Here is a 1,041,234-nt window from a genome sequence, read left to right on the forward strand (position 1 = left end):
CTGTGACTACCAAATATGTATCCAAAACCTTGTTGCAAATGCCCCCGGGGAGAACAGTCCTCAGGACATTATGCAGGAGAAAGGATGGTTGCACACCTGCAAACTTTCCCCTAAATATTATTTCCTGGAGAACTGCACACATCATCATGGAATGCATGTCACTTTGGGGAACACAGCATCACACAAGCAACACAGTTCAGGCTCTCCAATATCTAGTACATGTTTGAGAAGTAAAAATAAGGTTGAGGGTAATTTATTTATAGGAATGGTTAAGCATCAGAGACACAACAGAGACCCAGTGGGACCAAAGAGGACTGCCTGGCAGTGTTCAAACAAGGCCGGTGGACTAATGGGGAGGTGACCTGGAATATTTCTTCACTCTCACTCTTCTTTCTGTTTGAAAGCTTGAAGGTCACAGGGAGAGGAGATCAAGACCATAACTCAATTGACAAATGTATAAAGTGCTCACCACTCTTTATATTTTTAATACGTTCCCCTGGCTAGCTGAAGTCACAGTCAGATATTCCCCTCACAGCTCACCAGGGCAATATTCCATTCATTAATTTTTATTTCAGATTAAGGAGAATGAGAAAAGGGATTCAGAGGAGAGCTGAGAGGGGATAAAAGGTCTGCAAAGAGAGTTACAGGAGAGAAAGCTGAAAGAGTCAGGTATATATTTAGCCTGAAGAGGAGATTATTAGGCCATGGGCAATTTGACAGTTTTCAAATATGCAAGAGATGGCACATGTGGGATGAAAAGAAACATCTCTAATCTCAAGTTTTGAAGTTACTTATCTCATTATTAGATGATGACCCTGGGGGCTCACTGCTCATACTTGAAAGTATCGCCATAAGGTTTGATGTCACCATCTCCCTTCTCTTGGTATTTTAGCAAGCACCACAAGAGGTCATTACAGGAATCAGAAGATCAGCGAGACGCCCTCCCTCTCTTTCTCTCTCTCACATTCACCTACCCTCCCAACAGTGGTATCACTGTCACTTACTGCAACGGGGCAGGGTTGAGACAGGGTTGTGGTGAGTTCAGGGCTTCATGGGTGCACCTGCAGAGACAATCAGGCATTCCACTCACAAAAACCCAGTCCTCACCACTGCCCTCCCCAATCCCTGCAGAATCCATTGACCACTTCTCAACATTAAGGTAAGCTCAATACCTGCACCCACTAAAATTCTAAAGAAATTCCAATATAACCTGAGAACAAGGCAGAAAAATGGAAGCCTCTTTTGCCGGGGAAGATTTCTTTATTTTTAAGGAATTGGGGGACAGTACAGCAGTCCTCCTTTAATCATTTTTTAATATCATTCATTTTAGTCCCTGAATATTGATGGCAATTGCTGGGCTTTGGTTTTGTCAGGGTGGGGGTTTGAGCCTATTTGTTCTGGTAATTGAATTGGTTGCCAGTGGCTAGCTTGTGTTTGTTTTATGCCAAATTTAATATTTGGGTTGGGTATTTTTGCGGAGTTTCCCCGCGCCGCCTGTATTGCTGCTAGGTTGAATTTACTGTTGAGATGTTGTAGCCATGCTGTGTGGAATTTTGATAATAGACTCTTCTTGTATGTTGCCAGGAGAAAAGTTGATATTAGAAAACTCATAAATGGAAATAATAAATTAAATAAGGCCTTGTTCAGCTAGGCAGGGAAAGAAAGTGCTGGACAGAAAGCCAGTAAAGAGGCATGGAATCCCTTCCTTGATTTCTTAGAAATTTGTTCCTCTCTTCAAAACAGCAGGAGACTCTTACCTAGCCCTGAATTGGCTCCTAACAGATTTTATCTTGCTCCACCACTTCCAATGACCCTGTGGGGAGAAGGGTTTGTTGGAAGTGGCGCCTGTCCTGCAATCACCTTCCCGCTAACTCCTCATCCAGCCCTGATTATGTTACTGTCTTTACAAGAATCCTCTTTTTCTCACAAACTTGTGTTTAAAACGAGCCTTCTTGTGTCCATCAGAAAATAAGCCGAACCATTGCGGGCTGAAGGGGAGGGCTCAAAAGTACACATGCTCCCCACACATAAAACTCTCCCTATTTATCATGATTCCGCTCAGGGAAAAGACTTAATTATGTGCCCTTAAAATGCTACTTTGGTGTGGACAAGGAGTAATAGTTCATGTGATGATGAGAAGAGCACTAAAACTCTAAACTCCCTACTTGTGAAGTGAAATAGCAGAGCCCAGCAACACATGACTCAGGTAAGGCCAGTGTTGCTAGATATCCAGATTTCCTTGTAACGTGTGTCAGAATTTAAGGTCATCATATGAGCAATGAGGTCCCCTCCCTGCTGTCTAAAATGGTACAGCCCACAGTAGGCGCATCAGATGATAGAAGTGTTTCCAAGATGTGGTGTAGTGGTTAAGAGCGGTAGATTCGTAATCTGGGGAACCGGGTTTGCGTCTCCGCTCCTCCACATGCAGCTGCTGGGTGACCTTGGGCTAGTCACACTTCTTTGAAGTCTCTCAGCCCCATTCACCTCCCAGAGTGTTTGTTGTGGGGGAGGAAGGGAAAGTAGAATGTTAGCCGCTTTGAGATTCCTTTGGGTAGTGATAAATCGGGATATCAAATCCAAACTCTTCTTCTCTTCTTATGTACACGCTCAAAAATAAGGTCACTTGATTTCTTGAACACTTTTGTAAGAACTTAAGAACCCCACTGGATCAGACCAAAGGCCCATCTAGGCCACCAATCTGTTCTCACTGTGGCCAGGCCTATGGGAAGCCCACAAGAAGCTCCTGGGTTCAACAGTGCTGTCTCCACAATGGCCCCTTTGTATGATACTTTCACCCTCTCTTTACTTCTCACTGCACCCCATGCCCAGGCTATATCATTTACCCTGATTTTTGTCCCCTCACTCCTTCCTTTCATAATTCTCAGTGCATATCACTGGGGGTTGATCACTGAAATAGGGTTGAGATTCTCAGTCAGGGCAGAGAGAGAGGTGGGTACAAAACAATGCCTAAAGGGGGAGTTTGTGGCTGCTCATTTGACGGAGGTCAAAAGTAGTCCAGCCCCCTAAATAAGAAAGTGAGCAGCAAGAAGAGAAGGAGTGGGTTCTTCCAGGATTCAGGATTTGCTGCCAACTCCCCAAAAGGTACAAAGAAATAGATTTGTCAGAAAGGTGCCTTTAAGTCTCTGCGTTGCTACGATCTTCCAAAGGATACCGAAGCCGCCCTGAACTCCAAACCACTTGGGGAAAAGAGACCAAAGTATTATCTTGGAATGGCATAAAAAGACTTCCTCTGCCACTTTGATTTGTGTAATGTATGCTGTAGGATTAGACATCGTAGTTAATTAAGCTCATTAAAGTGGATGAATATGAGATGAAAAGGAAAAATATAAGAATGCAAATGGAGAACAAGTTGCACACAAGAGGATTATTTTCATTCCAGATTATCAATTTTAAGGTAGTTTGGGCTTTTATTACCCTGAACAAAGGAAGCCTTTGGATTCCAAAGCCTTTCAGAAATGGCTTTGAGGTTGTGATGAACATTATAAGCTCACATCATATGAACCTTGGGGTTTCTTTCAATTCCACGAGTCTATGATTCACCAGTGACTCACAGGAAGTTTCACAGTCTCTGAGCACTTTAGGACACATAGCTAGCTTGTGCTTGGGGACTGAGTGGGCTACTTAGGACTACCTGCCCTCAGACCTGAAAACCTACTCCAGGAACTGAAGGGCATAGGTATGTGCAATGTGGATTGGCTGGGCACCTGGAATTTCCTGACTATCCTCTTTTCTGGGGTTTGGAGGAAGTAATAGCAATATACACGGGAATTCAGATCAGGATGCTGCACAGCTCCCAGTGTCATGAGTTTGTTCACCAGATCAGGGCCCCTGAGGTCAATTTCTGAAGATGAAATTGGAAATTTGGGGAGGACCAAGGTCCATCAGCTCAGCTACAGTTCATCTTGGACTCACAGCTATCCATGGATGCACAGGTCAATTCTGTGTCCAGGGCAGCTGTCTACCAGCTCCATCTGCCACGCAGGCTGAGACCCTCCCTACCTGCGGACTGTCTCACCAGGGTGGTGCATGCTCTGGTTATCTCCCACTTGGACCACAGCAATGCACTCTACATGGGGCTACCTTTGAAGGTGACTTGGAAGCTACAACTAATCCAGAATGCGGCAGCGAGACTGGTGACTAGGAGTGGCCACTGCGATTATATAACGAAGGGATCTTCCCTGGCTCCCAGTACATTTCTGAGCACAATTCAAAGTGTTGGTTCTGACCTTTAAAGCCCTCAACAGCCTCAGCCTGGTATACCCAATGGAGCATCTCCACCCTCATCTTTCAGCCCAGACACTTAGGTCCTCCTCTGAGGGTCTTCTGCTGGTTGCCTCACTGTGATAAGCCAAGTTACAGGGAACCAGGTAGAGGACCTTCTCGGTAGTGGCTCCCTCCCTGTGGAACACCCTCCCTTCAGATGTCAAGGAGATAAAGAACTACATAACTTTTAGAAGACACCTGAAGGCAGTGCTGTATCGGGAAGTTTTAAATGCTTTATATTTTACTATGTTTTATATATGTTGTAAGGTGCCCAGAGTGGCTGAGGAAACCCAGCCAGATGGGCAGGGTATAAATAAAATAATCATCACAATCATCATCTTTCCACCTCCAAATTTTTGCCTAAACCCTCAGCTCATTCAATTGGTTTCAGGGATCCTACCCCCCCCCCAAAAAAAGCATCTTTAATTCTGCCTACCTAGGTTCTGTTAGCCATGGCTCCAATCTGGGCTTGGCACAGTGTAAATAGCACCTTTATTTCTTCCCTAGTATCTGCAATCTTGCAAACAACACATAGAATTAGTCACATTCCCCAGAGAGACAGGTGTGACCCGCTAAGTTTCCCATGTGTCATATTCACATATAAATCTAAGCTGCAGAGGACACAGATACAAATCACACATCAAAACAATTCTCTTCTTTCATTACATGCAGCGGAAACACTTTTTCTTCTGGACAACAGGGATGTAATTAAAGCCACAAAGAAAAAGTCGCCAGTATTTCTGACACTTTTGAGAGGTGTGCAGTCCTTATGAAAGACAGATTTGTGGGGTGTGAAAAGCTGCAACTGCTACAAAACCTCCTTTTGCTTGAAATCAAAACTTTGTCATGGAGCAATAAGGCAGGCAGGTCTCACTCCATTAAGAGCAAGGGGGTCCATTTTATTTCCTTGATTTAATGAATGAAATGAAAGCACCCATCATTCATTTTAATTTGTTGCACCATGTTCCATCAGATCAGCCCATCCTGTGACCAAATAAGTCAAATATAGCCCAAGGAACATAAACCAAACAGAGCTTTTTGTGGGATGACTGCACAAAGAGGGAGACATAGAAAGAATACTTTTGAATCAGTTTGGTATGTGTTTATTAAATTTATTAGCAAAGCAGAGCATGGATGATCTCCATTTGATGCTTGACAAAATGAGCTGGTTTTTGCTCTCTGTTCTGGAATGAAAAGGACAAATGAACTCCAGTTTTCTCTCTCTCATAGACACTTAGCCCTCAATATGGACAAATTTTGACTTCTCATTTGATATGAAACTTACATTTTATTTCAATAATTTAAATCATGGCTGAGCAGGGATTTGAACTCTGGTTTTCCAGGCTCTGGCCCAACACTCAAACCACTACAGTGGTACCTCGGTTGTTGAACGTAATCCATCCCAGAAGACCATGCGACTTGCGAAACTTTTGACAATGCCGAGGAGCAATGGGCGGTCAGCAAATTCCATTTAGAAAATGGAGAAATGTGCCTTGGAAGCTGCTCAACTTCTGAGGCACGTTTGAAAATGGAAGCATTCACTTCCGGGTTTTCATCGTTCAGGTTTCAAATCATTTAGCTCCCGAGACGCTTGAAAACTGAGGTTCCACTGTACCATATACTGGCTGTTGAAAGGCATGCTTCTGTACTGTTACTGTTCAAACTCTCTCCTGACCTTGTGGGTCCCTCTCCTAGAAATAGTCCTATAGTGTCATAATAATATCACTCCATTAATCACACCAGTCTTCCCAAGATGGTACCTTCCAATTCTTTTGGACTGTAACTGCCATCGTCCCCAACCATTTGTATGCTGCCTGGGGTGATGTCGGACATCATCTCTAGAGGACAGTTGCTTTGAGATGGTTTTACTACTTGGTCCCTAAGTTGGCTGGAACCACAGCATAGAAGGGAGACGATGCTAGCAAGAGGAAATCTTCACAATTACAGTGAGCTCCCTTCCATGAAAGCATAATATACTGTGGTATGCCCTTTGGATCAGTGCCCTAGTCTTCTGCTGTTGGATTAAGCAAGCTATGAGTAGAAGTAAATCTCCAGTTAAGTCTAGAGCTGCACTGGTATTTCTCAAAGAATAATTTTGTTCTTTGGGCTCCTCGAAAACTGTTGGATAATTTCAACACCACCACTGCTCCAAACCCATGAATGGGGTTGATAATCTGTGGATCCAGCTCCACGTATTTGAATATTATTGAAGAAAGCAACTGACTTGTCTCCTTCTTCCAGTGTGCAACCCCTGCCATGTAGTCCTGGTTAGTTCCAGCAAGGGTCCTAATTTTGCCTGCATGGCTACTTCAAACCACACCCACCTGCCCCACAGCTGACATCATGAGACATCAGGGGTAGGACAGGTAAAGATCCAGAGGAACAATGGAGATATCAAAGTGTGCTATTGACTGTTCCTCAGCAAGCAGAGCCCACTGACTATGCCAATCAACTGACTGGCACTTACACTAAGTGCCTTTGAAGTATTCACCTGATGTCAAAATGACACTGGGTGATTGGCTAGTGCACAGTTCCTCCCACTAATCAAAAAATGACCCTCAGTTCTTCATCTGACCCTTTAGGTGAGAAGGTTCCCTCATCAATACCTTAGTCCATTCCATATTTCATCTGCCCTTATGAACTAACCATACTCTTTCATTCACCATTAAGTGAACATGAAATTTATCAGAAGAGAAGATTCTGGAATAAAAAAGTTCTGACTCTTAAATATTTTAGTCTCATATATTTAGTCTCAACTCCATCGAGCGTAGGAGGCAGTCCTACACTCAACTGCCACAGCTTAAGAGGCTCCAGAGAAGCCTCTGGAACACTGCTGCTGTTACTGCTGCTGTGAGTGTCTGGGAAGACTGCTCCCTCCTCCGGCCAACTCCATTGGGCCTAGGAGGTGGGCATACACTCACCAACACAGCTTAAGAGGCACCGAGAAGGGCAGCCTCGGCTCTTGCTCTGTAAATCACTATTGTTTGTATAATGTATTTTACATTGTAATGTAGCCAAAGCAAATTCCAAGTATATTGAAAAATGTACTTGGGCAATAAATTATTATTCTATTCTATATATCTCTGCCCCCTCTCCAAAAGATATTCAACAAAATGTCCCCCCGCCCCCTGTACCATAAGCTAACATAGCTGGAGAATCTGGGGGTGCCATCTTCGCTCATCACTAATATCTGATTAATGTAACATTTTTAGGCAATAGTCTCAGAAGCATGAGGGACACATTTGTGATTTGCTTGCTGCCAGCTGTGCCTTCTGCAACACTCCAACTCCATTTCAGATTGATGTGTCGAACACTTCAAACTTGACTGGATTTCACTTATTTTAAATAAGTCTTTTAGAACAAAAGTTCTTGGCTTTTCGTAATTGGAATGTAATTTTTTAATGGAAAATAATATTATTACAGAAGCCGCTGTTTCTTCTAATTGCATTTCAGATGCATTGCTGTCACCTCCATTTTGTCAAGGAGCGAATCGTCTGAAATTGGCAAGGTCTTTTTTAATCAGTTCAAGTTGGGAATTGATGTCATGATACACCCGGTACATCTGTCCATTATTGAGCAAATTGCATGATTATTAATTTCACCTCCATTTGGTTTTATTCACAAAGCATCTGAAATTGCAAGGCTACTTTTTTTAAAAAAGAGTGTTAAGGAGGAAGTGCCAGTTGTCCAAGACACCCCCCCCCAAGCTTATTTCCAATGGGCTTAAAGCCGAAATAAATAAATGAGTTGAGTTGAGTTGACTTATTTCCAATGAAAGTTTCTCAGGACTGTTTCAGTTCTAAAAGGGGGAAGGTAGAATGGAGACATTTCTAACACTTAGGTAAAGTTTCAAAGGTCATTAGAAGGACAAAAAAGTTACCAGACCAGCGCAGAAAGAGGATGTCTATGCCAGATGTTGTCTTTGTCCATGGAGTTTTCTTGGCAGGGATACTGGGGTGGCTTGCCAGTTCCTTCTCCATGTGGATCACATTTAGTCTAAACTCTCCGCTATGACCTGTCCATCTTGGGTGGCCCTGCATTGCATAGCTCATAGCTTCCCTGAGTTATTCAAGCCCCTTCACCATGACAAGGCAGTGATCCTGAAGTTGAGGCTCCAGTACTTTGGCCACCTCATGAGAAGAGAAGACTCCCTAGAAAAAACCCTGAAGTTGGGAAAGATGGAGGGCACAAGGAGAAGGGGACGACAGAGGATGAGATGGTTGGACAGTGTTCTCGAAGCGACTGGCATGAGTTTGGCCAAACTGTGGGAGGCAGTGAAAGATAGGGATGCCTGGCGTGCTCTGGTCCATGGGGTCATGAAGAGTTGGACACGACTGAATGACTGAACAACAACATGCCAGATGTATTGTGCTATATCCAGTGTAGTGCTACATTAAATCCCAGGTAGGAGAAGTGATCGACACTTTCCAACATTACACCATCTCCAACTCCTTAAAAGATTCCATCAACAGTGTCTGAAAATTTTTACATGTCACTTGGGAAGACAGGTGAACTAATGCAAAGATCACCAGTGTCAAAGCCATGATTCTTCAACATCAACTGGACTGGTCATGTTGTTTGGATGCCTGATTATAGTCTTCCAAAGCAAGTACTCTTTTCCGAACTTAAAAATGGAAAGCATAATGCTGGCGGTCAACAAAAGAGGTTTAAAGGCAAATCAAACAAAATTTAGTATAAACACCGACAACTTGGAAACACTGGCCTGCTAGTGCTCCAATTGGAGAACAGCTTTACCAAAGGTGCCGTGGACATTGAAGACGCTCAAACTCAGGACAAAAGGGAGAAATGTGCTAAGAGGAAGGCATGCTTGGCAAACCCTCACTGTGATCAACTCCCACCCGGAAACCTTTGTCACCACTGTGGAAGGACATGTGGATCCAGAATTGGCCTCCACGGTCACTTACAGACTCACTGTTAAGACTGTGTTCATGGAAGACAATCTTACTCAGCTACAAGTGATCGCCAAAGAAGAAGAAGAAAGACATTAAAGTCTCTTAGCAGTATATTTCTTGTGCTGGTGGAACATTGTTGCATAAGGGGAAACCCAAGTACATTACTGAATATTGTGGTGTAACCTGTTGTTGCACAAGAACCAGCTGTGACTCAACAAGAACCAGCTGTTGCAAGACAAGCTTGCACTAGCACAACTCATGCATTGGGATTGTTTGTCAAGCAACCTTTAAACTCTGCCATCTGCTAGCACAAGGGACCTGCCCGCAAGTGGGCAGAGAACACTGGAAATGCTCCATCCCCCTTATTCATGAAGCTACTGAATGAGCTGGTCATGAAGAAGAGTAGCCTCTCTCAAGAGCAGGTGCTATCCCTCCTTTCTAACACACTCACTGGCCTAGTGGTGCTGCAGATACACAATCTCCATTGGCTAGCTGTGTGGAATAAAACTGTAGTTTGTGAAGGGCTGAATTGGGATTTTTGGAGCAGTTCCCATGTGTGGCCACAAGTGGCACCACTTTCAGAAAATACTGGGATACTGTTGCCCAAATAGCATTTGGGGGTAGATGCCCTCAAGTCCTTACTTTCTCTACATATCTTAGATATTGTTGGAATACATAGATGCACTTGGCAGTACCATGTGTATGAAGGAATCTCTAGGCTGGGCAAAATCCAATGTAGAGGACACTCTTTTATATCTGTGGATGTATGAATTGTGGTGGCCCAAAGCATATTTCAGGGGGAGCACCTTCAGTTCTTGTTTTTTTATAGTGTTACGATGCCATCATGCATTTATGAGCATTTCACAAGCAGGATGATTCTGACTGAAGAACATGATTGCTGATCTCGAAGCAGGGAGTCCGCTAGGCGTAGGGATATATGATATGAGAAATCCTAAAGGTTATTTGGGGTTCTAGAATATGTGATCTTTCCTTCTTCCTTTAGTCTTCCAAACTTTTAAGCCAATAAGGAATTGGGAGCTCATAACTTTAGTTGTGATTCCTGCCTTGGAGGGAATTGGATAAGACTATGCTTTGGGTCCCTTCCATTTCTAAAATTCTATGATTCCATAACTAAGCTCAGCATTGTCAAGAAATTTTTTATTGTGCTGCCTTCACATTTCTCTGTCATTGGACACCTACCAGTATGCTATTTCTTCATTAAGCTGTGAACAGTAAAATCAGTTATATGTGTTTTCTTGTTACAGCTAACCTGAGAAAAAAGCACTAAGAGGATTGAGAGGATGTTAACTCAACTCTCAGTGGAGCTGAGTGAGATCTAGCCAGCATTCAAATTATTTCTGGTCTAAAATCATTATGTTAACTTGCACTTCAGGGAGGATGTATAAGAGGAATTATTTTCTTAATCTACTAATAATACTAGGCATAATAACCCCAAATCAATACAGCGCTTCATTTGTGTTCATTCTGCTTTCTAGAATACTGGAATCATGCCTGCATGTAGGGAAGGATGAATTTATCAGTTCTGGTATCTCTCGGTTCCTCACTTATCAAATATTAATTTCAGTTCAATATATTTACAAGGCGATTTGTGATTTATTGTATTTTTTAAAAAAAAAATCCTCATGAAAATTCATTAGCATTTTAGTGCAAATTTCTCCCAGTGAACACATTTTTTCTACACAGTTTTGACTCACATAAATATTTATTGACCTCACTTCCAAAGGTGCACACCTCCATTGTCTCCCGAGAGAGACGGATGCCAACCAACCTGGAACTTGATTGGGGAAATGAAAAACTGAAATGAACAGATTTTTCCTTCACTAGCAGATATGGGTTCAATGGAAGAGTGTATGCTCTGCATGCAAAAGGTGCATATTGAATCCCTGGCATCTCCAGGTAGGAGATCGTGTAGACTTGTTGTCTCTTTCGCTTGCTCCTCTGCTTTCCAGCCTCCCCCTGTGGGGAAAATCTCTCTTTAGTGCTCAATCAGAACTAATGGTAATTTGGGTGTTCTCAGGATTGATGTTTGGTTGGATTTAACACCAACAAGAGGTTTTTCCCTGGGAAAGGAGTGGAGCAAAGGGGAAACCACTTGGACCCATGCTTTCTAGATGTGGGAGAAGCAGAAATGTGGATGAACCAATAGGTAGTTAAAATCACCATGTTGAGGGAGCCATAGGTCTATGAGGCCTCTCTTAATAACCCTCAATACACTGAACAAACTGCAGTTCCCATGATTATTGGGGGGCATGACTGTTTAAAGTGATGTAAGTTTGGTTTGACTGTCTTGATTGTTGATTTAAAAAATGAATAAGTATTGGAAGGAAGATGAGCATCACCCATCAACAATGAACACCTGGAAAGCAGACTGAGAAGGCAAAGAGGTCACTCGGTCACAGTCTCTACAGAATTCACTGGCCAGGTTGGTCACTGAGGCAAGGTTTGAGCATGTTACACTCATCTTGGCCTAACTGCCCAATTCAAAGTGCTGGCTTTGACCTAGAAAGCCTTAAATGGCTCAGGACTGCAATACCTCAAGGACCACCTCTCCTCACAGGAATTGACCCAGACTTTGATCACCATCGGAGACCCTTCTTTGTGTGCCTCCTCCATGAGAGGTTTGAAGTGTGGTAACATGAGAATGGGCCTTTTCTGCAGTGGCTCCCCGTTTGTGGTGTCCTCTCCCCAGGCTGGTTCACCAGGCACCTTCATTATACACCTTTAAGTGTGGTGTGAAAATGTTCATTTTCAACCAGGCCTTTGCCTGATTAACATTCAATGTCCTTTTAAATGTGTCGTTGTTGGTGGTGGGGCTATTGGTTTGTTTTGTTCTTCTTCTTATTTTTTCCTATGTATTTTATGTTTTTATTTTCTATTTTTATGCTCTGAACCGCCCTGAGATCTTTGAATGAAGGGCAATCAATCAATCAATCAATCAATCAATCAAACCATCTCTTTAAATTGTATATTATTTCTAAATGAGCACCTATGCACATTGAGAGCCAGTGTGGTGTAGTGGTTAAGAGCGGTAGACTCGTAATCCGGTGAAGCAGGTTCGCGTCTCCGCTCCTCCACATGCAGCTGCTGGGTGACCTTGGGCTAGTCACACTTCTTTGAAGTCTCTCAGCCCCACTCACCTCACAGAGTGTTTGTTGTGGGGGAGGAAGGGAAAGGAGAATGTTAGCCGCTTTGAGACTCCTTCGGGTAGTGATAAAGCAGGATATCAAATCCAAACTCCTCCTCCACATGAATTAGTATATACATATTTTATGTTAACCGGTGTCCTTTTCGTCCCCTCTCTCTTTTGGCAGTGTTCTTTCCCAGAGTACACAGTGAGCTACGCAGGTCAATTGCCTGCCACATAAGGAAAAGCCATTGCCAGCATAAGGCAGCTTCTTGTGCATTAGTTGGTCTTGGCTCAGGTTTAGGGGCCAGAAACCAAGGGATCTGGAATCTGGGTCATGCAATTACTGTACAAGGGAGTGGGTGGCTGAATATAAACCTTGTTCCATGCCCAGGAAATCATGTTGGCAGCTGTGTGCCTAGGTGCTATTATTCACTCCTAAGAAGAAAGAAAGAAAGAAAGAAAGAAAGAAAGAAAGAAAGAAAGAAAGAAAGAAAGAAAGAAAGAAAGTCAGCTTATTTCTTCCCTATTTATATGCCTTGTTGTTGTTCTTTCATTTGGACACATTCACAACCGTTCCATTTCCAGCATGGTGCCAGAATCAATGGAGGTGGGGATCGATATGTTGTAGCTGGCCCAAGGAACTGAATTACAGAGGTTTTAACAGCGGCAGATTTGACACGTCTCAAACGACATTTCTCAGAACAAAAAGAAAAAGAAAAAGGCCCAAAAGATTATCAGCTATTCAGCCTACCAAAAAAAAACTTTTAAAAAACCCCCACAAAAAAACTAAAACAAAACCCTAATATGCTAACTCAAGTGTGCAGGGTATGTTGTAGCATTTAAACATTTAAGCAATTAAGTAGATGTGTAAAAGGAGATTTTAACCTCCATAGCCTTAAGAGTCTTAAGAGTAGAAAGCTGTAATTCTTCACATTATCAGAAGGGAAGCTATCGCTGGTCAGTGACCTATTCAATTAAAAAAGGAAATTTACTTTGGAAGTGTGACATCCTTGCACTTCACATTTATTTGAACAGCTTTTCCTTTCAGCCACATCTAAGTTGCACTTCCCACAAAGATAGATAGATTTATTGTTACGATTCTCAACCAGCACAAGGTTGGAGGGAAACCTTCCCACAAAGGATTGTGGAAGCTATGTGCATAGAGTTGGAAAGGTCCTGAGGGTCATCTAGGCCAACCCCCTGCAATGCAGAAATCTCAGCTAAAGCTTCCATGGCAAATGGCCACACAACCTCTACTCTAACTCCAAGGAAGGAGTGTCCACCACCTGCTGTGGGAGTCTGCTGCACTGTCGAACAGCTCTTACTGTCAGAAAGTTCTTCCTGGTGTTTAGCTGGAATCTCCTTTCTTGTACTGTAACTTGAATCCATTGGTTCAGGTGCTAGCCTCTGGAGCAGGAGAAAACAACCCTGCTCCCTCTTCCATATGACATCCCTTGAGATATTTGAAGATGGCTATCGTATCTCCTCTCAGTCTCCTCTTTAGCAGGCTAAACATACCTAATTCGACCATGTCGAAGGCTGCTGACAAATCTAAAAGAATCAGCAGTCCCGACCCGACTTGATCCTGTCTATGGAGATCTTCTGTAAGGGTATCAGAGCCATCTCAGTCCCATAACCAGGGCGAAATCTGGACTGAAATGAATCCAAGGCCAATGTTTCATCCAGAAACCTACCAAGCTGTTCCTCAACCCCTCTCTCAATTACCTTGCCCAGGTACGAGAGATTCGAAACTGGGCAGTAATTGGATAGATCTAAAGGATCTGATGATGTTTTCTTTAAGAGCGGATGCACCACTGCCTCCTTCAACTTCCCTGGGAATGTTCCTGTGTCGAGGGACAAATTGATGATCTCACCCAGGGGGGCCTGCACCTCATCTGGACATACTCTAATCAGCTAAGACGGGAATGGGTCAAGGAGGCAATTGGTGGCCCTTCAGCACGGATGAATCTAACAGATGGCTTAAATACCTGCAGCATCAGGAGACACATGCCTCCATAGCTGAAAAACCAGACAGACTTGAAGAAAGCTCTCCTAGCCACTGGGGCCCCCTGAGCCTCCAGTGACAGTGTTGAATCCAGGAGCACCCCTAAATGGTCAATCTGTTCTTTCCAGTGGCATGCAACCAATGGACCAATGGTCTTTCTCAGTACAATACAGATTCCTATATAGGTTCAGTGAGTAGCTTTCCTAATGGAGCAAGTGTGATGTGTCCTACAGCATTCTCCTTGAAGCCAAAGTAAATGCCAAGGGAGCCCAGCTTGTCACCCCCTGATCCTAATCGGCACACCTGTCTCATCAAAAAGGCAACCTTGCTTTACTTCCCTCCAGGTGGTGCAGGCCCACTTGACAGAGCTCTTTGCTGGCCTTTCATCCAGCCTTTCATGGATCTCTGTGTATGCAAATTTCAAGGGAAAGCAGACGATCATTGCAAAGAAAGCATACTGCAAATGAGATGAACAAGAATGCTATTTTTAGTGTTGACGAATACACTTGCTGCCTGACTTGGCATTTTCTTTTCTTTTCTTTTTAAACTTTTGCAGTTCATAATTAAACTCCAGAACTCCTTCTCACAGGACACACAGATGGCCACCAACTTGGAGAGCTTTAAAAGAAGATTGGGCAAATTCATAGAGCATAAGGCTACCAACAGCTCCTACTCATGATGGCTGTGATCTTTATCCACACTCAGAGATAGTATGCTTCTGGATAGGAGTTGCTGGAAGCTGCAGGAGGGGAGAATGCACATGTGCTCAGGTCCTGATTGAAGACTTCCTATAAAACAGGATGCTGGGTTAAATGGGCCCCTGCACTGACCCAGCAGGCTCTTCGTATGTTCCCAATCTAAGGGGAGAGATAGTAGAGGAATTTGCATTACTCACACTTTCTGAATGTACCCTTGGAACAGTGCTGCCAAGAGGAAATGACCATCCTTTTGGACTACTTGCAATGCGCTTACGTGGGGCTACCTTTGAAGGTGACTCGAAAACTGCAATTAATCCAGAATGCGGCAGCTAGACTGGTGACTGGGAGTGGCTACCATGACAATATAACACCGGTCCTGAGAGACCTACATTGGCTCCCAGTACGTTTCCAAGCACAATTCAAAGTGTTGGTGCTGACCTTTAAAGCCCTAAATGGCCTCGGCCCAGTATACCTAAAGGAGCATCTCCACCCCCATCGTTCTGCCTGGACACTGAGGTCCAGCTCTGAAGGCCTTCTGGCAGTTCCCTCCCTGTGAGAAGTAAGGTTACAAGGAACCAGGCAGAAGGCCTTCTCGGTAGTGGCACCCACCCTGTGGAACGCCCTCCCATCAGATGTCAAGGAAATAAGCAACTATCTGACTTTTAGAAGACATCTGAAGGCAGCCCTGTTTAGGGAAGTTTTTGCTGTTTAATGCTGTATTGTGTTTTTAATATTTGGTTGGGAGCCACCCAGATTGGTGGGGTATAAATAATAATAATAAGTTGTTGTTGTTGTTGTTGTTGTTGTTATCCTCAACAGCTGCCCCACCCTACAGAGAAACTGAAAGGAAAGTATTGCATTTCCCCAAGCCTGCTTAGTTGAAACTGTCAGGCACCAACATTTGGGGCTGGTGTATGGTACAATGATAGCAGGAACCAATGTGTTCTCTCAGTGTATGAATGAAAGGAAGTTCTGTGTAGCAACTACAGAGAACTGAAACCCATGAGAGGCTGGCAAGGAGGTGTGGCAACATGGAGCTAGGCTTCCCAATAGCAAAGTTCCTGCCGTGTACTGGGATGGTGAGCAGTCAGAGCAGAGCAGCAATGAGGCTGGGGTGGTTCAGCAGGAGTGCCAGATTTCCTCAACCATGGTGCCAGAGCTGCCCCCAACTTCCCTTCCCGCTTACAGGTATGCAGCACCACCTCCTGCTGGCTGCTCCTGCGGAAACCTAGTACAACAGTTATATTGAGCTCGGCTGTCATAAGAGTGGCACAGTATTAAGTAAAGTTTATTTGTTCCATGTTTGCGTCTCCAGCGACAACATTCTACAAGTTTGAAGCAGGGAATATTACCTGTGGCATCCTGGAAGCCAAACAAAGAACGAGAAACCACTCTGCTCCAGTCACCTTCAAGTAATTGCTTTTCAGCCAGGAGAATGATGGAAACAAGCCTCTCCAGCCAAAGAGCCCTGAGAATAAACTGCCTTATTAGGGCTGGGCTAATATCTCCTCCTTTCCAACAAAGGTGGGAAGGGGAAATACTTAAAGTAGGTGGTGGTGGTCATGGTGGTGAGACAATTAACATTCAGAGGGCTTCTTCATAAACTTACAATGCTGTAAAGTGGTCCATGAGCTTTTTAACCATTTTCTTCTTTTGGAAAGGGGAAAAAAAGAGAGAGTCTTCCTTAAAAGGAGAGAATCTTTGGCCCTCCAGATGTTGCTGAACTACTGAAAAGAATAATAAGCAGGGATTATGGGAGTTGCAGTTCAGTAACACCGGCAGGGTCCACATCTGCTTAAAGGCAACAGTCCCTCTGAAGGGAAAGAGGAAGCCGCCTTTGAACCCTGAAAGCCTGCACAAGCTTCCCTGGGCATTGGCTATCCCCCCATAACATTTGGCAGAGGTTCCTTGCCACCTGGAACCACCCTAAGTTCCACTACTGGGGTATTTGGAACAGCTCTGCCTGTGGAGCTTTCAGATCTACATTATCAACCTGACCCCAGGCAGTTGCCTTTGACTTCAGCTTACTCTGGTTCCTGAGAGCTGCATGAGACAACACTATGAAAGAGACAAGAAGTGTACGTATCATGAATATGTCCCCTTCTAATGGGAGAAACATGTGTAAAGGGAGAAGAACAACAATGAGCATTATGAGAAGACATAGAAGGATGAGCTTGTGGGTGTTCAAGAGAAGGTAGAGAGTGCTCTAGACCACTGGTAGATACCTGCAGGTCCAGTGGCTCAATACAGCCCCCAAGCCTCTCTTTATATGTCCCTCGGAACTCTGCTCAGGCCATACCCCTTCTCTGGCCCTTGTTTGTACCCCAGGTGTTTTTACCAGGCCGAAATGTGTCCTTCTACTCTCTTGTCTGAGTGGAGAGGTGTGTGTGTGTGTGACAGAGACTCCTGTGGGAAGTAACCAACTGTACAAAGGTGACAGTTACATTGGTTTCTCCTCCCAGTCTTGTCTCTGGCCTCACCCACCATGTGGCATGTCGCCCTCGGAAGGTTGCCCAGAATGGAATGCACCTCGTGGGTGGGAAAAGGCTCTCCATCTTTCAGAGGCTTCACATTATATTCCTTTAATTGAGTTTTCCCCCCTGTGGCCGTTTTCATAGAATCATAGAGTTGGAAGAGACCACAAGGGCCATCCAGTCCAACCCCCTGCCAAGCAGGAAACACCATCAAAGCATTCCTGACAGATGACTGTCAAGCCTCTGCTTAAAGGCCTCCAAAGAAGGAGACTCCACCACACTCCTTGGCAGCAAATTCCACTGTCAAACAGCTCTTACTGTCAGGAAGTTCTTCCAAATGTTTAGGTGGAATCTTCTTTCTTGTAGTTTGAATCCATTGCCCCATGTCCGCTTCTCTGGAGCAGCAGAAAACAACCTTTCTCCCTCCTCTATATGACATCCTTTTATATATTTGAACATGGCTATCATATCACCCCTTAACCTTCTCTTTTGATGGTCTAGAAGGGGCATTTGTGGCTCCTGAAGGTGTAGCATGAGTGCAGGGGAGCGGAGCTGTTCCAGAAGTCACAGCCAAGATGGTTATATGTCAATAGCAAAAACCCCATAGAAGGTTTATCAACCATGGCTGTATCAAACAGAACCTAGTATTTGGAGATTGTACCCATATCATTTCAGACCTCCTTGTATTTTTCAGACTCTCCTTGTATTTTTGATTGAAGTTATTATGTTTCCTTTTCCTGCTCTCTCCCAAGCAGTGTTAAAAACTAGACTGTAATAAATACAGGTGTGTGGGGTGGGGGGGAATCAAATTGCAGGAAAACAAATTCAAGCACTTACCAGGGACAAAACGCGGTTTCCAATACATCTTCCAATCCAATGACTTTTTTTGCAATTGTATTAGCAAGCCCGATACAGGCACCTGATTACATCACCTTGACTTCCCAAAGCAGTATTGACAAGGCAGGAAAGACAGCAGAATTTGTAACGTTTTGCTGAGTTTTCTGATTGCCAAGTTATGCTTTCCCTCAAACTTGAAGAAGCATAAATGCTGCTGGCCTTAATTTCTAACAGAGCAAGGCTGGAAATTCATCCTCTGATAGTTCACAGCTGTGCTGTGTGGAACTTTCCCCAAAAAAAAACCCGGAAGGGTTGTGGTTCAGTGGTAGAGCATCTGCCTTGGATGCAGAAGGTCCCAGGTTCAATCCCCAGCATCTCCAGGTAGTGCTGCAAGATGGTCTCCTACTTGAAGCCTTGGAGAACTGCTGCCAGTCAGTGCAGACATTACTGGCAAATGTACCAATGTTCTGACTCAGTTTACGGCACTTTCCTAGGTTCCTATTTAATCCAGCCCTTTATGCAGAATTATAAGCACTAGGTCTGCACATTCAATGTGATGTCAAGTGCAGAGCAGGTGGGCATGGCTGGGCCAAAATGACCTCATGGGCCTGATGGGCTCAACTGGGCTTGTGGATTATAAATTCCCAACCACTGAACTAATTCTTGAAGCGCGGAAATCACATTTCCTGCACCTTAACTGAATCTCTTACTAACTTAAGTTCTTCCTTTCTTGGAAATGACCCCCATGCAAATGAACATTTAAATTCCTTTCTTATGAATCATTCTTTAAGGCCTTAAATTGATGCAGTCAGCTTTTCCTCACGCATTGTCAAGTGCTGTCCTTAATAAAAAGAAGACACAATGATAACACCAGGATCAGAAATTAACCCTAATGACTGAAGTCTGTTACCTCTGCCAAGTCATATAATCCACTAATACCTTTTGTAAAACACTTACATTTCACTTTAGAACAGCTTCTGTACCCCGATTGCTGCAGAATCTTCAGAATTGGATATAATGAACGCCAGCTCACCTCCAAAGTTTCACATTTTAGAATCTTTGCTCTTTGATACGCCTTACTTTTTAATATGGTCTTGATGATGAAAGGTGGGTTGGCTTTAGGACATTTTGCTGCGTGTGGTGAAGGAGAAGACCATGTCTTCCACTACAAAAGCTGACTGGGTTGTATGTTCAATCTTGCTTTGACACAGGTGATGGAACAGTGTCTTCCAGCACACCTGGGTGCAGTAGACAAATGAAGGGACCCAGGACTTTCTGCATGGCACCTATCTTTGCGTGGCAAGGTCCCAAAACCCTCCTAGAAAGTGGAATAAAGACACAAGAGACAGTATTTTAGATTAATGGGCGAAAAAGGCCACAACTTTATTGGTTACAGAATGTGAGTGGTATTGGCTTAGGCATTGGAAACCACATGACTATATCTGACCCCTGCCCATCTGCAGGAGACTTGGAAGGGTTAACCACCAGTAAGGGGAGCCCTGCTGATGTACATCAACTAGGAACTCCCCTAGGGTCACTGCTAGGGGTCGTGCCATGGCCCTAGCACCCCCCCCCATCTGGGGCAATGGACAGAAACCACGCCCCCTGGATTCCTTTAACAGAATACCATTGAATTTGGAGGGGTAGGTGATGGCCACTGCCTCCCCTCACCTTCAACCTAATGTTCCAATGCCTAACCGCCTAACCTTACAAAGTTGTGACAATTTGCTACGAGGTAGGCGAAAAACCAAATGGCTGGTGCCAATTTGCTAAGTGGGGAAAAATTCCTACCAGGCCCCATGGACAACCAAGGTCCATAGCAAGGTCAAGCAAGGTCAAGAAATAAAGAGCCTAACCTAAGGGTGGGAGGGTGGGAGAACTGACCGAGCAGGAAGAAAACAGGAGTGAATCCTCGGCCGTGGGCAGTTTAAATAGTCCACGCCACGCTCCTGGACGATGCAGATTGGACGGCCTAAGGATGACATGGCCGAGGACCATTTAATGGTGCAGGGGCTATCCCACCCTGTGCGCGTGGGGAGGGTTTGCTCCCAGCCCGCAACGTCATCTCCCCGGGGACCAGAAATGGCTTTGCTCTTCAACAGAAAGGAATGGCTGGGAAAGTTGTTGCCCCACATCCACAACACACACACACACAGGGCTGTTAGCTATTTTTCTGAGTCATGCATTTCACTCCCTTGAGCCGAAGAGAGGGTCCTTTTGCTTGTTGCTTCTAAAACTCCTGTGAAGCAGTCCATAAATTATAGCTTGTCTGTCCTCACCAACCCTCTGGGCAGAATTACCTAAGACACACACATGTTCACTTTTAAAGGGAATTAACAAATTGATAAGGCAATGATTCAACATTTCTGTGACCTTAATTGGAGTCACAAGATTTTGCAGCTGTTATAATACATAGATTTTATCTCCCCCCCCATACAATTTATTCTTTGTAAAATACATTTTCTAACAAATGCAAATATGAACAATCTACCTTTCCAGTTGCACCACCAGGTCCCTGTCCCTCCCCCCGAAAACCTGTGGTTTGGAACAAATGGCAATCAGGTGCCCACTGATCATTGTTTGTACTAATTTAGCTCTAAAGAGCAGGTTTTCTGGGGGGAAGCAGGAGGACAAAGGCAAAATTGTTCAGACCCAGGCCTACAAAGTGTTGAGCAAGCAGAAAACCACTTGGGCACCTGCTTTCCAGGTGCAGAAGTAGGGATGCACAAAGTCCAGCACCTGGTGCCTAAGGCTGATATCCCACTCTGCCAAATGGTAGAGTTGGCCCCACTGAGCAGGATAACCAGTGTAGACATTCACTGATTGGCATGGTTTTTCAATATAAGAAGCTACATGATTGCAGCAGGAGGCTGCAGGATTTGCAGTGATGGGAAATGCAGTGACATGTACACCCCATGCATAAACAGTATTAAAATCTTGAGCTCACATAACCATCCCAATACCAACCCATTATTTAGAGCCATTCCAATCTGACCAGGCCTGGGCACAGAATGGAGTCACCCTTGGTCGCCCTGATGAACGACCTTTGCAGAGAATGGGACGGGTGTGTGTGACTTTCCTCCTGGTGCTTGATCTCTCGTTGGCATTTCATACCATCAACCATGGCATCCTCCTGGACCACCTTAGGGGGTGGGATCAGGGGCTCTATATTACAATGGTTCTAATCCTACCTTCAGGACCAAATCCAGAGAGTAGCATTGGGAGTAGCAGCTATCTCCAGTGCTATTTAATATCCACATGAAGCCATTGGGAGCGGTCATTAGTTGCCATCAGTATGCTGATAACACCCAGTGGTGCATGGGATAGGGCCTCCTCCATGGTGGCATCTCATCTCTGGAGGTGCATCTGGCACTGACCCTACCGAGTTTTTGACAATAGTTAAAAACGTTCTGCTGCATTCAGGCTTTGGGACAGAGAAAGCTCTCGGAGCCAGACTCTGTCAGTCTATCAGTATCCCTTACTGTGCAATGAATTATTCTTAGAGTCATGTTGTGTGGTTTTCAGTGTTTTAAAGCTATTTTATGTGGTGCTGGCCTTGTTAATGCAGACCCACATTTTCTGCTGCCTCGTCCTGGGATCAGTAAACTGGAGGGCAGGTTTATAAATAGGAGGAAGGAAATATATCAAGTGATCACTATGATTTCTCTTTGAAATAATGTCACCATGTGCTGATGTCATACTTGCAATTGGGGTGGCTTTATTTCTCTCTGAATTTGTTCCCCTCTGCAGTTCCCCATGCAGCGGCTGTGCTCCTACCCCTGGTGACTTCATTAGAAATGAAAGTCCTTCAGTAAGGAATGAAGAAGAACATCATGGGGTCTCCAAGGAGATTGTATCTATGTTTCCAGAATCCCAACAAGCTGCCTCCAACCAGCGCTGAAGAAAGAATGCACTAAATTGCCACGTCGCAGGCTGGGGGAGGGGGGAGTAAACAAATGCAGCCGCCACATCTTCACAGAAAAGAGGGAAGGAAAGCTCGTGCTTACTCTTAGGAGCTCTTTTTATGCTTGAAAAAAGTCATCTGCATTAAAAGAGAAGCAAAATGACACCAGCCGTATTTCTGTTTTTGTGTGTGAGTACACTCATTGGCTGAATTTCTATGATGTCATTGAAAGTTTTGCAAACACATGTGGTGGCAGCGTTGCCCCTTCTGCAGCCTCAGATGAATTGCCACAAGGGGGTACAGCTGCACTGACCAGGGGTCTCCTGGCTTGGTGCCAGATGAATTTGAAAGAGCAGGAGGAAAAGAAAAATAGTGAGGAGAGCACATGAAATTGCAGGAAGTAGAGGGAGAGAAGGGACATGGATAGGTGGAGGATCCACCTTGCACACAGAAGGCCCCAGGTTCAATCCTCAGGTAGGACTTAGAATTCTCCCGTCTGAAACTCTGGAGAGCCACTGCCAGTCACAGTAGGCAATATTGAATTAGATGGCTCTATGGACTGTCTCCTAGGGGACCCAGGTGGTGCTGTGGGTTAAACCACAGAGCCTAGGGCTTGCTGATCGGAAGGTTGGCGGTTCAATTCCCTGTCACGGGGTGAGCTCCCATTGCTCGGTCCCAGCTCCTGCCAACCTAGCAGTTTGAAAGCACGTCAAAGTGCAAGTAGATAAATAGGGAAGGTAAACGGCATGTCCATGCGGTGCTCTGGTTCGCCAGAAGCGGCTTTGTAATGCTGGCCACATGACCCGGAAGCTGTCTGCGGACAAACGCCAGCTCCCTCGGCCTGTAGAGCGAGATGAGCACCACAACCTCAGAGTCGGACATGACTGGACCTGATGGTCAGGGGCCCCTTTACCTTTACCTATCTCAGTATAAGGTAGCTTCCTATGTTCATATGTGCTGTGGAAGCTAAAGCAGGCAATGCAATTGGAGGGGGACAGAGGCAAAAAATGAGGGAGGGAGGTTTACATAGCTGTTAGCAGCCTAGTCATGTCATTAAAAGGAAATGTTTTTGCCGCCTGCCTGCCTCCGGATCAGTAAGTTCCAGCCCACGAAGTTCCAACGAGGCAGAGCTAACAGACTAACTCTGCATTCCTCAGGTTGGTATGTATTTTCCCACTCCCTTTTTCATCATCTTTACATTAATCCTGCCGAAGCCACGGCTAAAGCAATTGAACATGAACAAATAGAAAAGCTAATGATGTAAAATGCATTGTGCTCCGTTGCAACGCACAAAGGCAATTTCCTGGCAGGGATCAAATAAAGTGGGATTTGATGAAGAGGAGGAAGGCATCGGTAGAGGAAAACCGTGGGCCAAATTCACCGATGAGTCACACGGGACTGCCAGTTTCGTGACAAGTGGGTTCTTAGTAAGTGATAATGGGCCTGGGATCCTGCAAGGGCTTTGAATTCACAGTGACTTGCCAGAGTGATTTGATTAATTCTTAAATTGCCATCAGGATTCCTGCCCAAGAGGATTATCACGAGGGTGCAGAAGGTTTTGTGGGTGCAGGAGATGGGGTGGGCAGGCTGGAAGTGGAGCAGTGATGCAGAGACAGATCCCTCAGTGTGTTCCCAGAAGCTCCTAGGAGTCTTTGTGGCTAGGAGTGTCTTCTTTGAGCTCCAGCTGGTCCACCACCTGCAACTCCTTTTGGACAGAGATGTCAAGGCCACTGCACCCTATGCTCTGGTGGCTTCCAGTCTGGATTATTACAATGCACTCTATGTGGAGCTGCCTTTGAAGACGACTCGGAAACTTCAGTTGGTCCAAAATGCAGCAGCCAGATTTCTGTCTGGGATTCCATTTCAAACTCATATAAAACCCTGCTTCAAAACAGCTGCACTGGTTGATAGTTTCTGGGACCAATTGAAAGTGCTCATGTTAGGATTTAAAGCCCTAAACAACCCAGCCCCCAAATATCTGAAAGACTGTCTCCTTCCCTACTGACCCTTTTGGGTGCTGAGATTGGCAAAGGGGGCCTCTTGGTAGTTCCTTTACCCTCAGAAGCTCGGGGAAGAAGAGCCTTCTCTGTGGTTGCCCCTATGTTGTGGAGCTCCCTCCTCACAGAAGTGCATCTGGCAATCTCATTGTACAACTTCTGGGGGATGCTGAAGACTCAACTCTTTGCCCTGACTTCTAACACTTGAGGTGTGTGTGTGTGTGTGTGTGTGTGTGTGTGTGTGTGTGTATATATATATATATATATATATATATATATATATATATATATGGACTCACCTTATTTTTGTGGTTGCAAGTTGTTTTAAACTGTTTTTGATATTGGGTTTCAATGTTTTCACCCACCCTGGGACCTTAGGGTGAAGGTCAGGTAATGAAGAATGACAACAGTGGAGTTGTGGGTACATCAGAGGCAGGTCCTAGGTGGAGTGAGTGGGAACTAGGATGTGGGAACTAGGATGTGCCAAGGGAAGCAGAAAAAAGGCACAGGAAGCAGGCTAAGAGAAGGAAATAGAGAAGATGAGAAAAATGTTCATACCTCAAAGAAGAAGAAGAGTTTGGATTTGATATCCCGCTTTATTACTACCCAAAGGAGTCTCAAAGCGGCTAACAATCTCCTTTCCCTTCCTCCCCCACAACAAACACTCTGTGAGGTGAGTGGGGCTGAGAGACTTCAAAGAAGTGTGACTAGCCCAAGGTCACCCAGCAGCTGCATGTGGAGGAGCGGAGACGTGAACCCGGTTCACCAGATTACGAGTCTACTGCTCTTAACCACTACACCACACTTGCTCATCAAATGAGGTGAAGACTGCAGATATGGGGAAAGGCTAGAGAAGGATCTGGGACTCTTAACCCCATTGGTGAGCCAGGAGAGGTAGGAGAAAAGGCAGCTGGATTCAGTGGGGGCAACTGTACTATCTGTGATTAAAGGAGTACTCAATATCTCAAACCCAAGGAACCACCAAATGGTATCTGAAGTAAAGAGACACCCTGGGACACTCATAGGGACCTTGGGAATTTTTTTTTACGCAAGGATTTATTATATCTCCAGGTCACACACAAGCTTTTCTTGTACCTCCTCATAAGACCATGTGGTGCTATAGAAGCGTGTTGCCATTTCCAAGGCAACTGGGCCATGTTCTCTGCCTAATTGCTTAGTGGCCACATGTCTCCCACAACTTCACTGCTCTTCATTCCATTGCCAAGGCAGCCAAGAGAGGGCTTACTTATTTGCCAACTCCAACTCCCTGCCAAGGAGCACATTTTGACAAGGAGCCCACGACTAGTACAGAAGGAGAGACACCAGCAGGGGCAATCAAAGACAAATGGAGGCAGAAGAATGCAACTGACAATATGGCATCAAGGAAGTTCTGGTCTGCCTCTCCGGTGATGCAACTCTGCTCGTCAGGAAGGGCTGCTTGATCATCGCAATTTCTAGCATAAACTGACCTGATCTGCACCACTTAAGTGAATGTGAGGATCAGAACTGAGGTTGTAGTTCTGGGCTCAAAATTACATATAAAAATGCATTTAAAATGTGTATTTTGAGAGGTATTCAACTAGGCTTTACTCATAGGAGACCCACTGAAATTAATAAACATGACTCAGTTCATTAATTTCAAAGGGTCTACTCTAAGTAAAATATAATTGAACACATATGTATGAGTGGGACTCATTGAACCAATCCCATCAGTGGAAGCCTTACACTAAGACTTTTGCTTCGGCAGTGGGGCTCCCCCCCCTGCTCTCCTCCTTCCATGCAGCCCCAAAAGTGATTTTGGGGGGATCAGAAGAACTGCCAGAACAGCAAACAGGGGGAGGAGAGGGTGGATGATTCCATCTGGCAAACAAATAACAATGGTTGTGCAGATGGAACAATTAGAAGAGCACAGTGTGGAATTCTGCCCAATATGTTTAGAAATATGTAATTTTGAGAGATTTGTTTTTGAAAAATATGTGTTTAAATAGATGCATGTGGATTTGAGTGTATATTTTTTTGAGAAACATCAAGAACAGAGAGTTTAATACAGTGGTACCTCAGGTTAAGAACTTAATTCATTCTGGAGGTCCGTTCTTAACCTGAAACTGTTCTTAACCTGAGGTACCACTTTAGCTAATGGGGCCTCCTGCTGCCGCTGCGCCACCGATGCACGATTTCTGTTCTCATCCTGAAGCAAAGTTCTTAATCCAAGGTACTATTTCTGGGTTAGCAGAGTCTGTAACCTGAAGCGTCTGTAACCCGAGGTACCACTGTATAGAAATTAGATGGAACAGGCTCATGAATTAAGATGTGTAAAAATGACATAGAACAGAAATATGTATATGGATGCTACCATCCCAAATGGGATGTAGAAATGGACCTCTCATTGATAGTATTAATGGATCAGGGTCCTCTTTTGTGCTGGGTGCTTACTTTTTATTAATTCTTCTTCTTCTTATTATTATTATTAGTTACTTTCTTCACAAAAATCACCAAAGATGACTTACATTAAAACCCATTAGATACTACCCATAAAAAGACATATTCAGATAAAAGATGGGATTTGAGTTGAATTGAATTGAGCAGGATTTCCCCAACTTGGGTCTCCAGCTGTTTGTGGACTACAACTCCCATCATCTCTTGCAAGCAGGACGAGTGGTCAGGGATGATGGGAACTATAGTCCCAAAACAGCTGGAGACCCACGTTGGGGAAACCTTGGAGTAGAGTAGATGACTACTGAGCTAGTATGAGTGTGTAGGGGAATGTAACAATGTTCAGCAAGCTTTCTTAACTGCTGTTCTTTTTTTAATTGATGGCTTGCTAATTTATTGAACCCGCACAGTAGTTACAATGGTCTATCATTCTGCCAGTGTTGTCCTTTATTGTTTGCAAATCGCTTTGGGATTCATTTGAACAGGAAGCAGCATAGAAATGTAATCAATAATATTAACTGGGCATTGCATCCTGTGCCCGAAATAAATGTAGGCACAGCTTAGTGCTAGCAAGGGCGGAGGATAGGGAGACACCAAAATGTGAGGGTGGAAGAGGGAATAGCTAACACTCTGTCTCAACTCAAGGCATCCACTACTTTTCCACTGCTTTGTATTCCACCCCACTCATCTTTAATTCACTATCCTGTGATTCACAAAACCGTATTCAGCAGTGACTCTGCCGCAGTTGACCATATCATAATTTCCCAGGATGGTTTCTCCCACCACCCCCTCTGCCACCTGGGCTTACACTTCTGAGTTTCCCCCTTCAAAGTCTGCTGCAAGGCCCATCGGACTTATCTTGTGAAATCACAGCTCAAGGTATCATGCCTGGAGGCTACAGAGCACAGCAACACTGTGAAGAGTGATACTAACAAGCAACACACCTTAATCTCGTCTTTCGTGCTGGTGCTATGACATGTGCTGATTAAAGCTTGACTTGGGTTAGAGATCCTTGGGCAAGTAAATAAAAAATAAGCCCACAAGTTTCAGAGGAATATATACATAAATAATGGCTAACCTTTCGCACTAGCAAAAGAAACAGAGAAAGAGAACGGTTTCTATTTGGTTTCATCACTATTAGGCTATCTGTCTAGGGTGGTTTTGTTTAGTCTTTACAAAATTTGGCCGGGGAAAATAGACTTTATGGAGGGAGGATATTATGGCTTCAGCATTTCTGAATCTTAATTTAATGTTGTGGTGGCAGTTTGGAAATGCTATATTTTTTTTATGGAATTTGCTTCTGGTGTGCTTTGATTCTATGGTTCTATGGACAAGTATAATGTAACAACAACAACAACAACAACAACAACAACAACAACAACAACACCCCGTCCATCTGGCTGGGTTTCCCCAGCCACTCTGGGCGGCTCCCAACAGAACACCAAAAACAGAATAAAGCTTCAAACATTTAAAACTTCTCTAAACAGGGCTGCCTTCAGATGTTTTCTAAAAGTCAGATAGTTGTTTATTCCCTTGACATCTGATGGGAAGGTATTCCACAGGGCAGGAGCAACTACAGAAAAGGCCCTCTGCCTGGTTCCCTCACTTCTCGTAGTGAGGGAACTGCCAGAAGGCCGTCAGCGCTGGACCTCAGTGTCCAGGCTGAACGATGGGGGTGCAGATGCTCCTTCAGGTGTACTGTGATTTCGTGATACTGGCCATCTTACAATGTGTTCATATCAGTCCATCAGCATTCACCTGCATTTGTGCCATATTTCAACCCTTTTGCATAAGACTATTGTTGTGATATTTTCACCCTTAGTGTCATGAACTGGCAGAACACTGAGAAAGAAGATCCTGGTGAGGGGTGTAGCCACAACTGGTATACACTATTTACAGGTAGGTAGCCATGTTGGTCTGCCGTACAAAATATTTTTTTAAAAAAAAATCATTCCAGTAGCACCTTAGAGACCGACTAAGTTTGTTCTTGATATGAGCTTTCGTGTGCATGCACACTTCAGATAAGTTCTTGGTATGAGCTTTCGTGTGCATACACACTTCAGATAAGTTCTTGGTATGAGCTTGATAAGTATCTGAAGAAGTGTGCATGCACACGAAAGCTCATACCAAGAACAAACTTAGCTGAAGAGGGAAAAGGGGAGGTTGGGGACTTAGGAGGTGCTCAATGGACATCAGAGGACATCGAAGGGGCAGCAAACAGCTCACAGGAGCAAGGGGAAAGGGACACATCATCAAAACCAGAGGTGCCCCCTGCTCCATGAACTGGATGGGTTCGGATGCTTTGTGAACAGTGGGAAGTACACTTTAGGAGACTGAGGCAGGTGAGAGAACATAGACCAACTAATTAGTTGATCAGGTGAAGATCATGGGACTTGTTAGGTCTGGGAGGAGGTTTGTGGTCACTCTGCTTAAGCTCAGGGCAGGTGACTATCACATGCTTCATTAAGTGGAGCAATTCAAAGTGGAGAGACAAAGTTATTCATCTGGAGCAAACTCAGGTGCATATAATAAGATTTGGAGAAAGAGTGTCTGCTCAACTTTCACCATTGATGGAACTGTTTTGGGGACTGCACTAGACTGTGATTTTGGGACTGACCCAAGGATTCCAACCCTGGATGGATGTTCTTCAGAGATGAGAAACTGGCCTCACATATTGACTTTGAACCTTTCTCATTGCATTGGGTCAGAATTCGTATTTGATCATTGGACTGTCTGACTCCTCTCTAGCATTGTCCTTGGGACTTTGATCAATAGAACTTTCTGTTTAGACTATGCTGCTCACTGCATGTACTATTGGGACTTACCACAGAGTACACTGGGGTTCAGGATATTAAGGTATGCAGCGTGACCACTGGTGAAAGACACAGAGGATTGAGAATGACTTATTTACCTGGTGTTTAAAAACACAGAAACCATGGTGCACTATTGCTGTGAGAAAAACCTGCAGATGCAAGCACTGTTGGGGCCTGGGTGGAGCAATCCAAACTCTCATGGAGTTTTGCAGTTTTTTTGCAGGAGGTGCAGAGGTCTATAGTGGGAAGAAAGCACCAAAAAAATGGAAAAGATATATCAAGCTAGGTTCCTGAGCAATGTGATTTACTAATCTAAAGATATTAAGTCTCTCTCTCTCTCTCTCTCTCTCTCTCTCTCTCTCTCTCTCTCTCTCTCAGAGAGAGAGAGAGAGAGATGACACAGATACACATTTGTGAATGTAATAATGTAAGAGGAGCCTCTTGATCAGGACAATGGTCCATTTAGAACCTCCATTGAAGCACTGGAATAGGATCCTGGACAGCTACTGTTCCTTAATTATGCTAAGGATTGCAACCCTAACTGGCTTGACTGTCCACCAGCTTGCACATCCAGTTGCTACATAACAGCATCAGAAGAGCCTAGTTGCTGGATCAGGCCAAAGACCCATCTAGTCCAGCATCCTGTTCTCACAGTGACCAAACGGATGCCCACAAGCAGGGCCAGAGGGCAAGAGCATTCTTCCCTCTTGTGGTTTCCATCAAGTGGTATTCAGAGGCATATTGTCTCCAACCTTGTTTGCTTTGTCTGATTCTCATGTCCCTCCTGCCTTTAGCTCTTTGGAAGCAGCAGGGTGGAAATGGAAGAGAATAAATAAAGTAAAATAAAGATAAATCCAGGGAAACTCAAACTCCTATTGCTTGTAGAAATTCTTCCTTACTCCCCAAACAAGTAAATGAATGACTGCAAGCAGTCCCTGTCTATGCCACAGTATAGTTACTTTAGGGAAAATCATGGTAATAAGGGGAAAATATTACCAATATTATTCATTTCTCAGGTGGAAGAGAAAATAAACCAATTGTACAGATGATTCCAAAAGAGTATTACATTAAGTGTAGTGGAAGAAAATCAAGCTGAGGCAGCTTTTTTTTCATTATGAATTGTGATTTTTTTTTTCCTTCCACCAAAATTAAATTGCTTATCTTGCCTAGAGACAGGTTGCCATCCTAGCACAGGTCTGATTAGGGGACTTGAGGCAACATTGTTAGAATGCAATAAGCAAGTTTTCGGTTAAAGAAGAATAGGAAATCTCATGGGTTGCATTTTAAAAAAAAAAAAAAAAAAAAAAAAACATGACTCCTACCCACTAAGCAAAAGTAATTGACATTCAGAGGTTCTCATCAGCCATTATTTTCTTTTCTGTGGCGAAAGCAGCAAGGAAGTCCTTATGACATTCCACAGGTGACCTGTATTGTTATTTATTCAATGGGGAAAACACCATTAAATGCAGTGAGAGTCAATGAGTAATAGGAAGTTTAAAATCCCCTAGAGAAAAAGTCAAGAAACTGAGCAATTCCTACAGCTGGAGATCAGCACATTAAGCCATAACTCTGCACTGCAACACAAACTAATAATGTCACATTCAGGTCTGATGCTGGAACCCACAGGGCAAGTCAGGTCAGACGTTTCAGCACCATGGATAGCTCTAAGTACACAAGTTGCTACAACAAGGATTGAGAGCAGAGACTTTAGCGGCCTTAAACTGAAGCCACACTCACACCTTGCATTTAAAGCACTATGTTAACACTGAGCAGTCGTGCTGCCTCCCCACCCCACTCCACCCCACCCTGGAATTCTTGGTGCCGTGGTTTGTTGATGATGCTGAGAGTTGTTAGGAAGTCCCTATTCATTTCACAGAGTGCCAGTTCCAACAGTGGTTTAACATCCAATCCCTCTTCACAGTGAGCTCTGGGAATTACAGCTCTTGGAGGGGAATAGGGGCCTCCTAACAACCCTCAGAGCCCTTACCAAAGTACAGCTCCCAGAATTCTTTGGTTGGGAGCCAATACTATTTAAAGTGGTATCATAGTGATTTAAGTGTATGCTGTCAATGTGACCAGAGTCAGACCATTGGTCCATCTTTCTCAGTATTGTCTAGGCTGACTGGCAGCAGTTCTCCAGGATTTCAGGCAGGAATCTCTCCGAGTCCTATCTGGAGATTTCAACTTGGGATGTTCTGCATGAAAGGCAGGTGCTGTACCACTGAGCTGTGGCTTTTAAGACTCTGCCCACAGACTACCTCTCTCTAGAAGAAAGGATCCTTAGTTAAAAACTCTAGAGGATAGTTTCAGTCCCACTATAGTGGAGAGGGTGGGAGGCAGGGAGGAAAGCAAGTGGGGTGGTTTTGTTTTAAATTGGCTAGATTTCATTTAGCCTTCATACCCATCCACTGTCCTTATAACCGCATACAATACATTGTAACAAGCTTGAATTAATACATCCACAATTTGAAACCGTGACAGTCCATTATCAATCATTGCCATGAGAAGAATAGAGTGGTGACTAATGAAGCCAAACCCATTAATGAATGTGGCCTTATATTAATTCTGACATACATTTCAAACAACATCCCCAGATATTCCTGCTGTGTGCCCATTCCCGACCCTTGTTTGATATCATGAAGATTTTCAGGGCTTGTTGTCATCTTTTAGCCTTGCCCAGGCTAGAGCTGTTTGTGGAGCTGGAAGAGGCGTCAGCTTTATTTGGCTTGGAAGCAACCAGTAGGCAGTGCAGCAAAGTCAAGAATGAGGTCTCTGTGGTGGAACTTGCTCTCTGGAACACAACCTCCTCCGGGGTCAGCTCCAAATAACCTGTTTGTTGAGCATCATAGTTTGTTTGCTCCAAGTTGCAGGGAGGTTTAGCAATGTAGACTATTTAATGAACATTCCTTTTGATTTGCTTCCTAGAAGGTTATACAATGTTGCAATTGTTATCCCACACTTTCCAATGCAGTTTCCTATTACTTTCAGTAACAGTCCTTTTTAGGGGGGGGGGGGGTTATTGTGCAAGAGCACCAGATCCACTTTAGTTGTGCAACCTTAATTTGTGATTGAATCCCTCCCAAAATAGAAACTGTCTGGAAGTACCCTGGGAATCTTTTGATTCATAAATTGATGTTTTCAGTTCCAAATAGAACTGAAGTAGATGTATTTTAATTGTTGCTGTTTTAAATTGGTTATATGTGTTGGGTGTGTTTGTTTGTTTGTTTTTTGAAGATATTCTGGCAGCTCAGCCTGTGTTTTATTCAATTTGTTTGTATGCATCTGATCTAAAAAAAAAAAAAAAAACCTTAAGAAGGGAGATCAAAAGTGCCCAAAAGTTGTCTATCAGATGTTTAATCCTGGAGAGCAAAACAACCCCACAGATCACCTGCCCACAATTTCCTACAATGCTTATTAATTTATTACTTTTTTTGCCAAGGTAACTCAAAGTGATTTACAACATGCACATATATTGAAACTGGCATTAAAACACACACACACTCAATCTAAAAGGCAGACCTATTTTTGAAAGGCAGGATTAAAACATTCCACCCACTTGGGGTCACAGATTATGAAGAAAAGAAGAGTTGGCCAAATATGATTTATTTATTTTTTGAGTGGCACCTGAAGCTAAGTAATGATGGTGCCAGGCAAGCCTCCCCAGAGAGAGGCTCCACCAATGGGGAGCGACCACTACTCCAAAGATCCATACTTGTTTTGCCACCCTTTGGACCTCCCAAAGAGGCATGACTCTATGAAGGGCCTCAGTTGATGACCCCCCTCCCTTGAACAGATAGTCATCATCCCATGAGCTTTTGTTGGATAGAGAGTTCCCTTACATTCACATTTTCAAAAAAAAACCTGGTTACCTCAAGTCTACTAATCAATGCCTCTTGTGCATGGATGGCGCTGCATTTGCAGAAGCAAGAACACTGTTAGTTATATGATGAAGAAGAGCAAGTCCTTCTGAAACATTGCTGGACCATGGTGGGCAAGGTGGGACCCTCCAAATGTTGTGGACCCTGGTCAGGTTAGGGCATACATTTTTTAAAAAAAAAAATTGCTGTCAATTTTGGAGATATATTTTGTTCTATTTTCCATTATTTGTTCTTTTTATATACAGTAAATAGTTTTCATTTGTTTTTCAAATGGAACATAAGAACGTGACTCCCCTTATCAAACACTTTTCCTTGTCTTATTCGTGTTGGGACATTTGCAAATGTTCTAAAGATTTCCAGTTTGGGGCAACAAGTTATCAAACTGCTACTAAAATAATAGTAACCAGTTATTTGTATCTCAAATTGGCATTTTCATTTTTAAAGATTGTTAACATTACTAACATCTGTGTGCAAATTGCATTTTGTTTTGTGATCAAGCTTCTTTCATCAACATCATTCTTCCCAAATGGTTGGAAGGATGGTTTGTTCTTAATCTATAAGTCACTTGGAAGGCGTCTGAGTGGAAAAGCAGCCTAGGGATACAGATACCATCTATCAATGTGTATAGCACATTCCATACTCAGAATTGGGGGCTTCTCTTGAAGCAGACTTGCAGGCATCAGGGACCAGACTGTCTGTTCCTTCCCCCACTTCTGATTCTTTCTGCTTGCACGTCTCTCCCCCTTCCCTGGCTCCTTGTGTTTTGATACTCTGATTTATGCAAAGTGCTCACAGCAAGGAGTCATCTGATATTCAGACTTCACACGGATTAATATACAAATGATGAGTGGAAGGGGTGGGCGCCAGATGCATAAACACCTTCAGGCATGTGCTCTGATGAAACTCACAGGAGAAAAGGCTGTGCACAAAATTAATAAACAAATTAATAACCAAGTATACAATCTGTAATGTATCGGTATCTATCCCTCATATTCTGTATTCTTTGAGGAAAAGACGGAGGTCAGGGACAGAGTGCTTTCTTTGCATGTAAAAGGTCCCAGGTTTAATCCCTGACATCTCCTTGTAGACTTGGGAGCATCCCCCATCTGAAACCCTGAAGAGCCACTGTCAGTGTAGACAATATTAAACTAGATGTGCTAATGGTCTGATTTAGAATTAAGGCATCTTCCTATATTTCCTGTTCTACATACAATGGTACCTTGTGTTGTGTAACCTCTAGGTTATGGAATCTTTGAGTTATGGCTGTGGCATATTTGCCGCTCATGCATGCGCAGAAGCTCTGTATCGCACTGTGCATGTGTGCAGAAGCAGCGCCTCTAGTTATGGATTTTTTGGGGTGCGCACGGCACCCTGAAATGAATTAAATCCATAACCAGAGGTATAATGGTTGGCATTCAGAATGCTCCATCTAAGGTCTTGGGATTTTATCAACTTTTTGACCAACTGTAATCCCTCTGGCTACCATTCTCACATGTCCCATCTTGCATGTGTTTGGGGGCCCAGTTCTCCAATCAGTTAAGGTCACTTTGAATCCTGATTCTGTCTTCTGCAGCATTAACTGCCCCTCCCAGTTTGGTGTCACCTGCAAAATGGATGAGCATCTCCTCAATTCCCTCATCCAAGTCATATATAAAGACTTTGAACAACAATGAACCCAAGACAGAACCTTGTGGCCCCTCACAGACAGCCTTCCGGGTCATGTGGCTTCTGACACAATGGGACACCGTGACGAAATCCAGAGTGCACAGAAATGCCATTTACTTTCCCACCACAGTGATACCTGTTTATCTACTTGCATTGGTGTGCTTTCAAACTGCTAGGTTGGCAGAAGCTGGGATGGATCAATAGGAGCTCACCACTGTTGTGCGGATTCAAACTGCTGAATTTCTGATTGGCAAGCCCAAGAGGCCCAGTGGTTTGTACAAATACACACACACACACACACACACACACACACACATTTATTTATTTATTGTGTCAGGTGGGAGCAAGGGGGAACAGAGGTGAAGATGAACACATGATGTTCCCATTTGGAGAAATGAAATGAAGTAACAAATCTGTATGTACTTCTAAACCAAATAAAAGTGATTGGATAGAAATGTAATTTAATACTTCTAGTGTTATCTTCCATGACAACAGTACTATTAAATCAATCTCTCCAGCTGAAAAGAGATCTCAAGTCAATTTGGAGCTGTTTGTGTGATCTATGGGACAGAAAGTGCCTTGCAGCTCCATCTAAAGCACTGAAGTCAAATGAGTGATTTGCTGCTAATCACTCCATCTGATTATTTTTGTCATCATCTTGAGGATGCTTTGTGAATAGGAACATAAGAAGATAACTGCTGGAAAAGGCCAAAGGCCCATTTAGTCCAGCATCCTGTTCTCACAATGGCCAGCAAGATGCCTATGGAACCCCACCAGCCAGACCTGAGTGAAACATTGGGACTTTCCCAACTTTTACCCCCTGGCAATTGGTATTCAGAGGCATGTCACCTTTGATACTGTAGGTAGAACATAGCCATGATGACTTGTAGCCTTCAGTATTTACTCGCTATTTGAACTGGGTCTCTTTTTTTATTAAAGATTTTCTTGGTTTGCAAAATGTCTCTCGCATTTTTCCATGTAACATTTTTACAGATCAATTTTGGTTGTTGAGACATTAGGCAGAGAAGGGGGAAGGAGGTGGGTGGGATGGGGGGAGGGTGGGGTGGGGAGGCGATGTTTCTATTTTCCTTAGTGTATGTAGGATTTGGTGTCAACATCATAACCAGACACTGGAAATATCTGTCAGGAGCAAGCATGGACCAATGGTACCAAGTAGTATGGGAAACAGCCCTACTAGAAAAATTAACCAGCAACCTAAAACTAGCACGGGGACAAACAGAAGAAGATACCTTCACCCCCATATGGTCCCCCTTCATCACACACACACAGCTCAACAAGATAATGACAAAAACCTACCGACAGCATACAAATCAATATGGCTAACCTGATCCAAAACACCCACCCACCCCACTCACACAGAAAACCAAAGATCAACACAGCCAACCACAAAGGAACAAGCACACCCTACGCCAATCACGACCTCTCACCGCCAAAGAAACACAAGCGAGCAACAGAGAACCAACTGGGTCTCTTTTGTTTCCAGTGAATCCTTCTTTCATTGTGGGTCAAAGATCATGGCAGATGACTTCCGGCGGCGACGCCATCGCCGGGTGGTCGAAGGCTGCTTCGGGTCCGAAGCGCCTTGTCCATCCCGGGGGTTAGGAGCCGCGCTACCGCAGCGCGCGGCTCCGGTTGGGGTGCGGGAAGAGCGTCCCGCACCCTGGGCTCCCCGGCGGCGCCCGCGGAGGCTCCGAACCCTTCCCCTGCCCCCCTGTAAAGGGGGAGTGGGGGTGAAGGGACAACCGGAGCCGGGCTTCGGGGACATGCCCCAACCGGGATGCAAATGCGGCGACAGAGCCCGCGGTGAGCGTCTAAGTTCTACCTGTGAAGAATGGAGCTAAAGGAACCCGGTGGTCGTGAGTAAAGAATTTGAGTGAAATCGTGCTTTTGGGACGATCCGGGGGGAAGGAGAAGGGCAGCCTGCCTCCCTCCCTTCGAGCTCAAGAATCTAACCAATCTGAGTGATTACTGCTACAGAACTGGCTATAATGTATTTAAAATTGACACATGAGACTGGCAAATTTTTCTTTCGGGAAGCTAATTAGAGGAAAATATCTCCATTTAAAGTTGCGGTATTTGCGCTCCAGCTCAGGAAAATGGCGACGATCAAAGAGGGGAGTAGAAATATGACACCCACTTCCTCCTCCTCTGCCAGTATGCTGGGTTTCGTCCTTGAACTGGTATTGAACTCTGGATTAACGGATGAACAGAGACTCACTGCCTTGAAGGTGGAATTGCTTTGTAGAAAAGTCAAAGTCTTGTGTGGGGGTCTGAAATGGAACCAATTGCCCACAGAGGAGGCTTTTAAAACTTTTGACACTTTGGAAGAATCCCTTGCCAAGGAGCTGAGAGGGCTGATGAGTGAGCTACTTCGGAGAAGAAACTCGCTTTCTGGGGGTGGCAGCCCCAAGGCGACGTCAAGATTTTTTATATCCAGTCCCCGAGGTGTGAGCTCGGGGGCCAGGGACAGAGAATTAAGGTATTTACAAGAAGAAAAGGAATGTTACAAAGAACCGAAGAAGCTGAGAGATGATGAGATGGATACCTCTGAACTCGTGGCAAGGAGAGGTTTGGACTGTGCCTGGATCTGTGGACGTTTGGAGAGGGAAGTTACATGGAAGTTTAGTGTTGAAACCACCAGGAGAAGAATAATGGACAGAGGGGGTGTGGGGTGAAGCATTAAGTAATATTTAAGGTAGCCTGATATGGTAAACCGAAATCGGAGGGTGAATACTGTCAACAATTTTCTGTTATATTTTTTATTTGAACATGAAAGGAGATATTTCAAGTTATCATGTTATTAGCAGCAATCTTAAGGATAGAAGAGATAGATTTGATCGAATAAGCTGTGAAGATCAGTGAGGTGGAGTATAAGTAAAGTAAATTTAAGTGGATTATGTTTATGGAATAAGAGGATTGAGATCAAGATGTAGTGATGTATTTTTAGTAAAATGTTGAAGATATAATTGATAGTAACTACACAACTGAATTTAACTTCTTTTTCTTTGTTAGGAGAAATGGTTATAAAATAGACTTAGGATATAAACTCGAAGGTGAAAAGGCAGGGGAAGTCAATAGTCAAGATACGGAAATAGAAATTTTTTTTTTTCCTAGAAAGATGCAATGAGAAAACTTGACACTGTTTGTATTTGTTCTATGTGTTTTGCATTTGTTTAATTGTAGGTGTGGGTGTGGGTATATGTTGTTATAGAAAAATGCCAATAAATTCTTATAAAAAAAAAAAAACAAAGATCATGGCAGATATTTGTAGTACTTTTTTTGTTTGTTTCTGATGTGTGGGTTTGTGGTTGGTCCTTTCCCAATCAAAGCAGTCTGGCAAGTATATCACCTCACCACCAGCCCTAGAAAGACCAATATATGTTTGTGAGCATGGCAGTGACATACACAAAAAGCACAAGCCAATTTGCACTGGTCCATGTGTGCCAAACAAGCCACTCATTTCCTTCCTCTTTGTCTCCTCATTTGAAAACATCTGACGAGGCACTTTTAATGCAGGTCATGAATTTGGCCCTTGAACGTAAATGTTTGTTAGCAGTAATAAGAAGCGACAAGACAGCATAAACATTTTTATTTCTCAAACCCAGCTTATTATCAAAATGTAATAATTGGACTGGAGGTTTCTCAGTTGCCTAAGGAATGACCAACCCTTGTGTACATACCCTAAGCTTTAAGTGGAAACTTTAATTAAAAAGCAGTGTCATATCCTGTGTACATGATCCTAGGATTCCCCCTTCCCCATCATAAAGGTTTGAAGGCTCCAGCCAGCAATTAGGAGTTAAGCATGTCCAAGGGAGGGTTGTTCACACTTATCTAGAAGTGACAGGTGATGGTACTTGTGTAATGATGGATGCCAGTCTGGACTTCTTACCATGATCCACAGAAATAAACCATGTATCAGTGCAGCTGCCAGAAGATTAATTTAAAATGTTCCAAAACCGTGCAAATGTGTTTCATTCCTACAACTACGGATGGCCTAATGAGAAATACAGTGGAACCTCAGTTTTCGAGCATCTTGGAGGCCGAACTATTCTGAACCCGAACGCTGAAAATGCTTCAAACGGCTTCCGAGGTGCTTTTCTCCATTTTCTCAATTGAAATTGCTGGCCGCCCAATGCGCCTCGGTTGTCAAACGTTTCAGAAGTCAAATGTTCTGCCAGAATGGATTATGTTCGACAACCGAGGTTCCACTGTACTGTTGCACTTTGGAGGCAATTTGGAGGAATTGGAATCTGTGTGTGCTTCAAGCACAAATTGGCAACCAATGTGGAGATTTGGAGAGTTTTAATCCAAAAATCAGGTGCCCCTCTTCTTTTGATCTTCAGGGTGCTGGCAATGAAATGGAGATATTCTGCAATGGGTAAGGTTCTCTTCTTTGAATGGGGTTGAGAACCTTCCCACCCCCTTCATTCTAAAAACTAGAGATTCAGGAACAAAAAAGTACATTGATAGCAAACACCCAGACAGGCATTTTAGCTGCAGCCAAGGGGGTGGGGGTGGGGAATCACTCCAGCTTGGTTTCAAACACTGGCTGGTGCCTTGCTGTTCATTCAGCAGTGCATGAAAAGCTATTTTCATCATAGCAGGGGCTCCTGATGGAATGTGTTGCTGTGGAAAATCTGGGCTCATTTAATCTGGTGGCATTAATGCGCTGAGACATTCCCAGTGGGTGCCGGGGGTATCTGCCTGGAAACAACTGGGAAGCATGGAGGTAGGTAACAGGAAGAAGCTGTCAGTATGAGCCTCCACAATGATCCCACACTAAGGAACTGGGCCAAAGTAAATGCCTTTATGGTGCCAGGTGAGGTGGACCGCTATTGGTCACTTGAGTCACCTGGTTGCTGCTGATCTGGTAGCAACAGTATTTCTCATTAGGCCATCCATAATTATAGACCAACAGAAAGCATTTCCTTGGAAGACATTGAGGTCAGTGGGATCTGGCCCCTAGCAACGATGTATGGGACTTAGGCACCCAGTCCTTTTAAAGTTCATCATCATTTGGTCCACATTTTATGATATTTAATGATTTTCTTGTACACTGCCATGATTTATTTTATGAGTTGGCAGCCTATATTTAAATAAAAGGCAAAGGGGATGCAGGTGGTGCTGTGGTCTATACCACTGAGCCTCTTGGTCGATGGTTCGAATCCCCATAATGGGGTGAGCTCCTATCGCTCTGCCCCAGCTCCTGCCAACCTAGCAGTTCGAAAGTACGCCAATGCAAATAGGGACCACTGCAGCAGGAAGGTAAACGGCATTTCAGTGCACTCTGGTTATTGCAGTGTCCCATTGTGCCAGAAGTGGTTAAGTCATGCTGGCCACATGATCCAGAAAGCTGTCTGTGGATAAACACTGGCTCCCTCAGCCTGAAAATGAGATGAGCACCTAAACCCTATAGTCACCTTTCACTGGACTTAACCATCCAGGGGTCCTTTACCTTTTACCTTTTTTTATTTAAATAAAAATCAGCATCAACACCTGCTTATTTGTATACCATTCCCCTGCCTAAACAACAATGGTGGTCAATGGAAAATCAATTAGAAATAATCATAATATCGACCAGTGAATACAAAAAAAGAATAATCAATCCATATAACTTTGTATGGAACAATACAAATAACAGCTTAAGCTTTGGCAGTCATCCTTGGGCGTGGGGGCAGAGAAGAGGGGGGAGAACCTCATATTTTTAATTTTGTGGTGTGTAATTCCCCTGAATGCCTGATGAAGAAGCTCAAATGCTTATTCTTGAGGAGTGGTTAGTAAGTGCACTATGCAACTTCAGATGACTTTTACACTCCTGATTTTAAACATGCTCAAAGGAACAGGAGAATGCATCTCACCCTGAACATATAGTTACAATAACAGGCACTCCTGATTGCCTTCAGATTATCCAGGAAGGCACTTATTAGAGTCACTTTCTTTGTGTTTTTCTCCATTTCGCTTTGAGAAAGAAAATCAATCTCCTTTCTCTTTCTCCAACAAAAGATACCTTTGTGCAGAGGGAGAGTCGGTCCTTCCCAAGTCATCAAAGTGCTTAGGAGGAGGGTGAAAAATAGTAATAAGCCTCCCAATTTCCTCTCAACCCCACCCCCACCCCCCACACATTATTTTCTTAATCTAGAAGGTGCAGGCTTGCACCGTGAATGCAATGTGGGCTTAGTGCAATTCTCAGACGCATTGATTTTGTGCCCTTCATGTTAGAAGGAGAAGACAGGAGAGAGGAGCGTTATGGATAGTACTTCTGCGTTGATACTCCTCTGACCTGCGACCCCGCTGTTGGTGAGAAGATGGCTCATTTAAGAAAGAAACACTGCATTTCCCGAAGGCAGGTTTTAGCACAATGCTCTATGTGAAAAGCAGTATTTAGGGCAACAGGGTCTGGAATGTGATTTAGCTTCATGGAAGAAACACTTACAACTTGTCTCTCGTTCACAGTTCAACCGACAGTAATGTTTGCATGTAGTGTGTGGTATTGCTAGCTCTCTTAAATTCTAGCAGATCTGTGTTATTCCATGCAAGTGGTTTTCAACACATTTTCTTCAGACATTTTTTTTGTGGGGGGGGGGGCGGTTCTTTCTCAATACACAGATCACAAATAGTGGGCAACTTCCATGAGAAGACAGTAGACCCATCAAGTTCCCAAACTTCCCTTCCATTCTGCCACCATATTGATTTCTTTTAAATGATTTTCATTTAGAATGATTACAAATGAGCTTCATGATTTATCACATTATCATTGCTGTTATTCATTAATCACCTTCCGCATACAGTATACATAACACATCGCTTAACAATGCAAAACGGTGGATGAGCGGTTAACACTGAGCAATGCTTCTGCTCACCGAAGCCAGCTACTCGCTTCAGCAGTTGCATTACATTAAGAAGAGAGCTTGTCATAGTGGCTTTTGTGCTAGGGGCTGGAGCAATTGGATGTCACACCATATGCTTGCAGAAAGAGCCGTAACCTAGCCTTCTCTTCCATTGGTGGCTTGTGCCCATTGGGACTGGTGGGACCAACAGTAGATGGCACCAGAGCCAATGATGGTGGGAGCCAACTAATTCTCATTTTGTCCCCATCCTCCCTCCCTGCTGAATTCTACAAGGACAACACTGAGATTAAGGAGGAAGTTGGCAGCCAGTGGCATTCTCTGGACTGCATGTAACTAAGAAAAGCAGGTAGGGCCTGGCTGAAGGCAAGCTGAGGTTAGTGGGGCACCAACCTCATCCGATCAAATAGAGATGTCCTATTTGACATCCGATCAAATAGAGATGTCCTATTCCATCATCTGCGTGACTGCTGTCACGATCACTGCAGATGGTGACAGCAGTCACGAAATTAGAAGACGCCTGCTTCTTGGAAGAAAAGCAATGACAAACCTAGACAGCATCTTAAAAAGCAAAGACATCACCTTGCCGACAAAGGTCCGTATAGTTAAAGCTATGGTTTTCCCAGTAGTAATGTACGGAAGTGAGAGCTGGACCATAAAGAAGGCTGATCGCCGAAGAATTGATGCTTTTGAATTATGGTGCTGGAGGAGACTCTTGAGAGTCCCATGGACTGCAAGAAGATCAAACCTATCCATTCTCAAAGAAATCAGCCCTGAGTGCTCACTAGAAGGACAGATCCTGAAGTTGAGGCTCCAGTACTTTGGCCACCTCATGAGAAGAGAAGACTCCCTGGAAAAGACCCTGATGTTGGGAAAGATGGAGGGCACAAGGAGAAGGGGACGACAGAGGATGAGATGGTTGGACAGTGTTCTCGATGCTACTAACATGAGTTTGGCCAAACTGCGAGAGGTAGTGAAGGATAGGCGTGCCTGGCGTGCTCTGGTCCATGGGGTCACGAAGAGTCGGACACGACTGAACGACTGAACAACAACAACAACATTCCATCATCATCATCATCATCATCATCATCATCATCTTAGTATTTAAGGTGATGGTTGCCCCAGCCACTCTGGACAGCTTCCAACATATATAAGAACACAGTAAAACATTAAACATTTTTTTTAAAAAAAACTTCCCTATACAGGGCTGCCTTCAGATGTATTCTAAAGGTTGCAAGGTTACTTATCTCCTTGGCTTGGGGGGGGGGGTCACATAGCTCCATACCTTCCAACATTTATCCAGTGGGAATAGGGACATCCTAAGGGAAAAAGCAGGGCATTCCAGGATCAAATCAGAAACCGGGACAGCTTTTGTAAATCTGGGACTGTCCCTACAAAATAGGGTCTGGGGGAAGTGTGCCATTCACCCTAATGGAGCAGTCTCCGCTATTCTCTCTGCCCATTAGTTTGTGTGCACAGAGGGAAATTCATTCATATGAACCCATATCTGTCCTATGGAGCAGTGTGCTACTTGTGCAGGTTTACCACTCCAGCAAGAACGAAATACATCTTTGCACTTGATAGTTTGGTGGGTATTAGGACCAAGCTGTTGAGGTTTCATTAATACACAGTTCAGGCAAGCAGCTGAACAGACATTCTCATTCCAACCTGCCAAGATGCCTCAACCCTTTCCTGGTGCATTAAGAGGACAGTTTCTACTCGGCAAGCCATTTATTCTTTGGCCTCTCCACAGAGGCTGTCAATAGAAGTGCTAGGAAGTGCCAAGTGCAATGCAGATACCTGTTCACCAGCCCCTGGACCGAGACCAAAAGAGCACTTTCCACACAGGCCACTGAACAGCCATCTGTCGGTAATGATTTTCAGACACTGCCGACACAGGCTGAATATACCTGCTGTTCAGATACTCATTTGTTATGGGTACTGCTTTACACCCTTAAGGAAGCAGCTTCAGTCTAGCTCAGGACTGCATGACATATGACACACCAAGCCAAACTCAACCCACTATCCATTTATGGCCACTGACCAGGTGCTCAGTGAAGCCCCTGTTTTTGTATTTTACTACCTGGTGCAGGGTAAAAAAAAAACACACAAACAACAACAACAACAACCAACCAACCAACCAACCAACCCCAAAACAGGGAGTCTGCAAACACATAGCAGCCATAATGCATTGCTTTTTTGTGGGGGAGATGCTTTTATCTTAATGTGGGTTTGGCGTAAGCCTGACCTGGGTCCTGCCAAGTCAGCCTTTGTAAGAAACCACTGCAGCAAAATGTGATGTTGAAAGGCTTAGTTGTCTTAAAATGGGGAGTAGACAGGGCTATCTAATATAGCTATACTGTATGGCACCATATAGGGGATTAGACAAATTCTTTTTTTTTTTTTATAAGATTTTATTATTTTCCAATAAAAGAAAAAGAAAACAAATTACAACATCAACACATAACATAGACATCAATAAAAACACAATCAACATTAAACATAATCAACAATAAACATAATCAACATTCAAAACAATAACAACAATAAAAGCTTAAAAATAACATATACAAACCTTAACCAATATCTTTCTTTGTATATTTCTTGTTTCTAACTTCTCTGTTTGGGGACTTCCCCCGTTCCCTCCACTGTCTTCAAAAAACATATACTTCTTCAAGGTAGCTTTATATATTGTTCAATTCACTTTTACCCAAATTTTAATATACTTAGCTTTTACTTAGTCAAATATCTCAATAACTATGTATCTTATCTTAACAACCTATCTTAACATATTTTGACACATACATCTTTCACATAACAACAATTCCTCTTACCATTCATATCTAACACATATCTACCAAAGCCGATGTTCTGTCTAATTCTGCTCAAATATTCAGTTTAACTGATTTAACTAAATAGTCTTTAAATTTTTTCCACTCCTGCGACGCCTTCCCCTCCCTCTGGTCCCGGACTCTGACGGTCAGTTCTGCGAGTTCCATGTATTCCATCATCTTCATCTGCCATTCCTCCACCGTTGGTATCTCTTCACCTTTCCATGTTCTCGCCAATAAAATTCTAGCTGCTGTTGTGGCATACATGAAAAACACTCTATCCTGACTGGGTATCTCTTCATTGGTTATGCTCAGGAGAAATGCCTCTGGTTTCTTACAAAAGGTAACTTTCATTACCTTCTTAAGCTCATTGTAAATCTTATCCCAGAAAGCGCTTACCGCTGGGCACAACCACCACATATGAAAAAAGGTACCTTTCGCATGTTTACATTTCCAACATACATCTGACATTTTGGTATTCATCTTAGCAATCTTAACTGGTGTCAAGTACCATCTATAAACCATTTTCATTATGTTTTCTCTTAAACCATGACAAGCAGTAAATTTGATACCTTTTTGCCACAATCTCTCCCAGTCATCCATCATAATATTATGTCCTACATCTTTTGCCCAATCTATCATTGAGGATTTAACCAGTTCATCTTTTGTATGCCACTCTAGCAGAAGGTTATACATTTTGGAAAGGTTTTTGAAGTTCGATTCTATCAGTTCTGTTTCCAGTTTTGATTTTTCTACTTGAAAACCAACTTTTTTGTCCATTTTAAATGTTTCATAAACCTGATAATAGTGCAGCCAGTCGGGGACCTGACTTTTTACTTGATCATAGCTTTTTAGCTTAAAAGAGTCCCCTTCCTGCTGCAATATGTCCATATATCTTAACCAGTTTGCAGACATATTCGGTCTCTTATATGCCTTGGCCTCCACTGGAGAGATCCATCTAGGAGTCTTTCTCTCTAACAAGTCTTTGTATCTAGTCCAAACCTGATATAGGGATTTTCTCACAATATGAGACTTAAAAGTTCTGTGGATTTTAACCTTGTCATACCAAAGGTATGCATGCCAACCAAACATATTATCATGTCCCTCCAAGTCCAACACATCAACGTTCTCTAGTTTAAACCAATCCTTTAACCAGCAAAAGGCCGCAGCTTCAAAATAAAGCCTTAAGTCCGGCAGGGCAAAGCCTCCTCTGTCTTTAGAGTCTGTTAAAATCTTGAATTTTATTCTTGGCTTTTTGCCCTGCCATATAAATTTCGATAGGTCCTTTTGCCATTTTTTAAAACAGTCTAGTTTGTCCAAAATTGGTATGGCTTGGAATAAGAACAGCATCCTTGGTAGGACATTCATTTTAACCACTGCTATTCTTCCCATTAACGACAGTTTAAGTCTTGTCCAGATCTCCATATCTTTTTTTATCTCCATCCACAATTTTTCATAATTATCCTTATACAGGTTCAAGTTCTTGTTTGTGAGATTGATACCTAGGTATTTTACAGATTTAACAAAATTGAGGCCTGTGGCTTCTTGAATTCTTTGGATCTGTTCTGCACTCAGATTTTTACCTAAAACTTTGGTTTTCTGCTTATTTAATTTAAAGCCAGCTACAAGTCCGAATTGTTCAATTAATTCCAAAGCTCTGGGGACACTGCCTTCTGGTTCTTGCAGGGATAGCATCAAATCGTCCGCGAAGGCACGTAATTTGTATTCCTTCTCTCCCACTTTAATTCCTTTTGTCTGTTTATCTTTCCGAATCATGTTCAGAAGGACTTCCAGGACCGTAATAAAAAGTAAAGGGGAGATAGGGCACCCTTGTCTTGTTCCTTTCTCTACTTCGATCTCCTCCGATATCACACTGTTTACAATGACTTTTGCTCTTTGTTCTGTGTAAATGGCCTTAATGCCATTTAAGAATTTTTCTCCAACTCCCATCTTTTCCAAATTCTTTTTCATAAATATCCAGGATACTTTATCAAAAGCTTTCTCTGCATCAACAAACAATAGTGCTGCATCTGTGTTTATGTCTCTCTCCAGTTTTTCTAAAATGTCCACAATGATTCTCGTGTTATTACTTATTTGCCTTCCTGGCAAGAAACCTGCTTGGTCTCTATGTATATGATCTTTCAACACTCTTTTCAACCTTGTAGCCAAAACATTTGCAAAAATTTTATAATCCACATTCAAAAGGGATATTGGACGATAGTTTTTCATTAGAGTCTTATCAGTATCTGGTTTTAAAATCAGTGTGATAAAGGCTTCTTTCCACGTCTCTGGTGCCCTATCTCCTTCTAGTATTCTATTGCAAATTTCTCTTAACGGCTGTGATAGCCAGTCTTTCAATATCTTGTAATATTTTGCTGTTAATCCATCCGGTCCTGGAGCCTTCCCCAGTTGCATGTTGTTTATTGCATCTTCTATTTCTTGTGTCGTTATTGGGTGGTTGAGAATTGTTAGTTTTTCCTCTGGGACCTTTTGCAATCCGTTCTTCTCCAGAAATCGGTCTATCTCTACTTCATCTATCTTCTCCTCCTTGTACAGTTGTTTATAGAATCTCTGGAAGCACCATCTGATTTCCTCCGGTTTCTCTACATTTTTTCCATTTACTACCAATTTACTGATGACATTTGCCTTTTGTCTTTTCTTTAATTGCCAAGCTAGTAGTTTTCCACATTTATTTGCAGATTCAAATGTTCTTTGTTTCATCATTTTCACTTTCCATTCGATGTCTTGATTCATGATATTCGCATATTGGGATTGCAAGTATTTGATTTCTTTTTGGATTTTAACACATCTGGGATGTCCTCTTAGTTCTTTTTCCTTTTCTTTGATTAATTTCAACAGTCTCTCCATCTCTGCACTTTGTTGTTTCTTCTTTTTTGCCTTTTCACTAATGAGGAATCCTCTCATTACCGCCTTACTTGCATCCCAGGCAATCCTTTTCTCCACATCTGAATTCCAATTAATTTGAAAATATTCTTTCATCTTTTTCACCGCTCTTTCTACTAGCTTGGTATCTCTCATCAATGCATCATCCATTCTCCACCTGAAAGAATCCTTGGAAATCATTTTTAGGTTTACCTGCACCGGATTATGGTCTGAAAGCGTTTTAGGACCGATTTCTGCTTTTTGTAATTTTGGAGCCAATTCATTCGAGATCCAGATGTAATCTATCCTCGACCATGACTGCTGAGATTCGCTGAAATACGTTGCCTCTGTTTCTGTGGGATTTTTTAATCTCCAAGAATCTACCAAATTCAAATTGTCCACCATTTCAAAAAAAGTCTTTGGGAGTTTCCCATCATTTGTTAATTTTGTTCTTTGAGATCTATCCATTAATGTGGAAACTGCCCCATTAAAGTCTCCAAGGCAAACTACCTTATAGTCCAAATAATCCAGCAGCAAATCATGAATTTTTTTGTAAAAAATCGACTTTCCATCATTTGGTGCATAAAGTCCCAGAATCAAAAATTTTTCGCCTTGTACATTAATTTCAATTGCGATGTATCTCCCTTCTTCATCTTTAAATAGCTGTCTTGGGCTATATTTCTCCTTTGCATAAATCACTACTCCTCTCTTCTTGACCTTATCCGATGATATGAACTCTTGGCCTAATTTTTTGTTCTGTAGCAATCTTCTGTGACGCCGAACTATGTGGGTTTCCTGTAGACATATTATATCCAAATTCTTCTTTTCTATGCTGTAAAACACTCTGCGTCTCTTTGGTCTCTGATTTAATCCCCGAACATTCCAAGTCATTAACTTGAGCGCCATTTCTTTGTTTATTCCTCTCCTCCAGTTGCCTGTCCTTTCTTATCTTGTTCTGGATCTTGGCTTGGTCCTGGTGGTCCCGGCGGTGGTGGGAATACTTCTGGAAACTTGTAAAGCTGTGCTGGATCCAATGGAGTTCCTTTGAAATGTTCCAGATGCTTGTCCAAAAACTTTTGCTTATCCGCCAAGGACCTTATTCTTATCTTTTTCCCTTCAAACGTGAATGCCAGGCCTTCTGGAAATTCCCAACTGAAGGAGATTTTTCTTCTTCTTAGCTCCGTCACCAGGTCGTTATAAGGAGCTCTTTTATCTAAAAAGAATCTGGGGATATCCTTGTAAAAAATTACTTTATTCTGCTGTACCACCAGGTTGTTTCTATAGTGTAAATCCAGAAAGTAGTCTCTGTCGTGTCTATCGTGTAGCACAATCAAACAGTCGCTGACTGTTTTAGTGCTTTTCTTTCCTCTGGAACCTCTTGGTCCAAATCTGAAGGCCTTCACTATGCGTGCTGAGACGTTTACCTCTTCTAACTCCCAAAAAGTCGAGAATAGTTCCACAATATAGGCTTTCAGGTCTTCCCCCTCCAATTCTGGAAGACCCCTTATTCTTAGGTTTCCTTCTCTCTGATGTAGTTGCAGAAAAGCAAGAGACTCTTCCACAGTCCTCTGTCGTGTTCCAATATTTTCGATCTGCTCCAAATCCAAATTGTCCAATTTTTCCTCCACCTTTTTTATTTTTTCTCTGACCACTTTAATTTCCTCCGAGTCCTTTTTTAACGTGGTCACCTCCTGCCCAATTTTATTAATTTCGTCTCTGTTCTTTCTTACGTTTTCCTCAATTTGGCCAATCGATTTTTCTAACGTTTGGGTGGAGGCTTTAATATCGGCCTTAATATCCACTTGGAGCTTTTCTATTGCAGAGTTAACTGTTGTATTCACTGATGCACCAATAGCATTCACCGATTCTTGTGTTTGCTTCAACCCTTCGGTGACACTTTTCAAGCCTTCTGCAATTTCTGCCACACTTGCAGCCAATTTCTCCATTTGTTCCTGAAGAGTTAAGGAAACAGAGCCTTTCCTTTTTTCAGAGCCAGTTCCTTTAGATCTAGTTTCCATTCCCTGTGGGCTCTGCAACTGTAATCTCAAGGTCACTCCAGTTGCTATAGTAACAATCTCAGACATTCACAGCAGAAGACCAACAGTCCCAAAAGTAAACACCAGGTGGCCTGCAGCTAGCTTTCTGAGAACAAAGAGGCTGCTGAGCCAGGAGTCCACAATAGTCCATTAATCCAACTTTTAGGCAAAGAGTTCAGATTTTTCAGAATTGTAAATTCCTTAAAGCCAAGAAGAGTCTATTTTAAATAGCCCAAGCCAGTAACTGTTTTCTCACTTGCAGTGTAACCACCAAGTCTTTAAAGTAGCTTGTATCTGGCTGTGAAAGAGTCAAAGTATCTCCACTGGTAAACAGTCACTGTAACACTAGGGTCCCAACAAAGAAAAAATGGCAACAATATATTGCAGCCCGCTACTGACCCGGAATCCTAGTCCAGAGGGGGAGCGGTGTCTTCTTTTGCCATATCAACTGTTTTTAAGTCTTTAAACAGCCTTTAAACAACTTTTAAGTAACTTTTAAAAAGTTTAGCAGAGTTCGCAAAACTTTCCCGTTAGCCGCGGCTTTGATCCTTTAGCGCTACCAAGCTCGCGCAAACAGTTCAAAGGGAACAGGCTTCCTTTTGGAGTTTCCTCTGCAAGCAGTGCTCTTTAAACTTGTAAAATAGTCCAAATTTTTAACTTACAGAGTTTCTTTGGAAGTTTCTATGTAGGAAGTGCCGGGTGCTCAGGTCTGGCGGGATCGCTGCTTTGATCCTCCGCAGGCAGCCGCTTCTTCAGTCCCGTGCTGGGGCTCCGCTCGCCCGATTCTCCCCCTTACGAGGGTAAATCAGGAGCGGAGACAGCACGTCTGGGACCCACGAAGCCGTCGGTCCACGGGACGCTCTTCCCGTGGCTTTAAGGGACCCGTGGCGCAGGCACGGAGCTCCCTATCGCCTAACGGAGGACGGAGCCGTCGGACTCCCGTCCGCCATTGACTCGGCACCTAACCGGAAGATTAGACAAATTCATGGGGGGAAAGCTGCTGGCTACTTATATGATATCCAAGTTCAGAGGTAGTTCTGGATACCACTTGATTGGAGAAGGTGGAGGAAGAACACTATTGCCTTCCAAAGTCACTTATGAGTTTCCCAGGGGCATCTGGTAACTGTGGGAAGGTAGATGGTTGGAACTGATGGACATTTTATGTTATTTATTTTCTGATGTTCACCTGTATTATATCCTCTCTCTCCCTCCCTCCCTCCCTCCCTCCCTCTGGAGTGATTGCAGCCCAAGGTCAGCTCATTTGCTCATGAGCAACCTTGTGAGGTTGTGTACCAGTGGAGGGCAGGACCAGAAGCAACACAGAGAATCTGTCTCTTCTCACAGAGTCACAGTACGGTAGGCATGCAAAAGTCAGGTGTTTGTATGCGTGCACATACTCATATGCATGAGAGACAAAAGGATAAGATTCCACAAACAGAAGCCTCATGGGCTGGCAGCAGAATTGCACTTCAACACAAGGCAAAAGGATTGTGTCTTCTACCACACCTGAGGGCAGCAGGCTAGCTCTGGAGGCACAAGGATAGGGCCGCATGACATACACAGCCTTGTATTCCAACAGAGGAAAATAGCTGGGGGTATCAGAATGAGAAACCAGGGGTCCGCTTTTGCCCGTCACCACTGCAATATCAGCTGCCTGAGGTGGTTGCCTCACTCTATCTAATGATAGAGCTGACTCTGGCTGCCTTTGCCTTGTTCTGCTCTGACACCCCCTGAATCCTCATGCTAGCTTCCTTCTGATCCATCAATGCCTCCCATCTCTCAGATTGTCCATCAACAGCATCACCGATCTGGGTTTGTTTGCTATTGGCCCTAAGGCGATGCAATCATGTCCTTGTTGACTTTGGTACTGGAGGCAGTGAAGATTGAAAGGAAGTTTGCTTAAATTGGGGGAAGGTTGGAGTTAAGAAGAAGAGTGCTACAACCTCATCCCCCAAAGGGACATTTGACAATGAAAGGAACTGACACCTATCCACAGAGTGATCCTCAGAAGAGAAGACAGAAATATCTCCAGGGGCTTTCTCACAACCATAGGATAGACTATCATGGGAAAAAAAGATGTTGCTGTGTAAATGGACAGCAAGAATGCATACAAAATTATGGCACAAAACAGGAATTCTATATTTTATGACATTTCCATTACTGAGTTTTTTTTCTTTAAAAAAAGCTGCCACCGCTCTTTGATGAGATGCATCAAAGTATGTGAAGTAGAATGGAAACACTCTAAAAAATTGAAATGAAATTAGGGGTTCATCTTTGGGCAAAGACACTGAACGTAGTGACATGTGGACATGGTATATCTTGATTTGAGGGAGGTTCTTTATGCATTGTCTCCCATGATATTCTTTTTGGGAAAGTGGTAAAATATGGGCAAGACAGTGATTGTGTTGCAGGTGATATGGGCTATAATGGAAGAGTATTCATCTGTGGATGACCAGGGTGAAGTGATATTTGGAGTGCTGCATGGTTCTGTCCTGGACCCAGAGTGGTTTCAGATCTTTATAAATGACTTGGATGCAGTAATAGAGGGGCTGTTCTTCCGATTTCCTCATGATACTAAACTGAATGAAGTATCAGACCAGGGTCAGTTTTCTGGATGAGTTATGAGGAATGGTTGGAGAAATTGGGCATGTTTAACCTGAAGAAGAGAAGACTGAGAGGTCATATGATAGCTCTCTGAAGGGCTGTCACATGGCAGATAGAGCACACTATCAACACCTCAAATGGGTCTTGTTTCTTCCATAGCTGCAGACTTAGATTCAAACAGAAATCAAACATTGCTCTCAAAAATTGCTCCGACTCTCTCCAGCTTGCTGCTTTACTTCTAGCTCGCATCACTGACTCTCAACTCTCTCCTTTGTATTTTCCTAACTAGCAGCTAGTTGAGGGAGGGCTGAAACACCCATTTGCCATCTCACAGAGATCCACATCCTTTGTTCCCCTTAATGGCCCATCACCCAAACAATCACCTCATCAGGAAGATAACACTTGCTGGATCCAGGAATTAGAAAGGTCTTGGCATACAGTGTTGTAAGAAAAATCTGCCCTTATTCCCTTATGGGGTACACAAGAGCCCTTGTAAAGTCCTTTGCAGGTTCTCCATCGGTAGGAGAGGCCAACCAGTGAATGATTAGAAGCAAATCAGCTAGTAAGCTTGATCTTTATTGTTCTGTTGCAACAGGGTACCTTCCTCACACACAGGTGAGCAGGGAAGAACCTCAAACAAAGGGCTCCTCTCCTTAAAAAGACATTTAAAAAACCCTCGGAGTCCACCCCCAACCCCCAGAAGCATCATCCATACATCACAGAAGAGGTGCAGTCCAAAGAACTCCCCTCAGATACATCACACCTACATCACACAAAAAGGCGCCCTCCAACAGATTTAAACAGGAATCTGAGAAGTTTGTTTTCCCCCCTTCCTGCCAGGCTACCTGTTAAAAGCCTTATCTGATTGCCTTTTGTTAGCAGTCTGGTCATTCCTTTGAGATGGTAATCTTCTTAAATTCCTGGGCAATTAGGAAATTCCCTCACTACTCCCTCCTTGCAGAGGAACATTTGGTAAACAAAATCGAAAATTATTTCCAGTAGCACCTTAGAGACCAACTGAGTTTGTTCCTGGTATGAGCTTTCGTGTGCATGCACACTTCTTCAGATACACTGAAACAGAATCTGAAGTGTATATCTGAAGTGTATCTGAAGTGTATCTGAAGAAGTGTGCATGCACACGAAAGCTCATACCAGGAACAAACTCAGTTGGTCTCTAAGGTGCTACTGGAAATAATTTTCGATTTTGTTTTGACTATGGCAGACCAACACGGCTACCCACCTGTAACTGCAAATTTGGTAAACATTTGGTCAGTTTTGAGAGTCAAAATTGTGTCTGGACTGTCTTCCTGTGCTGCTTCAGACATGTGGCCTTGTTTGCTTGGAACACTTATGAACATTTAACACACACACACACACACACACACACACAACCTTAATTTCTTACAACAGCCTACTTTCCCCAAACTCATAACTGTATTATTCATCCCTAATCCTGAAGCCTTGTCATTTCATTATTTTTTTGCTGCTGCTGTTTTCAGGAATGCTAACTTTTCTTAGCTGTAACTTACCAGAGCTCTCACCGTCTTTGTCACTTCAAACCAAATGTGTGCAGTAGAAGGGACTGTGTTCCTTCCATGAGTGATAAGGGGTCTAGACAGCAATCATCACTACTGCAGGAAGTGAATTCTGGATGTGACAAGGCTGCACAGAGGTTATGCATCAACTTTATATACTCTCCATTAACGCTTGGAGATACTTGCACTGATAAGTTCAAATAGTTGCCATTTGTTTCCACATACGTGACAGCCAACCTCTGCAACCCTGCAGAGAATCTGTCTCTTGTCAGTGCATAAACACTCTGGGACATCCTTCCCCACACCATTTGCACTAGCCTTGCCAAGAAAATCTGCAAAGACCTCTTCTCCAAATCTTTATGGTCCTTGGGTTTAGAAATTGAAAAATCTGTCCATATTAGTTTCTCATTTTTCCAATCTTCAGTTGGTCACATTTCGATAGCAGCTTGATTTTTTTTTCCTAAGTCCCCCTGGTAATTCATGAGTATATTATGGTGCAGTTATCCTATTAGAGATATATTTCAATGCAATGTAGCTTAAACCACACATTCTTGCATGCATTTTCTCCCAATGCATCTCTGCATGTCATTTTCACTATGCACCCTTTAACTTAATATATGCATTTTCCCAGACATTTTATAGTGGGGGGAGGGGAGAATTGCAAATTCAAAGAACTGAAGGATTGCTCTCTTTAAATTTGCACATGGTTTCAGGCAGTGCAAATTAGGTAAATTTGCATCAGAATTTGAACTGAACCAAATTTCTTCCCACCAGCACCTACTTTGCAATGCTATACACATTTTTCAGGAGCAAGTTTAGTTGAACTCAAACTTGTGTTTGAGCAATCCTGTGCATTCCTCTAATAGATCACTGGTAAGGGTACTGATAAGCTGCTTAGTTTGAACTAGAAGCTGGGTTTTTGGTGTTGTGGCTCCAAGCCTCTGAAATCATCTACCGTGCAAAATTAGACATAAAAATGTTTAGGTACCTACTGAAGACCCTTTTTTTGTTTGTTTGTTTGTTTGTTTAAAATTGAGATGTGACCCAGTCACTTTATGGAATAATAATTGCACAGTTGTAGAAATTGTTTCATTGCAATTAATTAACTGAGTCTGGAATCTTTTGCATTTAAATTAATTTCATTGTAAAGCTCTTTGATACCTTTGGGATGTGAAGTGGTGTGCAAATTTGCAACAACAACAAATACATAGAGTAATATCAGGATTGAATCCAATACTTAGCACAGCTTTCTTCTCTAGTAGCCACACATCTATCTTTTGGCTTTACCGAATCCCCATCTGTTTTCAGATTTCATCTGAGAAATGCAGCTTTTATCCTTCGCCCTTTGTGTCCTGATTTTCCTCACCCTTGCTTATTTCCATTTAAATTTAGCTTTAAAATTTTGGTTCTTTAACTTCACAACACTCTTGAAGAAAAGACTATTATGTTCACCCAGAACAATGCACAACGTTATATTTCACAATATCTCAGCTCAGCAGGCTTCCTTGTTTGTTGGGTATTTGTGCTCTTTGCCGATTCTTTCCACCATTAAGTTAAACCACGGAAAGTGAAGTTTAAACTCTGAGATTATTCTTTGGAAAATGCAGTTCCTCGAGTGGTGTTGCCATCTCCTACTCACCTTATTTCTGCCTCAAAGAACGAACAACTCCACTTTTCTTTTGAGATGCAAAATTACACAGTAGACACAGGGGTTCTCAATTTTGTCCTTGAGAGATTTTCTTAAATATGAAGAGGGGGGGGGAATCTCATTTTTGAACTCAGGTAGCTTCCTATAGTGGGGTAGGAGAGCTGAAAATAATGCCAATATATTTCAAATCTGGCAATCAATGCTCCTCTTTGGTTTCAGATAGTACATGGACAGATGAGCCTAAAAAGCCCGGGACACAAATTTTCACGGCTCTCTAGCAGCTACGTTAACTCATTTACCAGAAATAATGTATTTAGCATTAACTCTGGAAGTGTATACTCGATTCTGACCAACTAAGAGCAAAATATACACCAGGAGAGCAAATACCCATATGAAGAGCTTTGACTGTACAGCAGGAATGTTCAAGCCCTTGTCCTAGGGATCTCATCTAGCTTCCTAAGGAACATCTTCTCCTCCTCCATGATCTCAGCAATTTTGGTGGTGGTAGGCAGATGGGGGGAAATAAAAGTAGAGGTTGGATGGCCATCTGTCATGGAAGCTTTAGTTGAGATTCCTGCATTGCAAGGCTTGGACTAGAAGTCCCTCAGAGTCCCCTTCCAACTCTACAATTTGGATATGGCACTCACATCCTGAAGCAGGAATTCCACCACATCCAGTCTGCATGCATTACATAATACGTTGGTTGGCTCCCAATAAATATTGGGTGACTTTGAGTGTCTTTCAACTGGTCCTACAGTTGGCTGACCTGCTATAGGTTTCAGCTCAGGGTGGCCGAGAAATCAAATACAGTTTTCATTTAAAGGCCAATCTACCTAGTTTGCACTTTCCAAAGCAATGCATGAATGGAAACAGGGGCATCCTTCGAAATCTGCACTCCTCTGAATTTTGTGGTGCAGGTATCCAGCCAAGTATCATGCGCAGAAACGCATACACTGAGGTAAAGCGTGCATAGAAATGAACGTGTTATGAAAACTACATAGAAAAATGCATTATTAGGGGAAATCGCTTTGCAAAAAAATGTGCATGCCAGGCAAGGAAGATGCATACAAATACCAAGAGGTGACATTTGCACTAAAATGCTGATGAATTTCCATGAGGGCTCCCCCCCCCCCCATAAAAAAGGACAGTTAGAGCACTGAAGTGGAGTAAGGAGACTCTGAAATGGTCCACTCATTCCTATTTTGAGCTAACTCTGAATCAAGATATTAATGAGGAATGGAGAATATCTGGGGGAATGACCCATTGTGCTGTGGAAATGGGCCTATCGCCCTTGCCGAAGCCTGCTGAAAATGATTACAGGCAAAAAATGCCCAAATCCTTTCTTTGGCTGTGGGCAGCCACACCAGCACTAATCAGAGGAGCAGAAGGAGAATCACATCACAGAAGCTTGAACAGAGAGCCATTTCCACACTGCCGTGAGAAATCCCATGGTCATTAGCGATAAAAGAAGCCTATAGCATTGGCCAGTGTAGCCTGTCTTCCTACCAGTGGTTTTCTGTTGTTGTCCCCCCCCCCCCTCACACACAGTATGCAACATAGCCTTATTGCCAAGCACCAGATTAACTATCTAGGGCTTCATCGCTTCCCTGAGGTAAATGTTGTGTCCAGCTTAGTGTGATGCCTTGACTGCTGCATGCTGCTTTGGTATGCAATGGCAACAACTCTTTCCGGATAACAAAGGTATTTCAGTCTATCCCTGCGTGATCTCCCCTGCTCCTCAACTCCTCTAACTCAGCAAACAGCATGACAATAACACAATCAAAGCAACGCCGGCCTGCTCCAATTAGGAGAATAGGAAGGCAAGGCATCGCCCTGTGTCAGATGAAAAATTAATTTGTTTGACAGACATACTACGATAGAATGGATGAAGAGATTAAATGCTTTTTTTGAAAAAGGAAAATCTATGGAGCGTGGTTTGATTTGAGCCAGCATCAGAAAGTAAAGCTAAAATGGAGACTCACAAATATCCCCCACAAACTGTGTGTGCAGATTTCTCACTTTGAAATCCAAGCTCAAAATAAAACTCAAATCTTAAACTCAATATCGGGCGGGGTGGGGGTTATATCTGCAGAACTATTTCAGCAGGCTTCAGGTATGAAAATAGTGTGAGCTGTCACCTCCCAAAGAGCCTTGCATGTCGACAACCTGGTTCTCTAAATTGCAGGGATGCAGGTGGCGTGGTGGTCTAAACCACCAAGCCTCTTGGGCTTGCTGATCAGAAGGTTGGTGGTTCAAATCCCTGTGATAAGGTGAGCTCCCGTTGCTCTGTCCCAGCTCCTGCCAACCAAGCAGTTCAAAAGCACACCAGTGCAAGTAGATAAATAGGTAGCACTATGGCAGGAAGGCAAATGGCATTTCCATGTGCTCTGGTTCCCATCACAGTATTCTGTTGCACCAGAAGCGGTTTAGTCATGCTGGCCACATGACCCAGAAAGGTGTCTTTGGACAAACACCGGTTCTCTCAGCCTGAAAGTGAAATGAGCGCCGCAACTCCATAGTCACTTTTGACAGGACTTGACCCTCCAGGGATCCTTTACCTTACCTTTACATCTGAACTGATTTTGACTGTTCCTTATCAAGACACTTTTTGCATGCTTGAATAGCAGGAGTGTAAATTAGCTTTGTGTGTACCTAAAATGATAAGGCAAATTGGGATGGAATTAGACCCATAGCATTAAAGTGTTTCGAGGTGGGTCAGGTGGGAGTGTGCAACTTTTTGAGTAGCTGTGTTGCAGGTTGGCTACTCATGGGGGTGTGGGGTAACATGAAATGGCTTTCGCTTCTGTTATAAGAAAAAAAAAATGCTCCTTTTCCCTTATGGGGTACCCAACAGCCCGTATAGAGTCCTTATGTAGGTTCTCAATCCGTAGGAGAAAATAACAGAGACCAAACAGAGAATATTGAGAAGCAAAGCAGCTAGTAAGCATGATCTTTATTAAACTGTTGCAACAGGGTGCTCGCCCCCCCATAGGAGGGAGGAGGAACAAAGAACAATGGTGTGCAAGCCCTTATGTAGACTTTTGAATTTGCCACCCTGTAGCTCAAGACCACCAGCACCACCCCATACATCATACATACATACATCACAGAAGGGGGAGTCTACAGCAGAATGCTGTCTGGCAGGAAACCTGTTAATGGGTTTACCTGGACAGCTTGGCCAATCTTTTGTGATGATAGATACTTAATTCCTAGAAGTTTCTTACCCTCCATGAAGGGGAAAAAAAGGATGAAAGCTATGCTTCGTAATTGTTTCAGTTACAGGTGGGTAGCCGTGTTGGTCTGCCATAGTCAAAACAAAATCGAAAATTCTTTCTAGTAGCACCTTAGAGACCAACTGAGTTTGTTCCTGGTATGAGCTTTCGTGTGCATGCACACTTCTGAAGAATCTGAAGAAGTGTGCATGCACACAAAAGCTCATACCAGGAACAAACTCAGTTGGTCTCTAAGGTGCTACTAGAAAGAATTTTCGATTTTGTTCGTAATTGTTTGTTAGAGGAAAAGACCACTGGGAAAGAAGAAGCCACCCCAATAGTCCAACTCCATTGCTTACACCCAGAAATCACAGCCAAAACCCAGAGGAGAATGAGGACCTTCTTGGAGAACAACTCTGTTTATTCTGTGATTGAACTGCATGGGATACAAATCCCTGGGATCAAAGCTTGACCTCTCTGTTGGAATGAACACTCTGCCCTCACACATGCAGGCCTTTCACCTCCTCTCCATCACCTCCTCTCTAGAGCTCATGCCATTTCCCTAGGGCAGCTTGGTTTCATTTCTAAGAAAACAGAGGAGAAGGAAACATATGATATATGTGCACAGTATCGTGGGTTTTACCCATTTTATCCTCACTATAATCCTTTGAGGTAGGGTAGGCTATACTGAGAGATGGTGCCTGGCCCAAAATCACACCTTGAAGTGAGCTTCAAGGCTGAACAGGGATCTGAGCCGAAATTGCAGACTGACCACAGAGTAGACATGCATAGGATTGAATCAGATTGCACTATATGTTCTGATCTGCACATTAGACTGGGAGGTTCAGATCAGGTCAGATTGTATCAGAATCCACAGAGGTCCAAATTCCTTCTTCCTACTTGTGTATGTTAAATGCCTCAGAGTTGAGGATAAATGAGCATGCTGCTGAATGAGCAATGACAGACTTAGCTTTGAAGCAGCATTACCTGAATCCAAAATAGATCTTCCTCTCTCCGGGGTGGGGCGCGGGGGGAATAATCTACAAAATATCATTTAGAAAAGCAGGAGCCGTAAGGTGGGGGGGGGGGGTATATGCAGGGTTTGGGGAGGGGGAAAACCAATCGGGTGGGAGCGTGCATTGCTGAAACCTACCTTCTGCTGTGAGTCACTGTCAATGAACATGATTGGTGAGTTGACAGTGCACATCACTCAGGTCACCCATCGCTGAGTCTCAGGGTGATGGATAGGTTTACTGGTGAGCAAGGTTAGATGGAATTTCAGTAGCTGTGGCGAGGTGACGGGGGCAAAATTAGGAGACAAATGACACAGAAATGGCTTTTAATTAAAACTTCAGGGGGTTAAGTTATTCTTATGTTCTTGGAGGATTAGATATTCTTCTAGCGTGGATTTTTTCCCCACCCCTTAAGGAAAAAGGGTTTACTTTCAAATTTGCTAATTCATAGAATTCACTATCGGGATATGTGATAGCGGCTAATATTTATGTGCCACATTTATTTCCTCCAAGGAGCTCAAAACAACCTCCCCCCATTTTATTCTGGATGTGAAGGCTATTGATGGGCACAAATCATTATGAATGCACATCACCTGCAGGTTGCTTCTGTGGGGGAAATCAAGAGTGGGAGAACGATAGGCACCTGGTTCGTCATTGTAGGGAACAGAGAGATGGACTAGATAGGTCTTTGGTGTGACTAGGGCTAGGCAGCATCTGCTTTCCAACATCGTAATATATCGCCAGCTAAACAGCACAATATGGTGGTATATTGCGATGTTGACCACAGAAATGGTTAGCAACACTGGGCACAACTTCTGCCTCTGCCTGGCAAGGTTTGGCAGCCAGCGCTGCCCATAGCTGTCAAGTTTCGGATTTGAAAATAAGGGATCAGCAGACTCACCTATCCCGGGGACAGTCACATGTCAGTGGTGGGCGGAGCCCGAAGCAAAAGTGGGCGGAGCAGCAATGTAAACTCCAAGCGGGCTTGGGCTCAGAACGGAGCAAAGAGGAGGGCAGCCATGTGCTCCACGCAATGGAGCCCCATCGTCTTCTTGTCTGATCCCATCAAAACAGGACAGGAAGCAGCAGCTGCTCAAAGGCAGCCAGGCTCCGCCTGCCAGCTAACCCTATTGGCCGGCTGAGGGGCTCGGCGGCAACGGACAGGGGTTGATGCAGGGGGAGGAATACACCCCCCTGTAAGCACGGGAAATGGCTCCCACTTGCTTTGAGGGCTGAGGCTTTTCTCTCCAAGTAGGCGAGGTCTTCCCACCCAGTCCCTGGCCAGGAGGGGAGGAGCTGCTTCCATTAAAAATGGGAAATTTAAGGGAAATAAAAAATAAGGGAGAGCAGTGGGAAACTGCTTAAAATAAGGGAGAATCCTGGGGAAAACGGGATACTTGACAGCACTGGCGCTGCCCCAGGCAGAGCACATCAGCTGGGGGTGTCATAGGGCATGGCACCGTGGAGCAGCCAAGCTCCCCAGAACCACCAGCCGCAGCTTGCCCTGACAATAGTCTCTTGCCACACAAGCCATCATTCCACTCAGCATGAGGAGGAATAGAGGGAGGAGGCAGCCTGCCGGCACTCACGCAACCAGAGAATGAAATGAAGGTCCTGGGTGGCAGGCAAGTGAGCCCCATTCCTGAGGTCGGCGGCTGGGCTGCAGAGGAAGTGAACAAGCATCAGGCAGCCTGATTGAAGTTTGTGATGCTGGCTGTGAACGGGGCGAACAGGGATTTATGACACATGGCCGGATTGGAAATTCTGAAACCGCTCTTGTTGTTTAAAACTGGTTTTGGGCAATGTATTGACAGATTACTCAGGCCTAGGTGTGACCCAACAGGTCTTCTCACAACTACCGTTTAATGTAGATTAGACTGTGATGTCATGACTGGTCTGATATCACCCAATAAACTTGATGGGCTGTGTGGGGATCTGAACACTGATCTCCAAGTCCTAGTCTGACAACCTAACCACTAGGACATCACACTGGCATACTAGCTTAGATGGATTTTTGAAAATATGCATAGACAGCAACTGGTGGGAAGAAGCCTCCTGGCAGCAGTGCCACTACTACTAACCAAGAGGTGTGAGGCAGTGGTGAGCTCAGGGTTGTACAATGCAATGGCAAAGCCAGTCTTGCACTCCCGCCAGCGCACAACAAAGACCCACCTCCACCACTACCTTGACCCTTCTAGATAGTGGTAGCAATGCTGCCACCATGAAACAATTACCCTGTTTCTGTCACCAGACCTGCTCTGGGTTACACCTTTAGGGAATTTTAAAGTTATAGCATGAAAGGTTTGCAAAAATCCAAGCATCTCTTGAAGAATGCCCCTAGGTTCTCTGCAATGAACGTTCCCCACATCAAAAGGGGTGCACATTTTGTGTGGTCGCGAGTCACCTTGGATCATGGTGCAGCTCCTGGCATTTGGGCCTGGCACCGCCTTCCCAGGTTGGATACCTGTGGACTCCACCTACTCCAGCAGCCACCCAGTCCCGGCTGGGGAGGTGTTGCCGGGGGGGGGGGATTGGCCAGGTAGAAGGAGGGATTATACAGTGCACACAATAGAAGTTGAGTCATACCTGGGAAGTGGATTCAGAGCTTCCCCACCCCCCACTCCCTCAATTGACGTTTACTTTGCAGGTTTAACCACTTATTTTCCACAGCCAAACAGGCACGCAGGCGCTGCTATGTCAAGGTCACTGTTGTAGGGCCAGAAAGGACTTTCCCTGCCTTTCCCGTAGCAATTCGTCACAACTTTGGCGGTTGCAGGCCTTGGGCGGAATCCTCATCTACATAATGGGGGGGCATGGGGCAGTGACCCTCGCCCCCATTGCAGCGGCGTTAACAGGGTTCCCGTTAAAGGGGTCTCAGGGGGAGGCATTGACCATACGCCCAGAGGTTGTCACTGCCCTCCCCCTCCAGCGGCAGCGAATGGGGGGGTGGGCTATCTGCTTGAACATATGTTCTCCAGAGCTAGCCCGCTCCCCACACATGCTGGATAACCCTGAAATTACCCAGAACCCCGGCTGGGGGGCTGGGAAGGATAAACGCCCAATACCTGAGCCAAGGCCTCCCTACATCTGAATACTAATAAAGTTGTGGCCAATTTAATCCCATAGAACGTTGTCACGTGTCGTTATTTCCCTCAGGGGCTGCCCAGGGTTTGGGGGACTCCGCCTGGCCACGCAATACATTATTATTCTTTCTTTCTCTTTACTATTTGTCAGAGAGGTGTTGTCTGACCTCCTGCGGTTTGTCTTACAGTCATGTTTTGGATTTCTTCCCTCAAATTCAGCTGTGGCACATTTAGAGCGGGCTTTACGGTTACCATTATTTCCTTTATTAATTTACAAAGGAGGGGCTATCGGTCTGGAGCTGTAGAGTCATAAAGAGAGCCACATTCTCTGCCCCCAGAAGACTCACAATTTAATTTTGACTACAGCATTGATTTTGGTGCTCACTGTCGTTAGGGCATTTGCTTACAAGTGCTGTATGCTCTCCGCTTAAAGCTGGAAACGTTGTTCAGTCGTTCAGTCGTGTCCGACTCTTTGTGACCCCATGGACCAGAGCACGCCAGGCATGCCTATCCTTCACTGCCTCCCGCAGTTTGGCCAAACTCATGTTAGTAGCTTCGAGAACACTGTCCAACCATCTCATCCTCTGTCGTCCCCTTCTCCTTGTGCCCTCCATCTTTCCCAACATCAGGGTCTTTTCTAGGGAGTCTTCTCTTCTCATGAGGTGGCCAAAGTACTGGAGCCTCAACTTCAGGATCTGTCCTTCTAGTGAGCACTCAGGGCTGATTTCTTTGAGAATGGATAGGTTTGATCTTCTTGCAGTCCATGGGACTCTCAAGAGTCTCCTCCAGCACCATAATTCAAAAGCATCAATTCTTCGGCGATCAGCCTTCTTTATGGTCCAGCTCTCACTTCCGTACATTACTACTGGGAAAACCATAGCTTTAACTATACGGACCTTTGTCGGCAAGGTGATATCTTTGCTTTTTAAGATGTTGTCTAGGTTTGTCATTGCTTTTCTCCCAAGAAGCAGGCGTCTTCTAATTTCGTGACTGCTGTCACCATCTGCAGTGATCATGGAACCCAAGAAAGTGAAATCTCTCACTGCCTCCATTTCTTCCCCTTCTATTTGCCAGGAGGTGATGGGACCAGTGGCCATGATCTTAGTTTTTTTGATGTTGAGCTTCAGACCATATTTAGCGCCCCTTCATGGATCACTGCCTTGTCGTGGCGAAGCGGCTTGAATTACTCAGGAAGCTATGGACAGGTCAAGATGGACAGGTCATAGTGGAGAGTTTGGACCAAACGTGATCCACCTGGAGTAGGAACTGGCAAGCCACTCCAGTATCCCTGCCAAGAAAACTCCATGGACAAAGACAACAGGCATATAAAAGCTGGAAACGTAAAGCCATCCAAATCAAGTACAGATCTACTGAAATGAATTTATAATTGGGGTCCCCACAAGCTGACTGAAGTTAGGCCTGCACCAAAAAAACAAAGACATTTCCAGGTGGGAAACAGGGGTAATCTGATGGAGATGGAGTCCCGAAACCAACTGCTCAAGGTGGAAAACCAAAGTTTGCTTGCCCATGTCAATGCCATGGTCAGGACTTATCCAAGTAGCAAACAGCAACTTGCTACAACTAAGGTGTGGAGCACACTGAAACTTTTGAAGTGTCTCCCTACAGACAACCTCTCCCAGGATTTGCTAACTTTATATTCTTAAAGGGCAGACACATACCCTCCAACATTTCTCTGATGAAAATAGGAAAATCCTAATCCATAGAAATTTACTTACTTACTTACTTACATATACCCTTCCCACCCATCTGACATGGTTGTCCCAGCCACTCTGGGCAGCTTCCAACATATATAAAACATAATAAAACATTCAACATTAAAAAAACTTCCCTATTCAGGGTTGCCATCAGATGTCTTCTAAAGGTTGTATCTGTGGCTTGGGGGTCACATAACTCCATACCCTCCCATTTCTCCGAAGAAAATAGGGACATCCTAAGGAAAAGTGGGACATTCGGGGATCAAATCAGAAACTGGGATGGCTTCTGAAAATTCAGGACTGTCGCTGCAAAATAGGGACACATGTAGGGTCTGCAAATGAACTGGCCTTAAGATGGGCAGTTCTCCTCCATTCTACGGTTTCCTCCCTGCTGTGCTGTCTGTGAACATGATTGTTGAGGTCCTAGGGGAGGCATTTGGTTCCTCAGGTTTAGGGAAAGGTGCCCATGAGGGATTTGGGCTCTGGCCCTCTAAGTACAGGAGCTTCTTCTGGGATTCATGTCCACCAGCCTCAGGCTTAGCGATCTCCTGATATCCACCCTGCACCTGATCCTTAGCTGGAGAGTCCACTGCTCCTGATTTTAAGCGTTGATTGCTGTTGGACTCAGAGGTCATGACAGCACACAAACAGGCTGGAGGCCTTGTTATAAGCATCAATTCTTAATAAGGGGGAAAAACCCTCTGCAAAAAAAACCCTTCATTTTTTTAATGACACCAACCAATTTAATAGGAACGGTTGCATTTTTGACTAGTGCAAAGCACACACACACACACACACACACACACACACACACATTTCAAGCTCAAATGCTTGCCTTAAGCCAATGCCAGTCACAACCCATCATGCGTTGCTTTATGTTCACATGAAATAAAGAAAGCACACTACAGTTCTGGTCACTGGGTAATTGCTGCCTCAGAGAAGCTCAAATTATTGTGCTTCAGCCCATGCAGGCACAACTTTTCCACCCTGTGTGGCTGATCTCTTCTGTGACTGATGCTGTTTAATTTTGTTTAATTTACGCTAAAATATCCTGAACTGGCGAAATAGGAGAGGGCTGTAAAGGCATGGTCCCACCATCCTGGAACTCTCTCTGGTTGGAAGTTTCCCATCTTTTAAACAGTCCTTTTATTAATGTTGTTTCAATCTGCATTTTATGAAACATGTTGTGCTGGACCTGTAAACCGCTGGTGTTTTCAGTTGGCTATTGGATTACTTTTTATATGTATATTTCAGTTGTCTCGTATCATTTTAATCATGGGTCAGCAAACTAGGGTCCGCGGGCCAGATCAGGCCCAATTGCCTTCTAAATCCGGCCCACGGACGGTCCTGAAATCGCCACGTGGATCGCCAGCGTGTGGATCGCCAGCGCACACGTTCTTTCCCTCTCCCTCACACGGCGGCGGTGCGTCCTCCCTCCCTCCTCCTGGTTTCTCCCTGCCCTGCCTAGAGGAGGAACGGGGCTGGGCTTTGTTGGTGCCAGCCAGTCTCTGGAGCCCTTTCACCCGCCACTCATCATCCCTCAGCCACCACCCCTGCCAGCCCCTGCCGCTTGCAAGACACAGGAGCCATGTTTGGCTGAGCGGCCCTCTTGAGCAGCCAGCATTTAAAGCAGCCCCTCTCCGGAGCTCTTTCGTGCATTTCTCATTGTCCCTTGTCCATCCCCCCCCCAAAAAATATAGTCTGGCCCCCCACAAGGTCTGAGGGACAGTGGACCAGGCCCCTGCTGAAAAAGTTTGAGGACCCCTGATTTTAATTATGTTTGTATACTGCCTTAGGAGGTCTTTGGCCTGAGAAGATTGCACATGCATTCTACATTTCTCAGTTTGCACCCATTGGTAATGAAGCATGGCACCTTTCAAGTTGCAAACAGCCTACATTTGACTAATATGGAGGATCAGCTCATTTGTAGCAGTAGAGAAAGCTAAATGGAATACAAAACATATATTGCCATCATTGCAAGTAGGGTGTGGACTACTCAAACCACACAAGCCTATGTCACACTCTTATAACGTCTACTCAGAAACAAGTCCCATCAAATTCAATGGGGATTCCTCCCAGGTAAGTAGCTACAGGATAGCAGCTCCAATTCTCAAGTTCTATGCACACCTTGCTTTGATGCCACATAAAAGCTACAAATGTACTGTCAAAATCGTACACAGAAATTAATGAATGTACGAAGTAACATGCAAACCCATGTATATATTTGACAATGACACACACACATTTTGCTGCAAACTCATAGGGACCAGAAGAAATTCAATTCAGTCCACATCTAAATGCGAATCTACCAAATTCCCATTTTTAAAACAATATGTGAACCGAAACGCAGCTTTTCTTCAGAATTCGCAGGTATCCAATTTTCGCTATGCAGTTCTCCAACCAAGCAAAGTTCTCAAAGTAGATCTCCTTTAAGTGGAGATCTTTATCTCAGTCTGTCTCTGCATTGTATTTGAAATTATATTTTGAAAAAAGAAAGAAAAAAGTAGTTTATAAATGTTGAATTGTTTTAAATTGTTTTTGTTGTTGTTTTAAACTGTGAAATGGCATCGAGATATTATATTTATCCTAAATGGCATCAAATCAAACAGATAAACAATGAAATAAATATGACTGGGTAACAGGATGATTTACTTCTCAAACACAGAGGAGGCGATTCTGAAGCCCAATTCACAGATCTTCACTTTACTCTCCTAGGTATGGTCAAAGCTGTAATCTTGGGTTTACTGTAAATGTAACTGTATGTCAGCTTGACTGTACAAATGGTGTTTAATGCGAGAATGTTAGTAAACAGTGGCTCAGCAGGAGATGTAATAGACTATTCAGCTTAATAGCATCAGATAGTAGACGGGTTATTATCATGTAGTATAAATTACATTGTAATTACTGCAACAGTGCTATGAGAACGGTACATTTATTAAGAGTACGTCGAAAGGAGCTAGGCAGTTCTTTCAGAGTGGAATGTTCCTGTTCCTTTTCCTACGGATATTTCCATATTTGTGAATGTTGGCATTGCACATTTGCAACAATCGAAGCACATGAAAGCTCATACCAAGAACAAACTCAGTTGGTCTCTAAGGTGCTACTGGAAAGAATTTTCTATTTTGTTTCGACTATGGCAGACCAACACAGCTACCCACCTGTATTTGCAACAATGTCTGCCAATAAGTAATAGTGTTCATTGTTCTCCATCTAAGCACCAGCCAGCTATGATACATTGGACCTGCTTATTCCAATCAGTTCTGCATGAAAAGCAGAAAGCAACATAGGTATTTCCTATGGTGCGATGGTATTACTCATTTCTCCCCCACTGAATAAAATTGCTCAGCACTTCTCCATTGAACAATGGCCTTGTGCATCATGCTAGGCTGTTGCTGTTCAGCTCCCTAGTCAACCCACAGACCCATCTAAGGTATTATGGCAGTTCCAGTCATTTATTTAGGGTAATGTTCTTCAAGCAGAAAATACGAAAACTATGGAACTTGCTCCCACAGGAAGCATTGATGGTCACCAACCTAGTTGGCTTTAAAATAAGATTACACAAATTCATGGAGATGAGGACTATTGATGGCTACCAGTCATGATGGCTGCACCCTGCATCCATAGTTGGAGGCAGTAATGCTACTGAATACAGTGGAACCTCGGGTTACAGACGCTTCAGGTTACAGACGCTTCAGGTTACAGACTCTGCTAACCCAGAAATAGTACCTCGGGTTAAGAACTTTGCTTCAGGATGAGAACAGAAATCGCGCAGCGGCAGCGGGAGGCCCCATTAGCTAAAGTGGTACCTCAGGTTAAGAACAGTTTCAGGTTAAGAACGGACCTCTAGAACAAGTTCTTAACCCGAGGTACCACTGTACCAGTTTCTGGAAACCACAGGAGATGAGAGTGCTTTGTGCTTGAATCTTTCTTGTGGGTTTCCCACAAGCATCTGTTCAGCCTTGTGAGAACAGGATACTGGACTATATGGGCCATTGGCCTGATCCAGCAGGCTCTTAGTATATTTTTAGGTTCAGAGAGCAGCACTGGGTGAGTGTTTCTTGGATTGTTTGCATGCAATTTTGACTAATGTGCACATTTTTGCAAAACGATATCCTCTAATATTTGTTATTTTTACTCATAAATGAATTTTATGCACATATTTCCCAAATATGGGCATTTTTGTAAACATTGGTTGGAGAACTTCACCACAAAATTTGGCTAAGTACAAATTTTGAAGGATGCCTCTGTTTCAGTTGTTACAGAAGGCAAAAATAATAATGATAGATTCGCCTTTAAATGTGAACTTAATTAAATTTATCCCCGTCCTAGAGGTAAAGCACATGTTTTGATTCAAAACGCCCCCAATTTCAATGCCCAGCATCTCCAGAGGTAACAGATTTCAAATAATGTTGAGTTGGGAAAGATTTCTGTCTGAGTTCTTGGTAGGGGCGCGAACTTGGACCCGATGTTATGGGTGCCCAACGGCAGCCGTGACGTCACATTACACCATTGTGCTGCAACGGTGCTTCTGAGGCCTTTGACATGATCTCTGAGGCCTCGTGGGGCCTCAGAGATCATGCCTAAGGCCTTACAAGACCTCTGACATGACTTCCGGTTTGTACCAAAAGTCGCATCAGAAGGCCTGGCAGGGCCTCAGAGATCATGTCCAAGGCCTCATGAGATCTCTGACACAATTTCTGGCTTGCAACAGAAGTCACATCAGAGGTCTGGCAGGGCGTCCGACATTGCCTCAGAGGTCACGTCGGGCCTCCAACACAACTTTCAGTAGAAACTGTGTGGGCGCCCAGGGCCCCCTATAGTTGGTGTGTATGGATCTTAGAGATCTATATAATAATGGCTTAGTTGGACCACAGTGTGGTCCACTTCATGGTCACCTACTGTGTGGATATTTGCTACTTCCCCACTTCCTGTCTGACACCTCTACTTTCCTCGCCAACGCTTCCTCCTGCATCAGTCAACAGAACAGCCCACCCAATCATGAATCAAGAAATAAAAGAGGATGTCACAATGTTGTGTCGTTGATAGTACTAGGACAATATCACTAAGGTTAAGTGACAGCAGAAAAGTGAAGGAAAGAGAGGACACTAATCAAAAGGGAATCTTTTTGGGAAAGGGACAAAAGAAAATAAAAAACCTCCCACAAATTTTAAAGGGGAGCGTATTTTTGGTACTGCTGTCAATCATAAAAATTAGGCTGTGCTTGTTTCAGTTCAGACTCACCCAAAAAAATCCCCTGTGTGACTTCAGCAGGACTTTGTCACTTCTCTTTCACCGCGTGAGTCAAGCTGGGCACAGAAAAGCATCTCCTACATTCAGAAATGTTGCAGGTGGGGCCCATAGCAATAAACAAATAGGGCAGATTTTTGTGTGGCAGGAATGCTAAGGAAGCATCATGCATCATCCTCGCTGTGGGAAGAAGAAGAAGAAGAAGAGTTTGGATTTGATATCCCGCTTTTCACTACCCGAAGGAGTCTCAAAGTGGCTAACATTCTCCTTTCCCTTCCTTCCCCACAACAAACACTCTGTGAGGTGAGTGGAGCTGAGAGACTTCAGAGAAGTGTGACTAGCCCAAGGTCACCCAGCATCTGCATGTGGAGGAGTGGAGACGCAAACCCTGTTCCCCAGATAACGAGTCTACCGCTCTTAACCACTACACCACACTGGCTCTCGGGGCGCAATGCCAGAGAAATAGCATGGGCCCTGCTCTGCCTGTGTCCCTGCTGTCTTATTCCTTAGGGGTCAGTGTTCTCCTGACATTGGACAATATGTCAACAAGTTCAGCAGGTAGCAATCGTGCAAAAGTAGGAGAATAAACATACCTCTGGGGGAGGGTGGTCGTGCAAAACACACCAAAGGAGGAGCCCACCCCCTCGCTCTGCAAGTGGGAAGGTTAGTGACAGGAGTGGAGGGGAAAGGAGGAGCGTTGGTAAGAGAGAAGGAAAGATGGATTTCAAATTGCAGTGTGATCCATCCATCTCACAGCATGAGAGCAATTGGGAGTGCATCACTAGCCAAAATCTCACATTACAAGGGAGATGTGGATCCTTTCTGTTCCCTTTCGCATCCTGGCATGTATGTGCCTTTGTGCCCACTGACTATAGCTAAATAAACGAAGGGCCAATTTGCAGCTTACCTTCTCATTCAGGAGAAAATAATACTTCCCATTTGCACAGTATTTTCAAGTCTTCAAAGTAGTGCTGAGGCAAATATATCTCCCTCCACCCGATTCTTCTCCAACATAAAACTTTTCCTGGGTGAAGTTCAGGGTTCTCCCTCCCACCTTCCTTTATTTTAGGAACATCCCTTATAAAGAGTCAGATCCATCCATCTAGTTCAGCATTAGTCTACATTGACTGGAAGTGGCTCTCCGGGATTTCAAGAGTCTCCCCCAGCCCTACCTGGAGATGCTGGGGATTGAGCCCAGGACATTCTGCACAAAGAGCAAATGCTCTACCATTGGGCTATAGTCCATCCCAATGTGGCTGAAGGGTGTCAGTTTCCATTTTTCCCTTCTATAAATCACCTCTGCAGTGAGTTGCACTAGCAAGCCTTCCTGGGAGTCCACACTTCACTTAAAGCTCAGGGAAAGACATCATGAGATAGTTAAAATTCCCATATCACAGGGGTTAACCTTGATGACATTTTGGGTCCCGTCCAAGTCTAAATTTTTATGATTCAATGATTCGCCATCTACCTAACCACTTTCTGCCACTACATCACTTAACCATTTCTCATCCAACCAAAGTCCTTGTAAACAATTACTCAAAATCCCCCCCGTATGTGTTAGAATCCTCCTTGTACCTTGTATAGAGTTATTTTTCACTTTAATAGTCAGCCATTAGGTTCCTCCTTAACTGGTCCTTACTAGTTTTGTGGTCAGATCATATTCTTGTGTATGTGGCACTGCTTTCACTGATAATGGGTCTAACAGAAATTCCACATCACAGCCCATCAGACAAGAATGCTAAGCAGACATCAGAGCTCTGCATCACGGCATTGCATTTTTAACATGTTACACACAGCTCATCTGATATTTGCAAAGTAGCCGCTGAATTCAGTCTGGAGCAGAATGCAAGGCGAACCTGGAGCATTACTAAAGTGACCCATCGGAAGACAGAATGATGGGAGCAAAAAAAATGATATGCTCACAGGCACACACACATACACTACAAATTCAGAGTATATTTGGGAAATCCTGTTTTGGCAAAAACCCTGTCAAAAAGTGTTTCAGTGCAATGAAGTAGTGCTGTGCACTAGCTCTGGCCTAATCTCAAACTGAATGGAGTCTATTCAGGTTGACCAGGGATTCAGGAAGCCATGGATCACCCCAGGTTAGATCAAGTCCACCCCGAGTGATTCAGGACTGTCAAAAGGGAGAGCATTTGGGTGTCAAGGAAGGGACTTTCTGCGTGTGTCTCCCCTCCCAAACTCATGCTTAATTAGGGATTTAAATCCAAAATTGCCAAAGGTCCACAATTTGGTTTCGGTCTCTGATCCAGTTTGGGTCAGCCCAGGATCATCCCAAATTGAGTTGAGGCTTCTCAGAAGCACTGGATCGAGTGTCAAATTGTATTGGGGGGGGTATGCACAGTCCTATAGCCAACTAAAGGTGGATAAGAAGACATAAGAACATAAGCAAGAAGACATAAAAACGTAAACTGCAGGATCAGGCCAAACAGCCCAGCTAGTCCAGCTCCCTGTTCTCCAACATTCAGCTTCATTGGATGACCATGAGATCGAGTGGTCTGAGAGAGGGAGAAAATTTCCTCCCTATCCACCTTCTCAATGCCATTTGGGATGCCCTTTTCTGGGCATTTTCCAATATCCTTTTTGAGATGAGGCAACCATAAGTGTGCAGAGTTTTCCAAATGCACTTGCATCATATAGCTGCATGTTCAGGTAGCACAGGTTTTGTCGGTGGCCAGCACTTCTTTTTTAAAGGGTTAATGGAGACTAGATCTATATGCTAAGCTCGTTAAATGGAACATCCATGGTCAGGAGCAGATCACTTCTGAGTAACAGATTCTAGTGGCCCAGGAGAATGTGACGGCCCATTGTTTAAAACTGAATGCTAGGCTAGACTGGCCTTGGTCTGTGCCAGCAAGATAATGTTAATTAATTTCCTTCTCCAATATGAATCCTGAAGTAGAATCACTTAGGCATATGCACTCATTGGAATGGAATGCATCCCCCCTTCTTCTGGTAAAAGCATGGGTTCCTGCTCGGAAATCATGCTTTGTTTTTGTTTTTTTGTTTTTTCCTTTGCAAACAGACCCGTCAATTTCCAGTAATCCCACCATTCAAAGGACATCTTTGGAATCTGCAAGTGAGCCGGCAATGAATATGCTTTTCCAGCCAAAAGTCCCTATCGTATCTGCTTAGCCTGACACTCTACCGCCTGCCACCCACTATCCATGTTAGGATTGCCTTCAGGCGCTCCCCCCCCCTCTCTCCCCCCACCCCCACTTTTCCCTCACTAGCCGTTTCGAATTTCAGCCAGACAGATTCGCCTTGTACTTCTCTGTAATTGCATTTTAATTGAATGCCTTTCTGCAGCAGGACACAAGGAACTCATTCTTTACTTCTCGTTTTCATGTTCCTGGACGAGGTTTGGGAAATCTCAGGCAACCTTTATGTATCGATGGCATGCACAGAGGCAGCCTGAGGTCTTTTCCTTCCCTCTTAATCTTGCGGGTGTTCTCCCCCCCTCCCCTCCACCACTGCCCCGACATTTTTCCTTCTTTCCCCACCTCCTCTTGGGTGCAGTTGAGACAATGGCTGCTAAGTTGCTGGATGAATCACCCGTCACCTGCAACAGAAATGGCGTGCTGTGCGCATTAAGGCTGTGGGTGGAGATCTCCCCTCCCAATTTCCTGGGGGAAAAAAACTTTCCTCCACTAATGCTTCCAAATACCAGTGGCTGGAAAGTGCTTGGGTCTTGCATGGAGGCTGACCACTGACTGACCACTGTGAGGGCCGAATGCTTGACTAGATGGGCCGTTGCCCAATTCCAGGAGGCAGTCCTTTTGCTATTAAGAACATGGGCAAGTTTTCTGCTGCCTTCTAGAGAGGGTGCAGAGAAATTTCCCAGAAACCCCCCTACCTACAAACCTCAGTCCCCACTTGTCTGCCACCTCGCTTACCCCCAGGCGAGGGGGTGGCACAGCCTGTCAGCTTCCTCCTCCTTTAGTTCCAGCATCTCCGTTTCTTTAAACACAACAACTCTTTTTCTTTATTCATTTAGACAGCTGAACTTGTTGGGGCTTGTTTGTTTAAAGTGCATTTTGAGGCTTGTTTGCGAGCGTGTATCCATCGCTGATATGCTACTTGAAAATTGTGTACTTGATAAGAGACTTAATTAATATCATTCCAAGTCATGATCCATCGACGACCGCTTCTAGAACAGAACACACTTCTTCTTCTTGTTGTTGTTGTTGTTGTTTTAATTTCTTCTCCTCTTGTGAGCCATTAAAGAAAATGCACCAGTGGACGCCGGTCTGTTACGACAAATGGGGCATTTCCCCATGAACCTCAGCCTGATATCTATCTATCTATCTATCTATCTATCTATCTATCTATCTATATGCCCCCACAAACACCAGATCTTTCGCACTCTGTCAGAGCAAATGCATACCTTCCATAGTTTTATTATTTGTACCCCACCCATCTGGCTGAGTTGTCCCAGCCAACATGGGTGGCTTCCAACATATATTAAAAAAACATCATAAAACATTAAACATCTAAAAACTTCCCTATACAGGGCTGCCTTCAGGTGTCTTCTAAAGGTTGTACTGTATAGTTACTTACCTCCTTGGCTCGGGGGTGGCATAACTCCATACCCTCCAAAATTTCTCCAATGAAAATAGGGACGTCCTAAAGAAAAGTGGGACATTATGGGATCAAGTTAGAAACCAGGATGGCTTCTGTAAATCTGGGTCTGTCCCTGAAACATAGGGACACTTGGAGGGTCTGGGAATGACAATTTGATTTCCCTGTAGGTTGCCTTTTGCTCTTACTGAGTTTTAAAGAGCGAGTTTTTGTGGGGAAGGCTCTGAGGCAACAAAAAAGGGAGTGAACTTGAGTTCTCTTAGTCTTCAGGGTGTCAGATGACTCTTTGTTTTTCATGTGTATTGATGGCAATGTGTAAATAATGACACGCTGTGTGGAAACCCCACCGTACCCCACACTTTTCTCCTATTACAGATCCTGGCAAATCAGGGCTGTTAGTTATACGTTTGCAAAGGTGTCTTGCTGAAATGAGGTACATTGTTGTTTGCCTCCTGCTTTGACCGTGTGATTCTTTTGCAAAGGGTCCCTGTAGGCTTGAGATCTACTCGGCGACGAGTCTCTGTCAGAAACAAAAAGTTACGCAGCAACAAAAGAGGCGAACCTGTAAGGCCTGAGACGGATGTAAGTACATCTGAAGGGTAAAACTATAACAGCGAGATGCAATTACTGGAACTGTTCCCTCTGCGATGTCTATAGTGGCCTAGCTTGAGTGCTTTCGGAAGAAGGGCATCCAAGTGGGCCCAGACAAAAATCTGTCCGGGCGCTTTGAGTTTATGCATAAGCAGCAGGTTAACGAGCCGGTGTCTAAAGTAGGAAAACTTACCTGAGGTATTTGAAAGAATTAAGGATGATCATATGGTGGAACAATTTGGTCTAATGAGCTAATTACAGCACAATCAGGATTTAGGGAAGCTTACAGCTTGCTGAGAAGAGTGGATGGCGAAGATTATCCAGTGTAAGAATGCCAGTTAGCTAACCTTGTTTTCTCATCATCTGATGAGTGGATGGGAGGGAGCTTTTGCCTGTGTCTTTTATTTCCCTTATTTCCATGAATCTAGATTTCTGCAACAACAAGTTTTTCAGGTACATATTCATGCGTAAGATTAGTAACCAAATATGCCAGTGGTTTCTCTGGGATTTATTTTTTAAGACTTAAAAGCAGCTGCGTGCGGCCCAAATTGAACTGGTGCAATGGTGCTATGTTGTTTGTGTGGTCAGAAGGAAATGTAAGTACCTGTCGGCTAATATTTCATTTTGTTCATTTATATCCCAGCCTTCCTCTGAGGAGCTTGAGATGGTGTGCACGGTTCTCCTCCTCCTCCTCCTCCTGTCATCCTCACAACAACCCTGTGAGGTAGGGGAGGCTGAGATACAGTGACTGGTCCAAAGGAACCCAGTGAGTGTCATGTCTGTGTGATGATTTGAGCTCTGATCACTCCAGCCATTACACCACACTGCCTCTCCATAATAGTCCTCTGCCCATGCCATGCATGCTCCTCTTGCATTTCATGTACCCCATGGCTAAACTTCGCTTGAATTGCTCACCTATAGGCTTAGTGAAACTATGTTCCCTGTCATGAGTGATGGATAAAGGAGGTCCTTGTGAGCTCTGTGCGCCCCACTGTCTTGGAGCTGTGGTGGCAGTTGCTGTCTGAGGAAGAACAGGAGGATGGGGAGAGGCTGAGAGGGAGGACAGGGACAGGGATCCCACCTTTAGAGGTCAGAAACAAGGCAACAATTTTGCTGTCTCCCTGTTCTGCACCATCCATAGAACTGAGAGTATCCCTAGCAACAGGGATGAGCTTCACCCGCCCAGGAGGTGAGGCTGGACAACAGGAGAAGGCACCAGATGAAGTGTCCTCCACCACCCATCAATGGGAACTTGATGCAACTTCCACCATCAAACATAACGACATGCATACATAGCCACCATGCTTAGCAACAGCTGAGCAGCTGAGAGCTTTCTATTCCATGAATTTGTCTAATTCTCTTTGGAAGCCATCCATGTTGGTGTCCATCACTATGGAAGTGAGTTCCATAGTTTTAACTATGTATTGCAGGTAGAGAAGTCCTTTCTTTTATCTGTCCTGGATCTTCCAACATTCAACATCATCGAATGCCCATGAGTTGAGTGTGAGGAGAGAGGGAGAAAACCTTTTCTCGATCCACTTTCCTTGTGCTATGCATAATTTTATAAACTTCTGACATATCACCTCTTACTCAACTTTCCTGTAGTAGTAGTAGTAGTAGTAGTAGTAGTAGTAGTAGTAGTAATAATAATAATAATAATTTATTACTTATACCCCACCCATCTGGGTGGGCCTCCCCAGCCACTCTGGGCAGCTCCCAACAGACTATTAAAACACAATAAAACACCAAACATTAAAAACTTCCCTAAACAGGGAGCTACAGATGTCTTCTAAAAGTCAGATAGTTGTTTATTTCCTTGACATCTGATGGGAGGGCATTCCACTATCGAGAAGACCCTCTGCCTGGTTGCTAAACTAAGCAGTCCCAAGTGCTTCAACCTTTCCTCACAGTGAAGTCGCTCCATTCCTTTGACCATTTTCGTTGCCCTTTTATAAACCTTTTCCAATCCAAAAAAATCCTTCTTGAGGTGAGCAACAGAACCACACCCCTTGGAGAAGTGTGTGCCTCCAAGGAGACCAGTCTTGTAGGGAGAGACTGTTTCATGAGTGAGTGTAACCTTTAAAAGCTAGCTGGAGGACCATAACCAGTCATTGAGACATCATCTTAGGTTTCGCCCAGTCTTAGATCCCTAATGTTGTTCCAGAACTCTATAGCTGTGCCCTAGACAGTGTTCGCTTGTACTGCTGCAAGCCTTGAATAAAGCTTACTTTATTTCTCATGCACCCATAAGAGCCTCTGTTGAAGCATTGGGATAGAAGCCTGGGCAGCTACTTCCGGTAAGTATGCATAGAACTGCAGCTTAAGTTTGACTGTCCATCAGCTTGCACATCCAGCTGCTACATAACATCAGAAGAGCCTAGTTCCAAATAAAGCAGAATAAATACTTCCAAATAAACCAGAGATTTAAAGAGGATAATAAAATTGGATTTGATAAAGAAATTTCAGAATTGGACGAAATATTATTGGAGGGGAAAAACAAAGTCATAAAGAACATATATTATATTTTACTAAAATGGGAAACAGAGGATGAGCAAATAAAAGAAACAATGATTAAGTGGAGCCAGGATTTTGGGAAAACTATTATGCTAAAAAAATGGGAAAATTTATGGGAGAGAGAGAGACACAAAATTTACACCTAACTATGACCTAAAGGAAAACATACTAAAAATGCAATACAGGTGGCATTTAACACCAGTTAGATTAGGCAAAATGTATAAAGGAATACAAAACCAATGCTGGAGATGCCAGGAAGAAACAGGTACTTATATTCACATGTGGTGGCATTGTAAGGAAATCAAAGGTTTTTGGGAGATGGTCTATAAAGAATTTTTTTTTAAGGTATTCCTTTAGGAAATGCCCTGAAACATTCCTATTACGGATGATGGATAAAGATATTCAAGGAAAGGATAGGTGCATATTAATGTACACGACTGTGGTAGCCAGACTCCTTATAGCAGCTAATTGGAAATCTTAAAAAAATTCCTAATAAAGAAGAATGGCAATTAAAAATGATAAGTTATTACAGTTTGGCATCAAAATATGAAGCAATAAAAGGTATAACTGAAACAGAGACAGAAAAAAATTGGAAATTGTTTAAAGAATATATTAAATATCAGGTGGAAAATGCCGATCTTCTTGCAAATTTGTAAAGGCTCAAACAATTGGAAAGGAAAGGATTAGGAAAAGCACAGATTCAGGTATGAGGAGAAACAAAGAGATAAAGGATGCAACAAAGAGAAGGCTGAGAAGCAAGAGGGAAGGGGCAGGGAGGGGTAACGGGGGGAGGGAGGGGTAACGGGGCTTATGAAGAAATACAAAGCCGGTATATACTTGGGAGAATTTAAAGGTAAAGGTAAAGGGACCCCTGACTATCAGGTCCAGTCGTGTCCGACTCTGGGGTTGCGGCGCTCATCTCGCTCTATAGGCCAAGGGAGCCGGCGTTTGTCCACAGACAGCTTCCGGGTCATGTGGCCAGCATGACAAAGCCGCTTCTGGCAAACCAGAGCAGCGCACGGAAACGCCGTTTACCTTCCCGCCAGGGCGGTACCTATTTATCTACTTGCGCTTTTGACGTGCTTTCGAACTGCTAGGTGGGCAGGAGCTGGGACTGAGCAACGGGAGCTCACCCCGTGGCAGGGATTCGAACCGCCGACCTTCTGATCAGCAAGCCCTAGGATTTACTGGATGGATATGCTCTGTTTTTTAAACTATGTTGTATGTCATGTTAAGATAGACTAAATGTATTTTTGTGTGTTTGTAACAGTATGAAAGACTAATAAAGTTTATTAAAAAGGGGGGAAAAGAGCCTAGTTCCTGGATCAGGGCACCAGCCCATTTAGTCCAGCATCTTGTTCTTGCAGCAGCCGAGCAGATGCTTATGGGAATCCTCAAAGCAGGACCTGAGCACAGCAGCAGCAGCCTTTCCCAGAAACTGGTATCTAGAGGCATACTGCCTCCAACAGTTGTTGCTACCTTTTGTCTGCAGCTTATTCAGTGATAATAATATCAAACCTGCTGCACGTTTTCCACAGTGCTGTGTGGCTTCCCTAAAACAGAAGCAGAAAAACTTGGATATTTGCAGCATCCCTAACGTACAACACAGGCAATTACGCCAGCCCATATTATCCGAGGCAGCTTGTTGTTGTATCACTGAAATTTTCTGTTCCTGGAAAAATCTGTGAAGTTTTTTTGTGTGTTTTTTTTTAAAGAAAAAGAATAAAGTTCTAGCCATTCCTCACGGACATTCCTTTGCTTTTATTAAGAAAAGATCCATGTACGCTGCCAGAAAATGTCCCGTAGCAAAGAATAAATGGCTTACAGATTGGTGATTGGTGACAGTGATCACACACAAGTTCCTCTAGATGCTTTGTTGTACATAATAGGCACAGCAAAATAATACATCTCCCTCCCCCGTAGGAGTTTTAACGCTGTTGTCAAGTATTAAAGCATTTGGATTCCTTTTCAACATTCATCCATTCTTCTTCTGTCCCTCAGGGATGGAACTTTTATGTTTCACAGTCTAAAGCAAATTGAAATTGCTCTTGGCGGTGCTAACAGGGCACACAGCTTTGCCTTGAAGCCGAGGAAGGTTTCCTCTCGTCGTGTGGGCTACCTTTGGGGTCACCTCAAAGGAGATGGCTAAAGCAAGGGGCGGGGGAGAGGTTTTTGTTTGGCAGAATCTGTGCACCAGATTCAGCTCAGTTCCTGAACAAAATTGGGCCTACTCAGAGGGGCTGGGGCATCAATCAAATCAGGAAGAGACAGCCGTGGATTTCTGTGGGTACGGTGATCCAGGCCTGTGAAAGGGCATGGCGTTATGTAGGAAGGAGAGGCAGGCATCAGAGTGGATAATCTGTGAAAAGACCAAAACCTACTTCATACAAGTGCATTGCATGGACAGTTGCCCTGCGTGCAAAATTCTTATGGTCAGTTTTTTACAGGGGCAGTTGTCCTGGGCAAACAACAACAACATTAATTTAAACAAAATAGAAAATTCTTTCCAGTAGCACCTTAGAGACCAACTGAGTTTGTTCTTGGTATGAGCTTTCGTGTGCATGCACACTTCTTCAGATACACGAAGGCTCATACCAAGAACAAACTCAGTTGGTCTCTAAGGTGCTACGGAAAAGAATTTTCTATTTTGTTTCAACTATGGCAGACCAACACGGCTACCCACCTGTAACTGGAACATTAATTTATTTCTTTATACCCCACTCATTCGGGTGGGTTTCCTCAGCCACTCTAGGGGGCTCCCACCAGATTCAAAACAGAATAAAAAACAGAACATTAAAAACTTCGCTAAACAGGGCTGCCTTTAGATGTCTTCTAAAAATCAGATAGTTGTTTATTTTCTTGACATCTGGTGGGAAGGTGTTCCACAGGGTGGGCACTACCACCGAGAAGGCCCTCTGCCTGGTTCCATGTAACCTCACTTCTCGTAGTGAGGGAACCGCCAGAAGGCCCTCAGAGGTGGACCTCAGTGTCCAGGCTGAATGATGGGGATGGAGACGCTCCTTCAGGTATACTAGGTCAAGGCCATTTAGGGCTTTAAAGGTCAGCACCAACACTTTGAATTGTGCTCAGAAACGTACTGGGAGCCAATGTAGGTCTTTCAGGACTGGTGTTATGTGGTCCCGGCGGCCACTCCCAGTCATCAGTCTAGCTGCTGCATTCTGGATTAGTTGTAGTTTCCGCAGAGGCATAGGAAGGTCAGGTGGTACCCGGTGCGGAAAATTTCTTGTCACCCCCCCCCCTTTGATTCCCCCCCCAAATGGTTTTACATTATTTCATATTTTCTTACAAAGGAATTATAACAAGTAATAATAATAAAAAACTTTTATTTATATCCTGCCCTCCCCGGCCGAAGTCGGGCTCAGGGTGGCTAACATCAGATACGTAACATTGGTATAAAATCAAACAATAATTAAATTACCTCCTAAAAACATCTCAGAATCAAATTAAAGTCTAATTAGATGGCTTTCCACAGGGTTAGGGTTGGGAACAGTAAGTGCTCCACTGAACTGAAATTTCAGCCTTCACAACATAGGAAAACAGCCAAGTAAACAGCTATTTTGGTGGAGGAGGGTCAAGATATTAACTGATATGCATGAAATTTCATATATAGCTATATAATCCCTAGTATAGTAAGATAATACCTTTGGAGCAGGCATTTATTTATTTTTTTAAAAAAAGGTTTTTTATGAACTGCCCTAGTAGGGCAATAATTGTTCCTTGATAATTTGTCACCCCCTCCATTATGGAACATGGGGCGGACCACCCCTACGTCCCTCCTTGCTACGCCCCTGCAGTTTCCAGATTACCTTCAAAGGTAGCCCCATGCAGAGCACTATGCAGTAGTCCAAGCGGGAGATGATTAGAGCAAACACACCTCTGGAGAGACAGTCTGCGGGTGCAAAAATTTCAAAAGAAAAAGTAGAAAAGTAGTAATAATAAATGAAAAATAGTGCACCCTCCCCCCTCATACCGGAAATCTCTCGATGTTCACATGGGCAGACTGAAGAGTGGATTTGGGCAATGGCCATTTGCTAGGGCACCCTCTGTATGGGCTTTAGAAAGATACCTGCTCCCAACCATTCCCCCCGTCCTGTTCTCTGTTGTGCTTGACATTCACAGGGAGCCACAAATGCTACTTGGGTAAGTTGCCGAGCGATTGCTCCTTCTTCCAGCCTATTGGCAGGTGGTGCCAAGGATACTTGCCTTGCCCCCTGCGCTGGCAACCCACGCTACACCACTGCCTACCTGACCCCCAGCTGTATCTTCTCAGATGTCTTCCCAGATGCTGCCTTACTCTCTTTCCTGCCTGATGCCTTGTCTCTGATTCAACAGCTGTTGAGTGAAGGCATCGATCCTGCAGGGTGCAAGCTGCTCTTTCGCCAGCGACTTCCCTGCAGGAAAGCCACTTATGGAGCAATACCCCAACAGGGTGGATGCCTCTGCTGAGAAGCTGTTTCGCAGAGGCATCGATCCTGTGGGATGCAGGGTGCTGCTTCACAGTTTCCCTGCATGGAACCCATTTGAGAAGGCACACCCTGCAGAATTGACCCAATTGCTGTCAATCACGGGTGGGAAGGAGAGTCAACATCTCCATCTACCTTAACCCCCCCCCCACCCCTCATAGCTGCATATTTATGTGAATCAGTTCGGGACCTGTTTGACTTTTCAGGTGGATAGTTTGAAAGCAGGGCGAACTGCATTCGTTTACCTGGATATTGGAAAATGCAACATCGTGCTCTGGAACATCGTGCTCATGGGGCAGGCCAGGGAATAAAACAAAAAGAAGGAGAGGAAACATTAGTTAGGAGGGGGGGAAAGAGGAAAGGGGAGGAAATGAGGGAAAATGAGGGAACTTCCTAGAACGGACAAGAGATATTCTGATAGCAGGAAAGGATATAAGAAAAAATATATATATGTGGCTGCTTGAGCTACAGAACATCAAAGGCAGAAGATGCTTTTTCTCCCAAAAGGGTGAACTTTGAAGAAGGATGTTACCACCAATGTTATGTGTGCTCATAAGAGATATCTGTGGTCAGAACAATGAGATCAGAGGAGTCACCTTAAAGCTTTCAGGCACACAAGTCAGATGTAAATAAATAAATAAAATAAAATAAAATAAAATAAAAACCCCAAAGGCTATGATAATTGCTCCATTACAATAATACAGTTGCTGTGTTTGATCAGTTAGGTTGCCTCGTTACTATAGAAACCATTACTACTTGGAGCATGTAAATCAGATGAACTTATAAAAAGGGAGTTCACGATTAATTTCTGCTTTTTCCCCCCCTTAGCTCAGAATATTATTCAAAGGAAAGACATAAATATTTATAACTTCTTAGCCTAATCAGCAATGCATAAGGAACTAATTATTCTATTAGCGACAATACCCAGGTACTATGCATAAAGGGAATGCCTTTCTCTCCCCCCTCCCCCTCCTTTCATGTGACTTTCCCCCTTTTATGAGAATGTCAGGTGCTAAGTATGTTTATAGCCAGAGAAGACAGTTTGTTGTGCCAAGAGTCACAAATTGTGGCTTTTGTTGTGGGAGCCAGCAGTAGTCTGATACTACTCAAAAAGACCATCATTAGATACCAGCGCAGCCCCCCAGGGAGAAAATTATGGTGCCATCCTAAACATGTATCCTTAGAAATTGGTGCCACTGAATTCATTGAGGCTTAGCCCCAAGTAAGTGGTCCAGGATTGCAGCCTTGGATGCTTTGTAGTGTAATGAGCTTTCAGAGGCAAAGGGTTAGCCAACAAAGTACCTTCCAGATGTTATAGAATCATAAAATCATAGAGTTGGAAGGGACCCTGAGAATCATCTAGTCTAAGCCCCGGCAATGCAGGAATAGGCAGCTGTTCCATACGGGGATCAAACTTGCAACCTTGGTGTTATCAGTACCATGTTCTAACCAACTGAGATATCCAGGCTCAAACTATAACTCCCATCAACCCCAAACAGGGCCTGATCAGGGCCCCCGAGCTATTTTTTTCCCTGTTCCCCATAGACTTCCAGGTAAAATGGGATAGGATTGCAGAGTGAGGGTGCAATCCTGTGCTCACCTGCCTTGGCTTAAGTCTCATGGAACTCAATGGGATTTCATTTTGATCATTCACAATGTAGGATTGCACTCTTTGTGAGTTCGTGGCAGAGAAGTCAGATTTTCAAGCTAGGAACTTTCCAGCTTATGTTCCGAGACACGATACTATATTAGAATTAAGATTAAAACTGCAAAGCCCCTTTGTACACCAACAAGCATAAATGATTGGATTTCCCTTTCCCTTTCAGACAAACATGTGAACATTGTACTACCTCCTCCAGATATGCTTTGAAAACTTCAGTACACCATTTCAGTAAATGCCAGCATTTCAATCAGGGGAGAACACACACACACACACACACCAAAATATAATTTACAACAGGCAAGGCAAGGATGCTGAGCCAACCAATTTGAAATAAAAAATAATTTCCACATCAAAGACTTTTCTTAATACAAAAGCCTCTTTAAACAGCCAAGCTTGCTGACGCTTGTTTGTTTAAAGTGCATTGTGCGGCTCAGATTTTGAAAGACCCTGTTTGCGAGCGTGTAGTCGCCACTGATGTGCTCCTTGAATATTGTGCACTTGATAAGAGACTTAATTAATATCAGTTCCAAGTTATGATCTGTCGACCGCTTCTGGAACAAAACAATGTGTGTGTGTTTAAAAATATAATTCTTCTGCTGTGAACCATCAAAGAAATAGCATGGGAAGAAGAAGAAGAAGAAGAAGAAGAAGAAGAAGAAGAAGAAGAAGAAGAAGAAGAAAAGAGGAGGAGGAGTTTGGATTTGATATCCTGCTTTATCGCTACCCTGCGGAGTCTCAAAGCGGCTAACAATCTCCTTTCCCTTCCTCCCCCACAACAAACACTCTGTGAGGTGAGTGGGGCTGAGAGACTTCAGAGAAGTGTGACTAGCCCAAGGTCACCCAGCAGCTGCATGTGGAGGAAGCGGGGAAGTGAACTCGGTTCACCAGATTAAGAGTCCACCGCTCTTAACCACTATACCACACTGGTTTATAAGATTATTCACGGCATGAAGAAAGTGGATAGAGAAAAGCTCCCCCCTCCCCCCTCTCATAACACTAGAATTGAGGGGCATCCAATAAAGTTGAATATTGGAAGATTGGGGACAGATAAAAGGAAGTAATTCTTCATGCAATGCAGAGGCGTCATCTAGGAGGGCCGAGGGGCTGAGGGCCTCCCAAAAAATTCAAGGAGGGGGCTGGGCCCCCTCAATATTCTGCAGCCAGTCTCTGTGGGCCTCCCCAAAACTGTAGTGGGCCCCATCAGGCCCCACTGGTTCTACCCACGGCTGCAGTGGGTCTTGTTGGGTCTTACCACAGCTGTGATGGGCCTCACCAGGCCTACCTACAGCTGTCTCATGGCCTCCTCCCACCACATGATGCCACACATGTGCATCGTGCACATGACATCACATGTGTGTGTCATGGGCATGACTTCACACACATGCGCCAGGCACCTGCAAAGTTGGGGAGAACCCAGCCCCTGTGATGCAATGCATAGTCAAACTATGGAGCTTGCTCCACCGGAAGGCAGTGTTGGCCACCAACTTAGATGGATTTAAAAGAAGATTGTGTGCAATCATGGAGAAGAGGGCTGTTGATGGCTAATAGTCATGGTGGCTGTGCTCTGTCTCCATGACTGGAGGCAGTATTACTTCCAAATACCAGTTACTGGAAACCAAAGGAGTGGAGAGTGCTCTTGTGCTTCGATCCTGTTTGTTGGTTTTCCACGGGAATCTGGTTGGCCATTGTAAGAGCAGGATTTTGGACTAGATGGGCCATTAGCCTGATCCAGTCTGATCTTATGTTCTTATGACCTTATGCTAGTGGAGGCTGGTCTGTTAGGGTGAAAGGGTCACTGTCCCGCCAACCACTATCTCCTGTCAGGAGGGGAGAAGTAGATGCATTGTCTCTGCTCTTCCAACTGTCTATTTAATAAGAGTACAAATTGTCTCATATCGTTCTTTTCTATGATAGCTGAACTAAAGAGTGTCCCTAGAAGGAATATAACTCATCTCGGTATTTATTTCATGTATTCCCATGAAGTTCCATTCATTTCTGCTGCATCATATTAAGAGCATCTTAATTATAAGATAAAGGTAAAGGACCCCTCGATGATTAAGTCCAGTCAAAGGCAACTTCAGGGTTGTGGTGCTCAACTCGCTTTCAGGCAAAGGGAACCGGCATTTGTCCACAGACAGCTTTCTAGGTCATGTGCAATGGAACACCATGATAGAAACCAGAGCGCACGGAAATGTAATTTACTTTCCTGCCACAGTGGTACCTATTTATCTACTTGGACTGGTGTCCTTTCAAACTGCTAGGTTGGCAGAAGCTGGGACAGAGCAACGGGCGTTTGTCCCCATTGCAACGGGCGTTTGCCCCCATTGCACGGAATCAAACCGCCGACCTTCCAATTGGCAAGCCCAAGAGCCTCAGTGGTTTAGACCACAGCACCATGCACACCCCTTGCTTATATGTACAATTTATTGGCAACCTCTTGTGGGCATGAAGCTAGGGTTGGATATCTGGTGTATTGCTTCTCCAGCTCCTCGTTTGAAAGTAGGTGAATTCAGAGCTGCTCAATAGAGACTTAGTGTGAGCTCTTTTGTGAAGGGAAGAATCATAATGTATCCTAGCAGAGCTGGCTAGACCAGCAAAGAGGTCTGGATGCCTTGAGAGAGGTGAGTTTTCTCACCTCCCATTTTGTCCTGTACTCATCAGTTCCCAGCCTGCCTCATCTACCTAGCACCTGGATGATACAGAAACAATAAGAGGGTATCCAGCTATGGGTGTCATAGAATCTTAGAATTCTATGTTGGAAGGGACTCTTGAGTTGAAAGGGTCCCAGTGGGTAACCAAGTCAGACCCCCTGCAATGAAGGGATATCAACTAAAGCATCCATGGCAGATGGCCATCCAAGCTCTGCTTAAAAACCACCAGTGCAGAGAGAGAATCCACCACCTCATCAGGGAGACCATTCCACTGCTGAACAGCTTATACTGTACATTATGGGTGGGGTATTAACCTCCTCTCTCTATAGTCATTCATTCATAATCGTATTCCTGTGCTGCTTTTCCACAAAAGGAATCATTCCCAAAGTGGCTTACAACAAAGAAAACAGGAATACAACTCAAGATCAACCATCACAAGAACAGTTTTTGAAATAGCGCAATAAAACAATGTGAAAGCAAATAAATCAACATACAAAAAGATTTCAGTTACACATGTGCACGCACACAAATAAATCCATACCATCCAACAGCAAAAATAACAAGGGAGCCTGACAGTTCCACCTTGATCCTAGAAACTCCCCTTCCAGGGTGAGGGGAGGGGAGGGTATCAGAAATGAGACCTTCTCAGTGGTGGCTCCCCAGTGGTTCAACACTCTAGCCAGATAAGTTTGCACGAGGCCTACTATTGCCTTTGTGAAACCAGTCAAAGACCTTTCCTCCCTCCTGAATTTTTAGAAGAAATTCTACTGGCTGCTTTATGCTGCTTTTATGATGTTGTAGCTTTGAGCTTTTTTGCATTTTAATTGTTTTATACTTTGCATAGGCCTCCCTGGGAATATAACACAAGGGTGCTATAAATTTGTGTGCGATAAATTAATTAATTTGGGTACTGGGCTGTGGCTTGGGGAATGAGCCGCAGATCATATCGTCGCACTTGCTTCCTGTACAAGAGGGAGGCTCCCCCATTTCATGTTCCTGAAATATCTTCATCATCTGAAGCTTGAGTTTCAAGAAGGCCATGAGAACAGAAACCTTCTCTTTTCATATGAGGAGGGGTCAAGCAATTCACCAGTCATCTCCCCTTAGCTGTTCCCCCAAAAGAGACTGCCAATCAATAGGCTATATAAGCAAGGTGCCCTTCAAAGGATGCAGCATAATTTGTCAGAACTTTGTGGAGGTACAGGAAACAAATACTGAGCAAGGTTGTTTCCTACTGGGAATGCTTCTTAGTGCAGCTATCATAGAAGACAAAGGCAGAATCAAGAAACGCACAGTGCCCGTCTCAGCAGAAGGCAGATGCTTTATCTAGCAGACTTGGCGATGAGCTATGGGAATTTGCAGGTATTCAATTAGTCACCAGGGGGAGCCCCTATTATTCCATAAATGCAGCAGAACCATGCTGAGAATTAAAAAGGGGAATTGATCGTCCATCGTGGGGCGAGGGAGTTCAGGAAACCTGTTGTGCGTGGAGCTGAGAAAGAGACACGGTGTAATCCAGGATTGCAGCAGTTTTCTAGAGAGCAAAGCAAAGGTTGGTATTATCGTTCAAGGAACAGGCAACTACCATTCTCAGCACCACCATCATCAGCCTTGGCCCTCTTCTGCATGCAGGGCCAAGGCTGCATATGCAAAGCCACATCTCTCCTTACGCACACAGCTCACGCCAAAAGCATGGACCAGCAAAAAGAAGCTACATCCAAAAATGAGCTGCTGGACGTGTGCAAGGAAGCCTGATTTGCGCACAGCTAATCATGTGCACAGCTTGCAAGTGGGTCTTGTGTATCTGCATGTAAAACTGCACAGGCAATGGTCACCGCATTCCTTAATCTGTAACGCAAATATAAAACATCTGAAGAAAGCCCCAGTTTCAATCCCTGGCATTTCCAAGTAGGTTTGGAAGAGATGCCTGTGAGAGATCTTAGAGCAGAGCTGCCAGTCAGTGTAAACAGTACCAGCTAGATGGACTGATGGTCTGGCTCAGTATAAGGCATATTACAAGGAACTATTTTTCAGTGGTACAGCAGCTGCTTTGACAGCAGAAAACCCCAGGTTCAATCCCTGGCAGCTCCAAGTAGGACTGGGACAGGTGCCTGGTTGACACCTTGGAGAGGAGCTGCCAGTCAGTGTATGCAATACTGAGATAAATGGACCAATGGTCTGACTCAGTCTGATGCAGCTTCTTCTCTTCCCCTCTCTACAGGATTACTATTTGTGGATGTGGTTTGGGGCCATCAGGGAGATGGCAAGAGTGGAGGGGAGATGGAGAGGAATGGGTCAATGGGACAGCGGGAATCTGGCTGCCTAAGTTATTTGAGTTGTGCAGTAACAACAACACCAACAAGCAGTGACAGCCAACCACCACTGTCACTGCTGCCTCCTTCTCTCATTCTTTTTAATCTCCTCCTCCTCCTCCTCCTCCTCCTCCTCCTCCTCCTCCTATGTGTGATGGGTAAAAGTAGAGATTTAGTTGGAAGATGGGATTCTGGACTTCCCATAAACATTTGGTTGGTCACCGAGAAGAATAGGATGCTAAACAAAATGGGTGATTGATCTGATCAGATTTGGTGAAGTCCCTTTATGGAGTTCCTAAAGGTAAAGGTAAAGGGACCCCTGACTGTTAAGTCCAGTCATGGATGACTCCGGGGTTGTGGCGCTCATCTCGCTTTATTGGCCGAGGGAGCCAGGATACAGCTTCCGGGTCATGTGGCCAGCATGACTCAGCCACTTCTGGTTGAACCAGAGCAGCACATGGGAATGCCGTTTACCTTCCCGCCGGAGTGGTACCTATTTGCATGTCGAGGTTACCGACCAGCTCCCTCCCCAGTAATTGAGACATCACACAGTAATTTTGTTTAAGGTTTTTGGCATAATTTTGGCCACAACTTTATTTAATACAGCCAATGTGAGTGGTTGCTTAGGCATTGGTTACCGACTACTGTCCCCCCAGCCATGGGACAGCTGACATTCGCTTTGAGGGCGAAGTCAGAAAGGGTAAACACCTAAGGGAGAAAACGGAGCCGGGCCACGGCCCACGGTTCTCCCCCAAATGCTCCCAAGGACTCTGCGTGGCCCTAGCCCCCCACCACTTGAGGTGGGGGTGGACAAAAGCAAGATGAGCCCCTGGATTCCTTTAACAGAATACCCTTTTTGCAGGGGTAGGCCCAGCCAATTCTATACCCCTGCCCAGCGCATTCAGGGGTAGGCCCAGCCTATCCACACCCCTGAAGCAGCATTACTAGGGGCAGGCCCAGCCTATCCTGACCCCTAGTGCAAGCAATTTTAACCAATGCCTAACCGCCAACCTTACAAGTTGTGACGATTTGCTACGCAGTAGGCAAAACCTGTGACAAAAGCCAATCAGTCACAAGGAAAATCCCTACCAGGCTCCCGCTCCAAAGCGGACAACCCCATGACAGGCATAGCAAGGTCAAGCAGCAAGACACCATCCCATAAATTTAGGGAGGGCGGGCAGGAGATCCGTTGCACGCAGCAAAAGTGAAACTACAGTTTCACAAACACAGGTTTTATAGGCAGTAACTGTCAATCATTCAAATGGCAACTTACCAAACTCCCCAACAACTCGCCCCAACCAATCGCTAGCTGTGGCCAAACCAAAAACTGCCCAGCAACTGGGAGCTGTTCCTTTAACCCTCCTGCAACCTGTGCTCTCTTTTAAGGGAGAACACGCTTTATCTACTTGCACTTTGATGTGCTTTCGAACTAATAGGTTGGCAGAAACAAGGACCGAGCAATGGGAGCTCACCCAGTCGCAGGGATTTGAACTGCTGACCTTCTGACCGGCAAGCCTTAGGCTCTGTGGTTTAGACCACAGCGCCACCCGCGTTCCTTTTATGGAGTTCATATTCAGTAGCAAAAATATGTTTTGGATTATCATTCCCATCTTCACCGTCATCCATGAAGTTGTTCAGCCACTTAGTTTTCAGAGATTGCTAGCAGGTTTGTTTTATTTTATTTATACCATTTTTATGCTGCCCTTCATCTTTTCATATTTCAGGAAAGTAGATACCCTTTATAACTCTGGGTGGCTTTTCAGCTCCTTCTCCGTAACATGCTCAAAAGGGAGGAAAGGATATATATCTCATCCCTGTCATATAATAACAATATCAGGCACTCCGAGTTGCTTTCAGATTATCCAGGGTGGCACTTAACTTGAGTCACTTTCTTTATGCACTGCTTTTCTCCATTTATCTTTGAGAAGGTAAAATAATCTCCTTTCTCTTTCTGTAACCAAAGACACTTTTTGTATGGAGGCAGAGGCTAATCCTTCCCAAGAAGCCAGCTTTCCAAACGCTATAGCTTTTCCTTGCAAAGTGTTGGGTTTGAGCATCTTAAACATCCTGGCTGCCCTTCTCTGTACTTTCCCCAGCTCTATTATATCCATTTACAGATGGTGTAGCCAGAACTGTACACCAAGGATGGATAACTTGTGCTCATCCAGAGGTTATTGGAATACAGCTCCCATCAGCCCCAGTCAACATGAACAATGGTCAGAGATGCAGGGAGCTGTAGTCCAATAGCAGTCAGGAGGACTGCAGGTTCCCCAGCCCAGCTGTACACAGTTGAAATTCACAATGAGCAGTTCACCATGACCCAAAGTACTCTCTCTTCATTAAGGGCTTATACACTGCTCCTTTAACCCTGACTCTTTCTAATGGGAAAACCCATGGTTTAGCATTGAATTGGAACAAACCACAATCTGGATTGTTGTTTGTTCCAATTTAGCACTAAAGAGCAGGTTTTCTGGGGGAAAGTATTGGGGCAAAGGCAAAACCACTCAGACCCATGTCTAGAAAGAATGGCGCAAGTGGTAAAATGCTCAAACCCTTGATTTCTATGCAAGTGGAAGTGTGGGTGAGCCCTAAGTCACTGCCAGTTCAGATCTCATCTGGGTTTGTCTGAAGATGGGATTCTTTTGCTTCCATTTGCATAGTTGTTTACACTGAACCTCCTTTGCTATTCTATTGTTGCTGTTGTTTCCTTATGAATACTTTCTCTGAGCAATGTGGGGGAAGATCAGGGAATTAGCAGGAGCAGGGAGGGTACATAATTATGCTGTGGTAGGTCTTGCATGTGCACAACCCTTTCAAAGTTTGACACTCACGTATCTAGTTTGCCACCAGAACACATAGAATCATAGAACCATAGAGTTGGAAGTTACTCCAAGTGTCATCTAGTCCATCCCCTACAATCTAAGATGCGTTCTTGTTCCATGACCACTAGGTTCACCCAGGAACCTTTGACAAATGGCTTCATGCAACTGGTTTTTGAAATTTAAGTATAAAGGGTAGCATCCCACAATGTCAATGGATATGGCTTGGGCAATGGAATCTCAACTCCTTCTACCCCAGCATGCCCATAATATTCCCAAGAGGGTTATCCTTACAACCCATTATGTCTTTGACCACTATGTACATTGTTGATACCGAGAATGGATTTCCCTTTGCAGAAGCAATGCTGTTCCTTTCTCAGCAACTCTGGGGATCGTTTGTAGATGTCTCTCTTTCCCTCTTGTACAGGGCATTTCCAATGGCTGAGTGGATCTATATCATCATCATCATTCCACCTCAACTCTGATCCAAAAAGTCAGCCCATACAGATTATTAGGTAGACCACTGAACTGAACTGACATGACATGACAATCAATTTTTTTGGATGAGGAGGTCATTTAAGCCAGCCACTGAGAATTGGATTTATCTCCTTGGCAACCTGGGCTTGGGGGTGAATCATCTGGAGATATTGAGTTGCTTTCCATGGCATTGCTCTAAGATGACGCACATGCCCATCAGCCTGCAATCGCAGATCAATTTCCATATTGACATGTAATAGGACTGTTTTGAACATCTGCTGTACTGCTAGAAATTCAGACTGCGACCCTACACTTGTAATTCCACCTGAGTTCAGCTTATTCCCAGGTAGCAATAGATGAATCTGTCAATTTTCATTTATCTCTATCTTCCATCTTTTGAATTCCCTGGGTATAGGGTTTCAGTCAAGTTGGGCTGTGTGTGTGTGGGTTGGATTGGATTGGAAAAGTTAGGGGCAATCCTCTGCTTACTTGTGCCACCTCAGCCAGCCTCCCATTGCCCATTGTCCCCCTCTCTGCCCAGCAAATGTGATGGTGTCTCCTCAACAAAGTCTGGTGGAAATCCCTGAAACAAGCTATTCTGGGTGCAAGGAAGGTTCAGGGCTAAGGCAGCCCTTTCCACTTCTGCCTCAGATGCTGCGATGAATCCACCACTCTTCAGATCCACAGCAGTGAGGAGTTAATGTTCCTCTGCCACCTATTGTTCCTGAGACACAGCTATTGCTTTGCTATTATATCTTTTTAAATGGAGCTCAAAAATAGAGATATGAGGTTTCCTTTTTGGGCTACCTTGAGAACTTTGCAGGATGCGTCGGAAAATCTGGATGGGCTTAAGTCAGACAGAGATGAATTTTTCATCACAAGTGGAAGACAAAAAAATATAAAGCCAAACTAAGTGAGAAAGCTTAGAAAAAATAACAGCTTCTGAAACCGACAAATAATATATATTTTAAACTATAATTTGTGAAGCCCACAGCCAAGGTGGGAAGAAAGGTGATAGAGCAAGATGACTCATTTTGGACAGAGAAACTGCAGACTGCAGGGGATTTAATTGCCTTTCAATTAAAGGCTGGAAGCAGAGATCAGGTGATATATTCTCTTCAGCAAGAAGACATGGCTACCATAGTGATTCAAACCCAGCATTTTTTAAAGGCCTTCTGAAATACTTTGATCATTTCTGCATGTCTGATAGGCCACAGGCATATGAAAACAGTGACATCCTCAAAGGATGTTAATGACTGTATGATTACCTGGAAGTCTGACATGAATTTTATTGCATGAATATATATCACAGATGGAAGTGGGCACCTTCTCATGTGCTGGTATTAGGAACTGGAAAGAAATTCGATTCATTTTGCATTTTAAGGTGAACCTACCTACTTTGAGACACTAATTGCAAATGTTTCAGTGCAATCCTTCTGCAAAGTAATGCTTACAAAAATGCACATCCTAGGGTTAAGTGTACATGAAAATGCATATGTTAGTGGAAACAGCATACGCAAAGAAATTATATTAAGGGAAATTGCTTTGCAAAAATAAAGAGTAGATTAAAGTTGCACTGGAGAAATTTGTCATAAAAATGCTAGTGAATTTTCATGATAACTTTTTATTTTTTCTTAAAAAATTGCAAACTGTTTTGGAAAGGTGGAGAACTGAGCTTAGGTATGGAAAAAATGAGAAATGGTGAGATTCTGACAGATTCACGCATTCCTGATTGGTAAGACCCTACTCTGGCACTTGGGATGACGTTGTGTTTGTGTGCACACATATGCACACACCAATGACACATATTACTGCAAGCTCTTTCCCTTCTGCAGTACATTTATATGTAGTAATAGCATGCTCGTGATTTGAATGTGGATCCTTATGTTGTCAAAATAGTACCTTGTACAGGCAGAAGGAAATTATCAGTGGGTTTGAGGGAACTTTCCAAGTTTGTAGAAGCACAAAATATGAAGGGAAGAAGAGAACCCTCAAACAGAATGGTGATGATATACCCTCTAAAATTTCTCCGATGAAAATAAGGATGTCTTTTTTCATAACTGTAATTTCATAACTTTTTTCATAACTTTTTTCATAACTGCCCATCTGGGTGGCTTCCAACATATATAACAACATAATAAAACATACAGGTGAAACTCGAAAAATTAGAATATCGTGGAAAAGTCCATTTATGTAAGCAATTGTTTTCATTAGCTACTGGGGTTTAATATATGAGATCGACTCATGACATGCAAAGCAAGATATGTCAAGCCTTTGCTTGTTATAATTGTGATGATTATGACATACAGCTGATGAAAACCCCAAAGTTGAAATTGTTAATTTGGGGTTCTCATCAGCTGTACGCCATAATCATCACAATTATAACAAATAAAGGCTTGACATATTTCGCTCTGCATGTCCTGAGTCTATCTCATATATTAGTTTCACCTTTTAAGTTGAAATACTGAAAGAAATGAACCTTTCCACGATATTCTAATTTTTCGAGTTTCACCTGTAAAACTTCCCCATAGAAGGCTACCTTCAGATGTCTTCTAAAGGTTGAATACCTGTCTCCTTGGGGTTGGCATAACTCCATACTCTACAACATTTATCTGATGGAAATAGGGACACCCTAAGGAAAAGCGAGACATTCTGGGATCAAATCAGAAAGTGGGGTGGCTTTTGTAAATCTGAGACCGTCCCTGGAAAATAGGGACACTTGGAGGGTCTGTGATGACTGAGTATGGAACAAGGGGGGCGGGAAGGGTCAGGGAAATGGAGCTGTGCATTCTGGAAGAATCTGGCTGACAGGAACTCTGAAGAGAAAAAACTCAGAAGTGCATCTTTTTGGTTTCAGGTATGACTTGCTGTATTCTATTTAAAATGAAGAAAAACAAAGAATCCTGAAATTGCAGTTCAGTAGAAAACCTCGGGCATTTACACCTTTACATATCCACACATGCTTCCAAACCACAAGGAACTAGGGTATCTGCTTTAGCTTCCACAACATTAAAATAATAAAGGTATACTGTAGTACAGTCTTTCATGGGGCTACTACAGACTGGTGGTGGGTGTTTTTTTCTGCTGAGTGTATTCTGCAACATGTCACTGATGCAACAATAATGCATTCGTGGTAGATTTATATTGGACCATCCACACATCATTCTGCAATGCCTCTCCAATATTAATTCATTGTTGCCATCTTGCTCTGTAAAGCAAATAATGTAGGACACACACACACACACACACACACACACACACACACTCTATTGTTGTTTAGTCATTTAGTCATGTCAGACTCTTCGTGACCCCATGGACCAGAGCATGCCAGGCACTCCTGTCTTCCATTGCCTCCTGCAGTTTGGTCAGACTCATGTTGGTAGCTTCGAGAACACCATCCAACCATCTCATCCTCTGTCGTCCCCTTCTCTTTGTACCCTCCATCTTTCCCAACATCAGGGTCTTTTCCACACACACACATACACAATAAAAACCCAGAACAATTGTGCTTATAAAAAGTTATAGGATTTCACCTCTGCTGAGTTATGTTAACAATAGTTTTTTAAAGACATCCTCTGAGTTTCCTCTTTCCCTCCCTCTCTTTCAGCCTTTCCCCCTCCCTCCCTCCCTCCCAAATCTCTCTCCCCCCCCCCCAGCAAAATAGGGATAAAGATAGTGGCAGCAACTTAAGCAACAGCTACCAGGAAAGAATTGTTGCCCTTAAGAAGAAGAAACAACCGCAGCACTACCCAGCATCGAATGCAAGTGAGAGCTTAATAAAAAATTAGAAATATTTTAACTAACTGTAGTTGTTCATTTGATAAGCAACAAAGCAGAAATGTCCAGGACATTGTGCTGCTGTTTTTATTTTATTTTGTAAGGACGGTGGGGAGCAATGCACAGCATATTATCCTACCATCTTCACCCATCCCTCTTTCCAATTTACTAAATGACATTGCATCCATTTCCCCCTCCCTCTCTGTCTCTCCCTATCAGATTTGCTAAAATAATGGCTGAAAGTGTGTTGGGGGGGGGATCATTGTTTCTGTTTTCCCTGTAAACAAAGGTAGCTGTTCCAGAAAGTGAAGGAGATGAGAGGAACATTTGCAGCATTACAGACTGAAACTGCCCGAGCTTTTATTGGGCAACGCCAGCCGTGGAATGAGGCAAAGGCAGAAAACAAGCTGTTAAATGTGTCTGGCGAGCCAGTGAGGCAGCAGTGAGGATGGCCAGCATTTCCTTCTCTGTTCCATTTTCAGACAGTAGGTAGGAATAGCTCCTTCACTAAGTTGCAACAGGTATCTACCTGGGACAGCGCTTTGTAACACAGTGGTGGGGAGCTAGCAGCCCAGAAGTGCTATGTGGCTCCCAATCCAATTTCACACGCCCCTCCAGATGTTGTGTGGAGGCTCTCCAAACCACCTCTCTAAGTGCATGCCTGTGTTTGCCCCCAAACCGGATGCCTTCATCTGCCCCAGCTACACTAGTGGCCAAAATTGTGGAAACCTTTTGGGAAAAGTGTATTTCTGAGGTCTGATGGCTCATAACACCATTTTAGGGGGAGTAATACCATAAAAGTGTATATCACTGGAAATATAATTTAATGAGGAATAGGTAGGTAGCCGTGTTGGTCTGCCATAGTCAAAACAAAACAAAAAAAAATAAAAAAAATCCTTCCAGTAGCACCTTAGAGACCAACTAAGTTTGTTCTTGGTATGAGCTTTTGTGTGCATGCACACTTCTTCAGATACACTGAAATAGATGTCACCAGACCCTTATATATAGTGAGAGAGTGAGTAGGGGTATTACTCAGAAGGGTGGTGGGAATGGGTGATTGGCTGATAGGTGTGGAAAACCTGTTGACGACTGTTAACAACTGCAATTGGTCTTACAGGAAAAGGCAAGGGGTGAGATGGCTAAAGATAGCTTTGTCATGTATAATGAGATAAGAATCCAATGTCTTTGTTCAGACCAGGTCTCTCCATGGTTTTAAGTTTGGTAATTAGTTGCAATTCAGCAACTTCTCTTTCCAGTCTATTTCTGAAATTCCTTTGTAGTAAGACAGCTACCTTGAGATCTTTTATAGAATGTCCTGGGAGACTGAAGTGTTCTCCTACTGGTTTCTCTGTCTTATGATTCCTGATATCAGATTTATGTCCATTTATCCTTTGGCATAGGGATTGGCCTGTTTGTCCAATATAGAGAGCTGAAGGGCACTGTTGGCATTTGATGGCATTTGAGTCATCTGTTGGCATTTGAGTCATTAATAGTCCTCAACAGGTTTTCCACACCTATCAGCCAATCACCCATTCCCACCACCCTTCTGAGTAATACCCCTCCCCACTCTCCCACTATATATAAGGGTCTGGTGACTTCTGTTTCAGTGTATCTGAAGAAGTGTGCATGCACACGAAAGCTCAGACCAAGAACAAATTTAGTTGGTCTCTAAGGTGCTACTGGAAGGATTTTTGTTTGTTTGTTTGTTTTAATGAGGAATGTAATGCAACAAAGTTTGTTCAATTATCTGTCTTCTATCAAAAGTTATAGCAAAATAACCAGAAAAAGGAAAGCACAACTTGCTTAGGTTGATAGGCAGTAGCTTTCCTTCATTTGGATGTAGCCAGTGAGCATGAGTGTTTAGACAGCCAATCAGATGTTATGAGCCATAAAACCTGGGAAATACACTTTTCCCCCAAAAGGTTTCCACAATTTTGGCCACTAGTGTACAATGAAGCATGTCTCTCTCGTATTGGTCTCTACAGTCATAGCAGCTGCTATAACTCTCCAACAGTTTGACCTCACCCCCAAAGGCATGCTATCCCACCTTTTCTCCAAGGAGCTCAAGGGGTGCACATGGTAACTGGGAGTGGCCACCGGGATCACATAACACCACTCCTGAGAGATCTACATTGGCTCCCAGTACGTTTCCGAGGACAATTCAAAGTGTTGGTGCTGATCTTTAAAGCCCTAAACAGCCTCAGTCCTGTATACCTGAAGGAGCGTTTCCACCCCCCATCGTTCAGCCCGGACACTGAGATCCAGCGCCGAGGGCCTTCTTGCGGTTCCCTCATTGCAAGAAGTGAGGTTACAGGGAACCAGACAGAGGGCCTTTTTGGTAGTGGTGCCCACGCTGTGGAACACCCTTCCATCAGATGTCAAGGAAATAAGCAGCTATCCTATTTTTAAAAGACATCTGAAGGCAGCCCTGTTAAGGGTTTTTAATATTTAATGCTGTATTGTTTTAACACTTGATTGGGAGCAGCCCGGAGTGGCTGGGGAAACTCATCCAGATGGGAGGGGTACAAATAACAAATTATTATTATTATTATTATTATTATTATTATTATTATTATTATTATTATTCCCTACATAAATCCTGCAATGTAGGTTAGGCTGGGAGTGAGTGACTGGCCCAAGGTCACCCAGTGACCTCCAGGGATTTGAGCTCTGGTCTTCAAGGTCCTATTTGAACACTCTAACCACTACACCATGCTGCCTCTCTAGGGATGTGGGAGGATTCCAACAGAAATGCAAACAGAAATTGCCACTGTTCAGTTATTTGTCTCATGTCCTGAATGGAAATCAATTCAGCAAACACAATTGGCATTGAGTAGGACCATGTTTTGTACTCACCATCTTTTCCATGGCTCCAATACAATGGGCATCAGGATGACCCACCCTAGGTCAACCTGGGAGCCACCACCCCACCCTGCTCTGGATTCATTTCTAAATAAGTTTGTGGGCATGATAATATTTAATTGGGATTTTAAAAAAAACCCTAATAAAACAAATAGCCAGGAGAAGGGTGAAATGTGGGGGGTCTGCTTGCGTCTCCTTCGCTCTTTCCCACAAATACTGAGAACCTCATCCCCAGGTACTTAAGAGTCATCTGTAAGCTTAGCATCACAGTTCATTGAGTTCTTACATTGGATGTGGGGGGGGGGAAGAGAGAATATTCACAGCTAGGTATGGAAATTCATGAGGAATCTATGTGGAAAGGCATGGTATTTGGGCCCAGAAAATATTGTGCGAAGTATCCATAATAACTACATATGTTGCATTCAGCTGTGTATTTGAAGGAGCACCCAGAAATAGGACCCAGTCAAAAGCAACAGGGCAATAAATTTACAACTTTCAGAGTAGGGTGCACAGCATACTGAGTGTGTCTGTTTTGCCCCAAGGTTCCCCAAGACAGAACAGACTTTATATGTGTTCAGACATTCACCTGAACACACTGAGTGCCAAACTGCCCAGTGGGGTGAAGAGGGGAGAGCACACAATCTCGTTCCCTAATGCACTCGCCTTCTTCACCCCACTCAACTCCCAACCTTGCCCATGTTGTGTGGGGGATGTCTGCACAGAGCTGTCTCAGGGACAGGGAATCCCCATGGGATATAACGTGTGTGAGGACTTGGGGGTCAGGGATTGTGTGTATACCTGTACTCTACACAGCTTGTGTTCAGGCAAAGGGTTCCCTAGATATGCATGGCCATGGGGCAGAAAAAGAGAAGATCTGGGTATAAAGGTATAATGGGGGTGTTTTGAGGCCCCTCTTCCTTCCTAAACAGTCCCCTCCACATCCCACACCTCCCCCAAAAAGCCTGGGGGACTTTATTACGCTCCTGTTCCAAAATGGCTGCAGTCCTGAATAAGGACGCTTCTCTTAGGGATCAGGGATGTAATGGACCATTTGGCTGCAAGTCCGACCTGTAAGGCTGCTGATCAACCTCACAGGGCTGTTGTATGTGTTGCCGAGGAAAGCTATGCTGATTCTGCACCTGTGAAAGGTGCCCAGGAAATGTTGGTGGTAATTTCCAATCTACCTTCTCACCTCTCCTTGAGCTGCTCCTGAGCTGAATGTAAAAAAATGCCACCTGCATTAAATAGATTATTTTTAGTCTCTTGGCTTCCGCGCCTCCTTAGCAAAGGCCTGGGAGTTATTTTAGTGCTGTTTTATAGGATGGCATTTGCTTCTTTAAAATCCACTTCGGTCGCTTTCTCAGGAGTCAGCACATCTAACGTTTCACTGCGCAATATATTTCCATAAAGTGCACTGGTGGCCCAAGCTTTGCTGTACTCTGAGGATTCCGCCAAGCTATAAATTCATTATAATGGAAGGTGGCAACTCCTGCCTCCCTTGCCTGCATATATTCTAATGGAACAGAAGATGCACTGATTATCACATAATACACGGGCATTACATCTAGTAAGAAGAAACACTATGCTTCAGGTTTTTTTAAGAAAAAATGTTTGTGATTATGAAGAGTGGAAAGGGCTCAATAATGTGGAACTGAAATAGCTGCATGTCGTTAATATATTTTAAGCAGCAGAGAGATAGCACTGAGTAGGGGGGGGGGACACTTACTGTGCTCTGTGATTCCCAACATCGCCAACTTACAACTGCTGCTTCTGGGAGCAGGAGTATGGGGAGGTGCCCCCAGACATTCTCTCGATTTCTTCCCTGAGTTCAGAGCTATAAATTACCCAGGCAAAACTCAAACCGTGTATATAAAGCACTATGATATCATGGCAGACAGTCAAAGAATTCTGGAAGCTAGTAGACCCCATTTCCCTCACAGAGGTACAATTCCCAGAGTGGTTTAACAATCAATCCCTCTTCCCAGGGAATTCTGAGAAGGTCTGTCACATTTAAGATGGAGCAAGCATGTTATATGTTGCTCCAGTGGGCAGGACTGGTATCCATGGCCTCAGATTGCAAGAGAGGAGATTCCAAACAATAAGAACTTTCTGACAGGAAGAGCTGTTCAACAGTGGAATGGGGTACCTCACAAGGTGGTGGACTCTCCTTCATTGGAGGTTTATAAACAGATGTTGGATGGCCATCTGTCAGGGCTGCTTTAGCTGAGATTCCTGCATTGCAGGGGGTTGGACTAGATGACCCTCCGTGTCTCTTCCAACTCCACAGATCTATGATTATACATTGCACAACCAGCCACAAGAACCATGATGGCTTCCCACCCTTCTCTTAGAATCACAGAATCATAGAGTTGGAAGGAAAGCCATCCCATTAGCATAACTAGTACACTACTAAGGGAATTGAACTTAGCTCAGTGTTTAATGTTATAAATAACTCTCAGACCTTAGAGTATAAAGTTATATGCAAGTCGAACAGATCAAATCAATCAATATCAAATCAATCACTTGTTGTGAGATAGCTTAAGAGGTCCTAGGAGGAGGCAGATCTTCTTGTTGAATGCAAACCGTATTCAAGGGGAGTGAAGGCTGTGGGAATGTTCAGGGAGGCAGGAGAGGATATATTGTTTATTAATATCCTTCCTAACTTGCGCTAGCAAGTTCCTTTACTTAGCAGAGTTTTACATCCCCCTTTTAAATGCACAGTGGGTAGCTGGTTGCAGGCTTGTGTAAACCTCTCACTATTAGATTCCTGGTAAGTTCCCTTATATCCTTCTTAAAAGAATAAACACAAGTCAACCTTATTTAAAGTCAATAAAATACGTTTACTCACATCATCAGTTCACAGTTGGATCCCTGAAGGCAGACTTAGTTACAAAGTATATACACGTGAATCTATCCTATATGGGGATAATTCCAGTGTCCTCTGTTGGCTGAAAGCCAACAGAGCATTTCTAGCTAAAAAGTTGCTGCAACGACGAAGGAAGTCAGAGAGAGAGTGTGGCAGCATGCCTTGTCCTTTTGTTACTCGGACAGGTAAGGTCACGGCCACCTCTAGTCACATGCAAAGGAAGTATGTCCCAGCCAGGAGGAAACAGGAAGTTTGTGACTGGCTGGACCAAACATTCACCCGCATGTCCACTCTAGGAAAACAAGGAATGTTGTACTTGACTTATGTATCACACCCCACAAAGGCTCTGTCTGCTTGGGCTGCTTTCATGGCAGGCTGGGTGGGTCCCTTGAGCCAGAGGGAGGCCTCCCAAGAGGAAGCTGAGGCAGGTAAAAAATGCATTGATCTCCTCTTGTATGGGACCCTCACTGACCCATAGTCCTTGCATGGCTTTCTTCAGTGCTAGGATCCCTTAGACCAAGTTATTTGTGCTTTGCCTTCATTCTGGAGGTAGTGGAGGGCATAACCAATCATATGCGCAATCAGATGAAGATTGCTTAATTGCTGTGTGTTATGCAGATGCATGAATAAATAACGTAGGTAGGGGGAGGGTAAGATGCAAATGAGCACTGAGCATAGGATTGCAGCCTTAATATTCCTAGATAGTGCCGCTTCATTATTCCCATTTGCACTTTCAATACCATTTTTATCGTCCCTCTGCTTCCTCTCATAAAACTCTAATAATGCTGCAGAATTTCCCTCCCTATATTTTTAAGAACAATTCTTCCCCATGTGCATTTAATTTCAAAGCAATATTATTCATCTACCCAGATTACCGGTATTTGTGAGGCTTCATGCAGGGTGTTTTCTCCCTAACCATAGACTCCTTATCGGTCAGCTCTTTCTTTAAATCAATACGTATATTTCATTTATATGACCTCTCAATCAGGATGTCAGTCTGTTCTGCACCAAAATTTTATCCCACTTTTTCTTTCTTTTTTACCATTTGTCATCAATCAATGAGAAAAGAAATTGCATCCAAAAAATATTAAAGGGGATCTTTCTTTTTTAAAGTGAAACTCTTATTGGTGGAAGGCAGGGTTTTCTGAAATACAGGAAGGTGTATTCCCCCCCCAAGTCAAACCATTGGATCATTTAGCCCAGAATAATGCAGACCAGAGTGACATTCATACCATATATTTTAGACACTATGACACCACTTAGACAGTCATTGCTTCCCCAAAGAATTCTGGGAGCTGTTGTTTCTTTTTTATTTTATTTTTAATAATTTTAATTGAGTTTTACATTTTTATCATAACAACAACATATCAATAATTAAAATTCCCAAATTTTCCCCTCCCCCTCCTGACTCCCCCCAACTTCCTATTCTGGTTTTTTAGATATTAACTTCTCCTGCTTACTTTACTGTATCTTAATACTGAGTTCTTTATATTAAATATTGTCATGCTCTTATCATTTTAACACCATCTTTGTAGTTTTCTATATTTGTTTTGTTAATTGTAAGTGTTTACTCAAACGCTTCTAGTGAGTCCACTTCTTTATATTTTTTCTGTAGATACAACATAAATGGTTCCCAATCTTTTTAAAAATCTCTATTGTCTTTGTCTCTAAGTCTTTCTGTTAGCTTCGCCCTTTCATCACATTCCATCAATTTTTCTTGCCATTCTTCTTTAGTTGGTATTTCGCCACTTTTCCATCTTTGGGCTAGGAGTATCCTAGCCGCGGTTGTAGCATACATAAAAAGTTTCTTCTCTTTTGGCAACTCTTGACCTGAAATGCAGGAGCTGTTGTTTAGTAAGGGTGCTGAGAGTTGTTAGGGAAACCCTATGCTTCTCACAGAGCTACATTTCAACCATCAGGAAACTCTAGAAGTTGTGAGGGTAATAGATGCCTCCTGTCAACTCTCAGCAAACTACAGCTCCCAGAATTCTTTGGGGGAAGCAATGAATGTTTAAAGTCAAACAAATCAAACTGAGCAAGAGAATGGAGTCGTGGAGTGTGAGCTTTTGGTTTTAACTGGAAAAGCCTTAAAACCAGTTTAGCACTCGGAGTGGTGTCCAGCAACGCTTCCTTCTGCATTCTCCTGCTTCTCCAGTGCTTTAGCAGAGTGTTTCTTCAGAACTTCTTACTTCTTCTTCTTCGTGTGCAACGGTGTGTGTACCTTTCGTGCCAGCAATTAAACTCCCACAAAGTCTGGCTTGATTAAAGCAAGTAAGCTTTATTTACAAGCACATAAATTACAGAGCTTTCCCTGGAGATTGGGAAGCCATCTCCGGTATCTCCGATCCTCTCAAAAGTGAAAGTAGGACTTGTCCGCTCAAAGGCGAAGGCAGGTCTGAACAAGAAATAAACGGTGCGTCACATATATCACAAAGGCATTGCATACAGCAGATAACCCGGATGTTGTGACACATCCTCCCTGTGGGAGGAGTGAACTGTTGAGCTTCTTTAACCATGAAAGCTCCAGACATCCTCACATGGAGAAATGTGCCACCTCTTCAATTGGTCAGAAGGTCTTCAGCGGTGTCTTCAAGGATCTGTGTCACAAACTGCCTTCCATTACGGCAAAGAACCTGGCCAGACCACTGGCATTTGCTTTGTTCTTGCACCTGCCTAACAAAAGGAACCTGAAGCCAGAGGGTTTGAAAGACTTGTCTGAAGTCTTGGTGCTGCAAGGAGATAAATGTGTGCCACTCAGGCAGAATAAGAAAACCTTGGACAACCTAGGATGAATTTTATATACATAAAAGATACTCATAGACTCCGTTGCCTTCTTAAGAACATCTGCCAATCCACACCTGCCTCTCTTGACGATGCCAACATTAATGAATCAACATTAACTGATAATGTTAATGTTTTATCTCTTTTTAAATGGCTTAGAGGTTTTCTTACAATCAAGCCCCATACAATTTTGATTAAATAAAAAAAAATGAAACTCAACTGCTTATGTGCATAGATTGTCTACTTGCTGGACATAAGGAGTTGATACCCCTAAAGTCAACACAGAAGGGACTCTCTGAAGAATGTATAATTTGAAAGCTACTGAATTTGAGGCCCTCATGTATTTTATACTGGTGGAAACAATTCTCACAAGGAAAGACAAGCTTGGTGAACTTCACGTCAGTTCACAAGGTCTTAAGTAAGACAAAAAAACTCCTTGCCCATGGAAAGTTTAAGTAGGATAGAAGGATGAATTGATTGAAAATGTATATCAAAAGCAAGTTCTCTGCAGCTTACCCTTTAAAAACCAAGGATGTCATTTTAGTCCATGCAAAATGGTGAATAAAAACCCAGGATCAAATAAGATTACTGAGTAAAGACCAGAAGCTCTGCTTATAAAGCTTCTGAAATCCTAACTTCTACTGTTTAATTGATCACGGGATAAAGAGTCAGTATTTCCAGCTGTTTCTTTGCTCCCAAGTAGGGTTACTGGATCACTGACAGCTGAGAAATAATTTATTTAGCCCTTCCCATGTATGGAGATCAGGTGTAATAAGGCAGCCAGGCTACAGCTCTATACGACTGTATCCATTTCATACATCTGCATAGGGTTCAAATACAGACTAATCAAGTGTTCAGAAGTAATATGATGCAAACATGATGCAAACCAGCCTGGATACTGGTTGATTTATCAAGTGCCAATAGATTGAATGGAGTATGTATGTATTATTGTGCCAGAGCTAGCATCCTTCGCTAACAGAAGACACTGTGGAGCATTGAGAAGGTTGTATCTAAATCAGTTGGCATTTGTCTGCCTTGGGAGACAGTGGAGGAATGTGCCTTTGGGGATGAAGTCAAACTGTTGGGAGATTACAGTGCTTGCTGTGGCCGCAGAGACCCATCTGGGGCAGATGAAGGCATCTGGTTGTGCTGCTGCAGATGCACCATGGCATCTCTTCTCTCTGTGCTTCTCCCAGCTGTCATTCCTCCTCTGGTCATTGCTATGAATGCACGACCCGACTGCCTGTCTCCAGGCACTGTGGTAGTCCACAACAGATCCCCACACAGACTGCCATGTTGGCTATCCCTCCTCTAAGCTCTCCAAGCTTAGCATTCTTAGTATTTAGTAATGCATTAGTAATATTCCTAGTATTTTAATTCCAATCAGGAGTTTCCGGAAAGCAGTTCCTGGAAAACCATGTGAACTAGACATGGGGCACTGATTTCTCATTCAGTTTAATAAAGCCTGATTCTTTTTATATGCAGCACTGTCCAAGAAGGACCTGAGCTTCCATATTCTTACGGCATGCCGGTGTTTCGTCTGAATCCTAATAAATTGAATTATTATAAATGGGGAGGGTTATTGCAGCACATGCCACAGACTCTGTGCAGTCAGCTCATTTCATTGAAACACAGACATCGCTGTACAGAAGTGCATTCCTATCTGGGATTGAGTCTATTGGGTATGCTAAATGTGAAAACATGGGGCACATCTCATCTGGATTTCAGGGCAAAGAAAGTACGAGGGACTTTGCCAAGCATCAGATGGTTTTCGAAAGCTAGACAGTGTATTCGGAGCAGAGAAAAGGCTGTAAATAGGAATAAATGATCCTCTGTAATGCATAAACCGCAAATGAGTTGCTGAAGCTTCTGACACGTCAAGATTTCAGTTGTTGATATGGATAATCTGTTCTGATTCTCTGTTGGTCCCTATTCCTTCATCTCTAAGAGACAAACTTCCAGAGTTGGTATATTCTCTCTTTCTTTTGGGGGGGGGGGGGTTTCTGCAAATATCCAATTACTGCCAGTGGGGGATGCACCCACCCCATGCACATATTAGTTTCCAAGTTGGAATGGGTGAATCTGTCATTTTTGGTTTACCTAAGTTTTTTGTTGTTCCAATCCCCATTCCTGCACATGTCCACATCAGCTCCCATTGAAAAGAAAGTCCTTGTGAACTTTCATCACCATCTTGGTTGCCCCTATTTTATAATGTACACATACTTGTATGCACTTTTGCTTGATATGCACACAAAAAATTTGCACACCAACCTTCCCCATTATAATGCTTTTTTGTGTTAGTTTCACTAATGTACACATTTTTATGCACCTTTTACCCCAGCAGAGTCTTTAACACATAACTTTGCTGGAGAACTGCATTGCAGAATTTGGAAAGTGTGAATTTCAATGGGTGGCTGTGCTTCAGAAGGTTCGCATGAGGTAGAAGTTCCTGTGAATGCAAACTAAATCAACCTGCTCCCCACCCACACTTCAGAGGAGGATTTTTTCCTCTACACCCCACAGCAAGGAAGGGAACAATGGGGCTGTATGTGATGTTTCCTTTGTGCTTGATACAGTAGAAGAGGAGAACATGACGGTGCAGGCTAGCCTAAATGCCCCACCAATATGCAAGCTTTTCTTTGTGTGGGGAAATATTTTTCATTCATTCATTGCAGGGGTTTGGACTAGGTGACCTTTGGGGTCCCTTCCAACTTTACAATTCTGTGATTCTATGGTTCTGTGAAAGGCATTCAGCATTTGTATTATTCTAGTGCAGCTCCAAGTGGTGCAATCCAACAAAGGCAACCCTATGTGATCTTGCTCGGCATGCAGGTTAGCTGTAAGAATGGGAGGGCCAGTTTACATATCTCCGAAAACTCTCAGCCAGCCCAAATCCATACCAATGTGGTTCCGTTTTCCTTGCACGCATACCCACTTTCAGGCACACCTGGTCTCAACTGCTGCCCTTGCAGGGAATGTGACTCACCTCATTCCAAATGCTTGGATCAGCAAACAGCCTGTTGGTGCCCGTTGTGTCCCATCAACAACTAAGACGCACTAAAGCCAAAATGGCCAAGAGCCACGAGAGCAGTCTCATGGCATCTGTCTGGGAAGAACTCGACACATCTGGTATCCTCTGGGATCGCCCACTGTGTGGGAAAATTTCATGGTGTCCTGTGTGGTGCTTGATTGAGCTGCAGCAGCAAGAAAGAAATTAACTCCCAAGAATGCAGCAACACATAAAAAAGAGCGGGTGATAAGATACAATGGGAACAGATGTTAAAAAAATGCTATTCAGGGGAAGGAGAAGAAAAGTGAAACAGATGCCCCACAGAGGTATGGCAACAGAATCCTATTATTTTTACAGTTGCATAAACAGTAATTGCAGCATGTTGTACCAGAGGGTCCTGACTGGTAAGTGCAAGGTGTGTGGGGGGGGTGAGGAATAGGGCACTGATACAAATTTCAGCCCATCAGAAAGGAACACATTTTTAATTTCCCCTTAGCCTGCATGGAGATTACCATAAGACTCCTCCAGTGCATCGAACTGCCAATGATCCCTGAGACAATCAGGGTGTTGGGCGAGGTCACATGCTCAAAATCAGAACAGATTGAAGCACAGTTCCCACATTGGATTTAAGTTGGCCCTGTGTGCAGCTTTATGGAGGTGTTTCCCCTCTTTGAAGGGCTGTCAGAGGACAGTCCTTTACACAAAGGGTGCTCTGTTTCAAAGGCTCCAAGCCCAGTCAGTGCCCAAGTATAAACATAAAGCATCTCAACACGGAGAAAGGAAAGCTGATTGGGGGAGGGTGCCATCCACAGTCAGGACCCTGGACAGCAGACTGAGCTGGCACACAGGTCAGCTGGCCAGAATCTTCTTATATTCATTATTTATAAATTCCCATCTTTACAAATTGGCTTGTGCACATTGTATGCAACTCTGGATAAATCTACTTTGTCCCACTCCTCCCCCCAACTTACACACACACTATATATATATATATATATAAAGTTTGGGGTGATGAATGAGTTTGATTCCAGCTCAAAGAACATGCCGCATTATAATGCCACATTATAAATGTTAATGACCCCACCAAATGTTAAGCAATGTTTGCCCAGAGTGGCTGGGGAGACCCGGCCAGATGGGCGGGGTATAAATAATAAATTATTATTATTATTATTATTATTATTATTATTATTATTATTATTATTATTTGCCTACACTGTTGAGTGGGTGGGGTGGGGTGGGGTGGGGAGCTGTTCTTCAATGCCACAGCTCAGTCTCTGCACACAGGTCTCAGGTTCAGTCTTGGGCATCTCCAGGTGGGACTAGGAAAGACTGCAATGAATCCTAAAGCAGCCTTCATCCACCTGGTGCCCTCTAGATGTTTTGGACAACAATCCCCATCAGACTGAGTTGGCAAGACTGAGTTGGCAAGAGATGTTCTAGAGAGTGGCTGCCAATAAGCACAAATGCATGTGGACCAATGATCTGACTCAGCACAAGACAGCATTCTATATTCCTAAATGTACGTATACATGAAACAAGCAAAGTTTTATTGTTTCCTTCCTAGCTAGACCATAGGCCACAATTTGATCAAATTCGGTAAGAGGTTTTGTGACACAGAACTTAAAATGGTGATGTCCCTGGGGAAATGGATGTGGACTCCATTGTGGCCCACAGGTGTTTTTCATCCTCCCTTCTATGTATGAGCAGGAAATACTACATGGACAATGTGGAAGCCACTCTTGTGATGGCCTGTTGTTTCTAACAAATACCTTTGACTGACTGGATGCCACTCAAGTACCACTCATTACCATGTAGCTATGACGTCAGGAGCTGGAGGAATCTTTGTGTGACTGTCACATGTGCTGGACCACTTAACTGCAGGTTGCAGCCTTCATGGTCAAAAATCCGTTCACCCTGGCTGACCATTGCAGTTTTCTGGACAGGAATGAGTATAGTTTCATCTTCCAGCCATGGGTCAGTAGATACTGTTGGACTACAACTCCCACCATTCATGATTTGCCTTGCTGGCTGGGGATTATGGGGGTTGGAGCCCAACAACATCAGGTTTGGTCTTCAAGGTTTCCAACGAGAGCCATTTTCCAACTTTACCATGAACATGTGACTTTTTTGGATTCAGAGCACACACTTCCCAGTGGCTGCAGCCCTCCCTTAATCTTATAAGACAAGGCTCCCTGATTCTGTGAAGCATCAAGTTCCATGGAAATGAAAATAGATCATCCATTGGCCTAGCCTCATCACAAGTACTTGGAGGCAATCTATACAAAAGGCAGGCAATTAATGTGTTAAGGTTTTGTTTTCTCTGTCCAATGATCCACAACATGGAGAGCTTTCCTTTTCTCTCTCTTTTTTCGGGTTAGAGAGAAATGATTGCACAGAGCCAACAAGTATCTTAACTCAACGTGATGTGATGTGTCTCAGCAGAGTTTGGATGCCAGCCTGTGCTATTAAACCTGGCAGCCATCATGAGGCCCTCAAGAAGGAACAACAAGCTGCTGCATTTGGAAGCTTCCACCTGTTCCATTCCCCCCCCCCCAAAGGCAATTTCTAAAATAAGGATTAAAAATCTCTAGTTCTTTCTTGGACTCTCTGAAAGCTGCTGGACATAGTATCTGAAATGGGATAGAGGATGACTGTCCAGAGGCTCCCTGAGTTTTATTATGAGTCTTCTCTGGGCTATAAAGCGTGCATAACAAGGAAGATGAGATTCTTCAGGTGTTACTCTTCTGTTTTTTTTATTTTTATTAAGGATTTTCTTCATTTACAAAGGTGTGTGCAATGTCTCTATCGTATTTTTTCCATGTAACATTTTTACAAATCAGTTTTGGTTGTTGAGACATTAGGGAGAGGAGGGGAAAGAAGTGGGTGGGATGGGGAGATGGGTGAGGTGGGGTGACGATGTTTCTATTTTACTTAATATATGTAGGGTTTGGCGTCAGCGGTGTTTGTGTGAGCATTTGGGGAAGGCCAAACAGGAGCTCTCCTTCACCATGTTCCCACATGACAGTGGTGTTTGAGCACTCCTGCTTTGTGCTTGTGGCGGCTTTATTGGGTGCTTCTTTTACAGGAGCTGCCTAGTGATAACTTGGATGGAAAAGCAGCATCTAAATAACTGTTCATTCCTGACGATGCCAAAGTTGTGTTCTGTTTCCTGCATTGCAAGGAGTTGGACTGGATGACCCTTGGGGTCCCTTCCAGCTCTACAATTCTATGATACTATAATTCTGCTGTTTGCATCCTAAAACGAGCAGGAAGTAGAGGGTCTAATTGACTGAATAGCATAGTTGACTTTTAAGGAACTGCATTGATGGTCTCATCTACACCATGACTGAGGCAGGAATTAGAGGTGTTTCTGGACACATGCAGCTGTCCTCCCAAATATCAGATGTATGTCTTTTCATCTCGCCTCCAGTAATACATAGTTTCAACATGCATAGATCTACACATATGATGTAGATCTTGGGATTTTGTTTTTTAGTTGTGTCCGACTCTTCGTGACCCCATGGACCAGAGCACACCAGGCACTCCTGTCTTCCACTGCCTCCCACAGTTTGGTCAGACTCATGTTGGTAGCTTTGAGAACATTGTCCAACCATCTCGTCCTCTGTTGTCCCCTTCTCCTTGTGCCCTCCATCTTTCCTGACATCAGTCTTTTCCAGGGAGTCTTCTCTTCTCATGAGGTGACCAAGGTATTGGTCACCTCAGGGCTGATTTCCTTAAGAATGGATAGGTTTGATCTTCTTGCAGTCCATGGGATTCTCAAGAGTTTCCTCCAGCACCATAATTCAAAAGCATCAATTCTTCGGCAATCAGCCTTCTTTATGGTCCAGCTCTCACTTCCATACATCACTACTGGGAAAACCATAGCTTTAACTATACAGACCTTTGTTGGCAAGGTCTGCTTTTTGTCATTGCCTTTCTTCCAAGAAGCAGGCGTCTTTTAATTTCATGACCGCTGTCACCAACTGCAGTGATCATGGATCCCAAGATCTTGGGATTTTGTTGTTGTTGTTCAGTCGTTTAGTCTTGTCCGACTCTTCATGACCCCATGGACCAGAGCACGCCAGGCACGCCTATCCTTCACTGCCTCCCGCAGTTTGGCCAAACTCATGTTAGTAGCTTCGAGAACACTGTCCAACCATCTCATCCTCTGTCGTCCCCTTCTCCTTGTGCCCTCCATCTTTGGTTTGAAATTGACAACTTTGGTTTGAAATTGTCTAACTCTGCCTAGAAGCACAATTGTTCCATCTTGTTTTTATTTTCCATTCCATATGATTCCCATTTGGTTAAAGGAGCCTGCATTTGGATTCTAAAGCAGAAGATTCAGGGTTGAACCCTGCAGCTGGTGCCTTTTGTTTACTGATCAATCATCTCATTGCCATTATTGCAACCTGGCTTCCAAAGGAAGAATGAACTTTCTGGATCCACTGCAAGATGGTACACAAGGTCAAGGCAGGAAGGTCATTTCCAATGCTCATCTATAGCTCATCTTGAGTCCCATTTTTGGACTCAAGATGGAGGGCAACAGGAAAAGCCATGAAACAAATATGTTAACAAATTGTGTTTTGGGATAAAGTACATTAAGAAATTCATGTGAGATAAAATACTATTTAAATCCATATTTTGTGATTAAAAATAAGTATTTAAATGCAAGTTTTAATGTAGACCCTTTAAAAAAAATACAAATTAATGAAAAAACGAGATGAAAGAAATCCATGAATGAACCCAGACTGGAAATAAATGGATCCATCCAGTCTGACATTATAAACCTTTGGAATGGGAAGCCGGGTGCATTGCAATTGCCACATGCATGGAGCAACCCTTCCAGCATATTTCTTTATGCACACATACCCCATTCACACTAATGTTGCATGTGGATGAGGCCTGCAGGTGTGTAAGGGGATATAGCTCATGAACACAGTTCTACTCCCTCCACATGTGTTCACTGAATGTGGAGGGAGGACTGTCAGTACACTCCAAATGTCTCATTTGGAACTAGAACGGAATATGGTAGAGAGAACTTGGAAATAATAGATGTAAATGACACAATGTCGTTTTTCACAAAAGACATTTTCTACCATGGGAGCAGGGGCGTCAAGGCGGGAACAGAAAGAAACTGAACACTTTCAAAGGTTGCTTGTGATTGTCAAGGTTTTCCCACAACCTGTAATTAAATGGAGCCATTTACTATTGCAAGATGTTGTAAAACTTAAATGGCTTTGTGAAGAAGAAGAAATAGACATTGCCTGGGACGTTATGGCTCTGAATGCATGCTGCTGGGAATCATAAATGGGGAGAGGGAAGTTGCTCTCAGGCCTGTTTTGGGGCTTCCTAGAGGCATCTGGTTGGCCTCTGTGAGGACAGACTGCTGGACTAGATGGGCCTTTGGCCTGATCCAGCAGAGCTCTTCTTGAGTTCACCACAGCAGCATCCCTAACCCTTAGGAACACGGGAACCTGCTTTCTGTTAGTTAGACCATTGGTCCACCTGGTATTGTCTACATGGACTGGCAGCAGTTCTCTAGGTTTTGGGCAGGAATCTCTTCCCAGCCCAACCTGGAGGTGCTGGGGGATGAACTTGGGACCTTCTGCATGCAAACCACCAACTTCTGGAAGACCATGATGACTCCCCATTCCTGATCTTGAGCTAGTGGCCACAACAGCTAAATGGAACTTCTAGTCTCAGAAGAGCCAATCTATACATTATACGCAAACACATGTGACTTGAGCAGGAGTGGGAAACCTTAGGCCTAGGAGCCAAATGCCTCTCTGTCCTGACATCTCTATTTGGCATCTCTGGGACTCTCTCAGCCCACATCCTCCTGGAATACATGTGTCTCACTGGAATGTGACCTTGAAGTGATGAACTACGTCTTGCTTGGATGGAAGGAGGATGAAGGTAGAGGGGGGACTGGCTGGATGAAGAGAAGTGGTGGGAGCCTCCTGCCCAAAAGTTGCCCAGGGAAGACAGGGAAGATGAGGACTTAGACCCCCAGGTCCTGGTGATGGGACAACAGGGAGGAGGCTGGGGAAGGGACGAGGTGGTAGATGCTGAAAGCAGGAGGTTGGAGCGATGGGGGTGGGGTGGGGTTCAGAAGAAGAAGGCCCTTCCAGCAACATCTCAGGCAGAAGGAGTCAAGCTGTGTTACTTTCTGTGAATAAAAATCAGTTGCATTCCAAGCCTCCAGTTTTTTCCTGACCTGCGGAAACCCGGAATTTTATTGTCAGCCTCGTGACAGTTCGTGTGTGTGTGTGTGTGTGTGTGTGTGTGTGCATAGAAACCTTTGACTTTTCCATGGGTGGAATGTAACCTATGTAACCTGCAAATTTACAAACAGTTACATCTGCCCACTTTTGCATCTGGACCCACTCACCACTGATACGGTTTCCCACACAGGAATGTGGATGAAAAAGGTCCCCCACCCATTGGACTATATCAAGCAGTCCTTTTCTTCTTTGAAAAGCCAGTTTGGGGAGGCATGAGCGGGACTGCTTGACCCTTTCCCCATTTTCATGCTATGAATTACACACACAAACAAATTCTCCATACGAATCTCCCCCCCCCCCGCTTAGTACAAAGTCTACACATCATTTCCCCTTAGAGCCTTGTATGCCATACCCATCTTAAACCAACTCACTGATGTTGAGCTAATAACATTTTTGAACCAAAACAGCATTGATTGGATTTCCTACAGTGGCTGTGCATTTATTACCTGGGTACACGGTAAACTGAAAAGCAGCATTGATTTTTCTTTCCCCCGCCCCCGCCCAACGTGGCTTTAATCATCTACGCTGTAGCCAAAAACACAGCTGCATCCGTGTGCTTATTTTGGTTCTTGCTCTTTCACGCTGTGAAAGGTTTCAGAAATGGCAAGAGCAAACTTGAAAAGGCAGAAGCGAGTTCTTGGGACCCATAGACAATAGAGGCACCAGCTTTTGGGGGGTGTGGTGAGGTAGGGAAGCATACATTTCAACAGTGATTAAAACCATGTGCATTTATTCTTCTGGAGCACCAATATATAGACAGGCGCTCGGTGGTAGAGCACATGGTTAAGCCAGTGTGGGTTACTATTCTGCACAGAAAGACTCAGGAGCAGGCCCAGCTGGGAGTTTGCAGGTCAGCTGGCAAGCCTATTATTTTCATGTTCCAATGGAAAAAGAGGTAATTCGGTGGATGGAGCACATACAGCTACTCAAGAAATGCCAAGAACCCAGGTTTATTTATTTTTGCATGCAAAACATGTGCTCTACCACTCAGTCATGGTTTTTCATAAAAAAGTTAGTAATGTTGCCACTAGAGATAGGCTGAGCAGCTAATTCTGTCCCATTTTGGTCTTGCTGGCTCTCAATCCACCCTATTGTGTGCTATTACATCCCATTCCAACTTGTTGTCTGCCATTCTGTCCTATTATACACATTTTGTACTTTCTGTGTAAAAAAACAAACACAAAAAACAAGGAAAATGCTTTCAATGCCTCCAGTAGTAAAAGGTACATTCTGCATGCATTTGTTCCACAAAATAATGTTTTTGTGTATGCTTTTTATGCACCCAAAATGCATGGGAAAATCCAGAGTTCAGATCCTTAATCAACTTCTAGAGCTTCAAATAAGGTTGGTCTGCTGTGAGAAGTGGACCAAACAAATTCCCCCCTCCATAAATGGGATGCCACTTCGAAAAGACCCAGTCGCCAATCAACCACACACCTAACATCCAAAGGTTTGAGTACCCAGATGATCTTACTGTAATGGCAAGTTTGTTTGGAAGAAGAGGGTAACACAGAGTGCAACTCACCTGGGAGATGAAATCAGATTGGCTCAAAGGAAAGCAACAGCTTCAAATGACTGGAAAAGAGAGATCAAGCCTAGCAGTGGTTTACTGGGCTGGCAGGAAGGTTAACTGTGGATAATGCTTAATAACATCCCCAATTGGAATCATGTCGGAATGGAGGGAGACCGTGAAGGATAGAACCTCTGGGACTTCATGGAATGATTGGCCTGTTGTAGGAGAGCGAAATCTATTTGCAGAAACAAATTGACCTTGCTGGCTGCAGAGTCAGGACCTGTCCCACTGAAACAATAGTGCCCCCTTTCCTTCACAAACTTCTTGTGTCTGTATAAAGCTACTTCTTTGCAGTAGCCAGTGTATAGATGGTTTTGGTTTTTTCTTCTGTTTTTCCTCCTTTTTCATGCATTCCAGTGTGGGGTTTATTGCAGTAGTTTACCTGATTATAAAGCAAGTGCTCCTGTCCTGGTTTCTAATGTTCCTTTTAGGCTGCGTTGCCAGTTGCATTATGGAACTGCACTTTTTGAGTATCCTGTTCCCACATCATGCTAAATTTCATTCACATTGATGGGTATGGTGGGACACAACTGTGGATGTCGTTGGATGTAGCACCACCTCCATGTGCATGTGTGCTTCTATTGCGTGTTTAGACCTCTAACCTTCCCCAAATAAATTCACACAGGACTCAAATATTTGGTTTGGTTTTTGGCAGAATTTAGGCCACAACTTTATTGATTACAACCAAGTGAGTGGCTGCATATGTTCTGGTTCAACTATCTCCCTGCACCCTTGCAGGCAGCCCTGTCCCAGAGCCACGTTCATAGGACAGATAAGGATGAACACCAGGGACAGCTGATGGAAGGTTCACCAATCAGCTGTTCTGATGTCCCTGGGACTTGCCCACTGGCAGGACCCCTTTCAGGGACCGACAAACCAGTGAGTCCCTGGATTCCTTTTTTTTTTACAAATCATATTTATTATGGTTTCCAATAAAACAATATCATATGAAACATTCCAAATTACATTCCAAATTATTTCTCCAATTATAAAACAAAAAAGGTTCCAAATTGTCCAAATTATTACTTTAAGTTTTATTTAGGGCTTCCCATGCTTCAAAATTCCAGAGGCTCTATTATCATAACTATTGCTTTGCTTTCTCTTCCAATGTTTTCACAGCCGCTGATATATCCAACAAGTAAGATAAGTCCAAACAAACAGTATCGCTGTGTGATTTTAAGTCTGTACTCCACATTCCTTCTTTCGCCCTTGCTGGTTGAAATCCAAAAGTCACATTTGTGCAATCGCCATTTTCTTCTTTATTATATTTCATATATTTTTCCACTTTTAAAAGTCCCGATCTGCACCAGCTTAAATCTTCGGAGGTTAGCCATCTCACTTATAAATCATCACGTAAAAAGAAAAAGGAATGCAGCCTTGTCCCTCCTACGATCTCACTTTGCAGTCCGGGCATAATTCTAACTGCGTCATTTCTGGGCAGTCAACCAAATTCTTCCAATTAAAGTCCGTCAATGTCCAAGGGATTCATTTCATACTTCACACATTTATAGATTATAGTTCATATATTCTCCTCCATACTCAATTTTTCAATCCTTCAAATCTCACTTGTTATATAAACGTTGGGTCATACAATCACATAGTCCAGGGCTCCTCCCCCCCTTCTGTCCCGTTTCACATACCGATACAGTCGTAAATTCTCATCCTCTTCTTTTCAAACAGTGGCTGGATTCTTTAGCAAAATACCTTCTCCTCTTTCGTTTGAAGCATGCCCAAGGCTACTCACTAATTTATATTTCTTAGCATTGGGAATCCCGGACGGACAGGCCGGTCGCAGGAGTGCCGAACCTCAGGGGGGCTATCTGCCCTGACTCCCCTGCCCATTTTCCCGAAGGGTCAGAGCAGGTTTTGGAGCACCGCGGGCAAGCTGTCCTTCCCACATTCCTGGGAAGGCTGGGAGGCTGCATACTCCCAAAACAGCCTCAAAATTCCCCATGGAGGTCGGGAGCAGATGGAATTCCGACCATACCAGTCCGTGCCGGAAACGGAAGCCTCGAGTCCCTGGATTCCTGTACCGGAATATACTGCATTTCCATAGGCATGGCCACATCATGTGCCAAGCTTATCACCTGAACCAGAGCCCATCCGTAACTTACAAGTTGTGACTAGTTGCTACGTGGCAGGCAAAACCCAAATGGCACCAGCCAATCAGCCAAGTGGGGAAAATTCCTACCCTGTCCCAACGACAGACGACACACGACGGCATAGCAAGGTCAACGCAAGCCCTAAATATAGGGAGTGGTGGGTGGGTGTTCCGATGCGTTAGGCCCCAAAGAGGAAGCTCAGCAGCCTCGCATGGGCTTAAATAGGTCCCACTGCATTTTACGATGCCCCATTGGCCAGATTTCACCCCAGCAACATGGGACTGACCTATCTGGGGTTGTGGCCTTGATTTCCAATTACCCCCACAACACTGGGTCGGGTTGCAGGTCGCACCGCAACACGTGCCCTCCTTTAATGGAGGACCCGATTTGCCCCATGATTCACCCATGAAAACATCAGGAAAGAACTGTATGCTAGACCTAAATTCCATCAAATGGTGTGAGCCAAGATAGCAGTGAGAAAATGACAGGGTAAACCCAGCAATTTTCTGGGTTAACAGGGTTGAAAAAATATTTTTCTGGAAGCAATTGACATGGAAATGATTGCTAAACTTCCACTAGATTCTGCTAGATTTCTAAGAGTGGGTTTTATGTCAAGTGAAACAGCACATAAAATGTGGAAAAATATCAGGAAATGAAAAGTTGGGAAAATGCAATATTGTGCTTTGTCCAAATGCAACCTTCCTCTGACCCATATAAGCTTCTGCCACAATGAATGTGCCACTAAACTCTTTGGTGTTTTTGCAGAAGACCAAACACAAGCCCGCTGTCCACCCATCTGAAATACCTCCTAAAGACGGTTGGAACTGCCTTATGTTCTTTAAATGCAATTCATTTCTTTTATCTCCCACCTTTGTTGTGCTATGTTACTATTTATTAGGGGTGTGCATGACACCAAAGATTCACCGTGTATCTGTATCTGTATGTGTGTGTTTTTTTAAAAAAACCTGACCTGTCTCTGAGTTGTTCTGAGCTCTATCTGCTTTGACATGTGTTTAGGCTTTCAGGTTGCTCTGTGTTCCCCATTTACTGTAGCAGGGAACCTAGAAAAGGCTACAACTTTTTTCCCTTTCAGGAAATAAAAAATATGGGTGCAGGAACCTCTTTGGAGTGGATTACACCTGCCAAATTGCAGACATTAAGGTCCAGGGTTTGTTTGTTTTTGTGAGGAACAATGCTCCATGAACATAGAACCCACAGAAGGAAGGGTTCCATCATTGCTGCACCCAAGAAACATTTTGCTCTCCCTGTCTGGTAATTTCAGGGGAAATCTGGGCTGTGTACACATTACTGCTTACTTGGATTCTCTGGTGTTTGAGGCTGAGTACACATGATATCCGGGACCCAGGTGGCGCTGTGGGTTAAACCACAGAGTCTAGGGCTTGCTGATCAGAAGGTCGGCGGTTCGAATCCCTGTGACGGGGTGACCTCCCGTTGCTCGGTCCCAGCTCCTGCCCACCTAGCAGTTCGAAAGCACGTCAAAGTGCAAGTAGATAAATAGGGACCGCTCCGGCGGGAAGGTAGACGGTGTTTCCATGCGCTGCTCTGGTTTGCCAGAAGCGGCTTTGTCATGCTGGTCACATGACCCGGAAGCTGTCTGTGGACAAACGCCGGCTCCCTTGGCCTATAGAGCGAGATGAGCGCCACAACCCCAGAGTCGGACACGACTGGACCTGATGGTCAGGGGTCCCTTTACCTTTACCTTTACACATGATATTAACCACAAACCATAGGTATCCTGTAGCTTCTTGAGACATATTCCTGCTTCATGCACATTCCCTCAAATCAGCTTCCATCAGATGAGACAATAGAAGCTGCAGTTAAGTTGAGGTGTGTACATTTCAGGCAGCCACTGCACATGTGCAGATGAGAGCACATGCACAGATGATAGCATCTATGAATTGGAGTTTGGCATTGAGGGGAAATGACAACAGCAACATTTTATAAAGGGATTTCGCATGCAGAAGGAGGGGGTATCCTTGCTGCATTTCAAGCTGCTTAGGTGTAGAAAGCCTTATCTCTGCTTCTCTGTATCTCAGCCACCATTTTCCTATTTCAATTTGCTGCTTCTAGCAACCATTACATTGGTGCAGCACTCAAAAAGATTATTTTGTGATGCTGTTAAATTACTCAAAAATGCACACATTACTGAGCAAAAACAAAACAAAACCCAAAACCCTTTTTCATACACATACACATACACATACACATACACATACACACTTTCCCCCCTTTGAAAAGTATAGAGAGTAATTATCTAATTTACAACTACTGCAGCAAATGACTGTAATGAACCAGAACTCTCCCATTTAGGACGGAACACACTGCATGCCTATTCTAAACCATGCTTAATTGTCAGGTTGGGTCGAGCAGAGGGTGGGAAGCAAACGTACAAAATCAACCTGAAGTTTAAATACTAGTTTGACTAAATCTGTGGGAATGAAGAACAAATGTACATGTGACACATTGGAAAAACTAAATAAAGGCAGGCAGCCTACCTAAAATGTGACAAGGGAGTCAGGGCTGGTGGCTGACCCAGCAGCATTCGACTGGATAGAATGTACGTATGACTGCCACATAAATTATGGAGCAGCTAGGAAGCTGCAGTTTCAATGCAGGTGATGGTTCTACTTTTTGCGATGGTGAAAGTGCAGAGATTTTTGACACCAAGTTGGTGGCCATCACTTGATCTTGTGGAAGCCAGTTCCATACTATAACTACACAGTGCGTGAAGATTGGGCCCTATTATCTTCAATTTACATAACATTTGTAAGTAAGTAAGTACTTTATTACGGTCAACGACCAGCACACACACACACACACACACACACACACACACACACAAAGACACATACAGAATCAATAATAAATGCAATTTAAAATTGATCTGAGATTTGATCTAAAAGGGGTTGGCCGTATTAAAATCAAAGTACATTAAAATTAATAATTATTGCTTTAAAAGAATAAATTTAGAAATTAATTTAAAAAATCAACAATTCAGATTATTATAATACTTAAATCAAAAGAAGGATCAGGAGCCACCTAATTGTGCGGACCGAAGCTTAATAGCGACAGCACAGAACTTTGCCACCGCAGCAGTGACCTTAGGGTTGGCATCTGAACATTTGTATATTTGCTTTGTGTCCTATGAAAACTTGTGTCTTCTTCTGAGGGCAGGGCAGGGGGCCCATAAATCAATCAGGGGCCACACAAGTAGTGTGAACATGTGGAGTTTCCCCCATAATTGTATTTCCATATTAGCAAAGGCTTAGCACTATGAATTTTGTCCTGCCACCCAGTTGTTAAAGGCACAAGGACCCCACTTTCCCCCAATGGCAACCCTAAACTGAAGCCTAACTTGCAATTCCCCACACACACCTTATTTGCATTGTACATATCTGTGAGTGGGGTGAAAGATGGGTGGGTGTGTTTGTGTGGTGGCATACTGCTGCTGGTGCATAACCATCAGGATACTGCGGACCCTTCTAATGTCCTTTTGGGTGAAGGAGAAAGTAAGAAAAAATAGCAGGGTCAATAAATAGGCTGAGTGTGCCTCTTTGTCATGAGGCTGCAGCCCTGTAGCCACTGGGAGCCTTATAATATTTTTCAGGTCTCCCTTCAGAGGGTACAGAGGGAAGTTTGATCTTGCAAAGAGCTCCAGTGTCAGCAGACGGGGGGAAATGTATGAACTGGGCATGCCAAGACACATCAGGGGAAGGCACGTATCCAAAGCCTTCTCATTAGGGACATAGGAAGCCACCTTAAAGACACACCACCGGTGCATCTATCTCAATATTGTCTACACTGACTGGTGCAGTTGTCTCTCAAGATTTCCTCTCCCATCCCTACCTGGAGATGCTGGGGAGCGAACCTGAGATGACCTGCATGCAAAGTGGATGCTCTACCACTGGGCTATGGACCTTCAATGCAATCCTGCAACATGTCACTGAATTAGGGGGGGGGGAAATAAATGCTGCCTGTAACTTGTCCACAGTTACTTCTCCATCCCCTCCTTCTTGGATTCTTCTGTATGCCTATTTATAGGGGACATTCTGCTTCCTGGCCTAGCATGTAGTCTTGCTTGGTGGGGACATCATTAATGATCACACTGTTTTATTGTGGGTGGGTAGACACCCACACCCACACACCCACCCACACACCCACACACACACACACACACACACACATCAAAATGCTGGAGTGATCTCAGCTCTGCTACTGGAGCAGATCTGTTTCTTCTCTTAACATTTTCACATAATCAATGGTGTACCCAGACAACGAAGGAGGAAGCGGGATGCGGGGAGCATAGTTTGTCCCTCCTTCCAATAAACAACTTGTAGAGCCAGAAGACAAGCTGACTAATGGAGGCAGGGAAGAAAATCTATGTCTTGCAGCCAACCTTTGGATATTGATGCAGAAAATTTGAAAAGCAATAGAACAGGGATGGCTACAATTACAGGTATAGCAAAACACAGCCAATTTGGGTTTTTTTGTTTTTTGTTTTTTTTAGCACAACCTAAAGGACTCACTTCTTTTCTTTTTTTTTCTTTTCCAGAGGAGACAGAAACTCACCAGCAAAAAGAGTTTTACTATCAAGCTGGAGACAAATAAAAGGCTTTTCGGAGGCTTGGAAGTAGCATGACAGAAAGAACGTGGCTCACAGTGTGCATAGAACTATCCTACTATTATATCTGAGTCAGTTGTGATGACAAGTCAGAGGCCAAGTATTGTAAAAAGCCTTGTGCTTTCATTTCCATGGGAGACGCGCTGTCTTACATAAGTTTACAAGATAAGAACAGAAGAAGAACCTGCCAGATCACACCAATTGCCCATCTAGTCTAGCATCCTGTTCTCACAGTGGCCACCCAAATTCCTGTGGGAAACCCACAAGCAGGACCCAAGCATATGAGCTTCCTGTGGCATCCTCCTGTGGCTTCCAGCAACTAGTAGTCAGCAACAAGTATTGTGTCTGACTGTGGGGGTGGAGCATAGCCATCATACTTAGCAACAGCTGATAGCTTTGTCCTCCATGAATTTGTCCAGTCCTCATTTAGATCCATCCAAGTTGGTGGTCATCACTGCCTCCTGTAGGAGACAGTGCCATCATTTGACTATGTATTGCATAAAGAAGGACTTAGAATAATAGATTCATTCATTCACCACCCTATACCCAGAGGTCTCCTTTTATCTGTCCAGAATCTGTCCAGAATCTTCCAACCTTCAGTTTCATTGATGAGAACGAGTTCTAGTATTATGAGGGAGAGAAACATTTCTCTATTCACTTTCTCCAGCTTGCAGACTATGACACCTATGTGAGCAGATCATGCCCTAGGCATATTGTCAGAATCTGCTCTTCGTTGACAGATTTTAAGTATTAAACCTTTCAGAAGTTAAAATGGAATTTGGGAGTAGATGGAAACCACCAAACAGTCAACCGGGGGGATCTGATCATGCCTAAGAAAATCTTTAATGAGAAACTGGGATTGAAGCCTGTTCTCTTCTTCTATCAGTAAATAATTGTGGTGAAAAAGAGGAACAGTCATATACCAAGTCAGAGCCTAGATCCATCTATCTCATTATTGTCTACCTTGGCTGGCAGTGGCTCTCCAGGCTTTCAGCCAGGGCCCTCTCCCAACCCTACCTAGATGTGTTAAGTATAGAACCTACCACTGAGCCCTTCTACAATTAGGTGGTATCAGTTAGAGCTTCCTCAACCTTGCCACTGCATCATCCCACTCAATCTCCACCCTGGGGGGGGGGTTCAGTAATTTTTAGCACAGTACAATGGGGAAGGGCCATAGCTCTGTAGGAGAGCATCTGCTTTGCATGCAGAAGACCCCAAGTTTATTCCCCAGCATCTCCAAGCAAGAACATGCTAAGTGTCTGCCAATGGCCCATCTACTCCCTCAAGAAGAGCTGGTGGACGCTACCTGCCTGAAACACAGACAGCCACTGCCAGTCCATGTAGAAAAAGCTGAGCTGGATGATCCAATCATTTGACACACTAAAAGGCAGCTTTCACTGGCTATGGCTCCTATTACAGTAGTTCAGTGAGCTTAGGCAATAGTAACAGGTCATTTTCAGCCATCTTAAAATGCATCGAACAGGAGTTTGGTTTTTTTTTTTCATTTGCAAAAGTTTGTGGTTCAGAATTTGCATTGACACAAATTATTCCCCCCCCAAAAAAAAAAACTATTATGTTTGCTTCCCCTGATGCTGGTTTCATAGATATCAGTGTTCACGAGGGAGCACTTTTTGGCACAGCAAACCATTGAACCAATTTCGAATGGCTTGTAGAGTAGTCCCGATTCTATATTGACCTTCTGATAAGTGCCATCTGTTTGTCCGTATCCCAGCATGGCTATTAGAAAACGAGGCAAATCGGCAAGCATTGATTGCAGTAGAGAAGGGGACTTTGTGTTCTACTATTCAAGCCCCAGGGACAGGCAACCCTTTTAAAAATAGTGTACGCTGAGTTCCTGGGCATAATGATTTGTGCAAAGGAGGTTTCCCTTTGAGAATAGGGCATCTGCTGAAAATGGATTATGGGAAGCAATGTGTTTCAAAGGATTAGCGTTAATACAGTGTGTTCCCTTAAGAGTAACTTGGCCCAAAGTCTCAATTTACTGCTAGTAGCCTTAATAGAAATATGTGTTTCTTTAAAATAGATGATTCTGTGACAGCTAAACCGTGTTGAGAGAAGGCGAGGGAAGCAATGGCCTGCGGTGTGAAACATATCACAAGATAATGCTGAAGTTTCAAATCCAATGAGAGGAGGGAAATGTGACTGGGGATCCAGCTGCATTTCCTCCCGATATTTTATGGTCCCTGTTCACTGGTCATTCAACATCCCTATCATAGAATCCTAGAACTGTAGAGTTGCAAGGTACCCTAAGGGTCATCTAGTTCAACCCCCAGCAATGCAGGAATCACAGCCAAAGGGTCCCTGGCAGATGGCCATCCAACCTCTGCTTAAAAACCTCCAATGAAGTCATGTGTACCATCTTCTGAAGTAAAATAAAATAAAAAATTCCTTCCAGTAGCACCTTAGAGTCCACCTAAGTTTGTTCTTGGTATGAGCTTTCGTTTGCATGCAAACTTCTTCAGATACACTGAAACGGAAGTCACCAGACCCTTAAATATAGTGAGGGAGTTCCCACCACCCTTCTGAGTAATACCCCTCCCCACTCCCTCATTGCTCTCCCCTCCAGTGGCGGCGAAACAGGGGACGGGCTCTCTGCTTGAACATATGTTCTCCAGAGCCAGCCCAATCCCCACACATTCTGGATAACCCTGAAGTCTCCCAGATCCCCGGCTGGGGGCTGGGAAGGATAAACACCCAGTGCCTGAGCCAAGGTCTCCCTACACATGAATCTTAATAAAGCTGTGGCCAATTTTAATCCCATAGCAAGTTGTCTTTAGTCATTATTCTGCTCGGGGGTCGCCTGGGGTTTGGGGGACTCCTCCTGTCCAGGCAAATTTCTCAACAGAACAGAGTGGACTGCATTGGACCAGCAGCGCAGGTGAGGTATCCCACCATTCAGCTTCATTGGAAGGTCTTGGGTTCTACAGGTAAGTGAGATTCCAAGCTTGAGGCAAGGGAGAAAAGTTACATCTTATCACTTTTTCGACAACAGGCACAATCTTCTACAGCTGTATCATGTCCTCATTGCCCACTCTCCTTTATTCTGCATTACAAAGCTTCAGATGTTATATTCTGTAGAAGTTTTATTGTGTCATATGTCATGGTTCCATCCTTTCCCTTTTGGTGTATATTTATTTTTAATGCCACGGTTTTGTAGTCTTTTTTTATAGCTGTTGAAATGGCCAGTTGCTCTTTAGCTTCTAGTTAAGCAACTCCTATGATTTTATGAACAGGAATGAATATGTCTTGAGAATCTTAGGAGAGCTGGTATCTATGCAACAACAAACTAATTTCTGGGTTTTGTTGGAGACTTTCTCTCTCTTTCCTTATTGACGTGGACCCCCCTACTGCACTGCGTCTGTGGTTATCTTCATTTTCCTAACGATGTGGAGTGTGGTCTGCTAGCTTGTCAGAGTTCATAAGCACAAAGGCAGTGAAATCATTGAAACCTGTCAAAAATATGTGTCTGTTAATGATCTGACGTTACCCAGCAAGGAACGGAGTGAAAAGGAAAATGGCTGAACAGGCTAATGAAATGCCAAAGGAATTTCGCTTCTGCCCGGGGATTTGAATCTGCCAAATGCAATCCTTTGATGTCAAAAGTTTGAAATATGTTTTAACAAAACACTTATCGCCCTTCCCTATATTCTGATGCATTAAACATGGCAAGGAGCATAAGAACTCCAAGATAACTCTTTATTGGATCAGTTGATCAAAGCCAATGTAGCCCAACATCCTATTTCCAGTTGGGTTCATCATGGTGCATTTGGAACCTGAGAAGCAGAAGCTGGGGGAAATTTAGTTGAATATGGCCTAATAATAATAATAATAATAATAATAATAATAATAATAATACCCTGAGACCTCCGGGTATAGGCCAGTATATAAATTCAATAAAAAATAATACTAATATCAGACTGGGTTGCTCCAGTCCAGGCTTCCTCAACCTAGGCCTTCCAGATGTTTTATGCCTACAACTCCCACTATCCCTAGCTAGCAGACCAGTGGTCAGGGATGATGGGAAACATCTGGAGGGCCGAGGTTGAGGAAGCCTGTTCTAGTCACTGTGGGCAGTATCCAATTAAGTCATTCCATCAGTGCAAGGATTTACACTTGCAAAACAGAACTCCCATCTCCTCTTCCTGTGCATGTTCCGTATCTTCCCCACATCTACTGCAGAGCGTGGAGGGGTTTAGTGGATGGAACAAGTTAGTCGGATACCACCCAATTGTTTTGTCTTGTTTTGTTTTGACTTATTTCATTTACAAATTGCTTCATCTGAAGCATCTCAAAGCAATTTCACAATGCAATAAAAGAGTATATAAAACAACTGTATTTATTTAAAGAACCAGTTAAAGAAATTGCATATAAAACAATTTTTAAAATGCACCGATGTACCCTGCTTAGGAATTTCTTGATCAAATGGGGTGTAATTTCCTCCCCTGAATAAATAAGTAGAATGAAAACAGTGATCCAGCTCTTTCCCCTTGTTCCCAGCATATGGAATTCTGAAATATCTTGTCCTTGTAAACAGTTATTGCATTTGATTATCACAGATAATAACCACCAATAGTTCTGCAGTGATAGCCCTATTCATAATTTCGCCAGATTCTGGTGCTATACTGAAACCATCCTTCAATGTCTTGGAAGTTGTCTTCCCCTACAGAAGAGGCTTCTGGGGTTTTTTTTTTTTTCTCTGCCTGTTATAGGTCTGTGGGTTGCTCTGGATGATATATGTGGGTCCCTTCCAGGTCTGTGAATCTGCATTTGTGAAGTTTAGAATTTAGTGGAAGAAGTCATGGAACCAGTCAGACCGGATTCTTTGTAAGACAATGGCTTAAGCTGGCCAGTTAAGTAGAGTCATTTACATGTCCAAAGAGGCTGCCCTGTTGACCTGCAAACAGATGAGTGGGCCTTGGGTGGTGAGAGAACTCCAGCAGAATGTTAAAGTCACAAAATATGCAGCAAAGTGAAGCATAATAATATTTGCTGTTAGACCTTTAAAATATGCCATTCCAAGTGAGTTCCAACATTTCTTTCTTCCCACAGCATAGGAAAATACCACACATTTGGTGAGTTAAAAATAGGTTTACTTACAAACTCTTCAAAGGTCAGATTCATATGCTTTCTCATACATCTGTCAGAAAAGTTGCACAGGCAAGAAAAACTTAGTTTAGTTACAAAGTGGTGAAAGTTCCTAAATTATTGGTATAGGGACACAGGAGTAAAAGCCATGTGGCTGAGCTGGAGCAACCAGCTCAAACCTCTTCACACACTGAGTTTCTCAGGTAGAATGGAGGAAAGCTTGATTACATCTTTCCTTCCAAAGTAAGGAAAGTGGCACAACTAAGCCTGGCAGGACATCTTACTCTGTGGTATTAACCCCTTCATGCATTAATTAGATTTAAGCATGTTTGTTATATGAGACTGGTTATCCCACAGATGCTACATCACCCTAGGAGAGATAGCAATATTTGTGAAAGGGTCTTTTTAGGCTGTTGCTGAAAGCCAGCAGTACATAGGCTTGTACTGCTCTGCATCAAACTCAAAGCTCTGACTTGGGTCTCTCCCTGGGAATCTAATTGAGAGGTTGGATCTGCTGAAGTGTTATCCTTGAGTCCTTCATCCATGCTGCGTTCAGGTTCTATATATGTGCATCCTAAAGACACCCCATTTTCCAGTGATCTTCACTCCAAGGGAACCAAATGCTGCGTAAGCGAAGGAACCCCTAGAGTCTCCCTTCACTCAGAGATTGGGGTGCATACAACAATATGGTGAGTGCAAAGTAGGGATGTATTGCTGTCTTCTCAGGCATCTTGAGTTTGACCTAAATTGAGGTATATCCTGGAAGCTGATGTTCCTCACTCTGTTGGTGCTGCTGTGTTAATCCTCTTGGCAGCTCATTCTGTGCATTAGAGAAACTCCATTTAATGCCAGGAGAGACAACATTTAAGCTTCACATAATTTCAGTCTGTTCTGTGTTATTAAACTCTAGCGCCTCTGTATATGGGGTACGGGTACTAAACTCTGGTGTTTTCATAGGTGCTATTACTTGCAGATTACTCTTTTTATGGGCCAGGCAAGGAAAACAGGAGAGCTATCTAGGTGTTGTAAATTGAACAAATTGGTGGCAATATTTTCTGATATTCAGCATGGTGTGAAATAGAGGCACTTTATAGATTTAAATACAAAGAAACTGCTTCAGCCACACCAAAGTAATTTGTATTTATAAGCGGGGAGTCAAACAGAACCTGAACCAAATAACAACTGAGCAAACCTCTATTTCACCTCCCCCCCCCCTTGATCTTGAACAGAACGTGAATCATTATCTGAAAGTGTCTATTGAACTTGAACCTGCAACCAATCAATCGTAGTTTACCAGTTCAGAATAAAGATTCAGCTCCCACCCACCCTGGCATGTATTGTTTTGTGTTTTGTGCTCCACTGGAACTGGTATGACTCATAATTGAATAAAGCAATGTGAATGTGAAGCAATTCATAATGTGAATTTTACGTTCGTACAATGTTTAATGTTAGGAATTAATTACTGGTGTCATTGAGGTTATACATTGCATGTTATTTATTGTAATATGGTTTTACAGTTTTATTATGTTATCATTTGAACTTGTGCACTATACTTGTTTAAACATGCACACCATCTTGAGACAGAATGCAATTGGCGATTTAGAAATCAATCCATAAATAACCAAGTTCTGATTTCCCCCCATTTGCTATACAGTGGAACCTCGGTTTTCGAACGTAATCCATTCCGGAAGACCTTTCGACTTCTGAAACATTCGAAAACTGAGGATCAATGGGCTGGCTGCAAAGTCAAGGGGGGGGGTGAAAAATGCACCTCAGAAGCCTTTCAACTTCCGAGGCGTATTCAAAAATGGAAGCAATTACTTCCAGTTTTTCGGCGTTCGGGTTCCGAATTGTTCAGCTTCTGAGACGCTTGAAAACCGAGGTTTCACTGTAACAGGAAAGCTAAAAATTGCTCTGTTTCACCACTTTTTAATAGAATAACCAATACACCAGACCTGATCAGACTACCCTCACTTTGTGGACCAAAATATTTGGTTGCAAACATCAAGTCCTACCCTAGCCTATGCACAAGTTCAAGGCCTGCACCAAATGACTGGACCTTTCTCCCTTCTTGGCATCTTCCAATTCCTCCCCCTACTTTGGGACCACTGCAAAAAACCACTGCATGCACTGCTGCTGTTCACCACTTCCATCCACACATGTGATGCTACGCTTGCTTCTGTGAAGATTCAGAGAGCAACAGCCACTTCCCAAGAGACCTGAAGAATGAGACGTAATTTGGGAGGCCTGGTGTTCTCCTGCAGAGTGTCTTTTTTGATACCAAATCACAAACAATCAGACATCTCCTATTTTATCGGCTGATTCCTATGACAGAACATAAAAGAATTGATTCCTCCAAGTGGGCCAGCTGTCTTCCAAGCACAGCCTCTTAAATGGAAATCAAGTGATGTACTTACCCTCTAGGGCCCTATACAGTTTCAGTGCAAACACAGCACATAATTATTCAGGCACTGAGATGCTTATAGGATTTCCATTGCTAGAGTGTTAAGATGTTATTTCCTGTGATTCCCGGCTCTGTGTTTATCAGCAACTGGTTAAGTAACAGGGAGCAGAGAGTAAGGCTAAATGGACCATTCTCCCAATGGAGAGATGGAGAGAGTTTCCTGAAGGATCTGTACTGATATCTCTGTTTTTTAACTTGTTCATAAATGATCTGGACTCAGGGGTGAACAGTGACATAGCCAAATTTGCCGATGATACCAATTGGTTGAAAGAAAAGAAAAAGGCTGTGAGGAGCTCCAAGAGGATCTCTCAAAGTTGGGTGAATGAGCATGCATTTGTAAGTGTGATGTACACTAATGGAGTCAGAACTGGGAGGGACTGATCAGGAATGAGACCTTGGGGTCATAGTGAATAACTTGATGAAGATGTCAACCCAGTGTGCTATGCAAAAGGCAGAGTGCATGCTAGGAACTATTAGAAAGGGGGGTTAAAATAAAATAGCCAATATCATTAAGCCATTGTACAAATCTTTGGTGCAACTGCTGTTGCACTCAGTTCTTGCTTGTGAGCTTCCCAGAGGCACCTAGTTGACGACAGTGAGAATGCTGGACTAGATGGGCCTTTAATCCACCAGTGTTTATGTTATGTTATGGGTGGAATCCAACAACAGGTCTACCTTTCTGACATCAGGCAGTGAGCTGTATCTTTGAGATGCCCTCTCATGGGGCATTGGACTGCAGCCTTCGGAATGTATACTTGGAGTGAAAATGTGCTTTTAAATGTTATTTAAACACATTTTAAATGTTATTCTTTTTGCATGGATATTTTAATGCACAGATTAAAGTGCAAATGGGAGAGAACAGACCTATAAGTGAAAATACATGCAAAAAAGAAGGAACAGCTATAAACTGATCTGTCCATTCACAGTTTCATGGAAAGTGAAAAGTGTGTCTAGGAAGGAGGGAAACAAACAGCAGCACAATCCATAACTGTGTACAGAAAAAGATTTATTCAAAGCAGACACATTCAAAAAGCCCAGTTTCTTTCAGGTCCCAGATGTCCCTTCATCAGGGGAATCTATAATTAACAGATAAACAAGCCTGAAGTTACATTAAATCGTTCCATAGTTTATAAAATGTGGGGGGAATGTCATAATTTGTTACTGTTAAAAGTAAAAAGGCACATTCATCTCACATTGAAACATCAGTAATAAAATGAATTAAAGTTGAAATCAAAACACTGAACAGTTTTCAATCAAGAAAACATTCACTCCCTTTGAGGAAATTCATACTAGTCTGGAGGCCACAAATATCTCTTAATTGGAAGTTCTCCTTTAAAGGAGGAGATTTTTAGGGAATGAAATAAGGAGCTATTCAAAATGAACCAAGCTTTCAAATATGCAAATATTAGCTATGCTCTGTTATTGTCTTCATATATAATGCTTCAACCCTGCAACCCTATGATGCCAGGAAGTGGGTGATGCACTGAGTCTCCCACCTCAGGGGGTAGGGGTTCAGAATGAGTTCACAGACATCGAAGTGGGAGAACTGATGTAGAATGCCACACACACACACACACCCTGTTCAGCACTGGCCGTACCAACATTGGAGCTCTGTGGTCTGTAGGCAGAAAAAGAGCACAGGAATCCATCTTATACACAATCAGACCATTGCTATATCCAGCTCTGGATTGTCTAGAATGCCTGGCAGCTCCTCTCCAGGGTTTCAGTCAGAGGTCTCTCCCAGCCCTATCTGGAGATGTTCCCAGCCCTATCTGGAGATGCTGGGGGGATTGAACTTGGGGTGGTGCAGAACAAGACATGGATTTTAAGGATCTAAGGACTTCTGCACCCCCAGAAGACCCTCAAACTGGGGAGAAAACTATGCCAGCCCTGGAGCAGGCATAGTTCCCCCACCCCATGGTTCTCAATGGGAGGAAAATTGGGGGGAAGGGGACTGATTTAGAAAACAGAAAAAGCCAGTGGAGCATAAGACTGCTCCTCTGCTCTCTCATCTCTGCTGCCATCAAAAGCCATACACTGCTTTTCCAGGACTATGGGTGATATCTTCTGTTCTCCTGCCCACAGTTGTAGATTGCTGCCTAAGATTATAAATTGGCAATGTTCTGCTTTATGTGTTAGGTTTTGGCTGTTTAGTTGGGCTATGATTAAATCATAAAATATTTTGGATTAATGTATTGTTGCCCACCTCGTGTTCTTTGGAATTGGCTCCACATATTAAAAGAAGAAAACGAGTGTATTTGACCTGAACATCTAAAAGTGAACATTTAATAGAGGTGTGCATTGGCTCTGTGTGTGGGCTGAGTAATGGAATTAATCAGGATGATTCAGGAATCTCCTCTCTCTCCCATGTCAAAACACAATCTCAATACATCCTAGGTCAGATCAGCTACAGAACAAAGCTAGAGAATGCTCTGTTTCTGTGTCTTTCTGTGCGAGTACAGCTGTTTTCATATATAACACTTCTCTGTTTCTCTATGTCCAAGAGCTTTGCAAGAAGTAGCAATGTCCCAAATTTTGTCTGCAGAGCACTGAAGAGCTCTGAATTGTTTTTTTTTTTGTTGTTGTTGTTGTTAAAACACAGCAGTTAAAAGCTTCATTTAAGCTTTTAAAAAAATTCTGGTTTAACAACAGCAACATAACACCAGAGCTCTTCAGAACTCTACAGGCAACTTTCTAGACAGCCTCAAATTATAAGGCCTATTGAAGATGTGTAAAGGCCTAACAGGTGGTCTGTAAAAGCTGGTACAGGTAGGTAGCTGTGTTGGTCTGCCATAGTCAAAACAAAATAAAAAATAAAAAAGTTCATTCCAGTAGCACCTTAGAGACCAACAAAGTTTGTATGAGCTTTCATGTGCATGCACACTTCTTCACGAAAGCTCATGCCAAGAACAAACTTAGTTGGTCTCTAAGGTGCTACTGGAAGGATTTTTATTTTTTATTTTGTTCTGTAAAACCTGTCAGAGGACATAGGAATACAAGAATCATGCCAATGGCCCATCTAGTTCAACATCCTGCTTCTCACATTTGCCAACCAGATGCCTATGGGAAACCTGCAAGCAGGATTCAAGCGCAAGATCACTCTCTCCTCCTGTGGTTTCTGGCCACTGATATTCAGAAGCATTGCTGCCTTCAACCATGGAAGCAGTTCACAGCTATTGTGGCTAGCAGACGTTGCTAGCCCTCTCCTCCAGTAATTTGCCTACTCCTCTTTTAAACCCTTTTAGGATGGTGACCATCACTACCTCTCATGAGAGCAAGGGCACAAGCAATTGTCAGGTATAAAGGATAGCGTGGAGCTGTGTGGTTTCAAAAAATATGCAAGCAGAAAGATACACCACTCAGCCACCTTTTATAATGTTAATGTAAGATAATGTGAACCCCCATCATAAGGGATTATGGAAGAAAGCGAACTTATGTTACTTCTACAAAAATCCCACCCACCTGCCAAATAATTTTCTGCAGTTTGACAAACTTAATGTGCTCTGGTAAAGCCCCTGTGACTAAATTTCATCCACTTTGGCTAAGAGGGGCAATAGTTACAACCATATTTAGATTTCCCATTATGCTGAGTGGGTGAACATGAGTTTCATTTTATACAGGAGCTGAATTACAGCTACGGAAGAAAGAGAATCTATGTTACTTCTCCTACAAAAATCCCCACCCCACCCCGCCAAATAATTTTATGCAGTTTGACAAACTTAATGTGCTCTGGTAGAGCCCCTGTGACTAAATTTCATCCACTTTGGCTAAGAGGGACAATAGTTGCAGCCATATTTAGATTCCCCGTTATACTGAATAGGTGAACCTGAGCTTCATTTTATACAGGAGCCGAATTACAGATCAAAGTGGAGCATGTGCAGAACAATTTTTAAAAGCATAGATAGATACATGGCAAATCTTGGGGCTTAGCAGCTACTCTTGCAGATTTGGTTTGTGTTCCCCAGAGCTCTGTCAATGCACAGGCAGCTCCAATAACATTTTGCTCTAATTGAATATAAGCACACAAATACTAGATACGCAATGCATATTAGAGCCTTGCAACCCTGTTCCAGACACTGGCTGTAAATTCTCTGCACAGGCCACAACTTAATGTCCTAAACCAACTTTAATGGACATATAACTTTGTCCAAGGTCCCCACAGGCCTTATCCTCATGATCAGTAAAGCTCAGCAGTCTGTGGAGTTATTTAACAGACGCCTTAAATGTTTGTTGAACAGCTCCACCTGCGAACCTTAAGGCCAAAAGATAAAACACTGCATGGACATATTTTCCCCAGGTGTTTGAATTTTTATGAGGTGACAACAGCAGGTGTGACATTAAGCATTAGAGAAAGTACAGCATTTGTGGGGTTGGGGAGGGATAAAGACAGCGATAAAAAGAGAGAAGCAATTGAGATTAACCAATTAGCGACTCCAGCACAGATCTAAAGCACAAGCTATATTTAGCTGGAACAGGCTGCTGTTGCCAGTGAACTTAAACAAGGTGGATGAGCGCTATTTATTTATTAAATTTATATCCTGCCCTTCCTCCTGAAGGAGCCCAGGGTGACAAACAACAAGTGACAAAGCAATGAAACATCTTAAAATCAAATCAAATACAGATGCGGATTCAGAAAAGGTTCATTTGGAAGAGGGAGGTCTTCGGCAGGCACTGAAAAGACAACAAAAGTGGCCACTAACATTCAAGAGGAGGTAATGCCAAATGATGGGAGCCAAAACGCTACATGGTGTGGACCAGACCTCCCGGTAAGGTGGCATCTGCAGGAAGTCCTCACCTGCAGAGCACAGTGATCTGTTGGGCGTATGTCACCTGTCACCATAGAAGATCCTAGACATTCCCCTAGACTCCAACTCCCATCAGCCCCAGCCAGCATGGCCAATAGTCAGGGTGGTGGGAGATGTCATTCCTCTTTGGCGATCACTCATAGCCGAGTGAGATTGTCTTCCATGAACACGGTCTTAACAGTGAGTTTATAAGTGACTGTGGCAGCCAACTCTGGATCCACATGTCCATCCACAATGGAGACAAAGGTTCCCGAGTGGGAGTTGATCATGGTGAGGGTTTGCCAAGCCTGCCTTCCTCTTAGCACATTTCTCCCTTTCGTCCTGAGTTTGAGCGTCTTCAAAGCCCATGACACCTTTGGTAAAGGCTGTTCTCCAATTGAAGCGCTCGCAGGCCTGTGCTTCCCAATTGTCGCTGTTTATACTACATTTTTTAAAAATTTGCCTTGAGAGAGTCTTTAAACCTCTTTTGTCAACCACCAGCATTACGCTTTCCATTTTTAAGTTCGGAATAGAGTAGTTGCTTTGGAAGACGATAATCAGGCATCCGCACAACATGAGCAGAGCGGCTGGGGAAACCCAGCCAGATAGGCGGGGTATAAATAATAAATTATTATTAAATTATTATTAAATTATTATTATTATTATTATTATTATTATTATTATTATTATTATTACCAGTCCAATGAAGTTGATGTTGAAGAATATTTACTTCGACACTGGTGATCTTGGCTTCTTGCAGTACACTGGCATTAGTTGCGTGTGGAGGTCCCCAAACCACCCCTGAAGTAAAACACACTTCACACCAGATATAATGTTTAGGTTTTTGGCATTAATTTGGCCACAACTTTATTGAATACAAATTAAGTGAGTGGTTGCTTAGGCATTGGTTAAGACTATCTGTCCCTCTGGGGACAGAACTGACATCCACCCGCCTGTGGAGTCAGTATAGGGGAAAACACTTTGGGGAGAGAATGTGCGCCCGTTCTCCCCAAATGCTCCCAAGGGCTCTTGCGTGGGCCCTGTCCCCCGACCATGGGAAACGGACAAGCATGGTGAGCCCCTGGATTCCTTTAACGGAATTCCCCTCGCAGCAGCATTGAAGGGGCAACCACAGCCAACCTGCCCCTTCGCAGCATAGGAGGGGCAACCACAGCCAACTCTGCCCCTCCTAAACCAATTTATAACCAATGCCTAACCGCCAACCTTACAAGTTGTGACTAATTGCTACGCAGTAGGCGAAAAACCAAATGGCAACAGCCAATCAGCCAAGTGGCAAAAATTCCTACCAGGCCCCTGCTCAACGCAGACGACCCCATGACAGGCATAGCAAGGTCAACGCAGAGGCCTAATAACAGGGTGGGAGGGTGGGCGATCCGATGCACGAAGCTAGGAGGGCTCCGACGCTGAGAGCAGGGTCATTTATAGGCTCTGGGCTGTCCATCAACAAATTGCAACATATGAATCTCCCCAACGACAGCCATTATCATCTCTCTCTCTCTAATCCCCACTTTTGGAGAGCGGAGCTTTTCTCAAAATTCCTTAGCTGTTTCACCTCAGAAGGAGTCCTTATTTCCTCATGATCTTTCCCCCCTTTAAACAAAATTGTAGTGGTGACTATACTAGCATATCATTTTTTCTCATAATCCTGACATGTATGGAATTGATTCAAAGCTTAGAAATGCTTAGCACCAGAGGACGTATTTTCTTAATGTTATTAATAAAATCAGCACCTGCATTTTAGTGGAGAAATACATTTTATACAAGCCAGTCAATAGTGGTGTTTAAAAAAAAGTGGAAGGTGCACGCTACATTAATTTCCCCTCCATAATTTCTTTTCCATAAACAAAACGCTGAAGAAATAAAACATATGCTAATGCAGAAATTTTAATTTTATACTCATACCTGCCAAAGCAGATGGAAACCATTCCAGCTTGAATGCTCCTCACTTCAAAATAAACATTTCTTCTCAGAAGGAATGCCTAGAGATTCTCTGGTATTCAGGAAACCATGCCAAAGGTTTACTGTTGAGGTTTATTCAGAGTTGCCCAATAAAAGGAGGAACCAAAGTGCTATATATATCATGATAGCTGATGTGGTTCCCTCCAGATGTGGCTCAACTACAACAACCATCACTCCTGACCATTCATCCTGCTAGCTGGGGATGATGAAATTCATAGTTAGGGAATGACGGAGCTGTCCCTTTCAGTTTCAGTTTCTTCTTTCTTCTGATATTATGTTCAGTTTTCACATTTCCATATCACTTTGCAGTTCTAAGAAAAACTCCTCACAAATATTTTCAACTTTTTAGTGTGAATTTCTCCAAATATGTACATTTTTGTGTGCAATTCCCACATATATTTTGCAAGCATTTCCCCATAATATAATGCATTTTTGTATGCTATATTCATGAATATAAAGAAGAAGAAGAAGAAGAAGAAGAAGAAGAAGAAGAAGAAGAAGAAGAAGAAGAAGAGGAGGAGGAGGAGGAGGAGGTGGTGGTGGTGGAGGAGGAGGAGGAGGAGGAGTTTGGATTTGATATCCCGCTTCATCACTACCCTAAGGAGTCTCAAAGTGGATAACAATCTCCTTTCCCTTCCTCCCCCACAACAAACACTCTGTGAGGTGAGTGAGGCTGAGAGACTTCAGAGAAGTGTGACTAGCCCAAGGTCACCCAGCAGCTGCATGTGGAGGAGCGGGGAATCGAACCTGGTTGACCAGATTATGAGTCCACCACTCTTCACCACACACGTCCCCCAAATATACACATTTTTGAGTTGGAGAACTACACTGCAAAATTCCACATTTCAAATGATCATGGCATTTTGAGTCACATGTTGTTTCAGGAAGTGTGCGTAGCTAGAGCTTGTAATGTGAAGTGAATTAAATATCTGCCCTATCCCTATGCATCATTTAGCTCAGAACACTTCCCTGGACTTAGTTATAAATTAGGAATGGATATCCTGTGGACTGATGTTGCTGAACTCCAACTCCCATCAGCCCAAATCATCATGGTCAGTAGTTATGGTTGGTGGAAGCTGATGTTCAGCAACATCTGGAGGGCCACAGGCAAAAGCAGAATCAGAATCTTCCCTGTTATGTCCCACTTGCTTTCTACATGAAGGTGATTTACCTGCAGATGCTCATGCCCACACAAGGTTCTATTAGTACTACAGAACATTGTAGTCAATACTAATCCTTGAAACAATGGCTTCAAGCTCCAAGAAAGGAGATTCTGACTAGACATATGGGAAAACTTTCTGACAGTAAGAGCTGTTCGACAGTGGAATGGTCTCCCTCAGGAGGTTGTGGACTCTCCTTCCTTGGAGGTTTTTAAGCAGAGGTTGGATGGTCATCTGTCATGGCTGCTTTAGTGGAGATTTCTGCATTGCAGAGGGTTAGACTAGATGACCCTTCCAATTCTATGATTCTTCTTAATCCACCCCACCCCTCATTTTAATGATACAGCCCCTTTAGAAACTGGGAAATTATGTGCTGTCGCCAAAAATGACTCTGAAGTTGGAATTACTCTCCCTATAGGTGTCTTAGAAAGCCGGCTTGAAAAAGGAACTTAAATAATGAATCCAAACTCATTGTCATGCTGCTAGGAATCCAAAATACATGTTTGTATGATGGCTAAATTTAGCTTCAAATCATGTTTCCATTTGATTTATTCAGGAAGGATTTGAACTCATGGAGGTATACTCTGCAAATTGGAAGGCAGACACTTATGAATAGGCTCAAACAAGACGCTTCCCGTCATTCTCAATAAGAGCACCTCAGAAGAACTCTTTGTCTTAATGCATTATTAGTGAGTAAACAAATCCTCTGATTTAATTAATGAATGGCACCAAGAGACCATGTTAGCTTGTCTCAGAAAATGTTTTGCATGTACCAGATCACTAGCTTGATTCCTATCAAGGAAAAGCAACATTGTCCAAATAATTCAAAAGCAAAATATGTTGTTTTTCTGCCCGTTAAAACATCACGAATCCTTTGTTACATTAGGATCCTCCTTAGACAAACAACACATCCAGGCTCAATGCCTTGCAATGGTCCTTCAAGTGATGTGGATGCAGGGAAGTGTGTGAGCTTTGAGATCATACATATTCATGGAGGACCACTATTAGCTTTGATAGCTAAATGGAATTTCCATGTTTAGAATCAGTATACTTCTGCATACCTGATGAAAGCAAGAAATAATAGGAGGTGACCATTACCTTCATATTCTGCTTGTGAAGTTCCAGAGGCATTGCGATGGAGCTTGGCATCTGTTGCTATGTTGTTTAGTTATGAAAACAGAGTGGTGACTTGATAAGAATCTTCAAATGTCCAAACAAAAATTGATCTAAGAAAGAGACAAGCCACAAGCTTCTTCTTTACAATGGACAAGACAGGATTCATTCTAAGGAAGATTTACCGGTAGGTTGGACCTAATGGAATGGGGAACCTGTGACATTCCATATGCTGTCAAATGACAGGTCCCAACATCTCTGACCATTGACCATGCTGGCTGGGGCTGATGGGCATCAGAGTCCAACAACATCTAGAGGGCATCTTTAGCACTGGAGGTCTTTGGCATCAGATTAGACAAGGATTTAGCTAAATTGATTCAGTTGGTCTCTTTAAGATCACTTCTAGGCATTTTCAAAAATCTTTTCACTTGAGTAAGAATGAAAATTATTTTGGTGACCTTTCAATTCACAACTCTTTATTTCTAACCCAGAGGTTGTGCTGGGATAATTTTCTTGAGGAAAAGTCATGGAAAATTGGTATATTGACAGCCTTGGATGAGGCTTCACAGATTGAACACTACAGAGAGGTTATTTGTATCACAAGTGAGGAATTCAATTTACACAGCTTCATCAAAGCTCTGTGCAAATATTATAAAAGGGCAAGTGTTCATTTGTATCAGATCCCATTCCCTCAGTATATCTGGCCTTCATAGTTCTGAGATCCAGTATTGTCATGGTATTGTTAGGCGGGGAATGTCCAGAGTTAAGAATTAACTTTTTATTGTCAAAAGTACACTTACAAGTTAGGAAAAGGCATGTTCGCCAGTCTGACATCTCTCAGCTACCTCAAGGTGTGCACCCTCGCAGCAACAGATAGTCCCTGTCCCCCACCTCAGATTATGTATCTTCCCCACACAAGCAGTCTAAGACGCCATCTGCATATGGCTCCATCAGCAATCCCATCTTCCAAGTCAGTCTCCAACCCCGCTTCTCCTGCTGCGTACTCATCAATATCCAGACACTACTCCACAGTGTCCAGTCAATCCCAACATGTATACATGTATGTATATGGCCAATGAACATGCATCCCAACAAACATGTTTGTAATCTGTGCTAGGGATGGAAGGATTTGTCCAGTTTGGTTCTCTCTCATCTCTCTCTCTCTCCCTCTCTCATCTCTCCCTCTCTCATTCTCTCTCTCCATCTCTCTCCCCTCTCTCATTTTCCCAATCTTAAATTCAGTTCTCCACATTGCTGCAGCTATTTGCTAATTTGTTTTGGAAAAAAAGTCCCCATCAAAGTTCTTCAGCATTTTTGCCTGGAATTCCCCTCATGTACACATTTGTGCGTTCGCTGTTTTGACTAACATACACATATTTGCCAGTGGTTTCTCCTAATATAATTCATTTGATGTCATGTTCACTAATATAGTCACTTTAAGCATACTTTCTCCTAACAATGCAATTCTTTTTGGCAAACATTGATTTGTTGGACAGCTGCATTGCAAAATTTGTGAATTTCAGTGAATGGTTATGTTTCTGTGCACATCTGATAAACTGGGCTTTCATTGTGAGCCAAATCAAATTTCTCCAACCATCCCTAGTCTGTAGTTAGTTGGGCCTAATAAAAAACATATTATATAACTTAGGTTAGAAGACTTATACCAGACTATCTGACCATTTAGTTCAGTGGGTAAAAGGTAAAAGACCCCTGGATGGTTAAGTCCAGTCAAAGGCGACTATGGGGTTGTGGCACTCTATCGGGTCGGCCAAAGGCTAGGAAGACCCCCCCCCCCAGGCATACAACAGGAACGTTTCCACCTATCTCTCCCATCAGTGTGCAGCGTGCAGCACTAGGGAGTTCTGAACCTCCTTCCCCGACGATTTTGGAGACCTTGAGCACACATTCAGAGTCCAGCAGAGATAAACACAGTCAGAGCTAGGCTGGGGTTGTAAGCACTAAACTACTTTATTAAGCATAAGGCAGAACAAAAGAAAACATGTATCCTCACTCTGGTCTTCCTCGGAGAGAAGTCAGAAGTGAAAGCAAAAACAAACGGAAACAGAGTACAGTAAACATCCACTCCCGTGATTCCAACAGTCGGTGCTGGAATGCATAACACAGACATGTGATGAACCAATCCCACATATCTGCACAGTGAGAGGAACAGAAACCCAACATGCTCATCTTGCTTTCAGGCCGAGGGAGACGGCATTTGTCTACAGACAGCTTTCCAGGTCATGTGGCCAGCACGACTAAATCACTTCTGGTGCAACAGGACACCATGATGGAAACCAGAGCGCACAGAAATGTTGTTAACCTTCCCGCCACAGCTGTACCTATTTATCTACTTGCACAGGTGTACTTTAGAACTGCTAGGTTGGCAGGAGCTGGGACAGAGCAACAGGAGCTCACCCTGTCACAGGAATTCGAACCACCGACCTTCCGATCAGCAAGTCCAAGAGGCTTAGTGGTTTAGACCACAGTGCCACCTGTGTTATCTTTGTTCAGTACTGCCTATTCCAACAACAGATTTCCAGGGTTCCAGACAGAAGTCTTCCATAGGGTTGTAGGAATCTGTTTTATACTGGTTCAGACCATTGGTCCTCTCCTTCAGTAATGTCTATACTGAATAGCAGTGCCTCTTGGGATGAACACCACACCTTTTGCAAGCAAAGGCACACATGGTCACAGCCTTCCCTGGTGTGTTGAGATATCTTGAATTTCTGTTTATATTATAGTAATTATTTACAAATTATTTATAAATATCTTTATGCAAATCTGTGCCCTCTTTTTTGGGGGGTGACACATTTCATCCCTTTGGGGGGTGTACTTTTCTTGGCTACACCTGCCCTTTTTGAAACTGCAGGAGTCAGGGATTAAACCCATTTTTTTAAAAAAATTGCCAATCATTTGCAGGGGTGTAGGAAGGGGGCAGCGGGGGCGGTTTGTCCCATGTGCCATCATGGAGTGGGGTGACAAATTACCGGTATCAAGGAACAATTACTGCCCCACTAGGGCGGTTCATAAAAAACTCTTTTTTAAAAAAAAAAGCTTGCTCCAAAGGTCTTATTTTACTACACTAGGGATTATATATGAAATTTCATGCATATCAGTTAATATTCTGACCCTCCTCCATGAAAATAGCTGTTTACTTGGCTGTTTTCCTATGTTGTGAAGGCTGAAATTTCAATTCAGTGGAGCACTTACTGTTCCCACCCCTAACCCTGCAGAGAGCCATCTAATTAGATTTTAATTTGATTTTGACATGTTTTTAGGAGGTAATTTAATTATTGTTTGATTTTATACCAATGTTATGTATCTGATGTTAGCCGCCCTGAGCCCAACTTCGGCCAGGGAGGATGGGATATAAATATTATTATTATTTATTATTCCTTTGTAAGAAAATATGAAATAACGTAAAACCATTTTTGCAGACAAAAATTAATAATCAACGGGGGGGGGGGGTTGACAAGAAATTTTCTGCACAGGGTACCACCTGACCTTCCTACTCCTCTGATCATGTGTAGTACTGCTGAGTTAGTCCCTCCTACTGTACTGGAACTTTGGGCATTTTTTTTCTCTCTCTCTCTCTAATGGACCAACAATAGCTGTTTATTTTATTTTATTTTTATTTTTATTGCACATTCAAATTTAGGAAATTCCACTGCATTTTTGTGATCGCCGACAACTTTGGAGAAGAAAAAAATCAAAGGAATTAAAAGCATAAGATTTTTCAGAAAGAAAAAAAATGCCAGGACCCAGCTCTCCACCCTGCCCACCCCCCGGGCATATTTCTAAAGAAGGACAAGGCAGATTCCCACTGCAGTCTCTGAGTGCCTTTAGTCGGCTGAGGCATAGTTAATGAGCAAATGGTCTTTCGCTATTTATATCTCTGCATATGTCAGATCTCCTTGTTTATAGGTGACATGTTCCCCCATCCATTAAGCAAATAACAATAGCTGTGGAATGAAAATGAGCAGCCAGGTGTATAATATTTCATTATCTGCCTCTCATCTTTCTCCCTCTGTGTGCTGTTGAATATGCCAATTACTTTGTGCACCTTCTCCTTCTACCTGCTTCCCCAGGTCGCGTCCCTTCATTTGGCAGCCTTTTGCCTGTGTTTTCTTTATAATTTCAGACTCATTAAACTCTACCCAAGAAGGGACAGGGAGGAGGGATGCAAAATCTCCCAAGCTCTCCTGTTGCCATAGCGACACTTACAACTACTTGCTGCTGTCTAAGTTCAGGGTACACTTGTCAAGAAAACCATGGCTTCATGTAAGAGAGAATAGGATCATATTTAACAATAATAATAATAATAATAATAATAATAATAATAATAATAATAATAATGATGATGATGATGATGATGGAAGCCAATGGCTTCATCATTATGCTATCCTAACAAACATCAGTTTAAAGCAGTACAAAAAGATCATCTCTCCCTCCCTGCTCCTTTATGGATCCCTCTCAGAAAGAGTTGTTAATACACTTCTGCTGATGATGGATATCGTGACTCCTTTTCCTTTTCTATTGGTCCCTAAACGTGGACCCTTTTGACAGAGGAAAGTGAGGCGATGCCTTGCGATCAATTGCTTTCCTTTCCACAGCAGTGTGACTCGCGAGGCAAAGATGTTTCTCCCTGTGCTCAACGTATGCGGAGACGGTGGTGGCTGGGGCCCTTTGGGATTGGTAGGTCATAAGCCAAGGAGGCCAACAGCAGCTGGAGCCAGAGCCAGCCAGACCTAGTCTGGTCCCCATCCTCCAATCTGCTGAGTTGTACAAGGGCAACACTGAGATTTAAGGGGAAAGAAGTTGACTGGTTGTAAGTAAGAAGGCAAGCAGGTGGCAGATGCCCGGGGGCAGAGCCTCATTCACTCAGCTTCTACTGTGTAGAGATGAGAGAACCACCCAAAACGGATCTTTACCTCTGATGATTCCAATCATCCCATATATCTAATCACTTCCATTAAACCCGCATTCAGTTGTTTCCCTGCGGATCTCTAAAATGCCCATATAAGTGATGCAAACTGATATATAGTACTAAAACTACAGGGATATCATTGCTAATTGTACCCATTAGGCCCATTATCATTGCCTTCAAATAGTTATTGAGCTCTGTGTTTTCCCTGTGCCATATGGATATCTAGATTTCCCTTTTGTTCCAGAGGTTTCAATAGGGACCACTCTTCTTCCAGTTCAGGGTGGGTAAGAACAGCAAGGAGCTATGAGGAGATCCAAAAAGATCTATCCAGACTGGGTGAATGGGGATGAAAGGGCAAATGAAAATCAACATAGGCAAGTGTAATGTGATGCACACTGGAGCAAAACAAAACAAAATCTAACTTCAGATATATGCTCAAAGCATCTCAAAAGCTGGCAACAGACCAGGAAAGAGAACTTTGGGTTATGGTGGGAAATGTTGAACCAGTGGGATGAGCAAGATATGCCAGAAAAGTCCTGCTGGACATCTCATCTGCATCCTGTTTTCCAAACAGATGCCTCCAGGAAACCCACAAGGAGATAAGGATGGAGCAGAATTTGTTTTTACAAAATTCAACTTGTCATAAATCTCAGGAACTGTCTGACATTGTCTCCTGTCTCTGGCTGAAAGAAAGTGAGGAACAACAGTGAAGGATCATAATAGGCTATACCAATCACATTCAGAGCTACACTTAGCCATGCATTAACTGTCTGCATTGTCTTATTTGTCCATGTGTCATCCATGATAAGATAATGCAGGAACACAATTCTTTCAGTTTGCATTGAGTGTGGTGGCAAGAGCATTGCAACTGCTACCAGAAGTTTTGCACTGTGTGAAATTACGGGCAACTGATGGCAAAGATGTGCAGACATTGAACATCATAAATAATAATACCCCCCCCCCAGATATGTTTTCAGAGAAAGGTCTTCAAGAGGCGCCTGAAAGTCAAAAGGGAGGATGCCTGCTGAATTTCTACTGGAAGACTGTTTCATTGCGCAGGACAGGTGACCTTAAATGACAGACTTCTAGTGGAGACCAGCTGAGCCTCTGTAACATAGCAGACAACTACATTTGACTTTGATACTGGAAAACACCCTCAACATCATATGAGGACAGCAGACTGACAAAGCAGGTCATGAGGCCCACACAGTTTTGTTGCCTCCTCATCCCTCAGCTCTGTCGCCTCTTTGACTGCCTCACTCAGTTTCATGATAGGACCAGCCTTGATGTCAAGATTGGGATATATCTGAAACAGAACCATAAAGTCAGTGTGGTGTAATAGAAGTGGACAGGTTGTTGGATGTGGACCTGGGAGACACTGTTTCAAATCTTCATGCATCTGTGAAGCCTACAGGAAGACCTTGGACCAGTTGTTATCTCTCTCAGCATAAATTATCTCATGAGGTTGTTGTGCAGACAACATTGAAAACATAATCTTACATTTAAACTGCCCAGAGTTCCTTGGAGAAAAAATCTATGAGAAAAAATGTAATCTATGATAAAATAATACAATAACCAAACAATGCTTTGGTGTTCCATGTATACATGGTATTACTAAGGAACTAGATCATGACCCAGAGGGAAGAAACTGGAAAGATAGAGCTTCTCCCATGTGACATCCTGTTCTAGCAGCAAAATCCATCACTTTCCATCACTTCAGCTGCAATTGTTCCTGTTTGTTCAAAATGTCAGGCACTTGTCAGCAACACAACACCATGTAGGTTCATGAGAGGGAATCAAGTGCATTAATCACGGAGAAGCACGTTGACATTCTCTTAATTAAAGCAAATAGGAAGAGGGCCAGCTGATTAGACAAAACATTTGGCTCATACTGGAGGAAACACCGTGTTTAGCAAAAAGCAAAAGTTTCATTCTATTCTTCACCTGCTCATTAATTTCTAAGTGCTCTTCACGCATTACCACTGTGATGACAATGGCCCTTTTTCTGAGCCACTAAATCCACACAGTGGAGTCCTGAAAACACCGGACTCTGAATTTTGTCATCTCTGCCCTCTGAGACACACTCCATCAGTTGAGAGAGGCATGCCAGCATCAACGGGTACTTACTTGAGGCAGGAATTTCTGGATCTACATATAGCTTTCTGTGCTAGTCTTTTTTAATTTTAACAGGTTTTTCTTCTTCATGGGGGAGCATTATATCTTGTAGAAGAGGGATGGGGAACTTATGGACTCCAACTCCCATCATCCCTGACCATTGGCTGGGGATGATTGGAGTTGGAGTCTAACGTAATCTGGTGGACAATGGGCAACCTGGCCCAGCTGTAAAAGCTCTCACATTCTGAAGCGGTGCAAGCAAATATTTGCTTTATGACTTGATTCTGCTAATTGCATATACTAGCCCATTATGGTGTATAGTGATGTTTTCCTACACATCAAAAATGTGAGGTAGTGTTTATTGCAGAGGGCAGAATACTACAATTCTCACATGCTAAAAACTTTGAAGAAAATTGTCATCCCATGCATTCTCAAACCATTCCATCAATGAAGGGTTTAAATCTGTCTCCTTTCTTGCTGAATAATTGTGCTTTCATTTAATCTGGAAATGATTGATATAAAAACGAGCCTTCACTTACATGTTCACTGATCTTTCAAGTTTGAATTATGTGATCTGGAAAGTATTACATTGATATTTACTTATTATCGTGTCATCTGGGGCCTCATTTTGCAGGCTAAGGGACTGAGTAATGTGACAAATGTTAACAAAATTTATTTAGCTCATTATTTCTTTTTAACTAGCCAGTGATAACATCCTTTTTCTGTGTCATACAAGGTACTACATAGGTACTGCAAGGAGAAGTGATTGTTACTTTGTGTCAGCTTCCTCATTCTGCAAAATCAGAGGTGATAGTGTGTTGAGAGAAATAAATTAGTAGACCCAGGACAGGTGTTTCATTATTTCTTTTTAACTAGCCAGTGATAATGTCCTTTTCTGTGTCGTGCAAGGTCTACACAGGTACTGCAAGGAGAAGTGATTGTTACTTTGTGCCAACTTCCTCATTCTGCAAAAAAAAGAGGTGATTGTGGGTTGAGAGAAATAAATTAGTAGACCCAGGACAGGTGTGCCACCTGCAGCACTCTTAAAAACTATTGTTTCTCCCAGGTTAAGGTGCATGGGTCCTGGGAAGGGACATGCAGCAAGCAACAACTGAGTGAAGTTTTACATTTGAGCATTGCTAAACCTTTGGTCCCATCACCTCCTGGCAAATAGAAGGGGAAGAAATGGAGGCAGTGAGAGATTTCACTTTCTTGGGCTCCATGATCACTGCAGATGGTGACAGCAGTCACAAAATTAAAAGGCGCCTGCTTCTTGGGAGGAAAGCAATGACAAACCTAGACAGCATCCTAAAAAGCAGAGACATCACCTTGCCGACAAAGGTCCATATAGTTAAAGCTATGGTTTTCCCAGTAGTAATAATAATAATAATAATAATAATAATAATAATAATAATAATAATAATAATAATTTATTATTTATACCCCGCCCATCTGGCCGGGTCTCCCCAGCCACTCTGGGCGGCCTCCAACAAATATCAAAATACAATACAGAGTCACAAATTAAAAACTTCCCTAAACAGGGCTGCCTTTAGGTGTTTTCTGAATGTCAGGTAGTTGTTTATTCCCTTGACTTCTGACGGGAGTTATTCATTGCCAGAGTGAATACTGGCTGGTGGCAGCGGTTATACCATATGTCGTTGGGGCAGTTACCAATAGACCGTTAAACGTCCGGGGGTGCTGCTCAGGTCTGAGAGAGTGACCGCGACAAAAGTCACTCACTACTATCTGTTAGTAGTAATGTATGGAAGTGAGAGCTGGACCATAAAGAAGACTGATCGCCAAAGAATTGATGCTTTTGAATTATGGGGCTGGAGGAGACTCTTGAGAGTCCCATGGACTGCAAAAAGATCAAACTTATCCATCCTTAAAGAAATCAGCCCTGAGTGCTCACTGGAAGGACAGATCCTGAAGCTGAGGCTCCAGTACTTTGGCCACCTCATGAGAAGAGAAGACTCCCTGGAAAAGACCCTGATGTTGGGAAAGATGGAGGGCACAAGGAGAAGGGGATGACAGAGGATGAGATGGTTGGACAGTGTTCTCAAAGCGACTAGCCTGAGTTTGGCCAAACTGTAGGAGGCAGTGAAAGACAGGCATGGCTGGCGTGCTCTGGTCCATGGGGTGACGAAGAGTCGGACACGACTGAACGACTGAACAAAACCTTTGGGTGGGCAGGGTTTCTTCATTTTTGATAATTTGATACATAATTCAGAATTCTGCTGGGGCTATTCTGACTCATCCACTCAAAAACCAACAAACCCAAGTGGTGGTGAGTAGGGATGGTCTCAAAAGCAAAATCCACCCTTTTGCATCTCAGCGGCATTCATTTAGATGTCAATTTCATCCTGTTCCATCCAATTGCTTTTTGCTGAAGATTGTACTGCTCTACTTGAGGGTGGGACCATCACCCAGAAGGAGTTTTCAGGAGAGTGCTGGTGGATATGTTGAAATGTGGGTGAGTTAAGCTAGTTAATCTTTCAACAATCAATAAAACCAAGGACCTGCATAACTTAAGGGCAGACATGACAGTGCCATATAAGATTATCCATGGTGTAAGAAAAGCAAGATATTTTTCTTCCTGAGTACAGCAAATGAAGCTGTATGTTGGAAAAATTAGGGCAAACAAAGGAAAGAACTTCCTCAAACAGCACACAGTTAAAATGTGGGACTTGCTCTCACAGGATGTAGTGGTGGCCCCCAATGTGGATGGCTTTAAAGTGGATTAGACAAATTCATGGAGGATAGGGCTACAAATGTCTATCAGCCACAATGACTATGTACTGTTAAGTATAATTGTTTAATTGACAATGGAATGGAAAATTGATGAAAAGATTTAACATTGGAAAATTCCACTGCAATATTCTAAGGGACTCTGAGCTTTAACTGATTGATAATTAACTGTGGTTGTTGTCTGCTAGCTAACATCTGAGTGTTTAACCTTAGATCAAATGAGTGTTAATGAATTGCAAATCCCCATTTTGAAGTGAGTTGCCTTGAGTCTTTGTTCCCAGACTCTGTGAGAGTGGAGATATAAATGAACCTCTCAAGGTAAACAAACTTAGGCAGAATGCAGGTTGCAGGCAGAGACAGACCTCTGCTTCTAAAGTCTGTTGGAATTATTTCATATATTGTAAGATGCTGAGTCTATGCTTTGGACTGGTATATGTCTTATGGAACTATTGGGACATATCCTTGATGTTTTTGTTTTGTTTTCAAGAAAATTCTGCAAGGAAAGTTTTGAATAATAAATTATGGGCCTTGACAATGTTTTATTTCCAAAAAGCAATCAGTTTTCATCCATCCAGTTGCTTCAAACTGCACAATATTAATATGTGCAATATGTACTACCAATAGTATCCAAGGTGGTATGCCTCTGAATAGCAGTTGCTTTGAGTCACTGGTGGTGAGAGTGTTGTTGTGGTCAGGTCCTGATTGTGAACTTCCTATACACATCTGGCTGACCAATGTAAGGACAATGTCTTGGACTATCTGGGCCTTTGGCCCCATCCAGCAGTGCTGTTTCTTATGTTCTGAACCTCTTTTCCCTACATTTGTTCACCAAAACCACTGATATGAACAATGACATCTGTGGAGAAACTTTCCCCTAGTGTTCATTATTAGTCTTCTTGCATGCTTATCCAGCTCTTTAGTTCACATTCCTTCTGCTTTATACTTAAACAGCACAGGCCTTAAGATGTTGGCACATGAAACGGGAAGCAAGACTGGAGCAGAAATGCAAATGTGTATTAAATATTTAAAAAGTTGTACAGTTAAGTATTTTCTCCCCCTTTCCCCCAAAGAAATCATTTCTGCCTGTATTTAAATTCCAATTGGGCCAGCCAGTAGTAGTAAGGCGGCAGATGCAAAAGAGAAGGATGGCAGCAGAATTGACAATTAAGTACACACAAATATACAGTCTTGTACATTAGAGCAGCTTGCTTTAGATGACTGTCGGCCAGACACTTTTCTTCTGGAGGTTCTTGGTTCTATGTGTTTGAAATTGTTCTTTGCTTAGAATGTTAATATCCCTGGAAGATTAAAAAATAATTTTTGCACATTTGAAAATAAGAATTTTATTGCTCAGCTGGCACATGAAATAAATGCAAAAAAGAGGGTTCGTTCAGTAATTTGAGAGTCAGTGGAATGGCAGTAACTGCTTGCTACAACTTGTTTTGCTTCATGAGGCTGGCCTTAAGGTATATTAAAGGTAAAGGGACCCCTGACCTTTAGGTTTAGTCGCAGATGACTCTGGGGTTGCGGCGCTCATCTCGCTTTATTGGCCAAGGAAGCTGGCGTACAGTTTCCAGGTCATGTGGCCAGCATGACTAAGCCACTTCTGCCAAACCAGAGCAGCGCACAGAAACGCCGTTTACCTTCCCGCCGGAGCGGTACCTATTTATCTACTTGCACTTCGTGCTTTTGAACTGCTATGTTGGCAGGAGCAGGGATCGAGCAACGGGAGCTCACCCCGTTGTGGGGATTCAAACCGCCGACCTTCTGATCGGCAAGCCCTAGGCTCTGTGGTTGAAACCAAAGCACCACCCGCGTCCCAAGGTATACTAAGTCCCCATAGTATAAATCTAAAACTCAGGACCATCCAATGAAGACAAAAAGAAAGTTCTTAACAAAATGAATGGTGAAGCTATGGAGCTTGTTCCCTCTAGAGGCAGTGATAGCCTCTGACTTGGATCACTTGAGAAGAGGATTAGACAAATTCATGGTGGATAAGCCTATGAGTGGCTACTAGTTACAGTGGACGTGTTCCACCTCCACTGCATACAGATCCTGCTTGTGGGTTCCCATCTGCACCTGGTTGACCACTGTGAGAACAGGATGTGGACTTGCTAGGTCTTCAGCCTGATCCATAATGGCTCTCCATATGTTCTTATGAAAGGATCTGTGCTTTTATTTAAGAACACAGATTTGCTGGAAGAACAGCACTGTCAAGATGAGAGCAGGGACCCATCCAACTTAGCTTTTGTTTTCCAATAGTGATTATCTAGGCACTACCGAGTTCTCCCCTGCAGAACACAGCTGTGATAGCCACCCTCAGCGATCATTAACCATCATCTGGTATTCTTTCTTTGGACGTGGATGTTCTTCTTAGCTGTCCTATAATAACAGTGGACTCATTCTCAGAGTTCCAGTTACAGGTGGGTAGCCGTGTTGGTCTGCCATAGTCGAAACAAAATAGGAAACAAAATAGGAAATAAGGTGCTACTGGAAAGAATTTCCTATAAGGTGCTACTGGAAAGAATTTCCTATAAGGTGCTACTGGAAAGAATTTCCTATAAGGTGCTACTGGAAAGAATTTCCTATTTTGTTTCCTATTTTGTTTCATTCTCAGAGTGTCCCTAATATGCAAAAGGGTGGAATTAGTTGTTGAGACCATCCCTACTCACCCCTCCTGGGCCTATTAGTCTTTGACTGGGTGAGTCAGACTGGCCCCAGAAGAATTCTGAATCATCAAATTATCGAAAAGCAAAAAAAAAAAAAACCCAACACATGTAAAAGACAGAAAACACAAGAACCAGGGGTGCCAACTTGGAAAAAAAAATATATTGGGGAGGGCAAAGTAAGACCTGCCCTGCATAATTGATCACACGATGCAGCACACACAACAAACCATTTGAATGGCAATCCCCATCAGCTTTGGGGGGTGGACCCCTCAAATATATATATATTTCTGGGGGGCAAAGGCCCCTTGGCCTGTAGGAGTTGGCTTCTATGACAAGAACAGTCCAATGAGAACTGAGCATGCGCATTGGCTTCCAAATGTGAGGAGAAAATGAGGGGTAAAAAGAATTAGGGGAGAATTAAATGGAATAATTCAACAAGGATTGGCTGCTTGCCTGGTTAGAAAACTGAACAAAAAGACACAACATTGTAACATTTTGTTGCAGGCCCCACTGGTCTTACTTAATAGCCATTGACGGAGAATCCAATCAGAAGGCATAGCTTATCAGCTGAGATCCTCAATAGGAGCATTCCATGGTGCATTTGTCTGTCTCGGGAGACAATGGAGGAACAGCACTTTATCACAGGCTGCCCTTGTAAAGGGCCCGAAGGCCAGAATTAAGAAAGAAGTTCTGAAGCATGACTGTAGGGCAGCCTTCCCCAACAAGGTCACCCAGATATTTTAAGGCTACAGCTCTCATCAGCCCCAGCTAGTATGGCCACACTGGCTGGGGCTGATGGGAGTTAAGGTTTTAAAATATCTGGAGGGCACCACATTGAGGAAGGCTGTAGCAGTAAGTCATTGAAACAGATTACCAATAGAGGCACTAAATTTGCCGCCATATGGAGCTCCTAAATCTAGTCCGGATATCTTTCACCAAGAAATGTAGCACAGTTTTAAACTCAAGTCAATGGCCTTGATGGACTTACTGGGAAAGTCACAGCAATGTATCTTATGACCAAATTCCAATAAATACCTATGAATTTATGAAGCTTTCATGAAAGTAAAAGTCTAAATGGATATGAGTGTTGGAACTATACAGATGAAGGAAGGGGTTAGGTAGCATTATTAGTTGGTTATTTAACAAGCAATAATTCACGGAATAAATGCTTTTGCTCCGCGGCGTTTCATGGATCTAATAAACTATCTTGTAAGACGACAAAAAAAAATGCTAGGGCTTCCCTCCCCTTATGCTGTGCTTAGTCAATTCCTCTAGTCAATTCCTTAGTCAATTTCCTCTAAGGAAAGTGAGAAAGTCCATTCTTTGTTTGACAGATTGATTCCCTCTGTTATGAGAATGGATCATAAGCAAAATGCATAGAGACAAATAAATGTGGCTCGTATATTTATGACATGCAGAATGGCAAATCATATATTGCGGTTCACAACAAGACTCTGCAATGCGCACCCAGTCTAGATGTGGCAGACGTGCTCATGCAAGTTAACTTACGTATTATTGCCCAGAACAATCTGCCCCTAATACATTATCGGTTCTTATAGAAAGAAAGTTAGTGGTGAGGCCACTGAGGAAACACACTCACTGCATTTTGGACAAAGGTACAGCCTCAATTGAGCTCATGGGACATACGGTGTTTCAGTTTGCAGCAAAAGCTGGATTTCACCAGTGCTGATTGGATTGTGTCAATCAAAAAAAAAGATCCCTTTCCCCTCTTCCTGACCATAACTACCCACTTGCTTCCCCACTCTGACTGGGTCCAATCTGCACAGTCACCTATGACAGACCCTTCAAGTGTCCCTGTTTTCCAGGGACAGTCCCCAATTTACAGCAGCCATCCTGGTTTCTGAGTGTCCTGCTTTTCCTTAGGACGTCCCTATTTTCATTGGAGAAATGTGTTTTTGGGGTTTTTTTTGGAGGAGGGTAATGCAAATACAGGCAATGTGTTGGTCTTTATTTATCTCTGTATCTCTGTTACTGCCATGAATATATTAAAGTCTTAAACAAATTATTTTGACTTCTGCCTTCGTACATCTACTCTTACTGTGAAAAAGCTGAATAAGATGGAAGTCAAAACACTTTGCTATTAGACTTTCTTTTTTCCTGTTATCATTGCTTCTGTAAGAATTAGACAGTTCTGGTAATTAACTGCATCTGGGATCCAGAATAAACTTGTCTGGAGTGTTGTTGGATTCTTTAAAACTCAGTTCTGACACCTCTCAGGTGGGCGCTATTGCAATTCTAAGGGTTCGTGGTGAGTTCTGGCACCTCTTTTTCTAGAAAAATAGCACTGCCTGGAGATATCCATCCTGTTGGCTCATTGAACTGTTCAGTGCGTAATATTCCTTTATTCCCAGGTGAAATCTAACTCTTAAGCATCAATTCCCTCTCCATGGATGGTATTTTTGTGCATGCAAAACTTCATCCATTACAGCATTGACCAACAGCATTAGCTAACTAGAGCCAGGCCAGCTACTTTGATCATTCCAGAATGGGAAATCTTCCTTTTACATATATACAAAACCTTCTGGATATTGTCCACATGGCTAACTATAAAGATGGTATTTGAACAGTCTCCTCTAGGATGTGAAATTGCTCTGAGGAATGAACAATGGGATGAAAGGTAGTCATTTCAAATCTCTCAAAATCCAACAGGTTCCAGAAAACACCTTTTTTCTGTTTATATGAAAGTAACAACACTTATCAGGAATTAGTTTTAAAAAAACAAAAAAACAAAAATAAATGGCAAACTGGCAATATATTTGTATTAAAAGGAGGGAGGAGGACAGAGGAGGTGCTTGTTCTTTTCGATATTTAGCGATCTAGAGGGCAATCGTATGTCCATGAAGCTGGGGTAAAGCAAGTCGGTGTTAATTAATCTGGCATACTTACACCAGCTCCAACCCCTTTCAGCAGTGGGGCAGCTCCTAATGTCTTGCCTAAGCCTGGCAGAAGGAAAGCAAGTCCTTGAAATAGTGTTCCATGCTTAAGATCAGGCCTAAGCCCTCTCCCTCCTCTGATCCAGCCATGCCACATCTGCAGAATGGCTCCCCTCCCCACACACACCACTTACACCGGCATTGGCTCAGCCAGCTTTTAGGCAGTGGTTGGGGGGCCTCCTATCCAGGTATGCTGTAAAATGGATTCTCTGCATCAATGTGAGGTTATAGAATCATAGAACTGTAGGGTTGGAAGTGACCCCTAGGTTCATCTAGTCCAACCACCTACAATACAACAATCACAACTAAATAATCCCTGACTGATGACCATCCAACCTCTGTTTACAAACATCCAATGAAGAAGAGCCCACCACCTTCTGAGGTAGTCCGCTGGAGCAGCAGAAAACAAGCTAGCTCCATCTTCCATGTCACAGCCCTTCAGGTATTTGAAGATAGCTATCATATGATATTACCTCTCAGTCTTCTCTTCCTCGGGCTGAACATACCCTGCTCCCTCAACTGTTCCTCATAAGACATGGTTTCCAGACCATCATCTCGGTCTCCTTCCTCTGCCCACGTTCCAAATTCTCAATATCCTTATTATGCTGTGGTGCTAGAACTGATCACAGGACTCCAGCTGGGGTCTGACCAGGGTAGAATAGAGCAGTACTATTACTTCCTTTGAGCTGGACATTATGCTTCTGTTGATACAGCCTAGAATTGCTAGTTTTGGACCTATTAAGATACCTAGATCCTTTTCACATGTACTGCTGTCAAGCCAGGTGCCCCCCCATCCTATATTTGTGCATCTGATCATTCCTGCTTAAGTGTAGAACTTTACATTTCAACTAGAATATTCTAAGCCAATATTTGGAGTGCCGGTGTTATTGAAGTTCCTTTAAGCGCTGTTAAGGAAAATCTGGTCCACGTGCTTCCCTTATCTTGCACCTGCAGGTCTTGTGATTAGTGTTTGAAGGTCATCTGACCTGACAACCAACCAAGTAGGTAACTGTGATCTGGCAACCAGTCAAGGGTGTGGTTATTCTTGGGTATATTAAGAGCAAAATATCCTCTTGAATTATATACCCAGCACATGGAACCTTACAAAAGGACAATACAAGTGGACTCTCTGTGCCCTTACTACAGCAAAGAGACGGATACTGATGAATTGGAAAATAAAAATGTGGTTCCCTTCTGCAATTGGATTGAAGATTTATACAAACTCGCAACATATGAACAACTTGCATATAAATGCAGGCTTACCATGGACAAATTTAATGATATTTGGAATCCATTCTTACAAATACTGTAATAGGTTAAGATCTGGTGAAGTACAATAACAACCTTGTGAAATATACAGTTTTGGTTCCATCCCCACACTCTCCCTTTTATTTCCCTTTCTACATGGGCTCTGTTTCTCTTTTTCTTTTTCTCTCTTTTACTTACGTCTCACCATGTTTAGTGCACTTTTTGAACTTATGTACTTTTTGAACTTTCAATAAATATTTTTAATATATAAAAAATGTAGTAGAAGAAAAAAAAGAGGGGACTGTCCTTTGCCTCTTTGCTTCATGGCAAGGAAGCTCTGCCAGATTGATACTGAACTCTGTGCTGTATGTATGCTGTGAGTTGTACTTGCTTTACATTTGAAGCCTTCACCTTCTACTAAGGACCTAGGGGAAGCCTGTATATTGTGTATATAGTGAAACTGCCTTAATGTTTTGGACCTATCAGTAAAGGACACACCAGAGTCTGACTGAATCATAGAATCATAGAGTTGGAAGAGACCACAAGGGCCATCCAGTCCAACCCCCTGCCAAGCAGGAAACACCATCAAAGCATTCCTGACAGATGGTTGTCAAGCCTCCGCTTAAAGACCTCCAAAGAAGGAGACTCCACCACACTCCTTGGCAGCAAATTCCTCTGTCAAACAGCTCTTACTGTCAGGAAGTTCTTCCTAATGTTTAGGTGGAATCTTTTTTTTTGTAGTTTGAATCCATTGCCCCGTGTCCACTTCTCTGGAGCAGCAGAAAACAACCTTTCTCCCTCCTCTATATGACATCCTTTTATATCTATGAACATGGCTATCATATCACCCCTTAACCTTCTCTTCTCCAGGCTTTCTTCAACCACAAAACTACACTGCCACAAACCTACACATACCAAGCGCCAACAAGTATAACATTACATAAGTTCTAGAAACACATAATCCACTTCCAATCACTTTCCACTTTGACATTGCACTCGCTACCATTATTAATGGCCTCCTAATTACTTCAGTCACCAGATTTCAATAGTTACAATCAGAGACAAGCATTCAATTACTGGCAGGGATTCCAGACTGACATTCTCGGTAAACACACCCTTACTATAAACACCGGGCTCCTGTATTTAAAATCAAAAGCATTCTAAAACTCCTCATCTTAATTCAAATGCATTTTACATCCTTGTTAATCTAAGTTACAGAGGTAATTTGTAACATAATGACAGGTTTAAACAGGGAGGTTTTAAAGTTAATTCTAATTGAGGCAAGCGGATAGTAATTCTTCATCACCTTGTTTGGTAGGCAACAAAACTGAAGTATATGAGGGGGAAAGGGGAAAATATGATTTGGGTGGTATTAATAATGCCGTTTTATTTGGGACAAATTTGCTTCTGGCAGAAGGGATAGAGCATAGCCAGCAGAGTTAGTAGCTACTGTTGTTGGGACTGTCCAAAATGTCTGTGAGCTTTTGAATTCTCCAGAACTTCTCATCAGATTATGTTGGCATCAGAGTCCTTGAACATTCCTTTGTGATTATTGTCATGTGGAGGTATTTTTATTATTATTAGTAGTAGTAGTGGTAGTAGTAGTAGTAGTAGTAGTAGTAGCAGCAGCAGCAGCAGCAGTAGTAGTAATTCAGTTTATATACCACCCTTTATCAAAAGATCCCAGGGCAGTGTACAACATTAAAAACACAATATAGAACATCAATGATAAAAAACACAGTAAAAAGCGTTTGTTGTTGTTTGGTCATTTTGTCATGTCCGACTCTTCGTGACCCCATGGACCAGAGCACGTCAGGCACTCCTGTCTTCCTCTGCCTCCCGCAGTTTGGTCAGACTCATGTTGGTAGCTTCAAGAACACTGTCCAACCATCTCATCCTCTGTCGTCCCCTTCTCCTTGTGCCCTCACTCTTTCCCAACATCAGGGTCTTTTCCAGGGAATCTTCTCTTCTCATGAGGTGGCCAAAGTATTGGAGCCTCAGCTTCAGGATCTGTCTTTCCAGTGAGCACTCAGGGCTGATTTCCTTCAGAATGGACATGTTTGATCTTCTTGCAGTCCATGGGACTCTCAAGAGTCTCCTTCAGCACCATAATTCAAAAGCATCAATTCTTCAGTGATCAGCCTTCTTTATGGTCCAGCTCTCACTTCCATACATCACTACTGGGAAAACCATAGCTAAAAAGCATACTGACAGCCTAATAATAAACTAATCATCCTAATAACAGTCCTCTGCAGCCACACCCACTTCTTTTGGGGGGTGCAATACTTTCTTAGATACTGTTGTTTGGGTGCCTAAGCTCCAATCTGCTTTCCCCCCCCCCCCAACTTGGAATGAAACAAAGAGCACCTTCTGTCATCACAACTGTTGGCTTCATTGCACTCCCTTCTGGAAAGTAGTTGAGAGAGTAGGGTGATTCATTTTAGGGGGTGAAACTTGATTTTTGCAAGTCTTTTCAGTGAGGGATTTACAAATATGTTTTGGGGTGTGAGGAATTAAAATCTGCTATTATTTTTGTGATTGGACAACATTTAGCTTCGTGAATCTACGTTTGATTTAAAAGCACATAAACTGCTCTCCGAAAAACGAAAGAATTTTCATTTTATCTTCTGGAAATGTCACAAGATGCTATTTTAGTTTCTCTGCATAAAGCATATCCTACAAAGCATACAACATTACTATGTAATCATCAAACAACATTAGAAAGTAATGACTTCAGTTAATAAGAAATTTAAACAAAAAGTTTCATCGAGTCTTGCTTTGATTCATTATTGGACATCAGCTGCCAACTTGCTTCTTGAGCTCTGATGTAGCCCTCATATTTCTCATGTACTGTATATATACCCTGCCTGCAGCCTCTACAACTTGCTTCACACACCTCTCTATAAACTGAACATAGCAGGGCCACTGTGGAACTTGCATGGGCTCATTAATGAACTTCTTAACTTCCACTGTAGTAAGTTTTCATTGTCAAAGGAGGTTTCTATTCCCCCATCAGACCAGTCTATCCACTCCAACAGGGACAAAGCACTGGGGATGATGGAAGGTGTTGTCTTCAGATGTACAGAAAGTATGTCAACATCCTCACCTGTCAAGTCAACGAGCTTTTGCACACCAGCTCTCCTCTCCTACCTGCCATTTGAGCACAAGAGTGTCTGAATTATCATTTTACTGAATGCATACCATGCTGAGTGCTGGATGGTTAGCAAAACAGCATCTCCTACAGCCTTCAATTGCAGCCCAACTCCCTGCAGCTGAAACAAGATATGGCATGAGGCTTCCATCCAGGAGTGTTTTACTTTGATGCTGAAACAGCAGGGGTAGTACATGCAAATGATTTATTTCACTCTCAGCCTTTAGTTGTCAAGGGTTTTGACTTTAGGGCCATGTTTTGAAACCCATATGCGACAAAGCCTGTTTGCTGTTGTTAACCTCCTTGAATGGCTCACTGGACCAATTTCAAGAAGGGCCACAACCGTGGGAAGTTTTCCTGTCCTTATGGTCTGTGTAATATTCAATCTCTGTATACTTGATTAGTAGACAGATCCTTTATGACATTGTCACTCAGTGAAGTAAGAGGCTCTCCAATTGAGAGTTTGGTGAATGAAGGATCAATTTCAAGTCCGGTAACAGTGTCTAGTAGTTTGCCAATGCTAGCTGTCCACTTGCTATTGGACACGGTCTTCCCAATGAGTGCTGTGATCAAGTGTTGCAGGGGTAACTCTGCATGGAGGGCACAAACTGACCAGATCAGCTTATGACCAAGCTTGATCTCTAGCCAACGGCACCACCCTCCCAGCCAGTGTAAACATTGTAGAATCACCTCCAATAGCCTGCTGACTCTTCTCAATGTGCTTCTTCATGAAATCAACAAGATTATTTAGCCATAACTTCAGCTGTTTTTTATCCCCTTGAGCTTTTCTCTGGAGTGAGGTGGTAAAGATAGCTTCCACCTGGTTCACTGCACACAGAATAATGCTGTTCTTTAAATGATGCTGGGGAACCTGCTGGTCTGAATTGTCTGCTTTCAGCACAACTTTAGCTGTATCTTCACAACCATGAAAGAAGATGCAGGTCATTTCACCTTTCTGACAAAGATCAGATTTCCTGATCCAAGGATTTCATAACTTGTCCTTGTTCCTTCTCGAATTTATTGCACTCAGCTACAAGTCTATTGGGGACGCGGGTGGCGCTGTGGGTTAAACCACAGAGCCTAGGGCTTGCTGATCAGAAGGTCAGCGGTTCTAATCCCTGCGGCGGGGTGAGCTCCCGTTTCTCGGTCCCAGCTCCTGCCCAGCTAGCAGTTTGAAAGCATGTGAAAAGTGCAAGTAGATAAATAGGTACCGCTCTGGCGGGAAGGTAAACAGTGTCTCTGTGCGCTACTCTGGTTCGCCAGAAGTGGCTTTGTCATGCTGGCCACATGACTCGGAAGCTGTACGCTGGCTCCCTCAGCCAGTAACGTGAGATGAGCGCCGCAACCCCAGAGTCGTCCACGACTGGACCTAATGGTCAGGGATCCCTTTACCTTTACCTTACAAGTCTATTGTATTCTTGTATTCTTCAGTGATCAAGGCAGCATTCATAAAGGTGGCACACAGGTCAATACATATCTGATGCTCTGCATAGCAATTTTTTTGAATTTCTAATGTGTTGTATTCTGGGTTTTTTTATTAGAAGTAGAAAGTGTACTTGGTTTTTCTAATGTCAATGCAAAACTTTAGTAATTTCCATCTTGAGCACCAGCTCTTCATCATTTTCATCAGCAAATAAAATTATTTCATTTGATGATATTGAAGCACCCTCCTTACTTTTCTGCTTATATTCACCAAGCTTTTTTCTCTTGTTTTCTTGCTACCTGTTTTTTTGTTTTTGTTTTACTTGCTTTATCTGTTATGTTTAGAAGAAGAAGAAGAGTTTGGATTTGATATCCCACTTTATCACTACCCGAAGGAGTCTCAAAGCGGCTAACATTCTCCTTTCCCTTCCTCCCCCACAACAAACACTCTGGGAGGTGAGTGGGGCTGAGAGACTTCAGAGAAGTGTGACTAGCCCAAGGTCACCCAGCAGCTGCATGTGGAGGAGAAGAGACGCAAACCCGGTTCACCAGATTACGAGTCTACCGCTCTTAACCACTACACCACACAGGCATATATAATGTAACTGCAAGTACTTAGAAATCATTATTAATGATTTTATGCAATTTTACACTCAATTTTTTCATATTTTTTAATAAGGCAAATTTAAAATTATTGGTGATTCCAAAAAAAACATAAAAGTCAATATTTTTAGGTAGTTGTTTACCAAGCAAAACTAAATCATATTATTTTAACCAAAATATCTTTTAATTCCCAAGTCATGTTACAACTTCTTAGCACCCCTCGTTATTTTTTTTAATTTGAAAAATTCAACACACCCTGTTGGGAGAGTGGACATTCTTTCAACCTTAGCTGGCTGGACTTTGTGGTAGTTGTAGTCCAAAACTACATTTTGGCATTTTTCCTGAATAAAGATTATTGAACCCTCAAGCTATTTTAGAGGATTGGCTGTTACATTCACATTATGTTGTGAAATTAGGGTAAAAATGGGGTGGGGTGGGGGACACTAGAGCAGAATTGGAGGCATTCCCAAATGGGAGAAAATAGCAAGTCCATAATATGGAACGAGAGGATAGCTGTTTCGGCAGTAGCAGTAAAGCAAGAAGATGATGAATTGGTCATGAGGTATCCCCCGGCTCCTGGGACTGGCAGAGGTACCTAATTCGTTTTCTATGTTTTTTTAACAGCCTCAGGATAAACCATCTTTAACCTTATATTTTATTCCTGATGTAGCACGAACTTGCCTAGTCCCTTGACAGTCGAATTATAGCTCTGGTTAGATTCTGAAGTCTCATGAAAATGACATTTTCTTCGAGTCACCCAGCAGAAGAAACGTTAGTCATAAAAATTAGAATTTAGGAGATGTTTGAATGGTATGCGTTTACATGCAAGGGTGGGGATCAGCTACATCAGAAAGAAAGGGACTTTGGAGAGATTCTGGGGAAATGTCACAAAGCTTTTGCGAGATGGATGTTTAAAATGTGCATTTGCTGAACCTATCAAGATATCATACAAAACACACACATACACAAGAAATGAAGCTATTTGCTTATTTTTAGAAAATGTATACTCCACTGGAAATGCTCAAGTCATTAAAAGAATCCAGGGCTGCATTTGCACCATACTGTCAGGATGCTGTCAGTGGCTCCCAGCTGGTTGCCCAGGAATGTATAAAGTCAAAGAAAAGTTTCTTACAGTCCTTTTTTTATTTCAAACTTTACAGAAAGAGGCTATAGAACCCAGCCTCTTGGATAATGGTGTTGTCCCGAGTGAATCTCCACCCCCTCGCCTCTCCCACTTCCTCATTCGTCATCGTCATCACCTCCTCTACAGGTGCCGCTAAGTGCCCTCTGCCTTTGAGCTCTTTGCTCTCCTACTTTTAATGCTCACCGGGTTCTGGGAGATGGTGGGTCTGGAATGCTTTCTAGTGACAACGTGTCAGCCAGCTCCTCCTCTCCCATTATTTCCCAACTTTTCCCCTCATCTGCCTCTGAGCTGTGGCCTCCCGCAAACCACTGTTGTAAATCTATACAGTCTTCCTTTTCTTCTTCCTGGGAAGGGTCAGGATTTGAGGAGGCGTTCTCAACTATTCCTCCTCTGCCCAGTCCCAGGCACATGCCTTTAAAGCACTATGATACAATTTTAAACAGCCATGGTCCCCCCCCCAAAGAATTCCGGTAGTTGTAGTTTGTTCAGAGTGCTGAGAGTTATTAGGAGTTATGTAGAAACCAATATGGGAGAGACATGGTATGTGGTCAAAGATTTGCATTGCAAAATTCAGAGATGTGTGAATTACATAGGTTTGCACTAAAATGCTAACCGAACTCAATTTCTGTCATCTCTGTTCTCAAGTGGTTGGCAAATCCATATGGGAGCATGATGAGATAACTACATGTGTCAGGGCATAAGACATATTAAGTGTGAAATGGGATTGCTACCAATGTAGTGCAGTGGATCTAGAGTCAGGATGATGACCCAGGAAACGAGGGATCAAATCCTCACTCTGCTCTGAAGTTTACTGAGTGACTTTGGACTTGTCACAAGCTCTTGGCCCAACCTACCTCACAGAGTTTTGTGAGGGTGACACTGAGAGAGGGAGAGCCATGTATTCTTCCTTGGAAGGAAGGTGGGATACATATGCAATAATTTAAAAATGGACTTTTGTCATTCTTACTTCAGGCCTTGATCATAGCAGAGTGACATACAACCAAATATACAGAGGAAAACACGCTCAGGGCTACACAGCCAATCAGAGTATGTGTTACCGCTGTGAACATCCTGCCACTCTGCTTTGTTGCTAAGCAGTGCCTTCATCTGTTCCCCCCTTAGCTAGAAGACAAGAACAATAAGGAAATTAACTTTTTAGTTGCACATCTCTGCAATTAAAACCGGAGAAACTGGCCATGTGGCTGTGATGTCATTATGATTTAGGTTTCCCCGCCCTCCCAATAGGGCAGCTATTTATATAGAGCAGGAGTAGGAACATTTACAGCTCATATCTGATCATGCATGATGCAAGGAGACGTGCTGGTAATTCACCATGCAGGAAATTCAGGAGGTGGTTTAAATGAGCCTTGTGAAAGGAACTGTGCTACCTCCAGGTGCAGGGGAAGTGAATGCTATCAAAAGACTAAATGCGATTGCAGATGGGGCACCTCTGAGCAAAGGATTCCTCACACTTGGCAGGCTTATTCACACAATCTTACACTTGCTTCTCCTCCACCGGGAAAGCAGCATTATTTCAGTCACTTCCTAGTTGATAGACATAATTAATTCCACTAATGCTATTGATGTAAATGTGATAATTACTTATTACACTGTAATCTTTTAATAAGGCATTTGATAGACTGCCAGGCTGTTTTTTGTTTGCTGACTTGCTTGCTTTAAATAAGCTTTATTATTTTCAGGCTGCCATATGTGAACTGGTGCATAGGTGCACAGATCTTAGCAACTAGGGCAATTAACTGAAATGTCTCATCGAAAACGGCAACACAATTCCCCTCTTAACCTTGCTGATGTGGCCAAAGGAAAGGAAAGCAATACATTTGGCACCAGATTGGCTGTGGAAGTCGCCACAGGGACTCCACTCCAGATTTGGGTAGCGTTAACTCCTTAGCTTTTTATTCTCCTGACCACATGCTTGAGGTGGTAGGCAACTTTGTCTACCTGGGTTCCACCACAACCGGCAAACCTCTCTATCAGTGCTGAGCTGGACAAGCGTATTGGAGAAGCTTCCAAGGCAATGGCTTGCCTCTCCAAAAGGTATGGGAGAATGTGATGCTCACAACCAATACCAAGATGAAGGTCTACCAGGCTTGCATGCTGCTTTATGGCAGTGAGACATGGGTGAATTACTCCCACCGGGAGCGACACCTCAGTGCCTCAAGAAGTAATGACTGCCGGCAAGTTTATGTACGTTTATTTGCAAAAAGACACATCCAGAGCTCGGCTTCTTACCTGCTCACACTTACATTTGTCAGTCTGAAGTTTGGCCCCTCCCACAGCAAGAAGGACGCCAAATTCCCACCTTTCCCCTCTTGCCCTTCTGTTGCCATTTGATTTTATCCCAACGTCTCAATCAGGGACTGAGAGGATGGCATCCCATCTCCTCCCCACTCTGACCCCACAGAGACTCAGACCTCTACTTATCTGCTGATTACCTAGCAACGTTCTGGCTGCCTTCCAGCTCTTCCTCTTATTGAGAGCTTAAAGATTCTTCCCTGTGAAGAGGGGGGGGCTGACAGCCCATTCTCAATTCTATCAGCCAATTCTCATCTGCAGAGTCAATTTCTCGTTCACTTAGTTCAATCTCTGAGTCTAATTCATCTCCTGCACCCTGGGGGGCCCACGTTCCTGACACACAGAATGGAAGATGCCAGGACCCCCAAGGACGTGCTCTACAGGGAGCTGGCTGCAGGCACCAGGCCCACTGGCAGACCAATTCTGTATTACAAAGATGTCTGTAAACATGGCACGAAGGCTGGCAACATCCCCACTGTGTGGGAATCCCTTGCAGACAACCACAGTGCCTGGGGACAGACAGTCAGATTGTTTATCTACAGCAGTGACCAGAGGAGGCATGACCACTGGAAGGAGTGTAGAGAAAAGAAATGCCATTGTACTCCTGCCCCCAGCACAATAGAAGCCTTCGTCTTCCCCAGTTGCAACAAAACATGTCTCTCCTGTATCGGTCTCTACAGCCACAGAGGCACTGTAACTCTCCAGAGGTTTGACTTCACCCCAGAGGGTACACTCTTCCATTGTCTCCCAGGACAGATGGATGGCAACCATGGATGCTGAGACCTTGCATGGCATTGATGAATAAAGCACCAGATGTGACTTGAGACGCAGAACCTCATTTTCATCCATTCATTTGAACAGGTATGGGGAACCCCAGTCCTTCAAGTCTCTTGACCTGGGCTCTGGGACTCTCAGCAAGCCATGCCCCCTCTCACCAGGCCACACTGCTGACTCTGTGCAGTCTGGCTCTATGCAGTCATTAAATATTTATGCCTGGCTGGAATGATGGCGCCATTGCAGTGTGTAGGTGTATAAGAAACCTCCAACCTTTTCATGGATGGAATGTAACCTATTGTGTTCTAAGAGTGCTATTTGTTGCTCCACCCACTTCTTGCCTCTCACCACTCTCATATAGTCCCCCCCCCCGGCTTGGAAAGGGTTGCCCAACCCTTCTCGACCAAATAGCTTGGTTAGCCAGCCTTCCTATTGCTGATGAAGCCATCAGAACTGGATGTTAATCTGGCAGAAATGAGATTTTGAAGCTGTGTCACAAAAGATGGCAGGCATCATTTCAGCTTCCGAGCTCATCCTCTCCCTTGATCAGGACTCTCTCGAAGGTGAGGGCCAAACTGCTGGACAATTAGGACCTACCATGCCCATGATCTTTATGGATGGGTGCTCATCTGCTGGGACTTTCTACAGGCAAGGTGTCTGAATTGTAAGGTCCCTTAGCTGCCTAATAAGTTGCTAGAAAAGGAAGTAGCTTATCGTGAGCGGCCAGGCCTTGTTGCTGCAGGTGGAGAAAGGCAGAGGCAGCCAGAGGACAGGTGTAGAAAGAGGGAGCTTTGGCTGTCAGTGGAGGGAGAGAGGACAATCCATTGTCTCACATGTCAGCTGCACTGACGGGTAGAGAACCATGTCAATTGTTCCCAATGACATTGTCAGGAGTGGTGCAAGTGGAGGTAGGAGGAGGGGTTCCTTTCTTGCTGTGTTGATGCTACTCCTGTGGAAATGGAAGGGAAGGGATAGGAGAGGAAAATGCTTGCTGCTACCCCCACTACTTTCAGCAAATAGAAAAGGAAGGAAGGAAGGAAGGAAGGAAGGAGCATCAGCATCTGACAGCAAGGGTATACTAAAACAGCTATCGAAATAACATTACAAACAAAAGAAAGGCCCTCCTGGATCAAGCCAATGGCCCATCTAGTCCAGAATCCTGTTATCACAGCAGCCAGCCAGATGCTTGATGGAAACCTGCAAACAGAACCTGAACACAAGAGAACTCTCCCCCTTGTACAGTTTGTACAAGGTACTAACTTGTATGGTAGTGTCAGGCGTCAGGGAATCCAATCCCGCTCCCTCATAGCAGGCTGCCAGTAATGGAAAAACAAGAAGCTCTTACCAAGGTATTTTATTCAGTATTCACAGAGAGGGACGTAGGATGTCTCCTCTTGGATAATGGTGTGGCTCTGAATAAAGTCCCACCCCCTCTGTCTCTCCTATTATACACCATCCCTGCATTGGCTGATCTGAGCTTTCTGCCTCTGAGCTTTCTATTCTACTCTCAATGCCCGCCGGGTCTTGGGAGAGAAGGGTTCTGGAATGCTTTCTAAAGACACTGAGTCAGTCAGCTGCCTCTCCTCTGGTGCTTCTTCTTCATCCTGCCCCTCTCCCAATATTTCCCAGCTTCTACCCTCTACAGCCTCTGAACTATGACCTTCTGCAAACCACTGTTGTAAATCTCTCCTTGGAAAGGTCCAGGAGAAGGAGGAGGCGGTCTCCATTCTTTCCAGTCCCTGATAGGTATTCTGTTTTCTACAACACACTCAAACACATATTCCTCTCCTTCGAATAAAGTCAGAAGCTTTGCAGAGTTCAAGGACACATTCCAGCCAGGCAAAAACATTGAGGCGAGTGCAAAGCAGAGCAAGGAGGTGGGGGGGGGGCTGATGAAGATCCTGGGGGGTCAGATACTTGGAGGGTTGAATTTGGCCTCTTGGACTGAGGTCCCTTATCTCCACCATGTTGTCTCCATGTTGTTAGTGGCAGCTACTAGAGATAATAATAATAATAATAATAATAATAATAATAATAATAATAATAATAATTTATTTGTACCCTGCCCATCTGGCTGGGTTTCCCCAGCCACTCTGGGCAGCTTCCAAAAGGGATTAAAAATACATTAAAACATCAATCATTAAAAACTTCCCTAAACACGGCTGCCTTCAGATGTCTTCTATACGTCAGGTAGTTGTTTATCTCTTTGACATCTGGTGTGCAGAACTGGTGCAGGGTTGCCTCCATACCCCCAAACAAGAGGAACCCAGTGCCCTCATACACATGTGGCTGGAATCCCAGCAGCCCATCGTGTGATCTGGTGTGACTGTGCATTGCAATGATGAAATCCTTTGCATTCCGGTAACAATCCATTTCACTAATAAGAAATAGTTTCAATGGGATCGGCTGGGATTAGTGGACAAAAGCTGGATGAATGGCACACAGAGATAGCAATGAAAATAGCTGAAATTTCAGCCAGTGATCCTCACTTCTTTGACCCTTTAATTTAACAGCCATTTAGCTTCACTGGGATTTCCAAATTGACACTGAATAGGATTTCCAGAGAGTCTTAACATTCCTTGGCAGGTAACCAGATGACACCATCTCTGGGTAGTAAACCTATTTCCACACTACATTAGGAATTTACCAAAGCAGGTCAATTCAATTCTCACTCTTTCAAGGAAAAAGAAAGGAGAGAGAGAGAGAGCAAAAGAATGAATCTTGGTCTGAAGTTTCATAGATATGCATTGCATTTATCAAGAAGGTTGAGGCCGGGACTACATATGAGGGGAGACTCACAACTGTCACTTAAATCAGGAACTCATTTGTTTCTTCTCCAATCTTGTCTAACAATCCAAAATCCATGATGTGGCATCACCGATATTCACACATTACGTTTAACAAGTGTAAAATCTGTGTGCCTCTGCACTCAAATAGTTATTCACATGCAATGTTCAATGAGTACAGTCATACCTTGGATCCCGAATGCCCTGGAACTCAGACGTTTTGGCTCCCGAAGGCCACAAACCTGGAAGTGATTGTTCAGGTTTGCAAACATTATTATGGAACCCGAATGTCTGACAGGGCTTCCATGGCTTCTGATTGGCTGCAGGAGCTTCCTGCAGCTAATCAGAAGCCACTATTTTGTTTCCAAACATTTTGGAAGTCAAACAGACTTCTGGAACAGATTCTGTTTGACTTCCAAGGTATGACTGTATACAGTTGGTGGGCACAAGAATTCAGCTTACAGATCAACAAGTGTGCCCTCTTCTACACAAATCTGTGCAAAGATTGCTTGTTCCGAGTAATGTGTGAACAAACCTTGTGGGTTTCCACATCTATGCAAGTCGTAGCAAATGAAATAGGGTGGCAAGCTATGGTTTGATTTGGAATTGGTGGGTGCTACCAGAGAGACAAGGAAAGAGATTTAGGGCTATGATGTTGGCTTGCAGTTTTCATAATGTCCGCTACTAGAGGGAGAATAATAATAATAATAATAATAATAATAATAATAATAATAATAATAATAATTTTTTATACTCCACCCTTCCCCGCCAAACCGGGCTCAGGGCGGCTAACACCAATAAAATCACAACAAAAACATAAAACAATTCATTAAAATACAGATTAAAATACCATTTAAAATTAAATCTAAACTGCAGCCTCATTTTTAAGTAGCCCACCAATCACACCAAAAGAACGAAACATCAGGGTTAAACTGAAACCAACCCAAAGGCTAGGTGGAACAGCTCCGTCTTGCAGGCCCTGCGGAAAGATGCCAAATCCCGCAGGGCCCTGGCCTCTTGTGCCAGACTGTTCCACCAAGTCGGGGCCAGTACTGAGAAGGCCCTGGTCCTAGTTGAAGCCAACCTTGCATCTTTGTGGCTCGGGACCTCCAACAAATTATTATTTGATGACCTTACGGTCCTACCCGGGACATATCAGGAGAGGCGTTCCCTTAGGTATGAGGGTCCTAAGCCGCATAGGGCTTTAAAGGTCAAAACCAGCACCTTAAACCTGACCCTGTACTCCACCGGGAGCCAGTGCAGCTGGTAAAGCACTGGATGAATGTGGTCCCGCGGCAAAGACCCCGTGAGGAGCCTCGCCGCAGCATTCTGTACCCACTGGAGTTTCTGGGGCAGCTTCAGGGGCAGCCCCGCATAGAGCGAGTTACAATAATCAAGTCTGGAGGTGCCCGTTGCATGGATCACTGTGGCCAGATCAGGGCGAGAGAGGTAGGGGGCCAACTGCCTAATACGGCGGAGATGGAAAAATGCCACCTTTGCTGTAGCTGTAACCTGCGCCTCCATAGAAAGTGAGGCGTCAAAGGTTACACCCAAACTCCTGACAGAAGGCGCTGGCACTAATTGCACCCCCGCAAGAGATGCGAGTTGGCCCCCCGACCCCATGTCGTCTCGACCCAGCCAGAGGACCTCTGTCTTTGAAGGATTTAACTTCAACCGGCTCCCACGCATCCATACAGCCACAGCCTCCAAGCACCTGGTCAGTGTGTCTGGGACCGAGAAGTTCATTTGGTTCAGCTTTTAATGTGAATCAACCTAATTCCTCAAACCAATACATGAAAAACGCAGCTATTCTTCAAAAGTGGCACTTCTCCATATTTTGCAATACAGTTCTCCATCTTCATTTTTTATTTAGTTAGTTCTCCAAAGAGCTCAAAGTGACATGTACAGTTCTTCCCCTCCTCATTTAATCCCCACAATAATCCTATGAGAAAGGTTGGGCTGAAAATGACTAGTGGCCAAGAGGGGATTTCAACCCTGTTCTCCCAGGTCCTAGTCTGACACTCTAACCATTGCATCACACTGCCTCTATAATAATGCATACAACAATTATATATCTTAGGGGAAAGTGCACACAATTATGCATATATTGAGAGAAGTAACATTCAGAAATGAATTCTACTGGGAAAATTGATTTCAGAATTGTGTATATTAAGACAAAAATGAGGCTATTGAGAGAAATGTGCATGAAAATGCAATATATATGCATTTTCCAGGATATCCTTCATGGCATAAACGGGCTGTTTCCATTTACAGTCGTACCTCGGGTTACGTACGCTTCGAGTTGTGTACTTTTCGGGTTATGAACTCCGCTAACCCGTAAGTGCAACCCGATGTGTGTGCGATTTGCGCATGTGCAGAACGTTTTTTCCGTTTTTTTCTGGGTTCTTCGGGTTTTTTCAGTCTGACGAATTGTTCAGGTTACATCCTTTTCAAGTTACGTACTGTGACCCGGAACAGATTAAGTACATAACCCGGGGTGCCACTGTATATATTTTCTCACCAGATCTTTCTATAGCACTGAAGGCCTTTTTTTACAGTTTTTTTTACAGCAATATATTCAGAAGTCTTTTCTTCTTCTTCTTGCATTTCTGAAAATGACTGTCGTTATTTTTTTTTTATATACAGCTGCTTCGTTGGACTGAACAACAGCAGGAAGGGGGATAATGTTTTATTTCTCACCTTTCTCCAAGGTCATCCTGCCTACCATTACTGATTTTCATTTTCATTTGCATAGCCCATAATAACCTGAAACTGATCAGTGGAACATGCTCCAGTATATGTGTGTGTGTGTGTGTGTGTGTGTGTGTGTATTTCAGAGTGGCAATAAAGTGATATGGAGCAGGATTGGTGACAGGCAGGGCTGGGGGAAGACTTACAGTATTATTGAATCTTCTTTTTCCTGCTAAACGTCTCCCATATTAAAGTGTGTGTTTATTTACTTGGCAAATCTGCTGCTGCTACTGTCATAAAGTCTATTGAAGACACACTTCTGGAGGGCCATTTTATTTATTCACCCATTCATTAGGTCATGAAATGATACGGTCCGTCATTTTTTATTTATTTTTTTTACAAAAACAACATAAAAACATAGCAACCAGACATTTTCATTTTTCCCCAATCGAAAGAAAATAGCCACAGAGTGATTTGCAGAAAGCCCCACTCCAGGTTTTATTACCAGTCATTATTATTTATATTGTACATTTTAATCTTCCTTCACAAAGCTCAAGGCACTGTACATAGTTGCCACCTCTCACCCATTTTCTCCTCACGATGACCCGCTGAGGTAGTTGGAGAGAGAGCAGACCCTTCCAGTGTCCCTATTTTTCAGTGACAGTCCCAGATTTACATCCCAGAATGTCCCACTTTTCCTTAGGACATCCGTATTTTCATCGGTGAAATGTTGGAGGGTATGGAGTTATGTGACCCTTAAGTCAAGGAGATAAGAAACTATACAGCCTTTAGAAGACATCAGAAGGCAGCCCTGTATTGGAAAGTTTTGTGTTGGAAGGTATGAGAGAGGTGGGGACAGGTATCGAAGACATTGTTTTAGAAGGCTTCCATCAAGAGTCACCCAGGTCATTTAATGATAATAATTGTACAATTGTGGAAATGGTTTCATTGTCTTTCTTTTGTTAAGGGTTGAATCCAAGATAATTCTACTGGAATTAAGGAAGACGGGTCCTTTAATTTCAGTGGGTTTACTCTGAGTTGTTAGAGATTTCAAATTGCCTACGTGCAGAAATTCAGCTGTCTATCGTCAAGCAATTACCAGTTGGCAGAAAGCCCAGATCTGCTCTCTCTCTAGACCCTTAGCAATGACCTGTGATTGGTCAATGAGTTCCTAAAGAGTGAGCTCTGTGTGAGAGCTTGTGTGTTAGTGTTAGGTTGGTGTGGAGAAAGTGGTCAGTGTAGAGAGAGAGACAGAGAGGAAAGATTTTATGTTTTGTTTCTTTTATTTTGTAAAGTCTGTAAATAGTAACTTATGGATACTAGTTGTTTCAATAAATACTGTATATAGTTATCCAAGTGAGTTGCTGAGTTCCTGCGTTGTGCTGTCCAGTTAATTACACAACAGCCAGACGCTTCCAGAAAAGTCTGTGGTTAACTCTGCTGTGTCCAGGACTACATTATTTCCTGACACTAAATCTTAAGATGAGTATGGCCCGATCCACACCCTACCTTTAAAGCACTATGGTGCCAATTTAAACAGTCATCGCTTCCCCCAAAGAATTGTGGGAAGTGCCATTTATTAAGGGTGCTGAGAGTTGTTGTTTTTTCGTTTTTTGTACATCAGAGAGTTGCTGAGAGTTGTTGTTTTTTTCGTTTTTTGTACATCAGAAACTATAAACATGCAATACAATACATATATCAAACAATACAATACATACATACATACATACATACATACATACATACATATCTACAAAACATACATTACCTATATACATACCCAATGCGAACACACCCAGAGTGAAAAAAAAATAAAATAAAAAATTCCTTCCAGTTGCACCTTAGAGGCCAACTAAGTTTGTTCTTGGTATGAGCTTTCTTGTGCATGCACACTTCTTCAGACGAAAGCTCATACCAAGAACAAACTTAGTTGGTCTCTAAGGTGCTACTGGAAGGAATTTTTTATTTCATTTTGTTTTGACTATGGCAGACCAACACGGCTACCTACGTGTAACTGACACCCAGAGTGAATTGATTTCCAACCATTCTCATTGTGCTAGTTTACATTTATTTAATCTGTACACATTTCATTTTGGATATTCTGTTCTTCCAAATATTTTCCAAACTAAGTTTGTTATATTCTCTTTATTTTCTAGATTCATTCACTGTCTGTCAGGAGATCTACTTTCTCCACATAGTTTTTAAGGTACTCTTTAAAGACAGTCCATTCCTTATTAAATTTTTGTAAGATGTTTCCTCTTACTCTCCCTGTTGATTTAGCAATGTGTAAGTATTCAATCATTTTTGCTAACCAGTCTGTTTTTGTGGGGACATTATTACTTTTCTAGTTCTTGGCAATTAGGATCCTCGCCGCTTTGGTTGCGTACATGAATAATGGTCTAACAGTTTTCTTAAATTCTTTGGACATGATACCAAGTAGGAAGACTTCTGTTGTTATTTTCCAAAAGAGAATCTGATTTTTTTTTAAAGTTCATTAAAAATAATGTCCCAGAATTCTCTTAGCCTTTTACACTCCCACCACATGTGTAAAAAAGTGCCAACTCCATTGTTGCATCTCCAGCATACGTCACTACTATTCTTGTACATTCTGGGTAGCTTGACCGGGGTGAGATACCATCTGTATTGTATCTTCATTACATTTTCTCTAACATGTGGTAAATCTAACTTCCTGCTTCCACAGCCTTTAAGGGTGCTGAGAGTTGTTAAGAGACCCTTATTTCCCCTTACAGAGCTACAGTTTTCAGAGTTCCATGAGAAGGATTTATTGTTCAACCACTCTGTGAATTGTAGCTCTGTGAGAGGTATAAGTGTCTCCTAGCAAATATCAGCACCCTTAACAAACTATAGCTCCCAGAATTCTTTGGGAGAAGCCAGAACTGTTTAATGCAGTATCCTAGTGCATTCAAGGTAGGGTGTGTATGTGGTGTTTGGCTAACGTTGGAGACAACCCTGAGTTCATAAACTGTAGCATTTTATATTTTAATCCCATTTTATTGTACACTGCTTTGATAATGGTTGCTCATGATTTGTTCAGTCGCTCAGTCGTGTCCGACTCTTCGTGACCCCATGGACCAGAGCACGCCAGGCACACCTATCCTTCACTGCCTCTCGCAGTTTGGCCAAACTCATGCCAGTCACTTCGAGAACACTGTCCAACCATCTCATCCTCTGTTGTCCCCTTCTCCTTGTGCCCTCCATCTTTTCCCAACATCAGGGTCTTTTCCAGGGAGTCTTCTCTTCTCATGAGGTGGCCAAAGTATTGGAGCCTCAACTTCAGGATCTGCCCTTCCAGTGAGCACTCAGGGCTGATTTCCTTCAGAATGGATAAGTTTGATCTTCTTGCAGTCCAAGAGTCTCCTCCAGCACCATAATTCAAAAGCATCAATTCTTCGGCGATCAGCCTTCTTTATGGTCCAGCTCTCACTTCCATACATTACTACTGGGAAAACCATAGCTTTAACTATATGGACCTTTGTTGGCAGGTTGCTCATGAAGTGGTATATAAATCTTCAAACAAACAAAAAAGCAAAAGCAAACATGTATACAGTTAAATTAAGTCTGTAAATTTGATGACCCACCAGGAGTAGATCCACACATGGGGGGAGGAGGCAGAAATACTGTAAATAAGTCAGAAATTAAATCGTTATAACCAAAAGGGGGAAAACACTATGTAAAAATCACATAGAATTTATTTTTTTGCTCTCTGGCACCATCTGGTGTTGCATAACTACAACACATTCAAAACATTTTTTTCTTAATGTGGCTCAGTCCCAGGTTGACCACAGCTCACCAACCATGCAAGATATCCCATTAGGAGATAGATTTCTGGTTTTGTCTGGGCTTGCAAAATCCAGGGCAATTTTTCCAGCATTCCTTCTGTCCCTGGGATTGTGATACACCATTTGATGGATTATGCTCATCTTGGCAGGTATCGGGACCCTCACACCTGAGTTACTTTAATGCAATAGCAAGCCTAACATAGCAAACAGGTGGCCAGAGCCAATGGTTTAAAAAAAACCCATCCCTGCCACCATGTTCCCCAAATTAATACAAGTCACAAATGTGTTGCCATTAATATGTAAGATGATTTATCCATCATAAAAATGTCACCTGCTTGATTTGCTTTTAGCATATTCATATAGCCCAGATTTGGTTTCCTAATCACAGATTATTATCCCCAATGCTGTACAATAACACTCACCAAATGCATTTGACCTGCTGGCCTCTTCCCAATGGCTTTTATTTATCTATGTAAATTAGACTTTCAATTATACACTTCTCAGCCTGCTTTCAAAGGGGTAGGCAATCAACCAGTGTCTGCAGATTCAAAGTCCTGGAATTCCTCAAAACCTTAGCTGGCTATTGGCTCCAGTTGCAGAGAGAGTGTGGCTGGCTGATACATCAGTGGGAGCTGGGGGTGGCCACCAGGCCCATGGCGGGCAGAGCCAGCCCAAGCAGCCCTGCTAACCCCCTTCCTGTTCTTTCAATACACGGAGGGAAACAGATGAGAAAACCTGGAACCTCTGCCCTGACCCGCATTATGCCGGGGGTGCTTTCCTCTTATGATGTGCTGTTGAATTATTCTTATGCATGGCTATTTTCTGTCACGATTACATGCTGTTAATATTCTTAGTTTGATTTCTCTCCTTTAATCTTGGCTTAGCTTGTGCTGTGAGCCATTCTGACTCCTTTTTGAAGAGTGGAACGTACCTTGGTTCTCAAACGCCTTGGAACTCAAACAACTTGGAACCCAAACACTGCAAACCCGGAAGTAATTGTTCCGGTTTGCAAACTATTTTCAGAAGCCAAACGTGCTCCGTTTTGAGTGTTACACTTCCGATCTGAGTGCCACACTTCCATTTTGAGTGTTACACTGAGGTCTGTTTTTGCTATTTCTTTCATGTTGTTGTTGTTGTTGTTTTGCAGCTCTTTTTTGTTTTTGTGACTGTGTGGAACCCAGTTCAGCTACTGATTGATTGATTGATTGATTGTGTGACTGCAGTACATTGTTTATTGCTTTCATTTTATGGATCAATGGTCTCGATAGATAGTAAAATCCATGTTAAATTGCTGTTTTAGGGGTTGTTTTTGAAAGTCTGGAACGGATTAATCCATTTTGCATTACTTTCTATGGGAAAGCGCGCCTTGGTTTTGGAACGGACTTCTGGAACGGATTAAGTTTGAGAACCAAGGTACCACTGTACGGTTGTGTGTGTCCATGAGTGGTCAGAGAGGTGGCAGAACTTACCTGGCTTCCTGCCAGCGGTGTTGTTCTGGCTTATGAGGAGGGAAAGGGGTGAGGTAGCAGAGACCTCATAAGAAGATCCAGCTGCATCAGGCCAATTGCCCATCTAGCTCAGCATCCTTTTCTCACAGGGGCCAGCCAGATGCATGTGGGAAACCCACAAGCAGGATGGGAGCGCAAGACCATTCCCTCTTCCTGTGGTTTCTAGCAAGTAGTATGCGGAAGCATTGCTGCATACCGCTCAACTGTTCCTATGTAAGCGGGACATTCTGGAAATAGTGAAGGCATTCCTGGCTTCTGATTGGATCTCGGAATGTCCCCTTCCTTGGTCCAGCACTCTGGCTCAAGTCAGCTGGCTTGTGTCAGAGTGTCGGACCAAAAAGCATCTGGGTTGTTGTTTTTTTGCTCCAGTGTTTTTTTGCTCCTGTGTGTAAGCAATGCAAGCATTCGCCTAGAATTGAAGATTGTATCCTTAGAAACTTGCCTGTGGAAGCAAGTCTTCAATTATTGGTTAACATTGTGGCATAGATTACCAAGCCACTACCTTGTCCAATGCTTATGGCGAGATGAATTCTCTAGCCTTTGGACTAGTAGAATTCATGCCAAACTCCTGAGTTATGGAATCTCTCCTTCAGATTCCCTAAAATTAGATCAAACTACTGCTCAAAGACTGATCCGCCAAAGACTGGATGACATCGATCTACAGCGAAATTATATGCTGGGGGGAGGTGTTTGTTCGCCCCAGAACATCGGTATCACCTTAACTTACTGCGTTCCATCATACCTCTCCTCCCTTTCGACTGTTGTCCATAGACTGGCCTTCACCAAAGCGAGGTTCAATGTTTTTCCCTCCAATGTCCTGAGACATAGATTCTCAAAGGGCCAAGCCTCCGCCATGTGCGAATGTGATAAGGAGACACTGGAGTCTCTCCAGCACATTATGTTCGCTTGCCCCTTGTTCAACGTGCCACGGGCAAATTTGCTGGGATCAATCATACAGAAACTAGAGGGCACCCCACCAGAATTCCACCTTGCCCAAATCTTGCAAGATAAGGACGCTCATACGACCCTGAAAGTGGCAAGGTTCCTGGTCGCTGTCCTTACCCAAAAGCGACGCCAAGGAGCACTACAAGCTAGCTAAGGCTTAGTTTGCCATTCTATTTTATTGTATTTTATTGTTACTGTGGGGTTTTAGCGGCTGTTGTTCCCACTTGCACAAACTGTTTTCTATGTGTTTCTTTATTTGTATGGGCCTATGGCCGTAAATAAAAATTCTCTCTTCTCTCTTGCTCCAGTGCTCTGGTACAAAATCAGTTGGCTCACATCAGAACACCGGACCAAAAGACATGCATCTTTTTTTTTTCTCGCACTCTGGGGCGAGTCATCTGGAACGCTTGCTAGATAGGTGAGCTGCTTGGGGATGGGGGTGGGGTGGGAGACGGAGAGAAAATGTATTGCTGATTTTGTTATTGACTATTCGAGTCACAGCTGCAAGAGAGCTGAAGCCAAATGAATATTTGAACTCCTCACCAACACCCATCATGCCGAACCGGGAAAGTGCATCTGCGTTTAATATGCAAACTCCGGAGAAGGAATATATTTATTGTTAATAGAATATAGACCTCTAGCTATACTTGTCTGGCTTTTTGTTTTGACAAAACATTTCCTTGGGGATGCAGCAACCAGGCAAGACTGCTCCTGAATAATTCGCAGTGTGTGTGATGATGCTTATTATTATTATTATTTTAGCCCTTAAGTCCCCGAAATCCTCAAGCCGCAATTGACTTGCAGCTCATGCTGCCATTTATATCTATGTCCTATATATATATATATATCTATATATCTGTGCCGAGCGAGAGCAAAGCGCTGCAGAGCTGACATGGTGGCATTACTGCCCTTCCTTTCCTCTGGTGTAATAGCCCTCATTTTGCGCTATATTAGTGTAGCTGGAGAATTATTGCTCATTGCACCGAGGCCTCTGCAGATTGCTGCCTTCAGCTCACCACCCGATTTGTGCGGAATAAGCCAAGTTCTACTTCCCGAGAGGAACAGGAAGTGGAAGGAAAGGGCAAAGGGAATACTTCCTGTGGAAAAGTAGGCCGCTTGCCTAAAAAAGAAAAGAAAAAAACACCCTTCACACTATTGGCTCTGCAAGTGGAGCTTGCATGTGAGCAAGAAGAATATGGGCAATGTATTAAAATTTACCAACACTACCAGTTCATCATCCCTGGCACATTAAGGCAAATGGGCCACAGACCCTAATCTCAAACAGCCTTAGACAGTGCTCACTTACTTGGTTTCTTACTTAAACCTGGTCCTGGTTTGTGGAACTTCCTGCCAGCTCCCCCATCATTCACATTCAGCAAGGAGGAGGATAGGGAGGGATCTAGAATCAACTGGCTATGGCCTCCCCTACTGTTGGGCTCCCTGCAGGGGCATCTTACCCATAGAGGCTAGTGGTGCGGGACACCAGGGCGCCAAGTTCTGGAGGGCACCAGGGAAGAGGCTGGACGCGGTGCCTCCCAGCATCAACTCGCCACCCTCGCCCGCGTCCGCCATGCTGCGCCGAAGCAGTGCCATGCCCAGAGCCTCCATCTGCTGTGGCCACTGTGGTATGTAGTGGCCAGATGAGTCAGGAGGCACCGCATCCAGCCTCCACCTCTTCCCCGCCAGAGGAGCCACCCTCCAGCCGCTGCCCACCTCGTCCAGCCCTGCCTGCAGTGCCATCCTCCCTAAAAAATTCTGAGAAATGGGGGGCAGCACTGGAGGTAGCTTTGCACCACGGTGCCAGATATGCTTAAGACAGCCCTGGCTCCCTGGTTTCCACCCTCCTGCTGCTTTTGATAGCAACTTGACATGCAGAAATTAGCCGATTGTGAAGCCTTTCCACAGAGATAAACGCCACCGCCTGCCGCTGTCTTCAGAGCGAGCTGTTACAAAAGGCACAGGGGCAGAGCTGATACAAAACAAGTTGGCAACCTGACTTCTGCACTGACTCACAATATGCTATCTGCCACACTTTATCAACTTCTGATGCCCGAAACCTGTCCTGCAGCAAATGAAAGCTTGAAGACCACAATCTTTCTTTTCTTACTTCATACTGAGGGGTGGTTGAAGTGCTGTAGGGTGGGCAAGGGGGAGCAAAACAAGTATCTCATCCCCCTTCTCCATTTAGGGATCCCTTTGTGAAATAAAATAGTCAGGGAGGGGGAAACTCTTCTGCCAGCACCTGGCAATTAAAACTGAATCATAATCTGGAAATTTAAAAAACACCGCCATCGTAAGCATGTTTTTCTCCCCCAACAATGAAAAACTAAACTGAACTGAGCTAAATTGCTGAATTAATTGCAATTAATGTAGAATTCGTATAAATAGCTTTAATCATACAATTTAAACTTATAATAATAATTGCTTCAGAAGGAAACCTTTTACAATCACTAAAATAAAACCAAGCAGACATTAAAATTCTGTGGCAGCTGTATAAACTATCTTCATACAAATACACAAAGCAAAAGTTCTCAAAACCACAAAACCAATTCAAAGACGCAAAACCTTGAAACGCCACATGACCACATGTTTACCAAGCTGAAGTTGTCGCCGACCATGTAGTTTGAGATTAGGATTTTGTATAAATACATATTTTCTATAATAAAAAGGGGAGGGGCTGCATTTTTATAAGATTTAGTTTATTCCAAACTATATTAAGTGCTTCTTATTTTAAGAAGCTTAATTTGAAAGCTAAACTCTTCAAAATCAAACAAAGGTACTTCAGAGAAAGCATGTTTTAGGAGGTGAGCATTAATGTGCCTCTGAATGGCAGGTGCTGGGGATCATGCAGGAGGGGAGGGCTGTTGCACTCAGGTATTTCATAGAGCTATAGAGTTAGAAGGGACCCTGAGGATCATTTAGTCCAACCCCCTGCAATGCAGGACTATGCAACTGTCACATATGGGAATCGAACCTGCAACCTTGTCATTATCAGCACCACGCTCTAACTGAAGCCCTTCTCATGAATAAGTATAGCCAGAAGGTAGCGGAAGTTTAGGATCAGAGTTTTCCTTCTTCCTAGATGGGCTACATTCCCAACTATATATATTATGGAAAATGTGCTTTGAATTTTTTTTCCCCCTTTAAAAATGCAAACTGATGCAGAAACATTGAGAACTTATGCTCAGAAAATACTGAGATACTGGCCGATTTGCTCATCCCTTTGTGGTTGTTCTTTAGTCGTTTAGTCATGTCCGATTCTTCAACACCCCATGGACCAGAGCACGCCAGGCACTCCTGTCTTCCACTGCCTCCCACAGTTTGGTCAGACTCATGTTGGTAGCTTCAAGAACACTGTCCAACCATCTTGTCCTCTGTCGTCCCCTTCTCCTTGTGCCCTCCATCTTTCCCAACATCAGGGTCTTTTCTAGGGAGTCTTCTCTTCTCATGAGGTGGCCAAAGTATTTGAGCCTCAGCTTCAGGATCTGTCCTTCCAGTGAGCACTCAGGGCTGATTTCCTTCAGAATGGATAAGTTTGATCCTCTTGCAGTCCATGGGACTCTCAAGAGTCTCCTCCAGCACCATAATTCAAAAGCATCCCTTTATGGAGGAGGGTTCAATTCCCATCACTCCTTTTGATAGAAGAAGAAAACCTTTTTCACCTTTGCTTTGTAGGTGAACCAGGTTGAAGTAGGATTGGTTAAACAAACATGGCTGCCCCCATGTCTCACTCGGCCTGTGCAGAGAGCGAGGAGAACAAGGGCACTTAGTGTTTCCTAATGGATGCTGATGAGCACAAGCTGTGGGGCTTCCTGTTTTGAATTGCTGCACCCTTTAGCTCACACCTGTGATTGTCAGGGAGTAAATCAAACCATTCTTCGCTGAGCAGCATGGAAGCCACATTTCCCCTTCTGAGTGCTTTGTTGTTCCTGTTTCCAATTGCTGCTAACTAATGTCTAGCACTTAAATCTGTCTCAATTAAGGCTTTTTTCCATTGAAGTAGAGAATGCATTTCATCTGTGCATCCATTAATCACATCCTCATTAACTTAACTATTGTCAGGAGTTTCTCTCTCTCTCTCTTTCTTTCTTCCTTTGTGGGATTGGGGAGGACAGAAGTGGAATTTCTATTCCTCTGCTTGCCATCTCGTATAATGGAGGAAAGCAGCAGCAGAAATCTTTGTCAACAACTCCAGTGGAGCTTACCAGAGAAAGTCTATTATCTCTCTGCACATTTTAAAGAAGCGTTTGATGGGGACAAACGCCTAGGAAAGCTGCACTGGCGGAATAAATTGAAATGCATTTAAAAAAAAATGGGTTTCTTGGTATTCTCCAGGCATTTGAATTCCATGAAATAATGTGCTCTACCCAATTAAATTAAAAGTGTGAATTCAAATTTTACAAAGGGGGAGGCGGATTGGCTCCTTAATTTCCTACCACGACGACACACTGATTTTGACAGGCGGATGGAGTCATCCATCTATCACATGTTGTCATAAGAATGGCAGGTGATTGGCAGCTGGATGGTCCCACCCACCTGTCAAAAGAGCTTGCTGTAACTGATGATGATGATGATTATTATTATTATTACAGCAGGAAATTTAAGTAAGTTGTGCTACGCTTATTTATTGAATGTATGTCCGGAGTGAGGTATTGTTTTATTGACTGTCCTGTAAACCATTTTGTGATCATCAATGGCGAAAAGCAGTCTAGGAATATTGGAAATAAAGATTGAAAACAAAAACAATCCATTTGTGGGAACTTTGAGGTCATGAGTTATATTTAATTGTTTTAATTGCTATTTAATTGTTAACCTATTTCAATGGACTTGTGCATTGTGCATCTTAATTATCGATTTTTTTTTTAAAAAAATGCTTAGATCAAATGTGTTCACTGTGTATTTTAAACATGTGTGGATATAATTTTAAGACTGGTATACTTGTAAGCCACTTAGAAGCCATTTTTTTGCCAAATAAAATGTATATAATTCTAATGATAACAATACACATTTTCTTATTGTTACTATATTTTTATATTATGGTGTTTTCTGGAACAGGACTCGGTGTGGCTTACACAAATTAAAACAAGACAGATAAAAATATAAGCACTGAAAAGTAATTAAACTGTAATAGAATTCAAAGAATATAAAAACAAATCTTTTAGAATGCAGATAATAGAAACTATTTATTACTGCCCTATCCTCCACTGTGACCAATCACATTTGTTCTTCTTCAGGCTCATGCAGTGGAGAAAAATCCCACCCCTCGTGGGAACAGGCTGGGCCAACACACCTCGTCAACAAAGAAGTGGGTTTCTCTCTCACACTCACCAATTTCCCAGGTATCTGGTGCTATAACTGCTGGACCTCCAAGCTATGAGGATTTGGAGAGACCAGGGATTTGAACCTGGACCTTCCTTCAGAAAAGCAGATATTCCACCACTGAACAGAAGCCGGGGCCCAAACACATCAGAAACTGGAGCATATCAGTTATACTTAGGATTCAATCTCTCTGTTCGTCACCAAAAGGAGTGGATAGCCTGAGGCAACTGAGTCAGATGGGTGGCATATAAATAATAAAATATTATTACTATTAATATTATTTTTTTCATGCTAACGTCTAGACCTGTTGAGGCACCCATGAAGGATTCCAGTAGTCCTCCTTCTGTACAGCTGTATTTACTAAAATTCTTTTTAATTCAGCTGTGGCTTGTCTGGAACCCTTTGTCTGACTTTTCCTGGGGCTCCAAAGACTCTTTCATTTGTCCCCTTATTATTTAGAAGTCTGCCCAGGAGTCATGCCACAAGCCACATTTGTGTGAACAAACCGCTTTCCGACAACAAAACATCCTTAGAAAAGAGAAAATCCCAATATTGGGTGGATCAGCGTACATGACATGGCGGAGCACTAATTAATTTGTCTCCACATTTCCGGTGACAACCTTCTCTTGTTCCCTCACGGAAGGCCTTTTGTTGTATAGATTGAACCACAGGGGGATTAGCAAAATAAATACAATTACACTGAGCTACTTCCTGCTGATAAAGAACAGAAGTCAGATCAAACACAGTGTAGACAAATAGCAACAAACAATTTAGAAAAGTTGATGTGCTCCTTAGTGAGGGGGAAGGTGTTTTCTTTGCCTCATGTGCCTTACCATTGACACCACACCCTGAAGACGACTTGGGAGACCATACTTGGGTAGAAATAAAGGTTAAATTTGTTCAAATATATTTATTCAAATAGAAGAACATAGAAGAGCTGCATATCAACAAATAAGCATAATTAGTCAAAGGAAAATATAGTCTGGGAAGCAAAGTTTCCTGAGGCAGGAGGTGTTAGGTCCCTCCCTACTTTTATTGGCACCACCTGTGACCCCACAGGAAAAGTTTGAAAGCGTATTTATCCTTGCTATGAGAACCTTCAGTATGTGAACCTTCAGTATGCAGAAAGCTGTGTGAGAAAACCTGGCTCAGTAATGGACAAAGAAATGGTATCTGAAGAAGTGTGCATGCACACGAAAGCTCATACCAGGAACAAACTCAGTTGGTCTCTAAGGTGCTACTAGAAAGAATTTTCGATTTTGTTTGGACAAAGAAATGTTGTGTCTACTGGCAATGACCTGCAAAACAACAATAGAAGTGAGCAGAAGACCACTTCCGTGCATGCACAGGAGGTGGCATTGCGGGCATTCACGACCTGATCATGTGCACAGGGGCTGAGAGCTCAGCCCCTGTGCGATTGGAAGGATTCCCGCCGCATTGCCCGAAGGCCAACCAACACAGTCGGCCAGGGGGTGTGTCCTGCTTCCCTTTAAGCAGGAAACAGTGGGAATCCTCTCTCTTCCGCTCCGGACCTCAGCTGCATAGGTTCTCCCGCCCACCCACCCTTTATGTTAGCTCTTGACCTTGCTATGGACTTTGGTTGGTTGCCTCGGTTGGCCGAGGGGCCTGGTAGGATTTTTTCCACTTGGGCTAGCCAAGGTGGTTTTTTCGCCTACCTTGTATTAACTCGTCACAACTTTGGTTTGGCGGTTAGGCATTGGAAAACACCAACAGAGGTGAGAGGGGGAGGTAGCGTCATCACCTGCCCCTCATTCAAAGGGTATTCCATTAAAGGATTCCGGTGGCGTGGCCCTGTCTGAAGCCTAGGGAGGTTAGGGCCTAAGGCACGCCCCTAACGGTGATCACAGGGGGAGTTCCAGTAGATATGCAGCACTGAGCTCCTTCCAGAGAGCCAGTGTGGTGTAGTGGTTAAGAGTGGTAGACTTGTAATCTGGGGAACCGGGTTTGTGTCTCCGCTCCTCCACATGCAGCTGCTGGGTGACCTTGGGCTGGTCACACTTCTCTGAAGTCTCTCAGCCCCACTCACCACCCAGAGTGTTTGTTGTGGGGGAGGAAGGGAAAGGAGAATGTTAGCTGCTTTGAGACTCCTTCGGGTAGTGATAAAGCAGGATATCAAATCCAAACTCTTCTGCTCTGCTCTTCTTCTTCCTGGTGGTTAACCCTTCCTGTACTTCCAACACAAGGGTTGGGGTTGGATATAGTTGGTTAGGGTCCAATGCCTATGCCAATACCGCTCAACATCCGTAACCAATAAAGTTGTGGCCTTTCTGCCCATTAAACCTATATTACGTCTCATGTGTCATTATTTCCCACCGGGGGGAGGGAGGGACATTGCCACGCAAGTGATGGGACTTTGGGAAAGTTTTCTATATTGAAATTAAGAGGAGGTTGGAGGTGCCTTTTCCCAAAACTCCAGAAGTTCCTCTTATGTAAAGATAAAACTGATGAATGTTTTGGAGAGGTTTCATGACCAACCATGTAACAGCATCAGCCAGAATTCTACACATGCAGGATGGAAAGAGGAAAATAATTTAGGAGAGATGAAGGGAAAATAGTGAGGGCTAGGAGGAGGTTGCAAAGACATCACCTTGCCGACAAAGGTCCCTATAGTTAAAGCTATGGTTTTCCCAGTAGTAATGTATGGAAGTGAGAGCTGGACCATAAAGAAGGCTGATCGCCGTAGAATTGATGCTTTTGAATTATGGTGCTGGAGGAGACTCTTGAGAGTCCCATGGACTGCAAGAAGATCAAACCTATCAATTCTCAAAGAAATCAGCCCTGAGTACTCACTAGAAGGATAGATCCTGAAGTTGAGGCTCCAGTACTTTGGCCACCTCATGAGAAGAGAAGAATCCCTAGAAAAGACCCTGATGCTGGGAAAGATGGAGGGCACAAGGAGAAGGGGACGACAGAGGATGAGATGGTTGGACAGTGTTCTTGAAGCTACTAACATGAGTTTGGCCAAACTGCGAGAGGCAGTGAAGGATAGGCGTGCCTGGCGTGCTCTGGTCCATGGGGTCACGAAGAGTCGGACACGACTGAACGACTGAACAACAACAACAACAGGAGGAGGTTGCAGCCAAGGCTAGCCAGTTCCAAGGTTGAAATCCTGGGAACAGAGGAGGAGAGCCAAGAGTGGCATGTAGTGTGTGATTTTCGGGGGATATGATGCACTTGTGTTGTGAAGGCATGTGCTTTATTTATGTGAATAATGATATCCAAACTATAAACTCCAAAGCAGGTATAACACTATAATGTCTGTCACCCCAGGTCCGCCCTCATTCTCAAATACCATTTCTTCACTAGGAAATAATGGCTAAAAGGTAGCTCTTGACACAATGCTCTAGGATACAAAATAACCACGTGGAAAATCACTCCATGAAGGTTTGTTGCTGTTATTATTTTTAAATACACAATTGTTGTACTACTTTATTCATGGATTTATAATCCTTTCAACCATGACTTCCTTGCAGGATAACAGCAAAGTGTTGAACTGGGAGGTTGAGAAGGATCTTAACCCCACCACGTGAAGACAACTGTGTCATTTTACCCAGACATTCTTAATAGAATAACAGAAGGTCAGGGACAATGCTACCTCTCAAGTGATGTTAGAATGCTCTTGCTGGGAATGCAGTTTCTATGAATCCCAGTGCAAACTTGACCTGATGTGCATCTCATTAACTGACCTGCAGATCAGAATGTTAATTTCCATTTAATTTTGTGCTTCTCCAAATGTTATGAAATGCTTCTCATCTCCAAAGGAAATGTACCAAAATGCATTGAAAACACATCCTTTGAGATTAAATCCATGTTTATCCATTTTATCAATCAATTAATCATTATAGTCCACCCATAATCTGATACCACGTACCAGGGTAGAGCACAACAAATAAATTAAACAAAATCATATAATCCACAATGGCCAAACCATTAAAAAAAGTCCATATCAATCAAGAAGAGATGCTAAAACTTGAGAGCAGGCTAAACAGACAACAATTAGCTAAAATGGTCAAAATGTCTGAACAAAAATAAGGAGCTTAACCTAGCTTCATGGTGGCACATGACCCACATAGTATGCAGCTGAGGGCTTGGATGAGGACAAGGTTCAGAATAATAGAATAATAGAATTGTACTTGGAAGGTTCCCCATGGTTAGTCTAATCCAACCCGCTGCAAGGCACTTCAGTGGAAGAACACTAGGACATTACGCACTCCCAGCCAGAGAACAAAATCTTGCTTAGGTATATGCAAATCTGTCACTTTGCTTTTCTCCCAGCTTGTTTTTCTACTGTTAAGTTCTGTTCTCCACGTTTCCACATACATTTTCATTTTTAAAAAAAAATCATCATGGGAATTTACCTGCAGACTTGTGCAAATTTCTCCTAATGTACAATTTTCCCTAATACAATGCATTTATGTATGCGGTTTTCACTAATATATCCATATTGATACACATTTACCTGAGTGTGTGCATTTTTGTATACATTACTTGGCTTGAGAATGGAACTGCAAAATTCAGAGTAGAAATTACAAATTTCAAAGGATAGGTGTGTCTCAGTCCTTACATTATTTTTTACTATTTTACCCCAGGAAATAGACTGCCACAGGGGCCGGATTAAACCGACCAGCGGGACGAATTAGGCCCCAGAAATGGAATTTGGACATGCCACCCATTATACATGTCCACTATGGCCTTCAGTACTGGACAGGTTGCTCAGATCCTTGACTGAGCCTACAAAAATGGCACACATACTTCGAGAGGGCTATTCTTTTGCAGCTTATTTTTTGGCATCGGAGAGACAATTACTTAGTAAACCAACTAAGCATATTTAAAGCGGAGGAGGAGAGGACTGTAGCCCTTAGCAAAGCAGAAATGGAGAATTCGGTATGTGTGCTGTTATAAGCAAATTTGACTCAAATTTATCCCCATCCCTCATCCTTCTACCATCTTCTGACCCAGAAGATAAGCTCCATGCTTTATTTCTGTCTCCCCAGCCCTGCTGAAGCCACAGGCTACAAAATACTTTTCATTTTACACTGAATTCCATTTGTTTTTCTTGCTTTTGTTCCACATTCATCCGTTTTGAAGAGATCTTTGTGGAATTCTTCACAGTCTGCTTGGGATTTCACCATCTTGAATAATTTGATACCATCTGACACATGCAAACTTGCCTATTTCACTCCACTTTCTTATAATGCATCAAATTAATGCAGAATCCAGTTCATTCATAATAAACTGAATTGCATGAGTCCCAGGATGAACTCTTAACTAGATTTCATTCATTCTGAGAACTGTCAGTTCATTCTTACTCCCTGCTCCTCTTCCTTAATTAACTGGTTTCCAATCCATAAGAGTACTCTTCCCTAGTCCCATAGCTGCTAAATTATCTCTGGATCCATTTCTGGCACACTTTGACAGAAACATCCTGGAAGCCCAAGTTTATAATGTCTCAAAGAATTGGTGAGAAAAGCCTTTCTTTTGCCAAAGCCATACCAATCCTTCCTCAGAATTATATATAATATTGAACTTAGGTGATCAAGTGCCTATCATTTTGGAAGTGAAATGGCAGATCTCTGCTTACTTGGGGGACACCAAAGGTATTCAGAAGCATCTATGTTAGTAATTAAAAGCAAATAGAATAAGATTTAACCACTCCCCGCCTCCATTTCCCACTCCAAAAAATAGCCTAGTAAGTCATTCTGAGGTCCCAGGATTCACAGAATGTTGATGACAGTTCAGCCTATAGAGAGGAGAGAAAGTAAGTCTAAAATCACCAGAAGCCATGAGCACTGTAGCCCCCTTGATTTGTTACAAGTGTGAAGGGAGCATCACTACTGAGGAACAGGGCCATGGTGTGTGTGTGTAATTTTGATGATATGCAAAATAATGGAGTAACTTACAGCTAGGAAACTAAATAATTCTTCTAGGTGATTGATAGCTTCTTTGTAAAGACTGTACAATGTCCAGACTCTTTATATTCAAAATAACTTTAGTTTCATAAACATATAACTGAGAAGAATACATTTACAATCTCCTGCTTATTCAAACTAGGGTACTTTCTCACATGAATTGTACATTGAAGTCTTGTTACATAGACTTAGAAACAAAACTGTGTTGAGACTTGCATTGTAGTTTTACCTCACTCAGGCCTTTCAGTTGTTATTATTATTATTATTATTATTATTATTATTATTATTATTATTATTATTATTTGACCTCAGCTGTATTCTTTCTGTTCCATGTAGAGAGCTCCTACACAGGTTTCTCCCCTTTAATGTTTAGGGATCTTCCTCTATCTGTTTCACTTCAGACAGATCACACTGACACAACACTGTCCTCAGGGGTATCCCAATAAACAACTCTCAGCAGCCATTCTCCCTCACATGCAGAGAGAGAACCAGAAAGCAGTTTAAAAAACAACAATTACTGGAATAACAGTCACAACAGAATGGAATGCTTCTTATATGACTCACAGCCAGCCAATCACATGGGAGCTGCTGCCAAAGGAAAAACTCCATGTTAAAAGTACACAGTAATTTAACATACAGTATGCTTTGTAGTGGGATGCAGGTGGTGCTGTGGGTTAAACCACAGAGCCTAGGGCTTGCTGATCAGAAGGTCAGTGGTTTGAATCCTTGCAATGCGGTGAGCTCCCATTGCTTGGTCCCAGCTCTTGCCCACCTAGCAGTTCAAAATAACATCAAAGTACAAGTAGGTAAATAGGTACCGCTCCAGCGGGAAGGTAAACAGCATTTCCGTGTGCTGCTCTGGTTCGCCAGAAGTGGCTCAGTCATGCTGGCCACATGACCCAGAAGCTGTACGCTGGCTCTCTTGGCCAGTAAAGCAAGGTGAGCACCGCAAACCCAGAGTCATCCGTGACTGGACCTAACGGTCAGGGGTCCCTTTACCTTTACCTTTTGCTTTGTAGTAGAGCTTTCTCCTATATCCACCCCCCACATCTACTCAGTGCCCTCCCCAAATCTGCACCAGAGTTCAGTGTTCACACATTACAGTGAACTCAGGTACAAGCTGTCTTTACACATGTACAAGAGATCACGTGAAAGAGTGCATTAATTTACATTGTGCACACAAGTACACAGCCTATATGCTCACCAAACATTGCATGTGTATTACTGTACATGAGTACAACTCAACTATTGTGTACACAGATAGGCATACTGTATGTTGTTAAATGTAATGGGTGAACACTTCTTATATGTGTTTTCAATGGTGGTTTAAATCTTCATAAGGCAGGACAGTTACCAATCAAGGCATTACCTCCATTTTAGGCCCTCCCGGGAGAATGTATTCTGTGCATTGATTGGGGCAGAAGATGAAATATTGATCCACTAGCTTTCTGTTGGTAAAAGTCAAAGAGAATATAAATGTCCCATCATGTTGTTTTGATTGACAGAGACATAAACCAATTGGAATTTTCTTTTCTTTTTTATCTTCCCGGTGGGGTATTTTTATCCAGTGGAATTTCATGCAACTGAAAATAAAATTCTATACAGCAAAGGTGGAATGTTTACAATATATTTCCCCAGGTTCCACAACAATTTGCTATTGCCTTAATATAAATGGGAGAATGTAGCATTTGATAGATGGCTGAATAGATGACGCAGCTCGATAGATCCTTGTTGGCCAGCTTCTTGGAAAGTTTAAATTTGATAAAACTTCCTTCAAACTCTTGCCAGCCCTGCAAGAACCCAAAAGGATGATATTCACAAGTACAATTGGATTCCAGCTGGTAACAAAAGAACTAAATCAAAATTGAAGGCTGATAGGAGGTTGTCATCTTCTTGAACTGTTGTAGCTTCAGAACTTTAAAGAGCTGCAAAGGAAAGACAGGCTGGGAAAGCGAAGTGCTTGAACTGCACCACAGCTATGACAAAATGATCAAAACAAGCAAACGGTGCCCATATTCATTTTTAAATATCAGTAATGCTAAGTATCTAAACATTTCACTGTGAGCTTGGCTATGTAGCACAAATGAGAACATGGAACAAGAGAAGCACAGAGAATCTTGGTTCATCTTCAGACAATAGCATTTGTCTCAGGTAGGGAGCTGGGAATAATTCAATTCCGTTGTCATGTAAAGGTGACTCTATCAAATTTGCACTTTTCAAAACAGAATGAGAACTGCAACACAGCCACCATTTGATGTTCAAACTTCTCCGAATGCATATATTAGAGGAGACTGTGCGTAAAAATTATTATTATTATTTTCAAAAATGGAAGAAAAAAAGCATGTTGTTAGGAGAAATTGCTTGCTAAAATGTGTTTGTTAGTCAAAACGGCAAACAAAAATGTCTTTATTAGGAGAAAGTGCTGGAGAATTTTCATGAGAGCTTAAAAGAAGAATTTATGAACCGTTGCAGTAATGTGGCAAACTGAATTTAAGATTGGTAAAAAATGAGAAACTCAGAGAACTGAAATTAACATATCCTTCCATTCCCTAGTCTTAAGTGAAGGCTGCTTAGCGCCATGCAAATGTAAATCCTATCTATGTCCAGTCATTCATCTCTATAATAAGAACAATAAGATCTCTACTGGATCAGACCAAAAGCCTACCTAGTCTAGCTTCCTCTTTTCCACAACAGGAAGGACTGTGGAGCAGTGGAACAGACTCCATTGGGAGGTTTTAGACTTTCCTTTATTGGAGGTTTTTAAGTAGAGTTCGGATGGTCACCTGTCATGGATGCTTTAGTTGAGATTCCTGCATTGCAGGGAGTTGGACTGGATGATCTTCCTACTCTACAATTCTATGATAACTCAATATTCCATTCATTCCAAAATGAAATATTGAGCCCTGCTAGTTTCCAGGGGGTCTGATCTTAGGCAGGCCTTGCTTCCTGGATACTGAAGTTCTCTTGGGCTGTCTGACATGGGACCTCAAGTCTCAAACAAATCAAAAATCTCAATAAGATCCCAACTATAAATTATCTCTCTCCCCCACCCTCATTTCAGCCACACGTTGCTGCTGTATTCATTGTTTGCCACCGGTTCCAATGCTATGGATATGCAAACTAGCAATGCTCATAATAAATCATAATAGGGGGATATTGCTTTTTTTCTTCCCTTTTTTTTTACAGAAATAAAAAAAGTCCTCAAACCCATTATAGTTCATTTCCCTCAGGAGTGAATCAGGAACATGGCAGGATGCCAAAAGAACTGAATATATATTGCCTTTTTCACAGAAAAAAACCCCCTGAAATAAGAGTAATCATGCTTTGTGATGTAGAAACTCCCTAATACAGAACTCGCAGTTGCACACATTGAGATATTTATGGCCGCAGAGTTATTATGATGAGTATGGATGCCGCTGTCCTGCTTTGCGGCTGCTGGGGAATTATTAATAGTTAGAAAACTTGTCTCATCTTTGTCTACGACTATAATTTGTGAGCTATAATATTTCTGCAAATGAGAGAAACAGCGGGACGATTGTGCGCCAAATACTTCTTTTTAAAAGAAAGGCGTTTTGTGTGCAGTGGCAGCTGTAAGGAGCTGGCAAAGTTCAGCTCAAATTAGCAAAAGTGCAAATTAGGAGAGGACGGTGCTTAACCGTACAATCGTAATGAGTTTCCTGACCCAAGACCTTGCAAGGTGCAATGCAGTTGTGGGTGCTGCCCATTGGGACTTATAGGGCAGAAGGCAGGGAGGTCAAAAGCAGGTAGGGGCCAGAGCTAATGACATGCAGAGCCACCTAATTCTAGATGGCTGAATTATTATGGGAGAAAAGTTTTTATCCCTCTCTCATAAGACTAGATATTGGATGCTGAAAAAAAATCAGGGCAGACAATAGAAAGCCCTTCTTGATAAACTGCCTAAATGGTGGAAGTTGCTCCCACAAGTAGTCGTGGTGGTCCCCAACTTTGAGAGCTTTTAGTGCTCTTCATGCTCGGGGTAGCTCAATCGGCAGAGCTTGAGAGCAGGACCGATGCTAGGGCTTCTTGCACCCTAGACGAACCACCTTCTGGCGCCCCCCGCCCCCCGCCAAAGTTTGCTTTAGCGGGAGCCAGGGGGGTGGAGAGGCAAGCAGCAGTTTATCTGCTGTAGCGGAGAGCTGCTGTTCACCCACCCCACCCCCCGCCAAAGCCTGCTTTAGCGGGAGGTGGGGGGGTGGAGAGGCAAGCAGCAGTTTCTCCACTGTAGCGGAGAAGCCACGCCCATCCTGCTCCCTGCCCCCAGCCAAAGCCTGCTTTAGCAGGAGCCGGGGTGGTGGTGTAGGGGGCAAGCAGCACCTCTCCGCTACAGCGGAAAAGCTGCTGCTAGCCTGTCCCACCCAAGCCTGGCCAGCGCCCCCTCCATTTTGGCACCCTAGGCAATTGCCTAGTTTGCCTAAATGGACGCGCCGGCCCTGCTTGAGAGTCATTGCTATAGCTGCCTTGCCAATACGCTTGTCGGGTCAATGAAAAGGTTGCTGGTTGTGGAGCCCAGGTAGGCAGTTAATCTCCTCAATAACACCCCAGGCCTGAGGTGCCACTAACTGTTCCAGTATGTTGCCCAAAAACATGATATTGGAGACTGGCCAATAATTATCCAATACAGTAGGATTCAGGGAGGCTCTTTCAATAGAGGTCTTTAAGCATGACTCCTTTAAGTATGCAGGAACCCTGCCTTGTTGTAAGGAGGCATTGACCACTCCCTTCACCCACCCATCAAGTCCCACACTGGTCTGTTTGATGAGCCAGGAAGGGCAAGGATCTAGCACACATGTAACTCTCACATCTCCAAGGATCTTGTCCACATCTCTGGGTACAAATTGAAAAGTATCCATTAAAACTGGACAAGCAGAGGCCAAATTGACACCTATCAGACCTGTATCAACGGTATTGTCCAAGTCCTAATGGAGCAAAGTGATTTTGTCAGTGAAGTGCTGAGCAAATTGTTCACAGTGGGTTGCTGAGTGGTCTAAATTCTCCTCAAGTGGGCCAGAGTGCAAAAGACCCCTGACCACTCTAGACATCTCCACTAAATGGCTCCTCTCTGATTCAATGGAGGCAGAGAAAGAGAGAAATTCCGGTTGCCTGCATTCCCACAGAGTATGTCTTCAAAGAGGCTCTATCCTGTGTCAAGTTGGACTCATCCTGAGTTTTCACAACCATGAGCTGCACTGTAAAAATCTTGGATCCAGCACTTCATACCCCCATGGTGGATCTGAGGTAGGATCTGAGGTAATCATAATGGACATACATGTTTGGACAAGGAATGGTTGTATATACACCATTGAATTACAGCTCACAATAATGTTTTCATACTACACCTCTCTGTAAAATAAAATAAATCACAGATCCATTCCTACCAAATTCCACAACAATTCGGCAGGTCATAAACCAGCCTTCCTCAACCTGGTGCTCCTCAGGTGATTCAAACTACAACTCTCATCAGCCCCAATGAGGACAACCAATGATCAAGAGGGAGAGGAATAGTAGTCCAAACCTTAAGTTGAATAAGATAGACCTTGGTTTCATCCAGGAAGGTAATTCTATGAAAAGAGTGTAAACGCTAGACTTGCATGTGATGAAAGACATAATATGCAAATTGGCACAGCCCTTAGCTTCACAAGGGTCGGGAACCCCTGCTGTTGATTAAGAACATTCCTTGATGGAGCTATAAATATGGAACATTATCCTGATTAATTTGCCAGCGTGCTATTGCAGAACTGTGTTCAAGAGTAACTCAGTACCCTTGATTGACATTGTGTGAGAAATAAGGAATACCACACACAAATCTTAGGAGCTTATAAATGGCAGCCATCCTAGTCATTGGAATGGCCCTCCTAGTTGATGGACCTATGTGATCAGTGGTAGTCAAACTTTTTCACAAACGTGTCTCAATTTGAGTCCTAAGTATGAATAAAATCTGTAGTTCTCCAGATGTTGGTGATTCCAACTCCCATCAACCTACCTGTTTGTCTGCATAGCCAACGGTTGGAATGGTCGGAGTTGCAGTCAACACCTGAAGGGCCACAGGTACCTTATCTGTCACTTCAAACTTAAATCCCCTGATTAAAGAGAGCACACTGCCTCCTTAGGCAATCTGTCCCTTTGGCCAATTGTTCTTATCATTAGGAAATTTATCCTAAATGTTAGCTGAAATCTGCTAAACTGCTATTTCCACTCATTCATTTTAGACCTGTCCTCTGCAGAAGTGGGACTTGCTGGAAGAGTGAAGGGAGTGGTCAATGACTCCTTATAACAAGGCAGGGTTCAACAAGCCAGCTCTTTCAGTCATCCCTCATAGGACTTGGTTTCACCATCCTGATTGCCCTTTCCTGCACACATGCCAGTATACTAATGTCCTCCTTAAAACATGGCACCCAGAAAATACATCGAAACAGTGGACTCCAGATGTGACCCGATGAACACAGAAGAACAGAGTGGAAGTATAATTCACTTGATCTGGACACTATGCTTCACTAAAGGCAACATTTTTGCAGCTGCATGACACTGCAGGCTTGTGTTCGGCTTGCAATCAAAGGTTCTTCAAAGGAACCTTTCCTCAAAGGTTCTTGGTGTAGTGCTCATGGCCGTATACAAACTTCCCCTCTTATCTCCACAATGGAGAAAGGCTGTAGCTCAGTGTTAGTGCACCTGCTTTGCTGGTTCAATCCCCAGCATCTCCAGGAAATTCTGAGAGAGATGCTTGTGTGAAAGCCCAGAGAGCCACTGCCACTCAGTGTAGACAATAATGAGCTAGATAGTTAAATGGTCTGATGTGGGATAAGACAGCTTCTTGGATTCCTTTGTCCTATGCCTCTGATGACATACCCCCAACTTCTTCTAACCTAAATCTGGGGCACCCCCACCCACCATGCCATCACCACCCCACTCAAGCTTGCCATGGCCATGGCCATCGCTACCCCCCACTGCCTTAACTTCACTGGCTGGGCTTTCTCTCCACCTCCTTTTCCACCACTGCCACGATGAGGCTGCTGCTGCCACTTCCATGGTGAGGCTGCTACCGCAATCTCCACAAGGCCTCTGCCGAGGCTCACTGAGGCCGCTGACGTATCTCCAGAAGACAGCAGTTCACCAGAAGTGCACTTTCAGAAGTGCAGCCCAGCTTTCTGAAGCACTTCAGTGGCCACAGCAGGCCTCTGGGCCTCAGCAAAGAAGAAGAAGAAGAGTTTGGATTTGATATCCCGCTTTATCACTACCTGAAGGAGTCTCAAAGCGGCTAACATTCTCCTTTCCCTTCCTCCCCCACAACAAACATTCTGTGAGGTGAGTGGGGCTGAGAGACTTCAAAGAAGTGTGACTAGCCCAAGGTCACCCAGCAGCTGCATGTGGAGGAGCGGAGACGCGAACCCGGTTCCCCAGATTATGAGTCTACCACTCTTAACCACTACACCACACTGGCTCTCAAAGGCCTTGCAGAGGCAGTGACGGCAGAAACAGAACATCATGGACTGATGTAAGAAGCTGGGGCAGCTTCTGTCAATCCATGATGTCCCAGCCAAATTGGTACAATTGGCAGAAGTGCAATGACCCTATTAGTCAGTTAGTCAGACTGAGAGCATGTTACTGGCTGGGCAGAGTTATTTGAACCTGTGCTCCCACCACACAATGCTATTGTGTACTTTGCTGCATAACTAACAAAATGTACACATTCTAGGACATCACAGTTGATGGTGGTGTGCAGTGTCTGATGTATACAGCCAGCTTTTGCTTATCAATAGATGGTTTCAAGTTACTCCTTCAACGAGCCTCATTTAATATTGCAGGCTTGTAGGGTTCTCTCTCTCTCTCTTTTGTATCTTCTTTCACTACACAAGATGTTTAATATGAAACACCAGCCTTCCAGGGTAATTTTGCCAGCAGATAGATAAACCCATAGAAAAGTCGTTCATTGTCTGAGTTATACATAAGCATTAGACACCTAATAACTCCAAATCAGCATTTCCCCTTTAGGTTAATGAATATATATCTTTTAGTAGAATGGGCTGAATACGGTCGTCGAAAGCTGCGTGGCTAGAATGCTTGGCAGGTTGCGTGCCGCTGCAAGCGATCTGATAAAAGAGCCTGGTTCGACTTCTCTCTTGCATCTGCCATGGTTATTATATTATTGTGCAAAACAGATGAATCCAAAATGTTTTGTAATAGCTTCACGTAGGGCTCGTCTTCACCACGGCCCACCTCAGTGGAAAAAGCCTAGGTGTTGCTGCTTTGTGCAGCTTGCATCGCCTCTGTCTGTCTCTCCCCCTCTTTACCATTTTCATGGCATCATTAATGGAAACAACCTCTGTGCAACCCAGCAATGGTTTTCATTCCACAGATACCTGTAGTGCTGACAGAAGTTAGCTCTAAAACTAACATTTCCTTATATAAGAAGCTGTGCACATTTCCCCAGGTTTGAAACCATCCCACCTAAACACGCTAAGATCCAAATTTCAACGAGGCCTATTTGACAGGACTTGGGGATTGTTATTGCAAAAGAAAAACCCAACCATTTGCAACCTTTCCTGTTCTGGTCAGACTTTTCTGTTCAGTCATACCCCCCATCTACTTAATATACCAAAGAACACACAGAGATTCCTGCTGGATCAGACCAAAGACTCATCTAGTCTACATCGGACAACCAGATGCTTGTGGGAAACCCATAGACAACTGATGGGGAATAGCCCTCTTCTGCAGCTGTTCTCCAGAGACTTGTGTTTAGATGCCTCCAGTCCTTGAGCCTCTGATCCTGGAAGTACCATATAGGCGTTGATTAGTAGCCATCAATCAACTTTTGCCACCTCATGAGAAGAGAAGACTCCCTGGAAAAAACCTGTTGGGAAAGATGGAGGGCACAAGGAGAAGGGGACGACAGAGGATGAGATGGTTGGACAGTGTTCTTGAAGCGAATGGCATGAGATTGGCCAAACTGTGGGAGGCAGTGGAGGATAGGCGTGCCAGTGCAAGTAGATAAATAGGTGCTGCTGTAGCAGGAAGGCAAACAGTGTTTCCGTGTGCTCTGGTTTCTGTCACGGTGTTCCATTGCACCAGAATCGGTTTAGTCATGCTGGCCACATGACCTGGAAAGCTGTTTTTGGACAAACACCAGCTCCCTCGGACTGAAAGCAAGACAAGTGCTGCAACCCCATAGTCACCTTTGACTGGACTTAACCATCCAGGGGTCCTTTACCTTTTCCTTTACCTTGCTCCTCAAGTGTTCGACTTAATAATCCCATTTCTCAGTTTACAACTCCCATTTAATATAATGAGAACACCAGGGCACCAGCTCCTGGGGGCCAAGCCCTTTTGGCCTCCCCGAATATTCAGGAATATGCAAAGCGAATGGAACTCACAATTAAAATGTCTCCACATAGGAAAGAAAGAAAGAAAGAAAGAAAGAGCCTCATGCAAAATAATCATGCATTGAGTCTCATCTCAAGGAGTTTCCATGGGATCTCTTTTCAATGCTACCCAAGTGCCTCTAGACTTCAGCTACAACAAGCACCACTACTGAATGAGCTCCTAAGCTCCAGAGTTGCAGCATACTTAGCAGCACAATACTCCCAACGCTTCACATAGGAACATAGGAAGCTCCTTATACAGGGTCATACCACTGGTCTTTCTAGCTCAGTGTATCGTCTACAGTGAGTGGCAGTGGCTCTCTAGGGATTCAGGCAGGGCTCTCTCCTAGTCCTACCTAGAGATGCTAGGGGGTTGAATCTGGGGCCTTCCACATGCAAAACTCTCCTGGCTCAGTTGGCTTCTCGCCATTACTGCCAACCTGTCCTTCTGCCCACCAGCAGTGTCCATGCCAGTGGGGCCCAGCAGAAAGATCTGAAATGGGGTGTTCAAAGAGCGAGGAAGGGGGAGAACTGAACTAGCCTGGGATGAATCCTGGCCTGGCCTCACAGCCAAAGGGTGATGGCACCAGGCCCAATCTAGGCTCACTCAAAGTGTGCCAGCTGGGAGCTTGTTGTACAGATAAAATATTCATCTCATTTATTTATACACTACTTGACTGTAAAAAATAAATAAATCCAAAACAAAATCTAAAACATTTAACAAACATACAAAACAATAAAACTGATTAAAAAATCACAACCATGTCTAAAACACAACCATGGGAGAGGAAATTTGACTTCCGTTTTGCCACAGGAAGGAACATGGCGGGAGCTCAGAAGGGCTCAATCGCTAACCGACTTTGAAAACCCTAACTAAAATGTATAAAATCTTATTAGAGTGGTCGGTAAAGGATGAGGAAGTGCAGGCAGTTATGGTGAAGTGGGCAGTGGACCTAGGACACAATATACATCTGTGAGATTGGGCAAAATTATGGAAGGAAGACCTTAAGATCACAGCCTGTTATACAATTAAGGAAAGCTATATGAAGGTTTTCTATAGACTGTACCTAACAGCAAGCAGATTTGTCTTACTGTATATATATATATATATATCAGATAAATGTTGGAAATGCAATGAAGGGGTGGGTAGAACATATCACGTTTGGTGGACGTGCAGAAAGATGAAGGAGTTTTGGGATCTAATTTATAAAGAATTTAAAAGGATGTTTAAAATCTCTCTCTCACACACCCAACCAGAAGTATTCCTATTGAAGATTGTGGGAAATGAGACTCCAAAAGATTTAAAGAAAGTATTTGTGTATGCCACTACCGCAGGAAGAGTTGTGGTTGCACAGAACTGGAAAAGGGAATGTTTACCGACCAAAAAAGATTGGTTGACCAAATTAATGGAGTACGCAGAGATGGACAAGTTGACTGTGCAGATAATCAAACAAAACAAAAAATTTAAAAAGATTGGAACATAGTCAAACAATATTTGAAAGACTATTAAGGGGGAATTGAAATTTTGACTGGTTTAGAGCATGGGTAGGCAAACTAAGGCCTGGGGGCCGGATCCGGCTCAATCACTTTCTAAATCCGGCTCATGGATGGTCCAGGAATCAGCGTATTTTTACATGAGTAGAATGTGTGCTTTTATTTAAATTGCATCTCTGGGTTATTTGTGGGGCATAGGAATTCATTCACCCCCCAAAAAAAAAATATAGTCTGCCCCCCCCCCAAGGTCTGAGGGACAGTGGACCGGCCCCCTGCTGAAAAAGTTTGCTGAACCGTGGTTTAGAATAACTTCTGTAAGAAAAAAAACCAAACTAAAATATAGTGGAAAAACAAACTCATAGATGTGTTAAGAGAGGCATTCAAATAAGTAAAACTGAGGACCCAATTAAGAAGAGGAGGGAAGTCAAGTATAAAAGGAATACAAATTAATCAAGCAATTAAGCACATATTTTTGTTTTTGTTCTCTTTATTATTATTTAGAAATACATGTTCAGCCATAGGAGAACTGAGAGGTTATAACGTGATTCTATGAATGTGAATTAAAAGAAAGCAATAAAGATGATTTGCAAAATAAAAAATCACAACAATACTTTAAAATATACAAACATAAAAATACTAAAACAGATTAAAATTGCCTTAACATTCTCACCATCTGGGTGGGCTTGTCGAATCAAGAATGTTTTTAGCAGCTGCTAAAAAGAGTACCGTGAAGGCACCTGCTTGATCTCAATAGTCAGGGAGTTCCAAAGTGCAGGTGCTGCCACACTAAATGATAGAGTTCTTGCAAATGTGGAACTGGGATTACGTGGCACGTGCAAATTCCTCCCATCAAAGTGGTCAAGTGGGCACATGTGGGTTAAGCTATCTCATAGGTAAACTCCTCCCAAGTTGCTAAGGGCTTTTTATAAGAGATGCGACTTGAATCTAAATCATGTCTGCCAGTGGACAACTTCAAAAGGAGCTTGCTGTAAGCCCCAATCAGCTGATTGGCACTGACAGCAACCCTCTTTGAGGTTGTCTCTCATTACCATTAAGACGTAGGTTGATTCTCAGGTGTGCAGTCCCGTCCAGTGGTCAACAATGGTCCATGGAGGGTTGAGCAGTTCTTTATCTGGTCTCCAGGTCTTCATTATGTAAAGTCTTTGGCTGTTCTGCCACCACACAAAGGCACAAGGTGACTGTGAACTTATTTCACATTCCAAACTCAATTGCACATCATTTACAGAGCTTGTGGTGGCCAGTGTTGAAATGCTAGCTTGTCTTGGTGCTCCCAGTACATTTCTGAGCACAATTCAGAGGGTTGGTACTGACCTTTAGAGCCCTAAACAGCCTCGGCCCTGTATACCTGAAGGAGCATCTCCTCCCCCATTGTTCAGCCCAGACATTGAGGTCCAGCTCTGAGAGCCTTCTGGTAGTTCCCTCACTGTGAGAAATGAGAAGTCAGGGAGATAAAGAACTACACAACTTTTAGAAGACATCTGAAGGCAGCCCTGTGTTGGGTGTTTTTTTTTAATGTTTGACACCTTATTATCTTTTTATATGTATTAGAAGCTGGCCAGAGTGGCTGAGGCAACCCAGCCAGATGGGTGGGATATTATTATTATTATTATTAGCCATAATATGGACTGATGGAATGAACTAGGTGAGACACAAAAGGAACTGCTCTAGGAATCAAAGTTTTGGTAAGTGTTATGATTATGGTGGTGGTTAGAGAAAAGAAAGAATAGGTGCTTAATGTGATGGTTATGTATGGAAGTGAGAGCTGGACCATAAAGAAGACTGATCGCCAAAGAATTGACGCTATTGAATTATGGTGCTCTAGGAGACTCTTGAGAGTCCCATGGACTGCAAAAAGATCAAACTTATCCACCCTTAAAGAAATCAGCCCTGAGTGCTGACTGAAAGGACAGATCCTGAAGTTGAGGCTCCAGTACTTTGGCCACCTCATGAGAAGAGAAGACTCCCTAGAAAAGACCCTGATGTTGGGAAAGATGGAGGGCACAAGGAGAAGGGGACGACAGAGGATGAGATGGTTGGACAGTGTTCTCGAAGCGACTAGCATGAGTTTGGCCAAACTGCGAGAGGCAGTGGAGGATAGGGGTGCCTGGCGTGCCCTTGTTCATGGGGTCACGAAGAGTCAGACACGACTGAATGACTGAACAACAACATAATGGTTATGATGAGATATTGAGAGACACCCTAAGGTAATGATATAAGCTATTTAATCTGATAGAGGGTTTTTATATAGAAAAAAGGTCTCCAATGCATTATAAAAATAAAGGCTCTCAAAGTTCCCCAGGTCTCAGACTTAATCAAAACTGCCAAAGAATGCCCTTGGAATTTTCATGGAAATGTGTACTTTTATTCTTGTAAGTAGTCTGTTGAAGAAATAAGAGCATATTCAAATGAAGTGTGTGTATATATATATATTACTAGAAGCATAGCACAGAATATTCAGAAATGAGGTCCAATGATGGTATATTTTAATATACTTTTTACAGTTTTGATTGAAAAAGAAATGGCTTTATGGTAACCATAAAGTACTGTGTGGGATACTGTGGGAGGGAAGTAAGTTGATATAAAGAGCCATCTTATAATGTAGGAAAAAGAGATGTGCAAACCTTGCAGATGAAAATTCATTTCCCTTTCTCGACCTAGCAGTTTCCATGGAAAATCCTCCTGCCTAACCAAGCATGAGCCCCATGAACTGACATTCTCATTTCTCCTATTTTCAGCTGGAAACTCCTAATACTTAACATTATTTAAGGGTTCAGTCTCTGCATCATTTACCAGTGTGGTGCCTGCCATAGGCTTTGGACTACAAAGCCCAACAGCCTTGATGGCTATGTTCCACCTCCACTGTCTCCAAATACCAATCAGTAGGAATCAGAAATGGGGAGATTGTGGTTGAGCTCATGTCTTCATTGCCAGCTTCCTATTGGCCTCTGGTTGGCTTCTGTGAGAACAGGATGCTGGACTAGATGGCCATTTGACCTGTTCCAGCAGAGATTTCCGTATATTTTTATTACTAAACATTGGTTGTGCTGGCTGGGGCTGCTAGGAGTTAGAGTCCCACAATGTTTGCAATGCACCACATGGGGAAGGGCTGGTCTAGCCTTACAACACTAGCAAAAGTTAAGATATTCTGGGGCAAGAGCTGGGAAAGTGCATTTAAATTCTACCTTTCTTCCATCTGCTTTACATGCAGGTCCTAGGTGCAAACCCCACCATCTCTAGGTAGGACTTTGTTGTGAACTTTCCTTCCTTGAATGTTTTTAAGCAGAGGTTGGATGGCCATCTGTCATGGATGCTTTAGCTGAGATTTGTGCATTGCAGGGGGTTGAACTAGACAACCCTCCCAACTCTACAGTTCTATGATTCTATGACTGGGAGAGACTCTTGCAGGAACCCCTGGACTGCCACTGCCAGTTAATGTAGACAATACTGAGTAAGATGAACCAATTCTCTCTCTCAATATAAGGAAGCTAGATATGCTCCCTATGCTCAGGGTATGCATGGAGTTCCATGTTGTCTCTCACCTAGGTACTGACCAGACCCAATCTGTTTGCTTCAGCAAGGTGCCTATGTACCCTCAAACAATGTATAGGACCCATCACCTCTCTAGGCAGATTATGACTAAAGAGAGGGCCTTTTCAGTGGTGGCTCCATAATCATGAACCATACCATCAACACCACCAAGATCTTCACTTGGTGCCTACTCTTTATAGTTTTAAATCTCATGCCAAGCCCATTTTATTTGTCCAAGATTTTAAGCAAGTGTGGGTTGTTAATGCTCTTTGGTTGTTTTTCCCAACGAGCTTGGGGAAGTTTTTGGAATGGTGGGGTATAAATGTACTTAATAAATAAAATATAATTAAATGGTTTTTTAAAAAAATAAATCGTTTGTGATATAATTGAGTTTGCAATTAGCTATTTATTTCACTGTCTCCTCTAAAGCTTTTTCTATGAAGAAGCCTCACAGGAGAAATAAGATTTAAAGTCAGAATATAAATGTTAAATAAATACATTAAATGAAATGGAAGTGTAGGGAGCCACACACTGGGTACACACATTTCCTGCGGTTGTTAAGACTGTGGAGTTCCCTCTCTCAGATATTCTTGTGCTGGTGGTCTTATTAGCATTTATATAGCATTTTTAAGTGTTTGAAGGGCTCCACGCTACACTAGCAAGGCAAGAGGAAGATGTTTGGCTTGCCAGTTCATTAGCCGGTGTTTTGTAGTGCCTGAAAGCTTCCCTTAGGAAGAAACATAGGAAGCTGCCTTATACAAGTCAGACCGATGGGTCATCCAGTTCAGTATGGTCTACACTAATTGGAAGTGGCTCTCAGGGGTATCTGACAGGAAGTCCACTTCCACACTGTACATTTAAAGCACCATGATACCATGTTAAGCAGCCATGGCTTCCCCCAATGAATTCTGGGAGCTGTAGTCTGTGAAGGGTGCTGAGAGTTTTCAGGAAACCACTCATTCCCCTCACAGAGCTACAATTCCCAGAGTTCCCTGGGAAGAAGAGTTGATTGTCAAACCACTCTGGGAATGGTAGCTATGAGGGAGGAAGAATAGGGACCACCTAACAACTCTCAGCTGGGACACGGGTGGCGCTGTGGTTTAAACCACTGTGCAGCTTGGACTTGCCGATTGGAAGGTCGGCAGTTCGAGGCCCTGCGACAGGGTGAGCCCCCGTTGTTCAGTCCCACTTCCTGCCAACCTAGCAGTTTGAAAGCACGTCAAAGTGCAAGTAGATAAATAGGTACCACTCCAGAGGGAAGGTAAACGGCATTTCCATGTGCTTAGTCATGCTGGCCACATGACCTGGAAAAAATGTCTGCAGAAGCAGACAAGTGCCAGCTCCCTCGGCTTGTAAAGTGAGACGAGCGCCACAACCCCAGTGTAGTTCGCAACTGGACTTAACTGTCAGGGGTCCCTTTACCTTTAACAACTCTCAGCACTCCTAACAAACTGCAACTCCCAGAATTCTTTGGGGAAAGCCATAACTGTTTAAAGTGGTATCATAGTGCTTTAAATGTGTAGTGTGGGTGTGGTCAATGTTTATCCCAGCTCTAACTGGAGATGCAAGGGATTGAACCCAGGACTTCTGAATGCAAAGCAGATACAGCCGTACCTCAGAAGTCGAACAGAATCCATTCCGGAAGTCCATTCAATTTCCAAAATGTTCGGAAGCCGCAGAAGCCACGCCGGAGGTTCCGAAGAATGTTCACAAACCAGAACACTCACTTCTGGGTTTGCGGTGTTTGGGAGCCAAAACGTTAGACTCAAAAGGTGTCCATCAATCAAGGCACGACTGTACTCTACCGCTGAGCATGGAGCAGCACAAAAGTCTGTGCATGGAGGCAGTGCCTCACCAGTAGGCTACTACAGCTCAAGACGTGAAATATCTAGAGCCACACTGTGTCTGGAAGCCTCTTAGCATGAATTGACTTGAGCAGAGATCCATGCATGGTGGCAGAGCCTCACTAATGAGCTACTACAGCTCAAGATGTGGACTATCTGCAGGAGTGAAGTTTCTTGGAAATAGGACAAAAGTGAAACACCCCACTATAAAGCCCCCTTTCTCCTTTTCAGAGCTATTCCGTAACTATTTTTCAGAGTGCCATTTCTACCAAAGTCCTCTGAGAAATGCTCACAGGCTGGTCATTATCTAGGTTTTCTCCTCCTCTCTCTTTCTTCCTCCTCAACACAGCTATAATTTAAAATGTATCATCATCCCCCACCCCAAAAAAGAAAGCCTATCATTCTCTTAAAAGGTTTCTGATTTCTCCCTCTATGATGCCAACTTCACTTTCTACGTGATTTGGAGCAAGAAGGCTTAATGCAAAAAAATCAAATCCCCCAGGCTTAGACATGTATTGCTATGGTCAAATGCCATGTCGTGAACTGATTAAGCCCTTAAGTGACTAAACTCCTCAAGGCTGTGCCTGATAACGGAGAAGCCCACCAGGAAGAAGATGAACTCAGGGACCAAAAAAGGAAAGATGAAATATCTTTGTGAGAACAAGATCAAAATGTATTTCAATTAGATACATTTCTATATATGTTTTAAACCTGCAAATGCCATTCCTGACCCATCAGATGTGCAGGGGTTGAGCTACGGCTGCTTCAGATATGGATTTCTTGGAATGTTTTATTTCCCTGCAACATTTTGTTAGCAGAAAGTAAACAGTAGTGTGTGTGTGTGTGTGTGTGTGTGTGTGTGTGTTACTACTTACTGCACAGGTGACAATGTCCTATTGATACATGTATTTATATTCCACCTTTTTTCTCCATGGAAAAAGGTGAGATATAAATTGCCCCCCTCCTCATTTAATCCCCACAACAACCCAGAGGTAGGTTAGGCTGAGAGGCAGTGACTGGGGCCCAAGGCAGACCCTCCAAGTGTTCCTATTTTCCAGGGTCATCCCTGATTTTAAAAAGTTGTCCCAGTTTCTCATTTGTCCCGCTTTTCCTCAGGACATCCCTATTTTCATAGGGGAAATGTTGGAGGGTATGGAGTTATCCAACCTCTGAGACATCTAAAAGCAGCCCTGTATAGGGAAGTTTTTTTTAATGTTTAATGTTTTATTATGTTTTTATAAATGTCAAATGCTGCCAAGAGTTGCTGGGGCAACCCAGTAAGATGTTTGGGGTATATGTAGTAAAATTATTATGGGATGGGACATCACTATTTTCATCGGAAAAATGTTGCAGGGTATGCCAAGGTCACCCAGTGAGCTTCATGGCTGAGTGGGGATTTGAACCCTAGTCCCCTGGGTCCTAGTTTGACACTCTAATCCAGAAGTTTCCAACCTTTTTGAGTCCATGGCTCACTTGACCAACTACATTCTTTCTGCAGCTCCCCTGTGGGAAAATACGCTCTGAGCCTCAGAAACTCAGTTATGTCACCCCACAATCTTACTCACCTTGGGAGGCAGCAGTGGGCACCACTGGGCCTGCATGGAGGAAAGTCCCCCCCCCTTCAGCGTTGGACACTCAGCTCCCAGGCAGGCATTGCCCACAGCAAGCACAATTAAGGCCACTGTGGCACCCCCTACCTGCCTGTCCTCCCACTTGTTGGCCCATTCCCCAAAGCAAGGGCTGATGGACTGGATGGCTGGGCTCCCTCACCCACTAGCTTGTGTACTCCAAGGCCACTCTCTTCCCCAGAGGCACCATTCGCCTGGGAAGCTTTGTAGCCAGGGCTGCTGCAATAAACAGCTGCACGAGCCTTTGGGAGGCAGAGACACGAGAGGGCACCAGAGGAGGGAAGAGAAGGAAAGGAAAAAAGGGACAGAGGCCAGTGTTGCCCGCGGCACCCCTGACTATCATTCAAGGCACCCCAGGGTGCCACGGCACACTGGTTGAAAACCATTGCTCTAATCACTACACCAGACTGGCTCTCAGTCCAATGTATTCCTCCTAGAAGGGCTACATTGGAGATTCGCTTCTGTGTGAATTCTAGAATGAAAAAATGCACCCAGGACAGAATTTTGCCCCTGAACTATGAGATGATAGCATTGCAGTGGAAGAACTTAAGGGTCACAGCCAACTTCCTCACTCAACGCAGAATTTTACAGCAGAATTCAGCAACACTTGTATCTACTAGCACAAAATGCAAAAAGTTGTTGCACAAAATGCAAAAAGTTGTTTCTTAGTTACAGGGAATTCTACTACAGATCAACATGTCAGAGCAGGTGATCCTTTAGTTCCCTTCCACCTCTATAATTCTTTTTTTTCCCTTTTCTAACAGTAGGGTTGGCCAAAGACTTTGACATACAGTAATTTTGTTTCAGCTAACTGCTCTTTGACTAAATTGTTAAAACAAAACATCCCTCCACACCACATATGTTATACCATCATTAAAGCACCCTGTTCATGAATGAAGCATCATGTATGCATGATCTGAAATGAAGGGTGATTTGTATCGGTCTTTCTGCCACATAACATATTTTGCATAGGGATTATGAAAGGCTAGAATTCTTCCACAGGAATGATTGACGCTCCTTCCTGCTCTTAGAGGTCAACATGTTCCTTAGTCAGTTTTATGGGAAGTAAATCATATGCATACTTGAGAATATTCCCCCCTTTTCTGGCCAAGCTATTATACACTGAATTCTAGATGTCAGAAGGGTTGGATTTTTATGAACTGAAACAAGAACCATATTAATCCTCTAGAGTGATGCAGTGGAGTGATTATACTGTCCACTGTTTGGGTTCACTTCAGTTTTACATGATCCTTCCTCAATAGAGGGGCTGTCAGAGCACAGGAATTTGAATACGGATGAGCCGAAACGATGCAGGGATGTACACTCTGTACAAGTATTCTATCAAAAAACACTGCATTATAAACAGCAGAATAAAGAATTTATGCCCCAAACTACTGTCCTTTACTCACTGAAAAATGTGGTTAGTGCTTAAGATCTATGCAGGCAACACAATCTGTCAAGGACTAGATAGAATCATAGAATCATAGAGTTGGAAGAGACCACAAGGGCCATCCAGTCCAACCCCCTGCCAAGCAGGAAACACCATCAAAGCATTCCTGACAGATGGCTGTCAAGCCTCTGCTTAAAGACCTCCAAAGAAGGTGACTCCACCACACTCCTTGGTAGCAAATTCCACTGTCCAACAGCTCTCACTGTCAGGAAGTGCTTCCTAATGTTTAGGTAGAATCTTCTTTCTTGTAGTTTGAATCCATTGCCTCGTGTCCGCTTCTCTGGAGCAGCAGAAAACAACCTTTCATCCTCCTCCATATGACATCCTTTTATATATTTGAACATGGCTATCATATCACCCCTTAACCTTCTCTTCTCCAGGCTAAACATACCCAGCTCCCTAAGCCGTTCCTCATAAGGCATTGTTTCCAGGCCTTTGACCATTGTGGTTGCCCTCTTCTGGACACATTCCAGCTTGTCAGTATCCTTCTTGAACTGTGGTGCCCAGAACTGGACACAGTATTCCAAGTGAGGTCTGACCAGAGCAGAATACAGTGGTACTATTACTTCCCTTGATCTAGATGCTATACTCCTATTGATACAGGCCAGAATTGCATTGGCTTTTTTAGCTGCTGCATCACACTGTTGACTCATGTAAAGTTTATGTTTGTTTTTTTTTAACAAAATTTTATTAGCATTTTCATAATATAACACAAACCCAACCCCACACCTACAAATACAAAAACAAATACAAATACACATAAAGTCAGGATTCTTCTTCTTATTTATATACCTTACAAAAAAAATTTCTAGTTCTAAATCTTGACGTTTGACTTCCCCCGCCTTTTCACCTTCGATTTTAATTCAATATACTATTTCCTTAACAACCTTTCTCTATAAAAAAAAAATTAACTTTGCTTAAAAAAAAACATACTTATCTCAATCTTTGCAATATAACCTAAATCATAACCAAATATTCTTATAGCTAAACTTATTTCTTCTGTCCTTTATCATGCTGCTTTTGACTTAAGATTCAATATCTCCTTGCTTATTTAAAATAAACTTGTAATTAACAGACTTCACACTCCGATTTCGGGTACCATGGCAGACCATTTAGATTATACAATTAATACTTCAACCCACTCCCCCTCTATCCATTGTCTTTTTCTGTCTTTCTCCAAATCCAAATCTCCAATTGCCTTCCTCCGAGTGTCCACAGATCCAGGCAGCGTCCACAACAGACCCCGCATCGAGCCTCAGGGCGTTTCTCATCTGTATTCTGGGCTCCTCCGTTTCTTTTACTTCTTCTTCTTGTAAAAATTCTAATTCCATGTCCCTTGCCCCCGAGCTGCCACCTCGGAGACTGGATATTGAAAGTTTTCCCGTTCCAGGTTCCTTTTCCCGGATTTGCCCAGCCATTTCAAACCATCTTTCAATCGCCCCTCCCAGCTCTTTGCCAAGGCTTGATTCCATTGTGTAGAACTTTTGAAAAGCCTCCTCTGTGGAAAGTAGATCCTTTTTATGAATAATTCCACTCAAGACTTGTAGTTTCCGATTAAGCAGTTCCATCTGCAAGACAGTGAGCTTTTCCTCATCCTTTAAATCTAAGTTCGATGCCAGTGCGAGCGCAAAGTCCAGCATTTTAAGAGAGAGGGTGAGTATCAGATTTCAGTTCCTGTCTCTTCCTTCCTTTGTTTCAATTTTTTCCCACGCCAAACCAAGTCACCGCCATTTCTCCGAAGCCGGAGTATAAAGACCAAAACTTCAAGCGGAGATATTTTTCCCCAGTTAACCCCCAAAGGGAGATCTCCACAGACTCAGTTTTCAAATTCCAAATACTTTCTATTGATTGTTGTAGCAGCAGTCACTTAAAGAGTTAATTTCTTTCACCACACGAAGGGAGGGAGGCGGGCTGCCTTTCTTCTCCCCCCCCCCCGAGCGTTCCAGGAATACAAAGAGTCAATCAATTACTCACAGCCTCCGGGTTCTTATCAGCTCCTTAATGACAGGTAGAACTTAGACGCTCATCACAGGCTTTGTCGCCGCATTTCCATCCCGGTTGGGGCATGTCCCCTATAGCCCGGCTCCGTCGTCCCTTCACTCCCACTCCCCCTTTACAGGGGGGGCGGGGGAAGGGTTCGGAGCCACAACGGGCACAGCCGGGGAGCCCAGGGTGCGGGACGCTCTTCCCGCACCCCAACCGGAGCCCCGCTATGCGGCTGCAGGGCTCCTGACCCCCGGGATGAACTGGGTGCTTCGCAGCCGAAGCATCCCACGACCACCCATAATGGCGTCAGCCGCCGGAAGTCGACTCATGTAAAGTTTGTGGTCTACCAAGACTCCTAGATCCTTTTCACATGTACTGCTCTCAAGCCAGGTGTCACCCATCCTGTATTTGTGCCTTTCATTATTATTTTTTGCCCAAGTGTGGTACTTTACATTAAGTTTAGTCCAATTTTAATTTCCCTAGAAGTATAAGGAATGACACAATTAGACTAAGGCTACTGCTACCCACAACAGGTGCATGGAATCTTCCAATTCAGAGGCTTCAACCAGACTGACATGATGAGCGAACGGGCATCAGAAACAGGGATGATGAGAAGAAAGGGCTACTCAGGGGGGAAGACCCCCATTAACAGCTACAACTCATTCACCATCCTGCCAGCTTTCTCAGTGAGGAAGTGCAGAGAAGGGCAAGACAGCCTCGTCTCCCTATCCTAAATCAAGTCCAGCTGAGCAACAGCCTTTCCCAGGCATTTGACTTTTAAAACAGCAGAAGCAGCTGGGAATGGAGAAGAGGAGTTCAGGGATTATTATTTTTTTAATAATTTTATAAATTGTGTATCTTTGTTCCTCAGTTTGATCCTTTTACATGGTTTTGCTATTTTATGCATTGTGACCTGCTGCCATTTTTATTGATTATAGTTTAGTAATTATCTATTGTAATTGTTAAGAGTGAATTTCCGTTCAATTATTATTTGCCGATATTTTGAGAGTTAATTTTATTGTGTACTATTATATTCCAATGGGTTATTGAATACTGCTTTATTTATATTGATTATAGTTTAGTAATTATCTATTGTAATTGTTAAGAGTGAATTTCCGTTCAATTATTATTTGCCGATATTTTGAGAGTTAATTTTATTGTGTACTATTATATTCCAATGGGTTATTGAATATTGCTTTATTTGATATGAGTTATTTATTTCAAAGTGATGGTCTTTATTGCGACTTTTTTTATCGGATCGGATTGTTCCAAGTTGTGTGACCTTTTGTTGTATGTTGTGTTGTTTCTTCAGCTTGTGTGTGGTAAGATAGAAAGGCATTATGCAATTAAAACTGAAATTGAAATGAAATGCAAGTCACCTTGACTGAGCACCTTCCACAATCCCAGAGTTTGCATTGCCTTGGAACTGTGCGCAGCTATGCATTGCCAGGGATAACCAGCTGTGGAGAACAAGCCATCTTTCATGGAAATCCATTTGTCATGATCAATCTCATTGAGAGACCCCAGTTAAGTTTGCAGTAAGACCCCCCCCCCCGGGATTCATTGAACATTGGTTGAAAATCACTGTGGCAACTATTTCACTCTCTCCCTACTTGCTACCCACACTCTGTTAAGCTTCAGCTGTGTCATTACACCCAAGACAGAGATAATATTTTCTCTTCCTTTTTTCTTTATTTTTTTCTTTTCCTCCTTGGAGATAAGATAAATGCATCTTCCTCTCACACACACCCCTTTATCAGACTTTGTTGAAAATGGTCCCTGAAAGAAACAAGGAATTCCATCAGCAGAAATGCTACATCCCATATAGCTTTCTTTTTAAAGATAATGTGACACTCTTCTTTTATTATGATTACTGGAGAGCTCTTAGCAACAGTCAAGTGTTTGTGTATTTCTGTTAAAGGTATCTCTAAGGTGTTCTATTCTGGTTTACCTACCTGGGCAACAATGAAAGAAGAAAAAGGAAAGCAGCAAATAAATAAATAAATATGCCAGTGACAACAAGCTGAACGAAAACAGATTTTGGAAATAACTATAGAGGCTAGATCGGGTGGCAAATTTCACTGTTTTTGAAAGCATCCTTTAGAATATTGACTCCTTATATTAAAGGTAAAGGGATCCCTGACCATTAGGTCCAGTCGCAGACGACTCCGGGGTCGCAGCGCTCATCTCGCATTACTGGCCAAGGGAGCCGGCGTACAGCTTCCGGGTCATGTGGCCACCATGACTAAGCCGCTTCTGGCAAAACCAGAGCAGCGCACGGAAACGCCGTTTACCTTCCCTCCAGAGCGGTACCTATTTATCTACTTGCACTTTGACATGCTTTCAAACTGTTTGGTGGGCAGGAGCTGGAACCGAGCAACGGGAGCTCACCCCGTCGCAGGGATTCGAACCGCCAACCTTCTGATCAGCAAGCCCTAGGCTCTGTGGTTTAACCCACAGCTCCACCCACGTCCCGCCCCTTATATTGCGTAGTATTAAATACAGTTGAATTCCATGTGACCCATTGAAATCATCATCAGTGTCATTGCCACTATCATCACCCCTGTTATCTGCCCCTCACATCTAAGGGTTACACCTAAGAAAGATAATTTGACAAATAAGACCATCCATCCCCCAAAATAGGAATATAGGAAGCTGCCTTCTACTGAGTCTGAACCATCGGTTCTTCTAGCTCAGTACTGTTTACACTGACTGGCAGCAACTCTTCGGGGTTTTGGATAGGGTTCTCTGCCAGCCCTAGTTGGGATTTGACCCTGAGACCTTCTTCATGCAGAGAAGATGCTCCAACACTGAGCTACAACCTTTCCCCTGTTTACCATCCAATGTGTGTGAACAAAACCAGATTGGGGACACCAGCAACAATATTTGTTTGTGCTAATGAGAAGAGGTGTGACTTCAGTAACCACCTAATACTGAAAAGAGGTAACACCTGATGCACCTTCATAAAAAGGGACTTTCCAGTTTGGGGGCCACAACAGAAAAGGCTCTCTTGCAATTATGCAGTTATGCCTTGAAGCCAGGGGAATACGTGCACATACCTACAGTTCCAGAAGGCACTAGGATATGGGAAGGACTAGGTGATGCCTAGGTGACTATCAGTGGTGCCTATGGAGGATGGTCCACAGTCCAGGTGCTACCACAAACAAGCAAATTGATTTTATTTATATATATTTTTTCCAGCCAGCCATCACACACTCAATGAAAGAGGTATTTCTTCATTTCACTTCTTGCTCATATTTTCTCCAAGGAGCTCAAAGCAGAGTACATAGTGATGCACATACACACATTTTATCCTTACAATGATCCTGTGAGTTAGGTTAGGCTGAAAGTTGGTGATTGGTCCAAGTTCGTTCAGTGAGTCTCATTGCTGAACAGAGATTTGAACCAAGGTGTATCAGAGGCCATGTGAACCATAGTGTGACAACAGCCTTACATTTTATGTATATAGGAAGAATCAAGAGTTCGTAAACTACTATGCATAATAAAATTGCATGGCTGGGTAGACTTACTAAGCAATAACAACAACAACATTTTTAGGAGTTATTGAAGACAGCAGGGAAACAAGCAGGGACTTCTAGAGAGCAGGTGCTAAAACACTAATGCATCAATTCCTTAGAAGTGCTGAGTGAACTTTATGTGGCACTTGTAAAAGTGCCAGTTCTGCAGATTGAAGCAGTTGAGCTGGCACCTATGGGGTAAGGTGTAAGCTGGTCCCAAGCTGTTTAAGACGTTATATACTAATAGTAGCACATTGGATTTGGCCTGGTTTGTTAAACAGCAGCCAGTGCAGACCACTGAGCAGGAGGGTAATCTGCTGAGCAGGGGCTCTCAATCCAGTACAGGAGAGTCTCACTCCTATACTAAATGCAGTTTCCAGACCAAGTACAAGAGAAGCCCAATGTAGACTGCATTGCAGTAATCCAGTCTAGAAGGTATCAAGATGGTATCACCTTGCAGAATCCTGCTTTTCTCGCTGCAGAATTGGAGCTACATTGCCATAGTGTCTTGATCGCTCTTTGTTTGACATCCTACTTTGCACCGACCCTAACCTAAATTCTATTGCATCCTTGAATCTTCTTCATTTATCAGGCAAAGATAAATAGGCATATTGGGAGGTATACCCCCTCCATACCACCCCTAGCTTCCTGTGGATTGAAACTGATTTGGTGTCAGTAATTAAGTGCACAGAGTTCACTGGGATTGCAGAAAGGGTACATTTCATGCCAACTCTTTTATTATTAAAGAAACACTCCTGGACAATGACACTGGCAGACACTTTTAAGCTGGTTGTTCCAGCAGGGCAATTGCACAATCTATTTCCCCCTCCTTCTTTTTCTTTTCAGTGTGAAGAAACCTGGCAAAAGGAGCGCAAGGAGAATCAGCACAGAAAACCTTCTGAATTCTGCTAGGAGAGATATTCTCAGCAGGGAAATAACAGGCAAGCATCTTTCCTCATTGCTTATAAATTTCTGGACGGAAGCAAGGTCTCACCTGGAATCCAGGTATTCACAATCATTTCCGTATCTTTTCGCTGTCAAGGAAACAAACACCTCAAGTCCATGACATGTTGGGGTGGACATACTCAATCAAGGGTAGGGAACCTCTGGCCCATGGCACTTTCCCAAGGCCACACCTCTCATCTGCCATTCTTTCCACCATCATTGAATATTTTTGCTTGGCCCGAATGTGCCCTTGAATTCTGTTGATGTCTCTTGTATGCCTGGCTTGACAGGGAGGTGAGAGTGTGTGCTGATACTAGCTAACTGTGCAACATAAAATTAACATATATTGCTGCACCCTCTTTTCCCTCTGGCCCTGCCCACCTCTGCAACGCAGGCCCTGGAAAGTTGACTAGAAGCAAATGTGGTCCTTGGGCTGTGAAATGTACCTGTGTGTGGAAATGACATGCCATTAACTACCGTACACTGAGGTGGAGAACCAGTGTAGTGAAGTGTGGTAGAGTGTCAAACTCAGACCTGTGTATTTCAGGGTTCAAAACCCTACTCATCCATGAAGCTCATAGGGTGACCTTGGGCCAGTCGCTTTCTCTCATATGGCTGTTGCAGGGATTAAACGGCGAGGACGAGAACCATATTTGCCACCTTGAGGTCCTTGGAGAACAAAATTGGAAAGAAAATTCATTCATTCATTCATTCAATCAATCAATTCATGCTTTTTATAAAGTGGACACAGAGGTGTGGATCTGCCCTCTGCCTTGAAGCATTTTAGTGGGGGGCAGCATTTGTTTAGACTTCTAGTGCAACTGACATTAATGTTTCAATCAAAAGCTCTTTGTTGACTGACAGATAGGAAGCAGGCAGGAGAATGCATTGTGCATTTTTATTTTTTTGTCACCAGGTACAAGCACTGTACTTTCTCCTGCATCCTACTACCTGCGTGGATGACATATATGGAGAAAGAGGCATTGAATATGCACTAACTTAATGCATATGACACAGTAAGCGGGTGAAGAGAAAGGGCCTGCATTCTCTCTATCCATAATGTATTTGTCCTGAAGTGCTCTTGTGATCACATTTACACTTAAAAGTGCTGCCCCTTGCCAACCTGTCAATCACAGGCGTGTTTTGCAGGGTATGACTAATGTTCCTTCAAAAATATCAGAGGAAGGAGTGGTTGCTCTTTAAAAAAGTGTATTTATTTAAAGTCTTTTACAGTCTCAACCATCCCCAATGAATGGATGTAGCTCCAATTCCAGGACATCTGTAGGCTCCCTGGCCTTGGACTTGTCACCTTCTTAGGCTCAGTTCCTCACCTGTAAAATGGGGCAAAGTGGTTGCTGAACATCTCCATGAGCCCTGTATTTATGTGCACCACTTTGGAGAAAAAGTCATGTAATAAATAAAATAAATAATGTATAATTTATATAATATATTATAATAAATGAATAGTGCAATTAATAAAACAAGTCATGTATATAGACATGCATGTATAATGGGGATAGGCGAGAATGGCTCAAATTGCATTTTAAAACAAACCTACCTGGTTCACAGTACCTTACATAATACGCGAACCAAGACACAGCTATCCTTTGAAATTTGCACATTGAATTTTGCAATGCAGTTCTCCAACCAAATAATGTGCAGTAAAATGGGCATCTTAAGGGAAAGTGTGCATCACATGTATATGTTAATGAAAGCAATGTATAAAATGCATCACTGGACTGATCTGGCAACACTCTCCTCACTTGTGATCCCCAGCAATGTGAGATAGAATGGAGCCATTGTATTCAGGATCAGGATGCTTAGGAGATAAGGCACCATAGGGTGGCTGCTCAAGGTCTCAGGCTGTGACACATTTTCTCAGCACATATTTGGATATAGCTAATGCAGAAGAGTGGAAGAACACAAAGGATTCACGGGATCTGAAAGCAGCCTTTGCACAAAATGCAGAAAAACACACAGACACACACACATCTACACACACATTGGAACCATAGTAGATAACTGAAATGGCACCAGAGTCATTCAAAACCTCAAAATCTGATGAAGGATTTTGAGAACCATCACTGGTGGGTGGAGCAGTGAGGTGCAGCTGTGTAAAAAAAAAAAAAAAAAAAAAAAACCTGGCTCAGACATAGACTTGTTGATTTCCTGAAGTTGTGGTTCTGTCTGACTCTCTAATCACCGAATCTTTACGTGCAAGTCCTTTAGGGCTCGTTGCTTAACAGGTGCTGGTACAGCAGGGGGCTCCTTTCCCAGATACATAAAACCTGGTTTCCTGTGACATTTTACAAGCATTTATTTGTTATCATAAAACATAAATAAAAGGCATAAAATATTGAGGAAGGCATAATTTTATAGTGCATTTGAAAAATAAAAAAAATTAACAAGCGTTGCAAGGTAGGCTTTTATAAGCACCAAAGGAGCATCTGAATTACTGAGGCTGCATCAGCATAATTCCCTCTCTCTCTCTCTCGATTAGCCCTGGAGTATGTTAGTTTATTTTACCTCCTTTCTAATTAGGCACTGGAAATGAGATCCTACCCGCTTCCTTCTAAATTGCATTCAGCCAAATAAGGACTGGTTTGGTTCCAAACATTCTTGTGGACTTAAATGTTTAACAGAGAAACATTCAAGCAATTTACAAGGATGAAGGAGAAAGCATTTGGGTGGTTTTGGGTTTTGTTTTTTGTTAAGTTTAGTCCTATATTTGTGTAGTGAAAAGTAAGTTCCATTGAGTTCGACGAGGCTTATTCCAAAGTAAGAGTATATCGTATTGCAGCCTATGTGGCAAAAAAGAAAGGGGGGGGGGAGAGAGAGAGACAGAATTAATACAACTATGAAAAGTGTGATGAGAGATAGGAGAAGAGAGAGATTTCTTCTTTCTCTCCTATTGGAATTAGATAAGTGTTATAAGAGATGTTGTTGTTTAGTCATTTAGCCGTGTCTGACTCTTCGTGACTCCATGGACCAGAGCACGCCAGGCACTCCTGTCTTCCAATGCCTCCTGCAGTTTGGTCAAATTCATGTTAGTAGCTTTGAGAACACTGTCCAACCATCTCGTCCTCTGTCGTCCCCTTCTCTTTGTGCCCTCAATAAGAGATACTAAGTGATAACTCTTATTAAATTAGATAATAAGAGATTACACTAAATAAGCATATTTACAGTATATATGATATACTGCATATATATATGTGCAGTATATCTGGCTATTTACAGATGGGTATTTACAGATCTCTATCTCTATCTCTATCTTGAGTCCCTGTTGGAGGAAAGGCAGGGTACAAATATATAAATAAGAAAGAAAAAACAAACTACAGTTCCCAATATTATCCATGGCTGTTAACAGTGGTTTGAAAGTGCTTTAACTGTATAGTGTGACTGTGACCAGTTATAGCTCTATTTGGGACAAACAAAAAAGCACAAAAAGCCACATTTAAATTATATGCATGTGTAAAACATGCCCTGCATTCCTCCATAAGATACACGTGTTGTCTGCATCCTTTATGTAAAATACGTCTTTTCGGATGCAGCTTTCCAACATGCCCAAACTGCATTGCAAAATCCAGAGTAGCAAATAATCTAAATAAAAGTTACATTCAGGTTTGCAAGCAAAAGCATCAGATCTGGTTGGTCCACTGGGAGGGGGGAACAGAACTTAGAATTTCCTCCCCCATCACTAATTATATCCTACTGCCATGGAACAGTTCAAATGCATCCGTCCAACCCCCCCCCCCCAATTTGCATAAGTATGTTTCTGCTGACACCTGAAGCATCACAGAAGCAATATTAAATTTTGAATAGCAAAGAGTTTTCTTGCGGTGTGGGAAGGCAAAACAAGATTTTCTGATGTTTGCAATGGTCCAAGAATCAAACTAGTTAAAACAGGTGATCTAATTAGCAATTCCCCACACATTTTGTGGGGGTGGGGGGTGAAGGGGGGTTTCTGCCATTGCGCCTTCCTCCATTAATTACTTCTCGCAACCCTTCATTGGCAAACCTGAGGCAATTCAATCACAGCTTAATTGGAGTATTGTTCAATTAAAAACATGGAGCCTAAACAATTGCAGGTATTGTTTGGATGAAAATGCAAGTGTCAGCGAGGTGTGCCCCCCCATTTGTTTGGTTTTTTTTGTGGGAGGGGAACCAAAACCAATCTGATGAAGGGGAAGTCTAATAACCATTCCTCTCACGAGGCATCTAAAATGGAATCATTCACAACTGGAATTTATTCATGTCTTTGAAATTGTATCTTATTTCTTCAGCTCTGGTATAACTTAGTGCTTACTTCCCCCCCCCTCTGTTGTTGTTTTCCTATATTGTCGCCCACAGCAATATAATATCTGCATGATCTTGCCCAATGCTGAACTTCGTTTTGGGAGATCTGTTTCTTAAATGCATAGTGGCAATCAATTTTAAGAGGGTTTGGAGCAACAAATCGCTTTTTGCTTCCTTGAGAGGAGGTGAGGTAAGGAATGCCTAAGGAGAAACACCTGAGAATCTTCACTCTATCCCATCTCTCCCTCCCTCCCTCCCTCTCTCAACTGATGGCTGACAGCTGATGGTGACTGATAACTTCATGTTAGCAGGTTCCTCACTCTGGGGCCAGTCAATTAGTACCAGCAGGCTGGTTGGGGCAGCCAGTTAGGGATGGCTATCACGATGCCATTATACAGGGTGAGTTCTTTGAAAGAGGCCCCGTGAATACAGAGTACACATGTTCCATGGGGCGTCTTTTAAAAGACTCACCCTGTACAAATCTGTGGTGTGAACACGCTTGTGCACAGTTCTGGCTGCCTCACCTCAAAAAGGATATTGTAAGATTCAGAAAAAGGCAACTGAAATGATTTATAGGATGCAGCAATTCCCCTAAGAGAAAAGATTGGGACTTAGCGTTTGGGACTTAGAATTGTAGTTGTCAGTACTGGTATATATATATATATTTTTTTTTAAAAAAACCCACTTCTACCAATGTGCAGCTGAAACTCTTGGGTTTTTTAAAATAAAATTGGTTGGTTTATAGTAGAGTTGATAGTTTGGGAGCTGGATCTGCCCAGTCCCCTTCAGCAGGGCGGCCTTACCCATAGGCACTACGGTTGAGGGGCACCCGGGCAGCAGGCTCTCAGGGCACCAGGCTGAGAGTCCGGGGCCCGAGACTTTAGTCTGGGGAAGAGATTGCCTGTCAGTCGGAATGCCACAGCGGGCTCTTCTGCTGCGGGAAGTTCTGCGCCGTGAGTTCAGGGGTGACCGAGCCAGCAAGATGCTGAGGCAGCTGGCTGGCTCTGCCCTCCTGTGCGCCTGGGACTGGGCAACTTGGGGGGGAGGCGCCAGGTGGATATTTGCACCCCAGTGTCGCATATGCTTCAGAAAGCCCTGCCCTCCAGCACCTATTTTGTCTCATTTACACATCGCTAGCATTTTTCCCAGTAGTAATGTATGGAAGTGAGAGCTGGACCATAAAGAAGACTGATCACCGAAGAATTGATGCTTTTGAATTATGGTGCTGGAGGAGACTCTTGAGAGTCCCATGGACTGCAAAAAGATCAAACCTATCCATTCTGAAGGAAATCAGCCCTGAGTGCTCACTGGAAGGACAGATCCTGAAGTTGAGGCTCCAGTACTTTGGCCACCTCATGAGAAGAGAAGACTCCCTGGAAAAGACCCTGATGTTGGGAAGGATGGAGGGCACAAGGAGAAGGGGACGACAGAGGATGAGATTTTTGGACAGTGTTCTCGAAGTGACTCACATGAGTTTGGCCAAACTGCAGGAGGCGGTGGGGGATAGGGGTGCCTGGCGTGCTCTGGTCCATGGGGTCACGAAGAGTTGGACATGACTGAACGACATAACAACAACAGCAGCAGCATTTCTTAAAAAGGGTAAATAAAGATGACTCTAAGCCTACATGGTTGAAGCATGTTTTCATAGAACCACAGAAATGTAGAGTTGGTAGGGACCCCAAGGGTCATCTAGTCCAGCCTCCTGCAATGCAGGAATCTCAGCCAAAGCATGCATGGCAGAGGGTCATTTTATAGCTGCCTCATGCAGGTGAGGGAAGCAGAGCTTGGGGGTTTAGTGGAAAAGTTCATTCCCCTTGGAGTGGATAACTGTCCACAAGGATGCCAGTTCTTAAGAGGGGTATGTCTACTCAAGGTAGAGTACATAGGGAAAAAATAAAAATAATTGGTACTATAAAGAAACCATGCAGAAAACAGCATGAACCAAAATGGCACCAAATACAGTATATGACACAGATATCTGCCATGTAGAACTGACCCCTTCCTTCCATTCCTCGGCTAAATGTCAGGAGAGTCAGTCTCTGTTCATCTCCTAATCCACTCAGCATGCCGTCTCCGTGTCTTATTGCTAGGTGAGTCATGTCCCCATGGAGAAGTTTCCCCCCTGCTTGTAACTTACATGAAAACTTGACCTTAAGCTGCACTTGTGGAGTTCCTGCTGAACAGGAGCCCTCTCGGGATATTTTATAGAGGGACATAAAATGTTGAAAGGGTGGGAATAGATTTATGCCCTGAAAACTGTTGTTGAAGAATGCAGCTAATTGGAAAACAAGAGGTCAGCAGGAGAGGCTGAGGAGGAGATTAGCATACAAGTAATTGGAGGAAGAAGGTTTTTTTGTGAGTGTTTTTTTGTCATTTGGAAAGAGAGAATAAAGGACGTTGACAAAATATGGAGTTAACTGCTCTAGACCAGAAAATCAACCACAGAAGTGAGGGTATATTCACTGAACAAAATAGAAAATTATTTCCAGTAGCACCTTAGAGACCAACTGAGTTTGTTCCTGGTATGAGCTTTCGTGTGCATGCACACTTCTTCAGTGTGTATGCACACGAAAGATCATACCAGGAACAAACTCAGTTGGTCTCTAAGGTGCTACTGGAAATAATTTTCTATTTTGTTTCGACTATGGCAGACCAACATGGCTACCCACCTGTAACTGGTATATTCACTGATAGGCAAGAGAGAGAGAAAGAAATAAACTCTAGGAACTAGAAATATGATTTATTCCAGACCCTGAAGTCATCCTGCTCTTATTTTTTACTATTCTCGATCAGCACAAGAAAACAGAGTTTCAGAAGATGTGGTGTGTACATTTTTAATGTAGAGTAATATTAACAGAAGAGGAGGCACCTCACACCTTCATTCCCCATCCTCCCAGACAAAATAAAAGTTTTGACCAAATTTAACCTAGCATCTTAGGCGACATTCTCTTCTTTAGGTGGTGAAGTTTTCTTCATTGCAATGTTCCTCCTTCGTTCTTAAACGGCCAACAATTGTTCTGATTGTCCACCAGCCATGGAGATATCATCAGAGAGTTCACATTTATGTTCCGTACAACACTGATTTATGATGGATCACTGGGCTTCGGCATTCCACAGCTTGGAATGAAGACATAAACTGGAGGGTCCCAAATTTTATGAACTCATAAACATCAATAATCTCCAGAAAGCATTATTCTGAACCTGTCTCTAGTCACAATAGGCATTTTTAAGATGCATTGACCATCAACACAGGTGCTTCAAGAGAAGAGAAATTCATGGAGGATAAGACTGTCAAGCCAAGGCATTAAAATCCTCTGAATACTAGTCACTGGGAATCACAGATGGAGACAATACTGTTGTTCTCAGGTTCTGCTTGGGCATCCAGTTTGCCAAAGTGAGAAAGAGTGCTGGACTAGATGGGCCCTTCACCTGATTCATCAGGGGTCTTTTTATGTTCTTATGAGGCGAAATCTTGGATATTCTCACACTTTCTTCTTGTGAGGGCAGCACTATTATGGAGCCAATTGCTGGACCAGTTTTTGGACCAGCCACCATCACCAGATCACCTCAATGGCACATCAAAGGGGCTCCTGTGCACTACTGCACCATCCCATCCTCAATGGTCAATGTTCAGAAGGGTGACACTGAGGTTTAGACCCAGCTATCCTATCACAGCAGTGATTTCTTCCCTTTAAAGCATTTTGTGCAGGATATTACATCTTCCGATTGGCAAGCCCAAGGCTCAGTGGTTTTTACACCACAGCTCCACCCACGTCCCTTGGGATCCCACAGCAGGGCACAATTTCAAGAAAACTAACAAAGCAAATAAAATTACCAGTGGAGAGATGCAAATAAAACCAAGACCTCACATTAAATCCTCCAATAAAACACTCACCATATAATATGTTTGCTTAGAAAGCAAAGTCTCAACAGCCTACTTCAAAAGGGAAGGTTGCTGGTGCTATTGGGTCTGCCCTCACTTAAATATAATTCCCCCTCCTCACAGAACACCAATTCCACGAATTCCTACAAACTACCCCAGATTATCTTGTGGGGAACTTGGGTGAGGGAAAACTTAATAATTTGGAGTCTCAGGCAGGATTTTATCAAATAAACAAGAGATATTTTATTTAACAAAGGAAGTTTATAACACAAAGTGGGTAAAACATAGGATACTTCAGATTATAATGTTGTTTCACTTCAGTTCTTTCTCAGCACTGTATGTACACCACCATGAGCAACTTGGAGGAAAAGTGGGATATAAATGTATTAATGAATAATGAATAATAAATACGTAAATAACTTGTAACGATTCTTAAAATGTTGCAGTTATTTTGTAGTTGGCTTTTTATAAGTGTGTGTGTGTGTGTGTGTGTGTGTGTGTGTGGAATTGCAAATTTAGTTTCATATACCATATTGTAAACCAAGCTGGTATCTCCATGTGATGAATACAATATCAGCCGACACACAAATAAATATGCATTCTCCACCTGCCTGACATTTCTCTGCTATATCTCAAAACAGTTCCTTCAGCCTGCATTTTTTCCTGGGTTTTTTTTACACCCCACAGCCTCCTTATGTACAAATATTGTTCTTTCTCACCTCCATCCAGTATGTGCCATATAATTTCCTTAACATACAATTTTCTAGGCAAATAATACACTCCTTTACAGCTTACCCAGATAGTGTCAGTTCCTCTATTAGGCCTTTTTTATTGCTATGGTGCCTACAAGGCATGGCGAGAGATATAGACACTATAATCCCATTTTTTTAAAGATAGTATTTATGTCCAATAGGGTTACAATCTAAGGCTAGAACTGGGGGGTGGGGGTGCAAGAACAGAAATGTAGAAGCAAAATGATTCCCCCAGCTCTTCTCTGAATTTTGATGTCAAATATTCTTTGGATACACACACACACACACACCATTGCATGCCAACTGCCATATACTGCCAAAAATCTAAAACTGAAACTTTAGTATATAACAATATATAACTAGATAGATAGATAGATAGATAGATAGATAGATAGATAGATATTGTTACATGCTAAAGTTTCAATTTTAGATTTTTGGCAGGGCAGTATATGGCAGTTGGCATGCAATGGTATTTACTACTTTGCAGCATTTAAGGGTTGGCATGCAACATCACACAGTATTTGATAAATGACATGCAGTTTGACAGCCTGCAGTTGTGAGATCCCATATTTGACATCTGCAAAAATCAGCAGGAGATGCTAATCAAACTAACTTTGAGATCAAATTTCCCATTCAGCACTGGAAAAAGTAACAAAATAGGAAATTCTTTCCAGTAGCACCGGTATGAGCTTTCGTGTGCATGCACACTTCTTCAGATACACTGAAACAGAAGTCACCAGATCCTTAAATATAGTGGGGGAGTGGGGAGGGGTATTTCTCAGAAGGGTGGTGGGAATGGGTGATCGGCTGATAAGTGTGGAAAACCTGTTGACGACTTGGCTGCAATTAGTCTTGCAGGGAAAGGCAAGGGGTGAGATGGCTAAAGATAGCTTTGTTATGTATAATGAGATAAGAATCCAATGTCTTTGTTCAAACCAGGTTTCTCCATGGTTTTAAGTTTGGTGATTAGTTGCAATTCAGCCACTTCTCTTTCCAGTCTATTTCTGAAATTTCTTTGTATTAAGACAGCTACTTTGAGATCTTTTATAGAATGTCCTGGGAGATTGAAGTGTTCTCCTACTGGTTTCTCTGTCTTCTGATTCCTGATATCAGATTTATGTCCATTTATCCTTTGGTGTAGGGTTTGGCCTGTTTGTCCAATATAGAGAGCTGAAGGGCACTGTTGGCATTTGATTGCAAGTCCACGTGAAAGGATTGATTCCTCAGCTGGGCTGAGAGTTTGCTGTGAGAGATTGACAATATTGTTGATCTTGCTGTACACGAAAGCTCATACCAAGCTCATCTTGCTGTACACGAAAGCTCATACCATGCACACGAAAGCTCATACCAAGAACAAACTCAGTTGGTCTCTAAGGTGCTACTGGAAAGAATTTCCTATTTTGTTTCGACTATGGCAGACCAACACGGCTACCCACCTGTAACTGGAAAAAGTAAAGCGTTGCTAAATTTCAAATATTTCTACACCTGCGTTTTTGCTCTCCGAGAGATGGGGTCAGTCCAGCACCTGAATAGATCCTATATATGCTCAAATCCATGCAATAATGAATATAGCAGATTTCTACGCTTTATTTGATATTGCAACAAGTGATCGGTGCATCTACCAGTTTCAGTTCCTCACAGTTCCTCGGTTTTTTTCCAATCTGCAGTTCTCCTCATTTCCACATCAGCTTGCAGTTGCTTTGTTCATTCGTTCATTTATTTTTTTTAAAGGTCTCATGAGCATCCCATCTGCATTTTAATGTGAAGTTCTCCTAATAAACACATTTTGGGATGCAATTTGGCCTAATATACATCCTGGCCCTTGCTGCTGGATGATGAACTCAGTCTTGGGCTTTGGGTTCTGCCAAATGCTTTGACGCATAGATCTGAGCGATACATAGGCAAGGCAAGGGTTAAAGTCACAGGAAGTGAATTGCATGGCAGCATGGCTAAACTTAAGCTGAGACACTGGCCCAGCAAGCTGCATGGCCTCTGCCTCTTGCTTTTGAACAGTGGGGTTGGCACATGCCTTAGCGTAGCAAACATCAGGCATTTCTGCTCTGGGCAAGTAGATGAGCTGTTCTGTAATGAGCAGGGCCTGTGAAGCTTGTTCATGTTGGGGCTGCCATCTGTGTCCTTGGTGATGGACGTACCTGCTCTGTATCCAACTGATCCTCAGACTCTTCCCCAGAAGGAGCTCCTTACTGACAGGAGGGGCCAGTAGTGGCAGCAATTGTGGAGGTGCCTGACTAGAGGTGTCTCATACCATAGTGGTGGAGTATCTCTCGGACAACCAGCTTGAACCTTCCTCAGGATCCAGTTCCTCACCCTCCTGATCACTGGCCCCCTCTGCCAGCTCCAACCCGTCTTAAGCCTGTCTACTCAGACTCTCTTCTGGGTCATCTAGCTGGTATTGCCTGATCTCCACCACCCCTCCCACCTTCCAGATCCTTCCATTCCCTCCATGATAGATCCACGAGGCTAAGGACAATATGCAAGGTTTTTGCAAAGCAATTTCCCCCCAATACAATTCATTTTTATATGTTACCTCCACTAATCTGTACATGTTAATGCTGTAGTCCAAACCACTGAGCCTCTTGAGCTTGCTGATTGGAAGGTCGGCGGTTCGAATTCGTGTGATGGGGTGAGCTCCCGTTGCCCTGTCCCAGCGCCCACCAACCTAGCAATTTGAAAGCACACTAGTGCAAGTAGATAAATAGGTACCGCTGTGGTGGGAAGGTAAACAGAGTTTCTGTGCACTCTGGTTTTTGTTATGGTGTTCCATTGTGCCAGAAGCGGTTCAGTCATGCTGCCAGAAGTGGTTTAGTCATGCTGGCCACATGACCCGCAAAGCTGTCTGTGGACAAGCGCTGGCTCCCTCGGCCTGAAAAGTGAGATGAGCACATCAACCCCATAGTTACCTTTGACTGGATTTAACTATCCAGGGGGTCCTCTACACTTACACTTTCCCTGACTATCTGTGTTTTTGTATACATAACGTGGGTGGAGAACTGCATTGAAAAATCTGGAAAAGTGTGGATTTTGGAGGATGTCTACATTTTGGTTCACGTATTGTTTTCAATTAGGTTGGCTCACCTTCACTTCCCCTTCACTAGCTGACAACAGGAGTGGGGAGAATTCACAGAATCATAGAATCCTAGAGTTGGAAGAGACCACAAGGGCCATCCAGTCCAACCCCCTGCCAAGCAGGAAACACCATCAAAGCATTCCTGACAGATGGCTCTCAAGCCTCCGCTTAAAGACCTCCAAAGAAGGAGACTCCACCACACTCCTTGGCAGCAAATTCCACTGCTGAACAGCTCTTACTGTCAGGAAGTTCTTCCTAATGTTTAGGTGGAATCTTCTTTCTTGTAGTTTGAATCCATTGCCCCGTGTCCGCTTCTCTGGAGCAGCAGAAAACAACCTTTCACCCTCCTCTATATGACATCCTTTTATATATTTGAACATGGCTATCATATCACCCCTTAACCTTCTCTTCTCCAGGCTAAACATACCCAGCTCCCTAAGCCGTTCCTCATAAGGCATCGTTTTCAGGCCTTTGACCATTTTGGTTGCCCTCTTCTGGACACGTTCCAGCTTGTCAGTATCCTTCTTGAAGTGTGGTGCCCAGAACTGGACACAGTATTTCAGGTGAGGTCTGACCAAAGCAGAATATAGTGGTACTATTGATCTAGATGCTATACTCCTATTGATGCAGCCCAGAATTGCATTGGCTTTTTTATGCAATCATAGACTTGTAGAGTTGGAAGGGACCCCAAGGGTCCTCTAGTCCAACCCCCTGCAATGCAGAAAACTCAGCTAAAGCATCTGTGACAGATGGCCATCCAACCTCTGCTTTAAAACCTCCAAGGAAGGAGAGTCCATAACCTCCCTCCAAAAGCATAGCAGTGATGCTGCATTTATGGATTACTCTAAAGATCACATTCAGCTTCTCGCAACAAGCCAAAGAGCCTTCCCATACAGCAGTAACATTAGCACACGCCAAGATAGGTGGATTTGCTCTGTTTATGTTGCTGGGTGTCTGCACCATCTCCCAATACTTCTATCAATAATGAAACAATTAATATTTAAGAGGCCATTAACCAGCAGTTCAATTAGACACCTCCCATTGGGTGTGATGATAATGCTGGTAGTCATGAGCCAAATCCCTGGGAAGGGATTTTTTAAAATAAAAAAGCAGCAGCAGGTTGCTAACCCTGTGAAACAGGATTAATGGAATGAGCAAAACAGATGGAAGATAATCAGAGAATTGTCTCCTTAGCTCTAGTGCAATGAGCTATTGACAATAAAAGAAGAAGAAGGGACCAGTGTATAGAAGATACCTCCTCAAGAGGGAAAAGTCAGGGCCGGGATGGAGGGGCGCTTAGGGCAGATGAGGTACTGCCCCACCAGACTGAGCCTGTCCTCAGCCAGATCCCTTCTGCTTTCTTGCTTACAATTGACTATGGCTCCTTTTGGTCTCCTGGCCTTCTGCCCTCCCAGTCCCAATGAATATAATCCATTACTAGCTTAGGTCTAGAGAGCTGGGCCATAAAGAAGACTGATCGCCGAAGAATTGATGCTTTTGAATGATGGTGCTGGAGGAGACCCTTGAGAGTCCCATGGACTGCAAAAAGATCAAACTTATCCATCCTTAAAGAAATCAGCCCTGAGTGCTCACTGGAAGGGCAGATCCTGAAGTTGAGGCTCCAGTACTTTGGCCACCTCATGAAAAGAGAAGACTCCCTGGAAAAGACCCTGATGTTGGGAAAGATGGAGGGCACAAGGAGAAGGGGACGACAGAGGATGAGGTGGTTGGACAGTGTTCTCAAAGCGACTAGCATGAGTTTGGCCAAACTGCGGGAGGCAGTGAAACATAGGCGTGCCTGGGATGCTCTGGTCCATGGGGTCACGAACAGTCGGACACGACTGAACAACTGAACAACAACAGCTTAGGTGTTCCTCTTCCTCTTCCACTTCCTTCTTCCGTCTTTTTTTAAAAAAATTATTATTAAAGAACTATTCATGCATAAATGGGGTGTATTGAGTGTTACGTGAGGCGTAGTACCTCTGTCATGATCCTTCTGGGGTAGCTTGTCCACCTTGTCCCTGCACTAAGCTCTTACCTGTGGCTCGACTGGCTGGCTAAACCAGGTGAAGGTAACCAATAGGACTCAAAGCCTTGGTGAATTAGGGACTTCCACTGTATGCAAAGAATGGCTCTGGCAGATTGAGCAGACGAGACCAACAGAGGGTCCAACAGTCAGTAAGGCAGTATTTGCATGTGCTGTAGAGGGAAGTGTGAGGGGCAGGCGGGAAACATCAACTTGGGAAGGTAGCCCATCTAAGAGATGGAGAACTCTGATTCTAAACCTCTGCTGCCTTGTGGGATATCTTCTGGAGAAGAAAAGCCCTACAGGAATCCAGAGTGGAGTCCCTAAGACTGTTGGATGGTGCCTTGTACACCTCCTTCTGGCAACTCCTGCAGCCAAGCTGGTGCCAAACGCATTGTTCCGCTTTCCTTTGGAACAAATCCTTCAGACCAAACACACTCTAGTATGCCCTTCCAGAATTATTGGTAAATACATTACTTCTGGTAAATGAGCCACCATAACCTCTAGAGGGCCATGGAAATTTGTGTCCCGGGCTTTTTAGACTTGTCTACCCATGTATTGGGATGCGGGTGGTGCTGTGGGTTAAACCACAGAGCCTAGGGCTTGCTGATCAGAAGGACGGCAGTTCGAATCCCCGCGAGGGGGTGAGCTCCCGTTGCTCGGTTCCAGCTCCTGCCCACCTAGCAGTTCAAAAGCACGTCAAAAATCCAAGTAGATAAATAGGTACCGATCCGGTGGGAAGGTAAGCGGCATTTCCGTGCGCTGCTCTGGTTCGCCAGAAGCGGCTTTGTCATGCTGGCCACATGACCGGGACAAACTGTCTGCGGACAAACGCCAGCTCCCTCGGCCAGTAACGCAAAATGAGCGCCGTAACCCCAGAGTCAGACATGACTGGACCTAATGGTCAGGGGTCCCTTTACCCTTTTCCTTTACCCATGTATTATCTGAAACCAAAGGGGCACATTGGTTGCCAGATGTGAAATATATAGACATTACCGGTATTTTCTGCTTTCCTACCCCACTAAACGTGATTTCTTACACAGCAGACAACTGAAAATTAGTGAATAACAGAACATCAATTTGGAATTTCCCCCTTCCCTTCTTTTCTATTCAGTCAATCATTATTTAAATATGCTTACATGGTCATTTCCTCAGATGCAAAGGTATCTGGTGTAAATCATTAATGTCAGGCTTGTTGAGGGGGGGGGGGAGTTGGAAAGACTAGTTCTATAACAACATGGAAACCAGAACCCATTATCCCTATACTTGCCTTAAGAGACAACACAGAACAGCATGATTTGATTATCTGGGAATGTCAAGCACCCTCCTCCTAAGCAATGCCCCCCCCCAATCCCCTATTTCTCACATGATAAATGCAGACAGCTTTTCAAATAAACCATGTATTATGTATGCTTGGCATGGGGTGGGGTGGGGGAAGAGAAATGCCAGCTTCACAGCAGTTCGAGTCTCTGAGGAAAACATGTATAAACGTTTATACATTTTTTAACACAGGTTATTTACCCAAAAGAACATAACAGCTGCTTCAGAGCTGTTCAAGTCTCAGAGGTAAATAGGATTTTGACAGTTCATTGAAATGGAAATGACTCTTTGGTTTCATTACCTTGTACCCTTGCGAGAGTGACTGTTCCAATAATTGCTCAAAGGAAATCACATCTGCAAAGATTGAATGGGTCATATCAAACATGGCTGCCAGACAGACAGCCTACGACAGCAGGCTGGGCTGCAGGAGTACCAATCCAGGATCGGAATGGAAGCTGTTACAGGTGCATTCAGGTGGGAGGTGGAATGCTCCCCACACACATGAAGTCATGAGGGAAGAAACCATTAGCAACTTAGGACCCTGCCTTGCCAGGATCAGTCACCAATGCAACCAGCTGAATATTGGCAGCAGCTCTCCAGAATTTCAGGCAGGCGTTTCTTCCTGCCCTACCTGGAGATACCAGCATCCTGTTCTTGCACCAGCCAATCAGAGGCCCCCAATGGGAAGCCCATGAGCAGGACCTGAGCACAAGACCCGTCTCCTCTCCTTTCGTTTCCAGCAACTGGCACTCCGAGGCATCACTGCCTCCAGCTCCACCAAATACAGCACAGAGATCAGAAGCAACGCCACAGAAAAACCCTGCAACATCACAGCAGAATTATAATTGTTTGAGCAGAAAAGTACAGCCGTCACACATCAAGGCACATGTTTGCGAGAGAAACGGAGAGAAGGAAATGGCACAGAGGGAACTGTTGTGGTCCCTTTACATCGCAGCAGAAAACTGAAAGGAGGCTGGGATGCCTCCGAGGAGATGAACCAAAAATAGAGAATAAAGCCTGCCTAGGAGGGGAAGGGACATCAAAGGAGAAGGTCTCATCTGAGCCCACCAGCAATAGCAGGTGCAGTTGAGATAAAGGAAGCAAAGTAACCTCTGACTACAAAGAACAGGAGCTACAAAGCAGCATGAACTAAGTGCCTTTTGATGACTTGCTTTCCCTTTGTGGAAATGGCTGAAGTGTTTACCTGCTAATAACTAGGGCTGCAGATGCTCCCCTTCCAGTTCAATTTAGGGGCCTGGTTCGGCGGTCCACATTCAGACCCAACCAGAATTGGACCAGACCCCCCGAATTGGAATTGGGAAAGGGAAATGGGTCTTTTGAAATCCAGTTGGCTTGTACTGAGAACACAAACTGGCTATTGCTTCTTCCACCCTGCCCTGCTCCACAAAGGTGCATGAAATTTGGAGAAATGGTAGCCTTTACAGAGGGAGCTAATCCTACCAAATTAAAATCTGGGTGTCTCACCAAAAAAATCTGTTTTTAAAAATGTTATGTTGTGTCTTATTGAAAAGACAGGATCTCTATTACAGGGCTGTAGCCGCAGCTAGTATCTTATGTACATATGATTCAACATCCAACATCTAGGATAGGCACTTCCCGGAATATGTTCCCTGAACTGGGGTGTAAGAGGTGTTTTATAAAGGCTAACACCCCAAAAAAGATTTATACTGCCTTGTAAGGAAAACCAACTTTTTACAAACCTTTGATAGGCTCACATCCATCCTCGTCTTTGTCTTTCATAAATACGACAGCTCAAGTATGATGTGCCTAAGGATGGGCAAATCTATCAATTTCCGTTTCTAGTTTCCCCCAAATTAAGTTCAGTTCTCCACATTCCTACATCCCTTTTGTGATTTATTTTTTTAAGGCCTCATTAAAATTCACCAGTATTTTCATGCAAATTTCTCTTTATACACACACAATTAATAATAATAATAATAATAATAATAATAATAATAATAATAATAATAATAATAATAATTCACTAATATATGCATCTTTATGTACATTTTAATTTACTATATGCATTTTTGTACATATTACTCCGCTGGAAAGAAAGAAGACTACCTGCTTTGAGAGTCCCCTATTCTCAGGTGGTATGGTAAAACAATGAGGCTTTAAGAAACCATTCCTCTGCAAATGCTTATTGTTAATCACTGGGCCATTAACCTTAACAATGTCAATGTGTTCTCACTAGGAGAATCGGGTAAATGAATGCCTGAGGTAATAGTTAGAAGAACATTTCACAAAGATGAACATATTAATGCTTTATTTGATTCTCAATGCAGTGTGAAGGGTTTTGCTGAGAGAGCTAGTGCAGTTATGCTGAGAAAGGAATAGGCCACATCCGCACCATCCATTTAAAGCACTATTATTCCACTTAGAACAGTCATGGCTTCCCTCCAAGAATCCTGGGAGCTGTAGTTTGTTATGGCTGCTGAGAGTGGTGGACGGTTTGCGTGTCGAGGTCCCCAAACCACCCCTCAAGTAAAGCACACTTCACACCAGATATAAGTTTAAGGTTTTTGGCATTAATTTGGCCACAACTTTATTGAATACAAAATAAGTGAGTGGTTGCTTAGGCATTGGTTAAGACTATCTGTCCCTCTGGGGACAGAACTGACATCCACCCGCCTGTGGAGTCAGTATAGGGGAAAACACTTTGGGCAGAGAATGTGCGCCCGTTCTCCCCAAATGCTCCCAGGGGCTCTTGCGTGGGCCCTGTCCCCCGACCATGGGAAATGGACAAGCATGGTGAGCCCCTGGATTCCTTTAACGGAATTCCCCTTGCAGCAGCAGCATTGAAGGGGCAACCACAGCCAACCTGCCCCTTCGCAGCATAGGAGGGGCAACCACAGCCAACTCTGCCCCTCCTAAACCAATTTATAACCAATGCCTAACCGCCAACCTTACAAGTTGTGACTAATTGCTACGCAGTAGGCAAAAACCAAATGGCACCAGCCAATCAGCCAAATGGAAAAATTCCTACCAGGCCCCTGCTCCAACGCAGACGACCCCATGACAGGCATAGCAAGGTCAATGCAGAGGCCTAATAACAGGGCGGGAGGGCGGGCGATCCGATGCACGAAGCCAGGAGGGCTCCAACGCTGAGTGCAGGGTCATTTATAGGCTCTGGACTGTCCATCAACAAGTTGCAACATAGAAATCTCCCCAACGACAGCCAGAGCCTATTCTAAAATACCTATTCAGTAAATAATTGCCAATAATGGGATGACGACTTCCCCCCTTAATGCATTTTAACAGAAATGTAAATACAGATAATGATCTATGCAGGAGGACGACAAAGGAATATTGAGCCCATAAATTCATATGTAATTGATTAGTTCCAGATGCTTGAAGCTCTCTGAGGTGGAAGAGGCCAATTCTTCATTTCTCTTTCCTTACTCAGATCCCAGGCCTGTGGTGGATTTAAAGGGGATGTTTTATTTGGGTGAATTGAGAGTGGCTAAACTGAAGTGTTCAGCACAACAACAGGGGTATTGGCACCTGCTGTTTGAAAAATAAAGAATATGGTGTAACGGAAGGATTTGAAAATAACAAGGACAGGAAAGAGAGCATTCTAGAACATATTCTAGAGTGTGCTAGCCACAAAGACTTGGGGGGGGGTGTCACAGGGTGTCACATCAGTGCTCAGTGATAGAGCAAGCCGATTGGGCGCCTGGGGTGGTGTGTGTGCCCTGCGCCCAGGGGTGGGTCCAGCCACCTGTGGGGCGGGGCCAGGCGGGGCCAGGCAGGGCACATTCTCCGTGGGGCTACTGAGGAGTCTGCCTGCCTCCTCCCACTCAGCCCCCCTACAGCTGAGGTGGAGGTGACGGGCAGACCGTTTGGGGCAGCACAGAGCCTGCGGGTGCCCAAGTCACTGTGTCACTCCCAGGAGAGACGCGTGGCTTGGGCGTGTTGCAGGTCTCACAGTGAGTGCTGCCCGCCATTTTGTCACCCCCTTCAGTGGTGACACCCGGGTCGAACCGCACCAACCGCACCCCCCATTCCTCCGCCCCTGGCTGTACTGTAGTGAATTGAGCCAAACAGAAGGCGAGAGGCAGGGGGCACTGAATTTTGGCCTCACACAGGGTGCCAATGAGATTTAAAAGACCCAAGTCCATTCCTGATGGAGGCACCCATGCTCTTATCTGTGCAGTTCCCTCTGAGAGTGATGTGAGGCCCTCAGGTCCCTATTGATCCCAGGGAGACTTGCTCTGCTGTTCTCAGAGTGTGGAACAGCAAGGAGTCCCATTCATCAGCCACTTCAGGCTGTGCACAGCTGGGTGACCCGTTTTGGAGCTTTTGAAAAGGGAAGTAAAGTATTACGACAGAGGCAGCACCACAGCCCTCACACACTTCATAAAGTGATCCTCATGGCTACGGATGCTGAAGGGGACTCTTGATCTGATCTGGTTCATGATCTGCACAGAATGAGTCAGGTGAGTCTGTTTTGAAATCTGACTTCTGCACTGCAGATCCCTTCTCCATCCCTTTCTGCAATACATCCAAGGTTTCCCTGTGGTTGCGAATTTTAGAGTCAGTTCAGTGATGTAAGACTAGGGGTGTAGTCACATGTGGGGGATATTGTGCTAGTTTTCCTGATTATAATGTTAGAGCTTCAGCCCTGTTTTCCAATGCTCCTTTCACACTGCAATTGTGTTATGGAACTCTGGCTTTTTAACCAATAATATGACCATGTCACACTAGTTTTCATTCACATTATTAGGTGTGGTGACACAACAATAAATATCATTTAACAATTCAGTATTCCTTCACCCTTTCTGCACATGTGTACTTCTGTTCCACCCCCGCTCCCCAATTCCTCCATGAAAAAGAGCAGGAATGAACTGTGTGCCAGAATACTGCCCCAAATTTCATCATATTACTCTCATAATTTTCCAGGAGCTGTAAACATTTCTTTTCTGGAATCCAACAAACATGGAAGTGAGTGCTAAACATGCATTTTATATCCATTAACTTTCCAGAATTGGCTTTTACATCATGTGAAAGTTCAAATATAATGTGGAAATTAACATAAGAGCATAAAGCGGTTTCCCTCTTCTCTCATGGAAGGAAATGCCACTTCTGTGGTTATGTCTTACACGTATATGGATACATAATCTAACAACTACAGGATGTATGTTCCTTGTTTCAGAACTATTGTTTTATCACATATAAATGTAATCAATAGATTAATCAATCACAAATTGTACAATTAATCAACTACATTTTCTTTAACCAGGCCTACTTCCAAGGAACCTGAGTATTTCTTGGTATACATTTTGAAAGCCATGACTTTGGATAAAATATAGTGCTCCAAGAATAGTTGCAATCAAGAGTAACCTCCATGACTATCTGGGAAGAGACTGGAGCATAGGCATTGCAGGAGGGACTATGCAATGGGGGAGGGGGGACAGTTGTATACTAGATCAGTCCATCCAGTCTTTCCATCCAGTGCCAAATCCACAGCGTTTTTAAAGGTGGGGCATTGCAATGAGTAAAATGGAAATAGATTTCTGCCTTGTCAATGCAGACATTCAAATAAAGGAAGCAAGACATGTGACACCTGCTTTATGTTTTAATTAGAAACCCACTGAACACACTGCTGAGGACTTTGATGCATCAATGCAGCTGGCAGGTTTTCCGTTCTGATTATTATGATCTGAGATCACACTGGCTGGATGAGTAATCCTGGGCACAGGAGGATGGGCTGGCTTTGCAGTTACTTCCCCCATGTATAGCCTTGCTAAATACAAGTCAGGGATCACTGTGTGTCCTTTTAGCTGGTTGAACATTTGCAGTGTGGGATGCTAGCCAACAACAGCTATACTCTTTTAGAAGAAACCCAGAAGGGTTAGCCATTGAGTTGTGGTAGCTTTATGGACATTGCACTTAGGGTGTATAAGAAAGTTAAGTTTCCCAGATCGTATAAGGCAAGAAGAAGTGGATTATGCCTCAACAAATTAAACCACAGTTTTGTTTGCATCCACCACCCTAAGCCCCTTGAAGCAGGAGGCTGCATGAAGCAATGGTCCTCTCTCAGTCTGCCAGGATACAGACAATGGTATTGTAGTTGGGATTATAGTATATGTTCTGATAGATAGTCTAGCTTTAAAGAGGTGTTTTTGTGTGTGTGTGTGTGTGTGTGTGTGTGTGTGTAAGGATATTGTTAGGATGATCTGGTTACTCAGAAGTTTGATAGAGAGTAGACATCAAACAAGTTTCATAGAGAGTAGGCACCCTGCTGTTCAGCTCTCGCCATGCAGGCATGCTTTTCCTCTGTCAACGTGACCTACTTTATATGCATGTGTTAAGGTGAGAGAATGCCTGTGTAATTTATAGGCCTGAGGACTTTACATTTGTGGGTTCCTTGGTGGTCACCATAGTTTTGAGCAGGGCAAAGCTATCTCAAACATCACAATGGTGTGTTTATTGAAGAAATTTACCATAGTATCATCCAGAAGGTTTGGACCCCCATTTGAGAACATACGAAGAGCCTGCTGCATGAGGACAATGCCCCATCTGGTCCAGCATCCTGTTCTCATGGGGGCCATCTAGATGCCTGTGGAAAACCCACAAGCAGAAGCTGAGCACAAGAGCACCCTCCCCTTCTGTGGCTTTCAGAAACTAGTATTCAGAAGCGTTACTGCCTCTGAACATGGAGACAGACCATAACCATTGTGGCTAGTAGTTATTTATATCCTTATCCTCCATCTGTTCTAGTAGTAAATCTCTGGCTTGCCTTGTAACTCATTCATTATTTCTAAGTCTTCGTGGAGCTGTTGAAGAGAGCTCAGAAAGAGCAAGCATAAGGAAGACCAGCCCTTGTAACAGTGTCGAGGTTTCATCTTTAAGGCTTAATCAGTGCAGGTTTCTTCTAAGTACTCTTTGATTGCTGCTGGGGAGCCTGGGAGAAGGTGTTCCAAGTGCCTCTCTGCTTAACTGATTAAGCCAGGAGGCAATGTGAATACCCTCCATTCCTGACATCAAGTTCAGTGTAAAAAAACCACTTTATCAGGTGCAATTAGTCCCTGACACAACTCCTATGGGGGAAATCCTTGACTCAGTACTTCATTCCCAGGAAGAATGGTCCCATCATCCCTGAGCCTCAACTGCCTTCCAAATAGACTGGCAAGATTGAGTTGCTAGCCAGTATGAGCGAGGGCCAGATATGCATAGTAGAGAATGAGCTTTAACCCGTAGGTGGTCTCTGTTGTCTTCAGTTGGAAGGATCTAAGGCAAAGGAAGAACCCAGATTAAGTCCACAAAGACCCATGGCTTATTTATTTAGTTACTGAGTTTATACCCCACCTTTCCCTTCAATGAGTTCAAGGTGTCATACATTGTGTTGAGAGAGAGAGAGAGAGAGAGAGAGAGAGAGAGAGAGAGAGATTCCCACAACAACCCTGTGAAATAGGTTAAGCTAAGAGGTGGTGACTAGACCAGTGAGTTCCATGGCCAAGTTGAGATTGAATCCATCGCCATATTGACTCACAGCATAAGGCAGTTTCACATTTGCAATAACAATTGCACTGACCTGAAGTTGAAAAGAGTGCCTACCATGGTAGGAATAACAATATACAGTGGTACCTTGGTACTCGAATGGCTTGGCACCCGAACAAAACGACTCCTGAATGCCGCAAACCCAGAAGTGAGGGTTCCGGTTTGCAAACGTTTTTCAGAAGCCGAACATCCAACATGGCTTCCACAGCTTCCGCTTGAGTGCAGGAAACTCCTGCAGCCAAACAGAAGCTGCATGTTGGTTTTTTGAACCATTCCAGGAGTCGAATGAACCCTCAGAATGGATTAAGTTCAAGAACCAAGGTACCACTGTATCTGGGAAAGGCCAGGGCTCAGTGGTAGAGAATCGAATTCCTCAGGTTCAGTCGCCAGCATCTCCAGGCAAGGCTGGAAGGTGCGCGCGCGCACACACACACGCCAATCTGAAACCCTGCAGAGCTGCTGCCAGTCAGTGAAAACACTGAACAAGATGGAGCAGTGTATTAGACAGCTTCTTATGTTTCCAGGATTCTTGTGATCCTTGTGTGAAGTATCTCGTGCAAGATTCTGTCAAGGTGACAGGGACTGTGCAGAAATCCACCCAGTAGCTGCATGGTCTCCCAGCATGCACACCCTCTAGTGCTAGGGAAATGTGTTCCTGCCCTTGATTGGCTGAACGGAAATCTATGCATCTGTATCCAGGCCTTTTCATATAAGCATTAAAATAATAACAATCTAGGTCTAATGCCCCCCATTCAAATGAAAGATCAAATGATGCTTTAACCATTTATGCCTGGATGCAGCTTGCAAAAAAGTTCATGACTCGGGATTAGAGTGAAACAAGCTAGCTTTGATTGTTTTGATCTGCAGCTGAATCCCCAGAGATGTGTTTATACTGTTAGTCTCTTCTTAACTGTCTTTGTTTGGTAAATGTGTTTTTGTTTTGTTTTGTAACCTCCATAATAAAACATATGCATTTATTCCCTTGCATGGCTTGTTATTCCCTTGCATGGCGTGTGTATCTGAAGAAGTGTGCATGCACACGAAAGCTCATACCAAGAACAAACTCAGTTGGTCTCTAAGGTGCTACTGGAAAGAATTTTCTATTTTGTTTCGACTATGGCAGACCAACACGGCTACACACCTGTAAATGGCTTGTTACTGTAAGCTTTTAGCTCTGAATCTGGTACCTGGCTGCTTAGTCATATGCTACAGAATAACTAGTGGGCTTTAGGCTCAAATGACAAGCCTGAGTCTCCCTGGTTCAGGATTTGGAGGTTGGGGAGGGGGCTGCAGGGGTATTGGCATGGGATATCAGGACCATGGACAGCTCACCAAGGCTGCAGTTATGAGGTTGGGCAGACTATGATGCAACATAGCACAGCAAGTTGGGAGTGTTGCTCTAGCAAAAGTCTGGTGGTGCCTGGGAGCTTAAGTAGCTCTGAAGCCAGAGTGAGGCCTCAAAATCCATCACCTCTGAGGAACAAAAGGGTTGGAAATTAGAGGGGTCACTCCTGGTGGCTTCCTGCTCAGTTGTTGGTTCGGAAGGGAAATCCTTGGAGCTAAAAGAGAGGAGAGGGGATACCTTCTTGGGGTGAGTAGTTGAAGACAATGTTTGCTCCTGGAGCTTCACACCCATGGGAGTGTCTGGCAAAGTGCATAGTTATTTTATTTTTATTTTTTAATAAAATGTAAAAAACTACTTGGTGTGAGATATATGTGTTTGTGTGTGTTTTTAAAAAGATAAAGCAATGAAATTATCAATAAGAGGAATTAACAACAATAATTTAAGAGTTTTGGAAGATTCTTTTTTAAAAAACCAATAAACTAAAAACAGATTAAAACTTGTATCAACTTTCTTAATATTTGTACATCCTTTCAGATGCCTTTGGGCTGAAAGTGTGCTCTCATGTAAACAACATCATGCACATCAAAAGCTAGCAGATCAGAGAGAAGCCTAAGCCTCTCCCAGACTAACTTTCCATATGCAGGGAGATTATTATTCTTTATGTGCGACAGCATTCAATCATCCAGTCCTCAACATGGAGTCTGAAATGGTATTATCTCAGCAGTCTTGTACCACACCAACATTGCAAACATATACAGCACTTCAGAGTATAGGAAGGGATAAGGAGCCATGATGGAAAGGTATGGGTTTCTCAGTGAGCAAACTCCTTTCTGAGAAATAACTGCAGAATGCAAATCCTCCGGGTGCTGTTATGATGGATTAGTAATTGTAAAGCCCATCAGGAGTCTTGTGAAACTTGATGCATAAGATATTAAACGGTTAGCACCGAGGATCTGAAAAACCCACAAATTTAGCAACGGCAAATCAAAGAAAATAATGTATTGCTCATCCATAAATCTATTTCATCAGTGTTGTAGTCCTTCTCCCCCATGGCTCTTTCATTGGCAATCAAAGGAGGTCTGTGCAGGTTAAATTGAGTGAGTGGAACATTATTAATCTCCAGACTCAGAGTGTCCATGTTGCTGGATTATTACCGCAAGCTTTCCTTCCCCACTTCCTCTTTTCCATTGCCCTATCTCTGTCCCTTCGGAAAACATGAGCATCCTGGACACATTTCTTTCATAACAGCTCTGAGTGTCTTGTGCCAGCAATGCCTTAGAACAACCCCAACCATCTCCTGAATGTCAATCAGCTCCTTTTCTGAGTGTGGCACCTGTATGGGAATTCTCCTTCCTTTCACATTCATGCATTTTAATTGTTTTCTCATTTTTGCTTGCTAGTGAGCTTAGTTTCATAGAATCATAGAATCATAGAGTTGGAAGAGACCACAAGGGCCATCCAGTCCAACCCCCTGCCAAGCAGGAAACACCATCAAAGCATTCCTGACAGATGGCTGTCAAGCCTCCGCTTAAAGACCTCCAAAGAAGGAGACTCTACCACACTCCTTGGCAGCAAATTCCACTGCCGGACAGCTCTTACTGTCAGGAAGTTCTGCCTAATGTTTAGGTGGAATCTTCTTTCTTGTAGTTTGAATCCATTGCTCCATGTCTGCTTCTCTGGAGCAGCAGAAAACAACCTTTCTCCCTCCTCTATATGACATCCTTTTATATATTTGAACATGGCTATCACATCACCCCTTAACCTTCTTTTCTCCAGGCTAAACATACCCAGCTCCCTAAGCCGTTCCTCATAAGGCATCGTTTCCAGGCCTTTGACCATTTTGGTTGCCTTCCTCTGGACACCTTCCAGTTTGTCAGTATCCTTCTTGAACTGTGGTGCCCAGAACTGGACACAGTATTCCAGGTGCAGTTTCTGCAAAGGGCAAAACCATGAGTGTGTGCGTGCATGCTGCAGCTCTAAACAGGATTCCAAGAGGAAAGAACCAGTTTCTGAAGTGGGGGGTGACATTTTCCAGGTTCTCCTCCCCTGAATTCCCCCACAAAAGTGCTGAAGTGGTACTAGGGGCTGCCAGGGGAAGAGCCAGAGCTTTTTTCAGGGGGTATTCAAAGGTGCGCAGTACCGACACCTCTCTCCTTTTTTGGTTAAAAAGTTTGACACTTACTGAAACAACTTCATGGTTGTTCATATATATTTTTCTTTCTTCTTCTTCTTTTTTATTGTTAAAAACCATTTTATTGAAATATCCTTAAAAGTGGTTGTTCATATATATTTTTCTAGGAAAAAAGCACTGGTAAGGGGGAATTGTGAAAACTCACCCCACACCAGTAAAAGTGTCCCCTAAGTGTGCCCAGGTGATTCTCCCACTCATTGAAACAATGTCAAGATTTTCTTCCCAGAGCTACGATTCTCAGAGTGGTTTAACAATCAATTCCTCTTCCCAGGGAATTCTGGGAACTGTAGCTCTGTGTGGGGAATAGGGGTCTCCTAAGAACTCTCAACACCCTTAACAAACTGCCTCCCAGAATCCTTGGGGGGGGAGTCATGACAACTTAAAGTGGGATCACAGTGATTTAAGTGTAGTGTCAGTTACAGGTGGGTAGCCATGTTGGTCTGCCAGAGTCAAAACAAAATAAAATAAAAAAAATTCTTTCCAGTAGCACCTTAGAGACCAACTAAGTTTGTTCTTGGTACGAGCTTTCGTGTGCATGCACACTTCTTCAGATAAGTGTAGTGTGTGAATGTGACCCAAGTCCGCTCTCAGCCTGTTGCTGAGACTCAAAAGTGATTGAAGTTGGAGTCATTGCCCTTGATGTCCTGATGACAAAAAGGAGACCAAAAGGTATCCACCCATTCTGGCTTCCGGTTTGGTGCCGGATAATGGCGGAGCGGAGCTAAAGAGCTCCCGCTCCCGGGGGGTTTTAGGGGTCTCCTTGTCTGCGCCAAGGGCCCCTTAAAGCCACGGGAAGAGCGTCCCGTGGACCGCGGCCTCGTGGGTCCCAGACGTGCCGTCTCTGCTCTTGATTGACCCTCGTAAGGGGGGGAAATCAAGCGAGCGGAGCTCCGACACGGGACTGGAGAGGCGGATGCACCCCCCCAGGAGATCAAAGCAGCGATTCTGCCAGACCTGAGCACCAAGCTTTTCCTGCTAACTTCAAAGAAAAAAGAAGAACCCCGGCTGCTGTAAGTACGGGACTAATTGGATTTACATTTGAATAATTGGCAACCGGGAGGGATGTTAAAAGGAAGCCCGTCCCTCTCCTTTGTTGTGCAGAGGAGGTAATTAAGTTTCAAGTGGCTGCAGCTGCATCACTAGATACAATGTTGCTACGAAGCACTTTGACAGAGAAGATGGATTAAATCCCTGTGAGGGGATTGAAGATTTTGGAAATATCTCTTCTGTGGCTTTTGGAATTGTTTTTGGCACCCTGTCTCAGGGAAAATGGCGCTGGGAAACTAGTACGCAAGATGGAAAATTACTGATATTTGACACCCTTTGTCTTCTCCAACCATGCTTGCTTTCGCTTTTAAACTGATTCTAGATCCGGGTATCACCCAGGAACAAAGAAAAATCCTTCTGCAATTGGAGTTTGTGAATCGGAAAATGGACTGGTTAGGGCGTAATTTCAAAATTTGTTGTGGAGCAGGAGAGACCAGCCAGATTTGGGAGAATTTTGATAACTTGGAAGCAGACTTCTCCAGGGAACTGGGGGAGGTGCTGGAGAAATGGGACGAATTGATTCAGCAACCCCAGGTAAATGGACGGCCCTGGTGCAGTGAGAGACACAGGGCTGATGTTTTGACTGGAGCTACAAGATCCAGTCTCTGGAGTGGGAGTCCAGAGATGAAGGTGAGAAGATTTTTGAAGACACAAGTGGAAGAAAATCAAAATTGTGTAATGGAGTTGCTGGGAGAGGAGAGTTGGTGCCTCTTTAGGCGCCCAAGGAGGAGATTTATAAACTATAAGATGACACTGAACAAGGACAACAGAGGGAAATGTAAAGATGAATGGTGGGGGGGCATGGGAGAGAGTAGAAAAATGGTAAGAAGGGGAATAGGGTGAAAATGATAAAAATTGAATTAGGATGGATTTATGGTACCCTGAAGATAGTGTGTTAAGACTTTAGGATTTTGATGTTAAGTTTTAAGATTTTGATGTTACGATTTTGGGAATTTTGAATTAGTGAAGAGATATGTAACTGATTAATAGCAGCAGCTTAAGTGAAAAGAAGTATAAGATTGATTTAAGAATTATTTCATGATACTATAAGATGTTAAGTTTTTTATGATAGTATAAAAGGTTGGATAATGAATTGCAATGTTAAAAATGGATGTTACCAAAGTATATTAGTATTGAAGGCAGAGGAGGGAAAGCGGGGGAGGTCCCTTTAGAAGATCAGAAACTAGATTTTGTTAAGTAGTAAGAGATAGATTGGTGTTCCAGTTTAGGTATGTATTGGTTTTGGTTTTGTTTTAATTGTTCTCTTTGTCGATTGTGTTTATGTAATGTGTTTTTATTGTGTTAATGTTGGTGTTTATGTTATGTTATGTTTTTCTCTTGTTTTACTGGAAAATAATAAAAATCTTATAAAAAAAAAAGGTATCCACCCATTCTGTTAGTTTGAACTGTATCCAAGCTTATTGCTCATACAGTATGAGTCATTTTGAGGGGGGGGGGGTTTATCCCCTGTTCCTCTGAGTTTCTTCAAGAGACAACCCAGGGCCGCACGGTTCTATATTTCCCTGCTCCACCAGGGGATTCTATGACATTTTCGATTACTGTAGAGATGCTTTTTCAGCCACGAAGGAAGCGTGCAGGTCTCGGCTTTTGCAAGATAGCATCTTCTCCTCTCCCCCTGCCACCAGCCTCAAAGATACCACCACCTTTCTTCCACTTGCTTTCTTTGGCACGGCCCACTGATCACATCATTTGGTTACCATGACAGTTCTTAGCGCTCCAGCTCTGGCAGCAGAGTTCACTGGGGGGAGAAACTCTGGGATGCTGTCTTCTTGTTTGGTGAAAACCCACCGCCGCAATGATGCTCTTGAGGCCTCTGGAGGCTATGAGTCAAGCGGATGTTTCAGTACATATGCAGCGCATCAGAGAGAGGTAGATTGAGGTCGGTTTCTTTTTTCTACCTTGGAAACAACAACACAGCTAAGTTTGTCAACATTCATTTCCCATCATAGCTAAAGCTAAACCAAAGGTGGAGAATTTCAGGCCTAGGGGTTGAGTGCATTCTTCCAGCAGTCTCTGTCCCTCAAGACTCTCTCCATGCCACACCTTCTTTGCCAGGCAACAAGCCTCTGCAGCTCTGCTCTGAGGTCTCCTTGAGTGTTTTTGCCTGTTTGGAATGTGTTCTTGAACTGTGACAATGCCTCTTCTTGGTCTGGATGGAGAATGAAAAGAGAGAGGCTGGAGGGGGCTCTTTCCTAGCTCCCTTCCCAGTCTGCCAGCAGGCTGTAGGGCAGTGGAGGAGGGAAATAGATAACAATTTCTGAGAAATATGAAAAATGCACCCTAACCAGTTTTTGGGTGACCACAACAAGCAAGGATGAGTTTTCTTCCTTCCCCAGCTATTGCCCAGCCCAAGGAATTGCCAGAATTATGTCTGGGGGAAAAGCCTTTGAATGGCTACAATAGAAGACTTCTTTCAAACCACATTTCAGTAATGGGGGGGAGCAGAAAAAGCAGGACCCCACAGGCACTAGGTAGGGCCTCTGGGGGGGGCATGTGTCATGGGCACCGTGTCTGGAGGTGGTTGGAGATTGAGGTTGAATCCTGACAAGACAGAAGTACTGTTCTGGGGGACAGGAGGCGGGCAGGTGTGGAGGACTCCCTGGTCCTAAATGGGGTAACTGTGCCCCTGAAGGACAAGGTGCACAGTCTGGGAGTCATTTTTATTCGCAGCTGTCCATGGAGGCACAGGTCAGTTCTGTGTCCTGGGCAGCTGTTTACCAACTCCATCTGGTACGCAGGCTGAGACCCTACTTGCCCGCGGACCGTCTCACCAGAGTGGTGCATGCTCTAGTTATCTCTTGCTTGGACTACTGCAATGCGCTCTATGTGGGGCTACCTTTGAAGGTGACCCGGAAACTACAATTAATCCAGAATGTGGCAGCTAGACTGGTGACTGGGAGCGGCTACTGAGACCACATAACACCGGTTTTGAAAGACCTACATTGGCTCCCAGTATGTTTCCAAGCACAATTCAAAGTGTTGGTGCTGACCTTTAAAGCCCTAAACGGCCTCGGTGTGGTATACCTGAAGGAGTGTCTCCACCCCCATCGTTCTACCCGGACACTGAGGTCCAGCGCTGAGGGCCTTGTGGTGGTTCCCTCACTGTGAGAAGGCAAATTACAGGGAACCAGGCAGAGGGCCTTCTCGGCAGTGGCACCCCCCCCCCCCCAGTGGAACACCCTCCCACCAGATGTCAAAGAGAACAACTACCAGACTTTTAGAAGATATCTGAAGGCAGCCCTGTTTAGGGAAGCTTTTAATGTTTGATGGACTGCTGTATTTTAATATTTTGTTGGAAGCCACCCAGAGTGACTGGGGAAACCCAGCCAGATGGGTGGGGTATAAATAATAAGTTATTTATTTATTTATTTATTTATTTATTATATTGAAAGATGCTGAAATCCTTGCTTACACCAGTTCTTGGTCTCTTCTCCCTTCCATTTCTATTATCCCCTAGGCGCTAAGGTACTTCACCTCAAATCATAGCAATTAGTGGTGGGAAAGAAATGGCAGCTAGGTAGCAGAGTATATCCTCGGCCCCTTGCAGTGATCCCTGGAGTATACTCAGTACTACGGTGTAAATATTTCAAGCAACAGGGCTCCTAGTTCCTTGGGAGATCTTAACAGCAGCCTCACAGCTGGGATGTGATTACTGCCATCATTTCTCTTAGCTGCATTCCATTAACTGCAGCAGCTCATACTCTTGCTCTCTGCAAGGAATGTTTGTGGAGTGCTGGCATTGTATTGCAGTGGCACCTAGTCAGCTTCCTCAAAGGAGAATCTGCCATATTCCCAGGTGTCCTTCTGAGAAGAGATGGACAAGGAGAAGCAGAGGTGAGAATGTCTCTGAGTTCAGGGAGACTTCATAAAAAAAGAATCTTATTTATTGAATAATTCTATACTACTTAATATAATAATATAATATAAAAAATAGTCAAATAGTTTACACAAACATGATAAAAACCCACCAACGTTCAATAAAATTGTCTAAAAATGCAGTGGACCATACCCAACCTATTGTTGTTGTTTAGTCATTTAGTCATGTCCGACTCTTCGTGACCCCATGGACCAGAGCACGTCAGGCATTCCTGTCTTCCACTGCCTCCCGCAGTTTGGTCAGACTCATGTTGGTAGCTTCGAGAACACTGTCCAAACATCTCGTCCTCTCTTGTCCCCTTCTCCTTGTGCCCTCCAGCTTTCCAGACCTATATCTCACAAATAAATCATCTCACAAATAAAACTGGGCAGGGTGTGCATTTACTATTTGTCTATTGCATTTCCATCCCACCTTTTTCTCCAAGGATATATGGTTCTCCCCTTCCTCATTTCACCCCCACATCAACCCTGTAAGTTAGATTAGGCTAAGGGGTAGTGAATGGCTGAAGGTGAGCTTCATGGCCAAATGGGGATTTGAAGCCATGTCTCCCAGGTCCCAGCCTTCCATTCTAACCACTATACAACACTGCCCCTCAACCACTATATCACACATATCCAGTATGCCTATTTCATTAACACATTCATTTTCCCTACTGTATGTATGTTCCCCTAATATATGCCTAATGGGTCAAAGAACTGCATCACAGAATTCAGAAGAGTGAAGGATGGCTGTCTTGATTCTAAAATTGTTTTAAAAAGTGTGAATTAGGTAGGTTTTCCTTTGTATGTGAACTGAATCAAATTACTCCCCTATCCCTTTCTCCAAGTTACCATTCACTACCTTTTAAGACAACATCTTAAAAAGCAGAGACATCACCTTGCCGACAAAGGTCTGTATAGTTAAAGCTATGGTTTTCCCAGTAGTAATGTATGGAAATGAGAGCTGAGCTATAAAGAAGACTGATTGCCGAAGAATTGATGCTTTTGAATTATGGTGCTGGAGGAGACTCTTGAGAGTCCCATGGACTGCAAAAAGATCAAGCTTATCCATCCTTAAAGAAATCAGCCCTGAGTGCTCACTGGAAGGGCAGATTCTGAAGTTGAGGCTTCAGTACTTTGGCCACCTCATGAGAAGAGAAGACTCCCTAGAAAAGACCCTGATGTTGGGAAAGATGGAGGGCACAAGGAGAAGGGGACAACAGAGGATGAGATGGTTGGACAGTGTTCTCGAAGCGACTGGCATGAGTTTGGCCAAACTGCGGGAGGCAGTGAAAGATAGGCGTGCCTGGCGTGCTCTGGTCCATGGGGTCATGAAGAGTCGGATACGACTGAACGACTGAACAACAACAACAACAACAACAACCTGTGGAGTGACCAGCAGGGTCTCCCTGGAAGATCTTAAAAGATCAGATCGGTCTCTATTGGGTGGCAGGAAGTATGCATGTTATCCTGGTCCCAAGCTTCACATTTTAACACCAAAACCTTGAACTTGGTTTGGTAGAAAATAGGCAGACAGTGCAGATCTTCCAGCACTTGGAAATAAGTGTGAAGCTGGTCATTCCACCTTGTAGGGGGGACAAAGAAGAGATGATACAATAGCTATCTTTAAAAAAAAAATCTCTATACTACTTCAATAGTCCATGAGCATAGAACAGTTTATAAATTCTGGAGTTAATTAATAAATATAGTTGCCAACAGTGCTTTTGTTGAGGTTTGCACAACGGTACGTTCTACTGCCACCTCTTTCTCCTCCGCCACCATCTCGCTGCCACTACTGTTTGTGGTGGAACTAAAAGAAGTTTAAGTAGACTCCCCAATGTTCCTTTGCAAGCGGGGCTCATTGACAACATCAATCAGCTGATCAACACTGGCAGTGAGTCCCATTGAGATCAGTTGCACTGAGGGCTCGTGGTCTGGAATGGGGCTACTGGTCTGGGCACAGAGTGAAGGGCCATATAAAGAGGGTCAGGTGGCCACATTCAGCCCCCACACCTGAGCTTCTCCACCTCTGTGTTAAAGTAGCTATTCGTTGTGCGAAGGATTACTTCCTGCTGCCAGCTCCAAACCTATTTCCAGTCAATTTCATTGGTTGACTTAAAGTTTTAGCCCTACACGAGGAGGCAAAAGAAGTATGGGGCATGGGACCCTTCATTATCCACTCTTTTCCAATCAAATGAGATTGGGTGTTCTTTTTAAACTTTAGGTTAGACACTGAATGCTTTGGATTTATTTTTTTTAAGTTTCATTGCCTGGGGCTAAAATGGTTTTTTTGTACTCTGGACAGAAGGATAAAACACAGAAATTATTTAAGAGCCAAAAAGTATTGTAAAATTAATAGCGGTGATGAATAAGTAAAAAAGGGGGGGCAATTAAAAAGTAATGCAGGCAAAGGTATTGCAATGCAGCCTTGACCATCAAAAAGAGTGATGGCCAAAGGGTGAATTGTCAAAGGGAATAATTTAGCCTCCATTTTAAATTAAGGCATGGATGATAGGTAAACCAAATCAAGGGATTAGATTGGGTTAATTAACAGGGCGTCGCTATGGAGAGAAAAAACACAGAAAAGAAATGTCCATGTCTGTTTTAGATCTGAGCCGAAATTTCCACCCACCTCTTTTTCAAGTATTTGTTGGGTGGGTGGGTGATTTATTAGCAAGGCAAGTGATTTATTACAGACCAATACAATTCCATAAAAAGGTAAGAGACACTACACTTAAAAGCAAATACAAATAATTATACATTTTTCTTCTCTCAATAAGCCTCCAAGGTTTTTTAGAACCTGCATCGAGGTCAGAAAATCCCCCCAGCAACCCTCTTCATGACACAAGAGGATGCATCCCTTAAGCAAACCAGTACCAAACTTGCGGAAGATCTTCCTGGAAAAGCTGTCGGTAGAGGGAGACTCAGCCTCCTTCTACCTTCACTGCACTGGGTACAATGTAGGGGAACATGATCAACAAATTCTACTGCTCCATATCTATTCATTAACTAGAGTCTTATTAACTCATCCATCTAGCAATGCTGATGGCAGCACATTGAAGCAAGCAAGAGTAAATGCTCTCCTATACTTGTAAATGGGTAATGTATACAGACACAGAGCTGTGGTGATGCCATAATTTGCAGGGTTATTATAGAGCAACGGAGGTCAATATTTATTGCCAGCATTTCTCAGATGCTGTAGATCTAGGTCTACTAGTCTTTGAACAATAAGAAGTTGGGCATTGTTTTTTTTTTTAATTATAATTGCCCAAAACGTCAGGAGAAAAGCCTAACCAAAATAATGTCTTCTCTCCATCTCTCTCACCCAATGACTAACAAAAGAGTCTGAGAGCAATAAGAAGAGATGGGTATCAGGATCGGATAGGAAATGTAAGCATAGGCACCACTTTAGTGCATCAGTCCAAGCTTTACAGCCAACTGGTGGAATACCTACTTCCAGATAAATAGCTGTGATTCTATGTAAGTTCCAAATGGAAATGTCATAACTAACTTGGGGCAAGGACTTTACTTTATAAGCTTGGATGGCAGAAAAAAATAAAATTGTCACCTTGCATAAAGAAGAATCCTGAAATACACTGCTGGTTAGAATTTGCTGAGTCAATTGCCTGCTTACATTGTTGTGATGGGTGGGTTTGAAATGAATCACCTTTCAGTATACCCAAAAGCTTCTGAGCAGGGGATCTAACCACAGTAGTATTCAGAGAAATCCTAGGCCAGTATTTGCCAACTTGGTGCCTTCCAGATGTTGCTTCCAACATCATCCAGATGGCACCAGTTTGGCAAAGGTTGGCCTAGGATAAGGATTGCCATCTCCATTGCTACTCCCAAATGTCAGGTCCAGAACCCATCTCTTAAATGTATTTAGTTATGTTTTTAAAAGCATGCATATACTGCTTAACATTTCAAAAACCTCTAAGCGGTGAATGCTGCTATATCAACTGGAACTCATTGGTTTGACCTGCATTCTGTGTGGGCCTGTCCCCAACCTCAATAATAATGATAATGATTTATTATTTATACCCTGCCCATCTGGCTCGGTTTCCCCAGCCACTCTGGGCGGCTCCTAACAGAATATTAAAAACATGATAAAACATCAAACTTTAAAAACTTCCCTAAACAGTGTTGCCTTCAGATGTCTTCTAAAAGTCAGATAGTTGTTTATTTCCTTAACATCTGATGGGAGGCGTTCCACAGGGTGGGTGCCACTACCGAGAGGGCCCTCTGCCTGGTTCCCTGTAAGCTCACTTCTCACAGTGAAGGAACCTCCAGAAGGCCCTTGGAGCTGGACCTCAGTGTCCAGGCTGAACGGTGGAGGTGGAGACACTCCTTCAGGTATACTGTGGGCCAAGGCTGTTTAGGGCTTTAAAGATCAGCACCAACAGCTTGGAAACAAACTGGGAGCCAATGTACATCTTTCAGGACCAGTGTTATATGGTCTCAGCGGTCACTCCTAGTCACGAATCTAGCTGCCACATTCTGCATTAATTGTAGTTTCTGGGTCACCTTCAAAGGTAGCCCCACAAAGAGCACATTGCAGTAGTCCAAGCGGGAGATAACTAGAGCATGCACCACTCTGGCAAGACAGTCTGCAGGTAGGTGAGGTCTCAGCCTGCGTACCAGATGGAGCTGCATACCAGATGGACACAGAACTGACCTCAAGAAAACACCACAGATTGCAAACACTGACCATAAAACATAGCAGAGAAATAAATGTAGCATTTGGATAATTGGCGAATAGGCAGATGGTAAACAACCACAAATGGACAATTGGTTAATAGCCTAAGAGAAAAGACTATTGGTCATACCCAGCTAAGTTATACTCAAGGAGACACATAGAAACTAAGAGACCTAAGTTAGTCGTGCCCATTAACTTCAACGAGACTAACACTGGAAACAATCCAAAGTTCCCATAACTTGCACATCATCTAACATTTCCTGTTAACTTCTGAAACCACCCTCAGATTCAGGACACCCAAAGGCTCACATGGATATAAGCCTGCTCAGAGAGTATCAGCAAAGAATAATGATTCCAAAGTTGGCTATGGTATAACATCCATGTGAAGCTTTCCCTTAGGGTTATACTGTTCCATTATTGCTTTCTGCACTGCCATCTTCCAACACGTCCGCTGCAGGCTTTGGGGTGAAGGCATCATTTGGTTCTGTGCTTCTCTGTTGCTAAGCATGGGGAAGTCTTGTTCTGTGACTTAAGCGGTGCAGATACACCTTCTGGTTCATGCTTTGCATTAGATGAGTTGCCCAGAAATAATGAGACCTGCCTGATTCTATGGACTGTTACAATTTCAAGAATCAGGCCAGGCATGCCAAAACATTCAGCAAGGTTTGTTAAACACATTTTCAAAGTCCCTGGCCAATTTAAAATTTCATGTTATGGCGGTTCTGCAAAGCTTTGATGGACACAGCATCATCCAAAATTCATGCTCTTCGGTAGAGTTTGCTACCCTCATGGAAATGCCAAGGATGCAAAGTGAATGTGAATCAACCTCAAGGAATACATGGACACAGACACACATACAAACCTCCGTTCTGAAGCCTATTTCCTTTGTCCACCAAAAGTGTTGAGCCCAAGCCATTTGTGCCATGCAAAGTCAACTTTATGGATCTTCATTTGAGGTCATTGGTTCTCCAACCTTCTGGGCAACAAGAACTTTGTTCATTTCTGGTGAATATAAGAACAGGCCAGCTGTAGCACTAGGCAGGCACATCTCAATCAGCAGATTCTGGAGAACTTTAGAGGACAGGGAAATGCCAATTATTTCCATTTATTTTCTATTATTATTATTATTGCCACCACCAAGGGGTGAAAGAAGAAATACTATGGTGCATTTACATCAGCACAACCAGGTGCCTTCATATGCCTCAGCTGCAACAAAACATGTCTCTCCTGTATCGGTCTCTACAGCTACAGCAGGTGCTCCTACTCTCCAACAGTTTGACTTACCTCAGAAGGCACCCTCTTCCATTGTCAACCAACTAGGGGACGGCACTGGTGAAGAAGAAGAGTTTGGATTTGATATCCCGCTTTATCACTACCCGAAGGAGTCTCAAAGCGGCTAACATTCTCCTTTCCCTTCCTCCCACACAACAAACACTCTGTGAGGTGAGTGGGGCTGAGAGACTTCAAAGAAGTGTGACTAGCCCAAGGTCACCCAGCAGCTGCATGTGGAGGAGCAGAGACACGAACCCGGTTCCCCAGATTACGAGTCTACCACTCCTAACCACTACACCACACTGGCTCTCCAGTGTGCCATCTGCAAAGATGCCCTGGGTGGCTGGGCACTCACAAAATTTTCACTGTGGGTGCCTGGCCTCCATCCGCTGCTGCTGCCACCCGCTACCCTACCTCCAACTCTCTGGCACTGCAGAAGGGCCTCCTGCTCCGTGGGGCCTCTGTTGGGACCCACTGTGGCCATAGAAATGCTTCTGGGGTGCATTTGTGGCTCTGGTGGGCCACAACAGAGTCCCTGCAATGGAGGAGGAGTCCCCAGCCCAGTCGCCACCACCGTGCTGGAGGGCAGTGATGCACACGCACAATAGTTTGGGGCCCAAGTCAGCGCCTCTGGTGGAGGGGGCATTATTGTGATTGCCTGCTTTAGGTACCAAAATGCCTTGGGCCTCCTTTGAGAAGATCCTACCCTTCTCCTCAGGAGAAGAGGAAACAGAGCTCTTCAGGATAGGTACCTCCCTCAGGCCCCTTAAATCTTCTCAAGGGCCTGTTGTTGCAAAGCCACAGTTCATCTCTCAACGAATACAACCAGTAATGCACTATTTGTTGATAAAGCACAATATTATATAATGCATGTTTTCCCGTGGTGTTCCTGAGGGTAGCTTTCCTGAACTGTATGGAAGACAAACGTATTTTACAGCCTGCATCAGGCGATTGGCTTCTGTGGATTTACTAGCAGAAGGAAGGAGCATAAAGTAGGCAGGGAAAGGGAATCCAGGTATGTAAAATAAAACATATACTAGTACAATATTTACAACCTGGAGAGCCTATTGCTATAAAAAGATGGATACTCATAGAGGGCTCTGTGTGTATGTAGGTACCACAGCTATAAATGCAGAGCAAGAGAAGGCTACACTTTAAAAACCCACCAGGACAACAGGAAATAACTGGGCTGCATTTTCACATTTTTGTTTGCCATTCTGCATAGGTTAAAGAACCGATGATGGATATCATAGATCCTCCATGGTTCACGTATTGTTATTTTCTGAAGAATTCATCCCTTCTTCTAGCCCTACTCAAAAGACTGGGTTCACACGCCCCACTGCATTTCAGGATCCAAGTGGAACTCAAATCAGGGACTTCCTGTTCTGGTGGCAAGTTTCTTGAGACTACAGAATTGAGGGTGGAGTGGGTAATGCTGTCCTCCCGGGTCCAAGCATAGGGTTGTTCATTAGAGAACTCCCATGTACCTACCAATGTGCAAACAGTGGACTGGGACTCTGTCTCTCATCCCCATTCCTGGCATCTCTAAAGCAGAGTGTCCTTGGGACTCTACCCAGGATATACACCCTCTCTCCCCTAGGAGAGAGGCTATGGTCAAGCAGGTAATGGCTTCTCTTCCTCATCACCACTGTGGTCTGATGAGGAGAGCAAGAGGTGAGTGAACAAGCAAGCAGGTTACCATGATGAAGAGGAGAAGCAGGTCCAGCAGTCTCTTGTTAGTGGGGCCCCTGCTGGAATGTGAGCCTTCAGCAGATGCCCAAACATGCCACGCCTTTATGCCAGTCCTGGATGCATCTTAAAGAAGTGCATATCTCTAATCCAAAACACAAATGAATGAATCTCTTTTCTCATTGCTCTCTCCACACCTACGTTCCCAGCTCCTGCAAACCACGTTCAGATTGTCCCAGGCAGAGGGAAAGTCACCCACTCTTAGCCACATTCAGACAACCAGGATTAGAGCTGGAATGCCATTTTGACCAAATTTGAAGAAAAACAATGCAAATGCATACCAGTGTTTGATGATTTACTTTGTTGAAAGCCACCCAGGGCAACCCAGCAGGTGTGTGAAGTAATAATAATAATAATAATAATAATAATAATAATAATAATAATAATACATTTTGCTTTTTATGTTGGACCTTGAAAGGTATAGTTTAAGACAATCGCATTGAATATTATTGTCCACATTAAAAAACAACAACCATGATGATGTTTTGTTTTTTGCAAAAGAATAATAATCCTAAATTCATTAGTATGCATACTTTGTGTGAAACTTGCCCTTTCTTGTCTATTGGGGTTGCATGATCAGGACATGCAGGAGCAGGTGGGGAATTTTTGCAATGCAGATGGGCATCCTTTGTGTGCATTACATGCATGTTATTACCCACAATTGGCTTAATTATCTTGCTACCTACATAATTGTGTATCGTATTCCCTACTGAAAAGCATAGCTTCTCTTTAAGCAGTATAATACAGATGCAGACATCACATACTTGATTGGATTATTTCTTAATCAACTTGCACATCCAGAAGCATCCTTTGTTTTGCAGATCCGTCAATAATATTTGAGGGCCAAACTGCCATGCATATATTCCAGAATAAACAGGGACTAATTTCCTGCTGCTTGCTTGGTGGGAGGAGATATATCTCAATGTTTTCTTCAAGGAGTTGCCACTTTCCCTACTGGATCTCGCCTGGAAGTATGGTCTGGTGAGAAGCAGTGCAGAGAGCTTCCTGCTGCTTCACTGACTGCACTTCCTGGAGAGCCTTGGAAGTGTCACAATATGATGTGACATGGCGTTGCTCCTAAGGAAGTGCCATCAGAGAAAGACTATGAAGAAGATCCTTCAGGAGCAGCATCTCTTTAAAAAAAAAAAAGTGATTATGAAAGCAAGACAGGAAACTTAGAAGACCCTTGGCCAACTTGTGATATGAAGTAACTGGCAACCCTCCCCTGGAAATTTCTGGGAAACTTCTGTCTCTTCCCTCCCACTCCCCCATAATCTTTTCAGAAAGTTCATTCTGCCTGAGGGAAATTATATGTATTCATGCCATCCCTCATCATTAGTAATGTTCAAAAACATTGCATTAGGAGAGCCCTAATATTTGAGCACTGAGCTAGGAGAATTTGCTTGAGAACTGACCTCCCCAATTTATGTTAGTCTCCTCCTGACCCTTGGAATACTTAGGAAGGTAGAAGCAGAAATATTGCCTCCTTACTGGAAAGGCTGGAGAAATATCTCCACGTTTGCCATAGCTTATATATCAGCACTGGAAACTCAAGCAACCAAGTAGGAGGTTGTATCCTCTGCACTACTCCCATATATTTTCCTTTCACAGAGCATTTCTCTAGGCTGCCAACAACTCAAGCACATGTTTGCTGAATCACAGAATCACAAAATTGAAGTGGCCATGAGGGTCATCTACTCCAACCCCCAGCAATGCAGGAATCTTTTGCTCAATGTGGAGCTCGAACCCACGACCCATGGATTAAGAGTCTTGTGCTCTACCGACAGAGCTCATTAAACTTGGGGGAGGTAGCCAATGCACAGAGGAATGAATGGCAAAGTGACCGCCCCCCAAAAAAACAAATGTCATAGGGTGTCAGGGTTGAGCCAGATGAGGAGGAGTGGTGGCAAGCCCCCCCTCCCCCCGGCGAGGCTGCACCCATGGAAGAACCTGGGGAAATGGAGGAGTTCGTACCTGGAGAAGACTGGTGGTGGCACTCCTCGGAAGAGGAAGAGTCAGATGGAGAGGGGGAAAGACCAGAACAGGAGGAGGAGGAAGTCGAGCCAGAATCAGGCCCCTTTGAGGAGAGAAACATGCAGGGCCCTTCCCCTCCTCCCTTCTCAGCTGTAGAGCGTAGAGCTGAGAGACGCAGGGAACAATTAGAGGCAGCTGCAACTCGTAAGAGACGTGGTTACAGGCCAGCTACTTAAGAAAGGCTGGCTGCTCCCTTCACTAGCACCTGCAACTGATATGCTGAATGCGTGGTTGCTCTTGCTCATTCTGTTCCTGACTCCTGGCTTGTTCCTGACCCTCGGCTTGTTCCTGACCCTCAGCTTGTTCCTGACTCCTGGCTTTTTCCTGACTGACTTGGCTGGTTCCTGACTTGGACTGTTTCCGACTTCAGCTTCTCCTGACTCCTTACTGATACCTGACTTCAGCTGGCTTCTGACCCGGACTGTTCGACCTTGGCTTATCTGACTGACTGCTGCACTTCAGCATGCCAACTTGTTGGCGCCCTAACATAGGGAAACAGAAGGGGATGCAAGGAGGCAAATGTTAATGTAGATTATTTTAGGGGAAGGGTGCCAGGGAGGGAAGAACCAGGCACTAGAAGAATGCCATTTTGCAGTAGAACGTGTCATCAAAAAGTCAATATTCATCTTGTCTCCCTGTTATTCTTGCAATTGACCAGTGCTCCCTTCTGGGTATAGTGGCTGCGTGAAACTGTGTTGACTTTGAAGAGATGGCTGTGCTCTGCAGCAGGGGTCAGCAAACCTTTTCAGCAGGGGGCCAACAAGAATAGGAAAGCCTAAAATATAGCACATATGTTTATATATACATATGCATTATTTGTGGGGAAATCTGTATATTAGGCATATAAGAATGTGTATATTATGAGGAAATCCCACTAAAATACTGGTGCAAATGTGTAGAACTGAATTTAAGACTGGGGGGAGGGGGAATGAGAAACTTAAATTGACAAATTTGCCCCTCGTTAGCACCAGCACTATTCCAAAATAAGTGGCTTTAGAACAGCAACAGGAAATCTATCTTGCATTTTCTGTGAATGAACTTGGCCTGGAATGTTTACCTTGCTTTGTCAGCTGCAGCACAATACAGTGGTGCCTCGGTTTATGAACTTAATCCGTTTTGGAAGTCCGTTCTTAAACCAAGGTGCACATTCCTGAATGAGGCCTCCCGCAGCCAGTGCCCTTTGGATTCCGTTCTTAGACCAAGGTAAAGTTCTCAAACCGGGACACTATTTCCGGTTTTGCAGAGTTTGTAAACCAAATTGTTCTTAAACCGGACTGTTCTTAAACCGAGGTACCACTGTACTCAGAAATAAGCCTCACTGAGTTTAATCCATTTCCCCCCATTTCTTTATGTCTTTCTGCTGTTCTCTCCCCCCACATCCCTGCACACACACACATCTTTTTGACTTTTCTGATCTCTCTATCTCCTTCCTCCTGCTGTTGTTATTGTGGTAGCTGCAGCTGAAAACAGCCCATACTTTTGCTGCGTCTAGCAAGGAACAGCAGAGCACCTGCTAAACCTGAGTTCTTAATCAGAGAGTTTAAGTAGTCACCTATGGAGACAGACCCGCAGAGAGCAGAGCAATGGATGGGAAGTAGTGTGATCCTGACCTCCCTCTTCAAGGAGTCAGTTGGCTTTCCTTTGCTCATCATAACTTAGCCAGCCAGATCTTGTCTTCCTGAGTGCCTAGCCTGCATGTGAGAAACCTATAAAACAGAGTCTTGATGGAAGCCACTGGGATTTGCACTTCATGCTCATTGCAGTTTTCAGATGCATGTTAGGGGCAAAAGAAAGGCTAAATATCCAGATTTAATTCAAAGAGTCTCAACCTCAAACTCAATAGTTTGTTGCAGACTGTTAAAAAAGAACAAAACATGAGTTTGCAGAAAACCCAAACTACTATTACCATCTGCATTGCCATTCTGGGTTCTTCTCTTTCTAAATCTTTTTATTTTTCAAGATTTAGAAAATCTCATTCCCTCTCTCCCTTCTACTCAATAAATGCTATAACATCAAATTAGAAAATTGCATGGATTCATCTTTTACAACTGGGATGTGGAACTTGTAGCCCTCTTGATCTTGTTGAACTCGAAGTTCCATCAGCCCCAGCCAACATGATGAATTGTCTAACATCTGGAGGACCACAGAAACTCCACCCCTGTTCTATAACAATGGTCCACATCTCTGTGAACCTATCTTCCCCTACTGAATACCAATATGGTCAGTGGAATTACTAAAGGAAAGCTAAATAAAAAATTCTTTCCAGTAGCACCTTAGAGACCAACTAAGTTTGTTCTTGGTATGAGCTTTCATGTGCCTGCACACTTCTTCAGATACCTAAAGGAAAGCTGAGACACACACAAAGATAATCTGCTGTGATGCAGGGACATGCAGCATTTCTCAGAAGAACAAAAGAAGACCCTGCTGGATCAGGCCAGTAGCTCATCTGGTCGAGCATCCTCTTCTTTCAGTGGCCAACCAGATGAACCATGGGAAGCGCACAAGCAGGATCCAAGCACAACAGCTATGATTCCTGCATTCTATGATAAGTGCATTGCTACACAGTTTGCATTATGGCAGTGTTTTTCAACCACTGTTCCGTGGCACACTAGTGTGCCGCGAGATGTTGCCTGGTGTGCCGTGGGAAAAATTGAAAAATTACTTTATATATAGTCAATATAGGCACAGAGTTAATTTTTTTAACATTTTCTAATGGTGGTGTGCCTCGTAATTTTTTTCATGAAACAAGTGTGCCTTTGCCCAAAAAAGGTTGAAAAACACTGCATTATGGCATACAGTGGACGCTCTGGTTGCGAACGTGATCCATGCCAGAGGCGCATTCGCAACCCGCAGCATCCGTAACCTGCAGTGCCGTGTCTGCGCATGCGTGTGACGCAATTTGGTGCTTCTGCACATGCGCGAGCACCAAAACCCGGAAGTAACCCATTCCGATACTTCCAGGTTCGGCGCGTCCGTAACCTGAAAACGCGTAACCTGCAGCGATCGCAACCCAGGGTGTGACTGTATTTAGCATCATGGCTGATCCAGTCCTGTTGTTCTTCTCAGTTGCTTTTTTAAAAATCCTTTGTTTCCACCTGCAGCTTCATAAACTTCCACATTAGCTCTTTAAGATTAAAAACAGCCCTGCAACACTGAATTGTCTTTCGGAGTAATTACCTCATTTGGTTTAGATTAGCTCTGCTCAGAGATTCACCCCTGACTTGTGTTTACGAGGGAAGTGTGAAATTATTCAATTTGAACGGCAGCTGAAAAGATAACACGGATGCAGTTTATGACTCAAAGTTTCAGCTCATCTGATTCGAGAGATAATTCCTGGTGCTGCTACCTCAATGAAAGAAAAGAGAGAGAGAGAGAGAGAGAGAGAGAGAGAGAGAGAGAGAGAAGCAACAAAACACTTAAGATTCGGTGCTCTCACCTTTCGTAATAGGCTGGAGATCGGTTTATTATTATTTTTATTATAACCATCTCCATGATCTTTGATTCTCAGTGTCATAGCAATTAAGGAATCAGGAAGCATATTGCGTGTCGAGGTCCTCAAGCCACCCCCCAATGATTAAACACAGAGACATAAATTTTGGTTTGGGTTTTTGGCAAATAATTTAGGGCCACAACTTTATTAAAATACAAATTTGGTGAGTGGTTGCGTAGGCATTGGTTCAGACTATCTGTCCAAACGGGACAGCTGCTGACTTCAGTCAGCGTCGGGAGAATGCAGCTGGGGAGAGTTAAGGAGGCTGGGGACGAAGCCTCCCCCTCACCAGCGGTCCCGGGGGCTCTGCCTATGGCCCTAGCCCCAGACCTGGGGTTCGGACAAAGCAAAAGAGCCGCCGGATTCCTTTAACGGAATTCCCTGTACCAACATAAACATGATTGTGGAGGTGGGGCCTCACCATCCGAGCAATCCAAAACATAACCAATGCCTAACCGCCAACCTTACAAGTTGTGACAAGTTGCTACTGCAGTAGGCGAAAACCATAAGGCAACCACTAATCAGCCAGATGGAAAAATTCCTACTGGGCCCCTGCTACAAAGCAGACGACCCCATGACAGGCAGTTGCAAGGTCAAAGCAGAGGCCTAAGAAAACAATGGGGGGGCGGGTGGGTGATCCGAAGCTCGAAGCCAAGAGAGGGATCACCCTGCGTGCAGAGGATTATAAAGGACGCTGACCTGTCCATCACAAATTGCTACATCTCACTTTGCCCAGTAACTCCGCCTGACCAATCCTGACTAAGGCCAGCGTCCAGCCACTCCCTACAGGTCAATTTAGTGTCTTGCCAGGCCCCGACCGCAACACGTGCTCTTACTCAGGGTAGAACCCGATTTGCGTGTCGAGGTCCTCAAGCCACCCCCCAATGATTAAACACAGAGACATAAATTTTGGTTTGGGTTTTTGGCAAATAATTTAGGGCCACAACTTTATTAAAATACAAATTTGGTGAGTGGTTGCGTAGGCATTGGTTCAGACTATCTGTCCAAACGGGACAGCTGCTGACTTCAGTCAGCGTCGGGAGAATGCAGCTGGGGAGAGTTAAGGAGGCTGGGGACGAAGCCTCCCCCTCACCAGCGGTCCCGGGGGCTCTGCCTATGGCCCTAGCCCCAGACCTGGGGTTCGGACAAAGCAAAAGAGCCGCCGGATTCCTTTAACGGAATTCCCTGTACCAACATAAACATGATTGTGGAGGTGGGGCCTCACCATCCGAGCAATCCAAAACATAACCAATGCCTAACCGCCACAGAGCCAACGGCTCCCGCCAAAACCACTCAAAAACGAAGCCCAACCTTAAGGCCCTCAACTATTGCCGCCAACCACAAATCATTCCCCTCAGGGGAAAGGTGAACGCCATCCCTCCGAAACAGGGAGGCAGACTGAATAGTGATGCCAGGGTGCGGAATGTCCCAACCTCCCAGGGCACGGACCGTTTGGACCGCTAAACCATTGACCCGCTTGCGTGCCCTCTCAACCGCTGCCGGGGATCGAGCTCCCCGCCAGGAAAAACGTTGCAAAAGGTGTGACCACACCAAAATAGTGTCGGGCAGGCAAGCCCTCAGGGTCCGCAAGTCGCCGTGGATGAGCCGGCGCAAGGTGCGGCAATCAGTCCTGGGCAAATCATTCCCTCCCAATTGCAAGAGCAGAACGTCAGGGGGACCCAACCAAAACACCCTATTCTCAACCAGGGGAATGAGCTCATTCCAAAGCATGCCCCGCTTGCCCAACCAAGTTACCCGGACCAGGGGAGAAAGTCCAAGATGCTGAAAAAGCCCCGACTCCCGTGCTCTGGCACTGGCCCAGTGCACGATGCTGTGTCCAACAATCCAGACACGGATGGGAACGGGACCTGGAAACAGAAATACAAGCAGTATCAATTCAACAATCATGGCCGAGGTCTCACATACCCCTTAAAGGCTGCGGACCTCCACCTTCCGATTTCTTTAATTCTGTCCGCCGACAAACCCCAATGAGCTGCCGTTGTCGCTGCACCAATGCGAAATGAATGGGGGGCATAATTGTCGGCCGGGACACCGCAGGCTGCAATTGCCTTGCGCATGACCCCAGCGAACTGATGTCTGGTGAGAGGAAGGGAGTTGGCGTGCACCAAAAATGGGCCATCCCCCACCGGCCGAATCGCCAGGTACTTACGCGTATCCCGGACTGGGCAGGGGCCTGGATGCCCCGTCGCAGGCAAGCGAACGAGGGTCCCCCTACCCAGCTGGTCGGTCTTAGAATACCTGATAGAAACGACTACCTCGGTTGGTGACAGAGAAACGTCAGGCAGGGCCAAACCCCTACGACCGGCTGGGTTGGCTTCCGAGACGACTTCACCTACCCTCAAAGCACCAAAAAATGATAAAGAAAATGCCGCTGCGAACAGCCGGGCCTCATACCTAGACCAGCAGATGCGCTTCAACTGTGAACGCATGGCGGTCAGCAGGTCAAAGGAAACTGGGAGCCTCCCAGGGGTCCTAGGTGGGCCCATCCTACCCCAACCCTTGAGGGCCTGTCGTACCAAAAAGGACGCACAGGGGTCCACCTCATAAAAGGATTTTCCAAAAAAGGAAATGGCAGCCGCCTGAATTCGAAGAGTCTTGGGGGCCCTGCCCTGCTGAAAAAGGAAAGCCAGGTACTCCAGGACCTGGGCTGTTGTGGGGGGAACTACTGACGAGGCCGACCCTGACTGGCGAATGAAATTATTGAAATCAGCCCAGGCCTTTTTGTATGACCTGAGTGTAGAAGGGGCGACGGACGCCGCTACTCCTTGGAGCACTAGCTGTTGCCAAGGCTCCACAAGTGGACCGGGAAATGCTCCGGAAGCTCCCGCGCCTCTGGGGCCAAGGACCTGAACCGCTCGACCTGGAAACGGGACAGAGCGTCAGCAATGTCATTAGAAATACCTGGGACAAAGCGGGCCGAAAAAACTATGTTGTGCCGGAGACAATGCAAAACAAAAACGCGCAATAGGGCAGACACCCTCGGGGAACGCGACGACTGCTTAGCCAGGACGCTCACCACCGCCTGGTTGTCAGTCCAAAAACAGACTCGACGATCCCTGAACTCCTGGACCCATAGATGAACGGCAACCGCTATGGGAAAAAACTCAAGAAACGTCAAGTCTCGCGTGATATCTTCCCCTAACCAGTCCTCCGGCCATCGCTCAGCGCACCAACGGCCCTTCCAATAGAGGCCAAAGCCCAGCGAGCCGGCAGCGTCTGAGTGAACCTGAAAATCATTGCGGAGGTTCAAGACTTCCTGCCACAAAGATATCCCGTTGTATTCCTGCAGGAATACCAACCAGTTCTGAAGGTCCTCCTTCACGTCCTTGGGCAAACGAATGTAATGGTGAGGTGCTCTAACGCCTGCCGTGAGCCTTGCCAAGCGAGAACAAAACGGTCTCCCAGGCGCAACTACACGGCAGGCAAAATTCAAATGGCCCAGCAACGACTGGAGCTGCCTCAGAGTCAATTTGGTAAGAGGAAGGACTCCCTCTATCACCTCCTTGAGGGTGGCGATTTTATCCGCTGGCAGGCTAGACGTCTGGGCGACTGTGTCTAGCAAAATGCCTAAGTAGACCAGCCGGGTAGTCGGGCCCTCGGTCTTAGCCGCCGCCAACGGGACGCCCAGCTCCGCTGTGAGCGATGCGAAGGCTTGCAACAGAGCCACACAGTCGCCAGTATCCGGCCCCGATGATAAAAGAAAATCATCGAGATAATGGGTCACGCCAGGAAGACCCGTTTTGTGACGAAGAGCCCAGTCCAGGAAGGTGCTGAAGGCCTCGAACGCCGCACAGGCTACAGAGCAGCCCATGGGCATGGCCTTATCTACGTAATAGGCACCCTCAAATTGAAACCCCAGGAGCCAAAAGTCCTGTGGGTGAATGGGCAAAAGGCGAAATGCAGACTCCACGTCGCATTTTGCCAGAAGGGCCCCGGGGCCAAATTTCCTAATTAATCTAATCGCCTGATCTAGGGTAGCATATTTCACTGAACAAAGTTCCGACGGAATCATGTTATTCACCGAGGTGCCCCTCGGGTGTGAAAGATTATGGATCAAGCGGAACTCACCAGGGGCCTTCTTGGGCACTATGCCCAGGGGGGAAAGATGTAGCTTAGGAAATGGAGGAGCTTCGAAAGGGCCGGCCATGCGTCCCAACGCGATCTCCTTCGCTATCTTTTTCCTAGCTACTTCCGGCAACTCCCTCACTGCCTTCTGGTTCGCAGAATTCCGAGCCACTGGGTCCGAGGCCACAGGAATCCGGAAACCATGGGAAAACCCTTCCCGCAGGTAGGAAGCTGCCGATTGATCAGGGTAAAGGGACAACCAACGCAAAAGGGGCTGAAGGCGAACCGGGGTGGGCGCCAATTCAGTGAGGGCATCAATTGGAGGCGGCGGGTGGGGGCTGCGGGGTGGACTTTGCGGCCTTCTGGGCGCCTCCTTTCCCCCCCCGAAAGGACCGCCCACCCCGAAAGCACGAGTTTATCGGGTGCGGCCCCGCGCACCTTTCGCAGATGTGAGGGAAGGGGCAGACAGGGCGCTGGCATGTCCCTTTGTTAAACGCCCAGCAGCAAAACCTGCGGCCCGACTGAAGTGTGGGTTGTTTAGTCTTGCTCTGCTCAGGGGCCCTCTTGAGAACATGGGGCGCCACGTAGGTGGACCAGATGTCTATGTCCCTGCGATCCCAGCGGGCTGACGGGATCCGATGGGCCCTGGTCCTAAATTTCTTGTCATAAGTGATGGCCGCCGCCTCGCCAGCCATCGCATATGCCATGCGCACGATGGACTGGTAAACTAGGAGATGGAGTGCTCTCCGCGGATAAGAGGCCGAAACCACCCCAGCAAAGACTTGAAAGCAGTCAAGCCAGCGCTCAAAAGTCCGCTCTGTCCTGGCCGCACCCGCCCGTTTTCTGGATGGAACAACTGTTCTCTCCAGATCCGGGCGCCCATCCTCGGGTGGGTCCAACTTGAAGATGTCGACATATCGACCCTCAAGAATCCTATTCCTGATTTTTGAGGACAGGTGACTGCCAGGAATTATGTCCTTTGCCCTATTGGTTGATCCGATGGGATCCGGTACTGGGACGCCTCCCTGGTACTCCAATGGGGCCCCATACTTCACCCTATGAGAATTGGCCCGCCTCTGCAGGGCCCAGCTGGGGAGGCCTGGGGTCGACTCACCAAAGCCCCAGTAAAGCCCGCTGTCCGCCCCCTGTTCCCCATCGGAACTGGAAGAGGTTGTACCTGAAGTAGACGAGGAATCCGCATCCCGTCTCTTCTTGCCACGGTGCCCGCAACAGCGCTTGCGCCGACGCTTCCCTCCGGCCGAAGTCTTGGACCGCACTGGAAGGCTGTCTTCCACTGAGGAGTCGGAGGCTGGCTCTAGCTGCGGAACTCCCACGACCACAGGTGCTGGGGCGAGTTGGACTGGGGCTGCCAAATCCGGCCCTGGCGGAAGGGGGTTGCGCTGGCTCCTCCCGGCCCGCCTGCCAGCAACCGATTTTTGTCGACACTTTCTGGCCGGTGCCACCCTCTGTTGCGACGCCTGGACGACCGCTGTGGAGTCCACCGACTGCGAGACCTGGGTAGCTGAACCTGCAACAACTGAACCAACAGAAAGGCGTGAGGTAGCAGATGCTCCCTTTTTCCCCATTCTGGGCTGCTTACCCCGCTTCTGAGTGGGCTGTGAACCGCCCGCCAACTCTTGGCTGGGAACCACTGCGTCCTGAGCGTGAACCTGCGCCGTGGACGAGGCCACGACCACGGGGGGCATGGCTATCCCTGACACCACCCCCGATGGGGGGACAAAGTCATCATCGTCACTAGAAGCAGACGTGGTTTGGGACTGCCGCTCATCAGGCGGGGGGCTAAGGCCCCCCTGGGAGGTACCCTGCGGGGTTGAGCTACGCATGAGACCTTCCATACCCGATTCGAAGCGAGCCAACGCCGCAGGATCACTGGCCAAAGTGGCCATAAAGGCTTCTACGCGACCTAAGGTAGCGCCAGACGTGGAGGAACGCAAGGCCTGAGACGGTCCACGAATCTTACGTTTCGACGTCACCTCGACCTCTACTTGGGTAGAAGCCTCCTTTTGCGCCATCGTGCCTGACGGTCAGAAGACTGCTGGGTGCTGCTGCAATTCCACTGGAGCACCCGAGCAATTATTTTCTTAAAGCCGTGCAATACCAAACTGGCCACTCGGGGCACCAGCGGGATGCAGCACAAAAAAAAAAAAAAAACCAGGAACCTCAAATTGACTAGCTGCAGTAACCTCCTGCAGCCACCAGGTGGCAGTGCACCAGTATGAGCTAGACCAAAGGAACACTCAGCCGGTGCAGTGCAGCAATCGGCCACTAGAGGCCAGCCGAGAGCACCAAGAAGCAAGGAGAAAGGGGGAGGAGGGGGAGCGCACTCACAAAATGGCGCTCCCGCCAAGAAAAGCAGCCCCGCGACGTGGATCGCGGGGCTGGGAATCACTGGGCAGGGCCTCCCTGCAAGCCCCTGCCGGGCTCCCGAAGGGCTTTCAAGCCGGGAGGCAGGAGGGGTGGCGGCTGCCGCGCCGGGAGAAGCCCGGGGAGCCGCCGATCAGCTGTAGCGCGGGACAGGCCCCCGGCGCTGCCCGCGCGCTGCGCTCGCCGTTAAAGGGGCTAGGCAGGCGGCAGGAGGAGACCCGGGCCGCGCGATCGGCTGAAGACCCCCAGGGGCGGAGAGGGCCGCCGCGCTAACCAGCGGCGGCCGAAACCAGCCACCGCGGAGAACTGCAGCCTCTCCCGACCCAGGTAATAGGGCAAGGGGGGGGGAAGGGACGAGCGGCAAGCAAACGGCCGAGCTCGGGAGGTGCCCTGCTCGCCGGCGCGCAACTGGCGGAGATGGGGGTCGACACGGCCGAGCGCGGCTCGGCGACGGCAGGGACGGTCGCTCCCTGGGACGAGCAGTCCCAAGCGGCACAACCGCGCGAACAACCGGGAGCACCGGCGGGGGGAAAGCGCCAAAGCAACGGCCTCCTCACGAGGAGGCCGCGCGGCTTCTCGCCACCGGCGAGAAGGCCGGGCTCCGGAAAAAACCCCCACAAGCAAGCCCAGTGACAAGAGGGGGTTATCGCAGCACTGGGGGGTAGCCCACGAAAGCCGCAGTCCCAAAGGGGCTTGCGGAATAAATATTAATTAAATGGGGGGTGGGTGGGAAGGGGGGAAGGGCGGGTGAGGGGGGGACCGAGGGGGAAAACGATACAAAGGGGGGAAATTAACAAGATAAGCAAAGCCAAATAACGAAGGCAGGGAAAGATTCAAGTAATGAGGTAGCGATAGCAGTAAAGGAACAATACAACCGTGATCAAACAGTCTCAGCTCAGTGATCCGAAGCTCGAAGCCAAGAGAGGGATCACCCTGCGTGCAGAGGATTATAAAGGACGCTGACCTGTCCATCACAAATTGCTACATCTCACTTTGCCCAGTAACTCCGCCTGACCAATCCTGACTAAGGCCAGCGTCCAGCCACTCCCTACAGGTCAATTTAGTGTCTTGCCAGGCCCCGACCGCAACACGTGCTCTTACTCAGGGTAGAACCCGATTTAGCTTAACCCCAGGGAAGCTCCTTATATAGGTATTATGAGTGGAAAGATAGACAGAGATTGGGACTGTAATGAATGCATATTAGTACTGAGAGAGAGATGTGTGGCCACTTGGCAATCCTTCACATTTCCACAATCCTTTAGAGCCAAGTGGACAGTGCCACCTGGCAGGGGGTGGTAAGATTACCTTGGGGGGGGACACTAAGAGACCACTTTGTAGAAGTGGGAAGTACTGGAAGTCTAAATGACTGTCAGAATTTGAAAAAAACTGGCATCACTGTATCAAATCAATCTGTTATAGTTGAATGAATTGGACTAAACAGCTTTAAATGGGATTTTGAACAAATGTGTTATCAATTGTTACCCTTTTGAATGTTATTGTGTTATTATCTTTCTTAGTGGGGTGTGCAGACTGCTATTCTGGGAGGACAGGGCCCTGACTGACTCCAAGGCTGCTGATCAAAGGCCTGGAAACGATGCCTTATGAGGAACGGCTTAGGGAGCTGGGTATGTTTAGCCTGGAGAAGAGAAGGTTAAGGGGTGATATGATAGCCATGTTCAAATATATAAAGGGATGTCATATAGAGGAGTTAGAAAGGTTGTTTCCTGCTGCTCCAGAGAAGCGGACATGGAGCAATGGATTCAAACTACAAGAAAGAAGATTCCACCTAAACATTAGGAAGAACTTCCTGACAGTAAGAGCTGTTCGACAGTGGAATTTGCTGCCAAGGAGTGTGGTGGAGTCTCCTTCTTTGGAGGTCTTTAAGCAGAGGCTTGACAGCCATCTGTCAGGAATGCTTTGATGGTGTTTCCTGCTTGGCAGGGGGTTGGACTGGATGGCCCTTGTGGTCTCTTCCAACTCTATGATTCTATGATCAGACTATGGGCCACAGGATTGTTTGGGGGTGTGTGTTTGTTAGGCACAGTGCTATTTTTCTAGAAAAAGAGGTGCCGCAACTCACCATGAAGGCCTCCCTTGCAGCGGGGGGGGGGGGGGGAATGGGGGGAAATGGATTGAACTCAGTGAGGCTTCATCATCATCATCACAATCATTTTTTATTTGTATGCCACCTTTCCACAGTTAAGAACAATGCTCAACGCGGCTTACAACATGACAAGATTTACATAATTACCAAAGTCATAAACAATAAGTAAACCACATCAAAAAAGTACACAACCAAATGGAAAACAATTTCCACTTAAATCAAAATCTAAAACTAAGAATACAGAATTAATATCACAGTTTAAAATGACATACCTGTATTTGCAAGAAGGTTTTTTTTAAAAAAAAAATGTAAATGGCTGCATAATGTGAAGAACTGAATTTAAGATGGGGGGGGGAACGATGAACTGAGAGAACAAAAATTGACAGATCCTTCCATCTGTCAAACCTGTGAAGGTCTCAAGTGACTACTGATTTTTCACCTTAATCCTTACTCTGCATCGTACCCCCATCTGTAAGCTTGTCATGTTCTATGATATAGCTTGATGCTTTGGTAAACAAGAAAATGCAGGTTTGGAATGATGACTTTCTGACCACATTTCTTATTTTGGAAGCAGGCTGGAAATGTATTGGGGGTGGGAGAGCTTATGCATGGGCTGATGTATATTTCTTAATGAAACCCGAAGTGTCTAATGAGTATCTAGCTGAGTTATGTGTGCTGCAGCAAACCCCTGTCTGAGCCCTCCTGATTTATGAGGCTGTCTCTCTGCAGGTATTCTTTACAGAATAATCTTCCTCAAGAGCTGGATGAACTTTCCTTCCTATCTTCCTTTCACTGATGGTTGTTTACTGCAGTGTGGGGTTTTATTAAAGTCTGATTTCCAGCTGCCACATTTCTTAGAGAGCTCCGGAACATGTCTCTCTCTCTCTCTCTCTCTCTCTCTCTCTCTCTCTCTCTCTCTCTCTCTCTCTCTCTCCAAAAAAACAAAACAAAAAAAACCAACCCAAATCTAAAGAAGAATCTCAACAATTTCCCATGAAGAGTTTGCTTGTGATAACCGGCTACCGGAGGACCCAATTTCACATGTCCCTCAGTGTCAGTAAGCTTTCTAGATGCTGCAAGCCCACTTTATATTTCCAGACTGTCTCTCTGGGAATAACTTCATTTTGCACCTCGTGTGAGAGTGTGTGTGCCTGCATGGACGAGAGAGACACAGGGAGATAGGAGGACAGACAGACAGTGGCTCTGTGCTGAATCCAAAGCTATGGTTTTAGGAAACCTCCCTGGAAACTTAATGGTCAGATCTTGCTTCCCCATTAGGTTTCTTTTGTTAGGGTTTAAAACCTGAAACGCTGGCAGACTAGCAAGGTCACATGATTTAGGTCGTTAAGTTGTTAAGCTGCTCAGTAAATACAGAGCGTTTGTTTTGTTTGCCTCTTGGGCGTGGCTCAGTGAAAGCTCCGGAGGTGTTTTCTGTTATCAGCCTGCAATAAACCTCTCTTTAAGAAGCTGAGCTCCCGTTTGTCATTTGATCGTCTCTGCACTAAGAATCCCGCTGCTGGAAGTGTTTTAATGCTCTGCAAAGAGAAGTGTTGCTGGTTTGCGCAGCAGAAGCATTTTTCTGGACCAGTACACTAAAACCTATAAGGTTATGGTCACCAGAACGTTTTTGTGGCTGTGTTGTGTGCAGAGACAGTGAAAGTAGCCTTCCTGTGAAAGAAGACCGGCTTGGTTGTAAATCCAGGAACGGAGAGGTTGTGAAAGTTAAAGGAGCTGCTTAAGAGAAGATTAACAGCTTAATTAGCTGCAAAAGGCTAGCTTAACCTCCCGTTGTGAGTGTTGTTGTGTTTTTTTTTTGCTACTAAAGACAGCAGACGGTGGAAGGTTGCTAGTGAAGAAATAGAGGGAAGTTTAAAGGCTTCAGAGAAGGCTCCTAGCATCTGAAAAGTGAGTAATTTAAATCTCAAAAGGGGAAGAGAAGCCAGGGCACACGGAGGGAGTAGCAGCAGACCTCAAGAATGGCAGCAGAAAATTTTCAGGTTCCTTTTCCAAAGTTGAACTCCACTAATTACGTGCAGTGGTCTAAGAGGGCACAAGTTTGGTTAGAAGCTAAAGAAGTGTGGACAGACTACGTCCAGAGGCGAAAGCCATTTGTGGCTGTTGAAGCAGATGCCACACCAGAGCAACAGGCTGCTGCACATGTTCAGAATAGAGAACATGATAAAATGGATACCAAAGCTAGATGTATGTTGATGGTATCGATAGAGGACTCTCAATTACCCCATGTTGAAGACCTACGATGTGCATTTGAAATTTGGAATGCCCTTAGACGTATTCACCATAGAACCACGCCCGGAGAGAAGGTGAATATTATACGTGCTTTGTATGGGTTAAAATTGAAGCCGGGGGACAGTGTGGTTGAGCACACATCACAAATGACTGAATACTTTAACCGGTTGTCGTCTTTAGGCGTGAATTTTCCTGAAAATATTAAAGTTTATACTCTGCTTAGCAGCCTGCATGCAGGGTTTGAAAACTTGGTACTAACTTTACAAGTTTTGCCAGAGGACCAGCTGAATGTGAATTATGTGACTGGTAGATTGTGTGAGCAAGAGTATCAATATCATCGAAAGCATACTGATAATCCAAGTGTTGGGTGTTCAGATAATTCCCAACGTGGGGGAACTGGCAAGCAGAGCTGTAAGGAAGCTTCACAGGTGTCTGCTATGACCAGCAAGTCATGTTTTCAATGTGGCAGCAGGTTTCATCTAATAGCAAAGTGTCCAGAAAAGCAACAGGAATTTCAACAGCCAAAAGCCAATTTCAGGAGCTACCGGGGAAGACGACGTGAGAACTACAAGAATCAACGACCCAGAGGGGGAGGAGGTACTGATAAGGGACTATCTGCAATGGCAGCGCAACAAAGCCCTAAAAGGAAGCTACAAACCTTGAAATGGATTATAGACAGTGGTGCCAGTCACAGTTTGGTTCCAGCGACATCTTGTGGCAGCCTGATGAACTGCAAGACCTTACCAGTTGCAAAAACTGTGACTATAGCAGACAATAGTAAACGAGAAATGAACCTTAAAGGCACAATTTATGTTAATTGTTTGCAAACTAACCTTCCTGTTTTTGTTCTTCCAGGAATGAAGAATGGACTTTTGAGTGTGTCATGCCTGGTAAAAAGTGGTTTTAAGGTTGAATTTGAAAATGATGTGTGCACCATTTCAGAACAGGGGAGGGAGCTGGTTAAAATTCCCTGTGAAGATGGGCTTTTTGTTTTGGATGAAGAGCAGTTAGCAGCAGGCAGGTGTTCAACAGGTGAAGCACAAGCTAAGTGTGTAAATAAGGCTCCTCATACAGGTTGTGCACATCTACTACACAGAAGGTTAGCTCATATATGCTTTAAGTATGTAAGCAAGATGCCAGATTTAGCTGAGGGGTGTAACATTAAACCCTGTTCAAATTTTTTGGATTGTTGTGCTTGTAAGCAGGCTAAGGTTAAGACATGTAACTACCCTAGATCTGATAGAGTAAGCAAGAAACCCTTTGAACTGGTACACACAGATGTGTGTGGACCAATGCCAATCAAATCGCTTGGAGGTGCGAGATTTATGCAAATTCTGGTGGATGATTTTTCAAGGGCTAGTTGGGTTTTCTTTCTGAAAGAAAAATCACAAGCAGCTTCAATTCTAATGGATTGGATTGAAGAAGTTGAGTGTAAATTTGACACTAAGGTACGTAAAATACAATCAGATCGTGGTGGGGAGTTTGTAAACCACAAGCTAGAGACATGGTTAAAAAGGAAAGGTATAGTTCATAGGCTTACCAATCCTTATTCACCCCAAGAGAACGCGGTTGCGGAAAGAAAATTCCGAACATTACAAGAAGCCATTGCTGCTTTATTGTTTGATTCTGGACTTCCACAGCGTTTTTGGGCTGAGGCTGCACTGTATGCAAATTATACTTTTAACAGAGTGTACAATGTCACAGTAGGCAACACTCCTTACTTCATGTTATTTGGAAAAAAACCAAAAATTGATCATTTAAGAGTCTTTGGATGTCGTGCTTATGTACTGGTGCCTAGGGCACAACGTAAGAAAGGTGATCCCAGATCTAAAGAAATGTTTTTCTGTGGTTATCAAACAAACACAAAAGGTTGGAGATTTGTGAATGTGGAAGGCAATCAAACGAAAATCACAATCAGCAGAAGTGCTGAATTTTGTGAACAGGATGGTTGGAATAGAATACATGGAAATCCTGACATATTATTTGATGTGGTGAACAGTAACAATCAAGCACAGGCCCCAGGGCAGTTATTAGTTCCAGAACAGGCTGAGGAATTTGAGTCTGAGGACGAGGGTGAAAAACTGTCAAGTTCACACAAGTCTGTAAAGTCAGAATCATCTAGCTCTGAAAGCTCACCTGTACAGCAAGGGAGACGTATAAAATCAGAATCTGAAAGTTCCTCAACTACTAGTGACAAACAAGTGACGACAGGTGATTCTGAGTCAGAGGGGGAAACTGAAGGAACATCGCAGGAGCTGTTAAGACGCTCCAAGCGTACCACCAAAGGAAAACCTCCTGAAAGGTATCAAGCTATTAGTGTTTGGGCAGGGTTGGCGAATTCCGAACCAGAAAGTTTTGAGGAGGTTGAGCAATTACCCCAGGAGGAGGCCAGTAGGTGGCATGAGGCCATGAAAAAGGAATTAAATTCTATGAAGGAACTTGGTGTGTTTTCCATCGCCAAACTGCCAGAAGGTACCAAGGCAGTAAGTTGCCGATGGGTGTATAGAATAAAGACAACAGCAATGGGGAAACCAGAGTACAAAGCAAGGCTTGTAGCTCGAGGTTTTACCCAAAGAAAGGGGTTACATTACACCGAAGTTTATGCACCCACTTCAAGGAGTGAAACCCTGAGAGCACTATTAGTGGTTGCTGCTCAGAAAGGATTAAAAGTGAGTCAGTTTGATGTCTCAACTGCTTATCTTCATTCAGACTTGGCTGAAGAGCTTTATATGGAGCTACCACCAGGTTTGAAAGACAATAAATTAAATCAGGTTTGGAGACTACATAAATCCATTTATGGACTCAGGCAATCTGCTCATAATTGGAATGAATGTCTGAATGACGTTCTGATAGGCATTGGTTTTAGCAGAAGCAAGGCTGACAATTGCTTATATTTCCGAGGTTCAGGAGACGCTCGAGAATCTTTGCTTGTTTATGTAGATGACCTGATTTATACTTCAAAGACGCAAGAACAAGTAAAGAAATTGGCCAAAGAGTTAAATAAACACTTCAAAATTAAGAATCTTGGTGATGTAAAGGTCTATCTTGGTGTTCAGATAGATAGAACCAAAAATGGCAGTTTCCTACTGAATCAAAAAGGCAAGATATTGCAAATGTTGAAAAAGTTTAGCATGACAGAATGTGCAGGTGTTAAAACTCCAATGGAAATGGGTTTCGTAAAAGACAATGAGTTCAAGGAGAGTGCTGAATTCAAGCGTCCTGAAATTTTTCAGTCAGCACTGGGAAGCTTACTTCACATCTCGCAATGGAGTAGACCAGACATTGCGTATGCTGTTAATGTGCTGAGTAGGGAAGCATCAAAACCTAGCGTAAATGCATGGAAAGGAATTCAAAGAGTCTTAAGATACTTACAATACACCAAAGATATCTGTCTTGAATTATCTTCTGAAGGACAAGCACAGGTTACTTGCTGGGCAGATAGTGATTGGGCAAACTTAAAAGATAGAAAATCAGTATCTGGCTGTGTAATAAAATTTGGTAACTCTCTGATTGGATGGAGATCTAAAAAACAAAACCTGATTGCTTTGTCATCGACAGAAGCTGAGTTCTGTGCTTTATCCGAATTATGTAGAGACTTAGAATTTTACAAATGCTTAGCACAAGAGATGTATGAAAAAATAATCACGCCAATCACTGTATACGGCGATAATCAACCGTGTCTTAAGTTAGCACAAAATGGACAGTTTAAAGGTCGTACAAAACATTTGGATATACGTTTTCAAAATGTGTGTCAAACAGTGAGAGCAGGAATTGTTAAATTAAATTACTGTCCTAGTCATGAAAATCAAGCTGATGGTTTTACAAAACCACTTGGGTTTCAGCGTCATGAAAAATTTTGTGAAGAAATGGGTCTGAAGTAATCCTGTTGTTGTTTGCCAGCGAGAGGGGGTGTTAGGGTTTAAAACCTGAAACGCTGGCAGACTAGCAAGGTCACATGATTTAGGTCGTTAAGTTGTTAAGCTGCTCAGTAAATACAGAGCGTTTGTTTTGTTTGCCTCTTGGGCGTGGCTCAGTGAAAGCTCCGGAGGTGTTTTCTGTTATCAGCCTGCAATAAACCTCTCTTTAAGAAGCTGAGCTCCCGTTTGTCATTTGATCGTCTCTGCACTAAGAATCCCGCTGCTGGAAGTGTTTTAATGCTCTGCAAAGAGAAGTGTTGCTGGTTTGCGCAGCAGAAGCATTTTTCTGGACCAGTACACTAAAACCTATAATCTTTCTCTCCCGTAGCCTGCATTAACCTGCATCTAGCCTAAGGCTACAGCTCCTGGAGAGGCATCTTATCACATCTTCTCTCACTGTGCTTGAGAATAAAAGGCAAAGGCAACTCCCTTCAAAATGGTGAATTTGCAAGTGGATGCCTTACTCACATAATCTAAGGTTAAACACACACGAGAAGGCTAGCAGAGAACATCAACAGTTAATTATCAACTCAGCTAGAAACTTAGAGTTCTTTCTAGCGTAGTGTACTCCAATTGGACTTTCCAATGCTAAACCCTTAGCAACATTCATACAAGCACTTTCCATTTCACTGTGCAATTAAACAATTATGCTTAACACAGACTGGGATGCAAGCGACAATATATTGGGTCAGACCACTGAGTAATCTAACCCATTATTAAATAGTCTAAATAGCAGTTCCTTTCCTAGATTTCACACAGAAGCTTTCCCACAAGCCATGCTGCTAGTGTGTCAAGCATACATACATCCCTTGGAACTGGAGTGTCTGGTGATCTAACATGGGGATATTTTGCATGTTCTACCATTGAGCCTAAAAGATAATCACCTCTGAAATCATCACTTTTCTGTGCAGTGTAACCAGGGAAGCCAAGTTCAACTAGCTATATCTAGAGACTATGGCCTATACCTCCAGTGGCTGTCACTATTCTGGGATGCGTTTAACCTAACAAAGGATCTGGTCCTGCTTTTGAAGACCATGATTGCCTCCCCAAATATACCTCCCTCCCATTATTGATCTGAAGTCAGTTCAATGCAACCAAGGGAAGAACTGAATGTTATGTCTTTAACAAATGTTCTTTTCTGGTGTTTTCAATTTGGCTTCGCTGTTGCATTAGGAAAGCAGACGTTTTTGAGATTGAACTGTCCTGTATGACAAAAGAGAGAGTCCTTAATGGATTCCAGCTACGAGACACAACAACTAGTCAAAGGAAATTACAGGACCCGCTTAGTCAAACTGGATACAGAAGCATTTTTTCCCCTTTGTAGCCTAACAATGATGCTCACCTCATGTACAGAGCGATCTGTCATCATTGAAACAAAATGTACTGATGGACAAATCAGATTATTTCCGGTCTGCATCCATTTTGCATGTGTTCATTCATAAATACATTGTGTTCCATCACCATATTAATCTCAGGAGGTTGTGGACTCTCCTTTCTTGAAGGTTTTTAAACATACTTTGGATGACCATCTGTCATTGATGCTTTGCAAGGGGTTGGACTGGATGACCCTTGGAATTCCTTCCAGCTCTACAGTTCTAGGCTTCTTATCCTTCAGACCTTTCTTGGAGAATGATTGGGTCGTATCTTGATGGGAATAGAATGTTGTGGGGGTATTAAGTAGTTTTCTGCTTCCTTGTTAAAACAATATATATTAAAACACTCACTTACGGCATTCCACCTGCATTTTTTATGTGTATTGCCTGAGTGGTTCCCATCAAACATCCTTTATTTAACGTCAGTACATTTCTCAATTATCACCTCTTTCTTTAACCACAACTTTAAATCATATAATGAATATCTGTGGCTGGGTGGGGGGCGGCTTAGAAAGAGACACATAGACACCCTCCCACGAGTTTGGTCTCTCCTCATTAACTATCGCATCTAAAGTGGCAAAGCTGCAAATATGTAACTTATTCCCTTACCAGCTTTATTCCGTCTCAGACATTAATTTAGTTTTATAGCTATTTATTTTTCCAAACTGTTACAAAGGAAATGTTAGTTGCCCAATAGTTTAATGCTATAGTTGTTTACATTTTTTTTTCAGCACTCAAGCAATGCAATGCAAGGTAAGAGAGAGAGAAACAGATCTCAAGGGAAGAAAATGTATTTCAGTTCTGTTTGTGTTGTTCCTATTGCCAACAACATAGATTTTATTAACACTGGATGGGTTTGGTTGCCTCTTCTCTTTTTTTTATCAACTTCAACCATTTCTCCTTGAAAGCCTGTGTTTCATTTGGGAGTTTAAAAAAGCATTCTCTCTGAGTATATAATCTGAGGTCCATTCAAGCAATTCACTTTCTGGGTTGCCAACTTTTTTTGCTGGCTCTGGCTCTCCTGACTTTATTAGTCGCTTGGTGTGCAGGCATTAGCTGGTGACAATGTTGAAATCCAAACTGTGCTTTTTCCTGATGACCAAGCTGCTGTTAACAGGCAGAAGAGCAGCCAGTCTATTCATTTGGCAGCTTGAATAAGCTTCCTTCCTCTGGAGGCAGTCCAAAATAGAACTCACTGCCAAGGGAAGAGGAATGAAGAGGTGCGACATAACTCATAACTTTGGCTAGAGTGGCCCACTTTTATCTGAGAAGCTTCCTGTCCCTTTGAAAACACTTGTGTTGGGAAGATCTCCAGCAGGTACAATGTTATTAGTCTACAGATGCACACTATTAACGTATGTGTCTGAATACCTCAAATACCTCTTACTCAAATCTTACTTGGTGGTTTCACATAAACATCTGGTTGGCCACTGTGAGAACGGGATGCTGGACTAGATGAGACACTGACCTGGTCCAGCAGACTCTTCTTATGCTGTCACATGGGCTGTCACATGGAAGAGGGAACAAGCTTGTGTTCTCCTGCTCCAGAGGGTAGAAACAGAACCAATGGCTTCAAGTTACAAGAAAGGAGATTCCCGACTAAACATCAGTAAGAACTTTCTGACTGCAAGAGCTGCTCAACCATGGAATGGTCTCTCTTGGAAGGTTGTGGACTCTCCTTCCTTGGAGGTTTTTAAGCAGAGGTTGGATGGCCACCTGTCATGGATGCTTTAGCTGAGATTCCTTCATTGCACGCAGTAGGACTAGACGACCCTTGGGGTCCCTTCCAACTCTACAATTCTATGATTCAGTGAGTCTATGTTTTTATGTTCTGAAGCAACAGTAAGCTGGCTGGCCTGAGGCTTGCAAGGCTCTCTGTGACATCAGAACAGCCGGACCATAGCAGAGAACCTAGAGCGGCTCACTTGATGCTTGAATGAGACCTGCCGATCTCAAAGGGCCTTAAAAAGTCATGTATTCTGAGGGCGCTTTGTTGGAAGAGAAGGCCGAAATGCTATAGAGACTTTACAACTTTTAAGGGGGAACAATTCAGAAAGCTATTTCAAAGTCCTTCTCTTATTAAAGCATCTTTCATCGTGTCTTTCCTCCCTTCTCTTAAGATTATCCCCCTTATTTCTCAGGCTGCTCCTCCTTGAAATTAAATAATAATTTAATGTTTCTCATTTTAGACTAGTAAGAACTCCAATCAAGGGATTAGGAGTCTGTGGTTATTACTTGCAGAAGAAGAACGGGTTGAGTGTTAAAACTACTCTTTCCCGTCAAGCTATTGTTAACAAAAAAAGAGAGAGCGAGGGAGAGGAAAGCTGTTAATGAGGCAGCTTCTCCTTGCTTTTTATAGCCAGAATCTGTTGGAGAACCTTTAGATAAGGAAAAGAGGGAGAGAGAGAAAAAACCCACTTGATATCTGTGACTTCATTCACGTGGGCAGGTAAGGGCAAAAATTGCTGTTCCCTGGGATCATACTGAACATTAACAGTGTGTTTCGATATGCTAGAAGAAGCTTGAAGGCTGAAAACTTGAAGCAAAAACACATATACAAAAAGGAGGAAAAATTATAACTAGAGGATAGGCATGTGTGTTATCCTTTCAAGTGCAACTTTAAAGTTCAGGCACTAATCTGGAACCATATGATGTGTAGCAATGAGAGCACACTTCCCCTCTGAGGCTATTTTTTTGCTATTTTAAAATGTCGACTGTAGAAGTCTTATTTTATTTCTACTTGCTTTGGAGGGCTGAATTAGATGCTATCTACTGATGGGATCGTAGCCTTGGCAGCTACAAGGGAAGCTGCCTCATAACAAATCAGATCATTGGCCCATTTAATTCAGTATTGTGTACACTGATTGGCAGCATCTCTCCAGAGCTCCAGGCAGGGATCTCTCCCAGCCCTACTTGGAGATGCTTAGGGTTGAACCCCGGACCTTCTTCATGCAAAACAAATTCTCTACCCCTGAGCTATGGTCCTCCCCAATATATTTTGTGAATACAATATGTACAGTCATAGAGTGAAAGCCACAAAGTCAAGAAGTACACAAGAACAGTCTGGGGTCGTCCAGATCAAGGAGCCACCTCTAGGTGTAGCATTCTGTCTGTAGCAGTGGTCAAAATAAGGCTCCTTGGATGCTGACAAACAAATTCACCACCCAGGGAGAACATTCCCTTTGGCATAAACAGAAGCTTCGAGTCACTTAGAAGGCCCACACCAGCCTTTAAAACAGGCACGAATCCTTTTAACTTCTTCCCTCGGTGACCACTGAGAAGAATGTGCAATGATAAATGGACCACTTTGTGCTTAGAGTTCTGGAAGCCAGAGTCCAACATGCTCTAAACGTACAGAAAACAAAACAGAAGGGAATGACAAATACTTAGCTGTTGTCAAGTTCAGCTCAGGGATGCCTTCTAGTCTTGCCTGTGGCTACTAAGCAAAACATGGAACCAACTTGCGACTTAGGGAAGCTTTGAGGAAGAGGCAGGGGGGATAAAACTCATTAAAAACATCTGGTTAGGAGTAGGGAAGAGATGATTTAATGAGTGAAACAGTTGGGAAACAACCAGAGCACTGTAGACATGTTAATGAAAAGGTGGAGGCAATCCAAGTCTGCTTGTGCTGTTCTCATTTAGGTCAACTTACCCAGAATTTCTGGACCACTTCTCCCCAGGTAAGATTCGCTAGCAGTGTTCAAAACTCCCATTGTTCTTAAGCGCATTTTGCGACAGGGAATTTCATTAGCGTGAGCAGTTTCTGAGCTCTGGATGCAGCACTGCACCTAAGATTTCAGATTAAAACTGCAGAGTGGAACGAAAGGAGGACCTGTTTCTGCCTCCCCACTTCCAGCTACTCTCTGAGGACTGGAGAAGAGACCCTCTTAAGAATATTAGGACAGTGGGCAGGGGAAGGAATAGATCATGTGAAAAATGAACATAATATTTTAGCTGCAGTTCATTCATTTGCAGCTTTGTATTCTTGTTATAAAGAGTGTGCCTAGACTTCTGTTGTTGTGCCCATGACCTAGGTTTAAGGTGCCATTTAGCTCCTAGCTTTCATATCTCAGTTTCTAACACAAGGAAGTTGGAGATTCCTGCTGGGTAGAAGACATTTGTGGGATTTCATTGGAAACTAGGAAAAGATCTGATCAGATTTACAGCAATACCCAGGAAGAGGTGAAGTTGATGCAGCATATCCTAATACATGTTTGTAAGCATCCAACTCAATACTAGGATTTCTAGAAGATTGCCTTTCCCCCTATAATGTTGTTCAATTATTGAGGTCATCAGATGAAACCCTCCTAGTGGTGCTCCCTGAAATCACCTTGCTGTCACCCAGGTGACTGAGGACAAGGTGCCCCCCCCCCCATGATCCAGAGATGGTGCCAGGAATGAGCCAGCTCCAAGTGAAGGTTTGCAGCCAACTGCAGAAAGCAGCCAGGAACAGAGAAGCTTAGCTGTTAATCAGGCAGGGGAGAGACGGCAGCTGCAGACTCCAGTTCTTCCTGACCTTGATGTGCAGGCTGATAAGGCAGTAGATGAGAGCAGGCAAGAACACAGCCAAAACTTGCAGGAAGCATAAACAGAAGCAAACAGACTTAGAGAGAACCTCTCAGAACAGGAAGAGGTTGGAGCTGATCCACTAAGTCCTAAGAGTCAGTGAATGGGAGGGCTGCTAGATAGGAAGCAAACCAAGAGACGTAAAGGTCGTAAGTTCAATATCTTCTGTAGATGCTGGAAAGAGTTTTCAAAAGGGTCATCTTGAGTAATGATGCCAGAGGCTTTGTTCGAGTCGTCCGGAGCTATCTGTTTGTTTTTGCAACAAATCCTCCTTTTTAATTACCTACGCTTACTGTGTTATCAAGCTGGGAACCTGGACTCCTGACGGATACCATGCCCTGTTGCCAGTAGAAATCACCCCAAATGGCACCGATGTGATTTGGGTGTCAGTCTCCTGGTGTCTGCTACACATAGAAGCAACTGTCCAAATTCGGGGGGGGGGAGTTTCCGTGCACTTACTTCCTATTGTTTAAGAAAGGAGATTCCAACTTAATATTGGGAGGAACTTTCTGACAGTAAGAGTTGTTTCATAGTGGAATGGACTGCCTCGGAAGGTGTTGGACTGTCCTTGCTTGGAGGTTTTCATATTAAGGTTGGATGGCCATCTTTCAGTGATTCTTTAGCTGGGATTCCTAGATTTCAGGGAGTTGGACTAGATAACCCTTGGGGTCCCTTCCAGCTCTACAATTCTATGATTCTAAGAGGCGATACTAAGAATTGAACCTGGGACGCTCAACGTACAAAGCTGAGCAAGCACCTTTTCTGTGATTCTCAGTGCAATCAGGATAGCAACCTCTGATGGTGTGCATGCATATCACTTTATGGTCTGCTCTTCACCTTAAAAAAAAAAGTCAATTAAATTGTGCTTCAAAATTATCAGTCTCAACATGCAAACTGGTTGGTTTGGTGAACATTTTTAATGTGCTGAATTTAAAACAGGCTGGTAGGTAAGGGGGGGTCTTGAACAGTAGTAAACAGGAGTGTTCTTTTATGTTATAATCAGTCGTCTAAACACCTGTGAACTTTTGAGTTTAATTGGTCTACAGCTGGCCCCGAATCTTTGTTGTAAATTCAGGATGGGAATGGCTTGATTTACAATAAATTTAAGAAGCATACCCTTGAGATCTTCCCCTGCTTTCCTCTAATGCAGCTCTTGGTTAATGCAGAGCAATGCCCCCTCCATCCAGTATTCCCATAGCAAATACTGGTTTAAAATCAACATAGCCAATTCTGTGATGTCCATTAACTTCATCTGCTGATTGAAGATTGGCAGATGAAGTTAATAGACTATGCAGAATTGGATAAGATGACAGGAAGAATTCGAAACTGGCGGGACCAGGAATTCCTGAAGGATTGGACTAAATTTGAGAAATATTTGAAATACAAATGTAAACAACAAAATACACTAGTAGGTTTACAAGAAGTTTTGTATGGTTAATTTCAGGAAACATTACGGAGATAATTTTGGAAGGTAATAATCAATTATTGTGATAAAAAGTAATAGTGAGGTTGGAAATACAAGAAGAAATTAGGAAATTTGAAAATCTTGAGAAGTGGTTGATGGAAGTCAAAAATATGTATAAGAGATTAATATTATTGGATGTTTAAAACAATGTATGTAAAACCTAATAAAAATTATTTATAAAAAAGAAGAATTTAGGTATGTGTGTCACTATGTGTTTCTATGTTGCACAAGGGGTGGGGTGGAGACCTGAATGGGATTGTAGGCTATGTGTATGCCATTTGTTGCAATACATTGGAGTTGGGAAATTTGTTTTTATAGAGATAAGACCATCCAGTCCAAGAGATAAGATGCAGGTTTTGCCCTTATTATAAATACAGTCCCCCCCTTTCATATGGGATATCAGGGACCGTGCACAGGAGGGCTGCACTGAGGAAGAATGGTGGGAGCCACCCCCTCCTCCTGATCCTGATTCTGATCCTGATTCTTCCCAGGAGCAGGAGGACAGTATAGATTTGGAACAGTGGTTTGCAGAGGGGCATTGTTCAGAAGGCAGAAGCTGGGAAATACTGGATGGGGAACAGCTAGGAGAAGAAACCCTGGAAGAGAGAGGGTTAACAGGTTCACAGTCTTTAGACAGCATTCCTCTAGCGCCTTCCCCAAGATCGAGAAGAGCTCAGAAAGTCTCAGACAGAAAGCACAGAAGCAAAAATTACAAGATGTAGGGGTGACATAGATTAATAGGGACAGAGGGGGTGTGAGCCTTAATTGGGAGCACCGACATTCTAGGTAGACGGCTTCTTTTGTCTCTCACTGTGATTATTAAAGAATCTAACTGATAACATTTTTCTTTCATTTGATCTCTTTTTATTTACTGCCACGGGGGAGGAAGCCGATTCCCCAAAGCCTGACATGGGCAAATGATGCAAGGATCCCAGAAGCACCAGGCAGGGAGGGCAAGAGCCTCTTGCCTGCCCCCAAATGGTCAGGTGGGCTGAGACTCCCAGAGATAATTATTACTAGTTATTGGATTCCATTCTCTCTCTTTTCCATTCAGGTGTACATATGGTTGTCATAAACCTGCTTCAGCCATTTTGAATGTGGTCAAGTAATGTATTGCTTTATTATTTTCTCATTATGTAAGCAGATGTGAAAATTCATGAAAATAAAGCAGCAGTCATCATGGCTTCATCATGGCTTCTACCCATACCTTTTTAATTTTATTTTTTTAAATAAAAAAGCAACCTCTGAATCCCTATAATGACAACTTTTTACTTGCTTGTAAGAAAATGATTAAGGGGTGCAGGTAGAGACAGGTGCCCAGGCCTGATACATACATGTGCTGCAATGTCAAAATCTATTGATCAAACGAGTTCATTGATTTAAAAAAAAAATCATTTCGTTGACTCAATTATTTGGGAGAAGATAAAATATGATGCATAATTTTGAATGAATTACAAATGTTCCACATGGCAAGCACCATTGCAAGAGGAGTTTCCACTTGTTCTCATAAACATAAGATGATGCATGCCATGACATTCACAGAAATCACCTGAAAGAAATGATAGCATATTTTTTGGTTTCTGGGTTATTGCAAATTTATGCAAATTCAATCAGTTATTGTATTCCTCCCCCGCTCCCCACTTCATTCATAACTTTGTGACCGAGATTTGTAAATCATATACTTGCTGGGTTGTCATTTCCCTCCCACCCCCTGAGGTTAAAAAGTCCATGTTGCTTTGCTATTCTTAAAGTAGCTAACTTCTTGATCATTTTAATTTCTAGTTCCATTATATTCTTCATGAACTGGAGCTATAATCTTTATATATTATAATACTCTACTTTAATGGTTAAAATTTACACTATGCACTAATCAACTTCAGTAAAGAAAATATTGGTTCAAACTGAACTCAGTTACTCAAGAGCCTTCAAGTGTACATCAAAACAGTTGCTGGTCTACAGTAAGGGAGACTTGAAAATTTCAGTTATTCAGGAATTGCAACCATACTCAAATCTTCTCACCTTTGTTCCTGAAATTTATAGTTATGCCATTTTAAGATTCCTGTACGGAAGGCAGCCCTAAGTTACAAGGTATTCTAAATATGGCTGCGCTCAGTCCCTTCTTTTCCATATGGGTTTCCCAAGTCCTTTTCAGATCAAAGACTGTATGTAGCCTATAAAGAAGAACAAAAAAAATATGCTAATAGGCCTTGAATCTTGCAAGGATTCTGTCCTCATTATTTCCATCTATAGCATACCAAACCCAAAGGACAGTAGGAATATCATCTTATTTCATTAGTGCTAAGGCTACAAGAGAAATTTGATTCTGTTCACATTTGAAGGTGAACCTACCTTATTCACACTTTCCCAAACAATATGCAGACTAAAACACAGCTGTCCTTCAAAAGTCACCCTCTTCTGGATTTTGCAATGCTGTTCTACAGTTCTACATGTACAAAAATAAATATACTAGCATAAATTGTGCATGCATATAAATGTCTGTATTAGTAAAAATTGTTTTATATCAGTAGGGATGACTTTGCTATATATATATATATTAGATGGGGTGGTGGGTTTTATTTGGGGAAAAAAATAAATTGCAACCTGATGTGAAGAACTGAACTCAAGATGGAAAAAAGCAGCAACTAAGAGAAACCAAAATTGACAGATCTACCCATCCCTAATTAGCCCGCTACTGGGAACACTTTATAATTGCATTAAACACGGTAAATACTATTGGCCCATTGAAAGAAAGCACACGGGTTACCTCTGCAGCTGTGCATTTAAATTTAGAGCATCTTGCAAGTTTCCAAACTAATTAACAATCTGTAATGGTGGATGTTGAATTATTCTGAAGATAAAGCTGTTTTGACACTGTTTTTCACACTGCTGTGGTGTTTTTGACAACGAACCGTTTTCCTTTAAAGAAGGTGTTTTGACACCAAGAGTTTGCTGTATAAAAGAGTGGTTCTTTGCAAAAGTTTCCCAAAACTATGACAAATCATCTTCTGTACATATTTTAGAGGTGAGTTTGGAAAGTTCTACTCAGGCACAGAATGTAAGCAAAGGAGCAGAAATTCAGTATCACCTCTCAGTCTTCTGTTCTCCAGGCTAAACATATCCAACTCCATCAACCATTCATCATAAGACTTGATTTCTAGACCCTTAATTATCTTGGTTGCCCTCCTTTGCACACATTCCAGCTTGTCAATATCCTTACATTGTGGTGGCCAGAACTGGACACCTTACTCCAGGTATGCTCTGACCAAGACAGAATAGAGTGGTACTATTACTTCCCTTGATCTGGAGACTATGCTTCCGTTGATACAGCCTAGAATAGCATTAGGTTTTTGTGCTGCTGCATCACACTGCTGGCTCATTTGAACTTGTGGTCCACCAGGACACCTAAATCCTTTCCACATGCACTATCGGCAATCCAGGTGTCCCCCATCTTATATTTGTGCAGCTGGTTCTTCCTGTTGGTAGCTCATTTGGTAGAGGATGAGACCCTTAATCTCAGGGTTGTCAGTTTGAGCCCCTTGTTGGACAAAAAGATTCTGCCATGCAGCGGATCAGACTAGATGATCCCAATGGTCCCTTCCAACTCTACGATTCTATAGGTAAGAACTGCCCTGGACACTGGACATAAGGTTGTGTCTTTGGCCTTTGAAGATTTAGTCAAACGTACCTGTATTGTTCTCCATCTCTAGCAGCAAGTTATATGGGGCAATTACGAGAGAATGACATAAAACTGAGTCAAGGCATGGTGGAAACTTCATGAAAGATTGATATGTATAACCAGCAGAGACAGAAAGCAGGAGCGGAACCGCAGTGCACAGATTATATATTTTCCTGCCACAGTCCTGATGGAAATTGCCTCACCGCTCCCAAGCTGCCATTAGCTCCCAGAGAGAAATTCCCATTGGTGCCAAGAGACACTTTGCTTCCAGTACTAATCAAAGCTTCTTGGTGATAGGCAATTTTCCCTGGGATATTGTCAAGCAGGAAGTATTAATCTCACCCCTCTGCATGTGATTCCACATCTAATCAGGCCCCTCATGAGAACTGTGTCTTAAAAAGAGGGGCATGTTCTTTCTTTAAATTCAGTTAATCTGTGTGTTCTCCACTATATCTGGGGTGGCAGTGGATGTCTCTGGGGCTCCTTGCCATTAGGCACCAGCCCCTGATGTTGTACACCTGCTTTGCATGCAGGAAGTGCCAGGTTCAACCCTTGGCATCTCCAGTTAGTGTTGGGACCCTGTCTGAAATCCTGGAGTGCTGCTGCCAGTCAGTGTAGGGCACATGGAGCTAGATGGACCCATGGTCTGACTTGGAATAAGGCCACATCCTTTGATCCCTGCTGGATCTGACCAAAGGTTTATATAGTCCAGCATCCTTGTTCTCACAATGGCCAACCAGATGGCTCTGGGAAGCCTGCAAGAAGTCTGGATTGATGGAGTCTTCTTTCCGCCCCTTTTCCTCCTAGCTCCAGTGAATAAAATCTCATTCATTTTGATTTTTTTATTCACATGCAGAAGCAATTAGATGCTCTCTCACCAGCCATCACAATGATTCAGCATCTTTAAATGAGGGAGAGATTCTGCGCTCTCTCTCTCTCTCTCTCTCTCTTTGAGAAAATGGCACTCATTTTTTTAGGAAATGTGAAATGACCAGCACAAAAGGCTTTCACTTGAATTCTTCAAAATACATCCTCCCATCCAAGGCAACTTGATCTGCACAAATTAACCCAATTTCATTTTCATCAAGCTCTTTCTCTCTCTCCTCTGCACCACTTTCAATGCAAATAAAGGAAGGCACTGCTGGCAATATGAGAGCATTTCAGCGAAAAATGTCTGCTGATTCATGGTGAACTGGGACATCTCTTTGTCCACAATGTCGAAGCCATTATTTTGACCTCAGTCCTCAGGTTCCAACTCAATAATATATCCATCACCATGTTGCGAACAATAGGAGAGAACTGATGAGAAGTAGCATACAAAAAAACAGAGTGAATCATAATGACACTTTCAAATCAAAATGGAACATTCCATTTAAATATGAGTGCAGTAACTCAAAGGGGGCAGGTGCTATGAACTGAAGGAGATGGAGAGGTAAGCAATTTTTTTCATATACTTCATAGACCTGGAGGGATCATCTAGTGGAAGGATGGGGAACCACATTCCCAAAACCCAATTGCAGCCCTCCATATGATCCTTGGGGGGGGGGGGGGTCTTCCCCAGTCATGACCCTTTCTGGTCCTGATCCACATTCCCTCTGTGCTTTTTCCTGCCTGGAAAATATCCTTGATCTCTGTTAGTGTCTCCTGCTTGCCTGAATGGAAAAAATGTGGGTTGGACTATATGAACCTCAGGTCCCTTCCAACTCTTCCAATTCTTTTATTCCATGATTCTATGCATTTGTAGAAACCTCCAGATTTGTGTAGCTGGCATATAACCCCCCCCCTTTTTTTGGAGGGGGGAGCTTAAAAGCCATGTTTATTATTCCACATCAGGATTGAAAGACTTGTGCAGGCCTTTCATGTGCTACCATGCTAGATGCAAGGAGATGGCCCACAAATTCTGAGGCTGGTTCATTTGTCTTGTGAGACTACCCTAGATGATTAAAAAAAAAAAAAAAAGTTCGGTCATAACATTAATTCACAGATCGGGGGGGGGGGTGATATCCTAGAATGACACCTTAAGAAGAGGAAACCCACTGAAGTTAATGCACAGAAGTAAGAAACAGTAATGTGAAAAAAATTCTGATGAAAGTGGAAATTGCTAACTTTAGCTTAGTTATCTCATGCCCAGAACAGAAATCAAGTCAATCAATACTTTTCAGTATTTGCTGTTTGTAACGAATCGGATCTAAGTTAAGGGATTTTCAGAAACCCACGGTGTTTTATGAGTTAATGGGCACCCTAGTTTGAGTGGCAGGTATCTCATGGGAGACGGGACATTCCGCTCTTTAAAAGGAGGGAGCAGCCGTTAGAGATGAGGAGTGGTGACTGGAAGAAGGAGGGCGTGGGGTCAGGATAGTGGTGGGTAGATTAGGGTAGGTTAGGATAGGTTGAAGATGTGTATATGATGCTGAAAGAAAGAGTTTACACTGTTATGAAACTAAGCTTATAAAAGATTGCATTACAGAAACCGTTATGTTCTGAAAGGAATAAAGACTTCTTATTGTTGAGCTAAGAAAATATCGTCGTTTATTTGGTCCAGCGAGTTATGTATGCTCATGAGGAAGAGACAAAACTGACCTGCAGGGGGATAGTTTGTGTCTTGGAGTTCCCTCAGGAGGGGCTAGCGGGCGGAAACCTTGGTATTGCCACAGAGTTGCTAAGAGACCCTGAACTGTAGGCAAAGAAGAGTTTAACCCCTGAAGCCCAGAGCGGAGGATATAACCGGCCACGGCCGCTGGACAGGAAAACTCCCGTTACTAAGAGATTCCCAGATTATAAATAAAAGGGGATTGACATCACAGATGGACCTCAGAGGGACAGGTGGGGTGGATTGAAATTTGACCCAGAACACCTGATTAGAAATTCATTTAGTAACAAGGGGAGAGTAGGAAGAGGAGGTTCGTCGCACTGTTGTTTTCAGTTTGCAGATGATCCACAATTGATGGAGCAGCTCCATTTAAATGGTGTTTCCTTTACATTGAAATGTGTGGTAGAGAAATAATTACATCGTTAATATACAGTGGTATCTTGGTTTACAAACTTAATCCATTCTGGAAGTCCGTTCTTAAACCAAAACCATTCTTAAACTGAGGCGTGCTTTACCTAATGAGGCCTCCTGCTGGTGGTGCCCTTCCACCATTCGGATTCCGTTCTTAGACCGAGGTAAAGTTCGCAAACCGGGACACTACTTCTGGTTTTGCAGAGTTCGTAAACCGAATAGTTTGTAAACAGGGCTGTTCTTAAACCAAAGTACCACTGTATTAGAAACTTATGTAAATAATTGCACCAAGTAGCGCATAGTGAGACAAATAACAAAGTATTTGGTGGAAACCGAACAGTGGCAGAATGGAAACAGTGTTGATTGTGACAAAGACAGGTTGGGATGGAATTGTATGCCTTCTTACATTTCCTAATGTCTTAATTTCGGTAGGTCTTCTCCAAGTAAGACTAACATTGGGTACAGACCTATGAATACAGTGACTGGCAAATTCTGCAGCTAAATGGTTCATAAAGGAAACAGCAGCATTAAATTTGCATTGAAAAATGATGTGCCCAGGCATTTCTGAGGATTAAGGACATTTGTGAAAGGTCCCTGCATGCCTTTGCTGCCTAAATTTCATTTTCGCCTTGACATCATATAACCGGCCCCCAAAAGGCTTTTGCTGCTTTTGGAAGTGTTACTCCCTGTAAACGCACGTTGATGTTGGTTTGTTTCTTCCTAGCACTTTAATTGTTGCTTTCATAATTGATACTGTCATGAGATCATGGGGACGCCTGGGTGGCCCCTTCAGATGAATTATTTGTGATGTGACAGAAATATTACAGAGCGTAGCCCACTCTGCCCCAGTTAGAAGCGCTTCTACAAAACAAAATATATTGCACATTTCACAACGCTGGATTAAGATCCAGCTGCCCGCAAAGCCTTAAGGCAGAGGTAGAGATCATTTTTTTCAGCCCAATGGCCACATTCCCTTCTTGGGCAATATTCTGCGTGTCCTATGCCAGTGGTGGGTGAGGCCGGAGACAGAGGTAGGTGGAGCCATGAATGTAAGTTTCACCTTCGTATGGTAGGCTCACTTCTGCAGGTGCATGCACACCTCTCTAACCCTCCATCTCCTCTAAGCAAGGAGGATTATCAGACACCAAGAGCACAGTCCAGCCAGGCAAAAACAGGGGGCAACACAGGGCTAGTGAAGTGTGTGGCATGTGTAGAGAGGTGGCATGAGGAGAGGCCTTGTGAGCAATCAGTGAAATTTGGAAGGCCTCATTCAACTCCTTGACCTGATGTCCCCCATGCTTGCCTTAAGGGAATGCATGCCTAACTTCAATGACTTTCTCCAAAGAAGTTAGTCAAGATAATGAGCTATCCTCTAGCATAGGGCTAACCAACATGGTAGCCAGCCAGTATGGCCAATGAGTAGGAATGATGGTAGTTGTGCTCCAACATTTTTTGATGGCACCGTGTTGGCTGTCCCTGTTCCAGCTAATTTGCTATCAAGACTTGAGACAACAGGAGGCCTTGAACTGGTGATCTGAGGAGTGTTAGGGAAGGGTTCAAGCTGTGCAGTATCACTACTCTCCAACCCCAATCAAATGGGGAAATTTGCTATGCTGAAAACTTCTCTTGCCTGCCTCCCTTCATTTCTTTCTTTCTTTCTGGATTTGGAAGTATCCCTGTGTTCATGTATTGTTTGGGGAAGTGCGAATTAGTTAGGTTCACCTTTAAATGTGAACTGAATCAAATTCCCCCCTCCATCCCTACACTTGCTGAGCGTGGAATACCAGACCATCCAAGTGTCCCTATTTTCCAGGGACGTCCCTGATTTAGAGAAGCCATCCTGGCTTCTCATTTGATCCTGGAATGTCCCACTTTTCGTTAAGTTGTCCCTATTTTCATTGGAGAAATGTTGGTGGGTATGGAATTATCTGACCCCCCAGCTGTCTGAAGGCAATCCTGTACGGGGGAGTTTTTTAAGTTTTTAATTATGTTTTTTATATATGTTGGAATCTGCCCAGAATGGCAGGGGCAACCCAATAACAAGTGTGGGGTATAAATAGTAAAATTACCGATATCCTTATGGAATGGGACGTCCCTATTTCCATCAGAGAAATATTGGAGGGTATGGAATACAAGACTCTCTGCACCTTTTCTTTCCTATGGAGCTGAAGGTAGCACTTCATGGCTGTTTAGCTTCTTTTGACATTATAGTGAGCAAGTCACCTCCTTCCCTTTTAAAAGATTCTTTAAACATTTCAGAGAAAGCTGGTTCCAAGAAGATGTGTCTCTGCAATCTGATAAGCAAACATTATGTACTCCAGTACTTTAAAAATTGAGTCACTTTCCCCCTCCAGCTCATTTTGTCCACCTTATCAGTTAATTTGTCCCTTCCGATGTTCTTCGGTACAATTGTTCAGTCATGGAGGAAATACTCACTCATCTCCAGTGCCTAACTAAGGCCAATTTTATTTGTTGCCAATTGAAGTTGAACAAATAGCATGCCATTATTCATCTGGATAATTCAGTGGTGTAGTTAAAGGATCAAGATTTAACCTATGACCTGTTAACATGTGCCTTTGCATAAGATTGTCATTCTAGCTCACCAACAATAGACCAGGATAAACAAAGGGCAAGAAGGGCTCTGTGTGTGAGCTAGGTAATAAGGCAAAGTGGTGCTTTGCTCTCTCTCTGAGTTGAAGCACAAAGCCAATAGCCAGCCCACTGAGTTGGTTCAAGGACCCAATGAACCTTCTGGTTTCTTTGTTTTCTGTAAGTTATAGCACTACGTTTTCCTATATCTCTGTTGCATCCTCCGCTCACCAGATTTGAACAACTTCCATTCTATCAACCTTGCTATGGGTCAGGGGTATTTGCATCACCCCACTCAATCCAAGATGACCTGGGGAACACTCAACCCAGCTCCAGACCCAAATCTGGTGAGCGGAGGGTGCAATTCTGCTGGGGTTTGCTTCTACAGTGCATTCAATGAAAGGGACACATTGGCAAAGCAGAACCTCCAGCCAGCAGGATTGTATCCTTCACTAACCCAGAGGGTTTAATCCTGCTCAGTTTGACTGCATGTGTGTTTTCCCTGGCTGGGATCAGGTGCACATAGTCCAAGCTCCTTCCTGCTCAACTCCCCACTCGCTGAAAGTTCCTCTGTGGTGCTTGCTTTCGTTCTCCAATACATTTTACAAGACTCTGAAGGATCAAGGGCATTCAGAGAGAGAAAGAGGCCTGCTGAGTTTAGAATGTAAATCTCTAACACCTGTAGTTCAAAAGGATCCCACCCACTGGCGGAGGAAGAGGGAAGTGGGGGGAGCACATCACCCCCTGGCACCATGATCCTGGAGGGGTGCCATCCCGGCTGCCCCCCACACTGAGCACCACGCCCCCAGGACGCACACCACGCCCCTGCAGGTGGTGTGCCACACCCCCAGGACATGTGCCATGCCCATGCAGGCAGCGCATCATGCCCCTGGGATATGTGCAACCCCCTGGGATGCCCGCCAGCCACACCACGCCTGCTCTCTGCCCCCGGTGCCGGAGCATGAAGTTCCGCCACTGATCCCACCTCTGGTAATCTGCCTCTCCACCTTAGATTGTAGGTGTCAGATATTGTGGACTAGTGTATTATGCAATGTGCACAGTAAAAAAAAAAAATGTTCTAGAATGAATTCCATCATCTTGGGCTATGCAGCTAATAAACATAAAAAACAGGGTCTTCTTGGTGGTGGCACAACAGCTCTGGATTATCCTTTCAGTAAAGCTTAGTAAGGAACATTTAGCCCTTCTGATGCTGCTGGGTTAAAATTCCAATCATTCCTGACTATTGACCATGCTTTTTGCAGATGGCAGGATTGGAATCTAGAAACATCTAAAGGGCTGTGATTTCCTGTCCCTTCAGTAGAGATACATCAGACTCCTTCTTTGATCTCTTTTTTTGTAAGCCACCCTGAGATCTACTGGTATAGGGTGGTAATTCCCCAAACCACAAAACATTATTTTCAACAGCTATTTAATGTTTCATTTTACTGCTGCCTTAATTTGCATTATTTTTGAGATTGCTGGTCGTCATTCTCAAACTGTATCTTCAATTGCTTGCCCTTTTGATATGTATGTTCCTTATTGTATTAGATGATGCGAACTGATCTTGAGTGCTTTATGTAGGCTTGCCATACATCTGGAAAATTCATGACAAGTCCTGCTTTTCACGTGTAAAAATAGTGTCACGGGGGAATTTTGCCAAATCAGCAAAATGTCTGGGAAAACCTGGATGTATGGCAACACAATGAAAAAAGGAGTGGAAACAGCTAAAAAAAAATTAAATCACTTTTTTGTGTTTGTTCCCCAAAATCACTTTTTTTTCCTTTAAAAAAAACCTGCTCAAAATATGACAACTCTAGCTTTATGGGGTAGAATCATAGAATCTTAGAGTTGGAAGGGACCCCGGGTCATCTAGTCCAACCCCCTGCCATGCAGGAATCTCAGCTAAAGCATCCACGACAGACAGCCATCTAACCTCTGTTTGAAAACCTCCAAGGAAGGAGAGTTCACCACCTCTTGTGGGAGTCTGTTCCACTGCCGAACAGCTTTTACTGTCAAAAGGTTTTCTGAACGTTTAGTCAGAATCTCCTTTCTTGCAACTTGATGCCATTGGTTCGAGTCCTACCCTCCAGAGCAGGAGAAAACAAGCATGCTCCCTCCTCCATGTGACAGCCCTTAAGATATTTGAAGGTGGTTATGATATCTCCTCTCCGTCTCCTCTTTCCCAGGCTAAACATACCCGGCTCCTGCAAGTGCTCCTCATAAGGCTTAGTTTCCAGAGACCCTTGATCATCTTGGTTGCTCTCCTCAGCCCATGTTCCAGCTTGTCAACATCCTTCTTAAATTGTGGTTCCAAGAACTGGACACAGTATTCCAAGTGTGGTCTGACTAAGGCAGAATAGAGTGGTACTATTACTTCCCTTGATCTGGACACTAGACTTCTGTGGATGCAGCCTAGAACAGCATTAGCTTTTTTGCTGCTGCATCACACTGTTGACTCATGATTCAGGTAGGTAGCCGTGTTGGTCTGACACAGTTGAAATAAATAAAAAGTTGTCCAGTATCACCTTAGAGACCAACTAAATTTGTTCTGGGTATAAGCTTTTGTGTGCATGCACACTTCTTCTGATTCTTCAGATATCCTGTTGACTCATGTTAAGCTTGTGGTCAACCATATCCCCTAGATCCTATTATTACTATTATTATTATTATTATTATTATTACTACTACTACTACTACTACTACTACTACTACATTTGTCCTTATTGAATTTCATTTTGTTAGCTTGCACCCAGTTCTCCAATCTGCTAAGGTCATTTTGAATTCTGATTCTGTCTTCTGCGGCATTAGCTACCCTTCCCAGTTTGGTGTCACCAGCAAATTTAATGAGTATCCCCTGAATTCCTTTTCCAAGTCATTTACAAAGACATTGAACAAAAACAGACCCAGGACAGAATTCTGTGGCACCCCACTTGTCACTTTTTCCCAGGATGACGGGGAATGACTTTGTCAAAAGCCTTACTGAAATCAAGATACACTAAGCCCACAGCATTTCCCTGATCCACCAAGTTTGTAATTCCATCAAAAAAAGAAATCAGATTGGTCTGGCATGACTTAATTTTGAGAAACCCATTCTGGGTCTTAGTAATCACAGCATCCTTTTCTAAATGCTCACAGTCTGACTGTGAATTATCTGTTCTAGGACCTTCCTTGTTATCGATGTCAAACTCATGGGTAAGTAGTTACCTTAGTCTTCCTTTCCCTCCTTTTTGGTGATGGGGACAACATTTGCCCACCTCCAGTCTGTAGGGACCTCACCTGTTCTCCAAGAATTCCCAAAGATAAGAGACAAAGGCACTGAAATTACATCCACAAGATCCTTTAGCACCCTTGGATGAAGCTCACCAGGCTCCTGGAGATTTGAATTCATTTAAAGTAGCTAGGTGTTCCCTTGATACCTCTTTTCCCATCTTGGGCTGCAGCTCCCTCCTTACATCATTTATACTGTTATCACCAGGTTGGACATCACTTTCCTTTTGGGTGAAGACAGAGGCAAAGTAGGTGATGAGTAGTTCTGCCTTTTCTCTGACACCCAATAGCATTTCTCCATGTTCCCCATACAGAGGACCGACCACTTGCTTGTTCTTCTCTTACTTTGGACATAACTGAAGAAAACTTTTTTATTGGTTTTTTTTTTTAATGGAATTGAAAAACATGCCTGCTTTTAAAGATACCATTGGTATCCGATTGGCCACCCCATGAGAACATAATGCTGGACTCACTGGTGTAGGGATATGGGGGGGCAGAGGGGCGCCCCAACCCGTGTGTCATGCCTAAGGAGGGTGACAAAATCATCCCCTGGGTGGATTGCCAACGTGCCAATTGGTGCGGCAGATCTGCTCAGGGAGCGATCTTGTCAAACCCTCCCCCCCAGCGGATCTCCAATGCATCAATTCATATGGGGGGGCATGCAAGGCTCGCAGCGGCTGCCCCAATGAGAGGCTCACGTTCTTCATCTGTTATGTTCTCTGTCCCACTCTCCAGACTTCTGATCTGATCTAGAAAGGGAGATCAGTCCATGCAGAATAATTTCTGCACATGCAGGTGTATGTCCTGCAAAACATATGCACTGCTGAATGAGATCTGGATGCACATTGCAGGATTGAAACGTCTACGACATTTGCAAAAAGCCAAAATGTCCTCACTCAAAATGCCTGAGGGAAATAAACGGGGTTTTTAAAAAAGGAAGGAAGGAAGGAAGGAAGGAAGGAAGGAAGGAAGGAAGGAAGGAAGGAAGGAAGGAAAGCATAGCAACATTTCTTAGCTGATGTTGGAGTTTGCAGATTTTTACCATCCTAGAAGAACTTATGGTGTTTCTCTAGTTAATCATGTGTGGCTGTTAAGTCAATGGAAGCTATTCCCCCCCCCATTTGAGTATTACTCTAGCTGACTGCCCCTAAGTGTCAGCTGTTGCAGCTCCTTCTGACTTCATCTGAAGAATTCAGACCCCTGGAGTCCACAGCACGGCAAGCAATCGACAGTTCTAATGAGACAGTCCAATAGCCGTACGCCTACATGTCACAGAAGCCAAAACGGAGTTGAAACCGACTACGTTGCCAAGGTTACACATCAATTCAACATGTCATCCTTGACAACTAACCATTAAAAATCAGTGCACTACCATGTGGCGGGAGAGACGAAAGATTAAAAGAGACTGTCACCGATATAAAATCCATGTGCCAGCAAAGGGGAAATCTGAATGAAAATGGGGGTAGATTAGCAGAAGGGAAAGGAGAGATGGGTATCGTGCAATCGTTTGGTCAGATCAATATCCATCTCTGGAATACATTTGCTATCAGGTACGCAGATGTCCCCAAAATAAATAAGTTCAGAATTGCATGAATTTCCTGATGCATAAAGATATTCAGACCAATATTAGAAGAACAAGAACCATGTAGGGCAGGGGGGGGGATGAAGTGTCAATAAACATAAAATATGTGAGGGTCTATAGTAGTGCAGAGAGTACTGGGTTGGAATGTAAAAGGTGCAGGTTGAAATCTCAGCTGATCCAGCATGGATGAAGACAGTCATGAGAGTTCACTACAGTGGGCATTTGATGAAATCTGAATAGGGTTGTGGCAAATCCACAACTCACCCACAGTGATTGAGGGTGGATTTCTGGGGTGCATTTTGGGACTGCTCACTGCTTCTGACTAGAGATGCCAGGAATTGCAATTCATGTGTTTAACCACTGAGCTACAGTTTCTCCAGGTGCTGTGCAAAATCCCCTCTGAGAAATCTTTACTTTCATTAAAGCTCTTTTGGGGTTCTCCTTCAAATTCTTCCTCCACCCTCAAGAATGTCATTCCTCACTGAAACTCTCTTGGCTTCTCTTGGGGGGGAGGGGGGAGGCAAGGGTACCAGCCCCACCCCTTTGCGAACTTCACTGCTGCCACCAGCTCAATACAAGAGTTGTGCAAAGCACCGGAGAATTGTTTCAGAACCCAGTTTGACAATCCTGATCAGGCCCTGAGTTGTCCTGGATCAATCAAGAAGAAGAAGAAGAAGAAGAAGAAGAAGAAGAAGAAGAAGAGTTTGGATTTGATATCCCGCTTTTCACTACCCGAAGGAGTCTCAAAGCGGCTAACATTCTCCTTTCCCTTCCTCCCCGACAACAAACACTCTGTGAGGTGAGTGGGGCTGAGAGACTTCAGAGAAGCCCAAGGTCACCCAGCAGCTGCATGTGGAGGAGCGGAGACACGAACCCGTTTCCCCAGATTACGAGTCTACCGCTCTTAGCCACTACACCACACTGGCTCTCACAAGGCCCAACCTGAGCCCTGCATGTTGGGAATCTGAGATACCCACATAGCGTAGGGTTGCCATATTTCAAAAAGTGAACATCCGGACACAATAGTAAAAAAATAAAAATAAAAAATTGAGCTATCTTTAATGAAATTTGCAAAAATCTACACTGCCAACATGGGCAGCCATATGTCCAGATTTTCCCAGACATTTCAGCGCTTTCCGCCTAGAAATTCAAGATGTAACACAGACTCACTGCACAAGACTCACTGGCTGGCTAATGAGCTAACATGTCTTAATCACTTATATAGACGTCATTGAGCCATTGCCATGGCAACTAGCTTGACTGATTGTGCGCCTGTTGTCTTATCTCATACACAGGGTGATTGGCGCCCATGAAGAAATTAACCCCTTCCTCCATGTCCAATCCTAACATTCAGTTATGGTTTAAAATCTACTAACAGGATTTGGGCACAAGAGCACTCTCCTTCCCATCCTGTGGTTTTCAGCAACTGATATCACTGACTCTGACCACAGAGGCAGAGCAAAGCTATTCTGGCCATTGTCTATTATACAGGTATTCAGAGGCAGAGGAAGGGGGGCGATGGGAGCACATTGCTCCCATCAGCGTGATCCCAGTGGGGTTCCATCATAGCTACCCTCCCGCCTGCGCTGGGTGCCCGCCCCTGCAAGCTGCGCACTCTGCTCCCAGAACATGTGCTGCCACACCCCTGCGGGTGGTGCGCCATGCCCCAGAATGCGTGCCACGTCCCTGCGGGCGGTGCGGCCCGCCCCCAATATGTATGCCCCGCCCCTTTGGGTGGCACGCCCCGCACCCAGGACACATGCCAGCCCCAGCCCCACCTGCTCCCCGCCCCCAGTGCCAGAGAATGAAGCTCCACCACTGCAGGTATTTATTTGCTAAAACAAACAAACCCCAGAATCCCTCCCATCAGATATCTAGTTTTCTTTGCAACAGCCTCCAACCCTAAGTATTAAGGGTCCCTGGCCCCAAAGAAGCCAGATTATCCTCCACAAGGGCCAGGGCTTTTTCAGTGTTGGCTCCGACCTGGTGGAATACTCTGTCCCACGAGACTAGGGCCCTGCAGGACCTGACCTCCTTCCGCAGGGCCTGTAAGACAGAGTTATTCCACCTGGCCTTTAATCTAGCCTGATCCCCTATTCCTTTTCCCCTTCCCTTTTTTCTGAAGAAACCCTTCTGGGTCCCTACATAAAAATTCCTCCCTGGTCTCCCTACTGGCCTAGCATGACTAACCTGGTCAGTTAGCTCTGGGGATCCCACTGATGTTTGTTTTTATGCTGTTTTTTAAGTTGTTTTAATCATTGTCTTATATTTGTTGATAACTGCCCTGAGCCTGGTCTTTGGATTGGGAAGGGTGGGGTAGAAATAAAAAAATATTATTATTAGTAGTAGTAGTAGTAGTATTTACATATGTGATATATTTTCGATCTGAATTGAAGAGGAAGGCAACAAGTTGTCGAAGAAGAAGAAGAAGAAGAAGAAGAAGAAGAAGAAGAAGAAGAAGAAGAAGAAGAAGAAGAAAGCCCTCTTGGTTATTTGAAGTGTTGGCAGGAAGGGAGAAGTTGGTTGCATTTTAAAAGTAGGTCACAGGAATGAATTGATTTGAATTGACTTGATTAGATCTAGGATGGAAGATTAAGAGAGACTTTATCTTTTGGATGCTTTCGGGAAAAGAGCATTAGTTGATTAAAGAGTGCTGGCGGTTTCTGCAGAAGGGAGGGACAGAAGAGGAGGGGATTAGGAGTTGGAATTTGCAACCAGTGTTCATTCTGAGAGGTAGGGTGCCACTAAAAAAAGGAATAATGAGAGAGAAATACACACACACACGCAAACACACACACAAATTGCGCTTTCCCCCGGGACGTGATAACTAAGCTGAAATAGAAGATAACGTTCATGAATGTTTTGTGACTCCTGAAAAGCTTCTGCATGCACAACCTTGCCTGCATGCTTCCAGACCGTAGAAGAAGAAGAAGAAGAAGAAGAAGAAGAAGAAGAAGAAGAAGAAGAAGGAGGAGGAGGAGGAGGAGGAGGAGGAGGAGCAGGAGGAGGAGGAGGAGGAGGAGTTTGGATTTGATACCCTGCTTTATCACTACCCGAAGGAGTCTCCAAGCGGCTAACATTCTCCTTTCCCTTCTTCCCCTACAACAAACACTCTGTGAGGTGAGTGGGGCTGAGAGACTTCAGAGAAGTGTGACTAGCCCAAGGTCACCCAGCAGCTGCATGTGGAGGAGAGGAGACGCAAACCCGGTTCCCCAGATTACGAGTCCACCACTCTTAACCGCTACACCACACTGGCTAATGATAAGGGTATCATATAATAATTGCAGACTTATTTTCTGAATGTGTGTCCTTAGGTAGCCAAAACATTACTACTCAACTCACAAGGGAATATGGGAGGCAACTCTCCACCAAACCCTTAAGTGGGCAGGAAACCCCAAGGAGCCCAGAGTATGGAGGGGACAGAAAATGATTTAAAAAAAAAAAAAAACCAACCCACATAAATAAAGAAGAAACAAAATAATAATAATATGATTTTTAATTTCTAAATTGGAGAGTTTTGATTTATTTATTTATTTACTTTTAAAAAATGCAAATACTTAGTTTCCCTTTAAGAGTAAATTGTTTAATATGAATGCAAATTTAAGTATGTCAACCCAACTGAGTCATTTCATAGAAAATGTCCACTATATCATGAGCAATAGCAGATACATGCACAAATGGTGGGTGAAAGGACTCTGTCCCAACCTTCCTCTCATTGCTGGCCCTCTTGAAGGAATGTGTAAGGGTGTGTTTCTTGCTCCCCAGGGTACTTTAACCCCTCAGGCACTGACCAGAAGGGTGGGATTTGGGGGGCTGAGAGCATCCTTTCTAGCTCACTTTTAAGGTGAACGGGCACTGATTTGCAGCTGTCTGCAAACTCCTCTTGCAAATTAACAGATATGGAATAGTTAAATACGAACAAAACATATCATATTGATATATTAGATAACATCAGTGGCTGTTAAAATAAAGGATTAATATCGGAACTGTTGTATTAGGCTTAATTAAGAGGATTGGAGCAGGACGAAAGAACAACATCACTTCCTGAAAACCAGAACACGGGAAGTAATCCAAAAATGTTTAATTTGGAATTGGATAATTGGCTTTTTTAATTGCATTGTGATTTGGTATTGCATTAATGTGGCATACATTGGATTGTTATTAATGAAAAATTAATAAAAATTATTTAACAAGATTTACAGCTGGCTGAGTTGATACCAGGGTGGTGTTGCTCAAATAGGGATGAGACGTGAATTTTAATTGAATAGGGTGTCTGTACCATAATTAAGCATGTTAAGTTGAATTTGGTGCTCACTACTGATCCTTGCTCGTGAATGAGATCGTGGGCCTTCCATCCAGATATAACCCCATGTCTTCATTCAGGTTTAAATCAGACACTCTTTTTTCTTGTGGGTTTAAATTGTTCCACCCTTGATTAAGACTTGATTGAAATCCATCCACTCTGGCCTGGACTCCTCTATGGTTCTTACAAGCAAGAAGCAAAAGCAATCCTCATGGCAGTGCGCAGGCCGGGTGTTTTTATCCCCCGCTACCAGGTCAACCAGGCTCAGTTTAAAAATTACACAATTTCAGTCTCACATCTTGCAGTTCAGCCCATTCAACTGCATGCATATGTGAAGTCTGAAAACAATATATATATAAATGTCTCTGAGGCTAAAAATCTAATTTTAGGAACTGGTACTTCTCCAACTGTTGATTTACAACACACTCTTTCTGCAGTTGCTGGCAGCCTTGCATCTCTTCCTTTTAAGATGTTTTATGATTGGAGTCCTGAGTGTAAATCATGCTCAGCAACGGCACTTTCCATGGGCCAGTGACGGTGAGAGTAATCTGTGCGTTCGGTGGTTTGCAACAAATACATATGTACCCGACAAACTGATTTAGTCTTTGCAGATTTGCGCTGTTATCAAAGAGTCAAAGTGTTTGCAAGCAACAGAGGATTAATATAGATGAACAATAATCTTGGATACTTCCCGTCTGCTAAGGGTAATCCATATCATACTAGCAGTTAGTTCTGTTCTCTGGTGAAATTATTATCTGACCTGATGTGTCCTATCTGGTGATGTTTAAGCTATTTCTTTGAACCATTATCCAAAGAGGAATTTCAAAGGATGCATCTCAGATTGTGAATTTATGTTAACTTACATCTAATACAGACATTTTTGCATTGTTGCGTTCCAAGCAGGACCGGAAGGCAACAGCACTCTGTCCACCTGCAATTCCCACCAGCTGGTATTTAGAAGCTTAATGCCTCTGCCAGTGAAGGTAGAACATTGTGACTAGTAGCCATTGGTAGCCTTGTCCCCCATGGAGAAAGATTTGGGTTTGGGGGAGGACAACAGACATTGTTAGGGCCACTGCTCTTCTGAGACCTTGGCCTGATTCAGGAAATGTTGCCAGGTTTTTCCTGAGTCTTACCCTCTGAAAAGTACCTAGACAAGGAATGGGGAACCTGAAGCCCAGGAGCTGAACATGGAAGCCCAGGCCTCTTTATCTGTCCCTCAAGACAATCTCTAAAGTAGTCTTCTTCAGCCTTGGGTCCCACATGTTGTTAGATCACAACTTGCATCATCCCTGAACATTGGCTAAAGTGGGTGGTAGGAGGAGTTATAGCCCAGTAACATCTAGGGACTCAAGGTTGAAGAACCACACTCCTGGGCCACAGAGTTCACCAGCAACACCCCCAAGTGCATTTAGCTGGCTAAAATACATACTTGAACTGTGATAATGCTTCTTTTTTTCCCCTGCATGGAGGATGGTGAGAGATCATCGAATCATAGAGTTGTAGAGTTAGAAGGGACCCCAAAGAGTCTTCTAGTCCCATGTTTCCCGAACGTGGGACTCCAGCTGTTTTTGGATTACAGTTCCCATCATCCCTGACCACTGATCCTGCTAGCTAGGGATGATGGGAGTTGTATTCCAAAAACAGCTGGAGACCTAAGTTTGGGAAACATTGCTCTAGTCCAAACCCCTCCAATGTAGGTATGTGTACGTGTGTAGAAATTGCTGCTTTTGCATGGCTGCAACATAGGTGGCTACACAGAAAATTATCATACCTGATACTCCACCCCCTTTTGCCCTGGCTACTGACATGCGGCCCCCAGAAGGCTTGCTACAAGGGACTGTGGCCCTCGAGCTAAAATAAGGTTTCTAGCCAATAAATATGAGTTTTGGAGAGGTCATCCATCCCTGTAACGAAAAGCTGCACCAGACACTATTATCATTGTGACCGCTACCTAAGACACGTATACGCTGATCACGAAATACCACCACTTGCACACTTCTCACAGATTTATCCTGTCTCTTTTCTTTCCTATAGATCAGTGACTCCACCGAAATCATCCTGAAGCGGGTATCTACTGAATTGGAACTGTGTGTCAAATTGGATCATTTCCACAGTTGCATCATGAAATCACAGAGAGTGAGCCTATTTGGATGCCTCATTTGAAAAGGAACGTCACAGGGAAAAGCTGAGAGGCATGATCCCATGCCATAAAAGGCATGTGTCCCTGTTAACGATATCCAGCTTGGGGCGGGTATTTGCTTGGCTTTCCTCACCCTCTAGAAATTGCTTTCAAATCCACAACCAGCCAGATAGCCTGTGGAGGAAACAACACTACTGACATTTTGAGAAGGACACAACAGATTGGCCGTCTTTTAAGCTAGTAAAGTAACTGGGCCTCTGCACCCCACATCTTCAAATAGAGATGAAAGATACTCGGAGTCCAGTGTGATTTTCATGCTCTTTATTCAGCTCATAGTAGTGAGGAATGTAGTTCCCCCAAAACGTTTGCTTTATATACACTATTTACACAATGGGCCCCACGTGATTGGCTAATTCCGGGATACTCCTGTATGCCAATCAGAGTGCGGATTCACTTCCACCTGGAGCTGGATTGGGTGGCTCCTGCAGACCAATCAGACTGCTGCAATCTCAATCCTATTGTTCTGGGACCAATCAGACTGCTGCAATCTCAATCCTATTGTTCTGGGACCAGTCAGACTGCTGCAATCTCAATCCTATTGTTCTAGGACCAATCAGACTGCTGCAGTTTGGATCCTATTCAACTCAGTACATAACAAGAGAGCAGGATAGGACCCCTCATCTCTCCGAGTTTCCTGCTCCCTTATCAGTCATCAAGGCTGTGAATAAAAATAGACTCTGGCACTAGTAAGCGTTGAGTCAATGTGTCCCGGGTGAGTCCTATAACGCTACCCTGTGGAATGATGGGATTACAAGGGCTTCTTTCTCACCCTCCCCCCCCCCCACCAAAGAAACTCAGCTTTTGAAGTACAGCAAGTCTTAAAGCCATCCAGTAAATGCAGCGGAAGCATTTGGGGTGATAGACGGCAAACGGAGTCAATTTGTGAGTGGCAAGCATGTTTCAGAGACCGTGCAATCTCTGCCCATTTCAGTAAATCTCTGTGAGTGGGGAAAACGTTTTGCCTGAACCAAGAGTGGTTTACTGCTCTGGACAAGATTTCTCTTCCATTGCAGAGTAGGAGAAGAGTTAGTTGCCATGGCGTGTGGGCAGATTGCTGTGTCGCCTCTGAAGGAGCAGGTGGGGATTCACATTCTGACATTATAAAATTGGGGTCATCCGGAATAAGTTGTTTGTTCTATCACTCTCTCTTTGCTCATAGGCTAACAGAACCCTGTTTAACACCTGATCACAGTCTTACTCGGCTACGAGTGATCGCCAAAGAAGAAGAAGAAAGAAAAAGAAGATCATAGGCTCATTTTGCAATAACAGACAGGCTAGGGGTGGCCCTTCAAGGAGCCAGATGTGGATGCCACATTCCCCAATCCAGGAAACTGTACCAGGCCAGACCAAGGGCCTCCAGAGCAGCAAGAAAACAGGAATTTCTCCTCTGCTGAGCAGCCAGTGCAAAAAACTGGACTCATCATTCACGGCACGTGAAGAGGGGTGCTGCTGTTGCACCATTCTCCTGGCTGCAGTGACTGGTAGCCCTTCTAGAACTCAGCAGGGAGGACAATGGGGACAAAAGTATAATTAGCTGACTATGGCGCCACCTACTGTTGGACCCCTGCCTTCTACCCCTCCAGTTCCAATGGGAACCAGCTACCAGGAGTGATACAGATCTGCTGATAGGTCACAGCTTAATTTGCAGTTGATCAGCAAAGGTTCTTGAATCCCAGTCATTTCACAACAACAACAATAAGATGACTTTTCCGATCTCAGTTAGGCTATTGAAAATAAGAAAGCTGATTAGGAGTGGGCTCTTGTGTGAAAGGGATTTGAGGTGAGTTCACTTCTAGTACCCCCTTTTCCAGAAGCACATTGTTCTGAAGGAGCGTCTCCACCCCCATCGTTCAACCTTGGACACTGAGGTCCAGCTCCGAGGGCCTTCTAGCGGTTCCCTCGCTGCGAGAAGCGAAGTTACAGGGAACCAGGCAGAGGGCCTTCTTGGTAGTGGTGCCCACCCTGTGGAACTCCCTCCCATCAGATGTCAAGGAAATAAACAACTATCTGACGTTTAGAAGACATCTGAAGGCAGCCCTGTTTAGGGAAGTTTTTAATGACTGATGTTTTAATGTATTTTTAATCTTTTGTTGGAAGCCGCCTGGAGTGGTTGGGGAAACCCGGCCAGATGGGTGGGGTATAAATAAGATATTATTATTATTATTATTATTATTATTATTATTATTATTATTAATGCTTTTGAATTATGGTGCTGGAGGAGACTCTTGAGAGTCCCATGGACTGCAAGAAGATCAAACCTATCCATTCTTAAAGAAATCAGCCCTGAGTGCTCACTAGAAGGACAGATCCTGAAGTTGAGGCTCCAGTACTTTGGCCACCTCATGAGAAGAGAAGACTCCCTAGAAAAGACCCTGATGTTGGGAAAGATGGAGGGCACAAGGAGAAGGGGATGACTAACATGAGTTTGGCCAAACTGCGAGAGGCAGTGAAGGATAGGCGTGCCTGGCGTGCTCTGGTCCATGGGGTCACGAAGAGTCAGACATGACTGAACGACTGAACAACAACAACAAATTATTATATGCCACTTTCCCTTGTCTGTAGGCAACAGATCTTGGGAGTTGGAGGAGGAGATCTGTTAAGCTTCAAGTATGCCCATCCCTGATTTAAAAACTATCAAGCACACATCCCTGGTGTTTTCTAGTCCCATGTTGTACATTCCCAATGTCATTCTGTGCCCCAAAGGATTGCCTGAATGAAACTCATAAATTTGTTTAGCTTAGGCTTGTACTTTTCAGTTTTCAGGCTTTGCTCTTTTAGAAAGCATTGTACAAAATATACTTTTGATGGCGTTTTCACCAAAGGGCTTCATGTGGGTCAAAGAGCTAGAGATCCACCATAGCAAAAAAAAAGGGGGGGAGGAAATTAAAAAGTCCCTAAGGAGGCAAGTAAGAAATACTGAATTTTTCACTGATCAGTGCACATTAAAGTAGCCTCATACTTCAGACACTACTGGGATCCCCCATCAATGGTTACCTACTCAAATGAGTGAAAAACTTTGACGGATTGGCTGTGTGTCAAAAGATAAATCTGCCTTTTCCGGAGCAATTGGTGTATCCCAGCAGTCAGTGTTGGCAAGCCCTTAGATGGAGAAGCACATCCCAAGGATTTTCTTATGGGCTAATAGCTCCCAGACAGTGCCTGCTAAGTAGACTATCTGCTAATGTCGTTTATAATTCAATTAATGCTAATACTGTTAGTGCTGTATTGATAATTTTCTCTCATTTAGCTTTGTTCCATTCTTCACAGTTCACCTGTTAAGATCTCATTAAACAAAATGAAAACAGCAGGAACGAGGCCTGTAAATGCAATGCTGGTTTCAGTTCGGTTTGAGTCCTCCTTCTCCCTGGAACGTGGGCTCAACCCTGGATGCTTGAACAAGCAGAGCCTTGTTCACAGGTTATTATTCCTCCCAGGAAAGGATTTCAGTCCCATGGTCATCCCCCCCCCCGCCCCATCCCTGCTCAATTTCTCTGCCCACAAACAAGATGCAGATCTTGAGATCTGTTCACACATGACACAGGTGCAAGTTGTTTGTATGAAAGAGTTGTTGATTTGCACAGCTCAGCTAACATGTACACAGATTGCACACTTGTTGAATGCAACCTGTGAATACCCCTTTGCTCTTTCCCTGGGAAGTGCAATTGACTGTCAACCATGCGGGGAATTTTAGCTCTGCCAGGGGTACAGGGATCTCATAACAACTCTTAGCACCCATAACAAACTACAGTTTCCAATGTTGTTATTGTAGGGCAAAGACATGACTGTTTAAAGTTGTATGATCCTGGTTTAAATGTATAGTGCAGATGGGGCACTAGGTTCTACACACGCCCATTTCCATCCTTCAGCCAGCCAGGTGTCAGGGACTGGCAGGACCCTGACGTGGATGCAACAGGGGAAGTGGGACTGGAGTCTGACTCAGGAGAGGGGGCCAGTGATTTGTGGGGACATGTACCAAGCAGGAAGCAAGAGGCAGAGGCAGGAGAAGCTTCAGAGCTGAAGGGTGGAGCACAGGATGGGTCAGAAGAGGAGGAGGAAGAGGCAGGCCAGCCAAGTGAAAGGCCGGGTGCTTCCCCACATCTCCCACACCACTGTCTCCCAGCACCAGGAGAGAACTGAAGTGGGAAGAGCAGAGGCAGTTTCCACGCAGGCGCAGTCTCCAGCTATGTGTATGCAGCCCATTAGGGGAAGGTACATAAACTGGTGAGGGGTCACCAATTGCTGCAACTGCACCATAGAGCGCAGATCTGGGAATAGCTGCCTAGACACTAGATTGGGGTGCCTAAGTATCCAGAGCTGTAGAAGCAACTGTGTTATCTTTGACAATAAAGCATTAACTCTCTGCCATGTGCATTCCTTTGGCTGGGAAGCACCCTTGACCCCAGACAAGCAAGAGGCATTATCAGGGTGCATTGACCTATTCCAGCAGGGCAAAAACAGCTAAGGATGGGACTAAGGAATATGGCTTGGTGAGAATCCCAAGGGCCAGAAAGAGAGGCCTGGAGGGCCACATGTGTGCGCGCACACACACACACACCCCTGGGTCTGAGGTGCCCTATTTTTGCCTTAGCGTTTGGTAGCATTTACATTTTAAAACATATCTATCATCTTTGCCTGCAGGCCTTTCATACAGAATTACCCAACAAGGTGTTTTGATCTGCATCCTTTGAGAACCCTGCCTCAGATCCTCCTAACGCGATGGCATATTGGTAAACATTTGAGCAGCGAAAATTGCCAAGGGGGGCTCATGCGCTCACGGTCGCAGCCATGAAAATAGATCTTCACAATCCTCTCAAAGAAAGCACTAATGTGGCACCTGGCTAGCTTCCCATCTGCGAGACAGCCTGTCCGCGTGAACAAAAGCCGATTCCTCCTGCAAAGTATTGTAATACATGAAAAAAAAATTACACAAAGAGTAAAAACTACACTTGGGGCAGCTTAAAAGACTCTGATGGATTTGATTAATTTGCATCTTTGCCATCTGCCCTCATTCATTGACGTTGTTTTAATTTGCCTTGATGGCAAGGAAAGCAAACTTGTCTCGAGTCTTTAGAAGATGGGTAGAGGAAACCCTGCCAATTTCAAAACATGAAGGAACAGCTGATAAGCCACCAAATGCAGGCAGCATAATGACAGACCACACAGTGGTGTCATTGAAGGGGAAGGCAGTGGAAGCTTCCCATCAAGGAGACCAAGGCTACATCCGACCCATACATTGAAAGCATAGTGATGCTGCTTTAAACAGCCATAGCTTCCCCCAAAGAATTCTAGGAATTCTGCTCTGGGTGCTACAATTCCCAGAGTTCTCTGTGAAAAGGGATTGATTGTTAAACTACTCTGAGATTTGTAGCTCTAAGAACACAATAGGAGTCTCCTAGGAAATCTCAGCAAGCGTAACAAACTAGAGCTCCTAGAATACTTTGGCGGCTAACATATTGAGGTTGAATCCTGACAAGACAGAAGTACTGTTTTTGGTGGGTGTGGAGGACTCCCTGGTCCTGAGTGGGGTAACTGTGCTCCTGGAGGACCAGGTGTGCAGCCTGGGAGTCATTTTGGACTCACAGCTGTCCATGGAGGCACAGGTTAATTCTGCACACAGACTGTCTAGCCAGAGTGGTACATGCTCTGGTTATCTCCCGCTTGGACTACTGCAATGCGCTCTATGTGGGGCTACCTTTGAAGGTGACCCGGAAACTGCAATTAATCCAGAACGCGGCAGCTAGACTGGTGACTGGGAGTGGCCGCCGGGACCACATAACACTGGTCCTGAGAGATCTACATTGGCTCCCAGTACGTTTCCGAGCACAATTCAAAGTGTTGGTGCTGACCTTTAAAGCCCTAAACGGCCTCGGTCCTGTATACCTGAAGGAGCGTCTCCACCCCCATCATTCAGCCCGGACACTGAGGTCCAGCACCGAGGGCCTTCTGTCGGTTCCCTCACTGCGAGAAGCAAAACTACAGGGAACCAGACAGAAGGCCGCCTCGGTAGTGGCTCCCGCCCTGTGGAACGCCCTCCCATCAGAGGTCAAGGGAATAAACAACTACCTGACATTCAGAAAATACCAGAAGGCAGCCCTGTTTAGGGAAGTTTTTAATCTGTGATATTTTAAATGTATTTTAATATTTGATGGAAGCCGCCCAGAGTGGCTGGGGAGACCCAGCCAGATGGGCGGGGTACAAATAAATTATTATTATTATTATTATTATTATTATTATTATTATTATTATACTTTGGGGGAAGCCATGACTGCTTAAAGTGGTATCATAATCATTTAAACTCATAGAATTCATACAACTGTATGGAAAGGACTCCAAGCCTCATCTAGTTTAACCCCCTGCAAGGCAGGAATCTCAACCAAAGTATCTATGACAGATGGCTGTCCAACCTCTGCTTTAAAATCTCCAGGGAATGAGAGTCCATCACCTCTTGTAAGGGGCTCTTCCACTATCAAAAAGCTCTTAGCATCAGAAAGTTCTTACTGGTGTTTAGTTGGAATCTTCTTTCCCATAACTTGAAGCCCTTGGTTTGGGTCCTACCCTCCAGAGGAGGAGAAAACAAGCTTGCTCCATCTTCCATGTGAATGCCCCTGAGATATTTGAAGATGGCTGTTTTCTCTTTTCCATGCTAAACATACCCAACTCCCTCAACTGGTCCTCATATGGTGTGAATGTGGCCTAAAGCTATTTTATTGTGAAACCTGGACTCCAGATTGAAATGGATTTGGGTAATGGTATCATTCAAGAGAGTGTGGGTCTGTAGGACTACTACCCATCTGAACACCATGCTTGAAATAGGCATCTTTTCAATAGGAAGGCTATTGACATATCTCAAAATGTCCCTAAGATCGGCTAGGCATGCCACACTGAAATCTAAAAATCACCTGTATTTCATTTACTAGGCCACAGCAGATGTAGCTGTGGGGTCCTCAGGAGATGGCAGATTGCAGGTACCTTGTTCCAAACACTCCATGGGTGTCTATCCTTAAAGACCCATGAAGGTTAGCTACTACAAGGTAGAAGAAAGATAGGGAACCTTGTTGCAAGGCTGCAGCCTCTAGCATCCCTGGCCATTGGCCAGCCTGGCTGGTCCTGAGTGAAACATCTGGAGAGCTACAGGTTCCCCATTCTTGATCACATGGAGAAAGAGTTGTAATTCAGAGACCTAGGTTCAAATTCCCATTCATCCATTGAGCCCACTATATCCAATAGTTAGCCTACTTTACAGTGGTGTTGTAAGGATGTTTGCTTCTCTGAGCTCTTTTTTGGGAGGTGGGGGTGGGGGAGGACAAATATTTGAACAGCAAGATAAACACGGTGGAAAGAAAAAGAGCAGACTGCAAGCTATCGCTTGGTTTTCTCTTTTACATCACACACTGTTGACAGAGGCTTTCATCTGTTATAAACTACAATGGTGTTTGCTTCACATGATAGGATTACTTCTTTAATAGTTTTCCCCCTGCCTAGCCTGCCCTGTCATTTTGGGTAAGTGTGTTGTGTGGTTGTTGTGGTTGTTTTTTTAAATCTCTTTATGTATAAAGAACACACTTTCATTGTTGGAACAGAAATATACTGCCATTCTCTTGCTATTCTAGAGTGTAATCACATTTAAAAGCATATCCATTTGTGTTGAAGGCGTCTCACATAACATCTCCTTATCAGGTGCAGAGCTGAACCTCAAGCGGGAGGGGAATCAGTGCAATCCTATATTTTCGGGAGCTATCACAAGCCTAGGAATGCTAACCAGTATTGCTGGAAGGTTTTCCTTCTCCCTTCCAAATCTTTTCCCTCCTGTGTCATGTCCGTTTAGATTGTGAACCTGAGGACCGGGACAGCGGCAGAGCAATGCGATTGGGCACCTGGGGCAGCACACGTGCCCTGAGCCCAGGGGTGGGGCGAGCTGGGGCAGGACACTCCACAGGGCCTCCAAGGAGTCTGCCTGCCTCCTCCCACTCAGCCGCCCTACAGCTAAGGGGGAGGCAGTGGGCGGACCATTTGGGGCAGTGCAGAGCCTGCGGGCGCCCAAGCCACCGCATCACTCTGCAGGCCCTGCTGTGAGTGCCGCTCGGGATTTTGTCAACCCCCCCCCTCAGTGGTGACACCCAGGGCGACCCGCCTCCACCGCACCCCCCCTTCCTCTGCCCCTGGACCGGGGTGGTCTTAGAACTGATTTTTGTTTGGTTAGGGACTTTATTTCAGATGTGAGCAACTTCTGGCCCACTTTATGTTGTTGAAAGGTAATACTGACACAGCCTGAAGAAGCTGGATACACAGCTTGGGGGTACTTCTGGATCCATTGCTGTCACTTGAGGCCCGGGTGGCCTCAATAGTGCAGAGAGCCTCCCATCAGCTTTGGTAAGTGGCTCAGCTGTACCCCTATCTGGACAGAGACAGCTGAATTGCAACTAATCACCAAACTTAAAACCATGGAGAAACCTGGTCTGAACAAAGACATTGGATTCTTATCTCATTATATATGACAAAGCTATCTTTAGCCATCTCACCCCTTGCCTTTCCCTGCAAGACTAATTGCAGCCAAGTCGTCAACAGGTTTTCCACACCTATCAGCTTATCACCCATTCCCACCACCCTCTGAGTAATACCCCTCCCCACTCCCTCACTATATTTAAGGATCTGGTGACTTCTGTTTCAGTGTATCTGAAGAAGTGTGCATGCACACGAAAGCTCATACCAAGAACAAACTTAGTTGGTCTCTAAGGTGCTACTGGAAAGAAATTTTTATTTTGTTTTGAGCTTAACCTCTGTTATCTATGCTCTGGTATTCTCTAGGTTAGATTACTGCCTCTGAAGTTTCTCATATTCCGTTGCTTTGCTGCCTGCATCACCAAGCCTTGTAAAATGGGTTGCAGACTGAACCACCTTGCAGCAAACTGTAATGACTGTTCAGTTACAAAAACACAAAAGCAAGAAAGAAATAACTACCGGTATGCATATGCAAAACCCAGATCCTGAGCAAATGACCTTTCCTAGTGTTGTCAGAAAAACAGTAATCGCTGACCCTGCTTCTAATTGCACAATAATTGAATCACAAATAAAACTCTTTCCTTCTTTGAAGCAGGCTAGTTCATAACATTACTAAAGATTTATCCTGTAAAAATATAATCCTTTTTTGACCATTAATATTGTTCTTCACTCCTCTTGAAAGAAAGAAAGAAAGAAAGAAAGAAAGAAAGAAAGAAAGAAAGAAAGAAAGAAAGAAAGAAAAGACTCCCCACCCCATCTGCTTTGGTGCTTCAGAAAACAGTTTTATCAGTGTAAATTAATTCTACATTCAGATACAAATCCAAGACTTAAAAAATAGCTAGAAATGGATTTGTGTATCCCAGAGCAATGTGTTTTCTTAATCGTGGCCAAATGCAGAAGCCCAAACAACCAGGAGTGGCTCAGTGGACCAGACCGATGAAGCTTCTCATGCTTTGCTTCACTTTGTCACCTCCATCAGTCAATTGAATTGAGCATATGTCCATGATGCACTCGCTCCAGATTTCTAGCTGAATGATCCATTAGAAAATAAGCCAATTCATTAAAACATAAAAATGAGAAGAGGATTCATGGAAGAAGTGACATATGGGCCAATAAAATGTCACTGTTTGGTTTCTTAGAGAGGAGGGGGGAGGGGGGAGGAACTCTGTCTGTCTGTCTGTCTGTCTGTCTGTCTGTCTGTCTGTCTCAATGTTTGTAATGATTTGGACTCATTTCTCTTGAAAATCAAAAAATGTTTTGGAAGTTTCCCCCAACTCCCAGTTTGCTATTTGGCATGAGAAGGTTGGCAGAGCTCATAAATTATGTCCAGGATGCAGAATCCTTAGGCCACACTCACACAAAAACATCAAAGGCTGTGTGGTACTACTTGAAACAGCCATGGCTTCCCCCAAAGAATTCTGGGAGATGAGGCTTGCTAAGGGTACCGAGAGTTGTTAGGAGGTCCCTAGCCCTAGCTCCCTGATGGGAGGATGTTCCACAAGGCCCTCCACTACTGAGAAGGTCCTCTGCTTTGTTTCCTGCAACCTTGTGATGAGGAAACCACCAGAAGGCCCTCAGAGCAGAAGCTCAGTGTCCGGGCAGAACAATGGGGGTGGAGGCACTCCTTCAGGTATACAGGGCTGAAGCCATTTAGGATTTTAAAGGTCAACACCAACACTTAGAATTGTGTTTGGAAATGTACTAGGAGCGAACGTAGATCTTTTAGGACCGGTGTTATATGGTCCTGGAGGTTGTTCTCAGTCACCAGTGTAGCAGCCACATTCTGGATTAATTGTAGTTTCTAAGTCACCTTCAAAGGTAGTCCCATGTGGAGTGCATTGCAGTAGTCCAAACAGGAGAAAGCCAGAGCATGTACCACTCTGCAACCCCCATGTGGCTTCCAGTAGCTGGTTTTCAGAGGCTGCCTCCAACAGTGGAGGTAGAACACAGCCATTTCAAACAGCGGCGTAGGAAGCCTTTTCAACCCCTGGGGCAGTGGCATGGAGGCACCCCCCTGGGGGTGGGGTGTCACAGCACGTGCGTTGTGACGCCACGATGCATCGGATGCACTGCGCATGCCCGGATTTCCGGGCATGTGTAGTGGATCCGGCCGGCGCTGCTGCAAGCCGGCAAGCATCTGGGCCGGCGCTGCTGCTCCTGCGGCGAGCCGGCGAGCGAGCGGCGGCACGTGGGGCTGCCCCGTCCAGACGGGGTGCCAGGTGGCAGGGGAGGGGCCAGGGAGTGTCACCCCCCCTCCCCTGGAACCTGGTGCACAGCGCCCCCTATGCCCCGCCCTTCCTACGCCACTGATTTCAAATGATACCTGCATTTCAGTTCACATGTTATTTCACAGAATGCAGATCAGGTGGGTTCATATTAAAATGCAAATTGAACCAAGTTCCTCTCCCATCCCAACACACAGGTATCAGTCGAGTCTGCACCTTACAGATGTTGCTGAACTACAACTGCCATGAGTCCCAGCTGGCATGGCTAGTGACCAGGGATGATGGAAATTGCAGCTGAATAGCATCTGGAAAGAAAGAAAGAAAGAAAGAAAGAAAGAAAGAAAGAAAGAAAGAAAGAAAGAAAGAAAGAAAGAAAGAAAGAATAAATATTTGGGGAGGCATTGCTCACCTTACTTTTCCACTGCAGGTTTTCAAAGGCAGCTCCACCTAGGCTACTATGCACAATTGCAAGCCCTCACTGGTTTCCCCAAAGTGCAGTCGTTAAAATGAAAAGCCATTTGTCCTCTAGTTACATTGTTCAGCCGGTAAAAATGCACACAAAACTGGATTGCTCCAGTGGACATGCTCCATGCTTCAGCACTGACTGCAAGGTCAGAAAAACTCCTCATTCAATTCCAGATGGAGAAAGCAGATGTCAAGGTGAAGAGAGGTGGTGGTGGGGGGGGGGAGCCCAGCAGATGGAAGTGTTAAGCATTTCCCATACTGAAAGAAAAGAAAGGAAAGTGTGATTCTGCCAGGTGTATTGCAGCTTGGCATCCTATCTCTAATCATTCTTGTTAAGTTTAAAGATCTTGCTTTCACGCAGCCCACCAACCCACCCTCCACCGCCCGGCTTCTACATTTAGCAATGGCTGCCTGTGTAATCTCAGAGAATAAACTGCCGATCCCGCTAGAGCACTTTGTCAACTCTCTTGGTAATATTTGGATTAAAGTCGGGGAAATTAAAAAGATTGCCGCGGTTAAGGAAGTTTGCCATCTGTAAAATCGGAGACTAGTCACGCTAATCAGCCCCGTGAGTTAATTGGATTTTGGAATGGGCTGGTGTGAGAATGTTGGGAGCAGATTAAATTCAGACTTCGTCAGACTACACGTTAATTCCACCTAATAATTTAGGATTGGCTCCTCATAGAAGGTGGAGTGGTTTATTTATTTATTATTTCGTTTTTTGTACTGCTCTTCATAAAATAAAGTAAAAACCCAGTGTGGACAATGCAATGAGCCCCACTGGCAGTAAAATAATTTGTTTGAAGTAGCAGTGGGAGATGCGGAATAGGACACCCCTCAGGACACAGATCAAATATGGGTACCATATTTGTTTTCATCACATTCACCTTGCTCTTCAGACTCGGGAGTAAATGTATCCACTGTTGCAAGTCCGACTGTAGTTTCTTGAAAATATGTATAAGATTGCAGTTGGCCATGTTTGCGTGTTGAGGTTCCAGGACAGCTCCCCATCCCCAATAATTCAGTCATCACACAATCATTTAAGTTTTAAGGTTTTTGGCATAATTTTGGCCACAACTTTATTTAAATACAACCAATGTGAGTGGTTGCTTAGGCATTGGTTCCGACTATCTGTCCCCCGCCCTGGGACAGAACTGACATCCGCTAGCCAGCAAAGTCAGTTAAGGGTAAACACCTATAGGGGAGAGATCAGGAGCTGGGTGCCAGGCCCTCGGCTCTCCCCCAAATGCTCCCAGGGGCTCTTGCATGGCCCTAGCCCCTTCTCAGCGGGGGGGGGGGGGTGTAATGGACAAAAGCAAGATGAGACCCTGGATTCCTTTAACGGAATACCCTTGCAGAAGCATTTTGCAGGGGTAGGCCCAGCCAATTCCATACCCCTGCAGCAGTATACTTAGGGGCAGGCCCAGCCAAATCCTGTACCCCTAGACCAACCAATTTTAACCAATGCCTAAGCACAACCTTACAAGATGTGACGATTTGCTATGCACTAGGCAAAACCAAATGGCACCAGCCAATCAGCCAAATGGACAAAATTCCTACCAGGCCCCTGCTCCAAAGCAGGCGACCCCAATGACAGGCATAGCAAGGTCAAATGCAAAAGAAAATTCCCTAAAGAAAGGGAGGGCGGGCGGGAGATCCGTTGCACGCAGCAAAAGTGAAACCTAAAAGACGCGTGCAGGAATTTAAACAACAATGCCTTTCAATCATTAACTTGCAACATGCTCATCTCCCCAGCAACCCGATGAGCCCAATCCAAAGAGTGGCCATGCCAACTAACCTGCCCATGCCAACTAACCCTCCCAGCAACAAGGGAGCTGTCCCGTTAACCCTTCCGCAACCCGTGCTCTCCCTGAGTGGAGAACCCGCTTTACTAGCACCCCTGGGAACTAGAATTCCAAGATGAGTTAGCACAGTGGGGCACAATCTAGGAATGGCTGTTGTTGTCTTACCAACTGATGCTGGTAAAAGGCATCCAAGCCACCAAGAGCACCTTTGCGTCCAGTTACAGAGTTGGATTGAAGAGCACCCTAAAACTCTGTAAACCAATTAATTCCTTGCAAGCCACTCTGGGAACCTTTGGGGCTGAAAAGTAGGTTAACATGTCCCAGATACACACATACACAATGCTCGAGTCAAGAGCTGGTACCTTGCGATTAGCTTATAACATGGTGCTCAGCCACAATCAGTTTCTCGTAAGGCCAACTTCTGCTGTCATCGGTGCCACTGCAAATTCTGAGCAATCTGAGTGGGAAGGAGTTGGCTGAACAGAGATCGATAATGGCCTGGGAACCCTTTAAAAAAAGTCACTTTAAATTTAAAAAGAGAAGAAGCCAAGCCAATGCTTTGTAGCCCAGTCAACTTAACCTGCCCTATCTCATGAAAACAATATATATATATATATATATATATATATATATATATATATATATAGGGTGCGTTATTTGTCACATGGAAAATACCACACATTGTCACTACAGTCTCTTGCAATCTGGCAAAATATTTCTTTAGTTAAGTAACAACACACATACACACTTTTTTTACAGATGTTGTCCTTCAGCATCATCCTGAAGGACAGGACTGGCCATATTACTGGTCTGAGTGATATGGCTTCCTCAGGCAATAGAAGGTAAGGGGTGGGGAAAGTGGCAAGGCATTGGCCCACAGGACCATGCAGTCTACTCTACGCCCCTAAGCTAGCTTACCATGCTTAGGTGTAATAGCCCATCTTGTCCAGCATCCTGCTCTTGCAGTAACCAACCAGATACCTGTGGGGAAACCCATAAATAAGTGCTGAAATTACATCCACCTGCAAATGGTCAGTTTCTGTCCATGGAATGGGACAAGCCACCTTCTTGCCCTCTGACAGCAACATGTTTTGGGCCAAAGTTAATTTGTACAGTCAATTCAAAGCCGTAGAAGATGGAGAAAGGAAGAGGGAGACATGGAAAATTGGGAGCATTAATAGAAATACTAAGAAAGCTTTAACGCTTCTGCTGTTGTTGGCAGCTAACCTCCTCTGTGCAGATTGTACCATATCCACCAGTACTCCCATAGTACTAGTGTAGGGTTCAGATTATGGGGGCCTGTGAGTTAGTTTCCTTTTGTGGGCTACTAAGGGGCATCGGAAGTTGCCTTGGTCCACCTAGTTCAGTACTGTGTACGTTGGCTGTCCAGGATTTCAGGCAGGAGGTCTCTCCAAGCCCTACCTGGAGTAGACAGGAATTGAACCTGGGAACTTCTGCGTGCAGAGCAAATGCTCTACCACTGAGCTACGATCCTTCCAGACAGGTTCTACCTATCTAGAGATGGGCACATTTATTTGAAGATGGAAATTGAAGCATTAAAAGAGCCCACTGAAAAGGTAAGCAGGTTTTGAGGGAGTGGTTAGAGCAGGATGGGGAACCTGTGACCTTCAAGATGCTGATGGACTCCAACTCTTGTCAACTCACTGATTAGCATGTCCTATAGTCAAAGGGAACTGGAGTCCCACAAGAACTGGAAGGCCACAGGTTCCTTACACCTGGATTAGAGGTGGGGAGTAATGAGTTCATATCCCTACTTGATTTTGAAGATAATTGGATGTCAAAGACACTAGATGTCCTTGGGTTTGTGTATGACTGCCCCACATGAGCACAGGCCAGCACAAGCCAACCTTCCCTAACCAGGTATCTTCAAGCTGTGCCTCCATCAATGCTGACTGAAGGTGATGGGAGAGGAAGTCCAACAACATCTGGAGGGTACCAGATTGAATTGGGCTGCCCAACACAATGTACAGAACAATCCAAAAGTATCTACTTGGAAGCACGGATGGGAAAGGCAATAAACTGAGTTCACATTAAAAGCAAACGTCCCTAATTTACACTTTTCAAAATGATGTGCAAACTGAAATGAAGACATCTTTCAAAACTCATACTTCTCTGAATTTTGCAATGCCATTCTCCGGCCAAGTTATGTGTACAAAAGTGCTCATACTCAAGCAAAGTGTGGATCAAAATACACATCTGCATAAAAATCATATTAAAATGCATTGCAGTGCAGAAAAAAAGTTTTGCAAAAATGTTTATATGACACAAAAATGCATATAAAAATGTGCATATGAGGAGAAATTTGCACTTAAATCTTGGTGAATTTTCATGAAGACTTTTTTTTAAAGGCAAACTGATGTGGAAATATGCAAGTGAGAGAAATAAAGGGAGGCAGAGTCTTCAGAGTAGATTGTGGTTTATAAGAAGCACTCTTTTACACTCAAAATTGAAATTGGTGATCATTGAAGCCCTAGATTAAATGCTTCCAACTGTCCCCCATTAGTCAGACAAAAGTCCATCAGACATAGTATATATTACCACTCTGCATGAAGAAGAAGAAGAAGAAGAAGAAGAAGAAGAAGAAGAAGAGGAGGAGGAGGAAGAAGAGGAGGAGGAGGAGTTTGGATTTGATATCCCGCTTTATCACTACCCGAAGGAGTCTCAAAGCGGCTAACATTCTCCTTTCCCTTCCCCCCCCACAACAAACACTCTGTGGGGTGAGTGGGGCTGAGAGACTTCAGAGAAGTGTGACTAGCCCAAGGTCACCCAGCAGCTGCATGTGGAGGAGCGGGGACGCGAACCCAGTTCCCCAGATTACGAGTCTTCCGCTCTTAACCACTACACCACACTGGCTCTAACATTATGTACTGCATGTTGTCAAAAGAATACCCAAAATGCAAAAGTAGTATGAATCATTTTGTTTCATAGAGCAGCAGATCTATAAAAGTGTATCACCCAATAGCAACAAAAGAAACCAATCCAAAGAATGCACCCCACTCTGACAAATGCAACTCAGCCAAAACCTTCCCCAGCCTTCTTTCCCTCTGCAATTGCCTAATTACAAACCGTAAATCAGGAGCAGGGATGGGAGGAAGTGTAGATCAATTTATGAAAGAAGGGGAAGAATCCCAAAAACAAGATTATCAATCCATTCAGGCAAGTTTTCGAACGCTGGAGCTGCATTGAAAATGAACTCTTGTAAATTAACCAGCCCAAGTAAATGCTGACAGGATCTTATCACTGTAATACACAATAAAGCCTCCATTATTAAAATTCTACTTAAAAATAAAAAGCATAGCGCAAGATAAGGCCGTTGTGAATGATCATTTAGCATTAATCCTAATGACAACCAGTTCCACTTTGCTGTTGAAGTTCCCGTCTGCCTGGGCTTTCATTTTGAAAGGACAACACGCCTTAATCAATCACATTTACTCCCACTATAATTTAAATCCAGGACCCTGTTATTTTGCTATAAATAGACTACCAGCAGCCATTTGTTTCTTCACCTCAGCTCTGTGGCCTTTGAAAGGATATACACATAGGAGGGTTTATGTGTTGGGGACAATCACCAGCATTACCAGCTGTAAAAGATGACAAATTTGAACCCTCTTCCCCTCTTTGTAAAATCACAGTTGCCCTCAGCAGTCCCCACCTGCCTCAGGCAGGGTCTTGTGGTTACACTGGTCACCCGAAAACAAGCATGCATGATGTGGGGAGACCTGAGGTAAGGGAAAGGCAAACTATCAATCCTCCCATTTTACTAACCAGGTGGAGAAATGAAAGGGCCATCTTGGCTAATTTCAGCAGCGGAGGGTGAAATTAGGAACATAGAAAACTGTCTTATACTAAGTCAAACAATAAGTCCATCTAGCTCAGTACTGTCTGCACTGACTGGCAGCAGATGTTCAGGTTTTCAGTCAGGGCTGTTTTGCAATTCTCCCTGGAGATACCGGGGGCTGAAGCTGGATTCTTCTGCATGCAAAGGGGATGCTCTACCACTGAAGAGACATACCCTTGCAGTGACCTGAGGTGTTTTTTGTGTGTGTGTGTGTTTACAGCTTTCGACTAGAGGTAGACACAGGCCCAAATATTTGCCTTCTATTGGTGTTTGCGCATTTTACTTTATTTTTTAAAAGTTCTGATCTGTTTCTGGGTTGCTCTCTGCTCTTTCCACTTTGATCTGAAATTCAGCTTCTGATCCAGTCTTTGTTTTCCATTCACTATAACAGGGAATGTAAAAACAGCTACAACCTCCCCTTTAGCCAAAGTGGATGGAATTTGTAGGCAGATACATTGAGGGAGTTTGTGGAGAGTTCCTTTAACATTTGATTTAAAACACACACACACACACACACACAGAAAATCTATAACTTTTTCATTTTTTGCCAGAATTGGGTGCAATTTGCAATCAGGGTGACCCCTTCTGAGGAGATGAAGCCCCCCAAATTTCAAAATATCTACAGTGCTACTCCTCAAATACCTTGGGGGTGCATGAAGTAAGGATTATAGGAGGCAGGATAAGAGCATGGACCCACAAGAAAGACTGTGGTGGGTAAACTGTCACCCCTAGCAGGGACCTGTATCTAACAAGAGTCATTTATGGGGGGTTAGCAGCTGCCCCTCTGTGGGTTTTTTGGGGGGATACAGCCTCATTGAAAGAGACAAATCTTTATTTTGATTTGTAGAGGAAAAATGATGATGCAGAAAAATACCTTTTAACCCCAAGGGTCATTGGTGAGGGCGAGATTCTGGCTCCCCATTGGTTTTGAGGGTTATAGTGGTGCTCAATCTACTGACATACATAGCGGAAGCCACGGATCTACATGGAAAACACACACAGTTTTTACTCCCTCCTCTAAATCACAGTGGTTGAAGTGTCCTGGAAGAATAGTTTATTGTCAACTAAAAGCTAGACCTGCCAGTCAAAAAGTGACAGTCCCCACTTTACCCACTTGCATCTCAAGCCCTGAGTGTTTTTCCCAGTTACATCTGAAGGAACTCCTTATTCCATATGTCTCTTAAAGGTAAAGGACACCTGACAGTTAAGTCCAGTCACGAACGACCCTGGGGTTGCGGCACTAAGCCGCTTCTGGCAAAACCAGAGCAGCGCACAGAAATGTCGTTTACCTTCCTGCTGGAGCGGTACCTATTTATCTACTTGCACTTTGACATGCTTTCGAACTGCTAGGTTGGCGGGAGCTGGGACCCAACAATGGGAGCTCACCCTGTGGCAGGGATTCAAACCGCTGACCTTCCAATCGGCAAGCCCTAGGCTCAGTGGTTTAGATCACAGCGCCACCTGTGTCCCTATATGTTTCTTAACCTTGGTTTTTTTTTTTGTTCTTATGGTGCAGCACTGCTCTGTGTACCACAACCTTCCAAGATGACATTTATGACAGCAACACTTATAGCTATTTTTGTGTACATATCTTATTAAGGAAGCCAAAGAGGTATATTCAGCCAGCCTGCAGAAAGACTTTTAAAGTCCTCGTTTCAAGGGACTCATTTGGCTGATTTTGCTGTGGCTGCTGCTCTGATTTGGTAAATTACTGAGTTTGTTTGTTTCTGTAATTTCAATGTCTGCAGTTTTGTTTAGCATTATATGCCTTAACTTGCTTTGCTGTCACGTAGACTTTTTGAATGAGTGGTGCAGAGATAGACAGAGGAATGAATAGATGCTGGGAGAAAATATATAATGAGCTCAAAAGAGTTTTGAAATATACCTTTTCGAAGAAACCAGAGGCCTTCCTATTGGGCATAACCAACCATGAGATATCCAGGAAAGATAGAGTGTTTTTTATGTATGCCACAACAGCAGCTAGAATCTTGATTGCTAAAAACTGGAAAGGTGAAGAGCTTCCAACGGTAGAAGACTGGCAGATGAAATTAATCGACTTTTTGGAACTCGCAGAACTGACCGCGAAACTCCAAGACCAGAGGGAGGAGAAGGTGGAAGAAGACTGGAAGAAGTTTAAAGACTATTTGAAACATCGTGAACAATTAATTGGTTTTCTGAAGTGAAATCAGAGAAAGATAAATAGGTGACAGCTGTTCAATGTTAGAAAAATAGTAAATGAGAAAGTAAGATAAGATTTTTTTGTAGTTAAAGTAATTAATGTTTAGAGTATATAATAAAGTTTATAGAGTTAAGATAAGTTGTTATATTGAATATGAATAGTTAAGGTGAATGATTAATAAATAGTTACAAAATTACTAAAGTAAATTAGAATTGAACGCTGGAGAGAGGGCGGGGGAAGTCCCCTTTAAAGAAGAATTAGAATAAGAATAAGATACAAAATAACCGTTGTTGTTTTTTTCCATGCTTTTTTCTTCTGTTTTTCTATTTAGTATTTTGCATTTTGTATTGGTTTGTTATAAGATGTGATTATTAATTTTTGTTTTTTGTTACCTTATAAAATCTAATAAATTCCTTTAAAAAAAAAAATAGATGCTGGTGATCTTTTTCTGCTTCCAGTGTTTAATCCTACAATGTGCCCACCCATTCCTACTGACTCACTGACCTGAGACATTTTGCATCGTGTCTCTCGGATTAGTAGGAGCTTCCTCCCACCACCAACAGGTGCTGCTTATCACCAATGACCAGCAATGTCGTTGCCTGAACCAGTGGTAGGCAGCTACTCACCAGTACCAGCAGGTCACCTACCTGTAACTAAAAAAAAATAATGTTGGCAGTAAGTTAAAAACACATTAGCATTCTAGATACCTGGGTAGGCCTGTCTAGACAAAAAAAATGTTTTTAACATGTACAGTGAAGGTGCCTTCCTGATATCATAGGCAGGGAGTTCAAAAGTGCAGGTGATGCCACACTAAGAGATCAATTTCAACAAACGTGGAATGGGTATTACAGTATGTGGCATTTGTTCCACAGATTAAAGTGGTCAAGTGGCCATATAAGGGGTTACTCCATCCCCATGTTTACTCTAACATTAAGCCCCTTGTACCCCTGTACAAACTACAAACTGCGGGAGGCAGTGGAGGGTAGGGGTGCCTGACGTGCTCTAGTCCATGGGGTCACGAAGAGTCGGACACGACTGAACGACTAAACAACAACAACAACCCCTTGTGGACTGTGATTAGGGAGAAAAAATGGTTCACTTTGAATTTTAATTTGCCACCCCAAATATAGATATGTCCATATTGCCACAAATTCACCAAACATATGCAAAGCTGGCATTGCAGCATATTGTGCTTTCAGAAGCTACCACTGTACCATAAGATGAATTAGGCTTTATTTAGCCAATAAATCCCTCTAAACAAATTTGACTTCTAATAAAAATGATATCCAACAACTCCCTGGTTCGGGTATGTGATCCCTTTCAAAAACAAAGACAGCATAGGCTTCCACTGACTGCAGCCCTATGTGCAAATAAAGATTTCCAATTGAAATAAAGGGTTTCTAAATGAAACGGCAAAAGAAAGTGTTTGGTTTTTTTTGGGGGGGGTGGAATAATCACAACAGAAATATGTGAAAAGGCATCGTCAAAGTCAGGCAGATGTTGCAATAGCTGTGCAAGTAAGGTGTAAAGCTGAAAAGAACACAAGGCAATGGGAATTAAATGCTGTGAATGCAAACAAGTGCATAAGTGCTCAATCAGTACCTCCTGTAGATGAGAAATCAAGAAATTTCAGATTTGTTTTTAGAGGACAGGAAGGTAATACAAACTGGAAGGATCCTCCAAAAAGGAAGGGATTCTTACATCCAATCAAAGGATTGATAGATAGCATCCCATTTGACAAGCAAATTGCATGCTCTCTTGTTATAGAAATATGCAAGTGAAATGCGGCACGTTGGCACATACTGATTCAGCCGGCACATGCAAGGAGCAAGAAGGTACGGCCTCTTTTCATGTGCCTTAGGGACAAATATGTATTTGCTACTCTGCAAGAGCCTTGCTGAATTAGAACCTCTTCGTACAAGCATCCCATTTTCCACAGTGGCCAGTTAGAAGCCCCTGGGAAGCCCACAAGCAATACTTGAGGACAAAAGCCTTCTCTTCCTGTTGTTCCCCAGCAGCTTGTACTCACAGGCACACTGCGTCCATAAGGTGGGCATCATGGCCAATCTCAGCTTTGACAGATATTGTCACCACTGCAGTGTTGGCAGAACTGACTTTAGGATGGGGCTACCTTTGAAGATGACCTGGAAACTGCAATTAATCCAGAATGTGGCAGCTAGACTGGTGACTGGGAGTGGCCGCCAGGACCACATAACACCCGTCCCGAGAGATCTACATTGGCTCCCAGTACATTTCTGAGCACAATTCAAAGTGTTGGTGCTGACCTTTAAAGCCCTAAATGGCCTTGGTCCTGTATACCTGAAGGAGCGTCTCCACCCCCATCGTTCTGCCCAGACACTGAGATCCAGCACCGAGGGCCTTCTGGCGGTTCCCTCACTGCGAGAAGCAAAGCTACAGGGAACCAGGCAGAGGGCCTTCTTGGTAGTGGCACCCGTCCTGTGGAACGCCCTCCCGTCAGAGGTCAAAGAAATAAGCAACTACTTGACATTCAGAAAATACCTGAAGGCAGCCCTGTTTAGGGAAGTTTTTAATCTGTGATATTTTAATGTATTTTAATATTTGTTAGAAGCCGCCCAGAGTGGCTTGGGGGGCCTAGCCAGATGGGCGGGGTACAAATAAATTATTATTATTATTATTATTATTATTATTAATGGGAGAGAAGTTAAGCAGTGGGCCCTCTCGATTTGGAAGAAGCAGACTGTTCAAATTGAGATTTCTTTCACACTTTCTCTTACCTTTATGATGAAATGGGAAGAATGGTGGTTTGGGTGCTCAAAAAACAAAAGAAAAACAAAAATGAACCTAAGTTTTGAATGCTCTGGAGCAAAGGACATTAAGAGCAGGAAATGTGGCCATGGTTGAAATTGGGATGAAGTACAGGCATCTCAACCACTTATGCGTGGTCACCTCATATACGGTGCTGGGAAGTAAATAAATAATTTGATTCAAACCTGAAAATGGCGGGAGGGAGCTGGAAAGTCCTTGTGACTTGCAAGGAGACCTCCCCCAGAGCCTGAAGACGATGCCTGTGAGGGCGGATGAAGCCCTGAAGAGACCAGAGGCACAGTGTGGCTTTGTTTAGGCTGCTAAGCCTCCACAGCTAGATGGATAAAGAGTCTGACATGATAGAAGGCAGTTTTCTCCCTTCCTATGCTGATGGTTTCCCAGGTAATTGCAACTTTAAATATTGCAAAACAGAAAAAAGGAGAGTGGCATATGAAATAGCTCTCGATTTTGTGAGCTGTATGTGACTGAAAGCACCAAAAGTGGATCAGTACCTTGAACTTAGCCCCCAAAATTATGATCATAGAAACACATGCTTGGCATAGTTAAATTGTACATGATAAATAATGCTGTATTGTTTCCAAAGATATGGTGGGTTCAAGTACCAAGAAAGTTAAACTTTCACCCGACAAAATCGAAAATTCTTTCTAGTAGCACCTTAGAGACCAACTGAGTTTGTTCCTGGTATGAGCTTTCGTGTGCATGCACACTTCTTCAGATACACTGAAACAGAAGTCACCAGATCCTTAAATATAGTGGGGGAGTGGGGAGGGGTATTACTCAGAAGGGTGGTGGGAATGGGTGATAGGCTGATAAGTGTGGAAAACCTGTTGACGACTCTAAGCGGCTGCAATTAGTCTTGCAGGGAAGGGGTGAGATGGCACCCGACAGGGGTGGGAAAAACAAGATGTGTCATGTCCACTCTTAAGAGAGTTGGTAAGCTGTGGGTTGAGAAACAGGAGCTGTGCTTGTTGAGATTTTGGCCTGCAGTGGTCAAGGTCTTTAAGAAAAAAAAGGGGGAGCATCAGTGCAAATTAAATGATAATTGAAAGCAGTGCTTCTTTTAGAAAATTAAATACAACTTCTAGCTCTCTTCAGCTTACACAGTTGGCCTATGAAACCTGTTATCACCAAGTAAAGGCACAGATATATAATCTCCAACAATAGCCCATTTCTTTATCATCTCATTTGTCAATTTTAGAGATGAAGGATCCCCATGGCGCAATAGAAATTCATCTAAATCGACCTCGTTGATGAATTGGGAGCTTTTCATGTAGTTTTATGCTAATCATTTCTCTCCACCAAACAGAATTTGTTGATGACGGTTTTCACATTGTTGAGGATCAGCGTGAAAAGGCATGGAAAGGTGGAATTGAATAAACCTGCTGTTCCTCTCACAGTGGTACTTTAATCACCTCCCCGCAAGCAGCTTGCTAAAAATGGGTTGGGGGTTTAAGAGGGGAAGAAAGAGGTGGGTAATACTGACCCATTGCTTTGAGATAAAAACAGCTTGTCCTTGACCCACACATCACTGCGCCCCTCGCAGAACTCTTGAGGTAAGTAGGAACTTGGATGGGAAGTCATTGTGTCAACAACATCGCTGAGGTCTGGATAACAGACTGAGGAGTTGAAGGACAGCACACTGGTGGCAGACAACTGAAAGACCAAAGAACAATGTACCTGCATGGGTGATAATTTGTAAGGAAGCAGTTTGTAACATTGCAAGATGGAATTAGTGATCAAAGGGCATGAAGGTTAAGGCTGTAGCCTTAAGCTACCAAGATATTAGCTGCGTGCACACTGTAAATCTAAAGCACATTAATTCCTCCAAGGAATCTTGGGGACTGTGATTTGTTACAGCTACTCAGAATTGCAGCTCTGTGAAGAGTAAACTACAGTTCCCAGAAATGTGTGGGGGGGTCATATGCTTCAAATGTATTAAGGGTGTGTGGAGAGACGGCTGCTCCCGTAGGTCCATGGGGGCAGTCATTTTTTCCTCCGTACAATTAGCAAGGGGTTGCATGTTATAATGCGACTGGAGCTGCAAAATCGATTCCTCAGACACCGATTCTGGGCCAGAGGAGCAAGAACAGCAGTTGTAGACTTCAGAACACACTGAGGTAGCTGCGGAAGATACAGCATGCAGAACGATTCCTGCCATTCCCCAGAGGAGGAAGAGATGTTTGGTGGTGGTAGGTGACTCCCTACTGAGAAGGACAGAGGCAGCAGTGTGTCAAGGTTACAGGATGTCCCCGGTGGTGTGTTGTATTCCAGTTGCAAAGATCCGCAATGTGACAGAGAAGTTGTCAAGCCTTATAATGCCTGTTGGCCTCCCAAATCCTCCCTTCTGATTCATGTGTGTACAAACGATACTGGCAGATACAGCCTTTGATGTATGCAGGCGTGGCCAACTCCCAAAAGACTGCGATCTACTCACAGAGTTAAAAACTGGCAGTGATCTACCCCATTTTGGGGGGTTCAAGTCAAAGATGTTGAGCTTCTTTTTGGGAGAAGGAAGGCTCGTTTATTAGGGCGCCTTCTAGTAGCACCTTAGAGACCAACTGAGTTTGTTCCTGGTATGAGCTTTCGTGTGCATGCACACGAAAGCTCATACCAGGAACAAACTCAGTTGGTCTCTAAGGTGCTACTAGAAGGTGCTACTAGAAAGAATTTTCGATTTTGTTTTGACTATGGCAGACCAACATGGCTACCCACCTGTAACTCGTTTATTAGGGGTTCAGGTCACAGTTGCTGAGCTTTTTTTAGGGGAGCCAAAGTTGTTGTTATGTACTGAGTTGAATAGCATCCAAAATGCACCAGTCTGATTGGTCCTAGAACAATAGGATTGAGATTGCAGCAGTCTGATTGGTCCGCAGGAGCCAACCAATCCAGCTCCAGGTGGAAGTGAATCCGCAACCTGATTGGCATACAGGAGTATCCCGGAATTAGCCAATCACGTGGGGCCCATTGTGTAAATAGTGTATATAAAGCAGATGTTTTGGGGGAACTGCATTCCTCACTACTATGAGCTGAATAAAGAGCATGAAATTCACACTTGACTCCGAGTATATTTCAGTTGTTGAGCTTCTTTGGGGGAAGCCAGTGATCTACTAGTGATCTACCAGTAGATCACAATCTACCTGTTGGACATGTCTGATGTATGGCAAGGGACTATAAAACTGTGTAGGAAGTTGAAGCCCCTTGGGACACAGGTGGTCTTTTCATCATTCCTTCCTGTTGTAGGTCATGGCTTTGAAGTGAGAGGAATATACTTGAAGTAAACCACTGGCTACACAGGTGTTTTTTCAGGAAAGGATGCTTTAGTTGAGATTTCTGCATTGCAGGTGGTTGGTCTAGATGACCCTTGGGTCCCTTCCAATTTTATGATTCTGTAACATACTCCTGCTTCTAGAGGCTTTTTAGTCAACAGTTTTTGACAAGTGTGGCAAGAGCAGCACTTTCTAGCTGGGTCAAATGGTAGGACACCTGCTATTTGCAGGGATAAAATGCTGGCTTGCTGCATGGATCCCACCCCATTTCCTACCTGCAAGCTACTTCCAGCTGCTTCCACCTCACCCGGAGTTCCCGATACATACGTAAAAAGAAAAAATGCAGATAACAGTGTCTAGGGGATTCAAGGTTATGGAGGCAGATTTTTCTGCAGAGAAGCCATCACCGTAATTCGCAGTTCAGTATTTTCTATTGATTACATTGATTGGTTCTTCCACTGAAACTTCCTATTTCACATCTCATTCTATATTTTTTATCACAATGTCCATTGGCTTCTACAGATTCATTCTTATAACTGAGCCTTCCTAATTAATTAATGTTCCTAGACGGCTTCCCAGGAAACCTCAGGTCATTTCTTTCTTTCCCAAATTCTAAGTTCTGCCCATTAATGAAAACACACTCAGTGTGCCTGTGTACCAAAAGAGCTAAATGGATAAATAATGAATGCATATGGCGGCCATTATTTAGGAACATAGGGATCTGTCAGACCACTGGCTCATCTAGCTCAGTAATGTCAATCAAGACACTGGTTGCAGCTCTCTGGGTTTCAGATAGGGGACACACCTTGGCCAAACCAGAAACATCAAAGATTGAACCTGGGATCTTTTGCCACTGAGCTACAGGCTCTCTTCTGAATTTTGCAACCTGCAGTAAGCTGTGATAGCTTGCCTCCACTACAGTATGGTAACCACATTGCTGGAAACTGAAATTGCAAATGGTGCAATATTTTTCTCGTCTTCAGCAGTTGGCAGAATTTCAACCAGTGATTCTTTTTTCTCAAGCCTGGGTCTCTGCACTGGAAAAGGGTTAACTACTAGCCAACTCTCTGATTCGACAGAGGTTTGCAGCAGAGTCCTTTAAGAATCTGAATTGGAAGTAATGATGTTTTAACTTGCTCCTAAATGATCTAGATTGAAGGAGAGGGAGTTGGAATGCTGGTAGCTGCTGCTCTGGGAAGGGGAAAAGTTGTCTGCTAACAACTCCCAGCACCTTTAACAAACTACAGCTCCCAGAATTCTTTGCCACAAGTAGTACCATACTGCTGTGAATGTGACCAAAGTCTTTTTTTTGTCTACCCCTCAAAGTTCTGCAGAAAAGACAAATCCAAACTTTAAAGTATTTTGCCAGCAAGTCCAGCAGGGATTCCACCCCACTCCTGTCCTTCATATCATCTACAAATTAATTGATGCTAGCTGAAAATATCCAACTATTATCAAGCCTTTTTTATTTTTTTATTAAAGATTTTCTTGGTTTACAAAAGTGTGTGCAATGTCTCTCATATTTTTCCATGTAACATTTTTACAGATCAATTTTGGTTGTTGAGAAATTAGGGAGAGAAGGGGGAAGGTGGTGGGTGGGATGGGGGGGAGGGTGGGGTGGGGAGACGATGTTTCTATTTTCCTTAATATATGTGGGATTTGGTGTCAGCGTCGTAGTCTATAGTGCACACATAAGAATCTAAAAGGCTTGATAAAACAACAGAGAATTATCAAGCCTTTTAGATTCTTATGTGTGCACTCTAGACTAATCTAATAAATACCTCATTTAATCCATTCATAATTCATGGCCCGTGGTCCTAATTAACTATCTTTTACATATTCAGGCCCTTCAGAAATCTCCTTTTAAAAATAAATACAGCTGTATCGGTATTGTCATTTTCTAAGTTTATTGAGAGACACTGCTAGTCAATGGGGACAAGATGGACCGGTGGTCTGAAACACTATAACACAACTTTCTTTCTTTTTGTTTCTTAAAATGTCATCGTTTGAAATCCAGGCCTCTATCTCTCTCTCTCTCTCAATCAATCAATCAATCAGTCTCCTCCTCCTGTGCCCTCTTCTCTCTCTCTCTCTCTCTCACTCACACACACACACACACACACACAGCCTCAACTTGTTTGTGTCCTATTAGGGTCAAATGGAACAAATCATGCAAATAGTTAAAGTGAACAAACGTTCTTTAATTGGAACCACAATTATACTAAACGATAAGAGCAATTGCCCAAATAGAGCTAAGCACATCAGTAATTGATTTAACACATGAACAATGCAATTTTCTCCCTGTGTCCAAAGAGACAATTAGAAAATTCTATGCTTGCAAACTTTGTAGCCAGTCCAAACTTTTTCTTCAATACCCCATGGTACCAGATACTTCAGAGTTACTTCTTTGCTAACCGCTTTAGTCCCTGAGTGGCAGGAAAACCACAGCAAATGGCAATGTTATAATCTGCTGCTTTTGAAGGATATAGTCCTGCAATCACAATTCTAGTAAAGAATACCAAAATTACACAAACCGAATCTCCATCCCTTTGCTACCTATCTATACATGTACAGGATTCTGGTTTAGTTATTGATTCTTACCCTGCCTTCACCACAGGAGTAAAGAGTCCTGAGGGATGAGCCTTTTTGGCTCCCCCAATATCTCCCCCTACCCATGTCCAAAAAAAATCAGGGGGCAGAGGAGGCTAAGTACGGAGCCAAGCACTGTGTGGCTTCAGTGGCTGGCTCCTTCTTCTCCTCCCACACCAGAGGTATGGTGGATCAAAGCAGCAGAGGTCCTCAGCTAAAGCTTCTGGATAGGAACAGTCCATGAAACAGCCATATCTGCTTGCTCAATGTTCCTTCCAAGTCCCTAAGCTATTTTATTTATTGCTCCACCAGCCGGAGGGATGAGGCAGTAAAATATGAAATGCGCATTTCCTTGTAATGTTGTTATTCTCAGTGCCATTTGTTCATTAACTGTAAATGGCAGAGAGAGAGAGAGAGAGAGAGAGAGATGCCCAAGGTGGGCCTACTAGGAAGAACAGGCTGGGGCTACATTTGGATATTCAAAGACCGGTGAGACACTTTGTCAAAGTTATTACTCAATCTGATTGCAAGTGCCAGGAGAGAAAGCGTATGAATGCTAATGAGGAGAGATCCATCTATCCATCATTCCAATAGGGTTCTCAATCACCCCATGAGAAGGTAGTATGTGTCCCTGGAATGTGCTTTCTCCTATTCATCAGACACCTGTATTGACTGGTGACAACGGGAAGAGAGTTTCTTTTCTTCTCTCAATAAACTTGCATTGCATTTTTAAAACAGCAGTCAGCGATTCAAAAGCTGGGCTCCCCGCAGACTACACTGACGAGGAACAAAGATCCCAACACCCCTATCGTCATGCTGGCACTACAGACTACAGGGAGGGAATGAGTTTTCTGGTTTCCAGCTCGTCAATGCCATACCTTGGACTAAGCTGTGAAAAAGAAGGAGTGCAGCTCATTGGTTGAGCATCTGCTTTGCACATAGGAAGTCCCAGATTCAAATCCTACTGGCATCTCCAAGTAGAACTGGAAATGTCTCCTGTCTAAAATGCTAGAAAGTTGCTGCCAGTTGGTGTAGACCAGGCATCCCCAAACGTAGGCCCTCCAGATGTTTTGGACTACAATTCGCATCATCCCTGACCACTGGTCCTGTTAGCTAGGGATCATGGGAGTTGTAGGCCAAAACATCTGGAGGGCCACAGTTTGGGGATGCCTGGTGTAGACTAAACAAACAAACAAACAAAAAATCCTTCCAGTAGCACCTTAGAGACCAACTAAGTTTGTTCTTGGTATGAGCTTTTGTGTGCATGCACACCTCTTCAGATATGTCAGTTTGCATTTCTTAGTGCAGAAAGTATTGGTCTGATGTGTAGAGATCTTTCATATTCTACTTAATTCAAGAGGGTTCTGGAAGCTTCTGTGTGTGAAAGAAACAAGAAGAAACTTCATGGTGTTTGGGTTACCGTTACAGTAGTACCTCAGGTTATAGACGCTTCAGGTTACAGATGCTTCAGGTTACAGACTCAACTAACCCAGAAATAGTACCTCGGGTTAAGAACTTTGCTTCAGGATGAGAACAGAAATCGTGCATCGGTGGCACAGCGGCAGCAGGAGGCCCCATTAGCTAAAGTGATACCTCAGGTTAAGAACAGTTTCAGGTTAAGAACGGACCTCCAGAACGAATTAAGTTCTTAACCTGAGGTACCACTGTATTCCTGAGTACAGCTGGCTAAAACTGGTTCTCTTATATCTTCTGGGTTTCCCTTTCCTTTTCTATCTCTTTTCCTTCTGGTGTGGTGTCCTGTACATAGTATGCTTAGTGTTAAAGTTTAGACTTATTATAAGTTTTTGTAAGTTTGAGTTAAGTCTGCTGCAACTGGATTTCTTGTGGACAGTGCCAATCCTGAATGTATTGGATTTATGACCATTATGCTCATTTGCCTTCAGTAGCAGTAAAGCTCTGCTGGATGAATTAAAATTGCCTCTGGTCTGCGTTTTGGGGGATCCTGCAGCATGTTTATGTTTTTACTCTGGTAACTATACATTGGAATCTACTCTGGATCAATATTGAGTAGAATTTCAATGACATAGACAACAGCAATCTAGATGGACTAGTGTCTGACTCGGTATAAGGCATCTCCTTGTGGTTATATTATTGGTGCAGACTTGTAGAAGGTCTTGGAGAACATCTAGAACTATCTAAAGACCTAGAACGTCTAAAGCTCCCTACCCTCTGCCAAGGCGGGAGTCGGGAGCAAGTCCAAAACAGCTCACAAGGTGTTGGTGAAGTTAACTCTTTATTCAAGGAAACAAAGCAGCTCCGGCCTAGTGGTCACAACAACTCTTCCCAGTAGATCTTCTCCTAATGAGGCAGTTGCAACAACTGAAGGGTTAAAAAAATACTATTTCTTATGTACAATGCAATATCTGCATTTTCTTCAGAAGACCTTACTTCGAAAGAAAAGAATAGATCTCTGGCCAAGGTTTGTTTTAAGCATAACGAAAGTGAAAAATGATGTGCACTGGAATGTCTAGTACATATGGACTACAGGTGAAACTCGAAAAATTAGAATATCGTGGAAAAGTTAATTTCTTTCAGTAATTCAACTTAATAGTGAAACTAATATATGAGATAGACTCATGACATGCAAAGTGAGATATGTCAAGCCTTTGTTTGTTATAATTGTGATGCTTATGGCGTACAGCTGATGAGAACCCCAAATTAACTTTGGGGTTTTCATCAGCTGTATGCCATAATCATCACAATTATAACAAACAAAGGCTTGACATATCTCGTTTTGCATGTCATGAGTCTATCTCATATATTAAACTCCAGTAGCTAATGAAAACAATTGCTTACATAAAGGGACTGTTCCACGATATTCTAATTTTTCGAGTTTCACGTGTGTGTGTGTGTGTGTGTGTGTGTGTAATGTCCAACAATGGAGGGGAAAGGAGCACAAAGCATGACTTAATAAGTTGCCAATAGATTTCGCACAAGTGTGTATGTGTGTTGGGAAAACAGCCAGTGTTGTAACTATAAGCTCTGTTGATTTCCTGCTTTTTTCATTCTTTCTCACAGTTCAGCCTTACAATATGGACAATTTTTTCATGGGAAAATTTGGCTTCGATGAAGTCACACAGCACTTTGTGAAGTAAGGATGTTGTTCCAAGGAAACAAGGAACTAAAAGACCCACCCAAAACTTCCCAAAGACTTCCCAAATCCGTCTGTGCCTGATTTATGTATAAGCTACGCAAGCTATAGCTTAGGGCCCCACTCACTTGGGGGCCCCCAAAAAAAATTAAAGGGGAAAAAACTGTTTGTACATTTCCAAAATATAAGATAAAAAACAAATAAAATTAAACCTACATACAGCAACAGTGTTTTGTGTTGTGTAGGCTCCTATGATGTAAGTAATGGGCCCCACCTGCTAGTCTGCTCCCTAAAATATCACTGGTTTGCTCATTTCTATATATAGGGTGCCTACATTCTGCATGGACTGGTTGAATGGCAACATGTCCAAATGGCATTAGATACCTGTTAGGTCCATAAGTTACCATATAGCATATATTCAACACAAAAAACCAGCAACAATTTGTTGTTGACAAAGGACAGCTGGACATATAAAGGGCCCCATTAACTTCAGTAGCTTAGGGCCTCATGAAACCTAAATCCGGCCCTGCCAAAGAGCTCAGTGGTATAGCACAAGGACTGGGGAACCTCTTAGGTAGATCACTTACTGTAACTGTTGTGGAACTATGGAACTTCCTGCCACTTAAAACTCACCAGATCCTAAATAACAGCGTGTGCCCAAAATAAATTTTAATTGTTCATGTTTTCTAAATAAGTACCTAGCATTTAAGGATCAGTTAGTAGCAAATTAATATCTTTAGCAAGATAGATAGACAGAGTTTCTGTGCCTTCCTAAAATCTTTTTAAAAAATCTATTTGATTGGTTAATGATTAAGTTGTTATCAGCCTTTTCGGAAAGGCTGTATTATATATTTAGAGGATAATTTTCACACTGCAGGTGTGACACACCCACTCTAGAAATATTAATTGGCTGCCTTTATAATCATATAGTAATGTAGAAGCAGAAATGATTGATCTAACAGGGGGTTTGCTTTGAAACTGTGTGTTAAATGCTCAGGTGCTGCTAATTACATATCCCTGCATTTCATCTTCAGAAATGACCCAGGCAAGATAAGGGAAAGTGAAAATAACTAAATAATTGATATCAGGTGAAGATGAGATTATCCAATCTGGAAATGAAAGCCTACTAAAAACAGGGTGGGTGGATGAAGCATAGACAACACAGCAGACTTTCCCCAATGATGCGCCTTCCAGATGTTTTTGGATTACATCAGGCATAGGCAGACTCGGCTCTCCAGATGTTTTGAGACTACAACTCCCATCATCCCTAGCTAACAGGACCAGTGGTCAGGGATGATGGGAGTTGTAGTCCCAAAACATCTGGAGGGCTGAGTTTGCCTATGCCTGGATTACATCAGCTCCAGCCAGCATAGCCAATGGCCAGGGATGAAGGGAGTTTTAGGACCCTCCCCCCCAAAAAAAAACACATACTGCACTAGATATTGCGAGAGACCGGAGTGATGCAATGATTTATCCAGAGGAACTGGGAACCCGCCTTAAAATAACGTGAGTGCTTTCCTGCTAAGTGCATCCATTTCAGAGCCTCCTCGGCACTAGAGTCTGGATGCAGTGTCTGATTGACAGCAAGCGGCAGGATTGCTGGGGTTAGCGGCTGTATATGATGTGAGAGACAAAGGACACAGCCCTTATCTGTAGTTCTGAGATCAGCTCTGGGGAGCCCCAGTTCAAGAAGGAAGTTGACAGGTTGGAATGACTTCGGGGAGAAGCTGCCAAGATGATGAAGCATCTACAAGACAAATCTTACAAAGATCCGGATACGCTCACTGTAAGAGAAAGGCGATTAAGGAAGGACGTGCTGAGAGTTTTCAAACAAAGGGACCTCAGGATAGTGATGGGAGAACCAGCTCGTTTCTGGTCCATGCCACTTCTGCATTTGTTCACCTCTAGGTCCCTAGGGGTTCTGCATTAATCGCTGACGGAACAACGCATCTCCGGAAAAATGCACATTTAATCGCTTTACAGATTTTTAAACTGCTTCACAGTCAAATGCTATCAAAGCAGTGTGCAATCAGATGAAGTGAGATAAGATATGGAAGATACGCACACTTAAAAAGAAACCATTTCTTACAATTGTACAGTTAATCTAAATGCATGCTCATAATAGATGCTCCATAAGCTAGAGGGAGCCCCAGTTGAAGTAACATCAAGATGAGTTAAGCAGTCAGGCAATGAGAAGGTACGCAATACAGGTTTATTAAATTATTTGATTTAAGCAAGAGCTCAGACTAATAAGGGCGCAGTGTAAGGCCGCTTTGCCCTGGAGCCAAATCCTGCAGTGGAAATTTATCTACAAAAAGAATACCTGAAAAATTGAATACCCGAAAAGAATACCCGAAAAGCTGTCTTAATACAAAGAAATTTCAGAAATAGACTGGAAAGAGAACTGGCTGAATTGCAACTAATCACCAAACTTAAAATCATGGAGAAACCTGGTCTGAACAAAGACATTGGATTCTTATCTCATTATACATAACAAAGCTATCTTTAGCCATCTCACCCCTTGCCTTTCCCTGCAAGTGTAAGAGGTTAAGAGTCGTCAACAGGTTTTCCACACCTATCAGCTGATCACTCATTCCCACCACCCTTCTGAGTAATACCCCTCCCCACTCCCTCACTATATTTAAGGATCTGGTGACTTCTGTTTCAGTGTATCTGAAGAAGTGTGCATGCACACAAAAGCTCATACCAAGAACAAACCCAGTTGGTCTCTAAGGTGCTACTGGAAAGAATTTTCTATTTGTTTCGACCTGAAAATTGTGAATCATAGCTTTGCAAAGTTGGAAGGGACCTTGAGGGTCATCTAATGCAGGCCCCTGCAATAGCTTAAAGGTAAAAGTAAAGGACCCCTGACAGTTAAGTCCAGTCGCGAACAACTCTAGGGTTGCGGCGCTCATCTCGCTTTACTGGCCAAGGGAGCCGACGTTTGTCCGCAGACAGTTTTTCCGGGTCATGTGGCCAGCATGACTAAGCCGCTTCTGGCGAACCAGAGCAGCGCATGGAAACGCCGTTTTCCTTCTCGCCTATTTATCTACTTGCACTTTTGGCGTGCTTTCAAACTGCTAGGTTGGCAGGAGCTGGGACCGAGCAACGGGAGCTCACCCCGTCATGGGGATTCGAACCGCCGACCTTCTGATCGGCAAGCCCTAGGCTCTGTGGTATAGACCACAGTGCCACCCGTGTCCCTCTGCAATAGCTTATTAGGAGCTAAATCTTACAGGTAGGAAGCCTGTAGAAGCCTAGCTTTCTGTTCCTTCCTAGCTGAAGCTTAAGTGGCCATAGGAAACTAGGATAACCACCAATTTTGGAGAAAGGATAAAAAGAAAACTCCAGAGAGAGAGAGAGAGTTTCACACAATGCAGATCCAGCCAGTAGAAGAGACAGCTTAGTGTTTCCTTTAGAAAACAAGCTCAGTTTTCCTAGATTAAAAGCGATAGGCATTTTTCAGTTGGGGGGGGGAAGACAGCTGAAAGTTTCAGCACTCAGTTCAGCTTAAAACTAGCTAAAATCTAATCTAGCACATGTAAGTTACAATTTTATAGGGCAACCTGTGCATTTAGTTGTGTGTTGTGTCTAGTAATCTTTTTCATTTTTTATTATTAAAAACAATTAAATTAGGGGGAAATTACTTGCAAAAATTGTATATCAGGAGAAATTCACACTAAAAATCTGTATTAGGGGAAGGTGTACATAAACATGCATTTATTATTGAATATAACATACAAAACTGCATTCTGGAAGAAGAAGAAGAAGAAGAAGAAGAAGAAGAAGAAGAAGAAGAAGAAGAAGAAGAAGAAGAAGAAGAGGAGTTTGGATTTGATATCCCGCTTTATCACTACCCGAAGGAGTCTCAAAGTGGCTAACATTCTCCTTTTCCCTTCCTCCCCCACAACAAACACTCTGTGAAGTGAGTGGGGCTGAGAGACTTCAAAGAAGTGTGAGTAGCCCAAGGTCACCCAGCAGCTGCATGTGGAGGAGCGGAGATGCGAACCCGGTTCCCCAGATTACGAGTCTACCGCTCTTAACCACTACACCACACTGGCTCTTTAGGGGAAATTCCATTCAAAAATATGTAGCTTAAGAGAAATGCCTCCTAACATGCTGTCTAATTTTTACCAGGGCATTATTTTTTTTAAGGAAAGTGATGCGGAAATGGGGGGGGGTGGAATGAGAGACCGGGAGAAACCAAAATTAACTGATTTGTCCTGTCCTATCCTTACAGTGAGTTGTATTGGATGTAGGTCTAAATAGTGTTTGGCATTAGTGGAATGACTTCTCCTTGTGCAGTTTGAAGCCCCTCAATGTCCCTAAATATGTTCTGTGTGTTTTCCCAAGTCTCTGGGGTGATTTGGGGATGGCATAGAGGAGTTAAATATCACCTGGGCTGTTGTTATGGTTAGACACTTTCCTCCCTGCAAATGTTAACATTGCTAGAATCAGATTAATGGATGGGAAATGGTTTGAGAGCACAGAAATCCATGGTTGGGGCATTCCTGCAAATGCACCACATTCCACCTCCTAAATGTTGCACTCCTCCTATGAGAGGCTTTGGCATAAGGGAAGCATCCAGTCATGCCATCTCTCACATCCTCTTAATGTGCTACAGTCCCATCTCCGTTCACGCACCTTTGCTCTTAAAGTAGGACAATTTTGATACCAGCAGAATCTCAAGCAATTACCATTCCCTCCCTCCTTCTGCGCTTAATTTTCTCTGTAGGGGCCTGTCGGGTGGAATGTGGGCTTTAGACGCTTTGAGAGCCAGACGAACAATGCTGAACAATTTTCAGCAATGGCTGTAATTATTGATGGGAAATGTATGAGAAGAAGGTTTTAAGAAGGTTGTTTCTATGAAGTCGCAGCTCTCTCTTTCCCTTTTTCTTAACTGAAAGATTACGCAACTGACAATCACCTTATCCAAGGTGATTCCATTGTCAGGGTTGAAAAAGAAAGCTGCAAACTCCAACTTTGTTTGCAGAAAGACGAAGTGTGAAAGAAATGCAAAGTTTTTGGGGGGCAACACCTTTCTTGGCATTTGCCATTAATAAATAAAAAATAAATAAAAAGCTGGGGGTGCTGACAGGAACAAAGTTTACACAACTATGCCTGGTGTTGCGTACTTGAAGGAGCGTCTCCACCCCACATCATTCAGCCCAGACACTGAGATTCAGCACCAAGGGCCTCACTGTGGGAAGAGAGGTTACAGGGAACCAGGCAGAGGGGCTTCTCGGTAGTGGCGCCCACCCTGTGTAACATTCTCCCATCAGATTTCAAACAGATAAACAACTATATAGCTTTTAGAAGACTTCTGAAGACAGCCCTGTTTCAGGGAGCTTTTAATGTTTGGTGTTTTGTTGTGTCCCTTTACATTTTGTTGGAAGCCATGCAGGATGGCTAGGGCAACTCAATCAGATGAGCGGCATATAAATTATTATTGTTAGTAGTAGTAGTAGTAGTAGTAGTAGTAGTAGTACATGGGGGTAAATGTCCTCCCTGCCTCATAATTCATTGTCACCCACTTAACTTAATTGGTAGTAGATTTACACAGATGAACGCAAGTATTTCTTACAACTGGAAGTGACTGCACAATTTCCCCCCCAGGACAGCTCGTCCAACGTGTGTGTTCTGAATGTACACACAGACAGGAAATCCAAAGACCCAGAAATGGAAATCGCATTGTTCAATTTACTCTGTTCTAGGTTGGTGAATCCAATTTCCATTGTTGTATAATGGTTAAAGAGCTGGACTAGCGTCTAGGGGACCAAGGTTCAAATACCTGCTCAGTCATGGGTGGCCTTGGGCCAGTCACTGTCTCTCAGCTGGAGCTACCTCCTGGGGTTGATGTGAGGATCAAATGGAGAGAGGGAGAATTCTGTCTTCCAACTTGAGCTCCTTGGAGGAAAAGTAGGAGGGAAATGAAAGAAAGCAGGCTTGCCTAACCTATGTTTCCAGGACAAATGTGCAGAATGGAATGTAGTCCTCCTTTGGAATTCTGATTCCAATCAATTCCTCAAGGTGGCCAAGAGCTGCCTTTAAAACAATTAATATCTCCCAAAGAGCTTGTAGCCACTTAGAATGACGAAAAAAAGGCATGGCTGCCACAGTAAGAATCAGTTCCAAAGGCTCCTGGGAGTGATAGACATCACAATGTGGCATTTGTCACCCTCAGTTTCACTGCATGTGGCAGGATCCGTGTGAGGATTATTATTATTATTTTTTAAAGGCATATTACTGCAGAAATAGGAGTGAACCAGTTGAAACTTGAAAAGTTTCAAAAGCGTCATGAACCGTATTTAGAGTGATCCTTCTTTACCTATATATAGCAAATATCAGATGGCAGAATGAAACATATATATATATATCCCCAACATGAAGAAAGCCTAGATTTCATGCTCAAACCCTCATCTGCTTTACATTGATCTTCCAAAATATGGACGGTTATATTACCAGGAGCAACGCTTGTCAGATATCATATGGAAGATGTGCTGCCTCCCACACTGATCAAACACTTGCCCAATTACTCCCACGGCACTGATAGAAGTGATTAAGCAAAATAACACCACTTTTATCGTTGATCTTAAATTGCAAATGAGTCACGTCGCGGTGTGAGTTCGTGCCTTCAACAACTTGACAACGCTTCAGAATGCAGAAGGTGCCGGTCCCCTGCTCCCTCAATGAAGGAAAGAGAGGGGTCCACTTACCTGACTACATCTAGAAGAATGTCAGGGAGCTTCGGCTCAGTGCTTCTTCGTGTGCCACCTTAAATTTCATTCATACCAGTTGGTGTAAGTGCGACACAACAATGAATATCATTGGATGTCGCCCCACCCTTTCCTCACATGTGTGCTTCTGTTCCCCCATGCAAACATCAGCAGAGAACTGTATGCCCCTATACTACTTTGAATTTTGTTACTTCATTCCTATTATTTTCTGGCTTCGAACTGTTTTGTTTTGTTTTTTCTCCTTCCTGGAATCAAATAACATGGAAATGAGCACTAAGCATGTGTTATGTTCCATTAGTTTTCCAGAAGTGGCTTATATTTCATGAGAGTGCTCAATTATAATCTGGAAAATAACAGTTGTGGAGATGTTGGGGAAATGGAACAAGCTGCCATGTGAATACAGCCTCAGTACAGACCGTTATAAACAGAGCTGAAATAATAATAATAATAATAATAATAATAATAATAATAATACCCCGCCCTTCCCAGCCAAAAACTGGGCTCAGGGCGGCTAACACTAATTAAATCACAGCAAAAACATAAACACAATCAATTTAAAATAACAGATTAAAATACAAATTTAAAATTCAATATTGAACTGCAGTCTCATTTTCAAATAGCCCACCAATTATAAAGAATGAAGCATAAATATCAAACAGAAAACCAACCCAAAGGCCAGGTGGAACAGCTCCGTCTTACAGGCCCTGCAGAAAGATGCCAAATCCCGCAGGGCCCTGGTCTCTTGTGATAGACTGTTCCACCAAATCGGGGCCAATACTGAGAAGGCCCTGGCCCTGGTTGAGGCCAACCTAGCATCTTTGTTGCTCGGGACCTCAAAAGATTATTATTTGAGGACCTTAAGGTCCTACACGGGACATTACCAGGAGAGGCGGTCCCTTAGGTACAGTTTTGGGTGTGAACACTGGAGTTTCACCAGAGGCGTAGGAAGGTCAGGTGGTTACCCAGTGCGGAAAATTTCTTGTCGTCCCCCCTCCACTGATTCCCCCCCCCTGCAAAAATGGTTTTACGTTATTTCATATTTTCTTACAAAGGAATAATAACAAGTAATAATAATAATAATAACTTTTATTTTATATCCCGCCCTCCCCCGGCCGAAGTTGGGCCTCAGGGTGGCTAACATCAGATAAATAACATTGGTATAAATCAAACAATAATTAAATTACCTCCTAAAAAACATCTCAAATCAAATTACAGTCTAATTAGATGGCTTTCCACAGAGTATGGGTTGCGAACAGTAAGTGCTCCACTGAACTGAAATTTCAGCCTTCACAACATAGGAAAACAGCCAAGTAAACAGCTATTTTGGTGGAGGAGGGTCAAATATTAACCGATATGCATGAAATTCGATATATCGCTATATAATCCCTAGTATAGTAAGATAAGACCTTTGGAGCAGGCATTTTTTTTAAAAAAAGTTTTTTATGAACTGCCCTAGTAGTTCAGTATGTGGACCGAGAACTCCCAGAAGTGCAAGCTGGATTCGAAGGGGCAGAGGAACCAGAGACCAAATTGCAAACATGCGCTGGATTATGGAGAAAGCTAGAGAGTCCCAGAAAACATCTACTTCTGCTTCATAGACTACGCAAAAGCATTTGACTGTGTCGACCACAGCAAACTATGGCAAGTTCTTAAAGAAATGGGAGTGCCTGATAACCTCATCCGTCTCCTGAGAGATCTCTATGTGGGACAAGAAGCTACAGTTAGAACTGGATATGGAATAACTGATTGGTTCAAAATTGGGAAAGGAGTACAACAAGGCTGTATATTGTCTCCCTGCTTATTTAACTTATATGCAGAATTCATCATGTGAAAGGCTGGGCTGGATGATCCCAAACCGGAATTAAGATTGCCGGAAAAATATCAACAACCTCAGATATGCTGATGATACAACCTTGATGGCAGAAAGTGAGGAGGAATGAAGAACCTTTTAATGAGGGTGAAAGAGGGAAAGCGCAAAATATGGTCTGAAGCTCAAGATAAAAAAAACTAAGATCATGGCCACTGGTCCCATCACCTCCTGGCAAATAGAGGGGAAGAAATGGAAACAGTGAGAGATTTCACTTTCTTGGGTTCCACGATCACTGCAGATGGTGACAGCAGTCACGAAATTAGAAGACGCCTGCTTCTTGGGAGAAAAGCATGACAAACTAGACAGCATCTTAAAAAGCAAAGACATCACCTTGCCGACAAAGGTCCGTATAGTTAAAGCTAGGTTTTCCCAGTAGTAATTACGGGAAGTGAGAGCTGGACCATCAAGAAGGCTGATCGCCGAAGAATTGAGTTCTTTTGAATTGTGGTGCTGGAGGAGACTCTTGAGAATCCCATGGACTGCAAGAAGATCAAACGCTATCCATTCTCAAGGAAATCGGCCCCTGAGTTGCTCACTAGAAGGACAGATCCTGAAGCTGAGGTCCAGTACTTTGGCCACCTCATGAGAAGAGAAGACTCCCTAGAAAAGACCCTGATGTTGGGAAAGATGGAGGGCACAAGAAGAAGGGGACGACAGAGGATGAGATGGTTGGACAGTGTTCTCGAAGCTACTAACATGAGTTTGGCCAAACTGTGAGAGGCAGTGAAGGATAGGCGTGCCTGGCCTGCTCTGGTCCATTGGGGTCACAAGAGTCGGACACGACCTGAACGATCCTCTGAACAACAACAAAGTAGGGGCCAGTAATTGTTCCTGATAATTTGTCACCCTTCCCATTATGGAACATGGGGTGGAGTGCCCCCTAGCCCCCCCTTGCTACGCCCCTGAGTTTCACATAAACAAGCCCCTTACACAAAATGGTAAAATTTGACACAGGCAGCACCAGGAACACACCTTCATGATAAACTTAAAACTACAAAAACCATGATCCAGTGTGGCATGAGTGAAATTTACATTAAACCATGCGGAGTGACCACCTGGCCTTGGGTTGGTTCTGTTTAATATTTATGCTTCATCTTTTATTGTGGGTATTTTGAAATTGAGACCTGCAGTTTAATTGAATTTTAAATTTGTATTTTTAATCTGTTATTTTAATTGATCGTTTTATGTTTTTGTTGTGATTTTAATTGATGTAGCCGCCCTGAGCCCGGTTCTCTGCTTGGAAGGGCGGGGTATAAATAAAATTATTATTATTATTATTATTATATATTTATTATTTTATATTAGTATACTGTAGGCCAAGCTCCTTGCTAGGAAGTTAATCCCACTGAATTCAAAAGAAACGATTTCCAGGTAAGTATGTAAGACTGCAGAATTCATTTCTAAGGTGCCACAGTGCTTATCTAGTAGTTGCGTAAGCTTTGAGCATTTGGGACTAATGCTTCCAAATAAATACATAAAATCACATAAAAAGCGAACTAGTATTCTTCATAACGACTAGCTCAGCCCAGTAATTTAATTCTTGTTGTAGCAGCAACAAGCAGCAGTTAATTCTCAGCAATTGCTCCTTGTATTTATTCAAATAAATCAGGGTTTAATGTAGTAATATCTCATGCAGAGCTCAGCCTCTTGCTAAGGAATGCATTTCCAGACAATGTGGCTTCCAAGACATAAAAGAGACAGCAGAGGCAGACTTAGGACCATTATTAAACTTATGGGTACAACACACCATTACGTTTTATGGATTGATTAATAACAAATTACTGCTGCCCCTAATAATAATTTGGAAAGCTGTATGTGTGCAATAAAAAGTAATGTTTGGTTCTGATCATCACAGTTTCTCAGTTAAGCTCATAATTGATGGAATCCTGAAGAGCTAGGATGTTTCTAGGGGGTTTTTATCAAGGAGATGAAGTACTTGTACAGTGGTGCCCCGCTAGACGAAATATATTGTTCTGCAAGTATTTTCACTCTAGCGGGTTTTTCGTCTAGCGAAGCGGCCGATGCAAACCGTGGTTTTCGCTAGACAAAAAAAAAAATCGTCTTGCGAGGCAGCCCCATAGACAAATTCGTCTTGCGGGCAGCCTTCCGCTAGACGAATGCCTTCATCTAGCGAGTTTTTCGTCTAGCGAGGCAATTTGTCTAGCGGTGGCAATCACTGTACATGCTTAGGGACCTGGCTTCCAGGTTCAAATTCCAGTTTAGGCATGGACCCACCAGTTGGCCTGGGCATGCTTGTACCTCTCAGTCTTCATTCCTCATCTATAATTATACTAAGGGGAAGGCAGATTTGACAACTCTCATCGTGATCAACTCCTGCCTGAAAACCTATGTCACCCGCTGTGGAAGGATGTGCAGATACAGAATTGGCCTCCACAGTCTGTACGGATACACCGCTAAGACTGCATTTGTGGAAGACAATCTTACTCAGCCACGAGTGATCTCCAAGAGAAAGAGAGAATATAAATGCTAAGTATATCAGATTCCCACATTCGTCTCCCTACTATAGGGGTAAGGAACATGTGACTCTACAGTTGTTGTTTAACTCAGCTCCAATCATCCCTGATCATTGATCATGCTGGCTGGGGCTGATGGGAGTTGAAGTCCAACAATATCTGGAGGACCACACGTTCCTCGCCCTGGCCCTGCTGTGACACAGAATTCACCAATGCATGGTTCTGCCAAGTCATTGTGCAAACCTTCACTTGGAGCTTCCAATAAAAGATTTGACCAAGCACCATCTGGAGATTCTTGCCTTCTTAATGAGATGTTTTGCAGTGTGACCCACTGTATAGCTCTGTGAGTGGAGGTCTCAGCCCCAGGCACAGCCAGATGGAAGATGAGCAAAATGGCAGGTAGACTGCACTGAGAGTTGGTTGGAAGAGAGCTCTCCACGGACAACTGTAGCAGCTGTTGGAACCCTTAACTGATACAGTCATCTAGCGGCTCATAAATACATGGAACCATGATCACTGTAATCTTTAGGAGACTCCTAGCAGCTGTCAGCAGACTTAACGAACTACAGTTTCCAGGATTCTTTATGGGAGGACATGACTATTTACAGTGGTGTGATTCTGCTTTATATGTAGAATACAGATGTGGCCTTAGAGTCTATGCGTAATGGCCCAGAAGGCACTAGTGCTTATCAATAGCTGATTGGTCCACTCATTCAGATATCTCTTGGTAGGTGGTCAGGCTGCAAAATATGTGTAAGACAACTTGTTGGTCTTTCCATGGAAGCTAATTGCTCTGGGGTGGCTCCTTTCTGAGCCCATGGCACAGTTGCCTGGTGACACTTGTGTGTGTTTCCAATAAGACTACACCTCTCCTAGTTGACCTTGGGTGCTGAATTATTAGCCTCCTTCAACAGATTGATTATGGCACCCACCTCCGAGGTGCTCCCCCCACAACGGCTAATAAGACTGGAAGAACAGGCTAAGGAAAGGAATAGATTGAATTTTCCGATAGGGAGAGAAGGGTGAGCATACTTCCATGGGAAATAGCTTGCATCTATTTGCTTCTGGCTCTCATGCTGAGATTTAATGCCTTCCCTAAGGAGAAGGCTAAACCTCTGAACCAGGCAACCTACTCCCAGGAGGTTGTAGCAAATCATATATCAGAAAGCGCCACACACTGTTCAGACAAGCTCAGTCTTGCTTGGACTTTCCTGTCTCTGGTTTCTGGATGTCTTAAAAGAAAAAGGGAAAGAGGGGTTGGGGAAGCGACAGATAACTAATTAAACTGTGGTGTAAGGAGAGGGACATGCACTCGAAGTAAAAGCAGTTTGCACCGTTGTCTTGCATTAGCATTATCAGAGGCTGACAATGTAACCGAAGAGGGTTGGTACACTGAGAATGAGAGGACAGCTTCAAAAATAGAAATAGCGGGCAAAGCATCAAGGCCAGAAACCGAATGTCAGGAAGCAGACTTATGATAACCAAAGCTGAGGCAGCAGCGAGAGAGAAATTAGGTTTACGCATAAAGCCATCAGAAATGAAAGATGTGAGTACCAAAGCCCTGCAGGATCAGACCCTGCTCCAGGTCAGTCAATGCAGGAATGGGCCCAGGAAATGTAAACGTAGAAGACCAGGGTTTAGAATGGAAGCCCTGGAAATCAGCTGCCAGTCAGAGGTGGGACTGTCAGAACATGAAGCCAGCTGTCAGTCTCTCACCTGAAATTCTTGAACCTGGGTGTTAGGTGCCTGTGGGAGAGCCAGCCATACCCCCCTATCATATAACTCCAATAGCCTGCTTCAGTTCCTCAACTGCTTGGAAGGAGGTACTAGCATGCCAAGATGTTTCACCTCCCGTCACCCCCTCCAGACACAATACTTTGTGATCAAATCAGGCCACAACTTTATTGACTGCAGATGTAAGAGGTTTGCATTGGCATTGGTATAAACCATTTGACTTCTGGTTAGAAAAGGAGCTGGACTAGATTGGGACACTGGCCTCACCCAGCTAGGCTCTTCTTGTGTTCTCAGTTTGAAGGAAGCTACATGATTTCACCACTGAGTTTTGTGGTCAAAGGATCAAACTAGACAAAGACATTATCCATATTTGGTTTTGTTTATTAAGTGGATAGGTCTGCCCTACTAGCTGATCAATCCTAGTGGTGTAATGTTCACTAGTTGTGTGGAATGTATCATCTTTCAGATTTGCAAAGTTAGTGCATGTGTGTGTTTGTGTGTGTTTGTTTGTGTGTTGTGTGTTATGTGTATGTGTGTGTTTCGTTGTTTGGTTCTAAGTTGCTTTGGATTGTCCTGCGCAAGATAAAGACGAGTGACAAATTTTAATAGTAAAAATAATAATGAAATTATAAATATATCTACCATGGGCCTCGGGCCCACAACCCAGCCAACTGGGATGTACATAAAACTTATTTGGTTATTGTAGAATGCATAGATTCAGTATAGTATAAATGCATTGAGCCTTTAGTATGGTTTAATATCTCATCTTTGCCCTTTTATGTTTGATTTATATATACCTTGTGTTGCACAATTTTAAATATCTTGCATTACTTTGACAATCTATTTTGTTTTGTTGGTTGTTATTGGAAGCTGCTCTGTGCCCACACAGCAATGGGACGTGGAGAGCTCTGCTGTACTCAGTCCTGTGCTCATTTCCAACTCCTCGAAAGATTCTATCAACGGTGTCTCCTGAGGGAAAAAATCACTTCACTTGGGAAGACAGGTGAACTAATGCCAGTGTACTGGAAGAAGCAAAGATCACCAGTGTCGAAGCACTGATTCTTCAACATCAGCTTCGTTGGACTGGTCATGTTGTGCAGATGCCTGATTATCGTCTTCCAAAGCAACTACTCTATTCCGAACTTAAAAATGGAAAGCGTAATTCTGGTGATCAGCAAAAGAGGTTTAAAGGCTCTCTCAAGGCAAATCTATATATAAAAAGTTGTATAAACACTGACAACTGGGAAACCCTGGCCTGCGAGTGCTCCAATTGGAGAACAGCCTTTACCAAAGGTGTCATGGGCTTTGAAGATGCTCAAACTCAGGACGAAACGGAGAACCGTGCTAAGAGGAAGGCACGCTTGGCAAACCCTCACCGTGAGCAACTCCCCACTGTGGAAGGACGTGTGGATCCAGAACTGGCCTCCACCATCACTTACAGACTCACTGTTAAAACTGTGTCTATGGAAGACAATCTTACTCAGCTACAAGTGATCGCCAAAGAGGAAGAAGAAGCTCAAGTCCTGACTGTGTGCTTCTCAGAGGTATTTGGTTGGCCACTGTGAGAACAGGGTGCTGGGCTAGATGGGATGTTGGCCTGATCCTGCAGGCTCTTCTAATGTTGTTATGGTACAGAAAATATTGGAAATTAATGAATTTCAGTGGGTCTGTTCTGAGTATGACTTAATTGGCTCTTACCCAGAATATTGGATTTATTAATTAACTTGATTTCAGTGTGTATGTGAGAGTGGTATTTAAGATACGATCCACCTGAATTAAAAGAGTTTTGTCCCATTGACTTCAAGCATACGCTGAACTTTCTTCCAGGAAAATAAATAGGATGTAAAATTCCTTGACTTTACATGGATCACCATCAATGCTCTTTCCAGAACAGCTAACCCAATATTTGCTTCTTCTGCTCAAACAGATGGTACCTGTGTGCTTGTCTTGCATCGGAGTTAAATTTATGATTTGCTTTTTTATTTCATTAATTCCTTTTATAGATACAAAACTTCATATGATGCCCAAATATCCCCACAATTGACCATTTCCCACATGCACCCTCTGCTAAATCCCCTCTAACGCAATCTTTATAAAGTCTTCATAAAATTCCAATAAAGGATTTGTAAGTCATAAATTCAGAACCATAAATCTTCACAAAGCAATAATTTCCTCGCTTCTAATCATGAATATTTCATAAGTGAGATGACTATAATTTAGTCACAAAGCACAAAACAGCACAAAGTGGAAAAAATTCATTTCTTCCAGCGACTATATTGTCAGAGTACTCCTATACTGCATTAATCTATCAGTCCAGAAGTACATGCATACAGCAGCTAGAAGGAGTGTGTGTCAGCTCTGTGTGAGGGCTGAATGAGGCAATTTGAAGTGATTTAGGAGTCCCCCCCTCCCTTGAGTCAACTGTGATGTCAATCACCTCCACCCCAAAATCTTGTGCATCTCTCTGTCTAGAAGTTATACTGTTTTAAGCAGCTATATCAGTGCTGTGCACATCGTTATTCCAGCATTGGGGAGGGTTGGACATTCTTGAGCAATCCCTATAATTCTAATTTTCTACCTTTCCTATCAGCCAGAACAGCAAAATCCAGCCTCTGTGACTGGACACAGGACCTCGAAAAGAGGTGTGTTGCTTGATTACAATCCTCCCCCCCAATCCCTGTCCATTGATCATGCTCTCTGGGCTTGAGGAGAGTTGGAGGCTGATGACATCTAGAAGAACACAGGTTCCGCATCCCTGCTTTGGCGCATTGTTCCATTTGGTAATGAATACCTGGCAACCGAGGCAGGTTGTTGTGAAATTATTTTCCTAATTCTCTTGAAATAGCAGGTTGGTTGAAATCAATAGCAGACAACAGCTGGTCGCCTCGAGGGAAAGGCTGAGTATGAAGCTCCAATATCCATTAGCAAGTTATGTGTGTCAAGATCACCTGCCATTCAAAAGGCTTTTACCCAAATCTATAAATATTGAAAGCTCACCAAGCTTCCACAGTTTCATTTGTGACCATCAGTTTAATTTCTCTTTTCAAAGTGAGCCAAGGTTGTTGTTGTTGTTGTTGTTGTTTTTTTTGGGGGGGTTCCCAGCCCTTTTTGAATTTTCATACAATGAAGGCTTTTAAACAGGATAGGGAGCATCACATTTATTTATTTTGCCCCTCTTTCCTGTGCCACTTCACATAGAAAATGTAGGCGATTTATCTGCCCACGCAAACTTTGAGGACTGAGCAGTGATTTGAACATGTCCCTTACATTCTTCTATCCTGTTTCTCACTTCTTCTCTGTGCTGCTCATGGAAGTGGTAGTCCAAAACATCTGGAGGGCACCAGATTGGGGAATACTATGGGGTAATCCAAGAGGGTAATCCAAAATTACAGGTGAAACTCGAAAAATTAGAATATTGTGGGGAGGTTCATTTCTTTCAGTAATTCAACTTAAAAGGTGAAACTAATATATGAGACAGAATCATGACATGCAAAGCGAGATATGTCAAGCCTTTATTTGTTATCATTGTGATGATTATGGCGTACAGCTGATGAGAACCTCAAATTAACAATCTCAATTTGGGGTTTTCATCAGCTGTACGCCATAATCATCACAATGATAACAAATAAAGGCTTGACACATCTCGCTTTGCATGTCGTGAGTCTATCTCATATATTAAACTCCAGTAGTAGTAGTAGTAGTAGTAGTAGTAGTAGTAGTAATTTATTTGTACCCCGCCCATCTGGCTGGGTCTCCCCAGCTACTCTGGGCGGCTTCCATCAAATATTAAAATACATTTTAAATATCACAGATTAAAAACTTCCCTAAACAGAGCTGCCTTCAGGTATTTTCTGAATGTCAGGTAGTTGTTTATTCCCTTGACCTCTGATGGGAGGGTGTTCCACAGGGCGGGCGCTACTACCGAGAAGGCCCTCTGCCTGGTTCCCTGTAGCTTTGCTTCTCGCAGTGAGGGAACCGACAGAAGGCCCTCGGAGCTGGATTTCAGTGTCCGGGCTGAATGATGGGGGTGGAGACGCTCCTTCAGGTATACAGGACAAAGGCCGTTTAGGGCTTTAAAGGTCAGCACCAACACTAGCTAATGAAAACAATTGCTTACATAAATTGACTTTTCCACCACACTCTAATTTTTCGAGTTTCACCTGTACATAGCATATAACGCAGAGCTGCTTCACAGGTGCATAATCATCATTCAATGGCTGTAATAAGTCTGCAAAAACTAACAATGGATAGAGTGCTTTTTGTGTATGATGGTGGCCATCATCTCCTATTTTTTTTGCTGCCATTTTGTGCTGGCACCCACAGCGCTTTTATCATGCCATGAATACCAACACCTCTTAAAAAGAAGAAGAAAGAGAAGGAGAGGGGGGCGGGGAGAGGCTAGAAAGGTTGAAGCATTCATAAAGAAAAATCAGAAAGTATACAGGATGCCTTTTTTCCCTTTGTGACTTTTAGAAAACAAGCCAAATGGATTGGGAATGAAATGTCAAGGGGAGACATCACTCAGTAGCAGGGGCTACTAATATAACTAATGAAGCTTAAGCATCAGTGCCCCTAATTCCAGAGGCGCCCCAGAAGAAACTTTAGAGCTCATTACTTTTTTATTTTAAAAAAATGGTCTAGTAGACACAGTTTCATTCTGATAGGAGTTCAGGTCTTTCAATATGATTCTGTATATATCCCCTAAAGACATTCCATTCCATTTCCAACCTGTCCTTTGAGATCCCTCCAATATCCCCCATTATCTTAATCGCGTTATGGCACTCTATTAATTTGGCAAGCCATTCTGTTTTTGTCGGAATTTCAGTACTTTTCCAGTTTTTCGCAACAAGCAGCATTGCAGCTACTGTTGCATATAGATAGAGCACCCTATCTACTTCGTTTAGATTTTCAGGCACAATACCCAACAGAAAACCCTCTGGTGTTTTTTATAAATAATATTGAACATCTTTTTCATTTCATTATAAATTAGCTCCCAGAATTGTTTAATATCTGGACAGTTCCACCAAATGTGAAATAGGGTGCCTATAGCCAAATTACTTCTCCAACAAATATTACTACAATTGTTATTCATTTTAGCAATCATTTTGGGCAATTGTATATCTTTCAACAATCCCATTGTTTGAGAGTCAGTAGCACAGATGTTGCAAAGGTGTGGTGATCTGTCATGGAACAAGCCCATTGAAAAAGATAAGGGTGGTTACCTAGACCTCATTGCTGGTTGCGAAGGGGCCCCCATATCAGTTCAAGTTTAAAGGTAAAGGTACCCCTGACCGTTAGGTCCAGTCGCGGAACTCTGGGGTTGCGGTGCTCATCTTGCTGTACTGGCCAAGGGAGCCTGCGTTTGTCCACAAACAGCTTCCGGGTCATGTGGGCAGCATGACTAAGCCGCTTCTGGCAAACTAGAGCAGCGCATGGAAACACCATTTACCTTCCCACCGGAGTGGTACCTATTTATCTGCTTGCACTTTGACGTGCTTTCGAACTGCTAGGTGGGCAGGAGCTGGGACCAAACAACGGGAGTTCACCCTGTCGCAGGGATTCGAACCGCTGACCTTCTGATTGGCAAGCCCTAGGTTCAGTGGTTTAGACCACAGCTTTGGGGGCCCCCAAAATGAAGGTTTGCCACTGCTCAGTAGAAGAACATATGCTTTGTTTCTAGAAGGTCCCAGCACTGGCAGAGGAAGAGGAGTGCGGGTGGCGCGCCACGCCCTGGGACGTGCGCCAGCCCTGCCCCGCCTGCTCCACCCCCAGTGCCGGAGCATGAAGCTCCGCCACTGGTCCCAGGTTGAGTCACTGCTGCTTCTGGTTAAAGTACCAGGTAGCAGGTTATGAGAAGGACCTTTGCCCATGAACAAGAAGATCAACTGACTACCAGTAAAAGGAGACTGTACGGGCTACATGGCTGTATGGTCTGACTCAGTAAAAGACAACTTCATATGTCCATATGTTCTTGGCATTTCCTGATACAGGGGTCTGGAAGGATGGAAGAGCTTGTTCTGATCTGACCTTCTGCTCTGTCTCTGTTCCTGGGGCCCAGGGGTGATTGTGAAGGTCCTGAAGCAGAGGTGTGTGGCCAGCTAGAGAATATCATGTACCCTAATTCTGCAGACTTCCTGGCTGGAGAAGCTTCCAGGTAGGTGCAGTCAGATGTGAGGACTTTTGCATTAGTTTTCCTGCTTAAAATGCCAGCACTTCTGTCCTGTTTCTAATGTTCCTTTTACACTGTGTTACCTGTTGCATTATGAACCGTGGCTTTTTGACTGAGATACCGCCATGACACAATAAGTTTCATTCACACAGTGGGCATGGTGTGGCATAACAGCGGACGTGGCTGGACATGTTGCCAAAACCATTATGAGCACACATGCTTCTGTTCCCTCATGAAAATGGCAGGAAAGAATTTTATGCTGGAATTCTGGCCCAAATATCATCACATGACACCGTCCAGGAAAATGGTGAGAAATTACAACACAGAACTCCCATGATCTTCAAGGTTAATGGGGTTGCAAATGGATTCTTTCTGGAAGCAATTAGCATGCAAATGAGTACTAAAGTTCCTCTAGATTTCCTGAAGTGCCAGTGGCTTTTCCATGAGGTGAAATATCACATAAAATGTGGAAATTATCTGGTTAGGAGACATTGAGGAAATGGAATAAAGTGCCATCAGAAAGCAGCTTTTGTCAACAACTTACCTTGGTTCCCACACAGGCTGGTGCCAGCAGTTTCATCTTCTCCATTTCTGGATCTGAGTATGGGCTTAACTCGACAAGGAGTGGAAGTATTTGACAGTTCCATATTGGCTGCACCTGAAATTTATGAATGATGGCAAGGTCAAGGTCATCTAGCTCTCCTAATAAGATATATCTTTGCTCACTTTCCTTAAAAAAACATCCCACTGCCATCTGAATTGAGCTAAAATCACATTTGAGGGTGGAGAGAAAATGGGAACAGGCCATATGGCAACGCTTCAACCCAAAGATAATGTAAGAGCAACTTTGCCAATGAACCGGAATAAATGAAAACAGTAGCTTGAAGAGATGGAGGGAAGGATTTAGAATACCAGAAATCCGTCATTGTTTAATTGAGAGGGTAAAAACACATCGTATATTATAATTACCTATCTTAAAGGACAAGAGGGGCTATTTAAGGAGGAAATGTGAAAAGTCACATGGTAAGCCTAAGCAGACTAAAAATTAATGTTCCATGGATTTGTTATCAATAGCCAGGAAATCCACTCTAAGACTAACCATCAACCATTAAACCCTATTAGAGATGGATTAGTCTGTCATTTTCAATTTTTCTAAGTTTGTCATTTTTCAGAGCTTAAATGCAGTTTAGTCCAGCGCTTAAACCACTACACCGCACTGGTTCTCTCTTACATGCAACCAGATAGAGGGTTGTGCTGCATGTCCCAGCTTCTAGTTGTACCATCCTAAAGGGCAACAGCCACCACTGGGGGGAGTAATGTTAACTGAGTAGACTTACCACTGGGTAAATATGTGTAGCCATGGTGTAGCATGCAAGGGTCACAGGGGCAAAATTGTCAGGGGTGCAAAATTTCAACACCTGGTGGTGCCTCAATACAGCTGCTCACTTCCATCTCTGGGCTCCATTGAAAACAGCTTCTCCATGCAAACCAGGAAGTGACCTCTCCCGACAATGGAACACTCTTCTTTTCTTATCTCTGTGGCTGCAATCTCCTTGGTGATGCCATAACCATTAGGCAGATTAATGTACATGTACTCTGTCGTTTCCCTCCCACCCACCCTCTATGCAGCCCGGGCACTGGCAACCTACGCTACAACACTGAGGCATAAGATTGGGCTATTTTTAATTAAGCCAACCAAACCTTAATAAACCTCTATCATACCCATTTTGTTCTTCAGTAAAAAGTTTATTTGTAGGGAAAGAGCCCTGAATTGAGCAGCGGAGCTGACTTTCATCATCCTGAATTATAATCCACAGAACACAGTTTCAGAAACTACCGAAAGCCTCCTGTATCCCATTAGCAATATATCTTTTGCTTTTTAAAAAAAGTTACTTTCACAGGGTTTCTTTCTCATTTTTAATGTACTAAGGGTGTTTTTTTAAAAAAATGAGGGCAATGAACGATGTGGGTAGCTAAGCATTTTGCAAGATATGTCATTTTACAGTAGCGGGAAAAGTGTTTTAACAACCGGTATTCATTGGCACGTAACTGTGCTGTCCCTCATTATTGAACCTAAATTTCTCTCCCTTCCCACACAGCCCCCAGTGTTATCTCACGTTTTTCCTCTCCTAAATTGCTCACATCCAAAACGAAGGCTCATGAAATGCAGAGTCTAGAGGACATTATTTATATAGCGAGAACGGTATGCTTGCCGTATATATATATATATATATATATATATACACATATATGAGAGAGAGAGAATGAAGTTCTCTGCATAACAGGGTTATTCTGTGTCCATCCCATTTCAGGGCTTAGCGCAATGGGAGGCTATCTCACGTTTGCACCTCGGAAATTTAAGAGGCCTACGTCTCCCTAGCTTCCGAGAGCTCCAATTAATGTACTCAACCTTAGTCCTAAACGTACGTTATAAAAGAGTTAGCCTCTTTATTGACTTGGAGCCCCCTGGATGAGGCTATTTGGCATGGAAATTATTCAAATTCGTCAGCTTAGCTTCCCCACGCTTAGGTAAAAGAAATTGCAGATTCTTCTCAAGGTTGCAAAGCCTGAATTGCAGCCCTATTCATCCATTTCCCATGTGTTAGGGAACTGTGCGCTGACCGGGAAGCAAGATCATGTTTTGAGGCCCACTCCACCCCTCAACGTGAAGTCTGCTTCCCAGAATAAACTGCCTGTCTGCTAGGAACATAGTAATATGGGGGAGCGGCCTTATTATATCATACCCCTCAACTGTCCCAATTTAAGTGGGACATCCTGGAATTACAGGAGCATTCCGACTTCTGATTGGATCCCAGAATGTCCCCTGTTTTGGTCTTATGCTCTGGCATGAGTCAGCAGGCTGACACCAGACCTCAGGACACACAAAAATGTTCTTTTTTGGTCTCCTACTCTTACACAATCAGCTGGCTCTTGGGTGAGCTTGGGACCAAAAAACGAGCACCCTGATTTTGATCTGCAGGGTGTTGGGGGGTATGTTATACAGTCGTACCTTGGTCTCGAGCAGAATCTGTTCTGGAAGGTCCGTTTGACCTTCTGGAAGTGTTTGAAAACCAAGGCACAGCCTTCTGATTTGGCTGCAGGAGCTTCCTACACTCAATTGGAAGCTGCAGAAGCCACATCTGACATTCAGCTTCCCAAAAAATGTTCACCAAACCATAACACTTACTTTTGGGTTTGCAGCGTTCCGGAGCCAAACGTTCGAGTCACAAGGTATTCAAGAACCAAGGTATGACTGTATTGAGTCAGACCATTGGTCTGTCAAATTCAGGTTTGTCTACAGTGACGGGCAGAGGACCACCAGGATTTCAGACAAGGTTCTCTCACAGCCCTCCCTGAAGGTTCAGTGGATTGAACCTGGGCTTCCCCTAAAAAAAAGGGAAGGCCCTACACAGAAACAGGCACTGGCACACTCGATTTTCCTTACACACAGCCGTGTTTAACTATGTGCTGCATCAAGAACCACTTTCTTCTAAATGTCCTGAATCTTCACTAACATCTGACTTCTCCTCTAGTGTTATGAGAGAAAAAGAAAGACGTTATCTGCTTTCTCCATGTCCTGTATGATTTTATAAACCGTCACGTCACCTCAAGTTTAAGTATAATTGGTTTAATTCACACTGAATGAAAATGCCTGTGTGTTAAGAAAGGTTTAAAATGGAGAATGGTTTGGTGTATATTGGTAACATTGGGGTTTCCTCACAGTAGTTTCCTAAGTGGTCTGAGCTCTTGCTGAGTTGATAATAACTAACTTGTTTTCTGCTAGCTCTAAACTGAATGTAACCTTTAGTCAGGTGGTGAAGGTACTGAATTGCAAATTTGCATCTTGGAAGGGTGGTAGCTGGTTTCTTTTTTCCCAGCTGTGTGGAGTAAGAATGTAAATGAAGCTCTCCAGGAAAACAGCTCTACGCAAAATGGATGCTGAATAAGAGAGACTTTTTGCTTATGTTCGGATTATTTCATATCGTGTAATGTAAGATGATGAGCCTAGCTTTGGCTGCTATACATCTCTATGAAACGGTTTGGATGTGTCAGTTGATGTTTTAATTCTGTTATGAAGATAGTTCTGCAGTAAACTTTGATAATATTTTTTATGCGTCTGGGTAAAGTTTGCTTCCAAAAGGAGTCAGTTCTTATGCTTCCAGTCGCTTCAAACTGTGCAATATTAAATCTGCAGTACATCTCACCTGCCTTTTCTCCAAAAGTCCCAATGAAGCAATAATCTCCTTCTCTCCCCCTTTGGTCCCCTGGGAAGAAGAAGAAGAAGAAAGAAGAAGAATAGAAGAAGAAGAAGAAGAAGAGTTTGGATTTGATTATCCCCGCTTTTCACTACCGAAGGAGTCTCAAAGCGGCTAACATTCTCCTTTTCCCTTCCTCCCCCACAAACAAACACTCTGTGAGGTGAGTGGGGCTGAGAGACTTCAGAGAAGTGTGACTAGCCCAAGGTCACCCAGCAGCGCATGTGGAGGAGTGGAGACACGAACCCGGTTCCCCCCAGATTACGAGTCTATGCTCTAACCACCTACACCACACTGGCTCTCTATGTACAGTGACATAGCATGTCAGGGTGCAAATAAGACCATTGAAATAAACAATTAAGGTCTTATATATATACCATATATAATAATCTGTTCATCAATGTACAAAGCAGACAAGTATACAAGGTATGGGCCACATGTGTGAAGCAGCACAGGAAGACAGGCCTCAAAACCATTTTGACTCCCAAACTGACAAAATGTTTCTCTGCAAGCAGGGAGGGGGTGGAGAAACCCTCCCATTGTCTCAGGAATTAAAATGATTACCATCTCAAAGGAATGGCCAGGCTACTAATCAGGAAGGGCAATCAGAGAAGGCATTATCACATAAACTGGCAGACAGAAGGTAAACAAGGGCACTCAGATTCTGTTGAAATCTGTTGGGGGACTGCCTTTTTGTGTGATGTAGGTGTGATGCTTCTGGGGGTGGTCTTGAACTCCAGTGTGCATGCACACGAAAGCTTCATACCAAGAACAAATTTAGTTGGTCTCTAAAGTGCTACTGGAAGGAATTTTTAATTTTTTTTACTATTGCAGACCAACATGGCTACCTACCTGTAACAAGAACAAACTTAGTGGTCTCTAAGGTTGCTACTGAAATGGAGGCAGTGAGAGATTTTACTTTCTTGGGCTCCATGATCACTGCAGATGGTGACAAGCAGTCACGAAATTAAAAGACACCTGCTTCTTGGGAGGCAAAGCAATGACAAACCTAGACAGCATCTTAAAAAGCAGAGACATCACTTTGCGACAAAGGTCGTATAGTTAAACCTATGGTTTTCCCAGTAGTAATGTATAGAAGTGAGAGCTGGACCATAAAGAAGGCTGATCGCCGAAGAATTGATGCTTTTTGAATTATGGTGCTGGAGGAGACTCTTGAGAGTCCCATGGACTGCAAAAAGATCAAACTTATCCATCCTTAAGAAATCAGCCCTGAGTGCTCACTGGAAGGACAGATCATGCAGTTGAGGCTCCAGTACTTTGGCCACTTCATGAGAGAGAAGACTCCCTAGAAAAGACCCTGATGTTGGGAAAGATGGAGAGCACAAGGAGAAGGGGGCGACAGAGGATGAGATGGTGGACAGTGTTCTCGAAGCGACTAGCATGAGTTTGGCCAAACCTGCGGGAGGCAGTGAAAGATAGGTGTGCTGGCGTGCTCTGGTCCATGGGGTCACGAAGAGTCAGACATGACTGAACGACTGAAGAAAAGGGTCCAGTTACAGGTCGGTAGCCATGTTGGGTCTGCAGGGCCGTCTTAGAGGGATCGGCCACCCGTGGCGCGGCGATCCCTCGGCGCCCCCGGTGAACCACCTCTCCGCCCGCCTCCCTCTGCGCTGGCCACCCCTCGGGAGGCGGGGTGGGTGAGCGGGGGGATGAGGGCCGTGGCGCTGGAGCGGCGTGGGCCTTTATGCGCCCTTCCAGCGCTCCAGCTGGGGCTCCGGGAGGCGAGGGCGGCTGGCTTGCAGCCCACTCGCCCGCCGGCGTGCGAGCGGGTTAGGGAAGGGGCACCCGGTATGCCGGCGGACTCGCGGGGGCGCCCTGGGGGGCCCAGCGCACTGGTGCAGCGCGCCACCAGCCCCTATGGACGAGACAGCCCTGTTGGTTTGCGATAGTCAAAACAAAACAAAATAAAAAATTCTTTCCAGTAGCACCTTAGAGGCCCAACTAAGTTTGTTTCTTGGTATGAGCTTTTCGTGTGCATGCCCACTTACTTGAAGGAATTTTTTTTATTTTGTTTCAAATGTTTATATAAGGCCAGTCATTCCTTGTTAGCGGTTCTTTTTCTGCTCTCCTGTGTGGGGGGGAACAACACCCTATTGCAATAGCTGCTAGCTGCTTGCTTCTAAATATTCTCTGGTTGGCCTCTGTTATTTACTCTACCGATGGAGAACGTGCAAAGTTCTCTACGAGGGCTCTTGTGTTCCCCATAAGGGAATAAGAGCAGGTTTTGTTTGTTACATCACAGAAATGTACTGCCCTGTGGAACGCCCTCCTACCAGATGTCAAGAGAAGAACAACAACTACCAGATGTTTAGAAGACATCTGAAGGCAGCCACTGTTTAGGAGGCTTTTAATGTTAATAGATTATTGCATTTAATGTTCTGTTGGAAGCTGCCCTGACGTGGTCAGATGTGTGGGGTATAATTAAATAAATTAATAATATATAATAATATAATAATAATAATAATTTATTTAATTCTATCAAGGACTACTGACATCCAGTGCTTTTTTCCAGGGGTACTCCAGGGTATGCAGTACCAGCACCTTTTCTTCTAGAAGAAAAACACTGCTGACATCCCTAGTAGGACTTGACCTCCCACTGCCATTACCACTGTCTGAGCCAGCTGTAAGATGACTGAGCAGGGGATTATTGTTATGTCAGAGCAAATGAGGAGGTATTTTGCATGCATTCAGGTGCTTGAGAGAGGCTATGAAGGCTCGTAGGATGCCAATCTTGTGAGGGGAAAGGATCTAATTGGTCAAAATGTCACAGGGGCGAAACTTAAGAGGTGCTAGAGAACAGTGCTCTTTCAAAAAAATAAATAAAATGCTTTTAAATGGCATTATGTGTCGAGCAATATAATCTCGATGTCATGGTTTTTCTCATTTGAATTATACCTTCTAGATTTTTAAAAAAGTTGTTTCTGATGAAGAGTTGTCACATTCTAAATGCATTAGGTGCAATCATAAAGAATTGGAATGCTTTTGTAAACAAATTGAACTATTTTCTTGAGCACCTTATGAACTTCGCCACGTAAGGTGTTTGCTCTAGAACTGCTGCAGCTGCTCCTTTTTTTTCTTAAAGGGATCCAGCCTCAAAACAAAAAAAAAATAAAAAATCCTTCCAGTAGCACCTTAGAGACTAACTAAATAGTTTGTTCTTGGTATGAGCTTTCGTGTGCATGCACACTTCTTCAGATACACTGAAAAAGAAGTCACCAGACCCTTATATATAGTGAGAGGGTGGGGAGGGGTATGACTCAGAAGGGTGGTGGGAATGCCACGACAAAGCTATCGTTAGCCATCCCACCCCTTGCCTTTTCCTGTAAGACCAATTGCAGTCGTTAACAGTCATCAACAGGTTTTCCACACCTATCAGCCAATCACCCATTCCTACCACCCTTCTGGGTGCATGCACACGAAAGCTCATACCAAGAACAAACTCAGTTGGTCTCTAAGGTGCTACTGGAATATTTTTATTTTGTTTGACTATGGCAGACCAACACAGCTACCTACCTGTAACTGGATCCAGCCTCATTACCCTCCTGATGACATCATCAGTGGGACACAGCAGGGTCCCACTCAGGCATAGGAGCCAACTTTCTAGGAGCCTTCAGCTCCCCCACCATATAAAATATGGATGGGCATTGCCGTTCAAATGGTGTGTGCGTGTTTCATCTTGTGATCAGTTATGGGGGAGGCAGGTAAGCCCCAATACTTTATTCAAGTTGGCACCCCTGCCCTCAGGTCAAGATTGCATGCAAAATAAACTGAGTTGTTTTCTGAGTTTTGAAGGGGGGGGGGGGAGTTTTCTGAGCCTGTGTGAATACTTAATCGAGAAAGGACACATGGTATTGTACTCTGAATTGGCTTTAAAATGTAGTCATAGAGCAATTTCTGAGCTAGAAACCTATTCTGGAATGCTTTCAGCATAGAAAGGAACGTTGCCTCAGTTTAATACATGCCCAGGTCTTAGTTCATGTTGGAGTTTGTGCTTCATGCATCATTTTGAACCCATCAATTGTGACACGAAAAACCACTTTATTCACCCAACAGTGTGGACACTCGCTTTGCCATTTAGGATTTGCATTATTGCCATACAATATCCTTCTGTTTCCCTTTGGGGACTCCATCTGCAGTTCAACAGAATTTCCCGCGCCACAAGTAAGGTCCCCATGCAACTGAAACTGAAATGTGTTCAATATTTTGAAGACACTGCACTTTGTGAAATACAAAGCATCCACACCATTAGTTGAGGGTCCCATGAGACATTCTGAAAGGTAAAGCAAGGGGGAAACTGAGAGAGTTCCCTTGAAAATGGATGTCATTCTCAATACTAGTGCATACAACAAAACGAGCTCCATCCATTTCTTCAAAGATGGGGAGGAGAATCCTTTAAGGCTGTACCTGTAAAAAGTTTCAAATACTGTTCACTTCCTTGGCACAGTTAGTTCTTTCTCCAGCCTGCTGTTTTAACCCTACTTTTAAGAATGAAAACAATGTCTTCTTCCTGAGAATACCTTCTCTGAGGACAGCGCAGACTGTGTGGTGACATTTGAGCAGATTGCTGTTATGTGATCGCTTCACAAAGCCAGATAGGAGGGAGGGCAATGCTCACTCTGAAAGGGAGAACATTGCTGCTCTTTTTCATAGCCACTGCCTCAAACCATTACTGAAATACAGAGGTGTTTTGTTCAGGGGTGAGGACATATCCTATCTTCCCATATCATCTGGATAGGCCAGTTGTCAAGAGCGTGGTGTTAGTTATGCCAAGGTTGCAGGTTCGATCCCCATATGGGACAGCTGCATAATCCTGCATTGCAGGAGGTTAGACGAGGTGATCCTCAGGGTCCCTTCCAGCTCTACAATTCTATGATTTTATGATCTCAGCCAAACCTAGACTCATGGTTAAGTTGTGTCCTCACTAACCAAACTCTGCTACAGCTTGTTGCTAGCAAGGTGAGAACTTAAACATGGGATCAGGTTCAGACAATGTGCTAAGCCCACCCTAAGCTTAGGGTGAAGCAAAGCTGTTGTGACCTTCCTCCAGGAGCCTAGGCAGTCTTGTGTCATGCGAACCAGGCAATTATGTACACAGGTTTCTGCCTACTTATGCATAATCGACTCGCGTGTGACCACGTTTACGTGCAGCGCCGGGAAGTAAATAGAATCATACTGGGAAATGGCAGGAGAGAGCTGGAGAGTCCTCGTGGCTCATGAGAGATCCGCTCCAGAGCCTGAAGAGGACGTCAATGAGGGTGGAGGAAGCCCCAGAGAAACCAGGGGCTCAGCAGGGCTTTGTTTAGGCTGCTCAGTCTCCCCGCCTAGCAGCTGATGCGTGTGGTAATACAGCAGCTGCAGCCACTTCTCCATGCATGCTCCAGCTTCCGGTTGGCCCCAGACCTTCAGCTCTAGATATTTTGGTCTGGATTAGAGAGATATCAGGAGAGAGAGCTGGAGAGCAATGTGAGTGAGATAGGGAAGTGGAGCCAAGAGTAGACAGAATATATGGAGCTACTACAGCTACACGCATTTAGGCTTCCACACAATCCAAACCAAAGATTGAGAGAGTTTGGATTCACTGGATTGGGGGCTTTCCCATCTGACTCAGGGCTCAGCCCAAGATACACTGGTGTAAGTCCCCACCCCCCAAAAGGTAAAGAACCCCTGGACGGTTAAGACCAGTCAAAGGCAACTATGGGGTTGCAGCGCCCATCTCACTTTCAGGCCATTTGTCCACCGAGCGCTTTGGGTCATATGGCCAGCACAACAGAACACTGTGACAGAAACCAGAGCGCATGGAAATGCCATTTGCCTTCCCATCACAGCGGTACCTTTATCTATTTGTGTTGGTATGCTTTCAAACTGCTAGGTTGGCAGGAGCTGGGACAGATTAATGGAAGCTCACCCCATGGTGGGGATTTGAACCACTGATCATCTGATCAGCAGCCCAGAGGCTCAGTGGTTAAGACCACAGTGCCACGCACATCCTTACCCTACCCTCACTCCAACTCATCTGGGGACCCTGACAACATATTTTAGTCTGGAGTAATTTACCCTGGGTACGTGTGGTGGCACTGTGATCTAAGCCACCGTGCCTTGGGCTTGCCGATCGAAAGGTTGGTGTTCAAATACCCATGACGGAGTAAGATCCCATTGCTCAGTCCCAGCTCCTGCCAACCTAGTAGTTCGAAAGCAAGCCCAAAAGTGCAAATTAGATTAATAGGTACCGCTCTGGCAGGAAGGTAAATGGCATTTCCGTGCGCTGCTCTGGTGTCGGTGTTCCATTGCGCCAGAACGGCTTAGTCATGCTAGTCCACATGATCTAGAAAAACTGTCTGCAGAGCAGACAAGCACCAAACTCCCTCGGCCTGTAAAGTGAGATGAGCGCTGCAACCCCAGAGTCATTCGTGACTGGACTTAACTGTCAGGGTCCCTTTACCTTTACCTTTAATTTACCCTACTGTAGGTCCCCCAAAAGGGTGTTTCTAAGGGTGGGCAGGATGAGGAAGGAAAGACTTACATCTGTTCCAAGCACTGCTAAACGCTGACATGTGACCTGCGGCCCAATCCTTAAAACCTGGGCCACGCTCACCTGTTCATTTGTTCACCTTTAGCACCTCCAGAAACTCCTGAATCAGAGTAAATTAGACTGTACTAAATTATGCTATTTAAATTATGCTGGCCTAGGTTACACTGGGCAGATTCTTGTGTTAGGATGGCTCTGTTTATTAGTAAAGGATGGGGTATTGCAACTTGAGGCAAAACCCACAATATAGGCAGTCAATAAATTCAGTGGTGCCCCACTAGACGAATGCCTCGCTAGACAAAAAACTCGGTAGGCGAAGGCATTTGTCTAGCGGGAGGCTGCCTGGTAGACGAAACAGTCTATGGGGCTGCCTCGCAAGACGAAAATTTTTCGTCTTTTTTTTTTTTTGGTCTGGCGACAAGCGTGGCTGTCATTGCCGCTTCGCTAGATGAAAAACCCGCTAGACGAAATTTTCGCAGAACGAATTATTTTGTCTAGCGGGGCACCACTGTACACAGAAAAAATACAGTCAAGACAATAAAGAAGGGGAGGAAAGGCAGGGAGAGGAGAAAAAAACTAAAGGCCAAGCTATGTAAATCAGGAAGGTGATTTTTAAATAATGGGCTTCATCTTTGTGATCTGCTGATCCTATATATCTGGGTTTAAACAAGAAAATGGTATTATTCTGCATCTGTATTTCTGTGCCAGTATTTATGCCCAAATTACTGGTGGGATGCATGCTCCTAATGAGAAATATAAATTCTTATCTTGGTTAGGTAAATATTAAATCTTACAGGATGGGACTAGAACTGTCAGGGGAAAATGAAAAAATGTTACCATTATGGAAACCAACAGGAGCAAAAGCAAAGATAAATAAGAACCTTGCTTAAAAGCAATAATTCAAGGCTTTCAGGAGCACTTTCCAATGGGAGCTTTCAAAATATGACAGATCTCAGTTCCAAACACACAAAAATGCCTTACTTCAGAAAAAAATCCTGTTGCGTTTGAGCAGCTAAATAGTTGTGCCCATTGCTGCATTAAGCCATGTATCACTGAGGCCTTGAATCTTGAATTAACTTTAGTTTCCAATGAATTCAGGTGACATTTTTGAGGGTAATTGCAAGGTTCCTAAACAGGAAGGGAATGTAATATATCATTTGCTTTTTGTTGGCTCGTTCTTGTTATTTAGATTTATACCTTACTCCAAACCGGCCCAGGGCAGCAAACATGTCAATACTAAACTTCTAAAACAGCCTTCTTTAAAATAATTTAAAAAAAAACTCCTGAAAACAATCACCCACTCTCAAACCAGTATTTTCAGGGCAGCCAGGGGTAGTCTGGGTGAATAAACATGATTTAAAAAAACCTAATAGTTAATAGTAAGGGAGACTCATGCACTTGGGGGAATTCCACAAATGGGGAACCATCACTGAGAAGGCCCTGTCACTGGTCACTACCAAATGGACAACCCGCAGTGGTGGCATCATCAACAGGGTCTCCTCTGCTGATTATAGGACCTGAGATGGTTGATAATGGCCTCCCTTGAAGGAGTTCAGGTTTTGTCCCCTCATATTTTCCCCTCACCTCCTATGATGCATTTGTTTATGAAATAGTACCAAACAATAACATTGATCCATCTTAAATCCATGCACATAGAGCTATGGGTGTCAGAACATTCTGAAAACAGAAGTGAACATTGCAGGCGTTCACAATCCAGTGAATTCAATCAGCATTTGCAGCTGTTATTCCTTTTGGTCTGCAAATGTTATGTAATTAACTACCCACACACACCTGCATTGCAATTCCTTTTCATTATAACATAATAATAATAATAATTATTATTATTATTATTATTATTATTATTATTATTATTATTATTATTTATACCCTGCCCATCTGGCTGGGTTTCCCCAGCCACTCTGGGCGGCTTCCAACAGAATGTTAAAATACAATAATCTATTAAACATTAAAAGCTTCCCTAAACAGGGCTGCTTTCAGATGTCTCCTAAAAGTCTGGTAGTTGTTTTTCTCTTTGACATCTGGTCGGAGGGTGTTCCACAGGGCGGGTGCCACTACCGAGAAGGCCCTCTGCCTGGTTCCCTGTAACTTGGCTTCTCGCAGCGAGGGAACCGCCAGAAGGCACTCAGCACTGGAGATTAGTGTCCGGGCAGAACGATGGGGGTGGAGACAACCCACAGTGTTAAAACATACTTGGACACCAGCATGTGTATGTACTCTGCGCTTGCTGCTGAGGGAATGGAGTTATGGGCTGGGAGCAGCCATGATGGTAGGTTCCTGCGGAGCTCCCACCGCCATTGTGGTGAGGTCTTTTGGCCGGGGAAGGGGCGGCCGAGGGAGAGCGGCGACAGGAGGGGGCTTTTTTCCCTGGAGTGGTGTGGGGCTGGGGGACGGTAGAACAGGTTTCCTTCCGGATGGGTGGGGCTCCCAGCCCCTTTCGGAGTGTGGGGCAGTGGGTGGGGAAGCGAGGGGGTGAGGCGGAGGCGGCGGCATCATCTCCCGGGAGGCTTACCCCCCCCCCCCGGTTCTCCTCCTCCTTCTGCCCAGCGGCGAGAGTGGCAGCGTGGCCTCCCTTCTCGGCCTCCCTTCAGCCTCTGGAGCACCAGCGTTCCATTTCTACCGCCGCTTCAACTGCCCGCCGCTGCTCCCGGCCCGATCTCTCTGCTCCAATCCCTGTGTCCGTGGGGCACATGCTCAGTAGCGCAACCCAGAGACACAGGGACTGGATGCAGATACACTTGATATATATATATTATATATATATATATATATATATATATATATATTCTGTTAATGGTAACAAGCAAATAGCCACAGGTGTTCTAATTTGAAGGAAGCAGCAAATTTGCTTATAAATCAAATGAGCCTCAATTCTGCTGCTTCGTGTCAATTTAATGAAGTTGGAAGATTAAAAATGATGCTTGAAGACTGCAAGATCTAATTTAATTACCAGTCAGTTCCATAACAGCATATATCGAACAAAAAAAATGCCACCATTGTTGCGTATGTATGCTTGTATCAGCACTATGGTTGATTCCCCACACAAGAACACACACCCCTCTGTGTGTGCCAATGATTTGATTACTAGTTTGATGCAACGTAGTTTAGCAGATGGTGGTATTAGCATGAGAAAATAGAACCCTGCTGTGTAAGGCCAGAGGCCTACCGAGTAAGGCGAAGTGACAGCTCAGTCAGTAGAGCATGAGACTCCTAATCGCAGGGTTATGAGTTCGAGGCCCACGTTGGGCAAAAGATTCCTGCATCGCAGGAGGATGATCCTCGTGGTCCCTTCCAATACTCTGATTCTAGTCCAGCATCCTGTCCTCACATTGCCTAAGCAGGTGCCTATGGGAAGGCCGCAATCAGGATCTAAGCCCAAATGCCCTCCAGTGGCTTCCAGAGACTGGTATTCAGGGCAGTCTACTTCTGGCATTGCAGGTAGAACATGTCAGTATTTTCACCCCTCCCATTGCAAGGATCACCAGATCATGTTTGTTTTACTTTCTGTCTGTGAGAAAGGAGGGGACGGAAGCTACTCGTTGAGACTTCCATCTCTAGTACTGCAGGACTTTTGATCTGTCTAGAGACAGGATGCAGTATGAGAGCTGTTTCTCTCGCACATGTTTGTTATGCTCTTTTATTTGTTTAATCAGTAGAATTTTGGCCAAACTGCGGGAGGCAGTGAAAGATAGGCGTGCCTGGCGTGCTCTGGTCCATGGGGTCACGAAGAGTCGGACACGACTGAACGAAAACAGTAGAAATAAATTGGGTATGCTAAAAAAAACCTCCACAGCTTTGTTTCCGTTACTCTGCTGCATTTGAGGTGCAAACATGAGCAAATGTGAGCCCCACAGCACCAGGACCTATTCCTCGGGAATGCTGTGTTGCTGTTCCTGCGTTCCTGTGATCGGAAGGTCGGTGAAGGTGCTCCCGTTGCCCAGCCCATGGAGGCACTGAAGACGTGGGCTGAACATGGGTGTACTGGAAAAGAACATACCCATTGTAGCTGGTAACCCTTGATAGCTTAATTCCTCCAGTGATATGTCTAATTATCTTTTAAAACCATCCAAGTTTTATGCTCATTGCTACAACTCATGGGGGCAAACTCCAGAGTTAACTATGTGCTGGGGGGGGGGTGTACTCTTTTATGTCTGTCCTGAATCTTCCAATGTTCAGCTTCATCATATGATTCTGGGTTCTAGTATTAGGAGAGATAACTGTCTCCCTATCCATTTTTCCCTGCACCATGCCTAACTTTACAACACCTCTATCACACCCTGGAAGCGTGGTCCCGGTAAAAATGACACTTCCCCATTTTCTCACGTTAGAGCACAGCAGTCATTTTGGATGCCGAAACCTCGCACAATTTTGTGCCGAGATCTCGCCCCTGAAAAGCGCTTTCCCTCCCCCCCCCCCAAAGAACTTTTCCCGGGGCCGTGATCTCACGTTGCACCCATAAACACATTTTTGGGCATTGTGCAGGGATGACCCCCCCCCCAAAAAAGTGTCTCTTTTGGGCTCCATGAACTTGTGCGGGTCACATGACTCACGAGGGAGCAGGAGTGGGAAGATAAACATCCCTGTTTTGGAACTCAAGATGCTGAAGCAAATGCTCTATTGTTTTGCCTGTCCTTTTCTGCCTTTCCTTTCCTAACTAAAAGGCTCACGTCTTGCCGTCTTTCCTCCCAGGGGGGTTCCTCCATCCCTTCATTCAAATATGCCCTCCTTTTACCCATGGGAGAGTGCAAAGCCACTGACAGGGGTTGTGACCAACAGACAGAACTTCAAGTGTCTTAGCTTGACAGTTTAGATGCTTCTTAATTACAATAGCCTCTAAGCAGTGTGCAGTTGTATGAGCCGAGGCCTCCGTGTGCGACAGGGATGGGCAGCTGCCACGATTTGCACAACAGCTCAGAAAAGAACCCACGTGTAAGGGTTTTCAGAGGCTGCTCATGAGTAACCAGGCTGACGCAGAAACTTCTAAGCTAAGTTTCTTTATTGTGCAGATATATACAATGCAGCTACAAAAAAGACGTCCAGCTCATCCTTCGGCAGAGTCCGGGAATGGCCCCTTCCGGTTCTTTGCCCAGCATAAAAGGTGCAGGATGCGGAACCCCCGCCTCCCTCCTCTGCGCCTTTCCCCCCTGCGCAAGTGGGGAGATGGAAGAGGTGCCTCTCTTCCAGCCCCTGCCTGGTGCGAGGGCTCTTCTCCCCTGTTAGAGCCCTGACTCCTACTTCCTGATCCCAACTCTCCCTCTCCACTAGAGGGACCACTGCTTTCCTCACTGGAAGAAGAAGAATTGCTAAGCAACGGAGGCGGGGGCTGACGATACTGAAAAGCCCTGGCAACCCCTTGCCCGCTTGCGAGGGCAGCCCCTGACACCACGCAACCTGTGCAAATTGCGGAATCTGCAGGTCTGTGAGAAACATGGAACCTACAACTAATAAAGTTAAAGGGACCCCTGACCATTAGGTCCAGTCGTGTCCAACTCTGGGATTGCGGCGCTCATCTCGCTCTATAGGCCGAGGGAGCCGGCGTTTGTCCGCAGACAGCTTCCGGGTCATGTGGCCAGCATGACAAAGCCGCTTCTGGCGAACCAGAGCAGCGCACAGAAACGCCGTTTACCTTCCCGCTGAAGCGGTCCCTATTTATCTACTCGCACTTTGACGTGCTTTCGAACTGCTAGGTTGGCAGGAGCTGGGAACGAGCAACGGAGCTCACTCCGTGGCAGGGATTCGAACTGCCGGCCTTCTGATCAGCAAGCCCTAGACTCTGTGGTTTAACCCACAGCGCCACAACTAATAGCTCTGTGTAATTCAGGTTGGGGGGTTGGGAACATCTATGTACTCCTAAGACTTCCCGCATGGGGTCCAAAAACATACCGTATCAGCTAGGCCAGTTCAAATCTAAGGTTCAGATCTTGGAGTTCTTACTTAAAGGACACCAACACAGTCTTGTTTTCCATCCCTCTAGAATGCTTTTTTTCTATTTAAAGGGAAAAGAAAAACTTTTGATTGCAGTTAATGTGGCATGTTATGTGAGAATCAGCCGTTTCAGAGTTGAATAGTCCACAGAAATGAAGCTATTTAGACCAAATTATCTGATGGATGTAATGAACAATTGTGCTTTAAATGATGTGCCCTTCTGGTCCTCAATCACTCTTTTCCTTCCAACCATACAAAAATAATGTTGGCTTTCTTCGGGAGGGCTTCACCTCCATCCAACTTGGAAAATGGTGGGCATCGCTTTTCTAAGAGAAGGGGAATGTTAACATTTGTTGCCCACGCCCCCACCCTGCCAGTAGCCATGGGGAAGAGCTATAGCTCAGTGGCACAGCATCTGCTCAGAGAGCCGGTGTGGTGTAGTCAATACAGTGGGGTAACCCTTGCCACCTTCTACGAGGGGTAATCCCATTGCCTTTAGCAGGACCAGGACACTTCTGAATTGCCAATTTATGCAGGAATACTTACCTCGGAATACTTACCTAGAAATAGACTCCATTAACCACTATGGGGATCAGGGCTGTCTTAACCATTGAGCCTACTGGCGCAAGGCGCCAGGGCGCAATGGCCTGGAGGGTGCCTCCGCCCTCCAGCCCCGCTGGCAACACCCACCGGCAGCACCCTCCAACTGCTCGGCGAAGCGGGAGCGCGAGTTGGCCGGCCGCACCGCGCCCCTCCGGCTGCCCTGCGGAGCGCGAGTTGGCCGGCCGCACCCTCCAGCTGCCCCGCAGAGCGCAAGCTGGCCGGCTGCGCCATGCCCTCCGGCTGCCCCGCGGAGCGCGGGAGCGCGAGTGGCCAGCCGCGCCCTCCGGCTGTCTGGCGGAATGCCCTCCGGCTGCCCGGCGGAGCACAGGAGCGTGAGTTTGCTGGCCGCGCCAGGGCGCCTCATATACTTAAGACGACCCTGATGGGGATTACTCCTGAGTAAGAAGGAATATCAAACATCAAATAACAATTACCCCACCAACCACCCCGTCGCCCATTAGAAATAGGGTAGCCCAGCTGGGCTGTTCTTAAATTCTGTTTGATAACCTTCCCATACTGAGCAGTAAGATCTGAAGGGGGATTGTAGTTAAACGTATTTGCGGGATTCCTGAACGCAGAAATGTATTTAAATGTATTCAGCCAAACCTTACATAACAACACAGGAAGAGTCTTCTAGATCAGGTCAATGGTCCTTCTAGTCCAGCTTCCTGTTCTCATGGTGGCCAACCAGATGCCTGTTGGAAACTCATAAGCAGCATTCATAGAATCATAGAGTTGGAAAGGACCATCAGCATAATCTAGTCCAACCCTTTGCAATGCAGCGATCTTTTGCCCAATGTGGGGCTCGAACTCACGACCCTAAGAGTAAGAGTTTCATGCTCTACTGCTGAGCCATCCCTCATCCCAATGCTACTGAGCACAATCTCCTCCTGAAGTTTCCAGCAACTGGTATTCAGAAACACTGCTGTCTCCAGTTGTGGAGTCAGAGCATAGCCATTGTGGCTAGTAGACCCCTCCTCCATAAATTTGCCTAATCCTCTTTTATCTGTCTGAATACAATCCCTCTGCTTGGTCAGCATGGAAAGAGAGTAGGCAGGACTGGTGCTCGTAGTCTGCACCCCCTTCAGAGAGCGAAATTAAGGACAGGGTAGGGCTACTGAATATACCTAAATTATGGTGTACCAAATGTTTTTGAAACTGCATGCTGAAGATAAGCACTGATGAGTTTCTTAATCTCGTTAACTAAAAGAGAGAAACAGCATGTTATTCTTAAGCTCTGAAGGTGGGAGGTGTTTTTTTGTGTTTTTTTTAATGCAGTCCCACTGGCAGGCTGTTGTACAGGCCAAAGAACCTGGATCTATTATAATCTACTTATCTCCGGAGAGTTTAATTTCCAAAAGGAAAGATTTTTTGAAGGTAAAAAAGAAAGAAAATAAACTATAATGCGACTTCCCCTACATCTATTAGAGAACTGAACCACAGATTCTCTATTTATATAGCAGGAACGGGACATCTTAAGCCTGGGGGCTGAATGCAGGCCCCAAGCCTCTCTGCCTGGCCCCTGGCACTGCCCCCAAACTGCAGCCCCTCCCCAGATGTACCCTGTACTAGCCCTGCTTCACATCCTCCTGGGGTGCTTTTACCAGGCAAATAATATGTCCTTGAACTGTAACAATGCCTCTTGATGTCTTGGCATTGACATGGATGCCTGCAGAGGGAATGCCTGTGTATGCTTTCCAAGGTCCTGGGATCCTGCACCATTAGGATTCCAGGTGCTAAGGAAATCTATATGCCTGTTCTTTTCCTTCTACAGAGGTTTACGCCAGGAGTCAGGAACTGCATAGAGCCAGCAGCCCAGATCCTTCCTTGAACCACCTCCTGCAGGATAGCTCTATCTTAGTGTCATTATGCCAGGTGACAAAACTTGAAAAGGGCTTGCCTTTGAAGTCCTTTTGCAGGCAACTACTTGCAAATGGATTCCAGCAGCGAGGTCTGTGATGGATTGGCCCTAGGGTGGAGGAGGTATTACATCCCGGCTCAGAAGGAGTTAAGCCACCTTCATCTTGACGGACAGTTCATCCTTTGGGGGCGGGGCGGTCCCTGGTTCAAAAGGAGGGAAAGGCAGTTTTGGCAGTGGAGAAGGGGGGGGAGTGGTGACTGGAAGAAGAGGGGTGTGGGGCCAGGATAGTGGTGGATAGGCTAGGAAAGGATGAAGAGCAGTCAGTTATACTGAAAGAGTTTATAATTTAGATGTAACTGAGCTGATGAACTATTTAAGTACTTGAAACATGATGTTCTGAAATAAATAAAGTCTCGTTTTTGTTAAGCCAAGAGAAAAGAGACATTTATTTGGTCTAGCGATATATGGATGCTCATGAGGAGGTGAACTCAGGGAATAGACAAAACTGACCTGCGGGGTGATAGTTTGTGTCTTGGAGTTTCACTCAGGAGGGCAAAAGGGCAGAAACCTTGGTAAGGCTACACAGTTACTAAAAGGGTTTAGCTAACTGACGCAGTGGGGGGATCTAATGAGAGAGAGCCCCAGAACTGATAGAGCTGAAAGGTATTCTCAACCCAGGAGCCCAGAGCAATATATATATATATATATATATATATATATATAGAGAGAGAGAGAGAGAGAGAGAGAGAGAGAGAGAGAGAGAGAGAGAAAGTGACCCGGAACACCTCAGAAACAATACACTTAGTAACAGAGGGGAAGTTGGCAGGGAGGTTCGTCGCAACGTCTCTCATGCCCATCCTGTGATGGGACACCACCCCTGCAGTGGTGTGCGGTCAGTGAACATGGGAGACTAGGCTAGTCTCCCCAAATGTTCCCCTGGCACTTCCTTCCTAAAGCCTAAGAAGCTTCTGCCTGGCTTAGGGAGGGAGGTGCCATGCTCCGACAGGTCCAAGAGCTCTCCCACCACCTTCCCAGACCCTGCCCAGCTTTGGGAAGGAAGCAGGAAGGTTGCAGCATCCTGTCGGAGACCTTGTTCCCAAAGCCCAAGAAGCTTTGGCTTGGCTTAGGAAGGGAGGCACGGTGCTCAATGGCACAACATCAGGCCGTCACGATGTCACACACGTTTCATCCCCCACCCTCCACTATCGCCCTCACGAGCTGCCACCTCTGGAGCTAACTGTTCCCCTTTGAAAAATTTCACTGCATTCCGCTGCACCTCTGAAGCCTGTCTGCAAGCAGTTATAGTACAATCCACCTGCAGCTGATTTCAAAGTTGTAGCAGCCTCACACCTTAATTTATACGTTTGTGACATTGGGGTAGGGCCGGTGGGCATGGCTTGAGGGAAATGGGCACCCCAGACAAATCAGCAATTTTCTCAGGTCTAATTAGGGCTGTGAGCTAGAGCATCTCCATCACTGGTTTATGCTTTAGAAAAACACAGATCAGGGTTCTCTACCATTTTATCCCTTGACCCATTAAGGAGAAGGAGATTTGTGTCTCCTTATCTTTATCTTTTACTTCTATTTGCTTTCTTTCTTTTTCTTTCTTTCTCTCTTTCTCTCTTTCTTTCTTTCTTTCTTTCTTTCTTTCTTTCTTTCTCTCTTTATTTCTTTCTGCACTTTCCTTTTATAGCAAACAAAATTGCTTCTTACATCAAAGCTGACCACATTCAAAATCAACTTTATAAAGTTACCGTTATTTAAACTAAGAACTGCTCCGTGCCATGGCAAGTGCACTGTGGGGCATGAGCCGTTTCCCACATGACGCATGAGGCCTACCTGAGAGACACATCACATTTCCAGTCGATTCATGATCCATGTCAAAGGATCGTAGCATATGTTGGTAGCAGCTGTACAAACCAGCCACTCTGATCTCACTCTAAACTAATTAATTACATCTCTCCCTGACATATGTTAATAGCAAAATCCAAACCCACATGATATATGCTAATATTATGGGAAGGCTTTGCCACACAGTTTCAAAAAAAAAACAAAAAACCCCAGCTGACAAGCAGGTGGCTTCTTGAACAGAAAGAAAATATCAGGTGCTCATACGGGGTCATTTGGGGTCACCTCTTTGGTGGGTTTCTGTAATCAGGCTGCAGAAAGTGCCAGTAGCCTTGCTGTTCTATATTCTTTGCAAAGACCAGGCGCACCAACTCTATGGGGCCAAAGTGTCTTCGGCCCCCTTGATATTGGTTGAAATGGGGCCTGTCCCCACCTCAGTGGATCTCCCACCTGTTGAGGGGCAGACTGTCAGAGGCTGGCCAGCTGAAGTTGCCTCACTGGTGTGCCAACTAGCCATGCTAGGACAGCCAACTAGCTTAGGGACTGCAGGGCAGACCACATGACACACCTTTCTAGCCACTCATGGTAGGGCCATCCCTGCTGGATACTTTTCAGCAGTCTCATCGCCTAGTTGTCATTCTGCTGGCATTACTGAATCCAAAATGTCTCCCTCTTCTCTGCCTAGCTGCACACTCATCTGTTCTGGCTCTCAAAATTAAATGCTTCCTCAAGAGTATCCACTATCTTTTTCTATCCCTCCGCCTCTTTCTTTTTCTAAGCTTGCATTTCTCGTTGGCTAAATATATTGACAACGTGGCACAGTATTTGCTTTGGCGGTGACCCCACACAGCTGCTGCGTACTCTGCAGTCCTTGTGGAGTTTCACAAATAACTCGGTGAATTGGAGGTTCTTAACAATGGCTTTGGGTCATTTCTATATACCGAGAGTCTATTTCTGGCTTAAAATTCATATACTTCAATAATTGCTTGCCACATCCAGGAGGTATTAAGTATCTCTCTTGGAAGACTGGGGTGAAAGTGGGGATTTATATGACAAATATAAATCCTTTATAGCAATCTTCCTTCTTTCCTAATGTATCAGCAGAATGATGTTGACGCAAGGAAACATCAAAGTGGTTTAGATCGCAGTCCTTTGCACACTTACCTGGGAGTAAGTCTCATTGAACAGGATGGATCTCATTTGCAAGTAAACAAACACAGAAACGCCAAGTTGTTTATTCTAACTTGTCTTACACCAAGGCATGGGGGCAGGGAGCACCCTTAAGCTGCAGGGTCTTTATTTATTAACATGGGTATAGTCGTCTTAAGTTTTTGTGTCGGGTTACACTGCAATTTGTTGCCACTGAATCACAGGGCAAAATGCAGGGCCACATCGTCTTAAAGGGAGATGCGAATTGTCCCGCACCTCTGTGCCTTGGCTCACTGACGGGGAGCAAGGCACTCACATTCCTTTCCAGGATGCAATTTGAAAGCCTGCTTTTTTATACCCTCGTTGCTTTGTGGACGACTCGCCGTGTAAAGCCTCCCAAGCAGCGATACTTGAGGAGCACCACCATGCAGCGCAGATGCCTTGTGATGTGCACAGCCATGGCAGCAGCAGGCCACCAAGAACTTCATCTTCTGACCTCTCAGCATGTGCCCCAGTATCAGTGTGGCCTGTGCTGTGCAGACACCCTCAGAGGAGACCATTGTTTCTCTGCATCGTGAAGCAGCTGGAGTGTCCCTTCCTGCCCCACTGCTGCTGTGCATTTCCCACTCCTTTGCTCTCACTAACTGCTCGGAGGCTGTGGTTTTTTTTTTGGTTTTTTTTTGTAAACAAGCCTCTTCTTCTTTGGTGATCACTCATAGCCGAGTAATATTGTCTTCCATAAACACGGTTTTAACTGTGAGTCTGTAAGTGACTGTAGAGGCCAATTCTGTATCCACACGTCCTTCCACAGTGGGGCGGGAGTTGATCATGGTGAGGGTTTGTCAAGCGTGCCTTCCTCTTAGCACATTTCTCCCTTTCATCCCTTTCATGAGTTCGAGTGTCTTCAAAGCCCCTGACACCTTTGGTAAAGGCTGTTCTCCATTTGGAGCGCTCACAGGCCAGCGTTTCCCAATTGTCAGTGTTTATACAACATTTTTTTTAGATTTGCCTTGAGAGAGTCTTAAACCTCTTTTGTTGACCACCAGCATTACGCTTTCCATTTTTAAGTTTGGAATAGAGTAGTTGCTTTGGAAGACGATGGTTAGGCATCCAAACAACATGACCAGTCCAACGAAGTTGATGTTGCAAGAATCATTGCTTCAACACTGGTGATCTTTGCTTCTTCCAGTACACTGGCATTAGTTTGCCTGTCTTCCCAAGTGATGTGTACATTTTTTTCGAAGACACCATTGATGGAATATTTCGAGGATTTTGAGATGGTTTTTATAAGTGGTCCACGTTTCACAAGCATACAGTAAGGTTGGTAGTACAATAGCTTTGTAAACAAGCATTTGGGTTCCCCTGCAAATGTGCTGGTCCTCAAACACTCTGCACTTAACAAGCAGCGCTATCATTGTCAGGAACCTGGCCTACTTGAGGGGTACCAGAACTGCATTCTGACACGTTCCAGCAGGGAAAAAAAGCCCTGCTTTCAACTCCATTGGCATTTCTTCAAAAATGTCTAAGCTTTTCTTCACTTAATGGCCACAGGTGCAATTATGGTTGGGTGGGTTTTGCTCGCAACTGCACTGCAGTTTGGAGAAAGAAAGGACCTCACTTCCAGCTTTTAAAATTGCCTCTAATGAGCAAAGGCACAAGAAAAATATGGGTGTTTGGTAAAAGTGGAGAGGCTCGATTGTGGCCAGTTCAAAAAGTCAGTCCCCCCCCCCCCGCCCCCGTCAATGTTGTTTGAAACACTGTAGTAATTGCTGCAGTCAAATTAGTGCTTTGTCCATGTCTGAAAGGATGGCAGAACTGGATTTTGCCAGCCCTGAATTTGCCAGGTAGTATAAAAACAGACATGTGGAGTTTCTGACCCATCAGTGAAAGGTAAGAAGTAATTGGATCGCTGACTGTGTCCAAATCTCAGCTCCTGTGTTTTATAGATGATGTACGCCATCTTAGGAAACCTTTTGCTTTGAAGTTAATTAAAAGCTTGAATTTAAGACCCACAAGATGCTACTTGTGCGAAGAAATGAGACAAGAGTCTGAAAATAATGATTCACTCATTTTGATCTGTAAGTTTTTCCTCTTTTGAAAAAAAAAGCCCCAAAGATCCATTTTGTGGTACATGGCTGATCTTAATTTTTCCAGTAAATGGAGATTTTAAAGATCATTTGGGGAGTCTGCTTTTGAACTTTTTATTTATCCTTTGCTGCATTATAAAACTTAAATGCTCTGTCCTCTTCAGCCAAAAACAGCAAAAAGCCTTGTGGCACCTAAAAGACTAACGTATTTATTAGGCCAGCTTTCCCCCAACCTGGTGCCCTCCAAAATGTTATTGGACACCCGGGATAGCACAGTTGGTAGAGCATGTCAGGGTTGTCAGTTCTAGTCCCACATTGGGCAAAATGATTCCTGCATTGCAGGCTAAATGATTGGGTCGTGGTCCCTTCCAGCTCTACAGTTCTGTGACTACAAGTCCCATCATCCCTGACCGTGCACAGCAGACCTGATGGGCATCGTATAGTCCCAACTATATCTGGAAGGCACAAAGTCAGGGAAGGCAGTATTACTTTCCAAGCCATTTTATCACTTCAACATTGGCATAGGGGACCACTTATAGATAGTGGACCACATTTCTGCTTAAGCAACCTTCCAGAAGCCATATACCAGTGGGGAGTGTAACCAGAAGAGCAATGGCTGTGACAATAGTCTGTATCCCACCCAAAAGCCAAAGGTTTCTATATGCACAAACACACCTCCTTCCATCCTCTGTGTAGGATGGAAAGCATTATGAGGCATGATCACAGCTCAGGGACAAAACACCTGAGGAGGGAGAGGAGCAGGGCTTGTGAGAGAGGTGACCTGAGGAAAGTCCTGAGGGTATGATAGAGGGCCATCCAAACCTAAGATTCTCCCATTCCTGCTTTAACCGGAGAGGCTCAGGATTGAATCTGGGATATCATGCGAGTAAATAACTCGGTAGAGCATGAGACTCTTAATTTCAGGGTTGTGGGTTCGAGCCCCATGTTGGGGCTTCTGGAATTCTATTCCTCAACCGTGGCAGCAAGAAGCAGAGAAAACAAGGTAGAGTCCTTTTTAAATGAGATTATTCATTCATAATAGCGAGAGACAAAAGGATGCAGCAAGCCCTGACAATGGCGTTGCTCCAACTGAGCCCCTCCTCCCTTCTTCCTAGCAACAGCATTTCCCTTTACGGTGGCCGCTTGTGGCCAAGTGTCTCTGAGACCTTTGTTCCTGCACTCTTAACGAACGCCGAGCTCTAGGAGAAGGGGGTGGGTCAGGAATAACCTCCAGTGACAATGTGTCACCTGGCTGCCCTGCCTCTGTCTCCCCACCCCCTTCTTCTAACACCTCCCAACTCTTCTGTTTGTCTAACTCTGAGCAGTGACTTTCCTCAAACCCCTGCTGTAAATCAAGGCTGCATTCGTCTTCTCCTGCAGCATCAGGAGGACGGGGTGGTGGTGGGGCATCTCCACCATTCCTCCTCCTCCTCCATCCTATCCCCTTGAATCCAATCCCTGACACTTGCATTGCAGGGAGTTGAACTAGATTGCCCTTGCGGTCTCTTCCAACTCTACAATTCTATGAAATCACATTCCCTAGCATTGAGCTGAGGTCCCAACACAGAAAACATTTCTGAAGCCCTGCTATGAATTGCATCAAGGTGTTGTTTGATGCGTCACTCAACTTTTAGAATGATGGAAGCAAAACCCCATTGAGCTGGACCCAGACAATAGAATAAAGCAGTCATGACTTGCCTTGAATCCCGTTGACTTCAGCAGGAACTAAGTTCGCCCAACTTCGTCTGGATCCAAGCCAATGATAAGAAGCGCAAATGTTTAAAATCCCTAGAGACACTCACTGTGAGGATCACCAGGAAGTTAACAGGTGGCTGCTTTTAAATACAGATGCTGAACGCTACCAGTGCAGATGGCTGTTCACGTACATCTTTATTGAAGATTATGAATCCTTTTCCCATAGAGTATTAAACACAACTTCTCCTGGTTTGAACTGTAGAAAACAGAATGTTTAAAGGTTAAATTGCATTCCAAATATATCTCCAACTTAGAGATTGCTGCTAGTTTTGATGGAAGGGGAAACTTCAAGCAGGGAAGAGTTTAAAAGTAAAAAGTTGCTTACTGGATTACATGTATGTTTAGCTGTCTGCTGTGAAATTATTAGAAAATAATTCAACAAGTGGCAACTCACCCTTGGTGTAAGAAGAATATTACCCTCACCCACATCTGGTAAAAAAAATCTGGGGCATGGTTAGGAATGGGGAAGAAATTCAGTTCAGTTCACATTTAATGGTGAACTAAAGGCAGCCATCATTTGGATTCCACACACCTCCAAATTTTACAATATAAACAACAACAACATTTATTAGGTTTGTGAGGTCCATGCCTTTACACAAAACACCATACATCACCGTTAAAAAGTAAACAATAAAATTATTAAAATAGGTTTAAGATTTTAAAAGCCTGTGCCGCGCTGTCGCAGCAAAGGGGACAAATCCAGACCAAACAAAAAACAAAGAGGCAAAAAATGAAACCCAACACCCCCCCATACAGGAAAGAGGATTCAACAGGTTAGGAGAGCGATGGGAGGGCCTTCACTGCCTCATTCAGGAACCTCACCCTGGTTTTCATAGCCCTCGCCATGAAAACCGCTACCACGTGGGTAATCCGTGGGTCAGCGTCCACCAGCAGAAACTTTACTTGGTCCTCAGAATTGACTAATGACTTGGGAATAGTTTGTAAGATCGCATCCCTGAAGGCCGAGTAAATGGGACAGTACAACAAGTAATGCGTGAGGTCCTCTTTGGTTCTCATGTGGCAAGGACATAAACGGTACTCTACCGGGATTTTTGCATATCTGCCTGCCAGATAGGCCGTAGGGATAGTTTGAAAACGGGCCAATGCAATTCTCCCATCAAGCAATGTGTACAAAACTGAATCTACAGTGGTACCTTGGGTTACAGACGCTTCAGGTTACAGACTCTACTAACCCAGAAATGGTACCTCAGGTTAAGAACTTTGCTTCAGGATGAGAACAGAAATCGCACGGTGGCGGCGCAGCACTCCCGGATTCTGCAAGTGACTAGGACGGTCATGTTTTCACGTTCTCTGCACTGTAAGTAGTCTGCACCAATAAACTGTTAAAAGACACACAAAAAAGAACGTGAAAACATGACCGTCCTAGTCACTTGCAGAATCCGGGAGTGCCAGTTTCCGGCTGTGACCCCAACATAAGAATTTAGGTACCCCAAAACGCCGCCTCCCCAAGCTCCTTTTGACCCCTCTGTGCAACTGGGGCGACAGAAGTGCCATGCTCCCCTCAGAGCAAAATTCATGAGGCATGCTGGGGCTCTCAGCAGCATCTCCAAGCTCTCGCCTTGCCTGGCTGTTCCCAGCTTGCCCCTCCCCGCTGGATGAGGTACCACTTTTCCCACTGGAAGAGGTTTCACTACTGAGGAGGTGTCAGGGCTCTCGGTACACCAACAAGATCTCCCGCCCTGCCGAGGCCAGTTCCCTGACATATTAGGGTGAATTGCTTTGCAAAAATGTGCGTATTAGGCAAAATTGCATACCAAAAATGAACATATTAGAAGACAAATGCTCTGTAATGCTGATGAATTTTTATGAATTTTTTCCCTCTTTTTTAATGCAAACTGATGTGGAAATGTGGAGAATTGAGCTTAGGACTGGAAAAACGAGAAACGGAGAAATACTGAAATTGACAGATTTGCCCATTCTTAGGGAAGTTATTTTAATTTCTCTCTGTTTCTCATTTTTCCAATCTTAGGTTCAAGTTATCCACATTTCCACACCCTATGTTTTTAACCACATGTTGCATGCTACTCCAGTCTCTGAGGAGTGTGAGATTCCAGGGGTTTGAGATGTTTACCCAGGGTTTATGTTTCCTTTTGGAAATGAGGCACAGCAGAGACTGGGGTGTCCTTATGATATATGGTTTATTTACACATATATACAACCTCAGCCTATGATGAAGGGGTACACATTATCAACACCCCATGAGGGTCTTGCTTCTCCCATAGCCACAGCCTTAGATTCAAGCAGAAATCAGCCATCACACACACACACACACACAGCCATCCCAGCCTGCAGCTTTTCCCCTCTAAGTCATATAACAGCAAAACTGGCCTTCAAACTCAAGCTTTGTCCTTCTAACTATCTGAGAACTGAAGGAGGGGGTCCCACCAATTTGTTATCTGGCACAATCTACCCTTTTCTTTTCTATGAATCCCAAACCGGAATTAAGATTGCCGGAAAAAATATCAACAACCTCAGATATGCTGATGATACAACCTTGATGGCAGAAAGTGAGGAGGAATTGAAGAACCTTTTAATGAGGGTGAAAGAGGAAAGCGCAAAATATGGTCTGAAGCTCAACATCAAAAAAACTAAGATCATGGCCACTGGTCCCATCACCTCCTGGCAAATAGAAGGGGAAGAAATGGAGGCAGTGAGAGATTTCACTTTCTTGGGTTCCATGATCACTGCAGATGGTGACAGCAGTCACGAAATTAGAAGACGCCTGCTTCTTGGGAGAAAAGCAATGACAAACCTAGACAGCATCTTAAAAAGCAAAGACATCACCTTGCCAACAAAGGTCCGTATAGTTAAAGCTACGGTTTTCCCAGTAGTAATGTACGGAAGTGAGAGCTGGACCGTCAAGAAGGCTGATCGCCGAAGAATTGATGCTTTTGAATTGTGGTGCTGGAGGAGACTCTTGAGAGTCCCATGGACTGCAAGAAGATCAAACCTATCCATTCTCAAGGAAATCGGCCCTGAGTGCTCACTGGAAGGACAGATCCTGAGGCTGAGGCTCCAGTACTTTGGCCACCTCATGAGAAGAGAAGACTCCCTGGAAAAGACCCTGATGTTGGGAAAGATGGAGGTAACGAGGAGAAGGGGACGACAGAGGATGAGATGGTTGGACAGTGTTCTCGAAGCTACTAACATGAGTTTGGCCAAACTGCGGGAGGCAGTGAATGATAGGCGTGCCTGGCGTGCTCTGGTCCATGGGGTCACGAAGAGTCGGACACGACTGAACGACTGAACAACAACAACCCTTTTCTTTGCTATCTTAATTGCCCATCACTTTTCCTTTGCTCTCTTAATGGCTCATCGCCCAGGTGATTACTTCATCTGGCAGCTAGACTGGCTTCATTGGCTTTTAACACTTCTTAGGATTACAGGGGTCTGGCACCCATGAATTCATAACACTACTTTTAATAGAAGCCAGAGCATTTGGGGATGTGGGTGGGATAGAGAACCTGAAACTATGATATGCTAAGAAGCTTCAGCTGTACTTGCTTTTCTCTCTTCCACTCCTGCTCTGAAGAGTCTGCATAGAAAGCCAGGAAGCTGTCTTATACTGTGTGAGACCACTGGTCCATCTACCTTGATGTTGTCCACACTGATAGGCAGCAGCTGTCCAAGATTTCAGACAAAGGTTCTCTACCTGAAGATGCTGGGGGTTGAACCTGGGATCTTCTGCATGCAAAACAGCTGCTCTACAACTGAGCTAGTCATTCCCCCAAGAAACAGCTGAATTCACAACCCAGAGAAGGAGGAGTAGGAGTTTTGGATTTTGGATGGCAATTGATATACCTACTTATTCTGTGGTGGGGCGTATATAAAGAATGATTGGGTTCTTTGCATTGCAATGAACAATTCAAGCTCTTTTCAATCCTAAGCCTCTTCCATGCTGGGAATTTTCCATTGTCACCAAGAGAATGCCTTTGATTTGAAATGTCATTTGGATGACCCTTATCTGAAACAAAACAGACATTCTAATTATCATTCCACAGTCACACTTCAGGCTCAAATGTCACTGGGCATATAGCTCACCTTTATGTGTGAAGAGCATCTTCTTGCTTGTGGTTTCATTTTCACTGACAGATCCGCTTCCAGCACCCGTCCTCAGGCTTGTCGATCAGAGTGCTCGAAATATCACACCATTTGCATCTTGCAGGAACTTTGGCAGAACTTCTAAAGTCTCTCTCCCCCCCCCCCTTTGAAAGTTCAAAATGTCAATGAGATAAATGTGAAGCACCAAGTGGGAAGGCAAAAGGTGGACCTTCAGAAAATCATGAATGGAGAAAGTAAAAGAGAATCTGTTCCCAACGGAACAATGACCAGCTGCTCTAAGCTGCATCCCAGTACTGAATTCTCCACCATAAGATTTAGGGATGTGTATCACATTACTGAGCAACATCACATTGTGCATGTTCATGCTCTTTGCCGGTTTCGACAAAGGAGATCACACAGAACTTTGAAGGTGCCTGATTCATGTCAGCCGCAAGACTTGCGGTGATATTCTAGCTCTTGTGGAGAAACAGACCAATCAGACTCAGCTCTCTAGAAGTTTGGTCAAACCTGAGACCGTCTGCACTATTTGGTATATCCCATAATATTTGTTTATCTCTTACAATGTTTATATACCGCTTGATTGTAATAAAACCTCCAAGTGGTTTGCAAAAAGAATAAAACAATAAAATTTACACATAGAAACCAAGGATATAAAACTTATAAAAATTAATTAAAGTAAACCCATCAGCCCTCTGTTTGGATGGGCTTGTGTAAACAAAAATCCCAAAAACAGAACAGTGAAAGAGCATTATCTGATATCAATAGGCATTTGGAGCTAAAATATTGATTTCATACAAATGCATAATGAGTATTATATAGATAACAGTGCCCATTTTACAGATTGAAGTGGTTGAGCAGGAATATACAGTGTAAGGCTATATTTAGGGAACAGGGATTAGACTGTTGGACCAGGAACAGAGATCCCCGCAAACCATGAATCTCGGTTGGTGACTTTGCACAAGTCACAACTTTAAAGCCTGACCTTACTTCAGAGGGCTGTTGTATGGATAAAATGATGGAGGAAGAACCATGCACTGAGCTTCTTTGAGGAAAGGTTTGGTATAAACACAATAAATACAATATATAAATTAAGTGATGAATAAGGGGATTACAAATAAGCATTTATAGTATTGGACAGGGAATCCCATTGATCAATGGATGGATGTTTGCTGGACATGCTCTTGGTAGCTTTGAAGGACTTGCAATTCTTTGGTAGTTAAGATTCTAGCATCTACCAAACAGGTTCAAAGTCAAAACATTTATGAGTGCAAAACGATGCTGTAAAAGTGGCTTTGCTCCACTGTAAATTTCTGAAGGGCCATTCCATCACCTCTCAATCTCCTTCTCCCTCTTCAGTAGTTTGAAGAACTGCTTTATCGTTTATATACCTTTGTTTATATTTGAGTAGTATATATAGTTTATACATTATGCCTGCTTGCCAGCAAATCTGTAGACATTGGATATTATGTGTACAGATAAAGGATAAGAATAATGGATTTCACAGGGAAGCTGTGTTTTGATAACATTGGCTTACTTGAGGAAATAAAGCTTGACTTGGGTATATTGCAATTGAAAAGGGATTTGCTATTGGAAGTTTTGCTTGAAAGGATAGCCTGGGTCATATATCTGCTTTTGCTTCACATCTTTATGCTTAGGAACATAGGGAGCTGCCTTGTACCAAGTCATACCATTGGACCATTTAATTCAGTACTGTCCACACTGACCGACAACTGCTCTATGGGGTTTTAGACAGGAGATATTGTGGGGTTTGCAGCCAAAATCACAAATTCACGTTCTGCTAGACAAGCATGGGGCTAATGCACACAGAGTTCTTTTGGTGTGGTTGCGACGAACCTCCCTGCCAACTACCCCTCTGTTACCAAGTGTATTACTTCTGAGGTGTTCAGGGTCACTTTTTTCCATACACCCCACCTCGATCCTTGAGGTCCATCTGTGAGGATAATCCCCCTTTTATTATAACTAGGGATGACTTGGTAACGGGGTTCTCTTGTCCAGCTGTCATGGCCTGTTTTATATGTATATATATTGCTCTGGGCTCCTGGGTTAAGAATACCTCTCAGCTCTATCAGTCCTGGGGCTCTCTCTCTCATTAGATTCCCCCACTGCGTCAGTCATCAAAACCCTTTTAGAAACTGTGTAGCCTTACCGAGGTTTCTGCCCTTTTGCCCCTCCTGAGGGAAACTCCAAGACACAAACTATCACCCTGCCGGTTAGTTTTGCCTTTTCTCTGAGTTCACCTCCTCATGAGCATCCATATATCACTGGCCCAAATAAATGCCTCTTTTCTCTTGGCTCAACAGAAAAAACAAGACTTTATTTATTTCAGAACATTGTGCTTCACGTATTTCGATATTTCATCAGCTTAGTTACATCAAAAATATCAACTCTTTCAGTATAACTGACTAATCTTCTTCCTATCCTATCCTAACCAACACTCTCCTGGCCCCACACCCCTCTTCTTCCAGTCACCACTCACACCCTCCCTCTTCTCCAACTGCCAAAACGGCCGTTCCCTCCTTTTAAACCGGGGATTGCCCCACCCCCAAAGGATGAACTGCCCGTTACAAATGAAGGTGGCTTAACTCTTTCGGCGCTGGGCTGTCATACCTCCTCCATCTTAGGGCCAATCCGTCACAGTGGTCACTTCCTTTGACTGCTCTGGCTGAGAACTCTGTAACCAAGGAGGAGGCAATCTTTTGTATTTCCTTCTGTCTCTGAGGACAGCAGAGCCTCTGAGGCATATTGGAGAAATATGCCTTGGAGTCATATTTCCAGCATGCCTCCAAGCCGACCAGATGTGCATGGCTAAAGCTCCTGATATCGGCCATGTTAGCTAAGACTACCTACTGTAACTTAGAAGTATTTTTATGCATACTACTTTTGCTGTATTTGTTGCCTGCATTGAAATGTAAGTAAACCTTTCTTCGTTTATCTTACTAAAAACATGTGGTTCATTATCCGCGATAGGAATGAAGGGGGGGGGGGTGTCAGCACAAATGAAAGCGATAGAAAAGTATAGCTGCCTGATTCCCAGGCTTTAATAAGCTGCAAAACATATATTACTCTGCTAAAAAAGATTTCAGACCGATTACTTTTGTATTTCTTCCTCACATGTGGAATAGAAGGTTTAGACCTAAATCTACATATTTGATCCTGAATCCATCTCCCAAAAACATTCATTCATATATATTATGAATATATACTGTATATATGAATTAAAATTTTACAGTCACATATCCAACATACAACATAAAAACAAGATTCCAAGGAATCTCTTGGACTTCCCTCCTCCCCTTAGTGGGTCCTATTGTTAATCATTTCCTCCTGCATCTTTTATAATAATCCAAATCTTTTACCTCTCCATTGTGTCCAAAATTCACCATTAAACTACAAGTGATATTCCAATCCTACTAATGATTTTAACTGTTTACAGTGGTCTTTAAGATAAGTCATAAATTTTCCCGATTCCTTATTAAAATTTCATTCTTCCTAATTTCTTATTCTTCCAGTCATTTTAGCCATTTTGGCATAATTCATCAATTTGATCTGTCATTCTTCTCTGGTAGGGACTTTATCTTCTTTCCATCTCTGGAACATTCTCAGTCCAACCCGGAGATGCCACACATTGAATCCGGGAGCTTCCACATGCAAAGCTTAGTGCTCTTCCACTAAGCTGTGGCTTCTCCTCTTCTTTGGCTTTGAATGCAATTTAAAAGAAGGAATCACAAAAAATCCCTGTAATGCAGGAATCACAGCTAAAGAATCCCAGATGGTCAGCTGTCAGAGATTTTTTTTAAAAAAATCTGTGATTCCTGCATTGCAGGAGGTTGGATGAGATGACCCTTTGGGTCCCTTCCTCTGCAGTTCTATGATCCTATGAAAGCCTATCAGCCCAATCCAGCTCTAGTCACATGCTACAGTCACATGGTGTGGATGGAGATGCTGATCAAAAGACACTCCCAGCCAGCTCAGTATGGCCAAGATGACTTCTGGGTTGCAAATGCTAGTGTGTCATTAGGGTCACCACATAAAATCAATGAATTATACTGCTGCTTTAGCAGATTGAGTTCCCTTGTGATGATGTGGGTGTGTTAGCACAGCAAGAGCACCACATAACTCAAGAGGCCAAGGGCAGCTGTAAATTACATCTCTGTGCTGTGGCTTTTACCCAGGAGCTCATCTCTGGAAATATGAGGATGCCAACAATCATTTCCACCTTGACAAGTAAACATCTTTGAAATGAGGTCTACCCTTTTTAATAGATCTGCATAGCCCCTCCCGGTATTCCAGCCTGACCAAGGATCATAAAGATCAACAGAAGGATTATATATAGTTACTCACCTAGGATTGTCAAAATACCAGCTCTCAGGGTTTGACCTGAAGTTTCAAGTTTTTAAACTCCTTCTGTGATGTCATGGGGGGGGGAATAATATCTCAGAGTGGAGGGAGGGGCAGCATCAGGGTTGAGTGTTTGACAGTGGAAGAGACTCCCTCAGAAAAGTGGTGGACTCTCCTTCACTGGAATTTTAAGAGAGAGGTTGAAGGGCCACTTGTCATGGATCCTTGAGCTATGATTCCTGCATTGCAGGGGGTTGCAGTAGATAATCCTCAGGGTCCCTTCCAACTCTACAGTTCTCTGATACTACGATTAAGCAGGCTTCCCCCTGAAGACCTTCCACCAAAGTGTAGACCTTGTGGAGCTGGAGACAAGGGGTAGAAGATGCCAGCGGTTGAGCAAGCATGCCCCCACTTTTTCTTCATGTCACATTAATCATGTGGGGGAAAGGATGCCTCAACAGGGCTACTGCTTAAGGTATTCTCGTTATTGTCTCGTTATTGCATCCATTAAATTTTATGCCGTTTTGACAGAACCAGTATTCAAACAGCTTCCAAATAGTTGTGTTCTCAACCAGGTTCCATACTCCCTATCCATTTGATTGATCATTAATCTTCCCTGGTTTTCATCCAAACGCGTGAGCTAAATGTGGCTCTGGTGAAACAAGGGAGTTGTGAAATGCTCCATTTGTAGAACAACATCTGGACCCAGCCAGGAAGAAGGAATACGTTGGGAGTGGGGGGAAACCTAGAGCTTCGTAAAATATGTATGCATCTCCGTCCTCAAGTACTTTGAATGCATATAAGGTATATTTCAGTATGAAACCAATACTTTAAATAATTCAGGACTGTAATCTGCAGGATATTTGTGCACACTTACATCTAGGAAGGCAGAAAACTGTATTACACCGAGTCAGATCACTGGCCTGGCTAGCTCACCTTTGCCACAACTGACAGCAGTTGTTTCAGAACAGGGTCTCTCCAAACCCCACCTGGAGATGCTGAATGAATGAATGAATTGACTTATTATGGTCACAGACCAGAAATACAGACATATGCAACGAGAGAGAACATGTAAATATACAAAGGTTAAAATTAAACTCTGTAAGCTAGAGCACGGTAAATAATACAGATGGAAAACAATTAAAATATGTAGGTTAAGACCTTAACCACTCATTTAAAATATGCATGTTATGACAATTGACTATTAGATTCATTCAGAGCTTTTCTCCTTAGTTTTATAGCAGCAGCACAAAATTTGGCCACTTTTAAGGTAATCTCTGGTTCCCTGTCCTCTGTTAGATATTTTAAGCAGTGGTCATCGGATCTGCTTGGGGTTCGTTGCATGATTGGAGTGATAAATATCGAACGTATGTTCCTATAGTAATGACAATAAAATAGGACATGAGCAATAATAATAATAATATTTATTATTTGTACCCCGCCCATCTGGCTGGATTTCCCCAGCCACTCTGGGCGGCTTCCTACAAAAATCAAATATAAAAATATCACACATTAAAAACTTCCCTAAAAAGGGCTGCCTTCAGGTATTTTCTGAATGTCAGGTAGTTGTTCATTTCCTTGACCTGTGATGGGAGGGCGTTCCACAGGGCGGGTGCCACTACCGAGAAGGCCCTCTGCCTGGTTCCCTGTAGCTTTGCTTCTCGCAGTGAGGGAACCGCCAGAAGGCCCTCGGCACTGGAATATCAGTGTCTGGGCTGAATGATGGGGGTGGAGACGCTCCTTGAGGTCTACAGGACTGAGGCCGTTTAGGGCTTTAAAGGTCAGCACCAACACTTTGATTTGTGCTCGGAAACATACTGGGAGCCAATGTAGATCTCTCAGGACCGGTGTTTTGTGGTCCCGGTGGCCACTCCCAGTCACCAGTCTAGCTGCCGCATTCTGGATTAATTGCAGTTTCCGGGTCACCTTCAAAGGTAGCCCCACATAGAGTGCATTGCAGTAGTCCAAGCGGGAGATAACCAGAGCATGCACCACTCTGGTGAGACAGTCTGCGTACCAGATGGAGCTGGTAGACAGCTGCCCTGGACACAGAGTAACAGCTTCAACTGGAGCTGCTAGAGATGCTGGAGTTTTGAACCTGGCACATTCTACATGTAAAACAGATGCTCTGTCACTGAATTAAGGAACCTTCCCCTACAGTTTTTCAATGCATCTGTTTACCCAGATGCTGAATCTTGGGAATCTGCACAGAACACAGCAAATCTATTTTTATACCTGGGGAAAAAAAGAATAAGTTAAAACAGATACTTCTATCTTAAAGACTAACAAATTTACTATGGCATACACACCAAAACTACAGTGTACTTCATCAGATCACGATGATGCACCCTGGCACCAGATGGACAACCTTTCTCAGCAAACCAAAGCTGATGAAATTACTCAAGCGAAAGGGTAATCTGTGAATGGGAACCTAACTCATTCTTCACTTCCCCAGAGTTGTGATCCTTCAACTATCATTGTCCCCCAAAAGATACATAATCATAATAGTACAGAGGATGAATTTGGTTAAATCAAAGCAATCAAGCTTTGATTAATAAATGGGTACCTTGTTAATTTTGCAATGCGTACCAGTGTCTACTTTGCAACAGAGCATAAATCTGCCTGACACATTAATTGGATCTCACTTCATTGCTTTCCGATTTGTCTTCCCTTCCTGCCACCGATCTTAATTATATCCTGAAAACTGGATCCCCCAATTTTTTATGACGTGTGTGTGTGAACATCAGACAGGGCTGTGAGCCTCACGAAACCACACAAACACTCTTCAAAACTGGTGTGTTAATATTCTCAGGTAAGAAAAGTATCTGGAATAAGTTTCCCATTGATCATGGACTTTGTGATCTTATGCAAATTGTTTTTCAAGGTAGTATTCAACTCAGAGTAGACCCACTTAAATGAATCATGTTCATTTATTAAAAAAGAATGAATGAAAATAGTTTAATGTGTTTTAGAGGACAGCCATTAAACGTTCATTAATTTCAATGGGTCTACTCAGTAAAAACCTAACTATATACTAGCCTCTTCATCAATTTCAAGCTGAAATTTTCACTTGAGACATTGTAAATATATCATTGTAATATATAGTTGAGGGGGTCATCAACAATTTTTAAGGCTGTGGACACATCTGCAAACCAAAGGAACTCTTGTAGACAACCTGCACACACCACAATAATACACACATGCATGAAAAGCCACCATGCATTTTTATTTTTCCCGCCCCAGCAATAAGATCTGGAAGAAACCTTTTGTTGGCTACAAGAGAAGGTTTATTTCAAGCCTAAATTCAGCAGGGGAGGTTGGAGCCCACAGGAAGGCATCTATGGACACATGGGCACCATGTTGCTGACCCATGAAATAGTTCTGCACACCATCCTGTGCTCTCCCTCACTGTTAGCCAATATCTGGGCTCTGGGGAAAGCTGGAGATCCTCAGAAGCTAATCAGGTATTCCTTAATGAGAAAACCAGCAAGAGCAGGCAGACTTCCCCAAAAGAACCTTGTCAGCTGCTACTGATCTTTCCCATGTGATGTGCAAGGGTATCTAAGGTGCACCTGAGTATGAAGGCAGATGATGTTGAGGACCAATGCGCCTTGCTATCTTGAGCTGCCCTGAAACACCCAGGGATTATGGGTAGGAATGGATTTAAACACTAGGAGAGGATATATTGCTTAATTATTATATTCCTTTGCTCATGTGAGTGAGATCAGCAGAGTACCATCCTTTGCAGCTTAAACTTGGAAGCTAAGACAAGGTTGATTTGACCTTCTAGAATCAATAACCCAGGATGCTTTAAGGCAGGCTGAATTTTCCTGGCATTGCCCCTTTTCTCCCCCTTAGAAACAACAATCACACGCACATTGTTTTGTGAAGACATAAAAGTAGTATTTACTTACATAACCTAGGTCTTGAAACAGCAATTGAAGGCAGGTTTATAACTACTATCTAAGTTACAAAAGTACAAAGCTTAGGAACAAGCACACCCTACGCCAATCGCGACCTCTCACCACCAAAGAAACACAAGTGAACAACAGAGAACCAACACAAACGATGCTGACACCAAATCCTACATATACTAAGGAAAATAGAAACATCGTATTACGCTGCACAATCCAATGATCTCATGGGTGGTTAGGTTCTATAATAAAGTCTGCGCCAACTAATAATAAAGCCATTACATCTGGCTGGATTAGATGGACCTTTGGTCTGATCCAGCAGAACTCTTCTAATGTTCCTATGCAAAACGTAGAGAGGTAGAACGTTCTTGTTGTATCTCCCTCCCTCCCTCTCTGACGTTTTTTGGGTTATATCCAATGATGGACATTGATTTCAATGGACCTGCTCTGAGCATGACTCACATAATATTGTTTCCCTTAAAAGTGAAAACAATTTCATTGAATAGCCATAGGGTCACCAGCATGGCACCCTCAGAAGTCAGTGTGCCCACCACTGCCTTCTATGGCACCCATTAAAGATGTTAATAAATATCCCCTCAAAAAGCCACAACTCGTGACATACTGTTTTCTCTCCCTGCTCAGTTCCTGTTTACGCTGTCTTTGTTTACTCTCCCTACATTGACCATGACCCCTCAGACATGCCCACATTTCACTAGATGTGAGGATTTGATACCCAGCTCCCTTTCCATTCTGAACAACAGTGAGCTGCAAAGTGTGGGATAACTAGCCTTGTATAACCAACATGCTTAAGTCTAATTAATGCATGAATGGGTTAATGCCATAGAGGAAGATGTCCTGGCAGGCTTAGCTAGGTCACTCCCCCTCACCTTGGGAGAAAGGAAATCGAGCCTATTGTTCCCTTTCAGTCCACCTGAGAAGTTCAGCATGTAAAGAGGTCTGAGCTGGTTGCTGCAAGCTCAGACCGCATGGCTACTACAAGCCATTCTTGCGTTCCTGTAACAGTGAACTTTCACCAACATAACTAAGCCAGAGTTTTCTGACTGATGTATGAGAAATCAGGTCCTCCCTTAAAGAGGGCACGTATTGCGGTGAGACCTGGAAACCGATACCCTGTGTTGTGGGTGGGTACGATTGGTCAGCCACAACACCCGATTGGAAGGTCCCTCGATGCTGGGTTCAATCAGGCCAATGGGGCACAGTCCAAACGGATTGAGGGACCTATATATACCCATGCACGTGACCCAGAGCTTCCTCTTTCGGCACGTGCATTCAGAACACCCGCCCACCTCTCCCTACTTTTAGGGCTTTCGTGCTTGACCTTGCTATGCTGTCGTGTGTTGTCTGTCGTTGGGACAGGGGCATGGCAAGAATTTTCCCCACTTGGCTGATTGGCTGTTGCCATTTGGGTTTCACCTGCCACATAGCAAATCATCACAACTTGTAAGGTTGCAGATAGGCTCTGGTTCAGGTGATAGGGATGGGAGAACGCTCTCGCCATCCCTATGTGAAGGGTATTCCAGTTACAGGTGGGTAGCCGTGTTGGTCTGCCATAGTCGAAACAAAATAGGAAACAAAATAGGAAATTCTTTCCAGTAGCACCTTAGAGACCAACTGAGTTTGTTCTTGGTATGAGCTTTCGTGTGCATCCGTTAAAGGAATCCAGGGACTCAATGGTTTGGTCAACCCCTGAGAGGGGGACATTTGGGTGGCGGAGATAGCCTTTCCCGGCTTTACGCTTATCCAGGTGTTCACCCTTGGCTGACCTATGCTGGAACCCTAGGTCAGCGCTACCTGCATGGCAGGGAGCTAGTCCAGAGCCTATGCAACCACTCACTTTCTGTAATCAATAAAGTTGTGGCCTAAATTCTGCCAAAAACCAAAACTAAAATTTGAGTCAAGTGTGAATTTATTTAGGGAGGAGGTTTCTGGGTCTGAACACGCAAAGCATATGAACCTGATCTTTGGAGATTTCATAAGTAAACAATTTTTAACTTACTAAATATGTGGTCTCTTCCCATGTTGGGGGGAAAGGAGACTATTTTGAGGAAGTCACAGCACTTCCTCAAGATTCCAAGTTTGGCCCAAAAAGGTTGGCAAATCCTGTTATAGATCTACATCTTATCAAAACTTAGTTAAACTTTGAAGGGAAAAGTACAATTTAGAGGGGGAGATTTAGTCCACAGAACACAACACTGGATATCGCTCCTATATTATCAGAAGCTATCAGTTAAACTAGAAAACATTAGGTTTTTTTGTGCCACTGCCCTTTGCAATCAGTTTTTTTTTCTAGAAGCAAATAATAGCGCTAAACTTGAACTATACCCTGCAACACAATCTGTCATTGACTCAGTTTGGTGTAGTTTGTTTCTGCATGCATACTAGGGAAGGGCCTTAGCTCAGTTCTAAAACTTCAGTTTTGCATACAGAAGGTTCTAGATCCAATTCCCAGTATCTTCAGGTAGAACTAGGAAACACCCCTTATCTGAAACCCTGTAGAGCTGCTGCCAGTCAGTGCAGCCAGTACTGAGCTACATTTATCCCACTTATATAGGGCCATTACATTTGAAAAGCTAAGTTTATTATAATCCACTCATCATATCAATCTAACATGATAATAGCAAGTCAGAGACAATAAATTAGACCAGATTTATAGCACAGAGAAATCTCAGGCAAAGACAAATGTGTTCAATCGGTTCAAAATAACAATGCTCCGAGCGATGTACAAATAGCTTGGTCTCCAAATGTCAAGTGACAGATTAATTCACAAATGAATATCTAAGTCAAGCAGTCATTGACTTCATTTTTTCCTACAAACCATAATTGAAGTGCATTACATGTTTTTAACTGCAAGCATCAAATAAAATAATTGCATAATAAGAATGAAATTACTTTCAGGAGTGATTAATTGAGGCTGCTTTTAAATGTGCGGAGAGCCAAATGCAAAAAAATAAAAATAAAAAATTGTAGGGCAATCAGGTCTGTGCAGCAACATCCATTGGGGCAGAGAAGTATGGGTTATGTAGTCCTCATACGTGTGAGGATCTGTGTTCACTGGCATGATCACCCATCTCTTGATTATGAAATGCTTTTTAAGCTCTATCCACTTTCTCTACGCCATGCATAAATTTATAAACTCCTGTCAAGAAACTATGGCAATGTACACATTGGTGGTTTAAAACACATTAAGCATGTTAAAACACATAAGGCTCAGTTCCTCTTGCCCACTGCATTTCACCTTGCCTTTGGACATTGCTGTACATACCAGAGAGAGGGCATTGCCTTTTTAAAATATTTTTCAATTTTACAAACATCAAATAAAAACAGAAAACAATATGTATATCCCCTTTGACTTCCCTCCCCCTTTTTGTGGATCCTCATGTTATATCCCCCCCACCAGGGGCAGAAGAAGGGGGTACGGTGGGGACGGGTCGCCCCGTGTGTCATCACTGAGGGAAGTGACAAAATGCTGGGCGGCGTTCACCGCAGGGCCTGCAGCATGCCCAAGCTACGCATCTCTCCTGGGGGTGACACGGTGGTTTGGGTGCCCACAGGCTCTGCACTGCCCCAAACGGTCCGCCCACCATATTCCCCTCAGCTGTAGGACAGCTGAAGGGGAGGAGGCCCCGCAGAATGTCCTGCCTTGACTGGCCCCGCCCCCGCGGGTGGCTGGCCCCGCCCCTGGGTGCAGGGCATGCACACCTCCCCAGGTGCCGGATCAGCTTGCTCTGCCGCTGCCCCTTGCATCTCCATTATAATTCCAACTTTTAATAAATCCTTAAAGATTCCTTAGTTCTAATTTTTAACTACAAGTTTGAAATCAATCTTGCTAATGAACTTAATTGTTTGCAATAATTTTTCCAATAAGTTATATACTTTCCCCATTCTTTATTAAAAGTTGATTCTTCCTGGGTTTTTAAGTCTTCCCATTAATTTTGCCATTTCGGCATAGTCCATTAATTTTATCTACCATTCTTCTTTGGTCAGGACCGTATCTTCCTTCTATCTCTGGGCTAGCAGCATCCCTGTTGTGCATTACCTGTTGGGGTCCCCCACAGCAGCTTCCCCGCTCTGCAAATTCTTATTCATGAAACAGCCATCTGCTCACAGGTAGAGCCTGAAAGTGTACAAAGCTCAGCTTAACTGTGGTGTGAATGCAGCCTATGTTTTCATAAAAGATGGAAGCTGGTTTGCGGGAAAGCTGAATTTCTCAAGAAACTGCAGGATAGATATGGATTGTGGCTAACATCATGTGTACATGAAGCTTCAAACACCAGCAGTGGGAATACTCTGGAGGCAGGGTAAATGGTTATGTGTACACAGCCTCAGAATGAGCAATCAGGAAGACATGAGAGGAACCCCGACAAATGCAACCTCGCAAACCTGGAACAGAAAGAATCACAAGAAGCAATTTATCAACTTTGTCAAGAGCAGTACGCAAATCAATGGGAGCATACTTTTCAGCCAGTAGATTGTTAGAAAGCTTACTAGGTGTTGATTGTGTGTGTGTGTGTGTGTGTGTGTGTGTGTGTGTGTGTCTGTATATATATATATATATATATATATATATATATATATATATATATGACATTATCAGTTTGAACAACTGGAGATATTTATAACTAATCAATCACTAATACGGCATGCAGACAGAGATCAAGATGGACATCTCAGTTTCTGATACAGGACAGAAGAAGCTTGGTTGGTAAATGTATAATCACAATATGAGATTACTAGTAATCCTCTTTTCAGAGAAATTCTTGTACTGAACAGTATATAAAGCTTGCCCAAAAGACGTCATCTGTTGATGCTGTCGGTGACTTGGCTGTCCCAGAAGACTATAGGATCAATGATGCTGAGTTATTAAGCAAGCTGAAGCAACTCCAAATTAACAGGCTTCAGGGACCAAGTGGGATTTGTTGGCAGCGTTAATGGAAAGGTCGGCAGAAACCTGAATGGCAGTGGGATGTTTATTTCACATTAAGAATTTGCTGCCATTGCATAGTTAGTCTAGAAGACAAATTATAACGTGGAAGCAAATTTCATTGAAGACAGGGAAAAATTCAAGCTGCAGGTGTTACCATTATACTGATCTACAGTGAATCCACACCTTCCCATATTACACAGTTATGCTGTCAAATTCATGTTTATAGCAGAGGTGAGCCAAATGGAAGCATTTTTCATGAATTGTTTTAGAAGCTGCAGAAAGCTCATTTTCTTTCGGTAATTGGGGGAAGTGGTTGCTGCGAAAGGGGGAGGGGGCATTGTTTGCCAGTTAAGAGTGATGGCAATTCTACCCAGGAAACATTGCCCTCAGTCGAAATTGGCTTTGTATAATTGTCACAAAGCCAGATCTGATTGGCTATATGGCATTGTTATTTCACCACATACTCTACATCAGGCATAGGCAAACTCGGCCCTCCAGATGTTTTGAGACTACAATTCCCATCATCCCTGACCACTGGTCCTGTTAGCTAGGGATGATGGGAGTTGTAGTTCCAAAACATCTAGAGGCCTGAGCTTGCCTATGCCTGATCTACATAATGTCCTATTGACTAGGATCACTCCACTCCCCAGGAAGGAGTCTTGGCATAGCTGTCAAGTTTCGGATTTGAAAATAAGGGATCAGCACCCTCACCTGTCCCGGGGACAGTCTACGGTTCTCAGGGACAGTCCACACTGTGGTAATCCCCCCCAGGCTACAAATTAATTTACATCAGGAAAGTTCTCCCAGGAAAGAGAAAACAGGGCAGGGAAAAGAAAGCACTTATTCACGCAGCACACGGTTAACCTCTGGAACTCCCTGCCACAGGGAGCAGCGATGGCCACCAACTTGGATGGCTTTAGAAAAGGATTAGGCCAATTCATGCAGGAGGAGAGGACCGCTGATGGCTTCTGGCCAGGTTGGCTCTGCTCTGCCTCCAGTTAGGGGCAGCAATGCTTAATCTGAGCACCTGTTGCCGAGAAACATTTGTCTATTTTATCTTCTTTATATATATATGTCTGTCTGTCTGTCTGTCTGTCTGTCTGTCTGTCTGTCATTAGGTATTTATATTCCACCTTTTTCTCCAAGGAGCTCCCTAGTCCTAGTCCTCATTTAATCCCCACAACAGTCCTGTGAGGTAGGCAGGCAGGCAGGCAGGGCTGAGAAAGGCAGTGACCCAAGGAGTCCCCGGACTCAACTCTCCTTCCCGGAAATAAGGGAAAATTAAGGGATATCAACAATAAGGGATAGCAGCAGGAAACAGCTTGGAATAAGGGAGTTTCCCACAAAAAAGGGAGACTTGACAGCTATGAGTCTTGGGTTTAAACAATCGGAAAAATAGCATTGAAGAAGCTGCTGATTTGGCAGTGAGAAGCAAATAACAAAGGGGATTTAAAGGATTTCTCTTTTCTCGTTTCTCTTTTCTCTTTGAGAGGGGGCACCAAAAATATAATCTGTATCTCTGCGGCCTGTTCACACATACATATGCCAACTTGATTTTGTTTTCACAATACCTGGCTGCTGAGGGCACGAACTGACTCCACTGAAAATAATTGCATCTTAGGTAGTATTGAAGTTATACCTGTGCTATTAGATTGCTGATGACCCATTCGCACAGGAAAGCCATTTCTTGATGCTGCAGTCATCAAGCAGTGAATACGCCTAATGAGTTGTGCTCATGCTTAGTAAGTTCCCATTCATTGTTATGGTCTGCTGCTCAGGTGTAACTCCCTGATGTATTGATTGGCTTAAGGTTCAGCAGTGGAACAAGTAGATTGCACAGTGGCATAAGCTAGCTTTTCCTCTACAGTGATACCTCGGGTTACAGACGCTTCAGGTCACAGACTCCGCTAACCCAGAAATAGTACCTCGGGTTAAGAACTTTGCTTCAGGATGAGAACAGAAATCGCGCAGAGGCAGCGGGAGGCCCCATTAGCTAAAGTGGTGCCTTAGGTTAAGAACAGTTTCATGTTAAGAACGGACCTCCAGAACGAATTAAGTTCTTAACCAGAGGTACCACTGTACTGCAGCTGAAGAATGCTACAGGTGTGATCCACAATGCCTTCTGACGTGATGACGGCCACACTAGTGCTCAGCCAAAATGGATGGGGGCAGTTTCATGAAAAGCTTGATGAGAATTGAAAGGGTTGCCCCTATCATGGCAGGTTTTCTTTTTCAGAGATCACTGTGAAGTGGGGGACACACTTGGTTGACTCTTAGATGGTTCCTGAATAGGCAGGCCCCCAGATAAAACCCAGTGCAGGAAATCTTGCCCTCGTTCTAATGGGCTTAATGTGCACCCAGAGACATTGACACATAGCTAAATTTGAATGATCACATTAGTGTTGTAAAGGAAAGAATACACCACCAAGCAATGCTGGCAGGGAATGCAGACACCATACCTTGTCTCCATGATCCATGCACCTCACCAGCAGTGACGTAACATTGGGGGAGTGCCACAGGGGCAGTTGCTCTGGGTGCAAAATTGTTAGGGGCCCAAAATTTCAACACCTAATGCTGCCTCAATAGAGCTGCACTCTTCTGTAAGTGGGCCCCGTTGAAAACAGCTTGTCCATGTGAACCAGGAGGTGACTTCTCCAGGCTGCAATCTCCCAGGCAGTTGAATGCACATGCGTACAGCTGTTGCCCTCCTTCCCTGTGGCCCCGGGAGCTGGCAACACACACTACGCCACTGCTCACCAGACGTGCTCTGCACCCTGCCTCAAATGTGTCCTTGAGAAGTGACAGTGTTTGCCTGGTGAAAAGATATATTGGTTTGTACATATTCTGCATATTACTGTACAAAGAGAGTGTTCACTTCCATTGCTCCATACACTTTTGCTTCTGACTCTACCCAGCACTCATATGAGGACCCCAGAAGGAAAGTGGCCTTTGGGCTTTAAAAGGTATTCTCTATCCTTGTTTGGATGATGCTTGGCTTTTCATTATTTTGTTTGTTTGTTTGTTAACTAGGTATAATCCACACTCCCATAAAATATTTCTAGGCTGTTTTATATGGAGAGAGAGAGAGAGAGAGAGAGAGAGAGAGAGAGAGAGAGAGAGACAGTTTATAAATATGCATAAAATGTAATTAAAACATCAGTGAAATGCCAGTAAATACTAGTTGGTTAAAAAAGAAAAATAAACCGCATTGTGAAGACCTGCTTACACTTTTCAGAAGATGTCTGAAAGGAGGCAAGGTCAGTTCCTGTTGAACTTCTAGAGTTGGGGAGTTCCACAGGGCAGGATCTGCCACACCAAAAGTTTCGTGGAATCAAGGCGTATATGAGCTGCTCCTCAGGTTGTTTCTTCCTCTATTTTATTTCAAAATAAAAACTTCCTTTCCTTGGTGATTCCCAGAGGCACTCGATTTTAATAACCGCACAATTCTCAAATTGTAGAATTTCTGCTAAGTCCTCTCTTAAACTGTCTGTTGCATTATTATTATTATTCCCCTTTAAAAAGCCCGCTTGAGCATTGGCGCTCTCAAATTTGTATTTTTCCTATATGCCTCCCACTAGTAAGCTGGCATTTTTATGAGGTCATAAAAAATAACAAAATAATTTTTGTACTGGCTATCTTGGCAGATAAGATCAGATCTCTCTTGAAAGTATTATGTAGCATATTTTAAATCTTATGGTTTTATTGTTGGGTTTTTCAATGCGTATATTTTAACATTGCGCAATGAACATATTTTATGATGTCTGGAATTGGTTCGTAATAGCCAAGAGGTAACAATAAATTGCTTTGACTGAATACAGGCTCTTGAAACTGTTTAATAGGACTGAGTCATCGATGCTGGGGGAGGCAGCTTAAAGCCCACTAGAAGTACCCAACCTATCAGTTTCTGTATTTATCTCATTTCTATTCTGCCTCTTTTTTTGTAGAGTTCAGGATGGCATGCATAGAGTTCCCGGGCAGTCTCCAATCCAGGAATTAGCCAGAGCCAGAACTACTTAGCTTCTGCAAACTTTAACTTTTATGTATTTTATAACTGTATATTCCATTGTTGCAATGTGCCCTGGGGCCTTATAGTAAAGAGCGGATAACAAGTGTTGCAAATAAATAATTTTTGCGGCAACATCTGTCTTCAGGACATACATAGGAGCAACACTGGTGTCCACCTCTGTTCACCAGCGACGGAGTCCTGCTGCTGCAGACAGCAATGTAAAAGATGTACAGTGGTACCTCCGGAGGCCTGTTCACATCATGAGCAGCGCGCAACCTGAAGCTCACTGTCTGCACATGTGCGCGATGCGATTTGGCGCTTCTGCGCATGCGCGAACCGCCGAATCCAGAAGTAACCCATTCTAGTACTTCTGGGTTCGGCGCATTCGTAACCCGCGCCAAACGCAACCTGCAGCGGCCGTAACACAAGGTATGACTGTACAATGGAGGATTCCAGTGCAACTGTTGCACTAGCCGAAGCCGCTTGTGAAACTGCTGGTTCTTGTTGTGCAATCTGCTTGCACAACAATCTTCATTATTGCAACTGTGGCGTCTCTTGCACAATCGCTGCTGCTTTTTGTCGGACAGCTGGATCTTGTGAAATCTTGATACACAACAAGCTTTGTATTTGTGTTATCCCTTGCACAGCAGCTGATGCTTGTGCAACCTGTTGCACACACACACACAAAATCTTGGGTAATGTACTTCAGTGTTCCTTTACGCAACAAAGTTCTGTCAGTGTAGCAGCAAGCATACCATTAGGTAACTTTAACTTAGCACAGCACTGGATACCACCTATTTATTTATTTACTTACTTACAAAAGTATTGATAAATATTAATCTAGATGATATATGCAGTTGCCTAGATTAGCTAGCAATCTCTAAAAAGGCTTGGTTCCCCCTCTTCGTGAGTAGCATGTGACTTGATCCATTCACTTGCGATGTATCTTCTCATCGAGATTTTAGTATTGTGAAATCTCTTTTGTCGCTGCTCGCTTGTTGCAGGAGTTACTGAGGAATTATGTGGACCCTGTGGGAGGTCTGATGGATGGAAGATGCGGCCTCAAATGGGGAAGCTGAGGCCAATGAGTCCCATGGCCCAATTCAACCCTACAATCTTCTCACTGATGGAAATTGTCGATAATTTCAGCTGCCTTTGATGGGCATTTATTCTGTGGTCCTTCAATTGGGGAAAAATTGTTATTGATTGCTAAGAGGTCTCTGTCCTCTTCTTTGGGGGGGGGGGGCACCACTACATTTGATGATTGAGATGCTTGGCCCAAATATACTCGAGTTCTAAAACATTCGAGAAACTACTATTTAGTACTCATGTTATTATCCTTTCGTCACTGAAGCCAACACACAATCTCTTCTTTAAACTACAAACAGCCCTTCAACAATGCAATCTGGCAAATTTATCACAACGGGAGAGCACATTGATAATTATTCTCCTTTGAATGGCTGGTGGGCCTGTAAGAGCCTTGCATTCCACTGAATCTCCTGCTCTTAAAGTTCTCAGAGCAATCACTTCCAATAAATGTCGGAAGGTGTGGGGAATCAGGTCAGCATTCTGAAATTGGACCCAGAAAAGGCTTCTTGAGAGCCAGTGTGGTGTAGTGGTTAAGAGCAGTAGACTCATAATCTGGGGGACCGGGTTCACGTCTCTGCTCCTCCACATGCAGCTGCTGGGTGACCTTGGGCTAGTCACACTTCTCAGCCCCACTCACCTCACAGTGTTTGTTGTGGGGGAGGAAGGGAAAGGAGAATGTTAGCCGCTTTGAGACTCCTTCGGGTAGTGATAAAGCGGGATATCAAATCCAAACTCTTCTTCTTCTTCTTCTTCTTCTTCTTCTTCTTCTTCTTCTTCTTCTTCTTCTTCTTCTTCTACCTTTATCTTAACAGCTTAAGACTCCATCTAGTTGTTGTTGTTTCTCAAATGCCCCCAATGTATCTCTTTTATCCCCAGTCTCCATGGTACCCGAAACTCCAGCAGTGCCCTAGTTCACACAGTCCCAAAGATCAAATTAAGTAGCCATGTTTTACAAAGGGGATAAATGCCCCAAGTACTGCCTGGGCAGAGGAGCAGTGAAGAATCATTGCTAGCAACAGGAATGGGCAGGTGAAAGAGGGTTGGTTTGTTAAAGAGAAGGGTCTGGTCATGAGAGAAGCCACTGCTGTGCACCATTAACTCCTCAAAAGACAGAGGTCTGCCATATTTCCATTACTGTATGTAAGGCCCACCCCCCCACCCCCATTATTTTAAAGTGCTATAAAATAAATTAAAGCATCCAAATTCAAAATGGTGATTACCCAGATGGAAGGATTATTATCCATGCAGGTGTGAAAGCTGGGATGTACAAAAGCGAAGCAAAGTTACCTGTGAGTTTATGGCTGATTAACTCTCTGTTTCTTCCGGCCATACAAATGAATCACCAGCTTAGCATCACACTTCAGCAAATGCACACCAGAGTTGTGGTGTGTCAAGTGGAAGAGAACGGAAGGCAGCAGGAACTTCAATAAAGAGCCTGGAACTTTGACTTGCTGAAAAGGAGGCATGTGTTGAAAACCAGATAGCTGAACCCAGCTGTTGCCAAACTTTTGGGGCCCATGGCAGCATTTCCAAACCATAACACTGTGTGTTATGTTAAAGCTATGGTTTTCCCAGTAGTAATGTATGGAAGTGAGAGCTGGACCATAAAGAAGGCTGATCGCCGAAGAATTGATGCTTTTGAATTATGGTGCTGGAGGAGACTCTTGAGAGTCCCATGGACTGCAAGAAGATCAAACCTATCCATTCTCAAAGAAATCAGCCCTGAGTGCTCACTAGAAGGACAGATCCTGAAGTTGAGGCTCCAGTACTTTGGCCACCTCATGAGAAGAGAAGACTCCCTAGAAAAGACCCTGATGTTGGGGGAAATGGAGGGCACAAGGAGAAGGGGACGACAGAGGATGAGATGGTTGGACAGTGTTCTTGAAGCTACTAACATGAGTTTGGCCAAACTGCGAGAGGCAGTGAAGGATAGGCGTGCCTGGCGTGCTCTGGTCCATGGGGTCACGAAGAGTCGGACACGACTGAACGACTGAACAACAACAACAACACTGTGTGTGTGTGTGTGTGTGTGTGTGTGCATGTGGTGGTGGTGAGTGTGTGTGTGTAACACACACTCACCACCACCACATGCAAGCCACAATCAAGTACACACAGCAACTTATTCCACTGTCAAGCCTAACTGCAATGGAGGGAGGACCTACAGGCATTAGGGAAAGCCTCTGAGGGTACCTTGTTGGCAACCTATGATTTTACCATGCTATTAAGATATACTGTCTGGAAATGCAGACCCATCAAAGGCAGGGACTGCTGGAATATTTGTAACAGCAAACACAGAAGCATAGCTGTCAACTTTTCCCCTTTTTTAAGGGAAATTCCCTTATTCCGAATAGGATTCCTCGCAAGAAAAGGGGAAAGTTGACAGCTATGCACAGAAGACTGGCTCTCATCTATGCTCACCACATAATGACTGAGTCAGAAGCCTCCAGGGTTAAAACTGGAGGACTTGTGATGCTCTCTGCAATGACTCCAGTCAGCACAGCTGCGGTTTGGAGCATCTGCCTCAACAGAAGTGTATCGCCAGGTAGGGCGAAGCCATTATACCATCTTCCTGACAGGTGACTTGCTCTTGCTTACTGGGAGGGAACAGGGAAGGGGTGAGGTGGAGGAAGGGAGATCAGAATGTTTCAAATGTTGGATCCCCACCCCATGAGCTGCTTCTGTGCCTCGATATGAAAAGATTCTACTCACCAAAGAGGGTCAATGGCTCTCTGTAACTGGAAAGGCTTTAGCCTTCCATCTCATTTGAATCTCACTGAAACTCGATCCTCTGTCTGTTGCCTTTCATGCAGGGGTTTTGAAAGACTGCGCGAAAAGTTCTGTATTTAAATTCTGCACATTTTATAGACACTTTTAATGTAAAACACACACTTCTTAAACTGGAAATATACACACTGGGGTGCTTTTGCATGCATTCATCCATAACACGCAAATTTTGCATGCATCTTTCATGGTAAATACATATTTGTGCGTACATTTTCTGCACTGAAGCTACACCGTAAAATCCAGAGATGCGCATAAATTCACCTGGGAGCTTTGTTCCAGTTTGCAAATGTGCTCAAGCTCACTGGATCAGGCTGGACTACTGTGAAAAGTGGGCAACTGATTTGCATAGAGTAAGGGCTGGGGGTGGTAAAAGCAGCATTAATCCACGTGAAAAACAAACAGTGTTTTAATCCATCCCCCCAAATCAATGTGGGTTACATAGCATATTTTCCGGCGTATAAGACGACTGGGCGTATAAGACGACCCCCAACTTTTCCAGTTAAAATATAGAGTTTGAGATATACTCGACCGCAGATTCTCCACCAACTTTTGAGAAGATTTTCCTGGATTAAAAAGTAGTTTTATATGCCAGAATATACAGTACTTGGGGGGAAGTAATTTCGCTCAGTGCACAGTTAAACTATGGAACTAACTGCCACATGAGGCATTGATGGCCACCAAACTTGGATGGCTTTAAGAGAAGTTTGGACAAACGCAGGGAAAGGCTATCAATGGCTGCTAGCCAAGGTGGCTGTGCTCTGCTCCTGAATACCAGTTGCTAGAGAGCACGGAAGGCGGAAATGGTCTTTTGCAAAAATCCTGCTTGTGGGTTTACCATGGGCATCCATGGTTGGCCAGATGTTGACCGGAAGAAGATGCTGGACAAGATGAGCCATTGCTATGATCCAGCAGGCTATTCTTTTGCGCTTATGTTCCCTGGGATTAAAACCCACACATGTAAGTAAAAACAAAATATTTCCCCTCCTCTCCACTCAAGCTCAGGGCACTCCCCTAGTCGATTTCTTTACAAAAAACACACACCAAAAAATACATTTTTTTAAATGCAGCATTTTGGGCCACCTGAGTTCACAAAATGATTCAGAACTTTAGGAAGCACTTAGTCTGACTCAAGACCCTCTGTAAATAGCATGGTCCAACTCAGGAATACGAAAACCTCACCCAAATCACCCCCGTTTGCCTTGCAATCTGGCACACAGCCAATGGACACACCTAGTACATACAGCATTGACAAGCATTGCAATGGCATTCATGGCGATCTGAAGCTTCTGCTTGTGGCATTCGGTGCAGACCTCTGAAAAGACTTGTATACCCCTTACAGATGCCCGTAAAGTCCTTCCTTCCAGTTCTGGCTCAACGTAACATATGCTTACCTTATGGAACTTAATGGAGCCAGCAAATTAGATGCGGATCAATGTAAATTACCAGTTTACAAATACAGGGCATGGAATGTAAACTCCATTTTTCATGTTGGGAAGTAGCCCGTTTCTCGTTAACAAGCATATGGATTTTAAGACCTGGGCTAAATGAGCTTTGCCAAGCTTTTCCGGACCTAAGCCTCTGCACGGAGCTGCTGGGCAGTTTCAGTTTTTAATCCACATCCCTCTCTCCTTTCGTGCTTGTCTAATAACGCCAAAGGAGTGGAGGCATTTAATAAACCGTGTTTGAATTGGAGTGATTCAATTAGGCTACACTTTCTTTAATCTGTATGCACTTTGGACAGAAATTTTAGTCACTGCTGATTAAACATATTGGTTAAATAAGGAAAGCAGAGATGTCTGGTTTGAAAACTCGGAGAGCTTGGCGGCATTTACATGGGGGGCTCCCCCCCCCTCTCCTTGTCAATGGTAATGCAAGAAATTAAAGATCTTAGGAACACTCTGTGGCATAACCACTCAAGCCTTTCTTGCTTCTCCCTCATTAATTTCTCCTCAGTTAAGGTTTTTTTTTTTTTTAAGGAAGATCTCAGTAGCATCTCTGAAAACAGACGTAGCCTACATAAAATGATTCCCATCACCTTTTCTTCCAAACTAGTTAACTCACCTACTATCTAAAGACAGAGCTCTGTAGGAAGGAATGTAGGAATCTGCTTTATATGAAATCGGACCATGGGTCCACCTTAGCTCAATATTGTCTGCACTGGAGATGGGGAATCTGCAGCCCTCCAGATGTCATTGAACTCTAAGTCCCATCATTCAGACACTGGCCAAGATGGGGTGGTGTTGATGGGCGTTGGAGTCCAACAACAACATCTGGAAGTCCCCAGGTTATACACCTATAGCCTTTGCTGATGGGCAGTGTAATCCCAACATTATTCAGCTAAGCTTAATGCATCTGTAAGCCAGAAGAGGACTTCAAGAAAATACATTCAACAACTATGCAAGAAATGTGTATACTAGGGGAAAGTGTACCAAAAGATCTTTACATTAGTGAAAATAGCATGCAAGAATTCATTTTGTTAAGGAAAAAAAATGTGTATGTTATTTTAATTAATATAAGGATCTTGGTGTGCACTTTCCCCATGTACAGTGGTACCTCGAGTTACAAACACCTTAGGTTACAAACGCTTCAGGTTACAAACTCTGCTAACCTGGAAGAGTTACATCGAGTTGAGAACTTTGCTCCAGGATGAGAACGGAAATTGTGTGCCAGCGGCGCAGCGGCAGCAAGGGGCCCCATTAGCGAAAGCACGCCTCTAGTTAAGAACAGTTTCAGGTTAAGAACGGACCTCCGGAAAGAATTAAGTTCGTAACTAGAGGTACCACTGTATGTTAAGCTTTGTACAGTTTTTTGTTGTTGTTGTTGGAGAACTATATCAAGAAATCTCACAGGATAACTGCATCCCATTTAGCGTAGCTGGACAGCTCTGTTGGTTGGAGCATGATACTGATATTGCCAAGGTTGCAGGTTCGATCCCCATAAGGGATGGTTGTATATTCCTATACTGCAGGGAGTTGGACCTGATGATCTTTAGGGTCCCTTCCAACTCTGTGATTCTGTGGTTATTTTGGGAAGTCTGAATTTGCTGAGCAGGCATGAAAATGTGAGGGAAACTGAATTTCCTCCAGCATCCCTAGAGTCACTATAGCAGAATAAGGAAACAAGCAAAATGTCTGTGGCATCTTGTCAACCCAGTGTATACTAGGGATGAACATATTCCACAAAACCATTTTTAACAATCCTTTCATTCCTATGTTGCATTCTGCTGGCCTGGCCTTCCACCAAAGAGCAGAGGATTTTAACAGGTTTACAATGATTTCTTAAATGTATTTTAAGTGCCGGTTAAACTTGTTACGGTGTCCAAGGTAGGGTGGAGAGAGACAGAGAGAAGATCCTATACAAGTTTAAATTGCTGTATTGAGTTAGGTCCACTTGACTTAATTTAAAAAATACATTTATTTAGTTTATTTATTTAGTGCTTTAAAAAGTAAAGGTAAAGGGACCCCTGACCATTAGGTCCAGTCCCAGACGACTCTGGGGTTGTGGCACTCATCTCACTTTATTGGCCGAGGGGGCCGGCGTACAGCTTCCGGGTCATGTGGCCAGCATGACTAAGCCGCTTCTGACGAACCAGAGCAGTACACGGAAATGCCTTTTACCTTCCCGTTGGAGCAGTACCTATTTATCTACTTACACTTTGACATGCTTTCGAACTACTAGGTTGACAGGAGCAGGGACCGAACAACGGGAGCTCACCCCGTCACGGGGATTTGAACCGCCGACCTTCTGATCTGCAAGGCCTAGGCTCTGTGGTTTAACCCACAGCTTCACCCATGTCCCTCTCATTTAGTGCTTTAGAGTAACATATTTCGCTGGTGGTGGTTTTAATAGTCTGAATGGGGATTTTCTATTTATTTAGGTTGTTGTCCAACTGTGACCACTGACAAATGGACTTCCACTTGCACGTGTTGCAACAAACGTGGTGGGTAAGAAGAAGTCTTCCAGCATGCCCAAACGCTTCCAATACGACCACTTTAAGGTAGGCTGCCTGCTTCCTGGCTGGCCAAGCAGCCCTGCTTCCACCACCGTTCCTTCTACTGCATACCTTATCATGCATGGGGGCAGCAAACACACTGTCCGCCTGGAAGCTGCGGGTCGAGGAGCAACTCTGTGGATTTCAGACTCTAGTGTCTGCTGGGACTGCATGGTGACAACCTAATGAACAGGCACAGTGGTGATTCACATTGAGATAACCAGAACATTTACAAATATGGGTATTATTTAGTGATATCTGGCATCCCTTGAAAAGGTCTTCAAATGTAATTATGACTTCAGTTGCTGTGCGTGTCATTAATACCAGCTCGTTTGCTGTTGTGGTTTGATGAGTATGAAAACAAGCCCAACATGTTTCTATAACTGAATATCTTGCAATGAGATGGTCTCCTGCTTCAGCGCTGCTGAGTCATGTCTCCATGACTCATTTCATCATATAGTTCTGTATTTCCAGAACATCAATGTAACCCCTTCCCCTGTTTTTCGCACACAGCCTGCCAAAGATTTTCAGGGGAAAGGAAGGCTTGTTCACAACTTTGTGATACTTTGGTTGACCCTAACAAAGAAAATGCATACACACACACACACACACACACACACACACACACTGATGGACCAACACAACACAGCTCCCTGAAATTCTTGTGTGATTCAGAGAATGTTGCATTTATCTGCCTAGTACAGGGATCTATGAACTGGAGGGAAATTATATTCTACTAACTGAAGATGGGACTTAACCGGAGAGGAGGTCTTACATGCCTTTCAAAGATTAGGCAATTCAGCACATAAGAACACAAGAAGAGCCTGCTGGATGAGGCCAATGGCCCATCTAGCCCAACATCCACTTCTCATAGTGACCAACCAAAAGCCTATGAGATGCCACCAAGCAGAATCTAAGTGCAACAGCACTCTCCCCTCCTGTGATTTCCAGCAACTGGAATTCAGAAGTAGCCACTGATAACGTCATCTGCCATGAATTTGTCTAATTCTCTTTTAAAGCCATCTGATATGGCTCTGAGTGTACTCAGTGCCCTGCCTAAAATAAACCTCTAGTTTTGCTGCTGAAGTGTAGTAGTAACAATTTGGGTTTCCCCCCCTCAGTCTCACAAGTTGTTTGCTGTAGCAGCCAGCATGGAAAGGTAGTGCCTGGAAGTGCCCTCCTGACACCTGCTGCAGCTGGATGGTCTACGGTAGGGGAAGAGTAGGGCAATGGTGAGGTCAAGATTGCACAGGTGCATTGGCTCCACTGGCGTGTCTGTGCTGTCCAGGTTCCCACCCTAAAACATGCCAGCAGAGGATTTTATTTGTAAGTAAGAAAGGGATCTTCCTTCAGGTAAATAGCTATGCAGGCTCAGTAGCAGGGAAAAGGCTCAGGGGTCACAGTTTAGGAGTTCAGTGGCAAGGCAAGAAATTCAGAACTGAATGGAAGAATAGAAGATGTCCCAGCAAGTTTACAAACCCTGTCCACCAAGCTTTTAATGACAAGGCACAGCACACTCACTCGTGAGTCTCATTCGTCTTGTGGGAATGTCAGGATTACAAATATTTGCTCAGAGTGGATTGCTCTGTTCCCATCTGGAAAGGTGGCTTCTGGTTCTAGGTGGCAAGACTGAAACCTCCTGTTTAGTTACTGATGCCTCTGGTTCTGCCTCCCCACTCAGCTGCCCCAAAGCCCTCTCCAGCCCCCACTGAGGCTTTCCACTGAGCAGGAAGGATGGGGGAGACCTGGTGTCTCTGCTCCTGCTCCTAGCTTCTGAAGCTGGGGTAGAAAAGGGATGTACCCCCCTCTTCCAACCCTGGTTCCCACCATTCATCTCTCTCCTAGTTCTTCTTTCTCTTTTTCATTCCTGCATCGGAACCCACCAATCCAAAACTCAACTTGACAGCATTGTGGGGCTCGTGACATGTGCAGCCCCAACTGGCCTCAACCCATTGCCATCCAGGTAAACCATAGTGAAGCTCTTGTCAAGAAGGTGGCTGCACAGCTCTGCTGACCACAACTGTCTGGCTGTGTTTTGAATAGAGTTGGAGACACAATACAAGTAATTACCATATTTCATATTTACAAAAAAATAAAAGAACAGAGAGAGACAGCTAGTCTTGCTTCCTTGTTCACATAGCCCCAGAGGTTTCCTGAAACCTGTCTTGCGCCTAATTTCATTTATTTATGTATTTTAAAATTTACCCCTATTCTTATTAATGGAGAAGAAACATTTTCAATCTTTCTTTAAAAAAAAAAAACAACAACAATTGGGTAAGAGACAAACTTTAGTCCAGAAGACATGGATCACATCAGAATTAGCAAAATCTAAGTTCCCCGAGCACCACTAATCATTAATTACTGCAAAGGGCCCATCTCAGCATAAAATAATCTCTGGTTATATCTATATTAGAAGCTATATAATTGTAAATGTATGTCACCTATTATCTTCGTAGCTGCATTCCGAGCCCACTCTAAAGTTTGCGCCGCCTCCAGAAAAGCTTTGCTCCTCGGTCATTTCAGAAGATCGACCACGTACATCCCACACATATTGCAAAATCTTACTAGCAAGTGGCTGGACATGGAGGCTTCCTTGAAATTGGTTGTACTCCAAAAATGTAATGATAGGAACATTAAAAATACATAAATAAGAATGCAACGAGGCGAGATATGACTGCATTACTAGAGAGTGAGTTATGAGTTGAAGAGACAAGTGACTGTGAGATGAGATTGGAAAAGAGATATGGAGTCAAATTGTCACATGGGGGGGGGAGGAAACTGCCTTTGCTTGCAGGAGAAAATTGGCAATTTTCTGAGGCATGGATACAATTTTCCATAACTGGGACGTATGCATCAAAATAACTCTGCAGCTTACTGACCTTGGCAATACAAAAGAAAGAATTGTGAGTGTCTGCGTAAACTACTTTTGAATTGCAGTCTTTGATATTCATAGTACGGAACAGAAAAGATTTCCTCAACCAGGACAACATGCATTACAAGTTTTCTTCTGTGGACAAATGGAGGCCCCTGGAATACTAAGAAAACTGTATGCACCCATAAGACAAAATGGTCCAATTTGAACTCTTCCCCTGTCTCCAAAAACAGCCACCAATGGATGACTTGGAATTTGCATAGAAGACCAGAAAGCACTTGTAACTCACCTGGCAACTTTTGAAAACTATAAACATCATCTTATCCCGCCTTCCCCATAAGCTTCCACTTGAACCATAATTCACATGGAGCAGATGGTGTTAAGCACATAAGAAAGGATGCATCCATCAGTTTGCCATTCCCACCACATTGACACGGGTTCCATCCCATTTCTGAATTAATCAGCTACTTCCTAATCCACATTAAAAAATCTGCCTTTAAATGCACCTTGCACTTCCTCACAAAATTACCAATTTCTATGTGTATTTTGCTTCAGAATACCCAAGCACTCCTAAAAGAACAACCCCCCAAATTGCTCGAACAATTTTGCTCCCTGCCTGTGAAGATTGGCGGAGGCGGGACTTCTCAACCAATTTCAAGACTGAAAAAGTCGTTCTCAGTGCAGCAATGATGTAGAAAGCAAATTTCATAATAGGGATTGCTAGGAAATAGATTGAAAATGAAACAGGCAGTATCATCATCATTGGGTAAAGGGCTGTAGCTCAGTACTAGAGCTTCTACCTCACATGCAGAAGGCAGCGGGTGAAATCCCTGGTGTCTACATGTAGGGTTGGGAATTACTCTCTGTCTAAAATCCTGGAAAGCCACTGCCAGCCCCACATGCCCCAACTGAAATTCATTTTAATCATTTTGTTAGTTTGGGCCCAGTTCTCCATTCTGTTATGGTCACTTTGAAGCCTAATTCCTGGCAGAATTATACTTTCTGTGCCCTCCTCCACTTCCTTCACTCAGGTAGAAAGTTTCCTTTTACTGAGTCACGCCTTCTACTGTGAACACCAGCCTTTTCCCAACCTAGAGCCTTCCAGATATTTTGGACTATAACTCCCATCATCCTTCACCATTGGCCATGCCTGGCTAGGGCTGGTCAGAGTTGTAGTCAAGTGATGTCAAGAGGTCACCAGGTTGGGGAAGGCTAGCCTACACTGTTTGACAATGTTTTCTGCCGGGAGTCTTTCCCAGCCTTACCTGGAAATGCCCGGGATTGAACCTGGGATCTTCCGCTTGCAAAGCATTTGCTCTGTCAATGAGTCATGACCCTTTGCCTGATATTATCTTAATGAACAGTCCTTGATTCTTTTTGTCAGTAGATCCCTCAGCTTGTCTCCACATCCTCTGTGGTCAGTGCCACTTCTCAGTCACACCTCAAAAAGTTGACTAATAGATTAACCATTACAGGCAGGGCTCCTCCTCTGTCTCTTCTTCTCGAGGCACCTTTAACAGATGAGCAGTGATTTTAATCACTGTCAGGCAAAGGCGGCCATAAACAATCCAAGAGATACATCTTCCCTGACATGACCCTTATTCGCTTCAAATAAAAAGCCACTGCCCTTGATTAACATTGTGCTGCTGAATTTGATGTCCCCGTAGCGACATTGATCAAGGTTTAGAACAAGATGGAAAGTTCAGCCCCATGAATATTTTTTTCCTCCTTCCACACCATTTATATGGCTTCTGAAAAACAGGCCTGAAGTGGAGTTAAGAGGACCCATTCCTTTCAAGTACAGCAGTCTGGTTAGGGAGACAGATTAATGGTGGAGTCAGGAGAAAGAGCAGAGGATCTGTCTTTCCTTTTTGGGTGATATGAGCTGCTTTGGGAAAGGCAATGATTGTCTGCAACACAGAACAAAACATAAACAAACAAACTGCCCACAGTTTCCAAATATCCAACCCCACTTATACCACACTTGGGGGGGGGGGGTTGTGGCTAGAGATGTATGTCAGCCCAACTCTGCTTCAGAAACTGGACTCCTACCCATCACTGTACAGTGATGCACTGCAAAGCTTCCTCTTCTACCTGCTGAACAGGCAGGTAGGAAGAGCCACGGGTGGGATCCACTGGTGGAGGAAGAGGGGTGTGGGGGGAGCGCACTGCCCCTGCCAGCATGATCCCGGCAGGGTGCCATTGCGGCTGCCCCCCGCCTGCACTGGGTGCCACGCCCCTGCGGGCAGCGCACCACACCCCCAGGACGCGTGCCAGCCCCTCCCGTGCCTGCTCTCCGCCCCCTGGTGCCAGAGCATGAAGCTCCGCCACTGGAGGGATCCCTGCTGGCAGCAGCCCATAGAAGGCCCCCAAACTGGGTGTTCCAGAGGTTAGGGAGAGGAAGGGCTGATTCATACCACACAGCTGTCCTGTTTTAAGTGGGACCTCCTGGATGTTACAGAAGTCACCCTGGTTCTGATCCCAATCCCAGTTGTCCCGTTTAGGTTGTGTCTTTTGGTTCTGTGCTGTGGCGCAAGTCAGTTGGCTCACACCAGAGCGTGGGACCAAAAGACAGAATCACTATTCTTCCACTGCGGGTTCCAGCTGGAGGAGGCAGCAGTGGCAGCAGAGATGACTGAAGGGTGCATCAGTGGGTTTCGGGGGAGGGGGAGAGTGATGAATCCCAAGGGAGGGAATTGAGAGCCGAGAGCCAAGGGGGTGTGGCCTCAGTGAGAGGGGTGGGGTCTGAGTGAGAGAGGGCATGGCTTCTGTCAAGGTCATGTCCCAATTTGCCTAACTGGGATGTTGGAGGATATACAGGTACTGTATTGGCTCAGTATCCATTGGATTCTGAGCCAGACCCATTGTCATCCTGGGACAACACCAGGCCTCATCTGGGCCCAGTTGCAGGCTGGTACAGCAATTGTCTTGTTAAACCACTCTGAGAATTGTAACTCTGTGTAGGGAAACAGGGTCTCTTAACAGCTCTCAGTACCATTAAACTACAGACCCCAAGAATCTTTGGGGGAAGCCATGGCTGTTTAAAATGGTATGGTAATGCTTTACATGTGTGGTGCAGATGGGCCCTGATTAGGTCTGCAGTCTGGAGATACCCCTAGATATTTGAATTTCCACAGAAATTCAAACTAGCAGAGGCCAACTACCATCTGCATGGTTAGAAAGTGTCTGAACAGAGCTTACATCAGACCTGACACCAACTTCTCTTCTAAGAGCTGTTTGACAGTGGAATTTGCTGCCAAGGAGTGTGGTGGAGTCTCCTTCTTTGGAGGTCTTTAAGCAGAGGCTTGACAGCCATCTGTCAGGAATGCTTTGATGGTGTTTCCTGCTTGGCAGGGGGTTGGACTGGATGGCCCTTGTGGTCTCTTCCAACTCTATGATTCTATGATTCTCTGTATTTAGCTACCTTGCACCATACAAAATCCTAAATGGAAGATGTCCCAATTAGGGATGGGCAATTCTGACAATAATTATGTCCCTTGGCATCTTGCTTTTTTCCATTCTCAGATTCAGCTCTCTACATTTCCACTCCTGTTTGCACTTTTGATAAGTCCTTATGAAAACTCATCAACATTTTTGTGTGAATTTCTCCCAGTATTCATATTTTTGCATGCAGTTTTCACTAATCTTTGCCAAGCAATTTCCCCTAATATAATGTAAATCTAAGCACACTTTGCTTTAGTGTATGCATTTCATTACACATCACTAGGCTGGGGAACTGCATTGCAAAACTCAGAGAAACGTGAATTTAAAAGGACACCTGTGTTTCGGTTTACATATTGCTTCAGAAAGTGCAAATTACATTGGTTGTCCTATAAATGCAAACTAAATCTAAATTCTCTCCCCACCTCTAGTTCAGTCTTTAATACATGCTGGAAGAACGAAGAAGGTTGCCAATCAATTACGCCGTTATCTGATCCGCAGACGACAAACTGACCTTGAAGCTTCCTTTGAGATTTGTGGCCCAGGAGATAATGACCAAGGGTGGCTGATAGACTATGCAGCAACACAGTATATGAATCTCTGTTGAGTTTACTCCCAGTAGCAGTATATCACTCTAGTGCCTGAAGTACTACTTATTCTAGCACCTTTACCTCCAATGGCATTATAAGCACTTTATCTTTTTCCGTATCATTAAGGGAGAGAGCTCTCACAGAGTGGCAGGAAACAATTTACACTTTCTGACAGAAATATATATATATACGATGGGAAACAAATAGAAGGCCAGCCACCAAGACTTCAAGAAGCCTTGCTAAATGACTGAGAGCAGAGAGCTTTTTAGGCTGGTATTTTGGTTGAGCTGGATGCAAAGCAAACTCAGCAATTCTAATCTGCTATATTCCCAGAGGATTATAACACTTTGTATTTTGCTCTACCTGTCTTCTGCTTTAACCTGCAGAGTTTCTAAAACTGATTTCAGAATTGCTTCATTTATAGTTTGCAGCAGCCTCTTCTTCTTTGCATTAACGTTTCTGATGTGCATCAGGACCTATGTGCACTGCTTAAACAACAAGCAAAGAAGAATCTCTGATGTGATTGCATCAAGATTCCAATGTGCATGTTGATTTGATTAGAGCGGAGTCCAAGAGGAGTCTGCTCCCTGCTACAGATCTGACATACTGATGACTTCAGGGCATGGAGCACAAACAGTACAAGGTTTAGGGTAAATTTCCTGTTGGGTTGGCCTGTTTACCAACTAGGAGGCACAAAAAAGCAGACAACATGCCCTCAGTCTGATTAGGCTTCATGACAGTGCTACAGAATGAAGCCTAATCAGAGCGAAGGAAGTGCTTTCTGCCCTCACTCTGGAGCCTAGTGAATAAGCAAAAATTATGTCAGCCAGCAGCTGGAGCTCTCCAGGACTGTCATTGCCCCCTGCCATTATAACAATGAAACAGGCAGTAGCAGGAAAAGAAGCGGGGGGGGAGGTATGGGGGCTGTTTCATGAATTTTTTTACCCCATCCCTGAAGCCTTAACTTCGAGCCCCTGCTTCAGAGGTTGAACCTTCATGTTTGATAGTATTTGATCTTGGGGAAGTATTCCATGAAACTAAGTATGTAAATAATGCCTTGTTTTTTTCACAGCATGACAACAAAAGTAAAAAGGTGGATTCTTTGTTCTCTTGCCCTGCAGGAGTCAGTGTCGATTCACACAACACTACTGGAGTACCTGAAGGATCTATGTTTCCAACATGTGGCTGCCTGTAAATGAGGTGTTGCCAAACTTTTATGGCTAGTGGGAACACTTGGAATTTTAAGAAATTGCCATGGGCACCAGTCACAAAATGGCTATTATGGGAGCAGGGCCTAACACAAAATAGCTGCTGAAGGGGTATGGCATAATGGCTTCAGTGTAGAAGAGTCTGAGCAAGTGTAAACTAGAATTGAGCAGGAAGAACAAACAGTTTCTTATTGTCATGGACTGGGTGGATACAGAGGAATGGTGGGAGGAACCAGCTGGGCAACCACCAAGGGAAGAAGGCTCAGGAACTGGGGAGTGGTGGTGGGACAACGATGAGTGGTCAGAGGGAGAAGACTGGGAAGAGGAGGTGTCAGAGGTGGAAGGGGTAACAGGGCTTAGTAAACAGGCAGCCCTGTTTAGGGAAGCTTGTAATATCTGAAGGACTATTGTATTTTAATATTTTGTTGGAAGCCGCCCAGAGTGGCTGGGGAAACCCAACCAGCTGGGCGGGGTACAAATAAATTATTATTATTATTATTATTATTATTATTATTATTATTATTATTAGCTGGGAGAGTCAATGGCAGAGAGAAGTCAAGAATCAGAAGCTGAAGCTGGCTAGTGGGAGGTCAAGAGGCAGAGATTAGTCAGTCTGGTGAAGAGTCATGGGTGTCTCCCCCTCCTGCTGTCTCCCAGAACCAGGAGAGGCATGAAAAGGATGGAACAGAGATTGGCTGCACACAGGCGCAGTCTCTGATTGCTTGGGGAAAGCCCTGGAGAGGAAGAGACTGTGTAATCTACTGACCAGCACGCTGTGTGACACTCATGCCCACCATGCAGAAGGGGGGGGGGATCAACTGGGTACATTTGTCTTGGCCCCTGTCGGTTGCCTGCTGGACTTACACAGTCATGCCAAGAACAAGACTCCCACCCCAAGCCTCAGACTAGCTCTGCACAGGCCTTGTCTTACATATTGCATATTTTTCAGAGGGTGTTTATTGAGACCTTTCGCTGGCACCACAGGAGGTACTGGTGAGTGCAATGGTGCCTGCATGCACCACATTGCTGATCCCTGCTGTATCCTAACATCTTCAGCAAAAGAACTTCCCCAAGGTGTCCTCACACCATCAGAAGAGCAGTAGGTGACTACTGAGGAAAGAACTTCACCAGTGGCAGCACCAGATGATGAAATATTCTCACCAGGGAGCCTTGCAGGTGTCTACTCTGATGCCATAGTGGTGGAGGACAAATGCCTTTAATCAGAAGATCCAGGGGGATCAGGCTAGTGATCCATCCACTCCAGTCTCCTGCTCTCATAGCAGCCAACCAGATGCCTGTGAGAAACCCGAAAGCGGAATCCGAGCACAAGAGCACTCACCCCTTCTGTGGTTTCCAGCAGCTGGGAGCATTCATAAACCTTACTGCATCCTCCCATGGAGGCAGGATGCAGCCATCATTCCCCCCCCCCCCAGGCTTTGTGATTGTTTCATTAAATTACTTTTGCCATCCATGGTTTTATGATACTGTTTTAGAATTCCTATGCTTTTTAATATATATCATTTCTACATCTTAACTTCTTTTATTCAGTTTTCATATGTGTGCCTGTGTGTGTTCGGCAAGATGCCTCTGGGGAATTGCTGAAAGGGCATGGTAGGTATCTCTCAAACAAGCCAAGCTGCTTTTGTGCTCTGTGCGTTTTACATTTTTAATGTCATTTTAAAGAAAACTCGTTACCGTGTAGGGTATTCCTCCATGTCCCAAACAGAAGCTAAGGACTTTGCCCCATTACTACTGAGGGCTTTCAGTGGAAAATATCACCAGCTGAACCTGAGACCTCATACATCCTCTCTCCCCAGGGAAGCTTATCACACCACAGTTCTTTTTACCCATTACCACTGGGCATAAAGATTGTTTTATTCTCAAAGGCCTTTTAGGTTGAGATCTCCTGTTGTCTAGGATGGTTTTACAGCTGCTCTGTATTTTTACTATGCTTATTGTCTCATGGGGTTTGTATCCTTTCTTGGGGGGAATTGTGTGTCACCTTGGATTATTTTATGGCACAAATACATCTTTTTAAAATAAATGCAATGATGGCTACTGCCTTCATTGTATTTAGCCAGTGTGGTGTAGTGGTTAAGAGTGGTAGACTCATAATCTGGGGAACCAGGTTCGTGCCTCCGCTCCTCCACATGCAGCTGCTGGGTGACCTTGGGCTAGTCACACTTCTTTGAAGTCTCTCAACCCCACTCACCTCACAGAGTGTTTGTTGTGGGGGAGGAAGGGAAAGGAGAATGTGAGCCACTTTGAGACTCCTTCGGGCAGTGATAAAGCGGGATATCAAATCCAAACACTTCTTCTTCTTTTCTGATGTTGTTGGACTCCAGTGTGGTGTAGTGGTTAAGAGCGGTGGACTCTTAATCTGGTGAACCAGGTTCGCGTCTCCACTCCTCCACATGCAGCTGCTGGGTGACCTTGGGCTAGTCACACTTCTTTGAAGTATCTCTTCGTCTTCTTTTTCTTAAATGGGTTTTAAAGGGATTAAATTAATACAGGGAACATAAGGCTATAATGCCATACCAAGCAAAAAGCCCCATTGAATTCCAGGGGGCTTATTTCCCAGTACACATGTGTAAGTTTGCACTGTCTGCATATCAATGGCTATTATCCAGGATAGCCAAGTTGTGGTGCTCAGTCTTTTTGAGCCTGGGGGCATGTTTGGAGCTCCAAGAAACTGTTGTGGCCACCATACAATCTGTTCCACAGAAGGAAAACTAAGAATGCTCAGTTACAGGTAGGTAGCCATGTTGGTCTGCCACAGTCAAAACAAACAAACAAACAAAATCCTTCCAGTAGCACCTTAGAGACCAACTAAGTTTGTTCTTGGTATGAGCTTTCGTGTGCATGCACACTTCAGAAACTTACTTGGTCTCTAAGGTGCTACTGGAAGGATTTTTATTTTTAACAATGCTCAGGACACACATGCCTTCCAGAACATGCAAAACCTTTACACACGTTAAAACACAGAAAAATCAGGAGTTTCCACCAAAAAAACAAGCACACATATACACACATGCACCCCAACCAAACAATGAGAAAAACGTCCCCAGAATAAGCTCTCTAAAATTAAAAATTGGGAGGGGTTGGAGGTCTTGGCGGGCACCAAAGAGGACACCTGGGGGCACTGTAATGCCCATGTCAACCACATTGGGGATCCTAGGGTAAATAGAACCTCTAATTACTAAACGATATGGTCAAGTCAAGGGGGAGGGCAGTTACCTTCCTGCCCTGCTTCGGAGGTTCCTAGAGGCATCTGGGATCTCTACCTCTCAGGGACTGGGCAGAGGAGGAATGGTGGTGACCGCCTCCCCAGCCTGACCCTTCCAGAGAAGAAGGAGACAGTTCAGAATTACAACAGGTGTCTGAGGGAGGTCACAGCTCAGAAGCAGTTGAGGGGAAAAGTTGGAAAATAAGGAGAGAGGAGGAGGAGGAAGCACCAGGGGGGTGACAGCTTACAGACACAATGTCTTTAGAAAGCTTTCCAGACCCCAGCTCTCCCAGAACTCAGTGAGCCTTGAAAGTAGGAGAGCAAAGAGCTCAAATGCATAGGGCACTTGTCAGCACCCATAAGGATCACGCATGAGTAAGTGGGAGAGACGGAGAGGGTGGAGATTCACTTGGGACAACGCCATTATCCAAGAGGTTTTTAGGATCCAGCTTATTTCTGTGATAGCAAGTTTACACACACACACACACACACACACACACACACACACCCCAATTCAGCATCCAACAGGCATTTCCACTCTGATGGGCGGAGGGCTATATCACATTGCAAACTGCTTCCAGAACTCCTGAATCTCAGAAACGTTTTGTGAGGGGAGCCAGTGTGGTGTAGTGGTTAAGAGCGGTAGATTTGTAATCTGGTGAACTGGGTTCGCATCTCCGCTCCTCCGCATGCAGCTGCTGGGTGACCTTGGGCTAGTCACACTTCTCTGAAGTCTCTCAGCCCCACTCACCTCACAGAGTATTTGTTGTGGGGGCAAAAAAGAAAAAAGGGGGGGAGAAACGTTTTGTGAGCACGAAGGCGGAGGGCTGTAGTTTTGGAAACAAATTTCCAATGCCCCACTGGCTTCATGTGGACAGTGCCATTGACCTCATTTCCCAAATTCCTCCCTGTGCTATTGTTGCCTTCTCTTGCAGTCTACAGGGATATCTGATTATTCCTCCGCCGCACTGCTGGCTTCATGAACAGCTTTCAGCCGCTCCATTCTCAAGAGGCAGCGGAGTTAGTCTCAGATATTTGCTTTCTGCAAGGTCGCCATCTCCTGCGGTTCCATAGGCTGAATTTATCTTTCTTCGTGCATGCTGAAAAGCAAAAAAGAAAAGAAAAATAAATTATAAAAAAAATGAAGAGAAGTGACTTCCAACTGCACATTAGAAAGAAAATTACAATAATCACCTGGACAACTGAAGTGGAATGCTAGCAGCCACAAATTATTTCAGTACAATGAGCTACCTTGGGGCAAGCTGCTCTGCATTCTGGTAATCATGTAATAAAATTAGCCCACAACAAAGAATTGGCTGATTGGATTATTACCTGTCACCCCAGTCTCCAAGCAGTGAGAGACTTCAAGGGTTAGAGGTGGTTCCCACGAGTTTGGTTTCTTTGGAAAGAAGGTCAGTAGAGACTATGGTGGCTTTAAGATACATGGTTTTCTTTACACATGCCGTATGTATAAGACAATGTTTTTTGCTAAAAAAAAATGGGGTCATCTTATACACGGATGGTGAATGCACAGGGCTTTGGGTTTGGGCTCGAGTTTTGGTGCGGGCAGCCTGGGCTCGGGCTCAGGCTATGGCGTGGGTGGCCTGGGCTTGGGTTTGGGTTTGGGTTTGGGCACGGGCGGCACAGTCTTGGGTTTGGGTTCTGGCTCTGGCCCAATTTATTTTGTGTTCAAAAAAGTAGGGATCTATATAACCTGTGCATAAGATGGGGGGGGGGGCTTGTGCCATTAGCACCCCAACAGATCTTGCTTCTCCATTACTCACAGCTTTGAATCTAGTTACAGGTGGGTAGCCGTGCTGGTCTGCCATAGTCGAAACAAAATAGAAAATTCTTTCCAGTAGCACCTTAGAGACCAACTGAGTTTGTTCTTGGTATGAGCTCTAGCACAGAGAAAACACGTCACTGTGTCTCCAGCTTCCAGCCTGCTTCCAGCTCCTCTTACTCTGTCTAGCTATTGTTCTCCTGCCTATCAGCCTGAAAGCTTGCAGGGCACCATTCCTTAGTTGCAACTATTGCAAACTAGTTCATTCTTTTGAGATGCTGATCAGAACGTTTAAGTGGCTAGCTAAGGTCATTTGTCTTACAAAGAAACTTGTTTGACATACAGGTAGGTTGCCGTGTTGGTCTGCCATAGCCAAAGCAAAATAAAATATAAAATATAAAAAAAAAAATCCTTCCAGTAGCACCTTAGAGACCAACTAAGTTTGTTCTTGGTATGAGCTTTCGTGTGCATGCACACTTCTTCAGATACATTGTTTGACATAGCCTCCCAAATGGGCTGTGCTCCTACCTGAGCCAAAACAGGGCATGCCGGGATTTAATCAGAAGCCAGGGTGGCTTCTGTAATTCTGGGATGTCATGCTCAAAGTGGGACAGTTGAGGGGTATACATTATTATATCAGAATAAATCCCCTCCGTTCTTCCAGTTTCCTTCCTAACAACCCTTTCCTTCAGAAACAATGTGCAGAAAGACTTAAACGGTTAGCATAATTTGCTTTTGATATTGCCTTTTAGACACAGAAGCACCCAGATGTGCAAATTTGCAAGAACTTGAGTAACTTTATAAGTTCATTCCGAACAGAAATCCCTAGAGAGGAAGGAGAGTTCATTTATCCGCTAAATCAGGCTCCATTTCCTTTTATTCGCCACCCTCAGTCCCTGCCCCCAAGCCAAAATATTTCACCCTTCATGACAGAGGTCAGCAAGCATAGACTGCAATTCTATTAACTTCAGCTTCTAATATGTCCATGTATGAACTAAAAGTATGGATTTCTTTTTTTAAAGGGCCAATGAGGAAACAGCGTGACTCGGGAGAAAGCAATGGTCAAGGAGAGCGTGAGTCAGCAATTCTGGAGGCCATGCAATATAACATGGGAGATGCAGAATAAAAACCAAGAGTTTGCTGAAGATGCAAGACTTTTCTTAAAGCCTTGGAAACAGAGGGGTTTGTGCCAGGAATGTCTGGGGGAAAAAAATGTATCTAACAGGCAAAATGTCTCTACAGAGCAGTCTAGTCTCTCCAGGGAAAACCCCTTACTCCAGAGCCTTACTGCATGCAGGGACCTCCCAAAATGCAGCTGCCTTGATCCCCTGCACTGGAAGGGAAGAATTTATAATGCATTTATTATTGCCAACACGCTTCAAACACTAGAAACTTGGCAGTATCTATTCTGCAACCCTGTATTGGGTTCATAAGAGCTTAACTTGCTGCTCCAAGACAGCCTGCATTAACATGGCTGTTTATTCTGTTTCCATGACTTTTCCCTATCTGTTAGTTTTCACATTATATCTGAGCTTTCACACAACATAAAAGCCACTTCTGCAAGCATAGCGGAACGTAGTGCAAGTTTAATGCTTGTATCCATGTTATTTGCTTCCAGAAAAAAATATCTGTTTGCAAATATAAAGGAAATGAGTGCTAAACTTATGCAATGATCCACTTGAGTTCTGCATACTCCAGTATACTTTTCAAAGGGGCTTTTACATCATATGAAAGCTCAAATAAAATGTGGGAATTAACAGTTAGAGAAACATCAAAATTGAATAAATTGCCATGTGAATGCAGCTATAGAAATATAGAAAGCACTCTTATCTCACATCCATGGTTGGCATCTATCTGTCTCGATTGAAGTCAAACTGATGGAAGGTTACAGAGCCTGCTGAGGCTGTAGAGACTGATATGGGAAAGTCTCCCATCATTCCTAGCCAGAATGGCCAGTGGTCAATGATGATGGGAGTTTTAGTTCAAGAACATCTGCGGACCCAAGTTTGAGAAAGACTGGTCTACACTGTCTGGCAGCAACTGACCAGGATTTCAGACAGGGAGCTCACTCTGTCCTACCAGAAGATGCGAGGGATTGAACCTGGGACCTTCTACATTGAGCCCTTCCACACATTCACGTAGAATTCCAAAGAACTTTTTCAACATGGGTGCAGTTTCACCCCTTGTCTTCTGAAAATTCTGGCATGTGGTAGGCTCACCACTTACAGTGTCTTGAAAAAATTTTTATTTTCGTACCTGCTTGAAATAAGAACACAGGAAATAATATGCAGATGTGCTAGTTTGTGTTGCTGCTGGGGCTTGGTTTTTGAAGGGTTTGGGAGAAATTACTGTATTATCACCCCCCCCCCCACTTTCCCTTAGGAACTCTTACAACTATCAGGTTTGAATAAAGGTTTTATATATATATATATCAAGATTGTAATATTGCTTCTTTGTGTTTCCTTTTACAGCCTTGTCCTTGTTACCACCAGGCTATCAACCCAACTTTGCTCCTGTAATTAAACTTTACACCAAGGCATATTAATCTTCGGTTATTTCCCCTTCCCTCCATCTCCCTGGGCTCAACTTTCTTCCTATCCACAGGTTTTCAGAAATTCACCCCAGTGCTTTGGTTTCCTATATCAATGTCAATAGCTCCTGTCATTCACTTCCAATACTTAATTCCACAAATTGATATGAGCCTTCGGAGAACAATTTTGCCAGCTTGGCATATTCTTCCTCAACTTATTTTCTCGGGTTTAGAAAGTAAGCAGTTAAGCCTGAGTGGAAAGTTATGGATTTTAGGGAACATTTGCCGCAGTGTCAAACAGCTTTGGCAATCAAGGGGGGGGGGGTTGATTGCTCCAAAAACGTTTGCATATTCGGAAAGAATTGCCCTCACTCTCAATTGACTTCATTTCCCCTGTGACATCAGTATGCAGTTTGCAGTCATTCTATGTTCGTAGTAATTCTACAAACATAGTCAATAAAGAAAATGGCAAGATTGAATGTATTCCCCTCGGCTGTACTTGAGGGACGATTCCAACAGATCCCACACAAAGAACGCTTATGTCCCTGTGGAGATGGCAGTACCAAAATCGGTGGTACGTGCCCTTCTGGCTTGCACTCTTTATAAAGACTTGAGGAATGAGATTATCACCCCTCTTTTATTGTCCATTCCGGGTCGCCCACTACTGCCACAGTGTCCTTTCTCTTGGCAGATCAAGACGAGCAGGTGACAGCAAAGGTTGCAAGGTTTTTAGCTGGGGCAATCAGAATAAGACCCACTATTTGACTATTGATTCAAACCCCTAAAATGTACTACAATTGACTTTTTATTTCTATTCTTTGTATATCGTACTGTTGTTTTATCGCTTTGGCCGATGGCTGATGAAAATAAAGATTCATTCATTCAAAATGGCAAGGGCTGGTTAATTCACTGCCTTAGAATTGCTGGGTAACAAGGGTAAAAATCTTTGTAGATGCCATAGGGAAAGGGAAAGGGACCCCTGGCCATCAGGTCCAGTCGTGTCCGACTCTGGGGTTGCAGTGCTCATCTCACTCTATAGGCAGAGGGAGCCAGCGTTTGTCCGCAGACAGCTTCCGGGTGATGTGGCCAGCATGACAAAGCCGCTTCTGGCGAACCAGAGCAGTGCACAGAAACGCTGTTTACCTTCCCGCTGGAGCGGTCCCTATTTATCTACTTGCACTTTTGATGTGCTTTCGAACTGCTAGGTGGGCAGGAGCTGGGACCGAGCAACGGGAACTCACCCTGTGGCAGAGATTCGAACCGCCGACCTTCTGATCAGCAAGCCCTAGACTCTGTGGTTTAACCCACAGTGCCACCTGGGTCCCTGGTAGATGCCATAGCAGCTCTTTAAAGATGCAGGTGCCTTTTCAAAGTCTTAGAGCATCTAGCAATTCTATGCCTCCTTTGCTTCCACAACCAGAGTTCTTGGAAGTCTCTGTCCTCATGTCTGCTTCTTCAACCTTCCCTTCCCATGGGTTCCTGCATTTCTCTCCACTGCCTGCTCTTGACATTTTCTTCAAATAACCTTCTATTTAGGGTCTTTGCATCTTAGACTACTTGTCTTCTGGCCATTTCCTGGAAAGCCATTTCCTTTTGGCAAATGCTGAAAATGTACCTGGCTTTTGACACTGGGGGGGGGCGGGGGGGGTCAGCTTTTCAAGCTCCATTTCATTTCTGCAATCGTAAGTTGTTTTACACTGCTTTTCATAATTGGATTTCAATTAGAATTATAGCATCACAGAACTGTAGAGTTAGCAGGGGACCCCAGGGTTCTCTGGTCGAACCCCCGGCAATGCAGGAATCTCAACTAAAGCAATCATGACAGATGGCCATCCAACCTCTGCTTAAAAACCTCCAAGGAAGGAGAGTCCACCACCTCCCTGAGGGAGACCGTTTCACTGCCAAACAGCTCTTACTGTCAGAAAGTTAAAATAAAAAATAAAAATATCCTTCCAGTAGCACCATACCAAGAACAAACTTAGTTGGTCTCTAGGTGCTACTGGAAGGATTTGTTTATTTTTAAATTTATTATTATTATTATTATTATTATTATTATTATTATTATTATTATTATGTTACTATGGCAGACCAACAGAGCTACCTACCTGTAACTGTCAGAGAGTTCTCCCTGGTGTTTAGTTGGAGAAAACAAGCTTGCTTGTTGCTTCTAGCCATGAAGAGCAATCATGGTTGCATTATATGCAGGGGAGGGGGATACTGTGCTTTTATTATTGACATCTCATTTTTGTTCCTGCTTCCTGGGTAACAGGATAATCTAACTAATTCACAAGGGTAGGTAATTGCTAACCTCAGTGACACTGACTTTGCTGCGCTCATTTTACCCACTACAGCATGAAGTACTAGCACGGTGCTGCAATCTATCCTCCAGTTTCTTAAAAGTTTCCTTCCACTTTCCTGCCCTCATTCTCAGGGCACTTAAGGATTTCAGTGAGTGTAGGGTTTTGAGATTTCCTAATTGTTGTGAGGTGGCCAAAGGTGGTGGGTATGTTTTTTTGTGGGGAGTGGTGGGGGCATTCCTAGTACATGTTTTTCCATAACTATGCAGCCTCTCCAAGCGTCTGCACTTCCTAATCTGGAAAAATAAATCCCCATAGGAAGAATTAGCTCATGATCTTCTCAAATGTTCTTTGAGTGAAGTGTGGGCACCTGGGAATGCTGCAGAGTGCAGACCACTGGTGAGGAGATGTAAAGGAAGGACACTCCTGAACATCCCTCAGCCACCTCAAAAATAACTTAAGCACAACAAAAACCCTTGCACCCCAACCATAAACGTCTCACCAAAATATTCTCTTCCCTTTGATAATTCTTGGAACCTCCCCCTCACCCCCCACCATTAATTCAGGGATGGGGAACCTATCTCCTTCCAGATGTTGTTGGGTCACAGCTCCCATAATCCTTTATCTTTGTTAAGACAACTGGGGGATGATGGGAATTGGAGTAACAACAATTAGAGAACTACAGATTCCCCATCCCTCCATTAATTGATGGTGAATGGTGAAGAGGGGGAAATACACACACACACACACACACACACACACATTCACAATGCTCAAATCATTTGCCTGCATTATACAACCCACCTCATTATACACCCCACCTCTTTTCACTCTCCCATGGCAGGAAAATTGATCAGTTTCGGAAAACTCCTCAAACCCACAGAAACAGGGGAAAGCAAGGTTCTGGGCTTTGGGGAGGAGGTGTGAAGCTCTGACAGGGTCCTAGAGTCCTTCTACTTCTTTCTCAAAGCCCAGCACTTTACCAGGGATGTGGGTGGCACTGTGGTCTAAACCACTGAGCCTAGAGCTTGCCGATTGGAAGGTCGGCGGTTTGAATCCCCGCGATGGGGTGAGCTCCCGTTGTTCGGTCCCAGCTCCTGTCAACCTAGCAGTTTGAAAGCACGCCAAAATGCAAGTAGATGAATAGGTATCACTCTGGCAGGAAGGTAAATGCGTTTCCGTGCACTGCTCTGGTTTCACCAGAAGTGGCTTAGTCATGCTGGCCACATAACCCGGAAAAACTGTCTGCAGACAAACGTTGGCTCCCTCGGCCAGTAAAGCAAGATGAGCACCACAACCCCAGAGTCGTTCATGACTGCACTTAACTGTCAGGGGTCCTTTACCTTTACCTTTAGCACTTTACCACCTTTGGGAAGGAGCTGAGAGGGCTCCAGGATCTAATAATAATAATAATAATAATACCCCACCCATCTGACTGGGATTCCCCAGCCACTCTGGGCAGCTTCCAACAAAATATTAAAAATTTGATAAAACATCAAACATTAAAAACTTCCCTAAACAGGGCTGCCTTCAGATGTCTTCTAAAAGTCAGATAGTTGTTTATTTCCTTGACATCTGATGGGAGGGCGTTCCACAGGGCGGGCACCACAACCGAAAAGGCCCTCTGCCTGGTTCCCTGTAACCTCGCTTCCCACAGGGAGGGAACCGCCAGAAGGCCCTTGGAGCTGGACCTCACTGTCTGGGCTGAATGATGGGGGTAGAGACGCTCCTTCAGGTATATTGCCAGAGCCCTCACACTTTCTTCCCAAAGCAGGACACCCACTGGCGGAGGAAGAGGGGGGTGGGGGGCGCCCCACCGCCAGTAGTGCGATCCTGGTGGGCTGCCATCGTGGCTGCCCCCCCCCAATGCTGGGTGCCACACCCACACAGACGGCACACCATGCCCCAGGACACGCGCCAGCCACACCCCACCTGCTGTCCCCCCCCTCCGTGCCAGAGCATGAAGCTCCGCCACTGAGGACACCTTCTTACCTTCATTTGGGAAGGCACCACAAGGACTGGAGGTGGTGGCACCAAATTTTAGCTTCAAACAAGGCACCATAGTACCCAAGTTCTAAGTAGTGGTTCTGACTTTAAGCTGGTGTTAACCCCTTTCTCCAAGAAATGACAGACTAGCCGCTATTGTTGCTGTTGCTGTTGATGGTATTTTAAATTGTGTTCATTATGTAAGTGTAAAGCAATAAAATAAAATATGTAGAAAGGAGCTATACTTTGCCACAAACAACTTTTGCCGCAATACATGCAGGGATATTTGGGCACTCTGCACTTACCAAGAGATACTCTAATCATCATTACTGCTCCCCACAAGTTCAGAGGATGAGCACTGGCAGTCAGCAATTAGTTCTTCCAGAGCTGGCTTAAATAAAGTCCAGCTGCTGCAGCTTGTTAAACGCACAATTTAATCACCGGCCTACGAAAGATACCCAAGGTAAAAGCATAATTACCGTCTCCATCTCCTCCAAGAAAGATAGCGATCTGACTGCCTAATCTCTGAAAAAGTTGTAAAACCATCATCATAAATTGGCAAGTAATTTATGAAGGTGTCCAAATAATGGGAAATAATCAAGAAGAGATTAGAGTGATGTAGAACTGCTAAATACCACTTTACAAAATAAAAACGGGAGCAAGGCGGCACGGCTTACCAAATTAATAGGACAAATTATGCGCCACCATGTTTTCGAGCCTTCGTCTGCTCTAAACGGTGCTGAATATTATAGCTGTGAGCAGGGGGCTCATCAATGCAATGGGCTGAATTGACATTTTGGGGCTGAATTGACTTCTGATGGAGAAAGTAAAGGTTCCGCGGCTGAGAAAGTGAAGTTGCGGGAGAGGGAAACCTACACCATGCACACCACCAGAGACCACAGGAGCCATAGGAAATGAATGGATGGAGAGGTGGCAGCCGCATGTGTCTTGTGTGATGTGTGCATTAGGAAGCAGGGGGAATTCAGTCCCGTTCACATTTATAGGTGGGCCTACCTAATTCACACTTTCTGAATGTGGGCGGAAAATGTGAACTGCAACATTACTATCCTTCAAATGTTGCAGTTTTTTTTCAAATTTTGCAGTGCAGTTCTCCAGACCAGTAACATGTACAAAAGTGCATTTTGTTGTTGTTCAGTCATTCAGTCGTGTCCGACTCTTCGTGACCCCATGGACCAGAGCACGCCAGGCACCCCTATCCTCCACTGCCTCCCGCAGTTTGGCCAAACTCATGTTGGTCGCTTTGAGAACACTGTCCAACCATCTCGTCCTCTATCGTCCCCTTCTCCTTGTGATCTCCATCTTTCCCAACATCTTTCGCAACAAAAATGCATATACCAGTGCAAATTGTCTCTATACAGTGGTACCTTGGGTTAAGAATTTAATTCGTTCTCGATGTCCGTTCTTAACCTGAAACTGTTCTTAACCTGAGGTACCACTTTAGCTAATGGGGCCTCCCACTGCTGCCGCCGCCGCATGATTTCTGTTCTCATCCTGAAGCAAAGTTCTTAACCTGAGGTACTATTTCTGAGTTAGCAGAGTCTGTAACCTGAAGCGTCTGTAACCTGAGGTACCACTGTATTGGTGAAAATAACATACCTGTACACCAAATGGGTTATACGACGGGATGTTACTTTGCAAAAAATGTGTATTAGATAAAACTGCATACAAAGATGTGTATATGAAGAGAAAGTCACAGTGAAATGCTGATGGATTTTCAGGAGGATTTAATAACAAACTGATGTGGAAATGAGTATATGTGCATAACTGAATTTAAAACTAGGGAAACAGGGTGTGAGAGGAACCAAAATTGACAGATTTGACCACCCCTAATGTGGATGCAACTAAAGCAAGTTATCAGCTTCATAAGGTGCATAGTGCAGCCCCACAAATGAGGCAGTTTCAAGCATCCTTCACTGGCAGCAGTTATTATGAACCAGTATAGTTTACTCTGATTGACTTAACTCCCTTGCATATGATTCAGCTTTTTGGGAAAGAAGAAGAAGAAGAGAAGAAGAGTTTGGATTTGATATCCCGCTTTTCACTACCCGAAGGAGTCTCAAAGCGGCTAACATTCTCCTTTCTCTTCCTCCCCCACAACAAACACTCTGTGAGGTGAGTGGGGCTGAGAGACTTCAGAGAAATGTGACTAGCCCAAGGTCACCCAGCAGCTGCATGTGGAGGAGCGGGGAAGCGAACCCGGTTCCCCAGATTACGAGTCTACCACTCTTAACCACTACACCACACTGGCTCTCATAGCTCAGTGGAAGAGCATCTCTAGGTAGGGCTGGGAGAGGACCCTCCCTGAAATTTTGCAGAACCACTGCCAAACAGTGTAAACAATGCAGCACTAGTTGGACCACTGCTCAGACTTGGTATAAAGCAACTTTTTGCATTCCACAGGCATTAGGTAGCACTGACTGCTGAAAAAGTAGAGAACGGAAGAATGTTGGTTGCAGATACAGAAGAGGAAGACAGCCACGTCAGATTCGCTTTGTCCAATATTGTGCACAAGCTTGAGCCAGCCCTGCTGACAAGACCAACAGAGTTTGCTAAATGCGCAGTGCAAGGTTAAATAGACCATGCATTCTCCTGTAGTCAGGGATAATTATAAAAGTGCAGGGAGAAACACGCTGCTTTTTGGTAGAACAAAAAATAACTAATGCTGGCTTTAAGACAGGACAGATCCTGCTTGTGTAGATGAATGGTTCTCTCCATGGATAGAAGGACCCCAGTTTAAGAACACAGATTAGGCACAAAGTACTTTTCAAACCGGGAGACTTGTTCCAACAAGAACCCTTTCACCTAGTAAGAGAACCAGTATGGTGTTGTGGCTAGAGTGCTGTACTAGGACCAGGAAAACCCAGATTCAAATCCCCACTCAGACATGAAAACTCCTTGGGTGACTTCAGGCCAGTTATGAACCGTCAGGTAACTACCTAAGCTAAGCATTTTGGAACACTGAAAACGCAACACATGCTTCAGTTTCTACAGAATGGTATGCAAATTCTGTTACGTACAATGGAACTTAAAGGAAGTCGCTCCGAAAGAAGATACTGCAGCACTCAGAATGGTTTGTCCATGTACACAGAGTCATAGAATCATAGAATTGTAAAGTTGGAAGGGATTCCAAAGGTAAGATAGTAAATGCACAGAAAATAGTAAAATAGTACCTCTAGCTGAAAGGCACCACAGGGAGATTTCCATTGATCATTGCAATGCATCTATTATTATTATTATTATTATTATTATTATTATTATTATTATTACCACCTTAGAAGGGGGCTGTGACTATCATGAAGGGACCTGGCACTTCTGAATTTGCCACTACATTACTGGATAGGAATTGTGATCCATGGGCTCCCTATGCTGTTATGACACAGAAAAAGCTAAGTCTGCGTGGAGTTGGAAACGTTCTCCGAGATTCATATTCTTCATGAAAGACTTAATGAATTGAGTGTTTATTGATTCAGCTGAGTAATGCACACCCTCCTTGCATAGCAAACCACTTTTTCAGGGAAAGAATGCATCCATTTGCCTGCTAAGTATGCAGAGGCACTCAACGACAACAACAAAAAAAGGGTTACAAATCCATATTGGAATATAGCCCAGAGAGCAGCACAGGATGTCTAGCATTGTGCAACTCTGAGATATTGAGTTTGATAGCAAATTTATTTATACAGTTCCTGATCTGTGTAGTTCTGCTCAAGCATTCGGCTTTAGCCTCTCCTGTGCTGCAGCAAGCCTGAGGAAGAGATCAAAGTGTTCTGCTGATGGACCTCATTAAGCAATCTCTGGTCTCATGCAGAAGTGTACAGGGAGCGTAGCGTGCCATGAGGAAGTGGCAGCAAGATGGAGGTGTGCAGGCAATGCATGCGTTCTGATAAAGGAACAGATTTACTGGATGGGGTCAGCCACAAATTCTTACAAGAACCATTAAGTTGAATTCTGCATAAGGCTATGGGTTTGAAAGAAAAAAAATGTTTAAAAATACTTTCCCCCCCCCCCCCCAAAAAAAAAACCAGAGTCCTTTTTGTTGGGGATAATTCAGGGTGAAATTCCGAGGTGTCATAAAGGTTATTTATGTATAGCACTACTGCGGCCCATGTTTTGTTAGCCCCAAAATGGAAAACGAGCAAGGTCCAAAACACAGAAGAATGGCAACTTAAACTGATGGAATATGCGCATATAGAATAAGAGAACAAGAAGAACATACGTTTAAAGAAAACTGGAAAATGTTTATTGAATATATGGGGGGGAATTGTGTACATTTGAAAACGTTGGCAGTATTAAGATAAATCCAACAGTGTAATTAAGTTTTGATGGATGTAATAATGGAATACTGAATGTAAAATATGCAGGGATTTATGTTATGCAAAATGAACCATGGAAAGGGAAGAAGGGAAGTCATTGACACTTTCAAGTTGTTTAAATGAATATTCTAAAATGTAAAACAGAAAATTTAATAAAAAAATATAGGGGGGAAAGGATATGGGTTTTAGCTGAGTTGAATTAGTCGAAAGCCCTGTTCACTTGCCTTCATGCAATTGTTTTAGACTTTTGCATGGAGATAACAAAGTAGGAAGGTATTAACTGTTCTCCTGAAATATAGCATGTTTACATACCTGGCATTGCTACTGGATAAGAATGCAATTCCCTAAGGCAGGGAAAGAATTATAGCACATCCATTCCTGAGCCCCACAAATAGGCATCTCTCTTAAATAGGAGATTGTGAGAAGGACCTCCTCTACAGAAAGTATTAGACTAATTCATGGAGGTAAAAACTCTCGGTCACTACAAGCCATGGTAGACATGTTCCACCTCTGCTGGTGGAGGCAGTATGGGTTTGAATACTGGTTGTTGGGAATCACAAGTAGGGAGAGTGTTATTACCCTCAGGTCCTGCTGGCAGGCTTCCCATAGGCTCACTTGCCCTCTGTGAGTCGGTTGGGGTCCAGACATTGTGAAGACAGGCGAACTAATGCCAGTGTACTGGAAGAAGCAAATATTGCCAGTGTTGAAGCAATGATTCTTCAACATCAACTTCATTGGACTGGTCATGTTGTTTGGATGCCTGATTATCGTCTTCCAATGCAACTACTCTATTCCAAACTTAAAAATGGAAAGTGTAATGCTGGTGGTCAACAAAAGAGGAAAGGCAAATCTAAACAAAATGTAATATAAACACCGACAACTGGGAAACACTGGTCTGTGAGCACTCCAGTTGGAGAACAGCCTTTACCAAAGGTGCCATGGGCTTTGAAGACACTCAAACTCAGGACGAAAGGAAGAAACACACTATGAGGAAGGCACGCCTGGCAAACCCTCACCATGAACAACTCTTGCCTGGAAACCTATGTCCTCACTGTGGAAGGACGTGTGGATCCAGAATTGGCCTCCGCAGTCACTTACGGACTCACTGTTAAGACCGTGTTCCTGGAGGACAATCTTATTCGGCTATGAGGGATCACCAAAGAAGAAGAAGAGACATTAATGGAGGAAAAAGTTTCCCCCATGGAGCTGTCCATGGTGCTGCAGCTCTTGTACCTGGCTGATTCGATACAGACTCTTGCAGTCACTAGCTCTTTGTCAACCTCCACCAACTCTAATATGAACCTCTACTCCAAATGCAATTCCTTAAGGCAGGGAAAGAATTATAGCACATCCATTCCTCACATTTTTAAGAAACCTTATTCTGCATCCTCTATCTATATGGTTCCCCTCAGTTCCTGAAGGCTCTATCGTGCCCTACAAGCTTTGACCCAGCCATGGCCAGAAAAGAGAGATCCTGCAGACCTCTTGGGGCTTTAAAACCAGCACCTGAAGGTACTTCTTTATGCAGAACATCATTAAACTATGGAACTCACTTCCACAGGAGGCAGAAATTACCATCAACAAGGCTGGATTTAAAAGATAATTGGACAAATTCATTGAGAGGGATATTGGTGGCTACTAGCCACAATGGCTATGCTCTGCCTTCCACAGTTGGAGGCAGCAATGCTTCTGAATAACAGTTGCTGGAAGCCACAGGAGGCGACTTGTGCTCAGGTCTGCTTGCTGGTTTCCCAAAGCATCTGCCTGGCCACTGTGAGAACAGGTTGCTGGGTTATATGGGCCATTGGTCTGATCCAGCGGGCTCTTCATATGTTCTTATGCGCATCTATTGTCATCTTCTTTTCAATATTTGGCAGTAGAAGTTTGTCTAATTAAATCCAATCTCTGCTAGGAAGGAGCATTATTCTTCTCCTTAAAAAGAAATCATCTAAATAACAGGGTGTGATTCTAATTATTATAACAGGATGCAGAATGCTGACTAAATTTGGGAGTTAATTATTCACAAAATAAATGCTGCCGTTCTTCCCTCAAACGAGAAGTGGGGAGAATGTATTTTGTGGCTCAGAGGTTCAGCTAATACCAGCACAGTCTCTATATTTACCGATGTGTAGCTCATGTAACAGTTAAATGAGTTCCAATCAATTCTCCCTCACAAGCTGCATGCACAAATTTTAACTAGCAAATTAGAGAGATGACATCTAACGCCTCCCCTGGGAGAGCAGAAATCCCCTGCAGAAGGCGATCAATTTATTCTTTGCCAATTGTCTGAAGAAATGTTAAACTAATACTTGTGTGGGGTAATTTCTTCCCATCCTTTTCTGTACCAGGAATTATTTCCCCTAAAGCTGAACATTAATTACTGAACAAACGCAACAACGGAACAAACCAAATTTCTACTATTCTATGTAGAGGGTTTCCTGCATTGGCAGGGTGTGTGTGTGTGTGTGTGTGTGTGTGTGTGTGTGTGTGTGTGTTTGTATGAGACCAGTTTTCCCAGTGTCCTCCATATGTTTTGTCCTCCATCTCCTCTCTGACCTTTGGCTATGCTGCTGGGGGCTGATGGTAGCTGCAGGGTACCATGTTGGGGAAGGTGGTATAGAATAGATTATAGAATCATAGAGTTGGAAGAGACCACAAGGGCCATCCAGTCCAAGCTCCTGCCAAGCAGGAAACACCATCAAAGCATTCCTGACAGATGGCTGTCAAGCCTCCGCTTAAGGACCTCCAAAGAAGGAGACTCCACCACACTCCTTGGTAGCAAATTCCACTGCCGAACAACTCTCACTGTCAGGAAGTTCTTCCTAATGTTTAGGTGGAATCTTCTTTCTTGTAGTTTGAATCCATTGCTCCGTGTCCACTTCTCTGGAGCAGCAGAAAACAACCTTTCACCCTCCTCTATATGACATCCTTTTATATATTTGAACATGGCTATCATATCACCCCTTAACCTTCTCCAGGCTAAACATACCCAGCTCCCTAAGCCGTTCCTCATAAGGCATCGTTTCCAGGCCTTTGACCATTTTGGTTGCCCTCTTCTGGACACTTTCCAGCTTGTCAGTATCCTTCTTGAACTGTGGTGCCCAGAACTGGACACAGTATTCCAGGTGAGGTCTGACCAGAGCGGAATACAGTGGTACTATTACTTCCCTTGATCTAGACGCTATACTCCTATTGCTGCTGCCCAGAATTGCAGCCTCAGATTATATCTGAGATTGCTTCCAGGTCTATGATTGTATGTGGTCCTCTCTATACTAACCTGTTGCAGAGAACAGGAGAGAGAGGGAAAGGGGCTGGTACCTGGAGTGTGTTTCAGGTATTGCAGAGATAGCTGCATTGTGTGCATGCTGCAGGCGTTATGGGGTGGGGAGCTATGGGGAGACGATATCGCTTGATAGTAGAGCAGGTGCTTTGCATTCAGAAGGTCCCAGGTTCCATTCTGTTGCCTTTCCCAGAGCTACAATTCCCAGTGGTTTAATAGTGAATCTCTCTTCCCAGGGAACTATGGGAATTGTCGAATAGGAATAAGAATCTCCTAACAACTCTCAGCATCCTTAACAAAACTCAGGTCCCAGAATTCTTTGGAGAAGCCACGGCTGGTTGAAGTGGTATCACATGCTTTGATGGCCCTTGATGACCACTTCATTTCTTATTTGTATGGCAGCTTCAAGAACATGCTGAAGAGTGTTCTTCGCTGACCTTTGTGTCCTTTTACTAATTCTCTGGTTGAGCTAATAATTGCCATTATGTCCCTAATGAAACCCACTCTGAAATATCTGTTCTTTTTGGGGCTGACAAACCTGCTGCAGAGAAGAATTAAAGTCTTCCTTTTGGGTCCCATAATTAAAAGAATGGATTCCCTCCCCACACACACACACACACCCTTAAGATGTTTTTCTTTCATACTTCTCTCTGTCAGGTGAATTTAGTCGTAAGAAGAACCTGCCTTAAACCAAATCAGACCATTGGTCTATGTAACTCAGTACCAAGGACAGCCAATGTGGTCTCCTCCAAATGCTGTTGAACTATTTATTTACAATTACAGTGGTACCTCGGGTTACAGACGCTTCAGGTTACAGACTCCGCTAACCCAGAAATAGTACCTCGGGTTAAGAACTTTGCTTCAGGATGAGAATAGAAATTGCGCAGCGGTGGCACAGTGGCAGTGGGAGGCCCCATTAGCTAAAGTGGTACCTCAGGTTAAGAACAGTTTCAGGTTAAGAACGTACCTCCAGAACGAATTAAGTTCTTAACCCGAGGTACCACTGTACATTTATATGCCACCTTTCCCTCCAAAGAGATCAATGTGGTGTACATGGTTCTCCTCCTTCATTTCATCTTCACAACAACCCTGTGAGGTAGGGCTAGGCCAGGCTTCCTCAACCTCAGCCCTCTAGATGTTTTTGGCCTACAACTCCCATGATCCCTAGGTAGCAGGACCAGTGTTCAGGGATGATGGGAATTGTAGTCTCAAAACATCTGGAGGGCCGAGGTTGAGGAAGCCTGGGCTAGGCTAAGAGATGGTGACAGGCCCAAGGTCACCCACTGAGTTTCATGGCTGAGTGAGGATGTTGTAGAGCTGTAACACCGTCCACAAGACATATCTTCACTTCCATGTGTGGAAGGCAAGAGCATGAACACACCTGCATCCATCTAAGACCATCTCAGGGTCATCTCAAGCTGTGAACCAAGCCTATGCAATGTTCATAGGCCCTATCCATGAATTCCAAGGCACATGTGTGTGTCCTGGGTGGGACCCTAAAGGGCAAGCATCCATATCCACAGGTATATCACATGAACGAGCCTCGTGTGGAAGAGCAACAACAATGGAAGCCAGCCCCATTGAAGTCAGTGTGACTTACTTTTAGTTAAACATGGTTACTCTTGGGCTATACATCTAAGAGCTTTTACATTAACTGGGCTTTGGATCTAATGGTTTTCTTCCCCCTTCTGTTTTTCACATGTGTGTCACTGGGAGAAATATCTTCCCGTACCATGCAATAAATTCAACAAGCATCCCAAGGCTTCTCGCTATCTATGTAATGGAAGACTTATAAAATGCCATGGAGAGATAAAACGTCCCAACACCACAGATCCATTTCAACAGCAGGTATACGAAACATATCTTTGCACACTTTGCCCAGTACTCAGGGATCTATTACGATAAAAGGCTGTGCATAAATATTGGGAGATATCATCTATTGGCTTCTAATTTAGCCTGTAGACTTCAATATATTACTACTTCCATTATTTAGCACACTCATTCTTGGAGTGTCTTGAGCAATTTTCTCCAACACTGGGGCCCATTTTACATTTTATTTAATCTACTTCTTCATTTTTGGCTGGTTCCTAAGCCCGTGTATGAAACTAATGACTATTACGGGATGTCAGTCACTGGTGGAAGGATTTTCTCTCTATGTTTTCCATGAATATTTTGTCCAATTAATTCCATCTGGTAGTGTCAAATAGCTTACATCCCCCCCCTCATCGCTTAGCCGTCTTATTTTTCTTTGCTTCACTGATCCAGAAGTAATCCAATATAATAGCCCAGCACTACACCCCCCCACTCCCAGGAATATATCCACCTTCTCCTCCCTTGTGATTATATTTAAAAGCCTGCCCCATGCACAGTTCAATACTGCTCATCTAAATGGAATAATAAATCACAAGTAGATGAATGTCAGTTGTGCGAGTTTTCGATGATATGCAAAGGCAGCTCTCAATTTATTTTGATTTTGTGGGGCGGAGCGGAGGGGAACCCCTATCCCTCTCATGTTCTAATATACCCATACCGGTCAACATGGCTTACATCATTTAAAATCACAATATAACAATGAACCGTAAAGTCACACTATAACAATCACAAAATACAAATAGAACAACAGAACTAGCAAACTCGACATGGGCTAGAAAAGGAGAGGAAACAGTTTCCTACTAAAAGCAAGGACGGTGGAGGGTGGGTTTGCTGTGTCCCATTGGTGCAGTGGTGGTGGAAATGCTCTCCGGTTAGGGGGACAAAAGTTAGGTTAGGGGGTTGAGGAGAGTCAGTTGTGGAGGAGTGAGAAATGTGCCTGTTTTCATCTGAGGAATGTTAGAGGGTATGGACTTAATCTCACCCATCCAGATTATGTACCACTCCATGCAAATGTTACTTCAAAACAGTCTCTTGAATGAGTGAACTGGAGCATTCAGATATTGGCAAATACCTACCCCCCCCTCACAACTCAGCCATTCCACACTGTTATTTTGTGGCACTTGTGACAATTGTTGTCCAACCCAAAAAAAGTGGTCCAGTGAGAAGCAACACATGGCGATAGGAAGCCAACAAAAGGCATCTGTTGGCACATGTGCATAATGTGCTAAACAAAAAGTTAATCTTCTGTAATTATAGTTTTGGGCACTGTCGAAAAATGTCTCCATACTTCACTTGAGGATTGTTGGGGGGGGGGGTTGTGAGTTTTACAGTTATAATGAAAACTGTCACCTATTTGCTTCCTTTCTCCCCAATAGCTCTCTCTAGCTTTCGCTTTCCATGAGTGATGCCACAAACTTAGTTGGGGGCCCCACAATTTTGACTGCACACTCTGAGCAAGTCAGAAGCTGCCCCCCAAGAAGCTAGGCACCATTGCAAATAATTCATCCAAACCAGATGTGATTTCTCCGGCATTCTTAAGACCCGTTTGAAATCACAGTTCTCTCTAATTTCCTTCTTAATCTCTTTTGACTGGTGACGGTTTGGAGAAACACTGGAAAATCCAACAGGAGGGTTGTTGTCCCCCGCCACCGCTTTTGCCACCTCTTGTTTTGACAACTGTCATGGAAGGTGATTGTTCCCAATTTAATGCAACCCAATTGTGCAGTGTGAGGAACATATGCTCACTAGTCCGGTGCAAAATGCATCTGCTCTCGAAGCAAGCTTGTGTCATCTTTCATCATCCAAACGGAGAACTGATCAAAAGTTCAGAGCTCTGCACATGACCTGGGGGCACTCACCTTCTCCTTCATATTTCTGCTCCTCATTCGACACGGCAGACAAGACGGCTCAGCCACCTACTGAAACCAGCGGTGACTGTTCATTAATTACACCTTAGTAGCTCTTACAGTGCACTTTGCAGCGGGAGGGCAGCACCTCCAGAGCCAAGCCAAATCCATTGAGTGTTTGCAGGTGATCAGACGAACATACACTAATTCTTCTTGTCTTTATGCTCACATCAGCACCGTGTATTTAAAGCACCCCCAGAGCATATATAAAAGCATGTGGTCCCGTCCTCCTGCAAACAGTTATCCTGGGAACTGTAGATTCTCTCCCAAACAGCTACAATTCCCAACAGAATTCCCAATTACATTCCCCAGGTTTCCTTGGGGGAAGCTATGTGCTTTAAATGCCCACTGAATGTACTTACCTCTAGGTTAGATTACTGCAGAGCATTGTACATTGGGCTGCCTCTGAGGGCAGTTTGGAAACTTCAACTAGTGCAGAATACAGTGGCCAGGTTCTCCACAGGGCAAGATGGTTTGAGCATATAATGTCAATCCTGGCCTGACTGCAAAGGATGCCAATTATCGTATTTACTCAAATCTAATGTTCACCTGTCATCAGATATGCTGATGACACAACCTTGATGGCAGAAAGTGAGGAGGAATTAAAGAACCTTTTAATGAGTGTGAAAGAGGAGAGTTCAAAATATGGTCTGAAGCTCAACATAAAAAAAAAACTAAGATCATGGCCACTGGTCCCATCACCTCCTGGCAAATAGAAGGGGAAGAAATGGAGGCAGTGAGAGACTTTACTTTCTTGGGCTCCATGATCACTGCAGATGGTGACAGCAGTCACAAAATTAAAAGACGCCTGCTTCTTGGGAGGAAAGCAATGACAAACCTAGACAGCATCTTAAAAAGCAGAAACATCACCTTGCCGACAAAGGTCCATATAGTTAAAGCTATGGTTTTCCCAGTAGTAATGTATGGAAGTGAGAGCTGGACCATAAAGAAGACTGATTGCCAAAGAATTGATGCTTTTGTATTATGGTGCTGGAGGAGACTCTTGAGAGTCCCATGGACTGCAAAAAGATCAAACATATCCATCCTTAAAGAAATCAGCCCTGAGTGCTCCCTGGAAGGACAGATCCTGAAGTTGAGGCTCCAGTACTTTGGCCACCTCATGAGAAGGGAAGACTCCCTGGAAAAGACCCTGATGTTGGGAAAGATGGAGGGCACAAGGAGAAGGGGACGCCAGAGGATGAGATGGTTGGACAGTGTTCTTGAAGCGACTAGCATGAGTTTGGCCAAACTGCTGGAGGCAGTGAAAGATGGGCGTGCCTGGCGTGCTCTGGTCCATGGGGTCACGAAGAGTCGGACACGACTGAATGACTGAACAACAACAATGGCCTTTTGAGCTAGGTGTGTGGGTAGTATTTTTGTTTGTTAATAAATTCTGTCACACACACACACACACACACACACACACACACAGAGAGAGAGAGAGAGAGAGAGAGAGAGAGAGAGACAGAGAACCACCCTGTGACAAACAACTCACACACAAACAACAAATCTTTTAACTTCACACACACTTTTGACTTCTGATTTACCTTATTGTGCTTTCTACATATACTTAGCTATACACACTTCCTGGGAACTAATGTATCTTTAAGTGTGCTGGGAATTGTAGCTCTTTGAGGGATGAAGTCCAATTTTCAAGAATATTTCTTTTTTGGGGGGGTCATGTGCTTAAAATGTATAGTGTATATGCATCCTTACTGTTTGGAGATGGCTATCATTCGTCTCCCCTCCAGGCTAAACAGACCCAACTCCCTTGTCCATTCCTCACACGGCTTCGTTTGTTACAACCACAATAATACTTTTTGACTGTTTCCATCCATGTCTGTAATATGGACTCTTGATTCTTATCAGCTTATCTCCAGTTGACTTATTGATGAGGTAAGCAACACCCTAGCGTCTATTTAAAGGGTGGGGGAGAGGCTGTTGGGGATTATAAGTCATTCATCTTAAACTGCAGTTCAGCGACATCAACTCACTAGCTTAAACACACACACGCACCAAAAAAGAAAAAATACCCCTGTGGCTAACCTCCTTTATATTACAGTTATTTCAAGAACATCAATAAAATGAAAAACAAGTGGGTTGATGTTCAATTTGTTTTCTAAGGGTAGTAAAAGGAAGGAGGCAGGAGAGGGGTTGCTGGTTCAAACATTACATCTGTAGGCTCTCAAAAACAGCATGCCTATCATCCATGTTATTAGATCTTTTTTGTGCGTGAATAGTAAGAACTTGCCAAAAGCCTGCTGGATCATGCCAATGACCCATCTAGTCCAGCATCCTGTTCTCACAGTGGCCAACCAGATGCCTGTGGGAAACCTGCAAGAAGGACCAGAACACCACCACTCTCTCCCTTCGTGTGGTTTCTAACAACTGGCATTCAGAAGCATCGCTGCCTCCAGCTGTGAAGGCAGAGCACAGCCATTGTGGCTAGTAGCCTCTCCCCTCTGAATTTGTTTAATTTGCTTTTACAGCCATCTAGATTGATGGCTGTCCTTGCCTCCTGTGGGAGTGAGTGCCATATGTTAACTGTAATGAAGGACTTTCTTTTATCTGTCCCGAATCTTCCCTCATTCAGCTTCTTTGGATGTCCACGAGTTCAAATACATGAGAGAGGGAGGAAACCATTTCTCTGTGCACTTTCCCCATGCCATGTATTGTTTTAGAAGCCTCTATCACATCACCTTTTACTCATCTTTCCTCTAAACTAAAAAGTCCCAAATGCTGCATCCTTTCTTCACAGGACACTGTAGGAATGGTTCCCTATTATAACCACCTTTCTGCATTTTTTTTTGTCACGCCAACCATGCATGGTCAATGCACTCTTGCAGGAGGGAGTGGTCCCAGCCATCCTCAAAGAGGCATGGATCTGAGCACTCCTGCAAAGGCCCAACCTAGACTTCATTGATTTGCGGTAACTACGCCCTGGTTGCAAATGCCCTGTTTTTACGGAAAGTGTTTGAGAGGATCCCCAAGGACCTGCTCTGCAGAGAGCCTGGCTTAAGGCACCAGGCCCATTGGCAAACTGACTCTGTGTTGTAAAGATGTCTGCAAACACGGCTAAATGCTGGCAGCATCAGCCCCACTGTGTGGGAATCCCTTGCAGACAACTGCAGTGCCTGGAGATAGACGGTCAAGTTGTGTGTGCATAACAGAGACCAGAGGAGGAATGACCGCTGGGAGAAGTGCAGAGAGCAGAATCTACAGCAGCACAACCAGACACCTTCATCTGTCCCCGCTGCAACAAAACATGTCTCTCCCATATTGGTCTCTACAGCTACAACAGACACTGCAACCTTCCGATAATCTGACTTCCCCTGCCCAAAGGCACGCTCCATTGTCGCCCAAGACAGATGGATGCCAACAACAGCAACAATTGAGAGAGAGGGACGACAATTGCAAGTACGTTTGGATGAAAATAGTTATCTTGATCCATTTAACCACGAGCACTAGGTTGGTGACTCTCGTCCTAAGGCAAACTTAACTCAAAAGATGAGACCACTGTGCCCACCCTAGAGAGCTGCAAACAAAATGACCCCTGGAAGCAGGCAACCGGGCTATTGCCATGTGGAACTTTGGACAGGGGATACTTGTCTCGAGCCAGCCAGTTATTTGCTTTTTGTCTGTGCCATCGAGAGCTGCAAAAACACATCCAGGCTCCCAGCAATAGAAGTGGCCTCTTTAAAAGGGGAGAAATAAATAACATTAAATGCTTTGAGCGCTTGAAGAATAGCAGCCTCCCCTGCCACAGCAATGACTGAAAGGACCGACCCTTGTCACACTGCTCTTTCCCCTCGCACATAACTCTCTGAGCTCTCAATTATTGACACAGCACAACAACACCTACACTCAGGCTTCCAGGAGCTTTGCTCAAAAAGACCCTATTATTTAGGAGTCATGGGTAGGCCCCATCAAGTAAACACTGTTACTGGGGGGTTTCAAGCCCTTGGAAAGACTGACTGGTTCGCCAGCAGTATTCCGCCCCCCTCTCCCAAACCCCTTTGATTTGAAATTGGCCTTCAGGCACAATTTCCCAGTCTTTGCTTGCAAGACATGTGTGAAGCTGTGCCTTATTTTTTTAACCAGTTCTTACATGTAACCCATAGAACTGTAAGAACATTCCTGCTGGGTTAGGCCAGGGTCCATCTAGTCCAGCATCTTGTTCTCACAGTGGCTAACTAGATGCCTGTGGGAAGCCCACAAGCAGCCACTGAGTGCAACTGCTCTCTCATCTCCTGTAGTTTCCAGCAACTGGTAGTCAGAAGCATCGCTGCTTCTGACAGTGAATGCAGGGCATGGTCATCAGGGTTAGCAGCCATAGGGAGCTGCCTTACATTGTTTCTTGCCTGAAAGCACTATAACGTGACTGCGTAAAATGGCTGCTGTAGCTTAGCCTTCATATTCTGGCACAGATGTAATCCTCAGGGCCGGCACGTCCATTTAGGTGAACTAGGCAATTGCCTAGGGCGCCAAAATGGAGGGGGCGCTGGCTAGGCTTGGGCAGGATGGGCGAGCAGCAGCTCTCCACTACAGCAGAGAAACTGCTGCTTGCCTCTCCACCCCCTACCTCCTGCTAAAGCAGGGTTTGGCGGGGGGCGGGCAGAGGGACGGGTGAGCAGCAGCTCTCCACTACAGTGGAGAAACTGCTGCTTGCCTCTCCACCCCCTCACCTCCCGCTAAAGCAGGCTTTGGCGGGGGGGGGTGCCAGAAGGTGGTTCACCTAGGGCGCAAGAAGCCCTAGCACCGGTCCTGGTAATCCTCCACCCTCTTGCAAACCACCATTTCCAAACTGGTACACTTCTGGGAGCCTCCATGCCTTCTCCTTTCAGGCATGCATCCATCTCTCCTCCCTTTCCTTGTTTGCATTAAACATGGTTCAGGATTTGGCACAAACGGATGCTTTTCATGGTAATGCTAGCCAGACTCACTCTTTACTACAGTTTACAAGGGACATTTGCAGGGAAACCAAAATGCTTGTTTACAAAGCTATTGTACTACCAACTTTAAGATTCCATCAATGGTGTCTCTGAAAATTTTTACACATCACTTGGGAAGACGGGGGAACTAATGCCAGTGTACTGGAAGAAGCAAAGATCACCAGTGTTGAAGCAATGATTCTTCAACATCAACTTCGTTGGACTGGTCCTGTTGTGCGGATGCCTGATTATCGTCTTCCAAAGCAACTACTCTATTCTCAACTTAAGAATGGAAAGCGAAATGTCATTGGACAACAGTGGAATGTTAAACATGATGATGAGATTCTTTGTCTCAGTGAAAAGAAACTATTTGGCAGCACATGGGGAGGAGGGAGTTATTCACAGCAACAAGTTCCCAAGCTGGGTCAGGTTCTCACCTGGTAGCACAATAAATGTGCACAAACATGATGTCAGCACATTATCATCTAATTTAATTTATAGCTCCAAGGCCAATGTGACAATATAATTATACGCCATTTAGGCCCAAGAGAGAGCACTTTTAAATGCTCACCCATTCCACGTGTATAGAATAAGTGGGACTTAAGCTACGTTTCTGCGCCAGATCGTCCAACGAGGGCCTGCGATTTGTAAAGGCTGCTGCAGGAATGCCAAACGATGCATGAATGGTTTTTCTAACAAAAGGCCAATCAAATGTAATTAGCAACACAGAATCCTAGTGGCAATTGAAGGCAGAAAACCTGGTAACCAGTTGATATGAATGAGCAGGGAACAGCCCTTAATTTGAGAGAGAGAGAGAGAGAGAGAGAGAGAGAGAGAGAGAGAGAGAAAACATAAAAAAATACCTAGAAGCTACAGTAACTCATTATACCAGCTGATGTTCATAACAGCTGTCTGCAAGTTTGTGTATTGGTGCCCCCTTGGTGCTCCTCAAGGCTGAAGAGTGAAGGAAGAGGAGGCAGCAATGTTTTCCAAGCATGGTTCTGCCGCCAGTTGCCCATTGGCTCCTCCTGACTTCACCCAGCTACAAATGATTCAGAAGCCACTGTTGATATGTGACCAGCAACCCTAATCTTTTGTGGCTTCTTAGATTCTGTCTATGTCACCCTCTCCATCGACCAAAGGTTACCCACCATATGCAACCTTCGTGCATTTAAAGGGGTAGATTGTGTTGCATAATTTTGTGGCCTCCCATACGCCATTTTGCAAACATTTGATTCCTCCCTCCACTCCGGGGGGGGGGGGGAGGTAACAAAGGCCCCTTTCCAGCACCTGCCCCTTTTTGCTGTGGCATCTTCAAGACACAACCACCTTTCATCTAGAAATCACACCTTCCCCATCTAATCCACAAGGGAAGCAATTAAATTTAATGAGGCTCGTCTCTTAAACAAAGACATTTCTTCCTTTCTTTCCCCCCACAAAGGAAGGCAGATGGAGTGAGTAAGAGCAAGGATCCTTTCTTAGTCCACCAAAGAGGGACCAGACAGGCTCGACAGCATTTCCACGTTGGTTCAACTGCTTTCTCGAGAACGTTGCTTCCATGCCCTCCTTTTTCTAATTATCTTCTAACAAAGCCTTGAAAGTTCACAAGGGAGCAGGATGGAACGAGCCTGCTCAGAGCATCACCATTTTAGTTAACATCCCCGAAGACAAACTTAAAAAGCATATTCTGTGTGCAGGTAAGGCGATTTTGCAAAATGTTCTCGGAATTAAAGCTGGTACTTGGGGTATTAGGGGTGTGTGTGTTTCAAAAAGGAGAAATAGCAAGCCTTTTCATAGCGGTAGTCTTGGTACTAGACCCTGACATGTGTCATGGAGTGGTGGTGGTGACGGGGCAAGACTGGCAGTGTGAGGATGTCAACGACTGCTTGGTGTCCTCAGGACTTGGGTCAGGAGACCTCAGCACCCCAGCAGCACAGGGAGGCATCAGAACACCTGGTAGACAAGGAGCCAATGGAAGAGCAGGAAGACAGCAGGGAACACAAGGAACACAGCTCTGCAGCACAGAGGGGGCTAGGACCCTGGAAGAACATGACTGCCAGCCTCCACAGTTTCCAAGGGCCAGGAGGAGAATTAGCGGGCAGAAGAGCTGGAGTGGCCAGGAAGGAAAAGTGTATGGTTGAAAGCACATGATCTGCTGGGATTCATCAGTCAGTAGAACATGAGACTCTTACTCTAAGTGTCATTGAGCCCCACATTGGGAAAACAGATCCCTGCATTGCAGGAGGTTGGACTAGATGGCCCTTGTGCTCCCTTCCAACTCTATGATTCTATGACTCACCACAGCAGCCAATGAAGAGCCAGAGCAGCACCTAGAACCACTGAAGCCAAGACCTAGGCAGTGAGTCTCTGCCCAGCAGCTAAGGACTATATAAGAGGAGAGGCTGCAGGCACTCAGGGCCACCACAACTTTTCAGGATGCTTGAGGTGAGAGTCACATGGCAGGGGACATTGGAGAATGGCAGAGGCAATAACGATGGAGGGGCGCAAGGAGAGCATCCCTTGAACAGTGGAGGATCGTGCTGGGGAGCTGCTGTGAAACTGGATGCCAAGGGGAGGTGAAGGCAAGAGGTGCTTTGGGAGAACCATCATTGCTGACAACTTGGAACTACCAAGGGCAGAGGACTACAGTGTAGCTAACTGCTGTATCAGAGCCACCAGCCATGGTGTTGTGTCTGAGAACATATTTGGAATCTGTGCAGTAACTATTGGTAACTATTGGTAACTATTCTTCCAGTTCTTGAGCTTAGGGTTGCCAGGTTTCAGGGTCCAAATCTGAGACCTATAGGTGGCCCCAGTAATGTCACTGGGGGAGGTCCCTGGTGATGTCATAGGGCTGAAGCCTGGAGATGGAGGTTAATTGGGAGAGGGGAGTGAAGGAGGGCAGATCCCCAGATGCTAGCCTGGAGTTTGCAGCTGCATACCTGGTCTTAACACACACACACACAGTTGACAGCACTCTCACACACCTGGGGAGTCAAGCCCTCCACCTGGCAAATGTGAAGGTCTAGGCCACCCGACTTGAGCTGGAGCCTCTCTTCCTGCTTCTCCAGAAATCCCTTCCTCTTGGTGATTACATTTGCAGCGCTGTCATTTCAAACCCAATAAAGGGTTAGGAGGCATCTGAAAAAAAGAAAGAGGTTTGGGGAAGACAGAGATGGATGTATCTAAGGAGACAAAGGGAAACTAAAAAGAAGATAATGAAAGATGTGGCCGTGAGCAAAGGGTCTCTGCTTACACCATTAGTTTTGTCATCTCAGTAAAATAACTATGATGTGTGATCTTCTAATAATTGTTTCCTTTATTGGAGGCTTCCAAGGCCAGCACTGCTAGGATACAGATTGTTATTTCTTCAGTTTAATTATTTGTCCTGTCATCGGGGAGGATGCGGGGAGAAGAGTGGTTGCTTGAATTTTCTTTTAATGATCAGTTACTTTTTCTCTTTTTCTCTTTCGAAACAAGACACACCAAGACAGCAGCAATTACACGCAACATGTCAAAGGCTTAAGGGAGCTGAAGCCAATTCTGGGAAGAGTCCTGCAACCTTTGCAGCACTGGGGTGGTTTCTTTTGCTTGGGATTCTTACAAAGGCAATCCCAAAGGTATTAATCAGATTTGGGCAAATCCTGAAGTGGGCCACTTTGGATAGATTCGGGTGCTTCTCCAAACCAAGGCAAAATCTTTTGGAAGTGCTTTGGGGTTATTAGGAGAGTATGAGACTCTTAATCTCAGGGCAAAAGATTCCTGCATTGCAGGGGGTTGGACTAGATGACCCTTATGGCCCCTTCCAACTCTACCATTCTAACCTGCCATTGTTTTATTATGTAAACAATATTAATAGGACATGGTTATAGGCCTCTGGGGACATATAGCAGCTTGTGGAATGATACTTTTGTTTAAAAACTGAAGCGACTCAAAAGTTAAATGTAATTAAATAGACATTTGGTGCTTCTGCTGTGGGCAGGTGAGATTGTTGACTGTTGATTGAAATCAATAAAATATTTGTGGGGGGCGGGGGCAGACCCCAACATAAGTATCAGTATTCCCTGAGGTACATGATATCTGTTTAATAAATCAACCATCTTAGTTTCAAATTCATCTGTCTGAAGTGTTGGTGTCCATCTCAAATCTAAGCTTACTACAGGGTTTGTAAGCATTCTGGGTGAATTGGTGGCAACGGGAAATTAAAGAAGCACAGATGACTCAGCCTGCTGTGATGATGAGGAGGAAGATGAAGGATGATCATTCTTAAAATTTGTACACCACCCTCCATCCAAATATCACAATCTGGTCCACAACTTAAAAATACAAAATGAAGGCATAAAATATTCAATAAAACTAAAATTAAAACAAACCAGTAATTCCTCTAACCTGGGGCATAGGAAGGGGGGCAGTGGGGATGGATCGACCTGGGTGCCCTCACTGAGGGGGGGTGACATGACTACCAAGCCTACTTTGAGCTGTCAGGGTAAGGTGGGAGCTACGCCGCTTTGCCGGCAGCATTCGCCCCTTCCAAAGAACCAGTGTGGTGTAGTGTTTAAGAGTGGTAGACTTGTAATCTGGGGAACCGGGTTCACGTCTCTGCTCCTCCACATGCAGCTGCTGGGTGACCTTGGGCTAGTCACACTTCTCTGAAGTCTCTCAGCCCCACTCATCTCACAGAGTGTTTGTTGTGGGGGAGGAAGGGAAAGGAGAATATTAGCCGCTTTGAAACTCCTTCGGGTAGTGATAAAGCGGGATATCAAATCCAAACTCTTCTTCTTCCCCCTTCATTTTGGCAGCTTGTTGGAAGCTTGGGAGTCGTGGGCGGGTGGTGTGCCAAATGTCCACCATGGGAGGCTCGCTCTGCTTCTGTGAGCGGCTTGCTCTTCCCCCATGGGCAGCTTGCTCCGACCCCAACTGCAGGTTGCGCACGCCGCTCCAGGCACTCGAGCAGCTATCCCGCACCTAGGAGGGCACCGTCCACACCATGCCCCCCTCAGGAGCGCGCCCACCCTGGGCAGCGCAGGCATATGCTCCGCCGCTGCCTCCAACACATTTAAAAGGCCATAGGATGTTAATCAGCCAAACTCCTGGTTGAAGAGAACTGTTTTCGCCTGGTGTCTAAAGCTATGTAATGAAAGCACCAGGTGACCCTCCTGTGAGGGTGAGATACCCCAGTAACCCTGACAGAGTCCATCTGAGCCCACCCTACATACCCAATGGTGAGTGTGTTGGGTTTTCTTAATATTGATGTGGTCAATGGTGCTACTCAGAGGTGTGTGTTTGTAATTATAACCTGCACGGAAGCACATCTGGGGAGCTCTTGACAATTCAACACACCTGTAACATCTTAATAAAACTAATTAGCAGGGGGGAGTTTACCGGCTCCACTGAATGCAGCGATGTGATTGGGTAATTGGTTATTTTGAAAACTGTATTTAAGTTGACCAAATGCTTTGTATTGTACTGGCTGGTGGTGTAGAGTGGTGAGGGCTTGTTGAGTTACAGCTGTTTGATTATTATTTAAAAATAAAAAGGAAGCAAAGACATTGCGGGAAAGTTTTTATTCCATTGCCCCAGTCTCTGCGCAAACTTGGTTGGTGAAGCAAGTCCAACAGAGAGAACACACGAGCTGTACTTCAGAGCACCCACAGGAACCCAGGTTGGCTACCCCAGTCTTGCCTAGCGACCGGTGATCAGACCATGTTATTTTTCAGGCACTTTTCAGTCTCTGGGTTGGCCAGACCTTCTAATGGCTGTGTTAAAAGGCTCACGCAGTTGCTGTTAGTATTTTAAGTAGCCTCAGCTGCTACAACTTGCTATTATGATTTGTGTAAATCATATGAGTGTCTGAGAGAGTGTGTGGGAACGGAAGACTGTCTTATCTCTTCCATCTAAGTGTTATTACTGTAAGTTTTAGTTTCACTTCTGCTGTGTCACAGTTTGCTTCTTGTTCTGCCAGAGCTCAGAGAACACAGATGTGGAAAATGGAGTCTCTGCACAGAGACTGCAAATAAACATAGTTTAGTTCTACGGATATTTCCTTCTTCTTGCTGCATGAGGCTAGAAGACATGTGCTCTTCTCATAAGAGAAGGGTCGCATATTTTAGGCACTCTGGACTGAAGGGACATGCCAGCCAGAGAGAGCCATCGGGAAGATGCTCAGGGGTCTTGGAGTTCGCTGTCCCAAGAGAGCACCATTTCCAACAGTTGCCTCAGTTTCCCCAGGCACACCCCTCTCCCCCAGGTCACCATCTCACTTGCCCTGCTATGCACCCTCCTTGAGTGCTTTTGCCTAGTTAGAATACTCCTTGGGTGCTCCTTCTTGCTTGCTTGGATGGCAGGAAGGAAGGTATATTTGAACTCTTGTGGAGTAGACTTGACATTTGCTCCTCTGCCCACTCTGCTTCTTTCCCCATCCATCCCTGGCATGCCCCCCCCCCCCCCGGAAGCCTGCCTAGGAAGGAATGTTGCCCTGAAGCTGAAAAGGGCCCCCACTCCTTGCTTTAACATAACAATGATTTCCTAAAAAAGAAAAAAAGAAACAGCATTGTTGTCTTTAAGTTGAAGTTCATTGCAGTGAATTAACTTCTCAGGGCAAAGTCAGTACTAAAGGATAGCTTAGCAATTAGGATATCCTTGCAAATTAGGTCTGAAGAGGTTAACGGACCATCTTGCGAGCAGGTTGGGTTGGTGGGGATTTCTCTATTTCTGGCCCAGACCAGTCTGTCAGTAAGGGCACAGTAAGGAACCTGTGTGTTGTTGCGTTTTTGCAGTGAATTACCCAGCACACTTCCCACACTACTGTTAATTGCTCACCTCTGATCCACTACAGCATTGCTCTTTCCTTTGGTTTTAAATTGCCGCTAATTAAGCCAAGCACTCAAGCACAATCTTTAGCCTTAAACATATGCAATCCTTTTCACCAGTCGCATTAAGGTGGCACTCAGCAGGCTAAGACAAACACAGACAAACTGAACACGGACAAACTGAATTGCAGTGAATGATTAGCTTTAGGAGAATCATAGAATACCTAGATTGGGCTGGGGTACTGTTTTAAGGGAGGTTTTTTTTTTGGGGGGGGGGTTGTTGTTATTAATCTTGGGTATCTTTATTTTTAGATCTCACGATTTATGTGGAAATTGTTCAGTTTGGCTGTGTAGTTTCTGATGAAGCCAAATAAAAAATTAAAAAATTCATTTCAGTAGCACCTTAGAGACCAACTAAGTGAATAGAATAGAATAGAATAGAATAGAATAGAATAGAATAGAATAGAATAGATCTTTATTGTCATTGTCCCCTTGCAGGAAACAACGAAATTTGTTATTGGTATGAGCTTTCATGTGCATGCACACTTCTTCAGCTACTGGAAGGAATTTTTTTATTTTTTTATTTTGTTTCAACTATGGCAGACCAACATGGCTACCTACCTGTAACTACTTTCTGATGAGTTTCACTATTTCTTATGTTTGTAACTGCGTAACTCTTTTCATGTTGTAAGCCTCTTTGAGCGTGGTTTTGGCCATGGAGAAACGGCATACAATGTTGGTGATCGTATTTTTAATTGTGGGGACTTGGGAAAAGGTGCTCTTACCCCTCTGTCCCAATGCATTCATTCACCCTGCATATTTACTGTTTATATTAGACTGAAATCTGCAGAAAGTGGGGGGGGGGGCAGCCCTGAAAAAAAATCTGTATCCAAGTAGTTTCAAAACCAATGCCTGTCCCCCCACCCCACCCCCTTACCAGAGATAATGTCAAACCAGATAACTGCAGGCTTGAAAAACTACCGGTACATCAAGTTTTTTATTGAGAGAAGATTCTGCTATATTGATGCATTAACCTGATCTATGGATTTGCGATGTTTCTTCTTTTGCATCTGTTTGATTGACCTAATGTTATTGTTGATTTTATGCCACGTTACTTTCTTCTTAAGGTCGGTGGTGTATATTGCAAATTAATACATATATATATATATAAACTTGCCTATGCCAATGTATGACTGTTGCAATAAAAGAGATCATTTCCCATTTATAAAGGCAAAAGATCGGGGGACTCTTTGTAAGAGATGATCGACACACCGAGATCAGAGGGAGTGGCCACATCTGACAGGCTGTCAATAACGCCTGTCCAATGAGTTCTGCCACATGTCCAGCCAACTGAAAGAAACAGCCACATCATGGAGAATGCATGCCAGGACTTTTAAAGCCTGTTGGAAACAGCATCTTGTGCAGGGAAGGCAGCCAAAAAGAAACACTGTTCTTCCATCCAAAACTCTGTAATATGTAATAACCTGCCAAAAGGGAAGTGGCACAAACAGCATCTTTGGAGCTGGGGGCCAAGGAAGCGCTTTAGCCTTTTTGCCTGTTGTCTGCATTCATGGAATGACAAGATTGTCTTTCAGTGGCTGAACCTCCAAGGGAAAAGGACAGAAGATCTTAGGCAAATAGCATTTGGGGGCAATTTAGGAACATTACAAAGACTTTATGATTAAGCGATACATGGCTATGCCGAAACCAGTAGCATCCCATTGACGTACTTGCGAAGGAAGTAAGATTGTAAGAAGCAGAGTTGATACGCAGCTTATTAATGGCCTGACATGGCTTTGAGAATTAATGAACTGTAGGGAAATATGAAGCACAGAAACCAGATCTGGAGTCTGGCTCATTTGCATCTTCTGAGGACTAAAAAAAAGTGGATTATAGCATGTTTTTAATATATATTTCTGTATTTGATTACAGAGACTTATTTTTGTATAATTCTACAGTGCATATTCCTTCATTACATTAATTGGATGGCCTGTTATATATTGCAAAGATCCCCCCGCCCCCTGCTCCTGAACAGAGATTTTCCCATTAAAGCAGAACTCACTCGGAAAAGACAATTTTCTTGATGAACTGAATAATTTACTGGGTGTAGTTCTTCATTGCCTTCAGTTTGCAAACTTGCCAGATTGCCGACTTACTGTCACTTTTGCGGCGATCATTTATTCAGACGTGCTGCTTTTGTTTACCCCCTAGCCAAGTTTTCTTTAAAAAAAAAAAAAAAATCTCAGGGGAGACAAGATCTATAGCAGTATGGGAAGATTGCACAGAGCACGGATGACTGAGAGTAGATTGACCTTTAAATATTTCCCAACCAAGTTGCACGGTTTTGGCATAAGAGCAACATCTTCTCAGCCACTTACCAGGGAGAAAGTCTGCAAAGACTGGAGGAGGCTCAGCTTTTCCTGAATCGCAGCAGTGTGTAGAGGGTAGCCTTAGCAGTTACCAGAGCTGAGAAAGGAGGCTGTATCTTTTGCCAGTGTGATTGGCTGCCAGAGTGCTCAGGTTATGGCCTTGAGGCATTGATCCACTCCATGATGCAACAGCCAGGAGACACAAAGGAGTCTTTGAAGAAGAGGTCTGGTCAGTCGCTGTTCCAGCACAGCGGCCCTTTCTGGGAAAATCCTGCCTTGAACCCATCTCCTGCTGGACATACCAGATAGCTGTCCATCCCTGACTGCTTAAAGCAGGGGTTGGCAAGGCTTACCGGGCATGGGCCGGATCACTCCCGCACAGATCCTCTGTGGGCCAGACCGGCATAGCGTGACGCCAGAAATCACACCTGCGCAGGCCCAGATGCCGAAAATCGCGCCTGTGCAGAAGCGATTTTCGGCATCTGGGCATGCGCAGAAACAATTTCTGGTGCCGCAGAAATACGCAGATGCTATTTCTGGTGTCTGGGCATGCGCAGAAGCAATTTCCAGAGCTGTGGAAGAGAGTCCCTGCGCCGTGCTGCTCCGGTTCAGCGCAGCACATGGGGACTCACTGAGTGGGCAGCTCAGTTCGGGGGCGGCTCGTGGGCCAGTTAAATGGCCTCCACGGGCTGCTTCCGGCCCATGGGCCTTAGGTTGCTGACCCCTGGCATAAAGCAATGGGGAATTGAATTCACTGGCACATGTGATGGTGGAGGTCCACAAGCCCTTTGGGGAAAACATTTGGGGCCTGCATATCACAGTGAGCGAAAAGTAGGTGGAACTAGCATTGGTGGTGGGCTACTCATTTGGCCCCTCCACTACTACCCACTGGCATATAACAGTTGAAGCAGAAACAAAAAGATCCCACTTACATGAATATGACCTTCCCCTCCCCCCAGCCTACTTGTCACATGGGGACAACTTTCTGGTGGTGGTAGTGCATTGGGGTGGAGGGGAGGTTAATCCTTCCCTCCACAATTGTCCCCCTCCTGAAAGTTGGTGGTGGTCTCATTCATGCCAGTGAGAGCCAGTGTGGTGTTGTGGTTAAGAGCGGTAGATTCGTAATCTGGGGAACCGGGTTCGCGTCTCTGCTCCTCCACATGCAGCTGCTGGGTGACCTTGGGCTAGTCACACTTCTCTGAAGTCTCTCAGCCCCACTCACCTCACAGAGTGTTTGTTGTGGGGGAGGAAGGGAAAGGAGAATGTTAGCCGCTTTGAGACTCCTTCGGGTAGTGAAAAGCAGGATATCAAATCCAAACTCCTCCTCCTCCTCCTCCTCCTCCTCCTCTTCTTCTTCTTCTTCTTCTTCTTCTTCTTCTTCTTCTTCTTCCGAATGGGGACTGTTTTTTTTTGATAAGCCTAGCTGTCATTTGGGAGTTGCTAAGGACCATTGGCTGTGACACCAGAAACCACATTTAACCCATGAGACAGCACTTCCCAGTGATGGCCAAACTTGGCCCTCCAGCTGTTTTGGGACTACAATTCACATCATCCCTGACCACTGGTCCTGTTAGCTAGGGATGATGGGAGTTGTAGTCTCAAAACAGCTGGAGAGCCATGTTTGGCCATCACTGCCCTATACCCTGGCTTTAAAAGGTCAAATGAATTTGTGAAGGGCTGGCCATTAACCATGCCAAATGCATATCAGAGGCAGTTATAATTCTGTGTTCCAGTTCCTAAGTGGTTATGTAGAAATTATCACTGAGGCCAGAGTCACTACATGAGAGCATGACTTGACAACAAAACTTCTAAGGACCAATTTAGGAGGAGCCCAAAGCTGAATGCTAGAATGAAAAGTAACTCTTGATAAGGGTTAGGGTACAAGGAGGGATCTGCACATTTAGCAGAAAAATTGGTTGAATAAGTGTTTCCAAGGACTGTGGTTAGAAGAAGAGATGGTGAGATGCTGGGGTGGCAGAAGGTGGTTGACTAGAGGATGGAAAAATTAAGATGATATATAATCACCTATATGTGCTATATATAGAATATATTTTGGACTCTGGCTGGTAGTACATTACTGAATAAAGTCTGCCTAACTGGCAATTTGATGTGAGCTTCCATATTGAACACACAAAAGTAACTTTGCTCCAAAGTGGCATACAAAAAGGGGAACTGCTTTTGCATTCATGCCTCTGCTCGGGTGCTTCTCAGAAGCATCTTACAAGCCCCTGTCGGAAACAAGATGCTAGGCTGCAGGGTTCTTCAAACGTTTCGATGAAAATAGAGGTTGCTGCCCCCCAATGAAGCCATGCTAATTGTGTGCCTCTTGGAGGAAGGTTCTTAACATTTGGGAAATATTTTGGGGGGTATTGGGGGGTAGTACTGGCTTGCATGAATGCCAATATGCCCCTTACCTTTGTGACTGGCAAAATGCTAGGAGTGGGTCCAGACTAAATTAGCTGACTGTAGTTCCCAATGAAATCAGTTGGACATAAGTCATGATTAACTTGCCTCATTCATTTCAATGGGACCTCACTTAAGTCCAGATCCTACCCACTGTGTCACCATACATGTAATATGTATGCAGCACAATGTTGCTCCACCATCAGTTTTGGGGTCTATTTTAGTCATCAACTTCAGTAGGTGCAGAAGCTACCCAGTGCATCAAATCTATTTGGACTGTGTGACTCTCTAAGGTGAAAGTAGTTCAGCTTTAGTCTTCATCTGAAGTCCCACCCACCCCTTTTGTTAATAAGAAAAAAATTCTGTCCCCAATCTCTGCCACAGTGACACTCAAAGTGATGAACAGCATAAGAAACAACAAAATGAATCACAACCATGAAAGCAATTTGAAAAACAATTGCCGCAACATTAAAACATATCCAAGGAAATATCCAAAAATATGAGCAGAGAAAGAAAACCCAATCCAAATGTGCTTAGCCAGCACAAGGCACAGTTGGGTGTCTATGTACCAACTGCAGTTTGTAATAGAGGCAGACCCAGAATCCTAATGTGGACCTGCGGAAGTTATCACATCTGATAATGATTTTTGTCACCGGGACATGTATTTGTGATGGGTGTCTATTTCTTTCCTACAGATACTCAGCAATAATTTAAAGCACATACTGAAATGGAATATTAGGCATGTCAGCTGTCAAGGAGACGGACTTTGTCATAAGCAGTGAAAGATGTTCTTGGGGCATTGTCAGATCTCCACCCGGCTGAGCATCAATAGCATTTTGATCCTTACTTTTTTGTTATTTGCATTGTAGGTGCAATATAGACGGAGACATTTTAGAACAATCTACATTTAAGAATGGAATGGGATCAAAGGCCCATCTAGTTCAGCATCCTATTCTCACAGTGGTTGTGTGGTTATCTATGGGCTGCCCATAGGGAAGACCTGAGTAAAATTGGTCCTCAGAGGCACACTGCCTCCATCAAAAGCATACTGATTTGCAATGATGCATTGATACCCCACATGTCCACCAACAAGCTCAGAACGCCTTGTGTAGGGTTCCTACATCATCTCCCATCTAGGTAGTCATACCCACTTAGATTCAGCTGTAGAATTGTGTTGTGTTTCTTCAACCTACATAGTAAGGAATACCAGATTCCACCATCCCTTATAGTGATCTTAGCTCTTAGCAGTTGATTCCTTAGCCTTGAAAAGTACAAATGCCAACTTCTGTGACTCCTAGATCTGCATGAGCATTGCACAAGCACATTTGCACAGAAGTGAGATCTTCTTCACTGTATTGGCACAGATTTCCACACTCAGATGGGAGAGCCAAGGGTTAGGCAAGAGTGTAAGGAGGAGAGGAAGCAATTTCCTTCTTGTCTTCCAAGACTCCAACTGACATGTCAATATAAAATAATTTGACAGCCCAGCTGCCAAATTTAAGCACAATATCAGAGAACGGGGTTGGGATGAGAGGATATTTTAAAGTTAAACAGCAGAAAAGTTGAACATAATGAGCCGTACTTCAAATTCCAAGGTTAAATAAGTTTATTGAGAGTTAGCGGTTACGACGGTATATCAGATACCTTGTAATCCAAAGCTACACCTACACATTTGCCTCTAAATTCTCACATGTGTCAGTTTCCATGTCTCTACACATTCCATCACCGGTTCTTCTATTTCTAATAATATTAATATTAATAATAATATAATTATAATAATAATAATAATAATACAAAAGGCAATGTCAACCACCAAGTTGTGCTTCATACTCCACCAGAAAAAAGAATCCAATTGGCAAAAATAAAACAATTTAAAAAGAGAAAAACTTTGTTCAAGTCATCATCGTTGAAACAGAACCATCATTAACACTACTAGAAACAAAAAAAGGAAAGAAAATGCGAGTTAAAGAATGTTAATTTTTTTTAATCATCCTGGTTAAAAATCCACATATCATAATGAAGTTGACTCAAAGTTAAAATTGTCTCATTACCCGGGCCACACATCCAAGCATATTGGCTAGTTACATGATTACACTGTAACAAAAGCAATACAGGTTTTATGGTCTATACCATTTCCAGGATTCCCACCTATAATATACCTGCCAACCTAATGTTTCTTACATGCATTAAGGATTTGCTTTCCACTCTTCAGAGTTGACTGTCTCCCATTCCCCCACCACGGTTCTTACAATACAATTTTTTTTGGGAGGGGAGCCGATTATTATAATTATCATCATCATTATTTTATACTCTTGGGGGAAAATACAAAGGTCAGCATGATGGACCTCCATTTAACTTAAGAATCGCCACGTGTCTTTTGGAAAGGGAAACTGCGGACTGTCTAATGACTTTAATAGAGTCTTGGGCTGCATGCACATTGAAACTGCTTCATTATTCTCTTCTCCCCCATGCCAGATGAATACAAGTCGGCAGGTACGCATACAAAAAGAAACAAGGAAGGAAATAGAAAACCCCTCGAAGGTTGAAGCCTAGTGAATTAGAAGGAATCCATCGCTTTAAATTCACTTAGAGCCTGTACCGGAGAAATGTGTTTCTTCTGAGAACCTCTCCTCACTCTCGTCTGATATTCCTCCGGCTTTTCTCTCTTGACTAGAGGTTTCTTTTCCGGCGCCTTCATCTTCCAAGACACAACAGGCGAGTTGACGGCAGCCGTGCCGTAGACCTTCTGATATTTGGTCGAAGCCACATAGGAAGCTTTCACAGTAAGGACCACGGCATTCATCAGGTTTTTAGCTGCTGGATGAGGGAGGTGGCACTGTCAAGCTAGGGGAAAGGAAAGGAAGCGAAAGGAGTATTATTGACAGCCTGGGTTGGAGGAACGTAATGTTCACGGAGTGGAGCTGGTTGTCTTGCTGAAGAGGGTATTGTGCATAAATAACCTCTGTATAAAAGACATACAGACTGATATATGCCAATCTGCCATACACATGGAGCTGCCTTCGTACAGCGTGAAATAATGGGATGTTTCCCAACCTTTTTATGCACCATTGCCAATGGACTGATGATTTCATTATACATTAGTGATTTCAATGCAGAGCAAGACAGTGGAAGTTCTCCCAGGTTAATTGGATCATAAAGAAGAGTTTTGCATGTGCCCACCAAAAACCTGATCTTGCTTGCTCTAAAGCAAAAAGTAAACCATGCACTGATGCAATGCCCAGACTGTTATTAACCTGGAATATTAAGACGCTATTCCCGACTCACAACATTATGGCCAAAATGTGTAATATTAGAACAGTCGGACACAATTCTGGCAAATGCACGTAACAACACTCTCAGAAGATGGCCCACTAGTGAGATGCGTCTCCCTCCCTCATTATGGACTTTCAGGAGGAATTTAAAAACATTCCTGTCTACTCAACGTTTGGTGGTTGAAAGGTATTGTTCCCAGCAACCCTGAAATCGTTGGCTGAAAGGGTGTGATTTGTCCATGATTTGTAGTTTATAGTTCCAAGAGGTTTTTAATTTTGACCTGCTACTTTCCCCAGGAAAACCCACTGCTCTGTTGGTTCGACCCCCATAAGGGACAGGTGCATATTCCTGGACTAGATGACCCTCAGACTCCCTTCCAACACTGTGATTTTATGTTTCTACTGCTGAATCGGAACAAATGTCAAGCCACAGAAAACCTGTTTGACATTTGTTTGGATTCAGCAGTAAGCAGAAGGCATAGGAGTTAACTCCTGGGTGCCGAGGTTCCTTTGCCTCCCACTCCCCATAAAATGTTTGAAGGGGCTGCCCCCCCCCCAAGTTGATGTGGATTGTATTTTACTAAATTTATTAGTCACTCTTTTGGGGAGGGGGAAATTCAAAGCAATTTACAGAATGACTTATCGACACCTCCCTGCACATATTTGCATTAAAACCAGAAAATATCCCACCCAGTTGAGATGATGAGGGTTACATTTATATACCGCTGAATTGCCAAGATAGCTTCTAAGCAATTTCAAGTATAAAACCAGTCGTGAAAATAATCACACATATTAAAATACGCAGTATGAAATTTATTAAAAATAAAACCCATATTAAAAATATGCAGTAAAGCACTTGCAAAAGTTAAAGCAGCAATTGAAACAGGAGGTTCAAGTCACAACCTAACTGTGCACACTTATGCAGGATGCAAAACTTAGCAAATATGCACACGGAAGGTCTTGAGGTACCTCTGACCAAACTAGAGGTGGCAATACCAGTTAGCTCTGGTTCCCCATTATCTTTAGATTCTTGACTTCGCCACATGATCGGCAGTTCCGTTCACAGAGCAAATAATTTGCTGCTCCCTCCTGCACATCATGAGGGTGAGCAGAACTACCAAAGGCCCCTGCACGTGTATCATTTTACTCTGAACAGTCATGGCTTCTTCCCCCAAAGACTCTTGGACATTGTAGTTACGTTAAGATGCTGAGAGCAGTTGGGGCGCCCCTATGTCCCCCCACAAAGCTACAATTCCTAGAGTTCCCTGGGAAGATGAATTGTTTAACCACTCTGAAAACCTGTAGCTGTGGGGGGGGGGGACAGGGATCTCCAAATGTCTCAGCATTCTTAACAAACAGGGAAGCAAGAGGCATTCTCAGAGTTGAAGGACACATCTCAGGCAGCAGTGCTGTAGTGGGGGGGGGACAACAGGGGTGCTTGCTAGGGGTGCAAATTTTCAGCACCCGGTGCTGCCTCAATACAGCTGCATGCTTTTGTTGCTGGGCGCTATTGAAAATGGCTTCTTCCAAGAAGTGACCTAACCAGACAACGGAAGAACTCTTCTTTTCTTATCCCTGCAGCTGCGATCTCCTGGGTGACACAGATGCCATTAGGCAGTTGAATGTTCATGTGTACTCTTTTCATTTCCCTCCCACCCACCCCATCCCCTCCACGTTGCCCCGGGCACTGGCAACACACGATACGCCACTCCGGTAGTAAAAAAACTTCAGGGAGGGTGTAAAGTTGGGTTGAGGGTATAAAGTTGGGTTGGCTCAAGGCATGGCTCATACTCTGGGCAGAGTCCTGAGGGCCATTTACATAGGTCTGGGGAGTTTAATTTGGCCCCTGGACCTTGGGTTCCACATTCCTGCTGTAAAGGCCTGCTGCCAAGCTATAATAACATTTTTTTTTAAAGTCCATAGTTCCAGAGTTCCTCACAGCTGTATAGATATATGAGGGGGCAGAGAAAGAGAGAAAAACTAACCTACCTACAGTACCAACAATTATGAGGACCTTAAATTAATTGGTTAAAATGATTCATCGTCATGCATCCCTCAGATTGGTAATTAATTTTTAATCTCCAGATTCAAGAACATTTCCCCCCTTCCCACACAAACAGACGCTTATTTTCCATCTTTCCCTTTTGGAAAGAAAAACAAGTTTTAAGATGGATAGTAACATTATAATGGCAACAACATGCCAACTCAACAGAGAGCCATGATATATCGCCCGGTATAATGGTCTTGTACCATTCCGCAGTGTGATTTACGACGCAACTTGCGTGTTTGTTGGCAAATAGCCGATCATACGCTATTAAATTAGGATATTTTAAATTACCACCGAGATCTGCCATCAAACATTGCAGGATGTTGAATGGCTCATTCGCAACAAGCGCTGGGTGTCGGAGTATAGAGAGACAGAGAGAGCAGGCAGGCAGCAAGACTTGTACCTTTAAACATTCTTCTGAGGCCTGGTACATTTGCTGAAGGCAACTGGCTTGACTTGACAGCCAGGCAAGGAGTGGTCCCAAAATGATGGTATATTAATTGAAAAAGAAAAAGAAAGAAACAGACATGATAGGAGGCCTTGAATGGGACTTCAAGCTGGGCATGCATCAAACTGGGAGCCTTCGCCCCATCCCTGATTCTACTTAGCCCTCCTGCTAAAATTTGTTTGCCTTGGGGAGGGGATAACAGGGGTCAAAGAGGGCTGATGCAGAAGAAACCCTGTAAGGGTGGGCCATGAAAAACCTAGACTGAACAAAGGCAATATGCATATGCTAAGGATCTTCCATGAAGACATTTCACCTTGAAATGGGAATCTGTATGAAGGTAAAAAAGGGTAAAGGACCCCTGGATGGTTAAGTCCAGTCAAACTTGACTATGGGATGCGGTGCTCATCTCACCTTTGTCCGCAGATAGCTTTCTGGGTCATGTGGCCAGCATGACTAACATCCCATGTAGTATAGCAGGGGTCAGCAAATTTTTTCAGCAGGGGGCCGGTCCACTGTCCCTCAGACCTTGTGGGGGGCTAGACTATATTTTGGGGAAAAATAATGAACGAAATCCTATGCCCCACAAATAACCTAGAGATGCATTTTAAATAAAAGGGCACATTCTACTCATGTAAATGCACACTGATTCCCGGACTGTCCACGGGCCGGATTTAGAAGGCGATTGGTCTGGATCTGGCCCCTGGGCCTTAGTTTGCCTATCCATGGATTAGGATGACTGAGGCTGAAGGGTTTCAACTCAAGGCAAGGGATGTAGCAACAACTGCCTTTGTGTCTATTCTATTCCAATGAATAAAACCTGCTAGTAATTGATGTGTTTGGGCAATGTGAGATAAGGACCCACATGGAAAACACAGGCTGTGATCCCAATTCACACAGCCTTGCTGGGTCAGGCTAATGGCATATCTGATCTCATGTCCTGTTTCCAACAATGCCCAATCAGATGCTTCTATGAAGACTATAAGCAGACTGTTTCCTGATGTTGTTCCCCTATGGCTGATTTTCAGGTGCATGGTGCCTCTGATGATGATGACGATGATAATTGTTATTATTTTTATACCAAGCCCATCTGGCTGTGTTGCCCCAGCCACTCTGGGCAGCTTCCAACAAACTAAAACATCAAACACAGTGAAACATTAAACATTTAAGACTTCCCTTAATGTACAGGGCTGCCGTCAGATGTCTTCTAAAAGTCAGGTAGTTGTTTATTTCCTTGACATCTGGTGGGAGGCGTTCCACAGGGTGGGCGCCACTACCAAGAAGGCCCTCTGCCTTAGGGTCCGGGCTGGATGATGGGGATGGAGACGCTCCTTCAGGTATACAGGGCTGAGACCGTTTAGAGCTTTAAAGGTCAGCACCAACATTTGAATTGTGCTTGGAAGAATAATGGGAGCCAGTGCAGATCCTTTAGGGGTCCCGGCAGCCACTCCCAGTCACCAGTCTGGCTGCCTCATTCTAGAATAGTTGTAGTTTTCAAGTCACCTTCAAAAGTAGTACCATGTAGAGCACATTGCAGTAGTCCATGTGGGCGATAACCAGGCATGCAACACTGGCAAGACAGCGCATGGGCAGCTTGGGTCTCAGCTGGTGTACCAAACAGAGTTGGGCAGCCATCATTACTATTCCCCGGACTTACATTTTCTATCCTACCTTTCCTTCATAATGGAACCAAAGGCAAAGTACATGTGGTTGCCAGGCAGTAACCTTACACCCAGCTGCCAAACAGACCCAGAACTGCTTAGCTCCAGTAAGGGGTGGCCCCACAACTTGGGGCTAATAGCCACTTCACTTCACTTATCCCCTGCATGAAATGTTGGAGAGCTGCTACCAGTCAGTGTGAACCGTACTGAGCTAGACTTGGGGAAATGCTTCCAATATGATTTAAAAAAAAGTTTCTAAAAGGTTTGGATGAGACTCGCAAAATTTCAGCAGGTTTTGTGCAACATTGCAACGCTGGTGTGGAGCCAACAAGCCTGCAACTTCTGAATTAGCCCCAGTAGCACACCCCTTTTTGTTGTGCACGTGTACTGCTCTTTAGACCTTTTAAGGGATTTGATTTTATGCACTGCACTGACTACTGGGAGTGTCAACGTGACTGGAGCTTGCAGCAGAGGAAGAGGCCCTGCATTTAAATGAGCAAGCATCGCAACTCCCAGGCAAGTGGGGGGTGTTGCAGATGGCAACAAGGAATAAAAAGTTTTGTTACATTGTTATGACAGCTATAATAGCAAAGAAACAATAGCTTGCATTTGAAAAGGAGATTATGTTATATGCAAACAGCTACCATCAGACCTGGGAAGGAACAGAGAGTCTCTCAAGTGGGAGATCTTAGTTGTATTCAACATGCCGTGAAGGTGAACGTTTATCAGCACAAAGGTTTCTCCTTGCACAATGGAATGAGCACCATATCTCCTCCATCCACAGCCCCTAAATCTATTTTGGGTTCCCCTCTGCAGCCCTCAGAAGCAGATTTGTGGACCGCACAGAGGTTACCCAGGGGTAAGAGAGAGGGGGAATGCTCTGTAGCTAGTACTAATACTCATGTTCGTGGAAAAAGATAGATGAACACGACTCCTACTCTCTCCTGATAATTCCAAAAAATATATTGGGGTCCTGTCTCTTTTAGATGTGGAAGCCATAGTGTGCTCCGTAGTGCCCTGCATGGCAGCCATTTTGATGGGCGCCCATGGAACTTTCTTGAAATTCCAAACATCCCCACCATCCTGAAGATGTTCTGTACCAGAGCAAGGGAAATCTGGAAGAAGTCATGAAGTGGAATCAAAGGCATGGCCGTGCAGTCTGTTATACACAATTCCTGAAGTGGACTATGGACACCGCCCGTAGGCCACACGAGAGTTCCCTGCAACAATCAAACCTGCAGCCACGTCTAGGATTGAGAATCACAGCTTACAGCACATGAAATGCAGCTTAAAGTCCCTTATATAAGACAGACTGGTATTTATTCTTTCCATGCTACAGTTCAGTTGCTCAGGCAGAGTTAACAATGGCTTACCTAAGGCCCCCTCCAGAATTCACTGTCATAGGTGAAATTCAAACTGGGGGATTCATTTGCATCCATCCCGCTTTCTGACTGAATCCACCCATGCTGTAGAATGAATTGATCCTGAAATAGTTGGCTGAACTATGCCACTACTATGCAGGGAGTGTCACATTTAAGTGCTCTACATTTAACCCCCCCCCCCAAAAAAACCCCTGCAAATATGAAAACTAGCCCGTCAGGGTGAAATTCAGCCTGTTCCTTACTGCGATTTTTAAAAATTTCTCCAAGTAGAAACAACAACAACAAGATGTGCTGCAGGCTTTCCTGGTACTTAAGGGTTTTACTTAAGTTAATTCCCATCTCATCTCAATGTATGTTTACTTTAAACCAAGTCTGAGTCATTAACAGTATACTAGAAGAGAAACTTATATTGGTAAAATCAAATTACAAGAGCGTTTTGCAAGGGAGCATTAAAAAATCACTCCTCTTGGTATGTAGCCATGACTCAAAGGCATGTTTTAAGTTTAGAAAGGGCGGGGAGGAAGAATCTATTTTCTCCATTCCTTCATTTTTCCACCTCATCCCATTTAAAGTAATTTACTTATCTGGACGTGATGCATTTTTAATTCATTACGGCAGATAACTGGGTAGTACTGCTGGCCAATCCACTGATTAGTTGCACTCATTTGCATTTTTTCAATTATTAGTAAGAAAACCACTGGGACCCCCAAACAAAATTACTTGTATATTTAACGAATTCTGAATTTTAATGTGGCCTACAAATGCTATCTTTCTCCAGATAACATCCAACAGACATTGCAAAAGCTGTAGACAGCTGTGCACCAGAAATACTTGTGACTCTGAAAGCATAGATTGATGTCTTAAAACGGCTTGGCTGTTAGCTTCACTGTGGAAGGGAACTAAATAAATGACAAATATCAAAGACAATCCCAAAATATACAGGGTGTTCCTGAGCAAGCACATATCGTACGCACATTTGCATTCAAAAAGATACATTTCTTCAACAGAATGATTTAATTGCTTTAGCCAACGTAATTTTTAAACAATAAAATTAAAAAGAAATTGCACCTCATTTTGCATGCATGAAACTCTCTTTTTAATATAAGTAGATATTTAATTTATGATAACTGGGGAGGGGGAAAATGAGGCACAAATGCAATCATAAAAGATAATTAAATATGCCTTAAAATTCTAGTTCAGTCCCGTGAATGATCTAACTGAAGAAAGAGTCCTTGAAGAAGTAATAGATATTGTTCCACCTAAGTTTTCAATATATAATAATTGCTCCTAACAGCTAATTCTAATTATATTAATTTTAAATCTGACCGGTTGATACATAAATCTGCTCACTTAAAACAAGGCGGTGTGAACGACCCTAAATAATGGCATTAAAATATCCTTTCTAAACTAGGCTGAAATGAGAGAATGCAGCCTTAGAGCTTGGGGAATATAGATTGGGGGTAGCTGCCATTTTGGTGGGGTAAGAATCAGATGTGACCTCTCCTTTGGGAACTTACATTTTAAAAATCCCATTCCACCTCATCCTGGAAGATGGGAGCAGGCACCAGTAAAGTAAAATGAATGTGTCCATCTGCCTTTCCCAAGCTGTTGTATTCCAGATATTTTGTATTTATTATATACGCAATGTTTATGGTTCCCTCTCAACAACAGATCTACAAGGAAAGCGTTTGCATATCTTCTGGGACTTCTTGCATGCAGAATGCCCAACAGCCAGCACAAGGGACTTTGACAGCTGGTCCAAGACACACACACCTGGAGCCTGCCCTTCTTGGTGAAATAGACGTAATAATAAATAATAATAATAATAATAATAATAATAAATTTATTATACCCCGCCACTCTGGGTGGGTGCCAACAAGGCTACAGAATCCAGCACAAAGCAGACAGACACTGGCTCTCAGATCTATCACGGCAACCTTGCAAGAATTTGCTCCACCTGGCAGGAGGATTTCACCTGAACTGTGGCTCATTTGAACAGGAGAAACCCACGAGGCAATTCTGCAGCATTCCCGAGGTTGCTCAAAAGCTAGGTCTACACAGGCAGCTCTCCTGTCTTAAAAAAAAAAGTAAATCCCTGTAGCTAGAAAACCACCAGTGCTTTCTCACCGATTGCTAATATTCTTTCTGAAGGGAGTTTGTCTGGGGACTGCATCTGAAAAGGTGCAGTCCATTCTACTACCTTAATGTTTTATCATCTAATTCAGGTGCATGTGTAGACTGACCTTTTGCAGCGTGAAACTGGTGTGGCCCCTAAACACAACCCATTTGCTTTGATATTCTGGAATTCTCACAGCGTGAAACTGGAGTGGCCCCTAAACACAACCCATTTGCTTTGATATTCTGGAATTCTCACAAAGCTCTCTCTCTCTTACACACCAGTGTGAGAGCCAGTGTAGTGTAGTCGTTAAGAGCGGCAGACTCGTTATCTGGGGAACCGGGTTCGCGTCTCCGCTCCTCCACATGCAGCTGCTGGGTGACCTTGGGCTAGTCACACTTCTCTGCAGTCTCTCAGCCCCACTCACCTCACAGGGTGTTTGTTGTCGGGGAGGAAGGGAAAGGAGATGTTAGCCGCTTTGAGACTCCTTCGGGTAGTGAGAAAGCGGGATATCAAATCCAAACTCCTCCTTCTTCTTCACACACACACTTTCATACTATGCTAAATTTGAGATTCAGATCTTTATACATATTGGTTAAAATTTTTGACAATGGAAAGGACATAAATGTAAAAAGGAAGAAGTATATAATGCTATGATATAAAAAAGTATTAAGGTAACCATGAGTTTGGGAGGGAGGGAGGTCGACAGGATATTTGAACAAACAATGTGAAAAATGTGAATGTATTTTAATAGTACAAAATGGAAACTTAATAAATATATTAGAGAAACAGGCAGGCAGGCAGATTCAGAATATATGCCACCAGTTCGCTTCTGAATATATGCCACCAGACTCAGAACAAGCTGGTTGTAGCATCTGAACAGGGAGAAGACATACTGTGGCAATCCCATCAGTCACGAGGACTGGGCGATATTACAATATATCACAAGCCAACCATCGGAATATACCAATATATTATGATGTCGTGGTCCTGGGCTGTGGAGGGAGGGAGTAGGCAGGAGCAGCAATGGCCCCTTGCACCGGTTCCCAGTGAAAACTCTAGCATGCCCTTCCCAGCGATTGCCCTTCCCGGTGGCTGGGCACGAATGCTCTGTTTTAAAGCTCCCTCAATATATTGCCATTCTGAAATCGCTATCGCAATCTGAACTTCACATCGCTTCCAGACAATTTATTGATATACTGCCCACCCCATCAGTCACATGGATCTCCATGAAGCTCAACCAGTTTTCATCAGCTGTCTGTGACACAGGCTGATGAGTCTTCCTGTGTCCTTCCTGGGTGCTGCATTTTGCGGTTTTGTTGCGCCAAAGAGCAAAGAGATGGAATATTCCACCATTCTGGGTTAAAAAAAATGGATACATGTGCATTAGAAGTAATCCATTTGTAGTAATCAGACTCCAGGTGTAACTGGCAACCTCATAATGTCACTAATAAGTAACTGGCCTATATCCCAGGTCGACTTTTATTCCCTGAATATGCTGCAGTAAGAGCAAACACCCCAACACTTTGAGAGGAAATGTGCAATGTGAGCAAAGATGCAGCAATGCTGCCGAACTATTCGTATGGCAAGTATTCCCGCTGTGACTGGCCTGGTAGAAATGCTTAAATCCTGCCTTTTCCTCCCTGCATCGGTCACAAATTCTGCAAGGGGTAAGGATCCTGACAATTGCTGTTCCCTTTGCTTTGTACTCAGTGGGAAGGATTCCAGAAGATGCCCAGTTGTCAAAAATAAAGAGCTCCTGCTTTTGAAAGCCAGCAAGAAAGCTGCAACTGTGGAAGAAGGAAGGCAATATTATTTTAGCCAGTGTTAACTGCATGAGAGACATAACTTCAAAATTCCTTTCCCTAGCTTGTGACTTGTTTTCAGGGATCGAGCAAGTGAGCAACATTTTCTCTTTGTCAAAACAGCAAAAACTGCTCCCCTGTGTTTCCATCTGAAACTGCCTTGGTCGTGCTGGTCGATGATCTCCGGCCGGCTAGGGACAAAGGTGAGAGCTGTTTCCTAGTTCTGCTGGATCTCTCAGCGGCCTTTGACACTATTGACCATAACATCCTTCTGGACTGCCTAGAGGAGCTGGGAGCTGGGGGCACTGTTATGCAGTGGTTCCACTCCTTTCTCCAAGGCCATGTCCAGAAAGTGGTGTTGGGGGATGAGTGTTCAGACCCCTGGGTTCTCACCCATGCTTTTTAATATCTATATGAAGCCACTGGGAGAGATCATCAGGGGGTTTGGGCTGGGTGTTCATCAGTATGCAGATGACACCCAGCTCTACCCCTCGTTTAAATCAGAACCAGTGAAGGCGGTGAAGGTCTTGTGTGAGTGCCTGGAGGCGGTTGGAGGATGGATGGCGGCTAACAGATTGAGGTTGAATCCTGACAAGACAGAAGTACTGCTTTGGGGAACAGGGGGCGGCGGGTGTGGGGGACTCCCTGGTCCTGAATGGGGTAACTGTGCCCCAGAAGGACCAGGTGCGCAGTCTGGGAGTCATTTTGGACTCACAGCTATCCATGGAAGCGCAGGTTAATTCTGTGTCCAGGGCGGCTGTTTACCAGCTCCAACTTGTATGCAGGCTAGACCCTACCTGCCCACGGACTGTCTCACCAGAGTGGTGCATGCTCTGGTCATCTCCCACTGGACTACTGCAATGCGCTCTACGTGGGGCTACCTTTGAAGGTGACCCAGAAACTACAACTAATCCAGAATGCGGCAGCTAGACTGGTGACTGGGAGTGGCTGCCGGGACCACATAACCCCGGTCCCGAGAGATCTACATTGGCTCCCAGTACGTTTCCGAGCACAATTCAAAGTGTTGGTGTTGACCTTTAAAGCCCTAAACGGCCTCGGTCCTGTATACCTGAAGGAGTGTCTCCACCCACCATCATTCAGCCCGGACACTGAAATCCAGCGCCGAGGGCCTTCTGGCAGTTCCCTCATTATGAGAGGTGAGGTTACAGGGAACCAGACAGAGGGCCTTTTCGGTAGTGGCGCCCACTCTGTGAAACACCCTTCCATCAGATGTCAAGGAAATAAGCAGCTATCCTATTTTTAAGAGACATCTGAAGGCAGCCCTGTTTAGGGACGTTTTTAATATCTAATGCTGTATTGTTTTAACATTTGTTTGGGAGCTGCCCAGAGTGGCTGGGGAAGCTCAGCTAGATGGGCGGGGTACAAATAATTTATTATTATTATTATTATTATTATTATTATTATTATTATTAATCTCATCTGATACACAAATTCCACAAAAGATAAAGCACCCCTGGACGGTTAAGTCTAGTCAAAGGTGACTATGGGGTTACGACACTCATCTTGCTTTTCAGGCCGAGGGAGCCAGCGTTTGTCCACAGACAGCTTTCTGGGTCATGTGACCAGCATGACTTAACTGCTTCTGGCACAACAGGACACCATGACTAGTGCCAGAGCGCATGTAAGCACCTTTTACCTTCACACCACAGCAGTACTTGCCGGTATTTATCTACTTGCACTGGCGTGCTTTCAAAATGCTAGGTTGGCAGGAGCTGGGACAGAACAAGAGGAGCTCACCCAGTTGTGGGGATTCAAACCACTGACCTTCCGATCAGCAAGCCAAGAGGCTCCGTGGTTTAGACCACAGCGCCACCCGCTCCCCAAAATCTGCCACAAAAAATATTCCACAAAATCTGCGCCCAAAGCAATGATATACGCATTTATCAGAGTGTATGCTTTACCATGGGGGCGGTGTGTGTGTGTGTGGAGCCGCAGAAGTTGCATTTTAGAAGACATGAAGGAATATGAAGCCCAAGGCATTTACAATTCCTGCTCCAGGTGCAAGCCTGATGAAGTCTACAGACAGACAAAGGCAGAATGTAATGTGTGGTTTTAAAATGTTGTTTTAAAGTGAGTGATGACTGGCCAAAGCCTATGATGGAAATGTCAAGAGCGATGGGTTCAAGCCTCAGAAGAGGAAATTTGGAGCTGGTACAAGGAAATGCTTTTAAAGGGGATGTTTACAAGATGAGTTCCCTGCAAGTTTCATTATTGCATGTTATCATCCTGACAAGAGACCACACTGCACAATGGCCAGATCTTCCGAAGATCGAACATCTAGAGACTCCTTTATTCTAAGTAGAAGTAAGAGGAAAGGAAATGCTAAATCCATGTCTAATCATAGCCGTTGTGCATAATGCAATCTACTCAAACTAAAACACTGAAATGAAGGAGCCTGGAAAGGAGGAAGCATAAGGGATTCTGTGGTTACTTTCACTTTGTATGGAGATGTATGGATTCACTCACAGAATCATAGAATTGCAGAGTTGGATGGGATCCCCAAAAACCCTGCAATGCAGGAATCTCAACTGAATCATACATGGCAGGTAGGCATCCAACCTTTGCTTAAAAACCTCCAAGGAAGGCGAGTCTGCCATCTCGCAAGGGAGTCTGTTCCACTGTCACAAACAGTTTAGTCAGAATCTCCTTTCTTGTAACATGAAGTTGTTGGTTCAGGTCCTACCCTCCAGAGCAGGAGAAAACAAGCTTGCTCCATCTTCCATGTGTTATCCCTTGAGATATTTGAAGATGGCTCTCATATCTCTCTCAGTCTCTGCTTTTCCAGTCTAAACATACCCAACTCCCTCAACTGTTCCTCATAGGGCCTGGCTTCCATACACTTGATCCTCTGGATTGCCCGCTTCTGCACACACTTCAGCTTGTCAATATCTTCTTATATTGTGGCACTTAAAACTGAACACAACAATGGGCACAGGACAACACCAATGGTGTCCCACTCATCACTTTTTTCCAGGATGATGAAGAACCGTCCGAGAGCACTTTTTAAAGCCTCTCTTGCAAGTCTGATGAACTTTAGCCCCCCTCACATTCACCCGCAACTGTTGACTACTTGTGTATACTCTTTTTTATCTCCCCTTGCTTTCATTTCTTATATTTCTTAAATCTCAAATCATCTGTAAGCTTCTTATGCAGCCACAGCAGTTTCCTTTGATGCTTCCCACTTTTCTTTCTCGTTGGAATTGTCTGTATTTGTGCCTGCAATATTTCATCTTTAAGAAGCTCCCATCCATCTTAGACTCCTTTTTTTTTAGTATTTTCGACCATGGGACCTGATCCAGTAGTTCCTTCAGATTTTTGATGTTGGCCTTCTTAAAGCCCAGAGGGCATGTTTGACTACACTCGGCCTTGCCTTGGCTTTGTATCATGAAACCCAAGAGGACATGGTCATTTCCTCCCAAGGTTCCCAGTACTTCCACTTTTTCCATTAGTTCCTCCAATCACATTCTTTTGTTATGAAAAGTGGCAGAGACACACAACAATGTATTCTAATGCAAGGCAACAGCTGCACTTCCCACTTTGACATATCAAAATATGTTGCAATGTAACTTTTGCTTCTGGAAACCAAGATGCTTGGAGTAGGGATTAAGTAGTTCAAAGCACCTCTTTGGAACAAACTGTTCAGCTCAATGTATTTATGGTGCTTGTACTATACATTAAACGAGATCAACAAAATAAGTAGACCGGGGAGGAATTTCAACTACTGACTTGCTATCAAATATTGAAGTCTAAGTGTGTATCCCACCCACTCCCTCACAAAAAAACAAAAACACCAGGTTGTTATCATTTGATCTGCTTAATGCCAGCTGGTTCTGTCGTTGGGTTCCATAAGCTGTGGTACCCAAACTCATTGCTCACAGAGTAGTCCCCAATGGTATAAATATAGTCCAACAGAGGAAGCATTTGGTGGATTATTGTCAGGTCTATGTGCACTCAGTACCTGCATTCCAAGGTCCTCGTGTTGGTGTTGAAAGCCCTATATGACTTAGGCAGCCTATATGAAAGACTGCCTCCATCCCCGCTGACCTTGGGTATCAAAATCTGCAGAAAGTGCTCTCTTGCAGTTCCACCCCAGCCTCAGACATGGAGGAATGGCAGCCCAGGAGAGGGCTTTCCCTGTAGCAGTCCCTACATTGTGGAATTCCCTACCCATAGAGTATCTGGCACCTTCATTGTATAGTCCCTGCCATATGCTTTAACCTGGCATTTGACTGTTAACATATTTTATTTTGTGTGTCCGCAGCTCTTTTGTTGATTTTCTGTTCTGTTCCACTCTGGATGGTTTTACTTGATTTGTATGTAAAGGTTTTATCTGCTTTTACAATTTTATACTGTACTGTTGTAAACCTCCCTGGGACATTATGGTGAAGGGCAGGTGAGAAACCTCACAAAAACAAACAAACAAACAAACAAACAAACAGTACAATTGCTTAAACACATACCCCAGGCTAGCTCACCCTACGAAAGCTTTAGACTGCACTGGAATCCTAAATGTTCCTGAGAATACATCAGGTAGAAGCAAAACTGGAGAGAAGGGGCAACTACAGACTATCTCCAGCTGGGTGGCTAAACATTGGCCAGTTCCTGTCATCGTTGACCAATGACCGTACTGGCTGGGACTAATGGGAGCTGCCGTGCAGCAACATCTGCATAGTTAAGGTTAGCCACACCTGGTCTAATCCATCTTAAATAGGAGAAAGTGTAAGTAGCCCTACTTTGTAGGCTCTAATGAACCCCTGGGCACCCAGAGGTTCTTCCTTTCTGCTAACCAAACACTTATGAATCTGACACTTCCGTACTTTATAATAATAATAATTTTTATTATTATACCCTGACCATCTCGCTGGGTTTTAAAATTTGCCTTTCAGAAGGTCCCATGGAATGATCACCCCCCCCCACTGAATACAATCCACTTTCTAGAAAAAAACTAATGATCAAATTAATGGCTATGGGTAATATCTGGTATCTATGGTCACTAATAGCCATCAGAAGCTCTCTGGAAGCAGCACCATCAATGACAGTTTTCTTGGCTTTTTGTACTGAGACAGCTCATTAGAGAAGTATAAGTGTCTGACCATTAGAGAGGGCAGAGAAGTTAGATTCAGTTCACATTTAAAGGCTGATCTATTTCATTTGCACTTTCAGCAACAACATGCAACAACACACAAACTGAAACACACCTCCTTTGAAATTTGCACTTCTCTGACTTTTGCAATGCAGCTCTTTTGCCAAGCAATGTGTACAAAAATGCACAAACATGGATAAAGTGTGTTAATGAAAATAACACACATCACAGTGTGTATTATATTAAGATTACACTGTATTAATATATTATACTGGGAGAAATGGATTTGCAAAAATGTATCTGTTAGGGAAGACCATGCACCAAAATATGTGTGTTGTGAGAAATTTGGACTAAAATGCTGATTTTAGTGGAGAACTGAACTTGGAACTGAAAAAGGGGTAACTGAGAGAAACCAAAATTGAAAGATTTGACCATTCCTACTAACCATTGATACTGAATATAAAAGTAAAATAAAAGGATGATAACCTAGTTAGGACTGGTGCCTGCAGGATGGTACTCAATGGATAGCAGTCCCATGTGACTATTTTCATTGCTTCTTCTAATTTTCTTAATCTTTCATCAGTCACGATAGTAAAAAGCCCATGATGATGGACTGACCTCCTTCTGCTTCGATACAAAGAATAGGCACAGCTGCTGTTTATCACCTCCCCAGTTAACCCAAGACTGGACCCCAAGCAGAGCTGGCAACAAAGAATTAAATAACCAAGGGGGGATCTTTACAGACCCTGCAGGCAGACATTCTCACATGACACATCTCCTGGCCTTTCCACGCATGAGCTTTGACATCTTGACAGCTTTAATAGGTACCCAAGAGGCAGAACAAGAGTATAGAAAGAGGGGGGGGGAAGGGGAGAGAAGGAGAGAGAGAAACTCATCTCCCTTCTCTTTATTCAAATGCTGAGGGATAAAAAGAAGAGTCAAGTGGCAGCAGGAGGACCCGTAAAGAAGAAGAAAAACCACATGTTGCTCATAAACAAGATTTTGAAATAAGATTTTTTTGCTTGTAGCAAAAAGCTGAAAATATTAGATAACCAGAACCACAATGACAGCCTTAACAGAGTGCAGGATGGAGGCATAGATTCATTGATCCAAACCAGTTATATATCAAAATCACAATTACCTTTTTAATGTATTGATTCTGGATTTTTATTCTTTTCTTTTCTTTTAAGGACATCCCATCCCTGATTTTTTTCCCCAGCCCAATAGATCCCCCAAAGTGACCAAGTATTGAGCTACCTTCAGAGATGGAACAGCTGTTTTCTCTCAATATGGGAAGCTGGAAGGCTGATTTTGCAATGACCCATAGCTGTTCATATGCAAACCACATTTCATCCCTCCCACACCCAGGTCTTTCCAGCAGAGTCATATATTTAGGAGTGGCCCCCAGATGTTGGACTCCCAACTCTCATCAGCCCCAGCCAGTATGGTCAATCATCAGATATGATGGGGACTCTAGTTCAACATATGGAAGACACCACGTTGGCTACGCTCCTAGTAAGATGTGATGGTGTTTCAAGACTGTGCTTCAACAAGACCCATATCTATGTTCAACATGTGGAGAACTGGGAGGAGGTTTGCAACCTCTTTGCTCCCCCAGCATCTCCTATGACTGTTACCAGGGCCGGGGCTGTGAGAGTCATCAGCAGGAGCCACCCAGTCAGGAAGTCCTGGCCTGTCTGCAAATAACATCTAGCTGCTTCAACAGTCAGCTCTAGACCAGGTGATTTGGCTACAGAATGGCATTTGCTGGAACACTGGAGAACTCTATCCCTTTCCCCGTTGCAGGGTCTATTGAATCACTGTCTTTTTTACTTTTTTCACATATTTTAAGCCACCTCCAGATTGCTGCCTGGTGTGTGGGGTGTAAATGCTCCTAAATGAATATATGTGGAGATTTAGGGATGGGTGGGTGCCTTATCCAATCTCTGGTCTCAGCTGCACCATACATTTAAAGCAGTACCACTGTAAACAGTCATGGTTTCCTCAAAGAATTCTGGGAACTGCAGTCTTTTAAGGGTGCTGAGAGTTGCCAGGAGATCCCTGACCCCCCCTCCCCGAGACTCCTTTCTGGAGAGCTGCTGCCTGTAGACAATACTGAGCCAGATTGGTCAACAGCTTGACTCAGTATAGGAGCTTCTTAACCCTCAGTTGCCTGACATAGCTGCCTTCTGTGGAATGGTATGGGAGGGACATTTCAGCACATGCAAGAATTGTGTGAGGTCAGCATCCCTGTGAAGGGGTCACACAACGACCTTACATGTGCAGTCTAAATGCAAGAGAAATACATTCTTTCCTGGAAAGGTAAATACATCTTTGGTTATCTTCATCATAATTGTGGTAATTAATCATACCTATTCATAAAACACATTTGAACATTGTGATTAACTATAAATTTCAACAGGAGTGTGCCACTACAAATCAAACAAGGTGCTTCTGGATACGTTGGGTTTCAAATGTCACGTCAAAGGTTCTCAATCAGTGCACAGCACACCCACCAAATGCCAGCTTTACGCATCTTGCTGCCAACCCAAATGAGCTGGCAGAGGTGGCACAGTCGAATTCATTGACTGTAGTGTTGTCTCACCCCCTTGCCCACACCAGTCCTCTATCATTACCACGGATACTAGGAATCTGCAGATGAACACACACAAAAATAAAACAAAATAAAAAATAAAATAAATCCTTCCATGAGCTTTCGTGTGCATGCACACTTCTTCAGATACACTGAAATAGAAGTCTGTATCTGAAGAAGTGTGCATGCACACAAAAGCTCATACCAAGAACAAACTTAGTTGGTCTCTAAGGTGCTACTGGAAGGATTTTTTTATTTTTTATTTGTTTTGACTATGGCAGACCATCACGGCTACCTACCTGTAACACACAAAAATAGAGAAAGTTTGCAGCTCTTATTGAAATGTTTTGCTTCCCTCAAAATTCTTCCAATGTTTTGGCTGAGCAAGAATCTTTAGGTGAAACTTGCCAGTGGCCTAAGGATGACAGACCCAATCACACCCATGACACGTTTCAGGTTTTAGCAAAACATCTCTTAAAAACCGTTTAAACTCTTAAAAACTGCTCAAGCAGCACCTTCTAAACCTGTGTCAAAATTTGGCTTTAAGTAAAATTTGATGGCAACTGTATGTCTAGAGATGGCTTGCAATCAGCCAGTCAGCTGGTCAGCTGTCGCAGCAAAGGTATGCTCAATGTATCTGTTCCTGTCCCTCACAATTTCTCCATATAGTTTCTGGGGCAAGCTGCTTTCTGGATCTAGCCATAGGGCAACCAAACAGATATAAGCAGTACTTCAGCCATTGACTGTGAATAATAGCAAAAATGAGTACACAGAATTCTGGTGCTCTCCTACAGAAAGGCAACAGTTAAACTTGCAGAGAATCTTTGCTTTTCCATAGCTAAGATGAGAGATGGGAGAGGAATTCAATTCAATTCCAGTTGCAAAGGGAATTTATGAAATTAAACACAACATACAAACCGAAATGCAGCTGTTCTTCAAAATCTTCACTTACACAGTTCTATAACCAAACAATGTGTATATTAAGGGGAAGTGTGCATAAGAATGACAGTATTAGTGAATTAACATAAAAAGTGCATTCAATTCAGGGAAGTTGCTTGCAGAAATGTGTACAGCAGTCGAGACTGCATACAAATATGCATTTTTTCCAGGATAAATTTGCACTAAAATGCTGAAGAATTCTCATGAGATTTTAAAATAAAATAACTCAAATTGCTGCAGAACTATGGAGAACTGAATTTAAGATGGGAAAAATGAGAAACAGAGAAAACCAAATTTGACAGACCCTGCCACCCTTAGCCAAGTTTTGGATTATTTCCTCTTGCAGTTTTTAGGCTGGGAATACTGGGAAATGAGCAGGCTAAAGCTTCCTTCCTGTTCCTGTTGAGCGCAGAAAGTGACTGTACCAATCCCACTTAAAGGGGCAGCGCCTCCCACAATCAAAACCACATGGAAAAGCATAGAGATTAGAAACGAGGTTACTCACCATGGAAGAGTCACCGCCTCCGTTTGCAAGCGTAGCTCCCTCAGCACAGGTGGGTAGGTGGGTAGAAAGTTGACTAGCCCTGCCCCCATCTATGACATCACACTCTACCTCATAAAAGGTAGTGAAAGTGCTTTGAACTCCAGTCTGATTTCCGAGAGATACAGAAAAGAGAGAGTGAGAGAAGAGCAAGAGAAATATTGTGCCCTATTGCAGAGTAGGGGGTGAGGGGGAGAAGTGGGGCTGGGGCTGGGGATGTGAGAGGGAGAGGGGGATGTATGCTGAAAGAGCTAGGCTCGACAAAGTAGCCAAGGACTCTTCGGCGACGAGGAACCCTGATTTGTTATCCCTCTCACTTGCTCCCTCAGCACAGTTAAAGCCAAACAACAGTACAGGTTGCAAACAGAGCGAGATCTAGGGCCTTGCCTAAAACCGATTGGGGATGAACCGGCTGCTGAGTTAAAGGCTGGTTCTGTGTGGTGGCCAAGAGAACATCCCAGAACAGCAGCTGTCAACTGTTCAGGCCACAGGAGATGGTGTCACTCTGGCACATACTGTAGCAGGATCCCCCAATATCCTGGGTCCCTAAATGCCGTTGGACTACAAATCCCATTGACCCCGACCACTGGTTAAGCTGGACCTGTGAATGATGGCAGTTGTAGTCCAACAACATCTGGGGGTGCAAGATTGAAGAACGCTGCACTTTATTGCAATCTTTTCATGCCTTGGGTTTGGTCTGTTAACAAGGAGAAAGTTAAACCAGCATAACCTTGAAGAGGCAGGCAGGAATCTAGGAATGCCATATGTGCCTGGTTTCTAGACCACTTGTGGCACAATGATCTCAAGGTTGCTAACCTTGTACTAGAAAGGTGGTGTTTGTTTTTTTAATCGTTTATTGGCATGGTTTCTATCCTGAACTTAAACAAGGAATGGACTGGTTTTCTTGAACCTTATATGTCTGTGTATCAGAGCGGAATACGTTCGTAGGTGAGGGATAAGGGGCATGAAGCGGCCTTCTCTAATACCTGGGAAGGTAAGAAGAGACCTGCAGGATCAGGCCAAAGGCCCATCTAGTCCAGCATTCTGTTCTCACCGTGGCCACCTGTCAGATGCCCATGGAAGGTCCAAAAATTTATCCTGGGTAGATCAGCACTCTACCCACCTGCCATTCCCCAAAAGTGATATTCAGAGGCATAGTGCTTCTAACAGTGGAGGCAGAACATAGTCACTGTGGCTAGTAACCATTGAGAGCCATATCCTCCATGGCAGAACTTTAACTGCAAGTGACAGAACATTTTTATTCTCTGTGCTATTTACAACCTCTCCTAACATGGTTGCCGGGCGTTTTTTTCTAAAACTGAGGTGTGAATGCTGATAGTCTGTGCTGAGGGAGTAAGTGAATGGTAGACACTGAATTTACAAAGCACACTTGAAATGTCCAGGAGGTGTCAGCAAAATGATACAAAGGTGATCACTCTTTTCAGTCTAGCAGTTAGGCCCGGTGACACCTGACTCAAACACATCTCCCCCAAGAAATATCCAGTTCCTAACAGACAGAAGGGAAATTTGAAACATTTTGTTTTTGACGACCTTCAAGAGAAACTAGAACACATGCGTGAAGCGAGTTTCTCCATCTATGCTATAAGTAGTGTCTAAATAACTGTGACATTACCAGGGTAGGGAGGGGTTTGGGCCGACAGTCGCAAGACTCTTTCACAACTAATGTGGATGAATCAGGAAGCTATGTTGGTTAAAATTAATTTAAAAATTCTTTCCTTTTTATTCTTTATTGTCACACTTTCACCCAGGACATCGAATAAAAATTAATAAATAACAGCTTCCAAAGTCGTCCTCCTGACTGCACAGAAGGAGGCGATGGGGGAACATGCAGGCTTAAGGTTTGCTTCAGCAAGTGCATGTCACAATAAAACACTGTTTATCATGACAGCAGAACATGGCCAGCACCAAGTTTCATTTCAAAAAAGTAAAAATAGCCAATTCTGCTAAATTCCTGGAGCCTGCAGCCTCCTATTAGGTCAGCTTTTTTCATTTTTGCTATCCATGGTATTTAACTTGGCAATAACACTTGAATCCTGGTCCCTACCACATTTTTATGCTTTCTTTGACTTGCCCAGCACAGCACCAATGATCAGATCTCCACTAAGGCAGGGGCAGCCAACATGGTGCCTTTCAGATCTTGCTGGACTGCAGGTCCCATCATCCCTGAGCAGTGGCCATGCTTGACTGGGACAGATGGGAGTTAAGCAAAATGCAGAGGGCACCACACTCGCTACCCCTGCGCTTAAGAGATCAGGCACTGGGTTAGGAATGAATGGTGTTTAAAACTATAAGGGTATCACTGATTTGCCTGCTGTGCTGGTGAATGATTTGTTTCAATTGCAGTGCCATGCATTTCATTAAGTTTCATTTGTATCATAGGTAGGACAATCCCATTGTGGGGGGCAGGACTTCCATGGCAGCTACTGCCACTTTCAAAGCCCTGTCAGCTCACTGCCCCAAGGTGGGATGTGGGAGTGGCTTTTCATGGTCTTTTCCTTCACCGTTCTCTCCCCCCAATCTCCCCTTGCAGTCAATGGGGGGGGGTTGACATGCCAGTTGAATGGCAGTTGAGACTCCTTAGGGAACTACTTGGGGAAATGAGGGGCTTAGGGTTTTCTGGTTCTTGGTTATCACCACAATGCCCTGCTTCCCCCTACATGCTGGTTGGACATCTATGATATAAGACAAGCTATGGTGGATCTGTCCAAGGGCCTATCTACTCCAGTGGCCAACCAGATGACCCTGCAAACAGGGCTGAGTGCGATAACGTTCTTCCTACTTGTGGTTCCCAGAAACTAGTATTATTCAAAGGCATAACGCCTCCGGCAGTGGAGGAGGAACATAATCATTGTGGCAAGCAGGCATTGATAGCTTTTACCTCCAAGAAATGCACTATAGGGCTTCTGGCAATGTAAATGCATTCCTGTTGGCAATTCTCCTTCTCTTCCAATGGTGCAGCATTTCTGCTGCATCCAACAGCCCCTTAGCTTGACCGTGGCTGGCTTTAGGACTACATCCTTACATTGTGAACTGCTCTGGGATGTATGGGATGTATTTCATGAAGGGCAGTATTAAGGACATTATTATTATTATTATTATTATTATATTATTATATTATTAACTTAACTAAATAAACAAGCATTCAATCTTGGGGCTTGCAACCTGTACCTATCCAGGGAAGACCAATAAATTAATGTAGACTCTTCAGAAAATTAGCCAACCTCCGAGAGTGACTGTTGGATTGATTTTTCCTTTTAATGCATCCTGTTAATACATCCCTATTTATATTTTCCCAGTAGTTTAATTATTTTGTTATCTTCATCCCAACTAAATTTAGTATTTTTGTTGCCTAGGGCTGTTTTCTATTCTTTTGTTTTTTAAAAACCTATTTGACTTAGCTTGCATAGTAATAGATCTTAAAACACCAAAACACAGAAATATAATGGGCTGCGTAGATCATATATGCATTGCAAAAGTACCTGGACTGGAGCCTTGACCAGGCATTAATCCCTGCAGATTCTGCAGGAATACTGAAACAGTCATATTGAGTCTTGGAAAGGAACTGAGGCTGCAAGGACTCAGTGCCAAACAAAGGATACAAGACAACCAATTAGGCCATATATTCAGATTTGTGCAATTGATTATTAATCATTAAAATGTGTTTACAAACTGTATCTAATATAAGGGGAGAATGGAGGCTCAGGGAGGGGAGAGGTTCAACTTTGGCATTTGCATAATTAATCTATATTGCCTAGTCCTAAAAGGTGGGGAGGGGGAAAGTCACTGTATACTATGGGGTATAGTGATACAATCTTAAATTAAAAGGAGTCAAATGCTGGTTTTGCTCTTATTGAAACAATTTGGTCTTCCTCCTACTTCAGTGGTGTGATTTCCATTCTTGGAACATCCATGTTCAGCATTGCACTTTGCATTGAACATCAAGGCACCTGAGAACCAAGACCTTTGTGGTCTAGTGTCTTAATGCTACGTACTGAAGAGGCTATTAAAACATAGGCCACCGCAGAAGCAGACAATGTGGGAACTTCCAGATATTGTTGGTCTGCAGTTCACATCATCTCAAACTACTGGACAGCCTGGTTCAGGAGATGGGAGCTGGACTCCCACTACCCCTGAAGGGCACCAGATTGGCCAGAGCAGGCATAGGCAAACTCCAGCCCTCCAGATGTTTGGGACTACAATTCCCATCATCCCTAGCTAACAGGACCAGTGGTCAGGGATGATGGAATTGTAGTCCCAAACATCTGGAGGGCTGGAGTTTGCCTATGCCGGGCTAGAGGGATATCTAGCAGAAACTATACTAAAAGCCTTTACTTAGTCTTTACTTAGAAGTTTCCCAGAATTTGGTGAGACAAATTCTGCGCTGCACACTAGTTTTACTGACTGCCATAAAAGTTCCCTCTTAGGAGCATCTCCTTAGCTCTAAGTGAACACTAATTAGTGCCAAACTTAGGCTAAAATTAGATGTGGGATGCGTTGGGCATGCACAAAACTTTTATATTAAACTAATTTAATGCTCACCTTGCATTATGAGTTGGTGAGATTCATATTTCTGAGCTAGTAAATAGCAATTTTGGTGGCACCACTAATTTGGCCCACCCCTCACAAAAATAGAATATTTATCAAGCCCTTGCCTCTGCTTCTACCTCTGCTCACTTCTATGTTTTGATGGCTGGCATTCTATTGATTAAAGAAAATTTGACTAACTCTGGCAACAGGATCTTTCTTAGATTATAATGAATAAGAGTTTGATACAGTACTGTAAACTGATTGGAGACGATCTGAAGATGCTTCAGTACTGGTTAGTACTGATAAGGCTAGAGTTGACAATCTGCCATGGGTTCCTCAGTACTGGAGACATGATTTGTTGAGACACAAGATAGATTTTAAACATCGTAGGAAGGCTAGAGGGTAGGATTTAATGAAGAGAGAGAAAGAGAAAGGGAACGTTTGGCTGCCTGACAAGTCAAATGTGAAACAAAATAACTAGAATATTTGGAAGACATCATAAATTTCAAAAGATAGGGAACAGCGCACAGGGTTATATCAATGAGTAATCAAATTTACAAGCAACAGGAAAGTTTTATCAGATAGTAAGTAGACATAGGATGGAAATAGATACATCCCTCTGTGTGCAAGCAATTTTTAATGGAAAACTATTAAGGGAAACAGACGAAGAGATGCGCTTCATAGGAAAGCTGTAGTAATCTTAGATCCATGTGTATTTTGGTGAATTGAATCTAAATGAGTAACAGGTAATCAATTTGTTCTGTGCTGATTGCACACGAAATAACTTTTTAGCTAAAGCTGTATAAGAATGGGCAGGTTTTGGAGGGATGGAAGTAGACAGGCCAGTGAATAAGGACTCACAACATGTAAGGCATATAGAATTTATGACAATTCTTCGAAGAACATAAGAAATAGGTGGATACCGTTGACTTGAAAAGAGTAACTCTTGTACAGTTGCGTTTAAGGAAAAAAAGAAGGTGTGTCCCACTTAAGGAAAGCGAATAAGCATCATACCCTACGGAAGACAAGTGACAAAATTCAGGACACAGATGGTTTCCTTTCCACTGAAAAGGGTTTCCCCCCCTCTCTTTCTCTTTTCAGAAGATTAGGCTTTGTTGTTCCTCTTTTTCATAATGCAAAGACAAAGCAAATCCTGAACATTTTATTGAGTCGGAAAATGGTAAAAGATCTGGGCTGGGAATTCGCACCGTACCTCTGGATTTTGGTGGGCTCTGAGCAGGTAGCTTAAATACACCACTGTCTCCCATCTCTTCCAATGACAGATCAGCATATTTGCATAGCATACAGGGTGGTAATAATTAGTTCCTCTTTTAACAACATTCAACACCATCTCATGTGCGGCAGTAGTATCCCCCAGGTCCTTCTGTGCTCATTTCAGCAAGATTACTTTCACATCTGCCATAAACTGATAACACAAGACACCACCTAAACTGCAGAGGCCTTTTTATCCAAGGGCTTAAGCGACCAAGTGGATAGTTAGTGCTCATTTCCCATATGTCATTTGTTCCATGGCAATTTCTGCAAAATGCAACAATGCTTTGGGGATATTTCCAATCACAGGAATTGCTACAGAATGGATCATTCTGCCAGTTTGCTCAGTATGTTTCTCTCCTCATTAGGGTGGGGAGATTTTGGATTCAGTTTGCATTTAAGGGGGAGTCCATCAAACCCACTTTCTGAAAATATGGGAACAGAAACACAGCCATCCTTTGAAATCTGAACTTCTCTGAATTTTGCAGTGCAGTTCTCCAACCAATGTTTATAAAAATGCATTACATTAGGGGAAAGTCTGCATAAAAAAAATGCACTAGTGAAAATAACTACAAAAATGTGAATTATGCTAGGAGAAACTGCTTCCAAATTGTGTACATTAGTTTAACCTGCATACATAAATTGACTTACTGGGAGAAATTCACATGGAAATGCTGATGAATATTCAGGATGATTTGAGGAAAAAATGCAGAAATGTGGAGAACTGAATGTAAGATTGGAAAAATGAGAAAATGAGCAACTGAAGTTGACAGGTCCTTCCATCCCTACCTACTCCTTATGATCATGAACCCGGAGATGGAATTACGTGAAGAAGCAATCCCCCGTCTGACTGATGAAATGTGCCTGAACTGACTTGAAAAGTGCATGTTAGTGTGATATGCATCCACTTCTCTACCCTCTTCATTGCCTTTCTCTTCACCTTTGTGGATTGCCTCATATTAAAAAGTCAGTGCAATATAGCTCTCACTCGGTAGACCACAGGCCTAATGAACTAAGGATCCTGTAGTTCAACTTGCAAAAGGATCAAGTCTGCAACACTTGCAAAAGGATCAATAGATGCTCATACTGAGCACCTGACTGGCCCAGCCACTTTTGTCCTTCTCCAACCTTGAAGATAAGCAAAGTGGAAGCCCACTTTCAAGGAGCCATGTTGACATTTGCTAGAGAGGGTTTGCCAGAGGAAGATGGTCCACTATGGCCCAACTAACCTCTGCCTTGATTCTCAGCTGCTTGCCTTCTTACATACAACCCATCTAGAAGCGAGTCTTGGCTGCCAGCTTCCTCCTCCTTAGTCTCAGTGTTGCTTCTGTCAAACATAGCAGGGAGGAGGATAAATACTGATATATTGTTTTTAACCATATATCATAATGTTCTCCAAGGCAGATTTTCTTCAATAACTTATATGCAATACTCTTGCTGATCCAGTCCAGCCCCTCAGAGTTCAATGAAACCAAATTCTTTTCTTCCATGCCTATATTTTGTATATTATTCCCCAAATTCAGCAATTTTTGTAGGTCCTTAATTCTTGTGGGTATTTATTTTTTAATAGTGTTTAATGATCTGTATGGTATGTTTATATTCCAGTTTGTACACCACTCAGATAGTCTCTGCGTGTAGAAGCAGTTTATAAATCCTGAAATAAATATATATATAAACAAACAAACAAACAATAAAAGAAGGCTGAGCTTGTTGGCAATCTGATTTATAATGCTGTGATGCTCTTGTCAGTTCATCATTTTTAGCTCACTTTAGGTTACACACTTTAGGTGAGTATAACTGGGTCAACCCCCCCCCCATGTATTTATTTACTTTTTTAATAAATCACACTACATACAGTATAATCACATCTTGGACAGAGGTCAGTTCCAAGGGTTCCGCATATACGCAAAAGCGTGTGTACTCAAACCCCTGGAACCATCCTCCCACAGCAATCCCAGTGTTTCTGCAGCTGGCGCGGGGAGGGCGCCTTGTCCCCAAGCAGGGCAGAGCTTAAAAGCTCTTTTGTGCTGGGGGAAAAAATAGTTTTTAAGCTCTCTGCCTTACTTACAGTTAACATGCAGGATTTCAGCCAGGAGCCTTCAGTTGTGTGCTGTAGAAATCATGCAAGCTAAATGCATGCAAGATATGATCGTGCTCTGTATACGATCTATAGCAATTCCTAATGCAATTGCACAAAGGTCTAAAGGGGCTTTCAAAGGATGTGTAATTCAATGTGTTTAGAAACTGGCACCATAACCAGAAACCCTGTTTAGTCACAGTTCCTGTTTGCTATCTAACATGTATTCAGTTGAACATTTTTTATTTTGAGAGTGGTGTACAAATTTCACAAAAAACCTGAATTTCTGGAATGTCATGGCCAGGGGTCGGCAACCTAAGGCCCATGGGCCACAAGCGGCCCATGGGGTCATTTAACTGGCCCATGAGTGACCCACGAACCAAGCCGCCCGCTTGGCGAGTCCCCACACTGCGCTAAAATGGTGCAGCATGGTGCAGAGACTTGCTTCTGCGGCACCGGAAATCGTGTCTGCACAGACGCAGGTGCCAGAAATAGGTGTGATCTGGCCCATGGAGGGATGTCCGCTGGAGTGAACCAGCCCAGGCAGGGTAAACCTTGCCGACCCCTGGCCATGGATGTTGAGCTTGGGGTTTGCAAGTCCACATCTGCCAGCACCCTTGTTTTAACCCTTCATGAGTTCAGATACCAGAACACAGGTATAGCCTAAAAGCAAAATTTGTCTTGCTGGAACAAAGTTCATCCAGTCCAGTATCCCATGTCTCAAAGTGTCGGGCCAGATGCCTCTGGAAGCTTACAATCCAGGTATCAATGTGACCTGGCCCTTTCCTTTGTCCCCAACGCTTTGTAATCAGTCTTCCACTCTTCCTCCTCCTACTCCCTGGAGCAAGGTCAACTTTTAGAGACCCAAACTGTTTCCCACGAGTATTTCATTAACAGCTTGTCATCGCAAACCACCCAAAAAGTTGATTCCCCCTCCCATCGCAAATAAGGTTGCAAGTTTGCTCAATTAATCAGAACTTACAAAACAATGGTGGTTGACAGGCACTCTCTTAGAACAAGCAGAGGAGAAAATCTCTTTTAAAGATGACGTCTGCTGCTGCGTATGTGTACATCATCGAAAAACAACAAAAGTTTACTCCCCCACCCCTTCAGAACTATTGCATTATTGCTATGAAAACAGACACAAAATTAGCTATCCAATCAATTAGGAAAAATTAAAAAAAAAAATACTGAGATTTCCTACATTGAGTGACATCATTAGCAATGCTCGAGCCAAGTACGTCCTCATCTGCAGCTCTTTCTCAAATGTTCATTTTGTTACAAAAATGAAAGCACAAAGGGGATGTCGAGTGAACCATTTACATGAAGCCTGGTGCATATGCCTGAATGCCATTGTAATATTGAAGATGCTTACATTCCAGGATATGGGTACATATATAGTAACCTATACATATTTGTCTAATATGCAGTTTCTACCTTTGAATATGTGGAGCTTGGAGGCAAGGCATGATTCCAATAGCCCCTTTCCATGCATTTGTTTGTACCCAACCAAATGTATGAAAAGGGCTCCAATGGGAGGGCGGAAGACTCCATTTAAGCTCTCATTTATTATTATAACGATTTCCCAATAACAATATTAAGTCACGTATCATTTCTATTATTTGTTCCGTAATGAAAATTCCTGGAGAGGTCATATTCCCATCTCACCCGTACTGGATCCTTAACGAAGATCCTAAAGGATAAAGAAAACGCTAGGGGGAAAAACTGACTTTGCACAAACCATGTTAAGTATTTCTACAGTTCTCTGGCCTCAAGGGCACAGCAAACACCAAGCAACCAGATCTCAGCATGAACACCATCTGACAACAATACATGTGTATTAGTCTTCTTCTAGGTAACTGTTTTTCCAACCCAAGGCCATAAGGGACTGGGTCACACATGTCAAAACATAAAATGGGTTTTTTCAACCATCATTTGGAGGTGTCATGAGCACTGTACTGTATGCAGATTCCAGAGCAATTTTTTGTTTCCATTTTATGCAAATAAAATGCAGTTTATTTGCAATTGGCTATCCAAGAGAGAATGAAGAACAAGATGGAAGCAGGAAGCAGGAAGTGGGCAAGGAGACTACAGATGAAGTGAAGCTGGAATCCAGATCTCTGGATAGTCTTGGAGCATACAGTACCCAGCACTTTGAAGCATCCGCCAGAAAGGTATCGTGCTCATGTTTTTCAAACATAAATGGAGATAGATACATAATGATACCCCCCACCTAAGAAAGGGGGGGGGGACAAAAAAGCAGGCAAATCTTCCTGTACCAATTTCACAGTGGAAAGATCAAGTGAAGTCAATACCAGTGATCTCTGGGTTTGGCGTTTCGCTTCCAACACAAATTGTTAAATGGCAATGCCAAAGGCAAACTATTCACAAGGATAATGGTGCTAGCATTGCCAAGGATTATGGCTGAATGGAAGAGAGAGAGAGAAAGAGAAAATAAAATATATAAAGACAGTGGTGATGAAAGTTCAGAAGCAACAGATGCTAAAGACTACCAAACTGGGAATGGAGAAGTCAAGCAGTTTGGCTGCTTTGGTTTCACAGCATGTGATGGTATGCCAACAACAACGAACGCAAAGGCTACTATCCGAGCTGCGGCCCAACGCCAGCTTCCACCGGAGATAACGAGAGCGAAGAAGACAGAAACGAAAAAAACACAACAGCCAAGCTGATGCACGTGCTGAGTTGGGAGCCTGGTAAGAGGCGGGTGGAAGTGATAATAATTAATGAGGATGGGAAGCAGATCCTGTTATGCCAGCGGGTAGAAAGGAGGAAGATCTAAGCCTGTTGCAATGTGAGAGATATAAAGGAGGAAGGGAGGGGTGTTCCCACAGCTGTTAAGAACATCAAGACTTAAAAAAAATTACAACACGCTGCATGTGTATCAAGAGACAGCGCCAATTTGGAGGAGAGGAAGAAAAGCAGGACATTTCCAGTAGCCCCTGTTGCAGGATATCACACGGGAGTTTTCGCCACAATTATTCTGGCAGGGGTGGGGGCACCCAGCAAAAATAAAGAAACAAAACAATAAAATCCTTACTCTGCCTTTGCAAACCCAACACATAGTGCATACTAGCAAAATATATCTTGTTTCATACGTGTGAGTGTACACACACGTGTAAACATGGGGCTTCTATATTGCAGGGAGCCGGGTGAGAGTGTTCTGGGCACTCTGCAATGCAGAGAAGCATTGCAAACATTTCAGGGGGCCTGTGGGGGCTAAATGTGATCCCTGCTCCCTCGTGATCCCAATAGCTAATGAGTCCCTGCCTTCATACAGCTCTGTAATGGATTCATCTTTGTTGACTAAGCTGGGAAGAGGATTTCTGTTATGGGAAAGGCTGGCATTAATACACAAAAGCCCTAAACAGCTGCGGTCCAGAATATCTAAAGGACCACCTAAGTTCTTATAGCTCAGTTCGATCCCTGAGACCATCTGGAGGGCTGCTGCTAGTTTTCCCTGCATCACGGAGGCCTCAGGCATTTGGTATCATGGCTCTGTGCTCGGAACACTCTTCCAGAAGAGATGGGGCAGACATCTCACTTCTGACTTTTCAGGCATCTCTTGAAGATCTATTTATGTAGACAGGCCTATGCAAAGGTAGGGTTTTTTGATCAGCCAGCCATTTTCAGCATCTTATACTGTTTTTATTGTATATGCTGCATGCTACTATGTGATATCGTATGCATTGGCAGTATATAACAAATAAATTAAAAATACGAATCAAGCACATATTAGTGCTTTGTCCTAACATGACTGGCCCTGCCTATGGCTGAATCAGTTAAATGTTATTCTGGTCACATGGGAACTTTATTTTATTTATTATTTATTTTTATTTTTAAAGAAAAAGGGTTTCTACACACTTTTCAGGTCACCCAAAGGATTAAAAGTTTGTGGTTTTCCTTGGAGGGAGAGGGTTTGTCTTGCCAAGAAACTCTTGTAGGAAGCTGCACAGGCATCCCAAAAGAGAATTTTTTGTGAATGTTCTAAAGCTGGTTTTTAAAGTTAAAAGCATATTTTGTATGGGTGGCTGTTATTTGCTCAGCCCAGTTATGCACTGGGGCCTGAGTGAGTGCAAACCTATGACCCACCCTCTCCTACTTTAAAGTAAATTTGCCCTTGACACAGAGCAGAACAGAGAAGGGAAATTACTATGGCTCACAAAAGGAAATGGATTTCCAAGAAGCCAATATTAAAAAAGATCCAATTAATTATAATATTCATGGCTTAGCAAGGGCTTCCTAAATTACGTTTCTTCTGGAAAGGTGGCTAATTTTTAACAGGTGAAGTAGAAAGGAGGGGATCAAGCAGTTCTGCAAGCACCATAGAGCAGGGGTTGGCAGCTGTCAGTATCCAAGCTCCTTTGGCCTCCAGAACAAGTGTACATGCCCATTGCTTATGCGCCTTGGTTGCTCACTCCTGCACACTGAGCACAGGTCAATGATGAGTAACTGTGGAGCATTAAATGGCTCACAAGGCCTTTGCTGAAGTTGAGACTGGCATGCATAGGGTTAAAGTCACCTGTGCTCCCCATCTCAGATTATCTAAGGGTGCATAACAAGAACAGGACTCTTCCTCTCTTGGTCCACTTGCCTTTGCTAAATACAAAGGGGCGGGGGGAGGGCGTTACTGATAGCAGATCAAAGCTATAAAGTCTTGAATAACAATGGTTATCATTTGGGGACAACCATTCCAGCACTGGGAGAGCTGAGAAGCAGAACTTGCTCCATCGGCTTTGCTGCAACAGGCCAGCTCCACCAATACCACCCTTCCCTCGGCTGTCATCTGGGGGCAGAAATTTCACCAGGCTGCTTCAGTGGGAGAGATGATGCAGGGTTCATTGTACATGCTGAGCTGGAGTGCCAGCTCCATCAGGCACTTCCTGCCAGCTGGTCAATATAGGATCAACTGTCTAGAAATGGGCACCTGAGTTTTATTTTCCTCTTCCTTCCTTTTCCCTTGTGTGTTGAATGTAAGCTGTGGGCTGGGAGTGTCTTGCTTTGATTTCATGCAAGCTGCTCTGGGAGCCTTTTTGGCTAAGAGCAGGGTACAAATGCTCTAAGTAAATCAAATAACTAAATAAAAGGGTGATAACATTTTTTTAAAAAAAAGAATAGCAGGAAACTTGCATATCATCAGCTGATGTATTTTGCTTCTTCAAAGCATGCCCCACCCCCCAAATTGGAGAGGTGGCGGGGAAGGGTTGGAAATTCACTTGCAAGCAGGACATGCCAGCGACCAGATTCAGAAACTGGCTTACCCCCGAGACGATCAGTTCTCCTCCCAGGTTCTGAACTTCCGCCTTCACCTTGCTACAGATATTAAGCTGGTGACAGTACAGGGCGATGCGCTGCAGGTACGCTAAGAGATCTTGCTTACAGGCTGAATCGGGACACTGTAGATAAAGAAAAGAGATAAACAGCATGTATTTGATTGGCTTTGGTTTATATGCCTCACATGCAGGGAAGAACGGGCAGGTTTGTGAACACCATATTAGAGGCATTTGTTCTGCTTAACCCTTTGGCTACATATTTAACAAGGGATGGTTCTCTAGCATAGCTCAAGACAGTGATTTAAAATACAAAGGGACCCGTAGGCAGAGAGGGGAGGGGAGGAAACACCACCAGAACTGTTTGTCAGTTACCTGATGAGCTGTAAAGTAGAGTCCTTAGGACATGGCTCCATTTGCACTGAACATAAGGTTTTTACTGATGCATAAGGCACATTTTTGTAAAAAAAATAAAATAAAAATGGTGCATTTGCAGTAAGGACCACGTTGAAAAGAGGTGCTTTCGGGCCCGCAAACCTTTCACAAGGACAGTAGCGAAGCCGTTTTGTCACATCACAACTGTCAACGGATCATTTTGCTCCAATGGCGGAATGTCACCTGTGGCGCTGTTGTGATGTATCGTACAAATCAAAACCGCACTGTGCACAATTAAAGTTGGTCAAACCAAGCCAGTGCTGGGAAGGGAGGAGAGACCTGAGGGCCAGATAGAGAGAATTGGGGCCGCATTTGGCCCCTGGGCCTCAGGTTCCCTAATCCTTGCGCAGGAGAGGATTTGGTCCTGCCATCCATCACTGGTTCTGACAACTATGGCATGAAAGGCCAGAGCTCTTCAGGGCTTTGGCCAGGGGCCTTTCACCTGGAGCTTCCAGGCAGGGCCGTCTTAAGGGGATCGGGCGCCCTGGTGTGACGATCCCTCGCGCCCCTGGTGGGCCGCCTCTCCGCCCACCTCCCTCCCGCGCTGGCCGCCCCTCGGGGGGGGGGTGGGCGAGCAGGGGATGAGGGGCGTGGCGCTGCAAGCCGGCGGCCTCCGGAGCCCCAGCTGGAGCGCTGGGAAGGGCACGCAAAGCCCCGCGCCGCTCCAGCGCCACGCCCCTCATCCCCCGCTCGCCCACCTCCCTCCCGTGCTGGCCGCCACGGGGGCGGGTTGGGGAGGGGCGCCCAGTATGCCGGCGGGCTCGCGGGGGCGCCCCTGGGGGGCATGGCGCCCTGGTGCACCGTGCCACCCAGCTCCTATGACGAGACGGCCCTGCTTCCAGGGACTGAACCTGAGGTTTTCTGCATGCAAAGCAGATGCGTTGCCACTGAGCTTCCCCATAGATGTGCAGCACTGAAGCATCAGGAGAGTCCTGGGGAGCTGCATTGCAATCTGGAACTTGGCAAGGAGGAGGAGGAAGCAGATCTCCCATCAAGATAAAGACTTGGCAGGAAAAGAGAATACAGAGGAGCAATCTAACAGCAGCGGCACTGTTTTTTTTTCCATCTCCCAAATGGATAAATAAATTAAAAAAACAATGCTGTGAAAATTCTCTGGGGTAATGAAGCCTAATCTCTTATGAATTCCGTATATGATAATGCCATGAAACATTTCTCTCATTGTGTGCGTGTGCCGTGATTTAGCTGGACGCAACCCTCTCTCTTTTTCGCACACACACTTAACATAACTTTCAAGTGTGAATCCCAAAGAGAGCCTTTTCCCACTTAGTAACAATTTAACACACTCATATTTATTCCACTCTGGAGGCCCTTGTATCTGAAAGAAACTTTAAAACAAACTCTCTGGAGGGCTGAGAAAGGGTTTCAACAGAAGCACATTGCGGCAAATTAAACTTACGATCTCTCGATCTCTCTCCCTCTTTAGAACAGTAATTAAAAATGCAACAGTCCATAAAAAGTTTACATTGCACAGAGGTCTCAAAACTTCCATAAAATGTCTACATATCTCTGACTCTAAAGAAGGACAAGTAACCCTGGATGGTTTTAAACAGGAGTTATGCCTCCAATAGTCTTATCTGCTAGCCCTGTTCCTGCCCAATAGCTGCTCTAATTTCTTTGTAAATCACTCACTATTAGGAATGAGAGAGTTCAGAGGTCTAGGTGGCCATCTGTCAGGGATTCTTTAGCTGTGATTCCTGCATTGTGGGAGTTGGACTAGATGATCCTTTGGGTCCCTTCCAACTCTATAATTCCATGATTCTATATAATTAGGTCAGTTTCTCTGAGCTTTCTCAGAGAACTCTTGGGGAAGGGAAATGGGTTCATCTAGCAGGCTAAATTCTTATCTCCCCCAGCCCCTGCAGACCAAGCCGCCTGGGTGGGTGGGACTGCCCACCTGTCTATCACCTGACATCACAGTGACATCATGACCCATTTTTGCATAGCACTCTGCAAGCCCAGATGATCAGCTGATGAGTGGAACCATGCAAGCCCCAGCCAGCAAGTTTTTAGAGTACTTTATGTTGGGGCACCAAGGAGAACTCTCTGTAAGTCTTGCCTGGAAATTCTCTATTTGCCTAAAACTTGAAATTGCAAATGCAGATCAGGAGGCAGAGGCATCATCTTGGAGGACTGGACTGATTGCAGCAAGAAGCGCTGGATGTTGATGGGTGCCCTCTAGGAGCATCCTGGCATTGATGGTGAGACCTCCATTGCTGTTGCAAGCTCTCCCAGCTCACTTACTTCACAATAGTAGTGCAGAGTGCTGGCACTAGGGGAGCCCAGATTTGGGCCCCAAATATCTTGCCAGACCCTCCTGATGGTTCCATCAATCTTGAAAGTATGGTGGCTGCAGCTTCTGAGGGGGCCTTCTCAGTGATGGCCCCAGAGATATGGAACTCACTCCCACAGAGTTGCATCTGGCACCATTTCTTGACTGCTTCCATTAGTTGCTAAAGATGTATCTCTTTACCCTGCTCTTTGAAAATTGAAGAAGTTATTTTGGTGCCCTCCTTGTATTACTTTGGGGTAATGGGTGGGGATATACCATTATAATTGCCTTTTCATATGCTGTGACCCTGCGGCATATTGGTGAAGGGTTGTTAAGGAAAAACAAACACAACAAAACAACAACAACACAACAACAACAACAACAGAATAATAAATGTGCCTGTTCAAAATCTATTACTTGAATGTCAGAAATCCTGGTAAATCCATTTTTTTTTGGCATATCGGCCACCACACACAAATTTTTAAAGTACACCAACTTCTACAATGCAGTTTGATCATTAAGGGGCTCTAAAGTTTTGGTGGTGGGAAATTCACGTTATATATAATTTGGTCTTTTTTATACTTCCCCATTCTTGGTTCATAATCATCATCTGCAGCAGCAGCCAGGTTCAAACTTTGGGAATGGTTTGAGTTCAGCACTTAATGGCTTGGCATTTTCAGAAATGGGTGACGCTCTCTTGCAGCAGGAGTGGGTTGGGGACTGGCATTACCTAGCCAACAGATTGGGTTGCATCACATTATTTTAAGTCATTCTGAAACTAAGCAAACTACCGTAAATGCCTTTTTGTGCGAGCAGAGGAGACAGAGTCTGTGATCGGCTCTGAGAAAACAAAGAAGGGTTGTCCCCATATCAGAAAGAATAACTGCAAAATATTTATTTGCCCCAACCAATTACAAGCGCTGCTCTTCATCAAGGCCAAGATCAATACACATCATGTGTATACAGAACACAGTACATTGCACAACACAACAAATTATAATTACATAATGCTGTGTTGTTCACTGTTGAATAGTATTCTATGGACTTTGACCACCCCATAAAAAGCTGTCCTTGAAACACACACAGCACTTTCCTTGTGAGTACATGAGGGACTCTTCTTCTGAGGCTCTTGTTGGCACAGTTGTTCTCCCCAGGTGAAGGCTCTTTCTGAAAGTGTGCTTAAGTGGCCAGATGTAAATTGAAGTAGCTTCTTCCAGACAACCAGTGATTTTATTATTATTAAAAGAAACCCCTGTCTCTCAAAATATGGTTAAAATAAATATAAAACATTGCCATGGCTACGGGAATGGGAGAAGGAGACATGGAAAGAGCTGGTGGCAGGAGCCCTGAATAAAGCAGCCCATTCTTTACACCAGCCTTTCCTAATGTGATGCCCTCCAGATATTCCTGTTTGCATGGCCAGTTTCCAGGAGAATGGGGATTGTAAGGACCAAGAATCTGGAGGGCAGCAGGGTGAAGAATGCCAGTTAATAGGCATTTCGGGGATGAGGAACCTGTAGCCTGCCAGATTTTTCTGGACTGCAACTCTCACAAGTCTTAGCAACAACACCAATGACCATGGATGATGGGTGTTGGACCTCAGCATCTGGAAGGTATAAGGCAGGAGAAAGTAGCTCTGTGTGAAGCTTAACACACTCATCACAACTCCAGATGCATACAATGAAAGGCAAAGCAAAATGTTTGGTGGGGTTGGCTCTGCTGATCATAAGAACGCTAACAAGAGCCTGGCTGGATCAGGCCAAGTTGTCCATCTAGTCCAGCATTCTGTTCTCACAGTGACGACAGATGACTTTGGGAAATCCTCAAGCAGCTGGTTAGTTTCATTATTATCATTATTACAATCCAGTTTTACAATGATTCCTGTCCTGCCTGCCAACAGGTAAGGCGGGAGGTCAGAGAAGAGAAATCACGGAGAGCCTGGATAGCTCAGTTGGTTAGAGCGAGGTGCTGATAATGCCAAGGTTGCAGGTTCAAACCCCGTATGGAACAGCTGCATATTCCTGAATTGGACTAGATGATCCTCAGGGTCCCTTCTATGATTCTTTGATTCTATGACACCCCAATACAATTCTTTGGTCGTGCCAACACCAGGGGCACACTAGCATGGCATCATGGTAACAGTCTAATAGGGAGCCTGCTGGATCAGGCCAGTGGTCCATCTATTCCAGCATCCTATTCTCAGTTGCCAACCAGATGCCTGCAGCACCTGAGCATGAGAGCTCTCCATCATATATTTTTAAAAACTTATTTGTAAGAGGATTTGTTCATTGAAATTACCTGATCAGCCACAGCACGGGCCAATTTGTCCATTCTTGAGCCAGCTTCTGCAATCTTCTTGGCAGCATTAATGACATCAGATGTATTCTTTAATGGTCCCTTACCCCTGGAAAATACAAGGTAATTACAGTGCCATCTAATTAAATTATGGAAATAAATAGAGTTAATATCCTGGATAAGAGGTTTTTTAAAAAAACCTTCAAAAAAGAAAAAGAAAAAAGAGCTGTAGTGTAGTATGAACGTCTTCCCAATTTAGTACGACATCACCTTTCAACTACTTATTATAGCATAGCTTGATTAGGAGAGAAGCAGGGGGGAAAATAAGGAAAAGCCTTCTGGATTCCCTCATATGCTCCAAATGCTTTGGCAGCACTTTTCTTTGATTTCGCCTCTAAGCTCATGAACTATGTTTAATAGCATGTGCATTTTTAAGTGCTCATTAAGACAGTGTCCCTGGTGGAATGCAAAGCTTTTTCATGAGAAAGGGGGGGAAATAGAACCCCTCTGTTATTCCCGAGCTATGCTTAATGCAAACTCAAAATGCAGAAATGGGGCACGGGGTTTCCGTGGGGTGGGAAGCAACATTTGCAGCAAGCTGAATGACCCACTAATGCATATATTTAAGATTAAGCAGTAAAAAAGCAGCTTTGTTTTTAAGTCACTTTTTTGCAGTTCCTCCTTCTACTTCACAACAACTGGAATTGCTTGTAGCAACTAGAGGTCAGAGAATAACCCCACCACCTTGGGGCCGTCGAATTCTTCATCGCAGTAATGAGTGCAAAAATCCAGGTGTTCCTGAAGAGTCGGGACATTGGTAGGAAAAATCAGCCTCCTTAAGACACATGCCTGAACAACAAGAAAATCTCTCCTTTCATGTACAAACTGTGCCTTGCCTCATGCAGTTCCATGCATTTGGGGGGAGGGTGGCCTAGCTCAGTAGTGGAGTATCTGCTTTGAATACAGGCAGGGGCACAGCTACCTGCCTGGCACCCGGAACAGCGGGGGTGGGGCGATTGCACACATGGGGGTGGGGTGAGCCATGCACGGGGCACCATGACAATCCACCCAGGGGGCACTGCCTGGGGGCGCTGCGGTGACTGCCCGGAGTCCGCCTGGCGGACATAAGCACTACACTGCCATTTTGGGCAGCGCGGTGCCCTGAGCCACTGCGCCACACCCAGGAGAGATGCGTGGCTCAGGCTCACTGCAGGCCAGGCCCCGCAGTAAGTGTCACCCCCTGCAGTGTGCCATTTTGTCATCCCCTCAGGGATGGCACCCGGGACGACCCCCACCCCTTCATATGCCCCTGAATACAGGAGGCTCCAGGTTCGATCTTCCATCTAGGGCTGGGAATGTCCCCTTCCATGAAACCCTGGAGAGCTGCTGCCCATCAAAGTTGACAACGCTGAACTAGTTGGACCAAATGGTCTGATTCAGTATGAGACAATCTCCTCTGTGCTGCCTTTGCCTGGGCATTTTCTATTTGAAGCATTCAAGGCATCACAAGGTGGTCTGGGTGGCAGACTCTCTAAGGCAGGCATCCCCAAACTCGGCCCTCCAGATGTTTTGGGACTACAACTCCCATCATCCCTGACCACTGGTCCTGTTAGCTAGGGATGATGGGAGTTGTAGTCCCAAAACATCTGGAGGGCCAAGTTTGGGGATGCCTGCTCTAAGGTGACAAATCTCTGTATGGGCTGTACTACCTCAAGCAGAAGTTGAGGCCCCCACATGACTGAACACTCACCCATGCAAATAATATTTCCTAAACAATGAACTAGTTTTAAAGGGAGAAGGCAAGGATATATTGTTTCTCCGTGACAAGAAAGGACCTGCTGAATCAGAACAAAGCCTATTTAATTCAGCTTCCTGTTTTCACAGTGATGTTTTCTGTGTGGATGGGGTTTTATTTATTTATTTTGTTTCAAAGAAGTATTCAAGTGAGGGAAATCCTCATTTGAAATCAGTGCCGGACTTGGGCTTTTGTTCAACGCCAAAATTCAGTGCCCGTCCCACCACACATCTTTCATTTTAAGCCTTTGTTGCAGTGCCTACTGCGGCACCAGCTTGGCTAGAAGTGCAGTGCAGGTGAACCAATCATGCTCCCCTAAACTCCTCGTCAATTACCCACATAGGAAGCTGCCTTATACAGAGTCAGGTCATTGGTCCATCTAATCCATTGTTGTCTACACTGACTAAAAGCAGCTCTTCGGGCTAGGAGACTGTCCCAGATCTGTCGGGGATTGAACCTGACAAGGAGGACATCATGTTTGAGTCATTATACATACCTAGTGAAGTCTGTCATCTCCATCATGATCATACACATCTGCTTGGCCAGCACAATGATATCGTTGCCGCTGTCGTCCCACTTGGCCACTTCGGCATCCAGTTTGCTCTTTTCTTGGTGGAATATCTCTACTTGCTCTGCTATTTAGCCTTCTCCTCCTGGGGAAGCTGGGCCATGATAGCCTGGATGGAAACAAAAACAGCACAATTAAAAGAAGAAGAAGAACAGCTGAAGTTGTCGTAAGAACAAATTTCCATCACTTGCACATAACTGGAGAAACCAGTTCATAAGAGCTCGATTTTGTAAATTCCATAGCACTGGCTGGGATAGTCTGCTTCTGCAATTTGTATTATTTCCAGGAGTAAATCAATGGTTTCAGACACCCTACAGGTTGTGCGTTTCACCTTCTGGGCTTAAAACATTGACTCCAGAAACTTCAGCAGAGTATTAAATATGGTTGGCCCCAAAACTGCCAGCTGTGTTGTTTCATACTGAGATAAACAGTCAGTATGTTAACATGTGTCTGGTAGAAGTGGCTTGTCAGGTGAGGTCACTGTGCTAACTTCCTGGATCACCACTGCTTAGTGGCAGGGACAATAGTGAGGCACTAATTCAGTGGCAGAAAATTTCATATAAAATCACATACTAGAATCCTGAATTATCATTCAGTTAATGGGCCTTATTCTAACTGCCCCAGCTATGAAGATAGCAACCTTAGCTGTTATCTGGCCATTTTGGTCTGATAGAAGGAAGAGCATTATGGCCGTGGTTGAGCACCCTGGAATGGTTAGTAGGAGTGGGGTGATGATCTCATTCCTCAGGTCTTTGTAAAGAGTACAAGACAGGAGGACATGTGCCACTGATTCTATACTACCATCTCCACAGGGGCAAAGTCGTTTTTCAGGTAAGATCTTTTGGAATCGACCCTCCAGTACAACAGATGGCAGAACATCCAGTCTTGCAAGTGTAAAGGCGCGTCTGTATTTTGGGATAATAAGTTTGTGCAAATATGGGGCCAGAGAATCAAAGTGGGGAGTTGGAAAATGAGCATACCAGGGGCAAAATTTCTTTATGGTGGCCAGGTTGTTCTGGTGCTCTATATTGGACCATTTGCTTTGGTAGGGCCACTCATGAGTAGGTGTTGTGGGGATAGGCCACAGGAGAGAAGTTTTTGATAAACAGTTTTGGACCAAGCACTTTTGTGGGGGGTCTTGAAGTACTAGAGATATAAACTGGGGGGGGGGGTGATTTAGGCGGAGCCAGAAGTTAAAAGTTCTTTGCCAGGTCTGTTCTTCTACTGAAGGAAGACTTCCCTCCAGTCGCAACGATGCATTTGGGATGCATGACAGGACAGAAAAGATCTGCCTTTAAAACTTTGATTGAACAGATTCCAGAGTGCTAAGGTGGTTGCCAGTCCAAATTTGGGCCCCATATAATAGCTGCGCTAGGGGTTTAGCTTGAAAGAGTTCTATGGCTGATGGTATATGTTTACCACCCTTTGTGTGGAAAAAACGGGTCAACGTTTTGGCACTTTGGGATGCTTTTACTTTTGCACATTGTTGGTGTGCATCCCATGACATAAATAGGTACCTTTCTGGCAGCAAGGTAAACGTGGTTCGCCAGAAGCGGCTTAGTCATGCTGGCCACATGACCCGGAAGCTGTACGCCGGCTCCCTTGGGCAATAAAGCGAGATGAGCGCCACAACCCCAGAGTCGTCCGCAACTGGACCTAATGGTCAGGGGTCCCTTTACCTTTACTTTACCCAGATACTTAGAAACCTGAGGTGATTTTAATCTGTATTTTAACATTTGTATGTATTTTTTCTTCTTCTTGATTTTTTTATCATTTGTAAACAGCTTTGATGGTTATTTTTTATTTTATTTAAAAAACAATCAAGTGGTGTATAATTTTTATGAAACGAATAAATAAATATATCGCCTCTGGGATGATGCTGGTCCTGGTCTGGTGGATCCTAGCTTACCCAAACTTCCCAAAGAAACCAGCAACTAAGTTGCAACACAGAACAGTAGAATTATAATAATTGCTTTTGAAGATCAAATAGGCACTTTCAGCAATGATTTCCAGGCTGAGATACTGTTTGGCTCCAGGGGTTCTACCAAGTTGCGTTGCACATTTAATGGGGTGTGACATATATTTAAGTGTCATTACAGTTTTTCTTGTTTATGTCACTTCCAATCAGCTGTAGCCTCCCTCTACGTATTCTTAAAGTGCTTGGCTTTTAAAAAATTCATAATTGACCTTTTCTGAAACCAGGATTAAAAAAGGTTATCTAGAAGCAGGAGATTAAAAAAAAATGGAGAAAATTGGCAAGTTAATCAAATTAGAATTCTGTGCCGGAGTTTTAATTAGGTCTTATCAATGTAACTCAGCAGTCTGAAATGTTAGCGTGCAAAAGATTCTACCATTGAAAGAAAAAAGGGTAAAGAAATTGAGCCCCCACTGTATCTGAAAGAAAAGAAATGAGCTTCTTTTATGTGTGTGATGCTCTTCCATATTGCAAGATGATAAATACCTGGATGTGTGTACATGTACAGACTTGCAGAACCCCTTCTCTGCTACTGATATGTGGCGTAGTTCCCAACTTAGCTGACACACTAACCTTGACACCCCTGTGCCTCTTTTTAAAGCGCTATTTCCTTAGAAGGAAAAAGAAATGGGCCTTTTTCTGTAGGAGCTGCAGCAAGGCATGCATATTCTGTTTTATATATTTCTAATCAAAGATAAAACACTGAGCTATTAAAAGGCTAACAGCTTCTGTGAGTGGTATTATAGCCACAAGTAGCCTCCAGCTTTACACAGCCATGGACACTTCTGCATGTGCTCTACAACAGCTCTGCACAAACATGAAGGTATTAGTTTGGGGTGAAGAGTCCTGCATCTCGGGAGTCTCCCATTTCATTTCATTTATTTTTACTTTTTAAAACAAATAAATAAGAAAATGAAGAGGCTGGGAAGGAAGTTTTGGTAGTTCAGGGTTTTCCTTGTCTTCCCCCTTGAATAGTAAAAGTAGATTATTGAAATTGAGAAATACTTAAATAAATAGACTCTGGAGGGAGAAGAGCGGGGGAGAAACAATCACATCTGGACCATTTTTAGCCATTCATGTCTACTGGCTTTTGACAATACTAGCCCCTTATGTGCAACCCTTTTCTGTTAACAGTTGTCGGTGCTACAGCAATGCAAAATGCACCGACATATTCAGGAGTGTCTAAGGCAGTCTCCACTGATCTGGAATGGATGTGGGTGGCGCTGTGGTCTAAACCACTGAGCCTTGGGCTTGCCAATCGGAAAGTCAGAGTTTGAATCCCGCGACGGGGTGAGTTCCCGTTGTGGTCCCAGCTCCTGCCAACCTAGGTAGCAGTTTGAAGCACATCAAAGTGCAAGTAGATAAATAGGTATCGCTCCGGCGGAAGGTAAATGGCGTTTCTGTGTGCTGCTCTGGTTTCGCCAGAAACAGCTTAGTCATGCTGGCCACAAGACCGGAAAAACTGTCTGCGGACAAATGCCGGCTCCCTTGGCCAGTAAAACGAGATGAGCGCCGCACCCCAGAGTCGTTCGACTGGACCTAACTGTCAGGTGTCCTTTGCCTTTACCTTTAAGGCAGTCTTCACTGATCTGGAATGCCGCAGATGTTTTGGACTACAACTCCTATTAGCCCCAGCCTGACAGCTGATAAGAGCTGTTGTAAAAAGCATCTGGAAGGCCCCAGGTTGGCAAAGGCGCCTAAGGCCATACAGACCAGGGCCTGATCCACAGAGATAGACCCATCAACCCAGCTGAAAGTCTTAGGTGCTGTAGCACACATTTGATTATTGCCTGGTGCATCAAGGGCAAACCTTTAGAACACATTGGTTTCACAGCACTGGGGTTGCATACACACCACCCATTTGAAGCACATTTAAAGCACGTGACCCCAAGGAATCCTGTAAGCTGAAGTTGTTAAGGGTGCTGGGAATTAGCTTTGTGGGAGGTCAGTTGCAGCTCCCAGGATCCTTAAGAAGCATACTTTAAATGCTGTGTGTGTGTACACAGCCTTAGTGACCAACCAAAATCAAAATCTGGAGCCAGATTCTGCTTTTTGAGAAATCTTCAGTGATTCAAATAATCAGCAAGTGGTTTTTTGGTTGGCAAGCAAGGGAATTGGCACAACAGACACAATCAAATATCTTGCCTGGTATTAACCCTTCCTCTTGATATTATATCTCTCCTAATTTTATCTTCTGGAAGCAGTAAGCAGAACTAACGATGGAAAAACCCATCAACGGAACTGCATTGTCATACTTCTGGATAGATTCTGCCTCTGGATTCTGGCCTAGAATTACACCGGTTTCTTATCTCAGCTGTTGCAGGCTACTTAGCAAAAGGTAAACCATTAATCCAAGAGTGGAAATACCCCGAGGGTTCAACGAGCCTCACTTTTCGAGCATCTCCGTCTGCCAGGGTCACTTGTCAACTTAATCGGCAGTCTCCTTGCATAAGTTAAGGTCACCTGGGACAGCATCTTCGCTTTATCATGAAACAATTACCCTGGTAGAATTGCCCTGATTCAGTAACGAGCGTCTTTGGCTGCAATTAGATTTGCAGAGACGACTCAGCAACGTGCAACAGTTCTCCAAGACAAATTAACAGACTGGAAACCATGACTAATGGACAACTTTGTGGAGTGTGGCACGCACTGTGTGTCCTCAGTGGTTTTTAAAATTTCATTTCCTGCCTGCTCACAGCTGCAGCGCATTCGAAGAAACACAGCAAAGGGCAGAATCGGGCATCTCATTTCAACTGTTGATCTTCTACCCTAAACCACACATACTTCACAGTGTACAACAAGTGCACATGTGTCAGGATGCTGTCAGCGGCTCCCAGCTGGTTGCCCAGGAAAGTATAAAGACAAGGGAAAGTTTCTTGCAGTCCTTTTTCATTTCGGACTTTACAGAGAGAGGCCATAGCCCAGCCTCTTGGATAATGGCATTGGTCCCAAGTGAATCTCTACCCCCCTTCTCTCCCACTTCCTCATTTGTCATCATATCACTCCTTTACAGGTACTGCTACGTGCCCTCTGTCTTTGAGCTCTTTGCTCTCCTACTTTCAAGGCCGCCAAATTCTGGGAGATGGTGGGTCTGGAATGTTTTCCAGTGACTACATGTCAGCTGGCTGCTTCTCCAGCTCTGCCTGCTCCTCCTCTCCCATTATTTCCCAACTTTCCCCTCATCGTCTCTGAGCTGTGACCTCTCGCAAACCACTGTTGTATCTATGCTGTTTTCCTCTTCCTCCTCCCTGGGAGGGTCAGGATGGGGAGGCGGTCTCCACCATTCCTCCTCCTCAGCCCCTGACAACCCACCCCCTCTCCAAAGTCATCCTCCTCTGACAACATGTGTGCAAGTGTTGGAGGCAGTATGCCCTGGGGACCATGACGGGAGAGAGATATTGTGCTTTCTTCCTGTTTGTGGGCTTCCCTATAGGCATCTGATTGGCTGCTGTGAGAACAGGACTAGATGGAGCTTTGGACTCACCCGGGTAGCAGGGTTTTTCTTCTGATCTTATATATGCAACATGCAATGGAAACCTGTGATCGACTGCAACCTTCCAGCAGTATAAAGGATGTGAAGTAGTGAACACTATCACTGTAATGCTCTCCCCCCACCACACATACATTTGCCCCTGCAAACAAATAAAACATTGAAATGTGCCAAATATAGCCCAAGAAGCCCAGATCTGGGATGGTCACGATAGAGAGTAAACATATGACAGCCAGGGGCGTAGCAACGTGGGGGCGGTGGGGGTGGTGCACTCCCAGTGGCACATCTCCAGGGGTGACAAGGCATGCGGTTTGCTGGCACCACCACTCCAGCACCATATGGACAGTGCCGGGATCCTCTGTTCACGGCTGCAGTCACAAGCAATGGATCCCGGCACCGTCCGTTCGGTGTTGGAGTGCCACCACCAATCCGCTACGTAGCGTGCATGTGTGGCAGTGCTATGTATGGCACATGTGTCGTACGTAGTGACGCTGCGCATGCGCACTACATAGCAATGCCCCACCCCCGAGTGCACGTCATGTTTGCTGCTCCGGGTGCCTGAGCGGCTTCCTACACCTCTGATGACAGCTCTGTGACTTTTTTTCTCCATGAGATCTAGAAACTTGCTCTAAGGCTATAGGAAATCTTGGCATCTGAACAGTTGCACTTCATTCAGTGTTGGAAGGGGGATTCCTTCATTCCTGGTCTAAACCTTCATCATGGGGGAAACAAGCATTGCATAAGCTCCATGAAACTTTTCTTTTCCAATAAACTTCTCAAGTCAACTGAACGCCTGTGTCATAAATAATTTCAGATGCTAGGGAACCCAAACTGATACTGGCTGTCTTCAGTCACGTTAAGACTTTTCAGCTTGCGAGAGAGCACACGCTCCCGAGGAATCTGAAGCTGTGTTAATGTGTTGCACAGATTTTACACTCACCCTTGCACTCTGGCCGGCGATAAGCTGATCATCTTCAGTCTGAACACTCGTTCGGCTGCGAACATCGTAATCTTCCTGCTCAAAGTCAGAGTCATCTAGCTCTTCGGGAGTCTGGATTTAAAAATAGCGCAAGAATGAGAAGAGGTGGCAGGCTTACAAAGGATACCAACAAACCCTAACCAACGAAAACTCTATTTCATCAACTACCTGCCCAAAGAACACTGTCCCCCCCTTTATTTTAAATTAACTTGTCTGCAAAGGCAGGCAGGACCCCAAATTGAATTGTCAAGAAAGAAGAGAAGAAAGAAAGAAAAGAAAGAAAGAAAGAAAGAAACAAGAAGAAAGAAAGAAAGAAAGAAAAGAAAGAAAGAAAGAAAGAAAGAAAGTGAAGCTGTTCCAACCCTGTTCTTTTGCAACTGGCATTCCTCATCACCTTGACGTGATTTTCTCTTAACGGGATGAACATACATTTTGCAAACTAATACCCACTGGAGCTGCGTCCCACCCCTCCACCCCTTGGACATGATATTTCAAAATAATTGTTTTTGGTCTCTGGAAAAAGAAGACCCAATAATATTATCACACCAAACTGATTGCAAAAATCTTTCAAGAGATTAGGGAGGCACCTTGAGCTAGGAACTTGAAAGAAAAGAGAAATTTAAATTTAAATTACACTCTGAAGTGTAATTTGTTCCATTATTTTACTAGGCAGATCAAGAGCTTTTTGACAGTGGAACGGACTCCCCCGGGAGATTATGGACTTCGTTGGAGGTTTTAAGCAGAGGTTAGTGTCCATCTGGCATGGATGCTTAACTGAGATTCCTGCATTGCAGCGGGGTTGAACTAGATGACCCTTGAGGTCCCTTCCAACTGTGCAATTCTATGATTCTATGGCAATGCAAGGGACTTTGCAGCAGGAGGTGGCAAGGTGGCAGACAAGATGCGCAACACCCCCAGGTCAGTACAGCTGAAGGAAATAGGAATCCACTCTGGGCAGCTTCCAACAAAAGATTAAAATACATTAAAACACCAGTCATTAAAAACTTCCCTAAACAGGGCTGCCTTCAGATGTCTTCTAAATGTCAGATAGTTGTTTATTTCTTTGACATCTGATGGGAGGGTGTTCCACAGGGCGGGTGCCACTACCGAGAAGGCCCTCTGCTTGGTTCCCTGTAACTTCGCTTCTCGCAGGGAGGGAACCGCCAGAAGGGCTTCGGGTTGGACCTCAGTGTCCAGGTTGAACGATGTCAAGTCAATGTTCTTGTCAAGTCTTCCCACCTCCACACACCCTAGAACATTTTAGGGTTTCAGTGCTGCAGGTGCCCTCTGCCTTAAAAAGGGAGATGTGCCCTGGCAAGATGGAATAAGGCAATGACATTTCTTTCATGGTGCCTGTTGGGGTGTGTGTATGCCGTGTCAAGGCATGTCAAGCCACAGGATATCAGGGCCAAAAATAAAAGCCAGGAAGCTCTCTCAATTGCTAAGATAGCTTTATGCTGTTTTCAAAGTGCACGAGAGGACAAACACCCCTTTCCCCCAATGTGAGGCTGTGCTCTGCTATTCTTGCTGTTCTCCCTTTAACTCCCACATGAAATCAGCAGGAGTTCTGCACACATAAGAAGAAAAACAGTCAAGGTAACCTTATCCTAGCAAGAAGAGGAGAGGAGAGTCATTCTCTCTTATCTGAAACATACTCATTGATCCCGCCCCCTATGGAGGTAGGCTGCACCCCTGTAACTTGTGGGGAGGGGGTCCAACAGGGACTGCTGGAGACCAAAGGCCTGCATGATTCAAACAGTGAACCCCTGACACTGCTGCAATGTTCCTGCACTTTTCCATGGTTGTCTTCTGCAGGCACAAGCAACATCGATTGCCTGTAGTACAGGGACAGCCAGGGAGAAGCCTCTGTTTGTCACCCCTGTTGCAATCAAACAACAATTAACAATGACAGACACCCTCCCTCAGGCCTCTGCCAGGCTCTGCCAGGTCACAAATTCATAGGATTCTGGCTTGTTGGAAATTCATGGGATGAACTTGTGTCGTGTAGTGACTAAGGGACTAAGGGACCCCCACAGCCAGCAGGATTGAATTTTCTGCCCACCAGCTGGTGAGAGGAGGATCCAGCCCTGCTGGGGTCTGCTTCCCCAGCATGTTCAGCGTGAGAAACATGCTGGCAAAGCAGACTCCTGCAACCCACAGGATTGCACCCTCTGCTCACCAGCTGGTGAGCAGAAGGTTTGATCCTGCTCACTTTTACTGTGTGTTCCTCTGCTTGGGACAACTGTGCATAGCTAAGTCTCCTTTTTCCCACCTGTTGCCCCATCCCTAAAGCCCCTGATTACTCTGGGAGGCCCAACCTGATTTGCGGTTATCCAGGGCTGTCTCCACCCAAGTCAGCCAGAGCCTAGATCTGCCTGAATCACTTTGGGGTTCAGCCAAATCTGCGGAACAGGCCTAATACACACCCTGTTTCAGTGATGATTTCAACAAAAATGTTCTCCCATTCAGAGTGAGGGAAGGAAGGGTTACCCTCACTCTGATGGGGCTACCTTTTGTATTGTAGCCAAATCTGATACTCAGAAGGACCACGAAGAGGAATGAAACAAGAAATATTGGGGTGATTGGGTATTATATTTTTTTTGCAGGAGGGGCGAAGCTTTCTTTTTTGCACCCTGATAATGCCAACACAAATATGGATAGGCTCTCTTGCTACAGTTCTGGTGCAATCCTGGAACAGTACGCCATAACAGACTCCTATGCTCTGCTTATGGCACATTTCCATTTCCATTCTGTGGGCTCATTTATGGCGGGGGGCGGGGAGAGTTTGGATATCAAAAAATGACCCTGCCCCCAAAATACCATGTTGATTTGAATATTTAATTTGCACCAACCGTTTCTGCAGAGTTTACTAAGATGGAGAGCCAGAGTGAGCATTTCACAATGGATAGATGCAGAATGTTAACTAGCAACAGAGCATCTGGTCATTAGCAATGATATTTATATTAGGAGGCAAGTCTGACCTGGAAGCTACTGTAAGGATTAGGCCTTTCCCTGGCCTATTAAGGACTTAATCTTTTTATACATCTGGCTGATCTTTCTGCACTTCCTACTTTTCTTTTCACAGGCGTCAACAAGTCCTTGGTTCAGAATGCAAACTGGGGGCTTAGGCCTTGAGAGCCTATAAGTAAAGCATGATTTGCCTACTGAAAGCTACTACAAGAGTTGCTTTCTTCAAAACCGTTGCTTGCCTGGGCTCAGGCCTTTGGACTGGGAAAGGCTGGCCTGATGCTGCTTTGAGATGAATTTCATAAGCACTCGTGGCTACAGAAGCCACCTGAGACTCCAGAGACAAGTTGGAAGCCAGGAGACCCAGACGACGAACCTGTTCCTTCAGGGGAAGTGTAACCCTGTGAGAACAGGTTGTACACCTAATTCCTAGACCCGCAGAGAACTCACCCACAGCATCTCAGTCTTATCAGGATTCAGCTCAGTTTATTGGCCCACATCCAACCCATAATTCCTTCCACTTGCATATCGTCTCCTGATTGAGATGGAATGGAGATACTGAAGTGGTTGCCATTAGCATAGTGATGGCACTGTTCTCCAAATCCTCGAGCAACAGCCCCAATGGTCTCATATAATGCTGAATAATTTAGGAGACAGAATGGACAGTTGTGGAACCCCACAACTAAAAAAATGAAGGGGCAAGCGCCTGTATCCTAGCATTGCTTTCTGATAGTGCTTGCAGACAGGAAGAGAACCACTGTAATACTGTACCTCCAACTCCCATCTCAATGAGTAGCTCCTAGTAGGAGACTATGGTGGACAGACACTGAGAGGTCAATGAGAACCAACAGGGTCGGACTCCTGCTGTCTCTCTCCCAATAAAGGACATCCATCAAAGCAGCTAAGACTGTTTTGGTGCAAAATCCAGTCTGGTAACTAGACTAGAATGGATTTAGATAGTCTGCTTCCTCCAAGTTTACCTGCAGCTGGCTTGCTCCATTCTCTCAACCACCTTGGAACAGAATATGAGAGACTGGACAAGAGTTTTCTAAAACCTCTGGATCCAGGGAGGGCTTCTTCAAGAAGAGCCACACCATCGCCTCTTACATGGTGGTGAGCATAACTCCACCCCCTTGGGGGCATTAACCACCCCCTGGACCCACCCAGTCAGTCATCTCCTAATAGATTTTATCAGCTGGGATGGGCAGGGATCAAGTGGGCATGTTGTCACTCGCACTACTGCCACCATCCCGTCTGCAGCCTTGGGCTGCAGCATCTGAAGCTACAATGTGTTTGATGGTGCTCCAGTGGACCTATAAGTGAACCAGCTGTGGTCTCATTAGGAATGAAGGAAGCATTTAGGAGAGACCAATTTACATGAGCAGCATCGTGTGACAAGCATTGAAAAAGCGACACGAGGCTGATGCTAGAGTGGCTCTTTCTGCATGTTTTTGGTTCTCCCACATGATTCGTCCATTCTGGCTTTACTGGAGTGGAGTGGGAAGCAGTAGAGAAGAGCCGTAGCTCAGTAGTAGAGCATCTGTCTTCCATGCAGAAGCTCTCAAGTTCAATCTCCAGCATCTTCAGGTAGGGCTGTGAGATACCCCTGGCTGGAACCCCAGGGAGCCACTGCCAATCTGCGCATAGAATACTGAGCTGGAAGGACCAGAGATCAGACTCAGTAGAAAGCAGCCTGCTCCAGTGGACTAAGGTGAAAAGTCTCCAGCCATCTTGACTGCATGCTATAAAAAAAACTGTGCAGGATTCTGCTCAAGAAAGGAAGCATGATGAAGGGTGTGCTAAAACACACACACACCGTTCGGAGTTCATGTCACTGTTCAAATGGATTGCGCTCCCTGAGTTTCAGTGATCAAATCAAAGAAACAGAAAAGCATTGCTGGGGGACAGCAGGAGAGTCATCCAACACATCGCTTGACTTTCGGACAATTGAAAAATGAGACAAAGGAGTGGAGAAAATTCTCTCTCTCTCTCTCTCTCTCTCTCTCTCTCTGCGTGTCTGTAGTCTTGAGCTTTTTTTTTCAGTGGGTTTCATTATAACAACATCCAGGGGAAACACCATGAGTTAGTGTGACAAAAATATGTACCAGGATGCCTATGGAGTGATGGAAGAAGCCTTGCAGCTAGCCTATTACTTTCCATTTCAAATTCAACAGCTGAAATCTACAAACTAAATGTATGACATTGGAAGTATTTCTCTCTTCCACCCTGCAATGTTCAGTAGGGAACGGATTCCCAAGCCCCATAAGAGAATATTATTATTTCTTTACTCTTCCGATTCACTTCAACAGATCACTGAAATGTAGCAAAACGGAGGCAAGGCTCCCCCCCCCACATTTATTAAAGTTGTGGGGAGGGAGAACCCTTCATCTAGTTTTTTAAAAAGAGGCTTTATTTCCTACGTGCCATGAGACAAATATCTCAGATAATTTTCTTTGTTCCGTGATGTGTACCCTGAACAATTACTGCGGGACAATGAATGCCTCTGACAGACAGCCTGATGAGATTACAAATCATTTCAATGTGCAGGTTTTCAGAAAAAGTCTAAAGAGGCACAACGAGAGGGAAACATGAGACTTACAGCGCCTGAACGAATAGCTCAGAATACATCTATGTTCCTATCTAAGAATTTGTATCTATTTAGGTATCTATATGTATGTAAAGAGCTGCTCGAGACATTTTGGCACCTGAGGCAAATTGCAAAATGGTGCTCTCCCCACCTGGGAAGAAGGGGCGAGTGAAGATCTTCATCAGGAACAAAGGGGGAATAAACATCTACATTGGGAACAAGGGTGGGAAAAGACCAACAGTGCCCCTATTAGCCAAGAGGCCACTGTACCAGTGGCATGCGGCCAGGGGCTGCCAAGGAGGGGGCAAAGCCAGCCTCCAAAGAGTGAGCCACAGCTGTTGGTGCCACTTCATTGGAGGCCAGATCTGCTGCCCTTGTGGAGCCTGCTGCCCGAGGCGGTCGCCTCATCTTCCTCATGAGAGGGCCGGCCCTGTGTCTTTATCTATATCTATGTCTCTATGTCTTCATATTAGATCTGAGCGCCAGTTTAGTGGCTCCAAATTGTGTATGCCCCATTCTCTGAAACGTTGGACCATGGGATTTAGAAGTATAAGAGGCACACACAACCATATTACCTGTGAGGGATAGTCAACACGGGGCCATCCAGAGGTTGTTGGACTGTAACTCCCATTAGCCCCAGGCAGCCTGGCCAGTGGTCAGGAATGATGGAAGCTGTAAGTCCGACAACGTCTGGGAGCAGCAGGTTGTCTCCCCCTGCTCTAAGCTCATAGTCAGGGTCTCAAAGCACTGGAAGGGTGAAAATGGGGCTCCTGACATTGTGACATCAGGGGATTGACAGGCGGGCAACCCTACCCACCTTCAAATGTGACCTGCGGAGATAAGGACCCCACCCACCGGGCCCAGTTCCCCCTCCTGCTCTAAGATGAAACAACTTGCTTGGGCTTCGAAGGAGCGTTCAGGATTTTTATCAAGCTAGTGAGGCGAACATTAGAAAGCCACATGCAAAACCCTTCCCTCACTTATTAGGTTGTTTATTATTAAGGAGAGGGAAAAGGAATGCCTGATAAAATCAAATCAACTGGTTACTCAACGTTGAAATGACAGTTTCCTTACTTGAATAGGCGATGAAAACCATCCCTGTGGAGGTTCAGTGGAGCAGCAAGTTAATTTATTTATTCATTTAGATATTAAGAACACCTCTCTCATACCCTGAGCTGCATACGTACATCAAACAGACACAATTGGTTCTAATCTTCATTACACAATTGAACTATAGTAAAACCAGATATTGAAATGTGCAATTTCTATGCCAAAGAAGGGTGTGTGCATAAAGGGGGGGGGGTGTGCTGCACATGTTTGGCTTTCAAACGCTGATCAGTATTTAGACTAGACTGGCTCTCCTCCTCCTCTGATTCTATGATATGCTTTTAGCTTTTTGTGTTTTATTTGTGTTGTTTTGATTTGTATAAGCCACCCTGAGTCCCAGTCAGGGGGAAAGACGGGATAGAAATGAACAAGCAAGCAAGCAAATAAATAAATAATAAATCTGATCATGGCTAAACTGTAGATTCACAATTTCCAGACCTCCCTTAAATCACTCTCATCTTATCCACTTTGCTGATATAATTATGTCCACGGGTAAACAAGAGGGTCTCTATCACGACCAACATTTAGAATGGGCCTGATGTGTTTGAGCAAATCTGATAAGACAAAATTGCATGGCTGTGAGTATCATTTGTAAGACAATATGGTTAGAAATAACCCAGAAAGCTGTCAACTACAGGTACATTCACCCAGGAAGAATCTTTCATTGCCGGCTCCCATAACTCAGCACAGGCCTGGACTTTAAAGCTCTGTGTCTAAGCCTTATTGTTTCTGTCCTGTCGTTTTCCCCGGGAAAAGCTGCCGTTCACCGTTGAATCAAAGCAAATGGCAATTAGGTTTACCATGGATTACTGTTTGCTCTGATCCAGCGATAAAACATGGGCTTTCCCAGGGAAAGCTCTGGGACAAAAATTACCCCAATGCTTGGAATGGAGCTTTAAAGTAAAGACCTAGATCTGGAAAGTACAGTGCAAAGGGAAGTCTGAATGAGCCAAACAGTCCACAAAAGGGAGCATCTCGTTATGAGGCTCCTGGTTTAAGATATTCCCTCTCATATTGATCTTCCTCACAGGGTTGTTGTAAGATGGAAGAAGAAACACAAATGCAAGAATCAAACGAACTAAACCTTTTTCTTTCTTTCTTTAGTGAGAGAGATTTCACACACAATCTGCTGGTCTGCCGTCTCTGCTCCACGACCCCCCCACGTTTATTCTGGCGCTCAACGAACCTCGCGGATGACAGCGCCATGCAAATACCAAAGTGTTCTCACATTCCTTCCGCCTGCCATGATACGTCCCCTCTAGGTCCAAGCCACTTCATTTCCCCGGGCGCTTTACGTACCCTTATCATCAGAACAGCTTTCCTTATGTCACGAACTCCATCATAAACCAAGCGGGAGGCGTCTATGAACTCGTTCTCTTCAAACGGCTGTGGGACGTTCGCACTCAGGGCTTCAATGGCGACTTCAACTTGTTCGGCAAAACGTGGCATAACTAGATTAAACCAAATGAAAAGCTGTGAGAACACAGGCTGCCTTTCATGTATTCCGCACCCCTCCCTCCCTTCCTTGCCCTTGGGCTTCAGTACTTTCCAGCAGGCCCGGAATTAGCGGCTGCCGCAGAAATCAGGAATCAGACGGCTTTGCCGAAGAATTTTACACCAACACGGGAGAGGTGTGTGGTTCTCTGAGGGGAATGAAACAACCTCTTGTTCTATCAACACAGAGTCTACGTGACAAAGAACTTGCAAACTTATGATGGTGTGGCTTCAAGTCCGGGAAAAATTGGTCCCAAACAGCTACAACTCCTGTAAATCAAGTGAGACTGTTCTCTCAGCCTCACTACTCTCCAATCTGTATTATGGGGGTGCTAATCCTGATATCCCTGTCAAGGCTGTTGTCACGGATTTTGACATAATGTATGCAAAGTGTTTTGAGAACCTCAAAATGACATAGAGATGCCAAGTAAGTAGAAGGGCTTGACTCAGGGAGACAGTGAAGTGTAGTGGTTAGAGTGTCAGGCTAGGACCTGGCAGACCAAGGTTCAAATCCCCACTCGGTCCTGAAGTTCGCTGGGTGATCTTGGGTCAGTTACTGCCTCTCAGCCTAACCTACCTCACAGGGCTGTTGCGCGGAGTGGCTGTTTTAGTTTATGGATCAATACAGCTTGTAGTTCATAATTTTATTATCTAAAGTTAAGTAAGTTAAACTAAAAGGTATGTAATGGATAATAGCAATACTAATTTGGTACCTCTGCTACGTCCATGCCATGTAAAAAAAGAAAGCGAATTACTGTATACTGTCACACACCATGCCAAGCTGAAACTGCAGGAAGGCAGGCCAGAGGCTGTTTTTTTGAACTGAACAATAGTCATCTTGGCTACTCCATATCGTGTCTGCAAAATGACAATTTGAACTTACAGAACACAGTAGTCCTAATTTGTGACAAAATGAGCCAAGAAACCTTCTGCCCACTGTCATTTTAACTAACAAACCACAGCGTAGCTCGCCATGAACGAGGACGATGGTTCTTCCTTACAACGCTGAACCCTGATGCACGAGATACCTCAAAGTACATGGAAGACCGCCAGTTTCTTATTTCCAGCAGTGTGTAGAGCATGAAAGATGCTAATGGTTATCCGCGAGCAGTTCCCAGTATTAATGGTTGGGGCGTGCATACATAGTTTATGAATATATGCATAATGGTCGCATTCAATATTTATTTCAGCAATATACCCTTGCTCTGGCTTTTTCATAGCTGGAAAACACACACACACACACCCACACACACACACAAATCTTAGAAGACTTCTCTGCTGACTTGCACAGAAATGCTAATAGCGATGAACAATCCTGTGAAAATGGGGGTCATAAGGACAGGAACTTGTTTGCACACAGGGCTGATGCCCAGCATTACTATACTCTGTGTGGGGGAACCAGTGTTGTCTACACTGACTGCACAGAGACTCTCTGGGGCTCCAGGCAGGTCCTCACCCAACTCTGCCTGGAGATTCCATTGGGGATTGAACCTGAATCTTTCTGCATGCAAAGCAGATGCTCTACCACTGAACCACGGCCCTTCTTTTTCTGAGATGCATCCAGGTTCCCTCTACATTCTCCTGTTTCTTAATTCGTCCAACTTCTTTTGCCCACCTCCCCTGCACTTAAGTTGTGCAGGATGTAATAAAAGGGGATTTTAAAAAATCCCGAAAGCCGTGATGACAATGATGCTGGTATAAAGACTTTACAGGTCAAGGTGGCAGCTGAGAGGCCTACATAATGAACCCTTCCCACCTCCCCTGATATGCTCTTTAATAAATGCTTTTCAAAAGTCGCATTATCTTAATGATCAGGTTACGGTGCTAACATATTTAGAAGTGACAATAATGTGTATTCAGTTATTGTTTTTTGGAGTGAAAAAATACCCCCGAAGCACACTTTGCATTCTTTAAAAGACAATACGGTTGTTTGGGGGGCAGGGTGCTGTTTCTTTATGTTTGGAAGAACAAAGTGGCAGCAACTTTGAACCCCCTCCTTTCACATTACTGAGCTCTTTGCATGATTCGAGACACTTGCTTTGTGCACAGTTTGGCAGGAGCAGCTCTTACATTAAATGTTATGCTCCGAACATGACTCACTGAAGTAAAGCCTGCTACAGGACTTAATCTATCCAAAATGAAATTAATTTTGCCAGCCTTCCTCTCTCTGCTGACATACTTTATAATGCCTCAGTGGGCACATCTTTCCGAGCGCTACTTTCTTAGTCTGTGTGCTCAGCGTGTCGACACCTGCCATTTTGGAAGGGGCTACCTAAAAGAGTGGCGGGGAGAGGCCGCACACTTTTACAAATTCCTGTACTTACCTGCAGCTGGCAGAGTTTTAATAGAATCATGGAAATGTAGAGGTGGAAGAAACCCCATGGGTCATCTAGTCCAACCCCCTGCAATGTTGGCTACTTGTGTCTACTCCCCCTTTGTGATTCCCCTTTCTTCCATCTCTTATACACGACCTTCTTAAATCTCAGCTCACCTGTAAGCTCCTTATGCACCTACACCTGTTTCCTTAGATGCCTCCCAATTTTCTTTCTTGTTGGTTTTAATGGCTGCACTAAGTGGGGAAAGAATGGGAATGTTGCTGAGTGCAGCATGGGGGAACAGGTCCTGCACTGTGACACAGAGTTGGAGGGATGAGAGATGGGGCCAAACTGGCTAATGGGGCAGAAGGGGTGGAAGCAGCTGCCTAGTTTAAATGGCATGCTTTTGCTCGACAGCCTAAATCCGTAGGGGCTATGAGCTTACAAACCCCAATATCTGGAATCCCCTTGAAACTGGTGCCAAAGTTTTGTAATCATTTTGTAGCGAAAACCCCATTTTGTAGCACCCACAAACAGAGTAATTGATCATTCAAACCGGGGTTTGTGTTAACACCCCAACACCCAATGTTATCTGATCTCCTTGAAACTAGTTTTGTAACCGTTTTGTAGCGAAAACCCACATTTTGTAGCGCCCCACAAATGGAGTGATTTACACTCAAAATGGGGGTCTGGGTATGACCCCAAACCCAACATTGTCTGATTCCATCCAAGCTGGCACAAAACTGTGGCAAAAGTTTTGAAGCGAAACCCCATTTTGCAGCACTCCAAAACTGGGCAATAGACCCTCAAACCTGGGGATCACAGGGTCACCCCAACACCCAACGTTGTCCAATTCATTCAAACTGGCACAAAATTTTGGCAGAGTTTTGCATAAAGCACACCAAGGAATACATGAAACCGACGTTCCAGTTAATGCTAGAGTTGTGCTACTGTTTTCAACCTTATTGTGCTGAACTCCCCCCCACACACATTTTTTACACCCCCAAAAGTGGGGTACTGCCTTTCTCAGTGTGGGGTGGGGCCATTAGACTCCCCCTACTCCCCCTCTGTTTTTCAATGCATGTATCAGACTGGTGCACAACCACTAAACAGCAAGGCAACTAACTACAGTGGTACCTCGGGTTAAGAACTTAAATCGTTCTGGGGGTCTTCTTAACCTGAAACTGTTCTTAACCTGAGGTACCACTTTAGCTAATGGGGTCTCCTGCTGCCACTGCACCACAGGTGTGCAATTTCTGTTCTTATCCTGAGGTAAAGTTCTTAATCCGAGGTACTACTTCCGGGTTAGCGAGTCTGTAACCTGAAGTGTTGTAACCCGATTACCACTATATCTTGTAAGTTCACATTCCATTTTTGTTTTTTAAATATGTATAGTAACTGTAGACCACGTATCATTTCTCTTCCCTTGGCCCCATTAACGTTCTGTTCTCCAGACATAGCAACCGACCGCAACACGCACATTTGGTCTAACATCAGCTTTGATCAAACACTGAAGATTCATGGAAATCAAAGAGCAGAGCAGAAACCGGTTGGGGAGGAGCAAGTTCCACATGTTTTATTTCCCCATGTGCTTTATGGCCTTCTAGCTCGGCCATATGCAGAAGACCAGGGAAATTGCAGCCCAAGGCACAGCAATAAGAGACTAAAGCACTGAATATTTTAAAGGGATTATTTACTTGATGCAGCGTGAGGGCTCTGCCGGCACCCTGGAAATTGCATGGGAAATGTGCACTTTAAATGCTTCTACATTCTATGCAGTGCAACAAATTGAAACAATGCAGGGCGTGAAAAACCAGCATTTGAAACGCCCGCCCGCCCCCTCCAAAAAGGGTTTAATCTGAATATATTCCCCTCCTTCATTTCTTTGAGTATTTACAAATGGCAGTTTCATCAACATGCAACGGCTGTGTACTATGAAATTATTAAAGCCATAAAACACAGACAAATTGTATATTTGATTTTATGATAATATAGAAAAGAGCCAGTGTGGCGTAGTGGTTAAGAGCGGTAGACTCGTAATCTGAGGAACCGGTTCGCGTCTCCGCTCCTCCACATGCAGCTGCTGGTGACCTTGGGCTAGTCACACTTCTCTGAAGTCTCTCAGCCCACTCACCTCACAGTGTTTGTTGTGGGGGAGCAAGGGAAAGGAGAATGTGAGCCGCTTTGAGACACCTTCGGGAGAAGGGGACGACAGAGGATGAGATGGCTGGACAGTGTTCTTGAAGCTACTAATATGAGTCTGACCAAACTGCAGGAGGCAGTGGAAGACAGGAGTGCCTGGCGTGCTCTGGTCCATGGGGTCACGAAGAGTTGGACACGACTAAACAACTAAACAACAACAACAATTTTAGTCTGTTTCACCAGTTGAGTTTGAGCCTTCACAATGACCCAATTGGTTATCAAGACCACAGAGTTCTTTTAGGGGGGAAATGCCTTCGTTTCTGAATTATAATGGGGAAAATGAAGAATTAAACACAACATTTTATTTAGCTTGGAGTGTTTGGCAAAGTCTCATTCTATGAGGACGGTAAATTCCATGCCAGGATTCTAAATATTTCATGCAAGTTTTATTACATTTAAATCTGATATAAAAGGCTTGTGTGGCTAATTTCCAACATTTTGAGCCTGATGGTTATGGGCATAATTAAAAGAAAGCATGCTTTTAACAGTAGTGCATAACAGTATTACACGATTTGGCACTGGCAATTAATCTAGTATGCATTCAACATCCACATATATATCACAAATACTCAAAAGCTTGCCAATTGGAAATTGATATACAAGTCCTTCTGGAGTTCAACAAATTCACTATAAATACAGTCCCATGAGAGAGAGTTAGCTATTTCAGTAGTTTTCACGTTAGCGATTTGGTAGATACATCCTGGTTAGATTTGGGCAGCAGTGCTTAGCCAGAAATTCCAATGGTTTCTGTAATCCTCCAACAGGTACCAGTATGTTGGACCAGATAGTATGTTTATTTCATTTTTCTGCCTCTCTCATCAATTAACTGAGGATCACCTATAAACATTCACAGGTATGTTTCATTTTTCTGCCTCTCTCATCAATTAACTGAGGATCACCTAGAAACATTCACCATCAATTGATTCAGGATAAAGAAATAAAACACTTCTGCACACAAGGCATAATTATCTGCAATTAACTGTAAATTGCAGAATTTACTGCTGTAAGATATGGTGCTGTTCATTATCCTAGATGGCTTTGAAAGAGGATTATAGAAATTCATGGAGGATAGTTAGCAGCAACTAGAGTGGGGCATGCTGGGGTGGTGGCGCTCATCTGATCTCTGGTGGGTTGTGTCATTGCTGCTTACCGGGAGATTGGGGGGGGGAACGTGTGTAGCAGCAGTGAGGTTGGGGCTGTTCATTTGTCAATCACCTGGCATCCAATGAGCCAGTCTCAAAGGAAAGGGCTAGGTCGCTAGGAGAACATTCTTAAATGCACACCGAATCCTCCCTTTGCAGTCCAGATTGAATTCAAGCCATGGCTGCAAAGGAACATTTTGTCCCTTGCATCATGGTTGCAAAGGGAAAATCCCTTTTGAATTCAAGTCAGGGATGCAAAGGAAGAATCGGGAGTGCACTTTTGATTAGTTTGATAATATTCAGGGTTTAGATTAAGAATGCCTAGAACTGGGATGGATAACCTAGTGCTCTCCAGATTTCTTTGGACTGTATACAATCCTATCATCCTTGAGCACTGGTCCAGTTGGCTGGGCCAGAGGGGCATTGGAATCAATCATCATCTGGGCAGGGGCACGGATTAGCCTAGAAACATAGAATTATACTCTAAAACAAGTACATTGTGAATCATCTGCTTGAACTCCTGTGGAAATGCCTTAGTAGGAGACTGGAAAACTAGCAATTGATATACTTCTGTGTGGCATCCAAGAACTTTATATTTCCTAGCTTGGCCTTCAAAATGGAGTATCACCGATCTGCAAGGCAAATTGCTTCTCCGTGTTTGCATGCTTCTGTAAAAAGATTGTGTGTGTGTATATAAATTACACACACACTTAAAAGGCAGTGATTGAGAGATGTGTTGTGAGTGTTATCAATCTTCAGTGCACTTCTCAAACTTAGTGCTCAAGCATCTGGAGACAAATACCGGTACATTGTTTGCTCCTTGTTTTGAAGAGTCAGTTTAGACCTTCAGAGTTTTCAGGGAGAATCTGAACATAACAAAGGCATATGCAAATGTTCAGACATGTTGCGCCCCTGTGTGCCTCTCCCGGGTTTTCTTCTTATTCGCCCTTTTCCACAATAAATAGCCTCGGTTTGTTGCACCTCTCCTTGTTCAGAATCTCTTCCCCATCCACTCCACTTATAATCCTTACTCCTCCACTCTCCGGCTCATGGGAATATCACCAGAAAACTTACATACAAGCCTACAAGTTCATATTTCCTCCAAGGATATGTGCCCGCAGGATTATTTCAAAAAGCAATCTTGCAAATATCAAATCTCACTTCAAAATAAGTCCTGAAAGCATCCTAAAGCCAAAGCATGCTGGAAACTCCTGCTAAGCCTCACACTGCGAGGTCTGGGTTCAAATCCCTGATCCACAATGAAGCTCATAAGGATCTCAGGGTAAATTTTTGTTCCTAGCTATATTTTATTAGCTATGGAATTATCAGCCATATTAGGGCTGAGCTGAAACAGGGAAAAGGGTGCACTTAACAAAAAACAATTATGCCACGTAAAAGGTGCTCCCCATTTTGATAATAATTTGCATGAGTTTTCAAAACGGTGTAAAAATGTAGCACCAGGGGTAGAGAAACCAAGCCAGATGAGTGGGGTATTTATTATTATTATAATTATAATTATTATAATTATTATAATTATTATTTTGAGGTTCCACAAGGGCCACATTCCATTCTGGATAACCCTCCATTGTCAGTAGGGCCAGAGACAAATGGGGCAGAGCAACAAACCTGAATGTTATCTTTGTTGCTAGTTGCACACCCATGCAAATGTTTCTTTCTATCCATCATGGCCAATGAGAAGCATTATCAAAGTTCAAGGACACATTCCAGCCAGGGACAAGCACTCAAAGAGGATGCAAAGCAGAGCCAGCAATGGGTGTGGCCTGGGGAGATGTGTAGCTAGGGAGGAGGTATGGTATGGGAGAGTGCCAGGACCGAATGGAGAAGCCCGGAGGGCAACATTTGACCCAGAAGTCTGACGTTCCACATCCCTGAGTTATACTGTACAGAGGTACCTTGGCTCTCAAACTTAATCTGTTCCAGAAGTCCATTCCAAAACCAAAGCGTTCCAAAACCAAGACGCGCTTTCCCATAGAAAGTAATGCAAAATGGATTAATCCGTTCCAGACACTTTTAAAAACAACCCCTTAAACAGCAATTTAACATGAATTTTACTATCTAACGAGACTACTGATCCATAAAATGAAAGCAACGAACAATGTACTGCAGTCACACAACCAATCAATCAATCAGTAACTGAACTGGGTTCTTCCACACAGTCACAAAAACAAAAAAAGAGAGTCGCAAAGACAAAAATGCAAAATAAATAGCGAAACAGACAGACCTCAGCGTAACACTCAAAACGGAAGTGTGGCACTCAAATCGGAAGCATAACGCTCAAAACGGAGCATGTTCGGCTTCCAAAAAAGTTTGCAAAGCAGAACACTTCTGGGTTTGCAGTGTTTGGGTTCCAAATTGTTTGAGAACCAAGGCACCACTGTACAGGGACAAGGGCAGAAACGAAGTGATTTCTCAACAGAAACACCTTGTAAGACAGTCCCCACCTCCAGATCTGATGTGGTTCATGTATTGTGCCAGTATCCATGTTTCTTCCTTGACTCACTGGCTGACAGTGCAAGCACTTTGGCCACAGACCAAGTTTTCATCCTGCACTAGATACAGCTTGTCAGACCTGACGGCTCTTACACTGGAACATAAGCCTTAACAGCAAGTCTTTTTCCTGCTCACACTTTGTCACTGGCTCTTCACTCTTAATCCTGACTCTACAAAATGTACATCTGGCCTGATCCTGCAAGAATGAGCCTGAGATCTAACTTTCCTGTGCCCTTTTCCTCTACCTCATTATATCTCTCCCCCCCCGTCTCTGTTTTATGTGCTTTATTTTGAGCTGAACAACTGTTCATTCTTTAACTATATTATTTATACATATTCTTATAAATAAAATAATGCACCAAAGCTTTTAGCCTGGTGGCACCAGTAATATGGAACACTGTTCCTACTGAAATCAGACAGGCACCCGCAAATTCTGATACGTCGTCTGCTGAAAACATCTTTTTTTTTAGAGAATTAATTTGATTTGATCATTTGTCATTTGTATTTCATGATTTTATGGTGTTTTAATGATTTTTATACAAGATAGATAGATAGATAGATAGATAGATAGATAGATAGATAGATGAGAGAGAGAGAGAGAGAGATGAGATGAGATGAGATGAGATGATATATATATGATATGAACTGGTGCTTTCTAAATACTCTGATAGATAAATCACTATAAAAATAGATACTATAAGTTGTAAATGCATGCAGCATTTCCTTATATAGTGATAACCAACTGCAGCATGAAGCAATCTAACACCTATTATACAGTCCAAAAAATGCAGATGAACCGAAAAGATGAATGGCTAATCAAAAATAAGCAGTGGATAAGGCCTGCCACTATAAAAGGGTCTTCAAGAGATGCCTAAAAGTAAAAAGTGAGAATATCTACTGAATTTCTGCTGGAAGGGGTTCCACAGGATGGGGCCAGAGACAAAAAAATGCTAAACTTCTAATTGAAGGGATTTGGGGCTTGGAAACATGAGACAACTCATGATGCTTGATCTGGGATATAAGGGGTCAGGCTGCCCTTAAGGTATGCTGGACCCAAGAATCCTGAACCTAGTGCATGGGCGGCCAGTGAAGACAATGCTGCCACATGCTGTTTTCTGTCTGCTCCCATCAGCAGTCCAGCCCCTGCATCCTGAAACAGCTGTCACTTTTGGACCAGGTCAAAGGCAGGACCAAATAAAGTGCATTGCAGCAATTGGTCTCGAGGTTAGCAGTGCATGGACTACATTGGCCAACTGCCACCAGAATGCTGATAGCCAAATGGTGAAAGGGAGATAAAATACTAACTAAAATGGAATGGCAGGCGAAAGATTATAGATAATTTATGATGAGTTAATTGTCTAATAATAATAATAATAATAATAATAATAATAATAATAATTTATTATTTGTACCCCACCCATCTGGCTGGGTCCCCCCAGCCACTCTGGGCGGCCTCCAACAGATATTAAAATACATTAAAATATCACAGGTTAAAAACTTCCCTAAACAGGGCTGCCTTCAGGTATTTTCTGAATGTCAGATAGTTATTTATCTCTTTGACCTCTGCTGGGAGGGTGTTCCACAGGGCAGGCGCCACTACCGAGAAGGCCCTCTGCCTGGTTCCCTGTAGCTTTGCTTCTCACAGTGAGGGAACTGCCAGAAGGCCCTCGGCGCTGGATCTCAGTGTCTGGGCTGAACAATGGGGGTGAGACACTCCTTCAGGTATACAGGACCGGGGACGTTTAGGGCTTTCAAGGTCAGCACCAACACTTTGAATTGTGCTTGGAAACGTACTGGGAGCCAATGTACATCTCTCAGGACCGGTGTTATGTGGTCCCGGCAGCCACTCCCAGTCACCAGTCTAGCTGCCGCATTCTTGATTAATTGCAGTTTCCGGGTCACCTTCAAAGGTAGCCCCACGTAGAGCGCATTGCAGTAGTCCAAGCGGGAGATAACCAGAGCATGCACCACTCTGGCAAGACAGTCCGCGGGCAGGTAGGGTCTCAGCCTGCAGATAGAGCTGGTAGACAGCCGCCCTGGACACAGAATTGACAATATGCAGTTAAAAAGAAACGAAGGATGCATGCTGAGGAAAACTTTCTGGGAAATGATATATAATGAGCTAAAGAAAATGTTAAAAAACACTTTTGTTAAAAAACCAGAAACTTTTTTTATTGGGGATAGTGGGTGGAGAGATACCGAGACAAGATAAAAAATTGTTCTATGCAGCAACTCCGGCAAGAGTTTTGTTAGCCCAAAGATGGAAACAACAGGAGTTACCAACAAAAGAAGAGTGGAAGATGAAGCTGTTGGACTTTGCAGAACTGGCAAAACTGACGGGAAGAATCTGGAACCAGCGAAATCAAGCATTCCAAAAGTACTGGAACAAATTTATATTATATTTGAAAGACAACTGTAAGAAATTAACATCATTAGCAGGGTTATCTGAAGATTTGTAAGATGAAATTGCTACCTATACAGGTTGAGGAATGTAATATTTTATGTAATGATATAACAAGGATAGGAAACGAAGTGAAATGTAAAGATGCAAAGTTTAATTTTGTAAACCATCAGACAGGAGGGAGGGAAGCTGTTAGGCGCAGTTGAGCCAAAGCGATAAAATAAGAGGATACGATGTTACGTAATGTGATTATATGTAAAACCAATAAAATGGCCTTTCCTCACCTACAGACAGCCACCCAATCTTAAACAACTCCTCACCCACAATAATACAACAACAGGATTTAACATGGACACTGATACCAGAGCCTGCAATAAACCCAGATGCCAACTTTGCTGCCACATACACCTGGACAACACCATTACTGGCCCAAAAAACATCAAACGTACCATCTCAGGACTATTTAATTGCTCATCTATTTACATTGTGTATGCCATCAAATGCCAACAGTGCCCTTCAGCTCTCTATATTGGACAAACAGGCCAAACCCTACGCCAAAGGATAAATGGACATAAATCTGATATCAGGAATCACAAGACAGAGAAACCAGTAGGAGAACACTTCAGTCTCCCAGGACATTCTATACAAGATCTCAAAGTAGCTGTCTTAATACAAAGGAATTTCAAAAATAGACTGGAAAGAGAAGTTGCTGAATTGCAACTCATTACCAAACTTAAAACCATGGAGAGACCTGGTCTGAACAAATACATTGGATTCTTATCTCATTATACACGACAAAGCTATCTTTAGCCATCTCACCCCTTGCCTTTTCCTGTAAGACTAATTGCAGTCGTTAACAGTCGTCAACAGATTTTTCCACACCTATCAGCCATTCCTACCACCCTTCTGAGAAATACCCCCCCCACTCTCCCACTATATATAAGGGTCTGGTGACTTCTGTTTCAGTGTATCTGAAGAAGTGTGCATGCACACGAAAGCTTATACCAAGAACAAACTTAGTTGGTCTCTAAGGTGCTACTGGAAGGAATTTTGTTTTGTTTTGTTTTGACCATGGCAGACCAACACGGCTACCTACCTGCAATAAAATTAATAATAATAATAATAATAATATAATAATATAATACATTGACCAACTGGTGATTATCCGGATATGGCTGAAGCTGGCGTATGAGACAAAGTTGATACAAAACACTGCTATTAAAACAGTGTAGGCTAGTAACTGCTCTTTGACCTTGTATTGCAGCCATTCTAAAAGCCATTTCTGTTAATTGTATCCCGGGATGTATTGTCTTTTGATGAATTCGTCTTCTTTGCTCTGTGCCTGTTAATTAATTGCAGCACACAATGCTAGCCGTATTACCAGTCTCTAGGCTCTTGCAGGATAAATCCTCTCCTGCTTGATTTATTTTGGTTCCCTATCTCTTTAACCAGGACTTAATCCATCAAAGGTGTTTTTGTATTTATATATTTTACCTTTCATCAGAGGTTTTCCAAAAATAAACTCGTGACAGACTATGTGGAAAATCTTTTGAAACATATTCAATTATGCCCACACATTCCTACTTTGTATGGCACTGTACTGTTATTTTCTTCTTCTTCCTTTGCAAAGCACACTTTCATTACAACAGTTCTGGCTGTTAAGAGAAGCATGATTTAACCTTTCAGAATGCATGCTGATTTATCCCTCTCTTAAGATAATCAACACCATTTTGAATGGGGATTTTGCCATTGTCATTCCACCTTGCACGGAATTAAGTCTCTCAGCTATGTGTGTCTTTGGATTGCACTAGGGGCCTATTGAATAACTACATTCACTAACATAATGGTACTCCACAATGAGGCATTAAATGACGTAGGAGGTTGCTAGGCTGGGTGATTTTTTTAGGCTGGAATTCATCAAATTAATAAATCATATATGAAAAAAAGATAAGCAGAGTCAGCCTTAGCACTAGACAAACTGAGGCACTTGCCTCTGGCAGTGGGATCCTGCTGGGATCCTAAGGGATCCAACTAATTTGCCTGTCTGTTACCACTGCCAATACTGGAGAAGCGAGGAGAAACAGGAACACGAGTGTTACAGAGATCTCTCGCAACAGCTTGGAGAGCCCTGTGTGATCTCTCCGCTGCAGCTTCTCTTCACTTCCCTCAACCGTTCCTCATCAGGCTTGGTTTCCAGACCCTTGATCATCTTGGTCACCCTCCTCTGCACACATTCCAGCTTGTCAACATCCTTCTTAAATTGTGGGGCCCAGAAATGGACACGGTATTCCAGGTGTGGGCTGACCAAGTCAGAATAGTGGGAATATTACTTCCCTTGACCTGGACACTAGATTTCTGTTGATGAAGCCTAGAACAGCATTAGCATTTTTTTGCAGCTGCATCTCAAAAATGTTCCATTTGCTTGTTAGCGTATGTTCAATGTGTGCAAAACTGATGGGGTGGGCACTGACGATTTGCACAGATGATTTTTTGAAGGCCTTTCCATCTCTTTTGATTGTGCCACAACCGATCAGTTGAGATCTTGGAGCGCAGCTATCCATTAGCCTGATCATATTTGTAGCCTGACTCAACTGGATCAGAATCCTTAAGACTCCATCCCACAGGCAGCCCCAACAAGAAAGGAAAGTTTAAGGGGTTTGAATTATTCCTTGCACTTTCCCTCTCAGCTGAGTCATACTCACAGGAAGCTGAAGACGTTGCCTGGTTCATCCCAACTTTCATTGCTATCTCTTATGAGGCTAATTTTCCCCGGCTTTCCCTTACTCTTCCACTAAAGCAGTAGCATAAATATTGGGCCCTAGTTTCACGAGCCTCTCTGAATGTTGGCTAGAGAAGCACATTTAGGGTTTGTAAAGTCCAAAGATATATCAACTCTGTTTTACAGCTATAGAAATTATAACAGTGATGCTACACATTGCTGTATGTTAAATAGAAGTGGCTGACTTTCGGGGAAGGGGGAACACAGTAGCAAATTAGCTGCTTTATTGCCCAGCAGACCATGACAAAAATTGACAGGCGGAACCATTCACTATTAATATGAGTGGCATGCATCTGAATAAATAGAAATTTAAGAGTACAAAGCCAGGTCCACATAACATGTAGCCTGCAATTCAAATCATTTAAGCCGGGGTTGAAAGAAAACTGGCATTGTGTATAATTACAGGAGGGGAAATTCAAGAGATGTCAGAATATCTTAAGAGTTCTATTCTGTCTCATTAAGAGGATGCAATTTAGTCTCACTGAAATGCACAAATATTTGAGTTTATGCATCTTTGCGGTTTCATGGCTGGCATAAAGCAGTAATCAAGTGCCGTGCATTATTTTTTAAAGGGGGACTGTAATGAGACAAGAGCACTTTAAGGAAGTTTTATCTGCTGCATGTGAACAGTCACTAATGTCGATGCCAGAGACACTGGGGAACAGGGATGGGATTAGCCGAGGCTATAGACAGTCCAAGAACGCAAGCGGTGGCTTCAATTATGTTATAGGGCAGGGATCGCAGAGGGAGAAATCCCAAGTATTGCACTAAACACAGAAAGGATATAACACATTATGGGAAGGGAGGGAACACAGAAATTTTGAAAATGAGAAAAAATGCACTTTTCAAGAGGCCTGTGTTTTAACTGTCTTGATTCTATTTACCTCTGCTTTCTTCCTCCGACTACATCTCCCCACCTTAGTGATGTTTTCCTAATCTTAAAAACAAAAAGCCTCCTAAATAGTATTCAGTTACACATTTGCATCCTTTTCATCTTACAGTTCCATTCCTATGCAACCCCTTTTCTGCCTAGCAGTCATACAACCCTCTCTCTCTCTTTATCAGAGGGGGTGAGGCCTTCAGGAGAGGAGCTATAGCTTGGCACTCCCCCTGCCCCATAAAGGGAACCCCAGAGGTGCTTCAGACATTTCAAGCAAGCAGAGTGCTTGCTCTCCCTCCCTTATTATTGCTCTCCCTCCCTTATTATTAATACGGTTTATATAACCGCATTAATTGTTTGCATTGAATTGATCTCATGTTATGTAGTTATGCTGGGAGGAAGGTGGCGCTGTGGTCTAAACCACAGAGCCTAGGGCTTGCTGGTTGGAAGGTTGGCGGTTCAAATCCCCCGACGGGGTGAGCTCCCGTTGCTCGGTCCCTGCTCCTGCCAACCTAGCAGTTCAAAAGCACGTCAAGTGCAAGTAGATAACTAGGTACCGCTCCGGTGGGAAGGTAAACGGTGTTTCCATGCGCTGCTCTGGTTCGCCAGAAGTGGCTTAGTCATGCTGGCCAAATGACCCGGAAGCTGTATGCCGTCTCCCACGGCCAGTAAAGCGAGATGAGTGTTGCAACCCCAGAGTCGTCTGCAACTGGACCTAATGGTCAGAGGTCCCTTTACCTTTACCCTTATGTAGTTATGCTACTTTAACTGCCTTGTGGTCTTTTGACAAATGGTGATATATAAATTTTTATATTTTTTGAAAGTATTGCTGATATGGTCAGGAATGGCTCTTGTGGTAAGCAGGAGCTGCAGCAATAGCCTCTCAGCGGCAGAGTCATTGTCGTTTACAAGGAGGGAGAAGAACCAGGCAGTGGAGAGGCTGGGGGGGGAGATGCACTAGCAGAGTCAATCCATTGCTACTACTAGTACTTCTGTGAAGCCCCAACTTTGCTCCTCCTGGTAAGTCACCGCTGCTGCCGGGAGCATATTCCTGTGGTCCTACCCTGCTGGTGCAATCTTGAGCATAAGTCAGTCATGCTTCCCATTTCTCCACTTGCTTGGAACGTCTTGAGTACCCCTGGCTTTTCCTTGATATGTCCCTCTTGATTAGGGAAATCGATCTTTGTGAATTCAGATAAGAACTCTCCTGGTGCTACTTCAATCCCGTTTCAGAACCTTGGATGCCCTGGTTGGTGACTTTTGTTAGGAGAGGGATGAAGGGACTGCAGCTCCATTGAGTCTCCATGATATTTCTGTGGCATTCAACATCACTGACCATGGTATCCTCCTCGAGAGACACTGAAGGTAAGAATAGGAGGCATTGCCATGCCCTGGTTTTGCTTCTACGTCCAAGGTAGTTTCGAGAGGGTAGCAATGGGGGACTTCTGCTCAAAACTGTGGGAACTGATGTGTGGTGTGCTGCAGGATCATTCTTGTTCCCCATGCTATTCAGCAACTATATGAAATTGTGGGGAGAGGTCATCAGAGTTTGCCGTGAGGTGTCATCTGCATGCTGATGACACCTAGGTCTGCCTCTCTGTTCAATTCGAATCAGGAGAGGCAGTTCAGGAGTTGTTTTTGGATATGTTGGAAGCCCCCCAGAGTGGCTGGGGCAACCCAGTCAGATGGGCGGGGTACAAATAATAAAATGATGATGGTGAGTAAGCCAGACTCAGGCTACTGGAAATTCTGACAATACCAGGATGGCAGGGATCACAGAATTGTTTGGCTTCTTGCCCATTCTCATCTTTCCTTTAGCTGCTAAGTGTCCCTAGATGGGGTGGGGTGGGGTGGGGAGGAGGGGAGGAGCAGGGAAAATTAGTTGCTAAAGGAGACCTCGGATAAGCCGAGATAAACACTGGGCAGGGAAAGGGGACCATCAGCCCCAGCTTACTGGCTGTCAATCTCCTCTTGTGAAATGACAGCCTGCTTACTTGTGGTGGCTTTTGATGTGATCAATGTAGCATGTAGCCCAGCTTTCACTTCAGGGTTTTACTTAAATCTGGAGTTCTCTGAACTCAGGCTATCCTGCCCTGCGGTAGGAATTTATTTTCCTCCATATATATCCTTAGCATGGATGCCTCCACAAATGAGAAGGAGAAGAAAATACACCCTAGCCTAACCCCAGCAAAACAGCTGGGGAGAAATAGCACTTTGCAAGGCTGTGTGGATTTTTCCAGCTCAACATCCAGATGCTTTCCTTGAACAGATCTCAGAAAGTGTAAATAATAATGAGAGAGGGCTGCACCCAGTTTCCCCTTTTTCTATTATCATTCAAATTAGTTCCCCTCTAGATCTTCCAAAGCTCCTCATTTGAAAATGAATAAATGTTCAATTAAAGAAAAAGTGGGGAAGCAAATGGAGTACAAAATGGTCTTATCCGCATGCGGGTCCAATACAATAGGATGTTTAAGCATCAAGGGCAGAATCTGGCCTTGTGCAACAGCAGCAACTTACTTATTTACATACCCATTTGCATTCTCCCAGCATCAGAGTCACTGGTTTACCAATGGCAAAGTGAATATTAGCGATAAGAATGCACAAATTACAGAAATGTGATTTGATTTATGGTAAATTTCCTTCATAGAAAGCTAGAGTTATATCAGAGTTATTTAACTATAGACATGTCTTACTACATATTAAAGCCGGGAAGTTGACTGGGATAGCTTGCTTGCCGAGGAGCCACTGGGGTGGAGAAGACAGCTGGCCCTACTGTTAGACAGAGTAATATACCGCCTAGTTTTCCAGCCTTCCAATCAGCCATGCTGGATGACCCTCTTACCTCTCAGGGTCCTTCACTGGTGTGGTCTCAAGGACGTGGTTTGAAGACAGATGTACCAACCTTGCTGAAACTAAGCAGCTCTGGGATCTGGTCAATGCTTGGATTGGATGAGGCACTGCCTGGGAACCCCATGCACTCTTCTGTGAAGGCTCTTGCTGGCTAAGCTCTGCCTCCATGGTTGGAGGCAGCAATGCTTCTGAATACCAGTTGCTGGAAACTACAGGAGGGGAGAGGACTCTTGTGTTTGAATCTTGGCCGCAGGTTCTCCTCAGGCACCTGGTTGGCCACTGTGAGAACAGGATGTGGGACATGATGGGCCACTGGCCTGATCCAGCGGGCTCTTCTTATGTTCTTAAGAGTCCCATAATAGAAGACTGTAGCAAATGAATAGTCAATTGCGCATAATGCTCAGTAATGGAGTACAGAGACCGGTGAGGGGAGGCTGACAAATAAGGAAAGGAAACACAGAGTGAATATGAGTCAACAGTGTGATGCAGCAGCTAAAAAAGCCAATGCAATTCTGGGCTGCATCAATAGGATTATAGCATCTAGATCAAGGGAAGTAATAGTACCACTGTATTCCGCTCTGGTCAGACCTCACCTGTGTCCAGTTCTGGGCACCACAGTTCAAGAAGGATACTGACAAGCTGGAACGTGTCCAGAAGAGGGCAACCAAAATGGTCAAAGGCCTGGAAACGATGTCTTATGAGGAACAGCTTAGGGAGCTGGGTATGTTTAGCCTGGAGAAGAGAAGGTTGAGGGGTGATATGATAGCCATGTTTCAAATATAAAAAAGGATGTCATATAGAGGAGGGAGAAAGGTTGTTTTCTGCTGCTCCAGAGAAGCGGACACGGAGCATGGATTCAAACTACAAGAAAGAAGATTCCACCTAAACATTAGGAAGAACTTCCTGACAGTAAGAGCTGTGCGGCAGTGGAATTTGCTGCCAAGAGTGTGGTGGAGTCTCCTTCTTTGGGGTCTTTAAGTGGAGGCTTGACAGCCATCTGTCAGGAATGCTTTGATGGGGGTTGGACTGGATGGCCCTTGTGGTCTCTTCCAACTGTATGATTCTATGATTCTATGAATAAGGAGTGGTTACTGGGGGACAATGGTGCAGAGAGAGAGACCCAGGATCATCCTCACGGACAGCAGATGAGGAAGTGAATTTGCTTCCAGACTGTACCACTTCAGGTTGCAAGTAGGGATTCACACAGCTGAGTGTTCCTCCACAGGAAGACAATTAACAATGAAATCCAGCATAGGAGCTCCCACATAAGAGTTCACCAATAACATTTTTTGCCTCCTAATATGCTCTTCATGAGAACTAGGCCAGAGAAGAAAGTACTGTAGTTATGGAACAAACAGAGAGGTTACAAAATGCGAAAGGCTCAGACACAGCTGTAGGACCCTAGTGTTGCAAAGAGAGAAGGGAGAGCATGCTATGGGGTAAAACGGGGGGGGGGGGTATTAATAATAATAATAATAATAATATAAAATAATAATAATAATAATAAAATAACCCCACCCATCTGGATGGGTTTCGCAACAAAATATAAAAACATCATATATCATACATCAAATATATAAAAGGATGTCATATAGAGGAGGGTGAAAGGTTGTTTTCTGCTGCTCCAGAGAAGCGGACACGGGGCAATGGATTCAAACTACAAGAAAGAGGATTCCACCTAAACATTAGGAAGAACTTCTAACAGTGAGAGCTGTTCGGCAGTGGAATTTGCTACCAAGGAGTGTGGAGTATCCTTCTTTGGAGGTCTTTAAGCGGAGGCTTGACAGCCATCTGTGAGGAATGCTTTGATGGTGTTTCCTGCTTGGCAGGGGGTTGGACTGGATGGCCCTTGTGGTCTCTTCCAACTCTAGGATTCTATGATTCTATGATCATAAAAAGTCAAATGTTAAAACTTCTCAATATAGGAGGTGTCGAAATAGATATAGGTATGGATTTAGATGATATAACTGTAGATATAGACAATATAGATATAGATGCAAATATCAATACTTAGACTCATGTCAACTGATTTAGTATGGAGCATAGGAATCTGCTTTCCACTGGGTCAAACCATTGCTCCATCAAGCTCAGTATTGGCTACACTGACTGGCAGCAGGTCTCCAGCATTGTAGAATGGCCTGTCCTGCATGGAGATGCAAGGGATTAACTCTGGGACCGTCTACATTCAATGTGGATTCTCTGTCACTGTGCTACTGCAATCCTCTGTACTGGGAATGAGATAATTCCCCTCCTTATGGTTCCTCTGCTTTGCGCTCCCCTGCTCCCAAATTCCAGTTTAAACAGGAGAACAGCTAAAATCATTCCCAGAATCCAGAGTATGCAGATTTGGCCAAAGTTCTAGGAAACTTCCACTCCTTTGGCCTCTTCCCTTGTCCCACCTATTCTACAAAACAACGAGAACATCACTGATAACAACCATGTATGCGGCTCCATCAGGATTCATTCTGTGCACACTCGCTTCCGCACGCAGGGAACATTATCATGCCAAAGGGATCTTGATGCAATTGTATGAAAAGAACTTCTCAAACTATACTGGAAAGAGCCCTCTTGTGTCGTCTTGCAAATGAACAATGTAATACAGCGTGCACTTTTTTTTGGGGGGGGGGAGGGAACCAGGCATCTGCAATTAGCACTCTCTGTCAGCACAGCGCAGCAATTAGATCTTTTAAACTTTTTCCTTTTTCTTTTTGCATAAAAACCCTGAAAGGAGGGCTTGGCCAAATACGCATTTACTACAGGGCTGTTAGTACTTTATTATAATTCACGCTTTATTAAAGAGCACATTAAATATGCCATGGAACCATTTAATGTGTCTGCTGCAGATTTGGTTTATTGTGTTTTTATCATTGTGAATTAGTTTTATGAAAAGCAAATAGGCAAAATTTTGCATAATGCCGGACCTGAAATTTTAGCAATTATAGGTGTCTTTTTTTTTTTTTACTGAACATTGAGCATGCCAGAATACAAAATGATTTTTTTTAAAGCAAAAACTCACCTTTTATTAATGAAGGGTCTAATGGAAACAGAGAGAATACTTAGCTGGTGATCCCCAAATGGATTTGCATTGGAGAACTTTAGACCCACACCTGCTGCACATTTCATCAGTTTGTGTGGTGTGTGTTTTTTTAAAAATAAAGAAATAAATAAGTAAATAAATAAATTTAAACCAGTCCACACCTCTAGGTGGTTTCATTATCTGGGCTAACTGGCTATTAACAGCGATTAAAAGGCCTGATCCACAGCTTTATGAACATCCTGGTGCATACGTAGATCTTCTGCAAAAGCAAGACTACTTTCTCCCTCCAATGGAAAAGGAGACTCCACGCCCACACCTCTGTGTGCTTATGGGACTGCCTCCTTCCCCTGACATGAATGAGAGAGATATTGATGCCCCAGTGTACAGCTAGACAATATGAAGCCCCCCCTGATGCTATTGGACTACAACTCCTATCAATACCAGCCAGCATGGTCAATGGTCAGGGGCAGGGGCAGATTTAGTTTTGATGTGGCCCTAAGCTACTGAAGGTAATGGGGCCCTTTATACATCCAGCTGTCCTTTGTCAACAACAAATTGTCACTTTTTGTGTTGAATATATGCTATATGGTAATTTAAGGATCTAACAGGTATCTAAAGCCATTAGCACATAACAAAATATGTATTTTATCAAACTAATTATTACAACCAATCCATACAGAGTGTAGGCACCCTATATTAGAAATGAGCAAACCAGTGATATTTTAGGGAGCAGGCTAGCATCATAGAAGCCTACACAACACAAACACTGTTGCTGTATGTAGGTTTATTTTATTTGTTTTTTATCTTATATTTTGGAAATGTACATCCAGTTTTTTTCCCTTTAATTGCCTCCCCCCAAGAGAGTGGGGCCCTAAGCTATAGCTTGCTTAGCTTATACGTAAATCTGGCACTGGTTAGGGGTGCTGGAAGTTGTATTCCACAACCCCGTGAACGCACTATGTTGGATGGTTCTCTGCTCCCCATAGTTGCACCAGCCAATTAAAGAGGTGAAATCAGGATATCTCACAGCAGTGGTTTTCAACTATGTTTATAAAACACATGGCTTCCCTCAGAGAACCAGGGGCGCCATAGTTTGTTAAGGGTACTTGGTACTGTTGCTCTGTGGGAGATAAACTACAGTTCCCTGGGTGGTTTTTTTGGGGGGGCATACAGTGGCGGAGAGCAGGCAGGCATACAGTGGCGGAGAGCAGGCAGGGGCATGGCTAGCACGCATCCCAGGGGCATGGCACCCCACCCTGCAGGGGCACAGTAAGGTCCTGGGGCATGGCGTGCTGCCCGCAGGGGCATGGCGCATGTCCTGGGGACGTGGCACACCACCTGCAGGGGCGTGGCGCCCAGCACGGGGGGGGGCAGCTGCGATGGCACCCCATTGGGATCCTGGTGCCGGGGGCGGTGCGTTCCCCGTCTCCTTCTTCCTCCGCCAGTGGGGACACATGCTCTAAATGTATGAGGTGCATGAAACTCTAGTTTCCTAATAGCAATGTGTTTCCTAATAGCAGCAACTTACAACTCAACTAAGAATCCACTAAATATTGATTTCACATGTGCTGCTCTGAAAGAAACATGAATTGTACAGGAAGAGGGTGCTTTAAGGCTGTGTTCAAGGAATAAAGGTACAGCTTCATCAGTAAGGGTGGCATTAACCTTTCCCAAACTGTTTCCATAACAAGATACCAAACCCATGGAGAACATAGCACACAGGATCAGTACCAGACTTACGGGGGCTTCTTGATGCTGATGGGCCCAGCCCCACATTACACAATCCTACTCCACACAATTCCTTTCTTCTGCTGTTGACGCCACAGCAATGATGACAATACCACTCACTGTCCTCCCTACAGGGTCCCCAGAGAAACATATTTGAGGTTAGTAGGCAGGGGGTAAAACTTTTTAATACAAGCTAAGATGGTCTTCCATCAACAGTGACTGCTCACCAGCTTAATTTACCCAAAATGTATTGGGCTACCAGGGGTCTGCAACCTTTAAGACACAAAGAGCCACTTGGACCCATTTCCAAAGGAAAAACAACAACTGGGAGCCGCAAAACCATTGCGACATTTAAAACAAATATAACGCTGCATATATTGTTTCTTACCTTAATGCAATAATAATAAATAACGTATAGGAGCCAATGCAAAGTATAATTAGTAAAAACAACAAGAATAAGTTCTTACTTTTTGCATTGACTCAGGGGCGTACCCAGGATCAAAACGGGGGGGGGGGGGGGCAAGCCATGGTCATTCAGGTTTGACATTTCAGCACAGAAAGGCGAATGAAACCAAAATTTTAGGGAAATTCTATATAATTATAGCATGCTTTATTACAGTAGTTATTACAATTATTTGCTTGGTTTTTAAAATTTTTTATTCTAGTTACATGTCTTATACCAGGGGTGGCCAACTCCCAAGAAACTGTGATCTACTTTCAGCAGTGATCTACCCCCGTTTTTGGGGGTTCAGCTCAAAGTTGTTTTGGGGGGTGTGGTGGGTGGAGAGAGGGCTTCCCCTCTAAGATAGGTTGGCAAGCGAACTAATAAAGAAAGAAAAAGGGGGGTGGGAATGGAAAAGTGGGGTGGAAAAATATAAATTGGGGGTGGGGTGGGGTGGGGAGGATACTATTAAAAATATGTAGTAGTTTAAAAAATAAAAATAAAGGGGGGAAATCTTTTTCTTCTTTTTTCTTTTTTTGAACACAAAAACAAAGGGGAAGAGAAAAGAAAAAGGGGGGATAGAGGGAGAAAAGGGTAATAATAAAAATTCAAATAGAGTGGCTGCAGCAGCTGTGGGGGGGTTGTTTGTTTTTCGTTTGTTGTTGTGTTTTAAAAATGGGATTTCTCTCCTTGGATTAAAAAAGGAGGGGAGGAAGAAAAAGGGGGGGTGGGAGAGCAAGGCAAAAAGCCAAAAAGCAAAAACAGGTTTGAGGGGGGGAATCGCGCCAGGCACTGCAGCGCGCCGGCCTCGGGGCTCCGGGGCCCCGAGCCGCCCTTGGGGCCGTCGTTGAGCATGTACACCGCCTGCAGCGAGCGCTGGCGAAGCACCGGTTGGCGGAGGTTTCAGAAGCAGCCCGGATGTTTTCGCCGCCGCCGCCCCAAAACAGATCTACTTCATCCTGTCGGCGACCATCACCACCCTCCCGTCATGGCGACGCCTGGCCCGCCTGCTCCGCCCTCCGCGCGGCCACTTTGAAAAGGATTCCGCCCGACAGGGGCCACTCAGAACAGGGCCGCTCCAATCGCCGCCACCACCTCCCGCCACCTTTATTATCCCGACTCTTTTCTCTCTCTCTCTCGGTAACTCGAAAGCCCAGCTCCTTCTTCTCCCCGCCCTAACCCACCCTCATTGGCACGTTCCCCTCAAACAGGAACAGGCATCCCGGCGGCTCATTGGCCGGACGAAGCGTCGCTCTCCGTGCCCGCCTCCTGCCTTCATCCTCAGGCTACCTCGGCGGTAAGGCCCCGGCTCCGAGCCTATGCGCCAAGGCGGGCGATCTGTCCTGCCAATCGGCACGCCGAGGTGGTAAAAGCTCAGCCCTCCCCCACACCTTATTGGTGTGAAGAAGTCGCTTCCTCTCCTGGGAGTGGTCAAGGTGGACATCAATCTTGGGTCGTCCTCGGGAACCCCGAGAGGGCTGAGAAAGACCGCCCAGCTGCTCAACGTTGATGCGGATTATTCATGGGTTTTTTTGGCCCCCCTTTTTTGCCGATAACCATTTAATTATTATGAAAGGGCATTGAAAGGGGGCATGCCGGAGCCGCGGGAGACCTGTCAGAGAGCCGCATGCGGCTCCGGAGCCGCAGGTTCCTGACCCCCGTCCTAGCCTATAAGCTCAATTTTATAATCTTCATAAATCTAAAGGCCCTGAGGCATTGCATTCTGGGTAAATTAAGGCGATGGGTGCTGAGCTTGGCACCCTTTCAAAAGCACAGCACCAGCAGCACCTACCCATGCCCAAATGGCCATCTGGGGCCTGGCGAGGAAACTTGGCACAACCAGGTTTGGCTGGTAATGGGCCTTTCTGAGCCCCTCGGGTCATGGCGATGTCCAACTTGGTGAACACTGGCACCAGGCCCAATTGCCCATGGTTCGGACCTATCAAACGTGCTTCAACATGTAGCGGCAGTGACTGGGTCAGAAGCAGCACTATGCAAGCTTTGCCACAGTTCACAGAACTGACTGTTGATTGACCTTAAATGGAAAGGAAAAGAAAAGAGCTGTAATGCACGCCATTTGCTGTCTGCACTCACCTGTTTCGGAAAGCAACTTTGTCGCTTCTAGCACCTTCTCCGTGTAAACCCCAGCTTCGTAGTTTTCCATCTCGGCGTTAATGATATGGATGACCCTGGCTGCACGGCCTCGGATTGCCCCCGCGGTCCTGTCCAGCGTGTCAACATCTCCCTCTTGCAGTGCAATCACACTTGTTGACGTCCTCCAGAATGTGGTTTTCTGCACACAGACACACAACACAGAATGTTTGCTGCGTGGCTCCTTTCAAAGAATGGTATGATCTGTCTGTGCAGCAAGGCTGCAAGATGGATCAAAACAAAATCCTAATTTACAGAAGCATCTAGGATAGGTGGGGATGGAATGAGATGACTGAGACGGGCCACTCAGTGAATCCTTGGGTGAACAAGATTGAAGTCCAGGTAGCCTAAAGCTCAATATTTCACGAAGAAGTTTGGAGTTGGGCTAGCAGAGCCAAAATTAAAATAAAAGAACGGGATATGACAGACTTCTGTCATATGAGACAGATGTGGATCTCTCCACAAGGCAGATGCCTCAATCCACTGGTTCACAGCTAGTGTAAAGGAAATCTGCTAGGAGTCACACTAGCAGTGCTGGTACCATGACTCCCTCCCTAAGCACTGGCCTAGACTTCATTATTATAATCAGCACAGTTCATACCAGGAGATGAATGGGAGAGGGGGGGGGGACAAAAACCTGCAAATCCTCCTTAAAGAAAACCAAATCCTGTTCTCAGGGGAAATTATGCATTTCAATTTACTTATTTTGCATAAGCTTGTTCAATTCGAATACTCAACTGGATATTTGAGCTATCATAAATTTCAGGGTGTTTTTCCCTCTCCATTGTTGGCAAAGAATAGCAAACTTGTAGGACACAAATAAGAATATTAACAACAGCAACAAGAAAAATGTTGCCAGATCCCTGCCCCCAAAGAGCATACATATAAATGTCAGCAGTAACCAAGACAATAGAGGAAAGGAAGAGTCAACAGAGAGGAGGGAGAGGGTAGGTTTCATTCATTCATTCATTCATTCATTCCTTCATTCATTCCGTGCCTTTTTCATTGACAGGCTGATCAATGAGAGTCAAGGTAGCGTCATGCATGTGGGAGTCATTTCGGTTGAGAGTTGAAACTAAGCAGGCTAGCCAACAGTGTGCCTTATTTACTTGACACATTTTCCCACTCGCACTCCTGCCAACCTGGCAATTTGAAAGCACAAAGTGCAAGTAGATAAATAGGTATCACTCTGGCAGGAGGGTAAAGGTGTTTCCGTGTGCTGCTCTGGTTTTGCCAGAAGCGGCTTAATCATGCTGGCCACATGACCCGGAAAAACTGTCTGTGGACAAATGCTGGCTCCCCTGGCCTGTAAAGTGAGATGAGCGCTGCAACCCCAGAGTCGTCTGCGACTGGACCTAATGGCCAGGGGTCCCTTTACCTTACTAAGATTTTTTTACCTAGGACATGTATGAGTTCCTCATAACCCTAGAAGATAGTGCTGGTTTTGACCTATAAAGCTTTAAACTGTTCAGGACCGCAATACCTCAAGGACCGCCTCTTTCCATAGGAACCTACGCAGACCCTGAGATCATCTTCTGAGGCCCTCCTTCGTGTGCCTCCTCCTCAAGAGGTCCGGAAGCTGGCAACACAAGACAGGACCTTCTCTGCAATGGCTCCCAATGTGTGGAATGATCTCCCCAGGGAAGTTCACCTGGCGCCTTCCTACACACACACACACACACACACACACACCACACACTTTTTAACTCCACTCAAGTTCCCCCCATAGACTTTGTAAAAAAAAAGACAAAAAACTAACTGGGGGTTAAATATAAATGTAATTATAGTGGAAGAATGCAAATGAAGTAGATGCACAGCTAAGCTGCAAGCCCTGTCTTACAGCTATTTGAAACCTCAATTGACAAAATGCAACTACATCCTGGAGATTGCAGGCATGCAATTGCAAAGTACATGGACTACTTTTTACGTATTTTCAAGGAACAAAACCTGCTAAGACATTTCCTCCTTTCCTTTGATCTTCTTGCAGCACATCTCACAGAGGAAGGCGTGGCAATTGTTCATTTTGCATAACCATAAAGCTCTTTCCCCTATAAGCCAGACCTTGCTGAGCAGCTGATGGTTGGGAGGGAACACCCTCCAACCCAGGGGTGTAGCAAGGGGTGTTGGGGGGCGGTCTGCCCTATGTGCCACCCTGGAGGGGGTGACAATTGGTGGCCGCCCATGACTCCCACCCCCCACAGCCTCTGACTTAGGTAAGCACAAGGACAGAGATACAAGAACCAAACAGGGCACAGAAGTTGAGGTGCTTGACTATTGAGGGTACCCTTCCATTATAAACCACTGGGAAGCTTAGAAGTTTCTCATTTTCTTTTAGCAGAGTGCACCCAAAATTCCATAGGAGATGAACTGGCTAGATACTGTCTACTTTAGAATGCAGTAACTGGCATAGTTCGTGTCAGCAAAGGGTGCTTGAGACTGCCAAATGGCAGCTATTTGCTTGTAACCACTGGAATAAAAAACAAGGTTCAAGGAGAACAGATGGTCCCAGAGTAGGTGAGTCTCTGTCCCTGACCTTGCTAATTTTGGGAGGTGTGTGCCAACAACTGAAGCTATTCCAAAACGCCTGCTTGTTCCACAGTTCGTTTGTGGACAGAATTTACCATTTGTCTTACAGCATTAGTTGCCGGCACTTCCTTTGCAAACCGTTCTGCTAGTTTTCACAGTGCTTCTTGTGCTTTCTATAGCAATGCACAGCCAACAGAGTTATTGGGGGGGGGAATAGAAATGTTTAGAGCGAGGATTCAACATGTGGCTGCTGAAGCTCATTGCAACATTGACAGGCTCTCTCTTGGTCTGAATAAAGATTAGGGATGGCAAAAATAGTACTTATCCCATGTAATATTATGTGTTGCAGTTCGTGTGCTGGTTACTTCAAGGTTGGATTATGGCAATGCGCTCTATGTGGGGTTTCCCTCACTCTGGACCAGGAAGCTGCGGTTAGTGCAGAATGCTGCGGCATGACTGATGCCAGGAGTGAGGTTTTGTCAGCATCTAACTCAGGCATCCCCAAACTCAGCCCTCCAGATGTTTTTGGGACTACAACTCCCATCATCCCTGGCTAACAGGACCAGTGGTCAGGAATGATGAGAACTGTAGTCCCAAAACAGCTGGAGGGCCGAGTTTGGAGATACCTGATCTAACTGATTTGCTACCAGGCCAGGTTCAAGGTGTTACTATTAGTTTATCAAGTTCATAACAACTTGGGACCAGTTCAGCTACAAAATTGCCTTACTCCACATGTGCCCACTTGACCACTTCGATCGGTGTAATTGGCACAACGACAGGCGTCACATAATACTCACAACACATCTGTAAGAACTTGATTGTTTAGTGTGGTGGCGGCTACACTTGGAACTCCTTGCCTATTGAGATCAAGCAGGCACTTTCGCTGTACTCTTTATGGCGCCTGCTAAAAACCATTCCTGTTCAGACAAGCCTACCCAGATGCTTAGAAAGTTGAGGTGCTCTTAATCTGTTCTGGTATTTTAGCTTTTGCAAGTTTTAAAGTTATTGTGCATTTTCTGGTTGTTGTTTTATCTTTTTGTAAACCGCTTTGATGCTTTTAACAATCAAGTGGAGTATAAACTTATGCAACTAATAATAATAATAATAATAAATAATATCAGAGAAAGAGCACTACATTGGACATGTGCAGATCCATGTGTACTAGCTGCAATGGCTATGCTACCTCCACTGTCAGAGGCAGCTTGCTTCTGAATACCATTCACTAGAAACCACAGGATGGGAGAGTGATTTCGCACTCAGATCCTGCTTGTGCACTTCCCGTTAGGGCATCTTGTCGGCCACTGTGAGAACAGGATGCTGGACCAGATGGGCCTTTGGCTGGATTCCAGCAGGGCTCTCTTCTATTATATACTTATGAAAGCCGATTTTCATTTTAATGGCTCACGCTTTCCATCACAATTATAAAAAATGGCCTCGTTGTTTAATGGGCTGATTCACATACTTAGATGGTAGCACCTGCCCTTTGGAACTGCCTCCCATTATATACCAAGTTTTGAGCTGGGGAAATCAGAATAAGATCCACTATTTGACTATTGATTCAAAACCCTAAAATGTATTTTATAGAATTGACTTTTTTATTTCTATTCTTTGTATATCGTATTGTTGTTTTATTGCTATGGCCAGTGGCTGGTGCAAAGAAAGATTCATTCATTCATATATCAAGAAGGTGTCGTCTCTATTGCTCTGTTGAATATAATCCTTTCTCAACAGCCTATAAGTTGAGATTTATCCATGTTTGCTATCTGTATTGGATTTGAATTGATTTTATACACATGCTGCTGTTTCAATAGCTCTCTCTCTCTCTCCTCTCTCCTCTGTGTGTGTGTGTGTGTGTGTGTGTGTGTGTTGTGTTGTTCTTTATTACGCAATTGTTCCTTTTTGGTTTTTCATAGTTCATTGTATTGAAAAAACCACTTAGAGATGCCCTAAGGGAAGTGATTCATGCTTTGATAAAGCTGTGGCTTGGCTTATGAAGACTCATCCTGGAACAATTCCACCTGTTCATTTAATGGATGTTGTTTGGATGTTGTTACCTGAGACAGAGAGGAAATCATCCACAGAAGTGATGTCATCGACGGCCTCGGTGAGAACCCGCACTTGCTTCTCCCACTGGTCTTTGAAGCCGCTCCATGTTGTCCTGGGCCACTTTGCTCTGGGGCCCTGGCAGCCAATGTCAGGGCCGCGTTTATCACCTATGAGTCAGAATTGGTTCTTGTGAGCAATGACAGAGAGAGAGAGAGAGATGAGAGAGAGAGAGAGAGAGATCCCCTTCTCAAGGGAAAAAGAAACAATTTGATAAAGACTACATTAAAAGCCCAGCTGTGTGCTTTGATCGCTCCGGTCATTAAGCGAGGCTCAGTATACAAATGCATTTTTCGCTATTTGGGCAAGGCAATCAACAATATAATGGAAGGCACAAGACTCTAATCTTTCGTACCGGGTGTTTTTCTATGTCAAGCACCTTATGCTCTTTAATATTGCAGAAGGCTTCCAAGTATATACACGCACAGACAATTTTTCATGCACAAATATGGCTTACCTGTGGACACAGACTATCAATCTGGGTTGCTGCCATGCGGACTAATTTACACCTTCTTCGTTATTGGAAATTGAACAGGCCAAATTGGCAACCTGCATAAAAGCCAGCAAAAAAATAAAAGGGTTTGCAGGCAATATGGATAATTCTCCCCCCCCCCCTCTCTTTTATTTGTACAGAAAAATGCCTGGGAACAAAGAAATTGCATGTTATGGGTATTAGCTTTTTGTGAGCCTTCATCAATCTTGATCAGAAACCTCCAAAGTGAAAGTAAGGCCTAAAAGGGGGCAGAAAGTTCACCTTACCAATTTATCTTTGTTCCTGGCTGAAAGGACAAGCTGCTGAATGGACATGATGATGCAGTATAACCAGAAAGACCCCCTATGCCTTGAGGTCCCTTAGGTAGGTAGAAATGGCCGAATCCGTCAATTTCAGGTTCTCATTTTCTCAACCTTATCTTAATTCTCCATATTCTGTATCAGTTTTAACTTTTTTTAAAAAAAGTTCTCACGAAAATTCATCCGTAAATGCAAATTCATCCCCCTAGAGACATTTTTGCAAAGCATGTTCCCCTGATATAATTCATCTTTCCATGCTATTTTCATTTTAAGAAAATCCACTCTACACCAGCATGAACATTTCCGTATACATTGCTTGGCTGGGGAACTGCACTGCAAAATTTGGAGAAGTGTGCATTTTGAAGGATGGCTGTGTTTCGACTAACATATTGTTCCCAAGAGGGTGAATTAGGTAGATTCAACTTTAAATATGAACTGAATCAAATTTCTCCCCCATCCCTGTCCTAAGCTCAGGGAGCTTTGCGCTGAAAAAGAATGAGAAGTTCTGGTGCATTGGAAATGGTTAATTGGACATCCACGAATCACTTCCTCTTCAGCAAACTAAACTGGCTATTTCCAACGTTAAGACCTCTGAAGCTGCTATATAGGCTGAATAATGGCCTGCCTCTTGCTCTGTAGCTTGCGAATAGCTCTCTGAAAAATTTTCTCAGGAGATTGTCCATTTATCAGAAGAATTATTCATGCTTGAACTTCCTCTGCCTCTCCTACACTTTTATTAACAATAAATGCAAACATGTTATCTGGCCCTGGTTCAAATCCCATAAATATCCCATGTTGCTAATCTCTAATGCTAATTTTGGATGGAGAACTGTGCCACACAGAATCATGGCAAATGATGTGGATCAAGCCAATGGTCAAATGAATCCAGTATCCTGTTCTCATAGTGGCAAACCTGTGGAAAACTTGCAAGCAGCACCTAATAATAATAATAATAATAATAATAATAATATTATGCTCCTTCAGATATACTGGACCAATCACAACAGCAGATTTCCAGTAACTGGTTTTCAGAAGGTACTGTCTCTGACTGTTGAGGCAGAGCACAGCCATCATGGCTAATAGCCACTGGCAGCCTTCTCCTTCATGATTTTGTTATCCACTGTTATTAAGGCTGTGGTTTTCACAAATCACTGTGCCAACATCTACAGAAGCAAGAACTTCTCTCCCTCCAGAAAGCAACCCCCCCCACACACAATAAACTAAAATAAAATGTGTGCAAACACTTAAGCTTTAAGAGGTTTAGAAGAGGAACTCCTAGCCTGAAAACTTTTTAACATTAATCAAACAAATAAGCAAAGCAAGTTGAGTGGCAGATGTGAAAAATGAAGCCAGATTTGGCTTGGGTATCTGAAAAGCTTATCGACTCCAAATTCTAATTCTCTATTTAAAAAAATGTGTTTAATAAATATTCTACTTGGGTATTATTTATTGTGCCCAGAGGCAAAGCTACCAGTTGGAAATGATTCATGAATGAGTTCAAATGCCTCTGTTCCTCTTTTGCCATTCCTTTGGTCTCTCCTCATGGCATTAATCTGTTCCCGTTTCCAACGCACAGCACCATATAAGCCCGGATCCATCTGTTCAAGCAGCGCACCCCCTCCACCTCCCCCAATTTCACTCCACTGTTATCAAGGACGCAACTTGCATGCATTGCCGTGTCAAGACCTATGGAAGCAACAGCCACTCAAGGCGCCAAGAGAAGCCTTCCAGACACATCCCAGCCCAGCTCTTGATTGAAACGTGAGGCATCTTGTTTTTATTTCAAAGGGAGACAAATGAATTGGCCTTTTCACTAACAGCCCTGCAGCGCCCGCGTCAGAAATGCTCCCTTAAGATGACAGGCTCCAGCTGATTTGCTGTGCTTGCTCCTCAGCTGCTGCTTTGCATACATCAAACAATACCCCTAATCTTCATTAAAAAGCCCCCAAAAGCTACAGCAAACAGTAATTAGGATGCAAAGGCAGGGCTAGGAATTCAGATCCTTCAACTTAAAAGACACAGTGCAGGATTAGGGGCCTTAAACACTAGCAAGGAACATTAAAGTTCAGATGGGCGGGGGAGACAGAGACATGTGCTTCTCCTATTACAAAATAAGCCATCTTTCAAGCTTCCTTTCCCCTTTTATGATCATCAAGATGAAAGCACTGTCCTAAGGCTCCAAAAGCACTATATATCTAACCTATTCTCGAGTCCACTGAATATCACCTGAAAGCCACTTTAATGGCACCATAATAGGGTACCTTGAAATGGCAACAGAACCATCAAGCTGGTAGCAGGCTAAGAAAAGAGAAGCCTTTTCAATGCATCACTGGTGGGTCATCTTGGACTCTTTCTTTGTATTGGGGGGGGGGAATCACATGCTGAATACAGTAATGCTTAGGTCTGACTTTAAGTGCCGTCCTGCTTTTTAGAAGCAACAACTCATCAATTTTGACCAAGCTGCAGATTTGGCTGCAGATTGAGTCAAGAGAGCCTTCCCCAACCTTGTGTTCTCTAGTTGTTTTCGACTACAGCTACAGTTGGCCCCCGCCTGTTGGGAGCTATAGTCCAAAACAGCTGGAGGGCACCAGGTTGGGTAAGGCTGTTTTAAGATATTAAAATGCAGACAGGGGGGAGGATGGCTGTGAGACAAGGCACATAGACAACTGTTTATCACACTCAAGATTCATCATGCGGTGAAATGATGGAGAGCCCTGCTTGGAGGGTGTTTACCGCTTCTTAATGGGAGTCCCACAAATATACTTCATTCTACCAAGAGGCAACCTGAGAGTCACAATGCTTTGAAAGAGCTTGCAATAAAAGAAATGGATGAAACTTGGATGAAGGAATTGAGGGGATGCTCATCATCATCATCATCACCATCATCATCAACAACAACAATAAAAGTAGATGACACCAAACTGGGAGGGCTAGCAAATGCCTCAGAAGACAGAATTTGATTCAAGATGACCTTAACAGATTGGAGAACCGGGCCCAAACTAAGAGAAATGATTCAATAGGGACAAATGTCAGGTTCTGCACTTAGGGGTAGTCACCTCAGAAAAGGCACATTCTTGTATTACTACTTTCCAGATCTCTCATGGAGGAGACACACAAAGAAGGGCCCTAGATGATGATCACAGGGTCTAGGTCAGTTCATATGGAAAGAGGTGGTCCTTGAGGTATGGTGGTCCTGAGCCACTTAAGGTTTTGTAGTTCAAAACCAGCACTTTGAGTTCGGCATGGCAACTAATCAGCAGCAAGTGCAGTCTGGCCAGGATCAGTGTACTGTGCTCAAACCATTTTGCCCCAGTGAACAACCTGGCTGCCAAATTCTGCACCAGCTGAAGTTTCCAAATCGTCTTCAGAGGCAGCCCTGTGTATAATGCATTGCAGTAATCTAACCTAGATATTACCAGAGCATAGTTGGCAGAAGTTAGGCTAGTCTTGTCCAGATAGGGGTGCAGCTGGGCCACCAGCCGAAAATGATGGAAGGCACTCCATGCCACTGAGGTCACCTGAGCCTCAAGTGAAAGCAAAGGATCCAGAGTAAAGGTAAAGTAAAGGTAAGGTAAAGGACCCCTGGACAGCTAAGTCCAGTCAAAGGCGACTATGGGGTGTGGCGCTCATCTCACTTTTGTGGGGGGGGGGAGAGCCAGTGTTCACAGCTTTCTGGGTCATGTTGCCAGCATGAATAAACCACTTCTGGTGCAATGGGACATCGTGACTGAAGCCAGAGAGCATGGAAATGCCATTTACCTTCCTGCCGCAGCGGTACCTATTTATCTACTTGCACTGCCATGCTTTCGAACTGTTAGGTTGGCAGGAGCTGGGACAGAGCAACGGGAGCTCACCCCATTGCGTGAATTTGAAGCACCGGCCTTCCGATCAGCAAGCTCAAGAGGCTCAGTGGCTCAGACCACAGCGCCACCCATGTCCCAATTCAGAAGTACTCCCAAGCTATGTACCCATGCCTTCAGAGGCAGTGTAACCCGAGCTTCAGTTTGTTGTCTCTCTTCCAGTGCTTTACAGAGGCAAGACATCAGTCCTGCACATCCACTGCCTTGCCTGCAGATGTAAAAGAAAGGTAGAAACTGTGTGTCCTTAGCATATTGCTGTTAATGTACTCCAAAACTCTGGAAAGCCCCATGGTTAAGCAAAGGTTGGATCTGCCATGGATGCTGTAGCTGAGATTCCTGCAATACGGTGGGTTGGGATAGATAAACCTCAGGTTCCCTTCAGAAGCTACAATTCTATGATTCTATGAACTGTAATAATACAGTGTCTCTGAAGAAGTGTGCATGCACACAAAAGCTCATACCAATAACAAATTAAGTTGGTCTCTAAGGTGCTACTGGAAGGAAATTGTCAGGTCTGCCTTGGATTGCTCACTAGTAATCAGGCATGAGTCTGAACTGTCTTTTAGCAGTTTTATTGCGCTAAGCTATTTACAAGCAGAGAGCTAAAAAAACATGACTGTATCAGTCGCTAGCAGAATCCGGGAGTGCCGGTTTCCGGCTACGACCCCAACAAAGGAATTTTGGCATACCCAGGCACCTCCTCCCCTATCTCCTTTTGACCCCCCTACACAACTGGGGCGACGGAAGAGGCGTGCTCCCCTCTGAGCGAATGTCGTGGGGCGCGCTGGGGCTCCCAGCAACATCCCCAAGCCGCTGCCTCTCCAGACTGCTTGTTCCCTGCCCCTCCCCACGGGAGGAGGATTCGCTCTGCCTGCTTGGAGAGGTATCGCTGCTGAGGAGGTATCGGGGCTCTCTATACAACAAACACACTTCCCGCTGGGCTGAGGGTAGTTCCCTGACAGAAATTTTAATAATACCCCTTGTTTGCCTGGATGGAGGATAGAGTTGTATGGGGTACATGGTTTTAGAAGTTGAATGCACACTCACACTATTGATCCAGACTCTACACACATCCACACAGCATGTGTGCATCTTCATCATATCTACTTTGGCCTTCAGGAACTGATCTAACTCCATTTGTCACTGTGGGAGCATCCATACATTTAAGAACCAGGTTCTTGCCAACGTAAGTGGCCCATAAAATATATATGCATGCCAAGGTACCTGGCTAAATTGGTTTCTAAATTAGTATTCATTAAGTGGCTCAAGCTGCTAAATGTGTGCTTTTTGTAAGGCTGATTCAACAGAAGAAGAAAGGCCTTTTTATTAGAAGGTCACAGAGATTAGCTCTGCAACTGGACAGCTGACTCAGCTAGGAAAACAAAGTCTATGGAGGGGATTACTATTACTATTATTATTGCAACCAACAATTGTTAATTCCACAAATGGGTATAAAAGAAAAATAAGTTATTTAGCACCATGCAGGTAAGTTGGTTTCTTGCACTGTGAACTTTCAAGCCAAATTCATCAAAAGCAAAAAGTGAATTGAGGAGGCAGGGAATGTGGAAGGGTGGGAGGAAGGGGCAAGGCCTTATAGATGATTATTTGGAAAACTGGTGCAGGCTAGACCAGGCAAATCTTGGGTTTCAACTTGAGTGGAGGGCAAGGCAAAACTGTGTGGGAGAAATCCGGAACAAATTCTCCTTCTTGCTCAGCCCAGCGAGCAAGACTGTTGAACATGTAAATAGTGTCCTCTGTCTGGTGAGAACAGGAACTTACCTCATTTTGGATAAGTTTAGCCTTTGATGATTCTCCAGGTGAGCACAGCTGGACACACCATCTCCTACCTCTCAACTTGGCAGCAAGTAATTCTGCATTGAGTTTGGGGAGACCGGTGGATTCTACTTTAAAATGTTGGGCCCACAACAAAAGGGGTGGGGTGGAGATTAGTGGCAGACTTTGGGCTTTTAAATTTCAGCGGCCCCTTGTGCAATGTCAAAATTTGACACACACCCTGCCTCTCACACTCTGTCCTAAATCCTTATTTTGGTGCCCCCTGCGGCACCCTCTCAGCTCTGCAACCAGTCCAGTGCGGGTGAACCGTTCACGCTAACTTAAATCTGCCTCTGGTGGAATTGTGAAAGAACTGAGTGTGTCACACAAGCCTTTTCGCTCTCTTGCTCCCCTTCCCCATACCAGTCCATCTTCCATGCCACTCCTCTGCTGTTTCCCTCATTTTGCTGCTTTCTCTTCCTCTTTGCTTGGATGCTTTGCCTGCCATTTCCTGCTCTCTCTCTCTCTCTCTCTCTCTCTCTCTCTCTCTCTCTCTCTCCTCATTTCCAGCCATCCCACTCTCATGTACTTGTTCACCTCTTTCCCCTTGTGTATTATCATCCCTGTCTCTGTTGACCCCACCTCCCTCGCTCCCACTTCTCAGTTCCTCCTACCAGCTGCATCTGGTTCTGCCTCCTCGCTCTCGTTCACCCCTTCCCTACCCCCTCGCCTCCTACTCTGTTTTATCCTGTCTTCATCCCACCTCTTTCCTCCTCTAAGCTGCCTGTGCTCCATCCCCTCCATCTCTTCCCTTCCCGAATTCTCTTATATCTTCTAGTACTTCCTGCTTCCTCCTCTGATCAAATGCAGACAATGGCTTTGTGCAGTCTGCTGTGCAAGCCTTCATTCCAGTGGATTCATGTAACAAGAGACCTGGGTTATTTATGCACGTGATGCATGTATAGTGCTTTTTAAGAGTTTAGAAAGAATCTGCTCTCTTTGCTATTCTTTCTTTCTTTCTTTCTTTCCTTCCTTCCTTCCTTCCTTCCTTCCTTCCTTCCTTTTGCTAATGTTGGTGTTCCCCTAAGCAGACAAAGATCTTCCACCTGGACTGCATCAGGGTAGGCATGCACCCTTAAACATTACTATTACAGTGGTACCTCAGGTTAAGAACTTAATTCATTCTGGAGGTCTGCTCTTAACCTGAAACTGTTCTTAACCTGAGGTACCACTTTAGCTAATGGGGCCTCCTGCTGCTGCTGCAGCCGCACAATTTCTGTTCTCATTCTGAAGCAAAGTTCATAACCCAAGGTACTATTTCTGGGTTAGCGGAGTCTGTAATCTGAAGCATCTGTAACCTGAAGCGTCTGTAACCCAAGGTAGCACTGTCCCACAGTGCAACCCATTCACTGTTTCTGCTGTCCTCATTCTAGATGAGTGCAGTTGAGTACACAACTAGTCCATAGCCACTTAGGTACAGATTTCCAGCAGGTTTGGGATTCGCTTATCTCATTTTGGAAATCAAATACCCTGCTCCACTTTTCCACAGGGTGATCTGTAGCACCTATAATTGGAGATTCCATTTTATACGAAAGCAACAGATGGACGAGTCAACCATAGCTCATTTCGGAATCACGCATAAATAAGTCAAAACATTTCCCCTCAAAATGGAACATGGCCCTGTTTTATTTCTGAAACAGTCTGAAATAGATGCCACTAGGCACCATTTGAGAGTCAGGGATCACTTATCACTCCACTGAAGTACCAGGGGGCAACAAAAGAGGTTTAAAGGTGTTCTCAAGGCAAATCTAAACAAATATAGTATAAGCGCTGATAACTGGGAAACACTGGCCTGCGAGTGTTTGGAGAACAGCCTTTACCAAAGGTGTTGGGGACTTAGAAGAAGCATGAACTCAGGACAAAAGGGAGAAACGTGCCAAGAGGAAGGCACATTTGGCAAACTCTCACCGTGATCAACTCCCACCTGGAAACCTATGTCCCCACTGTGGAAGGACGTGTGGATCCAGAATTAGCCTCCAAAGTAACTTACGGGCTCACTGTTAAGACTGTGTTCATGGAAGACGATCTTACTCAGCTATGAGTGATCACCAAAGAAGAAGATGATCACTCCATCAAATTCAGGTTACATGCACAAGAACACATTTATCTGGCAAACGTCTCGTTGAACTTAATAGGATAGGATTGTGCTGTAGGTGGAAGAACTTTGATGAATCTGTATGAGCAAAAAACCCTGTTGTGGTGGAATCCATCCCAATGCAAAGGACTCTCTTGCCCCCCGAGTCCTCAGTGGAAAGGTGAGTGTTCACTCTCCACCAGCCTGCAAGCCTTACGATCCTTGCATCTTATTTGAGGTGTGCATTATGAGATCCCAAAGCTTTTATCTGAGCCAGAGGCCAGAAAGTTCCACTGGCATCTTTCCTCCTACAAACATATTAAGTGTTTAGGGTGGACTAAGGAACACCCCTCTCTTCCCTGCCAAATGCCACCCCGTTATACACAGACCCTGCCCCTGCCAACAGGGAAAGATGGGGAAATAGTGTTGGAAGTGACAGGGAGAAATTAAGGTGATTGATTTATTTTCTAAGGCACACGGATAAACACTTTTTACTTCCTGATGGTGCACATTTATGCTCCTTCCATTCGCAGAAGAAAAATTTATTACGCCTATCTGACAGAATTCCTTCTGCGAAGGTCAGAGATAAATGGGCACATCCATCTCCTTTTACCTGTCTTCCCCCAAATTGAGGGTTCTTTTTCAATGTTCAATCTGAGAGTGGAGTAAAGGGGTGGGGGGTGGGGTGCTGGTTTTTTGTTTTTGTTTTGTTTTACCTCCACTCCACCAGCAGTTCTACCTGTTTATTTATTTTCCATATTGAAAAGAAAGCACTGAACAAACAGTGCAATGAGAAACAAGCAAGGAACAAGAGATGCTTAACGGTCCCCAATGTTGAAGGGGGCAAATCTGCAAACCCACCTCCCACGCAAAGAACACAGTGCTTGCGAATGGGCACGAAATCTTCCCAGATATGTTGATGTGCCTTCAACTTTCCTATGAAGTCATGACCAATTATCTGCAGCACACACTGTGACAGGACAAAGCAAAGATTAACTCTGTGCCAAACAGAGGCAAGATTTTAATAACACAGCTTCTGTGTTGTTGATCTTTTCAATGGATGGGAGATGATTTGAATCACTGAATGGTTGGCATTATTTAATCAAACTGTTTATTTCTATTTACAGCCACTGCGATATACTACATAGAGTGCTGGGGCTGGGGGGGGGGGCAACCTGAGGGTTCTCTTGGACTGGATTGGAGGGTCCATGGCCTGAGATATGTCTGCACGCTTCCCAGTGAGTAGACAGAAATGCACACTAGGCACAGAGGGAGGTAATTGTAACTGAATGCCTAAATATAAAGCACATATTGACATTTTTACCGACTGTACTACTACTAGACATTTACACACTCACATACCTCCAGGCAAGCAAGAGATATTATCACAGATAATCACAGGCAGGGCTGGCCCACCTATGAGGCAGAGTGAGGCAATCGCCCCAGGCGGCAAGCTGGGGACATCTGGGAGGGGTGGCAGCTCCAGGCCCTGAGAAATGCCCTACTCACTGCCTCCTGCACTTGTTGCCCATTTCTTTGATGAAAATAGAGACACTTTATTTTCTTAATAATAATAATAATAATAATAATAATAATAATAATAATAATTCAGTTATTTATACCCAACCCATCTGACTGGGCTGCCACAGCCAATCTGGGTGGCTTCCAACATATATAAAACATAATAAAACTTAGACATTAAAAACTTCCCTATATGGGCTGCCTTCAGATGTCATCTAAAGCAGTGTTTTTCAACCACTGTTCCGCGGCACACTAGTGTGCCGCGAGATGTTGCCTGGTGTGCCGTGGGAAAAATTTGTTTATTTGATTCCTATTCAAGAGAATTACTTTATATATAGTCAATATAGGCACAGAGTTAATTTTTTTTAACATTTTCTAATGGTGGTGTGCCTCGTGATTTTTTTCATGAAACAAGTGTGCCTTTGCCCAAAAAAGGTTGAAAAACACTGATCTAAAGGTTGTATATTCAGGTAGGTAGCAGTGTTGGTTTGACGCAGTCAAAATTAAAATTAAAATTAAAAAATTGTCCAGTGGCACCTTAGGGACCAACTGAGTTTGTTTTGGCACCACATGAAAGCTTATACATTTTTTAAAGGTTGTATAGTTATTTGTCACTTGGGCATAGAAGTCACATAACTCCATGCCCTACATGATTGTCGGTAGGATGAAGAAGCACCACCACCAAAACAGTGGGGATTGAACACACACACCATTGACGTGAATAGATGCAACTTGCATGAGATCCATAAATGCACTTAAAATGAGGAGCCCAGCTGCAGAGCCATTTTGGGTGCTGCCATGATTGCACAAATGAGAATGGCTGCCTTTGTGAGGTCCACATGGCCCCTGCCCCATGCAGTCTTCATCACGCTGTAAGCCCCACCAACCGGCCCACACATGGCTCCATGTTTCTGACCCAGGCCTAAGAGCTACTTTGAGCTTGCTGTTTGACCTTCCAAACCACTGGATGGAAGGCATACCCCAGGTTCCGATGAAGGATTATTTGTTTTCCCTCTTGTAGATAAGGAACGGTGAAGTGAGTGTTGCTCAGACCAACCTTTGCTTGTTTATTTTTGCAAATGGCACAATGCAAACAGAATTATTCTTCAGAATTATACTTCAAAAGTTCTGCATCAACAAATACAGAAACGGTGTGTGTGTGTGTGTGTGTGTGGAAATCCCACCTATCCAGCTGAGATCTGTTGGTGGTATAGGAAGATTCTGGAGCACACAGCCAACAGATTCAGCTTCCCTCTTAAAGATGCTTCTTAGAGTTGAGACTCACCATGTAAACTTGAAATAAGAGTTTTAGATTTATTCCTCTAATACTTCAGCAACACCACCACCATGGAAAAAAATGTTGCTATTTTATTTTTAAAAGGTGCAGGCAGGGGAGGGAGGACAGACAAATATGCAAAACGGGGGGGGGGGGGGGAGAACAATTTATTGTAGACTTTGGCTATTGCAACATTAATCACTGAATGCACTGAATACATATCTCTAAATTATGGTATGTCTAAATTAAAGTCTGCATTTTTCTGGGTTTTGGCTACAGTTTAATCTTTATTAGAGAGCTAACGGAACTGTACAAATTTTCAGCTGAGCAGTAAACCAAACCATATGGCCTATCTGATTAAGGACTGCTACGGGGATAATATCCCTGATTAGGCCTCACATATTATCCCAGTCCTCAGAGATTTGCAGTTTAACTCATGAAAGCAGATTACCTTTTTCAAAGAAGCATTATTAGCTCGTAAATACATAAGACCGTTTGCACATAATTGTGCTGCCTTTCTCTCCATTTCAAAGCCCTCTGATTAGATGGCTTCTCTTGCGGTGCTTAAACAAGCAAACAAAAAATTAAAAATATTTCAGGCCGACTAAACGCAATTTTCGCAATGATTTTCTAATAAGCATAACTTAAAAGAAATATTTTCAGCAACCCACTCTTGTGCAGCACAAAACAGGAAAGAAAACACTAATTGGTTTTTTATTATTATTAAAAAATGCATAAGTTTCCAAATGGGGCTCTAGATTAAAGAAAAAGATGATCTGCTAAAACATGAATTTAGCTGTTGATGTCTGAATGCTCTTGATAATTTTACTACAAGAGCTAATCCTAACCTAGCATTTCTCCTTCAGAGAATAATATCTCTGAGTGGCCAAAGCTCAGTGGTTTAGCATCTGTCTTGAGTGCAGAACGTCCGCGGTTCAATACCTATTATTCCAGGCACAGCTGGAAATGTCCCCTGCTTGAAACCCTGGAGAGTTGCTGCCAATCAATGTAGACCAAGTATGTAGCACCTATGGTCCTCCAGATGTTGTTGAATGGCAACTCCCATCATCCCTGGCCACTGACCATGCTTGCTAGGGCCAAATGTTCCCTGCCCCTGGTGGAGACAATACAGAGCTAAATGGACCAATGGTCTGACTCCGTATAAGGCAGCTCACTAAGTTCCTATTTGTGGAAGGATACCGGGTCATTTCTTCATCACATTAAATGGGAACTACACTGCGGCTGCATTCTATTTAAATCTGAAAAGATGGCACTTGCTGCCCTCTATAGCAGGCAAGAGCAGATGGAGGATTTCCATTCCGTTTTGGCTAGCTGAAGGTTTGCTGTTTGTGAGTGCAAGAGCAGGCTCTGGCTTGCATTTTCCTGCCAAACCGCTGGGGAATGAAGGCCCAACTCTTCAGTCTAATCCTCAATTTTAATTCCAGCAGGGATGGAACACCTTGGACTGAAGCTTACACATAGCTATTTGCTCTTGCATTCCTAACACAACAGCTGTGATTTTAATGAGGGTTTCAAAAATATCCTTTCCCTGTTTTCCATTACTCTGTATCTTGTATTTGCTTCCTTGCAAAGAAAAGTGACACAGCAAATCCAAACTTTCTCATCTGCAAAAGGGGATATGTAATTTTATTCATGGTAAGGAGGCCATAATTTTATCTGTGATGGGGGAAGTGGGTGGTTTTCTCATTGCAACCAAAACGGCAACCCCAATGCACAAGAGTGTTGGTGGAGTGAAAGCTCTTGGGTAGCCATTTCCCACAAGAAATACAACTCCTGGGGGACTTTTTCATGACTTTCACATTGCACAAGGCGATTGCTCAAACACAGTTTTAAGGAGGACTATGGCAGATCCCAGATCATTGAGTCCTAGCCAAACCATACTTAGTCATTTAACAGAGAACCAAAGTCTCCATTTTAGTACCCATTTGTGAGTAGCGCTTGAATTTCAGGGAAATTGTGTCTTAGAGATTTCTCAGTCTGGTGGTGTTACCTTGGAGCCTGATGTAAAACACATCTGGCAAAATTTGAGCATATTAGAACGCTTGAATCCTTGGACAAGGGTAACACTAAGGTTCTGGATCTAGAGGAGAAAGAGAAAAATAGCAGTCTGGAAAGGGGAAAACGGCCTCGGTCCAGTATACCTGAAGGAGCATCTCCACCCCCATCATTCTGCCCAGACACTGAGGTCCAGCGCTGAGGGCCTTCTGGCGGTTCCCTCACTGCGGGAAGAGAGGTTACAGGGAACCAGGCAGAGGGCCTTCTCGGTAGTGGCATCCGCCCTGTGGAACACCCTCCCACCAGATGTCAAAGAGGAAACCAACTACCAGACTTTTAGGAGATATCTGAAAGCAGCCCTGTTTAGGGAAGCTTTTAATGTTTAATATATTATTGTATTTTAACATTCTGTTGGAATTATTATTATTATTATTATTATTATTATTATTATTATTATTATTATTTCTATTATTTTTATTATTATTTCTATGAAAAGTAGGCATTGGGACTTAGTAATGATTTAATGAACTATATTTGCATGGACTTTAACCTTTTGACGTGCTTTATTAATGTATCTGAAACTTTGTGGCTAGAATAAGGAGGATGTACCCTGCCCTCAAATTGTCTGAACAAATGCACTGTACAGAGTATGTTTACTTGAAAAGAGAGCTTTTCATAGCCTCTGATATCTGAAGGCATCTGACCTAATAGGTTCTGGAGCCAGGTAGGTGGTTATGACCTTTGATAGCACTGTCGTCACCCCCCCTCTCTCTCTGTGTTTGTGTGTGTGTGTGTGTGTGTGTGTGTGTGATCCAAAAGGAAGCAGTTTGTGTGACTCAGAAGTTTCCCACCTTTGTTGCCAGTCAAAAAATAAAGAAGAGGGCACACAGAGGACACACGGTCAACAAGAACTTTTAACAACAAGAGGCCTAGAGAGAAAAGGCCATACAACAGATTGCTGCTTGCAGCATTGAACTGAAATTGAAGGCACCATGCCTGAGAGGACTTTCTAGTATGGCAAGCTAGGAGGGACAATGCATTGCAAAGAAGGCATAGTCATCCAGGCGAGAAAACTAAAGAGGAACTCTCCCCGCCCACCGGCAAAATAAAAAGCCAGCCCAATGATAACGGAGCATGTTCAGTGGTCATTAAATGCTGACAGTCTGTTGGTGGGATGGAGATGGAAAACCAGGAAAGGAAGAATGCAATGGATTTATCCTGGAGAAGGGAGTGGCTATTTGGATAGAATTTTGAACAGGAATGTCCCTCACTGCAACAATGTTTAGAATATTGTTGCTTAAGACACTTCATTAGCACCTATAAATATGCAACTTTCGCTTTCAAAAACCAAAGTAATTGATATTCACAGTGTATGCCTTCCTTGGTTCTCTCTCTATTAAAAGCCACCTACAATCCTCTCCCATCTATATATTTCTGCAAGTTGCATTTCTAATTTATCTTGACTTTTCCTCTAAGCAGATTGTTAAATGCAATGTGATATCTAAGAGCAACATATATTTAAACAAAATGTTAATATCTTTATTTTTAGACACAATGGTTCTTGCGTTAATATAACACTGAATGATTAAGACTAAGTGGTGATATTTTCCTTCTGTTGAGGAAAACAAGAAAGGGCTGTAATTTGAACCTTAAAATGTGAATGGTTAAACAAACCTAAGCATTTATTCCAGTGACAACTAATGATGTATTCGGAAAGCCTTGGCATTAAATGCCAAAAGAAATTTAACTAAGAACCTGCTTTCTAACTAGCCTAACTTTTTATACTTTTTTTTTTGGTCTATGCACACTTGTGCACATACATGTTGCTTTGGTGTGAGTATGCACACTATCAATGCCTGTCAATGGCTACTAGCCATTATGATGGGGTTCTACCTCTAGTATTGTCAGGCTTCAAGGAATCTGATCCTCCTCCCTCACAGCGGGCTGCTAGTAATTGGAAAGACAAGAAGCTCTTACCAAGGTATTTTATTCAATATTCACACAGAGAGATGCAGCATGCTGTCTCTAGGATAATGGTGTTGCTCCGAGTAATCTCCTCCCCCTTACCTTCTCAGTCCTCACCAGCCCCACCTCCCTTATGGTGTCTGCTTAGGGACAATTGGCTCTGGGCTCTCTGCTCTCCTACTTTCATTGCGTGCCGGGTTCTGGGAGAAAGGGGGTCTGGAATGCTCTCTAGTGATAATGTGTCAGCCAGCTGTTCCTGCTCTGCTACTCCCATTATTCCCCAGCTGTGCCCCTCTTCTATCTCTGAGCTGTGACCCTCTGCAAACCACCGTTGTAAATCTATACTGTCCTTTTCGGGAAGGTTCACCATTCCTTCTTAGTCCAGTCCCTGGAAAAGACCCTGATGTTGGGAAAGACTGAGGGCACAAGGAGAAGGGGACGACAGAGGATGAGATGGTTGGACAGTGTTCTCAAAGCTACCAACATGAGTCTGACCAAACTGCGGGAGGCAGTGGAAGACAGGAGTGCCTGGCGTGCTCTGGTCCATGGGGTCATGAAGAGTCGGACACGATTAAACGACTAAACAACAACAAACTCTGAATGCTGGCTGCTGGGAATCATAAATGGGGAGAGGGCTGTTGTGCTCAGGTCTTGTTTGTGGGCTTCTCAATGGGGCATCTGTTTGGCCACTATGAGAGCAGGATGCTGGACTAGATGAGCCTTTGGCCTGATCCAACAGGACACTTCTTTTATTTATTTATTTGTTTGTTTGTTTGTTTGTTTGTTTTCAATTTAAATACAACACATAAAAGTGCTTTTTTTAAAGGTGAAGAAAGAGGAAACAAAGAAAAAAAAGTAAAGTATATCAATAGAAACAATTGTTAACAATTATAAATTTTAACCTACTGTATTTTGTTTAAACAAATTCCAAATTTCACAGAATCACAGAAATGTGGAGTTGGAAGGGACCCTCAAGGGTCATCTAGTCCAACCTCCTGCAATGCAGGAATCTAAAGTAAAGCATCCACGACAGATGGCCGTCCAACCTTTGCTTAAAAACTTCCAATGAAGGAGAGTCCACAACGTCCCAAGGGAGACCGTTCCAATGTTGAACAGCCCTTACTACCAGAATTTCATTATACTTGTTCATGCAGTCTACATCAATAAGCAATTGGCTCACAGGTGGCAAGCATAATCAGGTCTTCAATCCATTGAATAAATGTAGCAACAGGACTCTTCTTGTGCACACATACATTTATCATGGCAAGTTAATTGTGTTCAGGGCTGGCCCAAGTCATTTTGGCACCAGAGACAAATCACAAAATGTTCTCTCCCCCCCCCCCAAGCCAGGGAAGAAGTGAGGTAGGGATCTACAACAGCAACAAGGGGGAAGAGTGATGTGTTCTTTGGAGGTTGGATTTGTTGCCCCTGTGGATCCTGCCTCTAAAGGAGGTTGCTTCACCTTGCCTCATAGGCAGGCTGGCCCTGATTATGCTGGTCTCCAATCCACTCACATAACAGCAATATGAAGCTTTGACTTAGGAAAAAATTTCCCAGATGGTGGAGTCACAACTGAAAAGGCTTTCTCCCTTTTGGCGACTACCCCAGAGGGGGACCTGGAGAAGGGCCTAGATGAAGAACTAGGGAGCTCAGTAGGCTCATGTTAGAATAGGCATCCGAGAAGCCACTGGGGTTCTGAGCCATAAAGATCTTTAACACTCACAGCCAACACTTTGAATTGGGTTCAGAAGCAAACAGCAAGCCCATATTGCCTTCACAGAACTGGTGTTATGTGGTCCATTCGCCTCGAAACTGTGAACAGTTGGGCAGCTACATTCTACACTGGTCAAAATTTCTGAACCATTTTCGAACGGAGCTCCATAGAAAGCCCATTGCAATAATCCAACCTTGAGGTTTACCAGCGGATAGATAACTGTAGCCTAACAAATGAATCCCAAGTATCCTTTAGGAACCCAGAGTAATCAGATCTTAGCAACCCCTCTCCAAGACACTTAGGCTACTCTACAGCTCTTCCAGATGAAATATTTTAGTTGCTAGTCATTATCAAGGTATGGAAAGTCAGTAAACTTTAGAGCTCTCCCAACAAAGCCTTGAACTTGGCATGTTTCATCCCACCAAGCACTTTTTCATAACCCCCAAGAGTGTGCAACATTCAAAATCCAGTTTTTGTGCCAGTTCTGAGGCCGCTTTGGAGCTCCATTTCCCAGGGATTATTTTCGAATTCAAATCTGGGTTGCCCTAAGAACAGCACAAGAGGGAATTTGTAACAGCAACACCTCCCTCTGCATTTTTATTTTGTTTTACTATTTTAAAAAGGCCAGCAAGTTGAAATGTCTTAGTGACTGTACAGTATGCAGCAAACAAAATGAACTGTGAAGGCCGTTAATGCTGTACATGCATCCTCCAGGATCATCTTTTTAAAAATGATTTATAGTGTTCTCAGTGAGGGTTACCACATTAGAAGAAGAAGAAAGAGCCAATGCATGAAAAGAAGCTTGGAACATCGATGCAAACGACATGACTGAGATGGGATGGGAAGAAATCCCTTCCCACTCTGATATTTTTTTTAATGCTTTATTGGGTTTTTTTTTTAAAAAAAACAACAACTATGTAACATATGTAATCAAAACAAAAGAAAAAAAATCAAATTAAAAAAAAAAAAACATTTGTTCCATAGTTAGTGGTTGTTATATATCACACTTAGTAATTACTTAGTAGTTAATACTCTGGTTTTTGTGCAGGTTCTGCTTTGTTGACAGACAGCAGAGCATGGGATCTTAGGCTGCTGCTGTCAGTTATGGGAGCAACAGTTCCACTGCTGGGTCTGCTATATGAAGATGCCTCATCGAAGTCTGCACATTACTCCATCTAACCCATGGGTTGGCAAACTAAGTCCTGCAGGCTGGATCAGGCCCAATTGCCTTCTGGATCCGGCCCACTGATGGTCTGGGAATCACCGCGTGGATCGCCAGTGCATGCTTTGTTTCCAGTTTGGTGTAGTGGTTAGGAGCGGCAGACTTGTAATCTGGGGAACCGGGTTCGTGTCTGCACTCCTCCACATGCAGCTGCTGGGTGACCTTGGGCTAGTCACACTTCTTTGAAGTCTCTCAGCCCCACTCACCTCACAGAGTGTTTGTTGTGGGGGAGGAAGGGAAAGGAGAATGTTAGCCGCTTTGAGACTCCTTCGGGTAGTGAAAAGCGGGATATCAAATCCAAACTCTTCTTCTTCTTCTTCTTCTCTCCCTCCCTCTCCCTCACATGGCAGTGGTGGCGCCTCCTCCCTCCCTCCTCCTGGCTTCTTCTCGCCCTGCCTAGAGGAGGAAGGGGGGGTGGGCTTTGTTGGTGCCAGCAGCAGCAGAGCTCAAGTGGCCGCCATTTTAAGCAGCCCCTCTCCAGAGCCCTTTCGCACACCGCTCATCGTCCCTCCGCCACCACCAGCCCCTGCCGCTCGCAAGACACAGGTAAGCAGTCACCGGGGCTCATGGTGCTCTTGCATCATTTTTTCCCTTCAAAATATAGTCTGCCCCCCCAAAAAAAATCTGAGGGACAGTGGACCGGCCCCCTGCTGCAAATGTTTTCTGACCCCTGATCTAACCCATAATGGTCTATTCTGATGAGGAAACAGCCTTCCAGGATCTCATGTAGGTTCCCAACCCCAACCCACCCTGGTCCTACCAGCTGAGATTGTTCAACTGGAGTTATCGGAGCCTAAAACTGGGAGGTTATAAATGCCAAGACATGTGGTTTGCCACCTAACTGCAGCAGCCTCCATAGTGGGGTTGATTCTGAACCCCTATAACAGGAAAAAGAAGTGTACTAAGGTATACCAAGCCAATCTGCAAAGAAAATGGGTCAGAGATTGACAATTCTGCTTCTCCTTTCTCCCTTCCTCCCCTCTAAAGTACTGCTCCTCATGTGCAAACTTGGGGGAGGGGGGCACCAACTCAGAAGATAAAGACCAAAGCCCTCTGCCCAACAAATATGCTGTGTATCCACTCTTCCTTCATCCTCCTCATTTCCTCTGAGGAGCATGGATTTAACGATTGATTGATTTTAATTCCTGGTCTCTCTCCTCCTCGTATATTTGCACTGTTGCTTATTTGTCTAGCTACAACCGGGATTTATTTAGTTATCGAGGGTCAGTGCACATGCAACGTGGTTTATAAAGTGATATTGAACAGGGAGAAAACTGCATTCGAATGATACCTGAATAATAAGCAGTCAGTGACAAGAGAAGGTTTGGCTTTATTTCTGGGGTCGACGTGCCGGAGTTTTGTTTTGTGCAAGAAGCGAAGCTCATTTGTTTGTCTTTCTTTTTTCCTTCTCTAGAAATCTTTTTTCTTTTTTTCTTTTTTCTTTTCTCTCCAGCCTCCCAAAGGAAACCATTTAAAGGACAATTAGATGGCATGGCTGAACTAGGCTGATGACAGAGTTTTGCCCCACAGAGGGGTATTCCCAAGTCAGTGCAATCAGCTGCAGACAAAACAAAAATGGGTCTCTTGGCCTTTTGGGATATTCAGACTCTTGCTTTCCATCTTCTCCCCTCTAACACTCTCCTTTGAAATAGACATGATGCTGGGAGGGGCAGAACCAATGGGATGGCTAGAGTGGCTTTTTATTTGTATTATTTAATGGCATTTTTTGCCAATTCAAATTTCTCAGTAGTTTATATACGAACAAAGCACAGAAATTGGGGCAATATAAAATAATAAACATAATAATAAAACAAACACTACCTTTAAAAGCCTGCTTGAACAAGAAAGTCGGAGCCTTGTGCCTGAGGTTTAGCAAGGAAAGGGCTAGCCTAATAAGTTGTTCTACACTGTTTGTAATATTGTGCTTTATGGAGGACTGCCAACTCCACCAAAGAGCACAATGATCGGGCCACGATGCATGGGATTAGGTGGTCCCTGAGGTATCTTGGTCTCAAGTTGTGAAGGGCCCTGTAAATTAATACAAGAACATTGAACCTGACTCTGTAGTGTATGGGTAGCCATATTAAGCAGCGAAAGTATGCACTGGCAAATGTCCCCATCAACAGTCCAGCTGCAGCATTTTGCACCAGTTGGAACTTCTGGACTAGGTACAAGGATAGTTCAATACAGGGTTATGAAGCGGTGGGGCCACTTGCTAGAGAACTTGAGGAAATATTTGAGAAACAAAATATAGTGACTATGCAACTCCAAGAAGATGGAAAATCCTGTTGGGGTGAGAGACCCAGGGTTGGAAGACAATTTATATCCGATTTCGGGGGTGAGAGCCCAGAAATGAAGGGGAAAAGACTTTTGAAATTGCAATTTGAAGATGACTGGAATTCTGAAATGGAGATGCTGGAAGGTGATGATTTGTGTTCCCTGGAGTTCCTTACAAGGATGTTTATGGACTGCGTCTTGACCTTTGGTTATAAAGAAAAAGAGGACATTCTGTACAATGATGTTGGAGGGAGGTGGAGAGATGTCTGGTGGGTGATCCCGAGATGGCGAAGGAAAATGGTTAGAAGGGGGATAGGGTGAAAATATTTAAAATATAATTAGGATGGCTCACCATGGTACCCCGAAGTCAGAGTGTTAAGAATTTAAGATTTTGAACTAGTGAAGAGATATGTGAATTCTTTATTAGCAGCAGTTTAAGTAAAATAAGATGTAAGATTTGAGTTAAAAAGTAATAGGTTGTATTTTGAAGTAAAAATAAATATTAAGAAGTTATGTTTAGATATTTTGATGGTGATAGATTTAAATCTTAGAGATGAGAAGTTATTAAAGTAAATTAGAATTGGAAGCAAAGGAGAGAAAACGGGGGAAGTCCCCCAAGTAGATCTGAAACAAGATTCTGTTTAAGTAGTAAAAGGAATGTTGGTATTCCAGTCCAGGTTTGTATTTGTTTTTATTTTGTTCTGATTGTTGTATTTGTCGATGTTCTATTTGTTCTATTGTATTGTTTTTTATTATGTGGAAAACCAATAAAATCTTTGTAAAAAAAAAAATGAAGCGGTGGGGCCACTACCACATATGCAGTCCTGCCATGAAAAGCAGGTGTGGGAGAAAGTGAGGGCAGCAGGCAGGGAGGTATGCTAGCCCAGAACTGGCTCAGCAACTGGGCCTGGTTTGGGTCTAATGCAGTCATGCAACAGCAGCTGAGCAGGCTGTGGATCCAATAGACCCCAGGCCATCTCATAGACACCACCCCCTGCCCCTGGAAAACGATGTTTCAGTGCTTCTTCTTCTTCTTCTTCTTCTTCTTCTTCTTCTTCTTCTTCTTCTTCTTCTTCCCTAAACCAAGGCTAGTCAATGTGGTACTCTCCAGAGGTCGTACTAAAACACTCATCATTCTATTAGCGTTGGCTATGGTGCCTGGGGCTGATAGCAGTTGAAAGTCCAAACCTTGGGGGCAGGGGCATGTTTTCTACCCCTGACCTAGGCTTTAGCATATTTTTCATGCCCTGTTTTGTACAATGCTTAGTTTTATTTCTGAGATACAGTTGGGACATATAGGATAAGGGGGTCCTTAAAGTGTCCAGGGCTTTGTGGTCTCTTCCAACTCTATGATTCTATGATTTGTACACTAACAGAAGAACCATGAACCTGACCCAGTAGAGATAGGAAGCCAGAACAGCTCTTTTAACACTGTTGTCATGTGTCCATGGTAATCTGGTCTCATCACCAGTCTAGCCACAGCATTCTGCACTATAGTGGTTGAATGAACTACAGTGGTTAGGTGTTCACAGGTAGGTAGGCAGGTTTGTTATCTGCAGAACTTACTTCCCCTTTGGAGGATTCACCTGAACTGTACCTGAGCAGCTTTCAGAAGTAATCATGAACTGCAACCCAGTGTCCTCTTTTCAAGACATAAGTCCAACTGAGCAAACTAAGGCTTTGCTCCAAGTGAACATGCATGTGAGACTTTTCTCTGCTGGTTCAGCATTTGGTGATGGAGGTTAAGCAAGCAAGTCTGTGTTTAATTTTCAACTTAGTGTATTTTATGTGGTTTTTAACAGCATCATTACCTATCTTGAGCCACGAGGATGGGGCGGAATATAAATTAAACTAAATGAATGTATAAATCCTCACAAACATGCATAATTTACAAATGAACCTGCAGGCTCAGAGATGCTCATATTCTGAATTTTAAAAATAAAATAAAATAAGCAGTGATGGGTGGCAGTTGTGGCAGCCTGGAACTCAAGTTCTGCACTATTTGAAGCTGATTGACTTTCTTGCAATTTGGAATGGTTTTATCTGGACATTTCTCAGCCATCGTTCTGTAGCTCTGATGGCTTGAGGGGACAGCATTCTCCATTCACTTCTATTCCAAGAGGAATATTCTATTCCAATATGGATAGTGGATGGAGCACCATATTAGGTCTTGATGTGAATGGATTTGTGCTCTCTCTGCAAATTCTGGTGCATCCGCATGTGGGTAGATGAGCTTGAGCTTAAGGTCCATCCACTGGGATTTCCCCTTCACTTTTCCTTATACAAGGTCTCTGTGAGTTTTGTGATATAGAACTATTTCTTCCCTAGTACAGATGGCTCTAAAAGGTTAGACAAATTCATGGAAGAGAGGACTATCAATGGCTATTAGCTATGCTCTGCTGCCACAGTTGGAAGCAGCAGTGCTTCTGAATACTGCTTGCTGGAAAATGCAAGAGGGGGAAGGGCTCTTGTACTTGAATCCTTCTTGGTGGTTCCCCACAGGCACCTGGTTGGCCGGTGTGTAAATGGTATACTGGACTAGATGGGCCTGATCAGCAGGCTATTCTTATGCTCTTATGTTGCTTGAATCCTATCACTGCATTTCAATCAATTGATTAATCCATCACCAGAATTTTTAGTATGTGTATGTTGATCACTCAAAAAGCCTTGAAGGGCTCTTTCAAGTGACTGATTTGACATGCACCAGAACATGCCCAATTGTTGCCACTGCACCACCACCCCAGCTGCCCTTCCCACAGCCTAGAAGGCCTTTCCTTGGGTGAGGGGCCAGCAAGCAGTGAGATCTCATTCAAGTCGACTTCCGGCGAGGACGCCATCGCGGGCGGTCGTGGGTTGCCTCGGCTGCGAGGCGACCCAGGCCGACCCGGGGGTTGGAGCCCCGCTACCGCAAAACGGGGCTCCGGTGAGGCACGGGAAGAGCGTCCCGCGCCTCGGGCTCCCCGGCGGGCCCATTAGGGCTCCGAACCCTTCCCTCGTTCCCCCTGTAAAGGGGGAGTGGGGGTTAAGGGACCACGGAGCCGGGCTATAGGGGACATGCCCCAACCGGGCCGGCGAAGCGGCGGCCGCCGCTTGCGGTGAGCGACATCGTTCTACCTGTAAAGGAAAAAAAGAGGAAGCCCGGTGGTCGTGAGTATTCAACTGGATCTATTTTTGACATTTAGAGCGCCAGGAGAGACGACGAAAAGGAAGCCTGTTTCTCTCCCTTCGGCGTAAAAGAAAATAACTGCTTTAAGAGTAACTGCTGTTACAGCGATGGATACAATGTTCTGATTTTGGATAAGTGAGTCGATTAGATCCCCTTGGGGGAATGAGACAGTGACAAATATCTCTTTTTGGAATGGATACTTTGTAATCTTTTCGCCCTGACTTCAGGGAAAATGGCTGTGGAGGTTTGGAATTGAGTGGAAAAATACTGTGTCTAAGATGGGAAACATTGAAATTTGATACCCTATGCCCACTTCTACTATGTTGGGTTTCGTTTTTGAGTTGGTTTTGGACTCAGGATTGACTGATGAACAAAGGATTATTTTTTTGAGGCTGGAATTGCTTAATCAGAAATTGGTTATGTTGAACCGGGATATGGCAGAAAAGGTATATCCCACAGAGGAGACTTTTCAGGACATTGCTGTATTGGAAGAGAGCCTTGGCAAAGAGCTGAAGGGGATTCTTGAAGAACAGTGTAAAATGGCTTGGCAACTCCGGGAACAAGAAAGGTCCTGCGGGGGTGGCAGACCCAGGACCGGGAGGTTTTTTATATCCAACTTCTGGGGTGAGAGCTCGGGAGTGATGGGGAAAAAATTATTAAGTTTACAAATAAAAGAAGAATGGAATATCGAACCGGAGAAGCTGGAAGGTGATGAACTGTGTACCCTGAGGCTCTATGCAAGGATTGTTGTGAACCTTGTCTGGATCTGTGGACTTATAAGAAAAGAGGACAATTTGAGGAGCGGCCTTGGTGTAGGACGGAGAAGGAAAATGGATAGAAGGGGGATAGGATGAATTGTATTAAGGGTAAAGTTAAGATGGTCTATTATGGTACCCTGAAGCCGGTGTGTCAAGATTTTAAGTTTCTGAACTAGAGAAGAGATATTGTAACCTTTCTTTATTAGCAGTAGTTTAAGGGAAAGAAGAAGTCTGATATGATTTGATTTAAGAAATAATATGTTAAGATATGAAGCTTTGTTATTAATTACCATGAAGTTTATAATATGACTAGATTTTATAAGTTAAGAAGTGATATATTATTGTGAACTAAAAAACAAGAATTTAAGAAGAATATTTAGTTTTAAATTTTTATATGAATTTAATTTTAGAGATGTGAAGTTATTAAAGTAAAATTTGGAATTGGAGCCGAAGGAGAGAGAGCAGGGGAAGTCAACGTAATGATTCAACCAAGATTTTTTTTTTTTTATGTAAACAAGAAGAAGAATCGTTGGTGTGTCTGTATTTGTTTTGTTATAGTTATAGTGGGTGGGTGTTTGGGTTAATGTTGGTGAAGATGTTGGATTGTTCTTTGTTATGGAAAAACCAATAAATTCTTTAAAAAAAGAGAGAGATCTCATTCAAGTCAGCAGAGGCACCATGGGGCATTCTCATTGGTAGCAATTTACATATGAAGTGTTTTATGCCAGGGATACTGGTGCTGATAGCTAAGCCTCATGATCTCTGGCAAGAAAACAGATGCTCCCCCTGGGGAGAGGCCCATTTCCTGTCCTGAGGCAGCTTTTCATAGCCTGCTACCACTTTCCTCAAGAAAAGGCTTCTGTGGCTAGGTAAATGGAGGAGGAAGGAGTGGTAGCAAGGTGACACAGCACAGAGATGCGGTGTGAACCTGAATTTGGGACCCAGACCCTCATCCAGGCTGTGTGCTTTTGCAGCAAAAGGGAGAACATAAAAATAAGAGCAGAAGAAAATCCCTGCTGGATGGGGCCAAGGACCCATTTAGTCCAGCATCCTGTATTTACAGTAGCCAACAAGACGCTCATGGGAAGCCCACAAGCTTCTGATTCCTGGCAAATGCCTCCAACAGATAGGAAGAGAGAAGTGGCACTTCCCATCACCACGGAGCAGGTATGGTTGGGGGGAAATCTGAACAGTGGAGACTGAAATCCATAATACAAATGTCTGGTTCTTCAGTTCCATACACGAGGGACTTATTCATTTACACGCAATGCCAGAGACAGCTCAGTTTTGAAGCCCCACCTTGGCACAGCCTAACTCATAATTATTCTATCAAAGCCGAGAACAATTTGTAGAGATTTGAGAGGGCTACAGGCTTCCCTTCCCTTCATATTCACCTGCTGGCACCGAGGCCATTTTCAAATTAACTAAGATAATCATCTCTCTGTAATAAGCACAGGCACCACGTCTGCTGTTATCAAGCAATTTTGTTCTTTAATGAGCCCCATCCCAAGCCCATCCTAACAAGGAGGATGTCATATAATTAAATGGTCTAATTTTTTTCTCCAGGGGAGGTGGGGGAGGCTAAGTTGATGCAACAATGCTGTTTCAAATCTCTACCATGGAGGGATTTGTACTTTAGGTCAAAAATATTAGTAACTTGCAATAATGAAGCTGCTGACAGACAAAAATAACATGCTAGAATAATAGATTCGAAATAGGCTTAAATCTATCTAGTCCACAGGTCACATCCCAGGAAGCAGGAGACTTTCTGTCTCTTCTCATCTCCTCCTCCTCCTACACCTGTAGTCTTCCTGGCACCAGGAGCACTGGGAAATGTCATTTTCCCAGGTGACCCGAGACTGTCATGCACTGTGAGAAAATGTATTTCCCTGGCTGACAGATGGGAGTCCACAGAACAATCTCCCTAGCTTGAAGGGTTGTAGACTCAAGAACTTCACAGGCATCTTCCCCTCAGATACCATTTACAATACCTTAGTAGTTCAGCAGTGCTAGGAGCACACCAGGCAAAAGGCTATGAAAAGCTGGAGAAGTGCTCATCTTCAGGCCAGAGGGATGTCCCTTTAAGAAGCTAAGTTATCCACAAGGAGGCAGAGTCTGGGAGAGGTAGTCTGGAGACAGAGCCATTAAAAAGCCTTGCTTTGCTTTCAACTTTTGTCAGAGCAAGAGGCTCACTTGGAGCTCTCCGTGGTACTGCAATTCCTGGCCTAAACCATGAACTGCCTTCACCTACTGCAATTTCTAAGATCAGCTAACAGCACCTTTTTCAACAGACCACTCCTGTACCACATGCAAACAATAAGAACAGGGGCAGAGATCTTTTCATAAGTTTCTCCTTAGCTCAGGAATCGCCCTGAAAATCATAAGCAACACCAGCACCGACCTGGCCAAACTCTCTAGGTAAGGGGACGTTTTAAATTCAGCCTCAGAAGCCTGGAACACAACATCACAAATGCAGACTCAGGACGCAGTAGGGGTGAAAAGAGTGGATTTGCCTGAATGAAAAGGGTGGCAAATAATTTTCTTTCCAACACAGACATTTGTAATCTTACTTCTGCAAGTTAAAAGGAACTCATTTGCTTTCTAGACAGATTTTTTTTTTAATCCACATCCCATTCTTCAGGAGTCCCCATGAGATTCTTAACAGTTGATGACTCCCTTTTGTTAAAATGTTTTGCTATTTCCTTTGTCTTTCAGCAACATCCAAAATTCAAAACAAAGGAAGCCAAAGAAACAGCTCCCATGCATAGCCCTCTTGCTTTGATTTGAGTAAATCTCAACATATATCAGCAATGAGGTTTTAAGGTTATCTCAAGGAGTGTCTCGGGAAATGCTATTACTTTATGCTTTGCTGACCTCTAAGTGCATAATTAGATGGACATCTGTTCTATTTCGTTTCTGCGTAGATCTTCTGCTGATTAATTGCAACCAACAGGATCAATTCAGACATCTCATTTCCCATGTTTGCTTGGTTTTCCCAACTTTCTGACCAAAAGCCTCCCCTGCCTCTTAACCTCCTTGCCTCTCTCCCCATTGCAACCCAGAGAAACCCTATATCTTGCCCTATATATTGTATAAGGATGTTTTTTCATAAGAACAGCATTAACTCCAAGTAGAACACACCAAGATTCCATCTAGCTCAACCTGCTAACTGGAGCCAGCTGGGTGACCTGGTAAGCTCATAAGCAAGGCATGATGGGAACAAAGTATTCCATTTGCCCCCGAATTTTGTAATCAGAAGTACAACTGCTAGCAATCACTGACTGAACTGTCCTCCATCAATTTGTGTCATGTATTGTAAAAGCCATCCAGCACATATTGTGACAATTAATTTTATAATTTTTCTGCACAAGCACTTCCTGTTCTTACACCTGTGGCCCATCAATTTCATTAGCTAATAAATGATAAATTGGACAGTCCTGAGTTGTAGTATTTTAAGAGGGTATACACTTACACTCCAAAAGAAAGAATAAGAATCATTTTACTCTGTTCAGTCTCTCAGTTGAAATCACCTGCCCATTTTTCCTGCAGTAGCAGCACAGGCTCTTAACGCTAAGACTAATGCTTCCCTTTCACTGTTAGAATGTCCAGAAACCTTCCAAAACATGACAGCTATTCAGCCTATTCTTCTGGTGGGTTACAGAAGTGACATTCAAGTTTTAGCCTCCAATATTGAAGACTCTTGTTTTCTCTTCCAGAAACTACTAATCAAAGTGGACAGCTGATTTTAACCAAAAGGAAAGTTAGTCATCCTGCCTCCTTGATCTCCCTAGGTTGTTGATAAAACTGCACCATCCTGCTGACAAATGCATTATACTGATATACGTGTGTCTGAACAGCACACAGTTTCAGGGAATTTTGGGATAGAGGCTCGTAATGAATAATTTAAGTGTAGGTGGGAATCCTGTTCTAATGCAGATAACTGGGTTGGGTTGGATAGCAGCTGAGGCCTCTTCTGAAACTTACAAGCCTTTGAACCTCAAGCCAAGTTCCTGCTCATTTACTTCATAACAAGTTCTGCATCTTGACAGCACGGCAGGGATAGCGTGGTTGCTTTTAACTGTCACCCATCGTCTTCATCCTTTACTCCCGGGAATATTGCCTTCGTGCTTAGATTAGTGTCTCGCTGTTGCCAACAAAATTCAACAAACTGTCTAATATCTGAACAGAGGGCCCTTTTTATCGAAAATGTCTACCTATCTCTCATTTAGCTGACACTCGTCTGCTGCACTGCCACTTTCCCCAGTTTTATGTCAGTCTCTCACTGCTAGATACAAGTGTATTTATCACACAATTATCATCAGCTCCATGACAGTTTGAACATTTCCAGACATATTAAAGCACCCCCCAATTCTGCATGTTGCTGCTATCATAAAATATAGCACAGTTGCACTGCTTAGTAATACTTAGCAGAAGGAGCCACAGAGTCTAGCATGACAGAAATGCTAAAGGAGACCGCTTGGCTCTTATGAAATGCGTGACAGATGGCATGCAGTGCAGCATCTATTATACTAATGATGAACATGGAGGGATACTTTGCCTTCTTCTTCCTTGAAACACTGGAAATAAAGTTGGTGCACATGTTCAAGACACAATTCTGCAATTCAGGTTCCATTGCCAGCCTCGCCTCTGCACCAGTGATCAAGATGGTAAGTAAAGATATAACACACAAAAACCTTTTAGTGCTGAGATACCACATGGAAACTTGGTAATATCATAGAATCCTAGAGTTGGAAGAGACCGCAAGGGCCATCGAGTCCAACCCCCTACCAAGCAGGAAACACCATCAAAGCATTCCTGACAGATGGCTGTCAAGCCTCTGCTTAAAGATCTCTAAAGAAGGAGACTCCACCACACTCCTTGGCAGCAAATTCCATATGCAATTATGGTTATGAAATTCTCCAACATAATGCCAAGCCTTGTGTCAACCCCCTCTTTCTCACATGCATTTATTCAGCAAAGGAGTAGCAATGCAAAATAGACCATAATGCTCTATCTTGCTTGAAGACTGGGATACTGAAATGTTCAAGTTCAAACACCAATACTTTTTCACCATTTTTTGAATGCAAGAAAGGTAATGCTTCTGATTTCCCAGTCATTTCTGTCCCACTTCATTGTCCCTCCCTTAAACAACTCCCATTAATTCTAAATAACTCCCCAGACCAAGAGTTCTCAAATCAATACAACTAGCACATAACACAAAATGTCATAATTACAATATAGGACACGTGTGGACTTGTCTCTTATTAATTGCATTTGGAAGGGCAAGGGCAAGAAAGAAGCACCCAGAACACATTGCAATTGTTACATTCCCCCCCCCCAAAGAACTGGGGAGTTCTTACTTGAAGCATGGCAAACAGGATTAATTCTTCCTTACTAAAATGATTCCTTTTGGATTTAGAATAATTGCTGTTCCTAATGTTAACCTGTATACTTGAAGACTGAAACTGACTGTGTCATGGGAAGGGCTGAGATGGTAGATGCATATATATTCTTACTCTGATCTGCTGATCTTGAGCTATGATCTGGTGATGCAATCCTGTGCTCAGTGTTTGCTTCTGCCTACCAAAATGACAGAAAGGGTGCATGTTTTGAACAGCACATGTGATGTGGATGACTTTATTCAAATATGGTACCCTTTTGTAAAATTTTCTAACTAACACTGGCATCCAATGTGTTCACAAACAACACGGTGGCAGGACTCGATAAACTGACCATCTCTTCTGGGAGGGAGCAGGGTGGAAACAGAGAAATTTCTGTGTTGTGTTTTTAACTTGTTGAAAATATTTTTTTAAATAAATAAATAAATCTGTTTTTGTTTATTTTAAAAGAGGTAATCACTATCCCAGGAAATGTAAATGTACGCGATCAGATTACTGTACTTGGGGGAGATGCTTCCTGGAATGAATATGTTTTTCAACTACTATGTTATTCTTGATTGGTGCTAAACAAGGGAATATACCTGCATTCAACATGGCTTAGGTTCTGGTGACTGATTAGGCTTATACTTAAGGGATCCCACTGCATAGATTGCATATTGTAAGAGAAATTGCCCTGTTCAGCAGAGACTCTAGGGAAGATCTTTGGCAGGAGCCACTGGGGTTTCCCCTGGATAAATGATACTGGGATTAAGCTTAATTTATATTTGGCTTGAGCTCCCTGTAATTACTTGTGCTAGCATCAGACTCTTCCTCAGAATGAAGCCAAAACAAACGCAATGTTTCGGGCCACATTCAGAGATCCAGCTGAACTGAGCTTCTTGGTAACATCCCAGGTGGAGTGCTGTTATATGTGAGGACCAACATTGCCCACCCAATGCAATGCCATTCCTCCAGTATGAAATTCCTGATAGCCAAGGAGGAGGGATCTAATGTAGGCATACAACCTTTGAGAGCCAGTGTGGTGTAGTGGTTAAGAGTGGTAGACTCATAATCTGGTGAACCGGGTTCGCGACTCCACTCCTCCACATGCATCTTCTTCTTTCTGTTGAAGGTTTAGTTAAAACCCTTATGAACTGGAGTCAACCGCCTTCATATTGGCCATAGTGGAACTCATCCAGCTTCTGTTTTCTCTTCCTCTTTTATTACTGAACTTCTCTATATTGTACCCATGGTTTGCTTTCCGTATGCAGGCATATAATGAAAACCCCAAGCAAAAATTGTAAGAAGAAAAGAAAGCAAAAAACAGCTAAGGGTTGCTGCAGTTTTGAGGAGAAAAGTTTCAGGAGGAAAAGGGATGTATCTCCCTTGCCATCCATTTTCATACTCAGAATTGCTCCCCAGCTACTTTTTCTCTTATGGTTCTAGGTGAATTTGCAATTCTGTAAGCATATACCTGGAACCATAGCTGTGCAGAGGGTGGTTGGGGGCACCTTGGAAGATTCTGAATGTGGAAAGAGCAGAAATGGTTAAGCTCCTTATGTGCTGCAGATCCTCTACTCAAAATACACCCTCCCAGGGCTTCAAATGCCTACACCCTGAACTGGGGGGCTGCCTAGCTTATTGTCTTGGCTACAGAGAGAAATGGCACCTGGCTCTTTTAGATGAAAGTGCAATCTGATGAAATGTGTCTGCATGCATGGCAAGTCCACCTTGTTTTTAACAGAAATAACAGCAACGCCTGCTTTGAATCATAAAAGGAGAAACCACATAAACAGTAATGCAGCAGTGCTTGGTATTTCCTCCCATTTATGAACAAAAAGTACTCGTAGTTAAAAAGAGGAAGCCGGGTATTAAATCAAAGCAACAATTGATATTAAAAATTTAAGGAAGGAAACAAGAGATTAAATTCTGCATTGTGAAGAAGCCGGTAGAGCACATGCTCTGCATGCAAAACGGATCTGGCTGAATCCGCGGCATCTTCAGCTAAAGCAGGGAAGCATTTATTTCTTAAAAGAATGAAGAGCTGCTGCCCGTCAGCATAGGTTAGAGGCAGCCAACATGGTGCCCTCCAGTATCCTGCAACTTCCTGTGTTCCTAAGCTGAAAGAGAAGCAGCTAAAACTCTGTGTGGAAAGAGGAATGCTTGGGGGTGGGCTGTTCCATCAGGGTATGCCTGGGCAGACACTTGCAAGGGACAGCAGTGTCGGTGCATATTTGCCTCAGACCCAAATGCATAAAAACCTGGGACTCCCTAGAGAAGTAAATGAAATGAGTAAGGCAACCATTAGCAGACATTGGGTTGATGATTCAGGCACTGGGTGTGAAGAGGGACAGAGCACAGGGAAATAAGTGAGAGGTTTGTAAGGGCCAACAGACTTGGGAAATTGAGGGTTGTCAGAAAATGTGGAAGGGAAGACAACCACTGGTGGAGGAAGTGAAGTGCAGGGGGAGCGTACTGCCCCCGGCAGCGCAATCCCGGTGGGATGCCATCACGGCTGCCCCCCTCCACCCGCGCTGGGCACCACGCCCCCACAGGCGGCGCACCACGCCCCCAGGATGTGTGCCACACCCCTGCAGGCGGCGTGCCACGCCCGTGGCCAGCACACCATGCCCCCAGAGCGCGCACCAGCCACGCCCCCACCTGTTCTCCACCCCTGGTGCCGGAGCATGAAGCTCCGCCACTGAAAACAACTTGCCCTTTTTGTCCTGTTTTTTTGGGGGGAGGGGCGGGCAGAATGGACTTTGCAGGAAGGCTCTCACACTTTCTATTGCATGTTACTGTTGTTTCCCTTATTCATAGAATAATATAATTGTAGCACTGAACAGAACCCCATGGTTCCTTCCAATTCCCCGCAATGCAGGAATCACAGCTAAAGCATCCTTGACAGATGGCCATCCAACCCCTGCTTATAAAACCTCCAATGAGGGAGAATCCACCATCTTCTGAGGTAGTCCATTCCACTGTCAAACTGCTCTTAGTGCCAGAAAGTTCTTCCTAACGTTTAGTCAGAATCTAATGAATTGCAGTTTGAATTCACTGATTTGGACCCTATCCTCTGGAATAGGAGGTTGTGCCGTCCTTCATGATAGTGCTTTATAGATATTTGAAGATGGCTATCATATAATCTCCCAGTCTTCTCTGAGATCATCCATGTGACCAGCACACGCAGCATTGTTGTTACTCTAATGAGCTTTCACTTGCTCTTAGTGACATCATCAAATAGGTAAGCCTAATAGGTTAGTAGCACAAATTCCCATGGAGCAGTGAAACACACACACATACACACACACATGTTCTCTGAAAAAGAGAGAGGGGAAAACTAGTCACTGGAAAGTTGGTTTTCCAGGGGAGACCCCCCCCTCCACCACAACCATTTTGAGACAAAAATAACATTGGAGAGCATTTGGGCTCTGCACTAACAGGTGCATATATAAAGGGGGAGGGTTGATATGATACGCTGGAAAGGCCATAGCTCAGCATTAGAGCATCGGGGTTCAGTTCCCAACATCTCCACAAACCCTGGATAGGCCCTGCCAGTCAGTGTAGATAATACTGAGCTAGATGGAACAATGGTCCAATTCAGAATGTGGCAGCAGCCCTATGTTTCTAAGTCTACACAGCTTACCTGAGATACAGAGTGCTTGCTTCTTTTGATAAGCATCACTTGATTCCTATGACCTCTCCTTGGATTTTCATTAAAAAAAAAATCCACAATAAACTACTGTGAAGGCACACTTGTTTTCAGTATTTCTTCCACCACTGCAGTCCTCTAAACTTCAGAAGTCTTTAAAGTCAACACTGGATCAGAAAAACACATTCCCCCCCCCCTTAAGCGTGCTGCACCATGACATGGCTCTTAAGGTTGAGATGGCACACTCGTACTTAAGCCCTTATTCTCCATCTCGTATAAACTTTCTTGAGCCGTTGCCCTGAGGCTGAAAATTTCTCATGCTTGCTTCTGAGCCCGTGGGTGAAATCTTGCTGGGGCTTTGAAGAAAATCCATTCAACCATTTCTTTAAGGTGTTTGAGCATGAGAAAATAGTAATTATTCACACAGAGAAACTGAGACTTCCTCCTCCTCCTCCATACTACAATGCCTGATGTGGTCACAAAGGAGCTTTCTGAGATCCAGGACTCAATGTGTACATTACAGTGCCAAGAAATGGGATGCTTGTCATCTGTCTATTCTCCAGGGTTTCCAAAGGTGGACCGAGCCTAATTGAAAATCAAAATAGGGACCCCCCAAACACACACAATATAATTACAGGGCTGTAAAAATCATCAAGCAGTTCTCCCACACAGGCCTGGTTGAAATGAATGGGAGTTGCACAACTCCATTCCATTTCATTTGGGCTTCGACAGGAGAGCTTTCCTGTCCTGACTCCAGGCTCCAGCAGTGATAAATCTGCAGACTATAGCAACACTGGCTGAAAAGCCAGCTGAACTCATGGCTCTGATCCTGATGCTGGTGATCAGTGGCCCACTGAATCTAAGGCTGGCAAGGCGGATGCCCACTGAACCAGCTCCTATGACCTGGGCCACCAGGGTCAGGACCTTCATGGATACCTTTTCCTGAGCCACAAAGTGCCTCCTACACTACCTTGCCAGTGCAAAGAGGATCGTAGTGCAGGAGATGTTCTCATATTCAAGCTAGATGGTTGGACTTTCTATGAGACTTTACTTTGCCAAAGAAGGATGGAACACAGGAGAGGGATGGGAGGCAGCTGCTCCAAAGGCCTCATTTGCTTCCATCATTTTCAGAGCAGGTTGCTTGCTATGAGCTGTCCATGGTCCTGTGAAAACTACTCTGCCTTGCTCCATGGGCTCCTCCACAAGAACTAAAAAAGATACTCCCAGTAAGGTGGCTTTATCTGGCATCTACTCTACCACCCTTAATGAACCTGTAGAAGCCACCTCCTGAGAAGACATTTCATGCTATGTTGACATCTGTTTGTTTCTCCCTATGCTCTGGATTTTCCCATAACCCCAATATTCACTGAACATCGCAGTCCAGTTGGTCTTCACACTGCAAGTTCCAGCACCACTGAGTTTCTTGCTAACTTTCCCTTTTTGCTCTTTACTAACTTAATTGTCCATCAGAAAGTCTAGGCAAATATATTTTGCACCACTATAATGGATGAGAGCAGCCAGGTGGATTGGAAAAAGGCAATTTTTCAAGCCAAGAGGTCTTTGCCGCCTCCCTGCATAAACCCAAGAGCACATTCCTCAGTCTTTTGCAGCAACAGGAACCTTAACTTTCCCCGCATGTCAGCTGCTGCTGCCATTGATAACTTTAAAAATGACCAAGCAAGACATTTAAGTGTATCCTGGACAGGATACAATGTAGCTATCGGAGGAGCACTAATTGTGTATTTGGAAAAGTCTAATAAAACATGGATCATCCTTCATTCTGAAGTGTAGAGGCTCAAAACTTGTTCTCACGAGCCTCTTTAAATCACAAAGCCACAACATGATAGCAAGTAAAAAGTAAAAGCAAGTAAGTTTGTGCTTGCACCTCACATCTGAAGTCCATCAGACTGCAAGGGGAAGGAGAGGAGAATTTTAGAGACCATAGTGGTTTAAATGTATGGTGTGAATGTGGCCCATGAGTGTTGGGGTAGCCACTTAGGAATGCCTCCAAGAAGAGGGGACAAAAGAGGTTGCTGATTTGCCACAAAAAGTCGATGTGCTAACTAACTTATGTTACAGATGGAAATTTAGAAATAGTTGCAATTTAAATAGAAGAATGAGAAAGACTGTGACCAGGTTCAATCTTCTCTCCAGGTGCTCACCATTGATGGGCAAAAGTCCTTTGGTTCCCTCTTCCCATTGGGCTTGGACCAGACAGCCCTGCAACAAGAGGACTGCCCATTGCACAGTGGGATGTGGGGTTGTGTGTGTTATTTTTTGTGACACATGTGCATTTCTGCAGGGTGTCCAATCCAATGCAGACTATTTAGAACTGGGACTGATGGAAGGAATAGCCCCACATTTCCAACTTCCAGCATGAAAATACAGTGCAGCGACACCATGTTAATGTCCTGCAAAACAAGGGGGGAGAGGGACAGACAGCAAAATGAGCTTGGACAGCACAGAAGCCTGTGCATCGGTTTGCAAAGGTAATGTACCTGAAAGTGAAAGAGCCCCAAATCTCCACTGGCAGGAGTCTTTAATCCAGCCCTCTCCATTTGTTCAACCCAATGGAATGTTTGTTCCTCTTTTCTCCATTCCAAACTTTGGTACGAAAAGGGATTAGCCATTTAGAAAGAAGGTTAAAGATAATCCTAGGCAGGTATTAGTAAGTGAGTTTACTGAGAGAAGATCACAGAACACAGTATCAGAAGCGGGGGATGTTCCAAATCAAGAGGCAAGCAGTTTTATTAAGAAACAAATAACTATTTGCTGAAAATGGCAGGAAGGCAATGGCTGGATTTCCATTTCTTATAGCCCAACCCTATGCATGTTGATTCAGATGGAAGCCCTATTGTGTTTTAGGGGGCTTATTCCCAAGCAAATGAGCACATGTTTGCAACCTTGGTCATTCTAGAGGTAGACAAACAGAACACTGAGATCTGGAAACAGACAGAGCTTAACAACAAAACAAAACAAAAACCTCCCTCCAATAAAAAATAAGCAAAAATGCTTTGTGAATCAGTGCTTCAAATGTGTCCATGTTATGTCTAATTAAGCACTCATAGCAAATTTCAGATAATGGTACCTGTTCCAGGAACAGAAACCAAACTACCACAACTAGATTCTCTCTCTCTCTCTCTCTCTCTCTCTCTCTCTCTCTCTCTCTCTCTCTCTCTCTCTCTCTCACACACACACACACACACACACACACACACACACACACACACACAAGTCTTGTAGTGCTTCATGGTTAACAAAATTCTTATAGCTATTAAGTGCTCAGGTTGAGGACTTTATCTGAAATATATTACCAAGCTGAGAGGAGGCAGTATCACTAAGAGCATTATAGCAGCTGCTGGCACCATGCTGGCCCTCTGGTACCACCTGACTTCCTAGGCCAGAAAGGTAATGGTTTGTTTTATGACTGACCTGCATCTTTGGTGCAGAAGAGAGCTCACACCTGATCCAAAGGAGGCCTAGTTCAAGCTTAACATAATGTGCTACAGGGCGCTTGTTTGGTTTTGCTACAGGAAACAAGCTATGGTTGTATTTTTTAAAAAAACAAACACAGTTGTACTTCAACAAATAACAACAATAACTATTATTATTATTACAGGTAGGTAGCCGTGTTGGTCTGCCATAGTAAAATAATAATAATAATAATCCTTCCAGTAGCACCTTAGAGACCAACTAAGTTTGTTCTTGGTGTGCATGCACACGAAAGCTCATACCAAGAACAAACTTGGTTGGTCTCTAAGGTGCTACTGGAAGGAATTTTTTTATTTTTTATTTTGTTTTGACTATTATTATTATTATTATTATTATCATCATCATCACCATCATTACTACTACTACTACTATAATTCACTGCCACAGGACGCAGTGATGGCCACCAATCCAGATTGCTTTGAAAAACTGCAAATTTATGGATAATAAGGTTATCAATGGCTATGAGCCACAATGTCTTTGTTCTACTTCCACAATAGGAGGCAATATATCTCTGAATCCCAGTTGCTGAGGAGCACAAATGTTGCACTCAGATCCTGCTTGTTTTATTTATTTGCATGCCACTTAACCACAGCCCCATCTATGAGGTGTACAGGGAACCCAACACAATAAAACTGAACATGAGTTATGACAATAGGCTTTTGGGCTTTTCATAGGCATCTGGTTGACTGCTGTGAAAACAGGATGCTGGACCAGAGGGGCCCTTCATCTGATGCAGCAGGGCTCTTCTGATGTCCTTATTAACAACGGGCTAGCATGGCTACCCTCTCTGGATTCAATGTCTTTCTGCCCAACCCCTCTCCCCACACTCCTGCCCACACACCCCAACATCTATCTCTGCCATGTCTAACATTTCCTTTGGAACTTGCCAGGCATTTTAGTAAGACAAACAAGGACATCTGGCTTTCTTGCCAGCGTGGTGTAGTGGTTAAGAGTGGTAGACTTGTAATCTGGTGAACCAGGTACATGTCTCTGCTCCTCCACATGAGCTGCTAGGTGACCTTGGGCTAGTCACACTTCTTTGAAGTCTCTCAGCCCCTCGCCTCACAGAGTGTTTGTTGTGGGGGAGGAAGGGAAAGGAGAATGTGAGCCACTTTGAGACTCCTGCGGGTAGTGATAAAGCAGGATATCAAATCCAATCTCTTCTTCTTCTTCTTCTTCTTCTTCTTCTTCTTCTTCTTCTTCTTCTTCTTCTTCTTCTTCCAAAAGAGGCCAATGGGCAGGAAGCTACTTTCCTTGTCTTCAGACATATCACACCCCCTTTCAGCTATTCACAGTGGGAGACTATCAAATGAGGAGGGGAGGCGTTTGTGTTAACACAATATTGTGAGTATATAAAGGGACACAAAATTCAATGACTAACAGGGAAAAGGCAAGGAAAGAGCTGAAGGATTTTGAATAAATAACTACATGGCTAAAGACCAGCACAAGAAGCAGTGCCATGGAGTGTGTGTGTGTGTGTGTGTGTGTGTGTGTTTGTGTTGGAAAGGAGACCAGGGTTCAAATGCTCAATTATAGATCTCATTGGATGGCTTCAGATATATGAGTCCATCAGCCTAACCTATACCGAGAAGATAAAATTACTGCGGAACTCCCCAAAACACTGTCCTTAAGAGCAAAGGATGGGGGAACCATTGCTCTCCAAAACGCTCCCATTGGAATCCAACAACATCTGTAGGGCCACAGGATTCCCAAGGATGTTTCAGAGGGTGGATAAGGTTCAAATGCACCAGATAAACAACTCAGACCACAATCCAAAACATGCAGATGCACGCACACAGAGATAAATAATTGCCATTTATCTCAAATAAAAATAGTTAGGACTGGCATGTAAGAATGTATGAGCCACGAAGGAAGACAAGAGAATGAAAGTCTTTCTCTGCGTCCTCTTTCAGAGGGATGTTTTTAAACCTGCCATGCTTCCTGCATCCAATTAATATAAACTACAATGTCATGGGGAAGATCTCTTTCTAAACGAAAGTGCTAGTTTTACTGTATGTGCAGGGGGTTGTCTCATAATGGAACATTTATACAGGACCTCCCTCCTGCATGAGCCTAAAACCTTTAATTTTGAGATCTGGTTTTTGTGCTTGCTCCCCCCCCCAAAACCCCCCCCGTCCCTTTTCCTTGCTGCACATGTCTTTTAGACTGTAAGCTTGAGGACGGTGATTGTTTTACTACTGTTTTTTTGTAAGCTGAAAATTGGCGTGAAAATGCTTTCAAGGAATAAATCAAGTGGTACCACTTGGTGTGCAGAGTACTGAACAAATATTAAGCAACTGATCTTGGGCACAATGGGTGCGATGGGGGAGGGGTATTTTGGCAGGCATGGCTCACCATGGGAGGGAGAGAAAGGTCACACCTCCCGAAACACCCTCATAGACCTGCCTTCCTTTACATACAGTTCCTCCTTATTAATGGGGTCTCAGATATGCATCCTCTTAATAAGGCCGGCTTTTGTTATCTGTTGCAGCCTCCACTGGTATAAACTTCCTGGACAGCTACTAAAAGGCAGCTTCATGCAGGGTGGATTCAAGTTTTGGAGCCCATAACTACACCTGCTCAAGCAAGCCCCCCTCTTCCAACCCCTGGGGAGATGTTACAATGGCAGTGGGTAATGTATGGCTTCCAAGGCACTGCTTAAAAAATTCATAGGGCTATTATCACCCAAATTAGTCCTGGTCATGTCACCTCCCTGGACTCCTCTTGCTGAATACAAGCTCTGCCAGTGAAGGTTGTTAAGGGATGCATTGAAACCGGCAAAACACCAGCTGTCTGGGCCGTCCCCTCGTTCCATCTGCAGCCCGTTCGACCCATTTATGCAAACCCAGCTTGCCACTGGGGGAGCTTTGCAGCCAGGATCTGCAATTGCATCGTCTCCTTGCCAGAATCCCCAGCTCCTGGGGTCTTACGCCAAGACCTAAGGCTGGCACAAGCCATGCTTGCTCCTCAGGCACAAACCAAGATCGTTTTAGAAGAACATCAAACTATTACCTTGCTCATTTTGGGGGATGGAGGTAGGGAATAGGAGGATCAAAATATGTCTCCATTCCTGTCATTCCACCTGTCGAGCAGTCAGTGTGTGTTTATTGAGAATTGGGAATAGACAAGCAGCCGACATATCAAGCACCTCCTGCCACACTTGGAGACAAATTCCATGGATGCATTCCATTCTCACAATAATGCCAGTTCAGAAATAAAGTTCCACTAAAATGTGGGTGAATTGTACTACTTCTTGAAGCAGATACACAATAAACGGCTGTTTGGTTTTGCTGGTTTGGTGTGCTGGGATGCTTTTCATGCTCATAAGAAGCCTAGTGCTGCCGGTAGCATGTGGCACAGTGGCATAACCATTGAGCCAGGCATCACCCACCTGAATCCTACCTTTGCCGTGCACCTCCTAGGTGGCCATAGGCAAGCCACCACTTAGCCTCTGCAATCCCCACTCAAAAGTACAATTCTACCAGCTGTAAGGATCATGACAAAACAATGTAGAATGCTTTGAGAAGCCTAACATTAGAAAACTATTCACAACCTGATTTTATGTTACATGTAAGTTTTAAGGTCTGGCCCCTTCCAGTAGTGGAGAGTGTCCTCCAGGCACTTGGCTGGTGCTATGAGGTCTGTGATATGCAGGATCACCAGTGAGAGCACTCACATCCGCACCCCTGTCTGACCTCACAACTGCCCTGTGCACTCCAAGTGAGCAGCAGTGTTGGGAGGGCGGTTCCAGCCCAACACACATGCTACTAATGGCTGCTTGGATGCCCTGCTCAGACACTCAGTTTGCAAAAGGAGGTTCACTCTCTTTCATACCACAGGAGACACTCAAGTTCCGTTCATTCCTTCTCTTCTCACACAACAGCGGGGGTGGAGAAACATTTTCAGCCCAAGGGCAACATTCCCCCATGTGCAGCCTTCAGGGGGCCATATGGCAGTGGTGGGCAGGAAAGCAGTGGATGTGTCTTTTTACATTTCGTCCACAAAAACATCTGAGGTTTCTACAAACCCCCAGGCTTCTCCATCCAATCAAACAAGATAAAGTATATAAGCTCAAAGACACGCTCCGGCTGGGCAAAATCAGTTTAGGAGGGCATGGAGCAGTGAGGAGTGAGGCCAGGGGAGACAGTCCCAAAGGCCAGAGAAAGAGTCTCGGATGGACACATTTGGTCCCTGGGATTGAGGTTCCTCGCCCCTGGTTTATGGAACGCAATCAAAAAGAAAAGGGAAGTACAGCAAAATGGGTGACATAGCTGGACCTTACATGCAGAGAAAGGGGTTCAATGCAAGCTGGGGAATCCAGTGAGGGCATAGCAGGGAAAATAGAACCAAGTCTCATCTAGAACAAGGTGCCACAATTCCACAAGGGAGAAACCGAAGGGACGACGCCATTTCCTGACTTTGCAAAACCAAAAGAAATCTTTTCCCAAATGACATCCGTATGGTCAAGGGGATATTAATGAACAGCTCCTGTGAGCCTAATAGACAAAGAGACTATAAAGCAGAAATAGAAGCGCTGTTCTTTAGCTCCATCTGTTGCAAATGACTATCCTGCCTTGCGAGTCTATTGATTTGCCTGCACTATATCAAATTTTAATCACCATAAAATATAGGCTTATACAGCTTTGCCACCAACAAGTGCTCTTTGCAGACAGCTGATTATTTTGGACATCCCTAGAAACCTGTAAGAGGGGAAAGTGATTGGTACAGAGTTAGGCTTCACAACATCCTCCATTGCAGTTTATTAATGCAAAGTGACTGTCTTTGAGAACAAGGCTCTGAAGGAGAGCGAGCCCAAACAGGCGAGGACCAAAGGGAAGTAAGAACTTCCTTGCTCTGCTGAGACTGGCAAATTTGCAGGGGGGGGGGAGTAATTATTTTAAGAGTAATAGCAGCACTTAGGAAGTGCTTCCTCCTATACAGGTTTGTAAGTGAGACCCTGGAACCTTTTAGGGCCAAACCTAAGCAGCTGTCCCAGTTCAACCTCCCCTCCCCTCCTTTGCAGGTGGCAAACAGTGGCTGCTGCTTTCAGGGGAGGAGGACACTGACTGGGGGGCTGCTGCTTTCAGGGGAGGAGGACACTGACTGGGGGGCTGAAATTTAATTTCCCCTCCCTGCCTTTGGGGGGGGAACAATCAGTTTAAAAGCTGCCAACTGCAAGAGCCCTCCATGCCTCCACATCTTAGGAGACTGTGGTTATGAAGTGGGGCAATTGCCCTTTAAAAGAACAGACACTTAAAGGGTGTGTCTTAACTGCATTTTGGGGGAGATCCCATTTATGTTTTAATTTTAGTTGAAATAAATGTAGCACGAGAAGCAATGCAATACAACTGAGGATCTGCCAACTCAACCGAGAAAGGAGGTCAATAAGAAATGGTCAGTAACTCCATGCAACAATAGCGAACATAAAAACAAAAATGGAACTATAATTGTGCTCTTGAGAAACAAATGTACTTTCAATTGCTGTTAATCGAAGAGAGTGAGCAAGTCTCTCCTGCCACAAACCAGTCATCTCAGTCCTGAACACCCCATGGAACTAGCAACCCATTTGGTAGCCCAGCAACCATATAATCCTGGCGAGCTTTGCTTTTCTTTTTTTCCTGAGCTATGCTAGATGCTTCAAAGCAAAAAGGAAAGAAGAAGGAAAAAAATCTCCCTGCTATGTGAAGATCATTCAAAGGGGAAAAAATGCTCCATATGTTTGATTACTTGTTTCCTCTATAGGCTCAGGTTCTATCAGCCTTCTCATTCTCGCTGATGACCATTTGGAGTACTTGGCTGCCACTTTCAGAAAGCAGGAAAGAAAAGCCTACATGACTGAGAGCCATGGATAGTTTCCATAGTGATAAAGTACCCAACCAGAGCCTTGGGAGTGGGAGCTGGACCTATCCATTCCCCCCTGTCGGTTTGTATCCAACCCTGGCCACCTCCAACATGTGGTCCTCCAACATGGCAGAAAACATGACAGTGAGATTGGTGCTATCTACAGTGGCCACACAACCCCAGAGAAGATATCAGTGAGAGGGTTTCCCATGCCACAGGAACCTCATTGACAAATCATGGCAAGCCACATTACAGCTTACTGGGACCATGAAAAGATGGGGACTCCTGGAAAGGAGCTGGCAGTGTTTTTGCTCCTCCCAAGTCTTTTTTGACTGAGGGTTTGTTCACAATAAGTGCCAGACTTTTTAACAACAAAAAAGAGGTGCCAGGACTGCGTACCCTTGAGTACCCCCTGAGGAGGGGAAAAAAAAAAAACACTGGCCATGCCTAGAAAGGATGGGTCCGACCCACAGCACTTTCCCTCTCGCCCTTCTCCTTTCCATGGGAAAACCCACTCTTTAGCATGGATCGGAACAAATGGCAATCCAGGCAAAACCCCAATTGCTGATTACTCCAATTGAGCACTGAAGAGTGGTTTTCCCCGGGGAGAAGCAGCAGAAGTGTGGAGAAGCCCTGAGCTATTCCAAGATTTGTCTCAGCATGACATCTGAACATGGGTTTGTGGTTAAGCTCTCTCCTAGCTAAGTATTTGGGTGGAGCAAAAGGGCAGTGAACTTCTCTGCAGGAGCCTGGAGGTTTGCGCAGTTCCAGCTTCAGTGAGAATAGGCCAAACAAGGAGTGTTATAGGAAACACAATGCATGCAATAAATCTTTAGGTGGAGATCCTGAAACCACTCCACCCTCCAAGGATGTAAACCTTTAAGTCTAAAAGAAACACAACTGCATTTCTGGTTATCTTACGTTGAGTTTAGGCATATAAGGACCGTTCACTAGAAAGCCACCCTGCATCCTCTTTTTAATACTGCATTAACTATTTTGGAGAGACAATCTAATAATTACCCAATGTGCTTTCTAATCCATTTGTGTCAGCTACAGTGCACTGGAACATCTATTTGGCCCTTTGCCTGGTACAGACAGCCTCCCTGCTGTACTGCTTGGCTGGCAAAGATTTAAGTGAAATCTACTGGTGGATATTGGAGGCATTTATTGACAAGACACAGGAAATATGAGCTAGCCCTCAATCGACTGGCTGCAGTTTAAGCTTGTGGTGAAATATAAGGCCCTATAGGGCTAAGCTGAGGAAGTAAATAGATTTCAACTAAGCTAAACCTAAGACATCTCCTCTCCTGAAGTAAAAAACAATCAAACACACACACTGTGTCCTGGTTTGTATATAATGCTAAATCATGTTTTGTTTCAGCAAAGTAGACTAAATATGGCTTGTTTCCTAGCAACAAATCATGATGTAAAGCTGTGGTTTGTGGTTGCCTTACAAACCATAGCTTTTAAACTCTATTGTTTTGGTTTTATGTCCAATCAAAACAGCCTTACTGTTTACAGGGAATTGAAGCAAGAACTGTGGCTTGTTTGCTGATCTACGGGATGCACGTGGTTTGTTGAACAAACCACGACTAAAACAAATCACAACTTAACTGTTAGGTGCAAAGTTGCCACTATTGTTGGCAACCCCACTAGCTTCACAGTAAGTAGTGGCTGAGACTAAAAGTTTGCAGCTGCAATGTGTATGCGACTATTTTGATGCAAGTCCCACTGAGTGCATTGGGGCTTGTTCCAGGGTAAGTGTATTATATATACGTTTGCTGCACAAGTTACTTTTTTCACACACCATTTTGCTGTTTTGCCACATTCCTGCCAAGGCAAGGTGCTAGAGCACTTACCTCCACTAACTTGTTGGCGTGTTCACGGAACACTTGAGCGTATTCCTTCACTTCTTTCTCATTACCGCTCTTGGCTGCTTCGATGAGAACCAGTAATGGAACGTTGGTCTCGAGGAAAGAATCAGATATATGATCCATCACTGCTTTCCGGAGCTGTGGTAAAACAAAGCAGAGAGCAGTAAGTGGCTGAACATTTATCTGTACATGGTGCCGACGACATCGATCTGCCATTTGCCATTATAAATACATTTGCCGTCCCTTACTAAGGTATTGTAAGAATTGGTTTTTAGCCTTTCCCTTCATTTTTTTGCATTAAGAACAAATGGAACCAACCTGAATGTAAAAAATATATAAAAAAAATCCAAGGAGCTGATTAAGTAGATAGCACTGACCAGGGAAGGGAGCGGTCACAGATTTCTTTCGACTAAAAAAAAATCCCTTTGAAGCCTTATTCATTAAATTCATTCAGTTTTGGGCACTCAGTTCCAAAATGTTCAGGGTAGTTATCAAGACAGTGTAATGTATAAGATGTCAAGATAAAATAAATGAAATTCTTAACACGGAACCTGTAGGGAAGGTTGATCCTCATTGCTACAGACCTTAAATACAACCCAAGACATTTTGGTGTCTGAGAAAGGAAATCTTATGATGGTATAATGTAACACAAGCTCTCACACACAGCCTGTAGAGAAGGGGCTGGAAAGGGGGCTGGAATCCCCTTAATTAGAGACCCTATTTGACATGTACAGTCATACCTTGGAAGTTGAACGGAATCCGTTTCGGATGTCAATTCGACTTCCAAAACATTTGAAAACCAAATCGCGGCTCCTGGTTGGCTGCAGGAAGCTCCTGTAGCCAAGCAGAGGCCACAGAAGCCCCGTCGGATGTTCAGGTTACAAAAGAACATTCACAAACTGGAACAATCACTTCTGGGTTTGCGGTGTTCGGGAGCCAAAAACGTCTGAGTTCCAGGGCGTTTGTGATCCGAGGTACGACTGTATAAGGAGACCCAGGATTTGTACAGGTGAGTTGAATAAATTACAGGTTCCCCATCCATGGTCGGTGGGCCACCAGTGGTCTGTGAGGTTTGCTCAGATGGTCCACAACATGTTTGTGGATTGGTAGTTGAAGAGGGGTGATGGAACACCCATTGCATGAAACATCTATATCGATTTTTAATTGTATTTTATTGCTTCTTTTATTTCTTACATTGCATTATGTTGCATTACAAAATGAATTCCAGTGCAATAGCACACAGTGTATAAGAAATGGAAGAAGCAATAAAAGTAAACTTAAAAGCCACAACGCATCTAGCACAGAACATTACAATAGCTACAATGGGCGGGGGGGGGGGGTGTTTATGTGATCCACTAAAACTCTCAAGAAGAAGGTAAGTTTGGAAGCCATTGAACTAAATGATTTCGGGGATGTTTGTTTTACAGAACTATCAGTGTAGGCTCTGCTTTGCAGCAAGACAGAATTAGTAGAAAGCATGTGTGTCTCTGTCCCAAGGACCACAGTGAGACACCGAAGAATGGGAGGAGAAAGGATAACAAGGGATGTATGTCAGCTAATGGAGGTAGAAGTTACCTTCTACTTCAACTATTCTATGTGAGTCAAAATAGAAGAAAAAGCTGGGAGGAAGCAGATTAGGTTGCACAAAGAGGAAAGCATGAGAAGAGGAATAAGTTTCTATGTTGGGGACTAGAAGGTTTAAATGAGAACAACATCAGCCAGATTTCTGCCTAGCTGAATCTCACTAGGTATATATTGTGGTTAACCCCACAGGAATCACCAATGCAATCTGTGTACCTTGCCTAGCTAAAACATTCTGTGGTGGATTACAAACCGGAGCAATTGCCTTAATTGACCCCCAGTCCACCCAAGAGATATATGATTAAATGAGACTAATTTCTTGTTAGACCCTCAGGCTACATGGCTCCAAGCCTGTTGGCTTTGAGTGCACAGCTTTTCGTGTTTAATAAGAATTATATCCCCAAACCTTAAGGAAATGCACTAAGCAATGAATGTTACATGATCACCGAACTATTGCAGTCCCAAGGATTCAATCATCTTTCCTTACCTTACAAAAAATGGGACAAAGTATGACTAATGTGTAGTTTCTAGAGTGACACAAGAGAAAATGGTGCTGTTATTTTAAAATGATATTTTGGCTTCTCTCTCTCTCTCTCTCTCTCTCTCTCTCTCTCTCTCTGTGTGTGTGTGTGTGTGTATGTGTGTGCGTGTGTGAGCACACACACATACACACATATTTAACTTCTTAGTTTACTTTCAAAGACATGTAGGGTTTTTTTGCTGCAAATGCAGTACTTCCTTCACTTTCTTCAGAGGTTCCATCAATAAAACCAGATGATTAAAAAAACAACCCTGTTAAATTAATGCTAATCATTTCTTTTTTAAAAAATAATTTGACTTCAAATGAAATCAACATGCTAGTCTACACTTACGAATCTGATCCTCTATCAAGAACCATTATCACACCAATGTGGTAAAAAGTTTTTATTAAAAAACAAAATAAAACACCACCTCTTTTGGAAAATCTCTTGGTATGAACCTAGCTGGACCCTTAGATCTTCATCTGAGGCAATTGTCTGGTTGCCCTCTCTGAGGCAGGTTTAGAGGATGGAAACAAAGGGGAGAACATTTTCATTTGTGGCTCCCCATTTGTGGAATACTCTCCTCAGTGAAGTCCACCTGGCACCATCATTAACATCTTTTCAACACCAAGAAAACACATATATTCTTAGGCATTTGGCAGATAGTGATGATTTGCTGGATAAGAAGTTTGATGTCAACATTTTTAGCTGGGCCCATTGTTGTTCAACATTTTTGTAAAAGATTTGGATGAATATATTGAGGGGATGTTCATCAAATTTTCAGATGACACCAAACTGGGAGGAGTAGCCAATGCCACAGAAGATAGAATCACGATTCGTTATGACCTAAGTAGATTGAAGAACTGGGCCAAGACTAGCAAAATAATTTTCAATAGGGACAAATGGAAGGTTCTGCACTTAGGCAGGAACAAGGGACACCTGGATTGCCATGTGAAAAGAATCTAGGGGTCTTACTAGACCACAAGCCTGATGTGAGTCATCAGTGTGACGCAGCGGCAAAAAGCAAACTGTGGCTCATTATGCAGGTGACACTATAATATGCAAGTTAGGATTACAATTGGGTCACATTTCCAACATGCAATTGGAATCACTCAACTTCAGTCTACTATATTTTACTTAGAGTAGAGGTAAAGGGAACTGGTGACGCTGTGGTCTAAACCAGTGTTTTTCAACCACTGTTCCGGGGCACACTAGTGTGCCGCGAGATGTTGCCTGGTGTGCCGTGGGAAAAATTGAAAAATTACTTTATATATAGTCAATATAGGCACAGAGTTAATTTTTTTAACATTTTCTAATGGTGGTGTGCCTCGTGATTTTTTTCATGAAACAAGTGTGCCTTTGCCCAAAAAAGGTCGAAAAACACTGGTCTAAACCACTGAGCCTCTTGGGCTTGTTGATCAGAAGGTTGGCAGTTCAAATCTGCATGATGGGATAAGCTCCTGTTGTTCTGTCCCAGCTCCTGCCAACCTAGCAGTTCAAAAGCATACCAGCATGAGTAGATAAATAGGTATCACTGTGAAGGGAAGGTAAACAGTGTTTCCATGTGCTCTGGCACTCATCACAGTGTTCCGTTGCGCCAGTAATGGTTTAGTCGCGCTGGCTACATGACCCGGAAAGCTGTCTGTGGACAAACACCGGCTCTCTCAGCCTGAAAGTGAGATGAGCACCGCAACTCCATAGTCGCCTTTGAGTGGACTTAACCATCCTTGAAATTTGTCTACTTAGAGTAGACCCATGGGAATTCTGGAACATGACTAAATGAAGTCCATTAATTTTAATGGGTCTACTCTAAGTAAAGCATTGTTGCATATCACCCATAGGTTTTGTTCTAAAGAGAACCAAAAACTATATATCAGCACGTCTTCTTTTCACTTCTCTACACTAGATTAACCCAATTTTTATCAGAAGAAAATTTTATTTGCACTCTCATGCAAACAAGTGTCATGTCTTTGTGAATTGAGCTTTTGAAGTGCCCTTGTATGCATGTTGAAAGGTACAGTTAACAGCTTTTACATATGTAATGGGATACCAAAAATTTAGCAATCTATCAACAATAGCCTATAAGCAATGTCTTGACAAAATCATTTGTTAAATGTGACAGGAGTGTGAACATAAGGCGTTCTTCTAATAGCTTGAACGGATGCGTGACAAGGGAATATTAATTGCCCCAGACAAGATATTCAAAGGTATTAGCTCAGCAGAACCAGTCTATTCTATCCAATTAGGGCCATTCATCAATGTAAATAACCATTCGAAAGCTAATCTTATTCACCCACCCACCCATGCATTGCAACAAAGACCAGGTTCCTCTTGCAATTCTTCCTTAAGGCCAGCAAAACTACCAGTAGTCCCAGGCTGTGAAAGAAAGAAAGAAAGAAAGAAAGAAAGAAAGAAAGAAAGAAAGAAAGAAAGAAAGAAAGAAAGAAAGAAAGAACCAAGGAGTCTTGTGACACCTTGGAGGCCTACTAATTCGTTTTGGCATCAGCATCCACAGGTCCACTCCAACAAGTCAGCATGGGGGATGTGTTTGGAGGAGCACAGTTGTTTGTAGGGGAAATACAGAGTTCCACAGAGAACTCTACACAAGAACAATGCCCATCTCTAGACCACTTGCTCTCCTTACCACCCCTGCTATTGTGTCCCCAGTGTCATCTGCCAAGAAGCACAAAGGCATCTATTTGGTGGTAAATGGTCCACTCATACTCATATCTCCTGCTGGAACCATGACCAGCAGGTGCTATCACCGGCTCCATAAAGAAGTGGGCAGTATACAATATACCATGCCCTGCTCGTAGTGGCTAAGTGTATGATCTGGGAAGTCCTGACTTGTTTTAATAATTTTTAAAACCCCTTCCCTCGATTCTATCAGTGCCCGATGGTATTGTTGTAACCTGCCCTGGGAACTCACGGTGTAGGCAAGAAATATCACGGAAAAATACATAATCAAATTGTGCGGCAGCCGTAGACTTTTGAGGGGGGTGTAAGCAAGCAGCTATTTGTACAGCCTGAGCCCCACCTCTCCCTGCCCCCCCCCCATTTGTAATATGAGGATAATCAATATTGACCTGCCTTGCAAGGGCTTTGAAAGGATTACTCAGCTGGTGTATGACAGAAAACCCTTGAAATCCCTTATATAAATGCTAAATATTATTACCACGTCTACTATTAAGTACAAATGACATGCAATACTGATTCAAGTCAGGTGTGCTCCAATTCATTATTCAGCTCTCCCCCCCCCCCCCCCGAAAACATTTGCTGGAGTTTGCCTGCAGCAGTCGTGGTGGCGGATGGGCAGAAACACTCTGTGTCACATACACTTGAGCAACCAACTTTATTTTTTTTTCCAGGTGCCCAAGTGACCAGGAAAGTGCTCGGAATTTTCCCAAACACTGTATCACATTCTACAACAACATACTTTTAACCTAAAGCAATTAATGGCATATCATGAGGGTAGGTTTCTGTGTCTTGTATAGGCAGTGGGGAGCTGGCGGGAAAAGCTTCTCTTTCTCCCTCTGCCCCATTCTGGGCTACTTTGTCATCAGAAACATAGGAAGCCGCCTTATACTGAATCAGACCATTGGTCCATCTAGCTCACTCCATGGCAGACCTTAGGACCTCAAATTTCAGCAGAGCCCTGTGTGACACCAAAATTTGGCACCCGCTGCCTCTTGTGTTCCATTCTAAATCATAGTTGTGGCACCCTCTGCAGCACCCCTAAGGCTCTGCACCCAGCGCACCCGAACCTGTTATAAAGTGATTTTGCAAATTGGCCACAATAGCCCAGATGAGGTGCACTGGAAATTTTATAGAGTAGGCTTTCCAGTTGAAGAACGTAGAAAGCTGCATGTGTGGGAACTCTTATCCCTACCTGGAGATGCCAGAGACTGAACCTGGGGTCTTCAACATGAAAATCACGTGCTCCGCCACTGAGCAGCAGTTCTTACCAGCCCTAGTTCTAACTGCATTCAGAAGTTAAACTGACCTTCAATATGCCACTTTTTATTGTTCTATAATGTTTTTAACCTGCACAGATGCACACAAATAGTATGTTTCCAAGCAACATTCAAAATGTTGGTGCTGACCTTTAAAGCCCTAAATGGCTTCCGACCAGTATACCTGAAGGAGCATCTCCACCCCCATCGTTCAGCCCAGACACTGAGGTCCAGCTCCAAGGGCCTTCTGGCGGTTCCCTTCCTGTGATAAGTGAGGTTACAGGGAACCAGGCAGAGGGCCTTCTCGGTGGTGGCACCCGCCCTGTGGAACTCCCTCCCCTCAGATGTCAAGGAAATAAACAACTATCTGACTTTTAGAAGATATCTGAAGGCAGCCCTGTTTAGGGAAGTTTTTAATGTTTGATTCTATTTTTAAAATTTTGATTCTATTTTTAAAATTTTGTTGGGAGCCACCCAGAATGGCTGGGGAAACCCAGCCAGATGGGCGGGGTAGAAAGAAATTATTATTATTATTATTATTATTATTATTATTATTATTATTATTATTACTACTACTACTACTACTACTTTGTTATTGTTATTATTATTACATGCAGATTACCTGTTTGCTGCTTACTGTCATGAAGGGAATTAAATTGTCAGTTTCTGTTATGGAGAGTTAATAACATAATAGAAGACTTATGGCTCTAACTGATGGTCATACTTCCATCAAGTGTCTGGGGCTGCAGAGATCACCACTAACAAAAGTCTGTCAAACCTTTCTTTGCAACCGCTGTAAACAACATTGTTTCCAATGTTTCCCTTTTAGTTTGCGGTGTCTTGAGAACCCACTGACAACCCTATGACTTGTGTTGGCTATTGTGTGGGCGCAATCAAATATTGAGTGGCACAAACAGAAGCAAGCCTTTCCACTGCAACTTAATCACACCTGGAGACAGAAATTGTACCTTCAAGTCAAAGGCTGTATTACTGGAAGGTGCGGGGGAGATCTGGGAATTGTGCTCATAAAAGAGCACAAATATTTATTTATTTATTTTTTGCCGAGGAACCAAAAAGGAAAGCTGTGAATCACGAAGAGGCACAAAACGGACATGCCGTACGTCTGGTCCACTCCATATTGACAGAATGAGGTAGGTAATAATGACAGGCAAATTTGGAAGATCCCAGATTCAGTGGGACATTTGTAAGCATTTCAAGGGAAGCTAAAGAAATTTGATTAATAGTAATACTTTGCTCTTAACTTACAGGTTTTAATTTTTAAAATAGATTTATACATTGCCTTATAATCAGTCCAAGATGCCTACTGGTATAGAACATAAGACCACTGACTCATCACATTGAGTATCCCGTTCCCAAAGTGGCCAACCAGATTGCCTGTGGGAAACCCACCAGCAGGACCCAAGCACAATAGCTCTTTCCCCTCCTGCATTTTTCAGCAATCATATACTATGTCAGCATATGCAACCTAGCTCAGTAATGTTTTCACTGACTGGTTGTGACTGCATGGAGGGCATTCCCAGCCCTACCTGGAGATGGCAGGACTTGAACCTGGGACCTTCTGCATGCAAATGCTCTGCCATTGTGTTATAGACCTTCCCCAAAATTGACTGGAACTCATAAAAAAGCACCAGTGTTGGTGTGGTCGCACTATTACATCAGGATTTCTTTTGTGCTGCGATTTAATCAATGCAGAGGTGAATTTTAATTGAAACACAGCACAAAAAGGACATATAGATGACTAGCTCCACCCCCAACATTGACCAAGAACAGACCCTCCAAGTGTCCCTATTTTCCAGGAACGTCCCTGATTTAGAGAAGCCATCCCGGTTTCTGTTTGATCCCAGAATGTCCCACTTTTCCTTAGGATGCCCCTATTTTCATTGGATAAATGTTGGAGGGTATGGTAGGATGACCCTATTTTCATCAGAGAAATGTTGGAGGGTGTGGAGTTATCCAACCCCCCAAGGCATCTGAAGGCAATCCAGTATAGGGAAGGTTTTTATGTTTAATGTTTTATTATGCTTTTCTGTATGTTGGAAGCAGCGCAGAGTGGCTGGGACTGTGGGGGATAAATAGTAAAATTATCATGGAATGGGACATCCCTATTTTCATCAGAGAAATGTTGGAAGCTATGCAAGAAGTGAGACTTTGAGCCAAAGAACTTCTTGGGCTGCTAGAAGTTAACCATCAAGGAAATGGTGGGCTCCCACAATTATCCATCGGGAAGGGCTACAGCTCAGTGGTAGGGCGGCCTCTCTGAATGCAGATGGTCCCAGTTTCAATCCCTAGCATCTCCAGGTAGGGCTGATGAAGTCTCCTGCCTGAAACCCTGGAGAGTCACTGCCAGTCAGTGTAGGCAATACCAAGCTACAGTACATGAACCAATAGTCTGAGTCAGTACATGAACCAATAGTCTGAGTCAGTGTCAGGGCAGCTTTCTATGTTCCTAAGGGTCGTTAAATGCAAGGGACGTGGGTGGCGCTGTGGTCTAAACCACTGAGGCTAGGGCTTGCCGATCAGAAGGTCAGCGGTTCGAATCCCTGCGCCGGGATGAGCTCCCACTGCTTGGTCCCTGCTCCTGCCAGCCTAGTAGTTTGAAAGCACGTCAAAGTGCAAGTAGATAAATAGGTACCGCTCCAGTGGGAAGGTAAATGGCGTTTGCGTGTGCTGCTCTGGTTCGCCAGAAGCGGCTTAGTCATGCTGGCCACATGACCTGGCAGCTGTCTGCAGACAAACACCAGCTCCCTCGGGGAGTTGTTAGTTTTGATGAGGCCCTAAGCTACTGAAGGTAATGGGGCCATTTGTATATGTCCAGATGTCCTTTGTCAACAACAAATTATTGCTGTTTTGTGTTGAAATATATATGCTGTATGGTAATTTATGGACCTAATAGGTATCCAAAGCCTTTTGCACATAACAAAATGTGTATTTTATCAAAGTAATTGATATAGAAATGAGCAAACCAGTGATATTTTAGGGAGCAGGCTAGCAGGCAGGGCCCATTAGTTACATCATAGGAGCCTACACAACAGAAAACAAAACACTGTTGCTGCATGCAGGTTTTATTTTATTTGTTTTTTTATATTATATTTTGGAAATGTACATAGTTTTTTCCCCCTTTAAATTTTTTTGGGGGGGCCCAAGAGTGTGGGGCCCTATGCTCTGGCTTGTTTAGCTTATACGTAAATCTGGCACTGGTTAAATGCCGGCAGCATTGGTTGCAATGTCCATTACTGATAGACTCCTTCAGACAACCTAATTCCAATTGTTTCGGAATTTGGAATTCCGTGGCTTTGTGACCGACAAATCAACTCACAATGGAGGGGTAGGAAGATAATCTAGCTGCCTGCATCCTACCTGAAATGATTTAGGGTTTCTACACAAGCAGGGCTTCTTGATAGGAACTTCATTTTTGTGCTTGTTCCTCTTGCTACACAGGCAGCTGGTTTCTTCCACTGCCTTGACTCATTGTGATATAAAGGTTTCCAAACATGTACGCTTCTTCAAAAATGACTAATCTACAACAAATTATTTTAAGCAGAGTAGCTGGGCATATTGGCACAAAGAATTGGGGTTACAGATCTTTCCATGTTTAAGCGGCACACACCGATTTCATTCTTGAAAGCACCCCCTGCCCGGCCACAACTGCTCAGCACAGTCCACAAGCTGAGTACTGCTATAACTGTCACCACAAAATGATGCAACACGGCCAGGGATCCAGCACCAAACAGCTCTGGGTGTGCTTTATGGCTGATGCAGCCCCATAAAAAGATATTGAAACTAAGGGAATTTATTAAATATTTACTAATTGCTCCAAATGGCGGCCGGCGCCTGCAGTTAGCCAAGCTAAGCATTAGCGTTAATCAAGGTATTGACTGTGGTAAGCGCTGGGAAGGTTAAGGGAGCACTATACATCAAAAGGTTCCAAATAACACTTGCCAGCCCCTAGGAGACAAGCGGAAAATTTCCACTTTCCCAGTCTCACTTTTTTATTCCATGGGAATGAACGTTTCTCATTATGAGAACTGATTGATGTATTTAGGGGAAGGAGATAGCTTCGATGGCAGAGTGGACACTTGTGTGTGTTGAGGTAGACTGAGGTCCTCCTCCGATGGTCTTCTGGTGGTTCCCTCACTGGGAGATGTGAAGTTACAGGGAACCAGGCAGAGGTTCTCAGTAGTGCCCACTATGTGGAATGCAGCCCTCCCATCAGATGTCAATCTGATTTGACTTTTAGAAGACATCTGAAGGCAGCCCTGTTCAGGGAAGTTTTGAATGGCTGGTGTTCTACTGTGTTTAAAATATTTTGTTGGGTGGCTAAGGCAACCAAGTCAGATGGGCGGCATATAAATAATAAAATCACCCTCATCATATTTGTTGGCCCTACTCCCTGACACCACCCAACCATCACACATTCTAAAGCCCTGTGCGACGAACCTCCACTTCACACTCTCCCCTTGTTACTAAGTGAATTTCTAATCAGGTGTTCTGGGTCAAATTTCAATCCACCCCACCTGTCCCTCTGAGGTCCGTCTGTGATGTCAATTCCCTTTTATTAATAATCTGGGAATCTCTTAGTAACGGGAGTTTTCCTGTCCAGCGGCCGTGGCCGGTTATATCCTCCGCTCTGGGCTTCAGCGGTTAAACTCTTCTTTGCCTACAGTTTGGGGTCTCTCTTTCATTAGATCCCTCACTAGCTAAGCCCTCTTAGCAACTCTGTGGCAATACCAGGGTTTCTGCCCGCTAGCCCCTCCTGAGGGAACTCCAAGACACAAACTATCACCCTGCAGATCAGTTTTGTCCTTTCCCTGAGTTCACCTCCTCATTGTCAGGGTTGAGCCAGATGAGGAGGAGTGGTGGCAAGCCCCCCCTGGTGAGGCTGCACCCACGGAAGAACCTGGGGAATTGGAGGAGTTCATACCTGGAGAAGACTGGTGGCAGCACTCCTCGGAAGAGGAAGAGTCAGATGGAGAGGGGGAAAGACTAGAACAGGAGGAGGAAGACGTCGAGCCAGAATCAGGCCCTTGTGAGGAGAGAAACAGCCCTTCCCCTCCTCCCTTCTCAGCTGTAGAGCGTAGAGCTGAGAGATGCAGGGAACAATTAGAGGCAGCTGCATCTCGTAAGAAACGTGGTTGCAGGCCAGCTACTTAACAAAGGCTAGCTCCTCTCTTCACTAGCACCTGCAACTGACATGCTGAGTGCGTGGTTGCTCTTGCTCTTCTGTTCCTGGATCCTGGCTTGTTCCTGACCCTCGGCTTGTTCCTGACTCCTGGCTTCTTCCTGGTCCTCGGCTTGTTCCTGGCTCCTGGCTTGTTCCTGACCCTCTGCTTGTTCCTGACCCTTGGCTTGTTCCTGGTTCCTGGCTTTTCCCTGACTGACTTGGCTGGTTCCTGACTTGGACTGTTCTGACTTCGGCTTCTCCTGACCCCATACTGATTCCTGACTTCGGCTGGCTTCTGACCCGGACTGTTCGACCTTGGCTTATCTGACTGACTGCTGCGCTACAGCACGCCAACTTGTTGGCGCCCTAACACTCATGAGCATACATAGCTCGCTGGACCAAACGAACGACGATATTTTCTTAGCTCAACAATAAGAAGTCTTTATTCCTTTCAGAACATAACGGTTTCAGTAATGGTTTATAAGCTTAGTTTCATAACAGTGTAAACTCTTTCTTTCAGCATCATATACACATCTTCAACCTATCCTAACCTATCATAACCTACCCACCACTATCCTGGCCCCACACCCTCCTTCTTCCAGTCACCACACACCCTCTCTAACGGCTGCTCCCTCCTTTTAAAGAGCGGAATGTCCCGTCTCCCATGAGATACCTGCCACTCAAACTGGGGTGCCCATTAACTCATAAAACACCGTGGGTTTCTGAAAATCCCTTAACTTAGATCCGTTTCGTTACACCCTGCCTATGGATGTGCAGCCCAACAGGCATAGGCTTGGTGCCCTCAGTTTTGGCAGAACACAGACATAGGCAGCCACAACAAATGTTCTAAAGATGAGGGAGCCACAGAATCTTCCCATCTCGCTTTTCCCCTTGTAGGAAGATTAGACACAGAAGAATGAGCAGCGGTGACAATGGCAAGGAGGTACACCCACTGGAATTTTTCTGGTGGGGAGAGCAAACACTGAAAGAGGGGGCAAATTAGTTTCTGCCCACCCACTACCCAAAATTGAGAAAAAAACAGTGTCTGTACATCTTATCAATGTCAGGAAGTTTCATTAAAAGGAAACAAAAATCTGAGAATCAAAAGAAAAAAATAATCATCCGGGGGGAGGGGGTGAAACTTTACCAAACTTTTTTGTGGATGTCCATGGATATAGCTCACATGCTGGGGATTGTGTCAAAGGCTCCTGTAAGGAAGGATCTTGGGAATGGACAGGGCTAGCAGGCATGATTTTTGCCCCAGATCCCCATGTGGACACTACCCATTTACTGTAGAATGTCCATGAGGTACATTGGCACACATGCAAGAGACCCTTGGAATCTCTAACAAATGACCTGGGCTTTACTAAACCGAAGTTTCTTTAGTTACAGCTTTTGAAGGGGAAAGTGGCAATTTCAGGGAGCGCTAAATTTACATGTTTATTTTATTGTGAAGGATCAGTTTTCACTTTAAACAGTGGATCTTTCATCTTGCTGCCATCAGCATGGCATTGTCGGGCATGTGACATGCCCGCTTCCTAGTCAGGATAAACTGCTGATTCCCAGAGACCTGTAGCCTTGCTCCTCCTCCTCCTCCTTGTTGCTGCTGACGGCAGAGGGTAAGAAGAGGGAGCAGGGGGCTTCTGTTTGCCTTGCTTTCTCCTCCTGGCAGAAGAAGCCCAGAGGACGAGGGTTAGTGACTAGGCAGGATTAGCAGTAGCAAAGAGGCAGAACAACTCAGACAAGGGTTCCCCACTGATTCCATCTTGGCCAAGCTCATCCTCCACAAAAGTGATTCTGGCTGCTTCTAGGAATGGATCCTACAGTGCTCTGAGTGGTCTAAGTCAATGATCTTCAGCTGGTGTGTTGGTACTTGCTTCTGGCCCATGGCCTGATGTAAGGTGGGCCACAGCAGCAACACTACTTCCATACTAATATATGTCTGAGTAAAGAAGTGGGTTGCAGGAGGAGTTAGCAGCCAGCAGTTCTATTCAGCTGATTCCAGCCTCTGGGAGCTCATGAGCAGAACTTGTGAGCAGAGGCATTTGCGAGCTTGCTTTGATGGGGAGACCCAGAGTGCTTCTCAAGGTGTACACAGGAACAAGAGACATGGCCTGTGGTGGACAAACTAACTAACTAACAACCCTTCGTGAAAGCCATCCATGGTTAATGCTCAAGGAAGTGGCATATAGTCTTCCATAACATGGGAACATATGGCTTCAGTAAACATTATGTGTAGAGTAAATGAATCTGAACCCTATAATTGGGTAGCAAGGAAATTACGGCAGACCTGGCAAAGTAAATCAGCAACATTAACACACACTCCATTTGCTCTGAAGTGATTTAGAGTGCCATAAAAACACACACACACACCATGTCACAGTGATAAACATCTCAGGAAAGACATTCGGTTGGGCGAGGGGGGTAGCAGAATGAGTAATTTGAAGGGAAAGCAAGGAACCAACCAAACCACCATTCTCCGTGGTGCTGAAATCTGGAGCCCCACCACACAGCGAGAATCAGCCATGTTTTATAGTTTGTTTTATGTGCATAATGGTCTCAAGCTCCATCTGGATCTGGTAGTGAAATATCCACCTCCTTACTCCCTAACCCCAATGTAATCTATGTAGGCAGACTTGTTGTGCAGCAATAACCAAAGGGTTATCTGCAATATTAACTTTAAAATAATGGGGGCTGAGCTGGAAAACTGTGGGACTTCCACAAACTCAGGAGAAGACATTAGGACTGTGCTAACCTACACATCTATGATGCTATTATTTGTGGAAAGGCTATCTGCTCCTCCCATTGCTGCTGCTTCAATAAAGAAGGAAGAGGCGTATTTGAAACAACAACTGCCCCTGCCCAGATCAGACCTGCAACAGGGCCTTCTCAGTGGCAGCTCCTCATGTGTGGAAATCTTTTCCTGGTGAATTTCATCCATCTCCCTCATTATAAATATTCAGGAGGGCTTTGAAACTTTCCCAGACATTTGATGGCTGGAAGATGCTGCTCCTGGCAACCTTCAAACTATTAACTGCGAGGGTATGTGTTTGTTTGTAGAATATTTTAAATTAATTCCATGTTTTGCTGTGCATTCTCTGCCTCACATGAACATTGTAATATTTCCAGGACACTGTGGGAAAGTATTTTAAAAGGGGCCCCTTCCGGCAGTCATGAAAATGTGTACCAAGTGCTACCTCTTGGACTTTTAAGACTTGGCATGCAGGGATTTCAGAGATGAGCAAAGACTGGTGCAATTTCCATCCGTGCTTTGGGGCTCAAAGCTGTGCTGGATGTTGATTCCTTGTAACTTCACTCTCAAAAGTGCCACGACACTGAGATGAAGCTACATGACCAATCATACGCAGCATATTTTCTTGGAGGACAACAGATCTCTCATCTCTTGGCATGCCATGCAGCCTTAGGAAGAGATGGCCACAATGGCCAATGTGTTCAGGTGTAAGATGAGTGCAGCTCAATATTCCAATAACTCAACATCCCCATCCACAAAACAAATTATCCCTAGGAATAAGATCAGCCCAATCTAAATTTAAAATTCAGTTTTGTATATTTTGTTAGAGTGTGTGTATGTGTACACAACCCCAAAGTATGCTTCTAATGAGGCTGAAATTGGGTCAGGGTCTTAACAAAAACACACCAAGGAAATGAAATAGATTGGATAATGAACTCAACCAGGATGCCAGCACAGTGGGAAGGGGGAGAAAATAACAACATTGTCTCGCCAGTGCCAGACATATTGTACACAGAATGTGGAAAGAGTCACACTACTGCCTTTTTCCATGGAAGGTGTATTCTCTTAAGTAGAGAATTCTGCAATGGCAAAGAGCAGTTTCTGCCAGTGGAATGTTCTCTTATTAAGCTTGTATCATTATCTGAAGAACAGTGCATATCCCAGGTGAAAACCACCTGCAGAGCAAGGGGTTGGACGAGATGACCCTTGGGATCCCTTCCAACTCTATGATTGTATATTATTTTTAGGTGGGAGGGCATAGGGGAAATTAAATAGACAGCCCAACTTTGCCCTAGATACTTTGACATTCATGTACATCAAAGGGCCCAGATTGCATAGGTGTCCTACAAGTGTCTCCCAACGGAAGTACTGTTGAATCTGGCAGGAACCAAAGTCAGCTGGAGAGCCTATCTCTGCACTGCTGATCCTTCTCCATCACCACTCAGATCCTTCATGAATGCAGCATCAGAGAGAAAGAAGGTTGCAGCTCCTTCCTACCCTTGTAACATTGTAACGGCTCCAGCAGTGGTGCAGGAAATAGCCTGGAGTAGCAGTCTTTTAGTTAGTACCTGAAAGAACCAACAGCTGCTACAACCTTACCCTGTAGAGCATCTTTAAGCCTCATGTTTGAAGCAGGCTATATAGACAAGGGGAGGGGAAACCATGTTCTGGTCAATGGCCACATTCCCCTTTTGAAGGCCACAGGGCAGGGGTGGACAGGAGCAAATGCAATCATTGTAAAATTGTCTTTGATCAGTAAGCTACTTTAGACATACTGCATGCACACATGCACATGCCCTCCATCCAGACCAGCCAGTGGCAGTATCAGTGTTCAAGGACACATACCTGCCAGGCAAAATCACTCGACAAAGGATAATAAGAGGAGAAGAGGTATTGCTGGAAAGGGGACATGGCCTGGGAGAGTACCTGGGCCCACTGAGAGAAGACTAGAGGGCTGCATTTGTCAACGTGCTCTCAGGTTCTAGAAAAAGTTAACACAGTATCTTTGGGAACAGTACTTTGTGGTAGAATTATCAGAGGGCATTTTCTGAAGGATTGTGAACAAATGTTCCTATTCTTTTCAGGCAATGCTACCCAGGAAGAAGAGGCATTTGCTGCCATATGTGTTTACAGTGACAGATGATAAAAAATAGATATTGACAATACAGCCCCAAGTCCTCATTACTGCATGTGCTTCTGATCCTTGACTTCAGCACTGAAGCTGCTAAACAGAACAGAGATCCCATCTTTCTGATGGCAATTTGCTGCTTGTTTAATAATATCTCTTTGTGAGGAACAGGATAACAAATAATTAATTTCTTAAAGGTCACTGGGGAGATTGGCAGATGGGAAAATAGCTTGTTGTTACTGCTTCCATAAAACCAGATTTCAAGGACAGAGACCTTGTTGACTCCAATAACAAATCTTTGTTATGTAGAGATAAATCCAATAAGCATGATTTTGCAGCTGCACAATGACTGGGGTGCCACCCAACGCCTCCCATTGTATCAAAATGTTAGCTCTAAATGCTTGATGTAGGTAGAGTCTCAGATGATCATCTGCTTATAGAAGGGGTTAGGGAACCAGATCTGGCTGGAACCTTACATCCTCCAACCCCACAAGCAAGTGGATTGGGCCCTCCATCTGTCAACCACAGGGGGCTTCCTCTCAGTGCAAATTGCCCTGCACTGTGTTCCTGTGAAGATGTGCCATCAGAGCAAATCAGGTGATGCCTCATCTTTAGAGGAATTTATCTCAGCACTCTTCAGTTCATGGCCACTGAGAAGTCCACTGTCAGTGCCAATCACCTGTTTGACTTCAAAGGGGGTCCCCACTCAGGTGACTGGCACTGGCAGTGGTTCTTCCAGTGAGTTCACTTTCGATGCCGATCAGCTGGTGGACATAGAGAGAGACCCTTTGGAGTCTGCTTGCAGCTGATCCCAGCCACATATTTATGTGCCCTACACCTGAAGTTCCAGGTGGGCAGGTGGGTGCAGTTTGGAGAAAACAATCCTAATCTGGACTCCCCCTGGGCACATGGACCAGAGGTTCCCCACTGCTGGCATACAGCATAATGAATTTGTGGTTCTTATATAGCTAAATCCCCAAAGAATTGGGATGGTGAATTCTATAGTATAACATACACTGAATTTAATGCTGTGAATGAGTCCTTTTCTATTTCCTAAACCAGGGATGTCCAACAGGTCTATCATGATCTACCGGTTGATAGCTGGACATCCCTGGTCAATCCTGGTTGACTGCATGATCCTGGTTGATTGCCCCCCCCCCCAAAAAAAGCTCAGCAACTCTGCTGAAGGTTCCCCCCCAAAAGCTCAAGAACTCTAGGTCTCCCTCCCCAAGAAAGCTCAACAAATTTGGTCAATACACTGGGTAGATCACTGCCAGATTTTTTTTTTTAGTGGGAGTAGAACGCTGTCTCTTGGAAGTTGAACATGCTTGTTCTAAACCAATCACCAAGGTCTGGCACAGTTATGGAGTCATCACTGCTGCAGTGCCAGAAGAGTCCCATAGGATAAAATCAGGGAAGCCTGGCTGGAAGGGTGTCAATGTCCGCTCAAGAAATGTATGAAATGTATGAAATAAATATTTTGCTGGTCTCTGCAAAACTCTTAACTTTCCTCTGGGTTCCTTAAATTTTGTTGTTAAAATAAAAATTGTGAAATTTGGTTGAAATTTTGCCCAGGAGTGAGATTTAGATGATACTCATTTAGGATTTTCACTAGTCTGCTCAAAGGTATCTGTGGCAGTGCTTGGAACTCTTCAGATTGTTAATGCAACAAGGGATCTCAGATTTTACTTTAATTAAAATTTGGTGCAACTCTCAACTGCTGGAAGGAATGCTTTTAACCCCTTCCTGGCTGCCCATAGAAACATAGAATTGTAGAGTTGGAAGAGACCCTGATGGTCATCTACAATGCAGGACTATGCAGGTAGCCTGTATGGGGACTGAACTCACAACCTTGGCATTATCAGCACCACGCTCTAACCAACTGAGCAAACTCTAGGGATTGAGCACAGAGGCAGCACTTACTGGATAGAATGTGAATTACTGTTAGTTGGAAAATCCAACCATTGCTTATTGACAATGATAGGATTGTCACCGCGAACTCTGCTTAACAGATATGTGAGCTCTGTTGCCCATTTCCCCTTCTTATTCCTATGCATGTGTCTTAAAATGCAAGGGCAGATCGCCAATAAACAGAGTGGGAAAGTAGTATCATAGAGAACTTCTAGTGGTACTTGAAGGTTCCTTGAACAGCCACCCTAAAATGGAGTTTTGACTTCCTTCAGGTAACCCTTAAAGGAGACCCTGCTTGCTTCAATACAGGGGTGGGAGCATGTGGGCCCCAGGCTTCTCTATATGGCCATTGGGACCCCCAGACCCCCATCCCAAGGCCACATCCTTCATTGAGTGCATTTTATTGTCTGGAACGGTCCCTTGGATTCTTATCATGACTCTTGCTAGCCTGGATGGAATATGTGAGTAGAACCTAGTCTGCTGTACAAAAGCAAAATCCATATTTATTGCTTTGTTTCCTTTCCCCTCTGGCCCAACCCACCACCAGCACGTGGCCCCCGGAAGGTTGCTTAGAAGGTAATGTGACCCCCAGGCTGAAAACAACATATTCATCTTTACTTAAGCAGCCTTTGGCTTCAGCAACTTGGTGGTTGCTGCAGTGTGGCAGAAGCCGAGATGGAACACAAGGATGGTAGCAGTACCTTCTCAGGATGCTGAAGATCTGGCTCTCTGAAGATACTTTGCCTAGCTAAGACAACAAATGGGGGGAAAGCCTGAAAAGCTAGAGAAGAAGAGGGCCAGTTGCCCAGTCAGCTCAGAAACCATCCAATATGGGGTGAGGTTGCAACAGCTGGAGGGAAAAGTTGAAATATGTGGGATGCTGGGGTAGTGACAGTCAGGCAACCGGCAGGCAGTGAGATGTATACGAAATGATGCTGGGCCCTGGCAGGCTTGTGGTCTCCCTGGATAGAAGACAAGCTCCTCTGTCTGCCCTCCTCACTCAATGCAATGCCACTGCAGAAGTATAGTCTCTTAGGAACCATGTGCTCTCTGATGTTGTAGGACAACTTGTACCATTAAGAAATTATCAACTTAGTGATTTCCTTTTGTTTCTACTCCCCCTCTCCCCCAGAAGATATGAAACATTAAAGAACCCAAAATAACTGGCAGGAGGGAATCACCCTGCTGCTGTGAATGTGTCTGTCTGCCCTAGCCTGCAATGAAAGAGGCTTGTTTTGTTCTGTCTGACAAGCTTCTCTGCAGGAGAAGAGTAAAGAGTCCTGCCAGTTGGCACAACTTCCGTTCAGACTTCAAACTCCCCATCTTTTCCATGCAGCAGAAGGAGAGGCAGCCAGAGCTGTGTGCTGCTGCCTCTGACATGACTGCTTGCTCCTAAGCACTTTGTTCGCAGCTGGGTTTTGTTCCTTGCTTTTCTCATTGAGTGATGCTTGAAAGGGATGCATGGAGGTGTATATGTTTAGCATACCCAAGGAAGAATGTTAAGTGAGAACAGCCCAATGTTCACTCCTCTCAAACTGGAAAGAGTATTAGATAGCTGCATGACAAATTGCAGATAAACTTTGCCAGGGATCTTGAATGCGGAAGCTTTTTGAGCTAATCCGGCACCTTGAACCAATCACCATCACATCCCCTAGCAAGATCACACATTTGGGCCGCAAGCAGCTCCACCAAATCAAGCCAGGTGCCTTAACACTGAAAAACAGCATCTAGCAGCAACACTGCTATTAGCTTCCTTGCATTTATGTTGTTGGGATATAATTTCATACCTGCTGTTGGCACAGCTATGAAACTCTCTACAAGAGCAAATTTGGTAGCATTAGCTAAAGCAGAGATGAGTCCCCTTTTCACCCCGAGGGCCACATTCAGTTCTGGGCCGCATGACAGTGATGGGTGGGGTCAGAGGGAAAACAGATCAGAGCAACCAATGCAAATTTGGCCTTTGTATAGTAAACTAGTTTCTACACAAATTGACACAAACCTTTTTATCCTTTATCCAGGCAAGCAAAGGGCATTATTAGAATTTAAGGCCACATTCTAGCCAGGCAAAACCACTCAAGGAGGGTTTGAACCAGGGCCAATGGTGGACATGGCCTGAGAAGCTGGGGGGGTGTATCTGGGGAGAGAATATGTTGTGGGGAAAGTCTTGGCTTGAGGGTCCAATAGAAAGTCTTGGGGGCAGTATTTGGCCCCTAGGTCTGAGGGCTCCCCCTCCTGAACTAAAAGGAGCAAACAAGAGGCCATGATGCATCTATCATGCTTAGTTGACTAATCACCTTTAGCACCCAACCAATAATATTTGTATAATATTGAGAAACACAGAGCAAGTGTGAAGGGAGTGGATTCCACCATTTGGACGAGACGGTTTGCTAAAGGTTAGAAGTGAGCTTTTGAGTCACACAGCTTCATCGGCAAAAAAAATAAATAAAAAAATAGTACTAAGATGGGGGACAAAAGTCAAGCCACTTTCAATTATCCTTGCAGCGCCTCAAATTACGCAAAAATGCAGCCCCCCCCCCCTCAATTCATATTCTTCAAAGTAGAATAAGTTATGCAGAACAAGCCAACATATTCATTGTTTTATAATTTATTCAAATTAGAGTCGGTAGGTCTCATTTTCCAAATGTTCTATATTTCTGAGGGTTTTTCAAGCAATGGACTGATCTGCTGGTTCCTATCACCTGTGTTCAACTTCAGCTGCTGCCCCCGGCCTTTTGAAATGCCGATGTTACAGGATATACATTTTAAAAATAAAATTAATAGGGAGAGGGGGAGGGGGAGGATGGCCCAGAATATATCCAGCCTAGCTCTAGGCTCCCTAAAGTTTAGATCTGCTAACATTACAGCTAATCTGATGCTATTACTCTGTGTTAAAAGTGGGTGATCCTCCCTTCTCTAGTTCACATCAGACTGCTTTGGAACAGAGTTATTTATTTATTTATTTATTAAAAGGAAAGAAAGAATGAAATTTGGATCAATGCAAATTTGAGCTAACTTTACCTCTCTGAGCCCAAGGCCCTGCTCCTCTCAATGGGTAACCACCTGCTACCCAATCCTTTCCATTCTAAAAACAAACAAACCTACTTTCCTTAATCTTTGCTTACCTGGCTGGCAGAGCTAAGCCACCACAAGGAAGGGAATGAGGTCTCTGTGGAGAACTAGCCCAATGCCAGGTAGGGGTTAAATTTTCTGACAGTTAGAACCCTTAGGGGCGGGCTCAGCCTGGGTATATAACACCCCTCCCTGTGGTCAGTAGGGGGGAGAAGTGTGGAGAGTTAGAAGTTAGGAGTTGAGTGAGTTGAGCAGAGCGTGAGTCAGGAGTGAGAGCTGGGAGTTTAAGAGGCTGAGGTGGAAGTTAGTAGAGAGGGTAAACAGATTGTGAAACGTGTTGTTATTGGTATTTAGTTATTTGTTAGAGGTAATAGGCCGGTATCATTTAGAGGTAATAGGCCGGTATAGGACAACCGTTATAAGCTTATTGAACAACCTTTTATTTATCAGCAACCACAAGCTTTTGTACTCAATAAACAACTTCTTTGTTCACAATATCCTCGTCTGTGGTAAATGAAGTAAGCAGGATCCAGCTAGTAGTCTGGAGGGCTGCAGCTGGGGACCGTTTGTCGTTGGTGCAGCACTCATAGACCGTGAAACGTCCGGGGGTGGCTGTACAGGGCGAAGTGCTCGCGACAGTCTCTTCTTTGGCACCCAGGCAAAAAGCTCTGCTAGCCCCTGAGAAATGTAATTTCACCCAAGGATGACTGCAATGTCTCTACACAGCATTTTTACTTTTTCAGGTTCATATCACCATTGCTAATTTTATTTTATTTTATTGTTGTTGGCTGCTTGTGTAGCTTTGTGATCCACATCAAAAATGGATAAGCCGAAGGGGACAATAGTAATATTAAAAATAGATAAATAAATGGGGAACTGGAATCAGATAATAGGCAAGAGACATTTGCAAATCCATGCTTCTGCCAGACTCCTTAGCTCCTACTTTGGAAGCCTTCAGTTTCAGAAGCAAAGAGTCCACAATGAGATGGGCGAAAAGATGCTTGCCAAAACAGGACACATCTCTCTAGGTCTATTATTGGCTCAGCAGCTGGCTATCCAGCATGGAAGCTTTCCTTAAAATAAATAATAAAAAGGTCAGCGAACAAGAAGTACCTGTCTTCGTAGATCTCTTGTTTTCTTGGTCATCTTGTCAATTGCTATGTTAAGTGGGTCTCCTTTCTCCTTCCTTCCAGTCTGTTCAAAAGATAAAGTACAATTAAAAATTAATTAGGTAAAACACAATAAAAAAAATACATTAGGAACTTCAGCTTGCATAAAATATGTACAACATCACTCCCTTCCAGCTGCAGCCACTCCAGTGTACACAAAAATATTTGATCACATATGGGAGCCCACCTGGATCAGGCTAAAGATCCATCTAGCGTAGCCTCCTGCTCCCACAGTGGTCAACAAGATGCCTACTAGAAGTCTGCATTCAAGTGAAACAGCACTCTCCCTAATTGCATTTCCCAGCTACACGTATTCAGACTACTTTGATGGTAGAGGGAGAACACAGCCATCGCAGCTAGGAACCATCTCTGCCTTCCACCGAAGTTGAAATCTGTCTACCCAGGAACACACAAATGCATCAGAATGAATGTGGTATCCTAGATTGTAGGAAACACAGTCCAGGAATGGGAGTGTTCAGCTTTTTGAGTGGTTCTCATTAGTATCAGATATATGAACAAATGCCATGTATTTAGCAGCAAAACAAGTTTGGGACTATAGAGATGTGATCTGTTGGGGGACTTTATTCCAACACCTATCTTAGCTGCCTGCACTCCTTTGGGACAGCCATTGATAAAAACAAGAGTGACCTTGCAACTGCAAAACTCAAAGGTCTCCAACGCATCCTCCCTGACATTTGATCAAACTCTAGCCATACTTTCTTGCCAGATCCTTCATTCTGTAGATGCCCATGACTCCACTGTCAGCTGGTTCTTCTACACATCTGATAATTTGTACACATATACCATTTTCCTTTTTTAGCTCCTTCATTTCACCTCTGTTCTTCTCTCTCTCTCTCTCTCTCTCTCTCTCTCTCTCTCTCTCTCTCATGACCTACCGGTAATCAAATCCCCCAGTTTTTTAATATCACCTACAGCAGATAGCACATCATCCGATCTCAGACCTTCCCACCCTCCATCCAACCTCCAGCTATCTGGCTGTTAAGTCTGCTTGGATGTCTTCTTGCTGTGCCTTGCATAGCCCCCATTTTGTTTCACGGGAAAACATCCTGGCCTATAGGACTGTGCCTTCCCTCTTTATACTGCTTGCTTCTGTCTCATCGCCAATCGGGAGTTATTTCCTATATTAAGTTTTTCAACTCCAATATTAAGGGGATAACTGCTGAGTGCAGCAGATTACTTTAAAACAAATCATAAAAGGATGAAGAGGGGAGATTAAGGTGACTCGGTAGATCGCACCGAAGTTTTGTGCTAATGCATTATATCCCTGTACTGTAGCCTTTGCTCTAGGAAAAAAAATCTGGCAATACTCCTCACTATAAAACGAATATTAAGAGCTTCTAATCTCCATCCTGCCAGGCAGCAGGGATGTTAAAACATGATAATAAGCAGCAAAACAGCTTGAGGACAGAAGGAAAATGTTCCTTACAACGGTAACAAGGCTCACATTGGCAGACATTAGGTGCAGGATAAAGGCAACTTCCACTTAAAACATTTTTTCCCCTTGCAGGAAGTCTCAACACAAAAAGATCCTCAAGTCAAGTTTGGGGTTTTTTTTTAAAGGAAGTTGGGAGGGTGGAAACTGTATTTTATAGTTCACGGTCAAATAAAAAACAACAACAGCAAAGGGGATAGCTTTAAAGGTCTAAGGGAGGGAAAGTTTTGAACGACTTCTGGGTATGTACTATCTTGCTTTTAGGAAGAAGGTTGTCTCTTTAAAGATTAGTTAATCTCTTATCACATTTAAAACAACAACAACAACAACCAAGAACTGCACATTTTGAATCTTAGTGCTGCCTTCTATTCTCTGAAAACTAGAATAGTCAGAGGTTACTATGAACGCCACAAAAAATGAATCAGTTACCTGTATTTTCTAATAGTGCAGGAAACATAGCCATGAGTGGCTGGCAACACTTGGAAATTGCAAGAGACAAAGTCTGACGAAGTCTGACTTTGTGCAATGAGCACAAGGCTACATCAGAAGATCTGAGCAAACTGTTGCAGACAACTCCAACACCCGGACCTCATTAACAACACATACAGTATACTTGCAGAAGTATTTGAAAATAAAACAACGGATACACTATAGCAGCTGGTATTGTGCAATGCTTCAGACAACAAAAGAGCATGTGAATATATGAAGACTATTGTTCCATCAAACTCAATATTGTCTACGCTGGCTGGCAGTGGCTTTTTAGGGTTTCAGGCATGGGCCTTTCCACAGTCCTCTTCTGGAGATGCCAGGGACTGAACTGAGTAACTTCCGCATTCACGGTAGAAAACTGAGCTACAATACCTCCCCTCTCTTCAGAATTACCAAGTGCTCACATATACTGCTAGTATAATCCAATCTCCTCCTCCTCCTCCTCCTCCTCCTCCTCCTCCTCCTCCTCCTCCTCCTCCTCCTCCTCTTCTTCTTCTTCTTCTTCTTCTTCTTCTTCTTCTTCTTCTGTCCATCTGCTTGGGCTGCCCCAGCCATTCTGTATGGCTCACAACCAGAGCTTTTTTTCAACAGGAACACACCGGAACACAGTTCTGGCACCTTTCAGGTGGGCGCCATTGCAAGCCCCACAATAGGGAGGAGGAGAAGATGGAGAGTTCCAGCACCTTTTTTTCATGAAAAATAGCCCTGCTCACAACAAATTAAAATATCAAACACAGTAAAACATGAACCATTAAAAACTTCTCTAAATAGGGATGCCTGTCTTCTAAAAGTCAGATAGTTGTTCCCTGTAACCTCACTTCACGCAATGGGGGAACTGCCAGAAGGTCCTAGGAGCTGGATCTCAGTGAACAATGGAGGTGGAGACTCTCCTACGGGTATACAGGGCCGAAGCCAAGTAGGTCTTGAAAAGTCAGCACCCACATTTTGAATTGCACTCAGAAACGTACTGGGAACCAATGCAGATCTTTTAGAACCGGTGTTACGTGGCCCTGGTGGATACTCCCAGTCACCAGCCTGGCAGCCACAGTCTGGATTAGTTGTAGCCCCACACAGGGCACATTGCACAGTAGTCTAAGTGGGAGATATCCAGAGCAAAACAACTGCACCTTCCAGAAACTCTCAGCAGGATCTTCTCCCGCACCCAAACATGAGGGTGTTACGACAGGTTGGCCTGAGAGATTGGAAAAGCCACCTTCCCACAAGGGTGGAAGAAGGAAACTGGGCACTCAGTATTTATGTGTATACTCCCCATCTAGACACAAAAATTAGAGCTTGGTATTGATATAATGTGAACAAACAACATTATAAGCTGGTTTGCTCTTTTTGCTTTTTAATGTTTATTGTAATGATATGTTCATCATATCATTAATGGTCTTTTAACACTAACATGATGTTCTCTTTCATCTGGTAATGGGTACAATCAACATACACACAGAATCACAGAAGGGCAGCCATATTGTATAACTATTAATAGATCAAATTGCCCCCAGTGTATAACCTGGCACTCAATTGTACTCTTTCTTAATATGTAGGGAAATAAAATGCGTGAGAGAGTTTGGTGTGGGAAAGAAACCCCTCTACTTGAACCTATGATCCAGGTATCCGATATGGAAGACATCCAGAGAACTAGAATACATATAGTTTAAAGGGGGGGCAGTTAATGGATCATAGCTGCTTGCAGCTTTTTTTTTTTTGTATGCCATCTGTTGTATGCTGGAAATATATGTGTTTATTAAAGTATACTTAGTGTATCTCAGTCTTTAACATTTCAGCATCATAGGGCTGCCATATTTCAAAAAGTGACAATCCTGAGCTTTTTTTTGGAAGTTGTTGAGCTTCTTTTCTTTTTCCCTTTTGGCCAAGGTTGTTGATGTTGTTTCTTAGTTTTGCCCAAAATTATTGACCTTTTTTTCCTTTTTCAAAATCTTAAAAAAAGAGAGAGCAAAGCTTTTGAGCTATTTGTAAGGTCATTAGTGATAATCTACACTTCCATACGTCTGGATTTTCCCAGACTTTTAACAATTTCCACCTGGAGTGTTTTCGACAACCAAATCCCATCTACGTCTGGGAAATTCCTATGTATCAAAACTCTGAATTTGGAATGAAATTCCTAGATGCTATTGCAAACACGCATGTACTACACTCCCCAGAGCTGCAGTCAAAAGCATACACTGATGTAAGAAACTCACACAAATTAATTTGGCTCCATAAACTAGAGAACAAATGCTAGTCATTCTCTCTGTGTATGTGTGGCAGTCCTGATTTTATTGGAATCTGCAACAATTGCATTCAGAAATGCAACTTTTGCAAGAGCACCATTTACTAGCTAAAAGAAAGGTGGCAACAAAAGCTGTGCAGTTAAAGTACATATCACTCAAGTTTACCGCTGTACCAAAGTGCCATCGTGCTTCTAGTAACGAAAGCGAGATGAAGGGAGCCTTAGAATTAAGGGGTTTTAAATAAACAAGACCCTACTTTTCCTGTGCAAGAAGCACCAAGCGCAAATATAAGGCAATTTACAATGCATCAATTCATAACACATACATATTCCTGCTTTTTCAAATAGTTCTGCAAAAAAAAAAAAAAAAATGTTAGAAAACAATGGTCATTGTTTTCCAACAATGAAATGCTCCCTTGTGGAGTCTGTGCAACTGATATACAAGTGAAAGATAAAACCACTCCAGCAGCTCACCTACTAACACCCTTTGTATGTCCAAAACATCCCGGTGCCATTTACCCAGTAATTTATCCAGGAAGAGACAGCCAGACAGATTATCTATCGATCTAACAGCTATAGTGCCTTAATGTACATTTCTTCCATCTCTCTCTTTCTCTCTTCACTCCCTCCCACCCATGGTCAGATCATCAGCAAGGAAGATGACACCGTTATTCACAGCTCATTCAGAACTTCAATATCACACTCTTTTATTAAGGCATGCATTACTATTCGGGGATGATGACCCTAAAATGACTCCAAGTATTTCCTTCCTACTAGAAAACATCATCATTCTTTTAAAGAAATTCTCCTTAATATCTCGGAAGTGGTAGGCAGAAATGTAATAGTAAGAGGAAGTAAAACCCAGTCACAGGAACATTTGGTAGACATGGTGATTTTATTTCTCCAGGAAGGACCATTAATTATATGTGCCACCACATTCCTCCTCCCTTTGACTTCTCTTACCCCATCTGCTTCCTCCCTCCCAAATGACCCAAGGATGGAAGGGCACTCTGTGTTCTAGTAGCCATATGGTAGCCCATGTAACTAGGGCAGGCAGCCACATCAACAAGGATTACCAGAGAGACCTCTTGGGGTGAATGTGTTTTTGATAGAGAATGTGCGCTGGGACAACCTTGTTCACAAATAAAGAGACCTGTAATTGGTTTTATGGGTAGCGCTGTGGAAGGGACTCAGGTGGCACTGTGGTCTAAACCACTGAGCCTAGGACTCGCCAATCAGAAGGTCGGTGGTTCAAATCCCCGCCACAGGGTGAATTCCCATTGCTCGGTCCCAGCTCGAAAGCACATCAAAGTGCAAGTAGATAAATAGGTACTGCTCTGGCGGGAAGGTAAACAGCGTTTCTGTGCGCTGCTCTGGTTTCACCAGAAGTGGCTTAGTCATGCTGGCCACATGACCCGGAAGCTGTCTGGGGACAAACGCCAGCTCCCTCGGCCTATAGAGCGAGATGAGCGTGCAACCCCAGAGTCGTCCACGACTGGACTTAATGGTCAGGGGTCCCTTTACCTTTAATTGGTTTTGCTGGGCCAACACACTCACTGTGAGTCAAGGCTGGTTCATGCTATCCATATCCACTTTCAGCATCCAGTAATGGTGTGTGTGTGTGTGTGTGTGAATGAGTGATCACAAATAGAGCTCCATATGTAATACTTTCACACCTTCTTACACTGTCTCTCAGGAAATAACATTCAATGAAGTCAATTCACACAAACAACTGCTGATCATTGAGAGATAACCAAAATTCTGCAGCTAGACTGCTGATGGGGACAGACTACCACCAGCACATAATTCTAGTGCTCAAAAGCTTATACTGACATCAGATCAGGTTTAGGTTGTTGTATCAATTAACAAGGCCCTTAACAACTTGGGCCTGGAATGCCTCAGGGACCAACTGATCCCTTATATCCCTGCTCAGTCACTGAGTTCTTCTGTGGAGTCACAGCCAGTGATTCTCAGCAGATGCATGGCTTGTATCTACCAGGGGCCACACATTCAGTACTTTGGACTCAATTTTATGGAATTCCCTTCCAATTGAGATCAGATAGGCCCCTTCCCTGTTCAACTTACAGCAGCTACTGAAGACTTATTATTATCCCAACTAGCATTATAACTGGATTATGATTTTATATCTTTAACTGATCTTTATTTGCATTATATCACCCAGTCTCAAATCTACCATTCTTGGGCAAGGTGATTGAGCGGGTGGTTGCTGAACAACTCCAAGCATGCCTGGAGGATGCAGACCATTTGAATCCCTTCCAATTGGAATTCAGGCCTCACCATGGGACTTAAACTGCCTTGGTCGCACTGGTCGATGATCTCCGGTGAGCTAGGGACAAAGGTGAGAGCTGTTTCCTAGTTCTGCTGGATCTCTCAGCAGCCTTTGACACCATTGACCATAACATCCTTCTTGACCATCTAGAGGGGCTGAGAGCTGGGGTCACTGTTATACAGTGGTTCCGCTTCTTCCTCCTGGGCCGTGTCCAGAAAGTGGTGTTGGGGATGAGTGTTCAGACCCCTGGGCTCTCACTTGTGGGGTGCCTCAGGGTTCATGCACGCTACGGAGCGGCGGCACGGCAAGCTGCAAACAAGCCACGGCGCCACTCCATAGCGCGCATGCGTCTTGATGTCATGATGCATGATGTATGCGCGCTACAGGGTGGTGCTGCACATTTGCACTACGGAGCGGCACCCTGCCCCTAGGGGGTGCCCCTGGGTTTGCCGCTCCAGGTGGCCAAGCGGCTCCGTTCGCCACTGCTGGTATGCAGGCTGAGACCCTACCTGCCCACGAACTGTCACGCCAGAGTGGTGCATGCTCTAGTTATCTCCTGCTTGGACTATTGCAATGTGCTCGAAATGGAGCCACCTTTGAAGGTGACCCGGAAACTGCCATTAATCCAGAATGCTGCAGCTAGACTAGTGACTGGGACTAGTCCTGAGAGATCTGCATTGGCTCCCAGTACATTTCTGAGCACAATTCAAGTGTTGGTGCTGACCTTTAAAGCCCTAAATGGCCCCGGCCCTGTATACCTGAAGGAGCATCTCCACCCCCATCATTCAGCCCGGACACTGAGATCCAGCGCCGAGGGCCTTCTGGTGGTTCCCTCATTGTGAGAAGTGAGGTTACAGGGAACCAGACAGAGGGCCTTCTCAGTAGTGGCGCCTGCCCTGTGGAACGCCCTCCCATCAGATGTGAAGGAAATAAGCAGCTATCCTATTTTTTAAACACATCTGAAGGCATCCCTGTTTAGGTATGTTTTTAATATTTAATGCTGTATTGTTTTTAACACTTGATTGGGAGCTGCCCAGAGTGGCTGGTAAACATAGCCAGATGGGCGGGGTATAAATAATAATTTATTATTATTATTATTATTATTATTATTATTATTATTATTATTATTCCAAGTTTATTATACACCATACACAGATAATTGAAATTATGCAGTGTATAAATGGTCAAAATTCTCAGTCGATACAGCATGATGCTCTTAATATCAGGGTTGTGAGTTCAAGCCCCACATTGGGCAAAAGATTCCTGCATTGCAAGGGGTTGGACTAGATGACCCTCATTGTACCTTCCAACTCAATAATTCCTATGATTCTAAATAATGAAATGAAATGCAGTGACATCAAGAGGCATACATGCATGGCTGGAGCAGGTCTTTGGCTGATCTAAAGCCCTGAATGTCACATGCTGACTGGGTTGTGAGAATCGTTCCTAAGGGATGACTCACTTCAGCTGTGGCTATGAAGCATCCCTGATACAAAACTATGCCAGCACACTTATTTTCAGTAGCAAGCCACACACATATAACATAACTAGAAGGTGATGATTCATTTGACTTTTCAGTTGCTGACTACAAAGAAGTCTCTAAGAAACTTGCAGAAAGGTTAAAAGATGACATACCATATAAAAACAATTCATTTCAATAAAAATAAAATATAAATAAAATAAATAAAATAATTGGTCTCTAAGGTGCTACTGGACAGCTTTTTAATTTATTTTGACTGTGTCAGACCAACACAGCTACCTACCGGTACCTGAATCTAAAATACATTTCAATGACATCATTCCAATAGCCCATAAAGAAACCCGGCAGAAAACAAAACAAACAAAATCAATAGAAAGGATATTTCATCCTAAACACCATCAGCCAATTTGTCATAATCCGTCAAACGCATGAGAAGAGAGATTTAGCCTAGCACCAAATGGGTATCAATGGTAGTGCTAGGCAGACCTAACTAGGGAAAACATTTACTTTAAATGGCTCCCTTCCTTATCATGAGCCTCCCTCAGAGGGGGCACCTAGAAAAAGGTCTGGGCAGGTTCATATTGGGAGGAGTGCTCAGTAGGTATTGGGGTCCTGAGCTGTAAAGGATTTTAAATGTTTAAATCACCATTTTGAATTGGGTCCAGAAATGTACAGCCAGTGCAGCAGTGCCAAGATATTTGCTATATGATTGTCTCTCCTCGACTGTCAACACTCAAATGGCTGCATTCTGCACTAGTGGTAGTATCTGAACTGCCTTCACATAAAACACATTGCAGCAATTTAATATTACCAGAATATAGGTTACTGCAGCCAGGTTATTCCTGTCCAGATAGGGTTGTAACTGAGCCGCCACCTAAAGTTGGTAGAAGGCACTCCATGCCATTGAAGCCATCTGTGCTTCAAGTGACAGCAGTGGATCCAGGAGAACCCCCAAACTAGGGATCTGCCCTTTCAGAGGGACCCCATCTGGAGCAGGCTGCACTCCACTCATCTGGCCATAAGAGCCACACATTAACAGCATGTCAGTTTGGTCTGGATTAAGCCTCGGTATACTTGCCCATATCCCATCCATCATTGTGACCAGGCACCTGTTGGGCACAACCACCATCTCATTTGCAGAAGGTGAAAAGGAGTCTCATAGCTGTGTGTCATCATCAAACTGACAACAACACACTGCTGAACACTGTATCCTCTATATCCTCCAAACACCACCTTCTAAAGCTAACCATCCAACCAAGAGCAGAAGAACCACCATGCAACACAATAACAGAGCACTGAGCTGACACTGCCAAGACTGCCATAGGTCAAAATATGGGATATTCAGGACCGCATTCTCTGATACTTTTTGAGCTGTCTGGAAAGTATGTATGAAAAGAACAATTGGGTGGGTGACACAGAAGCATATATACCGGTATACATGGAGTTTGGTCAGTCTAGTATTAGTTACTCAAAGTAGTAATTACTCTCCAATATCTCAACTGAAATTCTTTCTCAGCCTTGCAATCTGGAGAGGATAGGGACTGGACATAGGCTCATCTTCATTCACAGCATATCCTCTGTCAATGTACTATAACTATACAGTTATGTTTGCAGAACAAAACAGGAAAGGGGAGAATGAAGAAATTTCCATCAATTAAAGTAATATTTTAACTCCCATTAACTTGTGACGGCTACAATAGTTAGATTTAATAAATACACATATCCTTGGATTTCATACACTAGAGTGCATTCACAGTGCATCTCAAACAGGTGGCTTAGAGGCCATGAATCATCATGTTTTGGGGTGGGGGGGAGAGAGGAAATGAGAGAAATCTCAATGACACTTTCCATTGTAGCCAAAGGGCTATTTAAATTTCCACCGAAACTCTTAGAATAATCCACATTCCAAAGATCCATCAGTGATCTTCACTTTTACTTCAGGAAATGGTGCACTATTTCAATTCTAAATGAGTAAAAAAAAATACACCCACTTTATTACATCCAAAGAAAACAGGTGCCTCCAATTTAACACAGGCATATGTTTTTGTGCAAGGAGGAGATTTTATCAGGAGGTAGTAGACTCATCCTCCTACAGAGCACTTAAAAATTAACATGAGAGCACAGATGAATACACACACACACACACACACACACACGAGCAAGAGAAATACAGATAGAGAGGGGGAGATTTAAATAAATAGATATGATCTTGGAGCCGATGGTGACATCAAGAGAATGGGACAAGTTTGGAAATAGGCACACATGTACTGATGGAAAGATGAGACATCTGAAAGCATTCCCATACTGGTGAAATAAGATAAGAATCAAAGCCAATTTTGGTAATGACTTCTAATGCTTTCAGAATTAATTCAAATGCATCAGAACTAACTACCTTCAAACTTCCGTTTTCCTATTTGCACACAGCTTGTACTCCCACTCCTTTCCTGACTACAAGAAGAAAGCTTTCAATAGCGGAAGGAAATTTTTCTAGTTGGGCTTTCTGCTCCCTTCTATGGACAAGCGTGCCAAAGAAAAACCACATATTTTATACAAAGGCTTCAAATTATTCCTGAGGACCATTTAAATTTGCTCCTGGCAGACTTGGCTGGTAAAAACACATTTATTTGCTTGTGGCAGACATGGCTGGGTACCAATCACCTTCTCTGTGAAGGGGTCCAACATGAAGAAACTGGGAATGTCCACTGGTGTCTGTTCTGCATTAGCACACCTGCACTGCATCCTGGGTTGAAGATACCTGGTATGTTAATGAAGGCAGTGTTCTCTTACTAGGCCATTTGCACATCATCTTAAGGATAATTTAAATTTGCAGTTTTCCTCTGAGAAGTCTATATTATTTGGCCAGTTTAAAAAGACCGTGAGAAAGGCAAACCTCAAAACAATTAAAGAACAAGTAATTAGGATGTTGGGAATTCTGGGGTTGGCAAAATCAACCTGTGAAAGGTCTCGATTCAAAGTGATGGTTTTGACCTGCAAAGCCTTGTGTGGCTCAGGAACACAATATCTCAAGGACTGCCCCTCCCCGAGTGAACCAACCTAGTCCCTGCAATCAACATCTGAAGCCCTTCTCCATTTGCCCCCTTCCAGGGGAGGTCTGGAGGGGTGGCAACATGAGGACAGGACTTTTCAGTGGTGGCTCCCTGCTTGTGGAATGCTCTCCCAAGGGACACTCACCTGGCACAATCTTTGCCTAGTTTTAGATGCCAGACAAAAACATTCCTTTTTACCTGGGCTTCATTTCAAGGGCTTTAAGTACTTGTGGCCTCTTTTAGTGGGGCAGGATCTGTAAGACTTATCTTTTCAGTTGTATAGCTGGGTTCAAGGTTTATATTAGTTGTTGTATATAGTTGTAGGGTTTCTACTGCTTGTAAGTTGCTTTGGGTCACTTGTGAGGAAAGTGACTATTAATAATAACAGATCGAATATGGGAGCAACATTGGTAGGAAAACGGAGTTACTTTATCACATAATAAAATAATTGTGATCAATGTGGATGGTTGGGGGAGGGAGTTGGGAAATTGCATATTGTTACTTGAAATAAAGTCACATTTCTAAAAGAAACACCATCACCCAACATATCTATATATTAAAATTAGAGGGCTGTAAAAGCAAGAGTTGTCTATATGATGCTAGGAATGGCAGACAGATTATTCCAGTTACTCCATATACTTTGCAAAAATTCAGGGCACTAACAAGAATCCCCCATAGACCAGCAACTTCTCAGCAGACTTTTCACGGGAGATGCTGTGGAGTGGCAGAACTACCGGTATATGTTTGGTTTACACAAGGCTGCAGGTTAACATGTTGGTGTACCAACTAGGATATTGGGGAGGAAAGGTCTCCCCCTAAGTTCTTGGAGAGCTGCAAAGGAGAAGGGCCATAGTGCAGATATATTTTTATTTGTCTGTGTGCATAATTAATATCCTGTCTTTCCAGTCATATGATTCATTTCAAAACAAAGAATAAAATGACAATAAATTACAATCACTAAAACCAATGCAAATATGCAACATAATTAATATTATTTGTGAGTGCCAGACCGCTTTAATCCCTGGATCCAGTAAGTGCTAAAAGCTAATGAAGCCAGGCTTGTGTCCTGGGTGGGTGAAGGGTCATTCAGAAAACAAAAGATCAAAGGGTTTGGTGCTACTCAACTGGTTGGAGCCCCCTCCCTCAACAGATAAAGCCAGAGTTTAGAGTAGAGGGGTTAGGAGAGGTGGGGAGCGATGCTAGAGAGCCATACTTGATGTCTGTTTGAATCCAAGGCTGTGGCTATGGGAGAAGCAAGGCTGCCTTGGGGTGTTGTTGTTGTGAACATCATAGGCCTGAACATCAACCAGATGCTGAAAACTAGTGACCTGAGCAGTTTCCCTGCCTTTCCTTTCATCTTTTCTTCTTCTTCTTCTTTTTAAAGGCACAGCCTTTTGATCAGGTAAGAACATGCTTTTCTTAATTAGTTAACTGTCAATTTAAGTTGTGTGTGTGTATGCGCGCAACTGGCCTTTGAGAGGGAAGCCTGCAGATGTCTTTGCTTAGATGGCAGCCAACATTTCTTTGAAAGAGCTAATCTTCTAATTACCATCCACCATAGAACCCACAACAAACTCATAATTTAAGGACCCACAGTTTGCCAGCTGCAAACTGCAATCTGTATTGATTCCATTTTCACTTCAGTTGCTCCGCTTCCTGGTCGCAAATGATGCTTGTGTAAAGGTAATGCACAGGAAACATATGTTCTTAATACTGTATACTCAGTAATCCGCAACAGAGGAGGAAAGGGCACTGGCCTAAATTGAAACAATCAAATCACAAGCAAAATAAGAAAAGTCCTTTCATTTGATTGATTATCTTGTTACTGCGGCCTCCCTTTCACAGAGGAACATCATAACCAAATACATCATTACTCAAACACACTTTTCTCCAACTGTTCTTACTCCTCAAATCCCATACATTTCTAGTCTTCAACAGGAAAACTATAAAACTCCCTCATAGTGTTATTTTATAGTCCTCCAACCTATTCCTTTCACTAATCGCTCCTAAAAGCCACCAGCATCCCTCTTTAGGTATGATACTGCAAAAAGCAGGAGAAGTGAGAGCTGTTCAGCAGTGGAATTTGCTACCAAGGAGTGTGGTGGAGTCTCCTTCTTTGGAGGTCTTTAAGCAGAGGCTTGACAGCCATCTGTCATGAATGCTTTGATGGTGTTTCCTGCTTGGCAGGGGGTTGGACGGGATGGCCCTTGTGGTCTCTTCCAACTCTATGATTCTATGATTCTAAGTATTGGATGGATGAACCACAGAGGATCAGGGCATGAGCGAGGAACGTTGTACAGAGGCAGGAAGAGATGTTGCTCTATGGGCCTGTCTCTCTGAACTATACACCTCATTAACCTGTGCCCACCTTGGGTGCTTTTGTCTGAAAGAAACTCTGGATTTTCCATGGCTGGAATGTAGCCTATTTTCTCATGCAACCTCCAGAAGATTAGCCGCAAAGGAATGTTGCCCTTGGGCTGGGGAAAGTCCTTCCCTGTGCGTGGTCCAAACCAATGTGGCACCTCCCCGGTTGCTGCTGACTCCCAACTTCCATCAACCCCAGCCAGCATGGCCAATGGTCAGGGATGGTGAGAGTTGTAATATAACAACATGTGGAGGGCACCACATTGGCTACCCCTGATCTAAACAGCTTACATACTGGTGGGGATGGGGGAATAAGTACCTATAACCATTGCCTTAATATTCCTGGGAACCAGCCTAACCCCTTCAAGGCATATTAAACATGGCAATGGTTCCCAAATCTTGCCCACTGGCATTTTGATATCCACTACAGGCAATATAGGCCTGCCCTCCTCTAGAACCTTACCAGCTTCTATCATTGTAGAGTCCATTATACTAATCTGCAACGTTAGATGTCTGCCATCTCTATCCAATCTAATAATTAGAAGTGAGTACTGTACTATTTATAGAGTTAATCTCACATGGGGGGGGGAGATTGTAAATCTGAATGAGGAGTTCCAGGTAACTGTCATTCAGATAACAGGTTTTCAAGTGTAGTCACTTGTTTGGGGGGGGGGCTCCTGGTACATTGATGGAAGAATATTGACTCTCTGGCAGAGAGATGGCTCCAAGGTAAGAGAACCACCTACTTAATTATCTATAATAATCCTTCCAAAGCATAACAGTTTGTGGGAAATCTCCCATTCATGGCTCGCTCCTGTTAGCTTTATGGATCTAGCTGGATCCCCATATAAGGTGGAATATTAATGTAACACCTCATGCTATCTATTTCCTACAGAACAAGAGAAGCAGAAGCAAACAAAACAGGTAAGGGAGACATAAATTTATTATTTCAGAGATTAATGTTGCACAATTGAAGCAATTGGATGCATACAAACTGAATCCATTTAGAATAAAAAAAATTGCCCGGACCCACAATTATGATTAAAAGCTTTACTAATCCGAACTTATTCAAAACGTATGCAAAAAACAATCAATGAAGCATCTAAATAGTTGTATAAAGCATATGCTTATCCAAGGATAGGTTTTTCTTCTTAAAAATATAACATAATTATGATCAGAGCAAAAATCAAAGCTCTGTCTCTCCCATAGCCTGCATTAGCCTGCATCCAGCCTAAACCTCTGCAGCTCCTGGAAAGGGTTCCTTATCACATCTTTCTCTGACTGTGCCTGGGAACAAAAGACCCAAGTAGCAACTCCCTCTCATAATGGAGATTTGCAATTAAATACCTAAGGTTAAACACTCACGTGTAAGAGCAGAGCACATAAACAGTTATTCAACAACCTGTTAGACGGAGCTCAGGGAGCTTCAGTATGCTTCAACTGAATTTTCCAATCTTAAACCCTTCCAGCAATATAGGCATTCTCCATTTCAGTGTGCAATTAAACAATTATACTTAACATTTACACCATTCTCTGCACCAACCTTCATGATGATGTAGGTTTTCAGGTCTCGCTGACTATGAGAAGATTTCCACCCCCCCCCCATATGCCATGTAGGCATAGGCAACTTCCCACTGGAACCGATAATCTCCACTGTTGGCCTTACACTACAGTGGATGCTTGGATATGTCCTTGCTTGTTTTTAAAGGCCCAATTCAGGGGTGGGGAACTGGATCATACTAGTGGGCTAGATTCTTATCTCACCCACCTGAGGGCCAAGTTTGGCAGTGAATGAGGCTGCACATCTGTCACTCACCTGATGTCACATCTACGTCAGGTTATTCATTTTTGCCAACAGGGTTTGAAAGCAAACTGTGCAGGCAAAGGCACAGTTCTGTACACTAGTGATGATCATTGGTATTTGCAAAGTGCTTTGTGAGGGGCTTTACAGAGGACATAGCAAACCTTCTTTTGGCTGAACCACATCTTTATCTGCCCCACACCTGACATATAAAATGTATAAAGCCATAATACTGAATGGGAATACTGTGTGCCATAGGCTTTTGCCTCCTTTGGGATGTATGGGTTATATGGGGAGGGTTAGTACCTCTGATAGAGGACACATCATGCTCCTTCTAAGGTAGTTTGCCCACCTTTGGTCCCCACTCTGCACTCAGCTCTCACCTGTGGCTCCTAGCAGCTGCCAATATGCAACAGCAGCCACACCCCGGTAAATGACTTTGACTGCCCAACTAAACCAGATGACAGTAGCCAATGGGTCTTAAACCTTCAGTGAGTTAGGGATTTCCTCTGCATGTAAAGACAGGCTCCGGTGGATTGAGCAGACAAGACCAATAGTGGGTCCAACGGTCAAGAAAGCAGTTTCTGCACGTGCTGTAGAGGGAAATGAGGGGCAGATGTGACTTGTCTGCCTGGGAAGGGAGCTCATCTAGGAGAAGGAAATTTCTGATCCTAAACCTCCGCTGCCTTGAGGGTCATCTTCGGGAGAAGAAAAGGCTAAGGAGTAAACCCTACACAAATTTGAAGTGGCGTCCCTAAGACGGTTGGATGGCACCTTGTATGCCTCCTTCCAGCAACTCCTGCAGCCAAGCTGGTGCCAAAGGTATTGCTCTGCTTTCCCTTGGACCACATCAGTGATTCTGAGAGCGGGGTCTTGTCGTCTGGGAAGCCCAGAATCTCCATACACTCTGCCCAGGCTTGTGTCCCAGGGAGTTGTGTGCCAAATGGGAAGGCTTGGTGGGTCTTGTTAGGCCCCTGGGCTAGAGGTTCCCCACTGCTGGTGTCATTATTAGTGTTTTCTTGAAACACACACCTACACACAGAGAGGTAGCAACCATATACCACACATCCTCTAATGAACAGGTCAAGTTTAGTGAGAGCAGTGACCTGCATGCCTGGGAGCTATAGCCTTGTCCAGCTGGCAATCCCCCAGCAGAACCCCACCTGCACTGCAAATATATATATGTAAAAGTACAAGGATTAATTTGATCATGCAGCATAACTTCCACCTATCACTCTGAATTAATGGCTGGCTGGCTAAGAAGATGACGAGATTCTCATTAGTGTAAATAATGAAGCACTGCTGAGCATTAGCTCTGCTCTTTGAGTCTTAAGAATTTCCCTCTAGGACCCTGTCATGAAGCTTGACAGAGTCGGAAACACATAATATATATTCTAAATTAAGTGGACCTGGGAAGAGAAACACAAAGGGTGACAGCTGGGAAGGAATCATCCTTGGTTCCTCGCCATTCCAGGCACCTCCGCAACAAATCTTGCATACGACACACCGGCCAGGAACACCCGGCCATATATTCCTGCCACCTCTTCAGATCAATGTTCTAAGTGATAGCAATTCAAGTTTGCTTGTCAGTTTAATTAGGGAAAGTGAAACACAATTACAGGGCATTAGTGCAAAACCAGTGCAAAAGGTCCATTTGGGATACTTGCAGCTGGAGAAACCAACTGACATGACATTTTCCATCAAAAATCTTAATTAAAAGCATTACCCGAGGGGGGGAATATAGCAAGTGCCACTAATAATGAACACTGTTTTCATCTATGCACTAATTAAAGCTCATATATTTATTTTGGAGGAGGTTTTTTGGCATTTCCTTAGCTGTCGTTTGGCACAAGGAGCATGAAATAAACCAGCCACATTTTAAAGGGAAATCTTTCTGTCCCCATAATCCTACCTTGAAGGCTTCACATTGGGGGGATAGTGGGAAAATAAAACAACAACAGAGGGCAATAAGGGAAGATCCACATGGTTGGAGACATTTGGAGAGCAAATGACAATGCTAGAAGCCTCCCAGCCAAGATGGGGGAGTTGGGGCATTTGGCTCAAAGGCAGAACTTAGAAGGAATAAAGGAAACCCAGTAGAATGACAAGAACCAGTGGGATACTGTTACCCCTGAAGCAGGAATGAGAGCCCTGGGAATGATGCTGCTCTGTGTGCCAAAGAAGGCAAAAAGTCCAACAAGCTAGAAATCCTAAAAGGGGCAGACTCCTCCATAGAATTGTCATAATTTAGTACTGGGTAACAGGGAGTGTGCAAAAATGCTCAGGGAGATCTAGAGATGGGGAATAAAATCAAGAGGGAATCAAAAGAGGGAGTGCTCTCACAACACAGAGGGTAACATTTCTAGATACCCTAAACGACTGTGCCCTGGAATAGACCATAGGGGAGGTAGCCCTGGGCTTAATCCTAACTGGCATCCAGGAACTGGCATGGGACTAAATGTAGTTGAACCAATTGGGATTGGTGATCACAGTGCTAATCAAATTCAAAATACATGCAAGTGGACAGCTGTCAAGGATGTCCAACACAGTCCCATATGGCTTCAAATGAAGAAGTTCCTCATAAATGAGATGGTAAAAAAGGAAGTTGAAAGAGGGAGTCAGATGTCTCCAGAATGCTTGGTGGGGTAATTCAAAAGTGCAATAAGAAAAGCTTGGCTGGAATATTTAACTTAGAACAGGAGAGGTCCCGTAAAGTCCAAGAGGATGCCAGGTGGTCAATGAGCAGGGTAAAGAAAGTTATTGGGAACATGAAGGCTTCTTTTCTTTTCTTTTTTTACAAATGGAAATATTATCCAGTTGAGAAGAACGAAAGGAACACAACCATGTCCCTCAAAATCCATACAGATAAGTGCCATTGTACAAGTAGAGTTCATGGCACTCTTAATCTGAGGGTCATGAGTTCGATCCCCATATTGGGGAAAATATTCCTGCATTTCTGCATTGTACGGGTTTGGACTAGATGACCCTCGTGGTCCCTTCCAACTCTAAAATTCTATGATTCCATGAGCATATTGGAACTATAGACCGACATTACAATGTTTTTAGCAATATGTTTCTCATTGATTTTCATTGCATTTCTTATTCCCCTTTGTCTTCTCCCTGCCTGATGCGCGCGCACACACACACACACACACACACACATTCTCTTTTCATTTTGAAGGTGCATGGGATTAGGGCTGCAGGGGAGATGAGGGAGAAGTTCCATTCTATGAGAAGAAGTCTCTTGTGCTAGCAGGAAAAAAAAAAAAAAAACATTAAACACCCATTAAAGCCCAACATATACTACTAAAACATACATCAAAAGCAGGAAGCCAGCTGTTGGGCCACAATGACACATTGGTATGCTTAAGCTGGATAAGGCAGTTGCAGCGGGGGGAAACCTGCATTTTGAATTCTTAATGTCCGTCTTCATAGCTGAAGATGAAGGGCAGACACCTGTGACTGAAGTGTGGCAAATACTGATGACAAAATATGAAGTTCAAGGCCCAATTGATAATTTAAAAACATAACTCATCAGGTTCAGCTGGTATCTACCCAACAGTTCTTAAAGAATTCAAATGTGAAATTGCTGATCTTGTAACGGAAAATATGCCACTTGTCAGTTGATACGATCAGACTCCATACCTGAATTCTGGAAAGTGGCCAATGTAGCATCATTTTTCAAAAAAATGGGATCGAGGAAATTATAGGGCGGTCCTGGGTATATTGATGAAAGTTTTATTTAAAGATAAAGTTATCCAACACAGAGAACACAGGTAGGGAACCTGCACCCCTAGGCACCCGCTGGCCTAGTGTCAACACCCCTCTCTGCAAGCAATCATTTGAGAGCTCTGGTAGGACAAATGTGCTCCTCCTGTACCACCCTGCTCAGTGGAAAAGGGGGAGGGAGAGGGGAGGGAGAGGGGGTGGAAAGAAAAAGAAGGAAGTACTTAATCAAAAGAGCACAAGAAGAGCTTGCTGGATCAGGCCAATGGCCTATCTAGTCCAGCATCCTGTTCTCACAGTGGCCAACCAGATGTCTGTGGGAAGCCCACAAGCTTGACCCATGGATAACAGCCATCTCCCCTCCTGTTGTTTCCAGCAACTGGCATTCAGCAGCATACTGTCTCTGACCATGGAGGCAGAACATAGTCATCATGGCTGGTAGCCACGGAGAGCCTTCTCTTCCATGAATTTGACTAGTCCTCTTTTAAAGCCATCCAATGAGGTGGCCATCTCTGCTATTGTGGAAGCAAGTTCCGTAGTTCCACCTGGATGCTGGACCCATCACTTGAAAACCTTCTTTGTGTGTATCCTCCGTGAGAGGCTATAAGAGAGCAGGCCTTTTCTGCAGTGGCTTCCCGCTTGTGAAATGCTCTCCCCAGGGAGGCTCGCCTGGCAACTTGGTTACACATCTTTAGGCGTCAGGGAAAACATTCCTCTTATCTCAGGCTAATTAAACAATCTGTGGCTTTTTAAACCAGACGTCCCCAAACTAAGGTCCGGGGACCAGATGTGACCCAATCACCTTCTAAATCCAGCCCACGGACGGTCCAGGAATCAGTGTGTTTTTACATGAGTAGAATGTGTCCCTTTATTTAAAATGCATCTCTAGGTTATTTGTGGGGCATAGGAATTCGTTCATATATATATTTTTTCAAAATATAGTCCAGCCCCCCACAAGATCTGAGGTACAGTGGACTGGCCCCCTGCTGAAAAAGTTTGCTGACCCCTGTTTTAAAGCATGAGTGGGGGGATTATTGTTTGTTACTATGGTATGTATTTTTGTATTTTAATTTTGTTAGCTGCCCTGCGATCCTCAGATGAAGGGAGGTATATAAATGTATTGTTTTTTATTTTTAAAAAATGTGTTTCACACAGTACATAGCTACACTGTGGAATTTGCTACCACAAGATATGGTGATGACCTCCCATTTAGATGGCTTTAAAAGACGATGAGGCATATTTATGTGGAGGAGGCTCACTGTCTATCCTGACTACCAGCAACCCTCAGGTTATCAGCCCTAAATGGACATGATCTGTAGTGAACCTGGGACCTTCTGCATGCTCCACTGACCTGCATGTAGACCAGGGATGGCTGCTGCTCATTGGCAATGGTAGGGCAGATGGCAAGGAGCCCCCCAGTAGGAGGAGCCAGAGCCAATTAGATGCAGAGTCAATGGATTCTAGTTTTGTCTCTATCCACTCCCTGCTGAGGTCTACAAGGGCCACGCTGAGGCCACCCTCTGGACTAAGAAGGTAGGTGGACTTGGATGAATTAAGACAGAGGTTAGTGGGACAATGCCCCATTTAACTGAACGGGCTGACTTCCACTGGTGTAGACAGCTTGCACTTCAAATCTTCAAAATAATTAAATTAAAATTAAATAAGTAACTGAAATTAGAGAAAGGGTTCCTATATTTGATGCTAAATTTACTACCTCCCTCCCTCAATGGCTCAGGTAACACATACACCAGGCATTCATTTGGGGCAGGGGCCCACTTGGCTGTTATTATTACTGTTATTCCAAGCACAGAGCATTAGGTTGACTGTCATTTGCCTATTCATCTCTCTCCTGCTCCTCCGAGACTAGCAGGCGTATTGGTTTCTACCTTGATTTTCAATTATAGTAACAAAAGTTGGCAGGGATGTGACGAGATATATATCTCAGCACAATGTCCTGTCCTGAACTGACTGATTTGCGTGGCTTCTGTTTTCCTTTGCCTTGCGGCAGAACTGTGCAGCTGATTTATCCTGATGACCAAACAGGCCTCCTTCATTTCACCAGGGGCCCTAAAAAACTCATCCGCCCCTTCCAGTGTTGCTTGTGTCATGTAGCTGCTCAAAAAGGAGCAAGACACCATCATGGAGAAATGCAAGGAACAAGCATTTGAACCTGCTACCACAATGTGTACAGGAAAGAAGGTAGAATGACTATGGGAAATCAAACCCTGATCCTACAGGCTGGCTACAAATGGACACAGGATCCTCTCCTCCTTTGCAAAGAGGAAATCTATTCTCAAGAGCACTCCCACTGGTACACATCATGTTGGCCACAACCCATAGGCTTCCTGAAGAATACGTGACATGCATTATGTATTATACACTGCCCAGTTGAATTCATTTACAGGTGGGTAGCCGTGCTGGTCTGCCATAGTCGAAACAAAAATAGAAAATTCTTTCTAGTAGCACCTTAGGGACCAACTGAGTTTGTTCTTGGTATGAGCTTTCGTGTGGACTTCTGTTTCAGTGTATCTGAAGAAGTGTGCATGCACACGAAAGCTCATACGAAGAACGACTTCCGGCGGCGACGCCATCGCGGAGCGGTCGCGGGCTGCCTCGGCTGCGAGGCGACCCAGTCCGTCCCGGGGGTTGGAGCCCCGCTACCGCAAAGCGGGGCTCCGGTGGGGTGCGGGAAGAGCGTCCCGCACCCTGGGCTCCCCGGCTGTGCCCATTAGTGCTCTGAACCCTTCCCTCGCTCCCCCTGTAAAGGGGGAGTGGGGGTGAAGGGACAACGGAGCCGGGCTATAGGGGACATGCCCCAACCGGGACGCAAATGCGGCGGTCACCCCCGCGACGAGCGTCAAAGTTCTACCTCTGTTTAATGGAACTGAAGAACCCGGTGGTTGTGAGTATTTGAATGGACTGATTTTATGTTTTTCGGACGATCCGGGGGGAAGAGGAAAGGAAGCCTGCCTCCCTCCCTTCGGGGGAAAGAAAATAACCAGTTTAAGTGACTGCTGCTACAGTAATGGATACAAAGTATTTGAACTTTGAAAAGTGAGACTGTTGAGATCTCCCTTTTGGGAGTAAGTTTGCAGAAAATATCTCCGTTTAAAGTTTTGGTCTTTGCGCTCTGGCTTCAGGAAAAATGGCGATGGAAAATTCGGACTGACGTGGGAAACAATTGTAACAAAGGGAGGAACATAGAGACAGGAACTGAAATTTGACACTCACCCCCTCCCCCAATATGTTGGACTTTGTGTTTGAACTTGTTTTGAACTCTGGACTAACGGATGAAGAAAGGTTTACTGTCTTGAAGCTGGAACTGCTTAATCGGAAATTGAAAGTCTTGAGTGGAGTAATAAATAAAAAAAATCTATTTTCCACAGAGGAGGCTTTCCAAATGTTTTATACAATGGAAGGAAACCTTGGCAAGGAGCTGAAAGGGATGCTTGAAGGATGGAGAGAGATGACAGGGCGACTCCGGGAAAAAGACCCGTTCTTTGGGGGTGGCAGCCCCGGGACGGCAAGATTTGCTATATCCAGACCCCGAGGTGTGAGCTCGGGGGCAAGGGACAAGGAATTAAGATATTTACAAAAAGAAGAAGAATGCTACAAAGAAGCGGAGGAGCCTAAAGAAGAGGAGAAGTGTACCCTGAAGCTCGATGCAAGGTCTGTTGTGAACTGTGCCTGGATCTGTGGACATATGGGAAAAGAGGACAATTGGAAGATTGGTTCCGGCAATAGACAGAGAAGGACAATGGACAGAGGGGGAGTGGGGTGAAGTATTAAATGTAAAATTTAAATGGTCTGTTATGGTATTCTGAAATCGGAGGGCGAAGGTGGTTAGTTTTAAGTTTATTTTGAATAAGTAAAGGAGATATTTGAGATTCTATGTTATTAGCAGCAAGATAAAGGATAGAAGAAGTTAGTCTAGATTTTATGAGAATATTCTGTTAAGATTTATGATAAAGTAAGATGATTAAGATGATTGTTTTATTTTTAATTGAAGTTAATTTTTAGAGAAAAGTTGTTAAAAAAAGTAGATTATGGATTTAAAACCGAAGGTGAAAAGGCAGGGGGAGTCAACCGTCAAGATTTGGAAAAAGGAATTTTTTCTTTATGTATACAAACAAGAAGAAGAATCCTGGCAATATTTCTATTTGTTTTTTATTTGTAGGTGTGGGTATGGGTGTATGTTTTGTTATGAAAATGCCAATAAATTCTTTATAATAAAAAAAAGAAAGCTCATACGAAGAACAAACTCAGTTGGTCTCTAAGGTGCTACTGGCAAGAATTTTCTATTTTTGTTTTGACAGTTGAATTCATGTTACGGAGCAGAGTACAAGTGCTACAAAGCAAGGATTAAAATAATATATAGCTGCAGGATAAAACATTATAACAAAAGTTCTGAAGCCATTTAGATGCCACACTTTAAATATTTATCCAAAATTAGGCTTTATAAAATTGTGCTAATACAGTGCCAGTCTAAGCCACAACTTGAAACACACAGAGTTTTAAGCTAATGGCCCTGTTCATCTGTGTAAATGACCAACACAAACTGGAGGTCTTCTAAGTTGTTATATGGGATGCTCATTCCAAAAAGATAAGAGAGAGCTATTTTCTCAAATTAAAAATCAAAGTGGTAACAGATAATTCCCGCTGAGATGACAAAAGAAGACTAACTCCAAGCAAGATTCTGTTTGGTCTATTCAGTTGCAGGAAGGGGTGCAGAGAAGAAAAAAAAATCAAAAGGCGCTTTTAGAATTGACAACAAACTACCTATGGAGCAATGCTGGCATTCATCTAAATAAACACACGGTTGCTATCCTAGAGATGAAGGGGAAAGTGGTTTTATGGTTTGATCTTGAAAGAGCTTCGAGGTAATTGAGGTCATGCTTCTCTACCTTGTGGTGGGGGGCAACAAAAAGGCTAACAAGCAAAGGATCTGACTTCCTTACATTTTCTCTGAGACACATTTAACGTAACAATATGTTGAGGGTTTAGGCTTCCAAATCAACTAGAAAAAGTTTGATTTTTTTGGGGGGGGGTCTTTTTAATGATAAAAGATCAGACCATTGAGTTAAATCTGGGGACTAAAAACTGAGCTTGGAGAAGGAACTGGCAATCCACTCCAGTATTTTGCCAAGAAAACTCCATGGACATAAAAAAGGAGAAGCTTTGAAAAGAAAGTGAGAGTTTCCAAGACATGCTCTGGTTCATAGGGTCACAGAGAGTCAAACACGACTAGGACGACTAAACAACAACAAAATCTGAGCTAAGTTTGCCCCCCCCCTTGCCCCCGGCTTCTGCTCTTCAATTCCAGGTTTGTAAAATGGTTTACAGGGCTCATCTATACTGTCCTTTAATGTGAATAGCAAGCTTCCTGTACTGCCTTAAATTATTTGCCAAATCACTTTTCCCTTGCTGAAGACAGATTTTCTCACGCACTTTTTGTTTTTCAGTGCCCCTGCTATGAGAAAATCCAGACTGAGGTAGGGGAAGTATGCTAAGGTAGTGATTTGGAGGAGAATAAGCAAGAATTGACAGAGGTACAGGATGCTTACTATTCATATTAAACAACGGTATGGAAGAGCCTGGTGTTTATGATAAGAGATTAGTCCCCTAACCCTCTGAAGCAGATTTGGGGAATATATTTGTGAGGAGAAGGGAAAATCTCATTGAGCAAACACAATTATGTGCCATTAGCAGACTGGTAGTATTGGATATCAACTGTTGAATTGTTATTGTTGTTCATTTCTTGTAAGCCTCTTTGGGCACAATCTTCTTGTGCAAAGATGGCTTACAAATAAACAGATGAATGAATTCCTATCAGCCCCATCCAGCATGATCAATAGTGAGTGAGAGATGATGGGAGTTGTAGTCCATCAACATCCAATAGGGTCACAGGTTCCTCACCCCTGGTGCAATGGTTCGCCAAGACTTCAGGTAGTAGGTCTTCTCCAGTCTTGCTACTTGAGTTCCTTTAAATGACTAGCGATTGAACTTCCTTCTTGCAAAACATGTACTCATCCACTAGCTACAACCTTTCCCCAGTATACTATATACTTAAATACACAGCAAATATTATAGTGCTGAATAGTCATTTTTACCAAATCAAGAAGCAAGATAAGCGAGAGCAGAAGTGGATGAGAGGGGCTAAGAGAGGAATTTTCAGAATTACAAGATGAATGTTAATGTCATCTGAACTAGTTAGCAATGAAGCCTGTTTTCAAGCATTTCCCATGTTGGCTAGGTATGAAGCAAACTTTTAGGTGTTTCTCCTTATCTTTAAAAAAGTTTAGCATAGATAAGTTTTTCTTGGGGGAGGGGGGGCAAGGAACAACAGAACTACTTGTGACTTCCCGCTACGGCACATGCTTAAATATTCAAGGATAAAAATGTCACTTTCAGGGTAACCCAGTAAATCAAGGAGAATTGTAAGCACTTTTCATGCAGTGATTTAGTTAAGAAGTGCAAATTGCAGGTGGGTATCTGTGACTCCCCCCCCCCACTTCTAAAAATATGGACGGCAGAATGACTGACGAGGGTGGCATCCCCAGTGAAAGATGAGACCCGGGGCAGGATAATGTGACAAATGCTACCCAGAGCAAAGTCCTCTTCGCCAAATACCATTCTGTTCTCAGAAATGTACACTTTTTACATCAGAAACAAATTGCAATGACATGCAAAAGGGAGAAACTGCCACAGAGAGCTATTTATCATTTTATATAGTCCTGGGTTTTGTCAAACAGAAAGAACAATGCCACCGCAAAGGATGGGATCTATTTTGTGATAAGGCACTTTTAAGTGGTTATTTTATTTTATTTCTTGGGAAGGAAAACATTGACAAAGAAAAGTTTACACCCTTCTTCTTTCACCTGTATTATACTATTTTCATTTAACCATATGAGACCAAAAGGGAAAAAGGAGGGGGGGACGACAAAACCGGGGGGGGGGAGACTGTTTTTCTCCCATGATACCATATACTGTCCACAAACACTCAAACTGTTCAGGGGGAGCTGCCAACAATGAAATGTTGTAGCTCACTAGGTGGGGGTGCCCATGAACAAAGCATTCACCAACAGTGCAGTATCAGTGATTTAAATACACACCACAGAGAGAGAGAGAGCTTGGAAAAGAAAGAACATGATAGAGCTGATGATCATGGAACAGGTTCCCACCCCACCCCATCAGGGCCAGATTTATGGTGGTGCAATTGGAATAATTGCACCAAGGACCATGCTTGCCAGAAAGGGTAGACTCTGAGCTCCCCCCCCTTAAGTCTCTAGCTATTATAGAAAGGAAGTTATGACACATAATGTGCAGGCAACCTTCTAAGCATTTTCTGCAAGAGTTAGACTGTTCTACCTTCTGTAACAGGAAAACTAAAATAATAATAGCAATAATCTTTAAAACTGAAGATGATCACTCTGCTTTCCACAATTCCACATCCTATGTGGCTACAGGCCTAAGACAGCCCCTCACAGGAATCAGTCAGCTGTGCACACTCATCCTGAAAGCTCAACTAAACTCAAGAGGGAGTTGTGCATCAAAAGAATGCAATGGTCAGGCCAGATTAAGTCTAGCACTAGTTGTCAGTATCTTGTGTCTGACTTCTCCCTTTCAGCACTTACAAATGTGAACATTCAGTGACATCATAGCAGTCCAGCCAATTAATGAATAGCTTCACAGGCAACACAAGCAAACCAACAGATAGCAATAGGCATGCACTCTTTGAACGTCTTGCAGTTTCCCGGTTTAGATGAAGGAAAATAATTTAGAGCCTAATGTGTTGTTCACATACTACACAGAAAGTGAGAATATAGTTGTAAAAGATGGCTATCCCTTGCATGTTACTCAGTATCATGATGCTATATCAGGGCCCCAATCCAAGTTTTCCTCTGTAATTCAGGAGTGTCTAAAGCCTGGCCTTGTTTCAAATAAGTCACAAAGAAATCCAGCACAGCTTGAGAAAGATGAAATATGAAACAATGATTATTAACTAGTTTGACGAAAGATGGAAAGCTTAATATTAAGGTTGTTTGGCATGCCTTTAAAAAACAGGGTTGTTTTGAGTCAATAATATAGCTTGGCAATGCGTTGTAGCAGAAAACAATATTATATGCTGGTAACATATTTTGTTTTAATCTGAAATTACAATGCAGATCACAACAGTGAAACCTTTGCTAGAAATGCTGTCCTTATTCCAGCTAATATTTGTTTCCAGATGAAAAGGTGTGTGTGTGTGTGTGTGTTTGTGTAATAGGAAGGGAAAATAAAAGAATTTCTGTTTGTTACCCCACCCCTATAATTGCAACATTATCCTGGGGACACAGAGTGGTCCTTTCTCTATTAAATTCTCTTGAGTTCTGGAGTCGCAATGAAGATGTGACGGTGGGAAGTGGGTCCAACATAATTTCACCACCAATAAACCAAACGAAACCCAGCTTTTATCATCTTACTTTATAAGCAAAAGAGCTATATTTATTTCTAAGACACTTACAGTACTTGCTTGCCTCTATACACTGCAGGGTCTCTGCCCCCACAAACAGGAACCTAATTGGATAGACCTAACTGGTTAAAATTAAGGTGCTTAAGGAGTTCAGTATTTGCTAATCTGGATATGAACTGACATAATCTGTGGTTCCTAGACTAATGTGCAAATTGGAAATCCCAAAGGTTCTGGTGCGGTTTTGATGTTGGATGTTTGGGTGCAACTCAACATGTGGAAGAGTGCTTTTGTACGAGTTAAGACAAATACAGTCAGGGACCTCCAAATTCTCAGACTATCCCTGTTTCTTTAACCTCTTTAGCTGACCACACTATCTCGTTGGTGTTAGACTGATATTCTCAGGTTGCATCCTGCTTACAACTCCTTCCTCTTTCTCACACTGATCTCTCAAACTCAAGATGAAAGGCCATATTTAAATATTCTCTGAGAGCAGGAAGAAGCAAGCATTGTTGCCTTGTTCTCCTCTGGAATAGGTTGTTAGACTGGAACTAGAAACTTTCATTGCTAAGCTATGCATGTCCTACAATAAACCACTTTCTTACTTTCCTGTCTTTCTGTCTATGATGTGATATGAAGCAAAAAGTAAAGTCAGCTGTCTAGCCAAGTGTCACTAGCTTAAACATTGCTCATTCTGCAAATTAAAGTGTTTCAACAGGTAGTTGACCCTGTTATCAACTTTCAAAAAATACATTTTTTTAAAAAAGTATTTTGAGAGAAAATACATTTGAAAATACATATTTTATTTATTTGAAACCATTTCTAAACTGCTTATTGTTAAAATAATTTCAAAGCAGTGTACAACATACATATAAACATATTTAAAACAAATTTTCATGCATTTTTTTATTTTTTAGAATACAGATTAATTTATTTTATGGGACTGAGTGGGCTTAAAGGTGAACACATGTAAAAGTGTCAAGGAATGGAAAGCGACAGTTGTCTACCACTAGTTAGAATCCAGTCTCTCCTAATGAAAAGGCACCTCATGAATCACAGTGGTTTTAAACCCCTCCTGGCAGCAACAGAATAGAAGGGATTAATTTAAATACAATTGCAATTCCATTCTTTTACTTTCCTCGCTTGTTATTGTTGGGTGGTTTTTGTTTTTGTTTTTTTTTGGTAGTGTTTTCCATTTCTCTTGTCCAACAGCCACTGAATCAGGTGGGTTTTTTTGCCCAGAGTTTCTAATTTTTAATTTCACTCACTCTTCTCCCAAATCATTAGGCGGCATGCCAAGTCTGCAGTGCTAACTTGGCTCACTTTGTAATTTTCTGCATATTAAATAACCGGTGTCCACAGTTTGCACATTAAATAACCAACCTCCTTACCTTAAATGCCACCATTAGATGAGGAGTGGCCTAACCCCATTCAGAGCCTCTCATCTTTATTAGACATTAGGGATGATGCAGCAGATTTGGCAAAATGCTGACTCAAGAGTGGTAAATGTGCTCATTTATGGTGGGTACATTTCCCCCCACAGTAGTTTTACCTATCTGGGGAGGGGAATGTCAAAGATCAATTATTTTTGTGCATCACAAACCAGAGTTAACCCCCATTTATGTTGACGTCAAGCTGCCATTTTCAGTCTGCAGGCTTTATAAGAGGTGTTTTACCTTGTCATTCCACTACGTAGCACTTCTAAGTCCCCCAAATTTCCAGCAACATTTTGATCCATTCTAAAACAAAGCCTTGCCCAAAAATCTCTGTCCACCTGAATCATTTTATTTGTGCTATTATTGATATTTATTAAATTTGTATACCACAGCAGAAAACCAAAGGCAGTATCTGCAAATATGGATAACTCTGCCATTCTATATTTGGGAATGAAGAGTTTCAGAGCATATCCACTTCACAGGCTGCATAAGACCAAATGCACGTCAACAGGAAGGAGCAGCCACAGACATAACTCCATGCAGAGTGACCGATAGCTGAAGGAAAGGAAAGAGCCAGAAGCTGGGGCAGGCTGAGATGGGTCAAGGTCATAGAAATGGCCAAACTGAATCCCTCACAACCATGAGATGCCAAGGATCTAGAAAGGACTGATTCAGGTGCAGAGGCTTCTATGAACACTGGTCTGAGGGAACAGACTCTCTTTGGGAATAGGCGTTAGTTACATCAGTGGTCAGGAATATCTGCCGCATGAAACCTCCGGATGCAGCGCAGACTGGACCTGCCGCCAGCACCTCAGACAAACTTCCAGAAGAGAACGTCAAGGTAATTTTATCTTCCATTTTTTGGTCCTGTTTCTGGACTGGTGCCACAGCTGAACTAAAAAATGCCCATCTTTTGCTCCCTCACTCTGGTGTGACCAGCTCAGGGAAGCAAAATTGGGCCATTCAGGTTGGGAGGAGAAGCAAGGACATCTTCTGCCAATTCAGGATGTCCTGAATAATTCGGGACACTTGAGGGGTCTGGGGTAATTCAGCCTATGAAGCAGTTTTCCCAAGCCATACCCACTTAACACAAGTAACACATTTTCTTTGAGTGCAGAAGGTCCCAGGATTGCTCCCTGGCATGCCTCTTCTGAATGAGGAGAACTCCTGACAGTCAGTGTAAACAATACTGAGCTAGATGGACCAATGATCAGACTCATCCCTATACCAAGTGCTTTTTTCAGGGAGAACTCAAGGACACACAGTACCAGCACCTCTTTTAGTTGTTAAAAAGTGTGGCACTTGCTGTAACAACTTCTTGGTGAATACTGGCACCCCTAGGGAAAAAAACACTGCCTGTACCTCAAAAAGTTGCTGAATTGTCTTTCCTGTTTCCTGAGTAATAAAACCACATAGGAATGATGGTGTGCAAGAATGAGGAGAGGCACTTTCACAAGAGGAAAAGACACCACCAATGTTGCCATTGATTTCTGGCTTTGTGAGACTAATGTGACCCATGGGCTTGCTGCTTTTGTTGTACAACCTCACAGAAGGACATCTCAACCCCAAGCCTGTTTCTTCAGACCTAAGCCCCCTTGATCTGCTACAGTCAGCCAAGATCTTCAGTTTTGAAGAAACGGCATGAGAAAATGGCAGCTGGACTTTATGGTTTTTTGCTCAACTGACGCAAGCTCACATCTCCCCACCTTCCTGTTTGTGTCTGGGCAACCAGCAAGTCTGAAGTATATTAACCACTTTATTATATTGCTTTTCTCCATTAGACTGCCAAATCTGAAGAGCTGGGGAGAAATGACAAGAAAATGCATGCAAACCCAATGTAATAAGTATTGATTTTATGTGTGTATGTGTGTATGGGGGGGTAATGACTGGTTCCTCCATATATTCATAATGCCTCAACCGTATTTGTTAGTGAAGCATTTATTGATTTTGCTCAATACAAGTGATGCATACAGATCTTTTTAGTGAGTACTTCACACACACACACACACACACACACAGTATTTTAACAGTCTTTACAACTGTCATGTAAGGTAGTCTGGTTAAAGTTGGGGTGCTGGTGGATATTAGCATGCCTAAGGGCACTCCTGACCTGAAATCTGGAGTGGCTGCTTGTCAGCCATTGGGGGGGTAGCTCCTGGGGGCCAAGCCCTTTTTGGGCCCCAATATTTTTGGGGGCCCAATTTCCAAAAAATGCAGAGGCTGAGCACGTCGTGGTTCCAGTGGCTGATTCCTTCTCTTCGTCCTCCTGCCATGGAGGGGAAGGAGGGTTGAAACAACCAACCACAACAGCACCCAAGCCATCATGTGGGGAGCCACTTTAACTAAAATGTATTAATTGGAAGCTGATTGGCATTTTGATAAATGTATAATTTGGGAATTTATTGTTATTGTTATAATTTGGCCGTTATTGGGGGTACAGATGAATATGCAGTTGTAGATGCTCAAAAGGAAGGGATGGGAGGAAGTCCCAAGATTCAGAGAATCTCTTTATATAGATATGTTATCATTAATTTGTGTTTAGTTACACTTTGTACACTTTGTATTTGTAATATATATATATATTCTGGTAGATAGATTCATCCCTCCCTACTGTATAGTTGTTGTTGTTTTTTATGACCCAAAGGAGGATGCTCAGACTAGTAATCAGTTTGTAATGCACTTTCTTCCTTTCAAATAAAAGAGCTGCCAGCCTCCTCAGCAATACAGGTGTCTTAATTCGGAAATGCATTCTGCACAAATGTGCATGGAAACACCATGCATTAGTGCGTACTCCACCCGAAAAAAGAGAAGAGATCAAGATCTTAAGCGCTCGCCCATAAACCCTCCTGTGTGCTTTACATTTGCTAATAGATGCATGGTGTATTTTCAACACAGAAATAGAATTTTTGATGAAGCACCTTGTGGCAAATTTGAAATGCTGGCCTGGGGCCCCCAATGAGACATAATTCACTCCACTAGCTAGAAGAGATGGCGCTTCAACATCCATTCCTCTAAACTCATTATTGACCCGGGGGAAAATGCTAGCCTTAAGCAAGTTTTAATGAAGACTCTGGTGCAGTCGTTGCTGTAGCACTAAATGTGATAATGAGAAACAAACCACTTAGCAGCGATAGACCCAGGACCTGTATATAACCTGAAAAGTCAGTTTCTTGGGGATTCCTTCCAGAGATGAAGCTAACATCCAAAAAGAGTTTTAATTACCTTGCTCGCTAATTTTTTACATATAACTCAGTCAAGCTCACCGTGCTGACATATTCAGAGACCATTTCCAGAACAAAAGAAAATGTTAAACCCTGTGGGTGACCATTTGGTTACCAAATAGCAACTTGCTACAATGCACCCTAAACCACGTGGGCCCTTTCTGACTGCAATGTGATGCCTCCACATGCCCGGGCTTCTAAATTTGAAATACAGTGGTACCTCTGGTTAAGTACTTAATTCGTTCCGGAGGTCTGTTCTTAACCTGAAACTGTTCGTAACCTGAAGCACCACTTTAGCTAATGGGGCCTCCCGCTGCCGCTGCGCCACCAGAGCACAATTTCTGTTCTTATCCTGAAGCGTTATTTCTGGGTTAGCGGAGTTCTTAACCTGAAGTGTATGTAACCTGAAGAGTATGTAACCCGAGGTACCACTGTATTCAGAGGCAACCTTACCACACTTGCTGCTCGAAATGAAAGATCTAAGTCTGCCAAGCATCAGTAATCTACCCACGACCATGTAGTTGGGGTTCTCTCCTCCTTTGGTGTGTTAGCTAGGGAGTACCTCCGAGATAGGCATTGCATTTTAATGTCAACTGCTCTGGGGTAGCACCATTTTGGAGGGGCTTCCCCAATCCACCGCTGAGATAGGGAGTTATTTTAAATTTGTCCAAATTTTGGGATCCCTCAATGACAATCCAAGTTTCCTACCTGAGGGTCAGCTTAGAAGCTCAAAGACTGAGAAGTCAATGAGGAAATCCCAGGTAGGTTCAGATCTCACCTTTGAAATGGACACAATAGGTGGGCTTTAGGAGAGGCACTATTCTCTCAGCCTCAGCCTTATCCCAGGGATCACTGATAGAACTCATGTGAAGTTCCGGGTACTTAAAATACTCAAAAAGATCTGAATAAATGTTAAGTGTCATTAATGAATGTTAAGCGTGACCATTACTATTCAGCCCACCCTATGATTGGGCTGGTGGTGAGAAATCATCTTCGGCAGATACCAAATGGACCAAATGAATAAACAAGGAGCATCCTGCATCCCTGAGAACTTAGCAGTATATTTTATGCAAGGTGACAAAAATCAGTGCTCCCTTTCTCTCTAGACCCTATTCACCATTGAGATGTTTACAAACTAAGGCCCTTCCAGAAAAAGGGAAACCATTGGAAAAATAGGCCATGGTCTGTATAGAGACAGGGGCAGTCTGCCTAATATAGAGCATTAGTTTCTACAATGAGCAGACAAGCAGCTTGCATATTTGTAGCCTATTTGTAGCCTATAGCTGGTGTTTGTTCAAGGGAAGATGTTGACCTTTGCTGCTAGAAGTTCTGCAGGCAAGTATCCACCAGACACAGATTCTACGTGGAAAGGTTAAGAAGACAAGAGCTGAAGGAAAGTAAGGGAGGAATAAATAAAGCACAAAACAAAAAAGGCTGTGCTTAGCAGTGGTCTCAAGAAGTGAGGAACAGAGAATTCAAGCTTGCTTACATCATTTCAAATGTGCAGCTACATCACCCAAACCACTGCAATTGTTTCCGTTCAAATGATTGAATCCCTCTCATTCCAAACACATCCAGTTGACGTATTTTCTTCCTCTCTGAAGGCAAGTCAATCATTCTTCAGAATTTTTACATAGGTCTGATCAAGGAATTCTTGTGCACAGAACAATCTGACTTGAACATCGATGCGCCGTTGGTTTCAAGAGTATAAGCAAAAGGCTCACATGCTGTAAAGAACAGTTTGGCCTTGCCATGTTTTCAACCTTGTTTCAACTTACAGAATGTCTAATCACTAATCCTTCTAGCACAATCTCTAAATCATATATATATGCACAATTCTATTGCTTTTGAGGTAGCAAGCCATTTCTCTCTGGTTGGTCTAAAATCAGATTCTACTGGGTGATTCCAGTAAAAATAGAACTGAGTCATGTGTCTATCTATGCCTTATCTGTGTATATAGATGAAAGATTGAGGCAGTAGTGGGGGCAGGGGGAGAGAAATATTTCTACTTTCTGTAGACATCTGATGTCAAGAAGACTGGAGTTGCCATCTGCTGGAATGTGCAAAGAATGACAACTGGCATAATAGCTAAAAATCCTGCAAGTGGGTGGGCGGCATGCCTAGAGCATTTGCAAAGACTACCAAACCTTTGGAGAGAAATACAATTTCCCGGGGAAATCTTTGAAAGTTACATCAGCCTTCCATGTCTTTATCCAGGACCTTTTACAAGAGTAAACCTTAATTCCTCGTGAACACACCTTATCTATTTCACTTTCCCCATCTTTCAGATGGCTAGTAAAGCCTTTTAAAGTGTGTATATATTTCAGCTGACATTTGACATATGAGATTTGCTGCTTACACTTTTAATTCTGCCAGTTGTTGGAGTTTCTAAGATTTTTCTGCACTGCTTTTTGATGTTTTGGCTGCCACCGTTTTTATGGTTGTGATGGATGGACTTTTTCCAATTGCTTTTACTCTGTCTGGTGTATTTTATACTTTTATTATAAGCTGTTTTGATTGAACGGGGTTGGGGGCACAGGAAATAACTGAGCTCCATTAAATTTCGAGTTTTGCTTTCCTCCTCCTTATGCCAGATGCTTTAAAGAAGAACCAGAAAGGCCATGGCTCTAGGGAGAAATAATAAAGTTCAGGGGTGGAACACATGCTTTTCATGCAAAGGGTTTCGGGTTCAACCCCTGGCATGATCTAGCGGGGCTGGAAGAGACCGCTGTCTGAAACCTTGGAGCACCACTGCCAGGCAATGTAGCAGGCAGTAGTGATCTAGAATGGACCAGATGTCAGACTCAGTAGAAGGCAATACGTTCCTAAGGGTCACTATTTGAAAAGCAGGATTGCGACTGTGGGAACTGAAATAGTAGCCATTTGGTTCGTCCAGAAAGGTGCAATATAAATAAGGAAAGTTCCCTATCAGAAGTAAAATTTGTTTCTACACGAATATAAAAGTTTTATTGAATAGTACTAAATTCCAATGAAATACCAAAGCATAGAACAAACACGGGTATTTAGTGTTAATTTCCTTCCTGTCTAAGCTTTTCACTGGAAAGAACTGCACATGTATTTCTGCTCAAACATGAATTGCTGTTCATAATATGTTTTCCACCCCATTCTTGAGTGCTTCCAGACTGTCACCATTTTCAGGTAAGCTTCAGTCACATGCAGGAAAATTCAGGTTGCCCATTTATGCTTGACTGGGAGCGGAGCCAGGGCCATCTGAAAACATTTATGTACCTGAGGCGAACCACAAAATGGTGCCCCCTTTGCTACCAGAAATGAAGGAGTGAGTGAAGATCCTGATGTAGAACATGGGGGTGGAATGAAGTTCTACATTGGCTTCTGCTGACCCTGTGGATCCTGCTGCCTGAGGCAGTCACCTCACCTCACCTCATGGGTGGGCCAGGCCTGCTGGGAGCTCTTCTGTACTTTCCCAAAAGATCAGGCCATTTGTTATGATGGATGGGGACAAGTCACTGGAAAGTGTGGGACAGCATTTGCTTGGGCACAACATCATCTAACCTCCCTCATAAACAAATGAGAATGAATGTTTGTTAAACAGCTAATGTTGTCTAGCCTCCCTGCAGCAGGCAAATCAGCATGGATGCTCAAGGAACATAATATAACAACAACAACAACAACAACAACAACAACAACAACAATTTCTTATACCCTATCCATCTGACTGGGAGGCTTCCAACAAAAATACAGAAACAACAACAGCAGCAGCAAAAAACAAACAAACAAACAAACAAACATTAAGAGCTTCCTGAAACAGGACTGCCTTCATATGTCTATGAAAAATTATATAGTTGTTTAACTATTTGACATCTGCTGGGAGGGCAATACACAGGGAATGAAATGGAAGCACCCCTTGTAACAGGTGAGGAAATGCAATTAACAGCTTGGGGTTTTCTTTTGCTTTTTGTTTGTTTTTTATATACACCAACAGCTGCACTCTTCTGGTGCATACAATTCTGATGAGACTAAAGCAAGTCTCCCCAGCATGGCCCAGAACCGCCTAGGAGGGAGGAGGGGGGAAATCAATTATTACCTGACACTTTCACCACATCTAAGTTTTTGATCAGTGCATCTCAAATGAACATCAATACTGGGGTGAAAATGGGGACGGGAAACATAATAAAGGAAAGAAGGCACAGCATATTCTACTGCATGTTAGGATATACTTCGTCATGCATTGGCATCTAGGCAATCTATCTTCTTCCAACTTACCGGTATATTCCCAAATTGTGAAAGAAGGTAACACTGTACTGCATCGCTTTCACATGGTTATTTTGAGAACAGGTAAGATAATGGCTGGAAAATATTTTACAAAGTAGGAAGTGATTCTCAATGATTGGGAAGGGCAGTGAGACAGAATGAAAAGACAAGTGCAGATTGCTCTTTCTTTCTCTCTGTTTCCCACGTTGGACTAATCTTGTGCTACAAATTGTGAAGTGGAACATCTTTGTGATGCAAAGTCTTTTTGTTCTGAAGTGATTCACTCAGAGCCAGCAATCTGCTGTGGAAATAGGGTTTCCAACAGTGCACCCATTACTTCCCTCTAGAGAAGGGCTCCCTCCATCCATGGTGAACCAGGGAGTTCTCCATGTAGACTTGGTGCACATGCAAAGGAACCCATTTCACAGGGAAGTCTGTATGCACATTTGGGACTGTGTTTCAAAGTGACTGCTGATATAAGCAGCCTGAGGATTTTTTTCTTCTCTTCTCAAATTGCTCAATCTGGTTGTCATGACACTTACATCAGAGTTATATGCAACAGCAGAATAAAACCTGTTGGATAAACGTAAGTTTTCATGTTGCAGAGGCACTGCCTGTTCCATCTCTTCCCTGGATTGTTGACCTTAAAAGAAATTATCACTGAAAGATCTTGAAGCAAGCAGTTCCAGTTTTGGATCCAGTATTGGCAATGTGTGCTCTACTTCCTAATTACAAGTTCTGCCTTTATTGCAATATGGCAGAATGAGTGAAGGGAAGGATAAATAAACAGGCCACAGCTAAATAAATAAATAAATAGCCAGCTAAATAAACAGGCCATAGCTAGAAAAATAAACAAGTGTGTGGATATTGCAAAGAGGTGGCTGTTTTAATATAAGAGAATAAAGCAGCTTACAGTAGGTTTAGCCTAACTGTGGCATGCATGCCTATATAGCTTGAACAAGTCTTGTTTTTAGATTGTGAGGTTCCCAGGATCCATTGCTCTGAATATTCCAAAACAGTATGACATATACATAGAATAGCCATTCCCATCATGATGCCCCCCCATGTGTTGGACTATAACTCCGCTGAGCCACAATGGAGGGGAGTTGTAGTCAAAAAAACATCTGGAGGGCACCAGGCTAGAGAAGGCTGCTGCAGAGGTATCTGGCGACCATCCAGATACCGTGCTGCCTGGTTCATTTATTTACACCCGTAACCTTTTCCAGCAACAAGTAAACCACAAAGGTCTTTAATTCCATTCTGAATACAACATTACACAGAACCATTAAGTAGCAGGCGCCAAGCAGGCAGCAAAACAGGAAATGGTTTACATATCTGAACTGGATGGAAAGAAAAGGGGCATTAATATTGCCTCCCTTACATGCTATGAAATGCATGATGCAATGTCCTGAAATAGAGTTAAGCCTCAAAAGCAGGGTCAATTCACAGGGCCCTACATTCCACCCACCCAACTCAATAGAGTGTTGGACACATTTGGCATTTTGGTAATTTTGGCATATACTGTGACCATCTCATAAGAGAAGAAGAAGAAGAAGAAGAAGAAGAAGAAGAAGAAGAAGAAGAGTTTGGATTTGATATCCCGCTTTTCACTACCTGAAGGAGTCTCAAAGCGGCTAACATTCTCCTTTCCCTTCCTCCCCCACAACAAACACACTGTGAGGTGAGTGGGGCTGAGAGACTTCAGAGAAGTGTGACTAGCCCAAGGTCACCCAGCAGCTGCAAGTGGAGGAGTGCAGACATGAACCCGGTTCCCCAGATTACGAGTCTGCCGCTCTTAACCACTACACCAAACTGGCAGATGAATGTCCAGATCCATAGCTATACCTGGGGGTTAGCTATAAAACCTGTGCAGTCAGATTTTACTGTGGAAGGGGGTTTCTGCACAGGCTGGCTCCCTCCTTGCTGTCCTTCTGCTGGCAGGTGACAACCTTCTTGCTTCGACAAGCTTCAGGGAACTGTCTGCTTTTAATGAAAAGGCCATACTGCCGTACTGTTTTTATTGTAATTATCTGTATGCTTTTAATAGTTTTAGTATTCGCTCGCTCTATTGTAATTCTATCAATGTTAAATCATTTTTATTTATTGTTGTTGCTGTTTTTAGAGGCTATTGTTATCTTTAAGCTGTTTGAAGTCCCATCAGAGGAAAAGGTGGGGAATGAATGAATAAACAAACAACAACAACCCTAAAAGCAGTTAAAACAATTCCAAAAAACAAGGATCTCAGGGATCTCTGGAATAGTGTCTTTCGGCTATAAAAGGCCTGGATAAACAGGAATGTTTTGAAGTTCCTCTTGAAAGTCAATAATGAGGGATGCAGACACACCTCACCAGGGAGGGCATTCCACAAGTGGGGAGTGATCACTGTAAAAGCCCTGTTATGGGTCAATGCCAGTCAGGCAGCCCTGCTGATGGCTACATAACCTGTCCACACCTGCCTACTGTATGTCCTGAGATGCCCAATATAGGGAAGGTGCGTTTTTAGGTACTTGGGTCCCAAACCACCCTGACTTCGACTAAGTAGCTCCCTGGCAGCCTGCGCAGTACTTTCAGGACCAGCAAAACATGGTCCCATTGGACTGCTCCATTTACCATCCTAGCAGCTGCATTCTGTACCAGCTACAGATTCTGGGTCATCTTCAAGGGAAACCCCACATTGCAATAGTCCATACAGGAGGTCCAAAGCACGGACAGCTGAGGCCAGGCTCTCCTCGTCCATTTATTTCAAACTACATATACCATTTGCTTTGCTTCAAAATTTCAAATTGTAGAATCCATTGCATTATGATTATAATCTGTTTTACCCGATTTTAATACTCTTTCTTTAAATTGTTGTAACCCATATGGAACCTAATGGCAGGTAAGAAATCCAAATAATAATAGTACACATTTGGTCTGGGTTTTGTGAGATAATACATGCGAATAGTCCTGCAAAAAGATCCATGAAGCTACTGCGTCCAAGTATTCAAAAATTGCTACTACTAATAATAATAAATATGCATGTAGGTCACCTCATTAACAGACTTTATAGTTACACACTTGTACCTGCTATCTGGGAAGCTGCTGGTGATAACAGCAAGTGCATCTACAGTGAATGGATGTGCATTTAGCACATTGTCAAAATAAATAGGGTGATCTGAATAAGCAGATCCATTGCTCACAGAGGATAACACATTCCATGTGCTAATGAAGCAACAGCTTGAAAATTAATGACACTTACCTCAGCACCTTGAAATTTTCTTGGGCTGAAAAATCGGGTCCTCCATTAAAGAGGGCACGTGTTGTGGTGCGACCTGGCCACCTGACCCAGTGTTGTGGGTGGGTAATCCTGGATCAGCCACAACCCCTGATGGGTGGGTCTCGCGTTGCTTGGGCTCAATCTGACCAATGGGGTGCCTCAGAAAAGGAGCAACGCGGGACCTATATAAACCCATGTGAGGCTTATGAGCTTCCTCTTTGGCGCTATCGCATCGGAACACGGAACATCGGATTGTGGACCGCTGTTGCTCGGAGAGACTTAAATTGACCTTTGGTGATCACTTTCCCCTTTTACCCTTAATCTTCCCTTCAGTTTCCCCTGTTAACTATCCTTTTTCCCTTATCCTCTCCCTTACCCCATTTTTTAAGGCTTTGCCTTGGGAGCTTGCCCCCCCAAGGGCCTGCAGGCCTTCGCAAATACTTCCCCCCCTTCTTCCTCCCGGGTTGCGGAAAGTCTGTCAGGGGGGTGTTTTTAATCACTTTGGGAACTGTTCTCCAGTGGTTGTTGTGTTCCCACCTTCGCCTAGGTTCACCAGGCATCTGCGCCTTTGGCCTCGCCGGTCTCGGCTTCCCTCTGATGGAGCGGGTGGGTGCCATGCTCCGTGGGGATCGGGGGGGGGAGGTGGGGAGAGCCTTCATCAGCGAGCCCAGGTTTTCTTGTCCTTGCGTGCATAGGGCTTGGCTTCGAACAGCCTGAGCTTTGTGCTTGGGAGGGAACCACCATTTTGGGTTCGTAGACGCCTTCTTCTTTGGCCACCATCTTGAGCGCCATCTTACTTTATTCCTGGCACCAGTAATGAAATTGCTAATGCTTTGTCACGTTTTCAGATAGAGCACTTCAGAACCTTAGCTCCAGCAGCCCGGCAACTTCCAGAATATTTTCCTCAGCACTTCTGGAGCCTTGGCAGCAAATTGTAATGCAGGGAGTAATCACATCCATATCCTCATCCACCGTCCAGTCTTACAGAAAGTCCTTTTTGGCCTTCAGGGCCCAGTGTCCTAGAGTATAGGAGGCCCTTTACCCAAATACACAGGAGGTGTTGCTTCGTGAAGTCTATTTGAATCCAATCGTCAGCCATTTCCTTCTTTTGTAAGTGCCTTTATTCAAGGGAACCCTTGTAGTGCTAAAAGCATTGGAAGGCTTGGCTAGGCTGCATCCACCAAAAGCCCCATCCAGAAAACCAATTACCTTTGATATGCTTTGCACTATGTGCAGTAAATTGAGGCAAATTTGTTGGTCTACTTATGAGGCGAGACTTTTTGGCAGCATTTTCTATAACTTTCTTTGGTGCACTGTGTGTGGGCGAGGTGGTGCTTGAGGCACCACAGGGTGGAGTTTCCAGAGGTTTACTGCTGCAGGACAGCCGATTGGCTAATTCTGAGCTGTTACTCACCATACACAATTCAAAAACGGATCAGTTGGGCAGAGATGCCTTGATGAGGCTGCCGGCCACTGGTAAACCTGGCCTTTGTCCAGTTAAGGATGTCCGGAAATATTTGCCCCTTCGGCCTCCTGGGGATGGCCCGCTCCTCATCCATGAGGACGGCACACCTTTGAAGAGGCATCAGTTTGCTGCGGTAATGCATATAGCAGTAGCAGCATGTGGCCAGCAGGCCACTGAATTCGCACCTCACTCCTGTCACTTTGGGGCAGCTACCACTGCTGTGCGTTTGGGCCTGCCAATAGACAGGATCAAGGAATTGGGCCGTTGGAAATCCGAAGCTTACAAAGGGTACGTTCAGAAACGGCGCTGAAGTGCAGTCAGTAATTGTGTTTTGTTCATTTGTAGATCTGCCTCCCTTGTACATCTGGATAGTTGGGCACAGCAGGAGGGCGGCGGAGTCTGGAATTGGACACCAGCTCAGGCTTCCCGAGCATTTGCGGCTATCCTGGATTTCCAGATGAGGAATGCATTGGGTGGAGCTTCTCCCAACGATTCAGAGCAGGCTATCTATTGCGAACATGCCTGCTGCAATGGTGCTCCAGCTAGGCGAGAACGACCTGCCGAAAGCTCCCAGCCTAAGGCTGCAGACCCGCATGCAGGAGGACTTGGAAGAGTTGGCGGCAACTATTCCTGGACTCAAAATATTTTGGTTGCAACTCTTGCAGAGGCGCATATGGAGAGGGAGTCATTGCCCAGTTGCCACCAAGAGGGCCAGGAAACACATCCAGAGTGTGGTGGCCAGAAAGGTTTTGTCCATGGGGGGAGCACTCGTAGCACTCATATGCCACCCAGGCATCACCTATCACAATGCATCCCTTTACAGGCCTGATGGTGTTCACCTGTCTGTATTTGGGAATGATTTATGTCTGACCTCCGTGTCAGCAAGGTTGAGGGATTGGTTATAAGGGTGAGCGGTTGGCGGCAAGCACTTGCACTCTTGGTGGCGTATAGGCTCTGGTTCAGGTGATAGGTGTGGCACGTGATGTGGCCACGCCTATGCAATGAAGGGTATTCCGGTAAAGGAATCCAGGGACTCACTGGTTTGGCGAACCCCGAAAGGGGTCCGGCCCGTGCTTGAGTTCCAGGGGACATTAGGGTGGCTGATTGGTGTTCCCTCCATCAGCTGTTCCTGGTGTTCATCCTTTGGCTGTCCTATGAACATGGCTCTGGGACAGCGCTGCCTGCATGGGTGCAGGGAGATAGTCAAACCAGAACCTATGCAACCACTCACTTGATTGTAATCAATAAAGTTGTGGCTTAAATTTCTGCCAAAAACCAAACCAAATATGTGTGTGAATTTATTTATGGGGAAAGGTAAAAGGTCTAAACACGCAATTAGTGACATTTGGGTGAGGGTGGAGAAGCAGGTCAAATGCCACATTAATCTAACTTATTGGCTCCTTATTCAACTGAAATTCTTTTGAAAAACCCATTTAGCAGGGTCCGTGTACCAAATGTCAGCAGCACTCCGGATGTAAATATCAGAGAAATAACTCATTTAACTTACTACTCTTGAAGTCATCTTTCCCTCCCTGATTTTCTCTTTAAATGTTCCCTTTATAAGAAGCACCATGGTTCACTGCACTTGGAAATTAAAGACGACAGAGTAAAGATCAAAGTTTGAGTTTGCCCACTGCCAGCCACAAAGGGAAATTAAAATCACTACTCAAATTCCATTTTTACAGCTTGCTGATGGACATAAGCTTAGAAAAATATAAGCACCAGAAAGCCCGCTCTTGTACCCTGAAGAGTAAGCTCTCAACTTTTGACTCTTGCTGATCACTAAGATGAGCAAGGAACACACGGTCATTTAAGAAGAAACAAAATAAAAATTTCTTTCCAGTAGCACCTTAGAGACCAACTAAGTTTGTTCTTGGTATGAGCTTTCGTGTGCATGCACACTTCTTAAGAAGCTAAGCGCAAGTGGTACCCCCCATTTGTGGCAGATTTCGGAACAACAATTATTCAAATGTAAAGCTAATGTCAAACATAATCATTTTCAGGATGATTAGTCCAATGCTGTTATGATGGTTTCTTTCTTTATTCTTTTTTTTTTGGGGGGGGGGGCTAAATCCATCACCATCCCAGCCTGACCAGCATTAAGGCCATGTGAGATTGAAAAACTCCCATCCTCAAGGGGTGGTTAAATGGCCTTATTTAAGGAGGCAGTGCCAGACCTGTTTTCATCTTCAGATCTATCTCCAGGGAGGGAAAACATTTAGTCTGATAAATAAATATGAAACTACCTCACATAGAAAAGGGTTTGGGTAGGGCAAGAGTGGTGGTGACCTCTTCCCCGTCCTTTCTCTCTCTCAGAAGCTAAATCAGGACAAGCCTCAAAAGCACACAAAAAATAAGCGGGAGGAAGGACAAGCCTATGACCACCCACTTTAAGCCAATCAAAGCCAGGCATTCTTCGTATGGGTGTTGCTCTTTCCAAATCTGTGTGCCTGTGTAGTTCATACCCTTCCAAATAAGAGAACCAGAGCAGGTGGGGGCCACACAACTTTTCTCCCAGGAGAAGAAGTAATGATGACAACAGAAACTCTTCTCAACCAAGACACCCCTTCCTAATCTCTCTCCTTTGTAGTGTCTTGTGGTAGCCAACTTCAAGTGGGATCCCTTCGCGGAAGACCTTTTCTTATGCTGGCCTGGGACTTCCCATCCCGCCTCTGCTCCAGAGAGTCTTTCTCTGGATGTCTCTTAACATCCTTGGGCGTTCTGAGTGTCATGGCAGCCTCCAGGCACCAGCACAGCCAGCTTTCAACCAAACCAAGCCAAACCCAGCATGATCAGGGGTGCTGAGTCTGAAATTAAACAACAACAACAACAACAACAACAACAACAACAACAACAACAACTATAGATGCTGTACTGCTAAAGGGTCCACTGTTTCTTTTTCAAGGGGTGGGGAGGTCAGGGACCTCCTAGGCCCCACCCAAGTCTAGGTTGCAGCAGCCTGTCATTTGCTGCATTTCCCCTCCCTCCTATAGCCAGCATGGAAATCAGGGAGAAGGGTCAGGTAGGAGAGACTCCTAAGACAGATGAACTGAATATGGCCTGGGAGGGAAGGCAAAGTTTCCACTTCCCTTCCTTAAATGAATTCAACCACTGCACCACTTAAAAGACACACTCCCTGTGGGATGTATCATTCACTGAAGCAGTCAAATACAACATTTCCTAGAGTGGACACACACAGGGGAATGTTGCTCCAGACAGGGAGGACTTCCTGTCATACATGCTCTGGAGCAGGGGTCAATAACTTTTTTCAGCCGTGGGCCGGTCCACCGTCCCTCAGACCATGTGGTGGGCCGGACTATATTTTGAAATATATATACAGTCATACCTCGTGTTGCATTTGCTGTGGGTTGTGAACGGCACGGGTTATGAACGTGCTGAACCCGGAAGTAACGTAATGGATTACTTCTGGGTTCGGTGGGTCATGCATGTGCAGACACGCACAGTGATGTCACGTGCATGCACACCGAATCGCAACCCGCGCATGCACAGAAGCGGCGCTGTGGGTTGCGGACTTCTCAGGATGCGAACGGGGCTCTGGAACGAATCCCGTTCATATTTAGAGGTACCACTGTATATACGAATTCCTATGCCCCACAAATAACACAGATATGCATTTTAAATAAAAGTACACATTCTACTCATGTAAAAACACACTGATTCCTGAATTGTCTGTGGGCCGGATTGAGAAGGCAATTGGGCTGCATCCAGCCCCCAGGCCTTAGGTTGCCTATCCCTGCTCTGGAGCTTCCTTCCCCTGTGTGTGACCAGGTAGATGGGCATGACTATAGCAGACCCTATAAAGGCACTAGTCACACAACCATCTTCCTCTCTTGCTCTTTTGGCCCTTTGGCTCTTGCAACTGCTCTTTTGCCATCTTCCTTCTGCTGGCTCTTGGCCAGCAGCACATGGCTCATCCCTACAGAGGATGGAAGCCACAAGGTAAAAAGTCTGAGGCCTAGCTCAGACTTCTTTTCTCTACAACTGTACCTGCAACTACAAGATAAAGGCTGCCTTCAGGACAATACTGTGAACTGAATGTAAGTAAACTTTACCATTGTTTTTAAAATAAGACTGTTGTGTCATTGTTGTTTTTACGAGGGAACTAAAGGGGAAATTTACCAGGAACAATACAATCTGGACAAGCCAGACTGGATTGCTCAACTCAAATTATTCTAACAAACCAACAACTTGCTTCCAGCAATGTGCAAGGGAATGCGCTCTGCTACTAGCTCACTAGTGTGAGTGAAGAAGGATAATATTTAATCAATATATCCCACACTCCCCACTCCCCACCACACTCAATATATCCCACACTCCCCACCACACACAATATATATCCCACACTCTCCACTCCCCACCACAGTAAATAGAACATCTCAAAGTGCCACACAATCTGCCATCCATTTACTCTGGAGCAATCGCTTGAAACATCATTGAAACATCAACAGGGCAACCAATCTGTGGATAGTGACAGGTTCTATGTGCTTGTTTGCCTGGCCTAAACACAGTTTTGTTTCCCTAATAAGGTGAGACATATTATTAATTTATTTTTATTTCATATTGCATCCCTAAGCCTGAGGGTGTATAAAGACATGAGTAATATATAAATATTAAGTACCGGTATACAGGAAAGGAAAATAACTTCATCCACCAGTGAAAAAATAGCACATATTTTATAGTTTCTTAAACCCTGGTAGGCTGCCTAGATATATGCATGTATACGCACGCCTTCATTCCTCGAAGATGCTGGAGCTTTGGCACACTGCCAGCAAACATATCTCCATGTGCTTTGCTGTTTAAATGTGGCAAACTGATTTATATTGCTAAGAAGGCACTCTTGGGTGATCTCAAGGCCTTTTTGCACATTACAGAACTCCTCCTTGGGTATTTTGCAGAAGGAAGCAATGTGCTAAATGTGTGTAAGCCAACACATGAAACAACTGCACACATGTCCATTTTATCCATATGCCTACATGTTTTAAAAATTGTGATCAGGCTATGCATTCTATTTAATATCCACACAAGGAATGCACATGGGTTGCCAGGGCAGCCTTGTTGGGATTCTGCAACTTCATGTCAGCAAGGGTGGCTAACTAGAGTTGGTTACATGTAACAGATTTTGTCAGTTCTTAATCAGCTACAGGTATGTTTCTGGGCACAATTCAATAGTGCCTATGAAGCACTACACAACTTGGGTGTATAAAAACTGCCTTTTTATCACATAAGTCTATTCAAACACTGTGTTCAACAACTGAGGCTCTCCTCCATATTCCACCCCACCTGGTTAGCTGGTGATGAGAGGAGGCAGGGTCTTTTTGGTTGTTGCACCCCATTTATGGAATGTCTTCCCCAGGGAGGCTCACCCAACAGCATCCTTGAAGTTGCCCCAGTGTCTAGAAAATACATTATTTACTGCCCATGGTTTGAATTATCACTATGAATTTACTGCTTTGGTAAAGATTCAGCCTGATTGTTTTAACCATTGCTCTGCTCTCTGTAGTTTGTTTTTATTCCGGTCCTTTATCATCTTTATTCCATATTGCCATGAGAATTTAACTGAAGGGTAGCAGAAACACGGTTTAAATAATAATAAAAAAATAAATACCTGCCATACTGAATCAGTGTATTGATCTGTCAAGCCAAGTATAGCGTTCCTTGTCCAGCAATGGTCCCCAGGTCCTCGGCAGGTGGCTTAGCTACCCAGCCTTGCTCTGTGGCAGTGAAACCTGTGGCCCTCCAGATGCTACTTAACTACACCTCCCATCATATCATCATCTTTGGCTGGGACTGATGGGCTTTGGGGTTCAGCAATGTCTAGGAGGGCCACAGGTCCCTCCGATCCTTAATATATGATATGTCTTTTGGGGATGCCACAGTCTGAATGATACACCTCCATGGAAAACGAGTGTTCCAGCACTGAGCTATGATTGTACACTTAAGAATGAAGGAGGGGAGTTTTAAAGAGATTGATATTAGGCAGGCACCTTTTTTGCATTGTTTTTGACCATATATATCTCAACTTTAGGATATAACTTAATTATATACATTTATTAAATTCTGTTGGTTTTCATCTTTATCTTGATAATTTTATTAGGGTGGCTGTTTTAAAGTGTCCTTATTACTATTTTTAATGAATATTTTACACCATTTTATGCAAACCACTAAGCTTTTTTTCTCTCTTTTTTACTCTGGTATAAAATCTTGTTAAAATAAATAAACATGGAACATCTGAGTTTCATCGGCAGCAATGCATCTTTCTGCTAAAAAACTGTTGAGCTTGTTCGAAAACAAACACACAGATAAAACTATGGAACAAGCCACACCTGTAAAAACAAACAAACAAACAAAAACACTCTCCTCTTTTACATGGTCATTAGAACCGGATAAGCCCTGTCCTATTTTGCATCTGGTCATTCTGCAAAGTGGAGAAACAGGCAAACACCTTTTTCTAATCAACAGTGGGTCCCATGCTGTAGGTAGCTCCCATTGTTGGCTTGAAGTTAGAGAAAATGAATGTGAAGGTAACATTGTGTCAACAATTACAGGTATGTAGCCGTGTTGCTCTGCCGTATGAGCTTTTGTGTGTATCTGAAGAAGTGTGCATGCACACGAAAGCTCATACCAAGAACAAACTTAATTGGTCTCTAAGGTGCTACTGGAAGGATTTTTTAATTTTTTTTATTGTGTCAACAAAACAGGGTATCACAAATATGATGGGGGGCAATATATTAGCGTAAGATAATTCAGAGGATAGTGGTTTTTAAAAAATCAATATCAGTTACACCAGTGTTACCACTATGAATATTTTTGGCTTATTCCTTTCCCACAAGTTTACTTAAATGGGTCTTTTGCAGCCTAATTTTGCATATATTTAGTCACTTTCCTCTAAATACATGTATGCTGCTTACCATCTAACAGCTAAGTTTTAATAAAAGCTCATTTAAATCTGTTAATTTATACAAATCTGCCACTGGGTAGATTTAAATTTTTTGGGAAGAATGTGGGAGTGTAGTGTTTTAGCACTGATGAAAGCCTAAAGTAAGGGAAAGAATAAGGACACTTCCAGAATAATTTGATCAGAAACATGTTTCACTGCATATAGATATGGGTAAATATTGATATTGGTATTGATACAGCAAAGAGAGACTGAGGAAGTAATGTTTTGATTGGTTGGTTTAATAAGAATTCCTAATCAAGGGAGGGAATGGCCTTTTTCTGCATGAAATGGTTTATTCAACTTGGGTGACCTGTATTCCTTGCTTAAAGAATTCCTGTATGGCACATCCTGTTCAATGTTGCAGGAAGGCAAACAATAACATAGCAATTTAATAAATTTATCCACATGGGATTAATGTGTGGTACTGATGGAATTAATGTGTGTTTAGTCACTGAAGGACCTTGCTATGAGATGGGATTGGATTTAATTGATCTCATATTCCTCTGAGTTGTGCAATTACTTGTGTCATCCTCAAAACTGCAATAGGATATCAGGTGTGGAATCAGATGGGCAAAGGAAGGTATTGTGGGGAGCAAACATCTTCCTTGCAGTAATAAGCTGGAACTCCCAGAATCCTCCTGAAAAACTTCCGGGTCAGATGTCAGGGACTGGCAGGTCTCTGAGGAGTGTGTGGCAGAGGCAGCCTCTCCCCCCCCCCAAGCTGATCCCGGGGAAGGGGCTAGAAGAAGGGGGGAAAGTCTAAGCAGTCATTGATGGAAGGAGGAGGTGCAGGACATGGCAGGAATGGAGGAATAGACAGTTCTGGAGAGGAACAGGACGATACGACTCCCCTCCATCCCCTTCCCTGCTGTCAGGGGGAGCTTCAAGAGACAGGCAGAGCAGCAACTTCCATGTAGAAGAAATCACAGGTTGTTTGTGCATGCCCCATCAGGCGAGGGTACTTTGCTGCATAAGACACACTTTTTTCCTCCTAAAAAGTAAGGGGAAATATCTGTGTGTCTTATGGAGCGAATGGTGGTTCCTGGAGCTGAATTGCCCAGGGGCCAAAAGAGGATCATGCTTTTTATTTTACAAAGAGAAAAGGGAGTGTTGAAAGGACCCCGCTGAGCAGCTGAGCAGCAAGAGATCGGGAGAGAGATAAGTCCTGGCTCCCTTTCAGCCCTGCCCTCTTGCCCAGGCCTCCATTGTTGAATGTGCTGCAGAGGGAGGTTGTTTGTTTCCCCAGCGACATGTGACTGGCTGATTAGATTATCTGTCTGGAAACTGTAGAAAAGGCTCCCTTTCCTTTAGAAGCTGCAGAAATGTGAGTTGAACCCCATAAAAAGAGGGCTTTTCCTCTTTGCTTTCCCCCTTTGCAAAAGGAGCTTTGCTTTTTTCTGCTTTGCAAAAAAAAGCTGCAAAACTTTTAGCTGATCCTCAAAAAAATCAGGGCTTTTCCCTTTGCAAAAAAAGCTGCAAAACTTTTAGTTGATCCTCAAAAAAATCAGGGCTTTTCCCTTTGCAAAAAAAGCTGCAAAACTTTTAGCTGATCCTCAAAAAAATCAGGGCTTTTCCCTTTGCAAAAAAGCTGCAAAACTTTTAGCTGATCCTCAAAAAAAAACAGGGCTTTTATAGCAGGAAAACCAGAAAAAAATATTTTTTTCTTGTTTCCTCCTCTAAAAACGAGGTGCGCCCTATGGTCCAGTGCACCCTATGGAGCGAAAAATACGGTAAGTTTGGATGGAGGCATGGTCACACCATTGCTCCAGCAGTCCAGCTCAGGGCAGAAGCCTGGGGAGGAGATACCAGCTACTTAGTCGCCAAAACGGTGTGTGGGCTCAGTGCACCTGCAAGTGTGTGCTTTCTCAATAGAGAATTAAAACCACAGTCTCTTTGTCCTCTTGGGCTAGGTGTGCTCAGGTCACGAAGTCATCTTACTGGTCTTACTTGCTATATAGACCACCAGTGTCTCACTTCTGTCATCAAGCTCACAAGAGCTGGGTCCAACACCTAGGAGGTAGGATGCAACTGCTGCAATCCACTTTTGGCAAAATCTGTTTAATGTAAGTGCTACCATAAAGTAGCAGTGTGGTGCAATCCTATCCCCCTTTGTTAAGAACTAAGCTCTACTGAATCCAATCAGGCTTGATACCAGGTATGCAAAGGACTGCAGCCCAGGAATGGTTTCTGGGGAAAAGATGACACAGAACATTGCTGATTTGTTACCACTTGGAATGCTGGGGAGAGAACAGCCTGTCTAGATAGATATCCATGGAATTCTGTATAATTTCTCCCAAAGCTACATGCTGCTGCTTTCTAAAAGAGTGGGTACTGGAGGCTTTTAATTGGAACCACCAAAGGCAGGATAGGGAAGGGATGCAAACTCTTCCTCTACTGCCTTCTCAAATACCATTGCTTTTTTTCTAGTTCTCAGCAACTTTTTCTAGAAAAGATGCAGGTCTAGTATCTAACATATGGCCTCCAGTCTTCCTTCCATCAGTTCCTAGTTACAGTTTCCAGTGGTTGCTTCTTCCCCCACCACCAAAAACAAAATTGGGAGGGGGGGGGTTCTACAGCACATCCTGTTCTGTGCAGGTCCTGAGATACATTTCTTCCATGTCTGTTAAATGACTGATCTTCTATGCCCCACAACTAGCACAAGTGAATTATACTTTGTAGAGACCACTTCTACAAAGAGTCCTTTGCATGGTTCTTCTCTTGTTCACAAGTCATCCCATGGCGGCAAAAATCCAGGTCACCCATGAGTATTCTTGGACAGATAAGAAACTTAGACTAGGGAGTAATGATCTGTTCAAAAATATCCCATGATTTCATGGTTTAACAGGAGTTTGAAAACCGGATCTCTGCCATGGGTGCTTAGTTGAGATGTATTGCAGGGGGTTGGACTAGATGATCACTGGGGTCCTTTCTGACTCTACGATTCTATGGAACCCAACACTCTAGGCATTGCAGATTACCAGCATTTTAATGATGAATCAACATGGTTTAAAAATACACACAAAGGTTGTTGTTGTTTTTCCTCTTCCACTTACTGTACTTTGTTTTTCTTGTTAGTTAAATTTGCTATTAAAAATAAAATAAAATATTAACATGGAAACCTGACACTGTTGGCTCCCTTGGAAGCAATGGTACCTGTTGCATGTTAGGACTAGCAGGGTGGAAGGTAGGGAGGACAACAGCAGGGGGAGCCAGAGCCAGTGACAGGCAGAGGCAACTAATTATAGTTTTGCCCCCATCCTTCCCTGTTGCATTCTTGAAGGGCAACACTGGCCCAGTATACCTGAAGGAGCGTCTCCACCCCCATCATTCAGCCCGGACAATGAGGTCCAGCACCGAGGGCCTTCTGGTGGTTCCCTCACTGCGAGAAGTGAGGTTACAGGGAACCAGGGAGAGGGCCTTCTTGGTAGTGCCGCCCATCCTGTGGAACGCCCTCCCATCAGGTGTCAAGGAAATAAACAACTATCCAACTTTTAGAAGACATCTGAAGGCAGCCCTGTTTAGGGAAGTTTTTAATGTCTGCAGTTTTATTCTGTTTTTCATGTTCTGTTGAAAGCCACCCAGAGTGGCTGGGGAAACCCAGCCAGGTGAGCGAGGTAGAAATAATAATTGATGATGATGATGATGATGAGAAGGAAGCTGACAGGCTATTTTCATCCTCTGGACTAGATCTATCACAGAAGGCAGGTAGGTGGGGGCTGGCTGTGAACAGAGTAAGGTTGCTGAGGCAGCTCCCCATTCACCTGAACAGACCAGTGCACTGCTTAGAAGACATCCCAAGACAACAGCCCCAATTTTATTTTACGTGGGCAAGGAATTCCAGGTTAATTTCGGCTGAACTGTTGTTGCCCATCTCAGGTCCCCCCCCCTTTTGTGTAGTCTCAAGCCAATTCTGCAGTCTGCCCACCTTTGCAAACTAAGGCTGTGAATCTGTGCACATGCACTTAGAGTAGGTAGGTAGGCAGGCTGGGGTTTATTTCTCAGTAGACACCTAGAACTATGTGTTAAGAACATCTTTCTGCTGTTTACCACCACCACATGGACTCCAATGGTTTAGGGCAGCACACAGTGGCGGAGTAAGGCTCCGCGGTACCCGGGGCGGCAAAGGAAACGCCCCGGGGGCGGGGCGTCGCGACATCACATTGTGACGTCATGGCGCTCCGCCCCCAGGGCGGTTCCGGGGGTGCCGGCGCCGCTTCTGCAGCCCTCTTTTAAGCCGAAGAGCTCGCTTTTAAGCTCTCCGGCTCAAAAGGAGGCTGTGGAAGCGGCGATCCGATGACAGAGTGCGCCTGCGTGTGCAGGCGCACTCCGTCGTCGGGCCGTGCGCTGCCGCTCCCAGGGTGACGGAGGGAGCGGCAGCGCGTGGGAATGGTGGGAGGGGCTGCCTCTTGTCCCCCCCCCACGTGCCGCCGTTCGCTCCGTTGCCCCAGGAGCAGCAGCACCGCACACACCGTGCGCTGCTGCTCCCGGGGGGACGGAGCCAGCGGCAGCGCGTGGGGCTGACAAGCGCCGGCCCCTCCTGCCACTCCCCACGCTGCCGGTCACCCCGGGAGCAGCAGCGCTGCACGGACGGGGTGCTCCCTCGGCCGTGCACTGTTGCTCCTGGGGTGACGGAGGGAGCGGCAGCGATTGGGAATGGCGGGAGGGGCTGCCGCTTGTCACCCCCATGTGCCGCCGCTCGCTCCGGTCGCCCCGGGAGCAACAGTGCACGGCCGAGGGAGCACCCCATCCGTGCAGCGCTGCTGCTCCCGGGGTGACCGGCGTTGCCTGGGGAGTGGCGGGAGGGGCGCCGCTTGTCGCCCCCACCCGCCGCTTGTCGCCCCCACCCGCCGCTTGTGGCCCCTGTCGCCCGGGGGCGTACCGCCCCCACCGCACCCCCCTAGCGACGCCCCTGGCAGCACATGTGCTTTCATTGGTCTCCCTGGCACTTCTAGGCAGGGCTGGGAAAGACTCCCTTGTCTGAAACCATGGTGAGCCAATGCCAGTCAGGATGGCCAATGCTAAGCTAGATAGACCAATTTGTCTGACTCAGTATAAGACATCTTTTTATACTCCTAAGATTTTAGCCTTAGAGAGGCTGTGTCTTTTTCAGCTCATCTGAGCATTCCATATCTTTAAAGCAATCAGGTACTGAAATGTGCTAAAGAGGTTTTTGAAATAGTATTACTGATCACCACCACACTGCTACCACCAATTCTGAAACTTGCAGGCAGATTTGCTGCATCTCCATTTGCAGAGGACAGTCAAAATCTTTGAGCAGGAACTCAGGTTGACCCCTTGACCCCTTGAAGATCTGCATTACCAATGCCTTCCACATCCACTGAGACTTAAGCAACCTTCCATGTTTACCATGACCCACTCCTAGGATACAGAAAGTTGCCATCCAGTGCATCTGTGCCTTTGGCAATCAATTCTACATCCTTTCACCTGCCTGCCTGCCTGCCTGCTCTCTACCAACTTCCATGCTGGGTTTTGTATACATTGCTTCCACTGGGCAGGATCAGCAGCAAAGGTCCACCTGAGCAGGGAATAAAGAAACAGGGGAGTCTTTCTCCCCTCCCCAAAAAGAGATGCATCTGGGAGTCAGGCTTTGCATTTTGCTTAAGAGCCCAGGTATGCATATTAAAATAAATGAGAAATGTTGAAAAGTGCAGACCGAAATTTGCAAATAATAAATGCAAGCTTTGAATACACTGTGCCTGAATGCTTCCTCTCTCTACATTTTTGACATTATTTTCCACAGGTGATGTTTGGGAGGATTTTCCCAAAATGGCAATTGCAACTCATCTGCTTTCTTTCTTTCCTGTTCAATGATGCATCACAGCAAATGCAAATTCAGGAGAAATCAAGATTTCAGTCAATACTAGCCAAAGGACAAGAAGAAGCCCACCATCTCAAAACCCTCCTCAATGGAGCAGCTTTCAAACGATTACCCCTTTTATTACCTGACATGCCTATTTTATGCAACACCTCGATAAACACGTCAACTGTGCCAGGATCGAGAAATCAAGTATCAGAATATTGAGGTGTGAACCACCTGCTCTGAAAGTACTGGGAACCAGCAGACTTTGGAGTATGTTGAAAAGAGGGGGTAATGGGGGAAAGATTGGAGAGTATTTCCCTGGCAACAGAGCAGTACTTGTTCCACAAGTCACTAAAGGATGCAGAAAATGCCTGTCAACAATGGCCTTTTCCAAATCCAATGAAGGTCGAAAATTAGCAGGCTGGCAATTCTTAGTCTATCGAACAAAACAACAGCAGAGTCTTTGAGGGCTGGGAGTCTAATCCTTCCAGCTTTACACTTCACACACACACACACACACACACACAAACACGAAGTAAACTGCATGGTAGTTAGATTCCCAAATGCTTGCATCCAAAACGCACGCATCACGTTTCCGAATGCTTTAGTGTATAGCGCTGCAATTTTGTTTTGTCACAAAGATGTCATTAGCAAGAGCGTATGCTAAACACCTAGATGCAGTAGGGTACGAAGCCCAAATGGTATTCCGTTCCCACATGAACCCAGTGATGGTTGCATTAGCCTCCTAACCCCACGCCCCTTCGCAAAAAGAAAGAAACGTTGCTCCAAAACAGGCGTCAAAATGAAAGAAGAAGAAAAAAGGAACAGGGTGCGCGCCACGCACGTTTCTCGCCCGCAGGAACAAAACGAGAAAAGAAAAGAAAAGAAAGGGGGGGGGGGAGTCAATGCCATCTCGAGGAACCAAATATCCTCCAAATGTCGTAATTTGGACACATCTCTCCTGAAAGCCCCCCCTCCCCGCCCCCCCCCCCCCAGCCTGACTCGTATGCGCTGGGACCCTTTAAACAAAGATGGGCGGCTGGTGGGGAGAGGGAAAGGGGTCCCTGTTTTGGTCGCCTCCTTAAGAAATGCCTCGCCGCTGCAGCTGTCGATTGCGCGAGCGTGTGTATGTGCATACGTGTGTGTGTGTTTGAGCAAAGGCGAGCGGAGCTTAAAGTATTTTCCATTTCATCAGAGAACATATATCCCTTTACTGGTTCACTAAAATGTTGGTTTTTTTTTTTTTAATTTAATGCCCACCCCTTTTCCCATTCGCCCCTGTCTGCTGCGAAGCGCGGCGCAGGCATACAATCGCCGAGAGCTCACGACGCTCAGTGAGCGCTCGGTGCCTCTGCGTGCTGTAGCTACATACTGCTTCTGCTGGAAGGAAGGAATCCTGGGCTGCCGCTCTCGCTCTCTGCTCTTAAGCATCTTCGAACCAGCAAGGCGAACCAGCAATGGGGAATAAAGCCATCTTTATGCCGCCGGTCCGGTCAGGGAAGGAACGGTAAAGCTGCATCAGCGGAGTCAATAAAAAAACCAAAACCCAAACAAAAAATTTGGTGCTTGCCGCCGCCCGCGTCTGCAAGGATGGACATGAAAGGGAATGTCAAATCCTGGGAAGCCGTTAAGTAAAGAGGTTTTTTTTTTGGGGTTTTTTTTTTTTTTTTTTTTTTGGAAGGGGTTTCTCTCGCTTTTTTCCCCCTTTCATTTTTTTCTCCTTGCCCTCCCCCTCCTCTCTCTCTCTCTCTCTCCCCACGTCACAGTATTAACCGCAGAGGAAGGGAGGAAGAAAAAAAAAGGACAGAGGGGGAGAGAGAGAGTGGGGAAAAAAGGCAAGGAAGGAAGGAAGATCAAGCCTTATGCCCATACTTCTGAAACTTGAAGGTCCTGGGAGTCAGCTTAAAAATCAGGGAGGAGAGTGGAGAGGAGGGGAGAGAAGCTAGCTGGACTTGCCTCTCGCCCTTTGAGACGGAGCAAAGTGAGACATTGTGAGCCTGCCAGCCTCACAGAACGCTGAAAGAGACAGAATTTGTAGCAACAGAGAGCTCTTTTGGAGCCTTGCATATAATTAAGTCCAAACACAAAGGAAGCCGCTGAATGGAGGTTGTCACTCTCTGGAAAAGGGTGGGTAAGGCACTTTTTAATTTCATTCTTTCGTGAAGAGAGAGATCTTTTTCCCCCTTCTTTTTTTTCTTTTTTAAAGAATTGTTTCTATGCTGCGGCAGCTAAAATGGACAAGACCCCTTGTACCTTTTGAATGTCTCTCTGAACTTTAATGCTGTACAGAATTTTGCATGCTGTTTTGTTTTGTCCTTTTTTAAACAGGGCAAAAGCCCCGAAAGTTAAATCTTTGGCCCCCATGGTTCTCTTGTTTTTGCCTCGCCCCCACCCCCTCGCCCCCTGTTTTACATACAATATGATGCAGAATTCGTAAAGGGAACTGTCGGACAAAAGATTCAATGGACATTCTCGAGCGCATTTGGGGATATTCTCGCTAATGGATTTCCTTCTTATTGGTGTCTGTTTAAACTGGCTGCTGAGGAAGCCCCCAGGGTTGATCCTGTGCACACTGGGTCTCTTTTTCAAAATGCTTCCAGCCGTGAATAGTGGGTGTCCGCAGCTCTGCCGGTGCGAGGGGAGGCTCTTCTACTGCGAGTCCCTGAATCTCACAGAGATGCCGCACAACCTGTCGGGCGTGATGGGCTTGTCGTTGCGGTACAACAGCCTTTCCGAGCTGCCTGACGGACAGTTCACAGGGTTAATGCAACTCACGTGGCTATATCTGGATCACAATCACATTTGCTCAGTGGAGGAAAATGCCTTTGAAAAGCTGCGGCGAGTTAAGGAGCTCACCCTGAGTTCCAACAAAATCACACAACTGCCCAACACCACCTTCCGGCCCATGCCCAACTTGCGCAGTGTGGATTTATCCTACAACAACTTGCAGGCTCTGGAGCCGAACCTGTTTCACGGCTTGCGGAAGCTGACAACGTTGCACATGCGGTCCAACGCCATCAAGTTTGTGCCTGTCCGAATATTCCAAGACTGCCGCAGCCTGAAGTTTCTGGACATAGGATACAATCAGTTGAAAAGCCTGGCTCGAAACTCTTTTGCAGGCTTGTTCAAACTCACCGAGTTGCACCTGGAGCACAATGACTTGGTGAAAGTGAACTTGGCCCATTTCCCCAGGCTCATCTCCTTGCACTCACTCTGCTTACGCAGGAATAAAGTCACTATCGTGGTGAATTCCTTGGACTGGATATGGAAATTAGAGAAACTGGACCTCTCGGGCAACGAGATTGAATACATGGAGCCTCACGTTTTTGAAAGTGTACCTCAACTCCAGTCCCTGCAGCTGGATTCCAACCGGCTCACCTACATCCACCCGAGGATCCTAAACTCCTGGAAGTCCCTCGTGAGCATCAGCCTTTCTGCAAATGTCTGGGATTGTGGACGTAACATTTGCGCCTTGGCCTCTTGGCTGAGCAACTTCAAAGGCCGCTACGACAGCAACCTCCTCTGTGCCACCCCTGAATACACACAGGGTGAGGATGTCTTAGATGCAGTATATGCTTTTCACTTATGCGAAGATGCGACAGACCCAACAATGGACATTAACCTGCTGTCTGCTGTAGCAAACAACAGTGACCAAACATTCAGCTACAGCCCTGCCACAATGAACTACGATGTGCAGGATATTGAAGGGGATAGAACGACAAATGCCATCATGGTAACTATGCCCAACGAGAACAGTGAGAATGCTGTGCAGATCCACAAGGTGGTCACAGGGACCATGGCCCTCATCTTCTCGTTCCTCATAGTAGTTTTGGTGTTGTACGTTTCATGGAAGTGTTTCCCTGCCAGCCTTAGGCAACTGAGACAGTGTTTTGTGACACAGCGCAGGAAGCAAAAACAAAAACAAACCATGCATCAAATGGCTGCTATGTCAGCCCAGGAGTATTACGTTGATTACAAACCCAACCATATTGAAGGTGCTCTGGTGATCATTAATGAGTATGGATCCTGTACTTGCCACCAGCAGCCAGCAAGGGAATGTGAGGTGTGATTTAATTCTTTTCCAGTGGGGGATTTAACACGGTGTGTGCAACCAAATAGCAGTGGGCAAATTAAAGGACAGTTGGAGGGTTGACGTTTGCTTACCAATGCCCTTCTTTGCTGAAATTGTTTAAAAAAAATAAAAAGAGGAGCTGTCCCCAAAAAAGAGAGACTTGATATTTTAGCTTTATTGTGGCTTAAAACCTTCAAGACATTCAACTTTCAAAAAGAAATAAGATATTTCACATTAACAGCTCTCTTTACAGATCTGTCAATATTCAGAAAAAAATCAGAGTGTAAAAAAGTACCAATTATTGATTTTTTTTGTAAAGCTACAACAAAAATATGTTTAAAATAAAAGCAAAATAGCATTTACAGTTTTTACAGACTGGTGTACATTACCTGGATTGTGTATATGGATATATAAAGGGGGGAGGGGCAGAAAGAGAGAGAATGAGAGAAAGAAAGAGAGAAAGAGAGAGAGGAGGGAGGGAGGGAGCATGAATTTTATCTCTCTTGCCCATGTAGCTGTGAGCTACAGAACCCTGGTTTAAAGTAAGCCAAAAAGAAACACACATTTGAATTAATCTGATGGGTTCATGGTGTGAAAAGTATTGGGTACTTGTAGCTGGTTGTATCATGATGTGGATTGTGAATTTGAATACAGGGCACTGAAAATTATTTCATCCTCCTTATTATGCTACCTGTAAAATCTATATATAGTCTCCAAGGGGCTGGTCTGATTGGAAAAGTGGATGTTCCACTAGCTGCTGTGTCACTCTGTCAACACTGCAGAGGGCTTAAAAACACACCTTCCCTGTAAGTTGCTTTAAGAGCCTCTCACACACACAAAAATGCAGCCTCTCTGTCTGTCTCTCCCTCTCTCAGTTGGGATCAAAATGGACTCAATCACAATATTTCAGTTGGTGGGATAGGGTTGGGCAAAACAGCAACAGAAAGCCTGCCCCAACTTGCCATTTTGACCCCTTCTTCTGATGACTCAAAGACTTATATCAGGTCTCACTATCTCCTTCTAAATTCACTGTTTTATGTGGTCTCCCCCCAAAAGTAAGGGGAGCTACTCCATCCATGCTCCACAGAGCAAGGTGAGAGAGAGAGAGAGAGAGAGAGAGAGAGAGAGAGAGAGAGAGAGAGAGATTCATTTGTTGTGGCAAAAGCTCTGTGCATGTGGCTCAGGAGTAAAATCCTCAGCATAACGCACCAACGGTATCTTTGCATACAGAATGGTTAGAATATGCCTCTGGTTGCAACAGTGAGACCATATGAGAAGAAGAAGAAGTGGGGGCAGGGGGAGGTAGCCCATCCCTAGATGGCCTTATTAGTCAATGTGAGGGGGGGGATCACACATTTTGCATCTCTGGATGTCATTGCTTGAGTGGATGTCATTAAGTACAATCAGCAAAACTTGCCAGCAAAGCCACTTGGTGGGTTTTTTTCAGTGCCCCTCTAAAAAAATGGCTGCATTATGTTAGCCTCTCCCTCGTGGTTTTTTTTTTTTTTTCCCCTGTTACCCCCTAGGCTATGGCCAAATCTACCAAGTGCATTTTTAGAACAGTGTGCAGGCCTACACACCATACCTGTGGAATTTCCCCCTCGATAAAATGCAAAATCAGGCAAGTGCATATTTCTCTCATCATAATCAGGTAGTTTTTCGTTGAAATGAAAAAAGGATGGGTGGGTTCCCCCCACCCCCACAAACAACACATGCTTTGCCTGTTTTTCATGAGTGGCAGAGACAGAAGCAAATGCCACAGTGGTATCTTACATTTAATTATCTCAAAATGTCACTGCTTTGAAGCAAATAGATGTAGGAAGGAGATAGCTAACACCTGCTTGAAAATGGAATAAATAAATAAAAATGTGGGGTGGAGGAGGGGCTAGAGGTCCATAAAATGCATACAAGGCATGGGTTCAGCTAGACTCCCCCTCCCAACCCCCCAAACCCCTCCCCACATAGCAGTTCCTTCTCCTGGTAGGGAAATAGGCAATGTTTACTCTGTCCGGCCAACTCCTGCACCACCAATAAAGCACAACCTAAATTGAATTACAGAGCCCCAAGTGATAGATAGAGATGCTTTAAGTTAGGAGAGGGCACATTCTTCCCTGCAAAGCCCAATGCCACACTGAATATACATGTCCCGTAGCCTGTTAGACTTCAGTTAAAGGTTCTGCCATTTGCAGAATGGCTAGAGGCAGCCTCCTACTGGAGCAAAGGTGGCATAGTTAAGAACAACACATATTTTGTGCAATGCTGAGTTAAGAGGAAATCATGCAGATTCCTCTTAATCATGATATCCTTTTGGGCACTTTGCTTGGTGAAAATCTGGAGAATGTAGCCTTCAAAAGCCCCATAGATCTGTACAAAGCTATCAGCAGTGCCTTTTTGTGTAAATATTTATTTAGATGCTTTATTCAAAGAGGTATGACGAGAAACACTCCAGTGGAACTGCTATATATAAGTGATAGCAATACAATCCTTGCCAATAATGGGCAGCTCTCCTTGACTCCTGTTGCTACATGGATAGATTGTTGGGGGTGGCAAGACATATGCATGAGTTTTCATGGATGTGTACGGTTGTTTAGAATTGCATGACTTTGCTTTAAGGTTACAGGGTGTACAAGATGGCACTTAGAGACTCTGAAAGAACTTGATCAGGAATTGGTTGTGTTTCCAGTTGTGCAGAGGATGGGCAGACAGAAAAGCTGGTAGACAGGCAGGGGAGAAGAACTAGTAGCAGCACCAATGGACAGAAATGAGCAAAGATGCCTGGCCCCTTCCTATGGTTGCAATTTTAAACCAGGTGCTGCAAGGTTTGATTTGATTTCAGAATCATGCTTTGGAAGTCCATTCCCTTTGCTGCTACTTTGCCAGCATGAGCCAATACCATAATGTATTAGCAATCTAGTTCTGAAAGGTAAAGTGCATGCTATTGTCAAAATTTTGCATAACAAACCATTGCAGTGTCAATTGCTTTTAGATGTTTCACCAAAAGTGGTGGGAAATGGGTAAAGTAAAAGAAGGAGAATAAGCAGAACAGGACACATGGAAAATCCCAACACATGGGGCAAATGAAGAAATAACCCAGTAACACCCCCCCCCCAAAAAAAAACCAACCCACACCCTAGTACTCCATGGGCTACTTTCAAGACAATGAAAAGTTATCACAAGAAATGAATTAATAATTGCAGACTTAAAGGGCAAACATTGATTTCCTGCAATCCAAATCAGATTGCAGTCATTCCCACCTTTCCAGGCAGCTGTCAGAGATCTGATTAAACACCACTGCATTTAAAGTGCATGTGTAACAGCAGCAACAGGAGAAAGAGCTCTGACCGGAGCTCTTTCTAATTCCCACACTGAATTAACTGACCACAGTATCAAAAGCATCTGTTTGCTTTCACCAATTAAACTGGCGATGAGACAGGCAGACAAGCAGGCACCCCCCAAAATTTAAACCCTGCCTCACAGGAGGTTTTCTGGTACAAGCATCAATCTTGTTGGCATGTGTCTTTTCTACACACTTCTACACCTACACAAGCGCATACAGTCAGGTTTTTGGGCACCCCAACAGTGCAGAGTTTTGAATGCACATTAGGAATGATTTATCTTCCTCCAGGTCTCCCTCTTCTGTAGTATGGAAGGGGAAGAATTTGCAAAATCAGTGCCAAGGTGCCACTTTCCGTATATGTTTTGCATCTAGAAAATGTGGAGGACCTGTGAGCCGCTGACTTGAGTGCTTGAGGGGGTCTCGGTGGGAAGCCTGCTGTGCATTGTATGTGCAGCAATCTCTGCCTTCCCTATTGTGGACTAAGGAGGGGAGCTCAATTGCCAGCTGAAAGGCAGAAACCTATAAATATATTCCCCAGATGGTGAGATCCTGCTCAGGGAAAGAGGGCAAGCAATCCCGCCAGCTCGGAGAGGGATACATAGAACGTGCTCTTCATTGCCTGCCTGCCCCTGAGAGGAAAGGGATGCTGAACAAAGCCCCACTTATACCAAATGCCTAGATTGTCAGAACTGGGAGCAACATGACTTAGAGGGTGCATAGCTGGGACAGAAATGTATTCAGTGGGAGAAAAGGAAGGAAGAAATCAGTGAAGCTGAGTGAGTCTGAGTACGTGTGTGTTTCTCTCTCCCTCTCCCTCTCCCCCCCTCTCTCTCACCCCCCCCCAAAAAAAATATAGAGGTACATAGGAAACAACACTGAGATGCTGAATCTGAAGAGTATGGGTTGACACCTCCTTGACAGGGGTGTGTGGTGTTTTTTTGGGGGGGAGAGGATACGTCTCAGGGAAGTGGATGAGGAGAAAGGGTTTGCAGAAAGTGTAAGTAAAGATGAAAGGGCAACACAACACCCAAACTGCATATGGCTTTTGCAAGAAAGATTAGAAGGCATTAGGATGTAATGAGGATGGGGATGCTTTGAAAGGGTGTTTTATTATCTTTTTCACAGTATGTTTGTTCTTGGCGGTATGGAAGTATAGAGTAGGGAGAGTCACAGGTACACAGCTAATGTAACACTACAAAAATAAATCAATCAAACTGTCTCAGCTTCTTCCGTGGAACTCCAGCAATTGTGGCCACTGGAGTTTCTCCTGTGGAATATCACCACCACCAGACCACCACGCGAAGCAGCAATTATCAGGGGGTCCCCAAGGGGAAACTGACTTTTTTTTTATAAAAAAAAATGGTTATGTTGCCTGCTGACCCCCCACATTTACTGCAAGGAGAGGAAGAGACACAAAACTCTCTTCCTCCTCAAGGTGTCTGCAGACTTACCGTACTTCCCAGACCACATTCTCTCCCCCTGCTCTTGCCAGCAAAACCAACCACGGTGCACTTCGTTTGAACCAGCTGCAGGGTCCCTCCCCACAATGAGTTTCTTGAGAGCTCGGTACAGATAACAAAGAAGTGTTCCTAATACTTCTAAAATATGACAGCTCTAAATTAGGGACACTTAAAAAAAGAACCAAGGAGCAAATGGAAACCATAAAAATACCAGCACATTAAGGAAATTATTGTGACAGGCATGGATTGTTGTTGTTGTTGTTGTTGTTGTTGTTGTTGTTGTTGTTGTTGTTGTTACCAGCCATAATAGGAAATCATTTTCTACCTCTATCCCTTCTCTCTGTAGAGTACCAGGCACTTGTCATTTATTATTTTGTTGTTGATGAAAACCAGCTATTTCTATGGATGGCGGAGGGAATCACTCAAAATATATTGAGATCCAGGCTGGAGAACAACAGATCTCACACTGTATCACCAGGCCCTGGACTCAGGCACACTTTAAGCACCAGTGGCATGTGGTCAGTGGACTAGGGGGATTAGGTAGTCCTAAAGCCCTCCCACCACCTCCCCAAACCCTGCCTGGCCCCAGCATCCTGCCAGAGGTCTGGTGTCTCCTTCCCAAAGTCCAAGAAGCTTCTGCCCAGCTTAGGGAGGGAGGCACATAATGTGCACATCGCCCCCTCCTCCCCCCCCAAAAAAATTACGCTCACAAGCTGGTGTCTCTGGCCTTAACTGTTCCCCTACAAAAAAATTCACTGCACGCCACCGGTACTTAGGACCAGCTTTCTTAAGCCACATACCCACTGGGTTTCTTTTTTACTTCCCTCCCACAGATGATTGGTCAACAAGCCACAAGATTTCTAATTACACATTCTCGTCTTGACCATATGCATATACCAGTCTAGTGCGAAGACACCCAAGGCTCCAGCCCGAAAGAGCTATATATGCACACTCGTTTTTCTTGAGCCTGCATTAATTCATTCCTTCATTTTGTCAGTTCTCTTTTGCTGGTGGTTTGGAGAAAGCCAGCAATCTAAAGGTTAATATTTCAGACAATTCCCCCGCGTGTAGCTGGAGCATCCCCTTATTCCAGACAAGTATTTGGAGTGACTGGTTTGGTTGTTTTTAATGATGATGATGATGATGATGATGATAAATAGAAAATAAATCAAAATCTGCCCAAAGGTACATTTGCTGCAGCATAGGCACCTGGTGGTGGGAAGGAGAGGAGACAATGCCTTGTGGTCAGAAAAATAGTCTGGAAAAGAGGTAAATTAAACTATACAATATTCTGGTAAGGCAAAAGGGGGGGATACAATTTGGTGGGTGGGTGAGAGAAACCCATATGAATGCAGAAGAGCACTGTGATTTTATTTTATTTTTAAATGGGACTGTGTCTGGCTTTATAATGAATGCATTTGTTGTGAAACCTGGTGAGCATCTCCAAGGTGCATGCAATTTCTTCCTCTCTCTTTTATTAAGAACATCATGCCATTTTTGGTATTCAAGAACACACACGCTCCCTTTCTTCGCAGTTAAGCCACTTCCCCCGCCTCCCCGCTCTTGTTCTCTAGTATTGATCATCCATAACACTCTAATTTTCAAGGGGAGGGAAAAGGAAAGAGGAGATGTGATTTTCTTTTCTCTCCCTTTAATTTCTTTTTGATAAATAATGAAAGGCAAAGTACCAAAAAGAGAAATGAGAGGTAGTGTATGCATTAGCTTAATGTGATCCGATGCAGGAGGACAAAAGAAAGAAAGAAAGAAAGAAAGAAAGAAAGAAAGAAAGAAAGAAAGAAAGAAAGAAAGAAAGAACTCCAGCCCGTCCTAGTGCCCTTAAGACCCACTGATCCTAATGAGAAGGGCTATGTCCTTAAATTCCCTCTCTACAAAACCAAAAAGGAATATAAGAGCTTGAGATGGGGTGGATTACACCCCTTACGATGTGTGCATGGTCATTAGCTAAGATGGGTAGGAAAATGCACACACACACACCGAAATGCACTATTAATAGTACTATTAATAGCATAATTAACGTCTTGGGAGAGCCAGAGTATTCCAGTGCTTGGAACTTGGGCTGAAGCAAGATTGGCCACTGAATTCACAGTTCTATTTCAGGAACTTTCAATAAGGTGCCTCTCTCTCTCCCCCTTTCAGTGCTGCTTCAGGGAATTTGCAAACAGGGGCCCAAGGACTTGCCATTGTGTAGAGGAAAGGAGGGCACCACTGCCTTGCCCAGGGAAATGGGTGGTGCTGCTTCCCTCTATCCACGCTGCTCTCTGGAGGTGGCAATGAAACTGCACTGGAAGTGGGGAAACTCGCATCTGGTTCCACGCTTACCCTTCCTGTGCTGTGGCAATGGCAGTGCTTGCCCTCACAGTGCAGCACATACACAGCTGGCTGGACAGTGGTGTGACGTCATCTCATTATGTGAGCCCTGACTATACAGTGCGGGTCAAGACAAAAGGGAATCAGGTGAGGCACAGAGAAGTGGCAAACTTTCTCTCTCTCTCTCTCTCCCTCCCTCTCTATCTCTTCAAAAGGGTGTGTGAAAAAGTAAACCCCCCCCCCCCGATGATACTTTGTACTCCTCCAAATCTTCCCTTCCCTTCCTAAAAAAAATCAGCACTGCCACAGTTAAGACAGTAAGTTGTGACACAGGGAGTTTTTAATTCAAATTACATCCCCCTCATAAACACGCTTGGTGGTCTTCATGCAGTGCAAGCTGTTCTCTCTCTGCCTCAGCACCTCCCCTATGTCTGCAGAATGGGGATAGTATGGTGGCATACAGTAAAATGCAGGACTGCTGCCACACTTCTTGGCTAATTAAGGCTGGATCTAGACACATCAGAGAAGCGTTTCAGTTTAAAGCGTTGTGAATTTAAACAGGGAAAACAGATAGAGAAAAACGGGACTCCATGTCGCCATCTGGTGGCACAATGTTATATTGCACATGCAACACATATAAATCCCTTTTTCTTTAGCAGTCTAGCTGAGTCCTAAGAGTTTTAGTCAGTCAACTAATCAATTATTTTTTCACAGATTTCATGTATCGCAGAAGGCACTGCCTCGGAGTCTGCATTCTTCCAGCATATATGTTGCATACAGGGTTGTGCAATGCCCGCCCCCTAGCCATGCAAACGTCTCCCCAATGAAAGTGGGGAACACTACAGCGATCTGAAGCAAAATACAATGCCAGGTGCAACAGGCTGGTAACTAGCTGAGTGCGTTATCTAACCTTCCCCCTTCCCCTCTTAATGAAGATGGCACAGTATTAAATTATGCTTGACTGATGTCATTACTGGGTAAGCACACAGTCCCCCTTGTTTACATATTTTGCCCTTCTGTGCTCATTTTCAAGACGTGCTGTTCTGTTCTTTCTCATCCCCCTCCTGCAAACAGGCAAGCTGTGTAACTGCAGAGTTTAATGACAGAAGACCTCAAATTGTTTTCTCAATAAAGTCCCTGACAAGAAATATACATGTGTGTATTAAGCTGGTAGAGAAAGGGCTTATCCAATTAAGCTCTTCAGCCTCATTGGAACAATTCTGCTTTCCTTCTGCTCTAATGGTTACTAAGGGAGGCAGTGGAGGGGGAAAGGAAGCTTCTTAGTAGATGTAGAGCTTTGATTGGGCAGATTTTTTAAAAAAGGCAATAGGGAAAATCGGTGTTAAGCTTTATCCATTTATATAGTTTTCCCATCCTCTCTGCAATCTTCAAATTAGTGTTTCTAACGGTCTACCCAATTTTTTACACTGATCAACCAAATGTTGTGTAGCGACTGGGAAACCAAGGTTTAATACTTTTAAAAGATGCATCACTCATGAAACTCACTGGAGTAGAATTGATGTCTAATCATTACTCCTACATAAAACAGCCATGTTCCTCCCAAATACAGTGATGGGAGGAGTTATAGCTACAATTATCTAAAAGTTATAGTTAGAACATTTTAATTATCTAAATGTTACAGTTGGAAAACATTTGACAACCCATAGCCTGTGGTCTCTGTCTTGACTCGCTTCCCCAAACAAGACATTAGCTGTTCTTATGTCCAAGTAAGAGCAAAGTCTTTATTAAGGCAGAATAACTGGTCAGTCTCAGCAGCAGTTATTACAGTGCCAGAACTCCCATAAATGATTGGGAGGGGGAAGGGAGTCTAGTCTAACGGTGAGGTCAAGGTTCATGAGTTGGGGATCCGAGAAGAAGACATTCAAGATGGCACAAGAACAGAGAAGTCGTTCCAGCAACAGGCCCACACCCATCGAGCTTTGAAGTCAAGGTAGGTGCAGATTCTACAAATGAGAATCTCTATTTCTGCATGAGTGGCTGGCCTGAAAAAAGGGGCACTGTATCTGCACGGACACTTCTCCTTCCTTCTCTGGAGGTGGCACCTGATTATGGGAGAGAGTGTCAGACCTGCTTCCCTACTGCTCAGGACCTGCTCAGCCATCCCATCAGAGCCCTTCCTAGATTCCGGCAGCTCTTTGTTCCTTTCAGGAAGGGAGGAAGACAGAAGCCATGCTTCCACAGTAGAACTTAATGGGAACAGATAGAAGGAAGGCCTTCTCTGTATTCCAGCCTTCCAATCCTCCTCATCTTCCTCCAGAATCTGCCACCCAAGAGTCAAGCCTAAAGACACTGAGGGAGTCATGGCAGACTGCAACCAACTTTCTCGGTTCCCAACTTCTTCCCTCACCTCTGTGGACCTTTTCCTAGGCTCAGGATCAGGTCCATATTGAGAAAGTTGGAAATGAATGAGGGGACATCTTTGCAAGCTGCCTGCCTGTGTCATCTAAGGAGGAGAGATGATAGGAGAAGAACAAAATACTGGTAGCAATTGAAGACTGAATGAAATATGAATGGAGAGAAGAGGAGGGCAGAGACAGAGGAGAAAAGAAAGAGAAGGAAGGGACAACTACTGATATGGGGGGAAGTAGTCTAGAGCTGCATAAAAATGCACCCTCTTGGCCTCAAGAAAGGTTGCTCAACCCTCTATGACAGTGTTTTTCAACCACTGTTCCACGGCACACTAGTGTGCCGCAAGATGTTGCCTGGTGTGCCATGGGAAAAATTGAAAAATTACTTTATATATAGTCAATATAGGCACAGAGTTAATTTTTTTTAACATTTTCTAATGGTGGTGTGCCTCGTGATTTTTTTCATGAAACAAGTGTGCCTTTGCCCAAAAAAGGTTGAAAAACACTGCTCTATGACATCAGTCTTTGGTCTTATCAATAAGGGCATTCTCTTTAGATCACAAAGCTTGTTTCATGGCCAAGCAGGAATTTAAATCCATTTCTCCACCAGGTACCCGAGGTTAAGAGATAATTATTTACAGAAGGCTGTCTGCTGAGACCTCACCAGAACATAGATTAGAACACAGAGCCTCAAGAAATGCTATATGAAATGTTCTATGTGTGTGTGTGTGTGTGTGTGTGCATAAAAAAATCATTTCAGCCACTGTCATTTCTATGATTCACATCAACAGCTCGTGTTTGTGCAGAACCAGAGCTAAATTGTCCTCTCTGGAGCAAACCTGATTGTGTCTGTGCTTCAGCACTTTAACTGACAGTTTGGCTTGCTAAGAAAGCAGCATTTTTAAAAGAATTTAATAATGTTTTTACACTTGGAGATTATTATTTTTTAAAGACTAAACTTGGCTTACTACAAAAGTTTATCCTGATGGAAAATGTGCTTCCCCAATCCAGACCATTTCCCAAAGCAATTTTCCAACAGCAAACATACATTTGTGGCTGCTGCCAAGGGGGTTTCAGTCCCCTGTGCTAAAGAGGTCACTGAATACCAAATGTTTGCTCCACTTTCATGTAAATGTTATAACAGCTTTGGATGCCATTTCCCTTGGCTTTTCTGCCTCAGTTGTCTCTGCGCAGAGTCTTAAGCTACAAGGCGGAAGCCTTTTTAACACCAGCCTTTAAATCAACAGTTGCAACCAAAAGGGAGATTTCACCAGTTCAAATTCTACAATGTTACCGGTATGTTGCCAACAGTGCTCTCATTAACAAGTGGTGATAACCCAATTAACTACAGGAGACTTTGGCAGGCACTTGAAATGTATGGAAGCCACAGGCGCAAACTAGCTGTTATTCCAAATGTGTGCCCGCTTCTCAAAAGACCAGTTACATGTCTAAATCGCTAGTAGAACTTCTCCAGGTTGAGATTATGAAGTTCTGTTTCTGCTACGGATGTAGGAAGGCTCGCCTGGTGTCTTTAGGCACCAGGCAAAAATAAAATCACTATAACCACCACCACCCTACCCCCGGTTTGGCTGATTGAACATTCTATGCTCAATAAAGACCAGGCATAACCTGTGTAAGATTTGTGCAAGCAAATTAAGATTGGAAGTTCAATAAGCAGGTTGTCTGGAGGAACCTGAATAATATCTGATTCCTATTTAAAAAATACCATAAGAGCTGCTTTGATGGATCAGACCGACGACTCACCTAATCACGTATTCCATTTCAAATAACCACCTGCTAAATGCCTTTGGGGAACCCACCTGCAGAGCATGGTGTTGATAGCTACTGTGGGTTATTGAACCCCAACACCTGGTTTTCAGATGTATACTGCTTCTATATGGACCTTCCACTTAGCTAAACATTTGCATTATCACATTGATTAGCTTCACTATTTTACCATCCAAGGTTCCTATATTGAATCTTCGGGGAGTTATCATAAACACCAACATTTATCCAGTGTCTTCCTGTGACAGAAGCAAGTATCTAAAGGATTTAACTCACGCTGTGACATACAAAGCATACAAACACAATCACTAAAGTAAACATTTCAAAGAGTAAATTCTGGCTGACTGGCAGGTCTCAACCAGAATGCCAATTAGGAATTGGATTGCAAAAATAAAAATAAAAATGGCATGCCATCTAGAGTACAATCAACACAGGTGTATGAGCAAGATCCTCCAAGTATGTTCACCATCAATTTTAGTTTAGGTAAAACTCAACGATGGTCTGGAGATGTGTATGTATGCACATAAACACAAGAATAATGTTCCTAATCCTCTGAAAATTATTTCTGCTTCCTTTGCAATCCCTGCTGATGTTCTGCTTGGACATTCCTCTCAAAATACACCTCACATACTATGCAAGGCACACACACACACACACACACACAAACAATGAACTCCCATTTCAGGTCATATGAACACTTTCGCTTTTAATGCTTTGTATATGTTTAGCCCAATCTGTCATTAATTTGTATAAGCAAAGAATGAGGAGTGTGTGCATGTGTGTGTAAACACATGCATGCATGCATGCATGCATGCACGCACACACAAAATTTTCTTCATCTTTGATCCTGCAGTGCACATGGTCCTTTGCCTGAAGGAAAATTGGCCAGAAGTAGGCAATAAATATAAATCAAAATGATATTGGGAATGGTAGTTTTGTGAACACTTCCTCACAGAAGTATGATTCCTTGGTGGGTGAATGAATGTCTGTGCGGAGATGGTAATAAGGTGTACTTTTTATTTTCTAACATAGACATATCTAGAGATTTATGTATAGACAGAACTGCATGATTTAAAAGGACCCAATGGCAAATCCCAACCAACCCCTTGCCCTGAAGCAGAATATCCTGCACCTGGAACATTCTAAAACTCTTGTCCAATTATTGCTTGAGAACCTCCAGGGAAATACATTCTCTCGGACTCCACAAGTAGCTGAACTCCTCTTAAAATAATAATAAAAAGGTATTTCTATCATGTAAGCCAAATGCAGTTCAGAGGAATACAGAAATGTAGGAAGCTGACATTATATACAAATCAGGCCTTTGACTCAACTAGCTCGGTACAGCCTACTATACTGACCTGAAGTGGCTCTCCAAAATTTCAGGTGGGTCTTTCCCATCCCTACCTGGAGATACAAGGACCAGAGGTGCTGGGACCTTTGACATTCAAATAATGTGCTCAGTCACTGAGCTATGGCCAATATTTTCCACTGTTTTCCCTGTGGACAGGGAAAATATTCTTAGATCTTTGCAAATATGTATAGATCTGGGCCAGTCAATGTGGTGCCCCCTCCAGAGGTTACTGAATTACAACTTTCATCATCTCTGACCCAGATGTGAGTTAGAGTTCCACAACATCTGGAGGGCACCACATTGGTCGCTCTTGCTGTAAAGTGTCAACATGCTGCCCTCCTGTCTCAACCTTTTTCTCTGTAGGATAAACATGCCCATTCCCCCTCCCTCAAGATCCAATAGGATCTGAATTCTAAAATGTTTGTCATGTCTCATCCTGACCCTGACCGCCATTTCTATGAAGCAAGTTGCATTGTTTTCTGCAGCCTTTCATCTGCCCCCATAATGAGTTTGATCACATTAATAGCAGACACACCATTCTTCTCCTCACAATGGACAGGCCAAAATCATGTTGGACTTTCTGTAATTCAGATCAGAAGCACTGTTCCATTCCTGCAGCTGTGGGGAGTGATAAGGAAGCCTGGTATAAGAAGGCATTCTTGGATAAATACACCACAGCAGGGACCCTAACCATCTTGTGGGTCTGCTCTAGGGGTAGGGAAACTGTAGACCTCCAGATGTTGTCAGTCTCCAACAACTCCCATCAACCCCAGCCAGCATTCCAATAGTCAAAGATGGTGGGAGATGCACTGCAGCAACATCTGGAAAGCCACAGGTTTTGTTTTATGAGTTTCCCTGTTACAACAGCCCAGCTAAATTCCCTCCCAGAGAATTGACTGTGACGATTAAGAATGTGGGTAGGTAGTTTTCTTTTATATAGAATCGTGACGCTTAGTGTTGTCAGGGATACAGTCATCCAGGAGAGCAGTGCGGGGAGATATATTAAGTGTCAACAAGTTATCAGATGAAATACAGAAATTCTGAACGACATGGATGAAAACTGCAGAGCTTTTTTTCTAAAAAATAAACTACTCTCCCACAGAGCAATACTACTGTCTAATAAACTTTATGACCACAACAGAAGAAAGGGGGGAAACCCATAAAACTAGACCACAATCAATATGGTTTATTTTATTTTTATTTTAGATGTTTTATGCCATGTGTTTGTAAAGGTAAATGGAATCATGCTATTCCAGTAACACAAGAATAGGGGCAAAATAACTACCTAAGCCTTCATTGGACAGTGTTCTCGAAGCGACTGGCATGAGTTTGGCCAAACTGCGGGAGGCAGTGGAGGATAGGCGTGCCTGGCGTGCTCTGGTCCATGGGGTCACGAAGAGTCGGACACGACTGAACGACTGAACAACAACAACAACAACAAGCCTTCATAGTGTGAACCTCCTGATTACTTTATACTACACCTAGCACCTCAATTAAGTATCCTAAGACTATAAGGTGGGGTCTGCAACCTTTTCGCCTCCAGAGGTTGCATGCAGTTGTGTGTGGTTGCTCTTGGGCCACATGTCCATGCTGAGTGCGTGCAATGCTAGTAATAGGCATGGCCTTTGGCATGTGGGCGCACACACTAATACATGCACACACTTGCAGACGTTTAGGTTGTATTGGGATTGCAGTGGGGGAGGTTAAGGCCTCCACTCCCCAGCAATCCTGATGTTCAAAACACAATGCTCTTAGCAGCACATGTCAGCAGCCCGTATCTTAGCTGAATCAGAACCACTGGGAAGCAGGAGGACTTGGTGCACACCCCCCTCAGCAATCCTGATGCTGCCTCAGTTGCTCTCCCTGTGCTCCTTAGCAGCATGAGGATAGCAGTCCTTTCATCACCGCCCAGCTGATGGTCACTGTTCCCTTTGTTTTAAATCAGTTTTATTGCATGTTCAGACCCAGAGACCTCCACCCTAAATAAACACACATTTGACTCAAATTTTAGTTTTGGTTTTTGGCAGAATTTAGGCCACAACTGCAATTGGTCTTACAGGAATTGAACAAAGACATTGGATTCTTATCTCATTATACATGACGAAGCTATCTTTAGCCATCTCACCCCTTGCTTTTTCCTGTAAGACCAATTGCAGTTGTTAACAGTCGTCAACAGGTTTTCCACACCTATGAGCCAATCACCCGTTCCCACCACCATTCTGAGTAATACCCCTCCCCCTCTCTCACTATATATAAGGGTCTGGTGACTTCTGTTTCAGTGTATCTGAAGAAGTGTGCATGCACACGAAAGCTCATACCAAGAACAAACTTAGTTGGTCTGGTCTCTAAGGTGCTACTGGAAGCAATTATTTTTATTTTTTATTTTGTTTTAGAAAAGTGAGTGGTTGCATAGGCTCTGGTTCGACTAGCTCCCTGCACCCTTGCAGAGCTCAGAGCTCTATCATAGGTGAACACCTGAGATAGGTGAAAAGCCTGGGAACAGACTCTCTTCACACACACCCCCGATGCTCCCCTAGACTCAGGCACGGGCACAACCCCCTGTCGGGGTTGACCAAACCAAGTTGAGTCCCCGGATTCCTTTAACAGAATACCCTTCACATAGGGATGGTGAGACCGTTCTCCCATCCCTATCACATGAACCAGTGCCTATCCGCAACCTTACATGTTGTGACGATTTGCTACGCAGCAGGCGAAACCCAAATGGCAGCAGCCTATCAGCCAAGTGGGAAAAATTCATGCAGTGCCCCTGTCCCAATGACAGATGACAGATGACGGCATAGCAAGCCCTAAAAGTAGGGAGAGGTGGGTGTGTGTTCCGATGCATGAGCCGAAAGAGGAAGCTCTGGGTCATGTGCCTAGGTATATATAGGTCCCTCAATCCATTTAGACTGCACCCCATTGACCAGATTAAACCCAGCAATGAAGGAACTACCAATCAGGTGTTGTGGCTATCCAATAGACCCACCCACAACCAGGAGGTCAGTCTCCAGGTCTCACCGCAACACTTGCCCTCTTGTAGGGAGGACACACTTTTCCATATTGCAGTGCCCATGACAGGATTGTTCTGCTTTGGACACTGTTACAGTGGAGGTACGAGAAGAAAGTGTAAAGGACCTATATATTTGGGGTACCCATGAAGGAATCCCTCAAAATGAGCTTTCGAAACAGTAGAAAGAGTCACAGTAATGATGAGCGGTGATGACAGAGAAGCAAAATGTCTGTGAGAAGGCAGCCTATAAGGTTAAGTGTGGAAGGCTGAAAAGTCAATTCTGTGTTTTAATGACAGAACAGCTGACTTTTAAAGTGGGACCTTCTTCCTGACCTCCAACAAGTCAGAAGAGAGAGGCCAAAGATACATCTCTGAGAAGTGATAAAGATAGGTCCAAACTGGTGGCAAAATAAGAGTGCTAAGGAATCTATCAGTGCATTTAGCACATAATGGGTGGAATTCAACATCACTTTATTACAAATGTTCCCTCTGTGCAAGCATTGCAGCTTGCCAGATGGAACAATCACCCCTTTCCTCCCTCCATGTGCTGTTCTGGGCATTCTCTCAAGCCCCACACAGCTAATTTTATGGGGGCAGGGCACACGGGGAGGGAAAAGGGAAGATCCACTGCAGAAGCAGAAGTCCTTGCATACGATTTCCGCTGACAGGGCAAATTAAGTGACTCTCGTCCAATAAGTTGAAATACTTACTGGTTTTAATTCAAACACTGAACCAATTATGAATTAAGTAAAGGTATAAGAATGACGATCTACAATTTTCAGACTTTCAGTCCTGGGACCCAGATATAGGGCCGAAATAAACTATTTCAAAAGACTTTTATTTAGATATAAAAATGGTTTAATGGTTTTCTGCCATTAAACCCTTGAAGTGTCTTAGAATAAAACCATTAACATGTTTGTTTGTTTGTTTGTTTTAAAAATACTACACTTTAAAATATTCAGTTCAAGTGCCCTCATTGAAAAACCTAAATTGAAACAACACCCAAAAAATAGTGAAAGTCAAACAGAAATCTTTAAAAGCTATTGGAAGATTGTTTTAAAGACAATGATCAAATGGATAAACCTCCACAATGTGTTCCCTTATGCAATTTTTCTGTCAGAGTGAACAAGTCAGTTCTCTCCTGAGAACTACCCTGAAGCCAACCTAAAACAAGTCCAGAAAACAGATTTCATCTATAAACTCCTGGAGGGTATTCCCGTCCCCACTTGTTTACATTGGCCAGGAATGGCAGGTGCAAAACTGGTCTTCCATTTCCACAATAAAGGGAGGAGAGAGATGTTTTCTTCAGTAAAGCCTTATAACCACTTCTTTGAGAACAGACAATATCCCTTCTCCCTGCAGTGGCATTTCAGTGATGAGTAGGGTTGAATTCATCAGCTTCCCTCAATAGGCAAGATGAAAGATGATCAAGCTGGCATGGTTAGGAACAAACTTAGGACCCTCGTACCTAAGGGACCGCCTCTCCTGGTATGTCCCGTGTAGGACCTTAAGGTCCTCAAATAATAATCTTTTGGAGGTCCCGAGCAACAAAGATGCTAGGTTGGCCTCAACTAGGGCCAGGGCTTTCTCGGTATTGGCACCAACTTGGTGGAACAGTCTATCACAAGAGACCAGGGCCCTGTGGGATTTGGCATCTTTCCGCAGGGCCTGCAAGACAGAGCTGTTCCACCTGGTCTTTGGGTTGGTTTCTGTTTGATAGTTATGCTTCATTCTTTTATTGGTGGGCTATTTGAAAATGAGACTGCAGTTTTAATTTTGAATTTTTAAATTTGTATTTTAATCTGTATTTTAAATTGATTGTTTTTATGTTTTTTGCTTTGATTTTAATTAGTGTTAGCCACCCCGAGCCCGTTTTTTGGCTGCGAAGGGCGGGGTATAAATAAAATATTAATATTATTATTATTATTATTATTATCATCATCATCATCATCATCATCATATGACAATGCCAGCTGAAACGATTCTGCACACTTCTGCTACGGACTGTGTCCCTAATATTGAGTCCAAGCAGAAATGGATCCAAGCACTTGTACAGTGGTACCTCGTGTTGCGGACGGGATCTGTTCTGGAGGCCCATTCGTAATACAGAACTGACGTAAGCTGAAGCGCTGCATCTGTGCATGCACGTCACACAATTTAGCGCTTCTGCTCATGTGCAAGCGGCAAAACCTGGAAGTAACCCATTCCGGTACTTCCGGGTTGCCGCGGGACTCAAGACGAAAACACGCAACCTGAAGCGGATGTAACATGAGGTATGACTGTATGCATTTTTATGACATGAGTGGGTTCCCCCCCTGCATTTCTTTATTCTTTAAGGGTTCCCTCTGCCCTGCATCTCACTTCTTTTAAAGCCCATTTTAACTAGGGACATTCTAAAATGGGAAGCATAAACTTCTGTGACACATGCACTGATCAAACAATAATAAAAAGGAGCAAACTTGATCTGACCCAACTGATCATTTTTAGATGGAGTTTCACTTAGGTGCACACACGCTCCTGGCCTCTGGTAAAACAGTGAAAAAGCATCTCAGTATAGGCTAGCCATAGGAATTATTACATCAAGACATAAAATTATGGTGTTGTCACTGCTTCAGCCAACTTTAGATAGGGATGCAACACAGTTATGGCTCCCTACCCACCACTCAAAGACTTTTGATGACCACTAGTCAATGGACAGCAATAGCGAAGATACAAAGCAATACAAGACATACAGGGATTGATAGCCATGCTGTGAATAATATAGCCCTTCCAACTGCATCCATGAAAGGCATTTATTTGAGTCACCCTATTAAGAAAAGAGGGATATGGCAGCAGAATGAGACAGTTGGGATTTGTTCATTTGATTATATGTTTTTTATGGATATAGGAAAAATGTCCCTATGAAGAAAGACTGGCACTAAACTACTCTGTTGCAAAATGTGTAACTACTCTCCCTCTAGTGGCAGATCTTAGAAGAAAAGAAAAATGCAGAGAAAAGGAAGAAAGGAAGAAGAAAAATAAAACATTAGAGCTATAAATAACACCCACACTCACACAACATTAAGGTAGGGGCAAGAAGGAATCTACAGAAAGCAGGAAAATCAACATGTTACATGTTATCTGAAGAAGTGTGCATGCACACGAAAGCTCATACCAAGAACTAACTTAGTTGGTCTCTAAGGTGCTACAGGGATGAATTTATTATTATTATTATTATTATTATTATTATTATTATTATTATTATTATTATTTTGTTTTGACTATGGCAGACCAACACGGCTACCTACCTGTAACTGGAACTTACCTGCAGTATTACTATCAGAACTGCCTCATAGTAAATTTTGGCAAATCAGAAAGGAAATTACTTATCCACCAATATGTGGCATAAAGTTCACACACAATAACCCCTCTGATCCTGGGTGGGATGGGTTAAGGGAAACAAAACTGCAATTCTATCTACAATTATTAATAGAGATTACAGGAACTTGAAAAGTTAACATCAGCAACTTGAATTTATCTTGGAAAATCACTAGAAATTCTTTTAAAATTGATATAATGCATGCCAAGCGGTCACCCCCAGGACCACAGCTAAGATGCCATATTCTGGACCAACTGCAGTTCCCCCACAAAAATCAAGTAGAAACAATTATGTAAAGCACAGGGCCAGACCAAGACATTTAGGCACCTGAGGCGAAACACAGAAAGGTGCCTTCCCCTCACCAGGGATGAAGGGGTGAGTGAAGATCTACATCGAGAACATCATGTGTCAGTACACCAGGTCACAGCCCAAGCCTGAGAGAACCAATTGGCATCACAAACAGCACACAAATAAATCCAAGACAGCAGAATTTTCACCACCTCATAATGTGGCCAGCAGACCACTCCAGCATAGAAGGAAGTGCCAAAGTCCTAAAACCCATTTGCAGTGCCTGTCCCAGGCTAGAAATGTATTTATATTGTACTTATCTTCCACTCCAGACATACAGTACTGTAATATGCTCCGTTTCCCAATAGCCCTTGGATTGAGCAACAGCAGTTAGTTATGCCACTGCAAGGAATTTGGGCAGTGCTGCAACAAGCTGTGCACATCTTACTTTCCTCTCCGCACTGGAAAAAAAAAAACCCTACAAAAACAAAAACCATAACCCTTCCTTTGCAATACTAATGAATTTCTGTTCCTTTCCACACAAATGAAAATGTATGAAGTATAACGACTCAGTCAATGGATACAGACATTGAAGGCAGCAGGGTGGACCATAACATTAAAGTAATGGAGGGGGGAAAGAGTGAAAAAAAACCTGATTTGGTGTTTCTTGGTATCAAGTGATCTAGGCTGCAACCCCAGATACCTGGAAGCAAGATCCACTGAACCTGGGGTCAGCAATTTTTTTTCAGCAGAGGGTCAGTCCACTGTCCCTCAGACCTTGTGGGGGGGGGCTGGACTATATGACCCGTATTTTTGGCAAAAACCCTTATTGGGACCAACCCCAACATTGCCCAAATGTGGTTTTTTTGGGGCGGGGAGGGTGTTCCCTCATACACCCATGCTGCTTCTTTTGTGTTTTACACATTGACAGTTATTATTTCTCTCGTAAGACAGAGTGGGGGGTGGGGGGCTGAAGTAAGTGTGCCATTTCTGTCAGCCCTGAAGAGCGTGTTCACATGTGGGGGTGAAGGGAAAAGCCGTTGGCCACGCTAAGTCAGGCTGGCGCCGCTCAAGCAAAAACTTTCTTTTCCCCACATGAGGGAAGATGAGGCGGTGGCTATTTACTTTTCCATGGCTCGCTCCGTGTAGCTAACAAGCAGCCTCCCCAGCACAGCACAGAACTGCTTTGGAGTGCAGCCACCCAGGTGCTCCCCGCTTCCTCCGGCAGGGAGCACTGCTGCCACAGACATCACTCCCAAGACGCCTCTGAGCCCCTGCCTTTGCAACTACCCTTCCTGAGGTCAGTCACCGGCAGCTCCATGGTGGAAATCCGAACTGTGGCTCCTTTTCCCTCTTCCTTGCGCGCATGCAACAGACGGAGAAGGGGCTTGTCTTGAGCAGCCGCCCACCTCACTTTTGACCCCCAAGCCTGGCTGAGTCACAAAAACCATTGCGCGCACATGCTATGCCGGCTGCCTGGATTCCCGGACCATCCGCAGGCTGGATCTAGAAGGCAATTGGGCCTGATCCAGCCCATGGGCCTTAGTTTGCCGACCCATGCTGAACTCAAGAGACTTATTTCTGAGTAAGTTTAGAATTGCACTGTTAGTGCAACTCAGGCAAATACCAAATTGGTTAATTTGTCATCACCTCCTACAGATGTCCTGATGTCATCTCAGAACCACATATATTTTAAATGCCATTTTTTAAAAATGTGGCTTATTATTCAAATTGAGATGGAAGAACTCAATGATGCAAAACAAAAATCAGTTTACTTAAGTTTTGAGAAAGTGTAATAACTTGACCACTTTTGAATTGTTATTCCGCAGACACACACACACACTTGCACACACATTTGATTGTGTGATGCAGCCCTCTCCTCTCCCCCCCCCACCCCTTCCCCATTCCATTAAGACCAACTGATTTATTTCAAAAGAGTAAAATAAAAGGCAGGCAAGTTAATCATTCATTAGTAAATAACACCAATTCACATTTCTTTGCCCGTAATACATTTCCCACACTATCAGAAGGAATCCTTACCCCACCCTGCTAACTTTATCCCAAGGCTCTTTCCTGTACTCTACCCCATTATTTTTAAAAAATAAAAAATAAAAACCCACTATTTAATCACAATTTTAATGGCTGATCATTTTTCCCTTCACTAGAATAAAATCATAAAAAAGCTCTTTAATTAAATGGAATGATAATTGAATGACTTTAGTCATGCAAAGAATGAAAATGAAAGATGTTCTTCCCCCTAAATCCTACAACGTTTAACATCTTGGCATTGCCAGATGGGAAAAAAGCTCTTACAAAACAGCCTACACTAGGCAGATATTTCTTGCACATGAATAAATACCTATTAGACAGCTCAGCAGCTTCTTGATCCATAGGTTCCTAAGATCTTTCACGATGTTAATAGAAACAAAATCTAAGATGTCTCCCACATGCAGAAATACACTGTAGCACACATAAGAGCTCCTGAGACACTCTCGTCCCATGCCTGGAACAACTGATCTATGCACACAAGCTAATCTGGCTCATGCCATGTGCTTGGGGAAAACAGTGGTACCATTTACCTATTATTATTACTTTTCATATTTTACCCAATGTGATATCCCATTGCAGGTGGAAAATAGCCTGTCCCACAGAGCTGGGGGTGGCCATATGCACTGTGCCATTTCCACCTACGAACAATATTGTGCATTCAAAAGCAAACACAAAACTGACAGGTTATCTCTCCCTGACCTCAACCATGCATATATATTTGTTTAAACTTTTAGATGTGTAATAATAATAATAATAATAATAATAATAATAATAATAATAATAATTTATTTGTACCTCGCCCATCTGGCTGGGTTCCCCCAGCCACTCTGGGAGGCCTCCAACAGATATTAAAATACATTAAAATATCACAGGTTAAAAACTTCCCTAAACAGGGCTGCCTTCAGGTATTTTCTGAATGTCAGATAGTTATTTATCTATTTGACCTCTGCTGGGAGGGTGTTCCACAGGGCGGGCGCTACTACCGAGAAGGCCCTCTGCTTGGTTCTCTGTAGCTTTGCTTCTTGCAGTGAGGGAACCGCCAGAAGGCCCTCGGCGCTGGACCTCAGTGTCCGGGCTGAATGATGGGGGTGGAGACACTCCTTCAGGTATACAGGACCAAGGCTGTTTAGGGCTTTCAAGGTCAGCACCAACACTTTGAATTGTGCTTGGAAACGTACTGGGAGCCAATGTACGCACTTCTGAATAAAGAGGCACATTGCTACCTGCCTTTGACCCATTTGTCCACGAAAACTACTTCTATTAAAACAGGGGTGGGAAACCAGTGGCCCTCCAGATGTTGCAGCTCCCATCAAACCTCACCATTTGCCTTTCTAGTTGGGGCAAATGGGAGCTGGAACCAGCAACAACTGGTGGGCCAAAGGTCCCTCAGCCCTGTAGTGATGGAACTAAAAATAGATGATGATGATGATGATGATGATGATTACTATTATTTTGTATTACAAAGTGTATTTGTGGATTTGCTATGAAGTTTCAATTTGGTTCCCCTATCCTGCAGTCTTTAGAACATAAGAACAGCCTCCCAGATCAGGTCAATGGCCCATCCAGTACAGCTTGTTGGTTTCACAGTGCCCAACCAAATGCCTATAGGAAGTCTGCACACAGGACATGAGTGCTTCCAGCCAATGCCAGGTTGATTCTTCATTTCCAAAATACCTGCATTCTAAGAAAACCTGCTGAGCAGTAGCTATCTCGAACTGCTGGTGAACTCTCCTCCATTCCCAAATCGCTTATATCAGTCATTAGAAGGACACTGCAACTATTAAAAATACAAACAACCAAATAGGATCGAAGCAGCCATGCAAAAGATTCTAGGCCAGATATATTAAGATGTGTATGGTTTGAAGAATCACTATCTGTAAGAGGAAACCAAATGTATCATCTGGAATCAGAAGGGAGGAGGGGAGGGTATTTGATTTTATTATTTGAAGAGCTCTGATTTTGCTATTGAGAATTTGATCCCACCCTTGGCATGAGACAAAGTTGGCGTTGTGAGGACAAGAACAAGTTCTGTTGAAAAAAGATGGCTTTGCACTGATTTTGTAATATTTCACCACAAGGTTTTAGAGCTTGTTGTTCTCACTGGTGTTATTATTCATGGCAATTATATCCTTCCCTCCACGGAGCCCAAGATTGCATACATGGCTGAGAGGGAAGTTGAACTATACTTAAAAAATGTTGGACAATATCCAACTAATACATTATGGCAGTGCAAGGATTTCCACTTGCGCAATGGGACTTTCCCTCTCTCCTCTCCCTGCACCCTCCCCAAATCAACTGTGGGGGGGGGACTGGGGAAACTCATAGAAGAGATTTAGGAGTGTTTGAAGGGGAATTGGGAATCCTTACATTGACAGAGCACATGGGTTGGGTACTTCCATTTACTTCTATGTTTGCCTTCTATGCTGTGATCCAGGGTGGCCAACATGGTGCCCAAGATGCTGTTGGACTCCCACTCACAATGACCCCATCCCAAACCAACCAATGGTCAGGGATGGTGCAAGTTGGGAGTCCAATAACAAAATGAGAGGCACCACACTAGCTACTCATGCTGTGGTCTAAGTTGGATATTGGAGTAGGGTGCATAGGCTTTATTTTTATTATTTTGTTTTTTATCATTAGTAATGATAATATTAGCATTGATGGTAGGTCATGAGATTAGTACACTTTCAAATAGAACTTAAAAGCACGCACACATTGGATCATATAGATTGGGGCAGCAGTTCAGTCTAGTGCTATGGAGTTGTGGAGTGCTGGACCAAGAATGTCTTTCTCACATCAACCATGACCATGGAAGATGACATTGGGGTCAGCTATATAATTGCTTCCCTTCAGGTCCATGCTGCTGAGTTGCAACCTGGATCAAGAGGAAGTGGACTGCCTGCAGATGTTTGTGGACATGAATGACTGACTTTCTAAATTAGTAAGACCAATCAACAACTCATTAGTTGTGTAATTTGATTAGCCTGAGTAGTCATGTTAAAGGAATCATTCAAACCATGACCAAAAACTAATATACAAAATGTTTGAATTACACCTGGTCACAATTTAACTGTCTATGACTATAACATTTGTAAAATGTGAATAATTGGTTTGCTTAAAAATGGGGGGAAATATTGTTACAACTTGATGCTATCTCAACACTATTCACCTTTCATATGTGTAATATTCCAAGAGCTCTTAAAACAAATTAGCAACTCAGTAGACATCTAAATTCACAGTAAAGAGTTACTAAGTATTTGTATATGTTTGATATTTCAGAGTGCATCCAGGAATACCTTTGGGATCCTATTAAAATTAAAGAAAGACCATATATCATCTGCATTTTCATTGCAACAAGCACAGGAAACCTAATCATGTATTCAATAACTGCATAAGCTATTTGGACTTTCCATCCCATGTTTCTCATACAAGGTTAAAAAAAGAAAAGGAAAAATGAATCAAATGGTTGCAGTGGCTCAAAAGAATTTCCTTCCAGTCCACCTCCAGATTAATTTTCCTTAGCCTCCTGGCAAGACAGGTGTCTTTGGCACTGTCACCTTACAACAAATGTCAGGACATTTACAGCATGATTAAAGATGGCATCATGCAGACAGTCTGTCTTGGTCTAATAACTGGCACCTGCCCGATACAGAGCACACTATCTTTTGTGTTAAGCCAATTCTACACTATAGGGCTGGCTCTGCCAAAGGAAAATGTAGCTGTTGAAAATGAAACCAAGCAAACTGAACATACACATCCATTGTGTACAAAAGGAACAGCTAGGGCTACAGTGGAAAGCTATGGATCCATGTGGAACTTCTCCATATGTGTTGAAGGCTCCCCTAAGCTGTGATATACTTCTAGGCTTCAGAACGATTGCACCCACACACCACACACCCATATCAGCAATTGCCTCCTTTTGACTTGGAAGCAACAAAAAGTGTTATAAACCAAGCTTAGGGTTGTCCGTCCCCCCCGGTCATCAACACTGCTTGCTGACACTTGGCAAATGCCCCACTAAAGTCCAGCCATGGCAGCGTGGCAGTCCTGGCCTCTGGCATAAAACATGGTAAGGGGTGCATAAAAATTACCCTAGGATAAATATCAGAAAAATCGAAAGCACATCCAAGCCCTTAAGCTAAAGCACGATGAAGAAAACATCTTTACATTATGCATGGGCATCACATCAGTTTTGGCTGACAATTTAACAGTCTATGAATACAAGCTTCATAACCCACTATGGTGAAAATGCAACTGATAGATGGACATTGTTTTCCACCTTGGCAAATGTCAGAGGGCCCATTAGTTGCCAGCACTGGGAGAACCCATGCCAGAGACTTGGATGTACACATTGAAATAATACTGGAGTATATTAGAGTATCAGACATTTGAGGCAAATGCACCATTTCCAGCTCTCCATTGCAAGGTGCAAACCCAGCCATAGACCTATATACTATAGGATTAAACTTGTAAAACCTAATTGCACCCATTTCACACAACCATTTAATGTATTGAAGGGAGGCAGACTGTAACAGTGTCCTTGTGAAGCAGCAATTGGCTAGTGCTTCATTATTTCCTGTGGCCTCTTACAACTGTATTCCAAACTTAAAATTGAAAAGGGTAATGCTGGTGGTCAACAAAAGAGGTTTAAAGATTCTCTCAATGGATTTTTTTAAATAAATAAAAATGTAGTATATACACCGACAATTGGGAAACACTGGCCTGCAAGTGCTCCAGTTGGAGAACAACCTTCACCAAAGGTGTCATGGGCTTTGAAGACCCTCGAACTCTGACGAAAGGGAGAAACATGCTAAGAAGAAGGCACGCTTGGCAAACCCTCACTGTGATCGACTCCTCCCAGGAAACCTATGTCCCCACTGTAGAAGGGCCAGAATTGGCCTCCACAGTCTGACTGTTAAAACCATGATTATGGAAAACAATCGTACTCGGGTACGAATGATCACAGTAGGAGGAGGAGGAGGAGAAAGAAGTAGGTTGGAATAGAAGAACAGAAAGTCATATTTTGCCTCACCTGTTATAATACACATCTAGTGCTGTTTGTGCTTAACAACAGGTTGATATCATTTACAGAAACAGATAAGCTATGAAATGTGATTATTGAATTATCATTCATAAATCATTTTGCTCTAACCTTTTCCTTCAGTATCGTTAAATAGTAAAAATAAGCCTGACACTATTTTAGTTAAACTTTGAAGAAAATAATTCCTTGCCTACATCTGTCAAGGGATTTGATGTTCTCCAAAAAAGCTTGTTGTTATTACAGGAGACGATCTCTCATTTCTTCAGCACTTTCTCATTGATAATAAATTATTACAGATAAGTGCACAGCAATGCATGGAAGAAGCAAACTTAATTAAGACACCACCACCATAACAGTACTAATACAAAGCCAAAAGAATTTTATCACAGCACAAGGGCAGTGCAAGGTTGCATTGAATGTCCCTGGGAAATGACCACATTCAAAATATGGTTTCTAGTTGCCAGAAGCATGAAGAAGCATGATAGGTTCAAATATCTCATGTTCAGATATAAGAGAAGAGATATATACTTGGCTTTGTGGAGTCATGGTATAATGGGCAAATAGAGAAGAAAAAGGGCAAGCTCAAGAACTATAGTGCAAAGCACAGCGGAGACAGAACTAGGTGTAATCAATTAATTGGGAATGCAAGCTGCAGCCAGAGCAGGGATCAGTGATGACAAAGCAGGAAGAGTGATGAGATCCGGATGAAGTGTAAGAATGCAAGACGGAAGCAGCCAAAGGGCAAACAAGAGACTAAATGGCAAGGTGGCAATGACAAGGTAGTCCAACAGCATATGGGGAAGGTTTCCCAGATCTACTCTGAATACTTGTCTATATAGGAGGCCGTCTTGTCACTGAAGCAAAACACATAATTTTCTGGAATGGAGCAATGACATCAAATGGAAAGCAGGACAAGTGTCAATGCTCAGGCTGAACAGAAGTATACATGTTTCAGGCATGTAAGTCATATTAGATGGCCAATGAAGAAGTGCTATAGAACTATTATTTTGAGCAGTTTCAACGCAGGGAAAACAAATACAGTGGTACTTCTGGTTACAAACGTTTCCGGTTACACACGCTTCGCGTTACGAGCTCCATTAACCCGGAAGTAGCTGCTCCCGGTAGCAAACTTTGCCCCGGGATGCAAGTGGAAATCACCGGAGGCGCCATTAACAAAAGCACACCTCAGGATAAGAACGGTTTCTGGTTATGAACGGACCTCCGGAACGGATTCAGTTCATAACCAGAGGTTCCACTGTAGCTAGTGAATTACAGAGAACCCTCCTGGCTTCTTCTCAGAGGTAACAAACATTTTAAAGAAGTTTTTATTGGTTTATCACTTTTTTGCCACCCGGGGTTCCTTTGAGAGAAAGTGTGGCGTATCAAGCAAACCAACAAACCAAGCAGTATGAAGAATATTATTATGTTGGAGATGTAAAACACAGAGAATTTGGTTTGGGGCCCCAAAGGGGTCCTCTATGGTCGGAGAAGACAGGTGATGTCCAACCAAGGAGAGAAAGAAGCAAGCAGCTTTTTAAAAGCAAAGATCCTTATTCGGTTGCAGCTGAGTTCCCTATACAATGATGACAAAAGGTATGAGGAACCCCATCCAAAGGTAAGTCCAGAAATTTATACAATCACAATTATGGGTGGCCTTATTCGTCAATTTACAAGATAAGGGGTGCAGGGTGCAAAAGGGAGGTTTGGGTGCAAGATACAAGGTGGGGTGCAAATCCTATCTACATGAGCAAGTAACACCTAGAAGTCTAGGGAGAGATGGCAAATGATATGGTAATCAGCCCCCCCCCCCCCATAGTAATAGGGATGAGAGTTTTATCTAACAGCTGAATTCCTCTCCACAGCGTCAAAGGAAATGGATCTGGTAGTCTGGCACTTTATGGAAGAAGGAAGGGGAGCTGAGTAGAAGTGATTAGGCTGAGGCTAAAAATAACATTTATATTTTCATGGTTATAATACAGGGATGCAATTAGAATACATGGCTTCCATTCTATTTTCCTGAAAGTAGTTACAATCAATCAGAAGTTGAACAACCACTGATAAGGCACAAGGATACAAGGTGGTCAATTCCATTGCAAAAATTCCCATATGTAACAATTGCACAAGTAGTAAATACACAATTAAAAGAAAATCAGCACATCTGATTTAAAGGCGTAGTCTTACAGCGTTTTTCATGGAGGGATTAAAAATATAGATAGAAGACATTTTCTGCTGAGTCACATTCAAATGTGATCTTTGTATTTCTCATAAAAAAACTTACATTAAATATTCAACTCCTTTCCAACTTTGCAATGCTATTTTTAATTTCCTCTACCATAGAATGGTGTGTAAAATATAATGCTTTTTTCAACAAAGGTCTCACCATGTTTCTGTAATGCCAAAATATTAATAGTGGTTAAACTTCTTTTCTTTTCATTTAGCAGCAGTTTTCAATATGCTGAATTCAAAAATATTCAGTATGAAAGTGAAAAGTTATCCCCATCCCTGCACATAAGAAACCCTGTGTAGCTTATTCATGCCTGTTAACTGTCCCATTTAAAATTTGTACCCACCCCCCCACGGAACAGTAAAATTGTCAGATTTGGGTAATGGTTCCTAGGAAGATATTTGGATATAGAAATGGTGTGGAGACAGCAGCTGATTGGGGCTGTTTACACATTACAGTCATACCTTGGTTCCCAACAGAATGCGTTCCAGGAGTCCATTCGACTCTCAAACCATTCAAAAACCAAGGCGCGGCTTCCAACCAAAAACAATGCTGCAGCCAATTGGAAGCCGTGGAAGCTACGCTGGATGTTCAGCTTCCGAAAAAATCGTTCAAAAACTGGAACACTCACTTCTGGTTTTGATCCTTTTTGGAGCCAATTTGTCGGGAGCCAAGGCATTTGAGAATCCAAGGTATGACTGTACTGGATAAACACAAGTTGTTCTTTTTCTCAACTCAGATTTCACACTAGTTTAGAAGAAACACATCAAACATGGTGTTTCATAAGAGACAACTGGAAAGACAAGGATTGGGGGCTAATGTTGAGTGTATAATGCTTCCCAAACCAGCAGTGGGAGACACTGAGTACAGAGCAAGTGACAGTGTGTACACAGCCCAAGTCTGCAGACAGATTGAGTCTCCCTTGCCATGATCTACATGCCAACACATAGAAGGGCAACAACTCTTGGATTTGCGTTTTTCCTATGCTGTATCCCCTGAAAAAAATGACAGAAAGAGAGGTACTTTGAATTGGGAGTATGTTTTTTCCCCAAACCCCTCTCTCCTTCTCTCTCTCCTGTCTTTCACTCTGAATCATAGAATTGTAAATTTGGAAGGGACCCCAAGGGTTATCTTGGTCCCACCCCTTGTAATGCAGGAATCTCTCTCAGCTTTATCTTCTATTTCAGCTCAATTCTAGTTTTAATGCACAGAGTGGGGTGAAATGCACAGTTATTATGCAAATGGTCCAAGGCAACTAGAGCAGCAACTTCTAAGCAGGTATCAAAATATGGGATTTCTGAAGGAAGAGGCAGGATAGACAGATCAAATTGCCTGACTACGTAAGATGATCTGTGAGCGTCAGGTGCTGTGTTTTCAGCGACGAGGAAGCTGTGGCCCTTCAGATGCTGTTGAGTCCTGGCTCCCATCCAACCTAGCCAGCATGTCAGAGATAGTGGGAGTTGTAGCGCAGCAACACCTGGAGGGCCAGAGGTTTCCCCATCCCAGCTCCAGAGCCACTCCGACTTTGCTCACAGGACTCAGATGACAATCTTTTTTTGTCCGGTTTTTGCCTGAATATTACATGTGGGTTATGCAGCTCTCCTTGCAAAACGAAGAGGGAAAGAAAGGAGAAGAACTGCTTCTACCAGAGAACACGTCTGGATTTGCTAATTAACTCACTACCTTATGGAGGGGAAATGAATGCACCTAAGATTACAAAAAAGAGAGAATGGGTTCTGTGTGATATTGCTCTGTTTATCAGATGTTCTGCCACGGGAATATTACCAGCCCTATGTGAATTACTTCAGTCCTTTGAATTTAGACTGCCTTAAAAGGCCAACAGATAGCCTCTGATATCTCCAGGCAGTGTATAATTTACAATTCTTAGGAAACTATCTTGATCTGCAGTGGAATGAAGTTCCTTTATTCGCTTTATTACGCCAATACAGAAACATTAATGGATATCTTGATAGAAAAAAGACCTTCCTTTTCTCACGTATATACAGAAGAAAAGAGAGAGAGAGAAAGAGAAGAGTTGGATATATAGAGACAGAGAAAGCGAGAGATGGATATTCCAACCAACCTTGGAAGTCAAAGCAGGAAAGTGATGAGCTAGAGAACATATTTCACAGAACTATCCGATGGGTCGTCCCAACATGGTTTGGAAGGAAGCCATGCCAAGGAGAGGGATCTGTGGGGGTGCAGTGAAGGGGTTGATGAAAGAAGCACAATCTGTCTTCAGTCAGGCAAAACAGCATAGCAGACTTTTGGACAAAATCAGCACCATGAGGCCCAGTGCAAGAGGGCAGAGGAAATGGGAAAAGGCAAAGGCAACAGTGTAGTGGTTGGAAGGGAGGAAGAGATTACAGCTATTGCCAACTGTTGTTGTTACATTTATATTCCACCCTTTCTCCAAGGAGCTCAAGGTAGTACAGGATGCCCCCTCCCCATTTTATCCTCACAGCAACCCTGTAAGGTAAGTTAGGATGAGGGACAGTCCCTGGCTCAAGGTCACCCAGTGAGCGTCAAGGCTGAGTAGGGATTTGAATCTGGGTCTCCAAGACCCTATTCCAATTCTTTAACCACAACATCACACAAGCTCTATGGGAGGCACAGAATTTACTACTAAGCTTGAAAGCTGCCTGTGTGCTGCTTTCTTTGTGACCTTTATACTTTAACTTCCATCTGTTCTAAGAACAAAAGGGTGGGATACCTCTCTGTAAACCACCTCACAGCTTCCCTGGGATCCAGCACTTGGCTCCCTCAATCATTGGCCCCCTCCTCTGGTTCAGGCCTCAGGATTGGACCTACTATTCACCTCAGGATTGGACCATCCCAATGGAGCTCATGAGAGCCAATGGTATTATTGTATTTGGAGAGGAAATGGAACATTTGAGCAGCTTTCCATGCCTATTTTATTAATACAGGGAGCATGTGAATGCTTGGCACACAGGAAATCCTGCACCCATCAGTTTGTATGTCAGTGCACCTGTGCGTTATAAGTTGTTCCATATCTGCAGACTCAGGAAAGGGGATATACTGCATTTTCAAAAAAGCCGATATGCAAATTGACTTCAATTAAAATCTGTGTCATGGAGAGAATCCTAAAATGACCCACATACTAACTATATCCAAGAGAGGAAAATGCACCCCCAGATATAGAAATGGTATGAATATGGATAGCTTCATCTCTTGTGTGCTTGTAAGTCCAGTTTCAGTGTGAAACAACTGAAGGAGGTGAAGGAGTGGTAATGCTGGCTAGTTATGTCTTATTCCTTTGATTAAAAAAGAAATTAGCCCATCTTCATGGAACAATAAGCATCCATTAGCCTCTAAATTTCATTGCTCAAACAAAAGGATTGCTTAGAGGGTTTTCCAAATCTTAATAGAACACAAATGAAGAGGTGGTATTCATACATGCTAGCCTGCAAAATGCCAGACAAAAGTTTAAAGCAATCATCTGAGTTAATTTAATTTTTATCTCCTAATTTCCACATCTGCAGAGTTATCAGAACACTAATGAAAATGGTATGTTTACAAATTCTCAAAAGAATAGTTGCATGCTTCTACCTTCTGCAGTAGTTCTGCTCAGCTTCAAAGACGACAATAAACCCATACCAATGGCTTTGTGAGTTATTCCTCAAACGTTTCATTTTAAATGCCTCCCCACAAATGAGGCGACCACTCACACAAAGAGAAATAAGCAAGAGAGAATTGGCAAATGCTGATTCCCAGCGAAGTCAGCTACAAAGCACCCCCATTCCCATTATCCAGACTGCATCATAACTTGAGAGGTCAGCTCTACAGCTTGCTCTGAAAAATAAGGGCATGATCTGCTATGATGGGATTATGATGCTCTCCTTGCATCAAAAACTCCACAAGGCTTAAGGCACAGCTGTACCAACAGGCAGATATTGCTGCTATTGTTGTGGCTTGACAGCCATTTAAAGGACATTAATAATGCCAGAGTGAGTAAATAATGCGACAAGCCACCCCAAGCTTTGCCAGGCAGTAAAGGATTCCAGAGTCTTGGCACTTAACCAGGGCTGGTGTTTCTTTTGGAATGAGGCACAGCAGAGACAAGTGTCTTTATGAAATATGTTTTATTCACACATATTTACACCTGAGTTTATAGAGAGAGAGTTCACAGCATTTATATCTCAAGAGGGGCTTGTTCTTCCCAGCATCGCAACACTGGATTCAGAGGCATCTTAAGCACCATCCCGTGTGTCTCTCTGTAGCAGCCAGTTCCAGTCAGCCAGAAGAATTATGGGGCTTGCAATGAGACCAGCATTCATAACCTTCAGATATCATACAGCAGCCTGAGTCTGCAAGGTGGGCTAGCATCTCTACACACAAAGACAAATCTGATATTTCTTGAAGTCGTGGTACCAAACAGGGTTGCTACTGCTCACACATAATCTTGCTCAACTGTCATTTCAGCTGTTGTCCAGACCATCATCTTATTAGCTAATATCCATTGTCAGAGACAGCACCAATTGCTGGGAATCACAATTGGGTGGAGTGCTGTGGCCTTTAGGATCTGCTTGGCAAACCTCTGCAAGCATCTGGTTGGCCACTTTGTGCAAAATAAAATAACATGCACAAATAAGATTTCCATTTATACAAAGAACCATTTAAAAAGACCACTGTTGCACTATAAATCTGCTGACTTTTGAAGTTTTCTAATGAGCATGCACAATCAGAGACTTACTTCTACTCCCCGTGATCACAGTGTACAGTCAAGAGAAAGATTTAGATTCATTTCAATTATGTTTCATCCTGCCAGTTTGGATTAACCAGTTTGCATTAGCCCAAAGATCTACTGTTACCTATGAGCAGTCACAACCTGTTATGAGCTATAATTTAAAGTTTACCTCCTGCAGCACTTGACAGCACACAAACAGATTTGTAATGAAGCCATTACGGTGGATTACACTAATTTCCAGTGAAAACACACATAGCACCTTCAAGAGGCACTCCCCACCCCACCCCACACTTTCTCTCTGAACCACCTGTTGCAGATAAATTATCAAAAAAAAAAAAAGATACAAATCATGTTTGCTCTCAAAGCATAATCCTAGGCAAATTATAGTCTCTATCTCTCTCCCCCACCCAAAAAAACTTGTTCCAAGGTTCCAGATATAAGTCCAGTATATCTATATATTAAGATGTTGACCAACTTTTTATTTGAACAGTGCAGATGCACTCTTACACTGGTCAAGCCCATGCCAAAGAAATATGTCTGAATGGCAATATCTCAACTATTTCTGAGCACAGACATGCAACATGTAGAGCTGCTTTCAAAGAAAAATGTCCATATTGTACTTCAGATATGGCATTTTGAAGATTTTCTTCAAGTCCAACACACTATCTAATATGTCACTTTCATACTTATTTCCCCCTCCCTCGCTCCCATTTCTGTGCCTTTAGAACCAAATTCCTAATGCAGCAATGGGGTATATTGGCATTACTGGTGAGGCAACCAGCAGGCTGCATGGGACTAGGGCTGAAGACTGCCCACTTGTGGCGTGTGACCCATTACAGCAAATGTGACTTTGCCCCACTGACCTCAGTCTGCCCTCAGCTGCTCCATCTTCTTAATTACAACTAGTCTAGGGCATAGCCCAGAGGTCAGCAAACTTACCGGGCCTTGGGCCAGTTCCTCCGGCACTGATTGTGCGGCGGGCTGGAGGGCGGGGGAGTGCATGCCCATACACGTGCGCACACACTATTTCCGGCGCACTTCCAGGTCAGCAGAGCGCTGGAAATAGCTTCTGCACATGCACAAGTGTCATTTCCGGTGCACTTCTGAGTCGGCGGAGCACCGGGAATAACTTGTGTGCATGTGCATGGGACTCCTCCGACCCGGACGTGTGCCAGAAATGATGCACATGCGCACAAGCTACTTCTGGTGCTCCGCCGCCCGGAGATGGGCAGCCGTGCCGGTAAGAGTGGGTGGTGGCGTGGCGGGCGGTGGTGGTCGTCACGGGCCGGATAATTGGCTTCCTCGGGCTGTATCCGGCCCACGGGCCTCAGTTTGGGGACCCCTGGCATAGCCCTTGGGTGACTGTTTCCACTTCCTTCTTTTCTTGTTGTTGTTGTTGTTCAGTCATTCAGTCGTGTCCGACTCTTCGTGACCCCATGGACCAGAGCACGCCAGGCACTCCTATCCTTCACTGCCTCTCGCAGTTTGGCCAAGCTCATGTTAGTAGTTTTGAGAACACTGTCCAACCATCTCATCCTCTGTTGTCCCCTTCTCCTTGTGCCCTCCATCTTTCCCAACATCAGGGTCTTTTCCAGGGAGTCTTCTCTTCTCATGAGGTGGCCAAAGTACTGGAGCCTCAACTTCAGGATCTGTCCTTCTAGTGAGCACTCAGGGCTGATTTCTTTGAGAATGGATAGGTTTGATCTTTTTGCAGTCCATGGGACTCTCAAGAGTCTTCTCCAGCACCATAATTCAAAAGCATCAATTTTTCGGCGATCAGCTTCTTTATGGTCCAACTCTCACTTCCTTACATTACTACTGGGAAAACCATAGCTTTAACTATACGGACCTTTGTCGGCAAGATGATGTCTCTGCTTTTTAAGATGCTGTCTAGGTTTGTCATTGCTTTTCTCCCAAGAAGCAGGCGTCTTCTAATTTCGTGACTGCTGTCACCATCTGCAGTGATCATGGAACCCAAGAAAGTGAAATCTCTCACTGCCTCAATTTCTTCCCCTTCTATTTGCCTCCATTTCTTCCCCTTCTATTTGCCAGGAGGTGATGGGACTAGTGGCCATGATCTTAGTTAGTTTTTTTGATGTTGAGCTTCAGACCATATTCTGTGCTCTCCTCTTTCACCCTCATTAAAAGGTTCTTTAATTCCTCCTCACTTTCTGCCATCAAGGTTGTATCATCAGCATATCTGAGGTTGTTGATATTTTTCCGGCAATCTTAATTCCGGTTTGGGATTCATCCAGCCCAGCCTTTGACATGATGAATTCTGCATATAAGTTAAATAAGCAGGGAGACTTCCTTAGTCTCAGGCATTACTCTTCTATAACTCGACAGGGAGGAGGATGGAGGGCACACCTACAAATAGTCGACTCTGCCTCTCGCTGGCTCTGGCTCCACTTACTGTTGAAACACCCTGATTTCTTCTGCCCTACCAGTCTCAGTGAGTGCCAGCCACCGCTGTTGCTTGTAGATCATAAACAAGATTGATAGTCCCTTTTATTGTTTAACATGTTGTAGGTGCTAAATAAAGAAAGGCCTAAATTTTGTCATTGTGGGCCACCTCAACAAGTAGCAATTTTCAAGGTCTTCAGCTATTTGTTGCCTATTCAGTGGAATACGAATACCTCATTTTCTTAGGCTTCATTAAAGAGCCCACATAATCTTGTTGCAAATGTGATTTGCTACATTTAAGATCCTTAATAGTCCTCCACTCCTTTATACATCACTAGAAACAAATCATTACCTCTAGAATCACAGCTTTCATCTCTTGTGAAGTGTGGACATGTAAAAAAATGAACTGTCCTTTAACCTGACAAATACAGACAAATTCCAAGATAAGGGAGGGTGGCTTTTCACACCTTCGTGTAATTATCATCCTCTCAAGGCTGCATTCTTCAGAGGGGTTTGGAGGAACCAATAGCAGATAAAGCTGCCAAAAAAAGGAATGTCGTTCTGATTCTTTGATTAGTTGCATAATCAAGTCATTGTTCCTCTGGGTGACCTTTCTTGCCACAATTGTTAGTTTTCTCCCATGCTGCCCTTGGTTAGTAACTCCATTGTATTGGCTTCCCCTGGCTCTAGAGGGTTTCCTTTCCTCTTCTTTTCCACCCAGCTGAAACTTTTCAGCATCACCCAAAGGACTCTTATCTTGCTCCTTGAACTATTTGGTCAAGGTAATGAAATGCAAAATTCCTATTCACACAACATAGCCAAGGTACTGCTTTCTGTCTCTGTGTGTTCTCTCTCTCCCCCCTCCTCCCCCAAATAAGTCTGGCAGCCTGATGCTGAAGTTCTGGATCTCCGTCTGCCATCAACAGATTGATAATGTCCTTCCAAAGCTAATTGACTTGGGAAATAGTATGACACCTCCTACTTCATATATTAAAGAAAACAACAACCCACCTCTGAATTTATAGTCATTGCCTCGATACCTGCTGCATATTCTGTGCACACACACAAACACAAGTGTTCTAAAACCTTTGCCCCTTAAAGTGCACACCCAATAAAAGAAAATAAAATGTAAACAGGAGAAAAAATACTAAGCCATTAAGACAGGAGTCAGTACATTAAATATAACATGGGGGGTGTTCAGTAGATGGTTGGCACAGACCACCTGGTGAAAAACAGTTTTTCCTAATACATCTTAAAATCATGGGGGTGGGGACATCTAGACGTGTGACTTCTTGGTTATTTCATGTGAGGCTGTGAAATCTAAAAGAAGAAAAGGTTGCAAATAACGCTCCAGCTAAGAATGCACAAGGTGAACCCAGGGTGTATAATTACTGGGATTTTATTAGGGATGGTTGCACTTTTTCAGAGCATTTGACTTTCCTACTTGGCTATTAGAAAATGAAGGTGTCAAATATTGCATATTCTCTGCCAGGTACAAGGAGCCTCTGCAACCACCAGATGTTTGCTGCACAACAACTCCCATCATCCTTCATCATCCTGCCTGGAGCTGATGGAAGTTGGAGTCCATCACTGGCCTAAGCCAGGCATACTGGGGATGATCAGATCCAGAAAGCTCCACATTTCTCGCAAGCATCTGTCTGGCAATTGAAGGGGGAAGCAGCATATTGGACCAGATAAATGCTTGCTGGATCCAGCAGGATACCTTCTGTGACATCCTTGTGTTCTCTCCTCATGACTCAAGGGATATGCATTAGCGTGGCTTGCCTGAAAGGCAATGAATCTTAAAAGTGTAAATGGCTTTTTGCTCATCAGATTTATTGAGACAGTTTTAGAAAACACCTAGTATCAGCAAAGGGAACTATTGTGGGTGTTTTTTAAAAATCACTGAATATTGTTTAACAACCCTTGATGGTCATCAAATTTAGAACATCTATAAAATGCAAGGCAGCTCCTGAGAATGAAAATGCAATTTCAAAACCCTAAAGAGGAGAAATCCAGCAACTCTATTGACAGTGCTGCCACGGAATTAACACCAAACAAGTATAAATGAAATCAGGCATGGAAGGTCAGAACCTTGGAGAGCAGCAGTAAATGAAGCTCCACTAAAATCTGTGTCATTCTGTGCTGCTATAAAAACAGCTGAGGGTCCATTTAAAACTTTTTGGATGTTAATCTCATGTAAGGAAAGCTCCTCTGACTTGAGCAGCATTGAGCAAGTCTGCAGGGATATGGGTTTTGTCCTTCTAATATTTTATTACCTGTTTCTGAATATCAACATCACATCTGTCACCTACACCTTTCATCAGAAGAGGTATCTCCTACTTTGAGAAGTATAAACTACTTCCTTTGATTTTAAGACGACATGGCAATTTCATGTGCTCATCGTTGCCTACTGTGGGCCACTTTTTGTAAGCTGAAGCCCAAGACCCACTACATCTTGTCTGTGCTGAATCATTTAAGAAAGAGACAATTCACAGTATACATTTTGTGGGCTTCTGAGATTTGGTTGTTCATATATTTGTGGTTTTTAAAGAACTATTGAGTAAATGATCAGGCTATATCAGAAGGTGGTAGACATTTATTCACCAGAGGTTTGAACTGAGGTCAGATGACCATCTGCCAGGGATTCTTTAGCCGTGATACCTGCATTGGAGGGGGTTTGACTAGATGACCATTGGGGCCCTTCCAACTCTACAATTCTATGAAAACAAATATAAAGCATCATAATTCTATACTTGTAAATCTAAGACTTAGTATTGTCCTAGCTTGTGTTCCCAGGCTATTCAAACCTTCTCAATTCAGTAAAAAGAGAGAAGGTGTGATTTTCAGAGTAAACAAGTCATCTGCTGTCCTTGTTTAAAATGGGTGCATCTGCCCTAAGCAGGTGGGTTTGTGCACCAGGATAATGGGGGGTTGCAGTTCAACTTCCCTGGCAGAAAAAGACACAAACAACATCACTATACTGGCTGCATCTATATAAATTGTTAGGAGGGAAAGAGAATCCAGGTTAGCTTCTCCCATCTATGAGGAAGATACTTTGGTCACCTGCTCCCACATTCTCTCTGCCCTCAGTGAACGATTCCCCCGTCCCTTGGGGATCAAGACAGGCAGGCAAGGGAAACAGGACTCTTCCACAATTCTTTTATGGAGCACTCAAAAACCCCCCAGAGCCTTTCAGTGGAATACTCAAAGGGTACACGATTCATTGGGGCGGAGGGAGCCGGCTTTTCATCTCTGGATATAAACACTTCACATTAAATGTGTTTCTTGCACATCAGCCAAAAGGTAATTGATTCAATCAATCTAAAATCTTCCAAGCAGACTTCAACTCACGATGACTCCTGGTGAGCTTACACAATCCCTGGACCTACCAACATGAAGGATGTGCATTAAAAATAATAATTAAATGTCAACATTACTAGAAATGAGGTAAGCATTTAACATAAGGAGAGGTAGCTAGTTTTAGGTGGCTCAGTAGTACATTGCTTAAAAAGAAATAACAATTATTTAGGGAATAATTAATCTGGAAACATTATTGCTTTCTCAAAGAGATTTATGAAGCCAGAATTATAGTAGAAAACCTGTTAATGTTATTTCTAACGGGGAGAATTAATGGGTGGGACAGATATTATGTGTCCATCCTGTTCCAGTTGAGCCTTACTCTACCACCAAATCTCCATTATTTCAAAACAGCCTCAAATTTTAAGAAGAAAAGAGAGGGCTGGGTGAACTGTAGGATCACTACCCTTGCAACATGTACAAAAATGCATATACTTTGGTAAAATGTGCCTATAAATGCATATATTATGAAATAATCCATTGGTACCTCAGTTTAAGACAGTCCTGTATACGAACTCTTCAAAACCAGAAGTAGTGTTCCAGTTAGAAAACTTTACCCTCGTTCTACGAACGGAAGCTGAACAGTGGAAGGGCACCAGAAGTGGAGGTCTCATTAGTGAAAGCGTGCCTTGGTTTAAGAACGGACTTCCGGAATGGATTAAGTTCATAAACCGAGGTACCACTGTATACAGAAATGGATTACAGTAGTGAAAATTGCTTTGCATACACACACACACACACACACACACACGACAAAATGTATATTGGGATAAATTTACACTGAAATACTGATCTGGGAAATGTGAAGGGAATTTGGGAAGCTGAAAAAACTGAGGACACATTCATTCACCCTACCTGGGAGTAGCCTTGCTGGATGATTTAAGCATACTTAAACTTCAGGAGATGAAAATGCTGGCCCATACATGGGGCAAGGGAAGGTGACCACCTCAGTGGCAGGACCCACAGGGCAGCAGATCCTGATGCAGGTCTTCACTCACCCCTTATTCACTGGCAGCAGGGGGCAGAACAAGTTGGGGGTGGGGGGCCGCCCCAGGTGTCATCACCAGGGGTGACATTCTGTTCGCTGCCCGGCCGTGACTCCTGCCTACTGAGAGCCATCAGGGAAGGTGGAGAGCTGTGCCGCTTTGCCAGCCCTGCGCTCTTGGGCTGCTGGAGGGGGCATGCAGGGAGTGGATGGGAAGGAGGCAGGTGAGCAAACAACAAGCGGAGGGTGGAGGGAAGGATAAAAGCAGAAGCTCCCTCAACTCTGGAGCCAAACCCTCCCATAAAAAAGCTCAACAACTTTGGTCAATCCTTCCCTAAAAAAGCCGAACAACTCCTGTCAATGACAATGGGTAGTTCACAGGCAGTCTTTCTATACTGTGAGTAGATCACAGTCTCTTGGAGTCCAACTAGATTTCAGTGTGGGGGGACAGACAAGAAATTTCCGCACCGGGTACCACCTGACCTTGCTACACCACTGCCTGGCAGGGAGGAAGGCGCCATTTTGTGGTTTGACTCAGGTGCCAAAATGTATTGGGCTGGACCCACTGTCTGTGTACATTAACTGCCCTTGTTCTCAGAGGAGCATAACACAACTTATTATGTGGCAAGCATCAACATCAGTCCAGAATTTTCTGCCTTAGATTAGTTTCAGCAGACTCTGCCTTGGCCCCTACAAACACAGCTTTAGACAGAAAGCCAAGGCAGATCAACTTGTCTCAGCTCATGGATTTCACAAATGAGAGATAACTGAAGCCTGATGGCGTGCAGTAATCTCATATCACATCTGAAACTCACACTAGAAAGAAGGGAAAATGCCTGTTGAAAGACTGATGGTGTGACCTTAACTTCTCATAAACTGTTAGGAGTTTAAAGTCCAACGAGGCACAAGAGGAGAAATGTCCACAAGCTACATACCATTAACTTCAGTCAATACATAATTTTCTTACTGGGGGGGGGGAGAAATGCCTTTAAAAGAATGAAGGGGGATGGGAAAACACTGCCTTTCATTACTAATTCATATAAGATAAATGTTAAGAGACTGGATAGAAAGGTTTCACTTTTCACAAAACTAGACATATTTTATTTAATCAGGCTTCTGAATCCCTATGGTGAACTCAGTTTCTATCTCTCCAGTGACCTTCAGACAGAATCCCATTCGATATAATACAAATGCACATTTAAAACATACCTTAGAAATCTAGTCACAAATGGCAATAAGCATCAGCTATGGGTATTTACAACCATCTTGCCATGGCAGGATAGACTGGAAAAGCACACACCACCATCAGGATCATTTCCCATTGGGGAACTGGTGCATCAGGGCTTGAAATCAAGATGGGCTCTGTGGTTTAACACACCATTTTTTATTTTTAGTAAATCATTTGGCAGAATTTCAAAGGAGTGGGTGGTAAATAATTCTGGTTGTCTCTTCTTCCCCAGTCATGCCCGCCATGTTTCTTGCAGGGCCCTTTCTTTCAGACAATGTCATACTCCAAATGCATATTTTCCTTTTCTTTCCTTTTCCCCAATGCATATGCAAGGCCCAGAGTTCTCAATGGCAGCTTTGTTTTGTTGTTTTATTTCCAGAGAGCGATGGGCAGGAGTCAGGTGAAACAGGAGCAACTATTTGACCTGTGCCCTGAGCAAGTGCCTGGTGTTGCCAGAAAGAAGGGCACCAAAATGTCCATGGAAGAATTTGCACAATCATATTGCATAATCAGTGAAAGAAAAGAAGCGGTCTCCTTAGTCGTTCTATAGAAGGATTGTGAAACCACAGGCCTGGGGCTTAAATGTGGCCCTCCATACTTCTCTATCTGGCCCTGGGAACTCTTCCTAGGCCACTTGCCTCACTAGTCCTGCTTTGCCCCCTAAGGGATTTTTGCCTGGCTGGAATGTGTCCTTGAACTTTGATAAAGCCTCATGCTTGTCTGAATGGGTGTGTGAATTTGTGTCGAAATGAGCTTACTGTAGTAGTAATAATAATAATAATAATAATAATAATAATAATAATAATATTTATTATTTGTACCCCGCCCATCTGACTGGGTCTCCCCAGCCACTCTGGGCGGCTTCCACCAAACATTAAAATACATTTAAATATCACAGTTTAAAAACTTCCCTAAACAGGGCTGCCTTCAGGTGTTTTCTGAATGTCAGGTAGTTGTTTATTCCCTTGACTTCTGATGGGAGGGCGTTCCACAGGGCGGGCGCCAATACCGAGAAGGCCCTCTGCCTGGTTCCCTGTAGTTTTGCTTCTTGCAGTAAGGGAACCGACAGAAGGCCCTCGGCACTGGATCTCAGTGTCCGGGCTGAATGATGGGGGTGGAGACGCTCCTTCAGGTATACAGGACCGAGGCCGTTTAGGGCTTTAAAGGTCAGCACCAACACTTTGAATTGTGCTCGGAAACGTACTGGGAGCCAATGTAGATCTCTCAGGACCGGTGTTATGTGGTCCCAGTGGCCACTCCCAGTCACCAGTCTAGCTGCCGCATTCTGGATTAATTGCAGTTTCCGGGTCACCTTCAAAGGTAGCCCCACATAGAGCGTGTATAAGGGTCAAATTTACATGCTCTGCTCACTTTTGCCTCTGCCCCTCCCCCAACTGGCATGTGGTCACTGGGACGTTACTCAGAGGGGGATGTGGCCCTTGGGCTGAAAAAGTACTCTAGATCTGCTCTAAAGACTGATCCAGCCATTAAAGTAACTTTACTCCATAGATCATCAACTGATGACTCTCAGCCCAACGTCTGTTGGGTGGTAAGTTACACCTGAGGTGAATTCAATCCATGCAAGGAATCACTTAGTACTGCAGAACATGAGTGATTTGAACCAGCCAAACATTCTGGGGGCCCTTCCCCTTCCTATCATTAGAGAATGCATGTAATTTCAGACAAAGTCCTCCATGTGGGGCTGACCGAGAAGTTCCTCCAAAAGCTGGTACTGGTGCAAAATGTGGCAACACAAAAGCTCCCTGGGGCAGGGTACCACCATGTTACACTGCTGCTGAAAGAATTGCAGTGGCCGCCAACTGGCTCCCAGGACAAGTTCAAGGTGCTGGTATTGGTGAGTATAGCCCTGTACAGCTTGGGACCTCTTTTATACCTAGTCAATCAATGAGGTCTGAAAGTGAGAGACTCCTGCAAATACCACCTTAACAGGAGCACAATAGAGGACTCAGGCCTTTAGTGTTGTGGCACCTACTCTTTGGTATTTCCTTCCATTCCCTGTTAGACGGACACTATATCTGTGGTCTTTTCAATGCCTTCTGCATCCAACAAGCCTTTTAAGTACAGATCTTTCCCAGTCCACATCTGTATTGGACCTGCTTTTAGATGTTTCCATTGTTTTATTGTTTGCTGTTTGCCACCCTGGGCTCCTTTGGGAGGAAGGATATAACTTTCACAACAATAATAATACTAATGCAGTAGAACAACTCAGCTCCACTAGTGTGTAATGTGGACACACACACAATTACTCTTACTCAGAGTAGACCTGACATATGTCCATAACTGACTTAAGGTCCATCAATTTCAATGGGTCTACTCTTTAGTATAACTTAGCTGGAGACAAGCCATTGTCTGCAGTGATACCTATCAAATATAAATTAAGTGAAAGAAGTTAAATGCTGCCAGCAATACAGTTAACTCAGAGCAAAGCATCATTTTGCAAAACCTGCCCAGCACATCTAACAAAATAATGGATGTTGGGGAGGGCCAATCCCCCAAGCGTTCTCCCAAACCAAAATCTATTTCCTTAGGTAATGCATTCACAACAGGAAGTTAAGTATTCAATGTATTTTTCAAGGCTCAGCAGTGTGGAAAGTATTTTCTGTTCCTCCTCTAATTTTCTATTTGTTTTAGGTCAGTGCAGAGTCTGTAGGAGAATGTCATGTGTCCAGGTTTCCCAGATGGAAAAGTGGACAGTTGCAATACATCTGCTGTATATTCTATTTGTCAGGGAGTTCCAGGCGACTTCCTCTGCTGCTCATCTGCTCCTACAGTGCAGAAGAGCAAGGAGAGGGAGTTGCTGAGAGCTGTTTTTGTTTTGCATATTTTAGGTACAAAATGAGAAGGAGGGTCCAGATGGGCTAGTTCTTTTGAGCAACAATGCTGCAATGCTGCAGACAGACGTCTTAAATCTTATTGACAAAGTCAATTGGATTTATGCATCCTAATTGGCAGGGTAGAGCATCCTTACTGGGAAGAGAATTTGTTTACGATCAGGCAGTAAAGGAGCTGCTCCACATTAACAAAGGCAGCCACATAATTGGGTTCAGGTTGTCACTTGTGATCTTCACACCAAACTGTCACCACCACATTCTGCCCCTTGCAAATATGAAGGTGTGGCAAAGTCAGCAGTCCATCACACACTTCCAGTTCTTCAAACCATTGATGCAAGAGAGAACCCTCTAGGCCTATGACCACCCACCACTGTGCACTGTCATGCTTCTTACTGGGAAACCTGCTTTCATGACAGGGCAAAAATTGTGTGCTTCTACAGCATCTGCTACTGAACATAAACCTACATAAGCCCACCTTGGGAACTCCCATTTTATGACCACTGATGGGCAACACCACAAAAAGGTAAAATATCCCTGGATGGTTACACCCAATGGCGACTATGGGGTTGTGAGGCTCATCTTGCTTTCAAGCTAAGTGAGACGGCGTTTGTCCACAGACAGCTTTCTGGGTCTTGTGGCCAGCATGACTAAACCACTTCTGGTGCAATGGGACACTGTGATGGAAGCCAGAGTGCACAGAAACACTGTTTACCTTCCTGTCACAGCGGTACCTATTTATCTACTTGTACTGCCCTGCTTTTGAACTGCTAGCTGGAACAGAGCAACAGGAGCTCACCCCATTGCGGTGATTCCAACTTCCGAACTTCCGATCTGTAAGCACAAGAGGCTCAGTAGTTTAGACCACAGCACCACCCACGTCCCTTCCAAACACCACAACCCACATGTGATTCAGAATGAGTCTCAGTTGGAGAATGTCGGCTGCAAGATGTTCAAAAGTAATCCCATTTCAAACACGGTCAATTCTGTGTTGAGGTGCTGCATCCCCAAGACACACACATCCTTTCCCACTAAGGCATCCATTTCCTATTGTGGCTCATGCTTCAGGCACTGGATATTTCTGTAAGCACATGCAGCAAGTGTCAGGGCTACTGAAAAAACATGAAATATTTAGTTCACCTTCCTTCCACCTTGGTACATGTGAGAAAGAGGAAAAAGCTTGTTGGTGGGGGCCAAAATCTATTTTATAACATCATAGATCCTGGAGGGATTCTGAGCCTGGGCCTCAGATGTGTTGCCTGACACACATACACCCCTAATTTGGTCTATGCCCCATTACCTCTTCTGACATATTAGCAGCTCAATAATAATCTTGACTTGAGTCTGGTTTTTGCTATAGAATCTAATTACAATTGATGTGATTCATTTAGCTTCAAGTAATTCCTATTTTTAGTTCAACTAAATAATTAGTCAGACAGTTCTAATTGTGTAGAAAAATTGAGGTCTTATTTGACTTCTTCTAATTGCATATAGATCTTTGGGTGCAAAAAGTGACCATGATTTGGACAGAAAAAGGGAACTCCCCCCCCCAATGACAATGTTATTGATTGGAAGACGTCTCCCCAAGGATTCTTGTCAGCCCCAACTTGTCTGATGTCTTATGGTGGTCAGGCAAAGAAAGTCTTTTCTATTGCACTAGGCAAAGAAAGGCTTTTCCACTGTCCCAGTACATTTCTGAGCACAATTCAAAGTGCTGGTGCTGACCTTTAAAGCCCTAAACGGCCTCAGCCCAGTATACCTGAAGGAGCCTCTCCACCTCCATCGTTCAGCCCGGATGCTGAGGTCCAGCTCTGAGGGCCTTCTGGCGGTTCCTTCACTGAGAGAAATTAAGTTACAGGGAACCAGGCAGAAGGCCTTCTCATTTGTGGTGCCCACCCTGTGGAACGCCCTCACATCAGATGTCAAGGAAATAAACAACTACCTGACTTTTAGAAGACATCTGAAGGCAGCCCTGTTTAGGGAAGTTTTTAATGTTTGATGTTTTATTGTATTTTGAATATTGTGTTGGAAGCCACCCAGAGTGGCTGGGGAAACCCAGCCAGATGGGCGGGGTATGTATGTATGTATGTATGTATGTATAAATAAATAAATAAATATTATTAGACTTGTCAGGAGACAGTGTGCTCTTTACATGTTTTCTTTTTGAATTATACACTTCAAACTACTGTATTGTGAATCACCTTGGAAATAGTCAGTGATGGGTGGCCTATAAACCCCTAAATAAAGAAACAAGCAAGCAAGCAAGAAGATAAATAAATGTTAGCTGCATAGAATCATAGATTTGTAGAGCTGGAAGGGACCCCTAGAGTCATATAGTCCAACCCCCTGCAATGCATGCTTTAGCTGGAATTCAGCTTTAAAGTAAGGTTATTGTTCCATCATTGCAAGCATTTCTGCTGCCCGATGAAACAAATCTCTGCCCCCCACCGGCTGTTCTGGGGGATTCTCCCGACCACCCCATAGTAGATTTCAGGGAGATGCCAGGAGAGGAGAGGGAGGAGGCCCATTTCACTAGTGGGAGTCCTTGTGCTGGCTTCTGCTAGCAGAGCAGGGTTGTTGAATCCATCCCTGTGGTGTTAGCAGGGAGGACTTTCTTCTGAAGGCCCTTCAGTTCCACTCATTCACTCATCACAAAATTGCAACATTTAAATACAGCCCCAGAAAATAAATCTAATATTCATGTTCAGTAGCTGAATTCCCACCACCGCATAAGCATTTTCAGCACGCGAGAGGGCATTTATAGGGATGAATCAATGTGGGATGAAGCACAGGGAAATGCTACCTCGTGAGATTTCCTTGCAAAGCACAGGCCATCTAAGTTGCCCCACTTTCAGTTAAACATGGTTGGAGAGAAACATGTATAATGCTCTAAGAATTGGCACCTTGATTTTCCCATTTTCTGCTGCTCTCCCTGTTCCTTTTCCCTTTTGAACTCTGCCTATAGTATTCTGTCTATTGGACCAGAAGTCGGCTGGCAGGGGACCGTGTTGTCTCTGCATAAGCACTAAGAACAAAATAGAGGCTTTATATATTAATAACATTAATAGGCATTGAATCATGAGCACATTGACACAATGCCTACATTCAGATATCGTAATAAGCCATGATTTATTAGGAAACAAATGAACATGTACAAACCTTCACCTCTCACATACTTCCCATGACCTCTTCGCCCCTAAATGACCAAAAAGTATTGGAAGCTTTTGCTACTGTTCTTTTTAACTAACCATGGTTCCTTATGTCGTCCAAATCTGACAAAGTGTGGTTAATTTTAACCATGGTTTGTTTCAAACATCAACTTCCAACCACAGGTTACGAATCTGGCTTGTTTCCAACAAATCATAGTTAAGAGTAACCATAGTTTATAGTACAGATATAATACTCAATATTGGTTAATCCAAAATGGACATGAAAACTTTTGATCTCCTTACAGCTGGGTTAGAAGAGAAACGTGAACTTGAGGACCACTCAAGCTCATTCCCATTCTGGTAAACATGGCCAAATGTAGACATTGTGCACACAAGCAGAGGTTGGATGGCCATCTGTCATGCATGCTTTGCTGAGTTTCCTGAATTGCAGGGGGTTGGACTAGATTACGCTTGGGTTCCCTTCCAACTCTACCATTCTATGATGCTATGTATTTCAAAAAGTAAACCCCCCTTCCACAATGTTCTTTCATTTTTTCCCATTTTTTTTACACCTTATCTGAGCTTTTCTTTCCTTCCTTCTATGGAAGAAATCTAAAACACATCTCCCATAGTGGGGTTTGTATGCCTTCACATTATCATCACCCTTCTCCTCCCAGACACACTCCTTTTCTACTAAACAGCTGCATTGACCATCACACACCACTCTATATTACAAATCTGCTGCCCTGCTCCATCTAGTGGGATTCCTGTAGAATATACTTCAAACAGAAAAATAATGTTACTGGAATAAGAAAGAAGAAGCAGAACAGGATGGAAGTAAAGCCAACAACTGATATTAAATAGCCAAATTCCAGAGATCATCTCATGACTGCTGGTTCCAGGCAAAATATTCCTAATTTTATCTTGGAGGTAAAGGTAAAGGGACCCATGACAGTTAAGTCCAGTAACGAATGACTCTGGGGTGGCAGCACTCATCTCAGTTTACAGGCTGTGGGAGCCAGCGTTTGTCCACAGACAGTTTTTCTGGGTCATGTGGCCAGCATGACTAAGCCACTTCTGGCACAACGGAACACTGAAACCAAAACAGTGCACAGAAACACAGTTTACCTTCCCACTGGAGCGGTACCTATTAATCTACTTGCACTTTTTGGCATGCTTTCAAACTGCTAGGTTAGTAGGAGCTGGGACTGAGCAACAGGAGCTCACCTCATCGCGGGGATTCAAACCGTCGACCTTTTGATCGGCAAGTCCAAGGCTCAGTGGTTTAGACCACAGCGCCACCCGTGCCCCATTAATTTTATCTTACAAGCTGTTAAATATGGGGCACAGAAAATGCATCCATATGCATGCACCTAGAGAGATTACATTTCCAACTGTGTGTGCTTTTTCATGAAACACTGAAACCTCTGGTTTGGTTTGTAGAGAACACAAGTAAAGCCAGTAATGACAGCCTACTCTTAATGCTCAGAGAGTCAGGCAAAAGATTTATGGCTGCGAGAGGATTGTGTGGGGGAAGATAAATGGCTGCTGGGTCCTCCTAACTCTAGCAACAGAGACTGCAAATGCTCATTTGGTCAATAAAGTATTTAAGCCCCCTGGTGCTGTGTGGGGTGTTGCAGATTAATTTTTGAACGTCTTTCATAGAGTAACAAGGTCTTTAATTTTATTTTAACTCCAGGCATCAGACTGTGTCCTGCCTGAATTATATTGCTCAGAGTATTATTCTCAAAACAAGGCTTTTAGATGTGGTTGTACAAGACAAAACACTCAACCATTGCAGCAAGTCTTATAAATATTCACAGCAGGCTAAACCCTCATGTCTCTCGGTGATGGAACTTGAAAAAGGAGGAAGGGAAAAGGCATCAGTGCTTAATGCTATAATCTAAATTCAACTTTGATCATTACGGGTGTAACAACAGAATAGGAGGAGATGGTTCTCAAAGACCTGCCCTCATCTCCTTCCCCTAGGGAAGAAATGTGTGGCCTCAGGCTTCAACTCGGATGTTACACCAACTCAGCAATCTTTTTTATCTAGTCTGTTTGTTTCTCTGCATTATAGGATACCTTAATGATTTTCTCAGCGTTCTCTTGCATGATAGGAGACTGTGGGGCTGGACTTTGGGATTACAAAGAAGTGGTGCCAGCACATTAAATTCTGCCATCTTCTGGGGGGATACTTTTTTCCTACACTTTCAAATTAAACTGCTTGATTGTCTCTGCAAGACGTGTGCCCAGAGCAAAAACCATATGGGTGTTTCTGTTTCCTAAAGTGGAATATTTACTGGTGCTACCCCCCTCTATTTTCTGCAAGCATTCATTCGCTTAATTAGCTGTGGTGGTGTTATCTAATTCGACCTCCCTTCCGCCTTTAACTAGCCTTTTAGAAAACAGCAAGTTTTCCAGCTACACGTCCCAATTGTGAAGAGAAAACTCTGATCCTCAACCCTATCCCCAACAAGCCCCAATGTAAGCAATGCTTCGACAGAAGATAACTGATTGTATCACTGAGCAAGGTTTCACATATCCTGAAACAGGTTAATAGGAGGGCTTGCAGAGGAAAGACGTTATGTGGAACAGAGGTTGCATGTTCCCTCATCAGTGGGGATATGGGATATCTAGAATATTCCTATTGCAAATGAAACAACTCAAATGGGATGGATTGAAAATGGGCTTGAATATTACTCTGCAGCCCCAGTTAAAGTAACTGGCAGGCAGCAAGGGAAATCCCATCATCTCCGAAACCTTCAATTTTCTTCAGTGACTCTCTGACTTGCAGTTTAGATTCGAAGCCACTAGGTGGCACCTACAGCTACATTTATTTATTTCTTATTACATGAATTGTGGCAAAAGCCTTTCCTTTCAGAGTCTCCCGGCCAACTTTTCATTGTCTTCCCCTCCAGTTACTTTAAGAACTGCCACTTTTGCTTATCCGTGTTTTTGTCTCCCCAAAGTTTACAGTCACAGAAATATACGCACAGCTTTTCAAATACTTACATTGACAGAATGCTAGAAAAGAAAAATGCACCACGTTCAAATTGTTGTTGTTGCTGCTGCTGCTGCTGCTGCTGTGCAGGGTAGAAAAAGTTAAGCAACTTTGTGAAAATAAATGCTTGCTTTTATTTACTATGTTTGTCAGGTAGGTTGGCACTCAAGGCAGTGCCGTGCAGTGGTTAAAGCAGCCTTTCTCAACCTGGGGTTCCCAGATGTTGTTGGACTACCACTCCCTTCATCCCTGACTGCTGCTCCTGCTGGCTATGGAGGATTGGTGCCATAGTCCAACAACGTATGTGAACCCGTGATTGAGAAAGGTCGAGCTTGAGTGTTGGACCAGGACTTGGGAGACCAGGCTTTGAACCCCGCTGAAGCTCAGTTTGTGACCTGGGGCCACTCGCTGCCTCTCAGCCAAACCTACCTCACCGGGTTGTTGTGGGGATTAAACAAGGAGGGGGAAAACCATGCATGCCACCTTGAGCTCCTGGGGGTGAAAAGGTGGGATAGTGCTGGCATCCATCTGTCTCGTGAGACAATTAAGTGTGCCTCTGAGATATAATTGCAATAAATACATAAATATATAAAAGTAACACGGGGGGGGGGGGAATCGGTGGGGGGAAAGTTCTCCTGCAGGAAATCCACTGAGGTGCACAGGGGGTATACAAGGGAACAGGTGTACAGGAGAACAAAGCAGGGAGTGGTGGTTGGCATCATCCTGGCCCCTGCCCAATTTTCTCTCCCAGCCAGCAGGAGTGTGTCTGTTTTGCCTGCATCAGCCTGATAGTTTGCATTTCTGGGTGTGATTGCTGCTTGCCTGCGGGTAGGGGGGGGGGTTATTTTTTCCTCCTGGCTGATTACAATGTGTGGGATAGCTTGATTAGGTAACCTTAACTAACCTTGCCCCAAGCTGCTTTGGGGTTCTAAACTCAAAAGCAATACCTTGATCTTCATCTGGTACCCTATTGGCAGTCAGCATATCTCTTTCAGAAGAGGTGGCTCAAGCTGTTGGTGGGATGTCCCAGCTCAACAAGCAAACTAATGCATTTATGCACTGTCTTTCCGCCAATGCACTCCAGGCAATTCAGGTTTCTAAAAGGGCAATTTAGTATACATGCAATTCTAAAGAGCAGAGGGACAGGCAGGGAGGAGGGGAACCAGAAAATCCAGGGCCACCTCATGACAGAGAAAGGAGGCAAATGGCAACTTATCCCAGCCAGTCTGAAGAGAAGGATTCACTGTCTCTCCTGTCCCTGGAAAGCAGACTGTCAGTATGAAAAAGGATCTTTTTGGGAAGCCTGAGAGGGAGACGGCAGAGGAATGAAATGGGTGGTTAAGTAATGTTGAACTTTCCCGTCAATCCTGCTGTGTTGAGATTCAGCCATCTGATGCAGCCTGTCCAAAAGTGAATGGCTGAGCAAGAGGCATTCAGGGCTTGACCACTGGAATAAATTACAGCGACGCTGCACTGGGAAACTATGCTGGTTTGCTAATTCATACCCAGCTAAGAGGAACCTCTTCTGCCCACACACTCTGCCCACTGCTATGCCAAGCTGACTTTTCAACTCCCCTTGAGGACCATACGTCAACAGGTTTTTAGTTTACTGCATGCATTTGTTTGTTTGGTGTTTTAAATTTACACTTAGCATGACCATACTATGCAGATTTTTCCATTTCCTTAGCCAATAAGTGGGGGTGGGGGTGAGGATATCTTGCAGAAGCAACTTTTCAAATGAACTCCTTAAGTCAGGTTTGGGGAACCTCTGGTCCTCCAGAAATTGTTAAAATACAACTCCCATCATCCCTGACTGTAGGCCATGATAGCTGCTGGTGCTGATGAGACTCAAACAACGTCTGAAGGGATAAATGTTCTTCACCCCATTGTAAGTGACACCTTGTTGAACTGATTTTATTTCCCTTGATCCAGACATAGAAAAAGAAACCGTCAGAAACTATGGAATTTCTCCACATAATCAACCTTCTTACAAACCTCTGTCATTACCCCACAGTATTCCCCCGGCCCTAAACCAAGAAGTCCCAGTCATCGTAGTTTTTCTTCTTCTTCTTCTTCTTCTTCTTCGGGTATTTGAACTGCCCTTGTTTGTTTGAGTTGCCCCCTTTTTGCACCCTTCCAGCCCTACGAAAACCCTTTCTCATATGGAACAAACTGAATTGCATTCCAAATTTACATAATGATAATAAAAAAAAAACTTCAATTAAATTCAAGTCCTAAATTGTTTCACACAGAAAAAAGTCCTGAAGAGATTTACAACAACCTACAACAAAGATAGGTAATCTCCAGTGCGCTACACACACACACACACACACACACACACACACACACACACACCGGTATATATATAGGTTATATGGGTACTCTCATTTTCCTACTCATATTTGACCCCTCAATGAGGCCAAATGTAGATTCACCTCTGCATCCCCCCAGAAAAAAACACTGGTAACCTCAGTGTTGGGGGCCAAATGCAGCCCTCTGGGGCTCTCTTTCTGGCCCTTGAGACTCTCCTTAAGCCACAGCTCTCTCTGGCCCTGTTTTGCACCTCTGTGTTTCTTGCCTGGCTGAAATGTGTCCTTGAACTCCAATGATATGTTTTGCTTCCATGAATGCAGGCTAGAGAAGGTGTGGGTAGAAACTAGCCTACTACTACACAAGGCTAACATTGACATTTGTTGCTCCACCCACTGCCCCCCCATTGGCATATGACCCCCAGACGTTTGTCCATAAAGGAATGTGGCCCTCAGGCTGAAAAAGGTCCCCACCACTGATCTTCAAGATGTACACGATTAAAATTCATTACAACAATACAAATATACTAAAAGCGTCCATCAACCGGGGGGGGGGGGTGGAACCTGACAACATAAAAATAATCATCTGTCAGGAGCAAGAGTCAGGAGCAGGTAAGCAATATATCACACAGCATCAGTGAAGTTAACTCTTTATTCAAAGAAGCAAGGTCTGCTCAGGAGGCCAGGCCTAGTGAGCACTCGTCCCAGTATATCTTGTCCCTATGAGGCAGTTATGGGGAATGAAGGTCCCTGCCTAGCCACAATTCTTTAAGTCTCTTCCACTGCATCCTTCCCAAGCAATCTGAGACTCCATTGCAGTGTCTGTCTTTGCTTCACCCTCTTCATTCTGCTCCGTATTCTGGGAGACCAAGAGAAAGAAGAGCTGGTCACAGCAGGAGGGAGAGACGTTTTGGCTTCTTCGCCAGCCTGTCTCATTTCTTGAACCCCCTCCTTTCCAACCTCTGCTACTGACTCTGATTCTGGACTGCTCTCTACCACAGCCTCCTCGTGCTCTTGAAGCCCTGTTACTTCTGTAGCTTCCCACACTTCCTCCTCCCAATCTACTCCCTCTTACCACTCATTGTCGTCCCCCCACCAATCCCCTAGCTCTGAGCCTTCTTCCCTTGGGGGTTCCCCAGCTGATACCTCCCACCACTCCTCTGTCCAGTCAATCCATGACACTACTGCACCCAATACATACAATGAAGTTAAATAGAGCCTCCATGTTCAGAAGCAATGTACCCCTGAAAAGCAATTGCTGGGGGACAAACAATGGGGAGTAAGTGTTGATTTCATGTCTTGTTTGTGGTTTTACCCAGAAGCATCTGGGTGGCAGGAGGTAAACTAGGTGGTCTACTGGTCTGATCCAGCAAATATTTTCTTATATTGACTTTGCTTTCCCACTTTCTGGCATCATTGGCTGGGAAATGGGGGAGGATGCATTTCCAAGGGTCTGGAATCTCCTAAAAGTTGGCAGGGTTCACTCAGTTCCTTTGAACTCTGTGCAACACATAGCATGGTGCTATAATGTATTTCAAGGTTGTATCTACACACACACACACACACACGTATGTGGGAATTTTTGACTTTACTTCTTATCTTTTTTTAAAAAAAGAAAAGATGGGCTGTTCATTTGCAGACATTGTTTTCACAGTAGACCTCTGATCCTGAACCAAACAACATCCATTGTAAGTGCTGCTTGCAATACCTAAACAGAGGCAGCGGCACTTTAACAAGAACCCCCTAAGGCTAAGAAAGCAGCAATAAGTGAATCCAGAGTCACACTGTCTTGCTAATGAGATAGACCCGCAAAGACCCAATGCCAAGTTCATATGATCAAACTGGAAGGGTGGGCGACAACCTGTGTGGGAGAAGGGGTCAGAACAAGGCCCTAATCATATTAAGAATTGGATTTTTTGATGGCGGTCTGGAAAGATTTATCACCATTTCTAATGTTCAGGCTCTGGTCACAGGCAGACACCCACAATGTATAGTGGCTGGTGGCCAGAAAGACAGAGTTTGTAATGCTGTCTTTCCTACTTCCATTAGTACAAAATATGTCAGAGGTTATTTGCAAAAGTGTTTTTCCCCCAACCTCACTTTCTTCAAAGGGGCTGCACCCAAACTATCGACTAACAAAATAAAAAGATGGAAATAATAATAAACTCAATTTCCTGCATGTGTCCCCACACCTACCCACCCCAAAATACATACAAAGACCCTTTAATACACACAAGATTTAAGCAGGCCAAAATGTTGATTTTTTTCATCTTCCAATTTCCTGCATTTAATTGTAGGTAAGGCCAAATAGGTAAGATCCTATTTGGCCTTACCTACGTAAGATCCTGAAGTTGAGGCTCCAGTACTTTGGCCACCTCATGAGAAGAGAAGACTCCCTAGAAAAGACCCTGATGTTGGGAAAGATGGAGGGCACAAGGAGAAGGGGACGACAGAGGATGAGATGGTTGGACAGTGTTCTCGAAGCTACTAACATGAGTTTGGCCAAACTGCGGGAGGCAGTGAAGGATAGGCGTGCCTGGCGTGCTCTGGTCCATGGGGTCACGAAGAGTCGGACACGACTGAACGACTGAACAACAACAAGGCCAAATAACAACTCAGGGAAAAGGTTATATCATTAGAAGACCAAAAGCAAAATGTTTTGCATTGGGCTCTAGAAGAAATATCATTCAATAACCACTTTTGTTTTTATTTTATTTTTAATATATTTATTTTGACCAAAATTAAATTTCATTGCAATGATGCCATCCAAATGGAACAATTATTAGAAGCATTCCATGCCTATTTTAAATTATAATAATCATCTAAAGAAACTGGCATCTACAGTTTAGCATGTGCAAATGTTATGCAGATAAGTGCTCTCTTTTCTGGTAATGTGATTCCTCCTTTTTGGCAATGCATAACTGGACACCTTATATACAGATCTTACCTAACGCTAAATGTCATTGTGAATGGGAAATGTTGACACCAATGAAAACTTTTTTTAAAAAAATTCAGAAAGCACATGGGGGTGGGGAGAAAGCCACTTTCCCCTATGTGATGCAGTGTCAAAATAACAACCACCCTCTTGCACTTACTTAAAGTCAATATGGTGTTATCTTTTTTTTTCCTGGACTACAACTCCCAGCATCCATGAGCATTCACCATGCAGGCAGGGGCTGAGAGAAATTGGAAGTCTAACATCTGAAGAGTACTATCTTGTCTACGTCTGCATTAAATTGTGGTTTCTCAAATGTTTTATTTCCAGGGTCCACTGGAGATGACTTATAATTACAGTGTGTTTGTGTGCGCGTGCGCGTGCACACACACACAACCCCAGTCACAAAATGGTGGCAGAGGGAGGTGGATTTTGACATAATTCTACTGATATCTAACCTACCTTTAGAAATTCCTAATTTTTTTGCTACAACATTTTCCTTGTGTCAAAGAGTTCCATAGCTCAAATTTCCAGAAAGAATTTGTTCTAGAGGTATAGTGACTCACCCTTCCCATTTTAGGCAGACTGTGATGCTCCAGGAGCTCAAATCCACATGTATCTCAAAGTAATTTTACCAATCTTCTGTAATCTCTTCTCCCAATCTCCTTTCACATTTGACTTGTACCTTACCCTCACCCCTCCCCAAACTACCAGATTCTTTCATCCCTCCTCCCTGGTCCTTTTTCATTTTTTTTACTTCTTCCTCTTGTGACAGCCTTCTTTTCTCATCTGCTTCTTTTCCATTCCAGCAACATTTGTTTTTATATAGTATTATAGTTAATATTAACATATATTTAAACCCTTTATTTCACTTTATTTCCTCTATCCATTTTCCCCTCAGAGGGGATAGACTATCCCTTCTCCACCTTCACCCCAGCCCCACCTTGATTTTTGCTGTCTCCTGGCCACCTTTACTCAGCATGCAAAGAGTTGCTGGTGTTGGCATTGCTCCCACCAAAAGTCTAAGGCTTGGCTTGAAGGCAGGAAGGCAAGTGAGAAATTACAGGACAGTACTGGGGTCCAACCAAAAGTGGCCCAATGCCCACTGATGAATCCCAGCCTGCTCTTTAGAGAAAACCTGTATTAATAAATAAACAAACCCCATGAGATTCAACATCATATATGAGTAGGTGCTCGCAGTCCGGCTCAAATGACCTCTCTTTGCCCCTGACTTGATGATATAGCCAGCCCCTCTTTCCTGCTTCAGTTGGTTTCTTCTCATTGCTTCTTTAATTTACCAAAAGCAGCTCAAGCACTCTCTCTGACCCCAAATGCAGGCACACATTTAATGTTCAGGCTCTGCATCAATCCATCCGGTAGGTACCTCTTAAGGCTGCAAAACTGGAATACAGGAGCTCAGATCACAATGTCCAATGTTGTGCTTCATGAACTGTCCAAGTGACCGTGAATGTACATCTCTCAAGGAGCTCAGGGAACTGGACAAGGCGTTGTCTGATTTTATCCTCCAAACAATCCTATGAGGTAACTGAGGTTGAGAGATTGTAACTTGCCCAAGGTCAGCTAGGCAACTTCTTGGTGGGGCAGGGATTGAAAAACACAGGCTCACCATGTCCAGCTACAACACTATACATCACACTTCTTCTTCTTCTTCTTCTTCTTCTTCTTCTTCTTCTTCTTCTTCTTCTTCTTCTTCTTCTTCTTCTTCTTCTACTACTAAGGCTTAGGCCAATTTAGGCCCACCAGGATTTGCAAAGGCTGTTTTCTCCACCAATGCCCATCTGCTTCATGCCTCCCATCACATGACATCAGGTGTGGGGACAGGTAGAGCCTCAGCATTCTTATCAATGTAAATGTCCATAGTAAGTTACAAGAGATGCTGTGGTGTGATGGTTACAACCCCGAGATTGTTAGATGGAAACCCAAGGTCAATTCCTCTTTCATCTGGGAAGCTCACTGAGTGGCAAAGCAAAAGTGAGCTATCCTGCTAGGCAAACCTGGTCAAGAGCCCTTCATTCAAGTCTGTGATCAAACCAGATCTAGAAACATTTTTGACCCCCTGGTATACAGGAGGCATCTTTCAGTTAAGTAGCTGCTTTGGAAATGAACTAAAACTCGTCAGATAATGGACTGAGAGAGATGTTATCAGTACACCTTTGAGCTATTAGAAATACAACTTCCTACCCCTACTAATTCACACACAGCATTTCGCCTTGCAGGGAGAGAAACTAAGTGTGGGGATTTGGGGGGGGGGGTGCTAGGATTCAAACAGCTATTTGGCTGCAATTATATCCATGATCCATTGGTCTCTTGCTCATCTGTCCAATAATTGCAATAGTATTGGTCTCTTGCTCATCTGTCCAATAATTGCAAAACAGGCAGCTGAAGCCTCATAAGGACTTGTGCTCCCAGCCGGATCAGGCCCAAGGATCAGACCACAGTACTGTAGCGACTCAGATATCTCTTAACTCAAAACAGTGTCAAATGGAGAGCAGGGTGAGCAGGGGCAGCCAGGAAAGACGTGCCAGCACTTTCTTGTCTCTATGGCAAAGTCTTTACGGTGCCAAGCACATCTCTTATCCTTATTCCCATAAGCTTAAGATATGCATTCATAATTTTTAAAGAAAACTGTGACTGTCCTGATCAAGCTACTTTAGACCAGGTCACATACCTGATCAGTTAACCTTGTCAATGGTGATTCTTTATATCATAAAGGGACAGAAAACCAGTGTTCAGATATGTTAGCCTGACTAGAATTAAATTCCCAAGTTGGCAATGAACTACGATAAGCAACACCATTGAGCTTTAAAAACAAAACTTTGAAATGTGATCTACTAATGGCCCAAATGGCACTGATAAATGCTGAATGACATTTACAGGGAACATAAAGCTACGAACCTGTTCCTTCAACTTGTGCCATAAACCCCCCCATAATTTAGGTTGTCTCAAAGCAACTGACATTTTTTTAATGGACATTCTAAATAAAAGGCAAATACACACAGAATCACAAATAAAAATTATTAATGGCGTATGAGAAGGGAGGCTATGTAAAATGTCTGTCGTTCTCTCATCTATCAAAATAGTTTATTTGTGTACAGGATATGATTTTGTGACTTGTATGTAGAAGCAATGCAAATGGAAATTCTCATAAAATGTTCTTCGCTGAGGGATGGGGATGGCTTTATAAGCAAATATTTATATTTGAGTTTTAAAAGACCTGCTTGAAAAGATGGCAATATTTTCATGACAAACAAAACCAGCCTTTTCCCAAGGAGATGCATGGGGATATGATTACAGCCATATATATATTTTTGATCAAAAAAAAGCACACATATTACATGCACAATAAATAAATCCCACAGCAGTTACTTTTCAAGCTTCAGAACCCTGTTTCCTTTGGTCTTAAACTGTATGGAATAATTCATTCTTTTAAAAATGGTTATCCTATTTTGTGCTGGCTCTGCAGTGGGACAATGTGAAGCAGCTGCAGCAAATGGCAAACTTGGGGCACATTAACACTATGGGAGGCAACGAGCTATGATATATGAGGCACAGATGAAATTAGGAAAACAGAAACATGGGGAAAAGCCTTATACCAAAATCAGAGAATTGATCCATGTAGCTTAGCTTTGCAAAGAAAGATTGGCAGCATGCTCTTTTTTGTACTTTTTTCTTGGTTTACAAAGTGTGTGTAATGTCTCTCATATTTTTCCATAAAACATTTTTACAAATCAATTTTAGTTGTTGAGACATTAGGGAGAGAGGGGGGGAAGGAAGTGGGTGGGAGGGTGGGGTGGGGAGATGATGTTTCTATTTTCCTTAATATATGTAGGATTTGGTATCAGCGTCATTTGTGTTGGTTCTCTGTTGTTTGCTTGTGTTTCTTTGGCAGTGAGAGGTCGTGATCGGCGTAGGGTTTGATTGTTCATTTGTGGTTGGCTGTAGTGATCTTTGGTTTCCTGTGTGAGTGGGGTGGCAGCATGCTCTTTTGAGTCTTGGACAGGAGTCTCTCCCAACCCTTTCTGGATCTGTTGGAAACTGAAACTTGGGGCCTTCTGCAATGGGCCACCTTCTCTTGTCTTTAGCAACAACAAGTAAGTTCTTTTTAAAGAAAACCTGCGGGAAAGTTTGCTTTAACAAGCCCCGCAGAAACAAACAGGAGCTCCACAAAACACTTGTGTTTTATTGAACTAAAATCCATACCAATTGTGCTGAAAATGGAGGTTATTATTATTATTATTATTAGCAGCAGCAGCAGCATTATCATTATTCAACCTGCCATTCATCTTAAGATCCCAGGATGCATAACAGCAATTCCACAACATAGGGAGACCCACAACTTTCAAATATTACTATAGGGTACAAATCTAAATGTATGCTTATGTGTGTGGTTAAGTAAATTACAGGGCTATTTCCCTTGCCTCTCCTTGCACTGCACCCTATGTTTCTAGATTGTTTATTTCCATTATGTGTTACTTCAATAATTCTTAAAGATTTCATGATTTACAAATTCAAAGGCAAGTGTGTTTGTGTATGTGTGTGTTACAACACAACCTCTTCCAAATCACTATAATCCTACAAAACACAATTCCCTAAACATAGCTTTAAAACAGCAGAACCCAAAGCAGCTATCAAATCTGAGGCCAAAATCCTATTTTTCACCAGCACATCAGATGTTCTGTGCAAAGGCTGGGATGTAAAATACTGGCATTTGCAGCTGCCATTTGGGCACTCATCATTCCAGAGCTCATAAACGTCCATCTGAGGAATGAGTGACTGCAGGGACGAAATGGAGGAGAAACGAGGGCATGATGCTGTCAGTTCATCTGTCAGAAAGAAAACTGGACCTTCCCCTTATGCAACTCCTGAAGTGTGATTGTTACAAATAAAACCTTTGGCTGGCAATTTAATCGTGGGGGGAAATACATATAGATCACCCATGTGGGATAATTAAGAAAAGAATTGGCTGGATCCCTAGACCCAAAGAGCGGTGCTAAACTCACTCTCCAGCAAGAGAGAGCCTCCAACAGAGTCATGCAGCAGATGAAGTGTATGGAGCGTAAGGAATATAGGCTGTTAGACCTTTTAAATATCTCATCCTGAGTTACTTATACTGCTCTCCAATTCTATCCCTCTTGCAAAAAACAGACCACACCACCAGTAATTTTAAATGCTTTACTTACAAACTCCAAAGGTCATCTTCATGTGCAGCAGCATGAAGAACACAGGTAGAAAGTATTGGGTTTACAAAATACAGAAACAGCTCTAGGGACACAGTCTGAGCTTGTAGCAGACAAGCTACGTCACCTCCTACTTCAGTGAATTCACATGGTGAAAGAGAATGAACAAAGAAGGAAACTAAACTTCCTTCCTTCCAAGTGAGGGGTGTGACCTAGCTGAGTCTAGGAATGCAATGAGGTGCTCTTAACTTTTCATGCATTAAGTAGCCCTATGCTTGTTAGTTATATTTGTCTGCAGTTTGCCTCATTAATTTGGTGCCTTCAGCACAAACTCAGCATTGGCAAACCTGAAATAAAAGGCACTTCATGACAACCTCCACACCAGCTGACTCCTGTGCCACCACTCTAGCAGGGATGGCTCTACCATTAGGAATAGTGAGGTGACCACCTCAGGCAGTAGATTCTGGAGAGGAGGAGAAGCATCAGGCCCCCTGCCATTCATCCTGAGCTCCTCAGACCTTCTGTTGGAGGACAAAGCTCTTGTGTGCTACACAGATTTCTCTGCACGCCTTAAGCTAGCCTGTTCTCCCCTTAGGTGCGGTGGCAGAAACTGTCTCATTGCCAGGCTGAAGTAACTTCCAATCTAGTCCAGCTTCCAATCCAGCCAGTTCTGTATGTGGAATGGAGGGGAGCAAACTGCCTTGGGCTGGCCCTGCTTCTTTAAACCCCCCAAAAGGACACAAAGTCCTCTAAAACACACAAAGGACCTCCAAGTATGCAATAAGATTCCCTGCTCAAGACAGTCACCCTGCTGAAGGGTGATGAGGACGCTCACCAGAGCAGCCGAGGATCTAACAAGTTTTCACCTTTTTACAGAACACCAAGTCAGAAGAGGGCTGCAATAAGTGACTTATTCATGCCTGTCCACTCAGAATGGGTTTTTGTTTTGTTGGTAGAGATGCAAGGGGGAATCAATGTTATTTTGCTTTCAGCCTCTCTCTTTCCAAGCAGCCACATCTAGAGAGAAGCCAGGTAGCTTGATGCTAATAAGGCTTGCAAAGCCTTTGTCTCGCAGCATCCAAGAGAGCCTCTCTAATGGCCTTTGGGTACTTCTTGCTTCTAGTGACTTCCCCATCCAGATTAGGAGGGCAGAGTCATCCTCCTAAGGTGTCACTCCCAAAATAAAACACAAATAGCCCGGTAGGTTCTTGTAAGTTTGCATCTCAGAGTTTTTTTTTGGGGGGGGGTGTCAAGGTAGCAGCTGCTCTTGTCAGTGGGGAATGCTTGATTATAATTATCCATTAAAGAAGTCAATAAATCAAATTGAATCAAGCAAACATACATCACAATCAGTCCTATACTGGATTTCTTTCCCCTGCTAGACACTTCAAAAAAATATTTATTAAGACTGCATGCTTTTGTGACTAGGAGCGAAGGAAGCTGCCTTGTATTGAGTCTTGTATTTTCTACACTAACAGATCACACGTCTAAAGGGTTTCAGACAAGTGTCTCTCCCAGCCCAGATGCTGGGGATTGAACATGGATCGTTCTGCATTCAAAGCATGTGAACTACCATTGACATACAGCCCTTTCCCAGATAAATCAGCAAATGCTTTAGTAGACTGGGATATGGTGTGAGTTCTGTGGAGATGGTGCACAGAGGATGACCAGAATATACTTTATTTTTAATATTATTATTTATTAAACTTGTATACTGCTCTTCATCCATAGACGACAGGGTGGCCCACAGAATAAAATACAAGACAAAAACATAAAATACGTAAGAACAAAACAAAAAACATAAAAAAGAACAAAACAAACAAACAAAAACCAATATCCCTCCTCCCCGCCATAGGAGAAATTTGGGTAATATAGGAGGCCAACCTAGGGAAAGGTCCTAGCAGATTGTGGGATGAGAACTTGAGATCTGGATTCAGGGTAATGACGTAGTGGCATTTCAGGACAGCAGCCTACTTCTGTGATATCAGACACCCCAAGAAGTATGTCAACAATTGTGGGGTGGCTCTGGTGTCGCCCCTGTCATGAAAGAGCCTCCCCATGAGATACGTCTGACAGCAAGTCAGCTATGCCTTCCAAAGTATATTATTATTATTATTATTATTATTATTATTATTATTATTATTATTATTATTTACCCACCTTTCACCCTAAGGTCCCAGGGTGGGTTACAAGGACCACCCCACTGATAATGTAGTGTTGCATCATAGTCTTCCACTGGGAAGTGTGAAGCAACTGGAGAACAGGGCAGCAATTCAGAAAAGTAAGCACTGCAATTAATAAACGCCAGGATTTCACGGAAGTAGCCATGGCATCACACAGCCCCACTGCATGCCCTACCCTCTAAGTGAGGGAGGAAACAAGAGCTTCCAGCAGACTCATACTGACAAACATCTTCAAATCAAAGTGCTAAAGACACATTATCAGGTTCTAAAGAGAATCTGAACCCATCAATCTGAGAAGCGGAGAGTCAAGTTCACAAACACACACACGAAGGACACCTCCCAGATACTCATTAAACAAAATCCATTTGTTTGGCATTCAGGCCTCCCCACCCCAAGATCTGGCAACCGTCCCTGACTGTGTCAGCATGACTGCTGAAAGCAATCCTTAAAAGAAACTCCAGTTCCCCCCTTGCACCTTCTTGGACAGCTTAAATGCTGATTGATAGGATGCAGTGTCACTCACACTTGTCTGGGATGGCAAACTGATTTGGTTTTGCTGTCATTTACTCAACCCAGTGCCTTTATTGTTCCTTTGGCAGCAGACACAAGAATGTGAGAGTGCTTTCTTCAGAGGGAGACACAAGTTAATGAATACACCCATGAGTCTTTCATTTTTTCTTAAAGGGAAAAAATGAAAACCTATATGTGAAACTGAATGGGCACGAAACAAAAATGCCTGAAACATTTTTATTTTCTTTAAACATTTATTGGAGTTTTGCCTGCTCTCCACTCTCCTAAGAAACCAAGTGTTTGGGTGTCTATTTTGAGATTACTCAAAAGGTAGGGCCCATTAATATCTGCATAGAAATCCTAAGCACATTCAGCTGAACAGATTTGGGAGCCTCCCCATGAATTGGTGCCCCCCTGACATCAGACAAAAGACTAAATTTGTGGTAGTCTAGCAATTGAGACCAATTTGAACTGTGGAATTTTGAAGGTGCTAGCTGAAAAGGATGAGGGAGATTGGTGTGCTTAAGTCCCAAACAGCACATAGTATAATTTAGGTGGGGATGGACAAATAAGTAAATATTGTTTTCTCCCAGTTTCACATTTTTTCGATCATAGATTAAGGGCATGTCCACCGCTTTCCCCTGCGAAAACCTGCTGTTTACCACTGACTCGGAACAAAGTCTTTTGGCATTTTTAATGGATTGACATTTCTTTCTGATTCAGCGGTGAACAGTAGGTTTTCCCAGGGAAATTGGCAGGACAAAGGAAAAACCACTTGAACCCATGCACAGAAAGCAAAAGAGAAGTGGAAAATTGATCAGACTCATGCTTTCTAGGCATAGAACAAGCGCAAGTGTGGGTGAGCCCTCACATTTCTGCAGTAATTTTCATTTTTAAAAACCCTTCTTGAAAATCCATCAGCATTTTAGTGTAGATGTTCTCGTAATATAATATTTATGTATACAGTAATACCTCGGCTTACGGCCACTTCAGGTTGCATGATTTCGGGTTGTGCACCGCACCAAACCTGGAAGTAACAGAAAGCATTACTTCCGGGTTTCACCGCTTGCGCATGCGCAGAAGCACTAAATCATTCTTTGCGCATGTGCCATGTGAATGCTGCGGATTGCAAACGCGCCTCCCGCACGGATCGCGTTCGCAACCCGAGCGTCCACTGTACAGTGTTGACTAGCGTACACAGTCTTGCAAGTATGTGAGCACTAGGATCAGGCGAATATCTGCCAAAAAGTTGTTGTTGTTTTTAAATGAAAATAAAAATGTCCTCTCCAACCCCACACTATTCTCTCTTCCTTAGGTTATATAAGCAATAAAGTGCTCACAATCAGGGCTTGTAATCGGCGCCGATTCGAACACTTTACAACTATATTTTGTAGCTGGGGTGTTCAGGAGAATGGGGAGGGGAGACATTATCAGTTTTCTCAATTCTATACATGACCAAGACACCTGCAGCATCAAAGATCTTCTGAAGTTAGCATATCAAATCTCATGGGAGACTAAGTAGAGCGACGGATCCTATCATGTCACATTGCTTGACTTACAAAGGAAAGACCAGTAAAAGGGGGGTGGGGAGAAGCAGGAGGGAGGAGAAGAATACCCACTTAAATTTATATCAACACATTTACTATTTGGGTAGCCCTCAGAAAGCTCTGGCTGGAAGAAAACACTCATGAGGTTGTGCCTGAGAATGTGTGTTTACCAAAGATAAAAAGGAATATCTTGGAGCTTGCAGTTCAGTCGAATTCTAATTCAGTAACTCATCTCTGCAGCACCTTCTCCAGCTCTAACAGAAAGATCCCACTAGCATGCCCACAAAGGAAATGACTTATTTGTGCTGTCAAAGGGGTGTCATTAGAATGCTGAAATTAATAAGGCAATTTTGACTAGTTTATTATTTTACATTTATTCAGCAACCTTCTCTGGAGGCTCAAGGCAGCTTAGAATAGTCTCATATCCACAGACCCTACTGCTAGAACAATCCCCTTGATTATCTTCTGGCCAGCAAATGTCTGCCTGAATGATGTTCAAGAAAATGCCTCCAGGGGAAAGCTCTTAATGGAATATAAATTAATTGCTGTTCCAAACGGAGATGGACGATGTGCTTGGTTCAGGACATACCCAGGGGATGTCCTGCAAAGGCTACTTTGGGCACACTGCACTGATAGTGATGGGGTCCCTCTATCCAGCTTAAGTTCATCATAACTACATTCCTCTGAAACCAGTAGAACAAGTCCACTCAGGATGGCCTCCTTCGCACAACATGGTAGTCCAAACTATGGATTATTGCCAGGATCCTGGCCACAGGGTATCAGTGGGCCCCTGAGCCCCTTCCTTATCTCCTCAAACCATAACCCTCCCCTCGATTCCACCCATTTAAACAAAAACTAATTTTACCAATAGGGAGATGCTCTGTTGTCAAAGGAAAAACACAAACTTAACTATTTCACTAGTTGTTGTTTCAGCTTTTCTATCACCAATATCAGTTAAAGATAACTTCAACACACCTGCCTGGCAGTGAGTCCCATTGAACTCATCAGGGCTTACATACATTTGCAGTGAAGAACTTAAGAGATACATGCACAGAAAAAGCACATGCCCAAAGTGAAACAACATAGTAAATTTTACCTCCTCCCCTTGAAATTTGGTATTTTGATATTTCGGCAAGGGAGAAAAATTACTTGCTGAATCTTGAAGACTATCAGATTGGATTAACACATAAACCTGTTAAAACTCTGAAGCCTGTGAGCACTTTGTGAAGTCCTTTCGCATGCTACTAGGACCAGTCTCTTCATCTCTGAACTTCTTCAATGATGCACAATTTAGCAGAGTAGCGCAGCTTTTCCTAGGCAACGATCGAGACTGTTCAGTCAGGACAATGATCAGGAACAAAGCTGATGACTAGTAACTTGATTTTGTAGATTATATATTGCAGTAAACTCACAAGCTATATACAAGTTACTATATACAGACATGGACTTCATCACTCTCCAAGTACTCCAGAATACTCCTAACTAGCCAAACAATGTCATAGGTCATGCTGCCTATATGAGAGACCTCAGCCAATCACCAAGCTGTTACTAGGTTCTTTTACCTCCTGGCAAATTTATCCCGTGCTCTGTCTCCCTAGCCTGTAGTCAAAACACTAATTGCTCTCTTGCCAAGCTGCATGTAAACTATGAACTCCAACAAAACCCCTTCATGGTTTCAACATGTCCAGAGAACTGTATGTCTGGCAGTGCAACTCCCCCATAACCTCATACAACCCCAAGTTAGCTATGTCCTGCTCATCCTTATTATTTCCCCTACACATTGATGCGGTTGCTATCTAGTCACAAGGAGCACAGACCTATCTAGATACCTACTTACCTGTCCCTCATCTGCCTCTCATGCACATCTAACTACCTGCGTGTGACTATCTCCTTCTCCCACACAAGGTCAGGCTGAGATCTAATGTAGCCTCAGTAGTGATGGCTAGGACCTCTGCCCATGCTCTGACAGATTCTTCTTTGAATAGTTCCTATATTTGGAAACTTGGCATGAAGTTTGGTAGGGCTCATCCACGCTGCCTTCTGTCCGGTGATTTCAACATTTTTTCTTTCATCCCACCACTTTCCTCAGGAAAATTCGCTGTTTACCGCTAAATCAGAGCAAATGTCAACCCACAGAAAACGTTTGTTCTGATTCAGCAGTAAACCGTAAGTTTTCCCAGGGAAAGTGGTGGTGGTGGGGAATAAAAATGTCTGGAATTTGTGGCTAGAAATCATGGGGAAAACCTGCGCTTTCTGGGCAATGGCCTGTGCTTTAAAGTTGTTGTTGTTCAGTCGTTCAGTTGTGTCCGACTCTTCGTGACCCCATGGACCAGAGCACGCCAGGCACGCCTATCCTTCACTGCCTCTCGCAGTTTGGCCAAACTCATGCCAGTCGCTTCGAGAACACTGTCCAACCATCTCATCCTCTGTCGTCCCCTTCTCCTTGTGCCCTCCATCTTTCCCAACATCAGGGTCTTTTCTAGGGAGTCTTCTCTTCTCATGAGGTGGCCAACGTACTGGAGCTTTAAAGAGTCATGTCCAAACACAGGTGGTTTGTTTCTTCGACCCAGTCTGTTCCCCACGAAAACCCACTGAATCAGAACAAATGACAGTTCAGGTATTCTATGGATTAATATCCTGGGTAAATATCCCACTGTGGATAAGGGTTATTGCCAGGGCAAAGTTGCTGGGGCAAAGAGAGCAGAGGAATGTTATCAACTTCCCCCGTCTTGAGAATGGTGGGGAAGGGGCACTGTTGCAGCCAGTCTCTAGCAAAGATGTCTGCCAACCTCCTTTTGATCTGGAAGGATGTTGCTGCTGGTCACGCTTACTGGTGCCGCAAGAACATGTCGTTTCCTGGAGAGAAGCTCAAGCTCGCAGCCACCTTGCTTCTCCCCAGTCCTTTTCTTTTCACTGCCTTACCACACTGAGCTAAACCAAGGTTTGAGCATCATTGAGGCAGACATTTGCTGGCCAGAAGATAATCAAGGAGATTGTTCTAGCAGTATTTTTGTGGATATGAGACTACTCCCAGCTGCCTTGAGCCTTTGGAATAGGGTGTCAAAAATACAAAAATAATAAACTAGTCAAAGTTGCCTTATTAATTTCAGCATTCTAATGGCACCCTTTTGACAGCACAAAATAAGCCATTTCCTTTGTGGGTATGCCAGTAGGATCTTTCTTCCTGTGTTGTGCAAACCAGCCCAGTGATCACTCCCAAAAGCTAATTTTAGCTATAGTGGAGCCAAGGAGCACAAGAGTTTCTAATTATTATTATTATTATTATTATTATTATTATTATTATTATTATTATTTACTCAAATGGATCTGTTTTAGTCTCTCATTTCCTAATCTTACCATTACCAATATGGCATGGTGGTGGAACAGCTCACTTCCCAGTGAGGGGAAAGGGGAGGTCAAATTTAAAAGCTAAAGAAGTCCATTGGCAAGTAAGTTGAGCCCTCTCTTCAGCTGCTTTCTTAGAGTATTTTATCTCATTTCTGGTATTGGAACTATTGCAGAACTGAAATGCTCACCATCATTCAGTAATTTTTCTGGGAGTGTGTATGTGTGTGATCTCTCATCTCTGTCTGGGCTGAGCTTTCCCTTGTGGTCGGTGCAGCAGCAATCTTCTCAGGATCCACTCTTGCCTTCCAAAAGCACACACCCCTGCCCCCATCCTGCTAACAATGCACAGATGGAGGAGTGGGGAATATAGCTACCAGCCTACAGCCACCAAGAGGATTGTTGCCACTATCTCTGGGCAAAAAATGGAAAAGGAGCAGATGATTTTACACATGCATTGAGCTCTCAAGTCCCAGCCAATTTGTGCTGAACATTTTTCTTCAGGAAATGTTTGTGGGTGGTGACGCTGCTTGGGGTGGTGGTGGTAGGTCTTCAAATCAGGTAATGAGAAATAAGCAGGGGTTCCCAACCTGTGGCCTGTGGGCCTCTAGTGGTCCACACACTTCAGTCAGGTGATTTGAGGTGTTTCTGTGAAGAACAGCAAGAGCAGCCACCACAAGCAGAATAAAAGTAAAGGTAAAGCTACCCCTGACCGACAGGATACAGCACAATAAATATTCAGATTGTGCTTTAATTGTATTTTTGTTTTCTTTAAAACAATTTGCAATATTTTTTATTTTACAATAAAAATGCAATTAAAAATCATTCAGCATCTATCACAACACATTGCGATTACTACAACAGGCAAGGGGGTGAATCGTTATGGGGTCTCCCAAGACCCTCAACAATTTTCAAGTGGTCTGGGGCGGGAGAGCGAATCACTGGATTAGAACATTCAAAAATGAGGTTCGTATATCCAGTTGTGTTTTACACAGGAGAGGAGCATAGAACAGCTACAATTATGTTAAGTTTAGAAAAGCAAATACAATTCCAGACAACTGAGAAAGACCGGCAAAACTAAGAGGCATATTTTTTTTTAAACAATTCTAAACGTTAAAAACTCAGCTGTGTTAAATCACTGGGGACATTGACTCCCTGCTTATTTTCTGAGGGGCAGGGGAGGTATATCAAAATGCACTTAAAAGTATTTAAGCACATCTGTGCTTGCCATGTTCCATACATCAGTGTATTATGTTCTACATTTCCTCACTAATCTTTTTTTTTCTTTTCGGGAGGCAGAGACTCAGAGGCTCCAGAAGGAATATGAGTGGACTTCAAATACTCTGCATTTGCTCTCTCTCCATAGGGTGCCTGCGGTGTTCCCAGCTATCAAGGTGGGACACAAGTGCCTGTATTGATTGCATAAATGAGAGGCATTTGATTTTAACACAGCACATAGCTGTAATCTTGCATCAGTTAATTTTAAAAAGAAAATCATTTTTCCTCCAATCAATTTCTTGTATAAAATATGGACATGTGCAGAAGGAAGTTGATTTGTGAACCACATTTTGAACACAGGCACAGCAGTTTGTTATAGAGGGAGGTTAATATAATAAATTGTTATTTGGTCAGTCCTATCACAATCTAAGAACAATTTTTCAGCATCATATTTCTTTTATTTTCAGAGTCCCTACATTCAAGTTATAAATTAGAGGAATTTTCTGGAGCTTCTCAGGGGAGAGAAACTTCATGCTATCAGCCTTTCTAATAATGTGGGAAAGCATTAGAAGCTGAGCATATCTTGCTCTTCAGCAAGTTCCATGCCCTCCAGTATTAATAGCCACCCACTCACTTATTTAAGTCAGCACAATGCTAAGTAAACATTAATTCAGAATATTATTTAAATGCTAATCTATAGCTACTTTGACCCTGATAATTTCAATATTCAGCAATTTACATTTTGTATTATCTCAGTACACCCCCTCCCCATTGATTCATGTTAGTCTAAGAACTTCTCATGCTCTTCACTGTCACCATCATTAATACATTCATTTTAAGTGTGAAATTTGTTCTTCGGTCCTTATTTTCAAGTTGAAAGCATAGAACCAGTACTTGGTTGAACAAATCAAACAGAGTAATAGGTCTGGGACTCGTCTAGTGATTATTACTCCAGATGAGAATTTGTGGGATGAGGAACATCAAGGAAATTACATGAGAAATATCACTTCTTAAAGCTACAAAAGACTCACATGTTGCCTACCAGAGCATATTAATTTGATATCCATGTAAATTGCTTAGTAAAATAAAATGCATCTCAGAGATTTATTTGGGTGGTGGAAGTGGGAGTGGGGTTCATAGGGTAGTGGCAGAGAGATCGACAATTTTCAAGTAGAAGAAAGAATATGACTCTTTTTGCCTCTATGGCTACCACTCTTATTTTCAGTTGTGGTTGTTATGTCCTTCATTGCCTAAAAAACATGAAAGGCAGGAATGGGCTCATTTCTCACATTTATGTCATATCTGGTTCTACAAACTCTATAGAGTAGCTTTTGAAATCATCATCATCATCATCATCATCCATGCTAGCTGAGAAGCCATGCTAGGCACCTGTTACAATATTTGATTTGGTAATGTTGGAAGCAAAGGGGGAACTTAAAAGACCTGGTTTCAAATATGTGTGTCCCTCTGTAGGTATATATTATTAATCACAAAATCTACACGAACACATGGTGACATGCAATGGAATGTTATATGTCAGCATAAATTCATCTCTTCACACACAAGATAAAATTCTTTTAAGAAAGTTGATAGATGGCAACACAGCAAGTAGTCAGTGACAAACATGTCGGAGGGGCTGTAAACAAAAGGGATCTTATCTCCACCTTTGGTGGAACTGTCCAGTGGTAACATCTTTTTGAGATGGTGCATTAGCAGAAATGATGGACATTAAGGAGCAGAATACTGGATATGCAAACGTCCCATAATGCTTAAAAGGAAAATACTGGCATAGTGCTTAAAAGATCTGGCATTAATCATGGCTGCAGCAACCCATCTGGCTATTGCACAAAATTGGAAAAACCTTCTAAGCTTAAATGTGAACAACTACTATAGGAAACCATGGAATATTGTAGAAGTTGAAAAACTGAGCCACCAACTACAGTTAGTACGAGGCAAACATCACTGGAGGCCTTCTAAGGAGAACTTTATTACATATACCAAAGCACATACCAGTGCCAATCATCTGCCGGATAATAATTAGAGAGCTTCTTTGCTTTCTCCACAGCACCCTTGGCGAGGATTAGTGATATCCCAGAGGAGCTGTAATCCATGGGCATAGCATTAGCGGGTCAGCATTTTCATGTCATAGTTTGAAATAAGAATCAGAATAGTTTTGTTACTTTTGGTTGTTATATATACCCACTGTGGGATGAAGGTGGTGCTGTGGTCTAAACCACAGAGCCTAGGGCTTGCTGATCAGAAGGTGAGTGGTTTGAATCCCTGCCACAGGGTGAGCTCCTGTTACTCGGTCCCTGCTCCTGCCAACCTAGCAGTTCGAAAGCACATCAAAATGCAAGTAGATAAATAGGTACCGCTCTGGCGGCAAGGTAAACGCCGTTTCCGTGCGCTGCTCTGGTTCACCAGAAGCAGCTTAGTCATGCTGGCCACATGACCCAGAAGCTGTCTGCAGAAAAACGCCACCTCCCTTGGCCAGTAAAGCAAGATGAGCACCGCAACCCCAGAGTTGTCCGCGACTGGACTTAATAGTCAGGAGTCCCTTTACCTTTATACACCCACTGTTAGCTCTGCTAGCTTTATATATTCCTTAACAAAATTTAGAGAAAAAATAGAATCTGAGTAAAAGCTGGCAAACTGGGAAAAAATGAAAATTCAGTGCTTGAGGGCAAGCCTGCTCCTCACATCACAGCACCTCAGTTGGTTTCCATGAGCTGTGCAAACTCAAGGGATTTTTTTCAATTCACAGAAGAGAAAATGAAAAATCATGAGACTAAATTAATAGAAAAGGAGTGCTGCTGCACTCAGGTCCTGCTCATGGGATTCCCATAGGTTGGCCACCATGAGAATACAATGCTGAAACCAATAGGCCTTTGGTCTAATCTAGCAGAGCTCTTCTTACAAGACATAGAGATGAGAAATCACTCTCACAAGAAGTAGTGAGGGCCACTAACTCAGTTGACTTTAAGAAAGGATTAGACAACTTCACAAAGAATATGGCTATATATGAAGACTAGCCACAACAACTATGTTCTCCCTCCACTGACAAAGGCAGTATGCCTCTCAGTATGACTTGGTGCGCTCAGATACTTCTTGTGGGCTTCCGGTGGAGATATGGTTGTCCACTGTGAAGACAGGATCCAGGATCAAATGGGTCATTGGCCTGATCTTCTCATGTTCTTGTGAAATATGTTGCCCAATTTACCGAAAAATGGTTTCTGATATAGTTTGGTTTAAAAAAAAGTTTAAGCTCTCAACTTTCAACCAAAATGTTAGCTGAATGGGAAGGAGTAGCAGCAGCTCTGCTAAATATGATGCTATTGATTGACATGATGTATCACTGCATGGGACAAGCATTTGCTTGTACTACTCATGCTGACAGTTATGTCACCTTAACTTCAAACAAAAATAAAATAAAAAACTAGTCCATTAATCATCTGCTTTTAGACATAGCAGAAGCTAACCTTAATTTTTAAAGTATTAAACAGCAGCCTTAAAGCAGTATTAGACTTTTTTTATTGTATTCAGGACTTTACCTTGTCACTACTTGTTATCCCAGAGTTGTCTATGCGACTGTAATAGTGGTTCTGTAGAAACATTACAGCATATACTTTTTTCCTGCCCAGCTTATTCGGCAGCCCGGTCTACATTTCTGTCCCCTCTTCTGATAGGACAGGCTGACGGAACCCAGGAGGCTAAATTAATCCATTTATTGAATGATAAGGAACTGAGTAGATCTCTTACAGTCGCTAGATTTTTGATAAATGTCCTATCCCAGAAAAAGAGAAATGGGTCACTGCAGAGTTTCGATACTTTAACTAATACCAAGTATCATTAAGAGGAAATTAAGTTATTAATCAACTCTTAAATTAAGTTTTAGCTGAATCCCTATGCTGTATATGTATTAACTAAATTGAGGTAAAATGTTGTTCTTGATGGGCTGCTTAGATTTGATATTGTCAAATTGCAGCAGCTGCTGCCTCTTTTTTTTTTAATTGTCTTATTGTTTTTTTTTAATTGTCTTATTGTCTTTTTTTTAATTGTCGAGTTGTTTTAAATTCTATGTTTCGTTTGCTTGTCTGATTTGTTCTTGATATGGGCCAATGGCCGTAATAAATTTTACTTACTTACTTACTCCCAGAGTTGTTTGTGTTATATTTCTTTGGGTGAAATATTTGCCACGGCCCATTCTATGAGGCTTAGGCTGCATTCACATGTATTGCCAGATTATAATTTAATGCTACGTGAACAGGGGGAGCAAGTTGCAGGCTCATGTGTTCCCTCTCCTAAATGACTTCTAGTCTCTTGCCAAACTGGTTTGTAATATTCACATGTAAACTATGGTTTGCCCAAAACAAAACAAAACAAAAAACCCATAAGCTATGTTAGCATGTCATTATGCACAAGTGAAAGAGGGAGCAAGAGAAGATCAGAGTCTTGTCACTCCTTGCCCTGCAAACACAAACCCACTTACTGGAAATAAGCAAAATTCAGCTCAGTGGAGGGGGTGGGAAAACAACAGATTTTTATTAAAAAGCATGTAACATTAAAATGATATGCTTTAAAATGGCAATAAAGTAAATACGATAAGTGCTAGCTAACAATTTAGGGAAATTGATCCTCCCCCCGAAAACATCACATCAGTTCTCCCCACCAGCACATATACGTTTTTCACACTAACCTTAAACAAACACCTTCCTCTTTCAACTCATTATTCAATCTAGCAGAAATTTAATTCATCATAGCATTTACAATTCAGTTGTAGTTCTCGTGAAAACAGTTCTCAGGTCTGGCAATTTACATGTTTGTTTGTTTGTTTGTTGTTGTTTTTTAAAAAAAAAACTTTCCCTAGTGGATAAGTGATTCAGATATTTGGTTATGTTGGCTGAAGTAATTTGAGTGAATTCCATAAACATTAAAAGCAAGTCAAATGACATAGCAATTATCTTCTCTCTCTCAATCCCCCTCCACATTTCACACACATGCAAACACTAACAGCTTTTTAAAACCTTGCAATGAGCAGAAATTTAAGTGATAAATTTCCCCATGGTATCCCTCCCCCTTGTAAAGAGCCCAACCCTCTCTGCCCTGCAGTATTCTGAATTTCCAGCATAGAATTACTTCCAGAGATAAAACACAAATCATTTCCCCTCCATAAAAGTATGGGGCGTAGGGGTGGGCGTGATGTGGATTTTCCACTTCAATTTTATTTTTTTATCTTTCACTCCAAATTAGTGCCTACTACAGATCCTACACTAGGACACAGTTTGCTCCCATGTTGTTTGTTTGTTTTTAAAAAGTTAAATATTAGAATTTGAATTGCTCCCACTGGTTCAACTTTTGTTCTCGTAAAATTATAAAACCATATTGATAGTATGGTGAGATGTTCCAGCCAATATTTCAAGGAAGCCATAAAAAGGGCATTATGAATTAACAGAAAGTTCAGGAACATCTCAGCCTAACAAGCTAATGTATGGACATCCATCCCCTTTGCTGTCTGTGGAATGGAGGATGCTTGTTTTCTCCTTCAGAACTCCAAATACAAAGAAGGCAGCTGGTTTGCATGTGTTCACTCAACTAACTTGGCTTAAAGATTACCCCGAAAACAGTCACTAAGTATTAGGCTGCCAATACATCACACATTTAGAATCATGGAATTGTAGAGTTGGAAGGAACCACAAGAGTCATCTAGTCCAATGCAGGAATCTTTTCCCCAGTGCATCCCCTGGGCTAAGGTTGCTGGGAATTGTAGTGAATGTGCTTTAAATGTATGATGTGAACACAGCCAATGGCTCAGACAGGTAGCTTGAAGCTTGCCTAACAAAACCTGGGAAACTGTGATCTTTAAAGTCTCTTCCCTCACACACCATCAGCATACATGAAAGGCTCCTTTCTCAAGGACATACACAAGCCACCTTACTAGGGGGAGGAAAGGAAAGAAGCAGAAGCAGGGAGGTGTGTGAAATCGATGTTTGCTGCAGTTCAGGTATCTCCCTGTTGGTGAGCTCTGTTGAGCCCTGCTTCTGATGTTAAAGAGAAGCGGAGAATCAGGAATGCAAGTCACTTCCACACTTCTGCAATCTCCAAATCTCAGGCTATACTTAAGAAAGGATACAGAGAGCCCACTGGAACTGCCAGCCTACATCAGGAAAACTGTAGTTTTAGTGGAGAAAGAGGATGAGCCAAGAAGCTTGGTAAAGGCTTGTCACTTACAGAAAATGTTGTCCCCTCTGGGTCTCTCCCCTGCCCCCTCCAATCTTTCACTGTTTAAAAATTAAGAGGAAGATCATGTATGCTTTTTAAAAGGATGAGCGGCCCATTTATAATGAACAAGGGGGGAGACTGATAGAGCGTGCACTTAGTTTAAAGATAGCGGAGCACGCTGACATCTAAAATCCTGCAATTGCTAATTAAATTTAACAGAGCTGTCTAGTTGCTCTGGAAATTTTATCCAAAAATAGACTTGTCCACAGCCTGACATAAAAGAATCACAGTGGCTGCTGCTGGTGCTGGACCACAGCTGTCGTTTAGCGTAAAGTATTATGCAAGGAGCAGTGCAGAAAGCAGTCAATCCTCATGCAGCAACTCCCTGTGATTGTTCATTAGCAACGCAGTTGCTCGAGCATCCATTCATTTAGTACATTCTGGGTTGTTCAAGTGGGGGTGTGGGAAAGATTAAATTTTAAATATTCATTCACATCACACTTAACTCATCATACAAATTCCAGCCAACTTTCCTCTGATTACAGACCAGTCAAACATATAGCATGGACACTATAAACTCTTTTCTTCTGTTGCATAAACTGGCCACATAGAGCAGGGGTCAGCAACCTTTTTTAGCAGTGGGCCAGTCCACTGTCCCTCAGACCATGTGGTGGGCCGGACTATATTTTGAAAAAAAATATGAATTCCTATGCCCCACAAATAACCCAGAGATGCATTTTAAATAAAAGCACACATTCTACTCATGTAAAAACACGCTGATTTCCGGACTGTCCGCAGGCTAGACTGAGAAGGCGATTGGGTTGCATCTGGCCCCCGGGCCTTAGGTTGCCTACCCCTGACATAGAGCCATAGGAACCAATCCAGACCCTGCAGTCATCACCTGAGGCCCTTCTTTGTGTGCCACCCTTCACAAGAGGCCTGGAGGGTACCAAACTAAGAAAGGGCATTTCTGTGGTGGCTCACCTGGCACCATCATTATGTATCTTTAGGTGTCAGGCAAAAACATGCCTTGGTAACTAAGCCTTTGGCATTTAACTATCTGTGACCTTAGAAAAGAGATGTGTTTCTCTCTCTCTCTCTCTCTCTCTCTCTCTTCCCCTCTTGGTTTTAATGTATTTATTGGGGGGTATCCATCTGTTTGGTTGGTCACTTTGGGTTGCTCTGGGCAAGTTAAACCAAATAACAAATTCAATAAGTAATAATAATGATAAGTGAGGGATTTTTGCAGTTGGTAACTGCCATTGCAATTGGATACAAGGAAGGAAATGGTTTCAGGAGCAACCCAGGCTTCTTTGGGTTGGGGGTACTGAGCTGAAACAAGTCTGTCTGTGGTTCTTCCAAAGAGTTCCATTATTTGCTTTATCTCACATTCTTCTGGTCTTGTGGTTTTGGGGAAGTGTCTTTTTTTTTTTTTTGCCTTGATAGCTCAAGCTGTGTTCCCAGTTGTTAGAATCTATTTTGACCATGTGTAATGTTTACAGTCTGTAGACTAAAACTTAATAATAAAAACTAGGGGTTTTATAACATCTCCAAGCCACATCAAAGAACCAAGGGTTATGTGAATCCCTTTCACCCAAGACCTGTGCCAGAGATGTTCCTCAAAGGGAACAAAGCAAAGAACACTATTTTATAGATATGTGTGCTTCTTTAAATTTAGTGGAGAATCCTGATTTCTTCAAAAGACATTCAGCACAGTAGGAAAGAAACCAAAGTCCATCTCTTTGTTTTGATATATTTATCAAAGAGCCCAGCATAACCCAAATGAGAGAGGTACCTGGGTCTGGTTTCAGGAAGGTATTAAGGAAGGCTGGCAGGTGACCCATAATAATTTTAGCATATGCAAGTCACACATTTATACTTTGCATTACCTTGGATGAAGAAAATGTAACATTCTGATAAGTGCTACATTGGGTGAAGCTGAAAAGTATGTGTGGTTTTGCAGAAAGTGAGAGAATCACCAGGGTGTCTGGCAAATCAAAAGAGAACAAAATGTTTACCACTACTTCTTTTCTTCGCTTAAAGGAATCTTTCCAACTGAGGCATTGCACAGGAGAATAAACCTCATGCTTTGAGTGATCAATGACCATCCACCCCCTTCTAAGTGCAAAGGGTCACTGAAATGACCTCTTCCTTGCAACTTTTGAAGCTAGTTTTGCACTTAAACATGACTTTCCTTCATATAACTAAATTCTGAATGGTAGGAAAAAGATGACAACAGACTCACTATTCTCACCCCAGCAATGTTTAAGTGTATTAAAACATATCCACAGAAACTCTATTCATTGGGGGGGGGGGGAATTCCATTTGTCTCCGCAACAGCTTATTCTCTAATTGGAGGAAGTGGAAGAATCATTTCCCACAATACCTTGAGTCTCATCTTATATATATATTTTTGTAAACTAATACAAGCAAGGGTGTTATTTTCAATGGTTTAATGGATTAGCCTGTTAACCTTTAAATGGATAAATGCAAAGAGAGTATCTTTTCATCTTCTGATACACAAAGGAATACCATGTTCAATTTCTGAGAAATGTTGAAAAGAGAAACATAAGGCAAATCAATATAAATTATTATTCAGGACTGTGTTATCTCAATGATTGCAAAGATAAAAGGGGAAAGAGAAGTAGAGGATAAAGAGGTTTTCTGCTTGATTAGAATTTTAAGCTCCAGAATATATCCCTAATTCCTCTGCCCAACCTCAGCTGCTAAGAAAACAAAAGGCTCCATTACAGGAAACATTTGAACATGTTAGGGAAATCTGACCAGTAAGCTAAGCAAATGCATTCTCATTATATTTATAGCCAACCCATCCCAAAGGACCCAAGATAGTGCTCAGCCATACGTGACCCTACCTTTAAGTTGCTGTTTTTGTCATATATGGGCTGCCTTTCACCCCTTCCTCCGTCTGAAGGGGATCACAGCATGACTTCTCAGATGGACTATAAAGACCATCTAAACATTGTTATCCATGAAACAATTATTAAGGTTAGCAGGTGCAAAAACTGTGCTGGGATAGTGTTCCTTGCTTCCCCATAAATATGTGTGTGTCATTGCAGACTTACAGCTAGCTGGTTTACACAGGAACATTTGACCAGACAATTGCATTTAATTGCTCCATCATGTAAATGTGGCATGTGTGCCTTCAAGCGGCTTGTGCATTTCGAAAAGTGTTCAATGTGAATTATACCAACAATTAGCAACAGCCTGGGAACACCAACCCTTGGAAGACAAGAAAAGTTTGCTGTTGTTTCTGCCATTGAAGATCTTCAGAGCTGAAGAGTCCTCCAAGAGAAGTGTAGGTACCCACTTATGTGTAGGCACATCCACATCAAAGCAGTGCAGTTGTTGCTGCTTTAAACCAAGAGAAGCTACTTCCTATGTGTTGATGTTTCAGGTGTCACATTCCACATGGGATCTGGAATACAACACCTATCTTCGTCAACCACAGGAATTTTCAGCTATGGATGAAGGGAGTTATACTGTACTTCAACCCCCATTATCCCAGGTGGAAGGAAAAGCTTTAGTATCCGGATACTCCAAGCATCCCCTTTAGCTCAGAACGCAACAAATGGGGGTTGGATGAGCCACCAGGGCTGCTTCTCCTTGCTAGCCTCCATGGCCTCCAAGGTAAGCTTCTTCTCTCCCCCCCCCCCACCAGGGACTGGCAGAACCCAGTAGTTCGATGGGTGGCAACTGAGCACCCTTTAAAGCAGCCCATTCAAGCACTAGCCTCTCTCGAAATGATGTTGATGTTCATTTGATCCATCTGGAATCACCTCAATTCATTTACAGGTTGAACCAGGGCTTTTTTCAGCTAGAACTTGGCCGGTACTTACTTCGGGCGCCATTGCCATTCTAAGAGAACAAAGGAGGTGTTCATGGTGAGTTCTGGCACCACTTTTTCTAGAAAAAATAGTACTGGGTTGACCCATCCCTAAAACTGAAATCCATGCAATACTAAAGGTTGAGTTTGCACGAATGAGTCTTTGTCCTTGATAAATATTATATCATAAGAATTAAGTGAAAATAGATGGCTCAGATTTGCCGAACGGCAACTCACAAAAAAAGTGAAAGAAGGAAAAAAAGAAAATCAAACCAATCACCAAACTTCTTTTTCAAAAAAATAGCTCAGAATGATGAAACCAGAAGATGTTCATGGAATTATAAAGTTAAGCAGCACTTACTCTTATTTAAAATGTCATATCTGCTCAGTGTAACTGTTTGATATTTAATGCTGATAGATGAGCTAAGTGGACTCTATGAAGAAAAAACTTCCTTTTTTACAGCCACTCTAAAAGCTTTTAAAATCTCTCTGTCAGGAACAATTTGATGGCATATCAATTGTATTCCCTTTCATACAGCAGGACTTATTATAGGTGATCACCACATGGATTGGGGGGGGGAACCCTACATTTGGGGAAATATTACAAGTAAATGTGTATGTGGGGAGACTAATTTTGTTCATTAGCATTTCATTCAATTACAAGAACACCTGGATGTGGATGATTGTTGCCACTTGAGGATGTTGATCAATGTGGAAGTTCTGGATGAGTTTGACAAAGATTTTATAGCACTGCCAGTGTAACGTTCTGGCCTTGAGATGGCTCATGAAAAACTAACTGTTGGTCACAAATAGGATGTGTTTTAAATAGTGGGCTGGGTGAGTCTCCAAGCAATCTGAAATGTCAATCTGACGCCACTGGTATCCAAACACACAAACAACACGGAATAAGAAGTTGTGCTGTGCCTACACACTATCTGTTGTAATCCCAGCTAGAAATATCAAAGGGCAGATGGGACCCACAAGGTCTCATTTGCTACCCTGAGGCCTAATCAAAGTACGTGTTGACTACACATCAGTTGGATGGAAGATATCTAACTGCAATATCTGATTTCAACATTAGCTGATCTTTCTAAAAAGAAATCTGCTGAAATTAACCTCCAGCCCCAATATTGTATACAGCTTTCAAAATGCCTCTCAGTTTTGATGTGTCTTGCAATGTGGTAAAAAGAGCGTGAGGCTTCTGTTCAAACTAATCTCCAAAGTCTCATTTAGGGATATGAAACTATAGAACCTAAGAGCCTGCTGGATCAAGCTATGTTGGGATAAGCAACAGACTTTAATTGATATTCACTGTAGTATGGAGGGGGGGAAACAGTCAATATATGGCTAGCATACTGTTAAAAATTTGGGGTGAGGGTTCTGGAAAGCTGTTGCACAGACTCTAAGAGGCTCTCATGGGGCCATCCAAGATCTCATGAGAGCTCCCCACAGCCTAGCAAGCAAATCTGGGAGCTTTAAAGCTCTCCACCTTCTCTGCATTTAATTTCTGCAATTTCAACCAGCCAGTTTTCCACTATGTAAAGTTGAAATTGTAGAAGTAACAAGTGTGTAAGTTGTGAGTTACCTCTACTGTTACCAAATATAGTTTTAAGTTTATAGTCATGCCCACCTTCAGCATGGTGAGACAAAACATACTCTGCAACAGGCCACCACCATCCCAGCCTGTTCTCACAGTGGCAAAGCACCAGCCAACTCCTCCAGATGATCTGTTTGTTTCACATTCATTCTGATCTGTTTGCACAATGATCGTTCCCCACATCAAATGGGGGGGGCGACGTTTGCACGGCCGCGTGCAGCCCCCTGGATTCCAGTGTGACTCTTGGTAGTTCGGGCTGGTGTCGCCTTCCCCCAGGCAGGGATACCTGGGGTCTCTGCCTACCTCACTTAACCGCCCAATCCCACCTGGGGAGGCATTGCCAGGGGATTGCCCAGGTAAAGGGGAGGGACCACCCAGCCCACACAATAGAAGGTGTAGCCTACCTGGGAAGTGGCAGTCAGGCTCCAGAGCTTCTCCCACCCTCCACTCCCTCAATTAACACTTATTTTTTCAGGTTAACCTCTTCTCCACAGGTAAGCAGGCACTGCTATGTCAAGGTCGCTGTTGAAGGGCCAGAAAGGAATTTCCTTGCATTGGCAGGTTTTGCCTTTCCTGTAGCAAAACGTCACAACTTTAGTGGTTTCAGGCCTTGGGCGGAATCCTTTAGTCATCTTCCTAAATGGGGATGTGTGTGGGGTGGTGACTCCACGCCCCCAGTGTGATGGCGATACCAGGGTTCCCCATTAAAGAAGTCTTGGGGGGAGGCATTGGACATACGCGAAGAGGTTGTCATTGCTCTCCCCCACCAGTGGCGGCGAATGGGGGGTGGGCTCTCTGCTTGAACATATGTTCTCCAGAGCCAGCCCAATCCCCACACATTCTGGATAACCCTGAAGTTTCCCAGATCCCCAGCTGGGGACTGGGAAGGATAAGCCCAATGCCTGAGCCAAGGTCTCCCTACATCTGAATCTTAATAAAGTTGTGGCCAATTTGAATCCCATAACACGTTGTCTTGTTTCATTATTCCACTCAGGGGTTGCCTGGGGTTTGGGGGACTCTGCCTGTCCATGCAAAGACTATATCCAGTCACTATTAAGCATTCATTCTGATTTTGTTATGGGGTGGTTATGTGACAACCAGCATTCATCCTGATTTTCTTGCAGGGTATTTACACAGCTTCCCATGAATCATTAGTTCATGCCACACTTTTCAAGCTATTTCCCAGTCAGCGTCTCTGCTAATTGGAACAACAAAGAAAGAAAGAAAGAAAGAAAGAAAGAAAGAAAGAAAGAAAGAAAGACATACATTTGTTGTACTAGGGCTACAGAGCGCTTTAATTCATTTTAATGCCACAAACCTGAAGTTCTGGTCCGTTTCTGATTCTCACCTGAAAAATAGTGACAGTTCCTATGTTTAACTACAGGCATGCATATGTGAGTCAAATTCTTCATGAAATTTGGTAATGGGAACCTCTGCCCATGATTTATATGGAGCTTCTTTCTTTGAAGTTTTCCACAAAAAAGCTGAGTGTTATCTATTTGAGATGCTTCAGCTAGTTGTCTCCCTCACAAGGCAGGGGCCTTTGATGATTCCATTACTGTTCATAACTTCTGCAATAAATATAGAGCAAACAATTTTCCTAAGCTGCCCCACCCCTTTACAGGAAAGAGCTGAACAAAAACACAATTATTATTTTTTTATGCATGATCACTTAACTAATTTTGACTTTACCAAATAAACCCATATTTGGAGGGCATTTTTGGAGGGCAGGATAGAATACGGTGCTTCTTCCATGTGAATTCTCCCACTGCTTGCTTTACAGCAAAGGATGAATGTCAATAATGTGTGTGTGTGTGTGTGTACGCACTGAATCAATAACACATTACCTCTCCTTGCATATTTTACACAGCTGCCATATGCAAGATAACAGGGGAAAGAGGGAAAGGGAAAGGACAAATGCTACCACAGCAATTTGCAGCTGCATTTTCCTCACATCACTTTTCATATTGAATTCTTGCCTTTTGTACATTAGACAGGAACACCCATGGACCTTCCAGCAGGCTTAAAGTAACTCTCTTCAGCTCTGTGTTTCTAGTAGATAATTCTCTCACCTCCCTACTGCTTGCATTGTACCTCACAGCTACAGCATAGTAGTCCCACCTAAACATACATTAGAAATGGTTTGAGGCATAGTATTGTGTTGATATATTACATGCAGGTTAAAAATACTTCTAGTCGCAGACCCGCAAAGAAAAGCAATATAAGCCACAGTGCCCAATTCTAGCAATATTTACATAGAAGGAAGTCCTGCTGGACTCTGAACTGCAGCCCCCAAAATGCTCCTGGAACTGCAACCTTTCTGAGAGAGAGGACAGTGTGAAAGAGCTTTAAAATGGCAATGGTAGACTGCCACTCAAGCCAAGGTAGTTGTTAGATAAAGGCCTAAATGAAGGGTATGTCCTGGTCTGTGGGTTGGACTGATAACTATTTGAGGCAGGCTCAAGGTTGCAATGGAGACCATGAACTCCCAAGCTGGACCTGAAGCATCTTCAGTGTGGATGTTGAAGTAACCCATAACCACAATTCTGGGTTCCTCCAACACCATGCCTAATATAACCTCAGCCAGCTCACACTAACCACTACACCACATCGGCAAAGGTGACATAACAAAATTGAAGGAACCCCATCTGAAAAGGAAGGCTGCTTCTCAAGACATGGAAAGATGCTATTAAGACCATTCCCAATGGCAAATCCCCCAGGTCTACTGGAAATAATGAGATGTATTATTAACAGAAGCAGAGTCTAGACTTTCCAGAAGAAGAGCACACACTTCGCCTTTAAGCCTGTCCAAAGATGGACGGTTCTCGCCGGCTCATAATGAAAAAAGAAAAGTTCCTTGTAAATCTTTTAACATGATACTGTCATGTAGCTTCTATGCAAGGTTGCTATGATACAAGCTATGTAGAATGAGACAATCTGGTTCTGCATCACATTAACAACCCTCCCAAAGCAAGGAAATAATGCCACTATCTGAAAGAATTAGGCCCATTTAACTTGATTTTTAATAGGTGTTTTAAGGGTGGTGCAGACATGGTAAGTGTTAAGTAAAAGAGCACGCACAGAAAATATACTCAGATGTTCTGTGTGGGAAGAATGTGATGTGGCCACAAGCAGTAGATAACTAGCTATGAGAAGCTAGGGCAGACACTCTCCTTCATGCTATACATTACAAGTTATTTTAAAGAATGTTGTGCTCTGTTACTCTGCAAAACAAGAAGAAAAAGGTGGGAGTGTTACAGAATGCAAGACCATTACTGCTGCTTTTATTTTAAGTTTGACATTCCTTCTACGGCACTACTGAAATTGTACAAATCCATAAAACAGCAACATATTTCACAGTTTGTTCTGTCACATAAAAATAGCAAATTGGGTTGTGTTACACAGTCTGTCACATAAAAAAACCAGCCTTCACCTGGGAAATTATGTTCTGCTGATTCGGCTTTCATGGGGTTAGAATTGAATTCTTTCTACTGAACAGCAATGGGGCTAAGGATGTGATCCGAACCTCACTTACCTGGGAGTTAGGTAAATCATGGTTAGGACTGCACTGTAATTCTGCCTCGTGAAATCTGTTCCAGTTTGCTACTTCCCCACAATTTTTTAAGGCATATGACTTCCCCACACCCACTGACCAGTAATTCCAATCCTGCTTTGGAAGCCGCTGTTGGTGAAAGACACTAGTTCATATGGATTTTTATACTTATGTATATTAAAATGTAGTATATTAATTGTTAATAGTGTTACTTCACAACACACTTTGTACAAGAATTTTTAATCCATGTGTATTGTTCAAGAAGAGATCCTGTTTGGCTTGCTGGTGCTCGAGGAGTAAATAAATACTGTTGCAACTGTTTCAAAGCTGTCATAAAGGTGTGAACCTTTAGAAGATTTCCCTGATATGTTTTTGCATGCTGTAGCTTAAAGAAGAAATAAAGAGAAGGTCCCTGAGGTGCAACTCCTTTTACATTTCCATAGCACCTCTGGAATAAGGAAAGTACAAGTTGAAATTTAAATAAAATGTTCTCTGCACCATAGACTGGCTTTTCTCCATGTAACCTGTTTTATCTGTACTGAACCAAATTGATGGAACTGTCGAATTCTGCCAGTGGCACCTGCTCCTCAGTGCTGTTCCCCTAACTCTCCAGCCCCCACTCAGTGCATTCATTGTTCTGTCCCTCAAAAAGACATTATATTCAGTTACAGCTGAGCAGGGCTTAGAGAAATATCAGGGCTGCGGGGGAAGAAGAGCGAAGGCAGATCAGGGCTTTGAGTCACCCTATGCTCGACTGCACTGGGCAGAGAAAGAGGCTGGCTGATGTAGTAGAATGGAGCCTGGTCCTTGGAACTATCGGATTTTCAAATTATATTTTATTAGAATACTTGTAAATATTTTAAAATGTGACAGCTCAATTAGCATGCACTCCTGACATGGTTAATTAAAAAAAACCACTACTAAAAACTACTAATGTAAAAGGATCAACGAACTGTGCTTTAATTACATATATAGGTTGTGGGTGACAGGTTACTTATCCCTGAGATGTACAGTCACCAGGGAAAGTTAATTACAATTTAGAAATTGCCCAATTTTGCTGGTATTGCATCTCTTCATTAGTGGCACTGATTAATTTGATGAAACAATTCACTTTTGGAAATGGAAAAGTAATATAGACTCATAATGTTAAACACCATAGCCATGGCCACAGCATCTAAAGTCAAGGTAAAGAGGACAGGAAAGAACCAGCAGAGGAAAAATTCTGGTAGAAAGTCCAGCAGGGGCACATGTACACTTACCTTTCCTCTACTCTTTCCTTTTCCTGTGAAAACCCGCTCTTTAAAGTTTAATAAGAGGAAACAGCAATTCACAGAAAACCTGAACTGACGTTTGTTCCGATTGAGCACTAAAGAGCGGGGTTTTGTGGGGAAAGCTCCAGTACAGGGGGGAAACCTTTAGGATACAGAGCTTTAAAGTGTGAACCTTTGCCTGGAAAGATCACAGCAGGGAGGTGTGGATAAGCCCAGAAGCGTGTCTGTTGAATTTCATCACCTTGCCAGGAGCTGCAGAAACTAGATGTGCAATGTCAAGCTCAGGCAGTTTTTAGACTCCAAAGATACTTGCTTACTTACAGTATTTATACAGAGCCTGCCAACATGAAGTATTCATAGTAAAAAGGGGAAATTTAAACATCCAGATATCTTAACTGGACATGCGCAGACATGCGCAGTCGATCCAAGATGGCGGACGCGGACAACACCCCTCCCGACCGGAGCGAAAAGGTAAGCCTTTACAGCACAAACGCGGCACCGCGTGGCTCCGGTGCCGGTCGGGAGGGGGCTGTGGGATCGCACCCGCCATCTTCAGTGGGGGGGGCGCGATCCCACGGCCCTCTCCTGACCCGCACCGGAGCCGCGCGGCACCGGTACTGGTCAGGAGGGGGCCGTGGGATTGCGCCCGGCATCTTTGGTGGGTGGGCGTGATCCCACGGCCCCCTCCTGACCGGCACCGGCACCGCGCGGTGCCGTGTTTTAAGGCTGCAGCAATCGCTGCAGCCTTAAAACGCGGCGCCGTGCAGCTCCGGTGCCGGCTTACAGTGGTACCTCGCCAGACGAATTCGTCTTGCGAAAAACAGCCATAGACGAATTCGTCTCGCGAGTCAACTAAAAACTCTCAAAACCCTTTCGTTTTGCGAGTTTTTCGTTGTGCGAGGCATTCGTCTTGCGGGGTACCACTGTAAAGAGATATATCCCTATCTCTAGCTAGCTAGGAAAAGTGTCCATAAAATATTGCATTGGTTGTTCATTTAGCCAAAGCCACAAGCTGAAGAGTTCTGGGGCCAAAGAAGGGATTGATTGATTTATTCGCTTGACCCACTTAGTGCAAGGACACTTTGCTTTGTGTTAAGCAGAAAAGGTGTGACTTGAAACTAGTTAATGTGATCAGACAATACCTTTGAATTCTCATTGATGAAACATGCATAAAACCACCACAAACACACAAGAGGCCACTGAGATATTAGCACCCAAACCTCTCAGAAATACACAAAATCCAATACAAACGAATATTAATAATATGCAGAAACTGGAAATGGCAAGTCTGACAGACCCAAGCAAGAGACAAAGGACATGTACACACTCTTCAAATACAGCAAGGCTGTCTCCCCACACTGTGTTTGAAGTTGTGTTTTATATTGCTGTACACACCTCTACCTGACTTGTTTTCCTGAGTCTGCAGCCCCCCAACACCTTTGTCAATGAAGCTGCCAGTTGTGCATGTGCAATGGTCGTCTCAAATGTACATAGTTTAATTGCAGAATGATGGTGGCTTGTGTTTTCAAATTGGGTGGAAACTTGTTTAAGAGGAAATGCATCAAACAGCAGCATTTCTCAAGAAAGATATGGATTGTGGCTAATGTTATGTGTGTTACTCTTCAAACAACACTGGTGGGAGCACATCGGAGCCAGAATAAATGGTAATGTTCACCCAGCCAAAGTGATGGGTTCCTTTTCAACACCTCTGTCATAAGCAAGTAGTGGCATTAAAACTCACTCACATCCAGTGCCTGCACTGTTTTCTTTCCCAATAATGATAAATCACTACCACAGAACTGCTCCCCCAACACACACAAAAGAGAATGCAATGGACTCTCAAATGGGGTATATCTACAGCAAATTCTCCTCCCCTCCAATCTGACACTGCTTTGTGTGTGTGAAGGGTGAATCAAACAGCCCAATCTCATCTATGCCTTGCCTTGTTTCACACATGAATGCTACTGGGTGCTGTTAAGAGGTGTATCCCATGTATTAAATGATAGAGGTTTTTTTAAAAAAATAAATAAATAAATTCTTGTTTCATAGACTTGCTTGCATTTATCATCTGTTAGACCATGACAACTAATTTCAGTTTCCTATAGTGCACAAGTAGCTGGATTCTGAGACGATTTTTAGTGCATGGGTCAGTCAATTAGACATAAGCATCTTAAAAAAAAAAGCAGCATATTTCCATTTTCAGCAATGTAATGGGAGGTATCATTGACACACCTTGTATTTGTTTAAAAATATATTTCTCTGTCTGTCTGTTTCTCTTTCTTTCTCTGCACATGCATGAGATTCCAACAGTTTTAATGGTTGAAGACTCCTATATTCAAGGAAATAAAGGTTCCTTTGTTTATAGGCAGGGCACCCTCAGTAACAATTAAATTACAGCAATGAAATGTTACAAATGTTCTGGATGTGTGTTCACATTGCATTTTTACATCTTTTTTTATTTATGCTGCTGGGTTTAATTAGGATGACAAGTAGAGGAGCTGAAGCTGCAAACACAACACTCAGAAAGTAGCTGATAGTAGTAACAAAATAAGCATTAGCTAATGTGAGTTTCAAATCCCATTTTATCTCTCAGCTCCAACCACCCCACATAATTATTTTCCCAAGTCATTTTAATTGGTTAGCTTCAAAAATGTTTGCAAGAGTGAAACATCAAGAGCTTTCTGGGTGAATGTCATGGCAGTGGAAAGTGAGAGGAAGAAGCCATCATAAACATGAAAGGATGGGGGGAAACCTCATAGTAAATCCTAAATAAAAACACAACTGGCAACTTTTATTTGGTGAAGCGGCCAGGTGGAGGGTGGGGAGAGAGATCTTATGGAATCTACTGTACTGGGTAAAAGAATCTGGACCTAATCACACTGCCTTCGCCCTTCCATCAAGCTCCCCATCGGGAAAGGTGGGTGATTGTGGCTATCACCTCTTCTTCCTCCTGTAGCCTCCCAAAGACCATGACTTATGGTCATCATGTAACTAAGTGAAGCCAAAAAGTATTGTACAGAAAGCTAAACAGAAGAGCTGTGACTCAAAAAAGAAGGAAGGCAAGATGTTTGGCCATGAGGCCAACACAAAAGGAATAGGAGGAAAGGGCCCTCCCAGGGCCAGAGGTTTGCTCAGGGGAAGGAGGAAGGGTAGTTGTAGGGTGGATGACATGCTCCCTTGGCACCATAGGTAGTCCCTCTATAAGCCCTTAGTGCCTCAATAGGATGAGGTCTGACTTATTCAGGAGTAGGAACATCTAGTCTGAGGGCAGCAGCTCTGGGTCTCTGTGTCGAGAAGGGTCACAATGCCTCTCCTCCCCACTCCTGTTAACTGTGTCTGTCCCAATTGATTAAATAGCCTTTGCCAGCCACCCCAGTCATAAATAAACATATGCCATTACTGAGAGATCTCAAAGCAGTTTTCACATAGATACCTATTGGAAATTTTGGGTGAATAAGAAGAGAAGGCCCTGGAAGGTGTTGGGAGATTCATTTCCCATGTGCAGTCATGGGCTTGTTGTCTATCACATGATTGGGTATGTGTTTTGATTCCACAGAAATGGGATGTGACGACATAGACAGGATGTTTGTCTTACTGTGTTCCCTGAAGTGGGACTATTGTTCTTTGTTCTTTCTCTTTGCTGCCTGATGCTAGAGAGAGCGGGAGCCATGTTGAAGTGCTCCGTGTGCATTATAGGGCCATTCCATTGTCACGGGTGGGACACTTTGACCATGTTTTTTGGTATTCACACATGTGTAACAATGTAAATATACATAAAAATTAACAACCAAAATTTAAACTATGTTCTTAATAAGATACTGAACATTTTACTAATGTTTTATTATTTTTATGGATATTTTTGACAATTTTATTAAATGTTAAAAGTGTTGTCACAGGTGGGGCAAAAAAAGGACATGGGGCTTGAGATAAGTTTGATTTATGGAAAAACTCTGTGAGTTGGGAGGTGACTCAATGATAAACTCATTATATCTGTTTAAATCAATGTTTATTGGTTACGACTGTGCAATCAGGAATTAAGTTTAAGAAATTTAATGATACAAAATTAAGGAAAAAATGCTGTCACGGGTGGGACAATCATCAGAAAACTTTTAACTTGAACACTTCTGTGAAGACTACGTGGGTGGACTTTTGAAAAGAAGGTCCATAAAATAAACTTCTTTTGTCTTTAGCTTTTAAAAAAATGGTTAGACTGCACGTTTGGAATCTTCCTCACCAAAGTCCAGCGCTCATCTAGCATTCTTATCAGGCTCATTTTTCACGGAATGGCCCTATATGTAAATAAAGTAGATTAGCCTACATGCTGAGTTGCTGTGGTTTGTCACGCAAGCTGGGCAAACTCTGCAGATCCAGTAAGTGTGCTGATGTCCTCCCACATCAGACACTGATGTTCGGGCTGAAGAAGCTTATGAAGCTCCTGAACGATCATCCAGGAAGGAGGGAACATGCCAGTCATGCATGTGTCTCTGCCTGGGTCCTACTTGTGAGTAGGCCATTTCCTGACAGAAGGGAGCGGCAACGGACTAAGACTATGGCACAGCAGACCAGGGCAGCCGCCTCCCCCCCCCCAAAAAAAAGGTTGCCAGTTGGTAACAGGGTGACTAGATGGGCAGTAGCAGTGGAGCAAATTGAGGTATTTGTGTGCCAGCAAGTTGGAGCAGTGCTTCAGAAAGGAAGGACAGATTACTTCTAGGCTGTGGCAAAGGAGAAGATGACTTGCCTACCGATGATCAACAGAGATAAACAATAGTTTGTATAAAGCCGTTAGAAAACTATGCAGGTGATTTCTGCAAAGGAAAAGAAAAGGAAAGGAAAAAAATATTTTAAGCATGTGCCTTCTCCCTCAAAATAACTTAAAATATCGTACCCAGCCTTCACCTTAATGGTCTGTATATTTAAGCACAATGTTTTAAACATGGTTTTAAAAGCTATAACTTTAGCTTTGTAGAAACAGCTAAACGATGTTCATTCAATGCAGAATGGGAGGGGGGTTAAAAATGCATAGCCTAGTATTAATTTCCATAAAGTAACTGAGTAGCATATTTCTTTTCATGGGACAGAATATGGTTTCCAGCTCTTACTATACGCTACCTCTTAAAACGTCTTTTTATCCACTTGCACTTCATCCTTTCTGGGGTTGAAGGGGAAGAAAAAAGGAATACACCACACACAGTTCTGTCTTTCTAGATGTACCTTGCTCCCAATAAAATTCTTTTCTATGCCATACAGCCAAGCATAACTGCAAGAGTCCAGAATAATTGGGAGGAATTATTCTCCCAATAAAGGTGTGCTCAAAGATTTTGTGTGGCTTTCTTAAATGTTTATCATTTTAAAGAAAAGTGTGCTTGTAGCATAAATTTCACTGAAGTGATATGGATTGTCTACAATATGCAGAAGTGAAAAGGAAGGACAGGCGGGAATTAATTCACCTCCCAACCAATAACAGACCTCAGCCCATCATCTTAGCTGCCATGCCACTGCACCAGGCAGTTCAATTTCTTTTGACTCACACCTGAAATTATGTGTTGCATTCTCGTTGCAAATTCCATGGTTTTCCACCGGAAATGTACTAAGTCACTGCTTGTGCACATTCTCTGGTGGCCATAACAAGACAAGCTGTTATTAAGATGGACAGCTCCACAATTGGATTCAAACCTACCTGTGGCACCAGGCAATATGGCCCTGCCCTCTTGTTTATGATCCTTGACATCCACTTTTATGAGAAGCAGCCAATTATGCACTAAACCTTTTTGAAAAAATAGCTTTTGGCATTCAAGGAGAATTCCTGATTTATTTATTTTTAAAAGCCCTAAACAAATGTGTGAATAGATGCAGAAATATAATTATATACCTTTTAAAAGTACTCTGGACCCCTCTCTGAAAACATTCACTGAATTCCCATAGCAAGATTTAGACACAGTAATGTGTGTCTCCTTTTCCAGGAACCTAATCAGCACTTTTGCTACAGATCTGCCTGTTTTGAAAACTCCCAAGGTGGTCATTCGGGAGGCAGACCACCGCTATAACAGCCTTCCTCAACTCTGAATCCACAGAATCTTTTGGGCTGCAACTAGCCATATCCCTGGCCATTGGTCATTCTGGCTGGGGTTCATGGGTTTGTAGTCTAGCAACCCCAAGGGTTGGCAAGTGTGCTGTGGTGACCACTTCTAGTGAAAGTTATGGCACAACTGCTAAACCTCTTAAAAAAACAACCACCCTTACATAACCTACAGAGCTCAATCCATCATCAACTTTGCTGTGACAGGCCAGCTCTGTCAGGCCTTCTCTCCCCTCAACTGTCATCTGGGGGCAGGAATTTCATAAGGCTGGCTCAGTGGGAGAAATAGGAAGCAGGACCCATTGCATCCACTTTGCTGGAGGGCCAACTCCAGCAGGCACTTCCTGCCTCTAAACAATGCCAGCTGCTCAATATAGGAACAATCATCTAGAGTTCAGTAATGCTTATTAGGTAGTATTTGCCTTCCTTTATAAAGAACTGAAATTCATCTTGCTTGTTTCCCATAGTCTGTGCATCAGTATTGAGGCAGTTGAATCCACAGGTTATTTCCTCTAGCTGCTTCCTTCTTATAGGTTCCTGCCCTTTATCAGGTTTCTGTAACACCACCTTAGTTTCCTGTGCATCAATTAAACTATTTTCCCCAGGATTCAGTGTTCCTGTCATCTGTAATATTGGCTCTGTCCCCATCAGAATTTAGTTTAAAGATACCCTGCAGGTTCACGAGATTATTAGTAAACACATCCTTTTAACAACAATGTACCATGCTTGCTTGCCTGAGTGCAATGTCTGTTTTTAGGGTACCATGAAAGGTATGACTTAACATATCTGATTAGGAGATTTATGGCTGCTGGGTTTCTTTCACCAATAATCATGCTTTATTTTGCTTGATAAGCAATTTTACACAATTCGGAGTATTCCTAAAATAATTTATATGCTTTGACCTCCCACCCACTCACCCACAGTGTGAAGACACTTCAGCAAAACCTAAACACATTCTACTTGGTGTCAGCAAAATCCTAAGCACCAGTTGGGTTAACAGAACTCAATACTAGAACAAAGGATATAAGAGTCAACACACTATATAGCAAATATACTAACTCTGATTTCTCTCTCTCTTTTACTGCACTGCACACCAGGCACCGCTCACAACCCTAATTAGTATATTTAGCAGCCAATTAAATAAATGAAGTGATAATAATGGAGCAGATTATACAAACTATTTCAAAGCATGAATAAACTTTGTCTCTTTGCTACAGGAAGACACAGCTGCAGAATTACAAATAGTTACAACTTCCATGAAACCTCTGCTGTGAGCAATTACAGGCACACATATTTCGCAATTGCTTTATTATTAAATAAAACCTTCAGCATTAATGGGCACGGCATTCAGGAGTTAAGGAATTATGTTTTATGTAGAGCTTGAGGGTCTAATTTCTTGATACCACATTAAAATATAGTATTGTGGCCATTTTAACCATCTTTAGCATAAACGGTGGAATGTGGAAATTCATTGGCTCCTATGGTACATGGAATATGTCACTAAGGATTGCTGTACTGGATAATCTCTACCCCGACTGCTGTTTTAGGCAAATAACAATTTCAGACTGTAAAGCAATGCCAAATGATGCACATGTAGTCCTAAGAAAGTCAGTGGGTTTAAACACCTATATATTGGCATCAGATTGCTTCCAAAATTACTGTTCCCATATCCATTATGGGCCATTGTTGCTGAAGAATTCCAAATCTTTACACTATTTGTATTCAAAGGAACTGAAGACTCAAGCTGGGTGAACAAGCTAGAAAAAGACAGAAGCAAACAAGCAAAACAGGGCTCTCCAGAGCTGGTGATAACTTAACCAAGGTCATGTTAATGAATCAAGGACACTGATTTCATGTGCTACCTGTTTTAGTTATTTCACAATAAAATCTAGCCTAGCAGTTCAAAAATCCATATGATTGGGGTTGATTATTTTCCCACTCACAGATACACAATTTTGGGAAAGAAGAAAATCATCAACAACTGGAAGAAAAAAGATGAGTTAATCATCATAATAGGTGATTGCTGTGAAAACCAGGGACATTATTAAAGAGCAATTGAATAATGATGTTTGTTTCCATACCAGTTGTTTAGTCTCAAACTGTCACACTTTGTTCACTCACTTTTTTACAAGGCATCCGCTCAACAGAATTATCAGGGTGGGAGGAGCCTCACATGTTCCCTGCTGTTCCTCCACATGGTGCTGATGTGGGGGTTGAGCTCTTTCACCAAGAGCATGGTGATGGTTATGGAAGCTGAGCCAAATTACCTCCCCTGGCTGTACCTTCATCTTCCAAGTGACATTTCCTTCCTTCAGTGCCATTTTAGCTTTTTTGATATATAAAACAAGAATGATTAAGCAATTAAGAGATAATGTTGGGAGAAACAGAGGGGAAGACAACTTAAGAATGCATTTGTTAAACACAGCTTGTGAGATTTTCAAGCTGCTGGTTTTCAACCTTCTGTGGGCTGATGAGAAAGCAGTAATGGGAACAGAAAATGAGGAGCAACCCTCAAAGAAAGATTGCAGTCCAGCCAGAAACTTGACTGTTCTCCCCTTCCTACATGTTGCTTTGCTTTTTCCTTTCCTTTCTATTTATGCATCAACAACTAGAAGAGAAACAGTCAGACAGCCCTTACCCTTCTCTACACCTCCCTCCCTTATTTTTTAAAATAAAATTAAAAAATGGAATATCTGCAGAAAATCATTTCCCCACATGAGTAAGACTGGAGCTTAGATGATGTCTGCTACTTTCAGCAATGAAGCACCACAGGGAGGATAGACAGACAGACAGAAAGACAGACAGATAGATAGATATGAGCTGGAAACTCCACCCCTTTCTGCCTCTCATTCAGGCTCTTATCCAAGCAGTTCTCTTGCATATGGTTCCCCCTCCTTCAGACTAACCTTACATGCAGCTAGTCAGACACTTAAACTGCAGATCTGTAGCTCCTGCATGGCTTTTACAGTCCACTTCAGTAAAAATAAAATAAATAAAATAAAATAAAATAAATGGATTGGCATTCTCAAGTGTGTGAATCTGTGGGAAACATGCAAGCCCCAAATGAAGAGCTTATCAACTAGATATTGATCCACCTAGTGCATGCAGTGTAAACTTAGTTTGGCGTACATAAAATTACATCAAAATAAAAAAATAATAAAAAAATCCTTCCAGTAGCACCTTAGAGACCAACTAAGTTTGTTCTTGGTATGAGCTTTTGTTTGCATGCACACATCTTCATACCAAGAACAAACTTAGTTGGTCTCTAAGGTGCTACTGGAAGGATTTTTATTTTTATTTTTTAGTATGGTAGACCAACACAGCTACCTACCTGTAAATAAAATTACATGTAGGGGAATTATTTCCCATGATTAATGGGCGCAGGAGAAAGACTGAAAATTTGTCCTTGTTATTTCTCCTCTAGGCAGCTTTTGATACCATCAAGCCTGGTATCCTTCTGGAATGGGTGGTGCTTAGGGAGTGTTCTTCAGCCCTAAGAAAATAAAAAATTCTTTCCAGTAGCACCTTAGAGACCAACTGAGTTTGTTCTTGGTATGAGCTTTCGTGTGCATGCACACTTCTTCAGATACTTCTTCAGCCCTGTGGAGCTTTCAATGTGAAGTTCTTCAGGGCTCAGTTTTATCATCTGTGCTATTTAACATCTACCTGGAACTGCTAAGTGAGGGTCTCCAGAGTTCTGGACTAAGTTGTCATCAATATGCTAATGATATGCAGCTCCTTTACATCTGCACATGAGGCAGTGGATGTTCTGAACCTTCATCTTTCCTCAGTAATGGACTGGATGAGAGCCAACAAACTGAAACTCAATCCAGATAAGACTGAGTGGATGGTTCTCTAGACTGGATGGCTGGGAGATTGTCTGCTCTTGATGGGGTTACTCTCCCTCTGAAGGAACAGGTCTGCAGCTTGGGTGTCCTGCTGGATCCATCCTGTGGTGTGAGGCTCAGGCATCCTCGGTAGCACAGAGTGCCTTCCATAAGCATTGGCTGGTGGCACAGCTGAAGCCCTATCTGGACAGGGATATCCTTACCCTCTGTCATCTATGCTCTAGTAAACTCTAAGTAAGATTACTGCAATGTGCTATATGTGGTGCTGCCTCTGAAGATGGTTCAGAAACTACACCTGTTGTAGAATTCAGCAGCCAGGTTGCTCACAGGGGCAAGAAGATTTGAGAATATAGTGCCAATCCTGGCATGACTGCACTGGCTGCCAATTAGTTTCCAGGCACAATACAAAGTGCTGGTTTTGACCTATAAAGCCTTAAATGGCTTAGGACCACCTCTCCCCATTTGAACGAACCCAGAGCCTGAGATCATCATATGAGGCGCTTCTTCGTGTGTCTCCTCTGCAAGAAGTCTGCAGGGGAGCAACACCAGAATGGGACTTTTCTGTGGTGGCTTCCCCTTTGTGGAATGCTCTCCCTAGGGAGGCTCACCTGGCATCTTCATTACATATCATTAGGCACCAGGAAAAAGGGATTTCTTCTACTAGGCCTTTGGCTACTTAAACATCAATAGCCTTTTAAACTAGGCATGTGTGTTGTTGTTGTTGTTGTTGTTGTTGTTTTCTGTTTTACTATGCTATGTATTAATTAATTAAATTAATTAATTAATTTCATTTTTATATTGTTAACCACCCTGTGATCCTTGAATGAAGGGTGGAATAGCAATTTAATGAATGATTTTGATTTCCTTCATTTTCCTACTTTCAATTGCTTTCCATTTTAATAAGCCTAAACTGAATATCAAGTTGCAACTAATTGTGCTTTCCTTACAGATAATCAACTCAATAAACTGAAATGTCTTTAACAGAAAATATAACACATTGTCACATATATATATCTTGGGTTACTTCCCGTCACATCCTATGTGTTGACTACAATACATTTTCTCTCTGCCACTCAGTCCTGTTTAAAGCCAGCAGCTTAAAAAACTTATAATTAACTATTTATTTATGTGTATAGTTTCCCCCTACTTCTTTGTCTATTCGTTTTATCATAATGAAAGGAATATTAGGGCTCAAGAGATAAATCTATTATGAACCATCCCTAGATGATTTTAAATGCCTCTTCACAATGTACATTACAAATTGAAAATTAATGAGGAAACTTGTTTAAAAATTGACTCCAAGGTTTCTTTAAAAAAGGTGAATGTAGAATTCATTTTTAAATGCAGTAGTTCCTAGTGATAAATAAGTCATTTTGATTCTCAGAATTATCACTACTAAATTCATTTTTCAATGTTTTTATCATTAGGGATGTTATTATAGCATCTCTGCATACTGCCTTATGCAGTGTAACAGCCATTTAAATTATATTTCCCTAGGCAAGATGCAACTTACAGAAACTTAGGATTCAAAGCAAATGAACTGTGACATGCTACAGATATTCTCCATGAGTGAGTGGCAGCATACAAATTCCAGATTCTGTGGTGGGGAGGGAGGGAAGGGAAAGGGAAGAATGGCCTGATCCTCAGCTCCACATGGGCTTCTTTGAACACACACAACTACAAACATAGGCTTCCCTGTCCATTTCAATGTAGGGGAGCTATTGCATATGCGTACGTCTCATTGAGCACCTGTGCCTACCACCTTTACTGAAATGAATGATTGTCTTTCTGAATGTTCACTTGACCCTCTGTGCCCACAAATAATGACTGAATTTGTGAGGTGGCTTCAAAGGCCATTCATTCTAGACTTCTCCTACCCCACCCCAGAAAAAATAAACCTAACTACCAGTAGGATCCTTTTTGGTAATTTATTTCACAAAGCACATATCCCACTCATTCTACAATATTTACAGCACTCAGGGAAGCTTGCAACAGTACAAATCTTCTCCTTTCCCTCCATGGTGCTTCGCAAAGGAAAAGACAATAGGTCTCTGCTCTTACGGCACACAGAAAATCAGAGAGGAATGAAATGGGGACATGGGGAAATGGGACAGATCATGTAATTGGTGCTTAGGTTTAATACTACAATATAAAAGTGTAAAAGAGCAAAAAAGAAACAGCTTTGATAGGTAAACTAGTTTAAGAACAGGTCATCATTAAAACTCCTAAGCCTGGAGTAGAAATGTTCTTAGCTAGATGACAGGTGGTAAAGAGAGGAGGGGAAAACAGGTTTAGGAAATGCAGCCACAGAAAAATCCCTCTCACATGTGTTGCCATCAGGATGCAGAGAAAGCCTCCCCCAACAAATCTTAAGGACTGGGGCAGCTGGTATAGGAAAAGACAGTCCCTTCGGTATCCTGCACCCAAGCCATTTAGATTGAACCTCATCGTGACCATATGTCATAGGCAGTGTTGATAAGGGGACTTATACCAAAGGTAGTTGAAGTTTTCTTTTCTTCTGAAATACACTTCACCTACAAGATGGTTCAAAGAACTGAGAACTACCCTACACTACATTGAAGGGGAAACTTTCCTTCTTTCCTCCCTCCCCACCCCCTTTTAACCTCTATGAAAATTATTATTTATTTTTCTGTTAAACATCCCTCCTAGCAACATCTCAGACTACATGTGGCAGTCATTGATGCTTCAGCAAAAGGGAATTGTGAGAGATATCATTAGTGAGGAGGTTTGTGTGGTATTTTTTCCATGAAGTCATGGGCACCCAAGGTGATTCCAACCAGAAAATTTTCAAATTATATTTTATGGCATTTATTAGCTATGTTCCCCAAAGACACTCAAAATGACACACAGTATGATTTATCGCACAAGACATACAAATGAAACTGTAATTAAGTCCAAAATTTATTATGGTAAAGTATGAACCAGTTACTATTGTACTAATCTGGAGTATTTTAAAAAATATAGAGCAGCAAGCTTTAATTATACTGATTATTCAATTAAAGCTTTAATTGGCATGGCTTTTTAGATTTCCAATTAATCAGGACAGGCATTAACCCCCTTGGACAGTTAAGAGTTTTCTAAATAATGAGAATAATAATAATATTGGAGTTGGAGGCAAAGTTTTAGTGACCCATATTTTACCTACATTTACCTTGAACGCCAAGTACAGTTTTTTTTCAGAAGTGAGATGAGCATCACTCTGAGAAAGAAAAACACTTCCGAGGCGCCTTGTCCATCCCGGGGGTCAGGAGCCGCGCTACCGCAGCGCGCGGCTCCGTTTGGGGTGCGGGAAGAGCGTCCCGCACCCTGGGCTCCCCGGCTGTGCCCGCGGAGGCTCCGAACCCTTCCCCTGCCCCCCCTGTAAAGGGGGAGTGGGGGTGAAGGGACAACCGGAGCCGGGCTTCAGGGGACATGCCCCAACCGGGATGCAAATGCGGCGACAAAGCCCGCGGTGAGCGTCCAAGTTCTACCTGCGAAGAATGGAGCTAAAAACCCGGTGGTCGTGAGTAAAGATTTGGATTAAAAATCGCGTTTTTGGAACGATCCGGGGGGAAGGGGAAAGGTAGCCTGCCTCCCTCCCTTCGAGCCGAAGAATGTAACCAAATGAGGGTTTACTGCTACAGAACTGGTTTCAATGTAGCTAAAATTGACACATGAGACTGGCAAACTCTTTTTTCGGGCAGTTAATTAGAGGAAAATATCTCCATTTAAAGTTGCGGTGTTTGCGCTTCAGCACAGAAAAATGGCGTTGAACAAAGAGGAGAGCAGAAATACAACACCCACTTCCTCCTCCTCTGCCAGTATGCTGGGTTTTGTCCTTGAACTGGTATTGAACTCTGGACTAACAGATGAACAGAGACTCATTGCCTTGAAGGTGGAACTTGTTTATAGAAAAGTCAAAGTCTTGTGTGGGGATCTGAAAGGGAACCAATTGCCCACAGAGGAGGCTTTTAAAACTTTTGACACTTATGAAGAATGTCTTGCTAATGAGCTGAGAGAGTGGATGGAAAGATGGAGAGAACTGAGTGAGCAACTTCGGAGAAGAAATTCGCTTTTTGGGGGTGGCAGCCCCAAGGCGACGTTAAGATTTGTTATATCCAGTCCCCGGGGTGTGAGCTCGGGGGCCAGGGACAGAGAATTAAGGTATTTACAAGAAGAAAAGGAACGTTACAAAGAACCGAAGAAGCAGGGAGATGATGAGATGGACACCTCTGAACTCGTGGCAAGAAGAGACATGGACTGTGCCTGGATCTGTGGACGTTGGGAGAGAGAAGTTACACGGATGTTCAGTGCCGATGCCACCAGGAGAAGAATAATGGACAGAGGGGGTGTGGGGTGAAGTCTTAAACAAAATTTAAAGTAGTCTAACACGGCAAATCGAAAGTGGAGGGTGAATACTGTCAACAATACTCTGTTATATTTTTGTTTGTATATGAAAGGAGATATTTCAAGTTTTTATGTTATTAGCAGTAATCTTAAGGATAGAAGAATTAGATTTGATGCGAGGAGCAAGATTAAGACTTAGATTAAGTTAAGAAATTGATAAGATTGAATTAAGAAGAACTAGGATGAGGTATTATTATGGTGATGTATTTACTAGTAAGGTGTTGAAAAGATAATTTGATGTAAATATACAATTGAACTAATTTTTTTTTTTTTTTTTTTTCAGAAGAAATGGTTATAAAATAGATTAAGGATATAAAATCGAAGGTGAAAAGGCAGGGGAAGTCAATGGTCAAGATATGGAAAAAGAAATTTTTCTTTTTAGAAAGATACTATAAGAATCTTGACACTGTTTGTATTTGTCATATTTGTTTTGTATTTGTGGGTGTGGGTGAGGGTATATGTTGTTTGGAAAAATGCCAATAAATTCTTATAAAATAAAATAGAAAAACACGAATCTAAACTGTAGGAGTTTCTAAAGATAAATATTTCAGATAATTAAGTGAACATGGCCACTGGCGGGGAACAAGGGGTGGGGGGAGCGCACCCCCCAGCACAATCTGGGAGGAGGGGTACCATCACGGCCTCCCGCCCAGACACGTGCCATGTACCCCCTACCGTGCTGGGCAGCACACCCCCGCGGGCTGCACACCACGCCCCAGGACATGCACCAGCCACGCCCCTGCTTGCTATCCGTCCCCGGTGCCGGACCATGCAGCTTTGCCACTGAATGTAGCTGATTATTTATTTTTTAAAAGAACTTCAAATTATTATTTTGAGCTACTCCTCCAAGTTAAAAATGCTTGATCAAAGCAAGCCTTTTGGGACAAAGAGAAGAACAACTCGATCATGCCTATAAAGTTGGGGAAACTGCTTACTTCAAACCAGTTATTGTCTGAAATGAAACCAAAACTGACACATAGATATACTGATGAACCTGAACTGCACCAATTTATTTTTAATTGGCCACAACACAGCTGCAGTGTTTTCATTTCATTTCATTTCAAAATCTATTTATATATATATTTACAGTGTCAGTACTCACCAGCAGGCAGGGGGAGAGGCGGCAGTGGTGGGTTAGCAGTTTGATGCTTCCTCGCCCACCCCCTACTGGGGCACTGCCCCCCTTGTGAAGAGGCCTCCCCTGAAAGTCACCTGCTGGCAGTTGCTTTGGCGAGAGAAGACCTTTTCCTGCCGGTGGGGATCTGCAAGCCAGCCCCCTCCCTTCCCCTCCCCTGCTCAGTAAGGAATCAGTAAGACATTCATCTGACCAAAAAGGGAAGAGTTTCAAAATGGGTCAGAGTATTTTATTTCTTAATTAGTACTTTAAAATTTATTTTTCCCCACCCCTCTCTTTCAGAGGCTAAACAAATTGTAAAGGCTGGTTTAAACTTTCAGATTCCTAGTTAACATACTGATTTGGTTATTAAAAGGGATTAAAACCATGTAGGAACCTAGAATAAAAGGACAGTGCAATTTGTATAACCATAGATAGATTTTTATTTTTATTTTGGTCACATTATCAAGGTCTCATTTTATCATTTACCTTCTCCCTTCACATCAACCAAGTCAGCACACGTGGGATATTTATTAATGCATAAAGCTGTTCACTAATATAAATATCCATTTATTAACAGCAAAGTGAAGTATCATTGCTTTAACCTTCCCCTTATCGGCTTGTTTCCAAATGTTTCAGCTTACCCAGGCACACCAAAGGTGGAATCAAATCTCCCTTGACATTATTCTCTGGCCTTCCCTTAGTTGTTTATTGCCTACATGTCTATAGCTGCATGATTTCTACTGGCCTTGTGAACTGTGAACATTATAAATGCAGCCCTAAGAGGAGAGGTGTGTGTGTGGGGAGAGAGAGAGAGAGAGAGAGAGAGAGAGAGAGAGAGAGAGAGGGAGGGAGCCAGTGTCAACTGATTCCAGTAATATCCAGGGCTTCGCTAATAAAAGTCACTTTACTGAGGCATCTTAGAAAAACAAATCTCACCTGTTACCTTTATAAACTAGCATTTGTTTGATTCACAAATTTGATGAAAGTAAGTCTATTTGTTGGTTTAAGTAGGCTGATTTTCTCATGTTAATTATGTCATTTTTTTGGTTAATCTGAACTTCTGGTATTTTAAGAGAAATGGTCATCTTCATTCAGGATCCTTCAAAAATAAAGAAAAAGTTGCCACCTTCATTTATAACACACAGAAATTAAAACACTAAAATTACCTCAACTTTTTAAGCATCTGGGTAGGCTTGTCTAAACAAGAATGTTTTTGGCAGGACCCAGAAAGAGTATAGTCAAGGTGCCTGCTTGATCTCAATAGGCAAGGAGTTCTCACCAATGTGAAATGGGTATAACTGTATGTGTCACCTGTTCCATACACTGGAGTCTTGAAGGTGGGCCTTCTCAGCTGCGGCACCTCAGCTTTGAAATTCCTAACAGCTTAAATCCACCTGACGCCTTCTCTGATGATATTTGGATGCCAGATTAAAATGTGCTTGTTTACCCATGCCTTCAGAACCCAGCACTGGGGTATCACTGTTGTACAGCTGAAAGGGTTTGACATACGGTGTGAGTTTGTGTTCTGGTGTTATTATATATGTCTATTTTGTTGCATTTTATTGTTAGCAGCCCTGAGAACTTTGAGTTAATGGGAGTACATAAGTATTTTAAATAAATAAATACAATTAGCTTACTGTTTCGATTAGTGTTTTCCTTTCCCTCTTAGGAAAGAGTTTATCCTTGAGGTAAATGTAAGGAGAATGGAAGTCCTTGGAACGTTCTGTGCAACTTGTTTTTTGTTTTGTAGCAAATACAGGTCTTTTCCTGCTTCTCTGGGGTTGGAAAAGACAGGGGCTCTCCTGTTCTGTTGATGGGTACTACCATCAGTGGAGAAACAGCAGCTGAATACCACCAGGTACTTATATGGCTTAGCTACTTCAGTCTGAAGTTTTTGGTGTTTTTTTTTTAATTGAATTTTAATTAAGTACATGTATCTATCTAGACCTTTTTAAACAGTGTAACACTGGCAAATGTGTGTTCCTTAAAAAAGAAGAGGTAAAAAATATAATAGTAGCGAGAGCTCACTTCAGATATGGAACACTCATCTTGCATCACTTTTTCTTGATGAAAATCTAATTAAGGAATAAGTAATTCTTTTCTTAATTCTTCTGTAGGATAATCTAATGGAAATGTTATAATCAATTTCATTATGTGGCTGTGTGGGAAGTGAAGATGAAAAGTAAATTTGGAGTGAATACCTATATTTAAAGAAATGCTGAGATGTTTTACATTGAATGGAGCTGAAAATAAATGGTAGTTATAGAAAGAAAAGTGCTCATTTGCTGAATGGAGCCGGCGTGTAATTTATTTTGCTTCATTAAAGACTGTGTTCCTCAAACACTACTAAAATGTGAATCCTTTGAAACTAATTGTTATAAATATGTTTAATCACATCTTTGAAGTTACTTTCAACATTGCTTTTGCCTTCTGCTTAGATTAGACTAGATTTGTCCTGCCATTCAACTGTGGCTGTCTGGTGTGCACACCCTCGAGGAGCAGCGCCTGCAGAAACTCATCAGCTAAAGAGGCAGAGACAAAGAAAAGTGGACTTTTCTTTTGGCATGCAAATTGCAGCAGCATTTCAGCTTTATCACTGCTGTAACAAGTGATGTGATGCAAAGTGAAACCATTTATTTTAAAATCACAGTTAGTAGTTTGTACCAGGGTATTACTTTGCTAAGCAAATGGGAAAGGTCTATTAGCTCAGTAATAATCAACATGGCTTTCATGAACATGGTCCCAGAAAATCTGGGCAAGAGATCCTACCTCTGTTTCCTGTGAAAGAATTCAGGATCCCTCTGTCCGAGATCCTGAAAAGAGCCAGGAAAGTGCACATAGCTGAAGTGGTAACATCATATGGCAAGCTGATACCTTTCCTCGCCTCCGCTTTTTAAAAGCTGTTACTTGAGTGAGTCTAATCCCCGTGGCAAAACTTCCCTAGATGCAGATGGTCGGGCTGAATAGCCTTCAGAATAATCTTCTGGTCCATTAATTATCTCAGTAACATAGTCATCTTACAGGAAAAGTTAGTGTCCTCATCCGAATGTGACTTGAGAGCTTGTTGTCAAGGTAAATGGGGTAAGACGTGTAAAACTACTTGTACCCTGAAAGTATTGTCAAACCTCTTAATGATTTGACAAATGTACAGAAGCAAATGTACAGAAGCTAAGGTGGTTTTTTGTGGGGGGTTTTAAGCAGCAAGTCATTAGTTGTTGTCTCCAGGAGGCCGATCCACTATGGGACCATTCTTGATGGCTTCTTCTTAGCCTTGGGCCTGAGAGACAGAGCGAGAATGCTGCCAATGGGCCATCCCATTGCATCCCTTGTTAAAAGTGGCAGAGGTTGCCTCAGAGGTGGCATTGGGAGACTTCAGCATGCATTTCGAGGCAGCATCCAGAATGCACGCTTGGGGCTCAACGCCTCCATGGCAGCCATAGGGCTGCGTCAATACATCACTGGTACAAATACATGTGGCAAGAAATACTCTTCATCTGATCTTTGCTATAAAGCAGGTTGCTAGGCATGTGGTGGTGTGGTGATTTATAATAAACCAGTTGCCATGGATGCAGTGGTCTGGGAGCAGTGTTGCGTGAAAGGACCTTCTCGGTGATGGCCCCTGGTCTGTGGAATGTCCTTACACCAACATTCCATTCTTTTAATTATTTAATTAATGAATGAAAATACTTATATACCGCTGTAGTGCATATATATATATATATATATATATATATATATATATATATATATAGTTAAAAACAAGTTAAAAATATAAACAGACATCAATAGAATATTGTGCAGGATGTACTCTTTAATTGCCTACATAGGCCTGGCAGAACAGAGACGTTTTCAGCAGGCATTCACATCAGCAGGTAAAGATATCTGTTTGTTCAGGCCTATGCGGGCAATTAAGAGGGAGGGGGACAGGGTATGTGTTGCTTTGAAGGTAGCTACTTCCTTCAACTGTTTTTCTAAAGTTATTTTAATTATTCATTTAAATGCTTTCTATTGTTTTCCATATGCACACTGACCTTTGACCAGTTGGTGCAAATAAATAAATATGTTGCAAATGAATTAATGAATGAATGGTAAAGACAAGAGACTATTGTGATAGTCATCAAAACCATTGGAGGTACCGGGCAAAGACATTTAATCTACTTTGTAATTGCATATATAAAGGTAAAGGTAAAGGGACCCCTGACCATTAGGTCCAATCGTGTCCAACTCTGGGGTTGCGGCACTCATCTCGCGTTACTGGCCGAGGGAGCAGGCGTACAGCTTCCGGGCCATGTGGCCAGCATGACTAAGCCAATTCTGGTGAACCAGAGCAGCCCACGAAAACGCTGTTTACCTTCACGCTGGAGTGGTCCCTATTTATCTACTTGCACTTTGACGTGCTTTCAAACTGCTAGGTGGGGAGGAGCTGGGACCGAGCAATGGGAGCTCACCCCGTCGCAGGGATTCGAACCGCCGACCTTCTTATCAGCAAGCCCTAGGCTGAGTGGTTTAACCCACAGCGCCACCTGCATATATATTTATGCATATATAAAGTCATTTAAATACATGTGAAGTTAAAACTGCCCAATACTAGCACTGAGGCAGACCTAAACAATGGAGGGGTGAGTGTTTGGAAGGGGCGGAGACAGGTTCATTGTAGAATAAGGCAGGTGGCAATTCTACACATGGTGAGATTTGCAAATTTCCTTGATTAAAATCTATGGGGGATTGTGAAGAATTGCAGGTGAATTTCTACTAATGCCTTTGGATAGCTGTGATATACATCCTCTGGGAACTGGCTTCCACGTTTCTGATACCGATGGAATTAACTGTGCACTTGTTGAAGCAAGCATATCTGTGCATCCAGAAAGGGGGTTACTGAGTAAAATAAGCATGACAACTTTCAAAATCAAGAGGGAGGGAGAAAGGTGAGAGAAGAGAAGTCAAAGAGGCAGAAAAAAAATCAAAAATAGATCAAGGTTTGAGTGCATAGTGATGCACCACTGCTGAATCATATTGATACAGGTTGTCATCTAACCCTGGTAACAAAGACCAACTGCTCTCCAAATGTGAAATGGCAGCCTCCAAGTGGCACACAGGAGTTGCCTGCTCTCAGATGACTGGTTCATCTAGCCCACTGTCGTTTACTCTGACCAACCATGGGCTCTCAGACAGAAATTGCTACCTGAGATCCTATTCAGCGCCTCCCTGCTTCACACATTCCATGCCGGAGTGAGGGCCAGGTACTGAGATAAACTGCAAGTGAAGCCCATTCCCTCTGTCCCTGGGGGGGATTTGCAAGGATGATTTGCCTTCTGTCATCCTTGTTTTTCATTCACAGATGAGCCCCCGCTGTTGTGTGGGCTGCCTCCACTAAGGCAGGCAGGACCAGAAGCCCTGACTAATTCAGAGTTGGGGAGTAGGGGCACATTTTGGATCAAGTTATCCTTTGAGCATCCCCAATCCAGACGTTTTCGGGATGTAGAAGATTGACTGAGTATCAATACTTTAAACTTGACCCAAAGGCTAACACAACCTGTGCATCTCTTTGAGCAGTGTTATATGGACCTTGCAGTCAAATTTTGGTAATAATCTGGTCACTACATCCTGGACCAACTGCAGTTGCATACTTTGAACAAAGTAAGTGGAAGCTTTCCTATCAATAAGAACAGTGAAAATTCAACAGTAACTTCAGCTTCTGTGGTGATGAATACCTGTATATATAATGTTGATTCTTACATAGATTATTATTTGAGTCTTTTCATTTCACTTGCATTGCTACTGCTACTCTCAGATGTTCTCTGCCTCTTTGAAAAATACTGGTGATTTTATCACAATGTTCATTTCAGCATATTGCAGCCTATTCTCTTTTGCTCCAGGCCGATATATTTATACAGATTTGTGTGTGTGCATGAAAAGTATTTTAATGGTTAAACAACTGAATACATTGTTATAGTTTCCTTGCTACTTTTGGAAAAGGAAAGGGTGGGAGTCAATACATCATTAAATGACAGGTTGGTTCCTATCCACTTAACAGATAATGTTATTCAATCATTCTTTCTTTTAGCACCATTACTGCACATGCCTCATTAACTAACAGAGCTCCCAGAAACCTCAGATCTCCACCCTATAAGTTTGTACTCTACATTTGAACAATAGGGAGTACTTGGGTTTTCAAACTGGGGAAGGAAGAGAAACGAGAAAACACATATTTTATGGGTGCAAGGGACTATTTGGTGACTGAGAACGTAGGACTGAAGAAAGAAAAGTAGCAAGAACTGATACTTAAAGAAATAAGAGCTGAAAGATAGGGCGGGGTAAGGACATTGGGAGCTTTAAAAGAACTGTGTGTGATAAATATAGAAGATGATAGGAAGTCAGTGCACTGGTTTAGTTATCTACTAATAAAATAAGACACAATGATGCACTGGGTGAAATTTCACATAATCCACATTCAGTGATATTTTCTGTCTATTTTCAACTATTTTTAAAATGCAAAATATTTATTTTCAAAAGGATTTCTAACGCAATGTTGAACACTCTATAACCTATAGACTGAGTGCATCTCAAATTGTAGACTGGATTCTGGTTGTCCATATCAAAACCACTTAAATATCTAAGCTTGCCTTCATTGCTACTGCTTGCACAGCCATATATTTCAAACACTATCAGTTAGGGTGAAACTTTTATGTACAAATGGCCCTAAAATTAAGTCTTTTCTCTTACAACAGCAAGTTTTCAGTTTCTTCTTTGATATGCTCTTCCAAGTGCTTATAGTCAAACTCTCTTACAATCTAATTTAAAGAACAATTAGTGAAATGTATTCAAAACAAATTAAGTTGATCCACCCTGATTTGTCAATTCCTTCAACTGTAGCTAACTGTCATCTAAAGGTCGCCCATAGATAACACTGTCTGTAGAATCAGCATTAACTTGTCATATCATATGTCTAGTGCTGCAGTTAACCTAGGTGAATATTTAAAAACTTTTCTCTCTTTCTGGCTACTTGCTTGTCTATTGGTGGAACACTATTTTATCATGAACAGCAGAATCAATCCAAGCAAAACTTTGCAGAAACAATTGGCCAAGTACCAGCTGGGTATAGATTTGGTGTTGACCTTGCTCTCCTCCATTCTGTGAAGATAACAGAGCAATTGTCCCTGTCTGACTTAGAATAATAAAGCTGTAGAAGCCTGACAAGGCAACTTTACACTCCCCCCCCCCAAGAGCTGAGTGAGATTTGAGGGCTCTGTAATGCTTATTTTGGTTATATATAACTGCATGGTCCTGTGGCACAACAGGGCTATAAAGATCTTATTCATTCAGTCCTCCCCCTAAAAAACCCAAAAACCCTCTGATATAGTTTTGTGCTGTGGCAGTTTTGTGCAGAAGCAAAGGGTGATAGCAGGAGACCAAAGTAAGAATGTGGGAAAACTTCCAGGGAGAACAGACATTGGTTGCTTCCACAAGGATCAGGAATTAACAGAAATTAGATATCCATTGTACATTTAAAGCATATGCAACACACATTCAAAAAATAAGGCTTTCCCCAAGGAATCCTGGGAAGTGGAGTTTCCCCCTCACATAGCTACCATTTCTATCATCCTTAACAAACTAGGGTTCCCAGGATTATTGGGGGGGGGGTGTCATGTGCTTTAAATGTGTGTCACATCTGCCTTAAGACCTTAAGTACCTGAGTTACTATCCAAGCTTCACCCCACCAGTTGTGAGCTGTAAAAACTCAAAATAGATATTGCCTTGGCATACTGTTTGGCTGCCATAGCTGGACCCTGTACGAACCAAATGGGCCAGATAATCCAATTCCAACAGCTTACTACCAATAACAGGTACATTGGTTTATGACACTGTTGCATGCTTTTAACCACATTCTCATTCCTCCCCAGCATCCATGGCCCCTAGAATATGAATTCATTTTATTTCTCTAAAATTTAAAGTGGGTACAGCTATACTGTGGCTCAACAGATGTTGTTGGACTCCAACACCTATCAGTCCCAGAGAGCATGACAAATAGTCACTGAGCTACTGAGCTGTACGTCATATCTGGAGGTCCATCCTTGCTTCAAAGAATGCCATTTCACCCTGTGTTGACAGGAATGCACCATATATGACTGTAAGCATGAGGAAATGGGAGAGTTTGACTGGCCAGAATACAGATTCAACATCTTATGGCTCCATTGCTCACTTTGCTACCAAGTTCACAGTTATTCTTAATCTCTCCCCACCATGACCCATCTCTCACGTATGATAATGCAAGACTGACAAGTATTAAAAGAAACAAGATGAACTCTCCCTCCAACACCCACCCAAGACTGCAGTCTAGAAACAAATTCTGATTTATTGAATGCAAGTGCTAGTAATGACTTATCAGTCTGGGTGAGAGAAGTCTATTACCCTCCAACCATATATCAAGCGGTTTTCATTTCTGTTATATACAGCATGTCAGGTAGCTCACAGTCAGAGCTGAACACTAAATTCACTCCAGGGTTAATAAAACTTTGTAGTGAGCAAGCATGACAGACAAGGTCTTGATTATAGAGTGCAGGATAGCAATTTTGGAACAAGTGCTTCTATCTATATTTCAAAGAAAAACTTAAAGAGCTCAAAAACAAAGTATTGGATAGTGTAAAGTATAAAGAAATGAAGTAAAATAGACTGCAGGCTCTGAGATGTAGCTTATATGTTTTATGACTTCTGCCAATTCCTAAACACATGGAGGTTGCAGTCCTAAATAGTACATGAAAAGACTCTTCAGTCTACTTTTTGAGTTGGTAAGTGGTGGATTGGCTCTATCGCTACTGATGGTCAGCAATTATTCAAAATACAGCAAACCACATGTTTAGCGTGTCACTTAGTTGGACCTTGAAGTAGTCATTACATATACCAAAGAGATATAGTTGCTCAGCTTCTGCTTTGCATAGGTCCCAAATTCAATCCCTAGAATCTCTTGATAGGGCTAGAAACCCTGGAAGACCACTTGCCAGTCAGTGTTGCGCTAGATGCAACAGTGGTTCAACTCGGTGTAAGACAGCTTTCTATGATTATCTGAGTGTATTATGAGCAATAGATGATATCCAGTGTCAGCCATAATCAGATTAGATCCACTGAAATAAGTGGGATTACCAGTAAATTACTTATGTCCATTTATCTCAGTGGGACTATTTAGAGTGTGTGTTTGTTGGATATCACCCAATAAGTTTAACCGATACGAAAAACATTTGTAAGTTGTTCTTCCAATTGTCTGGATACATTAAACAATTCATTGCAAAGTTTATCTTGTTTTAGAACATTTATCTTGCACTCCATGTCCTTTCCCACATCCTTCCTTGATGGCCTGAACAGTGGTTAATGCTAACCATGAACTTAAGCATGCTTTCAAATCTAGCTGGTTAGCATTAGCCAAATTGTTGAATACTTGAGCTATGATTAATGCCACTGAGAGGAGGAGGCAAGGAGTTTACGTGTGAGAAAAAGAAATAGCATATTTCAGTAGCCCCTTTCCAATCTCTGAAACATGTTTAAAGAAATAATGGTGTAACATCTGTACCCACCCCAGACAAGAAAAAACAAACAAACAAACAAACTGGATTTGGCTAGATTGAACTGGAACAGGGGACTGGTTCACACAATTTCATCAAAATAGATGGGTAATGTGTGTTAGCACTTGCTGAGAAATAAGTTCCACTAGAATCAGAGTGACTTTCAAATAAACTGGCTCAGAATTTTTGAGTAGACTAAATTATCAGAAACAAGCATGGGGGATTTTCACCAGAAGCTGTCAACACTCCCAATAAGCCCAGTGATTTCAGCTTCTACCATGACTATTTCTGCAAACAAGTTCACAGTTCCTAAAATATAATTAAGGGAGGGGGTAGGAATCTCCCCCACACACACCTCCACATGCACATGTATTAAATATGCCAAGTAAAAATGAGGTGATGCTATAGGAGGAGAGATGATAATAGAGTGCCTTAGCATTTTTGTTTAATTATATTTTTTATCTTGACAGCTTTCAATAATGTCATTTCACTATTTGGAAGAGGTGGGGAGTATAACAAAACTGAATATGAGGAATTACATCTTATTTACACTGTTAGACTTAATTTTGATTTGGTTTCCAAATGAAAGCCTTCAAGCCACAATAACTAAAATGCCTGTGGTAAAAATTATTTTTAAAGTGCATTTTCCATTTTTAACAAGTTATTTATATTTATGGATTTTATCTTGTTTCTGTAAACCATCCTGGAAGCTCTGCCCAAAGGCAGTTTATAAATCTAGATCCAAAATACTTACATGTGTGTGGAACAGGGCTCATTACCTAACCCCACAACACATGAAAGATCACTAAGAAAGTAAGTGTCCCTCAAAGTCATTGGGAGCAGGCCATACATGAATTTATTGTTAAAGGATATTACTTCTCAAGCACATGACATAATCTTACATCTCACACTAGAAACAAGAGTGTTAGGCTGCAATCCTAAGCATGTTTAATCAACCAGAAACACCTCTAAATCAACTTGAATTACCCCCTCTCAACCTCTTAAAACTCTGCTGAAATAAGTTAAATTAATCACTAAGCAATGAATGGAAACACCTAATGTTGTTACCTAGGGAAATACACAACCACATGAAGGTATTAGGGGAGTAGTTTGTTTAGGAACATTGCATGAATCAGGATTCCCCCTCCCCAAAATTTTGACTAAAGTTTGGGGGAAATGTATAAGAGTACATTTGAAAGCAATGTACCTCTTCATTTTGGCTATTGGATGCTGGAATTGTTCTGATTGCCCATCCAATGAGCATTTAATGTCCAAGAGTATGAGTATAACATTCAGGGGAAATAGGAAACAGATGATGTTTATTCTAAATAGGCCAATTAAGCTGCCACAAAATACCACTGACTTGTCTCCTAATGGGAAATAATTTAAAATCTGGCTCTTAGCATGCTTGAACCTACTCATTTGTAGCTATTGGCGACAATGTGACAGATAAGCACGAGTAAATTCCCAGTGAAATCAATGTAAATTGTCCATGTTTAGCTGCTGCAGAATGGAAGTCCTTGCTTTCACTCAATGGTCACAGTGAAGCAATTCATTTGGCCCTATCAACAATAAAGCAGCAGGAGAGAGAAGGAGAGGCCCAAGAGCAAGGGGAAGCAAAAGTCTGTTTTGATGATCCAAGTTGAAAACAAAGAAAAAAACACTCGTGGGAGTAGCATGGAACATATAAAGCACTCTACTTGAACTGAACAAGGATCTAACTCAAGTGACCTGCTTCCAAGGCTCCATCTTTACTGTACATTTAAAGCAATATCGTATCACTTTTTAACAAGTCACAGCTGCCCCTTTAAAAACAATCCTGAGAACTGTAGTTTGTCAAGGTTGCCAAGATTTCTAGGGAGACCCCAATGCCCCTCAGAAAACTACAATTCCCAAAGTGGTTTGACAAGCAATTTCTCTTTTCAGGGGACTCTTGAAGTCCAGCTAGTCACCCCTACCTGGTCCCACCCCTGCCCATAGCTGTCAACTTTTCCCTTTTCTTGCAAGGAATGCTACTCAGAATAAGGGAATTTCCCTTAAAAGGGGGAGAAAGTTGACAGCTATGCCCCTGCCACAGCCATTTGGGGCCATTTGGGGGTGCTTTTACCAGTTTCTGCTCAGCCACCTGAGCCACATTAAGCAAGTTACCCTGACATATCTTCGTCTGAGCTGGATGAACTATCAATTTCTAATTTAGTCATGCCAGCGATCTTGCCCCCTAAACATGGTCTCTTTCTGCCTGCTTTCCCCCAGTTTGCTGCATCATTCCTTAGGCTTAGATTAAATAACACTGCCTTTCAGCGTTGTTTCTTCACCTTGAAGTGAAAGGAGCAGCAGAAAATCAAATTCCTTGTCAGGTCTGCATTAGCTTCTTAAACTATGCCAAGCCACTGGGATGTGACAGCTGATGTTTCATTTCAACACTCACCTCCTTTTCTCTTCAGAATAAGCAACAAATGCCCCAGGATGCTTCAGGGTGATTAAGTGCTTGAACCCCTACAGATATTCAGCTACATTTGAGGAAGAAGCAAATGGGCTCCAATACAACTTTGGCTTCTTTCCTTTTTGTTATCAATTTACTTAAAGCCTACCTTCCCAGAGGGAAGGTTTAGGGGATGGGTAATACCTCTGGTGGAGGATGTGCCGTGTTCCTTCTGTCATAGTTTGTCCACCTTTGGTTCCCCATCCTGCACTTAAACTCTCACCTGTGGCTCCTATAAGCTGTCAGCATGAAACAGTCACCCCACCCCAGGAATGGCTTTGACTGGCTGGCTAAACCAGGTGAGGGTAGCAAAGGGTCTCCTACCTTCAGTGAGTTAGGGACTTCCCCTGCATACAAAGACAGGCTCTGGCGAATTGAGCAGACAAGAGCAATTGTGGGTCCAACAATCAAGAAGGTGGTTATTGCATGTGCTGTAGTGGGAAATGAGGGGCAGGTGGCACTCATGAACTTGGGAAAGTATCCCATCTAGGAGAAGGAAAACTCTGGTCTTAAACCTCTGCTGACTTGCAGGTTATCTTCGGGAGAAGAAAATTGCTAAGCAGTAAACCCTACACAAATCCGGAGTGGAGTCCCTAAGGTGGTTGGATGATGTCTTGTATGCCTCCTTGAAGCAACTCCTGCAGCCCAGCTGGTGCCAAGTGTATTGCTTGGCTTTCCTTTGGACCACATTAGTGAGGCCGAGAGAGGGGTCATCATCTGGGCAGTCCAGGACCTCCATACATACTGCCCAGGCTTGTACCGCAGAGAGGTCACTCACTTGATTCCTGCTAATGCCACTATCTATTTACCACTATCTGCAGCCACAGCAGGTGCTGTGATTCTCCACCAATTTGACCTCACATAAGCACTCCATTGTCTCTCAAGACAGACCGATGCCAGCAACAACCTTCCTAAATTTCACCATCTCAGGGAGGTGATAATTAGCAACAACCTAGCATTAATATAGCATATTAAATGTTCAAAGCACTTCACACATATTCTCTCAGCAATATTATCAAGAAAATGCAGGTGGGGGTAAATGCTTGAAAGTAATTGCTTCCTTTTACTAAGAGGAAGGAAAGATGCTAAACTGTTATCTGCAGATTTTCACCCAAGAAAGGGCCTCTCCCCCTGAACACTTACTCCCTAAGAAATATTATGGGAGAATAGCACACATTTGATTTGCCTAGAGTTGGGATGCAGCAGCTTTGTGACATCTGCAATGAATGTGCAATCTTCATCCTTTGTTGTTTGAGTCTAACCAGAAGCAGCAAAGAACTTTCAACAGTTAGTTGTTTCCAGGCTACTGTTATTTGCATGAGGATGCATTTGAAGACAGTTAGGAAGCTCTAGCTAGCACAGAATGTAACCAAATTGCTTAATGGATCACCCACACCCATATGAGTCTGCATGTGCACTGAAATCAGCTACACAATTCCTCTTCATAAGCCCACCAGTGGGGTAAGCTAGGATGGTGGGCACAGAGGGCCAGGTTTTCTCAATGGTGGTCCCATTTCTATGGACCTCCCTTCCTCTAGAGCAGGGGTTGCCAACTTCCAAGAGACTGCAATCTACAGAATTAAAAACTGGCAGTGATCTACCCTCGTTTTATTGGGGTAGGATCGCTGGGGGGGAAACAGCCTCGGTTTGCAAACTCTGTCTTCCATTCTCCAACAATGGAGGCCAGGGTGGGGCAGGGCAAGGGGGCGGGCCTGGAAGGGGGCCAGTGATAGACTGCGATCGACCAAAACCTCGCAGGGATCAATCAGTAGATCATGATCAACCTGTTAAACATCCCTGCTCTAGAGGTACAATTACTTTCCCCTCCTTCTTTCCTTTTAAGGGGGTCCTGAGAACACGGGTATTTTAGTTACAGGTAGGTACCCATGTTGGCCTGCCATAGTAAAAAAATAAATAAAAAAAAAAATCCTTCCAGTAGCACCTTAGAGACCAACTAGGTTTGTTCTTGGTATGAGCTTTCGTGTGCATGCAGGTATCTGAAGAAGTGTCCATGCACACGGAAGCTCATACCAAGAACAAACCTAGTTGGTCTCTAAGGTGCTACTGGACGGGTATTTTAGCATGCTTTTAATTAAGAGAATACAGGCTAATGTTTTTTGTTGATATACATTGTTTCTAATGATTCTGAATCAGGATTTTAGTTCTTTTTACTTACTTACTTACTTACTTACTTACTTACTTACTTACTTACTTTCTCTCTCTCTCTCTCTCTCTCTCTCTCTCTCTCTCTCTCTATGTGATGGAATAGTTTGCCTGAAATGCTCTTCCTGTTTTATTATTTTAAACATGAAGTGTGAAGTTGTTTTTGTTTGTTTTTTAAATATGATGTGTACTGATTTGGAAATCTTTATAATGAATGAATACAGGCTGAACTGAGGATAGAGACTGGTGCTATGATCGCTGATGCCACAAAGGTTCTGCTTTCCCCCTTGCTATTTTGCATCTCTCCTAACCATGGTGATAGACAGACAGACACTGAAAACCACATATACATTCATCAGCAATTTGACTGATGCCAATACCAATGTTTTCCTAGCTAGATTAAGAAGACTGTGAGTTACTCAAAGCTCTGCATGTTCTCCTTTTGACATACTGTGCTGAAAATTTAATGGGATGGTATGAAGGGGGCCTGGCATGTTGATTATAAAAGTGTTGATCTAGATGACCCTTGGATATCATAATATTAGATATTTAGACACAAATTTGCTCTGAGCAATGCAAAGCACCATCACACCAAAACAAAGGAAGGTAATTGGTAGTGCAGACACATACTTCAATGTATATAAAGCTACTAGTGTGTTAAGATTGCCTTCCTACTCATTCTCAGCTGAGTGTACCTATTTCAATTCCCTCTCCCTGCCCCCAACCATACCTTAAAGAGGACTAAAAGATGTATATAGCATGTCTGCTGCCTGTTGAATGAAACTACAGAGGCAATATTATTCATCCAATAACACAACATGGATGGGTGACAGCAAAATATAATCTTATTGTTAGGAAAGCAGAAAATATGGTGAATCGTTTTGTATATTAATAAATGGCACACACAGGTTGTATGTGATGTTAAGGGAAAGGTATATCTCTGGTTGGAGACACATCGTGAATCTCAGCAACGAGTATTCACAGAACACATTCATCATGGCTAGCAGCTCTGGTTTGCTTTTTTAAATATTTTAGCTCGTTTATATACCAACTGATTTATTAATTTTCTTACGTTCTATCCCACCTTTCTTCCATCAGACACTAAATGATGGGGGTAGTATTTCTGACCTGAAGTACCAGCTAAACTTTCTCTGAGATGGGAAGAGGCTACATTTTAAATAAATGCAAAACAAAAACCGGTACATATGAGATAATTATTTATACAGTTAATCACCTCAAACCAAATAAGGCAGTTCTACCAGGATATTTTGCAAAGGTTTTGGGTACTGCAAGAAAACTGATTGAAACATATAAAATAAAATAAAAAATATTAGGGTTCCAAACGCTTTTGGCATTTATCTTACAGCCTGATTCTTCATAAATGTATTCATGTGCTTGAATGAAAACACTTAGCACCCCACATGTTAATAGATTGTCAAGGAAACTAAGTCATGGTTTTATTAGCTATTCATCCTGACTCAATAAATGGTCTCAGCAATATCCATCACTCATTTATAATAATAAAAAAATGGTTCATTTCCCTTGCCCTTTATTTTCTACTTAATATTCCTAATGAACTTAATGTAGCAAATGATGTAATCAGACAAAAGAACTGCAAGAACTCTTTCTGCCACTGTAAGCACAATAATCTTTCACTTAAGATTCAGCGTTAACAAAAGACTTTAGTTAGCTTATTCAGATCATCCTGTTTTTAGTGGAACATTTTGCCCCCTACTTTCAACACCACAGAAGGAAGCTACTGTTATAGCACAGTGAAGACTTTGGTGCCATTATGATATATGGTCTATTCCCACATACAGTATATACAATCTGAGCCTATGATGGAGGGGTACACAACATTCACACCCCAAGAGGCTCTGGCTTCTTCCACAGCCTCAGCAGTCTTGGACTTAAACAGACCCCAACCATTGCTCGCAAATGTTGCTCTCTGACTTTCTAGCCCACTGCTTACTAGCTGCCTTGCATAACATCTAACTGCAATCCCTGAACTCTGGCATTTACTAACTGAGGGAGAGGCACCATTCCGTTGAAACTTTGTTGGGCTAATGGATCATTACCCCATAGGCTATCATTTTTGTTGGCATCTGTCAGTCTCTGGAGACAATGGAGGAGTGTGCCTTTGGGGATGAAGTCAAACTGTTAGAAGGTTGCAACACCTGCTATAGCTGTGGAGATCAATGCAAGAGAAACATGTTTTGTTGCAGCGGGGGCAAATGAAGGTGTCCAGTTCTGCTACTGCAGATGCACCATGGCGTTTCTCTATGTGCTCCTCCCAGCAGCCATTCTTCCTCTGGCCAATCCTATGGTAAAAAGGAAAAGGTAAAGGAACCCTGGACAGTTAAATCCAATCAAAGGCAACTATGGGGTGCAGCACTCATCTCACTTCAGGCCAAGGGAGCCAGTGTTTGTCCACAGACAACTTTTCTGGTTCATATGGTCAGCATGACTAAACCGTTTCTGGTGCAACGGGACACCACGATGAGTGTCAGAGTGCACAGAAACGCCATTTACCTTCACACCTCAGCAGTACCTATTTATCTACTCACACTGGTATGCTTTTGAACTGCTATGTTGGCAGGAACTGGGACAGAGGAACGAGAGCTCACCCTGTTGCACGGATTTGAACCACCAACCTTCCAATCAGCAAGCCCAAGAGGCTCAGTGGTTACCACAACCTGTGCTACCACAACCTGTCTGTCTGTCTGCAGACACTGCAGTCATCTGCAAGGTCTTGATGTTACCATTTTCCATTCTGTGGACATGACCAAGCCAGTGTAGATGTCACTGCAACATGAGTGCAAACAAGCTGGGAATGTGGGGTTGGGAAAGCAAAAATTTTGGCCACCACTATACTACCCATATAGGTTGTCTTCTAATACAGATAGTTAAGAATTGAATTTTGATTTTCCTTTCATAAAGAGCAGGGACTTGAACAACCAGAACAATGAAGATGACTTTCAAGGCCTGCATGAATTTCTAAAATGTTTCTAGTCTTACTGTATCAAAACTATGCACACCTCTCTTATAGCAAATCAGAAAAGTCTGGTTGTTTGGCATCCAATTGGACTCCAGACCTTTGGCCCATTTGCTTCTTTAAGTCCACATGACATAGAATCATAGAGTTGGAAGAGACCACAAGGGCCATCCAGTCCAACCCCCTGCCAAGCAGGAAACATAACTATCAAAATGGTATGATTAAACAGAAAATGATACATACTACATTTTCCTCCTCCACTTCAGATGTCTCTCACCTAGCAGACACTCCCCCTTCATATTATGAATATTGCAGATTTGTATATATTTAATAGAGCATATATTATTATCTTATATACTGTTGGTCATGTAAAATATACCCAGGTAGTACAGTCTACATCAATCTCCTGATGATTTTCAATGTGTAACTTTGAGTTCAAGTATGTTTCTGCATGCCACACCCATGTTTGCCAGGTTGCTTCCAAACAACCTGCTTAATGAACTTTTTGCCTGATTTGTTTGTCAAGAGATTAGACAACATCAGCTATTTAATGAGTATTCGTCCTGATTTGTTTGTGGGGTGATTAGACAACACTGTGTCAAACAAATATTATCCCAGAATTTATAGTGCTTTGACTTTCCTTATTGCAAAAAGTCTAATCATTTTGGGAAACAGGTTTGTTTTGTCAGCCTTCCAAATCAGTTTTAATTATGCAACCTGAAATCACCAGGATGTGATTAAATCCTACTTGAAAATAGTGAGTCGGGAAATGCCCCTAGAAAGCTTAGATAAATTGGGATCACAAAACTGGAACCTGTTGCATCCTCAGCATTGTTTTGTCTGTGTGGTTTTGTTTGAGAGAGACAGAGAGAAAGAAAAAAATGCTGCTTTGTATATTAATCCCAGAACATGCATTAATGCCTCTTCCTTATTGTATCTGTATTATTCATTAAATAATTCATTGCCTGATTAAAAGGGAGTAAATTGAACTACAACATAGCACGACATAAGAAAGTATGTTGAACAGATCTCTTGTTAAGATACTATACACTGCAGCTAAGGTGTTCTGTCTGAAAGCTGTCAATGGGAACAAGAAAGGAAGCTGTCCACAAAAGTGCCCCACTGTGCTAGTGCGTCCCCTCTCCCCACCCCACCCCCCTTGCTCCACAGCATCCGCTGGAGGGAGCTGAATTCCAGCAAAACTTCACAGTTTAGTTTCTGTGCAGCAAATCTTAAGGTATCACTGCAAATCCATGGAGTTTTATAAGCTGCTGGAGAAGACAGGAGCCACAGGCTTGTCACTATTGGCTGGGGATACTGTAATTGCAGGTTTCATTGAATGGCTGCTATGACGTGTGTGTCTTGGGGGTGTGGCGACAGAGCTGTGGAGTGCACCTTCACTTCACACCCTGAAAAGGTGTAACTGCCTTACAAACCAAGCCCAATATCACAAATGTAATACATGTGCAGACATGTAAACATTCCTAATTTAAAGACCACCTTATTAAAGAATTATTATGGCTGGAAAGGACTGGAGGGAAGAATTAATGCAAGTTTCTATAAAAGCTGTCTTTTCAGAGATGTTCCCTTTAATTTGTAGTTATTTTCTCTCTCTTTTCTCCCCACCTTCAAGGTTTGACTGTAACCCCCACGTGAAGACAAATTACTTTATTATCTTCAGAAAGTCTGCTGAAAATCATTGAATTTTTAGTCCTAGTTGCAGAAGATATTTCTTCCTTGACAAAGTACATCAATACCTGTCAGTGCCATAGAGATTGAAGACAAAGCCATTTATATAGAACAAAAGAAACAAGGAAGATTTAACCATGACATTCATTTAAAGTAAAACATCCCAATATAATAAGAGCTGTCAAAAGTACATAGCCAAAGTCTGTATCTGCATTTGCTTTAATCAGGGGTCCACAAATGCTGGCTTAGCATTGACCAGTCACTGTTTGTAGTGACCCTGAGAACACTACACATATGGAGAGGTATGGGTGGGGGGGGCATCTGCAGAAGAAGATGCAGGATCTCTTGCACCCTTTCTCACAAGTCAGTGCAAAGGGCAGCAGAGTCCCCTCCCCCTCACTCACATACTCTATGCACGTAGTATTTGCAAGCAATGGGATATTTGCCTTGATCACTTGGAACTCAATCAGCAACAAGAAGTCTGGCCTCAAAACACACTCTCTCTCTCTCTATATATATATATATATATCACAATATTGGAAAAAATATTGGGTAATACTATTATGCTAGATGTTAGACTGATTATTTTACTACAGCAACCCTACCCACTCACCCCATAGCAACTCACCATTTATGTTAGTTTTGCTAGTGACACCTGGCAGCTGAGCACAATGACTAGAGAGTGAACAAAAAGTTTGATCCCTACTCCACATTCTTTGTACCGGTAATTCATGGAAGGTTAGTGGTGGGGCAATCCCCTTTAACCAAGATGGCAAGAGGATTTGTGGTGCTCTGTAAACAAAGCCACAATCATCGGTCAATCAAGAACAAGATCCTGAAATTCATTTAAGTGTTCCAGTTACAGGTGGGTAGCCGTGTTGGTCTGCCATAGTCAAAACAAAATAAAATAAAAAATTCTTTCCAGTAGCACCTTAGAGACCAACTAAGTTTGTTCTTGGTATGAGTTTTCATGTGCATGCACACTTCTTCAGATACCTTAAATGTTCTTCAGATACATTTAAGTGTTGTTATTCAATAACAATGATGCTCAAGGCAGGATAAAGCAGACAACTATAACACATCAACAGTGAATGTTAGATACATGGGCTTATTTTTTATTATAGTAAAAGGCAAAAATAATATTTGCAGAGCCATTATTACTATAACTGTAAAACATTGCCCCATGTGAGTTCAATTTTGAAAAAAACAATGAATATACATTTTAAATACCAATCACAAATGGTTTCAGAAAACCATCACTCCATGAGTTCTGTTTGGTCTTCTTGAAATAATCTATGTTGCCAGTTTGCTTCTATTTTGTGCTCTTAATTCTTTTTTTGTTTCTCAGTGGTAGGCTGGAAAAGTCTAGTAACTAATGGCAAAATTCTTAGCTATCAGGACAAGCCTCCACCCTGAAATGCAGAGGAGAGTGTGCTAATGGCTTCAGCTGCAGAGTTATTGGATATGGGATAGGCTAAGCCAATACCTCCTGCACGCAAAAACAGTTGAATCAATACGCTACCCCTTATTGATTGACAAACACAAGTGTACATTTGCAATCTTCTACCTATGACCGAATACACCCATCAAGTGTCCCTATTTCATAAAACAGCCCTGGCATGTTTGTCCTTTTGTTTTCCCCATAAATGTTCATTTTCAGTAGACAAGCTTGTGTTTTTCTCTCTAAAAATGCCATTTCTTTCAGACCCCATGTTTAGTGTATTTCTGGGAACAGTCCTGCAGGCAGATGCTCTGGCTAACAGTTGGGTACCAATCTTTGCACCCATCATTCCACGTCCCTGACCAGCAGAAGCCTGTGAAGAAACCATTTAGTATTATTTAAAGTAAAATGAAAAGTGCTTAGATATATGATCATGCTATGAAATAACTAGGTTGCTTGAAATACTTAAAATTCCTGCACTTTAAACAAGAGGCAAATCTGCATGTGATTAGGCCTCATATCTCTGTGAAGGTTACAGTGTATGGAGGGCCTGCCAACAGATGCCAAAGGAGAGAAGCACTTTTGACGCTTAGCAGTGCAGAAATTGAATGTCCCTGGTATGTATACTGATGATCAGGGGCACCAGAAAGGTCTAATCCAATTGCTGTGGAGAGAGTCAATCTCAAAAAAAAACCTCCATTAGTCTTTGTCAGGGGCGCCGCTAGGGGGGTGGGGGCGGTACGCCCCTAGTGACTATGACGACAAGCGGCGGGTGGGGGTGACAAGCGGCGGGTGGGGGTGACAAGCAGCGGCCCCTCCCGCCATTCCCAAGCGCTGCCGCTCCCTCCGTCACCCCAGGAGCAACAGCGCATGGCCGAGCGATCACCCCGTCCGTACAGCGCTGCTGCTCCCGAGGTGACCGGCAGCATGGGGAGTGGCAGGAGGGGCCGGCGCTTGTCACCCCCACGCGCCGCCACTTGCTCCGTCGCCCCGGGAGCAACAGCGCACGGCCGAGGGAGCACCCCGTCCGTGCAGCACTCCTGTTCCCGGGGTGACCGGCGGTGCGTGAGGAGTGGCGGGAGGGGTTGCCGCTTGTCACCCCCACGTGCTCCCACTCTCTCCGTCCCCCCGGGAGCAGCAGCCCATGGTGTGTGCGGTGCTGCTGCTCTCGGGGCAACGGAGCGAACGGCGGCACGTGGGGGTGACAAGTGGCAGCCCCTCCCACCATTTCCACGCGCTGCTGCTCTCTCCGTTACCCTGAGAGCAGCAGCGCACGGCCCGACAACGGAGTGCGCCTGCGCGACATTTCGCGCAGGCGCACTCTGTCGTCGGACTGCCGCTTCCACAGCTTCCTTTTGAGCCGCAGAGCTTAAACGCGGCTCTTCGGCTTAAAAGGGGGCTGCAGAAGCGGCGGCGGCGTTTCCTTTGCCGCCCCGGGTACCGCGGAGCCTTGCTCCGCCACTGGTCTTTGTTTCTGTGAGCAGTTCATGTCATTGGCTAGAGGCTGTGACTAACAGAGAATAAAAGACCTGACAAAGCCCTATCGGGAGTTCAGTTGTATCTGGAGTTGGGCAGAGAAGAACCTAAGGAAGAGAGGAAGACAGAAGGCCAGAGAAGTCAGGAAAAGTGGCAGAAACAGCAGCAGTGCTGAGCCTGAGAAAGTAGTTCACAGCCTGAAGAAAGCCTAGAAGATCAAGGGCTAGAAGGTGACATAAAGTTGTGCTTTAAGGCAACAGAGAGGCTTCACAGCATAGGTAGATGGAAACCTAGTGCCAGGGTCTTTGGGGTGATCTTGACACAAGTGAAAAGGTTTCTTCTGAAAGAGGTCCTCACCTGCAACTGAGCATCCATCAGGCCAATGAGCAGCACTGTAACAAAGAATTATATCAACTATGAACTTGTATAAGCAGAACAAGTAGCTATTACCATAGCAACTTAATGCAAGAATGACACACCACAAAAGATTTATGAGATTTTCACATCTCATTCCTCTGATAAATTTCTTAGAAAGATGAATATGTAAAATAAACTATCCTGGATATATTGATATTTCTATAATTTCACAAGGGAAAATTATTAGATGGGGGAGGTGAGCCATAACTCAAGAATGATCCATTTCCTAGTTCTTATCTATTGAACTTAACACACTGAAAAGGAAGGCGGGTCGGTTTCGATTTATGGATCTAAAATTCTCCTTCAGTTCAGAGACTAATTACTAAATTTTGTTTACTGCTGAGATTCTCAAACTCTGTCATGGAAAGTTTCTCTAAAAGAAGAAAACAAGTATATGAATGTCAAATGCAACATTTCACTTTCTCTATACTTCTCGACTGGTAGAAGCTGACAACATCAGCGGAGTGCTTTCAAATAGGTGTAAGGTATCCTTAGAAAGCCTCTGGACCATTAACCACCTGGCCTGCTTACAATACAGCTAGTCTCTCTACAAACTGATCATTGAAATGGGTTTAGGATACTGTTCCTTGCCTCCCACACAGGAGAGTGGAAGGGAAGCAGCAAATTTTCCTCCTAATCAGCATCACTTCTATGCTTCCCATGAGCATAAGTATTTCTCAGCACCTTGGTTCAGTTCAAACTCTAGAGGGAAGGGTCAAGGCTGCAAGGTAGCATGGTTTGAGTTTGGTTTCGATAAGAGATAAATTGTCCCAAAATCAAAGGAAAGGGTGAGGTGTTGATCTAAGTACAACAGGTAGATAAAAGTCTTCTTCCACTGAAGGTTTCTTTATATATGGGTGTGTTGCTTGCTCTGAGCAGAAGCTTTCAGGTGCTTGGTTGAGGAAAACCCCAGATAGGGCTAACAGCACCTGACAGTGGAGATATAATGTTGATGGATGATTGAGGGCAGCAGAAGGGACAACCTTGGAAATCTGCACATGGAAGGACAGTGCTGGGGAAGTAGCACAAACAACCCTGAGGGCTGCTCTCAATTACTTAATCATGATTAAGAAGCAACCAGCCTTGCACCTCCACCACCCATAAAAGTAGTCTTTCTGCAAATAAAGAGATACAGCACATTGCTTAGCAAATGCAGATGGAAATGTTTTACAGCTTTAGTAAACATTAATAGGTATTAAAAGGTGCACACTCTAAAACCAGCTTAGCTCTGAAGCACAGGATTAGATCAAAATATTTTATAGCTCTCAACTCAGTTTGATTCCAAATATTACACTGCAACTGCCAATTCAAAAACGCAGATGGCAGAAGACAAAGTTAAATATCACGAGAAAGGAAAGTGTGAGGGTGTGGGTGGCATTTCAGCACAGCTGAAGAAAAGGTGAAAGTGGATCGAAATTTCAAAGCTCAGCATTAACAAAGCAGCAAACAGGAAAGAAGTAGGGGTGGTAAAAATACATGGCAGGCAGCAGCAGTGGGGCCTGGATGAGGGCCCATGACCTCTAGGTACCAGTCCATCAGCACTCACCAGATGCCCTCCTCCCCAGCAGGACACACAGACATTAGCTGGGGGATTGGGGGAGAGGAGCAACTTGCTTGCTTTTCCCCATGAAAGGGTTTTCCTGAATGTGAGGGGTGGGAGGAAGGATCAGTGTGCTGCTGGCGCCTGTTTGCTGGCTTCATCAAAAGAGGAACATGAAGAGGAGAAGCAACTGGGATGTTTGATGCCAGCAACATCCTCTGCCCTTTGAAGGGGCATTGTTAATTCTTAAGGGAGGAAGAAGCCACAACAGGCTCTGTTCCTGGGTGTTTGTTGTATGTAAATGAGCTTTCCTGATGGGAGGAGGCAGGGTCGTCTTTACCCGGGGGTGCAAGGGGTGTGGTGCACCAGGGTGCCAAATTCTGGGGAGCGCTCACCGCTGAAGCCGCCTAAGCTCTTAACTGTGACCCCCGGGTGATTGCGGCCAATGGGTCATTTCCGTTCTCTTTTGCATAAGAACTGCAGAATCAACATATCCAGCGGCACCCTGCATGGTGTCTTTCATTTTCACATGATCGCAAAAGCGGAGTTATAGCTGCTCCTCTAAAAACAACTTTGAGCTCCCCCCCCCCAAAAAAAATGGGAGCGCTGGGCGAATCTTTGCACCCCAGCACCACATATGCTAAAGACGGCCCTGGGAGGAGGTGTCACTCTGTGTTCTCTGTGTGTGAGCACACACAAAAGAGATGAGAGAGAGAGAGAAGAGATCCATTGACAGATAGAGAGGCAGCAACAGATTTATAGGCACATGCAATATGCAAAGAAGGAGGACCACATGTGACTGAGGGAGGTCCCTCAGCACACCCTTACTGCATACCTATAAATCTACCACTGCCACTGACCGTGGTCAGCCCTCTGCCTAGAGCCAGCATCCCTACCCCCACTCCAGTCTTCTTCTTGGCAGTGGGCCTTCTCATTGCTATGAGGAGCAAACAGCAGGAGAAGCAAGATTACCCCCACCCAAGTCTTATTTACAGTGACAGGCTTCCTAATCACTGCTGCGGGAATCAAGAAGCAAAACACCAAGGGCATTTTCAAAAAGGCCTCTGAGCTGCCCTCCCCACCGTACACACCTTCTTCTGAAGCCTGAGAGTGGCTGCCCCCTCCCTCTTCATCCACTAGAAAAGCCCAAATGAGCGGCAGCAGAGCAGCCTTCAATTCTATCTAGTTCTGTCACACACAAAAAAGTTGTTCATATTTATTTACATGAATTAATGAAGCCGAACCCCCATTCCTGGCTGCATGCAAGTCCAACAAACCATAAATCTGCCACTGAAGAGTAGGAAGTGCATGAGAGAGAGGGAGGGAGACAAGCAGGCAGGTTGGGGTTAGAGAGAGACAGAAACAGGAGGCAAATATATATGTGATCTGTGTGAGAAAAAGAGACAGAGGAGTAGGTCTCCATAGTCCATCTCTCTCTCTCTCTCTCTCTCTGTGTGTGTGTGTGTGTGTGTGTGTGTGTGTGAGAGAGAGAGAGAGAGAGAGAGAGAGAGAGAGAGAGAGAGAGGAACTGTCTGTTGCTCAAGTGTGCCTCCATCTGGGTATCAGATGTTTATAACAGCCTTTTGTGTTGTTTTGTTTTCCAAGATGAAAAACCAGCCATTTCTATGCTTCTTGTTCCCATATCTTGGTGCAGGGCTTGAACCTGCATATAACTTAAAATACCCTAATCTAAATGTCTGCTAGCTGCTCCTCCCTTAAGACTGTGGCCAGATGATGACTCCATGGCTTCACCCCAACCCCACACTGCTTTCGTTAACATCTATTCTGATGAAAAGTTATGGAGATCTTGAATTATATTATGTAATAGTTTGATTAGCCGAGACATAGGCAATCTTGGCCCTCCAGATGTTTTGGTACTACAATTCCCATTATCCCTGACCTCTGGTCCTGTTAGCTAGGCATGGTGGGAGCTGTAGTCCCAAAATATCTGGAGGGCAGAGTTTGCCTATCCCTGGATTAGCCTAACAAAGCTATTTAAAGTTGCTTGACCTCCAGCAGCCCTCACTCAGAATGTCATGACCACAACGAAAGGCGAGAAGTAACATGATCATGGTATATTGTACAAAATGATATTAGATGATACACATGAACCAAGGTATGCACACAGCAATTATTTTCCCTCCCTTCCTCCCTGTATTTCATTAATTTCATTATATAACCAAGTCAATTTGCCAAGCATGTTCCAATATGTGATCTCATGAGAGTTCAACCATGCTACACATGGAGTTTTGGACAAAAGAAAGTGAAGTAACCTTACATGGCATCTAATCCAACTGCTTGCTCAATGCAAGATCTACAATGCAGGATGCAATCACAGCATCCCTGACAGATGGCACTCCAGCTTCTGCTCAAATACCTCCAGTGAAGGAGAACCCACCACCGTGCAAGGCAATCTGTTCCACTGCCGAACCACTTCTCCAACTGTTAAGATGAAATCTGCTTCCCTGCAATTTCCACCTATTAGTCAGTTCTGGGCGCCACAAATTAAGAAGGATGTTGACAAGCTGGAACATGTGCAGAGGAGGGCAACCAAGATGATCAAGGGCCTGTAAGCTAAGTATTATGAGGAACGGTTGAAGGAGACTGAGAAGAGATAAGCTAGCCATCTTCAAATATCTAAAGGGCTGTCCCACGGAAGATGGGAAAAGCTTGTTTTCTCCTGTTTCGGAGGGTAGGACTTGAACCAATGGAATCTCCTTTCTTGTAAACTGTAGTTGACTAAACATCAAGAATAATTTTCTGATGGTATGACCTGTTTGACTGTGGAATGGATTTCCTTGGAAGGAGGTAGACTCTCCTTCACTTGAGGTTTTAAAGCATAGGTTGGATGGCCAACTGTCATAGATGCTTTAGTTGAGATTCCTGCATTGCAGGGAGTTGAACTAGATGACCCTTGAGATTCCTTCCAACTCTACAATTCTATGAGTCTATTCTTCTCCTGTTTTCTGGAACAACACAGAACAAGTCTGCTCCATCTTCTGTGTTAACTGTATTAACTACCATGTCCCTCCTTCCTCTTCTCTTCTCTTGGGCTAAGCAGACCCAGCTCTTTCCACCAATCCTCACAGCATATGGTTTTCAGACACTAAATCATTTCATTTACCCTCCTCTAAATGTGACCTGACTAGTGCAGCATTAGTGGAACTATTACTTCCTGTAATTTGGATACTTTGTAAGTCTAAGGTTGGATACTTTGTAAGTCTAAGGTTGCATTATCTTGTTTAGTGGGTGCATTACACTGCTGGGTCATGTTCAGCTTGTGAACTATTAGGATGCTAGGATCATTTTCACATGTACTTCTGACAAGCCAGGTCTACCCCATCTACTTGTCCCTTTGATTTGATTTTGTTGTTGTACTTAAATGCAGGCCTTTACATATATTTCCACTGAATTTCATCTTTTGGTTTCAGCCCAGTGTTTCAGCCTGTCAACATTGTTTGGAACCTGGATACTTTCTATGGCATTGGCTACCCATCCCAGCTTTGTGTCATTGGCCAATATGATAAGCATCCTCCCTATGCCTGCATCCAAGTCATTAATTAAAAAAAAATGCTGAAGAGCACAGAGCTTGGAACAGGGCCCTGAGCCACTCCACTCAAGACTTCTCTCCAGTTTGACACAGTCCCTTGAGCTTAGTTTAACAGAGCTTCAGAGCCTTTAACAAGAATTTGTTGGGTACAATTGTCGAACCAGCTGTGGATCCACAGTAGCACTGTCCAGTTCGTTTTACTATCTAGTCAACAAGAATATCATGGAAGACCTTGTCAAAAGCTTTGCTAAAATCAAGGTAAACTAGATCCGTGGCAATTACTGGCAAACATGGGACCCACCTGGTGTATTTTCTGCCTCTGTAAAGTAGGGACTGTCGGTCAGAGGCAGTAACGCTTCTAAACAGCAGTTGCTGGAAAACACAGGAGGGGAGAGTGCTTTTGTGCTCAGATTCTGCTTGCAGGTTTTCCACAGGTATCTGAGAGACAAGACAGTGGACATTGGCCTGGTCCAGAAGGCTCATCTTATGTTCTTACAACAAACTAAAACAACTCCTGTCATTCTACCTCACTATTTATCCACAAATCCGATGCTTTGAGTGAAGAAGCAGCTTCCCACCTTTTTGTGCCCTAAGATGTACCACATCTGCCATCCGTGTTTGTTTTCCTCATGGCATTTCTTCCTACAAGTATGCCCTGCACAATATGTGAAACTTGAGCTATTTTGCAGTACCTAGGATGTAAGAAAATAGATCATTTTGACAGTAGTAAATGACAGAAGTATCACTCCGAATCTCTCCATGCTTGGCTGATAAATGAGTCATATCAGCCCCCAGATACTGCTATCAAGTTAAAGCCCATTGCAAACAAGCTAAAATCTTTAGGAGATAAGCTCAAAAAACATCTCACAACAAACCACAGAAAGAACACAACCTTGCACCCTAAGAATTAATTGCACAGGGCAGGCACAGTTATAGCTGGCATTATTATTTCTGATAAGTTGTCCTCTTACACCATTAGCAGCTCCTGCCAGCTTCCTATACACAGTGGAAGTTCAGTAGACTGAACTCATTATACACCTAATTGGTATTAATACTTTTCTAAAAATGTTATGAATAGATACACACTATGACTATGCCTCCACATGAAACGTTACAAACCTGGCTCATGAAAACGTTATGACTTCCACCTATCATCTGCTCCCAGGAGTATCATTGCAAAATTCAGTTCCAAAGAGTGGGATTTCAGTGTGGTAGGAGATTTAAAGACTCTCTGTTGTATCCTTATTGGGTCTGTGCAAAAAAAAAGATCAGTAACATTCAAACTGGAACCCACTTCATTGCTTCAGATAGTGAGTCACTTTGATTCAGACCTGAAACAGAGCCCTATTTTGGTTTGTTTTCAAATGTCTTGGATGACTTCTAAAATTGTTGCTAATGGAAAATTCAACAGCAGCAGCAGCAGCAACAACAACAACAACAACAAACCCTTCCAACTTTTTAAGCAGAATATAATTAAATTTGCTGATTTGTTAATCTTTTCTTGGTAGTCAGATGCTAGACAAATAGTTGTGGAAGGTTTTTTGGGGGGGCAGGTGCTATATGTGTTTAAAATTGATTGGAGGAAAGAGAAATTGTACTGCCACCTCTGCTTGTCATTGAAACTGCGTTGACATCAGCAATATATGATAGTGTACACTAATGTAGTGCCTAGATGCACAACTATGGAGTCATCCACCCTTACATTTTGCCCCACACTTTCTAGACACAGCTCCATGCTTTAAAGCTCTGTTTCCAAGCAACCCCCCCCCCCCATTTTCCCCAGAAAAAACTGCTATTTAATGTTGCCCTGGAACAAACAGCAATTTGGGTTTTCTGAAAGTGCCAGGACAAAAAAAAATGTGTTTGGACACAGAGCAATAGAACACAGACCTCTGCCTAGAAATGTGGCACAAAAGGATGTCTGAATGAGCCCACTGTATCTCCCTTCACTGAAAAAGTAGTTCCAGACAAAACAGGTCTAAGTATCCCATCACTGCTTTTCTCATGGAAGATAGTCCTAGATTATACAGGGCATTTTATTGTTTTAAGAATTTGCAAGGAAGAGCCAGGTAATCCATGGTCTCCAAGTGCTGAGGACAACCTTCTGATTCAGTGCAATTCCTGGGGATGAGTCTCTCTTTCACTTCTGTCACTCAAGCACAATGTGTATTCACATCCTAACTTCCCATGGACTGCAAAAAGATCAAACTTATCCATCCTTAAAGAAATCAGCCCTGAGCACTCACTGGAAAGGCAGATCCTGAAGTTGCGGCTCCAGTACTTTGGCCACCTCATGAGAAGAGAAGACTCCCTGGAAAAGACCCTGGTGTTGGGAAAGATGGAGGGCACAAGGAGAAGGGGACAACAGAGGATGAGATTGTTGGACAGTGTTCTCGAAGTGACTAGCCTGAGTTTGGCCAAACTGCGGGAGGCAGTAAAAGATAGGTGTGCCTGGCGTGCTCTGGTCCATGGGATCACGAAGAGTCGGACACAACTGAACAGCAACAAAACTTCTCTGTCTAACCTTTACACATGCCAGTCTGGCACCTGCTTGCCTCTTCTCTCAGTAATTGGCACTAGATCCCTTCTGTCAATACAGCCTCTTAGAGTTAACTCCAAAGTTGCCAGTTAATTCCAAACTTTGTTATGTGGTTGTTATTTCCCTTTGATACCACTAGTATAAGCAGTGCTTTTTCGGGGGGGGGGGTAACGCAGGGGTACACATACCCCTAAACATTTTGTAAATCTAAATGTTTGGCCTCATTGAAGGGCAGTATTTCAATGAGTAGGAAAATGAAGTACCCCTAAACATTTTTAAGAAAAAAACCCCACTAAGCATACCCTCCCCATGATGCACTCTGACTCTGAGCTAAAGGCCTGAAAATAAATGTTCTGTGCATATGCAACCTGCATGCGAGGACAAGGACACATGGTAACACCAGCTGCCTGGACAAGAGAGACTGTGAGACATATTCCCTCTCCATGATCTCATTCAGAGTAAGCATAATAGGAAGACTTTGTTTGCCCTTATATCTATCACTGTATCATCATAATGTTAACTAAGTGATTCCTAACTGGGCGGGGGACCATGCAGTGGAAAAGGATAGCAACACTGAAGCAGTATTGTATCTGGACTGCAAGCAAGAGCAAACAAACGGTGAGAGACTTCTAAGATGGTTTATTTCTGTATCTCAGAAGTCCACTTTTCATGTTGAAAACTGAACCTCAATAAAATAAAATAAAATAAAATAAAATAGCTTTGGTGGTAGGTATCTTCCTGTTTTGCAGAACTAGGTAAGCAGTGAACAAAGAGCATCAAAGCTACTTGCTGCTTTGAAGACCACGGGATAGTATTCACTAGCATCAGCTATTAAGCAAGCTGGACTTCAAGCAGCTTATCAGTAGTAGTAGTAGTAGTAGTAGTAGTAGTAGAATTAAGCATTTAGTAGGCAAGCATATTTTCTCAGAAATCTTTACAACTACGCTGTAAGATAGGGTGTACCATAGCAGGTTCATATGAAGATAAAGATGGAGAAAGTGTAGATGAAGAAAGTGGGGCTGAAAATAAAGGAAACATGAAGTTTTCCTTCCTCTCTTGTAACACTAGAACTTGTAGACATCCAATGAAGCTGAATGCTGGAATATTCAGGACAGATAAAAGCATTTCTTCACGCAACATATTGTTAAGCTATGATGCAACTCACTCCCATTGGAGGCATTGATGGCCCCCAACCTTGAGGGCTTTAAAAGAGGATTAGGCAAATTCATGGAGGAGAGGGCTACTCCATGATGGCTCTACCTTCACAGTTGGAGGCAGCAATGCTTCTGAATACCCATTGCTGGAAACCACAGGAGGGGAGCATGTTCTACTTGCCTGTCTTCTACAGGCAACTGGTTGGCTGTTGTGAGAACAGGATGCTGAACTAGACAGACCACTGGCCTGATCCAGCAGACTCTTCCTATGTTCTTTAAGAGAATTAAAAGAAAATGATGAACAGAATGCAATAAATCTCCAAGTATCATAAAATAAAAGATGGGAGAAAGACTTCTAGAGATTCTCCTCACTTTAGTTGACCAATATCTCTTTTTGTGGCAGATGAACAAAGGTATGTTGCTTGGTGCTGCCATTCATGATTCTAATATAGAACAAAGTGACAGGGAAAGGTTGCATTTAATATCCAAGTGTCATCTTGCTTCTGCCAACACCTTCACTGGAGCCTTCATGCATTATGTTCCAGGTGGGCTTTGTCAGTTGAGTGTCATGAAGTCTTGAAAGGAGTCAGAGAAATGAAAATGACCCCATAAAGAAAAATAGAGACGTCGTCAAAGCAAGAACAGTTGGGAACCGTTTTGAATTGTTAATAATCCTTTCCACAGGTCACTAGAAAGCCCAACTTTAGCTTCTCTCACATAATAAAAAAACGGAAATTAAAAATTACATGCAAACATCAGCAATTCTGCCCTTCTTAGTTTGAAGTCAATTACATTATAGTCTCTTAAAAGAATTTATAACACTATATGTGTGGTAAGATATATGTTCTTGTGGCCATTTTCTAATGGAAGTTCTAAGGCACTCGGCCCACCTAATTTTAAATATACTGTGGACATGGAACATTAGAACTCTGACTGAGAAAAACAACTATTACAGTAGTATTTGTTTGGATGGAGAGATTATATTAAACAGATCTGGGGCTCCAGCCCTCAATATTTTGTGAGCATTATAAAGGTTTCATATATCCCCATCACTCAATATACTCCATTCTGAGACTCACAGGATTTTGATTTGATATTAGCACATTGTTTTTTCAACAGCTATGCTGCACCTCATAATCTCAACAACAGTAACAATTCCATCTAAAAATGTGAACATGAAATAACATTTCAACCAACATAACAATATCAGTATAGCAAGTAATGAAGAACTGCTTATCAAGAAACACAAAAATAATTTCAGAAAGTTTATTAAATCAACAAATATAAATTTCCAAAAAATGCAATCATACCAGCCAGCAGGAAGCAGGAAAGAAACTCTGAAACATACCAAGTGTATTGCATGCAGAGTTAGCAGATTTGAAGGTAACAGGGTGAGTCACAAATCACAGACCTACCTTGAATGGAAGCCACATCTCTCACTCATAGCAGGCCACCATCCAGCTCTTATCTGGACCATTCTCTTCATCTCTCAGGAGTGCAGGAAGCTACCATAGAGCAGTTCATATTATTTGCCCAACTAGCCCAATATTATCTACTCTTGCCTAGCAGCAGATCTTCAGGATCTCAGGCAGAAGTTTTTCAATCACCTGTAACTGGATTATTTTAATTGGATAGGCATAGGAACTAAAGCCAGGGCTTTCTGGGTGCAAAGTATATGTTCAGTTTCTGAGTGTTGGTTTCCTCCTCAAATCCCATCTGGATCTCTTTACATCTCCTTCAAACTCCAGATTCACCTAAAAAGATGGGCACTCACCCTCATCTCAGCATTTCCTCCTCCAGTCCCCAGATAGTGTAGCCTTGTCTATTCTAGGGCAACAGCACATGGATGCAGCTTCCCCAACCACCTAGAGCATCTACTATATACAGTTGATGAGGCCCATTAATGGGAATTCCCCCATTATGCAATACTGGTACTCAAACTTCTTTCTCAGCTTAGTGTTATATTAAAAATAAAAATAAAAAAGTGAGAGGAAGTAGACCGCAAAATTACATCCCTTACACCAAGGGTAGCCAGTTTGGTGCCCTCCTCCAGAAGTTGCTGGACCAAAACATCCACCCTTCTTGATCACTGGTCCAGGTTGGCTAGGGCTAATGACTTCCGGAGTCCAACATTATCTACATTACCTACCCCTGCATTACATACATACACAAACAAACATACAAACACACACACATCACCATCATTCTATTTCAAGACCTATTCATAATTCTTTTGAGGGAGGAGACTGTGCAATTTCCCTTGTCTATGCTGAATCACACAACTATTCATATGATCAACAATCAACTGCAGGGTTCACCCATCATCAATCCTATTATTATGGGCAAAGCATATTTCTTTATTGCCACGGAACTGGTAGGAGTATCAACTTATGAATCAAATATTCTTGAAATGCACCTTTTTAACCATATGGACGCAGTCCTCACTCTTCTTCCTGCAATATTAATCCATTTGTCATGAAAATAAATTCAGTGGCTTAAACACATCTTTTGTGTGGTAAGTAAACATTTTGATTCTTCTTTAGCAAAGTATTAGCCTTCCCATAATTATGTATTATCCATAGCTGCAAGCTTTCATCTGTTTAACCAGCCAATCAATCAACTAAATCTTGAACTAATCAATCATTGGGGGAGTGGGGGCTTAATGAATTTTAATTGGTAGGAAAATAATTTATATGTGAGGGCACTCTTCATAACCAGCACTATTTGTGTATATCTCTACCTGAACACAAAATATCCTATAAGAAGCAGCACTTGGTTAAGCAATCAGTGAAGCTGAACAAAATTCTGCATTTGTTGCTCCTTAGATAAGCCAAGCTGTAAAATCAGATATGTGTTGTTTATAAACAGAGATGGCCTTGAACATTTTCATTGCCCTCATATCTAATATGAATCTGAAAGTTTTAAAGCAGTTCAGATCTGGAAATCAAAGGAGAAGAACTCTGCCTTGAATTTACCCTCTTTAGATCAAAATTACAATCTGCCTTTACTGAGTACCATATGGTTTTCAGAAACAGAAATCTATTTCCAGTTTGATATTTGTCATGCTAGATAGCAGACAGACAGACAGACTTGCCAATGCTTAGCACATCATACAGCTGGATAGTGCAATTCCATTTAAGGCAGCAGTAAAATACCAAGTTTTTTCAGATAAATGTACACTAACAACCAGCCAATGTGGATATTCACCATACTTCATGGTAGATGTGTACATATCTATCTACAAAGAGGGAACTGTGCACATTTCCCAGTCAATATAAATAATATTCAACAGGACATGGGGAACATGTACATATTTAAGAGTACATTCTCTGGCCAATATGCACAATCTTTTAAAGTGTATTCAGAGCCCTAAATAAACACTGGTGGAAAAACAAGCATATCTACACATATTACTCTCCTTCTAGTTGTACGTAACTCATCTATAAGGAATAAGTATGTATGTATGTATGTATGTATGAGAAGCATAATGGCGAATCCTTCTGGCCAACAGAGTGCAATATTCACATAAATCTGAATATGGCAATGGCTGATCCTGATGACAATGATGTGGCAAAGTCATAATCAAACCAATCAACCACCTGAAGGTGAAAATGGTTATCTGAACCACAAAGGCAATAGTGTCCTGAAGGGAAGTGTCTTAACAATTGAGTAAGAGGAAGTATGCATCACTCATTCACACTGATGTTTTTACTTGACTGCATACTGAGGTAATAAACCTTCAAAAAAATCCAAATTACTCTTGCCTAGCTTTGATAGAGCCAACACCCAATATTCTATACAATTCTATACAAATCCAAAAGGGCCCTAGTGGGCCAATATTAGCATATTATAATAATTATAATAATAATAATTTATTATTTATACCCCACCCATCTGGCCGGGTCTCCCCAGCCACTCTGGGCGGCCTCCAACAAATACCAAAATACAATACAGAGTCACAAATTAAAAAAAAAACTTCCCTAAACAGGGCTGCCATCAGGTATTTTCTAAATGACAGGTAGTTGTTTATCTCTCTAACTCCTGATGGGAGGGCATTCCACAGGGCGGGCGCCACTACCAAAAAGGCCCTCTGTCTGGTTCCCTGTAGCTTTGCTTCTTGCGGTGAGGGAACCGCCAGAAGGCCCTCGGTGCTGGATCTCAGTGTCCGGGTTGAATGATGCGGGTGGAGACGCTCCTTCAGGTATACAGGACCGAGGCCGTTTAGGGCTTTAAAGGTCAACACCAACACTTTGAATTGTGCTCGGAAACGTACTGGGAGCCAATGTAGATCTCTCAGGACCGGTGTTATGTGGTCCCAGTGGCCACTCCCAGTCACCAGTCTAGCTGCCGCATTCTGGATTAATTGCAGTTTCCGGGTCACCTTCAAAGGTAGCCCCACATAGAGCGCATTGCAGTAGTCCAAGCGGGAGATAACTAGAGCATGCACCACTCTGGCAAGACAGTCTGCGGGCAGGTAGGGTCTCAGCCTGCGTACCAGATGGAGCTGGTAGACAGCCGCCCTGGACACAGAATTAACCTGCGCTTCCATGGACAGCTGTGAGTCCAAAATGACTCCCAGGCTGCGCACCTGGCCATTCAGGGGCACAGTTACCCCATTCAGGACCAGGGAGTCCCCCACACCCGCCCGCCTCCTGTCCCCCAAAAACAGTACTTCTGTCTTGTCAGGATTCAACCTCAATCTGTTAGCCGCCATCCATCCTCCAACAGCCTCCAGGCACTCACACAGGACCTTCACCGCATTCACTGGCTCTGATTTAAAAGAGAGGTAGAGCTGGTTGTCATCTGCATACTGATGAACACCCAGCCCAAACCCCCTGATGATCTCTCCCAGCGGCTTCATATAGATATTAAAAAGCATGGGGGAGAGGACAGAACCCTGAGGCACCCCACAATGAGAGCCCAGGGGTCTGAACACTCATCCCCCACCACCACTTTCTGAACACAGCCCAGGAGGAAAGAGCGGAACCACTGTATAACAGTGCCCCCAGCTCCCAACCCCTCTAGCCGGTCCAGAAGGATGTTATGGTCGATGGTGTCAAAGGCCGCTGAGAGATCCAGCAGAACCAGGAAACAGCTCTCACCTTTGTCCCTAGCCCGCCGGAGATCATCAACCAGCGCGACCAAGGCAGTTTCAGTCCCATGATGAGGCCTGAATCCTGATTGGAAGGGATCCAAATGGTCCGCATCTTCCATTATAATTACCACCACCAAATCATATTGTGAAACTTAAGAAGTAGTAACACAGGCCATGTGATAAGCATAATGTGTGGATTAGCTTTCCATCTTACCACCCAGGAACCAGCTGTAGAATGGCATTATTCAAAAAACAACTCACAGGCAGCCCATGGACCATTATAGCTACAAGGTACTATCATCATTATGCTATGTATTTCTACCCAAATGAGTGGATGGTTTGTATAAATAAGGTAACATCATCTCAAATCTACCTAGAAGGCTTTCAAAGGCTGAGCACTTTTGTTCCCCGAAGTAATTTGCCTAAAGAGCTAAATCAAACTAATGCAGTTAGACTACTGTGGGGTTAGCCATCTGGTTTAGTGGCTCATTAGTAAAGAAATGACCCCTATGCATAATACACAGCTGGGTCATTCCAAGCTAATGAGCCTTCAACTTTTATTGTCTGCTACCTCTACAATGGATGTGTGTGGATCGCTCAGATAAAGTCTACTGTTATCGCATACCTATAGTGGGTCATAGATTTTACTGACTGAATATTAAGAATAGTGGACTATTAGCATTTTCACTTGCATAACTTTAACACAGTTTAACCACTCACCTTGAGCCCTAGTAATATGGCAGCCTTATCTCTTAAATTATTAAGTACAAACAATTCCATGGTATACACTCAAGGATTAAGAAGGGGAAGCACGCTTGAGATTTTCTTGGATCAGAATTTGATCCAAGTTCTGCTAAGGCTATTTAGCATTACTCGCAGAATACATAAGAAGGCTACGGAGTCTCCATAATGCAGAGATTTCCAAGAAGAGATCAAGCAACCATCTGCAAGGGGTACCTTGGAGATACAAAATGAAAAACTGGATTAGATGACACTTTCCACACACATACACACTAATTCCTCTTTATGCCATAATATCAAAGCAGTATTTTGAAGGTCGTTTTGCATGCAATCTGAACTCTCCTCAATAAATACTTTCCCCCATCCTTAATTATTCTCAGTGTCTGGCAAAATGTGTCTGATCTTCATTACAGGCAGATACTGCTTCCTATAATAGCAAACAGAAATTAAAAATGGAGGCAAAACAGTGCCACTGAGAAACTATATAGGTTTATCAGAATCCTTGTCAGGGGGAGGGGTGGCGGTTGCATAATTATTATTTTAAGATCCAAAGTATCAAAACAGCAACACTTCAAAACAGGAGAATGAGGAATGAGCTTGTTCAAGAGCCCTGGAATGCTGAATGTTAGAAAAGTAAACTGGAAAACTTTATTTGGGGAGAAGGTGAAGTCATGCTTACTCTATCCTAGCAGACAACATGTGACTGACCAGTTCTGAAACCTGAATAGGAGCATATGATTATACATTGTGAACTGGTTGCTTATTCAAAGGTAAAGGTATGAGGCTGATGGTTCTTGTCATTACTACTCCTAAAGCAGTGGTTCTCAAACTATTTTCTCTGAAACTCATTTTCAGAATAAAAAATTTCTTGTGCCACACCACAATTTCTCAATAAGAAATACATTGGAAAACAAAAAGCAATAACTCATAGCAGTGCTTGATTTATAACATATAACACAACTACTTCAAAAGATGATCATGGGACATCCAGAAAGTATAAAACAATTATTTTGATGCTATGCTATGCTGGAATGTTCAAATGTTTCTTTGATCATCCTTAAATCTTTCCACCACACCTGCCATTCTATCCTGCCACACCAGTGTGGCATGCCACACCCTGTGAGAACCACTGTCTTAAGGGAACAGGAAGTTCCCTTCCTTTTGAGCACGGCATGAATGAACATGGAAGTCACTGCTTGTTTAAGCCATGAAAATGGCAAGATGAACAATGGATGGCTGCAGCTCACTGGCAGAGCATTTGCTTGGCATGCAGAAAGTCCTAGGCTGAATACCTGGCACCTCCAGTTAGGGTTGGGAGTGCCCCATACCTGAGACAATCATAGAACTGTAGAGTTGGAAGGGACCCCAAGGGTCATCTAGTCCAACTCCCTGCAATGCAGGAATCTCAACTAAAGAGAGAGTTGCTACCAGCTGGTGTAGATGATAACAAGCTAGATGGTCCAGTGGTCTGATTCAGTATAACACAGCTTCCTATGTTCCTGGCCCCACCAGCTTTTCCAGCACATCAGATACTAATGATATCAAGACATGGGCAAATTTTAAAGCAGCAACCTGGGTCCTTATATCACTTGACTTGGTGCAGTCAAGTCAGGTGCACTGACCCAGTGGGGTTAAGAGTATAGATTCAGCCCTTTCACAACAGCTGATGGGTACTATCAGAGGACACAGACCATCTGGTAGAGAAGGGTACATACAACCCTTATTAAGTATGGCTCACCAAACATACAGCCAACAGTACTGTGATGTGAGTGTGGAGGTTGCAGAGAGGCATCCTATGCTGCACCTTTCTGTACATGTGCCACTCTATGAACACTCATTTGCTAACTGGATTCTTCCAAATATATGTATTTCCCCCTTTCTTTTTTTCCAAGTGGAAAACAACAAATGTTTACTGCCCAGACAGACATTTTGCCAAATAATCCATTTAAAGAGATGATTTACAGATACAAATGCTGGCCAGTACCAACCCCTTCTGCATGTAAAGCAGTGCTTAGTTGCAATTCTTAACAGATAGATATTTTAACTTGACTAATGGAGTACGGAGTTAATTCAGTGCTTTGAGTTTTACAGCCTTATTTAAATTTCAGTCATTTGAACATGTCTACGTAAAAGCTAAATGAAAGACAAAATGAGGTTATTAGGAAAAAGGTCATGTCTGCAATGAAAATTACATTTGGCACTGTTAAAAAAAACATCATAAGCTTGTTAATAAGTGAGATAAATAGGCTAATGTTACTATCCTCTCAGAGTAAGCAGTAATTTATTTTGCCTTCTTTCAAGAAAGAAAAGAAAACCTTAATTCTCTGCTCAAATGGTCCCCTACTGGCATTGTGAAACTCAATTTGGTTTTGGTTTTGAAATACTATATAGTAACCAACATGGGCTTGCCCATTTCCTGGGATTTCCAGTGTTCAAGATAACATGATTACATTAGAACCACTGTTTGTTTCTGCCTTTCAATGCCAATCTCTCTCAACCCTAGCACGACATCTCCTATCAGTGATATATGGCATGGTCTTTAATACAATACACTAAAAGTAACCAGGGGTTTCATTGCATTAATGTCTTTCTGTCTAATCCCACCTTATCTACTTATTCCGCTTAGCCTTAAAACCCAATTAAAATCTAATTTATCTGATCCCTGGATTCAGAATACTATTTGACAATGAATCTGACAGCCTTGCAGTAACTACATTACTATACACTGTACCCTAAGGTATTTTGGATAGTGTTTAAAAAATCCAATCAGTGTCCATTTTAAAAGACAAAGAAATATATAGCTGAGGCTCTTTGATTTCACATTGCAGAATAATTTGTCTGATCATAGTACCAAAATAAATAATAATAATAATAATAATAATAATAATAATAAATGCTATTAAAAGATAAAGTCCTTAGCTCTCTACATCTCAACTGTGCTTGGATTTTGCATAGATTGGCAACTGTAATGACTCCCTTGTGAGGCCATCTTACAATGTAGTCATGTATCTCAAGCATGGACACCCATTGTCCCTCGTAAGTAGTCTTAGGGAGGAACCAAATATAGCATGATAGTGGAACAAAATTATATTTCTATTAATCTCACAACTTTCATAAACTGCTTGAATGTAATGAAAGCTCTAAACAGAAACACTTTGTTATCTAATGCGCCAGTGAATGAGATAATACATATGACGTTATGAGCTGTTAATAGTATATGGCTTGGTTCCTTGATCTCTGTCTCTGTGGATGATGCTGAAGTTGATTAACGGTCTCAGGTTAGAAAGTTTAGAAAAGGCTACAGCATGAATGTGCGAGGCACTATCTTTTTCAAGTGAGAAAATATACAGTAACATCTGGGTAAAACTTATCTGGGACTGATTTCATCTCAAGACCTATTGGTGTAACATACTTAAGGGCAGCTATTCTTATCTTCTTTTTCTGTTCTATTTCATATGGGGAAACATTTTTCCTCAGCAATAATACAAACTACCGGTAGCTTACAAGCATTGCCAGTCCATAAACTCTGTGGACAAAAAATGAAACGCCCAAGCACACCGTCATATTCAAGTCAGGACTTAATGACTGGCTTGCAGGCTCATTTTATAATTTACTGATTACATGGAACTATTATAACGAGCCACATCTCACACTAAAATCATGCTGTGAATATATTGTCAGTTAACTTGGTGTCTCTCCTGTGATGGCTGCTTTTTTACCTACATGGTAATAGCACATTCAAAATAAATGAAATGCAAGCCTCTCTGCACCCCTAATTTTAAGATATCCAGCTATGTGATGACCATAGGTGTTAACTGGGAGCAAGAACAGCAGAACTGGAGTTCATTCACAAAGTGATTCCGTTTTTATACTCTAAACAAAGGCAACAGGCAGCTTTCTCCCTGTAAAATTTATATATTTATATACATGCAGTACACAGTGATCAGCATTTTACCTCAACTCTTGCTGCTATATACCCATCACCTTCCCAAAGAAGCAGCTTGCTGCCAACAGATGCACTGCAACAACCACCAGTAAGTCCCCAAATCTTTTAATACTTTTATGTTAAAATACCAGAAGTGGGGCTTCCATTTGACCTTTTGTAGGACCATTTACATCATTATTATATGCTGGAGAAACCGTCAGAATACAGTGCCTTGTTAAAGATCCTGTACCTCATAAAAATAAGCTCTGCATTTTGTTTATTATTATTAAATTTCATTTTTATTATAGCTGTACCACAGCAGAATGCAGATCTTTCAATTATGCAGAAAAGTATTGAAGTGTGCAAGTATGCCATCTTCTGGCTGGCCAAGAAAGCACTTTATATAGTGTTTTTACAATCTGCTATAAGGGTTGTAAAGCTCTCACATTACAACCACTGCAAAAAAAAAAAAAAAAAAAAAATGAACAACCCACAATTACAATACTGATTACAGCAAAGACATATGTATATCAAACATACATATATGCCTTCATCTTTACATTCATGTAAGAAAGGTGATAGGTTCACAAAAACAAGGCATCAATTGCAGGTGGGGGGATCACACACTCAAGACCTATACATTCAAAAACATACGTATAGCAAGGGAACATTTATATTCCATACTGAAGACTGCTGGGGGATGGGAGGAACCCTTCATGCTGCAGTTCACCATCGTTGCAATGCATTGGCAACACCAACCTGTGCAAACACAACAGGCTCCCTTCCCATATATTTGTGCATAGGTATGTTTGTATGTCAACATCTGCTTTGGGAAAAAGGTGTTTCACTGCAGCTGTTACAATGTGCAGACCTGTCCAGAATCTCTGCAGCTTAACAATCCTGCTGCGCCTAGATTTGCAAAGCAAGGAAATTCAGGAATATTAAGCTTTTGCATGTTAAAAGCAACAAAGAGATAGAGGACAAGTCCTTTACTGCCCGTGCTCTCAAAGCAACCATAGAGTTGGAGGATGCCTTGTAGGCCATTTAGTGCAATCCCTTGCTTGACACAGGAAATCAACCCAGCTTCAGCTTGAAGCCATCTGAGTTCCATTGTTGAACTGCTTAAGACGTTTCTCTAAATGCTCAACCTGAATCTACCCTCCTGTCGCTTAAGACCATTTGTTCTTGCCCTGCCCTCTGGGGCAGCAGGGTCTTCTCTTCCCTAGACTAAATGTATTCAGTTCCTGCAACCTTTCCTCGTGGCGCTTGTTTAACAGTCCTCTTACCATCTTAGTTGCCCTCCTCTGAACATGTTCCATTTAGTCCATATCCTTCTTAAAGTGTGGCAGTCAGAGCCAGACACAGTGCTACAGGTAACAGCAGATTAATGAAGGAAATAGTGACACTATGGTTTCTTGTGATTAGAAACTAGGGTCTCCTTTATGTAGCCTATTATCATGCTTTGTTCATTCTGGCCCAGTTTCCCATTCTATCAAAATTGTTTTGAATTGATTCCTATCTAGATTGCTCTGCTTCCTTTCTTTTAGCAAATGTTTTGTGCCACTGGGGAAGTGGTAATTCTGTATTGATTTGTTTTGGATATTTGTATGTGATGCCAATAAAAGGTTTGATGATGATGATGATGATTCCTATTTTTGGATGTTAGCTTATCCATCTCACAATTGCAGCATCCACAAATTTTATAGGAATTCTCTCTACCCCTTCTGGATATTCTGAGTACAATTCCCCACCAGATGGTATTAACACCTAGCCTGTGCCTAGCCAGTTTGCTAACTCAAGTATCAGGGCTGACTTTGTCAAATACTTAGCTGAAATGTATAAACTGCCCTCATCCCCAAAGTTCCTTCACAATGACTTTCCACTCTAAAAAACACAGAGAGAAAGAGAGACAGAGAATCAGGATATTTATTAAAGCTCTAGTTTGGCCTTTACTGTACATGCCTCAGGCTCATTCACAGACATCGTCAGGGAAAGAAACAACATACAGGGAACAAGCTGCCTTGAGTTTCCATTGGGAAATAAATATTTCTGCAAAGCACAGGACTGTCAACTCCCTTCCATCGGAGGATATCTCAGGGTGAGCTTGGGTACAAGGCACTTCCTTGGAAACCTGGCAACCCAGAAATGGAAAATGTAGCTGGACTTCATAATGAAGAAAAGCAAGAAACATGTTGTGTAAGGCTGTTAGATCTTGGCACATTTTAGCCAAGTCTTTGAGCAAGAAGAGAAGGTTGTGGAAGCCTTTGCACATTGTGGGGCCTGGTGGAACTTCCAAGAAATCAGAATTTATTATTGCATACCTTCCAACAAGTTGAGTCCCAAAACTGGGGCGCACATCTTCCCATCAGTGTTCCTGTGTGAGATCATGGAGTCCAAAATATTCACTTTCTTCAGGGCCGGGTTCTTATGGTTCCCCCAAAACATGCGTTTTGAGCTGCTGCATGAGATCATGGCCCCCAAAAGGCACTTTTCAGGGTGAGAACTTGATGTGAAATTGTGCAAGATCATTGTGACCAAAATGGCTGCCATGCTCTCACAAGGGAAAATGGGATGTCCTGATTTTTCCAGGACATTTGTGGGTTATGTGATTAAGCCAGGTAGATTTCCTCAAGAAATAGGTTTCAGCTTAATAGGGTCCCTCCTAGATCCTGTTATACCCAGAAAATTGAGAGGTTAAAGCAAATTCCTAAGGCATATTCTCAAACCCCACACAGCTCTAAAGTTCAATCATTCAATGATCCCCCTTTCCCTGGGTAAAGTCATGGGGTGGAGTCTGCTCAGTCACTCAGTGTAACTGATCCCTTAATTTCTTCAGCCTAACATTATGACATAAAAAGGCTCACTTGATAATATAATTATGTGTGTGTGCATAATTAACATCTTCTTACAGAAATTATACAGCCAAAAATTATCAACAGGGACACATCTATCTTATTTTACTCTGCTTTTATAGGTCTCCTCTAAAGCAGTGCCTGCAGTCAAAAGCAGAAAGCCAAGGATGATTTACAGTGACCCCAAACCAGCAAAGAAGCCAAGCATCTACTGAATTTTAAGTTAATGTTCAAGAACTTTGCTGAACTGAAGTCTGAAAAGTGGCAAGGAGTAAGCTCTCCCAAGAGCAGAGTCAAAAGAGAAGGCTAGACATTTGGGAAGAATTCTAAGGGCAGTTCTTTCAACACCAGTGGAAATGTGTAAGGGGACCAGAAGTCTGTGTGAGTCTTACTCATAAAGTCAACTTCTCTTCCATGCTGACTGGAGCCATCAATAGGAATACTTCTGTAAGATGCCAAGGATACGCCCTGCAATATTTTGTTACAGACTGGCCCCCACCCCATAACAGCTAAATCAAGCAACTTAGTGCTCACACCATGATTGGACCCAACAAGGAGGAAACTAAGAAACAAAGGTGTTGTAAATGCACAAAGGAAGAGGAGACAACCCAACAAGGACTACATATTGTTATTAGTTTGTGGGGAGGGGTGTTGAAGTAGACTGTATTCAGAGACCCTTTTAATCCCTGGATCCAGCAAGGGTTAAAATCTAATCAAGGCTTCTAATTCTTGGAATAGCCAGGCTAGCCTCCTGGAGAGCTGTAAGGAGAACCAAGGAAGGGTCTCCGTGGGAGATGGCAAGCCAGAGTTGAGAGCTGTGAGTTTTGGGCAGGGATGTGAGCTAGAAGCAAAGCAGCAAGCAGAGAGAGAGAGAGAGCACCAGGCAGGATCTCTGCTTGAACCCAAGGCTGTGGCTATGGATTTGATGCTGTGAACCCCTCCATTGTAGGCTCAGGTTGTATATATGTGCAAAGAAACCTGTGCCTTATTTCCTAGAACCCCAAGAATCCTAGAACCCCACATGGAGATTGGGGTGGTGTGCAACAATATGTTCAGAGTCTCTTAGGAGCTTTAGCTTCTATGTGGAGTGAATTTACCTGATTTCACCCCAGAGTATCCTGGAGAGCATAACCAGCTGGTATGATGAACAGCAGCATTCCAAGGGGCAGGGGGATATACTGTTACATTTTGTTGCAGATATCACGTTGAATTTTTTTTTCAACTTTTTTTTTACCTCTATCATGCCCAGTGTCTTTTTTTCTGAACTAAAATCCTCAAACACTGTAGATGTTTCCTCATATGGAAGATGCCCTAAGACCTTGAAATTTGGAGCATACTACAGTGACACTAATATCTCATCCCTAATTAGTCATAATCAGTTCTGATGTTGTTAATATTAATAATTTTGCCAACTTTGTATCTCACTGTCACCTATCCAGATAATTTAGGGATAACACTAGTACCAGACCTTAAATAGAGGATCCCATTGTCTGTTTCTCACCACATTATGAAAACTTTGCTTATACTGTATGCTTCCATTCTGCATCCTGTTCTTTAGTTAAAGTTACTAATCCATAAAAGGACCCATCCAGCAGGATGCATAACATGGAGGGTAAGTCAGTTTCACAGTATGACAGACAATCCATAGTCTAAAGTACCCAAGAGCTGAAACGTAAGATCCTGAGTGGAACAAAACAAAACTGTATTCATCTCACATGACCAAACGGGGCAAACTAGAGAATTATTTAAATATTGAGTACACTATCCAAATGTTGTTAATCTGGCCCTAAAAAGGAAAGAGAAGGTCTCAAGAGTAAAACAGAAAGCCATATGAGACGTTCAGGATGTCACACAGTGTTTGCTACCTGCAGAGAATAGAGGGCTCTGAATTCTAACTGCATTATATTATATACCGTACAGGTTGCAGTGGCACCTAGTGGAGGTATCAGAAACTGGAAGCCACAAATTATCTTACTGTTCTGCATTTGCAATAAGAAGATGCATACTAAAGCCGTTTTCTGTATTGGCTTCAGCTGTTTTATTGCAATATGATGCACACTCAAAGCACACTTTCCCAAGCTCTGACAATAATGTAGTTTGCACAAACACTCTCAGGAGTCTCTACATGAGCACACACAGACACACTTTGCAATATTAAGTATCTGTTTTTCATCAGGATGCAGAGATTATCTCAGCAGCTCAGAAAAACTGCATTTCCTTTGCATTGGTACTTTATGCCTGACACTTAAAAACAAAAACAAGTCTATAGAGCGTAATATTTATATTTCACCTTTATACAAGTTCAAGACTGCTCAGAAAGACAGGCCATAAAAAACATTTTTTTAAAAATACAGTAAGAATGTCATTTCTAATAAATTATTGTAAAGTTAAATTTACCCTTAGATTTTGTTCTAAGGAAAACTTGACTTAGGTTAAGCCACTACAGGAAGGTGAAGCAAGTGGTCTCTACTATATTTGCAAGGTTTTCCTTTGAATTCACAGGTAAAAAAAAAAAAAAACATGCCAATTATACCTGACTTAGATTACTAAAAGTAGACTGCCTGCCCCTGGAGAGGGAACGATTACTTGTGGAAATCACAGCCTAAGCCGATACAAGCCCCTTCCCCCCCCAAAAAAATGTTATCCAGAGTGAACTTCTAATAGCTGAGCCAATAAATATGAAATCCTTGTATAATTAAGTATGGGCAAATTCCCAACATCCTTATAGTAACTAGTCAAAGAGCTGTAAAACAATGTCATCCTTACACTGTGTGGTTGTAATCGTTTTAACATTTTATTAAATCTGATTGTGGTCCGTTGGTGCAATGAAAAAAGCATGTATTGCTATGAGATTCCAAAATATGCCCACAGTTTGATTAGAGGAGAGATACCTGTAAACTGTTGTTTAAAGCATTTGTAACCATGCACAAAACAGGGTAAGGCCTACAATCTGCTGAGGCAGTGGCAGAGGAAGCTGCTCAGGCGCCTGGGGCTGTGCACCCAGGGCGGGCTGCCCATAGGGGCAGGGCGAGGGTGGGGCAACCACCCATAGGGGCATACCGTGGGGCCTCCGGAGTCTGCCTGCCTCCTCCCACTCAGCTGCCCTACAACTGGGAGGGAGGCAGCAGGTGGACCGTTTGGGCAGCGCGGAACCTGAGCACGCCCAAGCCACTGTGTCTCTCCCACAAGAGATGCGTGGCTCGGGAGTGCTGCAGGCCCCGCGGTGAATGCCGCCCGGCATTTAGTCACCCTCCTTATTGATGACACCTACGGAGGCCTGCACCCACCTTCCTCCACCCCTGTGCTGAGGATCATCTTCTTAACAATGTATCAATCGCTCGCAGTCTTGTGATGGCCAATGGTTTTCAGCTTATAAATCTGAATCACTGACTGAGGGATTTGGAAGGACAAAAGCTGATTGGCTTTCCCACAGTATTTCTACTGGGCTGAAATGTACATACAGAAGAAACAATGGCAACGAAGCAGGGTAACATGGAACATCCATAGATTATGCATGAACAAATTATACCTCAGGATGAACTAGTAGTCAAAGAGTCTTATGTTGTTACTGCTATTATTATTATTATTATTTTAATCTAGTCCAGTTACTGCCTAAATCTAAGATCAATGTTGTATCAAACTTTTATCGTTCAATAATCTCCTTCCCCACACATATTCACACAAGATTGTGATTGGTCAGTAAATTACCTGCTGCTGAAGTTATGGTCAGTTAAGGAAGGCTTGGACCTTGGTCTACCTTAAGTGTATTATTCTGAGATTTGAAAAGTTCCAGTCCTGGAAATACACAGTCTCTCCTGAAAAAGCTGAGAAGCCCAAAATGGGCACCTTCAGGAAGCACGACTGTTGTTGTTGTTGCTGCTGCTGCTGCCGCCACCACCACCACAACCAAAAAACAGAATGCCTCTCTGTTGAAAGAAATATGCTGCCTGTTCGAATATTAACTTAGAGAAAACATCAGTCTATCCTCTGTGAATGGAAGATCTAGTTGAGCATTTCAACAGCATGCTAGAGGGAATGAGACCATTGAAGCAAAAAATTGCAACAAATTGTTTAGATGCCTTATTGGCAATCCTAGGTGTTCCACACTGCTACTCTGTTTTGACTTTTGCTTATTGGAAGACTGCAACCTAGTATTCTGGACCTGAAAAATGAAGACATGCCAAGAGCAGGATAGTCAGAGTGCAAGCAATTCCCATTAAATAATGGAATCCAGAGATTGCTTGGAGGCTTCTGCCTGTACGAGTTTTCGAGCAGTCAGAGCAATGGCTTCTAAGGCCAAGATCTGATTATCAAGGAAAAGTGAAGCAAAACAAGTCTTGAACTACTTTTGTAGTTTGTGTTTGAAAAACTACTTTTGTAGTGTGTGTGTGTGTGTGTGTGTGTACTAGCCACAATAGCTAGGGTTGCCATATTTCAGAAAGTGAACTATTCTTTGCAAAATTGCAAAAAAGAGAAATGTTTTAGAGCTATCCCCTCCACCCCGAAATTGCCAAAATCACCACTTCCGATATGGGTTGTCATACGTCCAGATTTTCCCAGAAATCTTCAGTGGCTAGAAGTGCCTTCTAGAAGCTCCAGCTGGTATGATTAATAATAATAATAATAATAATAATAATAATAATAATAATAATAATAATTTATTCTTTCCCTGCCCATCTAGCTGGGGAAGCCCAGCCACTCTGGGAGGCTCCCAACAGAATATTAAAAACACTTTCTTTAGACCCCTGACAGTTAAGTCCAGTCGCGAATGACTCTGGGGTTGTGGCACTCATATCCCCTTACTGGCTGAGGGAGCTGACGTTTGTCTGCAGACAGTTTTTCCGGGTCATGTTGGCAGCATGACTAAGCCGCTTCTGGCAAAACCAGAGCAGCGCGCGGAAACGCCATTTACCTTCCTGCCAGAGCGGTACCTATTTATCTAATTGCACTTTGACATGCTTTTGAACTGCTAGGTTAGCAGAAGCTGGGACTGAGCAACGGGAGCTCACCCTGTCACTGGGAGTTGAACTGTCAACCTTCCGATCAGCAAGCCCAAGGCTCAGTGGTTTACACCACAGCGCCACGCGCATCCCTATTTTAAAAAAAAAAAACAAAAAACTATAAAACATTAAACATTAAAAACTTCCCTAAACAGAGCTGCCTTCAGATGTCTTCTGGAAGTCAGATAGTTGTTTATTTCATTGACATTTGATGAGAGGGCATTCCACAGGGCAGGTGCCACTACCCAGAAGGTCCTTTGCCTGGTTCCCTGTAACCTCATTTCTCACAGGGAGGGAACCACCACAAGGCCCTTGGAGCTGTCCCACAGTGTCTGGGCTGAACAATGGCAGCTGTTTCCATTTCTGAACAGGGGCAGCTTGACCACAGTAGTGCAGTCATAACTTCAAGACTGAATGACTGCCATGCACTCTATGTATGGATCTCCTTGTGCTCGGTCCAGAAACTGCAGTTAGTGCCGAATACTGCACTGTGATTGCTGACATCACTGAGACTCTCTCTGCTTGTAACACCCCTGATGTGTATTGGCTCCTGATTTGTTACTGGGCCAAGCTCAAGGTGTTACTATTAGTATACATAGTGTGTGTGTGTTGCCCTTAAAGGCTTGGGGACCAGTTTACAAAACAGATGGTTTTGCCCTATATATGCCCACTTGACCACTTCAATCTGTGAAACTGGCACTTTTACAACTATTACTTTTTATAACATTTGTTCCGCACCCGCAAGGAATCAATTTTTTAATATGGTGACTCCTATACTCATTTACATTAATTCTTTTAGTGCTGACTAGCAAATTTCTGTTTAGGCAAGCCTAAACTGACATGCAAAGTCGACGTGTATTTTAATATGTATTTGAAGTTTATAATATTTTGATTTTTTACAAAACTTTTTACTAACTCTGATTTTTATTGATGTAGTTTATTGTGTATATTATACTCTTTTATATTGTTTGCTAACCACTTACAGGTTTTATTTACAATTTAGCAGTAGACATTTTTTGCTAAATAAATATAAACGAGTTTGATCACAAGCAATCAGGAGGCAAGGTTAATTCTTTCTGCAGCCAGGATATGAATGCCCTTAATATACAGGGAGGACAGACTAGAAAGTGTGATCAATGGCTTTGAAACAATCCATTTCAGAATTTCAATTACCTCTTCAAACAAAATTTAGTTTGACACCCTTCTTCTAAGGACTCAGTTGCTTTGACATTTGAGATGAAGATGATATTTTACCACCAAATCATTTTCTTCCAAGCAATAAAGTCTACTGTATTGAGAAAATGATGCTTGCAATTCACATCTCTGATCCAAACTTGGGGACAAAACTTCCTTGGACTTATCAAAACTAGCTGAGTTAATAATGTTCAGATTGCTAGCATGCACCTTTAATAGCCTGGATTTTCTAAGTATTCCCTGAAAAGCCAGAAATACAAAACTGTGATCAATTGATATATAGCCCTTTCTAGGCTACCATAACTAAATTAGGCAATCCTGATGACTCAGCTAGCACCAATCACTGATGAGTGAGTTGGAGACGGCTATGGATATTTTGCTGTCTCATGAATGTAATTTATTACTCACATCTCCCAGATTAACCTTGTACAGTTCCAAGTCACCATTTGAAGGAATACAAAAGTTATTCTCCTTTCCTTTCAAGCATGAGGCTCAGCCAGAGATGTTAAATATGGGCTTAAGTAGTATCTTGTGAGTTCATAGATTTTCATTTCCCTGCAACCTTTTTCATTATAGTTTTGTTCTGCTTTCTAGAACAGCTGCCTCTAAGTGTTCAATAAAATATTTCATCTTTCATTTACCGTCAAGCCTACTTGACATAGTCTTATTTTGGGGTCCATGAAAACTATTTATTGTTCTTCATGGAGCAAAACCACCCAATGCTTTATGATTTCTTTACCTTAGAAATATAAGATCTTTCAAACAGAGTCAGATGGATAGACCATCTTATTGAAGTGGACTGTTCCTTGTCTGAATCCAACTTTCTCTCCTGCCCTGATGCTTCCTATCATAGAAAATTCATATGGGACATTTCTGCTGCTTTTCCCCACTTCTCTTTGGGTTTTCAATTTCAGTCTTTCTGGTTTGGTTATCATTCTCCACAGCCTTTCACTGCACTAAGTACAGCTTTTAATTATGCTAACTGCTTACAACAGCTGCCAGCTATCTTGTTCACTTTTTAAAACACATTGAGAATGATGTCACCCTATCCCATGAATTCATTGAGACTAATGCTTGAACCAACCACTCGTTTAAACCAAAAAAATAAATAGCCATTTATATGCTATGTGATTGGATTGAACCAACTGAATTAAAATAATCCCAAATCTGTTTAGCCCCATTTCGACATTGCTTAGGGGTCTGACTTTCCATTCCACTGCTATGGGAGTTCTGTTAAGAACTTCTTTCTCTCTGATGATTCACTGGGCAGATTGGCAGGTTTGGTCAGCTGACAGTATAACTGAGAACAACACTCATGAATCATCTCAGAAAGTTTCCAGCAGGAGGTACTGTGAATGACAGGGTATCAGTTGCTAATTTAGACACTGAGTTGAAGATAACAGGTGTTTCTGCATAGCAGGATTTGACACTGCTAGCAATCCTAAAAACGGCTCCTTGGTTTAAAAAGACAGGTGCAAATACTATTTTTCAATTCTTGGAATATAATTTGAAATATATATATATATATATTCATTCTCCTTCAGTTTTGGGCACATTTTAGAAACCTATGTGATTCAATGAATTGCAATGTATCTGTGATGGCAAAGTGGTGGAGGATTGGCCCCACTGCTTGTATAAATGTTCAGTCTACAAATATAGCACAAGCACAAGAGCTGACTGGGTCACATTTTTTGTTCATCCCAAAGAATATTCTGTTTTCACTGGTGAGCAGAAATATTAAATTAACCACTATGGTTGTCTATTCTACATTCTTTGTAGCAAAACTGAACCAAAAGTTTCTGGACCACAACATGTATTTGTTTATTTAATAAAATTTATATGCCGCTTACCTGAACAAAAGACCTCTAAGCGGTTTTTAAAAAGCAATCCAAAATATTGATTAAAAAGATTGACATGGTTATATTGACAGTCAAGCGCACCAGCCTTGTTAAATATCTGTGCCTCATGAAACAACATATTACAGAACATTTCTAACTATTTGACATGGTTTACTGGTCTTCACAAATAAAAGGTCCAGCTGTGTGAATGACAACTTCTCATGAAAGACCTACAGGGCCAGTTGCTCTGAGGCCAATTGTTGCTAGTTCAATTCAGTGTGGACAGGATTGCAACTGTGGGGCGAAACCCACAGCCCCCCTCCAAATCCCTTTACATCTTTAAGGCACCGTTTTAATATGGCTATAGAGCATACACATGTAGATGTCAACAACAAAAAAATCAACTTTAAGAATTTATCCAAGCGCTGCTTCAGAAAATAAAAGCAAAGTTTCATATGAAGGGATAAATGTCTTCTGCTATCACAAAGAAGTTTGCACATTTTTTAAAAAAACACGCACTGCTAGTACGGGGAGACAGCCATCCATCAGCCGTGAACTATCTAAGGGAAAGACCTTTTAGAGCTTCCACCAAAAAGCAGTAATTCCATAAGACAAGACTTTATATTCAGCAATGCCAAAGCAGTATACTTCACATCATCATAATCACCTGTTCTTTAACTCTCTCACTTTATAGCTCTCACCTCGAGATAAACCTGCATCCACCTTTTATTGTCAATTGTACTCAAACATCTTAACTGTCACCTGATAAAATATAGCAAGCCATTTCTATCTGGGAAGGAAAGATTCTTTGAAGTCAGTGCCATTTGACTGAATGGTAAAAGTGATCTGATGCATTAAAACAAAGTTGCCTTTGCCACACATAAAATAAAGCAATGGGAATTTCGTTTTTATGCTGCACATTTATGGCTTTTCATAGGAGGGATACAATAAATAACTCAATATTTCTTGAACCTTTACATCTCAAAGGAGGAGCAGTGAAGAATAGATAATGCTCAATTTGCGGTGCACTTTATTACTGCTGGACTAAACAATTCATTTTGATAAGCACAGTCCACAACTGAAAAGCATAGGTTTTCTCCCACACTGACACCCCAGTTTAGGACATGAAATGGCACAATACCGGTACATGAAATTGTCAAGAAAAAATGGCTTTGGAACATTGATAGATGCCTATGCAGCCCTCTGAAAAGATATTCTATAGTATTATCCATGATTTACTTAAAGTATAAAATGCTCTGTTATTCAGAAATATACAACTCTTGACAACAAACAAAGAAATTATTCTGCAACATACCAAATGCTAAGTGACTGGTGGTGGTTTTTTATGTTGCACATTTCAGAAATGGAAATACAGTGGTGCCTCGCAAGACGAAATTAATTCGTTCCGCAAGACTCTTCGTCTTGCGGAAATTTCGTCTTGCGAGGCACCTTTTCCCATAGGAACGCATTAAAATTTAATTAATGCGTTCCTATGGGGGGGAAAGTCCGGGGGCCCCTCCCGACCGGCACCGGAGCCAAGCCAAGCCGCGTTTTAAGACTGCAGTGAGCGAACAGCAGCGCTGCTGTTCGCTCGCTTCAGTCTTAAAACACGGCGCCGCGGCTCCGGGAGGGAGGGAGGGGGCCGTGGGATCATGCCCGACATCGGGCATGATCCCACGGCCCCCTCCCGACCGGCACCGGAGCTCCGCGGTGCTGTGTTTTAAGACTGCAGCGATCGCTGCAGTCTTAAAACGCAGCTCCACGGCTCCGGGAGGGAGGGAGGGGGCCGTGGGATGATGCCCGACATCGGGCATGATCCCACGGCCCCCTCCCGACCGGCACCGGAGCTCCGCGGTGCTGTGTTTTAAGACTGCAGCGATCGCTGCAGTCTTAAAACGCAGCTCCGCGGCTCCGGGAGGGAGGGAGGGGGCCGTGGGATGATGCCCGACATCGGGCATGATCCCACGGCCCCCTCCCGACCGGCAGCGGAGCTCCGCGGTGCTGTGTTTTAAGACTGCAGCGATCGCTGCAGTCTTAAAACGCAGCTCCGCGGCTCCGGGAGGGAGGGAGGGGGCCGTGGGATCATGCCCGACATTGGGCACGATCCAACGGCCCCCTCCCGACCGGCACCGGAGCTCCGCGCCGCCGAGTTTTAAGACTGCAACGAACGTTGCAGTCTTAAAACGCAGCGGCGGGGCTCCGGGAAGGAGGGAGAGGGCCGTGGGATCATGCCCGACATCGGGCACGATCCCACGGCCCCCTCCCGACCGGCAGCGGAGCTTACCTTTTCGCTGCGGTCGGGAGGGATGTTGTCCGCGTCTGCCATTTTGGATCGACTGCGCATGCACAGTCGATCCAAAATGGCGGACGCGGACATCACCCCTCCCGACCAGAGCGAAAAGGTAAGCCAGCTTACAGTGGTACCTCGCCAGACGAATTCGTCTTGCGAAAAACAGGCATAGACGAATTCGTCTTGCGAGTCAACTAAAAACTCGCAAAACCCTTTCGTTTTGCGAGTTTTTCGTCTAGCGAGGCATTCGTCTTGCGGGGTACCACTGTAGTAGTGCAAAGCATTTGCCAAGCAGCCATTAATGGTTCAAATCCTGAAATATCTTGCTGTGATGTACCATTTAACGGAAATACTATCCTCAACATTGCAAAGTGCAACATCTCCTGAATAATAGAAAGTATTGTATATTTTGCTAGGAAAGATTGTGGTTCATATGCCTGGAAATTCAAATCACTATATTTAATAGATTTCAAATATTTCACTGAATGCACTTGCCATAATGATAGAGATTACTCAGCACCTCCAGGGAACTCACGCAAGTCACACTTCTTTAATAGCTCCAATTAGACTGTTAGCAAACAGCTATCCTTGCTTTATGGTTTCACTTCCTCCCACACACATTCCCACATTTGTCATAACAGTTAATAATGGAGGAAATTATGCTTCTAACTAATAAATGGAATTGGTGTGTGTGTGTAAGAAACATAAGGTAACTGTTTAAGGCTCCACCTGACTTGCACATTTTCCTGCTGAGTACATATCTAGCAGAATTTACCCACTTTGTGGCAGAATTTGAGCTTTTTTGTTCAAAAAACATTTGCAGATATTTTGTCAGAATTGTGTGTTGTCAGGAGAACATACCCAGTCCCCTTTCACGAGATGATAAAAAGTTAGAAAACAAATGTATTGTTATGGTAAGTTTGTTTCTTAAACTTATTTTTTAAAATGCAAAAAACCGGTGAGGATCCAAAACCAAGGAGGTGGTATCTCAAGATGCTTATGAAATGAGGGTTTTATTCTTTAGAAACAGCTGAACATGTTTTGGCCTGCTGTGACTAAAGGTGTTCCTTAGGGGCTGTTTAAAAGATAATACATCATACATAAGCAGGTGCTTTGAGATGGTAATTCCAGTCATCTGTTAATGTGGATAAGTAAAACAATTAACAGAGATCTGTGCAGGCTTTTTTTTTTTCATTTTGAGTAAGTATGCATAGGTCCATATGCAATTTGTATATAATCAGTTCAATTTGTTTGCTGAATAATTACCTAATGCTTTGTCTTCTTTACAACCACAGAAGAGGGTATTTAATAACAGGCCAAAACATAGGCTATTTTTTAAAAAAAGAAAATCCTTCTTAAGCTCTTAACCAACTCTTATTCTGAGGTTCTCAGAGCTTTATACATGATTTGCATATTAGGAAAATGTTCTTTAAGAAACAGATAAAAGTTCCTGGAAGCTTTAAAGAGGGTTCCAGAATTTTCATTAGTGTGTAGCAGTGGCACCCTAGGCTTGACTGGTGTCAGCTGGAGGTGCAAATAAAGGAAGTCACAGGTTGCAATTTCCACAAGAGGAAACAACACACACTATCAACACACACACTGACAACAAGGTTGGAAGTAAGACAATGTGTGTTGCTGATACTGTGAGTTTTGCTGTGTCAGGATTGTTAATTACTGGATTGAGATTATACCGTGCTGGAGAGATAAAGAAAGAATGTAAATAGTTTGTATATAATAGTAACAGAAATGCTTGTGCAACCATTCAAACAATAAAGAAGCTTGACTGTGAATTTGAGTATGACTCCTGTTCCTGTCCTCTGCCTCCAGGGAAAACTCTACTACAAACAATAAGAAGCGGTTTTACCGAGGTGCCACCATACAAGCAGAGTAGCGCAGCGGAAGTGTGTTGGAGGTTACCTCCAATATTGCAGTAATCCAATCATTATTTAGGGTCAAACCACCACAGATGAACCTTGTGTGCCTTTATATCATTCCTCGAAGGATGGTCTCGCAAGACTTCAAAATGTGGAATTCCTTCCGTTACTTGAACTGACAGCCTTGGTTGCAAGTGGTCAGGACTCTTAGGATCTAGCACAGCATACACACCTTTAACCATGTCTATGAACCCATTTAACAATCAGAGAGGAACGAGAAATCAAAAAGCAGAATGTCACTTACATTATTCATGTATTCACTAAGCAAGTCCTGGAGGGCTTGTCGTACAGCATTGCACTCAGCTACAATTCTCTCCCGCCGGTCATCACGAGTACAGGAGGAGTCGGCCATGAGCGCTGCACCGCTGATAATGCTCTCCAACCTTTCTTCAAGAGATGGTCGAAATCGGGCTTCACTGAACGTCATGGGGTCTAGAATGATCTTGTTCTGAAAATAAAAAACCATCAGCAATTACTTGAGGAACTCATGCCAAAACAGCTGGTCCTGAAAGAATGTATATAATTGTTTCAAATTTCAAAATTAAAGTTCAATATATATCTACTGAAGGGAAGCATTGCAAATGCTTAAAGCCTAAAAATGTAACTTTCAAAGGAAAACAAGTGGTTAGAAGTATATTTTTTTCCTAAATCATCCTTTTTGAAATGTAGCAGACACTGGCTGCATCTGCATTTGGTAAGTCAGGATATGCATATGCCGACCCTTTGTGGCTGCTTTGTTCCTCTTTGCCGAAGCACCAAAACAAGGCAGGGTTTATTCCTTAAGCATTGTTTCCTGTTACATGCCAACCAGGAAACCATGGTTAATTGCTTCAAAATAAGCCACAATATAATGCCATAGTTTAAAGTTGCCTTCATATTGTAGCTTGTTAGGAACACATTTGGCATCGTTTTGGGGTTTGCACGTAAGAGAAAGTCATGGTTAAATACTAAATCTTGACTTGTTGTGGCTTCATTGAAGCAGGGAGAAAAGCAGTAGAGATGCTGCCTGGCTGCAGTTGTGCACAAAAAAATAGGTTTATGACATAAAATCCCTGAATTAATATTTGATGCAAATGATGCCACTATTAAGTTATGCAACAGGCTCAGATCACATTACATTCACATCCCCACCCACACTACTGATCAGATATAAAACTTTGCCTTCGTTATTCAGGTCCTTTTCATGTTCTGCCCTTTATTCAATCTGTCACCAAATCACTTTTGTCTACACAAAATTGCAAATGTCCAGCCTTTCCTCTTAAATCTCCCAGTTCAGTGTCAAGAAAAAGAAAGAAAGAAAGAAAGAAAGAAAGAAAGAAAGAAAGAAAGAAAGAAAGAAAGAAAGAAGTTCATGCTATGGTAATCTCCTGATTACTACAATCTTAATTGGAGGTTTTTAAGCAGAGGTTGGATGTCATGGATGTTTTAGTTGACTTCCCTGCATTGCAGAGGGTTGAACAAGATGACCGTTGGGGTCCCTTCCAACTCTGTAATTCTATCCTTCTCTGTTCTTGCATCTCAAAACCCCACTGTAAAAATAATTCACCTCTCCCATCTCCAGTATTTCATGCCACCCCTCTTTATATCCTTAGACTGTTTTCCTTACCTATAAAGTGACATGAAGCAGTCACTGCCCCACATGATCTTTCTACCCTTATTTCCTCTAATGTACTAACCCATGACCTTTGCACCTCCCATGCAGACAAAGGTAAGGCAACTGCAGGGAGCAATTACTCAGATTCTGGAGAAGGAGAAGGGGGTGAATTGAAAATTTCCATTCAAACCATATAGCAAAGCAGAGATTGGATTAACCTGAAAAATTTTGAGCCAGAAAAAAAAATGCTCACAAAAGCAGATTACTGAATTGAATGGTCCTTACAAATAGATTAGACCCTGAGCGGTGAGCTCCTAATCACACTTGTTCTTCCATTTTTGGAGTGTAAATCCACAGAGTGATCCATTTTACAGTTGTACACCAATTCAAAGCAATATTTATTTTGGTGGATACAATTTCCTTGATTTTCTGATCTAAATACGTTAAGGACATTTTATCGCCACATGAATGCTTTCTGCAGCCACCTGCAATTTAATTTCCAGTACAGGCAGCAAGACAGAGTCCCAGGTGGCACATCTCTCCCCCCCACACACACACACACCTTGCAGAATCCTTCATCCCAATGATAAGGGGTTTTTAGGTCACCCTTGGGTTGTTTTCTAATTCATGGTAGTCTCTTTATAGTTCAAGGTGGCAGCTGCAAAAATAGTGTCATTTTGTGCTCCTGTCTTGTGGCACTTTACCCACACTGCCAGCTGCTCAATAAAACAGGCTGCAAAAGAACTGGCATAAGAGAAATCTGTCTGCGGAAGCAGAAAGTTGCCTTCTTCTCTGCAGCCAGAGCATAAACATTAAGCGAAAGGCACTTCAAAAAAAGAAGGAAATAAAACCAAGTGGGAAGACCAAGAAAGCCATGAAACAGAACAGGCTGGCAAAATCCCCTACATTAATATAAATATTTAACTATTGTGCTACGAAGAGATAGACTAATAAGATTGCATAATGGCTTCCCCTGGTAACAAAGGATGAGCCCCTCCCTGCCTTGGCACTGCCTTCACAGAATTTGTAAAGCAACGTAAAAGGGAAATTAGTGCGGGTCCAGAACTCCTAGTCAATTAGAAGAAGAAAAATGCACATTGATTTTTTTTTGCACCCAATGATCCCTATTCAGTCATTCAAAATCATATAATATGAAAGGAATAGAGGGGAAATGGGTTTTTTATTTGCAGTTCTGTTCCATGACTTACACATGCTAAGCTGAAGTTCTGACTAGTGCTGATCACATTCGTTCTCTCTCTCCCTTTCTCCTTCTTTCTCTCTCGCACACACACTTCAATAAAAAGTATTTCCCTGTATGACAATTTGAATTGATTCTGATAAAATGAGCTATAAATGAAACTCCTAAATTCAAGTCTGACCCATGCCACCATGGGAGAATTATTTCTAACACTTTTTAAAAATAAATAAATAAATAGGCTTGTTTCAATACTTACATTTTTAACAGGAAAAATAAGTTTTGAAACAAACATAAATAAATGAAGGTCTTACTTTTGGTAACTCAAAAGTTCTAAAATGGCAGCCTTAAACTTCCCATAACTACTGACAATCAGTTAGTGAATGACTAATGTAAAGTGTTCCAGTTCATTTAATTTGTAATTAATCAAAATCATTGAAGTCATAAATCAAAGCTTGACAACGTAATTCAGATTATGATTAATTGTTCTGAGGTTCCTAGCTGCCAACGATAAAGTAATAGAAAATGTGTCTGTAGTGGGATGGTCAACCCATGATTTTTACACACTTTTGTAAAAGTAGAGAGACTTCTATAAAAGGAGTCAGGGCAATATATACTAAACAGTCAGTCAAATTGATAGTAAATAATGTCTTGATTGAGAATTGCAAAAGAACTAAAGGAACAAGACTGCCCATTGTTGTTTATATTAGTTTTAGAAGTATTGGCACAAATAATAAGATGTAACAAAGAAATTAAAGGTATAAGTGAGACAGAGACAATATACCTAAAAGCATTCACAAAAATGGTGATATCTCTAGAAGAACCAATACAGTGGTACCTTGGTTTACAACCATAATCCGTTCCAGAGGTCCATTCATAAACCAAAACTGTAACCCAAGGAGCGCTTTCACCAATGGGGCCTCTAAAAAATTTTTGTTCGTAATCCCCCCTCCCCAAAAGGGTTGTAATCCAGAAAAAGTTTGCAAACCGGGACACACACTTCCGGGTTTGACGTGTTTGTAATCCAAAACGTATGCAAACCAGTCTGTTTGCAAACCAAGGTACCACTGTAGAGTCAATTCTCAAAGTATTACAAGAGATAAAAAAAGTGGGGGAGTGTAGCAGGTCTTAAGATTAATAAAGACAAAACCAAACTCTAGGTAAAAAAAAAAGAATGAAGAGAGCAAAAATAAATTATAAGATGTGTCAGGACAAAGATTGAAAGGAAAGTTGTCAAGTATCTAAGAGAAAACTACATGAAAATGTTATATAGATGGGATCTAACACAAATTGGAAAAAAGGTACAAATCGAAATCAAATAAGTGTTGGAAATGCAAAGAGAAAGAAGGTATATTTTATCATATGTGGTGGTCTTGTAGTAAAGTTAAAGCTTACTGGGAAATGAAATATTACAAATTTAAAAAATGATTAAATTAACATTTGTAAAAAAAAACAAAAAAACAAAGCTTTCCTTTTGAGAATTATAGGGGTAAAACTACCTAAGCAGTACAGAAATGTATTCATGGATGCAACTACAGCGGCAAGAATGCTATTTGCCCAAAAGTGGAAAGAAGTTCCAATGAAAACAGAATGGATACAGTCGTACCTCAGGTTACGTACGCTCCAGGTTGCGTACTTTTTGGATTACAAACTCTGCTAACCCGGAAGTGCAACCCGACACGCGCGCGATTTATGCATGCGCAGAGCGTTTTTCGCGTTTTTTTCTGTTTCCCCCCCCCCCAGGTTTTTTTGATCTGCACATACGCAGAATGAATTGTTCGGGTTACGTCCTTTTCGGGTTACGTACTGTAACCCGGAACAGATTAAGTACATAACCTGGGGTACCACTGTACAAAACTTATGGAATATGCAGAAATGGCGAAACTTGCCAGAAATAAGAAATCAAGATAACAAACTTTTTATAAAAGAATGGAAATGGTTTATTGAATATTTACTGTAAAGTTCGTGTGAAGGTGCTTCACGAGTAACGGAGCAGGAGCCCAAACAGTCTTTTGCAGTTTAATTGTGCAAACTATTTACAGTGCAGAGCTACAAAAAGCATGTCTGTCTCAGTTGCTGGCAGAATCCAGGAGTGGCCCCTTCCGGCTTTCCCCCCAGCAGAATAACTTCGGCACCCCAAGTCTCCTCCTACCCTCCTTGCATTTCATCCCTCTGCGCAACTGGGGTGCCGGGTCTCAGCACAGGGTCTCAGCAACATCCCCAAGCCCTCTCCCCGCCAGGCTCCCTGCTTGTGGCTCCTGGCTAGAAGAGGCGCTGGGGCTCTCAGTGGCATCCCTAAGTCCTCTCCCCGCCTGGCTGGTTCCTTCCCCCCCACTGGAGGTGTGGCAGCTTTCCCCGCTGCAATAGGTGCTGCTGCTGAATTGGCGTTGGGGCTCTCTGTATGCTAACGGACCCTCCGTTCTCCTCAGCGGGCCAGGTGGCAGTTCTCTGACATTTACAAACAAACTGAAAACAGATAAGGACATTGGCAGGATTATTGTAATAACCTGCAGTTTCATAAGAGCATATATCTAAAGTAGATGGATAAAAGAGTAAGTTAAGTGAGAATATGCAGGAAATGTAAAATAATAATAATAATAATAATAATAATAATAATAATAATAATAATTAAGGAACCACAGAAAGAGGAAAGAAGTCAAGTTTTGAAATGTTAGAATGATTATAAAACTATTGAAATGTATATAATTGGAAACCAGATTTTTTAAACAACAACAACAACAACATGGTTTTATTTCCATGATCAAAGATAAACGACTGTTCCATTTCCCCTCAGGGTTCAAAAATGAAATCCTACAGCAGCTGAGTTTTTAAGTGGTTCACAGTCCTAATTCAGGTACCAGATATAAAAATTGGGGGGTCTTTCCAAAACTGTCTTTACTGGACAACAAGGCAAACAGATGCCAACAACAGATGCAAAGTAACACATCAGAATTTGTCTCCGAGGACTTTGATGGGAACTCGCAGCCATGAGCTGCTTCCCCATCTCAGATTCCAGATGGGCACACATGCATCTAAAAGGAAGATGGGGTATGGAAACATTACACACATGTGGAGGGAGAGGTGTCACCTACTTAAATATGCAGCATACACAATTTGCGGAAGAGGGGTTATTTGTTGGTTTTTGTACTTATGTATTTTGTGTTACTTTGTATTTTTATGAACTGATCTTGAAATGTATGGTGTACATATTTAATATAAATATATGAGAATACAGTGGTACCTTGGTTCTCAAACTTAATCCGTTCCAGAAGTCCGTTCCAAAACCAAAGCGTTTCAAAACCAAGGTGCGCTTTCCCATAGAAAGTAATGCAAAACGGATTAATCCGTTCCAGACTTTTAAAAACAATCCCTAAAACAGGAATGTAACATGAATTTTACTATCTAACGAGACCACTGATCCATAAAATGAAAGCAATAAACAATGTACTGCAATCACAATCAATCAGTAGCTGAACTGGGTTCCACACTGTCACACAAAAAAGCCACAAAAATAGAAGTGCAAAATAAATAGCAAAAACCGACAGACCTCAGCGTAACACTCAACATGGAAGTGTGGCATTCAAATCAGAAGTGTAACACTCAAAACGGAGCATGTTCGGCTTCCAAAAAAAGTTTGCAAACCGGAACACTTACTTCCAGGTTTGCATGTTTGGGTTCCAAGTTGTTTGAGTACAAAGGCATTTGAGAGCCAAGGTACCACTGTATTGACTCTCAGACTGATCCACAAAACAAGCAGCTTCCAAATGTTATGCTGTCTGTGTGGAAGCACTAGAATGTCAAATAGTAATGGCATCTTTAGTACTTAGTAGAATAGCCTTTTGCTGCTATGACCTGCTGCAAATGGGATGCATAGCCAGACAGCAGCTTCCGGCAGCATTCATTGGGAATCTGAGCCCGTTCCTCCCACTAGAGATTTTCTATGGGGTTCAAGTCAGGTGACTGTGAGTGATAGCCACTGTAGAACCTTCCAGGACTTCTTCTGCAACCAAGCCTTAGTGGAATTTGAGGTATCCTTGGCATGACGTTTCCTCCCAGGATTTCCCGATACTTCAATGAATCCATTGTGCCTTCCACACGCTGCAAGTTTCCAGTGCAAGAGGATGCAAAGCAGCCCGAAAGCATCATTGAGCCACCACCATACTTCACTGTAGTCAGAGTATTCTTTTCAGCATATGCTGTATACTGCTTCCTTCAGACATAGCGCTGATCCATGGGGTCGAAAGCTCCCATTTGGTTTCATCGCTCCATGGAACAGCATCCCAAAACCTCTGTAGCTTATTTATATGATTTTGAGCATACTGGAGCCGAATTTTATTGTGCTTGTGGGTCAGTAGTGGTATACGTCTTGGAGCTCTGGCATGGAAACCTTCTGCTTTTAGTGTGCTTTACTGTGCTCACTGAAATCTCAGTGCCTGCTGCCACCAAGTCTTGCTGCAACTCCTTTGCAGTCACTCAAGGGTTTCCCCCATCTGGTTGCTGCCGCAGATAGCTTGCCTTTTCTGCCCTGTCCTGGTAGTGTAGCCACTGTTCCTTTCACTTGGAACTTGAGAACTATTGCTTCCAACGGTGTCTCTGGGAACACCTAGTGTCTTCACTATTTTCTTGTATCCAGCTCCTTGTTTGTGAAGGGTGATAATCTCTTCTTTTACCTTCTTGGATCATTCTCTTGATTTGCCCAATATTTCTAACATGCAGCCAAATTTGACATTCAGCAAACCCCTAGCCAGTTCAGGTATTTCATGTATTCCAGCTCAAGCACACCTGGTGCAACTATAGAAGCCCTTAATTAGTTGCATCTGGTGTGCTTGAGAAGAAGAAGAAGAAGAAGAAGAAGAAGAAGAAGAAGAAGAAGAAGAAGAAGAAGAAGAAGAAGAGTTTGGATTTGATATCCCGCTTTATCACTACCCGAAGGAGTCTCAAAGCAGCTAACATTCTCCTTTCCCTTCCTCCCCCACAACAAACACTCTGTGAGGTGAGTGGGGCTGAGAGACTTCAGAGAAGTGTGACTAGCCCAAGGTCACTCAGCAGCTGCATGTGGAGGAGCGGGGAAGCGAACCCGGTTCCCCAGATTTCGAGACCACCACTCTTAACCACTACACCACACTGACACAACACCTGTTGTATTTGTGCCGTTGTGAGGGATTGTATTCAGGTGGTTGAATAATAATAAGACTGGAACAGCCTGTATAAGCTGCAATTTCAGCTGAATTTGGGGAGACCACTTGAAGCATTGTTGTGTTGAGCTATTTCAATTGTTTTTGTTTGATTTGTCCATTGTAAACAGCTGAAAGTCTGTAAATTTAGATAATAAACCTGACTTGCAACAGGAGTTGAATAATTTCGATTGCAACTGTATGTAAAGCCTTGCAATTTCAGCTCCCTTGGCTTTCCAGTTTTACTTAAATTACCAAAAGCATTCAATAGGCCATGCCTTGATTCACTTTGGTCCATAGCTAACTTTACTGATATGTTTTGTTGCCAGCAGGATGTTGTTTGTTTGTTTTAACCCATGCTGTTTTCTGGGGTCTGTTCTCTGGGTATTTTGGGTATGGTTTTTATTGTAATGTACTTACATTTTTCTTCTTCCGGTTCTAAGGTTTACTTTATGGTTTTTTAAGCTCTCTTAAGTTGCTTAGCAAGGGACTAATAAATTGAAATAACAGCAATAATAAGGCGAGATTACAATATTTTTATAGAATGTGCACAGATGGAATGTAGTGGGGGGGGGAATTGATCCAAAAGCTGAATTGGCCTCAGCACTTAGGATTTCATGAAATGCTGCATCCATGGGCGGATGCAGTCGGTTACAAAAAAAATGCCCAAGTGAATGAGCAATAGAACAACACATATAAACATGAAATTAAATCGTTTTTACTTAAATACAGTGTCTTTGGCATTAATTTGCAGGTGTTAAAATTTGAAATAGGCAGTGTTCCTTAAATGTGTATAAAATATGGACCTTTAAATCACCTCACACTGACAAGTCTGACAACAGTTTGTTGTTCTTGTACAGAATTGTAGTTCTTGAAGCTGGTATAAATATCTACAGTTTTGTTCCATTTCCCCCCCCCCCAACATACCATCCATGGCATCTAGGGTAGCTGCATGCTGTAACACTGACAGATCTGCAGGTAATATACTGTTTGATGAAGTCTTTTCCTGATCATAATATTTCTGAAGATGACAATTTCTCTGTGATAATGAAAGGCGCTGTAATGACTGGATTCGCAACACTGAGATCCAAGAATAATAATTCAGCTGTCACAAAAACTAGTGTAGATTAGGAAACTGTCAGAAGGTGAGGAAACAAGGCTCACTGATTGCTTTGTACCCTTTCCATATATCTCAAAACAATGACCATTTAAAAAAAACCCAGAAACTGGGGGAAATGATTGAGCAATCCAAAACACAAGAACAGCAGGCTGGATCAGTCCAATGGAACATCTAGTTCAGCATCATCTTCTCACTGTGGCCAACCAGATGCCCATGGGAAACTGGAAAGCAGGACGTGTGGACAAGAGCACTGTGGCCACCTGCAATTCCCAGAAACTGACATTCAGAGGCACAATGCCTCTGAAACAGAAGTGGTGCATAGTCATTGTGGCTAGTAGCCATTGTGTTAGGAACGTCCCTTCCCAGAGCGACAGCGAGGACTCTGAAGAGGAGGGGTGGCAGGCTGGGGGGAAACAGAGGCTTCCTTCCTTTCCATGCTGTAAGTGATGCAAGCCCCTTCTGTCCTGGAGTGCCGGCTGTAAATTCCCAAGATAGCATAGGTCAGACAGAGGCAGGTTCAGAGAAACTGCAGCCTTTAGAGACAGCTCCAGAGGGGGGTGGGCAAACTGCCCCCAAGTCCCCACGGACACACCAAAGGAGTAGGGTCCAGGCTTGGCGTCAGTCCAACAGGAGGAGGGGCGGCCGATGGAGGATATTCTGTTGGCAGAGGACCCGCCCTTTAGTGAGCTCAACATCATCCTCAGCAGATGATTGAGCTGAGAGCTCAGACTGAAACTACTGTGTAAATACTAATAAATCTAAGCGCAATTAAACCACCAGTTTGCTGTGTTCTTGGTGTAAGAGGGACATCTGTAATCCTGACACATTGATAGCTTTTTCCTCCATGAACTTGTCCAGTCCTTTTTTAAAGCTGCACAAGTTAGTGACCATCACTGCCTCCTGGGGGAGTGGGTTCCACAGTTTAAAAAGCTGGGTGGGTGGTAAGATTGATTACTGGAATGCAACTGTATCCAAGACCTCTGCTCCTGCCATAGAGTTTCTAGAGCCACCTTCCCCTTTCTGCTGTAAGTTGCAAAAACTGAGGGTGGGAGAGGTGGCAGCATTTGGGAGTCCCAGCAATGCCACAGCAGCAACTGGGGCAACTTACACATTTGGGTTGGGCAAGACTCCCTAGATTGGGGGTATCCATTTGGATGCCCTCCAGAAGTTGTGGACTACAACTCCAAACAGCCTTGACCGCTGCTAACACAGGCTGGGGCTGATGGGAACTGTAGGAAGAAGAAGAAGAAGAAGAAGAAGAAGAAGAAGAAGCAACCAAAATGGTTATTCCTCCTACAGAGAAAGACCTGGCTGGAAATGAATCCAAGAAAAATAATAATTATAACACACCACCCATCCCTATCTCTGTTTCAAAGTTCTAACACAATAATAGGGCTGTGAATTATTTCCATTCCTCTGTATCCTAAGAATTGTTTATATTCAGTTATTACTGTCTTGCATTAAAGGAGTTAGCCAGAATGTTAACTAAACCTATTGACTGAATTGACTGAATTGTCATTTGCCAGAAAGGGACTGATTCCTTAGACAAAGCTTGGCCATATTCATGAACTATACATGAAAGCATTTGTCTTCAAATGTGAAGTACAATTACCACAAGAAACTTACTGCACGGAGCATTTCATGAATTTTAACTTTTAACTTGGGGGGGAAATGTTCCATGCAATGCCCACTAGATGTCTCTATCACACAACAAAAAAATATAACAGGTAGCAAATTCCCACTGCTAAATTGATGAAAGAGACAGGGCAAGGAGTGTTTTACACACACACACACACACACACACACACACGTTATAAATTACACAAAGTAGCTATTATCATATTTTTGTTTTGTTTTATTTTTAAAGAAAGCAGAAGTTGACAATTTCACTGGAGGAATAGAGGGGCAAAGGCTATTTACCCCTTTCTGTCTGCATCTCCCCTCCCTACACACACACACACACACACACACACACAAACAAACACATGCTATGGAGAACTGAGTCCCTTCTAGCAAAAGACTGGGGGGGGGGGGGTGACAATAAAAGGAGCTGGAAGCAAAATGCTTAGGCATTTTGACTTTGCTGACTCTTCATTGACTGCATTTATCAATATCTTTATCTTCACCCTCTAACAACAGAAGCACAGCAGTTCAGTCAGGCTGATATTGGATGGGGGGGAATAAAGGTAAAGGGACCCCTGACCGTTAGGTCCAGTCGTGTCCGACTCTGGTGTTGCGGCGCTCATCTCGCTTTATTGGCCGAGGGAGCCGGCGTACAGCTTCCGGGTCATGTGGTCAGCATGACTAAGCCACTTCTAGTTAACAAGAGCAGCACACGGAAACGCTGTTTACCTTCCCACCGGAGCAGTACCTATTTATCTACTTGCACTTTGACGTGCTTTCAAACTACTAGGTTGGCAGGAGCAGGGACAGAGCAACGGAAGCTCACTCCATCGCAGGGATTCGAACCACTGACCTTCTGATCGGCGAGCCCTGGGCTCAGTGGTTTAGACCATAGCGCCACCCGCATGGAGGATACAAAAGGTTAAAAAAATAAAGAGAGGAGGAAAGCCAATGTGAGTACAGGTCACAAAGAGGCCTAAATTATTGAGGAGTTTTCTCCTGTTTCCAGCTGTATTTTCCAAGAACAATTGACTGACAGTTTTTCTGCTGCTGCTGCTGCTGCTTCTGTAATTATAGTGGCAATTATAGTGCATTTGTGCATCAATTTACACACAGGGGGTATTTTTCATGTCCAAAGTATATGGGCACGAGTGTACTTTGTAAAAGGTTGCAACAAAAAGGGTTCTTTTTCTGCATTACCACAGCTTTGCCTCCAGGCTTACGCCCGTTCTTTGTTCCTGTATCCATTTCTTTGCCATTGGCACTGTCAATACAGCATTGTTGAAAACAGTTGCTTTTATTCTATTGCTTCCTCTGTTACTGAGTAATTCTAGAATCACATTAGCAAAGAGGTTCCCATGATTTTCCGTTGTTGTTGCTTCTTTACTAGACTTTTCCCTGTGTTTACCATTCTAAACTTTCATGCCTCAGTTTGCATTTTAAAATACAAACACAATAGATCTGTTTATCAGTTATGGCAGAAGTCATTTGATATCCAGCAGTCCATGTGACACCTCCATGCTCAGAGTTGCCATCCAGCTGCCCGGCCTTCTGTCTTATACACCTATTTTAATCATGATGCTACGAGTTCATATTGCAATAGTCTCCTTTCTACATCCTGTCAAACTAAATAAGGTAAAAACAAAATAAAAAATTCTTTCCAGTAGCACCTTAGAGACCAACTAAGTTTGTTCTTGGTATGAGCTTTCGTGTGCATGCACACTTCTTCAGATAAGGTAAGTTAGGGTAAATGGAACTTCCAGCTTTAGAGGCAGTTGATCTCTGAATGCCAGGGACTGGGGACCAAAGGCAGGGGCGTCGCTAGGGGGTGGGGGGGCAACCGCTCCGTGTTCCAGGGGAGGGGGGGTGACTTTCAGCATGCCCACCCCACAACTCATAAGTTGCTCAGTGCAGCAGCTGGCTTACACAGCACACACTTTGCTTTTTCCTTCCTGCTGGGAAGAGCCACAGAAGCACAGATCTGCCCAGCCAGGGCTCCACCCAGCAGCCTGGCACATTTCACCAGGGCACTGCCCTCTCAGGAGGCACAAAGGTGCCATCTTCAAGGGGTGACATTTGGCACCTCCACCTAGAGCCTCAAGCACAAGCCAGAGCAAATCCAGTGGCTTTGGGCTTAGGACTCACCACAGCACTGCAAAAGCATTAGCTGTGCTTGCTTTACTCAGTACACCTGGACCTGGGGTACCATCCACCCACACCCCTTCAAGTCACAGTGAGCATTTTGCATTTCCCCACAATGCTTTGTGGCACCTCATTTGCATGAGGTGCCGCAAAGCATGGGGGGCGCAAAACACTCACTGTGACTTGAAGGGGTGTGGGCAGATGTGTGGGGGGGGGTTGACAAAAAAAATCCACACCGGGTACCACTTGGGCTTGCAACACCTCTGACCAAGGGCAGATTGGCTGATTTCCTGCAGGCATCTGGCTAGTCTCCTGTTAGAATTGGGAATCTGGATTAGGTTTACAAAGATATATAAAAGAGGAGTTTTATGAGGTTAAGGAAGAGGAAGGTTATGTGGTTCACTAGTGAACAAAAAGCTTCCTGCAGTGCCTGTTATGAGAGCCACAATCAATTGATCGAAAATGATCAGCTTGCTTTGTTTCAAGCATTCATGGTTTTGTTTTTGTGAATGTGCATTCTTGAAATGCCTTTTTTTTTCTCCCACAGAAGAAAAAAAGGTTACATTTACATTATGTAAAGGTCACATTTACATGATCAATGTGCATACTCTCTTTAGGTATACTTCACTCTCCTTGTTTCAAGAGTCAGGATATTCTATTACCCTCTGTAATTTGCACTGCAACTTTATTCACTCAGTCATTAAAGGCATTTACACCCTACTCTTGAGCAGGAAAACTCCCACAGTGGCTTATGAATCAATAAAAACCAAGTCAGTTCCTACCCTCAGGCTTGCAGTCTAAAAATACATGACAGAAAATGAAATATTGGGTGAGGGTAGAGGAAAGAAGGGAAGCAAACTCAGGCACCAAATTCTTAATATTTCCATTAACCTTCCGACGTTCTTACATATGACCAGCTTGTCTGGAAATGGACTGTTCACAATTTAAAAACAAACAGGTCTTGGAAGCCCCTGAAGTGGGGATGACGACATGATAACCCAACCCTCCTGGAAGTGACTAAAAGACAATCAGTTGTTGGCCTTTCAGTAGGGGTGGAGAACCTGTGCCTCTTCATATGCTGTTGAACTCCATCTCCCATCAGCCCTGAACAACATGACCAATGGTCAGGGATGATAGGACTTGTAGTCACAACAACCTTTGGATGATCACAGCTTAACCCACCCCTGCCTCACTGCATGTATAGGGTACCTCCAGCCCACAAACCAAAGCAGGCTCACCAGCTGTTGAAATCTGGCCTGTAAGACAGTTCTCCCAAGCCACCTATGATATCAGGTGTGGAGCAGATAAAGGTGCAGCTGCAAGAGAACTGGAATATTTAAAGTATGTTCCTAATTGTTTGTTGGCAAGCAGAGCTTGTATTTGGCTCCCTTTAAAATTTGGTGCCCAATGCAGCCAGCCCTGCTAGGACTGCTTCGACTCAGGAACTCCTGAGTGGACCTCATCCCTGCTGAAAGCAGATTGCAGGTCGACACTAAATTCAAGTTAAGCACCGAGTGCAAGGCCCACGCAAATCAGGTCCACTCAGGGCCTCCTGATCGGAGCTCCTGCTTGAAACCAATATCTGCCCAAGAAGTTTGCAAGTTGGCACTGTGTTTAAAGGAAGAAAAGAATAACTAGGCATGCAGAGTGTGCTTCTGAATTTCCTTGACCTGACCTCAAGTGATTGACAAAGCGTTTCATGGATGACGGGATGTATCCATTTCACCATCCCCTGACCCAGCTGGGGACAGCAATAGCGAGTGGAGATGTGTGATCCTTGCTTTCTGCTTCTTGTCTAACTCACAAACTACTCAATCAATTACAGTAATTAGGAGAGTTCCACTGAGACCAAATAAGGGATTTAAAGTAATCAGCTTTTGAGCTCATGCCAAAACCAGCCACCTAGTCTGAGGAATACTAAAAAGCACAGGTGCAAAACAGCACACATGTGTCAAAACTCACTTTGGTTTCAAGTGCAATCAAAGTCATAATTTATGGGGAAGGGGAGTTGGATTGTTCTAATGGCTTGAGAGAACTGCTGGTTTTATTTATATTCTGATTTTTTAAATGTGATTTTTAACTTTGCCTTTTTTAAAAAAACTCCTTTTGACAACTGTAAGGTATATTTTATATTATCTGTAAACTGCTTAGAGGTTTAGATTGAAGCAGTATGCAAATTATGTGAAATAAAAATAAATTGGTTAGCTGCTAAACCCATTGTATCTCATTAAAGTGTTCCTTTTTTTAGGTAGCATGGAACCTATATACTCAAATCACTAAATGCATCTTCTACATTTTGGTGTCCTAGAATAAAGTAACCAGCAGAATATGTGTTCCTCTAGAAGAAGTACAGTAACTGCCACAATCTAACCTCAACTTTTAAGGTGCACTTTAAGTAGTGATGTATTAAATACTGAATGCAGGATAAAAGGAAAGAGGCATATAAGTTTTTAAAAAGATTGAAAATACAAAGTTTCATGTAATGGATTTCTAAGTTTTGGTATCTGCACAAATGATCCTTCCAGACTAATAAATTACATTTCTGGCTGCTACACAAAACAACAATTGCTCTGCAGAAATATCCAGATAGCAGTTTTGGGGTTTCTGAGATGCAAACAACCAAAGTTAAAATACATGCCAGTCCTCATTTTGTAAAGTGTAATTGATGATTCAGTTCTTTAAAAGTCTACTTTCCAGGATGGCCTGCTGCTTTCTAATATTTTCCCTGTCATCAGAAGTTCCAATCCTGTCTTATTTAAAGAGAAAGTTGTTCTCATTACTTTATTCTAGAAGATTTATTTTGACCTTCATCTGAAATCTTTGTAATGCAAAGTTCACATTATACTGGTCTGTTTGATAGCTTTAACACATACATGCAAGACCCAAGAGCAATTTCAGAAATGTAGGCAGCAGCTGAAGCTATAAAAGGATGATGTTTATGTTTCAAGGGAAATACAAGGCTTATTTTTGAAGGCCATATATAGTAACCTCACGAAATATCTCATGTACCTCAAGAACAAAAAAGTGCAAAGGAAGCAAGTCACTCATACATAAATTGGGAATATTATAATATTAATAATGCACAATCACTTCCCCTTTTTAAACAACTTACAAATTATACTAGAGAGATAAAATGACATTTCTCAAGCCCATCAAAAAAAACGAGAAAATTACCTGTAGTTAGAAGGATGCAAGTAAAATACAGCAATGTAGAGTATCTGCTGGAAGCTCTGCATAGTGCCCTCCATCCTATTTGTTATTGTGTTTATTATGATGCAACACAATGTCCCCTGTTGGTGTTCAGTGCAGTCCTTTCTGGATGGCATTGACTAGCATTAGCTTGAAGCTGCCAAGCATCAGGTGATTTTAGTGAGCTTAAAATGTGCAGTGCATATTACCATGTGGGAAATGGGGAGGGAGGGGATTTTCTACCAGTTCCAGAACATGATCAGACTAAAGTAGCATATATTTGGGAAATTCCTCTCATTGCTGTAGACATTTTGTATAACGTGTATACTAGCCTAAACATATGAGACTATAGGATCATGTGTTATAGTCTCTACCTGCTCTGGTGTTGGTTTCTTAATTATTTTATGTAAAGCCATCATTGATGCCAAGTAAATTCATCACACATTAGCTGCAGGAACCCTCAATGGAAGGAACCCTCAGTCGGTCAAGGCTTATGATACACTGGCAGGAAAAGCCAGAAAGAGTTTTATACTACTTATCTAGCTATACTGTACACTAATTTATAGGCTGCCTTTTTGAGAATAGCCCACAAGGGGCAACATAAGTAAAAGTAAAAGGCACAATTCATTACAATGCAATACAAAACCAAACCAAACCAAACCAAAAAGCTAATAATTTATTTATGTAATTACAAATTTAATTGTAATGAAAATAAATCCTGGCAGATAAAAGTAATACACGCTAAAACACCACTACAAATTAAAAACATACAGTAAGGCCTAAATTAACAAAAAAAGTGGGACAAACTAAATACATTTTTAAAACCATCTGCACTTCTATGGGGAGGGAGTTCCACAATCTGGGGACTACTAAAGGAAAAACTGTATCTCTCATGCACAGAAACTAAATTAATTATAAAGGTGTATGCCTACAAGGAAAATCTTAGTGCCAGGTAGGCTTGTAGGAGATCTTTCGGATAACATGATCCCAATAGTTTAGGGCTTTGTATCAGGGTCAGACCTAATATTAGGCTGGGTAAGGCACCTGCCTTGGGTGGTAGATGCTGGAGGCAGGAAGTGGCAGGAAGTTACTCGAGGACATAGCTGTACATACCAAGCGGTCCGTTCCGCCCCTCCTCAGCTAATGTGCTACACTTAGATGTGATAAAGATGCAGTGCCATCACCAGCACTAAAGGAAGATTCAACTGCTGGTCCAGTTGGTTAGGCATATGGAAAGAATAGAAGACATCTTCTTATTTTGTGCCTTAAGACCCAGAATGTTTGAGGCCAGTCCTGCATACTGTTTTTCACTGTGTTGTATTAATTCCAACTTTAGCCTTCACTCCTAGACACCCAGAAATCATTGCAATATGAAAGTAAACACCCCCTCTTTCTTTTCATGCAAGCTGAAAAACACACACTTACATCAAATTCATTCAGTGCTGCAGCGAGTTCCCCAATGCCAGTGTGCCCCTTGTTTTCATCAGTTGGTGAGGTGGCCTGAGCAGCATTTGAGATGCCAGCAATAGCTTCTTGGACTTGCTTAAAGACGTAATCCCGGTTAGCTCTGGTTGCTGCTACGTCAGGGTGACGGAGGAAAGCCTGAGAAGCAGTATAAAGCATGGTGGCATTCTTCTTCAGGGCACCACGAGCAGCAGCCATTTCATCCCGACAGTGGGGATCCTTGAGTTCCTGTTGCAAAATATACAGACATACATATAAGCATGGGATTCCCTCCCCCCCCCCCCTTCAACCAATGGTTTGGAGGAAATGTTAAAAGTCTGGTTTGGACCCTCTGCTTTCTCCAAGGAGCTCAGGGAGTAGACATTGGTGATACTCTCATTTTATTTTTGCAACTATCCCATGAGATGTGCTTGGCTGAGGGACTGTGATATACCCATGATCACTCAGCAAACCTAATGGGTGAATAGCTGTTATGAACCCCGGTTATCCAAGTCAAACTGTTTGCCCAAATTGGCTCTCTGCTGCTTGATAGATATGGATAAGGGGAATGGCACCTTCATAGGGGGGGGGGGGAATGCATCTATGGATCTTCAAGGGGGAAACCAAATTAATTCAGAACCGAGAATATAACACCTCAGTTCTTCTCTTCAAGAGCCCTAAAACTATCTTCTATGGATATATGAGGGGCTCCTGGCAGTCTTACATCCTAACAGGAACAGTAGCTGCATCAACTATATGAGCAGGACTGCTGACAAGGTCCAAGCAATTGCAGCTGCTCAAAAAAGGACAGTCTTGATCATGTGGGGGTGTGGGGGTGGGGTAGATACCAAGTCTCCACACAATTCCTAACCTGCAAGCTCCAACAGGTCATCATTAGGGACTTTCGAACATACAGTATGAACCAGGGCTATAACTTGGATAAGTGTGTCCAAAGTGTGTGCTCTATGAAAGGACTATGATAGACTTTCAGTGGAATTGAAAAGGCGAGTGATGTGGAGGTTGAAGCAAGGCTTCAGAATTAATTGCGTGCACATTTAAAATCTTGAGCAACATGACAAGCAAAATTGACTAGATAGACTACTTATTTTTATACCCAGAGGCTCTTTATGAACAATGGGAATATAACTGCAGATCATATTATATTATTACTTTTGAACCACTCTCTTTTTTGCCTTAATTAATGGGAAGAATGAGCCAAAGAGTCATCTTTTTAAACCATCGCAAGATTAACAATGTTTTGGCTCACACAAGGCATTATAGTTCTCATTAAAAGGAAGTACCGTATCTTTAGCTGTCTTGCCTCCTACACAGTGTCTTTTGTACCAAAAAAAGAAAAAGATTTTCTGTACCCAAGCCTTGAAGATATGGGTTAAACTTATATAATCCTCTGGCCTAATTTTCAGAAGTGCAAGCCCTCTGTTCCCATTGAAGCACTGCATGGCCCATTTGGGAAGGAAGCACATCATGATTAGGGTTCTTAAAAGGAGGACATTCAAAGTGCACGCAATGAATGAATCAGGCTGCTACCAGGGGAGGGGGCGGGGAAGTGTGTGTGTGTTTTTTCAAAGTGCTGCATAGCATTAAAAAACACACACACACACTTCCCCGCCCCCTCCCCTGGTAGCAGCCTGATTCATTCAGTCTGGTTTGAATCCGCTTCGAATGAAATTTTTCAGCTGAAAACCAGTATAACAAGATAACCTATTAGGGGTTTGCTTTTATCACACATCTGCATGTAAAGCATAATAAAATCATCATTACTACTGCACAGGAAGTTATGACTCATCTCAAGGTAGTTTGGTTATCTACAGGGGGTCACTGGTACCATGACATCTTCCAGAAATTACGATAAAGATGACTCCAAATAGAAGGTGAAGAGAGAAGGCCCAGAAGCATATCCACAACCACAGCAGGATTTTTATCTAACGTTGCGACTGAAGTTCATAATTCCCAGGCTCAGAAGTAGTACAGGCATCTCCCCACTTATGGGTGTTCGATTCATGTGTGATGGCATATAAGGATGCTGCCTTCTACTGAATCAGACCTGTGGCCCATTTAGCTCATTACTGTCTACAATGGCAGTAGAACTCCAGGGTTTCAGACAAGGACCTCTCCTAGCCCTATCTGCAGATGTCGGGGATTGAACAGGGGAATTTTTGCATGCACCACAGCTTCTCTACCACTGAGCTATGGCACTCCCCCAAAAGATGCCTTAGGATTGGTGACTGCACCATCACTCCAGTGACCTAACTGGAAATGCAATGGGATTTCTGAATCTGAAATTAGGCTCAAGGTAGACCCATCATATGATACAAGGAAGTTTCCTATGAGTACAGCTGCTCATGCTGTGCCGCTCTATAAGATTTATTCTATTTACTGTTGCATTTATATCCCACTTTTCCTCCCGGGAGCTCAAGATGGCATATGAGGTTATTTTTGGAATTGCTTTTCAGGGGGCTGAAGAGGCAGCAATGGGGAAGGATAACATCAGGAACCCCAGAATGCAGGGGCTCTTTGGAGCCTCACCCCCTTTCCCAGTCTCTGAAACCGATAAAAGATCTAGAATCTTTTCATACTATGTTGAAATAGTACTGTTTTCTTTTCTTCATTTACTGTTTTTAATTATATCTACCTGTTGTCTTCTAGCAGCTACATAGTTAAGCTTCACCATCTCTTTCCCAAATTCTTTGAAGCGGTTTGCAAGGTCTTGCTCATTTGTGGCATTCTTCACAGCTTCTAATGCTTCTTCTACCTATAAGGGAGAAAAATATGAGAGAGGGTTAAATTCCTGCCAGCTGATTTTCAGATATTATTTATAGCACAAGGCAGCCTAATAGCTGTTTCACACATTACAGATTTGGCAAATACCTGCCTATACCCTGTATCACAAGAAGCAAATAAATATTCACGCACAATTTAATTAAAGGTTAAATACCTGCAAACATAGATACAGTGTGCATTTCATGTGAAAAGTATTGCATGGTTATTTGGATTTATGCATTAGCATGCACCTGCTTATAACCCATAACACAGACATCCACAACCAGGTGGCCTTTAGGCTTTTGGGAATACAACTCCTCTCATCCCTGGCTATTGGCCATGCTACCTGGGGCTGATGGGAGTGGGACTTCAAATCAACAGGAAGGGACCAGGTTGGAGGTGTCTGTCATAATGTATGAAGCAGATATCTCTGTGTGTTTTGCATGTACACTTCAAACAGTTGGGAAAGCAGACTACAGGGAAACATGCAGTGCTGAAACTATTTATGATATGCCATATGCTGTATAATCCACCCATTTGCAGTAACAAAAGAACAGCTCAAAATAAAGAATGGCAGCAGTGCAATCAGGATGATTTTGAACCTTCCATTTTTAACATGTGTGCTTCCACTCAATCTGTTGCAAAACTATTGGCAGAAAAGAACATACATCCATAGTTGTTTTCTGTTGCTATACGAAAGGAGCAACTCTGAAGTTGTCATCACAGTACCAATCCCCGACCCCCCCCCAAAAAAGAACCCTAAATTGCCATACTAAATTACTACTTCAGAATGGATCATGTAAAAGTTTGTCATTGTGGTGATTATGAAAAAGAATATCCAAATATGTATTCAGTTTGCTTGAAAAAATGGTTCTGCCCATGGATGACTACAGAGTGATTACAAATGATAATTTGGTCAGATAAAAAGGTTTACGTTTCACCTTTAAGAGGTGAAAAACACCATATACAGTATATCCATTCTAGGGTCAAAGTGCCTATTTGGACCATATATATGGATACAAAATGGCTGTAAAATAGCAATACCGGTCTGAGGTTTCATACACAGAATGATGTACCATTGGTAAAAAGGGAAGACCACACCAAACATGTCACCTTTGAGATATGAGTAATAAAAATGAGAGCCCTGAATGTGAATACCCTGCCTTTGAAAATCACTTCCCAGGAAGTCTCATCTGGTATCTTTTTGTGTGTGTGTGTGTGCCAACTGAAGTTTATTTATTTTTATTTGTTGTCCTGACTTTTCAGAATGGTGTGTGTGTGTGTGTGTGTGTGTTAATCTGGCTTTAAAAAAGGTTTTTCTGCCCCTGTCTTCTTCTGTTGTATTGCAATGACTTTTATTAATGCTCCCTTGTTTAAAACAATTAGAAAACTGCTTTGGGAGGTTATATGCCTAAACAGTGGCATGTAACAGCATGAACACATATACACACAAATAAGGTCAAGATAATAATTTTCAATACCCTCTGTAAAATATCATTTATGTTAATATTACCCCCTTAATTGCTAGAATGGTGAGATGGGATTTAGAAAATATACTCTGCCATACAAAAGCAGCATCTGGAGAAAATAATATTGGAATATGACCTGTGGTGCTTTAACCGTTCTTCTATGAGTTTCCAAAAAGCACAATGGTTAGAGGATTGGGGAAACCAACCAATTCCTATCAGTCCTTAGCCATATTTTGCTTGCTTCCGATTCTACAATTCTATGATTCCATGAGTCTACTCAATTGCAATATCTATCTATCAAGAAGAAAATCTCAAGGTTTTGGATAGAGAAAGCTGGATATATTGGAGAGATGATCTACTACGATTAGAGAAAAGCAACTTACTTGTATATTGATTAGAAAAATGGAGAGATAGCAAGGAGATAGCACACACCTAGGTTTTATGGATATTGTGGCATATGGGATAAACTACAAGGAAACGGTTGTTGTTTTATTGTCTTGAATTGGCACAATTCCAATTTATTATTTTACTGGAAACGTAGCTATTGGAGGAAAATCAAGTTGATAAATACAATATATATGGTTTACACAATTCTTGTGAGATTAATGTAAAGGAGGTTTGGTCACCTTAATTTCAGTCAAGCTATGCATAACTTTTACAGTGTTGTTCATCACTTTCTCCTGCCTCTCTCATACTACAGGTGTCATAACATTTCATACAGAAGGTTATTCAAAAAGGATTGCCTTCTATCTGAACTACTGTAATACTGTATGTGAGGTTGCCCTTGAAAATTGCCCAGAGACTGCATCTAATGCAGAATGCAGCTGCTAACCTGTTAAGTGGTGTGGTCCGATGCGACCATGGGTCACTAGTCCTGTAAGTGCTGCACTAGCTGCCAGTGAGCTACCAGCCCCACCAAGATGTTAGTAGTAGCATATAGAGCCCTAAATGGCTTGGGATCCAAGTACCTAAATGTGCACCTTACCCAATCCCAACATCTTTGACACTATGATTTGCCAGTGATGCCTTGTTGGTGGTACCCCCACTGGGGCTGCCCAGCTGGGTGTTGACCTGTGGCAGTTCCCCATTTGCAGAATGCCCTCCAAAGTGAGGTGCATTGTCTCCCTCATTATTGACTCCAGGGTAAATTTAATAGCATTCCTGTTTACCCAGACATTTGATGGCTGGAAGATACTGTTCCTGGCAATCCTGAAATCATTGGCCAAAAGAATGTGTTTCTTTTTAACTGTTTTTAATGTTTTTGGTTTCAGAATATTTTTAATGATAATGTTATTGATGTGTTTCCTGCCCTGGGTTCATTTGAGCCAAAGGATGGGATATAATTGAAATAATAATAGTAGGAAGAGGGAGACACAGGAAGAACTGGACAATGTGTTAAGAAAAACAAATGACATTAGATCAGATTTTCTAATTTATTGGCTGGTAACCTACATTATTTAGGCAACCTGGAATTAAGCCATTTGTGAAAATGCAAGCATCGTAGTAGAAGATATAAATGAGCAGTCAGAAAGAACATCCAGGTACAGCCTTTTTAACGGGGACAGCCACTTTCAACTCAAAATGGCATATAAACACCAGATGAATATCTGTAATAGTGGAGGAAGTGATGATTCACTGGGGAATTTTGCTTTCATTTATGTACAAGGAGACAGTGTGATTTGTGCTTTGATAAAAATATATTTTCACACTGTGATGCAGAATGTGGCAGCCGGGTCATGGATCTGTGCTGAAAAATGAGATTTGTCTTTAAGGATATGTACAGCCAGACTGTTTGCTACTGGGCCAAATTTAAGGTGCTGACTTATATAAAGCACTAGAAGCCTTGTTACCTGCCATCTTGTGCCTTAAATGAGCAGCAGAGGCATGCTAAGAGATTAGGCCAGTGTAAAAGACTGATTGTTGCAGCTTTCTCAGAATTTCTGATTTATTTAGTGTCTTCAGGTCAAATGGCAGAATAACAAGCTGCCCAAGTTAGGGGTAGGTGGCACTGAATGCAGTGGTTCCAGTCCTATTTGGTTGTTTTCAGAGAGTGATGCTTAGGGAGTATTATTTGGTCCCATGGAGCCTTTAGTGTGGGGTACCTCAGGGCTCAATTTAATCTCCTATGCTATTTAATATCTACATGAAATTGCTGAGTAGGGTTATCCGGAGTTTTGAAGTGCATTGTCAGCAATATGCTCATAACACACAGCTCTATTTCTCCTTTACATATGCAGGTACGGCAGTGGATGTGGTGGACCAGTGTCTTGCCTTGGTGATGAACTGGATGAGAGCCAACAAACTGAAACTAATTCCAGATAAGACTAAAGCACTGTTAGTGGTTCCCTAGACCAGATGGATGGAAGACTGCCTGCTCTTGAAGTAGTTGGTGCATAGATTGAGGGTACTTCTGGTTCCTTTGTTGTCAATTGAGGCCCAGGTAGGCTCAGTGGCACAGACTGCTTTCCATCCAGAGATGCATTTTAAATAAAAGGACACATTCTACTCATGTAAAAACACGCTGATTCCCGGACCATCCATGAGCCGGATTGAGAATGGCCTTAGGTTGCCTACCCCTGATCTAAGTCTACTGACTGCTGTTTTGCTCCAAATTGCTTGGCTGGAATTTCCTTCTTTTACTGACTGCAAGGACCCATGGGGGACTTGTACCCCGATGAGCTGGGCTGTTGAGCAGTCTCTGAACCCAGAATTTTCTTTAACCGGTGGCACTGATGACAGCCTGAGACTAACAGGAGGTCTGCAGCATCCTCTATACAAAAGGCAGTGCCAGAGGTTCAATAACTGGAAAATTTCACTAGATCAATACCACCCTTTTATCTCCACTCCCCCAAAAGAAAGAAGTTGTGATTCCAGCAGAAATCTTTGAAGCAAAATCCAACCCAGTTATATTTATTAACAACATAAGTACAGCCTCAAAGGGATGGGAATCTACCATTGCTATGTCATTCCTTTAAAAGGGAAGCTAAAACTATTTCAAAATCTGCCTGCTTATTTTTTAACTGGCATTGCTCCTAAAATTGGTCAAGGTAAGTCATAGTCTGGTTTACCATGCCATGTGAACATAATCATTGGTAATCAACTACCTCATTTTGAAAATTGGACAAATTATAGCAGAAGGCAAGAAGGATTCTGCACATGGAAAAGTACCATCAATCAATGCTTTGTTTTAGATCATTTGATTTAAGAATATGTCGAAAGAACAAGACAAGAGCTATATGTAGCTTTTACTGATTTAGCGTTGGCCTTTGACCAGGTCAATAAAGAACAGCTCTAGTTTAAACTTTTAAATACCAACATAGATAAGCATCAGCCCTGAAGAAAACTCTATACAGGAACAGAACAGACATTTAGAGTGAGTTTCTCAGAGTATATTCCCCACAGGGATGCCTTTTGGCGCTCTCTCAATTTTTTATGTCAACAATATAGAAGATTGCAAAGGCCATCAATATTTCCCAGCTAGCAGAAACGATTCTAAGCTTTCAGACTTATTGTGCATCAGTAGCCCTCATTTGTACAATACAAATAAGGGACTACTTGGATATTTGTGAGAGTTTTGTTAAAGAGAAAAAAATGTTAAATTACAGTAAAATGAAAACAGTAGTATTAGAAAAATGACTAGTGGTTTACAAATGGAAAACCAATTGGGTTAATTTTAATATTTATGGATCCAGTTAGAAGGAAATTATTGGGTTGGTCACTCAGCAACGAAGTAGCTATGGGTATTTTAATTAATTAAAGCAGTTACAAATTTTGTACAGGGTAAAGTGGAAGGGTGTGTGTGTGTGATCTATTAATTTCAGCATCAAATACCAGTAGCTTTGCTAGGAACTTTTGAGTATATGATCTAATCAGCAGAACTACGGGCATGACTCATTTAACAATGATAGAAAAAAAGCAACATTATTTTCTGAGACTTCCTAATAGCAATGTTGAAAGCCAAGACTGGCTAGTGTGCCTGGGCATTAGTCCTGTAGCATTACTCCTGTGGTAGTAGCTGAACGATGCAAAAAGTGGTGTGTGTTTTTGGAACAGCAAGCAAATATCAAAGAATTGTGAAGTGTAGTGGGGGGTGCTGTTACAAACAAAACATTTAAAAAGCTACCTTTCTACCAGTAAGATGGGGGGGGGGCAGGAAGGAAACAAGGTCAGAAGGGGGCCATGGTTGGAAAAAGGTTGAGAAATATTGGTGTATACCACCAGATTAGTTAACAAGCCAAGTAAAAGAAGCTGTTAGAGGCAAGAAGGCTTCCTGCAAATGAGGGAAACAAAAAGGAACCCAAACAAATATGATCAGACAGTGAGAGTTGCAGAAAGAAAGAAAGAAAGAAAGAAAGAAAGAAAGAAAGAAAGAAAGAAAGAAAGATGTGAGGAGCACATTGCAAAAAAATAAATAAATCCCATAATGACCAGCAACAGCAAAATATGTTCATAGCAGAAGACTGGCTAGGGAGACTGTTGGACCTTTGGATTACAAGGGAGTTGGAAGTGTGCTGAAGGAGAGTGAGGAGACTGCAGAGATGCTGAATTAATACTTGGTATCTGTCTCCACAGCAGAAGGTACGGTATATGACACATCCTAGTGGCTGAACTAACTTTTGTTGGAAAGGAGTCTGAGGAGATGAGGCAGATAGTGGTGATGAGAGATGAAGTTTGAGGCCTCCTGGACAAAAGAAAAACTGGCAAATCACCAGGTCCAGATGGCACCCACCCAAGAGCTCTCAGATAACTCAAATGCGAAATTGTTGACCTTCTAACCAAAATATGCAACTTGTCCCTCAGATCACCCTCGATATCTGACAAAGGGAAAATAACCATTGTAATGAGAGGGGGGGAAAGGTATCAAGGGGAGATCTTGGAAATTACAGGCCAGATAGCTTAATGTCTGTCCCTTGAAAACTGGTGGCAAGTATTTTTAAAGATAAAATAAACAAGCATATAGAAGAATAAGCTTTGCTGAAGTACAGCTAGCATGGCATGGCAGCTGTGGAAAAGGCTAGGGATCATCTGGAAAGAACTTAAAAATAAAACTGCTGATAAAATAATGCCATTATACAAATTTATGGTTTGACCACTTTTGGAACACTTATGTACAGTTAGAAAGGGTTCAGAAAAGGGCAAGCAAAAGCCCTATGATGAAAGGTTAAACATATGGGGATTTTTACTTTAGAGAAAGGGTGAGTAAAGGCAACATGATAGAAGTGTATAAAATTATTCATGGAGTTGATAGAGTGGATAAAGAAAAACTTTATTTTTGTCTCTTAACTCATAGACATCCAATACCAGTTACCAGTTCTGGAAAGAGGCATGCAGTTGGCCATTGCAAGAACAGGATGCTGACTAGATGGACCTTTGGCCTGATCTGAAAGAATTAGAACAAGGCGCAGATGACTGACGCATAGATGAAGAAAAAATGGTGAAAATCTGATTAATTAGATAGAGGTGAGGGAGTACCAGTAGCTGTCCTGAACCAGTATTTGGGTATGGCAATGGACTGGAAGAGGGAGAACAAAAGATTCTACCCAGATAAGGTGGTACTCTTGGCTACAGTAGTTCATCCAGATAGGTAGCTGCAGGTCAACCTGTTTTAGAGGATGTTTCACTCCTGTTCTAAATGGGGATCAGGATTACAGTCTGGGGAAGTTTATTCATCCAGCACTCTCAGTAGAGGCCAGGTAGCTTCTGTACCTCAAAGTGTCATTTATCAGCTTCACCACTTGAGACTTTACCTGGATGGAGACAGGAAACCCACTTCTACAGTAAAACATGCATAACTGAGTCGGTGCCTGTAGATAATATTCAGTATTCGGGTAAACAGTATTCAGCTTATAACTGAGCAATCATAGCATCAACTCATTCCATTCCCGTTAAAAGAAGTGAAGGTACAAAACCTTCCTGATTGCCATGACAGTTAAGAAAATTACTATGAAAACCAGAATCTCATCATCATGCAATTTGTTCCAGTCGTTTTTTCACCACCACTAAAAATACTAATTTTGTGATGTGGAAAACTGCCACAATCCTGGGATAAAGAGGACCACTATCACTTCCATTCTTATGCAAATGAAGTTGCTGACATTCTATTACAGACCAGCTTCCCTCCTTTTTCAATTAATGTCAATGTCTCCAGCCAGGGGTGGGTGGGTTGGTGTAAGAGAAAAAGAGAGCATAGAACAACAAGTTGTAAGGCTATTAGATGTTTCTATTGCATATTTGTGAAAATGTCAGTTGAATTAGGCAATTGTCTTAGAATAACTGCCTCAAATCATGACTTCTGAAACTTTTCAGGGAAATATATGTAGAGGTACGAATAGGAAGTCTGCTATAGGAGTCCAGAGGCGGAGTGGCTCTCAGATGCTAGCAGAGAGCCTGACCAGTTCAGGGACTGGTGGTGAGGGGAGGCCCATTCCTTCAGCACAGGAGCGGCAGGGGTTAAAATGCTGGGAGCAGAGGAGGAGACTGGGGCTACCCAAGCTCCTCTGCTGGAGGCGGAGTCACAAGTCTCCACTTCTGGGATCTGTGACCGATGATTCAGACACATGAATGATGAGCTGTAACTTGTACATATGTATATAATAAAAGAATGTAAATATATCTCGGAGTGAGCAGAGGTATTTCTTGCGGAGAGTTTCCAGACCCATCACAGGACATGAGTGCCAGGGGAAAAAAGTGACTTATTTTTAGGGTCAAAGTCTTTGTTAGCTCAGCCAGCTTGCTACCAAGTGACACTTCTACATAATTAATTAGAAATTTCTCTGGAGCAGCCTGATTTCCAGAGGTGAACAGAATTACCTAGGTACCATCTGCTCCGGTGGGAGCTGACAGCGTGGAACACCTGCAGGGGAATGCATCACAAGCTTTTTAAAGCCATTTTCCCTCAAACTGGGCCACCTGTTTCCTAAGGGTTTTGCAGGAAGCCAGGAGGAGACATGATTGATAGGAACAAGAACAGGAGCTAAGTGGCCTTGCTTCAGCACCAAAACTTAGATAATAGCACAAGAGTGAGATGAGATGGAGGGTGGGTAGGAATAGAGATTGTGGAATGGGTGGCAAGATGATTCTGGCTCTTTTAGGACAAATTATTCAGGCTGCATTGATGGGAAGGAAGACTTATTCTGAAACTGAAGAAGAGAAAAGAAGCCTGTCCAGAAAAGTGTAGAATATGTTTTAACCCTTCATATCATACTTTTTAATATTTTTGCATGTAATATTCTTTTAAAGCTAGCTATGGCTATCCCATGCTATCCCCTTTTTATGTATAATAGTTTATTAACATCCCCTTTGCCACAACGAACAGTTCTACAGTCCTCAGTTGATGCTGTTGAAGCAGATTGTACTTGCTTGAGATGTGAAGTCTAAACCCGGTCTACTTTATGGTAGTTCACATCTTCTCACAGTTCTCACTCCAGCAAGGCAGAAGCCTGTGGCACAAGAGATGTGGAAGGAATCTAGTCAAAGTAGGATCCAAAATTATGTTAGTGTCTCAGCTGGATAGTCTGTGTAGAAAGTTGTATCTTAATATTGGGCTGTCTTCAATGTTCCATAAGCTTAGTTCTACTACTGTGGTGAAACTTCTGTTTCCTCTCCTAGCCCTGCATACCAACCAAATCTAATGCAGATGGTCCCCCAATTCTAGGGGGTGGGAGCTGGAGGGGACAGGAGTGAGAGTGGAAGCTCCATTGTACATACAGTGGTGCCCCGCTAGACGAATGCCTCGCTAGACAAAAAACTCGCTAGACGAACGGCATTCGCTAGCGGAAGACTGCCCCGCAAGCCGAAAAAGTCAATGGGGCTGCCTCGCAAGACGAAAAAAAAAATTGCGTCGCGAAAACTAGCGGTTTGCATTGGTGCTTCGCTAGACGAATAATTCGCTCTACGAAGACACTCGCAGAACGAATTCTTTTCGTCTAGCGAGGCACCACTGTATACAACATATACAAATATGTAAAGGTTGGTATTATAAATGTACAGTCATACCTCATGTTACGGCTGCTGCAGGTTATTGCGCTCCATGCCGAACCCAGAAGTACCAGAATGGGTTACTTCCTGGTTTTGGTGCTTGCACATGCGCAGAAGCGCTAAATCACACTTCGCGCATGCGCAGAAGCACGAATAACAGCACGCGCGTGCACAGACACGGCACTGCGGGTTACAAACGCTGTGGGTTGCGGACGTGCCTCCGTCACAGATTACGTCCGCAACTGGAGCGTCCACTGTATTAAATAAATCACTATTGCTGAAATAATCAAAACTAACTTGAAACAGTTGTAATAACTAATGTTTAAAAGTTAGTTTGTTGTTGTTGTTGTTTAGTCGTTCAGTCGTGTCTGACTCTTCGTGACCCATGGACCAGAACACGCCAGGCACTCCTGTCTTCTTCTGCCTCCCACAGTTTGGTCAGACTCATGTTGGTAGCTTCAAGAACACGGCCCAACCATCTTGTCCTCTGTCATCCCCTTCTCCTTGTGCCCTCCATCTTTCCCAACATCAGGGTCTTTTCCAGGGAGTCTTCTCTTCTCATGAGGTGGCCAAAGTATCGGAGCCTCAGCTTCAGGATCTGTCCTTCCAGTGAGCACTCAGGGCTGATTTCTTTGAGAATGGATAGGTTTGATCTTCTTGCAGTCCATGGGACTCTCAAGAGTCTCCTCCAGCACCATAATTCAAAAGCATCAATTCTTCAGCGATAGCTTTAACTATACGGACCTTTGTTGGCAAGGCGATGTCTCTGCTTTTTAAGATGCTGTATAGGTTTGTCATTGATTTTCTCCCAAGAAGCAGGTGTCTTCTAATATTGTGACTGCTGTCACCATCTGCAGTGATCATGGAACCCAAGAAAGTAAAATTTCTCACTGCCTCCATTTCTTCCCCTTCTATTTGCCAGGAGGTGATGGGACCAGTGGCCATGACCTTAGGTTGTTTTTTTTTTTTTTATGTTGAGCTTCAGACCATATTTTGCGCTCTCCTCTTTCACCCTCATTAAAAGGTTCTTTAATTCCTCCTCAATTTCTGCCATCCAAGTTGTGTCATCAGCATATCTGAGGTTGTTGATATTTCTTCCGGCAATCTTAATTCCGGTTAGGGATTCATCCAGTCCAGCCTTTCACATGATGAATTCTGCATATACTGGTAAGTTAAATAAGCAGGGAGACAATATACAGCCTTGTCGTACTCCTTTCCCAATTTTGAACCAATCAATTATTCCATATCTAGTTCTAACTGCAGCTTCTTGTCCCACATAGAGATTTCTCAGGAGACAGATGAGGTGATCAGGCACTCCCATTTCTTTAAGAACTTGCCATAGTTTGCTGTGGTCAACACAGTCAAAAGCTTTTGTGTAGTCAATGAAGCAGAAGTAAATGTTTTTCTGGAATTCTCTAGCTTTCTCCAAGTAATCCAAATTTTAAATAGTGTAAACAAAATATAAATAAGTGGATGATGATGGTGGTCATGGTGATGATTTACAGAGGTTCTTGAAAGGGGGAAAAAGTGATTACATATTTTCCTTTCCCACCCTCCCACTACCGGTAAGTGTTCCCAAATATTAATGTGTCATGATGTCCACAAATTAATCAATCAAAGTCTATCAATATGAGGGCTGTAGATAAGCTATAAAAACTGAGTTCTGTAATCACAGCCATGTCCTTCAAGTATTTGTATGAAAGGGGATTGAGGCCAAACACAGACTTTGAAAGTCTGCAGTGTCAAGACATTGTGTGAGTTGGACCAGTCTTCATTGGAAAATGAAAAATATGGTCACACACGCATTGCTAGCTCTGCAAATATTTATAGGGTAATGTGGTTGATTTTTTTTAGTAGAAAAGCACTGTGTCCATTAAAGCATGGACTGTCACCTTCCTACAGGAGAGGATTTGGCATTTTTCATTGCAAACCCTAGTTCTGGGGAATTCAAGAAGAGTCTGCCTAGATCTCATTCCAAGCTAAAGGTTGCAATGCACCATTGCCTCGGAAACAACATTCTACTGCCATTTGAAGGGGAAAAGAAAGGGGGCAGAGAAGGGGGGGAATCTGATCAAGAAAATAAAAGATTATAAACATTCTGCTAAGTCCAGTTTACAGAACAGATCTTCTACCAGCAGCACAATTAGCAATGCTCAGTTATGAAGAGAGGAATGGGGAAATCAATCATTACACTGGTTAGCTCCAATTACAAAGCATTTTGTTACATGCCTCTGTAGGCAGGAAGGCAGACAGTGGCAAACCAAATACAAACCCACAGTAAATCATTTGCCGCTCTGCAATTCCTCTGTGGTTTTCATATTTTTTTCCATCTTTGATGATTCATTAAGCACTCGCTGTTTCCATCTCCAATCCAAAGAGTTCTGACATTTGGATGTAATTAATTTCATACTGTGGCTCACAGGCAAAAGCACACTGCTGTGCTTTAATTTTACCACAAGAGGGTGGTAAGTCTACAGCTTCCTTACGCTACAGAACAGTCTGAAAAGCAGCTCTCAAAGAAGCACAGACACAGTGTGCACCTGTTACGGTTAAACCACTTTCCCCACGCCCCAATAAGAAAATGAAAATGAGCCCTGCTGGGTCAGAGCAAAGCCCTGGCTAGCCTGGCATCTTGTTTTTCCACAGGGCCAACGTGCCTCTGAACAGCCCACAAAGTAGGAAGTGAGGACAGTCCTCTCTCCTGTTCATGGTCCTCAGCAACTGGTATTCAAGGATGCTGCCTACAATTCTGGGGGTAGCATAAAGCTATCGTGATCTTACATTAATTTGTCTGTGGTTTATTGTGCACGTGAGGCCAACTATGGTCATTCCATTTTTTTAATGTGATAATGTCCACAAGGCAATGACAACACACTACTGGAAAGGCGTAGTGATACATTACACATAGTACACATGGATTAGCCAACAGCATGTAATCATATGTGTGGATGTCTGTATTAATTCATGATATGGCCAGTGTAACAAAGCAAAAAAATTAGTTTTTGTTATTGTTTTATGCAGACATTAAATGTGCACAACAAAATCCATTCTCAATTTGAAACTTTAACCAAACATGGTGAAGAAAAGCAACAGTAGCTTTTTACAGAACACATAGCAATGTTGAATAGGTGTGTCTGATGGAGTGTCTGAATACATCCCAATGGGCTCACACTTAAATTCCCGCCCCCGCCCCCCACAACTCTTACTACCAATTCCTATTTGTGATGTATTTCTACATTCAAACAAGTAAATACAGTACTCAGCTGCCAAGCCGAACCCCAAGGAATAGATCCAGCAGTGAACATCCAATTCCCTCCACTACCAAACAGAAGTGAGTTATGCCTAGGAAGTAATACTGGTGGGATATTTGGTTTTGATGATGATACTTCCCCAAAATTTTTGCAACTACAAAATACGAGCCCCGTATAAACCTGGTTGCCCTTCCTTTGTATGTAGCATACCATATCCCTTCCACCACTTGCTCACCACAGCGCATACAAGAGCATAACGTATTGAAGAAGTCTTACGATTTTCAAGTGGGACAAAAGCCTCATGACATCTGCCATGTCAGCCAGGATGAGCAGGCGAGTGACAGCTGAGAGGAGAGCCCGTGCTGCTCGGACCATGGTGCCTCGCTTGACAGAGGAACAGGGATCATCGGCAAACTCTGACGAAGCAATTCTCATCGTTTCACCTGGAGGACAATTAGAAACAAGTATGTTTTAAAAGCTGATTACAAAAGCCACTTCTTACTCCCAGCTTCTTGAAAAATGTACAAGTCAATAACGAAAAATGAAATTCTTCCAGAAGCACTATAGTATCCAATATTAAAGAATTAATCATAATTTCAAGTTATTTTATTTTATTTTATTTATTTTCTATACCACCCTATACCGGAGGTCTCAGGGCAGTTCACATAAAATATCAGATACATAAAATCAAAATAAAAACAACCCAATTTAAAAAAAAACAAAAAGAGCCAGCATTTTAAAAAGGGTATAGGATGTAGATCAAGTCAGGCAAAGTCCTTGTTAAAAAGGAATGTTTTTGCCTGGCGCCTAAAGGTGTATAACAGTAGCATCCTGCTCTCAAGAACTAGCCACAGCGGCTGCACTCTGGATTATTTGCAAGCAGGCAGTTCAAACAAAATTCTATATTTTGCTGATAGTAATGGTTTGTTCTGCTGTGCCACTCTGTCATAAAAGCCACTTAATCTTTGCAAACAAAGACAGACAGGATTGGGTTACTGTTATTTGCTCTTGGGCTGGTAAACATCTATGAGATGCCACAAGGGCAGCAAAAAGTACAGCAACACTTTGGAATACACTTATCCTAGTATCGGTCTGAAGGCTGGTTCCTTCGCTGCCTCTGGGAGCCATGCAACCAGTTTATCACTTGCATCCCATAATTAATGCATTTGTAATTCTTCAATCACAACCTTAAAACATTTTACACACCAAAGCCTGCCCAACACCCTGGAAGGTAGGTGACACATCCTATCCAAAGCATCTGGGGGTGGGGGGCAGGGAGTCTTAGGACTGAACAGGAGAAGAGCTTTTCTTCAGAAGATAAACAAGGTTCCTTCTTCTTTGCATGATGTTAGTCTGACTCTGATGACACAGAAACTTTCAACTGCTTTCTTTCCTTACAAAGTGTCATTTTAGGGCCCAAACAGAGGGTTAAGATCAGTTTCTCAATGACTTAAAAAAAATAATCAGCCACAGGGGATGGTGAATCTAATCAGAGCAGTGAAGGAGGACTGATTTTCTTTCTCCTCAATTCGTTTCTCCAGTCAAAATTGTGTGTCCCCCAAGCTGGTTTTGTAAAGTATGCCTCTTCTCTGACACCGTTTTTAATGAGTCTCTGAAGTTCATCTTTTGAGCCGAGCTCAGGAGAACTCTTGCCAAAATCTCGAATTAATATCTGGTAGATACCGAGTTACATTTCGCTCTGTTATTACATAAACTGTGAACCAAAGGTGTTGATCCAATGAGAACATTATTTGTATACTGTAAGTTTGCAAATTGGTACCAAACACCACAAATCCCAGGAAAACCAACATTTCCCTATGTACCCATTAATTAGTATAATCTAATAGCAGACATTATTATTACGACTACTACTTCAATTTCGTATCTACCCTTCACCACAAGGTCTCAGGGTGGGTTACAGAAATGTGAAAAAATACAGTATCTGTATTTTTTAGTTTAAAACAAAGTATAGTTTAAAACAAATTAGTCACAAGAATAGTCTGGGTCCTTAAAAAAATCTCAAGTATCAAAACCCAGAGTATAGGACAGAAATTATACAATGAAGGTGCCAGGCACACACCTTTGGCAAGGGAATTCTACATCTTAGGGGCTATCACAGATAATGTGCCCTCTATCCTGAACTTCTACCAAGACAGTCCTCTCTGCCCATCTTAACACCCAAGAGGTCATCAGGGAAGGAACAAAATAAAAAAAAATCCTTCCAGTAGCACCTTAGAGATCAACTAAGTTTGTTATTGGTATTTGAGCTTTTGTGTGCATGCACACTACACGAAAGCTCATACCAATAGCAAACTTAGTTGGTCTCTAAGGTGCTACTGGAAGGATTTTTATTTTTATTTTGTTTCGACTACGGCAGACCAACATGGCTTCCTACCTGTAATTAGGGAAGGAAGTGGTCTTTCGTAAAACCGTAAAGTTATTTCTCTGCATCACACAGAGGTTTAGTAGATCAACATTCTTTTCTCTACAATCCAATTTTATCTTGGTAGTTTATACAGGCATTAAAAGTGCATTTAAATAAAATATTACACAGAAAGCAGTACAAATAGCCCTTAGGACAGACACAGGCATTTGAAACTGAGAACTACATCCAAGAAATGCTTCTTTCCCTTGGTACTAGATTTTAAGCTTAATTATTGCTACAATTTGTGTAGCCCAGAGTACAATTTGAATCAATACATAAGGGTACCAAGATGTTACTTTTCTCACTCTTCATTCTTGAAACTGCGCTTCAAAAGAAATAAACTGAATCCATTATATTTTCAGCACTCATATATTTACAAATCAGCATGATAAAAATTTGTGTTGTCTCAACATATCTTTCAGGGTAGGAGGGAATAAAATTCTTGATTAAATATTAAACATTATAAAATATTAACAAACATTAATTTGCAGTTAAGCAGTGGGGAAATATTCTGAATAAAGAAAATTACTGTCATTGTGGCAGAACACACACATTCTGCCCTTGTCTCTAAAGAAAAGCTGATAGAACTCTAGAAACAAGAGCAAATGGACCAGGTTAGGTCTGTCCTAAAAATAAATAAATCATTTTTCTTTTGTCTAAAAACTAGGGAGATTTAAAGAATTTTCTCACAGAAGAACTGCAGAGTTTCCCAGGTTTTTGACATCTTTCTTGAAACAGTACTGGCATTTCCCTCAGAGATTTTTTTTTAAAGAACCTACAATTCCCCTAGTACATTTGTCACTATCCCATGCCAATTAATTTGTGCTGCTCAGTCCATGGCTGCTATAGCTGTCATCGCCATTACTGTGCCTCCCATATACCAAGGATTACCCACTCCAGTCCACATGGTCTCACAGTCAGTGGCACAATACTGGACAACATTGTGACAAACAGTATGTGGCAATGTCATGGCAGCACTGACATGGCAACACTGCATCTAGAGAGGAACAAATGAAACAAACACAAATATTAATATAAAAAAGACTGCTGCCTTTGGTGTCCAACTTGAGTCTTAATTTCAGTGCTCATTTTCCAAACAGGATGTGGATCACAGCAGGAAATCCCTGATATGTGACCATCTAATCTCTAACAAAGAAGAGGCTTTCGCCTTCCTCAACATCAGAATTATATCTAACAAACTTCATATTTTGTTCCCCCAGCCAGCCACAAAGAGTTTTGAAGAGGAAGAGGGTTGAAATACTATTGTGAATACAATAAGCAGTCAGGGATGAAACAATACAATACAGTCATTTCTCTGACAAAAGGTGAGGAGAGGTGAGAAAAATATAGGCAGGTAGGGCCTATAACAAAATGAGGAAGTGTAGCAGTGCTCCTGTTTAGTGTTGCAGCCAGCCAGCCATGCTCTCCTCCAGAATACTGCATTCTGTTCCATGCAATCTCTCACCCAGTTTTCTGTCCCACCCATTCAGCATTTCTTTGCCACTGTGCATGCTCACTCCTTTTGGGGGGGGGTGTCCCTCCTTTGATCCCCTCCCATTTTTGGGGGGGTACTTCTACAAAACAAGGCCCAGGGCAGCTGATAACTCATCTCTTGTGCACTGGTAGAGATGTTTTGGCTACATATGCATCAGCACCCACATTTGAAATTAAGGGAATCATATCTAGAAGGCGAGGTGATCGTAGAGTTTCCATCATGTTTTTTTTTGTAGTGCTTGGCTGCCACAAACACAAATTCCTTGTTTGTGTAACTAAAAGTCTACAATCACTGGACCAAATGGACCATGATTCTTGCCCTTTTGGTGCTCTTTCTGGTGCTTATTGTTGATCCTGTTTAGCAGGAACTTTGCTAGAATACACTCTATTATACATAGTGCCCAAAGTTCCAGTAGTTATTATGTTATAGTAGAAAAAGCTAAAGGGCAGGGCCTCCAGTTCCTGAACTGCACTTGTTAATACATTCTTTGAAGCTGTAAAGATTGAAAGCAAATTATGAACTGCAGAAGTTTATTCTTGCTGAAGAGCTGACATCGTAATTTAAATATGTACGTTTGATTTTATACTTTTGGAAGCTGTCAAATTGGAGCAGATCTCTACAGACCGACACAACTTAAATTTACGCGAAATAATGAGCACCAAAATTGAATTATACAACCAGGAGTTGCAGAGAATACTTAATCAAACGCAATCACTCAAGCCTATTCCAAGAAACATATTGCTTGAATATATTTCACCTTCACCACCTTCTACCCTAACAAAAGTATCTATTAGAAATTATATAAACTCACTTGTCAAAATCCTGGGGAGGTTTAATATTGTTTCAATATAGCTGTACAGAAAATGAAAATAAACATGACACAAACTTGCTCTACAGAGAATTGTCTGATAACTTAATCAGAAGTTTTGGCATAGTGAATGCCAGCAGTAGAGGAAAGCTATTGTCATTTTAAGAATGAGGCAAATTAGGGCCACCCACTCCATTAATAATATTAAAACAAATTGTATGATGCACACAGTACTGGAATCGAAATGCAGCCATGAAGAACAGGTGGTGACCTTGGGCCAGTAATTGCCAGCCCGAGCTCATTAGAGGAAGGCTGAGATACAAATGTGAAGCTAACTCAAAATAATAGAAGCAAGAGGCCAGAGTCTCTGCCTTGGATTGGCCTTGCTTTGATCCAATGATAGTGCCGCTGTCTTGGCCTCAACTACGGGTAGATCAAAGCAGGCCTGCAAAATTATCTTGCCTGCAGTTAGAGCAGAATGCTGCAGCAAGACTGCTTACAGGAGCAGCTTACCACCAACATATATCACTGGTGCAGAAAGCTCAGCACTGACTACTGCCAAGTGCTTGTTTTGACATATAAAGCCCTTAATGGCTCAGGACTCAGGTACCTGAAAGATCATCTGATCCCTTTTACAGCTGCCTGGATTCTGAGGTCCTAGTGGGGTGAACTTCTCATGATGCCACAGGTCTCTGAGATACAGTATGTGGCCCCACAACTCTGGAATGTCCTCCCTTCTCAGCTGCGACTCTAATGAAGTTTCCATGCCAGGTAAAAATGTGGCTATTTACCCAAGCATCTTACTAAAGTGGATGGTGCAGTTCAGCTATGAGTATATTTGTTTTTATATGTTGCATTTAAATGGAATGTTGTTTTTCTGTATGCTGAAGAGGCCAGGGACCATATTGGTTGTGACTCCTGGAAGACCTGCTCCCTGCCTTGCAGGCCTTTTCCACCTGCCTCCGAGGGCGGGGCCTCATTGACTCCAGATGCAGAAACTGGGGTATTTTTTTTACAGGGTTTTGTTGGGTGGGGGTTGTTGCTGTTATTGATATTAACATTTTTGTAGCTTTATTTTAGATATTATGGTTTATGTGAAAATTGTTTCAATTTGGTTGTTTACTTTTTGATGTTTTTTATTGTTTATAACTACTTTTGTTATGTTTGTAATTAAAAAATAATAATGTTGTAAGCTGCCTTCAGCATGGTTTTAACTGTGTAAAGGCAGTGTACAAATTATGTATGTATGTATGGACTTCACTCTGGGATTGTGTGAACCATGATGAATGCGTTAGAAATGCAATCAATCAATAAATTGCATTCTTTCTACTTTTATATTGAAGACTAAGTCTGTAACACAGAGGTGTATGTGTATAATAGAAGTAATTTGTGACACATGCCAGGCACTTCATTTTAAGCATAGCACTCAGCCAAGCTCAACAGAAAATTTAATTTAACACATATGTAAATTAAAAAAATGAATGACATTCAAGTAGGGGAGAAATGAGTCAACTGATTTTCTTGTAGATTTTAAAATAAACTAGGTGATGTGGCTTTATTATAGAGGCAGGATGCATATCAAGTAGTCCTAGAGCATTTTGAAAATCTAGTGAGAAAGGGGGAAAACATGAATAAAATGGTACAAGCTCCACACCTCAGCAGTTCTGCCTTTGGAAATAAACAGAAATAAACCTACTTAAGAAAAAATAGGGCAAAGCTTAGCACAGGTGGAGGATATATATATATTTGCAAACGAAATCTGCGGTTCTCAGCCATCTTTCCACATTATCTCTTGGCACATTGGAATATGAGACATTAGAAAACTAATGTTGCAAAAGAGGTTGAAGGGTTGGGTTAGAAAAACAAAAACCATTTTCTTACTGGAAAATCCACAGCATGCATGAGCCTACATGTATGCAGTGATTTAAAAATTAATCTAAACTAATGAGTATTTTAGTGAGCTGCTAAGAAGACTGTGTTTTCTAGAGCTAGACATATATGGCCTCTTTAAATTCTCCACCCTGTTTGTAGGGAGAAACTAGGAGGCTATTTCACTTGATTTCTCCAGGAAAAGAAAAAGATTTTCAACAGTTTCTCAGGGTGGGGCTTATCATTGGCAACAGCAAAGCTTCTTCTGAGAAACTTTGGCAGTGGAAAGGTCTTCCTTGGGAGGTTGTAGACTCTACTTCCTTGAAGGTTTTTAAGCAGAGGTTGGATGGCCATCTGTCATGAAGGCTTTAGCTGAGATTCCTGCATTGCTGGGGGTGGACTAAATGATCCTTTGGGTCCTTTCCAATTCTACAATACTATGATTCTACTCTGAGGAGCAGCACTCCAAGTGACTGACACGGGATACCAAAAACCACTACCTCATTTGCATTTTAAGGGGAACACATGGTGGCATAAGGGTTGGCTTAGGCTTGAGTCTGCAACTTTAGACCACTCAGCATCCAATATTTTATGCTATAGAACCAATCAATGAAAAATCTGCAGGCATCTGCAAGAAAACCCCCAAAGGACACAGGAGAGCTTGATTAATTATGAGCTGTATACAGTAGCTACTGGAGGAGTTTATTCATCCTTATAGACAAGAAACAATTACCTCTCACCCTGTCTTAAGCAACACAGACTGGATCCTAGGTACTCTAAGTTAGTCACTCAGTTTGAACAGGAAAGGGACAGTCTTCTCTATTCTCTACATCACTTTGCTTTCCCATGGAACCCAATGCAAGCTGGTATTTTCCTTTTCTCTTACCTGTTCACACCCTCCCCCCAACCCCATGCCTTTCTGCTAAGGCCATAAGTATTTGCTGCCAGGATGCCTGACAAAGCACAAGAAGTTGTTTCCTACACTGAGGGATGCCCAAATGCTGAAAGTATTACCGGTACTGCATTACAACAAAAAAGACTGCAGGATTGGGGACAGGGGAGAGAGAAAAGACATCCACCCACGATTGTCAGGTATAATAGCTCCAAACGTTACCAACACTTTATATTTAATGAAGCTCAAGGTGCACCACTACTTTAAATAACAGTGATTAGCAATTCTTCTGACAATGATTCACACTCCCACTCTAACTTTCTAAATGCTAAGCTGCATCATTAACTTACTTTAAATAGCTTCCATCTATTTGTCCCAGGCAACTCTAGAGCCATATCAATTTTTTCCCTTTTTTCCTTTTCACAATGGCTGATGTATTAAAAAGCTAGTAATGACTGAGTTGTGTCAGGATCACAAAATCAACATCAATGTCAGTTAAAGATTATATAGCATATTGGATTTTCCTAAGGCTGTGAAACATTTTTAGATCTAATCACCCACAGCTTCACATAATGCACAGGCCATTAAATGTATAGATTTTAATTATCGTAACTACAGTCTTTCCCAGGGGAAGCTGAAGGAGAACGCAGAACTTGACGATCTTTCATGCCACAAAACTATCAACCTGATGTACAGCACCTCACAAATGTCACCTTGCCGTTAACAGAACAATTTTTTTCCCCCGGTTAAGTCTTAGCCATTACACTAATCCCATTCTTCATTATGCTTATGTACCATGCCTATATTTAGCTATGCTGCAATTTACATGATACTGGTATGTACTGCTCCCTTTATTTTACTTTAAAAACCATATATTGAACAAAATAAACAGGTATCTGAAGAAGTGTGCATGCACACGAAAGCTCATACCAAAAACAAACTTAGTTGGTCTCTAAGGTGCCACTGGAAGGAATTTTTTAATTTTTTATTTTGTTTTGAAAATAAGCAGGATTAGCCTCAACCTGAAACAGCAGACAAAGTTACAAGAAAAAAATCCTGACCATATATATGGTCTGTCTCCTTTATCATCCCATCTTCTGGTTTGTTTGTTTTCTCACTTCTTCCTCCTCGTAATAAATGGTGAGAGTATCAGTTCATCATCTGATCACAACCAATTGCTAGAAGACAGTGTCCAGATGACAGGAAGAGTTTTAAACTTAATAAATGTACAAACACCAACATTTATTCAAAGACTGCATCCTAGGACAAACACATTATTCCACTTAGATTATGTTTATATGAGAACTGAGGGTCAGTATTCAAAACCATGCTGTCCCAGTTCCAAGGTAAAACATTCTAGCTGTCGGCACACCTCTCCAACTCACACAAAGTATAAATTCTGAAATACATATACCAGCAGACCGTAGCTCCAAACTTCAGTACATCAAACTGAGCTGTAAATAAGGTAAAGGGCTCCAACAGTTAAGTCCAGTCATGAATGACTCTAGGGTTGTGGTGCTCATCGCACTATACTGGCTGAGGGAGCCGGCGTTTGTCCGCAGACAGCTTCCGGGTCATGTGGCCAGCATGACTAAGCCGCTTCTGGTGAACCAGAGCAGCGCATGAAAACGCCGTTTACCTTCCTGCCGGAGCAGTACCTATTTATCTACTTGCACTTTGACGTGCTTTCGAACTGCTAGGTTGGCAGGAGCTGGGACCGAACAACAGGAGCTCACCCCATTGCGGGGATTCGAACCATCGGCCTTCTGATCGGCAAGCCCTAGGCTCTGTGGTTTAGACCACAGCGCCACCTGCGTCCCTCTGAGCTGTAAATAAGTTTATGTTAACCAGAAATTCAATGACCTTTAATCCTTTTCATATGAATGGTCCTTTGTGACTGAAAACTTGCAAACTTTAAGCAACAAGAGGCAAAGTATAACAAGAAGTATAATCATTTTCTGCATTTCATAAGTCCTACTATTCTTAGAAGCAGTGCTTTTTTTTCTCTAGAAAAACTTCACCATGAAGTTGTTACAGTTAAAAATTGTGATGCTTACAACAAAAAAAGAGGTGCTGATACTCACCATGAAGTCGTTAAAGTAAGTCCCACACTTTTTAACAACAACAAAAGAGGTGCTGGAACCGCGCACCCTTGAGTACCCGGGGGGGGGGGGGTGAGCACTACCTAGAAGTAGCATTTCAATAACCGGGATGGAAATCACAAAGCATTAGCAATAGATCTTCAATTATTATTGAGATCTGTATCCAACTTTTGAATCCAAAATTAATGTTTCCAATAACAAATAAGAGCCAGGTAAAACAACATAAAAAACCACTGTATCAGTACTAATGAATGAATACAATAAAACATTCAAAACAGTTATAACCATCCTTATTAAAAACCTGGGCTAAAAAAATAAATCATATCGACCCTGCTGTCTGAAACGCTAGACTAGGGTACAGGCAGTGACTATTTTGTGCATGTCCAATTGATGTGTGACTGCCAATGTGTGGGTCGTTTTGGAACCAGAAGAGGGCAGAAAGAGGGGTAGGGTGGGACGTGCTTATGTGCACTCTGCTGACATGTGAGGGGGGGCCAGGAATGGAACCTCTGCACAAAATGGTCACCGCCTGTATTACTTGATGGCTCTCTGGGGAATTGTCACCATATAGAAAAAGTCCTCACTCTGGACAGCTACATAACCTTGTGTGAGCCTTGAAGGATTATTTATGATTGCAAAAAACAGGCAACTTCAGGCAAGTGGCTCACTATTAGATGATTCATTGCTACATGTAAGTTATTTGAAATCACTACATACAAGTTATTGTACAAGCAGGCACGCCTTATCATGAGCACAGTGCATGGCTGTGTCTGAAATATAAACACATCAGCACAGACTAGGACAGAAGCATATGGTCACCTGACAAGGCCCAGCCACCTGAATAGATAGATAGATAGATAGATAGATAGATAGATAGATAGATACACGCCCCCCCCCCAATATGGCTGGGTTTACCCAGCCACTCTGGGAACAATGGGAGGAACCACTCAAGAAAAGTCTTCCCATCTCCCAAGTATGACAAAATGGAATTATTTAGCATGGATTTCTGTTCTCCAAGTGTCCTGCAGGCCTTTTGCCATCTATCTCCTTCTGGCATCTGCAGAAGACAGGGCCAAACTTGTGTGCTTCTCCAGGAGAAGGAGAAGTCCTGCCCTCTCAGGAACAGACTGGCAGAGGAAGACCTTTTGACCTCTATTGAATCAAAAGGGGAACAGAGGGAGAAGACACCACACAAAAAGTCTAATACCAGTTATCTGAACAGATGTTCTCATCCTCCCCCACATGCCCTTCAAAGGAATCTTAGTACTGCAAAGTTAGTTGTGGATGATAAAACCACTGGTGTGGTACAATATTCCATAAAGATTGTAAACAGTAACATTATAAAAAATGCTGGAAGCTTGGCCTGAGACAAAAAAACTTACTTTATGTTTTTATTTTTTTATTTTTTAAAAGAAGAATACAGGCTTGAGGTGTAGCATTTTATTATCTTTCATTAGTCAGGCATGAACTTCCAATACAATCTTAACCAGTCTTTTCACAAACTGTATTTTTTACTTACTAAATAAAGAAGCAGCATTAGAACAATTTTCACACCAAAATCCAATAACTGGAAAGGAAATTCAATTTTAAAAATATGTTGTTTAATGGCAAATCTTATGATAAAATAGCTTGAGGCATGCAATCCTGTAAGGGTGTTTGCAAAATTGGGGGGGGGGGAGAGAGAGAGAGAGGAAAGAGACGAACTGCTGTGTAATGAAGTTGAATCAAGTGTATTGACTTTGTGTACTAAGACTGAAATGGTTACATAAATGTGCTAACCTTAAATGTGACATGCATATAACGGGAGCTTTTTCACAATAGCAAAAGGAAGTACACACACTTGAACATCCTGTACAAGGCAGATTCTTATTATACTGCTTAGAGTATTGCTTTTACACTGCTACTTAATACAGATTATAGATCCCATTTTGTAGAGGAATATAACACGCCACACATGTATCCTAGGCACAATAGCAACCGCCCTTTCATCCTGGCTGCAGTTCAAATATGCAGTTTCGCTATCTAGATTTGCCAGAACACCTGTTAGCAACCTCTACAGAGGAGCAGTAATCACTTCCTAGATCAGAACCACAGATTGTGTTCCTGTCTTGGTGCAGCACTTCTTTGGCTATTGGGCAACAGTAGCCATGTGCCAAAATCTCAATTGCATACTTTTTACACAGCCAGCAGCCACCGTTACCCCATAATTCACAGCTACCTACACCCAAAGTGGCCAACTCTCTGCAGGATGCTTGGTTAGGCTGGTGGGGTTGTCTACCTGTCAATCACCTGATGTAATGTGACATGATGTCATATGGCATCGGGTGATTGAAACTTTAAGCTGTGGCTGCAAATTAAGATTCACCCAATATGGCCTGGTGGGTCAATGGAAAGAGCCACAGAAAGAGCTTTTTAAGGCCTCTGCACGACTTACCCAGCTCTGGGAAGCTCGCAAAGCTTTCACACCTCCTTCCCAGAGTCAGATAAGGAAGGCATTGCCCTTACTTTTGAATAAAGCTTTTTTCTAAGGTCCCATTTACCCCACCAGGTTGCCCACCCTTGAAATATCTTTTTGAGCCCTCCGCCTTGCTTGCCAGCCTTTGGAAAGGATGTACCCCAAGGCCCTCACATAACTTTCCCAGAGTCCAGACAGGTAGGGATAGTCACGGGATGGGGGCAGTTTCAGAGTTCCTGACCTTAAGCAAGTTTGCCCTTGTGCATGGACCCCTAGAACCGAACCGTTGCGTAAGTGGCGGACTCACTGTACATCATATCCAACCCATGCTCTAAAGAAGAACAATAATGCCAAAAGTGTGGAGCAAGTGTTCAGTGACGTGGAGATACCCTCGTGGGGGGGGGAATGGAAAGTTTCATGCACCTGCAGTTTGGGAGGCAGCATTTGTAGGCAGAGCCTACTTCTATATCAGAAGATGGCATAATTAGTTTGGCAGCCGCAAGCATGGCATAGTTTAAGAAATAAAAATTGGAATATTTCAAAGGAAAAGAAACAAATGGGGTTGTTAAGACAGGAGGAGATGGAAACTTCAAGAAAGTCAAGGTCACGTTTCGGAGTCTCGCTACAAAGAAATAATCATTTGTTTAAAAAATAAACAAGCATACTTGTCAGCTTGTAAGAAAGGTACATCCATTTTCTTGTTTATCAAGGCAAAAAAACAGGGGGTGTTGGATTAAAAGAAAACACAATGAGCTGTAACAAGCACTGACCTGGTCTTGATTTCTGGTAAAATTTTAATACTTGACATTTTGCTACTGATAAAAATCAGAATTCTGTGGAAGCTTATGTTAATTCAAAATGGATAACCTTCTCTTATCAAGAGATGCATAATGCATAAATGCTTGAAGAATAGAACGCTACCAAAATAGTGATAACGGAAGACTTTAGACTCATTATTATTTTTACATATGCCATTACTCCTTGAAGAAACTGGGAGGAAGATGTGACTTCCAAAGAAAGGCTGGCAGGGAAGTCACCTTAAACAGTCTACCTAATTCTGAAGCACAGAGGAAAAACTAAAATAAAGGATAATACCCCTACTAGACAAGAAGAAAATCCATAGATGTTATATTGAACTTAAAAAAAAAACCTCTTTCCAACCCAAGCTCATTATTTGCTCTCAATGACAAAACATTTTTTTAATAGTGTGGAGATTTGATAGCTTCCTAGCTCAATAGCTATAAAAATGTTATCACCTCCTAAAGGCAGGCAGGGGGTCCTGTCTCTTCTATGTGTGCTATGTTTGAAAGCTTTAGAAAAAAAGCACATCTGAAAATGAGGAAGAACTTATGGGATCATAAAGTGATAATGTTTGACATGTTCTCACTTGAAAGAGAGGGAAACAACCCATGGTATTTCCTTGCAGAATATGAATGAAAGCAAAGTGTCCCTAGAGAGCTAGGTTGGCTAGAGCACATAGGTCAGTTATTCTGCAGGGGAAACCCAGCACATGTAGTCCACAATCAATAAATCAATGTCACTTATAACGCAATCTAAGATGGTCCAGAGGCATAAAGGGAATAATACTGTGTAAACTAATAGAGTTATGTCCCCTCTCCTTCCTCAAAGTAAAGTTAACATTGTACGAGAGAAATGTGTTGTTGTTTTTTTAGATTAAGGGGAAAAGGCAGCATAAAGAGAAAGACAAAAAAACAAATCTACCAGCCCTATTTTAATCCAAAGGACAAAAACACGGTTGTGTTTAAGTCAGCAATCCAATACATAATTAATACGGAACAAAATCCATTTAAATCTGAATGGTTTTCTTTTTGAATTAATATGCTTAAATTAGGATTGTGCACTGCAAATCCCACTAATACCAGTAGGAAAATGATATGGAAAACACATGATTTGGGCATGCAAATCTTACACTGCTCACCCCAATCCTTATTCCACTCTGTACCGTCTAATTGGAAATCCAATTATAACTAAACAACAAATTTCCTGTTATTCAATATTTTCTTCCCACATGCCAATTTTTTCTTATGAGAAAAAGAGAGAGAACTCCAGAGTAGTGCCAGTGAAATAAATGAGATATTTAATGAATGGCTAAGGCTTAAACCAGGGGTAGATCAGCTGGTGTCCTTCAGATGTTGTTGGACTACAAGTCCCATCATCCTATGCTGGCTGGGACAGATGGAAATTGGCGTATATCAACATTTTCCCTTCCCTGATTTAAACTATTCATATGAACAAATGAAAAGTTGTAGAAACATTTTACCATCCCCTCTCTAAAGGCCAGGAATTCTTGACACAGTACATTTCAATATAATTATCATTCCATAATCAGTCAGTCATTAGTACGAGTTCTTCAGCGCTGCCTGATACAAACCCAGCCAATGTTAATTATATAAGCACTAACACTTAGACACTCAGACATAATCAAGTGCTAATGTATATAATAAATACTTAATATCTTAACTTAAAATTGACAATGTTTGGAATACATCTCATTTCTAGCATTTAAACATGTAAATTTTGTGGGTCAAGGTTTAGAACCACCAGCATATGTGCCTAATTAGATCCACCAGACCTCCTCATTTGGCCCATGAGGTCATTTTGGTCAAGCCACAGCCAATTGCCCTATATCTGACCGGGTATGAAGCAGGTAAAGATGCTGATGGGCCAAAAGAGTGTTTGAAAGCCCCACCAGCATAGCCTCCTTCACAGCACTTTGCAAGACCCAACAATCAACTGATCAATGGGACTTGTGAAGCACTGGGCAGAAAATGGTTCACCTGACAAAGGCAAAGAATTAAAGCTTCTCTGCCCCCACACCAGGGTCCTGATCAGGTTCAGGCCACCTGCACCTGCAATTTGGAGAGGAAGGGAAGGGAAGAGGGGGTAGGGCTGAAGGCGAGAGCCACCCTAGGCTGGTTGAAAGTGACAGTAAGTGAGAAAGAAAATGAATGGAGACTAATAATAATAATAATAATAATAATAATAATAATAATTTATTTATACCCTGCCCATCTGGCTGGGTTTCCCCAGCCACTCTGGGCGGCTCCCAACAAAATATTAAAAATAGAATCAAACATTAAAAACTTCCCTAAACAGGGCTGCCTTCAGATGTCTTCTAAAAGTCAGATAGTTGTTTATTTCCTTGAAATATGATGGGAGGGTGTTCCACAGGGTGGGTGCCGCTACCGAGAAGGCCCTCTGCCTGGTTCCCTGTAACCTCACTTCTTGCAGGTGGGAACTGCCAGAAGGCCCTCGGTGCTGGACCTCAGTGTCCAGGCTGAACGATGGGGGTGGAGACGCTCCTTCTGGTATACTGGGCCGAGACTGTTTTGGGCTTTAAAGGTCAGCACCAGCACTTTGAATTGTGCTCAGAAACGCACTGGGAGCCAATGTAGGTCTTTCAAGACTGGTATTATATGGTCTTGGGAGAGCACTCCCAGTCACCAGTCTCGTTGCCGCATTCTGAATTAGTTGTAGTTTCCGGGTCATCTTCAAAGGTAGCCCCACGTAGAGCACATTGCAGTAGTCCAAGCGGGAGATAACCAGAGCATGCACCACTCTGGCCAGACAGTCTGCGGGCAGGTAGGGTCTCAGCCTAAATACCAGATGGAGCTGGTAGACAGCTGCCCTGGACACAGAATTAACCTGCAGCTCCGAGACTAGAGATTTTTCTTGTGTGTGTGAGGACGCATGGGGGTTGCAGACCGATGTGCCCCCAAAACTCATTGCCCCCATCAGTGCTGTTTTTCTAGAAAAAAAGGTGTTGGAACTCATAATGAACTTTTCTCCCTTGTTCTCTTAGAACGCCAATGGCGCTCACCTGAGAGGTGCTGGAGCTGAGCTCTGGCTGAAAAAAAAGCCCTGCTCCCCACAGGAATGCAGTTCTTGGGAAGGAGGTATCCCACCCATTAGATTAGAAATTACGTCTCCATTATGGCATGTGCCCATGAAGAAATTCAGTAAAAAGGCAAGAAGTACCTTGAGCTACAGTGATTCACACAAGGAAGTAAATCACTGTGCAAATGTTTCAGAATTTAGTTAGCACTGAAATTTGCACTCAAACAGACTGATTACTTTAATTTAAAGCAGTAGATGATGAACTGAGAAAAGGCAGCTTTGGCTTTTGCTCTCCCCTCATTAGACAACAAACTTTTAAAGTCTGTTTATCAAATGGAAAATAGTTCTCTGTTCTTGAGAAAGGTAAATTGAACATATCTCCCTCACCTCTAAGATCCCACACAATGTCTGTTCATTTATCACAAGTGCTTTGTATCATCCTGAAACAGGTAATGTAATGCCTTTCACAATCTCCATTTTCTGAGAGCTGAAAGATAATTAATGGATTTAGAGAGAGTCTGAGAGGACTAACAATAGAATATTTGCATAGAGTGACATTTAGTGCACAATATTTCACAGAATGAGAACTGGCAAACCTGAATAACAATTGGAACTGATGGCAAATACTTAGAACAGGTTATGAATATTTCCCACAATAAAATATGATGAATGGTTATGGATACATCAACACTGGTCTTAATGATGATGCAGCCAAGTTTAATGCTGTCTTATTTAGAATTTTATAGTGGTCCAAATGAACCAACTTGAAGCAGGCTAGTCAGGAAGGGATATTTTGGTGCCATAGGAGGTGGTAGCAAGCACATTGGCACCCGTGGCTGCCACTCTGGCAAGCACATTTTGGTAGCAAATTTCATTAAATTATGCATTTTATGAAGACATAGGTTGGAATCCAACATAGTAGTTCCATTAGCGTAAGGATTTCTAGCTGTGCAACACAACTTCCCCGCTCTCTCCTCATTGCACTGATGCCCCAAATCTACTCTACCAGGTCCCCCCCCCAAACCCCTCAGAGCTAATGTGAGGAGGATGTGAGGTGCATGGGGAGAGGAGAAGGAAGTTCCACTGCGCAAACAGAAATCCTTGCACTCACGGTACTACTTTGATGGATATTGTCTGTTGTCTGAAATTCAGTTCTAGTATTATGGAGAGAGAGGGAGTTCTCTTTTCCCATCATACATAAATTTTGCAAACCTATAAACTTTTGGTTTATAGAAAAAGACAACTAGAAAGTATATGAGAGAGGTTTGCGAAATTTATGTATGTTTCCTAGCTTTTGCTTGTTGGCAAGATGCTCCTCCACCCTCTTAATTATTACACATCTTTCATTTCCAAGTTGTGGTGACCAAAAGACTACATAATGTTGACTGAAAACATGGTCACGCCATAAAGGGCATTACACGATACTAGGGAAGAAAGGAGGTGCTGTTTTTAGCAGGAGTATCATGCTGCCAGAGCATCACATCCCCCTCCCAGCCCAAGCCTGGCAGACAGTATCTTTAGTTAATGGGATTTGCAATGGTGGAAACTGACTAGTGGTTAATGATGCTGCCACTAGACAAAATACCCATAATCAAAGTCAATAAATGCAAGATGTTTCCCATGGAAAGTCACTAGCAACCTTATGCACCAAGCTGCCATTATTTATCTCTTTTCTCACAACTCTCTCCGGAAACTGACAACAAAGGAATTACTCCCCCAAATATTAATGATTCCACCAACCTAATCAAAATTGCTACAGATGAAGAAGAACAAACATTTCCTTATACAACCCGCACAAACTTAATGGGCACACACTTACACTATCTCCACTGGAGGTGCTTTTGACAAATTGAAAAAGATTCATGAAAAACCTTTGTGCATCTCACTTTAGCCCCAAATTCCACACAATTAGTTGTCTGATAAAAAATAATTTAATATTCTGCCTGAAGAACAGGTCTGCATAATTTGCATATATTTATGACAATGGAGAAGTAGTTCTCTAAAAGGTGCCGTTTTTACTATTCTATGTAATATATTTAACAACTAACACAGACACCTACAGCTAGATATAATATACTGTATAATGTATTTTATTAAGAATGTTGAAACTCTTGCTGTGTGTGTAGAGCACAATTTTAAAAGCTCTACATTCTTCAAAACAAATTTTTAAAATCCAGTTTTAAATGTTGTGTTTAATATAGTATAGAGACAAACACCTTATCTAAATATATATCTAAATATATGAAGAACAGCATCCAGCTAAAATGTACTAAGTTTTCTCTCACCATCCCTGAAAAATTCCAGAAAAAGACATTGCAAGGTTTAAAGTGTGCAAACATTTTGAAATAAGTGGTGCAAACTAATATGTGTTTGCTTGTTAAACTTCTGTTTCCCCTTTTTTATCATATACTGCAAAATATTTCTTTGAATTGCATTTGTGACTGGCTTTTCCAAAGAACAGAACTCATATCAGTCCACAGAACTGCAGATCTCTTTTATTTTCTGGTTGAAGTCTTCAGGTTGATTAGCATACACATAATAACCTGCACCAAGGATAGCTATTGTTTTCACATATGAATTTGGTCACAGAGGGTGGGTGGTGGTCATCTATGCATGATCATGCTCCGTAAATCACAGTGATAGGAATGTATTGGTACATATGGGCAATCTGCTGCAGCACTGGCCTTTTTGCCCATCCATATAAAACTGTCATGTTTTTGAAAGCCATTTCAGAACTTGATTATTGCTCTTTACAGTGGTAGATATATTCAGTGACCATGTCATCATCCAACATGGGCGAGTACTTTCTCTTGAAGTCAGGCCTAATGCACTGTACAAGGCTCAGTCCAAAGGGCCCCACCATTCTGAGACCAGACAATGGATTAAATGGACTCAAAACTGCTCCAAATGCTTTGATCCAGATTGGAATGCACCTCTCATGGGCACTTTTACCAAGACTATCTCAAATTGTTCATTTTTCAATGTACAACCTTGCATGAAGAGGTAGTGCCATCTTAAAGCCATTTTGAATCAAATTGTTCTTGCACACATATGTGAAAATTAAATGGTACCTCCACAATACATAAATAATATACCCAGCATTCAATATAAGCAGTTTTAATGACATTGTCATGATCAAAGAGACATCTGTAATCTGATGTTAACAAAGAGGTGGGAGGGGTGGGAGACAGGGAGAGATGGGGAGCGAGAGAGATACACACCTTGCTTCCGCACATCCTCCACAGCAGCCACCAGTTCATCTTTTAGGTCCTGGCTCTCCTTTGCAATCTGTTCTCCTTTTTCCAAAAAGTTTTGAGTAGCTTGCTCAACTGAAGCAGCCAGCACATGAGCCTTCTTAGATCGACCTTTCTTTTTACCAGATGGCCCTTTGTTACTTGTATTTACAAGGGTTGTCACCTTTAAAGAAGTTTAAAAAAAAGTTTAATGAGTACAAATTTGCTTTACAATTGTTCTCAACAGACATAAGACACATGACTTCAACATTTTCTAATGGTTTTTTTTAAAAAAAAACAACAACAAGAGCAAAGTCTTCTGCAGTCTTGCATGTGAGTTCACGGAAGTTACTAGTCCACACAATCTTTTTTCCTAACCTACGTGGATTAATTTGTGGCTGAAAACCAAACGAACTTCCCTGCCTTGCATCCCAATATGATTATTTATTATCACAAGCAACCAGGTGAGAGAAAGTGCATTGAAAATTAGATATGTTCAGCAAAGTTGCTTTACAGAAATGTATTTTTAATTTTACAGAAGTGTATTTTTAAATGAAAGAAGTGGAATCCTGTTGTCTAAAGTATTATCCCTTATAAGTGCAATGCCTCAATACAGCCTATGGAATAATTCTACAACTCTCATTTCTTATGTGCTGCCTCTATTACCATACAAAATAAAACTACAGCAGGTCTTGTGGGTATTTGGCACAGTGCTAAAATGTTATTCCCACAGTGACAACATGCCACACACAGTTAGAGCTAAAGGACACAGGGGAATGGGCACTAAACAGTGCTAAAGGTATAATGTCACAAATAATAACTCAGTGATTGAAAGTTACAGATGGCTTGCTGTTTTTTACAATAAACAGCTTGCTTAGCACAAACTAGTAGCATCTGAAACAAAGAAAAGTGGTTTCTGGCAGCTTTCACACAATGAACTGAAAGCAGCCTACCATGCTATACTGAGAGCAAAAGATCATGGAATGAAAGATGAACCGAGTAGTTTCCAGCTTCAGGAATGATTTTCAACTCAGCTGTATAGATGACACACATACAGACAGACACATGCAAGCTTGGATCAGTTACTGAAATGACAACTGAGATTCTGTAAAAAGTTTATCTCCAAAGACACTAAACTGTAGTTCTATTATGCAAGTATTAGACTAAATTAATACTAACAGAACCAATACAATGATCAAAAAGTTGTTGCATCTTCTTGGAAGATGAATTAGAGTAAGCATAAATATTAAGTATAAAATTGGGGGGGGGGGGGTGTTAGAAAATTAAACACAAAGGAGGTTTGGCAATTTTTACCAAATTTTCTAAAGTGGTATGAGATAGTGGTCTGCCATCTGCCACTTTGTATTTGGTCAAGAGCAAATAATAACTGATGCTGATATTCAGCAGATGATAGTGAAATGTGGTTATGTAATGTGATGGTTATGCAAAAGGAGCTAGAGAGAGTATTTAATTATGGTTATGTCTATTTTTCAAGAGATGCTGAAGATACAGTTAATGTTAGATAGATCCTCTAATAAGTTTTCTTAAATAAGGCATGGATCTAAGGAACCAGACAACTTCTTTTCCATGTACCCAATGGACGCTTGGAATTTCATTTTGCATGAAGTGTCCCCTTACATTATGCAGCATGACAAATCACCTTTCTTTGGATCCTGGCCTATGAAAAAGTGTTTTCACCCATTAACTGTCAAGTTTCTGGTATATATGTGTTGACAGCAGCCATACTGACATTTGCCAAATGTTAAACAAGAATGGAGCAAACTTAACGAGGGGTAAACCTTTTCCAGACTTTCAAGCCTAAATAAATAATTTATCAGAAGTCATCTATACAGAATACCACTCTGTAATAGAGTTCTGAAGGGCAGTTTACTTTGTTTCCGCAGAGCGCTCAATTTCTTATTCTGAACATGATGATTTCAAGCAATACTGGGCGCACATATTAAGCAGTGAGCCCTGCTTCCTATAATGGGACTTACTTTCAGGCAAACATGCATTGCTTGTGCTTCTAGATTCATTTGAGAGTGTTTTGTGGTTGCTTTTTAAAAATATGTATTCAATAAATAGATTTAAAAGAAAAGATAAAGCTATATAATATAGTTCTTTCTACCCTAAAATATATTTAGGTTAAAACATATAAACATATTTTACCACTTATCAGTTTGTACTTTACTTAAAATAAAGAAAATTTATTTTCTTTTACCATCATACACAAGCACAAATGAGTCATAAATCATACACAAGCAGTCCAAAAGGGAAACCCCTCTCTTGCAGTAGCATGTGGGTTCATTGGTACAAAACATGCAAAACATCTCAAAGTCCACCCCTCCTTTTCAATTTAAATCTAAAAAGAAATGTTGTCAATACAGGCTGCTTTCCAAATCTGAAAAGTGCTAAAAAAAAAAAAAAGATGTTGAGCTAACGAGGCTTAAGCAGTTTTTATGCTGCTCTGTAAGTGGATTAAAAAATATCATTATCTAGGCCAGCTTGTTTTAAACAAAAAAGTCAGCATGCTGAAATTCAGTGGAACACTTGAAGCCACCAGGATATCACACTCGGAGCTATGAATTTGAGTTTAAACAGATATGGTACATTTTATTTTATTTTTTAGAAAAGTATAGGTAGTTCTGAATGTTGAAGGGACACTTTAGACATGGTATGAGTATCTTACATTGTGCAAAACTGTAGACATGCCTAGCTTGTTGGATCATAGTCATTTCCTTCCTTCCTTCCTTCCTTCCTTCCTTCCTTCCTTCCTTCCCTCCATCCCAAAGACATCTAAGCATGACAATAAGCATGCTAACAAGACAATGGTTAAAACAAAATATAAAATCAAAAAATCCTTCCAGTAGCACCTTAGAGACCAACTAAGTTTGTTCTTGGTATGAGCTTTCGTGTACCAAGAACAAACTTAGTTGGTCTCGAAGGTGCTACTGGAAGGATTTTTTGCTTGATTTTATATTTTGTTTTGACTGTGTTGTTGTTGTTGTTCAGTCGTTCAGTCGTGTCCGACTCTTCGTGACCCCATGGACCAGAGCACGCCAGGCACACCTATCCTTCACTGCCTCTCGCAGTTTGGCCAAACTCATGTTAGTAGCTTCGAGAACACTGTCCAACCATCTCATCCTCTGTCGTCCCCTTCTCCTTGTGCCCTCCATCTTTCCCAACATCAGGGTCTTTTCTAGGGAGTCTTCTCTTCTCATGAGGTGGCCAAAGTACTGGAGCCTCAACTTCAGGATCTGTCCTTCTAGTGAGCAGTCAGGGCTGATTTCTTTGAGAATGGATAGGTTTGATCTTCTTGCAGTCCATGGGACTCTCAAGAGTCTCCTCCAGCACCATTGTTTTGACTATGGCAGACCAACACGGCTACCTACCTGTAACTAAGACAATGGTTGTTCAAAAGAAGCAGTCATTAGAAAGTACTGTGGAATTAATCAGCCCCTTTTAAGGATGGCTGACCTTCCTTAGCTTCTGCTAAACCCTGTTGGGCAGTGAAAAATATGTCTCAAGAAGGAGAAGGGAAATCTGCAGGTGTTTTTTAGTCTTGAATAATATATTTCATGACATTACCTTGAACAAAGGATAATGTTTAAAGCTATGTGATTAATGGATAATGATACAAGTTCCAGTCTTGGATGAACAGACATATTGATGTTAACAAGAGAAGCAGCCAGAGACATAACTGCACTAATTTTAAATATGGGTAGCTTTGTAGATTGACAATACTGAAAGACCAGTGTAAGCAACCTCAGATTGACACAGCTCAAATGCTAAGACCTGCAGTTTGAAGTACAATCCCAGTGCACCTGAGGGAGTCTGGAGAGACATAAAGGGCAGGAAGGGCACGTAAAGTGAGAGCAGAGACAGGTTAGTGCAAATAACTGTCAACAGCTCAAATACATTCTGCTGAAGAGACTACTTTCCTGGAAGTTCTATATACAGCTCAGAATTTTCTCAAGGAAGAAATTGATTCTCTCAGCTACTTGCTGAGCCCTCAACTAATTTATTTCTTGCATCTGTGACTTTGCTACAAGTCCAAGTGACTGTCCCTGCAAAATCCTTATTCATTTGTACAGTATACAGTCACCTTGCAATTTGCGTGCTTGGCAGCCAGCCTCACGCAATTGCACAAATTAAACACATGCAAGGCGGAGAGCTTAAAAGCTATGATGCATAATGTTATGTATTGAAGTTCTCACCCTAGGCCACTAGGGGTGTTGTTTATATAGTTTCACTCTGCCTACCGTGGCTGCAGTTCTCACTCAGGTCCGCACATGCAAATGAAGGATTGAGAGTGCTGCTCACGGATTGGGTAGCTAGAGAGAAAGTTGTTACTGTTGCATGTTACTGAGTACTATATAAGCAGGCTGGCTCAGACCTTCAGTTCAGTTCTGTTCCAGCCTGAGAATAAAGAGAGTTGCTTAGAGAATCACTGTGTTGTCTGCTATGTCCACCCACTATTTAATACATAAAGTGCTTTTAAGCTCTCACAGACTTGCCTTCAGAGTTCTGGGAAGGTCTTGCAAGATCTTACGGGGTTATGTGAGATCTCATGAAGGGCTGCAGAGCCCATGTGAGACCTTCCCAGGGCCTGGTAAGCTAGGCTTAAAAGCTCAATGCTTTACGTGCAGGACAAGGCCTGCTTGGTGCACCAGCTCTGGAAAGGTAGAAATGGTCACACCCAGAACAGGACTGTTCTGGCTATTCCTTGATTTCAGCTTTACATGCAATCTTAGGAACCTGTTTTACTAGTGCACATTAGAACTAAAAGATATAGCCAAGTATAAGACCACCATAACTAACTGGAAAGAATGTTTCTCAACTAGACATCTAGGGCAGTGCAATAAATTGCCAAACAGTTGAAAACCTTGGTTTCTAAACACTCTGTAACTCTAGCATTTTGGCTTCTGAACGCCGCAAACCCAAAAGTGAGTGTTCTGGTTTGCAAACTTTTTTTAGAAGCCAAATGTCTTCCGACTGAGTGCAAGAAGCTCTAAACAAGGCAATATACCAGTGAACAAAAGGTTGAGACTTGACAGCTTGGAGGGGGGGGAGGTAGCTCAGCTGAATGGATACTTTACAGATAGTTTGCAGGCTTTGTTTGCTCTCTCCCTCTCCCTCCTAACTGGTAAGAAATGAGGATAAGCCCTCACAGGAACCAGCAATAGCTTTCAGCTTTACTGGTATGTTTATTGCTACTTTCTTCAGCAAGAAGACAGTCACCTCTGTCCCTGCTTTGTTGTCGCTCCCCTCACTGAAAAATAAGGATACAGTGGAGCCTCGGGTTACATTGCCTCTGGCTTACATCACCCTAGGCTTGCGACCAGCACAAACCCGGAAGTACCGGAACAGGTTACTTCTGGGTTCACGCTGTTTGCACACATGCAGAAGTGCTAAATCACATCTGCGTGTGCACAGAAACGCTAAATCGTGCTGCGCGCATGCGCAGACGCGACGCTTTGGATTGTCTCTTTTTCGGGTTGCGGCGGGGCCTCCAGAACGGATCCCCGGCATAACTAGAGGTTCCACTGTAGAAGCCAATTTTAACCCCTCAGAAGCACACAAACCACCTCCTTCAGCAGAACTTCCTGCTCTCAAAAACTCTCAAGAGCTCAGCTAATTAGGAAGAACCTGCTAACAATCCAGGAGAGACCTCCCATGGCTAGACAATGAAGGATCCAGCAGCAAAGTAAACAGGGAATGTAAACAAAGAAGTGGAAGGCACTTTTCTTTCTTTCTTCCCTCAGTGGAAAAAAAAGAGAGGAAGTGTTTTTATTTTTGTTATCCCCCTAAATACCTTTCCTCCATACTAAAAAGGTTGTTTGTTTGTTTAAAGGAGACTTAAGTTTTTGTTTGCTTGCCCTCCCTCCCTCCCTTTGATAAAAAGGGATAAATTGGTGGGATGGGCTTGGGGGGGGCTTCTGTGGGGGGGGAATGGAGGGGATAAGATTTATCTGGCTGCCTTCTGCTGAAATGGGAGGTTGGGTACTGTGTGAAAATGGTGCAGAAGATGTTTGTCTGTAAGCAGCGCAAGCAAATGCATGTCTACTCACAAGCAAGCCCTACTGAATTCAATGAGGCTTACTCCCAGGAAAGTAGAAGTTTAGTTGAACTCAATGGGGCTTATGCATGCACAGATTCCACTTAGACCTCTGAGTGGGGAAGCAGATGCAACTTGACTAGGAAATCACTTGAACTATTCTTAAATTAGCTGAAAATATGTTAAATATAATAGGGAAGTTTATTTAATAATTTTATTAAATCTACTACTTTCTTACATTTTAAAGCTCTCCACCGCTATGGGGAGGCATGGCAAGGCCTTCCACCACTGCAGAAAGGCACGAAGGGGCCCTCCACCTCTGTGGGGATGCTTGGGGAGGCCCTCCACTGCTGTAGGGAGGCACTGCAAGGCCCTCAGAAGCTGTGGTGAGGCACAGCAAGGCCTGCCGCCACTGTGGATAGGTGTAGTGAGACCCTCTGCCACTGCAGGGATTCCCGGGATGCCCTCTGCCACTGTGGATAGGTGTGGTGAGGCCCTCCTCTGCTGCAGGGATACCCAGCTAAGCCCACTGTTTATGTGCCAAGGCCCGGAAAGGCCCTCCGCCGCCACAGATATATATCATGATATATCAAGATACTGTGATGTTTAGTTGGTTATATATCGTGATATTGAAAACCAGGTATGGCTCAGATGTATAGACACCCACAATCCAGGGTGAGGGATTCTTCTCTAGCCCCAAAATTACTTCTATGCCATATAACATCGGTCCTGAAAAACCTACATTGGCTCCCAATACATTTCTGAGCACAATTCAGAGTGTTGGTGCTGACCTTTAAAGCCCAAAACAGCCTCGGCCCAGTATACCTGAAGGAGCATCTCCACCCCCATCATTCAGCCCGGACACTGAGCCTTCTGGCAGTTCCCTCCCTGCGAGGTTACAGGGAACCAGACAGAGGGCCTTCTCGGTAGTGGCGCCTGCCCTGTGGAACACCTTCACATCAGATGTCAAGGAAATAAACAACTATCTGACTTTTAGAAGACATCTGAGGGCAGCACTGTTTAGGGAAGTTTTTAATGTTTTATGTTTTATTGTGCTTTTAATTCTGTTGGGAGCCACCCACAGTGGATGGGGGAACCTAGCCAGATGGGTGGGTTATAAATATATTATTATTATTATTATTATTATTATTATTATTATTATTATTATTATTCTGGCACAAATGTGTCAAACCTACACACAAACATAGGCATGCACACACACTAACACATGCCTTCTGCTGCACATGCACTTTACAATATTAGCTTCTATGTTGAATGCCTGGTCATGCCATTTGAATGTGACCTTTTAAAGAAAACAGTTATTTTAATTACATTTTCTTCCACAATGTGCTACGATGTTCTGCTGTTAGAAAATTATAGAATTCAATATGTCATATATGAAATCATTGACCTACAGGTATTAGCCTTGACTAGATTAAAAACAATACAAAAAATGGGACTGTGTCCCAGAGAGTTTTAAAACTGGTACTTCTGGGACAGCAACACATAAAGTCACATGTCAAACTTAGTCTGAATTTAATAGTGTTGTAAGAATTTAAGGTCTTTTATTTATATATATAATATATGTTATTAATTTACCAAACAAATAAGGCCACATGTCTGAAAACAGCACAGAAAGACAGGCCTCACTCCATTTTGACTCCTAGCTGGCCAAGTGTTTTCATCTGCAGGGAGGAGGTGAGAAGTCTCTGCCTGAGGATGGGCCATTTCCCTCACAATGGACAGCCATTAGCCCTACGGGCCAGGGAGGAAAACTTTTGTTTTGCAGAAATGTGTGTCTGGGAGGGTCAAGGAGAGATGGCACAGGTGTGGAAAATTCCCAAGTTACCTCCTCTGACCCTCCCCAATTTGTGATGTAGTTCTGATGTATCTGGGGAGGGGTGGTCTTGGGTTACACCTCTTCTGTGATTGGATGCTGTTTCTGGGGGTGGTTTAGACTCCAGGAGAGATTTTGAAATGTCTTTATAAGAGCATGCTTGCTTTGTTCTGGGTCTTTTTCCCTGAAAAACACCGTTGTTGCAACAGCTTCAATAAACATCAAGCTTACTAGCTGCTTTGCTTCTCAATCTTCTCTGGTTAGCCTCTGTTTTTTACTCCTACCAATGGAGAACCTGCAAAGGACTTTGCAAGGGCTCTTGTGTACCCCATAAGGGAATAAGGGCAGATTTTTCTTATTACAATAGGATTTTCAGAAACAAGTTGTGATATATATAGATGGCACACATTTGTTTTTCAGAAGGAAAAAGTCATAACCTGATGGTTTGGGTTGGCTTCAAGTATCTCTTTGGGATTCTGGGCACTGAAATATACTGGTAACTGTATGCATGTATCCAATTGGGTTTATTTCCTGCTATGTATGACAAGTGTGTACAGGATTGCAACCATATTATTGTATATACTTGATAGCAATGTATGACTGTCACCATACACACATGGGAGCATAGTTCAATGGAGAAATCCAGAAATTACCATGACTTTTGCAGTAAATGGTGAAATAGTTTTGTAGTAAATATATTCATTAATAGGAATTTCCAAAAAGGTCACAGTGAATATGTACAAGATGGTACATATTATATTATAAATTATTATAAATAAAAGTTTAAACACAGAGATGGTTTGCAAAGGTTATAATTCACATTATAAAACGCAATAATAAATCGACATTCAGCAACTTTCTCTTTCATGGCATAATCCCTCTTCTTTCAAAAGGCCAAGCCTGAAAAGCCTACACAGTGCAGGCACCCAGGGTTTTCCATATTCATTCCCTAATGCAATCTGAAAAGCTACCCCTGACCTTCAGGGAACCTCTACAGGAAATGCAGTTGGATGGGGAAGATGCATCCAGAAGGGAAAATTGTCCTTCTCATTCTACCCTGTGCACAGGAGGATTGTATCCTGACCAAAAGCAATAGCAAATAATATCATATCAAAAAACAACTGAGATAAGCCAAGGCATTTTATAAGCAGTGACTACACTATCCAACAGAAGCCAATTCAGAAACTCAGTTTTATCAGACCTCTCTTCAAACGGTTTTCAAAAACCCTGAAAGATAACTTATGTTGGGCTTCCATTGGTATGGGGCAGGGGGAGTTTTGAAACAGAGTTTTAAGCAACAAAAACAGATATCCAGGTTTTTGTTAAAAATAACGAGTGGAAGCAAAGCAGAACTGTGTAACAAAATAGCAAGTGGAACAAAAGTTTTACCCTTTAGTACATCAAATGTTATTATTTCATGACACATGATGCCACTGAAGAATCACAGGATTCAGTCAACTGACTAAAATATTTTGAAAAGAGCACTGAAGCAAAACAAAAAAAATGAAAGAAGACCCAACATTGAAAAATGAAAGGAACTGTTTTATAGTTTGCTTCTATTTTAAGATAAAACTGGAACTTCCATATTCATTTCTGAATCTCTGGTGCAGTTACGCAAGTGTTTCCTCCCAAACAGAGACATAATGCATATTACGTTGCCATAAGCTGCAAGAATGGAAAGGGAGCTTATAACTAGTACACCTGGTTGTATGAATCAGCCCACAGTTAAAAGTAAGAGAGAGAGAGAGAGAGAGAGAGAGAGAGAGAGAGAGAGAACTAAAAAGAAATCAGCTATTACGTAAAAATAGAATTTCTGCAATAGTTTTAGTATGCAGCAATACTACTCAGCATTGATATAAATATCCCCACCACCACACACAGACATAGTGCCATTTACAACAAACCATAAATGACTGTGTATTCTTCTCACTCTTCTTAAAATTCTTATATATCATTGAGCTGCTGGAAACAGTCAATGACCTGAATAAAAGGCAGCCTTGACATTTTAGTATAAAGACTTTATCCCTTTTAGATGTAATGCTAGCATTCCACTTGAATGCACTATCTTGTTGCCTGACTGATTTTACTAGTAGCATCCCTTAAAGCACAGCTTTTCAGAACCCTCATATTTTGGTGAGAGCCAGTGTGGTGTAGTGGTTAAGAGCGGTGGACTTGTAATCTGGGGAACCGGGTTCGCGTCCCCGCTCCTCCACATGCAGCTGCTGGGTGACCTTGGGCTAGTCACACTTCTCTGAAGTCTCTCAGCCCCACTCACCTCACAGAGTGTTTGTTGTGGGGGAGGAAGGGAAAGGAGAATGTTAGCCGCTTTGAGACTCCTTCGGGTAGTGAAAAGCGGGATATCAAATCCAAACTCTTCTTCTTCTTCTTCTTTGGTGAGGGGCAGGGATAAAATATGGAAAAGCATGCAAGTTGTATTTAGGACTTCTGAGTCCATTCTTCAAATGGTTTTCCAATTACTGGATTTTTCATTGATCTCACCAGAGTCAAACATTCCGCCTGGTAGCTGTCAGGAGGCTAGACAGGCAACTCAATTGGCATGGGAAGAGAGGTAAGGAGCACTGGGGAAGAAGTTGATAGGAAAGGAAGCAAAGTTGTCTTGGCCAAGTCATGGATTCTGTACAATGCTATAAAATTTATTATTAATATTATTATTATTTATTGAATTTATATACCACCTTATACCCGGAGGTCTCAGGGCAGTTCACATAAAAAGATCACTATACATAAAATTAAAATAAAAGCAATAACCCAATAATACCCGCCCCCAAAAGAGCCACATTTTAAAAGGGTATGGTATGTTGATCAGGTTAACCAAAGGCCTGGTTAAAAAGGAATGTTTTCGCCTGACACCTAAAGGTGTATAATGAAAACGCCAGGTGAACTTCCCTGCAGAGAGCATTGACAGACACGAAGCCACTGCAGAGAAGGCCTGTTCTTGTGTTGCCACCCTCCAGACCTCTCGAGGAGGTGGAACGTGACACACAAAGGAGGACCTCAGAAGATGATCTCATGGTCCGGGTAGGTTCATATGGAAAGAGGTGGTCCTTGAGGTATTGAGATCTTGAGCCGTTTAAGGCTTTAGAGGTCTGTCTTGCCAAATGCAAGATGGTTCTTTAAAAATTAGATTCAGAATCAGTACAAATGCAAGTGATTGAGAACATTACAGACTTTATTCCAAATAGCAAGCAGTATATACATTACCAAGCAAACACTTCAATCGGCCACTGGGAAGCCCTGTCAGAAGCTATTGGACTAACACAGGCTTAACCAGAGCTACTCTACATCAAAGGCTTTGCTGACCAGTTTCATCAACACGTCAAGGGCCTCTTCACCAAGGATATTGAAAGCAATTAGTAACCAGGGTCAGGAAGAGATAACCAGAGATGAAAGAGCTGACCATGCCAGATCACTATCTCCTGGAAGTACAATAATCTTCTGCAAATGATTATCCCATACAAGGTCAAAACCAGCACTTTGAATTGGGCCTGGAAACTAATCGGTTGCCAGTGCAGTCAGGGCAGGATGGGTGTTAAGATGCTCAAACCCTCTTGCCCCAGTGACCAACCTGGCTGCTGAATTCTGCACCAGCTGAAGTTTCCGAATCATCTTCAGAGGCAGCCCTACACATAATGCATTGTAGTAATCTAACCCTGAGGTTACCAGAACAGTAGTTAGGTTATCCTTGTCCAGATAGGGGCATAGCTGAGCCACCAGCTGAAGGTGATGGAAGGCACTCCGAGCCACTGAGGCCACCTGAGCCTCAAGCGACAGCAAAGGATCCAGGAGTACCCCCAAGCTACGAACCTGCTCCTTCGGAGGAAACATAACCCCATCAAGAGCAGGCAACCTCCCACCCATCTGCTCTAGAGAACCCCCAACTTTTTGTTGTTGTTGTTCAGTTGTTCAGTCATGGCCAACTCTTCGTGACCCCATGGACCAGAGCACGCCAGGCACCCCTATCCTCCACTGCCTCCCACAGTTAGGCCAAACTCATGCCAGTCGCTTCGAGAACACTGTCCAACCATCTCATCCTCTGTTGTCCCCTTCTCCTTGTGCCCTCCATCTTTCCCAACATCAGGGTCTTTTCCAGGGAGTCTTCTCTTCTCATGAGGTGGCCAAAGTACTGGAGCCTCAACTTCAGGATCTACCCTTCCAGTGAGCACTCAGGGCTGATTTCTTTAAGGATGGATAGGTTTGATCTTCTTGCAGTCCATGGGACTCTCAAGAGTCTCCTCCAGCACCATCATTCAAAAGCATCAATTCTTCGGCGATCAGCCTTCTTTATGGTCCAGCTCTCACTTCCGTACATTACTACTGGGAAAACCATAGCTTTAACTATACGGACCTTTGTTGGCAACGTGATGTCTCTGCTTTTTAAGATGCTGTCTAGGTTTGTCATTGCTTTCCTCCCAAGAAGCAAGTGTCTTTTAATTTCGTGACTGCTGTCACCATCTGCAGTGATCATGGAACCCAAGAAAGTAAAATCTCTCACTGCCTCCATTTCTTCCCCTTCTATTTGCCAGGAGGTGATGGGACCAGTGGCCATGATCTTAGTTTTTTTGATGTTGAGCTTCAGACCATATTTTGCGCTCTCCTCTTTCACCCTCATTAAAAGGTTCTTTAATTCAGTGTGGTGTAGTGGTTAAGAGCGGTAGACTCGTTATCTGGGGAACCGGGTTCGCGTCTCCACTCCTCCACATGCAGCTGCTGGGTGACCTTGGGCTAGTCACACTTCTCTGAAGTCTCTCAGCCCCACTCACCTCACAGAGTGTTTGTTGTGGGGGAGGAAGGGAAAGGAGAATGTTAGCCACTTTGAGACTCCTTCGGGTAGTGAAAAGCGGGATATTAAATCCAAACTCTTCTTCTTCTTCTTCTCACTTTCTGCCATCAAGGTTGTGTCATCAGCATATCTGAGGTTGTTGATATTTCTTCCGGCAATCTTAATTCTGGCTTGGGATTCATCCAGTCCAGCCTTTCGCATGATGAATTCTGCATATAATTTAAATAAGCAGGGAGACAATATACAGCCTTGTCGTACTCCTTTCCCAATTTTGAACCAATCAGTTGTTCCATATCCAGTTCTAACTGTGGCTTCTTGTCCCACGTAGAGATTTCTCAGGAGACAAATGAGGTGATCCGGCACTCCCATTTCTTTAAGAACTTCCCATAGTTTGCTGTGGTCGACACAGTCAAATGCTTTTGCGTAGTCAATGAAGCAGAAGCAGATGTTTTTCTGGAACTCTCTAGCTTTCTCCATAATCCAGCGCATGTTCGCAATTTGGTCTCTGGTTCCTCTGCCCCTTCGAAATCCAGCTTGCACTTCTGGGAGTTCTCGGTCCACATACTCCTTAATCCTGCCTTGTAGAATTTTAAGCATAACCTTGCTAGCGTGTGAAATGAGCGCACTTTTACATACAATTAAATGTCATATACCTAACCCACAAAAACAAAAGTGCATGCAAAAGGCACAAATGCTTTTGCTTACAAAAATCTGCCTGATAACAATACTGTAATTATGAGGCATTACAGAAAAGGACCAAATCCTCTTGAAATGCATTCATTTTTGTGATTTAGTCTGTATCTATAAAAATATGCTTTTAAAGCAGGAATGTTAAATCCAGATGAGTTGCAGGGGGGAACTGCATGCCCATAGACACATGCACAAGGTTCTCACACGCACAAATGCACAGACAAGTTTGGATGGGGCAAGAATCCTTCAGTAGGCCCAGCATGAAGCTTCTACAGAAGCTTCTCATAATCAGAATGCCACCACTACAATCCATACAGTTCATGCTAGGGTTTTTCTAAATGATGCTTCATTTTTAATTAACGTGAGTACAGGGTACTGGCTACGAAATTAATGAAATCTATCTATTACACAGTACAAATGCTCACATGCAAAACACTCAACATTTTCCAGAGCTTAAAGCAACACACTCATTTTCTATCACTTGGCCCCAAAAGGCCTCTTTGTTTCCAACATCAGCCTATTAGACAGTAAAGCTGTCAACTTGGGAGCTTGTTGCTGTGTCTGTACTTCATTGTACTCCAATTAGATAGCAAAGTGTTATTTAACTACATGTGCAATGGCCTAATATTTTAAAGCAACACTTTAAACATTACAGTGACCCTAACCACCCTGTTTAGTAATATTGCATCATCTCCATAGGACAAAGGAACTGAACACTACTAATGAAGCTGATAAAGTTTCTGACCTTTAATCTAGGACAGGAAATCATCTGTTGTTCACTGGTTCTTTCTTTCCTCCTCCTCTTCTGTCTTTCCACATCCCTAATTCCTCAAGGAAGTTAGCTACACTGCTCCTGGCCATAGCAATTTATAGTGTACTTTCTTTTCTGAAACCAGTTTATCCACATGGATGTCTATCTATGGCCTTTCCCTCTCCTTACTTAACATTAAGTGTCCTCTTAACTCCCTCAGAACCCACAGAGTTCAATCCTACCTGGTTCGGTCACACCACTGAGTTTTCCATGGAAACTGGGTTGCGGTACAGTGGAACCTCGGGTTACGTACCGTCCTCCTTACGAACACTTCAGGTAACGAGCTCCACTAACCTGGAAGTAGATGCTCCTAGTAGCAAACTTTGCCCCAGGATGCGAGCAGAAGTCAGGCAGCAGCGGCACGGCGGCAGCAGGAGGCCCCATTAGCGAAAGCGCGCCTCATGTTAAGAACAGTTTCGGGTTAAGAATGGACCTCCGGAATGCATTAAATTTGTAACCGGAGGTACCACTGTATTGAATTCCCCCATGCAACAGCTGATGGTCACAGAGTTCCATCTGGCTCGGCCAGGATCTCCTCCCCACCCACTAGGTTCACCCATTGCCTCTGCAGTTGGATCTCCATCTCCTCTGTTGCTTTCTCAGAGGAGGGCATGCCAGGTGGGATAGCTGTGACAGCACCTGTGGATCTTCTTACTCTGATGGCTATAAACCCATCCTTTGGAAACAGACTACTGTTCCATACTGATTCAGATTTCCTATGTTGCTTGATAGCAATAGTGTGAATTAGCTGAATCATTTTGCATCTGATGTTCACATTCTTAGCTGATAAAGTGTGCAAAGCCTAAACTTCACTGATACAAACAGCAATGCTTAACTAAACCTTAAGTTTAGTTTCAAGTATCTTTAAAAAGATAAAATTATGATACCCTTTTACCTCAGATCATTACAGTTCTTTTTAAAGTGTCATATTTTAGTGTCTTGTGTATAATATTACACGATGTTTTCTGCCAAACTAGAAATATTGGACAGGTATTTAAATTACCTAATTAAACATAATGTCTCTTTTTCCTGGTTGCCATTTGCTCTCTGTGAAGACAGATTATAAAGCCAAAGACTTAACTGTCCTTTTTAAGTTATCTGTTCAACGTTTCATTGTAAGTAATTACAGTTGAGAAGAAATGCAGTTTATTTTTTCACATTTGGTCAACTTTCTCAAATTAATCACCTTTATAAAACCTACTTCATTTTTGTAAAGTACGCTTTCAGAAGGCAGAAATGAAACATATGTAACCTTTTCATCCATGTCCTGTTACATTTTCACCAATCAAATTCACAGGGAGCAGCAACAACAACAACAACAAAAGCATTAGATATTTCTGCAGGAGTTTATAACACTGCACTATTTTCACAAATGTTTGGAAACAGCATTCTACCTAAAAATGGCTACCAACAGTTGGTAGAGCTATTATTTATTTATTGCTTTATATACTGCCTTCTATTTCAAAAAGAAACACCAAGGCAGTTCACAAACAAATAAAACCACAGCAAAATATCACAATAAAACAAAATTAAAACATAAATCACAGTAACCAGGAAGTCCAGGAACTGGTATTAATGGCCAGGGAAAAGCCAAGAGAAAACAGGTACATTTACCTGGTGAAGGAGTTCCTGGCTCAAATTTGTCCTCTGCCAGGTTACTATAGAAAAACCACTATTCTCTATGCCTCAGCTGCCATATGGGGATAGTAATGCTGAACTCACAATGCTTCGGCTTCTGCACAACAATTTTTGATTAAATGTAATTTGATCTCTAATTGGCTACTCTCTTTCCTTCCTGCTATCCAGGATAGGGCAGCCCTGTTGCTCCCGAGAGCATTTGTGTGCCAATTTTGAGCTTTCTAGCCACACAGAGTGGCTCTTATCTTCAAAAGGAAAAAAAAATACATTTTTTTAAAAAAGCAGCCCTCAGATTACCTCATAACTTTCAAAAGAAGCTTCCCTCTCTCACACTAACATCTCTAAAGTTATTTCTTCTACCTTCATCGGAAAGAAAGGTCCAATTGGGGGGGAGGGCGTACTAATTCAGGAGACCCTGCTCTGCTTCTGGATTCTGTTGCCAGCTCTGACCTACTTACAGAATAATTCCTATTCAAATTTAAATCTTGGCTGTAAGTTCTTGGAGACCTGCCTAGCATGCCTTTTCCACCTGGCCTGGGAGGGCAGGTCCCTAACTGACTCCAGCTACAAAAGCTGAAGCTGCTGAACAGAAAGCAATGGCAGATTGACAAAAGCAGAAACTGCTGGCAGCACAGGAAGAAACAGGCACATTAGCAAGTGCCAAGGGCGGCTATATCCCAGGGCTCCCACCAGTCAGTACATGTTTTTCTGCACCCTTCCCCCCTTTAACCTTTACTTAGGCAAGCACACTGCACAGCAAAACGCCTGGCGAAGCCCTGGTCATGAACGCTATCTTCACTTCACCAAGGTGCATTTGGAAGACCAACTAAATGGTGCAAAAGGAACCCCTCCTGCTATTCCCACCACTTGATGTTGACTAGGAAAGTGACTAGGGTTGATGGGGTCCCATTCCTTCCTTTCCTTTCAGATTTATTTAAGTAGGAGCACTGCATAGCAAAGAACCCAGTGTTGAGATTCCATCTGGGCCTGCCATCCTCATCTTCCAAGAGTGCTAAGATGCAGATAGTGATGGCACCACACAACACATACACCCAACTAAAGATGAATAAAAGGGGGAAATAGCCCCTTCCTGCTGCTTGACACTAAGCTAAGGGAGGAGAGCAGAGGGATTAGAGTGGCAGTGGGGAGGGTGGTGGAGCATCCAGGGGGAAAGGTGTAGGGCCAAATGTCAGTTTCATTTATTAGCTTCAACTCTAACAGCATTCATTCTAGAGAGGCTGGGGAAACCCAGCCAGATGGGTGGGATATAAATAAAATGGTTGTTGTTGTTGTTAGTCTCTAACCAACAATTCTGAATAAGGGAAATGGTTTGTGCTCAATGGATAACAATGCAAGATTGACTTTCCAACTCAGTTTGAGCCATTGCTATGTGGAAGTTTCTGATACAGTGTTTAGAGACTCTCATTTTTCAATAAGCAAGAGCAGCAAAAGGTCAACATAGCTCAGTAAAACAGCAAATGTAAAATTTACATTTACTGGGCACCTGGGTATTGCACCTAAAACATAAGCTTAAATATTATTAACTGTGAGATTTGTTCCAATAATGAAGACTTCTTTTCACAGTTAAAACAATAAGGAGATTTAATTAATTCTCAAGTGGAAAGGCAGAACTAAAATTCAAGGCAGCATTCAGATCAGCCTAAAAAAATCAATTCACAAAATCCTCTTGTGCATCATTTAAAAATGGCAAAGAGCCATTCAGACTTTAAATCAACATCAGGTGAGGGAAACAAGGCTCTCCACACATAGGGATTTAATATGCTAACTTTCCTAAAACTAGAAGTAACATTTGCACTGCATCAACAAATCTTCACTGGTTGCTTCTTTCAATCAGAAAGGTTTATCACATGTAATTATTTCTGCAGCCCTTCAATTAAACAAAATGATAATATATCATTCTAGAAGCATAGTTATGCAAACATTAGCAAATCAAATTTAGAAGATGTGGATGTATCATGAAGGCAGAATATGTAAGATAGGTCCATGTTGTCTATGCTGATTAATATAAGTCAGTTTGGGGTTGAAAATGGAGGGGAAAGAGGCACACACAAAATGTTTCATTAAAAAAAGAGCTGCTTATTATTATAGAAGACAATTTCCACCAGTTGCTATTTCAGAAAATAAATTCTCCATAGCTTTCAAAAAGCTCTTCTGAATTGGAACATGAAAAACGCAACCATCCCATATATAACATACAGTGATCAATACATACGTTACAACACCCCTCCTTCTTAATTCATGTCCTTTCCCACTAATTAATATTCTGTTGCTTCATTCCCCAATGAATGTATTCCTAAAGCCAATTATTTTTGTTTAATTTGTTATGTTTTATTACTATAAATCACTTTGGCATTTCTTTCTGTAAATGGAAAGTGGTGTTGAAATATTTTAATTAATAAATATATAAAATCCAAGACTTTTAAAAAAAGTATTTTATTGAATTTTTTCCCTGTAAACCAAACAACGAAACAGAACTTCATGAGACAAACACAGAAAAACCAAACCAAACCAAACCAAGGTTGGCATGGGATGTTACTTTCACAAGGAGAAATGATAAAGCTGGTTATCTGAATATTTGCGATAAGATGCAGACAGGTAAGTGAAGAGTACCATTGTAAGAAAAGTAGAGACCTGGGATCTTTGGATAAAGGGTAGTATATAAATCAAACAAATAAGAATAAGAATAATAAGAAACAGATAAAGAAACAAAAAACCTATAGCTGAAATAAACAAGAGTCCCAAGGAGTCCCAAGACTGAAAGGTTCTGTATTGCATCAAGAAAAATGTTCAATTTATGTTATTTTATTTGATTACTAGCAGCATTTCTGTACTACAGGTTATAGGAGTAGCAAAATAGATAGACAGGCGCTATCAGACAGGGCAGTATCCACCAACCTGGCACCTTTCAAATCTTTTGAACCACCACTCCCAACAGCCCCAGCCAACACATCCCTAGGGAACTGAAAATGGAAATTAAAGTATAATATATTGATCAGTCAATTTCATTACATTATTAAGGAACTAGCAGAATATTTTTAGTACTATGTTAATTGAGCTGAGAAAATCTATCACTGAAAATCTATTAGTGAACAGATGGTAAGAATAATTGGCAAGGGTTTTGAATAACAGAAATGGAACAATACAGAGTCAGTATCTGCATGACAAGATACTTAGCAGAGATACTACAAGCTACAAGGCAAAAACACTGCACGGCACATACAGTCAATTATAAAAGTGTGCAAGTTGCACATTCTGAAATATCTAGTCACTGTTGTCAGAAGCAGTAGAATTCTATTGAGATGGGGAAAGGCTATATTCAGTTACTTGTCGTAACAGTATAAATTCATTTTATTTACCGTCCTTTATTCTAATTAAGCCCCAGGAACAAATAGTTTTCTTATCACTTTCCTTTTAACCTATTGCAATATTCAGAAGACCAGAAATGTCGAAGAAATTAGCAGCACATAGCAATTCCTGTGTCTTATTAAAAAGTATAAGCTGTGGATATGCTACTATTTATTTGTTTTTAAAATGGGCCCTGTTTTAAGCTAAACCTTACAAGGAAAATGGCTAATCAAAAGCAAGCTCACCATTCCAAATAATGACTGGCCCATTTGGATATGGTGGCAAGATGTTAAAAGTAATCATCATATGTGTAAGGTCCATGTGGTGGTGTCTCACGAGTAATGAGGCAAGAGCCCAACCTGTCTGTTTGCAGGTTTATTGTGCAAACTATTTACAGTGCAGCGCTACAAAGTACATGTCCATCTCAGTCACTAGCAGAATCTGGGAGTGGCCCCTTCCAGCTCTTTCCCCAGCATAAGAACTTCGGCACCCCATGTCTCCTCCTACCGTCTTAGCGTTTCACCCCTTCGCGCAATTGGGGTGGCGGAAATGGCGTGCCTCCCTCCTGACCAGCCGAGCAAGGTGAGTGCATGGTCTCTGTAGCATCCCCAAGCTGTTTCCCTGCCAGACTCCCTGTTTGCCGCTCCTGGCTGGATGAGGCACTGGTGCTCTCCATAGCATCCCCATGCCCTCTCCTTGCCCGGCTGGCCCCTTCCCCTTCCTCCCCATTGGAGGTGTAGCTGCTTTCTGCGCTGGAAGAGGTACTGCTGCTCAGTTGGCATTGGGGCTCCCTGTATCCCAACAGTCCCTCGGGTCCCCTCAGCGGGCCAGGTGGCAGTTCCCTGACAATATGCTATTTATTTTGTCAGATAAATGCTCTGGTACATGTTGAGATTGACTCAATGCACACTGAGAAAGTTAATCCAACTACAGCCCCTTATTTTCAGTATTTACAAGCTAGCAAAGTACAATTGACAGGTGGTAGTTGCCAGACTCACTATCTCACCTAAAGTTGCTACCAAAATCTCCACTAAAGCAAAATTTGAAGTGAATTTCAGGGTTCTGCCTTTAAGGGAATGTGATAAATATTACAAGTTACTAGAGAAATGTTCCTACGTAGCCAGATTATGTGAAGATGGTTGAAGTCATACATTACTATAACATTTCCTCCTTTGGGGGTTTCCTTGATTTCATTCTTCATCCGGTATCACGACCCACAACAATTTCATGGAAGAGTCTGCCCCTTTGGGGGATTTCTGGCTTGCTAGACTCAATGCCCTCTCTGGCTCATGGTAGAACTAGCTTTCATAGATCTGGAGAAAGGCTCCTGAAGGGCTGCACTCTTGCTGCACACATACTGTATAAGAATCCCAAGATCAAAGGTTCCTTCACAATGTAGCAGCAGCTAAAATATGGCCCAATGCATTTTATAACACAATTGCATGACTAACAGTATGTTACAGGTGCGTTTTGTAAAACACACATACACACACCCCTCTGATTCTGACTAAATATGTCTTCTTGTACATGTGTACCTAATTATGATATGTATTTTGTGTTTTTATATTGTAAAAATTGATCTTAGTACGAAAGGCAGTATAGAAATTTAATAAACAACAACAACAACTATGTCTGAGACCCTTTCAAAAAATCTGTATTGTAGGATGCAAACCAGCTAGGTTGTTCAGATCCACTGAGAGGCTGTCAAACTGCCAAAGCCTGCCTACATGTATTGGTTTGCATTACTGAGGCTGCCCAAGATTCATTGAGCTAACTGAATGAATAATGTAAGGCATTTAGCTTGAATGTTTTAGTGTTAAGAGTGCATCAGCAAAAACAAAAAATAAATCTGGCAACAGATTTAAATAAAACTTTTGGGTAATCTCGGCTTTACATTTAATCATGCATTGAGAGCATTTTTCTTTTATCCCACCAAATAAGCTCGTGTGTGTATATATATATACACGCATCTGTTCAAATGAACACATATCCTAATTTAAAAGGCATTTCAATGCATTCTTTAAGCAATAAAACTTCCTTAAAATGAGTTGGCACTTAAATGTATTCCCTTTTTGTAAGGCCTCTTTTCTTTTCCTTTTTTCACATCTACCATCCACAGAACATCCGTTTACTTGATTTCAAAAAGTCCCTAGAGATACCAGAGGAAATCATAAAATGAAAAAGCTTGAGTCTTTTGCTTTATTCCTTCTTGCCTCACTGTCATTTGGTTTTCATTTCAGACAGAATTTTCAGACCTATCTGCGATTGTACAGCTGCAGAAGAGGAAAAAGATGTAATATCCAATTTACTTAATCATTTATTATTGTTAATCATTGTTAATTAATAAAACTACTACGCATCCTGATTTACAATCCTTATTTCAATCATCCCTCAAAGAAGACACAGCCTCTCTCTATGCTCACCCCACATGGCAATATTGGGATAATAACATTGGGCTTCCTACTGTTACTGAGATAATGCTTTAAGTAGTGTTATATAAATGCTGAACACTGCTTTCCACATGATTCAACATGCTTAAAGAGAAGAAAATGAAGCAGAGAGGCAATGATTAACCCAAAAATACTCATTAAGGACCTCTTAATACAGGGGTCCCCAAACTAAGATCCGGGGGCCGGATGAGGCCCAATCGCCTTCTAAATCCGGCCCGCAGACGGTCCAGGAATCAGCGTGTTTTCACATGAGTAGAATGTGTCCTTTTATTTAAAATGCATCTCTGGTTTATTTGTGGGGCCGGCTTGGTGTTTTTACATGAGTAGAATGTGTGCTTTTATTTAAAATGCATTTCTGGGTTATTTGTGGGACATAGGAATTCGTTCTTTTTTTCCAAAATATAGTCCAGACCCCACAAGATCTGAGGGATAGTGGATCGGCCCCCAGCTGAAAAGTTTGCTGACCCCGTTTAATACATTACAGAGGGACGTGGGTGATGCTGTGGTGTAAACCACTGAGCCTTGCGCTTGCCGATCAGAAGGTTCGCAGTTCAAATCCCCGTGACAGGGTGAGCTCCCGATGTTCAGTCCCAGCTCCTGCCAACCTAGCAGTTCGAAAGCACACCCGAAAGTGCAAGTAGATAAATAGTTACCACTCCGGCGGGAAAGTAAACGGCATTTCCGTGCGCTGCTCTGGTTTCGCCAGAAGCAGCTTAGTCAAGGTGGCCACATGACACGGAAAAACTATCTGCAGACAAACGTTGGCTCCCTCGGCCAGTAAAGCAAGATGAGCACCACAAACCCAGAGTCATTTGCGACTGGACTTAACTATCAGCGGTCCTTTACCTTTTTTTAATACATTACAGATTCCCACATAGGAACACCACACAACAGACATTGCTTATGTGGCCCTTTCCATTTACAAGGCAGCACTTTGTTAACAGTAAGGCAACAAAGCTTTTCTCTTCCCATATTCCAGCTATTCAAGGGCGGGGGGAGGAAAAGAGTGGGAGAACAAAACTTTTGCTTCTCTATATGGAAGGAAACAGCATGCAATAAGCAAAAAAAAAAAAGAAGAAGAAGAAGAAGAAGATTCCTAGCAGCAACAATGGGCCTACTGGGCAACAAAACATGATGGCACGGGTTGGTGGTCACAGTAATACTATAGTAATACAGTAGTAATAACCCTGTCAGGAGCAGGGTTTATTGAGACAGATGGAAAGAAGCTGGTAAGCTGGACAGTCCAACAGGCTGTTGCTATCTCTCTAAGTGTGTTAAGCCAAGCCTGGCAATGGTCTAGGACTCTAGGCCAAAAAAAAAGAATTGTTTTAAGATTTCTGCTTAGAACAGGAAATGACTGATGAGATATAGCAACACTCAGAAACCCAAAATGCACAGTCCTATTCCTAGTAGCAGCCTCAGCAATGCTAACGGATGCATTTTATCGCCAGTATTTGTGACTAATGCAGCCAAAATTTATTTTAAAAAGACAATATTACAGGCTGAAAACAAAATCAACTTGTCGATGTCTGCCCACTTACAAACCTGGCCTTGAACTTGAGTTCCCTGAAGTAAAAATATGGAAACTTGCTCAAGTACTACTCCACTGCAGCAATGAGGGACCCTCATAAACTCTATAATCCTCTAATGCAGAGTTCCCCAAACTTAGGTGTCCAGCTGTTTTTGGATTACAATTCCCATTATCCCTAGCTAGCAAGTCCAGTGTTCAGGGATGTGTAGTCCATTGTGTATGGAGTTGCTGGATACCCTAGTTCCCAGTAGCTGAAGCCCACAAAACTTAAATTATTCTAGGCTGAATAGTGTCCAGATCAAGGGAAGTAACAGTACCACTCTATTTTGCCTTGGTCAGACCCAACCTGGAATAGTGTCCACTGGACACCACAATTTAAGAAGGATACTGACAAGCTGGAAAGTGTGTAGAGGGGAGTGACCAAGATGATGCAGGGTCTGGCAACCAAGCCTTATGAGGAATGGTTGAGGGAGTTAGCCTGGACAAGAGGAGACCGAGAGGAGATATGACAGCCATATTCCAATATATGAAGGGCTGTCCCATGGAGTATGAAGTAAACTTGTTTTCTCCTGCTCCGGAGGGTAGGGCCCAAACCAACGGCTTCCAGTTACAACAAAGGCCATTCCAACTAAACATCAGGAAGAATTTTCTGATGGTAAGAACTGTTTGTCAGGTGGCTGACTGTCCTTCATTTAAGGTCTTTAAGCAGAGACTGGATGGCCATGTGACATGGATGTTTTGGTTGAGATTTCTGCATTGCAGTGGTTTGGACTTGATGACCCTTGGAGTACCTTCCAGTTCTACAATTCTATGACTCAGCCAGCTCATGATACCACAATATCTTACCTTAAAATAATAACATTTTTAATTATTTATACACTGCCCATTTTCTCATATATATTATGTTTTATAACAGATCAACTGGTCCCAACCTGGTCTCAACTATGATTTCTGATTTCAGAACCTTATACTCCAATTCTGAACAAATTTATTTGGAGCCCATAACTTTAAACTGAATTTATTTCCGAACTGATATGCAATTCAGCCTCAACTTGAATTTTGGATCCCACAATCCTGCCTAATACAATATCCCCCTCAAGCCCTAAGAGCAGCAGCCTTTGTGTGGAGAACCAAAGTAAACAGGTGAAGAGAACACCTGGTCTGCAGCCCACTTTCCTCAGCCATAATAGTACTTTCTGAACTGCCAGTTTTGCAGGCATTATAATGTAATTGATTTTTCTGTTATATGGGGGAACTTGCTTCCTCAGGATTTGATTCACACAGCTATTGACATTTTGCAACTCTTTTTGCAAGACAAAAAAAACCACTAAGAAAATGGAATCAATGTTTAGTTTTTGTTTAAAGATTTTTTACTAACATTTCAAACAGCAAGGAAAAAAGGTTCAAAGTGTTTGACGTCTCTATCTTGATAGACATCTGCAAATAGAAGCCTAAGAACAAGCTCCTCTACTTAAAGCATCTCCTGGTTAAAATAGGTAATACACAAATCAATCAAAGCTTCACCATTTCAGAACTGTGGTGTAACTTTAAAAAGCTGATAGCACCAAACCATTCAGGGTGATAAAAGCAAAAAGGATTTGTGCTCCAAGAACATCCCTCCAAACTGCATGAATGGGTATTGAAATGGCATATGTTACTCAGCGTAAGCAAGTGTAAACTGATGCACATTGGGGCAAGAAAGCCAAACTTCATATATACATTAAAGGGATCTGAAGTGACAGTGACTGACCAGGAGAGAAATCTTGAAGTCATGGTTGATAGCTCAATGCACATGAGAATAGGAGGAGGCTACCCATGTCTTCACTGGTACTTCACATGCCTCTAAGAATATCTGTTTCATATAGAAACTACACCCAAATGCTGCTATGCATACAACTGTTCTTAAACTACTGTTACAGTTACTAATAGACTGCTATATGTGGCGTAAAGAATGCAATGAATGCAAATATATAAAATCTGTTTATTACAAATGTTGTAAAATTCAACATTGTTATGTTTGGCATGTATTTTGGCAAAGAGAAAATATTAACACCCAAACATTAACATCACAGATTGACAATACAATTTAAGAAACACCATTCACCATTCTAGCCAGGAAAGAATAAAGGCTACTTATCAGAAATGGGTTGCCAGGTGGTGTAGAGCTGCTACTCTAGCTTCCTGGCAGGTGGGTAACAGTTCCTCATCATCATGGTCAAAAGTGACAAGCGGAGTGCCACAGAGTTCTATCCTGGGCCTGTTATTGTTCAAAATTAGATCAATATTTGATCAATGTATCAATCAAATACTGATGGAATGCTCAACACTGAAAATTTTATTTGAATTCAAAATTGTGTAAATCATGAAATCTACAAAGTGTACAATTTACTGCAAAAGCAATATTTGTTTGAGGTGTAACTTTTTTAAACATTAAATACATGTCTTAAATTCCTTAACTTTTACTATTTTGCACTTCGCTCGGTATAAACTTTTGTAACAATGTGTCGTTAATTAAAGCATTTCAAACCATGAATTAAAGCTTAATCACTCTGTTCTGCAATGCACACATATGCTTAATTTGCTGTGAAAATTTCAATAGATGAATATATGTCCTCTAGAAATAGCTCAATATTCAGCAATGGTTCAGAATGCTTGACTGATTATGATTCCACATGAGCGGATTAAAATAGCAATAGAAGGCAAAGTATATCCAGAGTTTTATATGCAGAAACAGATACAAAAGTCCTTAAAGAAGTCTAGCAAGGAATAACAAATGCCACAAACATACCACAGCATAACACCTTCCAGTATTCCAAATGCCAAACAAATTGCACAGGACACTGACTATAGAGGAATGAAATCACTTGTGGTTATAATCAACTCAATCAATATGCTAGAGAAGTGCCTATGAGCAATTCTAAGAGCTACACTGGCTAACTATACCTGAATGAGAACACATGAAAATACAGAAATTCAGAGGGAGAGAATAATCCCAGTCTCTGTCTACCACCCCATATATATGGCGCTGGCAGAAGCAACTACCAAACATCATGACCCTATGATAATGGCCTCCAGGAAACCCCGGAAACAGAAAATGGCCACAAGAATTTCTGTTTGATATCAAGAGCAGAGAGTGCCCTTGTGCTCAAATCCTGCTTGCGGGTTTCCACAAGCATCTGGTTGGCCAATGTGAAAACAGGATTATTATTTTAGAATTATTAGATGGACCATTGGCCTGATCCAGCAGGCTTTTCTTACATTCTTAAGATCCACTTTAAGTTCTTAAAGTGTGAAGCATTTGATTAGATAAAAGGGAGTTCAGTTTATCTTAGAATATTGGGAGAAACTCTACTCTCAGATGTTGGGAGTAGAAAAATAACAGCATTTCCTTCCAAATGGCCACACATAAGCATATTTATACAATTAAGCTGGGAAGCAAGAGCTCATAATTGGCTTATCCTTTCAATAGCAGAGATGACTGGGTAGCTTTTCTAGCTTTAATGCTAAACAATGTACGGTATGTCATTAAGCAAATGAACAGAAATAAAACGGAACATTTCAGCAAATAAATAACTTGCTAAGGATGTTTTGTAATCTCTTCCTAAGAGATTATCATAAAAACAATTCCAATACAGGTGCAGACAAGGAAATATCTCAGCTTAAAAGGCTTGTTGAAAAGGGGTCTGAATCAATGGCTTCAAGTTACCAGAAAAGCAATTCCGATTAAACAATAGGAAGAATTTGCGTGTGGTGAGAGCTGTTTGACAGTGGAACAGACTCCCTTGGAAGGTACAGTAGTGGATTGTCCTTCATTGGAGGTTTTTAAGCAGAGTTTGGATGGTCATCTATCATGTATGATCTAGTTGTAATTCCTGCATTGCAGGAGTTTGGAGTAATGACCTTCAGGGTCCCTTCCAACTCTACAATTCTATGATTCTACATTAGAGATAAATATTGTTTTTAGGAAGAGCTTTCATACCTTTTTTCTATTTTTCTCAGCAAAACCTTTCTATTAATTATTAATGATCCTCACTTTGTGTTCTGCTCCTAGAAAGCATCAGAGGTGAGCTAGGGGAAATCTGTCTCATATATATATGAGAAACCTGGCTTGAGAGCAGTACACGTGAAAAGGATCTAGGAGTCTTGGTAGAACATAAACTTGACATGAGTCAACAGTGTGATGCAGCAGCTAAAAAAGCCAATGCAATTCTGGGCTGCATCAATAGGAGTATAGCATCTAGATCAAGGGAAGTAATAGTACCACTGTATTCCGCTCTGGTCAGACCTCACCTGGAATACTGTGTCCAGTTCTGGGCACCACAGTTCAAGAAGGATACTGACAAGCTGGAACGTGTCCAGAGGAGGGCAACCAAAATGGTCAAAGGTCTGGAAACGATGCCTTATGAGGAACGGCTTAGGGAGCTGGGTATGTTTAGCCTGGAGAAGAGAAGGTTAAGGGGTGATATGATAGCCATGTTCAAATATATCAAAGGATGTCATATAGAGGAGGGAGAAAGGTTGTTTTCTGCTGCTCCAGAGAAGCGGACACGGGGCAATGGATTCAAACTACAAGAAAGAAGATTCCACCTAAACATTAGGAAGAACTTCCTGACAGTGAGAGCTGTTCGACAGTGGAATTTGCTGCCAAGGAGTGTGGTGGAGTCTCCTTCTTTGGAGGTCTTTAAGCGGAGGCTTGACAGCCATCTGTCAGGAATGCTTTGATGGTGTTTCCTTCTTACTAAACAGCTATCTGGTTTCTTTCTACACATGACCTTGAAACCACAATCTGTACCAATTTCTCTATGAAAGTGTTTCAAATAAGGGGACTTAAGAATTCAAATTGGTGGGAGGTGCATACACTTATGTATTAGCATATTTGCTATTAAAATACATGATTATTTATTTCTTGGTGTAGCTTTCAAACTAATCCATATTCTAAATGATATTCTAGGAGCTCTTTATGTGGTGTGAAATGCATAACTATTTAATTTGTGTTACTTCTGTTTACATTATCAGGTCCTTGTACTACTATTTTATTAGTTTACCTCTAGGGAGTAATATATTTAGAAGGCTCGGGAGAGCTGTATTATCCCTCTTACAAAAAATAAAATAGAAGCCAGTGTCAGAATACAAGCCTTCAATGTTGGAGTCAAACAAAAGTACTTATACAGGCTACATCCATAGTAAAACATACAAAAGACAGATACAGAGGCAAACCACAACCAGGTTTTAGTATATTGGGCTTTGATGTGAGAAACACAAGTTGCATATTTATTCTAAGCTGGTTTGGGGCATGTCTCATTCTCTCAGACCAACCCAGGGTGATCCAACACATTTGGAAGCCCCAGGGCAGGGAACAGAAAGCAGCTCCTGGGGTAGTAGTGATGGCAGCACTGGGAAGGAGGCGTAAGGACTCTAATGGGGTCCTAGAGCCCTCTCACCTCCTTCCCAAAGTCTAGTTAGTGCTTTCCCAGCGGACTGTAGGACCCTGTCAGAGCTCTCACACCTCCTCCCCCAAAGCCAGAGATGCGCTTGCCAGACTGAGAAAACGCCAAGGGGAATGGTTACACCACTGCCAGGAAGGAGGGAGTGGAAGGGATTAGGTGATAGCCGCCCCAAAGTCCCCAAATCGGCAGAGACACGGCAATGCTGCTGCTGCTCAGTTAGGGGAAATCCTCATTCTCTCCTGTGCATGCAGATCAAGGGCCTGGCTGGGGGCTAGAGAAAGGGAATTAGTGGGATGGGGAGGAGCAGCAGAGTAGTGGATCTTGGCAGTGCAAAAAAAAAAAAAAAACCCCTGCTTGGCAGGGAAGTGCAAATTCGGGCTCCTGATTTTAGATTGCTGAGGGGGGATTTTAAAAATCCCCACCTCATCCAACACACACACACACACACACACACACACACACACACACACACCAATAAGGAAAGGATACCTCTTATCTGCCTCTTCCCCACACCCCCTCCAGGATGGACAGGTAGAGAGATAGTCCGAACTGCAACTGCATGGGAGGGATGGGATGTGGTGGCAACAGTTTGGGGGGTCACTTTGACTCCTGTTCCGTGTGCTTGGATCTTTTCCAGGTGGGATTTCAGGGGTCAGATTCTCTCTCCATCTCTCTTTCTCTCTCCCTCTCTCTTTCTCTCTCCCTCTCTCTCTCTCACACACACAACACACAAACACACCGATCCAAGGATCTCCCACATTTGCATCCATCAATCTGTCAGGTACTCACCCTGCGTTTACCTGAGACTGGGAGTAAGTCTCATTGAACACCATGTAAGTATCACAGAACTGTGCAGCAACTGTGCCTATCTGTCAACCTTGGAGGAAAAGTGTAAACCAAATATAATCCATCAGCAAATGCAGTAAGAACATAATACATAGGCTGGGTTCTCAAGGTGCAGGGGGGACCTGCCTATGAAACTGTAATCAGAGACTGCCTGTATGCTTTTCTGATGACTGGGTGTGTGTGACTGTATTGTTCCAAGAGAAAGAATGCAAATGTCCCCCAAATTTACACATAACCTAAGTGCTTTCCCTGTTTATTAAGTATGCTTGGTGGTCAGCAATTTTGTGAGGCTTCTTTTTTCTTCCCCAAGATACCTCCTGTAGGGTCTCATAAGCATATTATAGACTCAAATAGCCCTTATTTTCCTTTATCTGCCTTCCATCAAACTCTATCAGGAGAGGAGAGGATGCATCAAGCACAATTTGACCAAACATCACGTATCAAGGATCCCAAGAACATTACTAGCACCAAGATCCCCTACAATTGGATCTGAGATCCAAGGGTCCCACAATTTGGACTACACATTTTCAAATTTTATTACCTCTAAGTATAATCAAGCTCTATCACCCAATATTAAATTTCAGACTATTAAGCTGAAAAAAATCTGAATAACTAAGGAACTGTTGTTCCAGTATGGCACCATCACAGAATGTAAAAATTAACATACTTAACTGTAACATAAATAGTGGAATATTATGCAATTGGAATATTGTAGAATTAGTTAAGGAAAATGTGTACATATTGTTTCACTTACATAAGTGCAGGCAAATATACACAAAGGTTATTGTAAAAGTGATGCTATTCATGACCTGAACACTGAAAGAGGCAAATATGTAGCCAGCTCACATCCTACCAAACCTATATATTGATTATAGAATTGTCCTGCCAAATATTGCATCTGTCCTACATTCCATTTACTGCTTGTTCCCCTTGGCTCAGAAGCATAATTAAGGTGTCAGGCTCTGAATTATACAAATTAAGTTCTTTTTCGGGGTCAAATCCTATTACTCCATGAATCTTGGTGAATCATAGAAGTGAAGATGCAGGCTCCTGTGCTAAATTAGAAATGGACAATTTGTTCAGCACCAAAGGCTAAGTAGGAAGTAGATCATGAGCCACACTAAATTTGCATATTTTAATTGCATGTTATTAACATATTATGGACAGCATTTTCATGAACCTGTAAGAAATTAAAATGAGTTGACAGATACCACTAGCTCTGCCACATTCTTCTTATGTAACTGATACTTTCAAATGTTAAGAGCGAGAGAGCCAGTGAGATTGATAATCTTAGAAATCTTCAGTAGGGCGGGGGGGGGGGGGTGAGTTTAGTATTTACTTGCTTCTTTGCATTCCCAAACCATTTAGTAACTTGGAATTCCTCCTTCCTGATTTCTGCTCATCTGCGAAAGGGCAGCAAAAATACAAAACAAAACTACTCATGTACACTATGCTAAAACAATAAGATTTAAAGATTCTAATAGGAATCTATTGGTTAATTCAAAAAATAACTGGGTGTGGAAGGAAAAGCCTTAAGTGTTTGCTCAACTTACTGTGCTCTTTATATATTTACTGCACCAAACCTACTTACAGGTAAATACACTTCTGATTCCAGTGTTCGTTTTATGACCCTCCTACTGCCTCAGCCTCTTAATTGCTAAGGCCTGCAGCTAGAGCCCTGCATGATTCAGCACCAGGGCGCTGTCCAAAGAGCCAGCTCTGGCGCTAAGCTAGCAATTCATAATGTCCAAAGCTTCCAAATCTAGAAGTCATTTCTGATTAGGGTCCAAGGGGTACGATACTCTTTGCTTGCCAGCTTAGCTGTCAAAAGGCATTCTGACTAGCAGCTTCCAGAACTGCTCTGGTGTTTCTGCCTCTAATTTGATTTGCCCAGCATCACAAGTCCTTTTGTTGCACACGTATTTTCAGTTTTCACAGAGTGTGCCAGTCTTAATTACATTTACATCAGCAACAAATTAGTTATTTATTGCAATATATATGCAAGTCACCCTGTTTCAGCTGAAACCCAAATACTGAGTCTTTGGTAGAGGCATGTTTAAATCTGCAAGACTGAACCCAATACACTAAACTACACTGATTCTCAGCTAGGGGCATTTTGGCTTCTTAGATGCCACAACTGTTCACTGTGCTTTGGCACCAGCCCTCGTTCCTATGGGGTTTTCAAAACTCTGCACATATGAGCCTTGCTGAAGGGGCAACTGGGAATCTTGTCAATTCTCCCAGGGAGCTGGCAAGAAAAGACTAAGCCAGACTGTTTGGATCTTTGGTCACTTGGCCTTCTATGCACAATGCAAACATATGCCAAGAAAGGTAATGAAGATGACGCTTGAGGTTCTCTTTAATGCCTATGCCAAATACAGTTTATGAGGGCTAAATTATGTACTTACTAATACAAACAAAGGTGACTGAAACTTAACCAGCATAACACTAACTTTAATTTATGGTTTGAGACAAATTCCAGTAGCTATTGTGGATATATTTGCAAGGCTATTGAGATCATTTTAACTTACTCCCAATATAATCCTAGTGGAAGTTGGTTTTAGAGGATTAACTTTACCACATAATTGTACAATTACAATTTCACCCTACTCACAACCACTATATGATGAAGCAAATTGGCCCATCTTTAGATTAAGCTTTATTTTCCTTAATCTAAAACAAGAATATTTAATCAAAGCACTACACAGTGATGTGGAATACACACACACACACAGACACACTCACACACACACACCTTTTATATATTTTGGCTGCAAAGCAGCTCACGAAGTAAAATACAATGCAAAACTGCACAACAAATCAAACAAAGAAGTAAATGAATAAACACAATTTCAAAAGCTAACCAGATTTGAAACCAGTTGCCAGGATCATAATAAAAGGTTCAGAGAGCAGACAAAAGGCTTTTAAGTTCTTCCCAAAAGCTTCCAGAGTTTAAACATCACAAGAAAGACACTCTACAATGAGGAAAGGACCAAAGATAGTGCCATACTAACCAGTCAAACCTCAGATGATTGAGAAACTGGGAGCATGTGCTCAGATAACATAAAGTTTGATAAGGAGGATCCCAGTTTGAATTATACCACCACATAAATTCAGTAGTTAACCTTAGAAAATACCACTCTTTATCTCAGACTGTCCCACCATCTGCAATATAGGGGTGATAATACTGACCTGCTTTGCAAATTCATTAACATTTCAACAAACTAATATATAACAAACTAATATAAATATTCAACAAGTTTTGAATACTCTATAGAGTTCTGCATAAATTTTAAAAAATGTCAGATCATGGCCCCAGTCACTTTACATTTTTTTTAAAAGGAAAATGATACCAAAAATTTCACCCAGAAACTAACTGGGAATTAGTGAAGCTCCTTTAAAGAAAGTATAAATACAGGCTCTGTGACCTGCACCAGTAAATAACTGGGCAACCAAATTCTAAAACACCTTGAAATCTCTGCTCTTCAATGGCAACATGGCAAAGAACACTACAGAGATCCAATCTGAAATGAACAGAGCACAGAAAACAGTGACTAGTGTCCAGCATTTCCTAGGAGAATTGCAGGAAGTTTTCCAGTCAAAGTTAGGAAAAAGGATTCTCATCCATATATGCAAACTGTGCTTCCAGAAGTACTGCCAACTAGCTGACCTGATTTTTAAGGGAGACAGTGATTCTGTCCAAAAAAAGGTCCACTTATTCCAATAAACCTGTCATCAACATCTTGATCTGTGTGCTAAAAAGTACCCTAATCACTGGACAATTCTGGACATTTTCCTACATAACCATTTCCCTATATGAGTAACCATTGCAACAAGCGGAATCATGACATCTGGGCAGTACAGGTGAGGTATGATTGAGAGGTGGAAGATTATTTCTGTCCTTGACCTTGCTTCCAGCAAGGAAGCAAAATGAGCTGCCAACCGTATTTATTTAGATTGGAAATTTTCATTCCCCACCCTGCCAAGGGCAGAGAGAGACTTTGCATTTCCATCTTCTTAATGAACATTTACCAATCCTATTTTGTTATTCTTTCCTAATGGCTTTCTTAAGATGAATATAAATCTAATTCAAGAGTTGCAGAAAGGCACTGTCAGTGAGCAAACATTCATAACTATTAGACAAAATTAAATAATTGAAGTTCAAAATAACAATCCCTCCATTTCAAGAAGACATTCAATTCCAATCCACAGCTGCAATCTGCACTACTCCCATCATACTATACTGGAAGGATAATTCAATTCCACAAAATGTATTTTTGGGGAGCACTTAGTTCCCAGAGGGTGATGCTTGGGGAGTGCTTTTAAGTCCTGTGGAGTTCTCCAGGGCTCTAGTTTATCCCCTATGCTATTTAAAATCACATGAAACAGCTGGGTGGGGTCATCCAGAGTTTTGGAGTACAGTGTTAGCAATATGCTGATGACACACAACTTTATTTCTCCTGTACATCTGCAAGTGAGGCAGTGGATGTGCTGGACCGATGTCTTGCCTCGGTAATGGACTGAATAAGAGCCAACAAACTGAAGCTCAATCCAGGTAAGACCGAGTGGGCAGTTCCTCAGACTGGATGGCTGGGAGCTTGCCTGCTCTGGATAGGGTTACACTCCCTTTGAAAGATCAGGTACATAGCTTGGGGGTACTCCTGGATCCACTGCTGTCACTTGAGGCTCAGGTGGCATTGGTGGCTCGGAGTGCCTTCCATCAGCTTCGACTGGTTGCCCAGCTATGCCCTATCTGGACAGGGATAGCCTAACTTTACCAGCATCTCCATAACTGCAACTCCCCCATAGTTGCTGAGGTCCTCTCACAAATTCCGTAAAAACAAATTAGAGATGAGCTTGCAGTATCTCCAAATCCGGGAGAGTTGTGTACAGCTATTAACCAAATGAAAAACAACAAGGCCAGTGGACCTAATGGGATACCTGCCGAAGTCTTCAAAGTGGGTGGAATTGAATTTACACAACAACTTCATAAGCTCATTGAAAAACTCTGGGAGAGAGAGCTCCCAGCAGACTTTAGGGATGCCCAAATTATCAATCTCTTTTAAAAAGGTGATAGAACGGATTGCGAAAACTATCGAGACATTTCTTTATTAGCTGCAGTCGGCAAAATTCTTGCAAGGATTTTAGCAAATTGTCTCCTAACTATATCCAAGAAATCATATATTGAACAGATGAAAAGCTCTTTAACTTGAGTAGGCTGAAAGCAAAGAATAAGGTTACCATAACCTCCATCATAGAGCTTCAATATGCTGATGACATAGTCATAGTGTCCGCACACTCTGGGGATATCCTTCAAACCATCCTAAATATCTTCTCAGAAGGTTACAAAAAGCTTGGGCTATCGGTCAACATCCAAAAAACCAAAGTGTTGCTCCAACAAACACAAAACAACCCCTCTGCAGTGCCACAAATCCAACTTAATGGTGTAACGCTGGAAAATGTCGATCACTTTTCCTACCTAGGTAGTTATCTTTCCACAAGGGCCAACATTGATGCCAAAATTCAGCAGCACTTGAGCTCTGCAAGTGAAGCTTTCTCCCAACTGAAGTACAGAGTGTTTGAGGATCGGGACATTTGCAGGGAAACCAAAATGCTTGTTTACAAAGTCATTGTACTACCAAATTTACTATATGCTTGTGAAACGTGTGTACTGTATGCTTGTGGACCACTTATAAACGCCATCTCCAACTCCTCAAAAAATTCCATCAATAGTGTCTCTGAAAAATTGTATTTATCACTTGGAAAGACAGGCGAACTAATGTCAGTGTGCAGGAAGAAAATATCACCAGTGTCAAAGCAACATCAACATCAACTTTGTTGGATTGGTCATGTTGTTTGGATGCCTAATTATCGTCTTCCAAAGCAAGTACTATATTCTGAACTTAAAAATGGAAAGTGTAATGCTGGTGGTCATCAAAAGAGGTTTAAAGACTCTCTCAAGGCAAATCTTAAAAAATGTAGTACAAACACCAACAATTGGGGAACACTGGCCTGCAAGTGCTCCAGTTGGAAAACAGCCTTTACCAAAGGTGTCATGGGCTTTGAAGACACTCGAACTCAGGACACAAGGGAGAAATGTGCTAAGAAGAAGGCACGCTTGGCAAACCCTCACCGTGATCAACTCCCACACAGAAACCTATGTCTCCAATGTAGAAGGGTGTGTGGATCCAGAATTGGCCTCCACAGTTAGCTACAGACACATCGCTAAGACCTTGTTCATGGAAGACAATCTTACTTGGCTATGAGTGATCGCCAAAGAAGAAAAGAAGGAGCCTAACTTCTGTTGCTTATGCTCTGTTAACCTCTGGGTTGGATTATTGTAATACGTTATACACAAGGCTGCCTCTGAAGATGGTTTGGAAGCTTCAGCTGGTGCAGATTTCTGCAGCCAGGTTGCTCACCGGGGCAAGACAGTTTGAGCATCTTACACCCATCCTGCCTTGACTGCCAATTAGCTTCTGGGCCCAATTCAAAGTGCTGGTTTTGACGTACAAAGCCTTAAATGGCTCAGGACCGAAATACTTCAAGGACCATCTCTCCCCATATAAACTAATCCAGACTTGTGCGTTCATCCTCTGAGGCCCTTCTTCGCGTGCCTCCTCCTCGTGAGGTCCAGAGGGTGGCAACAGGAGAGCAGGCCTTTTCTGCAGTGGCTCCCCATTTGTGGAATGCTCTCCTCATGGAGGTTTGTCTGGCACCTTCATTATATATATTTAGGCGCCAAGAGATAATACTCCTCTTCAGGCAGGCTTTGGCTACTTAATATTTCACAGACTTTGTTGTTTATGTTTTAACGATTAATTTGTGCTTTTACTTTGTATTTTATTTCGTGAACTGCCCTGAAATCTTGTGATGAAGGGCAGTATATAGATAAAATAAAATAAAATAAAATAAATATATGAATGAATGAATGAATGAATGAATGAATGAATGAATGAATAGAGTTCTTTCATACTGGAAAGTACCAGTAGCTTTCTAGCCTTTTTATGCATCTTGCCTTTTTATTTGTAATGTGCAAGATTTCAGCAAGACTGGTTGCAATTTCTCCAGTCTTTATCTGGTGATTTTAATGTTCATCAATATTGCTCCTGTTAGTATAATTATTTTTCTTAATAATTCCCTGGTTCATGATTATTTGCAGAAATGTTTCCTTGCAATTATATCTGAATGAGTCCACAGGATTTCTCAATTGCTACAGATAAATATTTAAAGTATTTTCTCCTACAAAAGCACATTTGACCTTCTTTCTCACCCTTTCATATTCTGGACATGCCTTAGTCTCTTCTGCAGCAAATACTTTGTGCTTCTATATTTTGGATTATGATTCTATTTCCATATCTATCTACCTTGTACAAATGACAAAATGGTCTACAAAACACAAATGCATGATAGATATAAAAAAATAAGTGTTTCTTCACATAGGAGCAATAGTTACTAGAGCACTCATTTATTTCAAAATTACACAATAAGTCAGTACTAGTGCTTCTGAAACTACTAATCAAAGTGTTTAGAAGGTGACTGTAAAGAGGGTGGGTGGGGACATCTTATCTTTGGTATAAGCAACCGTGAAACAAATTGGCAGCAGGCATTTATTCTAATGATATCAAAAAGAAAAAGTGTTTTCCTTAATATTTTGCGGCAATAGTGTTAGTAAGCCACAAAAAACCTAGGAAAATTAATAGCAATATTATTATTTATATAGAACTACAATATATATGGGACTTCACATGCGAACAAGGCACAAAAAATAGGCTTGAACCTCAAAGAGCTTGCAGCTTAAGTTTTCACAGATGTGGGGGCAAGGGGACGAAGTCCTCAAGAGCTAGTGCCAAAGAACTGGCGAAGTTGAACCACAGGTTAGGCTACTATATCATACTCATTTATAATTCATTCTATTTTTTATTTTAAAAAATTATATATCGCTAGCCATAAAAAATATCAGAGTCAATTGCAATAGTTATACATAAAAGCATTCAATAAAAACATATAGAATTTCAAGATAAAAGATCACTTAACTATTATAGAAAAAATGTATTTTTAGTTGCCTGAATTGCCTAATTGTCAGAATATAAAGGTTCTCAGCAGACATCTGTTAAAAGTGTGGCCATTGACAGATGCAATCACCCGCCATTTTGTAACTTGAATGAACATGGAAAAGCCTTATCACAACAAAAGGTTTTTGTTAATTGAACACTTCTGATAACTATGGCAGCAAGCAAACAACTATGAATGATATTGAACTATTTAGACACGCAACCATCGTTAACATTCATATCATGTACTGAAGGATTTCTTCATCTTCTTAATACTAAATTACTATCCATATTTTAGTATTTGATTAGTTGTGACAAAGAAAACTTGACAACTCAAGGCCACCTATCATAATTCAGAACATTATTCTATCCAACTTGAAATTTGGCTCACCCTCTACCTCGGAATCAAAATGTTGGTGAAGCCTGAAAAATGTGCAATACTGTACAACTATTTCAGCTAAAGATATTATTTAACCTAACTTGTCTTTCTGTCTTACATTCATGAGTTAACAATGCTACTACCATACTATCAATACTGAAAATTATGTAGTAAAGTATGACCAAACAAAAAGAACAGCAGCTAATGCTGTGCTTACCTGTGTAACTAGTGGCTCCAACAGTCTCTCCACAGTAAGGGTCCTGATTTCTAAACTTTTGGGATCCCATTTTAATATGATAGGTGAAGTTGCAGAAGTCATGCTCCCTAGAGCAAGAAAACAATAAATCAGTCAATTATGATTCTAAACCTGTGTACTTAGTTGCATATCACTAAGAACTTAAATCAGACTCAAACTAGAAAAAGGTTACATTTACTAATTATGTATAGAAATAACAACAACAACAGAGATGGTTTATATTCCCCATAAGAGCTATTTTTTATTTGAATCAATAAGACAACATTTCTACAAATGTGTTGTTGGGGTCTTTTTAGCCAAAGAGTTTTTTTAAAAAAAAAAAAATCCTGTGAACAGCAACGTAGACACTGAGAAGACGCTATCTCCTAGTTTCCTAAAAGTCTGATGACAATGATAGCAACTTAAATTATTGTTGACTTAGGGCTGGTTCCAGTGAATACAAACTCATTTTCCATTCCATACCTATAATTAACAAACTTTTTGTGAAAAAATACATCAAAAATTACATTTAAGGAAGCATTTTTGAAGCTGATGTCTAGCATAGTAAATATGTGTTGAATTAAAAAAAAATCGTAATTTCAACTGCTCTTTCAGTTTACAATATATTCTACTATCTTTCTTTGGGTCATCTTTGCAGCCATTCTGATTACTGCAAACTGTTGGAGTCTTGAGTGGCTGTATCCAAATCTAGCCTAGAGGATGGAGGGTGTCCAAAAAGAAGCAGGAATCTGGTGCTAAGTGCAGTATGCACCCAGCTGAAGGTCAAGTCCCTATACCAAGTTTAGCCAGTCCAGAAGCATCATGCTATTGCATATGCCTGTTTCTATCTGTGTCTGAAGAATATTCAGAATACAAGATCTATGGCAACTTCATCAGGCTAGGTCTCCTATCTAGGCCACAAAGTTCATAGTTTAATATCCAGAGTCCCTTGGCAAGCCTTTTTACGTAGGCCACTTATTCCATTTGTATCAGTGAGGATGTTAGACATAGTCCGAAGTATCTAGCTTAGTTTTACCAGTAAATTCATGACTTTAGTACAATTTGACCCATCTGGACCACACTGTTTTAGATAAACCCATCCAAAAGAAAAGGTCCTGTTCAGATGTTTAACAACAATCCATGATTTGTTGTTATGAAAATAAGTCTACACAAGTGCCATGGTTTGACATTCAGGTTTTCTAACTATCCACTTTTAAAAGCAAGCACAGCTCCCTGAATTAAAACATAATGGGAAACTGTAGTTAGTTCAAAAATAGATCACAGAATTTCAGGGTTGGACGGGACCACATGGGTCATCTAGTCCAACTCCTTGCAATGCAGGAATCTTTGCCCAATGTGGGGGTCAAACCCATGAGCCTACGATTAAGAGTCTCATGCTCTACCAACACAGCTGTAGGCTGGGTGCTTTGGACCTTCTACTCATATACACAGAAGATGAGACAAAATCGAAAATTCTTTCCAGTAGCACCTTAGAGACCAACTGAGTTTGTTCCTGGTATGAGCTTTCGTGTGCATGCACACTTCTTCAGATACCAATAAATACTATTATGGATATCACAGTGATGTATGGAAACAGATACAACTAGAACTCAGTTACAAATAGGAAGGAGATTGGGGGCAGAGAGAAAGATGGGGAAAGAAGGAAACAAAAATATATGGGGGGGATTGTTGAAGAGAGAAGCAGAGGTAACAGAAATGAAGGTAGAAATTTAGAGAAAAGAAAGGCACCAAGCATCAAGAAACATATCAAGATAACACACATGGGTTATAAGCACCTCTCATTATTCACTGACAAGCAGTGCAACCCCCAAGTTATGACAGAGGGGGCCCAAGCTGTCTTTTAGCCACAGAAAAATAGATGCAACTCAGGCAGATAGTTCCAATGGATGTTTTGCACCACTAAACTTCATGGTTCTGACATACTTTGTTACATACTTTTAAGTTTTATAACCTTTAAAATGATTTCTATAACGTTAATAGAAGAACAGAAATAACACTGACCTGCAGCCTTACTTTGGTGCAGGCACATGCCAAGAAACAGTGATTGTTGCCACACTTTAGCTTTAAAGAATAAACACACATGACACAAATACATGGGGGGGGGGGGAATCACTGGCAACCAAGGAGCAATTTTGGTCAACCTGAAAACAGACTTAACAATAGTGTTTTTCAGATGTTACTATAAAAGTTATGTAGGAAATAGATAATTTGAGATTGCACAAGAGATAAAACCTAGCAACATAACCACAGTTTAGGAATAAAATAAAAAGGGCAAGTGTGCAAAGCTGCAGTACACTAGCCCTGGGCAGGAATGATGTCTACAAATGGCATATGTGTCATACATAACTCACACTGACTTTGCTAGCATTTTACTTCTACAGCTTGGACTACAAACTGTTCCTAAATATAAAAATTACTAAATCAATGCCTGTGCAGTCATAATTAAGATTTGTAGTTGTGTTTGTTCCACTACCTGGAACAAAGAGGGGGAACTCTAAACTACAGATTAAGCATATGAACCAGAAACATTTGCCCTGGGGGGGAAAATCAGCATTTCTTCTCTTTTATCAAGAATGACCCATACAACATGGTGGAGGAAGCAATGCTTACCAGTCAATTGGGCTAGGCAGCCCAAAACACATTGAAAACTGCTTGCATATGTATGCATGCATGTCATATGTTTTCAGTAGGAAAAACTAGTGAGAGACTGCAACAATCATGTTAGCTAGCTGCATCAGGTGTCCTAAAATATATAACAAAGCCCTTTGCCTGTAGAGAAAACAAACAAATTTATACACACACACACACACACCTAATATTGGACTGTATAATCGATATATTAAGATATGTAAGATAGATAGATAAATAAATAAATAAATAAATAGGGGGGAGACTTAATATTGGGAAATCTGGCAAGAGATGGAAAAGGAACTTGAGTACTGTAATTGTGCATTTACCGGGTACTTACCACAAAGGGGGGGGGGGAATATATCCCTGATTTTCTAATAGCTTATTCTTCAGTCAGTCGTTTTCATAATACTGTTCAACCAACTGATCTACTTCACAATCCAGAGGACAACACTTTTGAATAAATGCCTAAAGCTTTCTCCCTAGTGGTGTCAGAAAAGTACTCAAATGCTTTTGAAGAAATCGCCTGTGAAGTTCTTCATACAATCCATTTGATATAGAAGGGGTCTATTACACTTCTCCAAATGCACTCTCCATAATCCCTGAGAGTAAAAGGAATGCATATCACAACCAGCAATATTGGCTCTGCAGTTCAAGCATAGCTAGCAGAATGGATTCCAATAGAAGATTGAATTTCCTCCAGTAATTACAATATCAGGCCCCATTAACTTGAATTTGGCCACTGCCTCTCATTCAGAAAGGCATCTAATCTTCATTCAAATGCAGAAAGTGGTGTAGATCCACCTTACCTTCCTCTGCTGGACTCTATCCCAGTGCTAATATAGTCACTGTCACTGTAAAGAATTTATAATCCCACTACAATATTTAACTAAGCAGCACCAGGATGAAGTAATAAATTTTTTTGTTTTGTGAATTAACTGAATAATATATGTTATGAACACAGGAAAGGGAAAATCATGAAGAGGTTCATTACTTTTACACCTATTGCCCTCGTCCCACAAATGATATTGAACCCTCAAGATTTCCAGGTGCAGACAATTATGATGACATACATGACCTAATGAGCAAACCATGTTGGTTAAATAAATAAAATGCTTTGAAGCACCTGGTATCTGAAGAAGTGTGCATGCACACGAAAGCTTACACCCAGAACAAACTTAGTTGGTCTCTTGCTACTGGACAATTTTTTATTTATTTTATTTATTTTGACTGCGTCAGACCGACACAGCTACCTACCTGAAGATGGGAAATACTGTTTTCGAAGAGAAGAGCTAATGGCCAGTATGAGCCCTAGAGGAAAAGGGAGCAATGCTTCATCTGATTCTCTCAGAGGACTTTGGAATTCAAAACATGAAATCAAGAATGCATGGGGTGTGTTACCCACCTCTGTTACATCATGCTAAACAATTCTGGACAGTCATTACCACTAAATTGAAAGAAATAATCTTCTTTGACTGCAGCTAACCTTCCCATTTAGATTGCAATTAATCCTTTTAATTTCCTCATAGAACAAGATAACTTGACATTAATTAGAATTTTACAAAATTTATGGGTAAACAGGTACCCGTGATTTAATGAACACTTCGCTGCATAGGCAGCCATGCTATTGATGTGAAAGCAGCAAACAAATATCTTAAACAGAAACAGGCTTGCTTCTTTTAAACCAGTGTTCAGAATGGTGGAGTCAGACTGAGAAAACTATGTACTACTTCCGGGTTAACGAAATCTGTAACCCGAAGTGTTTGTAACCTGAGGTGTTTGTAACCCGAGGTACCACTGTATTCAATTTTTTCCTCATCAGTTAGCTTATTAGGTAACGTTGGACCACTCACTCTCAGTCTAACTTATTTCAGAGGGTTGTGAGAATAAAATGGGATAAACTAATGAATGTCCCTCAACCCCTGAAATAAATGTAGAAGTGAAAATATGATCCAATAACAATGGAGGGGGGCACTCAACTGATGCAGAAATGTCTGCTTAATGTGAAAACATTTTTAAAAGCTACCTTCCCCATCTTTTCCATGATAGTTGAGTCTTTTATATCTCCCTCACTACCATCCTTGAACCAAAACAAAAAACAAAAAAAACCAAACCCCAATCCTATTAAAGAGATTCCAAGATCAAAACCTGATCCCTGTGAATGGTCACCGGGAGTGTTTTCTATTATTAGAAGGCAATGATAACCAGCTTAATAGTCAAAACAAAATAAATAAATAAATTCCTTCCAGTAGCACCTTAGAGACCAACTAAGTTTGTTCTTGGTATGAGCTTTCGTGTGCATGCACTCTTCTTCAGAACATGAAAGCTCATACCAAGAACAAACTTTGTTGGTCTCTAAGATGCTACTGGAAGGAAATTTTTTTTATTTTTTTGTTTTGTTTTGACTATGGCAGACCAACACTGCTAACTACCTGCAGCTTAATATTATATAGAAGGCGAAAACAGTGACAGATGAAAAAACAAAATGGGACTCAGGTCTACCAGAGGATCTACATTCACAGGGTAAAAAACAGCTGCACAGCATTTGGCCTGAATTTCTAACAATTTAGCAAATCCTCTCATCAGTTATAGCTTCCACTTTTCTATATTGCACGTACACGTTAACTCTTCTACTTAGGTGAATGTTGTCCTATGCATGCTACCCCACACAGTACACTACCTCTCCACTGTAAACTGTTAACAATGAAATTTTAGAGAATCTCGCTCTTTCCAAACTCTGTTTACAAGAGAACCAGTGTTTTCAGCCGATTTTTCATATCACCTTCTCGAGAGGCCTGCAAAAGTAAAATCCGAAGGTGACTAAATATCTCAAGAGTAATAATGAACCTGTGCAGTTACGAGTTATGAGTGGCCTGGAAGTGGATGCACTGAAGCTTGCTCTTTTTTGCCTCACAGGAAGGTAGGATACAGGAAAAAATCTGTCTCACTCTAATAATACTTTTCCTTTGTGACTGAGCTTCTAAAAAAAATAATGGGTGGTATTCAACAGCTTCACTCAGATCCATTGAAATGAATGGACCTAACTTAGTCATGTTCATAAATTTCAATGGGACTACTCTGAGTAAAACTTAGTTGAATACACACCATATTCCCACTTTCAAAATTAAGTGTGGACTTAATTCCCTATCTCTAACTTTGGCCATAAATCACAGTCCATGTTTTTGGAGAGGGTAGAGAGACTGAGAAGACAGGAGTGTCACTAGCATTTTGAAATTGCTGCAGCTAGAAACCAGAGCACTTGTTGTGGGGAGCAGACATTGCATGCTGATGGTTAACATTCAACCAAAAAACCTAGAGCTATTCACTTAATGTCTTTTAAAGTGGCCATGGGGAGACAATCACTGTCACTGCACAGTTGGTCTACTAAGCTTGGTAGGAAGAACTGGCAGGAGAGAATGAGGAAGTTTACTGCTACAGTACTTTCCTGCAATTCCTGTTTTATGGAGCAAATTGAGGACTTAATTTCACAGTGCAATAATTATATATAAACCAATTTACAACCCAGGCCATAACAAACTCTACAAGCTGAAGGTCATACCCTTCTTAAATGGGACCTAGGCCAGCACAACTTTTCAAGGATCAGAGGTTTGGCAATGACAAGGAATTAGAGTCAGTGTCATATCATCTATCCCACAACATGTCAATTATCTCTGTCCCAGTGCTGGGAAAGAATGTAGAGTATAAGGACGAACTTGCACTTTGCCAAGACCTCTGGCCCTTTTGGCAAAATATCCAGCAAACTGGCTTGCCAAATGGCAAGCACAGTAAACCAAAACAGAAACTGTCATTGGTTGTAGCTTCTTGCCTATTCTACATAAGCCTCTTGGACATAACATTTTAAAAATTGTCACTGATCTGGTTCAACTCTCTTAACTCTCTACCACCTGCAAGGCTAGTGCAGAGCACTATTGGAAGCCAATTCAGAAGATTAGACTGTCAGACTGTAAAGCAACCATTTCGTGTCAAAACTGGCAGATTCAAAGTTGTGAATGACAGCAAAAATGTTAATGGTATAAAGTCAGCTTGCTTAGGCAAATGTTTCCCAGATTTAATTAGTGCTTGACTATATAGACTCCCACTGTGACTACAAGCTTCAAACAATGTTCTGCAAATTCTAAAACTTCTGAAGGAGACATATGCATGTTAACAGAACCATCAAAGACATTATGAGATAGAGTAAAAGCAGCTTTCTTATAGTGCAGGCCAAAAACTTTGCTTCTAAAAAACTAACCAGAGATTTAAAAAAACAAAAAACTGACCAGAACAACAGATGAGTTTTGGAAATATGCAGAGAGCAAACAGCCATACCAAGCAAGATATTCTTGAGACTTAAACCCTGTTACACCAACAAAAAATATTCTAAATAAGTTGTCTCCCCTCCTTAGTTACACAAAGGAGTCGAAAAAGCAAATTTACACCAACAGTGAGCTGCTATTGCTAAAACGTCTCACACTCTGTTTACAACTAAATTAGCCTTGCATTACAGTGTAGATGCCAGAAATGTCAAAATAGCAACTCTTCCTCTTTTTAATAGGAAGTGAACTTCAGATTGATTTTGGTGTCCTTGTACATTTACTGCACTCATAATTTCAGGCTACAAGAATCACTGCTACAAGCCCAGTCTATGCAACATTGTGCCAAAATACATCCAAGATGATGAAGGTCTGCTAGCCCAAAATTCCCTGAGAATCTGAACTTTTGTATTCCCAGTTACCTTTGTGACAGCCAAGCTTATGTATGTGGAGTTTTGTAAACATACCCATATATGAATTAAGAGTTCTGTGAAGCACTGGAATACAGTCTGCTGTGTGGGTTCTCTTGCCTGGGACAATCTCAATATTTCATTTTCATTTCTGAGCCTTTTCAGTTCAATACTGCAGTCTAGTTTTACATTTTGTTAACGTTCAATGAAATTAACAAAAGCAAAGCAAATATTCCCTTCTTCTGTCAGCCAAGGCAGTCTAGCCCTATTACAAGAACTTATGGGTTTCTATTCAGTTCCTTGCCATCTTGTCATTTCCCTGTGTATCATCTGATAAGACACAATCACTGCACTTGACTTTCATACCTGTAAAATACTGTAACTATTGAACTACCATGTCCAATGTGATATTACAAAGATAACTGCCTTACAAGGGAGACATGTGTAGAAAAGAATGAAATAAAAGTACCTGAATTTAAAAGTTTACTAAATTGACATCCCCCACCCACCCCCCGCTCCTCAAAAAAACTGCTTTTGTTCCCGGCATTAAGCTCCAGAGTTCTCAGGGCAATCTTTCTGTAACTAATAATGGACTATTTATGACACTCCCCATGCTGCAATTTTTTATTAGGTAGAGGCACTTATGACTGGCATGTTAATTCTATAGTCTTTTCTTCTAAGGTCTAGCAAAGCTGGTGTTCAAATTGCTCAATGTTAATGCAAAAGCATTCACGTTTTGGGACAGGGATTAATAGATTGGTTTGATATATAAGAAAGAAGATTCCAGATAATCATTAAGAAGAACTTTCTGAAAGTAAGACCAGTTTGACAATTGAAACGACCACCTCAGGGAGGACTGCCAGTTGGGCGCCATTCTGAGCAGTCGGGAGAAACCTTGACTCCAAGGTTTCTCTGTCATTGCAGGGGAAGGGGGAGCCATAACTGCGCTACAGGCCCCCAGAAGAACTCCAGGAAGGGCGTCCTGGAAGCATGGGATCCGGCTGACACCCAGCGCGCCTCCCCTGCTCCCCAGTAAGCCCTAGTAAGGGCTGCCGAGAGCGAGCAGGGTGCAAGGCGCGGGTGCTGTGGATTTATCACTACCCGCGCAACGAGAAGTTGCGACTGCTGGCAGAGAGAGCGCTCAATTCCTTCAAAATTTGGATTTCATTTGGACTCTGTGAGTAAACATTTATTCAAAAGAATTAAAGGCAATTAGGCATGGAAGGGACTTAAAAATGGAGGTCGGTCCCTGACAGCTGAAATACGTAGTTGAATCAGTGTAACATTGTTCCCAAGGCTGCTGTCAAAGTATCAAAAGTAAGGAAAACTTCTGCAACTGTTTCCCCAATAAAGGGGGGAGTGATTTTGGCTTTATTTATAATAAAGTTCAATTTGAAAAAGCACTACTCTTTCTTTCTGGAGGTCTTGAAAGATTTGGCAAGAACAAAGGCAAAATGGCTGCGGAAGTCGCTGCTTGGAGAACTTTGTTTGTATTATAAAGTTGTTTTTTGACCTTGTTCATGACAAAGAGAAAATGGTCTGTGGATTTTTTTAAAAAAAAACTTGGAGTTAATACAACAGATGACACAGAGCGTGAGACAGATGGATCAGTTTGTGACAGTTTCGAATTTAACTTTACAGAATATGGATTTGGATATAAAAATGAAAAGTACAGAAACAAAAAAACCAGTCCAAGGAATAACTGGGGAGGAGAAAGTGAAAGAGGAAAAACCAGCCAAAAACTTGCTGATAAATGGAAAAGGAATGAGCGGTGGGGATGATGATATAAAAGGAATAACTCAAAAAAAGGAAGAGGTTGAAGACGGAATTCGTAAACTGCAAAAGAAAGGAAAAGAGGTGCAACCAGTTTGGTTTGTAACCTGCCATGAGAAGGACTCCCCGTCATGGCTCTCCAAAATGTATAAAAATCTAGCTAACAACTGTTGGCGTTGTGGAGAAGCCAACGGAGACATGTACCACATGTGGTGGACCTGTAAAAAGATCAAGGAGTTTTGGAACTTACGGTAATATATGAAGAACTTAAGAAAATTCTAGGAGTATCTTTCCTTAAAAAGCCAGAGGCATTCCTTCTAAGTATCATCGAGAATGACATCCCAGAGAGTTCAAAAGATATTTTTCGATATGGAGCGGCAGCTGCAAGAACGCTGATAGCATCAAATTGGAAAGGGGAGAGCGTACCAAAAGTAAAAGAATGGCAATATAAATTTCAAGAGTATGTCGAGATGGCTCAGCTGACTAGTAGCTTGAGAGGAAATAATAGACAGGAATTTGTGAAAAAATGGGAGAGATATACAAAATACCTGCAAGGCATCCAAAATGGTATAAAGTCCGTGGTGGCCTTTGAATGATCCTGGAGGAAAAGACCCTAAGTCAGAAAAAGAAGCTGTGTTTGGTTTTGTAGAAGGTTTTGGAATTAAATAAAGGACAAATGAAAATGTTATGTACTTTCAAGAGCAGAAAAGGAATGCTTATCAGGAAAGACAGGAAGTCTGTATGTGTGTATATGTGTGCTTATTTAAGTATGAAATTAAGGTTTAGTTAAGGTTAATAACTTATGTTTAAGTCAAGAAGTAAAGAAGAATTGTAAAGTTGGTGGGTGTGGGTGTGGGTGTGTATAAAATAATAGATTAGTCGTTTTATATAATTTTTTATATGTTGTTATGTGCTAATGTTGTCATTGGTGCTATTTTTGGTTGGTATTTTATGTTATATCATTATTGTTGTGTTGTTTGTGTTTTTGTTTTTCTTTGATTTTGTATGTTTATTTTTTATATTCAGTATGACGAGTGTAAGATTAAGTATTGTAAATAAAAAATGGAAAGGAAAAAAAAAGAGAAGGACTTACGGAAGATCATTTTCCAAAAGATGGGACGAAAACAGAAGACAGTATGTTTTAACTGTTGGGCTCAGGACTTTGGGAGGGTTGGAGTGGGTTAAAAAGGATATTTTTTAGCAATCTCTCAACAAATGGTTAAGACGGATGGATTTGGATACTGGTGTAATGGAGAAATGTTATTTACTATATGCCAAAAATTTTGAGACCAGAGGGAGGGAAGGGTGCTGGCAAATAGAGGAATTTAGGTGTGGAAATTTAGATTAAGTAGGAGAAAATTGGATAAGGGTATTAGAAAGTTTCAGAAGTATTTTGGAGCCGAGGTTGATTATAAATTAGTAGGAGTTAAGGTTGTATTATTTGATTTTGCTCAAAAAGATAAGGAGAGAATATATAATGAATATTTGAAAATAGATGTGATTATGAATTAGAAAGCTGTTAAAGTAGATAGACAATCAATTCAACAAGGGGGGTATCTGAGGAGGTCAATAGACAATGAAATCGTGGAGAGGATGAATGTTTGGCCTAAGAAAAAGGGCCAGACCTAAACAATGATTTTTTGTATTTTAATTATGTTAAATTTGCAATGTTTAATATCTGCTCCTGTGAGAGAGGGGCTTGGAAAACTGCTTCCCTCAGTGGGGGGGGGGGGGGAGGATGAAAAAAATTAACTGATACGTTATGTGCTTAAATTGTTAAAATCAATATTTGTTTTTTTTAAAGGACCACCTCAGAAGATGGTGGACTCCCCTTCATTTGCGGTTTTTAACCAGAGGTTGCAAAGCCATATACACTATTTGGTATTTTTAGCTATGACTCCTTTTTTGCAGGGGGCTGGACCAGATTACTCTTAAGCAAGCATCCCCAACCTTCGGCCCTCCAGATATTTTGGACTACAATTCCCATCATCCCTGACCACTGGTCCTGTTAGCTAGGGATAGTGGGAGCTGTAAGGCCAAAACATCTGGAGGGCAGCAGGTTGGGGGTGCCTGCTCTTAAGAATCCCTTCTAACCCTAAAATTCTATGATTTAAAACACTGAATGTCATTTTAAATGTTAAAGTTTGTTAACTTTCAATATTATTATGCATCATCAATGGTAGGATTTTTTTTTAAAAAAATTAAGCAAATAAATGTATTTGAGTTGAGTTTTACAGGGTGTGCCAGCTACTTTTCTTTTATTACTCACTCAGAGTGGATCCATATATTACTGAATTGGGAGGAGGGGTGCAGTGAAGAACCAGGACCGTATCATCCATAAGCCAATGTGAGCCTTTTGGCTCAGCTGACAGATTGAGAGAGGTGGTGAAACATAGAATCATAGAATTGTAGAGTTGGAAAGGATTCTGAGAGTCATCTAGTCCAACCCCCTGCAATGCAGGAATCTCAGCTAAAGCATCCATGACACATGGCCATCCAACCTCTGCTTTAAAACCTCCTTTGAAGGACAGTACATTACTTTCTGAGGGAGTTCATTCCACTGTGAAACAGCTCTTGCCATTGGAAATGATGCGACATTGTGGAACAAAGACATACATCAGCACAGTAAGACTAGAATTTACTTTATTCTGGGATGGAGACTCTTTTTGAGGCCAAGGGCTGCATTCCCTTCTGGGCAATCTTCCAGGGACTACATGCCCCTGGTAGGTGTAGCTAGAAGCAATGTGGGCAGTGCAAGAAATGCAAAATTTTACCTTTGTATAGTAGGTTAGTTTCAACAACCCCTATCTCTCCTCCATCCAGGCAAAAACACATTCCAGCCAGGCAAAAACATTTGGAGGAGGGTGTGAAGCAGAGCTAGTGAGGTGTGGCAGCATGGAGAAAGACTTTATGGTGAGAAAGAGAATCTTGGAGGGTCACATTTCATCCTCAGACATGAAGTTCCCTACCCTAAGGTTCCCATCCTGGTTATTTTCTGAGTATCTTAACTGGCAACCATACTACAAAAGTGTTCCTTCACTAAATATGTTTCCATGAAAGTGCCAAGAAGGAAATATTGTCTGCTGCAGTGGTTTCTCCTATAGAAATTGACACATTAATTACCCCCAAGCTTCTCCCCTGCCTCCCCCTGCTCCAAATCTAATTGAATAAGGATCAGCCAACTTGCACTCACTCCATTCTATACATTTGAAATTTTTCTCCTCCCTTCCTTTCCTCCAATTCCTCTGCCTCCAATTCCTTGCACGTATCCCAAAAACCTGCAACAATCATTTCCATAGCAACAGTTAAAGCAGAGCTACATTCTGTAGTTTATGTATCTTCACATTATGCTCTTTAATCCATTCTTTAACTTGCTTATAGGAGTTTTCCATTCTGTGCTGGTTTGCAAGTTCTAAAACTAACATAAAAAGCCTACTATTTTCCGTTAGAAACATTCTTTGGCATCAAGCATTATTTTAAAAACTGAACTGAAAACCCTGCTCCTAAACTCATATATGTGACAACCAACTATGAATATTCATTATGTGGGAACAAATCAGCACATGCTCAGACACACTATCCTCTCAAAACAGTATGGAAGTACAGGAAAAAAATGTCCCAACTATTGCATCATTGTGAAAGTCCTGGCACCGAGCCCAGACTTAATTTAAATCCTAGACACATGCTTTTGCAGGAAGAATCATTATTAAATGCACAGGCCCACTGTATGTATCTGTTGAAATATACTCCGGCATGGACCATTATGGCACAGATGCTACAGGCAGCAGGGATTTGCTGAAGCAGGAACAGAAGGACCTATAGTTGTAGGTATGATATAGTCAGGATTGCACTTTTTCCTAAATCCTGATTCACTAGACAAAATGTAGAACCGTCCAAAGCATAGAGCACATGTACAGTGTGAGTGCCATATGTAGCACAGCATACATTACATTCTTAATTTTTTTTCAAAAAAATTGACTTATGCCACACTTGTTCAAAAAAGTTGGCCACTGATACTCTATGGCCTGAGATTTCACAGCCAAAAGTCAGTACAGTGTGTTAGTTTCGAAGGAAGCAGACCACTCAACTGCACACTACCGAACTACTCTTATGGAATTTATTATTTAATTTTTAGGAAATGTGATACTGTGAGTATTACTTAGAAGCTAGCAATTTTTTCCTGCATGTAAATTGCACTAAATGTACAGAAACTAATTTTCAATTCCCCCCCCCTCATATTTTGTTTTCTGCTTGTCATTCACATGGCATAATCAAGGCAGCATTACTTCATTCCAGTAATGCTGTCTAGACTGTAGCAATGTTCTTTGAAATAAGTAAACAAATAGTTGCTAAGCTCTCAGCTTCAAGCACTATGGAAAATGTGCTGACCGCAATAAATATGGGACAAGTTTAGTATAATGAGGGTCTAGTTGGCAGAATTTGCAGGACAACAGCAGCAGATTTCACTATAGTGAGGCTAATCCTATAGTCACAGCCAAATTAATACAGGCAGATGAACAGATCAGCAATACACATATCACTGGCAAACAGAAGTTATAAGACACACAAAAATTGAGACATTACAGGTTTATGCACTAATAGATAGATTTTTTCTGTACCAAAGAAAAATAAGCAAATAAACATTAAGAACTCTGAATATCTACACCTATGCCAGGGGTGGAGACTCTGGCAATCTTTGGTAATATGGTGCCCTGACAAAGGCCAAATATTGGCACCCCCAAATGAATCTTCTCGATTATAGATCTTCTTGATTTTGTGTCCCCTCTGCTCGGTGCCCCGTGCAGGGGAACTGTCCGCAAACATAAGAGAACAAAACAAGTACGGTCAATAGAAAAACTCCTACAAATATATAATCCATAAAACACAAACAAATAAATGCTAAGTGAAACAATCAGGGAACAATCACAGAAATAATCAGCTAGTGTTACCCCACGCCCCAGGAGTCCTAAATGCATTTGTTTTAATGTACACAGATACACACACATCCAACCAGTCAATAAGAGGTTAGAATGATCTCTGAGACAACTCCTGTTGAGGCTGGTTGCCAGACACTGCACTTTTCTGGGGGCCAGTAGGCAGTTCAGATGAATGCTGCTTGTTCTGCTCTAATGATGATGCTTCTGCAAATGTTGCAAGATTTGAAAACCCTTAAAAACAATGATAATATAAGCAAATGAGTTATGCCTCCTTGTGATCAGTTGAGGCACTTGGAGCTGCAGCTGGACCTGATCATGCTTTCTGAGGAGCAGGGAGAGGCCGTGGCAAAGACTAAAACTAGCCCTGAACAGTAAAAACTAAAAGTGCTTGCAAGGTTGTCAGGAAATGGTAGCAAAAATCCTTTTCTTAGGAAACATAAACTTATCATTTGGATTGGTTTGAAGGTTGACAGAAAGGCATGAAGGTTTTCCATTTAAGTTGCTAGAGAGAGAGAGCAAATCGGCACAGCTGGTTTTATTTGTTTAGCTATGAATATCTGCAACTACTTCAAAAAGCAGAAGACAGATATTGAGCCCCAGACACATTCTGCAGATACTTCATCAGACACTGTACAAGCAGGGCATGAGAATATCCCAACTGAAGAGATGGAGATGGAGGCAGCTACCAGTACTGCACAACTTGAACAGGAAAAGCTGGACCTATCAGATGTGTTCGTTTCAGCTGCTTACACAATCCTGGAACCCAATAGAAAGTTATGACTTCAGGCACACTCGTATGAATCTAAGAACACTGTCATGCATGGTTTCTTAAATAATCTCATTGGTTAGCAGACTCTGCTCTTTTGAAAGGACCTGTATGTTGTTATTGCATTTTATCTATGCTCAGGTTAAAGATTCAGCTAGATTCTTCTTTGTAACATTAGCTCAATGTCCCAAATGACTAAAAACAAGATTAAGTACTAGATCACAAAATGTAAGAGTAGAAAAAACAAAGATTAAATTAATCCCTGATTTTAGCTTTCTGAGCAACAATTCCATCCTAGACACAAACACACTGTGTCTTATTAGAAAGAAACGAGAAAGTGGTTTTAATTACTTAGGGTTGCTATTTTTTGAGAAGTGAAAATCCAGAGTTGTTGAGCTTTTCTTAAAGGAAATTTGCCAAAATGGGTTGCCACACGTCCAGATTTCCACCCAGACACTTTTTACAACGGCTGAATCCCAGCAATATCTGGGAAATTCCCAGGCTGCTGCCCCCCGCCCCGCACCAGCGCACTCCGCTCACAAAAGCGGCTTCAGCGGGGGGGGGGGGAGAGGAAGAGCGGCGAGCAGGTTTGCGAGCAAGCTGCAGAGTGAGGCTGCCTTGCTTCACGGCTTGCTCGCGGGGTTTGCCGGCGGCATGGGGGGGTAACAAAAACAATTCTGCACCGGGTACCACCTGGGCTTGCTACGCCTCTGGACAAAGCCTAACTGATCTTGGAGCCTTATTTGCCCCTACGGGTTCCCACAATTGCGCCCGGTGAGAAAACATGGAAGCAGAAAAGACACCTGAGGCTGCTGGCTTCAGAGAGAGAAAGATTTTTTTTCTGCAAGCAGAGGCACTTGCGGTGTTCAGACACCCAATCAGGTACAAAAAAAGTCAATTTTCAGACAGTTCTTGGTTAGTGTGTATAATCCAGTGAGCAAGAACTACTCAACTATTTTACACATCAAGGGAGGGAGAAGGAAGTAACCAAGTTATGAAAAAGGAGGGTTTAGGTAATGCCCTAGCTCCTAAAGGTTCTTAAATTCATGAAAGGTAAAAGAGTTTATGAGCATGGCTAAAATCAATAAATAAAGTTTACCATTCTGAAAGAGAATGTGAAGTGGATGTCCTATATCTACGGTGAATGCAAGATTCCAACTTCACATTCTCAAGTGGAACTTTGAAGAGGCAGCCGACGGGCTAAAATCATTATTAATGGTAACATTACAGAAGACTGTGTAATAAGAAAAGTGACAAGGCAAGGGTGTCCACGATCCCCGCTAATACAGTGGTACTTCTGGTTACGTACTTAATTCGTTCCAGAGGTCCGTTCTTAACCTGAAACTGTTCTTAACCTGAAGCACCACTTTAGCTAATGGGGCCTCCCGCTGCCGCTGCGCCGCCAGAGCACAATTTCTGTTCTTATCCTGAAGCAAAGTTCTTAACCTGAAGCGTTATTTCTGGGTTAGCGGAGTATGTAACCTGAAGTGTATATAACCTGAAGTGTATGTAACCCGAGGTACCACTGTATTCATTCTGGAAATGGAAGTGCTGGAAAAAAATAATAGAGGACAAAAATATAAAAGGAATAATATTAGGAGAGGAAACATTCAAACTAAAGGCGTTCGCCGATGATCTCATCATTATGACAGAGAACCCAAAAGAAAGTTGATTAAAGGTATTAGAAACAATTAAGGATTTGGGGCAGGTGGCAGGGTTCAAACTAAACAGTTCTAAAACAAAGCTCCTGGTTAAGTATCTAACAGCACAGGAGAGAGATGACTTAGAAAGAGCTTCAAACTTGATGATTTGTAAAAAGGCAAAATATTTGGGAATATGGATCTCGGTGAAAAATATCAACCTACAGTATTTCAAGATAATTACATTAAGACCTGGACAGAGATTAAAAGAAATCTAGAAATCTGGAGCAGATTAAAACTATCTTTTTTGGGGGGCGGGAATATCCACCATCAAAATGAATGTTTTACCGAAAATACTTTTCCTATTTCAGACAATTCCCATGATCAAAGGAGCAGGCTGCCTCAAAGATTGGCAACGAAATATATCTGGCAGGGGGGAAAGCTCAGGATTAAGCCTAAATTATTAATTGATCTCAAAGAAAGAGGGGGATTTTCCCTGCCAGATCTGAAACTCTACTATGAGGCGGCCTGTCTATCCTGGATCAGGGAATGGTGTATATTACAAAATACAGACCTCTTCGATCTGGAGGGGGATGACAACCGTTATGGTTGGCATGCCTATTTAGGCTACGACAAGGTCAAGATACACAAAAGTTTTTTAAACCATGTTGTAAGGAAGCCTCTATATACGGTTTGGGCAAAATACTAAGATTTGCTTCAGCCCCAAACTCCATAGTGGATATCACCCCTAGAAGCACTGGCAGTGAAGAAGAAAAATATGAAAGGGAACTGGCCAACATACAAAGTATTGTTAAAAGAGGAAGAAAATCATTTGAAACTAAAAAGCTTTGAAGAAATTAGGGGGTGCCTGACAGGTTGGTTACAATATCACCAACTCCATGAGATATTTAAACTTGATAAAAGAAATGGTTTTGCAATGGAACCCTCCAGACTGGAAAAAGAACTGATCAATTCTAAAGGGAAAATTCTCACTAAAATGTTCCGACTCCTCCTTGACTGGGAAGTGAAGGAGAAGGAGGTAAAATCAGTAATGGTTAAATGGGTTCAAGATTTTTGTTACAACATCCCTACGGAGGCTTGTGAAGATATGAAGTTCACCGCATGTTATGCCTTGAAAGAGAATTTTATGAAGATGTGATTCCGCTGGTACCTGACATTAAAATTAACTAAAATGTATAAAAACACTTCAAGTAAATGTTGGTGATGTGGAGAAGTGGAAGGTTAAATGCTACATATGTGGTGGACCTGTAAGAAAATAAAGGAATTTTGGGATGTAATTTATAACGAGCTCAAAAGGATGTTCAAGATCTCCTTTATTTATTTATTTTAAAGGAAGCCTTCCTCCTGGGGATACTAGGCATAGATATACGTACCTAAAAAAGTGAGGGAAATATTCTTGTATGCCATGGTAGCTGCAAGAATATTAATCGCTACAAATTGGAAAGGGGAAAAACCCCCGACTAAACTGGAGTGGCAAACTATTAGAACTATTAGAGTTCTAACTATTAGAGTTGGGATAAATGACAGGGAAACGGAGAGGTCATAGTGAACAAATATTTATTAAAGAATGGGACATGTACAAAAATACCTTAAGGAACATTGTAATAACATGACATCAATGGCAGGCCTTGAATGACTTCTGTGATGTGGATACTTATAGGACAATAAGTCTTTAATGAAAATTAATAAAGGAAAATGGATAGTGCGTTAGAAAAAATAAGTGGTAGATGCATGATGGGGTGACGGGAAGTCGTTATACTGTAGTTGTAAGAAGAATTTATTGTGATTTGATGTAACATTTATTACTGTTTTCTTTCTGGATGAATATCTGTTCGTTGTTTTTCATTAACTTCAATAAAGCATTAAAGAAAAGGAAAGTTTATTCTGTCAACAAGTTCAATTTGCAAATTTACAGCTTGTGTTGCTTTCTTTCATATAGGAAGCCATATTGTGGATTATGTGGATTTTCTGTAGCTAGGCTAATCACACGCAATTCCTCTCTATAGCTGCAAAATTGCCATAGGCTACCATAGCAACTAAGTCTTGTCTTAGTAAGGAAAAAATGGGGAGGGGGACTAGCTGGGAGGTAGGGATTTTATTCCAATTGTATTACATTTCACACTTCCGTGCATTAGATTAAAAAAGTTGTTTTGACTGCTTTACCTGTTTTTCCCCACTGCTGTATTGTTAGCCAATCTATCTCCTTTTCAGAGATGATCATTTTGGCAATGATTTGTCTTCCAAGGACTCCCCTAAGGCTAACCATTTGCCAAAGAAACAATTCCCTTTGTGCTGCCAAGCCCCCTAAAATGCATTCTAAGGCAAACAGTTTGTCCTGGGCACGGGGCCATCCTGTTAGGCTTTGTGAAGGTTTTACAGCAGGCAAATTGAAAACAGCCTAGAATGCAGCCAAAACACACCTGAGGCTGTGCAATGTAGAGGAAATCAACAACAGTGGACACTGGCCAAGCTCCCTTTCAGGAAAGCTGATTGCCATCACTGAATCTGATAAACTTTCTAGGAACCCAGCTTCAAAATCTCCTGAACTGCTCCCACTATGTGCAAACTCCTAGTAGATACACCTCCACTGACTTTTCTGTTAATTGCTTTTACCACGCAACACTCAGTCCACAAAGGATACCTAGTGTCTTACAAAATGTAAAGCATTCATACCACCTTTACTCTCCTCCCACAGAGTTGTGAGAGTTATATATCAACATTAAGATTTTAAAAGGAAGCACACAGTCCCCAATAAGTGATGGAAGACCTTTTTTTAAAAAAGAAGGTATTTCTTAGTCTGAGGAAACTAATCCGGGAACCAGCTAAGTATACCTCACTGAGGAGAGAGTTCTAAATCAAGGGTGTTACCACTAGCAGGCCAAAAATATGACTGCTTTTGCCTATAGCTCTATGAGAGAAACATCAACCCCACCATTCATTGCTTGTGAATACCTGCCTTTACAGTATTGGTAATCAGAGGATAAATAGGGGTGAATTTAATATACAATATAAAAAGTGAAGAAGCAGGAATCAAAGTCTCTTTCGTGAAACAAACTGCTAAATAGTTTCATCTGATGGAGCAGCAAGGCATAAACATTTCTTTGCACATGATTAGTCTTGACTCCAGTGGAATTCCTCAAGCATAAGCACCTTCTGACGTGCTTTAAAAGATTAGGCAGGTTCTCAGCATCTTTTAGTTCAGAACTCAAGCATTAGGATTCTGCACACAAAAGTTATAAAGAGGATATTAAAAGATAGCAATGTGGCCAAAATTGTGGAAACCTTTTGGAAAAAGTGTATTCCCGAGGTTTGATGGCTCATAACACCATTTTTTTGGAGTAATACCATAAAATTATATATCAGTGGAAATGTACGTGAGGGACACTTCCACTATTATTGGTAACAGGCCACCAATAATACTGAAGAAGGAGATAGGGGTTAAAACGTTATTCCAAGTGATCAGGATTATTCATTATATTTTTAAAAAGATTTTATTGGTTTTCCACACAAACAGAAAAACAATACAACAACACAAATACAACAAATAAAGACAAAAATAAACAGAAATACACCTAAATTGGAATACCAACATCCCTTTCACTTATTTTAAAAAAAATCTTATTTCAAGTCTACTTGGGGGGGCTTCCCCCGTTTTCTCTCCTTTGCTTTCAATTCTAATTTACTTTAATAACTTCCCATCTTTGAATTTTAAATCTATTATCATCCAAACATCCAAATATAGCTTCTTAATATTACTTTACTTCATAGTACAACATAATACTTCTTAAATTAAATCTTAAATCTTATTTTACTTAAACTGCTGCTGATAATCAATCACATATCTCTTCACTAGTTCATAATCATAAATTCTTAACACACTGTCTTCGGGGTACCATGGTGAGCCGTCCTAAATTATATTTCAAATATTTTCACCCTATCCCTCTTCTAACCATTTTCCTTCACCTCAGGATCACCACCCAGACACCTCTCCACCTCCCTCCAACATCATTGTCCAGAACTTCTTCTTTTTCTTTGGAACCAAACCTCAAAACACAGTCCATAAACTTCCTCGCAGAGAACTCCAGGAAACGCAAACCATCACCTTCCAGCATCTCCATTTCAAAGTTCGAGTCATCTTCAAATTGCATTTTCAAAAATCTTTTCGCCTTCATTTCTGGGCTCTCACCCCAGAAACCGGATATAAATCTTTCAACCCTGGGTCCCTCACCCCAACAGGGTTTTCCAAGTTCTTGGAGTTGCGTAGTCACTTTATTGTATTTCTCAGCTATTCCTTCCAGTTCTCTAGCAAGGTTTTCTTCCAGTTTAACAAAGTTTTCAAGAGTCTCAAAAGTCTTTCCTGTTGCATAAAACTTTTCTTCCACATTCTGCTTCAAAAATTCTAATTTCTGATTTAATAGTTCAAGCTTTAAAAAAATTGTCCTTTGATCATGGGTCATGCCCGGATCTAAGACCAGTTTGAAAACGAAAGCAAGCATGGTAGAAGCAGACAAAGGGTATCAAGTTTCAGTACTTTTCCATCTTTAGCCACAAGTTTTCCTGCGCCATTTTCCCCCGAGTCAGGGTGAAAAGATTGCAATCCAACAACTTCTAAGAAGAGATATTTCCAATATCTTAATTCCCCTCACAGGGATTCAGTCAGTCTCGCCTGTCAAAAGGCTTCTAAGCAACATTGTATCCGCAAGTGCAGCCGCAGCTAAAAACATTGTTATCTTCTCCTTTCAGCAAAGGGAGGAACGGGCTCCCTTTTTACATTCCTCCCGGATGCCAATTGTCAATCTTTTAGGTCCAATTACTCCGTACTTACGGCATACGGGGTTCTTTTTCTTTCCTTCAAATCGCAGAAGAACGACACGCTCATGCAGGCGGCAGCCGCCGCATCGCCTGTCCGGTTGGGGCATTACCTCCACAGCCCGGCGCCGTGGTCCCTTCACTCCCGCGCCCCTTTTACAAGGGGAACGGGAGAAGGGTTCAGCGCCATAGTGGGCTCGCTGGAGAGCCCGTGCCGCGGGACGCTCGACCCGCGGTTCGGCGGAGCCCTGCTGTGCGGTAGCGGGGCTCCTACCCCGGGCTGGCCTGGGTCGTCTCGCTACCGAAACGACCCACGACCGCCCAGCATGGTGTCCTCGCCGGAAGTCCGTGATCAGGATTATTCAATGACTAGCTAGAGCATCTACAAACATGTACCGTATTTTCCGGCGTATAAGACGACTGGGCATATAAGACGACCCCCAACTTTTCCAGTTAAAATATAGTTTGCGATATACTCGACCGCAGATTCTCCACCTGGCGTATAAGATGACCCCCCGACTTTTGAGAAGATTTTCCTGAATTAAATAGTAGTCTTATACGTCAGAATATACAGTACATACATACACATAGAAAACTCTAAAGCCTAAAGAACATAGCACAGAACGGACAAAGCAGGTTACATCCTTGCATGTTTAAATATTATTGGTGTATCTTTTGTACATTTTTACCTTTAAGCCCCATTCCCAGCAAAATCAGTAATTTTACTATCTTATACTAGCTTACCTATAAATAAGTCTCATTGAATTTAGTGGGACCAACTTCTGAGTAGAATGTACATGATTGTGTTGTTAGGCACTAAAATAAATAAAAAAAATCTCACTTGTATATCACCTATACTCCTTCTGAAGCAATTACTTAGATTTTTGTTACATTTATGTTAACTATCTCACACATTTGCAAGAATGGTCTTACTCCAATTATAAGAGAAATTATAACACTAAAGGATGTTTAGTATTATAATGTTCAAAAGGATGTTTTATTCAAACAATGACATCGAATGAGAACTATAACCATAACTTTTTCTACCTATTGGGTTCTATGTGCATTGGCTTTGAAAATGTTTTTCCATAACTTTTCGCCTCTTCTTTAGTACAAAAGATTTTTTTCAAAGATTAACATAAAAGACTGGCATTTTGATAGGAAAATATTTCAAAGCATTTCTGACTTCATTTTTTTATCTAAAACTTAAAGGAAATAAAATATGAATGAGAGAGGGGTAGGGAGAAGAGTTTTCTTTCTTTCTTTCTTTCTTTCTTTCTTAAGTCAGTTTTAATTTATATGTATTTTGCAAGCCCAAAGCAATTGAAATTTCACAAGAGTTGGTTTCTCATAGAAGCTGCTGGGTACCATACCCTCCAAGTTTCCCGATTTTCCAGGCATAGTCCTGGAATTACAAAAGCCATCCTGGCTTCTGATATGATCCTGAAATGTCCCTATTTCCCTTGCCAATGGTACTGCTGCCGAGCTTGGGAAGGAGGGTGAGCCGGTGCCTGTCTTGAGTGGTGGCAAGGGAGCAGCCCAGGGCCTTTCTATGGTTGCTGCGGCCCTTGGGCAGCTCATAGCAGTTGCTGGAGAGCAGGTAAGAAGGAGGAGAGGGTGCCACCACCATGTGGTGTGCTGGCTTGGAGGGGCAGGCAGAGAACAGGGCCATCCTGGGCAGAAAGAATGAGGGAGCAGAGTAGACTGTAAGGAATCTCAATTTTTGAACAAAATGCTTTGTATGTAGACATCCAATTATTGGTGTGGGTTTTCTTTTTGTAAATCTACCAAGGAATGAAATAAAATTGGGATTAAGGGATTTATTCAAGATGATGAAGTGCATGTGTCCTGTGTCTCATTGGGGTAGTAGTAGTGGTGGCACTGGCCCTTCTTATGATAGGAAATGCTTGGCGGGGGGGGGGGGCAAAATTGTGGATTCAAAGAGAGTCAGGTTTTTTTGGGGGGGGGGAGTGAAAAATGTCCTTATATTCATCTGAGGGAAGTTGGAGGATATGTAGTACCATCATACTCAAATGCAGTTGTGACTGTGGAGTGGGGAGTCCCTATCTGGACCACCTCAATACTCATCAAGGGATCTAGGTGGGGAGACCAATCCAGGAATTTTTCCTCCAAGGCACTACTACCATTATTATATGGCAGGAAGCAGACCTGGACCTTACAAGGGTTGCCTGAGCATTTGGCTCACTGTTTATATTTATATCAAAAAACACAAAATGTCAAATTATAACAACAAACATACACTTATTTTTTGAACACCAACTAATCTTCAAGGAGGCCATTTGCTCTTTTCTATTATCTCCATTACAAATTACTAAATAAACTAACAGCAGATGAGACAATATTCCTTGGTGTTTGACGCTTCAATGATTTGTTGTTTTAAATGCACCATGGAAAAGGAATAACTTCAAGTCAAATTCAAACAGATACACTGATATACATATATAGTTCTACAAGTTTCACTCCTTGGTAATTAGGCTGACATGCACTGTTCCAGTTCATGATTCTGTTCTGAAATGTGATCTAATTACAACTGGCTGATTTAACAGAAGATAAGCAGATCACATGTCAAGCAAACGTTCTTAGCAAGGAATTAATTTGCTTCTTTCTTTAATTTGAAGTTTGATCCTATGTTCTCCTGATGCAAGGCAGAAAAATGTTTGGTGTGGTTGTCAAATATGAATACATGTTAATACAGTAACTCTAATAATATTCTATGACGCTTTCAGATTCACAACCATCCATGGTATTAATAAAGAAAAAGCCTCCTAAGGATTCATGCAGAAAGACAGATACCGTAACAGTCCTCACATACTGAGTCTCTATACACTATACACTCTATATACTCGAAGCAGAGTAAGATTGTCTTCCATGAAAACAATCTTAACAGTGTGTCTGTAAGTGACTATGGAGGCCAATTCTGGATCCACACACCCTTCCACAGTGGGGACATAGGTTTCCAAGCGGAAGTTGATCACAGTGAGGGTTTGCCAAACGTGCCTTCCTCTTAGTTCATTTCTCCTTTTCACCCTGAGTTCATGCTTTTTCATAGTCCATGACACCTTTGGTAAAGGCTATTCTCCAATTGGAGAACTTGTAGGCCAGTGTTCCCAGTTGTTGGTGTTTATACTACATTTTTTATATTTGCCTTGAGAGAGTCTTTAAACCTCTTTTGTTGACCACCAGCATTACACTTTCCATTTCAAAGTTCAGAATAGAGTAGTTGCTTTGGAAGACGATAATCAGGCATCCAAACAACAAGACCAGTCCATCTGTTGATGTTGAAGAATCAGTGGTTTGACACTGCCCCCCCCCCCCGCTTCTTCCAGTACACTGACATTAATTCACCTGTTTTCCCAAGTGATGTGTAGATTTTTTCAGAGATACCATTGATGGAATCTTTCAAGGAGTTGGAGATGGTGTTTATAAGTGGTCCATGTTTCACAGTAAAGCTGGTAGTACAATAGCAGAGTGCTTGAGGACTGAAACATTCACAGAGAAACCAAAATACACTAATCTATGGGGTAGAGGGAGGTAATAAATCCCAGCATTGTTGAGCAATATGAATGAATTGAAAACAATATGAAAAATGAAATGTAATTATATTTTATTACATATAATTTTCATACTTATAAAAAAGCTGTTTAAAACAAAATCCTACATGGGCATTACTATATTATCTATTGTTATTTAATTGTAGTAATTTGCATATGAATTATATATACAGAGTTATAGAGGGGGGAAGCTAACTATCACCCAAATACATCTGAACATGTGCTAAGCAAATGTGCAAATATATAATGAGATTCAGTTACAATGCTAAAGTCCAAAACAATCAGAATCCACGAAGCAGGGAAAATTCTTGCTGTAGAATACTATTATGTCTCTCTGGCACTGCCAAAAGTTAACTTGAACCTGCCTGACAGAGAAGTGAGCACAAGCACTCCAAAAACAATGTGAATGACTTATTCTACTACAGAATTAAGTTTGGTTGCCCTAAAACATTGCACTCTAAAACCTCAAAGCAACCACTTAGTAATATTATTGACTGGGATATCACATTTTCAGCACTGCAGCCTGCTTCACCAATTGCCAGATTTGGTGGAAGCAACTCAACGAGGATGCATGAACAAAACTGAATGAAACAATGATAAAGGCGCCAAGATGTTTTTAAATGTTGGCAATACCTTCTCAAATCTAGGAATGGTGCCAGATTGCAAACTGCAGTGCCAGCATTATACTCTATATTAGTCCAGACTGATTTGGCAGCATGGTAACTTTGTCAACAAGCCAACACTTCCAAGGCCTTGCCTAGTGGGGCTTTGGCACAGGAACTGGGTAGATAGAGAAGTATTACTTTTGTTGGCTGGTTTCTAGCATTTCCAGTATAGTTTGTACAAAGTCATGTTTAGGTACTGCTGCGTCCCCCAACCCCCCTTATATCTGAAAGGTTGTACAGTAACAGGAAATAATGGTCTGTCCAATATACTTAGAATGATGGCACCCACAGATCATGGAGTAATAAAGTAGCATGTCCATGGACAAAGTTGTCACTAAGAAAAGTACAGACAGAAAACAAGAAGTGTCTTACATTTTAAGGACACACCCTCACTCATTAGTCACTCCCATCTCTGACTATATATGCAAATATAAAACAGAAATGATAATACCTACAATTGGTTCAGAAAAAAACACCACGTAAGGTTTTCTTAAATGTACCCCACCTATATTAGCCCTCCCCTAAAATTATCAAATACCCATTTTTATGGTGTAGATGACCTGTTGGCAGACTACTATGCTCATCAACTATATTTGTGTACGGTGAAGTCTCATCCATACCAAGCTGTATCTGAAGTCATGTAGAAATTTTATCTTAACTTTTTTCAGCAAACACATACTTTGGGAAAGCATTAACACCAAGGAAGAAACAACTTTCTGCCAATACGCAAATGCCTACATGTGCATACTACTTGGCAAGGATGCACCTGACGAACTGTCTTTCCATTTCAACTGCCAGCACTGCAACAGATATGATTAATCCTTGAACAAAAAGAGAGTGGTAGATAGCAGTCATGCCACTTGCCAAATTTTAATATACAATGAAACTTAAAGTACAAATTATTGCTACCCACAAAGGGAGAGTGGGCTAAAAATCTCAAGTTAGTAAATTTACAACAAAAGTTCCATTCAGTCAGCAGATGTTCAACAACTGACTTTCACAAAGACATGGTGAGAAATTGTTATAACTTTTTAAGCTGTTAAAATCATGAGAGAAACACTTAAGAATAATGGGAAGGCAAAAGAGTGCCTTAGACGTGGTACACCCTCATATCTTTGTTCTAGAGAACAGATACAAAACAATGAACTAATATCGTCAATGAAGTGAATCATAGGCAAAATTACAGATATCAAGAAGTTTATTGTGCCTATATTCTCTGCTCCTTTCTTACAGTTGATACAACTTTTCAATCACAAACCTTGTCACATTCAATCTTCAAACCCTCTCCCATTTAAAACACACACATCTATGTATGTATGTGAGCATGAGCGTATCTGCTATTTTTTTGCTGTTGCAGTAGATATGGGAGGCAAAAGCCAATGCACTTAATTGAAAGCAGGCTATACAACAATAATCCTTACAGTAATTCAGCACCCAAATACAAACAAATCTGTTGAGGCCTCTTACATTTTAAGTGCCTGAGGAATTAAATATCTTACTATTTATTTAAATGAGCCAAAGTTCTAAAAACACCTTTCATAAACTACTAACATTTCTAAGATTAATAGAAATGGCCAATCTGCAAAGCTTGCTACCTATTTATGGAAAGCTCTATTAACTCTAACAAGCACAAGCAAGGTGGTGGCAAGAAGGGATTATGGGGGAGACCTTCTGCGTTGGCAAGTAGAAGAATTAAGAGTCTTTTGAATCCCCATCAACTGTGAGCAGAGCCAGCTGGGAACAGTAAAGAGCATAATCGTGATTTTAAACTACTCAGAACTGGAGTGGGAATTGGTATGCAACTAAGCTAGGTGGAAACGCCACGTATAACAAAATGAAATCATTTAAAGAATTAGCCAGCCAAATAGCCAGTCAATGGTAGGTAGGTAGGTAGGTATTTATTTATTCATTTACTTACTTACTTACTTACTTACATACATACATCTGGGTCTTGAACATGAAATGTCAATTAGCAAAGTATGCTATATTTGTTGGTAAAATTCAAGTGCAAAGCAGTGGGAGTTTGTTATTATTTATTTAAAAAGAAAAGCCTTGGTTTCTGTAGCACCTTACATACTGAATTTACCTTGAAACAGGAGTTTTCATAGACTTTATCTGTCTCTAAAATGGATACAAGAGGAAGCACTAAGGCAGAGAATCTGATGCAGTGCACCAAGCTTTCCTGACCTAAGTTGCCTGACAGCCACTGATCCAATGTTCCAGCAGGAGCAGTCAGGGACATCTTAGCCATTGAGGCTACTAGCGCAAGGCGCGGCGGCCTGAGGAGGGCGCCTGCGCCCTCCAGCACCGCCGGCAGCACCACTCTTGCCCACCTCTTCTCAGGCTGCAGACGCAGGGAGGTCAACGGCAAGCCTCCCATCAGCACTGCAGCCAGGGCTCCCTGGACGGCAGTGCCGCACCGCCGCTTCGGCCAAGCAGGCAGAGGAGGCAGAACACAGCTGGCAGCGTCCCCACCCACCCCTCCGCGCCCTCCGGCTGCCCGCCGCGCCTAGCCCTGCCCGACGGAGCACGAGTTCGGCGTCCCCACCTGCTGCACCGCGCCCTCCGGCTGCCCGCTGTGCCTGGCCCTGCCCGGCGGAGCAAGAAGGGCGCTAGAGGGATCTTCGCACCAGGGCGCTGGATTTACTTAAGACGGCCCTGGGAACAGTGCTGCCAGTGTGGTGTTGGGAGTGGGCGCAGAGGTTTAAATGCCTGTATGAGGTTACTACATACACTGATTCATCTGAAAGGGGTGAAGTTTGATACAACACTAATCTTACTTTTCTTCCCAAGCCCTCTTCTCCTTTTTCACACTTAGGTATTGACAACCTTACTATTCACACTGTTGTCTAGCAATTTCTGTTTTGACTCCTCTCTCATATTTGCTCCTCATATTCAATCCATCACCAAATCATATTAATGTTTCTTTAACATTAGAAGAAAAATACAGCATTTCCTCATAATCCCCTTTTTTTGATCCATCCCCTCATCATGCTTGCGTTTGTCTGACTTTGCTGCCATGATTTTGCTGCCATAATTTATTTCATCACTCTGGTCACATTACCTCCTTTAAAACCCCTAAGCCTTGCCTCCCTTATCTCTCTGCTTTTATATTCCTACCAGAGATCTTTGCTCATACAGCTCTACCATCCTCATTTGTCTGAAAGCTTCCTACTCCTTCAAATTACTCCACCCTTGCTGCCCCTTATCTTTGCACCCAGAACACCTCTGTGATATCTCATCCCCTTACTTCCTGCCTACACGTTTTCAGAATATGCTGGTTCCCTGAATACTTTGGAACAACTCTCTAGTCTCAATGCCTTAGTGTGACAAGTATATGTAATTGAATTGCATATTTTACCACTGCCTCTGTTGTTTCCCTTGTGCCTATTTTTAAGGTTGCAGGTCCCTTTCACTAGGGACTAACAAAGTGCCATGAATAGATGGTGCTATATAAATAAACCAACAGTATTATGTATAAAGTGTTTGCTTGCTGGACATTAAAAATGCTGTGTAGAGGTGCAACTGTCAACAAACACCTACTCACAGAACATTTTATGTAAGAGAGGGTGCATAACACAATGTAAAGAACAACAAATTTTTCAAGTACCGGTACTGTAACAGACGTGAACACCACAGGTGGTTCAAATCATCATATGCCTTATTATTATAATGGCTGGATAGGAAAGGTGAAGGTTTCCATCACTTCTGTCTCCAACATTTGCAAACAGGGAAACAATAAACTCAACAAGCAGCAGGGAAGTACTAAAACCAATTGAGATAAACAACTTTTCTCCATTATCTAAGTGTTTTGGATTACAACTCCCCTAATCTTTGAAGTGACCTCTCCAGGGCACAAGCCTGGGCAGTATGTATGGAGATCCTGGGCTGATGTGATTCAAATGAAAGCAGAGTAGTATGTTTGGACACCAGTTTGGCTGCAGGAGTTGCTGGAAGGAGGCATGCAAGACACCATCCAACCACCTTAGGGACTCCACTCAAGATTTATGTAGGACTTACTCCTTAGCCTTTTCTTCTCTTGAAGACGTCCCACAAGGCAGTGGGTATAAAAACCTACTAAATACACAGGAAAAAAAATACACAAAGACTTATACAGAGTGGAATGACCACTGATTTTCTTAACCAGAGGAGCTCAATCAAATGAGCAGATTTTAAAAATTCAAATAATAAGTAAAACTTAAACTGCATTCATTATATTTTGTATTTTAATTATTTAACTGGAGAAATATTAATTGTACAAACTAACAACTGTGACTGCAAAATTCTCCCTAAAACATTTGCCCTTCCTGATAAAGAGGAGTTAGCAGTGTTGCTGTGGTATTTTTAAGCAGCAAAGAAACAAATTGTGATAGTGTGCATCAGTAGACAAGCAGGTAATTCTATTATTTGCTGCATTTAATTCTAACTTTCTTCTTGGATAAGAAAACTTCATTCAAAGTAAATTTGTTAACCAAAGAAAAAACAGTTTAACAGTAGTAAAGCAATGACACATGTCACATCACATCAGTTTCTGAACGATGATTTGCATCCAAATGGATTTTTAGTATCCAATAAATCAGAGTTGACAAAATTCTCCTCCACTCCACCTCCAGTTGCTCTGATATTCATTACTATACCATTTCCATAAGAAAATCAAGGGCAAGATAAATTGTTATATATTCAAGATTTTTATGTTGCCTGAAATTTTCTGCAGTGCAGAACAACCCATAAAACCAGAAACAAAATATGGTCACTTCTTTAATTCAAGTTGATGAAATAAGAAAGAGTAGTTTCATTCTATTGCACAATACTGTGCTTTCTTGTAAGATGGTTAAATTTTCCTGTTCGATCCATGAATCACATGGCATCCTCATATTATATAAAGAAAAACCATTCAAATCACAAAATTACAAATGCAGTCTCCTTCCCAACCCCAGCTAATTCTAGCTTGGTCTCTACTACACAAATTACAGATGAGTGAACCACCCAAACTTAGCGGCTCAAAAATAAGCCAAGTTATCCACTATCACCCCCCAAAAATGAGGGAAAGATCTACTCATTTTCAAGCTAATTTGAACTTAGCCAGACCTATTTTCCTCAAAGCTGCATGCCAGGAAAATGCACGGCCCTGGCTGTCCCAGGTAAATGTAGTTTGTCCAAGGGCTACTGACACTGAAATCACCCTTGAGGAAACTACATTTCCTAAGAGTTATTAAGGACTTTTGTCCTCCTGGCATGTTGCAAGGTGGCATACCAGATGTTGGGGATGGGGGAAACAAATATCCTCTTCCTTCCCTTTCCCCATAACTACTTTTTATCACAGGCTACACAAATGAAGTAAAATTACTTTAAAGGGAAAGCTAGATGGGAAGGATGCTTGGATAGGAATATTCTCTATCTCTGATTTTAATTCAAGCCATAGAACTTGGGCTCCTAATACTTGCCTCTTCTTTGAAGCTGAGCATTAAGAGCCCCTGAAATTTGATTAGGATCCTGAAATAACAAATTCTGCTGGCATCTCTAGTGTATTAATGTACATCTGATTTTACTTTTTTAAATTGTAGAGGTTCAGAAATCCTGATATAAATATAAAATAGCACAAAAATAATAAAACACGTTTGAAATATCTAAAACCATTACATAATTCAAATAAGGGCAAGAACAGATCTGCTGAACAGTGCAACAAATCAAAATATCCAAGGACAAAGAACAAAAGATCCAAAGGCCAAAAGACAAACAGTATTAGAAGCCTAGGTAAAGAGGTGTGTCCTGAGAAGACAGTGAATTTATGAATTATGATTTACAGAGAGGGAACCACTACCAAAGAAGGCCCCAACCTGAATCACTGCCAATTTCGAATTGTCCACTGGCTCCCTCCAAGGAGCTTAACAGTCAGGTTGGCACATAACCCGGAGAGGCACCACATTAAGTATTTGGGCCACAAACCAACATCAGCACCTTGAATTGGACTCTGAAATGAACAGGTGGTAAGTGTAAGTGACCGAATATTGCTCTAATGGCATGCCACTGAATAAACAAGCAGCAGTTAGGGTCACCAATTAAGCCTTCATGTTTTATGGCAGTATATTTGAGTAGATCATTTTAGTTAATTTTTTTACTGTAAAAAGACATGGCTATTGTTGTGTCGGGGGTTCTGGTAGCAAGAAGTCCAGCAACACGTCTTAGTGAAAACAGCTCTTTATTGTAGGGATTAGACAAGACTGGGGATAGGGGGTAGGGAAAGCTCTATTTATAGACACATTGGGACTGAGGGAAAAGATACATTTTAGCGGGAACCAATAATATTCAAACTTTCCGGCGGGACCCAATCAGGCTGTGGATTGTGATTGTACACTTCAAATTGACCAATAACCATACTTTATCCTGCTGCCAGAATATCTTATTTAATACACAACACTCCCCCGCACCCAGTTGATACTATACACGTAATCTTTCAAGTGTTGCGGAGGTCTTCGAGTCCTACCGGATCGCCTAACCCCCGGTGTGTCATTCCTTGGACTGTCCGTGGTCAGACTTCTCTCCCCAATAACCTCAGGTACCTCAGCTGGAGCTGTGTCACTAGCTGACTCTCTAGGCTGACTAGTTGTCCCCGGGTTAGGTTCATCAGTGGTGATCTCGGTCTCCTGACTTTCTGAGCCCACAGCTTCCTGACTCTCTGAGCCCTCCACCCCCTGTGGCCCGGAGTCATCCTGACTAGACTGCTGCGATTCACTGGACGCCGGCAGAGTTGTGCGCGGCTCCTCCCCACTCGGGCTTACCCTGCTTGGAACCCGGCGCCTTAGCTGGCAATGTGGCGGCGCATTACTCTGCCATCCTCTAACGTCACAAAATATGACACTGGCCCACTGGGTCGGGTGACCACCCCCGGCACCCATGCTGGTCCCCTTGCATAGTTCCGGACCCAAACCAAATCCTCTGTTGTCAGGTATCGGGTTCTGTCACCCTCGGCAGCCGGTGGTTCTCTTGTATCGCGGCCCGGCACCTTGTCAGGGTGGACATAGTCTAGGATTGTGGCCAACCTCCTTCCCATTAATAATTCAGCTGGGGACTTGCCTGTGGATGCACACGGCGTTGTGTGCTGCAGGAACAACATCCTTGCAATGCGAGCAGACCAATCCCCTTCCAAGAGGCGTGCTATTGCACCCTTGGCTGTGCGCACCATCCGTTCGGCTTGTCCGTTCGAGGATGGATGAAAGGGAGCAGAAGTTACCCCTCTAATGAAGTTATCGGCCAGGAATGCCCTGAACTCTTGGGACACAAAAGCCGCCCCGTTGTCTGATACTATGGTCTCGGGTAACCCATGCGTTGCAAACAAAATGCGAAGGGCCCTGATTACAGCAGCTGAGGACATGTTTGGAACAATTGAGACCTGCAGCCATTTCAAGTAGGCGTCTACTACAATTAAGAACACCTTTCCCTGATACGGCCCTGCAAAATCTACATGGAGCCGGCTCCACGGTTTCTTAGCCCGCTCCCACCAATGCACTGGTGCCCTGGGCATTTCTGGGTGCACCTCCTGGCACGCTCGACAGGTGCGCACCCATTGTTCAATGTCCTTGTCCATACCTGGCCACCACAAATAGCACCTGGCTAAAGATTTCATCCGAACCATGCCCGGATGACCCATGTGTAATGTGTCTAACACCTCATTCTGTAGCGACCTTGGAATAACCACCCTATCGCCCCACAATATGCAACCCTTATGGAGGGACAGCTCATTTTGTCTTGCCATGAAAGGTCTAAATTTCTCCTCCTGAGTCCCACTTGGCCATCCCCTCCCCACCCACACAAGGACCCGGGCGAGGACGGGGTCCCTTTTAGTTCTCGCGGCGATGTCGACGGCAGTCACGGGTGGTCCGGGAAGTGTCTCCATCATCATGACATGCTCGGCCGGAGCTGGGTCGTCGTCGGCTGCTCCAGGTAGTGGTAGACGACTCAGCGCGTCCGCATGGCACAACAGCTTACCCTTCACATGACACAGTTCGTATTGAAATCCATTCAAAAAGATGGACCATCGGAGCATGCGTGGGGACAAGATTTGAGGCGTTTGTTTATGCGGGCAGAACAAACCCAGCAAAGGCTTGTGGTCCGTTTGAATTGTGAAAGGGCGGCCGTACACGTAGTCATGGAACTTCTTGATTCCTGTGACTATAGCCAGTGCCTCCTTATCAATCTGGGCATAGTTCCGCTCTGTGGGGGTCAAGGTTCTGGAATAGAATGAGATTGGACGCTCCGACCCATCCGCCTCCCTGTGACTCAAGACAGCCCCCACGCCATATTGTGAGGCATCACACGCCAACACCAATGGTTTAGCAGCATCATAGTGGGCAAGTGTACTTTCCTTTGACAGCACGCCCCGCAGCGTTTCAAAAGCTCTCTGTTGCAGTTGCCCCCAACGCCATGCACACTTCTTTTGGAGTAGCCGATGCAGTGGTTCGGCTATCGATGCCTTGTGTGGCACAAAGGCGTGATAGAAATTGACGAGGCCCAAGAAGGACTGCAGCTCAGCCTTGTTACTAGGTGTCGGTGCTGCGGCGATAGCCTTAACCTTGTCTTCCATGGGGTGGATGCCAGCAGCATCAATTCTGTACCCTAAGAAGTTCACAGCTGCTACCCCAAAACTACATTTCTCTTTTTTAAGTTTCAACCCCGCATCCCGGAATTTGAATAGGACTGCCTGGATGCGTCCCAGTAGTTCTTGAGCATCCTTGCCCGCGATTAACACATCATCAAAATACGGCAGGACACCTGGCAGGCCCCGTAACAGGCGCTCCATAAGACTTTGAAATATGCCAGGTGCCACGCAGACTCCAAACTGCAGCCTATTCACCTTAAAAGCGCCCTTGTGCGTCACAATTGTCTGGATTTCTGCGGACGCTGGAGTCACTGGAAGCTGCTGGTATGCCTGTGCCAAGTCAATCTTTGCAAACACCTTGCCCCCAGCCAGCTTCGCTAATAGTTGGGACACTACTGGAATTGGATAAGAGTTGCCCCTGATGGCCTTATTAATCGTACATTTGTAATCCGCACAAATTCGTATTTCCCCATTAGCCTTCAGGGGTGTGACAATGGGTGTTTCCCATTTAGCAGAGTCCACTGGTGAAAGCACCCCTTGCTGTATTAGCTTCTCCAATTCAGTCTCTATTTTAGGCTGTAGCGCAAATGGAACCCGCCTGGGTTTGAGGCGGATTTTCGCAACCCCCGGGTCCAGTTCTAAGTCAATTGGAGACCCTTTATAACATCCTAACTCTCCATTAAATAGCTCCCCAAATTCCGTGTAAATGTCTCGGAAGCTGTCTGGACCGTGTTGAGCCCTGAGATTCCCAACCCTAAGGCCGGGAACCAGTCCGTACCCAGCAGGCTAGTGCGCTTCCCTTTTGCGATCACAAGCTTTAATACGGCCTCCCTCTCGCGGAACTGTACGTTCACTGCGCACATCCCCAAAATGTCTATGCGGCCGGCGGAATAGGATTGTAGAGTAGCCGGGAAGGGCTCCAATCTCGGAAGCTTACCTCTCGGAAATAACGATCTGGCGAGACGATGGAGAATCCGGATCCGGAGTCCACCTCCATGTTACACGGCTTCCCTTCGATTAGGACCCGCACAGCTGGTTTCCCTTGGGCTGGAAATGGCACAGTTCTGCCCTCGATTTGCGTGAGGTAGTTGCAATCGTCGAGTTGGTGCATCGCTGAGGAAGTCCTCTGACCTCTTGATTTCGCGGACCCCGACGTGCCACTCGACTTGCAGACCCTGGCTATGTGCCCCGTTTTTCCACAAGCATGACACGTAGCTTCTCGGAACCGGCACTTTCTTCTCTCATGTGATCCGCCGCAGCCAGGGCAGACCCCCTGCCGACCTTTATTTGCTGTGCTCTCCTGTCGCACCATCTCTATTCCCCGCACAGGGCTTTGGTTGGGGCTGACATCCTGGTTGTCCACGGTGTGGGTTGACTCTCCAGCTCTCTTTTCGGCTCGCTGGCCCGGGTTTTGCTCCTCTCTCTCAGCGCTTTCTGTCGCAATGGCCTCACGGAGCGCTGTCGAGAGATCCATGTCTTGTTTTGCTGCAATCCGCCTGCGGCCCTTGCTGCTGCGAAGACCGCACACAAACCGATCCAGCAGGGCCTCCTCCAAGTTGGCGAATTTGCAGTGTCTCGCCAGCTTTCTTAATTCGGTGAGAAAAACTGCTACCGTCTCCCCAGGTCGTTGTTGCCTCTTATGGAATTCGATGCGCCATGTCATCTTCGACGCTGTCGGATTAAGGTGATTCGAGAGGTGTTCCGTAATGCTCGCGAACGACGCCTCCCGCAGTGTTGTGGGGGCCAGAATTGCCCGAGCCAACTCAAAGGTCTCTGCCCCGCAGCAACTCAGGAACAACGCCTTTTTCCTTTCCTCGTCAGTGACCCCTTTTGCAGCCACGCTGAATTCAAAGCGCTCGAGGTAAGCATCCCAGGCCTCAGTTGCTCCGGGATGAAATGGTTCCATGAACCGTGACGCAGCCATCTTAGTGGACTGATCTGTCCTGTCAGTCACAGGGAGTCTTGTCGCCAGAATCAGGTCGCTAGGGTCAACAGCCCTCAGCCGGCCTAATTCGATCCCATCCTCGTCGCCAGAATGTTGTGTCGGGGGTTCTGGTAGCAAGAAGTCCAGCAACACGTCTTAGTGAAAACAGCTCTTTATTGTAGGGATTAGACAAGACTGGGGATAGGGGGTAGGGAAAGCTCTATTTATAGACACATTGGGACTGAGGGAAAATATACATTTTAGCGGGAACCAATAATATTCAAACTTTCCGGCGGGACCCAATCAGGCTGTGGATTGTGATTGTACACTTCAAATTGACCAATAACCATACTTTATCCTGCTGCCAGAATATCTTATTTAATACACAACAGCTATGGTGTAGTGAGCTTAAGCAATTGTTCAAAGACTGTCAAAAAACCAAACTCAGCTAATAATAGGCAAGCCAGGCATTAGCACCAATAGAGTTCCACTGTCACCCACTACCAACCATTTATCTTTTTTTCAGGCCAACATACATAGCTGTCTACCATGGGGCTCAAATGTGGCTAGGGCACTATTCAGATTTTCAGGTCCTCAAATCTGAGCTAAACATCCATTACAATGGGCATGGGGAGGAACTGAGGACAAAATTATTCATATGCTGTGGTACCTTGGTTCTCAAACACCTTGGTACTCAAACAACTTGGAACCCAAACACTACAAACCCGGAAGTAAGTGTTCCGCTTTGTGAAATTTTTTCAGAAGCTGAACGTACTCCATTTTGAGTGTTACGCTTCCAATTTGAGTGCCACACTTCCGATTTGAGTGCCACACTTCCGTTTTGAGTGTTATGCTGAGGTCGGTCTGTTTTTGCTATTTATTTTACATTTTTGTGGCTCCTTGTTTTTGTTTCTGTGACTGTGTGGAACCCAGTTCAGCTACTGATTGATTCATTGATTGATTGATTGTGTGATTGCAGTACTTTGTTTATTGCTTTCATTTTATGGATCAATGGTCTCGTTAGATAGTAAAATTCATGTTAATTTGCTGTTTTAGGGGTTGTTTTTAAAAATCTGGAACGGATTAATCCATTTTGCATTACTTTCTATGGGAAAGTACACCTCTGTGGGAATACACTTCGTGGGTGCGCCTGCACCTACGGTCGTTTATGTTTGTTTATTATTAATTATGCACTATTTAATGTGTCCCTCCGCAAGAAAGTGAAAGTGAAAGGAGGATCCAGCAGGCGGCTCGCCGCTGAGATCCCTCCGCCGGGACTTTTTGGCTCCAAGTTCAAATTGTTTGGTGGTCAGTTAATCTGCTTCCCGCCCTTTTCAAGGGCAGCAACAGTGTTCTGATTGGTAAAAGTATTGATCATGACGTTGTTTGTTCTTGTCAATAAAAGGCTGCAGCTCCCCGTGCTGGGTGTGTAAAAAAGGATAGAACGTGAGTCAGGAGGAGTTAGTCAGGAGAGATACGAGAGATAACTAGCTAGCGTGGAAGACAGTGGAACGGACAAGCCCAGAGAGAAGGTTGCATGGCAAGGTACAGAGAGAACGAAACAGCCCACGCGGGTCAGCCAAAGCCGTCTTAAAAGAGACCATGGTCGTTGTCTTTATTTCATTTTAGTTTAATTTTTACCGTTTACTAGTGTTTTATTTGGCCGCAGTTTTGGCCGCTCTTTATTTTGGTGCTTTGCTTTCCGGAACAATTTAGGAGGTCGCAGACACCTGCAAACCCATCTATGAGGCATTCATTCCTTCAACTCACTCATCCTTCAGATTCAGGCCGGCGGACAATCTACTTCACGGCACGGTGTGAGCTGGGCTCCGGAATTACCGTCCGTCCCGTCCGCAGGCTTGGCTGGTGCTCCATGCAAGGGCGCACGTGAGGCGCTGGCCACCAGATCCCCCAGCAACTGGTATCCCGCGTGCAGTTGACCTTGTCCTGTGCACGGGAGGCTCCAGCCAAAGAATCCCCGCACACCTCGGTTTTGGAATGCTTTGGTTTTGGAACGGACTTCTGGAATGGATTAAAGGTACCACTGTATTACAGCAGAGGAAATTTATGCAATCTTATTGTCATGCGTCTATATAGGATCTGAGAACTTGTGAAAATTGCTGGAGTGAAACAAAAAAACTAAGAGTGAGTTGCTGACCTAAGCCCATCTCTGAAAATGATAAACTATGCAGTGTTTCCCAGCTTTGTGCCTCCAGCTGTTTCTGGACTACAACTCCCATCATCCCTAGCTAGCAAGACCAGTGGTCAGGGGTGATGGGAATTGTAGTCCAAAAACAGTTGAAGACCCAAGGTTGGGAAACACTGCACTAGAGTATAATAAAAGAGACAGTATGACACCCTGTTTGAATTTCTTCACTCCTGCTGGTGGTTCCTTTGTTCAGACAGAAGGTTCTATCAAGGTAATCAATCACCATACTAATGCGTAAATTATATAATGTGGAGTGGACATGTTACAAGTTTGTATTGGGTACAGAAAAAGGATGTTTGGATGCTTGTATATACAAAGTATATACCTGCTCTGTCCTAGCTCCTGCCAACCTAGCAGTTCGAAAGCACACCAGTGCAAGTAGATAAATAGGTACCACTGTGGCAGGAAGGTAAACAGCATTTCTATGCACTCTGGTTTCCGTCATGGTGTTTCGTTGCACCAGAAGCGGTTTAGTCATGCTGGCCACATGATCCGGAAAGTTTGCTGTGGACAAATGCTGGCTCCCTCGGCCTAAAAGTGAGATGAGCTCTGCAACGCCATAGTCACCTTTGACTGGACTTAACCGTCCAGGGGTCCTTTACCATTTACCTTTTTACCTAGTAGGAAATCACTGATGTATAAAGGTAAAGGTAAAGGGACCCCTGACCATCAGGTCCAGTCGTGTCCGACTCTGGGGTTGCGGCGCTCATCTCGCTCTATAGGCCGAGGGAGCCGGCGTTTGTCCGCAGACAGCTTCCGGGTCATGTGGCCAGCATGACAAAGCTGCTTCTGGCTAACCAGAGCAGCACACGGAAACGCCGTTTACCTTCCCGCCAGAGCGGTCCCTATTTATCTACTTGCACTTTTGACGTGCTTTCGAACTGCTAGGTGGGCAGGAGCTAGGACCGAACAACAGGAGCTCACTCCGTCGCAGGGATTCGAACCGCCGACCTTCTGATCGGCAAGCCCTAGACTCTGTGGTTTAACCCACAGCGCCACCTGGGTCCCCGATGTATAAAAGGAGAGCACAAAAAGACTTTAAAGAAGTGCACATACTCCTAGATCTGAAAAACCCAACAGCTCCTTTCTGCTTTAAAATGGGCTCCTAACAATATGTGTTATCAAGACTTGAGGGGGCAGAGTGGGAAATGTTAGATGTAAATATATTTAATAAAAATCACTATGTAGTGAGGATTTTGATGGTTTACCTGAGGGCAGCCATTAAATGCAAGCAACCTCAATACTGTATCACTCTTTCAATTATGCAATAAAAGAACAGGTTAGCTTTCCCATTAGGTACATTCAGAGTTTATGTAGACTGAACATGCTCTCTACAGGAACATGCAAAACCAACACCAAATCACACATTTTATATCGGACAGCGAACAATTTTAAGGGTTTCAGGGCCTGTTCAGAAAGCAAATGCCAAACAAAACTGTCCTGCCAGTGTAAAAATAGCTCCAAGATAGACAATTATTTGATTCAAAAGTTGCAACATGCATCATACTAGAGATGGCATATGCTTCATTAAACACTCATCTTCTCTTTCATACAAATATGGATAGGACCCCAAAGTTTATCTAGTCAGATCTTTAGTATTGTCTGATACCACTCAAACCAAGCCTACAAGGCTCATAAACTGGTACTTCCAGTGCAGTGTCAGAGGCAGTATGCCTCTGCATACAAGTGGGGATGGTGCTGTTGCACTCAGGTCCTACTTGCAGGAATCTGGGTGGTCACTGTGAGAACAGAATGATGGACTGCATGGGCCTTTGGTCTGATCCAGCAGGGCTCTTCTTATGTTCTTATTTTCTGTAAAGGCAATCCATTGTCACATATTATTGGGATTTTATACTAGCTGATTGGTTCTTATTTCCTGTGTGGATCTGTTTTATTATTATTTTTTGTACACGCACATTTCCCAACTACCTGCCACTACATAACAGTTCTCCCCAGTGTACTAGATTCTGTATTATGCTTCTTCCTGGGGTTGGGGGTGGGTGTTTTACAGTCTACTAGAGACTGACCAAAGTTGCAAGATCTTAAATTGAAGGTAGAGGATGTTTATGTGGTAGCAGAGGAGAAAGAAACAATAGTAACTAAGGTCAATTTTGTCAGATTTTAAAGTAATTAAAGGGGAGAAAGTTGACTTGATGAAAAGGCTATTCCTGGCAAAGGAGTCACACAGCAGAATATAAAATAGGAATAGAAGAGAGAAGTAAAGAATGGCAAGAAAAGGACTGTGGTAAGAGCAATAAGAAGCTAAGCTGTCACTGGTGAGGAAAGATCTGTGAGTATAAAGATTAGAAACTTCATGCATATATAAAGCACAAAGACTAATGCAGAAAGTGATTGCTCTAGCTTTGGATCCACAGATGTAGGCCCTTTTAGACTACATTTCTCTTATACTAAGCTGTCAAAAATCGTACAAATCATTAGTTATTACATTTACTATAATCATTTAGCCACCAATCACGTTTTGCCCAGGTCAAACACAGATCCCAGTAGTGTCAATGATTCACTCCTACAATGCACTGCATAGCAATATTTCCTTGTCCTGAAAAAAGATTATATTCTGCACTGCTTGAATCATATTCTAGAAACTCCAAAGTGTCTCATCATGATTTCTATACCTCAGGCCACTGACAATAGGCCCCCCCTCCCCCCACATGGGAAATATTAGGGCTGCCACAGTAATAACATGTCAGCAATTCTGCTATAAACTAAAGTCTGAAGCAGAGTTGTAAAAATTTGCTTCGGGCAGAAACTTGGCCTGCAAGTATCAGCCCCAAAGAGAAGCTGTACATGTTTTCAACACATATTTATTTGGTGTTTATGTTAAAGGAATTTGAAAGGGAAAGAACAAAATAATGACAGCACTTATCTAGTTTCTTTACTTGATCACTGTGGTTGGAAATAAATCCAAACTCTCCTTCCTCACTTGTCTATGTGATATACACTACTATACTTCAAAGTTTGAAAGCTATAAATGAATGAGTTTGTGGGTGCCAGACACCCTAAATTCCTGGGTCTAAAAGGTGTTAATCAATGCTTGGAGTGTTCAAACTGGGTATGCAGACCCAATGTGTATTTAAGCCAAAGCCATGTATATCAAATTGTGTGCTAGACAATGTTAATCTCCTAGAATAACCATGTGTTAAGAGCTAATTAAGTTAGGCTGAATGATGAACAGATCAGTTAGGAGTGGTACAATGTAGAAGTAAGTAGCAGGCTGGAGAGAGAGGATGATGGTTGTTGTCTGTTAAAATCCCGAGCTGCACCTAGTGATGTTAAATTCTCGAGAATAATCTTTTGGACAATATCCTCGAGAATAATCTTTTGGAGAATATTTTCAAGTATATTCTTGATTAATGAGAATATTAGAGAATTTTCATTTAAAATAGGAGAATATTCATTTTAATGCATTATGCATTTAATGAATATTCATTAAAATGATATAATTTTAATGCATTGAAAATGATATAATTAGTTAATATACATGTTTATTCATGGGTAAACTTGTTCAGATGGGGACCAAAAACTGTACATATACTTTTATTCAATGGGACAATGCAGTGAATTCACATTCTTTGATTCACATTCACTGTATGGCCAAGGGTACAGAATTGCTAAGAATAAGGTCACACCAAAAAAGGGGCGTCGGAGGCTATTACATATAGTTGAAATATATACGAATACAAATGTTCATCTAATTAAATGAATAGCATTTTTAAAACTAAATAAAAAATAAAAAATGTTTTCTGTAGCTCACATTTCAGAACCGCCAATGGTGAATGACACAATGCCCAGTAATGTAACTGGATCAAAAAAATCATTATTCATTACTTACACTGGCAATATTCTCCAGAGAATATTCTTACCTCACATCACTAGCTGCACCTATCAAAAGGGCAAGTTCCTCTTGGAGTATAATGCTGGGAACCCCTCCACTGCAGGCTTAGGTTGTATATATAAACCATATATCATAAAGACACCACAGTCTCTGCTATGCCTCATTTTCCAAATGGAAACATGGACTCTGGGTAAAGCATACCAGACCCCCTGGAATCTTGCACTGATTCAGAGATTGGGGTGGCATGTAACAGTAATACACATGTAAGAACTTTGAACTTAAGTAAAGCTATGGAATCAACAGCCATGTACACCTTGTATAAATCAGATATTTGGTACAAGATTCAACTTCTAAGGCATCTTCATTTTAATTTTTGTTGTTGTTAAAGCAACTAAGCTGCTTCCAAAACTAAGCTGCTCTCAGCTTTGTTTCACAGATGGTCCAGTGTGGGGTAAACTTAAAGGTTTCACTGTTCACTCTGTTCAGGTAACATCTATGAAGGCATGAAAAGAAAGCAGCAATGGATAATAGATAAATGCACAACAATAGTCAATGGTACTTTTATTAGAATTGCTAGAGTGTGAGGGGAGGTAAAATTAACAGTGCTGTAATTAACACATTAAAAACTGCTAAGGTTTTTAAAAAATTCCCACTTTTCACAGCAACGCCATAAAATCCTTGGAGGGTAAGAAGCAGCCCAGTCAGCACTAAAGCTTGACCAAAGGTTTGCAACTTGAGGATAATTAACACCTTTAGTTCAAGCATCTGGAGAACCAGTCACATGGTGCCTGAAAAGTCTCCTCAATGCTGTCCCAAACCTACACCATTGCCTGAACTTGGTAACCTATTATGTGTATGTGCTTTTGGGAGCCTTTTATTTTATTTTTAGAGCTGATCCTTCGGTGCGAAGGGTTCAGAAATTTTCCTTTAAAATGCCACTATTCCAAGGTTCTCCCTTTCCTACCACAATCTATCAGCCGCATTTTGCAGTAGCTGCAGCCTTCAAAATGTTTTCAAGGGCAGCCCCTCATACAGCACATTATAGTAGTCTAAGGTGGAGTTACTAGAGCATGGACAACTGAGGCAAGGCTATCCCAGTCCAGGAATGCTCGTATCTGGCAAATCAGCCTAAGACAGGCGATGTAACTTGCAGCCATAGATGCCACATGAAAGTGACAAATTAGAATCCAAGAATACTGTCAAACTATGATTGTGATTTCAGGGGAAGTGCAATCTCTCCCCATCCCAACTGAGATGAAATGGATAGAGCTGCATTTCATCACCATACTGGTGGCACCATGCTCCAAATGCCCAATGACAGCTCCCAATGGTTTCATATATATATCTTGAATAGCATAAGACATAGAATGGACTCTTTTTCAGGACCTTACAACTCAAAAGACACAGGGCTAAACAACTATCTCCTAGTACTACTTTTCAGTGACATCCCTGCAGCTAGGAGAACCACTGTAATATAATGCCTTCAACTTCCATCCTTCTAAGTCACTCTGAGAAAACCTTGGTCAATGGTGCCAACAGCCACTGAGAGGTCAAGGAGAACCATACCCTCCATGTCTCTCACCAAATACATGTCATTAGTCAGGGCAACCAAAGCTGTGTCAGTGCTAAGATTCCAGAATGAATTGGGTCTAGAAAAATTGCTTCCTCCAGCCATACCTGCACCCAGCCAGCCTCCACCCTTGCCCAAAAAGGGAATATTAGATACCAGGAAGTATTTTCCGAAAACCTCATAATACAGGGATGCACCACTTCCACTTTCAATGCACTGGGAATAACTACCTCCCATAACAAGGCAGTGACCACTCATCCTGTTAATCTCTTCCTACTATATTTTATCAACCATAATGGGCAGGAATCAAAAGGACACCTAGCCAACCTCACTGCCACAAGCCACCTACATGGTCTAACATGCCGGCCGTAGTTTTCCAAAACCTATGGCAGTAGCCAAAAAACCCAGCAGTTGCAATGGTGTTCTGCATATGCTTGGTGAGCAGTTACATAGCTGTCCAAGGCAATGCAGCCAAAAGTCAGCATAGGCTTACTAAAAATCATAGATGCCACAATGTAAGACTTCTGAATTGGTCTTTATATGCTGCATGGTAAATCATCAAAATATCTATATACATTCCATCCCAATGGATTAATAATAATAATAATAATAATAATAATAATTTATTTGTACCCTGCCCTCCCCAGCCAGAGTCGGGCTCAGAGCGGCTAACATCATATAAATAATACAATATGCATAAAACAAGCAATCAATTAATTAAAATGCATCCCAAAATTAATTCAAATAAATTAAAATTAAAGTTAAAGTTAAAACTGGACAAATGACAATCCTCAGGTTAAAATTGAAAGCGGTTAATACTCGCCAGTAACAAATACCACAAAAAAATTCAAGAGCAAGTTTCTGCCACCCCCAGCCCTTTTATAGGAAGTTTTTAGATGCTTCTTTTTCCAGAACAGAAAAACAAAGAAGTGGGACTCAAAAAGGTGAAGGATCATTTATTTCCTCTGCCCAACATGACAACAATATGTCTTCCTCAAGAGTAATAGTTACATGCTCTTCCGCTCACAAATTCACTTTCCCAGAGTTCTAGTTTTTTCTGCATATTTGTTGGAGAATGTAAGAGAAACTGCATTCTGATAAATATCCTGTGTGAATGAGAACACCAAAAGGACCTTTTTGAATCAGAAGAATATGTGACTGTTGCCCCTGAAGAAGACATTTTGCTGACAAAAATGTATTTGAATACATTGAATACAAGTTTAAAGTTCACCTGTTTGTTTGTTTGTTTGTTTGTTTGTTTCCTGGCAATTTTGATGCTATCCCTCTTCTCTTTCCACTGATATTTTACCATGCTCCTTCAGGACAACTTGGGTGTGGGAGTGAAGTGCATTGTCACTATAATAATATCCTTTCTTTGTGTAACCTGAGAGAAAGTGTTGGTGTGTGTTAACAAAATACAATAGGTGTCTTTTTAAATCTGCTATCCGTAAAATACTGCTCAATAGAGGCTTCATGAACTATGCTGCTAATCAGTGCACTTTTTCTTTAAAAATGTTTAGGGGTACTCTCATTTTGACTCAATAAAATCACCATTTTTATAGTTCAAATCGGGGGAAATAAACACAGTAAATGGACAAAAGTACAAAGATTCACAAAGTGTTTAGGGGTATGTGTCCCCCTGCACACACACACACACACCCAGAAAAAAGCACTGCTGCTTATACAGAAGAAGTTAACACTACTGTAGAGAGAAGGCAAACTGGAAATGGTTGTAGCTCACTAGAGAGCTCATACATTGCATGCAAAAGGTCCCATATTCAATCAGTGGCATCTCCAGGTACAGCAAAAAAAAAACTCTCATGTATGAAACCCTGGAGAGCTGCTTCTAATCAGTGCCAACAAAAGTGAACTAGATAGGCCATTGTGTGACTCAGTATAAGGCAGTTCCTATGTTCATATTACATACCTATATACTCGAGTATAAGCCGACCCGAATATAAGCCGAAGCACCAAATTTCCTTACAAAAACCCAGGAAAGCTTATTGACTCGAGTATAACCCGGTTCACCTTTGCCGCTGTGGAGGAGGAGGAGGAGGAGGAACGAGCAGCCCGAAAGCAGCCCTTTGGGCTGCTCCTTCCTCTTCCTCCTTTGCCGCTGTGGACCTCACCCCATCGCGGGGATTCGAACCGCCATTCTTCTGATCAGCAAGCCCTAGGGCTCTGTGGTTTAACGCACACCGCAGTGTTCCCTTGTGTTATACAGAGAAGGCTGGGGTCCTGTCCTGTTTAAGCAGGAGCCAGGGAAAGTGAGCACCTGTGGGGTTTTAATACTTCCTTAACTGATAGGCTTTCTGCCTTCTGGGGTCTAAAGTTTGCATTTATGTGAGCAGTTCAGGAATGGAACAAGCTGCCTGGGGAGAGTAAAGAACCGCCGTTCTTGTACACTTCTTAAGGAATGGTTGACTGGGGTGAGCAGGCGGGGCCGGCGGCACGAGCGGAGAGAAAGGGCTTCTTTCTTGCCGCCCCAACCGTCCGCCTCACTTGAGTATAAGCCGAGGGCAGCTTTTTCAGCACAAAAAATGTGCTGAAAAACTAGGCTTATACTCAAGTATATAAGTATTCTAATGCACACATTTTACACGATGAAGAAAGTGATATGGTACTACACTGATTCCTCAATGGGAAGATACTCTCCACCAAGTGTCACTGAATGAACAGCAAACAGCAGCTTTTCAGTTTTTACCCCTCATGGGAGAGAGGAAAGAAACAAAGGCAAATGCAGAGAGCCTGGCCTTGTAAGTGAAAGCTCTTTTTAGTCACTCTTCAAAAAGGGTACAGTAACAGCTCACCCACGCATGCCAAAATAAGGGGGAAGTCTCCTATGACTTCCATCACCCACATACGGTACCTCTTAGGACAGAGGTGGCAAACCTGTGATCCTCCAGATGTTGTTGGACTCCCACTCCTATCAGCCCCAGCCAGCATAGTCAGTGGTCGGTGAAGGGAGCTGTAGTCTAGCAACACACAGAGGGCCGAAGGTTCCCCACACCTGCCTTAAATACTTTACACATTCCAAAATCAGTACTTACAAAGCAACTGCAATTCCACACCACAGCTGCTGGGCTTTCCTCATAAAGCACTAAAGAGCATCTTTACAAAATGTGCTATATTATCATTATTTATTAAATTTTGATACCATGCTTCATCCAATTACCCTGCAGCTCCTACCTTCACCAGATATAGTATTAATGTAAGCACTTATTAGCCATGCTGCAGGCATAAGTTTAATAGGAATCTGCCCTCTCCCATGTTAATATTTGCCCGTGTGCACATTATTATGTGCTTTTGGGTGCTCTGTGAGCACAGAGATGATCAACACCTCCAGCCAGTAAAATGCCAAGTTACAGATTTAAATTACGTTTTCTAGGATTCACGTCCCACCCACAATTTAGTTCAATGCGTGTACAGGGTTTCATCTATCCTCAAAACTACTTGATTTGAGCTTAAAGTACATGTTCACATTCTTTCTACTTACATCTGCCAATAATGATGTATCTGCTCTATAATGACTTGCATATTGTTGTGACATGAAGTAAGTCTATCCCATGCTGATTTCAATTTGACTGATAGCTATCCTGTGTGTTTAAAAGAAAACAAAATTTTACATCTATTTTATATCTGTTGGCTTAGGGATTTAATTTATCTTTAATTTGTTATTTTTATGTTTTCTTCAGCAACAGCAACAGCAAGTTCTTCCCTTACATTTATCAATGCCCTTACATGCTGTTATCTTCTCCACTTACAAAAGAACAGTTTTCTTTTTTTCTCACAAACAAATATTAATGAATGCAGCATTAATATGGAAAATAGAAGCTCACGAAACAGGGCGAGGAATGAGGTTTACTGGGTGATTTTCATTCAGTCACTTATCTCTCTGCCTAATCTACTTCAGAGAATTGTTATGAGAATAAAGAAGGATGGGAAAGAATCAGAAAAACTGCCTTGAACTCCTTGAAGGAAAGGTGAGATATAAAAGCAATGCGTTTTTGCTATTAACAGTAATAAATTCTCACACAGAATAGAACTGAGTTGAAAGTGAGGAACTGTCTGCACAGAACAAAATCTACTTCCACAATCTGTGATACATGTTTTCCCCAGAAAGAAAACAGTTAGCAACTCCACAAAGATGTTACAAAAGGCACTCCCCACTGTTGAATAAGAAGCAGAAAGAACTAAGATAGCCGCTTCAATCACCATCACAATCCAAAAGAACCATAACCAGGAATGAAAGCAATAATTCCAGTACGTTTAGCTGGCATCACAATTCAGGCTTCACTTCCAAAGTGTGCTATTGACAAAAACTGCCACATTAGGGTAAGTTTTAACTATTTACACTAGTAGTTTTAATTTGGCTTACATTCTCAAGCTTCATAAAATCGAAATGTCAGAGCTCTGATATGGAAAATATTATTTCCATCTCTATGTATGCTGCATTTGGGAAGAAAAAGAAATAGTGATTATTTTCTACTACACTTGCCTTTTAAGCACTCACCTGGCCATCACTGGCAACCAGGAATTCCATGCAAGTTAAGGGTTATTATCCACACTTGACCTTTAGCCCTGCTCTTTCCATGCACAGGTCTGCACTTTAATGCTTGTTATCCAAGCAGTTTTCTCCCTCCCCACCAAGCTTCCCCCACAAAAAATCCGCTCTTTAGTGCTCAATTGGAGCAAATGTAAATTCAGGTTTTCCGCAGTTTGATATATGCCCCAATTAAGAAGAAGAAGAAGAAGAGTTTGGATTTGATATCCCGCTTTATCACTACCCGAAGGAGTCTCAAAGCGGCTCACATTCTCCTTTCCCTTCCTCCCCCACAACAAACACTCTGTGAGGTGAGTGGGGCTGAGAGACTTCAGAGAAGTGTGACTAGCCCAAGGTCACCCAGCAGCTGCATGTGGAGGAGCGGAGACACGAACCCAGGTCACCAGATTACGAGTCCACCGCTCTTAACCACTACACCATGCTGGCTTTAAAGAGAGGGTTTTCGTGGAGAACGCTCTGGAGGGAGCGAAAGGGGGTGCTCAGACATGGACTTGGGCAAAGCATGGAATAGAACGCTCTTGCCTCATTATCCCAAATGGTTTCCTCAGTTGTTACAAAAGTGGCTTCACTTTCTCCACAATCAGTACAGAAGCTGCCAGGGCTGGTGAACCAGAGTGCTCGATCCCCACTTCACCAGCCTGGTCTGTGCAACTGCCACCTGGCCTGGCTCCAGCCATGCGCACTATATTTGTCAAGAATAGCTTTAGGTGGGCCCAGAGCCACTTTGGTCAAATGGTGGCAGAAATGGCTACAATCAACTGGAAACCACTTCCCTGAAATGCAAAATATGGGACGGGGGAAGAACCCCTTTCTGTTCTACCACCTGGTAAGGAAAGGACAAGAGGACAGCAGCAATAAAGGCAATGCAGTGGGTTGGAGGATACCTCTAAGCTGGGGGGGGGGTGAACCCACCTGCCTCTCTAATGTGTAGAAAGGAGGCAAACAACATTCAGTAAAACAAGTGTTGAAGAAACTTATTGTGAAAAGATTTACAGCATATTCAAAAGATAAATTTAACTGCTGTTTTACTTAAATATCTCACACTTTGTACTGTACAAGAAATATAGCACTGGAATATTCTGGCAGCAGTGCTGACATTTTGTTCCTATAACCAACGGGTTATTTTTGCTTCACGGTTAAATAAAAAATGTCAGTGGGAAAAAAAGAATATATTACTTATATTTCAGTTTTGTTTTTAAAATGCTATCATATCTTCATAACAGCAGATGTTTTAATCACTGCATACAAAATATATTAAGTTTCAAAACACTATACAGATCTGAAAAGCAGTTCTTCCAATACAGTATCTTTCTCTGCAGCAGAGTATTGATTAGTATAAAATAATAAAAGTATTTCTGGATATACCACATTTGTGTCAGAGTCCTCCTAGTCATACAGAACCTATCAAAAACAGCAGACATAAATCAGATTATATAGGTATAAGAAATAGACATAGAAATGGTAAGATGATTCATAACAATCAATAGAAGCTGGTGGAAATACCCTTCCACACACACAAATGTGAATGCTGGAGCAATTTGGGGGGCATGTCATAATGCCAGGCTTCAAAGCATCTTCTTTATACTTGTCCATACTTATTAATATTTTAATGCTAGGCAACTAAGTTTGGAATCCTATGAAACTGAAATTTTTGAAATGTTTCAAAGTTAGAATAACATGCACAAGACTTGGAAGCAACGTGCAACATGGTATCAATTCACAGACACACTGGATAATCCAGAAAACATTCCTTCTCTGCCCCATGGACTGAAAACGTATGGCAAATCATCCCAACCTGTCAGGGCACACCACGGTGTTGCTCATGAGTAACGACAGAGTCCTCTTACACTAAAGATTGCTTTATTGTGCATAACTATTTACAGTGCAGAGCTAGCTAAAAACATGACTGCTCAGTCACTTGCAGAATCTGGAAGTGCCCCTCTCCTGTTTCCTGCCCAGCACCAAAGCCTCGGCACCCTGAAGCGACATCTTCTGTGTCTTCTGACCCCCCCCCCGATGCTGCGCTGGTGCCGGAAGCTGCAACTCCCCCTCTGATCGCCTCTGGCCAGCATCCCTGACCCACGACTCCTCCTCCTCTTCCGTGGGAGAGAGTTCTGGCGATGGGCTTTGAGAGGAATCAGATGACAGACAGCATTGGCTGGGGCTCCCTGTACCTGAGCAAGACCTGCTCTCAAGGAGGTTTCCTACCCTGATTCTCCCCACTAGCAGGATCACCTTCCCCTCTCTCCCCGCGAGGAGTACTCCCGCCAGGGCTCTCCTCACGAGTAGGACCTCCCCCCGGGCTGTCCTCACGAGGAGAAGGCAAATCCCTGACACAACCCAAAGGCATGCCTTTTTTCCTGCAGAAACCAGAGTAACACAGTTGTGGAAACAGTTAGTTTCATCCATTTTTAAGAGTCACATTAATTTGTTGTGCACATCAGCAAGTATTGATGTATTTAGTTATACACTCAAACCATCTTTATATACATAATATTTCAGACTAACCAGTTTTTCAGACTACTCTTTTGTTAAGCTGTACAATTATTGTGGGAAAGTCTATAAGCTCATGTCAAAGAACTAAAAAAAAACTCAGGAGGCAAAAAAAGCACATTCAAACGGATTTTGAGCAGAGCACCTCAAATGTACATGATTACCAGACTTGCAATTTTTAGCATACAAGAGCTCTGCTAAATCAGGCCAAAGGTCCCCTAGTACAACATTGTACCAGATGCCTATGGAAAGCCCACAAGCAGGACATGAACGCAACAGCACTATCCCCACTTGTGATTCTTAGCAATTGGTACTCAGTGCCTCCAACACTGGCTATGTACTAATTTGACAGGTTCTGAAAAAGGAGACTAAGACCAAAAGCAGGAGGTTGGGAAATGTTGGCCCCATGGACTAATGCAGTCTGCTGTATACACCACAGCCCACAGTCTCTCCTCCATGGGAGCACCACTAAAAAAGCCAATGCAATTCTGGGCTGCATCAATAGGAGTATAGCGTCTAGATCAAGGGAGGTAATAGTACCACTATATTCTGCTCTGGTCAGACCTCACCTGGAATACTGTGTCCAGTTCTGGGCACCACAGTTCAAGAAGGATACTGACACCACAGTTCAAGAAGGATACTGCAGCAGCTAAAAAAGCCAATGCAATTCTGGGCTGCATCAATAGGAGTATAGCGTCTAGATCAAGGGATGTAATAGTACCACTATATTCTGCTCTGGTCAGACCTCACCTGGAATACTGTGTCCAGTTCTGGGCACCACAGTTCAAGAAGGATACTGACGAGCTGGAACGTGTCCAGAAGAGGCCAGCAAAATGGTCAAAGGCCTGGAAACGATGCCTTATGAGAAACGGCTTAGGGAGCTGGGTATGTTTAGCCTGGAGAAGAGAAGGTTAAGGGGTGATATGATAGCCATGTTCAAATATATAAAAGGATGTCATATAGAGGAGGGTGAAAGGTTGTTTTCTGCTGCTCCAGAGAAGCGGACACGGGGCAATGGATTCAAACTACAAGAAAGAAGATTCCACTTAAACATTAGGAAGAACTTCCTGACAGTGAGAGCTGTTCGGCAGTGGAATTTGCTGCCAAGGAGTGTGTGGAGTCTCCTTCTTTGGAGGTCTTTAAGCAGAGGCCTGACAGCCATCTGTCAGGAATGCTTTGATGGTGTTTCCTGCTTGGCACGGGGTTGGACTGGATGGCCCTTGTGGTCTCTTCCAACTCTATGATTCTATGATTCTACCACACTTTCCTTTCAAGAGCCATTGCTTTCCCATCCCTTGTCATTCCTGACAAAGTGTGCTTTGTCAGGAGCTACTTCTTCAAGGCTCCTCCTGCACCTTAAATCAGCAGCTCCTAAAGCTTCCCTTGCCCCCTCATTCTTCTGTCAAGAAAGGAAATGGCAGCAAAATATGGAAATAGTGGAGCCAAAAGCTGAACAAAATGACACAACAGAGATAGACAGGGAAAACTGATGGACAGTTAGCATAGAACAGGGTGACAGGGAGAGAGACAACAAACAGGATGGCCAGGGAAATGGGATATGAGAGAGCACGTGATGATCCCTCCCTCTGGTTGTCTTTCTCAAGAAAGGAGTAGTATGGTCACAATGATGTAAAACAGAGAGCTGGGAGATAGTGGCTCTGGCCTCACCCACTGCTGTTTTCAATCCCAGCCCAAAGAAAGGCAGAAAGCAGATGTGTTACAAAGCATATCCTTCAAAATATTGGAAAATTTGGCACCAACATATCTCAAGTCTCTTTTAGAAATTAGAGATTTAGTACAGGGCAAGGTCCTTCCAACTTCCGTACACTGAAGGAAGAAGTAAGATGAATCTTCTTTCACAATAGTGTTTTTCTGGCCCACATAGAACCTGGCAACCTTTTCCTCTTTCAATGTGGCTTTAGCAACAGTAAAGCTTATAATAAAAACTGCAAACACTATTCTTAATTACTCACAGTTTAAAATTAGAAAAACTGGAATTAAAAAAAATCGCTGCCCAATTGATTTCTTCCACCTCAACTACAGATTAAGTACTTAGAAGATCTCAGTGAGGAAAATTTCTTTGGGACATGTAATCCTTTAACAATTTCTTGCCTAGCTGACTGATTGTCAGCCAACCAAAGAACAAGCTTTGTGCATTTAAGCTGTCAGGAGAATACCTGGGCATGCTTCCACCATCATTACACTTCAATGTCATTTCGTGATTTGGTGGACTGAGGAGAGTTATTAGGCTGGAGGTAGCCTGTATTCATGCATGAATACTTGGGGTCTGGAAAAATTCAGGCTGGAATTGCCTGAACATAGTAGACAATGCAAATGAGCCCAAACTGTTTCTAGAGCACCAAAACACGGGAATGCAACACACATGACACACACTATGGCAACACACAAACTATTAAACATAGGTTTTAATGTTAAAAAATAGGGAAACATATGGGCATAAAGCATAAATGTTCTTTAGTTGACAGCAGAGAACCTTTATTTCACCTATGTATTATTCTTATTTATTTGTTTTATATACAACCCTTTATCCAATGATCCCAGGGCAGTGCACAACATTAAGAACATAATTAACACAGTATAATAATAAAAACATAATACAGAGCCTAATAATACACAACATAATAAAATAATAATAATAGCTGCTCCCCCAAAAAAACACATTTAACAGGCCATAGATTATTTAATGGCTGAAGACCTGAGTAAAGAGAAATGTTTTTGCTTGGTGCCTAAAGACATGTAATGATGGTACCAGATGAGACTCTCCGAGGAGAGCATTCCACAGACAGGGAGCCATGACAAAAAGGCCTGTTCTCATGCTGTCACCCTCCAAAACTCTCAGGGAGGGGACACAGAGAAGGGCCTCGGATGGCAAGCGCAGAGTCTGGGTCGGTTCATATGGGGAGAGGCAGTCTTTAATGCACTGAGGTCCTGAGCAGTGTAATGAATCTAAGGCTGTGTAGCTATAAACACATTCAAAGCACAATTTCCCCTCTCAAAGAATTCTGGGCAATGTAGTTTAACCTTTACAGAGTTACAATTCCCAGCAACCTTTAACAAACTACAGCATCCAGAATTCTTTGAGGGGACAAAATGTGCTTCAAATGTGCTTTAAATGTATAGTGTGTACACAGCCTAAATAAACTACTAACTCAAACCATTCTCAAATTTGTGGTACTTTAATATGAAACATCACTGGGAAAAATGATTCCCTCCAGCTACAAGCAGTAACTAATTATCACAAGCTCAATTGTTCTCTACAAGTTGAGAAGCCCTTAGGGACAGGTAAGGTCAGAAGGAGGAGCCTGTTCAGAAAACTTTAAGAATCAAGTTGGCCTAGTGTGGTCAATGTGGAGCTCAGTCAGCAAATCCTCCTTCCATCTTCAAGGAGTCCTTAATAAGTGCAATCCTATGCATGTCTAAACCCCACTGAGTTCAATGGAACTCACTCTCAGGTAAGTGTATACAAGATTGTAGCCTAAATAATAAATAAGTGCTTAATGAGCTGAACCCTCTAATGTCTATACAGTACCCACATTCTAATACCAATACCACACTGTTTTGACACAGTATATAAGTCATCCAAAACTTTTTACTTTTTACTTACAGAATAACTGTAAATATAATATAAAATACATATTATATTATACAGCTGTAAATATAATACACACAAACACTTTCTCAGTAGTGATGTATGGAAGTGAGAGCTGGACCATAAAGAAGGCTGATCGTCGAAGAATTGATGCTTTTGAATTATGGTGCTGGAGGAGACTCTTGAGAGTCTCATGGACTGCAAGAAGATCAAACCTATCCATTCTTAAGGAAATCAGCCCTGAGTGCTCACTGGAAGGACAGATCCTGAAGCTGTAGCTCAAATACTTTGGCCACCTCATGAGAAGAGAAGACTCCCTAGAAAAGACCCTGATGCTGGAAAAGATTGAGGGCACAAGGAGAAGGGGATGACAGAGGATGAGATGGTTGGACAGTGTTCTCAAAGCTACTAACATGAGTTTGACCAAACTGCAGGAGGCAGCGGAAGACAGGAGTGCCTGGCGTGCTCTGGTCCATGGGGTGACGAAGAGTCGGATACGACTAAACAACAACAACAAATACATATATACATACACACACTATAGATCAGAGGTAGCCAATGTGGTACACTTCAGATGTTGTGGGTAATAATAATAATATTAATAATAATAATTACTTGTACCCCACCTGACTGGGTTGCCACAGCCACTCTGGGCAGCTTCCAAAAGAATATAAAGAACACGCAATACATCAGAAATTAAAAGCTTCCCAATACAGGACTGCCTTTAGATGTCTACAGAAAGTCCTATAATTGTCTTTCTATTTGAAATCTGACAGGAGGGCATTCCACAGGGTGGGCACCACCACCAAGAAGGCCCGCTGCCTGGTTCCCTGTAACTTCGCTTCCCGCAATGAGGGAACCACCAAGAAGGCCCTCAGAGCATAAAACCAGGGTTCATAAGAGCTTTACGAATCATAAGAAATGCCCTATATGAGGTGTGGGACAAATATAAAAAATATCTAGAGCCAAAAAACCCAAAATGGGTTTCGCCACTGGAGGCAATCGCAATTAGGAAGAAAAATATGACAATAAAGTGGATAACGTATAATGAATTATTAATAGAAGAAAACGGTCAAATAAAACTCAAAAGATACAAGGATATAAAAGAGCATTTTTCTAGCTGGTTAGATTATCACCAACTGTACGAAATATTCAAACAAGATAAACAGATTGGATTTGATTGGGAGGCCTCTAAATTGGAAAGAGAGCTATTAAATAATAAAAGTAAGATAATATCAAGAATGTATAGACTTCTCTTAGATTATGAGGATATGGATGAAGAAGTAAAGGCCACTATGACAAAATGGGCTCAAGATATAGGACATCCCATCATGATGACAGAATGGGAAAATTTATGGAATATAACTTTGAAATTTACTGCGAGTTACAATATTAGAGAGAATATACCGTATTAAAGATGGTACATAGATGGTATCTAACCCCCTCCAGATTATCGAAAATGTATAAGCATTTGGCAAATGTATGCTGGAGATGTGGAGGGAATAATGACGATATGCTCCACATGTGGTGGACGTGTGGGAAAATTAAGATATTTGGGGGCAAGATCTATGACGAATTAAAAAAGATGCTGGGAATAACTTTTAAAAAAAAAAAGACCAGAGGTATTGCTATTGAGTATACTTGATAAGGATATTCCTAAGCAATCAAGAGAAGTGTTTTTATACACAACAGCTGTGGCTACAATCCTTGTGGCTAAAGGTTGGAAAGAGCAGGAGGTTCCAAAAATTATAGACTGGCAAGGTAAATTACAGGAATATGCAGAGATGGCTCAATTGACAAATAGTCTTAGAGGTAAATCAAAGCAACAATTTAATGAAAAATGGAGTGGATATAAGAAATACATTCAAAAATATAGCAATAACTCATTAACTATGCCAGCTTTCGACTGATTAAAGAAAGAGTTGAAAAACACAGTTAAGGATGCAAAGTGTTGTTAGAGTGTAACAGACAAGTATCTCAAAGAATGACTATTGATTTAAGTACATTCCTGTTTTCAGAATATGTATAAACATAAGGAATTAACAGGAAGTCCAAATTTTAATTTAAAAAAAAATGGTGGGGGGGGGGTAATTTTTTCACTTTTTCTTTCTATTTAAAGGTGATATAAAATAAGCAAAGAAAACTGGTAGTGTGATACCAAATTGGTTTATTAGAAAAACATTACCAAATAAGACATAACAATGAGAAATTAACAAGTTAAATTATATATATATATATATATATATATATATATATATATATATATATGTTTATGTTTATATGTTTATATTTTGTTAATTGATCAAATGGATCTATGTATTATAAAATAAAATCTGAATAAAAAGTAAAAAGAAGAAGAAGGCCCTCAGAGCAGGAGCTCAGTGTCTGGGCTGAACGATGGGTGGAGAAGAACCTTCTGATAGACAGAGCCAAAGCCATTTAGGACTATAGCTCTAGAGCATGGTTTGCACCTGCTCCTAGATTCATTCATTCATTTTATTTGTACAGTGGTACCTCGGTTTAAGAACTTAATTTGTTCTGGAGGTCCGTTCTTAACCTGAAACTGTTCTTAACCTGAAGCACCACTTTAGCTAATGGGACCTCCCGCTGCCTCTGTACCATCAGAGCAAGATTTCTGTTCTTATCCTGAAGCAAAGTTCTTAACCTGAAGCATTATTTCTGGGTTAGCAGAGTCTGTAATCTAAAGTGTCTGTAACCTTAAACGTCTGTAATCATGCTTACAACAAAGAAAACAGGAATAGGTTTCAAAAAAACACTATGGAAACAATTTCATAATAACATAGCAAAACAAAAGCAAATAATATACAAAAAGCAACATTTCAATACTATAAATTTAACAAGATTACTTAAACAACATGCAGCATCCAACAACAAAAGTAACAAGAGAGCTTCACTGTTTCACCTTAGTCCTAAAAATACACCTCCCATAATGTTGCTCACAGTCTCTCTCCTGCAAACACTTGCAAGGCTTCCAAGGGCAAGGGATGGGTAGCTGGAAACACCACTGGAAACACATCTATGATGTTGTTCTCTCTCAACCCATCAACCATTAGTAAGGGTCAGTGAATGTTTGAACCCATCTGGGTGCCAATAGGGCATCCCTTTATTAGTTATGTCCTCTTTGAACTTATTTTCTGGGCTCTGAGGAACTAAACGGAAGGATCAGATCCACATATTGTATGAACCAACGTTTAGTTTCAGTAAGCAGTAATGATCATTATGCCTAAACTGAAGCCTGGAGAAACAGAAAAGATACTGCTGAAGCATTCCTGAATGCATGTATCATTTTTCCTACCATACAAACTTTGAGACAAGCACAGCAATGGGCCCTATATTGTCCTTTGAAGATGGATGTCCGGATGGTTGACAGTTCTCTGACAGCAGCACTCACGGGAACCCTAGATGAGGACATTCTGGTTAGTCCCTGTTCTAATTAACAACAAGAAAAGGGAGAAAAATTATCTCTGTGACCAATTAGATCTTATGCTGGAACAACACAGATTTTTTGTTTAATTGGGAATGAAATATTACTTTCATTCAATTATATATTTGGCTACCTTTTGATTTTACCTGTTTCCTCATCAGGGTTTAGGAATTATCTGTGTCTCTTTGGTTAAACTAGGAAGCTATTCAAGGGGGAGGGGATCTCCTATTATAAACTCTGGGGTAAAGAAAGGGTTCAAGATAAGAACTGGGCACTCAGTATTGTGGTGAGTGACATCTTCTCCTGTCATCTGGGAATTGCCCAGGTGTTTGCCTTTATAGTATATTGTTTTTATTTTAACTGATATTTTCATTCCAGTTTAGAGATAAAAACCTTTGTTTGGAGCAATTAGTTTGAGGCAGTTAGAAACCAGGTGGTTTGAAGGTTGTTTGTCCAGGCCTGGACAGACTTTGCAACTTACTTTTGATAAGGAAAGCTGAAAGATTAAAGGATGAAAGGAAAGGAAAGGAAAAGAAACAAAGAAGGCACAGGATCTTGGTGAAAGTCATAAATTAATGGAGCAGTTTTTAATGAGAAGAAAGTTATTCGGGAGTATAACAAGAGAGAGAAGTAATCAGAGTTTGGGGAAAGATTTTAAATGAGAGAGGTCTTTATACTGAGAACACACAAAGAAGGGTTGCCTACCCCTTACCTTACTTAGCTTTCTATCCTTATTTCTCTTCCTTTACTCTGTGCACTGACCCTCAGTCCTTGCCTAACAGAATCTCTCCTAAATGCTCAAGGTATACTGGCATGGGGTTTTGAGGAGATGGAGTGTAAGCTTTTTGCATTTTGCATTTAGCCCATTTTCTTGGCCAAGTTTGTCTTCTTGCTAAGAGGAGACTTTCAAGTCAAGGTTCACAGGGAGTAGATTTTTCTTTAGCTCTTTCTCCTCTATTTTTACTTTTAATTTCTTTCTTTCTTTCTTTGGCCAGCTGGAGCCAGTGGACCTCATTCCAACAATTTGCCTAGATGTGAACCTCTTGAACATTTCATACAACCAATGGGAGGAATAAGGATTTAATTTGCGGTTGCAGTGATTAACCTAATTTCATACTCACATTATTTACAAGGCACTTTCATTGGGAGATATACACAGTTAACTTTAAGATTCAAATATATCCATTTGAAACTGTGAAAACTTCCTAGTAATAGTTGAAAAAGCATGCTAATGGTAGCAGACAGCAAGTTCAAATGGGTGATGCACAATGAGCTAGCAAACCCTTCTGAATCAGTGGAGAAAATAACCGCTTGTTTGCAGTTGAGTAGGACACACATGCAATTCTTCTACAAAGCGAGAAACAAAAACAGGACAAAATTCATCCCCAGCTTGTTTCTGTTTGGGCACAAAGGAAGCTGTGTCTGTGCTTATGATTCTGGCTAATCAACTCCAGCAGAATTCCAAGTGTCTGAAATGTATATTTAATGTGATTATCAAGGCACCATCAAGATTAGAAAATTAAATCCTATAGTCCTCAACACATCTTGGTGAGATGAACATACGAGTAAAGATGTGTATGATTACACTATTAACACAGCCATTCTAACCAAAACAGGGGACTTCTGGAAATTTCAACATCATCGGGGGCAGGCTTGGGCTACAGATCAGGCCTGGTGCCAATTCACCACCACTGTAGAGTGGTCAACAGCCCAAATCCGCAAGAAGGACAACTGCATACCTAGTCATCACCCAGAACACCAGCTGTAGTCATCCAGGTTCAACACTCCTTGAACGCTATCACCTGCCATATTAATCTCCCCACAATGCAGCTGGGTCCCTGACAGTGTCGCTTTGGAGGGACACACTACCAGGTATACAAAAACCTTTTGGGGAATTTAATTGGCAGGAACTGAAGCAGTGCTGGTCAGCTAGATGAGTATAAAAAAATAAAACATAAAATCTTGCTGCTATACCCACCTGACACTACCAAGATAAGGGGAGGGTTCTGCTACCACTGAGGATCCCATCAAATCTAGCCCTGCCCCAGATGCAACTCATTCTACCCCATTAATCACATATTTTCTAAACTGACCTACCGCATAGCAGTGTTATAGATAGTATTTTATAGAGTATTCACACCAACATAAGAGACACAGAGACGTATCTTTAAGTGAATGGATTGAAAACCAATGTATTGGTTGTACACTGCCACAGTGAGTTTCACATTACAAGTTCCACATTATGTTTGAATATACTACGCATCAATATTGTCTTACTAGTTTAAGGACATGCATGTGTATTTAATACAGCTAATAGTCTTCCTATTTCAACCTTGTAAGATCATAGAATCATAAACTTGTAGAGTTGGAAGGGACCATGAGGGTCATCTAGTCCAACCCCCTGCAGTGCAGGACTCTTTTGCCCAACATGGGGACTGAACCCACAACCCTGAGATTAAGAGTCTCATCATGCTCTATCAACTTAGCTATCCAGAGTATATTGACATCAATCCACTTTGTCCTACAGTTTCTCACAAAATTGCATATATATTTCAGGGATTTGTAACAAACTTGACTCAACCACATCAGTGATACTACTGATGTCATATTTCACATTTACCAATATTCCCCCTCTGCAAGGACACTCAAAATAAGAGTCATAACTCTGCCTTAAGAGTTCTGGCCCTGAAAGAACATTGAAATTTCATTCACATGGCCACCAACAGATCCCATAAATGCAGATGAAAAAGTCTCAATTGTAAAACCACTCACATGTGTAGTAGGTTTTTACCGAACTGAACATGCCAATTAAGTTTTAATTTAGGATTTTAATTTGTACATCTTGAGATGCCTTTACTAACAGTTGCTCACTGTGTTTCACAAAGATAAAACTTGCTCTGTTTAAATATAGTTTAAATATAGTTGCAACATTAGAAAAACCATTTTAAATTAAACACTTGGACAAGTAGCCATGATTATATGCTTATTTAGTTTTAAATTATGATATTGTTTATAGAATTTTGTTTTTATCAATGATTAAATGTCAGTCTTATGCTCTTCCAACTAAGGAAATAAACATGATTTTTTAAAAAGCAGTTTTAAAAAATAGTGTAACGAATACGACCCATTCAGAATACACAATTAAGAACCCTGCCAATAATTTTGACAAGTTAACAGAATATAACATCTCTAAGGAAATATGTGGCGGGAGTAACACACAAACCCGCACAATGCTGATTGTAGTATTTTTAAAATGTCAAAGTTCCAGACTACAGGCTCAGGTTGACAAAGTACATAATAAACTTCTTCATTCAATAGGCAAACTCAAAACGGAAATTTATGTGTAATATATTATCTAACAACACAGTTGAAAATGTCACAGTACTGCTGACAATATATTTGCTACGGGAAGGGCGAAATGGCAACACTCCCATGATATATATTAGAAGACACATAACCCAGCAGCTAAAATGTGAACTGCAAGTGTAATGTCATCACCCTTTTCCAGCTGTGATAAGTCAAAGGTACACCAAACCATCAGAGAAGCAGCTGCCTACTAATTGTATAAGTTTTAAAATCAAGCATCTTTTTTCTGCCCACTTATCAACACTGTCATTTTGCACAGAAGTCAACACAAACTCAACACACAGTTCAGATAATACTCTGCCAACGTAATGCTCACACATAAACACAATTACTTCCCATCCTAAAACCTCTGCTTATTAGGTTGCTTGGTGAGGAAGATACTCAAACCAATTGGGTATAAATAACTCTATACCATAATAACTATAATAACTATACTAAGCTATAAATTCATGTCATTTCATCATTTTCAACAAATGCCTTGGCGGGACCAGAGACCTCTCAAGCTGGATCCTGACTCAGATATAAAGCAGGTTGCCTGAAGTTGCTCAGAAGCTTAAAGAGGCCTAAATTAGGGAATGGGCAGCAAAAGGCTGGCTTATCTTCTTCAACTATACTCTCTCTATTCCCTTTTCCTGGTGGTATCTTACTGAGACAATTAAAAGCAGGAGGAGACTTTGTAATTTAGAGGCCGCCCAGCGAGGAGTTTAAACGCATACACTGAACCATAAAACCAATGCCCAGAGAAAAGAAAATGTTGTATTGAATAAAGGACCCGCTAACATGAAAGGGGCGCAAGCAAGCATCCCTTCCCTATGAATAGGAGGAAAGGAGAGATTTCTCTCTCTCTCTTTCTCAGACACACACACACATACACACACCCCAAAAAGCTCCTCTGGTCCTTCCCCCCTCCTTTTACTGTATACCCACACATATACAGTACACACACTGCAGAAAAATGACCACTTATTCAGAACAGGGGGAGGGGGGCAGGAGGGATGGATTCTCCGCCTGATTCTCTCCCAAGCCAGCGCACAGAGAGAGGCATGTGAGGAGGAAGAAGAAAGGGAAAGGAGGGAAAGAGGGGGGGGGGAGGATTAAACACACACACGAACACACACACACACACTGTGCATGTATGTGGTTCCCTCTCACAGAGGCAGGAAATTTAAATCCTGCACATAGACATGCATTTTGATGGAGGTTGGGGGTGGGGGGTGTTAAATGAGCGCTGTGACAGCCTGGCTGGTAAGAGAGAAAGAGCGTGAACACAAAGGAGGGAGGATGGATGGAGGGATGGAGGAAGGGATGCCAAGGTAAGGATGGGGAGGGGGTGAAAGGTGGCAGATGGGAAGCGAGGGATGGAGAGGGGGGAAGGAAGGAGGGCGTCGCGGGGTTGGGGGGGAGAGGGAGACAGAGAGAGAGAGGAGAAGGAGGGATGGGTGGAAGGTGCCAGGGAGCAGGCGAGACAGACGGGAGGATGAAAGGCAGCAGCAGCAGCAGGAGAGGAGGAGGGAGGGATGCAGGGGAGGCTGCTGACTAGCCCCGGCCTCACCTCCGCTCGGTGCGTGGTGGGAGAGCCGCCGCCGCCGCCTCGTTCGCCTCCTCACGCCGGGCTTGTGGCGCCCAACGAGCGAGCGGGCTGCGCTGCCTCGCGAGGGCTCCCCTGGCTCTCCTCACGCGACTGGCGGCGGCCAAGGCGGTCCCCGCCTACCTCCTCGTCCTCCTCCCTCCTCGTCCTCCGCCCGGCCTTTCTCTCCCGCTCGGGCCCGCCTCCGACTCCCTCCTCCTGACAAGCGGCGGCGGCGGCGGCGGCGGCGGCGGCGGTTGTGAGGGAAGGGCCGACGACGCGCAGCAGCCGAAGGCTCCGCGAGCGCGCCTGCGCCGCCGGGGGAATAACGGCAGGTGGCGCCCGCTGAGGAGACGTTGAGGGGTTGGGCGGGGGTGGCGTGGAGGGGGGGGTCACACGCACTGGCGGCTCGCGAGCGGCGGATGGTTGGGGGGGGTGCTTGTTACCTGAGAGAACGGGCGAGCGGGGCCCGGCCAGAGGCCAGTGCGCAGGTGCCGCCGCCTGTGGGGATGGCAACGGCGTTGCTAAGCGCCCGTGGCGGCCACGCGCCGCCCGTTACAAAGCACGGGGGAGGGATGGGGGCCGTTAGGACCTCAGGAAGAGCGAGAGGGATAAGGGCGTGAGGGAGGGCAAGTGGGTTGGGGAGAGTTAGGGGTCTAAAGGGGGAGGGTTTGAGGGAGGGCAAGTGGTTTGGGGAGGGTTGGGGTGTAAAGAGAGGGGGAGGGTGTGAGGGAGAGCAAATGGGTGGTGGGGGGGTTAGGGGTGTAAGGGGGGAGGGGAAATGTTAGAGATGCGAAGGGGAGGGGTGTGAGGTTGAGCAGGTGGGTGGGGGAGGGTTAAGGGTGTGAGGGAGGGCAAGTATGGTCGGGGTGGGGGGACTGGGCAGCGTTAAGACCCCAAGCACTGAAAAGACTGTGTTGGGGCCCCCCACCCTCCCAATGTACATTTCAGAATAAAAACCATACTAAGTAATACTATTGTTTTAAATATCAAACCGAAAGTGTTAAATTCTTTTCTTTTTAAAACCATATTTTGGGGAGGGGGTGCTGTCCCTTTGCTGGTGCCCTAAGCAGGTGTATACTCTGTCTTCCGGCAGGGGAGCACCTACTAGACGCGGGCAGGTGTGTGTGTGTGTGCGCGCAAAAGCTAGGAGCCTACACACCTGTGCCAAGGGCCTAGAAATCTATATCCAAACACATTCTCCTTCCATATGTCCCCTTGGTCCCCTTCTTCCGATACCTGCTGGTTTTAGAAAAATATTTATTTTTATGGGCAGGCAAACCTCTGAACATAGCAGAACTGTTACAGTATGCTTAAAGTATGTCGTTGAGGGGGTGGAAACAATACATGAGAATAAGTTAACTTTCAGTGGTACTGTATGTCATCAATACTGGTGCACAGTCTTTCACATTTTTATCCAAAGCGGATACTCCAAAGATTTACATGCGTTTGAAGTGGCATAAAATTATTGCCTTTGTTAGATGTGTAATCAATAGAACAATACCAAGTTTCCACAAATTTGTCTGCATCCGATCCTTTCCCCTACTTAAGGTTATGTATATTTACTTCACAGGATTTATATCCTGCTTTGCTCTACCACCATTTGTATAGAAAAATTTAAAATGCCCATTTTAAAAAGTAAGAATCAAACTGTAAAAGCAAGTTATGGGTTTTATATATATATGCAAAACAATATGCTAAAAATAAAATGACATGTTAAAACTGTAAAGACAAAAAAGGTATTTAGTGGGTGTCAAAAGCTACAACAAAGGCATAATTTATGACTATTTGGATGTTGTTTGTGTTATATATGCTTATCTAATATAACAGTCTCCTGACAATACACACACACACATGCCTTCCTTTTAATCCTTCATTCCTTCTTTTGCTTCATTTCCTATCTTGTGTCCTTTGCCTTTATTTCTGACCATCTCTGTTCCTTTCTTTGTATCCATCATCTCTTGCAGTCTGTAATCTCCTACTCTATGGGGGGGGGGGAAATCTCTACAATTTGTTGTCATTTAAAAAATAAAAATAAAAAATGGTCAAAGGTAAATCAGCACAGAAAAAGTAGCACACTCACCAACGTTTACCAATGCTTAATAAAAGTCATTCATATACACCAATGCTTAACACCATACCTTGCTCATCAATAAATACACATTAATTTCAACCAATCATTCGCATCATTACAAAAATGTAACATCACTAAATACTGTGGTACCTTGGTAGTCGAACGCCTTTGTTTTCGGAACAAACCTGGAAGTGAGTGTTCCGGTTTGCGAATGTTTTTCGGAAGCCGAACATCTGACGTGGCTTCCTGCTCCTGCAGCCAATCGGAAGCCACACCTTGATTTTCAAACCATTCCAGCAGTCAAACAGACTCCCGAAACGGATTATGTTCAACAACCAAGGCACCAGCGTATACATATTGTATTACTATAATGATTTGAAATAATCCAATTCTTGCTAATTTCACAATCAACTATATAAGTAACAACATAAGTAACATACATGAAATTGACTTTTTTCTTAACTTTCTTTTTGCATTCTAATGTCATAGTCCAACTATTAACTTTCATCAAGTAAGGAAAACTATAAATGTATAGCAAGCCTACTCAGGCTGATTTTATAAAGATTTTTGTAATTTTGTTGCATCTACATGTTTTTAAAGTCTGTTGATTTTTGTTATTATTTTATATATAAACAGCTTGGTTTTGTGTATAAATCTTCTTAAATAAATAAAAATGCAAAGCCAGTCCCCGATCATGAGTTGCATCATTGGAGGCCAAATAATAAAATAAAAATTAAACTCTACAGCAGGAAGGGATGGTGACCAATGAAATTCACAGGAAGTCTGTGGATGATTTGGTGAAGAAGGGAGTTGTGTGGAGATACATCTTACTTGCTCATCACTGATGGGTGACTCCAAAGGCTCACCCTATTTCCTTGACTCTAATTTAAAAAAGCAAAACTGATTTTAATATTGTAATTTTAAATTACTGTAACCTGCTTTGGGACCTTATGGTGAAAAGTGGGCAAGAAAATGAAATGAGGATGAGTCGACCACGGTACTATAAAATAGGGTTAGAAATCGCCATAATGAAAATCTCAGTTTTAGTAGTAGTAGTAGTAATAATAATGGTGATGATGATGTCTCAAGAACTTTGTGTTGTTGGCATCCATCTTTCTCGAGAGACAATGGGGTGCAGGGTGAGGACCAAAGGTGGACAAAGTACCCCAGAAGGAGCACAGTGTGTCCCCCCCAGAGGTACTACCCCTCCCCTAACACCCCATTCACCCCACAGTGTTAATAAAGGAATCACAATCAGCAGATGAAGCTGTGAAGAGGAAGATTACGGTACAGTATTTTTCTTTCCTGGAAACATTTACTGTAATTTCAGCCGCAGGTGACTTTTATGGGCCATGCTTATACACCTTTACACTGTCATTCTCTCTAGGTTTTTTATGGCTGATTACTCCCCCCTCCCCTTTCTGAAGGCATGATGTCAGGATTTCAGAAGCTTCAGTCTAATGATCTGTACAGCTGAATACCAGAAGCAGTTTTTAAAATGTTGTTTTTTTCCCTTCATTCCCAGGCAGTCATGAGCTCTGGAAGATGAAGCGAGGAGAGGAATATGCAGTACAAAACTGTGTTTATCTATGTTATGGTAACAGCTAGTTAGAAACAAGCCTTGATGTTCTTTGATTACTGTTAACTGCCTCAAGTGAAACTGAAGCAAAATGCTTGTTCCTCTTAGCTTGAGAAGGCAACATTTATCAGGTTGGAGGAACCAAAGGACAGTCTTTTCCAATTCTCACAAAACATGATGAGGCAATTACATTACCATTTTCTGTAGAAAGTATTCTGCCTGTGATGTTAATTTTGTCTGGTTATTTAGGGAGGGAAAAACACCCTTCCAATACAGGGAAGTATTTCTAGATTTTGAAACCCGGTCTCATCAATAACTTTCATCAATAAAGCTGAAACAAAGCTTGTGGGAAATTTCCAGAAATGCTGACTTTGGGATGCAGTGTAAAGCTTTGCAGCCACCAGAAAGACATCCCAGAAAAGGGTATTTTAGCAAGAGCCACAAAAGGATTGCAATACAATTTCCACAAACTCTCACAAAAGCCTTTTGATTTCGTCATCACACATGGGTTAGATATGCATCCATAATTGTTTTAGTCCAAAAGGTGGGACTCAACATTTCATGACAAAGCTGCTGGTGGTCTAGATGCCATATAGAATGCAAAAGAGAGTTTTTTTATCTATTCATTAATGGGTTGCCGCAGGACTGCAAATGCTATGTTATGCTGAACAGAATAAAAATATTGAAAATCTTTTTCAAGGTATCCTGAATTTTGTTCTTAAAACCACAATTGTCTACATCCTGATTATGCAGAGAAGTTGAATGTGCACATATTTGCATGAACAATCCTGCTTCTGTCTGTGATAAAGAGATTCTGTGCAGACTAGTAATGCACTTACATGCCCTGACAAATAGCAATTCATCTTGCAGCACGGTCTTCAGCATGTTTACTTGAAAGCAAATTTCACTGATCTCAGTGGGGGACTTGCTCTCCAATAAGAATGCATTTATCAATCATTTAGAGATTAGAACTATAATGCTGTACTTTATTTCAGTGTTTCATGATTATTATTTGCTGTATAATTTTACCCATTGAACCTCACTTTGATATTTTCAGATTATCAACAGCACGTGTCATAACTAAACGGCCCTACATGCTTTCAAACTGCAGTCACGTGGGCTAGAAACTTCTTGTTTTTTAGATTAAAAGTCTGAGAAAGCTGAGATGCTCAGTATGCTGAATTGTGCATTTGATGTCAAATTCCATGCTTGCATGATGCAGTGATTTAAAAAAAATAGCCATAGTTATATTATGTGCTTTTATGTGGTGTGAATTAGTTACACATGGCTAAAATCACTAAATTTCTGGCACCTTTAAAGACTAACACATTTATTGTGGCTTAAGGATGTTTGTTGTATGGGATGTTAGAGGAGGGGTAGTACCTCTGGTGGAAGACACATCATGCTCCTTCTGGGGTAGTTTGTCCACCTTTGGTCCTGACGCTGCACTCAGCTCTCACCTGCGGCTCCTAGAAACTTGTCAGCATGCAAAAGTGACCACATCTCAGGAATAGTTCCAACTGGCCATCTAAACTGGGTGAGGGTAGCCGATGGGCCTCAAACCCTCACTGAGATAGAACTTCCCCTGCATGCAAAGACAGGCTCAGGCGGATTGGGCAGACGAGACTAATAGTGGGTCCAACAGTCAAGAAGGCGGTTTCTGCATGTGCTGTAGAGAGAAGTGAGGGGCAGATGGGGCTTGTTAACCTGGGAAGGTAGCTTATCTAGGATCCTGCACCTCCACTGCCTTATGGGGTATCTTCATAAGAAGGAAAGGCACAGGAGTAAACCCTACACAAATCCAGAGAGGAATCCCTAAGGCAGTTGGATGGCAACTTGTATGCCTCTTTCCGGCAACTCCTGTAGCCAAGCAGGTGCAAAATGTATTGCTCTGCTTTCCTTTGAACATCAGTGTGGCCGAGAGGGGGGTCTTGTCACATGGGCAACCCAGGACCTTCATACACACTGCCCAGGCTTGTGCCCCAGGAAGGTCACTTCGGTGATGTTAACGCAGTGGTTTGATTTCACCCAGAGATGCAATCCATTGTCTCTCAAGATAGATGGATGCCAGCAACAAGCATGTTTGTGTGTAGAAATGGCCATAAAGATCCAAATATATACAAGTTAAGAACAAACTGACCTTTCACAACTGCAGTCTTTGGTGGAAATAAGCTCCTGCTTTCTATACTAAAGGAACACCATAAACAGAATAATTAGTTTGTCTAGTGGGGCAGAAACCCCCAACCTCACCTGAGCCTGAATTCTATTCTACAGAACTGCATTTGCTAATAAATTCTACTTCAGCAGTTTCATACTGAAGAGTCCTTTTGAAGTTTATTTTTCTTGAAGGCTGGTGACTGAGGTCAGCAGCAGTGTGTCCTGGGAAAGTGAAATGTTCTCCCACTAATTTCTGATCACTGCAATTTTTAATGTCACATTTGTGTCCATTCTCTTGCGTACAGGCTGACCTGTTCTGCTTTCGCTTTGTTCTTTCTCGTTTCATCTTTATACCACTGGATACTGAAGAGGAGGCAAAAGAGAAAGCAGCACGCTGCTCCTTTTCATTTTGGGCCAAGTCACATCACAGTACTGGGGCGGTGTCAGTGTTTCCTGCAAAGTATACACCACAGATGCAGAACCTCTGCCCCATAGGCCAGAAAGCGTGCTGGGATTGGCTTCACTCAAGAAATACTGGATGGAGACAATCCCTGCCACCTTGGTTTTAGCGGGGATCTTTGCAGCTGTGACTTGAATTCAAGCAAGACTGCAAAGGAAGAATTGTATGCCATCAGGGGACCAATAGATGGTTGTCCCTACCACCAGCCGGCTCTGCCAGTGCATCCTATCTTTGAAAGTCCCTGCCCTTTCTGAGGTGGAAAACTAAAGTCTCGGTTGCATGCTGCTGGCTTTCATAGCTGAACGCTGCTCTGCAAATAATAATAATCCTTGCCAACATAAAGCTAACTTCTCTCTGTGCCATCTGTTTTTATGAACTTGGTAGGAAGTGTGCATGCACATGAAAGCTCATACCAAGAACAAACTTAGTTGGTCTCTAAGGTGCTACTGGAAGGAATTTTTTATTTTATTTTGTTTTGACTATGGCAGACCAACACGGCTACCTACCTGTAATTGGTAGGAATATATTTGTATGGAGGAGTGTTCAATCCCATGATCCTGTCTGCGTTCCGAAATAGTAGCGCACAGATGCAAGTTTACCTTCTTGGAGTACTAGGCCCTTGATGCCAGATACCTAATCAAGTCCTTTCTTGTTCCATTTGCCACTCCTGGTGTCTAAAGGCCTCAGACTGACAGGTATTAGTATTAGCAGCCCAGTGTGTGGCAGTAAAGCTATCAAATCTCACAAGTCATTTAAAGTAGGCATTGTAGGCAAAGTCATCAGCAAGCTGAGGTCTGGCACTCTTGGTCACTCGCCATGCCCTCAGTCATTCTGTTCCTCCTCATCTGGCTCGGAACAACCTGTCACTCAAAGCAGCCAAGGACTTATCCTAGTTTGTGTATGCAATAGCTAGAAGGGGAAGCAGCAGATGTAGTTTATTTTGGAAAAACCCCAGGGGAGCCCTCTACCCTCGTTTACATTTCAAAGACGATGGGGTAACATCTCCCTGCATCTCTCTTTTTATTAAAGCTGGATTTAGAACCGCTGGGACTAGAGTCCTCTTCATGCTCACCTGGGCGTAAGACTCATTGAACATCGTGGGTCTTGCTTCCAAGTAAACATGCATAGGACAGAGCCTCACATGTACATATCATCAATTCTCTACAAAGGACCCTGCAAAATAAAAACTCTTCTGTTGTTAAATATATTAAAAACCATCCTTTTATTAATGCTTTTCCTTCAGAGTCCTAGGAATAATTTCTTTCTTTCTTTCTTTCTTTCTTTCTTTCTTTCCTAGCTCCCCCATTTGCTGTGTGGTCCTTCCTGTAGTTTTCAGACGTGAGCAGCACACGAAAGATCCACCCTTTGTTTGCTATTAGGAATGCGGTTTGGAAACCTGGAATATATTCAAAAGTCTTGCTCTATAGCAGATCCAGCTTTTAGAAACACTTGGTGGCAACTGTGAACGCTTTTGAAATCCTGGTCTTAGGCCTACTGTAACATATACCGCATTGATTTCAAGGGGTCGTGTTTAAGATCACAACTGCGCAGCCCAATTCTGTGGGTAGCATTTTGAGGATAAAATCACTTGCATCCACAAAGACCTTGACTCTGCTGTTATAGCAGATGAATCTCCTGGGGTGAACAAGGCACAGTCTAGTCCTGTTGTGTTGGATGAGTTTCAGTTGGTAAGTCTCAAGGATGTGGACAAGGTGCTCGGATCCTTGCCCCCTTGGCTGATAAAAACCAGCAGGGAGGGGACAGTTGACTGGGCCAGGGAGGTAATTAATGCCTCTTTACGAGAGGGGATGGTGCCTGCCTGTTTTAAGGGGGCAATGGTAAAACCACTCCTTAAGAAACCTTCCCCGGATTCAGAAAACCTAACTAACTACCGGCCAGTTGCTAATCTCCCTTTCCTGAGTGAGGTTCTGGAGTGAGTGGTCGCAGACCAGATCCTGGTGCTTTTGGAATAAACTCCGGGTAAGCCTATAGTGTAGTATATGAATTCAATAAATAATAATATTTATTTGAAAGTATATCCCCACTGAGTTCAATTGGTCTTCTCACCATAACCCTTTTCCATAGCCAATATGGATAAGTTGTGCTTCCACTACAACTGACAATCTGCCTCTGAATACCAGTTATTGGGAATCACAACTTAGGAGAACATTGTTGAACTCTGGTCCTGCCCATGGGCCTCCCATAGCTATCTGTTTGGCCACTGTAAGAACAGGATGCTGGACTGCATGGTCCTTTGATCTAGCAGGCCTTGTCTAATGTTCAACACAATATTTTCACATTAAGCATAGTTAAAATGTAGAATCATATAATTGTAGAGTTGGAAGGGAACCTAAGGATCATCCAGTCGAACCCCCTGCAATGCAGGAATACTCCCTGTAATGCAGCAATAAAAATGTGCTAGTGTTGCCCATTCTTTGCAAGAAATAATTGCAGATGCATCTAGGATGTTAACATATGCCCAAATGAAACAGGAAGTAATCAGCTCATGTGGCAATGGGAGGAGATTGCCACCATCCTCTGTGTCTTGCATTTCAGGGAACAAGCGAGGCATGTTTTGTTTCATATGAAACAGTTTAATTTCGTTTGCAGGAATCCTGCCCACAGCCGTCCCTGGGTGGGCTCGAACCACCAACCATGTTTGGCTTCTGAGTAAGCATTTATAGCAGCAGCTGCATGGGTAAGCACAAGTCCCATGGCATTTACTGAGACTTCTAAATAAACATGCTTAGGATCCTGTGGCACAAATTTTGAGTGCATCCAGACTGCCATTATTTTGCAATAGGGATTCAAGTGCATACTGAAATTTTGTTTTTGTTTTTTATAAGATTTTTATTCTTTTGCCATAAAACAAAACAGAAACAACATTAAACATACATAAACACTATAAAAACATAGTACACAATCAACAATATAAAACACAACAATAACATACAAAAAAGAAAACTTATACAAACCTTACCAAATACCTATCTTTGTTTCTCAACTTATTTTTTACTTCTTGGGGGGACTTCCCCTGGTCCCTCCTCTGTCTTCAAAAACATATATACTCTTTAGGTAGCTTCATTTCTTTTCCCATTAACTTATACTCAATGTCTTAATACTCTTTAAATTTATTTAAACCAATATACTTCTTGGCTTGTATTCTATATCTTAAAACCTTCTTATACAAATAGATCTATCACATCAAAAATTTCTTCTAAACCATTATAACTAACCTTGAACTTCTAAAGCCGATTCTTCTATATATTTCTGCTCAAATATTCAAACATTCAATTTAACATACTTAAATAAATAGTCCTTAAATTTCTTCCAATCTTGCGACACCTTCTCCTCCCTCTGGTCTCGGATTCTGGCGGTCAGGTCTGCGAGCTCCATATACTCCATCAGCTTCGTCTGCCATTCTTCAATTGTCGGTATCTCTTCACCCTTCCAAGTTCTTGCCAATAAAATTCTAGCCGCTGTCGTGGCATACATAAAAAATACTCTATCCTGACTGGGTATCTCTTCATTGGTCATGCTCAAAAGAAATGCCTCTGGTTTCTTACAAAAGGTAATTTTCATTACCTTCTTGAGCTCATTATAAATCTTATCCCAGAAGGCCTTTACCCCTGAACACGACCACCACATATGATAAAAGGTACCTTTCGACGATTTACATTTCCAACACACATCCGACATTTTGGAGTTCATTCTAGCTAACTTAACTGGTGTCAGATACCATCTATATATCATTTTCATTACATTTTCTCTTAAACTATTACATGCAGTGAAATTGATACCTTTCTGCCACAATCTCTCCCAGTCATCCATCATAATATTATGACCCACATCTTTTGCCCAATCTATCATTGTTGATTTAACCAATTCATCCTTCGTATGCCACTCTAGCAACAAATTATACATCTTGGAAAGGTTTTTAGAGTTCGATTCGATCAGTTCTGTTTCCAGTTTTGATTTTTCCACTTGAAAACCAATTTTTTTGTCTAGTTTAAATGTTTCATGTACCTGGTGATACTGCAGCCAGTCAGGGACTTGACTTTTAACTTGATCGTAACTTTTCAACTTAAATAAGTCCCCTTCCTGCTGCAATATGTCCATATATCGTAACCAACTTGCAGACATATTTGGTCTCTTATAGGCCTTGGCCTCCACTGGTGATATCCATCTAGGAGTCTTTCTCTCCAGTAAGTCTTTATACCTAATCCAGACCTGATACAGAGATTTCCTAACTATGTGACTCTTAAAAGTTCTGTGGATTTTAACTTTGTCATACCAAAGGTATGCATGCCAACCAAACATGTTATCGTGTCCTTCCAAGTCCAACACATCTACATTCTCTAATTTAAACCAATCTTTCAACCAGCAAAAGGCCGCTGCTTCAAAATAAAGTCTTAAATCCGGCAGGGCAAAGCCTCCTCTCTCTTTAGAGTCTGTCAGAATCTTAAACTTAATTCTAGGCTTTTTGCCCTGCCATATAAACTTTGATAAGTCCCTTTGCCATATCTTAAAACAGTCCATTTTATCCAAAATTGGTATGGCTTGGAATAAAAACAGCATCCTTGGTAGGACATTCATTTTAATCGCTGCTATTCTTCCCATTAACGACAGTTTCAATCTTGTCCATATCTCCAGATCTTTCTTTATCTCTGTCCACAGTTTTTCATAATTATCTTTGTACAGGTTCACGTTTTTTTGCTGTGAGATTGATACCTAGATATTTTACAGATTTAACAAAATTGAGGCCTGTGCCATCTTGTAATCTTTGTATCTGTTCTGCACTCATATTTTTACTTAAAACTTTGGTTTTCTGTTTGTTTAATTTGAAGCCAGCTACACGTCCAAATTGTTCGATTAATTCCAAGGCTTTGGGGACACTGCTTTCCGGTTCTTGTAGGGATAACATCAAATCATCTGCGAAGGCGCGTAATTTGTATTCTTTCTCTCCCACCCTGATTCCTTTTATCTGTTTCTCTTTTCGTAGCATATTTAAAAGGACCTCCAGGACCGTAATAAATAATAAAGGGGAGATAGGGCACCCTTGTCTTGTTCCTTTTTCAACTTCAATTTCCTCCGATATCACACCATTTACTATTATTTTTGCTCTTTGTTCTGTATAAATGGCTTTGATACCATTTAAAAATCTTTCTCCAACTCCCATCTTTTCCAAATTCTTTTTCATAAACATCCAAGATACCTTGTCAAAGGCTTTCTCCGCATCAATAAACAATAGTGCTGCCTCTGTATTTATGTTTCTTTCCAGTTTTTCTAAAATATCCACAATAATTCTTGTATTATTACTTATTTGTCTTCCTGGAAGGAAACCCGCTTGATCTTTATGTATATAGTCTTTCAGCACTCTTTTTAATCTTGTAGCCATAACATTTGCAAAAAATTTATAATCCACGTTCAAAAGGGAAATTGGACGATAATTTTTCATTAGCGTTCTGTCTGTATCTGGTTTTGGGATCAGTGTGATAAAGGCTTCTTTCCACGTCTCTGGTGCCCTATCTCCTTCTAATATTTTGTTGCAAATTTCTTTCAAAGGCTGCGAAAGCCAATCTTTAAGAGTCTTATAAAACTTTGCTGTTAGTCCATCTGGTCCTGGTGCCTTTCCTAGTTGCATGTTCTTAATTGCATCCTCAATCTCTTGGGTCGAAATTGGGTGGTTGAGGGTTACTAGTTTATCCTCTGGGAATTTTTGCAGGCTATTTTGTTGCAAAAATCGGTCTATCTCTTCTTCTTTTATCCTCTCCTCCTTGTACAGTTGCTTATAGAATTTTTGAAAACACTTTCTGATTTCCTCCGGGTTCTCCACTATTTTCCCATTTACTGCTAAATTGCCGATGACATTTGCCTTTTGTCTTTTCTTCAATTGCCAAGCTAGTAATTTTCCACATTTATTCGCAGATTCAAATGATCTTTGTTTCATCATTTTCAGTTTCCATTCTATATCTTGGTTCATAATTTTAGCATACTGGGATTGTAAGTATTTAATTTCCTTTTGAATTCTTAGAGATTTGGGATGTCCTCTTAACTCTTTTTCTTTAACTTTGATTAGTTTCAACAGTCTTTCCATTTCCGCATTTTGTAGCTTTTTCTTTTTTGCTTTTTCACTTATGAGGAATCCTCTCATTACCGCTTTACTTGCATCCCAGGCAGTTCTTTTTTCTACTTCCGAATTCCAGTTGATTTGAAAATACTCCTTCATCTTTTTCGCAGCTCTTTCTACCAGCTTGGTGTCTCTCATCAACGCGTCATCCATTCTCCATCTGAAAGAACCCTTGGAAACCATTTTGAGAGTTACCTGTACAGGATTGTGGTCCGAATAAGTCTTTGGGCCGATTTCCGCTTTTTGTATTTTCGATGCCAATTCATTCGATGTCCAGATGTAGTCTATCCTCGACCATGACTGCTGAGATTCACTGAAGTAAGTTGCCTCAGTATCGGTGGGGTTTTTTAGCCTCCAAGCGTCCTCCAAGTTCAAATTATCCACCATTTCAAAAAAAGTCTTTGGTAGTTTCCCATCATTTGTTAGTTTAGTTCTTTGGGATCTATCCATTAATGTGGAAACTGCACCATTAAAGTCTCCAAGGCAAACTAATTTATAGTCCAAATAATCCAGCAGCAGATCATGTATTTTCTTATAAAAAATTGACTTTCCATCATTTGGTGCATAAAGTCCCAGAATCAAGAATTTTTCGCCTTGTATTTTGATTTCGATTGCGATGTATCTCCCTTCTTCATCTTTAAATAGCTGTCTTGGGCTGTATTTCTCCTTTGCATATATTACTACTCCTCTCTTTTTGACCTTGTCTGATGATATGAACTCTTGGCCTAGTTTTTTATTTTGTAGTAATCTTCTATGTCGCCGAACTATGTGGGTCTCCTGTAAACATATAATGTCCAAATTTTTCTTTTCCAATCCATGAAATACTCTGCGTCTCTTTGGTCTCTGGTTCAATCCCCGAACATTCCATGTCATTAATTTAAACGCCATTTTCCTTTGTTTTAAGCTTCTCCTCCAGTTGCTTCCGCTTTCTTGCCTTCTTCTAGGTCCTTATCGCTTGGTCCTGGTACCCCCGGCGGTGGGGGTAATCCTGGAAGTCTGTACAAAAATGATGGGTCAAGTGATGTACCTTTAAACTCTTCCAGATGTTTATCCAAAAATTTTTGCTTTTCAGCCGGGGATCTAATTCCTATCTTTTTTCCCTCAAACGTAAATGCAAGGCCTTCTGGGAATTCCCAACTGAAGGAGATGTTTCTTCTTCTTAGCTCGGCAACCAAGTCGTTATAAGTAATTCTTTTGTCCAGGAAAAATCTGGGGATATCCTTATAAAAAATGACTTTGTTCTGCTGTACCACCAGGTTGTTTTTGTAGTGCAGATCCAGAAAGAAGTCCCTGTCGTTTCTATCATGCAACACGACCAAACAGTCCAAGTGCATACTGAAATTTTGGGTTTGCTCAGCTGAAGTTGATTAAAGCACCCTAGCACAAGAATTCTTCTTCTTCTTCTTTGGTCCTTTTGCAGTTAGGAAAGTGATGGGGAAACACACTGAAAAGATTAATGAATGATTAAAGGAAAGACATGTAAACATCCTGCTAGCTAATGAAGATGAATGCACATTGTCATATAACAGCCCCATATACAAATGAGATTGAATGCTCAGTAAAGACAGGACATAGGCTAACCACCACATACATGCAAATCAGGATAAATGGTGAATAAACAAACAGGTCATCTGGAGCAGCTTTTTGATAATGTGCAACTGAAATACCCCTTTTCCACCCAGAGGAAATCTGGTTGCAATCTATCCAAAGGAGAAAACAAAATATCAGCTTGCAAAGTTATGCAGTAAAGTGTTTACGAGTTGATTTCTTTTGCACCACCTTTTAAAATTGTTGTTATTATTTCTGAGAGAGCTCAGTCTTTTATTATTATTATTTTCCATTTCAGTTAACTGGCTAAGCATTCACATATTCATTGAATAGGTTTTAGTCTCACAGCTGTGATCATTTCCAGGTGGATTCATACCTTTGGCTGAGGTGACTCACTGAGTCTTTCCAGGCAATGATGTTGTGCAGCGATTACTGAATGTTTAGAGGGGAACTCAGATTCCTTTCTCCAAGGTAGCACCTTCATTGCAGAAAAATAAAAAAAAATTCACCACTGGGAAAATACAATTTTCTTACCACAACTGTGTCTAATGCACTGCATTGCGTGCAATATGGAATGTGTCACACTTGCACCTATTGGCTAGTGCCCAAAATAATAAGCACAGAACATTTTCATCCATGAACTTTGTAAGCTGTATGTTTGCTGTATGTAATTTACAAACAAACAGAACCTGTGTCTTCCTCTCATTCACGCAGCCACCCCCGAAAGAGTGTTTGCAAGGCTTGCTGCTCCCCTAAAGGTGTGTTCTATCATCTCTGGACCAGTTTAATGTAGTTGTCTTGCACTCTCCCTCTTCAGTGTTAAAACGCAAGTGTTTGTTTTCCTGTTTAATTTTTACAGGCTTGTCCGCAGCTCAAGTGATTTGATTTCTTGCATTTCCATGCTGCTTTTCGTTCAAATGCACCTCAAAGCGGCTTACAAACAATAACTTTTTGTACACGTTAAGGATCCAGCGATCTACCAGGATCAGCCGGGGATGTATCAGTAGATCACAATTTACTGGTTGGACATCCCTGTAATAGAACATCACATGTTGTTGTTGCTGGCATCCGTCTGTCCTGGGAGACAGTGGAGGAGTTCAGAGGCGCCTAGCACAATGCATTATACAAGTCCAAAGAACAAACAGCCTGACAAATGAAAGGAGGAAAATATTAATTTGCTCCTTAGTTCCTGCTTATTCAAGGGCAGTATGTGGCCCAATAACTGCCACTTAAAGGGCACAGGTGTTCTCTGTCAGTCCTTTTCCCACAGACATCTTGACAGAAAGGCTGCCTCAATTGCTTGGATCCAGCATCCCCTTCAGCCCTATGAATATATCGTTGAAGATCATGCTGGTGATAAACAAGACATGGAACAGTAAATACCAGACTGAAAGTTAAGTCACATACAAGGTGCTTTTATGAGATACTTTGGGAGGCAACCGCCATATAACTGTATGACACTTTATTGCAAGATGTGCATGATTGCTAGCCCTTGATTTATAAAACGTGCTGCGGGTCCGTCCCACCCGAGAATCATGTTTTTGACCCGTAAACTCTTTCTGCTAATGTGTAAGAGCTGACATACAGTGATAAGAGGAAAGCACTTGGCCTATTGCCAGAAATACATTTGGTTGCCATCGAAGGTTGCCAGGTCAGGAGCACCCCAGTCCCTGAGATTTCAGAGCCCAAATTGGAGAACTATGGGCAGCATACAGTCTGGTGCACAGCCCTCATCAGAGCAAACAAAACTGGATAAAACACCTGTAAGGCAAAAATGGATATATTCCAGTTTCCTATATTCCTATGATTTGTGCATATGCTTATGTAGGAACAGCCAGATATAGATCTCCAACTTACCTTCAAAGCCCAGTAACATGTTATATGAACATAGGTCTGTACTACAGAAACACCCTGATGTATTCCTTTTTCATGCGTGGGGAGCTTTCAATAGGGTGTATTCAAGCAAGAGTTCCGCTGCCTGAATGGTGAGGTGCTACCCAGTGCCATGTGAAAATCATCTACAGAGCCGTCTTAAGGGGATCTGCCGCCCTGGCGCGGCTATCCCTCTGGCGCCCCCGCCATGCCGCCTCTCCGCCGCCTCCCTCCCGCGCTTGCCGCCCCTAGGGAGGGGGGTGGGCGAGCGGGGGGTGAGGGGCGTGGCGCTGGAGCGGCGCGGGGCTCTGCGCGCCCTTCCAGCGCTTCCGGGATGGGAGGCGAGGGCGGCCGGCTCGCGCTCCCGCGCGCAGCTGGACGGCGCGGCGCTGCTGGGCAGCTCGCGCTGCATTGGGCGGGTGGCCGGCTGCGCTCGGGAGCGCGAGCCGGCCGCCCTCGCCTCCCAGAGCCCCAGCTGGAGTGCTGGAAGGTCGCGCAAAGCGCCGCGCCGCTCCAGCGCTCCAGCTGGGGCTCTGGGAGGCGAGGGCGGGCGGCTTACAGCCCGCCCGCTGGCGCGCGAGTGCCCGCCTGCCCGTGGGGGCGGGGGCGGGTTGGGGAGGAGGAGCCCGGTATGCCGGCGGGCTCGCGGGGGCGCCCCTGGGGCGCCCAGCGCCCTGGCGCACCGCGCCACCGGCTTCTATGGATGAGACGGCTCTGATCATCTACATTTGAACTAGCTCCCAGAGAGGAATGAGGAGGCCCCAGAGCTAACCATTCTGTCTGGCATTCGAAATGTCTCATTGTGCCATTCAAGCAGCTCGGATGCTTCGCGGGTCTCATAGATGTATTTGCAGCCACTGGTACAAGAAAAAGCAAATAAGGCTAACTCGAAATGTCACGAAGGCAAGTGACAAGACACAGTCTGCATAATGGCAAGCCTGTGCAGTTAGTTGTTCAGCCGCAACATGCGGAAAGCTAAACAGTGCGGCCCCCAAATGACTTGCAAGCATTTCCTTTTCTATATATGCATCTGGAACCTCAAGTCTGGGTGGGGAGGGGGGGAGAGGGAGGAAGCCACTTGGGTGGGCTTTTAAGTGGGAAAACAGCCAGTATGGAAGCATTTTAGAAATAGTCAGTCTTCTGAGGCAGCTTTCATTTTAGTTTATTTTTAAAACATAGCCCCTGGAACTTCATTACACACATTTGCCTGTAACATTTCATTTGCCCCCACATTTTCTTTTTTAAAGGTATACACAAGGAACAGGGAGTACCTGTCGATCTCCAACACCTATCAGCCACAGCCAGCACAGCCAATAGCCAAGGACGATTGGAATCACGAGTTTCATGACCTTTAGGCTGTGTACACACCAAACATTTAAAGCACACCCCCAAATCCTGGGAACTTTAGTTTGTTAATGGTGCTGGAAATCAGAGGTCTGAAAGGTGTAAGCAACAGTTCCCAGCATTCCGGTGAGGTGCTTTAAAGGCATGGGGTGGTATTTAATCAGAGTAGGCCTCTTGAAATTAATGGTCCTACCTTAGTCACGTTCGTTAATTTCAATAGGTCTCCATTGAGTAAAACGTAGTTGAATGTCACCCATAGTGTGAATTCAGCCTTGGAGGGCCACAGATTCTCCATCCCTTATATATGCATATCTTCCTATATACTGTACATAAAAATGTAAGATTGTCGTCACTCTGCAGTTTGTATGGCTCCCGATAGGTGGCCACGCCAACTCCAGCATAACAAGCAGCAGGCAAGCAAATGAGCAATGACGCAGGTAGCAGGTAGCCCAGGTGAGCTAATGGGGGAGGAGCAGCTTGTTCCACCGCTGTGTGAAGTGCCTCCCCCTCCTTTAAAAGGGGTTTGGGTGAGCTGTGAGAGGAGTGGGGTGAAGTGAGATGTGGTGGAAAGGGGGTTGGTCAGATGTGGGGAAGGGCAGTTGGCAAAGTGGTTCGTGGGGTTGGCGAGCAGAGTGAACAGCCCCTAGTAATGTCTATATTGAGCAAGCCAATATAATGTGTGAACTAACGATTGCATTTGAAAAGTTGGGCTGTGACAAGGTTTATTCTTACTTACTTGGTTTAATCCAGGAGTCAGAAACAGCACTGAGTCCTGTAAGGAACACGTGCGTTGAGAACATAAGAGCTCTGCTGGATCAGGCAAAGGCCCATCTACCAACTGGTATTCAGAGGCATTTAGTGCCCTCTGCCTATGGAGGGAGAACATAATCATCATGGGTAGGAGCCATTGGTAGCCATTCTCTGCACGTACTTTTCCTTTCCATTGAATAACCGGAACCGTCCCTCAGTATTAGGGCTAAGGGACTTCTAGGGCAGTCGGGCCTTCCTCCCCTGCAACCTCTCGTTTTACAAATTCTGTGTTGGCTTAGCCCTACTGAAGCCACCTGGCCCATACCCAGCAGCAAGCAACGTGCCAGCTCCGACAGATTGTGAATTGCGCTGTTATCAAGGTCGTTCTTGTCAACATGCTGATCTGGAGATTAAATGGCGAAATATGCTGCAGGACAGCCGTTTGACTGAAGTGCATCATATGCCCTCCTTCCATCCCATGTACATCTGCTATAATCGTGGCAGCCCGTTCGGCCCCATTTAGCCTGCCAAGTCCTTCCCAGCCTTTCCCCAGAGATCTCCATCTTCCAGGCTCCAGATGGGAGAGAGGTGCATGTGTGTGTGGTGAAATAAAATATTATCCCCCCATTGGATGGACAGAGTGTTCGCCTTCACTCTGAGAGGATCTGAACCCTGCAAAAACATCATTATCTTGCATTGTGAGGAATCCGATTCAGGCAAAATAACCAGTGACCATGGTCTTTGGGGATAGGGCAAGCTGCTTCCCTGTCCACTCATGTGGCCATAGGTGGATTTTCTTGAGCTGCTGGGTCTGAGGATTAGCAGCAACCCCAATCTCTCATCGTTGTCCATGCTTAGGAGAGGGATAAAAAAGGTACAAAGAAAAATCAGCCTGGTATCTGATTTATGCAGCCTCTCCTGCAGTCAAAGCCACCCAAGATATTTTGCTGCCTGAGGCAGAACAGCAAATGGCTAATACCATACCCTACAACTGTCAGAACATCCCTGAACAACAGGCAAAACACCTACAACCCCCCCCAAGTGGATTCCCAACAACCAGGGGACACCTCCCCACACCTTTCATTCTCAGCAACCCACTGCATCTTGCCTCCTCCATGACTTTTGATTGGCAGTTGCTAAATTCACCAATTTTGACTACTAATGGTGCAGGTAATGTAATGTAATGACTACCAGGCACATGGGTGGCGCTGTGGTCTAAACCACAGAGCCCAGGGCTTGCCGATCAGAAGGTTGGCAGTTCGAATCCCTGCGACGGGGTGAGCTCCCATTGTTTGGTCCCTGCTCCTGCCAACCTAGCAGTTCAAAAGCACATCAAAGTGCAAGTAGATAAATAGGTACCGCTCCGGCGGGAAGGTAAACGGCGTTTCCGTGTGCTGCTCTGGTTCGCCAGGAGCAGCTTAGTCATGCTGGCCACATGACCCAGAAGCTGTATGCCGGCTCCCTCAGCCAGTAGAGCGAGATGACCGCCACAACCCCAGAGTCGTCTGCAACTGGACCTAATGGTCAGGGGTCTCTTTACCTTTACGTTTAATGAAATAGTAAAGCGTGTCTACCAGTTAGAAAACCGAGAATCTTGAGTGGAATACTCATTTCCCTTTTTACACAGGAAAACCATTGCCAATACTTAGCTGGAGCTAAGTATTCTATCCTAGCCTGGAGAAGAGAAGGTTAAGGGGTGATATGATAGCCATGTTCAAATATATAAAAGGATGTCATATAGAGGAGGGAGAAAGATTGTTTTCTGCTGCTCCAGAGAAGCGGACACGGGGCAATGGATTCAAACTACAAGAAAGAAGATTCCACCTAAACATTAGGAAGAACTTCCTGACAGTAAGAGCTGTTTGACAGTGGAATTTGCTGCCAAGGAGTGTGGTGGAGTCTCCTTCTTTGGAGGTCTTTAAGCGGAGGCTTGACAGCCATCTGTCAGGAATGCTTTGATGGTGTTTCCTGCTTGGCAGGGGGTTGGACTGGATGGCCCTTGTGGTCTCTTCCAACTCTATGATTTTATGATTCTATTCCTCGTTGTGTTGGAGGGTATATTAATACAAGTACTGGACAAATCACACTCATTGCTATTGCATCTAAGTTTGCAGAGGCACTGAACACTCTGGGCATTATTAGGCCTGTCCCTGCAAGGCTTCACAAAGGTTTTGGGAAGACATATTCATAAATCAGAGGGGCCCATTCTGTTGCCAGTGTGATGCGGTACAGGTGTTGTGGACTACAGTTTCCACCATCACTGACTGTTGGTTACACTGACTGGGACTGATGGGAGTTGTGGTCCTCAGCATCTCCATGGCACCATGTTGGCTACTCCTACCGTAGAAAATCTAAGAGCATGCAGGCTTCAGAGGACAGCTAGGCAGTCTGGGCCCCCCCTCCCAGTGGGTTCACTTCTTCCCTCTGTGGAATCCCTCTCTGCCTTGATGACCTTGAGAGAATCCCCTCTAATTCAGTCTTCCACACACAATCCCCCAGCAGAGTTTAACCTCACAGGTTTCCTGTTAAGATGACTGAAAGCAGGGTCGAAAGCATTTTGCATGTTAATTGCTAACACATCCACACTTCTGTGTGTTTTCATTCGTTTTGTTTGCAAGTAGCAATTCACCGGGAAGCCGGATTGAGAACCCCTTAAACATCCCAGGATATTAGAAATTTATTCCTGCATTATATATATATATGTATATTATTTTTAAAAAGGAAGAAAAAAGAGACTTCAGCCGCCGCCGATAGCCTTTGAAAAACAACAAAATGAAGGAAAAAAGTCTAATTTCTCCACTCTTTTATCTCCAGACTCCCTCTGAAATCTGTATCATTACAAATTATAATGAGATTCCAGGAGTGACCAGAATGATAATTGAAAGAACAGTTGGTGTCCTAAAAGTGTGATATGCAGCCTGAATCTGTGCATGTTTGTTCAGAAGGAAGGGCCAAGCGAATACACAATGGTGAAAGCCCTTTGACCAGACTGACATTTTAAAAACAAGGCTTAAAAGTAGCTGCTCGGGGACCGGTGGGGAGCATACAAGTGAAGATTTTACTTCCCTGATCAAAAACATCCCACCTAAAGCCATTTTTGCTCCTGTTGGAGTAGAAAGGCGAAAAACCATTGTACCTGCTCTGCCTCTCCCCAGACCTAAGGTACAATTTTGATTGAAGAAGGCGTCATGGGAGTAGGAGTTAAACCATCTTTCCCTGGGATCTGTTTTGATCTAATTCTTCTAAGATATTCCTATCCAGCCCTCCCACAAGGGAGTTCAGGGCAAGGCCCATGGTTCAGTCCCCTTCTCTATTTTATCCTTGCATTTTATCCTACGATGAGGTAGGCCAGGCTGAGAAATGGTGACTGGCCCAGCGTCATCTAGTGAGCTTCATGGATGGATGGAAACTTGAAACTACAGCTCTCCAGTCCTGGTTTGGCGTTTTTTCCATTCCAAAAAGCTGACCACCCCCTGGACTGCTTGAAAATTGTTGAGGGTCTTGGCAGACCACTTGAATATTTTTTCCCCGACCATTGTAATAATTGTCACGTGCTATAGGACTTTTAATTGCATTTTGACAGGCACACCATGGGGCAACTGAATGAAGCTTGTGGAACACAATTTGGGAGCCCCTGCTCAAATTGTTACCTCACCTCCCACCTGCGGGTGATTTTAAGTTTTGTTTTTCAAACATGCTGGGAGAGTCAATCACAGATATTGCTGCTGCTGTGAGTGATGGAAGGAAGACTTGCTCCCTTTTGTGAGGCCCATTTCCACCTGACTTAGGGGGTGGGGCTTTTAGCAGAACAGCTAAAAGAGGCTCCTGGGAGGCCAGAGGGACATTGCTGGAACAATGGGTTGGACTGGGGCAACTGGCTAAAATATTTTGAAATGTTTTAAACCATTTTTATTTTGGTTCCTCTGTTGTTTTTGTAGGGTTGGGGTTGATTAAATGTTTAGTTGGGGTTGGCGGTTATTTTAATGTGGGTGTAACTGCAAAATACTTCTTCTTCTTCTTCTTCTTCTTCTTCTTCTTCTTCTTCTTCTTCTTCTTCTTCTTCTTCTTCTTCCAGTGGTACCTCAGATTAAGAACTTAGTTTGTTCTGGAGGTCTGTTCTTAACCTGAAACTGTTCTTAACCTGAGGTACCACTTTAGCTAATGGGGCCTCCCGCTACCGCCATGTCACCACTGCACGATTTCTGTTCTCATCCTGAAGCAAAGTTCTTAACTCGAGGTAAGAACTGTAACCCGAGGTACCACTGTATTATTATTATTATTATTATTATTATTATTATTATTATTATTATTATTATTATTTTATTAATTATTTTCTATTATTTATTGGTTTATTTATAGTCTGTATAAGATACAGTATTCTGTTTTTAATATTTTATTGTTTTTATATATGCTGTAAGCTGCCCAGAGTGGCTGGGGAAACCCAACCAGTTGGGCGGAATATAAATAAAATTATTGTTATTATTATATTCCACAACATGTCTCATTGTGTTTGTTGTGTTTTACTCACAGGTGTATGCATAGATTTGGCTGTGAGTGAGCTCCAATGCGGGTGGCACTGTGGGTTAAACCACAGAGCCTAGGGCTTGCTGATCAGAAGGTCAGCTGTTCGAATCCCCGCGATGGGGTGAGCTCCCGTTGCTCGGTCCCAGCTCCTGCCCACCTAGAAGTTCGAAAGCACGTCAAAGTGCAAGTATATAAATAGGTACCGCTCCGGCAGGAAGGTAAATGGTGTTTCCGTGTGCTGCTCTGGTTCGCCAGAAGCGGCTTTGTCATACTGGCCACATGACCCAGAAGCTGTACGCCAGCTCCCTCGGCCTGTAACGCGAGATGAGCGCCACAACCCCAGAGTTGGACACAACTGGACCTAATGGCCAGGGGTCCCTTTACCTTTACCTTTAAGCTCCAATGAACACAATGCTTTAGAGCAGTGGTTTTCAACCAGAGTCCCATGGTACATTGGGGTGCCTTGAATGATGGTCAGGGGTGCCGCGGGCAACACTAGCCTCTGTCCCTGATTCCTTCTCTCCCTCCACTGTTGCCCGCTTCCATCTCTGGCTCCCAAAGGCTTGCACAGCTGTTTGTTGCAGCAGCCCTGGCTTCAAGCTCCCCAGGCAAATGTTGCCTCTGGGGCTGGCCATGGGGTACTTCCCAGGCCCCTGTGGGGCAATGTGAGGAGGCACCTGTCTTTGGGGCAGGGGGGCAGCTCAGAGACTCCTAATGAGAGGGGAGAGGAGAGGAGGCTGAGGAAACACTCCACAAGGGAGGGTGTTTGAAAAATGGTGAGAGGCTGCCAGCTCTGCAGGCAAGGAGGTAGCATAACTGGACTTCTGAGCCCCACAGGCGTGCTGCAGAAGGAATGTGGTTGGTCAAGGGAGTCGTGGACTCAAAAAGGTTGAAAACCTCTGCCTTAGAGTGTACATGTTTCCTGAAAAGTAAGTGCCGCAACATTCCTCCTTTGTGATCACAGAATCCTAAAAAATATTTACAAGGGAGGAAACTCCACTGAAAATAATGGGAATTGCTTCTGAGTAGATATATTTAAGATTGTACTTAAGGATACAGTTAAAGCTCATCCCATGCATATTTAAAGCAGATGACTTCTCCCAAAGAATTCTGGGAATTGTAGTTTTTCCCTCCCAGAGCTACAAATCACAGTGCCCATAACAAACTGCAGCTCCCATGATTCCTTGGGGGGAAGTCTTGTGCACTGGATGTGTTTTAAGTGAGTGGTGTAGATCAGACACATCTAATAAATGTCAACTGGACTGTCTTTGAAGAGCACGATCTAAGACCTTCCTTCCTGGCTGTGCATTACATAACATGACCATTAAAAATGGCTTATCTCTAAAGAACAAAGAACATCAGTTTAATGAGATAAACTTGATCCCTAGCATCAGCAATGATAATGACACAGACTAGGAGAACCGGCTCACGAATAAGACAGTAGTAGCACTTAAAGCCCTGAAATTAGCCCCAAGGTATGCTATGCATCCAAAGTTTATCTTTAGATGTGTCAAAGGATAATGGTGACAAATGCAATATGAAAACTCATGTATTCTGCTTTAGTTAATCCAGAAGATCTTTTAGCACTGGATGCAGAAAATGTCCCATCAAAATGGAAATGATATAATGATACTAAAATGTAAGGTTGTGTAGGATCTCTCTTAGTTCATCACTGTCCTTTGAGGGGTTTTTTTTTAAAAAGGTTTGATCACACTTTGTAATCAATTTGTTGACTCTTTCTCAACCTGGTACTGTACAGATAACTCGGACTACAACTCCCAGCAGCTCGAGCATCATGGGAATGCTGGGAACTGTGGTCCGAAACATCCGGAGGACAAAGACTGGTGAAGATATAAGGTGGCTTCAAAGCTGAAAGTCCAGGAGAAGAAGCACTGCTTCCAAGCAGATCTTGTTTTATAGATCTTGGAAGCAGTGTTTCCCCCACACCACAAAAGTGAGAGAGAGTACATAGTGAGAAAATGTAAAAACACACACACCAAAAAAACCACATTTAAACTAAAAATATGTGTTCTGCAATTACCTGGTGGGTGGTGGTGATGGGGAAAACAATGTTTAAAAAACAAAAAGTTAACTGCTTTAAAGTTGGTGCCTACAAAATTATGCAACAAAATCAAACAATGGTCTGAAAAGGCCCTAAAGCAAAATGATGATTCCCCTCCCCCCAGTTTTTTGCATAAGCACCAAAGAACATAGCAACAGTAGCCTACTTAAAATTGAAAAAGAAAAGAAAAAAAGAAATATCAGTGTGGGCTGAGATCCAAAAGCATTGTTATATGGCATGTAACTCTTAATCTCAGGGTTGTGGGTTCGAGCCCCACATTGGGCAAAAAGATTCCTGCATTTCAGGAACAGGTGACTTTCATGGTCCCTTCTAACTCCACGATTCTATGAGTCTATGGATATGCTCATCCTCCCCACCCCAAATTTGTTTATGCCAGGCCTCCTCAAACTCGGCCCTCCATATGTTTTTGGCCTACAACTCCCATGATCCCTAGCTAGCAGGACCCCAGTGGTCAGGGATGATGGGAATTGTAGTATCAAAACATCTGGAGGGCTGAGTTTGAGGAAACCTGGTTTATGCTATAGCATCCACGACAGAGGGCTATCCTACCTCTGGTTAAAAACCTCCAAAGAAGGAGAGTCCACAACCTCCAAAGGGAATCCGCTCCACTATTTAACAACTCTTACTGTCAGAAAGTTTTTCCTGATGTTTAGTTGGAATCTCCTTTATTTTAAATTAAATCCATTGGTTTGAGTCCTACCCAAGCTTGCTCCAACTTCCATGTGACAGTCCTTCAGATATTTTAAGGTATCTATCGTAATCGTATCTCCTCTTAGCCTCGTCTTTTCCAGACTGAACATACCCAGCTCCTTCAACCATTCCTCATAAGGCTTAGTTTCCAGACCAGCATTGTGCTAGGAGCCTTTATGAACAGAACTGGCTCCCCACTGCAGAAGTTCAAACCCCAATGTTTGGAGGAGGATGAGGCCGGTGATAATCATGTGACACAGGAGGTGCGACCAGGAGGCCCACCCCATTCAGGACTGGCCCGTCCATGAGGCAAGGTAAGGCAATTAGTGCGAGGGAGGAACAACTGAACTTAAGAAAAGTCTTCTGGATCAGATCAATAGCCCATCTAGTTCAGCATCCTGTTCTCACCGTGGCTGATCAGGTGCCCTTAGGAAATCCGCAAGGAGGACCAACTATGGAAGCAGAGCAGAGCCATTGTGGCTAGTAGCTATCAATAGCCCTCTCCTCCATGAAGAGCTCCATATTTATCATCACAACTAGTTTGGATTATTGCGGAGCCACTCATGGGACCAACACTTGGGCTGCTCTGAAAATTCAGGGGCTGTTAAACTGCAGCCACTGGACAGCGTTCTTGCAGGAGCAGAAAGTGCCACCACCTCTCTTGGCCGTACTTCACGGCTGCGTATAAAGCTGAACATCCTTGATATTTTTATGTCTGCTCAGCATAGAACTGACTACGAGAGAACACTCATTTCTGAGTCCTGGAAGAGATGCTTATTTCTGCCTGCAGCTCATGCAGCCTATTTGAGTTTTGGACTGAAACCTTCAGCTCGTTTGCCGGGTGCATTCTTGCTAATGGCTTAAACTGTGGTTGGAACTGCCTAATAGAGACAGATGAATCCTTTAAAGAGGAAGTAATCTCTATCACTCTGCTATTCTTGGCCAATGTTTATGCTCAGTGCTCTTTCCCATTCTGGTAGGAGCGTGGATGGTGTTTGAGTTAAGCAATCAGCAAATGCTCTCAATATGGCATTTTAGCTTCACTGGCTTCAAATAAAATCACCGCCAGTGGGATGTTCTGCTTATTTGTTTACTATGGGAGATTGGGGGAAGGCTGTAGCTTAGCGGTACAGCATCTGCTTTGCATGCAGAAGGTCCCAAGTTCGATTCCTGCTGGGGCTGGGAAAGATTCCCGGTCTGAAATGATGGAGAGCTGCTACCAGCCAGTGTTGACAATATTCAGCTAGATGGACCTATAATCTGACGCAGTATAAGGCAGCTTCCTGCCTCCTTCCTAGTGCTGTATTCTGCTCTCTCCAATATCTAGTCAGATGGGTAGGGTATAAATAATAGATTATTATATTATTAATATTATTATTAAAGTTCGTCTTTGCCCCCTGCAAAAGTAGCTGAGTCCCCCCCCCCATCCCACCAATGTCATAGGATGCTTGAGAAATGATTTTATATTTTCATTCTAGCAAAGCTTGAACTTACTTACAAGGTGGCTGAGGTATGTGTGGGATTGAGTGTCCTCCTGTATAGCATAACCATCTCTTGGAGTTCTGCAGCATTCTCACCTGTCATGCTTTCTCAAAACTCCATGATATCCTTGACTGAGTTTCCTGTAAGCATGAACACCTGAGAAAGATGCATAGTGCGGCCCACCAGAGAGATTTGCAGAATCTCAATTCTTCAATTGATTAAATTCCTCAATTACCTCAAAATCAAAGTAAGCACAGCAGCAGCAGCAGCAGCAGCAGCAGCAAAACCACTCATGAAACTTTCACCTAAATCCCCAATTTGATAATTTTCAAATACAATTGTGTCGTGTCCCCCCCTTATTAATTGATGGAGAACAGTTGCAAGGTCATTTTTTGGGAACAGCACCAGGAAGATTCTACTACAGTCGTACCTCGGGTTATGTATGCTCTGGGTTGCGTACTTTTCAGGTTACGAACTCTGCTAACCTGGAAGCACAACCCAACGCACGCGCAATTTGCACATGCACAGAGTGTTTTTCACTGGTTTTGGGGTTTTTTTTGGCAGAACGAATTGTTCGGGTTACGTCCTTTTCGGGTTACGTACTGTAACCCGGAACAGATTAGGTATGTAACCCGGGGTACCACTGTACTAGTTTCTTTTATAGCTTTCCTTAGGATTCAGGAACCCCAAATACACAGGAAAGATGATATAGCACAGCCTCCCCCAACCTTGTGCCCTCCAGATTTTTTGTACCCCAACTCCCACTGCAGTTTTAATTGAATTTTTTAATTTGTATTTTAATTTGTGATTTTAAATTGATCGTTTTTATGTTGTTGTTTTTTGCTGTGATTTTAATTGATGTTAGCCGCCCTGAGCCCGGTTTTCTGGCTGGGAAGGGCGGGGTATAAATAAAATTATTATTATTATTATTATTATTATTATTATTATTATTATTATTATCATCATCATTATTATTATCATCATTATTATCCCCAGCTAGCATGATCAGCAGTCAGGAATCGTGGGGATTGTAGTTCAAAACATTTGGAGGGTGATGGGTTGGGAAAGGCTATGCTGTTATCAGAGACTGAGAGCTTGTACACAAGGCAGTTTAATGTGGATCTGATGAAAACCATGCATGCATGGGTAGTATCTTGTCTCATCCAAAGGCCAGCCTGCCCTGTTTTCCAGTTGAATATGATTTTCCTGTTCCATGGATAATCCAATAAGGGGAAAGTAATCAGTTTTTCATCCACAAACCCAAGTTGTGGGCAGATTTGTGGGAGCTGCTCTCCAAAGATTTAAAGGCATAGGAAAAGGTTTATGGATTTAAATCCAAGTTGAATCCATGGGTTATTAGGGTATGTTCACTCTTGATATTCAAAAATTCTCTCTTATTTATTTCCATTTATGAATCACTTCCCATAAAACATCTCAAAGAGATATCACAATGAAAACATCAGAAATATAAATCAATTACAAAGCTTCACACACAAAATATTGCCATTTGTAAACAATTAAAATATTTTCATATGTAAAAACACAATTTCAAACAATTTCAAATCCAATACAGATACAGACTCATTTCCTTTTAACATCCCAGGATTTAATCTATTTTCTATTGGAAATATTTCCACGTTTTGTGTTTGTCTAAATCAAAATGACTCGCAATTGGCTCAAGCTTTTTTCATTGTGATTGTAGACGTGCGATTTCTGAAATGATTACATTGGTCTGTTGTCATCTTCCCAACCTGCTCTATGTGGTGTTCAGGACATTTGTAGTCTATAAAATGTATTACATTCTCGGACTTTGTGGACGATCCTAATGTTTAATGTAATTGGTCTTCCCAATCTTTCCGCGTTTGAAGGTGACACTTTCCCTAAGATAAGTACAAGTGATACAATGATATGGCCCAGGATTGATGGTAAGTGCTTTGAGTTTGGCTCTCACAAGCAATTTGTGTCAGTTTGGAAAGATATGAGAGGAGGCCTGATGTTGAGCTATTCACAGTGCCGTGAATTTGAAATGGGTAGATATGGTGTCTCCCTAGTTGCAAAGTGCTATATGAAACTCAAACACAGAAAGGACAGTATCTTCCTATGTAGGGTTTCTATGGATGGAAAATACGGCTTCTTATAAAAAAGAACCCTAGCCTGCAAGGTACACCTGGAAAGTCCAGAAGCAGGAAATGAAGAAGGAATTGGAGGATCTTTTCCCAGCCAAGAAGCACATTCCTTTTTGAGGACCAAAGACAAGATGCCAGAAGCAGTGGCGTAGGAAGGGCAGGGGTAGGGGGCGGGGTGCCCTGGATTCCAGGGGAGGGGGGTGACACTCGGAGGCCCCTTCCGCCACTCCCCAAACTGAGCCCCACCGCCCGGCCCCCCGTCTGTGCTGCTTTACGGATGGCCGGGGCAGCCCCACAAACCGCTGCTCGCTTGGCGGCTCACCTGGTCGCAGTGCATCGGAGTCGGCGCTGCTGCTCCCACGGCGACTGAGCGAGCCACCGAGCAAGCAGCGGCTTGTGGGGCTGCCCCGGCCGTCCGTAAAGCAGCACTGACAGGGCAGCCCCACGACCCGCCGTTTGCTCGGCGGCTTGCTCGGTTGCCGTGGGAGCAGCAGCGCCAGCCCAGATGGACTGGGCATGCGTGGCATTTCTGCACATGCACAGTGCGTCACGACACATGGCCCCGCCCCCAGGGGGGTGCCTCCGCACTGCCGCCCCAGGAGGCCAAGAGGCTTCCTCTGCGCCTGGCCAGAGGTGGGCAGGGCCAGAGGCAAAAATGGGTGGACCACTGGATGAGACTTTCCCTGTTATAAAATGTTTTCCTCTGGTACCATCTCCTAGCCTAACCTACCTCACAGGGTTGTTGTGAGTATTAAATGAGGAGGAGGAGAACCATACGCACCACGTTGAGATCCTTGGAAGATGAAGGTGGTATATAAATGTAATAAATAAAAATGAAATGAAAAACACAATGATTTTCCCTGCTGGGGGCAGCAGAACATGCCTCAGTTCCCAGAGAAGATGGATTGATTGTTAAACCACTCTGGAAACTGGAGTTCTGTAAGCGGAATAGGAGTCTCCTAACAACTTTGAGGAGTCTTACCAAACTACAGTTCCCAGGGTTCTTTGGGGGAAGCCGTGTCTGTTTAAAGTGGTAAGATGCAGCTTTACATATAAGGTAAAGAAAGGTTAAAGGACCCCTGGACTGTTACCGGTATGTCCAGTCAAAGGCGACTATGGGGTTGCAGCGCTCATCTCGCTTTCAGGTCGAGGGAGCCGAGGTCCACAGACAGCTTTCTAGGTCATGTGGCCAGCATAACTAAACCGCTTCTGGTGCAAAGGAACACCGTGACGGAAACCAGATTGCACGGAAACGCCATTTACCTTCCCGCCACAACAGTACCTATTTATCTACTTGCACTGGTGTGCTTTTGAACTGCTAGGTTGGCAGGAGCTGGGGCAGAGCAATGGGAGTTCACCCTGCGCGGTAATTATATTTGTATACACACACACACACACACACACACACACACACACATATACACAGTGAAGATATATAGACCAGGCATAGGCAAACTCGGCCCTCCATATGTTTTGGGACTACAACTCCCATCATCCCTAGCTAACAGGATCAGTGGTCAGGGGTGATGGGAGTTGTAGTCCCAAAACATCTGGAGGGCCGAGTTTGCCTATGCCTGGTGTAGACAATGCTGAGTTAGATGGGGAAATGGTCTGACGGACAGATCTGAAAATTGCTGGGGAATGTAAACTGGTTCCCTCCAGACATTTTAAATTATTTCCCCCATCATGTCTGACCATTGACCATGCTAGCTGGGGATATTGGGAATTATAGTCCAAAGCATTTGGAGGGCACCAGGTTGGGGAAGGATGGTTCAGGTCTTACCTGTGGGACCAAAAGAAGAATGGAGAATGAAGGCTATTGTTAACCTTGCTGACAAAAAGCTTGGGGTTGCTACATGTTTCCATAAATAGGCCCATGGCTCAGAATGAATTATTACAAAACTGCTCTTGGTGCAACCTTTAGACAGTTTTGGCTATTTATGATGATGGTGTAATAATGGAGGACTGAAAAGATTTATTAAAGACGAGCCATTTGTAAATTCCTTGTAACATTCATTACAATTTTTTTAAAAAAAACTGCAGCAGAGGTTATAGAAGCACAGAGTTCTCCTGGAATGTCTTCAAGCAACGTGGTGCAGTGGTTAAAGTGTCAGTCGAGGACCTGTGAGACCAAGATTCAAATCCCCACTCAGCCATGAAGCTCACTGGGTGACCTTGGGCCACTGAAAGTCCATCAAAACAGCTGTCATGATAAAATGGAAAGTGGGTGGGAAACACCTGGAGCACATGACATGTCTTAAGAGGAATAGGTCAGTCAGTAGAGCATTAGACTCTTAATCCCAGGGTCATGGGTTCAAACCCCACATTGAGAGAAATATTGAGGGGTGTTGGATTAGATGATTCTTGTGGTCCCTTCCAACTCTACAATTCTATGTCTTTGAGTTCCTTGGAGGAAAGATGGGATATAAATGTAAGTAAGTGACCCTGTGCATGTCAGTGAAAAGGGCCCATTTGAATTAACCATATAAAGAAGAAGAAGAAGAAGAAGAAGAAGAAGAAGAGGAGGAGGAGGAGGAGTAGGAGTTTGGATTTGATATCCTGCTTTTCACTACCCGAAGGAGTCTCAAAGCGGCTAACATTCTCCTTTCCCTTCCTCCCCCACAACAAACACTCTGTGAGGTGAGTGGGGCTGAGAGACTTCAGAGAAGTGTGACTAGCCCAAGGTCACCCAGCAGCTGCATGTGGAGGAGCGGAGACGCGAACCCAGTTCCCCAGATTACGAGTCTACCGCTCTTAACCACTACACCACACTGGCTCTCCACCACACTGGCTCTCTTAACCACTACACCACACTGGCTAAACAGCTCTATTTTTGTCCCATGAATTTCCAAGCAAGTCTCCACCTCCGATATTACACACCGCTGAAGGATCCACTCCACTTGCAAAAGAGGGCACTTATTCTTTCAGTTACGGATCTATCGAGCAAAACGTAGTGGGGGATTCTGCAAACTTCCAGTTAACCACACCAGTCCCATAACTGCATTCACTTATAAACTCAATAGACAGAGGAACAAGAATTGTTGTTGCAATTACAGCTTTCCAGTATATGTCCTTGCCTTGCAATAGCAGAAACTCAACACACTCTGCTTGGATAACAGGATTATGACATCACGTTTCAGCTCCATCAGCTGCTGCTGATCAATGTGCAGCAATGCTATTAGGTTATCACTTTTGTTTCTGTTTCTTTCTTTTTTAAAAATAGCTTAGCTGCGATGTTCTTATCCCCCCAAGGCCTGCTATGTTGAAGCAAAACGTTTGTGGCCTAGAAAAAAAAGTGCCATCAGGAAAGAGAAAGACTCCCACTGTGAAACTTCAGCTCAGTAAGAGTAGCTGAAGGCTGAATCTTCCTCCCAGCTAAAGGACTTCAACTGGGTCATTTTATTTATTACATTTGTATACCGCCCTCTACCCGCAGGTCTCAGGGAAGGATAAAATCAGAATATAAAACCACAAAATACATAACCGAAACGAAAACAAAAAAACCCAATAAGCCCCACCCCCCATCATAGCAACCTGATACAATCTGGGGTCCTGATAGATGTCAGCAGAGATATAATAATAATAATAATAATAATAATAATAATAATAATAATAATAATATATTTGTATCCTGCCCATCTGGCTGAAAGGAACGAAATAATGGTGGCCATTTTTGACTGATATTAGGAAACAGACCCATAGCTGGCTCAAAGGATTAATGCAACACGCACACACACACACACACACACACACACACAGAGAGAGAGAGAGAGAGAGAGAGAGAGAGAGAGAGAGAGATTCATGATATATTGCCAGGTCAAAAATTATGAACCCGTTTCAGACGGCATATTACCCAGCCCTACTCAGCACTAGTTGAGCAAGTTAAACTGCAATGGCATAATCATTTCAGCAATAAAGGAGTCTTTTCTATCACCAGGAAGAACTTTTGAGTGGAAAAGTGTAACTGCTGGACTGATAATTCTTTTTTTTTCTCCTATGTACACATTGATTGTGTTCACATGTGTCTAGTTTGACTCTATGGGAAGATTGATTCAGGTGTTGAACTTTAAATAGTGCAAATAAAACTGTACCCTGCATTGCTGTTTCTGAATGTTTAAAGGAGACCCTGGAAGCCAACTGCATTCTTGTACAGTGGTACCTCGACTTACGAATTACTCGACATACAAATTTTTCGACTTACGAATGAGAAAAGTGCCCGCACGCCTACGAATTTTTTGACACCCGAAGGACATCCGTTGGCAGTTTTAGATGGGGTTTACTCGACCTATGAATTTTAGATGCGGTTTACTCGACTTATGAATTTTTCCAAATTTTTCGTTTCCAATGCATTCCTATGGGAAAATCACTTTTTTCGACTTACGAATTTTTCGACCTACGAATGTGCATTCGGAACGGATTAAATTCGTAAGTCGAGGTACCACTGTAATTGTTACTCACATTAATGCTCAAACAGAGTACAGTATTTTTTATTTTATTTTTAAACTGCCTTGGGGTAGACTCGGCCAGTTGGCTCTAACTTACCAAGGCTGCATACAAAAGAGAGATTACCTTTCTTCCATGGCAATGGCATGCCAACCTGCAAACATCTAACCTGCCCCATATATCTATGAATTTGATTTACTGAAGGGAATCGTGCAGTTGTTTACTTGATCACAACCTTGGGGTGGGGGTGGGGGGATGAGTCAGCTATCCCTGATCTTGACAAGTGGATATTGAGTCATGTTTGCCAGACTTAAACCTCTGATTCAGTCCTTGAGAATCTAGCACACCAATGAAAGGATTCTGATCCCAGAACAACCGACTGTGGCCTTTTTTTAGAACCTTAAAGATGCCTTTTGCAATAAATGACACGTGTAGCTTCTATGAAGCTTTCGTTACACATATCAGCATAATGTCCATGTAATTACAACCCCTTATGAATGATCACTGTTGAGAACTGGCTATACAAATTGGCAGTTTAAACAAGGAGAGAAATAACGAAGCAATTATTTTATATAATAGAATAACTTTCCACCTCGCTTCCGTTTAAACATGCAGTCAATTTTAATTAGCAAATCACACTCGTAAGTTAAATTGGGAAAGGGGGAAAAAAAAACCCTCCTGGTTGTAATGGTTTCTAAGACTGAAACCTTGCAACTTAGCCCAAAGTGAACTTTTGCAGCTAATTCAATGGAGGTGCTTAAATTGGAAGCACAGAAAGGTCTTTAATTATAGTGAGATGAACAAAGCTTTTTGTAATTTCACACTAATTGTTCTTATAATGAGATTGTCCTTGTCTTCTGTGTTTGCAGTAACTTCCTTATTGCCTTTGGGAATTTGAAGTCCAGCTTCTATGAATTCTGTTACGTCTCCATACAGCAGGGACAGGACGTTGGCTCTGAACAGTGTCGCCTGCAGAAGTGACAATTAATAAACCACTTCCTTGATTTCCCCCATTGCAAACTTTCCAATAAGGCATTCATTTTAATACTTGAAATATGCATGCAGTATGAAGTGGAAATAATTTTTCTGTCCTCTAGGCCATAACCTTTACCTTCTTAATTTGTGCAACATGTGTTATTGACCTCAGTGATTCTACAACTTGTCCTCTAATATATGCACAGAAACCCAGATAGAAAATATGCTCTCTTGTTTCAGCCGCATTTGCAAAGTGCTACCAACAGCAGTGAAATTTGCATAATATTTGCATCCTCATGCACCCCCCCCCCACACACACACTCTGGGCATCCCAGGAATTGGTGTCCAACAACATTTGGAGAGCCACACATTCTCCACCCCTGCTCTACCCAGTGAAGTATAAAAGCACAAAAATTGTGGATCTGCTTGGTTTCTGCAGAAAAGATTTGGGTCCCGGTTGTCATCAAAGAATGACCTACTCACATTACACCAGTGCGAAAAAGCCAACTTTCTATGAAATCGTAATAGCCAGCAAGTCAGAGCTGTCAAACCAGCGCTCGCTAACTTTACTCTGTCATTACATCAACCTACCATTACAGCTCCATTCACAGACCTCAGACTGGATCGGGGAAAGAATGGAACAGCTACGGATGGACAACCCTGATTCGAAGTTTCCTCCCTGCAATCACCATGTCAAAAGTTAAGCGTGTTCCTCAAGCCCTCACCCTTAAAAAAAAAAGGAAGGCAGTCCAATGAGATCCATGGCATGCCTCATGTTATCCAGATTGTGCCCAACTTCTTCAAAAGCAAAAAACTCATGTCACAGTTTGGCTTTCAATTAAGGCAATCGAAACGCCTCTATCTTCTGAAGGGTACAGAATATTGCGAGGGCCAGCCAAATGGCAGGCACCTGCTGTGCCTTTGAATATAGATGAGTTGCAGCATCTCTTCCAATTAGCTTCAACAGACTGTGGAATGAGCTAAGGCATCTTGGCGCTGCAGTGTGTGCATCAGGGGTGGGGTGGGGGGTGGATTTAGGGAGCATTGGGGCTAACGCACATTATGTGCCATGATCCTGTGCAAGCAAAGCACAAAGGGAAAAATTGGGAGAGATGAAATTTGGCTGCTGTTTCAGGGAGTCCACATTAGGATGCAAAGTCTGCCTGCTCTTGAGTTGGTCCTGCTTCAGGGATCCAGCAGAACTTAAGAGGGGGGGGGAATCCTCCATTGGGCAGAGAGGACCTTCTCCTCTGCCATGGAGTCTAGACTTGCATGGCAAGGTCAGTTCAAGGTCACTGGGTTCTGTATCTTCCACCCTAGGTTCCCAAATAATGAATGCCAAATAGATGGTTGCAACAGAACATATGCATAACCCCACGTGGTTATGCTGGGAGTGCAACAGAGATATAAGTGCCGACTTACCTCCTTCGCCATTGGGAATAGGATAAGCACTCCGGGAAAATATCTGAACCAGATGGGGTCTCAAAATGATGCAAGAGGATGATGTGGGGAGAGGGAGAGATCACCAGAATACTGATAGAGTTGCAAATATGAAACCCAATAAGGGGGAAATTAACTTTTCACATGGCCATTGTGGCTACAGCATTGGGTTATGCACTGTCAGAAGTGGCATGTTTATCAATATCAGCTGCTGGAAACTTCAGGGAGGAAGAGGGCTGCTGTGCTCATGCCCTGTTTGTGGACTTCCCATAGGTATCTGAGTGGTCACTGTGAGAATACGATACTGGAATAAGGGTGCTCAAGGGTGCCATTATTTTGGCTGGGGTTCTGTCACATGCTGGCGAATTCAAGTTATGCAGTTGCAGAAGTAGCTTACTGTACTAAGTTAAAATTTGCATGAGGTCCACTGCCCACTTTTGCCTCTTTTTTGCCACCCACTATTGGAATGTGGCCCTTGGATGGTTGCCCAGAGAAGAGCATGGCCCTCAGGCTGAAAAGGGTTCATTCACCACCCTTGCCGTAACAGATTGAACGAAACAGTAGAGAACTTGAGCATCAGAGGAAACTAAGCCTTAGAGGACTTCGAGAAAGGTCTGAGAGAAGCTTAAAATACATTGGACAAAAATAAACCGTGCAAACACAGAGGGCAGAGATCTAGGGAATGGGTCAATCTGTAATGCACAGCATACAAAGTGCGGACAATTTTCTTTGAGAAAATAGCTATCCCTCTAAGTGGTCGCTCCTAACGTGTGATTACATGCTGGGTAAAGACCTCCGGATGGCTTCACCTGTGCCCCGTTAAGAGCAATAAATGATTTGCTGATGGTTAAAACATAATCACCAAATGCACTTCCTGAAATGTGGGTGTGTACTGCTGTTTTTCAGCAAACCCACTGGGCTTGTCATTGTATGGGGTAAAGAAAACAAAGCACCAGAACAGATTCCTAGCTTCAGGAGACAACGATTGCTTGCATTCCAATCCCATCTGAAAAGAAATGAGTCAAATGGCTATTGTTTATATTTATTAATTTATCTATTTAATTTCTTTACCGCGCTTCATCCAAGGAGAACAGGGTGTTTTACAATATAAAAACAATAGCCTCCACCACCACAAACACAGTTTTAAAGGCCATAGATTGCTTAAAAAGCCAAAGGCTATGGATAGCAGTATGTAAAATGACAACAAGGTTGCTCTTGAGTCTCCCCAATTTTAACAATTGTGAAACATCCTGTTAGATTATTACAATGATATCTGATGAGCAACAAAACCCTAAATGACTTAGGATTCAGCTACTTGATGGAGTGCCGCTCTCGGCCAGGCTGAACCCAGTGCCTAGTGGCTAACCTCGTGGCCCCTCTTTGTGAGGAGGGCTCACCATATGAGGATGTGAGACAATGCCTTCTCCGTGGTGGCCTCCATTGGTGCAACTCACTCCCTATGGAATGGTTTTACCATCTTTGATGGTTAAGACATCAGATGAAGACGTTTCCCTCCAAGAGAGACTCCATGAATGAATATTGTATTGGAGCTTCTGCTGCAGAATTGGAATGTTTAGTAGTATTCTTTTTCTGTAATCTGGATAGACAGTAGAAATTACATTGTATTTATTGAGTGGGTGGCTTTGCAATTTTTTTTAAAAAAATTAAGTAAGCTATTGTGGATTTTTTTCCTATAAAGGGTGGAATGGCTGAATGAAGCTGCATCTTTATATTTTGGGCATAAATTCCAAATTGCATAATAAACTGGCATTTAGCGTGCGTGCACACACACACACACAGAAACATACACTGGGGTTAGTATTATTTATGTGAAGAAACTTTTCAAAGAGGACTTTGCAGAGACAGCGGGTGAAAATAAGGGATGCGCTTCATACGCTTTGAATCTCACAGCCCAGCTGTTCTCATTGTATTTGCATTTTCTTTGAAATGATGCCAAATTAAAGTAAATTTGAATATTATCTGTAAAGAAGGTCTCTGTGGAATAATCAACAGAATACTTTTCATTATAACACAATTATATCATCAGCGCCTGATGATCAGAATGCAGAGCAGCTGATTTTCATGATGCGATTACACTTTTCTAACCAACATTTCAGAAGACTCAGCTGCATCTATCCAATTGGCACCAAATGCCTCGTTTGCCCAATTAATTATTGTGCCGCCATTCTTTTCTTTCTGAACATTCACCTGCACTTACAAAGCAATGATAGTTCTGTGCAGTGCAGAGCTACATGCCTCTTTTCAGAAATAAATCTTACTGAGCTCAGTCAGACTTACTCCCAGTCCAGTAACTGTATATGAAATTGCATCCTTATTCATAGTACAGATGTGGGGAACCTTGGGCTCATCGAAATTCACCATAGAGTTGGAAGGGACCATGTGGGTCATCTAGTTCAACAACCCCCTGCAATGCAGTAATCTTTTGCCCAACGTGGGGCTCGAACCCATGACCGTGAGATTAATAGTCTCCTGCTCTGCCAACTGAGCTAAACAAGATTCCAGATGTTGCTGGAGTACAACTCCCATCAGCATAGCCAATGGCCAGGGATGATGAGAGCAACACCTGGAGGTTGACACCTGCTTTGGACCCAACAAAGTCCAAGACTGTCTTTACGCCAGTTTAACTCTGCCATGGTTATAGCTCAGTGGCTGTCTTACATGCAGAAAGACCCAGATTTCTATTCATTCCATTTGTCAGTCACTTTATGTTGCTCAGGGCAACCCAAAGTGACTTACAACCAAACCAACAGACAAGAACAGTTCAACAATCAGACAAGCAGTTCAGTCCCCAGCATCTCCAGCCAAATAAGTCAGGTAGCAGGTGATGGGAAAGACCTCTTTTGCCTGAGATCCCCTGACAAAGGAGTTAATTCTGGGCTAGAGTGCATAAGGCAGTTGCGAAACCAGCATGGCTTTCGAAGAAGAAGAAGAAGAGTTTGGATTTGATATCCCGCTTTTCACTACCCGAAGGAGTCTCAAAGCGGCTAACATTCTCCTTTCCCTTTCTCCCCCACAACAAACACTCTGTGAGGTGAGTGGGGCTGAGAGACTTCAGAGAAGTGTGATTAGCGCAAGGTCACCCAGCAGCTGCATGTGGAGGAGCGGAGACGCAAACCCGGTTCTACAGATTACGAGTCTACCACTCTTAACCACTACACCACACAAAGTTGTTCCAGGAGGCTGCCAAGGATTGTTATTTTTCTAGTGTTTCCCCACGATGCCACAGAGGAACCACTTCAGATCTTACAAACATAAGGAGAGCCCTGCTGGATCAGACCAAGGTCCAAACCCTGTTTTCAAAGTAGACAACTACAGCAGATACCTACAGGAAGCAGAGATGGTTTTAGGGCCGTGTGACTGACTCCTCTACACTGGGCGCCAGGTGGAGTACACCCAGTAAGCACTTGTCCAGATACAAGTGGGAGCTCTGATAGGGTCCTAGAGTCCTCCCACCTCCTCCCCAAAGCCTAATTAGGGCTTGCCCTGCTTTGGGAAGGAAGTGGGAAGGCCCTAGGACCTGCTGGAGCCCTTGTGCCTTCTTCCCAAAGCCCGGCACAGTGCGAAGGCTGGAGGTGGTGTGTGCAAAATTTTGGTCTACCTCAGGGTGCCACAGTACCAAAGTCTGCCACTGCAGGAAGCCCAAAAGCAGGGCATGAACACAACAACATTCTTCAACTCACAGTTCTCAACAACTGGTATTCAGAGGCCCGGTGGCTCTGATCCTGGAGATAGCTATCCTAAGTAGAAGCAAGGCATGAAGACAATGGCCCTCTTCCAGTCTATGCCCCCCCAAAAGAAAACATGGTATATTGCCTCTAAACAAGGAAGCTGCATTTAGCCATCTTGACTCATAGCCATGGATGTTTATTTATTATACAACTATGTATCCAGCTAAACCAAAATAAAATATATCAGCGGTGAGCAGCATAAAATCTCATGAAACAACAGACCTCCTTTCTTTGTCTCAGAGTCTTTTTAAAGCCATCTTAGCCTTCACCACAACTGAATGATGGTTTTGCATGAAGAAAGACTTCCCTTTGTCTGTCTAAGGCCACTAATGCTGGTCAACAAGATAAAAAGGTGGGCGGCTATTAAGAGGCTTGCTTTAAATTAATTAAATCCCACTCCCACAAAAGAGCCAAATGTAAGTGTCCTTACTCACTCAGAACCCAGCTATGACCTGTTTTATGCTTCTCTTTTCTTTCAGGCTTCCCTTAATTAGTGCCCTCATTTGCTCTTCTTCAATCCAATGAGGACTCGCCAAAGGACAAGAGGGAGGAAAAAGACCAAGTGCCCTCGCCATTATTACAATTACACGGAGTTACATGGGGCGACAAAGTAGGGCTGCCTTCCCAATGTACTAGTGCTATTGGATTCCATCTCCCACAAACCCCTGACCATTGGCCATTCATGGGATGATGGGCTGTTGATGGGTGCTGGAGTCTCTGGAGGGCAACAGGTTGGGGAAGGCTGAGCTACAATATGGTGTGTGATTGTGTTTGTAGAACCACAGGTGGTACGATTTTAGGTGTATTCAATTGACACATGACTGCCAACATGTGGGTCCTTTTGGACCCAGAAGAGGGAGGAATGCGGTGAAGCAGGGTGGGGCAGGATTATGCACACTCTGCCAAGGAGCATGGGGACCAGGAACAGAACCCCTATCCAAAATGGCTGCCACCTGTAGTGGGGTCAGTTCCAGGGTTAAGGGCTCTCAACAAAGTGTCTTAAGAACATAGGAAGAGCCCGCAGGATCACACAAGTGACCTATCTAGTCCAGCATCCTGTTCTTACAGTGGCCAACCAGATGCCCATTATGAGAAACTTCCAAGTAGGACCTGAGCACAACAGCATTCTCCCTACTTGTGATTTCCAACATAGGGTATTCAAAGGTATGCTGTCTTTGTTGGAGATGAGAGGTTTGGAAGAGATTCCTTACTCTTGTCATAGCAGAGTTAGCACAATGGCGATTGCTTTAAGCACATTAAACTTGGTTAGAATTACATCTGCCCTCATCCACTTTTAAACAAATGTTCCCAATGAAAGTACCTAGGCTAGAATAAATCACAGACATTTAGCTTTGTAAGTAATTGAAGATTTTACTCAGAGTTTCAGGAGTTACAACAAGCAAGTCTCCATCTGTTGGCAGTAAAAAGAAGAAGAAAAGGGTTCCAAAAAACTTTTTAAAAAGAACTTGGTTTCCTTACAAAAGGAATCATGCAGTATTTGGATTAGCAAAGATGCAGGCTGTAAAAACCACTTTAGAGAGATTGCATTTATGTGGGAGCCATTCTGATTGACTTCTTTCTTCCTTGAGGAAGCAGGCAGAGACAGAAAGAGGGGAGAGCATAGGCTGCTGGGAGCCAGCTAAACTCCACCCACTGGCAAATTGAGCTCAGGGCTCAGGTTAACCCTTTCATGCACACAAGTGTGAGTCAGTAACTGTGCAGTATATAATAACAGGCTCTGTGTCAGTGGAGCTAGAATGCAGCCATCATCACCTCCCTGTGTAAACAGGCTTGGGAGTAGAAGGGCTGAATAAGACCCTTTGGCTACCCAAAACTGGAGAGAGAGAGCTATTGTCAATATGTTGGGATAGATGATCAGAATCACATATGAAGAAGTTTCATGTGTTCAAAAGCTTTCCTTGCCATGCAGCACTTGGTCTTTACAGCCCCATTGCAAGGAGCCAAGGCTTCAGCTGGCAACTTTTCAGCTATCCATTTAGCTGTGGCCATTTATTACCCCCAAATCCACTTTTCTATTTGTCCCCCCCCCTTATGCCAGTTCTTCTTGCCAACCCTCCATTCTTAAAAAATGCATTTCCAGAAAATTGAAAAATTGCACATAATTGTCATCAAACATCATGTAACCACAATAGCATATGGAAATAATGATAGACCTTTCAAAGTATTCCACTTTACTGGAAGCTGTAGTCAACTTTCTCAAAGCACTATGCTTTTCATAAGCCCCCTGGATCTACCTGTCTTTAAAACTGGAGAGGCTTCCTGTATATGTTCCTAAAATACAATTGTCATATGTTGGGAAGCAGATTCCTCAAGTCCTGTAGTGAAATTAATTGGGATAAAAACAGCAGGTAAAATCTGCTGCTTGTTTCCCTGTTAGGTCTCTAACAGAGAGTTACCATACCTGTTCTTGCCTTACAAGGGTATCTTCAAAAATATAGAGAAAGCAAGATGTGATGTAGAAACCTAAGACTAATAATTGTCATATTAGAACAGTCTTGATCCATGAACAACATCAGTCAATCTTTTGATGTTTCAGCCAGAGCCAAAATATGCCTCATAACCCATGGACATTTCTTGACTGCTTAGTCTTCAACCATGGTTTCCTTCACATTTTTGGTCTTGGTAGGACATCTGCTTTGCATGCAGGAGGTCCAAGGAGACTGCTGCCAGTCAGTGTAGAAATTACTGAGCTAAAAGGACGAATGGTCTGACTCACCAAAAGGTAGATTCCTATGTTCTTATGTCTTTGCAACAGAGCAGGCTCCTCTTCACACATATTCATTGCATTGATTCTGATTTGCTTGTACAAAGCTCATGTGGAGGTTTGTTCTGATTGGTTTGCCGGGAGGTTATATGACATTGAGCAGTCATCCTGCAGTCATCCTGATTTGCTTGTAAGGTGTTTAATACATCTTCCCATTAATCACCTGTTCATTCCATATTGGGCAATGCATTTCCCCATCACTTTCTCATCTGCAAATAGTCCATTTCTTTTAAAAAGCTGATTTATTGCAATAGGGTGACAGAGGACTGTAACCCACTTTAATGGTGCAAGCCCAAATCTCCCAGTGCTCCCACAAAATGCAGGCAGTCTGGAGGTCCCCAGTGTTTTTGTTATATGAGTGATGTGAGTTGTTATCCAAAACAGTTGTGGTGACTGTGATTGATGCGGGTTGCAGTCTAAAGCAGCCATACGGTTTGTGACTGATGGCTGTACTGGTTCCAGCTGATGGGAGTTGTAGTTCAAAGCATCTAGAGGGTGCTAGGTTGTCAAAAAACTGCCATGTATCAATTTAGACAAGCTGGTGCTCAGATTCTCATCTAACACTCTGATCAACGTGGTGGAACCCCAGCTGTGTTTGGCAACAGTGCTCTAAGCCTCCTTTTCAGCCCATCTTTGTTCAAATAACATGTAATTAGTTTACAAAGGCAATTAAATGCACCCAAGAAGCAAAGAAGAATTGATTTGCTGTAATGGATTGTTTAGATATATTCCTCCCCCTGCCATGCAGAAGGATATGGAGGAGATGGCTTTGGCCGGCTGAGCCCAAAGTAAACAAGGAAATGGATCGCTACTCACCATGCAGCTACTGTAAATTCAATAACCACGTGGGACACTGTGAAACTGGAGGCAAGAGGAAACCTACAGCTACTGCAAGATTGGAAAATATGACCCTGCTATGCTTGAATGAGTGGAGATGGCCTCATGAATACTGTTATCCCTTTGAAAGCAGAGCCCTGTGGCTCTACAGGAAGGATTGGAAAAGACTGATGACGGCACCTGGGATTTGCAAGGCTTTGCTACCAACTCGTTAGAAATAGGCCGTTGACAAATTCAGAGCAGGACTCAATGTGTCGGCAGTAAGCCCCCTCCTTTTTTCTGGCATGCAGTTCAGCTGGCAAATGGAGGAAGTGCTGTCGCTGAACCAAATACTCCCTTGTCCTCGGAATTCAGGTTGACTGAGGCACTGGTTGTTGTTGTTGTTTTAATTCCAATATGGGCAGACACGTTTCACACCTTGTGGGGCAACATATGGATTGGACATTAATAGCTGCCCACCAGATTTCAAATTTCCCCACGATGTAGTCGAAACGCGTATCAATGTGTGTTTAGAAAAGTGTACTTTGAGAGAACGCGTTTGGAGACACTGTTTAAATACATTTTTAAGATGCAGATTAATGAAGAAATGGGATGCACACACTGGCTGAAAAGACTCATTTGCCCATCTCTGATTAGAATACAAGCTTGACTAGCCCATAATAGTCAGCAGGGCCGGTGCTAGGGTTTTTTGCGCCCTAGGCGAGATCACCTTCTGGCGCTCCCCCGGCCAATCCCTAGCACCGGCCCTGTGGAGAAGCCCGATTTCGGGATGCTCCCCCAGGCTCCTCCGCCACTCTGCCGCTGGCGGAGCGGCACCGGGTGGCAGCGGGGGGGGGGGCAGGCTGGCTAGCGCCCCCTCCATTTTGGTGCCCTAGGCAACTGCCTAGTTCGCCTAAATGGACGCGCCGGCCCTGATAGTCAGATCCACTGCCAGCTGAATGTTACTTCTCCCAAATAATCATTTAATTGTACTCAACTCCCTCAACAGTTCCTCCTAAGGCTTGGTTTCCAGAACTTTGATCGTTTTGATCACCCTCCTCTGCACACCTTCCAGCTTGCCAATATCTTCCTTCAAGAGTGCCAGCTTGGCCCCATGACCATGGGTGCCATGCAATGGGCATGGCCCTGGCACCATAATTTGTGGGTTCCTGGGCCCTTCATGGGGAATTTTGTGGGTGCTTGGGTACCCAAGGCCCCAGGGAGCTGGCACCTATATATCCTCCTTAAACTGCGGTCCCAGAACTGGAAGATTCTTCTACTTCTCAGTGTGGGGAGTGGACCTGTGGAGGCAGCTTTAGTTATGAGCCCTGACGTACATGAGGTGCAGGGAAGTATTTGAATCAGACATCGGGTTTCAGACTCGGAAGCAGCATTCCAAATGCTGCTCAGAAATAGCGTTTCAGCAGCATGCCATTGTGGCAGAAGGCATGGAGGTAAGGAAGATCGTAGGCTGCCAGGACTGTTGGTAAGCATTGCAGGTTTTTCAATGTGGCAGAAGGCTCACTTGGGACGAGAGCTGGAACAGGGAACTCGAGACAGGAGAAATGAGAGAATAAATCTCTGCTCTTTTGGAACTCAGAGAAGCTCTTGCGGAGCCCAGCGACAACACCAGCGGAGGGATGAAAGGCAAGAAAGTGAAATAAACAACTTGAGGATCTTCAAGGAGCAAAGTCAGCAGGAACTCTGGAGGTTCTTTGGACAAAATCATGCCTCTTGGTTTGGCTTTGATTGTCACTGTGGGAGATGAAGGAGCCTTTGCAAAATTATTATTACTATTTTGGGTATTTCGTTCTATTTATTATTGTTGCATCAAATGTGAGTGAGCTTTCATGGGGAAATATGGAAATTTTCTATGCCCTTGGTGACAATAAAACTTTGTTCTGCTGAGGGCTAAAATCAGGGGACAGAGTTTAATGAAAAGAGAAACTAACCTTTTCTGTCTGTGCAACGATTTCTTCTTGTGCAATTGAACTTCCCTCCATCAGTGCAACCCCTAAATTTGTTCTGGGGTTCCCCTCAACTTTCTGGAGCGGGTTGGTGGCCAAGGGGCAAGCACAGAGAAAGGAGGGAGGAAGTTCCATTGTGCAATTATAAATACATGTGCTGACAGAACCTTTGCTGATAGCACACAATATTTAGTACCAGGCATTAATCAATTAATTAAATTAATTGATCATTAAATTTATATCCCTTCTTTCCTCCAGTAAACTCAAAGTGGCATGCATGCTTCTCCCTCTCCACTTCTTATCCTCACAATAATCCTGTGAGGTAGGTTAGCAATGATTGATCAGAAAGCTGGCTAATAATAATAATAATAATATTCTGCATTTTCCTCAGACAGGGACTCAAGGCAGGCTACACAACTTAAAACAATGTAGCTAAAATACAAAAAGCTAAAAACATACAAAAGATAATCATGAAAAAGTAAAAAAAACATCCTTCCAGTAGCACCTTAGAGACCAACTAAGTTTGTTATTGGTATGAGCTTTCGTGTGCATGCACACTTCTTCAGTTGCACTGAAACAGAAGTCACCAGACCCTTATATATAGTGAGAGGGTGGGGAGGGGTATTACTCAGAAGGGTGGTGGGAATGGGTGATTGGCTGATAGGTGTGGTAAACCTGTTGATGACCGTTAACGACTGCAATTGGTTTTACAGGAAAAGGCAAGGGGTGAGATGGCTAAAGATAGCTTTGTCATGTATAATGAGATAAGAATCCAATGTCTCCATGAAAAAGTAATTAATATAATTAAAACAATATATAAAACAAACCAATTAAAATACAGATAATAAAAACAGTACTAGTCAGTTCCCAAATTTCTGTTGGCATAAGGCAGTCCTCACCTATCAGCAGAAGGGAAACAAGGAGGGAGCCAGCCTAACTTCTCTAGGGAGGGAGTCCCAAAGTCTAGGAGAAGCTACTGAGAAGCCTATTTGAAGGTTGAAGAAGGTTGAAGTGATTCAGCTAGAAGTCACCTACACCACCTTCAGTTTATGCATGAAAATAAGTGTGTGTCCTCTTTTTTGCTTCATGCCTTTAAAACAGAATTTCTGGCACAAACACATTGAAAATGCTTGTGTGGAACTTGCACCTTTAAAGAAGCTCAGGGCTATTCTCTGCCTCAATTGCACATGCACTGTGTGTGGAATCAAGGGCCTTTGGCCCATTAAACCTCTAAAGTTTAATGATGGTCCCAGCTGTCAACTCTCCCTCTGTTTTCCAGAAGAGCTACTTCTCAGAATATAAGTGCACTTCAGCTCTGGAATCATTAAATGGTGGTTTAATTGGGTGCTGCGAATTTATTTGCCCTTTTAATTCCAACACTCTTGATCTTGGAGAGTGATAAATTGGCAAGGAACTAAGGATAGAACTCAACACAGGCAGTGGTGGAAAAGACTTCATGTAGAGGTGTCTTGAGGTTGTCTTCTAACGGGAAGCAGAAGTTGAAATATGAATGTTGCCTTGTATCCAGTTCTCCCTGGACAACCAGTGTGATGTAATGGTTAGAGCGTTGGACTATGACCTGGGTGACCAGGGTTTGAATCCCCACCCTTGCCTTTTCTCTCCTGGGAGGCAGCAGTGACTCTGCTGCCAAGAGGTTATGTGTGGGGTGGACCATTCTTTCCAATGGTCACTCTTGCCAGTTAGCATTCTTCATTGGGGGCATATTTCCCCACATTCTGGGTCCCCGCAGTTCCTGAATTTTGGTGGCAATAATGCTTCCATAAATGAGTTGCTAGAAGCCACAGGAGGCGACAGTGCTCTTGTGCTCTGGTCCTGCTTTTGGGTAGTTGACCACTGTAAGAACAGGACAGTGGAGTAGTTGAGCCATTAGCCTGGTCCTGTAGGCTCTCATCTAGAAACCCAGAATCCCTGTTCACCACCAGCCCAAGACATTTTGCTGCCTGAGGCAAAGACAGTGCCTTCTCCCCATTCCTAGCACAACCAGACTGGCACATAAATCTAATTTCAGCACTGGCAACGGGACAGCATCCTCACCTGCAACCGAGGGCAGTAGTCTAGTTTAGGGGGTGCAGGGTAAATTGCATAGTGCACACAGCTGTGTCCACTCCAATGCCCTCAGGTTCTGCAACCTGAAGTGCCTCTCGCACACTGCCTAATGGTAGAGCCGGCCTTGTTACTCACCTCTTCCAGTTAGACTGAGTTCTCACCTACCTATTTATCGCGTGGCAACTTGTATGTGTGAAATGGACAGCGTGGGGCAAACACCACAGGCAGAGTTTTCATGGCGCCTGACATTGTCTCAAACATTTTTCAGTGGGGGGCAAGCCATGCATTTAGCGGAGCAACAACGGGTGATCAATGAGATTCTGAGCAATGATTATGCACATGTGAAGCGTCTCTTAAGTTTCTTTGGTGCCACAGTTCCTTTTGCCTTTTTGTCGCTATAGACTAGCTGGGCTCATTTTCTTGAATCTGTCCTTTCGGATTAGATGACGGCTGCCCTCCCTGGAGTTGGCAGATGTTTCTGTTGTTTACTTTGAAGCCCAAAGAGCTTCCATGCGAATTTATTACAATGCTTCCTGGGCTGCTGCTAAATGTGCCTGTTTACTCCAGTGCTTTAAATAGAAGCCTTCTCGCTACATCCTTGGCTTTGCTGGTGGAATTAATAAGCCTAGACATGCCCACATTAAGCGGCTGTTTCCAGAGCTACCGCTGAAATTAGTCCAAAGCAAAATTCAAGCTGAATCCCGTGGCTCCAAAAGGTTTTGAAATATTGTTCTGAATATTATGGTGGCTGCAACTAACATCTGCCATGCTTTTGTTGAACTGGCAGCTCCTCCACCCAAGAATAAACTAGGAAGATTTAAGTGTTTTCACAGCTTGACACAGATGAGCGTTTATAGATTGAATTCATGCAATGTATGGGCAACCCATACATTATTAAGAGCAGGAGAGCACTTTGTAAAACCAGCAGAAGGCCTATCAATTGACGCATGCATTTTGGGGGCACCATGAGAGCATGTCCCTGAAAACAGTGCATCTTTTGGGCTCCATTATCTTGCATGGGTCACATGACTCGCACAGGAGCATGGACAGGAAGACAGCATCCCCGTTTAGGGACTCAACGTTTTGGAGAGTATATCTAAATGCAGAGACCTTTGTGGGAAATTATACTCTAAATAAAGTATCAAGTCTAGGAGATGACAAAATCCAGTAACGCTCTTTCATCATCTCCTGCCCTGATTCAACTATGGGCACAATACGACTTGTATCTTTTTAGTTTTTCGTTCACTTAAAAAAGAAGAAGCAATGTGTTTTCAACAGTGCTCGAGGAATCATTTTCAGTTGTGGAAAAAAAATCTGCATATTGTTTTCATCTTCTATCCCCACAATAGAGAATGCTTCCTAATATTTCGCATACTATTGATACCAAGCATTATCCTTTCATAATTACCATTGGCACATGCAATTAATTAGTCGCTAACGCTGGTAATTTTTCTGCTTTGCTGTTCTGTCTGCTTGGAAAACAGCAGTGTCTAACATATGTACGGAACCTTTGATTAATTCCAGCAGAAAGCCATTGTTTCCACACAAAACACACAGCATAATCTGAACTGCCTGCTCTCCTTGGCATGAGAATGCCTAATTTCCTCAAATGCAAATAATATGACCAGGGTGTACTCCTTTCAGTCAGAGCAGTTTTGATCTGTGGCACTGCGATGGGAGGTTCTAACCAGAAGTTCATCAAAGATTGGACTAAATTTGCAGATTATTTGAAGAACAATTGCATTCAATTGAATACGTTGGTAGGACTACAAGAAGCTTTGTAGATTAATGAAGAATTATCATGGTAATACAAAATTATAGTGATAAGTTTACGTGTGATAATTTAAAGCAATGATTGATTTATGAAGTATAGGTATTAGTGATAGATGTTAGAATACCATGAGGAGGGTTGGATGGAAGTTAGGGCCTTAAAAAGCCAAAATGTTAAGAGTTGAAAAGATAATGTGATGGATTTTATTAATGTATTACTATAAAACTAATAAAAAATGATATGGCAAAAAAGGAATGTTCTAGCTCAGGGGTTGTTGTTATTGTTCAGTCGTCCAGTCGTGTCCGACTCTTCGTGACCCCATGGACGAGAGCACGCCAGGCACGCCTATCCTCCACTGCCTCTCGCAGTTTGGCCAAACTCATGCTAGTTGCTTCGAGAACACTGTCCAACCATCTCATCCTCTGTCGTCCCCTTCTCCTTGTGCCCTCCATCTTTCCCAACATCAGGGTCTTTTCCAGGAAGTCTTCCCTTTTCATGAGGTGGCCAAAGTACTGGAGCCTCAACTTCAGGATCTGTCCTTCTAGTGAGCACTCAGGGCTGATTTCTTTAAGAATGGATAGGTTTGATCTTCTTGCAGTCCATGGGACTCTCAAGAGTCTCCTCCAGCACCATAATTCAAAAGCATCTATTCTTCGGTGATCAGCCTTCTTTATGGTCCAGCTCTCACTTCCGTACATTACTACTGGGAAAACCCTTCATGGATCACTGCCTTGTCGTGGCGAAGGGGCTTGAATTACTCAGGGAAACTATGGACAGGTCAAGATGGACAGGTCATAGTGGAGAGTTTGGACCAAACGTGATCCACCTGGAGAAGGAACTGGCAAGCCACTCCAGTATCCCTGCCAAGAAAACTCCATGGACAAAGACAACAGGCATATAAAAGTTATGACGCTGGAAGATGAGCCCCTCAGGTCGGAAGGCGTCCAACATGCTACTGGGGAAGAGCGGAGGACAAGTACAAGTTGATTCAGAGCTGATGAAGCGGTTGGGCCAAAGCCAAAAGGACGCTCAGTTGCGGATATGCCTGGAAGCGAAAGGAAAGTCCAATGCTGTAAAGAAAATCTCATAGGTAGGAAGCCTCAAGTCTACTTTCTGAATGTGGCCCTCCAGAATCCTCTGTCAGGCCCTTAAGAGTCTTCACAAGCCATACCCACTCTGCAAAGGTGTGTGTGGGTATGTGTGGGGGTGTTAAGCAGATTTACCAACTGTACATATTCCCCACTAGACACCCCACACTAAAAAAGAAAGTGCCAAAATGAACACAAAGCGTGTTTTGCACCTTGCTTTGACCCTGTATCGGTGGCAATCGCCTCATGGGAGTAATGATGGCTATGTTCGCATTCACACCATGCATTTAAAACACTTTGATGCCCTGCAGGATTCTGGGAGCTGTAGTTTGCAAAGGGTGCTAAGAGTTGTTAGGAGACTCCTGTATACCTCTTACCACAGAGCTACAATTCTTGGAGTGGTTTGACATTCAATCCTTCACATGGAACTCTGAGAATTGTAGCGCTGGGAAAGGAATGGGTGTGTGCCTCCTAACAACTCTCAGCACCCTTAACAAACTACAGCTCCCAGATGATACTGCTTATGTGTGGACAATACAGGTGCATGTGTTCGTAAACCAATAATGGTATGGTTTAGTGTTTACAATTTGTAGCTAGACCTAGAGAGACCCAGGCCCCATCCCCCCTGTACATTTAAAGTACTGTGACAACACTTTAAACAGTCAAAGCTTCACCCAAAGAATCCTGGGAACTGTAGGTTGTTAATGGTGCAGAGAATTGCCAGGAGCCCCCTATTATCCACAAAGAACAACTCCCAGAGTTCTCTGGGAAGAGGAGTTGATTGTTAAGCCACTCAAAGAATTGTAGTTCTGTGAGGTCAACAGTAGGGCAGTCATAGTTCAAAAAGTGAAAATCTGGACACAAAAGTTGTTGGGGGTTTTTTTTTTAGTTTTGCCCAAAGCTATTGAGCTCTTTTTTTTTTTTGCAAGATCTCTCTCTCTCTCTCTCTCTCTCTCTCTCTCTCTAAAACAAGTTGATGTATATTGCAGATGGAGACCCACATTCAAAACTCGACTCAGCTCTGTAGCTAATACAGCGATCTTGAGCCAGTCACATTCTGCCTTACCCTAAATCACCTCTCAGGGTTGTTACAGGGATTAAAAAAGAGGGAATGGATGCCTTCCTGTGCTCTTCAGAGGAAGAGTACATTAAAATATAATAAACAGATAAATATTCAGCAGATCTGGTCCTCATAGACCACACCAACTCTGATCTTACTAGTGGTGAAACTAATCCAATAAGTTATTTTTAAACTAAAGGTTTAAAATTCTGAACTGTTTTGGCTTTGCTAATTAACTTTGTACATTTCTGATGGATTCCATCTTGGTTTGGCAGGACAAGAAGATTTTAAATTCTGTTGCCTGGGAACTAATGTATTTTGCTGCACAGTCTGTTAAGTATACATTGACAAGTATGGAGCCTCTAAAGGTCAGAATAAGTGGAGGTGGAGGGGCACTGTAATCCCGGAAACCCCTTGGGACCTATGGCAAAAATAGTTTGTTTGTTTTTGCATTTTGCGTGCTAACGTTTCCCCTACGATCTAACAGACCTGTGTCTTTTGTCATGATAGTTTCCTCTCCGCCAGGGCAAAAAAATTAAAAGGGGTCAAAATGACAAATAGATGCACAATTCAAAATCGGAACTATCTCAAGTGTTTGGGCACAAGCAGCAAATGGGAGAAATAATTGCTAGGATTGGACTAGACAGCGCTCAGTATCCCTTGCAACTTTACAGTTCTATGATGCTGTGATTCCACTGAACAAACTGAATGGGCAAATAATGAGGATGACATAAAAGAAAAATTAGACACAAGATGCCCTCTAAGGCTTTTTGGTAACTACTCAGTAAGCATAAAGTGAGTTTGTTTGTTTGTTTTTCTGCGTGCCTTAGGAAAGAAACGCAGTCAACAAATTGACTATTAATGGGTCATGAAAATGTGCTGATGGGAGATGAGTGCCCAGTTCTCTGAGGGCATGTGTTTACACACCAGCCAATTCCTGAGTTATTTCTGTCCGGAAATAGAGCAAATGGCAGGTGCAGGCCTCTTCTCTTCCAGTGCCCGATCCTAATTGGTGTTCTTCTTCTGGATTTCTCAGAGCTATTTCAGATGTTTGGCTATTTGAGCACCAGTGTGGTGTAGTGGCCAGAGTGCCAGACTAGGACCTGGGAGATGAGGGTTCAAATCCCCACTCAGCCACTCGGTGATCTTGGGTCAGTCATTCTCAGCCTAGCCTACCTCGCAGGGTTGCTGTGGGGATTAAATTAGAAAGGGGTGAACCATGTACACCAGTGTTCCCCAACCTTGGGCCTCCAGCTGTTTTTGGCCTACAACTCCCACCATCCCTGACCACTGGCCTTGCTAGCTAGGGATGATGGGAGCTGTAGTCCAAAAACAGCTGGAGGCCCAGGGTTGGGGAACACTGATGTACACCACCTTGAGCTCCTTGGAGAATAAGGTGGGGTATAAATCCATACCCTCCAACATTTCTCTGGCTCAGATGGTACAGACTCAAAATGACCTGGTTCAACTGTGGATCAGGCATGGCCATGGTGCTGGCTCCTGAGTTGATCCCTAATGCTGATAGATGGAGTGGATCTTCTGAGCTAGAGTCAGGCTGGTGCACCAGGAAGGTGCACCTACATATTGTTACACACCACTCCAACCTTCTACTGAGGAGACACTTCATGGGTTCCGGCTCTTCATAGAATCATAAAATCGTAGAGTTGGAAAGGGACCCCAAGGGCCACGTAGTCCAACCTCCTGCAATGCAGGAATCTCAACTAAAACATCCATGACAGATGGCCATCCAACCTCTGCTTAAAAACCTCCAATGAAGGAGAGTCCATAATCTTCCAATGGAGTCCATTTCATTGTCAAGTCAGAAGGTTCTTCCTGATGTTTAGTTGGAATCTTGTAACTTGAATCCATTGGTTCGAGTCCTACCAAAGTTTGGGTTCCTGGGAATGAAGGTCAGATCAGACTGTGCTGTTTTAGGATACTGTATATGGTCTTATTTACACACATACACAAGCTGAGCAGAAGATGGAGGTGCTTACAGCATTAAGGCCCCCAAATACCTTGCTTCTCCATTAGTGACAGCTTTGGATCCAGCACACAGCAAGAATGTCTCCTTGTCTTCAGCTTCCAGCCTGTTTCCAGCTCAGCTCCTATACATCACTCTGGCTATTGTCCTCATACCTAGCAGCTAGGTGAGTGGGGTGGAGGAAAGGCCCACACATTGTCCTAAAGGGCAACATCCCATAGTTTTAGCTCTTGCAACCTAGCTCATTCTTTACGGATGCTGAAGAGTACACTTAAGTGGCCAGCTAAGGTCATTGTCTTACAAAGAAACTTGTCTGACTAGTTCAGCAATAGAATCCTCTATTAGATGCTAAGCCTCCAGGACCCTGGGAATTGGAAGGGACTCAGGGCATCATCTAGACTGACCCAGCCCAAACCACAGCAATAAGCTTCTTGTCTCATAAGGCTGATGAATCTGGCCTGTCCCTCCTTGCTTGAGTCAAAGCCCAAACTGCTGCTCCACCCAGGAATTTAGGGAATTAAAAAAACTGAGCTACATCCTCGCCCCCAGTACATCCATATCCACACACCATGCACTGCCAAAATGGTGAAGCTCACAGCGTTTTATTGATTATTTATGTAGGTCAAATTTTATCCATTATCTTTTTATATGTCTATGAGTTGAGTGTGTGGGCAGCCTTCCAGGTTTCGCTGGTTTAAGACGATCTGACATGAATAAATGATTTGTTGGATGCTACAGGAGGGTCAGTTTGGCTCTCTCTCCAGAATCTAACGATTGCTCGCTGCCAGGATCCATAGAGAGCCAGGCTTTTAAAGCAAGACAAGGGCTGTGACAATGTAAAAGGCATGCCCTTTGGATTATGGCGTGTTCCTGCCAATTCCGAGCATTCCTGGAGAGGACGTTTCATCTAAAGGATCTCTCAGCTTGCTGAGAACAACATCTGGATAGCACCAGTGTGCAGCACAGACCAGGGACATGGAGTACTGCAATAAAATTAAAATGAACATTTTGTTCGATAGCCATTAATGCCGCAATGTGGTGATCCGTTTCCCAAAGAATGTGAGGATTCTCTTGATAAATGGTCTGACCTGATCAAGATGGGAAATGGTGAAATTACCTGTGGTGGTAGGTTGAGTGGCATGTACAAGGCTGTGTGGGGTAGCTGGCTTTGGGGGTGGGGAGCTTATACATGCATATGGCTGATTGCTATCTGGGGGGTTTATGTAGGGGAGGACTTGGTGGCCAGATATGGAGTCTGTGTTGCAGTGGCGGAGCTTCATGCTCTGGCACCGGGGGCGGGAAGCAGGCAGGGGCGGGGCTGGAGCGTGTTCTGGGGTGGGGCGCGCCACCAGCAGGAGCGTGGCGCACGTTCTGGGGGCGGGGTGCGACGAGATGGAACCCTATCAGGAGCCTGCTGCCCGAGGCACCCCGCCCCCTATGCCCAGCCCTTCCTACACCAGTGCTGTGTTGTCTATGATTGATGGCTAATAGAGGAAGGTTTTCTGGTTGTGCTGGAAGAGTCTTGGCTGAACGAGAGGGGATTGTCTTATTCTGGAGTTGGTGGAAGCATAGGTTTTCCACCGCCATTAGATTCAATACCCTTTATCCCAAATGTATATTTGGGGTTTCACCTCCTCCTCCTCCTCCTCCTCCTCCTCCTCCTCCTCCTCCTCCTCCTCCTCCTCTTCCTTATTTTACTATATGTTTGTTTGGTGGTCCCATTGCTCTTGCTAGCTAATTTAGATCAGACTGTGACTGAGGTAGAAATTCTGCAATACCCATGTCACTACATAAGAGTGTGTGGACTGACCTCAAAACTGGCAAGAATCTGTTTAGGAAGTGCCCAACACTGGCTGTTAAGAGTGAAAAAAACTCTGGATAACGTGGAAGGAGGGCTCTGCACATACAGCAAAAAACTTGGCTCACAGAAGTATTTTCAAGCACTTTGGTTGGATGAAGAGATAGTGAGGTGCTGGAATGGCAGAAGGTGATTGGCTAGAGAATAAACAGCTAAGATGGCCTAAATTTCCTATATTTGTTGTTGTTGTTGTGTCCAACTCTTTGTGACCCCATGACCCCACGTGACCCTTCGTTTGTCTTTGTCCATGGAGTTTTCTTGGCAGGGATACTGGAGTGGCTTGCCAGTTCCTGCTCCAGGTGGATCACGTTTAGTCAAAACTCTCCACTATGACCTGTGCATCTTGGGTGGCCCTGCACAGCATAGCTCATAGCTTCCCTGAGTTATTCAAGCCCCTTCGCCACGACAAGGCAGTGATCCATAAAGGAGAAATTTCCTATATAGGGTGTGTATTAAAAAAAAAAAAAAGAAATGCTCTCACATGACACTTTTGGACTCTGCACTGTAATGCACTGCTGAATAAAGTCTGGCTAACTGAGAATTTGGTGTGAGCCTCTGTTGAATGCCCAAAGGGAATATTCTCCCAAAAGACCCTCTCCTTCCTTGGAGGTTTTTAAGCAGAGGTTAGATGGCCATTTGTCATGGATGCTTCAGCTGAGATTCCTGCATTGCAGGGAGTTGGACTAGATGACTAGATGACCCTTGAGGTCCCTTCCAGCTCTACAATTCTATGATTCTATGACCCATTTGTGGCTTGTGAACTATGACTTGAAGGCCAATGGGCTAACGAACAGGCTTCACAATTTTTAGATCAAGCACCCACCTTTATACCTATTAGCAAAATAGGACCTATCTTAATGCACGAGTGTGTGTCTTTACATTGTGTCTCTGTTTTCTCTTCTCCTTCCCACCTCTCTCTGCCTTTCTCATTGCAAACAAAAGGTCCTGATATTTGAAAAGCTATTCGGCAACTTTTGCTTGGTATGACATGCAAATTGCTCTGGTGGCAGGCAAAACACCTGGAGTAAAGCAGCAGGGAGTCCAGGTATCAGGCAGACGAGCAGGAGGCTGGAAACTGGGCAGAACCTCAGCAATGTTGCCTACATTAAATGTGTGCGGCTGTAGAATGTGCAGTGGCATGACACTGGCTCCCAGGGGCCACCTGAGTGTGCATATATGTAGGGAATATGGGTAGATTGGCGCTAGCAAACCACGTCGATTCTGCCAAGGTTAGAAATACAGCGCTGGCAAACCATGCTGACCCTGGAACATCAGGATGGGAGACACAGGTCAGCAGGACAGCAAAACAAAGGAGTGGTGGAAAAGTACTGGAAAGTCACAAGATGAGCACGGGAGGGGTGCATGAGAGAGAGGCATGGAGGATGAGCACGTACGCAATGGAGATGCCATGTGGGGAAGTTTTGGGGTGTTACCAGAGTACCCTGTGTAGGACCATTTCCTTATATGGTATGGATGTACCCAGGGCCGTCTTAAAGGGATTGGCCGCTGTGGTGCAATGATCCCTCGGCGCCCCCGCCGTGCCGCCTCTCCGCCCGCCTCCCTCCCGCACTGGCCGCCCCTCGGGAGGGGGGGGGGTGGGTGAGCGGGGAATTGGCGTGGCGCTGGAGCGACGCAGGGCTTTGCACGCCCTTCCCAGCGCTCCAGCTGGGGCTCTGGAGGGGGTGGGGGCGGGTTGGGGAGGGGGCGCCCGGTATGCCGGCGGGCTCGCGGGGCGCCCCCGGGGGGCCCGACGCCCTGGCGTGCCGTGCCACCCAGCCCCTATGACGAGACGGCTCTGGATGTACCACCATTGGGTTATATGTTTCCTTATTTGGTCCTTGAAGTTGTTCCTGTGGAACTAATCATTAACCAGTGTGTGAGATTGCTAATAAAAGGGAGCCCTTGGGTGTGGCTCGGGTTTGCCTTCCTGTTGATACCATCCTGTCGTCACGTCATTTCTTTGCTGGTGCAACACATATAGATAGTCCAATGGTCAAGAGGAAGTATTTGAAGCTTCCTGTAGTGGTGATGGGGAGGAACAAGCTAGTGTGAACTTGGAGATTTGCTGTCTACTATATAAAAATAAAGGGATGCGGGTAGCACTGTGGTCTAAACCACTGAGCCTCTTGGGCTTGCCTATCAGAAGGTCGGCGGTTCGAATCCCTGTGACAGGGTGAGCTCCCGTTGCTCTGTCCCAGCTCCTGCCAACCTAGCAGTTCGAAAACACTCCAAAAAGTGCAAGTAGATAAATAGGTACTGCTCCGGCAGGATGGTAAACTGCGTTTCTGTGCGCTGCTCTGGTTTCTGTGTTCCGTTGCGCCAGAAGCGGCTTAGTCATGCTGGCCACATGACCTGGAAAAACTGTCTGCAGACAAACACCGGCTCCCTTGGCCTGTAAAGTGAGATGAGCGCCGCAACCCCAGAGTCGTCTGTGACTGGATTTAACTGTCAGGGGTCCTTTAACTTTTTTTATATAAAAATAAAGCTGAGTTTACCTGAAGTCCCTGGAGTAGGCTTCTAAGAAAGCAATAAGTCTAAGCACCAAGAAGACTCAAGAGGATTGTGCAGCGAGTCTTTCTTTTCTCTTACTAAACATTTCGTTTATATTGGCCCATATGGTGACGTCCCCTGTTGCAAGGAAAGCATCTCAGTTTGGTTTCTCATTCACATCATGCTCCTGCCTTTTCGCCCCTGCCTCTCTTTTCTTAGCACGTGCTGTTTCAGATTTTGACGGGATGTTTTCAGAGACGAGCGCTCCATTGAGAGCAATGCCGAGCAATTCGGCATTAATTTTAGGCAGTTACCTCGAACTTTCAGGTACAGGAAATGTACAGGCACAATGCGTTCACGTAGGGAAAATGATTCCCAGCGCTACACAAATGATTGTGAAGGAAACGGCATGCTTCTAATGTCTCGGCGGAAATAAAGCAATTTAATCTGGAAGCGCACAATGTCAAATTATTTGAATTGTCATGAATATGGAAACAAGCACAACAAAGGGTCTTAGAAGAACAAGAAAATTCCCTACGCCGTGTCAGTGATCAGTGGGTTTCTGAAGTATGAAGCAGAGAATCTGGAGGCAGTTGTTCTGAAGTCAGTTTCCAGTGCTGATGAGTTTTTAGCAGCAATCAATGTACCGTAGTTCATTTTGGAAAAAAGTATTTGTTCTGGTTTCCTTCATTGGCTTTTGGTAATTTTGGTTTAAAAAATGTAGTACTAGCCAGCACGAAGCAAACATTTGAACTCCGATGTAACAAGTGACTTAATACTCTAAGAGTATTGGCTTGGATGTGCAATTAGGGGACACATGTATGAAATTATACAACTGGGTAGTGTATTACAATTGCACAATCTTTAGTGCAAACTTTGTTGTGATTGTTTACATGTATTTAAGCAGGAATTCACGACTGCTCTGTGGAAAAACCTTCAAGCATGGGTTATTACAAAGCCTTTCAATTTCACCCCTCCCCCACAAAATACATGACTGCTGAAATAACTCTCTCCACTCGATACTTAGTACATTTATGAGCATAATTCAAAGTGTTGGTGCTGACCTTTAAAGCCCTAAAAGCCTTCAGCCCTGTATACCTGAAGGAGCGTCTCCACCCTAAGGTCCAGCTCTGAGGGCCTTCTGGCAGTTCCCTAACTGCAAGAAGTAAAGTTACAGGGAACCAGGCAGAGGGCCTTCTCAGTAGTGGTGCCCGCCCTGTGGAATGACCTCCCATCAGATGTCAAGGAAATAAACAACTACGTATATGACTTCTAGAAGACATCTGAAGGCATCCTTGTATAGGGAAGTTTTTAATGTCTGATGTTTTGCTGTATTCTGTTATATTTTATTGGAAGCTGCCCAGAGTGGCTGGGGCGATCCAATCAGATAGGAGGGGTACAAGTAAATAGCAACTACTACTATTACTACTACTACTACTGCTACTGCTACTGCTACCATTGCCACCATCATTATTGATTATGTAAATTACATAAGTTACATAATGCCACCATGGCAGACAGTGAGATGGATAATCTAGTTTTTTTTGGTGGATGATGAATTGCAGCAGAATGGAAACAATGCGGCAACCGTCAAATACAAGGTGGGATTGAAAACTTTGCCTTCTTATTTCCCTACTTGGGTCTCAAACAGCAAAGTACCTTGGACCAGTCCTGATGATCCTGATTCCACACACAACACCCCAAATGCATCTGCTCAATGTGTGAAAGGGGATTGAATTTTGGAGTTCATTCTTTAATGAATTTTGGAGTTCATTCTTTAATGAATTTTGGAGTTCATTCTTTAATGAATTTTGGAGTTCATTCTTTAATGAATTTTGGAGTTCATTCTTTAATGAATTTTGGAGTTCATTCTTTAATTCTCCTGCTTGGCAGGGGGTTGGACTGGATGGCCCTTGTGGTCTCTTCCAACTCTATGATTCTATGTCTGTATGAGAGAGAAAATGTTCCACTTGCCATCTAAATGGTATCAAAGCAATGTTTTCTTTCTATTTCCCCCTCCAATTTCCCTTCTATTTCATACTGCCATGGCAATCTAAGGAAAAGATTGATGTAGCTCGGAGTTCTCAATTTCTCCCATCACCAAGTTGGCAATGATCGTTGCAATAGAGGAAACCCCGAATGGAGAATAAATCTATAAAGATTTAATTAACCTCTGCTGCGCTTATTGAATCTTAACAAGGTTTAATCACAGTTTTCTTAACTTATGAAATGCCTGGCGTAACCGAGAGCCTTGTCAAACAGAATGTGTGTGCTCTATACATAAATAACTTTTGTATATAAGTTTAATGAAACTATGAGTCACATTAATTGGAGATGCCAGTAAGGAATGCGAGGCCCTTGAAAATTGCAGTGTCTGATCATTTTAGTTAAATGCATGTGGGGGAGGGGCCAGATTGATACGACAGATTTATGTTGGTTTTGTGCTCATTTACACATACCCTGGTTTTCTCCAACGAACCTTGGGAAGTGTAGTTTTGGTGAAGGTGCATCTGTTAAACTATGGAATTCGCTTCCACATAAGGCAGTGATGGCCACCAACTTGGATGGATTTAAAAGAAGACTTGACAAAGTCATGGAGAGTAAAGCTGGGAATGATGGTTCGTGGGGTGTGTGTGTGTGTGTGTAACTGCCTATGTACCTCCGCAGTTGGAGGCCGTATGCCTCTAAATACCAGAGTGGGGAGAGGGCTGTTGCACTCTGATTCAGCTTTTGGGTTCCACACAGGCATCCAATCTGGTTGGCCACCAGGGGAACAGGATGATAGACTAGATGGGCCTGCCTTTGGCTTGATCCAGCAGGCCTCTTAAATTCTTCCCTATGCACCATGAAAAGCATCACCTGTTATATTCTGCAGGTGAAGGTGCTATTCAATGCTCAGGTGGAGCATTTCTGAGTGTTATGTGCCAGGGCTGGGAAAATTATTCCTCAACCAGATGAACAATATGTATTTAGAAAAAAACTGGGAATAGCTATATCTGATTAAAAAAAACCTAACAGTGATATTAATGAACAGAGAAGATTATAAAGAGAAATTAGTTGAGTGTGTTAACGGATTATGTAAAAAGCAGATGGGGAATATCAGGTGTTGGAGTGGGTTATCTATTTTTGTAAAAACAAATGTGTTTATCCTGCAGAAAAAACAGTGTGGGTGTAAATAATCAAGGGTCTTTCTTGTTTAATGTTAAATTAAAGCATGTATGGACACTAATGATCAAATAGTGTTATAATCAAATTTATTTATTTATTTATTTGTGTGTGTGTGTGTGTGTGTGTGTACACACACACACACACACAAAACAAGCACAAACAAACAAACACATACACAACCTTGCCTCTGTTTACATCCAGACCTCATTCTCTTTCTCCCTGTTTCTGGTTTCTGCAGGCTCCTGTTCAGTTTTTCCTCCAAAAATTTGTTCATGTGTTTCTCCCTCTGTATGCTGATTGTGATTACCATATTGTAAAATGAGTCCTTTCCCTTTAATTGAGATGTCAAAGATGGCTGGAGCTGGTGAGAATTGTGGTAATCAGGTTGATGAAGATTGTGCTGCACAAATTTTTGGAGGAAAAACTGAACAGTGGCCAACCGTGTCTCAGCAAGAGGGCAAGAGCTCAATTGTTATTGAGATTTTGGGAGGGGGAGAAAGATGAGTCATTGAGCTTTCTTTCAGGAGGAGAGCTTTTTTTTTTCCTTTTAGGCTGCTGATAACCATTTAATTTTTTTTTTGCTTCGGGGGGGCAGCTGCCCCCCCGGGTACGCCCATGTCTGCAAGTGTAGTTTTCTCCCAATTGAAGTACAGAGTGTTTCAGGACCGGGACATTTGCAAGGAAAACAAAAATGCTTGTTTACAAAGCTATTGCACTCAGAACGAAAGGGAGAAACATGCTAAGAGGAAGACACGCTTGGCAAACCCTCACTGTGATCAACTCCCACCCAGAAACCTATGTCCCCACTGTGGAAGGACGTGTGGATCCAGAATTGGCCTCCACAGTCACTGGCGGAATCATTGTTATGACCGTGTTCATGGAAGACAATCTTACTTGGCTACAAGTGATTGCCAAAGAAGAAGAAGAAGCTCTGGCATCACAGTTGGAGGCAGCAACGCTTCTGAATTCCTGGTGCTGGAAATCATGGGAGGAGTGACAGGAGTGAGTTGGCAGTAAATCCCATGAAGTAAGATGAGTTAACACTTTGTTAGAAAAAAAAAAACAGGATCTGCATAGGTGTGTCAAGCCTAAGGAGTACAGCAACTCTTCTTTGGTAGGTCTTGCCCCTATGAAGCAGTGGCAGAGACTGCCTTCCCGCAGCTGTCTGTCCCCTCCTCCCCAGGGCTTTTCCCAATCTGAGACTGTGCCACTGTGCCTGTCTTTGCTCCTTCCTCTTCATGCCTCTTCCAGTTCTGGGAGAGCAGAGGGGAGGGGAGCTTGTTGCAGCAGGAGGGGGAGACACCCATGACTCTTCAGCAGCTGGACTCTGCTATGCCTTTTATCCTCCCTCCCAATTCCAGTGAGGAGCTATACGTTCATGAAGTGGAGATATTTTTCTGCTTTGGTTACTGATTTCTTGGGGCGACCTTTGTTGCAAAAATGTAAATTGAAATTAGTAAACAATTAAGAGTCCTAATTCTCTCTTTCTTTTTTTCCTAAATCAATCAGGCTGAATTATCTGACACAAGAGAAATGAATATAAATGGGAGCTTTTGTTTGTTTGCTTTTTTGTTTGCTTGCTTGCTTTCTTGCATTTGGAGAAAGGAAATGCATTGAAAACCGGAAGACTTTAATCCAACAGAAAGTGATGTAGAAAATAAATAACAACAGGATGCAATTATGAAGCCAATATTGATTTCTGCCAAGTAAGATTCCTAGTCTGAAACCAAATGAGAAGAAAGGTTCTCCTTTGAATCAGTAACTGGTTTAAGAGCAGGAAGCTCTTCCTTGCAAATGTCCCGGTCCTGAAACACTCTGTACTTCAATTGGGAGAAAACTACACTTGCAGACATGGGCGTACACGGGGGGGGGGGGGCAGCTGCCCCCCCGAAGCAAAAAAAAAATTAAATGGTTATCAGCAGCCTAAAAAAAAAAGCTCTCCTCCTGAAAGAAAGCTCAATGACTCATCTTTCTCCCCCTCCCAAAATCTCAATAACAATTGAGCTCTTGCCCTCTTGCTGAGACACGGTTGGCCACTGTGTGTGTGTGTGTCTGTCTGTGTCTGTGTGTGTGTTGCGCCGGCTGTTTCCCCCTCCCTCATGCCTACAAAGAGCTGGCATGCCTATCAGAGACCGGATCCTAGCCTGCACCCTGCTTGGTCAAATGGGGATGCAGGCTGAGACTTGGGCAGTGTCAGGGGGCGAATCCGAGGGCTGACCATGGTCTTAGCCTGGGTTCTCATCATTCCTCGTCTGCCTGCTTTTTGTATCCACGCTACATCGTGCTGGCAAAAGAGGAACAGTTTCTGAATTTGCCGGGATTCATCGTTGCAAGGGAGCTTGGGAAACTGAGTTCCCTTGCATGGTGAGTAGTTCCTTTGTGAGGACTGAGGATCCTGGGAAACTGAGTTTTTCAGCCATTTGGGGCTTTCTGTTTTGGGGGGAAAGTTTTTCTGTTTTTTGAAGCTGTTTTTGTTTTTGAACCTGAATGACCATGGCTTGCCCCCCACTAGTTTTGATCCTGGTTATGCCCCTGCTTGCAGAGCTCAGGCGATGCTGGATTTTGGCATCAATGTAGGTCCTTGTGGAAAGATAACTGCCCAGGTAGGAGAAGTGATCGATACTTTCCAATGTTACACCATTGACTTGGATTTGTGGCACTGCAGAGGGGTTGTTTTGTGTTTGCTGGAGCAACACTTTGGTTTTTTTGGATGTTGAGCGATAGGGCAAGCTTCTCGTAAGCTTTTGCGAAGATATTTTGGATGGTTTGGAGGTCATCCTCTGAGTGTGCACATGCTATGTTGTCATCAGCATACTGCAGCTCTATATCAGCAAACAATGAAAGGCAACACGTAGACCAATAAATAGTAAAGGCACTAATTCTTTAAATGCAACAAACATAACATAATATAAGAGCAAAATGTACACTCTTGCAAATATGATACATAACACAAAAGTCTCTGAAAGTAGAACTTCCGGCGGCTGACGCCATTACGGGTGGTCGTGGGATGCTTCGGCTGCGAAGCACCCAGTCCATCCCGGGGGTTAGGAGCCCTGCAGCCGCATAGCGGGGCTCCGGTTGGGGTGCGGGAAGAGTGTCCCGCACCCTGGGCTCCCCGGCTGTGCCCGTTGTGGCTCCGAACCCTTCCCCCGCTCCCCCTGTAAAGGGGGAGTGGGGGTGAAGGGACGACGGAGCCGGGCTATAGGGGACATGCCCCAACCGGGATGTAAATGCGGCGACAAAGCCTGTGATGAGCGTCTAAGTTCTACCTGTCTTTAAGGAGCTGATAAGAACCCAGAGGCTGTGAGTAATTGATTGACTCTTTGTAATTCCTGAAACGATCTGGGGGAAAGAAGAAAGGCAGCCCGCCTCCCTCCCTTCGGGTGGTGAAAGAAATTAACTCTTTAAGTGACTGCTGCTACAACAATCGATAGAAAGTATTTGGAATTTAAAAACTGAGACTGTTGAGATTCCCCCTCGGGGGTTAACTGGGGAAAAAATATCTCCATTTGAAGCTTTGGTCTTTATACTCCGGCTTCGGAGAAATGGCGACGACTTGGTTTGTCGTGGGAAAAAACTGAAACAAAGGAAGGAAGAGACAGGAACTGAAATCTGATACTCACCCTCTCTCCCAAAATGCTGGACTTTGTGCTCGCACTGGTATCGAACTCTGGTTTAAAGGATGAGGAAATGCTCACTGTCTTGCAGCTGGAACTGCTTAATCGAAAACTACAAGTTTTGAGTGGAATTATAAATAAAAAGGACTTATTTTCCACAGAGGAGGCTTTTCAAAAGTTTTACACAATGGAATCAAACCTTGGCAAAGAGCTGGGAGGGGCGCTGGAAGAATGGTTTGAAATGGCTGGGCAACTCCGAAAGGAGGAGGAGCCGATTTCTGGGGGTGGCAGCCCTGGAACGGGAAAATTTACAATATCCAGACTCCGAGGTGGCAGCTCGGGGGCAAGGGACATGGAATTGAGATTTCTACAAGAAGAAGAAGAAAAAGAAACGGAGGAGCCCATGGAAGTGATGAAGACCCTGAGGCTTGATGCGGGGTTTGTTGTGGATGTTGCCTGGACCTGTGGACACTCAGAGGAAGACAATTGGAGATTTGGTTCCGGTGAAAGACAGAAAAAGACAATGGACAGAGGGGGAGTGGGTTGAAGTACTAAATGTATAATCCAAATGGTCTGCCATGGTATCTGAAATTGGAGTGTGAAGTCTGTTAATTATAAGTTTATTTTAAATAAGTAAGGAGATATTGAATTTTAAGTTAAAAGCAGCATGATAAAGGATAGAAGAAATAAGTTTAGCTATAAGAATATTTGGTTATGATTTAGGTTATAATGCAAAGATTAAGATAAGTATGTTATCTTTTTTTTTAAAGTAAAGTTAAATTTTTTTATAGAGAAAAGTTGTTAAGGAAATAGTTTATTGATTTAAAACCGAAGGTGAATAGGCGGGGGAAGTCAAACGTCAAGATTTAGAACTAGAAATTTTTTTTTGTAAGGTATATAAATAAGAAGAAGAATCCTGACATTATGTGTATTTGTATTTGTTTTTGTATCTGTAGGTGTGGGGTTGGGTTTGTGTTATATTATGAAAATGCTAATAAATTCTGTTTAAAAAAAAAAAAGTCTCTGAAAGTAATGTAAGTCTTTAAGTAGCCAGCAAGACAATATTCGTCTGTCGATAAATAAATCAGTCTTGAGAGGCACGTAGATACACGTGGAGTGGTGCCAAGGTGGTAGTGTGCAGGACAGTGATCCGGATAATCACAGTATTTCGAGATAATCTTCCTCAGCACGACACAAAAATTAAAGGAGTGAATTTCTATGGAACAGTGGTCATAAGCATATTACATAGTCTAAGAGACAGTGCTTCCAATGACAGTGGCCATTAGACAATTACATAGTCTAAGAGGTGCCAGTGGTTCGACCAAAGAGCACAGTCATCCTGGCTAGTAGCCCTTCACAGCCCTCTCCTCCTCCATGAATTTGTCTAATCCTGTTTTGAAGCCATCTAGGTTGGTGGCCACCAGTTCCTCCTGGGGGAGCAAGTTCCCTAGTTTGACTTTGCACTGCACGAAGCCTTAGACAAGGCTCACGATATATCACCACGTTATTAGGGACCACAGTGAGGGCCCTCCCCCTATTTCTGCTGAAAGAGGATGGCTCACTTTGTCCCTGCTATTCTTCTTCCTTTCCCTGTGTTTGCTTTAATGTTTTGCAAATCGCTGTTGGAACAGCTGCCCAGTTGGATGCCAAGCAAGCTAGTGAGGGAGTGAGAAAACAGCTCAATAGCTAATCAGCCTGCTCATGAAGGATGAGAAGGAAGGTGAGAGCAAGGGGGGGGGAGAGAGAGACAGGAACTTAGCTAGGAACAACACACACAAATTGGAGAGTGGAGGGGTGGCTGGATCTGTGAGCTGAGTCTCATACAACAGGGAAGAGAGAAAGGGGTCTCTCTCTCTCTCTCTCTCTCTCTCTCTCTCTCTCTCTCTGTGTGTGTCTGGAGTGTGCACCAGTGTCAGAGGTGTGTGTGGCTGCATTAAGTGCAAGCATGTGTATATGCGCCTGTGAGAGAAGTTGTTCCTATGACAGGTCCTGTCTCCACCCCACCAGTTTAAATGGATACCACTGCCACATATTCAGAAAGCGGGTGTTGAGCAGAGGGTTCCGACCAATGCTATTTTTCTAGGGGGGAAAAAGGCCAGAACTCACCACGAACGCCTCCTTGTTCTCTTACAATGACAATGGCACCCACCTGAGAGGTGCCGGAACTCAGTTCCGGCGAGTTCCAGCTAAAAAGCCCTGGTTCCGGCACACTTCCTGGTCCATTGCCTATATGTTTCCCACTATGAAACCTGGCCATTTCTATGCGGTTCCATTCCCTACCCCTCCCTTCCCCCCTTTTTTAAAAGTATTTTTTATTAAAGATTTTCTTGATTTACAAAGGTGCAATGTCTCTCTCGTATTTTTTCCATGTAACATTTTTACACATCAGTTTCATTTGTTGAGACATCAGGAAGAAAAGGGGGAGAGAGGTGGGCGCGATGCAGAGATGGGTGGGGTGGGGTGACGATGTTTCTATTTTCCTTAATATATGTAGGGTTTGGTGTCAGCGTCGTCTGTGCAGGT

General features: G+C 43.2%; 2 protein-coding genes across 2 annotated transcripts; one reads left to right on the plus strand and one right to left on the minus strand.

Moving 5' to 3' along the window:
* Window positions 1-454,964: 454,964 nt before the first annotated feature.
* CTNNA2 (catenin alpha 2) lies at window positions 454,965-974,720 on the minus strand. Its single transcript, XM_033160941.1, is given in 25 exon segments — window positions 454,965-456,193; window positions 456,196-456,220; window positions 475,246-475,389; window positions 488,458-488,592; window positions 493,490-493,595; window positions 495,778-495,919; window positions 495,922-495,958; window positions 502,255-502,365; window positions 510,254-510,405; window positions 534,830-534,996; window positions 534,998-535,028; window positions 539,467-539,557; window positions 539,559-539,591; window positions 539,593-539,625; window positions 539,973-540,022; window positions 540,025-540,064; window positions 584,212-584,364; window positions 606,437-606,517; window positions 821,869-822,072; window positions 839,087-839,353; window positions 841,758-841,877; window positions 854,859-855,025; window positions 873,708-873,903; window positions 911,845-911,951; window positions 974,600-974,720. Coding segments are annotated over 24 exon segments (2,847 nt in total). The 5' UTR covers window positions 911,947-911,951; window positions 974,600-974,720; the 3' UTR covers window positions 454,965-455,933.
* On the plus strand, window positions 662,043-664,660 carry LRRTM1 (leucine rich repeat transmembrane neuronal 1). Its single transcript, XM_033160942.1, has one exon. It carries the CDS (start codon window positions 662,721-662,723, stop codon window positions 664,287-664,289), a length of 1,569 nt encoding a protein of 522 aa, XP_033016833.1. The 5' UTR covers window positions 662,043-662,720; the 3' UTR covers window positions 664,290-664,660.
* Window positions 974,721-1,041,234: the final 66,514 nt, after the last annotated feature.

This window comes from Lacerta agilis, chromosome 9 (assembly GCF_009819535.1).
Source record: "Lacerta agilis isolate rLacAgi1 chromosome 9, rLacAgi1.pri, whole genome shotgun sequence".
Lineage (NCBI taxonomy): Eukaryota > Metazoa > Chordata > Lepidosauria > Squamata > Lacertidae > Lacerta > Lacerta agilis.

Bases quoted from the DNA above. Each gene is read 5' to 3' on its own strand.
- LRRTM1 (XM_033160942.1), top strand. From the start codon at position 662,721: ATGGATTTCCTTCTTATTGGTGTCTGTTTAAACTGGCTGCTGAGGAAG.